Genomic DNA, 1,153,433 nt, shown 5'->3' with positions numbered 1-1,153,433 from the left:
TTTTTCACAGAGAGCGACAAAACTAGAGGCAAGATATGAAAGTTTCAAACTGGAAACGTTGGCTATGATCTATTATTTGAGGAAATTTCGAATTTATTTAGAAGGGATCCCGTTTTGAATTATAACAGATTGTAACTCAGTAGTTTTTTGTTTAGGAAAGGGACGTCTTCATTCAAATATCGCCAGATGGGCCGTAGAGCTAGCAAATTATAATTATACTTTAAGACATCGTAGTGGAAAATATATGCCACATGTTGACATCTTAAGTAGATATCCCTCAGCGCTTAATCAAGATTTTGAATATGAACCAATAGTGACAATTCAGGAAAGTGATAACAAAGACCGAATAGTTTCCGTGATTGGGTGTGACGACATTAATCTTCAGCTTCAGATAACACAAAACAGGGACAACCATATAGGAAAATTAAAAGAACAATTGGAGCATGGACCTGTTAAGAAATTTTCATTGAGCGATGGAATTGTTTATAAAATAGGTGAGAGCGACGTTGTCCCAGCTGAAATGGAAACGCAAATAATCAGAAGAGTTCACGAAAACTTATGTCACTTAGGAACTGAGAAATGTATGAAAGAAATCTTAAGACATTATTGGTTCCCGAATATGAGATCTAAAATCGATTCATTTATAGGAAATTGTTTAAATTGTATCATGTTTTCAGTCCCCACACATGCGAATAATCGAACACTTCACAATATTCCTAAGCGACCAATCCCATTCGACACCTTACACATAGACCATTTTGGACCACTTCCCGCTGTTATATCAAAGAAGAAGCATGTATTAGTTATCATTGACGCCTTTACGAAATTTGTAAAATTGTTTTCTGTAAATACGACAAGCACTAAAGAAGTGAACACATGTTTTTCAAAGTACTTTCAATTTTGTAGTCGTCCACGTAGAATTATTAGCGATAGAAGAACGTGTTTTACATTATTAGAATTTAGTCAATTTTTGTTAGAAAATAATATAGAACATGTGAAAGTGGCAACTGCTTCACCCCAAGCGAATGGTCAGGTAGAACGGGTAAACAGAACTATGAAAGCTATGCTCGCCAAAATAACTGAGCCAATAAATCACGATGATTGGAGCAAACTTTTATAGAAGGCTGAATATGCAATTAATAACTCAGTCCATTCGACCACGAAAGAATTGCCTTCAGTGTTGTTATTTGGAGTCCAACAGAGGGGTTGTAATATTGACGCGTTAACAGAATACTTAGATGATAAACAAGAGCGAACTCAAAGCGATTTAGAATCAGTACGTAAGAAATCTTTGGATAAAATCGAGCATTGTCAGCAGAAGAGTGAAAAGTATTTTGAAAGGAATCACAAAAATCATATTGAGTTCTTGGAAGGCGATTTCGCTGTAATGCGAAACATTGACACCACAATTAGGTTAGGTTAGGTTAACCCGGACGGCCCTCAGCGGGGCCACGCATAGGCCAATATGGCCCTTAGTTATCCGGATGGGGGGGTGTATGAACCGTCGCGGGAGTGTTAATGTGGTTTTAAAAGTCCCCGAGATTAGAGGTGTTTTTAGCATAGGCCAGCAGTTCCTGTGGCGTCCTTTTGGAGGCATCTTCCAGTGATGCCAACACTGGGGCGCCCAGGTATCTCCTCCTTGCCCTTGAGAGAGCCGGACAGTTGCAGATGAGATGTTCCAGGGTTTCGATATCCCCAGGTTCCTCACATTTCCTACAACTGTCTCTGTTGGTGATGCCTAGCTTTGCTGCATGTGCAGCAGCCAGACAGTGACCTGTTAGTATCCCCACTAGCAATCTACAGTCTTTTCGTGGTAGGTGCAGTAGGTAGTGGCTAAGTTTCTCGTTGCGTTCCTTGCACATTATCTTCGAGGTTTTGCAGGTGGTGGTACTGTTCCACCTGTTATCAGTCTGTATTCTAGCCTGCTTCTCTAGATCGCATTGCAGCGTTCTAAGGGAGACAGGCACGTTCTCGGTTCTCCTATTCTCCAGCCCGACGCCTTCCTTAGCTAGTACGTCCGCCGCTTCGTTTCCTTCGATGCCCTGGTGGCTGGGAACCCAATAGATCCGCACTGTCTTTGTCGTGCTTAGGATGTCTAATGCCTCCCTGCTCGCCAAGACACTTCTGGAACTGACCGCGGACGACTGCATGGATCTTATCGCCGCTTGGCTGTCGACGAATAGGTTGACCGCATCGTGTGCTCGTTCTGTTAGGAGAGCGACCTCCGCTGCCTTCCCGATGGCAAAAACTTCTGCCTGGAATATGCTGCATTGGTCCGGTAGCTTATACGACAGCCTTATCTCAGGGTCTGTACAGTATAGGCCCGCTCTTACTCCTCCTTTCATCTTGGAGCCGTCTGTGTATATATTGAGGTGCTCAGTTTGGTCCCTTCCAATTTTCCAGTTTTCAGGTCCCAAAGATGTGGTTGTTTTGACGTCAAGGCAAGTTTGGGGGTCATGTAATCAGTTGATCTGGTCATGTCCCTGCCAATTGAACTGTGCCCGTATCCTTGTATGGATAGGTTTCCTGATGCTATAAGGCGTTGTGCTGCCTTTCCCGCAATCAGGCGAGCGTGAATGTCCAGGTGGTCGATTCCGAGTATAGTTTCGAGTGCTTTTGTTGGGGTTGACCTCAGCGCCCCTGTAATACAGAGCAGAGCCTGTCGCTGAGTCTTTTCCATAAGCTTATGGTATGTCTTCTTTTCAATAGCCTGCCACCACACTAAGGCTCCATACAGCAGAGTTGGTCGCACCACCGAGATGTAAATCCAATGCATCAGAGCCGGAGACAGGCCCCATGTGCTGCTGAGCACCTTCTTGGATGCATAAAGCGCAATGGTAGCCTTCTTCACCCTTTCCACTACATTGGGCCTCCATGCCAGCTTGCTGTCCAGTACTGTGCCTAGGTATTTCACCTGTGATTTTGGAGTCAGCCTAGTTTGGTCAATTTTCGGGGGGGTCCATATCGGTACCTTGTACCTCTTGGTAAAGAGGATGAGGTCCGTCTTGTCCGCGTTGATACTGAGTCCTACCTCTTCCGCCCACTCACGTATCTCCCTGAGTGTACGTTCCATTAGTGAGCTGAGGGTCGATGGACATACACCCGTAATAAGTATGCTTATGTCATCTGCATAGGCTGTTATTTTTGGGGCCTTCCTTTCAAATCTCTTAATGAGGTCGTCGACCACCAAATTCCACAGTAGTGGCGATAGGACTCCACCTTGAGGTGCGCCTCTGTATGCCCCCTTTACCATTGAAGCGGCGCCCCACTCCGATTGCACCCGTCTACAACTTAGGAGGTTTTTGATCCAGACGTTGATTGCAGGGTGTATGTTATTCGCTTCTAGGCGACTTGTTATTGCGGTTGTTGCCACGTTGTTGAATGCTCCTGAGATGTCCACAAATGCTCCCAAAGCATACTTTTTGTTGTGAAGGGCGCTCTCGATGGTGGCTACTAGCGAGTGTAGTGCCGTCTCCACCGATTTCTCCTTGGTGTAGGCGTGTTGGTTTATTGACATCAGTCCCCCTACCTCATTCCTGATGTGTAAATCCAACAGCTTTTCTAGTGTTATTAGTAGAAAGGAGGTAAGGCTTATCGGTCTGTAATCCTTGGGACTCACGTGGCTGCACTTTCCTGCCTTAGGGAGGAAGACAACCCTCGAGGTTCTCCATTGGATGGGGATATAGCCTGTACTTAGGCATGCTGAGTATATTGCGAAGAGCCATGGGGTAATAACCTCTTTGGTCAACTGCATCATGGCTGGGAATATCCCGTCCAGTCCTGGTGCTTTTATGGCCGCGAAGGAGTCTATGGCCCAGTGGATTCTCTTAGTGGTTAACAGACCTATTGGGGGGTGCTGTTCCTCAGTTGCTAGGTCCTGATGCTCCTTGGCGTCAGTGACCTCGGTGCATCCAGGGAAGTGCGCCTCCATTAGTGCTGTTAGGGATTCTTTACTGCCCTCTGTCCACTGTCCGTTGTCTAGTTTTAGTTGGCTCTGTACTGTGGGCTGCTTTGAGAGCAGCTTCCGGAGCCTAGCGGTTTCGGGCACTTTCTCAATGTTGGAGCAGAAGTTTCTCCACGAGTTCCTTTGTGCCTTACGTATTTCCTTCTTGTAGCTCCTAAGTAGGATTTTATATTCCTCATTGACAATCTCTTCGTTCGCTTGTTTGGCGATCTTGAAGAATTCCTTGAGGTTGTTCCTCTGGAGAGAGAGATCTCGGTTCCACCAGAGTGGCTTGGACCTCCTCTTCGTTCTCGAGGGTTTGCACGATGCATGGTAGGCGTTCAGTAACTCGTTGGATAGGGTCTTTAGGGACTTCTCTATATCCTCCGCGGATTTCACTGAGCCCGGATTCGCGAGCTTCGAAGTAACAGTCTTTTTAAACTTTACCCAGTTTGTGTTTCGGGGGTTTCTATAAACTGTTATCTTCGAAGAGTGTTTGAATTCGCACTTGAACTGAATGTACTTATGGTCTGAGAAGAATGGTCTTTCGAGGACTCTCCAGTCAGATACCAAGGTACTCTTTCCCGTGACGAGAGTTAGGTCTAGCACGTTTGACGAGGTGGGACCCACGAAGGTGTGTTCCTCCCCCACGTTTGCTACATCTAAGTTAGTGGATAAGATAAAGTCTAGGAGAAACTCACCTCTATCGTTGGTGTCAGGGCTTCCCCACACATTGTGATGGGCGTTGGCGTCTGCACCGATGAGGAGTTGGAGATTTTTGGAACCGGCTTCTGTCACCAGACTCCTAAGTTCTTCCGGCGGGGCGGGCCTGTCGTGTGCCATGTAGCAGGAAGCTGCCATTAGGCGCTTTTCCTCGCTCTCCAGCATCACCACCGTCAGGTCATCCGAGCTGTAATGAGACATAAGATGAGCATGGATTCCCTTCCGTACGAGTACGGCGGTTCTGTTCCTGCTTACCGATGTTGAGTAGAGAAGGCTGTAATTTGAGGACTTTAGTCCGGCCACAGAGTTGCCTGACGCAATCCACGGCTCCTGGACTAAAGCTATGTCGGCGGGCCCTTGCTCCATGGCAATGAGGAGCTCCGCCGACGCTACCTTGCTTTTATGGAGATTGAGTTGCAGCACCCTTAGTGTCATGGGTGGCTAACTCAACCTCGCACGACGGGTTGACTATGATTGTCAGGTCACCGTCACCGTCTTCCTCCTCCTCCGAGTCGTCCAGCGCAAGACCCTGGGCGGCCTCCACTATGGTCTCCAGACCTAGGTCCTTCTCGACCTCGCCTGCCTGGAGGGTGTGCGCATCTTTATCCTCGGGGTGGCGCTTTTTCAGCCATAGGTATACGCTACCTACGCCCCACGCCATCTTCCCGAACTTGGGATACAGGATGTCCTCCGCCACCTTGCTGATTTGGAGGATCACGTGCTGGCCCCCCTCGTTGGGTAGTGGGCTACCGGCATGCAGAACCTTCCAATCAGCCGTTGGCACGTCCGGATTTTGCCTCTGCAGCAGCTTCAGTGCTCGCTCCCCCTGGACAGCAATGGTGAAGGCGCCAGATTGGCGCCGCATATAGCATCACCGATCTCGTGACACTCGTTAGCAGTTGTCGCCGCCATTGCTTTGGTCCTCGGGTGTTCAGCATTAGCCTCGAGAGCGCACCGTTGGTGGTCGCCGCCTTCGTGCCCATGTATGCCAAGTGCTCCCGAAAGCAGAGACGTGTGTCTCCCAAGGTATTTGATAGCGCGCTTAGACGAAACCAGGGTACCTGCCACTGAGATGTTGGCCGTCTCGACTTTCTTCCGGCTGGATACCAGCACTGCCTCTGTTTTGTGGGGTGCGAGTTCGAGCCCGACCAGGTCCAGCCACTGTTGAATGCGCGCTATCGTTTGGTTGCAGGTCGTTTCCACGACGGAGAGGTCTTTTGCCACCACTAGGACAGCCACATCGTCTGCAAAACCCACCATGTGTACTCCGTGGGGGAGGCTGAGTCGCAAGATGCCGTCGTACATTGCGTTCCACAGAGTGGGGCCAAGCACTGAACCCTGCGGGACGCCTGCCGATACCTCGTATTCCTCCGTGCCAGCCTGCGTGTCGTACAAAAGCAGCCTTCTCTCAAAGTAGCTTTGTACCATCCGCTGCAGGTACCTGGGTGTGTCGAAACTCTCCAGCGCCCTTAGGATGCAGCTCCACCTCGCCGTGTTGAACGCGTTCTTAATGTCTATCGGCGTCTATCGTGGATCGGGCCTTGCGAAAGCCGTATTGGTGCGGTGAGAGGTCGCCAGCCTCCGCGATGGAGCGTTCCAGCCGCGCGAAAACCACCTTCTCACGCAGTTTACCCGCGGTGTCGATCAGGTAGATGGGCCTATACGACGACGCTGTCCCCGGCGGCTTGCCTGGCTTGGGAATAAGCACTAGCTTCTGTATTTTCCACCTCACGGGGAACACTCCTTCATGAAGGCACTGATTGAGCAGCTTCGCAAAGATGTCCGGACGCGTGGAGAGGGCGAGCAAGAGGGTCCGGCCCAGGAGCCTTGTTCGGGCTGATGCTCCTGGCTGCACGTTCGACTTCCTCGAGTGACACCTCCTCGATGTGTGCCTGACTGGGCGGTTGCAGTGTGAGGCAACGGACATCCCCGATGTGGTCAGCCCTGTACGGAAAAAGTTCCTCCACGATGGATCTTGTCGTGTCGGGGTCCGATGGGGCTCCTGCCTCTTGGCGCAAAGTTTGTTCGTTACCAACTTGTACGCCCTTCCCCATGGGTCCTGCTCCGCAGAGTCGCATAACTTGAGGAAGCACTGGCGCTTGCTATCCCTAATGGCCGCCTTGAGGGCCCTTCAGCAGTCCCTAAACGTGGATTGCCATTGCGGAAAGGTAGTGCTTCCGCGCGAGCGCTGGTAGCGGCGTCGAGCTTGGTTGCATTCCCGGCGTAGCGCGGCAATGTCCTCGTTCCACCAGAACACAGGTTGGTGGTGGTGACCGTAGTGCTTCCTCTGCGCCATGGTGGCAGTGCATGCTGCCTCCATGACATGGTTGGCCATGCATTCGGCATTTCCATTAGCCGTGAGGTTGCACATAAGCTCCATGAACAGGGCCGTATTGAGCGTTTCGGCGCGATAGCATCTCCATCTGGGCGCAGCTGTCTCTACGCTAGACGTTTGTTGGCCTATGTCCCATATAATTGCCCTGTGGTCGCTCCCTGTGTAGATGCTGCTGATGCTCCAGCCCGATGAATTAAAAAGTGAGCTGCTGACAAATGTAAGGTCGATAACAGATCCTATTCCTGCTCTGGAGAAGGTATGCTGGTTTCCCTCGTTGAGGAGCGCGATGTCCAGGGGGGCAATAATCTCCAGCAGAGCTCAACCTCTCGCATTCGTCGCCACGCTTCCCCACTCCTCAGCCCACGCGTTGAAGTCCCCTCCAATGGCTACTGGGTGACGTCCTCTAGCATCAGCCGCTAGGTTGTCTAGAGTACCTGCGAACTCCGAGAGCGTCAGGCTTGGGGCGAGGTAGACGCTGTATATCCGCACACCTCCGACCTTGGCGCGCACAAACCCAGCCGCAGCGCTTGAGAGGGAAAGCTTATAGCGTGGCTCCGCATAGCCATATCGCGGCCTTTTTGGTGGCATCCAAGATGAACCCAGGGGACTCCCTAGTTTGATATGGCTCGCTGAGGATGGCGAGGTCAATTGCCAATTCTCTTACGGATTGGCTCAGCAGGTCTTGAGCCGCTGCGCAGTGGTTGAGGTTGAGCTGCATAACCTTCATTATTGGGCCGGCAAGCTGGGCACGCTCCTGGCTGCTGGACATCTCCTGCTACCCGCATAATGGTTCGTCTCATTGCTGTTGTTAGCGGTGCAGATGAAACACCGCGGATCGCTTTGACAGGTTGCCGCCTTGTGCCCGTTCACGCCGCATCTGAGGCAGCATCCGGTGCGATCCACCGGATTGCACCTGATTGCTAGATGCCCAAACTCCAGACACCTGTAGCATCGTCTTTGAGCTGTCCGCTCCCGGATCCTACAGCTTGTCCATCCGACTTTAAGTTTCCCCACCATGAGCAGGGCTCTTGCCTGCACGGGCGGCAGCACACAACTGCCAGTTGCGTACCAGCGAACGATGGCCTCAGGCTTTTAATAGCGCTGGTGTCCACGCTGGGGGCGTCTATCGATGCAGCTATCGCTGCTGCGATGTCCTCCTTCTCGACCAGGCTGTCGAGATCCCTGACCTCCAGGCAGAGTTCTTTTGACACCGCCCTGATGCCCGTCTGCAGTCCCAGTGCCGCGCTGATATCCTCCTTGAGCTTAGCTGTGTTGCTTTTGCTCGCGCCGTTGAGCTCGAGCAGCAGCTCCCCCTTTGCCGTCCTCCGGATTCTGTTAACATTATCCCCTACCTCCTGGAGCTTGCCATCCTGGCGCCTGGTGACCATACGGAGGATGTCGCTATAGCTAAGCTCGCCCTGGGGTTGAATGATTATCGCGTCTGGCCTTGGCTCGCGCTCACGGGGCTCCCTTTTTTCCTTACCCTAGGGCCCACCTGCTGCCACTTGAGCTGTTTCTTAGCGGCTGGGGTGGCACCATGATCCACTGTACCCGAGGGGGTTAATTCATCCTGGGACTGCGCCGGCGGTTTGAGCTGGGTCGACGCTTGCTGAAGCTTTGTCCCTCTCTGCCTCTTTGTGGGCTCAGCAGCCATTTGAGGCGACTCGCGCAGCCTCTTTGAGCCGGTGTGCGGCGGCTTCGCAGCTGTTTGGGTACCAGTAGTGGCGGTCTCAATTGTCCTGGTGTGCAGCTTCTCGAAATTGTTGACCACCAGGGCCTGAAGGGTTAACACTCTCAGGGCTAAATCTTTCATCACGTTGTCCACATGCCGCTGGTCTTTCATCCTCTTGACCAGCTCATTGGCCCGAGTACCCAGGTTTTTTGGCAGCTCTAATGGGTCAGAGTGCGGTCGCTCCTTCTCTTTGCCATCCGGGCCGGGCTTGAACATGCTCGAGCCCTGAGCTTTCGCAGGTGCTGACGGTGGTGGGGATCTGGTAAGGGCGTTGCGCCTACCAAAGACTGCGTCCTCAGTCATCTTCTCTATCTGTGTGTTTGGTGTGTGAGGGGTGTTGTCCAAGTAAAAAGAATCTCCACTCGAGTTCGTTATTCCTGGCCGCAGTACGTAGTCACCGTGGTGATCCCATGGGTGTCTTTCCGTGGAGTGAGGTCCATGCGAGGGTTGACCCTGGGCCTTATGAGCACCAGGGTTCAGAGCCAGATCGGTGCTAGTTGGGATATGAATCAACCAAGCCTACGCAACCACCATAGTGGGACGGCCAGGAAGCGTCAAACGAGGCTTGCCAAGGTTTTAACGAGACGGGGGCGGTGGAGACATTAACCTATGAGCCATTTCAACAGGGGTTCAGCCTGCCTACTCAGGTCATAGAATGCCGACGCCGTCAGCCCACAGTCTAATGTACGTAAGGGGGGTTCCAGTGGGTCGTACGTATCACCTTACTGGTCTCGGTGTTACGGGCGGTATAGTACCTACCAAGGCGCCTATGGCACCGATGGGTCCACTATAAAGGCTTATCCTGGGCATCCCGCGATGGCCGGGAATTTCATCCAGACGATAGTCGCTGGGGTTATACCGCCCCTTCTCGGTAGCCAGCGCCCCGTTAAAGGTTACGCCGCCGTAGCGCTGGGGTTGGCAGGAGGACAGATCCGGGACCCGTTGTGTACCCGATGACCTCAGAAAGCGCCGATGTGCAGTGTGAGCCTCTAAATATCCCCATCAGTTCCACTTTGCCACATCCTATAGACCCGTGGTGAGGGGACCGAGAAATCGTGGTATACTTCTAGGATGTATGATGCAGCGCCATCTGCCGGTGCTCGGCTTCCTCTACGTGCTACGTAGCAGCGCCCTCTGACGGTGGGACACGCCTGCGATGAGTAGGCTATCGCCGTCTTGTAGCCCTGGTCAGCAGCTGTTGCTCTGATCAGGAAAATAGACATACAGAAAAACGTGGAGCTCATCTTAAAGAAGCTGAGGCAACTGGTGCATTATGTCGGGCCTTAAAACGGCCAACCTACGCATACTCGCGCGGTGCAGGCAACTCAGTTGCCTGACATGGTAACTCCGTCGCCATCCATCTTGAGCCGGTGAGAGGAGGAGAGAAACTCACCCCGGGAGCTTCGTGAGTGTTATGAGTGAGTTGGAGTTTGAGTGACAATCCCCAAATTAATTTAGCCATGGCAGATTGCTTTAAAATCCTGATTGACGACCTTCTTGGGTTTGGACACGGTCTGCTCGGACCAGGAGTCCAAAGTAAAGCTCAGTAGGCATCGCGCCCATAGGGTAAGTATGGGTGGATGTACGCTCGCTTACCGATGATCACTCTCTCTTTGAATTATAGCCAGTCACATCACTCAGTGGCTACTACCGCCGACGCGGAAGAAAAGAACCACCAGCCTGGATCGGAGGCGGGCACAACGAGGAGGAGCTCGACCTGCCCTGATAGCCAGAACGGTACCTCGTCAGCCCAGGGCCTATTCCACCCCCGGCGGCTCCGCAGACACACGGAGCGCGGCGCAAACACAGGAGCAACGAAGGCGCGCGACCGACCCGGGTTTTTTCACACTCAACTCAATTCAGTGGGTGTGTGTGTGTGTGTGTGTCAATCATTTTTCCTTGAAGACATCCGATATGGATGCGGGGGGGTTATGTAATTACCTTTAGGGGCTTGAATCCGGGCTTATCTTTGGAGAATCACTTATTTTTCGGCTTTTCAGCACACTGATCTTAATTTCTGGGGCAGCCTGGCGTGTGCACTCTACTTTCGACGATTTATTGATTTAAATTTTTTCTTTTTTTTTCAGACACGTGTGTAACCTTTTATTCTTTTCTTTTATCTCGCCGTACCACCAAACTGACCTTCCACAATTTAGTTCCATGGATCGAATGATCCAGCGCTTGAGCTTTGATTTTGTTTCTTCATCCCATTCTAAAGCACAAGGGCTAGATAACCCATTAAGATAACCCAAAGCTCGCTCTCCCGTCAAAAGCTTTCACTTTATTCCCGTTTATTCCCTTGCATGCAGATAAGCTACAGCACTGTGCACACAAACAAGTCAATCCAAATATGGGCCGTCACACGTGATGGATATCCATTGCCACTAATAGACGACTGCTTAGAGAGATTAGAAGGAAACACAATTTTTACACTTTTAGATTTGAAACACAGTTATCACCAAGCAAAAGTTCTGTGCAGCATACAGCATTTGCCATACCTAGCGGACAATATGAATACACAAGAATGCCTTTTGGACTTATGAATGCACCAGCAGTATTTATGAGATTTATTAATTTCATTTTACAACCATTAATTCGCGAAGGTAATGTAGTAGTTTATATGGACGATATCGCTATAGGTTCCAAGTCGTTGAACGAACATCTTATAACAGTAGGTAGAGTTTTAAGAATTCTCGCAGAATATCGACTAGAAATTAAGGTTAGTAAATGTCAAATTGGTTATGAAAGTATTGAGTTCTTGGGATATACCCTTTCTGGTAAAAAAATAAGCCCAAACTGTGAACACACAGCAACCATTAAGCATCTGCCATTGCCAAAAGATCGCCATGAAATGCAAAAGGTTTTAGGATTATTCTCTTATTATAGGCGTTTCATTCCTGCTTACTCGAAAATAGAAAAACCATTACAAGAACTTACAAAACCTGGAACGAAGTTTGAGCTTCAAGACAAATGCATACAAATTTTTGAATATCTTCGAAAAAAAACTGATTTCGTCCCCAGTATTAGCTCTGTATAATCCAAATCGAGAAACAGAATTGCATTGTGATGCAAGTAGTGAAGGCTTTGGTGGAATTTTGTTGCAGAAACAAGATGACAATAAGTTTCACCCAACAGCATATTTTTCACAGAGAGCGACAAAACTACAGGCAAGATACGAAAGTTTCAAGCTGGAAACGTTGGCTGTGATCTATTAATTGAGGAAATTTCGAATTTACTTAGAAGGGATCCCGTTTTGAATTATAACAGATTGTAACTCAGTAGTTTTTTGTTTAGGAAAGGGACGTCTTCATTCAAATATCGCCAGATGGGCCATAGAGCTAGCAAATTATAATTATACTTTAAAACATCGTAGTGGAAAATATATGCCCCATGTTGACATCTTAAGTAGATATCCCTCAGCGCTTAATCAAGATTTTGAATATTTATTTATTTATTTATTTATTATTCGCCAACGGAATCAAAAAATCCTTAACTGGCTAGGCTAACTTATTTCTATCTTAACAAATAACAAAAAATAACATTAATAAATTAATTATGTAGCAGGAAGAAATCCACAAGCAACCGTCTGACGGCTCCCTTCCGCTGGCAAAAGTCAAAGCGCATCCCAGCTGGCAGCGCATTGTGCTGCCGAAGCGCCCTACTGATGGGCTCATGAAAGCCATAATTGGTCCGGTGGAGATCAACTGCAAAGGGTGCATGGGTCCTGAGGCTCCTGGCGGGCGTAGTGAAGCTAATCCTACTAAGTAGGTCAGGGCAATCGATATTACCCACTAAAAGGTCAAAAATAAATATTTGAGCCGCAATGGTCCTACGATCCTCGAGAGCGGAGAGATGCACGAGGCGACATCTGCACTCATAGGACGGCATCGGAATGGAAAATGGCAGAGGCTGGAGTGCAAATTTCAGAAACTTTCTTTGGAGTCGTTCGATGCGCGGAATTTGGACGACCCCGGTGGGATTCCAGACCATGGAAGCGTACTCAAGGAGCGAGCGCACAAGGTATGCGTACAGACTGAGCCTTGTATATGGGTCCTTGAATTGGGATGAATTGCGCTTAACAAAGCCGAACATTGCATAGGCTTTTGGCAATATTAAATTCATATGCCCTGCAAACAGAAATCTAGAGTCAAATAAGACCCCGAGGTCAAGTAGCTCCGTCTGCTTTAAGAGAGGATGGCCATCTATTGAATATGAGGCCAGCACATTAAAGACACGCTTGCTAAAAGAAACAAAGTAACATTTACTAATGTTGAGTGGGAGCGAATTAAGTCTGCACCAACGAGCAACTCTATCCAGGTCGCGCTGCAGAAGGATACTATCGCCTAAGGTTTTGACAGATCGGAAGAATATGAACCAATAGTGACAATTCAGGAAAGTGATAACAAAGACCGAATAGTTTCCGTGATTGGGTGTGACGACATTAATCTTCAGCTTCAGAAAACACAAAACAGGGACAACCATATAGGAAAATTAAAAGAACAATTGGAGCATGGACCTGTTAAGAAATTTTCATTGAGCGATGGAATTGTTTATAAAATAGGTGAGAGCGACGTTGAGTTGTTGTATGTCCCAGCTGAAATGGAAACGTAAATAATCAGAAGAGTTCACGAAAACTTATGTCACTTAGGAACTGAGAAATGTATGAAAGAAATCTTAAGACATTATTGGTTCCCGAATATGAGATCTAAAATCGATTCATTTATAGGAAATTGTTTAAATTGTATCATGTTTTCAGTCCCCACACATGCGAATAATCGAACACTTCACAATATTCCTAAGCGACCAATTCCATTCGACACCTTACACGTAGACCATTTTGGACCACTTCCCGCTGTTATATCAAAGAAGAAGCATGTATTAGTTATCATTGACGCCTTTACGAAATTTGTAAAATTGTTTTCTGTAAATACGACAAGCACTAAAGAAGTTAACACATGTTTTTCAAAGTATTTTCAATTTTGTAGTCGTCCACGTAGAATTATTAGCGATAGAAGAACGTGTTTTACATCATTAGAATTTAGTAAATTTTTGTTAGAAAATAAAATAGAACATGTGAAAGTGGCAACTGCTTCACCCCAAGCGAATGGTCAGGTAGAACGGGTAAACAGAACTATGAAAGCTATGCTCGCCAAAATAACTGAGCCAATAAATCACGAAGATTGGAGCAAACTTTTAATTAAGGCTGAATATGCAATTAATAACTCAGTAAATTCGACCACGAAAGAATTGCCTTCAGTGTTGTTATTCGGAGTCCAACAGAGGGGTTGTAATATTGACGCGTTAACAGAATACTTAGATGATAAACAAGAGCGAACTCAAAGCGATTTAGAATCAGTACGTAAGAAATCTTTGGATAAAATCGAGCATTGTCAGCAGAAGAGTGAAAAGTATTTTGAAAGGAATCACAAAAATCATATTGAGTTCTTGGAAGGCGATTTCGTTGTAATGCGAAACATTGACACCACAATTGGTACAAATAAAAAATTTGTTTCGAAGTACAGGGGTCCGTACATCATCAAAAAGGTATTGCCGAACGACAGATATGTGTTAAATGACATTGAAAATTGCCAAATAAGTCAAATCCCGTATGAGGGCATTATAGAGGCATGCCGATTAAGGAAATGGGCAGATTGGCGTATTCAGTGTGAAAGTGACTCCTACTTAAATAGTTAAAAATTTATATATATACACATATAATTACAATTACTCTTAATTACATATTTACGATCGAAGGCGATCTAATTGTCAGGATGGCCAAGCTTTTCGGTTGTTTTAGTATTATAACCCTAAATTTGTATTTACCTTGCTGCTAGCTTATGATTATTAGTGTTAATCTACAATTGAATTTACTTGAACCACTAACCATACAGTATACTGTATGGTTAGTGCTTGAACGTTGTACGGAATATCGAAAGTATCCGAATAAGTATCGATATGAATTATCGTCTAGTTCTGCAAACTAGAAATTTGTGAGAACTAGATCGGAAGAGAACTAGAGATCGGGGCTGGGTTCAAGAGCCACTTTTGCTGTATCGAAAAGACGGAGAGGTTGGTGAGGAATAAAGAAAATAATAATCTTAAAACGTACAAAACATCAGTGGACTTTCTGCGCAGTTTACCCGCGGTGTCGATAAGGCAGATGGGCCTATACGACGACGCTGTCCCCGGCGGCTTGCCTGGCTTGGGAATAAGCACTAGCTTCTGTATTTTCCACCTCACAGGGAACACTCCTTCACGAAGGCACTGATTGAGCAGCTTCGCAAAGATGTCCGGACGCGTGGAGAGGGCGAGCAAGAGGGTCCGGCCCAGGAGCCTTGTTCGGGCTGATGATCCTGGCTGCACGTTCTACTTCCTCGAGTGACACCTCCTCGATGTGTGCCTGACTGGGCGGTTGCAGTGTGAGGCAACGGACATCCCCGATGTGGTCAGCCCTGTACGGAAAAAGTTCCTCCACGATGGATCTTGTCGTGTCGGGGTCCGATGGGGCTCCTGCCTCTTGGCGCAAAGTTTGTTCGTTACCAACTTGTACGCCCTTCCCCATGGGTCCTGCTCCGCAGAGTCGCATAACTTGAGGAAGCACTGGCGCTTGCTATCCCTAATGGCCGCCTTGAGGGCCCTTCAGCAGTCCCTAAACGTGGATTGCCATTGCGGAAAGGTAGTGCTTCCGCGCGAGCGCTGGTAGCGGCGTCGAGCTTGGTTGCATTCCCGGCGTAGCGCGGCAATGTCCTCGTTCCACCAGAACACAGGTTGGTGGTGGTGACCGTAGTGCTTCCTCTGCGCCATGGTGGCAGTGCATGCTGCCTCCATGACATGGTTGGCCATGCATTCGGCATTTCCATTAGCCGTGAGGTTGCACATAAGCTCCATGAACAGGGCCGTATTGAGCGTTTCGGCGCGATAGCATCTCCATCTGGGCGCAGCTGTCTCTACGCTAGACGTTTGTTGGCCTATGTCCCATATAATTGCCCTGTGGTCGCTCCCTGTGTAGATGCTGCTGATGCTCCAGCCCGATGAATTAAAAAGTGAGCTGCTGACAAATGTAAGGTCGATAACAGATCCTATTCCTGCTCTGGAGAAGGTATGCTGGTTTCCCTCGTTGAGGAGCGCGATGTCCAGGGGGGCAATAATCTCCAGCAGAGCTCTACCTCTCGCATTCGTCGCCACGCTTCCCCACTCCTCAGCCCACGCGTTGAAGTCCCCTCCAATGGCTACTGGGTGACGTCCTCTAGCATCAGCCGCTAGGTTGTCTAGAGTACCTGCGAACTCCGAGAGCGTCAGGCTTGGGGCGAGGTAGACGCTGTATATCCGCACACCTCCGACCTTGGCGCGCACAAACCCAGCCGCAGCGCTTGAGAGGGAAAGCTGCAATAGCGTGGCTCCGCATAGCCATATCGCGGCCTTTTTGGTGGCATCCAAGATGAACCCAGGGGACTCCCTAGTTTGATATGGCTCGCTGAGGATGGCGAGGTCAATTGCCAATTCTCTTACGGATTGGCTCAGCAGGTCTTGAGCCGCTGCGCAGTGGTTGAGGTTGAGCTGCATAACCTTCATTATTGGGCCGGCAAGCTGGGCACGCTCCTGGCTGCTGGACATCTCCTGCTACCCGCATAATGGTTCGTCTCATTGCTGTTGTTAGCGGTGCAGATGAAACACCGCGGATCGCTTTGACAGGTTGCCGCCTTGTGCCCGTTCACGCCGCATCTGAGGCAGCATCCGGTGCGATCCACCGGATTGCACCTGATTGCTAGATGCCCAAACTCCAGACACCTGTAGCATCGTCTTTGAGCTGTCCGCTCCCGGATCCTACAGCTTGTCCATCCGACTTTAAGTTTCCCCACCATGAGCAGGGCTCTTGCCTGCACGGGCGGCAGGCACACAACTGCCAGTTGCGTACCAGCGAACGATGGCCTCAGGCTTTTAATGGCGCTGGTGTCCACGCTGGGGGCGTCTATCGATGCAGCTATCGCTGCTGCGATGTCCTCCTTCTCGACCAGGCTGTCGAGATCCCTGACCTCCAGGCAGAGTTCTTTTGACACCGCCCTGATGCCCGTCTGCAGTCCCAGTGCCGCGCTGATATCCTCCTTGAGCTTAGCTGTGTTGCTTTTGCTCGCGCCGTTGAGCTCGAGCAGCAGCTCCCCCTTTGCCGTCCTCCGGATTCTGTTAACATTATCCCTACCTCCTGGAGCTTGCCATCCTGGCGCCTGGTGACCATACGGAGGATGTCGCTATAGCTAAGCTCGCCCTGGGGTTGAATGATTATCGCGTCTGGCCTTGGCTCGCGCTCACGGGGCTCCCTTTTTTTCCTTACCCTAGGGCCCACCTGCTGCCACTTGAGCTGTTTCTTAGCGGCTGGGGTGGCACCATGATCCACTGTACCCGAGGGGGTTAATTCATCCTGGGACTGCGCCGGCGGTTTGAGCTGGGTCGACGCTTGCTGAAGCTTTGTCCCTCTCTGCCTCTTTGTGGGCTCAGCAGCCATTTGAGGCGACTCGCGCAGCCTCTTTGAGCCGGTGTGCGGCGGCTTCGCAGCTGTTTGGGTACCAGTAGTGGCGGTCTCAATTGTCCTGGTGTGCAGCTTCTCGAAATTGTTGACCACCAGGGCCTGAAGGGTTAACACTCTCAGGGCTAAATCTTTCATCACGTTGTCCACATGCCGCTGGTCTTTCATCCTCTTGACCAGCTCATTGGCCCGAGTACCCAGGTTTTTTAGCAGCTCTAATGGGTCAGAGTGCGGTCGCTCCTTCTCTTTGCCATCCGGGCCGGGCTTGAACATGCTCGAGCCCTGAGCTTTCGCAGGTGCTGACGGTGGTGGGGATCTGGTAAGGGCGTTGCGCCTACCAAAGACTGCGTCCTCAGTCATCTTCTCTATCTGTGTGTTTGGTGTGTGAGGGGTGTTGTCCATGTAAAAAGAATCTCCACTCGAGTTCGTTATTCCTGGCCGCAGTACGTAGTCACCGTGGTGATCCCATGGGTGTCTTTCCGTGGAGTGAGGTCCATGCGAGGGTTAACCCTGGGCCTTATGAGCACCAGGGTTCAAAGCCAGATCGGTGCTAGTTGGGATATGAATCAACCAAGCCTACGCAACCACCATAGTGGGACGGCCAGGAAGCGTCAAACGAGGCTTGCCAAGGTTTTAACGAGACGGGGGCGGTGGAGACATTAACCTATGAGCCATTTCAACAGGGGTTCAGCCTGCCTACTCAGGTCATAGAATGCCGACGCCGTCAGCCCACAGTCTAATGTACGTAAGGGGGGTTCCAGTGGGTCGTACGTATCACCTTACTGGTCTCGGTGTTACGGGCGGTATAGTACCTACCAAGGCGCCTATGGCACCGATGGGTCCACTATAAAGGCTTATCCTGGGCATCCCGCGATGGCCGGGAATTTCATCCAGACGATAGCCGCTGGGGTTATACCGCCCCTTCTCGGTAGCCAGCGCCCCGTTAAAGGTTACGCCGCCGTAGCGCTGGGGTTGGCAGGAGGACAGATCCGGGACCCGTTGTGTACCCGATGGCCTCAGAAAGCGCCGATGTGCAGTGTGAGCCTCTAAATATCCCCATCAGTTCCACTTTGCCACATCCTATAGACCCGTGGTGAGGGGACCGAGAAGTCGTGGTATACTTCTAGGATGTATGATGCAGCGCCATCTGCCGGTGCTCGTCTTCCTCTACGTGCTACGTAGCAGCGCCCTCTGACGGTGGGACACGCCTGCGATGAGTAGGCTATCGCCGTCTTGTAGCCCTGGTCAGCAGCTGTTGCTCTAATCAGGAAAACAGACATACAGAAAAACGTGGAGCTCATCTTAAAGAAGCTGAGGCAACTGGTGCATTATGTCGGGCCTTAAAACGGCCAACCTACGCATACTCGCGCGGTGCAGGCAACTCAGTTGCCTGACATGGTAACTCCGTCGCCATCCATCTTGATCCGGTGAGAGGAGGAGAGAAACTCACCCCGGGAGCTTCGTGAGTGTTATGAGTGAGTTGGAGTTTGAGTGACAAACCCCAAATTAATTTAGCCATGGCAGATTGCTTTAAAATCCTGATTGACGACCTTCTTGGGTTTGGACACGGTCTGCTCGGACCAGGAGTCCAAAGTAAAGTCAGGGAGTCCAGGAGACCAGGAGTCAGTAGGCATCGCGCCCATAGGGTAAGTATGGGTGGATGTACGCTCGCTTACCGATGATCACTCTCTCTTTGAATTATAGCCAGTCACATCACTCAGTGGCTACTACCGCCGACGCGGAAGAAAAGAACCACCAGCCTGGATCGGAGGCGGGCACAACGAGGAGGAGCTCGACCTGCCCTGATAGCCAGAACGGTACCTCGTCAGCCCAGGGCCTATTCCACCCCCGGCGGCTCCGCAGACACACGGAGCGCGGCGCAAACACAGGAGCAACGAAGGCGCGCGACCGACCCGGGTTTTTTCACACTCAACTCAATTCAGTGGGTGTGTGTGTGTGTGTGTGTCAATCATTTTTCCTTGAAGACATCCGATATGGATGCGGGGGGGTTATGTAATTCCCTTTGGGGCTTGAATCCGGGCTTATCTTTGGAGAATCACTTATTTTTCGGCTTTTCGGCACACTGATCTTAATTTCTGGGGCAGCCTGGCTTGTGCACCCTACTTTCGACGATTTATTGATTTCAATTTTTTCTTTTTTTTTCAGACACGTGTGTAACCTTTTATTCTTTTCTTTTATCTCGCCGTACCACCAAACTGACCTTCCACAATTTAGTTCCATGGATCGAATGATCCAGCGCTTGAGCTTTGATTTTGTTTCTTCATCCCATTCTAAAGCACAAGGGCTAGATAACCCATTAAGATAACCCAAAGCTCGCTCTCCCGTCAAAAGCTTTCACTTTATTCCCGTTTATTCCCTTGCATGCAGATAAGCTACAGCACTGTGCACACAAACAAGTCAATCCAAATATGGGCCGTCACACGTGATGGATATCCATTGCCACTAATAGACGACTGCTTAGAGAGATTAGAAGGAAACACAATTTTTACACTTTTAGATTTGAAACACAGTTATCACCAAGCAAAAGTAGCAGAAAGTTCTGTGCAGCATACAGCATTTGCCATACCTAGCGGACAATATGAATACACAAGAATGCCTTTTGGACTTATGAATGCACCAGCAGTATTTATGAGATTTATTAATTACATTTTACAACCATTAATTCGCGAAGGTAATGTAGTAGTTTATATGGACGATATCGCTATAGGTTCCAAGTCGTTGAACGAACATCTTATAACAGTAGGTAGAGTTTTAAGAATTCTCGCAGAATATCGACTAGAAATTAAGGTTAGTAAATGTCAATTTGGTTATGAAAGTATTGAGTTCTTGGGATATACCCTTTCTGGTAAAAAAATAAGCCCAAACTGTGAACACACAGCAACCATTAAGCATCTGCCATTGCCAAAAGATCGCCATGAAATGCAAAAGGTTTTAGGATTATTCTCTTATTATAGGCGTTTCATTCCTGCTTACTCGAAAATAGAAAAACCATTACAAGAACTTACAAAACCTGGAACGAAGTTTGAGCTTCAAGACAAATGCATACAAATTTTTGAATATCTTCGAAAAAAAACTGATTTCGTCCCCAGTATTAGCTCTGTATAATCCAAATCGAGAAACAGAATTGCATTGTGATGCAAGTAGTGAAGGCTTTGGTGGAATTTTGTTGCAGAAACAAGATGACAATAAGTTTCACCCAACAGCATATTTTTCACAGAGAGCGACAAAACTACAGGCAAGATACGAAAGTTTCAAGCTGGAAACGTTGGCTGTGATCTATTAATTGAGGAAATTTCGAATTTACTTAGAAGGGATCCCGTTTTGAATTATAACAGATTGTAACTCAGTAGTTTTTTGTTTAGGAAAGGGACGTCTTCATTCAAATATCGCCAGAGGGGCCATAGAGCTAGCAAATTATAATTATACTTTAAAACATCGTAGTGGAAAATATATGCCCCATGTTGACATCTTAAGTAGATATCCCTCAGCGCTTAATCAAGATTTTGAATATTTATTTATTTATTTATTTATTATTCGCCAACGGAATCAAAAAATCCTTAACTGGCTAGGCTAACTTATTTCTATCTTAAAAAATAACAAAAAATAACATTAATAAATTAATTATGTAGCAGGAAGAAATCCACAAGCAACCGTCTGACGGCTCCCTTCCGCTGGCAAAAGTCAAAGCGCATCCCAGCTGGCAGCGCATTGTGCTGCCGAAGCGCCCTACTGATGGGCTCATGAAAGCCATAATTGGTCCGGTGGAGATCAACTGCAAAGGGTGCATGGGTCCTGAGGCTCCTGGCGGGCGTAGTGAAGCTAATCCTACTAAGTAGGTCAGGGCAATCGATATTACCCACTAAAAGGTCAAAAATAAATATTTGAGCCGCAATGGTCCTACGATCCTCGAGAGAGGAGAGATGCACGAGGCGACATCTGCACTCATAGGACGGCATCGGAATGGAAAATGGCAGAGGCTGGAGTGCAAATTTCAGAAACTTTCTTTGGAGTCGTTCGATGCGCGGAATTTGGACGACCCCGGTGGGATTCCAGACCATGGAAGCGTACTCAAGGAGCGAGCGCACAAGGTATGCGTACAGACTGAGCCTTGTATATGGGTCCTTGAATTGGGATGAATTGCGCTTAACAAAGCCGAACATTGCATAGGCTTTTGGCAATATTAAATTCATATGCCCTGCAAACAGAAATCTAGAGTCAAATAAGACCCCGAGGTCAAGTAGCTCCGTCTGCTTTAAGAGAGGATGGCCATCTATTGAATATGAGGCCAGCACATTAAAGACACGCTTGCTAAAAGAAACAAAGTAACATTTACTAATGTTGAGTGGGAGCGAATTAAGTCTGCACCAACGAGCAACTCTATCCAGGTCGCGCTGCAGAAGGATACTATCGCCTAAGGTTTTGACAGATCGGAAGAATATGAACCAATAGTGACAATTCAGGAAAGTGATAACAAAGACCGAATAGTTTCCGTGATTGGGTGTGACGACATTAATCTTCAGCTTCAGAAAACACAAAACAGGGACAACCATATAGGAAAATTAAAAGAACAATTGGAGCATGGACCTGTTAAGAAATTTTCATTGAGCGATGGAATTGTTTATAAAATAGGTGAGAGCGACGTTGAGTTGTTGTATGTCCCAGCTGAAATGGAAACGCAAATAATCAGAAGAGTTCACGAAAACTTATGTCACTTAGGAACTGAGAAATGTATGAAAGAAATCTTAAGACATTATTGGTTCCCGAATATGAGATCTAAAATCGATTCATTTATAGGAAATTGTTTAAATTGTATCATGTTTTCAGTCCCCACACATCCGAATAATCGAACACTTCACAATATTCCTAAGCGACCAATCCCATTCGACACCTTACACGTAGACCATTTTGGACCACTTCCCGCTGTTATATCAAAGAAGAAGCATGTATTAGTTATCATTGACGCCTTTACGAAATTTGTAAAATTGTTTTCTGTAAATACGACAAGCACTAAAGAAGTTAACACATGTTTTTCAAAGTATTTTCAATTTTGTAGTCGTCCACGTAGAATTATTAGCGATAGAAGAACGTGTTTTACATCATTAGAATTTAGTAAATTTTTGTTAGAAAATAATATAGAACATGTGAAAGTGGCAACTGCTTCACCCCAAGCGAATGGTCAGGTAGAACGGGTAAACAGAACTATGAAAGCTATGCTCGCCAAAATAACTGAGCCAATAAATCACGAAGATTGGAGCAAACTTTTAATTAAGGCTGAATATGCAATTAATAACTCAGTAAATTCGACCACGAAAGAATTGCCTTCAGTGTTGTTATTCGGAGTCCAACAGAGGGGTTGTAATATTGACGCGTTAACAGAATACTTAAATGATAAACAAGAGCGAACTCAAAGCGATTTAGAATCAGTACCTAAGAAATCTTTGGATAATATCGAGCATTGTCAGCAGAAGAGTGAAAAGTATTTTAAAAGGAATCACAAAAATCATATTGAGTTCTTGGAAGGCGATTCGTTGTAATGCGAAACATTGACACCACAATTGGTACAAATAAAAAATTTGTTTCGAAGTACAGGGGTCCGTACATCATCAAAAAGGTATTGCCGAACGACAGATATGTGTTAAATGACATTGAAAATTGCCAAATAAGTCAAATCCCGTATGAGGGCATTATAGAGGCATGCCGATTAAGGAAATGGGCAGATTGGCGTATTCAGTGTGAAAGTGACTCCTACTTAAATAGTTAAATAGTTAACAATTTATATATATACAAATATAATTACAATTACTCTTAATTACATATTTACGATCGAGGGCGATCTAATTGTCAGGATGGCCGAGCTTTTCGGTTGTTTTAGTATTATAACCCTAAATTTGTATTTACCTTGCTGCTAGCTTATGATTATTAGTGTTAATCTACAATTGAATTTACTTGAACCACTAACCATACAGTATACTGTATGGTTAGTGCTTGAACGTTGTACGGAATATCGAAAGTATCCGAATAAGTATCGATATGAATTATCGTCTAGTTCTGCAAACTAGAAATTTGTGAGAACTAGATCGGAAGAGAACTAGAGATCGGGGCTGGGTTCAAGAGCCACTTTTGCTGTATCGAAAAGACGGAGAGGTTGGTGAGGAATAAAGAAAATAATAATCTTAAAACGTACAAAACATCAGTGGACTTTCTGCGCCAATATGATCAATTTATTGAAGAATATCGCCAGTTAGGGCATTTAGAGGCAATAGAGCCCGCCGGACAAGAAAAGGTCGAATACTTCATGCCACATCAGATAAAATTAATTTCCCAGATCATCCACACGGGTAATTCTCTCAAGAGAACCACCAAATAGGGTATAGGGAGCCAACAAGGGGCTAGAACGATGAAATGTCATAATTTTTCATTTCGAGGCATTAAGGTGTAACAAGTTTGCACAACACCATGACTGAAAGTTATTGATATCGGATTGCAAGCGAGAATGAAATGATATGTCCTTATACTGGACACAGAGTTTAACATCATCCGCATACATAAGTACTCGCGAGTATGTTAAGTAAGTCATTAATAAAGAGTGAGAAGAGTAAAGGGCTTAGATGGCTGCCCTGTGGTACTCCCGAAGAAACTCTTACTGGTAAAGAGAGGGAGTTTTTGAAGAGGACTCCTTGAGACCTGGAACAAAGATAGCTTGAAATCCATCTCAGGAGGTCGGGCGGAAACTCTAAAAGGTCAAGTTTATGCGCTAAAAGGGAATGGTTTACAGAGTCGAATGCTTTACTAAAGTCGGTGTAAATAACATCCGTCTGTAAGTTACCTTGAAAGCCTTTAATAATGAAAGAGTTAAACTCTAACAAGTTCGTGGTGGTTGATCGCCGCCTTATAAATCCATGCTGAGTTGGAGATATAAGTGACTTGCAGAGATGTTGCAAGTGCGCAGTTAAAACCTTCTCAAACAGCGGATTACTTTGCTATACCTCTATAATTTTTTGCGTCAGACTTGCTACCTTTTTTATGGAGAGGACTTATAAACGATTCCTTCCAGATCGGGGGAAGCAAAAAGAATCGATGGACAGGGTGAATAGTTTAAGCAAGGGTCCACACAGAGCCTCGGCGCAGTACCTAAGTACACAACCTGGAGCCCCGTCTGGACCCGGTGAAAACACCGGCTTAACTAGTCGAAGATCATGAAGTAAAGAACATTCATTTAACAAGATACTGAAAATGCCGTTCGACCTCGGTAAACCGTATGGGTACGGATGACCAGACTAGCTTTCCTCAGAATAGGTCGTTTGGAAAAATTGGGCGATAAGATCGGCAATTGCCTGATCAGTATTTGCCGACGTATTACAAAATGATAGCGAAGATGGGTGTGCGGACGTTCTACGCTTACTGTTTACGAAGCAGTAAAACTGTTTAGGGTCCTGAGAAAAACGTATCCTGCATCGAGATAGGTAGTTCTTATAGCATTGAGCACTAAGAACTGAAAAGTTTGACCGAGCTATTACATAGCGAGAGTGAGAAGTAGGAGAACCAACTTCTTGAAACTTTTTATAAAGTCTTGATTTTAAGTTTTTTAGACTGGATAGCTCTTTGGTAAACCAAGGGGGTTTTCCAGATCTAATCGGACAAGAAAGCGGACAAGAATCAAAAAATGTGCCAAAAGCATTTTAAACGAGGGGGAACGTTGTGAGTTGCTGCGAAGACCGCAACTCTACATTTCTACCCTATACTTAGTCAGTATGGCTCTCCTCCGGCAGACGCCGCTAATATAAAACGACACGACAAAGAGTGCGTGCGAGAGAGACAGAAAATCATCCTGAGCGTGACGTTGGGCGCTGCGTAGCCACTGTAAATTGATTGGTTCCTTTTGGCTAAAAAATGATCCGATCTGATCCAGATTCAGCAACCGGATAGATATGGGCATTCTCTATGATTGTGCGTTTTTAGTTTTCTCGAATCTTCAATATTGTGTATGCCACAGATTTTCGTCTTTTGGGGGGCGGAAAGGGGTGGGGTTAAATTTTGAGATATACGTTTTATAGTGAGATCAAACAGGAGTGTGGATACCAAATTTGGTTGCTCTAGCCTTAATAGTCTCTGATATTTGTGGATGCCCCAGATTTTCGTCTCTTGCGGGGGCGGAAGGGGGTGTGGCGAAATTTTGACACAAAACGGTCAAGGTCCGATATCACAGGAGTGTGGATACCAAATTTGGTTTCTCTGGCTCTTATAGGTTCTGAGATCCTTGAACTCATATTTTGCAATAGTCAAAACCGACCATGAAGCCTGTGTGTTAGAGAGAGACAGAGCGAGAAAGAATGAAATTGTTTTCTTGATTCTGGCTATAATGATTATACGATCTAGTTCAGATTTTGCATTCTAGAAGATATAATCATCCTCTATTCTGCGTTTTCCGTTTTATTGTATCTTTGAAATTGTGGATGCCACAGATTTTCGCACTTTGTGGAGGAGGAAGTAGGCGGGGCAAAGTTCTGAAATATTCTCGTAACAGTGTCATATCACAGAAGTCCGGATATGAAATGTCGTTGGTCTAGCTCTTGTAGTCTTTGAGCACTAGGCGCTGATAGGGACGGATAGACGGATCAAGAATAAATATACTTTATGGATTCGGAAACGATTCCTTCTGGACGTTACACACATCCACTTTTACCACAAATCTCATATACCCCAATACTCATTTTGAGTATCGGGTATAAAAATGTTTGTACCTTTTATGACAACAGAGCACAAGAACAAAGCGGACCAATCAAAATCCCTAATGAGGCTATTAAGCTCGGCTTTACGAAAGCAACGGACACGTTCAGATAGCCTACTCGACCGATTCAATACAGTTGGTCCTATATCTAGCGACACTTTGAAAGTAGGATGGTCGGCGTCTTCAGGACTCGTTTACCGAAGAAACAGTTCCTGGCAAGTTGAAGTCACCAAGAACTATCATATGATCTTTATCTGATAGCGAGGAAGAAACAGCAGTTAAAGCGGACAAATGCTGCTCATAAATAGAGTTATCCGAAGAAGGTGGAATATACGAGCAAGTAATGAATATAGCGAATGCGGGAGGAATCAGTTTTACACACAGGAATTCCAGTTCCTGTTGAACTTGGACTGTGAAGTGTTCCGACGTGAAGTTAGAGTCGAGACGAACGGTCCTTTCTAAAAGTTGTGTACCGACCTGCAAAAACCTCGGAACTAAGAATGTCCGGCTTTAACCAGGTTTCAGTAAACACAATAACATGGGAAGCAAATGCAACACTATCCCGGAAAAGAATGCTGAGCTTACTCGTAAGCCTCTAACATTCTGATAAGTTACTAAAAGATAAGTTAGTTTTTTTGAAGGGGGGAAGCAGGACGGGAAGATGAGGAAGAGGAAGATGAGGTTGAAGTTGAGGCTGGCACTACTCTTCTTCTTAGCCTTAAACTCCTTCAACACCAAATGCTCCGGCCAAAATTTGGCAGACCAAATGGTGTCAAATTGAGTTGGGGTGATGTTTATCTTAAACGAGGCTATCTCTCTGGCATAAGAGAAGTTAAACTTTTCCACCTTTAAACACACGGCTTTTATTTTGCTTTGAATAAAAGCAATTACATCATTAGATGTGAGGTCAGGGGCCAGCCGTGAACTGGTGGGACTCCCACCAGTAGTTTAGTCACCACAGGCCTAGTACCTGTGGTAGCAATATCCTGAGGTCCGTAACGTATATTCACTGGTGGGATCGGGATAGACGGGACAACTAGCGAACTTGCGGACACCACGGACACGGACGCTGCAGACGTACTTGGCTGCACGTTCTCCGAAGCGATGAATTCGGCTACCAAATCGGATATTGAATCAGACGAAAAAGTGTCTGAAAGTGAGCAGATCGACGATATGAAAGAAGAAGAATTACTTGACGCCACAATAAGGGTGGCTGAGAAAAAGAAGAAACTGGCTGCCTTAATGGTAATGGACAACAATGTGACCGATGACATCCGAATGGTCAAGCAACTTATTGCCCCTTTTTCTGCCAGTGAAAATGATGAAGCCTCTGAATGGATCTTGAATTTTGAACGGATTTGCGGAGGCGTGAACGAAAGCAGCAATTTTAAGCTTCGTTGTGTGCGCATGTTGATGAAGGCGGGAACAGAGGCGGACTTTTTCATGCGTGTCGACAAATCAAAGACCTATGACGAGTTTAAAGGAAGCATCCTAAAAACTTTTGGTCGCAGCAATTCAACCGCCGACGTGGTACTCCTGTTGAAGAAAATCTTTTTCAACCGGGGGAAAAATTCCGTAATGGGATATATTCTTCGCATGGAAGAAATTGCTATGCGTGCCGACATCGAAGAGAAATTGACAGTGCAGTTCATCATTGATGGTTTTCGTGATCGATCTTCCAGTATCGCCTTATTATATTCAGCGTCGACCATCGGAAAACTTAAGGAGCTGGCTCGACAATACGAGGCTTTGAGGAAGAGTAACCAGGCAAATTTTAAGCGCACTGGGATAACTGCTTCAGGAGATGAAAAAGTGATGAACCAGGTGCGCTGCTATAATTGCTCATCACATGGCCATTATGCTTCGTCGTGTCCCGCACCTAAGCGGGAGAAGGGATCGTGTTTCCAGTATGGATCCATGCAGCACCAGGTGAAGGATTGCCAACAGAAGCCTATTCCAACCCAGCGATCCGTGGGTACAGCCAGCAACCAGCCGATGGACGACAGAGAGGAGAACAATATTTTTGTTCCCATTGTTAATCAGGTAGGGGTATATTTTTACATTGATATAAGACGCAGGTATCTTTCTTTCTGGCATGTTGGACACCGGTAGCGTTATTAATTTGACGCAGCGCTCGGCGATACCTTATGAAAATTTTGATGGTGTACTAAGACCGACAGTGTATTTTGGAGTTAACGGTTCGAGGATAAGCATTTTTCGAAAAATAATTGTCAATTTAGTTTTTTATAACATTGAAAAAGAACTTGTATTTTTCGTTGTACCAAACAACTATATTTCGTATAAGGTCCTTCTGGGGCGCAGTTTCCTTGAAAATTATGGAATAAAATTAATTTTTGAAAATGAAATTGAAAATGTAAAGCGAGTGACTCAAAGCAATATTGTCTCAATTGAAAATAGAGTATTAGTGAACATTGACTGTGACCAAATTGAAAATGTAGTATTGACAAATAGAGATAGTGAGATAATAATGGATTATTGAAGGATGAAAATTATGAGAATAAGATTAGTGACCAATTGAATTGTAATAACATTGACTATTTATTGAAAGATAACGAGCAAAAGCATATGGCAAGTGAATTATTAGAAAGAACCGACATACCGTATGTATATGTAGTATTGAAATAACAAAAGAAGAGGACAGCTTTAATATCGATCCAAAGCGAACGGATAAAGAACGTAGTAAATTCATGGAATTGATAAACTTTATCTATTCAGACTTAGCTAACATTCCAGCAATTCAACATAACTACGAAATGAATCTCAAACTTAAATAGATGAACTATTGAAAAAAGAATTCATAAGAGAAAGTAAATCGCCTTACAGCTCTTCAATAGTATTAGTTAAAAAAAAAAATCAGTGGAGAAAAGAATGTGTGTAGACTACAAACAGCTTAATAAGATTTGCATTCGTGATGGATATCCATTGCCACTAATAGACGACTGCTTAGAGAGATTAGAAGGGAACACAATTTTTACACTTTTAGATTTGAAACACAGTTATCACCAAGTAAAAGAGCAGAAAGTTCTGTGCAGCATACAGCATTTGCCATACCTAGCGGACAATATGAATACACAAGAATGCCTTTTAGACTTATGAATGCACCAGCAGTATTTATGAGATTTATTAATTTCATTTTACAACCATTAATTCGCGAAGGTAATGTAGTAGTTTATATGGACGATATCGCTATAGGTTCCAAGTCGTTGAACGAACATCTTATAACAGTAGGTAGAGTTTTAAGAATTCTCGCAGAATATCGACTAGAAATTAAGGTTAGTAAATGTCAATTTGGTTATGAAAGTATTGAGTTCTTGGGATATACCCTTTCTGGTAAAGGAATAAGCCCAAACTGTGAACACACAGCAACCATTAAGCATCTGCCATTGCCAAAAGATCGCCATGAAATGCAAAAGGTTTTAGGATTATTCTCTTATTATAGGCGATTATTATTATTCCTGCTTACTCGAAAATAGCAAAACCATTACAATAACTTACAAAACCTGGAACGAAGTTTGAGCTTCAAGACAAATGCATACAAATTTTTGAATATCTTCGAAAAAAAACTGATTTCGTCCCCAGTATTAGCTCTGTATAATCCAAATCGAGAAACAGAATTGCATTGTGATGCAAGTAGTGAAGGCTTTGGTGGAATTTTGTTGCAGAAACAAGATGACAATAAGTTTCACCCAACAGCATATTTTTCACAGAGAGCGACAAAACTAGAGGCAAGATACGAAAGTTTCAAACTGGAAACGTTGGCTATGATCTATTATTTGAGGAAATTTCGAATTTATTTAGAAGGAATCCCGTTTTGAATTATAACAGATTGTAACTCAGTAGTTTTTTGTTTAGGAAAGGGACGTCTTCATTCAAATATCGCCAGATGGGCCGTAGAGCTAGCAAATTATAATTATACTTTAAGACATCGTAGTGGAAAATATATGCCACATGTTGACATCTTAAGTAGATATCCCTCAGCGCTTAATCAAGATTTTGAATATGAACCAATAGTGACAATTCAGGAAAGTGATAACAAAGACCGAATAGTTTCCGTGATTGGGTGTGACGACATTAATCTTCAGCTTCAGATAACACAAAACAGGGACAACCATATAGGAAAATTAAAAGAACAATTGGAGCATGGACCTGTTAAGAAATTTTCATTGAGCGATGAAATTGTTTATAAAATAGGTGAGAGCGACGTTGAGTTGTTGTATGTCCCAGCTGAAATGGAAACGCAAATAATCAGAAGAGTTCACGAAAACTTATGTCACTTAGGAACTGAGAAATGTATGAAAGAAAGCGTGTCCCGCTTTCTTGTCCGACTAGATCTGGAAAACCCCCTTGGTTTACCAAAGAGTTATCCAGTCTAAAAAACTTAAAATCAAGACTTTATAAAAAATTTCAAGAAGTGGGTTCTCCTACTTCTCACTCTCGCTATGTATTAGCTCGGTCAAACTTTTCAGTTCTTAATGCTCAATGCTATAAGAACTACCTATCTCGATGCAGGATACGTTTTTCTCAGGACCCTAAACAGTTTTACAGCTTCGTAAACAGTAAGCGTAGAACGTCCGCACACCCATCCTCGCTATCATTTTGTAATACGTCGGCAAATAATGATCAGGCAATTGCCGATCTTTTTGCCCAATTCTTCCAAACCACCTATTCTGAGGAAAGCTACTCTGGTCATCCGTACCCATACGGTTTACCGAGGTCGAACCGCATTTTCAGTCCCTTGTTAAATGAATGTTCCCTACTTCATGATCTTCGACTAGTTAAGCCGGTGTTTTCACCGGGTCCAGACGGGGTTCCAGGTTGTGTACTCAGGTACTGCGCCGAGGCTCTGTGTGGACCTTTGCTTAAACTATTCACCCTATCCATTGATTTTTCTTGCTTCCCCCCGATCTGGAAGGAATCGTTTATAATTCCTCTCCATAAAAAAGGTAGCAAGTCTGATGCAAAAAATTATAGAGGTATAGCAAAGTTATCCGCTATTCCTAAAATGTTTGAGAGGGTTTTAACTCCGCACTTGCAACATCTCTGCAAGTCACTTATATCTCCAACTCAGCATGGATTTATAAGGCGGCGATCAACCACCACGAACTTGTTAGAGTTTACCTCTTTCATTATTAAAGGCTTTCAAGGTAACTTACAGACGGATGTTATTTACACCGACTTTAGTAAAGCATTCGACTCTGTAAACCATTCCCTTTTAGCGCATAAACTTGACCTTTTAGGGTTTCCGCCCAACCTCCTGAGATGGATTTCTAGCTATCTTTGTTCTAGGTCTCAAAGAGTCCTCTTCAAAAACTCCCTCTCTTTCCCAGTAAAGGTTTCTTCGGGAGTACCACAAGGCAGCCATCTAGGCCCCTTACTCTTCACACTCTTTATTAATGACTTACCTTCAGTATTAACATACTCTCGAGTACTTATGAAGGCGGATGATGTTAAACTCTGTGTCCAGTACAAGGACATTTCATTTCATTCTCGCTTGCAATCCGATCTCAATAACTTTCAGTCATGGTGTTGTGCAAACTTGTTACACCTTAATGCCTCGAAATGCAAAGTTATGACATTTCATCGTTCTAGCCCTTTGTTGGCTCCTTACACCCTATTTGGTGGTTCTCTTGAGAGAATTACCCTGGTGGATGATCTGGGTGTTATGTTAGACCCCAAGTTAAAGTTTTCCGAACACATTTCTACCATGGTAAATAAGGCCATGAGCGTGCTTGGGTTTATAAAGAGGTGGTCAAAGGAATTTGACGACCCCTATATAACAAAGACTCTCTATACCTCGCTTGTTCGTCCGATCTTAGAATACGGCTCCTGTGTATGGTGCCCTCAGTACAAAGTACACCAGGACCGTATAGAATCAGTACAGAAAAACTTTTTACTCTTTGCTCTGCGGGGCCTTAACTGGGATGCGGGTGTAAGACTCCCATCTTACTCTAGTAGACTACTATTAGTAAACCTCCCATCCTTAGTTAACCCGTAGAAAAATGCTTGGTGTGATATTTATGCACAACTTGATCAGGGGTGACATAGACAGCCCTGATCTGTTGAGCCGCATAAACTTCACGATTCCTATTAGACTGACTAGAAATTTTATACCGTTGTTCCTTCCACTTTGTAGATCGAATTATTCCTTGCATGAACCGTTTAGGGTCTTATGCTCGGATTATAATTCCCTCTACCATATTATATCCACCACTAATTCTCTTCCTCTTATTAAATTATTAATCCTTACACACCTTTCTATTAATTAGTAACTGTAGTGGTATTTGTACTTTGATTGCATGCTTAGTTTCTTAGTAAGTTTAGTACTAATTTTCCTCGAATGTTAGTCTAATAGCTATCTTTCTTGCATGTTCGCGTTTGGTTCGGCTACGCACCGCGCGTCATGCGGCAGCGCCCCTCGGTCGGTTGGGCGGGAGGAGGGCTGCGTTTTGCCTGAGATCCGCGCGTAACAGCCTTCTGCTGGTGTCACACGGGCCACTTGACGGTGCAGTAACTGCATCGCCTCTTGAAAGATGCAGTCATTGCATGTCAACGTCCACACTATAAGACATTATTGGTTCCCGAATATGAGATCTAAAATCGATTCATTTATAGGAAATTGTTTAAATTGTATCATGTTTTCAGTCCCCACACATGCGAATAATCGAACACTTCACAATATTCCTAAGCGACCAATCCCATTCGACACCTTACACATAGACCATTTTGGACCACTTCCCGCTGTTATATCAAAGAAGAAGCATGTATTAGTTATCATTGACGCCTTTACGAAATTTGTAAAATTGTTTTCTGTAAATACGACAAGCACTAAAGAAGTGAACACATGTTTTTCAAAGTACTTTCAATTTTGTAGTCGTCCACGTAGAATTATTAGCGATAGAAGAACGTGTTTTACATCATTAGAATTTAGTAAATTTTTGTTAGAAAATAATATAGAACATGTGAAAGTGGCAACTGCTTCACCCCAAGCGAATGGTCAGGTAGAACGGGTAAACAGAACTATGAAAGCTATGCTCGCCAAAATAACTGAGCCAATAAATCACGATGATTGGAGCAAACTTTTAATTAAGGCTGAATATGCAATTAATAACTCAGTCCATTCGACCACGAAAGAATTGCCTTCAGTGTTGTTATTTGGAGTCCAACAGAGGGGTTGTAATATTGACGCGTTAACAGAATACTTAGATGATAAACAAGAGCGAACTCAAAGCGATTTAGAATCAGTACGTAAGAAATCTTTGGATAAAATCGAGCATTGTCAGCAGAAGAGTGAAAAGTATTTTGAAAGGAATCACAAAAATCATATTGAGTTCTTGGAAGGCGATTTCGCTGTAATGCGAAACATTGACACCACAATTAGGTTAGGTTAGGTTAACCCGGACGGCCCTCAGCGGGGCCACGCATAGGCCAATATGGCCCTTAGTTATCCGGATGGGGGGGTGTATGAACCGTCGCGGGAGTGTTAATGTGGTTTTAAAAGTCCCCGAGAATAGAGGTGTTTTTAGCATAGGCCAGCAGTTCCTGTGGCGTCCTTTTGGAGGCATCTTCCAGTGATGCCAACACTGGGGCGCCCAGGTATCTCCTCCTTGCCCTTGAGAGAGCCGGAAAGTTGCAGATGAGATGTTCCAGGGTTTCGATATCCCCAGGTTCCTCACATTTCCTACAACTGTCTCTGTTGGTGATGCCTAGCTTTGCTGCATGTGCAGCAGCCAGACAGTGACCTGTTAGTATCCCCACTAGCAATCTACAGTCTTTTCGTGGTAGGTGCAGTAGGTAGTGGCTAAGTTTCTCGTTGCGTTCCTTGCACATTATCTTCGAGGTTTTGCAGGTGGTGGTACTGTTCCACCTGTTATCAGTCTGTATTCTAGCCTGCTTCTCTAGATCGCATTGCAGCGTTCTAAGGGAGACAGGCACGTTCTCGGTTCTCCTATTCTCCAGCCCGACGCCTTCCTTAGCTAGTACGTCCGCCGCTTCGTTTCCTTCGATGCCCTGGTGGCTGGGAACCCAATAGATCCGCACTGTCTTTGTCGTGCTTAGGATGTCTAATGCCTCCCTGCTCGCCAAGACACTTCTGGAACTGACCGCGGACGACTGCATGGATCTTATCGCCGCTTGGCTGTCGACGAATAGGTTGACCGCATCGTGTGCTCGTTCTGTTAGGAGAGCGACCTCCGCTGCCTTCCCGATGGCAAAAACTTCTGCCTGGAATATGCTGCATTGGTCCGGTAGCTTATACGACAGCCTTATCTCAGGGTCTGTACAGTATAGGCCCGCTCTTACTCCTCCTTCCATCTTGGAGCCGTCTGTGTATATATTGAGGTGCTCAGTTTGGTCCCTTCCAATTTTCCAGTCTTCAGGTCCCAAAGATGTGGTTGTTTTGACGTCAAGGCAAGTTTGGGGGGTCATGTAATCAGTTGATCTGGTCATGTCCCTGCCAATTGAACTGTACCCGTATCCTTGTATGGATAGGTTTCCTGATGCTATAAGGCGTTGTGCTGCCTTTCCCGCAATCAGGCGAGCGTGAATGTCCAGGGGGTCGATTCCGAGTATAGTTTCGAGTGCTTTTGTTGGGGTTGACCTCAGCGCCCCTGTAATACAGAGCAGAGCCTGTCGCTGAGTCTTTTCCATAAGCTTACACTAAGGCTCCATACAGCAGAGTTGGTCGCACCACCGAGATGTAAATCCAATGCATCAGAGCCGGAGACAGGCCCCATGTGCTGCTGAGCACCTTCTTGGATGCATAAAGCGCAATGGTAGCCTTCTTCACCCTTTCCACTACATTGGGCCTCCATGCCAGCTTGCTGTCCAGTACTGTGCCTAGGTATTTCACCTGTGATTTTGGAGTCAGCCTAGTTTGGTCAATTTTCGGGGGGGTCCATATCGGTACCTTGTACCTCTTGGTAAAGAGGATGAGGTCCGTCTTGTCCGCGTTGATACTGAGTCCTACCTCTTCCGCCCACTCACGTATCTCCCTGAGTGTACGTTCCATTAGTGAGCTGAGGGTCGATGGACATACACCCGTAATAAGTATGCTTATGTCATCTGCATAGGCTGTTATTTTTGGGGACTTCCTTTCAAATCTCTTAATGAGGTCGTCGACCACCAAATTCCACAGTAGTGGCGATAGGACTCCACCTTGAGGTGCGCCTCTGTATGCCCCCTTTACCATTGAAGCGGCGCCCCACTCCGATTGCACCCGTCTACAACTTAGGAGGTTTTTGATCCAGACGTTGATTGCAGGGTGTATGTTATTCGCTTCTAGGCGACTTGTTATTGCGGTTGTTGCCACGTTCTTGAATGCTCCTGAGATGTCCACAAATGCTCCCAAAGCATACTTTTTGTTGTGAAGGGCGCTCTCGATGGTGGCTACTAGCGAGTGTAGTGCCGTCTCCACCGATTTCTCCTTGGTGTAGGCGTGTTGGTTTATTGACATCAGTCCCCCTACCTCATTCCTGATGTGTAAATCCAACAGCTTTTCTAGTGTTATTAGTAGAAAGGAGGTAAGGCTTATCGGTCTGTAATCCTTGGGACTCACGTGGCTGCACTTTCCTGCCTTAGGGAGGAAGACAACCCTCGAGGTTCTCCATTGGATGGGGATATAGCCTGTACTTAGGCATGCTGAGTATATTGCGAAGAGCCATGGGGTAATAACCTCTTTGGTCAACTGCATCATGGCTGGGAATATCCCGTCCAGTCCTGGTGCTTTTATGGCCGCGAAGGAGTCTATGGCCCAGTGGATTCTCTTAGTGGTTAACAGACCTATTGGGGGGTGCTGTTCCTCAGTTGCTAGGTCCTGATGCTCCTTGGCGTCAGTGACCTCGGTGCATCCAGGGAAGTGCGCCTCCATTAGTGCTGTTAGGGATTCTTTACTGCCCTCTGTCCACTGTCCGTTGTCTAGTTTTAGTTGGCTCTGTACTGTGGGCTGCTTTGAGAGCAGCTTCCGGAGCCTAGCGGTTTCGGGCACTTTCTCAATGTTGGAGCAGAAGTTTCTCCACGAGTTCCTTTGTGCCTTACGTATTTCCTTCTTGTAGCTCCTAAGTAGGATTTTATATTCCTCATTGACAATCTCTTCGTTCGCTTGTTTGGCGATCTTGAAGAATTCCTTGAGGTTGTTCCTCTGGAGAGAGAGATCTCGGTTCCACCAGAGTGGCTTGGACCTCCTCTTCGTTCTCGAGGGTTTGCACGATGCATGGTAGGCGTTCAGTAACTCGTTGGATAGGGTCTTTAGGGACTTCTCTATATCCTCCGCGGATTTCACTGAGCCCGGATTCGCGAGCTTCGAAGTAACAGTCTTTTTAAACTTTACCCAGTTTGTGTTTCGGGGGTTTCTATAGACTGTTATCTTCGAAGAGTGTTTGAATTCGCACTTGAACTGAATGTACTTATGGTCTGAGAAGGATGGTCTTTCGAGGACTCTCCAGTCAGATACCAAGGTACTCTTTCCCGTGACGAGAGTTAGGTCTAGCACGTTTGACGAGGTGGGACCCACGAAGGTGTGTTCCTCCCCCACGTTTGCTACATCTAAGTTAGTGGATAAGATAAAGTCTAGGAGAAACTCACCTCTATCGTTGGTGTCAGGGCTTCCCCACACATTGTGATGGGCGTTGGCGTCTGCACCGATGAGGAGTTGGAGATTTTTGGAGCCGGCTTCTGTCACCAGACTCCTAAGTTCTTCCGGCGGGGCGGGCCTGTCGTGTGCCATGTAGCAGGAAGCTGCCATTAGGCGCTTTTCCTCGCTCTCCAGCATCACCACCGTCAGGTCATCCGTGCTGTAATGAGACATAAGATGAGCATGGATTCCCTTCCGTACGAGTACGGCGGTTCTGTTCCTGCTTACCGATGTTGAGTAGAGAAGGCTGTAATTTGAGGACTTTAGTCCGGCCACAGAGTTGCCTGACGCAATCCACGGCTCCTGGACTAAAGCTATGTCGGCGGGCCCTTGCTCCATGGCAATGAGGAGCTCCGCCGACGCTACCTTGCTTTTATGGAGATTGAGTTGCAGCACCCTTAGTGTCATGGGTGGCTAACTCAACCTCGCACGACGGGTTGACTATGATTGTCAGGTCACCGTCACCGTCTTCCTCCTCCTCCGAGTCGTCCAGCGCAAGACCCTGGGCGGCCTCCACTATGGTCTCCAGACCTAGGTCCTTCTCGACCTCGCCTGCCTGGAGGGTGTGCGCATCTTTATCCTCGGGGTGGCGCTTTTTCAGCCGTAGGTATACGCTACCTACGCCCCACGCCATCTTCCCGAACTTGGGATACAGGATGTCCTCCGCCACCTTGCTGATTTGGAGGATCACCTGCTGGCCCCCCTCGTTGGGTAGTGGGCTACCGGCATGCAGAACCTTCCAATCAGCCGTTGGCACGTCCGGATTTTGCCTCTGCAGCAGCTTCAGTGCTCGCTCCCCCTGGACAGCAATGGTGAAGAGCACCTTCGCCTTTGGTATGGACGGGATCAGCTCCCTGTCTACCACCTCCAGCTTGGCCCCCTCCCACAGAGCTTCCAGTAGGGGCACCTTCTGCACCAGCCACTGCCGCGTTGGGTCGTCATTGCACTTGAGGATTTTGACCCCGTTCAGCCATCCCGCTCCATCGAACGTGGGCATGGGAGCGCTAGGGTCCTCCTCCATTCGCGAGAACAGTGCCTCGACGAGCTGCGCGTGGACTAACTTCCACTGCGCCGCCGTCATCTTCCCGATGGACATACACCCGTAATAAGTATGCTTATGTCATCTGCATAGGCTGTTATTTTTGGGGCCTTCCTTTCAAATCTCTTAATGAGGTCGTCGACCACCAAATTCCACAGTAGTGGCGATAGGACTCCACCTTGAGGTGCGCCTCTGTATGCCCCCTTTACCATTGAAGCGGCGCCCCACTCCGATTGCACCCGTCTACAACTTAGGAGGTTTTTGATCCAGACGTTGATTGCAGGGTGTATGTTATTCGCTTCTAGGCGACTTGTTATTGCGGTTGTTGCCACGTTCTTGAATGCTCCTGAGATGTCCACAAATGCTCCCAAAGCATACTTTTTGTTGTGAAGGGCGCTCTCGATGGTGGCTACTAGCGAGTGTAGTGCCGTCTCCACCGATTTCTCCTTGGTGTAGGCGTGTTGGTTTATTGACATCAGTCCCCCTACCTCATTCCTGATGTGTAAATCCAACAGCTTTTCTAGTGTTATTAGTAGAAAGGAGGTAAGGCTTATCGGTCTGTAATCCTTGGGACTCACGTGGCTGCACTTTCCTGCCTTAGGGAGGAAGACAACCCTCGAGGTTCTCCATTGGATGGGGATATAGCCTGTACTTAGGCATGCTGAGTATATTGCGAAGAGCCATGGGGTAATAACCTCTTTGGTCAACTGCATCATGGCTGGGAATATCCCGTCCAGTCCTGGTGCTTTTATGGCCGCGAAGGAGTCTATGGCCCAGTGGATTCTCTTAGTGGTTAACAGACCTATTGGGGGGTGCTGTTCCTCAGTTGCTAGGTCCTGATGCTCCTTGGCGTCAGTGACCTCGGTGCATCCAGGGAAGTGCGCCTCCATTAGTGCTGTTAGGGATTCTTTACTGCCCTCTGTCCACTGTCCGTTGTCTAGTTTTAGTTGGCTCTGTACTGTGGGCTGCTTTGAGAGCAGCTTCCGGAGCCTAGCGGTTTCGGGCACTTTCTCAATGTTGGAGCAGAAGTTTCTCCACGAGTTCCTTTGTGCCTTACGTATTTCCTTCTTGTAGCTCCTAAGTAGGATTTTATATTCCTCATTGACAATCTCTTCGTTCGCTTGTTTGGCGATCTTGAAGAATTCCTTGAGGTTGTTCCTCTGGAGAGAGAGATCTCGGTTCCACCAGAGTGGCTTGGACCTCCTCTTCGTTCTCGAGGGTTTGCACGATGCATGGTAGGCGTTCAGTAACTCGTTGGATAGGGTCTTTAGGGACTTCTCTATATCCTCCGCGGATTTCACTGAGCCCGGATTCGCGAGCTTCGAAGTAACAGTCTTTTTAAACTTTACCCAGTTTGTGTTTCGGGGGTTTCTATAGACTGTTATCCTCGAAGAGTGTTTGAATTCGCACTTGAACTGAATGTACTTATGGTCTGAGAAGGATGGTCTTTCGAGGACTCTCCAGTCAGATACCAAGGTACTCTTTCCCGTGACGAGAGTTAGGTCTAGCACGTTTGACGAGGTGGGACCCACGAAGGTGTGTTCCTCCCCCACGTTTGCTACATCTAAGTTAGTGGATAAGATAAAGTCTAGGAGAAACTCACCTCTATCGTTGGTGTCAGGGCTTCCCCACACATTGTGATGGGCGTTGGCGTCTGCACCGATGAGGAGTTGGAGATTTTTGGAGCCGGCTTCTGTCACCAGACTCCTAAGTTCTTCCGGCGGGGCGGGCCTGTCGTGTGCCATGTAGCAGGAAGCTGCCATTAGGCGCTTTTCCTCGCTCTCCAGCATCACCACCGTCAGGTCATCCGTGCTGTAATGAGACATAAGATGAGCATGGATTCCCTTCCGTACGAGTACGGCGGTTCTGTTCCTGCTTACCGATGTTGAGTAGAGAAGGCTGTAATTTGAGGACTTTAGTCCGGCCACAGAGTTGCCTGACGCAATCCACGGCTCCTGGACTAAAGCTATGTCGGCGGGCCCTTGCTCCATGGCAATGAGGAGCTCCGCCGACGCTACCTTGCTTTTATGGAGATTGAGTTGCAGCACCCTTAGTGTCATGGGTGGCTAACTCAACCTCGCACGACGGGTTGACTATGATTGTCAGGTCACCGTCACCGTCTTCCTCCTCCTCCGAGTCGTCCAGCGCAAGACCCTGGGCGGCCTCCACTATGGTCTCCAGACCTAGGTCCTTCTCGACCTCGCCTGCCTGGAGGGTGTGCGCATCTTTATCCTCGGGGTGGCGCTTTTTCAGCCGTAGGTATACGCTACCTACGCCCCACGCCATCTTCCCGAACTTGGGATACAGGATGTCCTCCGCCACCTTGCTGATTTGGAGGATCACCTGCTGGCCCCCCTCGTTGGGTAGTGGGCTACCGGCATGCAGAACCTTCCAATCAGCCGTTGGCACGTCCGGATTTTGCCTCTGCAGCAGCTTCAGTGCTCGCTCCCCCTGGACAGCAATGGTGAAGAGCACCTTCGCCTTTGGTATGGACGGGATCAGCTCCCTGTCTACCACCTCCAGCTTGGCCCCCTCCCACAGAGCTTCCAGTAGGGGCACCTTCTGCACCAGCCACTGCCGCGTTGGGTCGTCATTGCACTTGAGGATTTTGACCCCGTTCAGCCATCCCGCTCCATCGAACGTGGGCATGGGAGCGCTAGGGTCCTCCTCCATTCGCGAGAACAGTGCCTCGACGAGCTGCGCGTGGACTAACTTCCACTGCGCCGCCGTCATCTTCCCGATGGACATACACCCGTAATAAGTATGCTTATGTCATCTGCATAGGCTGTTATTTTTGGGGCCTTCCTTTCAAATCTCTTAATGAGGTCGTCGACCACCAAATTCCACAGTAGTGGCGATAGGACTCCACCTTGAGGTGCGCCTCTGTATGCCCCCTTTACCATTGAAGCGGCGCCCCACTCCGATTGCACCCGTCTACAACTTAGGAGGTTTTTGATCCAGACGTTGATTGCAGGGTGTATGTTATTCGCTTCTAGGCGACTTGCTATTGCGGTTGTTGCCACGTTGTTGAATGCTCCTGAGATGTCCACAAATGCTCCCAAAGCATACTTTTTGTTGTGAAGGGCGCTCTCGATGGTGGCTACTAGCGAGTGTAGTGCCGTCTCCACCGATTTCCCCTTGGTGTAGGCGTGTTGGTTTATTGACATCAGTCCCCCTACCTCATTCCTGATGTGTAAATCCAACAGCTTTTCTAGTGTTATTAGTAGAAAGGAGGTAAGGCTTATCGGTCTGTAATCCTTGGGACTCACGTGGCTGCACTTTCCTGCCTTAGGGAGGAAGACAACCCTCGAGGTTCTCCATTGGATGGGGATATAGCCTGTACTTAGGCATGCTGAGTATATTGCGAAGAGCCATGGGGTAATAACCTCTTTGGTCAACTGCATCATGGCTGGGAATATCCCGTCCAGTCCTGGTGCTTTTATGGCCGCGAAGGAGTCTATGGCCCAGTGGATTCTCTTAGTGGTTAACAGACCTATTGGGGGGTGCTGTTCCTCAGTTGCTAGGTCCTGATGCTCCTTGGCGTCAGTGACCTCGGTGCATCCAGGGAAGTGCGCCTCCATTAGTGCTGTTAGGGATTCTTTACTGCCCTCTGTCCACAGTCCGTTGTCTAGTTTTAGTTGGCTCTGTACTGTGGGCTGCTTTGAGAGCAGCTTCCGGAGCCTAGCGGTTTCGGGCACTTTCTCAATGTTGGAGCAGAAGTTTCTCCACGAGTTCCTTTGTGCCTTACGTATTTCCTTCTTGTAGCTCCTAAGTAGGATTTTATATTCCTCATTGACAATCTCTTCGTTCGCTTGTTTGGCGATCTTGAAGAATTCCTTGAGGTTGTTCCTCTGGAGAGAGAGATCTCGGTTCCACCAGAGTGGCTTGGACCTCCTCTTCGTTCTCGAGGGTTTGCACGATGCATGGTAGGCGTTCAGTAACTCGTTGGATAGGGTCTTTAGGGACTTCTCTATATCCTCCGCGGATTTCACTGAGCCCGGATTCGCGAGCTTCGAAGTAACAGTCTTTTTAAACTTTACCCAGTTTGTGTTTCGGGGGTTTCTATAGACTGTTATCTTCGAAGAGTGTTTGAATTCGCACTTGAACTGAATGTACTTATGGTCTGAGAAGGATGGTCTTTCGAGGACTCTCCAGTCAGATACCAAGGTACTCTTTCCCGTGACGAGAGTTAGGTCTAGCACGTTTGACGAGGTGGGACCCACGAAGGTGTGTTCCTCCCCCACGTTTGCTACATCTAAGTTAGTGGATAAGATAAAGTCTAGGAGAAACTCACCTCTATCGTTGGTGTCAGGGCTTCCCCACACATTGTGATGGGCGTTGGCGTCTGCACCGATGAGGAGTTGGAGATTTTTGGAGCCGGCTTCTGTCACCAGACTCCTAAGTTCTTCCGGCGGGGCGGGCCTGTCGTGTGCCATGTAGCAGGAAGCTGCCATTAGGCGCTTTTCCTCGCTCTCCAGCATCACCACCGTCAGGTCATCCGTGCTGTAATGAGACATAAGATGAGCATGGATTCCCTTCCGTACGAGTACGGCGGTTCTGTTCCTGCTTACCGATGTTGAGTAGAGAAGGCTGTAATTTGAGGACTTTAGTCCGGCCACAGAGTTGCCTGACGCAATCCACGGCTCCTGGACTAAAGCTATGTCGGCGGGCCCTTGCTCCATGGCAATGAGGAGCTCCGCCGACGCTACCTTGCTTTTATGGAGATTGAGTTGCAGCACCCTTAGTGTCATGGGTGGCTAACTCAACCTCGCACGACGGGTTGACTATGATTGTCAGGTCACCGTCACCGTCTTCCTCCTCCTCCGAGTCGTCCAGCGCAAGACCCTGGGCGGCCTCCACTATGGTCTCCAGACCTAGGTCCTTCTCGACCTCGCCTGCCTGGAGGGTGTGCGCATCTTTATCCTCGGGGTGGCGCTTTTTCAGCCGTAGGTATACGCTACCTACGCCCCACGCCATCTTCCCGAACTTGGGATACAGGATGTCCTCCGCCACCTTGCTGATTTGGAGGATCACCTGCTGGCCCCCCTCGTTGGGTAGTGGGCTACCGGCATGCAGAACCTTCCAATCAGCCGTTGGCACGTCCGGATTTTGCCTCTGCAGCAGCTTCAGTGCTCGCTCCCCCTGGACAGCAATGGTGAAGAGCACCTTCGCCTTTGGTATGGACGGGATCAGCTCCCTGTCTACCACCTCCAGCTTGGCCCCCTCCCACAGAGCTTCCAGTAGGGGCACCTTCTGCACCAGCCACTGCCGCGTTGGGTCGTCATTGCACTTGAGGATTTTGACCCCGTTCAGCCATCCCGCTCCATCGAACGTGGGCATGGGAGCGCTAGGGTCCTCCTCCATTCGCGAGAACAGTGCCTCGACGAGCTGCGCGTGGACTAACTTCCACTGCGCCGCCGTCATCTTCCCGTTCTCATCGCTGCGATCGATCAAGGCCACAATGAGATGTCTCTTGGACACCTCGCTCATGGCCTTCTGCCTCGGCTTCCTCGTCTTCGGCTGGGGGGTGGCCACCTTGGGCCCGCGTTGACGCTTGCTCGCCGGAGTGTTTTTGGCAGCACTCTCGATCGAGCGTTGCCTCTTGGTGGCCAACATCTCCTCCACCTTGTTGGCGAATCCACCGTTTGTTGCCTTCATCTGCGGCAGCTGCGCGTAGTATTCGCGGCCCTCCTGTACCCGTTGCTCAGCCCAGGCTAGCTTGGACTTCTCCTCTTGGGAGGTATCCGCCTTGCCCTGGAGCCGGCTCAGTAACTTGAGGGCCGCCTTATACTGAGCTTTTGCCTTCATACGCTTCGACCCTTCCCTACGCAGGGAGCTGGTACCTGATTCCGGCGAGCGGAGAAGGCTTTCCTCTTCGGTCTTGCTAATGGATAGCACGCTCTCCGGGTCCGAGTCTGCGTCGACAACGGCACCCGCGCGGCTCACCCTGCAACGCGTCGTTTTTGTGGCAGTAGTATTACAACTGACATGGCCTGCTCCCGCCATGCCCGAGGTGTGACCGCTGGCGACACGCAAAGAGGATTGCTCCTCCCCGTGCCCGCCGGTGGTAGCAGTCACGCTTTCCACCGACGTTTGGGTTGACATTCCAACCCGTGCTTGCTTCTTATCAGCCTCCATATTTGGCCCGAAGGTCCATACCGGTTAATGTCTTTCGGGGGGACCACCCCCTAGCGTTTTATGCCTGGCCGCCAGGCACCTCCAGCCATGGCATTGTTTCAGTTCCCCCGACTTTAGATCGGGAAGACGATGGACCATAGCCTTAGCTAGACACTGCATTACCCCGGTCAGGGCAAGCGACAGTGCATTATCCTCGCCCGGGATAATGCAGTGTCCATTGCTCAGCCGGCACCCTCGTGGAGGGTTCAGCAAGAGGGTTTTTGCCAGCCACATTAATCCTAAAGATGCACAAATTTTATAGCTTGAACAAACAAAAACAAAAACACATACATTAATCGCATATCACATATTATGTTTTTTGGGGAGGATGGTGAGGGGGAGGGGGGGTTCCAAAGTATTTACACGGTCCAATGTTTGCACGGGTAATATAATGGAGATTCTCTTGGTAAAGATTTTATTCGTAATTTATTCGCCCAACTATCGAGAAAGACTCGCGTGTGCCGCACGATACGATCCATTACGATACGATCCGTCTGTGGGCTATATATGTATGTATATTGATGTGTGCATATGTATGTACAATCCGAAGAGAGGATTACTCTTGTTTTGTTCTCTTTCCTAGATGATAATATCGTATCAGTGGTTCTGGAAGGGGGTGCTTAAACCTACGACGAAAGCTATCCAGTGGATCCAGTAGATGGGTCGGAATAGGTGTCCTGTTCCTCCGCTCAGACATAGACCTCCCCTGTCTTGGCCTCGGGACTGTGTTTGGCGAGGGTTAAGCGAGCACTCGTGGCCGCTGCCGTTACCGTTGCCGTGGCGCCGCTCTGGGGCAGGGCGATCGTGCCAACGGATGAAGAGTTTTATTTATTTATTTATTAAATTAACAAATTATCTGTTAATAATGGTACTTAGTTACTAAAGGCAGAAAAAGATAAGTTAAAAGTTAGCTAAATTTAAATGATTATAAATATTGCACGCAATTAGTTTAAGAGACAGTTCAGGGGATAGGGTTAGACAGAGGGAGTTATAATTATGGCATAAAACCCTAAAAGGTTCATGATCAGCATAATTAGACCTACATATGGGTAGACGGATAGGCCTAAAAGTACGGGTAGGTCTGGATGGAACGGCCAAGTCAATCTGACCCAAGAGAGTTTGGGAGTCAACAGTCCCAAGAAGGAGCTTGTGCACGAACATTACGCCATTGCATATTCTGCGATGGTGCAACGACGGCAGGTCAATAAGATTTAGCCTAGACCGGTAGGGTGGCAAGATTCTACCCGAGTCCCAGTTAAAGTTCCGAAGGGCAAAAATTAAAAATTGCTTTTGCACGGATTCAATAACAGCCTGCTGCTCTTTATACTGCGGGCTCCACACACAAGAACAATACTCCAATATAGGACGTACTAACGAGAGTACAGTTGTTTCGTAACGTACGGGTCGTCAAACTCCTTGGACCAACGCTTGATGAACGCTAAAACACCCTTAGCTTTATTTACAGTTGCAGCTATATGGGTGTTAAAACACATCTTATGATCAAAAAGGACTCCGAGGTCATTTGAACTCGAAATTCGCTCAAGGACATGATTTCCTAGAACATATGGGACAAAATGAGGAGCGCGACGGTAAAATGTCATAAGTTTGCATTTGGAAAGGTTCAGAAAAAGAAGATTAGTTGAACACCACAATAGTAGTTCACTTAGATCAAGTTGAAGGCGTGTGTGCAAATACCAATCAGAGTAAGAAAGACAGATTTTGACATCATCAGCATACATTAGTGTAGTAGAGTATGTTATAATTTGAGGAAGGTCGTTCACAAATAAAATAAACAGAAGCGGGCCCAGATGACTTCCCTGTGGCACACCTGAAGTAACATTAACAGTATTTGACAACACGTTAGAAAACAAAACACGTTGAGTACGGTTAGAGAGATAGGACAAAATCCAATCTAGAAGATTCGTTGGGAACCCTAATAAGGAGAGCTTTTGAATAAGCAGAGCATGGTTCACAGAATCGAATGCCTTGCTGAAGTCCGTAAAAACTACATCCGTCTACAAACCAATTTGAAAACCACGGTGGATTAGGTTAGAAAACTCAAGAAGGTTAGTCGATGTTGAACGATGTCTGAAAAAACCGTGTTGCGACGGAGATATCAAGCTGCAACAAAGATGTTGCAGTTGCCGGGTGACCAGGAACTCAAGAAGCTTCGGGATGGCGGAAAGCTTTGCGATACCACGATAGTTTTCAATGTTTGATCTTGAACCTTTTTTGTGAAGCGGAATGATGTAGGACTCATTCCAAATTACTGGGAGACAAGACTGTTCCAAGGAGAGGTTGAAGAGAAAGGTCAAGGGCTTGCAAAGGGACTGGGCACAGTGTTTTAAGATGCAACTTGGTACCTTATCTGGACCCGCAGAAAACGATATGTCCATAGATGACAAACCTTCAAGAACAACGCTTTCCTCGAAAAAGGGCAGAAAAATACTGTTAGCTTGAGGTAGCTGGTACGGATACGGAGTGGATGCGTTGTAAATATGAGACGAGTACGTTGTTTGGAAAAAGTTAGCGAATAAATTTGCAATACCAACAGCAGAAGCTTCTGTTTTGTTCTGGTAATGAAGGGACGGAGGAAAAACGTTTGACTTGCGCTTAGAATTAACGAACGAATAGAATTTTTTAGGATCACTACGAAAATTACTACTACATTGTGAAAGGTAATGATTATAACACTGACTATTGACGGCAAGGAACAGAGAGCGAGCGGAGGAGTATAGAGCTAAGGCCAACGTGGAGCCCGACTTCTGGTACTTTTTATAGAGCCGGGATTTATTATTTTTTAAGTATGACAAATACTTGGAGAACCAGGGAGGCTTGGACGATACAGGTACAGTTGTCCACTGTATCCACTGTGGGGGCTCCTGCCGAACGCACCGAGGAGCGCACTGTGGGGTCCTGCAGGTTGAGGCTCAGACTGAAGCTGTTGTTCCGCGAAATGTTGCCGTTGCCGTTTTCCGCTGCCGTTCAGGGGCTTCACGAACAGGAGGGACGTGGTGGTGATGCCGCCGCCGCCGCCCGCACCCGGCCCCACGGTCATGCCGTTGCTGGAGCCACTGTTGCTGTAGCCGTCCTGAGGGACGAGGGGGAGCGCTGAATGGAGAGCGAGACGGGGATCGTGGTGATGACGTCATTGGGCTCGTAGCCACTGGCCGTTGTCGTGATGGTCGGCAGCTGGGCGTTCGCCGCGATGGGAAGGATGCTCAGGGTCCCCGTGGGAATGGTGTCCCCGCCGCCGCTGCTGTTGGCCATCGTGAAGGGAAACGACAGCGTGGTGATGTTCGTGGCAGCGGAGAAGGCTTCGGAATCGAGAATCGAGGGGAGAGAGATTGTGGTTGGAGTATCTGCATCTGCATCTGCATCTGCGGGAGTATCTGTGCCCGGTACTCTCTGCTGACTGCTGGAAAGCCATCCTTCATGTTGATGGCCTGCGCCAGGGCCGCTGTGGCTGGGTGTCCTGGAATCAGAGTGTTATTCGATGAGGAGCTGTCCATCTCTTTGATGGGCGACAGGAGGAGGGTGCCCAGCACCTGGCCGCCGCCATCGTGCCCCAGATGCATGCCCCCTCCCATGCCCATGCCCATCCCCATGCCCATGCCCGTGCTCGTGGTGTTGGTTGTGGTGTAGAAGGAGGGGTAAATGTGGTGCGCCCTCCCTGTGGCTGTTGCGGGGGCTGCTGTGGTGTGCTTTGGTGTTGTGATGGCGCCACTACGACGGCACTAGAGGCTACAGTGGATACGGATACACAATACGGTGCATGAGTGGGGTGCTCGGAGAGGAGGGGAGACGCATGCTGCTCACCTGGATTCGTGCTGCCGTCTTTTGCCACCTCCGGAGTGGGGAACCGCGGCCGTGTCCTGGCCACATTCACATTCAGGCCATTTAGCTTTGAATCTAATGAATAAACGTGAATCATTTGTCATTCATTTGTGAAGCATACTTTTGGGGTCTTGTATCTGTATCTGTATCTGTAGCTGCATCTGTATCTGCATTTGCATCTGTACCGCGGTAGATACTCACTTTGCTTTATTAACTGCCTTTGGGCGCGTATCGACTTCCGATGCACAAGGTTCCGTTTATTATGGGACATTCCAACGCCAATTTGGAGCGTGCCACTCGCCCCCTGCCCCCTGCCCTCTCTCCCTCTCCCTGTCGTGGGATGTTCACCTTTTAATTGATTTTCGACACTTTTTGATCCTTCAGATACTGTATCTGGACGGTTTTCTAAGGGATAAAGTACAAAGAGTGAAAAAGTGAAAGCTGTCTAACTGCGATTGCCTACTCAGGAAATGGCTTCGTTCAATGCTTCGTTCAGGGCGGCCAGCCCTTCAGGGTTTTTGCCAGCCTGGCACCTTAATTGGTACAAATAAAAAAAAATTTGTTTCGAAGTACAGGGGTCCGTACATCATCAAAAAGGTATTGCCGAACGACAGATATGTGTTAAATGACATTGAAAATTGCCAAATAAGTCAAATCCCGTATGAGAGCATTATAGAGGCATGCCGATTAAGGAAATGGGCAGATTGGCGTAATCAGTGTGCAAGTGACTCCTACTTAAATAGTTAACAATTTATATATATACACATATAATTACAATTACTCTTAATTACATATTTACGATCGAAGGCGATCTAATTGTCAGGATGGCCGAGCTGTTAGGTTGTTTTAGTATAATAACCCTACATTTACCTTGCTGCTAGCTGAAGTGGATTGGAAATAGTAACGTATATAAATAGGTATAAATACTGGGATGCACAAAAGGGAACAGTTAGAAAAGTACCAAAAAGGCATATTGTTCTCCGTTGTATGTTACTCAAATGCCGCCGCAATTCAAGTCAAAAGGTAAACGAAGGAGAGGTTTTTTTGTTTTTGGGTTGAACCTTGTAAAATAATTACGGCGTCCCTTCGAAAATGGAGGACTGTCGATTTTAACGCTGTACTGGGGGTCTCAGACTGTTCTGATCTAGCCTCAGTCTCTTGAAAGAAAAACTGTTGGTGAAGGCAGACGTGCTATGTTTGGCCAGTCCACGTATCAAGAAAAACGAAGAAAAAAAAAACCGAGGAAAAATCTTGACAGCTGAATGCAGCTAAGAAAAAATATTGTGCGGTTATTGGAATACAATCCTACCAAGAAAAATAAATTAAAAGTGTGTTAAGTGCCAATTTCAACTGGTATGTTGCTCAGCCTCGCTAATATACACCACCTACACTCGTGGCGTAGGGTAGTGCCTTTTTTATTATAGGAATTTCATTTTCCAGATTGGCGGCTAGTACCAGCTTAAAATTCGGGCAATCTTTTGGTACCTGTCTGAACCCCAATACGAAAGCTCGCAACAACAATTTCCCCGATATTAGGGTCTCCGCTCGCGACGAGGGACTTATGCTCCTCGCCCAACTACCGCTCCGTACCCAAAATTCCCAACGCTTAGGCCGAACAGCACAAAGCGGGAGGGGTAAAAGATCTTCTCATCAGTCGCTTGCGGGCGCGGGCTGTTTATGTGTCGCGGAGCCGGAATATATTGTAGGCCGTCCAATTCTGCAGAAGTTATGAAAGTGATGTAAACGGTCAAGCACTTTCGACCCGAACTATAGATCTGGACCTAGCCCTGATTTATGTTCCTCTTACGAAGGGCCGAGGAGTGCCAGATGTGAAGCCGGCGGCAACGACTGTCGCTCAACCGTTTAACAGTGTAACCGCTGATTCCTAGTTTATTTTATAGTGTCATTAGATTAATTAGCTTAGTAAATTTCTTTCATTTTTTTTTTGTTGTAAATTCTTTCGGATGAAAGCGCAAGTGAAATGTGTGACAGGGCGAAAGTGACCAACAGTTGAACCGCAGAGGAGAACGTGAGTTTTTTTTTGTAAAATTATTTCTCCAGTTTTCGTTTTAGGAACGTTGCCGCAGTCCATGGAAGCGCTTTCATCGCTGTTTCAACGGGTTTATTGAAACCAATCAAAGGAATGCCGTAAGTGATCCGAAAAAAAAAAAAAAAATTTAATACATATGTACATATATTGGAGTTTGGGTATTATTAGCAACGAGTTATTGCATAACCAGAAAAAAAAAACCTCACGTAGTCAAGAGCTTCTACGCCTAAGAGAGGCTGTGCGCTCTCCCTTAAGCCCCGCTGGCAACCACAAGCGCAACCATACGCCGCGCATAAGAAACAGTTCTCTTACGAACAGGGCGCAAAAGGGAAGAGGCGAGGCTGGTCGCTCTGACTCTCTTTTCTGCTTTCTGCTTGCGTTTGCTTGCAATTAATGCAATTAAATAACTGACCTGCCCTACCGATCGCTGCGCACAGTTTTACATTCCCTGAATAGCCTTTCGTTTGCATATTTAATTATTTATCTATTTACCTAATATAAAAAGTTACACTGCCTTCTTTAAATTTGTAAGTTATATTTCAATCAAATGGTATGATTAAGAGTTAATCATTTAATTTGTTACAAGTTGCGATGCGCGCTCGATTGTTCAATATGAAATATAGTATTTAACATGAATTGGTGCTAGAGTTCTATATGCGGGGGCCATGCTGGGCAAAGGAGGGTTATGTGGTTGTATAGAAGGCTGTAAAAGCCTTCTTTATGGGATCACCGGATGAAACGGGAGCGGTGATCATGGTAGGGTGGGCATAAGTGGTCACAACAACACCGTGTCACGATGCGTATGTGTGTATGTGTCCGTGTGCGTGGTTAGGTGTATTTGCTCATGTTCGTATTTGTGTCCGATACTTTGCCTCACGTGAAATTTTAATGAACGTTACTGTATCTGTGTTATGATTGTTGGAGTAGAGCTGTGTCCCGTCCGTCCTGGAAAATAAAAACCCCCCCATTTCTTGCCGATGAGACGGAAGCCGGAACAAGCACGTGCCCGGACGGGAGACGAACCATCACCTGCTCAGCCTTCCTTGAAGGTTTCTAATACAGCTACAGTTAGTTTATTATATGGCGCCCAACGTGGGGCCCGAGTTGTCGCAACTGACAACACACCGGCAAGGCCCAAATGATTGTGAAAAATTGTGGAATGTAGATGTGACCTTACATTCCCAACCAGTATCGGGACAGATGTGTTTATAGTTTGTTTTGGCTTTGTCACTTTAGGATGGATCAGCGCAGTGGGTTATTAAACTATTGCCACCGTTGTAAGTGATCAAGCGGGCTCCTATGATGCATCCCGATGCATCGAGCTTATTACTATTCTTTTTCGTCTTTCTTTCTTTTGTTTGTGTGTCTTTCCTTCCTTCCTGTTCTTTCTGGCCAATGTTGGAGGAATGCTCCTCGTTTTTTTTTCCGGTCTGAATTATCCGATCAGGAACGGTGGGTGAAAGGCCTCAATTTGCCAGGAAGGAGTTGCGAATAGGACTCATACTCATTGGGCTGGGAATCTGTTATCGTTGGATGAATACGTGGTATAAAAACAATAGTTTTACCCACCGCGCAATACCCGGACCGCCTATTGCAACGAGTTGTGGGTTATTATCAATTTGTTTATGCATGTAGTTGAGTAAATGTAGTACATGGGAAACATCATACACATAGACACACATAGATATACGTACCTTATTATCCCCTTTGACTTCAGCATGGTCCTAGCAGATTTTTTTGTTTGATACTTTATTTTTTTATTAATTTCTAAAAATTTATTTATCTATTTAATTACTTTAGTATTATATCTATAGATTTATTATTTCAAAATAACTATAGTTATATATAGTATTTACTGTTTTGGTTGTTCACCTAGGGTTATTAGGCGTTCGTTAGGAAACAGTAAGGCTGAAACGGGGCAGTTGCGTGAATTTAGCAGACGAAGAATTACAAGAAAGAGTTTGTTTGATCTGCCAGGCTCAGGTGGAATATTTGGCTCAGCTCCTTACCACGACTTGTGGTCACACTTTCCATAGGGCCTGTTTTGGCACACGAGTGGGATATAAGAAGGTTTGTCCTGTCTGCAAAACGTCTTTTCAGTCATAGACGTTGAATGTATTAGACGGAACAGCTAGGGACGCCGTTGGAACTTCATTGGTACCAATAATGCCTCATACGAGGAGTAAAGCCCATGTGGGGGCTCCACAAGGAGCTCTGCTTCGGCCAATCATCCGCAAACTAGGGAAGCTGGTCCGCAAGTGGTGGTAGCTCCTTCGCCTAGTAACGAGCTTCAGCGAATGATAGCCGAAGCCATGGCTGAAGCCTCGTTGACACAAACCGAGATGCTGAGCAATGCGATCGCTATGGTCCATCTGGCAAATACAGCGGATGTTCCTTCGAGGAATAACCAAGCTGGAGAAGGATCGGCACAACACCCGACACACTTGCCCGATCAGGTTTTCGAAACAGCCAGCAGGAACTCCCCCATGAGTGTGGATATTCGACCAGAGCGGGTTAGTCAAATGTTAGTCAATTGGAAGCTTACGTTTTCTGGTCGGGCTGGAATTCCCGTCGACGATTTCATTTATCGGGTAGGAGCGCTCACAATCCAAACATTGGACGGGAATTTCGAGTTGCTTTCGAGATACGTGAGCAATCTCTTTGAGGGTAGTGCCAGTGACTGGTATTGGCGCTACCATAAGTGTTAGGACGGTCGTTTGTGCCGACCTTAAATCTTCACTGTTAGTACGATTCAAGGATGAGTGGACAGACGTCAACATTCGAGCTGCAATAGACCGAAGGAAGCAGAAGGAGAACGAATCATTTGATGAGTTCTACGAAGCGATTGTCCGATTGGCAGATACACTGGCAACGCCCTTGTCAGAATGTTCCCTGATGGAGTCGCTCCGATCCAATTTATTGCCGGAGATACAGCATGAACTCCTATATGAAAAGATCTTTAGCACAGTTAAGACACTTGGTGAAGATTCGGGAACTGTTCATGCAAACTGTTGGTAAAGATCCGGCGGCAAGACCACGTCCAGCACCAAGACGGTTAGTTCACGCGGTAGAAAGCCCAGTGCAAGAGGAGTCAGACGAAAGTGGTGAGGAGATAGCTACGTTCAACTTAGTCTGTTGGAACTGCCGTCGTAATGGTCATCGCTACCAGGATTGCATAGCAGAGCGAGTAGTTTTTTGCTATGGGTGTGGCCAGCCTGACACTTACAAGCCGTCGTGCCAAAAATGCCAAGCAACAAAAAACACCCAAGTGCGTGCACCCTTGAAAAGTGCACGCAGACCATCCGCGTCCAAAGCGATGAACACCGAGTAGCGCCGATAGAAGCTGCAACGCAATTCCCAATTCCAATAGTAAATAATAATTTTACCATAGTTAATAAGAAAATAACACAGGAAGATCAAAAGGATAGGGTGTATATACGGAAGGCACGAGCGAAAGTACGTCGGGAAGAATTTGTCAAAAATCTAAGGTTAGAGAAACAAGCTCTGGTATCGCCAATAATATCAGAAGATCTCAGGCCATATGCAGAAGTCACATTATTAGACAGGAAGCTTGTTGGATTGCTGGATACAGGGGCATCTATTAGTTGCATTGGTGGAGATTTGGCCTGCGAGCTGCTTGGAAGCCAATTTCACTTTAAGCCCATGGCTTCCACAGTTCGGACAGCGGGTGGGCAGTCTCAGAGAGTGGTTGGGAAGCTTAAAGCGGAAGTGGGCTATAGAGGTGTTACCAGGTCTGTTACCCTATACATCGTTCCAACCCTAACGCAGCCTCTGTATCTAGGCATTAACTTTTGGACCGAATTTGGCCTATTGCCAGCCGATTTGTATCCACAAGGAACTGCGAATGACACGGTGGACCATTGCGATGAGGTGGGGAAGCCAGAAAACCAACGTCCTTTATCGGAGGTGCAACGAGAACAACTGAATAGAACCATTCAGTGTCTTCCGTCTTTCGCGGATAATGGTTTAGGAAAGACCACGTTGTTGTCCCATGTAATAGATGTAGGAGAGGCAAAGCCCACAAGACAACGACACTATGCAGTGTCCCCAGCTATCGAGAAATTAATGTATGAGGAGTTGGATCGCATGTTAGCGCTAGGGGTTATCGAAGAATCCAACAGTGCGTGGTCTTGTCCGGTAGTACTCGTCCGGAAGCCGGAGAAGGTTCGTCTTTGTATAGACAGCCGCAAGGTGAACGAGGTGACTCGGAAGGACTCGTGTCCCATGCCGCTCATAGATAGGATTTTGAGTCGGTTACCACAGGCAGAATACATAACTAGCCTCGACCTGAAAGATGCCTACTGGCAAATACCGCTTGAAGAAGGTTCTAGGGATAAAACAGCATTCACAGTGCCTGGACGGCCGCTTTACCAGTTCAAAGTTATGCCGTTTGGGCTTATCAATGCGCCGTCTACTATGTTCAAACTTATGGACCGCATTATTCCAGCCAATCTTCGAAACGAAGTGTTTATATACTTGGATGACCTGCTTATAGTGTCAGACACCTTTGAAAGGCATCTGAGTGTGTTAAAAGTATTGGCAGAAAAGCTGTCTGCAGCGGGGCTTACAATTAATATACAGAAGAGCAAGTTCTGTGTGCCTGAGGTCCGCTATCTGGGACATGTAGTGGGTCACGGTATTATAGGCATGGACTTGGACAAAATAGAGGCCATTAAGGAATATCCTGCTCCGAAGTCGGTGAAACAGTTGCGTCGATTCTTGGGAATGACGGGATGGTACCACAAATTTATAAAGAATTTTGCGGCTATTGCGTCGCCTCTGACGGACGCCCTAAAGCAGAAACGCCAGTTCATTTGGTCCGAAGAAGCAGAGGCGGCCTTTACAGCTCTGAAGAACTCTATGTATGAAGCGCCTGTCTTACACACACCGAATTTTGAAAAGCCTTTCTTTATCCACTGCGACGCTAGTCACTCAGGAGTAGGAGGGGTACTGATGCAAATAAACGAAGAGGGCGATGAAGTACCAATTGCGTTTATGTCACGAAAATTGAATAAGTGTCAACGTGCTTACTCGGTGACGGAAAAGGAATATTTAGCTGCCATTCTGCGCATCAAGAAATTTCGCGCTTATGTAGAGGGACATCAATTTACGGTGATAACCGACCATGCCTCCTTGAAGTGGCTGATTTCCCAATCAGATTTGAGTAGCAGATTGGCCAGATGGGCTTTGAAGCTTCAGGGGTATTCCTTTAATATTAGCCACCGAAAAGGGGTTCGAAACATCGTTCCAGACGCCTTGTCTCGGGTCTTTTCCCCAGATTTGTCAGAAATCGAACCAGGAGAAAGGATCGATTTGGATTCGGAGCACTTTAGTTCGACGGATTACGTTGCCCTTAGGGATAAAGTAGCGAGTAATCAGGCTCAGATGCCAGATGTAAAGGTGGTAGGCAGGCATATATATCGTCGCACCGAGCACGCAACAGGTGAAAGGGTAGCAGATGAACTCTGTTGGAAAATTTGGATTCCCAAAGGGCTCATCGATTCGGTCCTAAAAATGGCCCACGAGCACGCACTATCTGCACACGGAGGCATAAATAAAACGCTCGAAAAGGTTCGACGCTACTATTATTGGCCTACGTTGTTAAAAGATGTCAAAGAGTTCATAAACAGGTGTGAAATTTGCAAATGTACTAAGCATCCGAATAGACCTTTGAGACCGCCACTCGCAAAAACGGGGGAAACCGAACGGTTCTTTCAGAAGCTCTACGTAGATTTTCTGGGACCGTATCCTAGAAGTCGTAGTGGGAATGTCGGGATATTTGTGGTGTTAGATCATTTTTCCAAATTTCCGTTTATTAAACCCGTAAGAAAATTAACCGCCGATGCAATCGTACCATACCCTGAGGAACAATTGTTTCACTGCTTTGGAGTGCCAGAAAAGCTAGTCTCGGACAACGGCGTCCAATTTAAGTCCCATGCATTCAACTCCTTGCTTCAGAATTATGGCATAGAGCACGCTTACACCGCCGTTAACGCTCCGCAAGCTAACGCGTCCGAGCGAGTTAACAGATCTATCTTGGCAGCAGTCAAATCCTGACCAAGGTAACTGGGATGAGCAGCTCAGCAGTGTAGCCTGTGCGTTAAGATCGGCTGTGCACAGTGCCGTTAAGGCGAGTCCATACCAGTTGGCGTTTCTTGGCGTATCAGCTGTTGAGGCAGCTAGAGATGTTGGAAGACCGCTGGGTGCATTTTCCTAGGGACGACTCATTTGATCTGATGCGTGGCACCGCAAAGGAGGCAATGAAAGCGCAGCATGAACGAAATGAAAAGACTTTCGAAGTAAGGAGGTATCATTCAGAGTGGGGCAGGAGGTTTACCGTCGAAATTTCCAGCAGAGTAATTTCGTGAAAGGATTTAATGTCAAGTTGGATCCTGTTTTTGTGAAGTCCCGGGTAAGGCGACGGTTGAGTCAAGCCTATTACGAGCTAGAGGATCTGCAAGGACGTCTGATCGGCAAATTCCATGCCAAAGATATCAAACAGTAGCACCATAAGAAGGAAAAAATAAATCGCTCTAAGCGGGAATCACCCTTTTGGTCCTTCTTCCCCAAAGTGTGATTTTGGTAGGTGGGATTTGAGGTGGTTTCGAAATAGTAACGTATATAAATAGGTATAAATACTGGGATGCACAAAAGGGAAAAGTTAGAAAAGTACCAAAAAGGGATATTGTTCTCCGTTGTATGTTACTCAAATGCCGCCACAATTCAAGTCAAAAGGTAAACGAAGGAGAGGTTTTTTGTTTTTGGGTTGAACCTTGTAAAATAATTACGGCGTCCATTCGAAAATGGAGGACTGTCGAGAGACTGTTGAGATCTAGCCATGTTTGGCCAGTCCACGTATCAAGAAAAACGAAGAAAAAAAAAGCCGAGGAAAAATCTTGACAGCTGAATTCAGCTAAGAAAAAATATTTTGCGGTTATTGGAATATAATCCTACCAAGAAAAATAAATTAAAAGTGTGTTAAGTGCCAATTTCAACTGGTATGTTGCTCAGCCTGGCTAATATACACCACCTACACTCGTGGCGTAGGGTAGTGCCTTTTTTATTATAGGAATTTCATTTTCCAGATTGGCGGTTAGTACCAGCTTAAAATTCGGGCAATCTATTGGTACCTGTCTGAACCCCAATACGAAAGCTCGCAACAACAATTTCCCCGATATTAGGGTCTCCGCTCGCGACGAGGGACTTATGCTCCTCGCCCAACTACCGCTCCGTACCCAAAATTCCCAACGCTTAGGCCGAACAGCACAAAGCGGGAGGGGTAAAAGATCTTCTCATCAGTCGCTTGCGGGCGCGGGCTGTTTATGTGTCGCGGAGCCGGAATATATTGTAGGCCGTCCAATTCTGCAGAAGTTATGAAAGTGATGTAAACGGTCAAGCACTTTCGACCCGAACTATAGATCTGGACCTAGCCCTGATTTCTGTTCCTCTTACGAAGGGCCGAGGAGTGCCAGATGTGAAGCCGGCGGCAACGACTGTCGCTCAACCGTTTAACAGTGTAACCGCTGATTCCTAGTTTATTTTATAGTGTCATTAGTTTAATTAGCTTAGTAAATTTCTTTCATTTTTTGTTGTTGTAAATTCTTTCGGATGAAAGCGCAAGTGAAATGTGTGACAGGGCGAAAGTGACCAACAGTTGAACCGCAGAGGAGAACGTGAGTTTTTTTTTTGTAAAATTATTTCTCCAGTTTTCGTTTTAGGAACGTTGCAGCAGTCCATGGAAGCGCTTTCATCGCTGTTTCAACGGGTTTATTGAAACCAATCAAAGGAATGCCGTAAGTGATCCGAAAAAAAAAAAAAAAAAAATTTAATATATATGTACATATATTGGAGTTTGGGTATTATTAGCAACGAGTTATTGCATAACCAGAAAAAAAAAACCTCACGTAGTCAAGAGCTTCTTCGCCTAAGAGAGGCTGTGCGCTCTCCCTTAAGCCCCGCTGGCAACCACAAGCGCAACCATACGCCGCGCATAAGAAACAGTTCTCTTACGAACCAGGCGCAAAAAGGAAGAGGCGAGGCTGGTCGCTCTGACTCTCTTTTCTGCTTTCTGCTTGCGTTTGCTTGCATTTAATGCAATTAAATAACTGACCTGCCCTACCGATCGCTGCGCACAGTTTTACATTCCCTGAATAGCCTTTCGTTTGCATATTTAATTGTTTATCTATTTACCTAATATAAAAAGTTACACTGCGTTCTTTAAATTTGTAGGTTAGGTTAGGTTGAGGCGGCTGCCGGGCTCGCTCGGAACCCGTCACACTTAGGCCGGTTTCGGCCCGTTGTGATACCGCATAGGATCATTTCCTTCCTGCGTTGTGAGACTTCCTGTCAGCAATTATCCCATCCAGATGCTCTCACAAAGTTCGCTATCCTCCTGGGACATAGTTTGGACATCTCTGAGATGTCGTGTAGAAAGGCTGAGCCCAGGTGCTGTAGCCTTCTTCTGCTGAGAGCTGGGCAGGAGCAGAACAGATGTTCCACTGTCTCCTCCTCTTCCTCGTCTCTACAGCTGCGACAAAAATCGTTATGTGGGGCCCCCAGCCTGTTAGCGTGGGTGCCTATTAGCCAGTGTCCCGTGAGGGAACGTGTGACTACGCTGCACCTTTTCCTGCTTAACTTGAGGAGCTCGGAGGTGCGCTTCATGTCCATGGTCGGCCATGTTTGCCGAGTTGTGCGACATCGTGGCACTGTTTGCCACATATCGTTTTTTTAAGTCGCTTGTATTGCTCCCTTATAATGAGCTTACAGGTGGCCATTGGCATACAGATATCCTCCGTGTCTTGGAGAAGGGGGATTGTAGTGCCAGATCTGGCCAGCTCGTCCGCTATACAGTTGCCCTCGATGTCCCGGTGGCCCGGGACCCAAATCAGGCTAATAGCAAATTGCTGAGCCATCTCGTGCAGAGATTTGCGGCAGTCTGCCACGGTGGCCGAGTTCGAGGAAATCGCGCTTAGCGATTTGATCGCAGCCTGGCTGTCGCTATAAATGTTTAGCTTGGTTGCCGTGACGGCAGCCGCTTGTAGGCAGTCTAGAGCCTCCCTGATTGCTATGACTTCCGCTTGAAAGACACTGCAATGATCTGGGAGTCTGAAGGAATGCCTTATGCTTAGCTGTTCAGAGTAGATTCCCCCTCCGACTCTGTCGTCCAGCTTTGATCCATCTGTGAAGATGTTTATGGCCCCATCTGGGCCTGGGAGTCCCTCGAGCCATTCGTCTCTGTGAGGGATGATTGTGTCGAAGGGAGTGTCTGTGTACTCTCTTGGAACTTGGTAGTCTGTTTTTGAGGGGACGGTACTGCTATTATTTAATATGGCTGAGTGACCTATGCACTGTGTCACCCATTGATCTGAGTCTCTTAGACGTATTGCTGCTGCTTCTGCCCGTTCCTTTCCTGCGAGGTCAAGGCTCTGTAGGCATAGGATGGCATTTAGCGCATCATTTGGGATGGTGCGAAGAGCTCCGCTGATGCATAGGGCGGCAGTCCGCTGGACTTTGCCCAGTTGCTTGGTGATCGCCCTTTTTGATAGGGCCGGCCACCACACCGTAACTCCGTAGAGTAGTATTGGTCTAACTATAGCTTGATATATCCATTGGACTATGCTTGGGATCATACCCCATCTTAGCCCAATAGCTTTTTTGCATGTGTAGAGTGCAGTCATTGCCTTCTTCACTCTGTCTTTGACATTCAGGTTCCAGCTAAGCTTCTTGTCAATTACCAACCCTAAGTAACTGGCACTGTCGCTAAAGGAGAGCCTGCATTCTTGTAGTATTGGAGGGTTGAGGGGCGGGACCTTGTATTTATTTGTGAATAGTACGAGTTCCGTTTTTGAGGGATTTACTCCCAGACCGCGCGATTCTGTCCAATCCGACAGTTGCGCTAGCTTTGTGGACATTAAGTCGCACAGTGTTTGGGGTATTTCCCCGAGAAGATAATCGCAACGTCGTCCGCATAGGCCACGACATTGCAGCCCCCCCCTTCTAGGTCACATAGAATCTTGTTGACTGCTATGTTCCACAGAAGAGGAGACAGGACACCACCTTGCGGGGTGCCTCTGTTGACATACCTTGACTGGGCGGACGATCCCATCGATGATGTCACCGTCCTGCATGTGAGCAATTGATCAATGAGCATCACCAACTGACGGTCCACCCCCAGGTCAGTCAGGGCTTCTGTAATGGCGCCCGGTACAACGTTGTTGAAAGCTCCCTCAATATCGAGAAAGGCTATGAGTGAGTACTCTTTGTGATTCAGAGATTTCTCTACCGCTGAGATCACTTCATGAAGAGCCGTTTCCGTGGATTTTCCTTTCCGGTAGGCATGCTGTGCGCCTGACAGCAAATGAGGGTGTATAGTTGTCCTCAGTTGCAGCCCGACGAGTCTCTCAAAGGTTTTGAGGAGGAAGGACGATAGGCTGATTGGTCTAAAGTCTTTTGCAGCTGAGTGCGAGGGAATTCCCAGCTTTGGGAATGAAGACTATCTTTGCCTTAAGCCATGTTCGCGGGATTGTACCCACAGCCAGTATCTTCCTGAAGATACCTTGTAGCCAGTTGATGGCCGTATCCCCGGCCTTCTGAAGTTGGGCCGGGATTACCTGGTCTGGGCCTGGCGATTTGAACGGGTTGAAGCTGTTTATTGCCCAGCTTATGTTACGTTTTGTGAGGATGTGATCCATCGAGGTTACCGGTCCCTCTCCTGGAAGATGTGCCGTCTCGATGGTTGTGCACCCTGGAAAATGTGTGTCTAGTAGAATCTGCAGGGACTCCTCACTGGAGTTAGTCCACGTGCCGTCATTCCTTTTAAGATACCCTACCGAGGGGTTAGTTTTTGAGAGAATCTTGCGAAGCCTTGCGGCCTCTGACGTTTCCTCAATTTCCGAGCAAAATTTTTGCCAAGAGGCCCTTTTTGCTTTCCTTGTTTCCTTTTTATATAGTGACAGACTGATTTTGTAGTCTGCCCAGTGGATCTCCTCGTTCTCGCTTTTGGCCCTGTTGAAGAGGGTCCTGCAGCTTTTACGTAGGATGTCTATTTGTTTTGACCACCAGGGGGGTTTCTTTTTCCCCCTAGGTTTGCTAGAGGGGCACGCTGCCGCGAAGGCTTTGTTGCATGCCTCTGTGAACCTGTTCACTAGGCGATCTAGGTCGTCTTTTGTGTCAGGGCATGATGGTGCTTTGGAGGGGAGTAAGTCCTCCAGGGCTGAGCTATATTTTTCCCAGTTGGCTTTCCTGGGATTAATATAGTCCTTAGGTTTCGGACACTCGAGGGATAGTGTGGTCTCGATGTATCTGTGGTCAGAGAAAGAGTGGTCATCAAGGACTTGCCAACTCTTGACTATGTCTAACAGGTTGGAAGACACTAGGGTGATGTCAATAACCTCCTGTCGATTTTTAATTATAAAAGTGGGGTCGTTGCCCCGATTACAAATAAATAGATTTGAGTTGAGGATGAAGCTGAAAAGTGACTCACCCCTTACATTTGTGTTCGAGCTCCCCCATTGAGTGTGGTGAGCGTTGGCATCGCAACCTATTAATAGGTCTATGTCCGACCTCTCGCTGTCGCTGGCTAGTTTGCGAACCAGGTCGTTGGGAGGATCGTTTCCCTCATGGGCCATGTAGGACGACATCAGCCTTAGATGTGTCCCTTTCAGCTCTAGGCTTGCCGCCGTGTTGTCGCTATCGCTATAGTTATGGAGCAGAAAGATATTAAGGTGCTTTCTGGCGAGAATGCAGGTTCGGGTTTTACGTTCATGTTGAGCTACAATTATCTTGTACTCCTTCGACCCTAGTCCACAAACCTTGTCTCCCACTATCCAAGGTTCCTGGATAAGGGCTACGTCTGCTCCGCTCTCTTCGAGGCGGAGTATAAGAGCAGCGGATGCTGCTTTACAGTGGTGGAGATTGATCTGAAGGAGCCTCAAGGACATCCTTAGTGTTCTCCACCACTGTAATGTCGGCATCCGGATCGTCCTCGACTTCCTCGTGGCAACACATCGCCTCGAAGTCGCATCTCAGCGTGCCATCGGTGGAGTAGCCCTCTGGGTCTATCTCTGTATGATCGTCGGGTGCTTCGATCTCCGAGGCAGCGTCCTGCTCAACTGGCTTGTCGACAGGACGTGCCTCGGCCGCCGCATCCGACTTGTGGACCTTTACGGTCACAGAGCTGAACCCAAAATTGAGCTCGCCTTTGGCAGCCTCAATCGGGGCCAGCGACTCTTTGTTGAGGACGACCACCGCCTGGTTTGTGGGGCCCTGTGTCGTCTCAACTTTGACCACCTTCCAATCCGCTGTTGGGAGGTGGGGGTTGCATCTTTGCAACATTTTTAGGATGCGCTCCGGCTCCTTCATGGAGGCGGGCACCCAGACTCTCGCCCTTGGTCTACTGGGCACTTCGCTCCAGTCTACAGCGACGAGCTTCGCCCCTGGGTAGACTTCCCCGACTTGCGCTACCGCTGCTTTGTACAGCTGTACGTAGCGCTCGTCTTCCCAGGCTACGATTTTTATGCAGCCCTGGTACCAGCCCATGTCTTTGCAGACGGGGGGGGGGGGGGTCCAGGCTGCTTTTCCAGCAGCTCGAAGCAGCGGTCGGCCAGTGCCGCTTCCACCCACTTCCACTGGTTTCTAGGTATCCGGGAGTCCGCGCTGCCTTTGTCCAGGACGCCAATCAGCGTCCTTTCTCTGGCAATCTGCGCGAATGATGTGTTAGGCAGCACTCTGGAGCGCTTCGGTATCGGCCCCGGAGTCTCTTGTGAGCGCTGCCTTTTTGGCTGAGGGGCTTCCTTCTTCGGTGCTTCCTTGCCAAAGTTCGGCAGCACCTTCGAGGCCCACTCAACCTTCTTTATCCATTTGTCCGTCGGGCTGGACAACTGGCTTGCGTTCTGCCGACGGAGTATATTGCCAGCACTCCTTCTATCGGCCTATGTAAAAGATTTGGCTTGGACACTAGTAGATGGTGACTCATCACCCGCAACTTTACCAGCAGGCAGAGCAGCCGCAGGATTGCATAGCCACTCTGCCAAGGTATCGGTTTTGGGAGCCAATTCACCACCCACCCCGACACCGGGATGGGACCCCTTTGGGCTCTCCCTAGCATCTTCCGCCGCGCAGGTTTTCCCTGCTGATTTGCGGGTCGGGCCAGGCCTTTGGGCCGCTGCCTTCCCCTGTTTGCGATTGCTCCCTGTTGGCATTTGGGGAGTTCCAGACTCATTTTTTTGTTTTTAAATTCTTCCATTCTTTTCCCACGAGCTGCAGAGAAGGGGTACGGTCCGTCCGGGCAGAGATCCACGTTGCCCGGATAAGGCATACTTAGAACAGGGGGCTGCCAAGTCCCTGAGCTCTCCGTTAACGACTGGGCTAGTTTTATATACCGGGCCCCCAGCCAGGCTGACTCTCGGCACGGGTCGAATAACACTCTTAGTCCGGCCCGGTGTGAGCTGAATGTGGGGGGTTGGGATGTGGGTAGGTAGTGTGTAGGGATAGGGGAGTGTGTGAGCTACTTATACGAGGCGGCACCACAAGCGCATCGTCAGTGTTGCTACTTCGCGAACACCCGCTGGCTGTCCGGGGCTGCTTATTTTCGGTACTCTCCCTAGGGATGTCCGATTATTCGCAGCTGACCTACCTATATGACCTGTATATAGGTAGGTCGTTCGCTATCCGCAACCTGCGACCCGTCCGGTGGCCTCAGCTAGGCCCCCTTTGAGCCACCTCACGAGCTTATCAGACCAGATTTTAAATTTGTAAGTTATATTTCAATCGAAATGGTATGATTAAGAGTTAATCATTTAATTTGTTACAAGTTGCGATGCGCGCTCGATTGTTCAATATGAAATATAGTATTTAACATGAATTGGTGCTAGAGTTCTATATGCGGGGGACATGCTGGGCAAAGGAGGGTAATGTGGTTGTATAGAAGGATGTAAAAGACTTCTTTATGGGATCACCGGATGAAACGGGAGCGGTGATCATGGTAGGGTGGGCATAAGTGGTCACAACAACACCGTGTCACGATGCGTATGTGTGTATGTGTCCGTGTGCGTGGTTAGGTGTATTTGCTCATGTTCGTATTTGTGTCCGATACTTCGCTGCACGTGAAATTTTAATGAACGTACTGTATCTGTGTTATGATTGTTGGAGTAGAGCTGTGTCCCGTCCGTCCTGGGTAATAAAAACCCCCCATTTCTTGCCGATGAGACGGAAGCCCGGACGGGAGACGAACCATCACCTGCTCAGCCTTCCTTGAAGGTTTCTAATACCCAATATGCTACATAGCTTATCATTAGTGTTAATCTACAATTGTATTTACTTGAAAGTTGTACGGAATATCGAAAGTATCCGAATAAGTATCGATATGAATTATCGTCTAGTTCTGCGAACTAGAAATTTGCGAGAACTAGATCGGAAGAGATCTAGAGATCGGGGCTGGGTTCAAGAGCCACTTTTGCTGTGTCGACAAGACGGAGAGGTTGGTGAGGAATAAAGAAAATAATAATCTTAAAACGTACAAAACATCAGTGGACTTTCTGCGCCAATATGTTCAATTTATTGAAGAATATCGCCAGTTAGGTCATTTAGAGGCAATAGAGCCCGCCGGACAAGAAAAGGTCGAATACTTCATGCCACATCAGATAAGATTCATTTCCCAGATCATCCACCAGGGTAATTCTCTCAAGAGAACCACCAAATAGGGTATAGGGAGCCAACAAGGGGCTAGAACGATGAAATGTCATAACTTTTCATTTCGAGGCATTAAGGTGTAACAAGCTTGCACAACACCATGACTGAAAGTTATTGATATCGGATTGCAAGCGAGAATGAAATGATATGTCCTTATACTGGACACAGAGTTTAACATCATCCGCATACATAAGTACTCGCGAGTATGTTAAGTAAGTCATTAATAAAGAGTGAGAAGAGTAAAGGGCTTAGATGGCTGCCCTGTGGTACTCCCGAAGAAACCTTTACTGGTAAAGAGAGGGAGTTTTTGAAGAGGACTCCTTGAGACCTGGAACAAAGATAGCTAGAAATCCATCTCAGGAGGTCGGGCGGAAACCCTAAAAGGTCAAGTTTATGCGGTTTACTAAAGTCGGTGTAAATAACATCCGTCTGTAAGTTACCTTGAAAGCCTTTAATAATGAAAGAGGTAAACTCTAACAAGTTCGTGGTGGTTGATCGCCGCTTTATAAATCCATGCTGAGTTGGAGATATAAGTGACTTGCAGAGATGTTGCAGGTGCGCAGTTAAAACCTTCTCAAACAGCGGATTACTTTGCTATACCTCTATAATTTTTTGCGTCAGAGATGGAGATGACTTATAAACGATTCCTTCCAGATCGGGGGGAAGCAAAAAGAATCGATGGACAGGGTGAATAATTTAAGCAAGGGTCCACACAGAGCCTCGGCGCAGTACCTAAGTACACAACCTGGAACCCCGTCTGGACCCGGTGAAAACACCGGCTTAACTAGTCGAAGATCATGAAGTAAAGAACATTCATTTAACAAGATACTGAAAATGTCGTTCGACCTCGGTAAACCGTATGGGTACGGATGACCAAAGTAGCTTTCCTCAGAATAGGTGGTTTGGAAAAATTAGGCGAAAAGATCGGCAATTGCCTGATCATTATTTGCCGACGTATTACAAAATGATAGCGAGGATGGGTGTGCGGACGTTCTACGCTTACTGTTTACAAAACAGTACAAATGTTTAGGGTCCTGAGAAAAACGTATCCTGCATCGAGATAGGTAGTTCCTATAGCATTGTACATTAAGAACTGAAAAGTTTGACCGAGCTATTACATAGCGAGAGTGAGAAGTAGCAGAACCAAGCTCTTGAAATTTTTTATAAAGTCTTGATTTTAAGTTTTTTAGACTGGATAGCTCTTTGGTAAACCAAGGGGGTTTTCCAGATCTAATCGGACAAGAAAGCGGGACACAAGAATCAAAAAATGTGCCAAAAGCATTTTAAACGAGGGGGAACGTTGTGAGTTGCTGCGGAGACCGCAACTCTACATTTCTACCCGAAACTTAGTCAGTATGGCTCTCCTCCGGCAGACGCCGCTAATATTAAATGACACGACAAAGAGTGCGTGCGAGAGAGACAGAAAATCAGCCTGAGCGTGACGTCGGGCGCTGCGTAGCCACTGTAAATTGATTGGTTCCTTTTGGCTATAAAAATAATCCGATCTGATCCAGATTCAGCAATCTGATAGATATGGGCATTCTCTATGATTGTGCGTTTTTAGTTTTCTCGAATCTTCAATATTGTGTATGCCACAGATTTTCGTCTTTTGTGGGGGCGGAAAGGGGTGGGGTTAAATTTTGAGATATACGTTTTATAGTGAGATCAAACAGGAGTGTGGATACCAAATTTGGTTGCTCTAGCTTTAATAGTCTCTGAGATTTGTGGATGCCCCAGATTTTCGTCTTTTGCGGGGGCGGAAGGGGGTGTGGCGAAATTTTGACACAAAATGGTCAAGGTCCGATATCACAGGAGTGTGGATACCAAATGTGGATTCTCTGGCTCTTATAGGTTCTGAGATCCTTGAACTCATATTTTGCAATAGTCAAAACCGACCATGAAACCTGTGTGTTAGAGAGGGACAGAGCGAGAAAGAATGAAATTGTTTTCTTGATTCTGGCTTTAATAATTATACGATCTGGTTCAGATTTGGCATTCTAGAAGATATAATCATCCTCTATTCTGCGTTTTCCGTTTTCTTGTATCTTTGAAATTGTGGATGCCACAGATTTTCGCTCTTTGTGGAGGCGAAAGTGGGCGGTGCAAAGTTCTGAAATATTCTCGTAACATTGACATATCACAGCTCTAGCTCTTATAGTCTTTGATCACTAGGCGCTGATATGGACGGACAGACGGACGGACAAGGCTCAATCGACTCGGCTATTGATGCTGATCAAGAATAAATATACTTTATGAATTCGGAAACGATTCCTTCTGAACGTTACACACATCCACTTTTACCAAAAATCTAATATACCGCAATACTCATTTTAAGTATCGGGTATAAAAATGTTTGTACCTTTTATGACATCAGAGCACAAGTACAAAGCGGACCAATCAAAATCCCTAATGAGTTTATTAAGCTTCGCAAACTCGGCTTTACGAAAGCAACGGACACGTTCAGGTAGCCTACTCGACCGATTCAATACAGTTGGTCCTATATCTAGCGACACTTTGAAAGTAGGATGGTCGGCGTCTTCAGGTATAGTGGGCGGAAGGGCTCGGGTTAACAACACTAAGGTCGGATCCGATACAAAGCACAGATCAAGCAATCGACCCAAGGAATTTTTCACATGGTTGACTTGAGATATGGACAGGTCAAGCAAGCCGTCAACAAAGTCATGTCGTGAAATGGGCACTAGGTTACTAGACTCGTTTACCGAAGACCAAACAGTTCCTGGCAAGATGAAGTCACCAAGAACTATCATACGATCTTTATCAGATAGCGAGGAAGAAACAGCGGTTAAAGCGGACAAATGCTGCTCATAAATAGAGATATCCGAAGAAGGTGGAATATACGAGCAAGTAATGAATATAGCGAATGCGGGAAGAATCAGTTTTACACACAGGAATTCCAGTTCCTGTTGAACTTGGACTGTGAAGTGTTCCGACGTAAAGTTAGAGTCCACTGCAATCAGAACCCCTCCTGCACGTCGAGACGAACGGTCCTTTCTAAAAGTTGTGTACCGACCTGCAAAAACCTCGGAACTAAGAATGTCCGGCTTTAACCAGGTTTCAGTAAACACAATAACATGGGAAGCAAATGCAACACTATCCCGGAAAAGAATGCTGAGCTTACTCGTAAGCCTCTAACATTCTGATAAGTTACTAAAAGAGAAGTTAGTTTTTTTGAAGGATGGAAGCAGGACGGGAAGATGAGGAAGAGGGAGATGAGGTTGAAGTTGAGGATGGCACACTGGAATGATTTGTAAAAGTTATGGGGGGCCTATTCTTTTTCTTAGCCTTAAACTCCTTCAACACCAAATGCTCCGGCCAAAATTTGGCAGACCAAATGGTGTCAAATTGAGTTGGGGAGATGTTTATCTTAAACGAGGCTATCTCCCTGGCATAAGAGAAGTTAAACTTTTCCACCTTTAAACACACGGCTTTTATTTTGCTTTGAATAAAAGCAATTACATCATTAGATGTGAGGTCAGGGGCCAGCCGTGAACTGGTGGGACTCCCACCAGTAGTTTAGTCACCACAGGCCTAGTACCTGTGGTAGCAATATCCGGAGGTCCGTAACGTATATTCACTGGTGGGATCGGGATAGACGGGACAACTAGCGAACTTGCGGACACCACGGACACGGACGCTGCAGACGTACTTGGCTGCACGTTCTCCGAAGCGATGAATTCGGCTACCAAATCTGCATCGCCAGCAGCTGTCGTTGCCCTTAGAGTGGCAAACCAGATCAACAGCTGCACACCGGGAGTGGTCGGGGTTAGTTTTTCGGCGGCGAACGGCTGAGTGACGGTTGGCACCTGCAGATCCCGCGGAGTGACCCTTTTACGCCTCGGAGACTCATTCAGCAGTTGCAGACTGCCAAATTGAGACTCAGTGCAACACTAAGGCAACTTCGTAAGCTTGCCATAAGTGGTGGAATGGGCGAAGTGTCTGAAAGTCTGGCAAATAAATCGGATATTGAATCAGACGAAAAAGTGTCTGAAAGTAAGCAGATCGACGATATGAAAGAAGAAGAATTACTTGACGCCGCAATAAGGGTTGTTGAGAAAAAGAAGAAACTGGCTGCCTTAATGGTAATGGACAACAATGTGACCGATGACATCTGAATGGTCAAGCAACTTATTGCCCCTTTTTCTGCCAGTGAAAATGATGAAGCCTCTGAATGGATCTTGAATTTTGAACGGATTTGCGGAGGCGTGAACGAAAGCAGCAATTTTAAGCTTCGTTGTGTGCGCATGTTGATGAAGGCAGGAACAGAGGCGGACTTGTTCATACGTGTCGACAAATCAAAGACTTATGACGAGTTTAAAGGAAACATCATAAAAACTTTTGGTCGCAGCAATTCAACCGCCGACGTGGTACTCCTGTTGAAGGAAACCTTTTTCAACCGGGGGAAAAATTCCGTAATGGGATATATTCTTCGCATGGAAGAAATTGCTATGCGTGCCGACATCGAAGAGAAATTGACGCCTTATTGTATTCAGCGTCGACCATCGGAAAACTTATGGAGCTGGCTCGACAATACGAGGCTTTGAGGAAGAGTAACCAGGCAAATTTTAAGCGCACTGGGATAACTGCTTCAGGAGATGAAAAAGTGATGAACCAGGTGCGCTGCTATAATTTCTCATCACATGGCCATTATGCTTCGTCGTGTCCCGCACCTAAGCGGGAGAAGGGATCGTGTTTCCAGTATGGATCCATGCAGCACCAGGTGAAGGATTGCCAACAGAAGCCTATTCCAACCCAGCGATCCGTGGGTACAGTCAGCAACCAGCCGATGGACGACAGAGAGGAGAACAATATTTTTGTTCCTATTGTTAATGAGGTAGGGGTATATTTTTACATTGATATAAGACGCAGGTATCTTTTTTTCTGGCATGTTGGACATTGGTAGCGTTATTAATTTGATGCAGCGCTCGGCGATACCTTATGAAAATTTTGATGGTGTACTAAGACCGACAGAGTATTTTGGAGTTAACGGTTCGAGAATAAGCATTTTTCGGAAAATAATTGTCAATTTAGTTTTTCATAACATTGAAAAAGAACTTGAATTTTTCGTTGTACCAAACAACTATATTTCGTATAATATCCTTCTGGGGCGCAGTTTCCTTGAAAATTATGGAATAAAATTAATTTTTAAAAATGAAATTGAAAATGTAAAGCGAGTGACGCAATTAATATTGTCTCAATTGAAAATAGAGTATTAGTGAACATTGACAGTGACCAAATTGAAAATGTAGTATTGACAAATAGAGATAGTGAGATGATGTTATCAGATATCAATAATAATGGATTATTGAAGGATGAAAATTATGAGAATAAGATTAGTGACCAATTGAATTGTAATAACATTGACTATTTATTGAAAGATAACGAGCAAAAGCATATGGCAAGTGAATCATTAGAAAGAACTTTAAACATTAGAAAAACATAGATATACCGTATATATATAGTATTGAAATAACAAAAGAAGGGGACAGCTTTAATATCGATCCAAAGCGAACGGATAAAGACATCAATAATAATGGATTATTGAAGGATGAAAATTATGAGAATAAGATTAGTGACCAATTGAATTGTAATAACATTGACTATTTATTGAAAGATAATGAGCAAAAGCATATGGCAAGTGAATCATTAGAAAGAACTTTAAACATTAGAAAAACATAGATATACCGTATATATATTGTATTGAAATAACAAAAGAAGGGGACAGCTTTAATATCGATCCAAAGCGAACGGATAAAGAACGTAGTAAATTCATGGAATTAATACAACTTAACTATTCAGACTTAGCTAACATTCCAGCAATTCAACATAACTACGAAATGAATCTCAAACTTAAATAGATGAACTATTGAAAAAAGAATTCATAAGAGAAAGTAAATCGCCTTACAGCTCTGCAATAGTATTAGTTAAAAAAAAAATCAGGGGAGAAAAGAATGTGTGTAGACTACAAACAGCTTAATAAGATTTGCATTCGTGATGGATAGAAGGGAACACAATTTTTTCACTTTTAGATTTGAAACACAGTTATTACCAAGTAAAAGTAGCAGAAAGTTCTGTACAGTATACAGCATTTGCCATACCTAGCGGACAATATGAATACACAAGAATGCCTTTTGGACTTATGAATGCACCAGCAGTATTTATGAGATTTATTAATTTCATTTTACAACCATTAATTCGCGAAGGTAATGTTGTAGTTTATATGGACGATATCGCTATAGGTTCCAAGTCGTTGAACGAACATCTTATAACAGTAGGTAGAGTTTTAAGAATTCTCGCAGAATATCGACTAGAAATTAAGGTTAGTAAATGTCAATTTGGTTATGAAAGTATTGAGTTCTTGGGATATACCCTTTCTGGTAAAGGAATAAGCCCAAACTGTGAACACACAGCAACCATTAAGCATCTGCCATTGCCAAAAGATCGCCATGAAATGCAAAAGGTTTTAGGATTATTCTCTTATTATAGGCGTTTCATTCCTGCTTACTCGAAAATAGCAAAACCATTACAAGAACTTACAAAACCTGGAACGAAGTTTGAGCTTCAAGACAAATGCATACACATTTTTGAATATCTTCGAAAAAAACTGATTTCGTCCCCAGTATTAGCTCTGTATAATCCAAATCGAGAAACAGAATTGCATTGTGATGCAAGTAGTGAAGGCTTTGGTGGAATTTTGTTGCAGAAACAAGATGACAATAAGTTTCACCCAACAGCATATTTTTCACAGAGAGCGACAAGACTAGAGGCAAGATACGAAAGTTTCAAACTGGAAACGTTGGCTGTGATCTATTAATTGAGGAAATTTCGAATTTATTTAGAAGGGATCCTGTTTAGAATTATAACAGATTGTAACTCAGTAGTTTTTTGTTTAGGAAAGGGACGTCTTCATTCAAATATCGCCAGATGGGCCATAGAGCTAGCAAATTATAATTATACTTTGAAACATCGTAGTGGAAAATATATGCCCCATGTTGACATCTTAAGTAAATATCCTTCAGCGCTTAATCAAGATTTTGAATATGAACCAATAGTGACAATTCAGGAAAGTGATAACAAAGACCGAATAGTTTCCGTGATTGGGTGTGACGACATTAATCTTCAGCTTCAGATAACAAAAAACAGGGACAACCATATAGTAAAATTAAAAGAACAATTGGAGCATGGACCTGTTAAGAAATTTTCATTGAGCGATGGAATTGTTTATAAAATAGGTGAGAGCGACGTTGAGTTGTTTTATGTCCCAGCTGAAATGAAAACGCAAATAATCAGAAGAGTTCACGAAAACTTATGTCACTTAGGAACTGAGAAATGTATGAAAGAAATCTTAAGACATTATTGGTTCCCGAATATGAGATCTAAAATCGATTCGTTTATAGGAAATTGTTTAAATTGTATCATGTTTTCAGTCCCCACACATGCGAATAATCGAACACTTCACAATATTCCTAAGCGACCAATTCCATTCGACACCTTACACGTAGACCATTTTGGACCACTTCCCGCTGTTATATCAAAGAAGAAGCATGTATTAGTTATCATTGACGCCTTTACGAAATTTGTAAAATTGTTTTCTGTAAATACGACAAGCACTAAAGAAGTTAACACATGTTTTTCAAAGTATTTTCAATTTTGTAGTCGTCCACGTAGAATTATTAGCGATAGAAGAACGTGTTTTACATCATTAGAATTTAGTAAATTTTTGTTAGAAAATAATATAGAACATGTGAAAGTGGCAACTGCTTCACCCCAAGCGAATGGTCAGGTAGAACGGGTAAACAGAACTATGAAAGCTATGCTCGCCAAAATAACTGAGCCAATAAATCACGAAGATTGGAGCAAACTTTTAATTAAGGCTGAATATGCAATTAATAACTCAGTAAATTCGACCACGAAAGAATTGCCTTCAGTGTTGTTATTCGGAGTCCAACAGAGGGGTTGTAATATTGACGCGTTAACAGAATACTTAGATGATAAACAAGAGCGAACTCAAAGCGATTTAGAATCAGTACGTAAGAAATCTTTGGATAAAATCGAGCATTGTCAGCAGAAGAGTGAAAAGTATTTTGAAAGGAATCACAAAAATCATATTGAGTTCTTGGAAGGCGATTTCGTTGTAATGCGAAACATTGACACCACAATTGGTACAAATAAAAAATTTGTTTCGAAGTACAGGGGTCCGTACATCATCAAAAAGGTATTGCCGAACGACAGATATGTGTTAAATGACATTGAAAATTGCCAAATAAGTCAAATCCCGTATGAGGGCATTATAGAGGCATGCCGATTAAGGAAATGGGCAGATTGGCGTAATCAGTGTGAAAGGGACTCCTACTTAAATAGTTAAAAATTTATATATATACACATATAATTACAATTACTCTTAATTACATATTTACGATCGAGGGCGATCTAATTGTCAGGATGGCCGAGCTGTTGGGTTGTTTTAGTATTATAACCCTACATTTGTATGTACCTTGCTGCTAGCTTATGATTATTAGTGTTAATCTACAATTGTATTTACTTGAACGTTGTACGGAAGATCGAAAGTATCTGAATAAGTGTCGATATGAATTATCGTCTAGTTCTGCGAACTAGAACTATGTGAGAACTAGATCGGAAGAGAACTAGAGATCGGGGCTGGGTTCAAGAGCCACTTTTGCTGTGTCGACAAGACGGAGAGGTTGGTGAGGAATAAAGAAAATAATAATCTTAAAACGTACAAAACATCAGTGGACTTTCTGCGCCAATATTTTCAATTTATTGAAGAATATCGCCAGTTAGGGCATTCAGTGGCAATAGAGCCCGCCGGACAAGAAAAGGTCGAATACTTCATGCCACATCAGATAAGATTAATCTCCCAGATTTTCCACCAGGGTAATTCTCTCAAGAGAACCACCAAATAGGGTAAAGGGAGCCAACAAGGGGCTAGAACGATGAAATGTCATAACTTTTCATTTCGAGGCATTAAGGTGTAACAAGTTTGCACAACACCATGACTGAAAGTTATTGATATCGGATTGCAAGCGGATTGCAAGTGTCCTTATACTGGACACAGAGTTTAACATCATCCGCATACATAAGTACTCGCGAGTATGTTAAGTAAGTCATTAATAAAGAGTGAGAAGAGTAAAGGGCTTAGATGGCTGCCCTGTGGTACTCCCGAAGAAACCTTTACTGGTAAAGAGAGGGAGTTTTTGAAGAGGACTCTTTGAGACCTGGAACAAAGATAGCTAGAAATCCATCTCAGGAGGTCGGGCGGAAACCCTAAAAGGTCAAGTTTATGCGCTAAAAGGGAATGGTTTACAGAGTCGAATGCTTTACTAAAGTCGGTGTAAATAACATCCGTCTGTAAGTTACCTTGAAAGCCTTTAATAATGAAAGAGGTAAACTCTAACAAGTTCGTGGTGGTTGATCGCCGCCTTATAAATCCATGCTGAGTTGGAGATATAAGTGACTTGCAGAGATGTTGCAGCGGATAACTTTGCTATACCTCTATAATTATTTGCGTCAGACTTGCTACCTTTTTTATGGAGATGACTTATAAACAATTCCTTCCAGATCGGGGGGAAGCAAAAAGAATCGATGGACAGGGTGAATAATTTAAGCAAGGGTCCACACAGAGCCTCGGCGCAGTACCTAAGTACACAACCTGGAACACCGTCTGGACCCGGTGAAAACACCGGCTTAACTAGTCGAAGATCATGAAGTAAAGAACATTCATTTAACAAGATACTGAAAATGTCGTTCGACATCGGTAAACCGTATGGGTACGGATGACCAGAGTAGCTTTCCTCAGAATAGGTGGTTTGGAAAAATTGGGCGAAAAGATCGGCAATTGCCTGATCATTATTTGCCGACGTGTTACAAAATGATAGCGAGGATGGGTGTGCGGACGTTCTACGCTTACTGTTTACGAAGCAGTACAACTGTTTAGGGTCCTGAGAAAAACGTATCCTGCATCGAGATAGGTAGTTCCTATAGCATTGTGCATTAAGAACTGAAAAGTTTGACCGAGCTATTACATAGCAAGATTGAAAAGTAGGAGAACCAACTTCTTGAAATTTTTTATAAAGTCTTGATTTTTTTGAAGTTTTTTAGACTGGATAGCTCTTTGGTAAACCAAGGGGGTTTTCCAGATCTAATCGGACAAGAAAGCGAGACACAAGAATCAAAAAATGTGCCAAAAGCATTTTAAACGAGGGGGAACGTTGTGAGTTGCTGCGGAGACCGCAACTCTACATTTCTACCCGATACTTAGTCAGTATGGCTCTCCTCCGGCAGACGCCGCTAATATTAAATGACACGACAAAGAGTGCGTGCGTGAGAGACAGAAAATCAGCCTGAGCGTGACGTTGGGCGCTGCGTAGCCACTGTAAATTGATTGGTTCCTTTTGGCTATAAAAATAATCCGATCTGATCCATATTCAGCAATCTGATAGATATGGGCATTCTCTATGATTGTGCGTTTTTAGTTTTCTCGAATCTTCAATATTGTGTATGCCACAGGTTTTCGTCTTTTGTGGGGGCCGGAAAAGGGTGGGGTTAAATTTTGAGATATACGTTTTATAGTGAGATCAAACATGAGTGTGGATACCAAATTTGGTTGCTCTAGCCTTAATAGTCTCTGAGATTTGTGGATGCCCCAGATTTTCGTCTTTTGCGGGGGCGGAAGAGGGTGTGGAGAAATTTTGACACAAAACGGTCAAGGTCCGATATCACAGGAGTGTGGATACCAAATTTGGTTTCACTGGCTCTTATAGGTTCTGAGATCCTTGAACTCATATTTTGCAATAGTCAAAACCGACCATGAAACCTGTGTGTTAGAGAGAGACAGAGCGAAAAAGAATGAAATTGTTTTCTTGATTCTGGCTTTATTAATTATACGATCTGGTTCAGATTTGGCATTCTAGAAGATATAATCATCCTCTATTCTGCGTTTTCTGTTTTCTTGTATGTGGATGCCACAGATTTTCACTCTTTGTGGAGGCGGAAGTGGGTGGGGCAAAGTTATGAAATATTCTCGTAACATTGACATATCACAGCTAGCTCTTATAGTCTTTGAGCACTAGGCGCTGATATGGACGGACAGACGGACGGACGGACGGACGGACGGACAAGGCTCAATCGACTCAGCTATTGATGCTGATCAAGAATAAATATACTTTAAGGGGTCGGAAACGATTCCTTCTGGACGTTACACACATCCACTTTTACCACAAATCTAATATACCCCAATACTCATTTTGAGTATCGGGTATAAAAATGTTTGTACCTTTTATGACATCAGAGCACAAGTACAAAACGGACCAATCAAAATCCCTAATGAGTTTATTAAGCTTCGCAAACTCGGCTTTACGAAAGCAACGGACACGTTCAGGTAGCCTACTCGACCGATTCAATACAGTTGGTCCTATATCTAGCGACACTTTGAAAGTAGGATGGTCGGCGTCTTCAGGTATAGTGGGCGGAAGGGCTCGGGTTAACAACACTAAGGTCGGATCCGATACAAAGCACAGATCAAGCAATCGACCCAAGGAATTTTTCACATGGTTGACTTGAGATATGGACAGGTCAAGCAAGCCGTCAACAAAGTCATGTCGTGACATGGGCACTAGGTTACTAGACTCGTTTACCGAAGACCAAACAGTTCCTGGCAAGATGAAGTCACCAAGAACTATCATATGATCTTTATCTGATAGCGAGGAAGAAACAGCGGTTAAAGCGGACAAATGCTGCTCATAAATAGAGATATCCGAAGAAGGTGGTGTATCGCCATTTGGAAAATAATAATTGTTATTAGGATAGTATTTCATGAAGTCTAGTGTAAGTTAGAATAGGGCAAAGCGGGAGCGCAATAAAAGCTCGCTCTCTCGCTCTTGGCGAATTCGCCCCGCTTTGCCACCGTAGGTAAGGTAGGCACAGAAGAAATTGTTTTAATATATGAAGGAAGTCGAGAAAAATCCATGAAATCGAACGCACGCACTCCTTTTTTTTCGTCGTATTAAAATACAAAATTGCAGTCACCCAAGTTGTTTCGGTATCGTTATTTAGAAAAACTATTCTAAAATTTCATGGCGCCCCCGTGTGGACTTGCAATTTAAACGTATTAATTCAAGTGGAAGGCAAAAGTGACAGCGACACAGTGGAGAAAAGATAAATAGCCAAAATCTAGTATACCTACATGTACATACATGCATATGTGCTGCAGCTAAATTGCCAAATTGACCGCGACGTGTGTGCAAATAATTCAACAAACAAAACTAAAAATCACCGCGTCGGTCGTGCAAAAGGTACAAAAGGAGATACACATATACCATCTACCCAAGAAGATCCAAGTGGAGCATCCAGTATAAGAAGAGGAGAGTACAGCACCTGGAATTTTCAATCTTCTCAAGAGGTATTTGTGCAAAAAATTGAAAGCTCGAGTGAAGACGAAAAGATTAAAAAACTCGCAATTATTTTCTTGTGCTGAAACAATTGCACCTCGCTTTCAATTCTTGGCACATACGTATGACATAGTAGAGCTAGATTGCATGCTGTAGTTAGAGTTGAGCATACATATATATATTAATACATATATACATACATATGTACATCTAACCCTCTTGGACGCAATAACTACACATAACTCATTTTAACTGCAATCGCTGTCACCCCTTTCCCCTATCTCGTTTTCGTTGTGTCAAATACATATATGTATAGTTGGGTCGTTGGCCAAGCACGCATACCAATACGCAGCTGCAGCGGTGAATTTTTTCGTCTCGCTTTCGCTCTTCACCGTTGCTTATCGTTGTTCTTTTGTTTGGCGCGCTTGATCCAAACCAAACACCAAGTGACGCGCTACCCTGTTTTCGTCGGGTATATTCGTTTGGTGTCAGTAGGATCCAACTATCAATTAAGACAAAGTCGTGCCTCGCAAATCAATTTAGCGTCGATCGTTGTCGGTGCATACGTATACACAACATCCATTCTTCAGAACTGCAGCGGTGAAATTTTTCGTTTTCGCTTGTCACCAGTGCAGTTCGTTAATATTCTTGTGTGGTTTTCGTGTACGCGCCAGCCAAGCGACGCTCTACCCTAAATTTTTCGGGTATATTGGTTTTTCACCTCGTGTGGGTACAATTACCCATTATTTCATTAAATACGATTATTAGAAACGATCTTTCGCCTTCAGTTGCTTGTATTGAGAATCAATATGACCTCAAAAGCCAACAATATTGCCCTTGAAGAGCTGAAGAAAAAGCGCAGTTGCCGTGTCAAAGGCATTCGTTTATTAGCGGACCGTTTAGAAGCGGGGGATATTCCGCTGGTATTGACGGAGCTCGAGTGCAGACTCGAAACGCTGATGCGTAGCATTGACACGGCACGCGAACTTCAAGAGAAGATTGAAGATATAGAAATTGACGATGAATTTGGAGTCGAGTTGGAAGAACTCTCAATTGTCACAAAGGCAAAATTAATGTCTCTCATTTGCGCATTAAAGACAGCTGAAGAGACAATACCGGCAGTACCAGCTTATGGTGGCCCAACTCGTGCTCGCCTTCCGAAGTTAGCTCTGCCGCAATTCAGCGGCAACTTTTCGGACTTTAAAAACTTCATAGGTTTATTTGAGACTCTAGTTCACAATGACCAAAGCATTCCAATTATCGAAAAGTTCAACCATTTGCTTTCGTGTCTCTCCGGTGAAGCGTTGGGAACAGTTAGGGCTTTCCAAGTAACCGAGACCAACTACGAGAAAGCAATGGCTAGCTTAAAACGGGTCTACGATAATGATTGTCTGATCTTTAAAAATCACATTGATGCCCTATTTAGTCTTCCCAAAATGACCCAGCAATCAGCATCGTCCTTAAGAAACCTTATCGATACCGCCTCATCCATATATGGTTCGTTGTTGTCGATAGGCGATGATAAAAAGATCTCGAATGCGATGATTATTCATCTCGTCTTGAGCAGAGTCGATCCTGTGACCAAAGAGAAATGGGAAGATCAGCTCGATTATGAGAAGCTGCCACTTTGGGCTGACTGTGAAAAGTTGCTTAATCGCAGACATCAGCATCTTTCGGCCGAAAATTCGGACAAACCAAACCAGGAGCAGAAAGCTGTGCCAAGCAAGCCGCATAATCGGAGCTGATGCGCAGTCCATTTGGTCGGCTGGCAGTAATGCAAAGGTTCGAATTCGCAAAAACTGCATCCCTATGCATCAATTGTCTGCAACAAGGCCACTCTGTAGTACGATGCAAAGCTAAGAAGTGTCTAGTTTGTGGCTGCTCACACCATACACAGTGGCGAATAAAAGTCTGGCGTTACCATCACCCCCAGAGAATTCTTCTCCTCCTCCCAATCAGAATCAACCTTCCACTTCGCATGCTCTCCATGCGACAGCTATGGATAGAGTTATTCTGGCTACGTCGATCGTAAGCGTCCGTACAAATAATGGTGAACATGTTTTGGCCCGAGCTCTGCTTGACTCGGGGTCTCAAACCAATTTTATAACTGAGGACTTAGCACAGCGCTTACAGATCCGTAGGGAGGAGTCGTGTATCAACTTGCTTGGTATTGGTGAATCCAATTCACAAGTCAAGAAAAAGATACACACGGTGGTGAAGTCGCGAATTACTGGTAGTGAGTTTTCGGTCGATTTCTGGGTATCACCTTGATCAAACACTTAACGTGAGTAACTGGAAAATCCCGAAGAACTTACCACTTGCAGACCCATATTTCTTCAAGCCACAGAAGATAGATATGTTGATAGGTGCAGAAACATTTTTCGAACTTTTATCTGTTGGTCAGATTCGACAAGGTCCTGACTATCCAACTCTGCACAAAACGCTTCTCGGCTGGATTGTGTCGGGCAGATACACTCCAAAGGTGACTGCCACCCAAGAAGCTAGGAATTGTTTGAGTTGTCGAGAAGAGTCAGTGATCCACATCGACAATACATTACAAAAGTTTTGGTCACTGGAAGAATTGCCGTCTTCTAAAAAGTCTTTATCTCCTGAACACAAGTTATGTGAAAAGCATTATAGAAGGACTACTCAGGTCGTGCCTTCAGGTCGGTTTGAAGTAAGACTGCCGTTCAAATCAGATCCCAGTATCTTAGGCAACTCCTTTGAAGTGGCTAAACGGCGGTTTTTATCGCTTGAAAAAAGATTGTCTCGTGACCCCGAGTTGAAGAAAATGTACTTGAAGTTCATGGAAGAGTACCTCTCCTTGGGTCACATGTCTACCACAGACAACACAATCCCCAAAACTCCACATTATTTCATTCCACATCAGTGTGTGTTGAGGCCTCAAAGCACGTCGACCAAGCTCCGCGTCGTTTTCGATGCGTCTTGTAAAACGTCCTCTCAGGTGGCCTTGAACGACATATTGATGGTCGGTCCTACGATACAGGATGAGCTGTATTCGACATTGCTCCGATTCAGACTACACAGGTACGCCTTGACAGCCGATGTCAAGAAGATGTATCGCCAAGTATGGGTCGCTGATGCGGATAGACAATTTCAGCTCATAGTGTGGAGAAGAGACCCGTCTGAGTCCTTGAGAATATACCAGCTCAACACCGTAACATATGGGACTGGACCAGCCCCATTTTTGGCTATTCGGTGTTTGAAGAGGTTGAGTGAGTCTGCAAAACTCTCATTCCTTAAAGCTGCTGAAGTTATTGACTCCGACTTCTATGTCGATGACATGTTGACTGGTGCTGGTTGCGTAGAGGAGTTAAAGACAATTAAGTCTGATGTGGCTCAGGTTCTTCAAACCGCTGGGTTTGAATTGACTAAATGGTTTTCGAACTCACCTGAGGTCACCGCATCCGAGAGCACAGTTAAACCGATAACGATCTCGGACTCAGAGTCAACTAAGGCGTTAGGAATATCGTGGCTGCCACACGAAGACGTCTTTAAGTTCCAAATTGACACGTCAGTTATGGGTCTCCGAGCGACAAAACGGAACATATTATCGGTGACATCAAAGCTGTTTGACCCCCTTGGCTTGTTAAGTCCTTTAGTAATTAAGGGAAAGATCCTACTGCAGGAGCTTTGGCTCAACAAGCTAGATTGGGATGAGTCAATTCCAATGAACTTGGAAACAGCATGGAACTTATTAAAAGAATCCTTGGGTCAGTTGGAGAAGATTACCATACCTCGATTTGTGCATACTGATCCCATGTCACCGATTCAAGTACATGCCTTTGCCGACGCATCCATGAGAGCTTATGGAGCCTGTGCAGAAGGTTTCAAGGTCTCCTTGTTGACTGCAAAGTCGAAAGTAGCGCCACTCAAGACGAAAACGCTCCCAAGGCTTGAGTTATGTGCCGCTCACCTTCTAGCAGACCTTTGTCACCGAATCAAATCACTGCTCAAGGTTCCAATTGATAAAATGATATTCTGGTCAGATTCAGAAGTTACTCTTCATTGGATCAGATCCCACCCTTCGTCCTTGTCAACATTCGTTGCGAACCGAGTAGCGGAGATTCAAGAGTGGTCAAGTGAAGCTACGTGGCGGCATGTGCCAACAAAACAGAACCCAGCAGACATAGTTTCGAGAGGTTGTGACGTAGAGGAAATCGTGCAGTCGATCTGGTTTGGTGGACCAGAGTTCTTAAAGTTTGAAGAAGAGAGCTGGCCCAGAAATCCACACTTCGAGCTTTCCGAAGAAGAGATACAGATGGAAAGTCGGAAGAAATCGGTCGGACTGACCGTCGCGGCCAAGCCAAATTACTTAGTGGATGTAATCGAGGGATACTCGTCACACCTCAAACTGCTAAGAGTGTTCGTTTTCGTGTTCCGCTTCATCCGAAAATGCAAAGATAAAAGTCTCAACTTTGGAAAAATTCCGTCATCCGTAGAATACGACGAGGCGTTTCTAAAAATAGTCGAAATAACACAGAAAAATGAGTCTCAAGAAGATATTGAAAGGGTTCGTAAAGGCACCAAGTTAGGCCCCAGTCTTCAGCGCTTGAATCCCTTCATCCATGAAGAGGCTGGGACATGGTGCTCTTTTTCGTTGTTTCGAGTTGCGGGGCGACTAGTTAACGCTCCTATGTCATATAATGCCAAGTTTCCCTTGTTATTGACAAAACGCTCGCAGTTTGTGCAGTACGTTCGCTATCTGCATCAAACGAGTTTTCATGCCGGCCCACGAGCACTCGTGAGTATCCTTAGACAGCGCATTTGGATAGTGAATGCTCAGGCGGTCTGTAGGGCGACAGTTAGGTCGTGTATTCGTTGCTTTAAATGCAAGCCGCTACTCCAGACCCAAATGATGGGCAACTTACCCGCAGACCGGCTCCGTGCTCTCCGCCCATTTTCAGTATGTGGCGTTGATTTTTGTGGCCCAGTCTATACGACTCTGAAAATTCGTGGAAGGCCCCCTTATAAGTCCTACATAGCGTTATTTGTCTGTTTTGCGTCCAAGGCGGTTCATTTAGAAATTGTCTCCGATTTGACGACTAATTCCTTCTTGTTGGCATTCCAAAGGTTCGTCGGTCGTCGAGGATGTCCGCAGCGCGTGAACTGCGACAACGCGACAAATTTCGTCGGAGCAAGTCGCCACTTCAGCGAACTGCGGAGGAAGATAGAGGCGGAAGCGGACGCGATACGCGAATTTGCGTCAAGAAGCGGGTGCGAGTTTTCCTTCATACCGCCTCGAGCACCGCAAATGGGCGGACTTTGGGAGGCCGGTGTGAAGTCTGCCAAGGGCCTACTCCTACGGGCAGTCGGAAGCGCTCTCCTCACCGCAGAGGAGCTGGAGACCGTGCTGGTCGGGATCGAGGCGGTACTCAACTCGCGCCCGCTAGGACCCCTAAGCCCAGACCCAAGCGACGGAGACGCGCTGACTCCCGGGCACCTGCTGACAGGCGGGCCGCTCATCGCACCCCCAGCACCCAGGACCCCGGACCAGGAGGGTCTGAGCTGCTTAAAGCGATGGCGGCTTGTCTCGTCAGCCAGGCACACAATAACATGGGAAGCAAATGCAACACTATCCCGGAAAAGAATGCTGAGCTTACTCGTAAGCCTCTAACATTCTGATAAGTTACTAAAAGAGAAGTTAGTTTTTTTGAAGGGTGGAAGCAGGACGGGAAGATGAGGAAGAGGAAGATGAGGTTGAAGTTGAGGCTGGCACTACTCTTCTTCTTAGCCTTAAACTCCTTCAACACCAAATGCTCCGGCCAAAATTTGGCAGACCAAATGGTGTCAAATTGAGTTGGGGTGATGTTTATCTTAAACGAGGCTATCTCCCTGGCATAAGAGAAGTTAAACTTTTCCACCTTTAAACACACGGCTTTTATTTTGCTTTGAATAAAAGCAATTACATCATTAGATGTGAGGTCAGGGGCCAGCCGTGAACTGGTGGGACTCCCACCAGTAGTTTAGTCACCACAGGCCTAGTACCTGTGGTAGCAATATCCGGAGGTCCGTAACGTATATTCACTGGTGGGATCGGGATAGACGGGACAACTAGCGAACTTGCGGACACCACGGACACGGACGCTGCAGACGTACTTGGCTGCACGTTCTCCGAAGCGATGAATTCGGCTACCAAATCTGCATCGCCAGCAGCTGTCGTTGCCCTTGGAGTGGCAAACGAGATCAACAGCTGCACACCGGGAGTGGTCGGGGTTAGTTTTTCGGCGGCGAACGGCTGAGTGACGGTTGGCACTTGCAGATCCCGCGGAGTGACCCTTTTACGCCTCGGAGACTCATTCAGCAGTTGCAGACTGCCAAATATAGACTACATGGCTAGGAGCCGATCGTACTGCTGAAGAAAATGTACTTGAAGTTCATGGAAGAGTACCTCTCCTTGGGTCACATGTCTACCACAGACAACACAATCCCCAAAACTCCACATTATTTCATTCCACATCAGTGTGTGTTGAGGCCTCAAAAAACGTCCTCTCAGGTGGCCTTGAACGACATATTGATGGTCGGTCCTACGATACAGGATGAGCTGTATTCGACATTGCTCCGATTCAGACTACACAGGTACGCCTTGACAGCCGATGTCAAGAAGATGTATCGCCAAGTATGGGTCGCTGATGCGGATAGACAATTTCAGCTCATAGTGTGGAGAAGAGACCCGTCTGAGTCCTTGAGAATATACCAGCTCAACACCGTAACATATGGGACTGGACCAGCCCCATTTTTGGCTATTCGGTGTTTGAAGAGGTTGAGTGAGTCTGCAAAACTCTCATTCCTTAAAGCTGCTGAAGTTATTGACTCCGACTTCTATGTCGATGACATGTTGACTGGTGCTGGTTGCGTAGAGGAGTTAAAGACAATTAAGTCTGATGTGGCTCAGGTTCTTCAAACCGCTGGGTTTGAATTGACTAAATGGTTTTCGAACTCACCTGAGGTCACCGCATCCGAGAGCACAGTTAAACCGATAACGATCTCGGACTCAGAGTCAACTAAGGCGTTAGGAATATCGTGGCTGCCACACGAAGACGTCTTTAAGTTCCAAATTGACACGTCAGTTATGGGTCTCCGAGCGACAAAACGGAACATATTATCGGTGACATCAAAGCTGTTTGACCCCCTTGGCTTGTTAAGTCCTTTAGTAATTAAGGGAAAGATCCTACTGCAGGAGCTTTGGCTCAACAAGCTAGATTGGGATGAGTCAATTCCAATGAACTTGGAAACAGCATGGAACTTATTAAAAGAATCCTTGGGTCAGTTGGAGAAGATTACCATACCTCGATTTGTGCATACTGATCCCATGTCACCGATTCAAGTACATGCCTTTGCCGACGCATCCATGAGAGCTTATGGAGCCTGTGCAGAAGGTTTCAAGGTCTCCTTGTTGACTGCAAAGTCGAAAGTAGCGCCACTCAAGACGAAAACGCTCCCAAGGCTTGAGTTATGTGCCGCTCACCTTCTAGCAGACCTTTGTCACCGAATCAAATCACTGCTCAAGGTTCCAATTGATAAAATAATATTCTGGTCAGATTCAGAAGTTACTCTTCATTGGATCAGATCCCACCCTTCGTCGTTGTCAACATTCGTTGCGAACCGAGTAGCGGAGATTCAAGAGTGGTCAAGTGAAGCTACGTGGCGGCATGTGCCAACAAAACAGAACCCAGCAGACATAGTTTCGAGAGGTTGTGACGTAGAGGAAATCGTGCAGTCGATCTGGTTTGGTGGACCAGAGTTCTTAAAGTTTGAAGAAGAGAGCTGGCCCAGAAATCCACACTTCGAGCTTTCCGAAGAAGAGATACAGATGGAAAGTCGGAAGAAATCGGTCGGACTGACCGTCGCGGCCAAGCCAAATTACTTAGTGGATGTAATCGAGGGATACTCGTCACACCTCAAACTGCTAAGAGTGTTCGTTTTCGTGTTCCGCTTCATCCGAAAATGCAAAGATAAAAGTCTCAACTTTGGAAAAATTCCGTCATCCGTAGAATACGACGAGGCGTTTCTAAAAATAGTCGAAATAACACAGAAAAATGAGTCTCAAGAAGATATTGAAAGGGTTCGTAAAGGCACCAAGTTAGGCCCCAGTCTTCAGCGCTTGAATCCCTTCATCCATGAAGAGGCTGGGACATGGTGCTCTTTTTCGTTGTTGCGAGTTGCGGGGCGACTAGTTAACGCTCCTATGTCATATAATGCCAAGTTTCCCTTGTTATTGACAAAACGCTCGCAGTTTGTGCAGTACGTTCGCTATCTGCATCAAACGAGTTTTCATGCCGGCCCACGAGCACTCGTGAGTATCCTTAGACAGCGCATTTGGATAGTGAATGCTCAGGCGGTCTGTAGGGCGACAGTTAGGTCGTGTATTCGTTGCTTTAAATGCAAGCCGCTACTCCAGACCCAAATGATGGGCAACTTACCCGCAGACCGGCTCCGTGCTCTCCGCCCATTTTCAGTATGTGGCGTTGATTTTTGTGGCCCAGTCTATACGACTCTGAAAATTCGTGGAAGGCCCCCTTATAAGTCCTACATAGCGTTATTTGTCTGTTTTGCGTCCAAGGCGGTTCATTTAGAAATTGTCTCCGATTTGACGACTAATTCCTTCTTGTTGGCATTCCAAAGGTTCGTCGGTCGTCGAGGATGTCCGCAACGCGTGAACTGCGACAACGCGACAAATTTCGTCGGAGCAAGTCGCCACTTCAGCGAACTGCGGAGGAAGATAGAGGCGGAAGCGGACGCGATACGCGAATTTGCGTCAAGAAGCGGGTGCGAGTTTTCCTTCATACCGCCTCGAGCACCGCAAATGGGCGGACTTTGGGAGGCCGGTGTGAAGTCTGCCAAGGGCCTACTCCTACGGGCAGTCGGAAGCGCTCTCCTCACCGCAGAGGAGCTGGAGACCGTGCTGGTCGGGATCGAGGCGGTACTCAACTCGCGCCCGCTAGGACCCCTAAGCCCAGACCCAAGCGACGGAGACGCGCTGACTCCCGGGCACCTGCTGACAGGCGGGCCGCTCATCGCACCCCCAGCACCCAGGACCCCGGACCAGGAGGGTCTGAGCTGCTTAAAGCGATGGCGGCTTGTCTCGTCAGCCAGGCAAATGTTCTGGCAGCGATGGTCCCGGGAGTATGTGCTGGGATTACAAATAAGATGCAAGTGGCACCAGGAGGAGCCAAACATAAAGGAAGGCGACCTCGTAATCGTCGCCGAGGACAACCTGCCTCCTCAACAGTGGCTCCTCGGAAGGGTGGTCGGAACAACCGCCGGGCAGGACGGAAGGGTCAGAGTGGTCGACCTAAGGACGAGCAGCGGAGGCACGTTCAGGAGGCCAATCCACAAATTGTCGCTTCTGCCAATGGTTTGAAGCCTTCCAGGCCTTCAACGGGGCCGGTGGAGCGCCATTTGGAAAATAATAATTGTTATTAGGATAGTATTTCATGAAGTCTAGTGTAAGTTAGGATAGGGCAAAGCGGGAGCGCAATAAAAGCTCGCTCTCTCGCTCTTGGCGAATTCGCCCCGCTTTGCCACCGTAGGTAAGGTAGGCACAGAAGAAATTGTTTTAATATATGAAGGAAGTCGAGAAAAATCCATGAAATCGAACGCACGCACTCCTTTTTTTTCGTCGTATTAAAATACAAAATTGCAGTCACCCAAGTTGTTTCGGTATCGTTATTTAGAAAAACTATTCTAAAATTTCAGGTTTAATATACGAGCAAGAAATGAATATAGCGAATGCGGGAAAAATCAGTTTTACACACAGGAATTCCAGTTCCTGTTGAACTTTTACTGTGAAGTGTTCCGACGTGAAGTTAGAGTCCACTGCAATCAGAACCCCTCCTGCACGTCGAGACGAATGGTCCTTTCTAAAAGTTGTGTACCGACCTGCAAAAACCTCGGAACTAAGAATGTCCGGCTTTAACCAGGTTTCAGTAAACACAATAACATGGGAAGCAAATGCAACACTATCCCGGAAAAGAATGCTGAGCTTACTCGTAAGCCTCTAACATTCTGATAAGTTACTAAAAGAGAAGTTAGTTTTTTTGAAGGGTGGAAGCAGAACGGGAAGATGAGGAAGAGGAAGATGAGGTTGAAGTTGAGGCTGGCACTACTCTTCTTCTTAGCCTTAAACTCCTTCAACACCAAATGCTCCGGCCAAAATTTGGCAGACCAAATGGTGTCAAATTGAGTTGGGGTGATGTTTATCTTAAACGAGGCTATCTCCCTGGCATAAGAGAAGTTAAACTTTTCCACCTTTAAACACACGGCTTTTATTTTGCTTTGAATAAAAGCAATTACATCATTAGATGTGAGGTCAGGGGCCAGCCGTGAACTGGTGGGACTCCCACCAGTAGTTTAGTCACCACAGGCCTAGTACCTGTGGTAGCAATATCCGGAGGTCCGTAACGTATATTCACTGGTGGGATCGGGATAGACGGGACAACTAGCGAACTTGCGGACACCACGGACACGGACGCTGCAGACGTACTTGGCTGCACGTTCTCCGAAGCGATGAATTCGGCTACCAAATCTGCATCGCCAGCAGCTGTCGTTGCCCTTGGAGTGGCAAACGAGATCAACAGCTGCACACCGGGAGTGGTCGGGGTTAGTTTTTCGGCGGCGAACGGCTGAGTGACGGTTGGCACTTGCAGATCCCGCGGAGTGACCCTTTTAAGCCTACGGTCAGCTCCTTAAAGCCCATCCGCGGCTGCCTCATAAAAGCCACCATATCATTCTCCACCGCACGGCATGCCTGGCAACTGTAATGCAACCCATTCCGTTTGGCTATAGCCTCACTCACGAGGCCAGAAAATCCAGCGCATTTTGCGTGCACTATGCTGTCGCAGAGCCAGCAGGGGACATTCGGCTGATCGTGGGTGTTCTGCTTCTTACAAGTTTTTTTGGCGAAGACCACAGCGTATTCCATTTTTATTATTTATTTATTTAAAAATGTGCACCAAAAAATGTCAAACAAATTGGTAACAGAATAATGTTTCAGACAACGCTCAAAGCTGAATTAGTAAAAAAAGAGAGCAGGTTGGAGAGCGGTTATAGCGAGAGCTACTAAACAGAGAGCGCTATTGCTCAGAAAGTTTAAAGAGCGAGAGAGAAAGAACAGTTGTTTGAGTTAGGGAGAGCTAATAGGGAGAGAGTGATAGCTACAGCACAGGCTACGGGATAAGAGCGGGCTAAACTCAGCTTGAGCGTACTTTACGCACAGAATTTAGATCAAAAATTAAGATGGCATAGGCATGCACTCGCGCTAAAGAACAAATTTTTTACTGTAGGTTAAGTGGGGATTTTATCAAGGTTTATTTTAAAAAACACCGGCTGTATTTGCAAAATAAATGGAAAAGAAGCGGAGCGCAAAACAAAAACACGTCTGGTCACTACGAAAGAGAACGGTCAGGTGGTGGACAACTTATCTCCGCTGGCGAGCATCTTATCGCCGCTGGTGGACAACTTTTCTCCGCTGGCGGACAGCTTATCTCCGCTGGTGGACAACATATCTCTGCTGGCGGTTCCTTGGGTCGATTGCTCGATCTGTGCTTTGTATCGGATCCGACCTTAGTGTTGTTAACCCGAGCCTTTCCGCTCACTATACCTGAAGACGCCTACCATCCTACTTTCAAAGTGTCGCTAGATATAGGACCAACTGTATTGGATCGGCTTTCGTAAAGCCGAGTTTGCGAAGCTTACAATTAAGCTTTGTACTTGTGCACTGATGTTATAAAAGGCACAACATTTTTTACAATGCTCTTGGCACATTTTTTGATTCTTGTGTCCCGCTTTCTTGTCCGATTAAATCTGGAAAACCCCCTTGGTTAACCAAAGAGCTATCCAGTCTAAAAAACTTAAAATCAAGACTTTATAAAAAATTTCAAGAAGTTGGTTCTCCTACTTCTCACTCTCGCTATGTAACAGCTCGGTCAAACTTTTCAGTTCTTAGTTCACAATGATATAGGAACTACCTATCTCGATGCAGGATACGTTTTTCTCAGGACCCTAAACAGTTTTACTGCTTCGTAAACAGTAAGCGTAGAACGCCCGCACACCCATCCTCGCTATCATTTTGTAATACGTCGGCAAATATTGATCAGGCAATTGCCGATCTTATCGCCCAATTTTTCCAAACGACCTATTCTGAGGAAAGCTAGTCTGGTCATCCGTACCCATACGGCTTACCGAGGTCGAACGGCATTTTCAGTATCTTGTTAAATAAATGTTTTTTACTTCATGATCTTCGACTAGTTAAGCCGGTGTTTTCACCGGGTCCAGACGGGGCTCCAGGTTGTGTACTTAGGTACTGCGCCGAGGCTCTGTGTGGACCCTTGCTTAAATTATTCACCCTGTCCATCGATTCTTTTTGCTTCCCCCCGATCTGGAAGGAATCGTTTATAAGTCCTCTCCATAAAAGAGTAGCAAGTCCGCTGTTTGAGAAGGTTTTAACTGCGCACTTGCAACATCTCTGCAAGTCACTTATATCTCCAACTCAGCATGGATTTATAAGGTGGCGATCAACCACCACGAACTTGTTAGAGTTTACCTCTTTCATTATTAAAGGCTTTCAAGGTAACTTACAGACGGATGTTATTTACACCGATTTTAGTAAAGCATTCGACTCTGTAAACCATTCCCTTTTAGCGCATAAACTTGACCTTTTAGGGTTTCCGCCCGACCTCCTGAGATGGATTTCTAGCTATCTTTGTTCCAGGTCTCAAGGACTCCTCTTCAAAAACTCCCTCGCTTCACCAGAAAAGGTTTCTTCGGGAGTTCCACAGGGCAGGCATCTAGGCCCCTTACTCTTCCCACTCTTTATTAATCACCTGCCTTCGGTCTAACATACTCTCGAGAACTTATGTATGCGGATGATGTTAAACTGTGTGTCCAGTATAAGAACATTTCATTTCATTCTCGCTTGCAATTCGCTTGTAACACCTTACTGCCTCGAAATGCAAAGTTATGACATTTCATCGTTCTAGCCCTTTGTTGGCTCCCTATACCCTATTTGGTGGTTCTCTTGAGAGAATTACCCTGGTGGATGATATTGGTGTTATGTTAGATCCAAAGTTAAAGTTTTCTGAATACATTTCCACCATGGTAAATAAGGCCATGGGCGTGCTTGGGTTTATAAAGAGGTGGTCAAAGGAATTTGACGATCCCGCCGATAACAAAGACTCTCTACACCTCGCTTGTTCATCCGATCTTCGAATACGGGTGCTGTGTATGGTGCCCTCAGTACAAAGTACACCAGGACCGTATAGAATCAGTACGGAAAAACTTTTTACTCTTTGCTCTGCGGGGCCTTAACTGGGATGAAGGTGTGAGACTCCCATCTTACTCTAGTAGACTGCTATTAGTAAACCTCCCTTCCTTAGTTAACCGTAGAAAAATGCTTGGTGTGATTTTTATGCACGACTTGATCAGGGGTGACATAGACAGCCCTGATCTGTTGAGCCGCATAAACTTCACGATTCCTATTAGATTTACTAGAAATCTTATACCGTTGTTCCTTCCACTTTGTAGATCGAATTATGTTACACTTGGCTTGTTTCCCAGAGGGCAATACCGGCTAGCTGTCGACCCCAGGGCTGGGTTGTTCCCCTTGCCCGCCAAATGTACACAAAAAGGAGACATACTACTTCTCGGGACATCAAAACTAACAACAACCTAAAGACAAAGAAAATCATAAACAGACGGCTATCAAGTGTGTGAAGCTTGGGTGTTATCACTTCGCGCGCCCGCCCTACCTGTGACCAAACACAACGTTCATTTTGGCCACCCTCTGCTGGAACGGTAACGGCTGGCCTAATCCATGGCGTACGCCACGCGTCCTCCCTCTATTTTAAATTTACGGCATCACGCTTCAGTATATATCCAAGCTTTAATAATTATAAATTGACAATATTATCTTTCTCATTAATAAATAGCTATGCTAAAAATTATCACTAACCACAAAGAAACACCAAAACGTTCGACACAAAGGCAAACAAGGAAATAACTGCTGAAATTTCGTTCAATCAACAGGGATACCCTAACCCATACTTAATGGAACATGTGTAGATGAGTGGATCCAGTTTTACGGGAGTTAAATTAACTCGGGCCCCTACGGAGACTTAACCTACCAAGAGCTCTTGTTAAGGGTCCCCGGGACATAAACAATAAACAATATTTTTCCACAAATCGCTCGACCAAATACGGTGGACTGATGGGACCCCCGCGTCACCCACTAAGGGTTAATCTTCTGGCACTGAACAGCTGATCGCAGATTTCGGTTCGTGAAAGGTGTTGGCGTTTTTTACATATTTAGTTCAATAGCCAAGATTTTACGTTAAACGGTTTAAGCTAATACTAAATACTAAATAAAGGACAACACACAGAACAAAATAACATTTAATGTGGAACGGTTTTTGGAGTGCGGATTATGTTTTTTTTTCCTTTAAGTTCAAACGACGCGGGCGATCGCTGGCCGTGGCCGGTCAGCCCTAAATTTATATAGGTCCGTGTATACGTGTGCGCGTGTGTGTGTGTGAATAGGATTTCGGGGTTTTTACGTGGTGAATGAGACCACACGTGTGGCACGCACTGGAAGGCGATGCAACGATCGTGCGGTGTGGCTAGAATCGCCCTGGCAGCTAAATCGTCCTCTTTCCCCCTCCCCCTTCACACGTCCCGCGCTACTTGGCTCACCCACGCGCAACTGGAACGAACTCACTCAGGTTCACGTTGGACAGTCTTCTTCTCTGCAGTCGACTTTCTCGAACTCCAGTGTTCCTCTCCAGGAAACCTTCCGGCCCGGTTCTGGTGGCTATATTCCTTGCCGGCTGTGAGTAAAATTTTCTGCATTACAACCTATTTTCTCGCCCGCTTTTTCCTGTACTCACTTCAAACTTTCTGTTTTAAGCACAAAATTACAAATTTCGACGTTACTCTTCCGTCCACGCTCCACGATTTCCATAATCCAATCCACGTTTTCTAATATTTTCACTCCTATTTATCCTTTTTTCCCCTTACTAATACATATAACTAATCCTATTCTCTTTCTTATATCCCCAGTACGGCTCCAGCTCCCCCCGATGTCCCCATACACCATCGAGCCTCCCTGGACTTCCGCTAGATGGCGCGTCGCCCTCAGCCCTGGCCACCTATCGTTCAGGTGGGACTGGAACACCACCACGAGTATGTCGTCAGTCCCATGGGGGACAACATACGCGTGGGCATGCCCACCGGATTCCGGAACACTATTGAGCACACGCCGGCGTGCCCTGCATTCTTCTGCCGCGCCCAACGTAGGCCACACCCACACCACACTACATTCTCAGGTCTTTGGCGTGGTACACTCCTATGGGACGGCCGTTAAGGTCCTCCAGAGCATACGCGTTCTCTCCTACTGGCTTCACTACCCGGCATCGGATGAATTTGCGCGCGAACTTGGCATTAAAGCCTTTTCCGAAGTCACTAAGGACAAAATTTCGGCGAAATACCTCTTGTCCCGGCCTCGCGTACCTTACCTTACCCTACTACGCTCGTATGCCTGATGTAAGCTAGCGCGAATCCTCTCCCGGCAGATGCACATCCCAGTCCCGGTGATCGTCTTCCAGATACGCCCGAATCGCACTGAGTACTGTGCGATTCACGCGTTCGGCTGCGTTTCTCTGCGGAGAATACACTGGCGTCCTCATATGAGTGACTCCGAATGCATCGGTCATCTCCTTAAAAGTTTTCGAGACGAAGTGAGCCCCATTGTCCGAGTGAATCATCTCCGGCACTCCAAACTTGTAAAACACCTCGTGAACGAGGAATCTTACAACTTCCTTTTCTGTGGCCTTGGTCGTGGTCTTTAGGAATGTGAACTTAGAGAACTGGTCAACTACAATAAATATCCACGCCTGACCGTTCTTTGACCGCGGATATTTGCCCAAAAAATCAATATAAAGTTTTTGGAACGGGCGCTCAGTGACCACTTCTTGCCCCATCCCGACCTGCATCCGATAATTCGGCGCTTTCGACTCCTTGCACACGGTGCACCGTCGGATATAATCCCGCACCTCTATCGCCATGTTCGGCCAGTAAAACTGCCTACGCAATAAGTGCAAGGTTTTCGCGATTCCTCCGTGCGCTGTCTTCTCTTCCGAATGTGCTTTGTCTATCAACGCGGCCGTCAGCGAACTCGGAACCCACAATTTTCAGACGGCGCCCTCCAGTTGATCATCCAATCGTTCAAAGCGCATGCGCTTGAATATCATGCCGTCAACAATCTGGAGATCAGGTAAGCGGTCTTGGTTCTCTGTTATTTCCTTCCTTAACTCCTGATATTCTCCAGATTCAAACTCCACCGTTTCAAAACCCAGGATACTACTCGGATCCACTTCCAGCTCTTCAATACTGCGCGACAATGTATCTGCCACTACATTGTCCGCTCCTTTCCGGTGTTCTATGCCGAAATCGAAGGCCTGCAGTTGAAGGGACCAACGAGCTAAGCGACCATCCAGGTTCTTCATGGTCATGAGCCATTTGAGACTGGCGTGGTCAGTTATGACTGTAAACGGCATAAGCTCTACGTACGGACGGAACTTAAGGATCGCCATGAGGGCTGCCAGACACTCCTTCTCTGTCACCGAGTAGTTTTTTTGGTGGCAATTCAGTTTGGCAGAGAAAAACGCTATGGGCCTCTCGTTCTGCTCGTCATCCCGTTGGAAGAGTACGGCTCCTACCCCATAATGTGAGCCGTCGCACTGTATGTAGAAGTGCCGCTTGAAATCCGCGTGTACCAGGACTGGTGCCGAGGTGAGTACAGCTTTTAGCTCCCCCATGGCTCGTTTTGCCTCCTCCGTCAATTTACTCCGTCAAACTTTCCATTTCCCGACTTTTTCAGGGCGTCTGTGAGCGGACCGGCCATCTCAGCATAGTTTTTCATAAAGCGCCGGTATGAAACTCGTATGAAACAATGCCCGTATTTGGCAGTTGCGTGAATTTAGCAGACGAAGAATTACAAGAAAGGGTTTGTTTGATCTGCCAGGCTCAGGTGGAATATTTGGCTCAACTCCTTACCACGCCTTGTGGTCACACTTTCCATAGGGCCTGTTTTGGCACACGAGTGGGATATAAGAAGGTTTGTCCTGTCTGCAAAACGTCTTTTCAGTCATAGACGTTGAATGTATTAGACGGAACAGCTGGGGACGCCGTTGGAACTTCATTGGTACCAATAATGCCTCATACGAGGAGTAAAGCCCATGTGGGGGCTCCACAGGGAGCTCCGACGTCTGCTTCGGCCAATCAGCCGCAAACTAGGGAAGCTGGTCCGCAAGTGGTGGTAGCTCCTTCGCCTAGTAACGAGCTTCAGCGAATGATAGCCGAAGCCATGGCTGAAGCCTCGTTGACACAAACCGAGATGCTGAGCACAACGGCCGACACCCTTGCCCGATCAGGTTTTCGAAACAGCCAGCAGGAACTCCCCCATGAGTGTGGATATTCGACCAGAGCGGGTTAGTCAAATTTTAGTCAATTGGAAGCTTACGTTTTCTGGTCGGGCTGGAATTTCCGTCGACGATTTCATTTATCGGGTAGAAGCGCTCACAATCCAAACATTGGACGGGAATTTCGAGTTGCTTTCGAGATACGTGAGCAATCTCTTTGAGGGTAGTGCCAGTGACTGGTATTGGCGCTACCATAAGTGTTAGGACGGTCGTTTGGGCCGACCTTAAATCTTCACTGTTAGTACGATTCAAGGATGAGTGGACAGACGTCAACATTCGAGCTGCAATAGACCGAAGGAAGCAGAAGGAGAACGAATCATTTGATGAGTTCTACGAAGCGATTGTCCGATTGGCAGATACACTGGCAACGCCCTTGTCAGAATGTTCCCTGATGGAGTCACTCCGATCCAATTTATTGCCGGAGATACAGCATGAACTCCTATATGAAAAGATCTTTAGCACAGTTAAGACACTTGGTGAAGATTCGGGAACTGTTAATGCAAACTGTTGGTAAAGATCCGGCGGCAAGACCACGTCCAGCACCAAGACGGTTAGTTCACGCGGTAGAAAGCCCAGTGCAAGAGGAGTCAGACGAAAGTGGTGAGGAGATAGCTGCGTTCAACTTAGTCTGTTGGAACTGCCGTCGTAATGGTCATCGCTACCAGGATTGCATAGCAGAGCGAGTAGTTTTTTGCTATGGGTGTGGCCAGCCTGACACTTACAAGCCGTCGTGCCAAAAATGCCAAGCAACAAAAAACATCCAAGTGCGTGCACCCTTGAAAAGTGCACGCAGACCATCCGCGTCCAAAGCGACGAACACCGAGTAGCGCCGATAGAAGCTGCAACGCAATTCCCAATTCCAATAGTAAATAATAATTTTACCATAGTTAATAAGAAAATAACACAGGAAGATCAAAAGGATAGGGTGTCTACACGGAAGGCACGAGCGAAAGTACTTCGGGAAGAATTTGTCAAAAATCTAAGGTTAGAGAAACAAGCTCTGGTATCGTCAATAATATCAGAAGATCTCAGGCCATATGCAGAAGTCACATTATTAGACAGGAAGCTTGTTGGATTGCTGGATACAGGGGCATCTATTAGTTGCATTGGTGGAGATTTGGCCTGCGAGCTGCTTGGAAGCCAATTTCACTTTAAGCCCATGGCTTCCACAGTTCGGACAGCGGGTGGGCAGTCTCAGAGAGTGGTTGGGAAGCTTAAAGCGGAAGTGGGCTATAGAGGTGTTACCAGGTCTGTTACCTCTGTATCTAGGCATTAACTTTTGGACCGAATTTGGCCTATTGCCAGCCGATTTGTATCCACAAGGAACTGCGAATGACACGGTGGACCATTGCGATGAGGTGGGGAAGCCAGAAAACCAACGTCCTTTATCGGAGGTGCAACGAGAACAACTGAATAGAACCATTCAGTGTCTTCCGTCTTTCGCGGATAATGGTTTAGGAAAGACCACGTTGTTGTCCCATGTAATAGATGTAGGAGAGGCAAAGCCCACAAGACAACGACACTATGCAGTGTCCCCAGCTATCGAGAAATTAATGTATGAGGAGTTGGATCGCATGTTAGCGCTAGGGGTTATCGAAGAATCCAACAGTGCGTGGTCTTGTCCGGTAGTACTCGTCCGGAAGCCGGAGAAGGTTCGTCTTTGTATAGACAGCCGCAAGGTGAACGAGGTGACTCGGAAGGACGCGTATCCCATGCCGCTCATAGATGGGATTTTGAGTCGGTTACCAAAGGCAGAATACATAACTAGCCTCGACCTGAAAGATGCCTACTGGCAAATACCGCTTGAAGAAGGTTCTAGGGATAAAACAGCATTCACAGTGCTTGGACGGCCGCTTTACCAGTTCAAAGTTATGCCGTTTGGGCTTACCAATGCGCCGTCTACTATGTTCAAACTTATGGACCGCATTATTCCAGCCAATCTTCGAAACGAAATGTTTATATACTTGGATGACCTGCTTATAGTGTCAGACACCTTTGAAAGGAATCTGAGTGTGTTAAAAGTATTGGCAGAAAAGCTGTCTGCAGCGGGGCTTACAATTAATATACAGAAGAGCAAGTTCTGTGTGCCTGAGGTCCGCTATCTGGGACATGTAGTGGGTCACGGTATTATAGGCATGGACTTGGACAAAATAGAGGCCATTAAGGAATATCCTGCTCCGAAGTCGGTGAAACAGTTGCGTCGATTCTTGGGAATGACGGGATGGTACCACAAATTTTTAAAGAATTTTGCGGCTATTGCGTCGCCTCTGACGGACGCCCTAAAGCAGAAACGCCAGTTCATTTGGTCCGAAGAAGCAGAGGCGGCCTTTACAGCTCTGAAGAACTCTATGTGTGAAGCGCCTGTCTTACACACACCGAATTTTGAAAAGCCTTTCTTTATCCACTGCGACGCTAGTCACTCAGGAGTAGGAGGGGTACTGATGCAAATAAACGAAGAGGGCGATGAAGTACCAATTGCGTTTATGTCACGAAAATTGAATAAGTGTCAACGTGCTTACTCGGTGACGGAAAAGGAATATTTAACTGCCATTCTGCGCATCAAGAAATTTCGCGCTTATGTAGAGGGACATCAATTTACGGTGATAACCATGCCTCCTTGAAGTGGCTGATGTCCCAGTCAGATTTGAGTAGCAGATGGGCTTTGAAGCTTCAGGGGTATTCCTTTAATATTAGCCACCGAAAAGGGGTTCGAAACATCGTTCCAGACGCCTTGTCTCGGGTCTTTTCCCCAGATTTGTCAGAAATCGAACCAGGAGAAAGGATCGATTTGGATTAGGAGCACTTTAGTTCGACGGATTACGTTGCCCTTAGGGATAAAGTAGCGAGTAATCAGGCTCAGATGCCAGATGTAAAGGTGGTAGGCAGGCATATATATCGTCGCACCGAGCACGCAACAGGTGAAAGGGTAGCAGATGAACTCTGTTGGAAAATTTGGATTCCCAAAGGGCTCATCGATTCGGTCCTAAAAATGGCCCACGAGCACGCACTATCTGCACACGGAGGCATAAATAAAACGCTCGAAAAGGTTCGACGCTACTATTATTGGCCTACGTTGTTAAAAGATGTCAAAGAGTTCATAAACAGGTGTGAAATTTGCAAATGTACTAAGCATCCGAATAGACCTTTGAGACCGCCACTCGCAAAAACGGGGGAAACCGAACGGTTCTTTCAGAAGCTCTACGTAGATTTTCTGGGACCGTATCCTAGAAGTCGTAGTGGGAATGTCGGGATATTTGTGGTGTTAGATCATTTTTCCAAATTTCCGTTTATTAAACCCGTAAGAAAATTAACCGCCGATGCAATCGTACCATACCCTGAGGAACAATTGTTTCACTGCTTTGGAGTGCCAGAAAAGCTAGTCTCGGACAACGGCGTCCAATTTAAGTCCCATGCATTCAACTCCTTGCTTCAGAATTATGGCATAGAGCACGCTTACACCGCCGTTAACGCTCCGCAAGCTAACGCGTCCGAGCGAGTTAACAGATCTATCTTGGCAGCAGTCAAAGCCTACATAAATCCTGACCAAGGTAACTGGGATGAGCAGCTCAGCAGTGTAGCCTGTGCGTTAAGATCGGCTGTGCACAGTGCCGTTAAGGCGAGTCCATACCAGTTGGCGTTTCTTGGCGTATCAGCTGTTGAGGCAGCTAGAGATGTTGGAAGACCGCTGGGTGCATTTTCCTAGGGACGACTCATTTGATCTGATGCGTGGCACCGCAAAGGAGGCAATGAAAGCGCAGCATGAACGAAATGAAAAGACGTATAACTTTCGAATTAAGGAGGTATCATTCAGAGTGGGGCAGGAGGTTTACCGTCGAAATTTCCAGCAGTGTAATTTCGTGAAAGGATTTAATGCCAAGTTGGCTCCTGTTTTTGTGAAGTCCCGGGTAAGGCGACGGTTGGGTCAAGCCTATTACGAGCTAGAGGATCTGCAAGGACGTCTGATCGACAAATTCCATGCCAAAGATATCAAACAGTAGCACCATAAAAAGGAAAAAATAAATCGCTCTAAGCGATTGAATCCCTTCATCCATGAAGAGGCTGGGACATGGTGCTCTTTTTCGTTGTTGCGAGTTGGGGGGCGACTAGTTAACGCTCCTATGTCATATAATGCCAAGTTTCCCTTGTTATTGACAAAACGCTCGCAGTTTGTGCAGTACGTTCGCTATCTGCATCAAACGAGTTTTCATGCCGGCCCACGAGCACTCGTGAGTATCCTTAGACAGCGCATTTGGATAGTGAATGCTCAGGCGGTCTGTAGGGCGACAGTTAGGTCGTGTATTCGTTGCTTTAAATGCAAGCCGCTACTCCAGACCCAAATGATTGGCAACTTACCCGCAGACCGGCTCCGTGCTCTCCGCCCATTTTCAGTATGTGGCGTTGATTTTTGTGGCCCAGTCTATACGACTCTGAAAATTCGTGGAAGGCCCCCTTATAAGTCCTACATAGCGTTATTTGTCTGTTTTGCGTCCAAGGCGGTTCATTTAGAAATTGTCTCCGATTTGACGACTAATTCCTTCTTGTTGGCATTCCAAAGGTTCGTCGGTCGTCGAGGATGTCCGCAACGCGTGAACTGCGACAACGCGACAAATTTCGTCGGAGCAAGTCGCCACTTCAGCGAACTGCGGAGGAAGATAGAGGCGGAAGCGGACGCGATACGCGAATTTGCGTCAAGAAGCGGGTGCGAGTTTGCCTTCATACCGCCTCGAGCACCGCAAATGGGCGGACTTTGGGAGGCCGGTGTGAAGTCTGCCAAGGGCCTACTCCTACGGGCAGTCGGAAGCGCTCTCCTCACCGCAGAGGAGCTGGAGACCGTGCTGGTCGGGATCGAGGCGGTACTCAACTCGCGCCCGCTAGGACCCCTAAGCCCAGACCCAAGCGACGGAGACGCGCTGACTCCCGGGCACCTGCTGACAGGCGGGCCGCTCATCGCACCCCCAGCACCCAGGACCCCGGACCAGGAGGGTCTGAGCTGCTTAAAGCGATGGCGGCTTGTCTCGTCAGCCAGGCAAATGTTCTGGCAGCGATGGTCCCGGGAGTATGTGCTGGGATTACAAATAAGATGCAAGTGGCACCAGGAGGAGCCAAACATAAAGGAAGGCGACCTCGTAATCGTCGCCGAGGACAACCTGCCCCCTCAACAGTGGCTCCTCGGAAGGGTGGTCGGAACAACCGCCGGGCAGGACGGAAGGGTCAGAGTGGTCGACCTAAGGACGAGCAGCGGAGCCACGTTCAGGAGGCCAATCCACAAATTGGCGCTTCTGCCAATGGTTTGAAGCCTTCCAGGCCTTCAACGGGTCCGGTGTAGCGCCATTTGGAAAATAATAATTGTTATTAGGATAGTATTTCATGAAGTCTAGTGTAAGTTAGGATAGGGCAAAGCGGGAGCGCAATAAAAGCTCGCTCTCTCGCTCTTGGCGAATTCGCCCCACTTTGCAACCGTAGGTAAGGTAGGCACAGAAGAAATTGTTTTAATATATAAGAAGGAAGTCGAGAAAAATCCATGAAATCGAACGCACGCACTCCTTTTTTTTCGTCGTATTAAAATACAAAATTGCAGTCACCCAAGTTGTTTCGGTATCGTTATTTAGAAAAACTATTCTAAAATTTCAGGTGGAATATACGAGCAAGTAATGAATATAGCGAATGCGGGAAGAATCAGTTTTACACACAGGAATTCCAGTTCCTGTTGAACTTGGACTGTGAAGTGTTCCGACGTGAAGTTAGAGTCCACTGCAATCAGAACCCCTCCTGCACGTCGAGACGAATGGTCCTTTCTAAAAGTTGTGTACCGACCTGCAAAAACCTCGGAACTAAGAATGTCCGGCTTTAACCAGGTTTCAGTAAACACAATAACATGGGAAGCAAATGCAACACTATCCCGGAAAAGAATGCTGAGCTTACTCGTAAGCCTCTAACATTCTGATAAGTTACTAAAAGAGAAGTTAGTTTTTTTGAAGGGTGGAAGCAGGACGGGAAGATGAGGAAGAGGAAGATGAGGTTGAAGTTGAGGCTGGCACTACTCTTCTTCTTAGCCTTAAACTCCTTCAACACCAAATGCTCCGGCCAAAATTTGGCAGACCAAATGGTGTCAAATTGAGTTGGGGTGATGTTTATCTTAAACGAGGCTATCTCCCTGGCATAAGAGAAGTTAAACTTTTCCACCTTTAAACACACGGCTTTTATTTTGCTTTGAATAAAAGCAATTACATCATTAGATGTGAGGTCAGGGGCCAGCCGTGAACTGGTGGGACTCCCACCAGTAGTTTAGTCACCACAGGCCTAGTACCTGTGGTAGCAATATCCGGAGGTCCGTAACGTATATTTACTGGTGGGATCGGGATAGACGGGACAACTAGCGAACTTGCGGACACCACGGACACGGACGCTGCAGACGTACTTGGCTGCACGTTCTCCGAAGCGATGAATTCGGCTACCAAATCTGCATCGCCAGCAGCTGTCGCAGATCAACAGCTGCACACCGGGAGTGGTCGGGGTTAGTTTTTCGGTGGCGAACGGCTGAGTGACGGTTGGCACTTGCAGATCCCGCGGAGTGACCCTTTTACGCCTCGGAGACTCATTCAGCAGTTGCAGACTGCCAAATATAGACTCCATGGCTAGGAGCCGATCGTACTGCTTTTTAAAGCCTACGGTCAGCTCCTTAAAGCCCATCCGCGGCTGCCTCATAAAAGCCACCATATCATTCTCCACCGCACGGCATGCCTGGCAACTGTAATGCAACCCATTACGTTTGGCTATAGCCTAACTCACGAGGCCAGAAAATCCAGCGCATTTTGCGTGCACTATGCTGTCGCAGAGCCAGCAGGGGACATTCGGCTGATCGTGGGTGTTCTGCTTCTTACAAGTTTTTTTGGCGAAGACCACAGCGTATTCCATTTTTATTATTTATTTATTTAAAAGTGTGCACCAAAAAATGTCAAACAAATTGGTAACAGAATAATGTTTCAGACAACGCTCAAAGCTGAATTAGTAAAAAAAGAGAGCAGGTTGGAGAGCGGTTATAGCGAGAGCTACTAAACAGAGAGCGCTATTGCTCAGAAAGTTTAAAGAGCGAGAGAGAAAGAACAGTTGTTTGAGTTAGGGAGAGATAATAGGGAGAGATAATAGGGAGAGAGTGATAGCTACAGCAAAGGCTACGGGATAAGAGCGGGCTAAACTCAGCTTGAGCGTACTTTACGCACAGAATTTAGATCAAAAACGAGGGGGAACGTTGTGAGTTGCTGCGGAGACCGCAACTCTACAGTTATACCCGATACTAAGTCAGTATGGCTCTCCTCCGGCAGACGCCGCTAATATTAAACGACACGACAAGGAGTGCGTGCGAGAGAGACAGAAAATCAGTCTGAGCGTGACGTCGGGGGCTGCGTAGCCAGTGCAAATTGATTTGTTCCTTTTGGCTATAAAAATGATCATATCTGATCCAGATTCAGCAATCTGATAGATATGGTCATTATCTATGATTCTGCGTTTTTAGTTTTCTCGAATGTGCAATATTGTGGATGCAACAGATTTTCGTCTTTTGTGGGGGCGGAAGGGGGTGGGGCGAAATTCTGAGATATACGTTTTATAGTGAGATCTAACAGAAGTGCGGATACCAAATTTGGTTACTCTAGCCTTAATAGTCTCTGAGATTTGTGGATGCCCCAGATTTTCGTCCTTTGCGGGGGCGGAAGGGGGTGTGGCGAAATTTGGACACGAAACGGTCAAGGTCCGATATCACAGGAGTGTGGATACCAAATTTGGTTGCTCTGGCTCTTATAGGTTCTGAGATCCTTGAACTCATATTTTGCAATTGGCAAAGCCGACCATGAAACCTGTGTGTTAGAGAGAGACAGAGCGAGAAAGAATGAAATTGTTTTCTTGATTCTGGCTATAATAATTATACGATCTGGTTGAGATTTTACACTTTAGAACATATAGTCATCCTCTACGATTCTGCGTTTTTGATTTTATCGTATCTTTAAAAATGTGGATTCCACAGATTTTCGTCCTTTGTGGGGGCGGAAGTGGGCGGGGCGAAGTTTTGAAATATTTTTGTAGCAGTGACATATCACAGAAGTCTGGATCCAAAACATCGTTGCTCTAGATCTTATAGTCTTTGAGCACTAGGCGCTGAAGGGGACGGACGGACGGACGGACGGACGGACGGACGGACGGACGGACGGACAGACGGACAGACAGACAGGGCTCAATCGACTCGGCTATTGATGCTGATCAAGAATATATATACTTTATGGGGTCGGAAACGATTCCTTCTGGACGTTACACACATCCACTTTTACCACAAATCTAATATACCCCAATACTCATTTTGAGTATCGGGTATAAAAATTAAGATGGCATAGGCATGCACTCGCGTTAAAGAACAGATTTTTTACTGTAGGTTAAGTGGGGATTTTATCAAGGTTTATTTTAAAAAACACCGGCTGTATTTGCAAAATAAATGGAAAAGAAGCGGAGCGCAAAACAAAAACACGTCTGGTCACTACGAAAGAGAACGGTCAGGTGGTGGACAACTTATCTCCGCTGGCGAGCATCTTATCGCCGCTGGTGGACAACTTTTCTCCGCTGGCGGACAGCTTATCTCCGCTGGTGGACAACATATCTCTGCTGGCGGTTCCTTGGGTCGATTGCTCGATCTGTGCTTTGTATCGGATCCGACCTTAGAGTTGTTAACCCGAGCCTTTCCGCTCACTATACCTGAAGACGCCTACCATCCTACTTTCGAAGTGTCGCTAGATATAGGACCAACTGTATTGGATCGGCTCTCGTAAAGCCGAGTTTGCGAAGCTTACAATTAAGCTTTGTACTTGTGCACTGATGTTATAAAAGGCACAACATTTTTTACAATGCTCTTGGCACATTTTTTGATTCTTGTGTCCCGCTTTCTTGTCCGATTAAATCTGGAAAACCCCCTTGGTTAACCAAAGAGCTATCCAGTCTAAAAAACTTAAAATCAAGACTTTATAAAAAATTTCAAGAAGTTGGTTCTCCTACTTCTCACTCTCGCTATGTAACAGCTCGGTCAAACTTTTCAGTTCTTAGTTCACAATGATATAGGAACTACCTATCTCGATGCAGGATACGTTTTTCTCAGGACCCTAGAGAACGTCCGCACACCCATCCTCGCTATCATTTTGTAATACGTCGGCAAATACTGATCAGGCAATTGCCGATCTTATCGCCCAATTTTTCCAAACGACCTATTCTGAGGAAAGCTAGTCTGGTCATCCGTACCCATACGGCTTACCGAGGTCGAACGGCATTTTCAGTATCTTGTTAAATGAATATTCTTTACTTCATGATCTTCGACTAGTTAAGCCGGTGTTTTCACCGGGTCCAGACGGGGCTCCAGGTTGTGTACTTAGGTACTGCGCCGAGGCTCTGTGTGGACCCTTGCTTAAATTATTCACCCTGTCCATCGATTCTTTTTGCTTCCCCCCGATCTGGAAGGAATCGTTTATAAGTCCTCTCCATAAAAAAGGTAGCAAGTCTGACGCAAATAATTATAGAGGTATAGCAAAGTTATCCGCTGTTTGAGAAGGTTTTAACTGCGCACTTGCAACATCTCTGAAAGTCACTTATATCTCCAACTCAGCATGGATTTATAAGGCGGCGATCAACCACCACGAACTTGTTAGAGTTTACCTCTTTCATTATTAAAGGCTTTCAAGGTAACTTACAGACGGATGTTATTTACACCGATTTTAGTAAAGCATTCGACTCTGTAAACCATTCCCTTTTAGCGCATAAACTTGACCTTTTAGGGTTTCCGCCCGACCTCCTGAGATGGATTTCTAGCTATCTTTGTTCCAGGTCTCAAGGACTCCTCTTCAAAAACTCCCTCGCTTCACCAGAAAAGGTTTCTTCGGGAGTTCCACAGGGCAGGCATCTAGGCCCCTTACTCTTCCCACTCTATATTAATCACCTGCCTTCGGTCTAACATACTCTCGAGAACTTATGTATGCGGATGATGTTAAACTGTGTGTCCAGTATAAGGACATTTCATTTCATTCTCGCTTGCAATCCGCTTGTAACACCTTACTGCCTCGAAATGCAAAGTTATGACATTTCATCGTTCTAGCCCCTTGTTTGCTCCCTATACCCTATTTGGTGGTTCTCTTGAGAGAATTACCCTGGTGGATGATCTTGGTGTTATGTTAGATCCAAAGTTAAAGTTTTCTGAATACATTTCCACCATGGTAAATAAGGCCATGGGCGTGCATGGGTTTATAAAGAGGTGGTCAAAGGAATTTGACTATCCCGCCGATAACAAAGACTCTCTATACCTCGCTTGTTCGTCCGATCTTCGAATACGGGTGCTGTGTATGGTGCCCTCAGTACAAAGTACACCAGGACCGTATAGAATCAGTACGGAAAAACTTTTTACTCTTTGCTCTGCGACCCCAGGGCTGGGTTGTTCCCCTTGCCCGCCAAATGTAGACAAAAAGGAGACATACTACTTCTCGGGACATCAAAACTAACAACAACCTAAAGACAAAGAAAATCATAAACAGACGGCTATCAAGTGGGTGAAGCTTTGGGTGTTATCACTTCGCGCGCCCGCCCTACCTGTGACCAAACACAACGTTCATTTTGGCCACCCTCTGCTGGAACGGTAACGGCTGGCCTAATCCATGGCGTACGCCACGCGTCCTCCCTCTATTTTAAATTTACGGCATCACGCTTCAGTATATATCCAAGCTTTAATAATTATAAATTGACAATATTATCTTTCTCATTAATAAATAGCTATGCTCAAAATTATCACTAACCACAAAGAAACACCAAAACGTTCGACACAAAGGCAAACAAGGAAATAACTGCTGAAATTTCGTTCAATCAACAGGGATACCCTAACCCATACTTAATGGAACATGTGTAGATGAGTGGATCCAGTTTTACGGGAGTTAAATTAACTCGGGCCCCTACGGAGACTTAACCTACCAAGAGCTCTTGTTAAGGGTCCCCGGGACATAAACAATAAACAATATTTTTCCACAAATCGCTCGACCAAATACGGTGGACTGATGGGACCCCCGCGTCACCCACTAAGGGTTAATCTTCTGGCACTGAACAGCTGATCGCAGATTTCGGTTCGTGAAAGGTGTTGGCGTTTTTTACATATTTAGTTCAATAGCCAAGATTTTACGTTAAACGGTTTAAGCTAATACTAAATACTAAATAAAGGACAACACACAGAACAAAATAACATTTAATGTGGAACGGTTTTTGGAGTGCGGATTATGTTTTTTTTTCCTTTAAGTTCAAACGACGCGGGCGGTCGCTGGCCGTGGCCGGTCAGCCCTAAATTTATATAGGTCCGTGTATACGTGTGCGCGTGTGTGTGTGTGAATAGGGTTTCGGGGTTTTTACGTGGTGAATGAGACCACACGTGTGGCACGCACTGGAAGGCGATGCAACGATCGTGGGGTGTGGCTAGAATCGCCCTGGCAGCTAAATCGTCCTCTTTCACCCTCCCCCTTCACACGTCCCGCGCTACTTGGCTCACCCACGCGCAACTGGAACGAACTCACTCAGGTTCACGTTGGACAGTCTTCTTCTCTGCAGTCGACTTTCTCGAACTCCAGTGTTCCTCTCCAGGAAACCTTCCGGCCCGGTTCTGGTGGCTATATTCCTTGCCGGCTGTGAGTAAAATTTTCTGCATTACAACCTATTTTCTCGCCCGCTTTTTCCTGTACTCACTTCAAACTTTCTGTTTTAAGCACAAAATTTCAAATTTCGACGTTACTCTTCCGTCCACGCTCCACGATTTCCATAATCCAATCCACGTTTTCTAATATTTTCACTCCTATTTATCCCTTTTTCCCCTTACTAATACATATAACTAATCCTATTCTCTTTCTTATATCCCCAGTACGGCTCCAGCTCCCCCCGATGTCCCCATACACCATCGAGCCTCCCTGGACTTCCGCTAGATGGCGCGTCGCCCTCAGCCCTGGCCACCTATCGTTCAGGTGGGACTGGAACACCACCACGAGTATGTCGTCAGTCCCATGGGGGACAACATACGCGTGGGCATGCCCACCGGATTCCGGAACACTATTGAGCACACGCCGGCGTGCCCTGCATTCTTCTGCCGCGCCCAACGTAGGCCACACCCACACCACACTACATTCTCAGGTCTTTGGCGTGGTACACTCCTATGGGACGGCCGTTAAGGTCCTCCAGAGCATACGCGTTCTCTCCTACTGGCTTCACTACCCGGCATCGGATGAATTTGCGCGCGAACTTGGCATTAAAGCCTTTTCCGAAGTCACTAAGGACAAAATTTCGGCGAAATACCTCTTGTCCCGGCCTCGCGTAAAACACCCGAGCTCGCTGGTTGTACCTTACCCTACTACGCTCGTATGCCTGATGTAAGCTAGCGCGAATCCTCTCCCGGCAGATGCACATCCCAGTCCCGGTGATCGTCTTCCAGATACGCCCGAATCGCACTGAGTACTGTGCGATTCACGCGTTCGGCTGCGTTACTCTGCGGAGAATACACTGGCGTCCTCATATGAGTGACTCCGAATGCATCGGTCATCTCCTTAAAAGTTTTCGAGACGAAGTGAGCCCCATTGTCCGAGTGAATCATCTCCGGCACTCCAAACTTGTAAAACACCTCGTGAACGAGGAATCTTACAACTTCCTTTGCTGTGGCCTTGGTCGTGGTCTTTAGGAATGTGAACTTAGAGAACTGGTCAACTACAATAAATATCCACGCCTGACCGTTCTTTGACCGCGGATATTTGCCCAAAAAATCAATATAAAGTTTTTGGAACGGGCGCTCAGTGACCACTTCTTGCCCCATCCCGACCTGCATCCGATAATTCGGCGCTTTCGACTCCTTGCACACGGTGCACCGTCGGATATAATCCCGCACCTCTATCGCCATGTTCGGCCAGTAAAACTGCCTACGCAATAAGTGCAAGGTTTTCGCGATTCCTCCGTGCGCTGTCTTCTCTTCCGAATGTGCTTTGTCTATCAACGCGGCCGTCAGCGAACTCGGAACCCACAATTTCCAGACGGCGCCCTCCAGTTGATCATCCAATCGTTCAAAGCGCATGCGCTTGAATATCATGCCGTCAACAATCTGGAGATCAGGTAAGCGGTCTTGGTTCTCTGTTATTTCCTTCCTTAACTCCTGATATTCTCCAGATTCAAACTCCACCGTTTCAAAACCCAGGATACTACTCGGATCCACTTCCAGCTCTTCAATACTGCGCGACAATGTATCTGCCACTACATTGTCCGCTCCTTTCCGGTGTTCTATGCCGAAATCGAAGGCCTGCAGTTGAAGGGACCAACGAGCTAAGCGACCATCCAGGTTCTTCATGGTCATGAGCCATTTGAGACTGGCGTGGTCAGTTATGACTGTAAACGGCATAAGCTCTACGTACGGACGGAACTTAAGGATCGCCATGAGGGCTGCCAGACACTCCTTCTCTGTCACCGAGTAGTTTTTTTGGTGGCAATTCAGTTTGGCAGAGAAAAACGCTATGTGCCTCTCGTTCTGCTCGTCATCCCGTTGGAAGAGTACGGCTCCTACCCCATAATGTGAGGCGTCGCACTGTATGTAGAAGTGCCGGTTGAAATCCGCGTGTACCAGGACTGGTGCCAAGGTGAGTGCAGCTTTTAGCTCCCCCATGGCTCGTTTTGCCTCCTCCGTCAATTTACTCCGTCAAACTTTCCATTTCCCGACTTTTTCAGGGCGTCTGTGAGCGGACCGGCCATCTCAGCATAGTTTTTCATAAAGCACCGGTACCAGCCCGCAGTTCCCAGGAAACTCCGCAATTCTCGAACAGATCGCGGCTCGGGAATGCGCAAAATGGCCGACACACGATCCGGATCCATCTTCAGCGCTCCTCCTCCCACTATAAATCCCAGGTATTTAATGTTTTTATAGCAAAAACTAGATTTGCTTAGCCCTATCATTAAATTTGCTTCTCGTAGACGCTCGGCAACCTGTCGCAGAACCTTCACATGCGTTTGGAAGTCCTCAGCTATAATCAGCAAGTCGTCGAGATACGCATAGACGTTTGAACGCATCTCAACCGGAATCACCTTATCGACCAGTCTACATAGGCGTTGTGCGGCGTTGCAGAGGCCAAAGGGCATCATACGGAACTGGTAAAGAGGCCGTCCCGGCACCGTGAACGCCGTATATGGTCGACTCTGCTCGTCCAGCTCGATTTGCCAAAAAGCGAATTTTAAGTCGACGCTGGAGATATATATCGTCTGATCGAGACGCGACAAAATCCCCTCGATGCTAGGAAGTGGGTAAGCGTCCATGATGGTTACTTTGTTGAGCTTTCGGGCATCGAGACAGAAAAGATTTTTGCCCGGCCTTCGCACCACGGTGGTACGGTTGCTCCACGGACTATCACTGTACTCGATGACTCCCAAAGCCAACATTTTGTCCACCTCACCACACACCACTTCCTGAATTTTGTGAGTCTCTCTCGACGTCCTCCCCAGGCCTACGGCTTCGAAAGTCAGAAACTCTGCCTTCTCCTGATCCAAGGCTGCCTTTTGCTCTTCTGACAACTCCCATTCTTCCTGCACTATGTCCTTCTCCGGGCCTTCCACATAGTGAGCGACTTGATCAGCCAGCACTTCTTCCACTAATCTGTGAGATGCCCCTACTGGACCTTCTCCCATCACCTCAGGAGCCAATGAGAATACCCGCCAAAAGTCTACCCCCAAGTAAATTTCCTGTTCCAAGAAAGGGCATACGAAAAACGTTAATCTTTTTACCTCTCCCTTGTATTTCACCGGTAATTCTACTCGGCCAACGATTGCGCGATCTTCCCCATTCGCTACCTTCACTATAGAAGAATATCGACGAGCCTCCACGCCCAGCTTCTCCAGGAATTCCTGACCATTTCACCCTAGCATGCTGTGTGTACCGCCTGAATCCAACAGGCCTCGCACGGACTCGCCCATTATCGAGATTTCTGCGAAAACTCTCGGGTCTTTCTTGCAACAACGCTTTACTGAAGCAATCACCTGCCTCCTCATAGCTCGCCTTTGCTTAAACCGGGATCTCGCCTTTCTCACCCGCACCGACAGTGCTCGCATACCATCCCCTCGTAGTTCAGAAAATATTCTATTTCTGGTTTCTAAATAATTTCTTAAGCGCTCTTTATATGATAAGTTCCTTAACCTAGCATGCAATTTACGTCTATCTAATTCATTTTTATTTTCTTCTACTTTCTCTGCGCAGGCCCCTTCTGTGAGCGTGACTCGCCTGCTTGGATAGCACCCCTCTTCACGTTTCCCGCGCAATTCGGACAGGTTGGACAATATGCATCGGGCTTTCCACACCGGTAGCAGAAAATTCGCCTCTCCGATGCCATACAGTCCCTAAAGCCATGATCGGTCTGCCCGCAGTTCCAGCAAATCAACTTCTGTGGAACACGCTGTGTCACTTGCGCTTCCTCAATGACCTCTGCCTCTTCATCGCTAATCGACCGATCCTGCGCGACCTCGCTGACGTTCGCATTCGCCCCGCGACCATAGTTTGTGGCTTTGGGGCTCCTCGCCACGAAGATCGAGCCTTCCTCTTCAGATGTGCCTCTATTTCCACGCACTCATCCCGCAGTTGGTCTAAGGAATAAACCCGTAAGCCGTAGACGAAACTCGCTATCTCATCTGTGAGTGCCTTTTTGACGATTTTTACCATCTCCTTTTCAGGTGGTGGCATCTCCAACCTCGACGCGAGCTTTCTCATGACATGGAAAAAGTCTTCCACACTCTCGTTTGACCGCTGCATTCTTTCTCGCAGTTCTCTCATGCGGTCGAACTCGCCCCTTAGTTCCTGCCAAACACCACCGCCATGATCACGGATGTACTGCCAGTACCATTCCCGCGCGTTTCCTGTAACCAGGTGATGAAATCCCTTTAGAACTTCATCCCACTGACAGCGGCATTGGGCTTGTAGGAATTCAATTCGGAACACAAAATCCTCGACTATCATTTTGTTGCTGTCTCCGTCGAACGTCACGTCCCATTTTTCGACTCGGCCCCACCGTGGCCAAGGTCTATAACCCGGGGGATTTGGATGCGGATCTTCTCGAGGAATCCCACCAGCTCTCCTACCCTCGCCACGACCCTGACCCGAGTGTCTGAGTGCTATCGGGTTTCGCCAATTTCGCGCTTGATGCCCACCCCGTTGATGCTGCTCACTGGATGCGGTCGGTCCTACACCTGAAGACGGTTCCGGACCAATACCACCTCGCCCCGAGCGAGCCAAAAATGGTTTTGGTGGCGGAATCGGCGCATCAGTCGTGCTAGACGGCTTCCTTTTCGGGATTGCTCCTCGATACTCCTGCTCGTGGTGAACCTCCTCCCGCTGCGGTTCCTTCTGCTGCTGCAGCTGTCTAACCGGCTGGAGTACCTCGTTGAGTTGGTGCATCATCTCGATAAACCCCTTACGCAACTCCTCCTGCAACACCCGACTAATCGAGTCAGTGTTCGCTGCCCTGTGTGTCGCATGAGCCTGAGCCAACGATACGCTGACTGCTGATGCCAGTTCGGAAGCAAGCGTGGGTGTAGGATCGGATATTGGCCATTCTTCTGACCTGGCCTGGACCGGTGTTCTTGGCAACCCACCCACAGCTCCAAGTTCCTCCCGATCTTGATCAAACATCGCCCCTGACACTTCTCCTATCTGGTCCACTGTTTTGTTTACGCGTGATCGCGTATGACACTGTCGACTACCCCCTTCTTGTGGCATCTGCACCGAGCAACACCAATATTACAAAAAAAAAAGGGAAACTCCTAAACTAAGATAATATAAATAAATATAGAAATAAATACCCAAAGAAATAACTAGTAAGAATAAATAACACCACGCTTCGGACCAATAAATACTCCGATAAATAAATAAATAAATACCGATATAAATATTGCGCTAACTAGCGCCGTTATCGAGATATATGCAATTAAATATTTGAATAAATAAATAAATAATAACATACATGTATATTCGATCGACACCTAAGACACTCAATCTTCAAACACATTCAACACAACACAAAACAGTTCTTCTTCTTCTTACAAGATTCATTAAGAGGGGGACACGTGACTAGCCGGGACCAGTAACAGCTCCAGTTTCTGCGCTCCACTTGACCGTCGCCCTACGGATATCCTACAATTACGAACACCACCTTTATGTGGCCTGTCATCTACTCTAGTCATCGCTCTAAGCGATGGCCGATAAACGAGAAGCCTCACGGTGCATGAGCTCACTTTGCTTGTGATTTGTTCCTGTCATCCATCATACCGATCTGCCATGACAACAGATGCATCGCGGGTTGTCTTTACGACTCCCGGGCCACCTACTCCTCACCACCTCTCGGCAGACAGACAACAGGTTCAAAAACACGAAAGCGGCTTTGTTTTAAACAAGAAGGTGCGAAACTACAATGAACATTTACCTACATGACTTACTCTAACTTATTTCAATATCACATTCCATCACAGATTAATTCGATATCACAGTCCACCAGGCAATGTGTCCGTCGCAAACTCCCTGTCCATTTTTTTGTTGAACGGCAGTGACTTACGTTCACTTGCGACATCGAATAGCGACAAAATGTTCAACTGCAATTCGTAAGTCCCTATCACATATTTTATATTTCCGTTAACTGCCTCCGTCTATCCATCCCTAGCATCAATCACCCCGCGCCATTAAGAACCAGCTTTACGCTCACCTTAAGCCTGCAGCAGCGACTTCTGCCGGGACAGCTAAACTGCACTTCGCGAGCTGTCGTCTTCTCCACCAAATTTATTATTTTTTTTCATTCCCCGCATCTGCCTTTACCAGCCCGAGTGACATTTGTTGTAATACCACCCGAACCTGCGTCAGTCCAGATGCATGCGAATTCGAAGATAAATTGGGCGCCATTTGTTACACTTGGCTTGTTTCCCAGAGGGCAATGCCGGCTAGCTGTCGACCCCAGGGCTGGGTAGTTCCCCTTGCCCGCCAAATGTAGACAAAAAGGAGTCATACTACTTCTCGGGACATCAAAACTAACAACAACCTAAAGACAAAGAAAATCATAAACAGACGGCTATCAAGTGGGTGAAGCTTATGTGTTATTACTTCGCGCGCCCGCCCTACCTGTGACCAAACACAACGTTCATTTTGGCCACCCTCTGCTGGAACGGTAACGGCTGGCCTAATCCATGGCGTACGCCACGCGTCCTCCCTCTATTTTAAATTTACTGCATCATGCTTCAGTATATATCCAAGCTTTAATAATTATAAATTGACAATTTCTTCTTTCTCATTAATAAGTAGCTATACTCAAAATTATCACTAACCACAAAGAAACACCAAAACGTTCGACACAAAGGCAAACAAGGAAATAACTGCTGAAATTTCGTTCAATCAACAGGGATACCCTCCCCATACGTAATAGAATATGTGTAGATGAGTGGATCCAGTTTTACGGGAGTTAAATTAACTCGGGCCCCTACGGAGACTTAACCTACCAAGAGCTCTTGTTAAGGGTCCCCGGGACATATACAATAAACAATATTTTTCCACAAATCGCTCGACCAAATACGGTGGACTGATGGGACCCCCGCGTCACCCACTAAGGGCTAATCTTCTGGCACTGAACAGCTGATCGCAGATTTCGGTTCGTGAAATGTGTTGGTGTTTTTTACATATTTAGTTCAATGGCCAAGATTTTACGTTAAACGGTTTAAGCTAATACTAAATAATAAATAAAGGACAACACACAGAAGAAAATAACATTTAAAGTGGAACGGTGTTTGGAGTGCGGATTATGTTTTTTTTTCCTTTAAGTTCAAACGACGCGGGCGATCGCTGGCCGTGGCCTAAATTTATATAGGTCCGTGTGTGTGTGTGAATAGGGTTTCGGGGTTTTTACGTGGTGAATGAGACCACACGTGTGGCATGCACTGGAAGGCAATGCAACGATCGTGCGGTGTGGCTAGAATCGCCCTGGCAGCTAAATCGTCCTCTTTCACCCTCCCCCTTCACACGTCCCGCGCTACTTGGCTCACCCACGCGCAACTGGATCGAACTCACTCAGGTTCACGTTGGACAGTCTTCTTCTCTGCAGTCGACTTTCTCGAACTCCAGTGTTCCTCTCCAGGAAACCTTCCGGCCCGGTTCTGGTGGCTATATTCCTTGCCGGCTGTGAGTAAAATTTTCTGCATTACAACCTATTTTCTCGCCCGCTTTTTCCTGTACTCACTTCAAACTTTCTGTTTAAAGCACAAAATTTCAAATTTCGACGTTACTCTTCCGTCCACGCTCCACGATTTCCATAATCCAATCCACGTTTTCTAATATTTTCACTCCTATTTATCCCTTTTTCCCTTTACTATATTATATCCACCACTTATTCTCTTCCTCTTACTAAATCACTTATCCTTTCATACCTTTCTTGTAATTAGTAATTGAAGTGGTATTTTATTTTGAATGCATGCCTAGTTCCCTCAGTAACTTTAATGCTAATTTTTCTCGAATATTAGTCTTACAGCTATCTTTCCTGCATGCTTGCATTACAGCCTTCTGCTGGTTTCAGACGGGCCTCCTCGTCCAAATTTACCTTCGCTTGCGGACATCATTTCTCCGCTGAGAGACAACTTATCTCCGCTGGCGAGCAACTTATCACCGCTTTTGGACAACTTATCTCCGCTGGCGAACAGCTTATCTCCGCTGGTGGACAATATATCTCTGCTGGCGAAATACATATCTGCGCTTGCGGAAAACTTATTTTCGCTGTCGGACAACTTATCTCCGCTGGCAGAAAATTTATCTCCGTTTGCGGACATCATATCTCCACTGGTGGACATCTTATCTCCGCTGGCGGAGAACTTATCGCCGCTGTTGGACAACTTATCTTCGCTGGCGAGAAACTTATCTGCACTGGTAGAAACTTTTCTCCGCTGGCGGACAACTTATCTCCGCCGGTGGACAATTTATCTCCGTCTACGGACAACTTATCTCGGCTGGCGAAAAACTTATCCCCGCTGACGAAAAACTGATCTCCGCTGGCGAGCAACTTATCTCCGCTGGCAAACAACTTATCTCCGTTGGCTAGCAACTTATCGCCGCTGGTGGACCACTTATCTCCGCTGACGAACAATTTATCTTCGCCTGCGGACAACTTATCTCCGCTGGCGGAAAACTTTTCTCGGTTTGCGGTCATCTTATCTCCGCTGGCGGACAACTTATCTTCGCTGACGGATAATTTATCTCGGCTAGCGTTTGAATTTAAACAACTAATTTTCTGTATTACAAGGTGCTTCACTGAAAAAAAAAAGAAAGCCCAAATAAATGGGTTGCCAATATATGCATGTACATACTCAAACATATAGCTGGCCAAACATGCCGGCAAACTATCCCAATAATAAAGACACTTTAATTGCATTGGCTGCGTGTTTTATTTTATTCCATATTTTTTTCATGTGTGAGCTAACACATAACACTACTCCGTCAATCCCTTCAACATATATGTACCTTAAATTATTTGGGGCCATAGATGTATAATAAATAAGTCAAATCTCGTATGAGGGCATTATAGAGGCATGCCGATTAAGGAAATGGGCAGATTGGCGTAATCAGTGTGAAAGTGACTCCTACTTAAATAGTTAAATAGTTAACAATTTATATATATACACATATAATTACAATTACTCTTAATTACATATTTACGATCGAGGGCGATCTAATTGTCAGGATTGCCGAGCTGTTAGGTTGTTTTAGTATTATAACCCTACATTTGTATTTACCTTGCTGCTAGCTTATGATTATTAGTGTTAATCTACAATTGTATTGACTTGAACGTTGTACGGAAGATCGAAAGTATCCGAATAAGTGTCGATATGAATTATCGTCTAGTTCTGCGAACTAGAACTATGTGAGAACTAGATCGGAAGAGAACTAGAGATCGGGGCTGGGTTCAAGAGCCACTTTTGCTGTGTCGACAAGACGGAGAGGTTGGTGAGGAATAAAGAAAATAATAATCTTAAAACGTACGAAACATCAGTGGACTTTCTGCGCCAATATGTTCAATTTATTGAAGAATATCGCCAGTTAGGGCATTCAGTGGCAATAGAGCCCGCCGGACAAGAAAAGGTCGAATACTTCATGCCACATCAGATAAGATTAATCTCCCAGATTTTCCACCAGGGTAATTCTCTCAAGAGAACCACCAAATAGGGTATAGGGAGCCAACAAGGGGCTAGATCGATGAAATGTCATAACTTTTAATTTCGAGGCATTAAGGTGTAACAAGTTTGCACAACACCATGACTGAAAGTTATTGATATCGGATTGCAAGCGAGAATGAAATGATATGTCCTTATACTGGACACAGAGTTTAACATCATCCGCATACATAAGTACTCGAGAGTATGTTAATACTGAAGGCAAGTCATTAATAAAGAGTGTGAAGAGTAAGGGGCCTAGATGGCTGCGCTGTGGTACTCCCGAAGAAACCTTTACTGGTAAATAGAGGGAGTTTTTGAAGAGGACTCTTTGAGACCTGGAACAAAGATAGCTATAAATCCATCTCAGGAGGTCGGGCGGAAACCCTAAAAGGTCAAGTTTATGCGCTAAAAGGGAATGGTTTACAGAGTCGAATGCTTTACTAAAGTCGGTGTAAATAACATCCGTCTGTAAGTTACCTTGAAAGCCTTTAATAATGAAAGAGGTAAACTCTAACAAGTTCGTGGTGGTTGATCGCCGCCTTATAAATCCATGCTGAGTTGGAGATATAAGTGACTTGAAGAGATGTTGCAAGTGCGCACTTAAAACCTTCTCAAACAGCGGATAACTTTGCTATACCTCTATAATTATTTGCGTCAGACTTGCTACCTTTTTTATGGAGAGGACTTATAAACGATTCCTTCCAGATCGGGGGGAAGCAAAAAGAATCGATGGACAGGGTGAATAATTTAAGCAAGGGTCCACACAGAGCCTCGGCGCAGTACCTAAGTACACAACCTGGAGCCCCGTCTGGACCCGGTGAAAACACCGGCTTCACTAGTCGAAGATCATGAAGTAAAGAACATTCCTTTAACAAGATACTGAAAATGCCGTTCGACCTCGGTAAACCGTATGGGTGGATGACTAGAGTAGCTTTCTTTAGAATAGGTGGTTTGGAAAAATTGGGCGAAAAGATCGGCAATTGCCTGATCATTATTTGCCGACGTATTACAAAATGATAGCGAGGATGGGTGTGCGGACGTTCTACGCTTACTGTTTACGAAGCAGTACAACTGTTTAGGGTCCTGAGAAAAACGTATCCTGCATCGAGATAGGTAGTTCCTATAGCATTGTGCATTAAGAACTGAAAAGTTTGACCGAGCTATTACATAGCGAGAGTGAGAAGTAGGAGAACCAACTTCTTGAAATTTTTTATAAAGTCTTGATTTTAAGTTTTTTAGACTGGACAGCTCTTTGGTAAACCAATGGGGTCTTCCAGATCTAATCGGACAAGAAAGCGGGACACAAGAATAAAAAAATGTGCCAAAAGCATTTTAAACGAGGGGGAACGTTGTGAGTTGCTGCGAAGACCGCAACTCTACATTTCTACCCGATACTTAGTCAGTATGGCTCTCCTCCGGCAGACGCCGCTAATATTAAATGACACGACAAAGAGTGCGTGCGAGAGAGACAGAAAATCAGCCTGAGCGTGACGTTGGGCGCTGCGTAGCCACTGTAAATTGATTGGTTCCTTTTGGCTATAAAAATGATCCGATCTGATCCATATTCAGCAATCTGATAGATATGGGCATTCTCTATGATTGTGCGTTTTTAGTTTTCTCGAATCTTCAATATTGTGTATGCCACAGGTTTTCGTCTTTTGTGGGGGCCGGAAAAGGGTGGGGTTAAATTTTGAGATATACGTTTTATAGTGAGATCAAACATGAGTGTGGATACCAAATTTGGTTGCTCTAGCCTTAATAGTCTCTGAGATTTGTGGATGCCCCAGATTTTCGTCTTTTGCGGGGGCGGAAGAGGGTGTGGCGAAATTTTGACACAAAACGGTCAAGGTCCGATATCACAGGAGTGTGGATACCAAATTTGGTTTCACTGGCTCTTATAGGTTCTGAGATCCTTGAACTCATATTTTGCAATAGTCAAAACCGACCATGAAACCTGTGTGTTAGAGAGAGACAGAGCGAAAAAGAATGAAATTGTTTTCTTGATTCTGGCTTTAATAATTATACGATCTGGTTCAGATTTGGCATTCTAGAAGATATAATCATCCTCTATTCTGCGTTTTCCGTTTTCTTGTATGTGGATGCCACAGATTTTCACTCTTTGTGGAGGCGGAAGTGGGTGGGGCAAAGTTATGAAATATTCTCGTAACATTGACATATCACAGCTAGCTCTTATAGTCTTTGAGCACTATGCGCTGATATGGACGGACAGACGGACGGACGGACGGACAAGGCTCAATCGACTCAGCTATTGATGCTGATCAAGAATAAATATACTTTAAGGGGTCGGAAACGATTCCTTCTGGACGTTACACACATCCACTTTAACCACAAATCTAATATACCCCAATACTCATTTTGAGTATCGGGTATAAAAATGTTTGTACCTTTTATGACATCAGAGCACAAGTACAAAGCGGACCAATCAAAATCTCTAATGAGTTTATTAAGCTTCGCAAACTCGGCTTTACGAAAGCAACGGACAAGTTCAGGTAGCCTACTCGACCGATTCAATACAGTTGGTCCTATATCTAGCGACACTTTGAATGTAGGATGGTCGGCGTCTTCAGGTATAGTGGGCGGAAGGGCTCGGGTTAACAACACTAAGGTCGGATCCGATACAAAGCACAGATCAAGCAATCGACCCAAGGAATTTTTCACATGGTTGACTTGAGACATGGACAGGTCAAGCAAGCCGTCAACAAAGTCATGTCGTGACATGGGCACTAGGTTACTAGACTCGTTTACCGAAGACCAAACAGTTCCTGGCAAGATGAAGTCACCAAGAACTATCATATGATCTTTATCTGATAGCGGGGAAGAAACAGCGGTTAAAGCGGACAAATGCTGCTCATAAATAGAGATATCCGAAGAAGGTGGAATATACGAGCAAGTAATGAATATAGCGAATGCGGGAAGAATCAGTTTTACACACAGGAATTCCAGTTCCTGTTGAACTTGGACTGTGAAGTGTTCCGACGTGAAGTTAGGGTCCACTGCAATCAGAACCCCTCCTGCACGTCGAGACGAACGGTCCTTTCTAAAAGTTGTGTACCGACCTGCAAAAACCTCGGAACTAAGAATGTCCGGCTTTAACCAGGTTTCAGTAAACACAATAATATGGGAAGCAAATGCAACACTATCCCGGAAAAGAATGCTGAGCTTACTCGTAAGCCTCTAACATTCTGATAAGTTACTAAAAGAGAAGTTAGTTTTTTTGAAGGATGGAAGCAGGACGGGAAGATGAGGAAGAGGGAGATGAGGTTGAAGTTGAGGATGGCACACTGGAATGATTTGTAAAAGTTATGGGGGGCCTATTCTTCTTCTTAGACTTAAACTCCTTCAACACCAAATGCTCCGGCCAAAATTTGGCAGACCAAATGGTGTCAAATTAAGTTGGGGAGATGTTTATCTTAAACGAGGCTATCTCCCTGGCATAAAAGAAGTTAAACTTTTTCACCTTTAAACACACGGCTTTTATTTTGCTTTGAATAAAAGCAATTACATAATTAGATGTGAGGTCAGGGGCCAGCCGTGAACTGGTGGGACTCCCACCAGTAGTTCAGTCACCACTGGCCTAGTACCTGTGGTAGCAATATCCGGAGGTCCGTAACGTCTATTTACTGGTGGGATCGGAATAGACGGGACAACTAGCGAACTTGCGGACACCACGGACACGGACGCTGCAGACGTACTTGGCTGCACGTTCTCCGAAGCGATGAATTCGGCTATCAAATCTGCATCGCCAGCAGCTGTCGTTACCCTTGGAGTGGAAAACGAGATCAACAGCTGCACACCGGGAGTGGTCGGGGTTAGTTTTTCGGCGGCGAACGGCTGAGTGACGGTTGGCACTTGCAGATCCCGCGGAGTGACCCTTTTACGCCTCGGAGACTCATTCAGCAGTTGCAGACTGCCAAATATAGACTTCATGGCTAGGAGCCGATCGTACTGCTTTTTAAAGCCTACGGTCAGCTCCTTAAAGCCCATCCGCGGCTGCCTCATAAAAACCACCATATCATTCTCCACCGCACGGCATGCCTGGCAACTGTAATGCAACCCATTACGTTTGGCTATAGCCTCACTCACGAGGCCAGAAAATCCAGCGCATTTTGCGTGCACTACGCTGTCGCAGAGCCAGCAGGGGACATTCGGCTGATCGTGGGTGATCTGCTTCTTACAAGTTTTTTTGGCGAAGACCACAGCGTATTCCATTTTTATTATTTATTTATTTAAAAATGTGCACCAGAATGTAATAATGTGAACTGTGTAACAGAATAATGTTTCAGACAACGCTCAAAGCTGAATTAGTAAAAAAAGAGAGCAGGTTGGAGAGCGGTTATAGCGAGAGCTACTAAACAGAGAGCGCTATTGCTCAGAAAGTTTAAAGAGCGAGAGAGAAAGAACAGTTGTTTGAGTTAGGGAGAGATAATAGGGAGAGAGTGATAGCTACAGCAAAGGCTACGGGATAAGAGCGGGCTAAACTCAGCTTGAGCGTACTTTACGCACAGAATTTAGATCAAAAACGAGGGGGAACGTTGTGAGCTGCTGCGTACACCGCAACTCTACAGTTATACCCGATACTAAGTCAGTATGGCTCTCCTGCGGCAGACGCCGCTAATATTGAACCACACGACAAAGAGTGCGTGCGAGAGAGACAGAAAATCAGCCTGAGCGTGACGTTGGGCGCTGCGTAGCCACTGTAAATTGATTGGTTCCTTTTGGCTATAAAAATTATCCGATCTGATCCATATTCAGCAATCTGATAGATATGGGCATTCTCTATGATTCTGCGTTTTTAGTTTTCTCGAATGTGCAATATTGTGGATGCAACAGATTTTCGTTCTTTGTGAGGGCGGAAAAGGGTGAGGCGAAATTCTGAGATATACGTTTTATAGTGAGATCTAACAGAAGTGCGGATACCAAATTTGGTTACTCTAGCCTTAATAGTCTCTGAGATTTGTGGATGCCCCAGATTTTCGTCCTTTGCGGGGGCGGAAGGGGGTGTGGCGAAATTTGGACACAAAACGGTCAATGTCCGATATCACAGGAGTATGGATACCAAATTTGGTTGCTCTGGCTCTTATAGGTTGTGAGATCCTTGAACTCATATTTTGCAATTGGCAAAGCCGACCATGAAACCTGTGTGTTAGAGAGAGACAGAGCGAGAAAGAATGAAATTGTTTTCTTGATTCTGGCTATAATAATTATACGATCTGGTTGAGATCTTACACTTTAGAACATATAGTCATCCTCTACGATTCTGCGTTTTTGATTTTATCGTATCTTTAAAAATGTGGGTGCCACAGAATTTCGTTCTTTGTGGGGGCGGAAGTGGGCGGGGCAAAGTTTTGAAATATTTTTGTAGCAGTGACATATCACAGATGTCTGGATCCAAAACATCGTTGCTCTAGCTCTTATAGTCTTTGAGCACTAGGCGCTGAAGGGGACGGACGGACGGACGGACGGACGGACGGACGGACAGACAGGGCTCAATCGACACGGCTATTGATGCTGATCAAGAATATATATACTTTATGGGGTCGGAAACGATTCCTTCTGGACGTTACACACATCCACTTTTACCACAAATCTAATATACCCCAATACTCATTTTGAGTATCGGGTATAATTAAGATGGCATAGGCATGCACTCGCGTTAAAGAACAGATTTTTTACTGTAGGTTAAGTGGGGATTTTATCAAGGTTTATTTTAAAAAACACCGGCTGTATTTGCAAAATAAATGGAAAAGAAGCGGAGCGCAAAACAAAACCACGTCTGGTCACTACGAAAGAGAACGGTCAGGTGGTGGACAACTTATCTCCGCTGGCGAGCATCTTATCGCCGCTGGTGGACAACTTTTCTCCGCTGGCGGACAGCTTATCTCCGCTGGTGGACAACATATCTCTGCTGGCGGTTCCTTGGGTCGATTGCTTGATCTGTGCTTTGTATCGGATCCGACCTTAGTGTTGTTAACCCGAGCCTTTCCGCTCACTATACCTGAAGACGCCTACCATCCTACTTTCGAAGTGTCGCTAGATATAGGACCAACTGTATTGGATCGGCTTTCGTAAAGCCGAGTTTGCGAAGCTTACAATTAAGCTTTGTACTTGTGCACTGATGTTATAAAAGGCACAATAATTTTTTACAATGCTCTTGGCACATTTTTTGATTCTTGTGTCCCGATTTCTTGTCCGATTAAATCTGGAAAACCCCCTTGGTTAACCAAAGAGCTATCCAGTCTAACAAACTTAAAATCAAGACTTTATAAAATATTTCAAGATGTTGGTTCTCCTACTTCTCACTCTCGCTATGTAACAGCTCGGTCAAACTTTTCAGTTCTTAGTTCACAATGATATAGGAACTACCTATCTCGATGCAGGATACGTTTTTCTCAGGACCCTAAACAGTTGTACTGCTTCGTAAACAGTAAGCGTTGAACGTCCGCACACGTCCATCCTCGCTATCATTTTGTAATACGTCGGCAAATACTGATCAGGCAATTGCCGATCTTATCGCCCAATTTTTCCAAACGACCTATTCTGAGGAAAGCTAGTCTGGTCATCCGTACCCATACGGTTTACCGAGGTCGAACGGCATTTTCAGTATCTTGTTAAATGAATGTTCTTTACTTCATGATCTTCGACTAGTTAAGCCGGTGTTTTCACCGGGTCCAGACGGGGTTCCAGGTTGTGTACTTAGGTACTGCGCCGAGGCTCTGTGTGGACCCTTGCTCAAACTATTTACCCTGTCCATTGATTCTTCTTGCTTCCCCCCGATCTGGAAGGAATCGTTTATAAGTCCTCTCCATAAAAAAGGTAGCAAGTCTGACGCAAATAATTATAGAGGTATAGCAAAGTTATCCGCTGTTTGAGAAGGTTTTAACTGCGCACTTGCAACATCTCTGCAAGTCACTTATATCTCCAACTCAGCATGGATTTATAAGGCGGCGATCAACCACCACGAACTTGTTAGAGTTTACCTCTTTCATTATTAAAGGCTTTCAAGGTAACTTACAGACGGATGTTATTTTCACTGACTTTTGTAAAGCATTCTACTCTGTAAACCATTCCCTTTTAGCGCATAAACTTGACCTTTTAGGGTTTCCGCCCGACCTCCTGAGATGGATTTCTAGCTATCTTTGTTCCAGGTCTCAAGGACTCCTCTTCAAAAACTCCCTCGCTTCACCAGAAAAGGTTTCTTCGGGAGTTCCACAGGGCAGGCATCTAGGCCCCTTACTCTTCACACTCTTTATTAATGACCTGCCTTCGGTCTAACATACTCTCGAGGACTTATGTATGCGGATGATGTTAAACTGTGTGTCCAGTATAAGGACATTTCATTTCATTCTCGCTTGCAATCCGCTTGTAACACCTTACTGCCTCGAAATGCAAAGTTATGACATTTCATCGTTCTAGCCCCTTGTTTGCTCCCTATACCCTATTTGGTGGTTCTCTTGAGAGAATTACCCTGGTGGATGATCTTGGTGTTATGTTAGATCCAAAGTTAAAGTTTTCTGGATACATTTCCACCATGGTAAATAAGGCCATGGGCGTGCTTGGGTTAATAGAGAAGTGGTCAAAGGAATTTGACGATCCCGCCGATAACAAAGACTCTCTATACCTCGCTTGTTCGTCCGATCTTCGAATACGGGTGCTGTGTATGGTGCCCTCAGTACAAAGTACACCAGGACCGTATAGAATCAGTACGGAAAAACTTTTTACTCTTTGCTCTGCGGGGCCTTAACTGGGATGAAGGTGTGAGACTCCCATCTTACTCTAGTAGACTGCTATTAGTAAACCTCCCTTCCTTAGTTAACCGTAGAAAAATGCTTGGTGTGTTTTTATGCACGACTTGATCAGGGGTGACATAGACAGCCCTGATCTGTTGAGCCGCATAAACTTCACGATTCCTATTAGATTTACTAGAAATCTTATACCGTTGTTCCTTCCACTTTGTAGATCGAATTATGTTACACTTGTCTTGTTTCCCAGAGGGCAATGCCGGCTAGCTGTCGACCCCAGGGCTGGGTTGTTCCCCTTGCCCGCCAAATGTAGACAAAAAGGAGACATACTACTTCTCGGGACATCAAAACTAACAACAACCTAAAGACAAAGAAAATCATAAACAGACGGCTATCAAGTGGGTAAAGCTTGGGTGTTATCACTTCGCGCGCCCGCCCTACCTGTGACCAAACACAACGTTCATTTTGGCCACCCTCTGCTGGAACGGTAACGGCTGGCCTAATCCATGGCGTACGCCACGCGTCCTCCCTCTATTTTAAATTTACGGCATCACGCTTCAGTATATATCCAAGCTTTAATAATTATAAATTGACAATATTATCTTTCTCATTAATAAATAGCTATGCTCAAAATTATCACTAACCACAAAGAAACACCAAAACGTTCGACACAAAGGCAAACAAGGAAATAGCTGCTGAAATTTCGTTCAATCAACAGGGATACCCTAACCCATACTTAATGGAATATGTGTAGATGAGTGGATCCAGTTTTACGGGAGTTAAATTAACTCGGGCCCCTACGGAGACTTAACCTACCAAGAGCTCTTGTTAAGGGTCCCCGGGACATAAACAATAAACAATATTTTTCCACAAATCGCTCGACCAAATACGGTGGACTGATGGGACCCCCGCGTCACCCACTAAGGGTTAATCTTCTGGCACTGAACAGCTGATCGCAGATTTCGGTTCGTGAAATGTGTTGGTGTTTTTTACATATTTAGTTCAATGGCCAAGATTTTACGTTAAACGGTTTAAGCTAATACTAAATAATAAATAAAGTACAACACACAGAACAAAATAGCATTTAAAGTGGAACGGTTTTTGGAGTGCGGATTATGTTTTTTTTTCCTTTAAGTTCAAACGACGCGGGCGATCGCTGGCCGTGGCCGGTCAGCCCTAAATTTATATAGGTCCGTGTATACGTGTGCGCGTGTGTGTGTGTGAATAGGGTTTCGGGGTTTTTACGTGGTGAATGAGACCACACGTGTGGCACGCACTGGAAGGCGATGCAACGATCGTGCGGTGTGGCTAGAATCGCCCTGGCAGCTAAATCGTCCTCTTTCACCCTCCCCCTTCACACGTCCCGCGCTACTTGGCTCACCCACGCGCAACTGGATCGAACTCACTCAGGTTCACGTTGGACAGTCTTCTTCTCTGCAGTCGACTTTCTCGAACTCCAGTGTTCCTCTCCAGGAAACCTTCCGGCCCGGTTCTGGTGGCTATATTCCTTGCCGGCTGTGAGTAAAATTTTCTGCATTACAACCTATTTTCTCGCCCGCTTTTTCCTGTACTCACTTCAAACTTTCTGTTTTAAGCACAAAATTTCAAATTTCGACGTTACTCTTCCGTCCACGCTCCACGATTTCCATAATCCAATCCACGTTTTCTAATATTTTCACTCCTATTTATCCCTTTTTCCCCTTACTAATACATATAACTAATCCTATTCTCTTTCTTATATCCCCAGTACGACTCCAGCTCCCCCCGATGTCCCCATACACCATCGAGCCTCCCTGGACTTCCGCTAGATGGCGCGTCGCCCTCAGCCCTGGCCACCTATCGTTCAGGTGGGACTGGAACACCACCACGAGTATGTCGTCAGTCCCATGGGGGACAACATACGCGTGGGCATGCCCACCGGATTCCGGAACACTATTGAGCACACGCCGGCGTGCCCTGCATTCTTCTGCCGCGCCCAACGTAGGCCACACCCACACCTCACTACATTCTCAGGTCTTTGGCGTGGTACACTCCTATGGGACGGCCGTTAAGGTCCTCCAGAGCATACGCGTTCTCTCCTACTGGCTTCACTACCCGGCATCGGATGAATTTGCGCGCGAACTTGGCACTAAAGCCTTTTCCGAAGTCACTAAGGACAAAATTTCGGCGGAATACCTCTTGTCCCGGCCTCGCGTAAAACACCCGAGCTCGCTGGTTGTACCTTACCCTACTACGCTCGTATGCCTGATGTAAGCTAGCGCGAATCCTCTCCCGGCAGATGCACATCCCAGTCCCGGTGATCGTCTTCCAGATACGCCCGAATCGCACTGAGTACTGTGCGATTCACGCGTTCGGCTGCGTTACTCTGCGGAGAATACACTGGCGTCCTCATATGAGTGACTCCGAATGCATCGGTCATCTCCTTAAAAGTTTTCGAGACGAAGTGAGCCCCATTGTCCGAGTGAATCATCTCCGGCACTCCAAACCTGTAAAACACCTCGTGAACGAGGAATCTTACAACTTCCTTTGCTGTGGCCTTGGTCGTGGTCTTTAGGAATGTGAACTTAGAGAACTGGTCAACTACAATAAATATCCACGCCTGACCGTTCTTTGACCGCGGATATTTGCCCAAAAAATCAATATAAAGTTCTTGGAACGGGCGCTCAGTGACCACTTCTTGCCCCATCCCGACCTGCATCCGATAATTCGGCGCTTTCGACTCCTTGCACACGGTGCACCGTCGGATATAATCCCGCACCTCTATCGCCATGTTCGGCCAGTAAAACTGCCTACGCAATAAGTGCAAGGTTTTCGCGATTCCTCCGTGCGCTGTCTTCTCTTCCGAATGTGCTTTGTCTATCAACGCGGCCGTCAGCGAACTCGGAACCCACAATTTCCAGACGGCGCCCTCCAGTTGATCATCCAATCGTTCAAAGCGCATGCGCTTGAATATCATGCCGTCAACAATCTGGAGATCAGGTAAGCGGTCTTGGTTCTCTGTTATTTCCTTCCTTAACTCCTGATATTCTCCAGATTCAAACTCCACCGTTTCAAAACCCAGGATACTACTCGGATCCACTTCCAGCTCTTCAATACTGCGCGACAATGTATCTGCCACTACATTGTCCGCTCCTTTCCGGTGTTCTATGCCGAAATCGAAGGCCTGCAGTTGAAGGGACCAACGAGCTAAGCGACCATCCAGGTTCTTCATGGTCATGAGCCATTTGAGACTGGCGTGGTCAGTTATGACTGTAAACGGCATAAGCTCTACGTACGGACGGAACTTAAGGATCGCCATGAGGGCTGCCAGACACTCCTTCTCTGTCACCGAGTAGTTTTTTTGGTGGCAATTCAGTTTGGCAGAGAAAGACGCTATGGGCCTCTCGTTCTGCTCGTCATCCCGTTGGAAGAGTACGGCTCCTACCCCATAATGTGAGGCGTCGCACTGTATGTAGAAGTGCCGGTTGAAATCCGCGTGTACCAGGACTGGTGCCGAGGTGAGTGCAGCTTTTAGCTCCCCCATGGCTCGTTTTGCCTCCTCCGTCAATTTACTCCGTCAAACTTTCCATTTCCCGACTTTTTCAGGGCGTCTGTGAGCGGACCGGCCATCTCAGCATAGTTTTTCATAAAGCGCCGGTACCAGCCCGCAGTTCCCAGGAAACTCCGCACTTCTCGAACAGATCGCGGCTCGGGAATGCGCAAAATGGCCGACACACGATCCGGATCCATCTTCAGCGCTCCTCCTCCCACTATAAATCCCAGGTATTTAATGTTTTTATAGCAAAAATTAGATTTGCTCAGCCCTATCGTTAAATTTGCTTCTCGTAGACGCTCGGCAACCTGTCGCAGAACCTTCACGTGCGTTTCGAAGTCCTCAGCTATAATCAGCAAGTCGTCGAGATACGCATAGACGTTTGAACGCATCTCAACCGGAATCACCATATCGACCAGTCTACATAGGCGTTGTGCGGCGTTGCAGAGGCCAAAGGGCATCATACGGAACTGGTAAAGAGGCCGTCCCGGCACCGTGAACGCCGTATATGGTCGACTCTGCTCGTCCAGCTCGATTTGCCAAAAAGCGAATTTTAAGTCGACGCTGGAGATATATATCGTCTGATCGAGACGCGACAAAATCCCCTCGATGCTAGGAAGTGGGTAAGCGTCCATGATGGTTACTTTGTTGAGCTTTCGGGCATCGAGACAGAAAAGATTTTTGCCCGGCCTTCGCACCACGGTGGTACGGTTGCTCCACGGACTATCACTGTACTCGATGACTCCCAAAGCCAACATTTTGTCCACCTCACCACACACCACTTCCTGCATCGCTGGCGACAGCGGGTAATGTCGATCCTTCACAGGCTCGGCCTTTTCCACCAACTGAATTTTGTGAGTCTCTCTCGACGTCCTCCCCAGGCCTACGGCTTCGAAAGTCAGAAACTCTGCCTTCTCCTGATCCAAGGCTGCCTTTTGCTCTTCTGACAACTCCCATTCTTCCTGCACTATGTCCTTCTCCGGGCCTTCCACATAGTGAGCGACTTGATCAGCCAGCACTTCTTCCACTAATCTGTGAGATGCCCCTACTGGACCTTCTCCCATCACCTCAGGAGCCAATGAGAATACCCGCCAAAAGTCTACCCCCAAGTAAATTTCCTGTTCCAAGAAAGGGCATACGAAAAACGTTAATCTTTTTACCTCTCCCTTGTATTTCACCGGTAATTCTACTCGGCCAACGATTGCGCGATCTTCCCCATTCGCTACCTTCACTATAGAAGAATATCGACGAGCCTCCACGCCCAGCTTCTCCAGGAATTCCTGACCATTTCACCCTAGCATGCTGTGTGTACCGCCTGAATCCAACAGGCCTCGCACGGACTCGCCCATTATCGAGATTTCTGCGAAAACTCTCGGGTCTTTCTTGCAACAACGCTTTACTGAAGCAATCACCTGCCTCCTCATAGCTCGCCTTTGCTTAAACCGGGATCTCGCCTTTCTCACCCGCACCGACAGTGCTCGCATACCATCCACTCGTAGTTCAGAAAATATTATATTTCTGGTTTCTAAATAATTTCTTTAGCGCTCTTTATATGATAAGTTCCTTAACATAGCATGCAATTTACGTCTATCTAATTCATTTTTATTTTCTTCTACTTTCTCTGCGCAGGCCCCTTCTGTGAGCGTGACTCGCCTGCTTGGATAGCACCCCTCTTCACGTTTCCCGCGCAATTCGGACAGGTTGGACAATATGCATCGGGCTTTCCACACCGGTAGCAGGAAATTCGCCTCTCCGATGCCATACAGTCCCTAAAGCCATGATCGGTCTGCCCGCAGTTCCAGCAAATCAACTTCTGTGGAACACGCTGTGTCACTTGCGCTTCCTCAATGACCTCTGCCTCTTCATCGCTAATCGACCGATCCTGCGCGACCTCGCTGACGTTCGCATTCGCCCCGCGACCATAGTTTGTGGCTTTGGGGCTCCTCGCCACGAAGATCGAGCCTTCCTCTTCAGATGTGCCTCTATTTCCACGCACTCATCCCGCAGTTGGTCTAAGGAATAAACCCGTAAGCCGTAGACGAAACTCGCTATCTCATCTGTGAGTGCCTTTTTGACGATTTTTACCATCTCCTTTTCAGGTGGTGGCATCTCCAACCTCGACGCGAGCTTTCTCATGACATGGAAAAAGTCTTCCACACTCTCGTTTGACCGCTGCATTCTTTCTCGCAGTTCTCTCATGCGGTCGAACTCGCCCCTTAGTTCCTGCCAAACACCACCGCCATGATCACGGATGTACTGCCAGTACCATTCCCGCGCGTTTCCTGTAACCAGGTGATGAAATCCCTTTAGAACTTCATCCCACTGACAGCGGCATTGGGCTTGTAGGAATTCAATTCGGAACACAAAATCCTCGACTATCATTTTGTTGCTGTCTCCGTCGAACGTCACGTCCCATTTTTCGACTCGGCCCCACCGTGGCCAAGGTCTATAACCCGGGGGATTTGGATGCGGATCTTCTCGAGGAATCCCACCAGCTCTCCTACCCTCGCCACGACCCTGACCCGAGTGTCTGAGTGCTATCGGGTTTCGCCAATTTCGCGCTTGATGCCCACCCCGTTGATGCTGCTCACTGGATGCGGTCGGTCCTACTTCTGAAGACGGTTCCGGACCAATACCACCTCGCCCCGAGCGAGCCAAAAATGGTTTTGGTGGCGGAATCGGCGCATCAGTCGTGCTAGACGGCTTCCTTTTCGGGATTGCTCCTCGATACTCCTGCTCGTGGTGAACCTCCTCCCGCTGCGGTTCCTTCTGCTGCTGCAGCTGTCTAACCGGCTGGAGTACCTCGTTGAGTTGGTGCATCATCTCGATAAACCCCTTACGCAACTCCTCCTGCAACACCCGACTAATCGAGTCAGTGTTCGCTGCCCTGTGTGTCGCATGAGCCTGAGCCAACGATACGCTGACTGCTGATGCCAGTTCGGAAGCAAGCGTGGGTGTAGGATCGGATATTGGCCATTCTTCTGACCTGGCCTGGACCGGTGTTCTTGGCAACTCACCCACAGCTCCAAGTTCCTCCCGATCTTGATCAAACATCGCCCCTGACACTTCTCCTATCTGGTCCACTGTTTTGTTTACGCGTGATCGCGTATGATACTGTCGACTACCCCCTTCTTGTGGCATCTGCACCGAGCAACACCAATATTACAAAAAAAAAAGGGAAACTCCTAAACTAAGATAATATAAATAAATATAGAAATAAATACCCAAAGAAATAACTAGTAAGAATAAATAACACCACGCTTCGGACCAATAAATACTCCGATAAATAAATAAATAAATACCGATATAAATATTGCGCTAACTAGCGCCGTTAACGAGATATATGCAATTAAATATTTGAATAAATAAATAAATAATAACATACATGTATATTCGATCGACACCTAAGACACTCAATCTTCAAACACATTCAACACAACACAAAACAGTTCTTCTTCTTCTTACAAGATTCATTAAGAGGGGGACACGTGACTAGCCGGGACCAGTAACCGCTCCAGTTTCTGCGCTCCACTTGACCGTCGCCCTACGGATATCCTACAATTACGAACACCACCTTTGTGTGGCCTGTCATCTACTCTAGTCATCGCTCTAAGCGATTGCCGATAAACGAGAAGCCTCACGGTGCATGAGCTCACTTTGCTTGTGATTTGTTCCTGTCATCCATCATACCGATCTGCCATGACAACAGATGCATCGCGGGTTGTCTTTACGACTCCCGGGCCACCTACTCCTCACCACCTCTCGGCAGACAGACAACAGGCTCAAAAACACGAAAGCGGCTTTGTTTTAAACAAGAAGGTGCGAAACTACAATGAACATTTACCTACATGACTTACTCTAACTTATTCCAATATCACATTCCATCACAGATTAATTCGATATCACAGTCCACCAGGCAATGTGTCCGTCGCAAACTCCCTGTCCATTTTTTTGTTGAACGGCAGTGACTTACGTTCACTTGCGACATCGAATAGCGACAAAATGTTCAACTGCAATTCGTAAGTCCCTATCCCATATTTAATATTTCCGTTAACTGCCTCCGTCTATCCATCCCTAGCATCAATCACCCCGCGCCATTAAGAACCAGCTTTACGCTCACCTTAAGCCTGCAGCAGCGACTTCTGCCGGGACAGCTAAACTGCACTTCGCGAGCTGTCGTCTTCTCCACCAAATTTATTATTTTTTTTCATTCCCCGCATCTGCCTTTACCAGCCCGAGTGACATTTGTTGTAATACCACCCGAACCTGCGTCAGTCCAGATGCATGCGAATTCGAAGATAAATTGGGCGCCATTTGTTACACTTGGCTTGTTTCCCAGAGGGCAATGCCGGCTAGCTGTCGACCCAGGGCTGGGTAGTTCCCCTTGCCCGCCAAATGTAGACAAAAAGGAGACATACTACTTCTCGGGACATCAAAACTAACAACAACCTAAAGACAAAGAAAATCATAAACAGACGGCTATCAAGTGGGTGAAGCTTATGTGTTATTACTTCGCGCGCCCGCCCTACCTGTGACCAAACACAACGTTCATTTTGGCCACCCTCTGCTGGAACGGTAACGGCTGGCCTAATCCATGGCGTACGCCACGCGTCCTCCCTCTATTTTAAATTTACTGCATCATGCTTCAGTATATATCCAAGCTTTAATAATTATAAATTGACAATTTCATCTTTCTCATTAATAAGTAGCTATACTCAAAATTATCACTAACCACAAAGAAACACCAAAACGTTCGACACAAAGGCAAACAAGGAAATAACTGCTGAAATTTCGTTCAATCAACAGGGATACCCTCCCCATACGTAATAGAATATGTGTAGATGAGTGGATCCAGTTTTACGGGAGTTAAATTAACTCGGGCCCCTACGGAGACTTAACCTACCAAGAGCTCTTGTTAAGGGTCCCCGGGACATAAACAATAAACAATATTTTTCCACAAATCGCTCGACCAAATACGGTGGACTGATGGGACCCCCGCGTCACCCACTAAAGGTTAATCTTCTGGCACTGAACAGCTGATCGCAGATTTCGGTTCGTGAAATGTGTTGGTGTTTTTTACATATTTAGTTCAATGGCCAAGATTTTACGTTAAACGGTTTAAGCTAATACTAAATAATAAATAAAGGACAACACACAGAAGAAAATAACATTTAAAGTGGAACGGTGTTTGGAGTGCGGATTATGTTTTTTTTTTCCTTTAAGTTCAAACGACGCGGGCGATCGCTGGCCGTGGCCGGTCAGCCCTAAATTTATATAGGTCCGTGTATACGTGTGCGCGTGTGTGTGTGTGAATAGGGTTTCGGGGTTTTTACGTGGTGAATGAGACCACACGTGTGGCATGCACTGGAAGGCGATGCAACGATCGTGCGGTGTGGCTAGAATCGCCCTGGCAGCTAAATCGTCCTCTTTCACCCTCCCCCTTCACACGTCCCGCGCTACTTGGCTCACCCACGCGCAACTGGATCGAACTCACTCAGGTTCACGTTGGACAGTCTTCTTCTCTGCAGTCGACTTTCTCGAACTCCAGTGTTCCTCTCCAGGAAACCTTCCGGCCCGGTTCTGGTGGCTAATTTCCTTGCCGGCTGTGAGTAAAATTTTCTGCATTACAACCTATTTTCTCGCCCGCTTTTTCCTGTACTCACTTCAAACTTTCTGTTTAAAGCACAAAATTTCAAATTTCGACGTTACTCTTCCGTCCACGCTCCACGATTTCCATAATCCAATCCACGTTTTCTAATATTTTCACTCCTATTTATCCCTTTTTCCCTTTACTATATTATATCCACCACTTATTCTCTTCCTCTTACTAAATCACTAATCCTTTCATACCTTTCTAGTAATTAGTAATTGAAGTGGTATTTTATTTTGAATGCATGCCTAGTTCCCTCAGTAACTTTAATGCTAATTTTTCTCGAATATAAGTCTTACAGCTATCTTTCCTGCATGCTTGCATTACAGCCTTCTGCTGGTTTCAGACGGGCCTCCTCGTCCAAATTTACCTTCGCTTGCGGACATCATTTCTCCGCTGAGAGACAACTTATCTCCGCTGGCGAGCAACTTATCACCGCTTTTGGACAACTTATCTCCGCTGGCGAACAGCTTATCTCCGCTGGTGGACAATATATCTCTGCTGGCGAAATACATATCTGCGCTTGCGGAAAACTTATTTTCGCTGTCGGACAACTTATCTCCGCTGGCAGAAAATTTATCTCCGTTGGCGGACATCATATCTCCACTGGTGGACATCTTATCTCCGCTGGCGGAGAACTTATCGCCGCTGTTGGACAACTTATCTTCGCTGGCGAGAAACTTATCTGCACTGGTAGAAACTTTTCTCCGCTGGCGGACAACTTATCTCCGCCGGTGGACAATTTATCTCCGTCTACGGACAACTTATCTCGGCTGGCGAAAAACTTATCCCCGCTGACGAAAAACTGATCTCCGCTGGCGAGCAACTTATCTCCGCTGGCAAACAACTTATCTCCGTTGGCTAGCAACTTATCGCCGCTGGTGGACCACTTATCTCCGCTGACGAACAATTTATCTTCGCCTGCGGACAACTTATCTCCGCTGGCGGAAAACTTTTCTCGGTTTGCGGTCATCTTATCTCCGCTGGCGGACAACTTATCTTCGCTGACGGATAATTTATCTCGGCTAGCGTTTGAATTTAAACAACAAATTTTCTGTATTACAAGGTGCTTCACTGAAAAAAAAAGAAAGCCCAAATAAATGGGTTGCCAATATATGCATGTACATACTCAAACATATAGCTGGCCAAACATGCCGGCAAACTATCCCAATAATAAAGACACTTTAATTGCATTGGCTGCGTGTTTTATTTTATTCCATATTTTTTTCATGTGTGAGCTAACACATAACACTACTCCGTCAATCCCTTCAACATATATGTACCTTAAATTATTTGGGGCCATAGATGTATAATAAATAAGTCAAATCTCGTATGAGGGCATTATAGAGGCATGCCGATTAAGGAAATGGGCAGATTGGCGTAATCAGTGTGAAAGTGACTCCTACTTAAATAGTTAAATAGTTAACAATTTATATATATACACATATAATTACAATTACTCTTAATTACATATTTACGATCGAGGGCGATCTAATTGTCAGGATGGCCGAGCTGTTAGGTTGTTTTAGTATTATAACCCTACATTTGTATTTACCTTGCTGCTAGCTTATGATTATTAGTGTTAATCTACAATTGTATTTACTTGAACGTTGTACGGAAGATCGAAAGTATCCGAATAAGTGTCGATATGAATTATCGTCTAGTTCTGCGAACTAGAACTATGTGAGAACTAGATCGGAAGAGAACTAGAGATCGGGGCTGGGTTCAAGAGCCACTTTTGCTGTGTCGACAAGACGGAGAGGTTGGTGAGGAATTAAGAAAATAATAATCTTAAAACGTACAAAACATCAGTGGACTTTCTGCGCCAATATGTTCAATTTATTGAAGAATATCGCCAGTTAGGGCATTCAGTGGCAATAGAGCCCGCCGGACAAGAAAAGGTCGAATACTTCATGCCACATCAGATAAGATTAATCTCCCAGATTTTCCACCAGGGTAATTCTCTCAAGAGAACCACCAAATAGGGTAAAGGGAGCCAACAAGGGGCTAGAACGATGAAATGTCATAACTTTTCATTTCGAGGCATTAAGGTGTAACAAGTTTGCACAACACCATGACTGAAAGTTATTGATATCGGATTGCAAGCGAGAATTAAATGATATGTCCTTATACTGGACACAGAGTTTAACATCATCCGCATACATAAGTACTCGCGAGTATGTTAATAAGTCATTAATAAAGAGTGAGAAGAGTAAAGGGCTTAGATGGCTGCCCTGTGGTACTCCCGAAGAAACCTTTACTGGTAAAGAGAGGGAGTTTTTGAAGAGGACTCTTTGAGACCTGGAACAAAGATAGCTATAAATCCATCTCAGGAGGTCGGGCGGAAACCCTAAAAGGTCAAGTTTATGCGCTAAAAGGGAATGGTTTACAGAGTCGAATGCTTTACTAAAGTCGGTGTAAATAACATCCGTCTGTAAGTTACCTTGAAAGCCTTTAATAATGAAAGAGGTAAACTCTAACAAGTTCGTGGTGGTTGATCGCCGCCTTATAAATCCATGCTGAGTTGGAGATATAAGTGACTTGCAGAGATGTTGCAAGTGCGTAGTTAAAACCTTCTCAAACAGCGGATAACTTTGCTATACCTCTATAATTATTTGCGTCAGACTTGCTACCTTTTTTATCGAGAGGACTTATAAACGATTCCTTCCAGATCGGGGGGAAGCAAAAAGAATCGATGGACAGGGTGAATAATTTAAGCAAGGGTCCACACAGAGCCTCGGCGCAGTACCTAAGTACACAACCTGGAACCCCGTCTGGACCCGGTGAAAACACCGGCTTAACTAGTCGAAGATCATGAAGTAAAGAACATTCATTTAACAAGATACTGAAAATGCCGTTCGACCTCGGTAAACCGTATGGGTACGGATGACCAGACTAGCTTTCCTCAGAATAGGTGGTTTGGAAAAATTGGGCGAAAAGATCGGCAATTGCCTGATCATTATTTGCCGACGTATTACAAAATGATAGCGAGGATGGGTGTGCGGACGTTCTACGCTTACTGTTTACGAAGCAGTACAACTGTTTAGGGTCCTGAGAAAAACGTATCCTGCATCGAGATAGGTAGTTCCTATAGCATTGTGCATTAAGAACTGAAAAGTTTGACCGAGCTATTACATAGCGAGAGTGAGAAGTAGGAGAACCAACTTCTTGAAATTTTTTATAAAGTCTTGATTTTAAGTTTTTTAGACTGCACAGCTCTTTGGTAAACCAATGGGGTCTTCCAGATCTAATCGGACAAGAAAGCGGGACACAAGAATCAAAAAATGTGCCAAAAGCATTTTAAACGAGGGGGAACGTTGTGAGTTGCTGCGGAGACCACAACTCTACATTTCTACCCGATACTTAGTCAGTATGGCTCTCCTCCGGCAGACGCCGCTAATATTAAATGACACGACAAAGAGTGCGTGCGAGAGAGACAGAAAATCAGCCTGAGCGTGACGTTGGGCGCTGCGTAGCCACTGTAAATTGATTGGTTCCTTTTGGCTATAAAAATAATCCGATCTGATCCAGATTCAGCAATCTGATAGATATGGGCATTCTCTATGATTGTGCGTTTTTAGTTTTTTCGAATCTTCAATATTGTGTATGCCACAGATTTTTGCCTTTTGTGGGGGCGGAAAGGGGTGGGGTTAAATTTTGAGATATACGTTTTATAGTGAGATCAAACAGGAGTGTGGATACCAAATTTGGTTGCTCTAGCCTTAATAGTCTCTGAGATTTGTGGATGCCCCAGATTTTCGTCTCTTGCGGGGGCGGAAGGGGGTGTGGCGAAATTTTGACACAAAACGGTCAAGGTCCGATAACACAGGAGTGTGGATACCAAATTTGGTTTATCAGGCTCTTATAGGTTCTGAGATCCGTGAACTCATATTTTGCAATAGTCAAAACCGACCATGAAACCTGTGTGTTAGAGAGAGACAGAGCGAGAAAGAATGAAATTGTTTTCTTGATTCTGGCTTTAATAATTATACGATCTGGTTCAGGTTTGGCATTCTAGAAGATATAATCATCCTCTATTCTGCGTTTTCCCTTTTTTTGTATCTTTGAAATTGTGGATGCCACAGATTTTCGCTCTTTGTGGAGGCGAAAGTGGGCGGGGCAAAGTTCTGAAATATTCTCGTAACAGTGACATATCACAGCTCTAGCTCTTATAGTCTTTGAGCACTAGGCGCTGATATGGACGGACAGACGGACGGACGGACGGACAAGGCTCAATCGACTCAGCTATTGATGCTGATCAAGAATAAATATACTTTATGGGGTCGGAAACGATTCCTTCTGGACGTTACACACATCCACTTTTACCACAAATCTAATATACCCCAATACTCATTTTGAGTATCGGGTATAAAAATGTTTGTACCTTTTATGACATCAGAGCACAAGTACAAAGCGGACCAATCAAAATCCCTAATGAGTTTATTAAGCTTCGCAAACTCGGCTTTACGAAAGCAACGGACACGTTCAGGTAGCCTACTCGACCGATTCAATACAGTTGGTCCTATATCTAGCGACACTTTGAATGTAGGATGGTCGGCGTCTTCAGGTATAGTGGGCGGAAGGGCTCGGGTTAACAACACTAAGGTCGGATCCGATACAAAGCACAGATCAAGCAATCGACCCAAGGAATTTTTCACATGGTTGACTTGAGACATGGACAGGTCAAGCAAGCCGTCAACAAAGTCATGTCGTGACATGGGCACTAGGTTACTAGACTCGTTTACCGAAGACCAAACAGTTCCTGGCAAGATGAAGTCACCAAGAACTATCATATGATCTTTATCTGATAGCGGGGAAGAAACAGCGGTTAAAGCGGACAAATGCTGCTCATAAATAGAGATATCCGAAGAAGGTGGAATATACGAGCAAGTAATGAATATAGCGAATGCGGGAAGAATCAGTTTTACACACAGGAATTCCAGTTCCTGTTGAACTTGGACTGTGAAGTGTTCCGACGTGAAGTTAGGGTCCACTGCAATCAGAACCCCTCCTGCATGTCGAGACGAACGGTCCTTTCTAAAAGTTGTGTACCGACCTGCAAAAATCTCGGAACTAAGAATGTCCGGCTTTAACCAGGTTTCAGTAAACACAATAATATGGGAAGCAAATGCAACACTATCCCGGAAAAGAATGCTGAGCTTACTCGTAAGCCTCTAACATTCTGATAAGTTACTAAAAGAGAAGTTAGTTTTTTTGAAGGATGGAAGCAGGACGGGAAGATGAGGAAGAGGGAGATGAGGTTGAAGTTGAGGATGGCACACTGGAATGATTTGTAAAAGTTATGGGGGGCCTATTCTTCTTCTTAGACTTAAACTCCTTCAACACCAAATGCTCCGGCCAAAATTTGGCAGACCAAATGGTGTCAAATTGAGTTGGGGTGATGTTTATCTTAAACGAGGCTATCTCTCTGGCATAAGAGAAGTTAAACTTTTCCACCTTTAAACACACGGCATTTATTTTGCTTTGAATAAAAGCAATTACATCATTAGATGTGAGGTCAGGGGCCAGCCGTGAACTGGTGGGACTCCCACCAGTAGTTTAGTCACCACAGGCCTAGTACCTGTGGTAGCAATATCCTGAGGTCCGTAACGTATATTCACTGGTGGGATCGGGATAGACGGGACAACTAGCGAACTTGCGGACACCACGGACACGGACGCTGCAGACGTACTTGGCTGCACGTTCTCCGAAGCGATGAATTCGGCTACCAAATCTGCATCGCCAGCAGCTGTCGTTGCCCTTGGAGTGGCAAACGAGATCAACAGCTGCACACCGGGAGTGATGTCGATGTAATGTCGGCATCCGGATCGTCCTCGACTTCCTCGTGGCAACACATCGCCTCGAAGTCGCATCTCAGCGTGCCATCGGTGGAGTAGCCCTCTGGGTCTATTTCTGTATGATCGTCGGGTGCTTCGATCTCCGAGGCAGCGTCCTGCTCAACTGGCTTGTCGACAGGACGTGCCTCGGCCGCCGCATCCGACTTGTGGACCTTTACGGTCACAGAGCTGAACCCAAAATTGAGCTCGCCTTTGGCAGCCTCAATCGGGGCCAGCGACTCTTTGTTGAGGACGACCACCGCCTGGTTTGTGGGGCCCTGTGTCGTCTCAACTTTGACCACCTTCCAATCCGCTGTTGGGAGGTGGGGGTTGCATCTTTGCAACATTTTTAGGATGCGCTCCGGCTTCTTCATGGAGGCGGGCACCCAGACTCTCGCCTTTGGTCTACTGGGCACTTCGCTCCAGTCTACAGCGACGAGCTTCGCCCCTGGGTAGACTTCCCCGACTTGCGCTACCGCTGCTTTGTACAGCTGTACGGAGCGCTCGTCTTCACAGGCTACGATTTTTATGCAGTCCTGGTACCAGCCCATGTCTTTGCTGACGGGGGGGGGGGGTCCAGGCTGCTTTTCCAGCAGCTCGAAGCAGCGGTCGGCCAGTGCCGCTTCCACCCACTTCCACTGGTTTCTAGGTATCCGGGAGTCCGCGCTGCCTTTGTCCAGGACGCCAATCAGCGTCCTTTCTCTGGCAATCTGCGCAAATGATGTGTTAGGCAGCACTCTGGAGCGCTTCGGTGTCGGCCCCGGAGTCTCTTGTGAGCGCTGCCTTTTTGGCTGAGGGGCTTCCTTCTTCGGTGCTTCCTTGCCAAAGTTCGGCAGCACCTTCGAGGCCCACTCAACCTTCTTTATCCATTTGTCCGTCGGGCTGGACATCTGGCTTGCGTTCTGCCGACGGAGTATATTGCCAGCACTCCTTCTATCGGCATATGTAAAAGATTTGGCTTGGACACTAGTAGATGGTGACTCATCACCCGCCACTTTACCAGCAGGCAGAGCAGCCGCAGGATTGCATAGCCACTCTGCCAAGGTATCGGTTTTGGGAGCCAATTCACCACCCACCCCGACACCGGGATGGGACCCCTTTGGGCTCTCCCTAGCATCTTCCGCCGCGCAGGTTTTCCCTGCTGATTTGCGGGTCGGGCCAGGCCTTTGGGCCGCTGCCTTCCCCTGTTTGGGATTGCTCCCTGTTGGCATTTGGGGAGTGCCAGACTCATTTTTTTTGTTTTAAATTCTTCCATTCTTTTCCCACGAGCTGCAGAGAAGGGGTACGGTCCGTCCGGGCAGAGATCCACGTTGCCCGGATAAGGCATACTTAGAACAGGGGGCTGCCAAGTCCCTGAGCTCTCCGTTAACGACTGGGCTAGTTTTATATACCGGGCCCCCAGCTAGGCTGACTCTCGGCACGGGTCGAATAACACTCTTAGTCCGGCCCGGTGTGAGCTGAATGTGGGGGGTTGGGATGTGGGTAGGTAGTGTGTAGGGATAGGGGAGTGTGTGAGCTACTTATACGAGGCGGCACCACAAGCGCATCGTCAGTGTTGCTACTTCGCGAACACCCGCTGGCTGTCCGGGGCTGCTTATTTTCGGTACTCTCCCTAGGGATGTCCGATTATTCGCAGCTGACCTACCTATATGACCTGTATATAGGTAGGTCGTTCGCTATCCGCAACCAGCGACCCGTCCGGTGGCCTCAGCTAGGCCCCCTTTGAGCCACCTCACGAGCTCATCAGACCAGAAATTGAATTGTAATAACATTGACTATTTATTGAAAGATAACGAGCAAAAGCATATGGCAAGTGAATCATTAGAAAGAACCGACATAGATATACCGTATATATAGAGTATTGAAATAACAAAAGAAGGGGACAGCTTTAATATCGATCCAAAGCGAACGGATAAAGAACGTAGCAAATTCATGGAATTGATACAACTTAACTATTCAGACTTAGCTTACATTCCAGCAATTCAACATAACTACGAAATGAATCTCAAACTTAAATAGATGAACTATTGAAAAAAGAATTCATAAGAGAAAGAAAATCGCCTTACAACTCTTCAATAGTATTAGTTTAAACAAAAAATCAGGGGAGAAAAGAATGTGTGTAGAATACAAACAGCTTAATAAGATTTGCATTCGTGATGGATATCCATTGCCACTAATAGACGACTGCTTAGAGAGATTAGAAGGGAACACAATTTTTACACTTTTAGATTTGAAACACAGTTATTACCAAGTAAGGCTGGCAAAAACCCTCTAGCTGAACCCTCCACGAGGGTGCCGGCTGGGCAATGGACACTGCATTATCCCGGGCGAGGATAATGCACTGTCGCTTGCCTTGCCCGGGGTAATGCAGTGTCTAGCTAAGGCTATGGTCCATCGTCTTCCCGATCTAAAGTCGGGGGAACTGAACCAAGGCCATGGCTAGAGGTGCCTGGCGGCCAGGCATAAAACTCTAGGGGGTGGTCCCCCCGAAAAACATTAACCGGTATGGACCTTCGGGCCAAATATGGAGGTAGATAAGGAGCAAACACGGGTTGGGGTGTCAACCCAAACGTCGGTGGAAATCGTGACTGCTACCACCGGCGGGCACGGGGAGGAGCAATCCTCTCTGCGTGTCGCCAGCGGTCACACCTCGGGCATGGCGGGAGCAGGTCATGTCAGTTGCAATACTACTGCCACAAAAACGACGCGTTGCACGGTGAGTCGCGCGGGTGCCGTTGTCGATGCAGACTCGGACCTGGAGAGCGTGCTATCCCTTAGCAAGACCGAAGAGGAAAGCCTTCTCCACTCGCCGGAACCAGGTACCAGCTCCCTGCGTAGGGAAGGGCCGAAGCGTTCCAGGGAGGGGATGAAGGCAAAGGCTCAGTATAAGGCGGCCCTCAAGTTACTGAGCCGGCAAGGCGGATATCTCCCAAGAGGAGAAGTCCAAGCTAGCCTGGGCTGAGCAACGGGTACAGGAGGGCCGCGAATACTACGCAGTTGTCGCAGATGAAGGCAACAAACGGTGGATTCGCCAACAAGGTGGAGGAGATGTTGGCCACCAAGAGGCAACGCTCGATCGAGAGTGCTGCCAAAGACACTCCGGCGAGCAAGCGGCAACGCGGGCCCAAGGTGGCCACCCCGCAGCCGAAGACGAGGAAGCCGAGGCAGAAGGCCATGAGCGAGGTGTCCAAGAGACATCTCATTGTGGCCTTGATCGATCGGGGCTGAGCAACGGGTACAGGAGGGCCGTGAATACTACGCAGTTGCCGCAGATGAAGGCAACAAACGGTGGATTCGCCAACAAGGTGGAGGAGATGTTGGCCACCAAGAGGCAACGCTTGATCGAGAGTGCTGCCAAAGACACTCCGGCGAGCAAGCGGCAACGCGGGCCCAAGGTGGCCACCCCCCAGCCGAAGACGAGGAAGCCGAGGCAGAAGGCCATGAGCGAGGTGTCCAAGAGACATCTCATTGTGGCCTTGATCGATCGCAGCGATGAGAACGGGAAGATGACGGCGGCGCAGTGGAAGTTAGTCCACTCGCAGCTCGTCGAGGCACTGTTCTCGCGAATGGAGGAGGACCCTAGCGCTCCCATGCCCACGTTCGATGGAGCGGGATGGCTGAACGGGGTCAAAATCCTCAAGTGCAACGACGACCCAACGCGGCAGTGGCTGGTGCAGAAGGTGCCCCTACTGGAAGCTCTGTGGGAGGGGGCCAAGCTGGAGGTGGTAGACAGGGAGCTGATCCCGTCCATACCAAAGGCGAAGGTGCTCTTCCCCATTGCTGTCCAGGGGGAGCGAGCACTGAAGCTGCTGCAGAGGCAAAATCCGGACGTGCCAACGGCTGATTGGAAGGTTCTGCATGCCGGTAGCCCACTACCCAACGAGGGGGGCCAGCACGTGATCCTCCAGATCAGCAAGGTGGCGGAGGACATCCTGTATCCCAAGTTCGGGAAGATGGCGTGGGGCGTAGGTAGCGTATACCTACGGCTGAAAAAGCGCCACCCCGAGGATAAAGATGCGCACACCCTCCAGGCAGGCGAGGTCGAGAAGGACCTAGGTCTGGAAACCATAGTGGAGGCTGCCCAGGGTCTTGCGCTGGACGACTCGGAGGAGGAGGAGGACGGTGACGGTGACCTGACAATCATAGTCAACCCGTCGTGCGAGGTTGAGTTAGCCACCCATGACACTAAGGGTGCTGCAACTCAATCTCCATAAAAGCAAGGTAGCGTCGGCGGAGCTCCTCATTGCCATGGAGCAAGGGCCCGCCGACATAGCTTTAGTCCAGGAGCCGTGGATTGCGTCAGGCAATCCTCAAATTACAGCCTTCTCTACGCAACATCGGTAAGCAGGAACAGAACCGCCGTACTCGTACGGAAGGGAATCCATGCTCATCTTATGTCTCATTACAGCACGGATGACCTGACGGTGGTGATGCTGGAGAGCGAGGAAAAGCGCCTAATGGCAGCTTCCTGCTATATGGCACACGACAGGCCCGCCCCGCCGGAAGAACTTAGGAGTCTGGTGACAGAAGCCGGCTCCAAAAATCTCCAACTCCTCATCGGTGCAGACGCCAACGCCCATCACAATGTGTGGGGAAGCCCTGACACCAACGATAGAGGTGAGTCACTCCTAGACTTTATCTTATCCACTAACTTAGATGTAGCAAACGTGGGGGAGGAACACACCTTCGTGGGTCCCACCTCGTCAAACGTGCTAGACCTAACTCTTGTCACGGGAAAGAGTACCTTGGTATCTGACTGGAGAGTCCTCGAAAGACCATCCTTCTCAGACCATAAGTACATTCAGTTCAAGTGCGAATTCAAACACTCTTCGAAGATAACAGTCTATAGAAACCCCCGAAACACAAGTTTAATAAGACTGTTACTTCGAAGCTCGCGAATCCGGGCTCAGTGAAATCCGCGGAGGATATAGAGAAGTCCCTAAAGACCCTATCCAACGAGTTACTGAACGCCTACCATGCATCGTGCAAACCCTCGAGAACGAAGAGGAGGTCCAAGCCACTCTGGTGGAACCGAGATCTCTCTCTCCAGAGGAACAACCTCAAGGAATTCTTCAAGATCGCCAAACAAGCGAACGAAGAGATTGTCAATGAGGAATATAAAATCCTACTTAGGAGCTACAAGAAGGAAATACGTAAGGCACAAAGGAACTCGTGGAGAAACTTCTGCTCCAACATTGAGAAAGTGCCCGAAACCGCTAGGCTCCGGAAGCTGCTCTCAAAGCAGCCCACAGTACAGAGCCAACTAAAACTAGACAACGGACAGTGGACAGAGGGCAGTAAAGAAGCCCTAACAGCACTAATGGAGGCGCACTTCCCTGGATGCACCGAGGTCACTGACGCCAAGGAGCATCAGGACCTAGCAACTGAGGAACAGCACCCCCCAATAGGTCTGTTAACCACTAAGAGAATCCACTGGGCCATAGACTCCTTCGCGGCCATAAAAGCACCAGGACTGGACGGGATATTCCCAGCCATGATGCAGTTGACCAAAGAGGTTATTATCCCATGGCTCTTCGCAATATACTCAGCATGCCTAACTACGGGCTATATCCCCATCCAATGGAGAACCTCGAGAGTTGTCTTCCTCCCTAAGGCAGGAAAGTGCAGCCACGTGAGTCCCAAGGATTACAGACCGATAAGCCTTACCTCCTTTCTACTAAAAACACTAGAAAAGCTGTTGGATTTACACATCAGGAATGAGTTAGGGGGACTGATGTCAACAAACCAACACGCCTACACCAAGGGGAAATCAGTGGAGACGGCACTACACTCGCTAGTAGCCACCATCGAGAGCGCCCTTCACAACAAAAAGTATGCTTTGGGAGCATTTGTGGACATCTCAGGAGCATTCAACAACGTGGCAACAACCGCAATAACAAGTCGCCTAGAAGCGAATAACATACACCCTGCAATCAACGTCTGGATCAAAAACCTCCTAAGTTGTAGACGGGTGCAATCGGAGTGGGGCGCCGCTTCAATGGTAAAGGGGGCATACAGAGGCGCACCTCAAGGTGGAGTCCTATCGCCACTACTGTGGAATTTGGTGGTCGACGACCTCATTAAGAGATTTGAAAGGAAGTCCCCAAAAATAACAGCCTATGCAGATGACATAAGCATACTTATTACGGGTGTATGTCCATCGACCCTCAGCTCCATAATGGAACGTACACTCAGGGAGATACGTGAGTGGGCGAAAGAGTTAGGACTCAGTATCAACGCGGACAAGACGGACCTCATCCTCTTTACCAAGAGGTACAAGGTACCGATATGGACCCCCCCGAAAATGGACCAAACTAGGCTGACTCCAAAATCACAGGTGAAATACCTAGGCACAGTACTGGACAGCAAGCTGGCATGGAGGCCCAATGTAATGGAAAGGGTGAAGAAGGCTACCATTGCGCTTTATGCATCCAAGAAGATGCTCAGCAGCACATGGGGCCTGTCACCTGCTCTAATGCACTGGATCTACATCTCGGTGGTGCGACCAACTCTGCTGTATGGAGCCTTAGTGTGGTGGCAGGCTATTGAAAAGAAGACATACCATAAGCTTATGGAAAAGACTCAGCGACAGGCTCTGCTCTGTATTACAGGGGCGCTGAGGTCAACCCCAACAAAAGCACTCGAAACTATACTCGGAATCGACCACCTGGACATTCACGCTCGCCTGATTGCGGGAAAGGCAGCACAACGCGTTATAGCATCAGAAAACCTATCCATACAAGGATACGGGCACAGTTCAATTGGCAGGGAAATGACCAGATCAACTGATTACATGACCCCCCAAACTTGCCTTGACGTCAAAACAACCACATCTTTGGGACCTGAAGACTGGAAAATTGGAAGGGACCAAACTGTGCACCTCAATATATACACAGACGGCTCCAAGATGGAAGGAGGAGTAAGAGCGGGCCTATACTGTACAGACCCTGAGATAAGGCTGTCGTATAAGCTACCGGACCAATGCAGCATATTCCAGGCAGAAGTTTTTGCCATCGGGAAGGCAGCGGAGGTCGCTCTCCTAACAGAACGAGCACACGATGCGGTCAACCTATTCGTCGACAGCCAAGCGGCGATAAGATCCATGCAGTCGTCCGCGGTCAGTTCCAGAAGTGTCTTGGCGAGCAGGGAGGCATTAGACATCCTAAGCACGACAAAGACAGTGCGGATCTATTGGGTTCCCAGCCACCAGGGCATCGAAGGAAACGAAGCGGCGGACGTACTAGCTAAGGAAGGCGTCGGGCTGGAGAATAGGAGAACCGAGAACGTGCCTGTCTCCCTTAGAACGCTGCAATGCGATCTAGAGAAGCAGGCTAGAATACAGACTGATAAGAGGTGGAACAGTACCACCACCTGCAAAACCTCGAAGATAATGTGCAAGGAACGCAACGAGAAACTTAGCCACTACCTACTGCACCTACCACGAAAAGACTGTAGATTGCTAGTGGGAATACTTACAGGTCACTGTCTGGCTGCTGCACATGCAGCTAAGCTAGGCATCACCAACAGAGACAGTTGTAGGAAATGTGATGAACCTGGGGCTATCGAAACCCTGGAACATCTCATCTGCAACTGTCCGGCTCTCTCAAGGGCAAGGAGGAGATACCTGGGCGCCCCAGTGTTGGCATCACTAGAAGATGCCTCCAAAAGGACGCCACAGGAACTGCTGGCCTATGCTAAAAACACCTCGATTCTCGGGGACTCGTTCATACCCCCCCCCCCCCCCCCCCACCCACCCCCCCCCCCCTTCCATCCGGATAACTAAGGGCCAGATTGGCCTATGCGTGGCCCCGCTGAGGGCCGTCCGGGTTAACCTAACCTAACCTATTACCAAGTAAAAGTAGCAGAAAGTTCTGTGCAGTATACAGCATTTGCCATACCTAGCGGACAATATGAATACACAAGAATGCATTTTGGACTTATGAATGCACCAGTAGTATTTATGAGATTTATTAATTTTATTTTACAACCATTAATTCGCGAAGGTAATGTAGTAGTTTATATGGACGATATCGCTATAGGTTCCAAGTCGTTGAACGAACATCTCATAACAGTAGGTAGAGTTTTAAGAATTCTCGCAGAATATCGACTAGAAATTAAGGTTAGTAAATGTCAATTTGGTTATGAAAGTATTGAGTTCTTGGGATATACCCTTTCTGGTAAAGGAATAAGCCCAAACTGTGAACACACAGCAACCATTAAGCATCTGCCATTGCCAAAAGATCGCCATGAAATGCAAAAGGTTTTAGGATTATTCTCTTATTATAGGCGTTTCATTCCTGCTTACTCGAAAATAGCAAAACCATTACAATAACTTACAAAACCTGGAACGAAGTTTGAGCTTCAAGACAAATGCATACAAATTTTTGAATATCTTCGAAAAAAACTTATTTCGTCCCCAGTATTAGCTCTGTATAATCCAAATCGAGAAACAGAATTGCATTGTGATGCAAGTAGTGAAGGCTTTGGTGGAATTTTGTTGCAGAAACAAGATGACAATAAGTTTCACCCAACAGCATATTTTTCACAGAGAGCGACAAAACTAGAGGCAAGATACGAAAGTTTCAAACTGGAAACGTTGGCTGTGATCTATTAATTGAGGAAATTTTGAATTTATTTAGAAGGGATCCCGTTTAGAATTATAACAGATTGTAACTCAGTAGTTTTTTGTTTAGGAAAGGAACGTCTTCATTCAAATATCGCCAGATGGGCCATAGAGCTAGCAAATTATAATTATACTTTAAAACATCGTAGTGGAAAATATATGCCCCATGTTGACATCTTAAGTAGATATCCCTCAGCGCTTAATCAAGATTTTGAATATGAACCAATAGTGACAATTCAGGAAAGTGATAACAAAGACGGAATAGTTTCTGTGATTGGGTGTGACGACATTAATCTTCAGCTTTAGATAACACAAAACAGGGACAACCATATAGGAAAATTAAAAGAACAATTGGAGCATGGACCTGTTAAGAAATTTTCATTGAGCGATGGAACTGTTTATAAAATAGGTGAGAGCGACGTTGAGTTGTTTTATGTCCCAGCTGAAATGGAAACGCAAATAATCAGAAGAGTTCACGAAAACTTATGTCACTTAGGAACTGAGAAATGTATGAAAGAAATCTTAAGACATTATTGGTTCCCGAATATGAGATCTAAAATCGATTTGTTTATAGGAAATTGTTTAAATTGTATCATGTTTTCAGTCCCCACACATGCGAATAATCGAACACTTCACAATATTCCTAAGCGACCAATCCCATTCGACACCTTATACGTAGACCATTTTGGACCACTTCCCGCTGTTATATCAAAGAAGAAGCATGTATTAGTTATCATTGACGCCTTTACGAAATTTGTAAAATTGTTTTCCGTAAATACTACAAGCACTAAAGAAGTCAACACATGTTTTTCAAAGTATTTTCAATTTTTTAGTCGTCCACGTAGAATTATTAGCGATAGAGGAACGTGTTTTACATCATTAGAATTTAGTTAATTTTTGTTAGAAAATAATATAGAACATGTGAAAGTGGCAACTGCTTCACCCCAAGCGAATGGTCAGATAGAACGGGTAAACAGAACTATGAAAGCTATGCTCGCCAAAATAACTGAGCCAATAAATCACGAAGATTGGAGCAAACTTTTAATTAAGGCTGAATATGCAATTAATAAATCAGTAAATTCGACCACGAAAGAATTGCCTTCAGTGTTGTTATTCGGAGTTATGTGGAGATAATGTTTTTTATCCCCAATCGGCCGACTAATTATTTCGAATTAAATAAAACTCGGCGCAGAAATAAAATTACGATATGTTCTTTAATGCGTGACATCCAAATTGCAAGTGTGGCTTGCCTGCCCTTTACATTGCCGCTCCGATCGCTAAGCGCAGCTTCGCTCTGCCGACGTCGGTAGGCAGACGCAAAGCGGAGATAGCGAAGAGCGAGCTGGCAGAGAGCGTTTAGCAGGGCAAGCAAGCGCAAAGCTTTAACAAACAAATGAGTGACATAGACATAAGTAACAAACAAAATAAGCGGCTGAGGGCCAAGAATTAGGTGCTATTTGGCAAGCAGCTAATCGGCTGGGTTCTGCTCCGAACATTCACCCCCCGTTGGAAGGCAAAGGCTTTCAACAGATCCATCCTGAAGGGGCAGAACCGCTATTTTTCCAACGGCCCTCTTGAAGATGCTTGCTTGGGCGCAGCTGGCGGCTACGCTGGGATGATCGTCGAACGCAGCAATCGGCGCTTCTTTACGAAGGCGGCTTGTCGTGATTACGTCTTGATCATCGGGAGCCTCTGTAATTGCATAGAATGGCAGGAAACTTGGCAATGTAGAAACTGTTGAAAGTTGAATTTCATTTGGCGTGGATATGTAGGTTTTTAATATATGGAAAAGTTCGCGCTGCAGTTCCTGATTCTCCGATCGCAGTTTTTCCACTTGCACCTGGCACTCGAGCAGCTGCTTCCTGCATTGCTGCTCTAAGTTTTGGTACTCCAGCGTTGTGGGTCGAAAATCGTCAATAGAGATGCACGAGGAATTTTCAAAAGCGGCTAAAGCTGCACGCTTATTCTCCGAGCTATCAATGCTTCCTGATACTATCCAACCAAGTTTTGTCTCCTGCAATGTTGGCAATTGGGTTGATAGTCGAATCTGTCCGACGCACATTAAATCGAAGAACAAACCAGAACCTATCAACAGATCGATACGTTGGGGCTTGGAGAAATTAGGATCAGCTAGTTTTAGATTATTCGGCATTGGCCAATCCTTTGCGTCTACGCCGAAGTTAGGCTGCATTGCCGTAATTGAGTTGGTGACAATTGCAGCGAAGGAAGCTCGATAGCTTGCGTCCTGGGATTGTACAACTATATGTACAGACTTGCTCGAAGGTAGAATGGAATCTCCGATTCCAGAGATGTGAACATAAGACGAGCGATGATCCAACTGCAACTGATCAGCAAGTCTAGATGTTACAAAGTTTGCCTGTGATGCAGAATCCAAAATGGCACGACATGGGATAAGTGCTCCATAACGATCTGTTACATGGACGAGGGCAGTAGGTAGCAACACGTTCTGGCTAGGCTGAGATTTCTGGATCGAGGGCTAGAACACCCGCTTGCTAGAAGCACAGTCGCGGCCTCTTGCTGGATCGATTCCTCGGCCGGTGAAGAGGAAGATGAAGCACCAGTTCCCGATGGAATGTGGAGTAGCGTGTGATGCTTGGCCTGGCAATGCCTGCAAAGTCCTGACCTGCACCTCTGCAATTCATGGCCTTTGTTGAGGCAGTTCAAACACAAGCGGCTCTTCTTTGCTTCTTTGTATCGTTCAAACGCAGAGAGATTCAGGAATTCCTGACATTTAGATATGTAATGCTCGGAGGAATTGCAATGGTTACATATGGGGTTAGGATGGTCGTTACTGGAGGTGATAAGGGTGACAGGTTTGTCTTCTCCCACCTGCTGGCTAGGAATTGTTACCATAGCCGATCCCAAATTTTCCAGCATCCGACATCTTGCTTCCAAGAATGAGGCCATGCTTGACCACCGAGGCAATCCTGACGTCGGCAAGTTCTCTTCCCATTTCTCCTTGGTCTTGTGGTCCAATTTCGTGCCTATGATGAAGATCAGCAACCCATCCGAAATCTCCTGCGGGGTCGCCAAGGTCTGAAGTGCACGCAAGTGCAAATTGTTTTTGCCGGGGAGCGCGCGAAAGCCGATAGCTGAGCCCTTCTCCACCCCTTGCAGCCCGAAAATAGCCTTGACGTGTGCCTGAAAATGTAACAGTTTATTATCGAATCGCAACATTAGCAAATTCAACGCCTTGTCGTAATTCTCCTCAGAAAGTTCCAAGGAACGAATCGTATCCAGCGCAGCACCATCTAAACATCCACGAAGATATTGGAATTTTTCGATGATTGGTATACGATGGTCTTTGTGCACCATTGTCGAGAACATCGAGTGGAATTCTGGCCAATCCATGCAGTTCCCCCCGAATCGCAGAAGCTGCAACTCGGGCATTCGAGAACGGCCTATACTATTATAGGCGAACAACGACGAATTCCCCTCGAGAGTATGCCGAGCCGTTGAATTGGCAACATTTACCGTGCGAGCAGCCATCAACTCCCGCGACAGCCTGGACCTAACCTTGACATAAGCATTCGAAAAGTCCAGCCGGGCATCATGTGCTAACTGCAGGAAATCCAGCCTTTCAAGGCTCGTTTGAGCGGCATCGAAATCCGCATTCATTCGCTCGATTTGCTCTAAGCGAGCTTGAAGTTCTGCCTCATCTAACTCGGCAAGCTCTTCCTTGGTGAGAAAGCGATCCATGGCCTTTAGTTGGCGCGCGATGGACTCGGCCTTGTGCTTGTAGAAATCTACATCACTCGGCATTGCTGCGTTCGCGACATTGGTAGGCTCAGGTGCTGCCATGTTGAGGTTTTAAAAGAGTCACTCAGCACGACCGAAAAAGACACCCTGTATACGTATAAACGTGGGAACCGAAAGCAAAGGGATTACATCTAATGCCTTTAGCTGTGCGGCTGTGCGAGCTGTCCGATTCCGCTTTGTACTCCGCTTGTGTGTATTAGTGAGTTCGCTGCACTGCCTACCGCACTGCACTGACCGAATTGTCGCGACAGAGAAATTAATAGCCAGCAATGCGTGTATGTAGGTGTATGTAAGTGTGTTTTAGCACCGAATTGTGCTTAACCGCCGAAAATTTGCTAGGGCTAACGAATGTCGATCGCGAATGATTATTAATTGACACTGCAACTCAGAGATCACGTCGGGGTCACCAAATTTTATGTGGAGATAATGCTTTTTATCCCCAATCGGCCGACTAATTATTTCGAATTAAATAAAACTCGGCGCAGAAATAAAATTACGATATGTTCTTTAATGCGTGACATCCAAATTGCAAGTGTGGCTTGCCTGCCCTTTACATTGCCGCTCCGATCGCTAAGCGCAGCTTCGCTCTGCCGACGTCGGTAGGCAGACGCAAAGCGGAGATAGCGAAGAGCGAGCTGGCAGAGAGCGTTTAGCAGGGCAAGCAAGCGCAAAGCTTTAACAAACAAATGAGTGACATAGACATAAGTAACAAACAAAATAAGCGGCTGAGGGCCAAGAATTAGGTGCTATTTGGCAAGCAGCTAATCGGCTGGGTTCTGCTCCGAACAAGAGGGGTTGTAATATTGACGCGTTAACAGAATACTTAGATGATAAACAAGAGCGAACTCAAAGCGAGTTAGAATCAGTACCTAAGAAATCTTTGGATAAAATCGAGCATTGTCAGCAGAAGAGTGAAAAGTATTTTGAAAGGAATCACAAAAATCATATTGAGTTCTTGGAAGGCGATTTCGTTGTAATGCGAAACATTGACACCACAATTGGTACAAGTAAAAAATTTGTTTCGAAGTACAGGGGTCCGTACATCATCAAAAAGGTATTGCCGAACGACAGATATGTGTTAAATGACATTGAAAATTGCCAAATAAGTCAAATCTCGTATGAGGGCATTATAGAGGCATGCCGATTAAGGAAATGGGCAGATTGGCGTAATCAGTGTGAAAGTGACTCCTACTTAAATAGTTAAATAGTTAACAATTTATATATATACACATATAATTACAATTACTCTTAATTACATATTTACGATCGAGGGCGATCTAATTGTCAGGATGGCCGAGCTTTTCGGTTGTTTTAGTATTATAACCCTAAATTTGTATTTACCTTGCTGCTAGCTTATGATTATTAGTGTTAATCTACAATTGTATTTACTTGAACGTTGTACGGAAGATCGAAAGTATCCGAATAAGTGTCGATATGAATTATCGTCTAGTTCTGCGAACTAGAACTATGTGAGAACTAGATCGGAAGAGAACTAGAGATCGGGGCTGGGTTCAAGAGCCACTTTTGCTGTGTCGACAAGACGGAGAGGTTGGTGAGGAATAAAGAAAATAATAATCTTAAAACGTACAAAACATCAGTGGACTTTCTGCGCCAATATGTTCAATTTATTGAAGAATATCGCCAGTTAGGGCATTCAGTGGCAATAGAGCCCGCCGGACAAGAAAAGGTCGAATACTTCATGCCACATCAGATAAGATTAATCTCCCAGATTTTCCACCAGGGTAATTCTCTCAAGAGAACCACCAAATAGGGTATAGGGAGCCAACAAGGGGCTAGATCGATGAAATGTCATAACTTTTCATTTCGAGGCATTAAGGTGTAACAAGTTTGCACAACACCATGACTGAAAGTTATTGATATCGGATTGCAAGCGAGTATGAAATGATATGTCCTTATACTGGACACAGAGTTTAACATCATCCGCATACATAAGTACTCGCGAGTATGTTAAGTAAGTCATTAATAAAGAGTGAGAAGAGTAAAGGGCTTAGATGGCTGCCCTGTGGTACTCCCGAAGAAACCTTTACTGGTAAAGAGAGGGAGTTTTTGAAGAGGACTCTTTGAGACCTGGAACAAAGATAGCTAGAAATCCATCTCAGGAGGTCGGGCGGAAACCCTAAAAGGTCAAGTTTATGCGCTAAAAGGGAATGGTTTACAGAGTCGAATGCTTTACTAAAGTCGGTGTAAATAACATCCGTCTGTAAGTTACCTTGAAAGCCTTTAATAATGAAAGAGTTAAACTCTAACAAGTTCGTGGTGGTTGATCGCCGCCTTATAAATCCATGCTGAGTTGGAGATATAAGTGACTTGCAGAGATGTTGCAAGTGCGCAGTTAAAACCTTCTCAAACAGCGGATTACTTTGCTATACCTCTATAATTATTTGCGTCAGACTTGCTACCTTTTTTATGGAGAGGACTTATAAACAATTCCTTCCAGATCGGGGGAAGCAAAAAGAATCGATGGACAGGGTGAATAATTTAAGCAAGGGTCCACACAGAGCCTCGGTGCAGTACCTAAGTACACAACCTGGAACCCCGTCTAGACCCGGTGAAAACACCGGCTTAACTAGTCGAAGATCATGAAGTAAAGAACATTCATTTAACAAGGTACTGAAAATGCCGTTCGACCTCGGTAAACCGTATGGGTACGGATGACTAGAGTAGCTTTCTTTAGAATAGGTGGTTTGGAAAAATTGGGCGAAAAGATCGGCAATTGCCTGATCATTATTTGCCGACGTATTACAAAATGATAGCGAGGATGGGTGTGCGGACGTTCTACGCTTACTGTTTACGAAGCAGTACAACTGTTTAGGGTCCTGAGAAAAACGTATCCTGCATCGAGATAGGTAGTTCCTATAGCATTGTGCATTAAGAACTGAAAAGTTTGACCGAGCTATTACATAGCGAGAGTGAGAAGTAGGAGAACCAACTTCTTGAAATTTTTTATAAAGTCTTGATTTTAAGTTTTTTAGACTGGACAGCTCTTTGGTAAACCAATGGGGTCTTCCAGATCTAATCGGACAAGAAAGCGGGACACAAGAATCAAAAAATGTGCCAAAAGCATTTTAAACGAGGGGAACGTTGTGAGTTGCTGCGGAGACCACAACTCTACATTTCTACCCGATACTTAGTCAGTATGGCTCTCCTCCGGCAGACGCCGCTAATATTAAATGACACGACAAAGAGTGCGTGCGAGAGAGACAGAAAATCAGCCTGAGCGTGACGTCGGGCGCTGCGTAGCCACTGTAAATTGATTGGTTCCTTTTGGCTAAAAAATAATCCGATCTGATCCAGATTCAGCAATCTGATAGATATGGGCATTCTCTATGATTGTGTGTTTTTAGTTTTCTCGAATCTTCAATATTGTGTATGCCACAGATTTTCGCCTTTTGTGGGGGCGGAAAGGGGTGGGGTTAAATTTTGAGATATACGTTTTATAGTGAGATCAAACAGGAGTGTGGATACCAAATTTGGTTGCTCTAGCCTTAATAGTCTCTGAGATTTGTGGATGCCCCAGATGTTCGTCTTTTGCGGGGGCGGAAGAGGGTGTGGCGAAATTTTGACACAAAACGGTCAAGGTCCGATATCACAGGAGTTTGGATACCAAGTTTGGTTTCACTGGCTCTTATAGGTTCTGAGATCCTTGAACTCATATTTTGCAATAGTCAAAACCGACCATGAAACCTGTGTGTTAGAGAGAGACAGAGCGAGAAAGAATGAAATTGTTTTCTTGATTCTGGCTTTAATAATTATACGATCTGGTTCAGATTTGGCATTCTAGAAGATATAATCATCCTCTATTCTGCGTTTTCCGTTTTCTTGTATCTTTGAAAGTGTGGATGCCACAGATTTTCGCTCTTTGTGGAGGCGAAAGTGGGCGGGGCAAAGTTCTGAAATATTCTCGTAACAGTGACATATCACAGCTCTAGCTCTTATAGTCTTTGAGCACTAGGCGCTGATATGGACGGACAGACGGACGGACGGACGGACAAGGCTCAATCGACTCAGCTATTGATGCTGATCAAGAATAAATATACTTTATGGGGTCGGAAACGATTCCTTCTGGACGTTACACACATCCACTTTAACCAGAAATCTAATATACCCCAATACTCATTTTGAGTATCGGGTATAAAAATGTTTGTACCTTTTATGACATCAGAGCACAAGTACAAAGCGGACCAATCAAAATCCCTAATGAGTTTATTAAGCTTCGCAAACTCGGCTTTACGAAAGCAACGGACACGTTCAAGTAGCCTACTCGACCGATTCAATACAGTTGGTCCTATATCTAGCGACACTTTGAAAGTAGGATGGTCGGCGTCTTCAGGTATAGTGGGCGGAAGGGCTCGGGTTAACAACACTAAGGTCGGATCCGATACAAAGCACAGATCAAGCAATCGACCCAAGGAATTTTTCACATGGTTGACTTGAGACATGGACAGGTCAAGCAAGCCGTCAACAAAGTCATGTCGTGACATGGGCACTAGGTTACTAGACTCGTTTACCGAAGACCAAACAGTTCCTGGCAAGATGAAGTCACGAAGAACTATCATATGATCTTTATCTGATAGCGAGGAAGAAACAGCGGTTAAAGCGGACAAATGCTGCTCATAAATAGAGATATCCGAAGAAGGTGGAATATACGAGCAAGTAATGAATATAGCGAATGCGGGAAGAATCAGTTTTACACACAGGAATTCCAGTTCCTGTTGAACTTGGACTGTGAAGTGTTCCGACGTGAAGTTAGAGTCCACTGCAATCAGAACCCCTCCTGCACGTCGAGACCAATGGTCCTTTCTAAAAGTTGTGTACCGACCTGCAAAAACCTCGGAACTAAGAATGTCCGGCTTTAACCAGGTTTCAGTAAACACAATAACATGGGAAGCAAATGCAACACTATCCCGGAAAAGAATGCTGAGCTTACTCGTAAGCCTCTAACATTCTGATAAGTTACTAAAAGAGAAGTTAGTTTTTTTGAAGGGTGGAAGCAGGACGGGAAGATGAGGAAGAGGAAGATGAGGTTGAAGTTGAGGCTGGCACTACTCTTTTTCTTAGCCTTAAACTCCTTCAACACCAAATGCTCCGGCCAAAATTTGGCAGACCAAATGGTGTCAAATTGAGTTGGGGTGATGTTTATCTTAAACGAGGCTATCTCCCTGGCATAAGAGAAGTTAAACTTTTCCACCTTTAAACACACGGCTTTTATTTTGCTTTGAATAAAAGCAATTACATCATTAGATGTGAGGTCAGGGGCCAGCCGTGAACTGGTGGGACTCCCACCAGTAGTTTAGTCACCACAGGCCTAGTACCTGTGGTAGCAATATCCGGAGGTCCGTAACGTATATTCACTGGTGGGATCGGGATAGACGGGACAACTAGCGAACTTGCGGACACCACGGACACGGACGCTGCAGACGTACTTGGCTGCACGTTCTCCGAAGCGATGAATTCGGCTACCAAATCTGCATCGCCAGCAGCTGTCGTTGCCCTTGGAGTGGCAAACGAGATCAACAGCTGCACACCGGGAGTGGTCGGGGTTAGTTTTTCGGCGGCGAACGGCTGAGTGACGGTTGGCACTTGCAGATCCCGCGGAGTGACCCTTTTACGCCTCGGAGACTCATTCAGCAGTTGCAGACTGCCAAATATAGACTACATGGCTAGGAGCCGATCGTACTGCTTTTTAAAGCCTACGGTCAGCTCCTTAAAGCCCATCCGCGGCTGCCTCATAAAAGCCACCATATCATTCTCCACCGCACGGCATGCCTGGCAACTGTAATGCAACCCATTACGTTTGGCTATAGCCTCACTCACGAGGCCAGAAAACTATGCTGTCGCAGAGCCAGCAGGGGACATTCGGCTGATCGTGGGTGTTCTGCTTCTTACAAGTTTTTTTGGCGAAGACCACAGCGTATTCCATTTTTATTATTTATTTATTTAAAAATGTGCACCAAAAAATGTCAAACAAATTGGTAACAGAATAATGTTTCAGACAACGCTCAAAGCTGAATTAGTAAAAAAAGAGAGCAGGTTGGAGAGCGGTTATAGCGAGAACTACTAAACAGAGAGCGCTATTGCTCAGAAAGTTTAAAGAGCGAGAGAGAAAGAACAGTTGTTTGAGTTAGGGAGAGCTAATAGGGAGAGAGTGATAGCTACAGCACAGGCTACGGGATAAGAGCGGGCTAAACTCAGCTTGAGCGTACTTTACGCACAGAATTTAGATCAAAAATTAAGATGGCATAGGCATGCACTCGCGCTAAAGAACAGATTTTTTACTGTAGGTTAAGTGGGGATTTTATCAAGGTTTATTTTAAAAAACACCGGCTGTATTTGCAAAATAAATGGAAAAGAAGCGGAGCGCAAAACAAAAACACGTCTGGTCACTACGAAAGAGAACGGTCAGGTGGTGGACAACTTATCTCCGCTGGCGAGCATCTTATCGCCGCTGGTGGACAACTTTTCTCCGCTGGCGGACAGCTTATCTCCGCTGGTGGACAACATATCTCTGCTGGCGGTTCCTTGGGTCGATTGCTCGATCTGTGCTTTGTGTCAGATCCGACCTTAGTGTTGTTAACCCGAGCCTTTCCGCTCACTATACCTGAAGATGCCTACCATTCTACTTTCGAAGTGTCGCTAGATATAGGACCAACTGTATTGGATCGGCTTTCGTAAAGCCGAGTTTGCGAAGCTTACAATTAAGCTTTGTACTTGTGCACTGATGTTATAAAAGGCACAATAATTTTGTACAATGCTCTTGGCACATTTTTTGATTCTTGTGTCCCGATTTCTTGTCCGATTAAATCTGGAAAACCCCCTTGGTTAACCAACGAGCTATCCAGTCTAACAAACTTAAAATCAAGACTTTATAAAAAATTTCAAGATGTTGATTCTCCTACTTCTCACTCTCGCTATGTAACAGCTCGGTCAAACTTTTCAGTTCTAAGTTCACAATGATATAGGAACTACCTATCTCGATGCAGGATACGTTTTTCTCAGGACCCTAAACAGTTTTACTGCTTCGTAAACAGTAAGCGTAGAACGTCCGTACACCCATCCTCGCTATCATTTTGTAATACGTCGGCAAATACTGATCAGGCAATTGCCGATCTTATCGCCCAATTTTTCCAAACGACCTATTCTGAGGAAAGCTAGTCTGGTCATCCGTACCCATACGGTTTACCGAGGTCGAACGGCATTTTCAGTATCTTGTTAAATGAATGTTCTTTACTTCATGATCTTCGACTAGTTAAGCCGGTGTTTTCACCGGGTCCAGACGGGGTTCCAGGTTGTGTACTTAGGTACTGCGCCGAGGCTCTGTGTGGACCCTTGCTCAAACTATTTACCCTGTCCATTGATTCTTCTTGCTTCCCCCCGATCTGGAAGGAATCGTTTATAAGTCCTCTCCATAAATAAGGTAGCAAGTCTGACGCAAATAATTATAGAGGTATAGCAAAGTTATCCGCTGTTTGAGAAGGTTTTAACTGCGCACTTGCAACATCTCTGCAAGTCACTTATATCTCCAACTCAGCATGGATTTATAAGGCGGCGATCAACCACCACGAACTTGTTAGAGTTTACCTCTTTCATTATTAAAGGCTTTCAAGGTAACTTACAGACGGATGTTATTTTCACTGACTTTTGTAAAGCATTCTACTCTGTAAACCATTCCCTTTTAGCGCATAAACTTGACCTTTTAGGGTTTCCGCCCGACCTCCTGAGATGGATTTCTAGCTATCTTTGTTCCAGGTCTCAAGGACTCCTCTTCAAAAACTCCCTCGCTTCACCAGGAAAGGTTTCTTCGGGAGTTCCACAGGGCAGGCATCTAGGCCCCTTACTCTTCACACTCTTTATTAATGATCTGCCTTCGGTCTAACATACTATCGAGAACTTATGTATGCGGATGATGTTAAACTGTGTGTCCAGTATAAGGACATTTCATTTCATTCTCGCTTGCAATCCGCTTGTAACACCTTACTGCCTCGAAATGCAAAGTTATGACATTTCATCGTTCTAGCCCCTTGTTTGCTCCCTATACCCTATTTGGTGGTTCTCTTGAGAGAATTACCCTGGTGGATGATCTTGGTGTTATGTTAGATCCAAAGTTAAAGTTTTCTGAATACATTTCCACCATGATAAATAAGGCCATGGGCGTGCTTGGGTTTATAAAGAGGTGGTCAAAGGAATTTGACGATCCCGCCGATAACAAAGACTCTCTATACCTCGCTTGTTCGTCCGATTTTCGAATACGGGTGCTGTGTATGGTGCCCTCAGTACAAAGTACACCAGGACCGTATAGAATCAGTACGGAAAAACTTTTTACTCTTTGCTCTGCGGGGCCTCAACTGGGATGAAGATGTGAGACTCCCATCTTACTCTAGTAGACTGTTATTAGTAAACCTCCCTTCCTTAGTTAACCGTAGAAAAATGCTTGGTGTGATTTTTATGCACGACTTGATCAGGGGTGACATAGACAGCCCTGATCTGTTGAGCCGCATAAACTTCACGATTCCTATTAGATTTACTAGAAATCTTATACCGTTGTTCCTTCCACTTTGTAGATCGAATTATGTTACACTTGGCTTGTTTCCCAGAGGGCAATACCGGCTAGCTGTCGACCCCAGGGCTGGGTTGTTCCCCTTGCCCGCCAAATGTAGACAAAAAGGAGACATACTACTTCTCGGGACATCAAAACTAACAACAACCTAAAGACAAAGAAAATCATAAACAGACGGCTATCAAGTGGGTGAAGCTTGGGTGTTATCACTTCGCGCGCCCGCCCTACCTGTGACCAAACACAACGTTCATTTTGGCCACCCTCTGCTGGAACGGTAACGGCTGGCCTAATCCATGGCGTACGCCACGCGTCCTCCCTCTATTTTAAATTTACGGCATCACGCTTCAGTATATATCCAAGCTTTAATAATTATAAATTGACAATATTATCTTTCTCATTAATAAATAGCTATGCTCAAAATTATCACTAACCACAAAGAAACACAAAGGCAAACAAGGAAATAACTGCTGAAATTTCGTTCAATCAACAGGGATACCCTAACCCATACTTAATGGAATATGTGTAGATGAGTGGATCCAGTTTTACGGGAGTTAAATTAACTCGGGCCCCTACGGAGACTTAACCTACCAAGAGCTCTTGTTAAGGGTCCCCGGGACATAAACAATAAACAATATTTTTCCACAAATCGCTCGACCAAATACGGTGGACTGATGGGACCCCCGCGTCACCCACTAAGGGTTAATCTTCTGGCACTGAACAGCTGATCGCAGATTTAGGTTCGTGAAAGGTGTTGGTGTTTTTTACATATTTAGTTCAATGGCCAAGATTTTACGTTAAACGATGGGCGATCGCTGGCCGTGGCCAGTCAGCCCTAAATTTATATAGGTCCGTGTATACGTGTGCGCGTGTGTGTGTGTGAATAGGGTTTCGGGGTTTTTACGTGGTGAATGAGACCACACGTGTGGCACGCACTGGAAGGCGATGCAACGATCGTGGGGTGTGGCTAGAATCGCCCTGGCAGCTAAATCGTCCTCTTTCACCCTCCCCCTTCACACGTCCCGCGCTACTTGGCTCACCCACGCGCAACTGGAACGAATTCACACAGGTTCACGTTGGACAGTCTTCTTCTCTGCAGTCGACTTTCTCGAACTCCAGTGTTCCTCTCCAGGAAACCTTCCGGCCCGGTTCTGGTGGCTATATTCCTTGCCGGCTGTGAGTAAAATTTTCTGCATTACAACCTATTTTCTCGCCCGCTTTTTCCTGTACTCACTTCAAACTTTCTGTTTTAAGCACAAAATTTCAAATTTCGACGTTACTCTTCCGTCCACGCTCCACGATTTCCATAATCCAATCCACGTTTTCTAATATTTTCACTCCTATTTATCCCTTTTTCCCCTTACTAATACATATAACTAATCCTATTCTCTTTCTTATTTCCCCAGTACGGCTCCAGCTCCCCCGATGTCCCCATACACCATCGAGCCTCCCTGGACTTCCGCTAGATGGCGCGTCGCCCTCAGCCCTGGCCACCTATCGTTCAGGTGGGACTGGAACACCACCACGAGTATGTCGTCAGTCCCATGGGGGACAACATACGCGTGGGCATGCCCACCGGATTCCGGAACACTATTGAGCACACGCCGGCGTGCCCTGCATTCTTCTGCCGCGCCCAACGTAGGCCACACCCACACTTGCATAGAATGGCAGGAAATTTGGCAATGTAGAAACTGTTGAAAGTTGAATTTCATTTGGCGTGGATATGTAGGTTTTTAATATATGGAAAAGTTCGCGCTGCAGTTCCTGATTCTCCGATCGCAGTTTTTCCACTTGCACCTGGCACTCGAGCAGCTGCTTCCTGCATTGCTGCTCTAAGTTTTGGTACTCCAGCGTTGTGGGTCGAAAATCGTCAATAGAGATGCACGAGGAATTTTCAAAAGCGGCTAAAGCTGCACGCTTATTCTCCGAGCTATCAATGCTTCCTGATACTATCCAACCAAGTTTTGTCTCCTGCAATGTTGGCAATTGGGTTGATAGTCGAATCTGTCCGACGCACATTAAATCGAAGAACAAACCAGAACCTATCAACAGATCGATACGTTGGGGCTTGGAGAAATTAGGATCAGCTAGTTTTAGATTATTCGGCATTGGCCAATCCTTTGCGTCTACGCCGAAGTTAGGCTGCATTGCCGTAATTGAGTTGGTGACAATTGCAGCGAAGGAAGCTCGATAGCTTGCGTCCTGGGATTGTACAACTATATGTACAGACTTGCTCGAAGGTAGAATGGAGTCTCCGATTCCAGAGATGTGAACATAAGACGAGCGATGATCCAACTGCAACTGATCAGCAAGTCTAGATGTTACAAAGTTTGCCTGTGATGCAGAATCCAAAATGGCACGACATGGGATAAGTGCTCCATAACGATCTGTTACATGGACGAGGGCAGTAGGTAGCAACACGTTCTGGCTAGGCTGAGATTTCTGGATCGAGGGGGAGGGCTAGAACACCCGCTTGCTAGAAGCACAGTCGCGGCCTCTTGCTGGATCGATTCCTCGGCCGGTGAAGAGGAAGATGAAGCACCAGTTCCCGATGGAATGTGGAGTAGCGTGTGATGTTTGGCCTGGCAATGCCTGCAAAGTCCTGACCTGCACCTCTGCAATTCATGGCCTGAATTCAGGAATTCCTGACATTTAGATATGTAATGCTCGGAGGAATTGCAATGGTTACATATGGGGTTAGGATGGTCGTTACTGGAGGTGATAAGGGTGACAGGTTTGTCTTCTCCCACCTGCTGGCTAGGAATTGTTACCATAGCCGATCCCAAATTTTCCAGCATCCGACATCTTGCTTCCAAGAATGAGGCCATGCTTGACCACCGAGGCAATCCTGACGTCGGCAAGTTCTCTTCCCATTTCTCCTTGGTCTTGTGGTCCAATTTCGTGCCTATGATGACGATCAGCAACCCATCCGAAATCTCCTGCGGGGTCGCGAAGGTCTGAAGTGCACGCAAGTGCGAATTGATTTTGTCGCTGAGCGCGCGCAAGCCGATGGCTGAGCCCTTCTCCACCCCTTACAGCCCGAAAATAGCCTTGACGTGTGCCTGAAAATGTAACAGTTTATTATCGAATCGCAACATTAGCAAATTCAACGCCTTGTCGTAATTCTCCTCAGAAAGTTCCAAGGAACGAATCGTATCCAGCGCAGCACAATCTAGACATCCACGAAGATATTGGAATTTTTCGATGATTGGTATACGATGGTCTTTGTGCACCATTGTCGAGAACATCGAGTGGAATTCTGGCCAATCCATGCAGTTCCCCCCGAATCGCAGAAGCTGCAACTCGGGCATTCGAGAACGGCCTATACTATTATAGGCGAACAACGACGAATTCCCCTCGAGAGTATGCCGAGCCGTTGAATTGGCAACATTTACCGTGCGAGCAGCCATCAACTCCCGCGACAGCCTGGACCTAACCTTGACATAAACATTCGAAAAGTCCAGCCGGGCATCATGTGCTAACTGCAGGAAATCCAGCCTTTCAAGGCTCGTTTGAGCGGCATCGAAATCCGCATTCATTCGCTCGATTTGCTCTAAGCGAGCTTGAAGTTCTGCCTCATCTAACTCGGCAAGCTCTTCCTTGGTGAGAAAGCGATCCATGGCCTTTAGTTGGCGCGCGATGGACTCGGCCTTTTGCTTGTAGAAATCTACATCACTCGGCATTGCTGCGTTCGCGACATTGGTAGGCTCAGGTGCTGCCATGTTGAGGTTTTAAAAGAGTCACTCAGCACGACCGAAAAAGACACCCTGTATACGTATAAACGTGGGAACCGAAAGCAAAGGGATTACATCTAATGCCTTTAGCTGTGCGGCTGTGCGAGCTGTCCGATTCCGCTTTGTACTCCGCTTGTGTGTATTAGTGAGTTCGCTGCACTGCCTACCGCACTGCACTGACCGAATTGTCGCGACAGAGAAATTAATAGCCAGCAATGCGTGTATGTAGGTGTATGTAAGTGTGTTTTAGCACCGAATTGTGCTTAACCGCCGAAAATTTGCTAGGGCTAACGAATGTCGATCGCGAATGATTATTAATTGACACTGCAACTCAGAGATCACGTCGGGGTCACCAAATTTTATGTGGAGATAATGCTTTTTATCCCCAATCGGCCGACTAATTATTTCGAATTAAATAAAACTCGGCGCAGAAATAAAATTACGATATGTTCTTTAATGCGTGACATCCAAATTGCAAGTGTGGCTTGCCTGCCCTTTACATTGCCGCTCCGATCGCTAAGCGCAGCTTCGCTCTGCCGACGTCGGTAGGCAGACGCAAAGCGGAGATAGCGAAGAGCGAGCTGGCAGAGAGCGTTTAGCAGGGCAAGCAAGCGCAAAGCTTTAACAAACAAATGAGTGACATAGACATAAGTAACAAACAAAATAAGCGGCTGAGGGCCAAGAATTAGGTGCTATTTGGCAAGCAGCTAATCGGCTGGGTTCTGCTCCGAACAAGAGGGGTTGTAATATTGACGCGTTAACAGAATACTTAGATGATAAACAAGAGCGAACTCAAAGCGAGTTAGAATCAGTACCTAAGAAATCTTTGGATAAAATCGAGCATTGTCAGCAGAAGAGTGAAAAGTATTTTGAAAGGAATCACAAAAATCATATTGAGTTCTTGGAAGGCGATTTCGTTGTAATGCGAAACATTGACACCACAATTGGTACAAGTAAAAAATTTGTTTCGAAGTACAGGGGTCCGTACATCATCAAAAAGGTATTGCCGAACGACAGATATGTGTTAAATGACATTGAAAATTGCCAAATAAGTCAAATCTCGTATGAGGGCATTATAGAGGCATGCCGATTAAGGAAATGGGCAGATTGGCGTAATCAGTGTGAAAGTGACTCCTACTTAAATAGTTAAATAGTTAACAATTTATATATATACACATATAATTACAATTACTCTTAATTACATATTTACGATCGAGGGCGATCTAATTGTCAGGATGGCCGAGCTGTTAGGTTGTTTTAGTATTATAACCCTACATTTGTATTTACCTTATGATTATTAGTGTTAATCTACAATTGTATTTACTTGAACGTTGTACGGAAGATCGAAAGTATCCGAATAAGTGTCGATATGAATTATCGTCTAGTTCTGCGAACTAGAACTATGTGAGAACTAGATCGGAAGAGAACTAGAGATCGGGGCTGGGTTCAAGAGCCACTTTTGCTGTGTCGACAAGACGGAGAGGTTGGTGAGGAATAAAGAAAATAATAATCTTAAAACGTACAAAACATCAGTGGACTTTCTGCGCCAATATGTTCAATTTATTGAAGAATATCGCCAGTTAGGGCATTCAGTGGCAATAGAGCCCGCCGGACAAGAAAAGGTCGAATACTTCATGCCACATCAGATAAGATTAATCTCCCAGATTTTCCACCAGGGTAATTCTCTCAAGAGAACCACCAAATAGGGTATAGGGAGCCAACAAGGGGCTAGATCGATGAAATGTCATAACTTTTCATTTCGAGGCATTAAGGTGTAACAAGTTTGCACAACACCATGACTGAAAGTTATTGATATCGGATTGCAAGCGAGTATGAAATGATATGTCCTTATACTGGACACAGAGTTTAACATCATCCGCATACATAAGTACTCGCGAGTATGTTAAGTAAGTCATTAATAAAGAGTGAGAAGAGTAAAGGGGTTAGATGGCTGCCCTGTGGTACTCCCGAAGAAACCTTTACTGGTAAAGAGAGGGAGTTTTTGAAGAGGACTCTTTGAGACCTGGAACAAAGATAGCTAGAAATCCATCTCAGGAGGTCGGGCGGAAACCCTAAAAGGTCAAGTTTATGCGCTAAAAGGGAATGGTTTACAGAGTCGAATGCTTTACTAAAGTCGGTGTAAATAACATCCGTCTGTAAGTTACCTTGAAAGCCTTTAATAATGAAAGAGTTAAACTCTAACAAGTTCGTGGTGGTTGATCGCCGCCTTATAAATCCATGCTGAGTTGGAGATATAAGTGACTTGCAGAGATGTTGCAAGTGCGCAGTTAAAACCTTCTCAAACAGCGGATTACTTTGCTATACCTCTATAATTATTTGCGTCAGACTTGCTACCTTTTTTATGGAGAGGACTTATAAACAATTCCTTCCAGATCGGGGGGAAGCAAAAAGAATCGATGGACAGGGTGAATAATTTAAGCAAGGGTCCACACAGAGCCTCGGTGCAGTACCTAAGTACACAACCTGGAACCCCGTCTAGACCCGGTGAAAACACCGGCTTAACTAGTCGAAGATCATGAAGTAAAGAACATTCATTTAACAAGGTACTGAAAATGCCGTTCGACCTCGGTAAACCGTATGGGTACGGATGACTAGAGTAGCTTTCTTTAGAATAGGTGGTTTGGAAAAATTGGGCGAAAAGATCGGCAATTGCCTGATCATTATTTGCCGACGTATTACAAAATGATAGCGAGGATGGGTGTGCGGACGTTCTACGCTTACTGTTTACGAAGCAGTACAACTGTTTAGGGTCCTGAGAAAAACGTATCCTGCATCGAGATAGGTAGTTCCTATAGCATTGTGCATTAAGAACTGAAAAGTTTGACCGAGCTATTACATAGCGAGAGTGAGAAGTAGGAGAACCAACTTCTTGAAATTCTTTATAAAGTCTTGATTTTAAGTTTTTTAGACTGGACAGCTCTTTGGTAAACCAATGGGGTCTTCCAGATCTAATCGGACAAGAAAGCGGGACACAAGAATCAAAAAATGTGCCAAAAGCATTTTAAACGAGGGGGAACGTTGTGAGTTGCTGCGGAGACCGCAACTCTACATTTCTACCCGATACTTAGTCAGTATGGCTCTCCTCCGGCAGACGCCGCTAATATTAAATGACACGACAAGGAGTGCGTGCGAGAGAGACAGAAAATCAGCCTGAGCGTGACGTCGGGCGCTGCGTAGCCACTGTAAATTGATTGGTTCCTTTTGGCTAAAAAATGATCCGATCTGATCCAGATTCAACAATCTGATAGATATGGGCATTCTCTATGATTGTGTGTTTTTAGTTTTCTCGAATCTTCAATATTGTGTATGCCACAGATTTTCGTCTTTTGTGGGGGCGGAAAGGGGTGGGGTTAAATTTTGAGATATACGTTTTATAGTGAGATCAAACAGGAGTGTGGATACCAAATTTGGTTGCTCTAGCCTTAATAGTCTCTGCGATTTGTGGATGCCCCAGATGTTCGTCTTTTGCGGGGGCGGAAGAGGGTGTGGCGAAATTTTGACACAAAACGGTCAAGGTCCGATATCACAGGAGTGTGGATACCAAATTTGGTTTCACTGGCTCTTATAGGTTCTGAGATCCTTGAACTCATATTTTGCAATAGTCAAAACCGACCATAAAACCTGTGTGTTAGAGAGAGACAGAGCGAGAAAGAATGAAATTGTTTTCTTGATTCTGGCTTTAATAATTATACGATCTGGTTCAGACTTGGCATTCTAGAAGATATAATCATCCTCTATTCTGCGTTTTCCGTTTTCTTGTATCTTTGAAATTGTGGATGCCACAGATTTTCACTCTTTGTGGAGGCGGAAGTGGGCGGGGCAAAGTTCTGAAATATTCTCGTAACAGTGACATATCACAGCTCTAGCTCTTATAGTCTTTGAGCACTAGGCGCTGATATGGACGGACAGACGGACGGACGGACGGACAAGGCTCAATCGACTCAGCTATTGATGCTGATCAAGAATAAATATACTTTAAGGGGTCGGAAACGATTCCTTCTGGACGTTACACACATCCACTTTTACCACAAATCTAATATACCGCAATACTCATTTTGAGTATCGGGTATAAAAATGTTTGTACCTTTTATGACATCAGAGCACAAGTACAAAGCGGACCAATCAAAATCTCCAATGAGTTTATTAAGCTTCGCAAACTCGGCTTTACGAAAGCAACGGACACGTTCAGGTAGCCTACTCGACCGATTCAATACAGTTGGTCCTATATCTAGCGACACTTTGAATGTAGGATGGTCGGCGTCTTCAGGTATAGTAGGCGGAAGGGCTCGGGTTAACAACACTAAGGTCGGATCCGATACAAAGCACAGATCAAGCAATCGACCCAAGGAATTTTTCACATGGTTGACTTGAGACATGGACAGGTCAAGCAAGCCGTCAACAAAGTCATGTCGTGACATGGGCACTAGGTTACTAGACTCGTTTACCGAAGACCAAACAGTTCCTGGCAAGATGAAGTCACCAAGAACTATCATATGATCTTTATCTGATAGCGAGGAAGAAACAGCGGTTAAAGCGGACAAATGCTGCTCATAAATAGAGATATTCGAAGAAGGTGGAATATACGAGCAAGTAATGAATATAGCGAATGCGGGAAGAATCAGTTTTACACACAGGAATTCCAGTTCCTGTTGAACTTGGACTGTGAAGTGTTCCGACGTGAAGTTAGGGTCCACTGCAATCAGAACCCCTCCTGCACGTCGAGACGAACGGTCCTTTCTAAAAGTTGTGTACCGACCTGCAAAAACCTCGGAACTAAGAATGTCCGGCTTTAACCAGGTTTCAGTAAACACATTAACATGGGAAGCAAATGCAACACTATCCCGGAAAAGAATGCTGAGCTTACTCGTAAGCCTCTAACATTCTGATAAGTTACTAAAAGAGAAGCTAGTTTTTTTGAAGGGTGGAAGCAGGACGGGAAGATGAGGAAGAGGGAGATGAGGTTGAAGTTGAGGATGGCACACTGAAATGATTTGTAAAAGTTATGGGGGGCCTATTCTTCTTCTTAGCCTTAAACTCCTTCAACACCAAATGCTCCGGCCAAAATTTGGCAGACCAAATGGTGTCAAATTGAGTTGGGGAGATGTTTATCTTAAACGAGGCTATCTCCCTGGCATAAGAGAAGTTAAACTTTTCCACCTTTAAACACACGGCTTTTATTTTGCTTTGAATAAAAGCAATTACATCATTAGATGTAAGGTCAGGGGCCAGCCGTGAACTGGTGGGACTCCCACCAGTAGTTCAGTCACCACAGGCCTAGTACCTGTGGTAGCAATATCCGGAGGTCCGTAACGTCTATTTACTGGTGGGATCGGAATAGACGGGACAACTAGCGAACTTGCGGACACCACGGACACGGACGCTGCAGACGTACTTGGCTGCACGTTCTCCGAAGCGATGAATTCGGCTATCAAATCTGCATCGCCAGCAGCTGTCGTTACCCTTGGAGTGGCAAACGAGATCAACAGCTGCACACCGGGAGTGGTCGGGGTTAGTTTTTCGGCGGCGAACGGCTGAGTGACGGTTGGAACTTGCAGATCCCGCGGAGTGACCCTTTTACGCCTCGGAGACTCATTCAGCAGTTGCAGACTGCCAAATATAGACTCCATGGCTAGGAGCCGATCGTACTGCTTTTTAAAGCCTACGGTCAGCTCCTTAAAGCCCATCCGCGGCTGCCTCATAAAAACCACCATATCATTCTCCACCGCACGGCATGCCTCGCAACTGTAATGCAACCCATTACGTTTAGCTATAGCCTCACTCACGAGGCCAGAAAATCCAGCGCATTTTGCGTGCACTACGCTGTCGCAGAGCCAGCAGGGGACATTCGGCTGATCGTGGGTGATCTGCTTCTTACAAGTTTTTTTGGCGAAGACCACAGCGTATTCCATTTTTATTATTTATTTATTTAAAAATGTGCACCAGAATGTAATAATGTGAACTGTGTAACAGAATAATGTTTCAGACAACGCTCAAAGCTGAATTAGTAAAAAAAGAGAGCAGGTTGGAGAGCGGTTATAGCGAGAGCTACTAAACAGAGAGCGCTATTGCTCAGAAAGTTTAAAGAGCGAGAGAGAAAGAACAGTTGTTTGAGTTAGGGAGAGATAATAGGGAGAGAGTGATAGCTACAGCAAAGGCTACGGGATAAGAGCGGGCTAAACTCAGCTTGAGCGTACTTTACGCACAGAATTTAGATCAAAAATTAAGATGGCATAGGCATGCACTCGCGTTAAAGAACAGATTTTTTACTGTAGGTTAAGTGGGGATTTTATCAAGGTTTATTTTAAAAAACACCGGCTGTATTTGCAAAATAAATGGAAAAGAAGCGGAGCGCAAAACAAAAACACGTCTGGTCACTACGAAAGAGAACGGTCAGGTGGTGGACAACTTATCTCCGCTGGCGAGCATCTTATCGCCGCTGGTGGACAACTTTTCTCCGCTGGCGGACAGCTTATCTCCGCTGGTGGACAACATATCTCTGCTGGCGGTTCCTTGGGTCGATTGCTCGATCTGTGCTTTGTATCGGATCCGACCTTAGTGTTGTTAACCCGAGCCTTTCCGCTCACTATACCTGAAGACGCCTACCATCCTACTTTCGAAGTGTCGCTAGATATAGGACCAACTGTATTGGATCGGCTTTCGTAAAGCCGAGTTTGCGAAGCTTACAATTAAGCTTTGTACTTGTGCACTGATGTTATAAAAGGCACAATAATTTTTTACAATGCTCTTGGCACATTTTTTGATTCTTGTGTCCCGATTTCTTGTCCGATTAAATCTGGAAAACCCCCTTGGTTAACCAACGAGCTATCCAGTCTAACAAACTTAAAATCAAGACTTTATAAAAAATTTCAAGATGTTGGTTCTCCTACTTCTCACTCTCGCTATGTAACAGCTCGGTCAAACTTTTCAGTTCTAAGTTCACAATGATATAGGAACTACCTATCTCGATGCAGGATACGTTTTTCTCAGGACCCTAAACAGTTGTACTGCTTCGTAAACAGTAAGCGTAGAACGTCCGCACACCCATCCTCGCTATCACTTTGTAATACGTCGGCAAATAATGATCAGGCAATTGCCGATCTTTTCGCCCAATTTTTCCAAACCACCTATTCTAAAGAAAGCTACTCTAGTCATCCGTACCCATACGGTTTACCGAGGTCGAACGGCATTTTCAGTATCTTGTTAAATGAATGTTCTTTACTTCATGATCTTCGACTAGTTAAGCCGGTGTTTTCACCGGGTCCAGACGGGGTTCCAGGTTGTGTACTTAGGTACTGCGCCGAGGCTCTGTGTGGACCCTTGCTCAAACTATTTACCCTGTCCATTGATTCTTCTTGCTTCCCCCCGATCTGGAAGGAATCGTTTATAAGTCCTCTCCATAAAAAAGGTAGCAAGTCTGACGCAAATAATTATAGAGGTATAGCAAAGTTATCCGCTGTTTGAGAAGGTTTTAACTGCGCACTTGCAACATCTCTGCAAGTCACTTATATCTCCAACTCAGCATGGATTTATAAGGCGGCGATCAACCACCACGAACTTGTTAGAGTTTACCTCTTTCATTATTAAAGGCATTCAAGGTAACTTACAGACGGATGTTATTTTCACTGACTTTTGCAAAGCATTCTACTCTGTAAACCATTCCCTTTTAGCGCATAAACTTGACCTTTTAGGGTTTCCGCCCGACCTCCTGAGATGGATTTCTAGCTATCTTTGTTCCAGGTCTCAAGGACTCCTCTTCAAAAACTCCCTCTCTTCACCAGGAAAGGTTTCTTCGGGAGTTCCACAGGGCAGGCATCTAGGCCCCTTACTCTTCACACTCTTTATTAATGACCTGCCTTCGGTCTAACATACTCTCGAGAACTTATGTATGCGGATGATGTTAAACTGTGTGTCCAGTATAAGGACATTTCATTTCATTCTCGCTTGCAATCCGCTTGTAACACCTTACTGCCTCGAAATGCAAAGTTATGACATTTCATCGTTCTAGCCCCTTGTTTGCTCCCTATACCCTATTTGGTGGTTCTCTTGAGAGAATTACCCTGGTGGATGATCTTGGTGTTATGTTAGATCCAAAGTTAAAGTTTTCTGAATACATTTCCACCATGGTAAATAAGGCCATGGGCGTGCTTGGGTTTATAAAGAGGTGGTCAAAGGAATTTGACTATCCCGCCGATAACAAAGACTCTCTATACCTCGCTTGTTCGTCCGATCTTCGAATACGGGTGCTGTGTATGGTGCCCTCAGTACAAAGTACACCAGGACCGTATAGAATCAGTACGGAAAAACTTTTTACTCTTTGCTCTGCGGGGCCTCAACTGGGATGAAGGTGTGAGACTCCCATCTTACTCTAGTAGACTGTTATTAGTAAACCTCCCTTCCTTAGTTAACCGTAGAAAAATGCTTGGTGTGATTTTTATGCACGACTTGATCAGGGGTGACATAGACAGCCCTGATCTGTTGAGCCGCATAAACTTCACGATTCCTATTAGATTTACTAGAAATCTTATACCGTTGTTCCTTCCACTTTGTAGATCGAATTATGTTACACTTGGCTTGTTTCCCAGAGGGCAATACCGGCTAGCTGTCGACCCCAGGGCTGGGTTGTTCCCCTTGCCCGCCAAATGTAGACAAAAAGGAGACATACTACTTCTCGGGACATCAAAACTAACAACAACCTAAAGACAAAGAAAATCATAAACAGACGGCTATCAAGTGGGTGAAGCTTGGGTGTTATCACTTCGCGCGCCCGCCCTACCTGTGACCAAACACAACGTTCATTTTGGCCACCCTCTGCTGGAACGGTAACGGCTGGCCTAATCCATGGCGTACGCCACGCGTCCTCCCTCTATTTTAAATTTACGGCATCATGCTTCAGTATATATCCAAGCTTTAATAATTATAAATTGACAATATTATCTTTCTCATTAATAAATAGCTATGCTCAAAATTATCACTAACCACAAAGAAACACAAAGGCAAACAAGGAAATAACTGCTGAAATTTCGTTCAATCAACAGGGATACCCTAACCCATACTTAATGGAATATGTGTAGATGAGTGGATCCAGTTTTACGGGAGTTAAATTAACTCGGGCCCCTACGGAGACTTAACCTACCAAGAGCTCTTGTTAAGGGTCCCCGGGACATAAACAATAAACAATATTTTTCCACAAATCGCTCGACCAAATACGGTGGACTGATGGGACCCCCGCGTCACCCACTAAGGGTTAATCTTCTGGCACTGAACAGCTGATCGCAGATTTCGGTTCGTGAAAGGTGTTGGTGTTTTTTACATATTTAGTTCAATGGCCAAGATTTTACGTTAAACGATGGGCGATCGCTGGCCGTGGCCAGTCAGCCCTAAATTTATATAGGTCCGTGTATACGTGTGCGCGTGTGTGTGTGTGAATAGGGTTTCGGGGTTTTTACGTGGTGAATGAGACCACACGTGTGGCACGCACTGGAAGGCGATGCAACGATCGTGCGGTGTGGCTAGAATCGCCCTGGCAGCTAAATCGTCCTCTTTCACCCTCCCCCTTCACACGTCCCGCGCTACTTGGCTCACCCACGCGCAACTGGAACGAACTCACTCAGGTTCACGTTGGACAGTCTTCTTCTCTGCAGTCGACTTTCTCGAACTCCAGTGTTCCTCTCCAGGAAACCTTCCGGCCCGGTTCTGGTGGCTATATTCCTTGCCGGCTGTGAGTAAAATTTTCTGCATTACAACCTATTTTCTCGCCCGCTTTTTCCTGTACTCACTTCAAACTTTCTGTTTTAAGCACAAAATTTCAAATTTCGACGTTACTCTTCCGTCCACGCTCCACGATTTCCATAATCCAATCCACGTTTTCTAATATTTTCACTCCTATTTATCCCTTTTTCCCCTTACTAATACATATAACTAATCCTATTCTCTTTCTTATATCCCCAGTACGGCTCCAGCTCCCCCGATGTCCCCATACACCATCGAGCCTCCCTGGACTTCCGCTACATGGCGCGTCGCCCTCAGCCCTGGCCACCTATCGTTCAGGTGGGACTGGAACACCACCACGAGTATGTCGTCAGTCCCATGGGGGACAACATACGCGTGGGCATGCCCACCGGATTCCGGAACACTATTGAGCACACGCCGGCGTGCCCTGCATTCTTCTGCCGCGCCCAACGTAGGCCACACCCACACCTCACTACATTCTCAGGTCTTTGGCGTGGTACACTCCTATGGGACGGCCATTAAGGTCCTCCAGAGCATACGCGTTCTCTCCTACTGGCTTCACTACCCGGCATCGGATGAATTTGCGCGCGAACTTGGCATTAAAGCCTTTTCCGAAGTCACTAAGGACAAAATTTCGGCGGAATACCTCTTGTCCCGGCCTCGCGTAAAACACCCGAGCTCGCTGGTTGTACCTTACCCTACTACGCTCGTATGCCTGATGTAAACTAGCGCGAATCCTCTCCTGGCAGATGCACATCCCAGTCCCGGTGATCGTCTTCCAGATACGCCCGAATCGCACTGAGTACTGTGCGATTCACGCGTTCGGCTGCGTTACTCTGCGGAGAATACACTGGCGTCCTCATATGAGTGACTCCGAATGCATCGGTCATCTCCTTAAAAGTTTTCGAGACGAAGTGAGCCCCATTGTCCGAGTGAATCATCTCCGGCACTCCAAACCTGTAAAACACCTCGTGAACGAGGAATCTTACAACTTCCTTTGCTGTGGCCTTGGTCGTGGTCTTTAGGAATGTGAACTTAGAGAACTGGTCAACTACAATAAATATCCACGCCTGACCGTTCTTTGACCGCGGATATTTGCCCAAAAAATCAATATAAAGTTCTTGGAACGGGCGCTCAGTGACCACTTCTTGCCCCATCCCGACCTGCATCCGATAATTCGGCGCTTTCGACTCCTTGCACACGGTGCACCGTCGGATATAATCCCGCACCTCTATCGCCATGTTCGGCCAGTAAAACTGCCTACGCAATAAGTGCAAGGTTTTCGCGATTCCTCCGTGCGCTGTCTTCTCTTCCGAATGTGCTTTGTCTATCAACGCGGCCGTCAGCGAACTCGGAACCCACAATTTCCAGACGGCGCCCTCCAGTTGATCATCCAATCGTTCAAAGCGCATGCGCTTGAATATCATGCCGTCAACAATCTGGAGATCAGGTAAGCGGTCTTGGTTCTCTGTTATTTCCTTCCTTAACTCCTGATATTCTCCAGATTCAAACTCCACCGTTTCAAAACCCAGGATACTACTCGGATCCACTTCCAGCTCTTCAATACTGCGCGACAATGTATCTGCCACTACATTGTCCGCTCCTTTCCGGTGTTCTATGCCGAAATCGAAGGCCTGCAGTTGAAGGGACCAACGAGCTAAACGACCATCCAGGTTCTTCATGGTCATGAGCCATTTGAGACTGGCGTGGTCAGTTATGACTGTAAACGGCATAAGCTCTACGTACGGACGGAACTTAAGGATCGCCATGAGGGCTGCCAGACACTCCTTCTCTGTCACCGAGTAGTTTTTTTGGTGGCAATTCAGTTTGGCTATGGGCCTCTCGTTCTGCTCGTCATCCCGTTGGAAGAGTACGGCTCCTACCCCATAATGTGAGGCGTCGCACTGTATGTAGAAGTGCCGCTTGAAATCCGCGTGTACCAGGACTGGTGCCGAGGTGAGTGCAGCTTTTAGCTTTAGTTTGGAAGTCCTCAGCTATAATCAGCAAGTCGTCGAGATACGCATAGACGTTTGAACGCATCTCAACCGGAATCACCTTATCGACCAGTCTACATAGGCGTTGTGCGGCGTTGCAGAGGCCAAAGGGCATCATACGGAACTGGTAAAGAGGCCGTCCCGGCACCGTGAACGCCGTATATGGTCGACTCTGCTCGTCCAGCTCGATTTGCCAAAAAGCGAATTTTAAGTCGACGCTGGAGATATATATCGTCTGATCGAGACGCGACAAAGTCCCCTCGATGCTAGGAAGTGGGTAAGCGTCCATGATGGTTACTTTGTTGAGCTTTCGGGCATCGAGACAGAAAAGATTTTTGCCCGGCCTTCGCACCACGGTGGTACGGTTGCTCCACGGACTATCACTGTACTCGATGACTCCCAAAGCCAACATTTTGTCCACCTCACCACACACCACTTCCTGCATCGCTGGCGACAGCTGGTAATGTCGATCCTTCACAGGCTCGGCCTTCTCCACCAACTGAATTTTGTGAGTCTCTCTCGACGTCCTCCCCAGGCCTACGGCTTCGAAAGTCAGAAACTCTGCCTTCACCTGATCCAAGGCTGCCTTTTGCTCTTCTGACAACTCCCATTCTTCCTGCACTATGTCCTTCTCCGGGCCTTCCACATAGTGAGCGACTTGATCAGCCAGCACTTCTTCCACTAATCTGTGAGATGCCCCTACTGGACCTTCTCCCATCACCTCAGGAGCCAATGAGAATACCCGCCAAAAGTCTACCCCCAAGTAAATTTCCTGTTCCAAAAAAGGGCATACGAAAAACGTTAATCTTTTTACCTCTCCCTTGTATTTCACCGGTAATTCTACTCGGCCAACGATTGCGCGATCTTCCCCATTCGCTACCTTCACTATAGAAGAATATCGACGAGCCTCCACGCCCAGCTTCTCCAGGAATTCCTGACCATTTCACCCTAGCATGCTGTGTGTACCGCCTGAATCCAACAGGCCTCGCACGGACTCGCCCATTATCGAGATTTCTGCGAAAACTCTCGGGTCTTTCTTGCAACAACGCTTTACTGAAGCAATCACCTGCCTCCTCATAGCTCGCCTTTGCTTAAACCGGGATCTCGCCTTTCTCACCCGCACCGACAGTGCTCGCATACCATCCACTCGTAGTTCAGAAAATATTCTATTTCTGGTTTCTAAATAATTTCTTAAGCGCTCTTCATATGATAAGTACCTTAACCTAGCATGCAATTTACGTCTATCTAATTCATTTTTATTTTCTTCTACTTTCTCTGCGCAGGCCCCTTCTGTGAGCGTGATTCGCCTGCTTGGATTGCACCCCTCTTCACGTTTCCCGCGCAATTCGGACAGGTTGGACAATATGCATCGGGCTTTCCACACCGGTAGCAGAAAATTCGCCTCTCCGATGCCATACAGTCCCTAAAGCCATGATCGGTCTGCCCGCAGTTCCAGCAAATCAACTTCTGTGGAACACGCTGTGTCACTCGCGCTTCCTCAATGACCTCTGCCTCTTCATCGCTAATCGACCGATCCTGCGCGACCTCGCTGACGTTCGCATTCGCCCCGCGACCATAGTTTGTGGCTTTGGGGCTCCTCGCCACGAAGATCGAGCCTTCCTCTTCAGATGTGCCTCTATTTCCACGCACTCATCCCGCAGTTGGTCTAAGGAATAAGCCCGTAAGCCGTAGACGAAACTCGCTATCTCATCTGTGAGTGCCTTTTTGACGATTTTTACCATCTCCTTTTCAGGTGGTGGCATCTCCAACCTCGACGCGAGCTTTCTCATGACATGGAAAAAGTCTTCCACACTCTCGTTTGACCGCTGCATTCTTTCTCGCAGTTCTCTCATGCGGTCGAACTCGGACGCCGTGCCTCGGAAACGAGCAATTAAGTCGCCCCTTAGTTCCTGCCAAACACCACCGCCATGATCACGGATGTACTGCCAGTTCCATTCCCGCGCGTTTCCTGTAACCAGGTGATGAAATCCCTTTAGAACTTCATCCCACTGACAGCGGCATTGGGCTTGTAGGAATTCAATTCGGAACACAAAATCCTCGACAGTCATTTTGTTGCTGTCTCCGTCGAACGTCACGTCCCATTTTTCGACTCGGCCCCACCGTGGCCAAGGTCTATAACCCTGGGAATTTGGATGCGGATCTTCTCGAGGAATCCCACCAGCTCTCCTACCCTCGCCACGACCCTGACCCGAGTGTCTGAGTGCTATCGGGTTTCACCAATTTCGCGCTTGATGCCCACCCCGTTGATGCTGCTCACTGGATGCGGTCGGTCCTACTCCTGAAGACGGTTCCGGACCAATACCACCTCGCCCCGAGCGAGCCAAAAATGGTTTTGGTGGCGGAATCGGCGCATCAGTCGTGCTAGACGGCATCCTTTTCGGGATTGCTCCTCGATACTCCTGCTCGTGGTGAACCTCCTCCCGCTGCGGTTCCTTCTGCTGCTGCAGCTGTCTAACCGGCTGGAGTACCTCGTTGAGTTGGTGCATCACCTCCTGCAACACCCGACTAATCGAGCCAGTGTTCGCTGCCCTGTGTGTCGCATGAGCCTGAGCCAACGATACGTTGACTGCTGATGCCAGTTCGGAAGCAAGCGTGGGTGTAGGATCGGATATTGGCCATTCTTCTGACATGGCCTGGACCGGTGTTCTTGGCAACCCACCCACAGCTCCAAGTTCCTCCCGATCTTGATCAAACATCGCCCCTGACACTTCTCTTATCTGGTCCACTGTTTTGTTTACGCGTGATCGCGTATGATACTGTCGACTACCCCCTTCTTGTGGCATCTGCACCGAGCAACACCAATATTACAAAAAAAAAACGGAAACTCCTAAACTAAGATAATATAAATAAATATAGAAATAAATACCCAAAGAAATAACTAGTAAGAATAAATAACACCACGCTTCGGACCAATAAATACTCCGATAAATAAATAAATAAATACCGATATAAATATTGCGCTAACTAGCGCCGTTAACGAGATATATGCAATTAAATATTTAAATAAATAAATAAATAATAACAAACATGTATATACGATCGACACCTAAGACACTCAATCTTCAAACACATTCAACACAACACAAAACCTAACAACAAAAATTCCTAACAGTTCTTCTTCTTCTTACAACATTCATTAAGGGGGACACGTGACTAGCCGGGACCAGTAACCGCTTCAGTTTCTGCGTTCCACTTGACCGTCGCCCTACGGATATCCTACAATTACGAACACCACCTTTGTGTGGCCTGTCATCTACTCTAGTCATCGCTCTAAGCGATGGCCGATAAACGAGAAGCCTCACGGTGCATGAGCTCACTTTGCTTGTGATTTGTTCCTGTCATCCATCATACCGATCTGCCATGACAACAGATGCATCGCGGGTTGTCTTTACGACTCCCGGGCCACCTACTCCTCACCACCTCTCGGCAGACAGACAACAGGCTCAAAAACACGAAAGCGGCTTTGTTTTAAACAAGAAGGTGCGAAACTACAATGAACATTTACCTACATGACTTACTCTAACTTATTCCAATATCACATTCCATTACAGATTAATTCGATATCACAGTCCACCAGGCAATGTGTCCGTCGCAAACTCCCTGTCCATTTTTTTGTTGAACGGCAGTGACTTACGTTCACTTGCGACATCGAATAGCGACAAAATGTTCAACTGCAATTCGTAAGTCCCTATCACATATTTTATATTTCCGTTAACTGCCTCCGTCTATCCATCCCTAGCATCAATCACCCCGCGCCATTAAGGACCAGCTTTACGCTCACCTTAAGCCTGCAGCAGCGACTTCTGCCGGGACAGCTAAACTGCACTTCGCGAGCTGTCGTCTTCTCCACCAAATTTATTATTTTTTTTCATTCCCCGCATCTGCCTTTACCAGCCCGAGTGACATTTGTTGTAATACCACCCGAACCTGCGTCAGTCCAGGATGCATGCGAATTCGAAGATAAATTGGGCGCCATTTGTTACACTTGGCTTGTTTCCCAGAGGGCAATGCCGGCTAGCTGTCGACCCCAGGGCTGGGTAGTTCCCCTTGCCCGCCAAATGTAGACAAAAAGGAGACATACTACTTCTCGGGACATCAAAACTAACAACAACCTAAAGACAAAGAAAATCATAAACAGACGGCTATCAAGTGGGTGAAGCTTGGGTGTTATCACTTCGCGCGCCCGCCCTACCTGTGACCAAACACAACGTTCATTTTGGCCACCCTCTGCTGGAACGGTAACGGCTGGCCTAATCCATGGCGTACGCCACGCGTCCTCCCTCTATTTTAAATTTACGGCATCATGCTTCAGTATATATCCAAGCTTTAATAATTATAAATTGACAATTTCATCTTTCTCATTAATAAATAGCTATACTCAAAATTATCACTAACCACAAAGAAACACCAAAACGTTCGACACAAAGGCAAACAAGGAAATAACTGCTGAAATTTCGTTCAATCAACAGGGATACCCTCACCCATACGTAATGGAATATGTGTAGATGAGTGGATCCAGTTTTACGGGAGTTAAATTAACTCGGGCCCCTACGGAGACTTAACCTACCAAGAGCTCTTGTTAAGGGTCCCCGGGACATAAACAATAAACAATATTTTTCCACAAATCGCTCGACCAAATACGGTGGACTGATGGGACCCCCGCGTCACCCACTAAGGGTTAATCTTCTGGCACTGAACAGCTGATCGCAGATTTCGGTTCGTGAAAGGTGTTGGTGTTTTTTACATATTTAGTTCAATGGCCAAGATTTTACGTTAAACGGTTTAAGCTAATACTAAATACTAAATAAAGGACAGCCCACAGAACAAAATAACATTTAATGTGGAACGGTGTTTGGAGTGCTGATTATGTTTTTTTTTCCTTTAAGTTCAAACGACGCGGGCGATCGGTGGCCGTGGCCGGTCAGCCGTGGCTCACCCACGCGCAACTGGAACGAACTCACTCAGGTTCACGTTGGACAGTCTTCTTCTCTGCAGTCGACTTTCTCGAACTCCAGTGTTCCTCTCCAGGAAACCTTCCGGCCCGGTTCTGGTGGCTATATTCCTTGCCGGCTGTGAGTAACCTGTTTTCTCGCCCGCTTTTTCCTGTACTCACTTCAAACTTTCTGTTTTAAGCACAAAATTTCAAATTTCGACGTTACTCTTCCGTCCACGCTCCACGATTTCCATAATCCAATCCACTTTTTCTAATATTTTCACTCCTATTTATCCCTTTTTCCCCTTACTAATACATATAACTAATCCTATTCTCTTTCTTATATCCCCAGTACGGCTCCAGCTCCCCCCGATGTTCCCATACACCATCGAGCCTCCCTGGACTTCCGCTAGATGGCGCGTCGCCCTCAGCCCTGGCCACCTATCGTTCAGGTGGGACTGGAACAATTATTCCTTGCATGAATGGATTATGCTCGGATTATAATTCCCTTTAGTATATTATATCCACCACTAATTCTCTTCCTCTTACTAAATCACTAATCCTTTCATACCTTTCTAGTAATTAGTAATTGAAGTGGTATTTTATTTTGAATGCATGCCTAGTTCCCTCAGTAACTTTAATGCTAATTTTTCTCGAATATTAGTCTTACAGCTATCTTTCCTGCATGCTTGCATTACAGCCTTCTGCTGGTTTCAGACGGGCCTCCTCGTCCAAATTTACCTTCGCTTGCGGACATCATTTCTCCGCTGAGAGACAACTTATCTCCGCTGGCGAGCAACTTATCACCGCTTTTGGACAACTTATCTCCGCTGGCGAACAGCTTATCTCCGCTGGTGGACAATATATCTCTGCTGGCGAAATACATATCTGCGCTTGCGGAAAACTTATTTTCGCTGTCGGACAACTTATCTCCGCTGGCAGAAAATTTATCTCCGTTTGCGGACATCATATCTCCACTGGTGGACATCTTATCTCCGCTGGCGGAGAACTTATCGCCGCTGTTGGACAACTTATCTTCGCTGGCGAGAAACTTATCTGCACTGGTAGAAACTTATCTCCGCTGGCGGACAACTTATCTCCGCCGGTGGACAATTTATCTCCGTCTACGGACAACTTATCTCGGCTGGCGAAAAACTTATCCCCGCTGACGAAAAACTGATCTCCGATGGCGAGCAACTTATCTCCGCTGACGAACAATTTATCTTCGCCTGCGGACAACTTATCTCCGCTGGCGGAAAACTTTTCTCCGTTTGCGGACATCTTATCTCCGCTGGCGGACAACTTATCTTCGCTGACGGATAATTTATCTCGGCTAGCGTTTGAATTTAAACAACAAATTTACTGTATAACAAGGTGCTTCACTGAAAAAAAAAGAAAGCCCAAATATATGGGTTGCCAATATAATATGCATGTACATACTCAAACATATAGCTGGCCAAACATGCCGGCAAACTATCCCAATAATAAAGACACTTTAATGGCATTGGCTGCGTGTTTTATTTTATTCCATATTTTTTTCATGTGTGAGCTAACACATAACACTACACCGTCAATCCCTTCAACATATATGTACCTTAAATTATTTGGGGCCATAGATGTATAATATTGTTGACGCCCCTTAATAGAATATATGATTAAATTACCTTATAACAGTTGACAATTTGAATATTTGAATTAATATGTAAATACTGCTAAAAATGTGAATTAATTTGAAGTTGGCACGTTGCATTATGTACATATAAAGAAGCGAAATCGATAGTATCGAGCCAAAACGATCTGAATTATGATCACTAGATTTAAGAGATATACGAAATAAAACGAACGAGCAAGGAACTACATCGAGCGGATTAAGGAAGGTCTTAATTGTGTAGACGGATTCCACTGGAAAACTGTTGGAGGGAATTAGCTCGTACATTTGCCGCCCGAGCAGGGACCTATGGAGAAAGTTCAATTACCGGATGGAGTTCACGACTGGAACTCAATAAATATTTCACCCTGAGTCTGGCTGACGGCGAGTGCGACAGCGGCTTCGGTATCGAATTGTGAGTGTGAACTGCTTTGAGCATCTAATATTTCTTGCAGGCATGTTTAGTTCCAATTCGATGTGTGTAAATAATCTTAAAACAATACAATTGTTTTAGTGTCAAGTGGTCGCGGCTTTGAGACTTCTGCGCTCTAATTGTTCTGTAAGCGGGGTCTCGTGTAGAAAGCAGATTACAATTACAGTTAGCTTGAGCGCTTAGGTTTCTCCATACACACATAAAGCCTATTGCGTGCACTGATATACGTTAAAGCAAGGCACATACATACTTACATATTTATGCAGTTACAAGCCGGCACCTAAAGAACAGTAATTGCTACTTGACATTGATCTAAATTTGTAGTCGTTTCTTTGCCTGCCGGTTCGTTGGGGCGCCCGTACACATTTTGGTACAGTGGCGCACAGTGGTCAATTGTTGATCAGCTATTGAATTGGGCAGTGTAGTGAGAATTTAAAGTTAGTCGATTATTGAATAGAGTGGCTAAACTTGGTACCGTGTTACTTACTCATGCCAATATTGAGTATTTTTTATTGTTAAATTTTCAAGGGTAACACCGGTGTAAATAGTCAGTGCAAATGTCACCTAGAAAGGGTAAAGATGCGGAGGTGCTCACTTCTCGAACGGCGTTAATGAATTCCTTTGTCCGTAACAAGTTCTATATCGAAAAAAATAGCGACTCCATGACGGCTGCGGAGCTGGAAGCCAGGATAAGTCTAATTGAGACAAACTTTAGTCAGTTCTGCAACATTCAGGATAAAATTGAACACGATAGCGAGGACGCCAGCGAATATGAAAGCCGCTATGAAGTTGAGGAGGTTTATTGCGAATTAAAGGCCAAGTTACCAAGCTGTCTTGGAAATAGGGGACGGCGGCAGTCCAATGTAGGCCATCTTCTAAATAGCACACAGGTGTCTCGGTCATCGAGACTCTCCAAGCTAAAGCTGCCTTAGTTCGCTGGAAAGTTTACTGAATGGACCAGCTGGTACAATACCTTTGCTACTCTAATAGAATCAGACTCTGAATCGGATGAGTTGTCTAAATTTATTCATTTAAGATCATCGTTAGGAGCTGGACCGTTAAGTGCGATTGAGGGTTGGGAATTAACAAGGCCTAATTATCGCAAGGCACTACGATTATTGAAAGATCGCTATGAAAATAAGGCAATTATTCTGCAATCACATGTACAGGAGCTATTCAACTTAAGGCAGCTAAAAAGACCCGACTCAGAGGGACTGAGAGTGCTGGTAGACAATGTAAGTTCCCAATTAGTAGCACTCAAGTCGTTAAGCGACGATAAGGAGATTCTTGAATGCAGTAATTTTCCATCTAATTCGTACAAAGCTTGATGAAGATACAATGGATAGGTGGGAAGTTGAGTGGGATTGCCAGAAGTTACCGTCGTGGTCATTGTTATCGCAGTTTCTGATAAACAGAGGAGTCAATATGGCAAATAGGGAAGTTCGACGAGGCAATGGAGCCCGACCCAGCGGTAGAGGTGAGATTAAAAATGCGACCTTAGCTGCAACAATAGGCAGCAATGGCTGCTACGTTTGTCTTGGGACCCATGGATTGAAAGGGTGTCAAAGGTTTAAAGAACTATCACCAGTACAACGTTATCATGAGGCGAAGAAGCATTCGCTGAGCCTGATTTTTTTTAGCAAGCGACATACAACTAGAAACTGTAATGGTCCGCGATGTAGGATACCTATTGTTGCCAATGCCAATGCTAAAAATGCGCGACTCAGTCATACAACTCAGTGGTATTGGAAATGCAACATCTCAAGTTATGGGAGAGGTGCACGCGGCTTTTAAATCTAGAGTCACCAGATATATGAGTACCGAGGACTTCTGTGTGCTGAAGGAAATAACTCAGTATAACCCAACAAGCTCAGGAATTTGTCCGGAGTGAGTTCCACCCAAGGGAGTTACGCTGGCCAACCCTACATTTCAGTCCGGGGAAGATGACAAGATTGACATGCTAGTTGGAGTCACATTGTTTTTCAAGCTAATTGTAGCAGTGCAAATAAAACTAGGAGCACACCTTCCAAGGTTTCAAAAGTCTCTGTTAGGCTGGGTCGTCGTAGGTGAATTCACAAAATCTTCTGAAGTTGCACTGTTAGCAACTGACATTGAACGAAAGGTGTCGAAAAATGATCAGCTGCAAGAGCTCGTACAAAGGTTTTGGATGTGTGAAGAAGTCCCTGAAACAGTAGATAAGTTCACTAAGGAAGAAAAACAGTGCGAAGATTGTCTCTTGACGCATGTTAAGCAGGAGGCCTCAGGACATTTAGTGGTAGCTCTGCCCTTTAAGAATCCTAAAGTTGAGTTAGGCGAAACTTATCAAATCGCAATTACCAGGTTCTTTAATTTAGAGAAGAAGTTAAATCGTAGCCAAGCGCTGAAGGAACAATATGTTCAATTTATTGAAGAATATCGCCAGTTAGGGCATTTAGAGGCAATAGAGCCCGCCGGACAAGAAAAGGTCGAATACTTCATGCCACATCATCCGGTTATTCGCCCAGAAAGTTTGAGGACCAAATTACGAGTCGTATTTGATGCCTCATGTAGATCTAGCAACGGCAGGTCACTGAACGACGCAACCTTGGTTGGTCGAACGTTGCAGCCTGATCTGTTCGAGACATTGACCAGGTTCCGTTTCTATAGATACGCCCTTACAGCCGACATAAAGAAAATGTACCGTCAAATGTTGGTTGCGGAACCACATAGAAACCATCAATGCATTCTATGGCGATTCAACGTTTCGGATCCTATCCAGGTGCTGCGCCCAAACACGGTCACTTATGGAACAAATTCGGCGCCGTTCCTGGCAGTAGGTTGCTTCTATTACTTGGTCGATAGGTACGCGGAAAAATTTCCGTTAGCTAGAGAGGCAGTGAAGCGAAGTTTCTATATGGATGATATGCTGTGTGGAGCCGAATCAGAAGAGGAACTGACAAAGTTGAAAGAACAAGTGACCGAATTATTAGGGCTAGGAAAGTTCGAGCTGCACAAATGGCGCAGCAATTATCAAGAAATGGACAACAACACCACCCTAGAGCCCCTGATGCTAAAAACAGAGGACGCAGCTAAAACTTTGGGTATATATTGGTCAAGTCTAGAGGACAAATTCCAATTCTGCTTTAACATAAAGGTCTCCGCAATCGTCACGAAGCGATCAGTGTTGTCCGAACTGGCTCAGGTGTTTGATCCGTTAGGGTTCTTGAGTCCCTTGCTGATCTTGGGCAAGATCATTGTTCAGGAACTTTGGCTTCTAAAGTAGGATTGGGACGAGGAGTTACCAGCAAGCTACGCAACTCAATGGCATCGATATAGAGAAGAACTGAAACTAATTGACAGATTTTCAATTCCGCGATCCTCAATTCCGATTACGGCCGACCTATGCACTTTGCAACTGTTTGGTTTCTCTGACGCATCCAACAGAGCTTAGGTTAGGTTAGGTTAGGTTAGGTTAGGTAGAGGCGGCTGTCAAGCTCGGTCGGAGCCCGGCACACTTAGGCCGGTTTCGGCCCGTTGTGATACCGCTCGGGATCATTCCCTCCCTGCAAATGAGATTTCATGTCAACAGTTGTCCCATCCAGATGCTCTTATAAAGTATGCGATCTTTCTGGGACATAACGTAGACATCTCCGAGATGTCGTTCAGAAAGGCAGAGCCTAAGTGTTGTAGCCTCCTTCTGCTGAGAGCTGGACAGAAGCAGAACAGGTGTTCCACTGTCTCCTCCTCGTCCTCGTCTCTAGCCAATGTCCTGTGAGGGAACGTATGACTGCGCTGCACCTTTCCCTGCCCAGTTTGCAGAGCTCTCAGGTGCGCTTCTTATCTATGGTCGGCCATGTTTGCCGAGCTATGCGACAACGTGGCCCTATTTGCCACTTTTCGTCTGCCAGTCGCTTGTACTGCTCTTTTATGATGAGCTTGCAGGTGGCCATAAGCATACAAATATCCTCCTTATCTTTGGGGTCGTAGTACCAAATCTGGACAGAGCCTCCCTGATTGCTGTAACTTCCGCTTGGAAGACGCTACAGTGATCCGGAAGCCTGAAAGATTGCCTTATGCTTAGCTGTGCAGAGTAGATTCCTCCTCTGACCCTGCCGTCCAGCTTTGAGCCATCCGTGAAGATGCTTGTGGCCCCGTCTGGGCCTGGGAGTCCCTCGAGCCATTCGTCTCTGTGAGGGATGATGGTGCTGAATGGAGTATCCGTGTGCTCCCTTGGAACTTGATAGTCCGTTCTTACTGGGACAATGGTGTTATACCCGATACTCAAAATGAGTATTGGGGTATATTAGATTTGTGGTAAAAGTGGATGTGTGTAACGTCCAGAAGGAATCGTTTCCGACCCCATATATATATTCTTGATCAGAATCAATAGCCGAGTCGATTGAGCCCTGTCTGTCTGTCCGTCCGTCCGTCCGTCCGTCCGTCCGTCCGTCCCCTTCAGCGCCTAGTGCTCAAAGACTATAAGAGCTAGAGCAACGATGTTTTGGATCCCGACTTCTGTGATATGTCACTGCTACAAAAATATTTCAAAACTTCGCCCCGCCCACTTCCGCCCCCACAAAGGACGAAAATCTGTGGCATCCACATTTTCGACGATACGATAAAACCAAAAACGCAGAATCGGTGAGGATGACCATATCTTCTACAGTGCAAAATCTGAACCAGATCGAATAATGATTATAGCCAGAATCAAGAAAACAATTTCATTCTTTCTCGCTCTGTCTCTCTATAACACACAGGTTTCATGGTCGGTTTTGTCAATTGCAAAATATGAGTTCAAGGATCTCAGAACCTATAAGAGCCAGAGCAACCAAATTTGGTATCCACACTCCTGTGATATCGGATCTTGACCGTTTTGTGTCCAAATTTCGCCACACCCCCTTCCGCCCCCGCAAAGGACGAAAATCTGGGGCATCCACAAATCTCAGAGACTATTAAGGCTAGAGTAACCAAATTTGGTATCCGCACTTCTGTTAGATCTCACTATAAAACGTATATCTCAGAATTTCGCCCCACCCTTTTCCGCCCCCACAAAGGACGAAAATCTGTTGCATCCACAATATTGCACATTCGAGAAAACTAAAAACGCAGAATCATAGATAATGACCATATCTATCAGATTGCTGAATCTGGATCAGATCAGATCATTTTTATAGCCAAAAGGAACAAATCAATTTGCACTGGCTACGCAGCCCCCGACGTCACGCTCAGACTGATTTTCTGTCTCTCTCGCACGCACTCCTTGTCGTGTCGTTTAATATTAGCGGCGTCTGCCGGAGGAGAGCCATACTGACTTAGTATCGGGTATAACTGTAGAGTTGCGGTCTCCGCAGCAACTCACAACGTTCCCCCTCGTTTTTATTTAGTGTCGATGAGTGACCTATGTACTGAGGTACCCATTGTTCAGAGTCTCTAAGACGTATTGCTGCCATTTCTGCCCGCTCCTTTCCTGCAAGGTCAAGGCTCTGGAGGCATAACATGGCGTTTAGCGCATCATTTGGTGTGGTTCGAAGAGCTCCAATGATGCAAGGGCGGCTGCAATTTCCTCAAATTGCAGCGAGTTTTTAGCTATATTTTTCGCTGGCGTAGAATATCGTTGAGATCGAACTAAAATGAAACAGGCCACCTTAATGCAGCTGAAATGGACGGCGGATTGCGCTATATTGTTAATAATGTGCAGCAGTTGAGCTTGCACGAGGAATTCATTAAGCTTAAAGAGGGAAAGGTGATAAAATCAGCGATAATTGAGAGTTTAAGCCCGTTTTTACAAGAGGAAGAGGGAATAACTATTATTCGAGTCGGCGGAAGGTTGTCCAGTGCCGAATTGCCATTTGACACAAGGCATCAAATCTTAATGCCGAGCAACCATAAAGTGGTAGAGGCGCTTGTTGAACTGACACATCGAAAGAATTTACATGCCGGGGCGCAATCGCTATGCGCCTTTTTGCGACAGATATATTGGGTAATCAATTGCCGGAAACTTGCCCGCAGGGTGATCCGTGGCTGCATACCATGCTTTCGTCGTCGGCCGCTCGCAGCAACACAGCTGATGGGAGCGCTGCCAGCTAGCCGAGTTCGAGGCTATATCTACCCCTTCGAGCGCGCTGGACTGGACTTTGATGGACAATATGGATGCACTTTCACATGCGAGGAAAACGCCCAGTAAAAGTGTATCTGCGTTCATCGCGGCGCTAAAACGGTTCTTTGCAAGACGTGGATTGAGTTCTGACCTATATTGCGACAATGCCACCAATTTTGTAGGTGCGTCACGAGAGCTCAACAGAGCTTTCGACTCGCCAAGTCAGAAGCTCATTGACTCAGGTTTCACTTCATCCCCTCACGCTCCGCTTACTTTGGAGGATTATGGGAGAGCGCCGTGAAGGTGGCCAAACAGCTGCTTGTGAAATGCACCAACAGCATAGCACTAAACTACGAAGATCTTGCGACTGCCATCACACAAGTAGAAGCGGTGATGAATTCGAGACCTCTGCTTCCCTTGTCATCGGACCCGAATGACTCCCGGTCATTTCTTGGTTGGCCGACCCTTGAACGCGTTAGTAGAACCAGTAGACGACGCACTGTTGAAACTGTCCATGAGCAACCATTGGAAACGCATTCTAATGGTACACCACATGTTCTGGCACCGCTGGTTGTCGGAATATTTGACGTTGCTGCAGAAGCGGACAAAGTGGAACACTGTAGCAAACAACATTCAACTTGTTACACTGGTCCTTATTGCGGAAGACAACGCTCCGCCCGGACAATGTTGACGCCCCTTAATAGAATATAGGATTAAATTACTTTATAAAGGTTGACAATTTGAATATTTGAATTAATATGTAAATACTGCTAAAAATGTGAATTAATTTGAAGTTGGCACGTTGCATTATGTACATATAAAGAAGCGAAATCGATAGTATCGAGCCAAAACGATCTGAATTATGATCACTAGATTTAAGAGATATACGAAATAAAACGAACGAGCAAGGAACTACATCGAGCGGATTAAGGAAGGTCTTAATTGTGTAGACGGATTCCACTGGAAAACTGTTGGAGGGAATTAGCTCGTACATTTGCCGCCCGAGCAGGGACCTTTGGAGAAAGTTCAATTACCGGATGGAGTTCACGACTGGAACTCAATAAATATTTCACCCTGAGTCTGGCCGACGGCGAGTGCGACAGCGGCTTCGGTATCGAATTGTGAGTGTGAACTGCCTTGAGCATCTAATATTTCTTGCAGGCATGTTTAGTTCCAATTCGATGTGTGTAAATAATCTTAAAACAATACAATTGTTTTAGTGTCAAGTGGTCGCGGCTTTGAGACTTCTGCGCTCTAATTGTTCTGTAAGCGGGGTCTCGTGTAGAAAGCAGATTACAATTACAGTTAGCTTGAGCGCTTAGGTTTCTCCATGCACACATAAAGCCTATTGCGTGCACTGATATACGTTGAAGCAAGGCACATACATACTTACATATTTATGCAGTTACAAGCCGGCACCTAAAGAACAGTAATTGCTACTTGACATTGATCTAAATTTGTAGTCGTTTCTTCTTTGCCTGCCGGTTCGTTGGGGCGCACGTACACATTTTGGTACAGTGGCGCACAGTGGTCAATTGTTGATCAGCTATTGAATTGGGCAGTGTAGTGAGAATTTAAAGTTAGTCGATTATTGAATAGAGTGGCTAAACTTGGTACCGTGTTACTTACTCATGCCAATATTGAGTATTTTTTATTGTTAAATTTTCAAGGGTAACACCGGTGTAAATAGTCAGTGCAAATGTCACCTAGAAAGGGTAAAGATGCGGAGGTGCTCACTTCTCGAACGGCGTTAATGAATTCCTTTGTCCGTAACAAGTTCTATATCGAAAAAAATAGCGACTCCATGACGGCTGCGGAGCTGGAAGCCAGGTTAAGTCTAATTGAGACAAACTTTAGTCAGTTCTGCAACATTCAGGATAAAATTGAACACGATAGCGAGGACGCCAGCGAATATGAAAGCCGCTATGAAGTTGAGGAGGTTTATTGCGAATTAAAGGCCAAGTTACTAAGCTGTCTTGGAAATAGGGGACGGCGGCAGTCCAATGTAGGCCATCTTCTAAATAGCACACAGGTGTCTCGGTCATCGAGACTCTCCAAGCTAAAGCTGCCTTAGTTCGCTGGAAAGTTTACTGAATGGACCAGCTGGTACAATACCTTTGCTACTCTAATAGAATCAGACTCTGAATCGGATGAGTTGTCTAAATTTATTCATTTGACATCATCGTTAGGAGCTGGACCGTTAAGTGCGATTGAGGGTTTGGAATTAACAGGGCCTAATTATCGCAAGGCACTACGATTATTGAAAGATCGCTATGAAAATAAGGCAATTATTCTGCAATCACATGTACAGGAGCTATTTAACTTAAGGCGGCTAAAAAGACCCGACTCAGAGGGACTGAGAGTGCTGGTAGACAATGTAAGTTCCCAATTAGTAGCACTCAAGTCGTTAAGCGACGATAAGGAGTTTCTTGAATGCAGTAATTTTCCATCTAATTCGTACAAAGCTTGATGAAGATACAATGGATAGGTGGGAAGTTGAGTGGGATTGCCAGAAGTTACCGTCGTGGTCATTGTTATCGCAGTTTCTGATAAACAGAGGAGTCAATATGGCAAATAGGGAAGTTCGACGAGGCAATGGAGCCCGACCCAGCGGTAGAGGTGAGATTAAAAATGCGACCTTAGCTGCAACAATAGGCAGCAATGGCTGCTACGTTTGTCCTGGGACCCATGGATTGAAAGGGTGTCAAAGGTTTAAAGAACTATCACCCGTACAACGTTATCATGAGGCGAAGAAGCATTCGCTGAGCCTGATTTTTTTTAGCAAGCAACATACAACTAGAAACTGTAATGGTCCGCGATGTAGGATACCTATTGTTGCCAATGAGCCACGGCTCAAAGTGTCTAGATCATCCACCAACTTTCTTGCGACCGCTGTAGTTCAAATCAAAGCTATAGACGGAGGATGTCGCGATTGCAGGTGCGTGTTAGATTCCGGTAGTCAATTAAATTTTCTGTGTGTCAGCCCATGGCCTAGAAATGCGCGACTCAGTCATACAACTCAGTGGTATTGGAAATGCAACATCTCAAGTTATGGGAGAGGTGCACGCGGCTTTTAAATCTAGAGTCACCAGATATATGAGTACCGAGGACTTCTGTGTGCTGAAGGAAATAACTCAGTATAACCCAACAAGCTCAGGAATTTGTCCGGAGTGAGTTCCACCCAAGGGAGTTACGCTGGCCAACCCTACATTTCAGTCCGGGGAAGATGACAAGATTGACATGCTAGTTGGAGTCACATTGTTTTTCAAGCTAATTGTAGCAGTGCAAATAAAACTAGGAGCACACCTTCCAAGGTTTCAAAAGTCTCTGTTAGGCTGGGTCGTCGTAGGTGAATTCACAAAATCTTCTGAAGTTGCACTGTTAGCAACTGACATTGAACGAAAGGTGTCGAAAAATGATCAGCTGCAAGAGCTCGTACAAAGGTTTTGGATGTGTGAAGAAGTCCCTGAAACAGTAGATAAGTTCACTAAGGAAGAAAAACAGTGCGAAGATTGTCTCTTGACGCATGTTAAGCAGGAGGCCTCAGGACATTTAGTGGTAGCTCTGCCCTTTAAGAATCCTAAAGTTGAGTTAGGCGAAACTTATCAAATCGCACTTACCAGGTTCTTTAATTTAGAGAAGAAGTTAAATCGTAGCCAAGCGCTGAAGGAACAATATGTTCAATTTATTGAAGAATATCGCCAGTTAGGGCATTTAGAGGCAATAGAGCCCGCCGGACAAGAAAAGGTCGAATACTTCATGCCACATCATCCGGTTATTCGCCCAGAAAGTTTGAGGACCAAATTACGAGTCGTATTTGATGCCTCATGTAGATCTAGCAACGGCAGGTCACTGAACGACGCAACCTTGGTTGGTCGAACGTTGCAGCCTGATCTGTTCGAGACATTGACCAGGTTCCGTTTCTATAGATACGCCCTTACAGCCGACATAAAGAAAATGTACCGTCAAATGTTGGTTGCGGAACCACATGGAAACTATCAATGCATTCTATGGCGATTCAACGTTTCGGATCCTATCCAGGTGCTGCGCCTAAGCACGGTCACTTATGGAACAAATTCGGCGCCGTTCCTGGCAGTAGGTTGCTTCTATTACTTGGTCGATAGGTACGCGGAAAAATTTCCGTTAGCTAGAGAGGCAGTGAAGCGAAGTTTCTATATGGATGATATGCTGTGTGGAGCCGAAGCAGAAGAGGAACTGACAAAGTTGAAAGAACAAGTGACCGAATTATTAGGGCTAGGAAAGTTCGAGCTGCACAAATGGCGCAGCAATTATCAAGAAATGGACAACAACACCACCCTAGAGCCCCTGATGCTAAAAACAGAGGACGCAGCTAAAACTTTGGGTATATATTGGTCAAGTCTAGAGGACAAATTCCAATTCTGCTTTAACATAAAGGTCTCCGCAATCGTCACGAAGCGATCAGTGTTGTCCGAATTGGCTCAGGTGTTTGATCCGTTAGGGTTCTTGAGTTCCTCGCTGATCTTGGGCAAGATCATTGTTTAGGAACTTTGGCTTCTAAAGTAGGATTGGGACGAGGAGTTACCAGCAAGCTACGCAACTCAATGGCAATGATATAGAGAAGAACTGAAACTAATTGACAGATTTTCAAATCCGCGATCCTCAATTCCGATTACGGCCGACCTATGCACTTTGCAACTGTTTGGTTTCTCTGACGCATCCAACAGAGCTTAGGTTAGGTTAGGTTAGGTAGAGGCGGCTGTCAAGCTCGGTCGGAGCCCGGCACACTTAGGCCGGTTTCGGCCCGTTGTGATACCGCTCGGGATCATTCCCTCCCTGCAAATGAGATTTCATGTCAACAGTTGTCCCATCCAGATGCTCTTATAAAGTATGCGATCTTTCTGGGACATAACGTAGACATCTCCGAGATGTCGTTCAGAAAGGCAGAGCCTAAGTGTTGTAGCCTCCTTCTGCTGAGAGCTGGACAGAAGCAGAACAGGTGTTCCACTGTCTCCTCCTCGTCCTCGTCTCTGCAGCTGCGGCAGAAATCATTGTGTGGGGCACCCTGCCTGTTTGCGTGGATGCCTACTAGCCAATGTCCTGTGAGGGAACGTATGACTGCGCTGCACCTTTCCCTGCCCAGTTTGCAGAGCTCTGAGGTGCGCTTCTTATCTATGGTCGGCCATGTTTGCCGAGCTATGCGACAACGTGGCCCTATTTGCCACTTTTCGTCTGCCAGTCGCTTGTACTGCTCTTTTATGATGAGCTTGCAGGTGGCCATAAGCATACAAATATCCTCCTTATCTTTGGGGTCGTAGTACCAAATCTGGACAGAGCCTCCCTGATTGCTGTAACTTCCGCTTGGAAGACGCTACAGTGATCCGGAAGCCTGAAAGATTGCCTTATGCTTAGCTGTGCAGAGTAGATTCCTCCTCTGACCCTGCCGTCCAGCTTTGAGCCATCCGTGAAGATGCTTGTGGCCCCGTCTGGGCCTGGGAGTCCCTCGAGCCATTCGTCTCTGTGAGGGTGATGGTGCTGAATGGAGTATCCGTGTGCTCCCTTGGAACTTGATAGTCCGTTCTTACTGGGACAATGTTGTTTTTATTTAGTGTCGATGAGTGACCTATGTACTGAGGTACCCATTGTTCAGAGTCTCTAAGACGTATTGCTGCCATTTCTGCCCGCTCCTTTCCTGCAAGGTCAAGGCTCTGGAGGCATAACATGGCGTTTAGCGCATCATTTGGTGTGGTTCGAAGAGCTCCAATGATGCAAGGGCGGCTGCAATTTCCTCAAATTGCAGCGAGTTTTTAGCTATATTTTTCGCTGGCGTAGAATATCGTTGAGATCGAACTAAAATGAAACAGGCCACCTTAATGCAGCTGAAATGGACGGCGGATTGCGCTATATTGTTAATAATGTGCAGCAGTTGAGCTTGCACGAGGAATTCATTAAGCTTAAAGAGGGAAAGGTGATAAAATCAGCGATAATTGAGAGTTTAAGCCCGTTTTTACAAGAGGAAGAGGGAATAACTATTATTCGAGTCGGCGGAAGGTTGTCCAGTGCCGAATTGCCATTTGACACAAGGCATCAAATCTTAATGCCGAGCAACCATAAAGTGGTAGAGGCGCTTGTTGAACTGACACATCGAAAGAATTTACATGCCGGGGCGCAATCGCTATGCGCCTTTTTGCGACAGATATATTGGGTAATCAATTGCTGGAAACTTGCCCGCAGGGTGATCCGTGGCTGCATACCATGCTTTCGTCGTCGGCCGCTCGCAGCAACACAGCTGATGGGAGCGCTGCCAGCTAGCCGAGTTCGAGGCTATATCTACCCCTTCGAGCGCGCTGGACTGGACTTTGATGGACAATATGGATGCACTTTCACATGCGAGGAAAACGCCCAGTAAAAGTGTATCTGCGTTCATCGCGGCGCTAAAACGGTTCTTTGCAAGACGTGGATTGAGTTCTGACCTATATTGCGACAATGCCACCAATTTTGTAGGTGCGTCACGAGAGCTCAACAGAGCTTTCGACTCGCCAAGTCAGAAGCTCATTGACTCAGGTTTCACTTCATCCCCTCACGCTCCGCTTACTTTGGAGGATTATGGGAGAGCGCCGTGAAGGTGGCCAAACAGCTGCTTGTGAAATGCACCAACAGCATAGCACTAAACTACGAAGATCTTGCGACTGCCATCACACAAGTAGAAGCGGTGATGAATTCGAGACCTCTGCTTCCCTTGTCATCGGACCCGAATGACTTCGAGGCGCTAACTCCCGGTCATTTCTTGGTTGGCCGACCCCTGAACGCGTTAGTAGAACCAGTAGACGACGCACTGTTGAAACTGTCCATGAGCAACCATTGGAAACGCATTCTAATGGTACACCACATGTTCTGGCACCGCTGGTTGTCGGAATATTTGACGTTGCTGCAGAAGCAGACAAAGTGGAACACTGTAGCAAACAACATTCAACTTGTTACACTGGTCCTTATTGCGGAAGACAACGCTCCGCCCGGACAATGTTGACGCCCCTTAATAGAATATAGGATTAAATTACTTTATAAAGGTTGACAATTTGAATATTTGAATTAATATGTAAATACTGCTAAAAATGTGAATTAATTTGAAGTTGGCACGTTGCATTATGTACATATAAAGAAGCGAAATCGATAGTATCGAGCCAAAACGATCTGAATTATGATCACTAGATTTAAAAGATATACGAAATAAAACGAACGAGCAAGGAACTACATCGAGCGGATTAAGGAAGGTCTTAATTGTGTAGACGGATTCCACTGGAAAACTGTTGGAGGGAATTAGCTCGTACATTTGCCGCCCGAGCAGGGACCTTTGGAGAAAGTTCAATTACCGAATGGAGTTCACGACTGGAACTCAATAAATATTTCACCCTGAGTCTGGCTGACGGCGAGTGCGACAGCGGCTTCGGTATCGAATTGTGAGTGTGAACTGCTTTGAGCATCTAATATTTCTTGCAGGCATGTTTAGTTCCAATTCGATGTGTGTAAATAATCTTAAAACAATACAATTGTTTTAGTGTCAAGTGGTCGCGGCTTTGAGACTTCTGCGCTCTAATTGTTCTGTAAGCGGGGTCTCGTGTAGAAAGCAGATTACAATTACAGTTAGCTTGAGCGCTTAGGTTTCTCCATACACACATAAAGCCTATTGCGTGCACTGATATACGTTGAAGCAAGGCACATACATACTTACATATTTATGCAGTTACAAGCCGGCACCTAAAGAACAGTAATTGCTACTTGACATTGATCTAAATTTGTAGTCGTTTCTTCTTTGCCTGCCGGTTCGTTGGGGCGCACGTACACATTTTGGTACAGTGGTGCACAGTGGTCAATTGTTGATCAGCTATGGAATTGGGCAGTGTAGTGAGAATTTAAAGTTAGTCGATTATTGAATAGAGTGGCTAAACTTGGTACCGTGTTACTTACTCATGCCAATATTGAGTATTTTTTATTGTTAAATTTTCAAGGGTAACACCGGTGTAAATAGTCAGTGCAAATGTCACCTAGAAAGGGTAAAGATGCGGAGGTGCTCACTTCTCGAACGGCGTTAATGAATTCCTTTGTCCGTAACAAGTTCTATATCGAAAAAAATAGCGACTCCATGACGGCTGCGGAGCTGGAAGCCAGGTTAAGTCTAATTGAGACAAACTTTAGTCAGTTCTGCAACATTCAGGATAAAATTGAACACGATAGCGAGGACGCCAGCGAATATGAAAGCCGCTATGAAGTTGAGGAGGTTTATTGCGAATTAAAGGCCAAGTTACTAAGCTGTCTTGGAAATAGGGGACGGCGGCAGTCCAATGTATGCCATCTTCTAAATAGCACACAGGTGTCTCGGTCATCGAGACTCTCCAAGCTAAAGCTGCCTTAGTTCGCTGGAAAGTTTACTGAATGGACCAGCTGGTACAATACCTTTGCTACTCTAATAGAATCAGACTCTGAATCGGATGAGTTGTCTAAATTTATTCATTTGACATCATCGTTAGGAGCTGGACCGTTAAGTGCGATTGAGGGTTTGGAATTAACAGGGCCTAATTATCGCAAGGCACTACGATTATTGAAAGATCGCTATGAAAATAAGGCAATTATTCTGCAATCACATGTACAGGAGCTATTTAACTTAAGGCGGCTAAAAAGACCCGACTCAGAGTGACTGAGAGTGCTGGTAGACAATGTAAGTTCCCAATTAGTAGCACTCAAGTCGTTAAGCGACGATAAGGAGATTCTTGAATGCAGTAATTTTCCATCTAATTCGTACAAAGCTTGATGAAGATACAATGGATAGGTGGGAAGTTGAGTGGGATTGCCAGAAGTTACCGTCGTGGTCATTGTTATCGCAGTTTCTGATAAACAGAGGAGTCAATATGGCAAATAGGGAAGTTCGACGAGGCAATGGAGCCCGACCCAGCGGTAGAGGTAAGATTAAAAATGCAACAATAGGCAGCAATGGCTGCTACGTTTGTCCTGGGACCCATGGATTGAAACGGTGTCAAAGGTTTAAAGAACTATCACCAGTACAACGTTATCATGAGGCGAAGAAGCATTCGCTGAGCCTGATTTTTTTTAGCAAGCGACATACAACTAGAAACTGTAATGGTCCGCGATGTAGGATACCTATTGTTGCCAATGAGCCACGGCTCAAAGTGTCTAGATCATCCACCAACTTTCTTGCGACCGCTGTAGTTCAAATCAAAGCTATAGACGGAGGATGTCGCGATTGCAGGTGCGTGTTAGATTCCGGTAGTCAATTAAATTTTCTGTGGGCTAGGATAGTCTCGGCGCATGGCCTAGAAATGCGCGACTCAGTCATACAACTCAGTGGTATTGGAAATGCAACATCTCAAGTTATGGGAGAGGTGCACGCGGCTTTTAAATCTAGAGTCACCAGATATATGAGTACCGAGGACTTCTGTGTGCTGAAGGAAATAACTCAGTATAACCCAACAAGCTCAGGAATTTGTCCGGAGTGAGTTCCACCCAAGGGAGTTACGCTGGCCAACCCTACAGTTCAGTCCGGGAAGGATGACAAGATTGACATGCTAGTTGGAGTCACATTTTTTTTCAAGCTAATTGTAGCAGTGCAAATAAAACTAGAAGCACACCTTCCAAGGTTTCAAAAGTCTCTGTTAGGCTGGGTCGATTCACAAAGATTCACAAAATCTTCTGAAGTTGCACTGTTAGCAACTGACATTGAACGAAAGGTGTCGAAAAATGATCAGCTGCAAGAGCTCGTACAAAGGTTTTGGAAGTGTGAAGAAGTCCCTGAAACAGTAGATAAGTTCACTGAGGAAGAAAAACAGTGCGAAGATTGTTTCTTGACGCATGTTAAGCAGGAGGCCTCAGGACATTTAGTGGTAGCTCTGCCCTTTAAGAATCCTAAAGTTGAGTTAGGCGAAACTTATCAAATCGCACTTACCAGGTTCTTGAATTTAGAGAAGAGGTTAAATCGTAGCCAAGCGCTGAAGGAACAATATGTTCAATTTATTGAAGAATATCGCCAGTTAGGGCATTTAGAGGCAATAGAGCCCGCCGGACAAGAAAAGGTCGAATACTTCATGCCACATCATCCGGTTATTCGCCCAGAAAGTTTGAGGACCAAATTACGAGTCGTATTTGATGCCTCATGTAGATCTATGGCATTCTATGGCGATTCAACGTTTCGGATCCTATCCAGGTGCTGCGCCTAAACACGGTCACTTATGGAACAAATTCGGCGCCGTTCCTGGCAGTAGGTTGCTTCTATTACTTGGTCGATAGGTACGCGGAAAAATTTCCGTTAGCTAGAGAGGCAGTGAAGCGAAGTTTCTATATGGATGATATGCTGTGTGGAGCCGAATCAGAAGAGGAACTGACAAAGTTGAAAGAACAAGTGACCGAATTATTAGGGCTAGGAAAGTTCGAGCTGCACAAATGGCGCAGCAATTATCAAGAAATGGACAACAACACCACCCTAGAGCCCCTGATGCTAAAAACAGAGGACGCAGCTAAAACTTTGGGTATATATTGGTCAAGTCTAGAGGACAAATTCCAATTCTGCTTTAACATAAAGGTCTCCGCAATCGTCACCAAGCGATCAGTGTTGTCCGAATTGGCTCAGGTGTTTGATCCGTTAGGGTTCTTGAGTCCCTTGCTGATCTTGGGCAAGATCACTGTTCAGGAACATTGGCTTCTAAAGTAGGATTGGGACGAGGAGTTACCAGCAAGCTACGCAACTCAATGGCATCGATATAGAGAAGAACCTAAACTAATTGACAGATTTTCCATTCCGATTACGGCCGACCTATGCACTTTGCAACTGTTTGGTTTCTCTGACGCATCCAACAGAGCTTAGGTTAGATTAGGTTAGGTTAGGTTAGGTAGAGGCGGCTGTCAAGCTCGGTCGGAGCCCGGCACACTTAGGCCGGTTTCGGCCCGTTGTGATACCGCTCGGGATCATTCCCTCCCTGCAAATGAGATTTCATGTCAACAGTTGTCCCATCCAGATGCTCTTATAAAGTATGCGATCTTTCTGGGACATAACGTAGACATCTCCGAGATGTCGTTCAGAAAGGCAGAGCCTAAGTGTTGTAGCCTCCTTCTGCTGAGAGCTGGACAGAAGCAGAACAGGTGTTCCACTGTCTCCTCCTCGTCCTCGTCTCTGCAGCTGCGGCAGAAATCATTGTGTGGGGCACCCAGCCTGTTTGCGTGGATGCCTACTAGCCAATGTCCTGTGAGGGAACGTATGACTGCGCTGCACCTTTCCCTGCCCAGTTTGCAGAGCTCTGAGGTGCGCTTCTTATCTATGGTCGGCCATGTTTGCCGAGCTATGCGACAACGTGGCCCTATTTGCCACTTTTCGTCTGCCAGTCGCTTGTACTGCTCTTTTATGATGAGCTTGCAGGTGGCCATAAGCATACAAATATCCTCCTTATCTTTGGGGTCGTAGTACCAAATCTGGACAGAGCCTCCCTGATTGCTGTAACTTCCGCTTGGAAGACGCTACAGTGATCCGGAAGCCTGAAAGATTGCCTTATGCTTAGCTGTGCAGAGTAGATTCCTCCTCTGACCCTGCCGTCCAGCTTTGAGCCATCCGTGAAGATGCTTGTGGCCCCGTCTGGGCCTGGGAGTCCCTCGAGCCATTCGTCTCTGTGAGGGATGATGGTGCTGAATGGAGTATCCGTGTGCTCCCTTGGAACTTGATAGTCCCTTCTTACTGGGACAATGTTGTTTTTATTTAGTGTCGATGAGTGACCTATGTACTGAGGTACCCATTGTTCAGAGTCTCTAAGACGTATTGCTGCCATTTCTGCCCGCTCCTTTCCTGCAAGGTCAAGGCTCTGGAGGCATAACATGGCGTTTAGCGCATCATTTGGTGTGGTTCAAAGAGCTCCAATGATGCAAGGGCGGCTGCAATTTCCTCAAATTGCAGCGAGTTTTTAGCTATATTTTTCGCTGGCGTAGAATATCGTTGAGATCGAACTAGAATGAAACAGGCCACCTTAATGCAGCTGAAATGGACGGCGGATTGCGCTATATTGTTAATAATGTGCAGCAGTTGAGCTTGCACGAGGAATTCATTAAGCTTAAAGAGGGAAAGGTGATAAAATCAGCGATAATTCAGAGTTTAAGCCCGTTTTTACAAGAGGAAGAGGGAATAACTATTATTCGAGTCGGCGGAAGGTTGTCCAGTGCCGAATTGCCATTTGACACAAGGCATCAAATCTTAATGCCGAGCAACCATAAAGTGGTAGAGGCGCTTGTTGAACTGACACATCGAAAGAATTTACATGCCGGGGCGCAATCGCTATGCGCTTTTTTGCGACAGATATATTGGGTAATCAATTGCTGGAAACTTGCCCGCAGGGTGATCCGTGGCTGCATACCATGCTTTCGTCGTCGGCCGCTCGCAGCAACACAGCTGATGGGAGCGCTGCCAGCTAGCCGAGTTCGAGGCTATATCTACCTCTTCGAGCGCGCTGGACTGGACTTTGATGGACAATATGGATGCACTTTCACATGCGAGGAAAACACCCAGTAAAAGTGTATCTGCGTTCATCGCGGCGCTAAAACGGTTCTTTGCAAGACGTAGATTGAGTTCTGACCTATATTGCGACAATGCCACCAATTTTGTAGGTGCGTCACGAGAGCTCAACAGAGCTTTCGACTCGCCAAGTCAGAAGCTCATTGACTCAGGTTTCACTTCATCCCCTCACGCTCCGCTTACTTTGGAGGATTATGGGAGAGCGCCGTGAAGGTGGCCAAACAGCTGCTTGTGAAATGCACCAACAGCATAGCACTAAACTACGAAGATCTTGCGACTGCCATCACACAAGTAGAAGCGGTGATGAATTCGAGACCTCTGCTTCCCTTGTCATCGGACCCGAATAACTTCGAGGCGCTAACTCCCGGTCATTTCTTGGTTGGCTGACCCCTGAACGCGTTAGTAGAACCAGTAGACGACGCACTGTTGAAACTGTCCATGAGCAACCATTGGAAACGCATTCTAATGGTACACCACATGTTCTGGCACCGCTGGTTGTCGGAACACTGTAGCAAACAACATTCAACTTGTTACACTGGTCCTTATTGCGGAAGACAACGCTCCGCCCGGACAATGTTGACGCCCCTTAATAGAATATAGGATTAAATTACTTTATAAAGGTTGACAATTTGAATATTTGAATTAATATGTAAATACTGCTAAAAATGTGAATTAATTTGAAGTTGGCACGTTGCATTATGTACATATAAAGAAGCGAAATCGATAGTATTGAGCCAAAACGATCTGAATTATGATCACTAGATTTAAGAGATATACGAAATAAAACGAACGAGCAAGGAACTACATCGAGCGGATTAAGGAAGGTCTTAATTGTGTAGACGGATTCCACTGGAAAACTGTTGGAGGGAATTAGCTCGTACAAATATAATATTAAATATACACAAACATCGGCATCTACCTAAACATTTACAAATGTACATACAAATATATCCATTTATTTTTTTTCATATTACGCGATGTGCCGTCATATGTACATTTCTGCCACACTGCACAATCGCACCAACCAAGTGAGGGAGAAGAGAGCTGCGGGATGATCTGGATCGGGCCGGCAGTGTTCCAGCGCATGACCAAATAAGGTCATGAGATCACGCCACCAGCCGGATCCCGTTACGAAGCAGGTGGAAGGTTAAGGAGACGCCGATGCAAAAGACACCTCATGGCGGAAAGAGCCGTTGTTGCTAGGCAGCATCGGTGACGCTGAAGGGAGCCTATAAGAGGAGGACCGCGACGCTGACTCAGGACAGAGACTGAGAGGAGCTAGCAAGTGCCAAGTGAAAAGTGGTAAATCAGCGGTGAAACCAAGAATGAAACGGGCACGCCCACCGGAGGCGAACTCGAGCTTCTGAGAAAGAGCCAAAGGTCCCAATCCCTCGAATCATCCCTCAGGTGACGAGCCGCAATCAAGTCAATCAAGCAAGTCAAGTGAGGAGCCGAACGCGCCGACTGTGAGGGGGATGTCGGCTACGTCCCAAGAACCGTAAGACCCAGGCACCCTGTCCGAAATGAAGAGGGTATTTAAAGACTGGGTTGAGAAGCATGAGGCGGAGCCAGAATACGCACACATGCTTGAAGCCTGGATATGAAGGAGAGCCTCGCGACCTCGCCAGCGGCCCAGGCGGACGACGGGCCAGACCAGTATGAGCGGTTGGCGCTGCCGGGCGGCGCGGAACAGGTATCACTGTGGAAACTGCCGGAAGGTTGCCAGGAAGAACTAGTCGCGAGCCTGACGATCCCAGTGACGAGCCGTCTGTGGCTGTCCTAGCGTCCACTGAAGAGTCCTCAGAGCCAGCGTCCGGCAGAGACCGAGCGGGGGAGGGATCGGTCGAGGAATTCCTGGCGAAGGAGTTGGAGGATTTCCGAAAACTGGAGGGAGTGTCGAACACTATGAGCGATGCCCAGCCGATCAAGCAACGATACTACCCCAAGAATCCCAAGATGCAAGCCGAAATCAACCAACAGGTGGACGAACTGCTGGAAAGAGGGTGTATCAAGCCATCTTGATGGTCAAGAAGAAGACGGGAAAGTGGAAATTATGCGTGGACTTGAAGGACGGGTACTGTCAAATACCATCAGAGGAGAACAACAGGAATTTTACCGAGTTCATGGTGTCCGGCAAGGGACTGTTTCAATGGAAAGTGCTGCCGTTTGGACTTCACTCGGCGTCAACTACGTTCCAAAGAGCCCTGGATCAAGTGATAGGCCCAGAGATGTTGCCACATGCGTTCGCGTACCAGGATGACATCATCGTCATTGGCCGGACAAAGGAGGAACACCAACCAAATCTAAAAGAGGTCTTTCGACGACTGAAGACGCCAACTTGCGTTTGAACATTGACAAATGCCAATTTTTCAGAGAATAATTGAGCTTTCTGGGTCATCTGGTGACGGAGGAGGGCATCTGCACCGACCCCGAAAAAGTAGCCTCCATTGCAGAGCTACAGCCCTCGGCAAACGTCAGAGAGTTACGCCAATACCTGGTACAGGCGTTTTGTGAATGGGTTCGACACGTTAGTGCATCCGGTCAGCGCCTTGCTAAAGACTGGTAGTAGACAGTTTCTCAAAGTGGACCGAATTGAAACATTAACAAAAGCCTTCCGGGAGCGCGTATTGGCTAGATTTGGCGTAATCGCCGACAAAGGAGTACAATTCACCAGCCGGGTTTTTAAAAAATTTCTGAATCAGCTCGGGGCCCGACACCAGTTCACGGCCCCATACACACCTCAGGATAATCTAACAGAGAGGACAAACGGAACGGTGAAGACGATGATAGGGGAATAGGACGATGATGGTCACCGAAGGGGACCAGAGGTGTTGGGATGAGAAGTGGGCGGACCTAATGCTGGCCGTAAACTCTGCGGTGGGGGAGTCAACGTTCATCGTGCAAAGGAGAGAACCTCGACTGCCGAAGGCGTTGTGCGACGAGGAAACACTCGGCACTGAACAGGAGACCTACACGCCAGATGAGAACGCGGCATAGCTGAGAGAATTATTTCAGTTGGTGAGGCGAAATCTTGAAAGAGCGGCGCAGGACCAAGCGAGGTACTATAACCTGAGGAGGAGGGCGTGGAAGCCAAAGATTGGAGAGAAGATGTGGGCCAAACGCCACCATTTACCAAATGCGGCCGAATGGTTTGCGGCTAAGCTTGCCCCGAAATATGATGAGCCATACGTTATCGTGGATTTCGTGTCGCCCGTGATCTGGAAGCTAAGGAAGGACAGCGAGAAACGGACACGAACTGCCCACATGAGCGACCGGAAGATACATCCGGGTGAAGGAAGCCCGAAGACAAGTCCTGGAATCGAGGCAGCAGACAGCGTAGCGGTCGGGGTAACAGATGAGTCAGGCAAAGGTGGGTTGACGTGTACCACCGGTAGGGGCAGAAACGCCCAAACTGATGCCACGCAGGACAAGGCCACCCAGAATCCTCTTACAACTAAGAATCGTTAAAACTAAGAAGCTGTTAATACTAGAACAGCAGGATGCTGCAGGTGGACGGATGCAGCCGGTCCTACGGAAAGAAGAAAGAGAGTTAGTTCATCAACGGTCGGAAACCAAAGAAAGGCAAGGGAAATAAAAGATACCCGGGTCGCCGCTACACCAGTGAGCGTGTTACGAGGTGAGTCGACGGACGAGGTGGCTACGGAGGGAGGGTTCGGAAATTGAGCCGAAGTTCGGGACCCAGTCCAGAGCATTGTGACCGGCTACAAACGTCGGGAAAGGTAGGACAAAGCAGATGCCGCCCGTGCGCGGTGTACCGGGTGGGGAATCGGATGATCCCTGGGTCCGAGTCGCTGCACGGTGGTGACATCCACGTCCAAGCCAATCCGGGGACAAGAGGAGCTGGTTCTAAGGGGCGGGCCGATATTCGGCAGCACAGGCGAAAGGTTGGAGGACCAGTTTATCACGGGCTGGAAGATCGGTCTGCATCGTGGACTGGTGCCAATGGACGGGCTAGAAGAAAAGGTATGGTGAGATGAGGAACCTGAGAACTCGGGAGGCTTACCAGATCCAAGGCGAAACCAAACAGCGCAACGTCGAACGACAGGCGATATCTGCCAGACCTGGAAATTATAAATGTCAATTTTAAGTGTAAAATAAGAGCAAGAGCAAAGCGAACAAAACTCAGAGCCAGCCTAGGGTTAATGCGGCGAGAGGCTCGTATAGTTTTCAAACGGTAACGAACAAGAGAGTCAAGTGGAAAGCAAGAGAGAGCAGCCAAGACGTCCCATGTGAGGAACCGTTATGTGGAACGGTGGACACTGGGACGAGCCTTTATGAGGGCGAGAGCAGGGCGCGATCAGTTCTTTTAAACACGTGAGTGAAAAGGGTTAGAATAAAGCAGAATCTACTCAGATATTTGGCCGAGCAACGGAGCTTGATGCTGCGGGGTTTCTATGCCACCGGTTCTCAATGTCGGCGACTGGCGCCTCGCGCGTGAGGAAAGGAGGGCTCAAACGGTGTCCCCGGTGGTTTCGCCGGGATGTAGCGAGGCAGAGAGAGACCTGGTGATGGTGAGCTGGACGCCGGCACCAAAGAGGAAACACACGAGGGAAGTAAAGGTTGAAGGCCGGCCAGCGGACGAGGCACGAAACCCGCAGGGAACAAGCGCGAGGAGCGCCACACACGACCGCCACTCCGCTGCAAAAATCTGTCCGAGGCAGAGGTTGTAGGGCGCTCAAAGGAGCGGCCGTCCAAAAGAAATGGGAAGCGTCCAGAAACGCGGAGGAAGGAGCCCAGAGAGAGGCGACGACGAAGCGGTCGGCAACGCTTCCGACGAAGGCCGAGGACAAGGAGGGGTCGTCATCCTGCATGAGGGGGAGATCGGCAGCGTGGAGCGAGGAGAACAGCGGCCGGCCGCTCTCGGGCCGTTTGTGCCGCAGGAGGTGGACTCCGCGGTGCGAGACGGCATGCTGTGGCACCTTCAAACGCTGGGCCTCCACGCCAGCGCCGCAAGCGGTCGAGCCAGAGATAGAGGAGGACCCGAATGACTTCGAGGCGCTAACTCCCGGTCATTTCTTGGTTGGCCGACCCCTGAACGCGTTAGTAGAACCAGTAGACGACGCACTGTTGAAACTGTCCATGAGCAACCATTGGAAACGCATTCTAATGGTACACCACATGTTCTGGCACCGCTGGTTGTCGGAACACTGTAGCAAACAACATTCAACTTGTTACACTGGTCCTTATTGCGGAAGACAACGCTCCGCCCGGACAATGTTGACGCCCCTTAATAGAATATAGGATTAAATTACTTTATAAAGGTTGACAATTTGAATATTTAAATTAATATGTAAATACTGCTAAAAATGTGAATTAATTTGAAGTTGGCACGTTGCATTATGTACATATAAAGAAGCGAAATCGATAGTATCGAGCCAAAACGATTTAAATTATGATCACTAGATTTAAGAGATATACGAAATAAAACGAACGAGCAAGGAACTACATCGAGCGGATTAAGGAAGGTCTTAATTGTGTAGACGGACTCCACTGGAAAACTGTTGCAGGGAATTAGCTCGTACAAATATAATATTAAATATACACAAACATCGGCATCTACCTAAACATTTACAAATGTACATACAAATATATCCATTTATTTTTTTTCATATTACGCGATGTGCCGTCATATGTACATTTCTGCCACACTGCACAATCGCACCAACCAAGTGAGGGAGAAGAGAGCTGCGGGATGATCTGGATCGGGCCGGCAGTGTTCCAGCGCATGACCAAATAAGGTCATGAGATCACGCCACCAGCCGGATCCCGTTACGAAGCAGGTGGAAGGTTAAGGAGACGCCGATGCAAAAGACACCTCATGGCGGAAAGAGCCGTTGTTGCTAGGCAGCATCGCTGACGCTGAAGGGAGCCTATAAGAGGAGGACCGCGACGCTGACTCAGGACAGAGACTGAGAGGAGCTAGCAAGTGTCAAGTGAAAAGTGGTAAATCAGCGGTGAAACCAAGAATGAAACGGGCACGCCCACCGGAGGCGAACTCGAGCTTCTGAGAAAGAGCCAAAGGTCCCAATCCCTCGAATCATCCCTCAGGTGACGAGCCGCAATCAAGTCAATCAAGCAAGTCAAGTGAGGAGCCGAACGCGCCGACTGTGAGGGGGATGTCGGCTACGTCCCAAGAACCGTAAGACCCAGGCACCCTGTCCGAAATGAAGAGGGTATTTAAAGACTGGGTTGAGAAGCATGAGGCGGAGCCAGAATACGCACACATGCTTGAAGCCTGGATATGAAGGAGAGCCTCGCGACCTCGCCAGCGGCCCAGGCGGACGACGGGCCAGACCAGTATGAGCGGTTGGCGCTGCCGGGCGGCGCGGAACAGGTATCACTGTGGAAACTGCCGGAAGGTTGCCAGGAAGAACTAGTCGCGAGCCTGACGATCCCAGTGACGAGCCGTCTGTGGCTGTCCTAGCGTCCACTGAAGAGTCCTCAGAGCCAGCGTCCGGCAGAGACCGAGCGGGGGAGGGATCGGTCGAGGAATTCCTGGCGAAGGAGTTGGAGGATTTCCGAAAACTGGAGGGAGTGTCGAACACTATGAGCGATGCCCAGCCGATCAAGCAACGATACTACCCCAAGAATCCCAAGATGCAAGCCGAAATCAACCAACAGGTGGACGAACTGCTGGAAAGAGGGTGTATCAAGCCATCTTGATGGTCAAGAAGAAGACGGGAAAGTGGAAATTATGCGTGGACTTGAAGGACGGGTACTGTCAAATACCATCAGAGGAGAACAACAGGAATTTTACCGAGTTCATGGTGTCCGGCAAGGGACTGTTTCAATGGAAAGTGCTGCCGTTTGGACTTCACTCGGCGTCAACTACGTTCCAAAGAGCCCTGGATCAAGTGATAGGCCCAGAGATGTTGCCACATGCGTTCGCGTACCAGGATGACATCATCGTCATTGGCCGGACAAAGGAGGAACACCAACCAAATCTAAAAGAGGTCTTTCGACGACTGAAGACGCCAACTTGCGTTTGAACATTGACAAATGCCAATTTTTCAGAGAATAATTGAGCTTTCTGGGTCATCTGGTGACGGAGGAGGGCATCTGCACCGACCCCGAGCTACAGCCCTCGGCAAACGTCAGAGAGTTACGCCAATACCTGGTACAGGCGTTTTGTGAATGGGTTCGACACGTTAGTGCATCCGGTCAGCGCCTTGCTAAAGACTGGTAGTAGACAGTTTCTCAAAGTGGACCGAATTGAAACATTAACAAAAGCCTTCCGGGAGCGCGTATTGGCTAGATTTGGCGTAATCGCCGACAAAGGAGTACAATTCACCAGCCGGGTTTTTAAAAAATTTCTGAATCAGCTCGGGGCCCGACACCAGTTCACGGCCCCATACACACCTCAGGATAATCTAACAGAGAGGACAAACGGAACGGTGAAGACGATGATAGGGGAATAGGACGATGATGGTCACCGAAGGGGACCAGAGGTGTTGGGATGAGAAGTGGGCGGACCTAATGCTGGCCGTAAACTCTGCGGTGGGGGAGTCAACGTTCATCGTGCAAAGGAGAGAACCTCGACTGCCGAAGGCGTTGTGCGACGAGGAAACACTCGGCACTGAACAGGAGACCTACACGCCAGATGAGAACGCGGCATAGCTGAGAGAATTATTTCAGTTGGTGAGGCGAAATCTTGAAAGAGCGGCGCAGGACCAAGCGAGGTACTATAACCTGAGGAGGAGGGCGTGGAAGCCAAAGATTGGAGAGAAGATGTGGGCCAAACGCCACCATTTACCAAATGCGGCCGAATGGTTTGCGGCTAAGCTTGCCCCGAAATATGATGAGCCATACGTTATCGTGGATTTCGTGTCGCCCGTGATCTGGAAGCTAAGGAAGGACAGCGAGAAACGGACACGAACTGCCCACATGAGCGACCGGAAGATACATCCGGGTGAAGGAAGCCCGAAGACAAGTCCTGGAATCGAGGCAGCAGACAGCGTAGCGGTCGGGGTAACAGATGAGTCAGGCAAAGGTGGGTTGACGTGTACCACCGGTAGGGGCAGAAACGCCCAAACTGATGCCACGCAGGACAAGGCCACCCAGAATCCTCTTACAACTAAGAATCGTTAAAACTAAGAAGCTGTTAATACTAGAACAGCAGGATGCGGCAGGTGGACGGATGCAGCCGGTCCTACGGAAAGAAGAAAGAGAGTTAGTTCATCAACGGTCGGAAACCAAAGAAAGGCAAGGGAAATAAAAGATACCCGGGTCGCCGCTACACCAGTGAGCGTGTTACGAGGTGAGTCGACGGACGAGGTGGCTACGGAGGGAGGGTTCGGAAATTGAGCCGAAGTTCGGGACCCAGTCCAGAGCATTGTGACCGGCTACAAACGTCGGGAAAGGTAGGACAAAGCAGATGCCGCCCGTGCGCGGTGTACCGGGTGGGGAATCGGATGATCCCTGGGTCCGAGTCGCTGCACGGTGGTGACATCCACGTCCAAGCCAATCCGGGGACAAGAGGAGCTGGTTCTAAGGGGCGGGCCGATATTCGGCAGCACAGGCGAAAGGTTGGAGGACCAGTTTATCACGGGCTGGAAGATCGGTCTGCATCGTGGACTGGTGCCAATGGACGGGCTAGAAGAAAAGGTATGGTGAGATGAGGAACCTGAGAACTCGGGCGGCTTACCAGATCCAAGGCGAAACCAAACAGCGCAACGTCGAACGACAGGCGATATCTGCCTGGAAATTATAAATGTCAATTTTAAGTGTAAAATAAGAGCAAGAGCAAAGCGAACAAAACTCAGAGCCAGCCTAGGGTTAATGCGGCGAGAGGCTCGGATAGTTTTCAAACGGTAACGAACAAGAGAGTCAAGTGGAAAGCAAGAGAGAGCAGCCAAGACGTCCCATGTGAGGAACCGTTATGTGGAACGGTGGACACTGGGACGAGCCTTTATGAGGGCGAGAGCAGGGCGCGATCAGTTCTTTTAAACACGTGAGTGAAAAGGGTTAGAATAAAGCAGAATCTACTCAGATATTTGGCCGAGCAACGGAGCTTGATGCTGCGGGGTTTCTATGCCACCGGTTCTCAATGTCGGCGACTGGCGCCTCGCGCGTGAGGAAAGGAGGGCTCAAACGGTGTCCCCGGTGGTTTCGCCGGGATGTAGCGAGGCAGAGAGAGACCTGGTGATGGTGAGCTGGACGCCGGCACCAAAGAGGAAACACACGAGGGAAGTAAAGGTTGAAGGCCGGCCAGCGGACGAGGCACGAAACCCGCAGGGAACAAGCGCGAGGAGCGCCACACACGACCGCAACTCCGCTGCAAAAATCTGTCCGAGGCAGAGGTTGTAGGGCGCTCAAAGGAGCGGCCGTCCAAAAGAAATGGGAAGCGTCCAGAAACGCGGAGGAAGGAGCCCAGAGAGAGGCGACGACGAAGCGGTCGGCAACGCTTCCGACGAAGGCCGAGGACAAGGAGGGGTCGTCATCCTGCATGAGGGGGAGATCGGCAGCGTGGAGCGAGGAGAACAGCGGCCGGCCGCTCTCGGGCCGTTTGTGCCGCAGGAGGTGGACTCCGCGGTGCGAGACGGCATGCTGTGGCACCTTCAAACGCTGGGCCTCCACGCCAGCGCCGCAAGCGGTCGAGCCAGAGATAGAGGAGGACCCGAATGATTTCGAGGCGCTAACTCCCGGTCATTTCTTGGTTGGCCGACCCCTGAACGCGTTAGTAGAACCAGTAGACGACGCACTGTTGAAACTGTCCATGAGCAACCATTGGAAACGCATTCTAATGGTACACCACATGTTCTGGCACCGCTGGTTGTCGGAACACTGTAGCAAACAACATTCAACTTGTTACACTGGTCCTTATTGCGGAAGACAACGCTCCGCCCGGACAATGTTGACGCCCCTTAATAGAATATAGGATTAAATTACTTTATAAAGGTTGACAATTTGAATATTTAAATTAATATGTAAATACTGCTAAAAATGTGAATTAATTTGAAGTTGGCACGTTGCATTATGTACATATAAAGAAGCGAAATCGATAGTATCGAGCCAAAACGATCTAAATTATGATCACTAGATTTAAGAGATATACGAAATAAAACGAACGAGCAAGGAACTACATCGAGCGGATTAAGGAAGGTCTTAATTGTGTAGACGGACTCCACTGGAAAACTGTTGCAGGGAATTAGCTCGTACAAATATAATATTAAATATACACAAACATCGGCATCTACCTAAACATTTACAAATGTACATACAAATATATCCATTTATTTTTTTTCATATTACGCGATGTGCCGTCATATGTACATTTCTGCCACACTGCACAATCGCACCAACCAAGTGAGGGAGAAGAGAGCTGCGGGATGATCTGGATCGGGCCGGCAGTGTTCCAGCGCATGACCAAATAAGGTCATGAGATCACGCCACCAGCCGGATCCCGTTACGAAGCAGGTGGAAGGTTAAGGAGACGCCGATGCAAAAGACACCTCATGGCGGAAAGAGCCGTTGTTGCTAGGCAGCATCGCTGACGCTGAAGGGAGCCTATAAGAGGAGGACCGCGACGCTGACTCAGGACAGAGACTGAGAGGAGCTAGCAAGTGTCAAGTGAAAAGTGGTAAATCAGCGGTGAAACCAAGAATGAAACGGGCACGCCCACCGGAGGCGAACTCGAGCTTCTGAGAAAGAGCCAAAGGTCCCAATCCCTCGAATCATCCCTCAGGTGACGAGCCGCAATCAAGTCAATCAAGCAAGTCAAGTGAGGAGCCGAACGCGCCGACTGTGAGGGGGATGTCGGCTACGTCCCAAGAACCGTAAGACCCAGGCACCCTGTCCGAAATGAAGAGGGTATTTAAAGACTGGGTTGAGAAGCATGAGGCGGAGCCAGAATACGCACACATGCTTGAAGCCTGGATATGAAGGAGAGCCTCGCGACCTCGCCAGCGGCCCAGGCGGACGACGGGCCAGACCAGTATGAGCGGTTGGCGCTGCCGGGCGGCGCGGAACAGGTATCACTGTGGAAACTGCCGGAAGGTTGCCAGGAAGAACTAGTCGCGAGCCTGACGATCCCAGTGACGAGCCGTCTGTGGCTGTCCTAGCGTCCACTGAAGAGTCCTCAGAGCCAGCGTCCGGCAGAGACCGAGCGGGGGAGGGATCGGTCGAGGAATTCCTGGCGAAGGAGTTGGAGGATTTCCGAAAACTGGAGGGAGTGTCGAACACTATGAGCGATGCCCAGCCGATCAAGCAACGATACTACCCCAAGAATCCCAAGATGCAAGCCGAAATCAACCAACAGGTGGACGAACTGCTGGAAAGAGGGTGTATCAAGCCATCTTGATGGTCAAGAAGAAGACGGGAAAGTGGAAATTATGCGTGGACTTGAAGGACGGGTACTGTCAAATACCATCAGAGGAGAACAACAGGAATTTTACCGAGTTCATGGTGTCCGGCAAGGGACTGTTTCAATGGAAAGTGCTGCCGTTTGGACTTCACTCGGCGTCAACTACGTTCCAAAGAGCCCTGGATCAAGTGATAGGCCCAGAGATGTTGCCACATGCGTTCGCGTACCAGGATGACATCATCGTCATTGGCCGGACAAAGGAGGAACACCAACCAAATCTAAAAGAGGTCTTTCGACGACTGAAGACGCCAACTTGCGTTTGAACATTGACAAATGCCAATTTTTCAGAGAATAATTGAGCTTTCTGGGTCATCTGGTGACGGAGGAGGGCATCTGCACCGACCCCGAGCTACAGCCCTCGGCAAACGTCAGAGAGTTACGCCAATACCTGGTACAGGCGTTTTGTGAATGGGTTCGACACGTTAGTGCATCCGGTCAGCGCCTTGCTAAAGACTGGTAGTAGACAGTTTCTCAAAGTGGACCGAATTGAAACATTAACAAAAGCCTTCCGGGAGCGCGTATTGGCTAGATTTGGCGTAATCGCCGACAAAGGAGTACAATTCACCAGCCGGGTTTTTAAAAAATTTCTGAATCAGCTCGGGGCCCGACACCAGTTCACGGCCCCATACACACCTCAGGATAATCTAACAGAGAGGACAAACGGAACGGTGAAGACGATGATAGGGGAATAGGACGATGATGGTCACCGAAGGGGACCAGAGGTGTTGGGATGAGAAGTGGGCGGACCTAATGCTGGCCGTAAACTCTGCGGTGGGGAGTCAACGTTCATCGTGCAAAGGAGAGAACCTCGACTGCCGAAGGCGTTGTGCGACGAGGAAACACTCGGCACTGAACAGGAGACCTACACGCCAGATGAGAACGCGGCATAGCTGAGAGAATTATTTCAGTTGGTGAGGCGAAATCTTGAAAGAGCGGCGCAGGACCAAGCGAGGTACTATAACCTGAGGAGGAGGGCGTGGAAGCCAAAGATTGGAGAGAAGATGTGGGCCAAACGCCACCATTTACCAAATGCGGCCGAATGGTTTGCGGCTAAGCTTGCCCCGAAATATGATGAGCCATACGTTATCGTGGATTTCGTGTCGCCCGTGATCTGGAAGCTAAGGAAGGACAGCGAGAAACGGACACGAACTGCCCACATGAGCGACCGGAAGATACATCCGGGTGAAGGAAGCCCGAAGACAAGTCCTGGAATCGAGGCAGCAGACAGCGTAGCGGTCGGGGTAACAGATGAGTCAGGCAAAGGTGGGTTGACGTGTACCACCGGTAGGGGCAGAAACGCCCAAACTGATGCCACGCAGGACAAGGCCACCCAGAATCCTCTTACAACTAAGAATCGTTAAAACTAAGAAGCTGTTAATACTAGAACAGCAGGATGCGGCAGGTGGACGGATGCAGCCGGTCCTACGGAAAGAAGAAAGAGAGTTAGTTCATCAACGGTCGGAAACCAAAGAAAGGCAAGGGAAATAAAAGATACCCGGGTCGCCGCTACACCAGTGAGCGTGTTACGAGGTGAGTCGACGGACGAGGTGGCTACGGAGGGAGGGTTCGGAAATTGAGCCGAAGTTCGGGACCCAGTCCAGAGCATTGTGACCGGCTACAAACGTCGGGAAAGGTAGGACAAAGCAGATGCCGCCCGTGCGCGGTGTACCGGGTGGGGAATCGGATGATCCCTGGGTCCGAGTCGCTGCACGGTGGTGACATCCACGTCCAAGCCAATCCGGGGACAAGAGGAGCTGGTTCTAAGGGGCGGGCCGATATTCGGCAGCACAGGCGAAAGGTTGGAGGACCAGTTTATCACGGGCTGGAAGATCGGTCTGCATCGTGGACTGGTGCCAATGGACGGGCTAGAAGAAAAGGTATGGTGAGATGAGGAACCTGAGAACTCGGGAGGCTTACCAGATCCAAGGCGAAACCAAACAGCGCAACGTCGAACGACAGGCGATATCTGCCAGACCTGGAAACTATAAATGTCAATTTTAAGTGTAAAATAAGAGCAAGAGCAAAGCGAACAAAACTCAGAGCCAGCCTAGGGTTAATGCGGCGAGAGGCTCGGATAGTTTTCAAACGGTAACGAACAAGAGAGTCAAGTGGAAAGCAAGAGAGAGCAGCCAAGACGTCCCATGTGAGGAACCGTTATGTGGAACGGTGGACACTGGGACGAGCCTTTATGAGGGCGAGAGCAGGGCGCGATCAGTTCTTTTAAACACGTGAGTGAAAAGGGTTAGAATAAAGCAGAATCTACTCAGATATTTGGCCGAGCAACGGAGCTTGATGCTGCGGGGTTTCTATGCCACCGGTTCTCAATGTCGGCGACTGGCGCCTCGCGCGTGAGGAAAGGAGGGCTCCGGCGGTGTCCCCGGTGGTTTCGCCGGGATGTAGCGAGGCAGAGAGAGACCTGGTGATGGTGAGCTGGACGCCGGCACCAAAGAGGAAACACACGAGGGAAGTAAAGGTTGAAGGCCGGCCAGCGGACGAGGCACGAAACCCGCAGGGAACAAGCGCGAGGAGCGCCACACACGACCGCCACTCCGCTGCAAAAATCTGTCCGAGGCAGAGGTTGTAGGGCGCTCAAAGGAGCGGCCGTCCAAAAGAAATGGGAAGCGTCCAGAAACGCGGAGGAAGGAGCCCAGAGAGAGGCGACGACGAAGCGGTCGGCAACGCTTCCGACGAAGGCCGAGGACAAGGAGGGGTCGTCATCCTGCATGAGGGGGAGATCGGCAGCGTGGAGCGAGGAGAACAGCGGCCGGCCGCTCTCGGGCCGTTTGTGCCGCAGGAGGTGGACTTCGCGGTGCGAGACGGCATGCTGTGGCACCTTCAAACGCTGGGCCTCCACGCCAGCGCCGCAAGCGGTCGAGCCAGAGATAGAGGAGGACCCGAATGACTTCGAGGCGCTAACTCCCGGTCATTTCTTGGTTGGCCGACCCCTGAACGCGTTAGTAGAACCAGTAGACGACGCACTGTTGAAACTGTCCATGAGCAACCATTGGAAACGCATTCTAATGGTACACCACATGTTCTGGCACCGCTGGTTGTCGGAACACTGTAGCAAACAACATTCAACTTGTTACACTGGTCCTTATTGCGGAAGACAACGCTCCGCCCGGACAATGTTGACGCCCCTTAATAGAATATAGGATTAAATTACTTTATAAAGGTTGACAATTTGAATATTTAAATTAATATGTAAATACTGCTAAAAATGTGAATTAATTTGAAGTTGGCACGTTGCATTATGTACATATAAAGAAGCGAAATCGATAGTATCGAGCCACTGATCACTAGATTTAAGAGATATACGAAATAAAACGAACGAGCAAGGAACTACATCGAGCGGATTAAGGAAGGTCTTAATTGTGTAGACGGACTCCACTGGAAAACTGTTGCAGGGAATTAGCTCGTACAAATATAATATTAAATATACACAAACATCGGCATCTACCTAAACATTTACAAATGTACATACAAATATATCCATTTATTTTTTTTCATATTACGCGATGTGCCGTCATATGTACATTTCTGCCACACTGCACAATCGCACCAACCAAGTGAGGGAGAAGAGAGCTGCGGGATGATCTGGATCGGGCCGGCAGTGTTCCAGCGCATGACCAAATAAGGTCATGAGATCACGCCACCAGCCGGATCCCGTTACGAAGCAGGTGGAAGGTTAAGGAGACGCCGATGCAAAAGACACCTCATGGCGGAAAGAGCCGTTGTTGCTAGGCAGCATCGCTGACGCTGAAGGGAGCCTATAAGAGGAGGACCGCGACGCTGACTCAGGACAGAGACTGAGAGGAGCTAGCAAGTGTCAAGTGAAAAGTGGTAAATCAGCGGTGAAACCAAGAATGAAACGGGCACGCCCACCGGAGGCGAACTCGAGCTTCTGAGAAAGAGCCAAAGGTCCCAATCCCTCGAATCATCCCTCAGGTGACGAGCCGCAATCAAGTCAATCAAGCAAGTCAAGTGAGGAGCCGAACGCGCCGACTGTGAGGGGGATGTCGGCTACGTCCCAAGAACCGTAAGACCCAGGCACCCTGTCCGAAATGAAGAGGGTATTTAAAGACTGGGTTGAGAAGCATGAGGCGGAGCCAGAATACGCACACATGCTTGAAGCCTGGATATGAAGGAGAGCCTCGCGACCTCGCCAGCGGCCCAGGCGGACGACGGGCCAGACCAGTATGAGCGGTTGGCGCTGCCGGGCGGCGCGGAACAGGTATCACTGTGGAAACTGCCGGAAGGTTGCCAGGAAGAACTAGTCGCGAGCCTGACGATCCCAGTGACGAGCCGTCTGTGGCTGTCCTAGCGTCCACTGAAGAGTCCTCAGAGCCAGCGTCCGGCAGAGACCGAGCGGGGGAGGGATCGGTCGAGGAATTCCTGGCGAAGGAGTTGGAGGATTTCCGAAAACTGGAGGGAGTGTCGAACACTATGAGCGATGCCCAGCCGATCAAGCAACGATACTACCCCAAGAATCCCAAGATGCAAGCCGAAATCAACCAACAGGTGGACGAACTGCTGGAAAGAGGGTGTATCAAGCCATCTTGATGGTCAAGAAGAAGACGGGAAAGTGGAAATTATGCGTGGACTTGAAGGACGGGTACTGTCAAATACCATCAGAGGAGAACAACAGGAATTTTACCGAGTTCATGGTGTCCGGCAAGGGACTGTTTCAATGGAAAGTGCTGCCGTTTGGACTTCACTCGGCGTCAACTACGTTCCAAAGAGCCCTGGATCAAGTGATAGGCCCAGAGATGTTGCCACATGCGTTCGCGTACCAGGATGACATCATCGTCATTGGCCGGACAAAGGAGGAACACCAACCAAATCTAAAAGAGGTCTTTCGACGACTGAAGACGCCAACTTGCGTTTGAACATTGACAAATGCCAATTTTTCAGAGAATAATTGAGCTTTCTGGGTCATCTGGTGACGGAGGAGGGCATCTGCACCGACCCCGAAAAAGTAGCCTCCATTGCAGAGCTACAGCCCTCGGCAAACGTCAGAGAGTTACGCCAATACCTGGTACAGGCGTTTTGTGAATGGGTTCGACACGTTAGTGCATCCGGTCAGCGCCTTGCTAAAGACTGGTAGTAGACAGTTTCTCAAAGTGGACCGAATTGAAACATTAACAAAAGCCTTCCGGGAGCGCGTATTGGCTAGATTTGGCGTAATCGCCGACAAAGGAGTACAATTCACCAGCCGGGTTTTTAAAAAATTTCTGAATCAGCTCGGGGCCCGACACCAGTTCACGGCCCCATACACACCTCAGGATAATCTAACAGAGAGGACAAACGGAACGGTGAAGACGATGATAGGGGAATAGGACGATGATGGTCACCGAAGGGGACCAGAGGTGTTGGGATGAGAAGTGGGCGGACCTAATGCTGGCCGTAAACTCTGCGGTGGGGGAGTCCACAGGGTATTCGTCAACGTTCATCGTGCAAAGGAAAGAACCTCGACTGCCGAAGGCGTTGTGCGACGAGGAAACACTCGGCACTGAACAGGAGACCTACACGCCAGATGAGAACGCGGCATAGCTGAGAGAATTATTTCAGTTGGTGAGGCGAAATCTTGAAAGAGCGGCGCAGGACCAAGCGAGGTACTATAACCTGAGGAGGAGGGCGTGGAAGCCAAAGATTGGAGAGAAGATGTGGGCCAAACGCCACCATTTACCAAATGCGGCCGAATGGTTTGCGGCTAAGCTTGCCCCGAAATATGATGAGCCATACGTTATCGTGGATTTCGTGTCGCCCGTGATCTGGAAGCTAAGGAAGGACAGCGAGAAACGGACACGAACTGCCCACATGAGCGACCGGAAGATACATCTGGGTGAAGGAAGCCCGAAGACAAGTCCTGGAATCGAGGCAGCAGACAGCGTAGCGGTCGGGGTAACAGATGAGTCAGGCAAAGGTGGGTTGACGTGTACCACCGGTAGGGGCAGAAACGCCCAAACTGATGCCACGCAGGACAAGGCCACCCAGAATCCTCTTACAACTAAGAATCGTTAAAACTAAGAAGCTGTTAATACTAGAACAGCAGGATGCGGCAGGTGGACGGATGCAGCCGGTCCTACGGAAAGAAGAAAGAGAGTTAGTTCATCAACGGTCGGAAACCAAAGAAAGGCAAGGGAAATAAGAGATACCCGGGTCGCCGCTACACCAGTGAGCGTGTTACGAGGTGAGTCGACGAGGTGGCTACGGAGGGAGGGTTCGGAAATTGAGCCGAAGCTCGGGACCCAGTTCAGAGCATTGTGACCGGCTACAAACGTCGGGAAAGGTAGGACAAAGCAGATGCCGCCCGTGCGCGGTGTACCGGGTGGGGAATCGGATGATCCCTGGGTCCGAGTCGCTGCACGGTGGTGACATCCACGTCCAAGCCAATCCGGGGACAAGAGGAGCTGGTTCTAAGGGGCGGGCCGATATTCGGCAGCACAGGCGAAAGGTTGGAGGACCAGTTTATCACGGGCTGGAAGATCGGTCTGCATCGTGGACTGGTGCCAATGGACGGGCTAGAAGAAAAGGTATGGTGAGATGAGGAACCTGAGAACTCGGGAGGCTTACCAGATCCAAGGCGAAACCAAACAGCGCAACGTCGAACGACAGGCGATATCTGCCAGACCTGAAAACTATAAATGTCAATTTTAAGTGTAAAATAAGAGCAAGAGCAAAGCGAACAAAACTCAGAGCCAGCCTAGGGTTAATGCGGCGAGAGGCTCGGATAGTTTTCAAACGGTAACGAACAAGAGAGTCAAGTGGAGAGCAGCCAAGACGTCCCATGTGAGGAACCGTTATGTGGAACGGTGGACACTGGGACGAGCCTTTATGAGGGCGAGAGCAGGGCGCGATCAGTTCTTTTAAACACGTGAGTGAAAAGGGTTAGAATAAAGCAGAATCTACTCAGATATTTGGCCGAGCAACGGAGCTTGATGCTGCGGGGTTTCTATGCCACCGGTTCTCAATGTCGGCGACTGGCGCCTCGCGCGTGAGGAAAGGAGGGCTCCGGCGGTGTCCCCGGTGGTTTCGCCGGGATGTAGCGAGGCAGAGAGAGACCTGGTGATGGTGAGCTGGACGCCGGCACCAAAGAGGAAACACACGAGGGAAGTAAAGGTTGAAGGCCGGCCAGCGGACGAGGCACGAAACCCGCAGGGAACAAGCGCGAGGAGCGCCACACACGACCGCCACTCCGCTGCAAAAATCTGTCCGAGGCAGAGGTTGTAGGGCGCTCAAAGGAGCGGCCGTCCAAAAGAAATGGGAAGCGTCCAGAAACGCGGAGGAAGGAGCCCAGAGAGAGGCGACGACGAAGCGGTCGGCAACGCTTCCGACGAAGGCCGAGGACAAGGAGGGGTCGTCATCCTGCATGAGGGGGAGATCGGCAGCGTGGAGCGAGGAGAACAGCGGCCGGCCGCTCTCGGGCCGTTTGTGCCGCAGGAGGTGGACTTCGCGGTGCGAGACGGCATGCTGTGGCACCTTCAAACGCTGGGCCTCCACGCCAGCGCCGCAAGCGGTCGAGCCAGAGATAGAGGAGGACCCGAATGACTTCGAGGCGCTAACTCCCGGTCATTTCTTGGTTGGCCGACCCCTGAACGCGTTAGTAGAACCAGTAGACGACGCACTGTTGAAACTGTCCATGAGCAACCATTGGAAACGCATTCTAATGGTACACCACATGTTCTGGCACCGCTGGTTGTCGGAACACTGTAGCAAACAACATTCAACTTGTTACACTGGTCCTTATTGCGGAAGACAACGCTCCGCCCGGACAATGTTGACGCCCCTTAATAGAATATAGGATTAAATTACTTTATAAAGGTTGACAATTTGAATATTTAAATTAATATGTAAATACTGCTAAAAATGTGAATTAATTTGAAGTTGGCACGTTGCATTATGTACATATAAAGAAGCGAAATCGATAGTATCGAGCCACTGATCACTAGATTTAAGAGATATACGAAATAAAACGAACGAGCAAGGAACTACATCGAGCGGATTAAGGAAGGTCTTAATTGTGTAGACGGACTCCACTGGAAAACTGTTGCAGGGAATTAGCTCGTACAAATATAATATTAAATATACACAAACATCGGCATCTACCTAAACATTTACAAATGTACATACAAATATATCCATTTATTTTTTTTCATATTACGCGATGTGCCGTCATATGTACATTTCTGCCACACTGCACAATCGCACCAACCAAGTGAGGGAGAAGAGAGCTGCGGGATGATCTGGATCGGGCCGGCAGTGTTCCAGCGCATGACCAAATAAGGTCATGAGATCACGCCACCAGCCGGATCCCGTTACGAAGCAGGTGGAAGGTTAAGGAGACGCCGATGCAAAAGACACCTCATGGCGGAAAGAGCCGTTGTTGCTAGGCAGCATCGCTGACGCTGAAGGGAGCCTATAAGAGGAGGACCGCGACGCTGACTCAGGACAGAGACTGAGAGGAGCTAGCAAGTGTCAAGTGAAAAGTGGTAAATCAGCGGTGAAACCAAGAATGAAACGGGCACGCCCACCGGAGGCGAACTCGAGCTTCTGAGAAAGAGCCAAAGGTCCCAATCCCTCGAATCATCCCTCAGGTGACGAGCCGCAATCAAGTCAATCAAGCAAGTCAAGTGAGGAGCCGAACGCGCCGACTGTGAGGGGGATGTCGGCTACGTCCCAAGAACCGTAAGACCCAGGCACCCTGTCCGAAATGAAGAGGGTATTTAAAGACTGGGTTGAGAAGCATGAGGCGGAGCCAGAATACGCACACATGCTTGAAGCCTGGATATGAAGGAGAGCCTCGCGACCTCGCCAGCGGCCCAGGCGGACGACGGGCCAGACCAGTATGAGCGGTTGGCGCTGCCGGGCGGCGCGGAACAGGTATCACTGTGGAAACTGCCGGAAGGTTGCCAGGAAGAACTAGTCGCGAGCCTGACGATCCCAGTGACGAGCCGTCTGTGGCTGTCCTAGCGTCCACTGAAGAGTCCTCAGAGCCAGCGTCCGGCAGAGACCGAGCGGGGGAGGGATCGGTCGAGGAATTCCTGACGAAGGAGTTGGAGGATTTCCGAAAACTGGAGGGAGTGTCGAACACTATGAGCGATGCCCAGCCGATCAAGCAACGATACTACCCCAAGAATCCCAAGATGCAAGCCGAAATCAACCAACAGGTGGACGAACTGCTGGAAAGAGGGTGTATCAAGCCATCTTGATGGTCAAGAAGAAGACGGGAAAGTGGAAATTATGCGTGGACTTGAAGGACGGGTACTGTCAAATACCATCAGAGGAGAACAACAGGAATTTTACCGAGTTCATGGTGTCCGGCAAGGGACTGTTTCAATGGAAAGTGCTGCCGTTTGGACTTCACTCGGCGTCAACTACGTTCCAAAGAGCCCTGGATCAAGTGATAGGCCCAGAGATGTTGCCACATGCGTTCGCGTACCAGGATGACATCATCGTCATTGGCCGGACAAAGGAGGAACACCAACCAAATCTAAAAGAGGTCTTTCGACGACTGAAGACGCCAACTTGCGTTTGAACATTGACAAATGCCAATTTTTCAGAGAATAATTGAGCTTTCTGGGTCATCTGGTGACGGAGGAGGGCATCTGCACCGACCCCGAAAAAGTAGCCTCCATTGCAGAGCTACAGCCCTCGGCAAACGTCAGAGAGTTACGCCAATACCTGGTACAGGCGTTTTGTGAATGGGTTCGACACGTTAGTGCATCCGGTCAGCGCCTTGCTAAAGACTGGTAGTAGACAGTTTCTCAAAGTGGACCGAATTGAAACATTAACAAAAGCCTTCCGGGAGCGCGTATTGGCTAGATTTGGCGTAATCGCCGACAAAGGAGTACAATTCACCAGCCGGGTTTTTAAAAAATTTCTGAATCAGCTCGGGGCCCGACACCAGTTCACGGCCCCATACACACCTCAGGATAATCCAACAGAGAGGACAAACGGAACGGTGAAGACGATGATAGGGGAATAGGACGATGATGGTCACCGAAGGGGACCAGAGGTGTTGGGATGAGAAGTGGGCGGACCTAATGCTGGCCGTAAACTCTGCGGTGGGGGAGTCAACGTTCATCGTGCAAAGGAGAGAACCTCGACTGCCGAAGGCGTTGTGCGACGAGGAAACACTCGGCACTGAACAGGAGACCTACACGCCAGATGAGAACGCGGCATAGCTGAGAGAATTATTTCAGTTGGTGAGGCGAAATCTTGAAAGAGCGGCGCAGGACCAAGCGAGGTACTATAACCTGAGGAGGAGGGCGTGGAAGCCAAAGATTGGAGAGAAGATGTGGGCCAAACGCCACCATTTACCAAATGCGGCCGAATGGTTTGCGGCTAAGCTTGCCCCGAAATATGATGAGCCATACGTTATCGTGGATTTCGTGTCGCCCGTGATCTGGAAGCTAAGGAAGGACAGCGAGAAATGGACACGAACTGCCCACATGAGCGACCGGAAGATACATCCGGGTGAAGGAAGCCCGAAGACAAGTCCTGGAATCGAGGCAGCAGACAGCGTAGCGGTCGGGGTAACAGATGAGTCAGGCAAAGGTGGGTTGACGTGTACCACCGGTAGGGGCAGAAACGCCCAAACTGATGCCACGCAGGACAAGGCCACCCAGAATCCTCTTACAACTAAGAATCGTTAAAACTAAGAAGCTGTTAATACTAGAACAGCAGGATGCGGCAGGTGGACGGATGCAGCCGGTCCTACGGAAAGAAGAAAGAGAGTTAGTTCATCAACGGTCGGAAACCAAAGAAAGGCAAGGGAAATAAAAGATACCCGGGTCGCCGCTACACCAGTGAGCGTGTTACGAGGTGAGTCGACGGACGAGGTGGCTACGGAGGGAGGGTTCGGAAATTGAGCCGAAGTTCGGGACCCAGTCCAGAGCATTGTGACCGGCTACAAACGTCGGGAAAGGTAGGACAAAGCAGATGCCGCCCGTGCGCGGTGTACCGGGTGGGGAATCGGATGATCCCTGGGTCCGAGTCGCTGCACGGTGGTGACATCCACGTCCAAGCCAATCCGGGGACAAGAGGAGCTGGTTCTAAGGGGCGGGCCGATATTCGGCAGCACAGGCGAAAGGTTGGAGGACCAGTTTATCACGGGCTGGAAGATCGGTCTGCATCGTGGACTGGTGCCAATGGACGGGCTAGAAGAAAAGGTATGGTGAGATGAGGAACCTGAGAACTCGGGAGGCTTACCAGATCCAAGGCGAAACCAAACAGCGCAACGTCGAACGACAGGCGATATCTGCCAGACCTGGAAATTATAAATGTCAATTTTAAGTGTAAAATAAGAGCAAGAGCAAAGCGAACAAAACTCAGAGCCAGCCTAGGGTTAATGCGGCGAGAGGCTCGGATAGTTTTCAAACGGTAACGAACAAGAGAGTCAAGTGGAAAGCAAGAGAGAGCAGCCAAGACGTCCCATGTGAGGAACCGTTATGTGGAACGGTGGACACTGGGACGAGCCTTTATGAGGGCGAGAGCAGGGCGCGATCAGTTCTTTTAAACACGTGAGTGAAAAGGGTTAGAATAAAGCAGAATCTACTCAGATATTTGGCCGAGCAACGGAGCTTGATGCTGCGGGGTTTCTATGCCACCGGTTCTCAATGTCGGCGACTGGCGCCTCGCGCGTGAGGAAAGGAGGGCTCCGGCGGTGTCCCCGGTGGTTTCGCCGGGATGTAGCGAGGCAGAGAGAGACCTGGTGATGGTGAGCTGGACGCCGGCACCAAAGAGGAAACACACGAGGGAAGTAAAGGTTGAAGGCCGGCCAGCGGACGAGGCACGAAACCCGCAGGGAACAAGCGCGAGGAGCGCCACACACGACCGCCACTCCGCTGCAAAAATCTGTCCGAGGCAGAGGTTGTAGGGCGCTCAAAGGAGCGGCCGTCCAAAAGAAATGGGAAGCGTCCAGAAACGCGGAGGAAGGAGCCCAGAGAGAGGCGACGACGAAGCGGTCGGCAACGCTTCCGACGAAGGCCGAGGACAAGGAGGGGTCGTCATCCTGCATGAGGGGGAGATCGGCAGCGTGGAGCGAGGAGAACAGCGGCCGGCCGCTCTCGGGCCGTTTGTGCCGCAGGAGGTGGACTCCGCGGTGCGAGACGGCATGCTGTGGCACCTTCAAACGCTGGGCCTCCACGCCAGCGCCGCAAGCGGTCGAGCCAGAGATAGAGGAGGCGCGGCTGTGGGAGGAGGCTCCACGCGCCAGCAACGAGCGGGACCGGAGGCGAAGAGGAAGGCCCATTGGCGGCACCTACAGCCTGGGTGTTTACCAAAGACGCGCCCGAGACGACGTCACCGATAAAGGCACAACGACGAAAAACACGGCAGCAGCAGACGACAGCGTGGAGGTGACGGCAGACACGACGAAGGAAGCACACGCGGTACCAGAAGCGCAAAAAAACTCATCCGAGCCTTGGGGGCGTGGTCCCTGGCAGTGGCCGGAACGCGGAAACCACCATGCAGAAAGACCTCAGCTAGGCCGACAGGCGTTGTGTCCGGCGTTGTGTCCGGAGGAGCTAGCAGAGGCGCGTCGGACCGAACTGCAGCGGCAGGCATCGTGGCTACAAGTGGGAGAACCGGCGAGCAATCCACGTTGGCAGCCGTTCAAACGCGAGGAAAGGCCGTCGTCACGCGTGAACGACTGGTAAATGAAAGGGATGTTCCGGGAAACCTGCAAGGAAAATAAAACGATTAAATAAAAGAGTTGCACTGGGACAAATGATGTTTACCTGTCGGGCAGGGAACAGAGCGGCCGAGATGTGGGGGGAACCGTGCCGAACTTTGGTTTGTCAGCACTAGAAAGGAACAGCAATAGATTAATGAAAGTGGCTGAAAGGGAAGAAAAAGAGAGAAAACTTACCCAAATCAGCCTTGGCGAGGCGTTCCTGCATAAAACCGATTGGCCGCAGAGCCAGCGGAGGGCACAAAAAAAGGAAAATAAAAGGGGCAACCGGCATCACAAAACAAAACGTAACAACGCGGAAAATAAAAGGTCATTGAGAAATCGCGAGGTGGAAGTGGGGTACACACGCGGCGTAGTGCGCAGTATCGAGTAGATCACAAAAGCGACCCTACGCCTTATCGATAAGGTGTAAGCAGCTACTCGTGAGCTAATCGATCATGCGCAGTGGGAAAATACGGCAACACCTTACCGAGGCCGAGCGATGGCGCCAGGATGCACCCGGTACGGGAAAAAAGCGCGCGCTGGATTTCGAAAAGCGCACAAATAGGGGATGCGGAAAAGCAGGGGTTTCCGCTAATAAAAGAATGGGGGAAGTGTGAGGAAATGTATTCCCACACGCAGGGGGCGGTACAGGGCTAAGGGCTAGCGGCCGTTATCCGGGGATATCCGGATGCGGCGAATTCACGAGTGGAGCTCTCCCTGAGCACCAAGTGAGGGAGGAGAGGGCCCCGGAGAGAGAGCTGCGGGATGATCGGGATCGGGCCGGCAGTGGTCCAGCGCATGACCAAATATGGTCATGAGATCACGCCACCAGCCGGATCCCGTTACGAAGCATGTGGAAGGTTAAGGAGACGCCGATGCAAAAGGCACCTCATGGCGGAAAGAACCGTTGTTGCTAGGCAGCATCGATGACGCCGAAGGGAGCCTATAAGAAGAGGACCGCGACGCTGACTCAGGACAGTGAGTGAGAGGAGCTAGCAACTGTCAAGTGAAAGTGGAAAATCAGCGGTGAAACCAAGATCGAAGCGAGCACGCCCACCGAAAAATACAATAGCAAGCGAGCACGTTGTGTGAAGATTGAGAGGTGGACTCGATCCAAGAGCCAAAAGTCCCAATCCCTCGAATCAACGGTACAACGCTTGGGTAGCAACGCGTCAGGCGCCGACTGAGAGGTAGATTTCGGCTACGTGCCAAGAATCGTTAGCCGGCGTTAGCCGCCGAAGCCATGCTGGGAGGCACGCCTTGGGGGGTACAAAGTTGGTTACACCCGCCGAGGACAGAGAGGAGGAGAACTAACAGTCGAGCCAGCTCAGGAGACAAAATAGTGTAAGATAGCCCTAAAATACCAATAAATAATAATCGTTATAGCAGTAATCAAACCTAACCAGTGCATTCTAACTTGTTGTCGGGACAACTTATACATTTTTTGCGGCGAGCCCACTGACCGCTGAACCAGCCCAGCTGAATCAGACGGAACAAAATTGTTTATTACACATTAATTAAACACACTTGTGGTAAACTATTTGGACGTTGTCATGCAATGACTGAATCTTACAAGAAGCGATGCAATTACTGCACCGTCAAGTGGCCCGTGTGACACCAGCAGAAGGCTATTACGCGCGGATCCCAGGCAAAACGCAGCCCTCCTGCTCCCAAGCGACCGAGGGGCGCTGCCGCATGCCGAACGCGAACATGCAGAAAATATCGTTGTTGGACTACTATTCGAGGAAAATTAGCACTACAATTACTAAGAAACTAAGCATGCATTCAAAATATGAATACAACACATACAAATACCACTACAATTACTAATTATTAGAAAGGTGGATATAATATGGTAAAGGGAATTATAATCCGAGCATAATCCATTCATGCAAGGAATAATTCGACTTACAAAGTGGAAGGAACAACGGTATAAGATTTCTAGTAATTCTAATAGGAATCGTGAAGTTTATGCGGCTCAAGATATCAGGGCTGTCTATGTCACCCCTGATCAAGTTGTGCATAAATATCACACCAAGCATTTTTCTACGTTTAACTAAGGATGGGAGGTTTACTAATAGCAGTCTACTAGAGTAGTCTCACACCCACATCCCAGTTAAGGCCCCGCAGAGCAAAAAAGTTTTCCTGCACTGATTCTATACGGTCCTGGTGTACTTTGTGCTGAGGGCACCATACACAGTAGCCGTATTCTAAGATCGGACGAACAAGCGAGGTATAGAGAGTCTTTGTTATATAGGGGTCGTCAAATTCCTTTGACCACCTCTTTATCAACTCAAGCACGCCCATGGCCTTATTTACCATGGTAGAAATTTGTTCAAAAAACTTTAACTTGGGGTCTAACATAACCCCAAGATCACCCACCAGGGTGATTCTCTCAAGAGAACCACCAAATAGGGTATAGGGAGCCAACAAGCGGCTAGAACGGTGAGAATGAAATGAAATGTCCTTATACTGGACACAGAGTTTAACATCATCCGCATATATAAGTACTCGAGAGTATGTTAATACCGAAGTCAAGTCATTAATAAAGAGTGTGAAGAGTAACGGGGTTAGATAGCTGCCCTGTGCTACTCCCGAAGAAACCCTTACTGGTGAAGAGAGGGAGTTTTTGAAGAGGACTCTTTGAGACCTGGAACAAAGATAGCTAGAAATCCATCTCAGGAGGTTGGGCTAAAACCCTAAAAGGTCAAGTTTATGCGCTAAAAGGGAATGGTTTACAGAGTTGAATGCTTTACTAAAGTCGGTTTAAATAACATCCGTCTGTAAGTTACCTTGAAAGCCTTTAATAATGAAAGAGGTAAACTCTAACAAGTTCGTGGTGGTTGATCGCCACCTTATAAATCCATGCTGAGTTGGAGATATAAGTGACTTGCAGACTCGCAGTTAAAACCTTCTCAAACAGCGGATAACTTTGCTATACCTCTATAATTATTTGCGTCAGACTTGCTACCTTTTTTATGGAGAGGACTTATAAACGATTCCTTCCAGATCGGGGGGAAGCAAGAAGAATCAATTTACAGGGTAAATAGTTTAAGCAAGGGTCCACACAGTGCCTCGGCGCAGTACCTGAATACATAGCCTGAAACACCGTCTGGACCCGGTCGAAACACCGGCTTAACTAGTCGAAGATCATTAAGTAAAGAACATTAACTTAACAAGATACTGAAAATACCGCTCGACCTCGGTGAACCGTATGGGTACGGATGACCAGAGTAGCTTTCCTCAGAATAGGTGGTTTGGAAAAATTGGGCAAAAAGATCGGCAATTACCTGATCAGTATTTGCCGACGTATTACAAAATGATAGCGAAGATGGGTGTGCGGACATTCTACGCTTACTGTTTACAAAGCAGTAAAACTATTTAGGGTCCTGAGAAAAGCGTGTCCTGCATCGAGATAGGTAGTTCTTATAGCATTGTGCATTAAGAACTGACAAGTTTGACCGAGATATTACATAGCGAGAGTGAAAGTCTTGATTTTAAGTTTTTTAGACTGGACAACTCTTTGGTACACCAAGGGGGTTTTCCAGATCTAATCGGACAAGAAAGCAGGACACAAGAAGCAAACGAGAGGGAACGTTGTGAGTTACTGCGGATACCGCAACTCTACATTTATACCCGATACTTAGTCAGTATGGCTCTCCTCCGGCAGACGCCGCTAATATTAAATGACACGACAAAGAGTGCGTGCGAGAGAGACAGAAAATCAGTCTGAGCGTGACGTCGGGCGCTGCGTACCCACTGCAAATTGATTTGTTCCTTTTGGCTATAAAAATGATCTGATCTGATCCATATTCAGCAATCTGATAGATATGGTCATTATCTATGTTTCTCCGCTTTTAGTTTTCTCGAATCTGCAATATTGTGGATGCAACAGTTTTTCGTCTTTTGTGGGGCGGAAGGGGGTGAGTCGAAATTTCGACACAAAACGGTCAAGGTCTGATATCACAGGAGAGTGGATACCAAATTTGGTTGCTCTAGCTCTTATAGGTTCTGAGATCCTTGAACTCATATTTTGCAATGGGCAAAACCGACCACAAAACCTGCGTGTTAGAGAGAGACAGAGCGAGAAAGAATGACATTGTTTTCTTGATTCTGGCTATAGTAATTATACGATCTGGTTCAGATTTAACACTTTAGAACATATAGTCATCCTCTACGATTCTGCGTTTTCAGTTTTCTTGTATCTTTAAAATTGTGGATGCCACAGATTGGGCGGGGAAAAGTTTTGAAACATTCTTGTAACAGTGACATATCACAGAAAACCAGATTTAAAATGTCGTTGCTGTTCAAACATGAACATATTATCGTCAATACAATGCCACTTTCGGCCCCTTGCAGAATGTTTAAATATAAATAGATTATTGTACACATAAACTCATGTATCAACACCGATCTCTAAAGAAATAACATAAAGTAGACAAGTTATGACTGCACTGGTGTAAACAGAGATCTGTAACCCATTAATACGACAACAAAACACAAGTGGAGAAAACACTTAACAAATGCGGTCCTAAAATAAAACTAATGTAAGCATGTACTCAAAAAGACACCCTCAGTAAAGTGTATCCTCTGCGTAGGTCTAACGATAATTATAGACTACCAAATTGTACCTCCTACCTCATTGTCAAATCACATATAAGGCTCTGATGTTAAGAATAAAATTCAGTTTGAATTAACAACTCAACTCGCAAATGTCTAGACTTTTCTTTTAAGGTCTTAACATTTTGGTCCTTCGAGACTCTCTGTTGTTTCCCCCCTGTGGTAAGAGCACGGAGTTAAACCAGCTTCCTTGAGACTGAACAAGTGTCTAGTTCACTGACAGCTAAAGGTAGCAAAATAAAAAACTTTGATTTCCCTCCTATAGGAAGGAACAGAGTATAAAATAAATTAATGAAACGAGAGTTTCAATTAATAATTTGGAAAAATACGAGCTAAACAGGCTGTATTTTTAATAGATAAATGGGTATATCTATTGTGATCGGAGAATAAAACAAAAAAAAATAAATAAAAATAAATGAAACGGAAGTTTCAATTAATAATATGGAAAATACGAGCTGGACAGGCTGTATTTTAATAGATAACGAAATATATCTATTGTAATTGAAAAATAAAAATTTTTCGCGACGGTGGCGTTTTCGAGGCCGGAACATCGAAAGAGAAAAAAATAATAATCCGAAACATCGAAAGTGCTTAATGGCTAGAATTGAAAAAAAAAAAAAAGTGGCAAATAACTGTGACTGTGAAAAAGAAATATATAAATGGGTTTGTGTGTGCCCACTGTGCCAGCAACAATAACTGCAGCGACAGGAAGATCAGCGACAGCGACTTAAGCAGAGGCAACACCAGCAGCAGCGACAGCTATATCAGCAGCAGCGACTTCAGAGGCAGCAGTAACAACAACAGCAGAAGCAGAATTCATCAGCTAAGTCTCATATTTCAAATTGTTTTTAAACCTAATTAAGTAAAAGTAAAAAAAAAAAATTTTTAAACTAAGATGTTGTCGGAACAAATAATTAAGCTATTAGAGGCTCAAGCAGCGATAGCAAGGGAGATTAAAAAGATTGAAGCTGGTCATTTGACCAGCGATGTAATCCAAGGTTAGGAGACCTTAAAACGAAGTTACAGGCAATAATTCTGCACTGTTAACATATGGAGTAGTCGATCATGACTACTTTAAGAGACAGCAGTACGAAAAAATGATTAAAAATATAGAGGACATACATAAAAAGTATGTAGAGTCAAAAAATAATGAAACGTTAACGAAAGGGAAGGTAGAAAAAACAAACTTACAACCAGTGGAGACTGGAACTTTGAAGGAAAACATAAAGCCCAAAATTGACAATAGCATAGAAAAAGTATCTGAGGAAATCGACAGAATAGTGGAAAACCTAAGGACATATTTAGAGCAAACCATGCAGAGGTTTGATCAGGCTAAAATGGGAGAGGGTAGAATGAGAAAGGAAAATTGAGTTCCTCAGTAAAAAACTGAGCTCCAAAATTGAGGAGTTTAATCATAGCTATGAAACAAACGACAGCTTCAACGAGCAGATCGTCGAGTTGGACTTTGATATTCAAAGCATGTTGAGCAACCTAGAAGTTAGGATGCAAACCATAGCTGAAAAAAACAGCATGGATACTAAAGGGGCAACGGTAAAAAAAGAAGATATCGATTTGCCTGATCTTCCGAAAGTGAAAGTACCCACATTCTCGGGCGAAGAAAAAGAGTGGGACGGCTTTTCACAAATATTTTGTGAATTAATTCATAACAGAGATAGTCTGAGTACATCTCTAAAATTCAATTATTTGAAAATCGCGATAAAGGGTGAGGAACGGACTATGGTAGCTCACCTTTTAACTGGGCCGCTGGAGAATTATAATGCCGCTTGGGAATTGCTGACCAAGCGGTATGAAAATAAGCAAAAAATATTTTCGGATCAGCTGAATCGTTTACTAGACTTACCAATGCTAGATCACGATTCAGCGAAACATATTAAATGGTTTTCTGATTCTATGAATGAGTCAATACATTTAATCAAATTAAATTCACAATTAACAAAAAAAGTTGATGTGATTTTCGCGCACATTGTGTTGAAAAAATTCAACAAAGATACCTTACAATTATATGAAAGTCATATAAAAAGGACAAAAGAGATCCAAGCATTGCCAGATGTGATGGAATTTTTAGAACACTTCTCTTAACACGTCGCAGGATAAAAAGTGGAAACCGTTGAAAATAGTAGTGCTATATGGTAAAATAAAAGAAAATTGTCCGCTATGTAAAATGGCAGGACATTCCATAAATCACTGCTATAAGTTTAAGGGAATGAGTCCGATAGATAGAGGCCAGTTGATTAAAAAACAGCGCCTTTGCACAAAATGCTGTAGGCATGATATGTATAAGAAATGCTTATCTGAAATTTTATGTGGGATTTGTAAAAAACCTCATCATACGATGCTCCATATTCCCTACGAAAAGAGGGAAAATGTTAACACTTGCTTGACAAAAGAACAAGCGTTCTTAGCCACAGCACTTATAAAAGTAAGGGCAAGGAATGGTGGCTATCAAAACCTTAGAGCTCTCATTGATTGTGGGTCGCAATGTACCATAATTTCAGAAGAAGCTGCGCAAATATTAAACTTAGTACGAAAAAGAGCGAACACCGAGGTAAGTGGAGTGTCATCTACAGACTCTTGCACTTCAAAGTACAAAGTTACTTTATCGGTAAAAACTCGTGATTATAATAAAGGTCCTCTAAATATTGAAGCAATTATTCTTCCGAAAGAAGAGATGAGAATGGTAGGTATGTGGTTAAAATACCATTTAAAAAAGAAAAGGATCTAGGAGATTCAAAACACCAAGCTATAGCGCGATTTTATAGTTCAGAAAGAAAGCTCAGCAATAATAAAACATTAAAAGAAAATTATGTAAAGTTCATGCATGAATATAAAAACTTAGGACATATGGTAGAGTCCAAAGAAGATGGGAAATATTATTTGCCCCTACAAGGAGTCAGATGAGATTTCAGTCTAACGGCAAAGCTGACGGTGGTATTCGATGCTTCAGCAAAAACCACAAACAATAAAAGTTTAAATGATATCATGTGGGTTGGACCAAGAATCCAAAAAGATATTTTCGATATTATGGTGAAATGGCGTAAATGGCTATTTGTAATATCTGCGGACATTGAAAAAATGTACTGGCAAATTAATGTTGACAAAGAAGATCAGCAATATTTGCATATAATATGGAGAGATAATCCAAACGAAAAGTTAAAAGAGTATAAACTCACAACCGCTACGTACGGTACAGCTTTAGCACCCTACTTTGCAACCAGGGTGCTTGTTGCAATAGCAGATAATTGCAAAAATCAAGCAATTAGGGACATCATACGGAATGATTTTTATATGGACAACCTGATGACAGGTGCCGACTGGATACTGGATACTGGATGCTAAAAAGCATGTAAAGGAAGTTACCCGTTAGTTTAATAAAATTGGGTTTGACTTAAGAAAGTGGATAACAAATATCTCGGAAATTATAGAAGGCGTTGGAGATGACCAAGAGAATAAAGTATTAACCATTGAGGAGAATGAATCCGTCAAATTATGAACCAATTAAGAAAAATAACAAGATAATAGTACTATCTAACTTAGCCAAGATGTATGACCCCTTAGGCTAGTTGTCTCCAGTGACACTTGTCGGAAAATTGCTTATTCAAAAACTTTAGCTAGCAGACAAAAATTGGGATGAAGAATTATTAGAACAAGATAATCGGGAATGGAATTCGTTTAAAGATAGTTTAACAGAGTTAGAGAGCATTCGGATACCGAGATGGCTAAATTCTCAGCACAATAAGACGATGCAAATTCATGGGTTTGCCGATGCATCCGAAAAGGCTTATGCTGCCGTAGTGTATGCCAAGGTAGATAGTTCTACAATTATAATAGCCAGCAAAAGCAAAGTTAATCCAAAGAAGAATCGGAAAACTATTCCAAAATTAGAACTTTGTGCAGCACATCTTCTGGCAAAATTAATTCAACGGGTGAAAGTAGCGGTTGAAAGTAATGTAGAGTGCTATGCCTGGAGTGATTCTACTATTACTCTAGCCTGGATAAAGAATGGAGATAATAAAGGCAAGTTTATCAGGCGTCGAACTGACGAAGTAAGAAAGATTAAGGAAATTAAATGGGGACACGTTAGAACTGAAGACAATCCAGCAGATGTAGCATCAAGGGGCATTAGTGCAGATAAGCTAAAAGATTTTAAGATTTGGTGGAAAGGGCCTCAATGGTTGGCGAAATCTAAGAAACATTGGCCAAAAGAGGAAATTGAAGAAAAATTAGTTGTGAGCACAACAATGGTAATAGCAAAAAATAACATTTTTTGTAAATTATTACAAGAATATTCGTGTATGCATAAACTAGAGAGAGTCATTGCATATGTATTGAGGTTTATTCAAATCAAAACCAAAAAGAAAGAATTTCCTTCATTTTTGACAGTGAAGGAGATTAAGAGCGCCAAAGTATTAATAGTAAAACAACAACAAGCTATCCAATTCGGTTCCGAAATAGCCTAATTAATAACGAGGGGGAACGTTGTGAGTTGCTGCGGACACCGCAACTCTACGGTTATACCCGATACTAAGTCAGTATGGCTCTCCTCCGGCAGACGCCGCTAATATTAAACGACACGACAAAGAGTGCGTGCGAGAGAGACAGAAAATCAGTCTGCGTAGCCAGTGCAAATTGATTTGTTCCTTTTGGGTATAAAAATGATCCGATCTGATCCAGATTCAGCAATCTGATAGATATGGTCATTATCTATGATTCTGCGTTTTTAGTTTTCTCGAATGTGCAATATTGTGGATGCAACAGATTTTCGTCTTTTGTGTGGGCGGAAGGGGGTGGGGCGAAATTTTGAGATACACGTTTTATAGTAAGATCTAACAGGAGTGCGGATAACAAATTTGGTTACTCTAGCCTTAATAGTCTCTGAGATTTTTGAATATCCCCAGATTTTCGTCCTTTGCGGGGGCGGAAGGGGGTGTGGCGAAATTTTGAAACAAACTCGTCTCGGTCCGATATATTAGGAGTGTGGATACCAAATTTGGTTGCTCTAGCTTTTGTAGTCTCTGAGATCTAGGCGCTAATGTTTTACTCTAAGCAAAGCCGCCTTTGCTACGTGTGTGTTAGAGAGAGACAGGGCGAGAAAAAATGAAATTGTTTTCTTGATGCTGGCTATAATAATGATACGATCCAATTCAGATTCCGCAGTCTTAAAGATATGGTCATTCTCTACAATTCTACGTTTCTGGTTTTCTCATATTTTTAAAATTGTGGATGCCACAGATTTTCGTCTTTTGTGGGGGCGGAAGTGGGCGGGGCGAAGTTTTGAAATATTTTTGTAGCAGTGACATATCACAGAAGTCTGGATCCAAAACATCGTTGCTCTCGCTCTTATAGTCTTTGAGCACTAGGCGCTGAAGGGGACGGACAGACGGACAGACGGACGGACGGACAGACGGACAGACAGACATGGCTCAATCGACTCGGCTATTGATGCTGATCAAGAATATATATACTTTATGGGGTCGGAAACGATTCCTTCTGGACGTTACACACATCCACTTTTACCACAAATCTAATATACCCCAATACTCATTTTGAGTATCGGGTATAAAAAGGAAATAGAAACAAAAAATAAACTATTAAGCTTAAATCCGTTCTTAGATAAAGACGGATTGTTACGAGTTGGAGGTAGATTGCAAAACTCCAACGCGGAATTTGAGGTTAAACATCCCTTGATTTTAGATAAATGTCACTTGACGACTTTAATTATCAAGAATGCACATAAAGAAACATTGCACGGTGGAATTAATCTGATGCGAAACTATATCCAGCGAAAGTTTTGGATATTCGGGCTAAGAAATTGCTTAAAGAAAAAACTTAAAGAGTGTGTCACCTGTGCTAGGTATCGACAGAATACTGCAGAACAAATTATGGGAAATCTGCCGAAACACAGAGCTACAATGTCGCACCCGTTTAAAAATACAGGGGTAGACTTCGCCGGCCTTACCATATCCGATGCTCTAAAAACCGGGGGCAGAAATCCTATAAGGGATATATTGCCGTATTCGTGAGCATGGCGACAAAATCTATTCATTTGGAAGTAGTCAGCGAAGTTACTTCAGATGCATTTCTAGCTTCACCTAGAAGATTTTCTCAAGAAGTGGAAAATGTGCAAAATTCTTTTCAGGTAATGAACCAACTTTGTGGGAGCTTCGCGCAAATTAGACGTGGAATATCAAAGAGCCCTTAAGAAAAACATAAAAGTGGTGCCAATATTAGAAAGAGAACAGATCGAGTGGCACTTCATTTCCCCGGCAGGACCTCACTTCGGAAGTATTTGGGAAGCTGGGGTAAAATCAGTGAAATATCACTTGAAAAGAGTAATTGGGGAGAATAATTTAACCTATGAGGAAATGTCAACTCCATTATGTCAAATGGAAGCGGTACTAAATTCACGCCCTTTGTATTCAGATACAAATGATATTGACGATCTGGATGTATTAACACCAGGTCATTTTATAATTGGAAGGCCAATATTTGGCCCGATGGAGACAATTTCAGAGGAAAAAATCGGGAATCTGGATAGATGGAGATTAATTCAGAAAATGAAAAGAGAATTTTGGATTAAATGGAAAGAAGATTATTTGCACACACTGCAACAAAGAAATAAATGGAAAATAGGAATGCAGAATATTAATAAAGGACAGATTGTATTAATAAATGATAAAACCTGTCACCCAGCTAGATGGCCCTTGGGAAAAATAGAAGAAATACAAAAAGGTAGGGACGATAGAGTCAGAGTAGTAACTATAAAACATCAAGACGGGTTGATAAAACGACCTATAACTAAAATTTGTCCATTAGCTGGAATTGAGTCAGAAGAGCAAGACTCAGGAATGACTCCAAAAGAGACCAGAAGTACGCGTAGTAGACCTCGAATGTCCAAGCTAGGACTGATGGCAGCATTGTTAATGCTTGTGTTATGTTGCCAAGTTTCAAATGCAAACATTGCTGCTAGAGGAACGGCGAAGTGTTCAATTGAAAAAATGAACAGTTCCACTTCGATATATTTGGACCCGATGGGGGATGTTGAAATAGTCGCCTTATCCTGGGATTTAATTGTTTATTATAACATGGACCCGTATTTCCAAATGTTAAACGAGGGGGAACGTTGTGAGTTGCTGCGGACACCGCAACTCTACGGTTATACCCGATACTAAGTCAGTATGGCTCTCCTCCGGCAGACGCCGCTAATATTGAACGACACGACAAAGAGTGCGTGCGAGAGAGACAGAAAATCAGTCTGAGCGTGATGTCGGGCGCTGCGTAGCCAGTGCAAATTGATTTGTTCCTTTTGGGTATAAAAATGATCCGATCTGATTCAGATTTAGCAATCTGATAGATATGGTCATTGTCTATGATTCTGCGTTTTTAGTTTTCTCGAATGTGCAATATTGTGGATGCAACAGATTTTCGTCTTTTGTGTGGGCGGAAGGGGGTGGGGCGAAATTCTGAGATATACGTTTTATAGTGAGATATAACAGGAGTGCGGATACTAAATTTGGTTACTCTAGCGTTAATAGTCTCTGAGATTTGTGGATGCCCCAGATTTTCGTCCTTTGCGGGGGCGGAAGGGGGGGGTGTGGCGAAATTTTGAAACAAACTCGTCTCGGTCCGATATATTAGGAGTGTGGATACCAAATTTGGTTGCTCTAGCTTTTGTAGTCTCTGAGATCTAGGCGCTAATGTTTTACTCTAAGCAAAGCCGCCTATGCTACGTGTGTGTTAGAGAGAGACAGGGCGAGAAAAAATGAAATTGTTTTCTTGATGCTGGCTATAATAATAATACGATCCAATTCAGATTCTGCAGTCTTAAAGATATGGTCATTCTCTACAATTCTACGTTTTTGGTTTTTTCATATCTTTCAAATTGTGGATGCCACAGATTTTCATCTTTTGTGGGGGCGGAAGTGGGCGGGGCGAAGTTTTGAAATATTTTTGTAGCAGTGACATATCACAGAAGTCTGGATCCAAAACATCGTTGCTCTAGCTCTTATAGTCTTTGAGCACTAGGCGCTGAAGGGGACGGACAGACGGACAGACGGACAGACAGACAGGGCTCAATCGACTCGGCTATTGATGCTGATCCAGAATATATATACTTTATGGGGTCGGAAACGATTCCTTCTGGACGTTACACACATCCACTTTTACCACAAATCTAATATACCCCAATACTCATTTTGAGTATCGGGTATAAAAAGGGGAAAGAATTGATTGGGAAAATGAGAGTTGTGTGTGGTAAACTTTATACTTTTGAAGATCAATGCAATAATGTCTTAGATAATACGGAAAGACAAATTGCAGACCTGGAGGAAAATAATAAACTTTTCATGACTCAGGATAATAAAAGAAAGAAGCGAGCACCATTTGAGTTTATGGGCTCACTTTATCATATATTATTTGGGATAATGGACGCCGAAGATAGGGAAACGTTGGAAGGAAATATGAAAAATTTATTAGAAAACCAACATAACCTAGATGATTTAATTAAAAAACAAACATCGGTGGTAGAATCAACGGTAAATATTCTCAAAAGAACTACCGAGGAAATAAATTTGAACTTTAGAAGTATGAGCACTAGAGTAGAAAACATAACGGAAGCATTAAAGGAAAGTTTCTATGTGTACAAATAATCCATAGATTTCTTTATGGTAACAAAGCAACTAAGCTCCTTGATTGAAGAGAGCGATAAAATTCAATCAGCAGTTATTAATCTACTGATAGATATTAATCATGGTAGACTAAATCCAAACATTTTAAAACCTATACAATTAAAGGGAGAAATAGCAAAAATAAAAGATAACTTATTAGAAACATTGGTGCTTCCAGGAAAAAGAACAGGAACAGAATTGAAGGAAATTTACAGCCTATTAACAGCGAAAGGAATTTTTGTTGATAACAAATTAATTCTGAACGTGAAGATTCCCCTGTTTGGTAGACCCGCATCCCATTTGTTTAGGATAATTCCAATGCCAGTTGAGCATGAACAAGAATTAGTCAAGGTAGATTTGAGCTCCAGGTATTTAGTATATAATTTCGAAATTGATTCCTATCATTCGATGACTGAAGCTACCTTGAACAAATGCCAAAAATGGCAAACGAATAGAAGAGTATGCGAAGGTAATTGGCCTTGGAGCAATGCCAATGATAATGCTTGTGAGATAGCTCCTTTCAAACCAAAGGGTAATTCAAATTCCGTTTATAGGAAGATAGCAGAGACAAGGTCATTTTGGGTCGAATTAGAAAGACAGGGTAGTTGGATCTTCAAAGTTCCAGTAAACACTAATGCTAGAATTCAATGTAGTAACTCAAATCAAGAACTAATAGATATTCCGCAACAAGGAATTTTAACAATAATACATGGTTGTACTGTGCGAACCGATGATAAAATACTAGTACCTCATCACAGTATTCAAACAGAAAGCTACGAGCCAATTTCATCCTTTTATATAAGTAATATAAGCAAAATACCAAAAATTGTTTGGAATCCATTAACAGTACCATTAATTAACCATACAGAAGAAATGGATAAGTTAAGAAACGAAATAAAATTGTTAAAGGAAGGTCATCATGACTTAAAAGGACTTAAGTTCCATCATGTATCTGGACATGCGGCCTTGATTATCGGAATCATAATAATGATAATATTAATAATCTATGCCATAAGAAGAATTAAAGTATCGCGAAAACTGCAAACGATAGCACTTCCCTACCCACTGTAATTGACTGTAAATGATTATCTGTACTTGTAATTATAGCTATAAAGAAAATGTACACAAAAAGGTTCACAAGAATCCAAATACAAACAATGCCACTTTCGGCCCTTTGCAGAATGTTCAAACATGAACATATTATCGTCAATACAATGCCACTTTCGGCCCCTTGCAGAATGTTTAAATATAAATAGATTATTGTACACATAAACTCATGTAACAACACCGATCTCTAAAGAAATAACATAAAGTAGACAAGTTATGACTGCACTGGTGTAAACAGAGATCTGTAACCCATTAATACGACAACAAAACACAAGTGGAGAAAACACTTAACAAATGCGGTCCTAAAATAAAACTAATGTAAGCATGTACTCAAAAAGACACCCTCAGTAAAGTGTATCCTCTGCGTAGGTCTAACGATAATTATAGACTACCAAATTGTACCTCCTACCTCATTGTCAAATCACATATAAGGCTCTGATGTTAAGAATAAAATTCAGTTTGAATTAACAACTCAACTCGCAAATGTCTAGACTTTTCTTTTAAGGTCTTAACATTGCTCTAGCTTTTATAGTCTTTGACCACTAGGCGCTGATAGGGACGGGCAGACGGACAGACGGACAGACGGACGGACGGACGGACAGGGCTTAATCGACTCGGCTATTGATGCTGATCAAGAATATATATACTTTATGGGGTCGGAAATGATTCCTTCTGGACGTTACACACATCCATTTTCACCACAAATCTAATGTACCCCAATACTCATTTTGTGTATCGGGAATAAAAATGTGCCAGGAGCATTGTAAAAAATGTTTGTGCCTTTTATGACATCAGTGCACAAGTACAAAGCGGTCCAATCAAAATCCCTAATGAGGTTATTAAGCTTCGCAAACTCGGCTTTACGAAAGTAGCGGACACGTTCAGGTAGCCTACTCGACCGATTCAATACAGTTGGTCCTATATCTAGCGACATTTCGAAAGTAGGATGGTAGGCGTCTTCAGGTATAGTGGGCGGAAGGCCTCGGGTTAACAACACTAAGGTCGGATCCGATACAAAGCACAGATCGAGCAATCGACCCAAGGAATTTTTCACATGATTGACTTGAGACAGGGACAGGTCAAGCAAGCCGTCAACAAAGTCATGTCGTGACATGGGCACAAGGATACTAGACTCGTTTGACACACTGGAATGATTTGTAAGAGTTATGGGGGGCCAATTCTTCTTCTTAGCCTTAAACTCCTTCAACACCAAATGCTCCGGCCAAAATTTGGCAGACCAAATGGTGTCAAATTGAGTTGGGGAGATGTTTATCTTAAACGAGGCTATCTCACTGGCATAAGAGAAGTTAAACTTTTCCACTTTACCACCGGAACGTCTTGTTACTGGTGGGATCGGGATGGACGGGACAACTAGCGAACTTGCGGACACCACGGACACGGACGCTGCAGACGTACTTGGCTGCACGTTCTCCGAAGCGATGAATTCGTCTACCGAACCTGCATCGCCAGCAGCTGTCGTTGCCCTTGGAGTGGCAAACGAGATCAACTGCTGCTTACTTGGAGTGGTTGGAGTCAGTTTTTCGGCGGCGCACGGCTGAGTGACGGCTGGCACTTGCAGATCCCGCGGAGTGACTCTTTTACGCCTCGGAGACTCATTCAGCAGTTGCAGGCTGCCAAATTGAGACTCCATGGCTAGGAGTCGATCGTACTTCTTTTTAAAGACAACGATCAGCTCCTTAAAGCCCTTCCGCGGGTGATGGGTGATCTCTTTCCGACAGGATTTTTTGTCACATACCACAAAAAACTCCATAATAAGAAATTTGAACAAAATTAAAATCAAATAATATTCCAAAACAAATGGCTATCAAACCAGTGTGCCAGACAAACGCTAATAGCAGGAGAGGAGAACAGTTTCAGCAGCAGCTAATGAGAGAGAGAGCTACTGAACAGAAAGTTACGAGAGCGAGAGAGAAAGAACAGCTATTGAAGTTGAGGTGATTGCAAGAGAGTGATAAAACAACAAAAGCTACAAGACGAGCGAAGAGAGCTGTAATGCAATGTAATGCGTACTCACGGCAACAACACAAGCACGACAAGCCGACGCCGAAAAATTAGAAGTTAAATAAATAATGTTTAAACACAAATCAAAAGGCATGCACTCTCGGAATAGAATAGATTTCCAGATTGTAGGCTGGTTAGGAAGTTAATTAAAGTCTATTTATGAAAACAGCGGTTGTTTATGCAAAACAAAGGGAAAATATGCGGAGCGCAAAACAAAAACGCGTCTGATCTACGAAAAAGAACGAACGAATTGGTGTTAGCTCCGTTAACTTAAAGAAACGAATTCATACCTATTGAAGATCCACCAGATTCAGATGCCAACTGGTGAAAAGAGATCGCAAGTCCATCGAGAACAAGTCCGCAGCATGTGAGCAAAGATAGATGCGGAGTTTGAGACCTGATTCGCAGCGATGCTGGAAGCCGATCCAGAGGGTTCAGATGAGGTCCAAGGGATTTATGACGACTGCTAAGCGGCTTACGGAAAATGTATTGCTAAACTCAATCATCAGCTGGAGACCCTACTGTTATTCCAACGGCGCAACTAGCCGTCTAGAAGCCTTCGTCCAGCAGTTGGAAGTTTTCAGTTGGGACTACCAGCAGTTGCCCACTTTCAGGTACTTATTCACAGCCATCTACACCAGATAACTAGCATGGCAGCCCATGACTCACTCCACTCCACTCACGAGCGAGGGTTTCGAGGCAATTTTAATCCGTCACCTTCCAGAAACAATCTAATAAATGTATGCCCTCACTGCATTCAAATGACTGAGCATCACTCGCTCCAACTACATTAGGAAAAGTCAGCTTTGTTTGAACTTTTATGCAGGAATGCCAGAGCGCCCACCATCACTTGTGAAGACCGGCACCACACGCGTCTGCACCGTGGCTATCCCATTTCGAACAAGTCGAATTCCACAGTGGTAGAAAATTCGTCAGCGTGGCCCGAGCTAAGTCTACGAGTATTTAACGCACAAAATCCAAGACTTATTTCGCCTCCAGCACCTGGGGACGAATTTCCGCTCCCTCGCTCTGATCGATTCAACCCATATCATTTTGGATCAGGTCTGGGGTATTCAAGGTCCATCGCATTGGCCCAGTTTCTGAGGAACGAGAATCGTTTAAAAAATGACCTTCCATTAAAAGTACGACTCCGTGAGCCTAGAATAATGACACTACTACAGAGAATGCCATGCTGTACTCAAGCCTGAGAATACTACCATGAAAGTCCGCGTTTTATTCAACGCATCCAGCCCGTCGAGCAATGGCATGAGCTTAAATGATCTTCTGTATGCTGGTCCGGTCCTCCAATGTGGCTTAACCCTTCAGATCCTGAAGTGGCTTTATTTCCGGTACGTTTTCAATGCGGATATCATCAAAATAGATCGACAGACTTGAGTCCGAAGCACACCCACTTTCAGAGAATATTATTTCGGAGAGATCCTGAAGACAGCTACGACGTAAAGTTTCGATTTCCTAAAGCAAGTCACACTATTCGACATTTTATGTATGTAGACGATGACTTGGCACGAGCAGACTCCCACACAGCAAGGTTGTTCGATCCGGCGCTATGGTTTATCCCATTTATTATAAGAGTTAGGATAGGACAAATATTTACCAAGCGAATTGTAGACTTGGCAAAGTTTTCTGAAGAGTTACTTCGTTCTCGACCAGATCTGTATTCCAAGATGGATTGGTGACGGATATCCTGCCAAATATGCCGACGGCGTTTACGACCTTCTACCACTGGACAGATACCAAGTCCTCCCCTGGCTGAGGAAGCCCGGGAGCCACTGGACTACCTTCGTGGCCAACGGAGTAATAAGGATGACTTAAACTACCGATACCGAGAATTGGTCTCACCTTCCGTTCAAGTATAGCCCTGCGGACTTAGCCAGTAGAGGCGTATCCTTAGAGGAGCTAATTTATATCGAATTCTGGTGGCACAGACAGCTTGGTTACAAAATCCCCGCGTATAATGGCCACCACATATCGAGGACTCTCCCGTTATGACCCTTGAGCAATGCACTGTAAAGGTCCACTTCGCACCGAGCCCATCCGAAGAATTTCTCGAGCGCTTCTCCAAGCTTGAGATAGCTCTGCGAGTCCGTGCGTATGTCCTCCGCTTACCACCACCTCCGACCACCTTACAAGTGGAGAAATTACCGAAGCTGAACGAGCTGTCATCCTAGAGAATATCCTAAAGAATATTCCGAGGAGTATCACTGCCTAAGTAATAAGCGTCCAGTGCCAAGGTCAAATTCTATTTTGAACCTAAACCCTTTCCCAGACCGACTTGTGCTCATAAGATCATGCCGCCGTGTCACAACTTATAAATTTCTGAATTATGACGATCGTTATCCAATTATTCTTCCGTACAGTTCTCGGCTGTCTCGCCTTCTAGCTTAGTTCACACACGGGATAGCTCTGTGTTCTTAACCAGTTCCATGCTCCTCATTCTAGTCTTCCACAATCATCCGCTCCGGAGCTGCGACTGCATTCTCCACCTGGACCCCGAGCCGAGATGCCCTCATTAGCAAGTCTTGCACGAACTGCCGGGCTCACCAACACTCGTTAGTTAAAGGGGGGTAGATGTTTAGGGCAGCGCTGTTGCCGCTCTTGTTAGTATTCTCTCAATCGCTTCAACCGCTCTCAATCTGTATTCTTACGATCCACATAGCTCTCAGCGTTTAAAAGCATGTAAGCTAAAGTTAGTTACGATACCATCCCCACAACAATCGGCCGTGTTTTGTACATACATACATAAGAACAATACATACGAAAATATATACATTTATATATATACATAGTGAAAGAACCATTGCACCCTTACAATTCTACGTACTCATCGTTAGAGTCCCTCGAATCCGCCCCCCACAATCACACTGAAAATGTCGTTTTCAGGCCCATTGGCATTTTGAGGAACTCAAATTTTCCTAAAGCAGTCCCAAACTATGTATGTATATCTAATCGAATCCCTCTTAACAAACACATGTAAATAACCACTTTTGAAGTAAAGTTATAAAGAGTCTTCTGTTGGCTAATTTGTCCAGCATCATCCAGATCATCGATGAGGGGAATGGGATAGTTGTCTTTAATCAAAATCTTGTTAAGTTTTTAAAATCTGTGCATAACCTGAAGTCCCCTGTTTTCTTTTTAACTAATACGTTAGGTGTAGCGTATTTAGAATAACTTGGTCATATTATCCCGTTCTTTAAATATTCATCTAGTAATTGTTGCAGTTTATTTATCATCTTTATTCAAACAAAAAATGTTTTTGAGTTTTCTAATTTTGAGTTTTATGATTTATTGGTCTGGTAAGATCGCTAAAATTTTCAGTTAATACTTCAATAACTACTTCACAAATATCCTAAGCATTCATTACAATCCACATTAACGGTATCCCTAACAATTTCATTAACATCCACACTAACGGTATCCCTAACAATATCATTAACATTAGCTATTTCCATCACCTCATCCCTAACTATTTAATTCAAATTTTCACTTATATTTGTTCACTTTTTATTATATTAATACTAATAATTATACTGTTTACCTATTCACTGATTACGAATTTGATGTCAATTATCCTGTTTCGAGATGTATCGAGTTTTGATCTCTTCAAAAGATCTATTGAAAAGCGGAAGATGTAGATGTAAATTTAGTAAAGTCGAAGAGTTATATTTGATGGCCTTATTGGATTCGCTATCTTAATTTATTTGAAAACTGAATTCAAATGCGTAACTATTAACACCAAGAAACGAACTCAAAAGTACCCGAGTCAACAGTTTTAGGTGAATCCCATGAATTTTTTTAATAAGTTTAGACCCTGTTTCGGTCATATTGGCTTTTTGATGTGATTTGAAAATCCTGATGACCTAGTAAAGAATGGATCTCGGATTCAGACTCAGCGACATCAAAAACATAAAGCACACATAGTCAGACCCCCAGATCATAATGTTTTGTTAAAGTATGTGGCAAAATATTCTCCAGAACGTCATTGGCGATTTTGGAATCTGTACCTTAGTTTTCCTTTGGACATGGCTGCCCCGAATGCCACGATCGCTGTTAATTTTTTTTTTTACGGTTGATTGTGGTGCAGTTAGTCGCTCTCGTTGATTTGGTTTGGCTAACATTTATGATCTTATTTTTGTCTTAGTCATGAATATTACCCAGCATGACTCTTCTTCCTGGTGTCGAGGAAGTCGATGATTCTGCTCTTCCACGACCTACGACGCCAAAGTTAGATCTTTGCCTGTCGACTGGTGCTGTCACCGCGTGCCGTTGGTGAAATTGTGCTCACGCATGCGATCAGTTTGGCTTTTATATCATTGGGTTGATAGGCCAAGTCCGATATCCACCTCTTTAGTTGGTTTAATTTTATGTCGCCCACACTTCTGATATTGCGAGAGTGTAAGCAATTGAGAGAGTGAAGCGAGGCTTCTTACTGGTGTCGAGGAAGTCGATGATGCTGCTCTTCCACGATCTACGACGCCAAAGTTGGATCTTTGCCTGCCGACTGTTGCTGTCACCGCGTGCCTTTGGTGCAATTGTGCTTACGCATGCGATCAGTTTGGCTTTTATATCATTGGGTTGATAGGCCAAGTCCGATAGCCACCTCTTTAGTTGGTTTAATTTTATGTCGCCCACACTTCTGATATTGCGAGAGTGTAAGCAATTGAGAGAGTGAAGCAAGGCTTGTACTTCAAGATCTTAATTCTCCAAGCACGTCCTTCTTCTCTCGATCGGCCATTTAGAATGACCGAGCGTCGATCTACTTCTTAAGTGGTCGTTTATTCGGTGTATTATTCTATTTATTCTAGCGTGGCCGTACATTTAGGGATTATTACTATAAAGTAGGGTTACCGTATTGACGATATGGGTTATTCATCACCTGTTATTATTGAGATGCAATAGGAGGAAAAGAATGAAATGAACCAATCAATAAACCAACGAATCGATCTCTGAGTACCATGCATAAATACCACCAAAAATTTAATTTTTCCAGATGTTTAACTCTGATTAACAAAAAAAAAAGATGCAGTTTAATTTTAAATATATTTATACCTTGTACTACAATAGCCCGATTCCACAAATAGCATTAGCATATTTCTATTGACGTGACTCAGATCTGAAAATTCAAAGACTCATGAAAGTGATACACGGGAAACCTCGTACATGAGAATATCAGGATAAATAGACTGCAAATTTATGTTTATAAAAAGTAAATATGTATATACGAACTTACTTATTTTCTCTTTCCCGCTTATATGGTTTTTTTTCAATATTGTTGCCTATTACGTGCGTCTACTCATTCAGCCCTACAGCAGTTGCCACCAATCCCAAAATAAATGCTGTTGTCGCGAGTTTTGATCCTCACATAGTTTCATAGTTTTTATAACTTATAATTTTATATATTTTTTTTATATTTAAATATTTTTAACAAAACAAAATTAAAAAAGAAAGTAATTCGTAAACTAAACAATGTTAGCTGACAGTGTCACCGTAAAATAGTTTATAAACGTATAATATATGTGCCTTGTTATAGCCAGAGCAACAGATTTTATTGAAAAATAGCAGTCATTTCTTTAGCGGATTTATTACAGCAAATAAAGTCATTCACTTAATTTGATGAATGTTCACTGGTGGAACCCTGCTATTAATCAAACCCTCCCAAATCCGGGATGATTTCATATATTTTTGATATTGGTTTATTTTATTTCTAGATGAAAACGGAAAAAAAATAGCTAGTAATATGAGAAATAATAAAACGAGTCGGAGTTAGAAAATTTGTGGGAAGAAAATTGTATTGCTCTGACGGAGAAAATCAATGTTGTGTTTCGAGTTAGTAACAAATGACCAGTCACGCTATGACATTGAATTTCATGGCAATATGAATTTTTCGATGAAGATATACATATGAACATACATTTTGAACGACTGTATGAACCAGCCGCTGAGGAATATATATGTAAGTCGTCGCAAAGTTCGGGACATAATTTAGTGGAATACAATAGACAGGAGTGTAATAAGTTAAATTTTTTGCCTGAATAGGACATAATAATTCGATTGGCATTTGGCAATTATTGCTGTCTAGTTGCTTGAGAATTGTGGGATTTATACATATGTACATACATACACATGTATATAAGAATATTTCTGATAAAAAAATATTTGATTGGATATATTTCTTAATATCCTCGCATGACACCATTTATACATGATTACATATTAATGATTTACAATGCACTTATGTATGTATTTATGTTTATTAATCGTACATTTCACGTTTATTTTTATAAATGAGTTACACTATGTAATACTAATGTTCCATATCCCTAGAACTAATATTTAACGGTCATGGTTTAATTTTGAATAATCATTACACCTACAAATCTACAAATCTTACCATATAAAAGTAATTAAAATTTCTAGTTAGAGATCTTTATTTTGTTTGTCTGTTGTTGTTCTTTATTCTATTGGTTTTTCATTAGAGATTTTTAAACGAGAACTGACAGTATTTGCCCAAAATTTTTCTATCAGTCGGTGTAAGAGGGCCCTAATAGGGAGGCACCATTAAGCGATTGTTGGGCTCGGTGCACGAGTGCATTTTTGTTTCTTTGTCACTAAGACTATTTTTCAAATTCTTGACACGTCTCGCAGAGTCGTATAATTAACTATCTAGCACATTTAAACATTTTTTATATTTACAGCAGCCTGCTCATTAGTTTTTCTTACTCAGACGCTGGCATTACTTGGGCCTGAGGTATACAAAATCCTGTTTTTTTTTTGTGAAGGTGAATAAGATTATTCTAGGCGTTCAAATGAACGTATGGCTATGTAAGTATTCAATGGTATGTATGCATGCATGTTTGCGTGTAATCCTTTGTGAAGTAAGTTTTCGCTCATAAATAGTAATATTCTTTATTAATTTGTTTTTTAATTTTTATGCTTGTTTGTTTTTCTTTCATTAGGTTAACTTGTTTATTAGCATTGCAGTTATGTTTATGTTTACATATATTAATTCACATAAGAATACGCTTGTGTACTTGTGTATTTCAAGTCAAGCATATTTATATGCGATTAGAAATGCCGGTCAAGATCTTCTTATCCCATATAATAAAAAACTAAGTGATGACGCGGCTGGTTGTGGATACCTTTACGAATGATTATGTCAATGTATGTCGATTAAGATATAAAATAAAAGATTTGCACTATCAATGCTTATATTCCGGGTAGCAACCATTCTCGATGACTTGTCCGGATTGACTGTTGTTGCTGCTGCTGGTATCGCCTGATTGATGTTGAAGCTGTTGCTGATGATGGTGCTGCTGATACAACGGTAGTTGGTGAAGCTGAAGCTGTTGTTGACTTGCTGCTACCGTATCGGCCGACTGTAATACGCGTCGAGTACGAAGCTGGATAGCACTTCCACTGCTTTCCGTCTCCGTTGAGGGCGGTGAGGGATAGAAGTCCCTCTGACTTACACTTGTACCATTTGGGACAACTGGCAAACCCAGTATACAGTTGTTGCTGGCTGCCACCGCCGTTGCCGCTGAGGAGGATTGAGGATCGCCGTGGTGAAGATGCGGAAGCTGATGGTGGATAACGTTGCTCGTTGTAGCCCCTGACATTGGTCCTACGCCGTTGTATGGTTGGGAATCCGAAATTGTTGCGGACTGCGGCTGGTCCAATACCACGACGGATACCACATCTTCACTCGCCCACCGGGCTAACTGTTGTTGAGCTTGAATAAAGTCATCACTAGAAAATAATAATCGTAACAGGAACAACGGTACATGGTAAGAAAGCAGGGGGCGTTCACGGGAAAAATGGAATAGGATTGGTTCAGGTTGAAAAGATTCGAAAAAGATTCTGGTTTTACCGGCCCAATAAAAATTTGTAAATTCTGATTAAACATGTAAATCTTCATTCAGAAATATTTTCATTTATACTTGGCTTTTAAAAAGTTACGAAAGAATGTGTAAATTAATATCAGTGCTCGGCACTCAGACACTCAAGCGGTGAGCAGTGGGCTTGTGTGTGTAGCAAAAACCCTAACATGCTTACACTGGGAAAAACGATTTGTACTTTCGTGCCGGGGCCTAACAAAGGCTTACGGCTTTTTATACCAGATACACAAATTGAGTTCGATTTGTGGGGAAAGTGGATGTGTGTAACGTCCAGGCCGTTCAGAGCGTTTCCGACCCCATAAAGTATATATATTCTCGATCAGCATCAATAGCCGAGTCGATTGAGCCATGTCTGTCTGTCCGTCCCTATGCGCGCCTAGTGCTCAAAGACTAAGAGCTAGAGCAACGACTTTTTATATCCAGACTTCTGCAATATGTCACTGTTACAAGTGTATTTCGAAAATTCTCCCCGCCCCTACAAACGACGAAAATCTGTGGCATCCATAATTTTAAAGATACGAGAAAACCAAAATCGCATTATCGTAGAGAATATAATATATCTTCTAGACGGTAGAATCTGAACCAGATCGTATTATTATTACAGCCAGAATGAAGAAAACAGTTTCATTCACTCTCGCTCTGTCTCTCTCTAACACACACGTTTCATATCGAACCTGCACCAGTGTATTTAAAAATTTCGCCTCTGAGCTGCTGTCGACCCCGTCCACCCCCGCAAAGGAAAATCTTTGGCATCCACAGATCTCAGAAACTATTAAAGCTAGGGCAACCAAATGTGTGTATAACACACACTTCTGTTAAATCTAACTGTTACAAGTGAATTTCAAGATTTTGCCCCACCCCCTTCCGCCCACACAAAGAACGAAAATCTGTGGCATCACAATTTTGAAGATACGGGAAAATTAAAAACGCACAATCATAGAAAATTACCATATGTAACAGATTGCCTAATTTTTATCAGATCGGATTATTACTATAGCCAAAAGTAACAAATAAATTTTCGGTCTCTACACAGCGCCCGTCGACACGATCAGACTGATTTTCTGTCTCTCTCGCACGCACTCGTTTTCGTTCAGTGCTCGCGCCGTCTGCCGAAGGAGAGCTATACTGACTTAGTATCGGGTATAAACAAAGAGTTTCGGTCGCAGCAGCAACTAACAACGTTCCCCCTCGTTTATACTGTACGTGAGCGACAACGCAGCAGCAGCGACTTTTCAAAACGTTATCTTTGTTGAAAATAAAATTCGAATGGTATTGCTTCATCGCCATGATTCTTCTTACGCTTTCTTAAGTTTTTTCTTCTTCGTCTTTCAATTGTTTTTGCTTTTGGTCGTCTATAACTGGGAACTGACAGAATCGGTTAAATTTCGTTAACTAAAAACGAATAACCTTTGAAATCGTTTAAGCAACTAATTTGGTTCCGCCTGTTTGATGTGTCAATTCATATTCATCGACCCTGCCCCGTACAATAGATAAATTCAACTGGTTATAGGTTATATATAAAATCGGAAGAAACGACCGCGGCTCGATTTTAGTATTTTTGTATAAAGATTGTATGCTTACTAAACAAGAAAAAAGATAGTTGAATACCTGCTTCCTATCAAGTAGCACAGCAGACACTTAAAGAATATATTGAAAATGCTTTCAACCAGAAGATCTAATCTTTCCCGACAAGGCCGTAATTCAGTTAAGCATCGGAACTTTGTGAATCAATCCACTAAAAAATAACGAGAATCGGGTCGCGTTCGTGCTTCTTAAACACAAGAGCAGAAGAAATCATCGAGCTCAACGTAGAGTTCAAGAATAGCACATTCATCGCGCAAGCGAAAAAAGATGAGTTGGGCTAAGCGCCGGGCCATGTCAGCACAAAGAGAAGCCTAGCATACATACACATATCTCTTAACGCATATTATTATTTTTCTTCTGCCCTACGCTTTTAATTGATTCATCGACGTTCGTCATCCGACGGAAGCTGTGAGGAAGGCCCGTCTGCATAGCAAAGCTTTACATCAAGATCGATCATCTCCGCAATTACAAATTTCGCCATCTGGAACAGTGGCCTGTCTGCCTCATATTCTAAACTGTCATAAACTAAATTAAAACTTTTTCTTAATCTCATAAACACGGATTGTCATCGGGCTTGCTTGTTTATAACTATTTGCATCAAACAACCCCATCAGTCATCTCGAAAATAAAACATATTCATATATTCGTATATACTAGAATTAATGGGCATTGTTTGTGAGCATTTTGGCGCATTAAAGTTTTCGGCAGAAACGCTGGATTATGTAGCCTTGATAGTAAAGTGAAATTTCCACTACTGACTTTGCCACCTAGACCATTGCTTTTTTTACTTCATTGTGAAATATCATAATAGAAGCATCCTTTGGCAAATACATATGTAATCATATAATCAATGTTCCCAAATGACTTCCTTCGGTGCTACGAATGAGAAACAGGCGAAGCATCCAGTGTACAGCAAAAGAGAAGGATCGAGAAGAAGGCTGTCAAATATGACTGAGTAAGAACGAGCATCCGTGTGAGTTCGAAACAGACTAAACATACATACATACAGACCACAACAAAAAGCATAAAAAAAGCGTCAACATTTTGTCAGAACCCTACACATATGATATATTTTAAGACTTTTTCATATCAGAACAAATGCGGAGGCTGTAGAAGGTACAGGGTCACTTCGTGCCGGGAGAGGCTTATTTCGCAAGGTATTAAATATTAATATGAGAGTGTACGTATTCTGGCTGTAGTAATAACACCAGTCAACAAACAAAACGAGGGGGAACGTTGTGAGTGGCTCCTGCGACCGCAACTCTACATTTATATTGCAATTATTTGATCAACATTCGCTTCTAGCTCTTGCTTAAGCCGGTCGTGTTGCACCTGCATTCTCTTCCCTTTGTTTAAATCAGGGACCGTAAATAATGATTTTTTTTTTTTTTTATAAAAAAATCTTTTACTTTTTATGCATCTAAAAAAACATTATGTACACCAAAATCTTTATTTTTGTACAATCTCTGCATTGCCGCCATGATTTGCAAGTTTTTGACTTTTTACGTTTTTCTTCACTAATAATCATTATTTTTGAGTAATTTGATAAAACTTAGACTTCATCATTATTCTTGATAAAAAAAAAATAGAACTGAAAAATAATGATTATCTATGATTTTTATTTTTTTCGCTTAAAATATAACTCAACAGGAATTTACGGCTTCTGTGTTAGAATGTTCGCCAATATTATTGCATATCCTTGTTAAAATTTTCGTTATGACAATTTTTAACATTTTTGTATACCCGATACTCAAAATGAGTATTGGGGTATATTAGATTTGTGGTAAAAATGGATGTGTGTATCGTCCAGAAGTGAGTGTTTCCGACCCGATAAAGTCCATAAAGTCTTGATCATCATCAATAGCCTAGTCGATTGAACCATGTCTGTCTGTCTGTCCTTCCGTCCGTCCGTCTGTCCGTCCCTATCAGCGCCTAGTGCTCAAAGACTATAAGAGCCCCGCCCACTTCCGCCCCCACAAAGGACGAAAATCTGTGGCATCCACAATTTTAAAGATACGAGAAAACCAAAAACGCAGAATCGTGGAGAATGACCATATCTTCTAGACTGCAGAACTGCAAGAAATTGGATCGTATCATTTTTATTATAGCCAGAAGAAAACAATTTCACTTTTTCTCGCCCTGTCTCTCTCTAGCACACACGTATCATAGCCGGCTTTGCTTAGCGCAAAACATTAGCGCCTAGATTTCAGAGACTATAAGAGCTAGAGCAACCAAATTTTGAATCCACATTCCTATGATATCGAACCTGCACAAGTGTATTTCAAAACTTCGCCCTACCCCTTTCCGCCCCCGCAAAGGACGAAAATCTGTGGCATCCAAGATAGGAGAAAATTAAAAACGCACAATCATGGAGAATGGCCATATCTACCAGATTGTTGAATCCGAATCAGATCGGATTATTATGATAGCCAAAAGTAACAAATCAATTTGCAGTGGCTACGCAGCGCCCGTCGACACGTTTTGACTGATTTTCTGTCTCTCTCGCACGCACTCCTTGTCGTTTAATGTAGCCATAACGACTATGTATCGGGTATAAATGTAGAGTTGCGGTCGCAGTAGCAACTCACAACGTTCCCCCTCGTTGTCATTTTTTTTTGGTATATCATCGATTCTCTTAAATATTGATTATAATTTGTGTTGATCACCAGAGTTTCGTTTGTAAACAAGTGTTTAATATAAATACAATATAGGAACGTAATAACTGACTCATGCAAGCCATTTGTTATTGCTTTTACCCAGTCTGCTTTTGGTCATCGTTTCTTCGGTGTGCACTGCTCTCGCGCATCAGCGTTTGCATCGCAAAGAAAAGCGAATTCGGTGGTGTAATTATTGGCGATTAATTCCTTAGCTGCGGGCTGTGTGACGATCTGATCTCGAAACGTATGAGCCTGTCTTGGTCATGTCTGGCTTGTCGGGAGATTGAGGCCGAAATGCGCACTTTCATGAGACAGACACGAACTGGGTTTCTGGATGTCCGTAAACAATTCGTGGCTCTCAACGAGAAATTTCTAGCCCTAGAATCGCAGTTTCTTGGGCTCAAACTCTTGAGCGAATCGCTTAGACGGAAAATTCCGCATAATGATACCAATCTCTTCCCACCTTCATCCATCGAAAGCATTTGTTACTCCGTGTGGTCATGCCTCGGCGTTGTCTGTAAATCCGTCAACGGCAGCTCCGGTGTTTTTTACACCGAACAATGTGCTTCCATCGAGCATCCAAGTTCCCATCAGCATCAATCCCATCCCTGCAGTTTCTGCTGCCATCACTACCGGCGTGATGAGTGCTCCTAGTGCGGGTGTGCTGGTTGCTGGTGATGTCTTGCCAAGTCCTGCTCCACCCGTTGCTGCCAATGGTTCTGCCCCAGGACCGAGATCTCTGCTATCTCGGCTACAACCGAGGATGTTAAACAACATCTTTCCTCTAAACTTATCGCTTCTCCTGATGATATAGCTGTGATTAAATTTATTCATTTTTATACCCGATACTCAAAATGAGTATTGGGGTATATTAGATTTGTGGTAAAAGTGGATGTGTGTAACGTCCAGAAGGAATCGTTTCCGACCCCATAAAGTATATATATTCTTGATCAGCATCAATAGCCGAGTCGATTGAGCCATGTCTGTCTGTCCGTCTGACCGTCCGTCCGTCTGTCCGTCCGTCCGTCTGTCCGTCTGTCCGTCCCCTTCAGCGCCTAGTGCTCAAAGACTATAAGAGCTATAGCAACGATGTTTTGGATCCAGACTTCTGTGATATGTCACTGCTACAAGAAAATTTCAAAACTTTGCCCCGCCCACTTCCGCTCCCACAAAGGGCGAAAATCTGTGGCATCCACAATTTCGACGATACGAGAAAACCAAAAACGCAGAATCGTAGAAGATGACTATATCTTCTAGAGGGCAAATTCTTAACCAGATCGTATAATTATTATAGCCAGAATCAAGAAAACAATTTCATTCTTTCTCGCTCTGTCTCTCTCTAACACACAGGTTTCATGGTCGGTTTTGCCAAATGCAAAATATGAGTTCAAGGATCTCAGAACCCATAAGAGCTAGAGCAACCAAATTTGGTATCCACACTCCTGTGATATCGGACCTTGACCGTTTTGTGTCAAAATTTCGCCCCCGCAAAGGACAAAAATCTGGGGCATCCACAAATCTCAGAGACTATTAACGCTAGAGTAACCAAATTTAGTATCCGCACTCCTGTTAGATCTCACTATAAAACGTATATCTCAGAATTTCGCCCCACCCCCTTCCGCCCACACAAAGGACGAAAATCTGTTGCATCCACAATATTGCACATTCGAGAAAACTAAAAACGCAGAATCATAGATAACGACCATATCTATCAGATTGCTTAATCTGGTTTAGATCAGATAATTTTTATAGCCAAAAGGAACAAATCAATTTGCAGTGGCTACGCAGCGCCCGACGTCACGCTCAGACTGATTTTCTGTAGAGGCGTCTGCCGGAGGAGAGCCATACTGACTTAGTATCGGGTAAAACTGTAGAGTTGCGGTGTCCGCAGTAACTCACAACGTTCCCCCTCGTTTTTTTTTTCATATGGAAAATTTGTATTTAATTGGCAACCTAATCTAGTTTTACATTTAAGGGGAAAAACAATTGATCAGAGGAGATACATGCATAAGATTAATGTTGCATACATGGAAAGGGTATGTAAATTATTAACAATATTTATACAAAGTTAATGGAATGTTATAGGATGGATCTTGTAGGGAGATCCAGTGGATGAGTCTTCTTCTTCTTAGTGCATTAGGGTGATCACCTATGCGTTGCAAGTACCTCGCTGCATGTAGTTGTATAACATCGCCCACTTTGGGAATCTTTAGGTCCCTTTCAATGTCGCTGTTTCGCTTGTTCCATGGAGCATTGCATATTCGCCTTAGAATTTTTGCTTGAGCAACTCTAATTTTATTTAAGTTGGTTTTTGCCGAAATGCCGTAAATTTGAAGAGCGTATTTCCATATGGGGCTGAGGATGGACTTGTTATCGTGACTTTGCTGTACAGTGACGTCTTATTTCTTGGTGCAAGTAGCCACGCCATCTTTCCCGCTTTCGCCATCACCGACTGTCGAAGCATAGTAGTATGGGTTTTGAAATTTAGTGTCCTGTCCAGTACAACCCCTAAGTATTTGTGCGAGCTCTTGTGCGTAAGTGTGGAGCCCAGCATATTAATGCCTCCGCAAGAAAGTGTTCTTGTAGCAAAAGTAACATAAGCACATTTGCTGCTGTTGCCTATGTTCCATTTCTAAGCCCAGACCTCAAAGCTGCTCACATATTGCTGCAGAGCGTGACTAAATTTACATTTAAACATAAGCGCAACATATCATCCTTCAAAATTCTTCTCCCTGATTCTTTACTATTTAAATCTCTTGATCTTTATCTCTTGATCAATTTCAAATTTCCCAAAACTCTTCGGTTGTGCCGGTGCAATTAGTACCAAATTCCAGTGCAATGTCTACGTGTCCCTGTATTACATAATACATACCCAATTACATAACTGCAATTCGGCGAAGAACCGGCTAAAATCAAGATCAGTCGACCTATATGGTGAAAGTGCAAAGTGGTACGTGATTATCGAGGAAATTAGGTTCGGAACACTCGCTGACTTCAGAATCTATCTTGGTGCTCTCACCCCATCAAAAAACAGGAATCTAGAGCCGGATTGACCCGTGTCGTAGACAACCATGTCATCTTCGAGTCATCAGTACGAACATAACAGCGAAATAGCAGGGTATAGCAGCGGTGCAGCGCAATGAAAGGGAGAGCGTGATAACTTACACGCCAAGAGCGAGCTTTCGTTCGAAGAGAATTCGAGTCTATACGTGCACACACTTATTAACGAAGCCCGAGTGTAAATTTAGTACCATTTTTCTATTGCCTATCAATTCACTTTCTGTACCATTTTGGTCATTGCACTAAGCTAACGTAACGAAAGCGTATCTTTGCCTTTGCTCGCTCAGCACCATGCTCTCATCTCATCATCTATTCTTTGTCTATGATCGCTTTTGTTATCTTTTCTTTCCTATGGTGTCGGTAACCCGTCAGCAGCTGCGCCTGCTCTATTTTAGTTACCGCTTGATATAGTTGGAAAAGAGATCTTTTTTGTCCGCAATCTATTACTTTGGCTCGAGATCGGCTCGCTTGCCTTATCCAAGTGTATAACTCATCAATAATATTTGCAAAAGGCTCTGGCATCTTCGGACACCCTCAGCACACAAACTACCTACAATACAATTTATAACGTTTTCCGAAATAATTAATTTATGAAATTATTTAACAATTTAAGTCAGCGTCAAAACTCGTTGTCTCAACAGTGTTTGAATTGGGTAAAGGTCCATTATTTTCGTATTGAATTGAATTGTTGACATTCGTGAGTAAAAGGTTTCAGTTTTTATGAAGTGTATCTTATATTCTTAGGTAAGTGAACCCTTTGTATAATGAACCTCTGGAATCTTGATTAATACAACTATTTTGAATGAACATGAATTATAAATAAATAACCACGATTCTGTCTAAGTACATAGTGCCAATACATCGAGTGTAATAATGAAGCGGTAGCTACGTTAGGGGTCATGCCAATAGCGTTTCATGCATTGTCGAAGGTTGGGTGGGTATAGAGGAACTAGTGATCTCCTACAGCTGTGATCACTAAATTAAAATACGCGACTACCGGATGAAGCGTTAGTTACGTTAGGGTCCATGCCATCATCGTTCAATGTATTGCCGATGGTAGGGTGGGTATAGAGGAACTAGTGCTCTCGTACAGCTATGATCACTAAATTAAAATACGCTACTACCGGATTCCTTCTTGCCATCTATGCCGATAGGGGATTGAGAACATTTGTTGTTTTTTTTGTGCACTTAATTTTTATAATATGGCGAGCACAAGGAAGTAAAGAGATAGGAAAGACCGCGACCCCGTCCGGCGAGCTGAGCACAGAGCGCAGTATCGTGCACTAAACCCGATTCCCTTTCCTGCCGAGGCTGCAATGCAAACAATACTTAGCCAACCGTGCCATTACATTATAACCTGTATCGTCCAAGCCTCCCTGGTGTTCCAAGTATTTGTTATACTTAAAAAACAATTAATCCAGGCTCTATTAAAAGTACCAGAAGAAGGGCTTCAAGTCGGCCTTCGCTCTATACTCCTCCGCTCGCTCTCTGTTCCTTGCCGTTAATCGTAGTATATAGTAGTATAGTATATAGTAGTAGTAATAGTAGAAACTTTCGTAGTGATCCTAAAAAATTATTTTCGTTCCTTAACTCTGAGCGTAACTCCAATCTTTTCCTCCTGTTATAACCTGAACAAAACTGAAGCTTCTGCTGTTGGTATTGCAAATTTATTCTCTACCTTTTTCCAAACAACGTACTCGTCTCATATTTACAACGCATCCACTCCGTATCTCAACCATCTACCTCACACTAACAGCATTGTTCTGCCTATTTTTGAGGAAAGCGTTGTTTTGGAAGGTCTGTCATATGTCATATGATATGGACAGATCGTTTTCTGCGGGTCCAGAAAAGGTACCAAGTTGCATTTTAAAATACTGTGCCCAATCCCTTTGCAAACCCTGGACCTTTCTCTTCAACCTCTCTTTGGAACAGTCTTGTCTACCAGTAATTTGGAATGAGTCCATTATCCCGCTTCACAAAAGAGGTGCAATATCAAATATTGAAACGTATCGTGGTATCGCAAAGCTTTCCGCCATCCCGAAGCTTCTTGAATTCCTGGGCACCCGGCAACTGCAACATCTTTGTTGCAACTTGATATCTCGTTCAACATCGAAAAACCTTCTTGATTTTTCTAATTTAACGGATGTAGTTTTTACGGACTTTAGCAAGGCATTCGATTCTGTGAACCATGCTCTGCTTATTCACAAGCTCTCTTTATTAGGGCTCCCAACGAATCGTCTAGATTGGATTTTGTCATATCTCTCTAACTGGATCTTCAACTGGATCTAAATGAACTACTACTAATCTTCTTTTTCTAAACCTTTCTAAATGTAAACTTGGGACATTTTACCGTCGAGCACCACATTTAGTCTCATACGTTCTAGGAAATCATGTCTTGGATCGAGATTCGAGTTCAAATGACCTCGGAGTCCTCTTTGAGCTCTCTAACAGCCATAAAGCTGCAAGCGTAAATAAAGCTAAGGGTGTTTTAGCGTTCATCAAGCGTTGGTCCAAAGAGTTTGACGACCCGTACGTTACGAAACAACTGTACATCTCGTTAGTACGTCTGATATTGGATTATTGTTCTTGTGTGTGGAGCCCGCAGTATAAAGAGCATCAGGTTGTTGTTGAATCCGTGCAAAAGCCTTATACCTTATCCCCTGAACTATCCCTTAAACTAATAGCATGTAATATTTATAATCACCCTAATTTAACAAACTTTTAACTTCTCTAACTTGGGGTGGGGCAAATTTGTGCATACCAAATTTGGTTGCCCTAGCTTTAATAGTCTCTGAGATCTCTAGATGCCAAAGATTTTAGTCCTTTGCGGGGGCGGACGGGGTCGTCAGCATCTCAGAGGCGAAATTTTGAAATACACTGGTGCAGGTTCGATATCACAGGAGTGTGGATACCAAAATTTTGGTTGCTCTAGCTCTTATAGTCTCTGAGATCTAGGTGCTCATTTTTAGCGATAGGCAAATCCGACCACAAAAAGTGTGTTTTAGAGAGAGACAGAACGGGAGAGAATGAAACTGGTTTCTTCATTCTGGCTATAATAATGATACGATCTGGTTCAGATTCTGCGGTCTAGATGATATAGTCATTCTCTGCGATTCTGCGTTTTTGGTTTACTCGTATCTTCAAAAGTGTGGATGCCACAGATTTTCGTTTTTTGTAGTGGTCAGAAGGGGAAGGGGCGAAGTTTGGAAATACAAACAGTGACATACTGCAGAAGTCTGGATACAAAATGTCGTTGCTCTAGCTCTTATAGTCTTTGAGCACTAGGAGCTCATATGGACGGCTCAATCGACTCGGCTATTGATGCTGATCAAAAATATATAAGCTTTATGGGGTCGGAAACGCTTCCTTCTGGACGTTACACACATCCACTTTCAGCAGAAATATAATATTTGGAGTATCGAGTATAAAAATGGAGTGTTTGGGATTTTATCAATTGAGAACGGCTGGCCGCTTTAGCTCAAATTTTTATTCAGTGGTTCGTCTTTGCTAGGAGAAGGTTTTTACGAAAGAATATTTTGGGATAACCCAACCGCGATCGCGAAAAAACCTTGTGCGAAATCATGCAATAAGTAATCAGAACGTCCGTTATAATATAAAGCAAGAAGAACGTGCAGAAGAAAATGAAAAGAGACGTGCCCATATTGCACAGGATCACGAAGCACAATTACTCGTATCACCTCAAATTCGAAAAAAATTTGATTTGGAGACAATCAGTCATAAGTGTAGATTTTAATTACGCTGCTTTCGAATATGATTTCGAAATCGTCCACAAAGATCTTCGCTGCACAACAAAATCCAAACTTTTGTCTGATGATTGACGTTTATCACTTGGTGTTTACTAATCTGAGATCGTTTTTTCTAAAAATACACTTATTTGCTTACGAGGTTCGCTCAAAAGTCGCCTTTTCATAACGTTATTTTTTTTTACCGTTTTCTTGATCATTTTTGTTCAATTTGCGGAGAATATATGTTCAAAGAATATTGTTTAAATGTGACAGCGCTCGTAACAGAAGCTTAGATTAATTACTTTGGTCACACTGGAAATAAAACATAAGCCTTGGGTTCCGCAAAAAGTATGCAAAACGTGCGTTGAGCTTATACGTTTGTGGAATAATGGACAACAGAATAAATGTAGTTACGAAACCGCAATGATATGAACATAACTGGCACAACACGAAAAAATCGACAATTTTCCTTGTAATCTTGGAAATTTAAGTGAAGAACAAGGCGAGAGATTTCACCAAAACCTTCGTAGGATCGAGAAACGCTAAGGCTACTGGAACTCAAACATGATCGCTGACTATTTTTTGAGCACACAGAACAGCCCTTTGCCTTCAGCTTCAAAAAGGAAATCAAATAAAGGCAAATTTGTTTCAACTTAAGATCTAAATAAAATAATCCTATACCTTAAATATACCGCGTTTAATTAAAAAAGACCCATATGTCCTACTTTTTGACTATAGCTGATACAAAAATTTCAGTTAAACATTTAAAATCGTCACAAAAAATTTGACTGAAATCATGTAACATAACCCAATCATCAGATATGTATGCTGTTGTGCATAGCTCGCAAACGACGGTCAACACTTTTTCCCTTCACTGACAAAACCGAAAAAGACCACGAAGACACGGTCTCTCACTGAGCAGAACACTTTTTGTCTCTTCGCTTGTGTTATGTGTTTCGGGTTTTCGGGTGAGCCCGACACACGATCGTGTCTCACAATAACAACTTAGAGAGACACTTTGGTCAAGCGCTCCAGCAAAAGTGAGTTTAGATAAGCAGAACCAAAAAAGTGTCTGAGTAAAGTGTTTTTAGTTTTTTTCTTGTATATGTTTATTTATTCATGTTTTCCGCATCTTTTGGGCTATTGTATTGTAATATGTATATTTATTTGCAAAATTGGCAAACGAACATTTTCGTTTTGCTTTTCACGATTCATTTTAAGCTCCAATAGTCAAACCGTATAGAATTCACAAAAATTGATCGTAGCCATAAGCATCACACGTACAAGCACGCATACATACGCAAAAGACACTTTGTTCGTTCACTCGCGACAAGATGCTCAGTGAAAAACAGGAACAAAAGAAAAGTGAAGAAATCGGTCTTTGCTTGAGCAAAGAGCGAGTTGAGCAAAAACAGATTTGATCGGGTCTTTTCAGTCCATTTTCTCAATGTGTCCGTCAATGAGAGGTTTTTATCAGACACGCCGAAAGTGTCAACAGTTATTTGCGAGCTATGCTGTTGTGCAGTGTTATCTGTCGTCGTTGCGACTGAAAAACGTTGTATAGATATCATATCGCCCAAGAATTCGGCGATAACGAAATTAATGATTAATTATGATAGTCGTGTTGCAGAACGACCGCTCGGCTGCTGAATCGAGTCGAATTCCTTTTGATATTTCGCTCCCGCCAAATTTGATGGAGTTCATATAGTCGAAGGAGGAACAAATCACTAAAGTGTTGCCCGACAGTGCAAAAAATTATAAAAATCTCGATTGAATTAATGAACGGGCAATACTAGCAGCGAAAAATAAGGACGTCGATAGCTTGAATTTCATTATTAAAAGTCTAATCGCTGGAGAACTGCATTCGTACAATTTCGTTGCCAGCGTGACCGACGAGGTTGAAGCGACCAACTATCGGCGGAATTTTGAACTCGCTTGATGTGCTGATCAAAATCCTGTTGCGAAACGGTACGCGGTTGTCCGCCAAGAAACTGATGAACAATGTGATTCAAGGCAAATCATCATTGTTCAGAAATGAGCCGCGTAGTTTTTAGTTTAATGTTAATTTATATTACGACTGCCCTATTAATATGCTCATGATTGTATTGCACCGCTTAAGTAACTATTTTCACGCGCATGGCTGTGTTGTTATTGCTTGTGTCCAAAACATAACTGTAACGTTCTCACAAGTATAGCTACAGCCCGCAACTGCACACGCATACATCGATGTGTACCGTTTTACATTTGACCGACGATGATCTTTCAATTCCATTTTGGCTCGACTTTTGTGGAGTGGAAGTTAGTAGGAAAATAGAAGCATAACCAACCGCCCGCATATCGCTGTACCGCCGCAAATCAACCCCCGCTATTCACACATAACTAATCGCCGATATTATCTAATCATCAAATATGTTAAATAAAACCTATTAAAATTTATACAGTCCACTCATTCATAACCATACAATAAATTGGTCCTTCGAGCCGGATCATACGCGTCTGATTTTATTTTATATATTGAAAGATATCGTTGTCCGCTGTTCGCCATGAAGGCCCTAGTGTATCGTCTAATTCAGCAACGTGGTGCCTGCATATCCCAGATAACACGCGTGGCTACGGAGGCTCAAGAGTTTGTACAGTCATGTACTTCTCTGCAAACATTAGAGCACAAGTTGGACCGACTGGTTGCAACTTTCAACCGCTTCATGGAGCTCTCTGAAGAGCTGGTCCAATATAATGATGAAGATAAATAAATAAATAAAGATAAATACGTGGATCCGGATTTAGATATCCCCGAATATGAGAGAAAGTTCTTTAGTGCGCATAGTATTTTCAGTGAAGCCATACGTGACCGGAGCAGTCACGATAATGAGAACGCTTATATGAGGGACAAACTCAACTTCTGGAGAAGTTTCGGGACTCATCGGGAACCGGAGAGCTTCATTTCGAAAAAATACGCTTTCCGACGTTTTTGGGGCAGATACGAGGATTGGTGTCAGTTTAGTGATTTGTTCTTAGGATCAGTCGACAAGAAGAGTAGTCTTTCCAAGTCTTTTATTATTTGAAGTCCTATCTGGATGGTGAAGCATTCTCGTTGTCTCTGATAAAACATATTCCCATTTCCCATGCCAATTACCAGGACGCATGGGAGAGGCTCGAAAATCGCTATAACAAAGAGTCACTGATTGCTCGTTCGTTCATTCAAAAGTTTCTTTTGTTGCCAACCGCAAAGGGTTCAACGATGAAAGTATACGTGGTCTACATGCGCTGAGCTGCGACAGTCGCGATGTGTGGCTGATCCATATCTTGCTCTCAAAGCCAGACCCTGAATGCAAGGAAGCTTGGGCCACCTCCAGTGCAAAGAAAATGTGAACATAAATAACCTGTTCGGCTTTGTCTTCGCCCGTTGCGATGCCCTTGAGTCTTGTCAAGATCCAAAGATAATCCATGATACACACACGGTGCTGAATAAACGTCGTGCAGTTTGTCATCATGTTGTAGTGCCAAATACGCCTGTTTGTGATTGTATATATTGTCACGAGCAACACAGTCTTTATGCGTGCACTCAATTCAAGGCTCTGGATGTTGTGGATCGTCGCAATTGTGCTTCAATTGTCTAAGCTGATCTCATCAAGTAAAGCAGTGTAATTCCACAAACACGTGCCGTCTGTGTAAGTTGCGGCACCACACTCTTGTTCATCGTGACGCTCTGTCACGGCTTCCGCTGCTGTCAATACATCCGCTGACTCAACCGTCCGCTCGTCAAGTTTTTCTGCTGATGCTGATCTAGCCTTGGTCAGCCATCATACATTGGAGAGGAAATTCGTGACCAAGAGTCAGGCCATATTGCTTACGATTCTGGCCACTACAGTCGACTTCTGGGGCAACGAGACAACCTGCAGGATACTGTTGGATACTGGTTCAACTATAACGATGGTCGCCGAATCATTTATTCAACGAATTGGATTGCCGCGCACGCATGCTCGTATACCAGTGGTTGGTCTAGACGCAAATCCTGCTGGGGTTACTAGAGGCCGCACCACATTCACGCTGCTCTCCCCGCACAAGGTCAGCCTCAGTGGTGGTAGCAGGTCTGATTATGAACACTTAAACTTTCTCGATTGCAGCCCAGAGGATCGAGAGTAACACACCGATGTGGAAAAAGATTCGTGATCTACCCTTAGCGGACCCTACATTTGGTAAACCAGGAGAAATCGACGTGATTTTAGAAGCTTTGGAACATTTACACTGGACAACGCAAAGAAATTGGTTTTGAATATCCTATTGCACTTCATACTAATTTTGGTTGGGTCATTACAGGCAGCTACTATCTCAGTAGTGATGCTCACACCCACGCACCAGCACATCACGCTTACGAGGATCTGGATACATTGGTTCGATCGTTCATGGAAATGGAACGAGTTCAACCAAGCAACGCTACCATTGATGCTAGTGATCCCGCTGAGCAGCACTTCGTTCATACGCACACCCGCAGAAACGATGGCCTGTAAATCGTCCAATATCCGTTCAAGGACTCTGCTCCTCCGATGGGATCCACACTGCCCCAAGTACTACGCCACCTTTATTCTCTCGAGCGAAAATTTCGAAAATTTCCTGCTCTCAAACAACAGTATGTCGACTTTATGGAGGATTATATACAACGAGGACACATGGAGGTGATTCCTTCTACTAGAAGACGATCCCGCCAGTCACAATTAATTAGCGAACCACGCAGTATTTAAACCAGATAGCACCACCACGCGATGCCGAGTTGTATTCGATGGCTCTGGGGAGGACTGCAATGGATCTTCACTTAATTCACGACTACACATCGGACCACCTATTCAAAGTGATTTACTTGGAGTATGTCTACGTTTCCATCGCTATGTGTTTTGTACGGACATTGAGAAAATATTTAGGCATCCTGGTTTCAGAAGATCACACGCAGTACCAACGGATTGTCTGGCGAAGGGAGGAGACTGCTACACTCGATCATTACCGACTGCTGAACGTGACGTATGGTTTAGCGGCTTCACCGTTCTTGGCTGTTCAAGTTCTCAAGCAGATCGCGCAAGATTATGCCGATTTGTATCCGAAGGCTGCTGCTGGGCTTGTACGAGACGCGTACGCGGCTGATATTCCTACTAGTTGCGATAATATCGACGATCTCATTGCACTTAAAGATGAATTAATTTTGCTATTGAGCCAAGCTCAATTTAAACTTCGAAAATGGACTTCAAACTGTTGGTCACCAATCAATTCGCTGCCAAAGGACAATTGTGAGTATCCGCTTGAAGCCCTAGAAGGAGATAGCCCAACTCAATATGTAAAGGTTCTTGGAATACGCCGGGACCCGGCTGTAGACGAGCTTTCCTTCAAGTTAACCATTCCTGACGCCAGAAGTGCTCTGACAAAACGGATTTTGCTGTCCGAGCTTGCCAAGATCTACGATCCAATGGGGTTGCTTGCCCCTACAACTGTATTTCTAAAGGTTCTCTTTCAAGATAGTTGGCTGAGCTCGGTCGAATGGAACGAATCACTACCCGCGCAGCTATGCGCACTGTGACAGTTTGTAGCTGAAGTTCATTTACTGGAAAGCTGTCGCATACCTCGCTACCTAGCTCTAACTATTCCTAGGTCAGACTCCGAAATTGTACTACATTGGCTCTCATCACCCCCACGCACTTGGAACACTTATGTTTTTAATCGCACAGCTCAGATTCTGAAAGCTTTTCCACGTAGCTGCTGGCAGCACATTCGCACTGAGGACAATCCCGCGGACTGTGCATCACGCGGACTTCCACCAAAAAATCTGGTAGAACATCAGCTGTGGTGGAATGGACCACCGTGGCTTTCCCAATCACATCGCACTTGGCCACCTGCTAAGGCAAAGCTCGCACTGTCGACTGAGGACGCTGCGCGGATTGAAGTAAAGGTCAAGCCCCAAGTTAATCTACACATTTCCGATGATGGAAATTATCTTAATTGTATGATCAACAAAGCTTCCTTCTGGTCACATCTCTTGCGGAAAATTAGCTATTGCTTTCGCTTTGTACATCGCCCTCGTTGCAAGGACCGACAGTCATCGTTTTTATCGTCATGGGAGCTTCAATATGCCCGCTCTAGGGTAATCAAACATGTCCAGATGGAGTTCTTCCAAGTGGAATACAAGCAGCTGAGCACTGGACAAGCACTTTCTCAAAAATCCAAGTTGATTCGCTACACTCCATTTGTTGACGACCAAGAAATTCTGCGCGTAGAAGGACGCATTGGCAATTCGATGGCACCCTATGATGCAAAACATCCCATACTTCTTCCAAAGGAATCACCAGTCGCTGTTTTATTAGCTAGACACCATCACGTCACATCCTTACACGCTGGAGTCGAATTTATGTTCCACACGTTGAGAGAGAAGTACTGGATCCTTGGAGCTCGTAACATAGTCCGCAAAATTGTATTCAACTGCAAGATATGCTTCCTCCAGCGCAAAGGAACGAGCACACAACTCATGGCTGATCTTCCTGCCTTTCGCGTTCAGCCCACCCGCTGCTTTCTACATTCTGGATTGGATTACGCTGGACCAGTTACCATCAAGACATCAGCAGGTCGGACACCGAAGTTTGGCAAAGCTTGGTTTGCCATCTTTGTTTGTCTGTCCACCAAAGCAATTCATATCGAGCTCGTCAGTGACTTGACGACTCCTGCAGTTATCGCCGCCTTCAAACGGTTTTGGTCTCGACGTGGCCCCATATCCGATTTGTACTCTGACAATGGCACAACATTCCATGGAGCCAGAAAGGAACTAACGGAGATGCAACGGATAGCTGTATCTCAAAGTTAGGACGAGGAAATTGCTAATTTTCTGACGAGTCAGGAAATCAACTGGCACTTCATTCCGCCGTCTGCCCCGCATGTTGGAAGTATTTGGGAGACCGGCGTATGATCTATCAAGCTCCACCTTGCCAAGTAATTGGTAGCAGTGCGTTGACTTTCGAGGAATATTCAACAATTTTAACACAGATTGAAGGCACACTCAACTCTCGCGCACTGTGCGCGCCCAGCGATGACAGCTTGGACGCCCTTACCCCCGCTCATTTTCTTACAGGTCAACCTCACATGTAGGTGCCGGAGCCGTCCTTGTTGGACGTCAACATTAACAGACTGCAGCGTTGGAGACAACTGCAAGCCAAGGTTCAAGGATTCTGGAAACGTTGGAGTCTGGAATACCTTGCTTCTTTGCAACCTCGCACGAATGGCAACAGGAGTCCATCAACATAACCGTGGACACTCTTGTGGCACTGAAGGAGCCGAATCAACCGCTTAGCAAGTGGCTGCTTGGGCGAATCACCGAAGTTCATCCTGGCCAAGACGAGAGGGTTCGAGTGGTCACCGTAAAAACAGCCCGAGAAGTTTACAAGACCTATTACCAAACTTGCTGTGCTTCCCTTGTTTTGAAAAATCGTTCAGGGGGGCCGGTATGTTGAGAAATTAGCCGCGTAGTTTTTAGTTCAATGTTCATTTTATTACGACTGCCCTATTCATATGCTCATGATTGTATTGCACCGCTTAAGTAACTATTTTTACGCGCATAGCTGTGTTGTTATTGCTTGTGTGCCCCGCTTTTCACACATAACTAATCACCGATATTATCTAATCATCAAATATGTTAAATAAAACCTATTCAAATTTATACTTTCCAGTTATTCATAACCAATCATCAAGGGCAAATTCAAAGGTGATGCAGTTCCTGTCCCACGAATTCCGATTATTCCATTCTAATTTAAGAGGATTTAGTTCCCCGTTCGATAGGATTTTGCGATGGCAATCAATAATTCGCAAGTGCAGTTGTTGGAAGTGTATGAGATTCGCACGGTCAGCTATACGTTGACTGTGTGCGTGTTGACAAAACGTTAACTGATTTCGCTTCCATTCAAATTAAATATATCAAATATCGTATTAAAATTTAAACTTTCTGTGTTCTATTATCACACTGGATGTGAATTCTAAAGTAAAGAGTATTGTTAAACTATAAAGCGTTTTTAATAACTGTTGCGAGTTTAGAATTTAATGAAAGTTGAGAGTTTGTATATAATTCACAATTTATTTGCATATCCTTATATAGCAAGCTTAGCGAGAGCGAGAGAGTAGGATAGCCCAAGAGCGTTAGAGCTGTTCGGGGCGGCTGTATATGCATATGCATTTGCGGTAACAAAATGATCTTTACAGTGGGCACTGTAAATGACAACCAACAACAAAATGCATTTCCTTTGGGTCGCACCACTGGCAATAATTTACAATATTTAAGCTGCTTGACCCGGCAAGTACATATATTCTCTTCAACGCCATCATAAAAAAACCAACACAAGCAGTCATATCTGAGAATCGTGAGGACATATACAGTTAAATCTTAGCCTAATGTATAGAACGAGAGAGCAGCTTGCTTTTGAGCGCTCTCTTTGACTTTTCAACAAAATTTCAAGAGACCCTAAGGGGGCTTATGTGTCAACACACCCAAAAGAACGTGCTACGCGACGTCCGATATATCTCTCCCACTCTCATGTGTTCCTACCGCCATTTATGGAAACCCACCATTTGCTTAGCCCGCAAAAAGGGAAGCGACAAGGAGAGTACACCAAAATCTTGATATTGTGTCCGCATTGCCGCCATTTCAAATAAAACTGAACAGTAATTTACGGCTTCGCAAAAAATTATCAATTTTGAATTTGACAGCTTAATATTTTGCAGACGGTAAAATACTTAAGCTACATTTATGAAAATAGTAAGCTTTGAAAAAAACATTAAAAATAGTATCATTTTTTTTTTAATTAAAAAAACAAAGCACACCACAAAAAAAATCATATTTCATTAAAAAATTTGAAAACCCCATAGGCATAACATTAAATTTTTTACATAGTGTAATCGGCAATACCGTATGCAATGGTTTAAGTAGAACAGTGGACAAAAAATGTAAATGAAGATTACGGCTCTTAAACAATCGGGAATAAAAACAAATAATTATTAAACCAGAGGATAATGAATCAGGATAGAATTTAAATTCAATATTGGTGATTGGGGAAAGAGGAAAGGAGTTAAGTGAGAAAGGACTGAGGATGGACATACAGAGATGTTTACTCACCTTTCGCTGTCTGGTGTCTCATGTGAATCAAGACGAGCGTCAGAAACGTTGCGTTGGTCGGCGGTCTCATATATACCATCATCTTCCTGGTGTAAATGAGTATGCGATGAATGATGAGAGGAATGGGGACCATGGTTGGCATGTCCATGAGCGTGAGAATGATGCGTGTGGTGTCCGAATGTATGCGGCGAGTGTGACTGATGCGTTGCATGTCGGCCTGCTGGCGTCGGCTGTCGGTAGCGACTGCCGTAAGCAAATCGCGACTCCTCATCGGAACGGGGACGACAGCGACTGCTGTACGACGAATGAATTGTAGCGGTTTTCTGAGTTTGTGCTAGTTGCTGATTGGAGCTGTAGGGAAAGGGATAAAGTAGAGGCAAGCAAATAATCAAATGCGTTAGTGTCAAATCAGATAATGGTATTTGAAATGGAGAACAACGAAACTGAAAATGAGCCGATGCCGAAATCGATAAAAAAAAACTGAGTTTATAGCTTATAGCTTATAGTTTTGCAAGATAGCGTCCGTCAAAATAGAAACCAATTGATTTTGCTTATGTAAAAAACGTGCATGTGATTATGTAAATAATAATACGATGTTTATTCAATATTCACTGGCTCAAGACTGTCAGCCCACACGATGAGATTTGGAGTCATTGTAGACGTGCTGCGCATGGGCAACGAACCTTTATCACACAAGGTATTCCAGCCTGAAGCCTGCAAGAGATGCAAATAAAAATTTGCCTTGGCTTGAGTTGCATTTTTGACACTGAATTTTCAACCGACAGCAGCTTATATGCTATTGACGGTATAAGGTCAGGTTGCTGCCTACACTTGCATTGTGAATTCATATATTCTTGTATTAATGCGATTATGATGTGTATGTACGAACATATAAGGTTATTGTGTTTATTTAGGACAGTTCTAAAGCCATACATTACATTAGGTAATCAAGCTCCTGCACTACGGTTTAATTTATGTAACAGTAACAATATCAGATTACGAGTTCAGGCAAATGTGATTAATGATAAGCATGTTTTAAGTGGCTATTTCTATAAGCTCAATAGCAATTCTGTCAGATGTAGAAACATCTAAGAATGAATCAAATAGTGTATGAAGTTTACTATTTTCAAGCTTATCAGTGCCTGTATATTTAGGGACGGGATACTTATGAATACAAAAATTAATAAAAATTATGCAGATAATACGTTGGTCGGGTGTCAGACTCGGAAAAACTAATGTGTTTAATTATAATTGGCACTAACCCTTGTGAGGACTCACTACAAGCGGCGGAACTATCTAATCTATAGTGGCGATCAGCGTCTGTTTCCGACATGCGTATATCCTCGGAGCCGCTGGGACTCATGTGTCGTGACGAGTGGTGCTCGAGCTGCCGTATAAGATCCTCCAAGTTACGTATACGCAAGGGTCCTGTTGAGGGAGCGTCGTCCTCGTCCGGTTGCTGTTGTAATGATAAAGGGGGCGGTTGATGCAATTGGTGCTGCGAGCGATGGTGATGCAGCATCGAACTGCCATGCCCCATACCCCCAGCAATAACAGTTGATCCACCCCCAGCACCTAAGCTTGATCCCAGACCTAGGCCACCAAGGCCAGATCCGCTTCCGTCAAGCAATATAGCGTGTACAGCGGTATTTTCACAAACATTTTCCCTGGAACTGGACTTAGATCCACTAGTGCGCTTGTATGGTTCAGCAGAGTATCCTAACTGTGAGCTGCTACATTCTTGTAGCGTTTTACGTAACATTTCTTCGCTGAGACTCCCACTGCCAACGGGTGTGTTACCGGTTCCTGTACCACGGTGTGTGGCCGCATTGCGCAGAGCCTCCAAAATGTCCTCATGGTATCCGTTGAGGGACTTAAGCGTACGTTCGACTTCGGAGGCAGCCACGCCCCCGCTCGTTGAGGCCAGCGTCCCGTCCTGGGTAATCAGCTCAAGGTTGTCCGATTGGTTATCGTCGCCCCATTTGTCTTTAAGTTGCTCGCCGTGTACCAGCCCATAGCCGTGTTTCTTTAAAATACCCTTCTCTGTGACGCCCAATATCAATCGATTGCGTTCGTAGTGTGGGTTAGGATCCAATGTATGTACATGTAAAAGAACACATAAATTTTATAGAGAAAACACGAGACTGCGCAGTGTATAAACAGGTTATACATGAGAGCCCAAAAGTAATATTTTTTTTATTCAAGTTAATGGTTATATTGAAAATCTAGTATCCCGTGATCAAAGTTAAACCAGTCGTAACAGTTAGGAGTCGTGGCACGTGTGCACTATAATAGCCATCCCTCCTGGAACTTATACAAAATTCTCCTGCTCTCCTTCATTGAAGTGAGGAATCCTCTTTCTAATAGAAGATAATAATAAAGAAAAGGGAAGCAAAAAGAGAGCTTTGAACACATTAGAGATATACACGTGACGCTTCTCCGAACGTTTGGACTGGGTTTCTTTAAATTCCTTGTTCAGAAGGTAGACATATATAGTTAACATCTATATATACACAAGAAATTCGTGTTAGTTACACCATTTATAACTCAAGAACGGCTGAACCGACTTAGCTGAAAATTGGTGGGGAGGTAGATTAGATTTAGGAGACTACTATAGAATACCGTTCGCTATCCCGTTCGACCGCGTTCCCATGTGGTGACTTGACATAAATGTCAGCCAGTAGGCTGCATGTCACAGACACCGCCTAGCTGTGTTTTTCAACACATGATATCATTATTTTAATTTTGAATCAATAAAGAAACGTGTACGCGTTTAATAAATAGAAATGTTTTTTTTTGTTTGCAATTTGTTTTAATTGTGTAAGTAATTTGTATTCTTTTTAATGCATCTTTAAAAAGCCATAATTTAAGAATTATAAGAAAAATGGCTAGTGAAACTACTGAAGAAGAACAACAAATTGCCCCACTACATGCTCTCCATCGAACCCATCTAACCTATGGCACAAATACAAGGATAATATGTCAGAAGATATTTTACATCAAAATCGGGCAAGTTCCAGAAATCCTGATCCTGAAATGAATGAGGAGATACATAATCAAGCGTTATTATTGATCGAAGACATGTTAGGAATGCCAGCCCCAAATTCTGCAATAATTGACGCATTTACTCGATAATTGGAACGAGAACGTGAATATGATCACAAGGAATTTAATTTAGCAGTTCAAACAAATGTACCCCTGTCAAATCCTCAACAAAAGGAAGTTTATGATACATTAATGAATGCAATTGATGATGGAAATGGTGGTTTATATTTCCTGGATGCCCCTGGTGGAACTGGTAAGTCATTCCTGATTTCAATGGTTTTAGCCACTGTTCGTGCGAGATCTAATACTGCGGTGTCAGTTTATTCTTCTGGAATAGCAGCCACATTGTTAGAAGAATGCCGTACGGCTCATCCAGCATCAAAATTACCATTCAATTTTTTAAATATTGAAGTAATATTGCAAAAAACTCCGCAATGCTAAAGTTTTGTCAGCATCAAAAATCATCATCTGGGACGAATGCACAATGGCGCATAAACGTGCATTAGAAGCACATAACCGAGCATTGAAAGGTCAAAGCAATGACACGAGAAATTTTGGAGGCGCTATGGCGATTTCCGCAAAACACTGCCAGTAACACCAAGATCAACGCCTACCGACAAAATAAACGCTTGCCTAAAATCATCGAATCTATGGCGCTATGAGAAGAAGCTTCAACTGACAACAAACATAGCAGTTTCATTGAAAAATTATACAAGTTAACCACCGACACTGGACCTGTGCTGACCTACCACATTAGCGAGGTCCACGACCAGAGTCACAGGCGCGGCGGATATGTCGCAACAATGTTGGCTGCAGCTGCAGCAAAACGACACCACCCACAAGTCAGCAGTTCCCACGGGTGCCGAACAGCTGCCAGCGACGACGGAATTCCTGGAACAGCGGCGACGGTTTTGTGGTGCCGGCAGAGCCGCGGCAGCACCGGCCGCTAAGCCGGTCCAATCATAGTTTTTAATTTCATTCATGATCAGTCTTAAGTTTGAATCTAAATAAAGCGCAGCGTATCGCTCGCCCTTGATCAATTAATTCTCATTCATCTTATTCGGTCAGCCACCGCTACCGAGTTGATACAATTATAACCCTAACGTTTAATATCACTCAGCTAGCTAACGCTTCTGAGGAATTGTTAACCAAACGCAGTCAATAAATATACTTAATTACATTATACGCGTTGTGTTTTGGTGTAATTAAATAATTAACGCCCAACGTAAAAACAACCCAAACAAAAGTGTACACATTTTTTTTTATGAAAACTTTAACACAAAGTGAGAAAACAAAAAATACTAATTTGTTTGTGTGTGTACATAATAAAACAACAAAGAACAAAATAAATAAAGGAAAAGAGAGAAAAGGCAATTACATCTTCAAAAAACAAGACTGCGCCGAAAGACAAATATACACTCCACTGTCCCTGCACATACAACGCAACATGGACAGAAATAGACTAAAAAAAAAAAAAAAAACGACCCGAACTTAGTGCCAGAACGTTAGCAAGTTTGCTTGGGGGTTCATTGACCTACAAGTACCTGACCAAGTTAATCAACCCGCTACGAGCAGCCAAACCAAAAAAACAGATATGGACGCTCAGAGCTATAATTGACACGGCCGTGCAAAGCGCACTTACAGTGCAGTCGCAAGCGAACACTAGGAGGGAGGACGCCCTCAAACAGGAGTTTCAGCAGCAAATAGCATTAGTAAACACTAAAATAAAAAACTCACCTCTCGCGGTACCCGAGGTGAAAGTCTATAAGAATGTAGAAATAACCGACGGGGTCCTTTCCGATGAGCCTCTCGACGCAGTGAAGTGCGTCCCTGAGTTCCACGGAACTCAGGAAACATACGTAGCATGGAGACAGGCGGCCCATGCCGCATACAACATTTTCAAAAGGTATGACGGAAGCTCCCGTACCAGAACATACTCATAATCCGGAGTAATATTATGGGCCCAGAAGATGCGGTCTTGGCATCATTCAACACACCGTTGAACTTCGAGACCGTCATCGCAAGGCTAGACTTCACATACAGCGATAAGAGACCCATACATGTCATCGAACAAGAAATGGGCACGCTGAGGCAAGGCGGAATGTCGATTCTGCAATACTATGATGAGGTAAAAAAAGAAACATACCTTGTTAACCAACAAGGCCCAACGACCAACGACATTAGCTTGGCAAAAGGCATGTGCGAAAAGTTCAGAGGCGACGCACTTCGTGTATTCATCTCTTGGCTGAAGCGTAGCTTGACGGACGTACTGTTCTCCGCTCACCCCCACACCTTCTTCTTCTTATTAGATTCCATGACTACATTCGATGGGATCATAGGACTTGACCTACTAAAACAAGTAGGGGCAGTATTGATGAATAAATATAAATAAAAATAGGTGCAACTTCGGAGGCGCTGCAGTACCTCAAATGTACTCAAATGTCAACCACACTAAAAACGAAGATATACAAGCACCACCTGCGGTAAAAGCGGATTTCCTTAAAATGCTTGACCTCTACCAAAAGGCTTTCGCAGACTCTAACGAGTCGCTGCCCTATAATACAGCCTTAGTGGCTACAATCCGTACGACCGACGAAAACGCGGCCTACTCAAAGCTGTATCCATATCCCAAAGGTGTCGAAGATTTCGTAACTTCAGAGGTCAGCGATCTCCTACGAAATGGCATCATCAGGAAGTCCAGATCCCCATACAACAATCCGGTATGGGTAGTGGACAAAAAAGGGACGGACGAGAAGGGCAATAGGAAGAAACGCCTAGTAATCGATTTCAGGAAACTGAATCTAAGAACCATCTCCGACACATACCCTATGCCGAGCATCACCATGATACTGGCAAACTTAGGTAAAGCAAAGTACTTCACCACTCTCGATCTCAAATCAGGATACCACCAGATCACTCTGGCAGAATCTGATCGGGAGAAAACGGCATTCTCAGTTAACGGGGGGAAGTACGAATTTTGTCGACTCCCCTTCGGTTTAAAAAATGCCGGAGGTATTTTCCAGCGCACGATCGATGATGTTCTACGGGAACAAATCGGTAAGTCGTGCTACGTGTACGTTGACGATGTCATCGTCTTCTCCGAAAACGAGGCGGATCATGTCAAACACGTTGGTTGGGTATTAAAAAACCTTCATAGTGCAAACATGAGGGTGGCCCGCGAAAAGTCACAATTTTTTAAATAGAGCGTCGAGTATCTCGGCTTTATCGTAAGAAACGGACCCTGAAAAGGTGAAAGCCATTCAGCACTACGTTGAGCCTAAAACGGTATTTAGCGTCAGATCATTAATGGGTTTAGCCAGCTATTACCGTTGTTTTATAAAGAATTTCGCAGCAATCGCGAAACCAATCTCCGACATTCTGGAAGGAGAAAACGGATCCGTCAGCAAGTACAGGTCAAAAAAGATCCAGGTACAGTTTAATGAGGCCCAACGCAACGCGTTTGAAAAGTTAAAAAACATTCTAGCCTCGGAGGACGTTACCCTCATGTACCCTGACTACCAAAAGCCATTCGATCTGACCACAGACGCCTCGGCTTATGGCGTCGTTCTGTCCCAGAACGGCCGCCCAATAACAATGATATATCAATCGTTGAAAGATAAAGAAGCAAATTACGCTACTAACGAGCGAGAACTGCTAGCTATCGTCTGGGCCTTAGCCAAACTGCGGCATTTCCTCTACGGTGCGAAAAATATTAACATATTTACCGACCATCAGCCGCTCACGATCTCAGTATCCGAGAGCAACCCAAATGCCAAAATCAAACGCTGGAAAGCCCGAATAGACGAAACAGGGGCCAAGCTCTTTTACAAACCAGGCAAAGAAAATCACGTAGCCGATGCTCTATCGCGCCAAAAAGTTAACGCCCTACAAAACAACCAGAGCCGGAGTCCGATGCGGTTGTCCCTGACTTACACAATCGACACGACTGGCACTGCAAGAATCTCGTGGCTGACGTATTCAACGATAGTAGCAGAAGAGAATAATCACCAAAGAGCATAACAGAGCCCACAGGGCAGCGCAGGAAAATGTCAAACCAATAATGACAGAATATTATTTCTCTAAAATGTCTAAATTAGCCAACGAGGTGGTCCTAAATTGTAAAGTTTGCGCAAGGGCAAAGTACGATAGGCACCCAAAAAACCAAGAGCTCGGCCAAACGCCGATTCCCTCACAGGCCGGAGAAATGTTACACCTTGACATCTTCTTCACAGACAAAAAATTCTTCCTCACATTGCACCCAGGACAATAGAGGACCTACGACCCCCTCTACTGATACTGATGAACGTCTTTCCTAAGGCAAAGCAAGTCTATTGCGATAATGAGCCTTCCCTTAAGTCCGAGACCATAAGGTCTCTTCTTTTGAACAATTATGACGTAAACATCGTAAACGCACCACCACTCCACAGCGTATCAAACGGCCAGGTGGAACGGTTCCACAGCACCCTGTTAGAAATAGCCAGGTGCCTCAAACTTCAAAGAGGAATCGTAGACACGGTCAACCTTATCTTGCAAGATACTGTCGAATATAACAGATCCATTCATTCGGTAACTGAGCAAACGCCCATGGATGTCGTAACCACCGCTTCGCCGGAATGCATCCAGGGCATTATAAAAAAGATAGAAGAAGCACAGATTGAGCTGAATGCTAGACTAAATAAAAAACCGACAAAACAGGGTCTTCGAAGTAGGCGAAGGAGTCCTAGTAAAAACCAACCGCAGGCTAGGAAACAAACTTTCGCCCCTCTGCGATGAAAGAACGGTTGAAGCGGATTTGGGGACAACGGTCCTCATCAAGGGGAGGGTGGTCCACAAGGACAACCTCCGTCGGTAATTTATAGTTTTAATCCCTTTTTCCATTTCCATTTTAGGCTTATAATACTGACACTTTCACTATTGACCACTACGACTGCACGGGTATCGGACTACACGCACGCGAACTACATCCCTATCATGGACGGCGACATACTGCTTTGGGACCAGTACGGATACGACACTCGACTAACCTCACCGACTACAGATCCATGACCAACGAGACAATGAAGTTGACAGACTTGCTTCCACAATCCCACATGAGGAAGTTGTTGGAGATAAACACAGGACACGTACAAGACATGCTAACTGCACTCACCACAGAAGGTTAAGAAGCCTTAACTTCCTGGAGACAGCTCTTAAGGCTGTCGCAGCTAGTCACTGCAAACAATAGACAAATCAACATTAACACCAGGACGCAAGAAAAAATTAACCAACTCACGGACACAGTCAATAAAATTCTGAAGACCGCAAAAGACCAACAGGTGGACACGGGTCACCTATTCGAGACCCTCACTACGCGCAATAGAATGCTAATAACCGAATTGGGGGCTCTCATGCTCACCTTAACTGTTGAAAACGTTAACGTAATTAATCCAGAGATTATAGACGACACTGATATCGAATCAATTCTCACTGATCAAGTTACAGGGACCTCTATTACAGACTTAATGAAAGTGTCTAATATTAAGATAGATCTTAAAGAAAACATAAATTTTGTAATCCAATTCCCCATTGTGAGCAAGCTATGCAGGAAAATCACCATCTACCCAGTCGCGCACAACGGGCTGGTACTCCAGCTACAAGACAACCTGGTAGCCGAGTGCAACGGGAAGGTCATGGCCGCGACAAATTGCAACCAAACAGCGACAGCTACATTCTGCAAGGAGTCAGAGAACGTTACCTGTGCGCAAGGTCTCCATTCAGGGGATCTCGCTCACTGTCAGACGCAACCAAGCCACCTCGACCCTGTCACTGTGGTTGCCGACGGCATCATCATCATAAACGATCGTAGCGCCACCATCAGCTACGACGACTGCGCTGCAATAAGGGTCCATGGAACAAACCTCCTCACGTTCCATTCATATGCAACCGTCGACAACGCTCGATTCCTAAACCGAAACAGCATTCGGAATCGAACCCCCGCCGTAGCCGCGTCCTCCCGTCTAAATATCAGTAGGAACGACATGACACTCAGCCTACCGTACATCCACCGGCTGAGCGAAAGGCTCCACCGCGTTGTTTTGTCGTAAATTAATAATTTACATCTGCTGAAGATTTCTCAGAGCAATTGCTGACTATCGGAAATGTTCGAGTACCTGTCGACGAATCGAGCGGATAAATTTAATTTCCTCAGAATTTCTTTAACTTTTAACTTTGTCACAACAAAAGACGAATTCATCAACAAAAAAAAAACTACAAAATAACTACAACTAAAAAAATAATGAATGGTTGAGTGAGCGAGCAAACTTTAGCGGCTAAGAATAAAGGTGTAGATGACCTTAACTACATAATTCAGATCGAGATCATTCGAACAATGCATTCATTCAAATTCATTGACTGTGAATGAAGATGAAGCAACCAACTATTCAACTGAATTTGTAAACTCCTTGGATGTCTTAGGCTTACCACCGCACAATTGGCGCCTAAAGGTTGGCGGTACGCGATTGGTGGTAAGAAAATTTATGAACGACGATACTCAAAGGAGAAGTGGAAGGTAAGGAAGTTCTCATTCCCAGGATTTAGATGATCCTAATAGATATGCCGCATGAGTTTAAAAGATTTCAATTGCCGCTACGTCTTGCATTCGCCATGACTATTAACAAATCACAAGTCCAATCCTTGAAAGTATGTGGTCTGAATCTGAAAAATCAATGTTTTGCTACGCGCATGTTGCAGGCACAGTCTGTGCTGTTGCGAGCACAGTCTGATCTGTTGCGAGCTGATTTGTGCTGTTATGCGCAAACATTTATTTCTTGCCAAAATGCAGATAACCAAACCAGGCTGCGTCAGCTGTCCGTACGAAAATAAAAAGTGTTGTTGCCTGACCAATTATTTCCAGGGCAAATTTGAGGTTGGGTTAAGGACATTTTTGATAAAGAAGGCACAAGTTAATTGCCCTGGTAATGGCGTCAAATTAATGTTAATGCATCAATAAGTCACATTATTTTGTATACCCGATACTCAAAATGAGTATTGGGGTATATTAGATTTGTGGTGAAAATGGATGTGTGTAACGTCCAGAAGGAATCGTTTCCGACCCCATAAAGTATATATACTATTCTTGATCAGCATCAATAGCCGAGTCGATTGAGCCATGTCTGTCTGTCCGTCCGTCCGTCTGTCCGTCGCCTTCAGCGCCTAGTGCTCAAAGACTATAAGAGCTAGAGCAACGATATTTTGGATCCAGACTTCTGTGATATGTCACTGCTACAAGAATATTTCAAAACTTTGCCCCGCCCCCTTCCGCCCCCACAAAAGGCGGAAGTCTGTGACATCCACAATTTCGACGATACGAGAACACTAAAAACGCAGAATCGTGTATAGTCTCTGAGATTTGTGAATATCCCCAGATTTTCGTCCTTTGCGGGGGCGGAAGGGGTTGTGGCGAAATTTTGAAACAAACTCGTCTCGGTGCGATATATTAGGAGTGTGGATACCAAATTTGGTTGCTCTAGCTTTTGTAGTCTCTGAGATCTAGGCGCTAATGTTTTACTCTAAGCAAAGCCGCCTATGCTACGTGTGTGTTAGAGAGAGACAGGGCGAGAAAAAATGAAATTGTTTTCTTGATGCTGGCTATAATAATAATACGATCCAATTCAGATTCTGCAGTCTAAAAGATATGGTCATTCTCTACGATTCTGCGTTTTTGGTTTTCTCGTATCTTTAAAATTGTGGATGGCACAGATTTTCGTCCTTTGTGGGGGCGGAAGTGGGCGGGGCGAAGTTTTGAAATATTTTTGTAGCAGTGACATATCACAGAAGTCTGGATCCAAGACATCGTTGCTCTAGCTCTTATAGTTTTTGAGCACTAGGCGCTAATAGGGACGGACAGACGGACCGACGGACGGACGGACGGACGGACGGACAGACGGATAGACAGACATGGCTCAATCGACTCGGCTATTGATGCTGATCAAGAATATATATACTTTATGAGGTCGGAAACGATTCCTTCTGGACGTTACACACATCCACTTTTACCACAAATCTAATATACCCCAATACTCATTTTGAGTATCGGGTATAAAAAAACCAATAACAAACACATCTAGTGAACAGTTACAAATCGAAGTGCAGCGGGCAGCAGCCCTAGCTCGAGCGCAATGTCGAGACCACCAGCCGCAAAATTGCTCACACAGTGAGACAAGCCAGTTTTCTTAGAACCAAAATACATTTCAATAAAAAGATCAGATAACAAATCCTTTGAAAATACCTCCCCTTTCATAATAGAAAAAGTCATACAGCCAGAATCGCTCCAGAGATCCTCTGGAAAGTGACTGACGACCACCACGGTTCTGACCACTTCCCCAGCTTACTCTCGCTATTCAACAACCCCTCTCCCCCAAACATCACCTCTAAACCGTCTTTCAAACTCAACGCAGAAAATGTATAGCCCAATTCAACTCCTCAACCCAAACATATGAAGACGAGAATAGAGAAGCCGCCCTAATTAAAAAAATACTTATCCACGCTCACCTATCTATCCCACAAAACACCACCTTGTCCCTCACCCGCACTGTTCCCTGGTGAAACAAAGAACTATCATGCCTCAAAAAAGACAAAGTCGCAAAATAGAACATTCTCAAAAAAGACATAAACAACCAAAACATCATAAAATGCAAAAAAAAGCTAGTTTCAAAAGAGCAATTAGAGAAGCCAAACGCAAATCACTCCACGAATTTACATCACAAATTCACCCAAACTCAAATCCATCCACAACATGGACCAACATCTCTGCGGTCTCTGCCTCCCGAAAAATAGCCATGCCACTCACAACCTACCAATCAGAAATAGCCAACTCCTCCAGATATAGCTGGAATCCTCACATCAACAAACTCAAAATTGACCTTGCTAAGCCACTAGGCATCATCAAACTTCTCTCTACACTTAAATATAACAGCCACACCACATCATTAATCCTAATAATAAAGTCCATAATAATTTCAAAATGGATTTTTGCCTTCCCTTATATGGATTTGCTCCCAAATTTGGCTTAAAAACAAACCTAAATGCAGCATTAAGAGCCGCCCTTGGAGTATTTTTTATCACCCCCCATAAATTATATGCTATCTGAAAATAACATCTTTACCATCGAAAGCAAGCGAGAATACCTAACCGGGAAAATCTTCAAAAACCTTATCCACGGAAAATCTACCCCACTAAAAACCCTTACCAAGAGCCATACAAGAAAACACCGAATTCCCAGCACTGTCGACAGAGCCATACTAATCTCCCAGAAACACCTTATCCCTTTTCCCATTTCAGAACCCCCACTGTTCCATAAATTTAACATCCTAACCATCCACAAATCAACCAACATCAATCTCGCCAAACACAACAAAAACACTGCTCCCCTAAAAACTGGATTGCTACCAGCATACTCATCGGGACTCTCCAGCGAAATAATTACAATACACGAAGCCATCTTACTTAGCCGAAATAAACGTGGAAAACATGCTATCTGCACCGACTCCTTCTCCTCTATCACCGCAAACACCTCAAAACCCCAAAATTATCCTCAAATTCCTAGAAACCGCAAAGATTTTTCACAATCCATAACCTATCTTATAAATACTCATCCCAACATCTTTGTACATATGTATAAAATCTGAAACGAAACACTTAAGTCCTCAGTAGCTATAGCTCCAACTATTTAGTTTTAACTAGATATTAGCATTATTTAATAATAATAATAATAATAATCTTTGGGTAAAATGCAAATTTCCGTGTCATGATTTTCTACGATTTTTACAACGGATGTTCAAGACAAGAATGCTTCAATCAACTAAGTTAAACTTTTGGTTGTATTGCATTGGTTGCACCATGCATTGCCTCTTCGGAAAATTGGTAAAACGATGCAGAGCGATGTAAAACGATGCTCGTGAGGCGTCCAAAAACGGGTGTTGTGCCAGAAATATATGCATGTATGCTGTGCGTGAATTACTATTGCATTATCGTAAGGTATAAGGTCTAAGGTACCCTGCAGTACCAGCAGTGAGCGATGACGAATGTCATCTACAATGTCATCTAGGCGTTGACGCCAGCCAAATCGAACCCTTTGTTTTCTCTTTTGTTTCGCGTCGTGTGTTGTGCGCGTGGTAAATAAAGAAAATCTTAATTGTATAAAAAGTGAAATTTTAAATTAAATTAAAAAACTGTGTTCAAATTATATTAATGTTTCGCTGCATTCACATTATACATACATAAGTCTTTATTCTTCTCTTATGCTCGGGAGATGGCAGCAAACCATATACTGTAAAGTCTCGAGATCGATATGGCCTCATCGATCGAAAAAGCGCTCGGCGGAGCTATATAGACTCAGTAGAGCAAAATACTCTGCAGTTATCCGAGCAATCACGGGACATTGGCAGATAGGCTCTCACTCCTCTAGGCTATCAATCCCTCTCAATGTTTTCTTCAGGAGTTGTCGCGATGAGGAAGAGGAGGAATCGGTCTCCCACTTCTTCTGTCATTGCCCGGCCCTTGGAAATCGCCGTCTTCGGTTTCTCGGGGCCCCTTTCCTCACAGACATTTCGGACCTTTCCGAAATCAAGCCTGGGACCATGTCTAAATTCATCCAAGCCTCCGGATGGGACTACCCTTGATTTTCAACAGTTTGCTCTCCACGGTTTTTAGGCGTTGAGAAGTGGCACACGCCCATGCGGCATCACAACGGGCAATAGACTCCTTTGCGGGCACAAAAGCACCAGGACTTGACGGGGTATTCCCAGCCATGATGCAGGTGACCAAAGAGGCGATTACCCCATGGCTCTCCGCAATATTCACAGCTTGTATAAGTTATGGCTATATCTCCTTTATATAAAAAACACTAGAAAAGCTGCTGGACTTACACATCAGGAATGAGGTAGGGGGACTGATGTCAACCAACCAGCATGCCTATACTAAAGGGAAATCGGTGGAGACCGCAATACACTCGGTAGTAGCTACCATTGAGAAAGCCCTTTACAATAAAAAGTATGCACTGGGAGTATTCGTGGACATCTCCGGAGCATTCAAGAACGTGGCTACGGAAGCAATAACAAATTGCCTGGTAGCGACTAATACACACCCAGCAATCAACCTGTGGATAAGGAACCTCCTAAGTTGCAGACGGGTGCAATCAGAGTGGGGCACCGCTTCCATGGTGATAGAGGTGGAGTCCTGTCGCCCCTCCTGTGGAATCTGGTGGTCGACGACCTCATCAAGAGATACGAAAAGAAGGCCCCAATAATAACAGCTTATGCGGACGACATAAGCATACTTATTACGGGTGTTTGCCCATCGACCCTCAGCTCACTAATGGAACGTACACTCAGGGAGATACGCGAGTGGGCGGAAGAAGTAGGACTCAGTATCAACGCGGACAAGACGGACCTCATCCTCTTTACCAAGAGGTACAAGGTACCGATATGGACCCCCCGAAAATCAATCAAACTAGGCTAACCCCAAAAACACAAGTCAAATACCTGGGCACTGTACTGGATAGTAAACTGGCATGGAAACCTAATGTATTGGAGAGGGTGAAGAAGGCCACCATTGCGCTTTATGCATCCAAGAAGATGCTCAGCAGCACATGGGGCCTGTCTCCAGCTCTGATGCATTGGATTTACATCTCGGTGGTGCGACCAACTCTGCTGTATGGAGTCTTAGTGTGGTGGCAAGCTACTGGAAAGAAAACGTATCATAAGCTTATGGAAAGGACTCAGCGACAGGCTCTGCTCTGTATTATAGGGGCGCTGAGGTCAACCCCAACAAAAGCACTCGAAACCCTACTTGGAATCGAACCCCTAGACATCCACGCCCGTCTGACTGCAGGAAAGGCAGCACAACGCCTCATCGCTTCAGGAAATATGTCGCCACAAGAATACGGGCATAGTTCAATTGGAAGGGAAATGACCAGATCAACTGATTACATGACCCCCCAAACATGCCTCGACGTAAAAACAACCGCATCTTTGGGACCTGAAGACTGGAAATCGGAAGAGACCAAACTGAGCACCTCAATATATATACGGACTCCTAGATGGACGGAGGAGTAGGAGCGGGCCTATACTGTACAGACCCTGAGATAAGGCTGTCATATAAGCTACCGAACCATTGCAGCATATTCCAGGCAGAGGTTTTTTGCCATCAGGAAAGCAGCAGAGGTCGCTCTTCTCACTGAAAGAGCACACGATGCGGTCAACCCATTTGTCGACAGCCAAGCGGCGATAAGATCCATGCAGTCGTCCGCAGTCAGTTCCAGAAATGTCTTGGCGAGCAGGGAGGCACTAGATACCCTAAGCACGACAAAGTCAGTGCGGATCTACTTGATTCCCAGCCACCAGGGCATCGAAGGAAACGAGACGGCGGACGTACTAGCTAAGGAAGGCGTCGGGCTGGCGAATACGAGAACCGAGAACGTGCCTGTCTCCCTTAGAACGCTGCAAAGCGATCTAGAAAAGCAGGCCGGATCACAAACCGAAAGTAGGTGGAGGAGTACTACCGCCTGCTGAACCTCGAAAATCATGTGCAAGGACCGCAATGATAAACTCAGCCACTACCTGCTGCACCTACCACGGAAGTACTGCAGATTACTAGTGGGAATACTAACGGGCCATTGCCTGGCTGCGGCGCATGCAACAAAGCTAGGCATCACAAACAGAGATAGTTGTAGGAAATGTGACGAGCCTGGGGCAACCGAAACCCTGGAACATCTCATCTGCAACTGTCCTGCTCTCTTAAGGGCAAGGAGGAAGTACCTGGGCGCGCCAGTGCTGGCATCACTGGAAGATGCCTCCAAGAGGACGCCAGCAGCTACTGGCCTATGCGAAAAATACCTCGATCCTCGAGGACTTCAAAATCCCCTAAACACTGCCGCGACGGTTCATACGGTTCAATTGAATTAAGGCGTCATCTGCCCTAGACATTTCCTCACATCAAATGGGAACTTTTTATTTTCAGCTATCAAAAAAAAAAAAAAATAAATTGTCGACTTTTTGCAACGCCGAAAGAGATTGATGAGTCGTTTTTTAGAGATAATTCTTTCTGAGTGGCAAAGTCCTGCAAAAATAGGTAAAAACTTTTCAAAATGGCTATTCATCTTCTTGGAGAATATTTTGTAAGCAATATAACCATTTTCAACTACCAGTTTGAGTTTTATTGTTAGGCCAGAAATACATATGTATAGCAGCCTACGTATTGTAACGAATGGAGATTAAATAGACTGCCGGATTATATTGGAAATAGTCAATCTTCTCTGGGAGCTGTTTGGAACAACACATAAATCCATTCAGAAATAAAGTCTCCCTGTTTAAGTATAAACTAACACTCTTTTTCCGTTCCTCAATCCGGAATACGAACTGTAGAAGCGTAGCAGTATATAGTACTAAAGAAACATTTGTATAAAGTAAACTATAAATTTGAGAACTGTACAGCGCACTGCTACAGCGTCTACTTATCTTTGCTTAGAGCTCAATATTTGCCAAGAAATCATTACAATTCAGCGCTTGGTAGGTCTTGTTAAAGTGCAAATACCTTAATGATTGATAAGTAATAAAAAAAAAATAAACAAAATAAAATATGTGCTGATTGGGGCAATGAAATTAAACTGGGCTAACAATGCTAACTATTGCGGGACTTAAAAATTAGGTCTTTGCTTATTTGTATGGGCGAAAAAAAATGTGTCGGAATCAAAAGTCTCAGGATCTAAAAATGTTCCTTTTGTAAAAAAAAAAAAAATATATATATAAAGTTTTAGCCCAAATTGACAACGTTTAGAGGTGGCCAATGGTTCCTATGGCAGCTTTACTATATATTGCTTTGATCGGATTGAATTTTTTTTATGATTTAGAATATTAAAATATAATCCATCCCCCAAAATTCCAGTTCGATTTGTTAATATTTAAGCCAGCAATAAATAACATTAAACTTTTCAAAGTATCGAGTTTGACAACCTCGTCTACCCAAAATGCTTTCAGAATGGAGAATAAAATGTGGAATATGATGAAATCAAAGAAAACTGTTTTGATACAACTGCGTCCAATTTTGGACAACTTAACGGCGCTACATTCGGCTACATTGGGAAATTATTAGACAAATGCGCGTACTGATTACGTTAAATTTTTAACTACCTGGACCAATGCACCATCCACGCTGGATGTATAAGGCGATTGATACCTTAAAAATATATTTTTGCGATCGTAGTTTATATTGACAAATCGAGGAGGAAAATATTTGCGCGATGTACATATCTATTTTCATAGTGCGTTTTCATATAAATGATTGGTTTCGGTCAAAATTAGCTATCGAAGCTGCAAATCTGGACTTTCAATTTATATGCAAAATGTATAACTATAAAGAATTTGATCCGAAAATTGCAAACTTCGTTTAAAAAAAGACTTGCGGCCATTTGTGGTATATATCAGATGAAAATATAGCATTTGCATTGGTTGACGATAATGTTACTTTCATGGAGAAACGAGAAATGGCGAAGCAACTCTTGGCACTTCGGGTTGACCATGATGTTGTCGAAACTTATGCATAACTAAAAATTTTTAAAGAAAATGATTTTCGAACGTTTATTACAAAGAGACTATCTGAATTTGTGACACCTAATTCTGCTAAATTATTTGATGGGTTTAATATTTCCAAACGTGGAATAATAATATAATATATATTAAACATTTAAAAGTGTTAACGATACAACCAAACGTAAGGTTCAACGTATGCAAGACTATAACCAAATACTAACCAGAAAAAAGATGTTTCAGAAGTTGCTAAACGTCGTAAAAGGATATGCTAGTCAATATTCCCAGAATAATAAAAATGCCTTAATATAATAACAAAGCTGACGGTTAACTATATAATGTTGGCTTAAATGTTAACCAATCAAGCTGAAATTTTCGGGGATGGATTATATTTTAATATTCTAGATCCAAAAAAAAAATCAATCCGATCAGAGCTATATATAGAATAGCTGCCATAGGAACCATTGGCTAAATATCGTATTTTTGAACATTGACATCTAGTCGGCAATCTCTAAACGTTGTCGAATCGGGCTGAAACTTGATATTTTATTGTTCTATAACAAAGGAACACTATTAGACCCTGAGACCTTTGGAAATTAATTTTTTTTAAATAAGCGCAGCCGTATTAAACATACATTAACATCTGGGCATGTTTGATACTAAGCTACATATGTATACGTATATGTATTTATGTATGAGTAGTTCCTGTCAAGAAATTTATCTTTAGGGACCAAAGCTAGCAGCTCGATTTTTACTATGATAGTTGTATGGTAAAGCAATTTGGATTACATTTTTTTTACTACCTAATGATACAGGATATTTGAACTCTTATACCATACCATAACTAAAAGTATTTTCTCACAGAGACTTATTTCTTCGACCATATGTACATATGTAATTTATACACTTAGCGTTACTAATTTTACTTTTCAAATGTTTGGGTGAAATAAAATAATTAAATTTCATTCTAGATATAAATATCAATATATATCGATATCTACATAATTTTAATTAGTATAGCGCTGTGATGAATTTGCTTAAAGCTTTGTGCTGTGAGTTACTGTAAATATGTACATATGTATGTTATTCTGGTATACTTGTCTAAAAATATCTCAAGTTCTCTTAAATTGTTAGAATTAATAAAAAAAAAAGTACGACTTAGTTCTTTTTATGACGGATTACTAGTTTTACATACGAAGAATACAAATACTGAAAAGTACTACCTACAAACATATAATTTTATGTGAATGTATATATGTACAGTAAATCAAGGGAACAGAAATAACTCCGATATAAATTAGAGTTGTGAAAAAAGGTACCTAGTATTTATATAAATATCTCAATTCATAATTACACTAGTCCGCATCAGTATTTTGACGAAAACTTCTTCTGGCTGTTCAAGAGCTTAGCTTAGTATAAAACAAAAAATCTATTTTAAGCTATATGAAAGTCAAAATTTACATTAAGCATTCTCTTTCTGCTGATTAGAATGCATGGAGATAACCAATTTTTGCATGGCATTAGTATTATTGACGGAATCTTTGTGTAAATTTGTTTGCACTTTTGAGTCTGTTAATCCGAACAATTTTTGTATTTAAGTTTAATTTTAAAAAAACAATTGCACACATGGGTAAAACGACAGAGTTGAGTTTCCAGATCTTCGATGGTAGCAAAGTTTCACGCTGGAATGGCAGTAAAAAACATTGCAAGAGTTTAATGTTTCGCGTCAAACGACAGAAGTAACTTAAGGAGCGCACTGTCCGACGACGTATAAAGGAAGGCGACTTTAAGAGAAATAAAACTAAGGACGTGGCGTATATATATACGGCAAACAAGCTTGACAGACTGGACTTCACAAAGCAACATCTGCACTAGCTAAAGGAGTTCTTATATTTAAGTTTGTATAAGTTACATATGGAAATGGAAAAATAAAAAAGGGTTCTTTACAAAGCCCTTTAAAAGTCAATCTTATAAATGCACGAATTTTATTTCATCAAAATACTTATGCCGACTAGTGTCAAAAATTTATTTTCAATTCGCTTTGAAAGTGTTCCGGTAACTAATCTCTCATTTAGAGTATATATTTTATCTGTTTAAATTTATTATTACGTTATTGCTTTGCAGTTTTTTTTAAGACGAAAATGTATCCGCTGCTGAAACTTAGTATTCTTTTTCGTTTTTGTGAATGAAAAAGTTTTTGTTTATTTCAGCTGGAAACCGTATAAACAAATAAAACTTTGAGTAAAGATAGCAGCTGGAAGGTTGATATTAAACAAAATAAAAAATCGATTCAGATCGCACGGCTTATTTTTGTTCCCCAGATTTAAAATTAATCATTTTTCCTGTATTTAGTGATAGTTGTGTTTTTGTAAATATGTAAATCAGTGTGACCGACTGTTAGAAGCGTTAAAATAGTATAAAAAGGCAGTACAGGGGCAAACAAATTCGTATATGTACATACATATGTATGTAGCAAACAAAGGGAAGCGTTTTCGATCCCATAAATTTATCAGAATCAAAAGCCGAGTCAATATATCCATGTCTGTCAATCCGTCCATCAGTCGTGATGAACGCCTAGATCTCAGAGACTATAAGAGCTAGACCAACCAAATTTTGTAAGCAGACTCCTCCGCCACCACAAAGGCTTAATATCTGTGACATTCACCATTTTGAAGGTGCGGGAAAACTAAAAGCGCAGAATCGTATAGAATGACCATATCTGCCAGATGGCCGAATCTGGATTAGACCGGATTATTATAGACAGAATGTAAAGACAAATTTGCAGTGGGGCAGCTTCCCCTTCCATGGGTTTATTGCCTTCTGACATTATGCTGCTAACTTTCCTGCGAAGAGAGAGATAGCATGAGAGACAAAACGCAAAATGATCTAAATATAATCGTCTACAGACACGTCTCCCGGTCATCAGTCGAAGAACTGAGGCACTATCTGTGATAAAAAGATTATTTTAAACCCAGCCACACGCCTAAATTGGATCAGAAAAGTGTAACAATCAATCATTTCAGCCGCAGAGCTGCTCCCATCTCAACAGGAAATCCAAGCTCACGCATATATCTCCCTCGCTCTCACTGCTTGCTGTTCCCCTAAGGATGTCTGTGTTTTTGCAGTTAGTAAGTTAGCAAAGTCAAATGTTATAAAACACATTCTCTCTCTCTCTCTCTCTCTCTTTCTCTTACACGTGCTTGAGCAAGATATAAAAGCTGGTGTTAATATGATAAAAGAGAGAGATGTAGCACAATAAAAACCGTAGTGGAAAAACCGAAAATGGTAAGATAACATTCTAAAAAAATAGGTTAGATGGAATGGGGATAAGCAAAGTGCACGAATTAGCATAAGAACATAACTGGTGGTCGTGGTTCCTCTCTTTCTCTCTAACATAGCTAAATTGCGATAGTTCACGTTCTAATTTGGCTGTCCTACTATAACGGTGTTTCTGTTCGAACTCGTCCTAAACGGCTCAGCCGATGAAATTTTGTTTGGATATTTAGTAAGGGTGCATAGGATGTTAATCAAGATTTTAGTCTTTTTGTGTGAAACATATCAAAATATCCCATAGAATATGTAACCATAATCAAGTATGCTTTGATCTTTTGGAGTGCGTGCGTTACGTGTTTTGCGACTTTGAAAGGTTTACATACCGTCATCAGTAATAATAGCAATTAAGTCATTTTGTGTGTGTGTTACAGTGAACAATGTTATTTGGCCGTCGATGAATAAAGCTAGAAATATGCGAAATAGTAGAACAGAAAGAAAAGAAGAGCAAGACCAGCAAGATAACGAAAAAGTGCGTGTAAGCATGCTACAATTGAGTGAATCTCAATCACGCGAGGCACAAATTGAACGAAATCGACAAATACAATTGGAACGGAGATAAGCGCGTCGGTACGTAATTGATACTTACAGAGAAAATAGCAGACAACGCCACCAATTTAATACTCCGCTCATCCGAAAGTGCTGATTGGTGCTATAAACAAAGAATGTTTCCATTTTCATGCGGGCAAATTTAAACATAATTCCGATGGTATATGTTGCGCATCAGGAAAAGTAACACTACTATTTGAAATTGAGACACCACCAGAACCATTGAACGGCTTGCTCATCTGCACGGATCCAGATTAAAGCTGTTTCTGAATGCCATTCGCACATTCAATTCATGCTTTCAAATAGAAATTGATATGAACCGGAAATCACGAATTTTAAAATAGTGTAACGAATGGAGATTTAGTAGGCTGACTATTTTTGTCATGTCGGATTATATTGAAAATAGTCAGTCTTGACTCGAAGTTGTTTGGAACCACATATAAATCCTTTAGAAAACAAAGTCTCCCTGATAAGGTAGCAACTACTCTCTGTCTCCGTTCTCAATCCGGAATACGAACTGTAAAAACGTAACAGCTGGTGTCAGAAGTGCCAATTTTGAGAATGGTTAAATACGGAGAGCTAAAGGTTGAAAAGTCGAAGAAGAAATTGGCTGAGCGGGGCTTACCAACGAGCGGCTTGAATGGAGAAAGCAAGCCTCAATGTTGAGAATTATGAGTTCTTGGATGACCAAGACCTCAGGTCGACAGTGGAAGAGAAGCAGCCGGCAGCGGAAAATTACCAATTGATGGCAATGTTGCAACAGATGATGCCGCAGATAAAGAGTCAAGGAAACCAACAACAACAGATGATGCTGTAGATAAAGAGTCAAGGTGATCAACGGCAACCGATGATAATGGAAGTAAAGGATCAAGGTGAAGCACAATCACAGAAATTAGAAGCTATGACAAAACAGATAGAAGATAAATGGGCCAGAAATGACAAGAAACTCCAGGAACACTCAGAAGCAGGTCAGCGTCTGGATGAAGATTTCATGCGTCTTGATGAAGGAATTCGGCAAGTAGTAAAATGTCTCGAAAATTGGCTCGCGGACCGATTCCGTCAATTGGAATTGGGTGTTCCTGTCAAAAACATGACAGCCGCCAAACCGAAGTTCTCTATACCTAGTTGTCATGCCACAATTCGAAATGTCAGCGTCGAGGAATAATTGGATGGAGGTGACCACAAGCGAGAAGTTCATCGCTTGGAACTGAAGGGCAAGGTTAAACAATACGGGGAGTCGCTTCAAGAGTTCGCGACAGACAATGATGCCCCAACTGACTTTCTGGAGAGATTCAAAATGTTTTACAGACGGTATCAAGGATTTAAACACACGCCGCGCAGTGGTTCTGATGCAGAGAAAAACATACGAGGAAGCGGTCAGTCAAGCATTGACCTGGGGAACATCGCTATTGATATGCCGTCCATCCCGAAAAGTGCACACTGTACAAGCTGAAGTGAATAATGGTAGTCGACCGACAAGAACCCAATGACAATGAATATTTAATTGAAGATGCTTCATTTGCAAATAAACGGGTGAAAAGGATGGCCAAAAGGATCTTCAGCTAAGGCAATCCCCAGAAACGCTATTCCAATTGAGGCTGGAGCTGGAGAGAAATTCAGAAGCATACGAAATCCTTCTGACGAACTTCGCATTACCGAGGAAAAGCCGCGAATCGACCATCGAGCCAAAGGAACTGGAACTGCAAGCTGTCACAGCGCAGTCGGACAGAAGCAAAGATGCCCTAGAGACGGTCGAAGACGAGTTGAAGCGGCTGCAACAGCAGGTGGCAGACTCCGAGGAAGAAGGCAGCATGGGTATGTGGCATATGACCAGCAGCGGCAGATGAAGGATATGCGCCAGCAGCTGCACTCCAGTCAATAAACTTTGGCCAAGCTGAAAGAGGAATCAGAACAACGGGAAGGAGCACTGAACGAATCTAGGTGGACCAACAGCAGTTAGTAGCGGCACCCAGGAGACCATTAAGGACCTGAAGGAACGACTAAAAATCACGGAGCTACCTTAAGAAAATTTAGCTAGACATAGCTGGGCTAAGAAATGCTACCCTCCATTCCTTCTGTACCTTCGCACACACTCTAGCTGAAAGAGGATCTTTCAGAATTAGGGCTGGACTGTTTTAAGACAGTATTAGCTTGGCTAGTAGCGCACACTTTTGCCTGAGTTGAAAGATGATATGATAGCCATGTGTATGTGTGCATCTGTTTCTATTAAACTATTCTCTGAGTTTTTAAACTAATAATAATACATAATAATAATAGTAATGCAGTAGAGGACAGTTGGATTTGGACACTCATGCTAATTAACTTTAAGCCGATGGCACGTATTAAAAATCTGAAATATATATATATTGGTCTTGCAGTCGGAAACCATTAGTTTTGGCATTATTAACATGCAAACATTCAGGTCTGACGAGCTGGGGAGGTGGCTCTAAAATTGGCCTAGCTGAGGCCACCGGACGGGTTGCAGGTGACGAATAGCGAGCGACCTACCTCCATAGGTAGGTCAGCTGCGAATAGGCGGGAGAGTAGGGGGAGGCTAGGGGGAGTAAAACTAGCCCAGTCGTTAACGGAGAGCTCTGGGACTTGGCAGCCCCCTCTTCTAAGGATGGCTTATCCGGGCAACGTGGATCTCTGCCGGAAGGACCTTACCCATTCTCTGAAGCTAGTGGGAACAGAATGCAAGATTGCAAACAAACAAAAAACATACATGAATCTGGCACCCTCCAAACCCCAACAGGGAGTAATCCCAAACAGAGAAAGGCAGCAGCCCAAAGGCCTGGCTCAACCCGCAACACAGCAAACAAAACGCTAGGGTGAACCCATCTGAACCCATGAACCGGGGTCCTATCCCGGATCCGGGGTGGGTGGTAAATCGACTCCCAGGACCGAAACCTTGGCAGAGTGGCTATGCAATCCTGCGGCTGGTCTACCAGCCAGGAGGCGGGGGACGAGCTGCCATCGACTAGCGTCCAAGCCAAAACGTTCACATACGCCAAAAGGAGGAGTTCTGGCAACATAATCCGTCGGCAGAAAGCAAGCCAGATGTCCAGCCCAACGGAAAAGTAGCTTAAAAAGGTTTAGTAGGCTTCGAAGGTGCTGCCGAGCTTTGGCACAGAAACGGCGAAGAAGGGAGCACCTCAGCCAAAGAGGCAACGCTCGCAGTCTGCAAAGACATGGGTTGGTACCAGAGCTGCATCAAAATCATAGCCTGCAAAGACGAACGCTTCGTACAGCTGACAAAGCAGCGGTAGTGCAAGTCAGAGAGGTCTACCCAGGTGTGAAGCTCGTCACTGTCGACTGGAGTGAAGTGCTCAGAATATCAAGGGCGAGAGTATGGGTGGCCGCCTCCATGAAAGTGTCGGATCGCATCCTGAAAATGCTGCAGAGATGCAACCCCCACCTTCCAACATCGGACTGGAAGGTGGTCAAAGTGGAGACGTCACATGGCCCTACAAACAAGGCGGTGGTTGTCCTTAATAAGGATTCGCTGGTCCCGATTAAGGCTGCCAAAGGCGAACTCCCTTTCGGGCTCAGCTCCGTGACCATAAAGGTTTACACGTCGGCTGCAGCGGCCGGGGCGCGTCCTGTCGGTAAACCAGTCGAACAGAATGGTGCCTAGAAAATCGAAGCACCCGATACGGAGACAAGCGTGAATTCGAGGCGACAAGGTTTGTGGACTAGCGACGAAGGAGTACAAGAGATTTTGGCTCAGAATTATGGTACAAACCGCACCTACATTCTTGCAAGAAAGCGCCTAAATATATTTTTGCTCCATAATTATAGCGATAGCGACAACACGGCGGCAAGCGTAGAGCTGAAAGGGACACATCTAAGGCTGATGTCCTACATGGTCCATGAGGAAAATTGTCCTCCTAACGAAAAATTTATTTATTTGTAAACCCACTTTTATAATTAAAAATCGGCAGGAGGTTATTGACCTCACCTTAGTGTCATACAAACTGTTAGACATAGTCAAAAGATGAAAAGTGCTAGATGATAACTCCTTCTCTGACCACAGGTACATCGAGACGGTACAATCCTTCGAGAGTCAAAAACCAACCGACTATATTAACCCCAGGGAAGCCAACTTGGAAAAATAGAGTACAGCCCTGGACCAACATGGCCGGACACAAAGGACGACTTAGATCATGAACAGGTTCGCGCAAGCTGTTCAAACATGAACATATTATCGTCGAAACCATGCCACTTTCGGCCCCTTGCAGAATGTTGGAACATAAACATATTATTGTACACGTTCACTCATGTATCCAAAAAACTGATCTCTAAAGAAATCACATAAAAAAGATAAGAAATGACAGTTCGGGCGTAAACAAAGATCTGTAACCCATTAAAAGATACTACAACAAAACACAAGTGGAGAAAACACTTAACCAATGCAGTCCTAAAATATCACTGATGCAAGCATGCACTCAAATAGACACCCGCAGTAAAATGTATCCTTTGCGTAGGTCTAACAATAATTATAGAATACAAAATTGTACCTCCTACCTCATTGTCAAATCACATACTCTGATTTTAAGAAAAAATTCAGTTTTCGAATTTACAACTCAACTCGCAAATGTCTAGACTTTTCTTTTAAGGTCTTAACATTTTGGTCCTTCGAGAGTCTTCGTTGTTTCCCCCCTGTGGTAAGAGCACGGAGTTAAACCAACTCCTTTGAGACTGATCAAGTGTCTAGTTCACTGACAGCTAAAGGTAGCAAAATAAAAAATTTCCCTCCTGTAGGAAGGAACAGAGTATATAAAAAAGTTAATGAAACGGAAGTTTCAATTAATAATTTTGAAAAAGCGAGCTGGACAGGCTTTATTTTTAATAGATAACTACATAGATAAATACATAACTACATCTATTGTTAGTAAAAAGAAAATATTTTTTCGCGACGGTGGCGTTTTCGAGGCCGAAACATCGAAAAGAAAAAAAATATATATTGTAAGATATGAATATTAGTTTGTAAGATATGAATATTAGTTTAAGATTTACTCATCGATATGTACTCGACAATGTACTCGATGTGCCAACACACATTCATTCGAATACGACGATCAAGAAGGAAGAACATCTAATAAAAACGTGCTATTAAAAGTTTACATATCAGGTGTGGGGTTTGCCCAAAAAACTCTGCGATGAACTATGCAGACATAAGAGCGAAAACCAAAAGTGAACTTAGCGACATATTGCGTAGGCAAAACGTATATTTTTTTGATCGAGATGCCAACACACACCAATTACGTACAGCAGTGAAAAAAATCATGGAAGACACGCATGAGCTAGGAAATACGACGCCACGCGCAGACGAGACTATGCAGGTAGACATTTTTGCAGTCCCGGTTGAGCGCGAGATAGAGAGAGACAACAGTAGTGCACAACACGCAGTAGAGGCGGTGCCAGAAGAATATGATGAAAATGTGCAGAAGGCTCGAGAAGCATTCATGCCGCGACAAGACAACGCTTGTTCGAAATTGACCATGCGATCAGATAAATACGAAGAAGAATCGCGCCGCTTGCAGCAGCTGAAACAATTGTACGTTTCTCGCAAGCGCTTAGCTGATCTCAAATTAAGCGTATTGAAAACGGAGAAAAAGGCTATGGAGTTGGAAACGCCGAGAGATTGCATCGACTTGACACACATTGAAGCGTTGATGCGTCCATTTTCTGGAGATGACGACCAGGCTGTAACCAGTCGGATAAGTAACTTTGGGGAAATTATGAATTTCCATGGTGTATATAGAAAAATGCCGAGCCAACACGAACTTTGACTGCAACAAATTCAATTCCATGGATGTTATTGAATGGCAATAACTCAGATGAGAAAACAGATTTGACTGCAATCAGAGCCCCACTTGCAAAAGATGGGCGGTCCATTCTATAAATAGTGTAACTATCAATGAAAATTTCATGATCATTGACAGAAGAGTTAAGCCAGGTTTCGGTAAACGCGATGGCATCGAAATCAAAAGACGCACTATTAGTATGAATTTGACGCAACTTGCCCACAAACTGCGAACGTTCTGATAGTGAATAGAAAAATGGTACATCAGTTTTTTGGAGCAGCAGGTTCGGTAATTCTGGAATTCGAATTCGAATCTTTGAGAAGGAACTCATGCATAATTTTATGCTCAGGCCATATTGACGGTTCTAGAGGTTTAGATAGTAAAGAATCAGGGAGAAGAATTTTAAAGTATGATATGTTGCGCTTATGTTTAAATGTAAATTTAGTCACAACTATGTCATCAGGCGAAGCGTTAAGTTTAGAGGAAAGATGTTGTTTAACGTCATCCGTTGTAGCCTCAGGAATAAGACGAGAAACAAATATAGCTTTCCGAGGGACCACTGCTCTAAGTTGAAGTCCCGAGCGAGATAGAGATGGTGGAGCCACTCCTAAAAGAGATCTCCTCCTGGGGTCCTGGGTCCTGGGGCAGAAGAATTGGCAGCAACGGCTGGAGCAGGAATTTGCAAGACATCACCAGCAACCAACATACCCGTACTAGGAGCACTCACCACGTCAGAAGTGACGGCAGCAGAAACTGCAGGGATGGGATTGATACTGTTGGGAACTTGGATGCTCGAAGGAAGCACATTGCTCGGTGTAAAGAACACCGGAGCCACCGTTGGCAGATTTACAGATAACGGCGAGGCATGACCACACGGCGATTCGATCAAGAGTTTGAGCCCAAGAAACTGCGATTCAAGGGCAAGAAATTTTTCGTTGGGAGCCAAAAATTGTTTCCGGGCTTTCTGGATGCCCTACTTAGCAACCAGGGTGCTTGTTGCAATAGCAGATAATTGCAAAAATCAAGCAATTAGGGAAATCATAAATAATGATTTTTTATATGGACGACCTGATGACAGGTGCCGACTGGATACTGGATGCTAAAAAGCATGTAAAGGAAGTTACCCGGGAGTTTAATAAGGTTGGGTTTGACTTATGAAAGTGGATAACAAATATCTCAGAAATTATAGAAGGCGTTGGAGATGACCAAGAGAATAAAGTATTAACCATTGAGGAGAATGAATCCGTCAAATTATGAACCAATTAAGAAAAATAACAAGATAATAGTACTATCTAACTTAGCCAAGATGTATGACCCCTTAGGCTAGTTGTCTCCAGTGACACTTGTCGGAAAATTGCTTATTCAAAAACTTTAGCTAGCAGACAAAAATTGGGATGAAGAATTATTAGAACAAGATAATCGGGAATGGAATTCGTTTAAAGATAGTTTAACAGAGTTAAAGAGCATTCGGATACCAAATTGGCTAAATTCTCAACACAATAAGTCGAATAACACATGCAAATTCATGGGCTTGCCGATGCATCCGAAAATGCTTATGCTGCCATAGTGTATGCCAAGGTAGATAGTTCTACAATTATAATAGCCAGCAAAAGCAAAGTTAATCCAAAGAAGAATCGGAAAACTATTCCAAAATTTGAACTTTGTGCAGCAACTTTGTTTAATAGCAAAAAATAATATTTTTTTATTAATTATTAAAAAAATATTCGAGTATGCATAAATTAGAAAGAATCATTGCATATGTATTGAGGTTTATTCAAATCAAAACCCAAAAGAAAGAATTTCCTCCATTTTTGACGGTGAAGGAGATTAAGAGTGCCAAAGTATTAATAGTAGAACAACAACAAGCTATCTAATTCAGTTCCGAAAAAGCTAGCTTTATTAATAGCGAGGGGGAACGTTGTGAGTTGCTGCTGCCACCGCAATTCTACATTTATACCCGATACATAGTCAGTATGGCTACATTGAGCGACAATGTGTGCGAGCGTGCGGGAGAGACAGAAAACGTGTCCGAACATGTCGTCGGGCGCTGCGTAGCCACTGCAAATTAATTTGTTCCTTTTGGCTATAAAAATGATCCGATCTGATCCAGATTCAGCAATCTCATAGATACGGTCATTCTCTATGATTGTGTTTTCTCGTATCTTCAATATTGTGGATGCCACAGATTTTTGTCCTTTGTGGAGGCGGAAGGGGGTGGGGTGAAATTTTGAGATATACGTTTTATAGTGAAATCTAACAGAAGTGTGGATACCAAATTTGTTTACTCTAGCGTTAATAGTCTCTGAGATTTGTGGATACCCCAAGATTTTCGTCCTTTGCGGGGGCGGAAGGGGGTGTGGCGAAATTTTGAAACAAACTCGTCAAGGTCCGATATCTCAGGAGTGTGGATCAAAAATTTGGTTGCTCCAGCTTTTATAGTCTCTGAGATCTAGGCGCTAATTTTTTGCGCTAAGCAAAGCCGGCTATGCAACGTGTGTGTTAGAGAGAGACAGGGCGAGAAAAAATGAAATCGTTTTCTTGATTCTGGCTATAATAATGATACGATCCAATTCAGATTTTGCAGTCTAAAAGATATGGTCATTCTCTATGATTCTGCGTTTTTGGTTTTCTCGTACCTTTAAAATTGTAAATGCCACAGATTTTCGCTCTTTGTGGGGGCGGAAGTGGGCGGGGCGAATTTTTGAAATATTCCTGGAATAGTGACATTTTACAGAAGTCTACAGGTCTAAAGCATCGTTGCTCTAGCTCTTATAGTCTTTGAGCACTAGGCGCAAATAGGGACGGACAGACAGACAGGGCTCAATCGGGGGGCTATTGATGCTGATCAAGAATATATAAACTTTGTGGGGTCGGAAACGATTCCTTCTGGACGTAACACACATTCATTTTCACCACAAATCTAATATAGCCCATTACTCATTTTGAGTATCGGGTATAAAAAGGAAAATTGAAACAAAAACTAAACTTGTAAGCTTAAATCCGCTTTCAAACAAAGATGGATGTTTACGAGTTACGAGTAGATTGCAAAACTCCAACGCGGAACTAACAGTTAAACATCTAAAAACCGGGGGCAGAAATCATATTAGGGATATATTGCCGTATTCGTGGGCATGGCGACAAAGGCTATTCATTTGGAAGTATTCAGCGATCTTACTTCAGATGCATTACTAGCTTCACTTAGAAGATTTTCTCATGAAGAGGAAAATGTAAAAAAATCTTTTCCGATAATGGAACCAACTTTGTGGGAGCTTCGCGAAAATTAGGCGAGGAATAGCAAAGAGCCCTTAAGGAACAAAATAAAATTGATGCCAATATTAAAAAGAGAACAGATCGAGTGGCACTTCATTCCCCCGGTAGGACCTCACTTCGGAAGTATTTGGGAAGCTGGGGTAAAATCAGGGAAAAATCACTTAAATAGAGTAATTGGGGCAAATAATTTAACCTATGAGGAAATGGCAACTCTATTATGTATTTGTATATTTGTATATTTGTATACAGCTACAAATGATATTGACGATCTGGATGCATTAACTCCAGTTCATTTTATTATTGGAAGGCCAATATTTGGCCCAATTGAGACAATTTCAGAGGAACAAGTCGGGAATCTGGATAGGTGGAGATTAATTCAGAAAATGAAAAGAGAATTTTGGATTAAATGGAAAGAAGATTATTTGCACACACTGCAACAAGGAAATAAATGGAAAATAGGAATGCAGAATATTAAAAAAGGACAGATTGTATTAAAAAAAGATTAAACCTGTCGCCCAGCTAGATGGCCCTTGGGAAAAATATAAAAAATACATAAAGGTAGGAACGATAGAGTCAGAGTTGTAACTATAAAACATCAAGATAGGTTTATAAAACGACCTATAACTAAAATTTTTCTATTGACTGGAATTGAGTCAGAAGAGCGAGACTCAGGAGTGACTTCAGAAGAGAGAAGTACTCCTAGTAGACCTCAAGTGTCCAAGCTAGGACAGCAATGGCAGCATTGTTAGTGCTTGTGTTATGTTGCCAAGTATCAAATGCAAACATTGCTGCCAGAGGAAAGGCGAAGTGGTCAATTGAAAAAATGAGCAGTTCCACTTCTATATATTTGGACCCGATGGGGGACGTTGAAATAGTCGCCTCATCCTGGGATTTAATTGTTTATTATGACATGGACCAGTATTTTCAAATGATAAAAAAGGGGAAAGAATTGATACCGAAAATGAGAGTTGTGTGTGGTTAACTTTATACTTTTGAAGATCAATGCAATAATGTCTTAGATAACGCGGAAAGACAAATTGCAGACTTGGAGGAAAATAATAAACTTTTCATGACTCAGGAGAATAAAAGAAAGAAGAGAGCACCATTTGAGTTTATGGGCTCACTTTATAATATATTGTTTGGGACAATCGACGCCAAAGATAGGGAAACGTTGGAAGGAAATATGAAAAATTTATTAGAAAATGTTGAAATTTGAAGTGTAACCATAATATGATCTGTCTGGCAACGCTAATTAACATAATGTACATGAACAGCGAGAGCCTCTGTTATCTCTTGTCTCTCCTATTCGTATGTAAGTACATATGTACACATGTCATCTCTTCAGTTCTGAATAAACCACTTATGAGCACAGACGCGTCGTTCTCTATTTAATACATGACAAAAGGCGCAATTCACAATAGGTTATGTGCCCATATCACCGAAAGATCGGGCGTGTATTAAAGACAATTAAAAAACCGTGGTAGAACTGGAAGTTAATATTTTGTTTGATGCAATTGCAAATACATCGTGCACCAGTTAGAAAGTGGCGTGTAGCAATTAAAACAAAATGAGTGTGTCTCTGCAAATTTAAAAATTGGGGGAAGACAATTACGATGTGTTCCACTGCGTAGTGTATTGATCACAACGGATTTGTGGACATATGTAAGTGGTAAAACCGAAAGGCCACAGGAGGAAGCAGCAGGAACACAGGAACACTTGGCACAGTGGGACAAGGCTGATCAAAAGGCGTTGGCATGTATTATATTAAATGTAAAAGCAACGCAGTTGATGCACATAAAGTCGTGCACAACGTCGAAGCAGGCGTGGCAAAAATTACGCGATGTACATGTGTCAGTGGGACCAGTGCGAAAGGTACAGTTATACCAAAAACTTTTGCGGCAAAATATGCAAAACGGTGATAACGTGGTACAATATGTAAATTCTTTCGTGGAAATTACTGAAAAGTTAGCCGAGCTAAATATCGACATTCAAGACGAGCTAAAAGTAATAATGTTGTTGTCGAGCTTGCCCAGCGGTTGGGAAAATTTCGTCGTGGCGATAGAAACACGCGACAGTCTGCCGTCGTTCGAAACGGTAAAAGTAAAAATACTTGAAGAAGGAGCACGTAAAGACGAAAGAGACGATCGTGAGCTTGCTGTACAGGCAGTGTACGCACACACACAGACTCAAAGAAACGGTGCGCGTTCGAAGAATTACGGCGCCAGTCGAAAAGACAGCAAACGAGACGGCCAGAAATCCAACGAGCATCGCGAGTTTCGAGGAAAATGCTACAAATGTAAACAAAGCGGGCACCGCGCATCCGAGTGCAAAAGCAACAAAGATAATACGAAAGAGTGCGTAAGGGATGAAAAATCAAACTGTTTAATGCACAGCTGCGTTGTTAAGCAGCGAAAAAATTCTTGGTGTATCGACAGTGGGGCAACATCGCATATGTGTTGTAATAAAAATTTGTTTGAAACCTTTACTAAGAAAAACACAACCATTATGTTGGCTGCAGAAAAGTATATTGAGTCCCTAGGTATTGGAACTGTAAAAATTAAATCAAATGAAACAAATATAGAATTGCGAAACGTGTTGTATGTGCCGGACTTAAAAATGAATTTTTTGTCGGTGAGCAAAGCAGCCGAGTTCGGGAATGTCACTACATTCGGAAATTCAGAAGCTTTAGTGCGAAATAAACATGGACATATAATGTTGCGAGCGGTACAAGAAAACAATTTATACGTGTATGGAGTGGAAAAAACCACTGATGCAGTGCATTTGATATCCGATATCTCTTGCAAAAAAATGGCATAGCCGCTACGGGCATTTAAATTTTCAAAATTTAAAGAATCTTTGTGAGAAAGAACGTGTAATCGGGATGAAAATTAAAAACGTATCCGTAAACACAAATTGCGACACATGCAATAAGGCTAAAATATGTGCATTGCCGTTCCCACAAAAGGCAGAACGTGTTACGAAAAGTGTTCTCGAATTGATCCATACCGACGTATGCGGACCTATGAATGTTAAATCTCTGGCTGGAAACCGTTATTTTGTTACATTTATAGACGATTACTCGCGAAAAATTCACGTATATTTTATGCGCGCCAAAAAATGAAGTTTTTGAGAAATTTAAAATGTATAAAAGTTATGTTGAGTGCCAAACCGAAAAAACAATCAAAGCCTTGCGAAGCGATAACGGTACTGAGTACATAAACAATGAATTTACAAATTTTTTAAATGCGTGCGGAATAAAAAGAGAACTAACGGTGCCTTACACACCTCAGCAAAACGGCGTTGCTGAGCGCGCAAATCGTACAATCGTTGAAATGGCTAGGAGTATGTTAATTCATGCAAATTTAAAAGAATTTTTGTGGGCTGAAGCCGTTCAAACTGCAGTATATTTGAGAAATAGATGTCCGACCAGAGCGTTAAATGGATGCACCCCCTTCGAGGCTTGGAACAAGCGCAAGCCGTCGGTAAACCATCTGAAAATATTTGGTTCACGCGCATTTGCACTGGAAAAAACCAAAAGAGGCAAATTCGTTGCAAAAGGAAAGGAGTACATTTTTGTTGGCTACTCTTTTGCAGCAAAAGCATATCGTTTATATGACCAAGAAAAGCGAATGATAGTGGAACGCCGAGACGTCAAAATTGTGGAGGGTGAGTTCGTCAAGGAAGTAAATGATATTTACGAAAATGGAGATCAGACTGAGGATCTTGCAAAAATCATCATACGCTTTGAGTCAAACGAAGAACCTGTGCAGGTACAAACTGTTGTTGAGCCCGAAGACGAAACGATTAGCAACATTGAACACAGCGATGATGATGAGGAGGAGTACTTCGTAAGTGCAAGCGATCCAGAACAGAGGCGCAGCTCAGATGAAGGAGACATCCCACAAATACGTGGCCCAGGAAGGCCAAAAATCATTCGTACTGGTCAACCTGGCAGACCAAAGAAGCAGTACAATGTCCTCAACAATCTTAGCTGCTCCGATGACATTGAGACTCCACGGACCGTTGCAGAGGCGTTGCAAAGCCACGATGCAGAAGAATGGAAAAAATCTATGCGAAAGGAATTCGATGCACTCGTGTCAAATAATACATGGACTCCTGTCAATCTTCCGCTCGGAAAAAAGGCTATAGGTTCAAAATGGGTTTTCAGAATCAAACGCAACCAAAACGGTGACATTGAAAGGTTTAAGTCGAGACTTGTGGCACAAGGATGTGGCCAGCAGTTTGGCGTAAACTACTGGGAAACATATTCTCCAGTGATACGTTATGAGACAATCCGAATGTTATTTGCGATTGCTGCAGAAAAGCAGTTACACATGCATCAGGTGGATATCTCTAACGCGTATCTCAACGGTAAACTCCAAGAAGTCGTTTATATGAAGCAACCCGTAGGCTTTATAGATGAGCAGAACGCCCACAAGGTACTCAAACTTCAAAAGGCTATCTATGGGCTGAAGCAGTCTGGACGTGTCTGGAATGACACATTGAACGAGGTGCTGGTTAACATGGGCTTTAAAAAAAGTCAACACGAGCCATGTCTATACGTCAAACAGCATCAACAAGGCTTCAGTTATATAGCAGTTTACGTCGACGACCTGATAATCATCTGTCCAAAAGAGATGGACGTCAGCGCGATCAAGCAAAATATCGCATCCGTATTTGAGATGAAAGATGGAGGTCAGCTCAACTTTTTCCTAGGCATGGATATTCATCGAGAAGGCAAACAAGGCGCCCTCAAGTTATGCCAGAAGAGGTATATTGAAAGCGTTTTGAATACTTTCGGTATGCAGGATTGCCGTCCAGTCGCAACACCACTTGACCCAGGTTTTCACGTTGGTTGTAAAGATGAAGAATGTGTAAAGGTAAATAAGACATATTATCAATCACTAATTGGTTCGCTCATGTACTTAGCAGTTTTGAGCCGGCCCGACATTCTTCATGCTGTGAGCAAACTATCACAGCGAAACCAAGACCCTCATGTGGAGCACGAAACTGCAGCTAAGCATGTGTTGCGCTATTTACGAGGCACAATGAATATGAGCATCATCTACCAAAAGTCTGGAGAGCCAGTAAAAGGGTTCGCCGATGCTGATTGGGCAAATGACAAGCTGGACCGAAAATCATATTCCGGATACGTTTTCTTCCTAGCTGGTAGTGCGTTTTCGTGGACATCAGCCAAGCAGAGCGTCGTCGCCATGAGCAGCACCGAAGCAGAGTATGTGGCGCTATCAACAGCCGCTAGAGAAGCAGTATATCTACAAGGTCTGTTGCAAGAGATTGGATACTCAAATCAAGGGCCAATGACTATCTATGGTGACAACCTCAGTGCGCATCATATTGCGCAAAATCCTATTCACCATAAACGCACAAAGCATATAGATTTAAAATATCATTTTGTTAGAGACAAAGTAGAAAGTAAAGAGATAAAACTTGAATATGTATCCACACAGAAAAACGTTGCCGATGTATTAACCAAAAGTTTATGTAAGCAAAAGCATTATAGATTTGTAAAATCGCTTGGATTAATTGATTAATACATTGTAATCACAAAATATTATGCTTAAGCAAAAGTGTTGAAATTTGAAGTGTAACCATAATATGATCTGTCTGGCAACGCTAATTAACATAATGTACATGAACAGCGAGAGCCTCTGTTATCTCTCGTCTCTCCTATTCGTATGTAAGTACATATGTACACATGTCATCTCTTCAGTTCTGAATAAACCACTTATGAGCACAGACGCGTCGTTCTCTATTTAATACATGACAAAAGGCGTAATTCACAATAGAAAACCAACATAACCTAGATGATTTAATTAAGAAACAAACATCAGTGGTTAAGTCAACGGTAAATATCCTCAAAATAACTACCGAGGAAATAAATTTGAACTTTAGAAGTATGAGCGCTAGGGTAGATAACATAACGGAAGCATTAAAGGAAACTTTTTATGTGTACAAAGAATGTATAAATTTCTTTATGGTAACAAAGCAACTAAGCTCCTTGATTGAATAGTGCGATAAAATTCAATCAGCAGTTATTAATCTACTGATAGATATTAATCATGGTAGACTAAATCCAAATATTTTAAAACCTATACAGCTAAAGGGAGAAATAGAAAAAATAAAAGATAACTTGCTAGAAACATTGGTGCTTCCTGGAAAAAGAACAGGAATAGAAATGAAGGAAATTTACAGCCTATTAACAGCGAAATGAATTTTTGTTGATAACAAATTAATTCTGAACGTGAAGATTCTCCTGTTTGGTAGGCACGCATCCCATTTGTTTAGGATAATTTCAATGTCGGTATCTCCGCATAGCAAAGCCCCGCTTCGTAGTAATTCTTAGTCCGACAGGCTCCCGTGAGTGTTATCCGGCGATAACCCAGGCACTCTTGGCGATACCTGTCGGTATCTCCCTATAGCAAAGCCCCGATTCGTAGTAATTCTTAGTCCGACTAAGTACCGGTAACTTCGAAATTGATTCCTATCATTCGATGACTGAAGCTACCTTGAACAAATGCCAAAAATGGCAAACAAATAGAAGAGTAATTAGCATTGGAGCAATGCCAATGATAATGCTTGTGAGATAGCTCCTTTCAAACCAAAAGGTAATTCAAATTGCGTGTACAGGAAGATAGCAGAGACAAGATAATTTTGGTTCGAATTTGAAGGGCAGGGTAGTCGGCTCTTCAAAGTTCCAGTAAACACTAATGCTAGAATTCAATGTAGTAACTCAAATCAAGAACTAACTGTGCGAACCGATGATAAAATACTAGTACCTCATCACATTATTCAAACAGAAAGCTACGAGCCAATTTCATCCTTTTATATAAGTAATATTAATAAAATACCAAAAAATTGTTTGGAATCCATTAACAGTACCATTCATTAACCATACAGAAGAAATGGATAAGTTAAGAAACGAACTAAAATTGTTAAAAGAAGGTCATCATGACTTAAAAGGACTTAAGTTCCATCATGTATCTGGACATGCGGCCTTGATTATCGAAATCATAATAATAATAATATTAATAATCTATGCCATAAGACGAATTAAAGTAGCACAAGACTGCAACCGATAGCACTTCCCTACCTACTGTAATTGACTGTAAATGATTATCTGTACTTCTAATTATAGCTATAAAGAAAATGTACACTAAAATGTTCACAAGAATCAAAATAAAAAACCATGCCACTTTCGGCCCTTTGCCGAATGTTCAAACATAAACATATTATTGTACACATTCACTCATGTGAAGATGAGAAATGACAGTTCAGGTGTAAACAAAGATCTGTAACCCATTAAAAGATACTACAAAAAAACAAAAGTGGAGAAAACACTTAACCAATGCAGACACCCGCAGTAAAATGTATCCATGCAAAAGGCTTTATACCAATTAGCCTATCGTCCTTCCTCCTCAAAAGCTTTGAGAGAATTGCCGGGCTGCAACTGAGGATAACTATACACCCTCAGTTGATGTTAGGCGCACAGCATGCCTAGCAGAAAGGAAAATCCACGGAAACGACCCTTTATGAAGTAATCCTAGCGGTAGAGAAATCTCTGCATCTCAAAGAGTACTCACTAATAGTCTTTCTCGATTTTGTGGGAGCCTTCGACAACGTTGTACCGGACGCCGTTACGGAAGCCTAGACTGACCAGGGGGTGGATCGTCACTTGGTGATGCTCATTGATCAATTGCTGATATGCAGAACGATCATCGATGGGATCGTCCGCCCAGCCAAGGTATGTCAACAAAGGCACCCCGCAACGTGGTGTCCTGTCTACTTTTCTGTGGAACATAGCAGTCTACAAGATTCTATGCGACCTGGAAAGTCGTGGTCTATGCGGACGACGTTGCTATTACCTTCTCGGGAAAATACCCCCAAACACTCTGCGACTTAATGACCGCAAAGCTAGCTCAACTGTACCGCGGCCTGGGAGTAAATCCCTCAAAAACGGAACTTGTATTATTCACAAACAAATACAATTTCAAAATTTTCAAAAAGGCGATCGCCCAACAACTGGGCAAAGTTCAGCGAACCAGGGTGGCGGCTATCAGTGGAAGTCTTCGTACTACCCCAAATGATGCGGTAAATGCGGTCCTATGCCTCCAAAACCTAGATCTCGCAGGAGAGGAGCGGACAGAAACAGCAATTCGTCCCCGCTAAAACAGACTACCATGTTCCAAGAGAGTACACAGATACTTCCTTTAACACAATCATCCCTGACAGAGACGAATGGCTCGAGGCACTCTCAGGCCCAGATGGGGCCATAAACATAAACGGATGGATCGCAGGCGATCTTCCAGGCGGAATTTATAGCAATCAGGGAGGCTCTGAGCTGCCTTCAAGCGGTTCCCGTTACGGTAGCCCAGCTAAACATTTATAGCAATATCTAAGCTGCGATCAAATCGCTAAATGCGATTTCTTCGAATTTAACCACCGTAGCAGACTGCCGCAAATCTCTTCATGAGTTGGCTCAGAAATTTATTATTACCCTGATATGGGTCCCGGACCACCGGGACATTGAGGGAAACTGTATAGCGGACGAGTTTGCCAGATCTGGTACTACAATCCCCCTTCTCTAAGATAAGGAGGATATTTGTATGACAATGGCCACCTGTAAGCGATTTATAAAAGAGCAGTACACGCAACTAACAGACGATATAGTCCCACGATGTCGCATAACTCGGCAAACATATTTTTTTAATTTATTCAATTAACAATTATCTACTAATAATGGAACTTAGTTACAAAAGGAGGGAAGAAGGGAAGTTAAAAGTTTGTTCCATTTAGGTGATTACACAAGACTACAGACCGAAGCCAAGTTGAGGAGTAATACCACCTGCAGAGTCACGAAAACCATGTGAAAAGAACGCACTGGAAAACTCACACCGCAAAGATAGGCATCACCAACCGAAACGGCTGTAGGAAATGTAATGAACCTGGGGTAATCGAAAACCTGGAACATAAAATCTTCAACTGTATTTTCACCTTGCCCTTAAGAGAGCCGCTTAAGGGCAAGGTGAAAATACTTGGGCGCACCGGTGCTGGCATCACTGGAAGATCCAGGAGGACGCCATAGCAACTGCTGGCCTATGCGAAAAACACTTCGATTCTCGAGGACTTTAAAATCGCATAAACACTAAAATCCAATTTAGAAGATTTTTCGGGAACAAAAACCAGGCTAAACTGGGAGAGATTAGAATAAGAAAGGAATTAACATACTCTCGAGTACTTATGTATGCGGATGATGTTAAACTGTGTGTCCAGTATAAGGACATTTCATTTCATTCTCACCGTTCTAGCCGCTTGTTGGCTCCCTATACCCTATTTGGTGGTTCTCTTGAGAGAATTACCCTGGTGGATGATCTTGGTGTTATGTTAGATCCAAAGTTAAATTTTTCTGAACACATTTCTACCATGGTAAATAAGGCCATGGGCGTGCTTGGGTTTATAAAGAGGTGGTCAAAGGAATTTGACGACCTCTATATAACAAAGACTCTCTATACCTCGCTTGTTCGTCCGATCTTAGAATACGGCTCCTGTGTATGGTGCCCTCAGTACAAAGTGGCCGCATAAGCTTCACGATTCCTATTCCACTTTGTAGATCGAATTATTCCTTGCATGAACCGTTGAAGGTCTTATGCTCGGATTATAATTCCCTCTACTATATTTTATCCACCACTAATTCTCTTCCTTTTATTAAACTACTAATCTTTACACACCTTTCTAGTAACTAGTAATTGTAGTGGAATTTGTAAGTGCAGTGCTCTTGTATTTATATTTTGAATGCATGCTTAGTTTCTTAGTAATTGTAGTGCTAATTTTCCTCTAATAGTAGTCTAAAAGCTATTTTTCCTGTATGCTCGCGTAACAGCCTTCTGCTGGTTTCAGACGAGCCACTTGACGATGCAGTAATTGCATCGCCTCTTGCAAGATGCAGTCATTGCATGTCAACGTTCAAGAAAAAATTGAGCTCCTCAGTAAAAAACTAAGCTCAAAAATTGAGGAGTTTTATCATAGCTATGACACAAACGACAGCTTCGACGACGAGATCGGCGATTTGGAATTTGATATTCAAAGCATTTTAAGCAACCTAGAAGTTAAGATACAAACCGTAGCTCAGGAGAACAGCGTGGATAGTAAAGGGGCCACGATAAAAAAAGAAGATATCGATTTTCCTGATCTTCCGAAAGTAGAAGTAGAAGTAGTGCGAATTGCTGACCAAGGGGTATGAAAATAAACGAAACATTTTTTCGAATAAGCTGAATTGTTTACTAGACTTACCAATGCTAGATCACGATTCAGCGAAACATATTAAATGGTTTTCTGATTCTATGAATGAGTCAATACATTTAATCAAATTAAATTCACAATTAACAAAAAAAGTTGATGTGATTTTCGCGCACATTGTGTTGACAAAATTCAACAAAGATACCTTACAATTATATGAAAGTCATATAAAAAGGACAAAATAGATCCAAGCATTGCCAGATGTAATGGAATTTTTAGAACAACGGTACACTTCTCTTTACACGTCGCAGGATAAAAAGTGGAAACCGTTGAAAATAGTAGTGCTATATGGTAAAATAAAAGAAAATTGTCCGCTATGTAAAATGGCAGGACATACCATAAATCACTGCTATAAGTTTAAGGGAATGAGTCCGATAGATAGAGGCCAGTTGATTAAAAAACAGCGCCTTTGCACAAAATGCTGTAGGCATGGTATGTATAAGAAATGCTTATCGGAAATTGTAAGTGGGATGCGAAAAGAAGGAAAATGTTAACCCTTGCTTAAGAAAAGAACAAACGTTATTAACCACAGCACTTATTAATGTAAGGGCAAGGAATGGAGCTCTAATTGATTGTGGGTCGCAATGTACTATAATTTCAAAGAAAGCTGCGCAAATATTCACCTTAGTACGAAAAAAGAACGAACACCGCGGTAAGTGGAGTGTCATCTACAGGCTCTTGCACTTCAAAGTACAAAGTTACTTTATCGGTAAAAACTCGTGATTGTAATAAAGGTCCTCTAAATATTGAAGCAATCATTCTTCCGAAACTGATGAAAGCTTTATTGTGGCGACAACAATTGAAGTTGGGGACCTAGAGCCGTTCTAGGAATTGGAAAGTGAAAAGAATGACGTAGAAGAAGATGTTTGCGAGAAGCATTTATTGCAAGCAACAAGAAGAGATGAGAATGGTAGGTATGTGGTTAAAATACCATTTGAAAAAGAAAAGGATCTAGGAGATTCAAAACCACAATCTATGGCGTGATTTTACAGTTTAGAAAGAAAGCTCAGCAATAATAAAACATTAAAAGAAAATTATGTAAAGTTCATGCATGAATATAAAAACTTAGGACATATGGTAGAGTCCAAAGAAGATGGGAAATATTATTTGCCCCTACAAGGAGTCAGAAGAGATTTCAGTCTAACGGCAAAGCTGACGGTGGTATTCGATGCTTCAGCAAAAACCACAAACAATAAAAGTTTAAATGATATCATGTGGGTTGGACCAAGAATCCAAAAAGATATTTTCGATATTATGGTGAAATGGCGTAAATGGCTATTTGTAATATCTGCGGACATTGAAAAAATGTACTGGCAAATTAATGTTGACAAAGAAGATCAGCAATATTTGCATATAATATGGAGAGATAATCCAAACGAAAAGTTAAAAGAGTATAAACTCACAACCGCTACGTACGGTACAGCTTTAGCACCCTACTTTGCAACCAGGGTGCTTGTTGCAATAGCAGATAATTGCAAAAATCAAGCAATTAGAGACATCATAAAGAATGATTTTTATATGGACAACCTGATGACAGGTGCCGACTGGATACTGAATACTGGATGCTAAAAAGCATGTAAAGGAAGTTACCCGTTAGTTTAATAAAATTGGGTTTGACTTAAGAAAGTGGATAACAAATATCTCGGAAATTATAGAAGGCGTTGGAGATGACCAAGAGAATAAAGTATTAACCATTGAGGAGAATGAATCCGTCAAAACCAGGGACCGTAACGATTATAATTTTTATAAAAAAAATTAAGGAATGAGATTTATTTGTTAAATTTGTTGTTTTAAATTTTTTTTAACTATTTAAATTAATTTAAATGATAAAAACTAAAAAATTATTTGTATATATACATTTTTATATAAAACGAGGGGGAACGTTGTGAGTTGCTGCGGACACCGCAACTCTACAGTTATACCCGATACTAAGTCAGTATGGCTCTCCTCCGGCAGACGCCGCTAACATAATCGTCACGACAAGGAGTGCGTGCGAGAGAGACAGAAAATCAGTCTGAGCGTGACGTCGGGTGCTGCGTAGCCAGTGCAAATTGATTTGTTCCTTTTGGCTATAAAAATGATCTGATCTGATCCAGATTCAGCAATCTGATAGATATGGTCACTATCTATGATTCTGCGTTTTTAGTTTTCTCGAATGTGCAATATTGTGGATGCAACAGATTTTCGTCCTTTGTGTGGGCGGAAGGGGGTGGGGTGAAATTTTGAGATACACGTTTTATAGTAAGATCTAACAGAAGTGCGGATACCAAATTTGGTTACTCTAGCTTTAATAGTCTCTGAGATTTTTGAATATCCCCAGATTTTCGTCCTTTGCGGGGGCGGAAGGGGGTGTGGCGAAATTTTGAAACAAACTCGTCTCGGTCCGATATATTAGGAGTGTGGATACCAAATTTGGTTGCTCTAGCTTTTGTAGTCTCTGAGATCTAGGCGCTAATGTTTTACTCTAAGCAAAGCCGCCTCTGCTACGTGTGTGTTAGAGAGAGACAGGGCGAGAAAAAATTAAATTGTTTTCTTGATTCTGGCTATAATAATTATACGATCTGGTTCAGATTTTGCACTCTAGAAGATATAGTCATCTTCTACGATTCTGCGTTTTTAGTTTTCTCGTATCGTCGGATGCCACAGATTTTCGCCCTTTGTGGGGGCGGAAGTGGGCGGGGCAAAGTTTTGAAATATTCTTGTAGCAGTGACATATCACAGAAGTCTGGATCCAAAACATCGTTGCTCTCGCTCTTATAGTCTTTGAGCACTAGGCGCTGAAGGGGACGGACAGACGGACAGACGGACGGACGGACAGACGGACAGACGGACAGACAGACATGGCTCAATCGACTCGGCTATTGATGCTGATCAAGAATATATATACTTTATGGGGTCGGAAACGATTCCTTTTGGACGTTACACACATCCACTTTTACCACAAATCTAATATACCCCAATACTCATTTTGAATATCGGGTATAATTAACACATACAAATTATTTTCAATTTGTATTATAACAATTGAAAATAAAAATTGAATTCAAATATCTTTTGAAACAAAGGAGCCAGATCATATATAGTCCTATATATATGACCTACGCATTAATACCATTAATTAATTACAATTAATACCATTAGTTAATACACATTAGCCGCTGATTAGGCGGTCTGGGCAAGTCCCTAAGCGGATAATTAAATATACTTACATACAAATGTATGTACATACATACATATTATATATCATTGGAAAGGTATTAATGCGTAGGTCATATATATAGGAATATATATGATCTGGCTCCTTTGTTTCAAAAGATATTTGAATTCAATTTTTATTTTCAATTTTTATAATAAAAATTAAATCATAACTTTTATTTTCAATTTTTATAATAAAAATTAAAAATAATTTTTATGTGTTAATTTTTGTATAAAAATTTATATATAAAAATTATTTTTTAATTTTTATCATTTAAAATATTTTAATAATTAAAAAAAATTTAGAACAAAAAATTGAAAATAAAAGTTTATCCTGTTTTGAAATTTGCCGTAAAAAAATAACATATGTCTATTTTACCCACTCTTCTTGGTGGTTCTTTTGTGCCTCAATTTTTTTAAACTTATTAATTAATAATTATTATTTGCGGTCCCTGGTCGAAACCATGCCACTTTCGGCCCCTTACAGAATGTTCAATCATAAACATATTATTGTACACATTCACACATGTATCAAAAAACTGATCTCTAAAGAAATCACATAAAAAAGATAAGAAATGACAGTTCGGGTGTAAACAAAGATGTGTAATCCATTAAAAGATACTACAACAAAACACAAGTGGAGAAAACACTTAACCAATGCAGACACCCGCACTAAAATGTATCCTTTGCGTAGGTCTAACGAAAATTACAGAATACAAAATTGTACCTCCTACCTCATTGTCAAATCACGTATAAGGTTCTGATTTTAAGAATAAAATTCAGTTTGAATTTAAAACTCAACTCGCAAATGTCTAGACTTTTCTTGTAAGGTCTTAACAAACAGAGAGCGAGCGGAGGAGTATAGAGCTAAGGCCGACGTGGAGCCCGACTTCAGGTCTTAACAGCGACCAAACATGAAATGACAGAACAATTACAAAATCTTCGTATGGGTATAATGATGACAGATGACAGTTTCATAAGCAACAAAAACTACCCCCGATTGTCCGAGATTTTTTTAGAATTCACGTTTCAGTCATTTGTATCTGTGAAAATAAAATTTCGGGCGACGACAATGACCCTAAACTATTTTATATAATAGAGAGAAATATAATTTGGTTAGATTAAAAGTTTCCCTTCTTTTTAATTTTGATTTCTTCGTTATGAAAGCAATATAAAAACTTTTTTGAAATGCAAATATTTTAATACAATAGATGCCACAAAAATACGAAAAAACTAGTTACTGTTATTAGGCAAATCTTAACGACGAGAAATACAAAATACATTTATATATCAATGGAATTATTATCGGTCACACTGATAGGTTTATATGTATTATTAACAAACAAAAAAACAATAAATATAAGAATGTATTAACCTGCATGTGACTGATCGTCCTCGCCACCAGCTGTGTAGCGACGTCCATGCACGACTTTGTCCCTGAGAATGACGAAAATCAAGATCCATTATCATAATTGATGCGGGAGCTAATCTTATTTCGCTCGACTCAAATACTCACCTGAAACCCGTCTGATTGGCATAGACTAATTTGCTGGAGCCATCCAAGGAAACCTCCTCAACGGAATGATGGTTTGGTGCCGTCGTCGCACCGCCATAGCTCTTTGTAATCGGTTTCTTCGAGTAGGGCGGATCGTACTTCATTGTAGTAGTCTTGCGTCTATATCGACGTACGTCAGCGCCAATATCGATGTGGTAGTTGTTTATTTCATTTATATTTATATTATAGATGCATACACACAGGTCATATAGTATGTATAAAATCAATTTGTATAGTTTTCCATGTTTTATGTATATGTATATTAAGTTATCGGAAATATTTTATTTCATTAGAGAATATCATTTAATTTCAATGTGTTTAGTCATGTTGGGACGTTTGGTTTGGTTTGATTCGGTTGGTGAAACGATATACGGTATAAACGAAGCATATGAAGCATAAGCATGTCCCCATAAACACACATTCACGCGATTCAATTGTGTGTTGTAGCGTGTGTGTGTGTATTTATAAGGAAGCGTTGATTGATTTATTTCATGAAGTTCAATTTAGATTGGATCGATTTCGATTTGGATCGTATTTAATTTTGTTTTTATTGATATTTTTTTGATGGATCATTATATTGATTTTATTGTCGATTGTTGTCAGGAAACGAAATGGTACAATGAGATTTTTGATTAATACATGATTTTAGGTAGTGAAAATACTTTATATCGAGTATTAAAATGTTAGTATTAAGTATACATTGATATGTGAGCACAAATATCTATACATATGTGTACATACATACAAATCCATAATCCTACATATTTTAATGGACTATGAAAGAATATGATCATGTGCAAAAGCATATATGTATGTATGTACATACATACATGTATACATATGTACATACATATGTATACTTAATGTTCTAGACGTAATGTGTCGTAGAAAAATAATATCTATAAAATGTTAGAAAAATTCGAAAATTTAAACTAAGCATAAAACAAAAACTCCCAGTGAAGGAGTTGAACAATATTTTCTTAATTTTTTTCAAAATCAATCAAAATATTTATTTTAAAACACACAAATGCATAACAAAAAAACACCAATAAATTAATTTGGGGTGTTCTAAGCAAACTTTTTTACAGACACTAATAATACAACATAAAAAAAAATGTCAAATAAAAAAGGAGAATGCCATCCATACCGTTTTCAATAAAGAAAGAAAGACATTTATACAAACGAGGTTAAATGGTAATGGACATCGATTAAGGCAGGAAAATTATGTTAATAGTTTTTATGGAAGCTTAGATGACATTATGCTCTGTGTGTATTGCGCATGCTGTCGGACACTGTATTAAACAGACTCAACACATTTGTGCAGACTGTAAAGGAAGCGGAGAATAATAGTTGTAATGGAAGCGCATGGAATTATAAATGCACCGATGCACAGGGATGATAATTACATATGTATATGTATATGTATGTACATATGTATGTAAATATATGACGGTAATGGATGAATATTTGCAATAGACATTTATCGTGTCTGTGTAGTGTCTGACAAAAACTGGCCTGTCTATTCGGCTATATTTGTGGCTGTTTGTGTATATGTATATGTGGTATGAGCAAACCGTATGACAAAAAAAGAAAATAAATAAACGTATGTATGTAATAAATTGCATTGTACATTGTATTCATATTTGCATTGATGGCTTGTGATTAAAGCATTGATAGCTTTTAGCTTGTCGGAACACATCAGGCTCACTCAGCAGAAAGCACCACCATTGCTCAAAGTCAGTTTCGTCTATGTTGGGCCCTAAGCGGAAAAATGGATCGGCCCGACTTTCACGCTTACGTATATTAAGAGAATATCGAATATATATACATAAATATATATGCACATAAATGCACATACATATATGTATATATATGTATATATGTATATATGTATATATACATATATGTATACATATATATACATAATGTAAATAGCCTCACAGCTTACAGCACCCAGAGCATCCATTTTTATTTGAGGCTGTATAAATACAAAGCTCAGTAGTTTCAAGTTTTTAGTTTCAAACATCTCCAATATTTATACTAGGCAACCAAACTGAACTTTTAATTTACGCTTTTAATCAAATCGACTTTTTCTGTTATATGTGGGGCTTTAAAATTTTTTAACAATGAATCTTGTTATTTTTTATTTAATGGTTACCAACTGGAATTTTTTTAATGTTTCAGAGGTAGTTCTTCTTTTTTTAAATAACTTAGGTATCTTATATCTGGTTGTATTGAGTTTCAATTTTGAAAAGCTAATACATACAGTTATAGCTCGTTAGCTTACTGTCTGGAAAATATTAAGCTTTAAAATTCAAAATTTATCGTTTTTTAACAATTATAAAGTCTCAAATCTATCAGAAAAAATCGGTTTGGTTCGAAGCGTAAACAAAAATAAAATTTTGTTGCCTAGTACTATTAAAGACAATACAATTATAGTGTTGCGACATTTGATTGTGCTAACTTTTCTGCGAAGAGAGAGATAGCATGAGGGACAAACGGAAAATAAATGTTCGTAGCCGTGTCTTAACAAGTCTCCCGGCTATCAGTCGACGAATAAGGCACTAATTGTGACAAAATGATATTTTCCAACACGCATACCCTGCCAGCTGCCAGCAGCACTGCTCCCAGCTCAATTGGAAGCTTACGCGTCTCACTGCACGTTTTTCTCATAAGGCTATCTCTGTTACCAAGATATTGCACCAGGAACAAATTCCATTTCAAATGTTGTTTGACGCTTCTTGGTACTGGGTTGCAGGGTACTGGTACTTAAATTCTCTTTTAGGCTATCATTATTCTGACCGATGAATACTCGGCTTTGTCTGGTCGTCAATGCCTTGCGCAGCTGAGTTCGATCCAGAATCCTACAACAAATGCACAGTATTTGGCGAGTCGCAGTCGGTTCCAGTCTCGGAGAAAATATTGTATTATTCCATTCGATTTTGAACCAGAGGCTTTTGGGCTCGCCAAAGATTGTGCACTTGTAGAGTTCTGGGAGCCCAGACGAGCTGAACAGACGAAGGCGGCGTAGCTAGCGGCCCGCGGTCAGAGACAAAGCATAGGTAAAAAGAGAATTAAAGCCACCGCAACCACGAAAAAACCCACCATAGAACAGCTTTTTGGTCCCTCATGTAGAATTTTGGTATTGTATAGTGTTTGCTACTATCAACACAAGCCTCTTACAATAAGTCGAATATAATATAAAAAAATCACCGGTTCGTCACATAGTACTTAGATCAGAAAATAAAATACTGATTAATACTAGTAAGGCAACCGATGGTATTTCGCTGTGCACGAGAGAAATAAATAAATATTCCATCTTTCGTCGACGAATAAGTAATGAATGAACAACAAAAAAGGAGGAAGCGTTCAAGCGGATTGAATAAAATAATTAAATAATAATGAAAAACTTAACCTAGCAAAAACAGTCGAATGAATTTACATAGAAATAAAAATCATGTTATTAAACTCCCTCCCGCAAGTATGGATTTATCCAATATTGGCTGCCTTTTTTTCGTTCATTGTTCTCTTCCATTCTACACAAAAATTACATTACTTCTTGCTTTCATTATTTCTTTTATGAAAAATTTTAATTTTTGTTTTTAAAAAACTCAAATCAGTATAAACATAGAGAGCATGTAAACCTAATCACACTCGGCGCCAGCGAAAAATACTTATGGCCATTCTCGACCGCAGAAAGTTTTTCTTATTTGAGTATCGTCTGATCTGATTAAGGAAAAATAAAAGAGACAACAGGCGAGAAGCCACATGAAGTTTTGAACGTTTTATTGATTTACACAACAACAAAAATTTGTTTAGATTTGGGCGGGCACTTCTACATATTTAAAGTGAAAAAATTTAAAAATAAAACGAATTTTTACCTTATAAATAGGCCTAACTCACAAATCTTTATCTTTTGTTGATGCCACTTATTTTTTAATGTTGCCCATTGATGTCTATTAAAACCGAAAATTTTTCTAGGAGTTTTTTTATATAGTTGAATATGTAAGATACGTCGCCTTTGTGAAAGATTTTTTATCATGAATCATATTCATAATAAGAGATAATAATAACGGAAAAAATTTCAAACATACCAAAAAAAATTCTGAAATAATTTTGTTTATATTATTTAATAATTCTTGAATATTTTGATGAAAAGGATTAAAGCTATTCGTTATTAACGCCCTGAAAAATGAACCTTTCCTGATGTTAATAGTTCTTTACATCAAAGTTTATTAAACTTCATACATATGTCAATTGGTCAAATTAATTAAGTTTCAATTAATTTGGAAAATAATATCGGGAAAAAGGTATGTGAAGATGTAGAAATTGACTGTACCGAGAGAAAATGGAGATGCCCAGCCAAAAGAAAAATATTTTTTTAGCTTTTTTCAGTGCGAAACTGGTTTATTCCGATTCACTTAGTCGGCTGCTGCCGTATAAACGATGCCGAATATGCAAAGCCCGAAGTCACACAAGCTTTTTAAACTATACCGGTCGACTGCACTGCCTAGAGCTCATTTCCTATAGGCTTTTTCCACCAAACTAAGGTTGAGTTATTGGGTTTGGTCGAAAACTTGGTTTTTTTCACATAAGCAACGGGACCCTAGTGATGTAAATTTTCAATAGTTGTTAAGATCCGTTAAATTTACCCGGCCCGTAAAAAAACTAAATTGGTTTGTGTCGGCGTATTTTGAGTAGTAATTGGGTTTTAGCGGAGCTTCTGATTTCTTATTGGCATTAAAATTGTTTTATTATTTTATTAAAATATAATCATTTAACGGTTTTTTCGACTATTGTAACAATGAAATAACATAAAAAATGTCATAAACTGACAAAAAAGTTCTTGGAGTAATTAAAACAAAAAAAAAAAAATGTAGAGAAGTTTTTTTGAATATTATTTTTTTTTAAATGAGACGGCTAACTGTTAGCTGGTTGTAAACGATGCAGCGGCTGTGTGGCATCATGTGTACATGAGTCTGTATCTACACATGTTGCCACAGAATATCAAAGTGATTTAGATATTTGCGCGTGATTATGTGCGCTATATCACAACAAAATGCTGCCTGCAAAATGCTACAGAGTGTACATAAAGCGTGCAACCTCGCAGAATTTAATTCTGCACGTGCAGCCGCTATCATTTAATTGTAATATTTTTTTGTAATTGAAGATATTCTATATTCGATATATGTAAACAATATTAAACAATATTGTATTGTTGATCGTTTCGTTATTAAAAAGCCTTAAGGCAATGAATGCACTGAATACTTTATGCTGTGAGCCACTGCACACGTTAGGCACTAAAAATGGATGTACTTATGCCTATTGTAAACCTTTGGCTTAGGGCTTCAAGTTCGAGGGGCTTAGGGCGTCGGTATAGATATTATACATTGAAGGCTAGTGACTATGTGATATTTATAGATACATATGTAAGTATGAATATATGTATCTATATATTTGTTTTTATGATTAAGGTCGTTTATATCGTCTTACACGTAAATATATGTACATATTTTCAAGCCTTAACATCAGTGATAACAAAAGCGCAACTACGGTTAGTTGAAATATATTTTTGGCTACATTATTTAATATTTTTTAAAATTGGTAAATCTTTTGATTAAAAAGATTTAAGCAATTATGACATGACAAGTTATTATTGCGAGCACGCTTTTGCTGTTAGGACTTGATGTGAGTTTTTTCTGGATTCTAGTGTTGATAAGCATTAGACTAAACTGAAAAAAGTAGTAATGAAAAATGTCAACAAGATCACCGCCGCGTTGACGACAACGATAACATACACAAATGGCAATCCTTTGCAAATCATTATTCAATTTGTGTGCTTTCTCTCAATAAAAGTGATAATTTACATTTAAAACTGGTGACAAAATAAAGAATATAAAAATGTGTATGCATCAAAATAATTTGAATCTAAGGTAAGGCCGGAAAATATTATCAAAAGAAATACAAATATAAACAAAATATTAAGTTGTCCTTATTTTTTGGACGTTCATGTACGGTGTATGTATATATAAGTCGCCCTTGCGACACCAGGAGGCCTAGAGTCAAGCTTGAATACAAAGAGTATTGGAAATAACAGATACACTTTTACTTCGAGTCTTGCTAATCTTTTACTCAGGGACGCTCGTAAGCTAAATTAATTCGCAACTGTGTAAAAAAACACTTTAGAATGAAATCTTGTTGGGTATGGATGGTACAGATTAGTGCTGTGTTGCCTCATGAGTGAGTGAAGAAAAAAAGAGTTGTTCACTTATGTGAGCAACTGAACTTGTTCCTTCAAAACTGTTATTTTTTGCTCACTTGTTCTATTTTGTTCACTAGTTCATTTTTCCTTACTTGTTCTCTACTCACTTTTTGCGCAATTCTGCAGTTGTTGCTCATATTTGCGTTTACTTCACACTTTTTGCATTACCGACAATGCTGTTTACTCTTTTAAAAATTCAGTATATAACTAATTCGAAAGTATAGTGAGCAAGTCAGCAACTGAGCAATCTATGTGAGCAAATGAGCAATATGAGTGGTTGACTCACTTACTAAAAAGAACAAGTGAACACGTTCACCAAAATGAGCAATGTCTATGCAACACTAGTACAGATCCAATACTATGCATGTCTGACCGTAGTTCCTGTGCCTCCTGTCCACAAACACGCTTTTCTGTGTCGTTTCGACCTCATAGGAGAAGAGACGGATACAGGAAACTATGCAACACTTTTTTCCAATTTACGTTGGTTTCTGACGGCTGACCTGACCATGTCCGTGTTAAGCTGATAGTGCAGCGTCTGCATGGCAGCATGTGTACGTGTGAAGCATACAATCTCATGCTCCCATGCTGCAAATGCAACAAAATCCCATTAATTTTTCTACGCCACGAAACAAACCGACTTTTTCTTATAGATTTGGCGCTTTAAAAATGTTAAATGAATTATGGTTTTTTCTATTCCATATATATATTCTATATTCTATGGAAACATAACTATTTTTATTTCTTATTTATGAGGTAGTGCTTTTCATATTTTATTAAGTAATGCTGCAGCGCGAAGAAAAAGCATGCAGCCTAACAGATTCAAATCCTGCACTTTTACAACCAGTTTTAGAATGTCTTGCCATACGCGCAAGTAAATGATACCAGAAAAACAAATGATATAAGGACGGCGGTAATCGGATTTGGAATAAAAAAACTGGTGTCTAAGTGCTGGATGAAATTGAGTATTACTGTGCCACTTAGAATATTCGGTTGTGTTCATGCAGTGCTCCAGTTTATGACTTTTATGCGCCATGGCATGCAATTTGTAAGACACCTCCTGTCTAGGTTTCGGAAGGAAACTATATAACCAGGTAGACACAGTTTAACTTTATAATTATAAATACTCTACACATAATTTTGAATATATTTTCTTATTGCGAATGTAGAAGAGATTATTAAAGTCCGTAAAGAGACTAAAAAAGAGTTCATGCATGGAATAATTACATGAACAAATTTATAAGCTAAGAGACCAAAATTGACTGTACCGGCACTCTTGGGGCTAATATCCAGAAAAATATACTATACTTAACACAGAAATTAAAAAAAAATGTCTTGTAATATAAAATTTTAAGTAATTTCATACTGCTATATCTAAGTATTAGATTAACAATAAACTACGAATTAATTTGGTCGATTACACTAGGCAACAAAATTTAACTTTTCGTTTACGCTTCGAACCAAACCGACTTTTTCTGATAGATTTCTTGCTTTATAGCTTTTAATAAACTATATTTTTTTTCTATGCTATGGTTTTTTTAAATTTGTAAAAACTTTTTTATTCAGAGGTTGTGCTCCTTTTTTCACATAACATAAGTATCTTACATCTGGATGTGCTAAAATTTTGACAAGCTGATAAATGCAGCTATACAACTTTTGTGAGAAAACGTCTGCCTCAACTTGCTCTTCCTCATCTTCCCGTCCTGCTACCACCCTTACAAAAAACTAACTTCTCTTTCAGTAACCTATCAGAATGTTGGAGGCTTGCGTAGTAAGCTCAGCATTATTTTCCGGGATAGTGTTACATTAGCTTCCCCAGTTATTGTGCTTACCGAAACCTGGTAAAAGCCGGACATTCTTAGTTCCGAGGTTTTGGCAGTCCGGTACACAACTTTTAAAAAAAGAGCGTTCGTCTCGACGTGCAGGAGGGGTTCTAATTGCAGTGGACTCTAACTTCACGTCGGAACACTTCACAGTCCAAGTTCAACTGAAACTGGAATTCCTGTGTGTAAAACTGATTCTTCCCGCTTTCGCTATATTCATTACTTGCTCATACATTCCACCTTCTTCGGATATCTCTATTTATGAGCAGCACTTGTCCGCTTTAACCGCTGTTTTTTCCTCGCTATCAGATAAAGATCAAATGATAATTCTTGGCGACCTAAACTTGCCAGGAACTGTTTGGTCTTCGGTAAACGAGTCTAGCAACCTAGTGACCATGTCACGACATGACTTTGTTGACGGCTTGCTTGACCTGTCCATGTGTCACGTCAACCATGTGAAAAATTCCTTGGGTCGATTGCTTGATCTGTGCTTTGTATCGGATCCGACCTTAGTGTTGTTAACCCACTATACCTGAAGACGCCTACCATCCTACTTTCGAAGTATCGCTAGATATAGGACCAACTGTATTGGATCGGTCGAGTAGGCCACCTGAACGTGTCCGTTGCTTTCGTAAAGCCGAGTTTACGAAGCTTAATAATCTAATTAGGGATTTTGATTGGTCCGCTTTGTACTTGTGCACTGATGTCATAAAAGGCACAAACATTTTTTACAATGCTCTTGGCACTTTTTTTGATTCTTGTGTGCCGCTTTCTTGTCCGATTAGATCTGGAGAACCCCCTTGGTTTACCAAAGAGTTATCCAGCCTAAAAAACTTAAAATCAAGACTTTATAAAAAACTTCTTGAAGTTGGTTCTCCTACTGCTCACTCTCGCTATGTAATAGCTCGGTCAAACTTTTCAGTTCTTAATGCTCAATGCTATAAGAACTACCTATCTCGAGGCAGGATACGTTTTTCTCAGGACCCTAAACAGTTTTACTGCTTCGTAAACAGTAAGCGTAGAACGTCCGCACACCCATCCTCGCTATCATTTTGTAATACGTCGGCAAATAATGATCAGGTAATTGCCGATCTTCTTGCCCAATTTTTCCAAGCCACCTATTCTGAGGAAAGCTACTCTAGTCATCCGTACCCATACGGTTTACCGAGGTCGAACGGCATTTTCAGTATTTTGTAAAATTAATGTTCTTTACTTCATGATCTTCGACTAGTTAAGCCGGTGTTTTCACCGGGTCCAGACGGTGTTCCAGGTTGTGTGCTCAGGTACTGCGCCGAGGCTCTGTGTGGACCCTTGCTTTAACTATTCACCCTGTCCATTGATTCTTCTTGCTTCCCACCGATCTGGAAGGAATCGTTTATAATTCCTCTCCAAAAAAAAAGGTAGCAAGTCTGATTCAAAAAATTATAGAGGTATAGCAAAGTTATCCGCTAAGTTATCCTAAAGTGTTTGAGGTTTTAGCTCCGCACTTGCAACATCTCTGCAAGTCACTTATATCTCCAACACAGCATGGATTTATAAGGCGGCGATCAACCTCCACCAATTTTTTAGAGCTTACCCCTTTTATTATTAAAGGCTTTCAAGGTAACTTACAGACGGATGTTATTTACACCGACTTTAGTAAACCACTCCCTTTTAGCGCATAAACTTGACCTTTCTAGCTATCTTTGTTCCAGGGCTAAAAGAGTCCTCTTCAAAAACTCCCTCTCTTCACCAGTAATGTTTCTCCTTACTTTGTACTTTATTTATTAATGACTTGCCTTTGGCATTAACATTCTCTCGAGTACTCATGTATGCAGATGATGTTAAACTCTGTGTCCAGTATACAGAAATTTCATTTCATTCTCTCTTGCAATCTGATTTCAATAACTTTCAGTAACACTTCGTCGTTCTAGCCCCTTGTTGGCTCCCTATACCCTATGTGGTGATTCTCCTGAGAGAATATTAGACCCCAAGCTTAAGTTTTCTGAGCACCATTCAACCATGGGAAATAAGGCCATGGGCGTGCTTGGGTTTATAAAGAGGTGGTCAAAGGAATCTGACGACCCCTATATAACAAAGACTCTCTATACCTCGCTTGTTCGTCCGATCTTAGAATACGGGTCCTGTGTATGGTGCCCTCAGTACAAAGTACACCAGGACCGTATAGAATCAGTACAGAAAAACATTTTACTCTTTGCTCTGCGGGGCCTTAAATGGGATGCGGGTGTGAGACTGCTATCTGACTCTAGTAGACTGCTATTAGTAAACCTCCCATCTTTAGTTAATCGTAGAAAAATGCTTGGTGTACTTTTTTTGCACAACTTGATCAGGGGTGATATAGACAGCCCTGATCTGTTGGGCCGCATAAGATTCCTATTAGACTCACTAGAAATTTTATACCGTTGTTCCTTCCACTTTGTAGATCGCATTATTCCTTGCATGAATGGATTATGCTCGCATTATAATTCAATCTACCATATTATATCCACCACTAATTCTCTTCCTCTTATTAAGTTACTAATCCCCACACACCTTTCTAATAATTAGTAATTGTAGTGGTATTTGTATTTGTATTTTGAATGCATGCTGAGTTTCTTAGTAAGTGTAGTGCTAATTTTCCTCGAATATTAGTCTAACAATTATCTTTCCTGCGCGTCATGCGGCAGCACCCCTCGGTCGATTGGGCAGGAGGAGGGCTGCGTTTTGCCTGGGATACCGCGTGTAACAAACTTCTGCTGGTGTCACACGGGCCACTTGACGGCGCAGTAATTGCATCGCCTCTTGTAAGATGCAGTCATTGCAAGTCAACGTCCATATATTTATATAAAAAAAAGCACTTACTCTAAGAAAAAAATATTTAAAAAATTTTTAAATTAATACAAAAACCACACCAAAACCCATATTTATTTAAAAACTTTTAAAGTCAAAAATATATTGGAACAAGTAGGTTCAGTTCGAAGTGTCAATATAGTGTTGCATAGTGTTATAATTGAATAAAGTGTGGTGATAGTAAATATATGTACATATGTACAATACGTGCATGATGTGTAATTACTGGGAGTGTGGGTTGTTGATACAGATCACATGATTCAATAAGTCCCCCAAGTAGAAATGGTTCAAAACTATTTTGTGTGTGACTTAGAAAGTATAGACTTTTGCAAGACATATTGGACTTATTTGTGTGTAATATTAGTTTGTGCGACCTTGCTATGACAATATTATCAATCGTGGAAAAAAAAAATAATGAATTATAATAATAATAATAAGAATTATGATAAGTTAAACACTGGCACAATGGGCGATTTAAGAAATCTAGTTAGAAATAGTCAATCTCAAATGTTCGATTCCCGCTAAACTTTTGTATGTCTAATTAATCAACATTTACACAGCTGTGCGTTCTCAAAATCACTACCGAAAACTTTTTTCTTCTTTGCCAAGACGTCAGCATTGTAACATAATTAAAAAAAGGTGATTTTTTAATTCAAATTGAGTTATTGTTGTAAGTAGACAAAGTGGGCATATGTATGTATATTTTTGTGTGTTCCGTCCACTGGTAATGGATATTTCCGGACACTCATGGTATCGAATTAAAGCCGATGGCGCATATTCAAATTCTTAAAAGTCAGCAAACGTCTCTTTTTCATACAAAAAAAAAAGAAATATGCAATAGATACTGAAGATAATACAGCAGCTTTGTTTTGATCTTTATCCGATTAAGAATCTTTAGCAAATCATGACCGTTTAAATATGAAAGCAGAGACCCAAAACTATATCTAAATTGAAAAAAGACACGAAAAAACCTAGAATGATTTAAGCATTCTTTTGAAAACAAGGACTCAAGGGTTTAGACTTTTGGTGTTTTTCGTTAAAATAGTATACTATTATTTACTTAATTTTAAAAACTCTTTTCTTGAGAAACAAAACTTTACATAAAACCAAAAAAATCTTCAAACTATTAGGTTTTACTTGTTAGATTGGTCAAATCGCCCAATATGCGTAGGAGCATTGAAGATACTGACGTCATCCATATGAGCAAAGACTATACAATACCAAGATGTTGCACGAGCGATCAAAAAGCTGTTCTATGGCGGGTCCTAACATTAGCACCCAAAAGGCACGAGGGAGCGCGCGGGGTTTCAATTCCCTTTTCGCCTGTACTTCGTCTCTACCGCGACCCCGCTGCCCATCGGTTTCGTCTGTTCGGCAATGCCTTCACCAGCAACGAAATTATTCTGGACTCTCGAGCCTCAGCACCGTCGAAGCGGTGGTCGCGGATCGCCGATGTCTTTGGAGTGGCACAGTGGGACCTTTGGCCGTCTCAGCTTGCTAAATTAGTTAGTGAATATGAGTTCAATAAATATTTGCACACTGAAAAAATGTTAAACTTTGAGTGCTTGTATCTCCTAAACTAAAACTATCTTGAAAATTCGATTGTAAAATTCTCAATTAGATGCGTACATTAAATTTATCTAAACCACTCATACAATTTTTTGACTATTTCGGCTGAGTCCCCACTGTGCCGCGCCAAAGACATCAGCGACCACGCTGCCCTACAGTTTCGGCACGCAGACACTAACATGCTTTCAGTGCGCTTGTGTGTGAAGCTAAAAGCCGTATATGCTGCGGGCGAAACCGGTTTATGGCCGTGCCGACCTAGGACATACACACATATACACAACTACAAGCATATTTCTGGGTTGGCTCGAGCTCGTGCCAGGCTCGCTTCTTCACTTCTTGTTTAGCAATAATTGCAATCAGTTGTAAAAAAATATGAGCGGAATAAGAAAAGGTGATGCAAAGTCCAGCCGGCAATGCATTGTGAAGACATGCCAAAAATCAAGGCGTACCAATCCTGGTATAAAAATGTTTAATTTTCCGCCTGCAGACAGCATTTTTGGTCAAATTTGGCGCGAAAAATGTTGTGTTGCACTGGAGAATTATGAACAAAAACTGATTATATGCGATGATCATTTTTCTAGCGCATATATAGGGAAGAAAAAGTTGAAAAGTGAAGCTATTCCAACTTTGAACTTAGAAATTTAACTGGAAAATAATTCTGTTGAATTTATTGAGCCCGAAATTGATGCAGAAAAATAAGTATCTATTTGCGAAAAATGTAAAAAAAATGTTGAATCAAATAACTTTTATAAAAAGAAATGCAACAGGCTTCTGGCAGAAATAAAAAAGTTTAAAAAAGAACTTAATTCTAAAAAATATATTCCTAAAAATAAAAAGTATGTTGTCAGTCAGAAAATAAAATAAAAAAATTATGGCTCAATAAATAATACAACCAACGGCTTTTTGAACCAAAAAACCAAAACAGAACACCAAGATAAACCAAAAAATCGGACCATCCAAATTCAAGTCGAGCATCAATGTGCTGAGTCATTCCAGATGGCTTCCCGTCGTCAACGATTCATATTTTTTTTTTGTATTCTTTCTCTCGAGACACACCGACTCGACGCTGACCGAGGCATTGACGAAGCCGAGTAGCATTTCGGAGGCGAAGGTAGCGTAAAAGAGAATTGAAGTACTAGCCCCGCGCGCCCGTACCATGAAGCGTCAAACGAAAATTGAAAAGGCATTTGTTCCTCATGCAACATCTTGGTATTGTATAGTCTTTGATATGAGGCACATACCCAAGAAAACATACAAAAATTGCACAACATGATTTTTTCTCTACAAATACATATACAAATACATAATTCAATATTCTACACGATCATTTAGGCTTTTAAAATAGGGATGCGTACCGATTTTCGTTTTCCATTAGGACAACGCAACATGTTACAAGTCCATGGCAATAATGGCTAAAGTGTATTTGCAGTTTCCAAAAAAAAGTAAGTTCCCCAAAACAAAAAATAAAATGTATCACTCTGGAATTGAACTAAGCTTAAAAGTATATACATATACCCGGCGACTTATTGAACTATGTTTTATAAATATAACATTATTCAGGGCTCAGCCGTGATCATCATCATTCACATAATTAAAGTGATATTTCAAATCGTGTATGCGAAAAGATAATAATAGGCAACATCTAACTATTCTAATCGAATTTAAACTAATCTATATTCATGTAGTATACTATAAACATGGGTTGTGGGTTGATGCAATATCGATGCAAATACTATTTCTTGCCGATGGTTTCTATTACAGCTACTCAATATATCGCTCTGATCGGATTGAATTAATTGTATGTTTCAAAACATTAAGATAATATAAGCCAACAATAAGTATTTAAGATTATTTTTACTAAATTAAAGATATTAATGGATATTGGCTAGAGTATTCTCTTGATTCTGAAATTAATTTTTTTTAATCATGAATAAGTTTAAAACCAGTCTCGGCTGTAATTTGAAGTATCTTTAATAACTTCATTATAATGCCATTCTAAAGGATCTTTACTTAGGAGGCCTTTGGAAATGTTAAAGCGATCGAGCACTAGCAGCAAGAGGTGTTATAATGGGAAATCTTTTTCTTTTAATTTTTAGAGTTTCATAGACATTTCGACTTCCTCGTCGTCAACATAAAATGACAACAGTTTTTCGACCATTTTTCTTTACTCAATGTAGGATTCTTACAGCCATTCAAGTGAAATGTTTTCACAAATAAGCACTGAAAAAATTATGCAGATAGGGACATTTGTATATGCATACATAGGTAAAGAAACATTCAAAGGACATCAAAAACGAGCGGGAACCTTGGTTTTCCGCTGGTTTACCTTAATACGCAGTTAGTAAATATGTAATCATATGATTTATGTAACCTTTACAATGCTTTTTTTGTACGTAAGCGTCGGAATCGGTAGGGGAAACATAGAGAGAAAGACCGCTACTTATGTTCTCATGTTAATTCTTGCACTTCGTTTATCATCTTTTGTTGAAGAATGACCATCTCTAGCAATGCACGCATGTATTGACAGACATATGAATATGTAGACGTATGAGTGAGAGACGTAACGAAACGACGTTCTCTTATCTCCCTTTTTGTTTTCCCTTTTTTCGGTCTCTATCTGCCTGCGAGCAAAGCATTTTTTTACAGTCACAAATAAACCTTACATATGAATGGTTGCGTTTTTACTTTTCGGTACAAGAACTTCCCTTGCAACGGCAGCGAAATTCTGTCCAACAGGTTATGGGCCCAGATTCGGATTTTGTAAATTAAAAAGTAATGTGATTGTTTTAGATACGAACTATTAACATCGGTGTGACTCAGAGACTAAACGATAATCAGCAATGAGCGGGATGTATCAAATAGACAAATTAGAGGAGGGAAATTATGCCTTCTGGTGTATTCAAATGCGGTATGTGTTTGTGCACGCTGAATTGTGGAGTGTGGCATCTAGTGACCTGCTACCAACGAATGTTCCCGAAGGTGTGAATTGGCAGGCCAAGGATGAAAAGGCGCTGGCCATGATCACATTGAATGTGAAAACTTCACAGTTGGGATACATTAAAAATTGCAGTAAGACGTCCGAAGCATGGAACAAATTAAAAAGTGTTCATCAACCAAGTGGACCTTTACGAAAGGTTCAACTGTACAAGAAATTGCTAAGCAAGCGCATGGACCAAAGGCAAGGCATTTCAAGCTACATTAATGAGTTCGTGGATATTCTTGATGGCCTTGGCTCAGTAGGAATCGAGCTAAATGATGAACTGCGCTCAATTGTTTTGTTGTCAAGCCTTCCAGAACAATTCGAAAATTTCGTTGTCGCCATAGAGACGCGCGACAGTCTGCCGACTTTCGATGTTCTATGCGTAAAATTGAAGGAAGAAGGCGAACGAAAGGGAAACACAGAAGATCAAAAGGAATACGCAAAGGCATATACCGCAGTACATAAGCCGGCCGCGCACAGAGCGCAAAAGAAGAAAAACAATACAATGATATGTTTCAAGTGTGGTGAGCGCGGGCATATGAAGGCTCAGTGTAAGAAGGAGAGCGCAAATGTGGAAAAGGCAGCAAGAGTGGAGAACAAGCAGTGCAGTCTATTAAATGCGTTGGACGCAGATAATTTGAAAAAGAGTATGCGGTGTTTGGATAGTGGTGCCACCAGCCAGATGTGTTGTGAGAAACAGTTATTCACAAAGTTCGAGAAACACACAGAAATGATTGGTCTGGCTGACTCCGGTTTCCTAAAAGCTGAAGAAAAAGGGGAAGTAGAGCTGAAGACAGAGATATGCACGCTGCTGTTAAAGAATGTTCTCTATGTGCCCGAAATGAATGGAAATTATTTCTCGGTGAGCAGCGCTGTACGGAATAAATGTTTCGTCACTTTTGGACAATAATATGCACAAGTTATCTAAAATGGCGAATGCATTGTAAAGGCGAACAGAGTTGGAAACTTGTATATGCTTCGAGGAAAACAAAACAACTGTTTTGCAGCGGTTAAGGCTGATGGTGCCCTGTGGCATAAACGGTACGGCCACTTGAACATCAGCAGTATAAAAGATTTAATCAGCAAAGGAATATGGTTTTCCCGGCGAATATGAATTGCAAAACATGTATGGTCAGCAAGATTCATGCGCAACCATTTCCTGTTGCAACCACCAGTAGAGCTCAAGATATATTGGAGCTAGTTCATGCAGATGTGTGCGGGCACTTTGGCACACAGTCGCTTGCTGGATCAAAGTATTTTCTAACCTTCATCGATGACAAATCAAGGCGTATATTTGTGTATTTCCTTCGGACAAAGGATGAAGTCTTCCAGAAGTTCGTCGAGTTCAAAACCCTGGTTGAACGGCAAACGGAAAAAAGTCTCAAATGTATCCGGAGCGACAATCGCGGTGAATTTGTCAACAAATCGTTTGATGAAGTTCTGAAAACTAATGGAATCGAGAGGCAGCTGACAGTGACGTATACTCCACAGCAAAACGGCGTTGCTGAGAGGGCAAACCGCACTCTGGTGGAAATGTCAAGATGTATGCTGGTCCAGTCAGGACTAGGCGAATCCTTGTGGGCTGAGGCAGTCAACGCAGCTGTGTATGTACGGAATCGATCACCGACCAAGGCGCTGACCAGTATGACGCCTATGGAAGCGTGGACTGGTAAGAAACCTTTTGTTGGTCATCTAAAAGTTTTTGGCTCCGTTGCAGTAGCTTTGGACAAGAGTCCAAGGAAGAGTAAACTTCAACCAAAAGGCAAAGAATATCGCATAATTGGATATTCAGTACCGGCTAAGGGCTATCGACTGTATGACCCTGTGTCTCATCAGGTGATTGAGAGGCGAGATGTTCTCTTTGAGGAGATCCAAGACGACAAGGATACAGTCACAGCTTCCGAAGGCAGAAGTTAGCATGCAGTCTGGCGGCGATACTGATGACATTGACAGCAGCGGTGGAGACAGCAGCGATGGTGCAAGCGTTGACGGGGAGAATCCCAATAGCAGCGGTACTGATGGGTACGAGAGCGCAACAGAAAAGGTTGAGTCAGATGAGCCAGCTCCTCGCGTTGGACCTGGCAGCCCAAGGCTGATTCGAACCGGGAGCCGTCCTGGCCGTCCGAGAAAGGAGTACAACATTCTTGGTGCTCTGGTTGTCAGCGACGTAAAGATTCCAGTATCCTACGAGGAGGCGTTGATCAGTATTCATGCATCACATTGGTCCGAAGCGATGCAACGCGAATATGAGGCATTAATGGCAAACGAGACATGGCAGTTGGCAGACTTACCGGCAGGACAACGAGCAATTGGATGCAAATGGGTATATAGCCTGTAACGCGACAAAGATGGTCAAATCGAACGTTTCAATGCGCGGCTGGTGGCAAAAAGTTGCTCCCAGCAGTACGGCATAAACTATGCGGAAACATTTTCTCCAGTCTGCAGACTGGAGAGCGTGCGATTTATTCTTGCGCTAGCAGCAGAATTGAAATTATATGTCAACCAAATGGATGTATGTACGGCATACCTCAACAGTGACCTGAGCGATACGGTGTACATGAAGCAACCACAAGGGTACATTGATCGAGCTTATCCAGCGAATGCTATGCTGCTTAAAAAGGCAATATATGGATTGAAGCAGTCAGGAAGGGAATGGAATTCAAAGCTGAATGGCGTCCTGACTAATCTGGGTTTTGTTTCCTGTGACAACGAGCCGTGTCTCTACCAGCAGAGAGGGAAAGGTAACTTATCGTTAATCTTGGTATATGTTTACGATTTACTTATAGCATGCCAGTCCAAAGAGGACATGCTCGGTATCAAATCGGCTATTTCAAATGCGTTCGAATGTATCGACAAAGGTGTTCCAGAGCTGTTTTTAAGCATGGAGGTGGACCGTGAAGGTGAGCTTGGGCCTATCACCATAGGCCACTCGCAAATACATCAAGGAACTATTGCAAGCTCACGACATGGACAAATGTAGACCAGTGGCTACTCCGTTGGATGCGGGGTTCCAGGTGGATTGTACTAATGAGCAGTGTCAAAAGGTTGATCCTGTCATGTATCAATCCATGATTGGTGAGCTGATGTGGCTGGCACTCACAACCAGACCGGACATTTTGCATTCAGTTGCAAAGTTGGCCCAGAGGAACAAAGATCCGCACGCAGAGCATCTGGCTGGTGTGAAGCACGTTCTGAGGTACTTGGCAGCGACGATGAACTTCAAACTACACTACAAAGGGTGTCACCAGCCACTTACTGGATATGTGGATGCGGATTAGGGCGGCGATCGAACTAACCGGAAGTCGTATACGGGCTATGTTTATTTTTTGGCAGGTGGCCCAATTTCTTGGCGATCAGAGAAACAACGCAGCGTGGCACTTAGCAGCAAGGAGGCAGAATACATGGCACTGTCGGCTGCGTGTAAGGAGTCCATATTCTTACGTCGCTTAAGCATTTTTTTACAGTCACAAATAAACCTTACATATGAATGGTTGCGTTTTTACTTTTCGGTACAAGAACTTCCCTTGCAACGGCAGCGAAATTCTGTCCAACATCTTTCCATCTAATTACCTATTTGATTCAAATTTTATTATATATCTCCTATACCTCCAACGAGGAAAAATAAATCTCGCTTCGACGGAATAAATAATAAATATTACAATAAACGTCGACAAGTGTGGTGAAATTAATAATTAAACCTAAATTTTAAAGTAGTGGAAGGGCAATCCCTTACTCCCGGCATCAACATCTACAAAAGGAAAAACAGGCTGAAGGGCAATCCCTCGCATCAAAAAGTAAAAACGAGGGGGAACGTTGTGAGTTGCTGCGGACACCGCAACTCTACGGTTATACCCGATACTAAGTCAGTATGGCTCTCCTCCGGCAGACGCCGCTAATATTAAACGACACGACAAAGAGTGCGTGCGAGAGAGACAGAAAATCAGTCTGAGCGTGACGTCGGGCGCTACGTAGCCACTGCAAATTGATTTGTTCCTATTGGCTATAAAAATGATCTGATCTGATCCAGATTCAGCAATCTGATAGATATGGTCATTATCTATGATTCTGCGTTTTTAGTTTTCTCGAATGTGCAATATTGTGGATGCAACAGATTTTCGTCCTTTGTGTGGGCGGAAGGGGGTGGGGCGAAATTTTGAGATACACGTTTTATAGTAAGATCTAACAGGAGTGCGGATACCAAATTTGGTTACTCTAGCCTTAATAGTCTCTGAGATTTTTGAATATCCCCAGATTTTCGTCCTTTGCGGGGGCGGAAGGGGGTGTGGCGAAATTTTGAAACAAACTCGTCTCGGTCCGATATATTAGGAGTGTGGATACCAAATTTGGTTGCTCTAGCTTTTGTAGTCTCTGAGATCTAGGCGCTAATGTTTTACTCTAAGAAAAGCCGCCTATGCTACGTGTGTGTTAGAGAGAGACAGGGCGAGAAAAAATGAAATTGTTTTCTTGATGCTGGCTATATAATAATACGATCCAATTCAGATTCCGCAGTCTTAAAGATATGGTCATTGGATATTGGTTTTCTCATATCTTTAAAATTGTGGATGCCACAGATTTTCGTCCTTTGTGGGGGCGGAAGTGGGCGGGGCGAAGTTTTGAAATATTTTTGTAGCAGTGACATATCACAGAAGTCTGGATCCAAAACATCGTTGCTCTAGCTCTTATAGTCTTTGAGCACGAGGCGCTGAAGGGGACGGACAGACGGACAGACGGACGGACGGACAGACAGACAGGGCTCAATCGACTCGGCTATTGATGCTGATCAAGAATATATATACTTTATGGGGTCGGAAACGATTCCTTCTGGACGTTACACACATCCACTTTTACCACAAATCTAATATACCCCAATACTCATTTTGAGTATCGGGTATAACAACAAGCTGAAGGGAAATCTCTCGCTTCCCACATCGACGCCCACAAAGAAATTAATAATTAATTGAAGGAAACTAATAATTAGATCAAATAAAACACGGTATAAGCCGCAGAAAACCATGTAAGTGAACTCTTTTTTGTACAATTTTATTCAAGAATTTTGGTAATCGCGACACAGTAAAAATAAAATAATACTGAGTAAGTGCGGCTGAGATATTTAAAATTGAAAATCAAAATTAAATTCATTTAAAAAGTAAATAAATAAATAAATGAAAATAAAACGAGGGGGAACGTTGTGAGTTGCTGCGGACACCGCAACTCTACAGTTATACCCGATACTAAGTCAGTATGGCTCTCCTCCGGCAGACGCCGCTAATATTAAACGACACGACAAGGAGTGCGTGCGAGAGAGACAGAAAATCAGTCTGAGCGTGACGTCGGGTGCTGCGTAGCCAGTGCAAATTGATTTGTTCCTTTTGGCTATAAAAATGATCTGATCTGATCCAGATTCAGCAATCTGATATATATGATCATTATCTATGATTCTGCGTTTTTAGTTTTCTCGAATCTGCAATATTGTTGATGCAACAGATTTTCGTCTTTTGTGGAGGCGGAAGGGGGTGGGGCGAAATTTTGAGATATACGTTTTATAGTGGGATCTAACAGAAGTGCGGATACCAAATTTGGTTACTCTAGCCTTAATAGTCTCTGAGATTTGTGGATGCCCCAGATTTTCGTCCTTTGCGGGGGCGGAAGGGGGTGTGGCGAAATTTAGACACGAAACGGTCAAGGTCCGATATCACAGGAGTGTGGATACCAAATTTGGTTGCTCTAGCTTTTGTAGTCGGCAAAGCCGCCTATGCTACGTGTGTGTTAGAGAGAGACGTTTGATGATATTTACAATAAAATAAAGCTTATATTACGCCGTTGCGAACAAATCTATAATTCCACACAAGTAATGTATGTACGTTAGGGTTTTGCTTATTTGTATGGGCGAAAAATAATGTTTAATGTTTAATGTTTAATGTTTAGAGTTCAACTATGGACAGTTAAACTGTGAAAAAATAGGAATGTACAAATCATAAAATTATCTGCTACTGGAAAGTACGGTAACACAATACAAGGCGGAAAGAAGTTAACTTAAATTATTCATTAAAGATTTTACTTTGGAAGCGCAAGTATGAAAGGAAACGAGGGGGAACGTTGTGAGTTGCTGCGGAGACCGCAACTCTACAGTTATACCCGATACTAAGTCAGTATGGCTCTCCTCCGGCAGACGCTGCTAATATTAAACGACACGACAAAGAGTGCGTGCGAGAGAGACAGAAAATCAGTCTGAGCGTGACGTCGGGCGCTGCGTAGCCACAGAAAATTGATTTGTTCCTTTTGCCTATAAAAATGATCTGATCTGATCCAGATTCAGCAATCTGATAGATATGGTCATTATCTATGATTCTGCGTTTTTAGTTTTCTCGAATGTGCAATATTGTGGATGCAACAGATTTTCGTCCTTTGTGGGGGCGGAAAAGGGTGGGGCGAAATTCTGAGATATACGTTTTATAGTGGGATCTAACAGAAGTGCGGATACCAAATTTGGTTACTCTAGCCTTAATAGTCTCTGAGATTTGTGGATGCCCCAGATTTTCGTCCTTTGCGGGGGCGGAAGGGGGTGTGGCGAAATTTAGACACGAAACGGTCAAGGTCCGATATCACAGGAGTGTGGATACCAAATTTGGTTGCTCTGGCTCTTATAGGTTCTGAGATCCTTGAACTCATATTTTGCAATTGGCAAAGCCGACCATGAAACCTGTGTGTTAGAGAGAGACAGAGCGAGAAAGAATGAAATTGTTTTCTTGATTCTGGCTATAATAATTATACGATCTGGTTGAGATTTTACACTCTAGAACATATAGTCATCCTCTACGATTCTGCGTTTTTGGCTTTATCGTATCTTTAAAAATGTGGATGCCACAGATTTTCGCCCTTTGTGGGGGCGGAAGTGGGCGGGGCAAAGTTTTGAAATATTCTTGTAGCAGTGACATATCACAGAAGTCTGGATCCAAAACATCGTTGCTCTCGCTCTTATAGTCTTTGAGCACTAGGCGCTGAAGGGGACGGACAGACGGACAGACGGACGGACGGACAGACGGACGGACGGACAGACGGACAGACAGACATGGCTCAATCGACTCGGCTATTGATGCTGATCAAGAATATATATACTTTATGGGGTCGGAAACGATTCCTTTTGGACGTTACACACATCCACTTTTACCACAAATCTAATATACCCCAATACTCATTTTGAGTATCGGGTATAAAAATAAAAATAAAATAAGAAGTTGCTAATGGGCGATAGTCCTAATAGTGACCTCAAATCCTTCAAGCGGTCCGATAGCTTAGTTTCACTGTGTGGGGTCAGCAAGACCCAGGGGATAGCAAAAAAGAACAATCCGATAGCGACGATAGTTTACGTTTGTGTCTTAGGGGCCTCCGTTTGACTGGAAGCAACGAACGTTCCCCTGACATCATGGATCCGGAAACTTTCGCATCGGCTATAGAGGCCGCACTGCAAAATCAGGGCTCGCTGTTGGAGACCAGGTTACAGAAATTACAAGCCGAGATTGCTCAGTCGAGCACAAGTACGCCTGCCCCGAAAGTTGAAGCGTATAAGCAGATAGCAATAAATCCCTATGTCCAGTGTGATCAGCCATTAGACATGGCTTGGCGCCAGGCAGCGCTGGCGGCCTATAAAACTTTCGAGCTCTATGAGGGCAGCGCTAGACATTACATGGCGACGGGCATCATCAGGAATAAAGTAAAAGGTCCCGCAAATAACGTCCTGTCATCTTTCAATAGAGTTTTAAATTTCAAGGCAATTTTGAGTAGATTGGATAGTTCGTATTCCGACAAAACTCCAGTGAGCTACAACAAAAACTGGCCACCATGCGGCAGGGAAACCTGTCCTTAACGGAATACTATGACGAGATTGAGAAGCAGCTCTCTCTCATTACCAAGAAAAACATAATGGTCCATAATGCGGTCGCAGCGGGCATTCTAAACGAAAAAGCCATGGACGACGCTTTAGACGTATTCGTTTCAGGGTTAAGAAGAATATTGAAAACAGCAGTATTTCCGGCAAGACGGCAAGAAGGGGTAGAATCTAGCGAAGATCGCAGCGTTTTGGCTGCAAATTACGCCAGGGCCATGGAGGAAAAGGCTTAAAAAACGGGACAGCGCCAAACTCAAGCACAACTCCAGGGCAAACAAGAGCCGTGGACTCCTGTAAAAGTCATCTTTACGACAAAATACAAGACGCGTCGAACGCACAGCAGAGAAGATCCAACCAACTATCCGATAGCGGCAGAACTCGGGCCCACGGCCCAGAGCCCATGGATGTAGATCCTTCTTCTTCCAAATTTAGACTGCCCACTGCTTACTAAAAACCTTTCGGGTCTGGTGGACGCAATCACAATTTTGCGAGGAAAACAAATGCGTCAGAGCGCACCTCGAGAAATTGGCAGCAGAGGATAGAGCACACTACAGCCGGGGACAACCAGACCGACACGGCCTACAATGGAGCTGCGGCTGAGGTTGTCGCTGAGATAGTAGCGGAGGGCGAATTAGAGTACGGGAGTGACTCAGTCAATTTTTTAGGGGAAGATCCCTGCTGCCGTTCGTTTGACACGGGTGCGTCAAAGAATCACATCAAGCCATGTAAATGGATTCGCGGCGTCATCCCTTTCGAGAAACCCTTTCCCGTCTACTCAATCAACGGGACAAACAAAATTTCGAAGAAATGCCTTCTGTCAATATTCGGCAAGACCTCCCCATTTTTTTTGTTGGAATCGTTATCATCATTTGACGGCATCATTGGCCTTAACCTGCTATCGCAGATAGAGGCGACATTGTGCTTAAAGAACGGTACACTTAGATTCGGTAACACGACTGAGTTAATCAAATTCCACAAGTGCATAGACGTCAACCACATAAACGTTATTGACGTTCAGACTTCATAAAAATGTTAAATAAAAGGAGTAAGGCATTTGCCGACCCTAACGGGGCTCTGACTTATAATTCTTCGGTCGTGGCCACTATCCGCACTGTGCACGACGAACCAATTTACTCCAAGCTGTACCCGTAGTATAGCTGATTTTGTCGAATCCGAGGTCAAGAGCCTTTTGAAAGACAAATTCATTCGCCAATCCAGATCGCCATATAATAATACCATATAGGATTGTTGTGTTCGACAAAAAAGGCACTGATGAGGCGGGCAATAAAAAGGAACGTCTCGTAATGAACTTTCGGGAGCTCAATCAAAAAACAGTGGCCGAAAAATACCCGATGACAAGCATCTCAATGATCTTAGCAAACTTGCGTACTGCCAGATACTTCACAACACTGGACTTGAAGTCTGGATACCACCAAATAACCTTGGCGTAGCGCGACCGAGAGAAGACTTCCTTTTCCATAAATGGAGAGTACGAGTTTTGCCAACTGCCCTTTGGTCTACGAAATGCAGGTAGCATTTTCCAGAGAGCAATCGATGATATTTTGCGCGAACAAATCGGCAAAACATGCTACGTCTATGTCGATGACGTAATTATTTTCTCCAAGTCTCAAGACGACCATGTTAAACACGTCGACTGGGTGCTAAAAAGCCTCTATGACGCCAACATGAGCGTCGCTCGAGAGAAGTCAAATTTTTTGGCACGAGGACGGACCCTGAGAAGGCGAAGGCCATCCAGGAGTACGTCGAGCCAACAACGTTGTTCGGCCCAAGATCATTCTTGGGCCTGGCATGTTACTACAGATGCTTCGTGAAAGATTTCACGTCAATTGCCCGACCGCTTTCTTAAAAAGGGGAAAATGGGTCCATCAGCAAATACAAATAAAAAAAACACCTATCATTTTGAGCGAGGTCCAGAGCGCCTTTCAGAAATTAAGGAACATTCTAGCATCAGAAAACGTAATATTGATGTTCCCAGATTACAGAAAACCGTTCGACCCAACGACCGACGCCTCTGCTTATGGCATAGGGGCGGTCCTTTCACAAAGCGGTCGCCCAATAACTATGATTTCAAGGACACTAAAGAACGGTGTGCGTCACTTTGCTACTAATGAACGGGGGTTTTTGCGAAGAAACCATGCAAAGAAACCAGGCAAAGAAAACCATGTCGCAGACGCATTGTCTCGACAAAACGTCAATGCATTGGAAGACAGCGCGCCACAATCTGACGCAGCGACAATACACAGCGAAGCGTGACTTACACGATAGAAACGACAGACAAGCCTGTCAATTGCTTTAGGAATAAAATTGTCCTAGAAATGGCGCGTTTTCCTCTAAAGCAGATGTTTATTCTTTTTGGGGAAAAAACGCGCCATATAATAAATTTTACGGACAAAAATGCGCTTACTGAGGTCGTGAACACCACAGTAAACCCTATGGTTGTAAACGCAGTGCAATGTGATTTTGCGACTTTAGCTAGTACGTACTTTTCCGTCGATCAACTTCTGGCATTGCAAGAATCTGGTCGCAGACATTTTCAATGAAAATGAAAGAAAGGAGATTGTCACAATCGAACACCATCGAGCACATAGAGCTGCTCAGGAAAAGGTAAAACAGGTCTTGGCCGATTACTATTTCCCAAAAATGACTAAACTCGCAAGCGAGGTAGTCATGAATTGCAAGATTTGCTCTAGAGCAAAGTACGATATCCAAAAAAACAGGAGCTGGGACCAACGCCAGTCCCGTCGTTCACTGATGAAACGCTTCAAGTCGACATTTTTTCAACGGATAGGAAGTACTTCCTAACATGCGTGGACAAATTCTCGAAATTTGCCATTGTACAACCGATAGCTTCCGGCACGATTGCGGATATAAAGGCCCCACTATTGCAACTCTGAACATTTTCCCCAATACTAGACAAATATATTGCGACAATGAACCATCGCTGAGCTCGAAACAACTTTGCAGCCCCCATTGTGAATGCGCCTTTCCTCCACAGCACTTCAAACGGCCAACTGGAAAGATTCCATAGTACTCTGTTGGAAATCGCGAGATGCCTCAAGATAGCGAAGGGAATCGTCGACACAGTCGACCTTTTCCTCCAGGCAACACGGAGTACAACAGGTCAGTATACTCGGTAACTAACAAGAAGCTGATCGATATTTTTACAGAACAGGGTACGGAAAGCTCAATTTGTGCAGAACAATCGAGTCAACCAAACGCATCAAAACCGAGTTTTTGGAGTAGGTGAAAAGGTATTAATGAAAACCAACAAACGCCTCGGAAATAAACTAACCCCGTTCTACGTGAAAGAAACGGTAGAAGCGGACTTGGGGACAACGGTCCTAATTAGGGGGAGGGTGGTGCACAAAGACAATCTCAGGTAATGCCCCTACGCCCATACGTGAGCTTTCGACTTAGCCGACTATGTTTGACGCTCCACTTACATTCATACCCAGAGACTGGATTACAGATTACCAAGCATCCTTTTCTTTCATTCCTTAGGTTGTTTCACATGATACTCCTTCTGGTGGCCTTGGTAACCGCTCACATAACAGACTACTCACATTCTGGCTACGTACCGATACTGGACGGCGACATACTCGTATGGGACGTTATAAATTACCTTAGGCATTCGTCAAACTTAACAGATTACGAACGAATGGCGGACGGGACTGAAAATTTGACCGAGATGTTTCCACAGTCGCACATGCGAAAACTACTAATGGTGGATACCGACCATATCCGAAATATGTTAGCCACTATTAGCGTGCACCACTGAGTTGCTAGGAGCCTAAACATCCTGGGCTCGGTCTTAAAGGTGGTAGCCGGAACTCCGGACGCGGACGACCTATAAAAGATACGAATAAACGAGGCCCAACTTATTGAATCAAATAACAGGCAGATAAGCATGAATTCTAAATCTTAGGAGCAAATCAACCGCTTAACAGACACAGTCAATAAATTGCTAGAGACAGCAAAGGGAAAGAAAATTGACTCGGCTCACCAGTACGAGACCTTGCTGGCTAGGAACAGAATGTTGGCATCCGAACTAAGTAATCTCATGATCACCATTTCCCTTGCCAAAGTTAACGTAATCAATCCGGTCATATTAGACCATGATGACTTAAATTCTTTTTTCTCTAATCAGCTCAATAATATTTATTGTAACTAACATTTTAGAATTATCTAAAATCAAAGTTTTCCAATCAAATAGCATATTACACTTTGTCATTCAATTTCTCGGTCGCCCACAACGACACCATCCTTTAACTGGACGATAACATCGTCACCGACTGCAACTACCAGATAGTAACAGTGTCGGACTGCAAACAGACGACCACAAAAACATTCTGCGAAGCCCCGACAACGGACTCCTGTGCCCAAGGATTATATTCCGGTGGCGTGGCCCACTGCCAGTCTCAACCCAGCCACCTCAGCCCCATCACACTAGTCGACGACGGGATCGTTATCATCAATCATCACCCAGCAGCAGTAAGTTTCGACGGCAGAGCGGCGCTCAACATTTCAGGGACACATCTAATCACGTTCAACGATTATGCCGTCATAAATGGTTCACGGTATCAGAATCGCAAAAACGTTCAAAGCCGATACCCAGGAGTTGCATCTTCACCTTTGCTAAATGTTGCCGAGCATAAAAGGGTGCTGGGCCTGCCATTCCTCCACCAGTTGAGCGAGGAGAAACTCAATTTCATCAAGGAGATAAAGGAAGAAGTTTCCTCAAGCTCCAGACCAATTTTTGCATTCTGCCTAGGACTAGGTATTTGTGGCCTGGTATGTGGCATGGCCATGCTCAAACTATATTTGACGAAGAAACGCGACGCCCGGCAAATCGATGGATTAATGGCAAGACTAAATGCGCCGGGGACGGCGACTTCTCAAGGGGGGGAGTAGCTATCCGATCCTGCCGGATACCCCTCCCTCTGCATTTGGTTCTCGACCCTGCAGCGCGTCAATGAGCTCAACATTTTCATGTGCACCAAATACAGCACATGCTTCGTCGCGTAACAGAACACGAGAATTGCAGCGTTGACAAAGACACTTGCCTAGACAGCCCAACAACAACTATGGGGCCGTGGAACGTGAGAAACTACCACTAATCAACATAACACCTGCGCGTGTGCCATGCAAGCAGATGCAAGACTTAACATTTAGACTTTCATTTTTAGGTAAATTTAGATTCTCTAAGACGTCCAACGCTGAGCAATAAATCTCACTTCGACTGAATAAATAATTAATATTACAATAAACGTCGATTCTACTTTACTTGCATACAAGTTGAGTAAATTACTGCTCACTGAAAAAATGGTTTAGTTTTTAAAACGGAAAGATGTACATTAAAATAATTTAAGCACTCGCTCAAAAAATGACTTTTGCAACATCTTTTCGGCAGATGCCACATTTACATTGTTCGAAGCAGCAGCAGTTTTCTGTTATCACGCTCAGCCTATGTACGATCTCAGTGCATACACGCACACACCTATGTAAAGTTATTACTTGCTATAAGCCACTGCTTCGACCCTTCCTTCTGTCTAGTCGGTCGTTCCTATTCGAGGCAGTCGATCTGGAGTACTCGTTGTCGCCCAAAACGCCTAACACCTAAATCTAAGTCCACGGCCTCGAACAAAAAACACACAAGCAATATCAAACAATAAACGTCGAATTGTAACCTTAAAAACGGAGCAAATTTTTTCTTGTAAATTTTGGAGTCAGAGTTGCCGAAAAAGCTCGAAGGCTTCCAACATTTTGGTGACCCCGACGTGATCGCCGTGGACTTGTCGTGTGTTAGTAGTGTTTCAAGTAGTTCGTTAAATCAAATTCAAAGGTTTGACGTAACATTTGTCGAAAAGTAGCGAACCAAAGATCGTTGTGGCCGACCGTGGCAGTTCTAGCGACCCGCTTTTCGTTTTCGCTTCTCTTTCGCCGTCTGTTTCGTTGCTGCGCAGCGCACTGTCAAGACCGGCTGCATAGAGTTCCAAGCGTGGTCCGTTAGTTTTCTTCGCCTCCTCTTTCGTCGTTTGCTTCAGCCAGCTCTCGTGGCTGGCTGCGCATATCTCTCCCTCGAATTCGAGCTTAAAACAGTGCGAAACATCTCGGTCGCTCTCTTGTGCATAACTGTTGGTTCTTTTTCGGTCGTCGCTTCGTTGCTTTGCCGGCGCCTACATTTTGGACATACCCAAATAAACAGTGCCGCGAAAGTGATCGCAAAACATTTTGATCTCCTTTGAACTCTCGCGTTGCATCATCTTTATTCAACTGTGATCGACTCACACACTCCGCGTCAACAATAAATAGCCAAAACCATGGGCAAAAGGAAAAATAATAGAAGGAGTGGATCGTTGGCTATGGGCAATGACGGTGATACAGTGACAGTTGGCGATGCTCCATCTAGTGAAAGGGTTAGTGCGAACGCAGCCAACACCCAATTCCCTGCATCGCGGATTTCCATTATGAGGCGGAAGGCTAGAGCCATTTTCGACAGGCTAGAGTCAATACGCACAGAGATGGATCGTGAAAAGCTGCGCCAAAGGGATGAATATGATCTGCGAGTGTTGTTGGAATCATTGACGGAGCTGAAATCCAATTTTATTGTGGCACACACCAGTTTGGAGGAAGTGGATTTTGAATCTATGTCCAGTGAAATACCAGGAAAATTTGACTCGTCCATCCTATCATTGAGGACCATTCTACAGCGTGAGTTGGGCAAGTGTTCGCTGCCCACGCATTGTTCCAAGTTTTAAACGAACCCAAGTGAATCCCAATCCATAATGTACATGGCCAATCGATCGCGCTTGCCACAGCTGCAGCTGCCCAAGCTCAGCGGAGCTTATACAGAGTGGATAAGCTTCTATTCCATGTTCACAGCTGTTATTGATAGTGAAGCTGAGCTGACTTTTATCGAGAAGTTACAGCATTTGCGGTCTTGTTTGAGCGGAGCGGTGTTAGACACCATTAGTTCGTTGGAGATGAGCGAGGCTAATTACAATACCGCATTAGATATTCTCAAAAATCGATTTGCTAATAAACGTCTCATTCTACAGGCACACATTAGAGAAATATTTGGGCTGGCGCGTGGGGACTCCTCTGTTGTTTCGCTGCGGGCGTTTACGGAGGCCGCTACCTCACATCTTCGCGCGTTGGAAGCGCTGGCAACTAAGGAGGAAATAGCTAATTGCATCATCGTCCACGCACTCTGGAAGAATTTGGACAGGCAGACTCAAGTTAAATGGAAAGCAGCGTCGTCGAATCACGATATTCTATCCTGGAGAAATTATCTGCATTTCTGGAACAAAGATGTCGTACCCTTGAAGGCATTCACCACTCCATGCAAGGGCAGATGGTCAGGTTGGCAAGTCAGGAAAAACCGTGAGTACGCATCATCGAAAATCGTTTGTAGCATTGTGCGCTCCTGTTTCCTGTGTTTTTTGTGATGGCACGAACCATATGATTGCCAATTGTCAACGGTTCAAAACTCTATCGCCGAATGATCGTCACAAGGAAGCAAAGAGGCTCTTCTTAAGCGGCAATTGCCTACGAAAGGGTCATCACTTGAAAGATTGTAAATCAGGTCCCTGCCGTACTTGCCAATTGAAGCACCACACTCTTCTGGACTTTCTTCGTCCAACAGAGCCCTTCCGTACTGTTTCTTCAAACGAGCCGCAGCCAAATCATACCGCCATGGCAGCATTGTCGCCCTCCTTGACGCAAGCTCATATATTCCAGCTTCCGTCTGAGCCTGTTCTATTAGCCACCGTCGTCGTTCTCGTCAAAAACAGTGCTGGAACTTTCATGCCATGTCGCGCATTGTTGGACTCGGGCTCGCAATTGCATTTCGTAACTACTCGACAGCTTCAGCTGCAAAAAACCAAGCTGCTTACTGCAGTCACTGGCATAGAAGATGCTAGCTTCTCAACTTAAGATATCTCGCTGGATCTCGTTCTGAAATCGCGGATTTCAGATTTCACCACTAGCATCACTGCCGTCGTTCCCCAGAAGATTACGGACAGTCAACCTCGCGTCTCAATTAGCACTGCTAATTGGCCTATACCTTTGAATATCCAGCTTGCTGATCCTTCGTTCCACAAGCCGCATCGGATTGATCTGCTCATCGGAGCCGGACTTTTTTTTGAGTTGCTGTGTGTAGGAAAAATTCAGCTGGCGCCTGGATTACCTTTGCTACAGAAGACACATCTCGGATGGATTCTATCTGGTGGCGGGCACTCGGCTCCCAACTCGGCTCGATGACTTGGTTCGTCAATTTTGGGAAGTTGAGCACATCTTTAAGCCAATCGCTAGGTCAACCAAGGAGGAACTTCACTGCGAGGAACACTTCGTCAACCATCACACTCGCTTACTCTTAGGGGAATACTCTGTCCGCTTGCCTATGAAGCGAAGTTTAGAGTCCTTGGGAGATTCCTATTTGCAAGCAAAGCGGCGCTGGGAAAACTTGGAGCGCAAGTTCGTGCGTAATAAAGCTCTTCATGAAAAATATTCGGCATTCATGAAGGAGTACCTGGAAGATAGGCACAAGTGAAAATATTTCTTGCCACATCATTGCGTCATCAAAGAGGACAGCTCCACAACAAAGCGGAGGGTTGTATTTGACGGCTCTGCAGCTACCACATCTGGTCTTTCGTTAAATGATCTGCTTATGTCTGGTCCCACCATTCAAGCCAAGCTATTTCACACACTCATCCGTTTTCGTACACTTTCCATTGCTCTTACAGGTGATATCGGTAAAATGTATAGGTGTGCGCGTCTCAATGCCTGACACCATGCTTCAATGCATATTGTGGACGACGACATACAGACCTTCAAATTAAACACAGTCACCTATGGGACTAAGCCTGCATCGTTTTTAGCTATTCGAGCTATGCATCAGCTAGCCATGGATGAGTCTTATTTGTATCCATTGGGGTCGGAAACCACTCTGGTGTTCCAATTCCCCTGATGTGCTTCGTAAAGTTCCAGAGGCCGAAAGGGAAAGTTTTCTGAAGCTGGATGATGGCAGTGATGTAACCAAAGCGCTTGGGCTCATTTGGGAGCCCCATAAGGACAACTTTTTGTTTACATTTGCTCCCCAAATCGGTGTTGACCAGCACACCAAGCGTTCCGTGTTGTCACCATAGCACACAATCATGCAGCGCATGTGGAGGGACAAGCTGCATTGGGATGAAAGTCTTCCTCAGCCTTTGGAATCGGCCTGGACTGAGTTTTGCAAGGATTTCGCTACTGTGGGTCAAGCTACATTTCCTCGCTACGAACTTCAACCTAAGACCCGATTTGTGGGAGGCAGCGGTGAGGACGGCCAAGCAGAATTTCTATCGCGCGTTGGGATCGTCACTTTTTGGATTCGACGAGCTGCGGACATTGGTCTGCCAAATCCAGGCTGTAATGAATTCTCGTCCTCTTATCTAGATTTCAGAAAACCCTGAAGATCTTGGCGTTCCTACACCCGGAAATTTTTTAATTGGTCGTCCGCTGATGGAGTTCCCTGAGCCAGACGTTACGGGTCTCAACTTCAATCGACTTGATCGCTGGCAGCGAGTCTCCTGTACCCAGCAGATCTTTTGGAAGCGTTGGAGTGAGGAGTACCTGACGCTGCTTCAACAACGTGCCAAATGGCGCACACCTCAACCCTCGATCCAGGTCAACGATGTCGTTTGCATCAAGGATGAAAACCTGCCACTTTTGAAGTGGCCCTTGGCGCGGGTGATCGAAGTTATCGCTGGAGCTGATGGCGCTGTGAGAGTTGCCATCCTGCAGCCCTCCTCTGGAACCACTCGTCGAGCCGTCAACAAGCTGTGCGTCCTCCCAGTTGAGGATCTTGTTAAAATCACTGGTCTTTTAATGGGGGGTTTGTTCGGAACAGCAACCGTTATTAGCTCTTTCTGTTATCGCGCTCAGCCTATGTACGATCTCAGTGCATACACGCACACACCTACATATGTAAAGTTATTACTTGCTATAAGCCACTGCTTCGACCCTTCCTTCTGTCTAGTCGGTCGTTCCTATTCGAGGCAGTCGATCTGGAGTACTCGTTGTCGCCCAAAACGCCTAACACCTAAATCTAAGTCCACGGCCACGGCCTCGAACAAAAAACACAAAACAATATCAAACAATAAACGTCGAATTGTAACCTTAAAAACGGAGCAATTATTTTCTTGTAAATTTTGGAGTCAGAGTTGCCGAAAAAGCTCGGCAGCTTCCAACATACATCATGACATTTTTACATCAACTACTGCGTTGCCAGACACTTAAATGCTACAAGAAATTCAATAATTAATTTATGTCAAGCTGAATTAACGAAACGACTCCCGCTGTTACTGTTAGGGTTAATAGTAATTTTTTGAGATCGGTTTCGACCAATTTCCCATACACGCTGGATGTCTAAGACGATATCTTAAAAATATATATTTTTTTCGAGAAGAGTTAAAATTGACAAATCAAATATTTGCGCGACGTATTTATTTGTATGGTGTGTTTTTATACTATACATTATAGGTTTCGGTGAACTTTATCTGTTGAAGTTCCAAGTATTGAGTTTAAATTTATATAAGTATATAGAAGCTTAAGCGTTCTAAAAGGCTTGCAGTCAACTCTGGTAACAAATTTTTTTTTTTCAAAAGTGGAGCTTCGCAAAGGAGTACTCTAACCATTAAATAATACAAATTCCCTACTTTTGCATTAAAGTGGAATTTTAGTTAATTATTGTTGACTTAAATGTATATAAACATATTTTACTATCTATTTTCTGAATTTCCGCTCAAGGCCAGAGCCATATAGCCTGCTCTAGAGCTCAGAGTTTCCATAGGAATCATCGGCGAGAAATTTTATTTTCCGCTCAAGTCGCCACCTTCAACGTTGTTAAATTGAACTATAATTTTTTTATTTTATTGTTTTTGTACCGAAACAAATACTTTAAAACCCTGAGGTCTTAAATTCCAACACATTTTTATCGCACGAACAAATATGCCGAACTCTAATTTACATATGGGGAGCATTGCCCAAATGATGTATGTAACATCCAGAAGAAATTTTTTCGGTGTTTTCCTTAAAGGTTTTCGGCACAATAAAGTGAAATATTCTATATTTCTGGCACAAGCAAAATAGAGGGAAGAAAGCGAGTTCAAAAAAGCCGATTAAAGGAATTCGATATTAAAAAGAAATGTACTCTTCACAAGGCAAAGTCGATTTTGTGCGCTTCGAAAGATAACAAAGTAAATAGAAGACGACCCCTGCCGTTTATTTCCCGCAGAATCGGTTTTCTCCAATATTGGCGGAGCTTCCAATCTTGCCAATCCCACAATAAATATGCATTTATAGATATTCTGCTTACTTTCATTTTCTTTTTAATTTTGTAAATAAAACGCATATATAAAATGTACCCCTGCTAGTAAAATATCTAACAATTTCGTTAGCGAAAATTCGTTATACACCAGCATAGATTGTATCCGCATACTTTAGATGGTCGAATTGTTCATAGTTCCCCATCTGACGAATACAATTTTCCGACATTTTTGACTTGCAATTGTGGACATTTGACGAGCCAAATTGTCACACAGATTTTAATTATCATAATAAAAGACATTATAATGTCAGCTGTGTATATATGTACATTGTAACATATACTATGTACATAACTAGAAATGTGCGTGTGTCTAATAAATAGAGACAATCAACAGTCAGACACTAAGTACTCGCGCACACTGTAGCTGACAGCGCAGCCAAAATCTGCGCTGAAATTGGAGCTGAAAGCTCAGCTGATCTGAGAGCTTTTTTCAGGCAGAATCAGCTCGCAGGTGCGTACATTGTCGGCTGATCTGATTTCTGAAAGTTAAAAGCCGTTGCTTCCCTTTGTCTCTCTCCTTAATAATTATTATTATTATATTATTATTTACTTATTACATCACATCAAATACAGTAGCCAGACGGAAGTTTTCTTCGTTTTTTTTTAATTCCGTGTATTTCAACCACATTTCCGTTGCGTATTGTATTCGTATTACTTTTATTTTACGAATTATTATAATATTTTTCAATTATTAATTATTTTTTATAATAATAAACATTGTGATGTCTTTCGAGCGTTTACTGTACTTGGGGACATAGTATTTTATATTTATTATTGACATATGAAAATAGTAAATAATAAAATATTTTTGCCCAATTTATCGCCTTCCAGAAATTATAGAAATAAAACTATTTGAACGATTTTTAATAATCCCGCTTATTCCCCAGCGCTGAGTTAACCGTAATATCGCTTAACAATGTTTCGAAGTTTCAATACACCTGAACAAAATCAGCAATCAGCTTGCTGAAAAAACAAATATGCTTGTTCGATCAAACTAAGCTGAGCTGATTTTAGAAAGCTTTTTCAGCTTTCAGCTCAGCTAGTTCTGCAATGTGCGCACTTGCACTGTGCAGTGTGTTTGTTTTTTCAGTGCTTATAAATAAGCTTTCAGCTCCGATTTGAGCTACAGTGTGTGCGAGCCCTAAAGCGCCAGCATCCGTCGAGCTCTCGTATGTTCTCATATATACATATGTATGTACATGAAGGTCACTCCACACGTACCACGAAACTATAATACCTGGTACTCAGCTTGTATATAAGTATGTGATCTTATGTAACTCATACAATCAGGCATGCCAGACGTACCGCGACAACAGAATACCTGGTACTAAGCTTGTATATATGTAGGTAGTCTAGTCGGCATGATTATTTTGACGAAGTAAAAATCGTGTATTTTGTAGCATAACTTTTTTGTGACTTTATTAAGAATTTTTGATTTATTTTTCTTTTAAATATATAACTAATAGAAACTTGAAAATAAGGAAACAAATATATTTTCATTCAAACTTAAAAAGATTTTATTAAATTTTGCTTCATTCATTCACTTTTGTAAAGTTTAAAGTTTGTTATTTAAATTAAACAATCTTGTCAAAATACTTATGCCATACTGTGAAATTACTTATTACTTAAAATCCTTTTAAGTTTGAATGAAAATATAATTGTTTCCTTATTTTCAAGTTTCTATTAGTTATATATTTAAAAGAAAAATAAATCAAAAACTCTTAATAAAGTCACAAAAAAGTTATGCTAAAAAATACACGATTTTTACTTTGTCAAAATAATTGTGCCGACTATTGTATGTAATCTTATTCCTGCACTTCTTCTATTCGCTTTCCACCTCATGGGAAAATATTTTATCTGTTTCCATATCGCACCGTTCGTTATATCTTCTCTCTTTCCCTGCCCAGCAGCGATGATCTGGCCGTTATATCTCGCTTATCCATGCCGCGCCGATGAGCAAGATAGGTAGAGACAGACAGACAAAGAGAGTGAGCGGAAAGAGAGTGAGAGAGAGAGAGCGAGAGAGCAAGCCCGAGATTGCTGAGTGAGCAATGGGAAATGATTTTCTTTATTCTGGCTATAATAATGAGCCGATATGATCAAAATTTTGCAATCTTGATTATCTAGATAATACATTTTTGATAGTTCTAATAATTTTCTCGTATATTAAGGCTTAGTGGTCCAAAAATGTATAATTAAATTTGGGTTTATTTATTTGCAAGATTTGCAAGCTTTTTTAAAACTAGGCGAACATACCCAAGCTACGCTAAAAAAAAACCAAGCTTTACTACAAAAATATAATCTAAAACAAAAAAAAAATTAATTTTTATGTCCTGGATTATACAACAATTATTTCATCTACAATTTTGGAGTCTTTCAGAAATAGTCGGCATAGTTCCAGTTAAATAAGATGTCTGATTTTGTTACATAAATCGAGAGCGAAAAATATTATACAGCTTATAGTATGTACTCAGAACACACTAGTAAACAACAAACACACTGTATTGACGCAAGTGCACAAACTTCTGGAACGAGAGTTTGGAAAGATCACCACGGACAAGCTTAAATTTGTTTGATCGATCAAGCATGTTTATTTTTATATCATAATGTTTCTGATATCTACAACGTTGGTAGTAGAGACATACTATTAATATCAGAAAACAATTTAATAAAACCATAAGGACATATTGCTGATGATTTCTAAAAAAAACATATCAACTTTTGAAAGCTTTGCTACGCTTTCAACTATAGCGTGAACGAGGTTTTAAAGCCGTCGAGAGATATACCGGGCCTCGAGGCATGAGGTTCCAAATGGGAATTTCTTTCCTCAATCGGGCATCCTGATATGTAAAAACTTTTCAAATGCTTCAATTAACCCTTTACGATCTGCTCCTAAACGGCGAGTAAGATTTTCATGAAATTTTAAAATGTTTGCTTTGGAGACCATAGAGTTGATAGAGACGAACAACATTTGTTTACTTGCGCAAGCACTTCAGATATAGCTTGGGTATTTAAATAGCAGAATACTCTTTTTTGGAAACATGTTAATGTGTTTAACGAAATCTTATTTTTATTTTCATCCTGCTGTTAATGCAGTTAAAGTTTTTCGACATAGGAACATAATTTTATTTTCGGTACTGTATGTACCCGTTTGGTATTTATGAAGTACATACATTAAAATTTTAATTTTCATTAGACTTGGCTTTTGGCCAGCGATATGTTACGCTGTTAAATAATTTCTATTGCACAGACGACGCCCGAAACTGTATAAAACGATAACACAACTATAATTTTTTGGACCACTAAGAAACCTGTCTTTTGGGTAGCCCACAAAACACTATGCTGTATGAGAATTCTCCTTCTAGATCAATCTTTAGTCTTTACATTACAAGAAAATTATATTATTATTACAAGCTGGTGAGTTTGTCGCTAATATTCAAACTATCATAGTTTTCATGAGTATTTAAACACCCATTGGCCCTTATTGGGCTAACCCAATTTTTACAACTTTTCTCGTAGATGTTTATCCTATATTTTCCATTTTGTGAGCCGTGGAGGAACGCTTTATCTAGATATATATAGTGATTTTACTAAATAAACATACATAATTTGAGTTGTATATACAGATTTACATATAATAAGATATGTAGATACTCTAGTGCGCTTAGCACCGATGTTGTAAGTGTGTTAGAAATTATATATTGTGAAGGTTTGGAAATTCATGAAAATAAAAATGACAACAACGCACATGTATTTAAAATTACGACACAGAAAAATATATCAAAATGCGAAATAAATTAAAAAATTTACTGTTTTTCTTTTCATATTTTAGCAAGTGTTGTTTTGTAATTTTGAAAATTATTTTCAAGGTACTTTTTGTTGTTTTTTGTGGTTGTAATTTGTATTTGTATTTAGAGCTGGCTTTTTCATTACTTCTTTTCAACTAACCTTAGACACAGGGAGAAGTTTCTATGTACTACAACTGACCTGTAGCACAATGCCATTAAGGTGAATGTTATAAAAACGAACCCTACAACTGACATTAGAACACCGACTAGGAACACTGTATTTGAGCCGTGGTAGTTCTCTATACGAGACATATTTAGCCGTTTGTTTCGATACGTGCGCAAATGATTTAAAAATTGTGTGTGATATGTGTGTTAGCATACGAATGTTGCGGATTTGGTTTAATCGACCATCCGTGTTTTCCCACATTTATAATGTGGCATACAAATTTAGTTTATTATTGTATTGAGTTACGTTGTGACACGCCAGGTGATTTATTGAATTTGCCGTTGTAGAGAATTCGTCGTTTTTATTATTACAGATGGGTTGTGGGTTAGCCGAAAAAAAACAAGCAAACAAACAAATTTTGTACGCATTGTGGGAAACATAATTAGAAAATCTATATAAACTATCATACCTAAGTGGGGCATAATGTACATACAAATTTTGTTGATCTTAATTGAATTAAATATTTATTTAAGCCTTTATGTAATGAGATAACACATAAAGATAAATATATATGCACCTGAGTGCATACATAAACATGTATATTTTATAACCACACGTAGCAGCCTTCTTCCCCCAGTGCATTTGTTTTTTGCCAAGAAGTTCAGCCTGAAAATTACCGTAGAGTGCAAATAGTGCAACCAAAACAGAAGTATTTTCACAATTGCACTGCAGTAATATTTTTGTTTAATATTGTTTGAGTATTCTGCTTTTTTGCTTCGTTTGTTTTTCTATGACAATGGTAATCTTTTTTGCATTTAATCTAATCTAATTTATAAAATGTTTAATATAGAAATTTGGAGACATAAATTTTTGTTGGGTACACCATCCCAGGATTTTGCTGAAATGGAATAGAAATTGTGTAAAATAAACCTTATAATTTTAAACAAAATAAACTAATTACAAAATAGACAACAACTAATATAATGCCCTCCAGACTAAAGGCTCTATTAAAAATAGAGGTATTTGAAAAATATCTTTTTAAAATAAAAAAAGTGATCCTTTCATTTGCATTTTTGGCACAAATGCTGCGCACAGTTTAGATGTGTTTGAGCATATCAGTTCGAAGTGTACAAAAATAAAAAATGTACTGTTTGTTTTCATATTTTAGCAAGTGTTGTTTTGTAATTGTTTTCGATTAAAGACGAGAAAAACGCCATAAAACGGGGGCCTTGCCGACCCCATATCTAAACTTATATTGATACATCACTCATGTTAACAGAATATTTATGTTTCATTAGTTTTAGATCACCTGGATGTACGAAAAATAAAATGGAATACGACCATTATTGTTACATAAAAATGGCGACAAAATACAAATTTCTGTTTCCTATAGATCCAGATTAACTTTGATGATGCATCAACTCAATGAAGTACTCCAGCCGGTTAGACAGCTGCAGCATCAGAATGAACCGCAGCGGGAGGAGGTTCACCACGAGCAGGGGTCTCGGGGAGCAATCCCGAAAAGGAAGCCGTCGAGTATGACTGATGGACCGATTCCGCCACCAAAACCATTTCTGGCTCGCTTGGGGCGAGGTGGTGTTGGTCCGGAACCGTCTTCAGGAGTAGGGGTGAACACATCCAGTGAGCAGCATCAACGGGGTGGGCATCAAGCGCGAAATTGGCGGTGGGTTCCGCCAATAGGTAATAATACTCAGACACTCGGGTCAGGGTCGTGGCGAGAGTAGGAGAGCTAGTGGGATTCCTCGAGAAGATCCGCATCCAAATCCGCCGGGTTATAGACCTTGGCCACGGTGGGGGTGGTTTTGTAAGGACGTAGACAAAGCAGACTGCGCATCTATCTTAATTGCACAAGCACTTGTCATGAGAGAAGACTATATAGTGTGGGCGAAAAAGAGAGAGCGAGCTCGAGTTCGAGCGCAGTTATATATACTCTAATGTTAATTCTTGCATTCTGTCTATCGTCACTCCACATAATGATTTGTGCATGCCGCACCGTCAGCTAAATATGTCTCTCTCTCTCTCTTCCTACTAAAAAAGTACCATCCAGACGGTATGTCTCACTCGCTCCGCCAGGGGTGCCATTTGTCAAGGAAAAGTGTGAGATAAAAAGGGAGAGTGCAACAGAAAATTATTTTCTTCACTCTGGCTATAATAATGATCCGATCTGATTCAGCAATCTATAATCGTTATTCTCTATTGTTTTAGGTTTTTCCGTATCTTCGAAATTGTGGACTACAAACGTTTTCGACTTTTGTGGAAGCGGAAGAGGGCGTGTCAAAATTTTGAAATACACTTATTTCAGTGTGATACCACAGGAGTTTGAACATAGATTTGGTTGATTCAGCTCTTATAGTCACTAAGAATCTAATACAGTCTATGTATACTCTTTTAGAATCAAGAAGAAAAAGGTGAAAGATCATTTGTTCTGTGTAATTTGTCAAAACCAACAAAAAAGAACGATCAATAAAACATTACAAAATTATATGTTTCTTCTTTGAAATCTCTGGTCGTTCTTTAAAGTTATTCTCTATTAAAGTGATTTTTCTTCAAATAAAATTGCGAAAATTGTTTTGCAATTTTTGGTTATGGTATGTATGGTATAGGTATATTAGGCTTGCGCTTATTTGTATGGGTGAAACAAAATGTGTCGGAATCAAAAGTCTCAGGGTGTAAAAATGTTCCTTTTGTTATAAAACAATAAAATATAAAGTTTCAGCCTGATTCGACAACGTTTAGAGGTGGCGACTTGAGGTCAAAGTTCAAAAATACGATATTTGGCCAATGATTTCTATGGCAGCTATACTATATATTGCTCTGATCGGATTGAATTTTTTTTGTGATTTAGAACCTTAAAATATAATCCAGCCCCCAAAATTTCAGTCCAATTGGCTAACATTTGAGCCAACAATAAATAATTAAGCGACCATTTTTGTATTATATTAAGGCATTTTTATTATTCAATGGATATTGACTAGCATATTCTTTTGCGACGTTTAGCAACTTCTGAAACTCATCTTCTTTTTTGGTTAGTATTTGATTATAGTTCTGCATAAGTTTATCAGCACGTTCGGCTGTATCATTAACCACTTTTAAATTTTTTAATATTTTTACAGCATTTTGAAAATCTTCATGTCTGTGCCATTCTGAAGGGTCGTCAGTTAAAAAACTTTGGCAATATAAAAGCGATCGAAAAAGGTATCAGAATTAGGTCTCAGAAAATCAGATAGTCTCTTTGTAGGCAAAGAGTCTTGAACGTAGGCAATTCTTTTTTTTCAAAACTAGGCGTTTTGCAGAACATGGTCAACACAAAGGGCCAAGAGTTGCTTCGCCATTTCTCGTTACTCCATGAAAGTAACTCTATCGTCAAACAATGAAAGTGTGATATTTTCATCAGATAAATACCACAAATGGCTGCAAGTTTCTTGATAGGTGTACATGTCGCATATGAATTGAAAGTCCAGATTTGGAGCTTCAATAGCTAATGTTGACCGGAACTAATTATTTATATCGCGCAAATATATTTCTTCTCGAGTTGTTAACGTAAGCTCCTCTCGAAAATATATATATTTTTAAGGTATAAATCGCCTTAGACATCCAGTGAGCATGGTGCATTGGTCCAGAGAGTCGGAGACTATGACCTTTCGGAACCGATCCCAAAAAAATTAGAGTTAGCTCCAACAGCTCAACATAATCAGTACGCGCATGATGTTTTCTCAATGGAACTTGACAGAAGTTAATTATTGCATTTCTTCTGTCATTTAAATGCGTTGCAACGTACTGATCAGTGATACCAAACCGAAGCTTGGTTTGTGCAATAGTGTTCCAGGAATATATTTCACTGATGTGATGTCTGCACGAGAGGTATAAAAGGTTTCGGTCTAGTAGTTGCTCTAGACGGAATGCAGCGTCATTAAGTCGTCCAGAATTGGATGCAGTTGTATCAAAATAGGCTGCTTTGATTTTATCAACTATTCCCCATTCGGTCAACAAATTAAAAGTTGCGTGTGAAATGTCTACTCCTGTAGATGCACTTAATTTTGGCACTCCCAGAAGTTGTTCGCCTTCCATATGTGAAATAATTATTGGCAATCGTTCAACTTTGCCGTGCCCAGTCAGTTCAGGAAGCATATTACCATCCCAATGAACCACTGCTGACATCTGAGAATAAACGTGACTAACTTGTAAAAGAATACGTAAGTAAATAATATAAAGTTATTTTACCAAATTTTGACAGTTTTGTTTTTCCGACGGGGATATTGTTTGTCGGTTTTCTTCTCACAGCCGCTGTATTGTTCTCCTATTCATAGCATATTCACTGATTTTGTGGCCTAAAGCTTCAGCTATAGTGGTTATCAAATGCATGGCTGCATTATTAGAGATCCTCCACTTATCTAAACAAGATACATAAAACTCTTTGGGTAAACCAATTTTTCCTGCCTCTTTTCGCTGGAGGCGGTTCAGTTTCGTTATCCGATATTTCCATGTCCAGATGATTATGCATCGAATAATCGCTGGATTCGCATTCACTTCCAGAATTTGTTAGACGTCCTGAAGATATTGATGGTTTACGTAAAAAAATGATTAAATATGCTAATAATACTGCAGGCATTAAATGAAACGATCTCAGTAGCAATTCGCGCATTCTCTTTTTTTTTACCGAGATGGTGTCTAGTCTAGCTAAATGCCCTGGTCTTTGGGTCTGGCGCTGCAGTTCAAGAAATGTCTTGTCCTCTTCAATTTTCATCATCGACATGGCATCTGCGTGTGCAATATCGAACCAATTGTCAAACTTAGCGCCAAAAGCAGCTTCCTTTGCTCTGAAAGAGTCTCCAGTTTTATTCTTGTTTTTTTCTAAGATTTTTCCATTCCCTATATAAGTGTTGTAGCTTAGCCACACAATGATATTCTTGACGCACAGGAACTTGCGCCTTTTCCCAAAAAATATGCTTTTTTTACTGTCAAACGAACTTTGCTGTGATTGTAGAAAAATACACAGAGCACTTGCTTTATTGACGGTAAGTTAGTTCCCAAAATTTGAGGAGAGTCATGACCCAACAAAAAAACTTACTCACTAAAACGCAATTTCGCCATATTTACTAATTCTTTTTTAGCTTTCTCGCAAAAAAATTTTGGAGGGAATAAATCGATTGACCGATTTTTCCATCGTTGGAATAAGTATCGTAAGCATTTTGATGAGAATATAAGGCGAGAGCGGGAATTCGATATTTTAATACACTGCACGTGTAATTTTCACATTTGTATGAGAAGTTTAATGTTAACTATTTATTGTTGGCTTAAATGTTAATCAATTGGGCTGAAATTTTGGGGGCTGGATTATATTTTAAGGTTCTAACTTACAAACAAAAATCAATCCGATCAGAGCTATACTATAGCTGCCATAGGAACCATTGGCCGAATATCGTATTTTTGAACTTTGACCTCAAGTCGCCACCTCTACACGTTGTCGAATCAGGCTGAAACTTTATATTTTATTGTTTTTTAAAAAAAGGAACATTTTTAGACCCTGAGACCTTTGAAAATTTTACTTTTAATGTATATAAACATATTTTCATGGATTTGACACAAACAAAAGTTGACTACGAAATCACGAAATGTTGAAGTAAGTCAAATTAACTCCGTTCAGAATTCGGGCTATAATGGGCTATTTGCCAAAAAAAAAAAATCGGACAATAAAAGTATGAACATGAAAAAGAAGTCCTTTTTGATAAAAGCCAAAGTTGCGGATCTTCTTGAAATGGTTAAGTAGGACAACATCTTCTTTATGGAAGGCTGCTATCAAATCGTAGTAAACATCGATATAATCTATTATTTGGGTTTGTGAAAACAGCGATTCCGTTTCTTGGAATTGAAGGAGCAGAAAACGGAGGTGTTAAGCTTAAGGGATATCTTAGTTTATATTATTTCGATATGAGTATTGTTAACTCTGCAGCCATTAGAAAAACAATATGTTGTCTGCTGAAATGGAGAACCTACTAATCGATATATGGCAGGAGAATTTTGATGATTTGTAGTATTATTTTTGCGTACATGGTACCCAAGCGGACCAAACCAGACAATCTTTAATACAGATTGTTCAGGAATAGCTGGAAGTCCATAAGGATCAGCAGCAACTCCAGAATCGATTTAATCGTTTATAGTTTTCTATTTCAATTCTATTTCCTAAAAAAAAAAACCTATTACCTACACTACCTCTCCAATCTGAAAGAGATAGCCTTACGTGAAAAGGATCTAATGAGATTGTGTTGGCTTATGCTATCTCAATTGAAAACCAACAAAGGCCAGGAAAAGAATTAAATGTAAGAAATATAAATAGAAATAGATAGAAATATTTGCTTTAGTTAATATTTGTAATTGATCTGCTGCCAGCTCAGTAGCAAAAAAAAGATAAATTCACACTCTGAAATAATAAAATAATGCCTACTCTAACAAAAATTCGGAAAAAATGTATCAAACACCTCGTGCAATTATATTAATTCCATAACGCAATATGGTCGTATACATTTTCTGAAAAGCACGGGGACCACGAAGCCCGGCCCAGTCTATGCCCAGCTCTAATGCAATCTCTTATCCATCTCCTCCATTCCCAAAACTGTTTGTTATTCAATGCCATCTTACTGTTCTCCAATATTCAGTGAGTTAAGGAGCTGGTCAAACTATTGGAGGTCTGTACTATTGTCGTGTCTTTTATCTTAGTAACATGAACGCAATATGAGCAAAGTTGTCCATAATTAATTGTGTTGGAAAACCTTACAGGAAAAACATGTTTACAGTATTGGACTCAGTTCATTTCGTGCCTAGATGTTTTTGCAAATTAATGCACTTAATCAACATTAGCCAAACACTAATTGAACAGATTCCTTAAAATACAGATAAACATACGGAATACTACTCTATGGACTAATGTACATATATTAGATAAAGGCAGATGAATCGATATAGCCATGTCCATATTGTAGACCCGCAGTAATTCCTTGTCTTTATATTCTTAAAGTTCATGCATTTATACATTTATATGTATTACCTGATTAAACCCAAAATATGGAAACGAAAAACGTAACTAATAAAATTAAAGCTCACATAAACTTTAGTGGTTTGTGATTACGACAATATGATACAAGGCATGTACATAAATACACATACATAATTTTATAATGGAATGATTTAGGACAAGTACGTACAAATAAGTAGCTTTGTTATATAATGATGTAAGCACAACAAATATTTTACACATCGATAAAGACAAAGGGACAATGAAGGAGAAAGAAACCAGAGTAACCTTTTTGTACTTTTTCAAATAAGTATTTAAAAATTAACTTAAATACTGAAATTTGTCTATTGTATGTACATTTGGGTCACGCTTTTGCCTTAACCATGATTTTTTTTTTGTCTGAATTTGTATGTGTGTTTGACTTTCTGGTACTCTACCTGTAACAAACGGCCAGTGTTGCAAAACTAATGAAGACACATTTGACGATAACTGTTAAAATGATGACCATGGTTAATGTGCTGATCCTATTTTGGTCTGAGGTTCCTGCAAATGGGGGTTGCGTTTTATTTGGAAATTAAATTAAATTTGTTAATATGCAGAAATTTTGAACCCCAATTAAGCATTTGATTCGTCAATACAATGCAATTCGAAAGTTTCTGAAATCCGATTAACGTCTCTATGGAGTATACATACATATGTTGCTAGTCGAGTAGACCGACATTATCGGGCGTGATACAGATGCCAAACCAACCGAATTAAACTGAATTGACCCTTCAGATCAACTGTAGTGGCGCTACTAGAGATTTCGTTAAACACACTGATAAAACACATTTCACTTTTATAAAGCGTTACAGTTTTATAAATGTTATTGAATATCTAGTTTATCTGTATCAGCATAGTTTAAGACTTCAAATTTTTTCATCCCTTTAATCCTTTATATAAATAAATAAAAAATAAATAAATTCCCATTCGATGTCGTTGTATGAAACCAGCTCAAGCTAAAAATTGGCCACCTATTTTTTCTAACAATTTAATTTTTTTCGAAGTTTTTAGTTCGATTGATTGTTTGCTTTTAATGGTGTTAAATTAATGACAAAAAAATAAAATAAGATTACAGCACTAGTGTGAAATTAATGAAGGTACTGCCGGTCCAACGTTTGATCAGCAGTGGACAAACGATCTGATCTGCTTAAAAATACTGCTGCACTGTTTCTTTACATATTTCTTAGAAATTCTCTGGCTAGCAAATCAAGTCGCATTTTTTTTTTATAATCAGGCTGGCTCCGGTTTTCACTTTCGTAACATTTTTCCATAAGTAAACGGGTTTTTATACAAAAATTCGAATCTTAATTACAAAAAGAAAACAAAATGTATTAACAGAGAAACAACACTTTACGTTTTCGTGCCAGCTGTCACAAACATTTTTTTTGCTTAACAGCCTAAATTGTATGTAACAGCTCAGATTGTGCTCGTAACATACTAAATTGTGTGCGTAACATAACAGGGTAAAGACAACTGTTTCCCGCCACATTTAATTCGGACTGCAAAATGCACATACATAAGTGTAACAAATCAATTTTTTGATTTTAAAACAGTCGCTTAATTCTTAAATAATCTCAGCACGATGAAATTCTGGTGGGTTTCATGAAGGAAAACCCAGACTTGGCAAGAGGTTTCGTGAAGGGCGACCGAGCTATTGTCGATGCAAAGTGGGCAGAGATTTGCGGCGCTCTCAATGCTGTTGGGCTGCCAATCAAGGACGGTTGGTTTGGCCAATCATTGGCTTGGAAAAAGGTATATGTTGCACAGAAATAGAAGCACATTATTATACTAAATTCGATCATTTCAGGCTTGGTCAGACTGGAAGACAAACATCCGCAAGAAGCCGGCCAAGAACAAATTGGAAGTTCAATCTACAGGCTGAGACCCCTACGTCCAGCAAATGGTTGGGGAATCGGCGCACAAAATGGTGTATGGAGTTGGTGCTCCAGCGTATGGAGCTCTCCCAGCACGAGCATGGTTACCGACACTGAGGTTAAATAAATAAATAAAAATAACATTTCTGAAAAACATATTATAATGGCCTGAGCCTGAGTTCATTTTAAGGATTGCACTTTTGAGTTACTATAACAAGATATCTTTCTTTGATTGCTAATGAAAACCTATAGAATAAAATAAACAAAGACCAAAATTTCACAAAATTATTTTTTAGATACTACAACTCTGTGCTACAATTCTCATTGTTATGCGTGAGCGCCGAAAAAGGTGTCCGAAAATTTCGAAATAAGATCCTGTGTAACCTACGGATTTTTCGGAGGACTTATCAAATCTAGAGTTTTCTGTGACACACCAGTATTACTCAGTAATTTTATCATTCTTTCATCTCAATTGTATATTTTAACTAATGTTTTGTAAGAATAAGAATTTTAAAAATCAAAATAGAAAGTAAATTTTCCATAAGTTTAACTTCCTTGTCCATAAGATTCTCCACTTTTTTAATTTTCTATTTTCTAGAGCAGCGACTTTTTGTATCCAGACCTCTGTAAAATGTCACTGTTACAAGTGTATTTCAAAATTTCGCCGCGCCCCTTTCCGCCCCCACAAAGGACGAAAATCTTTGGAATCCACAATTTTGAAGATACGAGAAAATTAAGAACGCTCAATCATAGAGAATGACCATATCTACCAGATTGCCGAATCTGCATCAGATCGGATCTGGGGGCGGAAGTGGGCGGGGCGAAGTTTTAAATTACGCTTGTAACAGTGACATATCACAGAATTCTGGATACAAAATGTCGTTGCTCTAGCTCTTATAGTCTCTGAGCAATATGCGCTCATAGGAACGCACAGACGGTCAGACAAACGGACAGACAGACAGACATGGCTCTATTGACTCGGCTATTGACACACATCCATTTTCACCACAAATCTTATATACATTATCTTATATATACATATATATTGGTGCAAAAAATTGTATCGCAACTTTTTCATGTGTGCACCATTGTGTACCGCTCTATGAGTGCAAGTAGAGTACGCGCGCACATTAAACAAAACTTCTACTTGCAAATTTTGGATTGATTCAAGGCTTTTTCAATATGATTCATTTGATTGACAGTTCAAGATTTACTTTAAGAGGGAATTGTAATTAGACACTTTTAGTACCTCGGCATTATTCTCCAAACTTGATCGAAAAAGCGCAAAAGCAGGGTGGACTTTTGGAGGTCAGATTCGTCTTCAGTAGTGGAAATACTATAAGAATATTCTTGTCCGATCTTTGAATCGTTGTGCGTGTTGACCGGTGTAATCGTTTTTTACCCAACTTTTTGTCTAGGAGATTAGAAAATGTGAGAAAAACACGGGAGCACTTAAAAACGAAAACGGAATGTTTTTGCCAAAAAAGCAAAAGTAAGTGAAACCGGATACTGCCTGACTATGTTAAATATTGATATTCCAGCGGCCCAACGCCCGAGCCCTTTGCAATATACTCGCAAACGAGTGTGAAAAAAATGAATGAACAATTTTTGTATCGCTGAGCACTCACAAACGAGCTTGCAAATGATATAAAAAAAGCTCGCAAAAATATAGCGATCACTATTTTTTGCGACTTTCGTAACCGGAGCACTCACTGCCACAAACTGAACGACATATGAATAAAATTCCTATCTTTTCGAATACCCGAAAGATTGCGAGAGTTGGATCGGGTTAAGTTTCGAATAATCACTCGTGTGCGATATTATTGACGAGCGTTTGGTTTGCTGGGATGGTACAGAGAATCTACGAATATGTATATGAACACAAAAAATTATTTAATTATCACACACTGTTCATTCATTAACAAAAAATGCGTGTACTTATACATTTTAGGTAGGCCTCATCGTGAGAAATCGACAAAAATGATTTTTTTAGTTAAATCATATAACGATTATTTGTATCTTTCGCTTACGGAAAATCAAACGTATTCTATTTTTCAAACTTTACACTTTCTAATTTGTGCGAGCGTGTAGATTTCGTTTCCTTGAGTTTAGTTTCTACAAGTACCAGGTACTTAAAGATAAATGAGTATAATGAAGATGCTATAGTCGACGTGCCGACTAAACATCAACTACTTCAGATTTACTTATTTTTACACAATTAGGCAGGCTCCGGTTTCCACTTCACTAAACATTTTCGGATGAACTTTGGAAAACTCAAAAATTGGTACTCCCATTTTCGTAAAACGCAAAATTTTTCCGCTTTTAAAACGGAAACATTTCTCTAACCGAAATGAGAGGTATTCGACTTTGGTATCAACAAAACGAATCTTAATTGCAAAAGCAAAAAATATATGACTTATTGATGTATTAACAACATAGCTCGCAAAGAACGGTCAACAAAATAGAAAAAGACAGAACACTCTTTGTCTCTTCGCTTGTGTTATCTGTTTTATGTTTTCGGTTGAGCCGACACACGATCGTGTCTCACAATAAAAACTTAAAGAGACACTTTTAATCAAACGCTCACAGAAAAAGTTTCAGTAGATGGGCAGCACCAACCATTTTGCCCCAATAATATCTGAAAAAACGATTTCAAACATTAAACAAGTACATTATTGTTTACATATATACATATATATGAATTTAAACATATATTAACCACTAACAAATAGTTAGCAATAGTTTATGGCAACGTTTTTCATTCACATAGGCAAGTGATCGTTGCCTTAGGCACCACAAAAACATGCATGCATATGTAAAAGAAACTTTTTTCGTTAGCTCGTTGAGCTTTTTTCGTTGAGCAAAAACAGATTTGATGGGGTCTTTTCTGCTGTTTTCTTAATATGGCCGTAAATGAGAGTTTTTTCGGATACCCCGAAAGTGGCAACCGTTATTTTCGAGGCATGATTAACATAAATTTGACACCATTACCTTGGCAATTTAGCTTGTGCCTTCTTTAAAAATATTTTTTTTGGTCAGGGCAACAACACTTTGCATTGGAAAGTTGGAAAAAATACATAGATTGGCATAAATTGGCAAAAAAAAAAAACAGTACAAAGGTGCGTAACAGCTCAGATAGTTCTCGTAAGATACTAACAAAGTAGCTAAGTAAAGACATCTGTTTCCCGCCTCATTTAATTTGAGCTTATAAATTTAAGTGCAGGAAATTATCTTTGAGGTAATGTCCAGATGGGATGGAACTTTCTCCAAATTCATTTTGACAATATGTTTGTCGGTCCGAAATGGTTTCCAAATCAGAGAGCTTGACTATTAGCAAGTATTGCATCTAAGACGTCTCATTTCAAATCGCTTACTTTCAGCCGTCGTTTTTCTTTAAAGCATCCAATCGAAAAAAGCCATTTTTATCACGCCAAATATTTACGAATCAACCAAGTAAGCTGTTTTTTTTTTTTTTTTTGCCAGAAACGATAATAAAATAGAACATATCGGAGACAAAAATTTGTGAAAACGGGAACACCTAAAAACGAAAACGGAACGTTTTGGCTGATTACACAAAATGCAAAAGTAAGTGAAGACCGGAGCCTGCTTGAATATAAAGTGGATATGATAAATATGGAAAGGGAATCGATATGAGATTAAAGTTTTCGGATTTCAGAGACTTGGACATTTTTTAATATTAATTAATAAAAAAAACAAAGATTTAAGATTGATATGATTCAAAAGGTTGTTATCTGGCTTTAATTTCTTTGTTGTTATTGGGTTTCGTCGGTGGACGTTTGACTATGCCTATGCCTATTTGTATTTTTCAATCTATATAAATAAATAGATGTTCATAGAGTTGCTTATACAAAACGCTAAGTCTATTAAGCGGCATGATTACCATTGTCATACAAGTAATCAAACCAAATTTTATTATATCGAATTGTAGTCAAATTAATTAGGATTTGTCAACGTTATTGAACCGCAAGTGTGATTTGGTTTGGCTACACTAAATCGGCTTTGTATAGATGGATAGCTTAGTATATATATATATACATATATATATATATTTTTTTTTTGGGTACTGTTTGCATAGGATTGTATAAATTCAATCAAGCTTAGTTAGTTAAAGTCTCTCCCAGCTGGCGCAAGGTAACGCAAATACGTTGAGCTAAAGTGCCGTCGACCTCTACGCCCTTCTCTTACCATATGGGGTTTCTTTCTTTTCCATTTTTATTGTATTCTCCGGTGTTGGCAATGCTTCAGTTGGCAGTGCTGTGGTAAGGAGAACGACAGAACTACAGTCTGTGCCACCCCAACCCATGTCGCAAAAGCAGCGATTTGTGTTAGTACAGACCTGCAAAAACAAATGACAAGTGTGGTCGTCAAAATGATTTGCTAGTGGTATACTTGTGAAACACCATAAATATATTAATGTGTATCTATATTAGAGTAAGTGAGCAAAATCCGCTCTTTTCTTTGGTTTAACTTACGCCGTGTTCTGAGCACTCTTGACCCTGTTTATTTGTTGGGCACTTAGTTTGATCCACATGAGGAAAAAGACTGACACAAGTTTGGTTCAGGCAGATTAAATTATCACCGCACGGTGTTCCATCTTTGACTAGACCATGTTCAGGGTAGTTGTTGGAGCCTACTTGTCCGCTGGTTGCCCTGCAAATAAAAAAAATACGTTAATAGATTTTATTCTAGCCATACCTGCCATTCGTCTGGTCACTTTATTTGCTACGCACTTGCACTCGTACTCCTGTCCCTTGATAGATATAATGGTCCGTGAGTAGAGTTGGTCGATACCATCGTTAACAGGTTGTCTTTCACCATCCTTACATTGTAAAGTACCGCATTGAACATTCCTGTGTCGAAAAAAAATGTTAACATTGAAGAATTAGCTAAAATGTTAAAAATTGTTGCCTAAGCACCAGCAAAAAAGTTATTCCCTAAGGTGGACTCATTACTCAATGCACAATAAAAACAATCCTTACTTTTTCTGATACACTTGGGACACCGAATTAAAAAAAATATAAATCTTTTTATAACCTATACTCGAAGAATATAGGGGTATATTTGTTTTGTGGTGGAAGTGGATGTATGTAACCCCCAGAAGGAAACGTTTCCGACCTCATAAAGTATATATATTTTTGATCAGCATCAATAGCCGCGCCATGCCTGCCTGTCCGTCCGTCCGTCTATCCGTAAAATACTGCATATTTGCAGAAAACATCGCTGCACGGCAAGAAACAATGATCTTAGTTTTCAAAACACGACAATTCAATCTGTAGACCACTTGAAAATTCTTGGAATTGTTTTCGATAATAAATTTAACTTCATACAATTAAGATTACTATTAGAATCTAGACTTAACATCATTCGATTTCTAAGCTCTAAATTTTCAAATATCCATATTAATATATAGCACAAGAGCTCTTATCCTTGTCAAAATCGACTACGGATTTCCGATATTCGGATGGAGCGCTAATGCAAATTTAAGAAAAATCCAAACACCATTCCATAATTGCGTTCGCCGCAACTTAAATGCCTTCCCCACATCTCCAAGAAAATGCACTTAAGCAAAAGCTGGCCTTCCGTCCATTAAACATAGGTTGTACGAATCTACAATCAGACTATTCAACAAATATTTCATGAGTGCCTTAAATGTCAAACGTAAACACAAAGTACCCTCAACCATGCTCTGGAAACAACACAAAATACAACACCCAGGAAAAACCAAATCCCGCCTTACTTCCTGACTATTCCTCAATCTTCACTGCAGAGGCTTTCGCCATACGTAAATCCTGCACATACGCAAAGGAAAACCCCGGTCTATTACGATCTGCACAGATAGCCTCTCCACTATAGAATCTGTCAAAAATTTAAACTGCCACAATAAAATAATTGCTGTAATTCGTACAAACTCCCACTGAGGAAAATGATATTGAAAGGCTCATCACCCAAATCTCAAACCATAGACACTGTGAACATTGGAACCAATTCCTCCACCGATACAGGATGTTTTTGCCAGAATGGTTCACCCACGATCTATCCAGCAAAATGTACAAAATCCAAACGGACCATATTCATCCGCCTACGTATCGGTCATACAAAATTGACTAATGAACACCTGTTAACCGGCAAAACCGCACAACGTTGTTCCTGCGGTGACACCCGCTCAGTTTAAGATGTTTGTACAAAATGTCCAAGGATAAGAAAATAACTCTTTAAAGATAAAAAGCCCTCAGCATTTCTTGAATATACTAAACCTGAAAACATTAATTTAATTAACCTATTTTTAGAAAAATGTAATATTAACGACTTTATCTAACAGCTGCTATTGAACAGAAGAGCTGAAGGCGCTCGTAGATTATGCTCGAATAGTTTTTTAAGTTAATATTTTATATTAGCTTTAAATTTAATAAATAAATAAATATTTTTGATTAGCATTAATAGTCGAGTCGACAATTTGAATCCAGACTCCTGTGATATCACTCTGTTACAAAGTATTTCACCCCGCCCCTACTGCCACACAAGAAAAAAATCTGTCATCCCCAATTTTGAAGATACGGGAAAACCGCAAACGTAGAACCATAATATTTTTCCTCTCTCTCGTGACCAGTTTGAGCAAAATTGACAGACTTTCGCCTCTACTCATTAACAAACAAGCCAATCTGGCTCTTTTCCTAACACCGATAACAGAAGAAAAGCGTCATAACGCCCACGGGCGTTACGTAATAAATAAATTGAATGGGTCATTTATTTACTAACTGAGTACCGGGTATAAAAGTTGAGCGACAAAGTGCATCTATCAACGTTCCCTCTCATTAATAGTATTCCTGTTCATAAACAAATTGTGGTATTTTTCTTTGTTTAAAAAAAAAACCGGTTGTATTTCGAGAAACGGAATTTAACGGCAAAGTGCGGCTTTTGTAAAATTAGCCGCTCATGTTCATTTATATTACAACTGCCCAATTAATATGCTCATGATTGTATGATTGTACGCGCATAGCTGTGTTGTTATTGCTTGTGTCCAAAACATAGCTGTAACGTTCTCACACGTATAGCTAAAGCCCGCAGCTGCACAAGAATACATCGATGTGAACCGTTTTGCATTGGATCGTCGCATCGCATGATCTTTCATTCCCTTTTGCTCGATTTCTTTTGTGAAGTTGAAGTTAGTAGAAAACGAGGTGGAACGTTGTGAGTTGCTGCGGACACCGCAACTCTACAGTTATACCCGATACTAAGTCAGTATGGCTCTCCTCCGGCAGACGCCGCTAACATAAACGTCACGACAAGGAGTGCGTGCGAGAGAGACAGAAAATCAGTCTGAGCGTGACGTCGGGTGCTGTGTAGCCAGTGCAAATTGATTTGTTCCTTTTGGCTATAAAAATGATCTGATCTGATCCAGATTCAGCAATCTGATAGATATGGTCATTATCTATGATTCTGCGTTTTTAGTTTTCTCGAATGTGCAATATTGTGGATGCAACAGATTTTCGTCCTTTGTGTGGGCGGAAGGGGGTGGGGTGAAATTTTGAGATACACGCTTTATAGTAAGATCTAACAGAAGTGCGGATACCAAATTTGGTTACTCTAGCCTTAATAGTCTCTGAGATTTTTGAATATCCCCAGATTTTCGTCCTTTGCGGGGGCGGAAGGGGGTGTGGCGAAATTTTGAAACAAACTCGTCTCGGTCCGATATATTAGGAGTGTGGATACCAAATTTGGTTGCTCTAGCTTTTGTAGTCGGCAAAGCCGCCTATGCTACGTGTGTGTTAGAGAGAGACAGGGCGAGAAAAAATGAAATTGTTTTCTTGATGCTGGCTATAATAATGATACGATATAATTCCGCAGTCTTAAAGATATGGTCATTTTCTACAATTCTACGTTTTTGGTTTTCTCATATCTTTAAAATTGTGGATGCCACATATTTTCGTCCTTTGTGGGGGCGGAAGTGGGCGGGGCGAAGTTTTGAAATATTTTTGTAGCAGTGACATATCACAGAAGTCTGGATCCAAAACATTGTTGCTCTAGCTCTTATAGTCTTTGAGCACTAGGCGCTGAAGGGGACGGACAGACGGACAGACGGACGGACGGACAGACAGACAGGGCTCAATCGACTCGGCTATTGATGCTGATCAAGAATATATATACTTTATGGGGTCGGAAACGATTCCTTCTGGACGTTACACACATCCACTTTTACCACAAATCTAATATACCCCAATACTCATTTTGAGTATCGGGTATAATTAGACTCAAAACCAACCGCCCGCATATCGCTGTACCGCCGCAAATCAACCCCCGCTGTTCATATATATATTATATATATCCCTAAATATATTTGATTTAGCCTATTAAAAATTATACATTCCACTAATTGATTTTTTTTACTCGACTGGCTGGCAAAAACCCTCTAGCTGAACCCTCCACGAGGGTGCCGGCTGGGCAATGGACACTGCATTATCCCGGGCGAGGATAATGCACTGTCGCTTGCTTTGCCCGGGGTAATGCAGTGTCTAGCTAAGGCTATGGTCCATCGTCTTCCCGATCTAAAGTCGGGGAACTGAACCAAGGCCATGGCTAGAGGTGCCTGGCGGCCAGGCATAAAACGCTAGGGGGTGGTCCCCCCGAAAAACATTAGCCGGTATGGACCTTCGGGCCAAATATGGAGGTAGATAAGGAGCAAACACGGGTTGGGATGTCAACCCAAACGTCGGTGGAAAGCGTGACTGCTACCACCGGCGGGCACGGGGAGGAGCAATCCTCTCTGCGTGTCGCCAGCGGTCACACCTCGGGCATGGCGGGAGCAGGTCATGTCAGTTGTAATACTACTGCCACAAAAACGACGCGTTGCAGGGTGAGCCGCGCGGGTGCCGTTGTCGATGCAGACTCGGACCTGTAGAGCGTGCTATCCCGTAGCAAGACCGAAGAGGAAAGCCTTCTCCGCTCGCCGGAACCAGGTACCAGCTCCCTGCGTAGGGAAGGGCCGAAGCGTTCCAGGGAGGGGATGAAGGCAAAAGCTCAGTATAAGGCGGCCCTCAAGTTACTGAGCCGGCTCCAGGGCAAGGCGGATATCTCCCAAGAGGAGAAGTCCAAGCTAGCCTGGGCTGAGCAACGGGTACAGGAGGGCCGCGAATACTACGCGCAGTTGCCGCAGATGAAGGCAACAAACGGTGGATTCACCAACAAGGTGGAGGAGATGTTGGCCACCAAGAGGCAACGCTCGATCGAGAGTGCTGCCAAAGACACTCCGGCGAGCAAGCGGCAACGCGGGCCCAAGGTGGCCACCCCCCAGCCGAAGACGAGGAAGCCGAGGCAGAAGGCCATGAGCGAGGTGTCCAAGAGACATCTCATTGTGGCCTTGATCGATCGGGGCTGAGCAACGGGTACAGGAGGGCCGTGAATACTACGCAGTTGCCGCAGATGAAGGCAACAAACGGTGGATTCGCCAACAAGGTGGAGGAGATGTTGGCCACCAAGAGGCAACGCTTGATCGAGAGTGCTGCCAAAGACACTCCGGCGAGCAAGCGGCAACGCGGGCCCAAGGTGGCCACCCCCCAGCCGAAGACGAGGAAGCCGAGGCAGAAGGCCATGAGCGAGGTGTCCAAGAGACATCTCATTGTGGCCTTGATCGATCGCAGCGATGAGAACGGGAAGATGACGGCGGCGCAGTGGAAGTTAGTCCACGCGCAGCTGGTCGAGGCACTGTTCTCGCGAATGGAGGAGGACCCTAGCGCTCCCATGCCCACGTTCGATGGAGCGGGATGGCTGAACGGGGTCAAAATCCTCAAGTGCAACGACGACTCAACGCGGCAGTGGCTGGTGCAGAAGGTGCCCCTACTGGAAGCTCTGTGGGAGGGGGCCAAGCTGGAGGTGGTAGACAGGAAGCTGATCCCGTCCATACCAAAGGCGAAGGTGCTCTTCCCCATTGCTGTCCAGGGGGAGCGAGCACTGAAGCTGCTGCAGAGGCAAAATCCGGACGTGCCAACGGCTGATTGGAAGGTTCTGCATGCCGGTAGCCCACTACCCAACGAGGGGGGCCAGCACGTGATCCTCCAGATCAGCAAGGTGGCGGAGGACATCCTGTATCCCAAGTTCGGGAAGATCGCGGGGGGCGTAGGTAGCGTATACCTACGGCTGAAAAAGCGCCACCCCGAGGATAAAGATGCGCACACCCTCCAGGCAGGCGAGGTCGAGAAGGACCTAGGTCTGGAGACCATAGTGGACGCCGCCCAGGGTCTTGCACTGGACGACTCGGAGGAGGAGGAGGACGGTGACGGTGACCTGACAATCATAGTCAACCCGTCGTGCGAGGTTGAGTTAGCCACCCATGACACTAAGGGTGCTGCAACTCAATCTCCATAAAAGCAAGGTAGCGTCGGCGGAGCTCCTCATTGCCATGGAGCAAGGGCCCGCCGACATAGCTTTAATCCAGGAGCCGTGGATTGCGTCAGGCAACTCTGTGGCCGGACTAAAGTCCTCAAATTACAGCCTTCTCTACTCAACATTGGTAAGCAGGAACAGAACCGCCGTACTCGTACGGAATGTCTCATTACAGCACGGATGACCTGACGGTGGTGATGCTGGAGAGCGAGGAAAAGCGCCTAATGGCAGCTTCCTGCTACATGGCACACGACAGGCCCGCCCCGCCGGAAGAACTTAGGAGTCTGGTGACAGAAGCCGGCTCCAAAAATCTCCAACTCCTCATCGGTGCAGACGCCAACGCCCATAACAATGTGTGGGGAAGCCCTGACACCAACGATAGAGGTGAGTTTCTCCTAGACTTTATCTTATCCACTAACTTAGATGTAGCAAACGTGGGGGAGGAACACACCTTCGTGGGTCCCACCTCGTCAAACGTGCTAGACCTAACTCTCGTCACGGGAAAGAGTACCTTGGTATCTGACTGGAGAGTCCTCGAAATACCATCCTTCTCAGACCATAAGTACATTCAGTTCAAGTGCGAATTCAAACACTCTTCGAAGATAACAGTCTATAGAAACCCCCGAAACACAAACTGGGTAAAGTTTAAAAAGACTGTTACTTCGAAGCTCGCGAATCCGGGCTCAGTGAAATCCGCGGAGGACATAGAGAAGTCCCTAATGACCCTATCCAACGAGTTACTGAGTTACTTACCATGCATCGTGCAAACCCTCGAGAACGAAGAGGAGGTCCAAGCCACTCTGGTGGAACCGAGATCTCTCTCTCTCCAAAGGAACAACCTCAAGGAATTCTTCAAGATCGCCAAACAAGCGAACGAAGAGATTGTCAATGAGGAATATAAAATCCTACTTAGGAGCTACAAGAAGGAAATACGTAAGGCACAAAGGAACTCGTGGAGAAACTTCTGCTCCAACATTGAGAAAGTGCCCGAAACCGCTAGGCTCCGGAAGCTGCTCTCAAAGCAGCCCACAGTACAGAGCCAACTAAAACGAGGGGGAACGTTGTGAGTTGCTGCGGACACCGCAACTCTACTTGTTTTGTGGTGGAAGTGGATGTATGTAACTCCCAGAAGGAAACGTTTCCGACCTCATAAAGTATATATATTTTTGATCAGCATCAATAGCCGCGCCATGCCTGCCTGTCCGTCCGTCCGTCTATCCGTAAAATACTGCATATTTGCAGAAAACATCGCTGCACGGCAAGAAACAATGATCTTAGTTTTCAAAACACGACAATTCAATCTGTAGACCACTTGAAAATTCTTGGAATTGTTTTCGATAATAAATTTAACTTCATACAATTAAGATTACTATTAGAATCTAGACTTAACATCATTCGATTTCTAAGCTCTAAATTTTCAAATATCCATATTAATATATAGCACAAGAGCTCTTATCCTTGTCAAAATCGACTACGGATTTCCGATATTCGGATGGAGCGCTAATGCAAATTTAAGAAAAATCCAAACACCATTCCATAATTGCGTTCGCCGCAACTTAAATGCCTTCCCCACATCTCCAAGAAAATGCACTTAAGCAAAAGCTGGCCTTCCGTCCATTAAACATAGGTTGTACGAATCTACAATCAGACTATTCAACAAATATTTCATGAGTGCCTTAAATGTCAAACGTAAACACAAAGTACCCTCAACCATGCTCTGGAAACAACACAAAATACAACCCCCAGGAAAAACCAAATCCCGCCTTACTTCCTGACTATTCCTCAATCTTCACTGCAGAGGCTTTCGCCATACGTAAATCCTGCACATACGCAAAGGAAAACCCCGGTCTATTACGATCTGCACAGATAGCCTCTCCACTATAGAATCTGTCAAAAATTTAAACTGCCACAATAAAATAATTGCTGTAATTCGTACAAACTCCCACTGAGGAAAATGATATTGAAAGGCTCATCACCCAAATCTCAAACCATAGACACTGTGAACATTGGAACCAATTCCTCCACCGATACAGGATGTTTTTGCCAGAGTGGTTCACCCACGATCTATCCAGCAAAATGTACAAAATCCAAACGGACCATATTCATCCGCCTACGTATCGGTCATACAAAATTGACTAATGAACACCTGTTAACCGGCAAAACCGCACAACGTTGTTCCTGCGGTGACACCCGCTCAGTTTAAGATGTTTGTACAAAATGTCCAAGGATAAGAAAATAACTCTTTAAAGATAAAAAGCCCTCAGCATTTCTTGAATATACTAAACCTGAAAACATTAATTTAATTAACCTATTTTTAGAAAAATGTAATATTAACGACTTTATCTAACAGCTGCTATTGAACAGAAGAGATGAAGGCGCTCGTAGATTATGCTCGAATAGTTTTTTAAGTTAATATTTTATATTAGCTTTAAATTTAATAAATAAATAAATATTTTTGATTAGCATTAATAGTCGAGTCGACAATTTGAATCCAGACTCCTGTGATATCACTCTGTTACAAAGTATTTCACCCCGCCCCTACTGCCACACAAGAAAAAATCTGTCATCCCCAATTTTGAAGATACGGGAAAACCGCAAACGTAGAACCATAATATTTTTCCTCTCTCTCGTGACCAGTTTGAGCAAAATTGACAGACTTTCGCCTCTACTCATTAACAAACAAGCCAATCTGGCTCTTTTCCTAACACCGATAACAGAAGAAAAGCGTCATAACGCCCACGGGCGTTACGTAATAAATAAATTGAATGGGTCATTTATTTACTAACTGAGTACCGGGTATAAAAGTTGAGCGACAACGTTCCCTCTCATTAATAGTATTCCTGTTCATAAACAAATTGTGGTATTTTTCTTTGTTTAAAAAAAAAACCGGTTGTATTTCGAGAAACGGAATTTAACGGCAAAGTGCGGCTTTTGTAAAATTAGCCGCTCATGTTCATTTATATTACAACTGCCCAATTAATATGCTCATGATTGTATGATTGTACGCGCATAGCTGTGTTGTTATTGCTTGTGTCCAAAACATAGCTGTAACGTTCTCACACGTATAGCTAAAGCCCGCAGCTGCACAAGAATACATCGATGTGAACCGTTTTGCATTGGATCGTCGCATCGCATGATCTTTCATTCCCTTTTGCTCGATTTCTTTTGTGAAGTTGAAGTTAGTAGAAAACGAGGTGGAACGTTGTGAGTTGCTGCGGACACCGCAACTCTACAGTTATACCCGATACTAAGTCAGTATGGCTCTCCTCCGGCAGACGCCGCTAACATAAACGTCACGACAAGGAGTGCGTGCGAGAGAGACAGAAAATCAGTCTGAGCGTGACGTCGGGTGCTGCGTAGCCAGTGCAAATTGATTTGTTCCTTTTGGCTATAAAAATGATCTGATCTGATCCAGATTCAGCAATCTGATAGATATGGTCATTATCTATGATTCTGCGTTTTTAGTTTTCTCGAATGTGCAATATTGTGGATGCAACAGATTTTCGTCCTTTGTGTGGGCGGAAGGGGGTGTGGCGAAATTTTGAAACAAACTCGTCTCGGTCCGATATATTAGGAGTGTGGATACCAAATTTGGTTGCTCTAGCTTTTGTAGTCGGCAAAGCCGCCTATGCTACGTGTGAGTTAGAGAGAGACAGGGCGAGAAAAAATGAAATTGTTTTCTTGATGCTGGCTATAATAATGATACGATATAATTCCGCAGTCTTAAAGATATGGTCATTCTCTACAATTCTACGTTTTTGGTTTTCTCATATCTTTAAAATTGTGGATGCCACAGATTTTCGTCCTTTGTGGGGGCGGAAGTGGGCGGGGCGAAGTTTTGAAATATTTTTGTAGCAGTGACATATCACAGAAGTCTGGATCCAAAACATTGTTGCTCTAGCTCTTATAGTCTTTGAGCACTAGGCGCTGAAGGGGACGGACAGACGGACAGACGGACGGACGGACAGACAGACAGGGCTCAATCGACTCGGCTATTGATGCTGATCAAGTATATATATACTTTATGGGGGTCGGAAACGATTCCTTCTGGACGTTACACACATCCACTTTTACCACAAATCTAATATACCCCAATACTCATTTTGAGTATCGGGTATAATTAGACTCAAAACCAACCGCCCGCATATCGCTGTACCGCCGCAAATCAACCCCCGCTGTTCATATATATATTATATATATCCCTAAATATATTTGATTTAGCCTATTAAAAATTATACATTCCACTAATTGATTTTTTTTACTCGACTGGCTGGCAAAAACCCTCTAGCTGAACCCTCCACGAGGGTGCCGGCTGGGCAATGGACACTGCATTATCCCGGGCGAGGATAATGCACTGTCGCTTGCTTTGCCCGGGGTAATGCAGTGTCTAGCTAAGGCTATGGTCCATCGTCTTCCCGATCTAAAGTCGGGGGAACTGAACCAAGGCCATGGCTAGAGGTGCCTGGCGGCCAGGCATAAAACGCTAGGGGGTGGTCCCCCCGAAAAACATTAGCCGGTATGGACCTTCGGGCCAAATATGGAGGTAGATAAGGAGCAAACACGGGTTGGGATGTCAACCCAAACGTCGGTGGAAAGCGTGACTGCTACCACCGGCGGGCACGGGGAGGAGCAATCCTCTCTGCGTGTCGCCAGCGGTCACACCTCGGGCATGGCGGGAGCAGGTCATGTCAGTTGTAATACTACTGCCACAAAAACGACGCGTTGCAGGGTGAGCCGCGCGGGTGCCGTTGTCGATGCAGACTCGGACCTGTAGAGCGTGCTATCCCGTAGCAAGACCGAAGAGGAAAGCCTTCTCCGCTCGCCGGAACCAGGTACCAGCTCCCTGCGTAGGGAAGGGCCGAAGCGTTCCAGGGAGGGGATGAAGGCAAAAGCTCAGTATAAGGCGGCCCTCAAGTTACTGAGCCGGCTCCAGGGCAAGGCGGATATCTCCCAAGAGGAGAAGTCCAAGCTAGCCTGGGCTGAGCAACGGGTACAGGAGGGCCGCGAATACTACGCGCAGTTGCCGCAGATGAAGGCAACAAACGGTGGATTCACCAACAAGGTGGAGGAGATGTTGGCCACCAAGAGGCAACGCTCGATCGAGAGTGCTGCCAAAGACACTCCGGCGAGCAAGCGGCAACGCGGGCCCAAGGTGGCCACCCCCAGCCGAAGACGAGGAAGCCGAGGCAGAAGGCCATGAGCGAGGTGTCCAAGAGACATCTCATTGTGGCCTTGATCGATCGCAGCGATGAGAACGGGAAGATGACGGCGGCGCAGTGGAAGTTAGTCCACGCGCAGCTCGTCGAGGCACTGTTCTCGCGAATGGAGGAGGACCCTAGCGCTCCCATGCCCACGTTCGATGGAGCGGGATCGCTGAACGGGGTCAAAATCCTCAAGTGCAACGACGACTCAACGCGGCAGTGGCTGGTGCAGAAGGTGCCCCTACTGGAAGCTCTGTGGGAGGGGGCAAGCTGGAGGTGGTAGACAGGAAGCTGATCCCGTCCATACCAAAGGCGAAGGTGCTCTTCCCCATTGCTGTCCAGGGGGAGCGAGCACTGAAGCTGCTGCAGAGGCAAAATCCGGACGTGCCAACGGCTGATTGGAAGGTTCTGCATGCCGGTAGCCCACTACCCAACGAGGGGGGCCAGCACGTGATCCTCCAGATCAGCAAGGTGGCGGAGGACATCCTGTATCCCAAGTTCGGGAAGATGGCGTGGGGCGTAGGTAGCGTATACCTACGGCTGAAAAAGCGCCACCCCGAGGATAAAGATGCGCACACCCTCCAGGCAGGCGAGGTCGAGAAGGACCTAGGTCTGGAGACCATAGTGGACGCCGCCCAGGGTCTTGCACTGGACGACTCGGAGGAGGAGGAGGACGGTGACGGTGACCTGACAATCATAGTCAACCCGTCGTGCGAGGTTGAGTTAGCCACCCATGACACTAAGGGTGCTGCAACTCAATCTCCATAAAAGCAAGGTAGCGTCGGCGGAGCTCCTCATTGCCATGGAGCAAGGGCCCGCCGACATAGCTTTAATCCAGGAGCCGTGGATTGCGTCAGGCAACTCTGTGGCCGGACTAAAGTCCTCAAATTACAGCCTTCTCTACTCAACATTGGTAAGCAGGAACAGAACCGCCGTACTCGTACGGAAGGGAATCCATGCTCATCTTATGTCTCATTACAGCACGGATGACCTGACGGTGGTGATGCTGGAGAGCGAGGAAAAGCGCCTAATGGCAGCTTCCTGCTACATGGCACACGACAGGCCCGCCCCGCCGGAAGAACTTAGGAGTCTGGTGACAGAAGCCGGTTCCAAAAATCTCCAACTCCTCATCGGTGCAGACGCCAACGCCCATCACAATGTGTGGGGAAGCCCTGACACCAACGATAGAGGTGAGTCACTCCTAGACTTTATCTTATCCACTAACTTAGATGTAGCAAACGTGGGGGAGGAACACACCTTCGTGGGTCCCACCTCGTCAAACGTGCTAGACCTAACTCTTGTCACGGGAAAGAGTACCTTGGTATCTGACTGGAGAGTCCTCGAAAGACCATCCTTCTCAGACCATAAGTACATTCAGTTCAAGTGCGAATTCAAACACTCTTCGAAGATAACAGTCTATAGAAACCCCCGAAACACAAACTGGGTAAAGTTTAAAAAGACTGTTACTTCGAAGCTCGCGAATCCGGGCTCAGTGAAATCCACGGAGGACATAGAGAAGTCCCTAATGACCCTATCCAACGAGTTACTGAGTTACTTACCATGCATCGTGCAAACCCTCGAGAACGAAGAGGAGGTCCAAGCCACTCTGGTGGAACCGAGATCTCTCTCTCCCCAAAGGAACAACCTCAAGGAATTCTTCAAGATCGCCAAACAAGCGAACGAAGAGATTGTCAATGAGGAATATAAAATCCTACTTAGGAGCTACAAGAAGGAAATACGTAAGGCACAAAGGAACTCGTGGAGAAACTTCTGCTCCAACATTGAGAAAGTGCCCGAAACCGCTAGGCTCCGGAAGCTGCTCTCAAAGCAGCCCACAGTACAGAGCCAACTAAAACGAGGGGGAACGTTGTGAGTTGCTGCGGACACCGCAACTCTACGGTTATACCCGATACTAAGTCAGTATGGCTCTCCTCCGGCAGACGCCGCTAATATTAAACGACACGACAAAGAGTGCGTGCGAGAGAGACAGAAAATCAGTCTGAGCGTGACGTCGGGCGCTACGTAGCCACTGCAAATTGATTTGTTCCTATTGGCTATAAAAATGATCTGATCTGATCCAGATTCAGCAATCTGATAGATATGGTCATTATCTATGATTCTGCGTTTTTAGTTTTCTCGAATGTGCAATATTGTGGATGCAACAGATTTTCGTCCTTTGTGGGGGCGGAAGGGGGTGGGGCGAAATTCTGAGATATACGTTTTATAGTGAGATCTAACAACAGAAGTGCGGATACCAAATTTGGTTACTCTAGCCTTAATAGTCTCTGAGATTTGTGGATGCCCCAGATTTTCGTCCTTTGCGGGGGCGGAAGGGGGTGTGGCGAAATTTGGACACGAAACGGTCAAGGTCCGATATCACAGGAGTGTGAATACCAAATTTGGTTGCTCTGGCTATTATAGGTTCTGAGATCCTTGAACTCATATTTTGCAATTGGCAAAACCGACCATGAAACCTGTGTGTTAGAGAGAGACAGAGCGAGAAAGAATGAAATTGTTTTCTTGATTCTGGCTATAATAATTATACGATCTGGTTGAGATCTTTCATTCTAAAACATATAGTCATCCTCTACGATTCTGCGTTTTTGGTTTTATCGTATCATTAAAAATGTGGATGCCACAGATTTTCGTTCTTTGTGGGAGCGGAAGTGGGCGGGGCGAAGTTTTGAAATATTTTTGTAGCAGTGACATATCGCAGAAGTCTGGATCCTAAACATCGTTACTCTAGCTCTTATAGTCTTTGAGCACTAGGCGCTGGAGGGGACGGACAGACGGACGGACGGACAGACGGACAGACAGACATGGCTCAATCGACTCGGCTATTGATGCTGATCAAGAATATATATACTTTATGGGGTCGGAAACGATTCCTTCTGGACGTTACACACATCCACTTTTACCACAAATCTAATATACCCCAATACTCATTTTGAGTATCGGGTGTAACTAGACAACGGACAGTGGACAGAGGGCAGTAAAGAAGCCCTAACAGCACTAATGGAGGCGCACCTTCCTGGATGCACCAAGGTCACTGACGCCAAGGAGCATCAGGACCTAGCAACTGAGGAACAGCACCCCCCAATAGGTCTGTTAACCACTAAGAGAATCCACTGGGCCATAGACTCCTTCGCGGCCATAAAAGCACCAGGACTGGACGGGATATTCCCAGCCATGATGCAGTTGACCAAAGAGGTTATTACCCCATGGCTCTTCGCAATATACTCAGCATGCCTAAGTACAGGCTATATCCCCATCCAATGGAGAACCTCGAGGGTTGTCTTCCTCCCTAAGGCAGGAAAGTGCAGCCACGTGAGTCCCAAGGATTACAGACCGATAAGCCTTACCTCCTTTCTACTAAAAACACTAGAAAAGCTGTTGGATTTACACATCAGGAATGAGGTAGGGGGACTGATGTCAATAAACCAACACGCCTACACCAAGGGGAAATCAGTGGAGACGGCACTACACTCGCTAGTAGCCACCATCGAGAGCGCCCTTCACAACAAAAAGTATGCTTTGGGAGCATTTGTGGACATCTCAGGAGCATTCAACAACGTGGCAACAACCGCAACAACAAGTCGCCTAGAAGCGAATAACATACACCCTGCAATCAACGTCTGGATCAAAAACCTCCTAAGTTGTAGACGGGTGCAATCGGAGTGGGGCACCGCTTCCATGGTATAGGGGGCACACAGAGGCACACCTCAAGGTGGAGTCCTATCGCCACTACTGTGGAATTTGGTGGTCGACGACCTCATTAAGAGATTTGAAAGGAAGGCCCCAAAAATAACAGCCTATGCAGATGACATAAGCATACTTATTACGGGTGTATGTCCATCGACCCTCAGCTCCATAATAGAACGTACACTCAGGGAGATACGTGAGTGGGCGGAAGAGGTAGGACTCAGTATCAACGCGGACAAGAGGTACAAGGTACCGATATGGACCCCCCCGAAAATTGACCAAACTAGGCTGACTCCAAAATCACAGGTGAAATACATAGGCACAGTACTGGACAGCAAGCTGGCATGGAGGCCCAATGTAGTGGAAAGGGTGAAGAAGGCTACCATTGCGCTTTATGCATCCAAGAAGATGCTCAGCAGCACATGGGGCCTGTCACCTGCTCTAATGCACTGGATCTACATCTCGGTGGTGCGACCAACTCTGCTGTATGGAGCCTTAGTGTGGTGGCAGGCTATTGAAAAGAAGACATACCATAAGCTTATAGAAAAGACTCAGCGACAGGCTCTGCTCTGTATTACAGGGGCGCTGAGGTCAACCCCAACAAAAGCACTCGAAACTATACTCGGAATCGACCCCCTGGACATTCACGCTCGCCTGATTGCGGGAAAGGCAGCACAACGCGTTATAGCATCAGAAAACCTATCCATACAAGGATACGGGCACAGTTCAATTGGCAGGGAAATGACCAGATCAACTGATTACATGACCCCCCAAACTTGCCTTGACGTCAAAACAACCACATCTTTGGGACCTGAAGACTGGAAAATTGGAAGGGACCAAACTGAGCACCTCAATATATACACAGACGACTCCAAGATGGAAGGAGGAGTAGGAGCGGGCCTATACTGTACAGACCCTGAGATAAGGCTGTCGTATAAGCTACCGGACCAATGCAGCATATTCCAGGCAGAAGTTTTTGCCATCGGGAAGGCAGCGGAGGTCGCTCTCCTAACAGAACGAGCACACGATGCGGTCAACCTATTCGTAGACAGCCAAGCGGCGATAAGATCCATGCATTCGTCCGCGGTCAGTTCCAGAAGTGTCTTGGCGAGCAGGGAGGCATTAGACATCCTAAGCACGACAAAGACAGTGCGGATCTATTGGGTTCCCAGCCACCAGGGCAGCGAAGGAAACGAAGCGGCGGACGTACTAGCTAAGGAAGGCGTCGGGCTGGAGAATCCTACCACGAAAGGACTGTAGATTGCTAGTGGGAATACTTACAGGTCACTGTCTGGCTGCTGCACATGCAGCCAAGCTAGGCATCACCAACAGAGACAGTTGTAGGAAATGTGATGAACCTGGGGCTATCGAAACCCTGGAACATCTCATCTGCTACTGTCCGGCTCTCTCAAGGGCAAGGAGGAGATACCTGGGCGCCCCAGTGCTGGCATCACTGGAAGATGCCTCCAAAAGGACGCCACAGGAACTGCTGGCCTATGCTAAAAACACCTCGATTCTCGGGGACTTTAAAACCACCTAAACACTCCCGCGACGGTTCATACACCCCCCCCCCCCCCCATCCGGATAACTAAGGGCCAGATTAGCCTATGCGTGGCCCCGCTGAGGGCCGTCCGGGTTAACCTAACCTAACCTTTTACTCGACTCTTCCCGAGTTTTAAATTTAAAATTTTTGAAAAATATACCACAACAAATTATCAATTTTGAATTTGACAGCTTAGTAATATCCGGACGGCAAGCTGAAGCTATAAAGTGCTTAAGTCCGATGTATACGATGTAAAGATGACACCGCGGAAACTTACGACAAACGCCCAACGACAAACCCGCCAGGTCGCCAAAACGCTAAGAAACAGAAACCAGGTCAACCCACGATCGCCAAAACACGATCGCCGCTGACACAGTAACCACAGGCGTATAACTAGACGCCAGCCAAAACCAGAAGACAGCTTACGAAGCAGCCCGAGCACAGACGTTGTACTAATCTAAGAATTTAAAAGTGCTGCAGTATTTATAATAAAGTGTCTAATTATCTAAACAATATCAAATTGCGTAAGTTCATTTTAAATAGTCGGAGCACCGACACTACTCTACTCCAAGCCTACACACACCATCTGACGCTCGACCAAGCCACGATCCACCCTCTCTAAGATAGGCCAACCCCGACATCTCCCTTAACGTTCCATCAATTTCTACAAATTTCTTGTAGATTGACCCCTGGACGTGACTGACCTTACCTCATCCTGAAATAAGTCCATCACAGATCTAAAAAATTTAAAAAAAGGTAAAGCTTTGGTGTATTTTGTACTGAGGACACCATACACAAGATCCCAATTCTAAAATCAGACGGAGTAGCTAAATAAATAGTGTCTTTGTTCCATAGGTCATCAAGTTCCGTTGACTACCTCTTTATAAACCCACTCACGCCATGGTAGAAATGTGTTCAGAAAACTTTAATTTGGCGCCTGATATACACCGAGATGATCAACCAGGTTAATTCTGTCAAGAGAATCACCGTATAGGGTGTAAGGATCCTGGAAGGATAAAATGTCATTACCTTACATTTCATTCACAACATCATGACTGAAAGTTATTGAGATTGGATTGCCAGCGAGATTGAAATGAAATGTCTTTACACTGAACACAGAGATTAACATTGTTCGATTACTCGAGAGTATGTTTTTTATACTGAAGGCATTAATAAAGAGTGTTGTTAATGTGTATGTGTGTGTGTAGGAAGCTGGTTTGTATACGGTACATAAACCGTCGACAGTTTGGTCGTCGCAACTAGAACTTGAACCAGTTGGACTGCGGAGTGGGTATCCTACGGTGCGCAAATGAGGATCTGAAGACACGGCGACAGCCTCTGATGATTGCGATGGGAAGTACGGGCAGTAGTGTTACTGTTTCTGATACTGAATTTTATTGAACAAATGCAACTCTTTATATAGCTAGCAGTGGTAATCTTATTGTATGGGAGGGAACGCACAATCTCCTTATGAGTGTGTATTTTTAGATAGGGTGCACTTACCCTATGCAGGGTGTTATATTGCAGTACATTTACTTAGGTACTTGGCAGCAATAAAGTAAATAGTTTATTGCTTAATCCCTTTTGGTGGGTTCGAGCTTACAAGTGCTATTGTTTATTCTTAGTTGCTAATGTATTTCTTGTGTCGTCACATTCATTTACATGAATTGACATGAACCATTGTATTTATGAGTATTTGTGTATGAGAGTGCACTGCATATTCTGTAATATTAATTAGGTATAATTTTGTGACTGAACATTCCAAGTCCAAGTCGACGGAAAATCGGCGTGTAAGGAATAGGGGGTGATGACATGACTGGATTGTGATTTGATGGCCTTGGTTCCATAGTTGATACTTCTTTTCGAAAATTTAGGAAGTTATCAATAGAATTGATATTGCTAGGGCTGCATAGGGAGCGATTTGATGGTGCTGCAGGGTGGTGAGATGGTGTGGCAATTCGTGATGATGGCTGATGGTGGTTCTGAGGTCGAACAGCCTCCAACTTGTTAAATCCCAGAAAGGAATTGGTATGATGCTGAAGACTTCGAGCTGAACTGTTGACACCATGAGGTAGAGTCACCTTGAAGATGACGTGCGTTGCGGGATGCCTTCGGCTCGCATGATTCTGTATAATTGAATCACATCTTTCGTCGCGACCGGCAGAATTTGATCCTGTGGCAAATGATCCCGTATCTGGTCTTGTTGGTCTCTTAGTGGCTCGGGAGACACCAGCGTGAGGCTTATTTTCCGATGATGAATACCGATTAGGACATCAGATATGTCGGACTGCATTCGTTGTAGAGTTCTTGTGAGCAGGGTTAATTGTGCTAATAGTCCTAAATACGCTTGAGTCAGATGATAGTTCTCGGTTGATAGTAGTCAATTGCTGTTCCAAAAGTTTTAGGCGATTATCCTTGGATACTTTGTCTATTTTTACTACATTTATTGTCGCGTCGACAATTGATGTTTGGTTTTGGAGCAGATGTAGTAGAAAGTCTTCATTGGTTTTCACTTTCTCAATTACTTGCGTCATCTCCTCAGCGTATTTTGAGTCGAGAACCCCAAAAAGACTGCCTGCTACATTTCCAATTATGTCTATCGGTGATCTGCGTTTTCGAGAGTTTTTCATTAAAACGTCTCCTGTTTGTAGCTCGTTATACGCATGTTGAAAGTGTTGAACCATGGAGTTGCATGCCGGAATATTTTTTAGTTCATGGCGATAGGACCTGATATCTTCGGAAGGGTTGTTTCTCCAGACTATCATCTGATGGAATTGATCCTCCGGGCTCATCCACACTTGTCGGTACATCTTTTCTATGTCCGCTGTGAATACGTATTTATGAGTTCAAAATCGTAGCAGAATAGACATAAGTTCGCTCTGAACTGTGGGTATACAGCATACAGAATGTGGCATCGAATACTACCCGACGCCTTGTGGTGGTGATATCAGGTTTGAGTACGCAGTGATGTGGAATGAAGTAGTATTTTTTAGGAACCTTTGATGCTGGCACAATCTTCATATGTCCTAGTCCTTCATACTCTTCCATGAAGTCCACATAACTCTTCCAAGTTTCTGTTGAGATGCGGCTCTCCAACGCTGGTAATCTTTTTGTTGCAGGTTCCAAAGACTGAACCAGGGCTGATGGGTGTTCGGAAAATGGGAGTTTTACAATAAACCGGCCATCATGTCTGAAGGTTTTCTATAAAATGAGCTTCACACTGTGCTTCTACTGGAGTACGTGGTTTTTCTTCCGTCTCTATATTGTCCAGAGTCCAGAATCTTTCCATGAGTTCGTTAACTCCCGTTACACAAATGAGTGAGGAACTGTGGGCAGACTTGACTTTTCATGCCACAATCCATCCCAGTTTTGCATTTTGTAGCAACGGGCCTCCGATCCTTAGCTGCTGTTGATCTGGTAGCAGCAATGAATACCCGGCTCCGATTAGCATGTCGATTTTAGCATGTCGATTTACCTGTGGTAATACGCAAGCTTTAATTCTTTGCGTAAACCATTGTGAAGGGATTTCATGAGCGCATTTACTCGTGCTCTGATGGTCTTTGATTGACCTCCAATTCCTTCGATCCGCAATGTTGTGTCTTTTAGTTTGAGTGAAAACATTGATGCCATTCGTTCAGAGATCAAGTTTATTTGTGATCCTGAATCTAGTAGTGCTCTGAAATTAGCAACCTGACAGTTGTTGGCTTCTACTGTCACCTTTGCTGTGGCCAGTAGATTGTGACCTTTGTTACTTGCTGCACCAACCGTCGGTGAGTCTTTAATCAACTTTGAAAGAGATCGGTAGAGCGGTGCATTCTCTTGTGTGCTAAAAATAGCACACATCGTAACTTCGGGCGCTGCTTTGCGCGGTGTCGGCAATTGAACAAAAACAGAAGACACATTAGTGAAGGTTTATCCAACTGCATTCACTGCCCTTCGAGCAAGACACTCCCCTCTCTCTGCGCACAGCCGCACAAGAGGGGCAATAAAAACTTCGCTTATCAGCTAAGGCGATCTCTACATGCTCCATTTCTCGGACATTTAAGTGGGAAAATAAATTACTGTACGGTTCTTTAATATTGATTATTTGAAGAATATTACTATATAATGAATAAGAATATTTTATCTGACTCTCGGCTTAGAAATAAGGGGACTGATCAAGAGAGAATGCTTCTAATATCAGGCAAATTACCTTGTGAGATTCGTTCCGAGTACCGTTCAGAGGCTGAACGCTACACAGGCACAGAAACCACAACAACTGTAACATTCACTAGTGCCACCAGCAACACCACCTACACCATGGCAACTGCTACAATAAGCCGTATCTGCCCTGCATTAAGCACTGATAGCCATGAACCCCCCATATCGACATGCCCAAATGACACTGAGGTAAAAGCAATAAGCGCTGCTGCCAAACGATTGCTAGATGCTCAAAAACGGAGATCGGGCAAAAGGAAAAACAATCAGACTCTATCACCCACTTCCAACTCGAAACGAGGGAGCGGCGACCGGGACCTGCGCTCGCCCTCCACAAGCAAACAGGCAAACCCCAACAACAGATTTGCCACGGACACGGACATCCCAAGTGATAGTGAGGATGAGGATGTTCGGATGAATGTAGATGCAGACGCTGAAAATGACCAAATGGACGAAAGCCTTTATGAAGCAGTTAATAAAGACCAGTGTCTGCAAGGAGAATCAACGAACTCTGGTAATCAGCTTAAGGGCCCTTCAGAGCCACAGCAAATAGTTGTCAATATTAGCAACATAAATTAACTATTTGATCTCATAAGGGAAGTTGCAAATTTGAATAAAGTTGTCGTCAAAGCTAACCCAGGGGAAACGGTCAGAATCCTCCCCAAAGACAGTGATACCTATAGAGCAATTGTGGATTGTTTGGATGCCATAGGAATAGAATTTCACACATACCAAATGCAGACTGACAAGCCTCATAGAATTGTAGTAAGAGACCTACATCATAGCACCCTAAACAATGATATTACCGCCGATAACGTTTAGCCCGCATTGGAATAGGATCCATAACCCCTGTGCGGTGGTAAGCTGCTCTGGAATCGATAATAGCTTCAACATAGCTTTATTGCCGAGCAGTATATGCCATAGCAGTGAAATCTAAATGGATTCACTGGTTTGTGGAAGTTGGCTGGACACAGGGTTATTCGTGGAGTAAATCTACGACCTGCCGCTACACAGAAGCAGTATTAGTGAATACATTCTTCCGTATCCCTTGGAAATTGACGGGTAACTTGGGTAACTTTGTTTCAGTTGTAGCCTGAGTCACCTAGAAGAATTAACCTTTTTTGGTTGCCGCTCAACTCGAATCGGGGTTATTAGGGTGCATCCGTCTTTTGTTTATCTGTCTACTTTCTAGTGATTGTTCTATTCTTGCGCCGATTTATACAGCATGTTATCGCCGGCCGCACGTGGTACCCCTTTTGCTGGTGCATTTCTTCGTGCTACGCTTCCGGCCCGGATGGATAATGGCTGCGGAAAAGGTATAGGTCGTCGCATGCATAAACAAATACAAACTCCCCGTAACCGCTTCGGTAATGTTTCCACGATCCTGGTATGGGCACGCGTGCAAGAAAGTCGTCCGTCCCTATGTTTAGGCATTCGCCGCAGACAGGATGTGGCCTAAAGCTACTACTTGGGTCACGATTGCCGAAGATATCTTTTCGTTACTTCTCCCTTTTTCACTCTACCACGCATAGTTATTGGCAACCTGCTCGGAGGGAAAGGGTTGCATGGTTTCCCCAAATCTCTTTATGAATTACCGTTTTTTTGAGGTTTCCCCGTTATTATTGTTTTTTTGTTAATATTTGTCTGAACTAGAATTATAGGAACGTGCTTAAAGCTAGTTAATACATAGTATAACTTTACGATGCCGGTAGACCGAAGCCCGGATTATAGGATTCAGCCAAAAGAGAGCGAAACCGTTTGCTGTGTATGCACGCAAGAAGTAGGCCTAGGTATTCAGCCCAGCTATTAGCTACCAGCTGTAACCACTATTTCCATCACACCTGCTTTAGTGCACGTTCAGGAAATAAAAAAGTCTGTCCAGTGTGCAGAACTGCGCTGAGCAAATCGACCCTTAATTTGGCAGAAGAAGCAGAAGCAGCTCAAGCCTCAGGCAACCAACCAGGGGCAGTTTCAGTGACCAGATTCCGATCGAAAACACTTAGATCACAGCAAAACCAATTATCCGCTGCCAATATGCAGAGTGGGGTCCGAAGTATTAGCCAACCCGAAGGGCCTAGTGTTTCCGGTCCAATGGGCGCTCCAGATCGTCCCAGTGGCCAACCGCCAAATCCTGCGGCAGCAGCTCGAACTGGTCTGCCAGCCACGAATGGTAGCTTGCAACAGACCACACTCAAATGCTATCTAACGCGATTGAAGCGGGGTTTCAAAGATTGTCGCTCCAGAATGCAGCTCCAGTTCCAACGGAAAGGGTACACCCAGCCCATAGGCAGTCATCTCCCGTTAGGTCAAATCAATCCTTTGAGGAACTCTTTAGGTTATCCGCCAGGGAAAACGCAGCATTACCAAACTCAGCGTCCGAGCGACCGACTAACTTGTCAGCTCCACCCGAGTCGCAGCAATCACATCAGTTGCGCGCGGATCGGATTAGCCAGATAATCGCGAACTGGAAGTTGAGATTCTCAGGGCGCTCCTCTATGTCAATAGATTGTGAGGGAGCGTACGCTCCACCCACATTTTTCCGCCCATCAACCCGCCGGCATTTTCACATTGGAGGGACCCGGACCTACGTTATTTGAATTAAGATTTTGACTTTTCTCCGTTTTCTAGGTTTAAGCATTGACTTTTCAGTTTTAGGTTAAGGGGGGAAGGGGGAAGGCCACGAAGGCTACATGGTATTAATTTTATATATTATACGGCCCGAGGGGTCTCTAAGCCCCACGTAGCTTATTATCTTCTTTAAAGGGAGGGGGGGGGGGGGGGCAAGTCGCGATCACGGCGGACGCCACTGGCTTTTCAGAACCAAAACCCAACAACAACGACGCAGCAGCAGCCAAAACGAGAGAGGAATACACCAAGGACCGAAAACCATCGGCATCGACGCAGCAACGGCGAGGAATACACCGAGAAAGCAGCAACCCAACGACAACGACGCAGCAGCAGCCAAAGAGGGAATCGAAATCCAAGAATCGAAATCCAACGGCACCGACACAGCAACGGGGAGGAATACACCAAGAACCGAAACCTAACGGCACCGACACAGAAACGGGGAGGAATACACTAAGAAACAAAACCCAACAACAACAACGCAGCGGAAGCCAAAGAGAGAGGGGAATACACCAAGAGCCGAAACGGTAGCCAACAGCATCAATTCAGCGACGGCCGAAGACGAGAAGCGCCGAAAAGATAAGCCGCCAGCGTCGACGCAGCAACGAAGCGCCGAAACAGCAAGCCCACAGCCCGGATCCACTCCAACACTATCAGTGACACGGGGAAGATCCGGCATCGACGCTGCGCTTACGGGGAGAAGACCCTGCATCGATACTACACTTACGGAGAGGAGATCCTGCATCTACGCTGCACCCACGGGGAAGAGGAGGCTTTCGACGAGTACAAGCGTGGGAGTTCAGGGGTAAGCTAGTCTCTAGACGTGTATACGGGCTGCTGAGCGGTGCGATAGGTAGGGAGCCAAGAGAGAATAAAGTGAAATGTAACGAATATAGCAGAAACATAGCCCGACCACCAACAATCTATACACTAGGGAACCTGGAGGCCCGGGGCTTCATCTTCTCTGCCCTTCCTCCCGCCTCTTGCCCGAGTCTGCGTGATTCCATCCAGTAGTTCGTAGCCCGACAGGATCCTGAGGCCGCTGTCCGGCGATTGCCTAGGCGTTCTCGGTGACACCTGTCGGCGTTCCCTCCGCATGCTGCTGAGCGGTGCGATAGGTAGGGAACCAAGAGAGAATAAAGTGAAATGTAACGAATATAACAGAAACATAGCCCGACCACCAACAATCTATACACTAGGGAACCTGGAGGCCCGGGGCTTCATCTTCTCTGCCCTTCCTCCCGCCTCTTGCCCGAGTCTGCGTGATTCCATCCAGTAGTTCGTAGCCCGACAGGATCCCGAGGCCGCTATCCGACGATCGTCTAAGCGCCCCCGGTGACGCCTGTTGGTGTCTCGCCTGATCCCCGTAGTTCCCTGGGTCCCGAAGGGGCTGTCCGGCGATCGCCCAAGCCCTCTCGGCGATACCTGCCCTGTATGATAAAGACTTTCGTAGTAATGTTTAGCCCGATAGTGTCCCGTGAGTGCTATCCGGCGATTGCCTAAGCACTCTCGGCGATACGCGTCGGTATTCTCGTACTCGTAGTAATTCTTAGTTCGGCGGTGTCCCGTAAGTGCTATCCGGCGATTGCCTAGGCACTCTCGGCGATACCTGCCCTGTATGATAAAGACTTTCGCAGTAATGTTTAGCCCGATAGTGTCCCGTGAGTGCTATCCGGCGATTGCCTAAGCACTCTCGGCGATACGCGTCGGTATTCTCGTACTCGTAGTAATTCTTAGTTCGGCGGTGTCCCGTAAGTGCTATCCGGCGATTGCCTAGGCACTCTCGGCGATGCCTGTCGATATCCCTGACCCCCGCAGTAATTCTTAGTTCGACAGTGTCCCGTAAGTGCTATCCGGCGATTGCCTAGGCACTCTCGGCGATGCCTGTCGATATCCCTGACCCCCGTAGTAATTCTTAGTTCGACAGTGTCCCGTAAGTGCTGTCCGGCGATTGCCTAGGCACTCTCGGTGATGCTCGTTGATATCCCTGACCCTCGTAGTAATTCTTAGGCCGACAGGGTCCCGTAAGTACCGTCCGGCGATAGCCTAGGTACCCTCGGCGATACTTGTCGGTATTTCCGCATAGCAAAAACCCCCTTTCCGCGTCGTAGTAATTCTTAGGCCGACAGTGTCCCGTAAGTACCGTCCGGCGATAGCCTAGGTACTCTCGGTGATACTTGTCGGTATTTCCGCATAGCAAAGTTCCCCTTTCCGCGTCGTAGTAATTCTTAGGCCGACAGGGTCCCGTAAGTACCGTCTGGCGATAGCCTAGGTACCCTCGGCGATACTTGTCGGTATTTCCGCATAGCAAGAACCCCCTTTCCGCGTCGTAGTAATTCTTAGGCCGACAGGGTCCCGTAAGTACCGTCCGGCGATAGCCTAGGTACTCTCGGCGATACTTGTCGGTATTCCCGCATAGCAAAGTCCCCCTTTCCGCTTCGTAGTAACTCTCAGGCCGGCAGGGTCCCGTAAGTACTGTCCGGCGGTAGCCTAGGTACTCTCGGCGACACCTGTCGGTATTATCGCATAGTAAAGACATCCGTATTGATTCTGAGTTCGGTGGGGTTCTGAAGGCGCTATTCGGCGATAACCGGAGTGCTCTCGGTGGAACCAACTGCCACGTCCCCCGATACGATCGCTCCCGTCCGCGGGACTGCTGCCCCGTCCCCCATCGTCGGTCCGAAATACGGAGTCCCGGAAAATTTAAATATTACTGGAATTTCGACCCTGGAGTAGACTGAGATATGTACCCCAGCCCAGGATCGCTTCCTTACTGGGACAGGGACAGGACAGGGTCCCGTAAGTACCGTCCGGCGATGGCCTAGGTACTCTCGGCAATACTTGTCGGTATTCCCGCATAGCAAAGTTCCCCTTTCCGCGTCGTAGTAATTCTTAGGCCGACCGGGTCCCGTAAGTACCGTCCGGCGATAGCCTAGGTACACTCGGCGATACTTGTCGGTATTCCCGCATAGCAAAGTCCCCCTTTCCGCTTCGTAGTAACTCTCAGGCCGGCAGGGTCCCGTAAGTACTGTCCGGCAGTAGCCTAGGTACTCTCGGCGACACCTGTCGGTATTATCGCATAGTAAAGACATCCGTATTGATTCTGAGTTCGGTGGGGTTCTGAAGGCGCTATTCGGCGATAACCGGAGTGCTCTCGGTGGAACCAACTGCCACATCCCCCGATACGATCGCTCCCGTCCGCGGGACTGCTGCCCCGTCCCCCATCGTCGGTCCGAAATACGGAGTCCCGGCAAATTAAAATATTACTGGAATTTCGACCCTGGAGTAGACTGAGATATGTACCCCAGCCCAGGATCGCTTCCTTACAGATGGCGCCCGAGCAGGGACTCCGGGATTCCGTTATGTTTTGGGGCGCTAAGTGGAACAGTCGATCAGAAGAACGAGTAGCAGGGGGAATCGGGACTGCACCATGCGCAAGCACGGGCAGTCGGAATCATTAGGACAAGAATAGCTGTATATCTCTGTAAAACCGCACGTGAGGCCGCCCATCATTCACGTACAGCCGAGGCTGGCTTCCCTAACCTCCCTAGCAATAGCGTCAACACGTGGCCGCTGCGCCCACACGAGGAGGAGAGCGCCGCGGCAAGACGGCAGAGAAAGGGAACCGAGCCGAAGCTGGGCAGAAATCGCTAGAGAGAGAGCGACACATACGCGGCGAGCAGCGCGTCGTGGGCGGTAGAGGCCGAGCGGGCTTCGGAATCCTCCCGAAGACCAACCAGCCCGGCTATATATTTCGTACTCAGACCCAGAAGAGGATAGCCAATGCCCGGCCCTCAGCGCGAGCAGTCATTCAATGCCCGGTCTTCAGCGCGATCAGTCAATGTCCGGCCCTCAGCGTGAGCAGTCAACGCCCGGTCTTCAGAGCAGTCATTCGATGCCCGGTCTTGAGCGCGATCATTCAATGCCCGGCCTACAAAACAATAGCCGATAGTCAATGCCCGGCCCTCAGCGCGAGCAGTCAACGCCCGGTCTTCAGAGTAGTCATTCAATGCCCGGTCTTCAGCGCGATCATTCAATGCCCGGCCTACAAAACAATAGCAGAGAGTAAATGCCCGGCCCTCAGTGCGAGCAGTCATTCAATGCCCGGTCTTCAGCGTAATCATTCAATGCCCGGTCTTCAAAACGATAGCCGATAGTCAATGCCCGGCCCTCAGCGCGGAGAGTCAATGCCCGGCCCTCAGCGCGAGCAGTCAACGCCTGGTCTTTAGAGCAGTCATTCAATGCCCGGTCTTCAGCGTGATCATTCAAAGCCCGACCTACAAAACGATAGCCGAGAGTAAACGCCCAACCTTCAAAGTGATCAGTCAGCGTTCAGCCATCAACACGGGACGAGATCCAACGCTTTAATCAACAAACCCAGCACGACCAGGACCACAAGGACAATTCCAAGGACAACGATAGCAAGGACTATCGACCGGCCTAGCAAGGATCAACAGTCAGGACAATTCCAAGGACAACGATAGCAAGGACTATCGACCAGGACCCCAAGCAGCAAGGACGCCAAGGACGCCTCCACTGGACAACCGTGTTAACCGTGCATACGCCGTGCTTCCGTGACTAGCCCCAAGGACTCCGGTATTCAGTGCGTTACCTAAGAAAAGATTCTACCGGAGGGTCAATACGTGATACTACCGTCGGAAACGCGAAAGACCTCGAAGTGCCAGTTCGATCACCGTGCTTCGACATGGGGGTACAGTGGATTTCGTATCGGCGCAAGGACGAATTGCAGGCCATCGCCGCCGAATTCGGCCTCGGGGAAACCGAGACAGTGGACGAACTGCGCAGCCGGATCTCGGCCTTTATCTCGCGCGGTGAGCATCCGACTGGAATCGAAAAACGGATCAAAGAGCTCGGAATGGTCTTCGACAGCGCGCCCAGCCCGAGAAGCCCGAGGAACACGTCCCCGTCGCCGGGACCGAGTCAGCGAGAGCGGAAGGAAGGAATCTGTGCGGAGCAGCCTCTATCCATCATAATTCCCGAGTTCCGGCACGCAGCTCACGGCGACTCTGGCCGGCTTGAAACCACGACTGACCGGCGACATGGTGACAATCACCACCAGCACCGCTCCCCCGAGGAAGGCGGAACACCGCGACCCGGAAGGGAAGAAATCTCCTTCGCCGCCCTAGCCGATAAGCTGCGCAATTGGGGTCTGAAGTTCGACGGACACTCGGATGCGCTGGCTTTCATCGAACGGTTGGAAGAAAGGGTCGACTCATATGGCGGAAGCCCAGCACAACTGCCGCGAGCCAAATCCGGGCTACTAACTGGCAAGGCAGAAGGCTGGTTTAGGACGTTCCAGATGCAAGGCAAGCCATGGACCGAGTTCCGGAAGGAGTTCTTGGAGTTCTTCCTACTCCCGCGATACTTTCAGCGCTTGGATCCGCTCCCGTCACCAACGACCCCGAGAAGCCTTTCAGGACTAGTTGATCGACCTCCGACTCATGATGCAACGAGCTCAGTATACTCCAGACAGGGAGCTGGACAGGATCTACGAGAACCTTCGGCCGGAATACCAACTGTTCACCCGTAGACATGAGTTCGAGACGTTGCGAGAACTGACCCAATTGGTAGTAGCGTACGAGACAACGCGGGAACGCGAACAAACCCACCCAGCTAACGACCGCCCAAATACGAAAGCCAGAACGCCCTCATACCAAGGACCCGCATTATCCACCCCACAGCATGCCCCTCCAGACGACACCGGGCCCTCCCGGAGCGCCGAGACGGCAAGCCGCGTAGTGATCCAGGATGGAGACCGGCCGGTGAACACACGCCGGGCCTGCCGTAATTGCGGGGAGGAAGGTCATTTCAGCAGTTCATGCAGGAATCGGCGAGTGCTATTCTGTTGGGAGTGTGGCCGCCGCGGCATCTGGACGATCGACTGCTGTAGGCTATCCGAGTCGGGAAACGGGCCGAGTCTCCGCTCGTCAGGGAACCGATCGGAGATATACCTCCAGGGCCCCCAGGAGTAACTCATCCCTTAAGTTTGGAAGGAGGCAGGATCGCCGCGCTAGTAACCATCGAAGGAGTACCGCTCACAGCTACCCTCGACACGGGAGCAACGCGGTCGTTCGTCAGTCAACGCATCGCTCATGAAGTAAGTACCGGAGGGAACGCACGGAATATAAGGACTACTGTCCGCCTGCCGGACGGTACAGCAAAGGAGGTAACGCAAGCAGTTTCGGTCAATGTACGTCTGGATCAACAGGAAACGCGGGTGATTCTATTAGTCCTACCCATGGTAGTGGACGACATCATACTGGGGCTCGATTTCCTTTGCGGCGTCCAGGCCATAATACAATGCGCACGAGCGTACTTGCAGTTGACCCAGCGGACGATCTGGGAAACCAGCCCAATCCCCACATCATCCTCGACTCGGCCCCGCATGGTTACTTTTAGTGACGAAAGTCCCGCGACTGAATCCGCTGCTCCTACCCACTCGACCAATCCAACAGCGACCCACCCGACGAAGCCGACGCACCCGAACCTCGACCCCGCCAGACCCAGCAATGTACCAGTGACAACGCACCAGAATCCCGAACACGCCAGACCCATCAACGTAACAATAACATCGCACCAGAATCTCGAACACGCCAGACCCAGCAACGCCACCCAAACCCAATCCACGATTCGATACGACCACGCCAGAATCATCAACGAAGCTACGACGGAGACGACTGCGACACCGCTGGACACACCCAGGGCCAGTCCGTCCGCCTCGAAGAACACCCAGAGCAACGAAGATTCGACGGAGACGACTGCGAAACCGCTGGACACACCCAGGGCCAGTCCGTCCGCCTCGAAGAACATCCAAAGCAACGAAGATTCGACGGAGACGACTGCGACACCGCTGGACACACCCAGGGCCAGTCCGTCCGCCTCGAAGAACACCCAGAGCAACGAAAATTCGACGGAGACGACTGCGACACCGCTGGACGCACCCAGGGCCAGTCCGTCTGCCTCGAAAACCACCCAGAGTATCCCTACCAACACAACGGAGCTAAGCCACGACCACGCCAGAACCAACAGTAACATCAGGACAACGTTTCTAAGTTTCGACCACGCCAGACTCAGCAGCAATACAAGGACAACGCATCGAAGCCTCGACCACGCCAGACCCAGCAGCAATACAAGGACAACGCATCTAAGCCCCGACCGAGACGGACCCGGCGGCGCTAAAAATATTACACGATCGACGCGAGCCAAACCAGAAATGCCCAGCAGTGCGGACCAATCAGAGCGAACGACCCCACGGGAAACCAGCATCGCTCTACACCACGACCCGCTACACCTGGAAGACCACGGCCCCGAAGGACATGGGCGGGTCAAGGTAGACCAACTCGCACCTCACACCCAACGAATTATCAACTCGCCCCTTTAGCCGATGCCGCGGCCGGTCGACAACGCAACCCTTTTCGAAGATCAGACTCGACTGACCCTATCACCGTGAACCTCGCCATCATAACATGTGCCCTGCTCGAAGAAATCTCGCCACCGACAGCCCCCATCACCGAACCACCCCTCCCGCCGTGGGTAGCCGAGTTTTTGAAGCAAGAATTGGCCAAGTTCGAGGGATTGGAGGGCGTGTCTCACATAGCTGAGCATACCATCGCTCTGAAGGACGACAAGCCGATAAAGCAGAGGTACTTCCCCAAAAATCCGGCCATGCAGAAAATCATCAATGCTCAGGTCGACGAGTTGCTGCAAGTCGGGCGAATCGAAGCTTCAAAAAGCCCACACAGCGCTCCCATCGTACTGGTGGGAAAGAAGACAGGCGAGATGCGGATGTGCGTAGACTACCGACAACTCAACGCGCAATCAATACCAGACGCCTACCCACTGCCCAGGATCAACCACATCATCGAGAGGCTCCGTAACGCACGTTACATCTCGACTTTGGACCTCAAGAACGGGTATTGGCAGATCCCGATGGCCGAGGGGAGCCGAGAATGTACCGCCTTCACCGTTCCGGGCAGAGGACTCTTCCATTGGAAGGTGTTGCCATTCGGGCTGCACTCAGCATCGGCCACGTTCCAGCGAGCCTTGGACAGCGTCATCGGACCACAGATGAAACCCAACGCATTCGCTTACCTTGATGACATTATTGTCATCGGAGCGGCGTTGGAGGAACACGTCGACCATCTGCAAGAGGTGTTCCGGAGACTACGGGAAGCAAATCTAAGATTGAACCAAAAGAAATGCAGCTTCTTCCAGAAAAGCATCGTATACCTGGGACATGTCATTAGTGAGCAGGGTATACACACCGACCCAGATAAGATCGTCGCCGTCCGGAAGTTGGCCCCACCCAGTTCAATAAAGGAGCTTCGACGCTGCCTAGGAATGGCATCGTGGTACCAGAGGTTTGTCCCAAACTTCGCGACGATTGTACAACCAATGACTAGCCTCCTGAAGGAGGAGAAAAGGTGGATCTGTAGTGACGAACAGCAGGCCGCTTTCGAGGAGTTGAAGGAGAAGTTAACCCGAGCACCCGTCTTAGCCTGCCCGGATTTCGCGGAGAGGTTCGCTCTACAAACGGACGCAAGGGACTACGGTCTAGGGGCAGTCCTGACGCAACAGATCAGCGGAGAGGAGAGGGTCATAGCCTACGCCAGTCGAAGGCTCTTGAAAGCAGAAGAGAACTACTCAGCCACGGAAAAGGAGTGCTTAGCCATCGTCTGGGCCATCAGGAAATTACGATGCTACCTGGAGGGCTACCACTTCGACGTCATCACCGACCATCTCGCCTTGAAGTGGTTATACTCGATCAATAATCCAACCGGTCGTATCGCCCGTTGGGCTCTGGAACTCCAACAGTATCGCTTTGACGTGCTTTAACGACGCGGAAGCCAAAACATCGTAGCAGACGCTCTTTCCGGCAACCTATCCACACCATACAGCGAGCCCTAGAAGACCTGCCCACCTGCCCCTGGATACAAAGGTTACTCAAACGTATCCAGTCACGACCTGAGGAATGCAGAGAATTTATAATCGAGAACGGACAGATCTACCGGCAGCCTGGCCATCGTAGACGAGTGTTAGAAGAATGCCACGATTACCCGACCGCCGGACACCTAGGAATACGGAAGACTACCACTCGGGTAACCCATCGATATTACTGGCCAGGACTCTACAGAGACGTGGCCCGATACGTGAAACATTGCGAAAGCTGCCAAAAATTTAAGGTGAGCCAGAACAAACCCGCAGGTCACATGTATACGCGCCAGGCTAAGGGCCCGTTCGACATCCTTAGCGCGGACTTCGTAGGCCCACTACCCCGCTCAACGCACGGCAACACGATGCTCCTCGTGTTCTTCGACTCATTCTGCAAATGGGTAGAACTTGTGCCACTCCGGAAAGCCACAACCGCCCACTTGGAGAAGGCGTTCCGAGAGAGGATACTCTGCCGATTCGGGGTCCCGTGGAAGTTTGTGTGCGACAACGGAGCACAATTCACTAGTCGGTCCTTCCGGAAATTTTGCGAGGTGGCGGGAATGGAACTTGAACACACCGCGCCGTATACCCCTCAGCAAAACCCGACGGAGAGGGCAAACCGGACCATCAAGACAATGATTGCACAATACGTCGACGGGGACCAACGGACCTGGGACGATCTCCTCCCCGAGTTAAGCTTGGCCATAAACAGCAGCACGTCGGACACCACGGGCTTCAGCCCAGCCTTTTTGGTACTCGGACGAGAACCAAGGCTACCAGGAGCCCTGTACGACGAAGTGACCCCAGGATTAGGAAATGAACCAGAGCCTGCCCACGAGAAGGCGACACGACTGCAGGAAGTGTTCAAGGTCGTACAGGAGAACACCCAACGGGCATCCCAAGAGCAGAAGAAAACATACGACCTCCGACGGTGCGAGTAGCGACCCGAACTAGGAACCCTAGTCCTCCTTCGGCAGCATCACTTATCCAAAGCCGCCGACGGATTCGCGGCAAAGTTGGCCCCCAAGTACGACGGGCCGTACAAGGTAACCCGATTCTTATCTCCCAACGTAGTTCGACTACAGAGTCAACAAGGCAAACGAAGGAAAACAGCGAGCTTAGCCGACTTAAAGGCGTTCCACGGAGTGGACCACCCCAAGGAGAACCCGACGACACTGGAGAGACCCGAATGACCTGACGACTTCGCAAGGGCCACTTGCGGTAGCGCGCTACCGTAACGTCCTCGCCCCGTAAGGGGCGCGACCCACGAAACCGTAAGCTACGTATACATCCCCTTATGGGATTAGATAAGTACTACACCCAATGTAAACATCTTCTTACTCGCACCGCTCAAGCAGGATAGGGGGAGGGTATTAATTCTTCTAGTTAAGACAGGCAGGTTCTAACCGACAGTCATTTTCTCCCTAGAATCGACTGAAGACATGAAGCGTCTAAGAGACGGAAGGCAAGCTCGGCCCCTAGGGGCAAATGGTGATACGACGGGACACCATAGCGGAGACCAGCAGCCTGAAGTCCCGGCACCTACCGACGAACCAACGACAAACCGGACTCGCGGCTGGATCGTCGACCCCAATGGGCCATCCGCCTCCCGTCAAGCCCAGCTGAGGCGGGTCGGAGAGGCGACACTTCGACAACAGGACAGGATGCCATTGGTCCAGCGCGCGGCAGCCATCCAAGGGTGGATCGACCAACAAACCCAGGACCCGGGGACCGACGCCGAAGAGGAAGTAGAGCCCGATGGCCGCTTCGCAACCGCAGGTGTCCGCTCGGCGCCCAATCACGACGTCGCCGCCCTGAATCGCCGTTGGTTCGGGAGTTATGGGGCTGCCATCGACGACGACAACGCGACAACGACACCGACGAGCACGAGACGATAATACGCGACGCTCAAAGCCTGGCGTCCACGCTGCAGGACGAAGGGAACAGACACCCACTGGCTCGCGGAAACGAATGGGACTCGCCCCTTTGGGCCGAGTGGAACCTGGCCGGTCAAGGTCGGGCAGCCACCCCTCCAGCAGTACACAACGAGGACGAATCCGGGGACGGTGCTGGACGACACTACTCCGACGTGTCCCACGCAAGCGATGCAGGGGAAGGAGTAGGACCCCAACGCGACGACGGAGGGTCCGATTCCGGGTCCCTCATGAGCCTGGGCTTCGCGCCCCAGGCGAACCAGCAGTGGGCAGCAGCCAACCCATCGGGGACAGATGACGTCCCGCCTCCCCTCGTAGCCGCCCACGCCGGACTACCCCCACAACGTCCCGATGAGGGAGTAGTTGACTTCGACTCCGAAGAGAGCCTCCCGCTGGAGTATGGCGAGATGGCCGACCTGCTGCAGATCCTCCGACTCCACCCTACGGTAGCCGCGGTGCAGGACGCCCGGAATGGGCAGAGGCTCCCCCCGAATGGCGGACCAACGCGCCAGGTCGGCGGTTGCCCCGGGACCTCATATCCAACATCACCGTATTCTTACGCGATCGCGCCTACCGACTGGGAGTCCGGCGACTAGAGGTCCACGACGGCACTTGCTTTCGCATAAAAATTACCCGCAGTCGGGCCGTCACCGTCACTCTTCGGCACCCCCGAAGTATGGAGGGGGTGTGAGGGAGCGTACGCTCCACCCACATTTTTCCGCCCATCAACCCGCCGGCATTTTCACATTGGAGGGACCCGGACCTACGTTATTTGAATTAAGATTTTGACTTTTCTCCGTTTTCTAGGTTTAAGCATTGACTTTTCAGTTTTAGGTTAAGGGGGGAAGGGGGAAGGCCACGAAGGCTACATGATATTAATTTTATATATTATACGGCCCGAGGGGTCTCTAAGCCCCACGTAGCTTATTATCTTCTTTAAAGGGAGTGGGGGGGGGGGGGGGGGCAAGTCGCGATCACGGCGGACGCCACTGGCTTTTCAGAACCAAAACCCAACAACAACGACGCAGCAGCAGCCAAAACGAGAGAGGAATACACCAAGGACCGAAAACCAACGGCATCGACGCAGCAACGGCGAGGAATACACCGAGAAAGCAGCAACCCAACGACAACGACGCAGCAGCAGCCAAAGAGGGAATCGAAATCCAAGAATCGAAATCCAACGGCACCGACACAGCAACGGGGAGGAATACACCAAGAACCGAAACCTAACGGCACCGACACAGAAACGGGGAGGAATACACCAAGAAACAAAACCCAACAACAACAACGCAGCGGAAGCCAAAGAGAGAGGGGAATACACCAAGAGCCGAAACGGTAGCCAACAGCATCAATTCAGCGACGGCCGAAGACGAGAAGCGCCGAAAAGATAAGCCGCCAGCGTCGACCCAGCAACGAAGCGCCGAAACAGTAAGCCCACAGCAGCAACGGCAGAAGAGAAACGCGGAAAACTAAAGCGAAGTAACGACGCGCCAGCAGCGAAAAAGAGAGGCAAAAGTCACCGGCGCAGCGTAGACGCCGAAAGACGGCGCCAGCCCTCTGCCGCCGGGAGAATGACGACGCTGGCCGCCCACGCTGGCGCTGGATCGGGAGAGTTCTGAGGCTGGAGAAGAAAAACGTGGATTTAAAGTCGATTGGGAGAAGTCGTAGAAGTCGGACGTGTTCGCGGAAAAATTCGAGTGGCTTGGGAAAAGTAAAAACACGTGGCGGCCCGGATCCACTCCAACGCTATCAGAGACACGGGGAAGATCCGGCATCGACGCTGCGCTTACGGGGAGAAGACCCTGCATCGATACTACACTTACGGAGAGGAGATCCTGCATCTACGCTGCACCCACGGGGAAGAGGAGGCTTTCGACGAGTACAAGCGTGGGAGTTCAGGGGTAAGCTAGTCTCTAGACGTGTATACGGGCTGCTGAGCGGTGCGATAGGTAGGGAACCAAGAGAGAATAAAGTGAAATGTAACGAATACAACAGAAACATAGCCCGACCACCAACAATCTATACACTAGGGAACCTGGACGCCCGGGGCTTCATCTTCTCTGCCCTTCCTCCCGCCTCTTGCCCGAGTCTGCGTGATTCCATCCAGTAGTTCGTAGCCCGACAGGATCCTGAGGCCGCTGTCCGGCGATTGCCTAGGCGTTCTCGGTGAAACCTGTCGGCGTTCCCTCCGCATGCTGCTGAGCGGTGCGATAGGTAGGGAACCAAGAGAGAATAAAGTGAAATGTAACGAATATAACAGAAACATAGCCCGACCACCAACAATCTATACACTAGGGAACCTGGAGGCCCGGGGCTTCATCTTCTCTGCCCTTCCTCCCGCCTCTTGCCCGAGTCTGCGTGATTCCATCCAGTAGTTCGTAGCCCGACAGGATCCCGAGGCCGCTATCCGACGATCGTCTAAGCGCCCCCGGTGACGCCTGTTGGTGTCTCGCCTGATCCCCGTAGTTCCCTGGGTCCCGAAGGGGCTGTCCGGCGATCGCCTAAGCCCTCTCGGCGATACCTGCCCTGTATGATAAAGACTTTCGTAGTAATGTTTAGCCCGATAGTGTCCCGTGAGTGCTATCCGGCGATTGCCCAAGCACTCTCGGCGATACGCGTCGGTATTCTCGTACTCGTAGTAATTCTTAGTTCGGCGGTGTCCCGTAAGTGCTATCCGGCGATTGCCTAGGCACTCTCGGCGATGCTTGCCGATATCCCTGACCCCCGTGGTAATTCTTAGTTCGACAGGTTCCCGTAAGTGCTATCCGGCGATTGCCTAGGCACTCTCGGCGATGCCTGTCGATATCCCCGACCCTCGTAGTAATTCTTAGGCCGACAGGGTCCCGTATGTACCGTCCGGCGATTTCCTAGGTACCCTCGGCGATACTTGTCGGTATTTCCGCATAGCAAGAACCCCCTTTCCGCGTCGTATTAATTCTTATGCCGACAGGGTCCCGTAAGTACCGTCCGGCGATAGCCTAGGTACTCTCGGCGATACTTGTCGGTATTTCCGCATAGCAAAGTTCCCCTTTCCGCGTCGTAGTAATTCTTAGGCCGACAGGGTCCCGTAAGTACCGTCCGGCGATAGCCTAGGTACTCTCGGCGATACTTGTCGGTATTCCCGCATAGCAAAGTTCCCCTTTCCGCGTCGTAGTAATTCTTAGGCCGACCGGGTCCCGTAAGTACTGTCCGGCGATAGCCTAGGTACACTCGGCGATACTTGTCGGTATTCCCGCATAGCAAAGTCCCCCTTTCCGCTTCGTAGTAACTCTCAGGCCGGCAGGGTCCCGTAAGTACTGTCCGGCGGTAGCCTAGGTACTCTCGGCGACACCTGTCGGTATTATCGCATAGTAAAGACCTCCGTATTGATTCTGAGTTCGGTGGGGTTCTGAAGGCGCTATTCGGCGATAACCGGAGTGCTCTCGGTGGAACCAACTGCCACGTCCCCCGATACGATCGCTCCCGTCCGCGGGGCTGCTGCCCCCGTTATAAATATTACTGTAATTTCGACCCTGGAGTAGACTGAGATATGTACCCCAGCCCAGGATCGCTTCCTTACAAGATGATTTTTTGTATCGCGTCGAAGCTCTGACCAGCCAGACATTAGATGGCATTGTTGAATTGTTGTCTCGCTACGCGAGCAACCTGTTCGAAGGAAGCGCGGGTGATTGGTACTCGAGGTATCATAAAAGCGTACCAAGAGTGCGCTGGATTGATCTATGTATAGCTCTGAGATCGCAGTTTTTGGACGGCAGAACAGATTTAGAAATCAGAACCGCGATCACCCAGAGGAAGCAGAAACTCTACGAACCGTTTGACGGTTTTTATGAGGCCATGGTTGCGCTTGCAGACAAGCTTGTGCAGCCCATGACCGAGCAGTGCTTGTTAGAGGTGTTACGAGCAAATCTGACAAAAACATACAACATGAGATTTTATATGTGCCCATACATAACATTGTGCAGTTGCGACAAGTGGTACGCAAGCGTGAAAGGTTCATCGAAAACACTGCTAAGCCAATCCCGGCTACTCGACGATTTGTTCCTCGCAATCAGGTGAACGAAATGTCCATCCAGACAGAAGGTCCTGCAGAATCCGATTCGGAAGAAGCAGACGCTTTTGATATCGACGCGATGACGCTTTCTTGCTGGAATTTCAATAAACAAGGCCACCGATATCAAGAGTATAAACAAAAAACGAGTTGGCTCGTGCACCGATATCGAGTGCACGCAAGGAAGGCGACGAACACGGAGTAACCAGGGCTACGTCAAGCTCTCTCCCACTACCCCCTGACAGGATAACGACCACTATGAGACCATTGCAGGACGACGATCAGGAAACGACCCCGCGCCTAGCAAAACTCGAGACCGTAAGCGTAGAAAGCTGTTCCGCACGCAGAGTAAAAATACACGCAGGGCAATATTAGCCTCTGTTATTAGTAATATAACTGATTTACGACCCTACGCCAATGTCACGCTGTTTGGCAAGACGATAAGTGCCTTGGGGGTAAATTTGCAGAAGAGTTAGCTCGAACAAACCCTGATGTCAAGCCGATGAAGTCAGTCATGCGAACCGCAGATGGGAAAAAGCAAGTTATTCTAGGTAGGATCTCCACACTCATTTGCTTTCGTGGAAATTCAAAACGAATATGTCTTTATCTTGTACCATCGTTATCGCAGGGGATATGTCTAGGAATAGACTTTTGGAGAAGCTTTAATCTATTGCCGTCCTTTTTAATGAGCAAAGCGAACAATAACAGTTTGGCGGTTATAAACTTTGACAACCCGATGCAAATACCTTTGTCGGAAGTACAGCAGAAGGAACTAGTAGCGATCGTACAGATGTTCGTTTGACGAAAAAGGATTAGGAAAGACAAACTGGCTTACACATGACATAGAAATTTCAGAGACTCGACCCATAAAACAACCTCACTACGCAGTGTCGCCTGCAGTCGAAAAATGTATATACGAAGAATTGGACCGAATGTCGGGCCTTGGTGTGATTGAAGAATCAGATAGCTCGTGGTCGTTCCCCCGTCGTGATTGTGCGTAAGCCAGGTAAGGTTCGCCTTTGACTTGATAGCCGGAAAGTTAACGGAGTAACAGTCAAAAACGCTTACCCAATACACCTCATTGATGGCATTTTAAGTAGACTTCCTAAAGCGCAGTTCATTTCAAGCATCGATCTTAAAGATGCTTACTGGCAGATTCCGCTTACCCCAAGGGCTGGGGAGAAGACGGCTTTTGCTGTGCCTGGGAGGCCGCTATATCAATTCACGGTGATGCCGTTTGGCTTATGCAATGCTCCACAGACCATGTCCAAACTGATGGATAAAGTTATCCCACCATCTTTGCGAAATGAGATCATCATTTATCTCGACGACTTATTGGTGATTTCGGAGTCAATCGAGAAGCACATGTCCGTGTTGAAATCGCTGGCCGACCGGCTGTTGTAATGTGTCCCGGTGTTCTGGTGTGGTAGCTTTCGAGACGCATTCCACAAACTAGACAACTTGCATAGATGTTATGGTTAGCACTGTGTGGGATCTTTCGGCTAGGGCTCGTCGGATGGGGGGGATCTTTCAGTTGTTCCAGCTAAACACATACAAGAGATTCTGGTGCTAACCTGGCCGTTAGGTGTTATACAAATCAAATCAATAGTGCCATATGCATCGCCGCACGGAGTTAGGTCTTGTAATCTCCGCGTTTACCCACCCTACCATGTTAACTCTGCTCGCCTATTTCTTGTGTTAACCCTTAAACCTCTATATGTTCCCCCTTCCCAATACCCCTGTATAGTTATTCTACTCCAATTTCATGTTGATCAATCTTCAGTGTATTTTCATATTTTAACTCCACTCCAACTAACAACCATCCTCAGCATCACCTCAAATCTTCATAACATCTTATTTATCTACAGTTACAGCAACTTAATTTTAGGCGTTTTTTTATATATATAAAGAGGAGAAAAGTTTAGAAGAACAAATCAAATTAGAAGCAAAGCGGTGTTTTTCTTACTTTTAGTGGTAGCTTACGTTTGGTTTTCCATCGCTGCAACAGACCTGCATGCATTGATGTGTCCTAGATTAGATTATAATGTACAAAATTTAAATGCAAAAAAAATAATAATAATAGCAATAGTAGCTACGGTTGAATTCAGTGTGTGTGTGTGTGTGTCAATCATTTTCCTTGAAGACATCCGATATGGATATGTCTGTGCCTATCCAGGCCACGACATAGAATTTCAGAGGCAACTGTATGTCCTCTGCCAAGGTCAAAAATAAGGTTGATCGCAAATTTTCGTTGTGCGGCAGAAGTTTGACCTCCGTTGGATAACTTTCGTCAATATTAAATTACACTGGAGAAACCGAGATCGACTGGCAAAGCTCAGACCCCTTTTGGCGAAGAAAAATTTTATCAGCCACATGTCAAAGCGGGGGGTTATGTAATTACCGTTTGGGGCTTGAAACCGGGTTTATCTTTGGAGAACCACAGATTTTTCGGCTTTTCGGCACACTGATCTTAATTTTTGGGGCAGCTTGGCATGTGCACCCTACTTTCGACGATTTATTGATTTCAATTTTTCTTTTTTTTTTCAGACACGTGTATAACCTTTTATTCTTTTCTTTTCTTTTATCTCGCCGTACCACCAAACTGACCTTCCACAATTTAGTTCCATGGATCGAATGATCCAGCGCTTGAGCTTTGATTTTGTTTCTTCATCCCATTCTAAAGCACAAGGGCTAGATAACCCACCAAGATAACCCAAAGCTCGCTCTCTCGTCAAAAGCTTTCGCTTTATTCCCGTTTATTCCCTTGCATGCAGATAAGCTACAGCTCTGTGCACACAAATAAGTCCATCCAAATATGGGCCGTCACACCACAGGTTATCTTTAAGCTGTTCTACTTGTTCAAAATAAGCTGGAAAACGGTCATCTTTTAAGTTACGCACTTTTGTAGGTCTTTGGCATGGAACTTTCCTATCTGTTGACCATCTTCTTCTAATTCATAACAGTGGTTACCAAACTTTCGAACTACAGTTGCCTTCAAGAATTTAGGAGCTAATTTTGCATTAAATGCCTTGATCTTGTTTTTTTGGGCAAAGTTTCGTCTATAGACGTGTTCGCCGAGTTCGAACGTAACGTATCTTGTGCGCAAATCGTACGTTCTCTTATTGGTTTGATATGCCTTACTGATGTTTTCCATGATCTTGTTTCTAACAATTTGCAGTTTGTCTGTAGTCAAAATATTCTCGCCCTCTTTAAGCATTTCTATCCTCCTCAGCAATTCATAGTTGTCTGCGTGCGTTATCATATGATTACCAAACAACGCAAAATATGGTGAAAATCCTATTGCGGCATGATGTGAAGATCTCAAGGCGAAGGATATCTCACCGAGCTTATCGTCCCATAGCCGTTGGTCTTTCCCTAGATAAGCCCTGATACCAGATATAATTGATCTATTAAGGCGCTCTGAGGCATTAGCCTGTGGACTGTAAATTGCAGTAAACATATGCTTTATCCCATACTTCTGCATGAATGCCTGAAATATATTCGACTTGAACTGGCTTCCGTTATCAGTTACTATAACTTCAGGTATACCGAATACATGGAATATATTTGTTTTTAAGAATTCTATAATAAGGTCTGCAGTGAATTTCTTCAACGGCTTCAAAAAATGAAACTTTGTTAGGTGGTCCAAAACAACAAATACTCCTATATTTCCCTGCTTTGATCGAGGGTAAGATCCTATGAAATCCATATAGAGCCGTTGGAATGGTCGCTCAGAGACTACAGGATTTCCCATTGGAGGCTTGAGAGTTATGTTTGGGGCTTTCACTTGTTTGCAAACTTCACATCTCGCAATAAATTCTTTGACGTCTTTTATCATATTTGGCCAAAAAAGATTTCGACGAAGCTTTTCCAACGTTTTTCCGATGCCACCATGAGAACTATGAGGAGGCGCGTGTGCATTATACAATACAGACTGTGTCAATTCTGATGGTACCCAAAGTTTCCAGCAGTTTGACTCTGACACTGAGTCTCCTTGGTAAAACTGAGTTCGCCTGTAAATGTAACGATCTACAATTTTCAAGTCTGGCAAACGGCTTTGATTCTCTGTAATTGTATCTTTTAACTTGGTATAGCTATTGGACCAGAAGTGAGGCGATTGTAGGTCGACTTCAGGCAACACCACTTCTATTTCGCTTATCTCTTCAGTCGGTAGTCGAGAAAGGGCATCTGGGACTATGTTCAAGCTTCCTTTTCTGTGTTCTATTTCAAAATTAAAATGCTGCAGTTTTAGTGCCCATCTAGCTAGTCTGCCATTCAAGTCTGTCTGCCTCATAAGCCATTTTAAACTAGCGTGGTCCGTTATGACTTTGAACTCCAGACCCTCTACATACTCCCTAAATTTCTCTATGCTCAATACTGCAGCTAAACACTCCAATTCGGTTACACAGTATTTTTGTTGGGCTTGATTTAGCTTATAAGAAAAATATGCAATTGGCCGTTCTATGCCATCTTCGTCCAACTGGGCCAGGACTCCACCGACACCGATATTGGATGCATCGCATTGAATTATAAACGGTTTCTCGAAATTGGGTGTGACTAATAACGGTGCTGAGGTTAATCGATGTTTTACCTCTTCAAAGGCTTGTTGTGCATCCTCAGTCCATTGAAAAGACTTAACCTTCTTGGTCAGGTCTGTGAGTGGTGCTGTCAGGGATGCATAATTTTCTATAAATCGGCGATACCAACCCGCACATCCCAGAAACTTTCTAAGTTCTTTCACCGAACGAGGTAGGAGCAAATTTCTGATGGCGGAGACCTTTTCTGTATCTACCTTAATGCAACCTTTACCTATCACATAACCAAGATAACGAACTTCAGGAACACACCAGCGACATTTGTCTAAGTTCAACGTCAGGCCTGCATTTCTCAACACAGTGGACATTTCTGTCAACAGTCCAAGGTGATCCTCAAATGTTTCACTAACTAACAACAAATCATCAAGATAGACAAAGACTCTATTCTTGAAATGGGGTGGAATAATCATGTCCATTAATCGACACATTGTTTGTGCAGCGTTCGTAAGTCCAAAAGGCATGACTCTGAATCTATACAAAGGGCGATTTGGTACAGTGAAGGCTGTTAGATCTCTACAAGATTCTTTCAGATTTATTTGCCAAAAGGCGTGCTTCAGATCTAAAGATGAAATAAATTCTGCTTTCGGTAACCTCGATAAAATACCATTTATCTTGGGTTGTGGATAAGCATCCTTTATCGTCACTAAGTTGACCTTGCGTGAATCTAGACACATACGAAATCTGATACCCTTTTGTACTACTGAAACGGGACTACTCCAAGAACAAGTTGGCGGTGCTACTTCTATGACTCCTAAACTAAGCATATCATCGATTTCCGCATGAATCCGTTTTTCCACAGCCGGGGATACTGAAAAATATCTCTGTTTTATTGGTTTTGCCGATGGAAGTAATTCGATTGAATGCTCTAACATGGACGTTTTCCCCAAGCCTTCCGTATTAAAATCTGGGAACAAAGCCACAACCTTTTCCATGCGTTGTTGTTGCTCGGCATTTAACAATTCTGGCAATTCAATCTCATTTATTGACAAAGTTTTCGCTAGTTTCTCCATCAGGCCAAAAGTATTCCAAAAATTCATTCCCAGATAAAGGTTTTGTTTCAAATCAGGAATTATATATAAGGTTAACAATCTAGTCTGATTCCTAAAGCTTACTTCAGTTTCTACGTAACCAAGAATGTTGTATTTTTGTCCTCCAGCTGTTTCAACTTGCGACTTGCTTGCAATATAGGGCCTATTCTTGCTTATAAATTCCTTTGCAGCTTCCCCACTAAGGCATGAAACTGATGCACCAGAATCTAATAATCCTCCATAAGTCTTACCAAATATATCTATTTCTACAAATGGTCTAATATCCTTTTTTATATCAACAATCGAATCTAGACTCAGCGATATACCCCTCATTCTATCTTTAACTTTTCTTATAAAGTTACGAAAACGAACGGTATTTCTCTTAGTTCGGACACAACTGGGTTTTTTAACTAAATCGCTACCAAATATTTTTTCTCTTATTTCTTCATAGTTTCGAAGTCTTATATGATACGGGACTATTGGATATAATTTACCTTGAATATTTTTAGAATTTAAATATTTAGGAATTATATTGACTTTCGGACAGTAAGAAGAAGAATGCTCTTTATTTAATGTTGAGGATTTGAGCGGTAACTGCTGTTCTTGTTGCCGCTCAACCGTCGGTTTTCCTGACAGGTTTCACAATTTGGTCTTATTATATTTTCAGCTCCGCAACCTAAGCAAAATATCTTCTTATCAGATTGGCAATCTGCGTGTTTATGGCCAAACCTGCGACAATTCCAGCATTGAATCTCTTCTAAGGCTCTAGTTCTTTTTAGTTCGCAAATTTCTTGCTCTCCTAGATGGTTATCTGAACGTTCTTGGTCATACTCCAATGCATTAATTTGCTTTCGTGTATTTGCTTTCAGGTTAGCGGTATTATACTCCTCACTAAAAGCTTCTCGTCTAAGGACTAATTTTCTCAACTGGCTAACCGAATTGATTTCTATATAGAACAACTCCTTTCTCATAAACGGTCTCAGATTTCGTTTCAGAATTGACGTTAGTTGACTCTCGCTAATAGGGTATTGTAAGCGATCTACTAAATGCATAACTCCGTTATGAAATTCATCAAAACTTTCGCTGATTTGCTGCTTGCGATCTCTTATCAATTCTCTCACGTCATCGTCAGATAGCGGCTCAAGAAAATAGGAATTCAGCGACTTACAAAGATCGGACCAGTTTACTCTGTCTACAGTGCGTCTGTATCTCCAGAACCATTCACTTGCTCGGCCACTAAAGAGAATATGAATGTGTTCGCACAACACTTCAAAGTTTCCTCGTAAGCTATCATTTGTCAAAGCTGTAATCATGTATATGAACTTCCCTACCGGCATACCATTGCGTGAGCCATTATACTGCACTTTCCAGCTACTAATCAAATTTGCTACTTTTCCCACATCGCGACTTAGATTGAAACTACCATTTCTCTCCGGTAGATTGTTACTATTTCTATATTCATTGGGTATGAAGGTGGGTACGTCTCTTTCTAGATTAAGTGACGAAGCTCTAGTAGTTCTTCTTCCCCAATCAGGTTCATTGTTATTTCCATTATCATCTGCATTGGTATGGAAGTTAGGTATTGCATCCGTTCTTCCTGCCCTGTCTGTTGTTAACTTAGAAATTTGACGAGACAGTTCCGAGATCATGGACTGCATTTGACTAATTTGCGAAGTTATTCGATGATCTACCTGTGATAATATTCTCTGCTCTAAGAAACCTACATCTTGGTTTGGGTTATCCGCAGAAGCAGAATTAGACAATACGTTACTGTTATCCTCGAGATCTACTATCTCATTTGATTGCTGCGACTGTCTCTTTTTCTTCTTTTGACTATTAGTTAACAGAATCCTCTCCAAACTATTTGTTTCCAGGTTCAGATTGTGGTCGGCAACATTTTCGGAAAGAACCTCTAATAAACTGTTTCTTGTAACATTGTTTTGACATGTTGGGCAAGATCGCGACTTATCAAGCCAATTCAAAATGCATGTTCTATGGAAAATATGTTTACATCGTGCTATGAGTTTTAAATCCAATGAAATCATTGGGTGTGAACAGACTCTGCAAACCTGTTCATTATTTGTGGATGTGGTCATATCTAAGCTTCGTCTTACGGCCATGGTGCACACACAAATCAATCTTTAAGAATTTTACCGAATAAATGCTCGAAAATGTTAATTCACTCCAAAAATAAACTATACGGAACAAGGGTATTGAGATTTGGAACATACAAAGATTATGGCAATACATATCACACCATGACTTGTTCCCAAAATATACTATTAAAAAAAATATTGTCTTCAACACGAGCTGAAGCTTCAGAAAAAAAATATACCAATTGTTCCGGGCAGCAAGATTTAATGACTAGCATTCTAAATTTTAAAGATTTCCACAGACATTAATACAATTTTCTTCCACTTAGCTCCTGGCACGCATATAGACCCGATGCTCCCTCATCGTTTCGGACAGAATGGACTATGACTTGCACCAACCATTGCAGTTTTCCAGAAAGGAAACAAAAGCAAAAATTCTATATGCTGACAATAACTGAGACACAAAGTTTTGTTACGGTTGTTGTTGTATCGTGCCCCACGTTGGGCGCCACTTTTGTAATGTGTCCCGGTGTTCTGGTGTGGTAGCTTTCGAGACGCATTCCACAAACTAGACTTGCATAGATGTTATGGTTAGCACTGTGTGGGATCTTTCGGCTAGGGCTCGTCGGATGGGGGGGATCTTTCAGTTGTTCCAGCTAAACACATACAAGAGATTTTGGTGCTAACCTGGCCGTTAGGTGTTATACAAATCAAATCAATAGTGCCATATGCATCGCCGCACGGAGTTAGGTCTTGTAATCTCCGCGTTTACCCACCCTACCATGTTAACTCTGCTCGCCTATTTCTTGTGTTAACCCTTAAACCTCTATATGTTCCCCCTTCCCAATACCCCTGTATAGTTATTCTACTCCAATTTCATGTTGATCAATCTTCAGTGTATTTTCATATTTTAACTCCACTCCAACTAACAACCATCCTCAGCATCACCTCAAATCTTCATAACATCTTATTTATCTACAGTTACAGCAACTTAATTTTAGGCGTTTTTTTATATATATAAAGAGGAGAAAAGTTTAGAAGAACAAATCAAATTATAAGCAAAGCGGTGTTTTTCTTACTTTTAGTGGTAGCTTACGTTTGGTTTTCCATCGCTGCAACAGGCCTGCATGCATTGATGTGTCCTAGATTAGATTATAATGTACAAAATTTAAATGCAAAAAAAATAATAATAATAGCAATAGTAGCTACGGTTGAATTCAGTGTGTGTGTGTGTGTGTCAATCATTTTCCTTGAAGACATCCGATATGGATATGTCTGTGCCTATCCAGGCCACGACATAGAATTTCAGAGGCAACTGTATGTCCTCTGCCAAGGTCAAAAATAAGGTTGATCGCAAATTTTCGTTGTGCGGCAGAAGTTTGACCTCCGTTGGATAACTTTCGTCAATATTAAATTACACTGGAGAAACCGAGATCGACTGGCAAAGCTCAGACCCCTTTTGGCGAAGAAAAATTTTATCAGCCACATGTCAAAGCGGGGGGTTATGTAATTACCGTTTGGGGCTTGAAACCGGGTTTATCTTTGGAGAACCACAGATTTTTCGGCTTTTCGGCACACTGATCTTAATTTTTGGGGCAGCTTGGCATGTGCACCCTACTTTCGACGATTTATTGATTTCAATTTTTCTTTTTTTTTTTCAGACACGTGTATAACCTTTTATTCTTTTCTTTTCTTTTATCTCGCCGTACCACCAAACTGACCTTCCACAATTTAGTTCCATGGATCGAATGATCCAGCGCTTGAGCTTTGATTTTGTTTCTTCATCCCATTCTAAAGCACAAGGGCTAGATAACCCACCAAGATAACCCAAAGCTCGCTCTCTCGTCAAAAGCTTTCGCTTTATTCCCGTTTATTCCCTTGCATGCAGATAAGCTACAGCTCTGTGCACACAAATAAGTCCATCCAAATATGGGCCGTCACACTGTCTCAAGCTGGACTGACAATAAGCGTAGAGAAGAGCAAATTTTGCCTGAAGGAAGTGTACCTGGGCCACTTTATAGGGTATGGTATGATACAAACGGATCCCGAAAAAGTTGCTGCCATTCGGGAGTTTCCAGTGCCTCGATCGGTGAAGCAAGTGCGACGATTTTTGGGAGCAACTGGATGGTACCATCAATTTATTAAAAACTATGCCGGAATTGCTGCCCCAATATCAGATACACTAAAGCAACGTCGATCGTTTGTATGGACCAACGAAGCGCAAAGGGCGTGAAATATATGTAAGATTAATAATGTATCGTTTATTAATAGTGTTTTTCGAAAAAGAGTACAAAGTGTATGATTTAAGATGTGCAATTAATGAGTCTGTTTTTCCGACTTTTTGTTCAACTTTCTGCTTCTACTTCCAACAACCGAGTACTTTTTCGATAACCCCTTATCGGTTAGGCCTTTTAAATATCAGTGACTTCTGGTTATATCGGTTAGGTCTTATCGATGGTATCTTAAGTTCAAATGTTAATTTAGGTGGGATAGTGCTAACTACTTGATTCCCTGTCTTTTACATTCGGCCCTCCTGCTCATCTTCATCTGTCCCAGATGATAATATATCATCGTTCTCTGAGACAAAACGCCATAACTTCATATTGTCACTGCTCGTTGCTGTGATATTTGGCCCCTCGACTTGAGCAACCTTTCTGACGTCGTAGCGACCGTTCCGCTTTACCTTGGTGACTTCATATGGGCCTAGATACTCGCTGGCCAACTTGCGTCCTGCGACGAACTGCGTCCTCTTGATCGCGACCATGTCTCCTAGTCTGTAGCCGTGCTCAGGTCGTCGTTTTGTATCATAATTGCGCTTGTACACCTCTTGCGCCTTCTCAATGTTTTGTTTCGCTTGGTCACGCAGTTCTTGGCGCTCGTCGTTAACCAACTCCTCGTTGAGCACCTCCAATAGTCGACTTTCAGCTTGTCTGTGCATCTTTGTCCCAAACATGACCTCGAATGTCGACGACTTCAACGTAGAATGCACATGCGAATTAATCGCCATCTGAACCTGTGGCACATGCTTGTACCACTTCGTTGACTCCTGAGCTGAGAGCTTTGCGATGATACCCAAAATTGAACGGTTCACCCGCTCAATCTGACCGTTGCCTCTCGCCACACCTGTCGTTGGACACACATGTTCGACTTTGTTCTCGTTGAGAAACTCGCTGAATGCGTTGGATGTAAACACTGCTCCTCTGTCGCTGACTATGCGCTTGGGAAAACCAAACACAAATGACCAATGGCTCAGCCTCTGCACAACTTCTTCGTGACCTGTTGACTTAGTTGGGAACAGCCATACAAACTTGGAGAATGCATCTACCACAGCAAAAATGTACTTGTATTGCTTGGCTGTCGCATCCATTGGTCCCAAATGATCAACGTGCAGCGTGTATAGTGGTGTGTCACCCTTGTCAATGCAATGAAGATAGCCTTCTTGTTTGCCCAACTTTTTGCTGAAAATTATACAACTGATACAATTAGTAATCAACTTATTTACTTTCCGTTCAAGGTGCGGAATCCAGTATTGCTGCTGAACTGAGTTCATTGTCTTCGCTGTGGAGAAATGACCAACTTCATGCGATCCTTGAATGATTTCTCTTTCCATCAGCCTTGGAACCACCAATACGTCATTGCCATTTACAGATTTGAAGAGAAGACCTCCTTTTAGCTTGTAGTCTTGATATGGGTGCTGCTTCAGGATCTCAACTTTGGCTTTGATGAAATCGTCATCCTGCTGTGCTTTCTTTATCCGAGCTGTTAGCTCCGTCGTCACGAACATGCATGTCTGCGGAAAACGACTGAGACAGTTCACGTGTCTCATTCTGTCCCCTGGGCGGTGTACTGCTTTGAATGTAAAGTCCTCCATATACAGAATCCACTGGGAAACTTCTCTGGGTATATCTGCTTTCGTTGTTGTCTGCTTAAACGCCGCACAGCCAGTGGCAAGATCAAATTTGATCCCCAACAGGTAGTGACGAAACTTCTTGAGTGCGAGGTATGCAGCTTTGACCTCCAAATAGTAACTGTGACGTTTGGACTCAGCTTGTGTAGTCTTTTTACTCCAATAGTAAATCGGGTGGAAATTGCCATCAAACTGCTGCAACAAAACTGCTCCGAAACCTTCTTTGGATGCATCCGTGTGGAGTTCCGTTGGCGCTTCTCGTGAGTATAAATGTAATACAGGTGCGATTACAAGCAGATTCTTTAAGGTTTGTAGCGACTGTTGCTCTGCTTCGCCAATGTTGAAAACTGCTTCCTTGTGCATAGCCAGGGATGAACTTTCTGAAAAAGCCTGTGAGTCCCAGAAATGCTTGAACTGCTTTAATGTCTTTGGGCGTAGCAAACCGACTGACAGCTGCTGTCTTCTCTTTGCCGGGCCAGATTCTCCCGTCCTCAATGATATGGCCCAGAAAGCTAATGCGTGGCTGCATGAAGCTACATTTCTTCCACTTGATCTTTAGGCCAAACTGCGCAGCTGTCTCCAGAACCAACTTCGTCTTCCTCATGCATACCTCGGGCGACGCGGCGTAAACAATTATGTCGTCCATATAATGCTGCATAATGTCAGAGTTGATTAATTCTTGAAAAATATAGCTTACGAACCGAATGAACGCAGCTGGCGAGTTCTTGAATCCGAAAGGCGCTTTATTAAACTCGAATAATCCCTCCTTTGTGACGAAGGCCGTATACGACTTGCATTGCTCTTCCATAGGCACATGGAAAAATCCGTTTTCAAGGTCCATTATGGTAAACCACTTAGCCGACTGCAGCTTTTCCAAGACTTCCTCCATGATCGGGACTGGGAAGCAGTCCAGCAATACCATGCTGTTTAACTTCCTGTAGTTTACGCAAACTCTAAGTGTACCATCTTTTTTCTTCACGACGACAACTCTGCTCGCTACATTTGAAGACGACTTGCGCACGATTCCTTGCTCGATCCATTCTTCAACTTGCTTCTTTACGGCACTGGCTTCGTCTGTTGATAAACGACTCGGTGAGTGATGAAACGGTTTGATTACTCCGTCGGGAACTATCTTCGGTTGGATTGGAGACTGCTTTGCAACTTCTGTGGGCATTTGGTAACTGTTCCTTATCATCTGTTCAACGTCTTTTCGATATTGCGGCGGAGCTAGAAAGGATGACTCTTCAGTTACATTATATATAAGAGCATGCTCATCTGTTGGCACAGGATCTGCGTCATGCTTCAAAAACGTGTATCCTTGCATGTCAGCGACGAAACGGAACTTTTTAATGAAATCATGCCCCAAAAGTACGTCGAAATCAATCTGGCTACTGGGGACTACTAAAAACTTCTGTGTGGTCTGCAACTTATCCACGGTAACTTCTGCGTTAAAGTATCCAACAGGCTTTGTTGATATCTGACCCAGACCGCGCAACATAGTTGTGCACTTCAAAAGTTTAACGTTTTTCATGGTCTTCAACATACTCTCTTTGATTATGGTTACATCTGACCCTGTATCCACAAGACAGTCAACTACAATGCCGTTTATTTGAATTTTTTTCATGCGACTGCGATCCAAAATGACGCGAACTTTATCAACTTTATCAGCTTCATAAGGACAGTTACGCGAAATGTGACCATTCTGATTGCACTTAAAACACTTCGTTTCGGCTTTGCAGTCTTTGCGTTTGTGTTCTCCTGATCCACAGTTATAGCAATATTCTTTTTTACCGCTTTGCCCACTTTGCTGCTTGAAACTCGTTTTATGCTGTTCGTTATTGCCCTTCTTCTCCGATATGTTCAAACGATCATAGATATCGAACTCTTCTTTCAAGACCCTGAAGGTCTTACAGCGATACATGGCATACTTATACTCGTTTCTTATGTCCAGACCGTTCACAATATGGCTTATAACAGCCGCGTCTTCAACATGTCCGACATGTCATCCAATAATACGTTCTTGAGTTCCTCATAGGTGCACACGCATTCAGCTTCAAGGAAAAGCTTAGCTGCACCGGTCATTTTTCCTCTGGCCTGCACATACTTTTGCTTTTCAGTAAGCTCATATGCGTCGGCATTTTTTTCGAAAATCTCAAACCATTTTTCTAGGGGAACCGATTTTCCATCACAATCGCTCACAACTTTTGTAAAATTATCTGGAGCGATCTTCATTTGGATTTCTCGTTGCTCATCGCAAAGCACTTTCAAACTTAGCAGCTTTATCATTTGATCAATTTTGTCCTCAGTATTGTTTTCCGCATTTTCAAAATCTTCCATCTCGTTTGACGCGGGCGCGACGTTCCTGGTACAGCTTCTTCCTTCTCTCTCTCTCTTTCCAGTGCAACGGCGGCGCTGTTTGCATCATTTTGCGGCTCTTTTCGACTTGTGTGGGTGTACCCGACGAGTGCTTGTTATACCCGATACTCAAAATAAGTATTGGGGTATATTAGATTTGTGGTAAAAGTGGATGTGTGTAACGTCCAGAAGGAATCGTTTCCGACCCCATAAAGTATATATATTCTTGATCAGCATCAATAGCCGAGTCGATTGAGCCCTGTCTGTCTGTCCGTCTGTCCGTCCGTCCGTCTGTCCGTCCCTATTAGCGCCTAGTGCTCAAAGACTATAAGAGCTAGAGCAACGATGTTTTGGATCCAGACTTCTGTGATATGTCACTGCTACAAAAATATTTCAAAACTTCGCCCCGCCCACTTCCGCCCCCACGAAGGACGAAAATCTGTGGCAGCCACAATTTTAAAGATATGAGAAAACCAAAAACGTAGAATTGTAGAGAATGACCATATCTTTAAGACTGCGGAATCTGAATTGGATCGTATTATTATTATAGCCAGCATCAAGAAAACAATTTCATTTTTTCTCGCCCTGTCTCTCTCTAACACACACGTAGCATAGGCGGCTTTGCTTAGAGTAAAACATTAGCGCCTAGATCTCAGAGACTACAAAAGCTAGAGCAACCAAATTTGGTATCCACACTCCTAATATATCGGACCGAGACGAATTTGTTTCAAAATTTCGCCACACCCCCTTCCGCCCCCGCAAAGGACGAAAATCTGGGGATATTCAAAAATCTCAGAGACTATTAAGGCTAGAGTAACCAAATTTGGTATCCGCACTCCTGTTAGATCTTACTATAAAACGTGTATCTCAAAATTTCGCCCCACCCGCTTCCGCCCACACAAAAGACGAAAATCTGTTGCATCCACAATATTGCACATTCGAGAAAACTAAAAACGCAGAATCATAGATAATGACCATATCTATCAGATTGCTGAATCTGGATCAGATCAGATCATTTTTATAGCCAAAAAGAACAAATCAATTTGCACTGGCTACGCAGCCCCCGACGTCACGCTCAGACTGATTTTCTGTCTCTCTCGCACGCACTCTTTGTCGTGTCGTTCAATATTAGCGGCGTCTGCCGGAGGAGAGCTACACTGACTTAGTATCGGGTATAACTGTAGAGTCCGCTGCAACTCACAACGTTCCCCCTCGTTTTTTTTTGTAACATGAGGGTATCTGAATATAGTTTCTAATAAAATGATTGTTAAGATTAATATGTGCTAGACGTTACCGTATTTGAGGGAACCATGCCGCTCGGGAGCGAAATAGGATGACCAATACCGGACACTCCAGGGATCCTGAGATCATTGAGCTCGGCCTTTTCAGGATCATGGTAGGGTGGGCGTGGCACGACTACGTGCCAGCAAAACAAAGATGTCCGACGCGTTGGTAAATCCCTACTCCCTCTCTATACTATCTTTGCCCACCTATAATTTCTGTACCCCTAACGATCATTTCCTTGTCTGTCCCCCTCCCAATCCCCAAAAAGAGTACGCGAATTTTAATAAAATAATACCAGCAGGAACGAAGCAACCTAACTGGAGGGTTACCCCAAAGAACCCATCCCCGTTTCCGATCAGAGACCAGCCGTGGAAGCGAGCGCGTACTCCTTCTCAGTTAGCCGACCACCAGCTTCATTGTGCGAAGATTCTCTTCGTTAATCGTTACAGTAGCAAAAGGCAATTCAAATGCAATAAGTTGCAAAGATGGACCTGCACAGTGTCGTCTTCATAGTCTGCAAGGGCTTCAGATACCTCAGCGACAAGGATTTTTGTTAACCCGAGCCCTTCCGCTCACTATACCTCAAGACGCCTACCACCCTACTTTCGAGGTGTCGCTAGATATAGGACCAACTGTATTGGATCGGTCGAGTAGGCTGCCCGAGCGTGTCCGCTGCTTTCGTAAAGCCGAGTTTGCGAAGCTTAATAACCTCATTACGGATTTTGATTGGTCCGCTTTGTACTTGTGCACTGGTGTCATAAAAGGCACAAACATTTTTTACAATGCTCTTGGCACATTTTTTTATTCTTGTGTCCCGCTTTCTTGTCCGACTAGATCTGGAAAACCCCCTTGGTTTACCAAAGAGTTATCCAGTCTAAAAAACTTTAAATCAAGACTTTAAAAAATTTCAAGAAGTGGGTTCTCCTACTTCTCACTCTCGCTATGTAAATGCTCGGTCAAACTTTTCTGTTCTTAATGCTCAATGCTATAAGAACTACCTATCTCGATGCAGGGTACGTTTTTCGCAGGACCCTAAACAGTTTTACTGCTTCGTAAACAGTAAGCGTAGAACGTCCGCACACCCATCCTCGCTATCATTTTGTAATACGTCGGCAAATAATGATCAGGCAATTGCCGATCTTTTTGCCCAATTTTTCCAAACCACCTATTCTGAGGAAAGCTACTCTGGTCATCCGTACCCATACGGTTTACCGAGGTCGAACGGCATTTTCAGTCCCTTGTTAAATTAATGTTCTTTACTTCATGATCTTCGACTAGTTAAGCCGGTGTTTTCACCGGGTCCAGACGGGGCTCCAGGTTGTGTACTCAGGTACTGCGCCGAGGCTCTGTGTGGACCTTTGCTTAAACTATTCACCCTGTCCATTGATTCTTCTTGCTTCCCCCGATCTGGAAGGAATCGTTTATAATTCCTCTCCATAAAAAAGGTAGCAAGTCTGATGCAAAAGATTATAGAGGTATAGCAAAGTTATCCGCTATTCCTAAAATGTTTGAGAAGGTATTAACTCCGCACATGCAACATCTCTGCAAGTCACTTATATCTCCAACTCTGCATGGATTTATAAGGCGGCAATCAACCACCACGAACTTGTTAGAGTTAACCTCTTTCATTATTAAAGGCTTTCAAGGTAACTTACAGACGGATGTTATTTACACCGACTTTAGTAAAGCATTCGACTCTGTAAACCATTCCCTTTTAGCGCATAAACTTGACCTTTTAGGGTTCCGCCCAACCTCCTGAGATGGATTTCTAGCTATCTTTGTTCCAGGTCTCAAAGAGTCTTCTTCAAAAACTCCCTCTCTTTACCAGTAAAGGTTTCTTCGGGAGTCCCACAGGGCAGCCATCTAGGCCCCTTACTCTTCACACTCTTTATTAATGACTTGCCTTCGGTATTAACATACTCTCGAGTACTTATGTATGCGGATGATGTTAAGCTCTGTGTCCAGTACAAGGACATTTCATTTCATTCTCGCTTGCAATCCGATCTCAATGACTTTTAGTCATGGTGTTGTGCAAACTTGTTACACCTTAATGCCTCGAAATGCAAAGTTATGACATTTCATCGTTCTAGCCCTTTGTTGGCTCCCTATACCCTATTTGGTGGTTCTCTTGAGAGAATTACCCTGGTGGATGATCTGGGTGTTATGTTAGACCCCAAGTTAAAGTTTTCCGAACATATTTCTACCATGGTAAATAAGGCCATGGGCGTGCTTGGGTTTATAAAGAAGTGGTCAAAGGAATTTGACGATCCCTTTATAACAAAGACTCTCTATACCTCGCTTGTTCGTCCGATCTTAGAATACGGCTCCTGTGTATGGTGCCCTCAGTACAAAGTACACCAGGACCGTATAGAATCAGTACAGAAAAACTTTTTGCTCTTTGCTCCCATCTTACTCTAGTAGACTACTATTAGTAAACCTCCCATCCTTAGTTAACCGTAGAAAAATGCTTGGTGTGATATTTATGCACAACTTGATCAGGGGTGACATAGACAGCCCTGATCTGTTGAGCCGCATAACCTTCACGATTCCTATTAGACTGACTAGAAATTTTATACCGTTGTTCCTTCCACTTTGTAGATCGAATTATTCCTTGCATGAACCGTTTAGGGTCTTATGCTCGGATTATAATTCCCTCTACCATATTATATCCACCACTAATTCTCTTCCTCTTATTAAATTACTAATCCTTACACACCTTTCTAGTAATTATTAATTGTAGTGGTATTTGTATTTTGATTGCATGCTTAGTTTCTTAGTAAGTTTAGTGCTAATTTTCCTCGAATGTTAGTCTAATAGCTATCTTTCTTGCATGTTCGCGTTCGGTTCGACTACACACCGTGCGTCATGAGGCAGCGCCCCTCGGTCGGTTGGGCGGGAGGAGGGCTGCGTTTTGCCTGGGATCCGCGCGTAACAGCCTTCTGCTGGTTTCACACGGGCCACTTGACGGTGCAGTAACTGCATCGCCTCTTGAAAGATGCAGTCATTGCATGTCAACGTCCAAGAATTGAATAATCAGCAACATAATTCATATGAAGCTCAGGCAATGCTGCAACATCAGCAGGCACAGTTTCAGCAATGGCAATAACAGCTCCAACAGCAGCAGTTTCTCATGTGGCTACAGCAACAGCAGCATAACAGTCAAGCCAATCAACACCTTGAAAAACTTGAAAAAATAGTTTTTGAATTGTCCAACACGATTAAGCATTGTACTGTATCTAACCTTCAGTCCCAGAACAACGTTTCAGACTCACAATGCATCCACTAAAGGTTCTTATCTGGAATGCAACAGCATTGACATTCTTCTTCTGACTGAGATCAGAATCAAAAGAGGGGTAGCTGTAAAAAAACATAGCTACGCCTTCTATCCAGCCTTCAAGCCATCGCGGAATAATAATAGCGTTGGGGGAGTGCCGGTCTTAGTGAGGACCTCGCTTTGCCATTTTCCACAAAGGGTCATTGAGACACGCAGCATGGAAATGTCAGCAGTTAAAGTAGCTACAGGACTGGGCGATGTGGAGTTCAGCGCTATTTACTGCCCACTCAGAGTCAGGATTGAGGAAAGACATTTCATCGATGAACTCCGTGCTTGCGGGCAAAGGTATTTGGTTGGTGGTGACTGGAATGCCCGACATTGGCTGTGGGGAGACATTCCCCTAGGGGCGAGAGCTAGCGGAAGCCATATCTGCCACTGGCGCTACGATCCTTGCAACTGGATCACCATCCAGGTACCCATATGTACTCAATCACACGCCGTCCTGCATAGACTTCGCAGTGCATCATGGAATTCCGGATTCTCGAGCAACAATAAGTCAGAGCTGGGATCTGGACTCCAACCACCTGGCCCTAGTCATCAACATTGAGACAGATGCCATTATAGAAAATCCAAGCCATCGTCTAGTCACCAGGCACACTGATCTGCTCGCCTTTAGGCAACATTTTGATAGGTCGAGTCAACTGAACGTCACGCTAAACTCTGAGGAAGAAATCGAGATGGCTGTAGATAACATCACAGAGAGTATAAACACGGCTGCAGCTGCCGCAACGCCTTCGCATCCAACGACTAGCGCCGCCTATGGAATAGTTCTTACAAGAGAGGCCAAAGAAGAACGGAACAGAAACGAAGATCAGGCCAATTCGTTTGCACATCATTTAGAGAACAGGTTCACCCATTACCAATTCGCCACGGAGGCACAGTACAGAGAGACCCAAGACAGTCTGCAAGCACCTCTACAAATGGCCTTACCCGTTAAACCAACCAGGGTTTAGAAAATTGTTGAAGTCATCAAGTCCCTACCGAGGAAGAAGGCTCCTGGCATGGATAGAGTTTGCAATTCTACACTGCAGGCATTGCCCACTCGGGCGATACTCTACATAGTGGTCATTTTTAACGGCATGTTAAGGGTGCAGTTTTTCCCTAAGCAGTGGAAGATAGCAGCAATACTAATGATCCATAAACCTGGAAAACTGGACGATGACCCGGAGTCGTATCGGCCAATAAGTCTATTTTCTTCCTTATCTAAGTTGTGGGAGAGGCTTGTAGCCTTTATAGCCAATAGGAACAAATCAATTTGCAGTGGCTACGCAGCGCCCGACGTCACGCTCAGACTGATTTTCTGTCTCTCTCGCACGCACTCTTTGTCGTGTCGTTTAATATTAGCGGCGTCTGCCGGAGGAGAGCCATACTGACTTAGTATCGGGTATAACTGTAGAGTTGCGGTGTCCGCAGCAACTCACAACGTTCCCCCTCGTCTTTTCTGTTTATAAGTGTGTATCACACACAACGTGTCTGTGCGTGTTTTTTCTGCTTGCGTACGTACTGCGCACGGACAAGGCGACGCTGCGGCGCGACAATGAATTTCACAATTTTCCAACCGAATTAAACGACCGATCTTTTATTAAACTCTGTGTCTACTGTTATGCTCACAGAATTTGGATTGTTCAACTTAATGTTTATAGCCACCAACAACAATTTTACAACTTTATGTAGCTACAAACAACAACTTTAACAACTTTTTAACAATCCTCTTCTTGCATCAGCTTCTGCTTTCTTCTGTTTTTCTTTTTCACACACTCCGAGCTCTGTATTCGACGCGGACGAGCCCCCAAATGTAAGATTAATAATAATGTATCGTTTATTAATAGTGTTTTTCGAAAAAGAGTACAAAGTGTATGATTTAAGATGTGCAATTAATGAGTCTGTTTTTCCGACTTTTTGTTCAACTTTCTGCTTCTACTTCCAACAACCGACTACTTTTTCGATAACCCCTTATCGGTTAGGCCTTTTAAATATCAATTACTTCTGGTTATATCGGTTAGGTCTTATCGATGGTATCTTAAGTTCAAATGTTAATTTAGGTGGGATAGTGCTAACTACTTGATACCCTGTCTTTTACATATACATACTAATTATTAAGTTTATTCCCTATAGTTAGAGTATAGTTAGGTTGGTTTAATTTCTTGTTGTGGTGTTACATGTTAAATGTAAAACCAAAAAAAACCTGTAGAAAGAGGGAACTAGCATCTCAACCCCATCCCCCTACTTTCGCAGTGCCAGTTCCAACAGGGTAAATATGTGCATTAAGTAACTGTTAGAAAAAAGAGCCTGATCAGTATTTTCAAATTCAAAATTAGAATCGGCACTTAGTTTGGGAAGAATCCAACAGCTGCAGCCCGAGCTTTAAGCCCCCGCACTACCAACCAGCTGATTCACCAAGTCGCGGGCAGTGAACTTTGGTTGCGCGAGGCGAGGACAGCCGTCTGAACGGGCTTAGTGCGGCGAATTGGCGTTGTAACCGTTTTCGCGTTCAAAACCGGGCCAAGAAACGCCTTAGCCCGGAACTTGCAGTCAGCGTAGGACCGAAGTAGCGGAAATTTTCATACCGGGCTGAAAAAAAAGCGCATCACGTGTGGACATAACCTCCCGGCGACTCCTAGTGGTATCGCCTCTCCTCTTCTTCTTGTGGTTCGGGCCTAGCTTGTTCAAACGTTTATTTAAAGTGCGATTGAGGCCAGTGTTTGTTATATGTGCACGTTAGTGTCATTATGTAGGCTGAATGTACCCGAAAAAACTGTAAAGAGATGTGCTCACATACTTATGTACACACAGCGCACTGAAAGCCACTGGGGCCAGTAAGGTCCCACCGTGACCCGCAATCCTTTGACCCTCGCAGTCCGTTGGTATGTCTGTTTTTGTGTAGTTGGATATACTTAGTGATAATTGTAAACAGAAAAAAAACCAACAGCACAGGGAAAGTTTAAAAATTCATTTTATAAAAGCTTACAAGTTTGAGCTTAAAAGCGTCCGCTCGGCCGGGTCACATCAGCGAGCTTATGCCATGCATGCACGCGCCGCACGATTTTGTTTTTGGTTTGAAGGTAACAGCTTAATGCACCCACACACAGCGACACGCCCAGCTACGAAAGATCTTTCGCCGCGGGAACAAAAACAAAAACTGTGAGTGAGCTTTATAATATACATTACATTTCTTTGCCTCCCAAATTTCCGTGAGCGTGTTTGTCGGTCGTTGACCTCACACTTTTAAATTAGTCAGGGGCTGATTGGCCTTCTGCCTTTACATTACGCTTGGTAAAAAGAATAGTATTTATAACTACTCCCTGAAGCCGATGTGCTGGGCCATGTGTACCTATATTGCGCTATATTATTATCTTTATATTTAAGGAAAAATCATTAGTTCGTATCGCATATACGATATGTTATAGTATATGCACTTATAACTATTTATACTTATAGTATTTATTTATCTAAATATTCCCTAGTAATAATAGAAATATCTCTTATGACGCTTTTCGTTCCTACTTTTGTCCATTTAGCCTTGTCTTGGAGTTCTCTGTTAGTTTTTTATACCTGATACTCAAAATGAGTATTGGGGTATATTAGATTTGTGGTAAAAGTGGATGTGTGTAACGTCCAGAAGGAATCGTTTCCGACCCCATAAAGTATATATATTCTTGATCAGCATCAATAGCCAAGTCGATTGAGCCATGTCTGTCTGTCCGTCTGTCCGTCCGTCCGTCTGTCCGTCCCTATTAGCGCCTAGTGCTCAAAGACTATAAGAGCTAGAGCAACGATGTTTTGGATCCAGACTTCTGTGATATGTCACTGCTACAAAAATATTTCAAAACTTCGCCCCGCCCACTTCCGCCCCCACAAAGGACGAAAATCTGTGGCATCCACAATTTTAAAGATACGAGAAAACCAAAAACGCAGAATCGTAGAAAACGACCATATCTTTTAGACTGCAGAATTTGAATAAGATCGTATAATTATTATAGCCAGCATCAAGAAAACAATTTCATTTTTTCTCGCCCTGTCTCTCTCTAACACACACGTAGCATAGCCGGCTTTGCTTAGAGTACAACATTAGCGCCTAGATCTCAGAGACTATAAAAGCTAGAGCAACCAAATTTGGTATCCACACTCCTAATATATCGGACAGAGACGAGTTTGTTTCAAAATTTCGCCACACCCCCTTCCGCCCCCGCAAAGGACGAAAATCTGGGGATATTCACAAATCTCAGAGACTATTAAGGCTAGAGTAACCAAATTTGGTATCCGCACTCCTGTTAGATCTCACTTTAAAACGTATATCTCAAAATTTCGCCCCACCCCCTTCCGCCCCCACAAAGGACGAAAATCTGTTGCATCCACAATATTGCACATTCGAGAAAACTAAAAACGCAGAATCATAGATAATGACCATATCTATCAGATTGCTGAATCTGGATCAGATCAGATCATTTTTATAGCCAAAAAGAACAAATCAATTTGCACTGGCTACGCAGCCCCCGACGTCACGCTCAGACTGATTTTCTGTCTCTCTCGCACGCACTCTTTGTCGTGTCGTTCAATATTAGCGGCGTCTGCCGGAGGAGAGCTACACTGACTTAGTATCGGGTATAACTGTAGAGTCCGCTGCAACTCACAACGTTCCCACTCGTTTTTTTTTGTAACATGAGGGTATCTGAATATAGTTTCTAATAAAATGATTGTTAAGATTAATATGTGCTAGACGTTACCGTATTTGAGGGAACCATGCCGCTCGGGAGCGAAATAGGATGACCAATACCGGACACTCCAGGGATCCTGAGATCATTGAGCTCGGCCTTTTCAGGATCATGGTAGGGTGGGCGTGGCACGACTACGTGCCAGCAAAACAAAGATGTCCGACGCGTTGGTAAATCCCTACTCCCTCTCTATACTATCTTTGCCCACCTATAATTTCTGTACCCCTAACGATCATTTCCTTGTCTGTCCCCCTCCCAATCCCCAAAAAGAGTACGCGAATTTTAATAAAATAATACCAGCAGGAACGAAGCAACCTAACTGGAGGGTTACCCCAAAGAACCCATCCCCGTTTCCGATCAGAGACCAGCCGTGGAAGCGAGCGCGTACTCCTTCTCAGTTAGCCGACCACCAGCTTCATTGTGCGAAGATTCTCTTCGTTAATCGTTACAGTAGCAAAAGGCAATTCAAATGCAATAAGTTGCAAAGATGGACCTGCACAGTGTCGTCTTCATAGTCTGCAAGGGCTTCAGATACCTCAGCGACAAGGATTTTTGTTAACCCGAGCCCTTCCGCTCACTATACCTCAAGACGCCTACCACCCTACTTTCGAGGTGTCGCTAGATATAGGACCAACTGTATTGGATCGGTCGAGTAGGCTGCCCGAGCGTGTCCGCTGCTTTCGTAAAGCCGAGTTTGCGAAGCTTAATAACCTCATTACGGATTTTGATTGGTCCGCTTTGTACTTGTGCACTGGTGTCATAAAAGGCACAAACATTTTTTACAATGCTCTTGGCACATTTTTTTATTCTTGTGTCCCGCTTTCTTGTCCGACTAGATCTGGAAAACCCCCTTGGTTTACCAAAGAGTTATCCAGTCTAAAAAACTTTAAATCAAGACTTTAAAAAATTTCAAGAAGTGGGTTCTCCTACTTCTCACTCTCGCTATGTAAATGCTCGGTCAAACTTTTCTGTTCTTAATGCTCAATGCTATAAGAACTACCTATCTCGATGCAGGGTACGTTTTTCGCAGGACCCTAAACAGTTTTACTGCTTCGTAAACAGTAAGCGTAGAACGTCCGCACACCCATCCTCGCTATCATTTTGTAATACGTCGGCAAATAATGATCAGGCAATTGCCGATCTTTTTGCCCAATTTTTCCAAACCACCTATTCTGAGGAAAGCTACTCTGGTCATCCGTACCCATACGGTTTACCGAGGTCGAACGGCATTTTCAGTCCCTTGTTAAATTAATGTTCTTTACTTCATGATCTTCGACTAGTTAAGCCGGTGTTTTCACCGGGTCCAGACGGGGCTCCAGGTTGTGTACTCAGGTACTGCGCCGAGGCTCTGTGTGGACCTTTGCTTAAACTATTCACCCTGTCCATTGATTCTTCTTGCTTCCCCCCGATCTGGAAGGAATCGTTTATAATTCCTCTCCATAAAAAAGGTAGCAAGTCTGATGCAAAAGATTATAGAGGTATAGCAAAGTTATCCGCTATTCCTAAAATGTTTGAGAAGGTATTAACTCCGCACATGCAACATCTCTGCAAGTCACTTATATCTCCAACTCTGCATGGATTTATAAGGCGGCAATCAACCACCACGAACTTGTTAGAGTTAACCTCTTTCATTATTAAAGGCTTTCAAGGTAACTTACAGACGGATGTTATTTACACCGACTTTAGTAAAGCATTCGACTCTGTGAACCATTCCCTTTTAGCGCATAAACTTGACCTTTTAGGGTTCCGCCCAACCTCCTGAGATGGATTTCTAGCTATCTTTGTTCCAGGTCTCAAAGAGTCTTCTTCAAAAACTCCCTCTCTTTACCAGTAAAGGTTTCTTCGGGAGTACCACAGGGCAGCCATCTAGGCCCCTTACTCTTCACACTCTTTATTAATGACTTGCCTTCGGTATTAACATACTCTCGAGTACTTATGTATGCGGATGATGTTAAGCTCTGTGTCCAGTACAAGGACATTTCATTTCATTCTCGCTTGCAATCCGATCTCAATGACTTTCAGTCATGGTGTTGTGCAAACTTGTTACACCTTAATGCCTCGAAATGCAAAGATATGACATTTCATCGTTCTAGCCCTTTGTTGGCTCCCTATACCCTATTTGGTGGTTCTCTTGAGAGAATTACCCTGGTGGATGATCTGGGTGTTATGTTAGACCCCAAGTTAAAGTTTTCCGAACATATTTCTACCATGGTAAATAAGGCCATGGGCGTGCTTGGGTTTATAAAGAAGTGGTCAAAGGAATTTGACGATCCCTTTATAACAAAGACTCTCTATACCTCGCTTGTTCGTCCGATCTTAGAATACGGCTCCTGTGTATGGTGCCCTCAGTACAAAGTACACCAGGACCGTATAGAATCAGTACAGAAAAACTTTTTGCTCTTTGCTCCCATCTTACTCTAGTAGACTACTATTAGTAAACCTCCCATCCTTAGTTAACCGTAGAAAAATGCTTGGTGTGATATTTATGCACAACTTGATCAGGGGTGACATAGACAGCCCTGATCTGTTGAGCCGCATAAACTTCACGATTCCTATTAGACTGACTAGAAATTTTATACCGTTGTTCCTTCCACTTTGTAGATCGAATTATTCCTTGCATGAACCGTTTAGGGTCTTATGCTCGGATTATAATTCCCTCTACCATATTATATCCACCACTAATTCTCTTCCTCTTATTAAATTACTAATCCTTACACACCTTTCTAGTAATTATTAATTGTAGTGGTATTTGTATTTTGATTGCATGCTTAGTTTCTTAGTAAGTTTAGTGCTAATTTTCCTCGAATGTTAGTCTAATAGCTATCTTTCTTGCATGTTCGCGTTCGGTTCGACTACACACCGTGCGTCATGAGGCAGCGCCCCTCGGTCGGTTGGGCGGGAGGAGGGCTGCGTTTTGCCTGGGATCCGCGCGTAACAGCCTTCTGCTGGTTTCACACGGGCCACTTGACGGTGCAGTAACTGCATCGCCTCTTGAAAGATGCAGTCATTGCATGTCAACGTCCAAGAATTGAATAATCAGCAACATAATTCATATGAAGCTCAGGCAATGCTGCAACATCAGCAGGCACAGTTTCAGCAATGGCAATAACAGCTCCAACAGCAGCAGTTTCTCATGTGGCTACAGCAACAGCAGCATAACAGTCAAGCCAATCAACACCTTGAAAAACTTGAAAAAATAGTTTTTGAATTGTCCAACACGATTAAGCATTGTACTGTATCTAACCTTCAGTCCCAGAACAACGTTTCAGACTCACAATGCATCCACTAAAGGTTCTTATCTGGAATGCAACAGCATTGACATTCTTCTTCTGACTGAGATCAGAATCAAAAGAGGGGTAGCTGTAAAAAAACATAGCTACGCCTTCTATCCAGCCTTCAAGCCATCGCGGAATAATAATAGCGTTGGGGGAGTGCCGGTCTTAGTGAGGACCTCGCTTTGCCATTTTCCACAAAGGGTCATTGAGACACGCAGCATGGAAATGTCAGCAGTTAAAGTAGCTACAGGACTGGGCGATGTGGAGTTCAGCGCTATTTACTGCCCACTCAGAGTCAGGATTGAGGAAAGACATTTCATCGATGAACTCCGTGCTTGCGGGCAAAGGTATTTGGTTGGTGGTGACTGGAATGCCCGACATTGGCTGTGGGGAGACATTCCCCTAGGGGCGAGAGCTAGCGGAAGCCATATCTGCCACTGGCGCTACGATCCTTGCAACTGGATCACCATCCAGGTACCCATATGTACTCAATCACACGCCGTCCTGCATAGACTTCGCAGTGCATCATGGAATTCCGGATTCTCGAGCAACAATAAGTCAGAGCTGGGATCTGGACTCCAACCACCTGGCCCTAGTCATCAACATTGAGACAGATGCCATTATAGAAAATCCAAGCCATCGTCTAGTCACCAGGCACACTGATCTGCTCGCCTTTAGGCAACATTTTGATAGGTCGAGTCAACTGAACGTCACGCTAAACTCTGAGGAAGAAATCGAGATGGCTGTAGATAACATCACAGAGAGTATAAACACGGCTGCAGCTGCCGCAACGCCTTCGCATCCAACGACTAGCGCCGCCTATGGAATAGTTCTTACAAGAGAGGCCAAAGAAGAACGGAACAGAAACGAAGATCAGGCCAATTCGTTTGCACATCATTTAGAGAACAGGTTCACCCATTACCAATTCGCCACGGAGGCACAGTACAGAGAGACCCAAGACAGTCTGCAAGCACCTCTACAAATGGCCTTACCCGTTAAACCAACCAGGGTTTAGAAAATTGTTGAAGTCATCAAGTCCCTACCGAGGAAGAAGGCTCCTGGCATGGATAGAGTTTGCAATTCTACACTGCAGGCATTGCCCACTCGGGCGATACTCTACATAGTGGTCATTTTTAACGGCATGTTAAGGGTGCAGTTTTTCCCTAAGCAGTGGAAGATAGCAGCAATACTAATGATCCATAAACCTGGAAAACTGGACGATGACCCGGAGTCGTATCGGCCAATAAGTCTATTTTCTTCCTTATCTAAGTTGTGGGAGAGGCTTGTAGCCTTTATAGCCAATAGGAACAAATCAATTTGCAGTGGCTACGCAGCGCCCGACGTCACGCTCAGACTGATTTTCTGTCTCTCTCGCACGCACTCTTTGTCGTGTCGTTTAATATTAGCGGCGTCTGCCGGAGGAGAGCCATACTGACTTAGTATCGGGTATAACTGTAGAGTTGCGGTGTCCGCAGCAACTCACAACGTTCCCCCTCGTCTTTTCTGTTTATAAGTGTGTATCACACACAACGTGTCTGTGCGTGTTTTTTCTGCTTGCGTACGTACTGCGCACGGACAAGGCGACGCTGCGGCGCGACAATGAATTTCACAATTTTCCAACCGAATTAAACGACCGATCTTTTATTAAACTCTGTGTCTACTGTTATGCTCACAGAATTTGGATTGTTCAACTTAATGTTTATAGCCACCAACAACAATTTTACAACTTTATGTAGCTACAAACAACAACTTTAACAACTTTTTAACAATCCTCTTCTTGCATCAGCTTCTGCTTTCTTCTGTTTTTCTTTTTCACACACTCCGAGCTCTGTATTCGACGCGGACGAGCCCCCAAATGTAAGATTAATAATAATGTATCGTTTATTAATAGTGTTTTTCGAAAAAGAGTACAAAGTGTATGATTTAAGATGTGCAATTAATGAGTCTGTTTTTCCGACTTTTTGTTCAACTTTCTGCTTCTACTTCCAACAACCGACTACTTTTTCGATAACCCCTTATCGGTTAGGCCTTTTAAATATCAATTACTTCTGGTTATATCGGTTAGGTCTTATCGATGGTATCTTAAGTTCAAATGTTAATTTAGGTGGGATAGTGCTAACTACTTGATACCCTGTCTTTTACATATACATACTAATTATTAAGTTTATTCCCTATAGTTAGAGTATAGTTAGGTTGGTTTAATTTCTTGTTGTGGTGTTACATGTTAAATGTTCCTTGTCATGTAGGGATAGCGCCACCTAGGGTTGACCATAACCGTTCAACTTGAATGGCGAAGGATCGTGCAAAGGCAGATCCTGAGAACCAAATTTTTGTTGGTCGGTAGATCAGCCCATATCGTTCTTTCTCCTCGTGGCCGTACAAGAATTCAGTTGAGCGGTGAGAAAAAAAAAATATAAAATGAAATTTGACCGCCGTAAATAACCGTGGTGTGAAACAAAAGTGCACTAGATTGAGAAAGAACCCAAGAAAGCAAATTGGGCTCTAAACGAGAAAGTGATTACCCGCCTTCGACAGTGCTATGAGCCTCGAAGTTCGATTTTCCGAATTTTTCTGTAGTTTTCCGCTTGGAGGTCAGCAGCCCCAACACAAAAAAAACCTGTAAAAAGAGGGAACTAGCATCTCAACCCCATCCCCCTACTTTCGCAGTGCCAGTTCCAACAGGGTAAATATGTGCATTAAGTAACTGTTAGAAAAAAGAGCCTGATCAGTATTTTCAAATTCAACATTAGAATCGGCACTTAGTTTGGGAAGAATCCAACAGCTGCAGCCCGAGCTTTAAGCCTCCGCACTACCAACCAGCTGATCCACCAAGTCGCGGGCAGTGAACTTTGGCTGCGCGAGGCGAGGACAGCCGTCTGAACGGGCTTAGTGCGGCGAATTGGCGTTGTAACCGTTTTCGCGTTCAAAACCGGGCCAAGAAACGCCTTAGCCCGGAACTTGCAGTCAGCGTAGGACCGAAGTAGCGGAAATTTTCATACCGGGCTGAAAAAAAAGCGCATCACGTGTGGACATAACCTCCCGGCGACTCCTAGTGGTATCGCCTCTCCTCTTCTTCTTGTGGTTCGGGCCTAGCTTGTTCAAACGTTTATTTAAAGTGCGATTGAGGCCAGTGTTTGTTATATGTGCACGTTAGTGTCATTATGTAGGCTGAATGTACCCGAAAAAACTGTAAAGAGATGTGCTCACATACTTATGTACACACAGCGCACTGAAAGCCACTGGGGCCAGTAAGGTCCCACCGTGACCCGCAATCCTTTGACCCTCGCAGTCCGTTGGTATGTCTGTTTTTGTGTAGTTGGATATACTTAGTGATAATTGTAAACAGAAAAAAAAACCAACAGCACAGGGAAAGTTTAAAAATTCATTTTATAAAAGCTTACAAGTTTGAGCTTAAAAGCGTCCGCTCGGCCGGGTCACATCAGCGAGCTTATGCCATGCATGCACGCGCCGCACGATTTTGTTTTTGGTTTGAAGGTAACAGCTTAATGCACCCACACACAGCGACACGCCCAGCTACGAAAGATCTTTCGCCGCGGGAACAAAAACAAAAACTGTGAGTGAGCTTTATAATATACATTACATTTCTTTGCCTCCCAAATTTCCGTGAGCGTGTTTGTCGGTCGTTGACCTCACACTTTTAAATTAGTCAGGGGCTGATTGGCCTTCTGCCTTTACATTACGCTTGGTAAAAAGAATAGTATTTATAACTACTCCCTGAAGCCGATGTGCTGGGCCATGTGTACCTATATTGCGCTATATTATTATCTTTATATTTAAGGAAAAATCATTAGTTCGTATCGCATATACGATATGTTATAGTATATGCACTTATAACTATTTATACTTATAGTATTTATTTATCTAAATATTCCCTAGTAATAATAGAAATATCTCTTATGACGCTTTTCGTTCCTACTTTTGTCCATTTAGCCTTGTCTTGGAGTTCTCTGTTAGTTTTTTATACCTGATACTCAAAATGAGTATTGGGGTATATTAGATTTGTGGTAAAAGTGGATGTGTGTAACGTCCAGAAGGAATCGTTTCCGACCCCATAAAGTATATATATTCTTGATCAGCATCAATAGCCAAGTCGATTGAGCCATGTCTGTCTGTCCGTCTGTCCGTCTGTCCGTCCGTCCGTCTGTCCGTCCCTATTAGCGCCTAGTGCTCAAAGACTATAAGAGCTAGAGCAACGATGTTTTGGATCCAGACTTCTGTGATATGTCACTGCTACAAAAATATTTCAAAACTTCGCCCCGCCCACTTCCGCCCCCACAAAGGACGAAAATCTGTGGCATCCACAATTTTAAAGATACGAGAAAACCAAAAACGCAGAATCGTAGAAAACGACCATATCTTTTAGACTGCAGAATTTGAATAAGATCGTATAATTATTATAGCCAGCATCAAGAAAACAATTTCATTTTTTCTCGCCCTGTCTCTCTCTAACACACACGTAGCATAGCCGGCTTTGCTTAGAGTACAACATTAGCGCCTAGATCTCAGAGACTATAAAAGCTAGAGCAACCAAATTTGGTATCCACACTCCTAATATATCGGACAGAGACGAGTTTGTTTCAAAATTTCGCCACACCCCCTTCCGCCCCCGCAAAGGACGAAAATCTGGGGATATTCACAAATCTCAGAGACTATTAAGGCTAGAGTAACCAAATTTGGTATCCGCACTCCTGTTAGATCTCACTTTAAAACGTATATCTCAAAATTTCGCCCCACCCCCTTCCGCCCCCACAAAGGACGAAAATCTGTTGCATCCACAATATTGCACATTCGAGAAAACTAAAAACGCAGAATCATAGATAATGACCATATCTATCAGATTGCTGAATCTGGATCAGATCAGATCATTTTTATAGCCAAAAAGAACAAATCAATTTGCAGTGGCTACGCAGCGACCGACGTCACGCTCAGACTGATTTTCTGTCTCTCTCGCACGCACTCTTTGTCGTGTCGTTCAATATTAGCGGCGTCTGCCGGAGGAGAGCCACACTGACTTAGTATCGGGTATAACTGTAGAGTCCGCTGCAACTCACAACGTTCCCCCTCGTTTTTTCTTGTAACATGAGGGTATCTGAATATAGTTTCTAATAAAATTATTGTTAAGATTAATATGTGCTAGACGTTACCGTATTCGAGGGAACCATGCCGCTCGGGAGCGAAATAGGATGACCAATACCGGACACTCCAGGGATCCTGAGATCATTGAGCTCGGCCTTTTCAGGATCATGGTAGGGTGGGCGTGGCACGACTACGTGCCAGCAAAACAAAGATGTCCGACGCGTTGGTAAATCCCTACTCCCTCTCTATACTATCTTTGCCCAACTATAATTTCTGTACCCCTAACGATCATTTCCTTGTCTGTCCCCCTCCCAATCCCCAAAAAGAGTACGCGAATTTTAATAAAATAATACCAGCAGGAACGAAGCAACCTAACTGGAGGGTTACCCCAAAGAACCCATCCCCGTTTCCGATCAGAGACCAGCCGTGGAAGCGAGCGCGTACTCCTTCTCAGTTAGCCGACCACCAGCTTCATTGTGCGAAGATTCTCTTCGTTAATCGTTACAGTAGCAAAAGGTAATTCAAATGCAATAAGTTGCAAAGATGGACCTGCACAGTGTCGTCTTCATAGTCTGCAAGGGCTTCAGATACCTCAGCGACAAGGATTTTTGTTAACCCGAGCCCTTCCGCTCACTATACCTGAAGACGCCTACCACCCTACTTTCGAGGTGTCGCTAGATATAGGACCAACTGTATTGGATCGGTCGAGTAGGCTACCTGAACGTGTCCGCTGCTTTCGTAAAGCCGAGTTTGCGAAGCTTAATAACCTCATTACGGATTTTGATTGGTCCGCTTTGTACTTGTACACTGGTGTCATAAAAGGCACAAACATTTTTTACAATGCTCTTGGCACATTTTTTGATTCTTGTGTCCCGCTTTCTTGTCCGACTAGATCTGGAAAACCCCCTTGGTTTACCAAAGAGTTATCCAGTCTAAAAAACTTTAAATCAAGACTTTAAAAAATTTCAAGAAGTGGGTTCTCCTACTTCTCACTCTCGCTATGTAAATGCTCGGTCAAACTTTTCTGTTCTTAATGCTCAATGCTATAAGAACTACCTATCTCGATGCAGGGTACGTTTTTCGCAGGACCCTAAACAGTTTTACTGCTTCGTAAACAGTAAGCGTAGAACGTCCGCACACCCATCCTCGCTATCATTTTGTAATACGTCGGCAAATAATGATCAGGCAATTGCCGATCTTTTTGCCCAATTTTTCCAAACCACCTATTCTGAGGAAAGCTACTCTGGTCATCCGTACCCATACGGTTTACCGAGGTCGAACGGCATTTTCAGTCCCTTGTTAAATTAATGTTCTTTACTTCATGATCTTCGACTAGTTAAGCCGGTGTTTTCACCGGGTCCAGACGGGGCTCCAGGTTGTGTACTCAGGTACTGCGCCGAGGCTCTGTGTGGACCTTTGCTTAAACTATTCACCCTGTCCATTGATTCTTCTTGCTTCCCCCCGATCTGGAAGGAATCGTTTATAATTCCTCTCCATAAAAAAGGTAGCAAGTCTGATGCAAAAGATTATAGAGGTATAGCAAAGTTATCCGCTATTCCTAAAATGTTTGAGAAGGTATTAACTCCGCACATGCAACATCTCTGCAAGTCACTTATATCTCCAACTCTGCATGGATTTATAAGGCGGCAATCAACCACCACGAACTTGTTAGAGTTAACCTCTTTCATTATTAAAGGCTTTCAAGGTAACTTACAGACGGATGTTATTTACACCGACTTTAGTAAAGCATTCGACTCTGTAAACCATTCCCTTTTAGCGCATAAACTTGACCTTTTAGGGTTCCGCCCAACCTCCTGAGATGGATTTCTAGCTATCTTTGTTCCAGGTCTCAAAGAGTCTTCTTCAAAAACTCCCTCTCTTTACCAGTAAAGGTTTCTTCGGGAGTCCCACAGGGCAGCCATCTAGGCCCCTTACTCTTCACACTCTTTATTAATGACTTGCCTTCGGTATTAACATACTCTCGAGTACTTATGTATGCGGATGATGTTAAGCTCTGTGTCCAGTACAAGGACATTTCATTTCATTCTCGCTTGCAATCCGATCTCAATGACTTTTAGTCATGGTGTTGTGCAAACTTGTTACACCTTAATGCCTCGAAATGCAAAGTTATGACATTTCATCGTTCTAGCCCTTTGTTGGCTCCCTATACCCTATTTGGTGGTTCTCTTGAGAGAATTACCCTGGTGGATGATCTGGGTGTTATGTTAGACCCCAAGTTAAAGTTTTCCGAACATATTTCTACCATGGTAAATAAGGCCATGGGCGTGCTTGGGTTTATAAAGAAGTGGTCAAAGGAATTTGACGATCCCTTTATAACAAAGACTCTCTATACCTCGCTTGTTCGTCCGATCTTAGAATACGGCTCCTGTGTATGGTTCCCTCAGTACAAAGTACACCAGGACCGTATAGAATCAGTACAGAAAAACTTTTTGCTCTTTGCTCCCATCTTACTCTAGTAGACTACTATTAGTAAACCTCCCATCCTTAGTTAACCGTAGAAAAATGCTTGGTGTGATATTTATGCACAACTTGATCAGGGGTGACATAGACAGCCCTGATCTGTTGAGCCGCATAAACTTCACGATTCCTATTAGACTGACTAGAAATTTTATACCGTTGTTCCTTCCACTTTGTAGATCGAATTATTCCTTGCATGAACCGTTTAGGGTCTTATGCTCGGATTATAATTCCCTCTACCATATTATATCCACCACTAATTCTCTTCCTCTTATTAAATTACTAATCCTTACACACATTTCTAGTAATTATTAATTGTAGTGGTATTTGTATTTTGATTGCATGCTTAGTTTCTTAGTAAGTTTAGTGCTAATTTTCCTCGAATGTTAGTCTAATAGCTATCTTTCTTGCATGTTCGCGTTCGGTTCGACTACACACCGTGCGTCATGAGGCAGCGCCCCTCGGTCGGTTGGGCGGGAGGAGGGCTGCGTTTTGCCTGGGATCCGCGCGTAACAGCCTTCTGCTGGTTTCACACGGGGCACTTGACGGTGCAGTAACTGCATCGCCTCTTGAAAGATGCAGTCATTGCATGTCAACGTCCAAGAATTGAATAATCAGCAACATAATTCATATGAAGCTCAGGCAATGCTGCAACATCAGCAGGCACAGTTTCAGCAATGGCAATAACAGCTCCAACAGCAGCAGTTTCTCATGTGGCTACAGCAACAGCAGCATAACAGTCAAGCCAATCAACACCTTGAAAAACTTGAAAAAATAGTTTTTGAATTGTCCAACACGATTAAGCATTGTACTGTATCTAACCTTCAGTCCCAGAACAACGTTTCAGACTCACAATGCATCCACTAAAGGTTCTTATCTGGAATGCAACAGCATTGACATTCTTCTTCTGACTGAGATCAGAATCAAAAGAGGGGTAGCTGTAAAAAAACATAGCTACGCCTTCTATCCAGCCTTCAAGCCATCGCGGAATAATAATAGCGTTGGGGGAGTGCCGGTCTTAGTGAGGACCTCGCTTTGCCATTTTCCACAAAGGGTCATTGAGACACGCAGCATGGAAATGTCAGCAGTTAAAGTAGCTACAGGACTGGGCGATGTGGAGTTCAGCGCTATTTACTGCCCACTCAGAGTCAGGATTGAGGAAAGACATTTCATCGATGAACTCCGTGCTTGCGGGCAAAGGTATTTGGTTGGTGGTGACTGGAATGCCCGACATTGGCTGTGGGGAGACATTCCCCTAGGGGCGAGAGCTAGCGGAAGCCATATCTGCCACTGGCGCTACGATCCTTGCAACTGGATCACCATCCAGGTACCCATATGTACTCAATCACACGCCGTCCTGCATAGACTTCGCAGTGCATCATGGAATTCCGGATTCTCGAGCAACAATAAGTCAGAGCTGGGATCTGGACTCCAACCTCCTGGCCCTAGTCATCAACATTGAGACAGATGCCATTATAGAAAATCCAAGCCATCGTCTAGTCACCAGGCACACTGATCTGCTCGCCTTTAGGCAACATTTTGATAGGTCGAGTCAACTGAACGTCACGCTAAACTCTGAGGAAGAAATCGAGATGGCTGTAGATAACATCACAGAGAGTATAAACACGGCTGCAGCTGCCGCAACGCCTTCGCATCCAACGACTAGCGCCGCCTATGGAATAGTTCTTACAAGAGAGGCCAAAGAAGAACGGAACAGAAACGAAGATCAGGCCAATTCGTTTGCACATCATTTAGAGAACAGGTTCACCCATTACCAATTCGCCACGGAGGCACAGTACAGAGAGACCCAAGACAGTCTGCAAGCACCTCTACAAATGGCCTTACCCGTTAAACCAACCAGGGTTTAGAAAATTGTTGAAGTCATCAAGTCCCTACCGAGGAAGAAGGCTCCTGGCATGGATAGAGTTTGCAATTCTACACTGCAGGCATTGCCCACTCGGGCGATACTCTACATAGTGGTCATTTTTAACGGCATGTTAAGGGTGCAGTTTTTCCCTAAGCAGTGGAAGATAGCAGCAATACTAATGATCCATAAACCTGGAAAACTGGACGATGACCCGGAGTCGTATCGGCCAATAAGTCTATTTTCTTCCTTATCTAAGTTGTGGGAGAGGCTTCTTGCCAATCGTCTTGGTGGTATTATCAAGGAATGCCGTATCTTGCCGGATCACCAGTTTGGCTTTCGGTAGGGACACGGCACAGTGGAGCAAGTCCACAGATTGGCAAGGCACATCCTACAGGCCTATCATGATTTAGAATACTGCAATGCAGTCTTCATTAATATGCATTCGATTGAGTTTGGTATATCGGCCTACTGAGCAAAATTAAAAAACTCTTCCCAGCACCATACTACGGAGTCCTACGATCATACTTGGAAGGACGGCAGTTTATGGTCAGGATCAGGAACACCTATTCAACCCCTCGCCAAATGAGAGTTGGAGTTCCACAGGGCAGCGTCCTTGGCCCGCTGCTCTACTCTTTTTATACTGCAGATCTACCCTCCCCAAGAGAGCATCATATGGAGGTTCCCAGTAAGGCTCTTCTTGCTACTTACGCGGACGATATAGCACTGCTATACAGCTCCAAATGCCGCCTTGAGGCAGCAGATGGACTCCAGGAGTACCTCCACTCCGTGGCAGCTTGGTGCAAGACATGGAATTTAAAAGTCAATCCCTGAAACCCTGAACCCTGAAAGCGCTCATAGACCACACCCCACCCATAAAATTTAAAGGCGTAACTTTGGACCAACCGGAGCAAGTAAAGTATCTCGGAATCACCCTTGATAGGCGTCTCACTTTTGGTCCACTCTTGAAAGCAACGGCTCTTAAATGTTGGCAAAGAATGCAGCAACTGCGGTGGCTGATTAACAGAAGAAGCACCATGTCACTGAGAGCCAAAAGAGCAGTTTAAGTACACTGTGTAGCCCCGATCTGGCTCTACGGTATGCAGATTTGGGGTATTGCTGCAAAATCGAACTATAAACGGATACAGGTCCTGCAGAACTGTCCCTGGTACGTGCGAGGCTCCACCCTACATCGGGATCTAAGTCTGCATACAAAGGAGGAGCAGATTGGAAGGCACACCAGCAGATACAGTGACAAGCTGATTAGACACAAAAGTATGCTCGCTAAAAGTGTACTACCAGCCAGGCCTTTGATGCGGTTGAAGACATTGGTTTTTGCCAAAACTATAGGCCAACTCTAAGTTTCCCTCCTAATGTTATAATATTATATTTTTTATAAGTCCCCTTACATTAATCAATAGGTTTGGTCTCCTCAATATTATTTACCTGTGTTGTTAAGATACGATACATGCAATGTACGGATTCAACGCTTAACTCAAATATATATAAACAAAAACAAAAAAACCAACCGACGCGTCGGTGCTCTTGATTTGGTAGCTGCGCCCGATGCTGTTTCCAGATCGTGTTGCGCTTCTTGTCGCACTTGAAGCAATTTCAACCTGGACATGCGTTTGTTTTGTGATTCGTTCTAAAACAATTAACGCACATTTTTTGTTTTTGTACCCAATTTAGTCGTTCCTAAGGAGATTTGGAGCGAAATTCTTCGCATCCGTAGAGCCAATGGCTTGCCTTCTTGCATAAAGGTGCTCGTGCTCTCCCTGTGTTTTCTGATGCACATGTCGTGCCTTTTGGCTCTCTCCTTGATGCTGGTGGTTTCCTACTGGTTCTTAAAACTCGAATTCTTTGCTCTAAGAACTGAAGCATCGTGTCCAGCGAATGAATGTCTTTTGAGCTTTCCAATGATTGCTCATACAAGGTTTTATTTGTAACATCCAGTTTGTTTCTGATAATGGCAATCAATATTGGACCCCATGTAGATATATTGATGCCCAATCCCTTTAGTGATGCAAGGGATTCTATGGTTGTTATGTACAACTCTTTTAATGACTTGGGGTCGTCATTAATTGTTTGACGATTGAGGAAACGGTTCAGTACCGTATTTGAAACATATCTGGTTTTGTTGTATGCGTCAACTAGTAATTCCCAAGCGGCTTCATAATTTTCTTCCTTTAGATCGATATGTCGGATCAATCTTTCTGCCTCGCCGGTAACGGTGGTTTTAAGATTCCACATCTTGTTCACCATAGGCGTGTTAGTTAGAACTGGGTCCATTTAAATAGATCCCCATCAAACTTCGGAATGCTGATGCGTGGAAGATGCACGGATGGTGTCTGATTTTGCCAATGCTCCTTGTACCTTACTTTCCAGTGTTTGGTAGGCTTCCATGTCAAATCCTCCTTCTACTCGGTCTTCGTATTCCTCATGAATGGTGAAGTGGACTTCTTGTGCTAGAGTCCATAGTGATTTTATCAAATCACTTGATGTGCGTCCTTCCGCCTCTGAAAGTTTTTTCAGATTGCGTTCTACGGACTCTACTATGGCCTTTTGTCGGCGACATAGTGAAGGCAATTTGCTGTAAGCCTTCGGGGACTTCTGAAAGCGTTCTTTAGGACCTACTGGAGGTTCGTCATGATTTCTTTAGGGACGATTTGACGTTCCCCACGAACGCTAGATGTCTGCGATAGCATGTCAATGCATTCGGAAAAAATTGTAATGTATTTCTTACATGTTGTACGTAAGTCTTCACGAAAATGTACATATTCATCCGTTTTGTCTGTATCGCGAAGTTTTGAGTCGTTTTTGTTAAAAAGATTCCACGCATTTTCGAGTGCCGATATTTTGGCTTGAAAGTAAGAGGCCATTTGCTTTCTTTCTTGGGGATCTCTTTTAAAGTTCCGAATGCACCTCGATATTTCCTCGCCAATATCTTGCTGCACATCAATGGCCATTGTAGCGGCAGCTTCTTCCTCCTTTTGTGTATCCATTCTATCTGTTTGTACTTATTACTTTTTGACCCGTTGAGAGTGTTTTATTTGCTTTGCAGTTGGATACGCTCTGAATCGAAACCGTTTTCGTTCAGAAAAGTAATAATAATTTGTGCTGTTTCCCATCTATGGAACGGACGAACAACAAAAATTTATTGCCTCGATGGTAATCGAGTTCTGTAGCTGTTTTTCTGTTGGCTGATAACCTGAATATACCAGATTTGCCACAGTGATACTTATTGGTAGGAGATGCTTCCGTAAGTGTATGGCCTTGTGCCTAATTTTATTGAAGATTTCCTGTTGACTTCTTCAATCTGATGTCCAGATCGAGTCGCAAATGAGGATCTGAAGAAACAGCAACAACCTCTGATGATTGCGATGGGAAATAAGTGACAGGCAGTTGTGGTACTGTTTCTGATACTGAATTTTATTGAAAAAATGCATCTCTTTATATAGCTAGCAGTGGTAATTTTATTGTATTGCCTGATCATTATTTGCCGACGTATCGAGAAATGAAAGCGAGGATAGGTGTGTGGACGTTCTACGCTTACTGTTTACTGGTCCTGAGAAAAACCTATCCTGCATCGAGATAGGTACTTTTATTGCATTGAGAATTAAGAGCTGAAAAGTTTGACCGAGCTGTTATATAGCGAGAAAGAGAAGTAGGACCAACTTATTACAAATTTGTATAAAGTCCTGATTTTAAGTTTGTTAGACTGGATTACTCTTTGGTAAACCAAGGGGGCTTTCCAGATCTAGTCGGACAAGAAAGCGGGACACAAGAATCAAAAAATGTTCCAAAAGCATTGTAAGCAATGTTTGTGCCTTTTGTGACATCAGTGCACAAGTAAAAGAACTATAATATGATCTTTATCTGATAGCGAGGATGAAACAGCGGTTAAAGCGTTTCAAGCAGCAAGTGCTGCTCATAAATTAAAATATCCGAAGAAGGTGGAATATACGACAAATTAAGTAAACAAGAACATCGGATTAATCATCGGACTAGATTTTTCAACTCCTTGTAGACTGGACAGCCTCTATAGTTTGCTATGTGTTCTTGGGGTTTTCTTTGTAAACAACTAAGTCGTGGCAGTTTCTACAAGCTATGTAGACTGATCGTAGCGTATATTAAGTTTTGGTGTGCACATATTCCTGGCAATTTGTGCATTGCAATTCATCATTGCTTTTATGTGGTTATTTTACTGTGATCATGCGGTGCAACAGGTACAGAAATTTTTGCTTTTGCTTGCTTGGTACGTCTAGTAGTAGATAGTAGTCATTTCTTGTTAAGTTTGTTTTTATGTATATTACCTTTATTGGTTAATTAGAGTTGAACCATGGTCAGTTAAACTTCTTTTAGTAAAGGCTTTGTATTTGATTATAAAATAATAGTACAATTTGCTAATTTCTGTTACTTTGGAGCAGATTTCTAGGGTAGATTTCTTAGATCATCCTGTTGGGAAGGTCGACTGGGTGTATTCTGGCCAGCTTACGCCGGTATCTTGTTTTCGCAAGACGCCTCGTCAGTACATTAGGGTGGCTTATGAACTTACATATATGGTTCTTCGCTTGATTGTTGATACCATCAGCAAGAAGTGGTACGTTAAGGTCCTTGGCAATGTCAGTTAAACTGTATAATAGAAGTTTAGAACATAAATTACTCTACAAGCAGGCTATAGCAATTCTCTGACACAACAATTCAAGATTGAAGAAAGCAAAAAATGTAATTATTAAAATTACTAAATTACGGGAAGATTAATGGTCAGAGTGTTAGAAAGATACGAGTTGAAGATGAGGAGAAAGATAATGCCTAGTCGGGTGCGACGGGATTGGATTCGATCGCACCAGATAAAAGTTTGTGGAGAAAGAGAATTCCATGGCAAATCCTACGGCTTTTAAGAGAATGGCTGTTAATGAGACGCAGCATACTCTCATAAGAAGGACGATGTCTTGAAGGCTCCCAATTTAGTCCGCGGAAAGCAAAGATAAGGAATTCTTTTTGAACACTGGATCACATGTCCGTCGAGTCCAAAAACTCACAAGCTATTATGTCCATTCCGATCCCACCAGTTAATAGACGTCGCGGAACATCACATGTACCAGGCCTGTGGTGCCTAAACCACTAGTGGAGGTCCAACCAAAGACTAAAGTTTTTGTCTCATGGCTTGCCCCTCGCCTCACATCTAGTGATGTAACTACTTTTATACAAAGCTAAATAAAAGCCGTCGGCTTAAAGGTGGAGAAGTTTAACTTCTCTTATGCCAGGGAGATAGCTTTTTTTAAGATAGACGCTTTTCTTAAAGGAAGCTATATGCTCCAACTCAATTCGACGCCATTTGTTCTGCTAAATTTTGGCATATTTTTTGGATCTTGTGGCCCGCTTTCTTGTCCGATTAGATCTGGAAAGCCCCCTTGGTTTACTTAAGTAAGTTGTCCTACTTCTCACACTCGCTATGTAATAGCTCGGTCAAACTTTTCAGTTCTTAATGCTCAATGCTATAAGAACTACTTATCTCGATACGTTTTTCTCAGGGCACTAAACAGTTTTACAGCTTCGTAAGAACGTCCGCAAACCCATCCTCGTTATCATTTCGTAATACGTCGGCAAATAATGATCAGGCAATTCCGTTTTTGCCCCGATTGTCCATGGATTCTTCTTGCTTCCCCCCGATCTGGAAGAAATCGTTTATCTTTAGTAAAGCATTCGACTCTGTAAACCATCCCCTTCTAGCGCATAAACATGACCTTTAAGGGTATCTTTGTTCCAGGGCTGAAAGAGTCCTCTTCAAAAACTCCCTCTCTTCACCAGTAAGGTTTCTCCTTACTTTTTACACTATTTATTAATGACTTGCTTTCGGTATTAACATTCTCTCGAGTACTCATGTATGCGGATGATGTTAAACTCTGTGTCCAGTATAAGGAAATTTCATTTCATTCTCTCTTGCAATCTGATCTCAATAACTTTTAGTCAGGGTGTTGTGCTAACTTGTTACACCTTAATGCCTCGAAATTCAAAGCTATGACATTTCATCGTTCTAGCCCTCTGTTGGCTCCATATACCCTATGTGGTGATTCTCTTGAGAGAATATTAGACCCCAAGCTAAAGTTTTCTGAGCACAATTCAACCATAGTAAATAAGGCCATGGGCGTGCTTGGGTTTATAAAGAAGTGGTCAAAGGAATTTGACGATCCCTTTATAACAAAGACTCTCTATACCTCGTTTGTTCGTCCGATTTTAAAATACGACTCTTGTGTATGGTGCCCTCAGTACAATGTACACCAGGACACCAGAAGCTTGGTGTGATTTTTGTGCATAACTTGATCAGGGGTCACATATACAGCCCTAATCTGTTGGGCCGCATAAACTCCACAATTCCTATTAAACTCACTAGAAATTTTATACCGTTGTTCCTTCCACTTTGTAGATCGAATTATTCCTTGAATGAACCGTTGAGAGTCTTATGCTCGGATTATAATTCCCTCTACCATTTTATATCCACCACTAATTCTCATCCTTTTATTATCCTCACTCACCTTTCTATTAATTAGTAGTTGTAGTGGTATTCGTAAATGTATTTTGAATGCATGTTTAGTTTCTTAGTAAGTGTAGTGCTAATTTTCCTCGAATATTAGTCTTACAACTATCTTTCCTGCATGTACGCGTTTGGTTCGGCTACGTCCATATAAAAAAAGGCAGAGAAGATCCAGGGCGAACTGTCGTCCAAAGGAGTCCAACGAATCTTTAACTGTCCGGGGAACGTCGAAAGGCGTCGAACCTTCCAATAGCTAACTGTCAGCCACCAGAAAAGTGCGAGACAGGGAAGCAGTGTCGTATTGCCGGATGATGAGGGACCGGTTCAGGAAACGACGGGTACATGAGTACCCACCTACGAGCCTATGCTTCGCGGAGATCTGGTCTACATATGTGATTAAGCTGTTCCACCCAGAGAATGGAAGAAAGGCATCACGATAGAAGTGTTCCCTGGAGTGGACGGAGTACCACGACGAGCGGTTATGCGCGTGGCCAATGACGATCGAGCCAAGGTGATGATGCGTGCCTTCTCTAAGTTAGCTGTTCTGGGTGTGGTGAATGGATCTGCTTCACGGGGGTCGGGATGTCGTGGAACGGATTAGTTTAACGCTCGATAGTCAGGCAATTAAAATGTAACGACACGCTCGCGAAATCGATATTATTCTATTTAGTATTTTTCAGGGAAATATGCATTTGTTGATGTGCGGTCATAGTGAGAAGCGCCAAGGTCAAGTCTCGCCGATTGGTGAGTCAGTCCCCCAAAGAGAGTGGGAGATCTCGAACTAAGAAAATGTATTTAACTTCCTATAGAATAAAACACTACATACATCACACACGCTATTTCTTGTTTCGTTGTCGAGGCGATATTTGAATGTGTTAAGGGCAACTCCCACTTCGTTATCGTCGGTCGGCTTCATTTAGTATTCAAGTCGATTTGTAATAACAACTCAATCATCTGCCTTCTTTATTCTTAAATATGCCTATTTATTTTTGCGGTTTCTTTTGTCTTTGTTTTGTTTTTTTAAACCTTTCCCAATATCCCTGGTTAAAAAGGAAAAAGATATCTAAATTGGCCGAGACGTTCTAAAGTCCAAAGCAGATTAACGCAACCGTTTGGTTTTTATACAAAAAGAAAAAGATAGAGTAAATTAGATTAAGCAGTTAAGGAATTGAATTCGGTTCACGAATCAATAAATTAATATATAGAAACTAGTTACCGGATATATTAGTGCAGAGGCAATAGTGCCCCAAACATTACGAATCGTATTGCTATGCAAATATAGGTGATAGATTCGCTCTGTTAGCGATAATTGATAACTTACTCTGGATCGCACTTAATATAATGCTCATTCACATCACGCCCACAATGGCCATTAATTGAGCCCTTAGAATTAAATTGTTCATAGCATTGCCGATCTGCTGCGGATCCCCCATATCCCCAAATTGCTTCACATTGCAGGCTTAGTGTAGGACAGTAGCCCTGGAAACAGTAGCCTGGAACATAAATACATGGGTTTCGAATTAGAGCATGTTTAATGATTCTAAAAATAATAATGCTAAGATCTACGCACCAGAGACGCCTGACTTGCTGAGGCCACATGGAGACCCATTTTTCTTGTAGACGTCAGAAGGACATTGACCGACTTCGCCATCACAGTATTCTGGAAGATCACATTCATTGTTTGAGTCCCGGCAAATGTAATCCTTAGGACGTAACTGCAAACATGTAATACAATTATAATGATTATTATGCTGGCAGGAAATAGTACATACGCGGCATTGGTCACAGCATGCGCCGCTAGCGCATTGCGCCTCAGATTTTAGCTTGCATGTTATTCCGTCGCAGCAGGGATCCAGGGCACATTCTTCAAAGGTACCACAATCACACTCCTCATCTTCCTCGACTACTTTATTACCGCAGTTTCGACGCAATTCGATCTATTGAGTGCAAATTTTGAAAAAAGCTGCGTTAATAAAATTCTGGTCTAGCAACGGTTTAAGAAACTCCCAATCACAACTTATCAGTTGGATTTCCGCTCATCGCTCACCTCATTAGGCTTGTTGAGCAAACACAGTCCGTGTCCCGTACGCAATGCGTCAATGTAGTCTTTCTTACTGCATTCAGAAAATTTATACGGTTGGACATTCTCCTGCCCGACGATCGACTGTGCCATTATGCAACCATGCCAGTCGCGACAAAAACATTCCTCACCTAAAGCCAAGTAACAGATCTTTCTTTATAATTTTTATATAATGGAAAAAGACACTTCTTACGTCCATCGTCGTGCCCCATTCCGATGTTATGGCCAATCATGTGAGCCATGGTACCTGCGAGGAGGTGTGGCTCATAGACGTTAACATCGACGCTGATGCCTACAGCCCGAGGTGTACAGACAGTTTCAGGAACGGCCATCCCAGCCTCTCCGCCGGAAAATGTTTCACCACTAAAAGACGGAAATAAAATAATATAAGAGCATAGTACAGTCCCCTGTAAGAGTGCACAGGGAAGACAGGAAACTCTTACGTAAGCAACTGAGTAGTATCTCGCTCAATTTGAAACAGATTTCTTGACGTGTAATCGTTAAAGTTAGATATTGCCTTGCCAATGTCCTTACTTCCATCGATGATGGCTTGGTTTTTTCCCCATGTTTCAATATAAACCACCGACACACGAGTATTCAGGGTACGGAAGTACTTGCAATTTTAAATTCAAATAAATAGTTTCAGACATTCGGTTAATACTGTTAATACTTACCAGATCAGCTATATTGGCAACCTGTATTGCGTCGTGAATCACCTCGGCGCGCGTGCTCCCGTTGCGTTTATCAAACATAGCCTTGTCCACGATAATTGCTGTTTCAATGTATTTGGTGGCCTCTCGCACATCCCGCTTGCTGCGAATTGCGTGGTTCTGAAGTATCTCGTCCACCACATCCGCAACTCCTACTGACAAGTGCTTGGTGCGACGAGACAATCGCCATGAGTCTAAATTACCTGAATTTGCGCATCCCTTGTTTGCTTTCGTACGCGCTTCAAAAATTACATGTGGATGTTTCTGCCAGTAAAAGCACAGGTGGTGATCGAAAGAAAATGTTAAAATGTTTGATAATTACATTTTGGGATTGCAGACTTGCTTAAATTTAATTTTTACAATATATATTTAATATTTCAATAATGGAATATTTGTTATATTTTTTAACAAAATCAATTCAATACCGAAAAGGATCTAAAAGACTTTCAAAAAACTTTCAGAATGGTCGATAATATTAGTCAACAAAATCCAATCCAAATGTTCCAGGTTTTTTTTTTTAATTACAAAAAAATATTTTTTTGAATGTTTCGATGGCCCACATCCCCAAAACCGGAATATTAGCTGGGCAGTTAACAGTTTGAAATCGTTAAAATCGCCAAATCATTCCGGCCAAACTTCAAAAGACCGAAGACGATCAACTGGTTGCAATACAATTTCTGGAATATACTGGTAGTAGGAAAATTATACTCTCATAGCTTAACGCAAACAAAATTTTGATTCCCAAAGCAAATTCTTGTCGTTCTCTTTCGTAGGTCAGACGCGTTAGTCGCTAGTTGTCCCGTCTATCCCGATCCCACCAGTAAATAGACGTTCCGGACTTTCGGATATTGCCACCACAGGTACTAGGCCTGTGGTGACTAAACCACTGGTAGGAGTCCCACCAAAACGACAAGTTTTTGTTTCACGGCTGGCCCCTGACCTCATATCTAATGATGTAATTGCTTTTATTCAAAGCAAAATAAAAGCCGTGGGATTAAAGGTGGAGAAATTCAACTTCTCTTATGCCAGGGAGATACCCTCGTTTAAGATAAGCATCTCCCCAACTCAATTTGACACCAATTGGTCTGCCAAATTTTATCTTTGTTCCAGGTCTCAAAGAGTCCTCTTCAAAAACTCCCTCTCTTTACCAGTAAAGGTTTCTGCCACAGGGCAGGCATCTAGGCCCCTTACTCTTCACACTCTTTATTAATGACTTGCCTTCGGTACACTTGAGTACTTATGTATGCGGATGATGTTAAACTTTGTGTCCAGTATAAGGACATTTCATTTCATTCTCGCTTGCAATCCGATCTCAATAACTTTCAGTCATGGTGTGCAAGCTGGTTACACCTTAATGCCTCGAAATGCAAAGTTATGACATTTCATCGTTCTAGCCTCTTGTTGGCTCCCTATACCCTATTTGGTGGTTCTCTTGAAAGAATTACCCTGGTAGATGATCTGGGTGTTATGTTAGACCCCAAGTTAAAGTTTTCCGAACACATTTCTACCATGGTAAATAAGGCCATAAGCGAGCTTAGGCTTATAAAGAGGTGTGGTGGTCAAAGGAATTTGTATGGTGCTGTGTATGGTCCTGTGTATGGTGCCCGCAGTATCAGGACCGTAGAGAATCAGTACAGAAAAACTTTTTACTCTCTGCTCTGCGGGGCCTTAACTGGGATGAAGGTGTGAGACTCCCATCTTACTCTAGTAGACTGCTATTAGTAAACCTCCCATCCTTAGTTAAAAGTAGAAAAATGCTTGGTGTGATTTTTATGCACAACTTGATCAGGGGTGACATAGACAGCCCTGATCTATTCAGCCGCATAAACTTCACGATTCCTATTAGACTTACTATTATTATTATTATTCCTTGCATGAACCGTTTAGGGTCTTATGCGCGGATTAGTTCCTAGTTCTCTTAGAAACTTTAGTGCTAATTTTCCTCAAATATTAGTCTAACAGCTATCTTTCCTGCATGCTCGCGTAACAGCCTTCTGCTGGTGTCACACGGGCCACTTGACGGTGCAGTAATTGCATCGCCTCTTGAAAGATGCAGTCATTGCATGTCAACGTCCAACAAAAAAAAAAGCGGATAAAGCCTAACACTCAACCTCAAAAGTCTTTAGGCCAATCAGTCTATCGTCGCTTCTTCTCAAAACTTTGGAGAGACTAGTCGGACAAGAACTGAGGACGGGCCTTGGGAGTGGACCGTCGTTTACTGATGCTCATCAATCAACTGCTCACGAGCAGGGCGGTGTCATCATCGATGCCTTCCACACAGTCACGGTATGTTAACAAAGGCACCCCGCAAGGTGATTTCCTGTCTCCTCTTCTATGGAACACAGAAGAGTCTGTGTGACCTGGAAGAGGGTGTTGCAATTACCTTTTCGGAGAATTACCTTAAAACATACTCTACTACACTAATGTATTCTGATGATGTTAAAATCTGTCAGTCTTACTCTGATTGCTATTTGCACACACGCCTTCAACTGGATCTAAGTGAACTACTATTGTGGTGTTCAACTAATCTTCTTTTTCTGAACCTTTCCAAATGCAAACTTATGACATATTACCGTCGCGCTCCACATTTTGTCTCATATGTTCTAGGAAATCATGTTCTCGAGCGAATTTCGAGTTCAAATGACCTCGGAGTCCTTTTTGATCATAAGATGTTTTAACAGCCATATAGCTGCAACTGTAAATAAAGCTAAGGGTGTTTTAGCGTTCATCAAGCGTTGGTCCAAGGAGTTTGACGACCCGTACGTTACGAAACAATTGTACATCTCGTTAGTACGTCCTTTATTGGAGTATTGTTCTTGTGTGTGGAGTATAAAGAGCAGCAGGTTGTTATTGAATCCGTGCAAAAGCAATTTTTAATTTTTGCCCTTCGTAACTTTAACTAGAACTCAGGTAGAATCTTGCCACCCTACCGGTCTAGGCTAAATCTTATTGACCTGCCGTCGTTGCACCGTCGCAGAATATGCAATGGCGTAATGTTCGTGCACAAGCTCCTTCTCGGGATTGTTGACTCCCAAACTCTCTTGGGTCAGATTGACTTGGCTGTCCCATCTAGACCTACCCGTAGTTTTAGGCCTATCCGTTTACCCATATGTAGGTCTACTTATGCCGAACATGAACCTTTTAGGGTTTTATGCCATAATTATAACTCCCTCTGCCATACCCTATCCCCTGAACTGTCTCTTAAACTAATTGCAAGCAATATTTATAATCACTTAAATTTAGCTAACTTTTAACTTCTCTTTTTTCCGCCTTTTGTAATTAAGTACCATTATTAACAGATAATTCGTTAATTTAATAAATAAAAAAATTTAAAAAAAAACACTCTTTGGACCCAACTGAACCCAATCAAAACAACTGGGCAAAATTCAGCGAACTGCTGCCCTGTGCATCAGTTGAGCTCTCCGAACAATATTGTCCCTACAAAATCGCTACTTTGTTCCATAGATACCCCTTTCTAAACATTTATCTCTCACAGACACGGGTAGCGTGAGGGACCACCAGACCCAGATGGGGTCATAAACATCTTCACAGATGGATCGAAGCTGAATAACGAGGTCGGAGGAGGAATCAACTCCGAAAAGCTGAATATAAAGTACTCTATCAAGCTCCCAGATCAGATCAGCGTCTTCCAGGCGGAAGTCACAGTAATCAGAAAAGCTCTAAACTGCCTTAAGTAGTTGACGCTAAGTGCGATTTCATCGAACTCGGCCACCGTTGCAAACTGCCGCAAATCTTTTCGCGAAATGGCTCAGCAATTTTGTATTAGGCCTAGATGGGTGCCGGGTCACCAGGACATTGAAGGCAGGCAAACAAACAATAAACGCCCAATTGTAACCTTAACAACGGAGCAATTTTTAATTTGTAAATGTGGAGTCAGAGTTGCCGAAAAAGCTCGGCAGCTTCCAACATTTTGGTGACCCCGACGTGATCGCCGTGGACTTGTCGTGTATTAGTAGTGTTTCAAGTAGTTCGTTAAATCAAATTCGAAAGTTTGACGTAACATTTGTCGAAAAGTAGCGAACCAAAGATCGTTGTGGCCGACCGTGGCAGTTCTAGCGACCCGCTTTTCGTTTTCGCTTCTCTTTCGCCGTCTGTTTCGTTGCTGCGCAGCGCACTGTCAAGACCGGCTGCATAGAGTTCCAAGCGTGGTCCGTTAGTTTTCTTCGCCTCCTCTTTCGTCGTTTGCTTCAGCCAGCTCTCGTGGCTGGCTGCGCATATCTCTCCCTCGAATTCGAGCTTAAAACAGTGCGAAACATCTCGGTCGCTCTCTTGTGCATAACTGTTGGTTCTTTTTCGGTCGTCGCTTCGTTGCTTTGCCGGCGCCTACATTTTGGACATACCCAAATAAACAGTGCCGCGAAAGTGATCGCAAAACATTTTGATCTCCTTTGAACTCTCGCGTTGCATCATCTTTATTCAACTGTGATCGACTCACACACTCCGCGTCAACAATAAATAGCCAAAACCATGGGCAAAAGGAAAAATAATAGAAGGAGTGGATCGTTGGCTATGGGCAATGACGGTGATACAGTGACAGTTGGCGATGCTCCATCTAGTGAAAGGGTTAGTGCGAACGCAGCCAACACCCAATTCCCTGCATCGCGGATTTCCATTATGAGGCGGAAGGCTAGAGCCATTTTCGACAGGCTAGAGTCAATACGCACAGAGATGGATCGTGAAAAGCTGCGCCAAAGGGATGAATATGATCTGCGAGTGTTGTTGGAATCATTGACGGAGCTGAAATCCAATTTTATTGTGGCACACACCAGTTTGGAGGAAGTGGATTTTGAATCTATGTCCAGTGAAATACCAGGAAAATTTGACTCGTCCATCCTATCATTGAGGACCATTCTACAGCGTGAGTTAGGCAATCGTTCGCCGCCCACGCATTGTTCCACGTTTCAAATGAACCCAAGTGAATCCCAATCCATTATGTACATGGCCAATCGATCGCGCTTGCCACAGCTGCAACTGCCCAAGTTCAGCGGAGCCTCTTCAGAGTGGACAAGCTTCTATTCCATGTTCACAGCTGTGATTGATAGTGAAGCTGAGCTGACTTCTATCGAGAAGTTACAGCATTTGCGGTCTTGTTTGAGCGGAGCGGCGTTGGACACCATTAGTTCGTTGGAGATGAGCGAGGCTAATTACAATACCGCATTAGATATTCTCAAAAACCGATTTGCTAATAAACGTCTCATTCTACAGGCACACATTAGAGAAATATTTGGGCTGTCGCGTGGGAACTCATCTGTTGTTTCGCTGCGGGCATTTACGGACGCCGCCACCTCACATCTTCGCGCGTTGGAAGCGCTGGCAACTAAGGAGGAAATAGCTGATTGCATCATCGTCCACGCACTCTGGAAGAATTTGGACAGGCAGACTCAAGTTAAATGGGAAGCAGCGTCGTCGAATGGCGATATTCCATCCTGGGAGAACTTATCTTTCTGGAACAAAGACCTAGTACCCTTGAAGGCATTCACCACTCCATGCAAGGGCAGATGGTCAGGTTGGCAAGTCAGGAAAAACCGTGAGTACGCATCATCGAAAATCGTTTGTAGCATCTTGCGCTCCTGTTTCCTGTGTGTTTTGTGAGGGCACGAACCAATTGATTGCCAATTGTCAATGGTTCAAAACTCTATCGCCGAATGATCGTCACAAGAAAGCAAAGAGGCTCTTGTTATGCGTCAATTGCCTACGAAAGAGTCATCACTTGAAAGATTGTAAATCAGGTCCCTGCCGTACTTGCCAATTGAAGCACCACACTCTTCTGCACTTTCTTCGTCCAACAGAGCCCTTCCGTACTGTTTCTTCAAACGAGCCGCAGCCAAATCATACCGCCATGGCAGCATTGTCGCCCTCCTTGACGCAAGCTCATATATCCCAGCGTCCGTCTGAGCCTGTTATATTAGCCACCGTCGTCGTTCTCGTCAAAAACAGTGCTGGAACTTTCATGCCATGTCGCGCATTGTTGGACTCGGGCTCGCAATTGCATGTCGTAACTACTCGTCAGCTTCAACTGCGAAAAACCAAGCTGCTTACTACAGTCTCTGGCATAGGAGATGCTAGCCTCTCAACTTAAGGTATCTCGGTGGATCTCGTTCTGAAATCGCGGATTTCAGATTTCACCACTAGCATCACTGCCGTCGTTCCCCAGAAGATTACGGACCGTCAACCTCGCGTCTCAATTAGCACTGCTAATTGGCCTATACCTTTGAATATCCAGCTTGCTGACCCTTCGTTCCATAAGCCTCATCGGATTGATCTGCTCATCGGAGCCGGACTTTTCTTTGAGTTGCTGTGCGTGGGAAAAATTCAGCTGGCGCCTGGATTACCTTTGCTACAGAAGACATATCTCGGATGGACTCTATCTGGTGCCGGGCACTTGGCTCCCAACTCCTCGTCGTTTATCGCCACCCAATCTTCGGATGACACCAATCACAGCACTCGGCTCGATGACTTGGTTTGTCAATTTTGGGAAGTGGAGCACATCTTTGAGACAATCGCTAGGGCAACAAAGAAGGAACTTCACTGCGAGGAACACTTCGTCAACCATCACACTCGCTTACCCTCAGGGGAATACTCTGTCCGCTTGCCTATGAAGCGAAGTTTAGAGTCCTTGGGAGATTCCTATTTGCAAGCAAAACGGCGCTTGGAAAACTTGGAGCGCAAGTTCGTGCGTAATTAAGCTCTTCATGAAAAATATTAGGCATTCATGAAGGAGTACCTGGAAGATAGGCACAAGTGCAAATATATCTTGCCACATCATTGCGTCATCAAAGAGGACAGCTCCACAACAAAGCGGAGGGTTGTATTTGACGGCTCTGCAGCTACCACATCTGGTCTTTCGTTAAATGATCTGCTTATGTCTGTTTCCACCATTCAAGCCAAGCTATTTCACACACTCATCCGTTTTCGCACACTTTCGTTTAAGCACATCAACTCATTTGGATTCATAATGCGCATCTTCGGTTACGTTCAGAAGTTTATCAGTAGGACGAAGTCACCGGATCTCACATCTGAGGACCTTCGCAAAGTGTTCGAACATAAACATATTATTGTACACATTCACTCATGTATCCAAAAAATGGATCTCTAAAGAAATCACTAAAATAAATAAGTAATGTTAATTAGGGTGTAAACAAAGATATTTAGCCCATCAAAAGATACTACAACAAAACAAAAGTGGGGAAAACACTTAACCAATGCATTCTTAAAATAGTACTAATGTAAGCATACACTCATAGACACCCGCAGTAAAATGTATCCTTTGCGTAGGTCTAACGATAATTATAGAATACAAAATTGTACCTCCTACCTCATTGTCAAATCACATATAAGGCTCTGATCTTAAGAATAAAATTTAGTTTGAATTTACAACTCAACTCGCAAATGTTTAGACTTTTCTTTTAAAGTCTTAACATTTTGGTCCTTCGAGACTCTCCGTTGTTTCCCCCCTGCGGTAAGAGCACGTAGTTAAGCCAGCTCCTTTGAGACTGAACCACTGTCTAGTTCACTGACAGCTAAAAGTAGCAAAATAAAAAATTCTGATTTCCCTCCTATAGGAAGGAACAGAGTATAAAATAAATGAATGAAACGTAAGTACATGGGATCCGATATTGATTGCCATTATCAGAAACAAACTGGATGTAACAAATAAGGCCTTGTATGAGCAATCATTGGGAAGCTCAAAGGACATCCAGGCGCTGGATACGATGCTTCAGTTCTTGGAGCAAAGAATTCGGGTTCTAGGAACCAGTAAGAAGCCACCAGCATCAAAGAGAGAGCCAAAAGGCACGACATGTGCATCAGCAAACACAGGGAGAGCGCGAGCACCCTTATGCACATTCTGCAAGAAAGCAAGCCATTGGCTCTACGGATGCGAATAATTTCGCTCCAAATCTCCATCAGAACGACTAAATTGGGTACAAAAACAAAAAATGTGCGTTAATTGTTTTAGAACAAATCACAAAACAAACGCATGCCCTGGTCGAAACTGCTTCAAGTGGGACAAGAAGCACAACACGATGTTACATTTGGAAACAGCATCAGGCGCAGCTACAGAATCAAGAGGCCCGACGGTTGGTGCAGCAAGTAACAATAGTTACAATCTTCTGGCCACAGCAAAGGTGGCAGTAGAAGCCAACAACGGGCAGGTTGCTAATTTCAGAGCACTGCTAGATTCAGGATCACAGATAAACTTGATCTCTGAACGAATGGCATCAATGTTGTCACTCAAACTAAAAGACACAACATTACGGATCGAAGGAATTGGAGGTCAATCAAAGACCAGCAGAGCACGAGTAAATGTGCTCATGAAATCCCTTCACAATGGTTTTACGCAAAGAATTGAAGCTTTCGTATTACCACAGATAATAGCTGATCAACCAGCTGAGGCACTCGATTCAGAGAGCTTAAACGTACCAAGCAAGATCTCACTGGCAGATCCAAACTTCCATAAGCCAGGCAAAATCGACATGCTAATCGGAGCCGAGCATTACTACTCGCTGCTGCAACCAGATCAACAGCAGCTAAGGACAGGAGGCCCGTTGCAACAAAACACGAAACTGGGATGGATTGTGGCAGGAAAAGTCAAATCTGCCCACAATTCCTCACCCATTTGTGCAACGGGAGTAAACGAGCTCATGGAAAGATTCTGGACTCTGGACAATCTAGAGACGGAAGACAAACCACGCACTCCAGTGGAAGCACGGTGCGAAGCTCATTTTATAGAAAATCTTCAGACAGCTTCAGACGGCCGTTTTATTGTAAAGCTCCCATTTTCCGAACACCCTTCATCCCTGGGGGAGTCATTGGAAACCGCAACAAAAAGATTCCTAGCGTTGGAGCGGCGAAGCTCAGCAGAAACTTGGAAGAGTTATGTGGACTTCATGGAAGAGTATGAAGGACTAGGACATATGAAGATGGTGCCAGCATCAAAAGTTCCCAAAAGGCACTACTTCATTCCACATCATTGTGTACTCAAACCTGAGAGCACCACCACAAAGCTTCGGGTAGTATTCGATGCCTCATGCAAATCAACAAGCGGGAAATCTTTGAACGACATTCTGCAGGCTGGACCCACCGTTCAGAGCGAACTTATGTCCATTCTGCTACGATTTCGAGTTCATAAGTACGTATTCACAGCGGACATAGAAAAGATGTACCGGCAAGTGTGGATGAACCCGGAGGATCAATTCCATCAGATGATAGTCTGGAGAAACAATCCATCCGAAGAGATCAGGTACTATCGCCTGAAAACAGTAACATATGGGACAACAGCTGCTCCGTTCCTAGCAACGAAATGTCTGGATCATTTGGCAATACAATACAAAGACAGACTACCAGTAGGATCAACAACATTAAAAAGCGATTTCTATGTTGACGACTGTCTAACTGGAGCAAACACGATTCCAGAGGCAATTCATGTTCGACAAGAACTAAATAAGATATTGCTACCGTCCGGATTCAAATTGCGCAAGTGGTGCTCCAACAATGAGCAACTTCTCCAAGGAATCCCCAAAGAGGACATTGCCAACATACCATACCTTTGTGGCAAATCGAATAGCCAAAATCCAGGCATTAACAAACCAGTCACAATGGCGTCACGTGTCATCGGCCAACAACGCAGCCGATGTCCTGTCGAGAGGAATCGCAGCAAGCAGACTGGCAGATCACAATCTGTGGTTATATGGACCATTATTCCTGCACGGATCTCGAGACAACTGGACGAAGGCACCCAACATAGAACCCAGCAGTCTTGAGAGAAAGGCTAAACATGTAAGCTTGCCAATCACACCTAGCGCACTTGGGGATGAATTATACACTTGCAGACATAGCAACTCGTTTCACAAACTGCAACGCATTGTGGCATATATGTTACGCTTCTGCTACAAAACCAACAGAGCGAACACCACGACGCTCTGCGCAGAAGAACTGACTCACGCCCGCACTATAATCCTGCGAACCATACAACAAGTCGAGTTTACAGCAGAGTTAAAACAGTTCCAACGCTATAAGACTGTGGATAGAAAGAGCTCGATCATATCGTTATCTCCCTTCCTAGGAGACGATGAGCTCATCCGATTTGGTGGTAGACTTGAAGAAGCTCACCTCCATACAACGCAAAACACCCAGTTTTGCTGCCTTACAATGACCCAATCGTCAAAATGATCTTGCGGGAGCTACATGAGGAGAACATGCATTGTGGTGCTCAAGCATTAAGGCCAATCGCAAGACAACAATATTGGATTATCAATGACAAGACAATGGCTAGAAGCATCATCCACAGCTGTGTTAGATGCACCAAGGCTAGACCAAAGCTGATGCACCAGATCATGGGCAATCTCCCAGCAGAACGAGTCACACAGGCACGCCCGTTTCTTAATGCAGGCGTCGACTACTGTGGACCAATCTCGATCCACCATAGGATCCGAGGGAAAAGACCAGATAAGGCATACATCGCCGTGTTCTGCTGCTTTTCCACAAAGGCAGTACACCTGGAGCTGGTAAGTGACCTGACCACAGATGCATTCTTGGCCGCCCTGCGTCGATTCTTAAGCAGACGTGGGAAGTGCCAAACTATTCATTGCGACAATGCAACGAACTTTGTGGGTGCAAACAACCAGCCTAAAGAATTAGAAGACTCTATATTCAGCTCAAAGGCAAGTGCTCTGATCACGAATCATTGCAACAAAAAACAAGTGGATTTTAAATTCATTCCTCCTAGGGCTCCATCGTTTGGCGGCCTCTGGGAAGCGGCGGTAAAATCAGCAAAAAAGCTGTTGATAACAACCACCAACACAGCCTCATTGAGATTTGAAGAACCAAACACAGTGATAATCGAAATTGAAGCAATTCTCAATTCTCGGCCCATCACTCCAATGTCAAATGATCCCACTGATACAACAGCGCTCACCCCAGGACACTTCTTGATTGGTGAACCATTGACAACGCCTCCTGACGTCAATACTGATCATCAAGGAAGAACATTGGTCAAGCGCTGGGAATTTGTATCGCGCCTAAAGCATTCATTCTGGAAACAATGGTCTACAGAATACCTCCAAGAATTGCAAACGTACCTGAAGGATTATTAGTTTTGGTTAAGGAAGACAACCTTCCTGTAATGAAGTGGCCAATGGGTCATTAAGACAATCAATCATTAAGACAGATCCTGGACAGGACAACCACGTACGAGAGGTTGACGTTAAGACAGCATCTGGCGTATACAAGCGCCCGATCACTCGTCTAGCGCCGCTCTTTCCAGAAGATGTGGCAATCAAACGTTCCCACAACGTGATCAGTGACACCACGGAGATTGATGAGCCACCCACACAGCGAACAACAAATTTGTCACCTACATTAACATCAACATTAGTGGTGCTCTTGCTCATGCTTCCATTAGCATTGTCACAGTCAATAAATGTGACACAATTCGCAAACAAGCCTGGAATATTCTATGAGAAACTTGGAACATCAAGAATAGCAACATCTGAGTGGACCATGATCGTATACTATGACTTGGACCCATATTGGAAGGATATGCAACTAATGTCTGCTGGAATTTCAGAGTTACGATACATGTGCCCTGAACTAAAAAATGTTCCGGCATGTAACTACTCCATAGTTCAACACTTTCAACATGTGTATAACGAGCTACAAGCAGGAAGCGTTTTAATGAAAAACTCTCGAAAACGCAGATCGCCGCTGGACATCATAGGAAATGTAGCAAGCAGTCTTTTTGGTGTTCTCGACGCAAAATACGCAGAAGAGATGACTCAAGTAATTGAGAAAGTGAAAACCAATGAAGACTTTCTACTACATCTGCTCCAAAACCAAACATCAATTGTCGACGCGACAATAAACGTAGTCAGAAAAGACAAAGTAACAACTGATAATCGCCTAAAAATTTTGGAACAGCATATGGCTACCATCAACCGAGAAAGAGGGTCATATCACAGCGATCATCTAGCACAATTAACCCTGCTCACAACAACTCTCCAACGAATGCAGTCCGACATATCTGATGTCCTAATCGGTATTCATCATCGGAGAATAAGCCCCGCGCTGGTGTCTCCCGAGCAACTAATAGACCAACTAGACCAGATACGGGATCATTTGCCACAAGATCAAATGCTGCCGGTCACAACGAAGGAGGTGATTCAACCATACAGAATCATGCGAGCCGAAGGAACCCCGACTGCAAAACACGTCATCTTCATGCTGACGCTACCGCTGGTCTCAACAGCTCAGCTCGAAGTCTTCAGCATCAACCCAATTCCGTTTTGGGACTCAACAAGCTGGAGTCTATTTGACCTCAGAACCACAATAGTAACGGTAAACATCCACCGAGACCAGTTCATGGGCACTACCCAAGAGGAATTCCGACGTTGTCTTAAAGTACACAACGAGGAGTTCATCTGCTTTGACCATCAGACGATCTTCAATGTGGACAATCGCTGTGAGTTTCAACTGTTTAACAATAAAACAGAAACACTGTGTCAGGTAACACACACAAAGGCTGACACGGTGTGGCTAAAAACTCAGCATCCAAATAAATGGATCTTCGCAACGCATTCTACAACTAAACTTCAAGCAGTATGCAACGGAGTTCCGTCAACCATCACACTGGAAGGAACTGGTTTACTCTCCATGTCCCCTGGTTGCACGGCTCGCAATACTGAAGTAAGCATCAGCACCTTCAGCACCACAATCAGCGAAGTAAAATCGACTTACACTCGGTTTGGTGACGTGAGCCCACCGGAGACATCACCCTCGCCACCAATGTGGCAACTGAAGAACCAGACATCAGACTTTCTTCAAGAACTTGATGATCTACGCCAGCAACTATCAGCCATCAATCATCACGAGCTGCCACACCATCTCACCACCGTGCAGCACCATCAACTCGCTGCTTATGCAGCTCTAGCAATATCAATTCTATTGATCATTGCCTTCATTTTCCCGAAGAAGTATCAACTATGGAAACCAAGGCCATCAAATCCCCAGCCATGTCATCACCCCCTATACCCCTTGCACGCCGGTTTGCCGTCGACTTGAACGATGGTTGAACACAGTTTCAACGGCCGGAAGAATGTTCAATTGCAGAAATATGCTTAAGTAATAGTTTATAATACCCGTCGGCATAACACAGTGGCACCGTGACACAGTGTTCTAATTAACATGTAATATAATACCTCACGACAACACACTGGCCACTGCAGTGAGTTCTGCTGACAATGCACTCTCTCCGCAGAGGGCGAAGACAGCGGGGCAGTTGCTGACCATTAAAATATCGCAATTGCCCACCAGACACTAAAATTATCCATAATACACAAAACATATATTTGACAGACTCAGCACTTTTGTACCTTTTATTACCAATAAATAAGAATCAGTTTTATCAATAAAATCAGTATCAGAAACAGTACCATAACTGCCTGTCACTCATCTTCCATCGCAATCATCAGAGGCTGTCGCCGTGTCTTCAGACCCTCCCTTGCGCACCGTAGGATACCCACTCCGCAGTCCAACTGGTTCAAGTTCTAGTTGCGACGACCAAACTGTAGACGGTTTATGTACCGTATGCAACCCAGCTTCCTTCACACACACACACATTAACAAATAATTTGGGAAAATACGAGCTAAACAGGCTATATTTTTAATAGATGACTAGGTATATCTATTGTGATCGGAGAATAATAAAAAAAAAAATAAAAATTAATGAAACGGAAGTTTCAATTTATATATTGGAAAAATACGAGCTGGACACTCTGTATTTTAATAGATATTTTAATTGAAAAATACAAATTTTTCGCGACGGTGGCGTTTTTGAGGCCGGAACAGCGAAAGAAAACAAAAATAATCCCAAACACCAAAAGTTCTTAATGGCTAGCAATTGAAAAAAAAAAGCTGTCAAATAACTGTGACTGTGAAAAAAAAAAAAAATAAATTGGTTTGTGTGTGCCCAAGGTGCCAGCAACAATAACTGCAGCGACGGAAAGACCTGCAGCAGCGACATCAGCGGCAGCGACATCAGCTGCAGCGACATAAGCAGAGGCAACACCAGCAGCAGCGACAACGGTATCAGCAGCAGTAAAAAACAACAGCAGAAGCAGAATTCATCAGCTAAGTCAGATATTTAAAAATTTTTTTTTAAGTTTAATTAAGTAAAAAATTCAAGTAAGATGTTATCGGAACAAATAATTAAGCTATTAGAGACTCAAGCCGCGATAGCAAAGGAGATTAAGAAGATTGCTGTTAGCATATGGAGTAGTCGATCATGACTACTATAAGAGACAGCAGTTCAAAAAAATGATTAAAAATATAGAGGACATACATAAAAAGTATGTAGAGTCAAAAAATAATGAAACCCTAACGGAAGGGAAGGTAGAAATAACAAAGTTACAATCAGTGGCGACTGGAACTTTGAAGGAAGACAGAGAGCCGAATATTGACAATAGCATAGAAAAAGTATCTGAGGAAATCGACAGAATAGTGGAAAACCTGGGAACGTATTTAGAGCAAACCATGCAGAGGTTTGATCAGGCTAAAATTGGAGAGTGTAGAATGAGAAAGGAAAAAATTGAGCTCCTCAGTAAAAAAAATGAGCTCAAAAATTGAGAAATTTTATCATAGCTATGAAACAAACGACAGCTTCAACGAGCAGATCGGCGAGTTTGACTTTGATATTCAAAGCATGTTAAGCAACCTAGAAGTTAGGATGCAAACCGTAGCCGAGGGAAACAGCATGGATACTAAAGGGGCAACAATAAAATAGAAGATATCGATTTGCCTGATCTTCCGAAAGTGATCTTCCACATTCTCGGGCAAAGAAAAAGAGTGGGACGGCTTATCACAAATATTTTGTGAATCAATTCATAACAGAGATAGTCTAAGTACATCTCTAAAACTAAATTATTTGAAAATCGCGATAAAGGGTGAGGCACGGAGTATGGTAGCTCACCTTTTAACTGGGCCGCTGGAGAATTAAAGTGCCACTTGGCAATTACTGACCAAGCGGTATGAAAATAAACGAAAAATATTTTCGGATCAGCTGAATCGTTTACTAGACTTACCAATGCTAGATCACGATTCAGCGAAACATATTAAATGGTTTTCTGATTCTATAAATGAGTCAATACATTTAATCAAAGACTATACAATACCATGATGTCGCATGAGGAACAAATGCTTTTTCAATTTTCGTTTGACGCTTCAAGGTACGGGCGCGCGGGGCTAGTACTTCAATTCTCTTTTACGCTACCTTCGCCTCCGAAGTGCTACTCGGCTTCGTCAATGCCTCGGTCAGCACGAGCTCGAGCCAACCCAGAAATATGCTTGTGTTGTGTATATGTGTGTATGTCCTAGGTCGGCACGGCCATAAACCGTTTTCGCCCGCAGCATATACGGCTTTTAGCTTCACACACAAGCGCACTGAAAGCATGTTAGTGTCTGCGTGCCGAAACCGTAGGGCAGCGTGGTCGCTGATGTCTTTGGCGCGGCACAGTGGGGACTCAGCCGAAATAGTCAAAAAATTGTATGAGTGGTTTGGATAAATTTAATGTACGCATCTAATAGAGAATTTTACAATCGAATTTTCAAGATAGTTTTAGTTTAGGAGATACAGGCACTCAAAGTTTAACATTTTTTCAGTGTGCAAATATTTATTGAACTCATATTCACTGACTAATTTAGCAAGCTGAGACGGCCAAAGGTCCCACTGTGCCGCTCCAAAGACATCGGCGATCCGCGACCACCGCTTCGACGGTGCTGAGGCTCGAGAGGCTCGCTCCCTCGTGCCTTTTGGGTCCTAATGTTAGGACCCGCCATAGAACAGCTTTTTGGTCGCTCATGCGACATCTTGGTATTGTATAGTCTTTGATTTAATCAAATTAAAGTCACAATTACAGTCACAGAAGAAGTTAATGTGATTTTCGCGCACATAGTGTTGAAAAAGTTCAACACAGATACCTAACAATTATATGAAAGTCATATAAAAAGAACAAAAGAGATCCAAGCATTGCCAGATGTAATGGAATTTTTAGAACAACGGTACACTTCTCTTTACACGTCGCAGGATAAAGAGTGGAAACCGTTGAAAAAAGTAGTGCAATATGGTAAAATAAAAGAAAATTGTCCGCTATGTAAATTGGCAGGACATACCATAAATCACTGCTATAAGTTTAAGGGAATGAGTCCGATAGATAGAGGCCAGTTGATTAATAAACAGCGCCTTTGCACAAAATGCTGTAGGCATGATATGTATAAGAAATGCTTATCTGAAATTTTATGTGGGATTTGTAAAAAACCTCATCATACGATGCTCCATATTTCCTACGAATAGAGGGAAAATTATAACACTTGCCTGACAAAAGAACAAGCGTTCTTAGCCAGAGCACTTATAAAGGTAAGATCAAGGAATGGTGGCTATCAAAACCTTAGAGCTCTCATTGATTGTGGGTCGCAATGTACCATAATTTCAGAAGCTGCGCAAATATTAAACTTAGTACGAAAAAGAGCGAACACCGAGGTAAGTGGAGTGTCATCTACAGACTCTTGCACTTCAAAGTACAAAGTTACTTTATCTGTAAAAACTCGTGATTGTAATAAAGGTCCTCTAAATATTGAAGCAATTATTCTTCCGAAACTGATGAAAGCTTTACCATTAAAGTCTATCAATATTGACAAAACTAAGTGGCAAGATTATGTGTTGGCAGACCCTCACTTTAACAAACCAAGTAGGGTAGATGTAATAATTGGGATAGATGTTTATACCCATATTTTAAAAAAAGGAGTAGTAAAAATAGTCGGACTACTTGGTCAAAATACAGAATTCGGATGGATTATATCCGGTTGCATCAAATTAAAAGGTGATACATTTATTGTGGCGACAACAATTGAAGTTGGGGACTTAGAGCGGTGCTGGGAATTGGAATGTGAAAAGAACGACGTAGAAGATGTTTGCGAGAAGCATTTCTTGGAAACAACAAGAAGAGATGAGAATGGTAGGTATGTGGCTAAAATTTGAAAAAGAAAAGGATCTAAGAGGTTCAAAACTACAAGCTATGGCGCGATTTTACAGGTTAGAAAGAAAGCTCAGCAATAATAAAAAATTAAGAGAAAATTACATAAAGTTTATGCATGAATATTGCAAAAATCAAGCTATTAGGGAAATCATAAAGAATGATTTTTATATGGATGACCTGATGACAGGTGCCGACACGGTACTGGATGCTAAAAAGCATGTAAAGGAAGTTACCCGGGAGTTTAATAAGGTTGGGTTTAACTTAAGAAAGTGGATAACAAATATCCCAGAAATTATAGAAGATGACCAAGAAAATCAAGTATTAACTATTGAGGAGAATGAATCCGTCAAAACCTTACGACTACAGTGGGAACCGGGTTAAGACGAGTTAACGTTCAATTTCCACTATGAACCAATTGAGAAAAATAACAAGAGAATAGTATTATCTACCTTAGCCAAGATGTATGACCCCTTAGGCTGGTTGTCTCCAGTGACACTTGTCGGAAAATTATTTATTCAAATACTTTGGCTAGCAGACAAAAATTGGGATGAAGAATTATCAGAACAGGATACTCGGGACTGGAATTCGTTTAAAAATAGTTTAACAGAGTTAGAGAGCATTCGGATACCAAGATGGCTAAATTTTCAGCCCAATAAGTCGATGCAAATTCATGGGTTTGCCGATGCATCCGAAAAGGCTTATGCTGCCGTAGTATATGCCAAGGTAGATAGCTTAATAGCCAGAAAAAGCAAAGTAAATCCAAATAAGAATCGGAAAACTATTCCAAAATTAGAACTTTGTGCAGCACATCTTCTGGCAAAATTAATTCAACGGGTGAAAGTAGCGTGTTCGGAGCAGAACCCAACCGATTAGCTGCTTGCCAAATAGCACCTAATTCTTGGCCCTCAGCCGCTTATTTTGTTTGTTACTTATGTCTATGTCACTCATTTGTTTGTTAAAGCTCTGCGCTTGCTTGCCCTGCTAAACGCTCTCTGCCAGCTCGCTCTTCGCTATCTCCGCTTTGCGTCTGCCTACCGACGTCGGCCGAGCGAAGCTGCGCTTAGCGATCGGAGCGGCAATGTAAAGGGCAGGCAAGCCACACTTGCAATTTGGATGTCACGCATTAAAGAACATATCGTAATTTTATTTCTGCGCCGAGTTTTATTTAATTCGAAATAATTAGTCGGCCGATTGGGGATAAAAAACATTATCTCCACATAAAATTTGGTGACCCCGACGTGATCTCTGAGTTGCAGTGTCAATTAATAATCATTCGCGATCGACATTCGTTAGCCCTAGCAAATTTTCGGCGGTTAAGCACAATTCGGTGCTAAAACACACTTACATACACCTACATACACGCATTGCTGGCTATTAATTTCTCTGTCGCGACAATTCGGTCAGTGCAGTGCGGTAGGCAGTGCAGCGAACTCACTAATACACACAAGCGGAGTACAAAGCGGAATCGGACAGCTCGCACAGCCGCACAGCTAAAGGCATTAGCTGTAATCCCTTTGCTTTCGGTTCCCACGTTTATACGTATACAGGGTGTCTTTTTCGGTCGTGCTGAGTGACTCTTTTAAAACCTCAACATGGCAGCACCTGAGCCTACCAATGTCGCGAACGCAGCAATGCCGAGTGATGTAGATTTCTACAAGCACAAGGCCGAGTCCATCGCGCGCCAACTAAAGGCCATGGATCGCTTTCTCACCAAGGAAGAGCTTGCCGAGTTAGATGAGGCAGAACTTCAAGCTCGCTTAGAGCAAATCGAGCGAATGAATGCGGATTTCGATGCCGCTCAAACGAGCCTTGAAAGGCTGGATTTCCTGCAGTTAGCCCATGATGCCCGGCTGGACTTTTCGAATGTTTATGTCAAGGTTAGGTCCAGGCTGTCGCGGGAGTTGATGGCTGCTCGCACGGCAAATGTTGCCAATTCAACGGCTCGGCATACTCTCGAGGGGAATTCGTCGTTGTTCGCCTATAATAGTATAGGCCGTTCTCGAATGCCCGAGTTGCAGCTTCCGCGATTCGGTGGGAGCTACATGGATTGGCCAGAATTCCACGCGATGTTTTCGACAATGGTGCACAAAGACCATCGTATACCAATCATCGAAAAATTCCAATATCTTCGTGGATGTCTAGATGGTGCTGCGCTGGATACGATTCGTTCCTTGGAACTTTCTGAGGAGAATTACGACAAGGCGTTGAATTTACTAATGTTGCGATTCGATAATAAACTGTTACATTTTCAGGCACACGTCAAGGCTATTTTCGGGTTGCAAGGGGTGGAGAAGGGCTCAGCTATCGGCTTGCGCGCGCTCAGCGACAAAATCAATTCGCACTTGCGTGCACTTCAGACCTTGGCGACCCCGCAGGAGATTTCCGATGGGTTGCTGATCTTCATCATAGGCACGAAATTGGACCACAAGACCAAGGAGAAATGGGAAGAGAACTTGCCGACGTCAGGATTGCCCCGGTGGTCAAGCATGGCCTCATTCTTGGAAGCAAGATGTCGGATGCTGGAAAATTTGGGATCGGCTATGGTAACAATTCCTAGCCAGCAGGTGGGAGAAAGTAAACCTAGCACCCTAATCACCTCCATTAACGATCATAATAGCTCAACATGCAAGTATTGCAAATCCTCCGATCACTACATATCCCGATGCCAGGCATTTATAGATCTCCCTGTTTTTTCTCGATACAAGGAGGTGAAGAAGCGCCATTTATGTCTAAACTGCCTCAACAAAGGCCATTCATTGCAACGCTGCAAGTCAGGGGCATGTAGAAATTGCCAAGCCAAGCATCACACACTGCTCCACATGCAGTCGGGCTCTGACGCTGAGTTGCCGTCGCCGAGCACGGAATCGACCCAGCATGATCCTGCAAGTGCCCTAGTAGCAAGCAAATATATTAGCCCTCCCCCCTCGAGTCAAAAATCTCTGCCTAGCCAAAACGTGCTGCTAGCTACTGCAATCGTATATGTCAGGGGCCGTTTTGGATCGCTTATTCCATGTCGTGCCATTTTAGATTCCGCTTCTCAGGTTAACTTTATAACATCGAGACTCGCCAATCAGCTGCAATTAGATCCTCACCCGTCTCACGTTAAAATCGCCGGTATTGGAGAGTCAATTCTACCATCCAGCAAGGCTGTGGACATCGTCCTGCAATCTCAAGACGAAAGCTATCGCGGTTTCCTCTCTGCAATTATCACTGCCTCAATCACAGGAATGCAGCCTAACTTCGGCCTAGACGCAAAGGATTGGCCAATGCCAAATAACCTAAAACTAGCTGATCCTAATTTCGCCAAGCCCCAGCGTGTCGATCTGTTGATAGGTGCTGGTTTGTTTTTCGAATTAATGTGCGTTGGACAGATTCGACTGTCAGACCAATTGCCAACATTGCAGAAGACGAAACTTGGCTGGATAGTGTCAGGAAGTATTAAAAACTCTGAGAAAGCCCGTGCGGCGCTAGCAGCCGTTGAAGATCCCCCTGTCATCTCCGCTTGCGAGACTAATTTGTGCGATATTGTAAGGCGGTTTTGGGAAGTCGATGGAGATTATTCGCCCTCATCAATTTCGGAGGAAGATGTTCATTGCGAACAGAATTTCGTCACAAACTGCATTCGCCTAGAGTCCGGAGCTTACTCCGTGCGTTTGCCAACCAAATTCAGTCTAGAGGAATTAGGAGAATCGTATCAGCAGGCGCTACGTAGATTTCTCAATTTGGAGAGGAAGCTAGCAAAAAATGCACAGCTTAAGGCAAAATATATGGAGTTTCTCCAGGATTATCGTGATTTAGGACACATGTCGCCAGCTTCGCGTCAGTCAGACCTCCCGCAGTACTTCTTGCCTCACCATTGCGTCCACAAGCAGGATAGTACAACCACCAAATTACGCGTAGTGTTCGATGGATCTGCCAAAACAGCGTCTGGAGTATCACTGAATGATGCGCTAATGGCTGGACCCACCATCCAACCTAAAATTCTGATAACTCTGCTTCGTTTCCGCTTTTTTAAAGTCGCCTTGTGTGGCGATATCTGCAAAATGTACCGCTGTGTACGCGTTTCCCATCCCGATACGCACGTGCAGTGCATCCTATGGCGCAATGACCCGAAGGAGGAGATTCAGGTGTTCAAGTTGGAGACTGTTACTTACGGAACCAAACCTGCCGCTTTCTTAGCAATTCGTGCTATGCATCAATTAGCAAATGATGAAGAGTTGCGTTTTCCGCTTGGCGCTGATGTTGTTCGAAGAGATTTCTATGTCGATGATCTCATATCTGGAGGGGACAGCATTGATTCTGTCATCAAGATTCGTCAGCAGGTAAAGGAGCTACTTTCGAAAGGATGTTTTCCCATACGTAAATGGTGTTCCAATGAACCCGCTGCTTTGGAAGGCGTATCGGAGGCGGATCGCGAAAAGTTCCTTACCTTTCATGACGGGACTGAAGTAACCAAGGCGCTTGGTCTAGTTTGGGATCCCACCACGGACAATCTTCTGTTTAGCTTCGCTCACGTCGGAACCGCTGCAGGCCCAACCTCGAAGCGTTCGGTCCTGTCTACACTAGCTAGGTTCTACGATCCTCTAGGGCTCATCTCTCCCATCATCACAAAAGCTAAAATATTTATGCAGTCGCTATGGAACGAAAGCCTAAAGTTGAATTGGGACGAAAGCCTGCCCCAGGATCTACATACGACTTGGATTGAGCTGACTTCGCAGTTGTCGATGGTTAAAAACTTTAAGTTTCCACGTTACGTGCTTCGGCAGCAAGCCAGATTAGAAATGCACGCGTTTTGTGATGCGAGCCAAGCAGCATATGGCGCCTGTGTATACATGCGTTCGGAAGCTCTTGGCATTGTGCAAAGTCATCTCTTATGCTCTAAATCCAGAGTCGCGCCCTTGAAAAGTATGACTATCCCCAAGCTTGAGCTGTCCGCTGCCCTCGTATTAGCCGAACTAGTGTCCACCATAGTTAAGGGATTATCAGCTCCATGCCAAATACATTGCTGGTCGGATTCGTCCATAGCCCTTGCCTGGATTCGAGAATCTTAATATATTTGTTTCTAATCGAGTTCAGCGGATTCAGGAGCTCACCGCTGGAATGACTTGGCATCACGTGCCCACAAAGTTGAATCCTGCCGACATCATATCACGTGGATCCACGCCCGCTGAACTAATGGATAGCAGCCTTTGGATCTCTGGACCACCATTCTTGCGTCTTGAGAGCTCAGAGTGGCCTGCAGGCTTGCAATTGCCGACCGATGTACCAGAACGTCGTCATGCAGCATTGGGGTTGTTTCAAACGAAAGGGATGTATCGTACGATTGCAAATTTCAAAACTCATTCGGATCCATGCAGCGCGTCTTTGCTTACATATATCGATTCTACATTCTCAAGGACAAAGGCATAGCGCGGTCGAAGGGTCAACTTACCGTAATCGACATCAAAAATGGTACGCATTTCCTCATAAGGGCAATACAGCAGCAACAATTTTCGGAAGAGATAAGGGCCCTCGCCAGCAAACAGGCCCTACCCCCAAAAAGCACGATGGCCTCACTGAATCCATTTCTGGATAGCTTTGGATTGCTGCGTGTTGGAGGCCGCCTCCAAAATGCCGAATTGGACTACGACGCGAAGCACCCGATCCTGCTTCCTAAGGGACATCCTGTCACTGTCTCTATTATTATCTTCTTTCACGAAAGGTTTCTCCACGCAGGAGCTCAAGGATTGCTCGGACTGCTTCGGCAAAAATTCTGGCCTATTGGTGGACGCAAATATGTTGCGGGAATCATTCGCAAATGTGTTAGATGCTTTCGTTTGAAGCCAGTGCTGAGGGAACATATCATGGGAAACTTGCCTGCGGATCGCGTAAGGACTAATCCAGCATTCCACACAACGGGCGTTGATTTTTGCGGACCCTTTTATCACAAGTCGGAAGTCAGAAGCAGGCCTCCTATCAAATGTTACATCGCTGTCTTCGTATGCTTTAGCACCAAAGCAACTCATTTGGAAGTCGTTCGGGATCTATCTACAGAATCCTTTCTGGCAGCATTAAGGCGTTTTATAAGTCTACGTCCCAAACCTCGAATCATCTGGTCAGACAACGCTACAAATTTTGTAGGAGCAAAAAATGAGCTTTTGGAGCTTCGGCAAATGTTCCTCAGTGATCCTCATACGTCGGCTGTGTCACATCTCTGCGTTTCTAGTGGAATCGACTGGAAATTCATCCCCCCTCGCTCACCTCATTTTGGGGGTTTGTGGGAGGCGGCTGTTAAAGCAGCTAAATATCATTTTCATCGCATCGTCGGGACCTACATTTTTACTCTTGATGAAATTCAGACCTTGGCTTGTGAAATCTCTGCTTTGTTAAATTCCCGTCCGCTTTATGCAATTACAGAAAGTCCCGATGATCTAGATGTGCTCACGCCAAACCACTTTCTCAATGGAGCCCCGAAAGCTGCATTCGACGAGCCAGATGTGGCGCATCTCCGGGTCAACCTACTTAGTCGATGGCAGCGGCTGTGTCAAATGAAGCAGGCGTTTTGGAGAAAATGGAGCACGGCGTATCTTTCGATTCTTCAGGAGCGGAGCAAGTGGCGGTCATCGTCTCCAAACATCAAGCTAGGAACGCTCGTCATGATCAAGGAGGAAACGCTGCCACCATTAAGGTGGCCGCTTGGCCGCATTGAGAGCGTCATACCAGGAAAAGATGGAACCATCAGAGTAGCCGTCATCCGCACTCAAAAAGGCCTTTTCAAGAGGGCCGTTGGAAAAATAGCGGTTCTGCCCCTTCAGGATGGATCTGTTGAAAGCCTTTGCCTTCCAACGGGGGGTGAATGTTCGGAGCAGAACCCAGCCGATTAGCTGCTTGCCAAATAGCACCTAATTCTTGGCCCTCAGCCGCTTATTTTGTTTGTTACTTATGTCTATGACACTCATTTGTTTGTTAAAGCTCTGCGCTTGCTTGCCCTGCTAAACGCTCTCTGCCAGCTCGCTCTTCGCTATCTCCGCTTTGCGTCTGCCTACCGACGTCGGCCGAGCGAAGCTGCGCTTAGCGATCGGAGCGGCAATGTAAAGGGCAGGCAAGCCACACTTGCAATTTGGATGTCACGCATTAAAGAACATATCGTAATTTTATTTCTGCGCCGAGTTTTATTTAATTCGAAATAATTAGTCGGCCGATTGGGGATAAAAAACATTATCTCCACATAGCGGTTGGAAGTAATGTAGAGTGTTATGCCTGGAGTGATTCTACTATTACTCAAGACTGGATAAAGAATGGAGACAATAAAGACAAGTTTATCAGGCGTCGAACTGACGAAGTAAGAAAAATTAAAGAAATTAAATGGGGACATCTTAGAACTGAAGACAATCCATCAGATGTAGCATCAAGGGGCATTAGTGCAGGTAATCTACAAGATTTTAAGATTTGGTGGAAAGGGCCTCAATGGTTGGCGAAATCTAAGGAACATTGGCCAAAAGAGGAAATTGAAGAAAAATTAGTTGTTGGCACAACAATTGTAATAGAAAAAAATAACATTTTTTATGAATTATTACAAAAATATTCTTGTATGCATAAACTAGAAAGAGTCATTGTATATGTATTGAGGTTTATTCAAATCAAAACCAAAAAGAAAGAATTTCCTCCATTTTTTACGGTGAAGGAGATTAAGAGTGCCAAAGTATTAATAGTAAAACAACAACAAGCTATCCAATTCAGTTCCGAAATAGCTAGCCCAATTAATAAAAAGGAAATAGAAACAAAAAATTAACTATTAAGCTTAAATCCGTTCTTAGATAAAGATGGATTGTTACGAGGTGGAGGTAGAAAACTCCAACGCGGAATTTGATGATAAACATCCTTTGATTTTAGATAAGTGTCACTTGACGTCTTTAATTATCAAGAATACACATAAAGAAACATTGCACGGTGGAGTTAATCTGATGCGAAACTATATCCAGCGAAAATTTCGGATATTTGGGCTAAGAAATTGCTTAAAGAAAAAACTTAAAGAGTGTGTCACCTGTGCTAGGTATCGACAGAATACTGCAGAACAAATTATGGGAAATCTGCCGAAACACAGAGCTAAAATGTCGCACCCGTTTCCAAATACAGGGGTAGACTTCGCCGGGCCTTACTATATCCGATGCTCTAAAAACCGGGGCAGCAATCCTATAAGGGATATATTGCCGTATTCGTGAGCATGGCGACAAAATCTATTCATTTGGAAGTAGTCAGCGAAGTTACTTTAGATGCATTTCTAGCTTCACCTAGAAGATTTTCTCAAGAAGTGGAAAATGTGCAAAATTCTTTTCAGGTAATGAACCAACTTTATGGGAGCTTCGCGCAAATTAGACGTGGAATATCAAAGAGCCCTTAAGAAAAACATAAAAGTGGTGCCAATATTAGAAAGAGAACAGATCGAGTGGCACTTCATTTCCCCGGCAGGACCTCACTTCGGAAGTATTTGGGAAGCTGGGGTAAAATCAGTGAAATATCACTTGAAAAGTGTAATTGGGGAGAATAATTTAACCTATGAGGAAATGTCAACTCCATTATGTCAAATGGAAGCGGTACTAAATTCACGCCCTTTGTATGCAGATACAAATGATATTGACGATCTGGATGCATTAACACCATTTCATTTTATTATTGGAAGGCCAATATTTGGCCCAATTGAGACAATTTCAGAGGAACAAGTCGGGAATCTGGATAGGTAGAGATTAATTCAGAAAATGAAAAGAGAATTTTGTATTAAATGGAAAGAAGATTATTTGCACACACTGCAACAAGGAAATAAATGGAAAATAGGAATGCAGAATATTAAAAAAGGACAGATTGTATTAATAAAAGATTAAACCTGTCGCCCAGCTAGATGGCCCTTGGGAAAAATATAAAAAATACATAAAGGTAGGAACGATAGAGTCAGAGTTGTAACTATAAAACATCAAAATAGGTTTATAAAACGACCTATAACTAAAATTTTTCTATTGACTGGAATTGAGTCAGAAGAGCAAGACTCAGGAGTGACTTCAGAAGAGAGAAGTACTCCTAGTAGACCTCAAGTGTCCAAGCTAGGACAGCAATGGCAGCATTGTTAGTGCTTGTGTTATGTTGCCAAGTATCAAATGCAAACATTGCTGCCAGAGGAAAGGCGAAGTGGTCAATTGAAAAAATGAACAGTTCCACTTCTATATATTTGGACCCGATGGGGGACGTTGAAATAGTCGCCTCATCCTGGGATTTAATTGTTTATTATGACATGGACCAGTATTTTCAAATGATAAAAAAGGGGAAAGAATTGATACCGAAAATGAGAGTTGTGTGTGGTTAACTTTATACTTTTGAAGATCAATGCAATAATGTCTTAGATAACGCGGATAGACAAATTGCAACCTTGGAGGAAAATAATAAACTTTTCATGACTCAGGAGAATAAAAGAAAGAAGAGAGCACCATTTGAGTTTATGGGCTCACTTTATAATATATTGTTTGGGACAATCGACGCCAAAGATAGGGAAACGTTGGAAGAAATATGAAAAATTTATTAGAAAACCAACATTACCTAGATGATTTAATTAAGAAACAAACATCAGTGGTTAAGTCAACGGTAAATATCCTCAAAAGAACTACCGAGGAAATAAATTTGAACTTTAGAAGTATGAGCGCTAGGGTAGATAACATAATGGAAGCATTAAAGGAAAGTTTTTATGTGTACAAAGAATGTATAAATTTCTTTATGGTAACAAAGCAACTAAGCTCCTTGATTGAATAGTGCGATAAAATTCAATCAGCAGTTATTAATCTACTGATAGATATTAATCATGTGAGACTAAATCCAAATATGTTAAAACCTATACAGCTAAAGGGAGAAATAGCAAAAATAAATGATAACTTGCTAGAAACATTGATGCTTCCAGGAAAAAGATCAGGAACAGAATTGAAGGAAATTTACAGCCTATTAACAGCGAAAGGAATTTTTGTTGATAACAAATTAATTCTGAACGTGAAGATTTCCCTGTTTGGTAGGCACGCATCCCATTTATTTAGGATAATTCCAATGCCGGTTGAGCATGAACAAGAATTGGTCAAGGTAGATTTGAGCTCCAGGTATTTACTATATAACTTCGAAATTGATTCCTATCATTCGATGACTAAAGCTACCTTGAACAAATGCCAAAACTGGCAAACAAATAGAAGAGTATGCGAAAGTAATTGGCCTTGGAACAATGCCAATAACATCGTGCTGAAGTTCATAATCATTGCATCAACAACGGCTTCGACTGGAAATTCATGCCGGCTCGCTCGCCGCATTTCGGCGGCTTGTGGGAGGCAGCAGTGAAGACGGCCAAACAGAATTTCTATCGCGCGTTGGGATCGTCACTTTTTGGATTCGACGAGCTGCGGACATTGGTCTGCCCAATCCAGGCTGTAATGAATTCTCGTCCTCTTATCTCGATTTCAGAAAACCCTGAAGATCTTGGCGTCCCTACACCCGGAAATTTTTTAATTGGTCGTCCGCTGATAGAGTTCCCTGAGCCAGACGTTACGGGGCTCAACTTCAATCGACTTGATCGCTGGCAGCGAGTCTTCTGTACCCAGCAGTTTTTTTGGAAGCGTTGGAGTGAGGAATACCTGAGGCTGCTTCAACAACGTGCCAAATGGCGCACACCTCAACCCTCGATCCAGGTCAACGATGTCGTTTGCATCAAGGATGAAAACCTGCCACTTTTGAAGTGGCCCTTGGCGCGGGTGATCGAAGTTATCGCTGGAGCTGATGGCGCTGTGAGAGTTGCCATCCTGCAGACCCCCTCTGGAACCACTCGTCGAGCCGTCAACGAGCTGTGCGTCCTCCCAGTTGAGGATCTTGTTAAAATCCCTGGTCTTTCAATGGGGGGTTTGTTCGGAGCAGCAGCCGTTAATAGCTTTTAAGTCACGTCTCTCTTAAGTTTTGTGTTATCGCGCTCATCCTATGTACGCTCTCAGTGCATACACGCACACACCTATGTAAAGTTCTTACTTGTTAGACTGCGTCGACCCTTCCTTCTGTCTAGTCGGTCGTTTCTCTTCGAGGCATTCGGTCAGCAGTCCTCTTCGTCGCCCAAAACGCCTAACACCTAAAATCGAAGTCCACGGCCTCTAACAACAACACACAAACAATAAACGCCCAATTGTAACCTTAACAACGGAGCAATTTCCAATTTGTAAATGTGGAGTCAGAGTTGCCGAAAAAGCTCGGCAGAAAATTTTAGAGCAGGGGGTAGCTTTGTGGTCCCTCAACAAAGATATGCAATAATTCCTGTTGAGTTTTTTTTTAAGCGAAAAAAATAAAAATCATGTATAATCATTATTTTTCAGTTTTATTTATTTTTATCAAGAATAATGATGAAGTCTAAGTTTTATCAAATTTCTCAAAAATAATAAATATCAATGAAGAAAAACGTAAAAAATTGAAATATAATCTTTACCAAGTAATTTTTATTATATAACTTATAATGATTACGGTCCCTAGTTCAAAGAACATACACAAAAAAAATCTCGGGAAAATTCAGGGATATATTTCCAGTCAAAGTTGAAAAAATGCTCAAAAGTTAGGTAACTAATGAATCCACTTTCTCAGGTACACTCAATATTAGAATACTTTTCATTTCGCGCTACCTCAATTATGTTTTTGGTTATGAATGAATATGCAGGCTAGTATTTTTACCTTTACCTGTCTTTTTGACCAGGTTTTGCATGCAAGAATTAGATGTATGGAGTTAATGTTAAAACTTGCATGTACCAATCCGCGAGAGGGAGAATCTTTTGACAGCAGCACGCCAGCCAAGGAAATACAAAAGACTAGGAAAAAAACTATTCAAGAACAATTGTTAGACAAACCCTTACTGAAAGTGGACTGCCCAAAATAGGATTTGGAAACACAAACGATGGAAACTCATCACTAACATTCTTTGAGAAAAACGAGACTACTGCAGAAATAACAAATTGACATTATCAAAAGATTGGGTGTCATTCTGAATATTTTAAACTGCAAATTAAAAAATAAATACCAGCAAGTTTGGGTATTGTTTGAATAAGCCACGAAGACTGCAGAGCTGTTACTGAAAAAATATCCTGAAAAGAAGCTAGCTGCCACGCTTCATAGAATTCTGGCATATGTTCAAATTTTAATTGAACATCAGAGCCTACCAATTGGAGAGATGTCAGAGGAAGCCCAGGAAACGAGAAACAAAGATTACAAAAAATACAGGAATATGGATACGTGCAAGACATCACGAATTAAGCAAAACCAAGACCTTTTCAACATGTTGACAGCCTCTTCAGATCCATATATTTCATCCATTAGATAAATTCAAATTAAGTCGGCAAGCACACAATAAACAGGAAGTAGAGGATTTTTCAAGATACAAAAAAATAGTTTTCTTGTTTTAAACTTTTTTAAATTAGGTCAAGTTGAAAATTAAATAAAAAATAATATTTTATAGTAAAAACCAGCATTAAAAGTACTTTATCGATAAAAAATTAAAATAGAGCATTTTACATAGGAAAATATGCACCGGCAACAAAATTCAACTTTAACCACTGCACTGTGGTTCCGCTTGTATGGAAGCGCGGCCAAAAATACATCTAACAGCAGTAGAGAGCTGAAAGTTTTACCAAGCCTCTTAAATAGTATTTGTAGTGGCAAAAAACTGCCAATCAATTAACCCCAATTAATAAAATGTAACAAATAAATAAACAATAACAGTTTATGAGCAAATTAAATGCTAAAATATTTACAAGGGTTGCAGTTTCAAAATGTTGGTCGGACCGTAAAAGAAGGTAACTTAGTATATCCGTATTTAGTAATATTTGTGACATTTTGCGGGTATGATTAAGTCTGCATTTCTTCACTTCTCCATTCCATTCTCCATTAAAAGAGAAATTACTTCAATGGGATCCGCTGGCAACACATTTTGGCTTTGATTTTCGTTGCGTAATGCAGAAATAGTGCACTTATAAATTTCGACCAGCTGAGCTATGGAGTTGAAGACTCCATAAAATTAAGTATTTCACGGCCACATGGAGCACTTTCCGCCTTTTTCTGGAATACATTTTAGGTACTGTTCGGGCCAGCCGCTGAAGAATAACCGTAACTTTAAGCATTATTATTGTATGAGCAGAGAGAGCCGCCTATGTTGTAAAACGTTGACTTTCTGCAGAGCTGCTGCGCTCTCCCGCTAAAGGGGCTCTCTGCCGCCGCCACTTCGGCAATTACTTTGATCTGCTGCCGCCACTTCGGCAATCACTTTGATCTAACGCCGTCGTCTATTTTTAGTTCTATGCTAACCCCTCTGCGCATTGGTTGCATATCGATCTCGCATAAATTTTATCTGGCCATAGCAAGCAATCGGCTTCCGCTAAGCCACCAAGATTAAATACGAATTATAAAGTTTAGCCCAAATTCTCTTTTCATTTTGAAACACATAGGTGCCAAAAATGCTTGGCATCTCAAACAGGTACATTTCAATAAAATTGATTCTTTTGTACTCAGCCAATCACATTCACATTGTAAAATGGAAGATTTCTTACGTTTGTAACGCATCTAAAATACAACAATTTTGTTGCAAATGTATTCAATAGTTTGAATAAGCACATTCAGTTCAGGAATAAAGCCGTTATTTTCAATATTTTGTTGTACAGCAGTAATAACTTCGCGAACTTTTTCAGTGTTTGTGCCCTTTTTGGAGCACCATAAATTAAAAATATGTAGGCGTGCGAATACACACTGACATATGTTGCCTATCGAATTAAAAGTTAAAAACGAAAAATATTTATATAATATAAAATATTAAGACCTTTTTTATACAAATTGTACAGCACAATTAAGGACGAATACAAACACGCAGTACACAAAACAATCACTCTACTGGGCAGGTTCGACCTTAAAAAAATAAGATGTGTTAGACTATTAAATATTTCACACACATCAGCAAGTATCTGCAGCTGACTTAAACACTCTAAAATCATTGGGGGGGGGGGGGGAACACAACTAAAACCTTAAGTAAACATAAAAATCACGCACATTGTTGAGAAATGAGCCTCGTAGTTTTTAATTCAATGTTCATGTATATTGCGATTGACCTATTTACACGCTCATGATTGTAGTACACCGCCTAAGTAACTATTTTTACGCGCATAGCTGTGTTGTTGTTTTGCTCGTGTCCAGAACATAGCTGTAATGTTCTCACACGCATGGCCAGACCCGCAGCTGCACACGCACACAGCGATCTTCCAATTCCCTTTTGCTCGACTTCTTTTCGCGGAGTTGAGTTAGTAGAAACTTCTAGACGAAACCGCCCGCACGCATATTTTCTACCGCCGCAGAAACGACCCCCCTCCATCCATTGATAGCTTTTAAAATTGCAATCATAACAAGAACAAGCGAACGACTTGAAGCTGACTTTTTCTTTGAGAAATGTAGGTTTTGCTTGGCATTGCTCTGAACACGTGTTTATGCGTTTTGTTCTATTTTTAGAAAGTCCCGTTATGTTTCCGGAAAAATCCAGTTTGCCATTGCGAAGATTGTAAAGACAATTTGCTTACAATTTTTTTTTATACGTTGTCATAACTTTTTTTGATTTTTGGCCTTTGGTGGAACCACAATACATTGGAAATGAATATGCAGTCACCTTAATATGTGACTTAACAAAATATTTAATAGCCCGTCCACTTGTAAACAAAAGCGGAAAAACAGTCGCGAAAGCCATATTCGAATCATTTATTCTAAAGTACGTACAGGCGGACGGACGGACAGACAGACATGGCTCAAGCGACTCGGCTATTGATCCTGATCAAGAATATGCCAATATGTTCTCGCAGAATAACGTCAATTGTTCTCTGAAAAATGCTTACCGCATTTTTAAAACCAAAAGGCAATGGACACAACTCATATTTTCCCCCGTTTATTGAAAATTACGTTTTTTCCCGATCACTCTCAGCAGATGGTGGTACCCGGATTTAAGATCCAATATAGTGAACAACTTTGCTTTCCCAAGATTCGCTAGAATCATTTGGATATTTCGCATCGGGTAACAGTCGGCAATTGTACGTTCATTGAGTTTCCTAAAGTCAATAACGAGACGCTTATTTTTATTGCCATTAGAATCTATGCCTTTCTTATCAACAACCCTGGAGGCAGATTTTGATGGTCTTGTGAAGCTATCCTTTAACAATTGAGTGATTTCGTTGTTCACGAAACCTGCCACACCCATAGGATATGGATACAGCTTTGAGCCTCTTTTTCTTCGGTACGAATTGTAGCGAGAACTGAAGTGTTGAAAGGCAGTGCCTCGTTAGAGTTCGAGAATGCATTACGATTCTTCAGAATCATCTTTTTGAATTCAACTTTTACGGAATCCGTGTCTACGATATCGTTGACACGTATAAAATTTACCGCAGGGCTTGTGTTTTAATGCCTCCGAAGTGTTACCGTAGACTATGTAGTTTGTGATGAAATCTATAGTTACCGCCGCCTGCGTAAGCAGATCAAAGCCTATTATGGCATCAAAGGTGTCAAGGGTATCTAGAATGAAAAATGTGACACCCTTCCAAAAAATTACCATTGAATATTTTTATTGAATTTCACTGGAGCCGTGAATGGAGTTACGTTCTTTAACTTCTTTACGAGCTTAACGTAATTTGATGATGTCCCAGGCAAACCCTGTAGCGACCTATTTTGACCCTGTTTTCCAACAAAATGTGGGTTTTTTTCTTGGCCCCTGCCTTTCAGTGGTTCTTTCTTCTATTACCTTAGCATATGACGCAGCGAATGCACTTCTTTAAAAGCTATTTGCAGCCTGCTATCAAGTTGGAATCCCCTTGTCTAATAAGTTCTAACTGTTGTCTGAGCACGCGGAAGGACGTTTTGTCCGCGAATATGCAATCAAGTCTAGCAATTATTGCGTCAAAACTGAGCACTGTTTTATGCGACGGAAGTAGCGATCGTGCTGGTCCATCAATTTTGTTTTTTAAAATAGCCACCGCCTTATTGTTTGAAAGCCTCATAGGCATTAACGGCTGCCTGTCTCCAAGACGCATATTCTTCGTGGCTCCCATTAAAGTTAGGAACTAATTTGACAATGTCTAATTTTACTTCACACTTCACATAAGGGTCACTCTCTTATAAACGTCCACTCGTGGGGTCTCTATTTTTAAAGAATTAACTTGACTTCTACCGGCCTCGAGTTCCGCACAAAATTCGTTTTTCAAATGCCTTTCTTGTTTAACAAGGGCGCTGTTCACTGCGCTTTCTATTAACGCTTTTAATAATGCTGAATCCATTTCTACACGGTAGTGTGTTGTGGCCTAAAACCTATCTCCTGCTCTTCTTCACTATCGTATTCAACTTTCGTGTCTCTGTAAGCCCAACTCATGAGCAGCTTTTATTTTATTCACTTTTTGTTATTCACACTTATTCACACCTTTCACTTGAATAATTTCACAAAAATATTCATTACATGACGCTTACTTTCGCGCTTCTTTATTTTTCTTTTTATTAAATTATTTATATGCGTAACTATTTTTTACGAATAGTAACTTAAATATTTTTGGTTAGGGGTGTGGATTCTGATATTAATCGTGCTACGCGCCAATTAAGTTTTGATGGTCCGATCCGGAAGCTCAGCTGCGACTTCGAGTTGATTAGGATGCGGAATTACTTAGTTTCTATCACTGGCCGTGTGGCTCAGCAACGCTCAATTAATAGACGGTGATTTACGGCTGGAGCAACGTAAAAGTTTATTGTATGCCAATAAAGTTCTAGTACAAGACTGATTGTTACCAAGAATTAAATGTAAATCTAAACCTAAGTAGAAATATGAAAAAGCATGGCCGGTACATAAGCGATCAGCATAATTGTTGCAGCCGCTCAGCGCTAGTGACATAAGCAATCGTCTGTCAATTGATACACTCCGCAAGTTCCAAATAGCAGCCAACACTCGCGTGTACCTGGGCCCATTACCTGATGAGAATCCGATGAGATATATCAGTGATAGCGCTAACCATACAGTATATAAATGTGCCAGTTCATACAACGAACATGTCGCACAGCGAACATAGAAAACTAAATCCCAGTGTCTTCGGCTCTGGCGTTCGGCTACCGCCGCGTCATCATGAGCCAGCCAGCAGAGCAACGCTTTTAATGTGTTAGTATGACACGCACAATATTTTTTCCCAAAAATATGTGATATATGCTTTATTCGTTTTTTAGAGTTTTGGGTTTGGTTTGGTTTCTGGGTTTGTTTTCTGTAGTGCTTCTCACGTACTTTCCGCGCGTTATAAAATTGCGGCCTCTAGAACCAAATTTGAGTTTGGCTTTTTGTTTTGAGTCCTCAGTCCTCTGCAACTGTCCGGCTCTCTCAAGGGTAAGGAGGAAATACCTGGGTGCCCCAGTGCTCGAAGATGCCTCCAAGAGGACGCCACAGGAACTGCTGGCCCATGCTAAAAACACCTCGATTCTCGGGGACTTTAAAACCACATAAACACTCCCACGATGGTTCATACCCCCCCTATCTGGATAATTAAGGGCCATATTGGCCTATGCTTGGCCCCGCTGAGGGCCGTCCGTGTTAACCTAACCTAACCTCAGTTTGTTGATAAACAGACCTGACCGCCAAAAAATAAATGAAGAATGGGAAGGGTGGGTGGGGGTGCGGGACACTTGGGCGTGGGAAATAAAATAAAAACTGTTATATGTTTGATTTATACTAAAAAATATAAAATATTACAATAATATATTTGCACAGTTATATCCTTATTTTAGACAGGTTGTTAATAAATTATACACATAATATGTAAACGCCGCACAGTGGCGATTCGACGAAAAGAGGTGGCAAAAGTCGGAGATTTTTTTTAGCGCTTTGGATACAATGAATATACGCATCTAATAGAGAATCCAAAGCTTTTCAAAATCAAACTTTCAACAAATTCGGACTTTTAGTTTAGAAGATATGAGCACTCAAAGTTGAATATTGTTGTACTGCGAACAATTTTTTTAAACTTTTATTCAAAGACTGCATCTTTCAGGTGGAATTAGTTGCATTAATTCTTAAGAAAACTTTTTAAAAATATGGTCAGTTACTTGTTTTGCCAACCATCTAAAATTTAGGCTATTTTTCAACTTTGACTTGACTTTTAAAAAATATAGCCTTAAAATTTCCCGAGAATTTTTTTTTCTGTTTCTTGAACTATTTATTACCTAAGTCTAAAAGCCCTTTTCTGCCCTTTCAAAATCATATTTTGACCGTTTTTCGTGCGAGGCTGTGACCGGTAAATCGGTATAGAAGCCAAACGGCTCCGAAGCGCAGAAAGGGCTTTTAGACTTAGGTAATAAATAGTTCAAGGAACATATACAAAAAAAATCTCGGGAACACTTAGGGATATATTTTTTAAAAGTCCAGTCAAAGTTGAAAAACTGCTCCAAAGTTAGGTTCTAATGAATCCATATGCTCAGATACACTCAATATTATGATAATTTTCCATTTCGCGCTACCTCTATTATGTTGTTGATTATGAATGAATATGCAGGCTAGTATTTCTGCTTTTTATTATGTGAAAGGGTGGTACCTACATGTGTGTATATATTGACTTAATTTTTAGTGCAGCTCTATAGTCTTATTTTGACTTTTAAAGGATTCAGTTGCGTATAAGCCAACATTAGTGAATACAATTTTTAGAATAACAATGAATAATAAAAAGTTGTTCGAGATATTTATAAATTCAAGCACCTCAAACGAATTCGTGAAAACTGTTCTTAATGAATTAAATTTAGTATCGGACAGCACAGAGCAGCATACAAGTACAAGAAAGAAAATTATTTGTGTACATATTAACATTAAAAAGAAATGGGTGATCTCACACCGTAAGGTTGAATCGTTTAATAGCAAATACGCAAGCTGGCTAATTGGAAACAGCTTGCTATATGATGGACCGTCTACGTCCATAGGACGAGCAATAGGAAGACCAACAAAAACCCTGGATAAGTGTTCAGATTACACTAGAAAGCGAAAACTTGTAGATGCAACATGTCATTTAGATACGGATCATTTATCGGAGGCACTGTCAATTAAATATACGAACAACAACGAAAACAAGAGGGCGCATATAACAAAAGCTGTATCTAAGGCAAGCCCGGTGAGACTTGACAGGATAAAGAATAGCATCATCACGCCACCGAGTTCACAACCGAAGTCATATACCGATGACGAGGCTTTGGCGTTATTTTTAGACTTGGGAATGTCTAAGGAGAAGTATTTAATACTGCGGTATTCCTTACAGCAGCAGTAGTAAAACTTCAAGACCTGGTGCAACATACTACGAAACGGCTCATTAAAAGCTTACCTCACCATCAAATTGAGAGTCTGCCACCAAATCTCACATTGATCAGCAAATGGGGCTGTGATGGATCTTCTGGGCAAAATGAATATAAGCAAGCAATATCCACAGACGATAAAACTATTAAAGATTCTAACATGTTTATGGCTTCTCTTGTACCACTGCGGCTTAAGTCGGATACATCGGAATATTGGAAAAATCCTTGACCTTCGTCTGCTCATTATTGCCGTCCTATATTATTTAAATACGCCAAGGAATCTTCGGAACTAATAAAATCCAATGTAAGTGATATTAAGAATCAGATTTCAAATATAAGACCGTTTGTACATAAAGACAACGAAGAAAAATCCATTAGTGTCAATTTTGAATACCCGCAAATTTGGTGAATATGCCTCGAAGACTGCAGAGCTGTTACTGAAAAAATATCCTGAAAAGAAGCTAACTCCCACGCTTCATAAAATTCTGGCACATGGTCAAATTTGAATTGAACATCAGAGCCTACCAATTGGAGAGATGTCAGAGGAAGCCCAGGAAACGAGAAAAAAATATTACAAAAAATACAGGAATATGGATACGTGTAAGACATCACGAATTAAGCAAACCCAAGACCTTTTCAACATGTTGACAGCCTCTTAAGATCCATATATTTCATCCATTAGATATGTGAGATCACAAATTAAATCGGAAAGTAGTTATTCTTCAGAAATTATAAGTTTTTTAGATATTCCTCCCAATAAACAGGAAGTGGACGATTATTTTACAGAAGCAAAAAAAATTCAACCAACTTTCAGATTTAAAAAAATATTTTAATTTTTTAATTTTAAGTTAAGTTAAAAATTAAATAAAAAATAATATTTTATAGTAAAAAACACTATTAAAAGTACATTATCGATAAAAAAACAAAAAAAAAAATGGAGCATTTTACATAGGAAAATATGCACCGGCAACAAAGTTCAACTTTAACCCATTATTGTGAAGCTTTTAGACACTGATAATTTACTTAAGCAGATTCAATTTTGAAAGATTTTATTTTCAAATGCAGTTTGTTTCATGAAGATAAGTTTATTTGTTCAGAAGTTATTAATTTAGCAAGCTGAAACGGCGGATTCGCCACTGTGCGCCACTTCTCCCACGATAGGCAGAACAGGGATAAAATATTTGGAAAATCAAACAAACGCAACTAAAACGGAACCATAACTAAACTTTTTGCACCTATGCTTATCCTTTGTTATAATTCATAAATTTCATATTTTAGTGTTAACAAAGATTACAAAGTTTGTTTTTAGTTATTTACATTTTCAGGTAGGCTCCGATTTTCACTACATCGAGGAAAATGTTTTCGTTTTGAAAACGAAGAAATCTTGCGGTATGTCAAAACGGGAGCGCCAATTTATTTGAATTCAGAAGTAAACCGAGAAATTTTTTTTGAAAGTGAAAGCCGGAGCCTGGCTGATTATAAAAACATGTATGGAAAATTTAAAAAAACTGATGTTTCAGCGATGTTTTTTTCTGAAAAGATCGATTCTCGCAAACATCGATATTTCTCCAGATCTACTGTTCACTTTCAGATACATGTAAACAAAAAATCAGGCTTACACTTAAACACATTCTTTACAGGCACTGCACACAGAGCACATCCCGGGGGACAGTGGGATTTTTTGACAGATGTGAAACCCTGATTCACACTGGCACCATCTACCATCCGTCAAAAATCAGATGATGAGCATAAAATTACAAAGTTTTGGTCTGAATTGTGAAATATTCACTATTTTAAATTAGTAAATTGGCTATATTATTGACTATAAGAAAACAATCCATAGATGTACAATAAACGTTACTCTTTGGAATCCCTTAAAAATTGCAGCAGCTCTGCTTGGAAGTTAATTTGGCCTTGGCTGCTCACAATTTGCTGGAGTATCTCTCTCTTTGTTTCCTGGTACTCATCCTGTAATTTCTGCTGCTCCTTCTAGATTTCAAGCATTTTCCGATCTCCTCCAGATTTTCCAGTTTAATCCGCTTTGGTGCGGCGCCTTGGTTGCAAAAATAATAATAGAGTCGTAATTGGATCTGTCCCGGTCGACATTAATGGAATTATTTCGGGACACCCGCAAATCCGCAGTACTTTCATGCCAAATTTTTATAGCGAGATTTTCAATATATGCCCTCCATTTCGACTTGCGTGTATTGTTTGTTTATTTAATGGCTGCAAAATACTAATCATAAAAAAAGAAAGCAGCACTATAAGTATGTACATATGTTTACTTATTCCACCAATTTCAGGTCTCTTCATTTTGTATTGAGACTGTTGTATTTTTGTTATTTTTTTAGTCTTCAGCGATTCAAAATTCGAATTACGACTTGAAATTTGCCTAGGCGCGAACTATTTTTTATTGCCATTCATTGCTTTTTAGGGTTGCATTTGAAAACCATCGGCTAACTAGCGCAGAGAAACGTGCGGTTTAAGAACATCCAAAATGGATGGCGGACCATCCCCGAGATGGATGGTGAATGGTCGTCAGTGCAAATAGCCTATTAGGGATGAAAATTATATTACCTGGTCGTATTGTAATGCAACCCAAGCTTCGAAATAGACGGTAAACTCTAGCGTTGAAGCCTTCTAATACTTTGTATGAAGCGACAAAAACGTTTGGACATATACACATGTATACTATTCAATTCCAAGCCAATAGGTATCTTCGTTTATATTTTAGTCGCTATTGCTTTGGAAGTTCTACCTGATCGTCGGAAGAATCCACTTCCATGGGCGCCGGCAGCTCAATATCCATGACCTTCTTTTGATCTTTGGTGTGGCTCATCAAGGTGGTCTTCCGTCTCTTTTGGTATTCTGGGCTGGTATTCCGTTTTTTGGCTTTTTTAGCCTGGTCTTCCATCCTTTGTGCTCTTGTAAGCTGGTCTTCCATTCTTTATAGCGGAAGGTTTTTTTCGAATCTGAAACCACTGTTAATTGCAAGTAGCGTTCTGGTCCAAACGAAAAATTTGCGACAACGAAAAGCTAATCCCAATGACCCTGCTCGGTCGCCACGTATAAATTTGAGCGAATGCGGATTTAAATGCCTTTGATTATGGTTGGGACTCGCGGGATGAACCAGAGCTGTGGACTGCGATAGAAAAACGAAGCACGACCGTTTTCAAGTGATTCAATACAACGAGTATTTTCCATTTATTGCCAAGCATAGCGACACATACATCATCGGCTATGCTACGGGTGAGATATTGCGAGCTATTTTTTCTATGTACTTCATAATTTGACCTTTAGCAACTATATTTATTAAGATAATAAATAAGCGGACACTGCTGCAGTGACAAACTATGAATAGGTAGAAGTGATAAAGTTCTAATCTGTGTGGAACAGCACCTGTGGAAATAAGGTCAATATATAACCTTAATAGGTTTTTATGCATATTTATCTATACATAAGATTAAGTCTAACAAATAAAAGTAACTGCCAACAAGATTCAAAGCCCAAATGGACATGATCAGGTAGGGTATATATCCGGTATACATATATCCATACCTAAGATTCGGTAAAACCAAAATTTCCATTTTGGCAGTTGGCCAGGAACAAGCCATAAAAAATTTAAAAAAAAATAAGGCAGAAAATTAGAAATGTTGCATTTGAAAGCATAATATTACCCAGACGGTTTGATTTAAAGCTGCCCTTATCATCTTTTTCAGTATCGAAAAGTTCCAGATATAAGATACTAAAGTTATGTACAAAATAGAAACAATACCTCTAAATATACATTACAAAAATAACATTTTTTTAAATTAAAAAAAAACATTGCGCAGAAAGAAAAACATGTTTTCTTTAAACAAATTGTAAGCGCCAAATCTATCAAAAAAAGTCGGTTTGGTTCGTGGAGTAGAAGTGATGTTATTATTATTTAACGTTATTTATGGCTATGAACTCATAAAGGCGTTAGACAAGTAGAAAACCTGTTTAACCCCGCGAGAGACAGCCCAAAGGCCGAGCCTCGGGAGCCGATCCAGAGCGTAGGAGGAGAAAATCAAGGTGAGAGGAAGAAACCAGATAGACGTGCCGCGCATGTAAGTGTATTCGAAGTGTAGATGTGATGTTCAGAAGACGAAAGGGAAAGAAGTGAATAATAAAGAGCCGTTTATTCACCGACATCGCCGAACCCATTACGACATTACGAACCCACCCCTTCTGAATCTGTATAAGTGTGCCCTACTGCTCTTCTTGACACTGCCCAGCAACGGTCGGTAGCCCTCTTCCTATTGGAACACAGACGCGGAGCCACCGACCAAAGTGGGATCGGCGTACACATCTGAGATGAAATCGTGCCGGCTCAAAGACATACAGAGGCTATGCATTTCTTGTAAACGGGACCTTGGCGGACTGAGCCCGATTTTCCTGGCCAATGCCCCATTACAAGATGAAGCAGGCCTCGTGTTAGCACTTAAAAACTTAAATTTAGCAACAACAAAAATCAAATTTTGAAACAAAAAACATATGTAGATCTCACAAAATTTTTTTTTATTTCTAAGATGATTAATCTTATTTATTTATATAGTAGCTGACCAGGCAGACGTTGTTCTGCAAAAACAAAAATGCTCTTGATTAAGTGTGGCTAATTTATAGCGAACAATTTTTAGATGACCCGGTGAACAATAAATAAGCTTTTTGGTTTTATCATGTTTATTTTTGTATTTTAACGATTCTTTAAAAGGTTTTTCTTTTTTTATGCATTTTTTTCTTCAGTCAAGTACCTTTTGATACACAACATTTTTGTTTTGTTATCAAGCGCAAAAACAACTAATGCAGATGGTCTTCCGACTCGTGCGAATGCAAGAAATTAAAGTCTTTTAAACTCAAACAGCATATCTGTTGGGATCATCAGAATCGTGGGAATGAGAACTTCCTCACCTTCGAATTTGCCTTTGAGTATCGTCGCGTAAATCAATTTTTTTATCAATTTTGTTACCACCAAACGCGCACCGTTGTACAGTTTTGGTTGGTTTATGTTTCGAAGCATGATTACTCGAAACCAACCCTTAGTCGTAAATTGTGCGGTGGTAAGCCGGGGACATCCAAGGAGATAAAAAATTCATTTGGATAGTTTCAGTTGGTGGCTTCACCTTCATTTGTAACACAATGAGTAGGTTTGAATAATGCGTTGTTCCAATGATCTCGCTCTGAATTATGTAGTTAAGGTCATCTACATCTTTATTCTTAGCCGCTCAAATTTGCTTGTTCACTCAACCATTAATTATTTTTGTAGTTGGAAATCATTTTTGGGAATACTTTATTGAGGAGCTCGTCTTTTGTTGTGACAAAGTTACAGAAATTCTGAGGAAATGTAATCAATCCGCGCGACTCGTCGACAGGTACTCGATTGCTCTGAGAAAAATTCAGCAGATGCATCATTTTGTAATGCAACTCTCATGTTTATTATCAGATGAATTTCTTCACATAGTGCCATAGATTATTTTAGGCAAGCGTTTATTTCGCCAGTAGGCGCTGATCTTGGAATTACTGTCAGTGTTTTGCGGAAATCGCCAGACAGTAGAATCATAGCGCCTCCAAAATATCTCAATTATTGCGTAGACCTTTTAATGCTCGGTTAAGTGCTTCTAGTGCACGTTTATACGTCATTATGTATTCGTTCCAGATGATTTTGATTTTTGTTGCGGACAAAACTTTCTACGTATACAGGTTCTTCAATATTTTGAAGATTTAAAGGGATTTTTAATGATGAATGAGCCGGCATCCTTCTAACAATGTGCCTGCTATTCCAGAAGAAGCAACTACAACCGTAATATTGGATCTCGCACGAGCAGTGACTAAAACTATTGAAATGATGGATGTCTTACCAGTCCCACCAGGGGTATCCAGGAAAAAAAAAACCACCATTTCCATTATAAATTGCCTTCATCAATGTATCATAAACTTTCTTTTGTTAGGGATTCAACAGAGGTACATTTGTTTGAACTGCTAAATTCAAATCCTGGTATTCGTGTTCACGTTCCCGTTCAAATTCTCGATTAAATGCTTCAATTATTGCAGGATTTGGCGCTGGCATTTCTAACCTGACTTATAAACTACCGCATATGAGATAACACATGTCTTCGATCAATTATAACGCTTGATTATGTATCTCCTCATTCATTTCAAGATCGGGATTTCTAGAACTTACACGATTTTGATGTAAAATATCTTCTGACATATTATCATTGTATATGTTCCACAGGGTTCGATGGGTTCGATGGAGAGCATATCGAAATGATGATAGCAAATCTCTCTTGGGTCAGATTGACTTGGCGGACGGCCGCACTATCCGCACTTTTAGGCCAATCCGCTTACCCATATGTAGGTCTAATTTTGCCGAACATGAACCTTTTAGGGTTATATGCCATAATTATGGCTCCCACTGTCAGACCTTACCCCTGAAATATCCCTTAAACTAATAGCATGCGATATTTATAATCACCTAAATTCAACTAACTTTAAACTTCTCTTCTTTCCTCCTTTTGTAATTAAGTACCATTATTAATAGATAATTGTTAATTAAATAGATAAATAAGTAAATAATGTGCGTATCTGACTTGGAAATGCAGAGATAAGAGCTTCCTCGATTCTATACATACGACCAAAAGCATTAGTAGAACGCACATCCGGATAACCAGGAACTGCATCGCCGTACTTCCGTGGTTGAAATTTCTTCGATGAAGTATTCCAAGTGTAATAGCGTGGCATCTCCAAGCAAAGCAAAGTTCGTGCAAATGGATCACTTTGGCAGATCGCAAAGAAATAGGTCAATGTTGTGGTGTAGGTGAATGTGTTTTAGCACGTTGAACATTTGATTCCGTGAAACATTCTCGTTGAGCATTCTCAAGATGCACCGCCAAATGTACAACAGTAGAATGAAGTTCGTAAATAGAGAATGAGAATATACGCTAAATCGCTTCATTACAGTTCACATAATGATTGATTGCCAAAAACCGCCATATCGCTTCGTTTCGTGACATATTTGCAAAGGTATTTTATGGGCTATTTTATGACACATTGCAATGTGTCTTGAACGTTTTGGAAATAAGTTGCGAATATGGAACAATCCAACAGTTGTCGATAACGAAATCCAGGCATCTTTTTTCCATTCGATTGAACACATCCAGCATCGAGTATCTTCAAAGACGCGTTCTTTAACAATGTAGTTCATCAGGGACCTCATTTTTTGCCAGAATACACGTGCTGTGATGTCGTGTCGATCACTTCATGTTTGTCCGGGAAGCAGCAATTGAACAATTTCTATTCATTTTCGATTACAGGTTAAAGTAATAAAGAGATCTGGGCGACCGTAATGACGTTTGTACATATGTCATTGCATCTTGCGCATATTCATGAATATGACGGGGTCTACCTATATTCGTCCCCGGCAGAAAAGTTAATTTACCAATATTAGCTGCATTTCCTTCAATATCAATTGCATAACGTAAATGTATATACTTTTCAGAACGCAATTTGGCTTGGTTCAACCCAATGAAAGTTAAACGTTCCGTTTCTATTTTGACGTATGTACATGTCGACGGAATTTTGCTGAAACAATGGACGAAAACGGCAGCAAAAAGTTGTCAGCATTTTGCCGAATCATCAAACTACATGCGTAATAATTTATCGAACTAACTTTCTTTGTAATTTCTTCACCATTCAATAGATTTATCATTTTGATAATAAAATAATATATATCTTCTCCCTGCCAAAACATGAGCGGGTACTGCAACAAGTCATATGAACGATGTGTTTCAGATATTTTTTGCAGTTGCCCAGTATCGCGACGTGCAATAACACTATCACGTCTTTCCATGTTTTCACCAACAATCAGGATCGCAACTTCATCTATTGTTGGACCTTTAAATGTGCGTTCTTGTGTTCCAGATGGTCGTTTATTCGCTATCTTGGACGTTGACATGCAATGACTGCATCTTTCAAGAGGCCCGTGTGAAACCAGCAGAAGGCTATTACGCGCGGATCCCGGGCAAAACGCAGCCCTCCTCCCGCCCAACCGACCGAGGGGCGCTGCCGCATGCCGTAGCCGAACGTAGCCGAACCGAACGCGAACATGCAAGAAAGATAGCTATTAGACTAACATTCGAGGAAAATTAGCACTAAACTTACTAAGAAACTAAGCATGCAATCAAAATACAAATACCACTACAATTACTAATTTCTTTAAAGGTGTGTAAGGATTAGTAATTTAATAAGAGGAAGAGAATTAGTGGTGGATATAATATGGTAGAGGGAATTATAATCCGAGCATAAGACCCTAAACGGTTCATGCAAGGAATAATTCGATCTACAAAGTGGAAGGAACAACGGTATAAAATTTCCAGTCAGTCTAATAGGAATCGTGAAGCTTATGCGGTTCAACAGATCAGGGCTGTTTATGTCACCCCTGATCAAGTTGTGCATAAAAATCACACCAAGCATTTTTCTACGGTTAACTAAGGATGGGAGCTTTACTAATAGCAGTCTACTAGAGTAAGATGGAAGTCTCACACCCGCATCCCAGATAAGGCCCCTCAGAGCAAAGAGTAAAAAGTTTTTCTGTAATGATTCTATACGGTCCTGGTGTACTTTGTACTGAGGGCACCATACACAGGAGCCGTATTCTAAAATCGGACGAACTAGCGTAGTAAAGAGAGTCTTTGTTACATAGGGGTCGTCAAATTCCTTTGACCACCTCTTTATAAACCCAAGAACCACCAAATAGGGTATAGGGAGCCAACAAAGGGCTAGAACGATGAAATGTCATAACTTTGCATTTCGAGGCATTAAGGTGTAACAAGTTTGCACAACACCATGACTGAAAGTCATTGAGATCGGATTGCAAGCGAGAATGAAATGAAATGTCCTTGTACTGGACATAAGTACTCGAGAGTATGTTAATACCGAAGGCAAGTCATTAATAAAGAGTGTGAAGAGTAAGTGGCCTAGATGGCTGCCCTGTGGTACTCCCGAAGAAACCTTTACTGGTGAAGAGAGGGAGTTTTTGAAGAGGACTCTTTGAGACCTGGAACAAAGATAGCTAGAAATCCATCTCAGGAGGTTGGGCGGAAACCCTAAAAGGTCAAGCTTATGCGCTAAAAGGGAATGGTTTACAGAGTCGAATGCTTTACTAAAGTCGGTGTAAATAACATCCGTCTGTAAGTTACCTTGAAAGCCTTTAATAATGAAAGAGGTAAACTCTAACAAGTTCGTGGTGGTTGATCGCCGCCTTATAAATCCATGCTGAGTTGGAGATATAAGTGACTTGCAGAGATGTTGCAAGTGCGGAGTTAAGACCTTCTCAAACATTTTAGGAATAGCGGATAACTTTGCTATACCTCTATAATCTTTTGCATCAGACTTGCTACCTTTTTATGGAGAGGAATTATAAACGATTCCTTCCAGTTTAAGCAAAAGTCCACACAGAGCCTCGGCGCAGTACCTGAGTACACAACCTGGAACCCCGTCTGGACCCGGTGAAAACACCGGCTTAACTAGTCGAAGATCATGAAGTAGGGAACATTAATTTAACAAGGGACTGAAAATGCCGTTCGATCTCGGTAAACCGTATGGGTACGGATGACCACAGTAGCTTTCCTCAGAATAGGTGGTTTGGAAAACTTGCGCAAAAAGATCGGCAATTGCCTGATCATTATTTGCCGACGTATTACAAAATGATAGCGAGGATGGGTGTGCGGACGTTCTACGCTTACTGTTTACGAAGCCGTAAAACTGTTTAGGGTCCTGAGAAAAACGTATCCTGTATCGAGATAGGTAGTTCTTATAGCATTGAGCATTAAGAACTGAAAGGTTTGACCGAGCTATTACATAGCGAGAGTGAGAAGTAGGAGAACCCACTTCTTGAAATTTTTTATAAAGTCTTGATTTTAAGTTTTTTAGACTGGATAACTCTTTGGTAAACCAAGGGGGTTTTCCAGATCTAGTCGGACAAGAAAGCGGTACACAAGAATCAAAAAATGTGCCAAGAGCATTGTAAAAAATGTTTGTGCCTTTTATGACATCAGTGCACAAGTACAAAGCGGACCAATCAAAATCCCTAATGAGGTTATTAAGCTTCGCAAGCTCGGCCTTACGAAAGCAGCGGACACCTTCAGGTAGCCTACTCGACCGATCCAATACAGTTGGTCCTATATCTAGCGACACCTCGAAAGTAGGGTGGTAGGCGTCTTCAGGTATAGTGAGCGGAAGGGCTCGGGTTAACAAAACTATGGTCGGATCCGATACAAAGAACAGATCAAGCAATCGACCCAAGGAATTTTTCACATGATTGACTTGAGACAGGGAGAGGTCAAGCAAGCCGTCAACAAAGTCATGTCGTGACATGGGCACTAGGATACTAGACTAGGATACTAGACTCGAAGACCAAACAGTTCCTGGCAAGTTGAAGTCGCTAAGAACTATCATACGATCTTTATCAGATAGCGAGGAAGAAACAGCGGTTAAAGCGGACAAGTGCTGCTCATAAATTGAAATATCCGAAGAAGGTAAGATATACGAGCAAGTAATGAATATAGCGAAAGCGGGAGAATCAGTTTTACACACAGGAATTCCAGTTCCTGTTGAACTTGGACTGTGAAGTGTTCCGACGTGAAGTAAGAGCCCACCGCAATTAGAACCCCCCCTGCACGTCGAGACGAACGGTCCTTTCTAAAAGTTGTGTACCGACCTGCCAAAACCTCGAAACTAAGAATGTCCGGCTTTAACCAGGTTTCAGTAAACACAATAACGTGGGAAGCAAAGGCAACACTATCCCGGAAAAGAATGCTGAGCTTACTACGCAAGCCTCCTCTTACATTCTGATAGGTTACTAAAAAAGAAGTTCGTTTTTTGGAAGGGTGGAAGCAAGACGGGAAGTTTAGGAAGAGGAAGTTGAGGTTAAGGGTGGCACACAGGAAAGATTTGTAAGGGATATGGGGGGCCTATTCTTCTTCTTAGCCTTAAACTCCTTCACCACCAAATGCTCCGGCCAAAATTTGGCGGAGCATATGGTGTCAAATTGTGTTGGGGAGATGCTTATCTTAAACGAGGCTATCTCCCTGGCATAAGAGAAGTTGAATTTCTCCACCTTTAAACCCACGGCTTTTATTTTGCTTTGAATAAAAGCAATTACATCATTAGATGTGAGGTCAGGGGCCAGCCGTGAAACAAAAACTTGTCGTTTTGGTGGGACTCCCACCAGTGGTTTAGTCACCCCACAGGCCTAGTACCTGTGGTGGCAGTATCCGGAGGTCCGGAACGTCTATTTACTGGTGGGATCGGGATAGACGGGACAACTAGCGAACTTGCGGACACAACGGACACGGACGCTGCAGACGTACTTGGCTGCACATTCTCCGAGGCGATGAATTCGGCTACCGAATCTGCATCGCCAGCAGCTGTCGTTGCCCTTGGAGTGGCAAACGAGATCAACTGCTGCACACTTGGAGTGGTCGGAGTCAGTTTTTCGGCGGCGCACGGCTGAGTGACGGTTGGCACTTGCAGATCCCGCGGAGTGACCTTTTTGCGCCTCGGAGACTCATTCAGCAGTTTTAAACCGCTAAACTGAGCCTCCATGGCTAGGAGCCGATCGTATTGGTTTTTAAAACCAACGGTCAGCTCCTTAAAGCCACTCCGCGTCTGCCTCATAAAAGCTACCATGTCTTTCTCCACCGCACGGCACGCCTCGCAACTGTAGTGCAAACCATTACGCTTTGAAATGGCATCACTCACAAGGCCAGAAAATCCAGCTCATTTTGCGTGCACTACGCTGTCGCAGAGCCAGCAGGGGATAATCGGCTGATAGTGGGTGATCTGCTTATTGCATGATTTTTTGGCACATACAACAGAAAACTCCATAATAAAAAATTTCAACAAAACTAAAATCAAATAATATTTCAAAACAAATGTCTATCAAACCAGTGTGCCAGACAAACGCTAATAGGAGGAGAAGAAAACAGTTGCAGCAGCAGCTAATGAGAGAGAGAGAGAGCTACTGAACAGAAAGTTACGAGAGCGAGAGAGAAAGAACAGTTATTTAAGTTTAGGTGATAGGGAGAGAGTGATAACACAACAAAAGCTACCAGACGAGAGCGGACTGCAATGCAATGTAATGCGTACTCACTCACTGCAACAACACAAACACGACAAGCCGACGCCGAAAACTAAAAAGTTAAATAATTTTTTAGCACAAATCAAAAGGCATGCACTCGCGGAATAGAATAGGTTTCCAGATTGTTGTCTGGTTAGGAAGTTAATTAAAGTTTATTTAGGAAAACACCGGCTGTTTATTCAAAACAAAAGGAAAAAATGCGGAGCGCAAAACAAAAACGCGTCTGATCACTACGAAAGAGAACGAACGAAGTTCGTGACTACTTCTTAGTCATCATTTGGCATGCTCTTTAATGCACTGTTGAACAGCCTGACCATGATGTTCATGAAGTAGTTCTCGCAGATCTTTAGGAATCGCTCTTTTCAATGCTGCATTTATTTCTTGACATCGATCAAGTTGTTCTTCAAAGTTTCCCATGAAGTATATTTATAAAACATTATGCTGTGCATCTTCGTGAGGTTGCAATGATCCAATTCCTTCTTGAATTACGGCTTTGTCGGTAAAGATTTGAAAGTTTTGGTCGCGGCATTTTTAAAGATGAATTAATAAGAATACAAATTACTCACACAATTACAAAAATGCACGTAGGTTTATTTAAAGCATACACGTTTGTTAAACATTTTGTAGATGGTTTCGTATCTGAGTCGAACCGAATAATGATTTCATGTTTTGAAAAACACAGCCAAGCCGGTGCCTGTGACTCACAGCCTACTGTTCTAATTTGTATGTCAGGTCACACGGGAACGCCGTCGAACCGGATACAAAGTATCCAACAGCAGTCTCCTGAATCTAATCTACCTCCCTACAAATTTTTAGACAAATCAGTTCAGCCGTTCTTTTTCTTTCTTTTCTTTTATATATGTATATATATTTATATATACATATGTATATATAAGCTAGGTGACCCGCAAACGTTGTCTTGTCATGTATATTATTTCTAGGAAACATTTTTTCAGTTCAGTAAAAATGATTACCTACTATAAGTAAGGAGGATTTACTTATCAATTATAAGATTACTTAACAATAAAGATTAATCTCTCAGCGCAATAGAGTATACAATATTTTTAGTTAGTCCGTCGTTAGCCAACACAAACAAACACAAACCACATATAGTTGTCCGTGGGAAAAGCATGATTTTTTCAAATCTAAGGCACATGCAGACAATGTATGGCCTTGTGACCTATTGATCGTCATAGCGAATGCCAATCTAATTGGGAATTGATTACGTTTTAATTCAATTGACACATCTGTATTAATCATAGGGATTCGTGGCAGCAACAAATTTTCGCCTTGAAACTTTCCATTCAAAATGATGGCTTCAATAACGTTTCTCATTAGTTTTTTAATGACTAATCGTGTGCCATTACACAGCCGTGGTGGGTTTAAGTCACGAAGCAGAATGATCGGAGATCCAACCTTCAATTGTAAATGGTGTGGTTACATGACTGTTAAAATCCAATAAATTTAAAAACTCAATTGGATAATTCACAGTTTCGTTGTTATCGCAAACTGACACCATTTGTATGACACCAAGTCCCCAGGCAACAACTGTTGTATCGTTAAATTTAACCCATTGACGTCCACATTTTTAGCTGCCAAAATCGCTCTTTCTGCCAGCCAATTATGATTTTCATATTGTGTGTATACATACAATGCGAGTCGATGATTGTGCAGAATTCCGTCTGTAATTTTATGTATTTTCATGTACAGCAACTTTCCCATCGTTTAGAGAATGTTTCGGCGGATGGATCCTGAAGCATTTTAACGCGCATATTCACCGTCAGCTGTACTTTTTTAGCATTTTTCAGCGCCACAGTCGCGATGATTTTAAGCAAGCGTTTCATCATCATTTCATTAGCGTATGCCGAATGTGGAATAACGGAAAGTGGTTATCTAAAATCACCTGAAAGGAGTAACAAAGTGCCGTTGTTTTTTAAATCCTTTAATATCCTATCCAATGCCTTATGCGAATGTTAGTGTACCACAGTGCATTCATCCCAGATAATAATTTTACATTGTTTCATCACTGTGGCCATAGACGATTGTTTACTTATGTTGCACACTGCATCTGGATTATTTTGAATGTTTAAATGCTGAATGAGCTGTTCTGCCTCCATCTAATAAAGTTGTTGTAATGCCAGAAGATGCAACAGCCACTGCGATGCCATTTTTTTAATCGTATCTCGGCAAGAAGTAGCGAAATAAGGAACGTTTTGCCAGTTCTACCTGGTGCATCAAGAAAAAAGAATCCTCCTTGTCCTGCCGAAACTGCCAGCATAATGAGGTTGTAAATAATTTTTGTGTTGAGTAAATCAGATGCACTCCGATTCGGTGAGCTCAGACCGAAATGACTGATTGGTAAACTCGCAATATCAATGCAATGATCCTCGATAGAAATCAATGCTCCATTGTACATTGCATCACTGACCGATATCGTTTGATCGTTGCACCTTGTTCGATGTCGATACAGTTTTTCATCAGTCATTAAATCTTTGTGATTATCCCACAACATTTGTGCTCGGGCCACATGTAGTCATTACTATAGCAAATTTATGTTCCTGCGCAGTTTAATGCTGATTCAGCAAGCATACTGTTGCAATGACTGTCGTCTTCTAGCAAGCCTAGTGCAAGGCATGCATCTTTATACGTTGGACACGTTGTGTAAGAAAAAGTTTGTGATTATCCCACAACATTTGTGCTCGGGCCGGGAAACATGTAGTCATTACTATAGCAAATTTATGTTCCTGCGCAGTTTAATGCTGATTCAGCAAGCATACTGTTGCAATGACTGTCGTCTTCTAGCAAGCCTAGTGCAAGGCATGCATCTTTATACGTTGGACACGTTGTGTAAGAAAAAGTTTTTTTAAATTTAATATTTTTCTTTGAATTTTTAGACGCCACATTTACATTAATTGCTATTGGCTCAGATTGGCGCGGTAAGCACAAAACAAAGACCTCCCAAAAAAAAAGGACATAGGTACCCGAAGAGTGGTGTCGGATGCGCACATATCAAGAGTATACTTTAATCAGTATATGTCAAATATACAAACTCTTAACTTACACACTTATTCCAAACAACTACACATTATTGTTGAGTCAACAAACTCAAGTACCCAGCACATTCCAAGTGCGATGCAATATGATCGCACTTGAGTGTAGCGGGCACAATCAAAGCAGTGTCAGCATATCCATGGGATACTGACCAAGAAATATAACACTTGCGCATACCACACTCCGTCGAATGGCAACGTGCCATACAGACATATCCACTTATATGTATATTATATACATTTAGGTACAGCGCTGACGCTGGCTTCTCTGCCGAAGCAGCGTCCAGCCCTTTATTTAAGTTAGCTCCTAAGATTTGCGATCGTTCAGAAATAAACGGGACCCGAACGAATTCGGTCACATCTCAAGAATCTATTTTTTCCATTACTACAGTGGTCAGATCGGGATAAAAAATAGAAGCGCACACCTAAACGATAAGCACACAAAATTTCACGAAAATCGGTCGAGGAGTTTCGGAAGTTTAGCAACAAAGCTTGTGACACGAGAATTTTATATATTAGAAGATATATGTATATCTATGTATATATATAAAAGAAATTCGTGTTAGTTACACCATTTATATCTCAAGAACGGCTGAAAATTGGTGGGGAGTTCCCGTGTGACATGACATAAACGTCAGCACAAATAGTTTTGTGTCACAGGCTATATATTCATATCTATTGTTTCTGTTACAAATGAAGATGAAGTCACCTACTATCCAACTGAAACATAAACCAACCTAAACTGTACATCGGTACGCGTTTGGTGGTAACAAAATTAATGAACTCAAAGTAAAATTCGAAGGTGAGGAAGTTGTCATTCCCAGCTGTCATATATATAAGTTTGTTTCATAAAAAAAATGCGTGTAGTTTTCAAATTATATAAATTGAAAAATTGTCTTCGTTTGTTTGACGAAGGTAAACTTCGGGAAAAAGTAACGATACCCTTCTAGGGATAAAATGGAGGAGAATTCTGGTATAGTAAACACAAAACATAGATCAAACTATCGACCCAAATGATTTTTACCATGGTTAACTTAAGACAGTGACAGGTTAAGCAAGCCGTCAATGAAGTCATGTCGTGACAAGTATACTAGGTTATAAGACTCGTTTACCGAGGACCAAAAAGTACTTGGCTGGATGTCACCAAGAACTATAATATGATCTTTATCTGATGGCGGGGAAGAAATAGTTTTTATAGCGGACAAGTGCTGCTGGCAAATGGAGATATCCGAAGAAGGTTTAATATACGAGCCCGTTGTGAAGATAGCAAAGGCGGGGAGAATTAGTTTTACACACAGGAACTCCAGTTCTTCTTGAACCTGGACTGTGAAATGTTCCGAAGTGAAGTTTGAGTCCCTTGCAGTTAGAGCCACATGCGCGTCGAGACGAACGGTCCTTTCTAAAAGTTGCAAAAGCATCACTATCCCGTGTAATTTGCATTGTTTGATTTGCATTTGTCACAAACAGACGGGAGTATATTGGTGTTAATGGAATTTTATTTTCCAAATATGGAAAAATTTAATTATTGCTATGTGCAAATTTTCATTTTAGTTTTGCTCATACGCAGATCCCGACAATAGCAGTGAAGGTCATTTGGCTTCATTTTGAGAGGTCCAAATATGGCAAGACAAGGTGCATATACTGTTCCAATGATTATAGAACAAGTGGCAACACGTCCAATTTATTCGACCACGTTAAAAGACTGCATCCTGGCATTTCATTTGACAGCCGCCATTTTTTGAGGGCTATTAAGATCTCTCTTCTGAACGAAAAAAATGATTGACAGGGCTTTGCCCATACTTGTTTCGCAAGACATGCATCCATTTATGATTGTGGAGGGTCCCGGGTTTTGCGAGTTTGTAAATATCCTTGATCCTCGGTACAACCTGAAGACTTGAATTGGATGGTATTGAAAGCTGCGCCATAACAACGGATAGTTGGACTTCGAGAGCTTACCAAGCATATATTACGGTTACATGCCACTTTATAACGAAGGATTTTGTTTTGCGCACAGCAGTATTGGCCACCAAACCATTACTTGATAGTTTAAATCAGTCAGCTCAAAACATAACTGATTTCCTACAGGCGATCTTTGACGAGTGGAATATTTTTACTACAATATTAGCTATTGATAGTGCCAATTCTATGAAGAAAGCTTGTGAACTGTTGAAAAAATAACGTCTACCGTGCTTTGCACAAACAATAAATTTAGTTGTGCCTAATATATACTACCGGAAAGTGCAAACGGATTGTCACGTATTTTAAGTCTAGTCCAATTGCACTTAGCAAATTTAAAGCAGAGCAACAAACCAAAGAAAAGTACAGCTTGAAACAAGAAGTGTCTACAAGGTCTACAGCGCATTTTATATGATAGAGCGAATAATTTTAACTAACTATAGTGCTATAGTGAAAGTTGAATTTTTGTATGTCCACTTGTCCTATTGGAGGAACTAAAGCAGTGTCAATAGTAGTCAGCAAGTGTGTGAGATGCTTCAGCACTAGGGCGCGCATGGTGAGCACATCATGGGAGACCTACATACCTAAGGAACGTCTGGAACGATCTCGAGCCTTGAACTCACTGAAGTGGATTACTGTGGGCTCTTTTTCTACCGGTCAGAAATCCGAACAAGGCCTCCGACTTGACCACAGCGTCTTTCTAGGTGCGTTAAAGCGTTTTAATTCCACACGAAAAAGGCCTTGTCAAATTTGTTGCGCCAAGAATGAGCTTCTGGAGCCAAAGAAGTTTTGTCTGAGCTACTCGCATATGAAGGAGGTCCACGGATTGGCTGACTCTATCGACTAGCGCTTTATCCCGCCGGGTTCTCCGCATTTTGTCGGATCTTGAGAAGCGGCCGTGAATACTGCATAACATCATCCGTACCGCTCAGTTGGACCATCTGTTCCTAGCTTCGACGTGCTGCGAACTCTGATCCGCCAGATCAAGGCAATTGTTAATTCTCGCCCTTTGCTCTCGCTTTCAGCAAATCTTGATGATTTAGATTTCTTGTTTCCTGCTCATCTGCTTTTAGGTGGCCGGCAAGAGGCAATCCTCAAGCCTGACCTAACGAAGCTCAACTACGATCGTCTGGATGGTTGACAGCGGGTCGCTCTACTGTAACAAATATTCTGGAGCCTTTGGCGCAAAGACTCTTTTGCAAGAGCGCTCGAAGTGGCGTACGACCAAGCAAAATCTCTGCGTAAGTCTTCCCCCAATGCATTGGCCACTGGCTAAAATGTTCGATTGTCAAGTTCGATTGCCGCGTTCCACAGGAACCACCAGGAGGGCCGCTCTCCCTGCTAAAGGCCGGCGTTTGCTTGTATCGGCTGACGTTGCCTAAGATCTATGCTAATGTCTCTCCGCATAGATTGCATACCGATCTTGTAACTTGTGGATTTTTACCTGGTCTGAGATAAGAGCATGCATAAGGCTTAAGCTAAGCCGCCGGCATAAATAAATATTATAACGTCTAACCCTAGTGTCTTTAGTTTGATTTTGGAAGTAAATGATTGCCAGAAAAAAGCTTGAGCTTTCAATTAAATATTTTGTTCGTTTTTTTGAGTTTTGTAAGTAGATAAGATAGATGCTCATCAAGCATATTGTAAAAATAGAAAAAAAGAGAATTCATGTCCAGGTGCTCGTGCATTTGATCAATTTGAAACCTCGTATTAGTACTACTATATATATTGCACAGAGATCTCGATTCATCCAATCATCACTCCCACCCTTCAAATCATTTACAGCTACACAAAGAAAGATTTTTCTACATGGGAGGATATATCATTCTTATAAGTGATAAAAGTACTCATTGGTCACTGTTATACTTAGCTTTGGTCCTCAACCATAAACGAGTTTATTTTTACCATACAATAGATCGAAGCTCCAAGTGACATTATGTCCTGAAAACCTTCTCGTTTGTTTTGCATTGAACAATTTTTGGTTATGCGAAATAATGAATCCAACGTTCCCAATGTTTATGTTGGTTTTTTTTTTTTTTTAATATTTCTGGTGCTACAAAGTTGTACTTTATTTTTATGTTATAAGGTTTTTTAGGTATTGAATTATGTTAGTTTTAAATTTTAATGTAGTGGTTTTAAAGCTATTCGGTAGTTGGTTCCATAGACGAACAGTGTAAATGAAAAAATGTCTTCGGAGCTAGCTAGTCTGTGTTTAAGACATAATTTTCTTTGTTCTCCGTGATGCGTAAAACCGATACTCAAAATGATTATAGGGGTATATTCGATTTGTGGTGAAAATTGGTGTGTGTAACGTCCAGAAGGAATCATTTCCGACCCCATAAAGTATATAAATTCTTGATCAGCGTCAATAGCCGAGTCGATAGAGCCATGTCCGTCCGTCCGTCCGTCTGACTGTCTGTCCGTCCCCATGAGCGCCTAGTGCTCAGAGACTATAAGAGCTAGAGCAATGACATTTTTTATCCAGACTTCTGTGAAATGTCACTGTAACCAGTGTATTTCGAAATTTCGCCACACCCCTTCCGCCCCTACAAAGGACGAAAGTTTGTGTCGTCCACAATTTTGAAGATACGAGAAAATTAAAAAAGCACAATCATAGAGAATGACCATATCTACCGAATCTGGGTCAGATCGAATCTTTATTATAACCAATAGGAACAAATCAATTTGCAGTTGCTACGCAGCGACCGACGACACGTTCTGACTGATTTTCTGTCTCGCACGCACTCTTTATCGTTCAATGTTAGCGCCCTCTGGCGAAGAGGAGCCATACTGACTATGTATCGGGTAGAAATGTAGAGTTGCGGTCGCAGCAGCAACTCATAAAGTTCCCCTCGTTTTGGTTATAATTTTCCATTCCAATCCATTTTGTTAAGCTTATACCCAGAATTCTGACTGGATGAGTGATTATGTGCTCCCTCCATCTAATATTGAATAAATATCTTGCTATACTAATAAAGACCATAAAAAAGCAAGAAAGCAACATTAAAGTTCCTATTTAAGTCTCCGGTTGTTACTACATTATTGTATCCTAATGAGTCTAGTATTTTGATGGCTTCTGAGAAATCTATTGCGCGCTTTGTTCGGTATATGCAGCCAGTTAGTAAGAAGTGGTTCGGCTGTGTCTAATGCTTTATTTTTTACTCATAACTTGTGACCAAATTGATATTATACGAACATATTCATATCTATGTTAAGCTACATTAACCTTAGCTAACAGCTGGTGAAAAAATTAAATTGATTCAGTCAATTATCAAAATGTTATTAAGTATTTCGTAAAGTGGCTATGTAAAGACAAAAAAATGTTGGTTCGGGTGTTGGGACTCTTGAAAAATATTCTAAAAAAAAAGGAATAAACGAGATGAAACCACTGCAGGCATATTCAAACTAAAATTCATTATTTACATATAAACAATTTTTAATCGTCCTAGTCAGAGACGAGCGAGCCTTGCCGATCTTTTCACTCTAGTTGGATCTTCGATCGCTCAACCGGCAGTTCGGTTGAAGATCTTGTTTTTTCGCTCTTTTCCGATGACTTGCCTTATTTCATTTCCTTGGCGGTTTTGTTTGCCTTGTAATTTAAATCAATCAGCATGTTTTTGAAGTGAGAAGTGAGCTCTGCATTGACTTACGCCCGCGAGTATATCGTTTCTTTGGGTTGCCACTTTTCAAGGGACCACCCTCATCGAAAATGGTAGCTGAAGAGAGGAAACTAAAGAATTAGATGGCTGTGACTTCATCGGAGCTTCTATGACGTGGCCAACAGTCGGATTTGGCAATACGACAATGCGGGGTCGCTCCTCGACCACCATTTAATTCTCACTGGCAGCCATTGAGTATGAAAGCTCAACGGTTCACATTGTCACCTTTGGTCACCTAATGTGTCACAGAACTTTCACGTCTCAGACGTAATTGCTTTCCCCAGTTAATCCACCATCCATTTTGGATGTTACTAAACCGGACGTTTCTATGCGATAGTTAGCCGATGGTTTTCAAATGCAACCCTAATAAGCAATGAATGGCAATAAAAAATAATTGGCGCCTAGACATATTTCAAATCTTAATTCGAATTTTAAATCGTTGAAGACTAAAAAAGGAATGTTTAGTAGTATGTTTTTGTTTAGTATTTTGAAGCCATTAAATAAACAAGCAATACACGCAAGTCAAAATGGACTGCATATATTGAAAGTACTGCGGATTTGCGGGTGTCCCGAAATAATTCCGTTAATGTCGATTGGGACAGATCCAACTACGGCTCTAGTATTATTTCTACAATCAATGGGATGTGATGGATGTTCCCCCGGGATGTGCTGAGTGTGCAGAGCTTAGTAGGCTCTCATTGGTATGCTTACTTATTATCAACTGTGAGGTTGGACATAAATTGCCTGTCTCTCCCGGTCCGATCGAAAACATTGTATCCGTCACAAATAATCATAACTTCACACACTTTAGATCTAAACCACGTTTCAGAAACACAGATGAGTTTATAAAAAGGTTCCTAAATTCATCCATCTTCTTGGTTAGACTTTGAGCATAAGTATGAGAAGAATTTGGTCTTGAGAGTTGATAGCTGAGAATTCGGATTAATGCATGACAATAATTTTCACTATTAAGAGACGAATAGACGAATTCAAAAAATTTGAACTTACACCTTAAATACGCACATAAAAACATACGGTTACAAAAGATACAAATATTCAGTAAGCTCTGAAATCTAACATTGAATACCAGTGCCAGTCTAGACTCCGTCAAGTAAAGACGCGCCAGCAGCTAAGCAACAGCAAACGCAAATCTAACAACAAAATCCACGCAGAAAAACATTCAAGTGCACAAAGCAAATTCCAAAAAAGCCAATAACAAACACACCAAGTAAACAGTTACAAATCCAAGTGAAGCGGGCAGCAGCCCAAGCTCGAGCGCAATGTCGCGACCACCAGACCCAAAATTGCTCACACAGTGGGACAAAACAGCATTCTTAGAACCAAAATACATACCAGTGTTGCGGTGAAGTAGACTCGGTTAAAAAAATCAGAGACGGATCACTTCTAGTCAAAACAAAAGGAACAGCCCAGGCTACTAGACTTATGAAAATCACCAAATTCCACGACTTCGAAGTAATAGCAACCGAACACAAAACACTAAACTTCTCCAAAGGGGTAATCTACTCCAACGACTTGCGGAACATTGATATAGACGAAATCAAAAAAGAACTCAAACCTCAAAAAGTCATTGACGCAACCAAAATACTTAAACAGAAAGACAACGTACTCCATGAAACCGGACTCATCATCGTCACATTCGACACACCAACTCTACCTCAACATTTAATGATCGGTTACGAACGAGTGAACGTACGTCCTCAAACACCTCGCCCCCTTAAATGCCACAACTGCCAAAAATACGGCCACCCTTCTAAATACTGCAGATCCCCAAAGATCTGTACTAACTGCTCAGAAGTGCACCCTGCTGACGATGAACTATGCTCTAAGCCAAAGTTTTGCAGTAACTGCAAATTCAACACCGACATTCAGAATAGCCACAGCCCCATAGACAAAAATTGCCCAGAGTTCCTCAAACAAAAAGAAATCACAATAATCAAAACAATCGAAAAAGTAGATTTCACTACCGCAAAGAAAATTTACCATCAACGGAACCCCCATCAATCGACACCATACGCTGAAGTAGCCCGCTATCAACAACCAAAACCTCATCTCACTGAAACATCTACCTCATCATCGCCCACCTATAACCAATCACACCAAATAAGACCAATCAAAGACTACGGGGACATCACCCCAAACACACATCCAATCAACCCTAAGCCAACTTCATCCCAACTACACCCCCCCAGTCAACAACAAGCAATGGATATGGACACCGAAACTACGGAAACCGCTAAAAATACAAAAAACTCGAAAACTATCCAAGATTCTGACCGTAAACTCAGAAGCCAGACTAAGGAAAAAGACAAACTTAACCTGGTTACCAAACACCTCAAAGCCAAAGATAAAACTGAAAAAAATAAGACCCCAAACGCAAACCTAGCCCTTTTATCTAATAATGCACTAGCAAACAAAATTTACAGCGAAGACGATCTTTAAATATAAACCCAAACTAGTAATTATCACTAAGCCCTATCACTAAGAAAACAAAACACCACTCCCACTAACTTATAATGCTCAAAATAATCCAATGGAACATCCACGGATACAAGAATAATTATATAGAACTACAAACACTCATGAAATCCCACAACCCTCAAATTATTGCATTACAGGAAACCCACATAACGAACCCCATCTCACTCCCAATCCCAATTAACTTTAGCCTATACTGCAACAACAACCCCACAAATGCTTTCGGTGGCACAGCTCTCCTCATTCACAACTCCATCTCCCATACCCAAATCCAACTCAACGCAGACTTTGACGCAGTAGGCGTCACCATAAGGTCCAAATCAAATCTCAATATCATATCCGCCTACATCTCCCCTAACAAATCCTTCAACACCCGTAACCTCCAAAACGTCCTCACCCCGGCAAACGACCACACCATTGTCCTAGGAGACTTCAACAGCTGGCACCCTTACTGGGGCTCACCTAAGGCCAACTGCAGAGGGAAAACAATAGCCTCATTCCTAGACCGCTCGAACTTCATCCTACTAAATGACAATACTCCGACCCACTTCTCAACACACAACACATTTACCCACATCGATCTCTCACTTGCAACATCCAGAATTGCTCCAGAGATCCTCTGGCAAGTGATAGATGACCTTTACGGTTCTGACCACTTTCCCATCTTACTTACACTATTCAACACTCCCTCTCCCTATCCCACCTCCCCCTTAACCCCTAAACCTACTTTCAATCTCAAAAACGCAGACTGGGATCTCTTCAGGAAACATACAGCCCGCTTCATCTCCACAACCCAATCAAATAACAATGGCAATAGAGAAGCCGCCCTAATAAAAAAAATACTTATCCAAAGTGCCCACCTTTCTATCCCACAAAACACCACCTTCTCTCTCACCCGCACTGTTCCCTGGTGGAACAAACAACTTTCACTCCTCAAAAGAGACAAAGTCGTAAAATGGAACTACCTCAAGCACAACATAAGCAACCATAACATCATAGAATACAAAAAATCAAAAGCGTGTTTTAAAAGAGCAATTAGAGAAGCCAAACGAAAATCGATCCTTGAGTTCACAACCCATATACACCCAAACTCAGATCCAACCACAACATGGTCCAACATCAGACGTCTCTGCGGTCTTTACCCCACTAAAAATATCCATGCCATTCATAACCCGTACACCCAATCACAAACAACCTGTCAATCCGAAATAGCCAACTCCTTTGCCCAGACATGGTCAGAAGAAGCAGACGACATTAACTTCTCCCCAACATTCCTGTCCAACAAACTCCTCATTAATACCCCTTCTAACTATAACCCAACACCATCAGCCCTAGAAATCGAGAAAGACATAACATTAATCGAATACACATCAGCACTGTCCACCTTGAAAGGCAACACTCCTGGTCTTGACCGAATTTCTTACTCTATGCTAAAGAACTCACCCTACCCCCTCAAAACCAGAATCCTAACCCTCTACAACAAGATACTCGACTCCTCCATCCCACAATCCCTTAAACTCAGCCTAGTCCTTCCCATCTTAAAACCACAAAAGCCCCAAACCGATATCAAATCTTACAGACCCATCTCTCTAAACTCATGCCTAGCCAAAACTCTGGACAAGATTGTCGCAAAAAGGTTGTGGTGGTTTGTTTTAAATAACAACCTGATCCACAACAACCAACTAGGGTTCAAAAGAGGCAAATCTGTACTAGACAGTCTACTTTATGTAGACCACCTAGCTACCAGAGCTATCGCCCTGAAAAAACACCTCACAGTCATCTCGCTGGACTTCACCAAAGCCTTCGACAGAATTGGTATTCACACCGTAATAAACCAACTAAAAAAATGGAAAGTAGGGCCACGAATACTTAATTATGTTAAGAACTTTATGTCCAACAGGAAAATCCTCGTCAAAACCGGCAGAAGCTTATCAAATATCTTCCCTCTAAATAATGGCATTCCCCAAGGCTCCCCAATCTCCGTTATCCTTTTCCTCATAGCTTACAACTCACTCACCGATATCATCTCCCTCCACAAACAAATCAAATTTTGCGCGTACGCCGACGACTTCCACCTACTCATCAATCACAACAAACAAAAAAGTCCCACAACTAACATCCAAACAATATTTAACCAAATAGACGACTGGTGAAATCACTCAGGCTCAATCCTCTCTAAAGAAAAATCCCAACTCCTTCATATATGCCGCAAACACAACTGCAAACCCAAAATACTCACCGGTGGCACAACCATCCAAGCTACCGACACACTCAGAATCCTTGGGCTCACAATCAACACCAAATACAATTGGATCTCTCACATCAACAAACTCAAAGTTGACCTTGCTAAGCCACTAGGCATCATCAAACACCTCTCTTCATTTAAATATAACTGCCACACTTCATCATTAGTGCAAATCATAAAATCCATAATCATTTCCAAAATAGATTTCTGCCTTCCCATATATGGATTTGCTCCCAAATCCCAACTTAACCGCATAAAAACCACCCTAAATACAGCAATAAGAGCCGCCCTTGGAGCATTCCGTACCACCCCCATAAATAATATGCTAGCTGAAACCAACATCTTCACCATTGAAAGCAAACGAGACTACCTTACCGGGAAAATCTCCAAAAACCTCATCCACGGAAAATCCACCCCCCTAAATACCCTTTCCAAAAGCCATAAAAGAAAACACCGACTGCTCAGCACGGTAGACAGAGCCATACAAGTGTCCCAAAAACACCTCATCCCTTTTTCCCCAATCAGAACCTCCACATCCAAAAAATTCAACATCCTTAACATCCACAAATCAACAAACATCAACCTCTCCAATCACAACAAAAACACTACCCCTACAATAGTCTTCCACCAACTTTTCCACTCTATCAAATCAGCTCTCCCCAAACACAACTTCCTTTACACAGACGGCTCCAAAGCCGGGGGCATTACCAGCTACTGTATTACAAACGAGTCAGCAGTAATAAAAACTGGATTGCTGCCAACATACTCATCTGTACTCTCCAGCGAAATCATGGCAATACACGAAGCCATCTTATTTACTCGATATAAACGTGGAAAATATGCTATCTGCACCGACTCCCTCTCCTCTATCACCTCAATCAGGAACCCCAACAATCACTCCTACTACGCCTCCTCGATCAGAAACCTATTATCCACCCACTTCCCTAAGATCCTAATAATCTGGATACCCAGTCACATTGGCATAAAAGGCAACGAATTCGCCGACTCTACAGCCAGGATGAACGCCAAATTTCCCCTTATTTACACCCCAAACCACAACTCTACCGATATTGCACACTTCCTAAAAAAAATCCTCCAATCCAAACAAACTGACCTCCTCACAAACACCTCTACATGGTACCAACAAATTAGCAACCTCGCTACCAACAACACCCCCAAAAACAATATCCTTAATAGAAGGCACCAGGTCATATTTAATAGACTGAGACTGGGCCACACCAAGCTGACCAACGCCCACTACATTGACAAAACATTGCCCAACACATGTCCATTGTGCCACAACGCGAACATAGACTTACGACACACACTATACACCTGTCCCTCACTCTTACCACAAAGGTCCCTATCATTCAATAACAACGACCCCATGCAACTTATCGCAAACCCCACCAACTCAAATTCCAAAATTATCCTCAAATTCCTACAAACCGCAAATATCCTCCACAATATATAACCGAACATACTGTAAATAAATACTCATCCCAACATCTTTGTATATATGTATAAAATCTGACCCAATTACCCTAGAGCTTAAGGCCTCAGTAGCTATAGCTCCAACTTCTGTTAATATTTAGTTTTAACTAGCTATTAGCATTATTTAATAATAATAATAATAACATTGAATACATAAATAACAAGACATGTGAGACATTTAGTTACGAAAGTTGATCTTGTTCTGGTTCTGGGAGAGGAGAGTCGGCGTACATAAAAAAAAGTTCTTGTATGCTGTTAATGCGAACATAGTTATCGCTCCCAGCTACTTTCACATGAGCAGCGGAGTGGTGCATAAATACAGCAGCATAAATACTTTTCATCGCTTCTTTAAAAATTTCATATTAAGCTTTTATGAGTTGCTTATTTACATAGAATGGCACGTGTGCCAGTGCCAATATTTTAGACTTCAGATTATTATTCTCGGATGCCTCTGTCTCTAACTGCTCGAACCGCTTGGCCAGGCGCTAGAGCTACTCATTCAGTTTGGAGACGTCACCTTAATCTCCCAGAATCCGCTGTTCGGTTTGCTGGATAAGTTGAGGCTGCTCCCCACACTTTTCGGAGATAATCTCTATAAGGCGTGGTGAAGCTGCATCTGAGTTGAGTGTTTTCTATTTTTTGTGTGTATTGGTGTAACTTGAAGTTTTTATATCTTTCTTATTGTGGCTTGTATTTGGCGGTGTCTACGAATTAATGTTTGCCGTGAAAGTATAGTGTAACGTTGTCGTGCCCGTGTGGTTTGTAAAAGTGTTTATAAAACAAAATATAATATTTATTGTTAAATTCGAAATATTTTTAGGAGGGGGACCACAAATACCTCCAGTAACTTTCGATATACCGATCCTTAATTTTTCATTTAGTTATTGAAAATATCATAACCTATGAATATTTTTGAATCCTTATACTATTATTACCCATTTTTATAGAATTGTCTTGATCCCCTCATATCACACACACCGCCGATCAAAGACAAAAGCCGAAGGCTACAAGGAGCAATCCTTCGCCTCTTACCGTGGCCCGCTGCCTACCTAATAGGCTGCACAGCTCTATGTGTTGTGTATGTGTCCTCTCAAGCATTAATGTCAAGAACAAGCAATATACATAGTTATACCCGATACTCAAATGAGTACAGGGGTATATTAGATATGTGGGGAATGTGGATGTATGTAACGTCCAGAAGGAAGCGTTTCCGACCCCATAATGTATACATATTCTTGATCAGCATCAATAGCCGAGTCGATTGAGCCCTGTCCGTCCCTATGAGCGCCTAGACTATAAGAGCTATAGCAACTACATTTTGTTACAAGTGTATTCCGCCCCCACAAAAGCCGAAAATCTGTGGCATCAACAATTTTAAAGATCCGAGAAAACAAACAACGTAGAGTCGGATAGAATGGCAATATCTTCTAGACTGCAGAATCTGCACCAGATCGTATTATTATTATAGCCAGAATGATGAAAACAATTTATTTTCTCTCGCTCTGTCTCATGGTCGGCTTTGCCTATTGCAAAAAGTGAGCGCCTAGATCTCAGAGACTATAAGAGCTAGAGCAACCACACTACTGTGATATCGAACCTGTTCAAGTGTATTTTAAAAATTCGCCCCACCCCCTTCCACCCTCGCAAAGGACGAAAATGTGTGGCATCCACAGATCTCAGAGCCTTTTAAGACTAGAGCAACAAAATTTGGTATCCTTACTCCTGATAGATCTCACTGTTACATGTGTATTTCAAAATGTCGCTCCCCCACAAAGGACGAAAATCTGTGGCATCCACAATATTAAAGACACAAGAAAACTAAAAAAATTACAATCATAAGGAATGACCATATCTACCAGATTGCTGAATCTGGATCATATCGAATCATTTTTATAGCCAAAAGGATCAAATCAATTTGCAGTGGCTACGCAGCGCCCGAAGACACTTTCAGACACGTTTTCTGTCTCTCCCGCACGCACTCTTTGTCGCTCAATGTAGCCATACTGATTAGGTATGTATGTATGTATGTATGTACATATGTATGTATGTTTCGGGTATAAATATAGAGTTGCGGTCGCAGCAGCAACCCACAACGTTCCACCTCGTTTTTTTTTGCAGTCTTGCGACCTAGAAGGTTCTCAAGTCTCGATCTACGTTGTGCACGGCTAAAGACTGTGAATTTGTTGTTAGAACATTTTAGGACTCAGACAAGCTGAGCAGCCGAACGAGTCGGTAGGCAGCCGACCGCGGTGAGAGACGAAAAAACTAAAACTCCCACGCCCTCTCTCTACGGGGCGTAATGAAAAACCCCGCCATAGAACATCTTTTTGGTAGTCTTTGCTATAAGGTATATGTTAAAAGGTGAACATAATTATAGAGCAAATAGTAACATTAATATCAAAAACGAGGTGGAACGTTGTGAGTTGCTGCGGACACCGCAACTCTACAGTTATACCCGATACTAAGTCAGTATGGCTCTCCTGCGGCAGACGCCGCTAATATTGAACCACAAAGGACCGCCCCCACAAAGGACGCAAATCTGTGGCATCCACATTTTTAAAGATACGATAAAACCAAAAACGCAGAATCGGTGAGGATGACCATATCTTCTACAGTGCAAAATCTGAACCAGATCGTATAATGATTATAGCCAGAATCAAGAAAACAATTTCATTCTTTCTCGCTCTGTCTCTCTCTAACACACAGGTTTCATGGTCGGTTTTGTCAATTGCAAAATATGAGTTCAAGGATCTCAGAACCTATAAGAGCCAGAGCAACCAAATTTGGTATCCACACTCCTGTGATATCGGACCTTGACCGTTTCGTGTCCAAATTTCGCCACACCCCCTTCCGCCCCCGCAAAGGACGAAAATCTGGGGCATCCACAAATCTCAGAGACTATTAAGGCTAGAGTAACCAAATTTGGTATCCGCACTTCTGTTAGATCTCACTATAAAACGTATATCTCAGAATTTCGCCCCACCCCCTTCCGCCCCCACAAAAGACGAAAATCTGTTGCATCCACAATATTGCACATTCGAGAAAACTAAAAACGCAGAATCATAGATAATGACCATATCTATCAGATTGCTGAATCTGAATCAGATCGGATCATTTTTGTAGCCAAAAGCAAGAAATCAATTTTCAGTGGCTACGCAGCGCCCGACGTCACGCTCAGACTGATTTTCTGTCTCTCTCGCACGCACTCTTTGTCGTGTGGTTCAATATTAGCGGCGTCTGCCGCAGGAGAGCCATACTGACTTAGTATCGGGTATAACTGTAGAGTTGCGGTGTCCGCAACAACTCACAACGTTCCACCTCGTTTTTTTAGGGTTTAAGTTACCAAGCTACTAATACTTTTTTAATAAATTTAAAAAAAAAAAAAAAAAAAAAAAAAATAGATCCATAGATATGTAGATGGATAAAAATAGATAAAAAAATAATCGAACTCCATTTGATCCAAGTTTAATTTGATTCAGTTTAATTCAATTAAGTATAATATCACATAATAAAACTCGAGTTTAAATCAAATTAGTTAATCCAGCTTAACGAATTTTTATTTAAATAAATTTAAATGTTATTCAGTTTAATTTAAGAAAGTTATTTAGTTCGATTAGATTGGAATTATTTTAATTAAAGTTTAGTTCCAATGTCTGTGGGATTCAGTGGGAAGCCACGGAGAGCAACGGAGTTTGTAGTGATAAGATAGTAAGGAACAGAGAAGGAGACTAGAAGCGACCTCGACGTCCAAAAAGAGAGGAAAGCTTTAACGATCCGAGCGCCATTATTTGTACTTAATTAAATTAAAGTTGTAATCTTAAATAATATTCATCAATAAAGACTAAATATAATAAAAACCAGTGCCCTGGATTAAAGAATAACTACGAAAAATCCAAGGCCACAGTTTTTGGGTGTTCAATCGGAATTTAAAAGATTGCAAACGGAAACACATCAAACTAAAGTTGTTTTACAAATATTGCGAAAGTTCAGTGAATTGTTGCGGCATTGTTTGGGGCATTCTGGAAAAAATGTCTAAGAAAGTCTGCTCCGAAAAAATTCAGACGAAAAGCAAAGCAGCGCGAGAGTAAGCGAGGCGGCAGCAGGCAGCTACGGTAAAAAGAAGGACAAAAAACCGAAGCAAACCGAATCAAGAGGAATGCAGGATCGTGGGCGGTGGATATCATCTGAACAAGGTGCAGCAGAGAAGGTAGTTAGCGTTTCGCAGGTGCTGGACGGCGCGCCGTCCCCGCTCTTACATATTTTCTGTCTCGCTCTTACGCACTCTTTGTAGTGCGCTCTCTGGCGGCTAGGAGACATCCTGACTGAGTTTTGGGTATAAATGTAGAGTCGCGGCCGTAGTGCGACTCCCAACGTTCCTCCCCGTTAAGCTTTTAGTTTTATGTGACCTTGAGCTTTGTAAGAATAAAATATTTCGCAAACTCGCAAAATCTGACGGTCAGATTAAGTAACTCATTGGGCTTAAGCTTAAGCTCTTAAAAAACATATTCACACACCATTCAACAACAAAGACCGCTGCAATTTTTAAAATAACAGAGGTTCATTTACATTCATTCTATTATCTATATCCAAAAGATCTCTCGGTCATGGGTAATTATGAATAGAAATCAGTGTTCTGTTTTCGAGTTTTCTGGTTTAAAGTTAAATATTCATATTTTCTATCTTGCGGTTTCCTACGTACCTGTATCCCTCAATAAGCTTTATGTTTTATAATGCTTGTTTTTGCATGCTGACACGTGTATGTATGTTTTTTTATATTCATTTATTTGCCTCTGTGATATACTTAACAACAACTAGCAACAATTGATTTAGTAATGTGAACAGAACTGGCTTGATTACAAAGTTAGTCTGACAACCTACAATATACCTCATAGTATCGCTGCTGAACATCAAGAGTAACCTGCCCCGTCAGAGGAATATTTCTTGTGCAATCAAAAGCTTCAAGCCTTACAAGCCTCTCTTTATGACACATCCGCGACAAATGGCTTCAAACCAGAGTCGTCTTTATTACCAAGACTGTCAATACCTGGCACGCTGCCCCCAAGGATTTTAGATCCATAGGCCACTCGTCCTTTCTTTTGAAGACGATGGAGCAGTTCTATGGCAGCATCTTAGGGCAAGCATTCCCAACATACCATCGACATGATCATGTCGCTGGGCAGAGTTATATAGACTCAGCAGGCCACAATTCTCAGCAGTTAGCTGAACAGGTAGAACATTGGATTGACAGCCGAGCGTTTCTTGGATCCACATAGTCATATCGATCATGAAATTTTGCAGGTGATGACTTTGCATCATCGCCTATTTGCATTTAGGTCGTATATTTCGTGAGTGAGAAGCCCGTTGGGGGGCCCTTGGTTTCTCGCGCCCCCTTTCTTTACAGATTTTTCGGACCTGCCCGTAAACAGGCTAGGGTTACTGTCAAGATACATCAAAGCCACCGAATTGGAAGCCGTTGAGCCGTAAAAAGTTTCGCGCCACGGTGTAGGCAGTAAGGAGGAGCTCCAGTCCGTGCGGTAACACAATGGGCCTTTAAGAGCTCAAAGTCAGCTAGTGGGGAATGACTTGTTGAACACTCCCTTTTACTTCAAAGGCGAAGCGCTCCCTTTTGTCACTAGGTGTGGGAGTTATATCCAATAAAAGTTACCCCACTTCTAAGAGATCAGAACTTTTACAAAACAGTAATCAAACGAGAGGATCAGGGACCGTAAATAATGATTTTTTGTTTAATAAAAAAATCACTTCCCTAGAATGTACAAACTCTGCATGATCTTTTATTTTATTTTTTTTCGTTTTTCTTCAATGATAATCATTATTTTTGAGTAATTTGATGAAACTTACACTTAATGGAACATTATTATTTTTAGATCAAAAACAATAAAACTCACAAATAATTACAAAATGATTATTAATTTTTATTTTATTTGTTAAATTAAAAAATTATCTGTTAATAATGGTACTTAATTACAAAAGGCGGAAAAAAGATAAGTTAAAAGTTAGCTAAATTTAAGTGATTATAAATATTGTGTGGAGATAATGTTTTTTATCCCCAATCGGCCGACTAATTATTTCGAATTAAATAAAACTCGGCGCAGAAATAAAATTACGATATGTTCTTTAATGCGTGACATCCAAATTGCAAGTGTGGCTTGCCTGCCCTTTACATTGCCGCTCCGATCGCTAAGCGCAGCTTCGCTCGGCCGACGTCGGTAGGCAGACGCAAAGCGGAGATAGCGAAGAGCGAGCTGGCAGAGAGCGTTTAGCAGGGCAAGCAAGCGCAAAGCTTTAACAAACAAATGAGTGACATAGACATAAGTAACAAACAAAATAAGCGGCTGAGGGCCAAGAATTAGGTGCTATTTGGCAAGCAGCTAATCGGCTGGGTTCTGCTCGGAACATTCACCCCCCGTTGGAAGGCAAAGGCTTTCAACAGATCCATCCTGAAGGGGCAGAACCGCTATTTTTCCAACGGCCCTCTTGAAGATGCTTGCTTGGGCGCAGCTGGCGGCTACGCTGGGATGATCGTCGAACGCAGCAATCGGCGCTTCTTTACGAAGGCGGCTTGTCGTGATTACGTCTTGATCATCGGGAACCTCTGTAATTGCATAGAATGGCAGGAAATTTGGCAATGTAGAAACTGTTGAAAGTTGAATTTCATTTGGCGTGGATATGTAGGTTTTTAATATATGGAAAAGTTCGCGCTGCAGTTCCTGATTCTCCGATCGCAGTTTTTCCACTTGCACCTGGCACTCGAGCAGCTGCTTCCTGCATTGCTGCTCTAAGTTTTGGTACTCCAGCGTTGTGGGTCGAAAATCGTCAATAGAGATGCACGAGGAATTTTCAAAAGCGGCTAGAGCTGCACGCTTATTCTCCGAGCTATCAATGCTTCCTGATACTATCCAACCAAGTTTAGTCTCCTGCAATGTTGGCAATTGGGCTGATAGTCGAATCTGTCCGACGCACATTAAATCGAAGAACAAACCAGAACCTATCAACAGATCGATACGTTGGGGCTTGGAGAAATTAGGATCAGCTAGTTTTAGATTATTCGGCATTGGCCAATCCTTTGCGTTTACGCCGAAGTTAGGCTGCATTTCCGTAATTGAGTTGGTGACAATTGCAGCGAAGGAAGCTCGATAGCTTGCGTCCTGGGATTGTACAACTATATGTACAGACTTGCTCGAAGGTAGAATGGAATCTCCGATTCCAGAGATGTGAACATAAGACGAGCGATGATCCAACTGCAACTGATCAGCAAGTCTAGATGTTACAAAGTTTGCCTGTGATGCAGAATCCAAAATGGCACGACATGGGATAAGTGCTCCATAACGATCTGTTACATGGACGAGGGCAGTAGGTAGCAACACGTTCTGGCTAGGCTGAGATTTCTGGATCGAGGGGGGAGGGCTAGAACACCCGCTTGCTAGAAGCACAGTCGCGGCCTCTTGCTGGATCGATTCCTCGGCCGGTGAAGAGGAAGATGAAGCACCAGTTCCCGATGGAATGTGGAGTAGCGTGTGATGTTTGGCCTGGCAATGCCTGCAAAGTCCTGACCTGCACCTCTGCAATTCATGGCCTTTGTTGAGGCAGTTCAAACACAAGCGGCTCTTCTTTGCTTCTTTGTATCGTTCAAACGCAGAGAGATTCAGGAATGCCTGACATCTAGATATGTAATGCTCGGAGGAATTGCAATGGTTACATATGGGGTTAGGATGGTCGTTACTGGAGGTGATAAGGGTGACAGGATTGTCTTCTCCCACCTGTTGACTAGGACTTGTTGCCATGGCTGATCCCAAATTCTCCAGCATCCGACATCTCGCTTCCAAAAATGAGGCCATGCTTGACCACCGAGGCAATCCTGACGTCGGCAAGTTCTCTTCCCATTTCTCCTTTGTTTTGTGGTCCAGTTTCGTGCCTATGATGAAGATCAGCAACCCATCCGAAATTTCCTGCGGGGTCGCCAAGGTCTGAAGTGCACGCAAGTGCGAATTGATTTTGTCGCTGAGCGCGCGCAAGCCGATAGCTGAGCCCTTCTCCACCCCTTGCAGCCCGAAAATAGCCTTGACGTGTGCCTGAAAATGTAACAGTTTATTATCGAATCGCAACATTAGCAAAGTCAACGCCTTGTCGTAATTCTCCTCAGAAAGTTCCAAGGAATGAATCGTATCCAGCGCAGCACCATCTAGACATCCACGAAGATATTGGAGTTTTTCGATGATTGGTATACGATGGTCTTTGTGCACCATTGTCGAGAACATCGAGTGGAATTCTGGCCAATCCATATAGTTCCCCCCGAATCGCGGAAGCTGCAACTCGGGCATTCGAGCACGGCCTATACTATTATAGGCGAACAACGACGAATTCCCCTCGAGAGTATGCCGAGCCGTTGAATTGGCAACATTTACCGTGCGAGCAGCCATCAACTCCCGCGACAGCCTGGACCTAACCTTCACATAAACATTCGAAAAGTCCAGTCGGGCATCATGGGCTAACTGCAGGAAATCCAGCCTTTCAAGGCTCGTTTGAGCGGCATCGAAATCCGCATTCATTCGCTCGATTTGCTCTAAGCGAGCTTGAAGTTCTGCCTCATCTAGCTCGGCAAGCTCTTCCTTGGTGAGAAAGCGATCCATGGCCTTTAGTTGGCGCGCGATGGACTCGGCCTTGTGCTTGTAGAAATCTACATCACTCGGCATTGCTGCGTTCGCGACATTGGTAGGCTCAGGTGCTGCCATGTTGAGGTTTTAAAAGAGTCACTCAGCACGACCGAAAAAGACACCCTGTATACGTATAAACGTGGGAACCGAAAGCAAAGGGATTACAGCTAATGCCTTTAGCTGTGCGGCTGTGCGAGCTGTCCGATTCCGCTTTGTACTCCGCTTGTGTGTATTAGTGAGTTCGCTGCACTGCCTACCGCACTGTACTGACCGAATTGTCGCGACAGAGAAATTAATAGCCAGCAATGCGTGTATGTAGGTGTATGTAAGTGTGTTTTAGCACCGAATTGTGCTTAACCGCCGAAAATTTGCTAGGGCTAACAAATGTCGATCGCGAATGATTATTAATTGACACTGCAACTCAGAGATCACCTCGGGGTCACCAAATTTTATGTGGAGATAATGTTTTTTATCCCCAATCGGCCGACTAATTATTTCGAATTAAATAAAACTCGGCGCAGAAATAAAATTACGATATGTTCTTTAATGCGTGACATCCAAATTGCAAGTGTGGCTTGCCTGCCCTTTACATTGCCGCTCCGATCGCTAAGCGCAGCTTCGCTCGGCCGACGTCGGTAGGCAGACGCAAAGCGGAGATAGCGAAGAGCGAGCTGGCAGAGAGCGTTTAGCAGGGCAAGCAAGCGCAAAGCTTTAACAAACAAATGAGTGACATAGACATAAGTAACAAACAAAATAAGCGGCTGAGGGCCAAGAATTAGGTGCTATTTGGCAAGCAGCTAATCGGCTGGGTTCTGCTCCGAACATATTGCATGCAATTAGTTTAAGACAAAGTTCAGAGGATTGGGTATGGCAGAGGGAGTTATAATTATGGCATAAGACCCTAAAAGATTCATGTTCGGCATAATTAGACCTACATATGGGTAAACGGATAGGCCTAAAACTACGGGTAGGTCTAGATGGGACAGCCAAGTCAATCTGACCCAAGAGAGTTTGGGAGTCAACAATCCCGAGAAGGAGCTTGTGCACGAACATTACGCCATTGCATATTCTGCGATGGTGCAACGACGGCAGGTCAATAAGATTTAGCCTAGACCGGTAGGGTGGCAAGATTCTACCCGAGTCCCAGTTAAAGTTACGAAGGGCAAAAATTAAAAATTGCTTTTGCACGGATTCAATAACAACCTGCTGGTCTTTATACTGCGGGCTCCACACACAAGAACAATACTCCAATATAGGACGTACTAACGAGATGTACAGTTGTTTCGTAACGTACGGGTCGTCAAACTCCTTGGACCAACGCTTGATGAACGCTAAAACACCCTTAGCTTTATTTACAGTTGCAGCTATATGGGTGTTAAAACACATCTTATGATCAAAAAGGACTCCGAAGTCATTTGAACTCGAAATTCGCTCAAGGACATGATTTCCTAGAACATATGGGACAAAATGAGGAGCGCGACGGTAAAATGTCATAAGTTTGCATTTGGAAAGGTTCAGAAAAAGAAGATTAGTTGAACACCACAATAGTAGTTCACTTAGATCAAGTTACACAGTGCTACATTGTGGTTGCATGGATGACAAATGAAGAGCCAAAAAATGCACACATACGTACTCTTTACAAAGATTTGTTGTTTTGCGTAGATGTATAGCCGGGAGTACTCAACATTACGTTCCCATTTACGTCATCTTAAGTCATTCCTCTCCCTTTCCCGTCGTTGCCGAATCCCTGTCATTTGCAGTTGATTGTCTCATCCGCCGTAGCCAAATTAGCACAATCTACAGTGTATCGTCTCCCGTTGCATCGGTTGCCGATTTCCCGCCATCTTCAGTTTTAGTTTCAGTTGATCGTCTTCCGTTACGCATCTGGATGCCATATGCTCTACTGCCATATTTGAAAACCGTCTTTTCCTTTGTTGGTAGTGTGACGACCCTAATTCATTATTCTGCTAGGCAAATGTTCCAAACAAATTTGAGCTAACATTGGCTCTATTTAAACAGATTCACGTTGATCTGTAATGACATCCCAATTATCAACCTACTTGATACTTATGTAACCGCGAAGGTTGGTATTTTACTGACGCAATATATTCCTTTAAGCTGATTATATTGTTTTTTTTTCCTAAATTTAAGATCAAAAAATTTTCAAGTTTTCAAGCTCTTTGTGCATACATGCACATAGAACTGTAACCTATACTAATGTAACAAATGTAACACTATACTGCTTATAATGCATTGCTTCGCCCTTTTCTCAGTCAAAATATTCGTCGAACGGTCAGCATTACTAGTTGTAGTCAAAATTTTTGTTATCTTAAGCCAGTTAGAACATTGCATGTACATTTTGACACACTACTCGTAGTTCACGGCCACGCCCCCTAACTTTGTAAATTAAAACATCGAACAATAAAACCCTATGTTAAAATCTAACAACGGAGAAATCTTATTCGTAAATGCAACAGATCAGAGTTTCCGAAAAAGCTTGTCAGCTTTGAACAGCAGCCAAGAAGAATTTTTCTCATGAGATACAGCATGACAATCGCCCAAAAAAGGTTCTTCTCAATTGATGCGAAGAGATTGATTGATTGAGACACACAAGGATCTCTCACACATCGCCCCACTCAACGGATTTTTTGAACACCCAAATATCTAGTCAAGGAGTCATCTGACTTGCAGGCATGTCTTTACACCTAATGCGATTATATTTCCAGAAATGAGTTCAGTCATACATCATCCTGTGCATTTTAGAGAAATGAGAGTGGTCTTGGTCCCAAGGCCGATGTATGTAGATATATAAATAGATATAGATGATTCCATATTATCAGATACTCCTTAGCCACAATCGGCGAATTGGCTATTACACTATGTAACCTAGAAATCACACCCACTTTTTCTGATAGACTTGGGGCTGCGAAGTTTTTTTAACTTGCCTTTTTTTGGTTCAGATTGTAAAAAACTATGTGTAACATAGTACTCAAGTAATGCCAACAAAAAGGAAGCTTAATTTAAAATTGTTGGATGGTCAGGAAACGTTGGTTTCATTCCTGGTAAAAAACGCTTTTAGCTTGTTATATAGTGTTAATAAGGCGAGCTGACAACTTATAATATATTTTGTAGTAATAATACGAAAATACGCGCTCCATTTTTCTATTGTCCCTCCGATTCTATAGTTAGCGATTGTTTCTTTACTTACAGATAGATCGCCACCATAAAACGGATGAATGACGAATGTCTCGTTTCCAATGTGTATGACGCCGCTCACTCCGTTGCAAGTATGGAAGGCAGCGCTAGCACCTGGATAGTCCTTCACGGTCCCATGGTAATAACAGTGTTCGATATCCTAAAAAAAGACATGACAATTTTATTAATTACGAAATTTAATAAAAAAGAGTTCGCTTGAGTATATTTACAAAAAGTCCGTTGACTACACATTTAAAACCAGAAAGGAAGTTAGTGTTCAGGGCCGAGCCTTTGAACTTGCAGCTTGATTGTTCCAAGTTTAGCCACATAATATAAAGATCTAATTTATATAATATTAAACTGGGTTATGCACGCATGTATGTATATATATACATACATACATACATATACTCGTCGACACTTGAATAGGACACACCATTAGGTCAGTTTTCTATCACCCACTGCTTACAAACCAAGCACGTTAGCGACTCAATTTATATTTTAAACTCAAGTTTATTTAATGATTGTAATTTTACCAAACTAAACATTTAGTTAAAGGCTTAAAGTATTCCGAAAATTATCAAAAACCTAACACCGCTAATTCAACCATAACAAAAATCACAATATAAAACGCTGTCCTGCTAGCCGCGGACAATAACAGCATACTATCAAAAAAGAAAAAAACCAAATAAACAAACGAGGAACTCATTGAATCTACTAACTCATATTCTTTTTTCACCCATTCATCTCACCCTTCACATCTCCACTCACACAACAGTCTCTCTTTGACTTTGACGAAGACGAGAACGCTGACTGGTATCTTTTAATAAATCTCTTTTAAGTGGCGGGCCTCACATGGGGACTGCTGTTGTTTTCGTTATTGCTCCGCAATCGAAGAGCGACATCGAGAGTCGTAATGGTCGCGGTCTGTGAGGCCCGCCCAATTAACATCTTTAACATACACAACTGCAAAAAAAAAAAAAAAAAAAAAAAGACTAAACTCACTTTTATCTTATAGTTATAAGATGTCTCTATCAATTATATATAACCGGCTTGTTTAATAACTTACTGGACTTTCAGGTCCTAATTAAAGACCACAACCCTGACTTAATTGCTCTCCAAGAATCCCATTTAAAATACCCCGTGACATATTGTCTCCTTCACATATCCACAATTCACTACTTAGGAACTTACTGATATAAGTTCTATCAGACAAGCCCCAAAAATTATAGTAGGTGACCTAAACGCGTTCCCCATTTGGGGTTCTGGCAAATCCAATCAGAGGGACTCTTTTTATAGAAAATATATTGACCTAAGCTGACTTAATAACGGCATGCCTACTTACCTTTCCACCCATCAAACATTTACACACCTTGATCACTCAATCTGTTCTTCCCATCTTGTTCCAGTATATTCTCCTTCACACTCAATAACCTCTATTCAGAAGCTGGTCTTTCTTTAGAGAAATGCAAAATGCTGCACATATGTATGTATGTGCAAAACATAATTACAACCCTTTAGATATAGATGTAAATAACAACAAAGTAATGCACACTAATACTTTAAGAATTCTTGGCCTCATGATACTATGCTGCACTACATTTCCGTTGTGAGCCCCTTTTTTTTTGGCTTTATAATTGTTTAAATTTTAAAATTTTTTTTTAGGTTTTTTTTTTTTGTTTTTAATTTGTTTTTTTTTCCTGTGTTTGTAACTTAAGTATCTTACATCTGGTTGTATTAAACTTTGCAACTCTTTAAAAAAAGTTTTTTTGGCTTACAGCGGAAAAAAAGTTAAATTTTATAGCTTTGTGTAATTTTTACGGTACACCTAATTCTGTTTTTACACGGTAGATTGGTTCCTAAAAAAAACCGTTTAAAAAAACCGAGTAAAAAAAGTAATTGAGCTTATGCAAAAATAGGTGATTGGTTCCTTATCTCTAAAGCCTATTAATATTAGGGAAAAAACGAGGGGGAACGTTGTGAGTTGCTGCGGACACCGCAACTCTACAGTTATACCCGATACTAAGTCAGTATGGCTCTCCTCCGGCAGACGCTGCTAATATTAAACGACACGACAAAGAGTGCGTGCGAGAGAGACAGAAAATCAGTCTGAGCGTGACGTCGGGCGCTGCGTAGCCAGTGCAAATTGATTTGTTCGTTTTGGCTATAAAAATTATCTGATCTGGTCCAGATTCAGCAATCTGATAGATATGGTCGTTATCTATGATTCTGACCAAACCTTTAAATGACGAAATTTACCGTATATAATCACATTCGTCACCGTTGCTTATCGTCGTTGTTGTTGCGTGTTTTTTTTATACCCGATACTCAAAATGAGTATTGGGGTATATTAGATTTGTGGTAAAAGTTTATGTGTGTAACGTCCAGAAGGAATTGTTTCCGACCCCATAAAGTATATATATTCTTGATCAGCATCAATAGCCAAGTCGATTGAGCCATGTCTGTCTGTCCGTCTGTCCGTCCGTCCGTCTGTCCGTCTGTCCGTCCCCTTCAGCGCCTAGTGCTCAAAGACTATAAGAGCGAGAGCAACGATGTTTTGGATCCAGAATTCTGTGATATGTTATTGCTACAAGAATATTTCAAAACTTTGCCCCGCCCACTTCCGCCCCCACAAAGGGCGAAAATCTGTGGCATCCACAATTTCGACGATACGAGAAAACTAAAAACGCAGAATCGTAGAAGATGACTATATCTTCTAGAGTGCAAAATCTGAACCAGATCGTATAATTATCATAGCCAGAATCAAGACAACAATTTCATTCTTTCTCGCTCTGTCTCTCTCTAACACACAGGTTTCATGGTCGGCTTTGCCAATTGCAAAATATGAGTTCAAGGATCTCAGAACCTATAAGAGCCAGAGCAACCAAATTTGGTATCCACACTCCTGTGATATCTGACCTTGACCGTTTCGTGTCCAAATTTCGCCACACCCCCTTCCGCCCCGCAAAGGACGAAAATCTGGGGCATCCACAAATCTCAGAGACTATTAAGGCTAGAGTAACCAAATTTGGTATCCGCACTTCTGTTAGATCTCACTATAAAACGTATATCTCAGAATTTCGCCCCACCCCCTTCCGCCCCCACAAAGAACGAAAATCTGTTGCATCCACAATATTGCAGATTCGAGAAAACTAAAAACGCAGAATCATAGATAATGACCATATCTATCAGATTGCTGAATCTGGATCAGATCGGATCATTTTTATAGCCAAAAGGAACAAATCAATTTGCACTGGCTACGCAGCGCCCGACGTCACGCTCAGACTGATTTTCTGTCTCTCTCGCACGCACTCTTTGTCGTGTCGTTTAATATTAGCGGCATCTGCCGGAGGAGAGCCATACTGACTTAGTATCGGGTATAACTGTAGAGTTGCGGTGTCCGCAGCAACTCACAACGTTCCCCCTCGTTTTCGTTTGGCGCGCTTGATCCTACCGATCACCATGTGACGCTACCCTGTATTCGTCGGTTGCATCGGTTTGGCGTCAGTAGGATCCAACTAGTAATTAGGACAAATCGTGCCTCGTCAATCAATACGAAATTCGACATTTAGTCGTCGATCCGTGGGGACCGTTGCACACGTTCGCAAACACACAACATATACAAATACGCTCAGAGTTGCAGCGGTGAATTCTTACGTTTTTGCTTGTCACCATTGCTGTTCATTGTTGTTATTGTGTGTGCCAAGTGACGCGTTGCTCTACATTAGTCGTGTATATTGGTTTTTTGACCTCGTTACCTCGTCCAACTAACTTTTTTTTGGCACTTGGCAATTAAAATTATTATTTAAATCGGCCTTTCGTGGTCAGTCGATTGAAATGATCAGTGAGTTAGTTGTGCATTGAAAATAAATATGACCCCAAAAACCAATTATGTCAAAGGAATTCGGCGATTATCGGACCGATTAGAAGCTGGGAATATTGCGCTTTGGAGCCGATTTGGAAGTACTTTCAATTGTAACCAAGGCAAAATTAATATCGTTTATATGCGCATTGAAAACATAATGTGTAATGAGTCGTTTAGCGAACGTTGCAAAATCGCCTGAAAGTAGGCGCCCTCCTTTCCGAGCATGTCAAATGCGAAGGGGAAAGGCGAGCTTTAAACTTGGGTACATTGAGTTAGGCATAATCCAGGGACAGTGTTTTTGAAAACAGTTTTACGTCGTAGGGGAATCCTAGCTTTATATGTGTACAGCTGGTTGGAGGAATTTTATGTGCTGACGATCGGTACAGCTGGGGGGCGAGAGCAATGACCGGTGATGGGCCTAAAGAGGTAGCGGTTACACGCATGGCGCCCTCAAGCGTTAACCAAGGTGCACTCAATTGCTGTGCGGACAGCTGTCACGGTCGAAGAGGCCAAGAGGAGAGAAAGCTGACACCACGTCGCCCGAGAGTTTCCGGTTCTGGGTCTTTCTTTCTTCTGTTGGTGAGCAAGGCATTAAGTTTAGTGGCGCTCTCCGTATCCACAGAGGAATAATTGATAAATTGGTGATATATCCCCCACCCCCCCATAGCTGATCATCCCTGGCCACTACAGGCAGTGGAGCATTGAAGAAGCATTAATGACCTGCCTTCGGTATTAACATACTCTCGAGTACTTATGTATGCGGATGATGTTAAACTGTGTGTCCAGAATAAGGACATATCATTTCATTCTCGCTTGCAATCCGATCTCAATAACTTTCAGTCATGGTGTTGTGCTAACTTGTTACACCTTAATGCCTCAAAATGCAATGGGGTGGTCAAAGGAATTTGAGGACCCCTAAATAAAAAAGACTCTCTATACCTCGCTTGTTCGTCCGATCTTAGAATACGGCTCCTGTGTGTGGTATGTATGTGTATGGCCCTCAGTACAAAGTACACCAGGACCGTATAGAATCAGTACAGAAAAACTGTTTACTCTTTGCTCTGCGGGGCCTTAACTGGGATGCGGGTGTGAGACTCCCATCTTACTCTAGTAGACTGCTATTAGTAAACCTCCCATCCTTAGTTAACCGTAGAAAAATGCTTAGTGTGATTTTTATGCACAACTTGATCAGGGGTGACATAAACAGCCCTGATCTGTTGAGCCGCATAAACTTCACGATTCCTATTAGACTTACTAGAAATTTTATACTGTTGTTCCTTCCACTTTGTAGATCGAATTATTCCTAGCATGAACCGTTTAGGGTCTTATGCTCGGATTATAATTCCCTCAGCCATATTATATCCACCACTATTCTCTTGCTCTTTTTAAATTACTAATCCTAACACACATTTCTAGTAATTAGTAATTGTAGTGGTATTTGTTTTTTGAATGCATGCCTAGTTCTCTTAGTAATTTTAGTGCTGATTTTCCACGAATATTAGTCTAACAGCTATCTTTCCTGCATGCTCGCGTAACAGCCTTCTGCTGGTTTCAGACGGGCCACTTGACGGTGCAGTAATTGCATCGCCTCTTGCCTCTTGTCAACGTCCAAGAATTGGAAGAAAAGAGAGGATTTATAAAAGTAGAATTGGCCCACAGTTTTACATCAGGGTTCCCTAATCAGGGTGAGTACCTTCCCGGGCCCCCTAGTTCTTGGGGACATCGCAGTTCCCACTCGTACGTTCTGACGTTCGTTTTTTTTATACCCGATACTCAACATGAGTATAGGGTATAGAGTATAGAGTATATTAGATTTGTGGTGAAAGTGGATGTGTGTAACGTCAAGAAGGAAGCATTTCCGACCCCATAATATATATATTTAAAGATACGAGAAAACAAAAAAACGTAGAATCGTATAGAATGACAATATCTTCTAGACTGCAGAATCTGCTCCAGATCTCATTATTATTATAGTCAGAATGATGAAAACACACACAATGAGGCACGATCAGCCCCGTGAGAGTAAACTCTCGAAGGTGTGACGACTTCCCGCGGTGGTGAAACTCCCTATGAGGGAAAATACTGCTGGAGATAGTCATCTTTCGCATTCCGTCGAGACATGCCCATCGCGTGTTTGGTGCCCACAATATCGCATACCCTTTCCCTCTAGCCTGTAACATTTTTATTTCCTTATCTTTATTCATTTTCCCAATTTATAATATAATTAGCTCTTTTATATTTTTAAGTAACTTGATACTTATAAGTACATTGATCAACATCTACCCTTACCTATAATCATAATTTCTTAAGTTAGTTTCCCATAGTCTTACATGCAAATTGCGGATTGAAATACGCAGAAATTAATATTAGAATATGAATATAATGAAATATACCTATATTTCGGGGTTCTTCCGTGAATAAACTTACTTTAGGTGCGGACCCGCACCTGAACTTAGGCAGCAGACTCTTACCGGAACGGTTTTGGGAGGGATCTCGTTTGCCGTATGCCGCTTATCGCATGCAGCCCAAGACCGAACATCGCCTAGTACCCACCCCGATCTGACTGCAGTTCTTTTCCTCTCGCTTTATCCATCTGTTTTGCCCGCTGTACCGAGGTTCCCCTTTCCCCAAACCGCATTCCTTTGTACGCGAACTTTCGTATTTGTTGGTGATCAATGAGAAAAATAACCGACGGCATATTCCCCTATAAGCCAGCCCAGCCGGCCAGAGCAAAGCCGGAAAGCGCACGGTTATACTAACACCTCTGTACGGTGAGGTACCTTGTAGCTGCTGTGAGGAGGCCTAGGATTTTTGGGGTCCGCCGAAAATTAGGCACCTTCTAACGAGCGGAAAGAGAAAATTCTCTCTAACAGTTGGCAACGAGGGTCTGGGATCAGAGAGTGAGTCAGAGCCAGGTCAAACTTTCTCGTCGAAAGGAGAGCGGGCTCGAAGTCGAAGTTCGAAAAGAAGAAAAATTACAAATAGATGTAATTGGACGCCATTGCAGCATTCCAAGCTTGGTCGGCAGCGTCAAGTGGTGTTCAACAAGTACCCTCTAAAGTGGCAGCCTGATTACAATATTAAAAAAAAGAAGATAGAAACCCATTAAAATCAGTAAAAAACAAAGTGAATTATATCCCAGGCAGTGAGGCGTTAGCTAGTGATATACACACTTTCGACGGGGCACCCGTTTGGGTAAGTTGAGAAAAAAAAAACAGCCGAGCGAAAGTGTTCCATGCGTCTGCAATTTGCCCTAAGTTGGAATTTGGAGGAGTCTCGTCTTCCGCGACAACCAGCTGCAATTTACAGAAATTCGCCGGAGCTTTGGGTCGTCGCTTGGGTCGTCGCTCACTTCGCCTTCGAGCAAGAGAGAAAGCCAACTAGTGCCCGGCAGACGGCAGCCGCGTCGGTTTATTGCATCGCTCCGCGTATGCGTCCATACCCCGTGCGTAGGGGAGGAGGCCGAGAAAAAAGAAGTGTTCTGCGGCTAGTGGAAATTAGTGGCGGAGCAAAGCAGAAATTTGTCACCGAAATCCAGCAAGCTCCAATAGAACGCAAAATATGATAAAAACAAAAATAGCATAACACAGCCTATGCTCTAAGCATTTTAGCCGGTCCCCCTTCAGTTAGGCTTCTTTCTCTCTCTATCTCTTTCCTTCTTTCTCCACCTAACTTTGCCTCTTAAGCCGAGCCCCCACACACCGGTGCTCGATAAGTACCGGTGATCCGCAAAGAGGAATGCGAAACTGAGCGCAGAGGAATGCAAAGGGGCATGAGGACGGACGGGGAGAAAAGAGATAGAAAATCACAGTTAAACTTAGCTCGACCTGCCTGAGCCGCTCGGTTTTCGTTTCACTTTTTTTTTGGGTGTGCTCAAGGCGAATTGTGTGTTCTTTTTTTTTACTTTTCAGAAACCCAAATGGGAAGCGCTTCGTCGATGGAGGTTCCTGTAAGTCGTTTTTGTAATTAGATATGTATGTAAATAAATTATCTTCCACATTTTTGCGTGGCGATTTCTCTGCAAGTTTGTCATGGGCGCACACCCAATTGGTGAGATGAAGAGAGAGGGTATCAAATAGTCATAGGTGATTGCTCTCCTCTTGATTCTTTTCCCTACATGTCTCGTGCATCACACCTTCTCTTTTGGTGAATCGCTATGCACAGCGGATGCTCATATTAAATTTTCTTGTATTTTTTTTTTGCTTTCATTTTATTAAAATCATCTGTTCTTAGACATATCTAAACCTAAGCCTCTTACTTATTTACTTTACTTTTCTCTACTGATTTATAATTAAGACGTGGCCAATACTCGGGGAAGGGAAAAACTTCTGATTACTCTAAATTACAGGGGACCTAAAATTATAGTCATAAGCAATGACTTAACGTTTATAATGTGTGAATAGAAGCTTAAGTGTTTGATCTCCTGCAGCAAGCCCCTGTAGGTCCCGCATAATGTAAGGGGTCTTGTGGCAAATCATGCATTACCGGGCACTACAAGACCAAAGTAGGGTGGGCAAACATCACTCCTCATGAATAGCTGAGGAATTCTTTTCGTTGTCCGTTTCCAAGTGCAGTCATTGTCTTTCGTTTTAAGCTTTGTGCTTTCCGTCCGGCTTTAAATAGCTTATTGACACGCATAAATTTAAGATAGTAATAGGGTAGGCCTTAGCTTAGGAGCAATAACAAAAGAACACCACACTCGTGGCCGAAGATTGACAGCGTGCCGCTCCAAGCTGAGAGGACCATCTTGGCTACATCGTGGTTGCACGTTACACCTCTCATGGGTTGTATGTTACAAATGCGACACAAAGCCTTCAGTATTTGCATCTGGGGCCCCAACTCGTGCTCTGCTTTAGAACCTATCACCGCCACAGTTCAGCGGACAGTTTTTGGAATTTAAATACTTCATAGTTTATTTGAGTTTATTTATTTGGTTCATAATGACGAAAGCATTCCAATTATGGCAAAGTTAAAAATTTTACTTTCTTGTCTCTCTGGTGAAGCGTTGGTAATTGTTAGGGCGCTCTACGTAATCGACAGTAACTATGAGAAAGCCATAGCTAGCTTAAAAACTTTCTATAATAACAAATGTCTGATCTTCATAAATCACATTGCTCACTTTTTAGTCTTCCCAAAATAGCCCAGCAATCCAGATCGTTCTTAAAGAACCTAATCGATACCGCCTCATCGATATATGGTTCATTGTTGTCGATAGGCGTTGATAAAAACATCTCAAATACGATAATTATTTGTCTCGCCTTGAACAGAGTAACAGCTCGATTAAAAGAAGCTGACACTTTGGACTGACTGCAACAAATTGAGTAATCTCAGGCATCTCAGCATCTTTCGGCAGAAGAAGCGGGAAAACCAACTCAGAAGCAGAAAGCTGTGCCAAGTAAGCATCATAATCAGAGCGTACTGAAAATGCCAAAAACAAACAAAGCAATTAATGCAATGTGAAAGACCATTTGTTGACAGATTGCAGTCCATTTAGTCAGCTGGCAGTAATGCAAATGTTCGAATGCGCAAAGTCTGCATCGCCATGCAACAAGGCCACACCGTGGTACAATGCAATGCTAAGAAATGTAGAAAGCAACAACATCAGACGTGTTTTATATCGCTCCGCCAGGTGATAAAATTATATTGTCATTACCTGGAAAATAATTCGCGCAAAGACGCTTAGGGTATGCACTGGTACTTGTGATCGTGTTGCCCATGAAAATTATTAATTAGTGCTATAGATTCTAATAAAAATCGATCAAATATTAAATCTTGGACGAACAAATTCCAACGTGTAAGAGCACAATATCTGCAAGCAATTAAAAAAAAATTACCCAAAATCGCGCTCGGCAGCAACAAAAACAACAAGGCGAACGTCAACTGTCGTCACTCAGAAACAACGCGAACTTCTCTATACGTGCACCCGAGGTAACTGTACCAACTAGTGCTGCCGATTACCCTTTTTCCCGTCATATCTGCCTTTTTTTGAAGACCAAATGCGGGAAAAATTTGTCAATTGCGGGAAGCGGAAATGCGGGATTTTTTATAAATTTGTTTAAGTTTTTTTTAGCAGTTTTGATGTGGTACCGGTTACATACAGTGGCCGGTTCATCATTCTTTTTTAACGATGTTTGCCAATACCACCACTAGTTTAGCAGATAATTTAGAAATTCTAAAACAGGTTTACTTTTTTCCGCCAACAAAATCTTGTGCGCTAAGAAAAATGGAAAAGCAACATTTTTGATTACCTTAAATTGAAAATATTCAGAAATTGAATGCAAATATAGCGATATTTATTTAATTTAATAAAGGCGAAAAACATCAGCGACAGCACTAGGTTTAGGAGGCTTACTTCTATAAAGATTCTGATGAAAACAGCTTACTTTTTGACCTGGCACCTGTTGCACTGCAAATGCTATCATTATCGTGGTTAAACGCGGAAATTACGGGGTATTACGCCAGGTTCATCTGGTTCATCAGGTTCAAAACTAAGGAATTCCAGGAAACTAAGCAGGACGAATAGCATTCTGTGCATAAGGTAAAGTTGTATTGTCAGTGAAAGGATATTACACCTAATTCGGTTTTTACATGGTAGATTGGTTCGTGAAAAAACCGTGTAAAAAAAGACATTGATCGTATGTAAAAATACGTGATTGGTTCCATGTCTCTAGAACCTATTAAAATTAGGTAAACAATTAGGAAACGTTGGAAAAACAAATTTACGTGAACAAAAATGTCTTTACCAAACACGTCTGATTGCATTGATAGTTCACAAAATACTAACATATTTCTATTTCAAAAATGTAATTCCCTTAATTTTCCACTAAAAGGGAATTCCCCTAAATTGTTGCTATCTAGAATTACTCTGACCAGCAAATTTGCTTGTTACATACAAGCATATATACGCAAAAAACGAAAGAGAAACAAATATGTACATACTTATTCGCTTTATGCTCTCTCTTTTTTTCGTTTGATTTCTAGCTGCTTGTGAGCTTTATCTGTTTTTATCTATTTGTGTTGTTATTTTCTTAGACGTTGACATGCAATGACTGCATCTTGCAAGAGGCGATGCAATTACTACACCGTCAAGTGGCCCGTCTGAAACCAGCAGAAGGCTGTTACGCGAGCATCCAGGAAAGATCGACTAATATTCGAGGAAAATAAACACTTAACTTACTAAGAGAACTAGGCATGCATTCAAAATACAAATACCACTACAATTACTGATTACTAGAAAGGTGTGTAAGGAGTATTAATTTAATAAGAGGAAGAGAATTAGTGGTGGATAGGCTGAGGCTGAGGGAATTATAATCCGAGCATAAGACCCTCAACGGTTCATGCAAGGAATAATTCGATCTACAAAGTGGAAGGAACAACGGTATAAAATTTATAGTAAGTCTAATAGGAATCGTCAACTTTATGCGGCTCAACAGATCAGGGCTGTCTATGTCACCTCTGATCAAGTTGTGCATAAAAATCACACTAAGCATTTCGGTTTACTAATAGCAGTCTACTAGAGTAAGATGGAAGTCTCACACCCGCATCCCAGATAAGGCCCCTCAGAGCAAAGAGTAAAAAGTTTTTCTGTAATGATTCTATACGGTCCTGGTGTACTTTGTACTGAGGGCACCATACACAGGAGCCATATTCTAGGATCGGGCGATCAAGCGAGGTATAGAGAGTCTTTGTTATATAGGGGTCGTCAAATTCCTTTCCTTCTTTATAAACTCAAGCACGCCCATGGCCTTATTTACCATGGTAGAAATGTGTTCAGAAAACTTTAACTTGGGGTCTAACATAAAACCAAGATCATCCACCAGGGTATAATTCTCAAGAGAACCACCAAATAGGGTATAGGGAGCCAAGAAGGGGCTAGAACGGTGAAATGTCATAACTTTGGATTTCGAGGCATTAAGTTTGCACAACACTATGACTGAAAGTTTTTGAGATTGGATTGCAAGCGAGAATGAAATGAAATGTCCTTATACTGGACACACAGCTTAACATGATCCGCATACATAAGTACTCGAGAGTATGTTAATACCGAAGGCAAGTCATTAATTAAGAGTGTGAAGAGTAAGGGACTTAGATGGCTGTCCTGTGGTACTCCCGAAGAAACCTTTACTGGTGAAGAGAGGGAGTTTTTGAAGAGGAATCTTTGCGACCTGGAACAAAGATAGCTAGAAATTTATCTCAGGAGGTCGGGCGGAAACCCTAAAAGGTCGAGTGTATGCCCTAAAAGGGAACGGTTTACAGAGTCGAGTGCTTTACTAAAGTCGATGTAAATAACATCCGTCTGTAAGTAACCTTGAAAGCCTTTAATAATGAAAGAGGTAAACTCTACCAAGTTCGTGGTGGTTGATCACCGCCTTATCAATCCATGCTGAGTTGGAGATATAAGTGACTTGCAGAGATGTTGCAATTGCGGAGTTAAAACCTTTTCAAACATTTTGGGAATAGCGGATAACTTTGCTACCTTTTTATGGAAAGGAATTATAAACGATTCCTTCCAGATCGGGGGGAAGCAAGAAAAATCAATGGACAGGGTGAATAGTTTAAGCAAGGATCCACCGAGAGCCTCGGCGCAGTATCTGAGTACACAACCTGAAACCCCGTCTGGACCCGGTGAAAACACCGGCTAAACTGGTCGAAGATCATGAAGTAGAGAACATTCATTTAACAAGGGACTGAAAGTGCCGTTCGACCTCGGTAAACCGTATGGGTACGGATGACCAGAGTAGCTTTCCTCAGAATAGGTGGTTGAAAAAATTGGGCAAAAAGATCGGCAATTATTTGCCGACGTATTACAAAATGATAGTTTGACCGAGCTATTACATAGTGAGAGTGAGAAGTAGGAGAATCAACTTCTTGAAATTTTGTATAAAGTCCTGATTCTGGGATCAGAGAGTGAGTCAGAGCCAGGTCAAACTTCCTCGTCGAAAGGAGAGCGGGTTCGAAGTCGAAGTTCGACAAGAAGAAAAATTACAAATAGATGTAATTGGACGCCATTACAGCATTCCAAGTTCAACAAGTATCCTCTAAAGAGGCAGCCTGATTACAATATTAAAAAAAATGATAGAAACTCATTAAAATCAGTAAAAAAAATAAGTGAATTATATGCCAGGGCAGTTAGGCGTTAGCTAGTGATATACACACTTTCGACGGGGCACCCGTTTGGGTAAGTTGAGAAAAAAAAAAACAGCCGAGCGAAAGTGTTCCATGCGTCTGCAATTTGCCCTAAGTTGGAATTTGGAGGAGTCTCGTCTTCCGCGACAACCAGCTGCAATTTACAGAAATTCGCCGGAGCTTTGGGTCGTCGCTTGGGTCGTCGCTCACTTCGCCTTCGAGCAAGAGAGGAGGCCAACTAGTGCCCGGCAGACGGCAGCCGCGTCGGTTAATTGCATCGCTCCGCGTATGCGTCCATACCCCGTGCGTAGGGGAGGAGGCCGAGAAAAAAGAAGTGTTCTGCGGCTAGTGGAAATTAGTGGCGGAGCAAAGCAGAAATTTGTCACCGAAATCCAGCCAGCTCCAATAGAACGCAAAATATGATAAAAACAAAAATAGCATAACACAGCCTATGCTCTAAGCATTTTCAGCCGGTCCTTTTTATTGTCTCCCTTCAGTTAGGCTTCTTTCTCTCTCTATCTCTTTCCTTCTTTCTCCACCTAACTTTGCCTCTTAAGCCGAGCCCCCACACACCGGTGCTCGATAAGTACCGGTGATCCGCAAAGAGGAATGCGAAACTGAGCGCAGAGGAATGCAAAGGGGCATGAGGACGGACGGGGAAATAAGAGATAGAAAATCACAGTTAAACTTGGCTTTTTTTTTACTTTTCAGAAACCCAAATCGGAAGCGCTTCGTCGATGGAGGTTCCTGTAAGACGTTTTTTTAGTTAAATAAATAAATTATCTTCCACCTTTTTGCGTGGCGATTTCTCTGCAAGTTTGTCATGGGCGCACACCCAATTGGTGAGATGAAGAGAGAGGGTATCAAATAGTCATAGGTGATTGCTCTCCTCTTGATTCTTTTCCCTACATGTCTCGTGCATCACACCTTCTCTTTTGGTGAATCGCTATGCACAGCGGATGCTCATATTAAATTTTCTTGTATTTTTTTTTGGCTTTCATTTTATTAAAATCATCTGTTCTTAGACATATCTAAACCTAAGCCTCTTACTTATTTACTTTACTTTTCTCTACTGATTTATAATTAAGACGTGGCCAATACTCGGGGAAGGGAAAAACTTATGATTACTCTAAATTACAGGGGACCTAAAATTATAGTCATAAGCAATGACTAAACGTTTATAATGTGTGAATAGAAGCTTTAGTGTTTGATCTCCTGCAGCAAGCCCCTGTAGGTCCCGCATAATGTAAGGGGTCTTGTGGCAAATCATGCATTACCGGGCACTACAAGACCAAAGTAGGGTGGGCAAACATCACTCCTCATGAATAGCTGAGGAATTCTTTTCGTTGTCCGTTTCCAAGTGCAGTCATTGTCTTTCGTTTTAAGCTTTGTGCTTTCCGTCCGGCTTTAAATAGCTTATTGACACGCATAAATTTAAGATAGTAATAGGGTAGGCCTTAGCTTAGGAGCAATAACAAAAGAACACCACACTCGTGGCCGAAGATTGACAGCGTGCCGCTCCAAGCTGAGAGGACCATCTTGGCTACATCGTGGTTGCACGTTACACCTCTCATGGGTTGTATGTTACAAATGCGACACAAAGCCTTCAGTATTTGCATCTGGGGCCCCAACTCGTGCTCTGCTTTAGAACCTATCACCGCCACAGTTCAGCGGACAGTTTTTGGAATTCAAATACTTCATAGTTTATTTGAGTTTATTTATTTGGTTCATAATGACGAAAGCATTCCAATTATGGCAAAGTTCAAAATTTTACTTTCTTGTCTCTCTGGTGAAGCGTTGGTAATTGCTCTACGTTGCTACGTTGCTCTACGTAATCGACAGTAACTATGAGAAAGCCATAGCTAGCTTAAAAACTTTCTATAATAACAAATGTCTGATCTTCATAAATCACATTGCTCACTTTTTAGTCTTCCCAAAATAGCCCAGCAATCCAGATCGTTCTTAAAGAACCTAATCGATACCGCCTCATCGATATATGGTTCATTGTTGTCGATAGGCGTTGATAAAAACATCTCAAATACGATAATTATTTGTCTCGCCTTGAACAGAGTAACAGCTCGATTAAAAGAAGCTGACACTTTGGACTGACTGCAACAAATTGAGTAATCTCAGGCATCTCAGCATCTTTCGGCAGAAGAAGCGGGAAAACCAACTCAGAAGCAGAAAGCTGTGCCAAGTAAGCATCATAATCAGAGCGTACTGAAAATGCCAAAAACAAACAAAGCAATTAATGCAATGTGAAAGACCATTTGTTGACAGATTGCAGTCCATTTAGTCAGCTGGCAGTAATGCAAATGTTCGAATGCGCAAAGTCTGCATCGCCATGCAACAAGGCCACACCGTGGTACAATGCAATGCTAAGAAATGTAGAAAGCAACAACATCAGACGTGTTTTATATCGCTCCGCCAGGTGATAAAATTATATTGTCATTACCTGGAAAATAATTCGCGCAAAGACGCTTAGGGTATGCACTGGTACTTGTGATCGTGTTGCCCATGAAAATTATTAATTAGTGCTATAGATTCTAATAAAAATCGATCAAATATTAAATCTTGGACGAACAAATTCCAACGTGTAAGAGCACAATATCTGCAAGCAATTAAAAAAAAATTACCCAAAATCGCGCTCGGCAGCAACAAAAACAACAAGGCGAACGTCAACTGTCGTCACTCAGAAACAACGCGAACTTCTCTATACGTGCACCCGAGGTAACTGTACCAACTAGTGCTGCCGATTACCCTTTTTCCCGTCATATCTGCCTTTTTTTGAAGACCAAATGCGGGAAAAATTTGTCAATTGCGGGAAGCGGAAATGCGGGATTTTTTATAAATTTGTTTAAGTTTTTTTTAGCAGTTTTGATGTGGTACCGGTTACATACAGTGGCCGGTTCATCATTCTTTTTTAACGATGTTTGCCAATACCACCACTAGTTTAGCAGATAATTTAGAAATTCTAAAACAGGTTTACTTTTTTCCGCCAACAAAATCTTGTGCGCTAAGAAAAATGGAAAAGCAACATTTTTGATTACCTTAAATTGAAAATATTCAGAAATTGAATGCAAATATAGCGATATTTATTTAATTTAATAAAGGCGAAAAACATCAGCGACAGCACTAGGTTTAGGAGGCTTACTTCTATAAAGATTCTGATGAAAACAGCTTACTTTTTGACCTGGCACCTGTTGCACTGCAAATGCTATCATTATCGTGGTTAAACGCGGAAATTACGGGGTATTACGCCAGGTTCATCTGGTTGATCAGGTTCAAAACTAAGGAATTCCAGGAAACTAAGCAGGACGAATAGCATTCTGTGCATAAGGTAAAGTTGTATTGTCAGTGAAAGGATATTACACCTAATTCGGTTTTTACATGGTAGATTGGTTCGTGAAAAAACCGTGTAAAAAAAGACATTGATCGTATGTAAAAATACGTGATTGGTTCCATGTCTCTAGAACCTATTAAAATTAGGGAAACAATTAGGAAACGTTGGAAAAACAAATTTACGTGAACAAAAATGTCTTTACCAAACACGTCTGATTGCATTGATAGTTCACAAAATACTAACATATTTCTATTTCAAAAATGTAATTCCCTTAATTTTCCACTAAAAGGGAATTCCCCTAAATTGTTGCTATCTAGAATTACTCTGACCAGCAAATTTGCTTGTTACATACAAGCATATATACGCAAAAAACGAAAGAGAAACAAATATGTACATACTTATTCGCTTTATGCTCTCTCTTTTTTTCGTTTGATTTCTAGCTGCTTGTGAGCTGTATCTGTTTTTATCTATTTGTGTTGTTATTTTCTTAGACGTTGACATGCAATGACTGCATCTTGCAAGAGGCGATGCAATTACTACACCGTCAAGTGGCCCGTCTGAAACCAGCAGAAGGCTGTTACGCGAGCATCCAGGAAAGATAGCTGTTAGACTAATATTCGAGGAAAATAAACACTTAACTTACTAAGAGAACTAGGCATGCATTCAAAATACAAATACCACTACAATTACTGATTACTAGAAAGGTGTGTAAGGAGTATTAATTTAATAAGAGGAAGAGAATTAGTGGTGGATAGGCTGAGGCTGAGGGAATTATAATCCGAGCATAAGACCCTCAACGGTTCATGCAAGGAATAATTCGATCTACAAAGTGGAAGGAACAACGGTATAAAATTTATAGTAAGTCTAATAGGAATCGTCAACTTTATGCGGCTCAACAGATCAGGGCTGTCTATGTCACCTCTGATCAAGTTGTGCATAAAAATCACACTAAGCATTTCGGTTTACTAATAGCAGTCTACTAGAGTAAGATGGAAGTCTCACACCCGCATCCCAGATAAGGCCCCTCAGAGCAAAGAGTAAAAAGTTTTTCTGTAATGATTCTATACGGTCCTGGTGTACTTTGTACTGAGGGCACCATACACAGGAGCCATATTCTAGGATCGGGCGATCAAGCGAGGTATAGAGAGTCTTTGTTATATAGGGGTCGTCAAATTCCTTTCCTTCTTTATAAACTCAAGCACGCCCATGGCCTTATTTACCATGGTAGAAATGTGTTCAGAAAACTTTAACTTGGGGTCTAACATAAAACCAAGATCATCCACCAGGGTATAATTCTCAAGAGAACCACCAAATAGGGTATAGGGAGCCAAGAAGGGGCTAGAACGGTGAAATGTCATAACTTTGGATTTCGAGGCATTAAGTTTGCACAACACTATGACTGAAAGTTTTTGAGATTGGATTGCAAGCGAGAATGAAATGAAATGTCCTTATACTGGACACACAGCTTAACATGATCCGCATACATAAGTACTCGAGAGTATGTTAATACCGAAGGCAAGTCATTAATTAAGAGTGTGAAGAGTAAGGGACTTAGATGGCTGTCCTGTGGTACTCCCGAAGAAACCTTTACTGGTGAAGAGAGGGAGTTTTTGAAGAGGAATCTTTGCGACCTGGAACAAAGATAGCTAGAAATTTATCTCAGGAGGTCGGGCGGAAACCCTAAAAGGTCGAGTGTATGCCCTAAAAGGGAACGGTTTACAGAGTCGAGTGCTTTACTAAAGTCGATGTAAATAACATCCGTCTGTAAGTAACCTTGAAAGCCTTTAATAATGAAAGAGGTAAACAGTGCCAAGTTCGTGGTGGTTGATCACCGCCTTATCAATCCATGCTGAGTTGGAGATATAAGTGACTTGCAGAGATGTTGCAATTGCGGAGTTAAAACCTTTTCAAACATTTTGGGAATAGCGGATAACTTTGCTACCTTTTTATGGAAAGGAATTATAAACGATTCCTTCCAGATCGGGGGGAAGCAAGAAAAATCAATGGACAGGGTGAATAGTTTAAGCAAGGATCCACCGAGAGCCTCGGCGCAGTATCTGAGTACACAACCTGAAACCCCGTCTGGACCCGGTGAAAACACCGGCTAAACTGGTCGAAGATCATGAAGTAGAGAACATTCATTTAACAAGGGACTGAAAGTGCCGTTCGACCTCGGTAAACCGTATGGGTACGGATGACCAGAGTAGCTTTCCTCAGAATAGGTGGTTGAAAAAATTGGGCAAAAAGATCGGCAATTATTTGCCGACGTATTACAAAATGATAGTTTGACCGAGCTATTACATAGTGAGAGTGAGAAGTAGGAGAATCAACTTCTTGAAATTTTGTATAAAGTCCTGATTCTGGGATCAGAGAGTGAGTCAGAGCCAGGTCAAACTTCCTCGTCGAAAGGAGAGCGGGTTCGAAGTCGAAGTTCGACAAGAAGAAAAATTACAAATAGATGTAATTGGACGCCATTACAGCATTCCAAGTTCAACAAGTATCCTCTAAAGAGGCAGCCTGATTACAATATTAAAAAAAATGATAGAAACTCATTAAAATCAGTAAAAAAAATAAGTGAATTATATGCCAGGGCAGTTAGGCGTTAGCTAGTGATATACACACTTTCGACGGGGCACCCGTTTGGGTAAGTTGAGAAAAAAAAAAACAGCCGAGCGAAAGTGTTCCATGCGTCTGCAATTTGCCCTAAGTTGGAATTTGGAGGAGTCTCGTCTTCCGCGACAACCAGCTGCAATTTACAGAAATTCGCCGGAGCTTTGGGTCGTCGCTTGGGTCGTCGCTCACTTCGCCTTCGAGCAAGAGAGGAGGCCAACTAGTGCCCGGCAGACGGCAGCCGCGTCGGTTAATTGCATCGCTCCGCGTATGCGTCCATACCCCGTGCGTAGGGGAGGAGGCCGAGAAAAAAGAAGTGTTCTGCGGCTAGTGGAAATTAGTGGCGGAGCAAAGCAGAAATTTGTCACCGAAATCCAGCCAGCTCCAATAGAACGCAAAATATGATAAAAACAAAAATAGCATAACACAGCCTATGCTCTAAGCATTTTCAGCCGGTCCTTTTTATTGTCTCCCTTCAGTTAGGCTTCTTTCTCTCTCTATCTCTTTCCTTCTTTCTCCACCTAACTTTGCCTCTTAAGCCGAGCCCCCACACACCGGTGCTCGATAAGTACCGGTGATCCGCAAAGAGGAATGCGAAACTGAGCGCAGAGGAATGCAAAGGGGCATGAGGACGGACGGGGAAATAAGAGATAGAAAATCACAGTTAAACTTGGCTTTTTTTTTACTTTTCAGAAACCCAAATCGGAAGCGCTTCGTCGATGGAGGTTCCTGTAAGACGTTTTTTTAGTTAAATAAATAAATTATCTTCCACCTTTTTGCGTGGCGATTTCTCTGCAAGTTTGTCATGGGCGCACACCCAATTGGTGAGATGAAGAGAGAGGGTATCAAATAGTCATAGGTGATTGCTCTCCTCTTGATTCTTTTCCCTACATGTCTCGTGCATCACACCTTCTCTTTTGGTGAATCGCTATGCACAGCGGATGCTCATATTAAATTTTCTTGTATTTTTTTTTTGCTTTCATTTTATTAAAATCATCTGTTCTTAGACATATCTAAACCTAAGCCTTATTTATTTATTTACTTTACTTTTCTCTACTGATTTATAATTAAGACGTGGCCAATACTCGGGGAAGGGAAAAACTTATGATTACTCTAAATTACAGGGGACCTAAAATTATAGTCATAAGCAATGACTAAACGTTTATAATGTGTGAATAGAAGCTTTAGTGTTTGATCTCCTGCAGCAAGCCCCTGTAGGTCCCGCATAATGTAAGGGGTCTTGTGGCAAATCATGCATTACCGGGCACTACAAGACCAAAGTAGGGTGGGCAAACATCACTCCTCATGAATAGCTGAGGAATTCTTTTCGTTGTCCGTTTCCAAGTGCAGTCATTGTCTTTCGTTTTAAGCTTTGTGCTTTCCGTCCGGCTTTAAATAGCTTATTGACACGCATAAATTTAAGATAGTAATAGGGTAGGCCTTAGCTTAGGAGCAATAACAAAAGAACACCACACTCGTGGCCGAAGATTGACAGCGTGCCGCTCCAAGCTGAGAGGACCATCTTGGCTACATCGTGGTTGCACGTTACACCTCTCATGGGTTGTATGTTACAAATGCGACACAAAGCCTTCAGTATTTGCATCTGGGGCCCCAACTCGTGCTCTGCTTTAGAACCTATCACCGCCACAGTTCAGCGGACAGTTTTTGGAATTCAAATACTTCATAGTTTATTTGAGTTTATTTATTTGGTTCATAATGACGAAAGCATTCCAATTATGGCAAAGTTCAAAATTTTACTTTCTTGTCTCTCTGGTGAAGCGTTGGTAATTGCTCTACGTTGCTACGTTGCTCTACGTAATCGACAGTAACTATGAGAAAGCCATAGCTAGCTTAAAAACTTTCTATAATAACAAATGTCTGATCTTCATAAATCACATTGCTCACTTTTTAGTCTTCCCAAAATAGCCCAGCAATCCAGATCGTTCTTAAAGAACCTAATCGATACCGCCTCATCGATATATGGTTCATTGTTGTCGATAGGCGTTGATAAAAACATCTCAAATACGATAATTATTTGTCTCGCCTTGAACAGAGTAACAGCTCGATTAAAAGAAGCTGACACTTTGGACTGACTGCAACAAATTGAGTAATCTCAGGCATCTCAGCATCTTTCGGCAGAAGAAGCGGGAAAACCAACTCAGAAGCAGAAAGCTGTGCCAAGTAAGCATCATAATCAGAGCGTACTGAAAATGCCAAAAACAAACAAAGCAATTAATGCAATGTGAAAGACCATTTGTTGACAGATTGCAGTCCATTTAGTCAGCTGGCAGTAATGCAAATGTTCGAATGCGCAAAGTCTGCATCGCCATGCAACAAGGCCACACCGTGGTACAATGCAATGCTAAGAAATGTAGAAAGCAACAACATCAGACGTGTTTTATATCGCTCCGCCAGGTGATAAAATTATATTGTCATTACCTGGAAAATAATTCGCGCAAAGACGCTTAGGGTATGCACTGGTACTTGTGATCGTGTTGCCCATGAAAATTATTAATTAGTGCTATAGATTCTAATAAAAATCGATCAAATATTAAATCTTGGACGAACAAATTCCAACGTGTAAGAGCACAATATCTGCAAGCAATTAAAAAAAAATTACCCAAAATCGCGCTCGGCAGCAACAAAAACAACAAGGCGAACGTCAACTGTCGTCACTCAGAAACAACGCGAACTTCTCTATACGTGCACCCGAGGTAACTGTACCAACTAGTGCTGCCGATTACCCTTTTTCCCGTCATATCTGCCTTTTTTTGAAGACCAAATGCGGGAAAAATTTGTCAATTGCGGGAAGCGGAAATGCGGGATTTTTTATAAATTTGTTTAAGTTTTTTTTAGCAGTTTTGATGTGGTACCGGTTACATACAGTGGCCGGTTCATCATTCTTTTTTAACGATGTTTGCCAATACCACCACTAGTTTAGCAGATAATTTAGAAATTCTAAAACAGGTTTACTTTTTTCCGCCAACAAAATCTTGTGCGCTAAGAAAAATGGAAAAGCAACATTTTTGATTACCTTAAATTGAAAATATTCAGAAATTGAATGCAAATATAGCGATATTTATTTAATTTAATAAAGGCGAAAAACATCAGCGACAGCACTAGGTTTAGGAGGCTTACTTCTATAAAGATTCTGATGAAAACAGCTTACTTTTTGACCTGGCACCTGTTGCACTGCAAATGCTATCATTATCGTGGTTAAACGCGGAAATTACGGGGTATTACGCCAGGTTCATCTGGTTCATCAGGTTCAAAACTAAGGAATTCCAGGAAACTAAGCAGGACGAATAGCATTCTGTGCATAAGGTAAAGTTGTATTGTCAGTGAAAGGATATTACACCTAATTCGGTTTTTACATGGTAGATTGGTTCGTGAAAAAACCGTGTAAAAAAAGACATTGATCGTATGTAAAAATACGTGATTGGTTCCATGTCTCTAGAACCTATTAAAATTAGGGAAACAATTAGGAAACGTTGGAAAAACAAATTTACGTGAACAAAAATGTCTTTACCAAACACGTCTGATTGCATTGATAGTTCACAAAATACTAACATATTTCTATTTCAAAAATGTAATTCCCTTAATTTTCCACTAAAAGGGAATTCCCCTAAATTGTTGCTATCTAGAATTACTCTGACCAGCAAATTTGCTTGTTACATACAAGCATATATACGCAAAAAACGAAAGAGAAACAAATATGTACATACTTATTCGCTTTATGCTCTCTCTTTTTTTCGTTTGATTTCTAGCTGCTTGTGAGCTGTATCTGTTTTTATCTATTTGTGTTGTTATTTTCTTAGACGTTGACATGCAATGACTGCATCTTGCAAGAGGCGATGCAATTACTACACCGTCAAGTGGCCCGTCTGAAACCAGCAGAAGGCTGTTACGCGAGCATCCAGGAAAGATAGCTGTTAGACTAATATTCGAGGAAAATAAACACTTAACTTACTAAGAGAACTAGGCATGCATTCAAAATACAAATACCACTACAATTACTGATTACTAGAAAGGTGTGTAAGGAGTATTAATTTAATAAGAGGAAGAGAATTAGTGGTGGATAGGCTGAGGCTGAGGGAATTATAATCCGAGCATAAGACCCTCAACGGTTCATGCAAGGAATAATTCGATCTACAAAGTGGAAGGAACAACGGTATAAAATTTATAGTAAGTCTAATAGGAATCGTCAACTTTATGCGGCTCAACAGATCAGGGCTGTCTATGTCACCTCTGATCAAGTTGTGCATAAAAATCACACTAAGCATTTCGGTTTACTAATAGCAGTCTACTAGAGTAAGATGGAAGTCTCACACCCGCATCCCAGATAAGGCCCCTCAGAGCAAAGAGTAAAAAGTTTTTCTGTAATGATTCTATACGGTCCTGGTGTACTTTGTACTGAGGGCACCATACACAGGAGCCATATTCTAGGATCGGGCGATCAAGCGAGGTATAGAGAGTCTTTGTTATATAGGGGTCGTCAAATTCCTTTCCTTCTTTATAAACTCAAGCACGCCCATGGCCTTATTTACCATGGTAGAAATGTGTTCAGAAAACTTTAACTTGGGGTCTAACATAAAACCAAGATCATCCACCAGGGTATAATTCTCAAGAGAACCACCAAATAGGGTATAGGGAGCCAAGAAGGGGCTAGAACGGTGAAATGTCATAACTTTGGATTTCGAGGCATTAAGTTTGCACAACACTATGACTGAAAGTTTTTGAGATTGGATTGCAAGCGAGAATGAAATGAAATGTCCTTATACTGGACACACAGCTTAACATGATCCGCATACATAAGTACTCGAGAGTATGTTAATACCGAAGGCAAGTCATTAATTAAGAGTGTGAAGAGTAAGGGACTTAGATGGCTGTCCTGTGGTACTCCCGAAGAAACCTTTACTGGTGAAGAGAGGGAGTTTTTGAAGAGGAATCTTTGCGACCTGGAACAAAGATAGCTAGAAATTTATCTCAGGAGGTCGGGCGGAAACCCTAAAAGGTCGAGTGTATGCCCTAAAAGGGAACGGTTTACAGAGTCGAGTGCTTTACTAAAGTCGATGTAAATAACATCCGTCTGTAAGTAACCTTGAAAGCCTTTAATAATGAAAGAGGTAAACAGTGCCAAGTTCGTGGTGGTTGATCACCGCCTTATCAATCCATGCTGAGTTGGAGATATAAGTGACTTGCAGAGATGTTGCAATTGCGGAGTTAAAACCTTTTCAAACATTTTGGGAATAGCGGATAACTTTGCTACCTTTTTATGGAAAGGAATTATAAACGATTCCTTCCAGATGGGGGGGAAGCAAGAAAAATCAATGGACAGGGTGAATAGTTTAAGCAAGGATCCACCGAGAGCCTCGGCGCAGTATCTGAGTACACAACCTGAAACCCCGTCTGGACCCGGTGAAAACACCGGCTAAACTGGTCGAAGATCATGAAGTAGAGAACATTCATTTAACAAGGGACTGAAAGTGCCGTTCGACCTCGGTAAACCGTATGGGTACGGATGACCAGAGTAGCTTTCCTCAGAATAGGTGGTTGAAAAAATTGGGCAAAAAGATCGGCAATTATTTGCCGACGTATTACAAAATGATAGTTTGACCGAGCTATTACATAGTGAGAGTGAGAAGTAGGAGAATCAACTTCTTGAAATTTTGTATAAAGTCCTGATTTTAAGTTTTTGGGCTGGATAACTCTTTGGTAAACCAAGGGGGTTTTCCAGATCTAATCGGACAAGAAAGCGGGATACAAGAATCAAAAAATGTGCCAAGAGCATTTTAAAAAATGGTTGTGCCTTTAATGACATCAGTGCACAAGTACAAAGCGGCCCAATAAAAATCCCTAATGAGGTTATTAAGCTTCGCAAACTCGGATTTGCGAAAGCAGCGGACACGTTCAGGTAGCCTACTCGACCGATCCAATACAGTTGGTCCTATATCTAGCGACACTTCGAAAGTAGGATGGTAGGCGTCTTTAGGTATAGTGAGCGGAAGGGCTCGGCTTAACAACACTAAGGTCAGATCCGATACAAAGCACAGATCAAGCAATCGACCCAAGGAATTTTTCACATGGTTGACTTGAGACAGGGATAGGTCAAGCAAGCCGTCAACAAAGTCATGTCGTGACATGGGCACTAGGTTACTAGACTCGTTTACCGAAGACCAAACAGCTCCTGGCAAGTTGAAGATGTTAAACCGTGCTAAATGGAATAGAATCGTGTTAAAACTTTAAAATTTTGTATTTTCTAACCGTGCCATTTCCAAACCGTGTAAAAAAAGACCGTATAAAAACAGAATTAGGTTTACTAGTTTTTATTTAAATATACAGGTATGGCTTGCGAAGACTTGGAAAATGCTGTTTTGACAACGAAGTGCCACATAATTACATGATTGGTACGACCATGTCGTACAAATGCGAATCAGAAGCTAGCCCCACAGAACTGGATGAGTTAATGAAAATAATATTAAATAAATACTAAATATCACTTTAATACAAAATTGTTAACACCATTATTTACGCTTTTTGGTTTATTCTTTTTTAATTTTCATTTTTTATTTTTTATTTTGTTCTCTTCAAGTTAGAAACCGCTTTTTTTCTTATAAAAAGTTGGCAGCACTGGTCCGAAGCCTGATTAAAGGCACTTAACATAAAATTACCTCAAAATTCTACAGATACATTAACTAGGCGTCGTTTCAGGTATAGGCTATAAATCTATGGATAAATGAACTTTTACAAAATCAATATTCGTTCAGCTGTGCGACTTAGAAAATCCTGCAAAAAAACCTTTGCCACAATCTCTGAAATACTTATTCCTAATGATCTGCACTGCAAAACTAAACGGCACAATCATACCTATGGCGTACCCGAAAGTACTAGGGGCTTTCGTCTGAGATGGTAGTCGACCCACACGATTCTGTACCCACCCTTCCATGATTTCCAGCTGTGAGAAGGTTCTGGAAATCACTATAATTCTCACCTTTCCCCATTACGTCACCAGGTCAATAGGAAATTATAAGTCTATTCGGTACTTAAAACTAGACATTTTGCAGCATAATCAGAAAAAAAATAGCAAACACTAGTTTCCCTACCGAAAATAACACAAGTCTTTAATTTCAACCAGTAGGCAAATCGATGATAGAAAAAAATTAATTGAATTGAAACAAAAAACTTGAATTTATCACTAAAGAATAGCGAGAAAAGTTATAGATATACATAGGTATATATAAACGATAGGGTATATGAATATGATATAGGATATTAGATATAATGATATTAAAATATATATAAAGAAAAATAAAAATCAGAAAAAATTATTAAAAGCATCGGACGTCAGACCAGCGATCCGCAATGAAGGTCCAAAGCTAAACTTAAATAAAAATTAGAAGTTTTTTCTTTTTGTGAGGTTTTTTTTCTTTGTCGGTTAGTGTATTTGTCGGCTACGTTTTAATGGATTAGCGATTTGCATGGATGCGAGCAATGCAAGCTTAATTGGCAATTGGCAACTACGAGAACGAAGAGCTTCGAGTGTTGTAACAAACATAAAAGTGCTCGATACAATCCTTCCCCCAACGTATGATAAACATAAACCTACTACTAAGTTACAACACTCCGCAGATATTATTTACCAACACCCCCCCTCCACACATAACTACTCGACACGCGCCGACTCCAACAACGCTAACTAAACACACCAGATCACGCGGACTTCCCCCACTCCAGACCAAGCGACCGATCCGGTGCCATCGACCACGAAAAGATGACACCGCGGAAGCTCGCGACGAAAGCCAACGGCTAATACGCCGAGTCGCCAAAACACAAGAAGTAAAGCCAGGTCAAGCCACGATCGCAGCAACAACAGCAACAGCAACAACAGGCGTATAAATAGACGCAGGCTAGAACCAGAGGAGATCTTACGCCAAATCCCGGCCCCGAGTACAGACGTTGTACCAAAAACCATCGTACTAATCTAAGAATTAGAAAGTGCTAAAATATTCGTAATAAAGTGTCTCATCATCTGAACGATATCAAATTACGTAAGTTCATGTCAACTAGCCGAGGCACCGGCACTACCCCACCCCGAGTCCACGCACACCATTTAATTTACACGACGAGCAGTACTCGCCCTAGCCCCGATCCACACTCTCTGCGAAAGGCCAACCCCGACGTTTCCCTGAAAGTTCCATCTACTTCTACAAATTTCTTGTGGATTGACCCCTGGACGTGACTGAGCTTACCTCAGCCTGAAATAGGTCCATCACAGTGTTTTGACCGCAAGCGTTGCGCTCTCTTATCCACAGGGGCTGGCCGCTGCGCTAGCCCTTTTATGATACGTATACCGGCGGAGAAAAGTGAAATTGGGTCACTTACAGCTTCAGTACAGTGGTCACTCGCTGAAAGACGCCTTTCGTTGTGGAGCTGTGGAAACAATGTTAATGTGTGCCCATGTCGGATAGGATTTGTAAAAAAGGGTGGGAATATTCAACAGGTTTTGGTTTTTTTTTTGCTATAATTTTTATTTTTTTTTTTACTATTATTAAGTTTTTTTTGTCCATCCAGCAAAATAAATTTAGTTTTGTGACGCAGAGTTAATGAAAGTTACATTGGAATAAAGGGGCTCATAATGAACCCAAAAAATGAAAATTAAACTATGCTACAAAATCTTGTCCGGATCCGTAGCGGCTTCTTCTAGGCCGTCGCAGAAAGCGAGTTAGCGGAGCATACGGGGAGGGGTGATCTCTATGCCCTCTATGCACCGCAACTGCAAGGCGCATGGAGCCTGCGCGAAAGTTATGGATGGCGCAAAGGTTATGGCCGGTGGAGGTTATGTAACCGGGCAGGTCAACTTTTCCAACGATTTCCAAAGGAGAAAAATTTCGGCCCCACACCAAGGTCGGCTCCCGAAGAGTACTCCCGGCAAAGTTGGGAGTTTGGTGTGGGGGCAGAACTTTGGAAGAGCTGGGTGGGCTACCGCTCGTGGCCAGGGCCCTATGGGCGATACAGAAACAAAACCACGAGGGCTAAGAAAAAATCTAATTTTTCCATACAGTGCACTTTAACATACCGTTTTTCCGTCTTTTCCATGGAGACAAGAGTGTTGTCGCTCCTGGCAGAGATGTGGGACGCCCGGCTTTGCAAAAAAAAAACACTTGGTGGCGAGGCAAGGGAAATAGGCACTTTACGCCAGGGTAGTTGCCTTGCCAGTTTTCTCGGCGCACAGCTATTAATTTCGCACGGGATTTTCGAAGTTGCTTTTGTCGTTTTCGGTTTGGGTTTTTTTTTCTTTTTGGGTTCTTGCACGTGGTCGATTTAAAATATATATTTGTTACCGAGGCGGAGATAATCACCGGCTGCACCGATTCAAATTTCCAAAAGAGAACGAGATCGTGCTTTTGCACTTCTCAACGCTCCGTTTCAAAACCTTCGTTGCGATGCGCTGCACAGCACGTACGAAAGCTTCGATCAGCTCTTCCTTAAATCGAGCTTGCATGCACCCACCCCAAATATGCTATGACCTGCATCGCTAATTGGCCCAAGGCTATTGCATGCGATATGCCCGAGCACCATAGCAGTAGCCGACCCAGGATCTGGACTGTCCAACCGCAACCGTTACACCACCCGATAATATGCCACCGTTAGAAAGAATATGTTATGAGCAACGAGTACTGCTCTTCACCCTAACTCACCCCCAGAGGGAGCCAATATTGACTGACTCCAAAACACACTGTAGGAGCGAGACTTTGGCTGCCCATGCAACGCAGTTGGCAAACCACTTTGCTTTCGACCTTAGCTCGGCTACCAGTCTCTTAAAAAATCCCCCCTGCCAAAATCAGACTTGGGGATGTTGCCTTCTTCGTTGAATCCACAAGGCTGACTTTCTTGTAGCTACGCTTGCCGTGAGGCCTCCAAACGTATCTAACACCAGCAATAAGTCGTTCAAATAAACGAAAACTTCGTTCCTAAGCGACGCAGGAATGACCTTGAGAGGCATTAAAAAGGCCAAACGGCATGACCTTATAATGATACAAGGGCCGCCCTGGAACCGTGAATGCAGTTATACATCTAGACGCCGGATCCAAGGGGATCTGCTAATATGCATCTTTTAGATCAAGACCACTTATGAACACTGCCTTCTCAGTGTACAAGAACTTTTCTATTGCCGGGGAAACTGGAAAATGACGCTGCTTAACGGGCTTCTCGTTTCCAGTGTCTATTGAGTGTGACAACACCGAAGTTTTCCCGAGACCCGATGTCGCAAATGATGGAAAACGTTGGACCATTCCCTGCAATTGCAATTTCTGAGTGTCTGTCAGAACGTGCTGCTCTGTGGCGGCTGATATTTCTGCCACCTCTAAGGGTGGGGGCAAACGATCGAAAGACGTCCAAAAATCAATTCCTAAATAAATATCTTGAATTAACGAGGGGATTATGTAAATATCTAATTCTTCACTTATACCTTTATACTCTATGTAGGAATCGGGATAGAGTCCACGGTGCAGAGAGAGACTCGAAGTGGTCGCCTGTACTGAACAACACCCTTTTTGAGCAGCAGAGAGAGAGAGACATCACGACAGCAGGAGGTTTCTAGGGTTAAGAGTAGAGATCAAGAGAGCGGGAGTCAGCGAGAGCGAGAGTCAGTCGGTGCCAGAGTTTCGCGAGCTTCACACACAGCAGACAAATGATCCACATAACCCAAAATTATTCGCACAAACAAATACATTGTTAATCATAATCTTAATCCATTTAAATACTTAATAAAAGTTCACATCTACAACTTAATAAACCGTCGTCTCGGGACTCAATCCATATCAGTGCATCAGTGGCTGGGACCACACAATTGGGGGCTCGTCCGGAAATTGGATTGTGACTAAAACGTGTAGAAAAACTGTGTAAGAATTGTAATCAATTGTGCTGTGTGGTGGAGTTTCGGGTCAGAGGTCGCAAAATTGCATTAACCAAGTCAAGAGTGTTAATGGACAATTGTTAAAGAGCAACAGAGACAGAAACAGAGCGTCAAAAATAATTTTCGAGAATTGCGTCGAATTGTGAAATTCAGAAGCGACGCTGGGCTGCGTTCTTAAGCGACGCTGTGGTGTGTTCAGGAGCGACACGCAGAAAAGCGAAAGAAGCGAAAAAGCGACAAGAAGGCAACAAGAAACGGTGAAGGCAAAAGGAAACACCTAAGGCAGCAAGAACTGATTTCAAGGTCAGCGACAAGAAACAATGAAGGCGGAAGAAGACGAACAAAGCAACGGAAAACGACAAGAGAAACGACAAAATCAGCGGTAACGAAGCTGGAGACGAAGACGATACGAAAGAAGAGCGAGTAGCAATCGTTACTGACAGCGGCGCGGGACTTTTCGGTATACAGACAACAAGCAAACGGCTGGAGTGTTGGGACAGTATAGCTGGAAAAGAAAGGCGTGAAGCAGAACGAGAGCTGACTAATCTTGGTGGTATCAAGAGTTGAGAGGCGGTAAGGCCGGACGGCAGAAGCAAGTTGCAAGATACAGTTGTATAGTCTGGTGAGTTACAGAAATTGTCTTTATGAGACGAGAGGATCCATATACATAAGTATTGATCGAAGAGGAAGCTAAAACGAGCGACATTGAGTCATACAAGAATGAACGTGTTAAAGAACTAACGTAGTGTTAAGCTAAAATTGTGTACAGTCTCTGGAGTAAAGTTTGGAAAGAATTGGCTTGCAGTTTGAAAAGTATGCGAGTACAGTTTGATATTCTAGTAAGGTTTAAAGATATTGTAGTAAAATAAATAAACTGTAACAACAAGTTTTAAAGATATTGAAGTAAAATAAATAAACTGTAACAACAAGTCTTAAGGATATTGTAGTAGAAAATATTAAACTGTAACGACAAGTTTTAGGGATATTTTAGTGGAAAAAGTTAAACTGTAACAAAAAGCTGTAAGGAAGTTTTAATTGGAAAAACTTAAGTCAACTGTAAACGATAAAGTGGAAGAGAAATTATAATTAAGAGTTTATATTTTGCTTATTATTACTATATTATAATCAAATATATTATTATATTATAATCAAACATATTACTATTTACAATATACGATAAGAATATAATTTGTACAAGATGAGAAGGGACGAGATTCTGGCACTGCTAGTTGCGGATTTGAGGCTTAAGTTAAATGAACTGGGTTTGGAGACGGTTGGTAGAAAGGTAGATTTGGAAAACCGGCTTCTTACTCACTATGATCTTTTAGTGGAGGTAAATGAGAGTGATGGGGATGAATATGAACATTCATTCAAGTCCACACAACCGCAACAAGTTGAAAATGAAGAAATCGGAAATAGATTGGCCGGAATAAGTCGCAAAGAAATGGAAGCTCCAGTTTTAGTTCGCTTCTAGCTCTTGCTTAAGCCGGTTGTGTTTTTTTCTTGCTCCCGCATTCTCCGCCCTTTGCCTAAATATCATACAACATTGTTGTGACTTTGTTTTGATATATTATCGCATCTCTTTAATTTGATTCTACTTTGTGTTAACCACCAGTGTTTTGTTTGTGAACAAGTGTTTAATATAAATTCAATATTGCAACGTAACACATCGGACTCGTGCAGGCAATTTGTTATTGTTTTTTGCCCAGTCTGCTTTTCGTTATCGCTTCTTCGGTGTGCACTGTTCTCGCGCATCAGCGTTTGCATCGCTGCTCGCATTGTTGCTCTCACTCTCTCTGGATTGCCTATACTCTCCCTCTCTGTTGGACTTTTCTTTTGTGTCTCTGCTTTGGTGAGTTTACTGCTCGTTTTCTGCACTTCGTTGGATCATCTGCTTTGAATTATTGCCGCTGCAGCTGATTGTCTGGCTCGCTCTGCTGTCTGCTCTCCTACTTTACCTGCTATCTCACTCCGTTCTTCTTTTATTCGTGCACAGTGATTCTACTACTGTCCATAATGGCAATTGGTTTCAGTGCAAAGAAATGTGAATTCGGTGGTGTTATCATTGGTGATTCATTTCTTAGCTGCTGGCTGTGCGACAATTTTGCCCACATAAAATGTGCTGGTGGTGGAAATTTTGGCCGGCTGAATGATCTGATCTCGAAACGCATGGGCCTGTCTTGGTCATGTCTGGCTTGTCGGGAGATTGAGGCCGAAATGCGCACATTTATGAGACAGACTCGAACTGGGTTTTTGGATGTCCGGAAACAATTTGTGGCTCTCAACGAGAAATTTCTTGCCCTTGAATCACAGTTTCTTGGGCTCAAACTCTTGAGCGAATCGCCTAGACGGAAAATTCCGCATAATGATACCAATCTCTTGCAACCTAATCCGATTGGTACGCCTGCCTCCCACCTTCATCCATCGGAAGCATTTGTTACTCCGTGTGGTCATGCCTCGCCGTTATCTGTAAATCCGCCAACGGTGGCTCCGGTGTTCTTTACACCGAGCAATGTGCTTCCTTCGAGCATCCAAGCTCCCAACAGCGTCAATCCCATCCCTGCAGTTTCTGCTGCCGACACTTCTGACGTGGTGAGTGCTCCTAGCGAGGGTGTGTTGGTTGCTGGTGATGTCTTGCCAATTCCTGCTTAAGCCGTTGCCGCCAATTCCTCTGCCCCAGGACCGAGATCTCTTTTAGGAGTGGCTCCACCATCTCGATCTCGCTCGGGACTTCAACTTAGAGCAGTGGTCCCTCGGAAAGCATTATTTGTTACTCGTCTTATTCCTGAGGCTACAACGGAGGACGTTAAACAACATCTTTCCTCTAAACTTAACGCTTCGCCTGATGATATAGTTGTGACTAAATTTATATTTAAACATAAGCGCATCATATCATCCTTTAAAATTCTTCTCCCTGATTCTTTACTATCCAAATCTCTTAAACCGTCAATATGGCCTGAGCATACAATTATGCATGAGTTCCTTCACGAAGATTCGAACTCGAGTCCCAGAATTACCGAACCTGCTGCTCCAAAAAACTGATGTACCATTTTTCTATTCACTATCAGAACGTTCGCAAATTGTTGCGCAAATAGCGTCAAATTCATACAAATAGTGCGTCCTTTGATTTCGATGGCATCGCGTTTATCGAAACCGGGCTTAACTCCTCTGTCAATGATCATGAAATTTTCATTGATAGTTACACTATTTATAGAATGGACCGCCCATCTTTTGCAGGTGGGGTTCTGATTGCAGTTAAATCTGTTTTCTCATCTGAGTTATTCCCATTCAATAACATTCATGGAATTGAATTTGTTGCAGTCAAAGTTCGTGTTGGCTCCGCATTTTTCTATTTAACCTGCTCTTACATTCCTCCCAGGTCAGATGCTGAGCTTTACTTACACCACCTCTCAGCAATTAATAATGTTGTTTCTGCATTAGGGTGCAATGATCGAATTATTGTCATGGGGGACTTTAACCTCCCATTTCTTTCTTGGCTGCCTTGTAATGACGCTAACCTGTTGTTTCCCAATTGCCATAATGACTTTATCAATGGGCTAACGGATATTTCCCTTGTCCAAATTAATGCCGTTAAAAACATTAGGGACAGACTTCTTGACCTCGTTTTTGTTAACGATGGTTCTCTTGCTACGGTATCTAGAGCAAGCCCAATATCTCTCCCTGAAGATCCTTACCATCCAACTTTGTTGATATCACTGGAGTGTACACAATCTGGAGGTGCTGACAGTTCCATGGCTCCTTGTCACATAAAGTGTTTTCGCAAAACAAACTTTATCGATTTAGATCTACATCTCTCGCGTGTTGATTGGTCGTTTCTTTATTCATTACCGAACATAGATGCAACTGTTAACTCGTTTTATAGTTCTATTTACTCCGCCCTTAATACGTTTGTTCCAGATATCACTGTACCTGTATCGTCCAAGCCTGCCTGGTTCTCCAAGCATTTGTCATACTTAAAAAATAATAAATCCCGGCTCTATAAAAAGTACCAGAAGTCGGGCTCCACGTTGGCCTTAGCTCTATACTCCTCCGCTCGCTCTCTGTTCCTTGCCGTCAATAGTCAGTGTTATAATCATTACCTTTCACAATGTAGTAGTAACTTTCGTAGTGATCCTAAAAAATTCTATTCGTTCGTTAACTCTAAGCGCAAGTCAAACGTTTTTCCTCCGTCCCTTCATTACCAGAACAAAACACAAGCTTCTGCTGTTGGTATTGCAAATTTATTCGCTAACTTTTTCCAAACAACGTACTCGTCTCATATTTACAACGCATCCACTCCGTATCCGTACCAGCTACCTCAAGCTAACAGCATTTTTCTGCCCTTTTTCGAGGAAAGCGTTGTTCTGGAAGGTTTGTCATCTATGGACATATCGTTTTCTGCGGGTCCAGATAAGGTACCAAGTTGCATCTTAAAACACTGTGCCCAGTCCCTTTGCAAACCCTTGACCTTTCTCTTCAACCTCTCCTTGGAACAGTCTTGTCTCCCAGTAATTTGGAATGAGTACTACATCATTCCGCTTCACAAAAAAGGTTCAAGATCAAATATTGAAAACTATCGTGGTATCGCAAAGCTTTCCGCCATCCCGAAGCTTCTTGAGTTCCTGGTCACCCGGCAACTGCAACATCTTTGTTGCAGCTTGATATCTCCGTCGCAACACGGTTTTTTCAGACATCGTTCAACATCGACTAACCTTCTTGAGTTTTCTAACCTAATCCACCGTGGTTTTCAAATTGGTTTGCAGACGGATGTAGTTTTTACGGACTTCAGCAAGGCATTCGATTCTGTGAACCATGCTCTGCTTATTCACAAGCTCTCTTTATTAGGGTTCCCAACGAATCTTCTAGATTGGATTTTGTCCTATCTCTCTAACCGTACTCAACGTGTTTTGTTTTCTAACGTGTTGTCAAATACTGTTAATGTTACTTCAGGTGTGCCACAGGGAAGTCATCTGGGCCCGCTTCTGTTTATTTTATTTGTGAACGACCTTCCTCAAGTTATAACATACTCTACTACACTAATGTATGCTGATAATGTCAAAATCTGTCTTTCTTACTCTGATTGGTATTTGCACACACGCCTTCAACTTGATCTAAGTGAACTACTATTGTGGTGTTCAACTAATCTTCTTTTTCTGAACCTTTCCAAATGCAAACTTATGACATTTTACCGTCGCGCTCCTCATTTTGTCTCATATGTTCTAGGAAATCATGTCCTTGAGCGAATTTCGAGTTCAAATGACCTCGGAGTCCTTTTTGATCATAAGATGTGTTTCAACACCCATATAGCTGCAACTGTAAATAAAGCTAAGGGTGTTTTAGCGTTCATCAAGCGTTGGTCCAAGGAGTTTGACGACCCGTACGTTACGAAACAACTGTACATCTCGTTAGTACGTCCTATATTGGAGTATTGTTCTTGTGTGTGGAGCCCGCAGTATAAAGACCAGCAGGTTGTTATTGAATCCGTGCAAAAGCAATTTTTAATTTTTGCCCTTCGTAACTTTAACTGGGACTCGGGTAGAATCTTGCCACCCTACCGGTCAAGGCTAAATCTTATTGACCTGCCGTCGTTGCACCATCGCAGAATATGCAATGGCGTAATGTTCGTGCACAAGCTCCTTCTCGGGATTGTTGACTCCCAAACTCTCTTGGGTCAGATTGACTTGGCCGTTCCATCTAGACCTACCCGTACTTTTAGGCCTATCCGTTTACCCATATGTAGGTCTAATTATGCTTATCATGAACCTTTTAGGGTTTTATGCCATAATTATAACTCCCTCTGTCAAACCCTATCCCCTGAACTGTCTCTTAAACTAATTGCATGTAATATTTATAATCACTAAAATTTAGCTAAATTTTAACTTCTCTTTTTCCGCCTTTAGTAATTAAATACCATTATTAACAGATAATTTGTTAATTTAATAAATAAAATAAAAAAAAAATAAAAAAATATCTCATTTTTTTCGCTTACCCGTCAATCTTGGCCCCAGTGGCCGGCCTAATCTTGGTTTTCTTAATCCCACGACTTTGCTTTTTGGCTTCCCACTTTGCACTTGACTTTGGAATTTTCTTTTTATTAAATTTTTGATAATATTTCGAACCTATTCGAGAGCGATGTTGATCGCTGGACATCCAAACTCCAAAAAGAAGATGGGCATGCCCCCATCCACTATGAGACCGGTCGGATCAGCAAGATGACGTTCGAATGTCATCGCTTTCTCCTCTTTCTCCTCAACTGCTATCCACCCTAGCTCACCCCCAGAGGGATACAATATTTTAGAACACAGTTTTAGAGCCCCTGACTCCAAAACACACTGTAGGAGCGTGACTTTGGCTGCCCATGCAACGCAGTTGGCGAACCACTTTGCTTTCGACCTTAGCTCGGCTACCAGTCTCTTACAAAATCCCCTCTGCCAAAATCAGACTTGGGGATGTTGCCTTCTTCGTTGAATCCACAAGGCTGACTTTCTTGTAGCTACGCTTGCCGTGAGGCCTCCAAACGTATCTAACACCAGCAATAAGTCGTTCAAATAAACGAAAACTTCGTTCCTAAGCGACGCAGGAATGACCTTGAGAGGCATTAAAAAGGCCAAACGGCATGACCTTATAATGATACAAGGGCCGCCCTGGAACCGTGAATGCAGTTATACATCTAGACGCCGGATCCAAGGGGATCTGCTAATATGCATCTTTTAGATCAAGACCACTTATGAACACTGCCTTCTCAGTGTACAAGAACTTTTCTATTGCCGGGGAAACTGGAAAATGACGCTGCTTAACGGGCTTCTCGTTTCCAGTGTCTATTGAGTGTGACAACACCGAAGTTTTCCCGAGACCCGATGTCGCAAATGATGGAAAACGTTGGACCATTCCCTGCAATTGCAATTTCTGAGTGTCTGTCAGAACGTGCTGCTCTGTGGCGGCTGATATTTCTGCCACCTCTAAGGGTGGGGGCAAACGATCGAAAGACGTCCAAAAATCAATTCCTAAATAAATATCTTGAATTAACGAGGGGATTATGTAAATATCTAATTCTTCACTTATACCTTTATACTCTATGTAGGAATCGGGATAGAGTCCACGGTGCAGAGAGAGACTCGAAGTGGTCGCCTGTACTGAACAACACCCTTTTTGAGCAGCAGAGAGAGAGAGACATCACGACAGCAGGAGGTTTCTAGGGTTAAGAGTAGAGATCAAGAGAGCGGGAGTCAGCGAGAGCGAGAGTCAGTCGGTGCCAGAGTTTCGCGAGCTTCACACACAGCAGACAAATGATCCACATAACCCAAAATTATTCGCACAAACAAATACATTGTTAATCATAATCTTAATCCATTTAAATACTTAATAAAAGTTCACATCTATAACTTAATAAACCGTCGTCTCGGGACTCAATCCATATCAGTGCATCAGTGGCTGGGACCACACAATTGGGGGCTCGTCCGGAAATTGGATTGTGACTAAAACGTGTAGAAAAACTGTGTAAGAATTGTAATCAATTGTGCTGTGTGGTGGAGTTTCGGGTCAGAGGTCGCAAAATTGCATTAACCAAGTCAAGAGTGTTAATGGACAATTGTTAAAGAGCAACAGAGACAGAAACAGAGCGTCAAAAATAATTTTCGAGAATTGCGTCGAATTGTGAAATTCAGAAGCGACGCTGGGCTGCGTTCTTAAGCGACGCTGTGGTGTGTTCAGGAGCGACACGCAGAAAAGCGAAAGAAGCGAAAAAGCGACAAGAAGGCAACAAGAAACGGTGAAGGCAAAAGGAAACACCGAAGGCAGCAAGAACTGATTTCAAGGTCAGCGACAAGAAACAATGAAGGCGGAAGAAGACGAACAAAGCAACGGTAAACGACAAGAGAAACGACAAAATCAGCGGTAACGAAGCTGGAGACGAAGACGATACGAAAGAAGAGCGAGTAGCAATCGTTACTGACAGCGGCGCGGGACTTTTCGGTATACAGACAACAAGCAAACGGCTGGAGTGTTGGGACAGTATAGCCTCTGGCGCTAATTTGCCTGCATTCCAAGTTTTTATAATAGTTCCATGCTCGTAGAAAACTTTGTAGTGAAACAGGTATTTGCCATCAAAGCTTTATGCTAACCAGCTTAAACTTTATGGACAGATACCCCACTCTTTTAACTCAGACAATACAAAGTTATAAATAAGACAGATGGGAAAGTGGACAATTGTGGTCAATGTAATGTGTGAGTCCTCCTGGTATTACGTAATCGGAGTTAATATGATGTACAATACAAGGTGGCCCCACGTTGGGCGCCAAAAATAAAGATCTTATCTAATTATTACTGTAATGAGCAACGGCTGCTGGCTCGTCGGCAAGGGGGGTGGTGTTTTTGGTTGCCATAGTCCGAGGCCCTTTAACTCTCTTTATTTTAAATTGAACGTGCAACAACAACAACAAGCCATACGCTTTACCGGACAGAGTTCACTATAAATGACCACCTATCACTGACGATTACCTATAGGACGGACGGACGATCCTAAGCTGTTTCGAGGAACCTTTGCCCACCCTACCTTGGTCATGACATTCCATAAGTATATTTGTCTGCCATGACCCCTGGGTGTGCCGACAAGCGCTACAGGTGCTTAGAAGGGATCATAACAAGGGTTTAATTCAAAATTATAATGATATTTATTAGAACTAAATTACATATAAAAAATCGAGGTTCGAGTACCCTCCCAAAGGCTACAAGGGCCTGGTTCCCTTGGGATAAAATCATGTGAACGTATAAGCTACTGATTAAATATGAAATTTTAAAGATTAAAAATTAAATATATATGTTGATTAATCTCTACGGCTACGAAACATTAAGACAACTTGGTCGGAGCACCCCTAGATAATTCCTTCCATGCTAAAAAAATTGTTATTACACCAAGTAAAAACTCACTCTTGCGAATCCACCGTTGAAAGCGCTTTCCGATGGTTGCTGCAAAGCTGTGGTAAAAGTTAGTTTAAAGATTCGGGTGCATTTTTATTGTGTTTGGGTTGAATGAACATGAATTGGTTTTTATTTTGTTTCTTTTGTTCTAATGTGCATTTAAGATGATCTATTTGTGTTCTTGGTTTTTTTTTTATATTTGTGCCTTTCCTTTCCTTTGCTATGCTATGCGTCTTCACAGCTGTTATTCATTGTTGCCTAATCAAGTTATAACATACTCTACTACACTAATGTGTGCTGATGATGTTAAAATCTGTCTTTTTTACTCTGATTGGTATTTGCACACACGCCTTCAACTGGATCTAAGTGAACTACTATTGTGGTGTTCAACTAATCTTCTTTTTCTGAACCTTTCCAAATGCAAACTTATGACAAACAAATAAAGCTAAGGGTGTTTTAGCGTTCATCAAGCGTTGGTCCAAGGAGTTTGACGACCCGTACGTTACGAAACAACTGTACATCTCGTTAGTAAGTCCTATATTGGAGTATTGTTCTTGTGTGTGGAGCCCGCAGTATAAAGAGCATCAGGTTGTTATTGAATCCGTGCAAAAGCAATTTTTAATTTTTGCCCTTCGGAACTTTAACTGGGACTCGGGTAGAATCTTGCCACCCTACCGGTCTAGGCTAAATCTTATTGACCTGCCGTCGTTGCACCATCGCAAAATATGCAATGGCGTAATGTTCGTGCACAAGCTCCTCCTCGGGACTGTTGACTCCCAAACTCTCTTGGGTCAGATTGACTTGGCCGTTCCATCTAGACCTACCCGTACTTTTAGGCCTATCCGTTTACCCATATGTAGGTCTAATTATGCTTATCATGAACCTTTTAGGGTTTTATGCCATAATTATAACTCCCTCTGTCAAACCCTATCCCCTGAACTGTCTCTTAAACTAATTGCATGCAATATTTATAATCATTTAAATTTAGCTAACTTTTAACTTATCTTTTTCCGCCTTTAGTAACTAAGCACCATTATTAACAGATAATTTGTTAATTTAATAAATAAATTAGCTAGGTCGTGGTTCACGTTGAAGGATGTGGAAGGTAGCGTTTCAGAGTTTTCCGGTTCAAATAGCTTGGATGTTAACAGGTGGATAATTGAACTTGAAGAATGTGCACTGACCGTAGGGTGGAATTAGCTGCAGACATTTATTTACGCTAAGCAATTGTTAGGTGGCGCAGCAAAATTATTCATACGCAGTCAGCGGGATGTTCGGGATTGGAGTAGATTGAAGGAAGCATTAACAGAAGAGTTCGGAGTTAAAGTATCATCGGCAGAGATTCATCGGAGATTGAATAAACGACAACAAAGGAAAAACGAAACGTTGCAGGAATACTTGTATGCTCTGATGGAGATCGCGAGACCCATTGATTTAGAAGACGAAAGTTTGATTGAGTACTTTGTGAATGGTATTCCGGATAGTCGAACCAATAAGGGATTGCTGTATCAAGCCAGAACCATGAGGCAGTTGAAGAACCAGATTGAAGTTTATCAGAAGATGTGTGGTCCATTGAAGTCGTCAAACAAATATGAATCGCGTAGTTTTGGTAAGCAAATAGATGAAGGAAAAGGTTCAGAATTAGTTGAAATGTTACAAGTGTGGAGGTACGTCACATATGAAGAAAGACTGTCCAAAGAACGTTTTCAAATGTTTTAAATGCAACCAACCAGGTCATAAAGCAGCAGCTTGCAGGGTTGAAGGACAGGCAAAGCAGGAAAGAGCAAACTTAGTGCAAGGGGATATGGTAACGAAACCATCAGGTACGTTTACGTCCTCTGGGCTAGAGCTGAAGAATGAGGTACACACGAAGGCAATGTTCACAGGTCTTGTAGACACAGGAGCGGATTTATGCTTGTTAAGCCGCAGAGTTTTCCTTCCCAAAGATGTCTGACTGGAATAGGGCAGTTTCAGATCATCACTATTGGAAGTGTAATGATACCTGTGAAGAACGATGGAATCGATATGAAAGTTGAATTCAATATTGTGTCAGATGAAGACATAGCTTTTGAAGCTATTTTGGGCAGGACAATTTTAAAAGACATTGACATGAAAGTCACCAAAGATGGAACAGAATTTGTGCGACGATCTGAGGTCCCAGTAGTGAGTGATGTGGCACAGAATGAAGTTAATGAGAAACAAGTTTCTTGCTCAGAGCTATTGAAAGAGTTTAGAAGTTTGTGTATGTTAAGTTCAGAGAAAAGTGAAGATAAGATGGATATAGTGGTGTTACACTTATCACAGTTAGAAGCAAGTCAAGTGAAAGGGATGATCGGGGAAATGCTACGAGTCAGGTAAGAATGAAGTTTGTGTTAACGGATGAGTTACCAGTCTACCAACATCCCAGACGTTTAGCTAGCAGTGAACAAAGTAGATAGTAGACGAGCAAGTTCAAGAATGGTTAGACGAGAAGATAATCAAGCATAGCACGTCGGAATATGCATCTCCTGTAGTTTTGGTCGAAAAGAAGAATGGGAAGAAACGACTATGTTGTGATTATCGAAAGTTAAATGAAAAAATAGTAAGAAATAACTTTCCAATGGTGCAAATGGATTGTGTTATCGAAAAGTTAGAACGAGCAAGGGTATTTATCACATTGGATCTGTCGAACGGGTATTTTCACGTGCCTGTCGAGGAACAGTCACAGAAGTACACTTCATTCGTTACCCAAAATGGTCAGTACGAGTTCCAGTATGTTCCATTCGGTATATCCAACTCGCCGGAAGTCTTTAATCGTTTTATAATGTCCGTAATGCGCGAGTTAATAAAGAAAGGCGATGCAATTATTTACATGGATGACATTATCATTCCTAGTAAAGACGTGCAAGAGGGACTAGAAAGATTGGGAAGATGCTACAGAAGAAAGTTATATTTCTAAGGTATATTGTTGAAAATGGATCGATCAGAACCAAGTGAGGAAAAAACTAGGGCAGTGAAGAATTTCCCAAGAAGGGAGGGCAAAGATTCTTAGGACTGACGTCGTATTTCAGGAAGTTTGTTGAAGGTTATGCAGTGATTGCAAAACCATTGTCAGATTTGCTCCGGAAGGAGGAATGGTTTGAGTTCAAGGAGTTACAGCAGATAGCGTTCGAGCAGTTAAATAACCAGCAGTTGTATAACCCTAAGTTGCAAACGGAAATATACACAGATGCGTCCAAGTTTGGACCCAGAAAGACCCAGAGGATAGTTTGTTGCACCCAGTATTGTTTATGAGCCGAAAAACAAGACCTTGCGAAGAGAAATACCACTCGTACGAACTAGAAGTGCTTGCAGTGATAAGAGCGTTGACAAAGTGGCGTGTATATGTCCTGGGAATGAAGTTTAAAATCATCACTGATTGTTAGTTAATCAACAAAAGTGAACCAAGGAGTAGGAAGATCACACCGCTTAAGGTTTTGACAGGTTATATGCAGTTATACATCTAGACCCCGGATCCAAGGGGATCTGCTAATATGCATCTTTTAGATCAAGACCACTTATGAACACTGCCTTCTCAGTGTACAAGAACTTTTCTATTGCCGGGGAAACTGGAAAATGACGCTGCTTAACGGGCTTCTCGTTTCCAGTGTCTATTGAGTGTGAAAACACCGAAGTTTTCCCGAGACCCGATGTCGCAAATGATGGAAAACGTTGGACCATTCCCTGCAATTGCAATTCCTGAGTGTCTGTCAGAACGTGCTGCTCTGTGGCGGCTGATATTTCTGCCACCTCTAAGGGTGGGGGCAAACGATCGAAAGACGTCCAAAAATCAATTCCTAAATAAATATCTTGACTTAACGAGGGGATTATGTAAATATCTAATTCTTCACTTATACCTTTATACTCTATATTAGTCCTAAATTTACCAACTGTTTTCTGATGACTTCCATCAGCTGGTCATGCCTTGGACACCACCTTTTTAAATGGCTTCCTGCTGCAAATATATTCAGCAGGAGGGGAGTGTACCATTTCCAGCTCCCTACAACTGCTATATATCCTCACTCCTTCGTCGCCGCTTGCCGGTTGGGAACACTGAACAATGGACGAGATGCTGCAGTGCTCCTTTGCGCGTTTTTTTGGCATCGCACACATGAAGGCTTATAGGCATTTGGAACACCGCATCCAGAGCAAAAAGTTTTCCTTTTTCCGCGCAGTCTTGATACCTATGCCCCTCCTTCCTGCAATTCCAGCATTCGAGAGCAAAAGCGGCTTTCTCATTCTATACCTCTCCATCTGAAAATTCTACGGCATCATCGATGTTTGCTTTCTCCTAGAGCTCAGATATCTGCTTCTTAAAGACCGAGCATCCAAAAAGCATTCCCATTTCCTGTATATATCCCTCAAGGTTTCCATCGAATCTACCCGTATGTTAAGATTTTCATGCTGAATTTCTGGACGTAAGTTACGCCTCACAATCTCAATCAGCGTCTTCTCACTAAGAGACTGGTCTAGTCTATCGGTTAGCTTTAGGATGGCATCGTAGAAGATTTCGAACGTTTCTTTTTCCTTCCGCTTTCTATCCCTTATTATTTGGCGGATATCCACATCTGTTCTGGAGTCTCGGAATTGTTTCCTCAACGCAGCACAAAGCTCCTGACAACGAACTACTCTTACCGACTTGTGGTATCGCCAAAAGAAATCAGATGCCTTGTAATCGAATAGCGAACTCGCATTTTCACACAGAAGTGAGAAATTTCCCTCTAACGTCTGGTGAGTAAGGGCCTCAACTCTATAGATAAAGCTATCGACTCCTATTGTATCGGTGGTTCCTGAAAATCTTAATTACCAGTTCGACGTTATGTGGCCTAGTTTATGTGGTCTTTGGGCCAATTCAGAACCTACCGATCTGGCGCTGTTAGTACGCGGAGGTAACCCTGGATCTGGTTGCTGCCTATTGATTCCTAGTAGCTGCTCTAGAGAAGTATTCCTGCTGGTATTTGGATTCTGCTCCATATTATTTATATGAGCTTCTACATTGGTTTGAATTAGATTCGCCATTTGTTCTGTCAACTTAGTTAAAAGCTCGTTCTGCATAGCCTTGACAGCGGCTGAAATTTCGGCAGACATTTGGCTCATCTCGACGATGGGAGGATTCTCGCTCGCACTAAGCTCTTCACTTCTCGTTTCGGCCAAATCTAACAAGCTATTTGCTCTTGGGATTGATACGAGTCTAGATTGCTGCCTCGTTAAAACAGATAAGCTGGCTGGATTTGAAATGGTTTGAGCAATGCATAAAGAATTACAACTTGGACATGTTCTACGATGCTGCGTTTTTGCCTTGCTCGTATCTTTAAAATTGTGGATGCCATAGATTTTCGACCTTTGTGGGGGTGGAAGTGGGCGGGGCGAAGTTTTGAAAAATACTTGTAACAGTAACATGTCACATAAATCTGGATACAAAGTTTCGTTGCTCTAGCTTTTATAGTCTTTGAGCACTAGGCGTTCATAGGGACGGACGGACGGACAGACAGACATGGCTCAATCAACTCGGCTGATGCTGATCAAGAATATATATACTTTATGGGGTCGGAAACGCTTCCTTCTGGACGTTACACACATTCACTTTTACCACAAATCTAATATACCCCTATACTCATTTTGAGTATCGGGTATAAAAATATAACGAAATTTAATTCTTTGAAATTATAAAATCAATGAAAGGAAATGATCGCCCGCTCCCAATAGCTGCACACCAATTGTCCGTCTTTTAGCAACGTCTAATAGCAAATTTATGAAACTGATCAACACAAGTGAATCGTGGACAGAAGGCATTTCATGACAAAAAAAAACCTCTCCTTGTTTCCTATGCAACTCAATTTCTCGATCACAAACAACTAAAAGAACTGACATGTTTCCATTCCAGTCCATCCGCCGTGGTCAGAGAATCATCCCTAAGGTTGAATCAAATTGATTTCCAATCGTCAGAATGGCTTTTAACAGAAACAACAAAACAAATAAAAGATAAAGTTAAGTGAATACCATAGCTAGGTAAATGTGATCAGAAGGCAACTGCTCGCAGCCATTCTGAATTCCTATGAATTTTATCCCAGTGAAGTGAAGGGGCGACTTGTTGAAAATATAGAAATCCTGCTCGAACCCACATCTCACTGGACAGGTTATCGCCTCTGGCGCTAATTTGCCTGCATTCCAAGTTTTTATAATAGTTCCATGCTCGTAGAAAACTTTGTAGTGAAACAGGTATTTGCCATCAAAGCTTTATGCTAACCAGCTTAAACTTTATGGACAGATACCCCACTCTTTTAACTCAGACAATACAAAGTTATAAATAAGACAGATGGGAAAGTGGACAATTGTGGTCAATGTAATGTGTGAGTCCTCCTGGTATTACGTAATCGGAGTTAATATGATGTACAATACAAGGTGGCCCCACGTTGGGCGCCAAAAATAAAGATCTTATCTAATTATTACTGTAATGAGCAACGGCTGCTGGCTCGTCGGCAAGGGGGGTGGTGTTTTTGGTTGCCATAGTCCGAGGCCCTTTAACTCTCTTTATTTTAAATTGAACGTGCAACAACAACAACAAGCCATACGCTTTACCGGACAGAGTTCACTATAAATGACCACCTATCACTGACGATTACCTATAGGACGGACGGACGATCCTAAGCTGTTTCGAGGAACCTTTGCCCACCCTACCTTGGTCATGACATTCCATAAGTATATTTGTCTGCCATGACCCCTGGGTGTGCCGACAAGCGCTACAGGTGCTTAGAAGGGATCATAACAAGGGTTTAATTCAAAATTATAATGATATTTATTAGAACTAAATTACATATAAAAAATCGAGGTTCGAGTACCCTCCCAAAGGCTACAAGGGCCTGGTTCCCTTGGGATAAAATCATGTGAACGTATAAGCTACTGATTGAATATGAAATTTTAAAGATTAAAAATTAAATATATATGTTGATTAATCTCTACGGCTACGAAACATTAAGACAACTTGGTCGGAACACCCCTAGATAATTCCTTCCATGCTAAAAAAATTGTTATTACACCAAGTAAAAACTCACTCTTGCGAATCCACCGTTGAAAGCGCTTTCCGATGGTTGCTGCAAAGCTGTGGTAAAAGTTAGTTTAAAGATTCGGGTGCATTTTTATTGTGTTTGGGTTGAATGAACATGAATTGGTTTTTATTTTTTTTCTTTTGTTCTAATGTGCATTTAAGGTGATCTATTTGTGTTCTTGGTTTTTTTTTTATATTTGTGCCTTTCCTTTCCTTTGCTATGCTACGCGTCTTCACAGCTGTTATTCATTGTTGCATTCTTCCCTCTATATACCAAACTATTTAACTGTTCTGCCGCTCCGTTTTATTCTAATTTCTCTCATGCTAACTTATGCTACTTTTCTCGCTTGTCGCCTGCCGCCTTCTGCTACGTTGCTGCCGAGCGTTTCTGTATCTCGCTCGCTCTCCTCTTGGGCTCTGCCTTCATTGCTTTCGCGCTCTCGCTCTCCTCCGCTATTTCTTTCTGCCCCAGCGCGTTTCACCTATAGCTCCGCTCGCCCTCTATATTTTTTTTCTTAGGGCATTACCCTTGCGGTTTTATGTGCCGAATTCTAATGCTTGCCAATAATGCCAATATTTCTAATTCGGATTCGCAATAACACAATCCTTTTCGGTGCACTTTCCTTCACCACAAAAAAAACTGAGGATCTTAATTGGGCATTGATTCAGAGGCACTTATCTTTTTTTTGCGATATGCTTGGGGAAGGGCAACATTTCGGCCGCGATCCGATCCCCTTTCTTTTTTTTTTTTGTTCGAATTTTTCTGGTTGCTTCACTGGTCTCGCCAACTTTCTCCCGTCCCGCTTGTAGCCGCAGCCTCAGCGACGTCGATCCGGCCGATCGCGAGGGTCGAGACTATCGGGATTTCGACTGCGCCTCTGCTCCCTTGCTATGCGCTGCTTCGGATCAGCTGTTTGTGCGTAGCTGTTCCGCCAGCCCAAACTGCTAGGCGCCGACCCTAGTGCTGGAAGAAAGAATCTTCTGACGTATACGTAGCCCCGAAAGATCTGGAATATCTCATTTTGTTTCGCTTACCCGTCAATCTTGTCCCCAGTGGCCGGCCTAATCTTGGTTTTGCGGCTGATGGAAACCACTCACGCTTTGACAACTTGTTCCCACCTTGCACTTGACTTTGGAATTTTTTTTTATTAAATTTTGGATAATATTTTGAACTTATTCGAATGCTGGACATCCAAATTCCAAAAGGAAGATGGGCATGCCCCATCGGTCGGATCAACTAGATGACGTTCGAATGTCATCGCTTTCTCCTCATTCTCCTCAACTGCTATCCACCCTAACTTACCCCCAAAGGGAGCCAATATTTCAGAGAACAGTTTTAGAGCCCGTGACTCCAAAACCCACTGTAGCAGCTAGACTTTGGCTGCCCATGCAACGCAGTTGGCGATCCACTTTGGTTTCGACCATAGCTCGGCTACCAGTTTCTTACAAATATTAGCGGGAATCAGGATCGAATGTCTTTCTCGGCCGTGCAAATTTTCCAGAAGGCAGAAACAAGTTTCTAAATTTAAACAACAAATTACCAAGTTTTTTTTTAACGCGACATTTAAAGAACTTAGGAGCCAATTTGGCATTAAAATTTTGCGTGAATTTGCTCAAGGAAAAATTTTGGTGAAATACTTCCTGACCTTCTCGGAACGGCTTTGCTCGTAAATTTTATTGGGCAACGGATAGACCTGGATATCTTTTCGAATTAGCGGTAGATTGTCCGACCTAGATACCGGTACAACGGGTTCTTCCAGCAAGTCTAACTCCTTCAGAAGCTTATAAGCTTCAGGTCGACAAGTTGGTATGTGGTTGCCCATGAGTGGTCGCAGAGTATAATTAGGAGCTTTGCATGCTTTGCACACATCCCAACTACGAATATACTCTCGAACATCTTTAGCTAAGCCGGGCCAAAAAAAACTTATTTGAACTTTTTCTATGGTCTTTTGCATGCCGGCATGCGCTGAAGTAGGATTGTCATAAGCTTGTTTAAGAACGTCGGTCTTCAATCGCTCGGGGACAGGATAGAATTCTCAGAGAAATTCTGGATGAATCTACGATACCAGCCACAAACCCCGAACCTGTTTTAGATTCCTCTGCGGCAGCCAGTTCACTATACAAGCTACTTTGGAGGGATCAGTACAAATACCTCCATTACTGATGACGAATCCAAGATAATTTACGCTGGTAACACAGAACTGACTCTTCTTAATATTCAGAGTCAGGTTGGCTTTTCTGAACTGTTCAGCGAGTCGTACCAGGACTGCTAGATGGGAAGAGAAATATGCAGATACTATGAAAAGATCTTCTAAGTATTCAAAGACGCAGTAACGCAAATCCGGGGGAATGATCTCTTCCATCAAACGACACATAGTGGATGGAGCGCTACACAGGCCAAAAGGCATAACCTTAAACTGGTATAAAGGCCTTCCCGGGACCGTAAAAGCAGTTAGTGACTTGGAATCCTCAGAGAATCTTCCAATAAGCATATTTAATTCCAGCTTGGTTATGATATTTGCCTTGGGCAACCGGGTAAAAATACCATCGATCCTTGGTAATGGGTAGGCATCCTTACCGGTGACTTCATTCAGTCGTCGAGCATCGAGACACAGACGGACTTTGTTGGGCTTGAGAACCAGTCGCATTGGCGAACTCCAAGCACTGGAGGACGGTTGAATAACGCCTAGTTATAGCATGCGATCTACCTCGGCATAAAGCAACTTTTCCACCGCTGGGCTAACCGGGTAAAATCGTTGTTTTACAGGAGCGGCCTGACCTACATCGATATGATGCTTAAGCAAGGCCGTACGCCCTACTCCCTCCGTCGCGTTGGGAAATAACTGTTTAACAACCTCGAGTTGTTGGTTTTCCTGCCATGTTAACAACCTCGAGTTGTTGGTTTTTCTGCCAAGTTAAAGGATAACGTAAGGGATCTGGTTCGGCTGCCTCATCGTTCTTCGAGCTTGTCTCGACAGCTGCAATAATGTCTGGGAAGTGGAAAGGATCTTCAAAAATCGTGACCGAGAATTTGATTTTGTTTCAGGGATGGAATTATATATAACTTCATGGGTTTCTTGATAGTTCGATACCGCATGATGACATTGAACACCCCCAGTATCTGTTGACTTTGGCCATCTGCAGTTTTTGCCGTGGCTTTTATGAATTTATATTCAGAAAAGGGTGAAAAATCAGGCTGAGCTACTTTAGCACCTATACAGCCACGGCGTCGAGAAAAGCGACAAAGGGTTTTTTGAAGTTTTGCTTTCGCGATCAAATCAATTCCTTGCTCATAAATTCGGAACGATAGTCTTTATATTGTTGTCTAAGAGCTGCACAAAATTCCGTCCAAACGATGCGATCTACCTGTTTGTGGTATCTCCAATACCAAGATGTGCAAAGGCCGAGAAAATCGCTATCCAAGGTTTCATCTCTTAATTTTTTGACTCGGTAAATGAATTCTTCTACCCATAAACCTTCGGTAGAACCATTAAAAGGAACATTCCACTTTTGCATAATGTTGGCCGTTATGCTGGTTATACATGAAACTGGTGTTGGGATATTTGGCCTCTTATTACCTTCCTTCGGACTCGCTGACGGCTGAATCCGCAAAGTGGATATGGCTCTGGCCACAGTGCGCTCAATTATCTATTGGAGGGCATCCAAGTCCAACCCCTTGCTTAGGGGGCTGTCCGTGCATTGGGTGCTTCCCAAGGGCTAGAGTGAGTAACAATATTGGCTGACGGAGCTTCAGTCTGGTTGGAGCTATGGCTAGCATCCAATCCCGACAAACAACTAATTCCGGACCGGAAGGTCGACCTGGCGGGAACTTCGGGACCTGCTTTTTGGCTGGTGCTCAAGTTCTTTTGGAACGAGGTGGCCTGGTGGTTCGTTCAACCGGGACTGAACCTACAGTTGGAATTTGGCCCAATTGGGTATTGTTGCCATTTCCTTCGGATACCTTTCCCGTCTCTGGAAGTTCGACGCCAAGAAGCCAATCTGTTTTGAGTTGCAATTTTTTATTTATTTTTGTAGTTAATGTTTGATTAAAATTGAAATCTTGCGTATTTTATTTGTGTCAAAATCTGTGGTATTAACCGAGCTGTGCATTAACAGTGAACAAGTGAGCAACTTAGTGAGCAAGTCAGCAACTGAGTAATCTAAGTAAGCAAGTGAGCAATCTAAGTAAGCAGGTGAGCAATATGAGTGAGTTGGCTCACTTACTAAAAAAGAACTAGTGTACATGTTCACCAAAATGAGCAATGGCTCAACACTAGTAGGAACTGATAATTTGGTTCATCGAGTTGTGCGAGCCAGACAGGACTCGACTCCGACGAAGCGACAAGCAAGGTAGAAGTAGGAACCGACAACGGTACCAAACAGAGCTGCATTAAGAGGTCTCGGGGCGTACAATTACAAAACTACGCAACCCAGGACGACGGCGCAGATATCAGATCATAAGTCAAAAATAATATCTTGATACTAAGAAGTTTTGGAACGAACTGCCGCAAAAAAAGACACGCAGGCGAGCTCAAGGAAAGAAGGAAGCAAAAACGCTGAGGACGCACAAGAAAAGGGCAGGAAAGCAAAGGCAATTCGGGAAAGAACATGCCATCTTGCTACAACTGGTAAAAGCAGAGCAACCGAAGTTTTGGGAGAGGACCGAGCAATTGGAAAAGTTAATAACAAAAGAAACGAGGGGGAACGTTGTGAGTTGCTGCGGAGACCGCAACTCTACATTTATACCCGATACTTAGTCAGTATGGCTCTCCTCCGGCAGACGCCGCTAATATTAAACGACACGACAAAGAGTGCATGCGAGAGAGACAGAAAATCAGTCAGAACGTGACGTCGGGCACTGCGTAGCCATTGCAAATAGATTTCTTCCTTTTGGCTATAAAAATGATCCGATCTAATCCAGATTCAGCAACCGGATAGATATGGTCATTCTCTATGGTCCTTTGCGGGGGCGGAAGTTGGTTTGTCGAAAAATTTGTCAAGGTCCGATATCACAGGAGTGTGGATACCAAATTTGGTTACTCTAGCTCTAATAGTCTCTGAGATCCCTGAACTCACATTTTGCAATTGGCAAAACAGACCATGAATCCTGTGTGCTAGAGAGAGACAGAGCGAGAAAAAATTAAATTGTTTTCGTGATTCTGGCTATAATATTTATACGATCTGGCTCAGATTTTGCACTCTAGAAGATATATTCATCCTCTACGATTTCGTTTTCTCGTATCTTTGAAATTGTGGATGCCACAGATTTTCGCCCTTTGTGGGGGCGGAAGTAGGCAGGGAAAAGTTTTGAAAGATACTTGTAACAGTGACATATCACAGAAGTCCGGGTTTAAAATGTCGCTACTCTAGCTCTTATCGTCTTTGAGCACTAGGCGCTGATAGGGACGAACAGACGGACAGACAGACATGGCTCAATCGACTCGGCTATTGATGCTGATCAAGAATAAATATACTTTATGGGGTCGGAAAACAGAAGAACCACACGCAGTACCAATTAGGAACATATCCTCGTTCACAGGAGAGCCAAGAAAGGGTGTTCACAGAATGGATACTCGATAGAGAGGGCCTGGGACCAGCAAAAATGTTTGATTATTTAGCATACGCGTTTCAAGCGGAAGCAAGAAAGTCAAATAATTTAGAAATCGATTGATAGTGTTGAGCTACTGAGCTTCTTCAACAGCGTAGCTCTATCAGTTCAAATAATCATTAAAAAAAAATGTTTCGAGAACGAACTTGAATGTTTTATTTCCATTTGTATCAATAACAATAAAAACTAGCTTAGGCTTAGAGATCAGTTCCCTGTACTGCTTCTTGTGCTGCCATGGGCAGACGCTTAGCCGAACATACTCCCCCCGTTGAAGAGCAGGGGTCTTCAACATCCTTTTTTGGCAGCAATATTGCTGTCCTTTTAGGCAGGGTCGTAGGTGCTGTAGCTTCTACACATTCGTTAGAGCAGAAGGAGCATTGTGGACTGCCGTTTGTTCAATTCCTTCTTCCTACTTAAACTCCTCTCTTAGCTGACCAGAGTATTCGATACATCGCTAGTGAAATCCAAATCTGCCCACCCATGTTATTGAAAATAGAATTTACTTGACTTTGCATAGATTGGAACATCAGTTTAGAGTCATCCGAAGAAGACCAAGAAATATTCGGTAGGTGACGGTCACACATTACAATAAGTCGATCCAAATCATTTAATTGAGACGAAACAGGCAAGATTATAGCTTTAAGTTTATATAAAACAGACGAAGTTTATTCAATGTTGTCTTGTGCGTCAAAAGAAAAGAGCTGAGATGTTAACTCAGAACGAACAGCACCGACAAGACACCGCCGCCACGACAAGACGGACGATCAGATCTATACATGTTACATATATTATTCATCAATAAGAATTCGAGAAGTACAAATTAATGAAATTATCTGAAACTGCTGCACAATCCACGCACATTCTGATAGGTTATTTCGTTTATTTTGGCTATAATAATGATCAATCTAATCCAGATTCAGCAATCTGGTAAATATGGTCATTCCTTATAATTCTGCGTGTTCGGGATTCTCTTATCTTCAAAAGTTAGATGCCACAGATATTTGACTTTGTGGGAGCGGTAGGGAGTGTGGCAAAATTTTTCTAAAAGTCGATTTGGTGCGTTGAGTAAAAATGCTGTTGCATTGGATGCTGGCTACGTTCGCAGTAAACGTTTCACTTAATGGAGTAACGCCAGGTGCCACAGCATCCCTATGTGTTTTTGCCTAACTTATTACCCATTATTTTGGCTATTCACTGATGACGCAGAATAAATTAATCGATACAACATAAAGAGGATTATGTAACGAGCGTGTTCAGGCGAGCTCATGCAAATTTTGGTAGCTGGTCATGAGAGCTTAATGAAATCCGATATAAGCAGTAAGAAAGTTACATGTGCGTGTATGCACTGAGAGCGTAAATCGGGTGAGCGCGACAAAAGATAGTTTAAGAAAATTCGTTCGTCGTGTAGACGTTATTAGAAGAGATAATCGAAAAGATCATAAAAGCTACAAGAAGCTGCTGCTCCGAACAGCCAACTTATTTCGGCCACCTTTTATTTCGTCGCCCTGTTAGCCCAAAATGTATTTCGTATAACTTTATATATTAAATAAATTTATTTCCAATCACAACTCAATTTTGACTGTTGACAAATCAATAAAACAACTTCGAAGGACGAATTCCTGATGACCAATACAGATTAGACATCAATAAGCTTGAATGCGTTGACAAGTTACAAGCGAGAATAATAGTAAAAATGAAATCCTGGATTCCAGTTTGTATTGCTTATATTAAATGATGTAATTACATAATAATATTAATATCGATACAAATATTTCAAAAATTGAAGAAATTGTTATATTGAAAATATGTTGCCATTAAAGCAGAATTGAGACACATTTCAATTCTTAGTAAAATCGTAATCGCAACGGTTTGCAAAACTTCTAAGTTTTGAAGCAATCTCGACGAAATTTTACTCGTAGTCGTTATTCATGAATAGACAAATTACACAATGCAACAGCATTTTTAGAAGTCGTTTAAGGTATCATTTGTAAAAATGTATGAATAAACCTACCTTTAAACAACATTACGATGAGGGGGAACGTTGTGATTTGCTGCTGCGACCGCAAATCTAAATTTATACCCGATACATACTCAGTATGGCTCTCCTCCGGCAGACGGAGATAACATTGAACAACAAAGAGTGCGTGCGGGAGAGATAGAAAATCACTCAGAATGAGTCGTCGGGCGCTGTCTAGCCATTGCAAATTGATTTGTTCCTTCTGGCTATAATTGGATAATATTAATTTCATCTGATCCAAATTCGGCAATCTGGTAGATATAGTCTCTGAGTCTCTGATTGTGATTGTGCGTTTTTAATTTTCATGTATCTTTAAAATTGTGGATGCCACAGATGTTCGTTCTTTGTGGGAGCGGAAGGTGGTGGAACGAAATTTTGAAATACACTTATGCAGGTTCGATATCACAGTAGTGATATCTGAAATCTAGGCGCTCATTTTTAGCGATAAGCAAAGCCGACCATGAAACGTGTGTGTTCGAGAGACACAGAACGAGAGAGAATGAAATTTTTTCTTCATTCTGGCTATAATAACAATACAATCTGGTTAAGATTGTGCATCTTTAAAATTGTGGAAGCCACAGATTTTCGTCCTTTGACGGGACGAAAAGAGGCGGGCGAAGTTTTGAAATACACTTGTAAGAGTGACATATTACAGAAACATGGATAGAAAATGTCGTTGTTCTAGCTCTTGTAGTCTCTGAGCACTAGGCGCTCATAGGGACGGACAGACGAACAGACAGACAGACTTGGCTCAATCGACTCGGCTATTGATGCTGATCAAGAGTATATGTAAGAAGGAGTGGGCAAGCTGGCCCATTGAGGGAGCAGTGGTTAACAGCAGTAACGGCGGACTAACAGCAGATAGACAGCAGAACAACAGCAGTAATAACGGGAGCAGATAAACAGCTCATAACCAGCAACAGCAGAGAAGAAGAGAAACCAAAAAAGGCAGTCGAAAGAGAGAACACGAGCATACGGACGCGACTCAAGCAGCAGCAGAAAATCATCAGAAATAAGCCTTAACTTTAAGAACTTTTTTAATCACACATACCAGGCCACCGCGATAATAATACGAATAAACAATACTCTAAATAAAATCTTACATATACATATATACTTTATGGGGTCGGGAACGCTTCCTTTTTGATTTCACACACATCCATTTTCGCCGCAAATCTAATATACCCCTATACTCTTTTTGAGTATCGGGTATAAAAATAACTGGTTTTTTAAGTTAAAAAAAACCTTGCCATAGAAAAAAAACATAATTCATTACAAAATTGTAAATCTCCAAATCTTTCGGAAAAAGTCGGTTTGATTGGAAGCGTCAAAGAAAGTTCGACTTTGTTGCCTAGTGTTATTCCTCTAACCAGTTAGATCGGACATCTATGTGTATCTGCGTATCGGTAAAAAAAAAAAACGGTCGTGGGAATATTTGAGATAATGTTTTTTATCCCCAACAGGCCGAAAATTTTGTCTGATTAAACACGGCGCATCCTCTTTGATGACATCCAAATTGGAAGTAAGTCTTGTGTAATGGCACGGCTGGCTAAGTTTGCTGGCATTGCAGCCTCGGCAGGACCATGAAAGCCGACCATGAAACCTGTGTGTTAGAGAGAGACAGAGCGAGAGAGAACGAAATTGTTTTCTCGATTCTGGCTAGAACAATTATACGATCTGTCATCTAGTCATACTCTACGATACGGCGTTTTCTGTTTTATCGTATCTTTGAAATTGTGGATGCCACAGATTTTTGCCCTTTGTGGGGGCGGAAGTGGGCGGGGTCAAGTTCTGAAATATACTTGTAACAGTGACATATCACAGCAGTCCGGATGTAAAATGTCGTTGCTCTAGCTCTTATAGTCTTTGAGCACTAGGCGCTGATAGGGACGAACAGACGGACAGACAGACATGGCTCAATCGACTCGGCTATTGATGCTGATCAAGAATAAATATACTTTATGGGGTCGGAAACGATTCCTTCTGGACGTTACACACGGGTATAAAAACAGAAGAACCACACGCAGTACCAATTAGGAACATATTCTCGTTCACAGGAGAGCCAAGAAAAGGTGTTCACAGAATGCATACTCGATAGAGAGGGCCTGGGACCAGCAAAAATTGATTATTATTTTGATTATTTAGCGTACGCGTTTCAAGCGGAAGCAAGAAAGTCAAATAATTTAGAAATCGATTGATAGTGTTGAGCTGAGCGTAACTCCATCAGTTCAAATAATCATTTAAAAAAAAGGTTTCGAGAACGTACTTGAATGTTGTATTTCAATTTGTATCAATAACAATAACAATAAAAACGAGCTTAGGTTTAGAGATCAGTTCCCTGTACTGCTTCTTGTGCTGCCATGGGCAGACGCTTAGCCGAACCTACTCCCCCCGTTGAAGAGCAGGGGTCTTCTTTTTGGCAGCACTGTTGCTCTCTTGTTGTTCCAGGGGACGTCTTCAGCCTTCCTTATGATAGGTTCCATAACTCGGGCGAGGGGCCAATTCAGGTGGATTAACTGGTAATAGAGAAGTAGAAACTGGAGATGCCTTGCGAGACTGAGACACCTCTCCTGCAACTATCCATCATAGAAAGCTCTCAACTTGATTTGGCTAATGCAGAAAAGCTCGAAGATCAAAGCCGCTCCAATTATAATTTCAACTGGTTTGGACTGGTAGAACTTCTGATCTGCCAAATGTATGCTTGCGATTTATGGCGACAGTACAGTTGGGTTGATTGCTCATAGTGGTGGATTCTTTCTTCTGTAGCTGCGACTGTTGAGCTTGACTAGAAATGATAAGATGCACCTGCGATCCACAATCGAGTAGGGCACGGCAAGGAACCAATGTACCAGAGCTATTCCTAACGCTGATAACAACGTCCCGTCTCTGACTCAGAGCCAAGACCGACGAGGCTGACGATGTTGCAGTACGTTTAACGTCAGATGGTATTGCAGGCAATCGTGGAGTCGATGTTAAATTTGAGAGTTGGGGCAGAATGGGTTGAGAAGCGTTGGACGGAGACTCGAAATAAAGTAGCGTGTGATGTCTGATAATAGCTCGGATTCAGTTATTACACAGTAGTAGCTACTTAGCTTTAAGAATTAAATATTGTGGATATCCGCAGAATGAATAAAAATTCCACATGGAGCTAGTTGCTATTAGGCAGTGTTTCAGATTTTGATCTGTGTACATATCGTTAGCGGGCTCTTTTGTCTCCAACTTCAGGTATCTCTGCTCGAGAGAAGTGGTGAGTTGCTCGGTTGTGTAGCACTGTCCACCCTCTGCCACAGGCTGTGTATCACAATGCAGTCAGCAACCTGTTCCTTTGTCCCAAAACTCTTTATTGGCAATTGCTGTTTTGCCGTATTGAATATGTCATATGAATATTATAATATTGCTAATGGTAATGTGGGGTTTTTTAGGTTTAATAATTAAGTTTGATAAATTTGGGATAAATGTATTCTTTATTTTACGTCGTTTAGTTCTTCTTTTTGCGGCTGTCGTCGTTTTTGCGTCCTTTCGTGGTGTCGTCGCTTTATTTCTCTGTTTGCCTCCTCCTTGCTCGTCGTCTTATTAGTGATGGCATAATCGTTGTTCGTCGTTCTTTTAGCGATGGGATCATCGTTGCTCGTCGTCTAGGGATCTTATCTTCATTTGGGATTTTGTGTGGCACACCAACCCACACTAATAGTATATTTTAAATATTGAATCGCTTGTTAAGCAAATCTAGCGCATTGGGATAGCTGGGCTGCCTAAATTCTAGTGACAAGATCGCGCCTAGAGGTGGTCCTGATTCTCCTCATTCGATAGATCAGGATCCTTGTCAATTATGGAGAAAAACATGCTCTAAAACACGGAATACTGCGGGTAGCCTCAGCTGAATTCTGGAAGGTTCAACTCCGGCAGGCGATGCCGACTCTGCACTTTAACCGGGCTTCTCCAATATGATATTGGAGAAGCCCTCCAATATGATCCGTACGCATTGTTGGGAAAGGGAGCGTTGTGTACTGCCGCTTGTTCAATTATTTCTACATACTTATCTCCAGCATGACCACGCACTCGTGAAACTCCTCTCTTAAGGAACTCCCGATCTCATCGATTTTAGAGCCCTGCATGAGTGCACAGTTTTCAAAAAATTATCCCATCTCGGTTAACTGAAACGTGTGCTACTCGAACACTATCAATATTTCACACTGTCTACAAAAACACATTGACAATATTCTCTCTCATAAACGTTACCGTTGTCGTTAGATTTGGTAGCCTTATAGTACTTATGCCGGACCAAATTGGACGTGGCACCAGTAAATTTGAAAACTGTAATACAATTTCGGCATGCCACGATGTTTGGAATTACATTGCTGTCCTCTCCAACAACATGACAAAAAACTTCCCACACCTTGCTTTTGCCACGCTTTTGGTTAATTTTGTATTGGCCACCCATTATTATACCCGATACTCAAAATGAGTATTGGGGTATATTAGATTTGTGGTAAAAGTGGATGTGTGTAACGTCCAGAAGGAATCGTTTCCGACCCCATAAAGTATATATATTCTTGATCAGCATCAATAGTCGAGTCGATTGAGCCATGTCTGTCTGTCCGTCTGTCCGTCCGTACGTCTGTCCGTCTGTCCGTCCCCTTCAGCGCCTAGTGCTCAAAGACTATAAGAGCTAGAGCAACGATGTTTTGGATCCAGACTTCTGTGATATGTCACTGCTACAAGAATATTTCAAAACTTTGCCCCGCCCACTTCCGCCCCCACAAAGGGCGAAAATCTGTGGCATTCACAATTTCGACGATAAAAAAAAAACTAAAAACGCAGAATCGTAGAAGATGACTTTATCTTCTAGAGTGCAAAATCTGAACCAGATCGTATAATTATTATAGCCAGAATCAAGAAAACAATTTAATTCGTTCTCGCTTTGTCTCTCTCTAACACACAGGTTTCATGGTCGGTTTTGCCAATTGCAAAATATGAGTTCAAGGATCTCAGAACCTATAAGAGCCAGAGCAACCAAATTTGGTATCCACACTCCTGTGATATCGGACCTTGACCATTTTGTGTCACAATTTCGCCACACCCCCTTCCGCCCCCGCAAAGGACGAAAATCTGAGGCATCCACAAATCTCAGAGACTATTAAGGCTAGAGTAACCAAATTTGGTACACACACTCCTTTAAGATGTCACTATAAAACGTATATCTCAAAATTTCGCCACACCCCCTTCCGCCCCCACAAAGGACGAAAATCTGTTGCATCCACAATATTGCAGATTCGAGAAAACTAAAAACGCAGAATCATAGATAATGACCATATCTATCAGACTGCTGAATCTGGATCAGATCAGATCATTTTTATAGCCAAAAGGAACAAATCAATTTGCACTGGCTACGCAGCGCCCGACGTCACGCTCAGACTGATTTTCTGTCACTCTCGCACGCACTCTTTGTCGTGTCGTTTAATATTAGCGGCGTCTGCCGGAGGAGAGCCATTCTGACTTAGTATCGGGTATAACTGTAGAGTTGCGGTGTCCGCAGCAACTCACAACGTTCCCCCTCGTTTTTGATTTTATATCGGCTGGTACATGATGCAATTATACAAGGTGGTCTCGTCGGGAGCCGAAGTTCGTTCGTGTTGTCCCTTATCGTCAGTGCATGCTTGCTTGTTGATGATGAAGGTTGTTCACGGACGAATTTTTTGATATATTCTTAACCCTTATGTCCCGACAACAACAAAATTATAAAAAGCATATAAAAAAAATACCACAGAATTAGAAGTAATCTTTATATATTATGTAAAAGAACATTTTAATATAACTAAAAATGTTGAAGAAAAATTATTAATGGCTGCATAAAATTTAAATATTAATATATGAGTAAAATCATTTTATTTTAAAATTTTAAAACCCACGGGCCTGTTAAGGGTTAATCAACATCAACATATACCGTCTCACTCACACTCACTATACTATGTGCCCATCACTCGCACTTATTGCTAGCATACGTTAAGGGACTAACTTTTGCCGACGAGAACACCTTGTATAATTGCATCATGGGTTGGTAATTCGACGCCAGATGGTGACAAGGACTGTGAATCAAATGTTCATATAATATTCGAATAGAAACACACGCATGCATTTACTACTAAACTTAAATAATCAAAAGAACCAACAATCGAATTTTCCATTTTCAGTAATTAGCAAAAAGTACAAGCACCGACAGAAAATTAAATGAAAATTGTCTTCTCGATAGCTTTCTGACGTTTTCTTTTTTTTCGATTCGTTTGACTCACTCATTCCACACTGCAGTGACCAAAAGAAAGCAAAACAAAATGAGCGAGAGAGACACCACATACACTCTCACTCTGTCACAACGTTTTTTGTAACAGTGTGAGTGCGAGTCATACGAAATGACAGGAGTCACTCGACAATTATGCCTTGAGTCAATCAGTCAGCAAATGAAGGAAAGAAAAGTTGCAAGATGGTGTGAAAAGGCAGGTGGGAATTGCAAGGCTCCCAAACGTGCGAAGGGGTCCTGCTTCCGTTGCGGCTCTCTCAGCCACACTATAAAGACGTGCCCGGAGCAAAAGTACACCAAATCAGCAATGGAACCAAAAACTCCCAGAGATGAAGACAGCGACGAGTACCCATTTGTTTCGATATTTGACCAGGTAGGAGTATATTTTTACACTGATCCAAAACGCAAAACTTATAAAAATATTCTTTCCGCTATGTTCGACACGGGCAGCGCCGTTAATATTAGAACGGCGTAAAACATTACGATTCCAAAACATCAAAAAATACACTCTTTTACCATCGAACCTCCGTAGTGTCAGCGGCTCACTTCTTTTCACTTATGGAAAAATTTACTTGCACATAACCTATCATGACATTGAAATTATGATTTTGTTTTACATCATGCCAGATGAATACATGTCAGAAGATTTGCTATTAGGTAGACCCTTTTTGAAGAAGTATAAGTTAAAATTATTATTTTATGAACATCATAAGGCCGAGACAAATAAAATTGAAAATTTAAGTTTCAAATTAAGTGAAAAAAAAACCATTTTGCTTAGCATGATTGTTTCCAACGATATAGCCTTAGATCAACTAAGTCCCACGCATCCGGTTGACACTGCTAATAGTTATGAACCCTTTCAAAAATCGAAAACACCAATTGATAATTTAGAAACATTAAGCCATAGATTAGACAAAATAGAGAATGAGACAACTTCAGGCAGCACAAAAAAAAAAACCTCCGAATAACAGTGAACTTCCGATAAGTAATGCGCTTCTAGATGTAATTGAGCAAACTTCCGATATTCAGAATATTTACAATATAGACGAAATTGACATTGAGGAATACAATATTGATTACAAACTTAGTGAAAACTTGCGAAGTGAAATCCGAACATTAATTGAATTAAATTACTTATACCTGCCCAACAAACCAGCCACTGAACATAAGTATGAAATGAAGATACAAATTATGTCACAAGCCCCAATATATTCAACACCAAGAAAGCTTTCATATCATGATAGAAGAGTTGTTGACAAACTTATTAAAGACTTGCTGGCAGAAGGCCATATCAGACCGAGTGATTCCCCTTATACCTCCGCAACTGCACTGGTAAAAAAAAAAATCAGGTGAGAAAAGGCTGTGCGTTGATTAAAGACAATTGAATAAGATAACAGTAAGGGATGGGTACCCATTGCCATGCGACACGCATCAGCTGTCTTTCAGCGATTTGTAAACAAAATATATTCGGCCCATTAATAAAACAAGGAAATGTAGTTGTGTACATTGCAATCGGAACCAAAATTGCCAAACCATTGCAAGCTCTGACAAAAACTATAGGGAAATTTAAGCTAGATGACAAATGTGTGACAATATTTAATTATCTCTGTGAGAGACTGGACTCAGCACCAGTTCTAGCCCTGTATAGTCCGACTAAGGAAACAGAATTGCATTGTGACGCTAGTGTCAAAGGGTTTGGAAGAATTTTATTACAAAAACAGGATGATAACAAATTTCATCCAATCTCATATTTTTCTCAAGCAACAACGCCAGCAGAAAGTAGGTATCATAGTTATGAATTAGAAACTCTAGCCATAATCTACTCATTGAATAAATTTAAGATTTACTTTGAAGGAATACCATGAAGGTAAATACATGCCCCATGTCGATGGCTTAAGTAGATGTTCGGTCAAACTCCTTTAAGGAACAAGTATTCAAATGACCCTCGTAAAATAGAGAGCCTACGCTCACTTTTTGTATTTACTCACCATAATTGTACTAAATTCACCACTGTATTCTCTCTCTTATGCCCAGTACTCAAGCACTAAGATTTGTAATAAATAGTGATTCCCTAATACTCAACTGGATCGATCGACTTTTCTCTTTCTTGTATAGACTTTGATTCGTTTGCAGAAAAAACTAACACACCCCCATCCGTGAATTAACATTAATGCGGAAAACGCTCCGTGTACAAACAGTAGATACCCCACAATAAGTCCAGAATTCAGTTTCGAAACAAAAGTTTCAGTTCAGGAAAACAAAAATAAGGATCGAATAGTTTCAGTTATAGATATAGATGACATCAATTTTCAGCTTCCGGTTACGCAAAATAGAGACAGCACTACAATTCAGTTGAAGGATAAGTTAGAAAGAGAACCAGTGAACAAATTCTGTATTGGAAGATTTATTTTTTTTTATTTATTAAATTAAAAAATTATCTGTTAATAATGGTACTTAATTCCAAAAGGCGGAAAAAAGAGAAGTTAAAAGTTAGCTAAATTTAAGTGATTATAAATATTGCATTGGATAGGGTATGGCAGAGGAAGTTATAATTATGGCATAAAACCCTAAAAGGTTAATGTTCGGCATAATTAGACCTACATATGGGTAAACGGATAGGCCTAGATGGAACGGCCAAGTCAATCTGACCCAAGAGAGTTTGGGAGTCAACAGTCCCGAGAAGGAGCTTGTGCACGAACATTACGCCATTGCATATTCTGCGATGGTGCAACGACGGCAGGTCAATAAGATTTAGCCTAGACCGGTAGGGTGGCAAGATTCTACCCGAGTCCCAGTTAAAGTTCCGAAGGGCAAAAATTAAAAATTGCTTTTGCACGGATTCAATAACAACCTGCTGCTCTTTATACTGCGGGCTCCACACACAAGAACAATACTCCAATATAGGACGTACTAACGAGATGTACAGTTGTTTCGTAACGTACGGGTCGTCAAACTCCTTGGACCAACGCTTGATGAACGCTAAAACACCCTTAGCTTTATTTACAGTTGCAGCTATATGGCTGTTAAAACGGTACGGTAAACGGTACGGTACGACGGTAAAATGTCATATATTTGCATTTAGAAAGGTTCAGAAAAAGAAGATTAGTTGAACACCACAATAGTAGTTCACTTAGATCCAGTTGAAGGCGTGTGTGCAAATACCAATCAGAGTAAGACAGACAGATTTTAACATCATCAGCATACATTAGTGTAGTAGAGTATGTTGTAACTTGAGGATGGTCATTCACAAATAAAATAAACAGAAGCGCGCCCAGATGACTTCCCTGTGGCACACCTGAAGTAAAATTAACAATATTTGACAGCACCTTAGAAAACAAAACACGTTGAGTACGGTAAGAGAGATAGGACAAAATCCAATCTAGAAGATTCGTTGGGAACCCTAATAAAGAGAGCTTGTGAATAAGCAGAGCATGGTTCTGCAAACCACTTTGAAAACCACGGTGGATTAGGTTAGAAAACTCAAGAAGGCTAGTCGATGTTAAACGATGTCTGAAAGAACCGTGTTTGCGACGGAGATCTCAAGATGCAACAAAGATGTTGCAGTTGCCGTGTGACCAGGAACTCAAGAAGCTTCGGGATGGCGGAAAGCTTTGCGATACCACGATAGTTTTCAATATTTGATCTTGAACCTTTTTTGAGAAGCGGAACGATGTAGGACTCATTCGAAATTACTGGGAGACAAGATTGTTCCAAAGAGAGGTTGAAGAGAAATGTCAAGGGTTTGCAAAAGGAATGGGCCCAGTGTTTTAAAATGCAACTTGGTACCTTATCTGGACCCGCAGAAAACGATATGTCCATAGATGACAAACCTTCCAGAACAACGCTTTCCTCGAAAAAGGGCAGAAAAATGCTGTTAGCTTGAGGTAGCTGGTACGGATACGGAGTGGATGCGTTGTAAATATGAGACGAGTACGTTGTTTGGAAAAAGTTAGCGAATAAATTTGCAATACCAACAGCAGAAGCTTCTGTTTTGTTCTGATAATGAAGGGACGGAGGAAAAGCGTTTGACTTACGCTTAGACTTAACGAACGAATATAATTTTTTAGGATCACTACGAAAGTTTCTACTACATTATGAAAGGTAATGATTATAACACTGACTATTAACAGCAAGGAACAGAGAGCGAGCGGAGGAGCATTGAGCTAAGGCCGACGTGGAGCCCGACTTCTGGTACTTTTTATAGAGACTGGATTAATTATTTTTTAAGTATGAAAAATACTTGGAGATCCAGGGAGGCTTGGACGATACGGGTACAGTGATATCTGGAAATAGTAAATAGAGCTATACAACGAGTTAAAAGTTGCTTCTCTGTTCGGCAATGAATAAAGAAACGAGGTCAAGAAATCTGTCCCTAATGTTTTTAACGGCATTAATTTGGACAAGGGAAATATCCGTTAGCCCATTGATAAAGACATTGTGGCAATTGGGAAACAACAGGTTAGCGTCATCGCAAGACAGCCAAGAAAGAAATGGGAGGTTAAAGTCGCCCATGACAATAATTCGATCATTGCACCCTAATGCAGATACGACAGTATTAATTGCTGAGAGGTGATATAAGTAAATCTCAGCATCAGACCTGAGAGGAATGTAGGAGCAGGTTAAATAGAAAAATGCCGAGCCAACACGAACTTTGACTGCAACAAATTCAATTCCATGGATGTTATTGAATGGGAATAACTCAGATGAGAAAACAGATTTGACTGCAATCAGAGCCCCACCTGCAAAGGATGGGCGGTCCATTCTATAAATAGTGTAACTATCAATGAAAATTTCATGATCATTGATATAAGAGGTAAGCCAGGTTTCGGTAAAAGCGAAGACATCGAAATCAAAAGACGCACTATTAGTATGAATTTGACGCAATTTTCCCAACAAACTGCGAATGTTCTTATAGTACATGGAAAAATGGTACATCAGTTTTTTGGAGCAGGTTCGGTAATTCTTGGATTCGAGTTCGAATCTTTGAGAAAGAACTCATGCATAATTGTATGCTCAGGCCATATTGACGGTTCTAGAGAACTGGATAGTAAAGAATCAGGGCGAAGAATTTTAAAGGATGATATGTTGCGGTTATGTTTAAATGTAAATTTTGTCACAACTATATCATCACGCGAAGCCTTAAGTTTAGAGGAAAGATGTTGTAGCCTCCGACCTCCGTTGTAGCCTCAGGAATAAGACGAGAAACAAATATTGCTTTTCGAGGGACCACTGCTCTAAGTTGAAGTCCCGAGCGAGATCGAGATGGTGGAGCCACTCCTAATAGAGATCCCCTCCTGGGGTCCTGGGTCCTGGGGCAGAAGAATTGGCAGCAACGGCTGGAGCAGGAATTGGCAAGACATCACCGGCAATCAACACACCCGCACTAAGAGTACTCACCACGTCAGAAGTGACGGCAGCAGAAACTGCAGGGATGGGATTGATGCTGTTGGGAACTTGGATGCTCGAAGGAAGCACATTGCTTGGTGTAAAGAACACCGGAGCCACCGTTGGCGGATTTACAGATAACGGTGGGCATGACCACAAGGAGTAACAAATGCTTCCGATGGATGAAGGTGGGAGGCAGGCGTACCAATCGGATTAGGTTGCAAGAGATTGGTATCATTATGCGGAATTTTCCGTCTAGGCGATTCGCTCAAGAGTTTGAGCCCAAGAAACTGCGATTCAAGGGCAAGAAATTTCTCGTTGAGAGCCACAAATTGTTTCCGGGCATCCAGAAACCCAGCTCGAGTCTGTCTCATAAATGTGCGCATTTCGGCCTCAATCTCCCGACAATCCAGACATGACCAAGACAGGCCCATGCGTTTCGAGATCAGATCGTTTAGCCGGACATAATTTCCGCCACCAGCACATTTTATGTGGGCAAAATTGTCGCACAGCCAACAGCTAAGGAATGAATCAGCAATGATTACACCACCCAATGCACATTTCGTTGCACTACAAACGATTGCCATTATTGACAGCAGTAGAATCACTGTGCACGAATAATAAAAGTACAGAGTGAGAGCGCAGGTAAAATGGGAGAGCAGACAGCAGAGCGATTATGATTAACACAAAGTAAAATCAAATTAAAGAGATGCGATGATATATCAAAACAAAGTCACAACAATGTTGTATGATATTTAAGCAAAGGGCGGAGAATGCAGGAGCAAGAAAAAAACACAACCGGCCGGCCGTTGTCACCACATAACCATGGTTACGATGGCTTCTAATCGTACGAATAGATCTTAGTAAATAGTGGGCCATAAGACGTTTCGATTTTGAGTGGAAATGCACTGCTGACCTAAAAAAATCAGTATGTATCTATAAATACAGATGATAAAAATTCAAAATTCACGGCGCCAGGCGACTTACGTGGGGGTTTGAGGAGACAGCCCAAATATGCAGACTGGTCGAAACTGCGATCAGTAGGAACTGATTACGCATTAATAGTTCACAAGAATGAATTTTGGGCTTTTAATTATTTGGATGAGCAAAGAATATAAGGAAATTTTGGACCAGCCGCCTTTGTATATTAAAAGAAAAAATAGACTGCCCATATGTTTCATCGATTATTTTTAGCTTTGGATTTTGTTTATGACAACGCGTTTAAGTTCTTAAAGCCAAAAAGTATATATATTCGAAAAGCAGACTGGGCAAAAAACAATACAAAATTGCCTGCCAGAGTCCGATGCGTTACGTTGCGAATATTGAATTTATATTAAACACTTGTTTACAAACGAAACACTGGTGATTAACACAAAGTAAAATCAAATTAAAGAGATGCGATGATATATCAAAACAAAGTCACAACAATGTTGTATGATATTTAAGCAAAGGGCGGAGAATGCAGGAGCAAGAAAAAAACACAACCGGTTTAAGCAGGAGCTAGAAGCGAATGAAGATGGTATTGTTTATAGAAAAGATGCTGATTTCGAATTGCTCTATGTTCCGTCAGAAATTCACGAAAAATTGTGCCATTTGGGAACTGAAAAATGTGTAACCGAGATTTAGAAACATTATTGGTTTCCGAAAATGACCGCAAAAGTTGATTGTTTTATAAAAAATTGCATTAAGTGTATTACATTTAGTCTTCCGTCCCATTCCAACAATCGCTCATTGCATAGTATACCGAAAAGACCAATTCCATTCGACACATTGCATATTGACCATTTCGGACCCCTTCCCTCAGTCATTAATAAAAAGAAACACATATTGGTAGTCATTGATGGGTTTACAAAGTTTGTTAAATTGTATTCTGCAAACACAACTAGTACTTAGGAAGTTTGCGCATGCTTAACGAAATATTTTGAAAATTATATCAGACCTATTAGAATTGTCACTGATAGGGGCTTCAGTGAGTTTATGCTAAGTAACAACATTGAACATATTAGAGCAGCAACTGCCTCACCAAAACATTCGGTTACTGGGGAAATACCATCGGTGGTACTCTTCGGTGTTCAGCAAAGAGGCTGTGATATTGACGCTTTAACGGAATTTATAGAAGACAAATCTAATTCAAAACCAAATAGAGACTTAATAGCAATTCGGAAAGGAGTATTAGATAAAATAACTAAAAACCAATTTTTAAGAAACATATAGAATTTAAAGAAGGAGACTTTGTTCCCGTACGAAACGTTGACACTACGATAAGTACAAATAAGAAATTTATTCCAAAATTTAAAGGACCACACATCAAAAAAATATTTACCAAATGATCGGTATGTTATAACTGACATTGATAATTATCAAGTATCTCAAATTCCGTATGACAGTGTAATAGAAGCCTGTCTACTTCGGAAATATAAATTGTATTGGCGTGATCAGTGTAGAAGTATCTGCTACTAATCTGTATTTTATGATTTTTGCCTGGTAGATAACAAAAGTAACCAATTGTAAGGATCGAGGGCGATCCATTTGTTAGGATGGCCGAGCTGTAGGGCAACACAAAGTATTAACCCTAACCAACCCCATATTAGTCCTTACCGATATTAACCCTAACCGATCCCGATATTATACTGCGATAAGTTTTAAGCGATATGATACTGCGATAAGTCTGATGTGATATTCGACGATCGACAAGAAGAAAGAACAGACGTGAAATAAAGAAATTAATAAAACTAAAACCAAAAACCGTGCCACATATAATAAAGGGTTTTATTTAGATGGTAATAAATGTAAAGATAAGCAAGCTGAAAATGAAATATCAAAAAATATACACGAAAAAGAATATAATAACCAATGTGCAAAACAAAGGCAGGCCACCACGTGAGCCGGCCGTTGTTACCACATAACCATGGTTACGATGGCTTCTAATCGTACGAATAGATCTTAGTCAATAGTGGGCCATAAGACGCTTCGATTTTGAGTGGAAATGCACTGCTGACCTAAAAAAATCAGTATGTATCTATAAATACAGATGATAAAAATTCAAAATTCACGGCGCCAGGCGACTTACGTGGGGGTTTGAGGAGACAGCCCAAATATGCAGACTGGTCGAAACTGCGATCAGTAGGAACTGATTACGCATTAATAGTTCACAAGAATGAATTTTGGGCTTTTAATTATTTGGATGAGCAAAGAATATAAGGAAATTTTGGACCAGCCGATTATTTTTAGCTTTGGATTTTGTTTATGACAACGCGTTTAAGCTCTTAAAGCCATAAAGTATATATATTCTTGATCAGCATCAATAGCCGAGTCGATAGAGCCATGTCTGTCTCTCCGTCTGTCCGTCCGTCCGTTCGACTGTCCGTCTGTTCGTCTGAGCGCCTAGTGCTCAGAGACTATAAGAGCTAGAGGAGTGAAATTTTAGATAAGGACTTTTATGATATGTCACTTTTACAAGTATATTTCAAAACTTCGACCCGCCTACTTCTGTGGCATCCACAATTTCGAAAATACGAAAAAACAGAAAACGCAGAATCGTAGAGAATGACTGTATCTTCTAGACTGCAGAATCTGAGCCAGATCGTATCATTATTATAGCCAGAATCAATCTTGAGGTGGAACACAGACCAGGAGAACGGCTGAAGCATGTGGATTGCATTAGTAGGTACCCAATGGATGTCATGATGGTATCGTTGGAAGTCACAGCAAGAATTAAGAAAGCCCAGCAGGTGGATAAGATGATCAAAGAAGTTTTCGAAATTCTGAAAAGTAAACTCTATGAAAACTTAAAGTTGAAAGCTGATCTCGTGTACAAGTTGGTGCAAGGCACGGACTTGCTCGCGAAATCATTAGAGAAAGAAATAATAATCGATGCTCACAACGCAGGATACTTTGCCGCACAAAAAACAATACATGCTGCACAGCAGAGTTATTGTATTCCACATCTGGAAGGAAAAGTAATGAAGATCTTATAAAACTGTATGATATATATAATCTACAACAAAAAGCTTCGCAAAAAAGAGGGATTTCTGCATCAAATCGACAAGGGATCACAGCCGCTGTATAGTATACATGTGGATCACCAAGAACCTATGGATGCTACTTCAAAGCACTAAAAGTACATATTCGCAATGGTTGATAGCTTTCGTAAATTCGGGTGGATGTTTACCACAAAAACAACAGGAGCAGACGAAGTTCTCAAGAAGTTGAGTATTTGGAATCCGGCACGTATAGTAAGCGATCGTGGAGCAGCATTTACATCTTCGAGCTTTGAGAAATTTGTGAAGGAAAGGAACATAGAACATGTATGAAGCACCACAGGGTTACCAAGAGGAAACGGACAAATTTAACGCGTAATTCGATCTGTTCTGAGCCAAATTGTCGTCGGAGGAACCTGGAAGATGGTATAAGTTCGTATCGCGAGTTCAGAGGGCTATTAACAGCACTGTTCATGTGTCTACAAAGCGTTGTCCATTTGAGCTGATGAGCGGGGTAAAAATGCGTTGTAGACCGGATAGCGACATACTTCAGTTGATAGAAAACGAGATGGTTGATAATTTTGAAGACGAGAGAGAGGAGATGCGACAAGAGACAAAAGAAAATATTTAGCAGGCCCAGGACAGATACAAGGAACAATTCGATAAAAAGCGGAAATGCGAGTCCGGATAAAAGGTCGAAAATCTCGTGGCTATACGTAGAACACAATTTCCAACCAGAAGAAAGATGGTCAGCGAATTTTTAGGACCATACGAAATAACTAACGTAAAACGAGGCGGATGCTATAATGTTCGGAAAGCAGCAGACGTCGAAGGAACAACGATAACATGAAACTATGGAGCTTTTCTGTAGATAACAAGGACGCATGGTCATCAGGGACTGATGGCAAGCTGGCCCATTGAAGGAGCAGTAGTTAACAGCAGGAACGGCGGATTAACAGCAGATGGACAGCAGAACAACAGCAGTAATAACGGCAGCAGATGAACAGCTGATAAGCAGCAACAGCAGAGAAGAAGAGAAACCAAAAAAGGCAGTCGAAAGAGAGAACAGGAGCATACGGACGCGACTCAAGCAGCAGCAGAAATTCAGCAGAAATAAGCCTTAACCTTAAGAACTATTTTAATCACACATACCAGGCCACCGCGATAATAATACGAATAAAGAATACTCTAAATAATATCTTACATGTATATTTAATATTGATAAATAAAATTCAAATAAGGATTATATATTAAGTTTGTAAATGTAAAGCGAGGGGGAACTTTGTGAGTTGCTGCTGCGACCGCAACTCTACATTTATACCCGATACATAGTCAGTAGGGCTACATTGAGCGATAAAGAGTGCGTGCGGTAGAGACAAAAAACGTGTCTGAGTATGTCGTCTGTAAATTGCAATTGCACTGCAAATTTATTTCTTACTTTTGGCTATAATAAAAATCGATCTGATCAAGATTCGGCTATCTGGTAGAGATGGTAATTTTCTTTGATTTGGGTTTTTAATTTTCTCGAATCTTCAAAATTGTGGATGCCACAGATCTTCGTCCTTTGTCATAGGGACGAACAGACGGTTAGACGGACAGAAAGACATGGCTCCATCGACTCGGCTATTGATGCTGATCAAGAATATATATACTTTATGGGGTCGGAAACGCTTCTTTCTGAACGTTACACACATCCATTTTCACCACAAATCTAATATACCCCTATACTTATTTTGAGTATCGGGTATAATGAATGTGTGGTTCAAATCACAGCGTCTAACACAATACGGCACGGTTTAATGTAATTTAAAAAGCAAAATATATTTTTTGTAGTAAAAAAATAGAGGGTATGCGTGTTGAATTTTTACTTTCATAACAAATAAGGGACACTCTAATGTACACGCTATTGTATTGGTGTCGATCACTTTTGAACAGAGTACGTTTGCTGGCAGCGTAGCAGCATATCACTTTTCTATGCTCATGAGATAGATCCATGCCAACCACTGCTTTAAGCCAGTATAGTAGTTCTACAGAACATATCCATGAGATTTAAACTTCAACTCACATGCCGGTTTCCGTCCACAAGATATCCTCCAACATGATAGTGCTTTTGCTGTATATTGGGTGAAAGAAGTTGCCTGTAAAATATATAAAAAGAGTTCTCATAATAACTATTTCCAACTTATAATTATCTAAACATAATTCAACTTATAACTGATAGTCAAACTGAGACTTAAAAGGAACACTAGCTATGCGGTGGTTAAGCTTTTAATACACTTAATCGTCGATCCAATGAAGCTTTGTGATTCGCTTTTGATTATTTTTTATATCAGGAACTCAATAAGTATATGAATATGAATACGTATATATATATGTATGAATATATTAGATTCGTGCAAATGTACATATGCAGCAGCCAGAAGGAATCTGAGCCTAGAGCAACCAAATTTTCTGCATAGACTCCTGCATTTAAACTGAAACAAGCGTATTTTAAAACGAGGGGGAACGTTGTGAGTTGCTGCGGAGACCGCAACTCTACAGTTATACCCGATACTAAGTCAGTATGGCTCTCCTCCGGCAGACGCCGCTAATATTAAACGACACGACAAGGAGTGCGTGCGAGAGAGACAGAAAATCAGTCTGAGCGTGACGTCGGGGGCTGCGTAGCCAGTGCAAATTGATTTGTTCCTTTTGGCTATAAAAATGATCTGATCTGATCCAGATTCAGCAATCTGATAGATATGGTCATTATCTATGATTGTGCGTTTTTAGTTTTCTCGAATGTGCAATATTGTGGATGCAACAGATTTTCGTCCTTTGTGGGGGCGAAAAAGGGTGGGGCGAAATTCTGAGATATACGTTTTTTAGTGAGATCTAACAGAAGTGCGGATACCAAATTTGGTTACTCTAGCCTTAATAGTCTCTGAGATTTGTGGATGCCCCAGATTTTCGTCCTTTGCGGGGGCGGAAGGGGGTGTGGCGAAATTTGGACACGAAACGGTCAAGGTCCGATATCACAGGAGTGTGGATACCAAATTTGGTTGCTCTGGCTCTTATAGGTTCTGAGATCCTTGAACTCATATTTTGCAATTGGCAAAGCCGACCATGAAACCTGTGTGTTAGAGAGAGACAGAGCGAGAAAGAATGAAATTGTTTTCTTGATTCTGGCTATGATAATTATACGATCTGGTTCAGGTTTTACACTCTAGAACATATAGTTATCCTCTACGATTCTGCGTTTTTGGTTTTATCGTATCTTTAAAAATGTGGATGCCACAGATTTTCGTCCTTTGTGGGGGCGGAAGTGGGCGGGGCGAAGTTTTGAAATATTTTTGTAGCAGTGACATATCACAGAAGTCTGGATCCAAAACAACGTTGCTCTAGCTCTTATAGTCTTTGAGTCTGATCAAGAATATATATACTTTATGGGGTCGGAAACGATTCCTTCTGGACGTTACACACATCCACTTTTACCACAAATCTAATATACCCCAATACTCATTTTGAGTATCGGGTATAATTAAACGGATAATCAGAAACGTTCAACCAAAGACGAAATTTGTTTTCTCACGGCTGGCCCCTGGCCTACATTTATTGATGTAACTGCTTTTATACAAAGCAAAAAAAAACACGTTGATTTAAAGGTGGATAAGTTTAACTTTTCTTATGCAATAAGCTTCATTTAAGATATTCGTCTCCCCTGCCAAATTTTGGCCGGAGCATTTAGTGGTGAAAGAGTATAAGGCTATCCTCATCTTCGCGATCTATTTCTAACCTTTCAAAAAACTAATTTTTATACCCGATACTCAAAATGAGTATTGGGGTATATTAGATTTGTGGTAAAAGTGGATGTGTGTAACGTCCAGAAGGAATCGTTTCCGACCCCATAAAGTATATATATTCTTGATCAGACTCAAAGACTATAAGAGCTAGAGCAACGTTGTTTTGGATCCAGACTTCTGTGATATGTCACTGCTACAAAAATATTTCAAAACTTCGCCCCGCCCACTTCCGCCCCCACAAAGGACGAAAATCTGTGGCATCCACATTTTTAAAGATACGATAAAACCAAAAACGCAGAATCGTAGAGGATGACTATATGTTCTAGAGTGTAAAACCTGAACCAGATCGTATAATTATCATAGCCAGAATCAAGAAAACAATTTCATTCTTTCTCGCTCTGTCTCTCTCTAACACACAGGTTTCATGGTCGGCTTTGCCAATTGCAAAATATGAGTTCAAGGATCTCAGAACCTATAAGAGCCAGAGCAACCAAATTTGGTATCCACACTCCTGTGATATCGGACCTTGACCGTTTCGTGTCCAAATTTCGCCACACCCCCTTCCGCCCCCGCAAAGGACGAAAATCTGGGGCATCCACAAATCTCAGAGACTATTAAGGCTAGAGTAACCAAATTTGGTATCCGCACTTCTGTTAGATCTCACTAAAAAACGTATATCTCAGAATTTCGCCCCACCCTTTTTCGCCCCCACAAAGGACGAAAATCTGTTGCATCCACAATATTGCAGATTCGAGAAAACTAAAAACGCAGAATCATAGATAATGACCATATCTATCAGACTGCTGAATCTGGATCAGATCGGATCATTTTTATACCCAAAAGGAACAAATCAATTTGCACTGGCTACGCAGCGCCCGACGTCACGCTCAGACTGATTTTCTGTCTCTCTCGCACGCACTCTTTGTCGTGTCGTTTAATATTAGTGGCGTCTGCCGGAGGAGAGCCATACTGACTAAGTATCGGGTATAACTGTAGAGTTGCGGTGTCCGCAGCAACTCACAACGTTCCCCCTCGTTTCTCTTGCAGTAACCTATCAGAATGTGAGAGGCTTACATAATAAGCTTAGCACTCTTTTTCCGGATAGTGACATATTTTCATTCCACGTTATTCTGTTTACCGAGACCTGGTTAAAACCGGACATTCTTTGTTCCGAAGTTTTCGCAGGTCGGTACACAACTTTTAGAAAGGACCGTTCGTCTCGACGTGCAGGAGGCGTTCTGATTGCAGTGGACTCAAACTTCACTTGGGAACACTTCACAGTCAAGGTTCAACAAGAATTGGAATTTTTGCGTGTAAAACTGATGCTCCTGCCTTTTCCATCTTCATTAATTGCTCGTATGTTTGGCAATCCTCGGATATCTCAATATACGAGCAGCACATGGCTGCTATAAAAACGGATTCTACCTCGTTATCAGATAAAGATCACATGATTGTTCTTGGTGACTTTTACATGCCAGGTACTGTTTGGTCTTCGGTAAACGAGTCTAATAACATAGTGCCCATGTCACGATATGACTTTATCCGGCCATAGTATTTTTAATCCAGAAGCACAACTAAGAGATAGACACGTATCCTGTTTCGAGAACAATCTCAAAGCTGTGAAAAGGGCAAAATCTGAAAGGTATGCTAGTTGATCAGCTTGATGAACAACAAACTTGGAGGTTTTAAACAAATTTAGAACGAATAGATTAGGATTAGGACTAAGATTCGACTTGAACACAGCGTCTGAATACCTAGATTAAAAAGAGGATCCCGCAGAAGAAATACGCTCAAATAAAAAAAATCTGTACTTATGTAAATAGTCAAAACTCGGGAGAGACTATGAAATATTTAGTCAAGGTTCTAGATAAAGGACAGAAAATAGCCGGTGGTAGAGATAAAATGACGGATGATATGATCAGAGTCCTTAATCCTGAATGAAAACGAGGGGGAACGTTGTGAGTTGCTGCGGACACCGCAACTCTACATTTATACCCGATACTTAGTCAGTATGGCTCTCCTCCGGCAGACGCCGCGAATATTAAACGACACGACAAAGAGTGCGTGCGAGAGAGACAAAAAATCAGACTGAGCGTGACGTCGGGCGCTGCATAGCCACTGCAAATTGATTTGTTCCTTTTGGCTATAAAAATTGTCTGATCTGATCCAGATTCAGCAATCTGATAGATATGGTTATACTCTATGATTGTGCGTTTTTAGTTTTCTCGTATCTGCAATATTGTGGATGCAACAGATTTTCGTTCTTTGTGGGGGCGGAAGAGGGTGGGGCGAAATTTTGAGATATACGTTTTATAGTGAGATCTAACAAGAGTGCGGATACCAAATTTGGTTACTCTAGCGTTAATAGTCTCTGAGATTTGTGGATGCTCCAGATTTTCGTCCTTTGCGGGGGCGGAAGGGGGTGTATCGAAATTTTGACACAAAACGGTGAAGGTCCGATATCACAGGAGTGTGGATACCAAATTTGGTTGGTCCAGCTCTTATAGGTTCTGAGATCCTTGAACTCATATTTTGCAATTGGCAAAGCCGACCATGAAACCTGTGTGTTAGAGAGAGACAGAGCGAGAAAGAATGAAATTATTTTCTTGATTCTGGCTATAATAATTACACGATCTGGTTCAGGTTTTGCACTCTGGAAGATATAATCATCCTCTACGATTCTGCGTTTTCAGTTTTCTCTTTGAATTTGTGGAAGTGGGCGGAAGTGGGCGGGGCAAAGTTTTGAAATATACTTGTAGCAGTGACATATCACAGAAGTCCGTATATAAAACGTCGTTGCTCTAGCTCTTATAGTCTTTGAGCACTAGGCGTTGAAAGGGACGGACAGACGGACAAACAGACAGGGCTCAATCGACTCGGCTATTGATGCTGATCAAGAATATATATACTTTATGGGGTCGGAAACGACTCCTTTTGGACGTTACACACATCCATTTTCACCACAAATCTAATATACCCCAATATCCCATGGTACCCCAAAATGAGTATTGGGCGTATAAAAAAAATGTTTAAACGAGTTTAAATAATAGAATAAATAAAATCACAGCGATTCCAAAAAAAGGCAAAAAAATAAGTAACTACAGAAACTACAGACCCATCTCCTCAATCGAAGTATTCGATAAGACACTAAACTCTATGATTAAGGTCAAACTTTATGTTTTTGTTGATTTAAATTACTTTCATCCGACCAGATCTTACTCATATCAAAAGGGCAACGGAAGAAAAAAAGAAGAGAGAAAAAATAATTCTTGCAGGCCATTACTCATATCAAGTCATATCAAGTCCGTAGATTAGCGGTAAATGTTTGCAAATGCTTGGTACGGGCAAAACAAGAATACTCAGTGTATATAGGAAATACAAATTTCATGATAGTTGCCAAGCGAGTGCACTAAGGAGATTTAAGTGTGTCACTCCGGCCACGCCGCAGCACCTCATCTTTGTTCTTGAAGGAATACTGCTCCTGCATACAAAGCCAAATTTTTGGCAGCAAAAGAACTGTTTAAGGTAAAAAGATTGAACCCTGAACTATATGAAAATGTTAAAAATTCCATGACAGGGACAGCTGTCCTAAATAAGTTTCATGATGTTGGCCAGGTATGGAAAAAAGTTGTCAAACAGTAGCTAATTAGTATTAGCATCAGTAATAGAGGTACTGGAATACACTGAGCGAAGAAAGCGCAACCGGGCGACCCGGTTACCGGGGTGGCTGCCATGCAGAGCGATATCGCGGTTGGCAGACCCCTTGGGGCCGGGGACCCCTTGAAAACCCCGGTAAGTGGCGTTTCTGCCTCGAAAGATAGGCCCAAGTTGCAGGGAAACGATGACCCGGTGTTCCTGGCGTCTAACCAAGGAATTGAATCGCGGCGATGAGCCAAAACTGTCCTGACCGACTACCAGCCAGCCAAAGCTGGCAAGGCGATGGCTTTCACTCTGCCTTGCTGCCACCCGGAGGATCTGCTCCACGTGCATGGGTCACGACCAGCCCGACCCCCCTGCACATACGCTCCGGGCGCTAATCGCTGACTGCAAGGCCAAGGACACCGGCCTAATCGTAGGGTGCGACGTCAACGCATATCACAGTCAGTGGGAAGCACTGACACTTACGAAAGATGGTCTTATTAAATCGGGGGAGTGATCCCGCCTTCATTATTACAAACCGCAAGGAGGTCCTGAACCTCACGCTTGCCTCTCATGAGATACAAGGGTACATCGTATCCTGGAGGGTTCTGGAAGAACACTCTGTATCGGACCACAGGTACGTGGAAATTGAATTATCTTTTTCCCTACCGACACCAGTTCAATTCCGGAACATCAGGCGGTCAAACTGGACGCGGTACTCAGACCACCTCTGTCGTGCTCTCCTTGAGACTCCACCTGAAGAGGAAGAAACCTGAGTGGTGGACTCCTAAACTGGCAAAGCTAAGGCTGAGAACATTGAGCGGAAATGTCAGTCTGTTAAGTTATAATAAAGAACTTAGGAAAGCCAAGCGCGTCTCGTGGCGTAAGTTCTGTAGCGAAATCGAGAAGGAGTCAATAAGTTCTCTCGAAGACAAATAAATAATTTACGAGGAATTACGAGTCGTTTTTATTTCCAAGGCAGTCAAGCCCTCACATACTGCCCCCAAAGATATCAGATCCATAAGTCTATCGTCTTTCCTACTGAAGACGATGGAACGGCTCCTGGGAATGCATCGCACGGCGAGTATTCTGCCCAGTCTGATCTCAGACTCAGATCTGGACGTCAACGTCCACCAGATTTGTCAGCAGAGGCACACCGTAGGGCGGAGTCCTCTCGCCCCTCCTAAGGAACGTGGCAGTGAACGAAATTCTGCAGGAGATAGAGGGGGGTGGCGGCCGTGTAATGGCGTATGCGGACGATGTTGCCATAGTATCCGGTAAATTTCCGCAGACGTTGTGTGAGTGCTTGACAAATACACTCATGAAGATGTTAAAATGGGCAGAATGCGTACTTGGTGCTAATCCGTCAGTGCCGGAACTTTGTACTTCCTAGTGAAAAGCACAAGTTCCGGCACTGACTTGCCCAAAACCCTATGGGGAAGCGCTAGCATTTAGCAACAATGCTAAGTAGGCAAATAGGCCTAATCCTCGACAGAAAGCTCGATTGGAAACTGAGCATAGAGGATAGAGTAAAAAAGGACACAGTGGCCCTTTGTACATGCAGAAGGGCAATCGGAATAAAATGGGGAATGACCCCGTATATAGTTTTTTTCTCTTGGACGTTGACATGCAATAACTGCATCTTGCAAGAGGCGATGCAATTACTGCACTGTCAAGTGGCCCGTCTGAAACCAGCAGAAGGCTGTTACGCGAGCATGCAGGAAAGATAACTATTAGACAAAATTAGCACTAAAATTACTAAGAGAGCTAGGCATGCCTTCAAAATACAAATACCACTACAGTATAAGTAACTTAATAAGAGGAAGAGAATTAGTGGTGGATATAATATGGTAGATGGAATTATAGTCCGAGCATAAGACCCTAAACGGTTCATGCAAGGAATAATTCGATCTACAAAGTGGAAGGAACAACGGTATAAAATTTCTAGTCAGTCTAATAGGAATCGTGAAGTTTATGCGGCTCAACAGATCAGGGCTGTCTATGTCACCCCTGATCAAGTTGTGCATAAAAATCACACCAAGCATTTTTCTACGTTTAACTAAGGATGGGAGGTTTACTAATAGCAGTCTACTAGAGTAAGATGGGAGTCTCACACCCGCATCCCACTTAAGGCCCCGCAGAGCAAAGAGTAAGAAGTTTTTCTGTACTGATTCTATACGGTCCTGGTGTTCTTCGGTGGCTTTACACCGCCATCATACGACCAATCATGCTCTATGGAGTGGTAGTATGGTGGCCAGCCCTAGATAATATAACATGTCTCAACAAACTCAGTAGAGTTCAACGCATGGCAGATCTGTGCATAACTGGCGGGCTACGCACTACTCCAGGGGAAGCCCTGGATACAGTGCTGGATCTCCTCCCCGTAGATCTCATGGGAAAAAAGGTGGCAACATTTTCCACGCTGAGAATGAGAGAAGCCAAACTGTGGAAAGCGTCCGCGGTCGGCAGTCGGGAATCCTGACGAGACTCCCGCAATTACAGAAGAGGACAGGTTATTGTATCCCCAGTGATCACCTCTCGGCGCCTTTCTAAGTATCAATCCCACCTAGGGAGGACTGGTAGATGGGCGAACCATGACTTGCAAATGCGGTCCACTTCTACACTGATGGCTCAAAGTTAGACGGCCGCGTGGGAGGCGGGGTCTACTGTAGTGAGCGTGAAAAGCTTAATCTCGACAACGCATCTATCAACAGCTCATTGAGTTGGCCATTTACGAAAGGCGATGGGGAAAACTTATAGATTACTCAGCCAACTATACCCCACAAAAGATTTCATACCGCAAGACTTAAAACTAATGATACCCAAAACCTATCTGACGACGTTACTACTATATGGAATAGAAGTTTTCTGTAGCAGAAGTAAGCAAAGGCTAAATATAATGTTATACGATAAACCTCGTTATGTATTTAGACTGGAAAGATAATTTTTCACAATTCTCAGATTAAAGATATAATATATCTGTTAAGCTATTAAGCGTTTTTAACAACTGTTGCAATTTGAAGTTAATGAAAGTCGAGAGGCTGTTTATAATTCTCAATTTATTTGCATATGTAAACCAACTTATCGCGTATGTACATATGGGGATGATTGGGGCGAACGATTGATGCGAGGATGTTAGTCTAATAGCTGCGACGATTAGCTCAAGACTGCCCATGCAAGGGCTGACGGGCCAAATTGCCGGGCCCTATGCAGCAAGCTTAGACGCGAGCGAGAGCGTATGATAGCCCGAGAGCGTTAGAGCTGCTCGGGGACGCTGTTAAGCCGAGTCCGAGAGATTGCGACATAAGGAGACGAAAGAATTCCGCTGCATGCGCATATGCGGTAGCAAATGATCTTTGCAGTGGGGGCATTGGAAACGACAACACCAAAATGCATTTCCTTTGGGCCGCACCACTGGCAATAATTTAAAATATTTAAGCTGCTTGACCAGACATACTCCCCCCGTTGGAAGCCTGACTTTCAACAGCATCTTTAAGGGGCAGCAGGCACAGCTTGTTGACGGCGCGCTTGGTGATTCCAGATGACGTCTTCAGCACAGCAACTCGGGAAACGCCATCTCGTCCAGGCAAAAGCTCGACCACTCTCGCCAGTGGCCACTTCATGGGAGGAAGATTCTCATCCTTGACAAGAACCACATCTGCGACTGCTAAACTAGGCTTCGCAGTGCGCCACTTTGAGCGCTGCTGCAGTGACGTTATGTACTCCTCCTTCCACCGGGACCAAAAGAGCTGCTGCAGGTACGAAACGCGCTGCCAGCCGTCCAGGCGATCGAAGTTTAGCTGCGTGACGTCAGGCTCAGCGAACGAAGCAGGAGGGCCACCATTCAAGAAATGCGCTGGAGTTAGAACATCTAGATCGGCAGGGCTCTCTGAAATTGAAACTAAAGGTCTTGAATTAATCACTGCCGTGATGTGGCACAACAGCGTACGCAGCTCGTCAAATCCAAGAACCGAGTTGCCTATCGCACGGTAGAAGTGGTACTTGGCCGTCTTCACTGCAGCCTCCCATAGACCACCAAAATGAGGGGAGCGCGGAGGAATGAAATGCCAGTCTATAGCCTCGACCAAGCAAAAATCCAGCAGTGCCTTCTGATGGTCATCGCTGAGGACCAGGCGCTTTAATTCCATCAGCTCATTCTTAGCGCCGACAAAATTGGTTGCGTTGTCTGACCAAATTTGCCGCGGCTTCCGTCTGGTACATATGAAGCGCTTTAGTCCATGTAGAAAAGCAACTGTGGATAAGTCCTTTATAAGCTCCAGATGAACAGCCTTGGTAGCGAAACAAATGAAGACGCAGACGTAGCACTTGATTGGAGCCTTGTTGCGTGCCTCCGGTTTGTAGAAAAACGGCCCACAGAAGTCCACGCCTGTGATCTCAAAGGCATGAGAACCATCGAGCCGCTCCTTTGGAAGATCCGCCATAATATGCTCCAATACCCTGGGCTTCAGTCGAAAGCATCTTACGCACTTGTTTACTGCCTTGTTTACCGTCTTCCTCCCCCCAATAGGCCAATATTGGGATCGAATTAGTCCAAGCAAAGCTCGAGGACCAGCGTGCAGATTCCGCTCATGAAAATGGGAGATTATTGCAAGAGTCAGTGGATTGCTGCTGGGCAAGATGATGGGATGACGACGATCAAAATCCAACGAAGAGTTTTTCAGTCGACCATCTACCCTGAGAAGTCCAAACTGATCCATGAATGGCGATAACGATGCGATTGAGCTCGATGAGGAGACTGCTCCCCTTGCCCGCAGTGACTTCATGTCCTCCCATAGCTGAGTACGCTGGACTAGTCGTAGCAATACCTGGGTTCCATGTTCAATGTCTGAGACAGTGAGTCCGGGGCGCCGAATTCGGTTGCAAAACTTGTGAATGTATCCGAAAACGCGTTGCAAAGAAGCAAATGAATTCGCATACTTGGAATCAGCAATAATGTCCATGTAGGGCGATTTGACCAGAAGAGCCTTCCGACGAAGTTCAAGGGCTGGCTTATCAGGTAGCACAGTGGGTGGCCAGTCATCTGTGGAGCCGCAAAGAAATGGAGGACCATGAGCCCAAAGAGGTGACTCATTCAGCTCAGTCGGATGAGCCCCTCGAGACAGAATGTCGGCTGGGTTTAAAGCTGTGGGAACATAGCGCCATTCCATTTTTTCGGTCATTTCCTGAACCGTTGACACTCTATTTGAAACAAAAATATGAAATCTTGACGGCTCGTCCCGAATCCAAGAGAGCGCAACGGCAGAATCACACCAACAGTAGCACCTTCCCTTGAATACATTCATTCCAGCTATCTCAGATATGAGCCTAGCCAGCAACTCCGCTCCACAAAGCTCCAACTTTTGTACTGTAAGTGTCTTCAAAGGAGCCACACGAGATTTGGCACAAAGTAAGTGACTGCTGAAATGCTGACCCTTGGACACGACATAAATGCATGCACCATAAGCCTCGATGCTGGCATCGCAAAATCCGTGAATTTCCAGCGTAGAGTCTGGAAGGAGCACAAGCCGAGGAAATTCAAGTCGACGAATCTGACCAAAACTGGTGCATATTTCCTGCCACTCGGTGTTCAGTGCGACTGGAAGGCTTTCATCCCAGGACAACTTCTCTTGGCACAAACGCTGGAGAAAGATTTTGGATTTAGTAATTACGGGACCAGCTAGTCCGAGAGGATCGTAGAATCGCGCTATGGATGACAAAACAGAGCGCCTGCAGGAATTCAAAGAAGATTGAAGGGCCGAGAACGAAAATAATAGTAGATCAGAAACCGGATCCCACGCAAGTCCTAAAGTTTTAGTCACATGGCTGCCATCGTCGAACTTCAAAAATGTTTCCTTGTCCTCTTCCGGAACTCCATCCAGCACAGCAGGGACGTTCGAACACCATTTCCTCAACCTGAACTGACCTCTAGACAAAATTCCAGAAGTTTGCTCCCGAATCCGGATAGCCTCCTCCTGCGAGCTGGCTCCAGATATCAAGTCATCCACGTAGAAGTCACGGCGAAGGATTTCAGCTCCAACTGGAAACGCCATCTGCTCGTCTATTGCCAACTGATGCATCGCTCGCACAGATAGATAGGAGGCAGGCTTCGTCCCATAAGTAACGGTGTCCAATTGAAACACACGCAAGTCTTCTTCCCTGGAGTTTCTCCACAGAATACACTGCAAGTTGCTATCCTCGGTCGAGACTCTTACACAACGATACATCTTACAGATATCTCCCGTAATCGCAACGGCGTATGACCAAAATCGAGCAAGAATATGAAACAGTTTGGGTTGGATTACGGGACCAGCCATTAAAACGTCGTTCAGGGAATATCCAGATGAGGTTGAAGCGGATTCATCAACAACGACGCGAAGCTTGGTCGTAGAACTATCTACCTTCATGACGCAATGGTGAGGCAAAAAATATCGGCAGTTGCTGATTGACTGGGCAGGAACCTGAGACATATGGCCTAAATCAAGGTACTCCCTTATAAATGCTGCATACTGAGATTTAACATCAGGGCGACGATCTAACTTTCTCTTAAGGGTCAGGAATCTACGAAGCGCTTGATTGTAAGATTCTCCAAGGAGATCCAAATTATATTTTGCTGGCAGCCGAACACAATAATCGGTTTTATGTAGTCGACGGAAATGCTGCACAAAGTGTGCTTCACAATCTAGCTCTTCTTTGGTAGACTTTACTATTGGTTCGATGCAATTCTACCTCCCAAAACCTCCGAAGAAGCACCTCAAGCCGATCCTCTGGACTATTATCCTCAGCAGCTACGGCCCGAGCGCGAGAGACCATCGACGAGGAACCTTTTAAACGCGAACAACTTCCAGACACGACCCATCCCAAGCGCGTTTTCTGAATTGAAGGCAATCCTGGCAGTAGCTTGACCTGACCAACACACAGGAGCTCGAAAAACAGACTTGCGCCAATTAGCAGATCGACGCGCTGCGGCTTATAAAACTCCGGATCAGCTAGTGGTATGTTAGATGGAATGTTCCAGTTTTGTCAATTCCAAAGCTTGGCTGTCGATCGGTTATGCTAGAGGCTACAATGGCAGTGATGAGAGTTGAGTAATCCGATGAGCGAGAGTGCAGGCTAACGTTGACCGAAAATCCATCCGTGACGAAGCTAGAGTCGCCTATTCCCGAGACTGCAGTCGATGATTTCATTTTTCGAAGCTGAAGCTGATTCGCGAAACGAGAAGTTATTAGATGCAACTGGGAGCCGGAATCCAGCAACGCTCGGCAGGGAACTAAAACTCCGGAACGATTTTTGACTAAGACCGTGGCCGTGGCAAGTAAAACAACACCATTCCTGAGATCTTGGGCAATAAGGGCAGACGAGGTAGCCGCTGAAGTAGAGGGCGCAGTGGTATGCTCAGACGGCGTAGACTCAGACAGTGCAGACTGAGATGGAGTATACGGCGCTGATTTCCCTTGGACTGCGGTATCTTCAGGGCTACCAAAATGAAGGAGGGTATGGTGTCTACCCCCGCAGGTACGACAGTTGCTCGAGGTGCACTGAAGTAATCGATGCCCTGTTCTGAGACAATTTATACACAACGAAAGCCGCTTGGCTTCTTTATGGCGATTTGTGGGGGACAGCGCTTTAAACTTCTGGCAGTGCTGGACCTCGTGAGCACCATCGTTGCACAGCGCGCAGCGTGCTACGGTTTGGTTCGTTGTAACCAATGTGGACCTAGAATTATTATGCTTTCTACTTCTGCCCACCTGATTGCTCAACGCATAGCTTGCCATAGAAAAGTCCATCGTCTCCAATGATCTGCATCGCTGCTCCAAGAACGAGGCCATAGATTCCCACGACGGAATTAAGTTTGCGAATGCGGGGTCGTTGAATCGTTCCTCCCACTTCTCTTGGCTCGCTGGATCCAGTTTTCGGAGAATTTCCTGCACGACGATGCATCCTGCGATCTGCTCAGTGGTGCCCAAACCCTGGAGCGCGCGCATATGTGAATTGAACTTGTCTGAAAGCTCCCGAAACATGACCACTGACCCAGGTTCCACAGCCTGGAGCGCCAAGATCTCATTGATGTGTGCCTGAAAGACCAATCGCCGATTATTGAATCTGTTTTCCAACAAATCTAATGCCATAGCATAATTGCCATCTGAGATTTCCAGCGACCGAACAGTCTCCAATGCCGAATCCCGCAGACAGGAACGCAAATGCTGGAGCTTTTCTATGTTTGTTAAGTCCGGATGGCTGTCGATGATGGTGGCAAACATTGAATAAAAGTCCGTCCAGTTCGCATACCCGCCGCTAAACGTCGGCAATTGTATTGGAGGCAGGGATGGTACTTGTCTACGGTGAGGTAGAAATTGCGAGCCGGCAAACTCAACCGTAGTATTTCCTCCAGCCAAGGTAGAATGAAACGGCATGCGGCCGCTACTCTTAGCCATTTCCCTCATAATCGCCGCCTTCAGCGAGCTTGCAAGTGACTCAAAAATGTCACACAAACCCCTGTGAATTTCGCTTCGATCCAATTCCTCAAGCTCGCCGTGAAACATCTCAAATTTGCTGATCAACTTCTCGACTTGCTGTTGCTTTACCACGAGCATGTAGTAGTCACAGTCCGACGACTCATTCTGCCAAGTGGTAGCTAACCTTTTCATTTTCTCGCATAATTCCGTTGACTTACGCTTCAAAAAAGACACCCTGTTTTGCTCACTGGTCATTGGAATTTCGTTAGCAGCATTAATTTCCATGGTAGCGGCAGCGTTAGCAGAAAGACCAACGTCTCTAGCGGGAAGATGATCGCAAAGAGTAACACGAGCAATAGACGACAAGAACCGAGCCCAGCAAGCGAACAGCTATGTACGAACTGTATATACAAAGGCGACCGGTGTAAGAAACGTTTCTTGCGGGAAGATGACCGAAAAGAGAAGCGCAAGCCAACAGCTCCGTGCACTACCGAATATGCAGGGGAGGCCGGTGTATATATGTATGGATAACTTATGTGGTCGATGACACTGGTTGAGATGGCAATTAGTTAAGATCTTTGAATGCTATATTAGTTTGTGATTGCACTGATGGATTATTTATTGCACAATCACGTCGGGGTCACCAAATGTTAAGCTATTAAGCGTTTTTAACAACTGTTGCAATTTGAAGTTAATGAAAGTCGAGAGGCTGTTTATAATTCACAATTTATTTGCATATGTAAACCAACTTATCGCGTATGTACATATGGGGATGATTGGGGCGAACGATTGATGCGAGGATGTTAGTCTAATAGCTGGACGATTAGCTCAAGACTGCCCATGCAAGGGCTGACGGGCCAAATTGCCGGGCCCTATGCAGCAAGCTTAGACGCGAGCGAGAGCGTATGATAGCCCGAGAGCGTTAGAGCTGCTCGGGGACGCTGTTAAGCCGAGTCCGAGAGATTGCGACATAAGGAGACGAAAGAATTCCGCTGCATGCGCATATGCGGTAGCAAATGATCTTTGCAGTGGCGGCATTGGAAACGACAACACCAAAATGCATTTCCTTTGGGCCGCACCACTGGCAATAATTTAAAATATTTAAGCTGCTTGACCCGACAATATCCATAAATAACTGGATAAGCGAAAGGGCAAGGGATAAATAGAAAGATTTCGTTTGCTTAAGATGTAACCATAGCTCTAAAAAGAAATTCTTTGTTTATGTAGCTCGTTTGTGAAATCAGCCCCCAAATAACAGGAAACACATTTGAAACGAACCGCAATGCGCTTCGCTCGTGCGCCAACCCGCGGCTCACTCTCTTCGTTCGCTCGAGCCAATATGAGTAAAATATCGGGAAATTGACGACGACTCAATAAATTTTGTATATAATTGAGAGAAATACAAGTAAAATAAAAACAAAACCAAAAATAATCACTTTAAAATTTATATAAAAGGAAATCATGAATTAGAAAATGTTTAGCATTCAAAATCAATTTATGTATATTAGGGTTGCGCTTATTTATAAAAGTGCCATTTTCAAAGGTCTCAGGGTCATAAAATGTTTAAAACAATCAAATTAAAAGTAATAGCCCTATTCGACAACGTTTAGAGGTACAGAGGGGGGAACTTAGTCAGATATTAGTCGATAGTCGATACTTAGTCCGTATGGCCCTTCTCCAGCAGACGCCGCTAATATTAAACGACACGACAAAGAGGTCGTGCGAGAGAGACAGAAAATCAGTCTGAGCGTGTCGTCGGGAGCTGCGGGAGCCGTTTGGCTATAAAAATGATCCGATCTGATCCAGATTCAGCAATCTGATAGATATGGTCTTATAGGGTTTTATAGGGAGATCTAACAGGGGGATCTCTGAGATTTGTGGATGCCCCAGATTTTCGTCCTTTGCGGGGGCGGAAGGGGGTGTGGCGAAATTTTGAAACTAACTTGTCAAAGTCCGATATCACAGTAGTGTGGATACCAAATTTGTTTGCTTTAGCTCGTATAGCCTCTGAGATCCTTGAACTCACATTTTGCAATAGGCAAGGCCGACCATAAATCCTGTGTGTTAGAAAGAGACAGAGCGAGAGAGAATGAAATTGTTTTCTTGATTCTGGCTATAATAATTATACGATCTGGTTCAGATTTTGCACTCTAGAAGATACAGTCATCCTCTATGATTCTGCTCTTTCTGTTTTTTCGTATCTTTGAAATTGTGGGTGCCACAGATTTTTGCCCTTTGTAAAGGCGGAAGTGGGCGGGGCAAAGTTTTGAAATATTCTTGTAACAGTGACATATCACAGAAGTCCGGATGTAAAATGTCGTTGTAGAGCAACGATGCACTATGCGCTAATAGGAACGGACAGACGGACAGACAGACAGGGCTCAATCGACTCGGCTATTGATGCTGATCAAGAATATATGTATATACTTTATGGGGTCGGAAACGCTTCCTTGTGGACATACATACATCCATTTTCACCACAAATCTAATATACCCCAATACTCATTTTGAGTACCGGGTATAAAGATACGATATTTGACCCATGGACCTATGGCAGCTAGATTATATTTCGCTCTGATTCGAATGAATAGTTATATGTTTAAGACAAGCCAGTTAACACTCCAATTTGTATTTAATATAGGACTTTGTATTATTTAATGGATATTGACTTGAATATTTTCTTGCGACGTTTAGAAACTTCTAAAACTCATCCACTTTTTTGGTCAGTATTTGATTATAGTCTTTTTTAAGTTTAACAGCTCGCTAGTCTGAATTGTAAACCAATTAGTAGTTTTTAAATATGTTTAAAGCAGTTTAATAGTCTTCATTATTATGCCATTCTGAAGTTAAAAAGCCTTGCGATCGAAAAATTTTGAAGAATAAGATGTTACAAAATCAGATAACCTCTTTACAAGAAACGTATTCAAATGTGTTTCGCTTTTAAAATGAAACGTTCAATAGATGTTTCGACATCGTCATTGTCAACTTTATGTTGAGTTATCGCGATCAGATTATTCTCTCTATCACATTTTAGCAACTACTAATTCACGTCCTCTTCTTAAATAACTAATAATAATATTTGTGATTTGAATTTTACTGTTGAATAACTTCCCTCGAAATATGACCTTTTTTTACAAGAAATACCGAACTATTGTAATTTTAACAGTTTTTAACTGCAAAATTGCATTTAGGAAGGAACGTAACGGAATTTAAGGTTTTATCAAGGTTAGAAGGTTTTGTCAAACGGCTGCACTTTAGCTTTTTATTCATAGATTATACCAGTCAATAAAGAAAAATATGAAAACACAAACAAAATAAATTTTTGTTTACTTTTACCGATTTTTCAAAGTCAAAATTTTGAGAAAAAATAACGAAAAAATGTATCAAAATGGAACTTGAAATCTAAATATTTTCCAGATGGTAAGCTTAAGCTAAAAAGTACTGGGGTCCGATTATAGCTACATTAAACCTTTATTCAATACAATCAAGCGTAATATACTTAAGTTATGTATAGCCTAAATGTAAAAAAAAGAATTACAAAAAAAAAAAATATATTATACAATTTTAAAGCCCCAAATCTATCAAAAAAAGTTGGTTTGGCTCACAGCGGAAAAAGTTAAGTTTTGTTGCATAGTCTATCATCCATCTTTTCGTAAACGCTTCCGCGTCTTGCGGCAGAGCCTATCTGGGGTTTGACGGTGAAAAAGAACCGACCAGAAGATTTGGGGAAGTAACTTCTCTTCTTCCTCTTCCCGACAGCTTTGTCAGAAGTCGTTATGAGGGATTGACAGCCGGTGGGCGTCCCGTAATGGTTCGGGTAACTGACAAGTAACGCGGCCTACTGAGTCTATATGACCCATATTAGGAATAGAACCAACTGCTCATCGACCTTACTAAGAGAACTACAGCAGTCATTCACAGTAGTTGACTTTGACGAAAATGAGAAAAATGTTTTAATAGCTGCTCGGGTGTCAGAGAATATCGCAATGTGCAATACCCAGCCTACATATATAATATAGTATATTGAGTTGTACGATATCATAATATATCATAATTTAAATCAGATATGTAGTTTACTGCGATCGATCTGCAGGACTTTCACAAGCTTCGAAAAATTCCTTCTTTATGACAAAGATCGGGTTTCAAGACTTCTGTGTGTTAAGGTAGTATGGTAGTAGTACTACTATAGTGTTACCACAAACAACTTCTTTCTACTGTACTAATTTTTTAATTTTTTTATATTGGTACATATTCCACCTAATGGTTAATAGTAACTTACGAGTTAAGCTCCAAGTCCAGGCGAAATTTATGATTAAAAGCCTTGATTAGCAGCGACGTGCGATGAAAATGTTTCTGCAAGTTATAAGAAATCGTAACATTATTAATTGATGCAAGTGCCAATAACCGTTCTAAAAACAATGCTAAAGTCGGAGCGCCGAATTTTTATTCATAAAAAAATGACTTTTTTTAAACATTTGTTTTTTGTCCAATCAGTTTATGATATCCTATAGATTATTGATTATATTCGAAATCAAATTTATTTTTTTATACTTTTCCTGAGTTTTTAAAGTAGATAAAATATCTATTTTAAAAAATATTCCTTAAAAACGTGTTAAATTTTGCATTTAAAAGACTAATATTTTTCAGACGGTAAGCTTTAACTACAATATATTAATATATTTAGAGATGATTGCTATCCCTTTGTTATTCCATTGCACTCGTATCCCATTGCTAGTCTCCACATTTGAACTAAGCTCCTTTTACATGATAGTAGTAATGTAGTAATGGTAGTAATGTTTCAAAATCTCGACACCATGATTGGTATGATTTTGTTGCCATATGCCCTATTTTTTTGTAGCATTTTTCATTGAATACTAACATACTTGTTTTCTTGTTATTTGATTACCATGATACATCTTAGCTCGTAAGATATGAATTTTCGTCGATGAACGTAGCCAAATAGCACTGAGTTTTTGGCCTTCAGCCGTTTATTTTGTTTGTTACTAATTTCAATGTCACTCATATGATCGTTAAAGCGTCGCTTTTGCTTGCCCTGTTGAGCGTTCTCTCGAAGCTCACACTTCGTTATATACGCTTTGCGTCTGCTTATCTATGTATACCGAGCGAAGATGCGCTCAGCATTCGGAGCGGCAATTCAGGCATGTAAAGGACAAGCAAACTTCGCTTACATTATGGATATCACTTAATAAACAACAAATCGTAATTTTATTTTTGCGCTTTCCTCTTATTTAATCGGAATAAGTATTCGGCTACTTAAGGATAAAAACCATTATTTTTATAGATGGCATATCAAAAACGGCATACAAAGACTGTCTGACTGCTTCTTGGAACGTCCTAGTTTGCATCAAATTTTGTAACTTTCTCTAAAATCGGCTGGCGCTTCGTTGTAAGCTCTATGTCCGTCACGAACTCTTGAAGGGACTCTCCGCAACGTTTTACCCTTCCTTCACCTGCAGGCGATGAACTTCTCGTATGTTCTCACCTCCGTATCGATGCACCAGGCAATGCTTAACAGCCTAATAATAAAATTTTTCCGCGTTGGGAATGTTTTGCAGCACCTCAGCAGCATCTTAGTCAAGGACCAACGGACCAAGATCAACGCCAAATATTGTTGTGCTGTCATAGTTAGCAGAATTGAATTTCGGAAATTTATATGATAACACAGCTACAACTACATTATTCCATTTTTTCTTCCATATATTTTGCCAAAGCTGCAAATCATTGTGATTTAACTTCACTTTAAGCCGTCAGCCATCGGGTGCTACAGGGGGATAAACGGATGGCGGGTCGGCTCGCACAACTGTAAACTCGGAATTGAGGCGCAGCCACTCCGGTTAGGAATACCCGGTGCGGCTTGCGTCCCACACCCCTAGGACACAGAGGGTTGCGAGCGAACCGTCACCCGCCGCAACTGTACACACCGGTGGAAGTGCGACTATACTCTCCCCGTGAGGGCGGCTGGGAACAGGTCCTGGTACGGTCATGTCTGTGCCAGGATGCTGGCTAATGGTAGTCGGGCGGAGAGGAGAAAACTCTCAGTGAAATTACCCCAATCCAAGGTGACTCTGTTATATGCATAGCCGAGGGGGTGTCCGGTCGCTAATATGCGGACTCTGGATACCTCCAGAGTCGACCTGCCGACCTCCAGTTTAAATTACGGCTTCCCGGGGCAAGCGGGCTATGCCTCGGGTGACCAACCCCTTCCCGCCTACTCGTGGGAACAAAATGCAATCTACCAAAAACATAAAATCTAACAACACCGCAAGGGAGCTTGGTACTCCTCTTAAAGCACCGGAGGGACAAGCCAATCCCTCTACACCAACGCCTGGGAAACCAGGTCCAAAGAAGACGGGGAAGGAGACTGAGTCGGTCCACCGTCTTCAGGCAGCAGCCGCAGCGAGGGGGGGCCCGGGTAAGCGCACCGGGACCGAGGAACCCATGGGAGCCCCGGCGGGCAGCGTCTCTGCACCACGGGGAGGAAAGCCGTCGTACCAGGACAGGAGACGAGCGGCTTTCATCCTGTCCAACGAGGACCCGAACTACAGGTCGTCAGCCGAAGGAAAGGAGCAGAGGCTGTAGGCCTCCTCAATCCTGCCGCTTTTCCAGCCAGCCAAAGCCGGAAAGGGCGCAGCCAAGGCCCCCAACAAGCGGCAACGCTCAGCGGAGGACCCCGCTAATCAGCCAGGCCAAGCCCAACAAGCCAAGAGAAGACCCACCTCACGAACCGATCGTTCGCTCAGGTGGCGAGGGGCAAAACCCTGATCGGTGTCCTGGACAGGGGCGCCGAGGACGGCCATGTCCCTCGCGACAAATGGCACCTGGTGGAGAACGAGCTCCAGGACCGGTTCCTACAGGAACTGGAGGAGAACGGTGGACCACCGCCAAAGTGTGAGGACGCAGGGTGGCATCAAGGCAAGGTGAAAGCCGTCGCCTGCCAAGACGCTCGCTTTGCGGCCCTCTACATGAAGGCGGTGTCTGCTCTAAAAGAGGTCTATCCAGGGGCGAAGCTGGAGGCCGTGAGATGGGAGGATGTCCCCAGTCGTCCGAGAGCCAGAGCATGGGTCTCGGCTAAACCTGCAGAACCTGAGAAAATACTCAGGCTACTGCAGGTCTGCAACCCCCACCTTCCCACAGCCGACTGGAAGGTGGCCAAGGTAGAGGATATCCAGGGGCAGAAGCGCCAGATAATCCTCGTCCTCAATGAGGAGTCGCTAGAGCCCCTCGCGAAGCCGGACGGTGTGGTCGACTACGGATATAAAAAGGTCACCATATCCACCTACAAGTCGGATTGCAAGGGCAGGCAAGCAGAGGTCGAGCCAGACCCGGGGCTGCCGGAGAGGAGGACAACCCTGCGTCGGACGCGGCGTCCATGATGTCGGACGACATCCTGGACGACTACGCGTTCGATGAGAGCGACCTAGCCAGAGGTCTCAGCCACATCTTTGTCGGGGAGGAGCCGGAGTCCCTCGACAGCGATCCAGAAGCAACAATGGTGGAGGTGAGCCTCAGGAATGTCATTGACGCTCCTGCAGATAAACCTCCACCATTGTAAGGCAGCATGCGCTGCTCTACTGCTCCACCTGGCCAAGTGTGGAGCCGACATAGTCCTCATTCAGGAGCCCTGGATCCTCGGAAACAGGGTCTCCGGTCTGAGGACTTCTGACTACAAGCTATACGTAGCTGATACCGCAGGTAAAACCCGCACCTGCATTCTTGCAAAAAGAGATTTGCACTTATTTTTGCTCCTAAATTTCAGCAATGAAGACCAAACAGCAGTGAGCCTCAAAGGCCAGGGGTGCTCACTGAGAATCTGCTCCACGTACATGGGTCACGACCAACCAGACCCCCCTCCACAGGCGCTCAGGGCTCTAATCACAGACTGCGAGGCCAAGGACACCGGCCTAATCGTAGGGTACGACGCCAATGCACACCACTGCCAGTGGGGAAACACTGACACTAACGAAAGGGGTGAGTACCTCTTCAACTATTTACTGACCACTCAGATGGTCCTATTAAATAGGGGGAGTGATCCCACCTTCATTATTAAAAACCGCAAGGAGGTCCTAGACCTCACACTTGCCTCTCATGAGATACATGGGAATATCGTATCCTGGAGGGTCCTGGAAGAGCACTCCTTCTCGGACCACAGGTACGTGGAATCCGTATTCTCTTTTTCACTACCGAGACCAGCTCAATTCCGGAACCTCAGGTGGACAAACTGGATTCGGTACTCAGACCGCCTCGTGTTCTCCCTGAGACTCCACCTGAGGAGGAGATTTCTGGGGAAGCCACGACTCATCTTTTTAAACTATTTACCGACGCCTGCAATGAGGCGCTCGATAAATCCTGCCCTTCTGGCAAGAGCAGAGGCCGGAAGAAACCTGAATGGTGGACTCCTAAACTGGGAGAGCTCCGGAAAGCCTCACGGATACTCTTTAACACAGCCAAGGCTGAGAATGTTGAGCGGAACTGGGCCGAATACAAGGGCAGTCTGTCAACTTATAATAAAGAACTGAGGAAAGCCAAACGCGCCTCATGGCGTAAGCTCTGTAGCGACATTGAGAACAACTCGGAAGCCTCGCGCTTGCGCAAAGTTCTCTCGAAGACTACACCCACTCTGGGCTACCTGAAGAATGCCGACCAATCGTGGACAACGTCCAGCAATGAGTCGCTTAATCTTCTCCTTAACACCCACTTTCCCGGCTGCGATGAAAACAGACCACACTACATCGCGGCTCCTTCCGTTGCCTCAAGTGATATCATGAACCTGCTAAGCCAGGAGAACATTTCCTGGGCAATCAAAAGCTTCAAACCATACAAGTCTGCGGGACCAGATGGCATCATCCTTGCCCAACTGATTCACGCTGGACAAAAAGCCACTAGCTGGCTCAAAATGATATACGAGGGAATTTTCTCCCATGGATATATCCCGGAAACCTGGCTTCATACCAAAGTCGTCTTCATTCCCAAGGCAGGCAAGCCCTCGCACACTGCCCCCAAAGATTTCAGACCCATAAGTCTATCGTCTTTCCTTTTGAAGACGATGGAACGGCTTTTGGGGCTGCATCTCACGGTGAATATTCCGCCTAGTCTAATCTCAGACTCCCAGCATACCTATCGGAAAGGAAGATCCACCGAAACGGCCCTACACACGATCACATCGATCATAGAAGCGTCCCTCAACTGTAAGGAGTACACCCTGGTAGCCTTTCTCGACATAGAAGGCGCCTTTAATAACATCCTCCCGACCGCCATCACGGGTGCACTGACGGATCTGGGGGTTGACTCCCGGACGGTGAGCCTGATCGATCAGATGCTACAATGCAGGACGGTTGAGGCATCACTGGGGACGTCAACGTCCACCAGATTTGTCAGCAGAGGCACCCCGCAGGGCGGAGTCCTCTCGCCCCTCCTATGGAACGTGGCAGTGAACGAACTGCTGCGGGAGATACAGGGGGGTGGCTGCCGCGTGGTGGCGTATGCGGACGATGTTGCCATAGCATTCTCCGGTAAATTTCCACAGACGCTGTGTGAGTGCCTGACAAGCACTCACATGAAAATCTCAAAATGGGCAGACAAATACGGTATAAGCGTCAACCCGTCTAAAACGGAACTGGTGCTCTTCACTAGGAAGTACAAGGTTGCGGCACTGATTCCCCCAAAACTATGTGGGGAAGCGCTGGTCTTCAGCAACAACGCCAAGTATCGTGGCCTAATCCTCGATAGAAAGCTTGACTGGAAATTGAGTATAGAGGATAGAGTAAAGAAGGCCACAGTGGCCCTCTGTACTTGCAGGAAAGCCATCGGACTAAAATGGGGAATGACCCCATATATAGTTCGGTGGCTGGTAGTATGGTGGCCGACCTATACAAAAGTAATTGTCTTAACAGACTCAGTAGAGTTCAACGCATGGCAGAGCTATGCATAACTGGCGGGCACTCGGGAATCCTGACGAGACTCCCGCAACTACCTGAGAGGACAGATTATTGTATCCCTAGTGATCACCTCTCGACGCCTTTCCAGGTATCAATCCCACCTAGGGAGGACTGGGAGATGGGCGAACCAGGACCCGCAAATGCGGTCCACTTTTACACTGATGGCTCAAAGTTAGACGGCCGCGTGGGAAGCGGAGTCTACTGCAGCTAGCTGAACATCAGTCATTGCTTCGAATTGCTCGAGCAAAATGCCAATAGGAGATGGCAGCAAACCGTTTCCTATAGGGTCTCAAGATTGAAATGGCCACATCGATCGAAAAAGCGCTGAGCCGAGCTGTATAGACTCAGCAGAGCACAATGCTCTGCAGTTACTCGAGCCATTACGGGACACTGGCAGATCGGCACCCATGCCTCTAGACTGTCAATCCCTCATAACGACTTCTGCAGGAGTTCATCACTCCCCCAGGCTACCGCCTGAACCTAACCTAACCTAACCTAACTTCACTTTATCAGAACTTTCATTTAAGAAATCATCTGGTGCTGTTGGTCACCTTGACTTTCCATTTTTCCCATGATCTGTGGTTGTAGGTCACCTTAATTGCCTCTGCTTCATCCTTCATGTGCTACAGAGATTTATTAATAATTTTTAGCAGGAACCGTAAATAATGATTATTTAATTTTTTTTTTTAATAAAAAAATCTCTTACTTTTAATGGACCTAGAAAAACATTATGTACACCAAAATCTTTATTTTTGTACAATCTCTGCATTGCCGCCATGAACATTCTAACACAGAAGCCGTAAATTCCCGTTGAGTTTTATTTTAAGCGAAAAAAATAAAAAGCATAGATAATCATTATTTTTCAGTTTTATTTTTTTCGATCAAGAATAATGATGAAATCTAAGTTTTATCAAAGTACTCAAAAATAATGATTATCAGTGAAGAAAAACGTAAGAAATTGAAATATAATCTTTACCAAGTAATTTTTATTATATAACTTATAATGATTACGGTCCCTGATTTCCAGAGGTTTTATTTAGAAAATAATTTAGGTTTTATTTTGAACAATTCCACACTAATACTGACTATTCCCAGTAAAATACGGCATCGGCCTCCTGTATTTCGTTAGAAATCATTAGAATATTAAAGAGTTTGAACTTACCTTTGTCCTGCCTCTGTTGAATCCAGTATCTTCATGCGGGCGAGGACGTTGTCCCGGCTGAAAAATTATACAATTAATTAAAAAATGTGTGAAACAGAGCCTCGACGATGTCAAACCCAAATTCAATTGAGGTCCTGTTCAGGAATAAGCTCACGAGTCCTCCTTAACCAACTTTCTTATTTAAACTAATATTTTAATTTTAATTGTGAAAGCGCCAATTCGCTCCTTGCCTAAAAGCAGCCAATTATTGGCCGTTAGCCGCATATTTTTGTTGTTACAAATTCATATGTTATTCTTATAGTTTTTAAGCTTTACACTTTCAGGCCTGCAATCCTTTTTTAAGAGTTCTTTCGAAGCTCGCTCTTCATTATCAAAGTTTATTTTGTTGCTTATCTAGGACGAGCGAAACTGAACTCAGCGATCGGAGGTCATTAAAGAGCATTCAACATATTGACATTTTTATATCGGAAAAATTATTTGGCGAATTGGGGATAAAAAACATTGTATTCACCTTCAGTTTGTTGTTACCATTAAACAATCGATTTCGGGTTAAACATTCGCAAGCCTCAGCAAGTGTTTGGCGTTTTGAGCACAATTCGTCGCCAAAACATACATACATACAAACATGCAATGTTGTCTATTCGTTTCCCTGTTTCGAAACAACTCGATCAGTGCAGTGGGCGTTGTTTTTTGTCGTACTAAGTGACTTTCGTAAAACCTTAAAATGGCAGAAAGGGCAGGCTAATAATGCCGCGAACGAGGCGAGGATTTCGATTTGATGGCTGCTCGCACTTATAATAATGCTGATATAGGCCGTTCTCGACTGCCCGAACTCGACCTCTATGTCTTCGACATACAGTTCGTATTTGCCGTGTTGAAAATATAAAACAGAAAGAATTTGTACTATACAGGAAGACTTTATTGAACTGGGGATCTAACGTGTTGTTCCAAACAACTCAGAGCAAAGGCTCGATTTTTTTAATATAATCCGGCATGATAACAATAGTCAGCTTACTTCATCTCTTCGTTCCACTGCCCTCCGCCTAATCTCGTTCGTCCCGAAGAAGTTCCAAGTCTCCTCCATGGTAAAGTGCCAGTCTCTCGAAATGTATCACTTTTCGTTTCGGTCTTCGGTTGTCTTTTTTTTTTAATGCGATACACCAATTTGCCTATAATAAACAGCACCAAATCGTTATTGTGAAAACCTTCACCGCCTTCATGATTCGTTTCGCTGCGTTGAATACTCCTTGTCATTGGGTTCTTGTCGGCCGATTACAGCTATTCACTTCAGCTTGTACAGTAAGCACTTTTGGTGATGGACGGAATATCAATGGCGATGTTTCACAGGTAAATGCTTGACTGACCGCTTCCTCAGAAGTTTTTCTCTACATCAGAACCACTGCGCGGCGTGTGCCTAAGTCCCTCATACCGTCTATAAACCATTGATTTTGCATCTCTCCAGAAAGTCGGTTGGGGCATCATTTTAAGCTAGGCGTGAGAGTCGCTACGTCTGTCGCGAACTCTTGAAGCGACTCCCCGCAACGTTCTACCCTGCCCTTCAGTTTCAAGAGATGAACTTTCCGCATGTTTCACCTCCATATCGACGCTCCAAGGCACGCTTAACAGCCTCGAAATTCAATTTATCTGCGGCAGAAATCGATTATAGCACCTCAGCAGTGCGGCCCTTCAAGGAAAACACCACAGCAGCCGCGCGGTCAGCTTCCGTTCAATTATTTCTCGACGGTGACATTTCGAATTGAGTCATGAAAACGCCAAATGTTACTGTGCCATCAAAACTAGGTGTAGGGAACTTCGGTTTGGCTGCTGTCATGTTGTTGATAGGAACACCCAATTCCAATTGACGGAATCTGTCTTCGAGCCGATCTTCGAGACGATTTTCCACTTGGCTAATTCCTTTCAGGTCAACGTTGGCCCATTTTTCCTCAATTTTTTTTTTGTCATAGCTTCTAATTTCTCTGATTGATCCTTGATCATTTACCTGATCCTTCACTTGCATTATCATCTGTTGCTGTTAGTCAACTTAACCCTTCATCTGCAACATCATCTGGTGTATCATTGCCATCGATTGGCCATTTTCCGCCGCGGGCTGACTCTCCTCCACTGTCGACCTGGAGCCTTGCTCATCCAAGAACTCATAATCATCGACATTGAGGCCTGCTCTCTCCATTGCAGCTTTTGACCGTAGTTGCAGTTCGGCTTTCAAACCTTTCTTCAACTGCTCATTTTGTAACTCTACATATTTAACCATCCTCAAAATGGACACTTCTACACCAGTTCTTAAGTTTATACAGTTCGTATTTTCCGAGAGAGTATTTATATTATAAAGAGACTTTATTGAACTGGGGATTTTACGTGTTGTTCCAAACAGCTCCGAGCCAAGACTGGATATTTCTAATATAACAACTGGTGAGAAATTAGCCGCGTAGTTTTTAGTTCAATGTTAATTTATATAACGACTGCCCTATTCATATGCACATGATTGTATAGCACCGCTTAAGTTATTGCTTGTGTCGAAAACATAGCTGTAATGTTATCACACGTATAGCTAAAGCCCGCAGCTGCACACGCATACATCGATGTGTACCGTTTTGCATTGGACCGTTGCATCGCATGATCTTTCAATTCCCTTTTGGCTCGACTTCTTTTGTGGAGTGGAAGTTAGTCAAAATCTCTAGATGAAACCAACCGCACGCATAGTTTATACCGCCGCATCATAGACAACCCCCGCTGTTCATATACATGTGTAACATAACCACCCATATTAAATAACCAATATATGAAAATAAATAAGCTCAATATATTACAAGATTATACAGTCCACTAATTCATAACCATAGCAAAATTTGGTCCTTCGAGCCGGATTTCCGCGTTTGAGTTTATTTTATATACATATTGAGTAATATCGTTGACCGCTGTTCGCCATGAAGGCACAGTGCATCGTCTAATTCAGCAACGTGGTTCCTGCAAATCGCAACTAACTCGCGTGGCTACGGAGGCTCAAGAGTTTGTACAGTCATGTACTTCTGTGCAAACATTAGAGCAACTTTGTTGCAACTTTCAACCGCTTTATGGAGCTCTCTGAAGAGCTGGTCCAATATAATGATGAAGATGAATACGTGGATCCGGATTTGGATATCCCCGAATATGAGAAAAGGTTCTTTAGTGCGCATAGTATTTTCACTGAAGCCATACCTGACCGGAGCAGTCACGATAATGAGCACGACAACTCAAATCTACTGCTATCGAACACTGTGGAACGCTTATTTGAGGAACAAACTCAACTTCTGGAGAGGTTTCGGGACTCATCGGGAACCACAGAGCTGCAGTTAGAGAAATGTCGGCCCTGAAGATACCGCAGTCCAAGGGAAATCAGCGCCGTATACTCCATCTCAGTCTGCCCTTATTGCTCAAGATCTCAGGAATGGTGTTGTTCTACTTGCCACGGCCACGGTCTTAGTCAAAAATCGTTCTGGAGTTTTAGTTCCCTGCCGAGCGTTGCTGGATTCCGGCTCCCAGTTGCATCTAATAACTTCTCGTTTCGCGAATCAGCTTCAGCTTCGAAAAATGAAATCATCGACTGCAGTCTCGGGAATAGGCGACTCTAGCTTCGTCACGGATGGACTTTCGGTCAACGTTAGCCTGCGCTCTCGCTCATCGGATTACTCAACTCTCATCACTGCCATTGTAGCCTCTAGCATAACCGATCGACAGCCAAGCTTTGGAATTGACAAAACTGGAACATTCCATCGAACATACCACTAGCTGATCCGGAGTTTTATAAGCCGCAGCGCGTCGATCTGCTAATTGGCGCAAGTCTGTTTTTCGAACTCCTGTGTGTTGGTCAGGTCAAGCTACTGCCAGGATTGCCTTCAATTCAGAAAACGCGCTTGGGATGGGTCGTGTCTGGAGGTTGTTCGCGTTTAAAAGGTTCCTCGTTGATGGTCTCTCGCGCTCGGGCCGTGGCTGCTGAGGATAATAGTCCAGAGGATCGGCTTGAGGTGCTTCTTCGGAGGTTTTGGGAGGTAGAATTGCATCGAACCAATAGTAAAGTCTACCAAAGAAGAGCTAGATTGTGAAGCACACTTTGTGCAGCATTTCCGTCGACTACATAAAGCCGATTATTGTGTTCGGCTGCCAGCAAAATATAATTTGGATCTCCTTGGAGAATCTTACAATCAAGCGCTTCGTAGATTCCTGACCCTTAAGAGAAAGTTAGATCGTCGCCCTGATGTTAAATCTCAGTATGCAGCATTTATAAGGGAGTACCTTGATTTAGGCCATATGTCTCAGGTTCCTGCCCAGTCAATCAGCAACTGCCGATATTTTTTGCCTCACCATTGCGTCATGAAGGAAGATAGTTCTACGACCAAGCTTCGCGTCGTTTTTGATGAATCCGCTTCAACCTCATCTGGATATTCCCTGAACGACGTTTTAATGGCTGGTCCCGTAATCCAACCCAAACTGTTTCATATTCTTGCTCGATTTTGGTCATACGCCGTTGCGATTACGGGAGATATCTGTAAGATGTATCGTTTTGTAAGGGTCTCGACCGAGGATAGCAACTTGCAGTGTATTCTGTGGAGAAACTCCAGGGAAGAAGACTTGCGTGTGTTTCAATTGGACACCGTTACTTATGGGTCGAAGCCTGCCTCCTATTTATCTGTGCGAGCGATGCATTAGTTGGCAATGGACGAGCAGATGGCGTTTCCAGTTGGAGCTGAAATCCTTCGCCGTGACTTCTACGTGGATGACTTGATATCTGGAGCCAGCTCTCAGGAAGAGGCTATCCGAATTCTGAAGCAAACTTCTGGAATTTTGTCTAGAGGTCAGTTCAGATTGAGGAAATGGTGTTCGAAGGTCCCTGCTGTGCTGGATGGAGTTCCGGAAGAGGACAAGGAAACATTTTTGAAGTTCGACGATGGCAGCCATGTGACTAAAACTTTAGGACTTGCTTGGGATCCGGTTTCTGATCTACTATTATTTTCGTTCTCGGCCCTTCAATCTTCTTTGAATTCCTGCAGGCGCTCTGTTTTGTCATCCATAGCGCGATTCTACGATCCTCTCGGACTAGCTGGTCCCGTAATTACTAAATCCAAAATCCTTCTCCAGCGTTTGTTCCAAGAGAAGGTGTCCTGGGATGAAAGCCTTCCAGTCGCACTGAACACCGAGTGGCAGGAAATATACACCAGTTTTGGTCAGATTCGTCGACTTGAATTTCCTCGGCTTGTACTCCTTCCAGACTCTACGCTGGAAATTCACGGATTTTGCGATGCCAGCATCGAGGCTTATGGTGCATGCATTTATGTCGTGTCCAAGGGTCAGCATTTCAGCAGTCACTTACTTTGTGCCAAATCTCGTGTGGCTCCTTTGAAGACACTTACAGTACCAAAGTTGGAGCTTTGTGGAGCGGAGTTGCTGGCTAGGCTCATATCTGAGATAGCTGGAATGAATGTCTTCAAGGGAAGGTGCTACTGTTGGTGTGATTCTGCCGTTGGCTTTCTTGGATTCGGGACGAGCCGTCAAGATTTAATATATTTGTTGCAAATAGAGTGTCAACGATTCAGGAAATGACCGAAAAAATGGAATGGCGCTATGTTCCTACATCTTTAAACCCAGCCGACATTCTGTCTCGAGGGGCTCATCCGACTGAGCTGAATGAGTCACCTCTTTGGGCTCATGGTCCTCCATTTCTTTGCGGCTCCACAGATGACTGGCCACCCACTGTGCAACCTGATAAGCCAGCCCTTGAACTTCGTCGGAAGGCTCTTCTGGTCCTTAGGCTCAGTCGACAAGAAGAGTAGTCTGTCCAAGTGCCAAAAACTTCATTATTTGAAATCCTATCTGGTTGGTGAAGCGTTGTCTCTGATAAAACATATTCCCTTATCGGATGCCAATTACCAGGACGCATGGTAGAGGCTCGAAAATCGCTATAACAAAAAGTCACTAATTGCTCGTTCGTTCATTCAAAACTTTTTTTCGTTGCCAACCGCAAAGGGTTCAAACATCGCCGAGTTGCGTAAAATAGTCGACACCGCCGACGAAAGTATACGTGGTCTACATGCGCTGAGCTGCGACAGCCGCGATGTGTGGCTGATCCATATCTTGCTCTCAAAGCTAGACCCGGAATGCAAGGAAGCTTGGGCCACCTCCAGTGAATCGTGCAAGGAAAATGTGACCATAAATGACCTGTTCGGCTTTGTCTTCGCCCGTTGCGATGCACTTGAGTCTTGTCAAGATCCAAAGCTACTCCAGAATACACACACGGTGCTGGATAGACGTCATGCAGTTTCCTATCATGTGGACGTGCCAAAGACGCATGTTCGCGATTGTGTATATTGTCACGGGCAACACATTATTTATGCGTGTACTCAATTCAAGGCTCTTGATGTTGTGGATCGCCGCACGTTCGCAATGGATAATAATTTGTGCTTCAATTGTCTAAGCCGATCTCATCAAGTAAATAGGTGTAATTCCATAAACACGTGCCGTCTGTGTAAGTTGAGGCACCACACTCTTGTCCATCCAGAGGATATACGCTCTGTCCCGGTTTCCGCTGCTGTCAATACATCCGCTGACTCAACCTCCCGCTCGTCCAAGTTCGCTGCGGATGCTGATCCTGCCGTGGTCAGCCACCATACATTGGAGAGAGAATTCGGTGCCAATGGTAACGCTATATTTCCAACGATTTTGGCCACTATAGCCGACTCCTGGGGCAGCGAAACAACCTGCAGGATATTGCTGGATACTGGTTCAACTATAACGATGGTCGCCGAATCATTTATTCAACGAATCGGATTGCCGCGCACGAATGCTCATATACCAGTGGTTGGTCTAGGCGCAAACCCTGCTGGCGCCACATTCAAGCTCGCCACACTGGACAACGCAAAGAGTTTGGCTTAGAATATCCTATTGCACTTCATACTAATTTTGGTTGGGTCATTGCAGGCAGCTACCATCTCAGTAGTGATGCTTACACCCACGCACTAGCACATCACGCTCACGAGGATCTGGACTCTTTAGCTCGATCTATCATAGATAACGAACAAGTTAAACCAAGTAACGTTACCACCGATGCTAGTGAGCACGCTGAGAAACACTTCGTTCATAAGCACACCCGCAGAAACGATGGCGTGTACATCGTCCAACATCAGAGCAAGGATTCTGCTCCGCCGATGGGGTCCACATTGCCGCAAGCTCTAACTCTTGCTATTTCTAGTATTTCGTGTTGGTCCGACTCAGAAATTGGACTGCATTGGCTCTCATCACCCCCACGGACTTGGAACACTTATGTTGGCAATCGCACTGCTGGGATTCTGGAAGCTTGCCCACGTAGCTGCTGGCAACGCATTCGCACTGAGGACAATCCCGCGGACTGTGCATCACGCGGACTTCAACCAAAGGATCTGGTAGAACATCAACTGTGGTGGAATGGACCACCGTGGCTTTCCCAATCACATCACACTTGGCCACCTGCTAAGACAAAGTTCGCACTGTCGACTGAGGACGCTGAGCGGATGGTAGTAAAGGTCAAGCCCCAAGTTAATCTACACATTTCCGATGCAGGAAATGATCTTAATAGTATGATCAACAAGGCTTCCTCCTGGTCACATCTCTTGCGGACAATTAGCTATTGCTTTCGTTTTGTACATCGACATCGTTGCAAGGACCGCCTGTCATCGTTTTTATCGTCATGGGAGCTTGAATATGCGCGCTCTACGGTCCAAACATCAAACATGTCCAGATGGAGTTCTTCCAAGTGGAGTAGAAACAGCTGAGCACTGGACAAGCCCTTTCTCAAATATCCAAGTTGATTCACTACACTCCATTTCTTGACGACCAAGGAATTCTGCGCGTAGGAGGACGCATTGGAAATTCGATGGCAACCTATGATGCAAAACATCCCATACTTCTTCCAAAGGAATCACCAGTCGCTGTTTTATTAGCTAGACACCAGAACGTCACATCGTTACACGCTGGAGTCGAATTTATGTTCCACACGTTGAGACAGAAGTATTGGATCCTTGGAGCCCGTAACATAGTCCGCACAATTGTATTCAACTGCAAGATCTGTTTCCTCCAGCGCAAAGGAACGAGCACACAACTCATGGCTGATCTTCCCGCCTTTCGCGTTCAGCCCACCCTCTGCTTTCTACATTCTGGATTGGATTACGCTGGACCAGTTACCATCAAGACATCAGCAGGTCGGACACCGAAGTTTGGCAAAGCTTGGTTTGCCATCTTTGTTTGTCTGTCCACCAAAGCAATTCATATCGAGCTCGTCAGTGTTTTGACGACTCCTGCATTTATCGGCGCCTTCAAACGGTTTTGGTCTCGACGTGGCCCCATATCCGATTTGTACTCAGACAATGGCACAACATTCCATAGAGCCAGAAAGGAACTAACGGAGATGCAACGGATAGCTGTATCTCAAAGTCAGGACGAGGAAATTGCTAATTTTCTGACGAGTCAGGAAATCAACTGGCACTTCATTCCGCCGTCTGCCCCGCATTTTGGAGGTCTTTGGGAGACAGGCGTACGATCTATCAAACTCCACCTTCGCCGAGTAATTGGTAGTAGTGCGTTGACTTTCGAGGAATATTCAACAATTTTAACTCAGATTGAAGATTTACTCAACTCTCGCCCACTGTGCGCGCCCAGCGATCACACCTTGGATCCCCTTCCCCCCGCTCATTTTCTTACAGGTCAACCTTACATGTCGGTGCCGGAGCCGTCCTTGTTAGACGTCAACATTAACAGACTGCAGCGTTGGAGACAACTGCAAGCCAAGGTTCAAGGATTCTGGAAACGTTGGAATCTGGAATACCTTACTTCCTTGCAACCTCGCACGAAATGGCAGCAGGAGTCCAATGACATAACCGTGGACACTCTTGTGGTACTGAAGGAGCCGAATCAACCGCCTAGCAAGTGGCTGCTTGGGCGAATCACCGAAGTTCATCCTGGCCAAGACGAGAGGGTTCGAGTGGTCACAGTAAAAACAGCCTGAGGAGTTTATAAGAGACCTTTTACCAAACTTGCTGGGCTTACCTTGTTCTGAACAGTCGTTCAGGAGGGCCGGTATGTTGAGAAATGAGCCTCGTAGTTTTTAGTTCAATGTTCATGTATATTACAACTGCCCTATTCATACGCTCATGAGTGTATTGCACCGCTTAGGTATCTATTTTTACGCGCATAGCTGTGTTGTTATTGCTCGTGTCCAAAACATAGCTGTAATGTTATCGCACGTATAGCTAAAGCCCGCAGCTGCACACGCATACATCGATGTGTACCGTTTTGCATTGGACCGTTGCATCGCATGATCTTTCAATTCCCTTTTGGCTCGACTTCTTTTGTGGAGTGGAAGTTAGTCGAAATCTCTAGATGAAACCAACCGCACGCATAGTTTATACCGCCGCATCATAGACAACCCCCGCTGTTCATATACATGTGTAACATAACCACCCATATTAAATAACCAATATATGAAAATAAATAAGCTCAATATATTAAAAGATTATACAGTCCACTAATTCATAACCAGATACATACATAATTGGATTTTCGCAACATAAAAAAACTGTTTGTATTTAAAATTCATTTTTCATTAGTCTTAGTTTGCGGCCAGGTGTGTTAAAATATCGCTGGTAAATTTGTTCTATTGTACAAACGACTTCCGAAACTGTATACAACGAATGCGCGATTATAAGTTTTCGGACCACTGAAAAATCTTTATTTTCACAGGTAATCTTTACATAACAAACAGAATTATTACGAATCTTCCACAAGAATTCCTCCAGAGGTACTGTCGATACAGCGGTCGATACAGAAGTTAGAATTAAATAGATAAACCAGAAATAAATTTAAATTAAAGAGGAAGAGATAATGAAGTCGTTACCGCCCAACATCTGTACATACGTATTCTCACTTGAAGCAACATAACGATGTTGAGCAACATACGCTGCAGCACAACCTGACCGAGTAATAAACTTGAGGAGAGTCGCAATATCGAATTAAGCAGAAACGGTCGTGTTTTCGTTTTCGTCTTCGCCGCAACAGCCATGCTTCACCCCGCGAATCTCCAGCGTCCGAGGTCTTATTAAAGGCATTGTTTGGAGCAGAACCCAGCCGATTAGTTGCTTGCCAAATAGCAACTAATTTTTGGCCCTCAGCCGCTTATTTTGATTGTTTATAATGCCTTTGTAACTCAAACGTTTGTCAAAGCTTTGCGCTTGCTTGCTCTGCGAAGCGTTTTTTGCAAGTTCGCTCTTTGTCATCTCCGCTTTGTGTCGGCCTGCCCACGTCTGCCGAGCGAAGCTGCGCTTAGCGATCGGAGCTGCAATGCAAAGGGCAGGCAAGCTTCACTTGCAATTTGGATGTTACGCATTAAAGTACATATCGTAATTTTATTTCTGCGCCGAGTTTTATTTAATTCAAAATAATTAGTCGGCCGATGGGGGATAAAAAACATTATCTCCACAGGCATTTAACATAAAATTACCTCACATTTCTACAATTACATTGATTTAGGATTTAGTCGAATTAATTTCTTTATCATATTATATATTAAGTTCATATCCTAATCAACTCAATGTTAAGCCTTGATTAACTCTGGAAATGTCAGCTAAAATATCATCCTTTAATTCATTACTATTTGTATATAATTAATATTGTTCCACAGCTACCGAAGCAGTTCATTGGGCCCAACGAGCTCGTCAAGGAAAGTGCTTGATTTGGGTAATGATCCATTATTTTCGTATTGAATTAAAGTGTTTAACTTCGTGAGTAAAAAGGCTCAGTTTTGCTATTAATTGTATCTTTTATTCTTACGTTATTGAATCCTTTGTTATTCTTATTCTTGTTTGATTCTTGATTAACAAAACCAATTTTGAATTAACATGAGTTTTAAATAAATAACCACGCTTCTGTCTAGGTACATAATGCCAATGATACATCGAGTGTAATAATGAAGCGGTAGTTACGTTAGGGGCCATGCCAACATCATTCCACGCATTGGAATAAATTAAATACCCGACTACCGGATTCCTTCTTGCCATCTATGTCGATCGGGGATTGATTGTTTTTCTTTTGTTTTGATTAAAGTATAGTCTGTGTAAGTGCACTTAATATTTATATAATGGTGAGCACAAGGAAGTATAGGGATAGGAAAGACCCCGACCCCACCCGGCGAGCTGAGCCCAGAGCGCAGTATAGTGCACTAAACCCGATTCCCTTTCTTACCGAGGCTGTAAAGCCAACAATACTTAGCCAGCCGTGCCATTAAGGTACATCGGAAAATATGTAATCGATGAGAGTATTTTGCGAGTCGATGATTGTGCAGAAGTCCGGAGTCCTCGCCACCCATAAGGTAGATTTGTAAAAATTTATGAGATTCGTTTGGCATTGTCAGCAATGAGCCCACTTTCTGATAAATTTGGCTTTTGATTTTGAACGTGGAATTAAATTGTTGACCGTTTGCAGTAATATTGTTAGCTATTTGTGTTTCTCCAAATGATGTCATTTGGAAACATATGTACATTGAATGTGTGAATTGGCTTCAGGAACATACTAGAATCTGTATCTGTACCGATAAGTAAACAGTGCAATGGTTCAGGTGGTGTTTCAATGTAGAGGACCAACGTGCTACCATGTAAAGCAACTTCAGACCATAGTAATAAGGAATAATATGAAATATTGAAATATTATGGTTTGTAGATAGTTTACATGGTAGTACGTTGGTCCTCTACAAAAAATTTATGTTCTTCAGTTCAGAGAGGACTATTTACAACAAGCCTAACTTCTTTATTTTCTGGAGAAATGTATTTATCCCGAATTTAACTAACTTTTTTACAAGACAGAAATCCGCAGCAAATTGCGAAAATTTTTCGAGAATTACTGGTTAATCAAAATTTTAAATTGCTGGAGTGGTTATCTCAAAGAACCGAACTTAATCCGATTGAAAACCTACGGTCAATCGTGAAACGACGGCTTTAGCACTACGAATCAGCGCCATCTAACCAAGGCGATCTCTGGGGATGTATAGATGCGGAATGCAATCGTATTCCAAAAGATATTTTTAGGAATTTGATAGAGAACATTTCAAACCGTATTAAAAAAGTAATATCTAATATGGGTCTATGAACAAAATGTTAATATTATGATTTACTTTAATTTTTATGAAAAAGTGCAAAACCAAGTACATGCGAGTTCTTTTGGTTTTTTACTTTTCATTATTTGAAAAATTTTTACTCGTTCTTGTAATTATTGCGTATTTGTTAAGAATACAAGTATTAATATGGGGAACAAATTTGGTTTGTTTGGCTTTATTCGTTTGCCTGTTATGGGAGGCGAAAGTCAGTGATTATGAGTATGTACTCACTTTTGCACCCCACTGTATACATTCTTGATCAGCATCAATAGCCGAGTCCATTGAGTCGTGTCTGTCTGTGCGTCTCTCCGTCCGTCCGTCTGTCAGTCCCTATCTGCGCCTAGTAATCAAAGACTATAAGAGCTAGAGCAAGGACATTTTATAGCCGGACTTCTGTGATATGTCACTGTTATCGGGTATAAATGTAGATTTGCGGTCGCAGCAGCAAATCACAACGTTCCCCCTCGTTGTAATTTTGTTTAGAGGTAGGTTTATTCATACATTTTTACAAATGATACCTTAAACGACTTCTAAAAATGCTGTTGCATTGTGTAATTTGTCTATTCATAAATAACGACTACGAGTAAAACTTCGTCGAGATTGCTTCAACACTTAGAAGTTTTGCAAACTGTTGCGATAACGAATTTACTAAGAATTGAAATGTGTCTCAATTCTGCTTTAATGGCGACACATTTTCAATTGAACAATTTCTTCAATTTTTAAAATATTTGTATCGGTATTAATATTATTTTGTAATTACATCATTTAATTTAAGCAATACAAACTGGAATCCACGATGTCATTTTTACTATTATTCTCGCTTGTAACTTGTCAACCCATTCAAGCTTATTGATGTCTAATCTGTATTGGTCATCAGGAATTCGTCCTTCGAAGTTGTTTTATTGATTTGTCAACAGTCAAAATTGAGTTGTGATTGGAAATAAATTTATTTAATATATAAAGTTATACGAAATACATTTTGGGCTAACAGGGCGCCGAAATAAAAGGTGGCCGAAATAAGTTGGATGTTCGGAGCAGCAGCTTCTTGTAGCTTTTATGATCTTTTCGATTATCTCTTCTAATAACGTCTACACGACGAACGAATTTTCTTAAACTATCTTTTGTCGCGCTCACCCGATTTACGCTCTCAGTGCATACACGCACATGTAACTTTCTTACTGCTTATATCGGATTTCATTAAGCTCTCATGACCAGCTACCAAAATTTGCATGAGCTCGCCTGAACACGCTCGTTACATAATCCTCTTTATGTTGTATCGATTAATTTATTCTGCGTCATCAGTGAATAGCCAAAATAATGGGCAATAAGTTAGGTAAAAACACATAGGGATGCTGTAGCACCTGGCGTTAAGTGATTAGTTAAGTGAAACGTTTACTGCGAACGTAGCCAGCATCCAATGCAACAGCATTTTTACTCAACGCACCAAATCGACTTTTAGAAAAATTTTGCCACACTCCCTACCGCTCCCACAAAGTCAAATATCTGTGGCATCTAATTTTTGAAGATAAGAGAATCCCGAACACGCAGAATTATAAGGAATGACCATATTTACCAGATTGCTGAATCTGGATTAGATTGATCATTATTATAGCCAAAATAAACGAAATAACCTATCAGAATGTGCGTGGATTGTGCAGCAGTTTCAGATAATTTCATTAATTTGTACTTCTCGAATTCTTATTGATGAATAATATATGTAACATGTATAGATCTGATCGTCCGTCTTGTCGTGGCGGCGGTGTCTTGTCGGTGCTGTTCGTTCTGAGTTAACATCTCAGCTCTTTTCTTTTGACGCACAAGACAACATTGAATAAACTTCGTCTGTTTTATATAAACTTAAAGCTATAATCTTGCCTGTTTCGTCTCAATTAAATGATTTGGATCGACTTATTGTAATGTGTGACCGTCACCTACCGAATATTTCTTGGTCTTCTTCGGATGACTCTAAACTGATGTTCCAATCTATGCAAAGTCAAGTAAATTCTATTTGCAATAACATGGGTGGGCAGATTTGGATTTCACTAGCGATGTATCGAATACTCTGGTCAGCTAAGAGAGGAGTTTAAGGAGTACGTGGTCATTCTGGAGATAAGTATGAAGAAGGAATTGAACAAGCGGCAGTCCACAATGCTCCTTCTGCTCTAACGAATGTGTAGTTGCTACAGCACCTACGACCCTGGCTAAAAGGCCAGCAATATTGCTGCCAAAAAAGGATGTTGAAGACCCCTGCTCTTCCCCCCGTTGAAGTTCGTTGAGTATGTTCGGCTAAGCGAATCTTCCGATTATCTTTCGTAGTGATCAGACGTGTTTTTGTTTTGCGCTCCGCATTTTTTCCTTTTGTTTTGAATAAACAGCCGGTGTTTTCCTAACTAAATTCTAATTATACTTTCTAACCAGACAACAATCTGGAAACCTATTTATTTACGCGAGTGCATGCCTTTTGATTTGTGTTAAAACATTATTTAACTTTTTATTTTTCGGCGTCGGCTTGTGCTTGTGCTTGTGTTTGTGTTGTTGCAATGAGTGAGTACGCATTACATTGCATTGCAGTCCGCTCTCGTCTGGTAGCTTTTGTTGTATTATCACTCTCTCGCTATCACCTCAACTTCAATAACTGTTCTTTCTCTCTCGCTCTTTAAACTTTCTGAGCAATAGCGCTCTCTGTTCAGTAGCTCTCGCTATAACCGCTCTCCACTCTGCTCTCTTTTTTTACCAATTCCGCTTTGAGCGTTGTCTGGCACATTGGACTGATACCAATTTGTTTTGCAAATAATTGTAAATTGTAATTGTGTCATTGGACTGATACCAGTTTGTTTTGCAAGTAATTGTAAATAAATAATAATAAAATGGAATACGCTGTGGTCTGTGCCAAAAAAACCTGCAAGAAGCAGATCACCCACGATCAGCCGAATGTCCCCTGCTGGCTCTGCGACAGCGTAGTGCACGCAAAATGCGCTGGATTTTCTGGCCTCGTGACTGATGCTATAGCCAAACGTAATGGCTTGCATTACAGTTGCGAGGCATGCCGTGCGGTGGAGAAAGACATGGTGGCTTTTATGAGGCAGACGCGGAGTGGCTTTAAGGAGCTGACCGTTGGTTTTAAAAACCAATACGATCGGCTCCTAGCCATGGAGGCTCAGTTTAGCGGTTTAAAACTGCTGAATGAGTCTCCGAGGCGCAAAAAGGTCACTCCGCGGGATCTGCAATTGCCAACCGTCACTCAGCCGTGCGCCGCCGAAAAACTGACTCCGACCACTCCAAGTGTGCAGCAGTTGATCTCGTTTGCCACTCCAAGGGCAACGACGGCTGCTGGCGATGCAGATTCGTTAGCCGAATTCATCGCCTCGGAGAATGTGCAGCCAAGTACGTCTGCAGCGTCCGTGTCCGTGGTGTCCGCAAGTTCGCTAGTTGTCCCGTCTATCCCGATCCCACCAGTAAATAGACGTTCCGGACCTCCGGATATTGCCACCACAGGTACTAGGCCTGTGGTGACTAAACCACTGGTGGGAGTCCCACCAAAACGACAAGTTTTTGTTTCACGGCTGGCCCCTGACCTCACATCTAATGATGTAATTGCTTTTATTCAAAGCAAAATAAAAGCCGTGGGTTTAAAGGTGGAGAAATGTAACTTCTCTTATGCCAGGGAGATAGCCTCGTTTAAGATAAGCATCTCCCCAACTCAATTTGACACCATTTGCTCCGCCAAATTTTGGCCGGAGCATTTGGTGGTGAAGGAGTTTAAGGCTAAGAAGAAGAATAGGCCCTCCATATCCCTTCCAAATCTTTCCAGTGTGCCACCCTCAACCTCAACTTCCTCTTCCTAAACTTCCCGTCTTGCTTCCACCCTTCCAAAAAACGAACTTCTTTTTTAGTAACCTATCAGAATGTAAGAGGAGGCTTGCGTAGTAAGCTCAGCATTCTTTTCCGGGATAGTGTTGCCTTTGCTTCCCACGTTATTGTGTTTACTGAAACCTGGTTAAAGCCGGACATTCTTAGTTCCGAGGTTTTGGCAGGTCGGTACACAACTTTTAGAAAGGACCGTTCGTCTCGACGTGCAGGGGGGGTTCTAATTGCAGTGGACTCTTACTTCACGTCGGAACACTTCACAGTCCAAGTTCAACAGGAACTGGAATTCCTGTGTGTAAAACTGATTCTTCCCGCTTTCGCTATATTCATTACTTGCTCGTATATCCCACCTTCTTCGGATATTTCAATTTATGAGCAGCACTTGTCCGCTTTTACCGCTGTTTCTTCCTCGCTATCTGATAAAGATCGTATGATAGTTCTTGGTGACTTCAACTTGCCAGGAACTGTTTGGTCTTCGGTAAACGAGTCTAGTATCCTAGTGCCTTGGGTCGATTGCTTGATCTGTGCTTTGTATCGGATCCGACCATAGTGTTGTTAACCCGAGCCCTTCCGCTCACTATACCTGAAGACGCCTACCACCCTACTTTCGAGGTGTCGCTAGATATAGGACCAACTGTATTGGATCGGTCGAGTAGGCTGCCCAACGTGTCCGCTGCTTTCGTAAAGCCGAGTTTGCGAAGCTTAATAACCTCATTAGGGATTTTGATTGGTCCGCTTTGTACTTGTGCACTGATATCATAAAAGGCACAAACATTTTTTACAATGCTCTTGGCACATTTTTCGATTCTTGTGTCCCGCTTTCTTGTCCGACTAGATCTGGAAAACCCCCTTGGTTTATCAAAGAGTTATCCAGTCTAAAAAACTTAAAATCAAGACTTTATAAAAAATTTCAAGAAGTGGGTTCTCCTACTTCTCACTCTCGCTATGTATTAGCTCGGTCAAACTTTTCAGTTCTTAATGCTCAATGCTATAAGAACTACCTATCTCGATGCAGGATACGTTTTTCTCAGGACCCTAAACAGTTTTACAGCTTCGTAAACAGTAAGCGTAGAACGTCCGCACACCCATCCTCGCTATCATTTTGTAATACGTCGGCAAATAATGATCAGGCAATGCCGATCTTTTTGCCCAATTCTTCCAAACCACCTATTCTGAGGAAAGCTACTCTGGTCATCCGTACCCATACGGTTTACCGAGGTCGAACGGCATTTTCAGTATTTTGTAAAATTAATGTTCTTTACTTCATGATCTTCGACTAGTTAAGCCGGTGTTTTCACCGGGTCCAGACGGTGTTCCAGGTTGTGTGCTCAGGTACTGCGCCGAGGCTCTGTGTGGACCTTTGCTTAAACTATTCACCCTGTCCATTGATTCTTCTTGCTTCCCCCCGATCTGGAAGGAATCGTTTATAATTCCTCTCCATAAAAAAGGTAGCAAGTCTGATGCAAAAAATTATAGAGGTATAGCAAAGTTATCCGCTATTCCTAAAATGTTTGAGATGGTTTTAACTCCGCACTTGCAACATCTCTGCAAGTCACTTATATCTCCAACTCAGCATGGATTTATAAGGCGGCGATCAACCACCACGAACTTGTTAGAGTTTACCTCTTTCATTATTAAAGGCTTTCAAGGTAACTTACAGACGGATGTTATTTACACCGACTTTAGTAAAGCATTCGACTCTGTAAACCATTCCCTTTTAGCGCATAAACTTGACCTTTTAGGGTTTCCGCCCAACCTCCTGAGATGGATTTCTAGCTATCTTTGTTCCAGGTCTCAAAGAGTCCTCTTCAAAAACTCCCTCTCTTTACCAGTAAAGGTTTCTTCGGGAGTACCACAGGGCAGCCATCTAGGCGCCTTACTCTTCACACTCTTTATTAATGACTTGCCTTCCGTATTAACATACTCTCGAGTACTTATGTATGCGGATGATGTTAAACTCTGTGTCCAGTACAAGGACATCTCATTTCATTCTCGATTGCAATCCGATCTTAATAACTTTCAGTCATGGTGTTGTGCAAACTTGTTACACCGTAATGCCTCGAAATGCAAAGTTATGACATTTCATCGTTCTAGCCCTTTGTTGGCTCCCTATATTTGGTAATTCTCTTGAGAGAATTACCTTGGTGGATGATCTGGGTGTTATGTTGGACCCCAAGTTAAAGTTTTCCGAACACATTTCTACCATGGTAAATAAGGCCATGGGCGTGCTTGGGTTTATAAAGAGGTGGTCAAAGGAATTTGACGACCCCTATATAACAAAGACTCTCTATACCTCGCTTGTTCGTCCGATCTTAGAATACGGCTCCTGTGTATGGGGCCCTCAGTACAAAGTACAGCAGGACCGTATAGAATCAATACAGAAAAACTTTTTACTCTTTGCTGTGCGGGGCCTTAACTGGGATGCGGGTGTAAGATTCCCATCTTACTCTAGTAGACTACTATTAGTAAACCTCCCATCCTTAGTTAACCGTAGAAAAATGCTTGGTGTGATATTTATGCACAACTTGGCTTGGCTCCCTATACCCTATTTGGTGGTTCTCTGGGTGGATGATCTGGGTGTTATGTTAGACCCCAAGTTAAAGTTTTCTTAACACATTTCTACCATGGTAAATAAGGCCATGGGCGTGCTTGGGTTTATACAGCGGTGCTCAAAGGAATTTGGCCTTAACTGGGATGCGGGTGTGAGACTCCCATCTTACTCTAGTAGACTGATATTAGTAAACCTCCCATCCTTAGTTAACCGTAGAAAAATGCTTGGTGTGATTTTTATGCACAACTTGATCAGGGGTGACATAGACAGCCCTGATCTGTTGAGCCGCAGAAACTAGAAATGACTAGAAATTTTATACCGTTGTTCCTTCCACTTTGTAGATCGAATTATTCCTTGCATGAACCGTTTAGGGTCTTATGCTCGGATTATAATTCCCTCTACCATATTATATCCACCACTAATTCTCTTCCTCTTATTAAATTACTAATCCTTACACACCTTTAAAGAAATTAGTAATTGTAGTGGTATTTGTATTTTGATTGCATGCTTAGTTTCTTAGTAAGTTTAGTGCTAATTTTCCTCGAATGTCAGTCTAACAGCTAACTTTCTTGCATGTTCACGTTCGGTTCGGCTACGCGCCGTGCGTCATGCGGCAGCGGCCCTCGGTCGGTTGGGCGGGAGGAGGGCTGCGTTTTGCCTGGGATCCGCGCGTAACAGCCTTCTGCTGGTTTCACACGGGCCACTTGACGGTGCAGTAACTGCATCGCCTCTTGAAAGATGCAGTCATTGCATGTCAACGTCCAACATCTCCTTACCATCCTTTTCCATTAAAAGTGACCAAACTCTGTGCGGATTCTCTTTGCGTGCCCCTCTTGAAACTGTTCAACCTCTCTCTCGAGCTTGGTGATTTTCCCACCGTCTGGAAAGAATCCTACATAATTCCTATTCATAAAAAGGGGTCTAAATCAGACGTCTCAAACTACCGTTGTATTTCCAATTTATCTGCCATTCCTAAACTCTTCGAAAAAATTATTACTTCTCAGCTCCAACACTTTTGTAGTTCCCTGTTATCAGAATCACAGCACGGATTTGTAAAACGTCGATCCGTTTCGTCTAACCTTCTTGAATTTTCCTCCTTCGTAACTGCCGGATTTGCAAAGCAATGTCAAACTGACGTAGTTTATACTGATTTTAGTAAAGCTTTCGATTCAGTTAATCACAATCTCCTCATCCACAAACTATCTCTACTAGGATTTCCGACCAAACTTCTTCACTGGACTAATGCGTACCTTTTCAATCGTTCTCAGCGTGTCTGCTTCCAATCTTCTCTTTCTAAACCAGTTTTTGTCTCTTCGGGTGTGCCGCAAGGTAGCCATCTCGGGCCCTTATTATTTAACCTCTTTATCAATGATCTTCCCCAAGTTTTAACTAATTCACGAGTCCTAATGTATGCTGACGATGTCAAGCTATGTTTTTCCTACAGCGATCCGGTGTCCCCGTTATTTCTTCAATCAGATCTCGACGCTCTCAACAATTCGTGTACTATTAACGCTCTTCCTCTTAACATTTCCAAATGTAACGTCATGACCTTCCATCGCAACAAGCCTTACCTTTTTGACTTTACAATTAATAACATTTTCTTGGAACGCCTGTACAAAGTTAATGACTTAGGCATTATCTTCGTTCCGAACTTATGTTTTAATTCTCATATATCCGCTATCTCGAATAAAGCCAAAGGAGTCCTTGGCTTTATCAAAAGATGGTCGAAGGAATTTTCTGACCCCTATACCACTAAACTACTCTACGTTTCTCTTTTACGGACTATCTTGGAATATGGTTCCTGTATCTGGTCTCCCCATTACCAAAAATATCAAGATATGCTTGAGTCCGTTCAAAAACAATTCCTTATCTTTGCCCTGCGCGGACTTAATTGGGACCCCTCTCGTCATCTTCCTTCTTATGAGAGTCGGCTGCGCCTCATTAACTTGCACTCTCTTGAAAGCCGTAGAACTTGTCATGGAATTCTCTTTTTCCACAAACTTCTCCTAGGCGAGGTTGAATCTTCGGCCCTCATTAGCCTTATCAGAATTGCTGTCCCATCCCGCCCGACTAGGCATTACTTTCCTCTCCGTCTTCCTCTCTGTCCTTCAAACTACTCTGACCATGAATCTTTCCGTAGCCTTTGCCGCGATTACAATAAATTTGTCCATATTTTTTCCTTTGATACTTGCGCTTCCAAAGTAAAATCTTCTTTAATGAATAATTTAAGTTAACTTCTTTCGGCCTTGTATTGTGTTACCGTACTTTCCAGTAGCAGATAATTTTATGATTTGTACATTCCTATTTTTACACAGTTTAACTGTCCATAGTTGAACTCTAAACATTAAACATTAAACATATGGTGCAAGGAACATATGGCCAAGACTTTCATATCCTTGCATAAAGGAAGAATCTCAAGTTTCTGGCAGACGAGATATGCATTTCGAGCTGTATCGACCGAATTTCCAAGACATTTTGGGTTTTATTGGTACGGAAAACAAACGAAAATTTATATCCGTACTCAGTGCCTAACTTATGTGTTGGCACAGCAATAACTTTTCAGTTTATGGTTCTATGGTTTTAAAGACAGTTGAAGTAGAGCCCGAGAGTGTGTAAAACACACATTGTCAAACCGTTCCACAGTTGGTCCTCATCCGAAATTTTTAATTTTTTTTTAGTGAGTGCTTTTGAGAACTTCCCGTAGCTTTAATAAATTTAGGCTTTAAGAAAATCGGATATTAATTTAGTAAATATACGCCTTAAAAATTTGCAGGGCGAATAAAAACTAAAGAATGTGTGATATGATTAACTTTTTTTTTTCTTTTCTATACTCAAAATGAGTATAGGGGTATTGTAGGGTTACGCAGCCCAATATTCCCTATAATTAATATATTATGCCAGTGAACAGTGGTTCCGTCCATAGGCCAAAAATAAAAAAAAAGGATAAAAAACTACACAATTTGTCTTTTAAATGTCCAAGCTTGACAAAGGAAAACCAGTTTTTTCTGGAAATCTAACGGGACTTTTTAAAAATAGAATTCAAAGCGTGAAAACGTGTTCATTTTCAAAGCGGAGCTGGACGCTGGACGAGCTGTTTAGAACAAAAGCGCTCTCCAAATCGGTCGTGTAATTGGTTAAGTTTACAACACTAAATTTTCATCAATGGATTTTGAAGCTAAAGGTATTTATTTTATATTAAGCAATTAATAAAAACCAATTTATCTTTTTATTCTTGTGAAATTAATGTTTTGCGTAACCTTTACGTTTACTTAAAGTTTTAGTTGTTCCCCTTCCCCCCCCCCTCCCCGCCCCTTCCCCATTGGGTTTCTTTTTCATTATATTTATCAGAGTCTTAAGGTAATGAAAGTATTGTATTTATATTGGTCATTTATTTATATTATATAATATAGCTCTAATTATTTATTTTTTATTGTAATCTTTTAAAAACGATTTTTGTAATATATTTTCGCTTTGTTTTGATATTCAAAATTTTAAAATCTACAGATTATATCCAGTGGTGCAGCAGTAGAGTAAAACCCTATACCTTAGTAAAATGGCTATATGTGCAAAATTTATTTTCAATTTTTCTTAAAAAGTAATAGATGCTTGTTGGGTTTGACTATGCAGTTCTTATCTCTTATTGTTGTGCTCAGTTATGACAAATTTTCGTCTTCTTCGAACTCGATTTGTGGTACCATTAGCTTAGATAAGAGATCAAGCTCGCGCTCTACGTAGAAAATAGATATATGTGCAATCATGTCTATTCATGTTTTGAGAGTCGCAGTGTTAGCATCTTTTCAGTAAAAGTGACAAGCTGATTGATTCTGTACGTAAGCACTCATTATTGCTTCAAAGCAATACAAATTTAAAAAAAAATTGCATTTTAGTTAAAAACGCCACATGGTAAATCATTTTCTGAGGAAGAACAGGAAAGGATCAAGAGAATGAAATTAGCCGGCATAAAAACTGGTCGAATAGCTTCGCTAATGTATCGACATCAAAATACTATTTCAAACATTTTCATAGATCCAGACGGTTACCGCATAAATCGTCGACTTGGCCCAGTATCAACCATAATAGAATTGACAAAACGGCACTTGGGGCAGTTTGCAACTGAAGACCTAATGAGCTGCAACAAAATCAAGGCAGAACTCGGGTTAACAATCCCCAGGCAACGTGTGAGCCAAATTTTAAACGAAAATTTTAACCTGACATATCAAAAGAAAGTGGGCAAACTCCTCTAAACTAAACGTCATAATGATGCGCGCATGTCATTTTTGAAAAACACAAGTTCTGGGACCCCAAATTAGAAAATTTCATTTTTAGTGATGAAAAAAAAATGAGTTTACACGGTTCAGATGTCCATCATAAATATTGGAGAGACCCGCGTCATCCACGGGCAACTTGCTACAAGCCAAACCATGGTGATGGATCGCTAATGATATGGGCTGCCTTTAGTGCTAAAGGGAGGTCTCCAATATGTTTAATATCCGGCCGGATGAATGCTCAAGCATAGATAGAATTGATAGATAGTGAACCTTTTTCATTTGCTGAGCATTTCCATGGTGATCAATAGACATTTCAGCAGGATAATGCGCCAATTCATGTTTCCCGGGCCTCAATGGACTATTTTGGGACCCACAATAAACCGTTGATTAAGTGGGCTTCAATGAGTCCGGACTTAAATCCAATTGAGGATCTGTGCGGAATCCTTGCAGCAAAAGTCTATGCCTGTACAAGGCAGAACGATACATTGAAGCAATTAAAACAAGCGATAGTTGCAGAATGGAACAGGATAGAAATAACAACACTAAAAAACTTTGCGAACTCAATGCCCAGTAGGCTGCAAAAGCTTCAGGAGCATAAGTTTAACTCCATTAATTATTAAAAGAGTGCATATTCCCATAAACTTGTTCCTTGGAAATTTTTTTCATACAAAATATTTTTTGCTGTTATACCCATTTTCTATGTGAAAAATGTACAATTATTTTTTTTTGTTATTAAAAAAATTGATATTGAATTTCATTATGCTTTTTTGTTTTGTACTTATTAACAGCTACCCAAATAAAAATATAAAATAAATCAAGAAAACACGTGTTGAAAAAAAACGTCATTCAAAGCAATGCACATATAGCCATTTTACTAAGGTAATTTCTTGTTGTTTGCACTGCCCACTGGAACACATATACATACATACATGTACATATACTCCCTCACGGCAGCAGCCTATGCAGCCGTTGTCTTATTTTCTTTCTTTCGCCTTATCTATCGCTCTCTTAATCTGTCGCGCACTTGTCGAAGCCTTGCTTGCATTAGGGCACGGGCGATTCGGCCGCCTGCCCTTGAATTCAGTCTGCACCTAGCAATCACTTGGTTTACATAAATCGCAACATACGCTGCTGAAAAAGATCAGTAGCTCAACAGGTAAATTCGATTTGCGGTGAAAATGGATGTGTGTAATGTCCAGAAGGAAGCATCAATAGCCGAGTCGATTGAGCCATGTCTGTCTATCTGTTCGTCTGTCCGTTTCTATGAGTGCCTAAAGCTCAGAGACTATAACAGCTAGAACAACGACATTTTGTGTTCAGACTTATTTGATATGTCACTGTTACAGGAGTATTTCTAAATTTCGTCCCCCTTCCGCCCCCACAAAGGACGAAAATATGTGGCATCCACAATTTTGCAGATACGGGAAATTTAAAAACGCACAATCAGAGAATGACTATCTCTGCCAGATGCGCGAAAATGGATCAGATCAGATTATTTTAACCAAAAGGAAAAAATAAATTTGCAGTGGTTGCAGATACGTTCTGAGTGATTTTCTATCTCTCTCGCACGTACTATTTGTCGTTCAATGTTAGCGCCGTCTGACGGAGGAAAGCCACACTGACGAAGTATCGGATATACAACTTTACCTCTTGTTTTCACGTGAATTCATTGTTAAAAATTTAAAAAAAAAATGTATTTATCAACTTTGAATTGAGAGATAACTGCTTTTGCTCCCGCTGATTTTCCTTTTAAAAAACAATTTTGAAATTTTTTTGAGTAAAAAAAAAACGTGGGAAGCGTCTACCAGAATCGCAATTTACGAAGAATTCGAAGAAAATTTCTCCATGAAACTATGTGTCCAAAATCATTTCCTAGCTCCCGCTGCAAAGCAGAGACAACCTTATGGGAAGACCATGCATTGAGAGCGAAAAAGATATATACTTTCACTTTGTTTTCCAGTTGAGCTGGGAGCAGCGCTGCGGCAGAGATTATTGATTGTTGCAACTTTCAGAACAGCTAGAACAGTTTTACTGGCTAGCTGGCTGTATGTGTTGGAAAAAAGCATTTATTCGACAGATAGATTGGAGACGATTAATTTTTCGATTTGTGTATCATGCTATCTCTCTCTTCGCCGCAAATTTAGCAAAGCCTTATGTCATAAGGCCATAAGAAGCATAGAGATTCCAGGCCGAGGTATTTTAAGGTATTTTGAGGTTTTTAAGGTATTTCTTGGAAGCTAACGAGCTTTTTCGCCACCTCTGATTCCACATTTACGACGAATATTTCTCCGTTGTTAGATGTTTATATAATGGTTTATTGTTTGATGCTTTTATTTACAACGATTAGAGGCCGTTACCGTAAAATTCGATTTGTCTAACAAAATGTACAAATTTTAAGTAAACGAAATCGATGCTGCGATCTCGTTGACAATTCCGCTCTACCCCGCTCTGATAAATTTGAGTGCTTAAAGATACGAACGAGGCACTACAATATAAGCGGTAAGAAATATAAGCACATGTGTGCGTACTTTGAGAGTGTAATTTACATTCTCTTAAATTAAGATAATAGATGTTATTAACATAATAAAAGATTAAGAGAAAAGAGCTATTGACGGCTGCTGCTCCAAACAGTATTTAAAAAAAATAACACATTTTTCAATCATATTGGGCTCAATTCAGATTCATCTTTTACAAAAAATTGTATAAAGAATTTTTTTTTTTTTATTAACCAAACAATTTTTTTTTTATTTCGCGAAATGAGCCGAAATTGGGATTGGGGTTTATAACTTTTTAGCGTAGTTAGGTATCGGTCTGAAATTTGAAATATCCTTAGTCACAGGAAAGTCATATGCACACTAGATCATCCGGTTCAAGCAACTGATTGCCTTTGGAAGTCGTCTTGTGGAACAACCTTCTGCTGTTCGTACTTTCTGGGGCTCTGTTGTTCCTAATTTCTGGGGCAGCCTTCTGTTGCTTCCTTTTTATGTGAACCTTCTGTTACCCTAACCTCACACATCTCCTTTGTGATACTCTACATACAATTACACACTCAACTTGTTTAGTGCATCACACTTGAATGCTATTTAAGACCAAAAGCATGTACATAACTACACTTTATATTGTATTTCGGCCATCAAACAATGAATCTGAGAGTAATGACAAAAGAACATATAGTAAATGAAATGTTCACAAATTGTATTTTTATTTTCTTACAGAGGCAGATTATACTCTAGACGATTCTTTTTGGAATGAAGAAAGTCCCGTTGGTAAGTTTGCATCGATGTTACTTAAAATTTAATTATAAAATTACTCAACCATATATATTGTTCTTTAGATATATGTACATACCATTTAACAAAATTGAATAAAACATAATAAACATTAAGGAAAGCAGCGGCCAAAATTCGTCCGATTCCGAGGAAAAAACATTTATTTAATCTAAAATGTTCGCCAGCTTATTTCATTGTGTAATACACATAAACTTCTTCACTTGTGTGATGTCGTCTATCTCTTCTTGGCCGGTTAAAGTTCACTCGATCCATTTGGCACACAATTATCGACAGGATAGGATGAGAAATTAGCAGCTTAGTTTAGTTCAATGTTCATTTATATTACAACTGCCCTATGCACATGACTGTATTGTCCCGCTTAAGTAACTATTTTTACGCGCATAGCTGTGTGGTTATTGCTTGTGTCCAAAATATAGCTGTAACGTTCCCACACGTATAGCCAAAGCATATATATAGGTAAAGAGCTCTAAGGGCGCAAAACATAAGATGCAAATTTGTTCCACATTATACCCTTTCTAGAGTCGAATTACTTGGAAACAGATCCCTTGCAAGCAGCAAGACAGTTAACATGTATCGTCTTCGTGGCGCAGTTACCGGGAAGGTGTATTTAGTAGACTCGGTCGGAATGGCTACGGATCGTGGAGCCATGGTGGAGTCTATCTAGTCTGATTGGAGTTTCAGACATCGACCGACTTTCCGGACAGGTGAATACAGCCATATGAGATCATCGGGGTCGAAGCGTGCGGAATGGGAGTGAAGGTCACTTATGATGGTCTTCTACGACCTTCAGATATTTCCTTGCAGAATGATGTGTGTCCAGCAAATGGGATTGTAGTTTCACTGCAAAGGCCGGGTAGATTTACGCATCGGGTTTTGGTCGACCATACAGTAGCTCACACGGCAATTAGATACCCCTGCCAAGGGTTAATTTCGTAGGAGAGGGTCCGGTAGCTTCATAAGGCGCGGCCCTATTGGCGCCACAGCGCCTACTGCATTCGTTTATCCCAGTTCGTCTGATTAACCAGGTAGCTGAACAGCGTGCGGCTTAAACCTTAGATTAAGGGGCAAGCGAGGTGGTCCGGGTGTTCTCGTCGTCCGTTAATCGTAGGCAGGCATGAATAACTTCTACCTCAAAATTCCGTCCTTGGTCGGAGTGTAGAACGAAGAGAGCTCCATATTGGGAAAACATTCTATGTATCTATGTATGGTATGCTATGTATCGGTTGGTGGTGGGTAAGGTGCATAGTATTTCGATGACCAACATTTGGAATGCGGTACCGAATACACTTGGTAAAAGTGGTGGTGGGTAAGGGGCATAGTATTTCGACGACCAACCTTTGAAATGTGGTACCGAATAAACTTGGAAGAAGTTTGATAGCCGTTCTTCTTGTTGGATCGCTTAGTCTGACACGAGCACAGTCGAAGAATGGTGGACGCCTTGAAGGATTTCCGGCTGTTTCGAGGATGGGAGGACAGGAACCTAGTCGCCATCTTGGTTTGTGATCATAGGAACTCGATCTTTCAAATGTAAGAGAGCATTTAAATGCCAGTATGCCTTAACCTCAAGACTCTCACCCAAAATTGTATTCTTCCGCGGTCGGTCACATACGGCCAATCAAAATCACATATACACCTAATTCTGTTTTTAAACGGTTTTGAAATAACAGGGTTTGAAAGTCTTGAAGTTTACATTTTTTTACACGATTTTATTCTTTTTAGCAATTTAGCAAATAACACAACACAAATAGTTAAAACCACACAAAGCTCGAAAACATCTAGCAACCAAACGACAGAGCACAAATTTGTTTTTCCGTTTTTATCATATTTTCCCTAATTTTAATAGTTTTTAGAGGCAAGGAACCAATCACTTTTTGCACGTTTTTTTCTGGAACCATTCTACCGTGTAAAAACAGAATTGGGTTACATATGTATATATCGTCAGCCGCAAAGGACATATTTGAGCCCAGCCGTAACTGATGGACAATAATTCATATAAATCCAATACATTAGGTTACGTTAGGTTAAGGCGGTAGCCTAGGGGGGGACGATAAGCTCCAAACTCACTTGGACCTGTAAAAAGAAAGGTCCATTTTGATGCCGCATGGGCGTGTGCCCCTTCTCAATGCCTAAAACCTCGGAGAGAAAACTGTTGCAAATTAGAGGCAGTCCCACCCGGAGGCTTGGATGAATTGAGCCAAGGTCCCAGGTTTGATTTCAGAAAGGTCCGAAATGTCCGTGAGGAAAGCGGCCCCGAGAATCCGAAGACGACGATTTCCAAGGGCCGGGCAATGGCAGAAGAAGTGGGGGACTGAATTCTCCTCTTCCTCGTTACGAAAACTCCTGCAAAAGTCATTGATAGGGATAGACAGCCTAAAGGCGTGAGTGCCTATCTGCCAGTGTCCCGTGATTGCTCGAGTAACTGCAGAGCATTGTGCTCTACTGAGTCTATCTGAGGCCATATCGATCTCGAGACTTTACAGGAGATGGCTTGCGTCCACCGCACTTTGAGCCATGAGTGTATAAAAAGACCGCATTTGCAGGTCCGGGTTCGGCCATCTTCCTGTCCTCCCTAGGTGGGATTGATACCTGGAAAGGCGTCGAGAGGTGATCACTGGGATACAATAATCCGTCCTCTCCGGTAATTGCGGGAGTCTCGTCAGGATTCCCGACTGCCCAAGTCGGAAAGTGTTGCCACCGGTAACACCGGCCGGTGTTCCAGCACGGTATTCAGGGCCTCTCCTGGAGTAGTGCGTAGCCCGCCAGTTATGCATAGCTCTGCCATGCGTTGAACTCTACTGAGTCTGTTGAGACAAGTTCTTTTGTCTAGGGCTGGCCACTATACTACCACTCCATAGAGCAAGATTTGTATGATGTTGTATGATGGCGGTGTATAGCCACCGAACTATATACGAGGTCATTCCCCATTTTAGTCCGATTGCCCTCCTGCATGTATAAAGGGCCACTGTGTACTTTTTATACCCGATACTCAAAATGATTATTGGGGTATATTAGATTTGTGGTAAAAGTGGATGTGTGTAACGTCCAGAAGGAATCGTTTCCGACCCCATAAAGTATATATATTCTTGATCAGCATCAATAGTCGAGTCGATTGAGCTATGTCTGTCTGTCCGTCTGTCCGTCCACTTCAGCGCCTAGTGCTCAAAGACTATAAGAGCTAGAGCAACGATGTTTTGGATCCAGACTTCTGTGATATGTCACTGCTACAAGAATATTTCAAAACTTTGCCCCGCCCACTTCCGCCCCCACAAAGGGCGAAAATCTGTGGCATCCACAATTTCGACGATACGAGAAAACTAAAAACGCAGAATCGTAGACTATATCTTCTAGAGTGCAAAATCTGAACCAGATCGTATAATTATTATAGCCAGAATCAAGAAAACAATTTCATTCTGTCTCGCTCTGTCTCTCTCTAACACATAGGTTTCATGGTCGGTTTTGCCAATTGCAAAATATGAGTTCAAGGATCTCAGAACCCATAAGAGCTAGAGCAACCAAATTTGGTATCCACACTCCTGTGATATCGGACCTTGACCGTTTTGTGTCAAAATTTCGCCACACCCCCTTCCGCCCCCGCAAAGGACGAAAATCTGGGGCATCCACAAATCTCAGAGACTATTAACGCTAGAGTAACCAAATTTGGTATCCGCACTCTTGTTAGATCTCACTATAAAACGTATATCTCAAAATTTCGCCCCACCCCCTTCCGCCCACATAAAGGACGAAAATCTGTTGCATCCACAATATTGCAGATTAGAGAAAACTAAAAGCGCAGAATCATTGATAACGACCATATATATCCGATTGCTGAATCTGGATCAGAACAGATAATTTTTATAGCCAAAAGGAACAAATCAATTTGCAGTGGCTACACAGCGCCCGACGTCACGCTCAGACTGATTTTCTGTCTCTCTCGCACGCACTCTTTGTCGTGTCGTTTAATATTAGCGGCGTCTGCCGGAGGGGAGCCATACTGACTTAGTATCGGGTATAACTGTAGAGTTGCGGTGTCCGCAGCAACTCACAACGTTCCCCCTCGTTTACTCTGTACTCCAGTTTCCAATCGAGCTTTCTTTCGAGGATTAGGCCTCTTGGCCTACTTGGCATTGTTGCTAAAGTCTAGCGCTTCTCCACAGAGTTTTGGGGGAGTCAGTACCGGAACTTTGTTCTTTTTAGTGAAAAGCACAAGCCTTAACCGTCCTGTTCTGTAGCATCTGCACGATTAGGCTCACCGTCCGGGAGTCAAACCCCAGGTCCATCAGTGCGCCTGTGATGGCGGTCGGAAAGATGTTATTAAAGGCGAATTCTATGTCGAGGAAGGCTACTACGGTGTATTCCGTACATGCTGGGAGTCTTATATCAGACTGGGAGGAATACACGCTGTGAGATGCAGCCCCAGGAGCCGTTCCATCGCCTTCAGAAGGAAAGACGATAGACTAATGGGTCTGAAATCTTTTGGGGCAGTGTGCGAGGGGTATCCTGACTTGGGAATAAAAAATACTTTGGTTTGAAGCCAGGTGTCAGGGATGCACCTGTATGGCTTTTGATCGCCCAGGAAATGTTTTCCTGGCTTAGCAGGTTCAGGATGGCATTAGAGACGACAGAAGGAGGCGGACGTACAAGACTGGTCGGCGTTCTTCAAGTAGCCCAGGGTGGGAGTAGTCTTCGAGAGAACTCTGCGCATGCGCGAAGCTTCCGAGTTGTTCTCGATTTCGCTACAGAACTTACGACAAGAGGTGCGTTTAGCTTTCCTAAGTTCTTTATTGTAGGTTGACAGACTGGCCTTGTACTCGGCCCAGTTCTGCTCAACATTTTCAGCCTTAGCTTTATCAAAGAGTCTCCAATACATTAAAAGGCAAACAAATTTGGTGATTTGAATATCGAGACTATTTTTTAAACTTCTTACTCCAAGAGTAAGCGGGTATATTAAATTCCTGTAAATGCGTGTAGACGCCAGAACGAGGGTATTAGAAACTTCTCTAAAACGAGGATAGTGTAACCAATTCGTAAATCCAGTATGTCAGGTCGATCTAATAGTAATAGTCAGGCTTCGCTCAGAGATGTTCGAAACAGCACAAACGAAGGAGATGTAAACTCTTGAGGCGCTTATTGGTTTTGTCTGCCTGTTTTTTCTGTCTCTGCTTTTATTGTCGTTGGTAATTTCGTTCATCTCGTGCCTTTAGTGATTGATTTTCAGTATCTTGTTTGTTCGACCCTACGAAGGTTTTCTAGATGAGATTTAATGTTTTCAGTCTCCTATATCTTTAAACTGTAATACAAAATGTATATCAAAATGGGTTGTATCATCGCTGTATACATTCAGTGGATGATGTGTGGTTATAGGTTCCACCTTTGTCTGAAGGTATTTCTACAGGTGTACAGTGCAGTTCAGGGAACAGTGTTAATGATCCACGAGAGTTTGGAGTCGAGTGTAACCGTCTTCCTTGACGAGGAGGAGCCGAGATTCACATTTATTGTTCTACTCCTGAAAACGCTGTCCGTTGCTGTCCGCTGTTCAACAAGAACGTTGAAAAGCTGATGGGTCTGAAGTGAGACGTGAGATGGTGAGATGTGGTCCCTAGCCTTGGGACTGAAGGCCACTCTCACTTCCCTCCCTTTGGGTACGTGCCCAGTTAGGAGGTGTCCATTAAATATTTTCTTCAGCCATGGTAGTAGGGGCGAACATGCCAGTTTCAGCATGAAGCATGTCCCCTTCCGGGAGTAGGTAGCACCCTTTTTACGGTTTTAGAGAAGCGGATCCGCTTGGTGGTACGCCGTCACCCTCTTTTTCCCATTTTATGTTGTACTGTATTTTGAATTTTTCCGAAAGTAACATGGTAAAAATGATGGTGAAAAAGTCCCTGACTGCGGCCAGGGTCTATAATTTTTACACGGTTCCTGTTACAGAAGGTGGGGTTGTCTACCCGGTACTTGAAGAACGACTCTCCCTAGAATTCGTACCCGTACTTCCCAAGAGGTGGGAGTTCGCATCAGGGGAGTGTCGTTTTCTTCTTCCCTGTCTGACGGTTCTGACATTCTCCTAAGGTGGATCTTCTTCCTCATATGGCAAGTATGCGGCGGCTAGGTAAAGGCTTTTCCCGTTCTTCCTCTCTCATAGTGTCACCGTCAGGTCCGTTTTCTGCCGTAAACCAGTTTGAGTCTAAGATCTTTCCCGCAGGTTGACCACGGTCGATGATTGCTAACTGCAGCTCAGGCGTTGATCCAATGCTAGGAAGCTTCGTCTCGGAAACTTTTGTGGAGTCATCCGTCCTCTGTCGCTTGAACCTTGGCACGCCGCGATCCGCATTTGCGGTGTGGTCTTTCTCTTCTGCTCCCTGGTGTTCTTTTTCCCCGGTCTCCCCAGTGCTTTCGCAGACCCTCAATGCCCATCTTCGTTTCCGTGGCTCCTACTGCTGACGTTAAAGTTCAAGGTTGGTCCTTCGCTGTCGCCACCCCGAGTGCGCTCGTGGGGGTTTGCTCTTCGATAGACTGTGCGGCTCCTTTCAGCCGTCGAACCTCCGTACATTGTTTTTGTGCTTCGCTCCCTCGCGGTCAGCGTATCGGGGGGATCGCAGGAAAAGCTTCCGGAAGGAATTAACCGACAATTTGTATCCCGTCATGAGCCTGTTTTGTACTTGAGCGTCGTCCGTCATTATCTTCTCCGCCGCCTTCACCTCTGTTTGACGACAAAGTTCGTTCGACCCTACCGCCAGGGGGTGAGCTATTTTAACCCTCGGTGCTCCCCTTTGACCTTACCGGATTGGGTGGCCTTTCCGATAGCATAAGCTGCCGACGCCATCGCTCTCGGATACCTTTTGCCTAGTAACCCCCCATCGCGACAAAATGCTACCTCGCGAGAGGGTGCTGAGATGTATGACGCCCAGCGCTTGAAATTTATATTCAAATTCGTTCGTTCTCTTTCGTAGTGACCAGGCGTGTTTTTGCTTTGCGCTCCGCTTCTTTTCCATTTATTTTGCAAATGCGCCGGTGTTTTTCAAAATAAACCTTGATAAAAATCCCCACTTAACCTACAGTGAAAAATCTGTTCTTTAACGCGAGTGCATGACTATTGTTTTCATAAAAACTTAATTTTTGATATAAATTCTGTGCGTTTGTTACTCGTTTGTTGGTATGTTGTTTTTTGTAAGTACGCTCACGCTGAGTTTAGCCCGCTCGTAGCCTTTGCTGCAGCTATCACTCACTCCCTATTATCCAAACTCAAACAACTGTTCTTTCTCTCTCGCTCTTTAAACTTTCTGAGCAACAGCGCTCTCTGATTAGTAGCTCTTGCTATAACCGCTCTCCACCCTGCTCTTTTTTTTACTTATTCCGCTTTGAGCGTTGTCTGGCAAATTGATCTGATACCAATTTGTTTTTGAAATTTTTTGTTGCAAATTTTTAAATAAATAAATAATAAAAATTGAATACGCTGTGGTCTGTGCCAAAAAAACCTGCAAGAAGCAGATCACCCACGATCAGCCGAATGTCCCCTGCTGGCTCTGCGACAGCGTAGTGCACGCAAAATGCGCTGGATTTTCTGGCCTCGTGAGTGATGTTATAGCCAAACGTAATGGGTTGCATTACAGTTGCGAGGCATGCCGTGCGGTGGAGAATGATATGGTGGCTTTTATGAGGCAGACGCGGAAGGGCTTTAAGGAGCTGATCGTTGGCTTTAAAAAGCAGTACGATCGGCTCCTAGCCATGGAGTCTTAATTTGGCAGTCTGCAACTGCTGAATGAGTCTCCGAGGCGTAAAAAGGTCACTCCGCGGGATCTGCAAGTGCCAACCGTCACTCAGCCGTGCGCCGCCGAAAAACTGCCTCCGAACACTCCAAGTGTACAGCAGCTGAACTCGTTTGCCACTCCAAGGGCAATGACAGCTACTGACGATGCAGGTTCGGTAGAAGAATTCATCGCTTCGGAGAACGTGCACCCAAGTACGTCTGCAGGGTCCGTGTCCGTGGTGTCCGCAGTCCACAGGTACTAGGCCTGTGGTGCCTAAACCACTGGTGGGACTCCCAAAACGACAAGATTTTGTTTCACGGCTGGCCCTTGACGTCACATCTAATGATGTAATTGCTTTTATTCAAAGTAAAATAAAAGCTGTGGGCTTAAAGGTGGAGAAATTTAACTTCTCTTATGCCAGGGAGATAGCCTCGTTTAAGATAAGCATCTCCCCAACTCAATTTGACACCATTTGCTCCGCAAAATTTTGGCCGGAGCATTTGGTGGTGAAGGAGTTTAAGGCTAAGAAGAAGAATAGGCCCCCATACCTCTTACAAATCATTCCAGTGTGCCACCCTCAACTTCCTCTTCCTCATCTTCCGGTCCTGCTTCCACCCTTCCAAAAATCTAACTTCTCTATTAGTAACTTATCAGAATGTTAGAGGCTTACAAGTAAGCTCAGCATTCTTTTCCGGGATAGTGTTGCATTTGCTTCCCACGTTATTGTGTTTACTGAAACCTGGTTAAAGCCGGACATTCTTAGTTCCGAGGTTTTGGCAGGTCTGTACACAACTTTTAGAAAGGACCGTTCGTCTCGACGTGCAGGAGGGGTTCTGATTGCAGTGGACTCTAACTTCACGTCGGAACACTTCACAGTCCAAGTTCAACAGGAACTGGGATTCCTGTGGGTAAAACTGATTCTTCCCGCTTTTGCTATATTCATTACTTGCTCGTATATTCCACCTTCTTCGGATATATCTATTTATGAGCAGCACTTGCCCGCTTTAACCGCTGTTTCTTCCTCGCTATCAGATAAAGATCATATGATAGTTCTTGGGGACTTCAACTTGCCCGGAACTGTTTGTACTTCGGTAAACAAGTCTAGAAACCTAGTGCCCATGTCACGACATGACTTTGTTGACGGCTTGCTTGACCTGTCCCTGTCTCAAGTCAACCATGTGAAAAATTCCTTGGGTCGATTGCTTGATCTGTGCCATGTATTGGATCCGACCTCAGTGTTGTTAAGCCGAGCCCTTCCGCTCACTATACCTGAAGACGCCTACCATCCTACTTTCGAGGTGTCGCTAGATATAGGACCAACTGTATTGGATCGGTCGAGTAGGCTATGTGAACGTGTCCGCTGCTTTCGTAAAGCCGAGCTTGCGAAGCTTAATAACCTCATTAGGGATTTTGATTGGTCCGCTTTGTACTTGTGCACTAATATCATAAAAGGCACAAACATTTTGTACAATGCTCTTGGCACATTTTTTTAATTCTTGTGTCCCGCTTTCTTGTCCGATTAGATCTGGAAAACCCCCTTGGTTTACCAAAGAGTTATCCAGTCTAAAAAACTTAAAATCAAGACTTTATAAAAAATTTCTTGAAGTTGGTTCTCCTACTGCTCACTCTCGCTATGTAATAGCTCGGTCAAACTTTTCAGTTCTTAATGCTCAATGCTATAAGAACTACCTATCTCGATGCAGGATACGTTTTTCTCAGGACCCTAAACAGTTTTACTGCTTCGTAAACAGTAAGCGTAGAACGTCCGCACACCCATTTATTTATTTATTTATTTATTAAATTAACAAATTATCTGTTAATAATGGTACTTAGTTACTAAAGGCAGAAAAAGATAAGTTAAAAGTTAGCTAAATTTAAATGATTATAAATATTGCATGCAATTAGTTTAAGAGACAGTTCAGGGGATAGGGTTAGACAGAGGGAGTTATAATTATGGCATAAAACCCTAAAAGGTTCATGATCAGCATAATTAGACCTACATATGGGTAGACGGATAGGCCTAAAAGTACGGGTAGGTCTGGATGGAACGGCCAAGTCAATCTGACCCAAGAGAGTTTGGGAGTCAACAGTCCCAAGAAGGAGCTTGTGCACGAACATTACGCCATTGCATATTCTGCGATGGTGCAACGACGGCAGGTCAATAAGATTTAGCCTAGACCGGTAGGGTGGCAAGATTCTACCCGAGTCCCAGTTAAAGTTCCGAAGGGCAAAAATTAAAAATTGCTTTTGCACGGATTCAATAACAGCCTGCTGCTCTTTATACTGCGGGCTCCACACACAAGAACAATACTCCAATATAGGACGTACTAACGAGATGTACAGTTGTTTCGTAACGTACGGGTCGTCAAACTCCTTGGACCAACGCTTGATGAACGCTAAAACACCCTTAGCTTTATTTACAGTTGCAGCTATATGGGTGTTGAAACACATCTTATGATCAAAAAGGACTCCGAGGTCATTTGAACTCGAAATTCGCTCAAGGACATGATTTCCTAGAACATATGAGACAAAATGAGGAGCGCGACGGTAAAATGTCATAAGTTTGCATTTGGAAAGGTTCAGAAAAAGAAGATTAGTTGAACACCACAATAGTAGTTCACTTAGATCAAGTTGAAGGCGTGTGTGCAAATACCAATCAGAGTAAGAAAGACAGATTTTGACATCATCAGCATACATTAGTGTAGTAGAGTATGTTATAACTTGAGGAAGGTCGTTCACAAATAAAATAAACAGAAGCGGGCCCAGATGACTTCCCTGTGGCACACCTGAAGTAACATTAACAGTATTTGACAACACGTTAGAAAACAAAACACGTTGAGTACGGTTAGAGAGATAGGACAAAATCCAATCTAGAAGATTCGTTGGGAACCCTAATAAGGAGAGCTTTTGAATAAGCAGAGCATGGTTCACAGAATCGAATGCCTTGCTGAAGTCCGTAAAAACTACATCCGTCTGCAAACCAATTTGAAAACCACGGTGGATTAGGTTAGAAAACTCAAGAAGGTTAGTCGATGTTGAACGATGTCTGAAAAAACCGTGTTGCGACGGAGATATCAAGCTGCAACAAAGATGTTGCAGTTGCCGGGTGACCAGGAACTCAAGAAGCTTCGGGATGGCGGAAAGCTTTGCGATACCACGATAGTTTTCAATGTTTGATCTTGAACCATTTTTGTGAAGCGGAATGATGTAGGACTCATTCCAAATTACTGGGAGACAAGACTGTTCCAAGGAGAGGTTGAAGAGAAAGGTCAAGGGCTTGCAAAGGGACTGGGCACAGTGTTTTAAGATGCAACTTGGTACCTTATCTGGACCCGCAGAAAACGATATGTCCATAGATGACAAACCTTCAAGAACAACGCTTTCCTCGAAAAAGGGCAGAAAAATACTGTTAGCTTGAGGTAGCTGGTACGGATACGGAGTGGATGCGTTGTAAATATGAGACGAGTACGTTGTTTGGAAAAAGTTAGCGAATAAATTTGCAATACCAACAGCAGAAGCTTCTGTTTTGTTCTGGTAATGAAGGGACGGAGGAAAAACGTTTGACTTGCGCTTAGAATTAACGAACGAATAGAATTTTTTAGGATCACTACGAAAATTACTACTACATTGTGAAAGGTAATGATTATAACACTGACTATTGACGGCAAGGAACAGAGAGCGAGCGGAGGAGTATAGAGCTAAGGCCAACGTGGAGCCCGACTTCTGGTACTTTTTATAGAGCCGGGATTTATTATTTTTTAAGTATGACAAATACTTGGAGAACCAGGGAGGCTTGGACGATACAGGTACAGTGATATCTGGAACAAACGTATTAAGGGCGGAGTAAATAGAACTATAAAACGAGTTAACAGTTGCATCTATGTTCGGTAATGAATAAAGAAACGACCAATCAACACGCGAGAGATGTAGATCTAAATCAATAAAGTTTGTTTTGCGAAAACACTTTATGTGACAAGGAGCCATGGAACTGTCAGCACCTCCAGATTGTGTACACTCCAGTGATATCAACAAAGTTGGATGGTAAGGATCTTCAGGGAGAGATATTGGGCTTGCTCTAGATACAGTAGTAAGAGAACCATCGTTAACAAAAACGAGGTCAAGAAGTCTGTCCCTAATGTTTTTAACGGCATTAATTTGGACAAGGGAAATATCCGTTAGCCCATTGATAAAGTCATTATGGCAATTGGGAAACAACAGGTTAGCGTCATTACAAGGCAGCCAAGAAAGAAATGGGAGGTTAAAGTCCCCCATGACAATAATTCGATCATTGCACCCTAATGTAGAAACAACATTATTAATTGCTGAAAGGTGGTGTAAGTAAAGCTCAGCATCAGACCTGGGAGGAATGTAAGAGCAGGTTAAATAGAAAAATGCGGAGCCAACACGAACTTTGACTGCAACAAATTCAATTCCATGAATGTTATTGAATGGGAATAACTCAGATGAGAAAACAGATTTAACTGCAATCAGAACCCCACCTGCAAAAGATGGGCGGTCCATTCTATAAATAGTGTAACTATCAATGAAAATTTCGTGATCATTGACAGAGGAGTTAAGCCAGGTTTCGGTAAACGCGATGGCATCGAAATCAAAGGACGCGCTATTAGTATGAATTTGACGCAACTTTCCCAGCAAACTGCGAACGTTCTGATAGTGCATGGAAAAATAGTACATTAGTTTTTTGGAGCATGTTCGGTAATTCTTGGATTCGAGTTCGAATCTTTGAGAAGGAACTCATGCACAATTGTATGCTCAGGCCATATTGACGGTTCTAGAGAACAGGATAGTAAAGAATCAGGGAGAAGAATTTTAAATGATGATATGTTGCGCTTATGTTTAAATGAAAATTTAGTCACAACTATATCAACAGGCGAAGTGTTAAGTTTAGTGGCAAGATGTTGTTTAACATCCTCCGTTGTAGCCTCAGGAATAAGACGAGAAACAAATATTGCTTTCCGTGGGACCACTGCTTTAAGTTGAAGTCCCGAGCGAGATCGAGATGGTGGAGCCACACCTAAAAGAGATCTCGGTACAAGGGCAGAGGAATTGGCAGCAATGGCTGTAGCAGGAATTGGAGTAGGAATTGCAGCAGGAATTGGAGCAGGAATTGGAGCAGGAATTGGCAAGACGTCGTCAGCAACCAGCACACCCGCACTAGGAGCACTCACCGCGTCAGAAGTGACGGCCACAGAAACTGCAGGGATGGGATTGATGCTGTTGGGGAGTTGGGTGCTCGAAGGAAGCACATTGCTCCCATCCTCGCTATCATTTTGTAATACGTCGGCAAATAATGATCAGGCAATTGCCGATCTTTTTGCCCAATTCTTCCAAACCACCTATTCTGAGGAAAGCTACTCTGGTCATCCGTACCCATACGGTTTACCGAGGTCGAACGGCATTTTCAGTCCCTTGTTGAATGAATGTTCCCTACTTCATGATCTTCGACTAGTTAAGCCGGTGTTTTCACCGGGTCCAGACGGGGTTCCAGGTTGTGTACTCCGGTACTGCGCCGAGGCTCTGTGTGGACCTTTGTTTAAACTATTCAACCTGTCCATTGATTCTTCTTGCTTCCCCCCGATCTGGAAGGAATCGTTTATAATTCCTCTCCATAAAAAAGGTAGCAAGTCTGATGCAAAAAATTATAGAGGTATAGCAAAGTTATCCGCTATTCCTAAAATGTTTGAGAAGGTTTTAACTCCGCACTTGCAACATCTCTGCACGTCACTTATATCTCCAACTCAGCATAGATTTATAAGGCGGCGATCAACCACCACGAACTTGTTAGAGTTTACCTCTTTCATTATTAAAGGCTTTCAATGTAACTTACAGACGGATGTTATTTACACCGACTTTAGTAAAGCACTCGACTCTGTAAACCATTCCCTTTTAGCGCATAAACTTGACCTTTTAGGGTTTCCGCCCAACCTCCTGAGATGGATTTCTAGCTATCTTTGTTCTAGGTCTCAAAGAGTCCTCTTCAAAAACTCCCTCTCTTTACCAGTAAAGGTTTCTTCGGGAGTACCACAAGGCAGCCATCTAGGCCGCTTACTCTTCACACTCTTTATTAATGACTTACCTTCAGTATTAACATACTCTCGAGTACTTATGTATGCGGATGATGTTAAACTCTGTGTCCAGTATAAGGACATTTCATTTCATTCTCGATTGCAATCCGATCTCAATAACTTTCAGTCATGGTGTTGTGCAAACTTGTTACACCTTAATGCCTCGAAATGCAAAGTTATGACATTTCATCGTTCTAGCCCTTTGTTGGCTCCCTATACCCTATTTGGTGGTTCTCTTGAGAGAATTACCTTGGTGGATGATCTGGGTGTTATGTTAGACCCCAAGTTAAAGTTTTCCGAACACATTTCTACCATGGTAAATAAGGCCATGGGCGTGCTTGGGTTTATAAAGAGGTGGTCAAAGGAATTTGACGACCCCTATATAACAAAGACTCTCTATGCCTCGCTTGTTCGTCCGATCTTAGAATACGGCTTTTGTGTATGGTGCCCTCAGTACAAAGTACACCAGGACCGTATAGAATCAGTATAAACTTTTTACTCTTTGCTCTGCGGGGCCTTAATTGGGATGAAGGTGTGAGACTCCCATCTTACTCTAGTAGACTGCTATTAGTAAACCTCCCATCCTTAGTTAAACGTAGAAAAATGCTTGGTGTGATTTTTATGCACAACTTGATCAGGGGTGACATAGACAGCCCTGATCTGTTGAGCCGCATAAACTTCACGATTCCTATTAGACTGACTAGAAATTTTATACCGTTGTTCCTTCCACTTTGTAGATCGAATTATTCCTTGCATGAACCGTTTAGGGTCTTATGCTCGGATTATAATTCCCTCTACCATATTATATCCACCACTAATTCTCTTCCTCTTATTAAATTATTAATCCTTACACACCTTTCTATTAATTAGTAACTGTAGTGGTATTTGTGTTTTGATTGCATGCTTAGTTTCTTAGTAAGTTTAGTACTAATTTTCCTCGAATGTTAGTCTAATAGCTATCTTTCTTGCATGTTCGCGTTTGGTTCGGCTACGCACCGCGCGTCATGCGGCAGCGCCCCTCGGTCGGTTGGGCGGGAGGAGGGCTGCGTTTTGCCTGGGATCCGCGCGTAACAGCCTTCTGCTGGTGTCACACGGGCCACTTGACGGTGCAGTAACTGCATCGCCTCTTGAAAGATGCAGTCATTGCATGTCAACGTCCAAAGCGTCTGCCCATGGCAGCACAAGAAGCAGTACAGGGAACTGATCTCTACGCCTAAGCTAGTTTTTATTGTTATTGATACAAATGGAAATAAAACATTCAAGTTCGTTCTCGAAACGTTTTTTGTTAATGATTATTTGAACTGATGGAGCTACGCTGCTGAAGAAGCTCAGTAGCTCAACACTATCAATCGATTTCTAAATTATTTGCCTTTCTTGCTTCCGCTTGAAACGCGGATCAAAAATAATCAAAAATTTTTGCTGGTCCCAGGCCCTCTCTATCGAGTATCCATTCTGTGAACACCTTTTCTTGGCTCTCCTGTGAACGAGGATATGTTCCTAATTGGTACTGCGTGTGGTTCTTCTGTTTTTACCCGTGTGTAACGTCCAGAAGGAATCGTTTCCGACCCCATAAAGTATATTTATTCTTGATCAGCATCAATAGCCGAGTCGATTGAGCCATGTCTGTCTGTCCGTCTGTTCGTCCCTATCAGCGCCTAGTGCTCAAAGACGATAAGAGCTAGAGCAACGACATTTTAAGCCCGGACTTCTGTGATATGTCACTGTTACAAGTAAATTTCAAAACTTTTCCCCGCCCACTTCCGCCCCCACAACGAGAGAAAAGTCTGTGGCATCCACATTTTCAAAGATACGAGAAAACGAAATCGTAGAGGATGACTATATCTTCTAGAGTGCAAAATCTGAGCCAGATCGTATAAATATTATAGCCAGAATCACGAAAACAATTTAATTTTTTCTCGCTCTGTCTCTCTCTAACACACAGGTTTCATGGTCTGTTTTGCCAATTGCAAAATGTGAGTTCAAGGATCTCAGAGACTATTAGAGCTAGAATAACCAAATTTGGTATCCACACTCCTGAGATATCGGACCTTGACAAGTTAGTTTCAAAATTTCGACAAACCAACTTCTGCCCCGCAAAGGACCATAGAGAATGACCATATCTATCCGGTTGCTGAATCTGGATCAGATCGGATCATTTTTATAGCCAAAAGGAACAAATCTATTTGCAATGGCTACGCAGTGCCCGACGTCACGTTCTGACTGATTTTCTGTCTCTCTCGCATGCACTCTTTGTCGTGTCGTTTAATATTAGCGGCGTCTGCCGGAGGAGAGCCATACTGACTAAGTATCGGGTATAAATGTAGAGTTGCGGTCTCCGCAGCAACTCACAACGTTCCCCCTCGTTTCTTTTGTTATTAACTTTTCCAATTGCTCGGTCCTCTCCCAAAACTTCGGTTGCTCTGCTTTTACCAGTTGTAGCAAGATGGCATGTTCTTTCCCGAATTGCCTTTGCTTTCCTGCCCTTTTCTTGTGCGTCCTCAGCGTTTTTGCTTCCTTCTTTCCTTGAGCTCGCCTGCGTGTCTTTTTTTGCGGCAGTTCGTTCCAAAACTTCTTAGTATCAAGATATTATTTTTGACTTATGATCTGATATCTGCGCCGTCGTCCTGGGTTGCGTAGTTTTGTAATTGTACGCCCCGAGACCTCTTAATGCAGCTCTGTTTGCTACCGTTGTCGGTTTCTCCTTCTACCTTGATTGTCGCTTCGTCGGAGTCGAGTCCTGTCTGGTTCGGACAGCTCGATGGACCAAAAGATCAGTTCCTACTGATCACAGCTTTCGATATGTGGGCCTATTCGAGTTGTTGCCTCGAACCCCCCACGTAAGTCGCTTAGCGTAGTGCGTAATCAGCGGACGGTGACTTATTTTCGGCCTACCAGAGTTGCTCAACGATCTATTCTTACTGGTGGAATGGTTCCCAACCAAATAAATCTTCAGCTATGGAGTTTCGGTGTATACTTTTTCGTGTATATTTTTCCGAGAGCCTGCCAACGTCAATCTTACATTTTTTCTTGCTTATCTTTATATTTATTACCATATACAGAGCCGCTCATCTGAAGAGGTTCAACAATTTTCAAAAGTCAAACCGCTATATCTTTTTAACTGATTCATTGATTCTTGATTCATTATTAATATAGCAAAGAAGTTTGTACATGGACAAACAGTACAGTACATGTTTAAGCTATTGATTAATTTTTTCAAAAACATTACAAACAAGGGGGAACGTTGTGAGTTCCTGCGGAGACCGCAACTCTACATTTATACCCGATACTTAGTCAGTATGGCTCTCCTCCGGCAGACGCCGCTAATATTGAACGACACGACAAAGAGTGCATGCGAGAGAGACAGAAAATCAGTCTGAGCGTGTCGTCGGGCGCTGCGTAGCCACTGCAAATTGATTTATTCCTTTTGGCTATAAAAATGACCCGATCTGATCCAGATTCAGCAACCGGATAGATATGGTCATTCTCTATGATTCTGCGTTTTTAGTTTTCTCGTATTTTTAATATTGTGGATGCAACAGATTTTCGTTCTTTGTGGGGGCGGAAGAAGGTGGGCCGAAATTTTGAGACAAACGTTTTATAGTGAGATCTAACAGAAGTGCGGATACCCAATTTGGTTACTCTAGCCTTAATAGTCTCTGAGATTTGTGGATGCCCCAGATTTTCGTCCTTTGCGGGGGCGGAAGGGGGTGTGGCAAAATTTTGAGACCAAATGGTCAAGGTCCGATATCACAGGACTGTGGCTACCAAATTTGGTTGCTCTGGCTCTTATAGGTTCTGAGATCTTTGATCTCATATTTCGCAATTGGCAAAACCGACCATGAAACCTGTGTGTTAGAGAGAAACAAAGCGAGAAAGAATGAAATTGCTTTCTTGATTCTGGCTATAATAATTATACGATCTGGTTTAGATTTGGCACTCTAGAAGATATAGCCATACTCTACGATTCTGCGATTTAGGTTTTCTCGTATCGTCGAAATTTCGGATGCCACAGATTTTCTCTCGTTGTGGGGGCGGAAGGGGGCGGGGCAAAGTTTTGAAATATACTTGTAGCAGTGACATATTACAGAAGTCCGGATATAAAACGTCGCTGCTCTAGCTCTTATAGTCTTTGAGCACTAGGCGCTGATAGGGACGGACAGACGGACGGACGGACAGACGGACGGACGGACAGACATGGCTCAATCGACTCGGTTATTGATGCTGATCAATAATATATACACTTTATGAGGTCGGAAATGATTCCTTTTGGACGTTACACACATCCACTTTTACCACAAATCTAATATACCCCAATACTCATTTTGAGTATCGGGTATAAAAATGCCTATTTATTCTAGCTAAACTGAATAGTTTCAAGTGCATTATTGCATTTTGACGTTCATATCGCTTGGTAAATGACGTAATTTTTTGTTTGCAAATTGAAATCAAGTTTTGGAGGTGTCTGAAAGGGAATTGAAAAACTGCTATGAGCAATGGTTCTAACGAATGCAAAACTGAATTGATCATGATCATTTTCATTTAAAAGTTTTGGTTCTTATTTGCTACTTCCGAAATATAAATAGCAGCCCTCGTACAAGCGTATTTCAAAACTCCGCCCCGCCCCCTTCAGACCCAGCAAAGGACGAAAATCTGTGGTATCCACAGATCGCAGGGACTATTGGAGCTGGTGCTCCAAATTTGGTATCCACACTACTGTTAGATCTCACTGTTACAACTGTATTTCAAAATTTCGCCCCAGCCGCTTCCACCCCCACGAAGGACGAAAATCTGTGGTATCCACAATTTCGAAGATACAAGAAAATTAATTCACAATCGTAGAGAATGACCATATCTAACATACTGCCGAATCTGGAACAGATCGGGTGAATATTATAACCAAAAGGAACAAATCAATTTTCGGTCACTACGAAGCGCGCGACGTTCTCACTGATTTTCCGTCCCTATAGCAGACACTTTTTGTCGCTCAATGTACGCGCCTTCTGCCGGAGGAGAGCCATACTGACTATGTTTCGGGTATAAATGTAGATTTGCGGTCGCAGCAGCAACTCCCAACGTATAGCCTCGTTCTTAATGTTTTTTTCAGAGGTTTATAGCTGAATTCATCATCTTTTCAGATTTGCAAAGTTGAATACAACCAGGCGTAATATATTTAAGTAATGTGAAAAAGCACAAGCTATAAAAAAACATATTGGGGGTCCCACCGAAGTGGCAAGTTTTGGTCTCACTGCTGGCATCTGAGCTCACATCTAATCATGGAGCTGCTTTTATACAAAGCAAAATAAAAGCCGTCGGCTTACAGTTGGAGAAATAAACTTCTCTTATTCCAGGGAGATAGCTTCCTTTAAGATAAGCGTATCCCCAAATCAATTTGATACCATTTGTTTTGCCAAATTTTGCCCGGTGCATTATTTGTGAAAGAGTTTAAGGCTAAGAAGAAGAAGGCCCCATAACCTTCACTAATTTAAATAAACGCAATGTGCCATCCTCATCTTCATACAGTTACCTCTTAGTAACCTATCAGAATTTAAGAGGCTTACGTAGTAAGCTCAGCATTCTTTTTCGGGATAGTTTCTCATTTTCATCTCACGTTATTGTGTTTACCGAGACCTGGTTAAGCCGGACATTCTTAGTTCCGAAGTTTTGTCAGGTCGGTACACAACTTTTTGAAAGAACTGTTCGTCTCGACGTACAGGTTGGGTTTTGATTGCAGTGTACTAAAATTTCACATTCCAGGTTCACAAACTGATTCTTCCCGCCTTGCTTCATGACTTGCTTGTATATTCCACCTCGTTCGGACACCTCAATTTACGAGCAGTACTTGATCGCTATAAAAACTGTTGCTTGCTTACTATCAGATAAAGATCATATGATAGTTCTTGGTGACTTAAAATTGCCAGGTACTGTTGAATCTTCATTAAGCGAGTCTTACAACATAATGCCATTGTCACGACATGACTATGTTGACGGCTTGATTGACCAGTCCCAGTCTCAAGTCAACCATATGAAAAAATTCTTGTGTCTATTGCTTGATCTAAGCTTTGTATCGGATCTGACCATAGTGTTGTTAATTACACGAGCTAATTTTTTTTCTAATAATGGTTTAAGAACTAACTATAAATACAGAAGAGAAGTTTGGGTGAGTATAAACTGTAATCTTAAGGGATAGTGCAGGGGATAAGATATGACATTAATGTGATATATATAGTGACATATCTATAGTCCATGCTCCGCATACCCTTATCTATGTCTATTACCCTGCACCCACAATACTATAAACAATCCGACACCCTCAGCTTCGAACCCCCATAAACAATCTCACGCTCGAAGTGGACCACGCGTAGCCGATAGCCGGCAATGTAAACAAACACCCTATGCTAGAAGTTGAACATAAAACAATAGATGCCGCGTATCCAGCCGCACTAGAATCACGCCACTCTCCAGAGATCAATTACTAATCGATTCTCAAGAACCACGCCATCCTAGCTCACCAATCAGAGGCCCTATTCTCAGCCACCCCCAAGTAATGCAAGACCGATCATACGCAGCGGAAGCCTTTCATCAAAAGCCGCCTTTCCCACATATCGATCGAGTCACGTACTCCATCACCGAAGCCGAAGTCGAAGCCAACGCCTCCGAATCCAAATCCGAATCCCAATCCAAGCATCATAATATAAATAGTCTACATCTAAGGAGGCAAGTGAGTTCTGTTCAAGACAAACGTCAATCGCGACACCGTCGGAGAATTCACCCAAGTTAATTCCGTTCAAGACATCTGACCTCAGTCATCGTCGGGGCAACTAACTAACCATTGTACGCTAAGTTTAAGTGAAATAATAAATCTTTTTTTAAAACTTAAACTCAAGTGTCGCATATTAAACTGGCGCAGTCGGTAGGATTTCGTTTAAAATTAACACCTATATTTCGGTAATGGTCAGCTTGTGTAATTTATAATTACTGTGATCACGTAATACCGGAATCGTTAATAAAATTGTGAAATCCGCCAAAGAACCTATGTGCTGCAAGCACATACGATTTGCAAAACTAATTTAAGTGAACTGAAGTAAGCGGAGATAGTGAATCACCAAGGACAGTGAAACACAAAATACAAAATCAAAAAACTTACAAGTGAACCAAAATAAAGTTCAAAACTACAAAAAAAACGAAACACAATCAACACCAACAAATACAACATGGCATTACCACCACAAACATTGAGCGAAATCCACTTGAACCAGGCACTCCTGTCGATCCGACAAATACCTGCCTTTGATGGTTCATCTGGACAGTTCGTTCATCAACCGAATCGAATATGTATGCAGCTTATATCCAACTGAAGATCTTCGACAACAAAGGATCCTATTTGGAGCGACCGAGATCCAACTAACAGGAGAGGCACAACGCATATCGCAGATGATACAACCCAACACATGGCACGAACTGAAGACGGCGCTAATCAACGAGTTCAAAAATCACACACCATATGAATAACTCTTACGACAACTATACACCACCAGATTCAACGGCAGTCTTCGTAAGTTTATAGAAGAATTAGAGATAAAAGCATTAGTAATAAACAATAAGCTAAACTTAGAAAACATACCAGAAAATAATGTCTTTTTTAAAAATGCTTTGAATAACACATTAAAGATGTCATTACTCGAAAACTTCCTGTTAGAATGTTCATGACCTTAGCAAGAAAAGATATTACTACATTGTCTAATCTTAAGAAGGCAGCACAAGAAGAAACTGTACGAAACTAGTATAACAGATTCAGGTACAAATAAAGATCAATCGAAATCATCTCAATCAAATCGAAAAAATGTTGGAAATTATTATCCAAATTATAATACTACTACTACTACTAATACTATCACAACCAAACTCAGAATTCATCTGGAACAGGTCAGACTAATCGAGTAAATCAAAATCAAAATTCCCAAAATCCTGGATTATATAATGAGTTCAAAAATTCTCTGAATCAAGGTAGGGCTCAGAATCCATTCAATCAGCAAATATCTCAAAACCAAGCTAGTGGGAGTAGACCCAACCAACCTACTAAAAGAGCGAGGGAGAGCCAAAGTGGCCAAATGAAGTTGGACGTAAATTTTCATCAAGCCGCCTCGGAAGAAACCGAGGAGGACCCTATATAAACATTACCATTAATAAAAGAACGTTAAGGTGTATCGCTGACTCGGGATCATCGATCAACATCATGAAAGAAAATTAAACAGATTCCGAGATAAAAGACGATAACCTTACAGTCCATACCATCAATGGACCTGTCCGTTTAACCAAAAGTATTATGAGGAATGCGAACAAAACATGTCCGTTCGAAGAAAAGTTCTACATACATAACTTTTCCGAAAACTATGATATTTTATTAGGGAGAGAATACTTGATGGCAAGTAAAGCCGTCATCGATTACAGAAATGACACTGTAACATTAGGAGTTAAGTCATACCCAATCAGTCAGGGTGGAGAAGCTATTGAAGCCGGCAAGACCGCACAGAAGTGCATAGATCCCTCTACAAAAGAAGAGAAGATCTCACATAAGTGCCTTGACCCATCTCCTGAAGGAGAGCAATACTTCGCTTCCGCGTTAGAGAATGAATTAAGGGAATGTAACCAGCTAAGGTTGGAACATTTAAATGACGAAGAAAAAGAGAAACTAAAGAAAGTTCTCTATGAGTTTAAGGACGTGCAGTATAAAGAAGGTGACATTTTGACCTTCACTAGTACTATAAAGCACGAAATTAAAACCCATCACGAAGATCGTGTATATCGTCGACCATACAAATATGCTCAAATACACGATCAAGAAGTGACTCAACAAATCAAAGACATGATTAGACAGGGAATCATTCGTAAGTCGAATTCTCCCTATTGTGCACCCATTGCTATGATACCAAAGAAAATATATGCTTCAGGAAAGCAGAAATATCGTATGGTAGTAGATTATAGAAGTCTAAACGAGGTGACAATCAAGGACGAAATACTAGATAAACTAGGTAGGTGCCAATATTTCACAACAATCGATTTAGCTAAGGGATTCCATCAAATTCCTATGGAACCTAGCTCAATCCCAAAAACAGCTTTCTCCACTAAGCATGGTCATTACGAGTTCACTCGTATGCCTTTTGGGCTAACCACTGCCCCCGCCACATTCCAAAGATGCATGAACAATCTGTTAGAAGATTTAATTTTCAAAGATTTCCTTGTGTATCTAGACGACATCATTATCTATTCCACATCATTGGAAGAACATTTGTTGTCTCTTAAAAGGGTCTTTGGAAAGTTGAGAGATGCAAACCTCAAACTTCAAATGGATAAGTGTGACTTCCTGAAGAAAGAAACGGAATTCCTAGGCCATGTAGTAACAACTAACGGCATAGTTCCTAGTCCAAAGAAAATATCCGCTATATTAAACTTCCCAATACCCAATACAACCACAAAAATAAAATCATTCATAGGTTTATGTGGATTTTATAGGAAATTCATTCCCAATTTCGCTAATATAGCAAAACCAATGACACTCAAATTTAAGAAACGAGCAGTCATAGACCCAACCGAGGAAACATACGTCGAGGCCTTCGAAAAGTTGAAAGTACTTATCAGCTCAGACCCCATCCTCGCATTCCCAGATTTCAACAAAATGTTCACGGTAACAACCGATGCAAGTAACATTGCATTAGGAGCGGTGTTGTCGCAAGACCACAAACCAATTTGCTACGCAAGTAGAACCTTGAATGAACATGAAATCAATTATTCAGCAATAGAAAAGGAATTACTAGCTATAGTTTGGGCAACTAAGTATTTCAGATCATACCTGTTTGGTAGAACGTTTGAGATATTAAGTGATCACAAACCCTTGATTTGGTTGAATAACCTCAAGGAACCAAATATGAAGCTACAACGATGGAAGATCAGATTAAATGAATTTGACTTCAAAATAAAATATTTACCAGGAAAGGAGAACCATGTAGCCGATGCGCTATCAAGAGTAAAGATTAACGAAAACCTACTCGGGGAAACCATTAATAGTGATTAATAGTGCAACGGTCCATAGCGCGCAAGAAGATAATACAAATTATATTCCACTTACAGAGCGACCAATCAATTACTATAATAGGCAAATAGAACTGATTAAAGGTAATGAGGATAAAGTAGAAACATCCCACTATTTCCACAAGATACTGATAAAAATCACATATACGGAAATGACAGAGTCATTAGCGAAAGATATAATGAAGGAATATGTGTGTACCAAAAAGAGTGCACTATATTTCCATAATGAAGTAGACTTCCCACTGTTCCAAAGGGCATTCCTGGAGATAATCAGTCCCAATCACTTGACCAAACTGATTAAATTCAGTACCAAACTCATAGATATTCCGAACTACTCCGAATTCAAGGATCAAATATTGAAGAATCATAAAGAGCTACTTTACCCAGGTATCGAAAAGACCACTAATTGGTTTAAAGGAAAATTCTACTACCCCGATTATCAAAAGTTTATCTAAAATATCATCAATGAATGTCCTACGTGCAACGTTGCTAAAACAGAGCATCGTAACACCAATCTAACCTTCGAAATCACCCCTGAAATACAAAATATCAGAGAAAAATATGTCATGGATTTCTATTTGGTAGGCAATCAACAATTCCTATCATGCATTGATGTATATTCTAGATTGGCTACCCTTGTAGAAGTTAAGAGTCGTAAAAGTCATAAAAGTCTTTAACGAAATGGGCAAGCCACAGGGAATTAAAGCCGATAAAGATTCAGCCTTTATGTGCGCAGCATTGCAAGCATGGTTGAATGCGGAAAATGTGAAAATCGAAATCACTGCCAGTAAAAACGGAGTTTCTGATGTAGAACGGCTACATAAAACGATCAATGAAAAATTAAGAAATATTTCAAGCGAGGATAACATAGAGAACAAGCTCACAAAATTCGAGTTAATTCTATACACTTATAACCATAAAACGGTTCATAATACTACAAAAAGATCCCCAGCTGATATCTTCCTGTACGCCGGACTACCAGATTATAACACACAACTGAATAAAGTTAGGAAGATCAATCATTTGAATAACGATAGAATCGACTTTGAAGTAGACACACGCTAAAAGAATGCACCCCTAGTTAAAACAAAAACAACCAATCCGTTCAAAAGAACAGGGGAAATTAGGCAGGTAGACGAAAAGCACTTTGAAGAGAAAAATAGAGGGAGGAAAATCACCCACTATAAAACAAAATTCAAAAGAAAGAAAAAATCTAATAAAAGTAAATATGATAATTGCAGAATACCCGAAGAGAGTACTGGGAGTCCGGAGCTACAACATGATTAAGATTATAATCTTACTAATGTTCACTGTCCTACAGTCTACCGGACAGAATATAGAGATAGATCCCATCAACTCAAGGAATGGATATCTCATATTCAAAACAAATACCATTAACATACCCATTAATTATGAATACCATTATTTAACAATTAATATAACAAGAACAGATGAAACATATCAAAGTTTACTAGAACAGGCAACCCAATTTAATAACGAAATCCAAGTTCAATATTTAGTCGAGAAATTGCAACGTGAATTCAACGGCATAAAAATAGCCAAAAGAAACAAAAGAGGCCTTATAAATGCAGTAGGCACAATATATAAATATCTATTTGGAACGTTAGATCAAGATGATAAAGTCGAATTAGAAGGGAAAATAGACAATCTGGCTAGCCACAGTGTTTAAGCTAACGAATTAAACTTAGTAATTCAAGCAGTAAATTATGGCATAGAAGTTGTCAATAAATTAAAAAAGGATAATGATAGAAATAAGCAACTAGAATTATTAATATTAAACCTTCAACTTTTTACTGAGTACATAGAGGATATTGAATTAGGCATGCAGATCCACGAGAGATCAGAAATATTCCTATAATTAAAATTGTCCCATATCCAGATGAAGACAATAACATTCTCACCGACCTAACGCAAAACAATTATTACGTTCTAGAAAACGAGGTATATGAGAAAGAATCCAAACGAAAAATAAATGACGAATGTATATCAGAAATAGTCAAACAAATAGCAACAAAATGTCCATACACCAAAGCACACCAAAACTTTCAAATAAGTTTCATAGACCCCAATGTATTGTTAACTTGGAAACTACCAAAAACCATATTAAACCAAAATTGCCTAAACCAAGAAATAAAAGTAGAAGGTAACGCATTAATAAAAATACATAATTGCAGTGTACAATTACATGAATTCTTTATATCCAACTCAATACCAGAATTTGCACAAAGCATATACATCAACAATAACGTAACAAAAATTAAACCACTGTCTTATTTGCAAACCAAAGAAATCGTAATAGAAAATACGCGATTAAATAATGTATTACATGTAAGCTTTATACTACTATTTGTCATAATCATAATAGGATTAAGCTACAAATGGTTTAATCTAAGTAAAAGCAATAAGCCTAAAACCGACCCGCACATAAAAACATCCTTAGACGAAGACAAGGAATCCCCAGCAGGCACAGTTTTAGATGCACCTGAACTATATCCAAGGATAATCGCCTGAGGACAGGCTTAAATCTAACGATGGGGGAGTGACATATCTATAGTCCATGCTCCGCATACCCTTATCTATGTCTATTACCCTGCACCCACAATAGTATAAACAATCCGACACCCTCAGCTTAGAACTCCCATAACCAATCTCACGCTCGAAGTGGACCACGCGTAGCCGATAGCCGGCAATGTAAACAAACACCCTATGCTAGAAGTTGAACATAAAACAATAGATGCCGCGTATCCAGCCGCACTAGAATCACGCCACTCTCCAGAGATCAATTACTAATCGATTCTCAAGAACCACGCCATCCTAGCTCACCAATCAGAGGCCCTATTCTCAGCCACCCCCAAGTAATGCAAGACCGATCATACGCAGCGGAAGCCTTTCATCAAAAGCCGCCTTTCCCACATATCGATCGAGTCACGTACTCCATCACCGAAGCCGAAGTCGAAGCCAACGCCTCCGAATCCAAATCCGAATCCCAATCCAAGCATCATAATATAAATAGTCTACATCTAAGGAGGCAAGTGAGTTCTGTTCAAGACAAACGTCAATCGCGACACCGTCGGAGAATTCACCCAAGTTAATTCCGTTCAAGACATCTGACCTCAGTCATCGTCGGGGAAACTAACTAACCATTGTACGCTAAGTTTAAGTGAAATAATAAATCTTTTTTTAAAACTTAAACTCAAGTGTCGCATATTTAACTATTTATATATATATAGTGACATATCCATAACTCTCCACTTCACATACACATTATGTTTATGTCCAATTCACCCACCCCATCCACAAAAGTAACAGGACACCACCGAAGAATCAATAACTGATTCTTCCCACACTCCAGCTAGAGTCCACTAATCTAAACAATGGACCCCATTGTTTCATCAACACCAGAATCACACCACCCTCAAGAAATCGATCCGTTAGAATCATGCCACTCATGAGGACCAATCAGAGCTAGTCATAAAACCAAGGAGTATCACATTCCTAGCTCCCTCATGTAATGCAACACCGATCGCCAGCAACGGATGCCTTTGATCAAAAGCCGTCGCATCCCCAAACATCGGTCCAGGCACGTACGCCACCGACATGAAGATGCAGCCGAGGAAAGCAGCACCCGAGGCCAGAGTCGAGAGAAGGGCTCATGGAAGCTAGCCAACAATAGAGAAATCAGCTCCGTTTGAGACAAGACGTAAAGTTAAGTCGGGGAATTCATTAAAAATCTTGTGACATAAAGATCTTAAGTTGTGAAATAAAATCTTTTTTAAAAACTTAAAATCGTGTTGCGGATATTTAATTATATATATATCGCCAAGTTTTAGTACGGTATGTAAACATTGAATAACATAAAAATAGCCGATTTCCATATGTGTGGTATTTTTATTTGGTTTAGTTCTTTAAAATATATTTAGACTATGTTTTGAATACATGATCAATTAAGTGGCCGCCTCTATTAGAAATTACAAATTGCGCTCTTTTTTCTGCGTTTCCCATTACTTTTTGGAGCATCTGTTATAGCGTTGATTTCGGCACGAATGTTACATCGCGTTCTTTTCGTATAAAGCGATCCGTTTAAGTTTCGAAAACATCTATGTTGAAATCTATCGATTGGGAAATGACAAAGTTATTCGATGTTTATATACCGTAATAAAAGATAGCGCACCCTGTATATATGTATATATACATAAGGGTAAGCGGATATGCAGAAAAGTACGGGTAGGTCTAGATGAAACTGCAAAGTCAATCTGACCCAAAAGAGTTTGGGAGTCAACAATCCCGAGAAGCAGTCTAGACACAAACATTACCCCAAAAAATACTCTGCTATGGTGCAATGAAGGCAGGTCTATAAGATTTAGCGTAGACTAGTACGGTGGCAAGATTCTACCAGAGTCTCAGCTTAGATTACGAGGGCCGAAAATAAAAAATTATTTATGCACTGATTCGATAACACCCTGATGCTCTTTATATTGTATTATATATATTATATATATATATATAATATATTATATATTGTATATTATATATATTATATATATTTTTTTGTGAAAAGGAAAGCCGGAGCCTGGCTGATAATCTTAAAGGAAAGTTCGGTGGGTAAGGTATGGTAAAGGGAGTAAGAAATATGGCATATAACCATAAAAGGTTCATACTGGGTCTTACGTTCGTACGCTTTGATGTGTCTCAATCATACGAATTTTCCATGCGTTTTTTACTTTATCACCTCACCTCACATTCTCCCATAAATCACTTCATATTTCCTTAACAAGCAACTTAGTTAGCTTTTTGAAGAGAGAGACTTTGATGAAAAACTTTTATCAAGAATCATCTTTCTCATAGTTGAATCATAACCGTAAAAGCGAACTTTCGGTTTTTTTAATAAGTTTTCAGATCAAAGTTAATGAAATTATAAGGTTATATTGGTTAAATCAGCTGAGTTACAATTAATATGGCAAAATATCGGGACAAAAGTATATGGAACGATTGACATTTCCACGGAAGTGCACATATGTAATAAATTTTATAATATTTCGCTTACCTTTGAGGGACTGACTTCACGCGTTGATATTCCCATCTTCTCATGATGGCGCAACTGAACAGGATATATTATTTGGTAATAATGTCCGCCGATGCGACGAACCAACTCTTGATTTTGTCTGTATTCCTTAAGTAACCGTTCCACTTCACCTAAAATATAATAAATAAGATAAGGTGAAAGTAAATTTTTTGTTAGGTGGTTTAATTTTAATTGTATTGCTGTCACTATTTCAAAAAACAGATCAAACAAAAGTCCATCATAGATATTGGTTATGACTTAGTGGACTGTATAAACTTTTGAATATTGAGCTTATTTATTTATATTGGTTATTTCATAATGGTGGTTATATTACAAGGTATTTTACATGTACATATGTATATGAATAGCTGGAGGGTCGATGATGCGGCGGTACAAACTATGCTATGAAACCAACCGCACGGTTTCATCTATAAATTTCTACTTACTTCCACTCCACAAAACAAGTCGAGCCAAAAAGGAATGGAAAGATCATGCGATGTGACGATCCAATGCAAAACGGTACACATCGATGTATGCGTGTGCAGTTGCGGGCTTTAGCTATACGTGTGAGAACATTACAGCTATGTTTTGGACACAAGCAATAAAAACACAGCTGTGCGCGCAAAGATAGTTACTTAAGCGGTGCTATACAATCATGTGCATATGAATAGGGCAGTTGTAATATACATGAACATTGAACTAAAACTACGCGGCTGATTTCTCAACAGATATGTACTAAGAATTAAAGTATTTTTTAAATCCCGCGTTTGTTACGCTATTTTAATAATTTTGAGCAAACGAAAGAACAAATTAAATTTAAATTGAATGAAAAATGGAACGTTGTGAGCCACGGCTAGGGCCTGTATGATTTGTATGATTCATTTTCTATGATTGCGTTTTTGGTTTTCTTGTATCTTCAAAATTGTGAATGCCACAGATTTTCGTCCTTTGTGGGGGCAAAAGGTGGCGGTGCAGAATTTTGAAATAAACTCGATTCAGTGTAATATTACAGGAGCCTGCACACACAATTTGGTTGCTCTAGCTCTTATATACATATATAATCTTTGAGAACTAGGCGTCAAACAATACGGACGGACAGACGGATATGGCTATTTCGGCTTGCAGATTTATGCTGATCAAGAGGAGTCGGAAACGCTTCGTTCTACGTAGTGCACACATGCACTTTCACCACAAATCGAATGCTCTTTGAGTATCGGGTATAAAATCGAATTTCTACAACCAAAACTAATTGTTTCCAAGTAGTTAATTTATAGTAAGTTGTAGTTAAAAATTCAGAATTTTTGTTTGTTAATAAGTAATTAATTAATATTTGGAGGTACCATTCTCGTCAACGGGGTAAGGAAACATCGTTTTATTATAAAATAAGTCTCAGGATCGGATGCAGGAAGTAATGTAACTGATTCTTTGTCTTTTTGTTATTTTTAATAATCCCCATACTTTTTTTTTTCCTTCGATCGAAGTCTTCCGATTTCCTTCCTCAATTTAATTAAATTTGAGATCTTGTCCCTAAAAAAAGTGGGGGTACCCGATAAAAAATAGGTGTGCTGATACCACTGTACTCTTATCGACAAAATAGATTACAGAGAAATAAAAAAAAAAACAAAAAAACAATTGGATTAAGATTTAAAAAGATAATACTAGCTATTTAGGACAAAACAAAAAATGTATATGTATACGTTCTGCTGAGTAATTTTGAAATATTTAAAGAAAACGGGGTGACATCTAATAATCGTTTGTAGAAGAAACGAGCACCAAATATAAATATAAAAATAGAAAAACTCTTTAATAGTTAAATTTCCATGCGAAGATCGCATAAAAGACCTACAAAATAATCGAAGGTACTAAAAATATAACTACAAATCGGTCATGTTCAGGACTGCACTTTTACAACAAATTTTCGTTTTGAAAACTAAAAAATTGGTGCTCTGATCAGACGAATAAGGCAACAACTATGCGAAATAGAATACCAAAAAGAACAGACGAGCAAATTTAACAAATAATGCAAATTTGGGTGTGAGCGAGCATGTTGCAATTACGGGCAACTTACAAGAGCCACGAGATGAACGAAATTAACGACGACAATTGGAGCGAAGGAAAATGTTAGACAACGCACACAAAAGCTTCGAGTCTCGCAATCGAGTATGAGCCAGATATTACATATTCCGCTCATCCAAAATTGCTGATTGGTGCTCCAGTTCAAACATGAGTTAGCTGGCAGGTGTTGCGCATCAAGAAAAATGCATATCATGGTCGCAAACAAGCTCTGAGACTTTTAATTTATCGGCCCCCATCTTATGTAATTGCCAGCGCACCCGCGAATGTTTAGAGATACCTCGTTAAACTTGTAAAAGGGATAGAAGGTTTTGACAATTATTCGGATGACAGAGTCATCGGTATAGCACTTTCGGCCGCGGTATGCACGCCGTGCCGGGGTTTATAGAAATTTGTAGTTTCTGGGTGTGGTAGCTGAAATAGAGAGTCTGGTGGTTCAAGGCGTGGATTAAGCAGTAAAAGAAGGGTTTCGTAAAGGTTTTTATAGTTAGTAAAAATATAGAGTTTATTAAGATGCGGGAAAGTGGTAGCAGTTTTCCTTCTGGGTCGACTACGGGGCGCACATTGCTGACTATTGCGTGCTGGCCGTCGGTAGGAGAAGAATCGTTGTGGAGGTTTAGACACACTCTGAGGAGAATAATCCTTGAGGAGGCTTAGACACACTCTTAGGAGAATGAGCGTTGAGAAGGTTTAGACAGTTTGAAGAAAAGAATCGTTGCAGGGCCTAGACACACTCCGAAACTATGAAGGAATCCAGGGGTTTGAAACACTCTGAAGGTAAGAAGGGGGAAATTTATTTGTAGAACACGAGTGTAAAGGTGATCAAGTGATCGAGTGATCAAGATGTGCATAAAAATTACACCAAGCATTTTTCCACGGTTAACTAAGGATGGGAGGTTTACAAATAGCAGTCTACTAGAGTAAGATGGGAGTCTCACACCCGCATCCCAGTTAAGTCCCCGCAGAGCAAAGAGTAAAAAGTTTTTCTGTACTGATTCCATACGGTCCTGGTGTACTTTATACTGAGGGCACCATACACAGGAGTCGTATTCTAAGATCGGACGAACAAGCGAGGTATAGAGAGTCTTTGTTATATAGGGGTCGTCCAATTCCTTTGACCACCTCTTTATAAACCCAAGCACGCCCATGGCCTTATTTACCATGGTAGAAATGTGTTCAGAAAACTTTAACTTGGGGTCTAACATAACACGCAGATCATCCACCAGGGTAATTCTCTCAAGAGAACCACCAAATAGGGTATAGGGAGCCAACAAGGGGCTAGAACGATGAAATGTCATAACTTTGCATTTCGAGGCATTAAGGTGTAACAAGTTTGCACAACACCATGACTGAAAGTTATTGAGATCGGATTGCAAGCGAGAATGAAATGAAATGTCCTTACACTGGACGAACAGTTTACCATCATCCGCATACATAAGTACTCAAGAGTATGTTAATACCGAAGGCAAGTCATTAATTAAGAGTGTGAAGAGTAAGGGACTTAGATGGCTGTCCTGTGGTACTCCCAAAGAAACCTTTACTGGTGAAGAGAGGGAGTTTTTGAAGAGCTCTTTGAGACCTGAAACAAAGATAGCTAGAAATCCATCTCAGGAGGTTGGGCGGAAACCCCAAAAGGTCAAGTTTATGTGCTAGAAGGGAATGGTTTACAGAGTCGAATGCTTTACTGAAGTCGGGTTAAATAACATCCGTCTGTAAGTTACCTTGAAAGCCTTTAATAATGAAAGAGGTAAACTCCAACAAGTTCGTGGTGGTTGATCGCCGCCTTATAAATCCATGCTGAGTTGGAGATATAAGTGACTTGCAGAGATGTTGGAAGTGCGGAGTTAAAACCTTCTCATACATTTTGGGAATAGCGGATAACTTTGCTATACCTCTATAATTTTTTGCATCAGACTTACTACCTTTTTTATGGAGAGGAATTATAAACGATTCCTTCCAGATCGGGGGGAAGCAAGAAGAATCAATGGACAGGGTGAATAGTTTAAGCAAAGGTCCACACAGAGCCTCGGCGCAGTACCGGAGTACACAACCTGGAACCCCGTCTGGACCCGGTGAAAACACCGGCTTAACTAGTCGAAGATCATGAAGTAGAGAACATTCATTTAGCAAGGGACTGAAAATGCCGTTCGACCTTGGTAAACCGTATGGGTACGGATGACCAGAGTAGCTTTCCTCAGTATAGGTGGTTTGGAAGAATTGGGCAAAAAGATCGGCAATTGCCTGATCATTATTTGCCGACGTATTACAAAATGATAGCGAGGATGGGTGTGCGGACGTTCTACGCTTACTGTTTACGAAGCAGTAAAACTGTTTAGGGTCCTGAGAAAAACGTATCCTGCATCGAGATAGGTAGTTCTTATAGCATTGAGCATTAAGAACTGAAAAGTTTGACCGAGCTATTACATAGCGAGAGTGAGCAGTAGGAGAACCAACTTCAAGAAATTTTTTATAAAGTCTTGATTTTAAGTTTTTTAGACTGGACAACTCTCTGGTAAACCAAGGGGGTTTTCCAGATCTAATCGGACAAGAAAGCGGGACACAAGAATCAAAAAATGTGCCAAGAGCATTGTACAAAATGTTTGTGCCTTTTATGATATTAGTGCACAAGTACAAAGCGGACCAATCAAAATCCCTAATGAGGTTATTAAGCTTCGCAAGCTCGGCTTTACGAAAGCAGCGGACACGTTCACATAGCCTACTCGACCGATCCAATACAGTTGGTCCTATATCTAGCGACACCTCGAAAGTAGGATGGTAGGCGTCTTCAGGTATAGTGAGCGGAAGGGCTCGGCTTAACAACACTGAGGTCGGATCCAATACATGGCACAGATCAAGCAATCGACCCAAGGAATTTTTCACATGGTTGACTTGAGACAGGGACAGGTCAAGCAAGCCGTCAACAAAGTCATGTCGTGACATGGGCACTAGGTTTCTAGACTTGTTTACCGAAGTACAAACAGTTCCGGGCAAGTTGAAGTCCCCAAGAACTATCATATGATCTTTATCTGATAGCGAGGAAGAAACAGCGGTTAAAGCGGGCAAGTGCTGCTCATAAATAGATATATCCGAAGAAGGTGGAATATACGAGCAAGTAATGAATATAGCAAAAGCGGGAAGAATCAGTTTTACCCACAGGAATCCCAGTTCCTGTTGAACTTGGACTGTGAAGTGTTCCGACGTGAAGTTAGAGTCCACTGCAATCAGAACCCCTCCTGCACGTCGAGACGAACGGTCCTTTCTAAAAGTTGTGTACAGACCTGCCAAAACCTCGGAACTAAGAATGTCCGGCTTTAACCAGGTTTCAGTAAACACAATAACGTGGGAAGCAAATGCAACACTATCCCGGAAAAGAATGCTGAGCTTACTTGTAAGCCTCTAACATTCTGATAAGTTACTAATAGAGAAGTTAGATTTTTGGAAGGGTGGAAGCAGGACCGGAAGATGAGGAAGAGGAAGTTGAGGGTGGCACACTGGAATGATTTGTAAGAGGTATGGGGGCCTATTCTTCTTCTTAGCCTTAAACTCCTTCACCACCAAATGCTCCGGCCAAAATTTTGCGGAGCAAATGGTGTCAAATTGAGTTGGGGAGATGCTTATCTTAAACGAGGCTATCTCCCTGGCATAAGAGAAGTTACATTTCTCCACCTTTAAGCCCACAGCTTTTATTTTACTTTGAATAAAAGCAATTACATCATTAGATGTGACGTCAAGGGCCAGCCGTGAAACAAAATCTTGTCGTTTTGGGAGTCCCACCAGTGGTTTAGGCACCACAGGCCTAGTACCTGTGGACTGCGGACACCACGGACACGGACCCTGCAGACGTACTTGGGTGCACGTTCTCCGAAGCGATGAATTCTTCTACCGAACCTGCATCGTCAGTAGCTGTCATTGCCCTTGGAGTGGCAAACGAGTTCAGCTGCTGTACACTTGGAGTGTTCGGAGGCAGTTTTTCGGCGGCGCACGGCTGAGTGACGGTTGGCACTTGCAGATCCCGCGGAGTGACCTTTTTACGCCTCGGAGACTCATTCAGCAGTTGCAGACTGCCAAATTAAGACTCCATGGCTAGGAGCCGATCGTACTGCTTTTTAAAGCCAACGATCAGCTCCTTAAAGCCCTTCCGCGTCTGCCTCATAAAAGCCACCATATCATTCTCCACCGCACGGCATGCCTCGCAACTGTAATGCAACCCATTACGTTTGGCTATAACATCACTCACGAGGCCAGAAAATCCAGCGCATTTTGCGTGCACTACGCTGTCGCAGAGCCAGCAGGGGACATTCGGCTGATCGTGGGTGATCTGCTTCTTGCAGGTTTTTTTGGCACAGACCACAGCGTATTCAATTTTTATTATTTATTTATTTAAAAATTTGCAACAAAAAATTTCAAAAACAAATTGGTATCAGATCAATTTGCCAGACAACGCTCAAAGCGGAATAAGTAAAAAAAAGAGCAGGGTGGAGAGCGGTTATAGCAAGAGCTACTAATCAGAGAGCGCTGTTGCTCAGAAAGTTTAAAGAGCGAGAGAGAAAGAACAGTTGTTTGAGTTTGGATAATAGGGAGAGAGTGATAGCTGCAGCAAAGGCTACGAGCGGGCTAAACTCAGCGTGAGCGTACTTACAAAAAACAACATACCAACAAACGAGTAACAAACGCACAGAATTTATATCAAAAATTAAGTTTTTATGAAAACAATAGTCATGCACTCGCGTTAAAGAACAGATTTTTCACTGTGGGTTAAGTGGGGATTTTTATCAAGGTTTATTTTGAAAAACACCGGCGCATTTGCAAAATAAATGGAAAAGAAGCGGAGCGCAAAGCAAAAACACGCCTGGTCACTACGAAAGAGAACGAACGAATTTGAATATAAATTTCAAGCGCTGGGCGTCATACATCTCAGCACCCTCTCGCGAGGTAGCATTTTGTCGCGATGGGGGGTTACTAGGCAAAAGGTATCCGAGAGCGATGGCGTCGGCAGCTTATGCTATCGGAAAGGCCACCCAATCCGGTAAGGTCAAAGGGGAGCACCGAGGGTTAAAATAGCTCACCCCCTGGCGGTAGGGTCGAACGAACTTTGTCGTCAAACAGAGGTGAAGGCGGCGGAGAAGATAATGACGGACGACGCTCAAGTACAAAACAGGCTCATGACGGGATACAAATTGTCGGTTAATTCCTTCCGGAAGCTTTTCCAGCGATCCCCCCGATACGCTGACCGCGAGGGAGCGAAGCACAAAAACAATGTACGGAGGTTCGACGGCTGAAAGGAGCCGCAGTCTATCGAAGAGCAAACCCCCACGAGCGCACCCGGGGTGGCGACAGCGAAGGACCAACCTTGAACTTTAACGTCAGCAGTAGGAGCCACGGAAACGAAGATGGGCATTGAGGGTCTGCGAAAGCACTGGGGAGACCGGGGAAAAAGAACACCAGGGAGCAGAAGAGAAAGACCACACCGCAAATGCGGATCGCGGCGTGCCAAGGTTCAAGCGACAGAGGACGGATGACTCCACAAAAGTTTCCGAGACGAAGCTTCCTAGCATTGGATCAACGCCTGAGCTGCAGTTAGCGATCATCGACCGTGGTCAACCTGCGGGAAAGATCTTAGACTCAAACTGGTTTACGGCAGAAACGGCTATCCTGGGTGCCTGCGCACTGATAACTCATTTGTCTGAAAGTTCAAGGGTTTTAACGAGTTTCTCAAAACAACTGTTCAAAGCTTTGGTGAACTTTGGCCAGGAGCGGTACTCAGCATTGTCTCCACGGATTACGTTGTTAGGAGAACGATCACGAAGGTTTGGAGCTTGTTTCGTGATAGGGAACGAGCTTAATGTGGACCTGACGGTGACACTATGAGAGAGGAAGAACGGGAAAAGCCTTTACCTAGCCGCCGCATACTTGCCATATGAGGAAGAAGATCCACCTTAGGAGAATGTCAGAACCGTCAGACAGGGAAGAAGAAAACGACACTCCCCTGATGCGAACTCCCACCTCTTGGGAAGTACGGGTACGAATTCTAGGGAGAGTCGTTCTTCAAGTACCGGGTAGACAACCCCACCTTCTGTAACAGGAACCGTGTAAAAATTATAGACCCTGGCCGCAGTCAGGGACTTTTTCACCATCATTTTTACCATGTTACTTTCGGAAAAATTCAAAATACAGTACAACATAAAATGGGAAAAAGAGGGTGACGGCGTACCACCAAGCGGATCCGCTTCTCTAAAACCGTAAAAAGGGTGCTACCTACCCCCGGAAGGGGACATGCTTCATGCTGAAACTGGCATGTTCGCCCCTACTACCATGGCTGAAGAAAATATTTAATGGACACCTCCTAACTGGGCACGTACCCAAAGGGAGGGAAGTGAGAGTGGCCTTCAGTCCCAAGGCTAGGGACCACATCTCACCATCTCACGTCTCACTTCAGACCCATCAGCTTTTCAACGTTCTTGTTGAACAGCGGACAGCAACGGACAGCGTTTTCAGGAGTAGAACAATAAATGTGAATCTCGGCTCCTCCTCGTCAAGGAAGACGGTTACACTCGACTCCAAACTCTCGTGGATCATTAACACTGTTCCCTGAACTGCACTGTACACCTGTAGAAATACCTTCAGACAAAGGTGGAACCTATAACCACACATCATCCACTGAATGTATACAGCGATGATACAACCCATTTTGATATACATTTTGTATTACAGTTTAAAGATATAGGAGACTGAAAACATTAAATCTCATCTAGAAAACCTTCGTAGGGTCGAACAAACAAGATACTGAAAATCAATCACTAAAGGCACGAGATGAACGAAATTACCAACGACAATAAAAGCAGAGACAGAAAAAACAGGCAGACAAAACCAATAAGCGCCTCAAGAGTTTACATCTCCTTCGTTTGTGCTGTTTCGAACATCTCTGAGCGAAGCCTGACTATTACTATTAGATCGACCTGACATACTGGATTTACGAATTGGTTACACTATCCTCGTTTTAGAGAAGTTTCTAATACCCTCGTTCTGGCGTCTACACGCATTTACAGGAATTTAATATACCCGCTTACTCTTGGAGTAAGAAGTTTAAAAAATAGTCTCGATATTCAAATCACCAAATTTGTTTGCCTTTTTGTGGAGATAATGTTTTTTATCCCCAATCGGCCGACTAATTATTTCGAATTAAATAAAACTCGGCGCAGAAATAAAATTACGATATGTTCTTTAATGCGTGACATCCAAATTGCAAGTGTGGCTTGCCTGCCCTTTACATTGCCGCTCCGATCGCTAAGCGCAGCTTCGCTCGGCCGACGTCGGTAGGCAGACGCAAAGCGGAGATAGCGAAGAGCGAGCTGGCAGAGAGCGTTTAGCAGGGCAAGCAAGCGCAAAGCTTTAACAAACAAATGAGTGACATAGACATAAGTAACAAACAAAATAAGCGGCTGAGGGCCAAGAATTAGGTGCTATTTGGCAAGCAGCTAATCGGCTGGGTTCTGCTCCGAACATTCACCCCCCGTTGGAAGGCAAAGGCTTTCAACAGATCCATCCTGAAGGGGCAGAACCGCTATTTTTCCAACGGCCCTCTTGAAGATGCTTGCTTGGGCGCAGCTGGCGGCTACGCTGGGATGATCGTCGAACGCAGCAATCGGCGCTTCTTTACGAAGGCGGCTTGTCGTGATTACGTCTTGATCATCGGGAACCTCTGTAATTGCATAGAATGGCAGGAAATTTGGCAATGTAGAAACTGTTGAAAGTTGAATTTCATTTGGCGTGGATATGTAGGTTTTTAATATATGGAAAAGTTCGCGCTGCAGTTCCTGATTCTCCGATCGCAGTTTTTCCACTTGCACCTGGCACTCGAGCAGCTGCTTCCTGCATTGCTGCTCTAAGTTTTGGTACTCCAGCGTTGTGGGTCGAAAATCGTCAATAGAGATGCACGAGGAATTTTCAAAAGCGGCTAAAGCTGCACGCTTATTCTCCGAGCTATCAATGCTTCCTGATACTATCCAACCAAGTTTAGTCTCCTGCAATGTTGGCAATTGGGCTGATAGTCGAATCTGTCCGACGCACATTAAATCGAAGAACAAACCAGAACCTATCAACAGATCGATACGTTGGGGCTTGGAGAAATTAGGATCAGCTAGTTTTAGATTATTCGGCATTGGCCAATCCTTTGCGTCTACGCCGAAGTTAGGCTGCATTTCCGTAATTGAGTTGGTGACAATTGCAGCGAAGGAAGCTCGATAGCTTGCGTCTTGGGATTGTACAACTATATGTACAGACTTGCTCGAAGGTAGAATGGAATCTCCGATTCCAGAGATGTGAACATAAGACGAGCAATGATCCAACTGCAACTGATCAGCAAGTCTAGATGTTACAAAGTTTGCCTGTGATGCAGAATCCAAAATGGCACGACATGGGATAAGTGCTCCATAACGATCTGTTACATGGACGAGGGCAGTAGGTAGCAACACGTTCTGGCTAGGCTGAGATTTCTGGATCGAGGGGGAGGGCTAGAACACCCGCTTGCTAGAAGCACAGTCGCGGCCTCTTGCTGGATCGATTCCTCGGCCGGTGAAGAGGAAGATGAAGCACCAGTTCCCGATGGAATGTGGAGTAGCGTGTGATGTTTGGCCTGGCAATGCCTGCAAAGTCCTGACCTGCACCTCTGCAATTCATGGCCTTTGTTGAGGCAGTTCAAACACAAGCGGCTCTTCTTTGCTTCTTTGTATCGTTCAAACGCAGAGAGATTCAGGAATGCCTGACATCTAGATATGTAATGCTCGGAGGAATTGCAATGGTTACATATGGGGTTAGGATGGTCGTTACTGGAGGTGATAAGGGTGACAGGATTGTCTTCTCCCACCTGTTGACTAGGACTTGTTGCCATGGCTGATCCCAAATTCTCCAGCATCCGACATCTCGCTTCCAAAAATGAGGCCATGCTTGACCACCGAGGCAATCCTGACGTCGGCAAGTTCTCTTCCCATTTCTCCTTTGTTTTGTGGTCCAGTTTCGTGCCTATGATGAAGATCAGCAACCCATCCGAAATTTCCTGCGGGGTCGCCAAGGTCTGAAGTGCACGCAAGTGCGAATTGATTTTGTCGCTGAGCGCGCGCAAGCCGATAGCTGAGCCCTTCTCCACCCCTTGCAGCCCGAAAATAGCCTTGACGTGTGCCTGAAAATGTAACAGTTTATTATCGAATCGCAACATTAGCAAAGTCAACGCCTTGTCGTAATTCTCCTCAGAAAGTTCCAAGGAATGAATCGTATCCAGCGCAGCACCATCTAGACATCCACGAAGATATTGGAGTTTTTCGATGATTGGTATACGATGGTCTTTGTGCACCATTGTCGAGAACATCGAGTGGAATTCTGGCCAATCCATGTAGCTCCCCCCGAATCGCGGAAGCTGCAACTGGGGCATTCGAGAACGGCCTATACTATTATAGGCGAACAACGACGAATTCCCCTCGAGAGTATGCTGAGCCGTTGAATTGGCAACATTTACCGTGCGAGCAGCCATCAACTCCCGCGACAGCCTGGACCTAACCTTGACATAAACATTCGAAAAGTCCAGCCGGGCATCATGGGCTAACTGCAGGAAATCCAGCCTTTCAAGGCTCGTTTGAGCGGCATCGAAATCCGCATTCATTCGCTCGATTTGCTCTAAGCGAGCTTGAAGTTCTGCCTCATCTAACTCGGCAAGCTCATCCTTGGTGAGAAAGCGATCCATGGCCTTTAGTTGGCGCGCGATGGACTCGGCCTTGTGCTTGTAGAAATCTACATCACTCGGCATTGCTGCGTTCGCGACATTGGTAGGCTCAGGTGCTGCCATGTTGAGGTTTTAAAAGAGTCACTCAGCACGACCGAAAAAGACACCCTGTATACGTATAAACGTGGGAACCGAAAGCAAAGGGATTACAGCTAATGCCTTTAGCTGTGCGGCTGTGCGAGCTGTCCGATTCCGCTTTGTACTCCGCTTGTGTGTATTAGTGAGTTCGCTGCACTGCCTACCGCACTGCACTGACCGAATTGTCGCGACAGAGAAATTAATAGCCAGCAATGCGTGTATGTAGGTGTATGTAAGTGTGTTTTAGCACCGAATTGTGCTTAACCGCCGAAAATTTGCTAGGGCTAACGATTGTCGATCGCGAATGATTTTTAATTGACACTGCAACTCAGAGATCACGTCGGGGTCACCAAATTTTATGTGGAGATAATGTTTTTTATCCCCAATCGGCCGACTAATTATTTCGAATTAAATAAAACTCGGCGCAGAAATAAAATTACGATATGTTCTTTAATGCGTGACATCCAAATTGCAAGTGTGGCTTGCCTGCCCTTTACATTGCCGCTCCGATCGCTAAGCGCAGCTTCGCTCGGCCGACGTCGGTAGGCAGACGCAAAGCGGAGATAGCGAAGAGCGAGCTGGCAGAGAGCGTTTAGCAGGGCAAGCAAGCGCAAAGCTTTAACAAACAAATGAGTGACATAGACATAAGTAACAAGAATTAGGTGCTATTTGGCAAGCAGCTAATCGGCTGGGTTCTGCTCCGGAATGTATTGGAGACTCTTTGATAAAGCTAAGGCTGAAAATGTTGAGCAGAACTGGGCCGAGTACAAGGGCAGTCTGTCAACCTACAATAAAGAACTTAGGAAAGCTAAACGCACCTCTTGTCGTAAGTTCTGTAGCGAAATCGAGAACAACTCGGAAGCTTCGCGCATGCGCAGAGTTCTCTCGAAGACTACTCCCACCCTGGGCTACTTGAAGAACGCCGACCAGTCTTGTACGTCCGCCTCCTTCTGTCGTCTCTAATGCCATCCTGAACCTGCTAAGCCAGGAAAACATTTCCTGGGCGATCAAAAGCCATACAGGTGCATCCCTGACACCTGGCTTCAAACCAAAGTATTTTTTATTCCCAAGTCAGGATACCCCTCGCACACTGCCCCAAAAGATTTCAGACCCATTAGTCTATCGTCTTTCCTTCTGAAGGCGATGGAACGGCTCCTGGGGCTGCATCTCACAGCGTGTATTCCTCCCAGTCTGATATAAGACTCCCAGCATGTACGGAATACACCGTAGTAGCCTTCCTCGACATAGAATTCGCCTTTAATAACATCTTTCCGACCGCCATCACAGGCGCACTGATGGACCTGGGGTTTGACTCCCGGACGGTGAGCCTAATCGTGCAGATGCTACAGAACAGGACGGTTAAGGCTTGTGCTTTTCACTAAAAAGAACAAAGTTCCGGTACTGACTCCCCCAAAACTCTGTGGAGAAGCGCTAGACTTTAGCAACAATGCCAAGTAGGCCAAGAGGCCTAATCCTCGAAAGAAAGCTCGATTGGAAACTGGAGTACAGAGTAAACGAGGGGGAACGTTGTGAGTTGCTGCGGACACCGCAACTCTACAGTTATACCCGATACTAAGTCAGTATGGCTCCCCTCCGGCAGACGCCGCTAATATTAAACGACACGACAAAGAGTGCGTGCGAGAGAGACAGAAAATCAGTCTGAGCGTGACGTCGGGCGCTGTGTAGCCACTGCAAATTGATTTGTTCCTTTTGGCTATAAAAATTATCTGTTCTGATCCAGATTCAGCAATCGGATATATATGGTCGTTATCAATGATTCTGCGCTTTTAGTTTTCTCTAATCTGCAATATTGTGGATGCAACAGATTTTCGTCCTTTATGTGGGCGGAAGGGGTGGGGCGAAATTTTGAGATATACGTTTTATAGTGAGATCTAACAAGAGTGCGGATACCAAATTTGGTTACTCTAGCGTTAATAGTCTCTGAGATTTGTGGATGCCCCAGATTTTCGTCCTTTGCGGGGGCGGAAGGGGTGTGGCGAAATTTTGACACAAAACGGTCAAGGTCCGATATCACAGGAGTGTGGATACCAAATTTGGTTGCTCTAGCTCTTATGGGTTCTGAGATCCTTGAACTCATATTTTGCAATTGGCAAAACCGACCATGAAACCTATGTGTTAGAGAGAGACAGAGCGAGACAGAATGAAATTGTTTTCTTGATTCTGGCTATAATAATTATACGATCTGGTTCAGATTTTGCACTCTAGAAGATATAGTCTACGATTCTGCGTTTTTAGTTTTCTCGTATCGTCGAAATTGTGGATGCCACAGATTTTCGCCCTTTGTGGGGGCGGAAGTGGGCGGGGCAAAGTTTTGAAATATTCTTGTAGCAGTGACATATCACAGAAGTCTGGATCCAAAACATCGTTGCTCTAGCTCTTATAGTCTTTGAGCACTAGGCGCTGAAGTGGACGGACAGACGGACAGACAGACATAGCTCAATCGACTCGACTATTGATGCTGATCAAGAATATATATACTTTATGGGGTCGGAAACGATTCCTTCTGGACGTTACACACATCCACTTTTACCACAAATCTAATATACCCCAATAATCATTTTGAGTATCGGGTATAAAAAGTACACAGTGGCCCTTTATACATGCAGGAGGGCAATCGGACTAAAATGGGGAATGACCTCGTATATAGTTCGGTGGCTATACACCGCCATCATACAACATCATACAAATCTTGCTCTATGGAGTGGTAGTATAGTGGCCAGCCCTAGACAAAAGAACTTGTCTCAACAGACTCAGTAGAGTTCAACGCATGGCAGAGCTATGCATAACTGGCGGGCTACGCACTACTCCAGGAGAGGCCCTGAATACCGTGGTGGAACACCGGCCGGTGTTACCGGTGGCAACACTTTCCGCCCTTAGAATGTGAGAAGCCAAACCGTGGAAAGCGTCCGCGGTTGGGCAGTCGGGAATCCTGACGAGACTCCCGCAATTACCGGAGAGGACGGATTATTGTATCCCAGTGATCACCTCTCGACGCCTTTCCAGGTATCAATCCCACCTAGGGAGGACAGGAAGATGGCCGAACCCGGACCTGCAAATGCGGTCCTTTTATACACTCATGGCTCAAAGTGCGGTGGACGCAAGCCATCTCCTGTAAAGTCTCGAGATCGATATGGCCTCAGATAGACTCAGTAGAGCACAATGCTCTGCAGTTACTCGAGCAATCACGGGACACTGGCAGATAGGCACTCACGCCTTTAGGCTGTCTATCCCTATCAATGACTTTTGCAGGAGTTTTCGTAACGAGGAAGAGGAGAATTCAGTCCCCCACTTCTTCTGCCATTGCCCGGCCCTTGGAAATCGTCGTCTTCGGATTCTCGGGGCCGCTTTCCTCACGGACATTTCGGACCTTTCTGAAATCAAACCTGGGACCTTGGCTCAATTCATCCAAGCCTCCGGGTGGGACTGCCTCTAATTTGCAACAGTTTTCTCTCCGAGGTTTTAGGCATTGAGAAGGGGCACACGCCCATGCGGCATCAAAATGGACCTTTCTTTTTACAGGTCCAAGTGAGTTTGGAGCTTATCGTCCCCCCCTAGGCTACCGCCTTAACCTAACGTAACCTAATGTATTGGATTTATATGAATTATTGTCCATCAGTTACGGCTGGGCTCAAATATGTCCTTTGCGGCTGACGATATATACATATGTAACCCAATTCTGTTTTTACACGGTAGAATGGTTCCAGAAAAAAACGTGCAAAAAGTGATTGGTTCCTTGCCTCTAAAAACTATTAAAATTAGGGAAAATATGATAAAAACGGAAAAACAAATTTGTGCTCTGTCGTTTGGTTGCTAGATGTTTTCGAGCTTTGTGTGGTTTTAACTATTTGTGTTGTGTTATTTGCTAAATTGCTAAAAAGAATAAAATCGTGTAAAAAAATGTAAAATTCAAGACTTTCAAACCCTGTTATTTCAAAACCGTTTAAAAACAGAATTAGGTGTATATGTGATTTTGATTGGCCGTATGTGACCGACCGCGGAAGAATACAATTTTGGGTGAGAGTCTTGAGGTTAAGGCATACTGGCATTTAAATGCTCTCTTACATTTGAAAGATCGAGTTCCTATGATCACAAACCAAGATGGCGACTAGGTTCCTGTCCTCCCATCCTCGAAACAGCCGGAAATCCTTCAAGGCGTCCACCATTCTTCGACTGTGCTCGTGTCAGACTAAGCGATCCAACAAGAAGAACGGCTATCAAACTTCTTCCAAGTTTATTCGGTACCACATTTCAAAGGTTGGTCGTCGAAATACTATGCCTCTTACCCACCACCACTTTTACCAAGTGTATTCGGTACCGCATTCCAAATGTTGGTCATCGAAATACTATGCACCTTACCCACCACCAACCGATACATAGCATACCATACATAGATACATAGAATGTTTTCCCAATATGGAGCTCTCTTCGTTCTACACTCCGACCAAGGACGGAATTTTGAGGTAGAAGTTATTCATGCCTGCCTACGATTAACGGACGACGAGAACACCCGGACCACCTCGCTTGCCCCTTAATCTAAGGTTTAAGCCGCACGCTGTTCAGCTACCTGGTTAATCAGACGAACTGGGATAAACGAATGCAGTAGGCGCTGTGGCGCCCATAGGGCCGCGCCTTATGAAGCTACCGGACCCTCTCCTACGAAATTAACCCTTGGCAGGGGTATCTAATTGCCGTGTGAGCTACTGTATGGTCGACCAAAACCCGATGCGTAAATCTACCCGGCCTTTGCAGTGAAACTACAATCCCATTTGCTGGACACACATCATTCTGCAAGGAAATATCTGAAGGTCGTAGAAGACCATCATAAGTGACCTGCACTCCCATTCCGCACGCTTCGACCCCGATGATCTCATATGGCTGTATTCACCTGTCCGGAAAGTCGGTCGATGTCTGAAACTCCAATCAGACTAGATAGACTCCACCATGGCTCCACGATCCGTAGCCATTCCGACCGAGTCTACTAAATACACCTTCCCGGTAACTGCGCCACGAAGACGATACATGTTAACTGTCTTGCTGCTTGCAAGGGATCTGTTTCCAAGTAATTCGACTCTAGAAAGGGTATAATGTGGAACAAATTTGCATCTTATGTTTTGCGCCCTTAGAGCTCTTTACCTATATATATGCTTTGGCTATACGTGTGGGAACGTTACAGCTATATTTTGGACACAAGCAATAACCACACAGCTATGCGCGTAAAAATAGTTACTTAAGCGGGACAATACAGTCATGTGCATAGGGCAGTTGTAATATAAATGAACATTGAACTAAACTAAGCTGCTAATTTCTCATCCTATCCTGTCGATAATTGTGTGCCAAATGGATCGAGTGAACTTTAACCGGCCAAGAAGAGATAGACGACATCACACAAGTGAAGAAGTTTATGTGTATTACACAATGAAATAAGCTGGCGAACATTTTAGATTAAATAAATGTTTTTTCCTCGGAATCGGACGAATTTTGGCCGCTGCTTTCCTTAATGTTTATTATGTTTTATTCAATTTTGTTAAATGGTATGTACATATATCTAAAGAACAATATATATGGTTGAGTAATTTTATAATTAAATTTTAAGTAACATCGATGCAAACTTACCAACGGGACTTTCTTCATTCCAAAAAGAATCGTCTAGAGTATAATCTGCCTCTGTAAGAAAATAAAAATACAATTTGTGAACATTTCATTTACTATATGTTCTTTTGTCATTACTCTCAGATTCATTGTTTGATGGCCGAAATACAATATAAAGTGTAGTTATGTACATGCTTTTGGTCTTAAATAGCATTCAAGTGTGATGCACTAAACAAGTTGAGTGTGTAATTGTATGTAGAGTATCACAAAGGAGATGTGTGAGGTTAGGGTAACAGAAGGTTCACATAAAAAGGAAGCAACAGAAGGCTGCCCCAGAAATTAGGAACAACAGAGCCCCAGAAAGTACGAACAGCAGAAGGTTGTTCCACAAGACGACTTCCAAAGGCAATCAGTTGCTTGAACCGGATGATCTAGTGTGCATATGACTTTCCTGTGACTAAGGATATTTAAAATTTCAGACCGATACCTAACTACGCTAAAAAGTTATAAACCCCAATCCCAATTTCGGCTCATTTCGCGAAATAAAAAAAAAATTGTTTGGTTAATAAAAAAAAAAAAAATTCTTTATACAATTTTTTGTAAAAGATGAATCTGAATTGAGCCCAATATGATTGAAAAATGTGTTATTTTTTTTAAATACTGTTTGGAGCAGCAGCCGTCAATAGCTCTTTTCTCTTAATCTTTTATTATGTTAATAACATCTATTATCTTAATTTAAGAGAATGTAAATTACACTCTCAAAGTACGCACACATGTGCTTATATTTCTTACCGCTTATATTGTAGTGCCTCGTTCGTATCTTTAAGCACTCAAATTTATCAGAGCGGGGTAGAGCGGAATTGTCAACGAGATCGCAGCATCGATTTCGTTTACTTAAAATTTGTACATTTTGTTAGACAAATCGAATTTTACGGTAACGGCCTCTAATCGTTGTAAATAAAAGCATCAAACAATAAACCATTATATAAACATCTAACAACGGAGAAATATTCGTCGTAAATGTGGAATCAGAGGTGGCGAAAAAGCTCGTTAGCTTCCAAGAAATACCTTAAAAACCTCAAAATACCTTAAAATACCTCGGCCTGGAATCTCTATGCTTCTTATGGCCTTATGACATAAGGCTTTGCTAAATTTGCGGCGAAGAGAGAGATAGCATGATACACAAATCGAAAAATTAATCGTCTCCAATCTATCTGTCGAATAAATGCTTTTTTCCAACACATACAGCCAGCTAGCCAGTAAAACTGTTCTAGCTGTTCTGAAAGTTGCAACAATCAATAATCTCTGCCGCAGCGCTGCTCCCAGCTCAACTGGAAAACAAAGTGAAAGTATATATCTTTTTCGCTCTCAATGCATGGTCTTCCCATAAGGTTGTCTCTGCTTTGCAGCGGGAGCTAGGAAATGATTTTGGACACATAGTTTCATGGAGAAATTTTCTTCGAATTCTTCGTAAATTGCGATTCTGGTAGACGCTTCCCACGTTTTTTTTTTACTCAAAAAAATTTCAAAATTGTTTTTTAAAAGGAAAATCAGCGGGAGCAAAAGCAGTTATCTCTCAATTCAAAGTTGATAAATACATTTTTTTTTTAAATTTTTAACAATGAATTCACGTGAAAACAAGAGGTAAAGTTGTATATCCGATACTTCGTCAGTGTGGCTTTCCTCCGTCAGACGGCGCTAACATTGAACGACAAATAGTACGTGCGAGAGAGATAGAAAATCACTCAGAACGTATCTGCAACCACTGCAAATTTATTTTTTCCTTTTGGTTAAAATAATCTGATCTGATCCATTTTCGCGCATCTGGCAGAGATAGTCATTCTCTGATTGTGCGTTTTTAAATTTCCCGTATCTGCAAAATTGTGGATGCCACATATTTTCGTCCTTTGTGGGGGCGGAAGGGGGACGAAATTTAGAAATACTCCTGTAACAGTGACATATCAAATAAGTCTGAACACAAAATGTCGTTGTTCTAGCTGTTATAGTCTCTGAGCTTTAGGCACTCATAGAAACGGACAGACGAACAGATAGACAGACATGGCTCAATCGACTCGGCTATTGATGCTTCCTTCTGGACATTACACACATCCATTTTCACCGCAAATCGAATTTACCTGTTGAGCTACTGATCTTTTTCAGCAGCGTATGTTGCGATTTATGTAAACCAAGTGATTGCTAGGTGCAGACTGAATTCAAGGGCAGGCGGCCGAATCGCCCGTGCCCTAATGCAAGCAAGGCTTCGACAAGTGCGCGACAGATTAAGAGAGCGATAGATAAGGCGAAAGAAAGAAAATAAGACAACGGCTGCATAAGCTGCTGCCGTGAGGGAGTATATGTACATGTATGTATGTATATGTGTTCCAGTGGGCAGTGCAAACAACAAGAAATTACCTTAGTAAAATGGCTATATGTGCATTGCTTTGAATGACGTTTTTTTTCAACACGTGTTTTCTTGATTTATTTTATATTTTTATTTGGGTAGCTGTTAATAAGTACAAAACAAAAAAGCATAATGAAATTCAATATCAATTTTTTTAATAACAAAAAAAAATAATTGTACATTTTTCACATAGAAAATGGGTATAACAGCAAAAAATATTTTGTATGAAAAAAATTTCCAAGGAACAAGTTTATGGGAATATGCACTCTTTTAATAATTAATGGAGTTAAACTTATGCTCCTGAAGCTTTTGCAGCCTACTGGGCATTGAGTTCGCAAAGTTTTTTAGTGTTGTTATTTCTATCCTGTTCCATTCTGCAACTATCGCTTGTTTTAATTGCTTCAATGTTTCGTTCTGCCTTGTACAGGCATAGACTTTTGCTGCAAGGATTCCGCACAGATCCTCAATTGGATTTAAGTCCGGACTCATTGAAGCCCACTTAATCAACGGTTTATTGTGGGTCTCAAAATAGTCCATTGAGGCCCGGGAAACATGAATTGGCGCATTATCCTGCTGAAATGTCTATTGATCACCATGGAAATGCTCAGCAAATGAAAAAGGTTCACTATCTATCAATTCTATCTATGCTTGAGCATTCATCCGGCCGGATATTAAACATATTGGAGACCTCCCTTTAGCACTAAAGGCAGCCCATATCATTAGCGATCCATCACCATGGTTTGGCTTGTAGCAAGTTGCCCGTGGATGACGCGGGTCTCTCCAATATTTATGATGGACATCTGAACCGTGTAAACTCATTTTTTTTTCATCACTAAAAATTAAATTTTCTAATTTGGGGTCCCAGAACTTGTGTTTTTCAAAAATGACATGCGCGCATCATTATGACGTTTAGTTTAGAGGAGTTTGCCCACTTTCTTTTGATATGTCAGGTTAAAATTTTCGTTTAAAATTTGGCTCACACGTTGCCTGGGGATTGTTAACCCGAGTTCTGCCTTGATTTTGTTGCAGCTCATTAGGTCTTCAGTTGCAAACTGCCCCAAGTGCCGTTTTGTCAATTCTATTATGGTTGATACTGGGCCAAGTCGACGATTTATGCGGTAACCGTCTGGATCTATGAAAATGTTTGAAATAGTATTTTGATGTCGATACATTAGCGAAGCTATTCGACCAGTTTTTATGCCGGCTAATTTCATTCTCTTGATCCTTTCCTGTTCTTCCTCAGAAAATGATTTACCATGTGGCGTTTTTAACTAAAATGCAATTTTTTTTTAAATTTGTATTGCTTTGAAGCAATAATGAGTGCTTACGTACAGAATCAATCAGCTTGTCACTTTTACTGAAAAGATGCTAACACTGCGACTCTCAAAACATGAATAGACATGATTGCACATATATCTATTTTCTACGTAGAGCGCGAGCTTGATCTCTTATCTAAGCTAATGGTACCACAAATCGAGTTCGAAGAAGACGAAAATTTGTCATAACTGAGCACAACAATAAGAGATAAGAACTGCATAGTCAAACCCAACAAGCATCTATTACTTTTTAAGAAAAATTGAAAATAAATTTTGCACATATAGCCATTTTACTAAGGTATAGGGTTTTACTCTACTGCTGCACCACTGGCTATAATTTGTAGATTTTAAAATTTTGAATATCAAAACAAAGCGAAAATATATTACAAAAATCGTTTTTAAAAGATTACAATAAAAAATAAATAATTAGAGCTATATTATATAATATAAATAAATGACCATTAAAAACTGTTCACAAACTAAAACTTTAAGTAAACGTAAAGGTTACGCAAAACATTAATTTCACAAGAATAAAAAGATAAATTGGTTTTTATTAATTGCTTAATATAAAATAAATACCTTTAGCTTCAAAATCCATTGATGAAAATTTAGTGTTGTAAACTTAACCAATTACACGACCGATTTGGAGAGCGCTTTTGTTCTAAACAGCTCGTCCAGCGTCCAGCTCCGCTTTGAAAATGAACACGTTTTCACGCTTTGAATTCTATTTTTAAAAAGTCCCGTTAGATTTCCAGAAAAAACTGGTTTTCCTTTGTCAAGCTTGGACATTTAAAAGACAAATTGTGTAGTTTTTTATCCTTTTTTTTTATTTTTGGCCTATGGACGGAACCACTGTTCACTGGCATAATATATTAATTATAGGGAATATTGGGCTGCGTAACCCTACAATACCCCTATACTCATTTTGAGTATAGAAAAGAAAAAAAAAAGTTAATCATATCACACATTCTTTAGTTTTTATTACTAAATTAATATCCGATTTTCTTAAAGCCTAAATTTATTAAAGCTACGGGAAGTTCTCAAAAGCACTCACTAAAAAAAAATTAAAAATTTCGGATGAGGACCAACTGTGGAACGGTTTGACAATGTGTGTTTTACACACTCTCGGGCTCTACTTCAACTGTCTTTAAAACCATAGAACCATAAACTGAAAAGTTATTGCTGTGCCAACACATAAGTTAGGCACTGAGTACGGATATAAATTTTCGTTTGTTTTCCGTACCAATAAAACCCAAAATGTCTTGGAAATTCGGTCGATACAGCTCGAAATGCATATCTCGTCTGCCAGAAACTTGAGATTCTTCCTTTATGCAAGGATATGAAAGTCTTGGCCATATGTTCCTTGCACCATATGTTTAATGTTTAATGTTTAGAGTTCAACTATGGACAGTTAAACTGTGTAAAAATAGGAATGTACAAATCATAAAATTATCTGTTACTGGAAAGTACGGTAACACAATACAAGGCCGAAAGAAGTTAACTCAAATTATTCATTAAAGAAGATTTTACTTTGGAAGCGCAAGTATCAAAGGAAAAAATATGGACAAATTTATTGTAATCGCGGCAAAGGCTACGGAAAGATTCATGGTCAGAGTAGTTTGAAGGACAGAGAGGAAGACGGAGAGGAAAGTAATGCCTAGTCGGGCGGGATGGGACAGCAATTCTGATAAGGCTAATGAGGGCCGAAGATTCAACCTCGCCTAGGAGAAGTTTGTGGAAAAAGAGAATTCCATGACAAGTTCTACGGCTTTCAAGAGAGTGCAAGTTAATGAGGCGCAGCCGACTCTCATAAGAAGGAAGATGACGAGAGGGGTCCCAATTAAGTCCGCGCAGGGCAAAGATAAGGAATTGTTTTTGAACGGACTCAAGCATATCTTGATATTTTTGGTAATGGGGAGACCAGATACAGGAACCATATTCCAAGATAGTCCGTAAAAGAGAAACGTAGAGTAGTTTAGTGGTATAGGGGTCAGAAAATTCCTTCGACCATCTTTTGATAAAGCCAAGGACTCCTTTGGCTTTATTCGAGATAGCGGATATATGAGAATTAAAACATAAGTTCGGAACGAAGATAATGCCTAAGTCATTAACTTTGTACAGGCGTTCCAAGAAAATGTTATTAATTGTAAAGTCAAAAAGGTAAGGCTTGTTGCGATGGAAGGTCATGACGTTACATTTGGAAATGTTAAGAGGAAGAGCGTTAATAGTACACGAATTGTTGAGAGCGTCGAGATCTGATTGAAGAAATAACGGGGACACCGGATCGCTGTAGGAAAAACATAGCTTGACATCGTCAGCATACATTAGGACTCGTGAATTAGTTAAAACTTGGGGAAGATCATTGATAAAGAGGTTAAATAATAAGGGCCCGAGATGGCTACCTTGCGGCACACCCGAAGAGACAAAAACTGGTTTAGAAAGAGAAGATTGGAAGCAGACACGCTGAGAACGATTGAAAAGGTACGCATTAGTCCAGTGAAGAAGTTTGGTCGGAAATCCTAGTAGAGATGTGGACGTTGACATGCAATGACTGCATCTTTCAAGAGGCGATGCAGTTACTGCACCGTCAAGTGGCCCGTGTGACACCAGCAGAAGGCTGTTACGCGCGGATCCCAGGCAAAACGCAGCCCTCCTCCCGCCCAACCGACCGAGGGGCGCTGCCGCATGACGCGCGGTGCGTAGCCGAACCAAACGCGAACATGCAAGAAATATAGCTATTAGACTAACATTCGAGGAAAATTAGTACTAAACTTACTAAGAAACTAAGCATGCAATCAAAGTACAAATACCACTACAGTTACTAATTAATAGAAAGGTGTGTAAGGATTAATAATTTAATAAGAGGAAGAGAATTAGTGGTGGATATAATATGGTAGAGGGAATTATAATCCGAGCATAAGACCCTAAACGGTTCATGCAAGGAATAATTCGATCTACAAAGTGGAAGGAACAACGGTATAAAATTTCTAGTCAGTCTAATAGGAATCGTGAAGTTTATGCGGCTCAACAGATCAGGGCTGTCTATGTCACCCCTGATCAAGTTGTGAAATAAATATCACACCAAGCATTTTTCTACGGTTAACTAAGGATGGGAGGTTTACTAATAGTAGTCTACTAGAGTAAGATGGGAGTCTTACACCCGCATCCCAGTTAAGGCCCCGCAGAGCAAAGAGTAAAAAGTTTTTCTGTACTGATTCTATACGGTCCTGGTGTACTTTGTACTGAGGGCACCATACACAGGAGCCGTATTCTAAGATCGGACGAACAAGCGAGGTATAGAGAGTCTTTGTTATATAGGGGTCGTCAAATTCCTTTGACCACCTCTTTATAAACCCAAGCACGCTCATGGCCTTATTTACCATGGTAGAAATGTGTTCGGAAAACTTTAACTTGGGGTCTAACATAACACCCAGATCATCCACCAGGGTAATTCTCTCAAGAGAACCACCAAATAGGGTGTAAGGAGCCAACAAAGAGCTAGAACGATGAAATGTCATAACTTTGCATTTCGAGGCATTAAGGTGTAACAAGTTTGCACAACACCATGACTGAAAGTTATTGAGATCGGATTGCAAGCGAGAATGAAATGAAATGTCCTTGTACTGGACACAGAGTTTAACATCATCCGCATACATAAGTACTCGAGAGTATGTTAATACTGAAGGTAAGTCATTAATAAAGAGTGTGAAGAGTAAGGGGCCTAGATGGCTGCCTTGTGGTACTCCCGAAGAAACCTTTACTGGGAAAGAGAGGGAGTTAGTGAGATAGTTTGTGGATGAGGAGATTGTGATTAACTGAATCGAAAGCTTTACTAAAATCAGTATAAACTACGTCAGTTTGACATTGCTTTGCAAATCCGGCAGTTACGAAGGAGGAAAATTCAAGAAGGTTAGACGAAACGGATCGACGTTTTACAAATCCGTGCTGTGATTCTGATAACAGGGAACTACAAAAGTGTTGGAGCTGAGAAGTAATAATTTTTTCGAAGAGTTTAGGAATGGCAGATAAATTGGAAATACAACGGTAGTTTGAGACGTCTGATTTAGACCCCTTTTTATGAATAGGAATTATGTAGGATTCTTTCCAGACGGTGGGAAAATCACCAAGCTCGAGAGAGAGGTTGAACAGTTTCAAGAGGGGCACGCAAAGAGAATCCGCACAGAGTTTGGTCACTTTTAATGGAAAAGGATGGTAAGGAGATGTTGGACGTTGACATGCAATGACTGCATCTTTCAAGAGGCGATGCAGTTACTGCACCGTCAAGTGGCCCGTGTGAAACCAGCAGAAGGCTGTTACGCGCGGATCCCAGGCAAAACGCAGCCCTCCTCCCGCCCAACCGACCGAGGGCCGCTGCCGCATGACGCACGGCGCGTAGCCGAACCGAACGTGAACATGCAAGAAAGTTAGCTGTTAGACTGACATTCGAGGAAAATTAGCACTAAACTTACTAAGAAACTAAGCATGCAATCAAAATACAAATACCACTACAATTACTAATTTCTTTAAAGGTGTGTAAGGATTAGTAATTTAATAAGAGGAAGAGAATTAGTGGTGGATATAATATGGTAGAGGGAATTATAATCCGAGCATAAGACCCTAAACGGTTCATGCAAGGAATAATTCGATCTACAAAGTGGAAGGAACAACGGTATAAAATTTCTAGTCATTTCTAGTTTCTGCGGCTCAACAGATCAGGGCTGTCTATGTCACCCCTGATCAAGTTGTGCATAAAAATCACACCAAGCATTTTTCTACGGTTAACTAAGGATGGGAGGTTTACTAATAGCAGTCTACTAGAGTAAGATGGGAGTCTCACACCCGCATCCCAGTTAAGGCCAAATTCCTTTGAGCACCGCTGTATAAACCCAAGCACGCCCATGGCCTTATTTACCATGGTAGAAATGTGTTAAGAAAACTTTAACTTGGGGTCTAACATAACACCCAGATCATCCACCCAGAGAACCACCAAATAGGGTATAGGGAGCCAAGCCAAGTTGTGCATAAATATCACACCAAGCATTTTTCTACGGTTAACTAAGGATGGGAGGTTTACTAATAGTAGTCTACTAGAGTAAGATGGGAATCTTACACCCGCATCCCAGTTAAGGCCCCGCACAGCAAAGAGTAAAAAGTTTTTCTGTATTGATTCTATACGGTCCTGCTGTACTTTGTACTGAGGGCCCCATACACAGGAGCCGTATTCTAAGATCGGACGAACAAGCGAGGTATAGAGAGTCTTTGTTATATAGGGGTCGTCAAATTCCTTTGACCACCTCTTTATAAACCCAAGCACGCCCATGGCCTTATTTACCATGGTAGAAATGTGTTCGGAAAACTTTAACTTGGGGTCCAACATAACACCCAGATCATCCACCAAGGTAATTCTCTCAAGAGAATTACCAAATATAGGGAGCCAACAAAGGGCTAGAACGATGAAATGTCATAACTTTGCATTTCGAGGCATTACGGTGTAACAAGTTTGCACAACACCATGACTGAAAGTTATTAAGATCGGATTGCAATCGAGAATGAAATGAGATGTCCTTGTACTGGACACAGAGTTTGACATCATCCGCATACATAAGTACTCGAGAGTATGTTAATACGGAAGGCAAGTCATTAATAAAGAGTGTGAAGAGTAAGGCGCCTAGATGGCTGCCCTGTGGTACTCCCGAAGAAACCTTTACTGGTAAAGAGAGGGAGTTTTTGAAGAGGACTCTTTGAGACCTGGAACAAAGATAGCTAGAAATCCATCTCAGGAGGTTGGGCGGAAACCCTAAAAGGTCAAGTTTATGCGCTAAAAGGGAATGGTTTACAGAGTCGAATGCTTTACTAAAGTCGGTGTAAATAACATCCGTCTGTAAGTTACCTTGAAAGCCTTTAATAATGAAAGAGGTAAACTCTAACAAGTTCGTGGTGGTTGATCGCCGCCTTATAAATCCATGCTGAGTTGGAGATATAAGTGACTTGCAGAGATGTTGCAAGTGCGGAGTTAAAACCATCTCAAACATTTTAGGAATAGCGGATAACTTTGCTATACCTCTATAATTTTTTGCATCAGACTTGCTACCTTTTTTATGGAGAGGAATTATAAACGATTCCTTCCAGATCGGGGGGAAGCAAGAAGAATCAATGGACATGGTGAACAGTTTAAGCAAAAGTCCACCCAGAGCCTCGGCGCAGTATCTGAGTACACAACCTGAAACCCCGTCTGGACCCGGTGAAAACACCGGCTTAACTAGTCGAAGATCAAGAAGTAAAGAACAATCATTTAGCAAGGGACTGAAAATGCCGTTCGACCTCGGTAAACCGTATGGGTACGGATGACCAGAGTAGCTTTCCTCGTAATATGTGGTTTGGAAAAATTGGGCAAAAACATCGGCAATTGCCTGATTATTATTTGCCGACGTATTACAAAATGATAGCGAGGATGGGTGTGCGGACGTTCTACGCTTACTGTTTACGAAGCAGTAAAACTGTTTAGGGTCCTGAGAAAAACGTATCCTGCATCGAGATAGGTAGTTCTTATAGCATTGAGCATTAATAACTGAAAAGTTTGACCGAGCTATTACATAGCGAGAGTGAGCAGTAGGAGAACCAACTTCAAGAAATTTTTTATAAAGTCTTGATTTTAAGTTTTTTAGACTGGATAACTCTTTGGTAAACCAAGGGGGTTTTCCAGATCTAGTCGGACAAGAAAGCGGGACACAAGAATCGAAAAATGTGCCAAGAGCATTGTAAAAAATGTTTGCGCCTTTTATGATATCAGTGCACAAGTACAAAGCGGACCAATCAAAATCCCTAATGAGGTTATTAAGCTTCGCAAACTCGGCTTTACGAAAGCAGCGGACACGCTCGGGCAGCCTACTCGACCGATCCAATACAGTTGGTCCTATATCTAGCGACACCTCGAAAGTAGGGTGGTAGGCGTCTTCAGGTAAAGTGAGCGGAAGGGCTCGGGTTAACAAAACTATGGTCGGATCCGATACAAAGCACAGATCAAGCAATCGACCCAAGGAATTTTTCACATGATTGACTTGAGACAGGGAGAGGTCAAGCAAGCCGTCAAAAAAGTCATGTCGTGACATGGGCACTAGGATACTAGACTAGGATACTAGACTCGAAGACCAAACAGTTCCGGGAAAGTTGAAGTCACCAAGAACTATCATATGATCTTTATCTGATAGCGAGGAAGAAACAGCGGTTAAAGCGGACAAGTGCTGCTCATAAATAGATATATCCGAAGAAGGTGGGATATACGAGCAAGTAATGAATATAGCGAAAGCGGGAAGAATCAGTTTTACACACAGGAATTCCAGTTCCTGTTGAACTTGGACTGTGAAGTGTTCCGACGTGAAGTAAGAGTCCACTGCAATTAGAACCCCCCCTGCACGTCGAGACGAACGGTCCTTTCTAAAAGTTGTGTACCGACCTGCCAAAACCTCGGAACTAAGAATGTCCGGCTTTAACCAGGTTTCAGTAAACACAATAACGTGGGAAGCAAATGCAACACTATCCCGGAAAAGAATGCTGAGCTTACTACGCAAGCCTCTTACATTCTGATAGGTAACTAAAAGAGAAGTTAGTTTTTTGGAAAGGTGGAAGCAAGACGGGATGTTGAGACGGGAAGCAAGAAGAATCAATGGACAGGGTTAATAGTTTAAGCAAGGATCCACCCAGAGCCTCAGCGTAGGAGAACCATCTTCTTGAAATTTTTATAAAGTCTTGATTTTAAGTTTTTTAGGCTGGATTGGCTGGTAAACCAAGGGGGTTTTCCAGATCCAATCGGACAAGAAAGCGGGACACAAGAATCAAAAATTGTGCCAAGAGCATTGTAAAAAATGTTTGTGCCTTTTATGACATCAGTGCACAAGTACACTAACAACACCAAGGTCGGATCCGATACAAAGCACAGATCAAGGAATTTTTCACACGGTTGACTTCAGACAGGGACAGGTCAAGCAAGCCGTCAACAAAGTCATGTCGTGACATGGGCACTAGGTTACTAGACTCGTATACCGAAGTACAAACAGTTCCTGGCAAGTTGAAGTCACCAAGAACTATCATATGATCTTTATCTGATAGCAAGGAAGAAACAGCGGTTAAAGCGGACAAATGCTGCTCATAAATAGATATATCCGAAGAAGGTGGGATATACGAGCAAGTAATGAATATAGCGAAAGCGGGAAGAATCAGTTTTACACACAGGAATTCCAGTTCCTGTTGAACTTGGACTGTGAAGTGTTCCGACGTGAAGTAAGAGTCCACTGCAATTAGAACCCCCCCTGCACGTCGAGACGAACGGTCCTTTCTAAAAGTTGTGTACCGACCTGCCAAAACCTCGGAACTGAGAATGTCCGGCTTTAACCAGGTTTCAGTAAACACAATAACGTGGGAAGCAAATGCAACACTATCCCGGAAAAGAATGCTGAGCTTACTACGCAAGCCTCTTACATTCTGATAGGTTACTTAAAGAGATGTTAGTTTTTTGGAAAAGTGGAAGCAAGACGGGAAGTTGAGGAAGAGGAAGTTGAGGTTGAGGGTGGCACACTGGAAAGATTTGTAAGGGATATGGGGGGCCTATTCTTCTTCTTAGCCTTAAACTCCTTCACCACCAAATGCTCCGGCCAAAATTTGGCGGAGCAAATGGTGTCAAATTGAGTTGGGGAGATGCTTATCTTAAACGAGGCTATCTCCCTGGCATAAGAGAAGTTACATTTCTCCACCTTTAAACCCACGGCTTTTATTTTGCTTTGAATAAAAGCAATTACATCATTAGATGTGAGGTCAGGGGCCAGCCGTGAAATAAAAACTTGTCGTTTTGGTGGGACTCCCACCAGTGGTTTAGTCACCACAGGCCTAGTACCTGTGGTGGCAATATCCGGAGGTCCGGAACGTCTATTTACTGGTGGGATCGGGATAGATGGGACAACTAGCGAACTTGCGGACACCACGGACACGGACGCTGCAGACGTACTTGGCTGCACATTCTCCGAGGCGATGAATTCGGCTACCGAATCTGCATCGCCAGCAGCTGTCGTTGCCCTTGGAGTGGCAAACGAGATCAACTGCTGCACACTTGGAGTGGTCGGAGTCAGTTTTTCGGCGGCGCACGGCTGAGTGACGGTTGGCAATTGCAGATCCCGCGGAGTGACCTTTTTGCGCCTCGGAGACTCATTCAGCAGTTTTAAACCGCTAAACTGAGCCTCCATGGCTAGGAGCCGATCGTAGTGGTTTTTAAAACCAACGGTCAGCTCCTTAAAGCCACTCCGCGTCTGCCTCATAAAAGCCACCATGTCTTTCTCCACCGCACGGCATGCCTCGCAACTGTAATGCAAGCCATTACGTTTGGCTATAGCATCACTCACGAGGCCAGAAAATCCAGCGCATTTTGCGTGCACTACGCTGTCGCAGAGCCAGCAGGGGACATTCGGCTGATCGTGGGTGATCTGCTTCTTACAGCTTTTTTTGGCACAGACCACAGCGTATTCCATTTTATTATTTACTATTATTTGCAAAACAAATTGGTATCAGACCAATGTGCCAGACAACGCTCAAAGCGGAATTGGTTAAAAAAGAGAGCAGAGTGGAGAGCGGTTATAGCGAGAGCTACTAAGCAGAGAGCGCTATTGCTCAGAAAGTTTAAAGAGCGAGAGAGAAAGAACAGTTATTGAAGTTGAGGTGATAGCGAGAGAGTGATAAAACAACAAAAGCTACCAGACGAGAGCGGACTGCAATGCAATGTAATGCGTACTCACTCACTGCAACAACACAAACACAAGCACAAGCACAAGCCGACGCCGAAAAATAAAAAGTTAAATAATGTTTTAACACAAATCAAAAGGCATGCACTCGCGTAATAGAATAGGGTTCCAGATTGTTGTCTGGTTAGGAAGTATAATTAGAATTTAGTTAGGAAAACACCGGCTGTTTATTCAAAACAAAAGGAAAAAATGCGGAGCGCAAAACAAAAACACGTCTGATCACTACGAAAGAGAACGGACGAACATTTTAACCTTTAATAATGAAAGAGGTAAACTCTAACAAGTTCGTAGTGGTTGACCGCCGCCTTCTAAATCCATGCTGAGTTGGAGATATAAGTGACTTGCAGAGTTGTTGCAAGTGCGGAGTTAAAACCTTCTCAAACATTTTGGGACTAGCGGATAATTTTGCTATACCTCTATAATTTTTTGCTTCAAGCTTGCCACCTTTTTAATGGAGAGGAATTTTAACGATTTCTTCCAGATCGGGGGGAAGCAAGAAGAATCAATGGACAGGGTTAATAGTTTAAGCAAGGATCCACCCAGAGCCTCGGCGTAGGAGAACCATCTTCTTGAAATTTTTATAAAGTCTTGATTTTAAGTTCTTTAGGCTGCATTGGCTGGTAAACCAAGGGGGTTTTCCAGATCTAATCGGACAAGAAAGCGGGACACAAGAATCAAAAATTGTGCCAAGAGCATTGTAAAAAATGTTTGTGCCTTTTATGACATCAGTGCACAAGTACACTAACAACACCAAGGTCGGATCCGATACAAAGCACAGATCAAGGAATTTTTCACACGGTTGACTTCAGACAGGGACAGGTCAAGCAAGCCGTCAACAAAGTCATGTCGTGACATGGGCACTAGGTTACTAGACTCGTATACCGAAGTACAAACAGTTCCTGGCAAGTTGAAGTCACCAAGAACTATCATATGATCTTTATCTGATAGCGAGGAAGAAACAGCGGTTAAAGCGGACAAGTGCTGCTCATAAATAGATATATCCGAAGAAGGTGGAAACTCCGATTCTCTTTCGTAGTGATCAGACGTGTTTTTGTTTTGCGCTCCGCATTTTTTCCTTTTGTTTTGAATAAACAGCCGGTGTTTTCCTTTTTTGATTTTTGATTCTTGTGTCCCGCTTTCTTGTCCGATTAGATCTGGAAAACCCCCTTGGTTTACCAGCCAATGCAGCCTAAAAATCTTAAAATCAAGACTCTATAAAAAATTTCAAGAAGTGGGTTCTCACTTCTCACTCTCGCTATGTAATAGCTCGGTCAAACTTTTCAGTTCTTAATGCTCAGTGCTATAAGAACTACCTATCTCGATGCAGGATACGTTTTTCTCAGGACCCTAAACAGTTTTACTGCTTCGTAAACAGTAAGCGTATAACATCCGCACACCCATCCTCGCTATCATTTTGTAATACGTCGGCAAATAATAATCAGGCAATTGCCGATGTTTTTGCCCAATTTTTCCAAACCACATATTCCGAGGAAAGCTACTCTGGTCATCCGTACCCATACGGTTTACCGAGGTCGAACGGCATTTTCAGTCCCTTGCTAAATGATTGTTCTTTACTTCTTGATCTTCGACTAGTTAAGCCGGTGTTTTCACCGGGTCCAGACGGGGTTTCAGGTTGTGTACTCAGATACTGCGCCGAGGCTCTGGGTGGACTTTTGCTTAAACTGTTCACCATGTCCATTGATTCTTCTTTCTTCCCCCCGATCTGGAAGGAATCGTTTATAATTCCTCTCCATAAAAAAGGTAGTAAGTCTGATGCAAAAAATTATAGAGGTATAGCAAAGTTATCCGCTAGTCCCAAAATGTTTAAGAAGGTTTTTTACTCCGCACTTGCAACATCTCTGCAAGTCACTTATATCTCCAACTCAGCATGGATTTATAAGGCGGCGATCAACCACTACGAACTTGTTAGAGTTTACCTCTTTCATTGTTAAAGGCTTTCAAGGTTACTTACAGACGGATGTTATTTACACCGACTTTAGTAAAGCATTCGAATCTGTAAACCATTCCCTTTTAAAACATAAACTTGACCTTTTAGGGTTTCCGCCCAACCTCCTGAGATGGATTTCTAGTTATCTTTATTCCAGGTCTCAAAGAGTCCTCTTCAAAAACTCCCTCTCTTCACCAGTAAAGGATTCTTCGGGAGTACCAGAGGACAGCCATCTAAGTCCCTTACTCTTCACACTCTTTATTAATGACTTGCCTTCGGTATTAACATTCTCTCGAGTACTTATGTATGCGGATGATGTTAAACTCTGTGTCCAGCATGAGGACATTTCATTTCAGTCTCACTTGCAATTCGATTTCAATAACTTTCAGTCATGGTGTTGTGCAAACTTGTTACACAGTAATGCCTCGAAATCCAAAGCTTTGACATTTCATCGTTCTAGCCCCTTTTTGGCTCCCTATACCCTAGGTGGCGGTTCTCTCGAGAGAACTTACCTGTTGGATGATCTTGGTGTTATATTAGACGCCAAGCTAAAGTTTTCTGAACACATTTACCATGGTAAATAAGCCCATGGGCGTGCTCTCTATACCTTGCTATTTTGTCCGATTCTAGAATACGGCTCCAGTCTATGGTGCCCTCAGTACAAAGTACAACAGAGCCGTATAGAATCAGTACAGAAAAACTGGGATGCAGGTGTGAGATTGACATCTTACTCTAGTAGACTGCTATTAGTAAACCTCCCATCCTTAGTTAATAGTAGAAATATGCTTGGTGTGATTTTTATGCACAACTTGATCAGGGGTGACGTAGATAGCAATAATCTGTTGAGCCGCATAAACTTCACGATTCCTATTAGATTCACTAGAAACTATATACCGTTGTCTCTTCCGCTTCGTAGATCGAATTATTCCTTGCATGAACCGTTTAGTTTCTTATGCTCCGATTATAATTGCCTCTACCATATTATATCCACTACTAATTCCATTCTTCTTATTAAATTACTATTTCTCACAGACCTTTCTCGTAATTAGTAATTGTAGTGGTATATGTATTTTGAATGCAAGCTTAGTTCTCCTAGTAATTTTTAGTTATAATTTTCCTCGCATATTAGTCTAACAGCTATCTTTCCTTTCCAGCGCGCCGGCTGTCTGGGAGGAGGGTTGCGTTTTGCCTAGGAGCCGCGCGTAACAGCCTTTTGCTGGTGTCACACGGGCCACTTGACGGTGCAGTAATTGCATAGCCTTTTGAAAGATGCAGTCATTGAATGTCAACGTCCAATATTAGATTTGTGAGCTCGCAGTTTCTGTCTGAAGCAGCCTGGCGGTTGAATGAAATAGATGGAGACTTTGCAGACAAAGAGGCAGCTCGAAGAGGGAAAACAAGAGCAATACAGTGTGAGTAAAGCGCCGTAATGGGAATAGCACAATTACAATAATTACTGCGTAGTCAGTCAATGTTGGAAAGAGTGGATCAGTTAAATAACTCTCCGACATATTTGTATAGATACGAGCATAAGTTTCTTAACCACTTATTGTGCACATATGAATGCTTTCCCACTTAGCGTCGTATTAGTTGCAAAATGTGTTACTCAAGAAAATATGTTTAAAACCAATCTATAGGTTTTGTTGAATGCAGACTCATAGGGTTTCAGAATCCAAACGCTTTGCCGAATTTCGTCTGCAACGGTAAAGCGTAGGAATTCTAAAACACTACAATATCCTCGTTATCTATCTATCTAAATATACGTGTACACATAATATGCGGGTAATATAAACTGATCCTGCCACTTTTTATTTGTGGCTTATTAAATGTATCGAACATCTAAAAGGAAACAGAAACAAAAACGATTGTACACTCCCCAACACTTGAATACGGCACACTAAATTGTACACTTCAGTCACTAATATTTCCGGCACAAGCCAAAGGAAACGGTAAATTTGAATTTTCAACTTCCTTCCTTCCTACTTCCTTCACTGCTTTTATTTTCGATTTTTCGTTCTTTGAAAAGTACTTACCATAACCCAAGTTTCTTTCTTATCATAAGGACACTCGAATTGAGCCCAGTCGATTGAGCCCCGTCTGTCTGTCCGTCTGTCCGTCCCTAGTGCTCAAAGACTATAAGAGTTAGAGCAACGACGTCTTATATCTGGACTTCTGTGATATGTCACTGTTACAAGTATATTTCAAAACATTTCCCCGCCCACTTCCGCCCCCACAAAGGGCGAAAATCTGTGGCATCCACAATTTCAAAGATACGAGAAAAAAGAAGAGAAAGAAGAAAACAGAAGACGCAGAATCGTAGAGAATGACTATATCTTCTAGATTGCAAAATCTGAACCAGATCGTACAATTATTATAGCCAGAATCAAGAAAACAATTTCATTCTGTCTCGCTCTGTCGATTACACACAGGTTTCATGGTCGGCTTTGCATATTGCAAAATGTGAGTTCAAGGATCTCAGAGACTATTAGAGCTAGAGTAACCAAATTTGGTATCCACACTCCTTTGATATCGGACCTTGACCGTTTCGTGTCAAAATTTCGCCACACCCCCTTCCGCCCCCGCAAAGGACGAAAATCTGGGGCATCCACAAATCTCAGAGACTATTAAGGCTAGAGTAACCAAATTTGGTATCCGCACTTCTGTTGTTAGATCTCACTATAAAACGTATATCTCAGAATTTCGCCCCACCCCCTTCCGCCCCCACAAAGGACGAAAATCTGTTGCATCCACAATATTGCAGATTCGAGAAAACTAAAAACGCAGAATCATAGATAACGACCATATCTATCAGATTGCTGAATCTGGACCAGATCAGATAATTTTTATAGCCAAAAGGAACAAATCAATTTGCAGTGGCTACGCAGCGCCCAACGTCACGCTCAGACTGATTTTCTGTCCCTCTCGCACGCACTCTTTGTCGTGTCGTTTAATATTAGCGGCGTCTGCCGGAGGAGAGCCATACTGACTTAGTATCGGGTATAACTGTAGAGTTGCGGTATCCGCAGCAACTCACAACGTTCCCCCTCGTTTTTTTTTAAATTTATGCGCAAGTGATTAGAGATCTGATAAAAATGCAAATTGACCGCTTCCTTTGGCTTGTGCCGGAAATATTAATGCCTGACTTGTACATTTCAGTGTGTCATATTAAAGTGTCAAAGAGTGTATATTCTAGAACAGTATTAATAGTCCGCTGGTTGCTGGTGATGTCTGGCCAATTCCTGCTCCAGCCGTTCCTGCCAATGCTTCTGCCCCAGGACCGAGATCTCTTGTAGGAGTGGCTCCACCATCTCGATCTCGCTCGGGACGTCAACTTAGAGCAGTGGTCCCTCCCTGATATAGTTGTGACTAAATTTACATTTAAACATAACCGCAACATATCATCCTTTAAAATTCTTCTCCCTGATTCTTTACTATCCAGTTCTCTAGAACCGTCAATATGGCCTGAGCATACAATTATGCATGAGTTCCTTCTCAAAGATTCGAACTTGAATCCAAGAATTACCAAACCTGCTCCAAAAAACTGATGTACCATTTTTCCATTCACTATCAGAACATTGGCAGTTTGTTGGGCAAATTGCGTCAAATTCATACTAATAGTGCGTCTTTTGATTTCGATGCCATCGCGTTTACCGAAACCTGGCTTAACTCTTCTGTCAATGATCATGAAATTTCCATTGATAGTTACACTATTTATAGAATGGACCGCCCATCTTTTGCAGGTGGGGCTCTGATTGCAGTCAAATCTGTTTTCTCATCTGAGTTATTCCCATTCAATAACATCCATGGAATTGAATTTGTTGCAGTCAAAGTTCGTGTTGGCTCGGCATTTTTCTATTTAACCAGCTCCTACATTCCTCCCAGGTCTGATGCTGAGATTTACTTATATCACCTCTCAGCAATTAATACTGTCCTATCTGCATTAGGGTGCAATGATCGAATTATTGTCATGGGCGACTTTAACCTCCCATTTCTCTCTTGGCTGCCTTGCGATGACGCTAACCTGTTGTTTCCCAATTGCCACAATGTCTTTATCAATGGGCTAACGGATATTTCCCTTGTCCAAATTAATGCCGTTAAAAACATTAGGGACAGACTTCTTGACCTCGTTTCTTTATTCATTGCCGAACAGGGAAGCAACATTTAACTCGTTGTATAACTCTATTTACTTCGCCCTTAATACATTTGTTCCAGATATCACTGTACCCGTATCGTCCAAGCCTCCCTGGATCTCCAAGTATTTTTCATACTTAAAAAATAGTTAATCCAGGCTCTATAAAAAGTACCAGAAGTCGGGCTCCACGTCGGCCTTAGCTCAATGCTCCTCCGCTCGCTCTCTGTTCCTTGCTGTTAATAGTCAGTGTTATAATCATTACCTTTCATAATGTAGTTGAAACTTTCCAAGTGATCCTAAAAAATTATATTCGTTCGTTAAGTCTAAGCGTAAGTCAAAACAGCTTCTGCTGTTGGTATTGCAAATTTATTCGGTACCTTTTTCCAAACAACGTACTCGTCTCATATTTAAAACGCATCCACTCCGTATCCGTACCAGCTACCCCACGCTAACAGCATTTTTCTGCCTATTTTCGAGGAAAGCGTTGTTCTGGAAGGTTTGTCATCTATGGAAATATCGTTTTCTGCGGGTCCAGATAAGGTACCAAGGTGCATTTTAAAACACTTTGCCCAGCCCCTTTACCAAACCCTTGACCTTGTCTTCAACCTCTCTTTGGAACAGTCTTGTCTCCCAGTAATTTGGAATGAGTCCGCTTCACAAAAAAGGTCCAAAATCAAATATTGAAAACTATCGTGGTATCGCAAAGCTTTCCGCCATCCCAAAGCTTCTTGAGTTCCTGGTCACCCGGCAACTGCAACATCTTTGTTGCAGCTTGATATCTCCGTCACAGCACGGTTCTTTCAGACATCGTTCAACATCGACTAACCTTGAGTTTTCTAACCTAATCCACCATGGTTTTCAAATTGGTTTGCAGATGGATGTAGTTTTTACGGACTTCAGCAAGGCATTCGATTCTGTGAACCATGCTCTGCTTATTCACAAGCTCTCTTTATTAGGGTTCCCAACGAATCTTCTAGATTGGATTTTGTCCTATCTCCCTAACCGTACTCAACGTGTTTTGTTTTCTAACGTGTTGTCAAATATTGTTAATGTTACTTCAGGTGTGCCACAGGGAAGTCATCTGGGCCCGCTTCTGTTTATTTTATTTGTGAATGACCATCCTCAAGTTATAACATACTCTACTACACTAATGTATACTGATGATGTTAAGATCTGTCTGTCTTACTCTGATTGGTATTTGCACACACGCCTTTAACTGGATCTAAGTGAACTACTATTGTGGTGTTCAACTAATCTTCTTTTTCTGAACCTTTCTAAATGCAAACTTATCTCATATGTTCTAGGAAATCATGTCCTCGAGCGAATTTCGAGTTCAAATGACATAGGAGTCCTTTGTGATCATAAAATGTGTTTTAACAGCCATATAGCTGCAACTGTAAATAAAGCTAAGGGTGTTTTAGCGTTCATCAAGCGTTGGTCCAAGGAGTTTGACGACCCGTACGTTACGAAACAACTGTACATCTCGTTAGTACGTCCTATATTGGAGTATTGTTCTTGTGTGTGGAGCCCGCAGTATACAGAGCAGCAGGTTGTTATTGAATTCGTGCAAAAGCAATTTTTAATTTTTGCCCTTCGTAACTTTAACTAATTGACCTGCCGTCGTTGCACCATCGCAGAATTTGTAGTGCGGTAATGTTCGTGCACAAGCTCCTTCTCAGGACTGTTGACTCCCAAACTCTTTTGGGTCAGATTGACTTGGCCATTCCTTCTAGACCTACCCGTACTTTTAGGCCAATCCGCTTACCCATATGTAGGTCTAATTATGCCGAACATGAACCTTTTAGGGTTATATGCCATAACTATAACTCCCTCTGTCATACCTTATCCCCTGAACTATCCCTTAAACTAATATCATGAAATATTTATAATCACCCAAATTTAACAAACTTTTAACTTTTCTTCTTTCCTCCTTTTGTAATTAAGTACCATTATTAGCAGATAATTGTTAATTAAATAAATAAATAAAATAAGTCCGCAGAGTCTAAATGAGCTGGAGGACTTTACCTAACCTATCGCTCTCAAAGCGCGAATATCTGGTGCACCCACTATTTTATTGTGCTAGAAACACAAAATCGCGGAATCATTGAAAATGAACCTATCCAGAAAACCTATGGAAAAAAAAGTTGCGAACGAAAACTTTTTTCGTGACTGATTCTCCTGATTTCACACTCTCTCTCACACAAATTAGCTTAGCAGTAAAGGGTGAGTCTGGCATGTACATAAAGAGAGCGCACCAACTCCATCTCTCACTCCGGTGAAGTGGCCTGGTCCTGGTATGGTCAAGTCTCCGACATGGATGCTGGCCAATGATAGTAGGGCGAAGAGAAAAAAGTTTCAGTGTACTTACCCAATCCAAGGTAGCACTGTCATATGCCGAGGACTATCCCTCAACCTTAACGTCTGGGAAACCAGGACAAAACAATACGGTGAATGAGACTCGGAAAACCCCAAGGGCGAGCCGGTTACCCGGGTGGCTGTCAAGCAGAGCGAAATCGCGGCTGCTAAGCACCCAGCGACCGGGGAACACTTGGTAACCACTGCCAGCAGCACCGCCATTGTATCCAGTTGGTTGAGTCCTCTCCCGAAGGGGCCGAGCTGATGCGGTGAGCTAAGATGGTACTGCTGAACTACCAGCCAAAGCTATTAGCTCTAACAAGTGTGTATTCAAGCCAGACAAAGCGACAACTAAGCGGCAACGCTCAGCGGAGTAACCCAACCCTCAAGTTCAGCATCCCAAACGGACTAAGGTACAACTCGGAATCTCGAGCTAAACATGGTCAGGCCCTCGTGACAAATGATATCTTGGGGAGAAAGAGCTCCAAGACGTCTTACTGCAGGAGGACGATACCAACAGACTCAGATCCCGAGTGTGTGTCTCGTCAAAGCCAAGGGTTTGTCTGAATAACTTTTCCACAACCAATTGGAACGTCGCCAGAGTAAAAGATCGGAATCCTTGGAAGGATATGCGGTGATCCAGATCTAAAATTAGAAGATCTCCTTGGGGTGGAGCTAAAGTCTGCGACGTCAGATATGGCGTTTGTGATGTCGGAGGGCATCCTGGACATCACCCGACAGTGACGCCAACACAATCAAGGATATCGCCTTATTTGTGTATACAACGCCAATAAAAATTTTCAGAATTCAGCAATGTATTGTATGTGGATGCTGTGGTGCTGAAGAAGAATATTTCTATACTTCGGGCCCAGCAAAATACCATCGGTTTCCTTTTTAGTATTGATCATTATTTCTTTTTTCTGATGGCAAAAAGCAGCAAAATAATATTATCGGATAAATTTCGTATCGGTTCCATAGCAGAGTATCATCTCTCTGTTTGCTAGCTACGACATTTGATTGATCTAAGTACTATATAACTACAGCATATTATTTCTGAAGAACAACAGTTTTCAGTCATAGCTCCCCATAATTTTGCCTAATAACAACATATTTACGTTTCGAACCAAACTAATTTTTATACCCTATACTCAAAACTTTCAAAACTTGGCCCCGCCCACTTCCGCCCCTACAAAGGGCGAAAATCTGTGGCATCCACAATTTCAAAGATACGAGAAAACAGAAAATGCCGAATCGTAGAGGATGACTAGATGACAGATCGTATAATTGTTCTAGCCAGAATCAAGAAAACAATTTCGTTCTCTCTCGCTCTCTCTCTCTCTAACACACAGGTTTCATGGTCGGCTTTCATGGCCCCGCCGAGGCTGCAATGCCAGCAATACTTAGCAAGCCGTGCCATTACACAAGACTTACTTCCAATTTGGATGTCATCAAAGAGGATGCGCCGTGTTATTTCAGACAAAATGTTCGGCCTGTTGGGGATAAAAAACATTATCTCAAATATTCCCAAGACCGTTTTTTATACCCGATACTCAAAATGAGTATTGGGGTATATTAGATTTGTGGTAAAAGTGGATGTGTGTAACGTCCAAAAGGAATCGTTTCCGACCCCATAAAGTATATATATTCTTGATCAGCATCAATAGCCGAGTCGATTGAGCCCTGTCTGTCTGTCCGTCCGTCCGTCCGTCTGTCCGTCTGTCCGTCCCCTTCAGCGCCTAGTGCTCAAAGACTATAAGAGCTAGAGCAACGATGTTTTGGATCCAGACTTCTGTGATATGTCACTGCTACAAAAATATTTCAAAACTTCGCCCCGCCCACTTCCGCCCCCACAAAGGACGAAAATCTGTGGCATCCACAATTTTAAAAATATGAGAAAACCAAAAACGCAGAATCGTAGAGAATGACCATATCTTTTAGACTGCAGAATCTGAATTGGATCGTATTATTATTATAGCCAGCATCAAGAAAACAATTTCATTTTTTCTCGCCCCGTCTCTCTCTAACACACACGTAGCATAGGCGGCTTTGCTTAGAGTAAAACATTAGCGCCTAGATCTCAGAGACTATAAAAGCTAGAGCAACCAAATTTGGTATCCAGACTCCTAATATATCGTACCGAGACGAGTTTGTTTCAAAATTTCGCCACACCCCCTTCCGCCCCCGCAAAGGACGAAAATCTGGGGATATTCACAAATCTCAAAGACTATTAACGCTAGAGTAACCAAATTTAGTATCCGCACTCCTGTTAGATCTCACTATAAAACGTATTTCTCAAAATTTCGCCCCACCCCCTTCCGCCTACACAAAGGACGAAAATCTGTTGCATGCACAATATTGCAGATTCGAGAAAACTAAAAACGCAAAATCATAGATAACGACCATATCTGTCTGATTGCTGAATCTGGATCAGATCAGATCATTTTTATAGCCAACAGAAACAAATCAATTTGCAGTGGCTACGCAGCGCCCGACGTCACGCTCAGACTGATTTTCTGTCTCTCTCGCACGCACTCTTTGTCGTGTCGTTTAATATTAGCGGCGTCTGCCGGAGGGAGCCATACTGACTTAGTATCGGGTATAACTGTAGAGTTGCGGTGTCCGTAGCAACTCACAACATTCCCCCTCGTTTTTTTTACCGATACGCAGATATACATAGATGTCCGATCTAACTGGTTAGAGGTATAACACTAGGCAACAAAGTCGAACTTTCTTTGACGCTTCCAATCAAACCGACTTTTTCCGAAAGATTTGGAGATTTACAATTTTGTAATGAATTATGTTTTTTTTCTATGGCAAGGTTTTTTTTAACTTAAAAAACCAGTTATTTTTATACCCGATACTCAAAAAGAGTATAGGGGTATATTAGATTTGCGGCGAAAATGGATGTGTGTGAGATCAAGAAGGAAGCGTTTCCGACCCCATAAAGTATATATATACATATGTGTAAGATATTATTTAAAGTAATGTTTATTCGTATTATTATCGCGGTGGCCTGGTATGTGTGATTAAAAAAGTTCTTAAAGTTAAGGCTTATTTCTGATGATTTTCTGCTGCTGCTTGAGTCGCGTCCGTATGCTCGTGTTCTCTCTTTCGACTGCCTTTTTTGGTTTCTCTTCTTCTCTGCTGTTGCTGGTTATGAGCTGTTTATCTGCTCCCGTTATTACTGCTGTTGTTCTGCTGTCTATCTGCTGTTAGTCCGCCGTTACTGCTGTTAACCACTGCTCCCTCAATGGGCCAGCTTGCCCACTCCTTCTTACATATACTCTTGATCAGCATCAATAGCCGAGTCGATTGAGCCAAGTCTGTCTGTCTGTTCGTCTGTCCGTCCCTATGAGCGCCTAGTGCTCAGAGACTACAAGAGCTAGAACAACGACATTTTCTATCCATGTTTCTGTAATATGTCACTCTTACAAGTGTATTTCAAAACTTCGCCCGCCTCTTTTCGTCCCTTCAAAGGACGAAAATCTGTGGCTTCCACAATTTTAAAGATGCACAATCTTAACCATTGTTATTGTTATTGTAGCCAGAATGAAGAAAAAATTTCATTCTCTCTCGTTCTGTGTCTCTCGAACACACACGTTTCATGGTCGGCTTTGCTTATCGCTAAAAATGAGCGCATAGATTTCAGATATCACTACTGTGATATCGAACCTGCATAAGTGTACTTCAAAATTTCGTTCCACCACCTTCCGCTCCCACAAAGAACGAACATCTGTGGCATCCACAATTTTAAAGATAAATGAAAATTAAAAACGCACAATCACAATCAGAGAATGACTATATCTACCAGATTGCCGAATTTGGATCAGATGAAATTAATATTATCCAATTATAGCCAGAAGGAACAAATCAATTTGCAATGGCTAGACAGCGCCCGACGACTCATTCTGAGTGATTTTCTATCTCTCCCGCACGCACTCTTTGTTGTTCAATGTTATCTCCGTCTGCCGGAGGAGAGCCATACTGAGTATGTATCGGGTATAAATTTAGATTTGCGGTCGCAGCAGCAAATCACAACGTTCCCCCTCATCGTAATGTTGTTTAAAGGTAGGTTTATTCATACATTTTTACAAATGATACCTTAAACGACTTCTAAAAATGCTGTTGCATTGTGTAATTTGTCTATTCATGAATAACGACTACGAGTAAAATTTCGTCGAGATTGCTTCAAAACTTAGAAGTTTTGCAAACCGTTGCGATTACGATTTTACTAAGAATTGAAATGTGTCTCAATTCTGCTTTAATGGCAACATATTTTCAATATAACAATTTCTTCAATTTTTGAAATATTTGTATCGATATTAATATTATTATGTAATTACATCATTTAATATAAGCAATACAAACTGGAATCCAGGATTTCATTTTTACTATTATTCTCGCTTGTAACTTGTCAACGCATTCAAGCTTACTGATGTCTAATCTGTATTGGTCATCAGGAATTCGTCCTTCGAAGTTGTTTTATTGATTTGTCAACAGTCAAAATTGAGTTGTGATTGGAAATAAATTTATTTAATATATAAAGTTATACGAAATACATTTTGGGCTAACAGGGCGACGAAATAAAAGGTGGCCGAAATAAGTTGGCTGTTCGGAGCAGCAGCTTCTTGTAGCTTTTATGATCTTTTCGATTATCTCTTCTAATAACGTCTACACGACGAACGAATTTTCTTAAACTATCTTTTGTCGCGCTCACCCGATTTACGCTCTCAGTGCATACACGCACATGTAACTTTCTTACTGCTTATATCGGATTTCATTAAGCTCTCATGACCAGCTACCAAAATTTGCATGAGCTCGCCTGAACACGCTCGTTACATAATCCTCTTTATGTTGTATCGATTAATTTATTCTGCGTCATCAGTGAATAGCCAAAATAATGTGTAATAAGTTAGGCAAAAACACATAGGGATGCTGTGGCACCTGGCGTTACTCCATTAAGTGAAACGTTTACTGCGAACGTAGCCAGCATCCAATGCAACAGCATTTTTACTCAACGCACCAAATCGACTTTTAGAAAAATTTTGCCACACTCCCTACCGCTCCCACAAAGTCAAATATCTGTGGCATCTAATTTTTGAAGATAAGAGAATCACGAGCACGCAGAATTATAAGGAATGACCATATTTACCAGATTGCTGAATCTGGATTAGATTGATCATTATTATAGCCAAAATAAACGAAATATCCTATCAGAATGTGCGTGGATTGTGCAGCAGTTTCAGATAATTTCATTAATTTCTACTTCTCGAATTCTTATTGATGAATAATATATGTAACTATATAGATCTGATCGTCCATCTTGTCGTGGCGGCGGTGTCTTGTCGGTGCTGTTCGTTCTGAGTTAACATCTCACCTCTTTTCTTTTGACGCACAAGACAACATTGAATAAACTTCGTCTGTTTTATATAAACTTAAAGCTATAATCTTGCCTGTTTCGTCTCAATTAAATGATTTGGATCGACTTATTGTAATGTGTGACCGTCACCTACCGAATATTTCTTGGTCTTCTTCGGATGACTCTAAACTGATGTTCCAATCTATGCAAAGTCAAGTAAATTCTATTTTCAATAACATGGGTGGGCAGATTTGGATTTCACTAGCGATGTATCGAATACTCTGGTCAGCTAAGAGAGGAGTTTAAGTAGGAAGAAGGAATTGAACAAACGGCAGTCCACAATGCTCCTTCTGCTCTAACGAATGTGTAGAAGCTACAGCACCTACGACCCTGCCTAAAAGGACAGCAATATTGCTGCCAAAAAAGGATGTTGAAGACCCCTGCTCTTCAACGGGGGGAGTATGTTCGGCTAAGCGTCTGCCCATGGCAGCACAAGAAGCAGTACAGGGAACTGATCTCTAAGCCTAAGCTACTTTTTATTGTTATTGATACAAATGGAAATAAAACATTCAAGTTCGTTCTCGAAACCTTTTTTTTTAATGATTATTTGAACTGATGGAGTTACGCTGCTGGAGAAGCTCAGCTTAACACTATCAATCGATTTCTAAATTATTTGACTTTCTTGCTTACGCTTGAAACGCGTATGCTAAATAATCAAAAAATTTTGCTGGTCCCAGGCCCTCTCTATCGAGTATCCATTCTGTGAACACCTTTTCTTGGCTCTCCTGTGAACGAGGATATGTTCCTAATTGGTACTACGTGTGGTTCTTCTGTTTTTACCCGTGTGTAACGTCCAGAAGGAATCGTTTCCGACCCCATAAAGTATATTTATTCTTGATCAGAATCAATAGCATCAATGATCAATTCTTGATCATCGTAGAGGATGACTATATCTTCTAGAGTGCAAAATCTGAACCAGATCGTATAAATATTATAGCCAGAATCAAGAAAACAATTTCATTTTTGCTCGCTCTGTCTCTCTCTAACACCCAGGATTCATGGTCGGTTTTGCCAATTGCAAAATGTGAGTTCAAGGATCTCAGAGACTATAAGAGCTAGAGCAACCAAATTTGGTATCCACACTCCTGTGATATCGGACCTTGACCGTTTGGTCTCAAAATTTCGAAACACCCCCTTCCGCCCCCGCAAATCTGGGGCATCCAAAAATCGCAGAAACTATTAAGGCTAGAGCAACCAAATTTGGTATCCGTACTCCTGTTAGATCTCACTATAAAACGTATATCTCAAAATTTTCAGTCTCTACGCATGCTCAGACTGATTTTCTGTCTCTCTCGCACGCACTCTTTGTCGTGTCGTTCAATAAGTTTTGGGTATAAATGTAGAGTTGCGGTCTCCGCAGCAACTCACAACGTTCCCTCTGGTTTTTGATAGATTTGGAGATTTACATTTTTTAAATGCAATTTAATTTTTTTTATGTTGTTTTTTATTTAATTAAAAAAATTGTATTTTTTATTTTTTGAGGAAGTGATCTTTTTTTCACATCACTTAAGTATATTATATCTGGTTGAATTGAACTTTGCAATTCCAAAAATTTAATAAATGACTTTGAAAACAACAACACAAGAAATTAATTTATTTAGACTTTTCCCGAAACAAATTATTTAATAATTTGAAAGCGCCAAATCTATAAAAAAAAAGTCGGTTTAGGAGAAAAAAGTTCAATTTTGTTCCATAACATTAACGCAATACAAGATAGTGTTGGCAGATTGTTGTTGCTTATATTGCTGATATTATAGGCTGTTCTCGAATAATCGAGTTGAAGTTTTCTCGGTTTAAAGGGAACTACACGGATTGGCCAGAATTCATCTCGATGTTCTCGACAATGGTGCACAAGGAGTCGCGTATCCCAATCATCGAAAAATTCCAATATCTTCGTGAATATCTTGATGGTGCTGCGCTGGATACAATTCGTTCCTTGGAGCTTTCTGAGGAAAATTTCGACAAGGCGTTCAATGGTCTTGCATTCTGATTCTGGTTCTGGTTTTGCATAATCTTTCGTATCTTTCGTAGTGATCAGACGTGTTTTTGTTTTGCGCTCCGCATATTTTCCCTTTGTTTTACATAAACGGTCGGTGTTTTCATAAATAAACATTGAGTACCTTCCTAGTCCACCTACTATCTGTAAATCTATTCTATTCCGCGAGTGCATGCCTTTTGATGTGTGTTTAACTATTATTTATTGAACTTCAAATTTTTCGGCGTCGGCTTGTTGTGTTTGTGTTGCTGCCGGGAGTACGCATTACATTGCATTACAGCTCTCGTCTCTCGTCTTGTAGCTTTTGTTGTTTTATCACTCTCTCGCTATCACCTCGACTTCAATAGCTGTTCTTTCTCTCTTGCTCTTTAAACTTTCTGAGCAATAGCGCTCTATGCTTAGTACCTCTCGCTATAACCGCTCTACACTCTGCTCTCTTTTTTTAGCAATTCCGCTTTGAGCGTTGTCTGGCACATTGGTCTGATACCAATGGAAATGTTCTTTTTTTTTGCAAATTTTCTTGAGTAAATAAATTAATAATAAAAATGGAATACGCTGTGGTCTGCGCCAAAAAAACCGGTAAGAAGCAGATCACCCACGATCGGCCGAATGTCCCCTGCTGGCTCTGCGACAGCGTAGTGCGCTGGATTTTCTGGCCTCGTGAGTGATGCTATAGCCAAACGTAATGGGTTGCATTACAGCTGCGAGGCATGGCGTGTGGTGGAGAATGACATGAGGCAGACGGGGAAGGGCTTTAAGGAGCTGGCCGTTAGCTTTAAAAAGCAATAAGATCGGCTCAAAGCCATGGAATCTCAATTTGGCAGTCTGCAACTGCTGAATGAGTCTCCGAGGCGTAAAAAGGTCACTCCGCGGGATCTGCAAGAGCCAACCGTCACTCAGCCGTGCGCCGCCGAAAAACTGACTCCGACCACTCCAAGTGTGCAGCAGTTGATCTCGTTTGCCACTCCAAGGGCAACGACAGCTGCTGGCGATGCAGATTCGGTAGCCGAATTCATCGCCTCGGAGAATGTGCAGCCAAGTACGTCTGCAGCGTCCGGTGGTGGTGAAGAAGTTTAAGGCTTAGAAGAAGAATAGGCCCTCCATATCCCTTACAAATATTTCCAGTGTCACCCTCAACCTCAACCTCAACTTCCTCTTACTCAACTTCCCGTCTTGCTTCCACCTTTCCAAAAAACTAACTTCTCTTTTAGTAACGTATCAGAATGTTAGAGGCTTACGTAGTAAGCTCAGCATTCTTTTCCGGGATAGTGTTGCATTTGCTTCCCTCTTTAAAAACTCCCTCTCTTTACCAGTAAAGGTATCTTCGGAAGTACCCCAGGGCAGCCATCTAGGCCCCTTACTTAATACTTGCCTTCAGTATTAACATACTCTCGAGTACTTATGTATGCGGATGATGTTAAACTCTGTGTCCAGTATAAGGACATTTCATTTCATTCTCGCTTGCAATCCGATCTCAATAACTTTCAGTCATGGTGTTGTGCAAACTTGTTACACCTTAATGCCTCGAAATGCAAAGTTATGACATTTCACCGTTCTAGCCCTTTGTTGGCTCCCTATACCCTATTTGGTGGTTCTCTTGAGAGAATTACCCTGGTGGATGATCTGGGTGTTATGTTAGACCCCAAGTTAAAGTTTTCCGAACACATTTCTACCATGGTAAATAAGGCCATGGGCGTGCTTGGGTTTATAAAGAGGTGGTCAAAGGAATTTGACGACTCCTATATAACAAAGACTCTCTATACCTCGCTTGTTCGTCCGATCTTGTGACCGGCTCCTGTGTATGCTGCCCTCAGGACAAAGTACACCAGGACCGTATAGAATCAGTACAGAAAAACTTTTTACTCTTTGCTCTGCGGGCACTTAACTGGGATGAAGGTGTGAGACTCCCATCTTACTCTAGTAGACTGCTATTAGTAAACCTCCCATCCTTAGTTAACCGTAGAAAAATGCTTGGTGTGATTTTTATGCACAACTTGATCAGGGGTGACGTAGACAGCCCTAATCTGTTGAGCCGCATAAACTTCACGATTCCTATTAGACTGACAAGAAATTTTATACCGTTGTTCCTTCCACTTTGTATATCGAATTATTCCTTGCATGAACCGTTTAGGGTCTTATGCTCGGATTATAATTCCCTCTACCATATCATATTCACCACTAATTCTCTTCCTCTTATTAAATCACTAATCCTTACACACCTTTCTAGTAATTAGTAATTGTAGTGGTATTGTATTTTGAATGCATGCCTAGTTCTCTCAGTAACTTTAATGCTAATTTTCCTCGAATATTAGTCTAACAGCTATCTTTCCTGCATGCTCGCGTAACAGCCTTCAGCTGGTGTCACACGGGCCACTCGACGGTGCAGTAATTGCATCGCCTCTTGAAAGATGCAGTCATTCATGTCAACGTCCACAATTAACCTTCCACACCTTAAACGAACAGTCTCTTTTTCAGCTCTCGCAAAACATAGGACGTAAGCAGTAAAAAGAGCTAAGCGATAGCCGCAAAAAAAAAAAGGAGAAAAAACGTACCACTAAAAGAAGCATTTCCCAATCTACCAGAAACAAACCTTGTAATATTCGACGCTTGTCGTGCCTTCTTTTATTTGAAATATCAACGGCTAACTCCAAAATTACAACCTAAAACTAGGCAGTACAAAAAAAATTACTAGTTTTTGATTTTGTGAGCTTTGCCAAAGCTTATCAACATCTGTTTTGCGACCAAGTGGCAACACGTTGAAATGCATTTTTTCGGGCGTGCATTATATTTTATTAAATCTTGCTGTGCCTGGATTCCGTATAACAGGAAAAGATATGAGAAGGTGTGGAAAAAACGTGGGTTGCTGTACTTAGTAGTCCCAGCCTCTGTCTTTTTCTCCTCGTGGTCGTCATCGTGACCGGTAGTGCAAATATATCCGCTTAAATCCGGGTTCCGTACCATTCAAAGGTCAAGCCAAAGTCACAGATCCCTGCCAGTGCAAAGTGCCAAGATCCCTGCTAGTGCAAAGTGGTAGTTCCACGTCGTGGAGAAAAGATATATCATCAATACGTTGATCGCCGTCCGGCAATTGGAAACGGGCGCCCCAGGGTGTTAACATTCTTCTCAAATAGTGGTGCGATTCTGTTGAGGTAATTATCCACCCAGCTACAGCGACCCGTTAACAAATGTTCTGTTCTTTCCGCTTAGGATTAGCACCACTACTACCTACGTATTGAAACGCTGGTCTAGAAGTTACGGATTGGGTATTCCCTGAGACCTCTATTGGACACGTGCCTGTACCAACGTACCCACGGTTGAACCCCACCGTTTGACGCGTGGCTGAGGCGGTAGCCGAGGGCATGGGATTGCTCCTACAATAAACCAGATTGGTGTGATCTGTACTGTTCACCTGGACAAGCTCGACCCATGGGGATGAGCTGAGTGACTCTTCAAATACACCAGTCGCCCCACGATCGATCCAGGATCTATGTGCCAGCTTAGCAGATGGACCGTGGTCATTGAACCCTGGCATCGGAGGCAGCTGATGTTACCTGCGCCCGGTACAATCTTATGCCACATACAGACCTCGAGTACGAACTCGGTCCCCATCCGAGAAGTATCGACCCCGCCTCGGATTTAGTTTTATGTTATATCTTTCTTTCGAAATTAGACCCGAAATGCGAAACCCTGCTTTTTTATTCAACATTCTTTTCATTCGGCCAAAAATTTGCAAAAGCCATCTATACAGATACTCATCACAGTCACACACATCATCATACTCATCCACCCATCAAATTACCTCAACCAACACACAACGAAAGATCTTTCTGCGTGGGAGCCAAAGTTATTAATCAAAGTATATGTTGTCTGGTTTGGCACTGACCAAGTTATAGTAATGAAGTATAAAGTTTTCTTGTTCCTATGATGAACACGTAACCAAGTTCTTGCACCTATATATACATACTCATAACCATTTTTATAGATTTAAGATCATTATACCCTACCTCGCCCATATGATACTCTTTTCCTCCCGCATATTCTGTATAGTAATACCCTGTAAATGTAAGGAAATTTCGAATATAATGCTTAAATTAGGAACTAGGTTCTATTAGAGGTTTTATAGGAAATTAAAGGAATAATTATGGATTACTTAAATAACATTAGTTTTGAAATGAAACAAGGCTAATTAGATTATCTCGGAACCATGCCAGAGGCGTGACCCACCGAAATCTTGTTAGAGGGATCCTGACGATTAATAGGTAGCCCTGAAGGATCATGGTAGGGTGGGCGTTATCGCCAATGGGCGATACCGCAGGCAACGTAGATCTGACTAGTGATCTTCTTCGTTTACGTATATTTGCTGATCTGTCCCGTTTCCTAGTATCTTTTCCCTACTCGTACGCGATTTTTTATAAATTCCTATCTCGACCATTTGCCGGAGCTCTAAATAGGTAGTAAAATGACCTCCATGCCCACACCCCGCCGACCAGAGACAAAAGCCGAAGCCAGCGTGTGCTTCCCACTCCAGTTTAGTTTACATCGGCTCCTAGAACCTGTACGTTGTATGCTACAACCCTCCAAATCCTAAATACGTCGTGATGTCCAATATAGACAGTCGAAAGCCGCTCTCAGCCTACTCTTGCTTCGCAGTTCATAGATCAATTAAACATCGAGCAATTAAACTCATAGAGCAAATCGCATCAAGCGTGCAGCTCATTCTCAACAAAGCAACACAACTAAACATCACACTAGCTTCGAGGCGAAAATACACATTGAAACTAAAATGGTACCTAAAAGCCGACTTTATTTTACTTCAACTAGCTCATCACAACGAAAACAAAACATCAAAAGAACAATATGAACCTACTTTCTATGCTTTAGCGTTTTAGATTTAGAAAATCATATAATAAAAACCGCTATCACACAATATTATACATCAATATTCACAGCAGAAGCAGTAGCCATATTATGAGCCGCTGAATTTTCAAAACAAAATAACAAGTTAAAATTTCAATACAAAAATTTATTTAAATAGAAAAACAACTTTTTACAACCAAAACTACACATTTTCTAATAAGTTAATTTGTTTTTTTGTAAACTAAAAACAAATTCGCAAAACGGGTTTTGCCCCAAAATCCCAAAATACAGAGGGTTGCGAGGGAACCGTCACCCACCGTAACTGTACACACCGGTGGAAGTGCGACTATACTCACCCCGTAAGGCCGGCAGGGCGGAGAGAAATAACCCCCTCAGTGAAATATCCCCCATCCAAAATGACACTGTTATATGCCGAGGGATGCATGGACTCTGGATACCTGCCGACCTCCAGTTTAAATTAGGCTTCCCGGGGCAAGCGGGCTATGCCTCGGGTGACCAACCCCTTCCCGCCTACAATGTTACAATGCAACAATGCCAAATAAATTAAACATCAAAAACAAAAACACCGCAAAGGAGCTCAGTACTCCTTTTAAAGTACCGGAGGGACAAGCCAATCCCTCTACATCTAAGCCTGGGAAACCAAGTCCAAAGAAGACGGGGAAGGAGACTGAGTCGGTCCACTGTCTTCAGGCAGCCGCCGCAGCGAGGGGGGCCCGAAAAGGCAATCGGGTCCATCCAATTCGGGTTACTTCAAAGGCGAATCGGATACTGGGGTGGCTGCTAAGCAGAGCGTAATCGCGGCTGGCCTGCGATCCGGGACCGAAGAACCCATGGGAGCCCCGACGAGCAGCGTCTCTGCACCACGGGGAGGAAAGCCGTCCTACCAGGACAGGAGACGAGCGGCTTTCATCCTGGCCAACGAAGACCCTAGCTACAGGGCGTCAGTGGAAGGAATTGAGCAGAGGCTGTGGGCCACCTCAATCCTGCCGGGCTTCCAGCCAGCCAAATCCAGAAAGGGCGCAGTCAAGGCCCCTAACAAGCGGCAACGCTCAGCGGAGGACCCCGCTACTCAGCCAGGCCAAGCCCAGCAAGCCAAGCGGGTGAAAACCCACCTCAACAACCGATCGTTTGCTGAGGTGGCGAGGGGCAAGACCCTAATCGGCGTCCTGGACAGGTGTGCCGAGGACGGTCATGTCCCTCGGAACAAGTAGCAGCTGGTCGATAACGAGCTCCAGGACCGGTTCTTGCAAGTGCTGGAGGAGAATAGGGGACCACCGCCGAAGTGTGAGGACGCAGGGTGGCATAAAGGCAAGGTGAAAGCCATCGCCTGCCAAGACGCTCGCTCTCCGAGTGCCTGAGGCCTGAGGGCCTGCGAAGATCCACAGGTTACTGCAGGTCGGCAACCCCCACCTTCCTACAGCCGATTGGAAGGTGACGAAGGCGGAGAATATCCAAGGGCAGAGGCGCCAGATAATCATCGTCCTAAATGAGGAGTCCCTAGAGCTGCTTGCCCAAACGGACGGACTAGTGGATAATGGTTAGAAGAAAAAACCCATATCCCCCCACAAGTCCGACCGTAAGGGCAGGCAAGCGGAGGTCGAGCCAGACCTAGAGCTACCGGAGATCCCGAAGGGAGAGGCCCCGTGTGCGGACGGTGACGGACACCATCCTGGACGGCTAAGTGTCCGACGAGAGCGAATGTCACTGACACTTCTGCAAATAAACCTCCACCATTTTAAGGCAGCATGCCCTGTGGGGTCTCCGGTCTGAGGACTCCAGACTGTAAGCTATAAGTAGCTGAGACCGCAGGTAAAATTCATACCTGCATATTTGCAAAAAGAGAGTTGCACTTATTTTTGCTCCCAAATTTCAACAATGAAGACCACACAGCAGTGAGCCTCGAAAGCCAGGAGCGCTCACTGAGGATCTGATCCGCATACATGGGTCACGACCAACCTGATCCCCCTCCTTACGCGCCCCTCCGGGCTATAATCGCAGAGTGTGCCGCCAAGGACATCGGCCTAATTGTGGGGTGCGACGCCAACGCACATCACTGCCCGTTGGGAAGCGCTGACACAAACGAAAGGGGTGAGTACCTCTTTAGTTACTTACTGACCATTCAAATGGTCTTATTAAACCGGGGGAGTGACCCCACCTTTATAATTAAAAACCGCAAGGAGGTCCTGGATCTTACACTTGAATCTCATGAGATACAGGGAGCATCGTATCCTGGAGGATCAAGAGCACTCCTTCTCGGACCACATGTACGTGGAAACTATTTTCTCCTTTTCATTACCAAAAACAGTTTAATTCCGGAACCTCAGGTGGACAAACTGGACTCGGTACTCTGATTACCTTTGTAGGGTTCTCCCTGTGTCCCCAACTGTGGAGGAATTTTCCAGGGAGGACACGACGCGTATGTAAAAATTTTCACCAACGACTGCAATAAGGCGCTCGATAAATGCTGCCCCTCTGGCAAAAAAAGGTGCCGGAAGAAACCTAAATGGTGGAATCTGAAACTGGGAGAACTCTGGGAAGCCTCCCGGAGACTGTTCAGTAAAGCTAAGGCAAAAAATGTTGAGCAGAACTGGGCCGATTATAAGGCCAGTCAACCTACAAAGAAGAACTTGGGAATGCCAAACGCGCGATTCTTCTCCCACGGGCGCATCCCTGACACCTGGCTTCAGACGAAAGTCGTTTTTATTCCCAAGGCAATCAAGCCCTCGCATACTGCCCACAAACATTTCAGATCCAATAAGTCCTTCCTTCTGAAGACGATGAAACGGCTCCTGGGGATGCATCTCAAGGCGAGTATTCTGCCCAGTCTGATCTTAGACTCACAGTATGCCTATCGGAAGGGAAGATTCACCGAAACGGCCCTACACTCGATCACATCGATCATCGAAGCGTCCCTTGACTTTAAGGAGTACACCCTGATCGCCTTCTTTGCCATAGAAGGCGCCTTTAATAACATCCTTCCGACCGCTATCACGGGATCCTAATCGTTCAGATGCTACAATGCAGGACGGTTGAGGCATCACTGGGGACGTCAACGTCCACCACATTTGTCAGCAGAGGCACACCGTAGGGCGGAGTCCTCTCGCCCCTCCAGGGAACGTACTGCTGCGGGAGATAGAGGGGGTGGTTGCCGCGTGGTGACGTATGCGGACGATGTTGCCATAGCATTCTCCGGTAAATTTCCGCAGACGCTGTGTGAGTGCTTGACAAGCACACTCATGAAGATGTCAAAATGGGCAGACAAATGCGGTCTATATATCAATCCGCCTAAAACGGAACTGGTGCTTTTCACCAGGAAGTACAAAGTTCCGTCACTGATTCCCCCAAAACTATGTGGGGAAGCGGTAGTCTTTAGCAAAAACGCCAAGTATCTTGGCCTAATCCTCGATAGAAAGCTCGACTGGAAATTGAGCACAGTGGATAGAGTAAAGAAGGCCACAGTGGCACTCTATACTTGCAGAAAAACCATCGCACTAAAATGGGGAATGACCCCCTAAAGCTTATACGACCAATCATGCTCTATGGAGCGGTGGTATGGTGGCCAGCCTTAGACAAAAGAACATATCTCAATAAACTCAGCAGAGTTCAACGCATGGCAGAGCTATGCATAACTGGCGGGCAACGCATTACCCCAAGTGAAGCCCTCGATACCATGCTGGACCTCCTTCCCGTAGACCTCATCGGAAAGAAGGTCAACACTCTCCGCCCTCTGGATGAGGGAAGCCAAACTATGGAAAGCATCCGCGTTTGGTCACTCGGGAATCCAGACAAGACTACCGCAATTACCAAAGAGGACAGATTACTGTACCCCTAGGGACCAGCTCTCGTCGCCTTTCCAGGTATCCATCCCACCTAGGGAGGACTGGGAGATGGGCGAACCGGGACCTGCAAACGCGGTCCACTTTTACACTGATGGCTCAAAGTTAGACGGCTGCGTGGAGGAGTCTACTGCAACGAACTAAACATGAATTATTGCTTCAGGCTCCCGAATTACTGTAATGTATTCCAAGCGGAGGTTGAAGCAATCAAAGAGGCTATCTGTATCGCTTCCAAACTATCCCTAGATACTCATTTCTGGGACAGCGAAGCAGCTATCAAAGCGCTAGGCTCACTATCGTCAAATTCATCGACTGTTAACGACTGCCGCAGGTCTTTGCTCGAGATCGCAGAGCAGCTAGATATCTGCCATACATGGGTCCCCAGACGTAGGTACATCGAGGGGAATGATGCCTCCGACGAGCTAGCCAGGCAGGCCACTACAATTCCTCTCTTATCAGAGAGGGAGCAAGTAGCGGTGCCTTTGGCTACGTGTAGGCTTCTTACGCACGAAATATTCGAGCAAAAGGCAGACGGCAGATGGCATCAAACCATCTCCTGTAAAGTCTCGAGATCGATATGGCCTAATCGATTGAATAAGCGCTCGGCGGAGCTATATAGACTCAGTAGAGCACAATGCTCTGCAGTTATCCGAGCAATCACGGGACACTGGCAGATAGGCACTCACGCTTCTAGGCTGTCAATCTCTCACAATGACTTCTGCAGGAGTTGTCGCGACGAGGAAGAGGAGGAATCGGTCTCCCACTTCTTCTGTCATTACCCGGCCTTTGGAAATCGCCGTCTTCGGTTTCTCGGGGCCCCTTTCCTCACAGACATTTCGGACCTTTCCGAAATCAAGCCTGGGACCTTGTATAAATTCATTTGCAACAGTTTGCTCTCCACGGTTTTTAGGCGTTGAGAAGGGGCACAAGCCCATGCGGCATCACAACGGACCTTTTTACAGGTCCAAGTGAGCTTGGGGGGGTTTTATCGCTCCCCCCAGGCTACCCAGGTTTTTCCCGGCCTTAACATAACCTACAGCCAGTGTTTTTCAAAATAAACCTTTAGTAAAATCCCTTTTCAACCTACAGTAAAAAATGTGTTCTTTAACGCGAGTGCGTTCTTTCCATAAAAACATAATCTTGATATTACTTCTGTGCGTTGGTTAATCGTGTGCTTGTGTGTCTGTTTTGATCTGTAAATACGCTCACGCTCACTTTAGCCCGCTCTTATCACGTAGCCTTTGCTATAGCTATTACTCTCTCCCTATTATCCAAAACCCAAGTAACTGTTCTTTCTCTCTCGCTCTGCAAACTTTCTGAGCAATAGCGCTCCCTGCTTAGTAGCTCTCGCTTTAACCGCTCTCCTCCCTGCTCTCTTTTTTACTAATTCCGCTTTGAGCGTTTGTCTGGAACATTTATTTATTTATTTATTAAATTAACAATTATCTGTTAATAATGGTACTTAATTACAAAAGGAGGAAAAAAGAGAAGTTAAAAGATAGTTAAATTTAGGTGATTATAAATATTGCATGCTTTTAGTTTAAGGGATAGTTCAGGGGATAAGGTATGACAGAGGGAGTTATAATGGCATGGCCTAAAAGGCTCATGCTCGGCATAATTAGACCTACATATGGGTAAGCGGATTGGCCTAAAAGTACGGGTAGGTCTACAAGGGACGGCCAAGTCAATCTGAACCAAGAGAGTTTGGGAGTCAACAGTCCCGAAAAGGAGCTTGTGCACGAACATTACGCCATTGCATATTCTGCGATGGTGCAACGACGGCAGGTCAATTAGATTTAGCCTAGACCGGTAGGGTGGCAAGATTCTACCCGAGTCCCAGTTAAAGTTACGAAGGTCAATAATTAAAAATTGCTTTTGCACGGATTATTTGTGGACGTTGACATGCAATGACTGCATCTTTCAAGAGGCGATGCAGCTACTGCACCGTCAAGTGGCCCGTGTGACACCAGCAGAAGGCTGTTACGCGCGGATCCCAGGCAAAACGCAGCCCTCCTCCCGCCCAACCGACCGAGGGGCGCTGCCGCATGACGCGCGGTGCGTAGCCGAACCAAACGCGAACATGCAAGAAAGATAGCTATTAGACTAACATTCGAGGAAAATTAGTACTAAACTTACTAAGAAACTAAGCATGCAATCAAAGTACAAATACCACTACAGTTACTAATTAATAGAAAGGTGTGTAAGGATTAATAATTTAATAAGAGGAAGAGAATTAGTGGTGGATATAATATGGTAGAGGGAATTATAATCCGAGCATAAGACCCTAAACGGTTCATGCAAGGAATAATTCGATCTACAAAGTGGAAGGAACAACGGTATAAAATTTCTAGTCAGTCTAATAGGAATCGTGAAGTTTATGCGGCTCAACAGATCAGGGCTGTCTATGTCACCCCTGATCAAGTTGTGCATAAATATCACACCAAGCATTTTTCTACGGTTAACTAAGGATGGGAGGTTTACTAATAGTAGTCTACTAGAGTAAGATGGGAGTCTTACACCCGCATCCCAGTTAAGGCCCCGCAGAGCAAAGAGTAAAAAGTTTTTCTGTACTGATTCTATACGGTCCTGGTGTACTTTGTACTGAGGGCACCATACACAGGAGCCGTATTCTAAGATCGGACGAACAAGCGAGGTATAGAGAGTCTTTGTTATATAGGGGTCGTCAAATTCCTTTGACCACCTCTTTATAAACCCAAGCACGCTCATGGCCTTATTTACCATGGTAGAAATGTGTTCGGAAAACTTTAACTTGGGGTCTAACATAACACCCAGATCATCCACCAGGGTAATTCTCTCAAGAGAACCACCAAATAGGGTGTAAGGAGCCAACAAAGGGCTAGAACGATGAAATGTCATAACTTTGCATTTCGAGGCATTAAGGTGTAACAAGTTTGCACAACACCATGACTGAAAGTTATTGAGATCGGATTGCAAGCGAGAATGAAATGAAATGTCCTTGTACTGGACACAGAGTTTAACATCATCCGCATACATAAGTACTCGAGAGTATGTTAATACTGAAGGTAAGTCATTAATAAAGAGTGTGAAGAGTAAGGGGCCTAGATGGCTGCCTTCTGGTACTCCCGAAGAAACCTTTACTGGGAAAGAGAGGGAGTTTTTGAAGAGGACTCTTTGAGACCTAGAACAAAGATAGCTAGAAATCCATCTCAGGAGGTTGGGCGGAAACCCTAAAAGGTCAAGTTTATGCGCTAAAAGGGAATGGTTTACAGAGTCGAATGCTTTACTAAAGTCGGTGTAAATAACATCCGTCTGTAAGTTACCTTGAAAGCCTTTAATAATGAAAGAGGTAAACTCTAACAAGTTCGTGGTGGTTGATCGCCGCCTTATAAATCCATGCTGAGTTGGAGATATAAGTGACTTGCAGAGATGTTGCAAGTGCGGAGTTAAAACCCTCTCAAACATTTTAGGAATAGCGGATAACTTTGCTATACCTCTATAATTTTTTGCATCAGACTTGCTACCTTTTTTATGGAGAGGAATTATAAACGATTCCTTCCAGATCGGGGGGAAGCAAGAAGAATCAATGGATAGGGTGAATAGTTTAAGCAAAGGTCCACACAGAGCCTCGGCGCAGTACCTGAGTACACAACCTGGAACCCCGTCTGGACCCGGTGAAAACACCGGCTTAACTAGTCGAAGATCATGAAGTAGGGAACATTCATTTAACAAGGGACTGAAAATGCCGTTCGACCTCGGTAAACCGTATGGGTACGGATGACCAGAGTAGCTTTCCTCAGAATAGGTGGTTTGGAAGAATTGGGCAAAAAGATCGGCAATTGCCTGATCATTATTTGCCGACGTATTACAAAATGATAGCGAGGATGGGTGTGCGGACGTTCTACGCTTACTGTTTACGAAGCTGTAAAACTGTTTAGGGTCCTGAGAAAAACGTATCCTGCATCGAGATAGGTAGTTCTTATAGCATTGAGCATTAAGAACTGAAAAGTTTGACCGAGCTAATACATAGCGAGAGTGAGAAGTAGGAGAACCCACTTCTTGAAATTTTTTATAAAGTCTTGATTTTAAGTTTTTTAGACTGGATAACTCTTTGGTAAACCAAGGGGGTTTTCCGGATCTAGTCGGACAAGAAAGCGGGACACAAGAATCGAAAAATGTGCCAAGAGCATTGTAAAAAATGTTTGTGCCTTTTATGATATCAGTGCACAAGTACAAAGCGGACCAATCAAAATCCCTAATGAGGTTATTAAGCTTCGCAAACTCGGCTTTACGAAAGCAGCGGACACGTTCGGGCAGCCTACTCGACCGATCCAATACAGTTGGTCCTATATCTAGCGACACCTCGAAAGTAGGGTGGTAGGCGTCTTCAGGTATAGTGAGCGGAAGGGCTCGGGTTAACAACACTATGGTCGGATCCGATACAAAGCACAGATCAAGCAATCGACCCAAGGAATTATTCACATGGTTGACTTGAGACAGGGATAGGTCAAGCAAGCCGTCAACAAAGTCATGTCGTGACATGGGCACTAGGATACTAGACTCGTTTACCGAAGACCAAACAGTTCCTGGCAAGTTGAAGTCACCAAGAACTATCATACGATCTTTATCAGATAGCGAGGAAAAAACAGCGGTTAAAGCGGACAAGTGCTGCTCATAAATTGAAATATCCGAAGAAGGTGGGATATACGAGCAAGTAATGAATATAGCGAAAGCGGGAAGAATCAGTTTTACACACAGGAATTCCAGTTCCTGTTGAACTTGGACTGTGAAGTGTTCCGACGTGAAGTAAGAGTCCACTGCAATTAGAACCCCCCTGCCCGTCGAGACGAACGGTCCTTTCTAAAAGTTGTGTACCGACCTGCCAAAACCTCGGAACTAAGAATGTCCGGCTTTAACCAGGTTTCAGTAAACACAATAACGTGGGAAGCAAATGCAACACTATCCCGGAAAAGAATGCTGAGCTTACTACGCAAGCCTCTTACATTCTGATAGGTTACTAAAAGAGAAGTTAGTTTTTTGGAAAGGTGGAAGCAAGACGGGAAGTTGAGGAAGAGGAAGTTGAGGTTGAGGTTGAGGGTGGCACACTGGAAAGGTTTGGAAGGGATATGGGGGGCCTATTCTTCTTCTTAGCCTTAAACTCCTTCACCACCAAATGCTCCGGCCAAAATTTGGCGGAGCAAATGGTGTCAAATTGAGTTGGGGAGATGCTTATCTTAAACGAGGCTATCTCCCTGGCATAAGAGAAGTTAAATTTCTCCACCTTTAAGCCCACGGCTTTTATTTTGCTTTGAATAAAAGCAATTACATCATTAGATGTGAGGTCAGGGGCCAGCCGTGAAACAAAAACTTGTCGTTTTGGTGGGACTCCCACCAGTGGTTTAGTCACCACAGGCCTAGTACCTGTAGTGGCAATATCCGGAGGTCCGGAACGTCTATTTACTGGTGGGATCGGTATAGACGGGACAACTAGCGAACTTGCGGACACCACGGACACGGACGCTGCAGACGTACTTGGCTGCACATTCTCCGAGGCGATGAATTCGGCTACCGAATCTGCGTCGCCAGCAGCTGTCGTTGCCCTTGGAGTGGCAAACGAGATCAACTGCTGCACACTTGGAGTGGTCGGAGTCAGTTTTTCGGCGGCGCACGGCTGAGTGACGGTTGGCAATTGCAGATCCCGCGGAGTGACCTTTTTGCGCCTCGGAGACTCATTCAGCAGTTTTAAACCGCTAAACTGAGCCTCCATGGCTAGGAGCCGATCGTATTGGTTTTTAAAACCAACGGTCAGCTCCTTAAAGCCACTCCGCGTCTGCCTCATGAAAGCCACCATGTCTTTCTCCACCGCACGGCATGCCTCGCAACTGTAATGCAAGCCATTACGTTTGGCTATAGCATCACTCACGAGGCCAGAAAATCCAGCGCATTTTGCGTGCACTACGCTGTCGCAGAGCCAGCAGGGGACATTCGGCTGATCGTGGGTGATCTGCTTCTTACAGCTTTTTTTGGCACAGACCACAGCGTATTCCATTTTATTTTATTATTTATTTATATATATACTATTATTTTCAAAACAAATTGGTATCAGACCAGTGTGCCAGACAACGCTCAAAGCGGAATTGGTAAAAAAAAAAAGAGAGCAGAGTGGAGAGCGGTTATAGCGAGAGCTACTAAGCAGAGAGCGCTATTGCTCAGAAAGTTTAAAGAGCGAGAGAGAAAGAACAGTTATTGAAGTTGAGGTGATAGCGAGAGAGTGATAAAACAACAAAAGCTACCAGACGAGAGCGGTAGCACAAGCACAAGCACAAGCACAAGCCGACGCCGAAAAATAAAAAGTTAAATAATGTTTTAACACAAATCAAAAGGCATGCACTCGCGTAATAGAATAGGTTTCCAGATTGTTGTCTGGTTAGGAAGTAAATTTAGAATTTAGTTAGGAAAACACCGGCTGTTTATTCAAAACAAAAGGAAAAAATGCGGAGCGCAAAACAAAAACACGTCTGATCACTACGAAAGATACGAAAGATTGATTCAATAACAACCTGCTGCTCTGTATACTGCGGGCTCCACACACAAGAACAATACTCCAATATAGGACGTACTAACGAGATATACAGTTGTTTCGTAACGTACGGGTCGTCAAACTCCTTGGGCCAACGCTTGATGAAAGCTAAAACACCCTTAGCTTTATTTAGAGTTGCAGCTATAGGACTGTTAAAACACATCTTATGATCAAAAAGGACTCCGAGTTCATTTAAACTCGAAATTCGCTCGAGGACAAGATTTCATAGAACATATGAGACAAAATTTGGAGCGCGACGGTTAAATGTGCAAGGAAGCGATCCTGGCTGGGGTACACATCTCAGTCTACATCCAGGGTCGAAACTACAGCCATATTTGTAATTTGCCGGGACTCCGGGTCTCGGTCTCGGAGGTACCGACAGGTATCGCCGAGAGTGCCTACGCTATCGCCGGATAACACTCACGGGACCCTGTCGGACTAAGAATTACTACGAAGCGGGGCTTTGCTATGCGGAGATACCGACAGGTATCGCCGAGAGTGCCTAGGTTATCGCCGGATAACACTCACGGGACCCTGTCGGACTAAGAATTACTACGAAGCGGGGCTTTGCTATGCGGAGATACCTCCAGGTATTGCCGAGAGTGCCTAGGTTATCGCCGGATAACACTCACGGGACCCTGTCGGACTAAGAATTACTACGAAGCGTGGCTTTGCTATGCGGAGGTACCAACAGGTATCGCCGAGAGTGCCTAGGTTATCGCCGGATAACACTCACGGGTCCCTGTCGGACTAAGAATTACTACGAAGCGGGGCTTTGCTATGCGGAGATACCTCAAGGTATTGCAGAGAGTGCCTAGGTTATCGCCGGATAACACTCACGGGACCCTGTCGGACTAAGAATTACTACGAAGCGGGGCTTTGCTGTACGGAGGTACCAACAGGTATCGACGAGAGTGCCTAGGCCATCGCCGGATAACACTCACGGCACCATGTCGGACTAAGGATTACTACGAAGCGGGGGGGGCTTTGCTATGCGGAGATACCGACAGGTATCGCCGAGAGTGCCTAGGTTATCGCCGGATAACACTCACGGGACCTTGTCAGACTAAGACTTACTACGAAGCGGGGCTTTCCGATGCGGAGATACCGACAAGTATCGCGCCACACCTTTCCGACAAAACGGTCAATGTCCGATATCACAGGAGTGTGGAGACCAAGTTTGGTTGCTCTAGCTCCTATAGTCTCTGAGATCCTTTAACTCACATTTTTCAATAGGCAAAGCCGATCATGAAACGTGTTTGATAGAGAGAGACACAGCGAGAGAGAATGAAATTGTTTTCTTGATTCTGGCTATAAAAATGATACGATCTGGTTAAGATTTTGCACTTTAGAAGATATAGTCATCTTCTACGATTCTGCTTTTTCCGTTTTCTCGTATCTTTGAAATTGTGAATGCCGCAGACTTTCGCCATTTGTGGGGGCGGAAGTGGGCGGGGGGAAGTTTTGAAATATTCTTGTAACAGTGACATATCCCTGAAGTCCGGATATAAAATGTCGTTGCTCTAGCTCTTATAGTCTTTGAGCACTAGGCGTTGATAGGGACGGACAGACAGACAGGGCTCAATCGTCTCGGCTATTGATGCTGATCAAGAATATATATACTTTATGGGGTCTGAAACGATTCCTTCTGGACGTAACATACATCCAATTTCACCACAAATCTAATATACCACTATACTATTTTGAGTATCGGGTATAAAAACACAAAGCGTCAGACGCGGAGGGAGACGACAAACGCGATACGACTGTGTTAGTATTTATGCAGAGAAGATTAAAGTGTAGATAAAAATAGAGAGCAGCTCAGATAGAGTGCACCGACAATACATACATCAACAACAATGCAGCGGTGACTAAGAATGACGGGGTAGGTAAGAAAGCACAAATTGGATTAAAAATTGGGAATAACTACACAAAAACACGAGTACTGGCTATGTAGAAAACGGAAAGCACGGTCAGTTACAAACACAATAAACGTTTTAGAATACAATTACTCTCCTTAAATCACCGAAAAAAAGAATTGTTAGGCGGATAGAAGTAAAGACGGGACCACCAGCAACGATAGATATATCGATATATGGCATGTTCACGAGTCGGAAATCCATCTGCGTTGTTTGTTTTTGCGCCTGATAATAAAAAACAAGTGTTGTGTATCACAAGGTGCTTTAGTAAAGAAAAAAAGAAAGCCTGAAAAGTAAAACAAACCTATTAAGGAATCGTTAAAATACAAAAATAACAAGATTAAATCAGAAACCTACTTATTTATTGCCTCTAAAGCGGAAAAAAGCTCACCGGGGATCTAAAAATTGTTCTTAGGTGATTAGCAAAATCAACGTTTACTAATAATTCGATGTCCAGCGCAATTCAGCGCCTTATCAGAGGCTTATGAAAACGCATGTCTAAGGGCACAGCACAGCAGAACCCTGAGCTAACAAGCACATCGGAATCATCTGTACAATTTCCCAAGCTGGCTGTACCGATATTTACAGTCAAGTTTGTGGATTGGCCGACATTTCGCGATGCTTTTGGTCAACTCATCTATAACAATCAGGAAATATCGTCCGTCTCGTCAGCATCGATGTGATCGAAAATCGATGCCACTATACAAAATGCCAATTAAAGGCACTCGAAGAAGTCAGAAGGCAGCATGACCGGAGCTGCCAAACCCATTCGCTGCCCTCACTATAACGACAATCATAGCCTTCGGCGTTGCCCGGGTTTTGTGTCCAGCCATCGTCGTTCGTGCCAAGGCATGCCTTAACTGTTTGAGCAGCAAAAGGAACTGCGTGCAGCTTGGAGAAAGACATTATACACTGTTGCATCGTTCCTTCTCTTTTGTAGTGATCAGAAGTGTTTTTGTTTTGCGCTCCGCTTTTTTTCCGATGTCGGTGCCGGTGTTGGCCGTCAGCCATCGGGTGCTACAGGGGGATAAGCGGATGGCGGGTCGGCTTGTACTACTGTAAACTCGGAATGAGGCGCAGCCGCTCCGGGGTAGGGCTTGCTTACCCGAGGCGGTTTGTATCTCACACCCCTAGGATACGGAGGGATGAACCGTCACCGTAACTGTACATGCCGGTGGAAGTGCGATTATACTCTCCCCGTGAGGGCGTCTGGAAATAGGTCCTGGTACGGTCATGTCTCTGCCAGGATGCTGGCGAATGGTACTCGGGCGTAGAGATGAAAGCTCTCAGTGATTTTACCCCAATCCAAGGTGACACTGTTGCATGCCGAGGGATGCATGGCCGGGGGGGTGCTCGGTCGGTAATATGCAGACTCTGGATATCTGCCGACCTCCAGTTTAAATAAGGCTTCCCGGGGCAAGCGGGCTATGCCTCGGGTGACCAACCCCTTCCCGCCTACTCGTGAGAACAAAAATGCCAAACAATTTTAGTATAACAAATAAAAACACCTCAAAAGAGCTCGGTACTCCTTTTAAAGTACCGGAGGGACAAGCCAATCCCTCTACATCAACGCCTGGGACACCAGGTCCAAGGAAGACGGAGAAGGAGACTCAGTCGGTCCACCGTCTTCAAGCAGCATCCGCAGCGAGGTGGAGACCGAACAGCCAATCGGGTCCTTCCAAGTCGGGTGGCTCCAAGGGCGAACCGTATACCGACGTGGCTACTAAGCAGAACGTAATCGCGGCACCGTGACCGAAGAACCCATGGTAGCCCCGGCGGGCAGCGTCTCTGCACCACGGGGAGGAAAGCCGTCGTACCAGGACAGGAGACAAGCGGCTTTCATCCTGGCCAACGAAGACCCCCGATACAGGGTGTAAGCGGAAGGAATTGAGCAGAGATTGTGGGCCGCCTCAATACTGCCGGAAAGGGCGCAGCCAAGGCCCGCAACATGCGGCAACGCTCAGCGGAGGACTCTGCTACTCAGCCAGGCCAAGCCCAGCAAGCCAAGCGGGTGAAAACCCAGCTCAACAACCGATCGTTCGCTGAGGTGACGAGTTGCAAGACCCTAATCGGCGTCTTGGACAGGGGCGCCGAGGACGGCCATGTCCCTCGGGACAAGTGGCAGCTGGTCGAAAACGAGCTCCAGGACCGGTTCCTGCAAGAACTGGAGGAGAATAGCGGACCACCGGCGAAGTGTGAGGACGCATGTTGGCATCAAAGCTAGGTGAAAGCCATCGCCTGCCAAGACGCTCGCTCTCCGAGCGCCCGAGCATGGGTCTCGGCTAAGCCTGCAGGGCCTGAGAAGATCCTCAGGTTACTGCAGGTCTGCAACCCCCACCTTCCTACAGCCGATTGGAAAGTGGCCACGGCCGAGGATATCCAAGAGCAGAGGCGGCAGATAATCCTCGTCCCAAATGAGGAGTTCCTAGAGCTCCTCGCCCAAACGGACGGACTAGTGAATTATGGTTACAAGAGAATAACCATATCTCCCTAAATGTCCTAGACCCCTCCCTAGACCTAGAGCTACCGGAGATCCTGAAGGGAGAGGCCCCGTGGGCAGGAGCCAACACGACGTTGGATGCGGACGACATCCTGGACGGCTACGTGTCCGACGAGAGCGACCTAGAGGTCGGGGGGGAGCTGGAGTCCCCCGACAGCGACCTGGAGACAACAATGGTGGAGGGGAGTCTCGGGAATGTCACTGACGCTCCTGCAGATAAACCTCCACCATTGTAAGGCAGCATGCGCTACCCTACTGCTCCACATACCCAAGGGTGGAGCCGACATAGTTCTCATTCAAGAGCCATGAATCCTCGGAAACAGGGTCTCCGGTCTGAGGACTTCAGACTATAAGCTATACGTAGCTGAAATCGCAGGTAAAATTCGTACTTGCATACTTGATAAAAGAGAGTTGCACTTATTTTTTCTCCCAAATTTCAGCAATGAAGACCACACAGCAGTGAGCCTCGAAGACCAGAAGCACTCACTGAGGATCTTCTCCGCATACAAGGGTCACGACCAACCTGACCCCCCTCCTCACGCGCGCTTCCGGACTATAATCGCAGAACGTACGAGGACTAGGCCAAAGACATCGGCCAAACTGTGGGGTGCGACGACAACGCACATCACTGCCAGTGGGGAAGCACTGACACAAACGAAAGGGGTGAGTACCTTTTTAGTTAGTTACTGACCATTCAGATGGTCTTATTTAACCGGGGGAAAGACCCCAAGTTATTATTAAAAGCCGCAAGGAGGTCGTGGACTTCACGCTTGCCTCTCATGAGATACATGGGAATATCGTTTCCTGGAGGGTCCTGGAAGAGCACTCCTTCTCGGACCACAGGTACGTGGAATCCGTATTCACTTTTGACTACCGAGACCAGCTTAATTCCGGAACCTCAGGTGGACAAACTGGATTCGGTACTCAGACCGCCTCTGTCGTGTTCTCCCTGAGACTCCACCTGAGGAGGAAATTTCTGGGGAAGCCACAACTCATCTTGTTAAACTATTTACCGACGCCTGCAATGAGGCGCTCGACAAAGCCTGCCCCTCTGGCAAGATCAGAGGCCGGAAGAAACCTGAATGGTGGACTCCTAAACGGGGGAACTCCGGAAAGCCTCCCAGAGACTCTTTAACACAGCTAAGGCTGAGAACGTTGAACGTAACTGGGCCGAATACAAGGTCAGTCTGTCAACTTATAATAAAGAACTTAGAAAGGAAAAACGCGCCTCCTGGCGTAAGTTCTGCAGCGAAATCGAGAACAACTCAAAAGCTTCGCACTTGCGGAGAGTTCTCTCGAAGACAACACCCACCCTGGGCTACTTGAAGAACACCGACCAGTCGTGGACTACATCCAGCGATGAGTCGCTTAATCTTCTCCTAAATACTCACTTCCCTGGCTGCGATGAAAACAGACCCAACTACTTCGCGCCTCCTTCTGTCGTCTCAAATGCCATCCTGAGCCTGCTAAGCCAGGAGAACATTTCCTGGGCGATCAGAAGCGATCAGGGCATTTTCCCTGCCCAACTGATTCACGCGGGACATAAAGCCATTAATTGGCTCAAAATAATTTACGGGAGGGAATCTTCTCCCACGGGTGCATTCCTGACACCTGGCTTCAGACCAAAGTTGTATTCATACCCAAGGCAGGCAAGCCCTCGCACACTGCCCCAAAAGATTTCAGACCCATTAGTCTATCGTCTTTTCTTCTGAAGGCGATGGAGCGGCTCCTGCGGCTGCATCTCACGGCGTGTATTCCGTCAGTTTGATCTCAGACTCGCAGCATGCCTATCGGAAGGGAAGATCCACCAAAACGGCCCTACACTCGATCACATCGATCATCGAAGCGTCCCTTAACTTTAAGGAGTACACCCTGGTAGCCTTCCTCGACATAGAAGGCGCCTTTAATAATATCCTTCCGACCACCATCACGGGCGCACTGACGGATCTGGGGTTGACTCCAGGACGGTGAGCCTGATCGATCAGATGCTACAATGCAGGACGGTTGAGGCATCACTGGGGACGTCAACGTGCACCAGATTTGTCAGCAGAGGCACACCGCAGGGCGGAGTCCTCTCGCCCCTCCTATGGAACGTGGCAGTGAACGCACTGCTGCGGGAGATAGAGGGGGGTGGCTGCCGTGTGGTGGCGTATGCAGGCGTTGTGTGAACGCATGACAAGTACTCTCGCGAAAATGTCAAGATGGGCAAACAAATGCGGGTTAGGAGTTAATCCGTCTAAAACGGAACTTGTCCTTTTCACTAGGAAGTACAAAGTTCCGGTACTGACACCCCCAAAACTCTGTGGGAGAGGCGCTAGTTTTTAGCAATAATGCCAAGTATCTTGGCCTAATCCTCGACAGTAAGCTCGATTGGAAACTGAGCATAGAGGATAGAGTAAAGAAGGCCACAGAGGCCCTTTACACTTGTAGGAAAGATATTGGACTAAGATGGGATATGACCCCGTATATAGTTCGGTGGCTATACACCGCCATCCTACGACCAATCATGCTCTATGGAATGGTAGTATGGTGGCCAGCCTTAGACAAAAGTAATTGTCTTAACAGACTGAGTAGAGCTCAACGCATGGCAGCGCTATGCATAACTGGCGGGCTACGCACTACTCCTGGGGAAGCCCTGGATACAGTGCTGAACCTCCTCCCTGTACATCTCATGGGTAAGAAGGTGGCAACACTTTCTGCACTTAGAATGAGAGAAGCCAAACTGTGGAAAGCGTCCGAGGTTGGGCACTCGGGAGTCCTGATGAGACTCCCGCAATTACCAGAGAGGACAGATTACTGTATCCCTAGTGATCACCTAGTGATCACGACGCCCTTCCAGGTATCAATCCCACCTAGGGAGGACTGGGAGATGGGCGAACCAGGACCCGCAAATGCGATTCACTTCTACACTGATGGCTCCAAGTTAGACGGGGGAGGCGGAGTCTACTGCAGCGAGCTGAACATCAGTCACTGCTTCAGGCTCCCGGACCACTGCAGTGTGTTCCAAGCGGAGGTTGTAGCCATCAAGGAGGCCATTTCTATCGTCTCCAAACTACTTCTAGACACGCACTCAGTGTGCGTCTTCTCGGAAAGCCAAGCAGCAATTAAAGCTCTAGACTCAATATCGTCGAACTCAGCGACTGTAAATGACTGCCGCAGGTCTCTGCACGAGATCGCAGAGCAGTTAGATCTCTTCCTTATATGGGTCCCAGGCCACAGGGACATCGAGGGGAACGACGCCGCCGACGATCTGGCCAGGCAGGGTACGACGACTCCTTTCCTATCGGAGAGGCAGCAAGTAGCGATGCCTTTGGCTACGTGCAGGCTCCTCACGCACGAATTGCTCGAGCAACATGCCTATAGGAGGTGGCAGCAAACCGCTTCCTGTAAAGTCTCAAGATTGATATGGCCATATCGATCGAAGAAGCGCTCAGCAGAGCTGTATAGACTCAGCAGAGCACAATGCTCTGCAGTTACTCGAACCATCACGGGACACTGGCATATCGGCACTCTAGCCTCTAGACTGTGTAGCATATCACCTACAATGATGGTTGTTTGGCGGTGCCACTCGAGCTGGTCAGGGGTGTATCGGGCAGGACTGGTGCACTCGCTGGCTCCGGCTGTATTGTCGGTAGTATGGGGGAGTTCCTATACTTGTCCTTTCCTTTACGTGCTCGCGTCGATGCATAATCTTACTATTTTTTTTCGCGTGCAATACCATGCGTACGACCGTACGACTAGGAGGAGGAGGCTGGGGGAATTAGGAAGGACAATGGAATAAAAGGGAAAGGGAAGTTGGCTTCCGCCATGCATAACCGACCCGACTGGCAGATTTGCTGGTGTTAGTTGCAACAGCCATGGCCCTCCCAACCTTGATCATCCAAATTCCTAGAGATAATATGTGTTGCGGATGAGACCTTTTCTCGTCACGGCCATACCCCTCTCTCCCACCTCAATCCCTGCATGGCTCCTAAGCAGAAATCTTTAAACTCATTTCCAAATTATTGACAAAATTTATTTTTAACGATAGGGCCTAAAGCTAAGAACAAATGTAGAAAGAAAGTTATATATAATTAAGGGATAAGTATAAGATAGGGCAACAAGGAAAATAAAAATATAAGAATAATAATTTTGAATAATACGAATAATATTTATAATCTTAAAAAAAAATAATTTTACAAATATTTAACTAGGAAATTTTGTACTGTAAGTTTTCTTCATTTTCTTTATCCTAGTAGTAATTCAAAAAGTACAGGTAACTACTCACAGACGTATAGGTGTAAAGCACCTGCTGCAGCTGATCAGCGCCGAAGCGTGCGCTTAATGCTTCAAAAGCTCTTGAGCTTTTCTTTGGTTTAAGACCTCTTTACCAAAAATAGCCCCCAAAATCATTTAGGGATAATCAAAGAAAACTGGCAACCATGCTCATTATTCATTTTCATTGGGATAGGTCTTGATACACGCACGGAAAAAGCTCCAAGCAGCTGGTTTCGTTACACGGGCACAAAGGGGTCAATGGCCTAACAAGCGCACATATGTTCTTTGGGAGCAAATGCCCAATGAGCCACAAAGAGGTTTATAAGTTTTCTGCCGGTTCCGTTGGGGTTTATTTAAATCACACACCCTGACCACATCTTCTTCATGTCAGGGTCTTTTTTTCCCCTTTGACGAGTCTGGGTTTTTCCTTCTTATTTGCAAGGAAGATCACTTGTCACTTTTACTTAGGGCTCTTGGCCCGGTGGCTGGATGGCCCACTCTCTGTTGCGACGGTTCGCGGTGTGGCGGCGAAGGGCTCGCTTGCTGCCGGCACTAAAGCTCGGAAACGGCAGAAGGGCCGCTCTCTGTCGGCGTTGAAGCTTGGGAGCTGCTGAGGGGCTCGCTGTGGTAGAGGCCGTTGGAGGCTTTACGTGGAACTTCCCAACTCTACGGTGGCCCGCTGTGGTGGAGGGCGTTGGGGGATTTATGTGGAGCTTCCCAACTTTTCGGTGGCCCGCTTTGGGGCAATCGTTGGAAAATTCGCACAATCCTCTGCACAGTGGATCGATGATTGGTTTTTCTTTTGTGTGGATGGGATCTTGCCTTCGAAAGGCCGGCGGATCGCACTGATCTCCCGAGAACTTTAATTTAATTTTAACTTTTATTTTTCTGGAGGGAGGGGCAAGTACGTCTGTACGGTACAGATACCACGAGGAGAGAGAGAGCTTCTCCTGGAAATCAAGGCCTCCTCAAATCTTTCTTTTTTTTTCTTCTAGATTTGTCAAAATGACAGTGGGGGGAATATGCCGATTAAAACGTCAGCCAAAAGAAATAATATGGGCAGCCCACGGTGACGAAGTTCACCCGATAGATGGAGTGTTAAACGCTTAGTTTTCTGTAACCCACTCTTCTTCTTAGCATATCCCCGTAGCACAATTTTAGGCAGAATTAAGACTTTGATTCCAACATTTTTTTCTTAAAACAATCGCACTACAACTGTGAATCCCTCACAACGACTTCTGCGACGAGGAAGAGGAGGAATTAGTCCCCCACTTCTTCTGCCATTGCCCGGCCCTTGGAAATCGTCGTCTTCGGCTTTTCGGGGCCCCTTTCCTCACGGACATTTCGGACCGGTCCGGGAGAGGGGGTTTATCTTCCCTTCCCCGGCTACCGCATTAGCCTAACCTAACCTAAGTGATTCTGTAATTTAAGTAAATTTATTGTCTTAAATTTAGATATGGGTTTATGTTTACATAAGAGAACGTGAATGTTTTCATATTTGAACAATGGGGATAAATATCTAAATATATAACTGAATCAGTAATAATGATTGAGGGTATGGTGAATGCAAGAAAAGTATAAAGAAATATTTCGCAAAGCTGTATGAAGTTCGAAGGCATAAAAAGTTCGTTCTCTTTCGTAGATCAGCCGCGTTTTTGTTTTGCGCTCCGCATATTTTCCCTTTGTTTTACATAAACAACCTGTGTTTTCTTAAATAAACATTAAATACCTTCCTAATTCACCTACTATCTGGAAATTTATTCTATTCCGCGAGTGCATGCCTTTTGATTTGTGTTTAATTATTATTTATTGAACTTAAAATTTTTCGGCGTCGGCTTGTTGTGTTATTGCCGTGAGTAAATTACATTCCATTACAGCTCTCGTCTCTCGTCTTGTAGCTTTTGTTGTTTTATTACTCTCTCGCTATTTCCTCAACTTCAATAACTGTTCTTTCTCTCTCACTCTTTAAACCTTCTGAGCAATAGCGCTCTCTACTCAGTACCGCTCGCTACCGCTCGTCTGGCACATTGGTCTGATACCAATTGATACCAATGGAAATTTTCTTTTTTTCGTAAATTTTCTTGCTGTGGTCTGCGCCAAAAAAACTTGTAAGAAGCAGATCACCCACGATCAGCCGAATGTCCCCTGCTGGCTCTGCGACAGCGTAGTGCACACAAAATGCGCTGGATTTTTTGGCCTCGTCAGTGATGCTATAGCCAAACGTAATGGGTTGCATTACAGAGTCGAGGCATGCCGTGCGGTGGAGAATGACATGGTGGCTTTTATGAGGCAGACGCGGAAGGGCTTTAAGGAGCTGACCGTTGGCTTTAATCGGCTCCTAGCCATGGAGGCTCAGTTTAGCGGTTTAAAACTGCTGAATAAGTCTCCGAGGCGCAAAAAGGTCACTCCGCGGGATCTGCAAGTGCCAACCGTCACTCAGCCGTGCGCCGCCGAAAAACTGACTCCGACCACTCCAAGTGTGCAGCAGTTGATCTCGTTTGCCACTCCAAGGGCAACGACAGCTGCTGGCGATGCAGATTCGGTAGCCGAATTCATCGCCTCGGAGAATGTGCAGCCAAGTACGTCTGCAGCGTCCGTGTCCGTGGTGTCCGCAAGTTCGCTAGTTGTCCCGTCTATCCCGATCCCACCACTAAATAGACGTTCCGGACCTCCGGATATTGCCACCACAGGTACTAGGCCTGTGGTGACTAAACCACTGGTGGGAGTCCCACCAAAACGACAAGTTTTTGTTTCACGGCTGGCCCCTGACCTCACATCTAATAATCTTATTGCTTTTATTCAAAGCAAAATAAAAGCCGTGGGTTTAAAGGTGGAGAAATTCAACATCTCTTATGCCAGGGAGATAGCCTTGTTTAAGATAAGCATCTCCCCAACTCAATTTGACACCATTTGCTCCGCTAAATTTTGGCCGGAGCATTTGGTGGTGAAGGAGTTTAAGGCTAAGAAGAAGAATAGGCCCCCCATATCCCTTACAAATCTTTCCAGTGTGCCACCCTCAACTACAACTTTCTCTTCCTCAACTTCCCGTCTTGCTTCCACCTTTCCAGAAAACTAACTTCTCTATTAGTAACGTATCAGAATGTTAGAGGCTTACGTAGCAAGCTCAGCATTCTTTTCCGGAACAGTGTTGCATTTGCCTTCCACGTTATTGTGTTAACTAAAACCTGGTTAAAGCCGGACATTCTTAGTTCCGAGGTTTTGGCAGGTCGGTACACAACTTTTAGAAAGGACCGTTCGTCTCGACGTGCAGGGGGGGTTCTAATTGCAGTGGACTCTAACTTCACGTCGGAACACTTCACAGTTCAACAGGAACTGGAATTCCTGTGTGTAAAACTGATTCTTCCCGCTTTCGCTATATTCATTACTTGCTCGTATATCCCACCTTCTTCGGATATTTCAATTTATGAGCAGCACTTGTCCGCTTTAACCGCTGTTTCTTCCTCGCTATCTGATAAAGATCGTATGATAGTTCTTAGTGACTTCAACTTGCCAGGAACTGTTTGGTCTTCGGTAAACGAGTCTAGTATCCTAGTGCCCATGTCACGACATGACTTTGTTGACAGCTTGCTTGACCTATCCCTGTCTCAAGTCAACCATGTGAAAAATTCCTTGGGTCGATTGCTCGATCTGTGCTTTGTATCGGATACGACCATAGTGTTGTTAACCCGAGCCCTTCCGCTCACTATAGCTGAAGACGCCTACCACCCAACTTTCGAGGTGTCGCTAGATATAGGACCAACTGTATTGGATCGGTCGAGTAGGCTGCCCGAACGTGTCCGCTGCTTTCGTAAAGCCGAGTTTGCGAAGCTTAATAACCTCATTACGGATTTTGATTGGTCCGCTTTGTACTTGTGCACTGATATCATAAAAGGCGCAAACATTTTTTACAATGCTCTTGGCACATTTTTCGATTCTTGTGTCCCGCTTTCTTGTCCGACTAGATCTGGAAAACCCCCTTGGTTTATCAAAGAGTTATCCTGTCTAAAAAACTTAAAATCAAGACTTTATAAAAAAACTCAAGAAGTGGGTTCTCCTACTTCTCACTCTCGCTATGTATTAGCTCGGTCAAACTTTTCAGTTCTTAATGCTCAATGCTATAAGAACTACCTATCTCGATGCAGGATACGTTTTTCTCAGGACCCTAAACAGTTTTACAGCTTCGTAAACAGTAAGCGTAGAACGTCCGCACACCCATCCTCGCTATCATTTTGTAATACGTCGGCAAATAATGATCAGGCAATTGCCGATCTTTTTGCCCAATTCTTCCAAACCACCTATTCTGAGGAAAGCTACTCTGGTCATCCGTACCCATACGGTTTACCGAGGTCGAACGGCATTTTCAGTCCCTTGTTAAATGAATGTTCCCTACTTCATGATCTTCGACTAGTTAAGCCGGTGTTTTCACTGGGTCCAGACGGGGTTCCAGGTTGTGTACTCAGGTACTGCGCCGAGGCTCTGTGTGGACCTTTGCTTAAACTATTCAACCTGTCCATTGATTCTTCTTGCTTCCCCCCGATCTGGAAGGAATCGTTTATAATTCCTCTCCATAAAAAAGGTAGCAAGTCTGATGCAAAAAATTATAGAGGTATAGCAAAGTTATCCGCTATTCCTAAAATGTTTGAGAAGGTTTTAACTCCGCACTTGCAACATCTCTGCAAGTCACTTATATCTCCAACTCAGCATGGATTTATAAAGTGGCGATCAACCACCACGAACTTGTTAGAGTTTACCTCTTTCATTATTAAAGGCTTTCAAGGTAACTTACAGACGGATGTTATTTACACCGACTTTAGTAAAGCATTCGACTCTGTAAACCATTCCCTTTTAGCGCATAAACTTGACCTTTTAGGGTTTCCGCCCAACCTCCTGAGATGAATTTCTAGCTACCTTTCTTCCAGGTCTCAAAGAGTCCTCTTCAAAAACTCCCTCTATTTACCAGTAAAGGTTTCTTCGGGAGTACCACAGGGCAGCCATCTAGGCCCCTTACTCTTCACACTCTTTATTAATGACTTGCCTTCCGTATTAACATACTCTCGAGTACTTATGTATGCGGATGATGTTAAACTCTGTGTCCAGTATAAGGACATTTCATTTCATTCTCGATTGCAATCCGATCTCAATAACTTTCAGTCATGGTGTTGTGCAAACTTGTTACACCTTAATGCCTCGAAATGCAAAGTTATGACATTTCATCGTTCTAGCTCTTTGTTGGCTCCCTATACCCTGTTTGGTGGTTCTCTTGAGAGAATTACCTTGGTGGATGATCTGGGTGTTATGTTAGACCCCAAGTTAAAGTTTTCCGAACACATTTCTACCATGGTAAATAAGGCCATGGGCGTGCTTGGGTTTATAAAGAGGTGGTCAAAGGAATTTGACGACCCCTACATAACAAAGACTCTCTATGCCTCGCTTGTTCGTCCGATCTTAGAATACGGCTTCTGTGTATGGTGCCCTCAGTACAAAGTACACCAGGACCGTATAGAATCAGTATAAACTTTTTACTCTTTGCTCTGCGGGGCCTTAATTGGGATGAAGGTGTGAGACTCCCATCTTACTCTAGTAGACTGCTATTAGTAAACCTCCCATCCTTAGTTAAACGTAGAAAAATGCTTGGTGTGATTTTTATGCACAACTTGATCAGGGGTTACATAGACAGCCCTGATCTGTTGAGCCGCATAAACTTCACGATTCCTATTAGACCAACTAGAAATTTTATACCGTTGTTCCTTCCACTTTGTAGATCGAATTATTCCTTGCATGAACCGTTTAGGGTCTTATGCTCGGATTATAATTCTCTCTACCATATCATATCCACCACTAATTCTCTTCCTCTTATTAAATTACTAATCCTTACACACCTTTCTAGTAATTAGTAATTGTAGTGGTATTTGTATGTTTATTTTGAATGCATGTCTAGTTCTCTTAGAAACTTTCGTGCTAATCTTCCTCGAATATTAGTCTAACAGCTATCTTTCTGCATGCTCGCGTAACAGCTTTCTGCTTGTGTCACACGGGCCACTTGACGGTGCAGTAATTGCATCGCCTCTTGAAAGATGCAGTCATTGCATCTTTCCACGTCCACAAAAAAAAAAAAGTTGTATCAGAATCAGTTACTGAGAGAGAAGAAGATCACAACTTTTAAGACGATTCTGCAACTTGTCATCGAGTGCACTCTGTAAGTGATTCTTTGACCTTTTGTTATTTTTAAAATGCATTCAACTAGTTTTGACTATTTTTAAACGACAGATTAACATTCTGAAGGAAACAGGTAACAGCCTGACCTCAAAACGATAGAGAATGCCTGGGCTCTTATTACTGCCAAAATAAGAGAGCGGAAGCCAAAAAATATGGTCAAGTTAGGAGAAGTTATAAAGGAAGTTTTGTTCGAGGATATAACAGATGAAGACCCAATAGGGTCAAATGTGTAATAAAAGCCAAGCCAACAAAATATTAATTAATTTATAATTAAAAGAAAAATTCGGACAAATATAGTTTATTATTATTATTAGTTTATAGAAACCAAAATAACATATGGGAAACCATTTGGTTTTTGTTGACAATTTATTTATTCCTAAATGACCTAAAATGACAATATGTTAGGTGAGAAATGTGAGCCTGTTTAGCTGAGCGCAGGCGATCAAAATTTAGAGATGTGGGCGATAAGAGTACTCCCATATTTTCATTGATCATCCGCAGGAGTTATCTTTTTTTCGATAAAATAGTAAATTTCGATAATAGTAAAATTAAATATTCGAATTCCTGCCTTGCATTTTTCTGTTGATCGCATTTAATTAAGCGAATATGTCTGTCAGATATTCAAGTTTTACTGACAAACTGCATTAGACAGACGAAAGCTCAGCGGTAACGACTGGATGTAATTTAAAGCTTGAGCTGCTGAAATATTAATTTTTAATATGTTATGGTATATGTATATAAATGATATAAATACTAACGGGAGCTGCAGCTGAGTGGAGTGACTTGAAAAGGCTTGTTAATACCCTGGAACCGGCATACCTTGCAACAGTAAAATTACAAAGCACTCAATTATCCATGAGTGACTTCTACAAGCTATGGCTGGAGCTCAAGTCCACTGTGGCAGCAGCAATTACCAGTGAAAGCCAAGCTTAGAGCCAGTGCATCTGTGACAGAGAGGAGAGCCTTTTGGGGTGCGATGCAATCGTTTGCAGTATCTACTTGGATCCACGGATAAGACGAGTATTGCTGCAGAACCCAATAAGCCTGATGCTCGCCAGAGCTCAGTTAAAGCAGCTTTTCTTGCAGCTTTTTAGTTTGAAAGAACCCGTTAGTATTTATATCATTTATATACATATACCATAACATATTAAAAATTAATATTTCAGACTAGTGCAATAGCACAGCCTTGCTCAAGCAGCTCAAGCGCGACAACTAATTAAACGTATTTCCGACAACAAAACCAAAAATAACAAAAAATTTTAATGTATTTTCAAAAAGAAAATTTTAGCGCAGGGTGTAGCTTTGTGGTCCTTTGACAAGGATATGCAATAATATTGGCGAACATTCTAACACAGAAGCCGTAAATTCCTGTTGAGTTTTATTTTAAGCGAAAAAAATAAAAATCATAGATAATCATTATTTTTGAGTTTTATTTTTTTTGATCAAGAATAATGATTAAGTCTAAGTTCTATCAAATTACTCAAAAATAATGATTATCTGTGAAGAAAATCGTAAAAAATTGAAATATGTTCATTACCAAGTAATTTTTATTATATAACTTATAATGATTACGGTCCCTGATTTAAAGATTACAGATTTCAAAAACTTCTTTTAGGAAAGACAACAATTCATCAAGCAGACTTTGTCACTTCCAGTTATGGGCAACCTTATGCTAACGGCTTTCGGCCCCATAATTAGCAGATTGCCGAATCTGGAAGAACAAATGAAATTGCAATGGCTGCGCAACGCCTTCCCCGCGCTTACTCATTTCCTCTCTTTCATACAATCTTCATCATGAAGCGCTATCTTGCGAAGGAGAGCCCTAGTGATTGAGCGTCGTGTATAAATGTAGAGTCGCAGCCCTAACTGCGATTTACAACGTTCCTGCTCCTTTTAAATTAATGCGTGCGTTTGGTTGAGAAACTGAAATATCGTTGTTTATGTTAACGTAACGCATTTTAAAACTGTTTTAATGCATTTTAGTCAAGTCAACACCGGAAGAATAATTTAATAAAATAAAATCAATCAATTAATTAATTTAATCAAAAACGATTTTAATGCGCTGTTGTAAGTTTATTCCTTCCCTTATTATACCCGATACTCAAAATGAGTATTGGGGTATATTATATTTGTGGTAAAAGTGGATGTGTGTAACGTCCAGAAGGAATCGTTTCCGACCCCATAAAGTATATATATTCTTGATCAGCATCAATAGCCGAGTCGATTGAGTCCTGTCTGTCTGTCCGTCTGTCCATCCCTATTAGCGCCTAGTGCTCAAAGACCATAAGAGCTAGAGCAACGACATTTTATATCCGGACTTCTGTGCTATGTCACTATTACAAGAATATTTCAAAACTTTGCCCCGCCCACTTCCTCCTCCATAAAGGGCGAAAATCTGTGGCATCCACAATTTCAAAGATACAAGAAAACAGAAAAAACAGAATCGTAGAGGATGACTATATCTTCTAGAGTGCAAAACTTGAACCAGATCGTATAATTATTATAGCCAGAGTCAAGAAAACAATTTCATTCTTTCTCGCTCTGTCTCTCTCTAACACACAGGTTTCATGGTCGATTTTGCCAATTGCAAAATGTGAGTTCAAGGATCTCAGAACCTATAAGAGCTAGAGTAACTAAATTTGGTATCCACACTCCTGTGATATCGGACCTTGACCTTTTGGTCTCAAAATTTCGCCACACCCCCTTCCGCCCCCGCAAAGGACGAAAATCTGGGGCATCCACAAATCTCAGAGACTATTAAGGCTTCGAGAAAACTAAAAACGCACAATCATAGAGAATGACCATATCTATCCGGTTGCATATCTATCCGGAGCCAAAAGGAACAAATCTATTTGAAGTGGCTATGCAGCGCCCGACGTCAGGCTCAGACTGATTTTCTGTCTCTCTCGCACGCACTCTTTATCGTGTCGTTTAATATTAGCGGCGTCTGCCGGAGGAGGGCCATACTGACTAAGTATCGGGTATAAATTTAGAGTTGCGGCCTCCGCAGCAACTCACAACGTTCCCCCTCGTTTTGTTTGCCATGCAGCGCATCAATATTATTTGCTATACTTCATTTGGTCAAGGCTTTCTCTGCGGCTCGAGAAAAGGACCTTATTCTATGAGTTGAAGGATGAATCAGCTAAGAGAGTAGCTAAGCTACCAGATATGCAGGCATCTTTTTCACTCCAGAAGAAACGTGCACGGAATGCACCACTAGCCAAAACAAGGAAACCAACTAAGCGCAACAAGAAAATCACATCTTAGGCATTGGCGAAGAGGCTAACACTTGCGAACGTCCAGTCCAGAGTTGTCAGGCTTAACATTCGATAGTACATTACATGTGTGTTTGTCGAAGCAGCAGCAAGCTCAGTTAGCAGAGACGGTCAACTTATTTCCCTCCTTTGCGAAGCTTATCCCATGCCATTGATCGATGGCATTCTCAGTCGGCTTCCTCGAGCTGAGTTCATCTCAAGCATCGATTTGAAGGATGCTTATTGTGTAATGCACCCCAAACGATGTCCAAGTTGATGGATAAAATGATACCGCCATCTCTACGAAATGAGATATTTATTTATCTAGACGACTTGTTGGTGATATCTGAATCATTTGAGCAGCATATTCAAGTTCTCACTGTCCTGTCCGCCCGATTACGCGAAGCCGGTCTGACCATTAACGTGGAGACGTCCAAATTTTGCCTAAAGGAGGTCAAATATCTAGGCCATGTTATAGGCAACGGAACTATCCAGACAGATGTGGAGAAGGTCCAAGCGATTCAAGAGTTTCCGGTCCCCCGATCCGTGAAACAAGTCCGCAGGTTCTTGGGTCTCACTGGTTGGTACCACAAATTCATTAAAAATTATGCGGGTATCGCAGCGCCCATCTCAGATACACTTAAGAGCAAGCGAAAATTTGAATGGACCGATGAAGCACAGAACGCGTTCGATTCCTTAAAATCACAGATGTGTAACGCTCCTGTGTTGCACAGTCCCGATTTTACCATTCCCTTTGCAATCCATTGTGATGCGAGTCACACAGGAGTGGGTGGTGTCCTGATGCAATCAGATGAAGATGGCAACGAGGTACCCATCGCATTTATGTCGCGCAAATTGAACCAATGCCAACGTAATTATTCCGTAACCGAAAAAGAGTGTTTGGCAGCGGTAATGTGCGTCAAGAAATTTAGAGCATATGTAGAAGGACATCAGTTTTCCATCATTACCGATCATGCCTCATTAAAATGGCTGATGTCCCAGACAGACCTAAACTCGAGACTAGCTTGATGGGCACTGAAACTGCAGGGCTTCACCTTTAAGATTTGCCATAGAAAGGGTAGTCAGAACATCGTTCCGGATGCCTTATCACGAGTGCATACCGAAGACTTATCGTATATTGGCATTGATAGTCTAGTAGACCTTCAATCTAAAGCGTTTAAATCAACCGATTATCAGGAACTCATTGCGAAAATTCAAGCTAATCCAGATCGTCTACCTGATGTCAAAGTAATGGATAACCTTCTTTATCGTCGAGCTGAACATGCCACTGGTGAACAAATTAGTGACGACATGTGCTGGAAACTGTGGGTTCCCAGAGATCTGGTGACAGAAGTGCTTAAACAAGGCCACGAACATCCCTTAGCTTCTCACAGTGGGATCAATAAGACGCTAGAACGAGTTCGACGCTTCTATTATTGGCCAAATTTAGTGGGCGATGTAAAAGCGTTTATAAGCCACTGCGAAGTGTGGAAATGTTGTAAGCACCCCAATCATCCTCTACGTCCGCCAATGGGCAAAGCAGGGGAGACCGTTCGTCTATTTCAAAAACTTTACGTCGATTTTCTAGGTCCGTACCCTCGAAGTCGATCCGGGAATATAGGCATTTTTGTAGTACTCGATCATTTTTCTAAATTTCCTTTCCTAAAAGTGGTGAAGAAATTTACTGCGGATGCCGTAACTCGGTTCATGGAGGAAGACCTGTTTCATTGCTTTGGAGTCCCGGAAGTGATAGTGTCAGATAACGGCGTTCAATTCAAGTCACACAAGTTCAATGATCTGTTAGCGAAATACCAAATTCGACATTCGTACACCGCCGCCTACGCTCCCCAAGCCAATGCTTCAGAGCGGTTAAATCGCTCGGTACTCGCTGCTATCAAAGCGTACATTAATTCCGATCAATCCAATTGGGATGAGCAGATTAGCTTCATTACGTGTGCGTTACGGTCCAGCGTGCATGCAGCCGTCAAAAGTAGCCCATATCGTGTTGCTTTTGGCCAAAACATGATTACTGGCGGTTCCACTTATCAACTCCTACAAAACCTCAGTATGTTGGAGGACCGAACTGTAGACTTCGATCGCGACGATTCCTTCGAGCTAATTCGCAAGACCGCTACAGAAGCAATGAAACAGCAGCATGTTCGCAACGAAAATATCTATAATCTTCGAAGCCGAGAAGTAAACTTTCAAGTGGGTCAAGAAGTTTATAGACGAAATTTTGACCAGAGTAGTTTTGTGAAAGGCTTTAATGCGAAACTGGCACCTACGTTTCGGAAAGCCCGCATTAAGAAAAGACTCGGGAACAGCTACTACGAGCTGGAAGATTTCCAGGGTCGCTTTATTGGTAAATATCACGCAAAAGATATTAAACAATAAATCGTATCCAGCACTCCAAGTGTGGATCACGCTTTGGTTAGCAAGACCCCAAAGTGTGATTTCAGCGGGGGGGTGTAATATTCGACGCTTGTCGTGCCTGCTTGTATTTTAATTATCCACGGCTAACTCCCAAAATTGCAGCCTAAAACTAGGCCGTAAAAAAATTCGAGTTGAAGATCTTTTGAGCTTTGATAAAGCTTATCAACAGCTGTTTTGCGACCAAGCGGCAACGCTTTGATATGCAATTTTTCTGCCGTGCACTATATGTTATTAAATATGGCTGTGTCTGGATTCTGTATAACAGAAAAAGACCATAAAAAGTGTGGAAAAAACGTGGGTTGCTGTACTTAGTAGTACCAGCCTCTTTCTTTTTCTCCTCGTGACCGTCAGAGTGACCGGCAGTGGAAAAAGAAGTCTTGTAGAGCTGACCCAGTTCTCTAAACCAAGGTCAAGCCAAAGTCAAAGCCTAGTGCAAGTGCCAAGTGCGGCTCAAAGTGATCATTTAATTTGAGTGGACGCGCCAGTTATATATTGCCAATACTGGGGCAGCCGTTCGACCATTTGGAAAACGAGCGCCCACAGTTTACTAACATTTTTCGAAACAGTGGTGCAATTCTGTTGAGGTAATTATCCACCCAGCTACAGCGACCCGTTGAAAAATGATCTGTTCTTTCCGCGTAGGATTAGCACCACTAGTATCTACGTATTGAAACGCTGGTCTAGAAGTTACGGATTGGTTATTCCCGGAGACCTCTATTGGCCACGTGCCCGTACCACCGGTTAAACCCCCACCGTTTGACATTCGGATGAGGCGGTAGCCGAGGGCATGGACTTGCTCCTCCAGTAAACCCGATCGGTGGGCTCTGCAAGCGTCGCCTGGACCCGTTCGACCCATGGGGATGATCTGACTGACTCTTCAAATACACCAGTCGCCCCACGAGCCATCAAGTGTGCGGGTGTACCTAACCTCACGCCGCAGATGGACCGCGGTCATTGACCCTTGGCATCGGAAGCAGCTGAAGTTACCTGCGCCCGGTACAATCGTGTGCCACCTTCAGACCTCGAGTAGGAACTCGGTCTCCAGCCGGGAAGCATCGACCCCGCCTCGGATTTAGTTATATTTTCTTTCTTTCTTTCGAAATTAGACCCGATATGCGAAACCCGGTTTTTGTATCCGCTTTCTGTTTAACTACGTTCTTTTGATACGGCAAAAATTTGCAACAGCCAATTAAATCCGGTATAAACAAAAAGGGAATTCCTGTCCATGGGCTAAGTCGAACTTGAACAAATGAGTAGTGTATTAATACCGATTATTTTTACAGTTTTTGATTTTGGTTGCCACGCATTCATCTCATCATCTATGCAGATACTCATCACAATCACACACATCATCATACTCCTCCACCCATCAAATCATCTCATCCAACACACAACGAAAGATCTTTCTGCGTGGGAGTCAAAGCTATTAATCGTATCGTAAGTGATTATCCTGAACCAAGTAAGCCATCTGAAAAGAATGAATGTGCGGTAACTATTCGTTGGTCTTCAACCATGATCACGGTTTTATACACATATTACTCATGCCTTTATGCGATTTTCCATATACCCTATTTTTGTCTGGTTTTGGCAGTGACCAAGTTTACGTAATGAAGTTTGAAGTTTTCTTGTTCCTATGATGAACACATAACCTAGCTCGTGCATTTATATATACCTACTACTAATCATTTTTATAGATTTAAGATCATTATACCCTACCTCGCCCCTATGATATTCTTTCCCCAGTATATGCTGTATAGTAATACCCTATAAATGTAAGACAATATCGAATAGCAGGCTTAGGGATTAAATTCTAATAGCGTTAGGTTTTATAGGAATTTAAATGAAGAACTATGGATTGCTTAAATAAAGTTAGTTTAGAAATGAACCAAGGCTAAATATCTTATATCGGAACCATGCAACCTCGTCTGACGGAGATGTGACCCACCGCCGTCTTTGTTGGAGGGATCCTGACTGTTAATAGGTGGCCCTGAAGGATCATGGTAGGGTGGGCGTTCTCGCCAATGGGCGATACCGCAGCCGACAAAGATCTGACCGGTGATCTTCTTCGTTTACGTATCCATGCTGATCTGTCCCTTTGACCCCCTGTATCCCGTTTCCTAGTATCCTTTCCCTACTCGTACGCGATTTTTTTTATATAAATTCTTATCTCGACCATTTGCCAGAGCTCTAAATGGGTAGTAAAATATCCTCCATGCCCACACCCCGCCGACCAGAGACAAAAGCCGAAGCCAGCGCGTACTTCCTACTCCCGTTTATATCATCAGCTCCTATAACCTGTACGTTGTATGCTACAGGTAAAGACAAATTTTAAATGGCAATGGGTTCGAAAAGTCTGTCCCGATTTTATGGCAGGGTTTTAAGAACGTTTTAAGAATTATACATATAAAAATTTGGCGCCCAACGTGGGGCCTTTCTTCGGCATGCCCCGACCAAGAAAATTTGTATAAAGTCATCAACACCAATGCGAGCTGCATCTCAAGGCAGTGTCATAAGACTTATTCCTTTATCCCTTAATTCCCAAGAGATATGCATGGTCGTGCATTGTCTGGGGGATTGACTTCGAGTAGCTGGATTGCGTAGCAGTTTCTAACAGGACTTAAAGCCCCGCGCTCGAGGTTAATCAACTTACTAGGCATATCAACGAACCTGTAGTATCTGGCCGGATAGGCCACTCTGCTAAATAGCGCGTTCCAATGTTTCTGTCGGATTAGGTTTCAAAGTGGATTATCTCTACTGCCTACCCACAAAAGTGGGAGCGTGTTGTTTGGGGGAGGAACTAGTCCATACCGTTGCTGATCATTGTCTGCCGTTTTGGCCTGGATCAGGTTAGTCAGTGGCTTAGAGCTACGTCCTGCCCGCGAACGAAGGCAATAGAATCGGAGATGGTATATTTCCTGGGTCAGCATAAACTATGTCTTCTTCTTCAGTTTTTCTATTTTTGTTCCGTTTTTTTTGTGTTTGACAGACGTAGGTGGAATGGCTCTGCTGTACTGTGGTTCTGGACAATTTGGTGGTCCGCGATTCAGAACTTTTTTGTGTTTTTGCAGTATAAGTAGAGGGGCATCGGTTTGTCAGGGTTTCGGATTGCTCGGATATCCGTCAGTGGTGTAGAACTACCGAACGGTCCCAGTTCATCCGATGACTCATTGTAATGATTGTCGATCGTTAATAATATCACCAGAGTCAGTGGGGGACACATTCCTATTAGACGAAGGGTGCATGGTTTCCGAATTTTGTGGATACAGAGTAGATATATCGATCGTTAAAAGTTAATAATCAAGAGTAGAACAGAAAATCATATATTAGTAAAATTAGGATAAGATGTCATTAAATGGGAGTTTTGACGAGATTGATCCAAACGACCATTCCGATATTATCTGCTGTATTTGCGTAAGACAGGTAGAATATCGGAAACAGCTTTTAAGAACAAGTTGTAACCACGTTTTTCATTTAGTTTGTTTTATTACGAGAAGAGGTGAAAAGACCGTGTGCCCGGCGTGCAACAAGCCCCTACAATCATCCGCTCCTAGCTTAGCGGAGGAATAAGCCGTAGCGCAGGCGTCCGCATCGAATGTAGAGTCTTCTCAGCTTCTAATGAGAACCAGATCACAGCGTGTGACAGCAGCTCCAGCTGCGAATACTGAAAATTTACCTTCTGTTGGTCCAACTGAAGTCGGTGTACCAATCATGCCAGTTCCGAGTAGCGAGCCAGCGAATGAAGCAAGCCCAGGTTTGGCTCAAATGGCACAGGCGTTGACGGACGCTATGGGTCAAATCGGGTTGTTGTCTCAAGCCATGACTCAAATGACTCAGACTATGGAAATAGGATTCCAACGTTTGGCAAGTCCAACGGTACAGCCGCCGAATGACCAAGCTGCTGGATCTTCACAGCCTAGTGGAGAAAACCAAACCTTCGAACAGTTGTTCCAAATACCAACTCGAGAGTCCGTAGGTGCCCCGATGAATCAGGCTAATGATTCTGCTGTCTCGGTAACCCCATGGGGATCCCAACAGATAGCGGGACTACGACCCGATAGGATTGGAAAAATAATCGCAGGATGGAAGGTGCGGTTTTCTGGAAATTCGTCCATGTCGGTGGAAGATTTCATATATCGGATAGAAGCGTTATCCAAACAGACCTTAGAGGGTAATCTCGACCTAGTGGCCAGAAACGCCATTTATTTATTTGAAGCCAGTGCTAGCGAGTGGTTTTGGCGTTACCATAAAAGCGTACCCTCCGTGACCTGGCCGCAGCTAAGTACAGCCCTAAAAACTCGATTTAGGGATGGGCGTACCGACCTAGAAATTCGTACGGCAATAGTGCAACGAAAGCAGAAGCCGCACGAACTATTTGATACATTTTACGAAGCCATTGTAACCTTGTCCGATAAACTAGTCAACCCCATGTCCGAAATGTCGCTGTTGGAAGTGCTAAAGTCGAATCTCTTAGCCGATATCCAACATGAAATTTTATACATTCCCATTCTGTCAGTAGCACAATTGCGCAACATAGTGCGTACTCGCGAACGTTTTTTGCAAGCAGTGGCTAAGCCTATGGGCAGCGCTGAGCCGAAGCATATTCCTATACGACGACAGGTGCATGAAATTGTGGTGCAGACAGACCAGAAAGGCGATGAGGTCGATGAAACCGAACAGCTAGATATCGCTGCAGTAACCCTTTCCTGTTGGAACTGTGGTTGTCAGGGGCATCGGTATCAAGACTGCGTAGGTGATCGCACCGTCTTTTGTTACGGCTGTGGCAAACGGGATACGTATAAACCGTCGTGCTCTAGGTGCAACGATCCAAAAAACTCGTCAAGCCGTGCAAAATCGACAGGTGCACGCAAACCAAACAGTTCGAAAGCAACGAACACCATTTAATGGACGTTTCGACAGTTCCATTACTCCCGGACTTACAAAAACTCCCAGACATGCCGTCACACACTTGTATTTTAACCCCAAGTAGGGAAAGAATTCAACTACCGACTCGATCTCGAAAGCGATTGCTCCAATATCGGCAAACTGTCAAAAACGAGCGCTCTAACGTATTGGCGTCAGTCGTTAATACGTCCAAGGACTGGCGACCCTATGCGGAAGTCACCGTACTGGGAGGGACGCTCAGTGGACTGATGGATACCGGTGCATCCATAAGTTGCATAGGTGGGAAGTTTGCGGCCGACCTGGTTCAGAATCCGAACCCGATCAAGCCTGTGAGAACAGAAGTACAGACGGCGGATGGGCAGAGCCAGCCAATAATTGGCAAGGTCACCACCGAAGTGGGTTTTTAAGGCCAGAAGAAAGTATTGAAACTGTTTGTAGTCCCATCCTTGGCGCAAGACCTATATCTAGGCATAGACTTTTGGTCTCGTTTTAATTTGTTACCTGCTTTTCTAGGCCATAAATCATCCAGTCCAGAGTTGTCAGGCTTAACATTCGATAGTACGTTACATGTGTGTTTGTCGAAGCAGCAGCAAGCTCAGTTAGCAGAGACGGTCGATGGCATTGATCGATGGCATTCTCAGTCGGCTTCCTCGAGCTGAGTTCATCTCAAGCATCGATTTGAAGGATGCTTATTGGCAAATTCCGCTGGAAGTAAGCGCGCGTGAAAAAACGGCGTTTACAATCCCAGGGCGCCCGTTGTATCAGTACACGGTCATGCCCTTTGGGTTGTGTAATGCACCCCAAACGATGTCCAAGTTGATGGATAAAATGATACCGCCATCTCTACGAAATGAGATATTTATTTATCTAGACGACTTGTTGGTGATATCTGAATCATTTGAGCAGCATATTCAAGTTCTCACTGTCCTGTCCGCCCGATTACGCGAAGCCGGTCTGACCATTAACGTGGAGACGTCCAAATTTTGCCTAAAGGAGGTCAAATATCTAGGCCATGTTATAGGCAACGGAACTATCCAGACAGATGTGGAGAAGGTCCAAGCGATTCAAGAGTTTCCGGTCCCCCGATCCGTGAAACAAGTCCGCAGGTTCTTGGGTCTCACTGGTTGGTACCACAAATTCATTAAAAATTATGCGGGTATCGCAGCGCCCATCTCAGATACACTTAAGAGCAAGCGAAAATTTGAATGGACCGATGAAGCACAGAACGCGTTCGATTCCTTAAAATCACAGATGTGTAACGCTCCTGTGTTGCACAGTCCCGATTTTACCATTCCCTTTGCAATCCATTGTGATGCGAGTCACACAGGAGTGGGTGGTGTCCTGATGCAATCAGATGAAGATGGCAACGAGGTACCCATCGCATTTATGTCGCGCAAATTGAACCAATGCCAACGTAATTATTCCGTAACCGAAAAAGAGTGTTTGGCAGCGGTAATGTGCGTCAAGAAATTTAGAGCATATGTAGAAGGACATCAGTTTTCCATCATTACCGATCATGCCTCATTAAAATGGCTGATGTCCCAGACAGACCTAAACTCGAGACTAGCTCGATGGGCACTGAGACTGCAGGGCTTCACCTCTAAGATTTGCCATAGAAAGGGTAGTCAGAACATCGTTCCGGATGCCTTATCACGAGTGCATACCGAAGACTTATCGTATATTGGCATTGATAGTCTAGTAGACCTTCAATCTAAAGCGTTTAAATCAACCGATTATCAGGAACTCATTGCGAAAATTCAAGCTAATCCAGATCGTCTACCTGATGTCAAAGTAATGGATAACCTTCTTTATCGTCGAGCTAAGCACGCCACTGGTGAACAAATTAGTGACGACATGTGCTGGAAACTGTGGGTTCCCAGAGATCTGGTGACAGAAGTGCTTAAACAAGGCCACGAACATCCCTTAGCTTCTCACAGTGGGATCAATAAGACGCTAGAACGAGTTCGACGCTTCTATTATTGGCCAAATTTAGTGGGCGATGTAAAAGCGTTTATAAGCCACTGCGAAGTGTGGAAATGTTGTAAGCACCCCAATCATCCTCTACGTCCGCCAATGGGCAAAGCAGGGGAGACCGTTCGTCTATTTCAAAAACTTTACGTCGATTTTCTAGGTCCGTACCCTCGAAGTCGATCCGGGAGTATAGGCATTTTTGTAGTACTCGATCATTTTTCTAAATTTCCTTTCCTAAAAGTGGTGAAGAAATTTACTGCGGATGCCGTAACTCGGTTCATGGAGGAAGACCTGTTTCATTGCTTTGGAGTCCCGGAAGTGATAGTGTCAGATAACGGCGTTCAATTCAAGTCACACAAGTTCAATGATCTGTTAGCGAAATACCAAATTCGACATTCGTACACCGCCGCCTACGCTCCCCAAGCCAATGCTTCAGAGCGGTTAAATCGCTCGGTACTCGCTGCTATCAAAGCGTACATTAATTCCGATCAATCCAATTGGGATGAGCAGATTAGCTTCATTACGTGTGCGTTACGGTCCAGCGTGCATGCAGCCGTCAAAAGTAGCCCATATCGTGTTGCTTTAGGCCAAAACATGATTACTGGCGGTTCCACTTATCAACTCCTACAAAACCTCAGTATGTTGGAGGACCGAACTGTAGACTTCGATCGCGACGATTCCTTCGAGCTAATTCGCAAGACCGCTACAGAAGCAATGAAACAGCAGCATGTTCGCAACGAAAATATCTATAATCTTCGAAGCCGAGAAGTAAACTTTCAAGTGGGTCAAGAAGTTTATAGACGAAATTTTGACCAGAGTAGTTTTGTGAAAGGCTTTAATGCGAAACTGGCACCTACGTTTCGGAAAGCCCGCATTAAGAAAAGACTCGGGAACAGCTACTACGAGCTGGAAGATTTCCAGGGTCGCTTTATTGGTAAATATCACGCAAAAGATATTAAACAATAAATCGTATCCAGCACTCCAAGTGTGGATCACGCTTTGGTTAGCAAGACCCCAAAGTGTGATTTCAGCGGGGGGGTGTAATATTCGACGCTTGTCGTGCCTGCTTGTATTTTAATTATCCACGGCTAACTCCCAAAATTACAGCCTAAAACTAGGCCGTAAAAAAATTCGAGTTGAAGATCTTTTGAGCTTTGATAAAGCTTATCAACTGCTGTTTTGCGACCAAGCGGCAACGCTTTGATATGCAATTTTTCTGCCGTGCACTATATGTTATTAAATATTGCTGTGTCTGGATTCTGTATAACAGAAGAAGACCATAAAAAGTGTGGAAAAAACGTGGGTTGCTGTACTTAGTAGTCCCAGCCTCTTTCTTTTTCTCCTCGTGACCGTCAGAGTGACCGGCAGTGGAAAAAGAAGTCTTGTAGAGCTGACCCAGTTCTCTAAACCAAGGTCAAGCCAAAGTCAAAGCCTAGTGCAAGTGCCAAGTGCGGCTCAAAGTGATCATTTAATTTGAGTGGACGCGCCAGTTATATATTGCCAATACTGGGGCAGCCGTTCGACCATTTGGAAAACGAGCGCCCACAGTTTACTAACATTTTTCGAAACAGTGGTGCAATTCTGTTGAGGTAATTATCCACCCAGCTACAGCGACCCGTTGAAAAATGATCTGTTCTTTCCGCGTAGGATTAGCACCACTAGTATCTACGTATTGAAACGCTGGTCTAGAAGTTACGGATTGGTTATTCCCGGAGACCTCTATTGGCCACGTGCCCGTACCACCGGTTAAACCCCCACCGTTTGACATTCGGATGAGGCGGTAGCCGAGGGCATGGACTTGCTCCTCCAGTAAACCCGATCGGTGGGCTCTGCAAGCGTCGCCTGGACCCGTTCGACCCATGGGGATGATCTGACTGACTCTTCAAATACACCAGTCGCCCCACGAGCCATCAAGTGTGCGGGTGTACCTAACCTCACGCCGCAGATGGACCGCGGTCATTGACCCTTGGCATCGGAAGCAGCTGAAGTTACCTGCGCCCGGAACAATCGTGTGCCACCTTCAGACCTCGAGTAGGAACTCGGTCTCCAGCCGGGAAGCATCGACCCCGCCTCGGATTTAGTTATATTTTCTTTCTTTCTTTCGAAATTAGACCCGATATGCGAAACCCGGTTTTTGTATCCGCTTTCTGTTTAACTACGTTCTTTTGATACGGCAAAAATTTGCAACAGCCAATTAAATCCGGTATAAACAAAAAGGGAATTCCTGTCCATGGGCTAAGTCGAACTTGAACAAATGAGTAGTGTATTAATACCGATTATTTTTACAGTTTTTGATTTTGGTTGCCACGCATTCATCTCATCATCTATGCAGATACTCATCACAATCACACACATCATCATACTCCTCCACCCATCAAATCATCTCATCCAACACACAACGAAAGATCTTTCTGCGTGGGAGTCAAAGCTATTAATCGTATCGTAAGTGATTATCCTGAACCAAGTAAGCCATCTGAAAAGAATGAATGTGCGGTAACTATTCGTTGGTCTTCAACCATGATCACGGTTTTATACACATATTACTCATGCCTTTAAGCGATTTTCCATATACCCTATTTATATTATCTATAATCTTCGAAGCCGAGAAGTAAACTTTCAAGTGGGTCAAGAAGTTTATAGACGAAATTTTGACCAGAGTAGTTTTGTGAAAGGCTTTAATGCGAAACTGGCACCTACGTTTCGGAAAGCCCGCATTAAGAAAAGACTCGGGAACAGCTACTACGAGCTGGAAGATTTCCAGGGTCGCTTTATTGGTAAATATCACGCAAAAGATATTAAACAATAAATCGTATCCAGCACTCCAAGTGTGGATCACGCTTTGGTTAGCAAGACCCCAAAGTGTGATTTCAGCGGGGGGGTGTAATATTCGACGCTTGTCGTGCCTGCTTGTATTTTAATTATCCACGGCTAACTCCCAAAATTGCAGCCTAAAACTAGGCCGTAAAAAAATTCGAGTTGAAGATCTTTTGAGCTTTGATAAAGCTTATCAACAGCTGTTTTGCGACCAAGCGGCAACGCTTTGATATGCAATTTTTCTGCCGTGCACTATATGTTATTAAATATTGCTGTGTCTGGATTCTGTATAACAGAAGAAGACCATAAAAAGTGTGGAAAAAACGTGGGTTGCTGTACTTAGTAGTCCCAGCCTCTTTCTTTTTCTCCTCGTGACCGTCAGAGTGACCGGCAGTGGAAAAAGAAGTCTTGTAGAGCTGACCCAGTTCTCTAAACCAAGGTCAAGCCAAAGTCAAAGCCTAGTGCAAGTGCCAAGTGCGGCTCAAAGTGATCATTTAATTTGAGTGGACGCGCCAGTTATATATTGCCAATACTGGGGCAGCCGTTCGACCATTTGGAAAACGAGCGCCCACAGTTTACTAACATTTTTCGAAACAGTGGTGCAATTCTGTTGAGGTAATTATCCACCCAGCTACAGCGACCCGTTGAAAAATGATCTGTTCTTTCCGCGTAGGATTAGCACCACTAGTATCTACGTATTGAAACGCTGGTCTAGAAGTTACGGATTGGTTATTCCCGGAGACCTCTATTGGCCACGTGCCCGTACCACCGGTTAAACCCCCACCGTTTGACATTCGGATGAGGCGGTAGCCGAGGGCATGGACTTGCTCCTCCAGTAAACCCGATCGGTGGGCTCTGCAAGCGTCGCCTGGACCCGTTCGACCCATGGGGATGATCTGACTGACTCTTCAAATACACCAGTCGCCCCACGAGCCATCAAGTGTGCGGGTGTACCTAACCTCACGCCGCAGATGGACCGCGGTCATTGACCCTTGGCATCGGAAGCAGCTGAAGTTACCTGCGCCCGGTACAATCGTGTGCCACCTTCAGACCTCGAGTAGGAACTCGGTCTCCAGCCGGGAAGCATCGACCCCGCCTCGGATTTAGTTATATTTTCTTTCTTTCTTTCGAAATTAGACCCGATATGCGAAACCCGGTTTTTGTATCCGCTTTCTGTTGAACTACGTTCTTTTGATACGGCAAAAATTTGCAACAGCCAATTAAATCCGGTATAAACAAAAAGGGAATTCCTGTCCATGGGCTAAGTCGAACTTGAACAAATGAGTAGTGTATTAATACCGATTATTTTTACAGTTTTTGATTTTGGTTGCCACGCATTCATCTCATCATCTATGCAGATACTCATCACAATCACACACATCATCATACTCCTCCACCCATCAAATCATCTCATCCAACACACAACGAAAGATCTTTCTGCGTGGGAGTCAAAGCTATTAATCGTATCGTAAGTGATTATCCTGAACCAAGTAAGCCATCTGAAAAGAATGAATGTGCGGTAACTATTCGTTGGTCTTCAACCATGATCACGGTTTTATACACATATTACTCATGCCTTTAAGCGATTTTCCATATACCCTATTTTTGTCTGGTTTTGGCACTGACCAAGTTTACGTAATGAAGTTTGAAGTTTTCTTGTTCCTATGATGAACACATAACCTAGCTCGTGCATTTATATATACCTACTACTAATCATTTTTATAGATTTAAGATCATTATACCCTACCTCGCCCCTATGATATTCTTTCCCCAGTATATGCTGTATAGTAATACCCTATAAATGTAAGACAATATCGAATAGCAGGCTTAGGGATTAAATTCTAATAGCGTTAGGTTTTATAGGAATTTAAATGAAGAACTATGGATTGCTTAAATAAAGTTAGTTTAGAAATGAACCAAGGCTAAATATCTTATATCGGAACCATGCAACCTCGTCTGACGGAGATGTGACCCACCGCCGTCTTTGTTGGAGGGATCCTGACTGTTAATAGGTGGCCCTGAAGGATCATGGTAGGGTGGGCGTTCTCGCCAATGGGCGATACCGCAGCCGACAAAGATCTGACCGGTGATCTTCTTCGTTTACGTATCCATGCTGATCTGTCCCTTTGACCCCCTGTATCCCGTTTCCTAGTATCCTTTCCCTACTCGTACGCGATTTTTTTTATATAAATTCTTATCTCGACCATTTGCCAGAGCTCTAAATGGGTAGTAAAATATCCTCCATGCCCACACCCCGCCGACCAGAGACAAAAGCCGAAGCCAGCGCGTACTTCCTACTCCCGTTTATATCATCAGCTCCTATAACCTGTACGTTGTATGCTACAGGTAAAGACAAATTTTAAATGGCAATGGGTTCGAAAAGTCTGTCCCGATTTTATGGCAGGGTTTTAAGAACGTTTTAAGAATTATACATATAAAAATTTGGCGCCCAACGTGGGGCCTTTCTTCGGCATGCCCCGACCAAGAAAATTTGTATAAAGTCATCAACACCAATGCGAGCTGCATCTCAAGGCAGTGTCATAAGACTTATTCCTTTATCCCTTAATTCCCAAGAGATATGCATGGTCGTGCATTGTCTGGGGGATTGACTTCGAGTAGCTGGATTGCGTAGCAGTTTCTAACAGGACTTAAAGCCCCGCGCTCGAGGTTAATCAACTTACTAGGCATATCAACGAACCTGTAGTATCTGGCCGGATAGGCCACTCTGCTAAATAGCGCGTTCCAATGTTTCTGTCGGATTAGGTTTCAAAGTGGATTATCTCTACTGCCTACCCACAAAAGTGGGAGCGTGTTGTTTGGGGGAGGAACTAGTCCATACCGTTGCTGATCATTGTCTGCCGTTTTGGCCTGGATCAGGTTAGTCAGTGGCTTAGAGCTACGTCCTGCCCGCGAACGAAGGCAATAGAATCGGAGATGGTATATTTCCTGGGTCAGCATAAACTATGTCTTCTTCTTCAGTTTTTCTATTTTTGTTCCGTTTTTTTTGTGTTTGACAGACGTAGGTGGAATGGCTCTGCTGTACTGTGGTTCTGGACAATTTGGTGGTCCGCGATTCAGAACTTTTTTGTGTTTTTGCAGTATAAGTAGAGGGGCATCGGTTTGTCAGGGTTTCGGATTGCTCGGATATCCGTCAGTGGTGTAGAACTACCGAACGGTCCCAGTTCATCCGATGACTCATTGTAATGATTGTCGATCGTTAATAATATCACCAGAGTCAGTGGGGGACACATTCCTATTAGACGAAGGGTGCATGGTTTCCGAATTTTGTGGATACAGAGTAGATATATCGATCGTTAAAAGTTAATAATCAAGAGTAGAACAGAAAATCATATATTAGTAAAATTAGGATAAGATGTCATTAAATGGGAGTTTTGACGAGATTGATCCAAACGACCATTCCGATATTATCTGCTGTATTTGCGTAAGACAGGTAGAATATCGGAAACAGCTTTTAAGAACAAGTTGTAACCACGTTTTTCATTTAGTTTGTTTTATTACGAGAAGAGGTGAAAAGACCGTGTGCCCGGCGTGCAACAAGCCCCTACAATCATCCGCTCCTAGCTTAGCGGAGGAATAAGCCGTAGCGCAGGCGTCCGCATCGAATGTAGAGTCTTCTCAGCTTCTAATGAGAACCAGATCACAGCGTGTGACAGCAGCTCCAGCTGCGAATACTGAAAATTTACCTTCTGTTGGTCCAACTGAAGTCGGTGTACCAATCATGCCAGTTCCGAGTAGCGAGCCAGCGAATGAAGCAAGCCCAGGTTTGGCTCAAATGGCACAGGCGTTGACGGACGCTATGGGTCAAATCGGGTTGTTGTCTCAAGCCATGACTCAAATGACTCAGACTATGGAAATAGGATTCCAACGTTTGGCAAGTCCAACGGTACAGCCGCCGAATGACCAAGCTGCTGGATCTTCACAGCCTAGTGGAGAAAACCAAACCTTCGAACAGTTGTTCCAAATACCAACTCGAGAGTCCGTAGGTGCCCCGATGAATCAGGCTAATGATTCTGCTGTCTCGGTAACCCCATGGGGATCCCAACAGATAGCGGGACTACGACCCGATAGGATTGGAAAAATAATCGCAGGATGGAAGGTGCGGTTTTCTGGAAATTCGTCCATGTTGGTGGAAGATTTCATATATCGGATAGAAGCGTTATCCAAACAGACCTTAGAGGGTAATCTCGACCTAGTGGCCAGAAACGCCATTTATTTATTTGAAGCCAGTGCTAGCGAGTGGTTTTGGCGTTACCATAAAAGCGTACCCTCCGTGACCTGGCCGCAGCTAAGTACAGCCCTAAAAACTCGATTTAGGGATGGGCGTACCGACCTAGAAATTCGTACGGCAATAGTGCAACGAAAGCAGAAGCCGCACGAACTATTTGATACATTTTACGAAGCCATTGTAACCTTGTCCGATAAACTAGTCAACCCCATGTCCGAAATGTCGCTGTTGGAAGTGCTAAAGTCGAATCTCTTAGCCGATATCCAACATGAAATTTTATACATTCCCATTCTGTCAGTAGCACAATTGCGCAACATAGTGCGTACTCGCGAACGTTTTTTGCAAGCAGTGGCTAAGCCTATGGGCAGCGCTGAGCCGAAGCATATTCCTATACGACGACAGGTGCATGAAATTGTGGTGCAGACAGACCAGGAAGGCGATGAGGTCGATGAAACCGAACAGCTAGATATCGCTGCAGTAACCCTTTCCTGTTGGAACTGTGGTTGTCAGGGGCATCGGTATCAAGACTGCGTAGGTGATCGCACCGTCTTTTGTTACGGCTGTGGCAAACGGGATACGTATAAACCGTCGTGCTCTAGGTGCAACGATCCAAAAAACTCGTCAAGCCGTGCAAAATCGACAGGTGCACGCAAACCAAACAGTTCGAAAGCAACGAACACCATTTAATGGACGTTTCGACAGTTCCATTACTCCCGGACTTACAAAAACTCCCAGACATGCCGTCACACACTTGTATTTTAACCCCAAGTAGGGAAAGAATTCAACTACCGACTCGATCTCGAAAGCGATTGCTCCAATATCGGCAAACTGTCAAAAACGAGCGCTCTAACGTATTGGCGTCAGTCGTTAATACGTCCAAGGACTGGCGACCCTATGCGGAAGTCACCGTACTGGGAAGGACGCTCAGTGGACTGATGGATACCGGTGCATCCATAAGTTGCATAGGTGGGAAGTTTGCGGCCGACCTGGTTCAGAATCCGAACCCGATCAAGCCTGTGAGAACAGAAGTACGGACGGCGGATGGGCAGAGCCAGCCAATAATTGGCAAGGTCACCACCGAAGTGGGTTTTTAAGGCCAGAAGAAAGTATTGAAACTGTTTGTAGTCCCATCCTTGGCGCAAGACCTATATCTAGGCATAGACTTTTGGTCTCGTTTTAATTTGTTACCTGCTTTTCTAGGCCATAAATCATCCAGTCCAGAGTTGTCAGGCTTAACATTCGATAGTACGTTACATGTGTGTTTGTCGAAGCAGCAGCAAGCTCAGTTAGCAGAGACGGTCAACTTATTTCCCTCCTTTGCGAAGCTTATCCCATGCCATTGATCGATGGCATTCTCAGTCGGCTTCCTCGAGCTGAGTTCATCTCAAGCATCGATTTGAAGGATGCTTATTGGCAAATTCCGCTGGAAGTAAGCGCGCGTGAAAAAACGGCGTTTACAATCCCAGGGCGCCCGTTGTATCAGTACACGGTCATGCCCTTTGGGTTGTGTAATGCACCCCAAACGATGTCCAAGTTGATGGATAAAATGATACCGCCATCTCTACGAAATGAGATATTTATTTATCTAGACGACTTGTTGGTGATATCTGAATCATTTGAGCAGCATATTCAAGTTCTCACTGTCCTGTCCGCCCGATTACGCGAAGCCGGTCTGACCATTAACGTGGAGACGTCCAAATTTTGCCTAAAGGAGGTCAAATATCTAGGCCATGTTATAGGCAACGGAACTATCCAGACAGATGTGGAGAAGGTCCAAGCGATTCAAGAGTTTCCGGTCCCCCGATCCGTGAAACAAGTCCGCAGGTTCTTGGGTCTCACTGGTTGGTACCACAAATTCATTAAAAATTATGCGGGTATCGCAGCGCCCATCTCAGATACACTTAAGAGCAAGCGAAAATTTGAATGGACCGATGAAGCACAGAACGCGTTCGATTCCTTAAAATCACAGATGTGTAACGCTCCTGTGTTGCACAGTCCCGATTTTACCATTCCCTTTGCAATCCATTGTGATGCGAGTCACACAGGAGTGGGTGGTGTCCTGATGCAATCAGATGAAGATGGCAACGAGGTACCCATCGCATTTATGTCGCGCAAATTGAACCAATGCCAACGTAATTATTCCGTAACCGAAAAAGAGTGTTTGGCAGCGGTAATGTGCGTCAAGAAATTTAGAGCATATGTAGAAGGACATCAGTTTTCCATCATTACCGATCATGCCTCATTAAAATGGCTGATGTCCCAGACAGACCTAAACTCGAGACTAGCTCGGTGGGCACTGAAACTGCAGGGCTTCACCTCTAAGATTTGCCATAGAAAGGGTAGTCAGAACATCGTTCCGGATGCCTTATCACGAGTGCATACCGAAGACTTATCGTATATTGGCATTGATAGTCTAGTAGACCTTCAATCTAAAGCGTTTAAATCAACCGATTATCAGGAACTCATTGCGAAAATTCAAGCTAATCCAGATCGTCTACCTGATGTCAAAGTAATGGATAACCTTCTTTATCGTCGAGCTGAACACGCCACTGGTGAACAAATTAGTGACGACATGTGCTGGAAACTGTGGGTTCCCAGAGATCTGGTGACAGAAGTGCTTAAACAAGGCCACGAACATCCCTTAGCTTCTCACAGTGGGATCAATAAGACGCTAGAACGAGTTCGACGCTTCTATTATTGGCCAAATTTAGTGGGCGATGTAAAAGCGTTTATAAGCCACTGCGAAGTGTGGAAATGTTGTAAGCACCCCAATCATCCTCTACGTCCGCCAATGGGCAAAGCAGGGGAGACCGTTCGTCTATTTCAAAAACTTTACGTCGATTTTCTAGGTCCGTACCCTCGAAGTCGATCCGGGAATATAGGCATTTTTGTAGTACTCGATCATTTTTCTAAATTTCCTTTCCTAAAAGTGGTGAAGAAATTTACTGCGGATGCCGTAACTCGGTTCATGGAGGAAGACCTGTTTCATTGCTTTGGAGTCCCGGAAGTGATAGTGTCAGATAACGGCGTTCAATTCAAGTCACACAAGTTCAATGATCTGTTAGCGAAATACCAAATTCGACATTCGTACACCGCCGCCTACGCTCCCCAAGCCAATGCTTCAGAGCGGGTAAATCGCTCGGTACTCGCTGCTATCAAGCGTACATTAATTCCGATCAATCCAATTGGGATGAGCAGATTAGCTTCATTACGTGTGCGTTACGGTCCAGCGTGCATGCAGCCGTCAAAAGTAGCCCATATCGTGTTGCTTTTGGCCAAAACATGATTACTGGCGGTTCCACTTATCAACTCCTACAAAACCTCAGTATGTTGGAGGACCGAACTGTAGACTTCGATCGCGACGATTCCTTCGAGCTAATTCGCAAGACCGCTACAGAAGCAATGAAACAGCAGCATGTTCGCAACGAAAATATCTATAATCTTCGAAGCCGAGAAGTAAACTTTCAAGTGGGTCAAGAAGTTTATAGACGAAATTTTGACCAGAGTAGTTTTGTGAAAGGCTTTAATGCGAAACTGGCACCTACGTTTCGGAAAGCCCGCATTAAGAAAAGACTCGGGAACAGCTACTACGAGCTGGAAGATTTCCAGGGTCGCTTTATTGGTAAATATCACGCAAAAGATATTAAACAATAAATCGTATCCAGCACTCCAAGTGTGGATCACGCTTTGGTTAGCAAGACCCCAAAGTGTGATTTCAGCGGGGGGGTGTAATATTCGACGCCTGTCGTGCCTGCTTGTATTTTAATTATCCACGGCTAACTCCCAAAATTACAGCCTAAAACTAGGCCGTAAAAAAATTCGAGTTGAAGATCTTTTGAGCTTTGATAAAGCTTATCAACAGCTGTTTTGCGACCAAGCGGCAACGCTTTGATATGCAATTTTTCTGCCGTGCACTATATGTTATTAAATATTGCTGTGTCTGGATTCTGTATAACAGAAGAAGACCATAAAAAGTGTGGAAAAAACGTGGGTTGCTGTACTTAGTAGTCCCAGCCTCTTTCTTTTTCTCCTCGTGACCGTCAGAGTGACCGGCAGTGGAAAAAGAAGTCTTGTAGAGCTGACCCAGTTCTCTAAACCAAGGTCAAGCCAAAGTCAAAGCCTAGTGCAAGTGCCAAGTGCGGCTCAAAGTGATCATTTAATTTGAGTGGACGCGCCAGTTATATATTGCCAATACTGGGGCAGCCGTTCGACCATTTGGAAAACGAGCGCCCACAGTTTACTAACATTTTTCGAAACAGTGGTGCAATTCTGTTGAGGTAATTATCCACCCAGCTACAGCGACCCGTTGAAAAATGATCTGTTCTTTCCGCGTAGGATTAGCACCACTAGTATCTACGTATTGAAACGCTGGTCTAGAAGTTACGGATTGGCTATTCCCGGAGACCTCTATTGGCCACGTGCCCGTACCACCGGTTAAACCCCCACCGTTTGACATTCGGATGAGGCGGTAGCCGAGGGCATGGACTTGCTCCTCCAGTAAACCCGATCGGTGGGCTCTGCAAGCGTCGCCTGGACCCGTTCGACCCATGGGGATGATCTGACTGACTCTTCAAATACACCAGTCGCCCCACGAGCCATCAAGTGTGCGGGTGTACCTAACCTCACGCCGCAGATGGACCGCGGTCATTGACCCTTGGCATCGGAAGCAGCTGAAGTTACCTGCGCCCGGTACAATCGTGTGCCACCTTCAGACCTCGAGTAGGATTATTTTTACAGTTTTTGATTTTGGTTGCCACGCATTCATCTCATCATCTATGCAGATACTCATCACAATCACACACATCATCATACTCCTCCACCCATCAAATCATCTCATCCAACACACAACGAAAGATCTTTCTGCGTGGGAGTCAAAGCTATTAATCGTATCGTAAGTGATTATCCTGAACCAAGTAAGCCATCTGAAAAGAATGAATGTGCGGTAACTATTCGTTGGTCTTCAACCATGATCACGGTTTTATACACATATTACTCATGCCTTTAAGCGATTTTCCATATACCCTATTTTTGTCTGGTTTTGGCACTGACCAAGTTTACGTAATGAAGTTTGAAGTTTTCTTGTTCCTATGATGAACACATAACCTAGCTCGTGCATTTATATATACCTACTACTAATCATTTTTATAGATTTAAGATCATTATACCCTACCTCGCCCCTATGATATTCTTTCCCCAGTATATGCTGTATAGTAATACCCTATAAATGTAAGACAATATCGAATAGCAGGCTTAGGGATTAAATTCTAATAGCGTTAGGTTTTATAGGAATTTAAATGAAGAACTATGGATTGCTTAAATAAAGTTAGTTTAGAAATGAACCAAGGCTAAATATCTTATATCGGAACCATGCAACCTCGTCTGACGGAGATGTGACCCACCGCCGTCTTTGTTGGAGGGATCCTGACTGTTAATAGGTGGCCCTGAAGGATCATGGTAGGGTGGGCGTTCTCGCCAATGGGCGATACCGCAGCCGACAAAGATCTGACCGGTGATCTTCTTCGTTTACGTATCCATGCTGATCTGTCCCTTTGACCCCCTGTATCCCGTTTCCTAGTATCCTTTCCCTACTCGTACGCGATTTTTTTTATATAAATTCTTATCTCGACCATTTGCCAGAGCTCTAAATGGGTAGTAAAATATCCTCCATGCCCACACCCCGCCGACCAGAGACAAAAGCCGAAGCCAGCGCGTACTTCCTACTCCCGTTTATATCATCAGCTCCTATAACCTGTACGTTGTATGCTAAAGATAGCTGGAATGAATGTCTTCAATGTAAGGTGTGATTCTTCTGTTGCGCTCTCTTGGATCCGGGACTAGCCGTCCAGATTTAATATATATTTCGCAAATAGAGTGGCAACGATTCAGGAAATTACCGAAAAAATGGAATGGCGTTATATCCCCACAGCTTTAAACCCAGCCGACATTTTGTCTCGAGAGACTCATCCGACTGAGCTGAATGAGTCACCTCTTTGGGCTCACGGTCCTCCATTTCTTTGCGGCTCCTCAGATGACTGGCCACCCACCTTGCTATCTGATAAGCCAGCCCTTGAACTTCGCCGGAAGGCTCTTCAGGTTAAATCGCCCTACATGGACATTGTTGCTGATTCCAAGTATGCGAATGCTTTTTCAGGTACATTCACAAGTTTTGCAACCCAATTCGGCGCTCCGGACTCACTATCTCAGACATTGAACATAGAATCCAAGTATTGCTGCGACTAGTCCAGCGTTCTCAGCTATGGGACGTTGTTGCAACGTTGTCGCCATTCATGGCTCAGTTTGGGCTTCTCAGGGTAGACGGTCGACTGAAAAACTCTTCGTTGGATTTTTATGGCCGTCATCCAATCATCTTGCCCAGCAGCCATCCACTTACTCTTGCCATAATCTGCCATTTTCATGAGCGGATTCTGCACGCTGGTCCTCGAGCTTTGCTTGGACTAATTCGATCCCAAAATTGTCCCATTGGGGGGAGGAAGACGGTAAACAAGGTAGTGAACAAGTGCGTAAGATGTTTTCGACTGACGTCTACCAAAGCTGTTCATCTGGAGCTGATAAAGGACTTATCTACAGTTGCTTTACTTCATGGACTAAAGCGCTTCATATGTACCAGACGAAAGCCGCGGCAAATTTGATCAGACAACGCAACCAATTTTGTCGGCGCTAAGAATGAGCTGATGGAGTTAAAGCGCCTGGTCCTCAGCGATGACCATCAGACGGCGCTGCTGGATTTTTGCTTGGTGGAGGCTATATAGGCATTTCATTCTACCGCGCTCCCCGCATTTTTGTGGCGTTTGGGAGGCTGCAGTGAAGACGGCCAAGTACCACTTCAACCGTGCGATGGGCAACTCGGTTCTTGGGTTTGGCGAGTTGCGGACGCTGTTATGACACATTGCGGGAGTGATTAATTTAAGACATTTAGTTTCAGTTTCAAAGAGGCCAGCCGATCTGAATGTTCTAATTTCAGCGCATTTTTTGAATGGCGGCCCTGCTTCGCTCGCTGAGCCTGACGTCACGCAGCTAAACTTCGATCACCTGTATGGCTGGCAAAGCGTTTCGTACCTGCAGCAGTTCTTCTGGTCCCGGTGGATGATGACATAACGTCACTGCAGCAGCGCTCAAAGTGGCGCACTGCGAAGCCTAGCTTAGCAGTCGCAGATTTTTTTTTGTCAAGGATGAGAATCTTCCTCTCATGAAGAGGCCACTGGCGAGAGTGGTCGAGCTTTTGCCTGGACGATATGGCGTTTCCCGAGTCGCTGTGCTGAAGACATCATCTGGAATCATCAAGCGCGCCGTCAACAAGCTGTGCCTGCTGCCCCTTAAAGATGCTGTTGAAAGTCAGGCTTCCAACGGGGGGAGTATGTCGGGTCAAGAAGCATAAATATTGTAAATTATTGCTGGTGGTGCGGCCAAAGGAACTGAATTCTGTTTTTGGTTGTCATTTATAATGCCCACTATAAATATTATTTTGTTATCGCATATGCATATGCAGCGGAATTCTTTCGTCTCTTTATATTGCCTCTATCAATCTTTCGTAATCAGCTTAGTAGCGGACCCGAGCAGCGCTAAAGTTCTCGGGCTATCCAACTGCATAGGGTCCGGCTATTTGTACCGTCAGCCCTTGCATTTTTAGTCTTGAGCTAACATCCTCGCATTAATCGTTCACCCAATTACCCACATATGTACATACGCGATAAGTTGGTTTACATATGCAAATAAATTGTAAATTACATACAAACTCTCAACTTTCATTAAATTCAAAACTCGCAACAGTTATTAAAAAAAATGACTAGGCGGTGGACAGATTTTTTTCTGGTCTTAAAATACTGAGCTACTTAAACGGAGGGTTAAGAAAAATATCGACTGTTGACGACTAAAAAAAATTTTCCAACGAATTTAAAGTATTAAACTTAGGTGTGGACATAATATCTGAATCGAAGTGATTAAATTGCCAATGGTTCTTTAGTTTTCATGGCAGCGAAGGTAAATGTAAAAACCTTGCTTTTTATCAGCCCTAATCTGCTCTGAGCATTTTTTTGTTGCAGTACCCGTCGTCCCCTAAAAGGGGCCCACAGGCGACCATCCACCATCTATTTCTGAGATGGTCCGTTAAGTTTTGCCGTTTTGAAAATTTCCCATTTAGTCCACCATCCATTTTGGATGTTCCTAACCGCACGCTTCTAAGCGATATTTAGCCGATGGTTTTTTAATGCAACTCTGAATACTTGAAATTCACAACAAAAAAATGTATGAAAAGTTTGTGACAAAATGTACAAAAGAACAACACCAAGAGCACTGTGGTATGTGTGCACTGTGTATGTGCAGGAAGATAACAAAGATTGCAAAATTTATTTATTTGTTACGGCTGCAATGTTTTGCAATGGCTGATCTCATCCTTTCCGCTTACTGATTAAAATCAGAAAAAGTGTCGCTCCGATCGGGCTGTTCTGGTAGCTTACATGTATTTCTAACCAAATTCCCGTTAATTGAGATGTTGTGGGTGTTAAGAATGTTGTGCAAGATTCAGCTAGCTATTATAATGGCGCTGATATTCTTTGTGTGGCTATCAAGACCTTTTCCAATATATCGAAATCGAGCCTGTAAATGACCTCTTCGAACTCATTTATGTTGTTTTCTGATCTGTCGAACGCCACCAGCAGCTTTTGCAGCAACATTCTTTGTTGTTAATACAGCTAATACAAATTTAAAATTATTAAGCGCACAAATTTGTTGTTTGTTATTGCAGTCAGCTGTTGATTTGGATGGTGGCATGTGGGAATCGAGGTTTCACATCTGTCAAAAAATCCCACTGTTCCCCGTAGATGTGCTGTGTGTGAAAAGGCTACTAACACAATATAAATAATATAAACCTTCGATGGGACACACAACTCATGCTATTACCACTATCTACATACGTAACCTTGCGAACTAAAACTATACAATTCTTAAATAATTAGTGAAGTCAATTTGTATCAAGTATCAAGACAGCTCCCGTATGAGCATTAAGCCATCAGCGCTCACCAAAAAGCAGCCGGATCTATATTTCCTCCCAATGGAATCACAGTTCGCATAACAGCGGACAGCACCAAATATCAAATATATGCATCGCTAGAACCGCTGCACTTAATTCATTTAGCGGACATCACTAGCAATCCGGCAGCGCTCGGCAAGTACAACGCAATAAAAACGGCCATAGTCAAGGAGTACACAGACTTCGATCACCGCAAACTAAGCAGACTCTTATACGAGATGAAGTTGAGCGCATTAAGGAATCAGCCAATCTAAACATTCCTGATGACGTCATACTCTGGCTGGAGCGCCTAACTCGGCCAAAGTAGAGCTACAAGCAAAAAAAATAATGGATGCTCAGAGCCACGCCACAGTATCCACAGTACAGACAAATGCCAACAACACTGCAAGAGGAAATCGACGCTCTTCGTATGGAAAACCGGCAGTTGAAACCAGAAGCTTCTCGCAAAACTACAATAGGCAGCTCCAGCAAACAGGAAAACTGAGGGCCACCATGTCTCCGACGCCAGAAAGCCGTCGCTTGTGCGTAACGGACAAAAAAACGAAAACTCGATACCTTATAGACACTGGTGCCGACCTTTCTATACCGCCCCCAGAAAAATCGCCATGCTCAGTCCACAACCAATTTATTCGCCTCGAATGGCACTCCAATCAAGATTTATGGCACAAAAATAACCACAATCAACTTCGACCTTCACAAACAAATGTTGATCTACCTTGTCATGGACAAGTGTAACCAACAAACTCAAGACAAGTGGAATAAGTCGCTGGACTACATATTGTTGTCCTCATGGAAACAATGCGTCGACATTCTCAAGCGCCATTACGTGTCCTTCGTGAATCTATCATGCCTCACATAGAATAGCAATTTGATGCCGAGATTGATATCTGTAATTAGAATCTCCCACTCAACACTCCGTTAGAAGATAAAAGTTTGTAAAAATCTCGTGACGTCGACATGTTGCTATGCACTGAACCATTTTTCTACATCCCTGCAGTGGGCCAAGTTAAGCTGGGTCCTAACTTACCTACACCACAAAAAAAGGCTCTTTGGGTGGTTAGTTGCCAGCAGCCATCGTCCGCAACACACCGCTGCGGTGGCGAAAGAAATGGAGGACCCCAGAATCAGACCGCACGGAGAGCTGCCGGCAAGTCCGAAACCCTGCGGGTTTCAAACTTTTTAGAGGCGATGAGAGACTTAGCGCAGCAGATAGACAACCAGCTCACAGACCACCTACTACTCGCATGTGATTGTACCATGAGCCTAAAAAAATCATTTAGGGGCACGCAGTCGTCGACCTGCTAGTGGAACGCCGAGACTGCGGAGGCTAGACGCACCTGATACCAACGGGCCCGCGGAAGGAACGCCAGCAACTAACTGGTCGGAGCTACGAGTGGCCTATTGTATGACTAGGAAAACTTTAAAGGACCCCATTACGATAAGCAAGCGGGTGTGCTTTCTGCAGCTCTGTGACTCAGCAGTGCACGACCCATATGGAAGAGCCCCCAAGACGGTGATGAAGCGATTACACGCCAGCGCCCTCTGACCCGGACTAACTTCGGGCTATCGTTCAGGTGTTGTTCCCACCTAGGGCATACAACCTTTCACACCACAACTAAGCACTTCAGACTCCACACTTGGTGGAGCCAGTCACTGCGGACGAGCTTCTCTCCGTGGCCCGCAAGATGAAGTCAAAGAGGATTCCCGGCCATGATGGAATATGCAACCGGGTGGTAAAACTGGCCATATCGCTCAAACCGCACGAGTTTGCTACGGTGCACACGCAATTTCTCCGAGAAGGACTTTTTCCAGCACAATGGAAGACCCAGAACCTTGCGTTAATACCGAAACCAGGAAAGCAGTCAGATGACTCTTCTCATATCGTCCGATATGACTGATTGACTCAATGGGAAGAGTGCGTACGACAAAGCTTCAAGCCAGTTCAGCTTCAGAAAAGAAATGTCAAGGGTGGATGCCATACCATAGGGTTACCTGGATCGCGTCGAAGTTGGTAGAGGATTGCCTGATTGTTATCCTCCATATCAGGAACGTCTTTGACTCGGTGAAATGGGACTGCATCACCGACTCACTAAGTCAGCAGCACATCCCTCTATACCTTGAACTCAATCACTCAATCCAACCGCATTTCCCAATGATCGGTCATGGGTCCACTCTTGTGGAATATCGTAAGGCAGCTACTCCAGGGCCGCAAAGTCTATCGAAAGTCGCTGCGCGTTTCGTTGTGGTTTTCGTGACCAACTCAGATGACGCTGCGCTGGTGTAAACGGCCATGAAAACTCCCCACCCTGCAGATGGTGTGTATCTCAGAAGATGTTGAGCATATCATTTTTGTCTGCGTGCGCTTCGATGGCATTATGAGCAAATTATGCCGATCCCATGGGGGGCAACTCATGTCCAGTAACCTAATTGAAGCGATGATAGAAGACGTCAAGATATGAACGACTTAGAAGGGAGAGAACTTGGCGCGAAGCAATACTTCGCGGCGTCCCACAGAGACGCTGAACTTCCTACGATACTCCCCCATTTCCTTACCTTTTTTTTTTTTTTAAATAAATTATTAACTTCTCAATTTCTTTCTAGGCGTACAATTTTTAAATAAATAAGAGATATTAATGGGTGATGCAGTGGCATTCCTAGCACACAGCGTAGTCTCAATCGAAACCAACCTGAAGCGACTATGGGAAATCGACAAAAATTCAGCACAATCAAGCTCAATCCTTAGCACAGGACCTGTGAAGAACGCTATCTACAATCAACTCGATTCGAGGATTGAGGGTTGATTTGATTGAGGATGGGTTCATTGTAGTTAAATTGCGGTTCAAAGATAATTCATCCCAGCATGGTATCTTACTTCAGATTCCAATGCACCGAGTCGTTGAACGAATGCTTTGGGTCACGTGTCTTTGGTCACCAACCCAGACTTCTCAGCGCCTCAATACTACATACCAAATTGGTATTCAATGGCTTTCAACAAAATATCGCTTAATTACATCCTGCTTGTTGGTCCAGCGCCGACTATCAACACCAGCACCTAGATTGGTTCTCCGTGCCGCTCCCCTGCCCAATTTTCTAGACGAGGATAGTGTGCTGCTGATTCGGATTGCGACGATCCGTCAGGTTTTACGGGGGAGCCTCACCCCTGTTGCTCAGAGGGACATGCCTGGTCCTGCTCTGGATCCTTCTTCCGCGGCCGCTAACCGGAAGGTACAGCCACTTTCTGGAACCTTGGCGATGGACGGTATATACGCATTTTTTCCAAAAATATAGCGCGTATGCGCACCAAGGCTCAGGTTGTCAGCTTGTCAACCGCTACGTGCGATTTTCACATTGTGGTTGATTTTGGTTGTAACTTGGCTCAAGTCAAAATTCTTCCACAACGAATACTTTGGTCCGAACGTCTTCCAGATGCTTCGTTAGGACAGAGATGGTGCCAAAACAAAGAGCTCCAGAGGTGGTGGGGTCGTTGTGCCCAATTGTTCTGCTGGATGACGACTATATTCTGGATCAGATTGGTGTGTCGGTGGTCGGCCAGTCGGAAACGCTATTTGTCAGCGCATCGTATATTTCACCGAATAGCAGTTATGGAATTTACAAAGCGCACACACCAAACATTGCCAACATACATAGAAGGTAATCTACGAGACCTTCAGCATCTCTGCGTTGTTGGTGACTTCAGTTTGGCATTGCTGGTATGATTCGCCGATCCACAGTCATCAGCTATGATGCCAAGCAATGTGCAGACGGTCTAGACGGTCTTGACGAGTCGCCGATCCGCAGTCATCAGCTATGATGCCAAGCAATGTGCATTTGCCGCACGAAATTTATTTCTAGACGGTCGAGACGAGTGTTTTATTATAAGCTTAGCCCAAGTAAGCTGATTGTAATAGGTTAAATAAGATTCTGGGCTTAGTTTATGTTAGTTTGGATATCGATTATTGTTTTATAAGTTGTTCGATCAAACTCTGTGAAGTTTTTACCGTCTTAAAGATTCGATTCATTTATACTAGTTTTGATACCCGATACTCAAAATGAGTATAGGGGGAGATTAGATTTGTGGTGAAAATGGATGTTACACGTCCAGATGGAATCGTTTCCGATCCTACAAAGTATATATATTCTTGATCAGCATCAATAGCCGAGTCGATTGCGCCCTGTCTGTCGGTCCGTCTGACCGTCCCTCTCAGCGCCTAGTGCTCAAAGACTATAAAAGATAGAGCAACGACATTTTATATCCGGACTTCTGTGATATGTCACTGTTACAAGAATATTTCAAAACTTCACCCCGCCCACTTCCGCCCCCACAAAGGGCGAAAATCTGTGGCATCCACAATTTACTATATCAAAATTACTATATCTTTTAGACTGCAGAATCTGAACCAGATCGTATTGTTATTATTATTAGAATGAACAAAACAATTTCATTTTCTCTTGCTCTGTCTCTCTCTAACACACACGTTTCATGGTCGGCTTTGCCTATTGCAAAATGTGAGTTCAAGGATCTCTGAGACTATAAGAGCTAGAGCAACCAAATTTGGTATCCACACTCCTGTGATTTCGGACCTGCACAAGTTTATTTCAAAATTTCGCCCCACCCCCTTCCGCCCCCGCAAAGTACGAAAATCTGGGGAATCCACAAATCTGAGAGACTATTAAGGCTAAAGTAACCAAATTTGGTATCCGCACTCCTGTTAGATCTCACTATAAAACGTGTATTTCAAAATTTCGCCACCCCCTTCCGCCCCCAAAAAGGACGAAAATCTGTGGCATTCACAATATTGAAGATACGAAAAAACTAATAACGCACAATCATAGAGAATGACCATATCTAACAGATTTCCTGTATCTGGATCAGATCGGATAATTTGTATAGCCAAAAGGAACAAATCAATCTGCAGTGATTGATTTATTGATATTTTAATATTGCGAGCAGATCAATTGAAAAACTGCGCACCATACCTTCGCTTCTAGCTCTTACTTAAGCCGGTTGTATTTTTTCTTGCTCCTGCATTCTCCGCCCTTTGCTTAAATATCATACAACATTGTTGTCACTTTGTTTTGATATATCATCGCATCTCTTTTATTTGATTTTACTTTGTGTTAATCACCAGTGTTTCATTTGCAAAGTAGTGTTTAATATAAATACAATATCACAACGTAACGCATCGGACTCGTGCAGGTAATTTGTTATTGTTTATTACCCAGTCTGCTTTTCGTTATCGTTTCTTCGGTGTGCACTGTTCTCGCGCATCAGCGTTTGCATCGGCCACACTCTCTCGAAAGCATAAGCGGGCCTGCTGCTCGCATTGTTGCTCTCTGGATTGCCTATACTCTACTTCTTTGTGGACTATTCTTTTGTGTCTCTGCTTTGGTGAGTTTACTGCTCGTTCCCTGCACTTCGTTGGATCATCTGCACTGAATTATTGCCGCTGCTGCTGATTGTCGGGCTGGCTCTGCTGCCTGATCCCCCATTTTGCCTGCGCAGTTTCTTGGGCTCAAACTCTTGAGCGAATCGCCTAGACGGAAAATTGCGCATAATGATACTACAACCTCGGTCCCTCGGAAAGCAATATTTGTTTCCCGTCTTATTTCTGAGGCTACAACGGAGGACGTTAAACAACATCTTTCCTCTAAACTTAACGCTTCGCCTGATGTTATAGTTGTGACTAAATTTACATTTAAACATAAGCGCAACATAACATGCTTTAAAATTCTTCTCCCTGATTATTTTCTATCCAAATCTCTTGAACCGTCAATATGGCCTGAGCATAAAATTATGCATGAGTTCCTTCACAAAGATTCGAACCCGAATCAGAATTACCGAACCTGCTGCTCCAAAAAACTGATGTACCATTTTTCTTTTCACTATCAGAACGTTCGCAGTTTGTTGGGAAAACAAATAGTGCGTCTTTTGATTTCGATGCCATCGCTTTTACCGAAACTTGGCTTAAGTCTTCTATCAATGATAATGAAATTTTCATTGACAATTACACTATTTATAGAATGGACCGCCCATCTTTTGCAGGTGGGGCTCTGATTGCAGTCAAATCTGTTTTCTCATCTGAGTTATTCCCATTCAATAACATCCATGGAATTGAATTTGTTGCAGTCAAAGTTCGTGTTGGCTCGGCATTTTTCTATTTAACCCGCTCCTACATTCCTCGCATTTCTGAGGCTGAGGTTTACTTAAACCACCTCTCAGCAATTAATACTGTCGTATCTGCATTAGGTTGCAATGATCAAATGCTTGTCATGGGGGACTTTAGCTCTCATTTCTTTCTTGGCTGCCTTGCGATGACGCTAACCTGTTGTTTCCCAATTGCCACAATGTCTTTATCAATGGGCTAACGGATATTTCCCTTGTCCAAATTAATGCTGTTAAAAACATTAGGGACAGACTTCTTGACCTCATGTTTGTTGACGATGCTTCTCTTGCTACGGTATCCAGAGCAAGCCCAATATCATTCCCTGAAGATCCTTACCATCCAACTATGTCGATATCCGTTGATCTGGTTATGTGGCTCCTTGCCACATAAAGTGTTTTCGCAAAACAAACTTTATCGATTTAGATCTACATCTCTCGCTTGTTGATTGGTCGTTTCTTTATTCATTACTGAACATAGATGCAACTGTTAACTCGTTTTATAGTTATATTTACTCCGACCTTAATAAATTTGTTCCAGATATCACTGTAACTGTATCGTCGGCCTTAGCTCTATACTCCTCCGCTCGCTCTCTGTTTCTTGCCGTTAATAGTCAGTGTTATAATCATTACCTTTCACAATGTAGTAGAAACTTTTGTAATGATCCTAAAAAATTCTATACGTTCGTTAACTCTAAGCGTAAGTCAAACGCTTTTCCTCTGTCCCATCATTACCACAACAAACAGAAGCTTCTGCTGTTGGTATTGAAAATTTATTCGCTACCTTTTTCCAAACAACGTACTCGTCTCATATTTACGACGCATCCACTCCGTATCCGTACCAGCTACCTCACGCTAACAGCATTTTTATACCCGATACTCAAAATGAGTATTGGGGTATATTAGATTTGTGGTGAAAGTGGATGTGTGTAACGTCCAGAAGGAATCGTTTCCGACCCTATAAAGTATATATATTCTTGATCAGCATCAATAGCCGAGTCGATTGAGCCCTGTCTGTCTGTCCGTCTGTCCGTCCGTCCGCCTGTCTGTCTGTCCGTCCCTAGTGCTCAAAGACTATAAGAGCTAGAGCAACGACGTTTTATATCCGGACTTCTGTGATGTCACTGCTACAAGTATATTTCAAAATTTTGCCCCGTCCACTTCCGCCCCCACAAAGGGCGAAAATCTGTGGCATCCACAAATTCAAAGATACGAGATACGCAGAATCGTAGAGGATGACTATATGTTCTAGAGTGTAAAATCTGAACCAGATCGTATAATTATTAAGGCCAGAATCAAGAAAACAATTTCATTCTTTCTCGCTCTGTCTCTCTCTAACACACAGGTTTCATGGTCGGTTTTGCCAATTGCAAAATATGAGTTCAAGGATCTCAGAACCTATAAGAGCCAGAGCCAGTTTTGTGTCACAATTTCGCCACACCCCCTTCCGCCCCTGCAAAGGACGAAAATCTGGGGCATCCACAAATCTCAGAGACTATTAAGGCTAGAGTAACCAAATTTGGTCTCCGCACTTCTGTGAGATCTCACTATAAAACGCATCCACAATATTGCAGATTCGAGAAAACTAAAAACGCAGAATCATAGAGAATGACCATATCTATCCGGTTGCTGAATTTGGATCAGATCGGATAATTTGTATAGCCAAAAGCAAGAAATCAATTTGCAGTGGCTACGCAGCGCCCGACGTCACGCTCAGACTGATTTTCTGTCTCTCTCGCACGCATTCTTTGTCCGGCGTCTGCCGGAGGAGAGCCATACTGACTAAATATCGGGTATAAATGTAGAGTTGCGGTGTCCGCAGCAACTTACAACGTTCCCCCTCGTTCTGCCTATTTTCGAGGAAAGCGTTGTTCTGGAAGGTTTGTCATCTATCACATATCGTTTTCTGCGGGTCCAGATAAGGTACCAAGTTGCATTTTAAAACTTTGTGCCCAGTCCCTTTGCAAACCATTGACATTTCTCTTCAACCTCTCTTTGGAACAGTCTTCTGGAAGGTTTGTCATCTATCACATATCGTTTTCTGCGGGTCCAGATAAGGTACCAAGTTGCATTTTAAAACTTTGTGCCCAGTCCCTTTGCAAACCATTGACATTTCTCTTCAACCTCTCTTTGGAACAGTCTTGTCTCCCAGTAATTTGGAATGAGTCCTACATCATTCCGCTTCACAAAAAAGGTTCAAGATCAAATATTGAAAACTATCGTGGTATCGCAAAGCTTTCCGCCATCCCGAAGCTTCTTGAGTTCCTGGTCACCCGGCAACTGCAACATCTTTGTTGCAGCTTGATATCTCCGTCTCAACACGGTTCTTTCAGACATCGTTTAACATCGACTAACCTTCTTGAGTTTTCTAACCTAATCCACCGTGGTTTTCAAAGTGGTTTGCAGACGGATGTAATTTTTACGGACTTTAGCAAGGCATTCGATTCTGTGAACCATGCTCTGCTTATTCACAAGCTCTCTTTATTAGGGTTCCCAACGAATCTTCTAGATTGGATTTTGTCCTATCTCCCTAACCGTACTCAACGTGTTTTGTTTTCTAACGTGTTGTCAAATATTGTTAATGTTACTTCAGGTGTGCCACAGGGAAGTCATCTGGGCCCGCTTCTGTTTATTTTATTTGTGAATGACCATCCTCAAGTTATAACATACTCTACTACACTAATGTATGCTGATGATGTTAAAATCTGTCTGCCTTACTCTGATTGGTATTTGCACACACGCCTTCAACTGGATCTAAGTAAACTACTATTGTGTTGTTCAACTAATCTTCTTTTTCTGAACCTTTCCAAATGCAAACTTATGACATTTTACCGTCGCGCTCCACATTTTGTCTCATATGTTCCAGGAAATCATGTCCTCGAGCGAATTTCGAGTCATAATGACCCCGGAGTCCTTTTTGATCATAAGATTTGTTTTACTGCAACAGTAAATAAAGCCAAGGGTGTTTTAGCGTTCATCAAGCGTTGGTCCAAGGAGTTTGACGACCCGTACGTTACGAAACAACTGTACATCTCGTTAGTACGTCCTATATTGGAGTATTGTTCTTGTGTGTGGAGCCCGCAGTATACAGAGCAGCAGGTTGTTATTGAATCCGTGCCAAAGCAATTTTTTATTTTTGCCCTTTGTAACTTTAACTGGGACTCGGGTAGAATCTTGCCACCCTACCGGTCTAGGCTAAATCTTATTGACCTGCCGTCGTTGCACCATTGCAGAATATGCAATGGCGTAATGTTCGTGCACAAGCTCCTTCTCGGGATTGTTGACTCCCAAACTCTCTTGGGTCAGATCGACTTGGCCGTCCCATCTAGACCTACCCGTACTTTTAGGCCTATCCGCTTACCCATATGTAGGTCTAATTATATCATGGAGATGAACCTTTTAGGGTTATATGCCATAATTATAACTCCCTCTGTCATACCTTATCTTCTGAACTATCCCTTAAACTAATAGCATGCAATATTTATAATCACCTAAATTTAACTAACTTTTAACTTCCCTTTTTTCCTCCTTTTGTAATTAAGTACCATTATAAAGAGATAATTGTTAATTTAATAAATAAATACCAAGCTGATGCTGGCTGAAAAAAGTGAAATTTGAATCTATGCTTTCAGCTTTAGTGTTCCCGAGACCTAACGGGGAACAGATATTATAAAATTTAGACTACTTACCGCCTGCGGATGTGGCCAAGGTGCACAGCTGGGCAATGATGAGGATCAAATAGGTGATGGTAATCCACATTATGCAGCTTCAATGATGTGTTTTAATAAGTAGGCGTCGACGTCAACGTCTGTGTTAGCGTCAATGCTAAGTCTTGGTTGTCCTCTCCTCGTTTTTTTAAGGTTATTTCCCCTTTTTATTCTCGTTCCCGAGGATATTTACCAAAAGGTACTCTCATGCATCCAAACTTTAATTGGCACATTTGAGACAATAAAAAAGTAATTATGCGTCTGAATAGTCGTAGCTCAAGTATTCTTTTGATGCTGAAGCTGCACTATATTTTAGATATCAATCTACTGCAGCTATTGGCACATTGGTAACACTCAATTCTATTTTTTTCGAAGGTCAGGTTGTGTGGCAGTGGATGGCTGTGATGATGAGTTTATCTGCGTTTGCAACAAAGACTGCGTCTAGGCTTTTATATGCATCAGGGTAGAGCTGAAATTGTAGCTTCATTGCGCTAAGCAAGGCACTCTATATTTTCCTCACCTCAGCTATTTCATTGACTCACTCACGATTCACTCATTCAATCAAGCTTTTGAATCTCTTTTCAGCTTTGTTATCTGTACAGTAAAAAAACACACAGAATCGCAAACCAAAATAATATCCAATCCGGTAAATCACAGTGATAGTATTATCACTTTTACTTATATAATTTGAAAACGTTCAAATTGGAACGTTTACCCGACTTAAGTGTTTGAGTCAAGTTGCATCGAAATCTGTATTTGGATTTGGTGTTTTCAATTTCCTAAAAACGAGCTGAAAAATAAAAATTAGATAAGCTAATTTTGGACTGAAGAATAACTTAGTGGGAATAACTGTAAAATTTCAAAATAATTTATCCGAGTCTTTAAAAGATGAAATTGTCAGAAATTTGTCGAATAAAGTTAGTTAACATATTGCTAGTTACAGATTTTCGAATATACATTTTTTAGCATTGAATGTATTGAGCACTTACGAAAAAATTTGCAAAGCTTTGCAGATCCAGTAAAATATGAATTTGTATATAATCGTATATGAATATAGTGCGTGGCAAGAGCACAAGTGTTGCGGCGCTAGACAGCTGTTCAGATGGAAGTCTGCACACAGACAGTTTGAAGCGTCACTGATGTTAATGCTGACAACGACAATTTGCACTAATTAAGCAAGGACAGGCATTAAGCAGCGGCAGCGAAATAGTCGCCAGAGATCAAATTAGACTCAACAGATTAAATAATTAATAATAATTTGTGGGAATGAATGGGGATGACTGGCTGCACACGTTCTTATACCGTGTACTCGTGAAATACAAGGGCATACTTTATTCCAATACTGTTTGTAACATGTACTGCATGTAATGAGTATGGCTGTATTAAATCTGTTTTAAATATTGGTCTGCCATTCAATTGTGAAGAAGATATTCGATCAATTTAAACAAGTGTTTTCTGACTTATTCAGTGCACTCAGTAAACAGACGAACAGAAAAGAGACAGCTTGAAACCTTCCCACATTTTTATTGACAGCAGACAGACAGACCGACATACAAACATAACAAAATAAAATGATCTCATTATCCTGGTAAAAATTATAAATACATATGTACATATGTACATATATGTATAAAGGGTTGGAGAGGTTTCTTTCTGTGTGTTTCAAACATCTGCGCCAAATAAATACAACCTTTCCAAGATCAAGACTGATAGACTCATTAATTATTTTTGGGCAGACGATTTATTTCGAGAAATTTATTCAAGAGCTTTTTATACCGGATACTCAAAATGAGTAGATTTGTGGTGAAAGTTGATGTGTGTAACGTCCATAAGGAACCCCCCGTAAATATATTCTTGATCAGCATCAGAGTCGATTGACAGTCGAGAGTCGAGAGCAACGACATTTTGTATCCATACTTCTGAAATATGTCACTGTTATAAGTGTATTTCAAAACTTCGCCCCGCGGCCTTCCGCTCCCGCAAACGATGAAAATCTGTGGCATCCTTAATTTTGAAGATACGAGAAAATTATAAATCATAGAAAATTACCATATCAAACAGATTGTCGAATTTTGATCAGATCGAATCATTATTATAACCAATAGGAAAAAAGGAACAAATCAATTTTCAGTGGCTACGCAGCGCCCGACAACACGTTCTGAGTGACTTTCTGTCTCTCTCGCACTCTTTGTCGTGTCGTTCAATATAAGCGCCGTCTGGTGGAGGAGAGCCATACTGACTAAGTATCGTTCCGGCCGCATCAGCAACGCACAACGTTCCGCCTTGTTTTTTTTATAGTTTTGTTTCTTTTTTTGACAGTTATTCTGCTTGTCGACATCAAGAAATAACATTTCATGAGCGGACCAAACAGGTCTCCTGTTACATCTCCTGTCACATCTGTAGCGGAAGAAATTTGATACAAGAAATATTCGTCTATTAATCAAAATTGTGCAAGCACTGTGTGATTTATCCGATCCGAAAAAAGTTTTTCAACTCTAGAAATAGAACGCCTATATTATTGAGTTCGAAGACCCATCCCATGATTTATAGAAATCGCCTGGGGACCATTGCTGCCATTTTAGCTTATTTTAAGCTAGATTTGGCTTATTACAAAATCAAATAGCTTGATGAATAATTGAAATGCTTATAGCTTGAAATCTAGCTTCTTTAAAATTTCATTTAGCTTATTTTGGCTTATACAAATTTTGTACAAAACTATTTTTTTTTGATTGTATTGTAATATTTGATATTTTTATCGAGAAATCGGACAAAAATCATGTATGTTGTTCGTATTTTGGTATATCATCCAATTTTGTGTATAAATGTATGGTAATTTTTCGTTGATAAATTTCAGTCACACTACAGTACGTATGTATATTACACATAATTGCACATTTAAATACAAAAATGCCAAAAGTGTCTTATAAACAAAATTTCCACAATTTCTGGTTAAATTTCGATGTGTTTAAGGAGCGACTACGCAATGTGCCAACTGACCCCTGAAGCGCACTGTGCTTTTGTAAGGCAACAATTGGGGCCAAGTTGTGCGAATTACGGCAGCATGCTGTCGCTAAAAACATATTCAATGCAAGCATGACACAAACTAACAAAACTTTTATTAGAAAGTCCTCAAAAGCAGAAGAGCAGGAGGCTGCACTTTGTTTGTACATTGCTGAGCACTCGGCCAGAGCATAATGAAGTGGATAAAATAATGCATTACTTTAATTAAAAATTGAAAAAAAAATAAAAATCAATAGAATTCAATTAACCATTATTTTTATGTGTTTTTATAGCTAGCTTACTTTTGAGCATTTTTTAAATTTTTAGCTTATTCTAACTTATTTTTTTCTTCAATCTAGCTTATGGTGACTCTCAAAATCTGGCAACACTGCTGGGGACTAGAGAAATCTTGATTATTTACACCGGCCAATTTAATTTCTTAAAATCTCATTTTGAGCGATAATTTTTCCTAAGAATATAACATTTTTAGTGCTATATGGACGTTATTTATTATCTTCAGATTCAAGAATATCATACATCCAGTAGATTGTCGATTAAAAGGACTGTCGTGTTGCAATTATTACGAAATACGTTTGAACATAATGGCTATAATGGCTTAATTGGTATAATGGCTTTATTTAATATGTGTCAATTGCACTAAAAAATAAACTATTGTTGACATAAAATACTTATATTATTGACTTAGCATTGGAAGGCAACCAAATTTTGTACACCCAATTCGTACATTTGATTTAATTCATAAAAGCAAAATTCAAGGCAGTCCTCGAAAAAACATGTTTATTATTTTAGCACTAGCTACATCAAGCTTGGGTCGTGTATTTTAGATGCGTCTCGCAGAAAAGATTTGCATAGCACTTTCGGAAGTAGCAATTTTGGTTCGGTTTTTATGTTTTTGACATAATTTTACCCGTTTGTTATGAAATCACTCAGAACACACCTAGTTTTACCAATTTTCTCACTTATTTTCATTATTGATGGACCTACCTTCGATGCTTTTATTTTCGATTTTTCACCCTTTAAAAAGGACTTACCATAACCCTAATTTCTTTCTCATAATAAGGACACTCGAATTGATTTTTGAGAATTTTTTCGATGTCAATATGAGTGTCGTATTCAGGTGTAAGAACGGAAGTTTCAGCTACTTCAAATACATTTTTTTCCTTAATCTCCTTTAACGAATACTGCAATTTGAATAAAAATTGAATAAAGATTTTTATAAAAATTTAAATTCACCGTTTTCTTTGGATTTTGCCGAAGTGTCGGGGAGTGTATGTACATACATATATACATATGTAGATACATTATACATACATATCTACCAAACTCTATTAAAGAGATTAAGCTCATATTTGTTGTTCTTCATTTTGTTGTTACCAACATAGTTAATGTCGACTACACAGAGGTCTATAAAAAAAATGCATGAGTAGGTACATACATATGTACGTGTATGTATGTGTGTACATATGTACATAGAAAGACAGAAACCCTTCTGAATCGAACCAGTGCAGTGACCAGTCAAAAAACACTAGTCAAAAATAATTAATTCAACAATTAATTCTGTCAAGTAAGTAATTCCTTGCTATGTACATACATATGTACATATGTATGTATAAACATACCGGTCCGGCGATAGGTGGGGTATGGACTAGACTCTAACAGGGCTGTTCAGGCATTCGAATAAGCTCGAGTCCGAAAAGAGAGCAAAGACAGCTCCCTAGTTAAAGCGGAATAGGGGGATGAAAATGAACAATTTAAAAGGTAACACAAGCATACTCTGTGCTCTTTACGGCGCAGTTTCGAAAAAAGAAGCTGGTGCCTCAGCAGTGACCACAGAGTAAGTGGTTGCATGTACTGATTGCGTCGACGTCAACGCTGACAACGCATGCTCAGACTCAGGACACTTGTGGAAAAGGAAAATTCAAAAAGGGAATGCTGAGCTCGATACCCGAAAACGCTTAATAATTATCGATCCAACACAATTAATACAATCTAATCTCTCGGGGAAGCTCTTCCAGTATAAATGTACATATGTACGTATGTACATACTTAAGGGAAATTCACGTTTTTTAAAGAGTCTACATATCCTGTGTATCGTACTTGTCCCGTGGTCATGCGCAGCCTGCCGCGCCTCGTTCTGTCGTTGCGAGTCGCCCATACATATGTACATATGTATGTATATCAGTTGACAACACTATAATGGCAAAATTAGTCTTTTGAGTCTACATATGTATGTAAATGTACATATGTACATATGTATATTCTTACATTCGGATTTATAGCGACGTCAACAAAAATGAATGCTTGCATGAATACTCTACTGTGTACAACTATTATGTATGTGTACGTACGCACATATGTACATATATCGGAAGTATTTACATATGCATATGTACTTATTTATTTATCTTTATTGTTCCTATGTTACGATTAAATTCATATACATACCAATACATTTTAAGTACTTAAAAGACATTCCCGGGTTCACGCTTAGTTGTACATAAATATGTATGTATGTACATATTGATGTAAATACATACATATGTGATACCTGAAAATTTTCAACCGTGTTTTCATTTTGTTTTTTTACTTAAGACGTCAGCGACATACGACATACCACATATGTATGTATGTACTCGGAATGCATGTACATATGTTCATATGTATATATGGACTTGGTACGTGTCTGTATTTGTATAGCTATTTTACTTACATTTACATAGGCAGCTTAGGTTCCTCAATTCTCTCAATATTCCGAATTAGATTTTCAATTGATAATGAATTATTCTAATTTACTATTGGTAAAATTTTGCTGAACTGCTTCATGAACACACTCTGTTTCTTAGTTGGGCAAACAGTAAAAAAATATTCAAAAAATTCTCAAAAATATGATATTTTTCGCTCATTATTTTATTTGATTAATTATTAATCTTATTCTTTATTCTTTCTATTGAATTAAAAGTTTCGTAGCCGATAGCTGGTCGATTGGTTAGTCGGTTGATCGAATTATTGATGGCGAATTTATTAAGGCGAGGAAAGACTTCTATACCGTATTTAATTTCACATAATGGCTTTCGGTTAACCGTTAGTAGAGCAACATTTACGTAAACAATGTGTGAACATTTTTTGCGTGGTCTAAAGTTTATTTTGTTGCGTGACTATTACATTCTACTTTTTTGTACTTGGAATTCAAATTCGACTTCAGCGGCTCCAATTGAGGCATTTCTTGATTTACATATGCTTCCAACTGTATTCTTTTGTACACCTCTTGTGACTGCTTTTGCCGTCGGTCGACCCCGGTCTTGTACCACGTACCGTGATGGCAAACAGCGTTCTTAACCTCTTGCATACGTCTGACGACTTGCGATTTTTAACGACAGTCGCCATTCTGGCTGCAGGACGCAGACGCAGAAAGAGAGAAAACGAGGCTGGCAACCCGGCAACTATTACTCTTCAGTTTTTCCGGAGAATTTGGGATGTCATCTCAGCACTCTCGCGCATTCGGCTTCAGACACAGCCCCAAAAGATTCGCTCTTAATATTCTCTCACTCAACACCCACCACACACATTGAAAATCAGACACTTTTCCTTGTAGCGACGTCAAATTCCAGCGAGTCTGAAGAAAATATTAAATAAGATAAAAGGCTTACATACATACATACATATGTGTGTCGTATATGTTTTGTAGTTATGTTTTCTATTTCCCTGTAACGGGTATTATGATCTCGGCCAGAATTTTGAGACGCAGAGATGAAACCAATTCCGGCTGCATATACTCGTAGTACCATATACACATATGTTCATCTGTACATAAGTATGTACATATGTATGTGACCTCGCCTCTGATTAAAGTGTGTTAACCAAAACGAGTATAAAGTTTTGCATCAAAGCAGTAGTTTTCGTGAAAATAAACGGCTATTGATGCTGATCAAGAATATACATATATACTTTATGAGGTCGTATACCCGATACTCAAAATAAGTACACCGGTATATTCGATTTTAGGGGAAAAGTGGATATGTGTAACGCCCATAAGGAAGCGTTTCCGACCACATAAATTATATACATACATATATTCTTAATCACCATCAATAGCCGAGTGGATAGAGCCATGTCTGTCTGTCCGTCTTGTTTGACGCCTAGTTCTCGGAGACTATAAGAGCTAAAGCAACGAAATTTTGTGTCCAGACTCCTCCACGCCCTCTTCCGCATCCACAAATTAAAAATTTTAAAGATACGAGAAAACCAAAAACGCAGAATCATAGAGAATGACTGTATCTGGATCTGGATCAGATCGACATATTATTATAGCCAGAAGGAACTAATTAATTTGCAGTGGCTAGGAAACGCCGTCCATGCGCTTACTACTTTTCTATCTCTCTCTCATACACTCTTCGTAGTGAATGTGAGCGCTCTCTGGCGAAGAAACTGACTGAGTATCGGATATAAATGTAGAGTCGCGGCCCTAGCGACTTACAACGTTCCCCCTTGTTTTAAATTTGTAAACTAGTGTAGTTGTCAGAGCTGCTATGGTTATGAACATGATGATTATGAAAAGGAATATGAAGAATATTAAAGCGACTTCTAAGTGTCCGAAATCTAAAATCCTGTGATCACTTTCCAAATTGATAACAATACAATAATCCATAGTTTCAAATTAAAATCTTCCAACTTTCGTTTCAAAAATTGTCTAAAGTAAGCCATTGTTTTTTAGTTTTTTTATTTAATTTTCATAATATTTAAACTATAAGAAACCATAAACCATCCCTCTAAATAAATCTTTTCTCCAAAAAAATTGGTCTATTACAGTTTCTTGTAGACTTACATCACAAAAATCCATCTAAGAAAAACTTGATCGCCATATTATAAAGCTACCGACATGAACTGTTCTTTCGATTAGCAAGGATATCAAAGCATCAAAGGTCTCCAAAGTTATTGTTGGCTATGAGAAAACAGTACTAAACGCCTTATTATAACTGCAATGTAATTAGTAAAATTATGATTGTTCAGTTTAAAATATGCCGACTGTGACTTTCGCATCTGGCTCTTCATCCGCCACCTCTTCAGCTTTAAGGGTACCCGCGACCGACTGTGAAACCATGCGTGTGGACAATGTCGATCTTGTTTCTGGCGTTTCTGTGGCCAGTATCGAAGCCGCCGACACTGTTGTCAACACGGTGGTTGAGCCGTATTCTAAAATCGGACGAAATAGTGAGGTATAGAGAGTCTTTATGAACCCAAGCACGCCCATGGCCCTATTTACCATGGGAGAAAATTTGTTCAGAAAACTTTAGCTTGGCGTTTAATGAAACACCAAGATCATCCACCAGGGTAATTCTCTCAAGAGAACCACCACATAGTGTAGTGTTCAGTCTTCGGCAGTGAGTTAGGGCCAGAGCCTACGTATTTAGGCTCTAACTCCGACATTGGCCAATAAATGATTTTTCCTGACTCCATGTTAATAGGAAGCTAGGTTCGAAGGCGCGCATTCTTGCTGCGCTCGGGTCCAGCTCGTCGGATTGGTGGCGGTTCTTTCTCCCCTAGCTACACACTTTTCCTGACAAAAATCAATATAATGCGCTTAAAAAAAAATAAACATGATCTCGACGTTAATATCAATAACCAAAAAAAATAACGAGGGGAAATGTTGTGACTCGATATATAGTACACCCGATACATAGTCAGTATTAATGTGTGGACGTTGACATGCAATGACTGCATCTTTCAAGAGGCGATGCAGTTACTGCACCGTCAAGTGGCCCGTGTGACACCAGCAGAAGGCTGTTACGCGCGGATCCCAGGCAAAACGCAGCCCTCCTCCCGCCCAACCGACCGAGGGGCGCTGCCGCATGACGCGCGGTGCGTAGCCGAACCAAACGCGAACATGCAAGAAAGATAGCTATTAGACTAACATTCGAGGAAAATTAGTACTAAACTTACTAAGAAACTAAGCATGCAATCAAAGTACAAATACCACTACAGTTACTAATTAATAGAAAGGTGTGTAAGGATTAATAATTTAATAAGAGGAAGAGAATTAGTGGTGGATATAATATGGTAGAGGGAATTATAATCCGAGCATAAGACCCTAAACGGTTCATGCAAGGAATAATTCGATCTACAAAGTGGAAGGAACAACGGTATAAAATTTCTAGTCAGTCTAATAGGAATCGTGAAGTTTATGCGGCTCAACAGATCAGGGCTGTCTATGTCACCCCTGATCAAGTTGTGCATAAATATCACACCAAGCATTTTTCTACGGTTAACTAAGGATGGGAGGTTTACTAATAGTAGTCTACTAGAGTAAGATGGGAGTCTTACACCCGCATCCCAGTTAAGGCCCCGCAGAGCAAAGAGTAAAAAGTTTTTCTGTACTGATTCTATACGGTCCTGGTGTACTGTGTACTGTGTACTGTACTGTGTACTGTGTACTGTGTACACCATACACAGGAGCCGTATTCTAAGATCGGACGAACAAGCGAGGTATAGAGAGTCTTTGTTATATAGGGGTCGTCAAATTCCTTTGACCACCTCTTTATAAACCCAAGCACGCTCATGGCCTTATTTACCATGGTAGAAATGTGTTCGGAAAACTTTAACTTGGGGTCTAACATAACACCCAGATCATCCACCAGGGTAATTCTCTCAAGAGAACCACCAAATAGGGTGTAAGGAGCCAACAAAGGGCTAGAACGATGAAATGTCATAACTTTGCATTTCGAGGCATTAAGGTGTAACAAGTTTGCACAACACCATGACTGAAAGTTATTGAGATCGGATTGCAAGCGAGAATGAAATGAAATGTCCTTGTACTGGACACAGAGTTTAACATCATCCGCATACATAAGTACTCGAGAGTATGTTAATACTGAAGGTAAGTCATTAATAAAGAGTGTGAAGAGTAAGGGGCCTAGATGGCTGCCTTGTGGTACTCCCGAAGAAACCTTTACTGGGAAAGAGAGGGAGTTTTTGAAGAGGACTCTTTGAGACCTAGAACAAAGATAGCTAGAAATCCATCTCAGGAGGTTGGGCGGAAACCCTAAAAGGTCAAGTTTATGCGCTAAAAGGGAATGGTTTACAGAGTCGAATGCTTTACTAAAGTCGGTGTAAATAACATCCGTCTGTAAGTTACCTTGAAAGCCTTTAATAATGAAAGAGGTAAACTCTAACAAGTTCGTGGTGGTTGATCGCCGCCTTATAAATCCATGCTGAGTTGGAGATATAAGTGACTTGCAGAGATGTTGCAAGTGCGGAGTTAAAACCCTCTCAAACATTTTAGGAATAGCGGATAACTTTGCTATACCTCTATAATTTTTTGCATCAGACTTGCTACCTTTTTTATGGAGAGGAATTATAAACGATTCCTTCCAGATCGGGGGGAAGCAAGAAGAATCAATGGATAGGGTGAATAGTTTAAGCAAAGGTCCACACAGAGCCTCGGCGCAGTACCTGAGTACACAACCTGGAACCCCGTCTGGACCCGGTGAAAACACCGGCTTAACTAGTCGAAGATCATGAAGTAGGGAACATTCATTTAACAAGGGACTGAAAATGCCGTTCGACCTCGGTAAACCGTATGGGTACGGATGACCAGAGTAGCTTTCCTCAGAATAGGTGGTTTGGAAGAATTGGGCAAAAAGATCGGCAATTGCCTGATCATTATTTGCCGACGTATTACAAAATGATAGCGAGGATGGGTGTGCGGACGTTCTACGCTTACTGTTTACGAAGCTGTAAAACTGTTTAGGGTCCTGAGAAAAACGTATCCTGCATCGAGATAGGTAGTTCTTATAGCATTGAGCATTAAGAACTGAAAAGTTTGACCGAGCTAATACATAGCGAGAGTGAGAAGTAGGAGAACCCACTTCTTGAAATTTTTTATAAAGTCTTGATTTTAAGTTTTTTAGACTGGATAACTCTTTGGTAAACCAAGGGGGTTTTCCAGATCTAGTCGGACAAGAAAGCGGGACACAAGAATCGAAAAATGTGCCAAGAGCATTGTAAAAAATGTTTGTGCCTTTTATGATATCAGTGCACAAGTACAAAGCGGACCAATCAAAATCCCTAATGAGGTTATTAAGCTTCGCAAACTCGGCTTTACGAAAGCAGCGGACACGTTCGGGCAGCCTACTCGACCGATCCAATACAGTTGGTCCTATATCTAGCGACACCTCGAAAGTAGGGTGGTAGGCGTCTTCAGGTATAGTGAGCGGAAGGGCTCGGGTTAACAACACTATGGTCGGATCCGATACAAAGCACAGATCAAGCAATCGACCCAAGGAATTATTCACATGGTTGACTTGAGACAGGGATAGGTCAAGCAAGCCGTCAACAAAGTCATGTCGTGACATGGGCACTAGGATACTAGACTCGTTTACCGAAGACCAAACAGTTCCTGGCAAGTTGAAGTCACCAAGAACTATCATACGATCTTTATCAGATAGCGAGGAAGAAACAGCGGTTAAAGCGGACAAGTGCTGCTCATAAATTGAAATATCCGAAGAAGGTGGGATATACGAGCAAGTAATGAATATAGCGAAAGCGGGAAGAATCAGTCTTACACACAGGAATTCCAGTTCCTGTTGAACTTGGACTGTGAAGTGTTCCGACGTGAAGTAAGAGTCCACTGCAATTAGAACCCCCCTGCCCGTCGAGACGAACGGTCCTTTCTAAAAGTTGTGTACCGACCTGCCAAAACCTCGGAACTAAGAATGTCCGGCTTTAACCAGGTTTCAGTAAACACAATAACGTGGGAAGCAAATGCAACACTATCCCGGAAAAGAATGCTGAGCTTACTACGCAAGCCTCTTACATTCTGATAGGTTACTAAAAGAGAAGTTAGTTTTTTGGAAAGGTGGAAGCAAGACGGGAAGTTGAGGAAGAGGAAGTTGAGGTTGAGGTTGAGGGTGGCACACTGGAAAGGTTTGGAAGGGATATGGGGGCCTATTCTTCTTCTTAGCCTTAAACTCCTTCACCACCAAATGCTCCGGCCAAAATTTGGCGGAGCAAATGGTGTCAAATTGAGTTGGGGAGATGCTTATCTTAAACGAGGCTATCTCCCTGGCATAAGAGAAGTTAAATTTCTCCACCTTTAAACCCACGGCTTTTATTTTGCTTTGAATAAAAGCAATTACATCATTAGATGTGAGGTCAGGGGCCAGCCGTGAAACAAAAACTTGTCGTTTTGGTGGGACTCCCACCAGTGGTTTAGTCACCACAGGCCTAGTACCTGTGGTGGCAATATCCGGAGGTCCGGAACGTCTATTTACTGGTGGGATCGGTATAGACGGGACAACTAGCGAACTTGCGGACACCACGGACACGGACGCTGCAGACGTACTTGGCTGCACATTCTCCGAGGCGATGAATTCGGCTACCGAATCTGCGTCGCCAGCAGCTGTCGTTGCCCTTGGAGTGGCAAACGAGATCAACTGCTGCACACTTGGAGTGGTCGGAGTCAGTTTTTCGGCGGCGCACGGCTGAGTGACGGTTGGCAATTGCAGATCCCGCGGAGTGACCTTTTTGCGCCTCGGAGACTCATTCAGCAGTTTTAAACCGCTAAACTGAGCCTCCATGGCTAGGAGCCGATCGTATTGGTTTTTAAAACCAACGGTCAGCTCCTTAAAGCCACTCCGCGTCTGCCTCATGAAAGCCACCATGTCTTTCTCCACCGCACGGCATGCCTCGCAACTGTAATGCAAGCCATTACGTTTGGCTATAGCATCACTCACGAGGCCAGAAAATCCAGCGCATTTTGCGTGCACTACGCTGTCGCAGAGCCAGCAGGGGACATTCGGCTGATCGTGGGTGATCTGCTTCTTACAGCTTTTTTTGGCACAGACCACAGCGTATTCCATTTTATTTTATTATTTATTTATATATATACTATTGTTTGCAAAACAAATTGGTATCAGACCAATGTGCCAGACAACGCTCAAAGCGGAATTGGTAAAAAAAAGAGAGCAGAGTGGAGAGCGGTTATAGCGAGAGCTACTAAGCAGAGAGCGCTATTGCTCAGAAAGTTTAAAGAGCGAGAGAGAAAGAACAGTTATTGAAGTTGAGGTGATAGCGAGAGAGTGATAAAACAACAAAAGCTACCAGACGAGAGCGGACTGCAATGCAATGTAATGCGTACTCACTCACTGCAACAACACAAACACAAGCACAAGCACAAGCCGACGCCGAAAAATAAAAAGTTAAATAATGTTTTAACACAAATCAAAAGGCATGCACTCGCGTAATAGAATAGATTTCCAGATTGTCGTCTGGTTAGGAAGTAAATTTAGAATTTAGTTAGGAAAACACCGGCTGTTTATTCAAAACAAAAGGAAAAAATGCGGAGCGCAAAACAAAAACACGTCTGATCACTACGAAAGACACGAATAAAGTCTGAATATCTGGTCTGATGAGCTCGTGAGGTGGCTCAAAGGGGGCCTAGCTGAGGCCACCGGACGGGTCGCAGGTTGCGGATAGCGAACGACCTACCTATATACAGGTCATATAGGTAGGTCAGCTGCGAATAATCGGACATCCCTAGGGAGAGTACCGAAAATAAGCAGCCCCGGACAGCCAGCGGGTGTTCGCGAAGTAGCAACACTGACGATGCGCTTGTGGTGCCGCCTCGTATAAGTAGCTCACACACTCCCCTATCCCTACACACTACCTACCCACATCCCAACCCCCCACATTCAGCTCACACCGGGCCGGACTAAGAGTGTTATTCGACCCGTGCCGAGAGTCAGCCTGGCTGGGGGCCCGGTATATAAAACTAGCCCAGTCGTTAACGGAGAGCTCAGGGACTTGGCAGCTCCCTGTTCTAAGTATGCCTTATCCGGGCAACGTGGATCTCTGCCCGGACGGACCGTACCCCTTCTCTGCAGCTCGTGGGAAAAGAATGGAAGAATTTAAAAACAAAAAAAAATGAGTCTGGCACTCCCCAAATGCCAACAGAGAGCAATCCCAAACAGGGGAAGGCAGCGGCCCAAAGGCCTGGCCCGACCCGCAAATCAGCAGGGAAAACCTGCGCGGCGGAAGATGCTAGGGAGAGCCCAAAGGGGTCCCATCCCGGTGTCGGGGTGGGTGGTGAATTGGCTCCCAAAATCGATACCTTGGCAGAGTGGCTATGCAATCCTGCGGCTGCTCTGCCTGCTGGTAAAGTGGCGGGTGATGAGTCACCATCTACTAGTGTCCAAGCCAAATCTTTTACATATGCCGATAAAAGGAGTGCTGGCAATATACTCCGTCGGCAGAACGCAAGCCAGATGGCCAGCCCGACGGACAAATGGATAAAGAAGGTTGAGTGGGCCTCGAAGGTGCTGCCGAACTTTGGCAAGGAAGCACCGAAGAAGGAAGCCCCTCAGCCAAAAAGGCAGCGCTCACAAGAGACTCCGGGGCCGACACCGAAGCGCTCCAGAGTGCTGCCTAACACATCATTCGCGCAGATTGCCAGAGAAAGGACGCTGATTGGCGTCCTGGACAAAGGCAGCGCGGACTCCCGGATACCTAGAAACCAGTGGAAGTGGGTGGAAGCGGCACTGGCCGACCGCTGCTTCGAGCTGCTGGAAAAGCAGCCTGGACCCCCCCCGTCTGCAAAGACATGGGCTGGTACCAGGGCTGCATAAAAATCGTAGCCTGTGAAGACGAGCGCTCCGTACAGCTGTACAAAGCAGCGGTAGCGCAAGTCGGGGAAGTCTACCCAGGGGCGAAGCTCGTCGCTGTAGACTGGAGCGAAGTGCCCACTAGACCAAGGGCGAGAGTCTGGGTGCCCGCCTCCATGAAGGAGCCGGAGCGCATCCTAAAAATGTTGCAAAGATGCAACCCCCACCTCTCAACAGCAGATTGGAAGGTGGTCAAAGTTGAGACGACACAGGGCCCCACAAACCAGGCGGTGGTCGTCCTCAACAAAGAGTCGCTGGCCCCGATTGAGGCTGCCAAAGGCGAGCTCAATTTTGGGTTCAGCTCTGTGACCGTAAAGGTCTACAAGTCGGATGCGGCGGCCGAGGCACGTCCTGTCGACAAGCCAGTTGAGCAGGACGCTGCCTCGGAGATCGAAGCACCCGACGATCACACAGAGATAGACCCAGAGGGCTACTCCACCGATGGCACGCTGAGATGCGACTTCGAGGCGATGTGTTGCCACGAGGAAGTCGAGGACGATCCGGATGCCGACATTACAGTGGTGGAGAACACTAAGGATGTCCTTGAGGCTCCTTCAGATCAATCTCCACCACTGTAAAGCAGCATCCGCTGCTCTTATACTCCGCCTCGAAGAGAGCGGAGCAGACGTAGCCCTGATCCAGGAACCTTGGATAGTGGGAGACAAGGTTTGTGGACTAGGGTCGAAGGAGTACAAGATAATTGTAGCTCAACATGAAGGTAAAACCCGCACCTGCATTCTCGCCAGAAAGCACTTTAATATCTTTCTGCTCCATAACTATAGCGATAGCGACAACACGGCGGCAAGCCTAGAGCTGAAAGGGACACATCTAAGGCTGATGTCGTCCTACATGGCCCATGAGGGAAACGATCCTCCCAACGACCTGGTTCGCAAACTAGCCAGCGACAGCGAGAGGTCGGACATAGACCTATTAATAGGTTGCGATGCCAACGCTCACCACACTCAATGGGGGAGCTCGAACACAAATGTAAGGGGTGAGTCACTTTTCAGCTTCATCCTCAACTCAAATCTATTTATTTGTAATCGGGGCAACGACCCCACTTTTATAATTAAAAATCGACAGGAGGTTATTGACATCACCCTAGTGTCTTCCAACCTGTTAGACATAGTCAAGAGTTGGCAAGTCCTTGATGACCACTCTTTCTCTGACCACAGATACATCGAGACCACACTATCCCTCGAGTGTCCGAAACCTAAGGACTATATTAATCCCAGGAAAGCCAACTGGGAAAAATATAGCTCAGCCCTGGAGGACTTACTCCCCTCCAAAGCACCATCATGCCCTGACACAAAAGACGACCTAGATCGCCTAGTGAACAGGTTCACAGAGGCATGCAACAAAGCCTTCGCGGCAGCGTGCCCCTCTAGCAAACCTAGGGGGAAAAAGAAACCCCCCTGGTGGTCAAAACAAATAGACATCCTACGTAAAAGCTGCAGGACCCTCTTCAACAGGGCCAAAAGCGCGAACGAGGAGAGCCACTGGGCAGACTACAAAATCAGTCTGTCACTATATAAAAAGGAAACAAGGAAAGCAAAAAGGGCCTCTTGGCAAAAATTTTGCTCGGAAATTGAGGAAACGTCAGAGGCCGCAAGGCTTCGCAAGATTCTCTCAAAAACTAACCCCTCGGTAGGGTATCTTAAAAGGAATGACGGCACGTGGACTAACTCCAGTGAGGAGTCCCTGCAGATTCTACTAGACACACATTTTCCAGGGTGCACAACCATCGAGACGGCACATCTTCCAGGAGAGGGACCGGTAACCTCAATGGATCACATCCTCACAAAACGTAACATATGCTGGGCAATAAATAGCTTCAACCCGTTCAAACCGCCAGGCCCAGACCAGGTAATCCCGGCCCAACTTCAGAATGCCGGGGATACGGCCATCAGCTGGCTACAAGGTATCTTCAGGAAGATACTGGCTGTGGGTACAATCCCGCGAGCATGGCTTAAGGCAAAGATAGTCTTCATTCCCAAAGCAAGGAAAGCCTCGCACTCAACTGCAAAGGACTTTAGACCAATCAGCCTATCGTCCTTCCTCCTCAAAACCTTTGAGAGACTCGTCGGGCTGCAACTGAGGACAACTTTACACCCTCAGTTGCTGTCAGGCGCACAACATGCCTACCGGAAAGGAAAATCCACGGAAACGGCTCTTCATGAAGTGATCTCAGCGTTAGAGAAATCTCTGCATCACAAAGAGTACTCACTCATAGCCTTTCTCGATATTGAGGGAGCTTTCAACAACGTTGTACCGGGCGCCATTACAGAAGCCCTGACTGACCTGGGGGTGGACCGTCACTTGGTGATGCTCATTGATCAATTGCTCACATGCAGGACGGTGACATCATCGATGGGATCGTCCGCCCAGTCAAGGTATGTCAACAGAGGCACCCCGCAAGGTGGTGTTCTGTCTCCTCTTCTGTGGAACATAGCAGTCAACAAGATTCTATGTGACCTAGAAGGGGGGGGCTGCAATGTCGTGGCCTATGCGGACGACGTTGCGATTATCTTCTCGGGGAAATACCCCCAAACACTGTGCGACTTAATGTCCACAAAGCTAGCGCAACTGTCGGATTGGACAGAATCGCGCGGTCTGGGAGTAAATCCCTCAAAAACGGAACTCGTACTATTCACAAATAAATACAAGGTCCCGCCCCTCAACCCTCCAATACTACAAGGATGCAGGCTCTCCTTTAGCGACAGTGCCAGTTACCTAGGGTTGGTAATTGACAAGAAGCTTAGCTGGAACCTGAATGTCAAAGACAGAGTGAAGAAGGCAATGACTGCACTCTACACATGCAAAAAAGCTATTGGGCTAAGATGGGATATGATCCCAAGCATAGTCCAATAGATATATCGATCTATAGTTAGACCAATACTACTCTACGGAGTTACGGTGTGGTGGCCGGCCCTATCAAAAAGGGCGATCACCAAGCAACTGGGCAAAGTCCAGCGGACTGCCGCCCTATGCATCAGCGGAGCTCTTCGCACCACCCCAAATGATGCGCTAAATGCCATCCTATGCCTACAGAGCCTTGACCTCGCAGGAAAGGAACGGGCAGAAGCTGGACGACAGAGTCGGAGGGGGAATCTACTCTGAACAGCTAAGCAGTGTCTTTCAAGCGGAAGTCATAGCAATCAGGGCCGTCACGGCAACCAAGCTAAACATTTATAGCGACAGCCAGGCTGCGATCAAATCGCTAAGCGCGATTTCCTCGAACTCGGCCACCGTGGCAGACTTCCGCAAATCTCTGCACGAGATGGCTCAGCAATTTGCTATTAGCCTGATTTGGGTCCCGGGCCACCGGGACATCGAGGGCAACTGTATAGCGGACGAGCTGGCCAGATCTGGCACTACAATCCCCCTTCTCCAAGACAAGGAGGATATCTGTATGCCAATGGCCACCTGTAAGCTCATTATAAGGGAGCAATACAAGCGACTAAACAACGATATGTGGCAAACAGTGCCACGATGTCGCACAACTCGGCAAACATGGCCGACCATGGACATGAAGCGCACCTCCGAGCTCCTCAAGTTAAGCAGGAAAAGGTGCAGCGTAGTCACACGTTCCCTCACGGGACACTGGCTAATAGGCACCCACGCTAACAGGCTGGGGGCCCCACATAACGATTTTTGTCGCAGCTGTAGAGACGAGGAAGAGGAGGAGACAGTGGAACATCTGTTCTGCTCCTGCCCAGCTCTCAGCAGAAGAAGGCTACAGCACCTGGGCTCAGCCTTTCTACACGACATCTCAGAGATGTCCAAACTATGTCCCAGGAGGATAGCGAACTTTGTGAGAGCATCTGGATGGGATAATTGCTGACAGGAAGTCTCACAACGCAGGAAGGAAATGATCCTATGCGGTATCACAACGGGCCGAAACCGGCCTAAGTGTGACGGGTTCCGAGCGAGCCCGGCAGCCGCCTCAACCTAACCTAACCTAACCTACATAGTCAGTATGGCTACATTGAGCGACAATGTGTGCGTGCGGGAGAGACAGAAAACGTGTCTGAACATGTCGTCGGGCGCTGCGTAGACACTGCAAATTAATTTGTTCCTTTTTGCTGTAAAAATGATCAGATCTGATCCAGATACAGCAATCTCATAGATACGGTCATTCTCTATGATTGTGCGTTTTTAGTTTTCTCGTATCTTTAAAATTGTGGATGCCACAGATTTTCGTCCTTTGTGGGGCGGAAGGGGGTGAGGCGAAATTCTGAGATATAATTTTTATAGTGAGATCTAACAGGAGTGTGGATACCAAATTTGGTTACTCTAGCGTTAATAGTCTCTGAGATTTGTGGATACCCCAAGACTTTCATCCTTTGCGGGGGCGGAAGGGGGTATGGCGAAATTTTGAAACAAACTCGTCAAGGTCCGATATCACAGGAGCGTGGATCAAAATTTTGGTTGCTCTAGCTCTTATAGTCTCTGAGATCTAGGCGCTAATGTTTTACGCTAGGCAAAGCCGGCTATGATACGTGTGTGTTAGAGAGAGATAGAGCGAGAAAAAATGAAATTGTTTTCTTTATTCTGGCTATAATAATGATACAATCCAATTCAGATTCTGCAGTCTAAAAGATATGGTCTTTTACTACGATTCTGCGTTTTTGGTTTTCTCGTATCTTTAAAATTGTGGATGCCACAGATTTTCGTCCTTTGTGGGGGCGGAAGTGGGCGGGTCGAAGTTTTGAAATATTCTTGTAACAGTGACATATCACAGAAGTCTGGATACAAAATGTCGTTGAACAGTCGCGGGAGTGTTTAGGTGGTTTTAAAGTCCCCGAGAATCGAGGTGTTTTTAGCATAGGCCAGCAGTTCCTGTGGCGTCCTTTTGGAGGCATCTTCCAGTGATGCCAGCACAGAGGCGCCCAGGTATCTCCTCCTTGCCCTTGAGAGAGCCGGACAGTAGCAGATGAGATGTTCCAGGGTTTCGATAGCCCCAGCCTCATCACATTTCCTACAACTGTCTCTGTTGGTGATGCCTAGCTTAGCTGCATGTGCAGCAGCCAGACAGTGACCTGTAAGTATTCCAACTAGCAATCTACAGTCTTTTCGTGGTAGGTGCAGTAGGTAGTGGCTAAGTTTCTCGTTGCGTTCCTTGAACATTATCTTCGAGGTTTTGCAGGTGGTGGTACTGTTTCACCTGTTATCAGTCTGTGTTCTAGCCTGCTTCTCTAGATCGCATTGCAGCGTTCTAAGGGAGACAGGCACGTTCTCGGTTCTCCTATTCTCCAGCCCGACGCCTTCCTTAGCTAGTACGTCCGCCGCTTCGTTTCCTTCGATGCCCTGCTGGCTGGGAACCCAATAGATCCGCACTGTCTTTGTCGTGCTTAGGATGTCTAATGCCTTCCTGCTCGCCAAGACACTTCTGGAACTGACCGCGAACGCTCTATAAGCTGAGCGACCTCTGCTGCTTTCCTGATGGCGAAAAACTTCCGCCTGAAATATGCTGCATTGGTCCGGTAGCTTATACGACAGCCTTATCTCAGGGTCTGTGCAGAATAATCCCGCTTCTACTCCTCCGTCCATCTTGGAGCCGTCTGTATATATGATGAGGTGTTCAACTTGGTCCCTTCCCTTTTTCCAGTCTTCGGGTCCTAGAGATGAGATAGTTTTGATGTCGTGGCAAGTTTGGGGGATCATGTAATCAGTGGATCTGGTCATGTCCCTGCCAATTGAACTGTTCCCGTATCCTTGTGGCGACATATTTCCTGATGCGATTAGGCGCTGTGCTGCCTTTTTTGCAATCAGACGAGCGTGAATGTCCAGGGGGTCGATTCCAAGTACAGTTTAGAGTGCTTTTGTTGGGGTTGACCTCAGCGACCCTGTAATACAGAGCAGAGCCTGTCGCTGAGTCTTTTCCATAAGCTTATGGTATGTCCTCTTTTTCAGTAGCTTGCCACTACACAAAGGCTCCATACAGCACAGTTGGTCCCACCACCGAGATGTAGATCCAGTGCATTAGAGCAGGTGACAGGCCCCATGTGTGCTGAGCATCTTCTTGGATGCATAAAGCGCAATGGTGGCCTTCTTCACACTTTCCACTACATTGGGTTTCCATGCCAGCTTGCTGTCCAGTACTGAGCCTAGGTATTTCACATGTGCTTTTGGGGTCAGCCTAGCTTGGTCCATTTTTAGGGGGGTCCATATCGGTACCTTGTACCTCTTGGTAAAGAGGATGAGGTCCGTCTTGTCCGCGTTGATACTGAGTCTTACCTCTTCCGCCCACTTACGTATCTCCCTGAGTGTACGTTCTATTATGGAGCTGAGGGTCGATGGACATACACCCGTAATAAGTATGCTTATGTCATCTGCATAGGCTGTTATTTTTGGGGCCTTCCTTTCAAATCTCTTAATGAGGTCGTCGACCACCAAATTCCACAGTAGTGGCGATAGGACTCCACCTTGAGGTGTGCCTCTGTGTGCCCCCTATACCATGGAAGCGGTGCCCCACTCCGATTGCACCCGTCTACAACTTAGGAGGTTTTTGATCCAGACGTTGATTGCAGGGTGTATGTTATTCGCTTCTAGGCGACTTGTTGTTGCGGTTGTTGCCACGTTGTTGAATGCTCCTGAGATGTCCACAAATGCTCCCAAAGCATTCTTTTTGTTGTGAAGGGCGCTCTCGATGGTGGCTACTAGCGAGTGTAGTGCCGTCTCCACTGATTTCCCCTTGGTGTAGGCGTGTTGGTTTATTGACATCAGTCCCCCTACCTCATTCCTGATGTGTAAATCCAACAGCTTTTCTAGTGTTTTTAGTAGAAAGGAGGTAAGGCTTATCGGTCTGTAATCCTTGGGACTCACGTGGCTGCACTTTCCTGCCTTAGGGAGGAAGACAACCCTCGAGGTTCTCCATTGGATGGGGATATAGCCTGTACTTAGGCATGCTGAGTATATTGCGAAGAGCCATGGGGTAATAACCTCTTTGGTCAACTGCATCATGGCTGGAAATATCCCGTCCAGTCCTGGTGCTTTTATGGCCGCGAAGGAGTCTATGGCCGAGTGGATTCTCTTAGTGGTTAAAAGACCTATTGGGGGGTGCTGTTCCTCAGTTGCTAGGTCCTGATGCTCCTTGGCGTCAGTGACCTCGGTGCATCCAGGGAAGTGCGCCTCCATTAGTGCTGTTAGGGCTTCTTTACTGCCCTCTGTCCACTGTCCGTTGTCTAGTTTTAGTTGGCTCTGTACTGTGGGCTGCTTTAAGAGCAGCTTCCGGAGCCTAGCAGTTTCGGGCACTTTCTCAATGTTGGAGCAGAAGTTTCTCCACGAGTTCCTTTGTGCCTTACGTATTTCCTTCTTGTAGCTCCTAAGTAGGATTTTATATTCCTCATTGACAATGTCTTCGTTCGCTTGTTTGGCGATCTTGAAGAATTCCTTGAGGTTGTTCCTTTGGAGAGAGAGATCTCGGTTCCACCAGAGTGGCTTGGACCTCCTCTTCGTTCTCGAGGGTTTGCACGATGCATGGTAGGCGTTCAGTAACTCGTTGGATAGGGTCTTTAGGGACTTCTCTATATCCTCCGCGGATTTCACTGAGCCCGGATTCGCGAGCTTCGAAGTAACAGTCTTTTTAAACTTTACCCAGTTTGTGTTTCGGGGGTTTCTATAGACTGTTATCTTCGAAGAGTGTTTGAATTCGCACTTGAACTGAATGTACTTATGGTCTGAGAAGGATGGTCTTTCGAGGACTCTCCAGTCAGATACCAAGGTACTCTTTCCCGTGACAAGAGTTAGGTCTAGCACGGTTGACGAGGTGGGACCCACGAAGGTGTGTTCCTCCCCCACGTTTGCTACATCTAAGTTAGTGGATAAGATAAAGTCTAGGAGTGACTCACCTCTATCGTTGGTGTCAGGGCTTCCCCACACATTGTGATGGGCGTTGGCGTCTGCACCGATGAGGAGTTGGAGATTTTTGGAGCCGGCTTCTGTCACCAGACTCCTAAGTTCTTCCGGCGGGGCGGGCCTGTCGTGTGCCATGTAGCAGGAAGCTGCCATTAGGCGCTTTTCCTCGCTCTCCAGCATCACCACCGTCAGGTCATCCGTGCTGTAATGAGACATAAGATGAGCATGGATTCCCTTCCGTACGAGTACGGCGGTTCTGTTCCTGCTTACTAATGTTGAGTAGAGAAGGCTGTAATTTGAGGACTTTAGTCCGGCCACAGAGTTGCCTGACGCAATCCACGGCTCCTGGACTAAAGCTATGTCGGCGGGCCCTTGCTCCATGGCAATGAGGAGCTCCGCCGACGCTACCTTGCTTTTATGGAGATTGAGTTGCAGCACCCTTAGTGTCATGGGTGGCTAACTCAACCTCGCACGACGGGTTGACTATGATTGTCAGGTCACCGTCACCGTCTTCCTCCTCCTCCGAGTCGTCCAGCGCAAGACCCTGGGCGGCCTCCACTATGGTCTCCAGACCTAGGTCCTTCTCGACCTCGCCTGCCTGGAGGGTGTGCGCATCTTTATCCTTGGGGTGGCGCTTTTTCAGCCGTAGGTATACGCTACCTACGCCCCACGCCATCTTCCCGAGCTTGGGATACAGGATGTCCTCCGCCACCTTGCTGATCTGGAAGATCACGTGCTGGCCCCCCTCGTTGGGTAGTGGGCTACCGGCATGCAGAACCTTCCAATCAGCCGTTGGCACGTCCGGATTTTGCCTCTGCAGCAGCTTCAGTGCTCGCTCCCCCTGGACAGCAATGGGGAAAAGCACCTTCGCCTTTGGTATGGACGGGATCAGCTCCCTGTCTACCACCTCCAGCTTGGCCCCCTCCCACAGAGCTTCCAGTAGGGGCACCTTCTGCACCAGCCACTGCCGCGTTGGGTCGTCGTTGCACTTGAAGATTTTGACCCCGTTCAGCCATCCCGCTCCATCGAACGTGGGCATGGGAGCGCTAGGGTCCTCCTCCATTCGCGAGAACAGTGCCTCGACGAGCTGCGCGTGGACTAACTTCCACTGCGCCGCCGTCATCTTCTCGTTCTCATCGCTGCGATCGATCAAGGCCACAATGAGATGTCTCTTGGACACCTCGCTCATGGCCTTCTGCCTCGGCTTCCTCGTCTTCGGCTGCGGGGTGGCCACCTTGGGCCCGCGTTGCCGCTTGCTCGCCGGAGTGTCTTTGGCAGCACTCTCGATCGAGCGTTGCCTCTTGGTGGCCAACATCTCCTCCACCTTGTTGGCGAATCCACCGTTTGTTGCCTTCATCTGCGGCAACTGCGTAGTATTCGCGGCCCTCCTGTACCCGTTGCTCAGCCCAGGCTAGCTTGGACTTCTCCTCTTGGGAGATATCCGCCTTGCCCTGGAGCCGGCTCAGTAACTTGAGGGCCGCCTTATACTGAGCTTTTGCCTTCATCCCCTCCCTGGAACGCTTCGGCCCTTCCCTACGCAGGGAGCTGGTACCTGGTTCCGGCGAGCGGAGAAGGCTTTCCTCTTCGGTCTTGCTAAGGGAAAGCACGCTCTCCAGGTCCGAGTCTGCATCGACCCTGCAACGCGTCGTTTTTGTGGCAGTAGTATTACAACTGACATGACCTGCTCCCGCCATGCCCGAGGTGTGACCGCTGGCGACACGCAGAGAGGATTGCTTCTCCCCGTGCCCGCCGGTGGTAGCAGTCACGCTTTCCACCGACGTTTGGGTTGACATCCCGACCCGTGTTTGCTCCTTATCTACCTCCATATTTGGCCCGAAGGTCCATACCGGTTAATGTTTTTCGGGGGGACCACCCCCTAGCGTTTTATGCCTGGCCGCCAGGCACCTCTAGCCATGGCCTTGGTTCAGTTCCCCCGACTTTAGATCGGGAAGACGATGGACCATAGCCTTAGCTAGACACTGCATTACCCCGGGCAAGGCAAGCGACAGTGCATCATCCTCGCCCGGGATAATGCAGTGTCCATTGCCCAGCCGGCACCCTCGTGGAGGGTTCAGCTAGAGGGTTTTTGCCAGCCGCCCGCTCACAAAAGTTAAACAAAATATTCGGTCAACAAATAAAACCGGAAAGAAATGAAGTGAGAACGAAAAATCTGAGATCTGAAATAAAGGAGAGCGCAGACAACACCCGCTCAACAAACTTAAAGAAAAAATTCGGTCAACGTGTAAAAACAAAAAAAAACAAGAGGTGAAAAAAATAAAACCTGAAATCTAAAAAAAAGGAGTGCGGAGACAACGCCCGCTCAAAAAAGTTAAAGAAAGAAAACTAAAGAAGAAACTGAGCTAGCTAATAAAAACTGTTTACACCAAAAATCATTCGGGCGTCATTTTTCTCGAAATTTTATTTTTACAGTTGCCATATGATTACATTGTTTTCGGCGGGCAACATCTCAGATCTCTCATAAAAGAATCCGAATTCGACGCCAGTCTAGGGGAAATACTGACCTACGAGAAAGACAGACCACATTAAGAAGCGGTCAAAAATTATAAGTCGGAGTATGAGATTCATCATAACAATAAAGATTTATTAGAACTGTTAGACGTTCTTAACCTAGATTTTGAACGCAGGGGAACGAGCAGGAATAATGAACGCTGCACAACTCCAAGCCATTGTGGCTGCGGCGGTCGGCTCTGCACTAGAGGTACAAAGGGCTGACTTTGAACAGTGTTTACAGATAGTAACCAGCCAGCTGCAGGCACCGATAATCATGGCACCCGAGGCCAAGGCCTTCGAGCCGATTACTTTAGATAGAGCGGTGGTCTGTGAGGAAGCTCTGCATGCGGTGAAAACACTTTCAGAGTTCCACGGTACCCAGGAGCTAACCACGATAGGCATGCTTCTGCGGCAAACTACGCAAGAGCTTTAGAGGACAAAGGTCAAAAACGAATGGCTTTCAGACAGGGTGGACAGAATGAGCTCGACCACTATAAAAGACAAGGAAAGAACCCGTTTTATGTGCGCGATCACGGCAATCAGCAGGCAAATAGTCACCAAGGCCGGGACAGGGTCGAAAAAATGGATGTATACCCCTCCTCCCTGAATTTCCGACAACCAACAAACTTCCAGAGGCAATAGTGATCCAATTCAGCCCGACCTGCCACCAAAAACCTTGCTAACGGTCACCAACAGGGTGCACTCAATTTTTTAGAGGAGAGTCCCTGCTCCCGTTTATCAAACGAACAGTAGCGGGGAGAACATTAAATTTCCTGATAGACACCGGGGCTGCGAAGAAGTACATAAAACCGCTAAGCGAACTTCACCGAATTGTTCCGGTGGATGCCCCATTCATAGTGAAATCACTGCACGGCTTTAATAAAGTTGAGCGAAAGTGCTTCCTTACATTTTTCGGCATAAAAAGCCCGTTTTTCATCTTGCCAGAACTTTCAACCTTCGATGGCATCATAGGGCTTGACACATTAACTGAAGCTGGCGCCAATATTAACCTGGGGACAAAAAGACTTCACTTCGGAAATGAATCTGAAAAGATCCTGTTCCACAAGCGTCCCAGCGTCAACTTCACCAAAGTGGACGACATCGAGGTTCCGCCAGCTGTAAGAGACAAATCTCTCAAAATGATGGCCAGTGGCATAAAGGCTTTTGCAGATCCAAACGAAATGCTGTCCTTTAACACGGCTGTAGTAGCCACGATCAGAACCGAAGATGAAGAGCCAATTTACTCAAAAAATTTACCCTTTCCCAGTAGGATCCACTGATTTCGTAAATGACGAAGTGAAGGACTTATTGGAACGAAATTATTCGGACATCCAAGTCTCCGTACAACAACCCCATATGGGTTGTTGGAAAGAAAGGAACCGACGACTCACGTTCAAACAAAAAACGGTTAGTCATAGACTTCCGCAAGCTAAACACAAAAACCATACCAGACAAATACCCGATGCCTAGTATCTCCATGATACTTTCGAATTTGGGAAAAGCAAGATATTTTACAACCCTTGATCTAAAATCGGCGTACCACCAATTCACGCTAGCTGAACTCGATCTTGAGAAGACCTCATTTTCGGTAAACGGAGGTAAATATGAATTTTTCCGTCTGCCATTTGGCCTAAAGAATGCTTCAAGCATTTTCCAGTGGGCCATCGATGATGTGTTGCGGGAGCATATCGGTAAGATATGCTACGTGTACGTCGATGACGTCATCGTATTTTCGAGGAGCGAGGCAGAGCATGTCAAGGACATTGACACTGTACTCAGCAGCCTCCCTGACGCAAACATGAGGGTGTCAAAAGAGAAATCCCAATTCTTCAGAGAAAAGGTTGAATTTCTAGGATTTGTCGTGTCAAGGTTAAGGCCATTCAAGAATTTAGACAACCATCCACCTTGTTTGGGGTGCGATCATTCTTGGGCTTAGCCAGCAACTACAGGTGCTTCATAAAGGACTTTGCGCAAGACCTATCACCAGAATTTTAAACGGAGAAAATGGTAAGGTCAGCAAACAGCGATCGAAATCCATTCCTGTTTACTTTGACGAGGTACAAAAACAGGCCTTTGACAAGCTAAGGGGTCGGAAGACGTTATTCTCCACTACTCAGACTTTAACCAGCCGTTTGACCTAACCACTGATGCCTCATCCAGTGGTATTTGGGCGGTGCTGTCGCAAAAGAACAGACTAATAACGATGATATCCAGGACCCTGAAAGACAGAGAAGTGAACTACGCGACCAATGAACGAGAGTTGTTGGCCATAGTATGGGCACTAGATACATCTCGCATTTACCTTTACGGGAAGAGCGACATAAACATCTATACAGACCAACAGCCGCTGATTTTTGCGGTTTTCGACAGGAATGCCAACTCAAAAATAAAGCGCTGGAAAGCGCGAATTGATGAGTGTTGCGCAAGGGTCTTCTACAAGCCAGGCAGGGACAATCATGTAGCAGACGCGCTGCCGCGGCAAAACATTAATGTATTAGAGAGCCCGAGTCGGTCAGATGCAGCTACAATCCACAGCGAGGCCTCGCTTACTTATGTAATCGAAGCCGTTGACAAACCTTTGAACTGCTTCAGGAACCAAATAATCCTGGAAGAATCAAATACCCCTTCCAAGCAGTTTCACATCCTCTTCTCCGAAAAAACACGTTATAAGATTGGCTTTGTCAAATATGATACGCTTCTAGATTCCATTAAGGAAGTAGTAAAGCCAGCGGTCGTTAATGCCATCCACTGCACCCTGCCAATACTTGCGCTTGTGCAAAATGACCTGGTTAAAGCCTTTCCGGACACGAAATTCCGGTACTGCATGGCCTTGTTGACGGATATCACCAATGACGCAGAGTGAAGGGAAATAGTAATCACCGAACACAATCGGTCACAGAGCAGCCCAGGAAAACGTGAAGCAGGTGCTGCGCGTTTACTACTTTCCAAAAATGGAAAGGATCGCAGCAGAAGTAGTAACAAAATGTAGGATATGTCAAAAGGCCAAATACGATAGGCACCCTAGGAAGCAGGAATTAGGAGTAACACCAATACCAGCAAGGGTAGGTGAATTGATTCACATTGCCATGTTCGCAGGAAATTTTTTCTCACTGCGGTCGACAAGTTCTCAAAGTTTTCAATAACCCAGCAAATTGCTTTGCGCACGATCACTGTCGTAAAAATACCTATTGCGTGACCTTCCATTTTTGATGATTTGTTTTATTTTATCGTAATTATGAAGTCTAGTGTAAGTTAGGTTAGGGCAAGGCGGGAACGCAATAAAAGCTCGCTCCCTCTTTTCGAATTCGACCCGCTCTGCCACCGTAGGTTAAATAGAGTAAGAGATTTGAATTGTGAAGAAAATATAGTTGTTCGCTAATATTGAAGGAGATAGAGCGTATTCATTTTCGCCCGCCAAATAAATAATTAAATTACAGCCACCCAAAGTTTTCGTTGACTTTCATTTAGAAGAACTCTTCTAAGTTTTCATGGCTCCCCCAGGTGGACTGTAAAGTTAATTATAGGCAACAACAATAAGTGACAGTGACACAAGAAATTGAAGTATATGCAAACAAAATCGTTGCCCCCGTCGTGGTATGTGTGTCCAACCAATCAATTTGAATAATATCATCGCGTCGGTCGCGCCAATTATAATTTCTGTGCGAATTTCTGTTACCGCCGAGGGATGCCCTGCCCTGCGATAAAGCCATGAAAGAAGCAGTTGGATTCAAAGATCCAAAAGAGGAATCAGAGGTATTTGTGCAGAAAATTGAAGGCTGTGAAGTGTCTTGTGCTGAAAACATTGCACATCGCCTTCAATTCTAAGCACAGACGTATGATATATAGTAGAGCTTGATTGAATGCATTTTATTAGTAATTGCATATAAATATAATTAAATACACATTAAATACAAATACATACATATCGACACGTACAGACATATGTGAACCGCTATTTGGACGCAACAGCTATATGTACACACATACATCTATCGTTTACTGCAGTCACTGTCGCCCTTCCACGCTACCCTGTATCGAAGGGGTATATTCATTTTGGCTGTTTCTTGCCAACTGACGCAATATCCTACATTCTGAGGATATATGGTTTTAGAACGTTACTTGCAAATACTCTTTCCCTTGATACCTCGAGCCTCGACATTCAATATTAAAGTTCGTTTTCGATTAACGTTCTCGTTCAAACATTAAAAAAAAAAATAATAAATAAATATAAATAATATAGTGGTTTCTTGCGTAAATTCTCGTCTTGTAGCTTTTGTTGTTTTATCACTCTCTCGCTATCACCTCAACTTCAATAACTGTTCTCTCTCTCTCTTTAAACTTTCTGAGCAATAGCGCTCTCTACTCAGTACCGCTCGCTATAACCGCTCCCCACTCTGCTCTCATTTTTTACAAATTCCACTTTCAGCGTTGTCTGGCACATTGGTCTGATACCAATTTGTTTTGGAAATTTTCTTATTTTTCGTAAATTTTCTTGAGCAAATAAATAAATAATAAAAATGGAATACGCTGTGGTCTGCGCCAAAAGAAACCTGTAAGAAGCAGATCACTCACGATCAGCCGAATGTCCCCTGCTGGCTCTGCGACAGCGTAGTGCACGCAAAATGCGCTGGTTTTTCTGGCCTCGTGAGTGATGCTATAGCTAAACGTAATGGGTTGCATTACAGTTGCGAGGCATGCCGTGCGGTGGAGAATGACATGGTGGCTTTTATGAGGCAGACGCGGAAGGGCTTTAAGGAGCTGACCGTTGGCTTTAAAAAGCAATACGAACGGCTCCTAGTCATGGAGTCACGCCGTGCGCCGCCGAAAAACTGATTCCGACCACTCCAAGTGTGCAGCAGTTGATCTCGTTTGCCACTCCAAGGGCAACGACAGCTGCTGGCGATGCAGATTCGGTAGCCGAATTCATCGCCTCGGAGAATGTGCAGCCAAGTACGTCTGCAGCGTCCGTGTCCGTGGTGTCCGCAAGTTCGCTAGTTGTCCCGTCTATCCCGATCCCACCACTAAATAGACGTTCCGGACCTCCGGATATTGCCACCACAGGTACTAGGCCTGTGGTGATTAAACCACTGGTGGGAGTCCCACCAAAACGACAAGTTTTTGTTTCACGGCTGGCCCCTGACCTCACATCTAATGATGTAATTTCTTTTATTCAAAGCAAAATAAAAGCCGTGGGTTTAAAGGTGGAGAAATTCAACATCTCTTATGCCAGGGAGATAGCCTTGTTTAAGATAAGCATCTCCCCAACTCAATTTGACACCATTTGCTCCGCTAAATTTTGGCCGAAGCATTTGGTGGTGAAGGAGTTTAATGCTAAGAAGAAGAATAGGCCCCCCATATCCCTTACAAATCTTTCCAGTGTGCCACCCTCAACCTCAACTTCCTCTTCCTCAACTTCCCGTCTTGCTTCCACCTTTCCAAAAAACTAACTTCTCTTTTAGTAACGTATCAGAATGTTAGAGGCTTACGTAGTAAGCTCAGCATTCTTTTCCGGGATAGTGTTGCACTTGCTTCCTACGTTATTGTGTTTACTGAAACCTGGTTAAAGCCGGACATTCTTAGTTCCGAGGTTTTGGCAGGTCGGTACACAACTTTTAGAAAGGACCGTTCGGACTCTAACTTCACGTCGGAACACTTCACAGTCCAAGTTCAACAGGAACTGGAGTTCCTGTGGGTAAAACTGATTCTTCCCGCTTTCGCTATATTCATTACTTGCTCGTATATTCCACCTTCTTCGGATATATCTATTTATGAGCAGCACTTGCCCGCTTTAACCGCTGTTTCTTCCTCGCTATCTGATAAAGATCGTATGATAGTTCTTGGTGACTTCAACTTGCCAGGAACTGTTTGGTCTTCGGTAAACGAGTCTAGTAACCTAGTGCCCATGTCACGACATGACTTTGTTGACGGCTTGCTTGACCTGTCCCTGTCTCAAGTCAACCATGTGAAAAATTCCTTGGGTCGATTGCTTGATCTGGGCTTTGTATCGGATCCGACCTTAACCCGAGCCCTTCCGCTCACTATACCTTAAGATGACTACCATCCTTCTTTCGAAGTGTCGCTAGATATAGGACCAACTGTATTGGATTGGTCTATAAGGCCACCTGAACGTGTCCGTTGCTTTCGTAAAGCCGAGTTTACAAAGCTTAATAACCTCATTAGGGATTTTGATTGGCCCGCTTTGTACTTGTGCACTGATGTCATAAAAGGCACAAACATTTTTTACAATGCTCTTGGCACATTTTTTGATTCTTGTGTCCCGCTTTCTTGTCCGATTAGATCTGGAAAACCCCCTTGGTTTACCAAAGAGTTATCCAGTCTTAAAAACTTAAAATCAAGACTTTATAAGAAAAATTTCAGGAAGTTGGTTCTCCTACTTCTCACTCGCTATGTAAAAGCTCGGTCAAACTTTTCAGTTCTTAATGCTCAATGCTATAAGAACTACCTACCTCGATGCAGGATACGTTTTTCTCAGGACCCTTAACAGTTTTACTGCTTCGTAAACAGTAAGCGTAGAACGTCCGCACACCCATCCTCGCTATCATTTCGTAATACGTCGGCAAATAATGATCAGGCAATTGCCGATCTTTTTGCCCAATTTTTCCAAACGACCTATTCTGAGGAAAGCTACTCTGGTCACCCATACTGTGATGGACCTATTTCAGGCTGAGGTAAGCTCAGTCACGTCCAGGGGTCAATCCAACTTACGCAATCGGGTGTTACTTTGATAATTCGACACTTTATTATAATTCTTAGCACTTTAAATGAACTTAGTTTAATTGGTCACCGGTGTTTCTTGTAGGTTCCTGGTACAACGTCTGTACTCCGAACCAAGTTTCTGCGCAAGCCTTTGGTACAACGTCTGTACTCTGAGCCGGGTTTCTGCGTAAGTTGTTTCTTGGTTCTCGTCGTCGTCTTTTTATAGGCCCGTATTGCTGGGTCCGCGGGTTTGAAAGTGCACTTCCGCGTCGGGGTGCACATCGCCGTTCTTGGTGACCGTCGCAGACTTTTGCGGTGTCATCTTTCCGCAGTTGATGAACCCGGAACGCTGCACTTGGCCGATGGCTTGGCCTGGAGTGGGGAAAGTCCGCGTGACCTGATGTCTTTGGTCAGCGTGATGGAGTTGGCGCGTGTTGATCGGTGGCTGCGTGTGGAGAGGGGGCGTTGGTCGCGGGGTGTGGTGCGATACGCTCATTATAAGTCATTAAAAGAACCCTTTTAGGTTCGTTACAGTACCCATACGGTTTACCGAAGTCGAACGGCATTTTCAGTCCCTTGTTAAATGAATGTTCCTTACTTCATGATCTTCGACTAGTTAAGCCGGTGTTTTCACCGGGTCCAGACGGGGTTCCAGGTTGTGTACTCTGGTACTGCGCCGAGGCACTGTGTGGACCCTTGCTTAAACTATTCACCCTGTCCAATGATTCCCGTTGCTTCCCTCCGATCTGGAAGGAATCGTTTATAATTCCTCTCCATAAAAAAGGTAGCAAGTCTGATGCAAAAATTTATAGAGGTATAGCAAAGTTATCCGCTATTCCTAAAATGTTCGAGAAGGTTTTAACTCCGCACTTGCAACATCTCTGCAAGTCACTTATATCTCCAACTCAACATGGATTTATAAGGCGGCGATCAACCACCGCGAACTTGTTAGAGTTTACCTCTTTCATTATTAAAGGCTTTCAAGGTAACTTACAGACGGATGTTATTTACACCGACTTTAGTAAAGCATTCGACTCTGTAAACCACTCCGTTTTAGCGCATAAGCTTGTCCTTTTAGGGTTTCCGCCCAACCTCCTGAGATGAATTTCTAGCTATCTTTGTTCCAGGTCTCAAAGAGTCCTCTTCAAAAACTCCCTCTATTTACCAGTAAAGGTTTCTTCGGGAGTACCACAGGGCAGCCATCTAGGCTCCTTACTCTTCACACTCTTTATTAATGACTTGCCTTCAGTATTAACATACTCTCGAGTACTTATGTATGCGGATGATGTTAAACTCTGTGTCCAGTATAAGGACATTTCATTTCATTATCGATTGCAATCCGATCTCAATAACTTTCAGTCATGGTGTTGTGCAAACTTGTTACACCTTAATGCCTCGAAATGCAAAGTTATGACATTTCATCGTTCTATCCCTTTGTTGGCTCCTTATACCCTATTTGGTGGTTCTCTTGAGAGAATAACCCTGGTGGATGATCTGGGTGTTATGTTAGACCCCAAGTTAAAGTTTACCGAACACATTTCTACCATGGTAAATAAGGCCATGGGCGTGCTTGGGCTTATAAAGAGGTGGTCAAAGGAATTTGACGTCCCCTATATAACAAAGACTCTCTATACCTCGCTTGTTCGTCCGATCTTAGAATACGGCTCCTGTGTATGGTGCCCTCAGTACAAAGTATACCAGGACCGTATAGAATCAGTACAGAAAAACTTTTTACTCTTTGCTCTGCGGGGCCTTAACTGGGATGCGGGTATAAGACTCCCATCTTACTCTAGTAGACTACTATTAGTAAACCTCCCATCCTTAGTTAACCGTAGAAAAATGCTTGGTGTGATATTTATGCACAGCTTGATCAGGGGTGACATAGACAGCCCTGATCTGTTGAGCCGCATAAACTTCACGATTCCTATTAGACTGACCAGAAATTTTATACCGTTGTTTCTTCCACTTTGTAGATCGAATTATTCCTTGCATGAACCGTTTAGGGTCTTATGCTCGGATTATAATTCCCTCTACCATATTATATCCACCACTAATTCTCTTCCTCTTATTAAATTACTAATCCTTACACACCTTTCTAGTAATTAGTAATTGTAGTGGTATTTGTATTTTGATTGCATGCTTAGTTTCTTAGTAAGTTTAGTGCTAATTTTCCTCGAATGTTAGTCTAACAGCTATGTTTCCTGCATGCTAGCGTTCGGATCGGCTACGCGCCGCGCGTTATGCGGCAGCGCCGCTCGGTCGGTTGGTCGGGAGGAGGGCTGCGTTTTGCCTGGGATCCGTGCGTAACAGCCTTCCGCTGGTTTCACACGGGCCACTTGACGGTGCAGTAACTGCATCGCCTCTTGAAAGATGCAGTCATTGCATGTCAACGTCCAAAGAATAAAAAAAAAAAAAAGATTAAGCTCAAAAGTCGAGTAAAAAGCATTCGGCGCTTAGAGAATCGATTAGATCAAGGGCCGATTCCTTTGCAATTACCGGAATTACAATGCAGATTAGATTGTTTGAATGCTTCAATTGAAAAGGCGAACCATTTGCAAGAGCAAATCGAGGACATAACAGGTGATGATGCATATGCAGCCGAGTTGGAAGAGCTGATGATTGTAACCAAGGGAACGATAATGTCGCTTATCGCCGCCTTTGATGCAGCAAGCGAGACGCAGCCAGTGTCTCCCAACTCATGCTAGACTTCTGCGAAAAGGCCACGCTGTTGTAAAATGCAAAGCCAATAAATGTCGAGTGTGCAACCGCTCACATCACATCGATACACAGTGTCGGCTAATAGTCTCGCGTTGCCACCAACCCAAGAGAGTACTTCTCCTCCATCAAATCAGAATCAACCTTCCACCTCACATGTTCTGCATGCGACAGCGTTGGACAGGGTAATTCTGGCTACGTCGATTGTAAGCGTCCTAACTAAGAGCGGTGAACACATTCTGGCCAGAGCTCTGCTCGACTCTGGATCACAAACAAATTTCATTACCGAGGCCCTCGCTAATCGCTTACAGATCCGTACAGAGGAGTCCTGTATTAACTTGCTTGGAATTGGTGAATCTAATTCTCAAGTAAAGGATAATATACACACAGTGGTGAAGTCGCGAATAAATGGTAGTGAGTTCTCCTTTGATTTTTGGATCCTGAAATCAATTTCAGGTTATCACACTGACCAGTCAGTGAATGTGACTGACTGGCGAATCCCAGAGAACCTACCACTGGCAGACCCTTATTTCTACAAGCCACAAAGAATAGATATGCTAATTGGAGCAGAATCGTTCTTTGAATTATTAGCTGTTGGTCAAATTAAACAAGGTCCTGACTTTCCAACTCTTCAGAAAAACCTTCTTAGTTGGGTTGTGTCGGAAAAATATGTTTCTGAATCTATATAGTTCTGCTCCTCAAATTACAAACAGTTTGAGTTGCAGTGAAGAGTTGCTAGTATCCATCGATAGGACCTTGAAAAAGTTTTGGAAGAAATGCCATCTACCAAGAAAATTGCCACACCTGAGCACAAGCTATGTGAAGAACACTATCGTAAGACGACTCAGGTACTATCATCAGGTCGGTTCGAAGTAAGGCTCCCGTTTAAATCAGATCCAAATTGTTTAGGCAACTCCTTTGCGGTTGCTAAACGGCGGTTTTTGTCGCTTGAAAGACGATTGCATCGTGACCCTGAGTTGAAGAAAATGTACTTGGAATTCATGGAAGAGTACCTCTCCTTAGGTCATTTGTCTCCTACTGACAATACGATTCCTTCTACTCCACACTACGTAATCCCTCATCAGTGTATTCTGTCGTGTTCGATGCTTCGTCCAAGTCGTCCTCACAGGTGGCCTTGAATGATATTCTGATGGTGGGACCTACCATTCAAGAGGAATCATACTCGACACTTCTCCGTTTCCGTCTGCAAAGGTTTGCCCTGACTGCTGATGTTAAAATGATGTATCGCCAAGTGATGTTGAACGAAGCGGATCGGCAGTTTCAGCTCATAGTGTGGAGAAGAGACCCTTCTGAATCCTTGAGATTATACAAGCTCAACATTGTAACCTATGGGACTGGACCAGCCCCATTCTTAGCTATCCGGAGTTTGAAAAGGTTGAGTGAGTCTGCGAAGCTCTCATTCCCTAGAGCTGCTAACGTTATTGGGTCCGACTTTTACGTCGATGACTTGTTGACTGGTGCTGCATGCGTAGAGGAGCTAAGGGCAATTAAGTACGAAGTGTCTCAGGTTCTTCAGACCGCAGGGTTTGAGTTGACTAAGTGGAGATCACCGCATCTGAGAGCACAGCCAAAACCATAACAATTTCGGATTCAGAGTCGACAATGGCGTTAGGAATCTCATGGTTACCTACTGACGATGCCTTTAAGTTCAAAATTGACAATTCAGTTATGGGTCTCCGAGCGACAAAACGGAACATACTATCGATGACATCAAAGTTGTTTGACCCCCTTGGTTTGTTAAGTCCTATCGTCATAAAAGGCAAGTCCCTATTGCAGGAGCTGTGGCTTAACAAACTAGATTGGGATGAGTCGATCCCGCCGAATTAGGAAACAGCGTGGGATAAGTTGAAAAGTACACTATCTCAATTAGAAGACATATCCATATCTCGGTTTGTGTATCCCGATCCGATGTCACCGGCTCAAATACATGCCTTTTCTGACGCCTTGACGGCTTGAGTTATGTGCCGCTCACCTTCTCGCAGATCTCTGTCACAGAATCAAGCCCCTATTAAACGTGCCCATTGAACGAGTCGTTTATTGGTCGGATTCAGAGGTAACTCTTCATTGGATCCGGTCTCATCCATCGTCGTTGTCGACTTTCGTTTCAAATAGAGTGGATGAGATTCAAGAGTGGTCAGATGATGCTACGTGGCGGCATGTACCCACGAAACAGAACCCAGCAGATATTGTCTCAAGAGGTTGTGACGTCGACGAAATCGTTCAGTCAATTTGGTTCGAAGGACCATCATTTCTGAAAGAGGAAGAAGAAAACTGGCCCAAGAACGCTCATTTCGAACAGCTGGAAAAGAGGAAGACTGCGGTCGGGCTGACCGCTGCTGTGCGAAGTTCGGAGCTGTTAGATGTCATCGAGGGATTCTCGTCACACCTCAAACTGCTTAGAGTTGCGAGTGGGCGGGCGACTAGCCAAAGCTCCTATCATCAGCTCTTATCATACGATGCCAAGTTTCCTCTGCTTTTGACTAAGCGCTCGCAATTCGTGCGAAGCTATATTCGTCATCTGCACCATTCGAATTTTTATGTCGGCCCACGAGCACTTGTGAGCATTCTTCGACAGAGCGTTTGGACAGTGAACGCTCAGGAGGTCTGCCGTCAGACAGTTCGATCTGTTTTAAATTCAAGCCTCGATTGCTGACGCAACTCATGGGGAACTTACCCGCAGATGGACTCCGTGGGACCAGTGCACACGACATTTAAAATTCGCGAAAGGCCGCCATACAAGTCACACATTGCGCTTTTTGTTTGTTTTGCGTCCAAGGCGGTTCACCTAGTAATAGTTTCCGATCTAACCACTGACTGTTTTTTGTTGGCTTCCCAAAGGTTCTGTGACGGCCCATATTTGGATTGACTTATTTGTGTGCACAGTGCTGTAGCTTATCTGCATGCAATGGAATAAATAGGAATAAAGCGAAGACTTTTGACGGGAGAGCGAGCTTTGGGTTATCTTGGTGGGTTATCTAGCCCTTGTGCTTTAGAATGGGATGAAGAGACAAAATCAAAGCTCAAGCGCTGGATCATTCGATCCATGGAACTGAATTGTGAAAGGTCAGTTTGGTGGTACCGCGAGATAAAAGAAAAGAAAATAATAAAAGGTTATACAAGCGTCTGAAAAAAAAAATTTGAGATCAAGAAATCGTCGAAAGCATGCCAGGCTGCCCCAAAAAAATTAAGATCAGTGTGCCGAAAAGCTAATCAGTGATTCTCCAAAGATGAACCCGGTTTCAAGCCCCAAAAGGTAATTACATAACCCCCGCTTTGACATGTACCTGATACAATTTTTCTTCCCCAAAAGGGGTCAGAGCTTTGTGAGTCGATCTCGGCTTTTCTCCAGTGTAATTCAAATATTGACGAAAGTTATCCAACGGAGGTCAAACTTCTGCCGCACAACGAAAATTTGCAATCAACCTTTTTTTTGCCCTTGGCAGAGGACATACAGTTGCCTCTAAAATTCTATGTCGTGGCCTGGATAGGCACAGACATAACCATGTCGGATGTCTTCAAGGAAAAATGACTGACACACACACACACACACACACACAGGTGTCTTGAGATCGGCCACGTTGCATTAAATTGCAGAAGCTCTGTGGACAGAAGCGGGTGGTGCTTCCGCTGTGGTTCTGTGCAGCACAAGATAAGTGACTGCCACAATGATGAAAAATACTTCCTTTGCGCCGGAAAGGGCAAGCTTCACACACATGTAGCTGGTAGCCACAGGTGCCCCATGGCATCCAAAGAGAAGGCAAGTCACTACGCTAGACATGGTTAGATTTTACCAAATAAATCTAAACCATTGCGAGGCTGCCACTGAACTGCTCTCTCAGTCGGTGCGGGAAATAAGATCAAACGTTGCCATAATTAGTGAACCCTACATATCCCCCGAGGATGGATGCTGGGTCCAAAGCTCCCCAGGCAAAGCAGCAATATGGGCCTGCGGTAAGCCTCCTCTACGGCCATCAGTGTGTGCTGAGTTCCGACATTTCGTCAGGGCAAAACTGGGGAACTTATGGATTTACAGCTGCTATCTCCCACCAAGCCTGTGCCGTCATAGCTTCGCTGCGGCGATGGACGAATTGGCCGACGACGATAGGGACCACAAACCAAATGTGATTGTAGGCGACTTCAATGCTTGGGCTCAGAAGTGGGGCAGCGAAATCTCCAGAAGCAGCAGCTCGGACGCCATATCCAAGGGACATGCACTGCTTGAGGCCTTCGCTGAGTTGGACGTAGTACTGTTGAACCAGGGGACCGCGAATACCTTCAACAGGGATGGCGCTGGGTCAGTCATCGACCTTACATTCACCTCGAGTAGCCTTTCCCCACTGTCCACCTGGCGTCTGGAGAACCACTACACGAGCAGTGACCACGAGGCATTGTTGTTCTCGATAGGCGAGAGAAGATGGATGCAGACCGACCAGGGCCAGGCATACAAGCCGGAGAGCAGCCTACAACCCCGAAACGTCATTCTGCCATGGCTCGCGGCAGGTAGTTCATGTCGACCCCGTACGAGAGGGCACGCTGTTCCAGTAGTTCGATGAACGACAGTGGGTCGTCCTGCCCGTCGAACAGGATTCCCCACTTTCGGATCCGTTCAGCCATCTGTGCGGCGTGACTGTAGTAATGACCGTCTGTGGGGCCATTTCCTCCTGCTGTCGGCAAGATCCTTCTCATGGGCGAAGGCCTTGGCTCTGGGGGCGGGGGCTTCGGTAGATCTTCGACGGTTATCGATGTCGGTGAGGTGCTGGCTTTGCCCTCCATGACTCCCGGAACTTGTAGGCTGAGTTTGGGGTCCGTCTTCCGCTTCTCTGTTAGTGCTGAGGTGTCGGTCTGGCTCGTCCTGGCGATCTGGCGTACTGCCGCTCGAGCTCTACCAACCTGACCCAGGCATCGTGTTCGAGGGGCCCGGCGACTAGTTCGGCGAAATTCCTCCGCAAATCTTCCACGTTACCCTCGCGGCTGAATCTGAATTCCTCCGCGAAGGACTCCCGCTCCTCTCGGCGGCGTTTGTGTATCCAGCCGGTACTCACCCCTGGGTTGGCGACAAATTCTCCAGGGTAATACCCACTGGGCTGTTCCTCTGTATGGGATTCCATCGCTCCGATTGTTACTCGAGTTGGCTGTTTCGCTGGGCTTGCGCTTTTCCTTCACTAGGGCACTGTGTCGAGCTTCGCGGCTGACGCTTCGAATTTCTTCTCGGGGGTGACGACACTGTTCGCGTTTCTCTGTCGCTGTGTCGCGCTTTCGTCTGCTCGTTGCGCCACTCTTGCCGTTGGTATTGTGTAAGGTCGGGGTTTTCTTCGGGTCGTTGTCTTGTGTTCTTCTCTAGTGGCCGTGGGGTTTTATTCCACAAACCCTCGCTGACGTTCCCTTGGGTCCCTGCTCGGGCGCCACTTGTGATGGACCTATTTCAGGCTGAGGTAAGCTCAGTCACGTCCAGGGGTCAATCCACAAGAAATTTGTAGAAATAGATGGAACCTTAAGGGCGGCGTCGGGGGCGGCGTCGGGGGCGGCGTCGGGGGCGGCCTATCGTAGAGAGGTGGATCGGGGCTAGAGTGGGCGTCGCTCGTCGTGTATACGAAACGGCGTGCGTGGACTCGGGGTGGGGTAGTGTCGGTGCCTCGGCTAGTTGGAGTGAACTTACGCAATCGGGTGTTACTTTGATAATTCGACACTTTATTATAATTCTTAGCACTTTAAATGAACTTAGTTTAATTGGTCACCGGTGTTTCTTGTAGGTTCCTGGTACAACGTCTGTACTCCGAACCAAGTTTCTGCGCAAGCCTTTGGTACAACGTCTGTACTCTGAGCCGGGTTTCTGCGTAAGTTGTTTCTTGGTTCTCGTCGTCATCTTTTTATAGGCCCGTATTGCTGGGTCCGCGGGTTTGAAAGTGCACTTCCGCGTCGGGGTGCACTTCGCCGTTCTTGGTGACCGTCGCAGTCTTTCGCGGTGTCATTTTTCCGCAGATGATGAACCCGGAAGACTGCACTTGGCCGATGGCTTGGCCTGGAGTGGGGAAAGTCCGCGTGACCTGATGTCTTTGGTCAGCGTGATGGAGTTGGCGCGTGTTGATCGGTGGCTGCGTGTGGAGAGGGGGCGTTGGTCGCGGGGTGTGGTGCGATACGCTCATTATAAGTCATTATAAGAACCCTTTTAGGTTCGTTACAGTACCCATACGGTTTACCGAAGTCGAACGGCATTTTCAGTCCCTTGTTAAATGAATGTTCCTTACTTCATGATCTTCGACTAGTTAAGCCGGTGTTTTCACCGGGTCCAGACGGGGTTCCAGGTTGTGTACTCTGGTACTGCGCCGAGGCACTGTGTGGACCCTTGCTTAAACTATTCACCCTGTCCAATGATTCCCGTTGCTTCCCTCCGATCTGGAAGGAATCGTTTATAATTCCTCTCCATTGTAGTGGTCGCTTGTCGGGCGGATAGGAAAGCATATTTGTGTTCTTCGCCTGAAAGTATGCCCGATGGTATTTGTACAATTTATATATTTATGTATATAATATATATATAAATATATTTATATATATTGTATTATTTATACAAGTATATATCACACCTCACCGAGATACTTATTAATTATAAAGTTTAGTCCCCATAGTTAGTGTATAGTTAGGTTGGCTTAATTTCTTGTTGTGGTGTTACATGTTAAATGTTCCTGGTCGTGTGAGGGCTAGCGCCATCTAGGGTTGACATTAAGAATATGCTTCAAAACGAACAAAAAATCTCCCCACCATGTCCATAACCACTCAAGGTGAATGGCGAAGGATCGTGCAAAGGCAGATCCGGAGAACAAAATTTTTGTTGGTCAGTAGATCCGCCCAAATCTTTCTTTCTCCTCGTGGCCGTACAAGCATTCAGTTGCGCGGTGAGAAAAAAAAATTATAAAAATAAAATTAAACCGCCGTAAATAACCGTGGGGTGAAACCAAAGTGCACTCGATCGGGAAAAAAGAACCCAAGAAAGCAGATTGGGCTCTAATCGAAAACGTGTGTACCGGCCTTCGACAGTGCTAGGAGCCTCGAAGTTAGATTTTCCGACTTTTTCTGTAGTTTCCGCTTGGAGGTGAGCAGCCCCAACACAAAAAAAAAAAAAAACACCTGGAGAAAGAAGGAATTAGCACCTCAACCCCATCCCCCTATTTTCGCAGTGCCAGTTCCAACCGGGTAAATATGTGCATGGAGTAACTGTTAGAAAAAGTAGCCTGATCAGTATTTTCAAATTCCACATTAGAATCGGCACTTGGTTTGGGAATTATCCAAAAGCTGCAGCCCGAGCTTTAAGCCCCCGCACTACGAACCAGCTGATCCACCAAGTCGCGGGCAGTGAACTTTGGCTGCGCGAGACGAGGACAGCCGTCTGAACGGGCTTAGTGCGGCGAAGTGGCGTAACCGTTTCGCATTCAAAACCGGGCCAAGAAACGGAAACCGGTGCTTGCAGTCAGCGTAGGACCGAAGCCGCTTAAATGTTCCTACCGGGCGGGAAAAAATAGTGCACCACGTGTGTACATAACCTCCCGGCGACCCCTAGTGGTATCGCCTCTCTTGTTCTTCTCGTGATTCGGCCTAGCTGTTCCAAACGTTTATTTAAAGTGCAGTGGAGGCCAGCGTTTGTCTTATGTGCACGTTAGTGTCATTATGTAGGCTGAATGAAAACTGTAAGAGATGTGCTCACATACATATGTATACACCGCCCACTGAAAGCCACTGAGGCCAGTAAGATCCCACCGTGACTCGCATTTCCTTGAACCTCGCAGTCCGTTGATATGTCTGTTTTTGTGTAGTTGGATATACTTAGTGTTAATTGTAACAAAAAAAAAAAACCAGAAAAAAAACCCACCAACACATGGAAAGTTTGAAAATGCATTTGATAAAAGCTTAAAAGTTTGAGCTTAAAAGCGTCCGCTCGGCCGGGTCCCCTCCGCGAGCTTATGCCATGCAGCACGCGCTGTACGATTTTGTTTTTGGTTTGCAGGTAAAAGTTTAATGCACCCACACACAGCCACACGCCCAGCTACGAAAGATCTTTCGCCGCGGGAACACAAACAAAAACTGAGTGAGCTTTATAATATACCAACAACATTAAATTTTATTGCCTCCCAAAATTCCGCGAGCGTGGCAAAAGCTTCGTTCTTTTTTGCTAGAGCTGTTTGTCGGTCGTTGACCTCACACTTTTAAAGTAGTCACAGCTGATTGGCCTTCTGCCTTTACAATACGCTTGGTAGAACGAATAGTATGTCCAACTACTCCCTGAAGCCGATGTGCTGGGACATGTGTACCTATATTGCGCTATAGTATTATCTTTCTATCTAAGGAAAAATCATTAGTTTATATCGCACTATAAAATATCGTATATGCACTTATAACTATTTACACTTATCGTATTTATTTATCTAAATATTCCCTAGTAATAATAGCTATATCTCTTGTGACGCTTTTCGTTCCTCCTTTTGTCCATTTAGCCTTGTCTTGGAGTTCTCGGTTAGTGTTTCTTTTTTCTTGTAACATGAATATAGTATCTGAATATGATTGTTAAGATGAATATGTGCTAGACGTTACCGCATTTGGGGGAACCATGCCGCTCGTGAGCGAAATAGGATGACCAATACCGGACACTCCAGGGATCCTGATATTATTCTTGGCTCTTTCAGGATCATGGTAGGGTGGGCGTGGCACGACTCCGTGCCAGCAAAACAGAGATGTCCGCCGCGGTGGTAGATCCTTACTCCTTCTCTGCACTATCTTTGCCCCACTATACTTTCCGTACCCCTAACGATCCTTTCCTTGTCTGTCCCCCTCCCATTCCCAAAAAGAGTACGCGAATTTTAATAAAATAATACCAGCAGGAGCGAAGCAACCTAACTGGAGGGTTACCCCAAAGGACCCATCCCCATTTCCGACCAGAGATCAGCCGTGGAAGCGAGCGCGTACTCCTTCTCAGTTAGCCGACCACCAGCTTCATCGTGCGAAGATTCTCTTCGTTACTCGTTACAGTAATAATTATTTTATTTGGCGCCCAACGTGGGGCCCGAAAGGCCTGAAGGTCAGGGTTGACATTACATTAACTTATATGGTTGTGTGTGACCCCAGCCAAACTTGACCCCGAAGCAGAAAAATTGTTGAGAAAGTCCATAACACCTGCGAGCAGTGCATAGTCATGCACTGGCTTAAGACTTTTGTTCCCTGGGGGGGTGCTTCCTTAAAGCCTTCCTTTTGTCCTGGAATTGGATCCTGTGATGGTGGATGCTTATTAGTTTCCGATAACGGTTAGCCCGCATCGGAGTATGATCCATAACCCTTGCTCGATGGTAAGCTGCTCTGGAATTGATAATAGCTTCACCATAGCTTTATTGCCGAGCAGTATATGCCATAGCAGTGAAATCTAGATGGATTCACTGGTATGTGGAAGTTGGCTGGACACAGGGTTATTAGTGGAGTAAATCTTCGACCTGCCGCTATACAGAAGCATATTAGTGAATACATTCGCCCGTATCCCTTGGAAATTGACAGGTACCTTGGGTAGCTTTGGTTCAGTTGTCGCCGGAGTCAGCTAGAAGAATCAAAATTATTTTTTGTTGCCGCTCAACTCGAATCGGGGTTATTAGGGTGCCTCCGTCTTTTGTTTCTCTCTCTACTTTCTAGTGATTGGTCTATTCGTGCGCCGATTTATACAGCAGGTTATCGCCGGCCGAACGTGGTACCCCTGGTGCTGGTGCGTTTCTTCGTGCTACGCTTCCGGCCCGGGCCGATAATGGCTGCGAAAAAGGTATAGGTCGTAGCACGCAGAGACTATTACAAACTCCCCGTAACCGCTTCGGTAATGTTTCCTCGATGGGCGGCTGACGAACACCGTCGTGATCCTGGTATGGGCACGCGGGCAAGAACGTCGTCCGTCCCTATGTTTAGGCGTTCGCCGCAGACAGGAAGGGGCCTAGAGCTACTACTTGGGTCACGATTGCCGAAGATACCTTTTCTTTATTTCCCCCTTTTTCGCTCTACCACGCATAGTTATTGGCAACCTTTCGGAGGGAAAGGGTTGCATGGTTTCCCCCAAAATCTCTCTATCAAAGATCGTTTTTTTTGCTTTCCCCGTTATTATTGTTTCTTTTTTTGTTAATATTTGTCTGAACTAGATTTATAGGAACGTGCTTAAAGCTAGTTAATATATAGGATAACTTTACAATGCCGGTAGACCGAAGCCCGGATTATAGGATTCAGCCAAAAGAGAGCGAAACCTTTTGCTGTGTATGCACGCAAGAAGTCGAATACCCAGGCCAACTATTAGCTACCAGCTGTAACCATTATTTCCATCACACCTGCTTTAGTGCACGTTCAGGAAATAAGAAAGTCTGTCCAGTGTGCAGAACTGCGCTGAGCAAATCGACCCTTAATTTGGCAGAAGAACTAGAAGCAGCTCAAGCCTCAGGCAGCCAACCAGGGGCAGTTGCAGTGACCAGATCCCGTTCGAAAACACTTAAATCACAGCAAAACCAATTATCCGCTGCCAATATGCAGAGTGGGGTCCGAAGTGTTAGCCAACCCGAAGGGCCTAGTGTGTCCGGTCCAATGGCCGCTCCAGATCGTCCTAGAGGCCAACCGCCAAACTCTGCGGCAGCAGTGGTGTCAGCTTCAGCAGCTCGAACGGGTCTGCCAGCCACGGATGGTAGCTTGCAACAGACCATTGCGGACGCAGTGACAGCCGCACTAGCACAGCACACTCAAATGCTAGCTAACGCGATTGAAGCGGGGTTTCAAAGATTGTCGCTCCAGAATGCAGCTCCAGTTCCAACGGAAAGGGTACACCCAGCCCATAGGCAGTCCTCTCCCGTTAGGTCAAATCAATCCTTTGAGCAACTCTTTAGGTTATCCGCCAGGGAAAACGCAGCATTGCCAAACTCAGCGTCCGAGCGACCGACTAACTTGTCAGCCCCACCCGAGTCGCAGCAATCACATCAGTTGCGCGCGGATCGGATTAGCCAGATAATCGCGAACTGGAAGTTGAGATTCTCAGGGCGCTCATCTATGTCAATAGATGATTTTTTGTATCGCGTCGAAGCTCTGACCAGCCAGACATTAGATAGCAATTTTGAATTGTTATCTCGCTACGCGAGCAACCTGTTCGAAGGAAGCGCGGGTGAATGGTACTGGAGGTATCATAAAAGCGTACCAAGAGTGCGCTGGATTGATCTCTGTATTGCTCTGAGATCGCAGTTTTCGGACGGCAGAACAGATTTAGAAATCAGAACCGCGATCACCCAGAGGAAGCAGAAAGTCAACGAACCGTTTGACAGTTTTTATGAGGCCATAGTGGCGCTTGCAGACAAGCTCGTGCAGCCGATGACCGAGCAGTCCTTGTTAGAGGTGTTGCGAGCAAATCTGCTCAATGAGATACAACATGAGATTTTATATGTGCCCATACCGAACATTGTGCAGTTGCGACAAGTGGTCCGCAAGCGTGAAAGGTTCATCGAAAATACTGCTAAGCCAATCCCGGCTACTCGACGATTTGTTCCTCGCAATCAGGTGAACGAAATGTCCATCCAGACAGAAGGTCTGGCAGAAGCCGATTCGGAAGAAGCTGACGCTTTTGATATCGACGCGATGACGCTTTCTTGCTGGAATTGCAATAAACAAGGCCACCGATATCAAGAGTGCGAAGCAGAGCGTAAAGAATTCTGTTATGAATGTGGTAAGCGGGACACATATAAACTATCGTGCCAAAAATGTAGCTCGTCAAAAAACGAGTTGGCTCGTGCACCGATATCGAGTGCACGCAAGTTAGTGTCGAAGGCAACGAATACGGAGTAACCGGGGCTACGTCAAGCTCACTCCCCCTACCTCCTGACATGATAACGACCACTATGATACCAGTACAGGACGACGATCAGGAAACGACCCCTGCGCCTAGCAAAACTCGAGACCGTAAGCGTAGGAAGCTGTTCCGCACGCAGAGTAAAAATGCGCGCAGAGCATTATTAGCCTCTGTTATTAGTAATATCACTGACCTACGACCCTACGCCAATGTCACTCTGTTTGGCAAGACGATAAGTGGATTAATGGACACAGGCGCCTCAATCAGCTGCCTTGGGGGTAAATTTGCAGAAGAGTTATCTCGAACAAACCCTGAGGTCAAGCCGATGAAGTCAGCCGTGCGAACCGCAGATGGGAAAAAGCAAGTTATTCTAGGTAGGATCTCCACACTCATTTGCTTTCGTGGAAATTCCAAACGAATATGCCTTTATCTTGTACCATCGTTATCGCAGGAGTTATATCTAGGAATAGACTTTTGGAGAAGCTTTAATCTACTGCCGTTCTTCTTAATGAGCAAAGCGAATAACAACAGTTTGGCGGCTATAAACTTTGACAACCCGATGCAAATACCTTTGTCGGAATTACAGCAGAAGGAACTAGTAGCGATATTACAGATGTTCCCTTCGTTTGCCGAAAAAGGATTAGGAAAGACAAACTGGCTTACACATGACATAGAAATTTCCGAGACTCGGCCCACTACGCAGTGTCGCCTGCAGTCGAAAAATGTATATACGAAGAGTTGGACCGAATGTTAGGCCTTGGGGTGATTGAAGAATCAGATAGCCCGTGGTCTTCCCCGGTAGTAATTGTGCGTAAGCCAGGTAAGGTTCGCCTTTGCCTTGATAGCCGGAAAGTTAACGGAGTAACAGTCAAAAATGCTTACCCTATGCCCCTCATTGATGGCATTTTAAGTAGACTTCCAAAAGCGCAGTTCATTTCAAGCATCGATCTTAAAGATGCTTACTGGCAGATTCCGCTGACTCCAAGGGCTCGGGAGAAGACGGCTTTTGCTGTGCCTGGGAGGCCGCTATATCAATTCACGGTGATGCCGTTTGGTTTATGCAATGCCCCACAGACCATGTCCAAACTGATGGATAAAGTTATCCCACCATCTTTGCGAAATGAGATTTTCATTTATCTCGACGACTTATTGGTGATTTCGGAGTCCTTCGAGAAGCACATGTCCGTGTTGAAAGCGCTGGCCGACCGACTGTCTCAAGCTGGACTGACGATAAACGTAGAGAAGAGCAAATTTTGCCTGAAGGAAGTGAAATACCTGGGCCACGTGATAGGGTATGGGATGATACAAACGGATCCCGAAAAAGTTGCTGCTATTCGGGAGTTTCCAGTGCCACGATCGGTGAAGCAAGTGCGACGATTTTTGGGAACCACTGGATGGTACCATAAATTTATTAAAAACTATGCCGGAATTGCTGCCCCAATATCAGATACACTAAAGCAACGTCGATCGTTTGTATGGACCAAAGGGCACTTTACCATTCCATTTGCCATTCATTGCGATGCCAGCCACACCGGAGTTGGCGGCGTGTTAATGCAAACGGATAGCGATGGTAATGACATCCCAATCGCATTCATGTCTCGCAAGCTGAATCAGTGTCAGCGAAACTATTCAGTCACGGAGAAAGAGTGTTTGGCAGCCATAATGTGTGTGAAGAAGTTTCGAGCTTATGTGGAAGGACACGAGTTCTCCATCCATACCGACCATGCATCATTGAAGTGGCTAATGTCACAATCGGACCTAAGTTCTAGATTGGCAAGATGGGCTCTCAAATTGCAGGGGTTCAACTTCAAAATTTTCCACCGCAAAGGTAGCCAAAATGTTGTCCCAGATGCTCTGTCGCGGGTGCACACCGAAGATCTATCGGCATTCAGCTGCGATGGATTGGTAGACTTGCAGTCTGATTGCTTCAAGTCGGCAGAATATTTGGAACTAATTCGAAAAATTAAACGCAACCAGACACAGATGCCAGACATTAAGGTGATCGATAATCTCATATATCGGCGAGCAGAACACGCGGCTGCTGATCAGATCGCTGACGACCTGTGTTGGAAGCTGTGGGTTCCAACGGAGCTGGTGTCCGATGTACTAAAACAGAGTCACGAACAGTCGCTAGCAGCTCATAGCGGCATTAATAAAACGTTGGAGAGAGTTCGACGTTATTATTATTGGCCAAGTTTAGTAACCGATGTGAGAGCGTTCATAAACAGCTGTTCGGTCTGCAAGTGCACCAAGTACCCGAATCGTTCGTTACGACCCCCATTAGCTCCAGTGAAGGAAACTCAACGAGTGTTTCAGAAGTTGTTTGTGGATTTCCTGGGTCCGTATCCACGAAGCAAATCCGGAAATATCGGTATCTTCGTTGTTTTGGACCATCTTTCAAAATATCCGTTTTTAAAACCCGTAAAGAAATTTACAGCGGAGGCGATAACTCGATTCATGGAAGAGGACCTATTCCATTGCTTCGGGGTTCCCGAAGTGGTTGTGTCCGACAATGGAGTACAATTTAAGTCCCATCACTTCAATTCGCTGTTGAAAAAGTACAATGTGCAGCATTTTTATACGGCTGTGTACGCACCTCAAGCCAACGCATCGGAACGCGTTAACAGATCCGTTATTGCCGCCATTAAAGCTTACATCAAGCCAGATCAAACTAATTGGGATGAGCAGCTTAGTTCTATTAGTTGTGCCTTACGATCTAGTCTGCATTCAGCCCTAAACGACAGCCCCTATCGGGTTGCATTTGGACAGCACATGATCACCAATGGAGACACCTATCAGCTCTTACGAAATTTGCAGGTTTTAGAAGATCGTACCGTGAGTTTTGGCCGGGAAGATTCGTTTGATGTGATTCAAAAAACAGCCCAACGAACAATACAAAAACAACACCAACGAAACGAACAGCAGTACAACCTTCGAAGTCGTGAAGTGGCGTTCAAAGTTGGCCAGGAGGTCTACAGACGCAACTTTCAGCAGAGCAATTTCGTTAAAGGTTTCAGCGCAAAACTAGCTCCTACTTTTGTAAAAGCTAGAATAAAACGTAGGCTTGGTCACAGTTATTACGAGTTGGAAGATCCCCAAGGTAGACTTATCGGAAAATACCACGCTAAAGACATAAAGCAGTGACCATCCTAATACAGGTTAACGGTTTTCCTCCAAGCGTCTATCACCCTTTGATGTGATTAACACCAAAGTGTGATCTTGGCCGGGGGGATTTGTAGTGGTCGCTTGTCGGGCGGATAGGAAAGCATATTTGTGTTCTTCGCCTGAAAGTATGCCCGATGGTATTTGTACAATTTATATATTTATGTATATAATATATATATAAATATATTTATATATATTGTATTATTTATACAAGTATATATCACACCTCACCGAGATACTTATTAATTATTAAGTTTAGTCCCCATAGTTAGTGTATAGTTAGGTTGGCTTAATTTCTTGTTGTGGTGTTACATGTTTAATGTTCCTGGTCGTGTGAGGGCTAGCGCCATCTAGGGTTGACATTAAGAATATGCTTAAAAACGAACAAAAAATCTCCCCACCATGTCCATAACCACTCAAGGCGAATGGCGAAGGATCGTGCAAAGGCAGATCCGGAGAACAAAATTTTTGTTGGTCAGTAGATCCGCCCAAATCTTTCTTTCTCCTTGTGGCCGTACAAGCATTCAGTTGCGCGGTGAGAAAAAAAAATAATAAAAATAAAATTAAACCGCCGTAAATAACCGTGGGGTGAAACCAAAGTGCACTCGATCGGGAAAAAAGAACCCAAGAAAGCAGATTGGGCTCTAATCGAAAACGTGAGTACCGGCCTTCGACAGTGCTAGGAGCCTCGAAGTTAGATTTTCCGACTTTTTCTGTAGTTTCCGCTTGGAGGTGAGCAGCCCCAACACAAAAAAAAAAAAAAAAACACCTGGAGAAAGAAGGAATTAGCACCTCAACCCCATCCCCCTATTTTCGCAGTGCCAGTTCCAACCGGGTAAATATGTGCATGGAGTAACTGTTAGAAAAAGTAGCCTGATCAGTATTTTCAAATTCCACATTAGAATCGGCACTTAGTTTGGGAATTATCCAAAAGCTGCAGCCTGAGCTTTAAGCCCCCGCACTACGAACCAGCTGATCCACCAAGTCGCGGGCAGTGAACTTTGGCTGCGCGAGACGAGGACAGCCGTCTGAACGGGCTTAGTGCGGCGAAGTGGCGTAACCGTTTCGCATTCAAAACCGGGCCAAGAAACGGAAACCGGTGCTTGCAGTCAGCGTAGGACCGAAGCCGCTTAAATGTTCCTACCGGGCGGGAAAAAATAGTGCACCACGTGTGTACATAACCTCCCGGCGACCCCTAGTGGTATCGCCTCTCTTGTTCTTCTCGTGATTCGGCCTAGCTGTTCCAAACGTTTATTTAAAGTGCAGTGGAGGCCAGCGTTTGTCTTATGTGCACGTTAGTGTCATTATGTAGGCTGAATGAAAACTGTAAGAGATGTGCTCACATACATATGTATACACCGCCCACTGAAAGCCACTGAGGCCAGTAAGATCCCACCGTGACTCGCATTCCCTTGAACCTCGCAGTCCGTTGATATGTCTGTTTTTGTGTAGTTGGATATACTTAGTGTTAATTGTAACAAAAAAAAAAACCAGAAAAAAAACCCACCAACACATGGAAAGTTTGAAAATGCATTTGATAAAAGCTTAAAAGTTTGAGCTTAAAAGCGTCCGCTCGGCCGGGTCCCCTCCGCGAGCTTATGCCATGCAGCACGCGCTGTACGATTTTGTGTTTGGTTTGCAGGTAAAAGTTTAATGCACCCACACACAGCCACACGCCCAGCTACGAAAGATCTTTCGCCGCGGGAACACAAACAAAAACTGAGTGAGCTTTATAATATACCAACAACATTAAATTTTATTGCCTCCCAAAATTCCGCGAGCGTGGCAAAAGCTTCGTTCTTTTTTGCTAGAGCTGTTTGTCGGTCGTTGACCTCACACTTTTAAAGTAGTCACAGCTGATTGGCCTTCTGCCTTTACAATACGCTTGGTAGAACGAATAATATGTCCAACTACTCCCTGAAGCCGATGTGCTGGGACATGTGTACCTATATTGCGCTATAGTATTATCTTTCTATCTAAGGAAAAATCATTAGTTTATATCGCACTATAAAATATCGTATATGCACTTATAACTATTTACACTTATCGTATTTATTTATCTAAATATTCCCTAGTAATAATAGCTATATCTCTTGAGACGCTTTTCGTTCCTCCTTTTGTCCATTTAGCCTTGTCTTGGAGTTCTCGGTTAGTGTTTCTTTTTTCTTGTAACATGAATATAGTATCTGAATATAGTTTCTAATAAAATGATTGTTAAGATGAATATGTGCTAGACGTTACCGCATTTGGGGGAACCATGCCGCTCGTGAGCGAAATAGGATGACCAATACCGGACACTCCAGGGATCCTGATATTATTCTTGGCTCTTTCAGGATCATGGTAGGGTGGGCGTGGCACGACTCCGTGCCAGCAAAACAGAGATGTCCGCCGCGGTGGTAGATCCCTACTCCTTCTCTGCACTATCTTTGCCCCACTATACTTTCCGTACCCCTAACGATCCTTTCCTTGTCTGTCCCCCTCCCATTCCCAAAAAGAGTACGCGAATTTTAATAAAATAATACCAGCAGGAGCGAAGCAACCTAACTGGAGGGTTACCCCAAAGGACCCATCCCCATTTCCGACCAGAGATCAGCCGTGGAAGCGAGCGCGTACTCCTTCTCAGTTAGCCGACCACCAGCTTCATCGTGCGAAGATTCTTTTCGTTACTCGTTACACCATATAAAAGGTAGCAAGTCTGATGCAAAAATTTATAGAGGTATAGCAAAGTTATCCGCTATTCCTAAAATGTTCGAGAAGGTTTTAACTCCGCACTTGCAACATCTCTGCAAGTCACTTATATCTCCAACTCAGCATGGATTTATAAGGCGGCGATCAACCACCGCGAACTTGTTAGAGTTTACCTCTTTCATTATTAAAGGCTTTCAAGGTAACTTACAGACGGATGTTATTTACACCGACTTTAGTAAAGCATTCGACTCTGTAAACCACTCCGTTTTAGCGCATAAGCTTGTCCTTTTAGGGTTTCCGCCCAACCTCCTGAGATGAATTTCTAGCTATCTTTGTTCCAGGTCTCAAAGAGTCCTCTTCAAAAACTCCCTCTATTTACCAGTAAAGGTTTCTTCGGGAGTACCATAGGGCAGCCATCTAGGCCCCTTACTCTTCACACTCTTTATTAATGACTTGCCTTCAGTATTAACATACTCTCGAGTACTTATGTATGCGGATGATGTTAAACTCTGTGTCCAGTACAAGGACATTTCATTTCATTCTCGCTTGCAATCCGATCTCAATAACTTTCAGTCATGGTGTTGTGCAAACTTGTTACACCTTAATGCCTCGAAATGCAAAGTTATGACATTTCATCGTTCTAGCCCTTTGTTGGCTCCTTATACCCTATTTGGTGGTTCTCTTGAGAGAATTACCCTGGTGGATGATCTGGGTGTTATGTTAGACCCCAAGTTAAAGTTTACCGAACACATTTCTACCATGGTAAATAAGGCCATGGGCGTGCTTGGGCTTATAAAGAGGTGGTCAAAGGAGTTTGACGTCCCCTATATAACAAAGACTCTCTATACCTCGCTTGTTCGTCCGATCTTAGAATACGGCTCCTGTGTATGGTGCCCTCAGTACAAAGTACACCAGGACCGTATAGAATCAGTACAGAAAAACTTTTTACTCTTTGCTCTGCGGGGCCTTAACTGGGATGCGGGTGTAAGACTCCCATCTTACTCTAGTAGACTACTATTAGTAAACCTCCCATCCTTAGTTAACCGTAGAAAAATGCTTGGTGTGATATTTATGCACAGCTTGATCAGGGGTGACATAGACAGCCCTGATCTGTTGAGCCGCATAAACTTCACGATTCCTATTAGACTGACTAGAAATTTTATACCGTTGTTTCTTCCACTTTGTAGATCGAATTATTCCTTGCATGAACCGTTTAGGGTCTTATGCTCGGATTATAATTCCCTCTACCATATTATATCCACCACTAATTCTCTTCCTCTTATTAAATTACTAATCCTTACACACCTTTCTAGTAATTAGTAATTGTAGTGGTATTTGTATTTTGATTGCATGCTTAGTTTCTTAGTAAGTTTAGTGCTAATTTTCCTCGAATGTTAGTCTAACAGCTATCTTTCCTGCATGCTAGCGTTCGGCTCGGCTACGCGCCGCGCGTTATGCGGCAGCGCCGCTCGGTCGGTTGGTCGGGAGGAGGGCTGCGTTTTGCCTGGGATCCGTGCGTAACAGCCTTCCGCTGGTTTCACACGGGCCACTTGACGGTGCAGTAACTGCATCGCCTCTTGAAAGATGCAGTCATTGCATGTCAACGTCCAAAGAATAAAAAAAAAAAAAAGATTAAGCTCAAAAGTCGAGTAAAAAGCATTCGGCGCTTAGAGAATCGATTAGATCAAGGGCCGATTCCTTTGCAATTACCGGAATTACAATGCAGATTAGATTGTTTGAATGCTTCAATTGAAAAGGCGAACCATTTGCAAGAGCAAATCGAGGACATAACAGGTGATGATGCATATGCAGCCGAGTTGGAAGAGCTGATGATTGTAACCAAGGGAAAGATAATGTCGCTTATCGCCGCCTTTGATGCAGCAAGCGAGACGCAGCCAGTGTCTCCCAACTCATGCTAGACTTCTGCGAAAAGGCCACGCTGTTGTAAAATGCAAAGCCAATAAATGTCGAGTGTGCAACCGCTCACATCACATCGATACACAGTGTCGGCTAATAGTCTCGCGTTGCCACCAACCCAAGAGAGTACTTCTCCTCCATCAAATCAGAATCAACCTTCCACCTCACATGTTCTGCATGCGACAGCGTTGGACAGGGTAATTCTGGCTACGTCGATTGTAAGCGTCCTAACTAAGAGCGGTGAACACATTCTGGCCAGAGCTCTGCTCGACTCTGGATCACAAACAAATTTCATTACCGAGGCCCTCGCTAATCGCTTACAGATCCGTACAGAGGAGTCCTGTATTAACTTGCTTGGAATTGGTGAATCTAATTCTCAAGTAAAGGATAAAATACACACAGTGGTGAAGTCGCGAATAAATGGTAGTGAGTTCTCCTTTGATTTTTGGATCCTGAAATCAATTTCAGGTTATCACACTGACCAGTCAGTGAATATGACTGACTGGCGAATCCCAGAGAACCTACCACTGGCAGACCCTTATTTCTACAAGCCACTAAGAATAGATATGCTAATTGGAGCAGAATCGTTCTTTGAATTATTAGCTGTTGGTCAAATTAAACAAGGTCCTGACTTTCCAACTCTTCAGAAAAACCTTCTTAGTTGGGTTGTGTCGGGAAAATATGTTTCTGAATCTATATAGTTCTGCTCCTCAAATTACAAACAGTTTGAGTTGCAGTGAAGAGTTGCTAGTATCCATCGATAGGTTAGGTTAGGTTAGGTTGACCCGGACGGCCCTCAGAGGGGGCCCCACATAGGCCAGTATGGCCCTTAGTTGTCCGGATAGGGGGGAGAGCAGGACAGTTGCAGATGAGATGTTCCAGGGTTTCGGTTGCCCCAGGTTCGTCACATTTCCTACAACTGTCTCTGTTTGTGATGCCTAGCTTTGTTGCATGCGCCGCAGCCAGGCAATGGCCCGTTAATATTCCCACTAATAATCTGCAGTCCTTCCGTGGTAGGTGCAGCAGGTAGTGGCTGAGTTTGTCATTGCGTTCCTTGCACATGATTTTCGAGGTTCTGCAGGCGGTGGTACTCCTCCACCTACATTCGGTTTGTGATCCGGCCTGCTTTTCTAGATCACTTTGCAGCGTTCTGAGGGAGACAGGCACGTTCTCGGTTCTCGTATTCGCCAGCCCGACGCCTTCCTTAGCTAGTACTTCCGCCGTCTCGTTCCCTTCGATGCCCTGGTGGCTGGGAATCCAGTAGATCCGCACTGACTTTGTCGTGCTTAGGGTATCTAGTGCCTCCCTGCTCGCCAAGACATTTCTGGAACTGACTGCGGACGACTGCATGGATCTTATCGCCGCTTGGCTGTCGACGAATAGGTTGACCGCATCGTGTGCTCTTTCAGTGAGAAGAGCGACTTCTGCTGCTTTCCTGATGGCAAAAACCTCTGCCTGGAATATGCTACAATGGTCCGGTAGCTTATATGACAGCCTTATCTCAGGGTCTGTACAGTATAGGCCCGCTCCTACTCCTCCGTCCATCTTGGAGCCGTCCGTATATATATTGAGGTGCTCCGTTTGGTCTCTTCCGATTTTCCAGTCTTCAGGTCCCAAGGATGCAGTTGTTTTTACGTCGAGGCATGTTTGGGGGGTCATGTAATCAGTTGATCTGTTCATTTCCCTTTCAATTGAACTATGCCCGTATTCTTGTGGCGACATATTTCCTGAAGCGATGAGGCGTTGTGCTGCCTTTCCTGCAGTCAGACGGGCGTGGATGTCTAGGGGTTCGATTCCAAGTAGGGTTTCGAGTGCTTTTGTTGGGGTTGACCTCAGCGCCCCTGTAATACAGAGCAAAGCCTGTCGCTGAGTCCTTTCCATAAGCTTATGATACGTTTTCTTTCCAGTAGCTTGCCACCACACTAAGACTCCATACAGCAGAGTTGGTCGCACCACCGAGATGTAAATCCAATGCATCAGAGCCGGAGATAGGCCCCATGTGCTGCTGAGCATCTTCTTGGATGCATAAAGCGCAATGGTGGCCTTCTTCACCCTTTCCAATACATTGGGTTTCCATGCCAGTTTACTATCCAGTACTGTGCCCAGGTATTTGACTTGTGTTTTTGGGGTTAGCCTAGTTTGATTGATCTTCGGGGGGGTCCATATCGGTACCTTGTACCTCTTGGTAAAGAGGATGAGGTCCGTCTTGTCCGCGTTGATACGGAGTCCTACTTCTTCCGCCCACTCGCGTATCTCCCTGAGTGTTCGTTGCATTAGTGAGCTGAGGGTCGATGGGCAAACACCCGTAATAAGTATGCTTATGTCGTCCGCATAAGCTGTTATTATTGGGGCCTTCCTTTCGTATCTCTTGATGAGGTCGTCGACCACCAGATTCCACAGGAGGGGCGACAGGACTCCACCCTGGGGTGTGCCTCTGTGTGCCTCTTTCACCATGGAAGCGGTGCCCCACTCTGATTGCACCCGTCTGCAACCTAGGAGGTTCCTTATCCACAGGATGATTGCTGGGTGTGTATTAGTTGCTACCAGGCAATTTGTTATTGCTTCCGTAGCCACGTTGTTGAATGCTCCGGAGATGTCCACGAATACTCCCAGTGCATACTTTTTATTGTGAAGGGCTTTCTCAATGGTAGCTACTACCGAATGTAGTGCGGTCTCCACCGATTTCCCTTTAGTATAGGCATGCTGGTTGGTTGACATCAGTCCCCCTACCTCATTCCTGATGTGTAAGTCCAGCAGCTTTTCTAGCGTTTTTAATATAAAGGAGGTAAGGCTTATCGGTCTATAGTCCTTGGGACTCGCATGGCTGCACTTTCCTGCCTTTGGGAGGAAGACAACTCTCGAGGTTCTCCATTGGATAGGGATATAGCCAGTACTTATACAAGCTGTGAATATGGCGGAGAGCCATGGGGTAATCGCCTCTTTGGTCACCTGCATCATGGCTGGGAATATCCCGTCAAGTCCTGGTGCTTTTGTGCCCGCAAAGGAGTCTATTGCCCAGTGGATTCGCTTGGTGGCTAACAAATCTGTTGGGGGGTGTTGTTCCTCGGTTGCTAGGTCCTGGTGCTCTTTGGCATCAGCGACCTCGGTGCAACCAGGGAAATGTTCCTCCATTAGTGCTGTTAGGGCTTCGTCACTGCCTTCTGTCCACTGTCCGTCATCTAGCTTTAATTGGCTTTGTATGGTAGGCTGCTTAGAGAGCAGCTTCCGTAGCCGTGCGGTTTCTGGTACTTTCTCGATGTTGGAGCAGAAGGTCCTCCACGAGTTCCGTTGTGCTTTACGTAGTTCCTTCTTGTAGCTCCTGAGTAGGAGTCTGTATTCCTCATAGACGATCCCTTCGTTCGCTTGTTTGGCGATCTTAAAGAATTCCTTGAGGTTGTCCCTTTGAAGAGAGAGATCCCGGCTCCACCAGAGTGGCTTGGACCTCTTCTTCGTCCTCGAGGGTTTGCACGATGTGTGGTAGGCGTCCAGCAACGCGTTGGATAGGGTCTCTAGAGACTTCTCTATGTCCTCCGCGGATTTCACTGTGCCCGGACTCGCGAGCTTCGAAGTAACTGTCTTTTTAAACTTTTCCCAGTTTGTATTCCGGGGGTTTCTATAGACTGTTACCTTCGAAGAATGTTTGAAGTCGCACTTAAACTGAATGTACTTGTGATCTGAGAAGGAGGGTCTTTCAAGGACCCTCCAGCTAGATACCGTAGTACTGTTTCCCGTTGCTAGTGTTAGGTCTAGCACGTTGGATGAAGTCGGACCCACGAAGGTGTGCTCCTCCCCGACGTTTGCTATATATAGATTAGTTGCTAGTATAAAGTCTAAGAGTGACTCACCTCTATCATTGATGTCGGTGCTTCCCCACACATTGTGGTGGGCATTGGCATCCGTCCCGATGACGAGTTGATAGTTTTTGGTGCCGGCTTCTGTCACCAGGCTCCTGAGTTCGTCGGGTGGTGCGGGTCTGTCGTGAGCCATGTAGCAGGAAGCCACCAGAAGGCGCTTTTCCTCGCTTTCCAGCATCACAACCGTCAGGTCATCCGTGCTGTAATGAGACATAAGGTAAGCATGGATTCCCTTTCGTACGAGTACGACGGTTCTGTTCCTGCTTACCGATGTTGCGGCGGTTTTTGTCGCTTGAAAGACGATTGCATCGTGACCCTGAGTTGAAGAAAATGTACTTGGAATTCATGGAAGAGTACCTCTCCTTAGGTCATTTGTCTCCTACTGACAATACGATTCCTTCTACTCCACACTACGTAATCCCTCATCAGTGTATTCTGTCGTGTTCGATGCTTCGTCCAAGTCGTCCTCACAGGTGGCCTTGAATGATATTCTGATGGTGGGACCTACCATTCAAGAGGAATCATACTCGACACTTCTCCGTTTCCGTCTGCAAAGGTTTGCCCTGACTGCTGATGTTAAAATGATGTATCGCCAAGTGATGTTGAACGAAGCGGATCGGCAGTTTCAGCTCATAGTGTGGAGAAGAGACCCTTCTGAATCCTTGAGATTATACAAGCTCAACATTGTAACCTATGGGACTGGACCAGCCCCATTCTTAGCTATCCGGAGTTTGAAAAGGTTGAGTGAGTCTGCGAAGCTCTCATTCCCTAGAGCTGCTAACGTTATTGGGTCCGACTTTTACGTCGATGACTTGTTGACTGGTGCTGCATGCGTAGAGGAGCTAAGGGCAATTAAGTACGAAGTGTCTCAGGTTCTTCAGACCGCAGGGTTTGAGTTGACTAAGTGGTGTTCAAACTCACCAGAGATCACCGCATCTGAGAGCACAGCCAAAACCATAACAATTTCGGATACAGAGTCGACAATGGCGTTAGGAATCTCATGGTTACCTACTGACGATGCCTTTAAGTTCAAAATTGACAATTCAGTTATGGGTCTCCGAGCGACAAAACGGAACATACTATCGATGACATCAAAGTTGTTTGACCCCCTTGGTTTGTTAAGTCCTATCGTCATAAAAGGCAAGTCCCTATTGCAGGAGCTGTGGCTTAACAAACTAGATTGGGATGTGTCGATCCCGCCGAAGTAGGAAACAGCGTGGGATAAGTTGAAAAGTACACTATCTCAATTAGAAGACATATCCATATCTCGGTTTGTGTATCCCGATCCGATGTCACCGGCTCAAATACATGCCTTTTCTGACGCCTTGACGGCTTGAGTTATGTGCCGCTCACCTTCTCGCAGATCTCTGTCACAGAATCAAGCCCCTATTAAACGTGCCCATTGAACGAGTCGTTTATTGGTCGGATTCAGAGGTAACTCTTCATTGGATCCGGTCTCATACATCGTCGTTGTCGACTTTCGTTTCAAATAGAGTGGATGAGATTCAAGAGTGGTCAGATGATGCTACGTGGCGGCATGTACCCAGCAGATATTGTCTCAAGAGGTTGTGACGTCGACGAAATCGTTCAGTCAATTTGGTTCGAAGGACCATCATTTCTGAAAGAGGAAGAAGAAAACTGGCCCAAGAACGCTCATTTCGAACATTCCGATAATCTTCACCTGGAAAAGAGGAAGACTGCGGTCGGGCTGACCGCTGCTGTGCGAAGCTCGGAGCTGTTATATGTCATCGAGGGATTCTCGTCACACCTCAAACTGCTTAGAGTGTTCGTGTATGTGCTCCGCTTTATAAGAAAATGTAAAGACCCACGCCTAAATTTCGAAAAAACTATCTCACCGACCGAATACAATGAAGCCTTTTATAAAATTGTCGAAATCGTCCAGCATCACGAGTATCAAGGAGAAATCGAAAAGGTTAGGAAAGGATCTACAATTGGTCCTAGTCTTCAGCGGTTGAACCCATTCATCCATGAAGACACAGGGACTTGGTGTAAATTTTCGTTGTTGCGAGTGGGCGGGCGACTAGCCAAAGCTCCTATCATCAGCTCTTATCATACGATGCCAAGTTTCCTCTGTTTTTGACTAAGCGCTCGCAATTTGTGCGAAGCTATATTCGTCATCTGCACCATTCGAATTTTTATGTCGGCCCACGAGCACTTGTGAGCATCCTTCGACTGAGCGTTTGGACAGTGAACGCTCAGGAGGTCTGCCGTCAGACAGTTCGATCTGTTTTAAATTCAAGCCTCGATTGCTGACGCAACTCATGGGGAATTTACCCGCAGATGTGTTATGGGCGGTTTTGGAGAGAGCCGATAGGTATCAGGGCTGGAGAAGAAAGAGACAGCGGCATCTATAGTGGATCCTGGGAAGCAGTGGCAGAGTTGCGTGGGAGAAAAGGAAACGGGGCGAGGAAGAAAAAAAAGAGAGAGTTTCCGGTGGAGAATAGTGGAGGCCGCACGTGCCCTGAAAGAAAAAAAGGAAACAAAATCGGTGATCGTTGAGACGACGATCCCACCAAGACATCAGCGGCAGGCATCAACATCAGCAGAAGTGGCGGACATCGGCAGCAGCATCCCGGTACTGGACAGGCCGGAAAACTGATGCGAGAACCGTCAGCGGAGCACCGGAACCAAGGAACCGTCAGCGGAGCACCGACTGGAGACACGTTTCTGTCCCCACACACCAGCCCCCCCCCCGGGGAAAGAATCCGGACATCAAAGCAGAAATACACACACACGATTCACACACACCCACCTTCATCCACCCACATCACACACAACCCACGCATGTATACCCTCATTCATAACACATCACATAACATCACCACATTTCGCACATCTACACCCGTCCGACCCACAATTAAACAATATATCACGATCATATAAAAAAACACCACGATCAAACGTAAACATCAGCAAGCATCAGGAAGCAACAACTTTTATCAAAGGGGGCTGCCAATTCGGCCGAAATAGGGTTTATTTTGTTGTTAGTATTTTTGTGTTAGTATTTGTTTCCTTTATATAAACCTAGATTATTAATTAATAATGTTCAAGTTAAATATGAAAATATAATGGATATAAAAATGAAAATTTGAAAAGAGTCATGAGTGAATAGAAAACGGTAGTTGGGTGGGACGAGAGCGAGAAGAAGAGCGGGACCCTGAATATGAAAAGGGAGCGAATTCAAAAGGTGGCGCTCATGGAAGGGTGGGACCCTGCTAGGGATAACGAAACCAACTATCCCCGCTGACGAAAGTGCCAACGAGGACAAGTCTGTCCTATAAATTAGATTTGTTTTTTTTGTATGTTTTTTTGTTTTGTTCAATCCGTCCCCTGGCTTATCGGGTCGGAAACACCCCTGACTTCCCCGTGAGCTAGCTGGGAACGATAGGCCAGGGTGGCAAAGAGGCGGATCATAACAAATGGCGCCCAATGGTAATAGAAGGGATCGATTTTAAACGCGAGTCTTAAAGACCCGGTGTAAAATGGAACCCTGGTAGAACGAAACTCAGCCGGTCCGCGAGCCGGGAATAAATCCTAGCCGTCGTAGCCGCTGAGATGAGTAGAAGAGAGGAAAATGGACATGGTAGTTATGTATCGGAGGTAGAAGGGAAGGAAGTGTGTGTCCCGAGTTGTGGTCCAGGTATTACCAGGTGGTAGTAGCCTCGTTGTCCGACTCGTGGAGCTCGCTGTCTGGATCTGAAAAGAGGAAGAGGTGCCGGAGGATCTGTCGAGTCGTGGTCCGGGTTATGTCCAGAGGCATTAATGTCGTTGTCCGATTCTGGGGGATCCACGGTGATCTGAGGGAGGAAACAGCGAAGGGAGTTGGCACTTAGAAAAAGTAAGCGAAGGTAAATAGCAAGGGGAAAAGAAGGGAGTCCGCTCACCTGCAAAACAATTAATGCAGTTGTCTCTCGTCCCACCAAACAAATTAAAGGTGAATTTTTGTCTGAAGCAGTTTGGGAATTATATGTTTTTTTGTTAGTGATTTACTATTGGAAAGCCGAAGCAAGAAAACCCAAAGGGAAATCATTTTTTTTTTGAGGACTGACGATCCTCGCTAGCATTGTTTGGAAGCAATTTTAGAAGTAGGCATTAGGCAAGTCATCGGAAAAAGAGTTTTTGTTTGGGAGAGGAAGTATTTAGTTATTTAGTGTTGCATTTAATTAGGCGATTAATTGTAGATGTAGGTGTTTATTTATTTGATTGAATCAATTTAGATATTTAGATTTATCAATTTATTGATTTAAATTAACCGATTTATGTATTTAAATTTATTTATTTGGTTATCTAAACATGGAATTAATTATTCGCTTATTTATTTATTGCACTATTTATTTATTTGTTTTCTCCTTACGATTGAAGGTATTGAGGATTAATTAGCCAGGAACTAGGTGTTTAGTGGAGTAGGGTAGTCAGATAATAAACAATCCAATTTATTTATCACCAAGATAGTTAAGTAAATAGGGAATAGACGAAGGAAAGGAGTACGTTAGGAAAATTGGTTGATGAGTGACCCGGAGATTTTTAAAGGGTCGGGGAAGACAAGGCGTAGCCCAGAGGCACAGCGCAGGTACCAGCCGTACAACATGCCGACGACTCGGTCCCAGGACGGTAAAGCCGGCAGTAGGCTGGAAGGGCCGTCGCAAGTGGCGGAAAACGTACATGCGGGGTTGTACCAGGAGGACCCAGAAGCCGGAGCGGTAGGAGGTCAACAGCGAACCCGTAAGGACCTGGTGTTACCGTCCGAGTTAAGCTCAGCCGTGAACGCAGCCTTAGCCCAAGCACAGGAGACCTACCGAGCGTCGCTCGGGCAGCAAATGGAAGCGCTGAGATCGTCAATGCAAGCAGACATGCTAGAGTTCATGCGAGAGATCAACGCTGTGATGGGTTCGTTAAAAGCGGAGCGAACGGCGAGTGATGCGAATGGAAGGAATCGGGGATCAAATGCAACCAGTCTGGGAGGAGGTCAACAGGAAGCACCCGGGAACCAGCAAGCACATCCAACGCACTTGTTCGTGGACAACCAAACATTGGAGGCCGATCAGAGGACCCAAGCCGATCAGAGACCCGTGGAGGAGTGGCTGTTCAACGGGATGGGCGCAGGAGCAAACCCTAACAGGAATCGACCGAGTTTTGGAGAGGCTAGGCAGGAGCAAGTGCAGATACGAAGATGGGGACTTAGCTTCGACGGCGATCCAAAGGGGATGCCCGTGGCGGAATTCATATTCCGGGTGGAGCATCTACAGACGTCGTACCAGGTACCGTGGGCGGAGGTGTTGAAAGCCTTTCACACATTGGTCAGTGGCCACGCAAGGGATTGGTACTGGATGCATGTGCGGACGGTAGGAATGCCGGACTGGCCGAATCTGAGATATGGTCTCCAGCAGCAGTTTCAAGTTCGTCGGACAGAGTTCGAGCGAGAGCAAGAGCTCAGGGAACGCCGACAACGCCACGGGGAGTCGGCGGACCAGTACATCCAGGAGATGTTGGTGTTGAGGTCGAGATTGCTGAATCCGTTCTCGGATTATGATCTAATAAAGATCATAAAGATCAATATTAGAGATGCAATTTCGAGGGTGATTTATCCAATGCAGATACCAAATCTCCAGAAGCTGCGAGAAGAGTGTGCGGACGCCGAGAAACTGCTGGCGACGCGATGGACAAGGAGCGGTCCAGACCATGGGGGTAGTAGGCGCAGGGAAGATCACAAAGTACATGAATTGGATGCGAACACTCACGACCCGGAGGAACAGACCGAGGCATTGGATGCTGTCCATAGGACGAGGGAATCCGGAGGCGACCGCACCCAGCTGAAGTGCTGGAATTGCGCTCAGCCGGGTCACACCTATTTTGAGTGTGAGTCGGCCGTACGTAACCTGTTCTGCTACAAGTGCGGGCTGGCCGGGGTCATCCTCCCTAAATGTCCTAAATGTCGGCCGGGAAACGCGAAAAGGAGCACGACGCAATTGGAGGAGTCGAGTTCCACGTCGCTGCGAAGCAGCCAATAGATAGGCCCTCCAACGTTAAATTAGATACCCCTAAGGAAAGAAGTAGCAATAAGAATATTTACACTACCATATATAAGGTTAACCAAGCGGTATTACCCGAAGCTAGATGGTCCGAGCGCAAGCCGATAAAGGAAAGACAGCGGCAGTACGAACAGGCCAGGAATCGGATAATGGGGGACGAACTCGATCAGAGTATCAGAACGGGAGCAGTCAGAGCACAGCGGGCTCGGGACAGGTTTCAGGGGCGAAAGAGAAGGCGGCTCCAGGTGTGTGCTGCAGTCCACTCGGCAATTCGTCAGGATGACAGGCCATTCGCACGAGTGAAGTTGGGCCCGAGGACGCTGATGGGACTACTGGATACAGGGGCATCGGTGAGCCTTCTGGGGAAAGGTGGCCTGGAACTGATAGGAGAATTGGAGCTGAAACTTCAAGACATAAAGAAATTCTCAGTACAAACAGCGGGCGACACTCCTCATAAAATACTGGGACATGTGTCGACAGTAATGACGTATGGAGGCCAGAAGCAGACTATGGAGTTGTTCCTGTGTCCCTCGCTGAAACAACCGCTGTACCTAGGGGTCGATTTCTGGCGGAAGTTTGGTCTGGCTCCGCATATAGTAGGCCTAGAACGACACAAGGAATTAGCCGAAATTGATGCTGAGGTGCTGACTAGGAGTAGACCAACGGAACCGCACGAATTGACGCACACGCAGCAGACACGTCTGGACCAGGTGAAGAACAACTTCAGGGCATTCGACACACATGGTTTGGGAAGAACGACGCTCGAAAGGCACGAAATTCAATTAATCGAGGGAGCCGTACCCGTAAAGGAGCGATTCTACCCGGTGTCTCCCGCGGTGCAAGAGCTGTTGTTTGCCGAGGTGGACGAAATGTTGCGCCTCGGAGTCATCGAAACCAGCGAGAGCCCGTGGAGCAACCGCGTGACGCTGGTACGTAAGCCGGGAAAGAACCGATTGTGTCTGGATGCGCGGAAACTAAACAAATTAACCGTGAAGGATGCTTACCCGCTGCAGAGCATCGAATCAATTCTGAGCCGCGTAGAGAATACGGTGTACATCAGCAGCATCGATTTAAAGCACGCATTTTGGCAGATAGAGCTGGAGCCTGAAAGTCGGACGTACACAGCATTCACGGTGCCGGGCAGACCACTCTATCAATTTAAATCGATGCCCTTCGGGTTGTGCAATGCAGCCCAACGGCTGTGTCGGTTGATGGATCGAGTAATTCCACAACGACTCCGAAGCCATGTTTTTGTATACTTAGACGATCTACTAGTTATTTCCCGGACGTTTGAGGAGCATATACACCTGTTAGAGGAAGTGGCCAAGTGTCTCAAGGAGGCAAACCTGACAATTGGAAGAAAAAAATCAAAATTCGGCTATAAATATTTAAAGTATTTAGGGTACATCGTAGGCGACGGCGCACTTAGGACAGATCCGGAGAAAGTACAGGCGATCACCCAAATACCAATGCCAAGGAACGTGAGACAAATCCGGAGATTTTTGGGGACAGCTGGCTGGTATCGGCGGTTTATCCGAAATTTCTCGGCACTCTCGGCTCCTCTGACAGACTGTCTGAAAGGAAAAGGGCAATTTAAGCTGACGGAGGAGGCAGGAAAATCGTTCGAGGAGCTCAAAAAAGCACTTACCAGTGCCCCCGTGCTACATCACCCAGACTTTAAGAAGCACTTCTTCATCCAGTGTGATGCGAGCCACGTGGGGATTGGAGCAGTTCTCTTCCAGAGGGATGATGAAGGAGCAGAGCACCCGATCGCATTCTTTTCGGCGAAGCTAAGAGGGGCACAGCTTAACTATAGCGTGCCAGAGAAGGAGTGTCTGGCGGCGGTAAGAGCCATAGAGAAGTTCCGTGCATACGTAGAACTGATGCCATTCACGGTGATAACAGATCACGCGAGTTTGCAGTGGCTCATGCGATTCAAAGCACTGGATGGAAGGCTAGCCAGGTGGTCGTTGGCTCTCCAGGCTTATGACTTCGAAATCGAGCACCGCAAAGGAAAGGAAAATATCGTCGCCGATATGCTGTCACGTCCCTTTGACGTGGACGCTATCGACTTCCTGGAGTTCGACACCACAGCCTTCGAGGATGAAGAATACCGAAGAAAAATTGAGTCGGTCCAGAGCGATGAGGATGAATTCCCAGACCTGAAGGTGGAGGAAGGACTGCTGTTTAAGCGCACACAATTTGGCCGGCCGGAATTAGAGGAGTTTTCGTGGAAGCTATGGATCCCGGAAGCCCTGACGAGCACACTGATCCAACAGGCTCACGACAGCGATGTGGCAATGCATGGAAGAATCGCGAGGACACTGGGACGGCTGCGACAGTTCTATTATTGGCCCCGGATGACCGTGCAGGTGAAGGCATATGTGGCTGATTGTAACACCTGCAAAGAAACAAAACATTCAACACAGGTTCACCGTCCACTCATGGGGGCCGAAACCAGAACCGAGAGGCCGATTCAAAAACTGTACCTGGATTTCCTGGGTCCATATCCGAGGACTCGAAGTGGCAATGTGGTCATACTAATAGTCCTCGATCACATGTCCAGATATGTCTGGTTGAAGGCTTTGCCTAAGGCGACGTCTTCGGCCGTGATCCGATTCTTGCACGCCGAGGTCTTCGCGCAGTTTGGCGTGCCTGAAATAGTGCATACCGATAATGGAAAGCAATTTGTGTCAGCTGAATTCTCTCAATTCCTGGATAGGAGAAGCATAACGCACCTGAAGTCGGGGAACTATGCACCGCAGGCGAACGCGGCCGAACGAGTGAACCAGACTGTACTGGCAGCAATAAGGACATACGCTAGTGAGGATCACACGCGCTGGGACGAGAAGCTGACGGAGATCCAGTGTGTGGCTAGGAGCGCTATACACACGGGTATCGGGACGTCGCCATACTTTGTGTTGTTTGGGCAGCACATGTTTACTAGCGGCCGAGATTATAAATTGGCACGCAGACTGGGCGCCCTAAATGATGCACAAATGTCACCCTTGGCGAGGAGTGACAAGATGGAGATAGTCCGAGATGAGGTCCGAGGAAACTCTCATGAAGCCTACAACAGAGCGAAGAACAGGTATAATCGAAAAGCTCGAGCAATTAGGTACTCACCGGGCCAGGAGATATATAAGCGGAATTTCGTGTTGAGCAAATTTAAAAACAACATCAACGCGAAGTTCAGCCCAAAATTCGTCAAGTGCCGAGTGATCCGGAGTATGGGCAACAGTCTGTACGAGCTGGAGACGTTGCAAGGCTCACGTATTGGGGTGTTTCACGCAAAGGATCTGAAGCAGTAGCCCAGGCATCTCAGTCGATGGAGCCAGAGACTCTCAATCTCAGGGTGTGGGCGATGGCCTACGTTTGGGGCCCCTTAATTGAAAAAGCCCGCCAGCTTGGTACTCCCATTTCGGCGGAGTAATCCTGGAAACGGTAGTGTGGTGTTATGGGCGGTTTTGGAGAGAGCCGATAGGTATCAGGGCTGGAGAAGAAAGAGACAGCGGCATCTATAGTGGATCCTGGGAAGCAGTGGCAGAGTTGCGTGGGAGAAAAGGAAACGGGGCGAGGAAGAAAAAAAAGAGAGAGTTTCCGGTGGAGAATAGTGGAGGCCGCACGTGCCCTGAAAGAAAAAAAGGAAACAAAATCGGTGATCGTTGAGACGACGATCCCACCAAGACATCAGCGGCAGGCATCAACATCAGCAGAAGCGGCGGACATCGGCAGCAGCATCCCGGTACTGGACAGGCCGGAAAACTGATGCGAGAACCGTCAGCGGAGCACCGGCACCAAGGAACCGTCAGCGGAGCACCGACTGGAGACACGTTTCTGTCCCCACACACCAGCCCCCCCCCCGGGGAAAGAATCCGGACATCAAAGCAGAAATACACACACACGATTCACACACACCCACTTTCATCCACCCACATCACACACAACCCACGCATGTATACCCTCATTCATAGCACATCACATAACATCACCACATTTCGCACATCTACACCCGTCCGACCCACAATTAAACAATATATCACGATCATATAAAAAAACACCACGATCAAACGTAAACATCAGCAAGCATCAGGAAGCAACAACTTTTATCAAAGGGGGCTGCCAATTCGGCCGAAATAGGGTTTATTTTGTTGTTAGTATTTTTGTGTTAGTATTTGTTTCCTTTATATAAACCTAGATTATTAATTAATAATGTTCAAGTTAAATATGAAAATATAATGGATATAAAAATGAAAATTTGAAAAGAGTCATGAGTGAATAGAAAACGGTAGTTGGGTGGGACGAGAGCGAGAAGAAGAGCGGGACCCTGAATATGAAAAGGGAGCGAATTCAAAAGGTGGCGCTCATGGAAGGGTGGGACCCTGCTAGGGATAACGAAACCAACTATCCCCGCTGACGAAAGTGCCAACGAGGACAAGTCTGTCCTATAAATTAGATTTGTTTTTTTTGTATGTTTTTTTGTTTTGTTCAATCCGTCCCCTGGCTTATCGGGTCGGAAACACCCCTGACTTCCCCGTGAGCTAGCTGGGAACGATAGGCCAGGGTGGCAAAGAGGCGGATCATAACAGATGGACTCCGTGGGACCAGTGCACACGACATTCAAAATTCGCGAAGGCCGCCATACAAGTCACACATTGCGCTTTTTGTTTGTTTTGCGTCCAAGGCGGTTCACCTAGTAATAGTTTCCGATCTAACCACTGACTGTTTTTTGTTGGCTTCCCAAAGGTTCTGTGACGGCCCATATTTGGATTGACTTATTTGTGTGCACAGTGCTGTAGCTTATCTGCATGCAATGGAATAAATAGGAATAAAGCGAAGACTTTTGACGGGAGAGCGAGCTTTGGGTTATCTTGGTGGGTTATCTAGCCCTTGTGCTTTAGAATGGGATGAAGAGACAAAATCAAAGCTCAAGCGCTGGATCATTCGATCCATGGAACTGAATTGTGAAAGGTCAGTTTGGTGGTACCGCGAGATAAAAGAAAAGAAAATAATAAAAGGTTATACACGCGTCTGAAAAAAAAAATTTGAGATCAAGAAATCGTCGAAAGCATGCCAGGCTGCCCCAAAAAAATTAAGATCAGTGTGCCGAAAAGCTAATCAGTGATTCTCCAAAGATAAACCCGGCTTCAAGCCCCAAAAGGTAATTACATAACCCCCGCTTTGACATGTACCTGATACAATTTTTCTTCCCCAAAAGGGGTCAGAGCTTTGTGAGTCGATCTCGGCTTTTCTCCAGTGTAATTCAAATATTGACGAAAGTTATCCAACGGAGGTCAAACTTCTGCCGCACAACGAAAATTTGCAATCAACCTTTTTTTTGCCCTTGGCAGAGGACATACAGTTGCCTCTAAAATTCTATGTCGTGGCCTGGATAGGCACAGACATAACCATGTCGGATGTCTTCAAGGAAAAATGACTGACACACACACACACACACACACACACAGGTGTCTTGAGATCGGCCACGTTGCATTAAATTGCAGAAGCTCTGTGGACAGAAGCGGGTGGTGCTTCCGCTGTGGTTCTGTGCAGCACAAGATAAGTGACTGCCACAATGATGAAAAATACTTCCTTTGCGCCGGAAAGGGCAAGCTTCACACACATGTAGCTGGTAGCCACAGGTGCCCCATGGCATCCAAAGAGAAGGCAAGTCACTACGCTAGACATGGTTAGATTTTACCAAATAAATCTAAACCATTGCGAGGCTGCCACTGAACTGCTCTCTCAGTCGGTGCGGGAAATAAGATCAAACGTTGCCATAATTAGTGAACCCTACATATCCCCCGAGGATGGATGCTGGGTCCAAAGCTCCCCAGGCAAAGCAGCAATATGGGCCTGCGGTAAGCCTCCTCTACGGCCATCAGTGTGTGCTGAGTTCCGACATTTCGTCAGGGCAAAACTGGGGAACTTATGGATTTACAGCTGCTATCTCCCACCAAGCCTGTGCCGTCATAGCTTCGCTGCGGCGATGGACGAATTGGCCGACGACGATAGGGACCACAAACCAAATGTGATTGTAGGCGACTTCAATGCTTGGGCTCAGAAGTGGGGCAGCGAAATCTCCAGAAGCAGCAGCTCGGACGCCATATCCAAGGGACATGCACTGCTTGAGGCCTTCGCTGAGTTGGACGTAGTACTGTTGAACCAGGGGACCGCGAATACCTTCAACAGGGATGGCGCTGGGTCAGTCATCGACCTTACATTCACCTCGAGTAGCCTTTCCCCACTGTCCACCTGGCGTCTGGAGAACCACTACACGAGCAGTGACCACGAGGCATTGTTGTTCTCGATAGGCGAGAGAAGATGGATGCAGACCGACCAGGGCCAGGCATACAAGCCGGAGAGCAGCCTACAACCCCGAAACGTCATTCTGCCATGGCTCGCGGCAGGTAGTTCATGTCGACCCCGTACGAGAGGGCACGCTGTTCCAGTAGTTCGATGAACGACAGTGGGTCGTCCTGCCCGTCGAACAGGATTCCCCACTTTCGGATCCGTTCAGCCATCTGTGCGGCGTGACTGTAGTAATGACCGTCTGTGGGGCCATTTCCTCCTGCTGTCGGCAAGATCCTTCTCATGGGCGAAGGCCTTGGCTCTGGGGGCGGGGGCTTCGGTAGATCTTCGACGGTTATCGATGTCGGTGAGGTGCTGGCTTTGCCCTCCATGACTCCCGGAACTTGTAGGCTGAGTTTGGGGTCCGTCTTCCGCTTCTCTGTTAGTGCTGAGGTGTCGGGCTGGGGCGATCTGGCTCGTCCTGGCGATCTGGCGTACTGCCGCTCGAGCTCTACCAACCTGACCCAGGCATCGTGTTCGAGGGGCCCGGCGACTAGTTCGGCGAAATTCCTCCGCAAATCTTCCACGTTACCCTCGCGGCTGAATCTGAATTCCTCCGCGAAGGACTCCCGCTCCTCTCGGCGGCGTTTGTGTATCCAGCCGGTACTCACCCCTGGGTTGGCGACAAATTCTCCAGGGTAATACCCACTGGGCTGTTCCTCTGTATGGGATTCCATCGCTCCGATTGTTACTCGAGTTGGCTGTTTCGCTGGGCTTGCGCTTTTCCTTCACTAGGGCACTGTGTCGAGCTTCGCGGCTGACGCTTCGAATTTCTTCTCGGGGGTGACGACACTGTTCGCGTTTCTCTGTCGCTGTGTCGCGCTTTCGTCTGCTCGTTGCGCCACTCTTGCCGTTGGTATTGTGTAAGGTCGGGGTTTTCTTCGGGTCGTTGTCTTGTGTTCTTCTCTAGTGGCCGTGGGGTTTTATTCCACAAACCCTCGCTGACGTTCCCTTGGGTCCCTGCTCGGGCGCCACTTGTGATGGACCTATTTCAGGCTGAGGTAAGCTCAGTCACGTCCAGGGGTCAATCCACAAGAAATTTGTAGAAATAGATGGAACCTTAAGGGCGGCGTCGGGGGCGGCGTCGGGGGCGGCGTCGGGGGCGGCCTATCGTAGAGAGGTGGATCGGGGCTAGAGTGGGCGTCGCTCGTCGTGTATACGAAACGGCGTGCGTGGACTCGGGGTGTGGTAGTGTCGGTGCCTCGGCTAGTTGGAGTGAACTTACGCAATCGGGTGTTACTTTGATAATTCGACACTTTATTATAATTCTTAGCACTTTAAATGAACTTAGTTTAATTGGTCACCGGTGTTTCTTGTAGGTTCCTGGTACAACGTCTGTACTCCGAACCAAGTTTCTGCGCAAGCCTTTGGTACAACGTCTGTACTCTGAGCCGGGTTTCTGCGTAAGTTGTTTCTTGGTTCTCGTCGTCGTCTTTTTATATGCCCGTATTGCTGGGTCCGCGGGTTTGAAAGTGCACTTCCGCGTCGGGGTGCACTTCGCCGTTCTTGGTGACCGTCGCAGTCTTTCGCGGTGTCATTTTTCCGCAGATGATGAACCCGGAAGACTGCACTTGGCCGATGGCTTGGCCTGGAGTGGGGAAAGTCCGCGTGACCTGATGTCTTTGGTCAGCGTGATGGAGTTGGCGCGTGTTGATCGGTGGCTGCGTGTGGAGAGGGGGCGTTGGTCGCGGGGTGTGGTGCGATACGCTTATTATAAGTCATTATAAGAACCCTTTTATGTGCGTTAGAGTACCCATACGGTTTACCGAAGTCGAACGGCATTTTCAGTCCCTTGTTAAATAAATGTTCCTTACTTCATGATCTTCGACTAGTTAAGCCGGTGTTTTCACCGGGTCCAGACGGGGTTCCAGGTTGTGTACTCTGGTAGTGCGCCGAGGCACTGTGTGGAGCCTTGCTTAAACTATTCACCCTGTCCATTGATTCCCGTTGCTTCCCTCCGATCTGGAAGGAATCGTTTATTATTCCTCTCCATAAAAAAGGTAGCAAGTCTGATGCAAAAAATTATAGAGGTATAGCAAAGTTATCCGCTATTCCTTAAATCTTTGAGAAGGTTTTAACTCCGCACTTGCAACATCTCTGCAAGTCACTTATATCTCCAACTCAGCATGGATTTATAAGGTGGCGATCAACCACCACGAACTTGTTAGAGTTTACCTCTTTCATTATTAAAGGCTTTCAAGGTAACTTACAGACGGATGTTATTTACACCGACTTTAGTAAAGCATTCGACTCTGTAAACCATTCCCTTTTAGCGCATAAACTTGACCTTTTGGGGTTTCCGCCCAACCTCCTGAGATGAATTTCTAGCTATCTTTGTTCCAGGTCTCAAAGAGTCCTCTTCAAAAACTCCCTCTATTTACCAGTAAAGGTTTCTTCGGGAGTACCACAGGGCAGCCATCTAGGCCCCTTACTCTTCACACTCTTTATTAATGACTTGCCTTCAGTATTAACATACTCTCGAGTACTTATGTATGCGGATGATGTTAAACTCTGTGTCCAGTATAAGGACATTTCATTTCATTCTCGATTGCAATCCGATCTCAATAACTTTCAGTCATGGTGTTGTGCAAACTTGTTACACCTTAATGCCTCGAAATGCAAAGTTATGACATTTCATCGTTCTAGCCCTTTGTTGGCTCCCTATACCCTATTTGGTGGTTCTCTTGAGAGAATTGTTCGTCCGATCTTAGAATACGGCTCCTGTGTATGGTGCCCTCAGTACAAAGTACACCAGGACCGTATAGAATCAGTACAGAAAAACTTTTTACTCTTTGCTCTGCGGGGCCTTAACTGGGATGCGGGTGTGAGACACCCATCATACTCTAGTAGACTGCTATTAGGAAACCTCCCATCCTTAGTTAACCGTAGAAAAAAGCTTGGTGTGATATTTATGCACAACTTGATCAGGGGTGACATAGACAGTCCTGATCTGCTGAGCCGCATAAACTTCACGATTCCTATTAGACTGACTAGAAATTTTATACCGTTGTTCCTTCCACTTTGTAGATCGAATTATTCCTTGCATGAACCGTTTAGGGTCTTATGCTCGGATTATAATTCCCTCTACCATATTATATCCACCACTAATTCTCTTCCTCTTATTAAATTACTAATCCTTACACACCTTTCTAGTAATTAGTAATTGTAGTGGTATTTGTATTTTGATTGCATGCTTAGTTTCTTAGTAAGTTTAGTGCTAATTTTCCTCGAATGTTAGTCTAACAGCTGTCTTTCCTGCATGCTAGCGTTCGGCTCGGCTACGCGCCGCGCGTTATGCGGCAGCGCCCCTCGGTCGGTTGGTCGGGAGGAGGGCTGCGTTTTGCCTGGGATCCGCGCGTAACAGCCTTCCGCTGATTTCACACGGGCCACTTGACGGTGCAGTAACTGCATCGCCTCTTGAAAGATGCAGTCATTGCATGTCAACGTCCAAAGAATAAAAAAAAAAAAAGATTAAGCTCAAAAGTCGAGTAAAAAGCATTCGGCGCTTAGAGAATCGATTAGATCAAGGGCCGATTCCTTTGCAATTACCGGAATTACAATGCAGATTAGATTGTTTGAATGCTTCAATTGAAAAGGCGAACCATTTGCAAGAGCAAATCGAGGACATAACAGGTGATGATGCATATGCAGCCGAGTTGGAAGAGCTGATGATTGTAACCAAGGGAAAGATAATGTCGCTTATCGCCGCCTTTGATGCAGCAAGCGAGACGCAGCCAGTGTCTCCCAACTCATGCTAGACTTCTGCGAAAAGGCCACGCTGTTGTAAAATGCAAAGCCAATAAATGTCGAGTGTGCAACCGCTCACATCACATCAATACACAGTGTCGGCTAATAGTCTCGCGTTGCCACCAACCCAAGAGAGTACTTCTCCTCCATCAAATCAGAATCAACCTTCCACCTCACATGTTCTGCATGCGACAGCGTTGGACAGGGTAATTCTGGCTACGTCGATTGTAAGCGTCCTAACTAAGAGCGGTGAACACATTCTGGCCAGAGCTCTGCTCGACTCTGGATCACAAACAAATTTCATTACCGAGGCCCTCGCTAATCACTTACAGATCCGTACAGAGGAGTCCTGTATTAACTTGCTTGGAATTGGTGAATCTAATTCTCAAGTAAAGGATAAAATACACACAGTGGTGAAGTCGCGAATAAATGGTAGTAAGTTCTCCTTTGATTTTTGGATCCTGAAATCAATTTCAGGTTATCACACTGACCAGTCAGTGAATGTGACTGACTGGCGAATCCCAGAGAACCTACCACTGGCAGACCCTTATTTCTACAAGCCACAAAGAATAGATATGCTAATTGGAGCAGAATCGTTCTTTGAATTATTAGCTGTTGGTCAAATTAAACAAGGTCCTGACTTTCCAACTCTTCAGAAAAACCTTCTTAGTTGGGTTGTGTCGGGAAAATATGTTTCTGAATCTATATAGTTCTGCTCCTCAAATTACAAACAGTTTGAGTTGCAGTGAAGAGTTGCTAGTATCCATCGATAGGACCTTGAAAAAGTTTTGGAAGAAATGCCATCTACCAAGAAAATTGCCACACCTGAGCACAAGCTATGTGAAGAACACTATCGTAAGACGACTCAGGTACTATCATCAGGTCGGTTCGAAGTAAGGCTCCCGTTTAAATCAGATCCAAATTGTTTAGGCAACTCCTTTGCGGTTGCTAAACGGCGGTTTTTGTCGCTTGAAAGACGATTGCATCGTGACCCTGAGTTGAAGAAAATGTTGTAAGAAAATGGAATTCATGGAAGAGTACCTCTCCTTAGGTCATTTGTCTCCTACTGACAATACGATTCCTTCTACTCCACACTACGTAATCCCTCATCAGTGTATTCTGTCGTGTTCGATGCTTCGTCCAAGTCGTCCTCACAGGTGGCCTTGAATGATATTCTGATGGTGGGACCTACCATTCAAGAGGAATCATACTCGACACTTCTCCGTTTCCGTCTGCAAAGGTTTGCCCTGACTGCTGATGTTAAAATGATGTATCGCCAAGTGATGGTGAACGAAGCGGATCGGCAGTTTCAGCTCATAGTGTGGAGAAGAGACCCTTCTGAATCCTTGAGATTATACAAGCTCAACATTGTAACCTATGGGACTGGACCAGCCCCATTCTTAGCTATCCGGAGTTTGAAAAGGTTGAGTGAGTCTGCGAAGCTCTCATTCCCTAGAGCTGCTAACGTTATTGAGTCCGACTTTTACGTCGATGACTTGTTGACTGGTGCTGCATGCGTAGAGGAGCTAAGGGCAATTAAGTACGAAGTGTCTCAGGTTCTTCAGACCGCAGGGTTTGAGTTGACTAAGTGGTGTTCAAACTCACCAGAGATCACCGCATCTGAGAGCACAGCCAAAACCATAACAATTTCGGATTCAGAGTCGACAATGGCGTTAGGAATCTCATGGTTACCTACTGACGATGCCTTTAAGTTCAAAATTGACAATTCAGTTATGGGTCTCCGAGCGACAAAACGGAACATACTATCGATGACATCAAAGTTGTTTGACCCCCTTGGTTTGTTAAGTCCTATCGTCATAAAAGGCAAGTCCCTATTGCAGGAGCTGTGGCTTAACAAACTAGATTGGGATGTGTCGATCCCGCCGAAGTAGGAAACAGCGTGGGATAAGTTGAAAAGTACACTATCTCAATTAGAAGACATATCCATATCTCGGTTTGTGTATCCCGATCCGATGTCACCGGCTCAAATACATGCCTTTTCTGACGCCTTGACGGCTTGAGTTATGTGCCGCTCACCTTCTCGCAGATCTCTGTCACAGAATCAAGCCCCTATTAAACGTGCCCATTGAACGAGTCGTTTATTGGTCGGATTCAGAGGTAACTCTTCATTGGATCCGGTCTCATCCATCGTCGTTGTCGACTTTCGTTTCAAATAGAGTGGCTGAGATTCAAGAGTGGTCAGATGATGCTACGTGGCGGCATGTACCCACGAAACAGAACCCAGCAGATATTGTTTCAAGAGGTTGTGACGTCGACGAAATCGTTCAGTCAATTTGGTTCGAAGGACCATCATTTCTGAAAGAGGAAGAAGAAAACTGGCCCAAGAACGCTCATTTCGAACACCTGGAAAAGAGGAAGACTTCGGTCGTGCTGACCGCTGCTGTGCGAAGTTCGGAGCTGTTAGATGTCATCGAGGGATTCTCGTCACACCTCAAACTGCTTAGAGTGTTCGTGTATGTGCTCCGCTTTATAGGAAAATGTTAAGACCCACGCCTAAATTTCGAAAAAACTATCTCACCGACCGAATACAATGAAGCCTTTTATAAAATTGTCGAAATCGTCCAGCATCACGAGTATCAAGGAGAAATCGAAAAGGTTAGGAAAGGATCTACAATTGGTCCTAGTCTTCAGCGGTTGAACCCATTCATCCATGAAGACACAGGGACTTGGTGTAAATTTTCGTTGTTGCGAGTGGGCGGGCGACTAGCCAAAGCTCCTATCATCAGCTCTTATCATACGATGCCAAGTTTCCTCTGCTTTTGACTAAGCGCTCGCAATTCGTGCGAAGCTATATTCGTCATCTGCACCATTCGAATTTTTATGTCGGCCCACGAGCACTTGTGAGCATTCTTCGACAGAGCGTTTGGACAGTGAACGCTCAGGAGGTCTGCCGTCAGACAGTTCGATCTGTTTTAAATTCAAGCCTCGATTGCTGACGCAACTCATGGGGAACTTACCCGCAGATGGACTCCGTGGGACCAGTGCACACGACATTTAAAATTCGCGAAAGGCCGCCATACAAGTCACACATTGCGCTTTTTGTTTGTTTTGCGTCCAAGGCGGTTCACCTAGTAATAGTTTCCGATCTAACCACTGACTGTTTTTTGTTGGCTTCCCAAAGGTTCTGTGACGGCCCATATTTGGATTGACTTATTTGTGTGCACAGTGCTGTAGCTTATCTGCATGCAATGGAATAAATAGGAATAAAGCGAAGACTTTTGACGGGAGAGCGAGCTTTGGGTTATCTTGGTGGGTTATCTAGCCCTTGTGCTTTAAAATGGGATGAAGAGACAAAATCAAAGCTCAAGCGCTGGATCATTCGATCCATGGAACTGAATTGTGAAAGGTCAGTTTGGTGGTACCGCGAGATAAAAGAAAAGAAAATAATAAAAGGTTATACACGCGTCTGAAAAAAAAAATTTGAGATCAAGAAATCGTCGAAAGCATGCCAGGCTGCCCCAAAAAAATTAAGATCAGTGTGCCGAAAAGCTAATCAGTGATTCTCCAAAGATAAACCCGGTTTCAAGCCCCAAAAGGTAATTACATAACCCCCGCTTTGACATGTACCTGATACAATTTTTCTTCCCCAAAAGGGGTCAGAGCTTTGTGAGTCGATCTCGGCTTTTCTCCAGTGTAATTCAAATATTGACGAAAGTTATCCAACGGAGGTCAAACTTCTGCCGCACAACGAAAATTTGCAATCAACCTTTTTTTTGCCCTTGGCAGAGGACATACAGTTGCCTCTAAAATTCTATGTCGTGGCCTGGATAGGCACAGACATAACCATGTCGGATGTCTTCAAGGAAAAATGACTGACACACACACACACACACACACACACAGGTGTCTTGAGATCGGCCACGTTGCATTAAATTGCAGAAGCTCTGTGGACAGAAGCGGGTGGTGCTTCCGCTGTGGTTCTGTGCAGCACAAGATAAGTGACTGCCACAATGATGAAAAATACTTCCTTTGCGCCGGAAAGGGCAAGCTTCACACACATGTAGCTGGTAGCCACAGGTGCCCCATGGCATACAAAGAGAAGGCAAGTCACTACGCTAGACATGGTTAGATTTTACCAAATAAATCTAAACCATTGCGAGGCTGCCACTGAACTGCTCTCTCAGTCGGTGCGGGAAATAAGATCAAACGTTGCCATAATTAGTGAACCCTACATATCCCCCGAGGATGGATGCTGGGTCCAAAGCTCCCCAGGCAAAGCAGCAATATGGGCCTGCGGTAAGCCTCCTCTACGGCCATCAGTGTGTGCTGAGTTCCGACATTTCGTCAGGGCAAAACTGGGGAGCTTATGGATTTACAGCTGCTATCTCCCACCAAGCCTGAGCCGTCATAGCCTCGCTGCGGCGATGGACGAATTGGCCGACGACGCCAGGGACTACAAACCAAATGTGATTGTAGGCGACTTCAATGCTTGGGCTCAGGAGTGGGGCAGCGACATCTCCAGAAGCAGCAGCTCGGACGCCATATCCAAGGGACATGCACTGCTTGAGGCCTTCGCTGCGTTGGACGTAGTACTGTTGAACCAGGGGACCGCGAATACCTTCAACAGGGATGGCGCTGGGTCAGTCATCGATCTTACATTCACCTCGAGTAGCCTTTCCCCACTGTCCACCTGGCGTCTGGAGAACCACTACACGAGCAGTGACCACGAGGCATTGGTGTTCTCGATAGGCGAGAGAAGATGGATGCAGACCGACCAGGGCCAGGCATACAAGCCGGAGAGCAGCCTACAACCCCGAAACAATGCGGATTCCGAGGTTCTTGGAGGCGTTGAGGCACATGGAGTTCGGAGGCTCAGCTCAACAGATGGTCAACCAGCTTTTGGAATCTCTACTGCTCGCATGCGATGCCAGCATGAGTCGCAAGAGGCTATTCAAGGGCAAGCAGTCGCCGACCTATTGGTGGAATGACGTGATCTGCCTGTCAGCTAGAAGGCGATACCAACGGCCCGCAGAAGGAGCGCCAGGCTGGCCCAGGCTACAGGCGGAGTACTGCGGAGCTACGGTGCGGTGATGAAGCGAATTTATGGCAGCAACTCGGGGTCGCCGTCTGATCAAGTCCAACTGCGGTCTATTGTTGAGGCATTGTTCCCATCCGGGGCTCACGTCTTCGCCAGCCTTCATACAGGGTAGAACCAGTCACTGAGGACGAAATCGTCGGCCTGGCCCGGAGCTTAAAGGCCAAGAAGGCTCCTGGCCTTGATGGAATCCTTTACCGAGCGGTAAAACTGGCGATGTCATACAACCCGCACGAGTTCGCTAAGGCATTCACGCAGTGCCTGCGAGAAGGAATATTTCCGTCGCAGTGGAAGTCGCAACACCTGGTGCTCTTGCCAAAGCCATGAAAACCGCCGGACGATCCCTCCTCGTTTCGACCGATTTGCTTAATCGACTCACTGGGGAAGACTCTAGAGCAGATAATCCGCAGAAGACTGGAGAACGCTATCGAGGATGCTGGGGGACTATCACCAAGCCAATACGGCTTCAGGAGAGGGAACGTCAACGGTGGACGCCATAGGCAGGGTCGTTGAGATAACCTCCAAGGCAGCGGAGGGAACTCGATTGAAGGGCGGCAAGAGGGAATTCTGCCTGATTGTCACCCTAGACATCAGGAACGCCTTCAACTCTGTAAAGTGGGAGTACATTTTTGACTCACTGATCCGGCGCGGTGTACCCCAATACCAACCGGCAATCGTTCGGAGCTACTTCGAGGGGAGACTGCTGGAATACAATACGGCGCTCGGCGTGCAGTCTCACTGCATAACGGCAGGCGTTCCCCAAGGATCCGTGATGGGTCCTCTTCTATGGAACATTGCCTACAATGGTGTCATGAGGCTAGCACTCCCAGGCGGATGTCAGCTAACCTGCTACGCAGATGACGTCGTCCTGACGGTGGTAGCTAAGCACCTGGCCCGAAGCAGGAGAGGAGGGTTCTGTTGACCAGCGTAGTCCGCTCAAGCATGACCTATGCAGCTGACATATGTGGCGTAAAAGCCACTCACCGCCTCTGCGCGCTTCGAATCTGTTGCGGTTTTCGGAATTTATCCGACGACGCTGCCTTAGTCATCGCGGGAGTCCTACCTGTCGACTTTCTGGTGCTTGAGGAGAGGACTGTGGCCGAAGCCACCCGGGCCGGCGTGGCAAGGAGAGACGCGCATAAGCAGGCCCGTGAAGAAAGCCTCAGAGTATGGCAAAGCCGTTGGGATGTCTCTGGTAACGGCCGGTGGACACACCGTCTAATCCCGGATGTCCGATTTTGGATCGGCAGGCGGCACGAAGCGGTTAATTTTTACACTACACAGCTCCTCAGCGGACACGGCTGCTTCAGCCATTATTTTTGGAGGTTCAGTCATGAGAACTCGCCGAACTGCTCGTGGTGGGCGTTTCGCGCATATCAGGGAGGAGTTGTGGCGAGCCGCCGGCGGGCAGCTCACGCCGAACAACATGATCGAGGTGATTGTGGAAGACCCCACGGTATGGTCGGCATGAAGCAACTTTCCAGCCGACGCTATGAAGGAACTGCGTAGGTGCGAGCGTCGAAAGAATGAGAGTAGCTAGGAGGAACCATGGTCCCTGCGAAGCATTGCTTTGCGGCCATCCCGCAGAGACCCGGAACTTCCTGCCGTTCTCCCCAACTTAACTCAGCTCCTTATCTAGCACAGCTTATTATTACCAATCATCTATAGTTAAATCCTAGGCATATAAAATTTCATTAAATTAACGAGTTATTATAGAATAAACGAGGGGGAACGTTGTGAGTTGCTGCGGAGACCGCAACTCTACATTTATACCCGATACTTAGTCAGTATGGCTCTCCTCCGGCAGACGCCGCTAATATTAAACGACACGACAAAGAGTGCGTGCGAGAGAGACAGAAAATCAGTCTGAGCGTGACGTCGGGCGCTGCGTAGTCACTGCAAATAGATTTGTTCCTTTTGGCTATAAAAATGATCCGATCTGATCCAGATTCAGCAATCTGATAGATATGGTCATTATCTATGATTCTGCGTTTTTAGTTTTCTCGAATGTGCAATATTGTGGATGCAACAGATTTTCGTCCTTTGTGTGGGCGGAAGGGGGTGGGGCGAAATTTTGAGATATACGTTTTATAGTGAGATCTAACAGGAGCGCGGATACTAAATTTGGTTACTCTAGCGCTAATAGTCTTTGAGATTTGTGGATGCCCCAGATTTTCGTCCTTTGCGGGGGCGGATGGGGGTGTGGCGAAATTTTGACACAAAACGGTCAAGGTCCGATATCACAGGAGTGTGGATATCAAATTTTGTTGCTCTAGCTCTTATGGGTTCTGAGATCCTTGAACTCATATTTTACAATTGGCAAAACCGACCATGAAACCTGTGTGTTAGAGAGAGAGACAGAGCGAGAAAGAATGAAATTGTTTTCTTGATTCTGGCTATAATAATTATACGATCTGGTTCAGATTTTGCACTCTAGAACATATAGCCATCCTCTACGATTCTGCGTTTTTGGTTTTATCGTATCTTTAAAAATGTGGATGCCACAGATTTTCGTCCTTTGTGGGGGCGGAAGTGGGCGGGGCAAAGTTTTGAAATAAATTTGTAGCAGTGACATATCACAGAAGTCTGGATACAAAACATCGTTGCTCTAGCTGTTATAGTCTTTGAGCACTAGGCGCTGAAGGGGACGGACAGACGGGCAGACGGACGGACGGACGGACGGACAGACGGACAGGGCTCAATGGACTCGGCTATTGATGCTGATCAGGAATATATATACTTTATGGGGTCGGAAACGATTCCTTCTGGACGTTACACACATCCACTTTTACCACAAATCTAATATACCCCAATACTCATTTTGAGTATCGGGTATAAAAAAAAACGAGGTGGAACGTTGTGAGTTGCTGCGGACACCGCAACTCTACAGTTATACCCGATACTAAGTCAGTATGGCTCTCCTGCGGCAGACGCCGCTAATATTGAACCACACGACAAAGAGTGCGTGCGAGAGAGACAGAAAATCAGTCTGAGCGTGACGTCGGGCGCTGCGTAGCCACTGAAAATTGATTTCTTGCTTTTGGCTACAAAAATGATCCGATCTAATCCAGATTCAGCAATCTGATAGATATGGTCATTATCTATGATTCTGCGTTTTTAGTTTTCTCGAATGTGCAATATTGTGGATGCAACAGATTTTCGTCTTTTGTGGGGGCGGAAGGGGGTGGGGCGAAATTCTGAGATATACGTTTTATAGTGAGATCTAACAGAAGTGCGGATACCAAATTTGGTTACTCTAGCCTTAATAGTCTCTGAGATTTGTGGATGCCCCAGATTTTCGTCCTTTGCGGGGGCGGAAGGGGGTGTGGCGAAATTTGGACACGAAACGGTCAAGGTCCGATATCACAGGAGTGTGGATACCAAATTTGGTTGCTCTGGCTCTTATAGGTTCTGAGATCCTTGAACTCATATTTTGCAATTGACAAAACCGACCATGAAACCTGTGTGTTAGAGAGAGACAGAGCGAGAAAGAATGAAATTGTTTTCTTGATTCTGGCTATAATCATTATACGATCTGGTTCAGATTTTGCACTGTAGAAGATATGGTCATCCTCACCGATTCTGCGCTTTTTGGTTTTATCGTATCTTTCAAAATGTGGATGCCACAGATTTTCGTCCTTTGTGGGGACGGAAGTGGGCGGGGCGAAGTTTTGAAATATTTTTGTAGCAGTGACATATCACAGAAGTCCGGATCCAAAACATCGTTGCTCTAGCTCTTATAGCGCCTATGCTACGTGTGTGTTAGAGATAGACAGGGCGAGAAAAAATGAAATTGTTTTCTTGATGCTGGCTATAATAATAATACGATCCAATTCAGATTCCGCAGTCTAGAAGATATGGTCATTCTCTACGATTCTGCCTTCTTGGTTTTCTCATATCTTTAAAATTGTGGATGCCACAGATTTTCGTTCTTTGTGGGGGCGGAAGTGGGCGGGGCGAAGTTTTGAAATATTTTTGTAGCAGTGACATATCACAGAAGTCTGGGTCCAAAACATCGTTGCTCTAGCTCTTATAGTCTTTGAGCACTAGACGCTAAAGGGGACGGACAGACGGACGGACGGACAGACGGACAGACAGACAGGGCTCAATCGACTCGGCTATTGATGCTGATCAAGAATATATATACTTTATGGTGTCGGAAACGATTCCTTCTGGACGTTACACACATCCACTTTTACCACAAATCTAATATACCCCAATACTCATTTTGAGTATCGGGTATAACGAGGGGGAACGTTGTGAGTTGCTGCGGACACCGCAACTCTACAGTTATACCCGATACTAAGTCAGAATGGCTCTCCTCCGGCAGACGCCGCTAATATTAAACGACACGACAAAGAGTGCGTGCGAGAGAGACAGAAAATCAGTCTGAGCGTGACGTCGGGCGCTGCGTATCCACTGCAAATTGATTTGTTCCTTTTGGCTATAAAAATTATCTGAATTGATCCAGATTCAGCAATCTGATAGATATGGTCAATATCTATGATTCTGCGTTTTTGATTTTCTCGTATCCTCAATATTGTGGATGCAACAGATTTTCGTCCTTTGTGTGGGCGGAAGGGGGTGGGGCGAAATTCTGAGATATACGTATATAGTGAGATCTAACAGAAGTGCGGATACCAAATTTGGTTACTCTAGCCTTAATAGTCTCTGAGATTTGTGGATGCCCCAGATTTTCGTCCTTTGCGGGGGCGGAAGGGGGTGTGGCGAAATTTGGACACAAAACGGTCAAGGTCCGATATCACAGGAGTGTGGATACCAAATTTGTTTGCTCTGGATCTTATAGGTTCTGAGATCCTTGAACTCATATTTTGCAATTGGCAAAACCGACCATGAAACCTGTGTGTTAGAGAGAGACAGAGCGAGAAAGAATGAAATTGTTTTCTTGATTCTGGCTATAATAATTATACGATCTAATTGAGATTTTACACTCTAGAACATATAGTCATCCTCTACGATTCTGCGTTTTTGGTTTTATCGTATCTTTAAAAATGTGGATGCCACAGATTTTCGTTCTTTGTGGGGGCGGAAGTGGGCGGGGCGAAGTTTTGAAATATTTTTGTAGCAGTGACATATCACAGAAGTCTGGATCCAAAACATCGTTGCTCTAGCTCTTATAGTCTTTGAGCACTAGGCGCTGAAGGGGACGGACAGACGGACGGACAGACGGACGGACGGACAGACGGACAGACGGACGGACGGACAGACGGACAGACAGACATGGCTCAATCGATTCGGCTATTGATGCTGATCAAGAATATATATACTTTATGGGGTCGGAAACGATTCCTTCTGGACGTTACACACATCCACTTTTACCACAAATCTAATATACCCCAATACTCATTTTGAGTATCGGGTATAAAAACACACACACATTGATTTCAACCGTAGCTACTATTGCTCTTCTTATTATTTTTTTGCATTTAAATTTTGTTCATTATAATCTAGCTAGGTGGACACATCAATGCATGCAGGCGTGTTGCAGTGATGGAAAACCAACCGTACGCTACCACTAAAAGTAAGAAAACACCGCTTTGCTGATAATACTATTTATGTAGGAAACGAAGGAAAGAGAGAGACACGAAGCGGTCGTGTTTTCGTCGTGTCGTCGGGATAGAGCAGTAATCGGCTCTGAGAGAGCCGATAGCAAGAGAGAGAGATAGTCAGTTGTCAGTTCAGCCACGCATCAGACGTACACGCATATAATTATTCACAAACATACTTGTAAAACTTGGAGCTGTTATAATTTTAAGTCCAACATACTTATCAAATAAATGTTACTCGTTGCCATCAAGCAACTTAAACTACTACAAATTCGTCCGAAAATAAGCCCAAGACAACAACATTTGCAAGTGAGATTTGTGCGTGTATTTGGAAATTTTGGCGAACACGAGGCTAGAGCTACAAGGAGACAAGCGGCACAGAGACGACAATCTGAGCGCGTTCGTTCCAAAGAGAGCAGAAGCGACAAAACGACGGCAGACGGCAGCAAACACAGCAAGAATCAAAACCTTCGTTGTTGTTGTTGTGCATTGCGTCTGAGAGGCTAGAGCTACAAGGAGACAAGCGACACAGAGACGACAATCTGAGTGCGTTCGCTCCAAAGGAAGCAGAAGCGACAAAACGACGGCAGCAAACAGCAGGAATCAAAGAACATTGATTGTTGTTGTGTTGCACTGCGTCGGACGGAGACTACAACTACAAGAAGAGACAAGCAGCAGGGAGACGACCATTTTGTAACAGCAGAAGCAGCGACGATTCGGGAAGCGACAACGAGTTAACGGCGAACAGCGAGAGCAAGGCAAGGCAACAAAGAGAGGACGGCAACAGCGACATCGACAGGCAAGCGAGATCTGGATGTGGTGGTGTGTGTGCGTCAAATTTGGAGTCTGAAAAGTTCTGCGCAGAAGCGAGAGTGAACAAGGGTAAACCCATAGTAAGGTGAGCGTTAACAGAGAAGCGATCGTTAACATTGACGACTTTAAAGGCGTTTTCGAAATCGATGTTAACTGGAAAATTGTTAACAGGCCAGCAGTAATAAGGTTGTTTAAGTTGATTTAATTACATTTTCTTAGATATAAGCTAATATCAATTATTTTGTATTTAAATCGTCACGATGCAAGTTGAAGAGATAATGACACTGAGAGTCGCACATTTGCGAGAGAAGTTAGGAGAGCTTGCGTTGCAGACGACGGGACGAAAGCGCGATTTGCAAGATAGACTATTAATACATCACGGCTTTCCAGTTGAGGATGAAGAAGAGTCAGAGAATGAGTCCGTAGTAACAGCAGTGGATGATACCGTAGCAGTTCAACCAGGTACGCGACAGGCAGAGTATAAATCTTGGTTTACGCTAAAAGACGTGGAAGGTAGTGTGTCACAATTTTCTGGTTCTAATAACCCCGACATCAATCAATGGATAGAGGAATTAGAAGAATGCGCAGCTACTGTTCAATGGAGTCAATTACAATTATTCATTTATGCCAAGCAGTTGTTAGTTGGTGCAGCAAAATTTTTCGTTCGTAGTTTGCGTGATATTCGTAACTGGAATTCGTTGAAGGCAGCTCTGTTGGATGAGTTTAGTGTTAAACTGTCGTCCGTAGAAGTACATAGAATGTTGCAAAAGCGCCAGCAGAAAAAAGGAGAGTCGTTGCATGAGTTTTTGTATGCGTTAATGGAGATAGCCAAGCCAATTAAACTAGATGATGAGAGTTTAATCGAATATTTTGTGGACGGTATACCAGACGCTAGGGCAAGTAAGGCAATGCTGTACCAAGCTAGAAACTTAAAGGAGCTTAAATTTCAGATCGATGTTTACCAGAAAGCTAGAGGCGGATCCAAGCCGATGAGTAAGAATTGGCCGCTGAGTAATAAAAGTGAGAGTTCGGTGAAAGGGTCGATGGCAGAGAATTTTAGGAAATGTTTTAAGTGTGGAGACAAATCGCATTTGAGGAAAGATTGTCCCGAAAATGATTTTTGTTGTTTCAAATGTGGCCAACCAGGACACCGTGCTGCAAGCTGTAATGTCAAGGTCGAAACCAGACAAGAAAAGAGATCGAATACGAACATTATTCGAGATAAGGAAGTCGTCAATAAGCCGTCAGGTATTTTCACTCCATCAGGTTTGGAATTAAAGGATATTAAGTACGCGAATTTGGTATTCCAAGGTTTGATTGATACTGGAGCAGATTTGTGTTTAATTCGCAGGAGGGTATTTTTGAAATTTGGAAATCTTGAACTGATCGGCCAGGAGAAATGTTTAACAGGTATTGGAGATAGTCAAGTTGTAACTTTTGGTAGCTTTTCGATACCAGTGAAAATCGATGAGATTGGAATGGAGGTAGAATTTCATGTCATTCCAGACGAGGATATTGGTTTTGAAGCCATTTTAGGAAGGACTATTCTGGATCATGTGGACATGCAAGTTTCTAAGACAGGAACAAGATTTGTTCGTAGAGTTGGTGGCGAGGATAAAGATAAGAAACTTGATCAGGTAGCATCGTCCTCATGCGTGGAATTGTTTAATGAATATAAAGGCATTTGCATGTCAAGTATTGACGAAGTTGAGAAGGAGTTTTCAATTGATGTTGGTCATCTCAGTGAAGTACATGCTAGAGAGGTTAGGGGTATGGTAGGAAAGTACCAACCTCAGAGAAATGTAGATGCGCCGATAAAAATGAAAATTGTATTAGTGGATGAGATACCAGTTTTCCAGCATCCGAGACGATTACCGTTGTGTGAACAGGAAATCGTGGACAAGCAAGTGGAAGAGTGGCTGGCTCAGAAGATTATAAAGCCAAGTACATCGGAGTATGCATCACCAGTAGTGTTGGTACCGAAAAAGAACGGTAGCAAGAGACTATGCTGTGATTACCGAAAGCTGAATGAGAAAATAGTTCGCGATAACTTTCCAATGTCACATATGGATACAGTGTTGGAGAAACTGCAGGGTGCAAAGTATTTCACCACGTTGGATTTAACGAATGGTTTTTTCCATGTGCCTGTAGAAGTCGAGTCTCAAAAATATACGTCTTTTGTGACTCAGAATGGTCAGTTCGAATTTTTATATGTACCATTTGGAATTTCAAATTCTCCAGCGGTGTTTACCAGATTTATAATGGCTGTGTTGAGAGATTTGGTAAAGAATAATGAAGCAGCAGTCTATATGGATGACGTTATTATTTGTAGTCAAGATATAGAAGAGGGTTTGTTAAAGTTGAGAAAAGTACTGAAGATAGCGGAAATGAATGGGCTACGTATAAATTGGAGAAAGTGTCAGCTGTTACGACAAAAGGTTAATTTTCTGGGGTATATAATAGAAAAGAACACGATAAGACCAAGTGATGAGAAGACGAGGGCAGTCGAAAAGTTCCCAGTGCCAGTTGATAAAAAAACAGTGCAGCGTTTCATAGGATTGACTTCTTATTTCCGAAAGTTTATTGAGGGTTATGCTGTTATTGCAAAACCATTGACAGATCTGCTGCGGAAGGATGTTAAATTTGAATTTAAGGAGATACATCAGGTTGCGTTTGAACAACTAAAGGTAGCATTGATTAGTAGACCTGTTTTAGAAATGTACAACCCGAAGTTGGAGACAGAAATCCATACTGATGCATCAAAATGGGGGTATGGAGCCGTGTTACTGCAAAAGAGTTTGGAAGACAGCCAATTCCATCCAGTTCAATATATGAGCCGTAGGACTAAGCCATGTGAAGAGAAATATCCTGCTTATGACCTTGAGGTTCTGGCAATTATCGAAGCTTTAGCGAAATGGCGTGTATACGTTTTGGGTATAAAGTTCAAAATTGTCACAGATTGTAATGCATTTACAATGACGATCAAAAAGAAAGACGTTCCTTTGAGAGTAGCACGTTGGGCCATGTACCTACAAGATTTTAATTATGTTATAGAACATCGCTCAGGAACGAAGATGAGGCACGTTGACGCGTTGAGTCGTGTATCTTGTTTTATGGTGACCGAAAGTATAGCTCATCGTTTGAAAGAAGCTCAGCTAACCGACGATTGGGTTAAGGCTGTTAAAAGTATTGTGGAGGACAAGGAATATGAGGATTATTATATTCAGAATCAGATTTTGTTTAAGGATCCGGATAAGGAGCTCATCGTAGTACCAGCTCAGTTGGAAAATGAGATTATATCAATAGCACATAAGCAAGGACATTTTTCAGTTAAAAAGACACAAGATATCATTGAAAAGTCGTATTATATTCCGAAGTTAAAAGACAAAGTATGGCGCGTAATAAATAGTTGTGTCGAGTGTATCATTGTCAATGAAAAGACAGGAAAACGTGAGGGTTATTTGCAACCAATAGACAAGGGTGATAGGCCGTTACAAACGTATCACATTGATCACGTTGGACCAATGGAAATGACTAAAAAACAGTACAATTATATACTGGTTGTCGTTGATGGATTTTCTAAGTTTGTTTGGTTATATTCTACACGTAGTACAGGTGTTGAAGAGGTCGTTAAGTGTTTGGAAATTCAGGGGACTAGTTTTGGTAATCCGAACAGAATAGTGACGGATAGGGGTGCAGCGTTTATGTCCAATTTGTTTCGTGAATATTGTGAGAGAGAGAAAATACAGCATTTAATGATTGCCACAGGCGTTCCACGTGGGAATGGTCAAGTCGAAAGGATGCACAAGATAGTGGTGCCTATGTTGTCGAAATTGTGTCAGGGTAATTCCGGTAGTTGGTATAAGCATCTAGGAAAAGTACAGCAAATGATCAACAGTGTTGAGCCGCGAAGTACCAAGGTAACACCTTTCAAGATATTGACTGGGCTAGACATGCGTATAGGAATGGATCCAAAAATAAAAGAAATATTGGAAGAATCACTTATCGAAGAGTTGAACAAGGACCGCGAAAAAATTAGAAAGGAAGTAGTTGAAAACATTGCACGGTTACAGCAAGAAAACAAGAAGAGTTTTGACTTAAAAAGGAAACTAGATAGACAGTATGAGGTTAATGAGCTAGTAGCTATCAAGCGTACTCAGTATGGTACTGGATTAAAGCTAAAAGGAAAGTATCTAGGGCCGTATAAGGTGGTTAGGGTAAAGAATCATGGAAGGTACGAAGTCGAGAAGATTGGGGATACTGAGGGTCCCTATAAGACCTCTACAGTTTCAGAATATATGAAACCTTGGCTAGACCCATCCGAGGCGAATGGTCCGTCAGGACAGCCGAATGTAGGAAACGAAGGAAAGAGAGAGACACGAAGCGGTCGTGTTTTCGTCGTGTCGTCGGGATAGAGCAGTAATCGGCTCTGAGAGAGCCGATAGCAAGAGAGAGAGATAGTCAGTTGTCAGTTCAGCCACGCATCAGACGTACACGCATATAATTATTCACAAACATACTTGTAAAACTTGGAGCTGTTATAATTTTAAGTCCAACATACTTATCAAATAAATGTTACTCGTTGCCATCAAGCAACTTAAACTACTACATTTATTCTTGAATTTAAAACTTTCTCCTGTTTAGATATATATGTATAAAAAAACCCCTAGAATTAAGTTGCTGTAACTTTAGATAAATAAGAAGTAATGAAGATTTGAAGAGATGCTGAAAATGGTTGTTAGTTGGAGTGGAGTTAAGATATGAAAATATGCCGAAGATTGGTCAATATGAAATTGGAGTAGAGTAACTATACGGGATATTGGGAAGGGGTTTAAGGGTTAACACAAATAATAGGCGAGCAGAGTTAACATGGTTGGGTGGGTAAACGCGGAGGTTACAAGGCCTGACTCCGTGCGGCAAAGTATATGGCACTATTGATTACACCCGATACTCAAAATGAGTATTGGGGTATATTAGATTTGTGGTAAAAGTGGATGTGTGTAACGTCCAGAAGGAATCGTTTCCGACCCCATAAAGTATATATATTCTTGATCAGCATCAATAGCCGAGTCGATTGAGCCATGTCTGTCTGTCCGTCTGTCCGTCTGTTCGTCCGTCCGTCTGTCCGTCCCCTTCAGCGCCTAGTGCTCAAAGACTTTAAGAGCTAGAGCAACGATGTTTTGGATCCAGACTTCTGTGATATGTCACTGCTACAAAAATATTTCAAAACTTCGCCCCGCCCACTTCCGCCCCCACAAAGGACGAAAATCTGTGGCATCCACAATTTTAAAGATATGAGAAAACCAAAAACGTAGAATTGTAGAGAATGACCATATCTTTAAGACTGCGGAATCTGAATTGGATCGTATTATTATTATAGCCAGCATCAAGAAAAGAATTTCATTTTTTCTCGCCCTGTCTCTCTCTAACACACACGTAGCATAGGCGGCTTTGCTTAGAGTAAAACATTAGCGCCTAGATCTCAGAGACTATAAAAGCTAGAGCAACCAAATTTGGTATCCACACTCCTAATATATCGGACCGAGACGAGTTTGTTTCAAAATTTCGCCACACCCCCTTCCGCCCCCGCAAAGGACGAAAATCTGGGGATATTCAAAAATCTCAGAGACTATTAAGGCTAGAGTAACCAAATTTGGTATCCGAACTCCTGTTCGATCTTACTATAAAACGTGTACCTCAAAATTTCGCCCCACCCCCTTCCGCCCACACAAAAGACGAAAATCTGTTGCATCCACAATATTGCAGATTCGAGAAAACTAAAAACGCAGAATCATAGATAATGACCATAGCTATCAGTTTGCTGAATCTGGATCAGATCAGATAATTTTTATAGCCAATAGGAACAAATCAATTTGCAGTGGCTACGCAGCGCCCGACGTCACGCTCAGACTGATTTTCTGTCTCTCTCGCACGCACTCCTTGTGTCGTGTCGTTTAATATTAGCGGCGTCTGCCGGAGGAGAGCCATACTGACTTAGTATCGGGTATAACTGTAGAGTTGCGGTCTCCGCAGCAACTCACAACGTTCCCCCTCGTTTTTTTATAGCACTTAAGATCCCCCCATCCGACGAGCCCTAGCCGAAAGATCCCACACGGTGCTAACGTCTATGAAAGTTGTCTTGTTTGTGGAATGCGTCTCAACAGCTACCACACCAGAACACCGGGACACAGTCATCTATTGCGACAACGGGACTAACTTCGTCGGAGCGAGCCGCCACGTCAGCGCTCTGCGGATCAGGCTCAAGGAGAAACGAGACGCAGCGCGCTCCTAACCGCCGAAGAGCTCGCCACAGTCCTCGTTGGCATCGAAGCAATAATGAACTCGAGGCCGCTGGGAGCTATCAGCCAAGATTCAAGCGACGGCGAGGCCCTAACACCCGGGCACCTGCTGACAGGCGGGTCGTTCCGGACCAGGAGAGTCTCAGTTGCTAGCGGCGGTGGCGACTTGTCTCGTCAGTCAGGCAAGCGTTTTGGCAGCGATGGCCCCAGCGAGTATGTCCTGGGGTTGCAAATTCGGGGCAAATGGCACCAGCGGCAACCGAGCCTCGAGGAAGGAGACCTCGTCATCGTGGCCGAACACAATCTGCCGCCTCAGGAGTGGCTCGGGTCATCGCCACGTACGAAGGCGAGGACGGCATGGTCAGGGTCGTCGAAATAAGAACTAACACTGAAGCGGTTTTTCGGCGGGCCATACACAAGTTGGCGCCGATCCCAATGTGTTGAAGCCGTGCAGGCCTTCAACGGGGCCGGCGTTGCGTGACCATCTATGATGATTTGTTTTATTTTATCGTAATTATTAAGTCAAGTGTAAGTTAGGCTAGGGCAAAGCGGGAGCGCAATTCGCCCCGCTTTACCACCGTAGGTTAGGTAGAGTAAGAGATTTGAATTGTGAAGAAAATATAGTTCGCTAATATTGAAGGAGATCGAGCGTATTCATTTTCGCCCCGCCAAATAAATAATTAAATTACAGCCACCCAAAGCTTTCGTTGATTTTCATTTAGAAAAACTCTTCTAAGTTTTCAATACCAATTCTGCAATTGGTAAACATCATCCCAAACGTCAGAACCATTTATTGCGACAATGAGGCAGCCTTTAAGTCAGAGACAATTCGGGCTTTGTTAAAGAACCAATTCGCCACTGATGTGGCAAATGCAACCCCGCTACACAGCACATCAAACGGACAGGTGGAACGCTTCCACAGTACCCTACTAGAAATTGCCAGATGTTATAGCGACTATTGAATAGAACCGAACACTCCACTCGATCACGAATAGAACACCCGTTGATGTGGTTCATTCAAGCTGTGACCTTGGAGAGGAAATAATGTTGAGGTTAATGAAGGCGCAGCAAGAACAGTTTGATAACAACCCAGCCAGACAAAACAGGACGTTAGACGTGGGAGAGAAAGTCCTAGTGAAAACAAATAGTAGGTTGGGAAACAAACTAACTCCTCTTTGCGCCGAGCAAGAATTAGAAGCAGATTTGGGGACCACTGTTCTTATAAAAGGGAGGGTGGACCACAAAGACAATTTTTGGTAGAAGTTAACTCCATACTTTTAATATGGTATAGTTAATAAGTGTTTTTTTTTTTTTAAACCCGGGCACAGATAAATGCGTCCGTCAACCAACTGTTGAGAGTTAGCAGGAAGGAAGAAATTAATACTTCACATTTATATGAAACCCTTTTAACGCGAAATAGAATTTTGACGCTCGAATTACAAAACATAATGATAGGCGAAAATAAACATAAATAACCCGGCTATCATTGATAGCGATGATTTGAAGGCGATTTTGAATAAAAGTCCTACCGGTATCAGCGTAACCCAATTAATGGGCGCTGCCAATGTGAGGGCCTTAGTTAACAAAGAATTAATAATATTCGTAGTAGAAATGCCTAGACCTACGTACATTGACATTGACAATGGCCCGGAACGCCGAATTACGGGAAAGTACCTGGTGACTTTTGATCATGTAGCCTGCATCAATGGTTCTACGTGCACCAACTTCAATAGCGTGCCGAAAAGGCTCCCAGGTGGGGGCAGCGACCACAAGAATCAACGTCACCTGGCACCAAACTCTGCTGAGCCTGCCATACCATTTGGAACGCATCGCTGAAGTTCAGACGGGCCTTGTCACCGGGCCCGTGCTAGCCGTAGCCGTAGGCTTACTCATATGCGCCATCAAAGCCGGAATCTTCTGGAAACTGTGGCGTACGCAGCGGAAGGAAACAGCCGACGCCATCCAGCAGGTGCTGAAGAACTTGGGCTTGAGCGAGGACGGCCAAGTCTTGAAGGAGGGAGTAGTTAACAAATGTTAACCAAATTGGCTACTGGGCGGAGCGATTTCTGCAAGATCGCTATATAGGCAGATTCGCTGACCGTGAGAGCGCGGCCGCCGAGACCGCCGGATGCCAGCCTGCATCGGACACCAGACACGAGGCGCAATTTAAGCGTTTCTGCTGAACTGCGACGGGCCCGGCGGACGAAGAGTGACGGCTCGAGACCGGGATCCGCCGAGTGGCCACAACATACTTGGTGTTTATAATAACTCATAACTACGAATAAAGTGTTCACCATATTATTCTAAATAACCCGCAAACTTATTATTACTTATATATACTTTATGGGGTCGGAAACGATTCCTTCTGGACGTTACACACATCCACTTTCACCACAAATCTAATATACCCCTATACTTATTTTGAGTATCTGATATCATTGAGTATCGGAAAACTTAATTACTTGAGCACTTGAGGGGAATATTCTTTCAAATCAGTACATATATATATAGTTAAATATGCGACACTTCAGTTTAAGTTTTAAAAAAGGTTTTATTCTTTCACTTAAACTTAGCGTACATTGGTTAGTTATTTCCCCGACGATGACTGAGGTCTGATGTCTTGAACGGAATTAACTTTGGTTGAATTCTCCGACGGTGTCGCGATTGACGTTTGTCTTGAACAGAACTGAGTTGGCTTCTTGGATGTAGACTATTTATATTATGATGCTCGGTTTGGGATTCGGATTTGGATTCGTAGGCGTTGGCTTCGACTTCGGCTTCGGAGATGGAGTACGTGACTCGATCGATATGTGGGAAAGGCGGCTTTTGATGAAAGGCTTCCGCTGCGTATGAGCGGTGTTGCATTACTTGGGGGTGGCTGAGAATAGGGCCTCTGATTGGTCAGCTAGGATGGTGTGATTCTTGAGAATCAATAGGTAATTGATCTCTGAAGAGTGGCGTGATTCTGGTGCGGCTGGATTCTAGTGCGGCTGGATTCTAGTGCGGCATCTATTGTTTTATGTTCAACTTCCAGTTTAGGGTGTTTGTTTACATTGCCTGCAATCGGCTACGCGTGGTCCATTTCGAGCGTGAGATTGTTTATGAGGGTTCGAAGCTGAGGGTGTCGTATTGTTTATAGTATTGTGGGTGCAGGGTAATAGACATAGACAAGGGTATGCGGAGCATGGACTATAGATATGTCACTATATATATATATTGTAAAAGACTTACGTCTGCATTGGTGTACATGTATTGTAATTTCAGCCACTAGTGATACTCACAGTAATTGATTAAACTCATCGGTGTATCGTTGGGCTCAAGATGACTTTGATGGATTCAGTTGTATGTATTTGCTGTGTAATTTAGAGGTGGGTCAGTTGAAATGTATATATAGTGACATATCTATAATTCTCCACGTGCCCTCCACACTATGTTTATGTCCAATTCACCCACCCTATCCAGAAAGTAGCATGACACCACTCAAGAATCAATAACTAATTCTTCCCACACTCCAAGCTAGAGTCCCATAATATAAACAATGGACCCCATTGATTCATCAACGCCAGAATCACGCCACTCTCGAGAAATCGATGTTTTAGAATCACGCCACTCTCGAGAAATCGATTCTTTAGAATCACGCAACTCATGAGGCCCAATCAGCGCTAGACATAAAACCAAGGAGTCACATTCCTAGCTCCCTTATGTAATGCAACACCGATCGCCAGAAGCGGATGCCTTTCATCAAAGCCGACGCATCCCCAAATATCGGTCCAGGCACGTACGCCACCGATACGAAAATGCAGCCGAGGAAAGCAACGCCAAAGTCAGAGTCGAGAGCTCCAAGAGAAGGGTTGATGGAAACTAGCCAACGACAGAAGAATCAGTTCCGTTTGAGACAAGCAGACCTACAGTCAAGTCGGGAAATTCATTTAAATCTAGTAACATAAAGATATTAAGTTTAACTTAAAAACGAGTTGCGGATATTTAATTGTCAGTCGGTAGTATTTCGTTTAAAATTAACGACTATATTTCGGTAATGGTCGGCTTGTGTAATTTTAATTACTGCGAACACCTAATCCCGGAATAGTTAATATAAATTGTGAAATCCTCTAAAGAACCTATGTGCTACGAGCACATACGATTAGCAAACTAAAATTAAGTGAACAGAAGAAAGCTGAAGTTGTGAATCACCAAGAACAGTGAAACACTAAATACAAAAAATCAAAAACTTACAAGTGAACTAAAATAAGTTCTAAGCTACAGAAAAATAAAACAAATTTCAATTAACACAATCAACTACATCATGGCGTTACCACCACTAACATTGAGCGAAATCCACTTGAACCAGGCACTGCTGTCTATCCGACAAATACCCGCCTATGACGATTCATCTGGACAGCTGAGCTCATTTATCAACCGAATCGAATATGTATGCGGATTATATCCGACAAAAGATCTTCGCCTATTTGGAGCGACCGAGATCCAGCTAATAGGAGAGGCCCAACGCATGTCACAAATGATACAACCCAGAGTTTAAAAACCACACACCATACGAAGAACTCTTACGACAACACAAGTACTCCATCAGATTCAACGGCAGTCTTCGTAAGTTTATAGAAGAATTAGAAGTAAAAGCACTAGTAATAAACAATAAGTTAAATTTAGAAAACAGGCCAGAAAACAATGTCATTTACAAAAATGCTGTAAATAATACAATTAAGGATGTTATTACACGAAAACTTCCAGACAGAATGTTTATGACCTTAGCTAGAAAAGATATTACTACATTGTCTAATCTTAAGAAGGCAGCACAAGAAGAAGGATTGTACGAAACTATTACAACAGATTCAAATACAAATAAAGATCAATCGAAATCGTCTCAATCAAATCGAAGGAATGTTGGAAACTATTATCCAAATTATAATAGCACTAACTATCAAAATCAGACTCAGAATTCATCTGGAACAGGTCAGACTAATCGAACAAATCAAAATCGAAAATCGCAAAATCCCGGATTATGAGTTGAAAAATTCTTTGAACCAAGGTAGGGCTCAGAATCCATTCAAACAGCAAATATCTCAAAACCAAGCTAGTGGGAGTAGACCCAACCAAACAACTAAAAGAATGAGAGAGAGCCAGAGTGGTCAAATGAAAATGGACGTAAATTTTCATCAAGCCGCCTCGGAAGAAGCCGTGGAGGACCCTATATAAACATTACTATTAATAAAAGAGCATTAAGGTGTATCGCTGATTCGGGATCATCGACTAACATCATGAAAGAGAAATACACAGATTCCGAGATAAAAGACGATAACCTTACCGTCCATACCATCAATGGACCGGTCCGTTTAACAAAAAGTATAATAAGGAATGCTGACAAAACATGTCCGTCCGAACAAAAGTTCTACATTCACAAGATAATACTTGATGGCAAGTAAAGCCGTCATCGATTACAGAAATGAAACTGTACAATTATGAGTTAGGTCGTACCCAATCATTCAGAGTGGAGAAGCTATTAAAGCCGGCAAGACCGCACAGAAGTGCACTCTCTCTCTACAAAAGAAGAGAAGATCGCACATAAGTGCCTTGACTCCAGAGGGAGATCAATACTTCGCTTCCGCTTTAGACAATGAATTAAGGGAATGCAATCAATTAAGATTAGATCATTTAAACGACGAAAAAAGGGAAGAATTGAAAAAAGTCTACGAGTTTAAAGACTGTACTGCACAGAGAAGGTGACAATTTGACTTTCACAAGTACAATCAAGCACGAAATCACAACTCAACATGAAGACCCGGTCTACAGACGACCATACAAATATGCCCAGATACATGATCAGGAGGTAAATCAGCTAATCAAAGACATGATCAGGCAGGGAATAATTCGAAAGTCGAATTCTCCTTACTGCTCGCCCATATCTATGATTCCGAAAAAGATAGATGCTTCAGGAAAGCAAAAATATCGAATGGTAGTAGACTATAGAAGTTTAAATCAAATAACAGTTAAGGACAAGTTCCCAACTCCAAGAATTTCACAACAATCGATTTAGCAAAAGGTTTCCATCAAATACCCATGGAGCCTAGCTCAATCCCCAAAGCTGCGTTCTCCACTAAGCATGGACATTACGAGTCCACTCGTATACCTTTTGGGCTAACCACCGCCTCCGCTACCTTCCAAAGATGTATGAACAATCTGCTAGAAGAGTTAATCTTCAAAGATTGCTTCGTATATTTAGATGACATCATTATATTCTCCACTTCATTGGAAGAACACCTGTTGTCACTAAGGAGAGTATTTGGAAAGTTGAGAGACGCCAACTTGAAGTTACAAATGAATAAATGTGAATTCATGAAAAAGGAAACAGAATTCCTAGGTCATGTAGTCACTACTGAAATCTCTGCCATTGTGAAATTTCCAATACCGGAAACGACACCCTTGATTTGGTTGAACAACCTCAAGGAGCCTAATATGAAATTACAAAGGTGGAAAATAAAACTGAATGAGTTTGACTTCAAAATAAAATATCTACCAGGCAAGGAAAATCATGTAGCTGATGCCTTATCAAGGGTAAAGATTAATGAAAATCTCCTTGGAGAAGCTTCCATTAGCGTCGGTGCAACTGTACATAGCGCACAGGAAGACAATCTAAATCACATTGCTATCACGGAAAAACCAATTAACTATTACAATCGTCAAATTGAGTTAATAAAAGGCAATGAAGATAAGGTAGAAACAATTCGATATTTCTACAAGCTAATCATCAAGATCACTATGACTTACACCTTAGCAAAAGGAATATAGGAATATCTATTTTCCTCCATTCCAAAAAGCCTATTTGGAAATTATCAATTCAAACAATATAACCAAAGTGTTCAGAGCAGAAGCTGTAACAGGGCAACCGAGCTGTTAGCACCCCAGGCTAACAGCCTGTTATCGCTACTGGGTACCGCGCTCAGTTAACAGTCAGTTACATCGCACTCTGCCTCGCTCATGCTCTCCCGGTTCTGTGCGCTCCTACGATCCGCACGTCGCTCACCGTAGTCTTAGCATGTAAGGGAGAAGCAGTTACGTTTCCCACCCCGCTACAAGCTGCCGTCGTGCACATACGCGCAACTACAATCTTCATATATACGAGGATGCATGGAACATATTTATTAGAACCACTCTGACTGCTTCATTTGGATATTTTCCCACTCGTCGCTGGAAACCCGCTCCGGTGATCCGCCCTCCTACAAACACAAAGCAATTAAATCAGGTACAAAACTCTTAGATATTCAAAACTACTCTGAAATTAAGGAAACCATATTAAAGACTCATAAAGGCATACTCCATCCTGGGATAGAGAAAACAGTCAATTGGTTTAGTGGAAAATACTATTACCCGGATTATCAGAAAATAGTTCAAAATATCATACGCGTATTTCTTACTTGTAATATTGCCGAAACAGAGCATAGAAATACAAAGCTGGCATTCGAAACCATACCAGAAATATTGAACATCAGAGAGAAATACATCATGGATTTTTATATGATTGGTAACCAACAGTTCCTATCATGTATTGAAGTTTGCCACTCTTGTAGAAGTGAAAAGTCGTGACTGGTTAGAGGCAAAAAGAATCATCATGAAAGTTTTTAACGGGATGGGCAAACCACTTGAAAAAAAGCCGACAAAGAGTCAGTTTTTATGTGCGCAGCATTGCAAGCATGGATGAATGCGGAAAACGTCAAAGTAGAGATCACTTCCAGCAAAAATGGAATATCTGACGTTGAAAGATTTCATAAAACAGAAAATGAAAGATTAAGAATAATATCTAGTGAGGATAATCCAGAAGACAGATTCATGAAGTTTGAATTAATTCTGTATACTTATAATCATAGAACTAAGCATAATACCACAAATAGGACACCAGCTGATGTATTCATTTATGCAGGCACACCTGATGACGACACTCAATTAAATTAAATAAATAAAATAGCACAACTAAATAAAAAGCGTATAGAGTATGAAGTAGATACCCGCTATAAACAGTCACCTCTAGTTAAGTCTAAAGTAACGAACCCTTTCAAAAAGTCGAGTGAAATTAGACAGGTAGACGAAACCCATTATGAAGAAAAGAATAGGGGTAGGAAAATAGCTCATTATAAATCAAAATTCAAGAAAAAGAGAAAATTAAATATAAACAAATATAATAATTCCAGAGAAGCTGAGGAAGTTAATGGATTTGGCGAACTTCAACACGATTACAATCCTCATCTTCCTCATAATTACCGTCGTGATGGCGCAAGGCCAAAACAAAACTCAACAAAATCCCAAAACGGATATATGATACTCAAAATTTGATCAATTAACATACCTAACAATTATGAATACCATTATCTAACTGTTAATGTAACTAAAACCGAAGAACTATACCAAAATGTATTATTGCAAGCTACTAAATTCGAGAACATAATCCAAATAAAATATCTAGTATACAAACTGCAAAGAGAAATTAACGGTCTAAAAATAACCAAACGAAATAAAAGAGGCCTAATCAATATTGTAGGAACAATACAAATATATTTTTTTGGAACACTAGATCAGAAAGATAAGTAAGATTTGGAAGAGAAAATGGAAAATTTAGCAAGTCACAGTATTCAAATGAATGAACTCAATTTGGTAATAGATGCATTAAATAGCGGAATAAATATTATAAGCAAATTAAATGAAGAAAAAGACAGGAACCGTTCGTTCTCTTTCGTAGATCAGACGCGTTTTTGTTTTGCGCTCCGCATATTTTCCCTTTGTTTTGCATAAACAACCGGTGTTTTCATAAATAGACTTTAATTAGCCCACAATCTGGAAATCTATTCTATTCCGAGAGTGCATGCCTTTTGATTTGTGTTTAAACATTATTTATTAACTTCTAATTTTTCGGCGTCGGCTTGTCGTGCTTGTGTTGTTGCCGTGAGTACGCATTACATTGCATTACAGCTCTCGTCGCTCTTCTTGTAGCTTTTGTTGTTTTATCACTCTCTTGCTATCACCTCAACTTCAATAACTGTTCTTTCTCTCTCGCTCTCATAACTTTCTGTTCAGTAGCTCTCTCTCCCTCTCGTTTGCTGCTGCTGCAACTGTTCTCCTCTCCTCCTATAAGCGTTTGTCTGGCACACTGGTTTGATAGCCATTTGTTCTGGAATATTATTTGATTTTAATTTTGTTCAAATTTTTCATTATGGAGTTTTCTGTGGTATGTGCCAAAAATCCCCGCCGGATCAGCCGAGTATCCCCTGCTGGCTCTGCGATAGCGTAGTGCACGCAAAATGCACTGGGTTTACGGACCTCGTGGGCGATGCCATATCAAAACGTAATGGTTTGCACTATAGTTGTGAGGCATGCCGTGCGGTTGAGACTGACATGGTCATTTTTGTGAGGCAGTCGCGGAAGGGCTTTAAGGAGCTGACCGTTGGCTTTAAAGAGCAGTACGATCGGCTACTAGGCATGGAGTCTCAGTTTTGCAGTCTGCAACTGCTGAATGAGTCTCCGAGGCGAACGCAGGCTAGTTACTTTAGCTTTTCGCACAAATGTGGAAAAATCGTTAAATCTTTTAACTTCTGAGTGAGTCGAAAATCAAAGAGGCGGTCTGGCTGACACAACGTGATCTCCTAGGCGGAGTTCAGTCGATGACCGGATGCAGATGGCATCTCTAATTAGCCAACGATCAGATCACTCAAGGCACAGCCTCAATAGGCAGGGGTCAGAGGTTTCTAATTCGCGAGGTTGGGCAAGGATCAGTTGGTTTTCAAAACTACGTACATTTCAACTTTTGGAAGGTATGCTTACCCACTCACTGTTCATTTTCCAACGACGAAAGATCGATCTCCCGGCGTGGCTGAAAACAAGCGTTAATTCGGAGAGGTGGTTTACAGTACGGAGACTCTATCTCTTGCTACAACTCAGAATTCCTAACTTCGACCTACTCCTTGTATGTGGAGCCACAGAACTTTTGGGGGAATTTTCTCCCTGACAATTCAATCCGAACTTACTGACAACAATAGCTTGTGAATATTTATAAAGATAGCTTAAGCATGATATGAGTTTAACGAATGTGTAACGAAAAGGAATTAAACTAGCGATTTCTTAACAATACTTATAACTGCAAATTCTGAACACATTTCCCGAACTCCCAGTGGGAACTTGAACGTTAATGAGGTTGGCTGATGATTATTCTTCATGAATATACAAATTTTGTGAGATTTTTATACTTTAAACATTAGAATGGTAATAGACGAGGCTAGCATCCGCTGAACCCTAGGATTTGGTAAACTGTGCTCCCTGAAGCTGCTGGAAGAGGAATCCTGGACAGAGTCGGGGCGAAGAGGACAGCCGAAGGCGGAGAATTCTGCCTCTGTTTGGCCGACGATTGGGCAACCAGGAAGACGATGGCCGCAGGTGGCTTTATCACTGTAGCATGGTCTGCGTTCGGCAACCAAGAAAACGAAGGCCGCAGGTGGCTTTAGCACTGCAGCATCCCTGATTTGCTCCTGCTTCTTCTTCACGCGTCTTGGTGCGCGCTGCTGTTTAACCCTGTCTAGGGTGCTCCTCGCAGGCGAAGGGTCCCAAGCGGGAAGGCGTTTGCTTATTCCAGCCCCCGGCTGACTTGATTCCTTCGTCAATGGGTTACTTTGACCTGTTAACAGGAGCAGGGTTACTTTGACCTGTTAACGCGCAGAGATGCTTTGGACATCGGACAGGCCATGTCAAATTCCTTTTCCGGTTAAAGATCTCGTCGAGAACGGTTGTGCGCGCAAACGAATCTTTTGTAAGAAGTGCCATCATAGGAAAATTCCCTTGTGAAACAACTCGACACGGTACGGAAAAGACATACCTTTCGGGTGATCGCGATATTTTGGGTGAGTGCGATTGGAAAAATCCACAGAACAGGTTATCATCTGATTTTCTGCAGCTCACGCACCCGCTGATTCCCTTGCTCGTACAAGTGGAGTGGCGGGGCACGGGAGTCTCGCGACAGATCCCGCTCGGAAGAAAGACGCCACAGCTCCAAAGACCGGACGGTCTTTCGCTTGTTGCGTGGGGCAGCGACCCACGCTATTTAAACGCACCCCATCGTCCAGTCGCCGGCTAAGTAAGCCGCAGAGCGAGTCAGCCGGGGGCTGGAATAAGCAAACGCCTTCCCGCTTGGGACCCTTCGCCTGCGAGGAGCACCCTAGACAGGGTTAAACAGCAGCGCGCACCAAGACGCGTGAAGAAGAAGCAGGAGCAAATCAGGGATGCTGCAGTGCTAAAGCCACCTGCGGCCTTCGTTTTCTTGGTTGCCGAACGCAGACCATGCTACAGTGATAAAGCCACCTGCGGCCATCGTCTTCCTGGTTGCCCAATCGTCGGCCAAACAGAGGCAGAATTCTCCGCCTTCGGCTGTCCTCTTCGCCCCGACTCTGTCCAGGATTCCTCTTCCAGCAGCTTCAGGGAGCACAGTTTACCAAATCCTAGGGTTCAGCGGATGCTAGCCTCGTCTATTACCATTCTAATGTTTAAAGTATAAAAATCTCACAAAATTTGTATATTCATGAAGAATAATCATCAGCCAACCTCATTAACGTTCAAGTTCCCACTGGGAGTTCGGGAAATGTGTTCAGAATTTGCAGTTATAAGTATTGTTAAGAAATCGCTAGTTTAATTCCTTTTCGTTACACATTCGTTAAACTCATATCATGCTTAAGCTATCTTTATAAATATTCACAAGCTATTGTTGTCAGTAAGTTCGGATTGAATTGTCAGGGAGAAAATTCCCCCAAAAGTTCTGTGGCTCCACATACAAGGAGTAGGTCGAAGTTAGGAATTCTGAGTTGTAGCAAGAGATAGAGTCTCCGTACTGTAAACCACCTCTCCGAATTAACGCTTGTTTTCAGCCACGCCGGGAGATCGATCTTTCGTCGTTGGAAAATGAACAGTGAGTGGGTAAGCATACCTTCCAAAAGTTGAAATGTACGTAGTTTTGAAAACCAACTGATCCTTGCCCAACCTCGCGAATTAGAAACCTCTGACCCCTGCCTATTGAGGCTGTGCCTTGAGTGATCTGATCGTTGGCTAATTAGAGATGCCATCTGCATCCGGTCATCGACTGAACTCCTCATAGGAGATCACGTTGTGTCAGCCAGACCGCCTCTTTGATTTTCGACTCACTCGGAAGTTAAAAGATTTAATGATTTTTCCACATTTGTGCGAAAAGCGAAAGTTGCGAACTTAAAGTATTCAATGATTTTCCCATGTTATGCGAAAAGCGAAATTTATGATTTTTCTTAGAATTTAACTCGAAATACAGTCTTATTATATATATACTCATTACATTATCAAATATCCTCATATACCCAACCATTACGAATCACCTATTTTAGTAGTTATTAAGATCATTTACTATGTTGCCATATCGGATTTAATTTTTGTTTTAAGGAAATAATGTTGAAGTTTAGATAAAAGAACAAAATGGACTCAATGCTAGCTCGCGCGTTTTCGTAAAAGGGTCAAAAAGGGGTCATCGAAGAACGGCTATTCCGTGAGGATGACCAAAGGCAGGGTGGGTCCAGACTCCGCATAACATCTGCGGACACATACACCGATGTCTCTCCGTTTTCCTTGGTTCTCACTTCCCTTTCCTCTTTATCCTTCTTTCCTTTCGCTTTCCTCTCTCTTCCTGTTCTCTATCCTCTTTAGCTTCGTATCTTCTTCTCGTCAAATCTACCGTTCTAGCACAAGTCGCAGCACGCTAAATTCTGGCAATATTATTGGTAATTGAAGCCTCGAGTCTGGGTTGATCTGAGCAACAACTCCACCCCCAAAGCCGACGAGCTAGAGCCGGATAATTATTAGCGTGCCCAGCTCTCTCAAATCGTAACGCCCGTTTTCGAACAGGACTCGATGCACGTTACAGTTATAATTATTAATAATTAATAGCCGAATTCATCGCTTCGGAGAACGTGTAGCCAATTACGTCTGCAGCGTCCGTGTCCGTGGTGTCCGCAAGCACGTTAGCTGTCCCGTCTATTCCGATCCCACCAGTGATCAGAAGATCCGGACCTCCGGATATTGCCACCACAGGTACTAGGCCTGTGGTGCCTAAACCACTGGTGGGAGTCCCACCAAAAACAACAAGTTTTTGTTTCACGGCTGGCCCCTGACCTTTATTCAAAGCTAAATAAAAGCCGTGGGCTTAAAGGTGAAGAAATTTAATTTCTCTTATGCCATGGAGATAGCCTCGTTTAAGATAAGCATCTCCCCAACTCAATTTGACACCATTTGCATTTGGTGGTGAAGGAGTTTAAGGCTAAGAAGAAGAATAGGCCCCCCATAACTCTTACAACTCAACTTCCTCTTCCTCATCTTCTCGTCCTGCTTTCACCTCTTACGTAGGCTTACGTAGTAAGCTCAGCATTCTTTTCCGGGATATTGTTGCATTTGCTTCCCACGTTATTGTGTTTACTGAAGCCTGGTTAAAGCCGGACATTCTTAGTTCTGAGGTTTTGGCAGGTCGGTACACAACTTTTAGAAAGGACCCTTCGTCTCGACGTGCAAGAGGGGTTCTAATTGCAGTGGACTCTAACTTCTCGTCGGAACACTTCACAGTCCAAGTTCAACCGGAACTGGAATTCCTGTGTGTAAAATTGATTCTTCCCGCTTTCACTATATTCATTACTTGCTCGTATATTTCCCCTTCTTCGGATATCTCTATTTATGAGCAGCATTTGTCCGCTTTAACTGCTGTTTCTTACTCGCTATCAGATAAAGATCATATGATAGTTCTTGGTGACTTCAACTTGCCAGGAACTGTTTGGTCTTCGATAAACGAGTCTAGTAACCTAGTGCCCATGTCACGACATGACTTTGTTGACGGCTTGCTTGACTTGTACCTGTCTCAAGTCAACCATGTGAAAAGTTCCTTGGGTCGATTGCTTGATCTGTGCTTTGTATCGGATCCGACCTTAGTGTTGTTAACCCGAGCCCTTCCGCTCACTATACCTTAAAATCAAGACTTTATACAAAATTTCAAGAAGATGGTTCTCCTACCTCGCACTCTTGCTATGTAATAGCTCGGTCAAACTTTTCAGTTCTTAATGCACAATGCTATAAGAACTACCTATCTCGATGCAGGATACGTTTTTCTTAGGACCCTAAACAGTTTTACTGCTTCGTAAACAGTAAGCGTAGAACGTCCGCACGCCGATCCTCGCTATCATTTTGTAATACGTCAGCAGATAATGATCAGGCAATCGCCGATTTTTTTGCCCAATTTTTAAAAACCACCTATTCTGAGGAAAGCTACTCTGGTCATCCGTACCCATACGGTTTACCGAGGTCGAACGGCATTTTCAGTCCCTTGTTATATGAATGTTCCCTACTTCATGATCTTCGACTAGTTAAGCCGGTGTTTTCACCGGGTCCAGACGGGGTTCCAGGTTGTGTACTCAGGTACTGCGCCGAGGCTCTGTGTGGACCTTTGCTTACACTATTCACCCTGTCCATTGATTCTTCTTGCTTCCCTCCGATCTGGAAGGAATCGTTTATAATTCCTCTCCATAAAAAAGGTGGAAGTCTGACGCAAAAAATTATAGAGGTATAGCAAAGTATCCGCTATTCCCAAAATGTTTAAGAAGGTATTAACTCCGCACTTGCAACATCTCTGGAAGTCACTTATATCTCCCACTCAGCATGGATTTATAAGGCGGCTATCAACCACCACGAACTTGTTAGAGTTTACCTCTTTCATTATTAAAGGTTTTCAAGTTAACTTACAGAGGGATGTTATTGACATCGACTTTAGTAAAGCATGCGACTCTGTAAACCATTCCCTTCTAGCACATAAACTTGACCTTTTAGGGTTTCCGCCCAACCTCCTGAGATGGATTTCTAGCTATCTTTGTTTCAGGTCTCAAAGAGCTCTTCAAAAACTCCCTCTCTTCACCAGTAAAGGTTTCTTTGGGAGTACCACAGGACAGCCATCTAAGTCCCTTACTCTTCACACTCTTAATTAATGACTTGCCTTCGGTATTAACATACTCTCGAGTACTTATGTATGCGGATGATGTTAAACTGCGTGTCCAGTATAAGGACATTTTATTTCATTCTCGCTTGCAATTCGATCTCAATTACTTTCAGTCATGGTATTGTGCAAACTTGTTACACCTTAATGCCTTGAAATGCAAAGTTATGACATTTCATCGTTCTAGCCCCTTGTTGGCTCCCTATACCCTATATGGTGGTTCTCTTGAGAGAATTACCCTGGTGAATGATCTGGGTGTTATGTTAGACCCCAAGTTAAAGTTTTCCGAACACATTTCTACCATGTTAAATAAGGCCATGGGCGTGCTTGGGTTTATAAAGAGGGGGTTAAAGGAATTTGATGAACCCTATATAACAAAGACTCTCGATACCTCGCTTGTTCGTCCGATCTTAGAATACGGCTCCTGTGTATGGTGCCCTCAGTACAAAGTACACCAGGACCGTATAGAATCAGTACAGAAAAACTTTTTACTCTTTGCTCTGCGAGGCCATCTTACTCAAGTAGACTGCTTTAGGAAACCTCCCATCCTTAGTTAACCGTAGAAAAATGCTTGGTGTGAATTTGATGCACAATCGATTTAGCAAAAGGTTTCCATCAAATACCCATGGAGCCTAGCTCAATCCCCAAAACTGCGTTCTCCACTAAGCATGGACATTACGAGTCCACTCGTATACCTTATGGGCTAACCACCGCCTCCGCTACCTTCCAAAGATGTATGAGCAATCTGCTGGAAGAGTTAATCTTCAAAGATTGCTTCGTATATTTAGATGACATCATTATATTCTCCACTTCATTGGAAGAACACCTGTTGTCACTAAGGAGAGTATTTGGAAAGTTGAGAGACGCCAACTTGAAGTTACAAATGAATAAATGTGAATTCATGAAAAAGGAAACAGAATTCCTAGGTCATGTAGTCACTACTGAAATCTCTGCCATTGTGAAATTTCCAATACCGGAAACGACAAAACAAATAAAGTCATTCTTAGGTCTGTGCGGGTTCTACAGGAAATTCATTCCTAACTTTGCAAACATAGCAAAGCCTATGACACTCAAACTAAAGAAAGGAGCTGTCATAGACCCCAAGGAAGAAAAGTACGTCGAGGCATTTGAGAGGCTAAAAGTACTCATCACCTCAGACCCTATCCTTGCGTTCCCAGACTTTGACAAAATGTTCACGGTAACAACTGACGCAAGTAACATAGCATTGGGAGCGGTTTTGTCACAAGAACACAAACCAATATACTACGCTAGCAGAACCCTAAATTAACATGAAATAAACTATTCTGCCATCGAAAAAGAATTATTTTCGATCGTATGGGCAACCAAGTATTTCCGTTTCCGTTCGGTAGAGCATTCGAGATACTAAGCGATCATAAACCCTTGATTTGGTTGAACAACCTCAAGGAGCCTAATATGAAATTACAAAGGTGGAAAATAAAACTGAATGAGTTTGACTTCAAAATAAAATATCTACCAGGCAAGGAAAATCATGTAGCTGATGCCTTATCAAGGGTAAAGATTAATGAAAATCTCCTTGGAGAAGCTTCCATTAGCGTCGGTGCAACTGTACATAGCGCACAGGAAGACAATCTAAATCACATTGCTATCACGGAAAAACCAATTAACTATTACAATCGTCAAATTGAGTTAATAAAAGGCAATGAAGATAAGGTAGAAACAATTCGATATTTCTACAAGCTAATCATCAAGATCACTATGACTTACACCTTAGCAAAGGATATAATATAGGAATATCTATTTTCCTCCATTCCAAAAAGCCTATTTGGAAATTATCAATTCAAACAATATAACCAAAGTGTTCAGAGCAGAAGCTGTAACAGGGCAACCGAGCTGTTAGCTCCCCAGGCTAACAGCCTGTTATCGCTACTGGGTACCGCGCTCAGTTAACAGTCAGTTACATCGCACTCTGCCTCGCTCTCGCTCTCCCGGTTCTGTGCGCTCCTACGATCCGCACGTCGCTCACCGTAGTCTTAGCATGTAAGGGAGAAGCAGTTACGTTTCCCACCCCACTACAAGCTGCCGTCGTGCACATACGCGCACCTACAATCTTCATATATACGAGGATGCATGGAACATATTTATTAGAACTACTCTGACTGCTTCATTTGGATATTTTCCCACTCGTCGCTGGAAACCCGCTCCGGTGATCCGCCCTCCTACAAACACAAAGCAATTAAATCAGGTACAAAACTCTTAGATATTCAAAACTACTCTGAAATTAAGGAAACCATATTAAAGACTCATAAAGGCATACTCCATCCTGGGATAGAGAAAACAGTCAATTGGTTTAGTGGAAAATACTAATACCCGGATTATCAGAAAATAGTTCAAAATATCATACGCGTATTTCTTACTTGTAATATTGCCGAAACAGAGCATAGAAATACAAAGCTGGCATTCGAAACCATACCAGAAATATTGAACATCAGAGAGAAATACATCATGGATTTTTATATGATTGGAAACCAACAGTTCCTATCATGTATTGAAGTTTGCCACTCTTGTAGAAGTAAAAAGTCGTGACTGGTTAGAATCAAAAAGAGCCATCATGAAAGTTTTTAACGGGATGGGCAAACCACTTAAAATCAAAGCCGACAAAGATTCAGTTTTTGATGCACAACTTGATCAGGGGTGACATAGACAGCCCTGATCTGTTGAGCCGCATAATCTTCACGATTCCTATTAGACTTACTAGAAATTTTATACCGTTGTTCCTTCCACTTTGTAGATCGAATTATTCCTTGCATGAACCGTTTAGGGTCTTATGCTCGGATTATAATTCCTTCTACCATATTATATCCACCACTAATTCTCTTCCTCTTATTAAATTACTAATCCTTACACAGCTTTTCAGTAATTAGTAATTGTAGTGGTATTTGTATTTTGAATGCATGCCTAGTTCTCTTAGCAATTTTAGTGCTAATTTTCCTCGAATATTAGTCTAATAGCTATCTTTCCTGCATTCTCGCGTAACAGCCTTCTGCTGGTTTCAGACGGGCCACGTGACGGTGCAGTAATTGCATCGCCTCTTGCATGATGCAGTCATTGCATGTTAAAGTCCAAGATATAAAAAAGCACTTCACAGAATATATAGAAGATATAGAACTAGGTATGCAATTAACTAGGCTCGGTATATTTAATCCAAAATTATTCAAACAAGACTACCTGGAACAAATAATAATTTCTGAGAAAAGACTGAATATAAAAACTTCCACATGGCTAAAACCGGATACCAACGAAATTCTAATAATTTCCAACATTCCGTGTCCGGACGAACTAAACAACATACTAACAGATATGACATACGACAAGTATTACATACAAAATGAAGAAGTATTTGTATTGGAGTATTGGATCGATAACGCCAGAAAGTTGGAACGTCGAATTGTCCGCTCCTGTATACACTGCGTTCGCTACAGACCAAAGCTGCTACAACAACTCATGGGCTCATTACCGCCTACGCGACTCGCTCCTGCTCGAGCTTTTGACTGCTTTGGAGTCGACTTTTGAAGACCTATAACACATATCTGCGTATTCGAGGAAAGGGACCTACTAAATCATACATAGCTGTGTTCGTTTGCCTTCTCCTCAAGGCCGTTTACATCGAAGTAGTTTCTGACTTGTCTACAAAGGCATTCTTAAATGCATTGAAAAGGATGGGAGGTCATCGCAAGTTGCCGGCAGACATCTTCTGCGATAATGCCACTAACTTTGTAGGGGCATCGAATCAACTGCAGGAACTAAAAATGTTTATGTTCTTAAAACAGACCCAAGATTAAATTTTATAAATTTTCCGCATCTGATTTTATTCCATTCTATTCCCCCCAGGGCACCTTATTTCGGAGGCCATTGGGAAGCGGCAGTCAAGAGTGCAAGGGGCTGTTGAATCGTACGCTGGCCAACACCAGGTTCACCTTTGAAGAGTTGAGCACTGTCGTCGTCGAAATAGAATCGATCCTCAACTCGCGCCCGTTATCGCCGCTTTCGTCAGACCCAAATGACTATGGCACTCTCACGTCTGGTCATCTCTTGATTGGCGAATCATTGCGGTCATTACCTGAGAGGTCCCTCGAGAATATCAAGCTGTCAAGTATGGACCGCTACGATGCGATCCATCGACTTTTCTTGCACGGCTAACGCATATATCTCATTTAATTCGATTACTAAAAACTAACACACCCCCATTCTTGAATAAACATTAATGCGGAAAACGCTCCGTGTTCGATCAGTCACTATAAAGGATGCTTATCCGTTACCTCATATAGACGGTATTTTGAAACGATTGCCGCCAGCTAGGTTCATAAAAGGCCTAGATTTCATATCGCATTTTGGCAGATACCACTCGATGAAAAATCACGGCAATGTACGGCTTTCACAGTGTGAACTATATCAATATAAAACAATGCCTTTCAGGCTATGCAATGCTGCGCAAACTCTCTGCCGTCTAATGGACCAGGTTATACTGGCCCATCATTGTATATTTAGATGACCTACTCGTGATGTCAGAGAATTTCGAGTCCCATTTGGTCACGCTTCAGGAAATTTCGGTTTGCCTGGAAAAGGCTAATCTGACTATTAATATTGAGAAGTCCAAGTTTTGTATGCGCGAAATAAAGTATTTGGCATTTATCATTCGAGAAGGACAAATTGTGACTGATCCGGGGAAAATAAAGGCCGTCAATGAGTTTCCTGTTCCTACATCTATAAAACAGTTGCGCCGGTTTCTAGGATTGTCTGGTTGGTATCGGCGATTTGTCGAAAATTATGCCATAATAAGCTTTCCACTGACGGAGTTGTTAAAGAACAAAAAGTCTTTAATTTAGAAAGATGATGCCGAAAAAGCTTTCAATCTTCTAAAATCGCGTTTAACATCAGCTCCGATTTTGATTACCCCTGATGTACGAGCTAAGTCCCTCCAACAGTTTTCCAGTGGAATCCGTCTACCCAATTAATACCTTCCTTAATCCGCTCGATGTAGTTCCTTGCTCGTTCGTTTTATTTCGTATATCTCTTAAATCTAGTGATCATAATTCAGATCGTTTTGACTCGATACTATCGATTGCGCTTCTTTATATGTAACGTGCCAACTTCAAATTAATTCACATTTTCAGCAGTATTTACATATTAATTCAAATATTCAAATTGTCAACTTTTATAAAGTAATTTAATCCAATCTTCTATTAAGGGGCGTCTACATTCTCCCCATCTTGGAAGCTCCTTCCAACATTAAGTTCATCGGCATCTGTAGGCAGCGGGCAGAGCTTATGTACGTTGCGCTTAAATAATCCAGTCTTGGTCCTGATTGTTACAACCCGAACTGCACCATCAGCTCCTGGCTGTAACTCTGCAACTCTTCCCAGCAATTGTACGGGCGGAGCGTTGTTTTCAGCAATAAAGACCAGTGTACTTCTACAGCAACATCTTCTTTTCCAGCGACCAGCGGCGCCAGAACATGTTGTGTACCATTAGAATGCGTTTTCAATGGTTGCTCATTGACAGTATCAACAGTGCTTCGTCGACTGGTTCTACTAGCGCGTTCAGGGGTCGGCCAACCAAGCAATGACCGGGAGTTAGCGCCTCGAAGTCATTCGGGTCCGATGACAAGGGATGCAGAAGTCTAGAATTCATCACCGCTTCTACTTGTGTGATGGCAGTCGCAAGATCTTCATAGTTTAGTGCTGTGCTGTTGGTGCATTTCACAAGCAGCTGTTTGGCCACCTTCACGGTGCTCTCCCATAATCCTCCAAAGTGAGGGGAGCGTGGGGGGATGAAGTGAAACCTGACTCTTCGCTGGCTGCATTCGTCTTCAATGAGCTTCTGACTTGGCGAGTCGAAAGCTCTGTTGAGCTCTCGTGACGCACCTACAAAATTGGTGGCGTTGTCGCAATATAGGTCAGAGCTCAATCCACGTCTTGCAAAGAACCGTTTTAGCGCCGCGATGAACGCATTTGAGCTTAAGTCCGACACGATCTCTTAATATCTCCTTAATATGGCATCTCCTTAATATGGCAGGCCTTTGTTGCGAAGCATACAAATATGCACAAGTGCATCCATATTGGCCCAGTAAAGTCCAGTCCAGCGCGCTCGAAGGGGTAGATATAGCCTCGCACTCGGCTAGCTGGCAGCGCTCCCATCAGTTGTGTTGCAGCGAGTGGCCGACGACGAAAGCATGGTATGCAGCCACGGATCACCCTGCGGGCAAGTTTCCTGCAATTGATTACCCAATATCTCTGTCGCAAAAAGGCGCATAGCGATTGTGCTCCAGCATGTAAATTCTTTCGATGTGTGAGTTCAACAAGCGCCTCTACCACTTTATGGTTGTTCGGCATTAAGATGGAATGCCTTGTGTCAAATGGCAATTCGGCATTGGACAACCTTCCGCCGGTTCGAATAATAGTTATTCCCTTTTCCTCTTGTAAAAACGGGCTTAAACTCTGAATTCTCGCTGATTTTATCACCTTTCCCTCTTTAAGCTTAATGAATTCCTCGTGCAAGCTCAACTGCTGCACATTATACACAATATAGCGCAATAAGGTTGCCTGCTTAATTTGAGTTCGATCTCAACGATATTCTACGCCAGCGAAAAATATAGCTAAAAACTCGCTGCAATTTGAGGAAATCATTTGCAAATTTACATCTCCCAACGACATCTAACTTCTCATTACTTTCTACCTTACCAACTGTCAGCGAGAACTTACATTTCCTCTCCTCCGGCACTGTTTGTATTTCCTCACTCCAATTAAATTTGGTCCAGTCACCTGCTGCGTCCATTACAAATTCTGGACCGTTCCACCACATCGTTGACTTGCTCAATTCGGTTACCAATAATCCCCTAGATACAATATCTGCAGGTTTTGATTTTGTGTCGACCTTGAACCAATCCTGTACACGTGTGAGCTCTTTTATTTGAGCCACCCTGTTGGCAACGAAGGTGGTCCATCGATTAGCATAAATTACGCCGCCGTAAGCTCTGTTGGATGCGTCAGAGAAGCCCAACAGTTGCAAAGTGCCTAGGTCGGCCGTAATCGGAATTGAGGATCGCGGAATTGAAAATTTGTCAATTAGTTTCAGTTCTTCTCTATATCGAAGCCATTGAGTTGCGTAGCTTGCTGGTAGCTCCTCGTCACAATCCTGATTTAGAAGCCAAAGTTCCTGAACAAAGATCTTGCCCAAGATCAGCGAGGGACTCAAGAACCCTAACGGATCAAGCCAATTCGGACTGAGCCAATTCGGACAACACTGATCGCTTCGTGACGATTGCGGAGACCTTTATGTTAAAGCAAAATTGGAATTTGTCCTCTAGACTTGACCAATATATCCCCAAAGTTTTAACTGCGTCCTCTGTTTTTAGCATCAGGGGCTCTAGGCTGGTGTTGTTGTCCATTCCTTAATAATTGCTGCACCATTTGTGCATTTCGAACTTTCCTAGCCCTAATAATTCGGCCACTTGTTCTTTCAACTTTGTCAGTTCCTCTTCTGATTCGGCTCCACACAGCATAATATCCATATAGAAACTTCGCTTCACTGCCTCTCCAGCTAACGGAAATTTTTCCGCGTACCTATCGACCAAGTAATAGAGGCAACGTACTGCCAGGAACGGCGCCGAATTTGTTCCATAAGTGTTCCATGTTTAGGCGCAGCACCTGGATAGGATCCGAAACGTTGCATCGCCATAGAATGCATTGATAGTTTCTATGTGGTTCCGCAACCAATATTTGACGGTACATTTTCTTTATGTCGGCCGTAGGGGCGTATCTATAGAAACGGAACCTGGTCAATGTCTCGAACAGATCAGGCTGCAACGTTGGACCAACCAAGGTTGCGTCGTTCAGCGACCTGCCGTTGCTAGATCTACATGAGGCATCAAATACGACTTGTAATTTGGTCGTCAAACTCTTTGGGCGAATAACCGGATGATGTGGCATGAAGTATTCGACTTTTTCTTGTCCGGCGGGCTCTATTGCCTCTAAATGCCCTAACTGGCGATATTCTTCAATAAATTGAACATATTGTTCCTTCAGCGCTTGGCTACGATTTAACCTTTTCTCTAAACTCAAGAACGGATGGCGGGTCGGCTCGCACGGCTGTAAACTCGGAATTGAGGCGCAGCCACTCCGGTTAGGAATACCCGGTGCGGCCTGCGTCCCACACTCCTAGGACACAGAGGGTTGCGAGCGAACCGTCTCCCGCCGTAACTGTACACACCGGTGGAAGTGCGACTATACTCTCCCCGTGAGGGCGGCTGGAAACAGGTCCTGGCACGGTCATGTCTCTGCCAGGATGCTGGCGAATGGTAGTCGGAGAGAAGAAAACTCTCAGTGAAATTACCCCAATCCAAGGTGACACTGTTATATGCCGAGGGATGCATGGCCGGGGGGGGGTGACCGGTCGCTAATATGCGGAAACTGGATACCTGCCGACCTCCAGCTTAAACTAGGCTTCCCGGTGGAAGCGGGCTATGCCTCGGGTGACCAACCCCTTCCCGCCTACTCGTGGGAACAACAATGCCAAACAACAAAAATTCCAAAAACAAAAACACCGCAAAGGAGCTCGGTACTCCTCTTAAAGTACCGGAGGGACAAGCGAATACCTCTTCACCAACACCTAGGAAACCAGGTCCAAGGAAGACGGGGAAGGAGACTGGGTCGGTCCACCGTCTTCAGGCAGCAGCTGCAGCGAGGGGGGGCCCGAAAAGCCAATCGGGTCCTTCAAAGTCGGGTGACTCCAAGGGCGAATCGGATGCCGGGGTGGCTGCTAAGCAGAGCGTAATCGCGGCTGGTAAGCGCACCGGAACCGAGGAACCCATGGGAGCCCCGGCGGGAGCGTCTCTGCGCCACGGGGAGGAAAGCCGTCGTTCCAGGACAGGAGATGAGTGGCTTTCATCCTGTCCAACGAGGACCCGAGCTACAGGTCGTCAGCCGAAGGAAAGGAACAGAGGCTGTGGGCCTCCTCAATCCTGCCAGTGTTCCAGCCAGCTTAAGCCGGAAAGGGCGAAGCCAAGGCCCCCAACAAGCGGCAACGCTCAGTGGAGGACCCCGCTAATCAGCCAGGCCAAGCCCAGCAAGCCAAGAGGGTGAAGACCCACATCACGAACCGATCGTTCGCTGACGTAGCGAGGGGCAAGACCCTGATCGGTGTCCTGAACAGGGGCGCCGAGGACGGCATTTCCCTCGCGACAACTGGCACCTGGTGAAGAACGAGCTCCAGGACCGGTTCCTACAGGAGCTGGAGGAGAACGGCGGACCACCGCCAAAGTGTGAGGACGCAGGGTGGCATTAAGGCAAGGTGAAAGCCATCGCCTGCCAAGACGCTCGCTCTGCGGCCCTCTACATGAAGGCGGTGGCCTTCACTAGAGCCCCTCGCAAAGACGGACGGTGTGGTTGACTACGGGTACAAAAAGGTCACCATATCCACCTACAAGTCCGATCGCAAGGGCAGGCAAGCGGAGGTCGAGCCAGACCCGGAGCTGCCGGAGATCCCGAAAGAGGGGGCCTCGTGTGAGGAGGACAACCCGGCGTCGGATGCGGCGTCCGTGATGTCGGACGACATCCTGGACGACTACGCGTTCGATGAGAGCGACCTAGCCAGAGGTCTCAGCCACATCGTTGTGTGGGAGAAGCCGGAGTCCCCCGACAGCGATCTAGAAACAACAATGGTGGAGGTGAGCCTCTGGAATGTCAATGACGCTCCTGCAGATAAACCTCCACCATTGTAAGGCAGCATGTGCTGCTCTACTGCTCCATCTGGCCAAGGGTGGAGCCGACATAGTCCTCATTCAGGAGCCCTGGATCCTCGGAAACAGTGTCTCCGGTTTGACGACTTCAGACTACAAGCTATACGTAGCTGAAATCGCAGGTAAAATTCGTACCTGCATTCTTGCAAAAAGAGAGTTGCACTTATTTTTGCTCCCAAATTTCAGCAATGAAGACCACACCGCAGTGAGCCTCGAAGGCCAGGAGCGCTCACTGAGGATCTGCTCCGCATACATGGGGCATGATCAGGCAGACCCCCCTCCACACGCGCCTCTCCGGGCTCTAATCACAGACTGTTCGGCCAAGGACATCGGCCTAATTGTGTGGCGCGCATCACTGTCAGTGGGGAGGCACTGACACAAACGAAAGGCCGACAGAGGCCGGAGGAAACCTGAATTGTGGAATCCGAAACTGGGGGAACTCCGGAAAGCCTCCCGGAGACTCTTCAATAAAGCTAAGGCTGAAAAATACAAGGCCAGTCTGTCAACCTACAACAAAGAACTTAGGAAAGCCAAACGCGCCTACTGGCGTAAGTTCTGCAGCGAAATCGAGAACAACTCAGAAGCTTCGCGCTTGCGCAGAGTTCTCTCGAAGACAACACCCACCCTGGGCTAATTGAAGAACACCGACCAGTCGTGGACTACGTCCAGTCGCTTAATCTTCTCCTAAATACTCACTTCCCTGGCTGCGATGGAAAAAGACCGAACTACTTCGCGCCTCCTTCTGTCGTCTCAAATGCCATCCTGAGCCTGCTAAGCCAGGAGAACATTTCCTGGGCGATCAGAAGCGATCAGGGCATTTTCCCTGCCCAACTGATTCACGCGGCACATAAAGCCATTAATTGGCTCAAAATAATTTACGGGAGGGAATCTTTTCCCACGGGTGCATTCCTGACACCTGGCTTCAGACCAAAGTCGTATTCATACCCAAGGCAGGCAAGCCCTCGCACACTGCCCCAAAAGATTTCAGACCCATTAGTCTATTGTCTTTTCTTCTGAAGGCGATGGAGCGGCTCCTGGGGCTGCATCTCACGGCGTGTATTCCGCCCAGTTTGATCTCAGACTCCCAGCATGCTTATCGGAAGGGAAGATCCACTGAAACGGCCCTACACTCGATTACATCGATCATCGAAGTGTCCCTTAACTTTAGGGAGTACACCCTGGTATCCTTCCTCGACATAGAAGGCGCCTTTAATAATATCCTTCCGACCGCCATCACGGGCGCACTGACGGATCTGGGGGTTGACTCCAGGACGGTGAGCCTGATCGATCAGATGCTACAATGCAGGACGCTTGAGGCATCACTGGGGACGTGATGTGCACCAGATTTGTCAGCAGAGGCACACCGCAGGGCGGAGTCCTCTCGCCCCTCCTATGGAACGTGGCAGTGAGCGCACTGCTGCGGGAGATAGAGGGGGGTGGCTGTGTGGTGGCGTATGCAGACGTTGTGTGAGCGCATGACAAGTACTCTCGCGAAAATGTCAAGATGGGCAGACAAATGCGGGTTGGGAGTTAATCCGTCTAAAACGGAACTTGTCCTTTTCATAGGGAAGTACAAAGTTCCGGTACTGACACCCCCAAAACTCTGTGGGAGAGGCGCTAGTTTTTAGAAATAATGCCAAGTATCTTGGCCTAATCCTCGATATAAAGTTCGATTGGAAACTGAGCATAGAGGATAGAGTAAAGAAGGCCACAGTGGCCCTTTACACATGTAGGAAAGATATTGGACTAAGATGGGGAATGACCCCGTATATAGTTCGGTGGCTTTACACCGCCATCCTACGACCAATCATGCTCTATGGAGTGGTAGTATGGTGGCCAGCCTTAGACAAAAGTAATTGTCTTAACAGACTCAGTAGAGTTCAACGCATGGCAGCGCTATGCATAACTGGCGGGTTACGCACTACTCCTGGGGAAGCCCTGGATACCGTGCTGAACCTCCTCCCCGTAGATCTCATGGGTAAGAAGGTGGCAACACTTTCTGCACTTAGAATGAGAGAAGCCAAACTGTGGAAAGCGTCCGAGGTTGGGCACTCGGGAGTCCTGATGAGACTCCCGCAATTACCAGAGAGGATAGATTACTGTATCCCTAGTGATCACCTAGTGATCACGACGCCCTTCCAGGTATCAATCCCACCTAGGGAGGACTGGGAGATGGGCGAACCAGGACCCGCAAATGCGATTCACTCCTACACTGATGGCTCCAAGTTAGACGGCCGCGTGGGAGGCGGAGTCTACTGCAGCGAGCTGAACATCAGTCATTGCTTCAGGCTCCCGGATCACTGTAGTGTGTTCCAAGCGGAGGTTGAAGCCATCAAGGAGGCCATTTCTATCGTCTCCAAACTACTTCTAGACACGCACTCAGTGTGCGTCTTCTCGGACAGCCAAGCAGCAATTAAAGCTCTAGGCTCAATATCGTCGAACTCAGCGACTGTAAATGACTGCCGCAGGTCTCTGCACGAGATCGCAGAGCAGTTAAATCTCTTCCTTATATGGGTCCCCGGCCACAGGGACATCGAGGGGAACGACGCCGCCGACGATCTGGGCAGGCAGGGGGCTACGACTCCTTTCCTATCGGTGAAGGAGCAAGTAGCGATGCCCTTAGCTACGTGCAGGCTCCTAACGCACGAATTGTTCGAGCAAAATGCCAATAGGAGATGGCAGCAAACCGTTTCCTGTAAAGTCTCAAGATTGATATGGCCATATCGATCGAAGAAGCGCTCAGCAGAGCTGTATAGACTCAGCAGAGCACAATGCTCTGCAGTTACTCGAGCCATTACGGGACACTGGCAGATCGGCACTCATGCCTCTAAACTGTCAATCCCTCATAACGACTTCTACAGGAGTTGTCGCGACGAGGAAGAGGAGGAATCGGTCCCCCACTTTTTCTGCCACTGCCCAGCCCTTGGAAGTCTTGGCCTAATCGTCGTCTTCGTATTCTCGGGGCTGCTTTCCTCACGACATCTCGGACACCTGTCCGAAATCAAACCAGGAACCTTGTTCAAATTCATCCAAGCCTCCGGATGGGACTGCCCTTAACTTGCAATAGTATGCTCTCACGGTTTCAGGCAACGAGAAGGGGCACATGCCCATGCGGCAACACAATGGACCTCCTATAGGTCCAAGTGAGCTTGGGGGCGGGAGGCTGTGAATTCAACTAGCTTGTCAATATCTTCCCCGGACTGAAATGAAGGGTCGGCCAGCGTAACTCCCTTGGGTGGAACCCACTCCGGACAAATTCCTCAGCTTGTTGGGTTATACTGAGTTATTTCCTTCAGCACACAGAAGTCCTCGGTAGTCATATATCTGGTGACTAGATTTAAAAGTCGCTTGCACCTCTCCCTTAACTTGAGATTTTGCATTTCCAATACCACTGAGTTGTATGCCTGAGTCGCGCATTTCTAGGCCCAGGGCCGAGACTATCCCAGCCGTCAGAAAATGTAATTGACTACCGGAATCTAACACGCACCTGCAATTGCGATATCCTCCGTCTATAGCTTTGATTTGAACTACAGCGGTCGCAAGAAAGTTGGGGGATGATCTAGATAATAGGGAGCTATGCAGTGACTTTGGCTCTTGCAACTCCTGCCCTTTGAGCCCTGGCTCATTGGCAACAATAGGTATCTCTCGATGCAGAAGTTCATGATGCGGCTTGCTGCAAATCGCTTGCTAAAACAAATCAGGCACAGCGAATGCTTTTTCGCCTCATGATAACGTTGTACTGGTGATAGTTCTTTAAACGTTTGACACCCTTTCAATCCATGGGTCCCAGGACAAACGTAGCAGCCATTGCTGCCTATTGTTGCATCTAAGGTCGCATTTTTAATCTCACCTCTACCGCTGGGTCGGGCTCCATTGCCTCGTCGAACTTCCCTATTTGCCATATTGACTCCTCTGTGTATCAGAAACTGCGATAACAATGACTTCTGGCAACTTCTGGCAATCCCACTCAACTTCCCACCTATCCATTGTATCTTCATCAAGCTTTGTACGAATTAGATGGAAAATTGCTGCTTATAGAATCTCCTTATCGTCGCTTAACGACTTGAGTGCTACTAATTGGGAACTTACATTGTCTACCAGCACTCTCAGTCCCTCTGAGTCGGGTCTTTTTAGCTGCCTTAAGTTGAATAGCTCCTGTACATGTGATTGCAGAGTAATTGCCTTATTTTCATAGCGATCTTTCAATAATCGTAGTGCCTTGCGATAATTAGGCCTTGTTAATTCCCAACCCTCAATCGCACTTAACGGTCCAGCTCCTAACGATGATCTCAAATGAATAAATTTAGACAACTCATCCGATTCAGAGTCTGATTCTATTAGAGTAGCAAAGGTATTGTACCAGCTGGTCCATTCAGTAAAATTTCCAGCGAACTAAGGCAGCTTTAGCTTGGAGAGTCTCGATGACCGAGACACCTGTGTGCTATTTAGAAGATGGCCTACATTGGACTGCCGCCGTCCCCTATTTCCAAGACAGCTTAGTAACTTGGCCTTTAATTCGCAATAAACCTCCTCAACTTCATAGCTGCTTTCATATTCGCTGGCGTCCTCGCTATCGTGTTCAATTTTATCCTGAATGTTGCAGAACTGACTAAAGTTTGTCTCAATTAGACTTAACCTGGCTTCCAGCTCCGCAGCCGTCATGGAGTCGCTATTTTTTTCGATATAGAACTTGTTACGGACAAAGGAATTCATTAACGCCGTTCGAGAAGTGAGCACCTCCGCATCTTTACCCTTTCTAGGTGACATTTGCACTGACTATTTACACCGGTGTTACCCTTGAAAATTTAACAATAAAAAATACTCAATATTGGCATGAGTAAGTAACACGGTACCAAGTTTAGCCACTCTATTCAATAATCGACTAACTTTAAATTCTCACTACACTGCCCAATTCAATAGCTGATCAACAATTGACCACTGTGCGCCACTGTACCAAAATGTGTACGTGCGCCCCAACGAACCGGCAGGCAAAGAAGAAACGACTACAAATTTAGATCAATGTCGAGTAGCAATTACTGTTCTTTAGGTGCCGGCTTGTAACTGCATAAATATGTAAGTATGTATGTGCCTTGCTTCAACGTATATCAGTGCACGCAATAGGCTTTATGTGTGTATGGAGAAACCTAAGCGTTCAAGCTAACTGTAATTGTAATCTGCTTTCTACACGAGACCCCGCTTACAGAACAATTAGAGCGCAGAAGTCTCAAAGCCGCGACCACTTGACACTAAAACAATTGTATTGTTTTAAGATTATTTACACACATCGAATTGGAACTAAACATGCCTGCAAGAAATATTAGATGCTCGAAGCAGTTCACACTCACAATTCGATACCGAAGCCGCTGTCGCACTCGCCGTCAGCCAGACTCAGGGTGAAATATTTATTGAGTTCCAGTCGTGAACTCCATCCGGTAATTGAACCTTCTCCAAAGGTCTCTGCTCGGGCGCCAAATGTACGAGCTAAGTCCCTCCAACAGTTTTCCAGTGGAATCCGTCTACCCAATTAATACCTTCCTTAATCCGCTCGATGTAGTTCCTTGCTTGTTCGTTTTATTTCGTATATCTCTTAAATCTAGTGATCATAATTTAGATCGTTTTGGCTCGATACTATCGATTGCGCTTTTTTATATGCACATAATGTAACGTGCCAACTTCAAAATAATTCACATTTTTAGCAGTATTTACATATTAATTCAAATATTCAAATTTTTAACCTTTATAAAGTAATTTAATACTATATTCTATTAGGGGGCGTCAACACCAGACTTCACAATCCAATTTATCTTACTGTGTGATGCAAGCACCTATGGAATAGGTTGTGTCCTGGCGCAAGAGCGTGAGGGTGTGGAACTTCCAATCGCATATATGTCGGAAAAATGATCGAAAGCCCAACGGAACTACACCGTTAGCGAATAAGAATGCTTAGCCGTTATAAGGGGATACAAAAATTTCGTGCATATATAGAAGGTCAAGAATTTGTGGTAGTAACGGATCATGCCTCTTTAAAAGATCTTTCTGGAACACTAGCGAGGTGGTCGATGAAATTACAATCATTCAATTTTTCTATTACACATAGGCGAGGGACAGAAAACGTTGTTGCTGATGCCCTGTCTCGACAGAACCAACCTGTTATAGGAGTCTATTCATTTTAAGTCGCCAGAATATCTTAGAGTGATTCAACGAATACAAGAGAATCAGTCAAAACTGCTTGACTTAAAAGCTATCGATGGATATGTTTATAAAAGAACCGACTTCAACTTTGGGTACCCTCTGCGATGATTCCCGAAGTATTGCAACAAGCACATGATGCGCCAAGCTCTGCACATTGTGGTATGTCTAATATGGTAGAAAAACTCAAAAGGTATTTCTTCTGGTTCCGAATGGTAAGACAAATTCGAGAGTACATCTCAGAATGCCATATTTGTCGATCTACTAAGAGTCCGAACCAAATCTTAAAACCTCCAATAGGCCGACCATTAACATCAGACCGCCCCTTTCAATGCTTGTATATGGATCTATTAGGTCCGTACCCCCGTATTAAAAATGGAAACATTGGGTTGTTTATAGTAGTAGACAATAGGACGAAATTCCATATTCTTAGCCCTCTAAAGAAGTTCACGGCACCAAAAATGTGTAAGTACCTGGAAAGCTCCATATTCTACACCATTCGAGTGCCGGAAGATGTTCTAACGGATAATGGTTCGCAGTTTAAATTTAGTTTTTTCGAGGCTTTTCTAACACGTTTTGGCATTACCCATCGATGTACGGCTATATATTCTCCTCAGGCCAACGATTGAACAGATCGGTTCTGGCAGCCACCTATCGGCCGTAATGTAAAATAACTTGGATCTCAATCCTCTTTCTCACTCATCCTGTTTCCTGAAAAACGGCTTCGATGCTCTTGAACCGTTCTACTTTCTCTATAATTTATATTCCTTATACTGGACACAGAGCTTAACATCATCCGCATACATATGTACCCGTCACTATACCCGAGGGCAATCGCCTAGGTACAGGCTAATAACAAGCGTTGGGAAAGTGATATATCCATAATTCTCCATGTCCCATACACATTATGTTTATGTCTAATTCACCCACCCTATCCACAAAGTAACAGGACACCACTCAAGAATCAATAACTGATTCTTCCCACACTCCGAGCTAGAGTCCCATAATATAAACAATGGACCCCATTGATTCATCAACGCCAAAATCACGCCACACTCGAGAAATCGATTCTTTAGAACCACGCCACTCATGAGGCCCAATCAGAGCTAGACATAAAACCAAGGAGTATCACATTCCTAGCTCCCTCATGTAATGCAACACCGATCGCCAGAAGCGGATGCCTTTCATCAAAGCCGACGCATCCGCAAATATCGGTCCAGGCACGTACGCCACCGACACGAAGATGCAGCCGAGGAAAGCAACGCCAAAGCCAGAGTCGAGAGCTCCAAGAGAAGGGCTCATGGAAACTAGCCAACGACAGAAGAATCAGTTCCGTTTAAGACAAACAGAACTACAGGGAAGTCGGGGAATTTATTTAAATCTAGTAACATAAAGATATTAAGTTTGTAAAATAAAAATCTTTTTTATATATATTTAAAGAGAAACATTATTCCAAGTTCATATTACTCAGTTTTCAAAATCTTCAGTTGCTTTACAAATTTACTCATTAGAAGAAGCTATATAGTGAATACATTAATTAAGACAATGGTAAACGAGATATGAATATGTAAATCTAACAGCTGGTTCTTAGACCATCAGCGTATAGCTTTTTATGTGATAATGATAAAGGCGAACGGGAACTTGAACTTGAAATTTAACTGAATTTAACTTTAGAAACACCGGAATCAAAATAAAACAACAATTTGCTGATAGCATAGTTCTGAGGCAATGTGGCTTAGGCTAGCCTAATGACTCCATCCTTTGTAAATTTTCGTATGCTGCTGACGATTATGTCCTCCGACTTTTGAGATTGACAGGTTCAAACAGAAATTTAGATATCCAGCAAAGGTGTATGGTGGTTGGTCTTTCACGAGCTGTAAATGATTTCCGATATTGAGCTAGCCCAACGTCGACGGTTCTGCATCCACTTTGCCGCCGTGAATGTGCACTGCACTAACTCCCTGCTAGGTTTGCCAACTTATAATAATAGGGATTTATTTTTTTGAAATCTTTGCAGAAATGAAAACCGGAGCCAACTTCGAACTAAACTTCTTAATTGCATTGCTCTGGCTAAAGTTACGAGCAAAGTCCTCATCACCAGCTTTAAGTTGCTCGTTCCTACTACATAGATTATATTTCGTCGCGTTAAGGTCATGCCACTTCTTTATGTTTTTCTTGGCATCTTGTGTAGCCAGCTGTAACATATCAGAGTGTTCTAATCGGACGTCGTTGCTCAACAGATCCATGTTTCGCAATAGGGTATAATCTTGCTATGGGACAGTGTTAGGTACACAAAGGAGGAATATAAATTATATAGAAAGTAGAACGGTTCAAGAGCATTGAAGCCGTTTTTCAGGAAACACTTAAAAAATACCTCTAAACTATCACATTAGATTCATTTCAAAGGGATGACCTACCTGTTTGAGAGTTGTTTGAATCGCAACATGGAACCAATCGATTGGATCGTATCTATATTCCTATAGTATTTATATTCCTCCTTTGTGTACCTAACACTAACACGATTGCAATCGTAAAAACAGGTCCATTGTCAGTAAGAGGGAGGAGAGAGAATATAAATGAGCGAAGGATCGATATTGATTTGAGAGGATTTTAGATGAGTGAGAAAGAGGATTGAGATCCAAGTTATTTTACTTTACGGCCGATAGGTGGCTGCCAGAACCGATCTGTTCAATCGTTCACTAGCATTGGCCTGAGGAGAATATATAGCCGTACATCGATGGGTAATGCCAAAACGTGTTAGAAAAGCCTCGAAAAAACTAAATTTAAACTGCGAACCATTATCCGTTAGAACATCTTCCGGCACTCGAATGGTGTAGAATATGGAGCTTCCCAGGTACTTACACATTTTTGGTGCCGTGAACTTCTTTAGAGGGCTAAGAATATGGAATTTCGTCCTATTGTCTACTACTATAAACAACCCAATGTTTCCATTTTTAATACGGGGGTACGGACCTTATAGATCCATATACAAGCATTGAAAGGGGCGGTCTGATGTTAATGGTCGGCCTATTGGAGGTTTTAAGATTTGGTTCGGGCTCTTAGTAGATCGACAAATATGGCATTCTGAGATGTACTCTCGAATTTGTCTTACCATTCGGAACCAGAAGAAATACCTTTTGAGTTTTTCTACCATATTAGACATACCACAATGTGCAGAGCTTGGCGCATCATGTGCTTGTTGCAATACTTCGGGAATCATCGCAGAGGGTACCCAAAGTTGAAGTCGGTTCTTTTATAAACATATCCATCGATAGCTTTTAAGTCAAGCAGTTTTGACTGATTCTCTTGTATTCGTTGAATCACTCTAAGATATTCTGGCGACTTAAAATGAATAGACTCCTATAACAGGTTGGTTCTGTCGAGACAGGGCATCAGCAACAACGTTTTCTGACCCTCGCCTATGTGTAATAGAAAAATTGAATGATTGTAATTTCATCGACCACCTCGCTAGTGTTCCAGAAAGATCTTTTAAAGAGGCATGATCCGTTACTACCACAAATTCTTGACCTTCTATATATGCACGAAATTTTTGTATCCCCTTATAACGGCTAAGCATTCTTATTCGCTAACGGTGTAGTTCCGTTGGGCTTTCGATCATTTTTCCGACATATATGCGATTGGAAGTTCCACACCCTCACGCTCTTGCGCCAGGACACAACCTATTCCATAGGTGCTTGCATCACACAGTAAGATAAATTGGATTGTGAAGTCTGGTGTTGACGCCCCCTAATAGAATATAGTATTAAATTACTTTATAAAGGTTGAAAATTTGAATATTTGAATTAATATGTAAATACTGCTAAAAATGTGAATTATTTTGAAGTTGGCACGTTACATTATGTGCATATAAAAAAGCGCAATCGATAGTATCGAGCCAAAACGATCTAAATTATGATCACTAGATTTAAGAGATATACGAAATAAAACGAACAAGCAAGGAACTACATCGAGCGGATTAAGGAAGGTATTAATTGGGTAGACGGATTCCACTGGAAAACTGTTGGAGGGACTTAGCTCGTACATCAGGGGTACGAGGGATTGAAAGTTTTTTCGGCATCATCTTTCTAAATTAAAGACTTTTTGTTCTTTAACAAATCCGTCAGTGGAAAGCTTATTATGGCATAATTTTCGACAAATCGCCGATACCAACCAGACAATCCTAGAAACCGGCGCAACTGTTTTATAGATGTAGGAACAGGAAACTCATTGACGGCCTTTATTTTCCCCGGATCAGTCACAATTTGTCCTTCTCGAATGATAAATGCCAAATACTTTATTTCGCGCATACAAAACTTGGACTTCTCAATATTAATAGTCAGATTAGCCTTTTCCAGGCAAACCGAAATTTCCTGAAGCGTGACCAAATGGGACTCGAAATTCTCTGACATCACGAGTAGGTCATCTAAATATACAATGATGGGCCAGTATAACCTGGTCCATTAGACGGCAGAGAGTTTGCGCAGCATTGCATAGCCTGAAAGGCATTGTTTTATATTGATATAGTTCACACTGTGAAAGCCGTACATTGCCGTGATTTTTCATCGAGTGGTATCTGCCAAAATGCGATATGAAATCTAGGCCTTTTATGAACCTAGCTGGCGGCAATCGTTTCAAAATACCGTCTATATGAGGTAACGGATAAGCATCCTTTATAGTGACTGATCGAACACGGAGCGTTTTCCGCATTAATGTTTATTCAAGAATGGGGGTGTGTTAGTTTTTAGTAATCGAATTAAATGAGATATATGCGTTAGCCGTGCAAGAAAAGTCGATGGATCGCATCGTAGCGGTCCATACTTGACAGCTTGATATTCTCGGGGGACCTCTCAGGTAATGACCGCAATGATTCGCCAATCAAGAGATGACCAGACGTGAGAGTGCCATAGTCATTTGAGTCTGACGAAAGCGGCGATAACGGGCGCGAGTTGAGGATCGATTCTATTTCGACGACGACAGTGCTCAACTCTTCAAAGGTGAACCTGGTGTTGGCCAGCGTACGATTCAACAGCCCCTTTGCACTCTTGACTGCCGCTTCCCAATGGCCTCCGAAATGAGGTGTCCTGGGGGGAATAGAATGGAATAAAATCAGATGCGGAAAATTTATAAAATTTCATCTTGTGTCTGTTTTAAGAACATAAACATTTTTAGTTCCTGCAGTTGATTCGATGCCCCTACAAAGTTAGTGGCATTATCGCAGAAGATGTCTGCCGGCAACTTGCGACGACCCCCCATCCTTTTCAATGCATTTAAGAATGCCTTTGTTGACAAGTCAGAAACTACTTCGATGTGAACGGCCTTGGGGAGAATGCAAACGAACACAGCTATGTATGATTTAGTAGGTCCCTTTCCTCGAATACGTAGATATGTGTTGATGGGTACACAAAAGTTGACTCCACAGCGTTGAAAAGCTCGAGCAGGAGCGAGTCGCGTAGGCGGTAATGAGCCCATGAGTTTTTGTAGCTGCTTTGGTCTGAAGCGAACGCAGTGTACACAGGAGCGAGCAATTCGACTTTCCAACTCTCTGGCGTTATCGATCCAATACACCAAGCAAATGAGAGCGGCTTTAGCGCCAGCGTGATAGTTCCGAAGATGCAAATGGCGAATATAGTTCCATACAAATTTGGACTGACTAGGCAGCAGCAACGGATGTTTTTGACCGTCCACAAACCTTGATAAGTTCAAATCCGTTCACGACTTCTAAAAAGTGGGTATGAAACTTTAAGCTGCTTTTTAATGGTTTTTTCTTCTGAAGTAAACGGATGTCCTCTGCAAAATGAGTTTGTTGAATATTCCAAATAAGGCAATGTGATGCAGAACGAAGTTCATCTGGCGTCGGTGAGGTTGTGGTAAACGTCGATTACTTCCGACATCTCCTTATGAACCTAACTATCCAAGCAACCAATGAGACGAAGACTGTGAGTGTACGAGCTGATATTATCGTCGATGTTGACGATATTATTTGTCTCCTGTATGGCAGCGAACAAATTTTTCCGTTTCTCTGAGTTAACCACGTCCATGTCAACATCAAGTTTTCCACCAGTGGCGGGCCAGTTTAGCGAATCCTCGACTAGAAACGTAGGACCTGAAACCGATGGAGACTTGATCATCTCGCTCACGTTACAGCCTCGTGACAGTATATCAGCAGGGTTTTGATGTGTTGGTACATAGCGCCATTTTCCGTCAGAAGTTAAATCCTATTTCCAACAAAGGTCGATAAGGTGACTGAGTGTTGTTGCATCCTATGCAATACGAGCTGTGAGTCGCTCCAAAAAACAGATGTGATAGTGTGTTTACTGGATATGTCCTTGATTTTGTTATACAACTGAGAAAGTAGATGTGCACCGCATAGTTCAAGCTTCGGCAGAGACTGTTTCTTCACTGGTGCTACTCTTGACTTAGAAGTGAAAAATTTCACTGTGACCTCTCCAAGCGAACTATCAGTGCGCACATAAACACAGCAGCCGTATGCCCGAATCGATGCCTCGCAAAATCCATGTATTTGAATGCTCCTAGTGTCGGGCTGCAAACAAAAACGAGGTACCGCTAGTGACGACAGTGAATTGTGTTTTGTTGTAGTATCTTTGATTGGGCTACAGATCTTTGTTTACACTGTCATTACTGTCACTGAGCTGTCATTACTCATCGACTTTATGTGCTTTCTTTAGAGAACCGTTTTTTGGATACGTGACTGAATGTGTAGAATAATATGTTTATGTTTGAACATTCTGCAAGGGGCTGAGTGTAGCATTGTTTCGACGATAATATGTTCATGTTTGAACATTCTGCAAGGGGCCGAAAGTGGTATGGTTTTGTATTTTGATTCATGTGAACCTTTTTGTGTACATTTTCTTGATAGCTATAATTAGAAGTGCTGATAATCATTTACAGTCAATTACAGTGGGTAGGGAAGAATCATGATGACCTTCTTTTAACAATTTTAGTTCGTTTCTTCACTTATCCATTTCTTCTGTATAGTTAATTAATGACACTGTTAATGGATTCCAAACAGTTTTTGGTATTTTAAATATTTTACATATATAAAAGGATGAAATCGGCTCGTAGCTTTCTGTTTGAATACTGTGATGAGGTACTAGTATTTTATCATCGGTTCGCACAGTACATCCATGTATTATTGCTAAAATTCCTTGTTGCGAAGGATCAATTAGTTCTTGATTTGAGTTACTACATTGAATTCTAGCATGAGTGTTTACTGGAACTTAGAAGAGCCAACTACCCTGCCTTTCTAATTCGACCCAAAATGACCTTGTCTCTGCTATTTTCCTTTACACGCAATTTGAATTACCTTTTGGTTTAAAATGAGTGTAACGGATAACGAAGCAGGAGGCTAGGATCTGAAACGGTAGACGAGCAGATGGAGGGTTTGTTCGAGATCCCTGCACGCGTTGCTGCCGGTCTCATGGTTAGTCGGGTAGAGTGGGGGTGGGGTAGGGAGAGATCGCGTCACGAGCTCGAGCATTAGAGACAAAGACTCAGACGGAAGTGTTGAGAGAGAAATGACAGTGTAGGGAGATCAGTCAGCGGAACGAATTCGAGCGGGAGTTGCTTGCGGTGTCATTGCAACTCGGTATGCCCACCCTTCTTTGATCGTGTAATGGGTAACGAGTACCTAAACGAGGTGGTATTACTCGGCTATGACCGGCACGTATTGTTTCCAGCTGCTGGCTCGTCGGCAAGGGGGGTGGAGTTTTTGTTTTATTGACAGAGTTCACTACAAATGACCACATAACACGGACGATTATCTATAAGACAGACGGACGATCCTCAGCTGTTTCGAGGACCCCTTGCCCACCCTACCTTGGTCATGCCATTCCATACATCTATCTGTCGGCCATGACCCCTTGGTGTACCGACACGAGCTACAGGGGCTTGGAAGGGGAGATCATAAGAAAGGTTTAGTTAAACATAATGATATTTATTGGAACTAAATTATACATAAAAATACGGGGTATATTTTCCCTCCCATATGCTACCTGGGCCTGTTTCCCTTGAAATAGGATCAGGTAAACTTATAAACTAGTATTAGATTAATTGTGAAATGGTAAAGATTAAAATTTAAAGATAGAATATAAATGTTGATTCTTACGGGCTACGAAACGGTAAGGCAATTTGGTCGGAACACCCATAGACACTTCCTTCCATGCCCAAATGATTGTGATTAAACACCTAGTAACCAAACTCACTTTTACTGCGGATCCACCGTCGAAAGCGCTTTCTGATGGTTGCTGCAAAACTATAGATAATGTGATATTTTGGGTTCGGGTGTATTATTATTGCATTTTGGTTATAATCATGTTGGTTTTTGTTATTTTTTGTTTTGATCTGTGCCTGGAAGGTTATCTATTTATGGATTTGCTTTAGTTTCATATTCTCTTTTCCTCTTGCCCTTCTTTTCATACTCTATGCTCCCTCACTGCTGTTCTTCATTGCTGCATTCCTTTTATGTGTATATATGTAAACTTAAATAGCTGTTTCGCTGCTCGGTACTATTCTGCCTACTCTTATGCTAACTTATGCTACTTCTCTCGGCTTATCGCCAGCCCCCTTCGACTCCGTTGCTGGCGAGCGTTTTTATAGCTCGCTCGCTCTCCTATTGGGCTCTGCTTTTGCTGCTTGCGTGTTCTCTCTCTCCCCCGCTCTTACTCTCTGCCTATGCGCGCATCACCTTTGGCTCCGCTCGCCCTCTATATTTTTTTGGGCATTACCCTTGCAGCTCTGAGTACTGAATTTCAATAACCCACTAACACTTTCCTTCACTATGTAAGCTGCGGATCTTAATTGGGCATTGTTAACTTAACTTTGCACACGGCACGTTTAGGTCTGATTTGAGCGATTTTCCTCCTTTTCTCTGTTCGTATTTCGCTGGTTGCTGAACTTTTCACTACCGCGGATTATCGACCGTCCCGCTTTGTGGCCGCCGCCTCAACGACGTCGATCCGGCTGCCCGCGAAGGTCGAGACTTTCAGAATTTTTGCTGCGTCTCTGCTCCCTTGCTCTGTGCTGCGTCGGATCAGCTGCTTGGAGCGCAGCTGCTTCGCCAGCCCAAATTGCTAGGCGCCAAATCTAGTGCAGGGAGAAAGAACCGTCTATCGTATTCGGCCCCGAAAGATCTGTGGTATCCCACTTTTTGTTCCTCTTACCCGTCAATCTTGGCCCCAGTGGCCGACCTAGCTTCAGTTTTTGTAGTCCCGCGACTTTTGCTTTGCTGCTGCTGGATACCACTCGCGCTTTGACAATATTTTTGTTCTTGACTTTAGAACTTTTTCCTCAATGATTTTTGCTGAGCCTGTTCGGGGCGATGTTGGTCGCTCGACATCCAAATTCCAAAAGGAAAATGGACACGCTCCCTTCCACTATGAGACCGGTCGGATCCGCTAGATGACGTTCGAATGTCATCGCTTTCTCCTCTTTCTCTTCAACTGCCATCAGCGCTAACTCACCCCCAGAGGGAGCCAACCTTTTAGAGCACCGTTTTAGAGCCCTTGACTCCAAAACCCCCTGTAGCAGCGAGACTATGGCTGCCCATACAACGCCGTTGGCGGTCCATTTAGTTTTCACCCTTAGCTCAGCTACAAGCCTCTTAAAAAATCCCCCCTGCCAAAATCAGACTTGGGGATATTGCCTGTTTTGAGGAATCCACAAGGCTGACTGGCTTGTAGCTACGCTTGCCGGATATCCTTCCCGTGGTACCTTCCGATGAGCTTTCCTTGCAGATCTTCCAGCTCATAAATCGAGTTCCCCACTTTCCGTCTAACTCGCGCCTTAAGAAACATTGGACCTAGCTTTGCGTTGTAGCCGACTTGAAAATTGCTTTGTTTAAAATTTCGCCGCAGCACTTCCTGCCCCACCTGGTACGATACTTCCTGTGCCCTCAGGTTATAATGCCGTCGATTTCGCTCACATTGCTTCCGCATCACTTCACACGCTCTCTTTCTGACGATATCCAATGAATCCTCACGTGTGAAGGTCGCTGCCATGTCCTCTAACGTCCCCAATTTCCTCAGCAAAGAATACGTTGCGCCTGAAGACACCATCTGCTGGCCGAAAACCATATAGTAGGGCGTGGATCCTAACCCTGAGTGAACCGCCGACCTCAACGCACAGCATATTTTGCTAAGACTCTCATCCCAGTCTTTCTGGTCACTGCGAATATACGACCGAATGGCAGCGATGACCGAACGGTTGACTCGCTCCGAAGCATTAGCTTGGGGAGCGTGGACAGCTGTTAGCGTGTGCGTTATTCGATGCCTTCTGAGCAGGCCTTGAAACTTCTCGGATCGAAATTGCGATCCGTTGTCAGATACAATTCCCTCTGGAACTCCGAAAGTATGGAATAACTCCTCCTCTAATTACTTCAGCACAACATCAGCATTTAATTTTTTTACAGCCTTGAAATTTACAAATTTCGAATAATGGTCTAGGACAATAAAAATTCCTATATTTCCACTGCGAGACCTAGGATACGGACCTAAGAAATCAATATAGAGACGCTGGAAGAACCTTTGCGACTCGGCCGCTTTTCCCATCGGTGGACGTAAAGGAGCGTTTGGAGCTTTTGACATTTTACATTGCTCGCAGGCTGCCACGTAGTCTTTCACGTCATTGACGAGTCCGGGCCAGAAATAATAACGCCGGATCCGCTCGAGCGTCTTGTGGACTCCACCATGGGAAGCCAGTGGATCATCGTGTGCTCTCTTTAGCACTTCTTTGACCATCCCCCTGGGTACCCACAACTTCCAAGCAAACGCGTCGTTAAAGATGTCTCCTTTTACATGCTCGGATCGCCGATAGATCAGAGAATCAACTATTTTAAGGTCGGGCAGTTGAGCCATATTGCTCTTAATTCCCTCTATCAGTTCCAAATATTCTCCCGATTTGAAATGAGCTGACTCAATGTCCACCAGCAAGCCTTGCTGAAATCCACTGCAGCTACTTGGTCATATGGGACCCTGGACAAGGCATCCGGAACAACATTCAGCTTCCCTTTTCTGTGTTGGATACTGAGCCGGAAACCTTGCAGTTTTAAAGCCCATCTCGCTAACCTCGAATTCAAATCACTTTGAGACATGAGCCATTTCAGCGAGGCGTGATCCGTAATCACAGTGAACTCCTGGCCCTCTACATAGGCTCTGAATCTTTTTATGCTCACCAGAGCAGCGAGACATTCCTGCTCCGTAACCGTATAGTTTCTTTGGGCTTTGTTAAGCTTCTTCGAAACAAAGGCTATCGGCAGTTCTTCCCCTTCGACCGACTTCTGTACCAGTACTCCGCCTACCCCACTTTAACTGGCGTCGCAATGTATAAAAAATGGTTTGCTGAAGTCCGGACTTTGCAAAACCGGAGCACTGCAAAGCATACCCTTTAACCGCTCAAAAGCTTCCTTGCCTTCTGTTGTCATCACGAATTTTTGCTTCGGCTTTAATAGGTCGGTCAACGGGGCGGATACAGACGAAAAGTTTTTTATGAATTTTCGATACCACCCTGCCAATCCCAGAAAGCTTCTCAACGCTTTCAACGACGTCGGCAATGGAAAATCCGAAATAGCCGAGACTTTTTCGGGGTCAGTGCGAATACCACCCTCTCCTATTATATGCACACAGAATTTACTTTTCTCGATGTTTAAGGTCAAGCCAGCTTCCCGAATCCGCGAGGCCACGGTGTCCAAAACGAGTAAATGTCTCTCAAACGTATCTGACACCAGCAATAAGTCGTCCAAATAAACGAAGACTTCGTTTCTAAGCGACGCAGGAATCACTTTATCCATTAAGCGTGTCATGGTTTGAGAGGCATTACAGAGACCAAACGGCATGACTTTATAATGATACAAGGGCCTCCCTGGAACCGTGAATGCAGTTTTACACCTAGATGCCAAATCCAAGGGGATCTGCCAATATGCATCCTTCAGATCGAGACTACTTATGAACACTGCCTTCGGTAAACGGCTGAGAATGCCATCTATTTGGGGAAGGGGGTACGCATCTTTTTCCGTAGCCTCATTCACTTTTCTGCTGTCCAAACAAACTCTGACTTTTCCCGGTTTTCGGACAAGTACTACTGGCGAGGACCAAGGACTCTCCGATTCTTCAATCACTCCTAGTTGAAGCATCCTGTCAATCTCAGTGTACAATAACTTTTCAATTGCCGGGGAAACTGGAAAATGACGCTGCTTAACGGGCTTCGCGTTTCCAGTGTCTATTGAGTGTGACAACACCGAAGTTTTCCCGAGACCCGATGTCGCAAATGATGGAAAACGTTGGACCATTCCCTGCAATTTCAATTTCTGAATGTCTGTCAGAACGTGCTGCTCTGTGGCGGCTGATATTTCTGCCACCTCTAAGGGTGGGGGCAAAAGATCGAACGACATCCAAAAATCAATTCCTAAATAAACATCCTGACTTAACGAAGGGATTATGTATATATCTAATTCTTTACTTATACCTTTATACTCTATACTAGTCCTTAATTTACCAACTATTTTCTGATGACTTCCATCAGCTGTGCATGCCTTGGACAGCACCTTTTTAAACGGCTTCCTGCTGAAAATATATTCTTTGGCCAGTTTCCCTCCGATGCAAGTCAGAGCAGCTCCTGTATCGAGCAAGCCCACTCGCTTATTATCCAGACGACCAACTTCAGCATAAGGGCGTTTGTCCCCATTGTTACTTCTAATGCTATTTATTTACTTTACTGACTCCCAGAATCTTTTTAACCGCCGACTGCTGCGCGAACTTGTCTTTGCTTTGTCGCCAAAGCCCGGAAACCCAATCTTCCTTATATTTTCCAGCTTAGTATGCCAAAAATACTCTGGCTGACCAGCCAAAAGGGAGTGTGTCATTTTCCGCTCCCCACCATTGCTATATATCCTCACTCCTTTGTCGCCGCTTGCCGGTGGGGAACACTGGTCAGTGGACGAGATGCTGCAGTGCTCCTTTGCGCGTTTTTTTGGCATCGCGCACATAAAGGTTTATAGGCATTAGGAATACCGCATCCATAGCAAAAAATTTTCCTTTTTTCCGCGCAGTCTTGATACTTATGCCCCTCCTTCCTGCAATTCCAGCATACGAGAGCAAAAGCGCCTATCTCATCCTCTACCTCTCCTTCTAAAAATTCTACGGCATCATCGATGTTTGCTTCCTCCCAGAGCTCTGATATCTGCTTCTTAAAGATCGATGGTTTCTGATAACCATGATTCTTACGGACTTCTTCTAAAAAGCATTCCCTTTTCCTGCATATATCCCTCAAGGTTTCCATGCTGAATTTCCGGACGTAAGTTTCGCCTCACAATTTCAATCAGCGTCTTCTCACTAAGAGGCTGGTCGAGTCTATCGGTTAGCTTTAGGATGGCATCGTAGAAGCTTTCGAACGTTTCTTTTTCCCTCTGTTTTCTATCCCTTATCATTTGGCGGATATCCACATCCGTTCTGGAGTCTCGGAATTGCTTCCTCAACGCAGCACAAAGCTCCTGCCAACGAACTACTCCTACCGACTTGTGGTATCGCCAAAAGAAATCAGATGCCTTGCCATCAAATAGCGAATTCGCATTTCCACACAGAAGTGAGAAATTTCCCTCTAACGTCTGATGAGTAAGGGCCTCAACTCTATAGATAAAGCTATCGATTCCTATTGTATCGGTGGTTCCTAAAAATCTTAGTTTCCAGTTCGACATTATGTGGCCTACTTTTTCTGGTCTTTGGGCCAATTCTGAACCTACCGATCGGGCGCTGGTAGCACGCGGAGGTAACCCCGGATCTGGTTGCTGCCCATTGATTCCTAGTAGCTGCTCCAAAGAAGTATTCCTGCTAGTATTTGGATTTGGCGTTTGCCTTTGCTGCTCCATATTATTTATGTGAGCTTCTACATTGGTTTGAATGAGATTCGCCATTTGTTCTGTCAACTGAGTTAACAGCTCGTTCTGCATAGCCTTGACCGCGGCTGCAATTTCGGCAGACGTCTGGCTCATCTCGACGATGGACGGGTTCTCGCTCGCACTTAGCTCTTCACTTCTCGTTTCGGCCAAATCTGATAAGCTATCTGCTCTTGGGATTGGTACGAGTCTAGATTGCTGCCTCGTTAACACAGATGTGCTAGCTGGATTTGTAATGGTTTGAGCTATGCAAACCGAATTACAAGTTGGGCAAGTTGTTTTAACTGTGAAATGTGTTTTTATACATGCCTTATGAAAGGGATGCCCGCACTTCGTTTTATAATTTTCCCCAGTTCCCAACTCTGACTTGCATAAGCTGCATTCTATGCTACGAGGAGGCACCCCTTTTCGTGGCGATCTATCCAGACCCATAGAACTAGTTAATTTCTTCCCAGAATTAATTACATCATATTGCGGAATAACCCCCCATAAATGTATCGAATCTATTTATGTAGCCTGTATAATGAATGTATGTATGTGAATATATATAAAAACATAAAAAAAATATAACAAAAATAAGATATAAAAAAAAATTATTAAAAAAAATATAGAAGAAAAATATAAAAATGTTTTTATAAAAAAATATATAAAGAAATTTAATTCTTTGAAATTATACCATCAAAAGAAAAGAATGATCTCCCGACTCCCAATAGCTCCCTGCAGAAGCTGCACACCAATTGTCCGCTTTTTGGTAACGTCTAATAGCAAATTTATGAAACTGACCAACACAAATGAATCGTGGACAGGAGGCATTGCATGACAAAAAAACTCTCCTTGTTTCCTACGCGACTCAATTTATCGATCACAAACAACTAAAAGAACTGACATGTTTCCATTCCAGTCCATCCGCCGTGGTCAGAGAATCATCCCTAAGGTTGAATCAACTTGATTTCCAATCGTCAGAATGGCTTATCAACAAAAACATCAAAACAAATATAAGATAGAGTTAAGTGAAAACTATCGCTAGGTAAATGTGGTCAGAAGGCAACTGCTCGCAGCCGACCCATTCTGAATTCCTATGCATTCTATCCCAGTCGTCCCTTCACTTGCTGAAAATATAGAAATCCCTCTCGAACCCGAATCTCACTGGACAGGTTATCGCCTCTGAGGCTAATTTGCCTGCATTCCAAGTTTTTGTCATGGTTCAGAAAACTTTGTAGTGAAACAGATAATTGCCATCAAAGCTATATGCTAACCAGCGTAAACTTTACGGACAGCTACCCTACGCTATTCACTCAGACAATACAAGGTTATAAAATAAACAGATGGGAAAGAAAACAATTGTGGTCAATGTAATGTGTGAGTCCTCCTGGTATTAATTAATCGGAGTCAATCCGATGTACAACACAAGGTGGCCCCACGTTGGGCGCCAAAAATAAAGATCTTATTAATTATTACTGTAATGGGTAACGAGTACCTGAGCGAGGTGGTATTACTCGGCTATGACCGGCACGTATTGTTTCCGGCTGCTGGCTCGTCGGCAAGGGGGGTGGAGTTTTTGTTTTATTGCCAAAGTCCGAGGCCCTTTACTTTCTTTATTTTAAATTTAACGTGCAAGAAAAAAACCAAGCCATACACTTCACCGGACAGAGTTCACTACAAATGACCACATAACACGGACGATTATCTATAAGACAGACGGACGATCCTCAGCTGTTTCGAGGACCCCTTGCCCACCCTACCTTGGTCATGCCATTCCATACATCTATCTGTCGGCCATGACCCCTTGGTGTACCGACACGAGCTACAGGGGCTTGGAAGGGGAGATCATAAGAAAGGTTTAGTTAAACATTATAATGATATTTATTGGAACTAAATTATACATAAAAATACGGGGTATATTTTCCCTCCCATATGCTACCTGGGCCTGTTTCCCTTGAAATAGGATCAGGTAAACTTATAAACTAGTATTAGATTAATTGTGAAATGGTAAAGATTAAAATTTAAAGATAGAATATAAATGTTGATTCTTACGGGCTACGAAACGGTAAGGCAATTTGGTCGGAACACCCATAGACTCTTCCTTCCATGCCCAAATGATTGTGATTAAACACCTAGTAACCAAACTCACTTTTACTGCGGATCCACCGTCGAAAGCGCTTTCTGATGGTTGCTGCAAAACTGTAGATAATGTGATATTTTGGGTTCGGGTGTATTATTATTGCATTTTGGTTATAATCATGTTGGTTTTTGTTATTTTTTTTTGTTTTTTTTTGTTTTGATCTGTGCCTGGAAGGTTATCTATTTATGGATTTGCTTTAGTTTCATATTCTCTTTTCCTCTTGCCCTTCTTTTCATACTCTATGCTCCCTCACTACTGTTCTTCATTGCTGCATTCCTTTTATGTGTATATATGTAAACTTAAATAGCTGTTTCGCTGCTCGGTACTATTCTGCCTACTCTTATGCTAACTTATGCTACTTCTCTCGGCTTATCGCCAGCCCCCTTCGACTCCGTTGCTGGCGAGCGTTTTTATAGCTCGCTCGCTCTCCTATTGGGCTCTGCTTTTGCTGCTTGCGTGTTCTCTCTCTCCCCCGCTCTTACTCTCTGCCTATGCGCGCATCACCTTTGGCTCCGCTCGCCCTCTATATTTTTTTGGGCATTACCCTTGCAGCTCTGAGTACTGAATTTCAATAACCCACTAACACTTTCCTTCACTATGTAAGCTGCGGATCTTAATTGGGCATTGTTAACTTAACTTTGCACACGGCACGTTTAGGTCTGATTTGAGCGATTTTCCTCCTTTTCTCTGTTCGTATTTCGCTGGTTGCTGAACTTTTCACTACCGCGGATTATCGACCGTCCCGCTTTGTGGCCGCCGCCTCAACGACGTCGATCCGGCTGCCCGCGAAGGTCGAGACTTTCAGAATTTTTGCTGCGTCTCTGCTCCCTTGCTCTGTGCTGCGTCGCATCAGCTGCTTGGAGCGCAGCTGCTTCGCCAGCCCAAATTGCTAGGCGCCAAATCTAGTGCAGGGAGAAAGAACCGTCTATCGTATTCGGCCCCGAAAGATCTGTGGTATCCCACTTTTTGTTCCTCTTACCCGTCAATCTTGGCCCCAGTGGCCGACCTAGCTTCAGCTTTTGTAGTCCCGCGACTTTTGCTTTGCTGCTGCTGGATACCACTCGCGCTTTGACAATATTTTTTTTCTTGACTTTAGAACTTTTTCCTCAATGATTTTTGCTGAGCCTGTTCGGGGCGATGTTGGTCGCTCGACATCCAAATTCCAAAAGGAAAATGGACACGCTCCCTTCCACTATGAGACCGGTCGGATCCGCTAGATGACGTTCGAATGTCATCGCTTTCTCCTCTTTCTCTTCAACTGCCATCAGCGCTAACTCACCCCCAGAGGGAGCCAACCTTTTAGAGCACCGTTTTAGAGCCCCTGACTCCAAAACCCCCTGTAGCAGCGAGACTATGGCTGCCCATACAACGCCGTTGGCGGTCCATTTAGTTTTCGCCCTTAGCTCAGCTACAAGCCTCTTACAATCGCATCGGTCCAAATAGGCTATGAAATTGGTACTGATCCCTAAAACAAATGCTCTACTTCTCTACGTTACGTCATCTCGGCACTACATGCTCCTTAATAACGGCAACAATTAACGGGAATTCATTATATACAGTTAATTCATTAAATGTTCCTAAAAGCTCTCATGGCTGCTAAATGGTTATTTATATATAAAGGCTACTAAGGCAATAATGATAATAGGTTCAAATAAGCTGCAAATAAGATTAATTATTTATATATACAAATATCATGGTGGAAAATCTTAATATACTAGGGTCGGCTAATAAAAAAGAGTATGTTGAGGAATAATCGTAATTACGTTACACAACTATAAATATATTTGAATGGACTTCAGTTTGAATAGAAAAACGGTTCGATGCATTTTTAAAAGAGCAGAGCAATTGTTTGTGGGGTAATCCCAATCATAAGTAAGGTTGTCGATAGAGGCGGACTTGCTGAAAATTACATTGCTTGCGAAAGAGCAGAACAAAACAAACACTCGAACACTTGGAATGGTCAGCGTTGCAGTACAGCCGAGAAGTTTACGGTCGAGGCATGGAAACTTTAATGTCGCTTCGACTTGCTTAGAATTTTGAATTTCCATATAGAAGACGTTCACAGGTTATCACTCACAGTACGATCAACTCCAACGATGAAAGCGCTTCCATGTGGTCGATGAGGGTGGTTGAAAACTTGTAAATGTCAGTGTGTCATAGCAGATATGCGTTATGCGCGAGTATTAGTCTTGGTTCCTGTCTTTGCAGCTGAAAATTTCTTTATAATGATCCAAACAAACCGATTCAAACGAATTTAACTTTTAATGTTAATCCTAGGGTCAATACAATAGTGGGTATCCAAAGTTTATTTCCAAACGGACCAAATGCATGGGCATAGCCATGGCCATGATCGGGACACAGACCGACTTTTTTCTCAGCAACGCCAACTGTAGCACGGCACCGGTAGTCGACCTCTCCTTTAGCGTTACTGTTAGTACGCGGGCGGCTGGGCAGCGTATGGGTGAAGAGGAATATATGAACGTCTCTTTCAGACAGCTCTCTTCATCTCGTGTCGAGGCGTCGTAAGAAACGTAGAAATGATGAAAGTTCTCTGAAGAGGGAATCGTCCACTGCACACATACATGTATGACGGCTCGTGGACGTATGAGCCCATCGATCTTTTTTCACTGATGTAGGCCGAGCTAGGCTTGTTTGTGTGTGGACCCAAGCCGGTACACCTTGCGGTAAAGACAGTGATGCTCACATGTATGCAGACGCCAAGCGGCAAGACGATTTGGTGGCGAAGACGGCCGCTAATACATACGGTACTCGATCGGTACGATGGGTAATTATAGGTGCGGCAATACGACGAGAAAGTGGTGGGTACGGCTTACGGCACTACGACCGGCGTTTCGTACGGCCAAACCTATGGTTAGGTTTTTAAGAAAAAAACAAACTTTAATTTTCCGTTGGCCGTCTGTTGGGGTACACTTTCACTCACCCGATGGGTTCGGCTTTCGCTTAATAATAGTAGGAATAGTCGGCTGATCTGTTGACTAGATCGTTGCCACTCTGGACACGCGGTAATTACGGTCGAGGTTAGAATTGTTCTTTCTTTTCACTGCACTGACTTTGGATTTTTTCTTTGTGGTTTTCCAGACGTCCGTCTGGGATCGCGAGTACAATTGAAAAGACAGACGCAAGCCACTCTTCTTCCATTTAAGCCCTTGGTTCTCTCATTCCCTTTTTTCACCACACATTGACGGTTGCCGCTGTTAGCTTATGTAATTTTTGCTTGCGCGTAACTGCCCTAAAAGTGCAAGGTGCATGTCTTAGGAAAGGGAAAGACGTGGGACGGTTGTGCGATATTTTTGCTGGACAGGCGCCACTACAATACCCCCCTACCAAGATCACACTTGGCAGTGATACACTGAGAAGAGTCATCCACGCCTGAAACCTCATTGTTTTATGTCCTTCGCATGGAATTTCCAGAGGATTCGTCCTTGTAGGTCTTCGAGCTCGTAGTAACTATTTCAAAGTCTTTTTCTCACCCGGGCTTTCATGAAAGTAGGCGCCAGCTTGGCATTGAAGTCTTTGCTAAAGTTACTTTGCTGGAAGTTTCTTTTATACACTTTTATACGCAAGTTATATACTTTTTCGTTTTGACTATGCTGCTATTGGGCTGAATACATAGCTTTTTGCCGAATGATATTAAACGAATCGTCTCGCGAAAACTGTACTGTTCGATCCTCAAGCATTTTTAGTTGTCTTAATAGCTGATAGCTAGAGCCATTGGTAACCATATGTTGACCAAACGATAATTTATACGGGGTCGAATTGTTAGCGGTATGTATGCTCGAACGTAATGCACAGGCAGTATGGCTCAACTTTTCATCCCAATTTGATTGGTCTGTTTTTATATAGGCCTTTATCGCGGCAATGACCGAACGATTCACGCGTTCTGATGCATTTGCTTCTGGTGCATGCACGGCTGTAAACATATGTTTCACCCCATAGCTTTGCAGCAAGGTCTGGAATAACTGTGATTTAAACTGAACTCCATTATCTGATACTACTGTCTCAGGTACGCCGAAGCAGTGAAACAACTCTTCCTGGATAAATCGGATGATCGAATTCGCTGTAAACTTTTTAACGGGTTTGAGAAATGTTCCCTGACTTATTACGCGGATACGGTCCCAAGAAGTCTACATACAGTGTCTGAAATAATCTGTTAGTTCCCTGAGTTTTTCCCATAGGAGGTCGTAAACAATAACTAGGATGTTTTGAACATTTGCATACCTCGCACTGACTAATATAGGCCTTCACATCGGTGACCAAATTCGGCCAATAGTAGTATCGCAGTATTCGCTCCAGCGTTTTGTGGATACCACCGTGTGCCGAGAGAGGATGATCGTGTGCTTGACTCAGCACAACGGTCGTTAGGGCGGATGGTACCCATAACTTCCAACAGAGGTCATCAGATACTTGTTCTCCTATTGCATGTTCTGCACGGCGATAAATGAAAACATCAATTACTTTGACATCAGGCATTTTCGTTTGGTTGGCTGTTATCTTGGTTTTAAACTCCTCATACAGAACTTAGTGAAACTGTGGTGAACTGAGATCTAGCAGACTGGATCGGAACCTCGTTACCATCGACATCTTTTTGCATAAGTACTCCGCCTACGCCAGTATGACTCGCATTACCTTTCAGGTCTTCGAATGCAAGTTGTGCCTCATTTGTCTATTCAAATTTACGTTTCTGTTTCAACGTGTCCGACAATGGAGCGGCCAGACCGGCATAATTTCGAATTAATTTATGATACCAGCCAGTTACTCCTAAAAACCTTCGGACTTGTTTGACTGAACGAGGTGTAGGAAATTCCCGAATGGCGGACACTTTTTCTGGATCGGCTATAACAGTTCCATCCCCAATGACATGGCCAAGGTATCTTACTTCCCGCAAAAAAAATTTGCTTTTTTCGACATTAATAGTTAACCCAGCTCGTTTTAACCGAGATGCCAACTCGGATAACACACGCACATGGATTTCGAAGGTAGAAGATACAACGAGCAAGTCATCCAGATAGACGAACACTTCATGGCGTAACTGAGAGGGTATAACTTTATCCATTAATTTACACATGGTTTGTGGAGCGTTGGTTAGCCCAAATTGCATCACTGTGTATTGATACAGGGGTCTCCCCGGGACAATGAACGCGGTCTTTTCGCGAGCGTCTGAGGTCAATGGGATCTGCCAATACGCATCCTTCAGATCGATGCTGGAAATATATTCAGCTTTTGGTAGTCGGCTTAAGATTCCATCGATCAAAGGCATCGGATATGCGCTCTTCACTGTGACTTCGTTGACCTTCCGGCTATCGAGACATATTCCAACTTTACAAGGTTTCCTAACAAGAACGACTGGTGATGAGCTATCGGACTCCTCAATAAGGCCAAGTGCTATCATTCTATCTACTTCCTCAAACATGACCTTTTCGATGGCAGAAGATACCGAATAGTGTCGCTGTTTACTTGGCTTTGCATTCCCTATATCGATATCGTGATTTATCCAGCTGGTTCGACCTAGACCTTCTTTGGCGAATGACGGGAACTTTTGGATAGCCTCTGACAACATGGCCTCTTGCGAAACAGTTAGTCTTATATGCATATGGTCATCCATATCTAAGGCAGCAACTTCGGGCATGGCATTCTGGGTTACTGCTCCTGGAGGTAACAATTTATATGCAGACCAAAAGTCAATGCCCAGGTATAACTCTTGAGAGAGTGATGGTACTAACTATAAGGTTATTGGTTTAGTTTCGCCTCGAAACAGAACGGCAGTTGTGATCTTGCCTACAATTTTCTGCGCAGCTCCATCAGCGGTTGTCACAGATGCACTAACGGTTTTGACGGACTGACTTTCAACGCTAAATCCCCTCCTATGCAACTGATTGTTGTCCCTGTATCCAAAAGACCAGTGACTGTTCTTCCCAATAGTTGAACCTCTGCATACGGTCTTATGTCCTGCTTATTCTCAACTACGGCGGATAACAAAAATTTCCGTTCTTGCTTCCGTGTTTTATTATACGTACATCTACGCTACTTCATTCGTAGGGAGCGTTATCTACAATTCCCAATCTCTGTCCTAGTTTGTAAGTCTGGTATTTGTGAAATGGCCGGTTGTGGTGGTAGCGAGCTGGTTTTTGAACTCGTTACTCCGTATTGGTGGCTTTCGACACCATCTGTCTGCGTGCACTGATCAACGGTGCACGAGCTGCCAAGTTTTTTGGATTGAATTTTCTACAGGAGGGCTTGTAAGTGTCAGCTTTCCCACACCCATAACAAAAAACCCTCCGCTCTCCAGTACATTCTTGGTAGCGGTGACCTAACTTCCCACAATTCCAACAGTTAAGGGTCATGGCGTCAATACTTGCATCATCTACAATGTCAGCTTCGTCATCCGTCTCACTGAACGTTTGATGCATCTCATTAATATGTCGCTTAGACACGGCACGCTGCAACGTTGAAGTAGATTTCGACAAGTTTTGCAAGAATCGTTCGCGAGTACGAACTGTATGACGTAGCTCTGCGATACTCTTGATGGGTACATACAAGATTTCGTGGTGAATTTCTGGAACTAAATTGGCTTTAAGAGCTTCTAACAGATAGGGCTCAGTCATTGGCTGTACTAGTTTGTCTGCCAATGCGACTATTGCTTCATAAAACAAATCAAACGGTTCATTTGGCTTCTGTTTCCGCTGAGTAATCGCTGAGCGGATATCCAAGTCGGTACGGCCGTCTTTGAATTGAGTCTTGAGTGCTACGCACAGGTTGGACCAACGGATGAGGGGGACACTCTTGTGGTATCGCCAGAACCATTCACTGGCACTGCCCTCAAACAAGTTGCTCGCTTATCTAGCTAACAGTTCAAAATTTCCATTTAACGATTGATTAGTCATGGCATTCACCCTATAAATGAAATCTTCCACGCCAATGGAGGAATGACCTGAAAACCGTATTTTCCAATTTGAAATGAATTGGCTTATTCTATCAGCACGTAGCTCTGAGACTGGCGGGGGTCCCTTCTAGGCTATATCTAAATGGTGGCTCTCTGACCGTCTGTCTTTCCGAGCTGAAACGTTTGTTGTTCTACCTCGTCGATGGTTTGTGTATTGATTGGTTGTGAACGAACACTTTCAATACTCACGAGCCGCCGTTTGCTGAATCGATAATTTGCAGGCCAGTTTCTATGGTCTGCGCTAATATGTGGGTCTGAGCCTGCATTGCAGCTGCCATAGCATCGGCAATAACCTGGTGTAGAGTTGGATTGGTCGAAGCGGCATTTGCTTCCATTTGTACTTCCGGGTTATTCTCACTAACATTTGACCCGCTTGGTGCGTCTTCGTTGGGATCGGTTGCCCTACCCTTAGATCTAGTGTGGTGCATGTTTGTGCTGGGGTCTTGGCTTGCACTATGGGCTGCGGCAATCTCCTCAGCTAAATTCAAAGCCGATGCATGCACACTTACGTGGCAGACAGGACAAATCTTTTTGGCTCTAGCTTTACGGGTAAAACAGACTCGGTGGAATTGGTGTCCACAGCTGGTGGTAATTAACTGAGTTGGGTAGTCAACTTTCTTGGCGCAAGTGCTACAAATTATTCCCTGATTCTCCATTTGAGCTAAGTTCTCGGGACTACGACTTAGGGGCATGACTATTGTATATATTATATACCCAACGATCTTTTATCGATAATTACAAAACTAACTACGGACTAATTCACATATCAAAGCAAAGAAATATAAATGGCAAAAAGTACTTAAATATAAGGATCATGATTCTGCACATAAGAGATAGACTGAAGCTCGATCGCTATCTAATCTCAGTGTCTAAAAGATGAATTTGCGTAGAAAACAAAGACACTGAGTACTACGGACAGGTTCGTTCTACCGTGAGACAGGCTATAGGCCTGATTTTTATCAGCGGCTGAATGCTATCCATGAACTGGACCAAGTAGGTCGTACTTTGCATCATCTGGACCAAGAGGTTACTCAAAAGATTCAGAATTTCGACAGTCGACGACGTACTTTATACTTGGGAAGATGATATAAACTAGAAAAGGATGCAACTAAACTTTCCTGAGTATACTCCCTACTCCGCGAGACAGGTTATAGCTTTTCGCCACAAATGCAGCCGATTTCGATCGACGGATGGAACATTTACTTGCAATCGATCGATATACCGTCAGTGGTTAAGTGAGACGTAGCTTAAGTGGACTGGACCAAGAGCTTAATGGAAAACCTCAGGATTTCAACAGTCTCTCTCTACTATCTTTTCTCACCGAGCTTCTATTATTCTACCGAGAGAAAAGGACTTGAGACCGAGCTAGCTTAGCTACCCTGCACCTTCACAACCGATATCGAAGGATGGTTTACGTTAGAAAGGTTGTCTGAACCAAGAAGGATAAGGAATTTCCAGTCGGGTGTAGTTGACTGTCTTTCGGACAATTACTGGGGCTGTGACCGCTCGGGCCCCACGTTGGGCGCCAATATTTTTATTATGTAAGATATGAATATTAGTTTATAAGATTTGAATATTAGTTTAAGATTTACTCATCGATAGTATTATAAGAAATACCAATGTACTCGATATATCGATACTTGTCCTCGGACAACACACACATTCATTCGAATACGACGATCAAGAAAGAAGAACATATAATAAAACCGTGCTACGCATGAGCATGGAAGACACGCATGAGCTAGGAAATACGGCGCCAAGCGCAGACGAGACTATGCAGGCTGACATTTTTGCAGGGCCGGTTGAGCGCGAGATAGATAGAGACAACCGTAGTGCACAACACGCAGTAAAAGCGGCGCCAGAAGAATATGGTGAAAATGTGCAGAAGGCTCGAGAAGCATTCATGCCGCGACAAGACAACGCTTGTTCGAAATTGACCATGCGATCAGATGATTACGAAGAAGAATCGCGCCATTTGCAGCAGTTGGAAAAATTGTACGTTTCTCGCAAGCGCTTAGCTGATCTCAAATTAAGCATATTGAAAACGGAGAAAGAGGCTATGGAGTTGGAAACGCCGAGAGATTGCATCGACTTGACACACATTGAGGCGTTGATGCGTCCATTTTCTGGAGATGACGACCAGGCTGTAACCAGTTGGATAAGTAACTTTGAGGACATTATGAATTTCCATGGTGTATCCGAGTCCAAATGCTGGATATTAGCGAAGCGGCTGCTAGGCGGATCGGCGAAGGCGTACATCGACCATGTGGCGCCTTTGACTTGGCAATTGATGCGAGCAGAATTGCTCAACGTCTTTGAGCAGAAACTGACAGCGTGGGACATTGGAAAGCGACTGGAGGCACGGAAAATTGCAGATAATGAAAGCGCATTGCAATATTTCGTCGCAAGCAGACATGGCCACGAGCGATGTGGTCAAATTCATCGTAAAGGGACTGCAGGACAAGACGGGCATGGCAGCATCCATGCTATATTGCAGCACACTCAACGAGTTGCGTGACAAGATGGTCACCTATGATAAGGTCAGAAGAGCTCCTGGAATCGTAGCAATTCGTAGCGAAGGTATGACAAAGGGAAAACTAAATGTGAGTATGGCAGTTGGGCTGGCGAAAATCCTCTAGCTGAACCCTCCACGAGGGTGCCGGCTGGGCAATGGACACTGCATTACCCGGGACAAGGGTAATGCACTGTCGCTTGCTCTGTCCGGGGTAATGCAGTGTCTAGCTAAGGCTATGGTCCGGCGTCTTCCCGATTCAAAGTCGGGGGAACCGAACCAGGGCCATGGCTAGAGGTGCCTGGCGGTCAGGCCTAAAACGCTAGGGGGTGGTCCCCCGAAAAATATTAACCAGTATGGACCCTCGGGCCAAATATGGAGGCGAAGAAGGATAAAGCACGGGTTGGGATGTCAACCCAAACGTCGGTGGGAAGCGTGACTGCTACCACCGGCGGGCACGGGGAGGAGCAATCCTCTCTGCGTGTCGCCAGCGGTCACACCTCAGACTTGGCGGGAGCAGGCCAAGTCAGTTGTAAAGCTACTGCCACAACAACAACAACAAAAACAACTCACTCCGCAGCCTGCAAGTTGAGCCGCACAGATGCCGTAGTCGACACAGACACGGATCTGGAGAGCGTGCTCTCTATGAGCAGGACGGAGGAAGAGAGCCTTCTCCGCTCACCGGAACCAGGCACCAGCTCCCTGCGTAGGGAAGGGCCGAAGCGTTCCAAGGAGGGGATGAAGGCCAAAGCACAATACAAAGCGGCCCTCAATATCAAAAGCCGGCTGCAAGGTAAAGTAGACATCTCCCAAGGAGGAGAAGGTCAAGCTAGCCTGGGCCGAGCAGCGAGTAGAGGAGGGCCGACTACATTACGCCCAGATGCCACAGATGAGGGCGTCGAATGGCGAATATGCCAATAAGGTGGAGGAGATGATGGCCACCAAGAGGCAACGCTCGACTGAGAGTGCCATTAAAGACACTCCGGCGAGCAAGCGGCAACGCGGGCCCAAGAGTGCAGCCCCTCCACCGAAAGTGGCCAAGAAGCCATCGAAATCGAACGCGAAGGTCAGCGATGTGACCAAACGACATTTGATCGTGGCACTCATCGACCGGAGCGAGGAAAACGGCAAGATGTCAGCGGCACAGTGGAAGCTTGTGCACGCGCGTCTCGTCGACGCACTGTTTGCACACATGGAAGAAGACCCCGCGGCCCCTATGCCCACGTTCGATGGTGCTGGGTGGCTAAATGGGGTTAAGATCCTAAAGTGCAACGACGATCCAACCCTAAGGTGGCTGACGCGTACGGTCTGCCAACTGGAGGCGATGTGGGAGGGGGCCAAGCTGGAGGTTGTGGACCGGGAGCTTATCCCGTCCAAGCCTAAGGCGAAGGTACTCTTCCCCATCACAATCCAGGGAGACCGAGCGCTGAAGCTCCTTCAGCGGCAAAACGCGGACGTGCCAACGACCGATTGGAGGATCCTACACATTGGTAGCCCACTACCCAACGAGGGGGGCCAATGTGTGACCCTCCAAATAAACAAGGAGGCAGAGGATCTGCTGTATCCCAAGTTCGGGAAGATGGCGTGGGGCATGGGTAGCGTCTACCTGCGCCTCAAAAAGCGCCACCCTGAGGACAAGGACGCGCATACCCTGCAGGTAGGCGAGGTGGAAAAGGACTTAGGTCTCGAGTCCATCGTGGAGGCCGCCCAGGGTCTTGCGCTTGAGGACGAAGACGAGGAAGACGGTGACCTGACGTTAGTAGTCAACCCGTCGGATGCAAGTGAGCCAGCCACCCATGCTGAGTGTGCTGCAGCTAAACTTGCATAAAAGCAAGGTAGCGTCGGCGGAGCTCCTCATCGCCAGTCCAAGAGCCCTGGATTGCGACAGGCAATTCAGTGGCCGGACTAAAGTCCTCAAATCACAAACTGTTCTACGCAACATCGGTAAGCAGGAACAGAACCGTCGTACTCGTACGAAAGGGAATCCATGCTTACCTTATGTCTCATTACAGCACGGATGACCTGACGGTTGTGATGCTGGAAAGCGAGGAAAAGCGCCTTCTGGTGGCTTCCTGCTACATGGCTCACGACAGACCCGCACCACCCGACGAACTCAGGAGCCTGGTGACAGAAGCCGGCACCAAAAACTATCAACTCGTCATCGGGACGGATGCCAATGCCCACCACAATGTGTGGGGAAGCACCGACATCAATGATAGAGGTGAGTCACTCTTAGACTTTATACTAGCAACTAATCTATATATAGCAAACGTCGGGGAGGAGCACACCTTCGTAGGTCCCACCTCATCCAACGTGCTAGACCTAACACTTGCAACGGGAAACAGTAGTACGGTATCTAGCTGGAGGGTCCTTGAAACACCCTCCTTCTCAGATCACAAGTACATTCAGTTTAAGTGCGACTTCAAACATTCTTCGAAGGTCATAGTCTATAGAAACCCCCGGAATACAAACTAGGAAAAGTTTAAAAAGACAGTTACTTCGAAGCTCGCGAGTCCGGGCACAGTGAAATCCGCGGAGGACATAGAGAAGTCTCTAAAGACCCTATCCAACGCGTTACTGGACGACTACCACACATCGTGCAAACCCTCGAGGACGAAGAAGAGGTCCAAGCCCCTCTGGTGGAGCCGGGATCTCTCTCTTCAAAGGGACAACCTCAAGGAATTCTTTAAGATCGCCAAAAAAGCGAACGAAGGGTTCGTATATGAGGAATACAGACTCCTACTCAGGAGCTACAAGAAGGAAATACGTAAAGCACAACGGAACTCGTGGAGGACCTTCTGCTCCAACATCGAGAAAGTACCAGAAACCGCACGGCTACGGAAGCTGCTCTCTAAGCAGCCTACCATACAAAGCCAATGAAAGCTAGATAACGGACAGTGGACAGAGGGCAGTGATGAAGCCCTAACAGCACTAATGGAGGAACATTTCCCTGGTTGCACCGAGGTCGCTGATGCCAAAGAGCACCAGGATCTAGCAACCGAGGAACAACACCCCCCAACAGATCTGTTAACCACTAAGCGAATCCACTGGGCAATAAACTCCTTTGCGGGCACAAAAGCACCAGGACTTGACGGGGTATTCCCAGCCATGATGCAGGTGACCAAAGAGGCGATTACCCCATGGCTCTCCGCAATATTCACAGCTTGTATAAGTACTGGCTATATCCCTATCCAATGGAGAACCTCGAGAGTTGTCTTCCTCCCAAAGGCAGGAAAGTGCAGCCATTCGAGTCCCAAGGACTATAGACCGATAAGCCTTACCTCCTTTATATTAAAAACACTAGAAAAGCTGCTGGACTTACACATCAGGAATGAGGTAGGGGGACTGATGTCAACCAACCAGCATGCCTATACTAAAGGGAAATCGGTGGAGACCGCACTACACTCGGTAGTAGCTACCATTGAGAAAGCCCTTCACAATAAAAAGTATGCACTGGGAGTATTCGTGGACATCTCCGGAGCATTCAACAACGTGGCTACGGAAGCAATAACAAATTGCCTGGTAGCGACTAATACACACCCAGCAATCAACCTGTGGATAAGGAACCTCCTAGGTTGCAGACGGGTGCAATCAGAGTGGGGCACCGCTTCCATGGTGAAAGAGGCACACAGAGGCACACCCCAGGGTGGAGTCCTGTCGCCCCTCCTGTGGAATCTGGTGGTCGACGACCTCATCAAGAGATACGAAAGGAAGGCCCCAATAACAACAGCTTATGCGGACGACATAAGCATACTTATTACGGGTGTTTTCCCATCGACCCTCAGCTCACTAATGGAACGAACACTCAGGGAGATGCGCGAGTGGGCGGAAGAAGTAGGACTCAGTATCAACGCGGACAAGACGGACCTCATCCTCTTTACCAAGAGGTACAAGGTACCGATATGGACCCCCCCGAAGATCAATCAAACTATGCTAACCCCAAAAACACAAGTCAAATACCTGGGCACAGTACTGGATAGTAAACTTGCATGGAAACCCAATGTATTGGAAAGGGTGAAGAAGGCCACCATTGCGCTTTATGCATCCAAGAAGATGCTCAGCAGCACATGGGGCCTATCTCCGGCTCTGATGCATTGGATTTACATCTCGGTGGTGCGACCAACTCTGCTGTATGGAGTCTTAGTGTGGTGGCAAGCTACTGGAAAGAAAACGTATCATAAGCTTATGGAAAGGACTCAGCGACAGGCTTTGCTCTGTATTACAGGGGCGCTGAGGTCAACCCCAACAAAAGCACTCGAAACCCTACTTGGAATCGAACCCCTAGACATCCACGCCCGTCTGACTGCAGGAAAGGCAGCACAACGCCTCATCGCTTCAGGAAATATGTCGCCACAAGAATACGGGCATAGTTCAATTGGAAGGGAAATGAACAGATCAACTGATTACATGACCCCCCAAACATGCCTCGACGTAAAAACAACTGCATCCTTGGGACCTGAAGACTGGAAAATCGGAAGAGACCAAACGGAGCACCTCAATATATATACGGACGGCTCCAAGATGGACGGAGGAGTAGGAGCGGGCCTATACTGTACAGACCCTGAGATAAGGCTGTCATATAAGCTACCGGACCATTGTAGCATATTCCAGGCAGAGGTTTTTGCCATCAGGAAAGCAGCAGAAGTCGCTCTTCTCACTGAAAGAGCACACGATGCGGTCAACCTATTCGTCGACAGCCAAGCGGCGATAAGATCCATGCAGTCGTCTGCAGTCAGTTCCAGAAATGTCTTGGCGAGCAGGGAGGCACTAGATACCCTAAGCACGACAAAGTCAGTGCGGATCTACTGGATTCCCAGCCACCAGGGCATCGAAGGGAACGAGACGGCGGAAGTACTAGCTAAGGAAGGCGTCGGGCTGGCGAATACGAGAACCGAGAACGTGCCTGTCTCCCTCAGAACGCTGCAAAGCGATCTAGAAAAGCAGGCCGGATCACAAACCGAAAGTAGGTGGAGGAGTACCACCGCCTGCAGAACCTCGAAAATCATGTGCAAGGAACGCAATGACAAACTCAGCCACTACCTGCTGCACCTACCACGGAAGGACTGCAGATTATTAGTGGGAATATTAACGGGACACTGCCTGGCTGCGGCGCATGCGACAAAGCTAGGAATCACAAACAGAGACAGTTGTAGGAAATGTGACGAACCTGGGGCAACCGAAACCCTAGAACATCTCATCTGCAACTGTCCTGCTTTCTTAAGGGCAAGGAGGAGATACCTGGGCGCCCCAGTGCTGGCATCACTGGAAGATGCCTCCAAGAGGACGCCACAGCAACTACTGGCCTATGCGAAAAATACCTCGATCCTCGAGGACTTCAAAACCCACTAAACACTGCCGCGACGGTTCATACAACGACGATTTAGCGTCTGTCCAGTTAATCACTTTATGACTTCCGTTTGGTGAACAAAGAGGCGTCAGTATTTTTAGTCTATTTGATACAGGTAGCCCTGTAAGTTTTATTCATAAGTCTTTGATACCGAAGTCGGCTATAGTTGAAGCCTATAATGAAGTCAGGAAATATTATGGACTAGGAGGACAACCAATTCCCATATGGGGAAAATTTAAGTGCCATATTGAATTTTGCACAAAGAAATATATCGTTTTATTAAACATCGTAGATGATAACATGCTGCCTTTGCCGGTATTGTTGGGACGCGATGCCCTTAAAGTTATTGAAGTAAAATTAGTTCATAAGAAAAATATCAATGCGAAGCAACACACACCATTAAGTTCGTTAAAGCAAAAAGCTATTAGTTTAACCTGCGCGTCTTTATTCACCGAACGTAAAAATAATATTAACATAAGACTATATGATAAGTTAGATGGTAATCAATCAGAAAGAAGCGAGCTAATCAAACGTTCTAATCCATTTAAAAATCAGACACAAGAAAACTCAAGGAATGACAAAATGGCCATCGAGAATATGAATCAAGGCGACGAATTCAGTAACTTTTGTGCGTCGGTAGAGATTGATGAAGAGGAACATATTAACGTAGGTTTCGAATTTGGCCCCACTCTTGCAGAAAAGTGTAGTTATTAAGACATACTATTTACACAAAGAATTTGACTTTAAAGCACCACCAAAGTATCAGATGCAGATTCGTGTAACAGAAACAACACCATTTCATTGTACTCCGCGTCGTTTATCCTACCATGAGAGAGAGAAAGTAGCTGAAATAGTAGATGATCTGTTAGAAAAGAAAGTAATCCGTCATAGTGAGTCTCCTTATGCTTCCCCGTTGGACCTAGTAAAAAAAAAATCAGGAGAACTTCGAATGTGTGTCGATTACCGTGGTCTGAACAAACGAATTGTTAAAGATAATTTTCCATTGCCCCTTATTGAGGACTGTCTTGAGTTTTTAGAAAACAAGTGCTGTTTTTCCATTATAGATTTGAAAAGTGGGTATCATCAAATAGGCGTAGAAGAAAAATCAGTTCCGTATACATCGTTTGTGACACCGCAAGGACAGTATGAGTACTTGAGAATGCCCTTTGGGTTAAAAAATGGATCCGCTATTTTTCAGAGATTTATTTCGGAGCTCTTGAGAGTTTTTATTAGGAACAAAAGCATTGTAGTGTACATGGATGATATATTAGTAGCGACTAAAACAGTTGAAGAACACATGGATATATTAAAAAGACTTTGCATTCGGTTTAGCGAGCAAAATTTAGAGATAAATCTAAAAAAGTGTAGGTTTGTCAATCGAAACATCGATTTCCTGGGGTATAAAGTTAATCAAAACGGAATAGTTCCTAGTGATGCTCATGGCTGCTAAATGGTTATTTATATATAAAGGCTACTAAGGCAATAATGATAATAGGTTAAAATAAGCTGCAAATAAGATTAATTATTTATATATACAAATATCATGGTGGAAAATCTTAATATACTAGGGTCGGCTAATAAAAAAGAGTATGTTGAGGAATAATCGTAATTACGTTACACAACTATAAATATATTTGAATGGATTTCAGTTTGAAGAGCAGAGCAATTGTTTGTGGGGTAATCCTAATCATAAGTAAGGTTGTCGATAGAGGCGGACTTGCTGAAAATTACATTGCTTGCGAAAGAGCAGAACAAAACAAACACTCGAACACTTGGAATGGTCAGCGTTACAGTACAGCCGAAAAGTTTAGGGTCGAGGCATGGAAACTTTAATGTCGCTTCGACTTGCTTAGAATTTTGAATTCCCATATAGAAGACGTTCACAGGTTATCACTCACAGTACGATCAACTCCAACGATGAAAGCGCTTCCATGTGGTCGATGAGGGTGGTTGAAAACTTGTAAATGTCAGTGTGTCATAGCAGATATGCGTTATGCGCGAGTATTAGTCTTGGTTCCTGTCTTTGCAGCTGAAAATGTCTTTATAATGATCCAAACAAACCGATTCAAACGAATTTAACTTTTAATGTTAATCCTAGGGTCAATACAATAGTGGGTATCCAAAGTTTATTTCCAAACGGACCAAATGCATGGGCATAGCCATGGCCATGATCGGGACACAGACCGACTTTTTTCTCAGCAACGCCAACTGTAGCACGGCACCGGTAGTCGACCTCTCCTTTAGCGTTACTGTTAGTACGCGGGCGGCTGGGCAGCGTATGGGTGAAGAGGAATATATGAACGTCTCTTTCAGACAGCTCTCTTCATCTCGTGTCGAGGCGTCGTAAGAAACGTAGAAATGATGAAAGTTCTCTGAAGAGGGAATCGTCCACTGCACACATACATGTATGACGGCTCGTGGACGTATGAGCCCATCGACCTTTTTTCACTGATGTAGGCCGAGCTAGGCCGAGCTGTGTGGACACCTTGCGGTAAAGACAGTGATGCTCACATGTATGCAGACGCCAAGCGGCAAGACGATTTGGTGGCGAAGACGGCCGCTAATACATACGGTACTCGATCAGTACGATGGGTAATTATAGGTGCGGCAATACGACGAGAAAGTGGTGGGTACGGCTTACGGCACTACGACCGGCGTTTCGTACGGCCAAACCTATGGTTAGGTTTTTAAGAAAGAAACAAACTTTAATTTTCCGTTGGCCGGCTGTTGGGGTACACTTTCACTCACCCGATGGGTTCGACTTTCGCTTAATAATAGTAGGAATAGTCGGCTCATCTGTTGACTAGATCGTTGCCACTCTGGACACGCGGTAATTACGGTCGAGGTTAGAATTGTTCTTTCTTTTCACTGCACTGACTTTGGATTTTTTCATTGTGGTTTTCAAGACGTCCGTCTGGGATCGCGAGTACAATTGAAAAGACAGACGCAAGCCACTCTTCTTCCGTTTAAGCCCTTGGTTCTCTCATTCCCTTTTTTCACCACACATTGACGGTTGCCGCTGTTAGCTTATGTAATTTTTGCTTGCGCGTAACTGCCCTGGCCGTCAGACATCGGGTGTTACAGGGGGATAAACGGATGGCGGGTCGGCTCGCATTGCTGTAAACAAGGAATTGAGGCGCAGCCACTCCGGTTAGCAATACCCAGTGCGGCCTGCGTGCCACACCCCTAGAACACAGAGGGTTGCGAGCGAATCGTCACCCGCCGTAAGTGTACACACCGGTGGAAGTGCGACTATACTCTCCCCGTGAAAGCGGCTGGAAACAGGTCCTGGCACGTTCATGTCTCTGCCATGATGCTGGCGAATGGTAATCGGTCGGAGAGAAGAAAACTCTCAGTGAAATTACCCCAATCCAAGGTGACACTGTTATATGCCGAGGGATGCATGGCCGGGGGGGTGACCGGTCGCTAATATGCGGAAATTGGATACCTGCCGACCTCCAGCTTAAACTAGGCTTCCCGGTGGAAGCGGCCTATGCCTCGGGTGACTAACCCCTTCCCGCCACTCGTGGGAACGAAAATGCCAAACAACAAAAATTTCAAAAACAAAAACACCGCAAAAGAGCTCGGTACTCCTCTTAAAGTACCGGAGGGACAAGCGAATACCTCTACACCAACACCAAGGAAACCAGGTCCAAGGAAGACGGGGAAGGAGACTGGGTCGGTCCACCGTCTTCAGGCAGCAGCTGCAGCTAGGGGGGGGCCCGAAAAGCCAATCGGGTCCTTCAAAGTGGCTGCTAAGCAGAGCGTAATCACGGCTGGTAAGCGCACCGGAACCGAGGAACCCATGGGAGCCCCGGCGGGCAGCGTCTCTGCACCACGGGGAGGAAAGCCGTCGTACCAGGACAGGAGACGAACGACTGTTCCAGCCAGCCAAAGCCGTAAAGGGCGCAGCCAAGGCCCCCAACAAGCGGCAACGCTCAGTGGAGAACTCCGATAATCAGCCAGGCCAAGCCCAGCAAGCCAAGCGGCTGAAGACCCACCTCGCTGAGGTGGCGAGGGGCAAGACCCTGATCGGTGTCCTGAACAGGGGCGCCGAAAACGGCATGTCCCTCGCGACAAGTGGCACCTGATGGAGATCGAGCTCCAGGACCGGTTCCTACAGGAACTGGAGGAGAGCGGCAGAACACCGCCAAATTGTGAGGACGCAGGGTGGTATCAAGGCAAGGTGAAAGCCATCGCCTGCCAAGACGATCGCTCTGTGGCCCTCTACATGAAGGCGGTGGCCTTCACTAGAGCCCCTCGCAAAGACGGACGGTGTGGTTGACTACGGGTACAAAAAGGTCACCATATCCACCTACAAGTCCGATCGCAAGGGCAGGCAAGCGGAGGTCGAGCCAGACCCGGAGCTGCCTGAGATCCCGAAAGAGGGGGCCTCGTGTGAGGAGGACAACCCGGCGTCGGATGCGGCCACATCGTTGTGTGGCTCCTGCAGATAAACCTCCACCATTGTAAGGCAGCATGTGCTGCTCTACTGCTCCATCTGGCCAAGGGTGGAGCCGACATAGTCCTCATTCAGGAGCCCTGGATCCTCGGAAACAGTGTCTCCGGTTTGACGACTTCAGACTACAAGCTATACGTAGCTGAAATCGCAGGTAAAATTCGTACCTGCATTCTTGCAAAAAGAGAGTTGCACTTATTTTTACTCCCAAATTTCAGCAATGAAGACCACACCGCAGTGAGCATCGAAGGCCAGGAGCGCTCACTGAGGATCTGCTCCGCATACATGGGGCATGATCAACCAGACCCCCCTCCACACGCGCCTGTCCGAGCTTTAATCGCAAACTGTTCGGCCAAGGACATCGGCCTAATTGTGGGGTGCGACGCCAATGCACATCACTGTCAGTGGGGAAAGGGGTGAGTACCTTTTCAGTTACTTACTGAGTGGGCCAAGGGCAAGGTTAGGAACAAGTTGAACAACCAGGTTCTGTTCGACAAGCCTACCTACGAGAAGCTGTACAAGGAGGTGCTTGCCTACAAGCTCATCACCCCCTCGGTTGTCTCTGAGCGTTTGAAGATCCGCGGATCTCTGGCCAAGCGTGCTCTCATCGAGCTGCGCGACAAGGGTCTGATCAAGCAGGTCGTGCAACATCATTCTCAGGTGATCTACACACGTGCAACCAAGGGTGATGAAGCGTAAAATGTTTTACCAACGCATTTTTATAGTCGCATTCGTTTTACAATGAATTGGATTGTATGGGAGAGCACTAGGACTCTGCTGTGTGTAAAATGTTGAATAAACTTGCTTTCCTATTGATGTAAGGGGGAAAAAAAGCACCCTGTCTATTGATTCTTCTTGCTTCCCCCCGATCTGGAAGGAATCGTTTATAATTCCTCTCCATAAAAAAGGTAGCAAGTCTGATGCAAAAAATTATAGAGGTATAGCAAAGTTATCCGCTATTCCTAAAATGTTTGAGAAGGTATTAACTCCGCACTTGCGACATCTCTGCAAGTCACTTATATCTCCAACTCAGCATGGATTTATAAGGCGGCGATCAACCACCACGAACTTGTTGGAGTTTACCTCTTTCATTATTAAAGGCTTTCAAGGTAACTTACAGACGGATGTTATTTACACCGACTTTAGAAAAGCATTCGACTCTGTAAACCATTCCCTTTTAGTGCATAAACTTGACCTTTTAGGGTTCCCGCCCAACCTCCTGAGATGGATTTCTAGCTATCTTTGTTCCAGGTCTCAAAAAGTCCTCTTCAAAAACTCCCTCTTTTTACCAGTAAAGGTTTCTTCGGGAGTACCACAGGGCAGCCATCTAGGCCCCTTACTCTTCACACTCTTTATTAATGACTTGCCTTCAGTAGACCCCAAGTTAAAGTTTTCCGAACACATTTCTACCATGGTAAATAAGGCCATGGGCGTGCTTGGGTTTATAAAGAGGTGGTCAAAGGAATTTGACGACCCCTATATAACAAAGACTCTCTATACCTCGCTTGTTCGTCCGATCTTAGAATACGGCTCCTGTGTTTGGTGCCCTCAGTACAAAGTACACCAGGACCGTATAGAATCAGTACAGAAAAACTTTTTACTCTTTGCTCTGCGGGGCCTTAACTGGGATGCGGGTGTAAGACTCCCATCTTACTCTAGTAGACTACTATTAGTAAACCTCCCATCCTTAGTTAACCGTAGAAAAATGCTTGGTGTGATATTTATGCACAACTTGATCAGGGGTGACATAGACAGCCCTGATCTGTTGAGCCGCATAAACTTCACGATTCCTATTAGACTGACTAGAAATTTTATACCGTTGTTCCTTCCACTTTGTAGATCGAATTATTCCTTGCATGAACCATTTAGGGTCTTATGCTCGGATTATAATTCCCTCTACCATATTATATCCACCACTAATTCTCTTCCTCTTATTAAATTATTAATCCTTACACACCTTTCTATTAATTAGTAACTGTAGTGGTATTTGTATTTTGATTGCATGCTTAGTTTCTTGGTAAGTTTAGTACTAATTTTCCTCGAATGTTAGTCTAATAGCTATCTTTCTTGCATGTTCGCGTTCGGTTCGGCTACGCACCGTGCGTCATGCGGCAGCGCCCCTCGGTCGGTTGGGCGGGAGGAGGGCTGCGTTTTGCCTGGGATCCGCGCGTAACAGCCTTCTGCTGGTTTCACACGGGCCACTTGACGGTGCAGTAACTGCATCGCCTCTTGAAAGATGCAGTCATTGCATGTCAACGTCCAAGTGACCCCACCTTTATTATTAAAAACCGCAAGGAGGTCCTGGACCTTACGCTTGCCTCTCATGAGATACAGAGTAACATTGTGTCCTGGAGGATCCTGGAAGAGCACTCCTTTTCGGACCACAGGTACGTGGAAACTGTTTTCTCTTTCTCAGTAACGAAGCCAGTTCGATTCCGGAACATCAGGCGGACAAACTGGACTCAGTACTCTGAGTACCTCTGTCGTGTTCTCCCTGAGCCCCCACCTGAGGAGGAGTTTTCCACGGAGGCCACGACTTGTCTTATTAAGATCTTTACCGACGCCTGCAATAAGGCGCTCGACAAAGCCTGCCCCTCTGGCAAGAACAGAGGCCGGAGGAAACCTGAATGGTGGAATCCGAAACTGGGGGAACTCCGGAAAGCCTCCCGGAGACTCTTCAATAAATCTAAGGCTGAGAACGTTGAGCAAAACTGAGCCGAATACAAGGCCAGTCTGTCAACCTACAACAAGGAACTTAGGAAAGCCAAACGCGCCTCCTGGCGTAAGTTCTGCAGCGAAATCGAGAACAACTCAGAAGCTTCGCGCTTGCGCAGAGTTCTCTCGAAGACAACGCCCACCCTGGGCTACTTGAAGAACACCGACCAGTCGTGGACTACGTCCAGCGATGAGTCGCTTAATCTTCTCCTCACTTCCCTGGCTGCGATAAAAACAGACCCAACTACTTCGCGCCTCCTTCTGTCGTCTCAAATGCCATCCTGAGCCTGCTTAGCCAGGAGAACATTTCCTGGGCGATCAAAAGCGATCAGGGCATTTTCCCTGCCCAACTGATTAACGCGGGACAAAAGCCATTAATTGGCTCAAAATAATTTACGGGAGGGAATCTTCTCCCACGGGTGCATTCCTGACACCTGGCTTCAGACCAAAGTCGTATTCATACCCAAGGCAGGCAAGCCCTCGCACACTGCCCCAAAAGATTTCAGACCAATTAGTCTATCGTCTTTTCTTCTGAAGGCGATGGAGCGGCTCCTGGGGCTGCATCTCACGGCGTGTATTCCGCCCAGTTTGATCTCAGACTCCCAGCATGCCTATCGGAAGGGAAGATCCACCGAAACGGCCCTACACTCGATTACATCGATCATCGAAGTGTCCCTTAACTTTAGGGAATACACCCTGGTATCCTTCCTCGACATAGAAGGCGCCTTTAATAATATCCTTCCGACCGCCATCACGGGCGCACTGACGGATCTGGGGGTTGACTCCAGGACGGTGAGCCTGATCGATCAGATGCTAAAATGCAGGACGCTTGAGGCATCACTGGGGACGTGACGTGCACCAGATTTGTCAGCAGAGGCACACCGCAGGGCGGAGTCCTCTCGCCCCTCCTATGGAACGTGGCAGTGAACGCACTGCTGCGGGAGATAGAGGGGGGTGGCTGCCGTGTGGTGGCGTATGCAGACGTTGTGTGAGCGCATGACAAGTACTCTCGCGAAAATGTCAAGATGAGCAGACAAATGCGGGTTAGGAGTTAATCCGTCTAAAACGGAACTTGTCCTTTTCACTAGGAAGTACAAAGTTCCGGTACTGACACCCCCAAAACTCTGTGGGAGAAGCGCTAGTTTTTAGAAATAATGCCAAGTATCTTGGCCTAATCCTCGATAGAAAGTTCGATTGGAAACTGAGCATAGAGGATAGAGTAAAGAAGGCCACAGTGGCCCTTTACACATGTAGGAAAGATATTGGACTAAGATGGGGAATGACCCCGTATATAGTTCGGTGGCTATACACCGCCATCCTACGACCAATCATGCTCTATGGAGTGGTAGTATGGTGGCCAGCCTTAGACAAAAGTAATTGTCTTAACAGACTCAGTAGAGTTCAACGCATGGCAGCGCTATGCATAACTGGCGGGTTACGCACTACTCCTGGGGAAGCCCTGGATACCGTGCTGAACCTCCTCCCTGTAGATCTCATGGGTAAGAAGGTGGCAACACTTTCTGCACTTAGAATGAGAGAAGCCAAACTGTGGAAAGCGTCCGAGGTTGGGCACTCGGGAGTCCTGATGAGACTCCCGCAATTACCAGAGAGGACAGATTACTGTATCCCTAGTGATCACCTAGTGATCACGACGCCCTTCCAGGTATCAATCCCACCTAGGGAGGACTGGGAGATGGGCGAACCAGGACCCGCAAATGCGATTCACTTCTACAGTGATGGCTCCAAGTTAGACGGCCGCGTGGGAGGCGGAGTCTACTGCAGCGAGCTGAACATCAGTCATTGCTTCAGGCTCCCGGATCACTGTAGTGTGTTCCAAGCGGAGGCCATTTCTATCGTCTCCAAACTACTTCTAGACACGCACTCAGTGTGCGTCTTCTCGGACAGCCAAGCAGCAATTAAAGCTCTAGGCTCAATATCGTCGAACTCAGCGACTTTAAATGACTGCCGCAGGTCTCTGCACGAGATCGCAGAGCAGTTAGATCTCTTCCTTATATGGGTCCCCGGCCACAGGGACATCGAGGGGAACGACGCCGCCGATCTGGCCAGGCAGGGGGCTACGACTTCTCTCCTATCGGAGAAGGAGGAAGTAGCGATGCCCTTACCTACGTGCAGGCTCCTAACGCACGAATTGTTCGAGCAAAATGCCAATAGGAGATGGCAGCAAAGCGTTTCCTGCAAAGTCTCAAGATTGATATGGCCATATCGATCGAAGAAGCGCTCAGCAGAGCTGTATAGACTCAGCAGAGCAGAATGCTCCGCAGTTACTCGAGCCATTACGGGACACTGGCAGATCGGACCTCATGCTTCTAGACTGTCAATCGCTCATAACGACTTCTGCAGGAGTTGTCGCGACGAGGAAGAGGAGGAATCGGTCCCCCACTTCTTCTGCCACTGCCCAGCCCTTGGAAATCTTGGCCTAATCGTGGTCTTCGTATTCTCGGGGCCGCTTTCCTCACGGACATCTCGGACACCTGTCCGAAATGAAGCCAGGGACCTTGTCCAAATTCATCCAAGCCTCCGGATGGGACTGCCCTTAACCTGCAGTAGTATGCTGTCACGGATCAGGCAACGAGAAGGGGCACATGCCCATGCGGCAACACAATGGACCTCTTAAAGGTCCAAGTGAGCTTGGGGGGCGGGAGGCTTTTACCCCCCCCCCATCCAGGCTACCGCCTTAACCTAACATAACCTAGCTTCCGTAAAAGTGCAAGGTGCATGTCTAAGGAAAGGGAAAGCTGTGGGACGGTTGTGCGATATTATCATTGCCATTGCTCCAAGGCCAATTACCTTCGTAGACTCTTCTATTTGTTTGCCATTTTTGGCATTTGTTCAAGGTAGCTTCAGTCATCGAATTATAGGAATCGATTTCGAAGTTATATACTAAATACCTGGAGCTCAAATCTACCTTGACCAATTCTTGTTCATGCTCAACCGGCATTGGAATAATCCTAAATAAATGGGATGCGTGCCTACCAAACAGGGGAATCTTCACGTTCAGAATTAATTTGTTATCAACAAAAATTCCTTTCGCTGTTAGAAGGCTGTAAATTTCCTTCTATTCTCTTCCTGTTCTTTTTCCAGAAAGCACCAATGCTTCTAGCAAGTTATCTTTTATTTTTGCTATTTCTCCCTTTAGCTTTATAGGTTTTTAAATATTTGGATTTAGTCTACCATGATTAATATCTTTCAGTAGATTCAGTAGATAGAGATAAAATCTGTGGCATCCACAATTTCGACGATACGAGAAAACTGAAATCGCAGAATCGTAGAGGATGGCTATATCTTTTAGAGTGCCAAATCTAAACCAGATCGTGTAATTATTATAGCCAGAATCAAGAAAGCAATTTTATTCTTTCTCGCTCTGTCTCTCTCTAACACACAGGTTTCATGGTCGGTTTTGCCAATTGCAAAATATGAGTTCAAGGATCTCAGAACCTATAAGAGCCAGAGCAACCAAATTTGGTAGCCACAGTCCTGTGATATCGGACCTTGACCGTTTGGTCTCAAAATTTCGCCACACCCCTTTCCGCCACCGCAAAGGACGAAAATCTGGGGCATCCACAAATCTCAGAGACTATTAAGCCTAGAGTAAACAAATTTGGTATCCGCACTCCTGTTAGATCTCACTATAAAGCGTATGTCTCAGAATTTCGCCCCACCCCTTTCCGCCCCCACAAATGACGAAAATCTTTTGCATCCACAATATTGCAGATTCAAGAAAACTAAAAACGCAGAATCATAGATAATAACTATATCTTTCAGATTGCTGAATCTGGATCAGATCAGATAATTTTTATAGCCAAAAGGAAAAAATCAATTTGCAGTGGCTACGCAGCGCCCGACGTCACGCTTAGACTGATTTTCTGTCTCTCTCGCACGCACTCTTTGTCGTGTCTTCTAATATTAGCGGCGTCTGCCGGAGGAGAGCCATACTGACTAAGTATCGGGTATAAATGTAGAGTTGCGGTCTCCGCAGCAACTCACAACGTTCCCCCTCGTCTATTAATAAAATCTGTCCTTTTTTAATATTCTGCATTCCTATTTTCCATTTATTTCTTTGTTCTAGTGTGTGCAAATAATCTTCTTTCCTTTTAATCAAAAATTCTCTTTTCATTTTCTGAATTAATCTCTATCTATCCAGATTCCCGATTTTTTCCTCCGAAATTGTCTCAATCGGGCCAAATATTGGCCTTCCAATAATAAAATGAACTGGTGTTAATACATCCAGATCGTCAATATCATTTGTAGCTGTATACAAAGGGCGTGAATACCACTTCAATTTGACATAATAGAGTTGCCATATCTTCATAGTTTAAATTATTGTCCCCAATTACTCTTTTTAAGTGATATTTTACTTATTTTACCCCAGCTTCCCAAATACCTCCGAAGTGAGGTCCTGCCGGAGAAATAAGGTTGCCACTCGATCTCTTCTCTTTTAAATATTGGCACCATTTTTATGTTGTCCTTAAGGGCTTTTTTCTGGTCTGATGAGCTCGTGAGGTGACTCAAAGGGGTCCTAGCTGTGGCCACCGGACTGGTCGCGGGTTGCGGATAGCGAACGGCCTACCTCGGTAGGTCAGCTGAGAATAAGCGGGAGAGTACCGAAATAAGCAGTCCCGGACAGCCAGCGGGATAGATAGGTAGCAACACTGACGATGCGCTTGTGGTGCCGCTTCAATAGGTAGCTCACACACTCCCATCTCTAAACGATACCTACCCACATCCCAACCCCCACACCCACCTCACACCGGCCCGGACTAAGAGTGTTACTCAACCCGTGCCGAGAGTCAGCCTGGCTGGGGGCCCGGTATAAAAACTTACCCAGCCGCCCCCTGTTCTAATGATGCCTTAACCGAGCAACGTGGGTCACTGCCCGGGCTGACCGTTCCCCTTCTCTGCATCTCGTGGGATGATTATGTAAAAAACAGCAACAAACACAAAAAAAAAAAAACAAATTAGTGTGGTTTCCCAAAGGCCTTGCCCTACCAGCTCTACAGCAGGGAATAACTGCAAGGTGGAAGGTGCCTGTGCGAACCCTGTAACGAACCTAAAAGGGGTTCGATACAATCCTTCCCCCGACATATAATGAGCGTATCACACAACCCCCCGCAACCAACGCCCCCTCTCCACACGCAGCCACCGATCAACACGCGCCAACTCCATAACGCTGACCAAAGACATCAGGTCACGCGGACTTTTCCCACTCCAGGCCAAGCCATCGGCCAAGTGCAGTCTTCCGGGTTCATCAACTGCGGAAAGATGACACCGCGAAAGTCTGCGACGGTCACCAAGAACGGCGAAGTGCACCCCGACGCGGAAGTGCACTTTCGAACCCGCGGACCCAGCAATACGGGCATATAAAAAGACGACGACGAGAACCAAGAAGGGACTTACGCAGAAACTTGGTTCGGAGTACAGACGTTGCACCAGGAACCTACGAGAAACACCGGCGACCAATCAAACTAAGTTAATTCAAAGTGCCAAAATGTATAATAAAGTGTCAAATTATCAGAGTAACACCCAATTGCGTAAGTTCATTCCAACTAGCCGAGGCACCGACACTACCCCACCCCGAGTCCACGCACGCCGTTTCGTATACACGACGAGCGACGCCCACTCTAGCCCCGATCCACCTCTCTACGATAGGCCGCCCCCGACGCCGCCCTTAAGTTTCCATCTATTTCTACAAATTTCTTGTGGATTGACCCCTGGACGTGACTGAGCTTACCTCAGCCTGAAATAGGTCCATCACAAGTGGCGCCCGAGCAGGGACCCAAGGGAACGTCAGCGAGGGTTTGTGGAATAAAACCCCACGGCCGCTAGAGAAGAGAACAAGAGAACAACCCAAAGAAAACCCCGACCTCGCACAATACCAACGGCAAGAGTTGCGCAACGAGCAGACGAAAGCGCGACACAGCAGCAGAGAAACGCGAAAAGCGCCGTCACCCCCGAGAAGAAATTCGAAGCGTCAGCCGCGAAGCTCGACAGAGTGCCCTAGTGAAGGAAAAGCGCAAGCCCAGCGAAACAGCCAAGTCGAGTAACAATCGGAGCGATGGAATCCCATACAGAGGAACAGCCCAGTGGGTATTACCCTGGAGAATTTGTCGCCAACCCAGGGGTGAGTACCGGCTGGATACACAAACGCCGCCGAGAGGAGCTGGAGTCCTTCGCGGAGGAATTCGGATTCAGCTGCGAGGGTAACGTGAAAGATTTGCGGAGGAATTTCGCCGAACTAGTCGCCGGGCGGCGACCGAGTCGCCTCGAACACGATGCCTGGGTCAGGTTGGCAGAGCTCGAGCGGCAGTACGCCAGATCGCCCCAGCCCGACACCTCAGCACTAACAGAGAAGCGGAAGACGGACCCCAAACTCAGCCTACAAGTTCCGGGAGTCATGGAGGGCAAAGCCAGCACCTCACCGACATCGATAACCGTCGAAGATCTACCGAAGCCCCCGCCCCCAGAGCCAAGGCCTTCGCCCATGAGAAGGATCTTGCCGACAGTAGGAGGAAATGGCCCCACAGACGGTCATTACTACAGTCACGCCGCACAGATGGCTGAACGGATCCGAAAGTGGGGAATCCAGTTCGACGGGCAGGACGACCCACTGTCGTTCGTCGAACTACTGGAAGAGCGTGCCCTCTCGTACGGGGTAGACATGAACTACCTGCCGCGAGCCATGGCAGAGCTCCTCACCGACCGAGCCAACCGTTGGTTCCGCACCAGCCGACTCCAGAGCACTCCAGGGCCGATTTCAGCCAGGAATTTCTAGCCTTTTTCCTGCCTCCCCGGTACTTCGAGCAATTGGAAGACCAGATCAGGGACCTCAAACAAGCGGCGGGCTAACCGTTCAAGGATTTCGTCATCGAGCTCCGGTTGCTCATGCACCACGCCGGGTACGACGACGCCAAGGAGCTTAGCCGGATCTATGACAACACCCTCCCGGCGTACCAGCTGTACGTGCGAAGACACGAACTGAGAAGTCTGACGCAATTAACAATGTTGGCCACAGAGTTCGAGAGTATCCAGGAACGAAACGTACCGGCGACCCTCATCCCCCCTAGACAACCACCCAGGTACACGCGGCCAACGGCACAACAAAACGAAAGCGGGACGAATCGGGCCCAATTCCGAAAACCTCACTGGAACACCGCGGAACCCGCAAGGAGGCCGCACCAGGCCGGCGCTCCAGCACAGGAAACGGCACATCGAATGATCACCACCCCCATCACCAACCCACACGCAGCCTGTCGACGCTGCGGAGAAGCCAGACATGTTTCTCGCCACTGCACCAATCCATCGATCCTCTTCTGTTGGGAATGCGGTAGGCGCGGAACGCGCACCGTGGGCTGTTGCCGCCGGGACCCGTCGGGAAACGACTCGCGTCCCCAGCTGACACGGGAACAGCCGGGCACGACGCTTCCTCAGACATCCAACTAAGAAACCCGCTACAAGTACACGACGGCCGGATAATGGCGAGAGTGACCATCGGAGGACGGCGCACGGAAGCCACGGTCGACACCGGGGCGTCCCGAAGCTTCATCAACTTCGACCTCGCCCGCAAACTCGGCCGCGATAATGACCTGCGAGCCGCATGCGTCCCGATACGCCTAGCCGACGGCTCAGCTCGCGAGATAACTCAGATCTTGCTAGCGCGCGTCAAACTAGACGAACAAGAGGTACAGATGTCACTCTTGGTACTACCCAACATGGTAGAGCAAGCCATCACAGGGATGGATTTCCTGTGCGCCATTGAAACCACAATACAATGTGGCCCCACGCGCCTCCATCTCCAAGGCTCCCAACGCCACATCCCAAACACGCCGATGATCGGCCAAGTACACGCCCCCGGACCCACGAACTCGAGAACTCCGCCGCCAGCGAATTCCCCGCCACGACACGAGATAAGAGCACAAGGAACAAGGAACACAGAACCCACAGCCACGACGAGGCACACTAGCCCCAGGCCCACTCCGAGAAACCCAAAACCGAGCAAAGCAACGAAGAAAGCGAGCCGGTCTCCCGAGGGCACAGACGCGGTTCCACCAACGAAGGGAAAGGAATCCAGGACGCCCCTCCAGAAGACAACCCGGCCCCAGCAACGACAGCCGCCATGCAGCAGCCAGGCGCTCGAGGTACCACCTCCGACCGCCACCCTGGCCCACGAACGCGTCGACACCCCCCTCGACGCGAAAACGACCCCTACGAAACCGACCGACCCGCTACTCCCGCGTCCTCTCAGGCAGGAACCGGGAGCCTCCGAGGGACGACGGGCCTAACGGAACACACCATCGTCATGAGGGACAACCGACCCATAAGACAGCGGTACTACCCGAAAAATCTAGCCATGCGGCGGATCATCGATGAACAGGTCGACCAACTGATAGCTGAGGACCTAATCGAACCATCCCGGAGCCCCCACAGCGCGCCAATCGTCCTGGTCCGCAAAAAGGACGGGAGATGGCGCATGTGTGTAGATTATCGGCAGCTAAACGAGCGTTCCATCCAGGACGCGTACCCGCTACCCAGGATCAACTACATACTAGAGCGACTCCGAAATGCCCACTTCATCACGAGCCTAGACCTGAAAAACGGGTATTGGCAGATACCAATGGCCCGCGACAGCCGGTAAGCCACGGCATTCACGATACCCGGCCGAGGATTATACCAATGGAAAGTTTCAACGGACCCTCGACGCCGTTATCGGCGCAGACATGGAACCGTTCGCGTTCGCATATCTCGACGACATCGTCATCGTCGGGAAAAGCTTCAAGGAACACCTGAACAACGTGAAAGAAGTTTTCGCACGACTGCCGAAGGCAAACCTACGGGTCAGCACGGACAAGTGTGCTTTCTTCCAACGCCGGATAAAATACACGGACCCCGACAAAATCGCAGCCGTAAAGCATCTGCGGCCGCCGACCAACCTGAAGGAGCTACGACAATGCGTAGGCATGGCCGGGTGGTACCGCAGATTTGTACCAAACTTTGCCACCGTAGTCCAATCAATGTCACTGCTGCTGAAGAAAGGGAAAGCATGGACATGGGGCCAAGAACAACAAGACGCCTTCGACGAGCTGAAAACGCTGCTCACCACAGCACCGGTACTCGCCTGCCCAGACTTTAACGTCAAATTTTCCCTGCAGACGGACGCAAGCAACCTTGGAGTGGGCGCGGTCCTCACCCAAGAGATCGAAGGGAAAGAGCGGGTCATCGCATACGTCAGTCGAAGCCTCAACAAGGCAGAAGGAAACTACTCGGCCCCACCGACAAGGAATGCCTCGGCGTCATCTGGGCGATTCGAAAACTGCGATGTTATCTCGAAGGCTACCGATTCGATGTCATAACCGATCATCTCGCACTAAAGTGGCTGAATACCCTCGAGAGCCCTTACGGTAGAGTAGCAAGATGGGCGCTCGAACTACAGCAATACCAATACGACGTGAACTATCGGGCCGGCAACCAGAGCATAGTCGCGGACGCACTGTCAAGACAACCACTGGAAACCCTCTCTCGCATCGAGGAGGAAGACGACACAGCATGCACCTGGCTTAAACAAAGGATCCAACAAGTCCAAGACGAACCCCAGAAGTTCCCGGACTACACGCACGAAAATGGGCAGCTATACCGCTATCTAGGACACGGAGCCGATGACGACGACCACACACCGTGGAAACTATGCGTGCCCAAAAACGGCCGGACGAGAGTACTCCGCGAATGCCATGACGAACCAACAGCAGGACACCTTGGCGTCCGGAAAACCATCCTGAGGACAACGCTACGATATTACTGGCCAGGGCTACACCGAGACGTGCGACGGTACGTGCAGGGCTGCGTAAGCTGTCAGAAGTTCAAAGCCACGCAGCGCAAGGCCGTGGGCAGGATGCTCACACGTAAAGCCGAAGAACCCTTTGCCACCCTGTGTGCTGACTTCGTCGGACCATTACCACGGTCCAAGCACGGGAACACCATCTTACTGGTATTCTTCGACACTTTCTCCAAGTGGGTCGAACTGATACCCCTCAAGAAAGCGACAACAGCGAACCTCGAACGAGCCTTCAGAGAACGAATACTGAGCAGCTTCGGCGTGCCGAAACTATTCGTCTGCGACAACGGAACCCAGTTCACCAGCCGATCGTTCAGAACATTCCTGCGAACCGCAGGCGTGGAGCTGCGAGTCTCGAATCAACTTTCATAGAGATCGGTTGTGTCGCGCTTGTGCAAAGTTGTTTTCTTTATTCTGCTTTAGCGGAGCATTCTCTTGTGTGCTAAAAATAGCATACATCGTAAATTCGGGTGCTGCTTTGTGCGGTGTCGGCAATTGGACAAAAACAAAAAACACATTTGTGAACGTTTTTACAACTGTATTCACTGCCCTTCGGGCAAGACATTCCCCTCAGTCTGCGCACAGCCGCACAAGAGGGGCAATAAAAACTTCGCTTATCAGCTACGGTATAATGAATGCGAATAGTTCATCTGACTCTCGGCTTAGAAATAAGCGGACTGATCATGAGAGAATGCTTCTAATATCAGGCAAATTACCTTCTGAGATTCGTTCTGAGTATCGTTCAGAGGCTGAACGCTATACATGCACAGAAACCACAACAACAGTAACATTCACTAGTGCCACCAACAACACCACCTACACCATGGCAACTGCTACAATAAGCAGTATCTGCCCTGCACTAAGCTTTGATAGCCAAGAAAACTCCATATCCACATGCCCCGACGACACTGAGGCAAAAACACTTCGCACTGCTGCCGAACGACTTCTGGATGCTCAAAAACGGAGAACGGGCAAAAGAAAAAACGATCAGACTTTGTCATCTAAATCTAAACGAGGGAGCGGCGGCCGGGACCTGGGCTTGCCCCCCACTACAAGCCAACAGGCAAACACCAACAACAGATTTTCCATTCTTGACACGAACATCCCAAGTGATAGTAATAATGAGGAAGTTCGGATGAATGTAGATGCAGACGCTGGAAATGACCAACTGGATGAACACCTTAATGAAGCAGTTAATACAGACCAGTGTCTTCAAGGAGAATCAACGAGCTCTGGTAATCAGCTTAAAGGCCCTCCAAAACCACCGCAAATAGTTGTCAATATTAGCAACTTAAATGACTTATTTGATGTCATAAAGGACGTTGCAAATTTGAATAACGTTGTCGTCAAAGCTAACCAGGGGGAAACGGTCAGAATCCTCCCCAAAGACAGTGATACCTATAGAGCAATTGTGGATTGTTTCGATGCCATTGGAATAGAATTCCACACATACCAATTGCAGACTGAAAAGCCTCATAGAATTGTTGTAAGAGACCTACATCATAGCACCCTAAACAATGATATTACCGCCGATTTTAAAATGTTGGGTTTCGAGGTCCTTCACATCCATAATCCAAGCTCAAGGACTAACAAGGACGAAAAACTTAATATTTTTTTCATTAATATTAAGCCTTGTGCAAAAATTAACGAAATTTACCAAGTCAAGACCCTCTGCCGCCAAAAAATACGGATTGAAAGGATGCGAAAATCCACAGAGATTGCTCAATGTCGTCGATGCCAGGATTTCGGCCACACAGCCAAATACTGCCGCCGACATCACAACTGTGCCAGATGCGGTGAAAATCATCAAACCTCACAATGCACACGCCCCCTAGATGCACAGCCAACCTGCATTCACTGCTCTGGAAGCCATATGGCCAGTTACAAAGGATGCCAATGGTATCAGGAGTTTCTACGGCGATCAATGGGCTCCGCAAAGAAGGCAATTAATACGAACAGGACGGGTCATGTCCCCTTAAATAATCAAGTGGCATATGCTTACTCTACCACACTTCCTGGAGACCAGCAACAGTTTCCTACCTTGCAGTCTAGTCACAAAAAGGGGGCTAATAGACCAACAATACAGCAGCACCAGCGAAATATTGATCAGCACCAACCTTTGGTAGGCACTAGAAGTAATACAGGAGCCTCCTATGCTGCCGTAGCAAATGGTAATTCAAATGCAATACCTGCTACACCTGCTCAGCGTCGTTTTCATAGTCTACAAGCGCATCAGCCACAAGGATTGAATAACCAGCAACAGAATTCATATGAAGTTCATGCACTGCTACAACAACAGCAGACAAAATTTCAACAATGGCAACAACAGCTCCAACAGCAGCAGCAGCAGCAGTTTCTTATGTGGCTACAGCAACAGCAGCAAGAACAGCAGCAGCATAATAGTCAAGCCAATCAACGCCTTGAAAAACTTGAAAAAATGGTTTTTGAATTGGCCAACACGATTAAGCAATGGGCTGGATCTAATCTTCAGCTCCAGAACAACGTTTCAGCATCTCAATGAACCCACTAAAGGTTCTCATCTGGAATGCTAACGGCATTTCAGGGAAAGCAAAAGAAGTTGAGCTCTTCGCGCACAAGAATAGCGTTGACATTCTTCTTTTGACGGAGATCAGAATTAAAAGAGGGGCAGCTGTAAAAATACATGGATATGCCTTCTATCCAGCCTTCAAGCCATCGCGGAATAATAATAGCGTTGGTGGAGTTGCGGTTTTAGTTAAGACTTCGCTTCGTCATTTTCCACAAAGGGTCATTGAGACACGCAGCATGCAAATGTCAGCAGTAAAAGTAGCCACAGGACTGGGCGATGTGGAGTTCAGCGCCATTTACTGCCCTCCCAGAGTCAGGATTGAGGAAAGACATTACATCGATGCACTCCGTGCTTGCGGGCAAAGGTATTTGGTTGGTGGTGACTGGAATGCCCGACACTGGCTGTGGGGAGACACTTACAATTCCCCTAGGGGGCGAGAGCTAGCGGAAGCCATCTCTGCTACTGGCGCTAAGATCCTTGCAACTGGATCACCAACCAGGTACCCATATGTACTCAATCACACGCCGTCCTGCATAGACTTCGCAGTACATCATGGTATTCCGGATTCTCGAGCAACAATAAGTCAGAGCTGGGATCTGGACTCCGACCATCTGGCCTTAGTCATCAGCATTAAAACAGATGGCATTATAGAAAATCCAAGCCCTCATCTAGTCACCAAGCACACTGATCTGCTCGCATTTAGGCAACATTTGGAGAGGTCGATTCAACTGAACGTCACGCTAAACTCTGAGGAAGATATCGAGATGGCTGTAGATAATATCACAGAGAGTATACACATGGCTGCTGCTGCCTCAACGCCCTCGCATCCTCCGACAAGCGCCGCCTATGGAATAGTTCTTACAAGAGAGGCCAGAGAGCTTTTGTCACAAAAAAGGAGACTTCGCAGACGCGCAATCCGATCTCAAGACCCATGGGACCGAATTCTATGGAACCGGGCTGCCAAGCAACTTCGAAACACCCTGAGAGAACTTCGAAGCAACTTCTTTGAACAAAAGCTTGCTTCCATGGATTACACCGTGGATGCTGGATATTCGCTTTGGAAGACCACTAAGTCTCTTAAGAGACAACCGTTCAGACAGATTCCCATCCGGTGTCCCAACGGTGAACTTGCTAGAAACGAAGAAGAGCAGGCCAATTCGTTTGCACATCATTTAGGGGACAGGTTCACCCATTACCAATTCGCCACGGAGGCGCAGTACAAAGAGACAAAAGATAGTCTGCAAACACCTCTACAAATGGCCTTACCCATTAAACCAGCCAGGGCTGACGAGATTGTTGAAGTCATCAAGTCCCTACCGAGGAAGAAGGCTCCTGGCATTGACAGAGTGTGCAATTCCACACTGAAAGCATTGCCTAATCGGGCGATACTCTACATAGTGCTCATTTTTAACGCCATGTTAAGGATGCAGTTTTTCCCTAAGCAGTGGAAGATAGCAACAATCCTGATGATCCATAAGCCTGGAAAACCGGAGGATGACCCTGAGTCGTATCGGCCAATAAGTCTCTTGTCTTCCTTATCTAAGGTCTGGGAAAGGCTTCTTGCCAATCGTCTTGGTGGCATCATCAAGGAATGCCGTATCTTGCCGGATCATCAGTTTGGCTTTCGGGAGGGACACGGCACAGTGGAGCAAGTCCACAGATTGGCAGGACACATCCTACAGGCCTATGATGATCTAGAATACTGCAATGCAGTCTTCATTGATATGCAGCAAGCCTTCGATAGAGTTTGGCATATCGGCCTATTGAGCAAAATTAAAAAACTGTTCCCAGCACCATACTACGGTGTCCTACGATCATACCTGGAAGGACGTCAGTTTATGGTCAGGTTCAGGAACACACATTCAACACCTTGCCAAATGAGAGCTGGAGTTCCACAGGGCAGCGTCCTTGGCCCGCTGCTTTACTCTATCTATACTGCAGATCTACCCTCCCCAAGCGAGCAACATATGGAGGCCCCCCGTAAGGCTCTGCTTGCTACCTACGCGGACGATATAGCACTGCTCTACAGCTCCAAGTGCCGCCTTGAGGCAGCAGATGGTCTCCAAGAGTACCTCTACTCTTTGGCAGCTTGGTGCAAAAGATGGAATTTAAAAGTCAACCCACTGAAGACCACCAATCCATGCTTCACCCTGAAAGCGCTCATAGACCACACCCCACCCATAAAGTTTGAAGGCGTAACTTTGGACCAACCAGAGCAAGCAAAGTATCTCGGTATCACCCTTGATAAGCGTCTTACTTTTGGTCCACACTTGAAAGCTACGGCTCGTAAATGTGGGCAAAGAATGCAGCAATTGCGGTGGCTGATTAACAGAAGAAGCACCATGTCACTGAGAGCCAAAAGAGCAGTTTATGTACACTGTGTAGCCCCGATCTGGCTCTACGGTGTGCAGATTTGGGGTATAGCTGCCAAATCGAACTATAAACGGATACAGGTCTTGCAGAATCGCGCCATGAGGCAAATAACGAACTGCCCTTGGTACGTGCGCGGCTCCACCCTACATCGGGATTTGAATCTGCATACAGTAGAGGAGCAGATTGGAAGGCACACCAGCAGATACAGTGACAGGCTAATTAGACACCATAGTATGCTCGCCAGACGATTACTACCTGCCAGGCCTTTGAGGCGGTTGAAGAGATTGGGTTTTGCCAAAACTATTGGCCAACTCTAAGTTTCCCTCCCAATATTATAATATTATATTTTTTGTAAGTCCTCTCGCATTTAGCATTAGGTTTGGCTACCCCAATATTATTTACCAGTGATGTTAAGATACGTTATATGCAATGTACGGATTCAACGCTTAATAATAAAATAAAATAAAAAAAAAAAAAAAAAAAAAAAAAAGGCGTGGAGCTGCATCACACAGCCCCGTATTGCCCCCAAGAAAACCCGACGGAGAGAGCCAATTGGACTGTGAAAACGATGATCGAACTGGCCGACGACCACCAGAATACATGGGACGAGCTCCTACCCGAGATGACATTGGCGATCAACTCCAGCGTCTCCGAGACGACCGGATTCAGACCCGCCTTCCTCCTGCAAGGAAGAGAGCCCCGACTCCCCGGCGCCTTCTACGACGAAGTTACGCCCGGGACAGGGAGTACGCCAGAGACGGCCACCAGCAAAGCGACGAGGCTGAAAGAAGTATTCGCCATCGTCCGGAACAACATCCAGAGCCAGTCAAGAGCAAGGGAGACATTACAACCTCCGCCGACGACTATGGCGCCCCGCAGTCGGGTCACTGGTACTACCACGCCAACACCACCTCTCAAACGCCGCCGAGGGCTTTGCGGCAAAGCTAGCCCCGAAGTTCAACGACCCCTACCGGGTCGACAGTTTTCATCGCCAAACATCGCCAAATTACAACATTGCGAAAGCCGGAAACACAAAACCGCAAATATCAACGACCTGAGAGAGTTCCACGATCACGAGTCTGAAGTACCCACTGACCTACCTGAGAATGCTGACATCGACGAGGAAAGCAACGAGACATTAACCCGACGCCCCAACCACGGCACCGCAGAGTCGGCAAAACCCGGGATATCCGGCCGAAAGACAGCATCGCGCAAAAAGCGAGCCCGATGGCATAATACCGCCGAAAATACAAGCGCAGCGAACCGCGCGACCACCAATTAATCGAACAGCGCTGATGCCAGCAAGAGAAGTAACGTAACGCTCATGACCGCGCGCCCCACAAATCCGCTGACGAAGCAAAGAGAACGCGGAAACGCCAACGCGGACCACAGAAGAAACCACAAGAGCCCGACCCACGAGTCCTCGTAACTCTCGCCGGGGAAGAAAGGGGAGGGTGTAACGAACTTAAAAAGGGTTCGATACAATCCTTCCCCCGACATATAATGAGCGTATCACACAACACCCCGCAACCAAAGCCCCCTCTCCACACGCAGCCACCGATCAACACGCGCCAACTCCATAACGCTGACCAAAGACATCAGGTCACGCGGACTTTTCCCACTCCAGGCCAAGCCATCGGCCAAGTGCAGTCTTCCGGGTTCATCAACTGCGGAAAGATGACACTGCGAAAGTCTGCGACGGTCACCAAGAACGACGAAGTGCACCCCGACGCGGAAGTGCACTTTCGAACCCGCGGACCAAGCAATACGGGCATATAAAAAGACGACGACGAGAACCAAGAAGGGACTTGCGCAGAAACTTGGTTCGGAGTACAGACGTTGTACCAGGAACCTACGAGAAACACCGGCGACCAATCAAACTAAGTTAATTCAAAGTGATAAAATGTATAATAAAGTGTCAAATTATCAGAGTAACACCCAATTGCGTAAGTTCATTCCAACTAGCCGAGGCACCGACACTACCCCACCCCGAGTCCACGCACGCCGTTTCGTATACACGACGAGCGACGCCCACTCTAGCCCCGATCCACCTCTCTACGAAAGGCCGCCCCCGACGCCGCCCTTAAGGTTCCATCTATTTCTACAAATTTCTTGTGGATTGACCCCTGGACGTGACTGAGCTTACCTCAGCATGAAATAGGTCCATCACAGCCCGAGGGGGTCCCATCCCTAATCTGGAGTGGGTGGCAAGGTAACTCTGGAAGCTGACACCTTGGAAGGGAAGCTAAGCAATACTGCGGCTCCCCGACCTTCTGGTAAAGCAGAGGGGGTTGACTTGCCGTCGACAAGCGCCCAAGCCAAACGCTACACCTATGCTGAAAAGAGGAGTGCAGGGCACATACTCCGTCAGCAACACGCCAGCAGTGAAGCCAGCCCATCAGCCGACTGGCTGAAGAAGGTGGAATGGGCTTCGGCCGTGCTCCCGGAGTTCACCTTGGAACAGAAAAAGAGGGCTCCCCAAGCCAAGAGGCAGCGCTCACAGGAGACACCGGGACCGCCAGCAAAGCGCTACAGAGTGCTGCCAAATGTCTCTTTTGCGCAGATTGCCAAGGAGAGGACGGTAATCGGCGTCCTCGACAAAGGCAGCGCAGAGGGAAGATTCCCAAGGAGTCAGTGGAAGTGGGTGGAAGCGGCACTGGCCGACCGCTGCTTCGACCTCCTTGACGAAGACCCACGACCACCGACAGTTTGCAAGGACATGGGGTGGTTCCAGGGCAACGTCAAGATAATTGCCTGCGAAGACGAGCGCTCCGTAAAGCTTTATAAAGCGGCGGTAGCGCAAGTCGGCGAGGTTTATGCCCAGCAGACCGAGGGCCAGAATGTGGGTGCCGGCTACCTTCAAGGAGCCAGAACGCATCCTCAAGATGTTGCAAAGATGCAACCCAGGACTACCGACCTCGGATTGGAAGGTAGCCAAGGTTGAGACACAAGGGCCGACTAACCAGGCAGTGCTCGTTCTCAATAAAGAGTCGCTGGCCCCGATAGAGGCAGCAAAAGGAGACCTTAACTTCGGCTTCAGCTCGGTCACCATCAAGGTGTACAAAGCGGACGCGGCGGCCGCGGCGGCCGCGGCGCTTCCTGTCGTCAACCCAGACGTGCAGGATGTCGCTGCGGAGCTCAAAGCGCCTGACGACGAGCTGGAGCCAGACGAGGAAGGCTTCTCTTCGGAGACGGAGCTGATGCTCGACTTTAAGTCAATGTGCCGAGAGAGAGTCTCAGACGACTCGGACGCAGACATTACGGTGGTGAATCTTGAAGATGGTCCTAAGGATCCTTCAAATAAATCTCCACCACTGTAAAGCAGCATCGGCTGCTCTCATAGTCCGCTTAGACGCAAGCGGAGCCGAAGTAGTCCTGATCCAGGAGCCTTGGGTGGTAGGAAGCAAGGTCTGTGGATTGGGGACGATGGAATACAAGATCATTGTATCCCTACTTATAGGTTGCGATGCCAACGCCCACCACACCCAATGGGGGAGCAAGGACACGAACGTTAGGGGTGAGTCACTGTTCAGCTTCATCCTGAACTCAAATTTATTCATTTGCAATCGGAGCAACGACCCCACGTATATAATTAAAAATCGGCAGGAGGTCATTGACCTCACGCTAGTGTCAAACAAACTGCTAGACACAATCAAGAGCTGGAAAGTCCTAGGAGACCACTCCTTCTCAGACCATATCGAGACGATATTATCCTTCGAGATCCCCAAACCCAACGACTATATCAACCCCAGAAATGCCAACTGGGAAAAATATAGCACAACCCTGGAGAAACTACTCCCTCCTAACGCCCCTAATTGCCCGAACAGGGAAGACAACCTAAACCGTCTTGTGAACAGGTTTACGGATGCGTGCAACAAAGCCTAAAAGGCAGCATGCCCTTCTACCAGACCAAGGGGGAAAAAGAAACCCCCTGGTGGTCTAAGCAACTAGACACCCTTCGTAGAGCTTGTAGGATTCTATTCAAGCTCTATTCAATAGAGCCACAAGAGCTAAGGAGGATACTCACTGGGCAGACTATAAAACCAGTCTAGCACAATACAAAAAGGAAACGAGGAAGGCTAAAAGAGCCTCCTGGCAAAAATTTTGCTCCGAAATCGAGGACACGTCAGAGGCCGCAAGACTCCGGAAAGTTCTCTCAAAAACTACCCCTTCGGTAGGTTACCTCAAAAAGAATGGCGATACGTGGACCAACTCCAGTGAGGAGTCTCCACATATTCTGCCCGACCCGCATTTCCCCAGATGTACAACCATCGAGCCGACATACCTCCCAGGAGAGGAATCGGTAGAATCGATGGACCATATCCTTACGGCCATCAACTGCATCAAAGCAGGTAAAGCCTCACACTCAACCCCGAAAGACTTTAGACCAATCAGTTTATCATCTTTCCTACTCAAAACCTTTGAGAGACTTATCGGGTTACAACTACGGACAACCATAAGTCCTCAGCTGTACTCCAGTGCGCAGCATGCCTACCGGAAAGGAAAATCTACGAAAATGGCACTTCATGAAGTAATCTCGAGTGTAGAAAAATCTCTGCATCTCAAAGAATACTCACTAATAGCTTTTCTTGATATCGAGGGAGCCTTCACCAACGTCATACCGGGCGCCATTACAGAAGCCCTGACTGACCTGGGGGTGGACCGTCACTTGGTGATGCTCATTGATCAATTGCTCATACGCAGGACGGTGACATCATCGATGGAATCGTCCACCCGTCAAGGTAAAGTAGTGGCATACGCGGACGACGTTGCAATTAGCTTTGCTTGAAAATAGCCCCAAACACTATGCGACCTAATGACCGCAAAGCTTGCTCGATTGTCCGGATGGACAAAATCGCGCGGATTGGGACTTAATCCCTCGAAAACGGATCTCGTGTTATTCACAAATAAATACAAGGTCCCGCCCTTCAACCCCCCATTACTAAATGGATACAGGCTCTCCTTCAGCGAAAGGGCCTAAAGTGGGGCATGAACCCAAGCATAGTCCTATGGATATATCTTTCAATAGTCAGACCTATATTACTCTACGGAGTTACTGTGTGGTGGCCTGCCCTAACAAAAAGGACAATCACCAATCAGCTGGGCAAAGTTCAGCAAACGGCCGCCCTCTGCATCAGTGGAGCTCTTTGCACCACACCAAATGATGCGCTAAACGCCATGTTATGCCTCCAGAGCCTTGACCTTGCAGGAAAGGAGCGGGCAGAAATGGCAGCAATACGTCTTAGAGACTCTGAACAATGGGTACCTCAGCACATAGGTCACTCATCGATACTAAATAAAAACAACATTGTCCCAGTAAGAACGGACTATCAAGTTCCAAGGGAGCACACGGATACTCCATTCAGCACCATCATCCCTCACAGAGACGAATGGCTCGAGGGACTCCCAGGCCCAGACGGGGCCACAAGCATCTTCACGGATGGCTCAAAGCTGGACGGCAGGGTCAGAGGAGGAATCTACTCTGCACAGCTAAGCATAAGGCAATCTTTCAGGCTTCCGGATCACTGTAGCGTCTTCCAAGCGGAAGTTACAGCAATCAGGGAGGCTCTGTCCAGATTTGGTACTACGACCCCCCTTCTCCAAGATAAGGAGGATATTTGTATGCTTATGGCCACCTGCAAGCTCATCATAAAAGAGCAGTACAAGCGACTGGCAGACGAAAAGTGGCAAATAGGGCCACGTTGTCGCATAGCTCGGCAAACATGGCCGACCATAGATAAGAAGCGCACCTCAGAGCTCTGCAAACTAGGCAGGGAAAGGTGCAGCGCAGTCATACGTTCCCTCACAGGACATTGGCTAGTAGGCATCCACGCAAACAGGCTGGGTGCCCCACACAATGATTTCTGCCGCAGCTGCAGAGACGAGGACGAGGAGGAGACAGTGGAACACCTGTTCTGCTCCTGTCCAGCTCTCAGCAGAAGGAGGCTACAACACTTAGGCTCTGCCTTTCTGAACGAAACTTTTTTTTGGCGTTGACATGCAATGACTTCATCTTTCAAGAGGCGATGCAGTTACTGCACCGTCAAGTGGCCCGTGTGACACCAGCAGAAGGCTGTTACGCGCGGATCCCAGGCAAAACGCAGCCCTCCTCCCGCCCAACCGACCGAGGGGCACTGCCGCATGACGCGCGGTGCGTAGCCGAACCAAACGCGAACATGCAAGAAAGATAGCTATTAGACTAACATTCGAGGAAAATTAGTACTAAACTTACTAAGAAACTAAGCATGCAATCAAAGTACAAATACCACTACAGTTACTAATTAAAAGAAAGGTGTGTAAGGATTAATAATTTAATAAGAGGAAGAGAATTAGTGGTGGATATAATATGGTAGAGGGAATTATAATCCGAGCATAAGACCCTAAACGGTTCATGCAAGGAATAATTCGATCTACAAAGTGGAAGGAACAACGGTATAAAATTTCTAGTCAGTCTAATAGGAATCGTGAAGTTTATGCGGCTCAACAGATCAGGGCTGTCTATGTCACCCCTGATCAAGTTGTACATAAATATCACACCAAGCATTTTTCTACGGTTAACTCAGGATGGGAGGTTTTTTAATAGTAGTCTACTAGAGTAAGATGGGAGTCTTACACCCGCATCCCAGTTAAGGCCCCGCAGAGCAAAGAGTAAAAAGTTTTTCTGTACTGATTCTATACGGTCCTGGTGTACTTTGTACTGAGGGCACCATACACAGGAGCCGTATTCTAAGATCGGACGAACAAGCGAGGTATAGAAAGTCTTTGTTATATAGGGGTCGTCAAATTCCTTTGACCACCTCTTTATAAACCCAAGCACGCCCATGGCCTTATTTACCATGGTAGAAATGTGTTCGGAAAACTTTAACTTGGGGTCTAACATAACACCCAGATCATCCACCAGGGTAATTCTCTCAAGAGAACCACCAAATAGGGTGTAGGGAGCCAACAAAGGGCTAGAACGATGAAAAGTCATAACTTTGCATTTCGAGGCATTAAGGTGTAACAAGTTTGAACAACACCATGACTGAAAGTTATTGAGATCGGATTGCAAGCGAGAATGAAATGAAATGTCCTTGTACTGGACACAGAGTTTAACATCATCCGCATACATAAGTACTCGAGAGTATGTTAATACTGAAGGTAAGTCATTAATAAAGAGTGTGAAGAGTAAGGGGCCTAGATGGCTGCCTTGTGGTACTCCCGAAGATACCTTTACTGGTAAAGAAAGGGAGTTTTTGAAGAAGACTCTTTGAGACCCAGAACAAAGATAGCTAGAAATCCATCTCAGGAGGTTGGGCGGAAACCCTAAAAGGTCAAGCTTATGCGCTAAAAGGGAATGGTTTACAGAGTCGAATGCTTTACTAAAGTCGGTGTAAATAACATCCGTCTGTAAGTTACATTGAAAGCCTTTAATAATGAAAGAGGTAAACTCTAACAAGTTCGTGGTGGTTGATCGCCGCCTTATAAATCCATGCTGAGTTGGAGATATAAGTGACTTGCAGAGATGTTGCAAGTGCGGAGTTAAAACCTTCTCAAACATTTTTGGAATAGCGGATAACTTTGCTATACCTCTATAATTTTTTGCATCAGACTTGCTACCTTTTTTATGGAGAGGAATTATAAACAATTCCTTCCAGATCGGGGGGAAGCAAGAAGAATCAATGGACAGGGTGAATAGTTTAAGCAAAGGTCCACACAGAGCCTCGGCGCAGCACCTGAGTACACAACCTGGAACCCCGTCTGGACCCGGTGAAAACACCGGCTTAACTAGTCGAAGATCATGAAGTAGGAAACATTCATTTAACTAGGGACTGAAAATGCCGTTCGACCTCGGTAAGCCGTATGGGTACGGATGACCAGAGTAGCTTTCCTCAGAAGAAGTGGTTTGGAAGAATTGGGCAAAAAGATCGGCAATGGCCTGATCATTATTTGCCGACGTATTACAAAATGATAGCGAGGATGGGTGTGCTGTAAAACTGTTTAGGGTCCTGAGAAAAACGTATCCTGCATCGAGATAGGTAGTTCTTATAGCATTGAGCATTAAGAACTGAAAAGTTTGACCGAGCTAATACATAGCGAGAGTGAGAAGTAGGAGAACCCACTTCTTGAAATTTTTTATAAGGTCATCTCAGAGATGTCTACGTTATGTCTCAGAAAGATCGCAAGAGAATCTGGATGGGACAACTGTTGACATGAAATCTCACTTGCAGGGAGGGAATGATCCCAAGCGGTATCACAACGGGCCGACACCGGCCTAAGTGTGCCGGGCTCCGAGCGAGCTTGGCAGCCGCCTCTACCTAACCTAACCTAAGGGCTCTTTGATATTCCTCGTCTGATTTGCGCGAAGCTCCCACAAAGTTGGTTCCATTATAAAAAAATATTTTCGCACATTTTCCTTTTCTTGAGAAAAATCTTCTAAGTGCTGCTAGAAATGCATCTGAAAAAAGATCGCTGACTACTTCCAAATAAATAGCCTTTGTCGACATGCACACGAAAACGGCAATATATCCCTTATAGGATTTCTGCCCCCGGTTTTTAGAGCATCGGATATAGTAAGGCATACTGGCAGTAAGGTATAGTGACACACTCGTTGAGTTTTTTCTTTAAGCAATTTCTCAGCCTAAATATCAAAAACTTTCGCTGGATATAGTTTCGCATCTGATTAATACCACCGTGCAATGTTTCTTTATGTGCATTCTTGATAATTAAAGACGTCAAGTGACACTTATCTAACATCAAGGGATGTTTAACTTCAAATTCCGCGTTGGAGTTTTTCAATCTACCTCCAACTCGTAACAACCCAACTTTGTCTAAAAACGGATTTAAGCTTAATATTTTATTTTTTGTGCCTATTTCCTTTTTATCAATTAGGCTATTAGGCTATTCGGAACTGAATATGATAGCTGAATGTTATTTTACTATTAATACTTTGGCGTCAGCCGTCAGCCGTCGGGGGCTACAGGGGGATAAACGGATGTCGGGTCGGCTCGTCACAACTGAAGACTCGGAACGGGGCACAGGCGCCTCGGGTTCATGGCTTGCCCTGGATCCAAGGCGACTGTGCTCCGCGTCATAGGATACAGGTGGGCACGAGCGAACCGGCACCCGCCGTAACTGTACACACCGGCGGAAGTGCGACTATACTCTCCCCGTGAGGGCGGCTGGAAACAGCTCCTGGTACGGTCATGTCTCTGCCAGGATGCTGGCTAATTGTAGTCGGGCGGAGAGAAGAAAACTCTCAGTGAAATAACCCCAATCCAAGGTGACACTGTCATATGCCGAGGGATGCATGGCCGAGGGGGTGCTCGGTCGCTTATATGCGGACTCTGGATACCTGCCGACCTCCAGTTTTAATAAGGCTTCCCGGGGCACGCGGGCTATGCCCCGGGCGACTAACCCCTTCCCGCCTACTCGTGGGATCAAATATGCCAAATTTAAATATTAAAACAAAAAACACCGCAAAGGAGCACGGCACTCCTCCTAAAGTGCCGGAGGGAAAAGACCATCCCTCTACAAACGCATCTGGGAAACCAGTGCCCAAAAAGACGGGGAAGGAGACTAAGTCGGTCCACCGTCTCGAGGCAGCAGGCGCTGTGAGGAGAGGACCAAAAAACCAATCGGGCCAATCCACGTCGGGGGGCCCCAAGGGTGACCCGGTTACCGGGGGGGCGACCATGCAGAGCGATATCGCGGCTGGCGGACCCCTTGGGACCGGGAACCCCTTGACAACCCCGGCAGGCGGCGCCTCTGCCTCGAAAGATAGGCCCAAGTTCCAGGACAAAAGACGTGCAGCCTTCATCCTGGGCAACGACGACCCGGTGTTCCTGGCGTCTGCCCAGGGAATCGAATCGCGGCGATGGGCCAAGACAGTCCTGCCCGACTACCAGCCAGCCAAAGCTGGCAAGGCCACAGTCATGGCCCCAAGTAAGCGGCAACGCTCGGCGGAGGACACCGCCACACAAGTCCAACAGGCCAAGAGGACGAAGACACTGAGCAACCGCTCGTTTGCCGAGGTGGCGAGGGGAAAAACTCTGATTGGAGTCCTAGACAGGGGCTCTAAAGACGGGCAGATCCCTAGGGACAAGTGGCACCTCGTGGAAAACGAGCTCCAAGACCGTTTCCTCCAGGAGCTGGAGGACCACCGCCCAAGTGTGAGGACGCCGGGTGGCACCAAGGCAGGGTGAAAGCCATCGCCTGCCAAGATGCTCGCTCGGCGGCCCTCTACGCGAAGGCGGTAGCGTCGCTCAAGGAGGTCTACCCAGGAGCCCAGCTGGAGGTCGTGAAGTGGGAGGACATCCCCAGCAAGCCGAGGGCCAGAGCGTGGGTCTCGGCGAAGCCTGCAGAGCCGGATAAGATTCTCCGGATTCTGCAGGTCTGCAACCCCCACCTTCCCACAGCCGATTGGAAGGTGGCCAAGGTAGAGGAGAGCAACGGGCAGAGGCGCCAAATCATCCTCGTCCTGAACGAGGAGTCGGTCAGACTTCTCCACGACACAGAGGGCGCTGTGGACTACGGCTACAAGAAGGTAGTCGTAGTACCGTACAAGTCCGACTCCAAAGGCATGCAACCGACGGTCGAGCCAGACCTGGAGCCCCCGGAGATCCCTAGTATGGAGATCAAGCCTGCGGTGTCAGACGTGGCATCAGTGGTGTCGGATGACATCCTAGATGGTTACGTGTCAGACGCGAGCGATCTCACTAGAGATCTCAAGCACATCGGGGTCGCGGAGGAGTTGGACTCTTCGGAGAGCGACCACGACAGGACAATGGTGGAGGTGAACCTCAGGAATGTCACTGATACTCCTGCAGATAAACCTCCACCATTGTAAGGCAGCATGCGCTGCTCTCCTGCTCCACCTAGCCAAGGGTGGAGCCGACATAGGGTCTCTGGTCTGAGGACTCCTGACTATAAGCTATACGTAGCTGACTCCGCAGGTAAAACTCGCACCTGCATCCTTGCAAAAAGAGATTTGCACTTATTTTTGCTCCCAAATTTCAGCAATGAAGACCAAACAGCATTGAGCCTCGAAGGCCAGGGGTGCTCACTGAGAATCTGCTCCACGTACATGGGTCACGACCAACCAGACCCCCCTCCACAGGCGCTCAAGGGGCTAATCACAGACTGCGAGGCCAAGGACACCGGCCTAATCGTAGGGTGCGACGCCAATGCACACCACTGCCAGTGGGGAAGCACTGACACCAACGAAAGGGGTGAGTACCTTTTCAACTATTTACTGACCACTCAGATGGTCCTTTTAAATAGGGGGAGTGATCCCACTGTCATTATTAAAAACCGCAAGGAGGTCCTGGACCTCACACTTGCCTCTCATGAGTTACACGGGAACATCGTATCCTGGAGGGTCCTGGAAGAGCACTCCTTCTCGGACCACAGGTACGTGGAAACCGTATTCTCTTTTTCACTACCGAGACCAGCTCAATTTCGGAACCTTAGGCGGACAAACTGGGCTCGGTACTCAGACCACCTCTGTCGTGTTCTCCCTGAGACTCCACCTGAGGAGGAGATCTCCAGGGAAGCCACGACTCATCTTGTTAAACTATTTACCGACGCCTGTAATGAGGCGCTCGATAAGTCCTGCCCCTCTAGCAAGAGCAGAGGCCGGAAGAAACCTGAATGGTGGAATCCGAAACTGAGGGAACTCCGGAAAGCCTCCCGAAGACTCTTCAATAAAGCTAAGGCTGAAAACGCTGAGCAGAACTGGGCCGATTACAAGGCCAGTCTGTCAGTTTACAATAAAGAACTGAGGAAAGCCAAACGCGCCTCATGGCGTAAGCGACATTGAGAATAACTCGGAAGCCCCGCGCTTGCGCAAAGTTCTCTCGAAGACTACACCCACTCTGGGCTACCTGAAGAACGCCGACCAATCATGGACAACGTCCAGCAATGAGTCGCTAAATCTTCTCCTTAACACCCACTTTCCCGGCTGCGATGAAAACAGACCACACTACATCGCGGCTCCCTCCGTTGCCTCAAGTGTTATCATGAACCTGCTAAGCCAGGAGAACATTTCCTGGGCAATAAAAAGCTTCAAACCATACAAATCCGCGGGACCAGATGGCATCATCCCTGCCCAACTGATTCACGCTGGACAAAAAGCCACTAATTGGCTCAAAAGGATATACGAGGGAATCTTCTCCCAAGGATATATCCCGGAAACCTGGCTTCATACCAAAGTCGTCTTCATCCCCAAGGCAGGCAAGCCCTCGCACACTGCCCCCAAAGATTTCAGACCCTTAAGTCTATCGTCCTTCCTTCTGAAGACGATGGAACGGCTTTTGGGGCTGCATCTCACGGTAAATATTCCGCCTAGTCTATTCTCAGACTCCCAGCATGCCTATCGGAAAGAAAGATCCACCGAAACGGCCCTACACACGATAACATCGATCAACTGTAAGGAGTACACCCTGGTAGCCTTCCTCGACATAGAAGGCGCCTTTAATAACATCCTCCCGACCGCCATCACGGGTGCACTGACGGACCTGGGGGTTGACTCCCGGACGGTGAGCCTGATCGATCAGATGCTACAATGCAGGACGGTTGAGGCATCACTGGGGACGTCAACGTCCACCAGATTTGTCAGTAGAGGCACCCCGCAGGGCGGAGTCTTCTCGCCCCTCCTATGGAACGTGGCAGTGAACGAACTGCTGCGGGAGATAGAGGGGGGTGGCTGGCGCGTGGTGGCGTATGCGGACGATGTTGCTATAGCATTTTTGGGTAAATTCCCGCAGACGCTGTGTGAGTGCCTGACAAGCACTCTCATGAAGATGTCAAAATGGGCAGACAAATGCGGTCTAGGCGTCAAACGGAACTGGTGCTCTTCACTAGGAAGTACAAAGTTCCGGCACTGATTCCCCCAAGACTATGTGGGGAAGCGCTAATCTTTAGCAACAACGCCAAGTATCTTGGTCTAATCCTCGACAGAAAGCTCGATTGGAAATTGAGCATAGAGGATAGAGTAAAGAAGGCCACAGTAGCCCTCTATACTTGCAGGAAAGCCATCGGACTAAGATGGGGAATGACCCCTATATAGTTCGGTGGCCTTACACCACCATCATACGACCGATCATGCTATATTGAGCGGTAGTATGGTGGCCGGCCTTAGACAAAAGGACATGCCTAAATAAACTCAGCAGAGTTCAACGCATGGCAGAGCTATGCATAACTGGCGGGCTACGCACTACTCCAGGGGAAGCCCTGGATACTGTGCTGGACCTCCTCCCCATAGATCTCATGGGAAAGAAAGTGGCAACACTCTCCGCATTCAGAATGAGAGAAGCCAGACTGTGGAAAGCGTCCGCGGTTGGGCACTCGGGAATCCTGACGAGACACCCGCAATTACCAGAGAGGACAGATTATTGTGTCGCTAGTGATCACCTCTCGACGCCTTTCCAGGTATCAATCCCACTTAGGGAGGACTGGGAGATGGGCGAACCAGGACCCGCAAATGCGGTTCACTTCTACACTGATGGCTCAAAGTTAGACGGCCGCGTGGGAGGCGGAGTCTACTGCAGCGAGCTGAACATCAGTCATTGCTTCAGGCTCCCGGACCACTGCAGTGTGTTCCAAGCGGAGGCTGTAGCCATCAAGGAGGCCATTTCCATCGTCTCCAAACTACTTCTAGACACGCACTTAGTGTGCGTTTTCTCGGACAGCCAAGCAGCTATTAAAGCTCTAGGCTCAATATCGTCGAACTCAGCGACTGTAAATGACTGCCGCAGGTCTCTGCACGAGATCGCAGATCAGTTAGACCTCTTCCTTATATGGGTCCCAGGCCACAGGGACATCGAGGGGAACGACGCCGCCGACGAGCTAGCAAGGCAGGGTACTACAATTCCTCTCCTTATGGAGAGGAAGCAGGTAGCGATGCCTCTGGCTACGTGCAGGCTCCTCACGCACGAATTGTTCGAGCAAAATGCCAATAGGAGATGGCAGCAAACCGTTTCCTGTAAAATCTCAAGATTGATATGGCCATATCGATCGAAAAAGCGCTCAGCCGAGCTGTATAGGCTCAGCAGAGCACAGTGCTCTGCAGTTACTCGAGCCATTACGGGACACTGGCAGATTGGCACTCATGCCTCTAGACTGTCAATCCCTCATAACGACTTCTGCAGGAGTTGTCGCGACGAGGAAGAGGAGGAATCGGTCCCCCACTTCTTCTGCCACTGCCCAGCCCTTGGAAATCTTGGCCTAATCGTGGTCTTCGTATTCTCGGGGCCGCTTTCCTCACAGACATTTCGGACCTGTCCGAAATCAAACCGGGGACCTTGTCCAGATTCATCCAAGCCTCCGGATGGGACTGCCCTTAATTTGCAGCAGCCTGTTTCTCCACGGTTTTTAGGCACTGGGAAGGGGCACACGCCCATGCGGCACCACAACGGACCTTCTACAGGTCCAAGTGAGCTTGGGAGGGTTTCATCACTCCCCCAGGCTACCGCCTGAACCTAACCTAACCTAATACTTTGGCGCTCTTAATATCCTTCACCGTCAAAAATGGAGGAAATTCTTTTTTTTTTTTTTTTATTTGAATAAACCTTAATAAATATGCAATGACTCTTTTTAGTTTATGCATACGCGAATATTTTTGTAATAATTCATAAAAAATCTTATTTTTTTTCTACTGCAATTGTTGTGCCAACAACTAATTTTCTCCTATCCTTTTCTTCAATTTCCTCTTTTGGCCAATGTTCCTTAGATTTCGCCAACCATTGAGGCCCTTTCCACAAAATCTTAAAATCTTTTAGCTTATTTGCACTAATGCCCCTTGATGCTACATCTGCTGGACTGTGTTCTGTTCTAACATGTCCCCATTTAATTTCTTTAATTTTTCTTATTTCGTCAGTTCGACATCTGATACACTTGTCTTTATTGTCTCTGTTCGGGCGAAGACCGAGTGTAAATTTTGTACTATCGTTCTATTGCCTGTCAATTCACTTTCCTTTCCATTTCGGTCATTATACCAAACTAACGTAACGTAAGCGTAGCTTTATCTATGCTCGCTCAGCAACATGCTCTCATTTAATCATGTAGTCTTTATCTATGCTCGCTCTTGTTATCTTTTCCTTCCTATGCCGTCGCTAAGCCGTCAGCAGCTGCGCCTGCTCTATTAGTTACCGCTTGATATAGTTGGAGAACAGACCCTTTTTGTCCCCAATCTATTACGTTGGCTCGAGATCGGCTCGCTTGCCTCATCCAAGTGTATCACTCTAATACTATTGTAAAAGGCTCTGGCATCTCCGGCCACCCTCAACACACAAAATACCTATAATAAAATTTATAACGTTTCGGAAATTATTAATTCGTGAAATTATTGAACAATCATAGTCAGCGAAAAAGCTCGTTGTCTCAACATTTGGTGACCCCGACGTGATCGTCAATAACAATTTGGAAATAAACAATTATAAACAGTGAAAATTATCCACTAAACATAACTGTTCGAACGCGAAGCGGTTAGTTCCCATTTTGTCGCGCGCTTGCTTACAAGCACTAATACAGCTACATGCATTAGCGGCTTCGGGTTCGCTGCACTTGCGCTTGCATACCAAAAAAAAATCAAACGGTTGGTTCTTCGATTCTTCTTTGTGCTTTGCTCGCTGCTGCCTGTCGAAAATGGATGAGTCTAATGACTTGCCGGAAAACAGGGTGTCTTTTTACAAACTAAAGGCACTCTCAATATACAACAAAGCCGTTTCACTTCGAGAGACGATATTGAATGATGAAAACAACCCAATCAGTGAAGATGCGCTAAGTGTTCATTTTAAATTCTTGGAAAAAATGTCCGACTCATTTAATGTTACTCATTCTAATTTAGAAGAGCTTGATGTAAGTGAAATTGGCAGCGACTTAAGCAACAATTTTAAGGATTTAGCGATGGAAATCGAAGTTCGTATTCTCTCAGCACTCCGCAGGACTACCCAGAACATGCCGCATCACTCAACGATACGACCCGAGTTCAACGTTACTGCCTCCGGAAATGTACGGTCACGATATCATAGTCCTGACATTAAACTTCCCACTTTTCGTGGAGGTTATACTGAGTGGGCAGACTTTTACTCGATGTTTAGCACAGTAATAGATCAGGAGCCCTTTCTATCAAAGATTGAGAAGTTCCAGCACCTGCGCTCATGTTTGGATGGACCTGCCCTGGAGGCTGTTCGCTCTTTGGAAGTATCGGAGAGCAATTATGATATTGCATTGGACATTTTAAACAATCGCTTCAATAATAAACGTTTAATCTTTCAGGCACACGTCGCTGAGATTCTGAGGCATGAGAAGGTTGAAGATGGGTCAAATACAAAGCTACGTACTTTATCGGACAAGCTTCATTCTCACATGAGAGCGCTTAGGTCGATGGGTACCATGGAGGAAATAGCAGGATGCATCATCGTTCACTCCACATACAAGTATCTCGACTCTGATACCAGGACCAAATGGGCGGAGCTGTCGCCCCCTAACGTCATACCAACATGGGACCATTTTTCGGTTTTTTTGGAGAGGAGATGTCAAGCCATAGAGACCATGGATCAAGCTATGTTGATTCAAACCCATAGCAGTCAGGTTGGAAAACATAAACGAATCACTCATTCAAAACATAGCCTTCTTGCTACAAATACAATCGTATTGGAATGCGTATTCTGTGATAATAAAGGGCATAACATTTACAGCTGCACTCGCTTTGGAAACCTTTCGCCATCTTTGCGTCTTAGAGAGGCAAGGAAGCTTAGAGTTTGCTTCAACTGTTTGAAGAAGGGACATCGGAATACCTCCTGCAGTTCAGGCTCTTGTCGCACATGCGGTGAGAAGCATCATGCCCTTTTACATATCAACAATCAACAAACAACAGAAGAGCTTAGCTTTTGAACTGAACAACAAATAACTTAATATTGAATTTCGATTTAATCATATATTATTCAATACAGATTTCCTGAGAATGCAAGTGTTTTTAGCTTTAGCGCTGCTGGCGGGCCTGGCGCTCTCAGGAGAGGCCACTAACCCGCCGCGCTGGGATGCCAACTACATTGTGAAGGGCACGCTGTACATACCCTATGCCGAGATTACCGAGCCGTTCTGCGCTTGGTACGATAAGAACACCAAACGATCCCGCATCGACTACTATGGGGGCATGGTGAAGACGTACCAGCTGGCCGGGGAGGGGGATTACGGAACACTGCTGAAGCTGGCGCCCATCACCACGCAGCAGGAGATGAACAAGCTGACCTGCCTGCAGGTCAACGGCACGTCCGAGCAGAAAGTGGAGACTCAGAGCATCCTGCCGGACGCCAAGCCATTCAAGCTGATCGGTACCGAGACCTTCCTGGGCTTCACCTGCGACAAGTTCCGCCTGGAGGAGACCATCGGCCAGAAGAAAAACGTATATACGCTGTGGGTGCGCTACAAGAAGTCGCCACACTATCCGGCCAGCCGAATGCCCATTCCAGTGCGCTACGAGATGCGTGGCTACAACACGCTCCTAGGCTCGCATTACGATCATTACTACCTCGACTACGACAGCTATGAGCACGTCGATATCCCCCACGAGTTGTTCGAGATCGACGAGAGCTTGACGTGCGTGGGCTTCCCCGGGCCGGGCACTGGCCACTATGCCACCTTTAACCCGATGCAGGAGTTCATCTCGCACACTGACGAGCACGTGGATAGGGCCTTCCACCACTTTAAGCACAAGCACGGCATGACCTACCGCACTGAGCAGGAGCACGAGCACAGGAAGAACATCTTCCGCCAGAACCTGCGCTACATTCACTCTAAGAACCAGGGTAAGCTGACCTACACGCTGGCCGTAAATCATTTGGCCGACAAGACCGAGGAGGAGCTGAAGGCCAGACGCGGCTACAAATCGTCAGGCGGTTACAACACAGGCAAGCCCTTCCCCTACGATGTGTCTAAGCACCAGGATGAGATTCCCGCCCAGTACGATTGGCGTCTTTTCGGTGCTGTTACCCCAGTCAAAGACCAATCGGTGTGCAGATCTTGCTGGTCCTTTGGTACCATTGGCCACCTGGAGGTCGCCTTCTTCCTCAAGAACGGCGGCGATTTGGTCCGTCTCTCCCAGCAGGCATTGATCGATTGCTCCTGGCCGTTTGGCAACAACGGCTGCGATGGCGGCGAGGACTTCCGCGTCTATCAGTGGGTGATGCAGGTGGGCGGCGTCCCCACCGAAGAGGAGTACGGACCGTACCTTGGCCAGGACGGCTACAGCCGCATCAACAACGTCACCCTCGTGGCGCCCATCAAGGGCTTTGTAAATGTCACCTCCAACGATCCGAATGCGTTTAAGCTGGCCCTCCTCAAGCAAGGACCCCTCTCGGTGGCCATTGATGCCTCACCAAAGACTTTCAGCTTCTATTCGAACGGCGTCTACTACGAGCCTGAGTGCAAGAACGATGTGGATGGCCAGGACCATGCCGTTCTGGCCGTGGGCTTTGGCACCATCAAGGGCGAGGACTACTGGCTGGTGAAGAACTCCTGGTCCACCTATTGGGGCAACGATGGCTACATCCTGATGTCAGCCCGCAAGAACAATTGCGGCGTAATGACCATGCCCACCTATGTGGAAATGTAGAGTGGTCCTCGGTCCAATTATGTTTTTTATTTTTCTTTACACTTTTTTATTTTCTCGCCCCGCGGGCTCTAAATATGAAATAAAGTTTCTGAGCTGAAAAACAAAAAAAAAATCCGCTGCCTACGTCAGTTAACACGGAACCTGCAAACGCTACTACGTCTCCTATTCAGACAGACTCATGCTCAGGCCCCAATCTTTCAAGTTCTCTTGTTGCCGCTTCATCACCATGCTCGCCTCCTGCTCAGAATCTTAGCTCAGACGTAGTGCTTCTAGCCACGACAGTCATTATGATAAAGAGTCGATTTGGTGATCTTCTTCCTTGCCGGGCTCTTCTGGATTCAGGCTCTCAGATTAATTTAATAACCTCTCACTTTGCTCAGAAGCTTCAGCTGAAACGAGCCAAAGGGTCGGTATCAGTATCCGGTATCGGCGCTGATTCTGCATTTCACACGGAAGGTTCGGTTAATTTGGTCATTCAATCCAGGACTTCCGATTACTTCACGAGTCTCACAGCTCTCGTTGCTCCACGTATTACAGGAAACCAGCCTGCTTCTTCAGTTGATGTATCCAAATGGGAAATGCCATCCAATATCAGCCTTGCTGACCCACACTTCAACAAATCTCAGCGCATCGATGTACTTATTGGAGCCAGCTTATTTTACGACATTTTATGCGTTGGACAGATCAAATTGGAGAGGGGACTTCCTATAATACAAAGTACCCGTCTCGGCTGGGTTGTCACAGGTGGAGGTCATTACTCCCACAGCTCAGTGCTCCTAGCTGCCTCTAGTTCGACGGAATTGAGTCAAACACCTACCGTTGGTTTGGATGAGCTAGTGCGAAGGTTCTGGGAAGTGGAAAACTGCCACGGTCCCGCTACAGAAGCAACAAAGGAGGAAATTGCTTGCGAGGAACATTTCAAAACACATTGCGGTCGGCTTCCAAGTGGCGAGTACTGCGTTCAATTGCCTTTAAAGCTGAGTGACAGTCTTCTTGGAGATTCTTATCAACAAGCCTATCGCAGATTCCTCAATCTAGAGCGCAAGTTGGTTCGCAAACCACTTCTCAAGGCCCAATACGCCGCATTTATAAAGGAATACGTCGATTTGAATCACATGTCCCCTGTCAAAGGTGACGCACTTAAACAATGCAAATTTTTTCTTCCTCATCACTGCGTTTTAAGAGAAGACAAAACCACCAAAAAACTCCGAGTAGTTTTCGACGGATCCGCTTGTACATCTACAGCATATTCCCTCAACGATATATTGATGGCAGGCCCAACAATTCAATCGAAGTTCATTACGACTCTTCTCCGATTTCGTACCGTTAGTATAGAGTTGACTGATAACATTTTTTAAATGTATAGATGCGTCCGTATCTCGCCCCAAGATAGTTTTCTGCAGTGCATACTGTGACGTGACTCACCCCTTGAGGAGCTAAAAACGTTGAAATGGATACCGTGACCTATGGAACGAAACCAGCAGCATTTCTGGCCGTCCGTTCTATGCACCAACTAGCGGCAGACGAGAGTTCGTCATATCCAATTGGCTCTGAAGTTGTGCTGCGGGACTTTTACGTGGATGATTTGCTAACGGGGGGAGATACTAAAAATGAGGTGCTGGAAATAATTCGCCAGGTGTCAGGACTCTTAGCCAAAGGAAATTTCTAGTTCAGGAAATGGTGTTCCAACGATACATCTGTACTCGATCAAACACCCCATGAAGATAGGGAAACATTTGTTAAATTTACTGATGGCAGCGATGTAACCAAGACGCTAGGTTTAGCATGGAATCCCACTTCGGATGAGCTATTATTTTCATTCTGTCCCAATCGAGTCCCTTCGAAACCAACTAAGTGAGTATTGTCAACTATTGCACGATTTTATGATCCACTCGGACTTATAGGGCCAGTAATTACTAAAGCAAAAATATTTCTACAGCAGCTGTGGAAAGAAAAGCTTCATTGGGATGAAATTCTGCCAGTCTCCTTACACACAACTTGGATCAACTTTATTCAGCAGTTTGACTCTATGCAACAAATTTCTTTCCCGCGCCTATCGTTCCTTCGAAGCAGCAACCTTGAAATGCATGGATTTTGTGATGCCAGCATGAGTGCTTATGGAGCTTGCATCTACGCTGTTTCGCAAGGCGACAATGGAGTCAAGGCAAATCTTCTATCTTCCAGATCTCGTGTAGCGCCACTGAAGACTATCACAATACCCAAGTTGGAATTATGTGGTGCAGCGATACTCGCTCAGCTTATGCATGAAGTGTCTTTGATGAACTTCAATTGCTCTTATTATTGCTGGAGTGACTCCACAGTCGTTTTGGCTTGGGTCAAGAATCAACCATCTAACTTCAATGTATTTTTCGCTAATAGACTTTCTGTTATTCAGGAACTCACATCTGGAATGTCGTGGCTGCACGTGCCAACTGATCTAAACCCTGCCGATATGCTTTCTCGAGGATCATTAACAGCTGAGCTCATCAATTCTCATCTTTGGAAGTATGGACCTACATACTTGACAGCCAGTAAGGATCAATGGCCAAGTACGCCTGCTCTTCCAGAGCCTGTTTTGGAGGCACGAAAAACCATACTAATTACAAACTGCGCGTTAAGACATTTGGTGGAAGAATCAAAGTTTGTAAATTTCTTCCCCGAAATGCAACGAATTTTTGCGTATGTATGCAAATTCATTCATCGACGAAAGTCTGGAATAACTGTGGAGGACTTGCGTTTGGGAACCGAACTGCTTCTTCGTTTTGCTGAGCTATCTCGTCTATCTACTGAAATAAGAGCCCTGGAAACGCGAAAGGACATCAAGGCTTCAAGCTCGATCGTCTCGCTTTCGCCATTTTTAGATGATTGCGGTTTGCTTCGAGTTGGAGGGGGTCTTAAAAACTCTACCTTGGACTTCGAGGCACGACATCCCATAATATTGCCCAAGAATCATTCCATCACTTCTGCTCTGATACGGCACTAACACGAAAAACACCTTCACGCTGGACCCCAGTCGCTATTAACAATCATTCGTCAAACGTACTGGCCAATCGGTGGCCGAAAGACCGTATCACACGTAATCCAAAAGTGTGTCAGATGCTTTAGAGAAGCCTCGAACTCTCGAGTAAATAATGGCAGATCTTCCGGTGGACAGAGTCAGCGAATCTCGTGCATTTTTAGTTACCGGCGTGGACTATTGCGGTCCGTTCCTGTATAAATCAGAAGTTCGAAACCGGCCCCCACTAAAGTGCTACATGAGCATTTTTATATGTTTCTCCACTAAGGCGGTTCACATCGAGCTTGTGAAGGATCTTACAACGTCTGCGTTCCTCTCTGCTCTTCGCCGTTTTATTTGCACCCGTGGAAGAAAGATTCGTATTTGGTCAGATAATGCCACAAATTTTTCTGGATCGCGGAACGAGCTGGCGGAACTTAAGTCGCTATTCCTAAGCGACAGTCATCAAAAAGCCGTGCATCAAGCTTGTCTCACCGATTGCATCGATTGGCGTTTCATTCCTCCTAGATCGCCACATTTTGGAGGATTGTGGGAGGCGTCAGTCAAGCTTGCTAAACATCATCTTCGACGTGCCCTTGGATCCTCGCTTCTTGGATTTGATGAGCTGCGCACTCTCGCGTGCAATATGTGTGTGCAATCATTAATTCAAGGCCATTGTTTCCTCTTTCAGAGAACCCTGCAGATCTCGATGTAGTCACGCCCAGCCATTTTCTGGTTGGCGCCCCCATCACAACCTTCTTGGAGCCTGACTTGGTCCATTTAAACGTCGATCGCTTGGACCGTTGGCAGAAGGTCACACAGCTTCAGCAAATCTTTTGGTCTCGCTGGCGCCAATCGTATTTAACCAGTCTTCAAGAAAGAACGAAGTGGCGCACCCGGAATCCTGAGCTTCACGTCAATGATGTCGTTCTTGTTAAGGACGAGAACTTCCCTCCTCTGAAGTGGCCTCTAGCGAGAATCCTCGAGCTCATCCCAGGAGCTGATGGCGTATCTCGAGTCGCCTTGATCAGGATGGCTACAGGTGTTAGCCGAAGAGCACTTGCAAAACAATGTCTATTGCCTCTACGAGATGAGGTGAAAGGCATGCATCCTTCCACGGGGGGAGTATGTTCGGGCGAGGCCCGAGTGTAAACTTTTTACTATCGTTCTATTGCCTATCAACTCACTTTTCTTTCCATTTTGGTCATTATACCAAACTAACGTAACGTAAGCGTAGCTTTATCTATGCTCGCTCAGCAACATGCTCTCATTTAATCATCTAGTCTTTATCTATGCTCGCTCTTGTTATCTTTTCCTTCCTATGCCGTCGCTAAGCCGTCAGCAGCTGCGCCTGCTCTATTAGTTACCGCTTGATATAGTTGGAGAACAGACCCTTTTTGTCCCCAATCTATTACGTTGGCTCGAGATCGTCTCGCTTGCCTCATCCAAGTGTATCACTCTAATACTATTGTAAAAGGCTCTGGCATCTCCGGCCACCCTCAACACACAAAATACCTATAATAAAATTTATAACGTTTCGGAAATTATTAATTCGTGAAATTATTGAACATTCATAGTCAGCGAAAAAGCTCGTTGTCTTAACAGTCTCCATTCTTTATCCAGGCTAAAGTAATAGTAAAATCACTCCAAGTACATATAACACTCTACATTACTTCCAACCGCTATTTTCACGCCTTGAATTAATTTTGCTAGAAGATGTTCTGCACAAAGTTCTAATTATACCCGATACTAAAAATGAGTATTGGGGTATATTTGATTTGTGGTGAAAATGGAAGTGTGTAACGTCCAGAAGGAATCGTTTCCGACACCATAAAGTATATATATTCTTGATCAGTATCAATAGCCGAGTCGATTGAGCCCTGTCTGTCTGTCCGTCTGTCCGTCCCTATCAGCGCGTAGTGCTCAAAGACGATACGAGCTAGAGCAACGACATTTTATATCCGGACTTCTGTGATATGTCACTGTTACAAGTATATATCAAAAAGAGCGAAAAATCTGTGGCATCCACAATTTCAAAGATACAAGAAAACTGAAAACGCAGAATCGTAGAGGATGACTATATGTTCTAGAGTGTAAAATCTGAACCAGATTTCATTCTTTCTCGCTCTGTCTCTCTCTAACACACAGGTTTCATGGTCGGTTTTGCCAGTTGCAAAATGTGAGTTCAAGGATCTCAGAACCTATAAGAGCTAGAGCAACCAAATTTGGTATCCACACTCTTGTGATATTGGACCTTGAGCGTTTCGTGTCAAAATTTCAACCCCCACAAAGAACGAAAATCTGTTGCATCCAAAATATTGCAGATTCGAGAAAACTAAAGACGCACAATCATAGAGAATAACCATATCTATCCGGTTGCTGAATCTGGATCAGATCCGATCATTTGTATAGCCAAAATGAACAAATCAATTTGCAGTGGCTACGCAGCGCCCGACGTCACGCTCAGACTGATTTTCTGTCTCTCTCGCACGCATTGTTTGTCGCGTCGTTTAATATTCGCGGCGTCTGCCGGAGGAGAGGCATACTGACTAAGTATCGGGTAGAAATGTAAAGTTGCGGTCTCCGCAGCAACTCACAACGTTCCCCCTCGTTTTGAAATAGTTTTCCGATTCTTCTTCGGATTAACTATGCTTTTGCTGGCTATTATAATTGTATAACTTGTAAGATATGAATATTAGTTTAAGATTTACTCATCAATAAGCCTACACACATTCATTCGAATACGATGATCAAGAAGGAAGAGCATATAATAAAAACGTGTTATTAAAAGTTTACATATCAAATGTGGGGTTTGCCCAAAAAAAAAACTCTGTGATGAACTATGCAGACATATGTATGTAAGAGCGAAAACCAAAAGTGAACTTAGCGACATACTGCGTAGGCAAACCGTATATATTGATCAAGATGCCAACATACACCAATTACGTACAGCAGTGAAAAAAATCATGGAAGACACGTATGAGCTAGGAAATACGGCGCCAAGCGCAGACGAGACTATGCAGGCAGCCATTTTTGCAGCCCTGGTTGAGCGCGAGATAGAGAGAGACAACCGTAGTGCACAACAGGCAGTAGAGGCGGCGCCAGAAGAATATGATGAAAATGTGCAGAAGGCTCGAGAAGCATTCATGCCGCGACAAGACAACGCTTGTTCGAAATTGACCATGCGCTTGCAGCAGCTGGAACAATTGTACGTTTCTCGCAAGCGCTTAGCTGATCTCAAATTAAGCGTATTGAAAACGGAGAAAGAGGCTATGGAGTTGGAAGAGCCGAGAGATTGCATCGATTTGACGCACATTGAGGCGTTGATGCGTCCATTTTCTGGAGATGACGACCAGGCTGTAACCAGTTGGATAAGTAACTTTGAGGATATTATGAATTTCCATGGTGTATCCGAGTCCAAATGCTGGATATTGGCGAAGCGGTTGCTAGGCGGTTCGGCAAAGGCGTAAATCGACCATGTGGCGCCACTGACTTGGCAGTTGATGCGAGCAGAATTGCTCAACGTCTTTGAGCAGAACGTGACAGCGTGGGACATTGGAAAGCGACTGGAGGCACGAAAAATTGCAAATAATGAAAGCGCATTGCAATATTTCGTCGCAATGTGCAGAATAGCGTCGCAAGCAGACATGGCCACGAGCGATGTGGTCAAATTTATCGTAGAGGGACTGCAGGACAAGACGGGCATGGCAGCATCCATGCTATATTGCAGCACACTTAACGAGTTGCGTGACAAGATGGTCACCTATGATAAGGTCAGAAGAGCTCCTGGAATCGTAGGAATTCGTAGCGAAGGTATGAAAAAGGGAAAAATAAATGTGAATATGGCAGTAGGGCAGCTGCAAGGTGGTGGCGCAACGCGTTGCTACAACTGTCGGCAATTTGGGCACGTTATGAAGGAATGCAGTCAGCCAAAGAGACCGGATGGGGCATGTTTCAACTGTTGGAGCACCAGCCACCAATATTCGCAGTGCCCGAAACGAAAGATGGCCACTAGGGTAGCTGCAGTTCAAGATAAGGAGCGACCGGGAGAGAAAAAAATAACGACGATTTAGCGGCTGTCCAGTTAATCACTTTATGACTCCCGTTTGGTGAACAAAGAGGCGTCAGTATTTTTAGTCTATTTGATACAGGTAGCCCTGTAAATTTTATTCATAAGTCTTTGATACCGAAGTCGGCTATAGTTGAAGCCTATAATGAAGTCAGGAAATATTATGGACTAGGAGGACAACCAATTCCCATATGGGGAAAATTGAAGTGCCATATTGAATTTTGCACAAAGAAATATATCATTTTGTTAAACATCGTAGATGATAACATGCTGCCTTTGCCGGTATTGCTAGGACGCGATGCCCTTAAAGTTATTGAAGTAAAATTAGTTCATAAGAAAAATATCAATGCGAAGCAGCACACACCATTAAGTTCATTAAAGCAAAAAGCTATTAGTTTAACCTGCGCGTCTTTATTCACCGAACGTAAAAATAATATTAACATAAGACTATATGATAAGTTAGATGGTAATCAATCAGAAAGAAGCGAGCTAATCAAACGTTCTAATCCATTTAAAAATCAGACACAAGAAAACTCAAGGAATGACAAAATGGCCATCGAGAATATGAATCAAGGCGACGAATTCAGTAACTTTTGTGCGTCGGTAGAGATTGATGAAGAGGAACATATTAACGTAGGTTTCGAATTTGGCCCCACTCTTGCAGAAAAGTGTAGGGAAGTTATTAAGACATACTATTTACACAAACAATTTGACTTTAAAGCACAACCAAAGTATGAGATGCAGATTCGTGTAACAGAAACAACACCATTTTATTGTACTCCGCGTCGTTTATCCTACCATGATAGAGAGAAAGTAGCTGAAATAATAGATGATCTGTTAGAAAAGAAAGTAATCCGTCATAGTAAGTCTCCTTATGCTTCCCCGTTGGTCCTAGTAAAAAAAAAATCAGGAGAACTTCGAATGTGTGTCGATTACCGTGGCCTAAACAAACGAATTGTGAAAGATAATTTCCCATTGCCCCTTATTGAGGACTGTCTTGAGTTTTTAGAAAACAAGCGCTGTTTTTCGATTATATATTTGAAAAGTGGGTATCATCAAATAGGCGTAGAAGAAAAATCAGTTCTGTATACATCGTTTGTGACACCGCAGGGACAGTATGAGTACTTGAGAATGCCCTTTGGGTTAATAAATGGATCCGCTATTTTTCAGAGATTTATTTCGGAGCTCTTGAGAGACTTTATTAGGAACAAAAGCATTGTAGTGTACATGGATGATATATTAGTAGCGACTAAAACAGTTGAAGAACACATGGATATATTAAAAAGATATATGGATATATGGATGGATGTATTCGGTTTAGCGAGAAAAATTTAGAGATAAATGAAAAAAAGTGTGGGTTTGTCAATCGAAACATCGAGTTCCTGGGGTATAAAGTTAATCAAAACGGAATAGTTCCTAGTGATTCCCATATTGAGGCCTTGTAAAAATACCCAGTCCCTCAAAATGTAAAAGCACTGCACTCATGCTTGGGATTCTTTTCGTATTTTCGACGTTTCATGTTGTCATTTGCGACGACAGCTAAGCCCTTGGTGCAGTTGTTAAAAGAAGGTGGTCCGTTTCCCATGAATAGAGAACAGGTGAAGACTTTTGAAACTCTTAAAAATGCGTTGGCAAATCCTCCGGTATTAGCCATTTTTAGCCCAAATAGAGAGACGGAATTGCATACAGACGCAAGTTCATACGGTTATGGCGCAATACTGATGCAAAGACAAGATGATGGGAATATGCACCCTGTGTCCTATTATTCCGGCAAAACAACAGAAACAGAATCACGTTATCATAGTTTCAAACTTGAGACATTGGCTATAATTTATGCATTGAGGCGTTTTAGAGCATATTTGGAGCAAAATTAGGTCCTTCAAAATAATCACGGATTGTAATTCGTTAGTACAGACGTTAACCAGAAAGTCAATCAGTCCTAAGATAGCACGGTGGTCCCTAGAGTTAGAGAACTATGATTACTCCATTATGCACAGACCTGGGGCCAGTATGGCGCACGTTGATGCGCTAAGCAGACAAGATCAAGTGACGAATATGGTAGAGGATGGTTATAGAGTCAAATACGGTTTGAAAAAGTCCAATTTGGAAAAAGATGAGAGTAGAAAGCAATATACAAGGAATAGCGTAAGTAGAGACAACTCGGGTAGTGAGCATAAAGGTACCGTAGAGAACCCTGTGATTAAGTGTAGAGAATTAAATATCAGTAGCGAGCATAGTAGTACCGTAGAGAACCCTGTGATTGAGTGCAGAGAATTAAATATCAGTAGAGAGCGTAGTAGTTCCGTACAGAACCCTGCGATTGAGTGTGGAGAATCAAGTGTAGTAGGAAGTAGATTGGGAAATAGGTGGAAATCTGATGATAGAGAGAACCTTGGTAGTGATTGTAGAGATAACATAGAGAATAGTGAATATAGGGAAGAGGATGGATCGAAGATTGAAATTAGAGATTTTAGCCAATGTAGAGGAAGCGTTAACGATGTGGTGGGGGGAGTAAAGTACATTAGTAGTAGGAATTCAGATAAAGAGAACATATGTGTTGAGGATACAGTAGAGAGGGACAAATTAGAGTTTCAGGAGGAAAGATTACTAAAATCATTGATAGTTGCGGTAGTAGGTGCAACGCCAGAAGATTTTGATTTGATATTACAAACAGAACAGATGCGAGATAAGGATGTAGTTAGGATTCGAAAATATGCTAGAGGATGGAATTGAAGTAGAATTTTGAAATGGTAGATGGTATTGTTTACAAGAGGAGTTGTGAAAACAAACTATGTCTCTATGTACCAATGTGTATGGAAGAGCAGTTGATAAGGCGGTCACACGAAAAACTAGGACATCTGGCCGTAGAGAAGTGCGTGAGTGACCTTTTGAGGACCTACTGGTTTCCGTCAATGAGAAGTAAAGAGGCAAGGTTCATCAGAAACTGTCTAGCGTGTATACTACACTCTATGCCTAAAACAATCCATAACAGAAGGCTCCATAGTATCCCAAAGTCGTGTGTTCCTTTTCATACTCTACATATTAATTATTTGCGTCCGTTTCCAAGTATTAGATCTAAGCGAAAACACCTCCTTGTGGTAATAGATGCATTCACTAAGCTTGACAAATTGTTCCCGGTTAATAGTACCAGCACGCGGGAAGCAAAGGATGCCTTAAGTAAATATTTTGATTTCTATAGTCGCCCTACTAGGATAATATCAGATCGTGGGACCTGTTTCACCTCGTTAGAGTTCTCTAGTTTTTTGCAGGCAAGAGGGATAGAGCACATTAAGGTAGCTATAGGTGCACCGCAGGCGAATGGCCAAGTAGAACGGGTGAATCGTGTTCTTACTCCTATGTTGGGAAAACTGCCAGAGCCCCTTGAGCAAGCCGATTGGTATAGGTTGATGAGCAAGGTAAAGCACGCCATTAATAACTCCATTAACAGCAATACGAAAAAGACACCTAGCATATTGCTATTTGGAATACCCCAGAAAGGACCTGTTGTAGATGAATTAACCGAATACCTAGAGGAGAAGTTAGCGTCAGACCCTAGAGAGTTGGAAACTAAAAGAGAAATAGCAAGTGAGAACATACGGTTGTCGCAGATAAGAAATGAGAAGATGTATGCCCATAAACATAGAGCCCCATTAAAGTATGAACCTGGTGACTATGTAGCGGTCCGGCATGTGGACAAAACACCGGGTAATCAATAAGAAGTTCGCACCAAAGTATCGAGGACCGTACAGGATCAGTAGAGTATTGGATAATGATCGTTATGAGGTTGTCGACATTGAGGACTGGTGTCGGTGCCTCGGCTAGTCCAAATGAACTTACGCAATTTGATATTGTTCAGATGATTAGACACTTTGTTACGAATATTTTAGCACTTTCCAATTCTTAGATTAGACTCGGGGCCTGGGTTTCTGCGTAAGCTGTCTTCTGGTTCTGGCTGGGGGAAGGATTGTATCGGTTCCCTTTTAGGTTCGTTACACATTTAAATTTTGTTTGTTTGTGGTTTTTGCTGAAGCATCGAAAACTACCCTCAGCAGTAGAAAACTACCAAAGCTGAGGCTTTGTCGTTAGACTGGAATCTCTTATGAATCCTTGATGGGGCAAATAATATTTCCCATAATCTTTGGACTCTACTATATGTCCTAGGTTTTTATATTTATGCATAAACTTTTTGTAATTTTCTTTTAATATTTTATTATGCCTGATCTTTCTTTCTAAACTGTAAAATAGCGCCATAGCTTGTGGTTTTGAATCTCCTAGATTCTTTTCTTTTTTAAATGGTATTTTTACCACATACCTACCATTTTCATCTCTTCTTGTTGTTTCCAAGAAATGCTTCTCGCAAACATCTTCTTCTACGTCATTCTTTTCACTTTCCAATTCCCAGAACCGCTCTAAGTCCCAAACTTCAATTGTTGTCGCCACAATAAATTTATCACCTTTTGATTTAGTCCAACCGAATTCCATCCGAAGTCTGTATTTTGACCAAGTAGTCAGTCTATTTTTACTACTCTGTCTTTAGAAAAATGGGTACACAAATCTGTTGGAAGCTGCCGAGCTTTTTCGGCAACTCTGACTCCAAAATGTACAAGAAAATAATTGCTCCGTTTTTAAGGCTACAATTCGACGTTTATTGTTGGTATTGTTTGTGTGTTTTTTTGTTCGAGGCCGTGGCCGTGGACTTACATTTAGGTGTTAGGCGTTTTTGGGCGACGAAGAGTACTGCAGACCGACTGCCTCGAATAAGAACGACCGACTAGTGAGAAGTAAGGGTCGAAGCAGTGGCTTATAATAAGTAATAACTTTACATATGTAGGTGTGTGCGTGTATGCACTGAGAGCGTACATAGGCTGAGCGCGATAACAGAAACAGAGACGTGACTTAAGAGCTATTAACGGCTGCTGCTCCGCACATACTCCCCCCCATTGAAAGACCAGGGCTTTTAACAGGATCCTCAACTGGAAGGACGCACAGCTTGTTGACGGCTCGACGTGTGGTTCCAGAGGGGGTCTGCAGGATGGCAGCTCTCACAGCGCCATCAGCTCCAGCGATAACTTCGATCATCCGCGCCAAGGGCCACTTCAAAGGTGGCAGGTTTTCATCCTTGATGCAGACGACATCGTTGACCTGGATCGAGGGTTGTGGTGTACGCCATTTGGCACGTTGTTGAAGCAGCGTCTGGTACTCCTCACTCCAACGCTTCCAAAAAATCAGCTGGGCACAGGAGACTCGCTGCCTGCGATCAAGTCGATTGAAGTTGAGACCCGTGACGTCTGGCTCAGGAAACTCCATCAGCGGACGACCAATTAAAAAATGTCCGGGTGTCAGGACGCCAAGATCTTCAGGGTTTTCTGAAATCGAGATAAGAGGACGAGAATTCATTACAGCCTGGATTTGGCAAACCGATGTCCGCAGCTCGTCGAATCCAAAAAGTCACGATCCCAAGGCACGATAGAAATGCTGCTTGGCCGTCTTCACCGCTGCCTCCCACAAGCCGCCGAAATGCGGCGAGCGAGGCGGTATGAATCTCCAGTCGAAGCCGTTGTTGATGCAATGATTATGAACTTCAGCACGATGCTTCTCGCTTATAAATAGCCGCCGAAGGTCCTCTAGCTCGTTCCTTGCGCCCACAAAATTATTGGCATTATCCGACCAAATGCATCGGGGAATACCGCGCGTGGCAACGAACCGTTTGAGGGCGCTCAAAAAAGCAGCAGTGGTTAGGTCCTTCACCAATTTCAACTAGACGGCCTGCGAAACAGATGAACACACAGATGTAAGATTTCATCGGTGCCACAGTTTTCATGCCACCGATGGGCCAAAACTTTAGGCGAATCGCACCAAGTAGCGGCTGCGGACCAGCATGCGTAATGATGGCGAACGTCATGGTGGCTTAGCGGAAACCGATTGTTTGCTATGGCCAGATAGAATTTAGGTGAGATCGATATGCAACCAATGCGCAGAGGGGTTAGCATAGAACTAAAATAGACGACGGCGTCAGATCAAAGTGATTGCCGAAGTGGCGGCGGCAGAGAGCCCCTTTATCGGGAGAGCGCAGCAGCTCTGCAGAAAGCCAACGTTTTACAACATAGGCGACTCTCTCTGCTCATACAATAATAATGCTTAAAGTTACGGTTATTCTTCGGCGGCTGGCCCGAACATACTCCCCCCGTTGGGAGCTAGTCTCTCAACAGATTCCTTAAGGGGCAGCAAACGTAGCCGAGTGACGGCCCTCCTGATGTTTCCTGAGGATGTCTTCAGGTCAGCGACGCGACACACTCTGTCCTTGCCCATAACGACATCGACCACTCTACCCAGTGGCCAACGCATTGGAGGAAGATTTTCGTCCTTCGCCAGAACGAGATCGTTCTTGCAAATGTTTTGCGTGGAGGTACGCCACTTCACGCGCTCTTACAAAAGAGTGAGATACTCTTCGCGCCAACGGCTCCAAAATATTTGTTGTAGTTGGGTGACCCGCTGCCAGCCATCCAGACGATTGTAGTTCAGCTTCGTTAGGTCAGGCTCGAGGATTTGCTCATGGGGGCCGCCTAGAAGCAGATGAGCAGGAGTCAAAACGTCTAAATCATCAGGATTTTCTGAAAGCGAGAGCAAAGGGCGAGAGTTAACAATTGCAGTGATCTGACAGATCAGAGTGCGCAGCTCGTCGAAGCTAAGCACAGATGGTCCAACTGAGCGGTACAGGTAATATTTTGCGGTCTTCACGGCCGCTTCCCACAACCCGCCAAAATACGGAGAGCATGGTGGGATGAAACGCCAGTCGATCGAGTCAGCCAAGCAGGATTCATGGACCTCCTTCATATGCGGTTCGCTCAGACAAAGCTTCTTTAGCTCCAGAAGCTCGTTCTTGGCCCCAACGAAGTTTGTCGCATTGTCCGACCAAATTTGACTTGGCCTTCCTCGAGTGGAAGTAAAACGCTTTAGTGCGCCTAGAAACGATGCGGTGGTCAAATCCTTTACGAGCTCCATGTGTATAGCCTTAGAAGTGAAGCAGATGAATACGCTAATGTAGCACTTGATCGGAGGCCTCGTGCGGATTTCTGATCGGTAGAAAAAAGGTCCACAGTAATCTACTCCAGTGACTTCAAATGCTCGAGTTCCTTCCAAACGTTCCTTAGGTAGGTCTCCCATAAGACCATGCGCGGCCTAGTCCTGAAGCATCTCACACACTTGCTGACGACCCTTGACACTGCTTTAATACCTCCAATGGGCCAATATTCCAGCCGAATTTTGGATAGCAAGGCGCGAGGTCCGGCATGGAGGCTTTCGTGATAATATCTTATCAGTGCAAAGGTAATGAAATGTCCCTTTGGCAGAATAAGTGGGTGCTGAGCGTCAAATCCTAGCGATGAGTTGCCAAGATGACCTATGTAGTCCAGAATGATCGATGAACGGGTTGAGCGAACTAATAGAACTGGATTTCATGACTTGACCATTGCGCCGAATCTCCTTTATGTCCATCCACAAATTTGCCAGCTGAATGTGTCGAATTAGAAGATGCATTCCTTGCCGAATATCAGAAACGGTGAGTCCTGGATGCCTAAGACGATATATAATGTTATGTATGTAGGGGAATGTGCGCTGCATGTGAAAGAATGAATTCGCGAATTTGCATCCGGACGTAAGATCGGCATGTGGAGACGTGATTAGCAATACTCTCTTGCGAAGCTCCAAAGTTGCTATGTCGTTAGCAGGAGATGCAGGCCACTTATCCTTGGAGCCTAGCAAAAAAGATGGGCCATGAAGCCATAGCTCTGACTGGATAAGATGGCTGGGAAACGAGCCTCTCGAGAGAATATCAGCAGGATTTAAAGATGTGGGAACATAGCGCCATTCCATGGCTGCCGTCAGCTCCTGAATTGATGCCACTCGATTTGCCACGAAAACTTGAAATTTGGCTGGCTCGTCCCTAATCCAAGATAATGCTGTTGACGAATCCGACCAGCAATAGAACCGACCTGTAAAGATTCCCATGTCCTTTACATTCTGCATGATTTTCGCAAGCAGATCGGCTCCACTTAATTCCAGCTTAGGAATCAATATAGTCTTTAGCGGCGCCCCTCGCGACTTTGAGCACAAAACGTGGCTCGAAGACTGGGCTTCCCTGGACACGACATACACGCAAGCGCCATATGCTTCTAAGCTGGAATCAGAGAATCCGTGGACTTCTGTAGCCACTCTAGAACGAAGAACCAAGCGAGGAAATGAGATCCGAGAAATGCTTGCCAAGCTATTTCTCAAGTCCATCCAAGTTGAATGCAACGCTGAGGGTAGGCCTTCATCCCAATCCAAATTTTCTCTCCAAAGCTGCTAAAGGAAGATTTTGCACTTGACAATGACCGGATTTATCAATCCAAGAGGGTCGTAAAACCGCGCAATCGTAGATAAAACCGACGGCTTTGATGGCTTTAAGCTTGTGTCCAGTGCGGACAAGGCAAAAAGCAGCTGATCCGAAGCAGGGTCCCACGCTAAGCCGAGAGTTTTGGCTATGTCGCTTCCATCATTAAACTTTGGGAACTTCTTTATGTCAAACTTCAAAAACTGTCAAAAACCCTCTAGCTGAACCCTCCACGAGGGTGCCGGCTGAGCAATGGACACTGCATTATCCCGGGCGAGGAAAATGCACTATCGCTTGCCCTGCCCGGGGTAATGCAGTGTCTAGCTAAGGCTATGGTCCATCGTCTTTCCGATCTAAAGTCGGGGGAACTGAACCAAGGCCATGGCTAGAGGTGCCTGGCGGCCAGGCATAAAACGCTAGGGGGTGGTCCCCCCGAAAAACATTAACCGGTATGGACCTTCGGGCCAAATATGGAGGCTGATAAGGAGCAAGCACGGGTTGGGATGTCAACCCAAACATCGGTGGAAAGCGTGACTGCTACCACCGGCGGGCACGGGGAGGAGCAATCCTCTCTTCGTGTCGCCAGCGGTCACACCTCGGGCATGGCGGGAGCAGGCCATGTCAGTTGTAATACTACTGCCACAAAAACGACGCGTTGCAGGGTGAGCCGCGCGGGTGCCGTTGTCGACGCAGACTCGGACCCGGAGAGCGTGCTATCCATTAGCAAGACCGAAGAGGAAAGCCTTCTCCAAGCTAGCCTGGGCTGAGCAACGGGTACAGGAGGGCCGCGAACACGGTGGATTCGCCAACAAGGTGGAGGAGATGTTGGCTACCAAGAGGCAACGCTTGATCGAGAGTGCTGCCAAAGACACTCCGGCGAGCAAGCGGCAACGCGGGCCCAAGGTCGCCACCCCCCAGCCGAAGGCGAGGAAGCCGAGACAGAAGGCCATGAGCGAGGTGTCCAAGAGACATCTCATTGTGGCTTTGATCGACCGCAGCGACGAGAACGGGAAAATGACGGCGGCGCAGTGGAAGTTAGTCCACGCGCAGCTCGTCGAATGTAATGACGACCCAACGCGGCAGTGGCTGGTGCAGAAGGTGCCCCTACTGGAAGCTCTGTGGGAGGGGGCCAAGCTGGAGGTGGTAGACAGGGAGCTGATCCCGTCCATACCAAAGGCGAAGGTGCTCTTCCCCATTGCTGTCCAGGGGGAGCGAGCACTGAAGCTGCTGCAGAGGCAAAATCCGGACGTGCCAACGGCTGACTGGAAGGTTCTGCACGCCGGTAGCCCACTACCCAACGAGGGGGGCCAGCACGTGATCCTCCAGATCAGCAAGGAGGCGGAGGACATCTTGTATCCCAAGTTCGGGAAGATGGCGTGGGGCGTAGGTAGCGTATACCTATGGCTGAAAAAGCGCCACCACAAAGATGCGCACACCCTCCAGGCAGTCGAGAAGGACCTAGGTCTGGAGACTATAGTGGAGGCCGCCCAGGGTCTTGAGCTGACAATCATAGTCAACCCGTCGTGCGAGGTTGAGTTAGCCACCCATGACAACGCCCATCACAATGTGTCGGGGAAGCCCCGACATCAACGATAGAGGTGAGTCACTCCTAGACTTTATCTTATCCACTAACTTAGACGTAGCGAACGTGGGGGAGGAACACACTGTGAGGGAGCGTACGCTCCACCCACATTTTTCCGCCCATCAACTCGCCGGCATTTTCCCATTGGAGGGACCCATACCTACGTTATTTGAATTAAGATTTTGACTTTTCTTCGTTTTCTAGGTTTAAGCATTGACTTTTCAGTTTTAGGTTAAAGGGGGAAGGGGGATGGCCACGAAGGCTACATGGTATTAATTTTATATATTATACGGCCCGAGGGTCTCTAAGCCCCACGTAGCTTATTATCTTCTTTAAAGGGGGGCAAGTCGCGATCACGGCGGACGCCACTGGCTTTTCAGAACAAAACCCAACAACAACGATGCAGCAGCAGCCAAAGAGAGAGAGGAATACACCAAGGACCGAAAACCAACGGCATCGACGCAGCAACGGCGAGGAATACACCGAGAAAGCAGAAACCCAACGACAACGACGCAGTAGCAGCCAAAGAGGGAGAGGAATACACCAAAAATCGAAATCCAACGGCACCGACACAGCAACGGGGAGGAATACACCAAGAACCGAAACCTTACGGCACCGACACAGAAACGGGGAGGAATACACCAAGAAACAAAACCCAACAACAACAACGCAGCGGAAGCCAAAGAGAGAGAGGAATACACCAAGAGCCGAAACGGCAGCCAACAGCATCAATTCAGCGACGGCCGAAGACGAGAAGCGCCGAAAAGATAAGCCGCCAGCGTCGACGCAGCAACGAAGCGCCGAAACAGTAAGCCCACAGCAGCAACGGCAGAAGAGAAACGCGGAAAACTAAAGCGAAGTAACGACGCGCCAGCAGCGAAAAAGAGAGACAAAAGTCACCGGCGCAGCATAGACGCCGAACGACGGCGCCAGCCCTCTGCCGCCGCGAGAATGACGACGCTGGCCGCCCACGCTGGCGCTGGATCGGGAGAGTTTTGAGGCTGGAGAAGAAAAACGTGGAAGAAAAAGTCGATTGGGAGCAGTCGTAGGAGTCGGACGTGTTCGCGGAAAAATTCGAGTGGCTTGGAAAAAGTAAAAACACGTGGCGGCCCGGATCCACGCCAACGCTATCAGTGACACGGGGAAGATCCGGCATCGACGCTGCGCTTACGGGGAGAAGACCCTGCATCGATACTACACTTACGGAGAGGAGATCCTGCATCTACGCTGCACCCACGGGGAAGAGGGGGCTTTCGACGAGTACAAGCGTGTTAGTTCAGGGGTAAGCTAGTCTCTAGACGTGTATACGGGCTGCTGAGCGGTGCGATAGGTAGGGAACCAAGAGAGAATAAAGTGAAATGTAACGAATATAACAGAAACATAGCCCGACCACCAACAATCTATACACTAGGGAACCTGGAGGCCCGGGGCTTCATCTTCTCTGCCCTTCCTCTCGCCTCTTGCCCGAGCCTGCGTGCTTCCATCCAGTAGTTCGTAGCCCGACAGGATCCTGAGGCCGCTGTCCGGCGATTGCCTAGGCGTTCTCGGTGACACCTGTCGGCGTTCCCTCCGCATGATTCCCTCCCGTAGTTTGTGACCTCGCAGGGTCCCGAGGCCCCTATCCGACGATCGTCTAAGCGCCCCCTGTGACGCCTGTTGGTGTCTCGCCTGATCCCCGTAGTTCCCTGGGTCCCGAAGGGGCTGTCCGGCGATTGCCTAGGCCCTCTCGGCGATACCTGCCCTGTATGATAAAGACTTTCGCAGTAATGTTTAGCCCGATAGTGTCCCGTAAGTGCTATCCAGCGATTGCCTAGGCTTTCTCGGCGATGCCTGTCGATATCCCCGACCCCCGTAGTAATTCTTAGTTCGACAGTGTCCCGCAAGTGCTATCCGGCAATTGCCTAGGCACTCTCGGTGATGCTCGTCGATATCCCTGACCCTCGTAGTAATTCTTAGGCCGTAAGTACCGTCCGTCGATAGCCTAGGTACCCTCGGCGATACTTGTCGGTATTTCCGCCCAGCAAAAACCCCCTTTCCGCGTCGTAGTAATTCTTAGGCCGACAGGGTCCCGTAAGTACCGTCCGGCGATAGCCTAGGTACTCTCGGCGATGCTTGTCGGTATTTCCGCATAGCAAAGTTCCCCTTCCGCGTCGTAGTAATTCTTAGGCCGACAGGGTCCCGTAAGTACCGTCCGGCGATAGCCTAGGTACTCTCGGCGGCACCTGTCGGTATTATCGCATAGTAAAGACCTCCGTATTGATTCTGAGTTCGGTGGGGTCCTGAAGGCGCTATTCGGCTCTCGGTGAAACCAACTGCCCCGTCCCACGCTACGATCGCTCCCGGCCGCGGGACTCCTGCCCCGTCCCCCATCGTCGGTCCGAAATACGGAGTCCCGGCAAATTATTAATATTACTGTAATTTCGACCCTGGAGTAGACTGAGATATGTATCCCAGCCCAGGATCGCATCCTTACAGATTCCGCCCGAGCAGGGACTCCGGGATTCCATTATGTTTTGGGGACGCTAAGTGGAACAGTCAATCAAAAAAAAAAAAAAAAAAAAAAAAAAACGAGTAGCAGGGGGAATCGGGACTGTACCATGCGCAAGCACGGCCAGTCGGAATCATTAGGACATGAATAGGTGTATATCTCTGTAAAACCCCACGTGAGGTCGCCCATTATTCACGTACAGCCGAGCCTGGCTTCCCTAACCTCCCCAGCAATAGCGTCAACACGTGGCCGCCGCGCCCACACGAGGAGGGGAGCGCCGCGGTAAGACGGCAGAGAAAGGGAACCGAGCGGAAGCTGGGCAGAAATCGCTAGAGAGAGAGCGACATGTACGCGGTGAGCAACGCGTCGTGGGCGGTAGAGGCCGAGCGAGCGTCGGATTACTCCCGAAGACCAACCAGCCCGGCTATATATTTCGCACTCAGACCCAGAAGAGGATAGTCAATGCCCGGCCCTCAGCGCGAGCAGTCATTCAATGCCCGGTCTTCAGCGCGATCAGTCAATGCCCGGCCCTCAGCGTGAGCAGTCAACGCCCGGTCTTCAGAGCAGTCATTCGATGCCCGGTCTTGAGCGCGATCATTCAATGCCCGGCCTACAAAACAATAGCCGATAGTCAATGCCCGGCCCTCAGCGCGAGCAGTCAACGCCCGGTCTTCAGAGCAGTCATTCAATAAACGGTCCTCAGCGCGATCATTCAAGGCCTGGCCTACAAAACGATAGCGGAGAGCCCAGCCTTCAAAGTGATCAGTCAGCGTTCAGCCATCAACACGGGACGAGATCCAACGCTTAAATCAACGAACCCAGCACGACCTGGACCTCAAGGACAATTCCAAGGACAACGATAGCAGGGACTATCGACCGGCCTAGCAAGGATCAACAGTCAAGACAATTCCAAGGACAACGATAGCAAGGACTATCGACCAGGACCCCAAGCTGCAAGGACGCCAACGACCCCTCCACTGGACAACCGTGTTAACCGTGCATACGCCGTGCTTCCGTGACTAGCCCCAGGGACTCCGGTATTCAGTGCGTTACCTAAGAAAAGATTCTACCGGAGGTTCAATACGTGATACTACCGTCGGAAACGCGAAAGACCTCGAAGTGCCAGTTCGACCACCGTGCTTCGACATGGGGGTACAGTGGATTTCGTATCGGCGCAAGGACGAATTGCAGGCCATCGCCGCCGAATTCAGCCTCGGTGAAACCGGGACAGTGGACGAACTGCGCAGCTGGATCTCGGCCTTTATCTCGCGCGGTGAGCATCCGACTGGGATCGAAAAACGGATCAAAGAGCTCGGAATGGTCTTCGACAGCGCACCCAGCCCGAGAAGCCCGAGGAACACGTCCCCGTCGCCGGGACCGAGTCAGCGAGAGCGGAAGGAAGGAATCTGTGCGGAGCAGCCTCTATCTATCATAATTCCCGAGTTCCGGCACGCAGCTCACGGCGACTCTGGCCGGCTTGAAACCACGACTGACCGGCGACATGGTGACAATCACCACCAGCACCGCTCCCCCGAGGAAGGCGGAACACCGCGACCCGGAAGGGAAGAAATCTCCTTCGCCGCCCTAGCCGATAAGCTGCGCAATTGGGGTCTGAAGTTCGACGGACACTCGGATGCGCTGGCTTTCATCGAACGGTTGGAAGAAAGGGTCGACTCATATGGCGGAAGCCCAGCACAACTGCCGCGAGCCAAATCCAGGCTACTAACTGGCAAGGCAGGAGGATGGTTTAGGACGTTCCAGATGCAAGGCAAGCCATGGACCGAGTTCCGGAAGGAGTTCTGGGAGTTCTTCCTACCCCCGCGATACTTTCAGCGCTTGGAAGATACGATCCGTTCCCGTCACCAACGACCCCGAGAAGCCTTTCAGGACTAGTTGATCGACCTCCGACTCATGATGCAACGAGCTCAGTATACTCCAGACAGGGAGGACAGGATCTACGAGAACCTTCGGCCGGAATACCAACTGTTCACCCGTAGACATGAGTTCGAGACGTTGCGAGAACTGACCCAATTGATAGTAGCGTACGAGACAACGCGGGACCGCGAACAAACCCACCCAGCTAACGACCGCCCAAATACGAAAGCCAGAACGCCATCATACCAAGGACCCGGATTATCCACCCGACAGCATGCCCCTCCAGACGACACCGGGCCCTCCCGGAGCGCCGAGACGGCAAGCCGCGTAGTGACCCAGGATGGAGACCGGCCGGTGAACACCCGCCGGGCCTGCCGGAATTGCGGGGAGGAAGGTCATTTCAGCAGTTCATGCAGGAATCGGCGAGTGCTATTCTGTTGGGAGTGTGGCCGCCGCGGCATTCGGACGATCGACTGCTGTAGGCTATCCGAGTCGGGAAACGGGCCGAGTCTACGCTCGTCAGGGAACCGATCGGAGACATACCTCCAGGGCCCCCAGGAGTAGCTTATCCCTTAAGTTTGGAAGGAGGCCGGATCGCCGCGCTAGTAACCGTCGAAGGAGTACCGCTCACAGCTACCCTCGACACAGGAGCAAAGCGGTCGTTCGTCAGTCAACGCATCGTTCATGAAGTAAGTACCGGAGGGAACGCACGGAATATAAGGATTACCGTCCGCCTGGCGGACGGTACAGCAAAGGAGGTGACGCAAGCAGTTTCGGTCAAGGTAAGTCTGGATCAACAGGAAACGCGGGTGATTCTATTAGTCCTACCCATGGTAGTGGACGACATCATACTGAGGCTCGATTTCCTTTGCGGCGTCCAGGGCATAATACAATGCGGACGAGCGTACTTGCAGTTGACCCAGCGGGCGATCCGGGAAACCAACCCGATCCCCACATCATCCTCGACTCGGCCCCGCATGGTTTCTTTTAGTGACGAAAGTCCCGCGACTGCATCCGCTGCTCCTACCCACTCGACCAATCCAACAGCGACCCACCGGACGAAGCCGACGCACCCGAACCTCGACCACGCCAGACCCAGCAATGTACCAGTGACAACGCACCAGAATCTCGAACCCGCCAGACCCAGAAACGTAACCGTGACAACGCACCGGAATCTCGAACACGCCAGACCCATCAACGTAACCATGACAACGCACCAGAATCTCGAACACGCCAGACCCAGCAACGCCACCCGAACCCAACCCACGATTCGATACGACCACGCCAGAATCAGCAACGAAGATTCGACGGAGACGACTGCGACACCGCTGGACACACCCAGGGCCAGTCCGTCCGCCTCGAAGAACACCCAAAGCAACGAAGATTCGACGGAGACGACTGCGACACCGCTGGACACACCCAGGGCCAGTCCGTCCGCCTCGAAGAACACCCAGAGCAACGAAGATTCGACGGAGACGACTGCGACACCGCTGGACACACCCAGGGCCAGTCCGTCCGCCTCGAAGAACACCCAAAGCAACGAAGATTCGACGGAGACGACTGCGACACCGCTGGACACACCCAGAACCAGTCCGTCCGCCTCGAAAAACACCCAGAGCAACGAAGATTCGACGGAGACGACTGCGACACCGCTGGACGCACCCAGGGCCAGTCCGTCTGCCTTGAAAACCACCCAGAGTATCCCTACCAAGACAACGGAGCTAAGCCACGACCACGCCAGAACCGGCATCAGGACAACGTTTCTAAGTTTCGACCACGCCAGACTCAGCAGCAATACAAGGACAACGCATCGAAGCCTCGACCACGCCAGACCCAGCAGCAATACAAGTACAACGCATCGAAGCCTCGACCACGCCAGACCCAGCAGCAATACAAGGACAACGCATCTAAGCCCCGACCGAGACGGACCCGGCGGCGCTAAAAATATAACACGATCGACGCGAGCCAAATCGGAAATGCCCAGCAGTGCGGCTCAATCAGAGCGAACGACCCCACGGGAAACCAGCATCGCTCTACACCACGACCCGCTACGCCTGGAAGACCACGGCCCCGAAGGACATGAGCGGGTCAAGGTAGACCAACTCGCACCTCACCCCCCAACGAATTATCGCCCCGTTAGCCGATGCCGCGGCCGGTCGACAACGCAACCCTTTTCGAAGATCAGACTCGACTTATCCAGTTACCGTGAACCTCGACTACAGATTCATCAAGGCAAACGAAGGCAAACTGCGAGTTTAGCCGACTTAAAGGCGTTCCACGGAGTGGACCACCCCGAGGAGAACCCGACGACACTGGAGAGACCCGAATGACCTGCCGACTTCGCAAGGGCCACTTGCGGTAGCGCGCTACCGTCACGTCCTCGCCCCGGAAGGGGCGCGACCCACGAAACCGTAAGCTAAGAAATCGCACCGCTCAAGCAGGATAGGGGGAGGGTATTAATACTTCTAGTTAAGACAGGCAGGTTCTAACCGACAGGCATTTTCTCCCTAGAATCGACTGAACACATGAAGCGTCTAAGAGACGGAAGGCAAGCTCGGCCCCTAGGGGCAAATGGTGATACGACGGGACACCCTAGCGGAGACCAGCAGCCTGAAGTCCCGGCACCTGCCGACGAACCAACGACAAACCGGACTCGCGGCTGGATCGTCGACCCCAATGGGCCATCCGCCTCCCGTCAAGCCCAGCTGAGGCGGGTCGGAGAGCCGACACTTCGACCACAGGACAGGATGCCATGGGGCCAGCGCGCGGCAGCCATCCAAGGGTGGATCGACCAACAAACCCAGGGCCCGGGGACCGACGCCGAAGAGGAAGTAGGGCCCGATGGCCGCTTCGCAACCGCAGGTGTCCGCTCGGCGCCCAATCACGACGTCGCCGCCCTGAATCGCCGTCGGTTCGGGAGTTATGGGGCTGCCATCGACGACGACAATGCGACCACGGACACCGACGAGCACGAGACGATAATACGCGACGCTCAAAGCCTGGCGCCCACGCTGCAGAACGAATGGAACAGACACCCACTGGCTCGCGGGAACGAATGGGACTCGCCCCTTTGGGCCGAGTGGAACCTGGCCGGTCAAGGTCGGGCAGCCACCCCTCCAGCAGTACACAACGAGGACGAATCCGGGGACGGTGCTGGACCACACTACTCCGACGTGTCCCACGCAAGTGATACAGGGGAGGAAGTAGGACCCTAACGCGACGACGGAGGGTCCGATTCCGGGTCCCTCATGAGCCTGGGCTTCGCGCCCCAGGCGAACCAGCAGTGGGCACCAGCCAACCCATCGGGGTCAGATGACGTCCCGCCTCCCTTCGTAGCAGCCCACGCCGGACTACCCCCACAACGTCCCGATGAGGGAGTAGTTGACTTCGACTCCGAAGAGAGCCTCCCGCTGGAGTATGGCGAGATGGCCGACCTGCTGCAGATCCTCCGACTCCACCCTACGGTAGCCGCGGTGCAGGACGACCCGGAATGGGCAGAGGCTCCCCCCGAATGGCGGACCAACGCGCCAGGTCGGCTGTTGCCCCGGGACCTCATATTCAACATCACCATATTCTTACGCGATCGCGCCTACCGACTGGGAGTCCGGCGACTGGAGGTCCACGACGGCACTTGCTTTCGCATAAAAATTACCCGCAGCCGGGCCGTCACCGTCACTCTTCGGCACCCCCGAAGTATGGAGGGGGTGTGAGGGAGCGTACGCTCCACCCACATTTTTCCGCCCATCAACTCGCCGGCATTTTCCCATTGGAGGGACCCGGACCTACGTTATTTGAATTAAGATTTTGACTTTTCTTCGTTTTCTAGGTTTAAGCATTGACTTTTCAGTTTTAGGTTAAGGGGGGAAGGGGGATGGCCACGAAGGCTACATGGTATTAATTTTATATATTATACGGCCCGAGGGGTCTCTAAGCCCCACGTAGCTTATTATCTTCTTTAAAGGGGGGCAAGTCGCGATCACGGCGGACGCCACTGGCTTTTCACAACAAAACCCAACAACAACGATTGGGAGCAGTCGTAGGAGTCGGACGTGTTCGCGGAAAAATTCGAGTGGCTTGGAAAAAGTAAAAACACGTGGCGGCCCGGATCCACGCTAACGCTATCAGTGACACGGGGAAGATCCGGCATCGACGCTGCGCTTACGGGGAGAAGACCCTGCATCGATACTACACTTACGGAGAGGAGATCCTGCATCTACGCTGCACCCACGGGGAAGAGGGGGCTTTCGACGAGTACAAGCGTGGGAGTTTAGGGGTAAGCTAGTCTCTAGACGTGTATACGGGCTGCTGAGCGGTGCGATAGGTAGGGAACCAAGAGAGAATAAAGTGAAATGTAACGAATATAACAGAAACATAGCCCGACCACCAACAATCTATACACTAGGGAACCTGGAGGCCCGGGGCTTCATCTTCTCTGCCCTTCCTCTCGCCTCTTGCCCGAGCCTGCGTGCTTCCATCCAGTAGTTCGTAGCCCGACAGGATCCTGAGGCCGCTGTCCGGCGATTGCCTAGGCCCTCTCGGCGATACCTGCCTTGTATGATAAAGACTTTCGCAGTAATGTTTAGCCCGATAGTGGCCCGTGAGTGCTATCCGGCGATTGCCTAAGCACTCTCGGCGATAGGCGTCGGTATTCTTGTACTCGTAGTAATTCTTAGTTCGGCGGTGTCCCGTAAGTGCTTTTCGGCGATTGCCTAGGCACTCTCGGTGATGCTCGTCGATATCCCTGACCCTCGTAGTAATTCTTAGGCCGTAAGTACCGTCCGGCGATAGCCTAGGTACTCTCGGCGATACTTGTCGGTATTCCCGCAAAACAAAGTTCCCCTTTCCGCGTCGTAGTAATTCTTAGGCCGACAGGGTCCCGTAAGTACCGTCCGGCGATAGCCTAGGTACTCTCGGCGATACTTGTCGGTATTCCCGCAAAGCAAAGTTCCCCTTTTCGCGTCGTAGTAATTCTTAGGCCAACAGGGTCCCGTAAGTGCCGTCCGGCGATAGCCTAGGCACTCTCGGCGATACTTGCCGGTATTTCCGCATAGCAAAGTCCCCCTTCCGCGTCGTAGTAATTCTTAGGCCGACAGGGTCCCGTAAGTACCGTCCGGCGGTAGCCTAGGTACTCTCGGCGGCACTTGTCGGTATTATCGCAAAGTAATGACCTCCGTATTGATTCTGAGTTCGGTGGGGTCCTGAAGGCGCTATTCGGCGATAACCGGAGTGCTCTCGGTGAAACCAACTGCCCCGTCCCAAGCTACGATCGCTCCCGTCCGCGGGACTGCTGCCCCGTCCCCCAGCGTCGGTCCGAAATACGGAGTCCCGGCAAATTATAAATATTACTGTAATTTCGACCCTGGAGTAGACTGAGATATGTACCCCAGCCCAGGATCGCTTCCTTACAACACCTTCGTGGGTCCCACCTCGTCAAACGGGCTAGACCTAACTCTTGTCACGGAAAAGAGCACTTTGTTATCTGACTGGAGAGTCTGCGAAAGACCATCCTTCTCATAAGTACCATAAGTACATTCAGTTCAAGCACTCTTCGAAGATAACAGTCTATAGAAACCCCCGGAACACAAGCTGGGCAAAGTTTAAAAAGACAGTTACTTCGAAGCTCTCGAATCCGGGCTCAGTGAAATCCGCGGAGGATATAGAGAAGTCCCTAAAGACCCTATCCAACGAGTTACTGAACGCCTACCATGCATCGTGCAAACCCTCGGGAACGAAGAGGAGGTCAAAGCCACTCTGGTGGAACCGAGATCTTTCTCTCCAAAGGAACAACCTCAAGGAATTCTTCAAGATCGCCAAACAAGCTAACGAAGAGATTGTCAATGAGGAATATAAAATCCTACTTAGGAGCTACCAGAAGGAAATACGTAAGGCACAAGGGAACTCGTGCAGAAACTTCTGCTCCAACATCGAGAAAGTTCCCGAAACCGCTAGGCTCTGGAAGCTTCTCTCAAAGCAGCCCACAGTACAGAGCCAACTAAAACTAGACAACGGACAGTGGACAGAGGGCAGTAAAGAAGCCCTAACAGCACTAATGGAGGCGCACTTCCCTGGATGCACCGAGGTCACTGACGCCAAGAAGCATCAGGACCTGGCAACCGAGGAACAGCACCCCCCAATAGGTCTGTTTACCACTAAGAGAATCCACTGGGCCATAGACTCCTTCGCGGGCATAAAAGCACCAGGACTGGACGGGATATTCCCAGCCATGATGCAGTTGACCAAAGAGGTTATTACCCCATGGCTCTTCGCAATATACTCAGCATGTCTAAGTACGGGCTATATCCCCATCCAATGGAGAACATCGAGAGTTGTCTTCCTCCCTAAGGCAGGAAAGTGCAGCCACGTGAGTCCCAAGGATTACAGACCGATAAGCCTTACCTCCTTTATACTAAAAACACTAGAATTGGATTTGCACATCAGGAATGAGGTAGGGGGACTGATGTCAACAAACCAACACGCCTACACCAAAGGGAAATCAGTGGAGACGGCACTACACTCGCTAGTAGCCACCATCGAGAGCGCCCTTCACAACAAAAAGTATGCTTTGGGAGCATTTGTGGACATCTCAGGAGCATTCAACAACGTGCCCACAACCGCAATAACAAGTCGCCTAGAAGCGAATAACATACACCCTGCAATCAACGTCTGGATCAAAAACCTCCTAAGTTGTAGACGGGTGCGATCGGAGTGGGGCACGGCTTCCATGGTAAAGGGGGCACACAGAGGCACACCTCAGGGTGGAGTCCTGTCGCCACTACTGTGGAATTTGGTGGTCGACGACCTCATTAGGAGTTTTGAAAGGAAGGCCCCAAAGATAACAGCTTATTTACTATTATTTGCAAAACAAATTGGTATCAGACCAATGTGCCAGACAACGCTCAAAGCGGAATTGGTAAAAAAAGAGAGCAGAGTGGAGAGCGGTTATAGCGAGAGCTACTAAGCAGAGAGCGCTATTGCTCAGAAAGTTTAAAGAGCGAGAGAGAAAGAACAGTTATTGAAGTTGAGGTGATAGCGAGAGAGTGATAAAACAACAAAAGCTACCAGACGAGAGCGGACTGCAATGCAATGTAATGCGTACTCACTCACTGCAACAACACAAACACAAGCACAAGCACAAGCCGACGCCGAAAAATAAAAAGTTAAATAATGTTTTAACACAAATCAAAAGGCATGCACTCGCGTAAATGAATAGGTTTCCAGATTGTTGTCTGGTTAGAAAGTATAATTAGAATTTAGTTAGGAAAACACCGGCTGTTTATTCAAAACAAAAGGAAAAAAGGAAAAAATGCGGAGCGCAAAACAAAAACACGTCTGATCACTACGAAAGAGAACGGACTTATGCCGACGACATAAGCATACTTATTACGGGTGTATGTCCATTGACCCTCAGCTCCTTAATGGAACGTACACTCAGGGAGATACGTGAGTGTGCGGAAGAGGTAGGACTCAGTATCAACGCGGACAAGACGGACCTCATCCTCTTTACCAAGAGGTACAAGGTACCGATATGGACCCCCCCGAAAATTGACCAAACTAGGCTGACTCCAAAATCACAGGTGAAATACCTAGGCACAGTACTGGACAGCAAGCTGGCATGGAGGCCCAAGGTAGTGTGAAGAAGGCTACCATTGCGCTTTATGCATCCAAGAAGATGCTCAGCAACACATGGGGCCTGTCACCTGCTCTAATGCACTGGATCTACATCTCGGTGGTGCGACCAACTCTGCTGTATGGAGCCTTAGTGTGGTGGCAGGCTACTGAAAAGAAGACATACCATAAGCTTATGGAAAAGACTCAGCGACAAGCTCTGCTCTGTATTACAGGGGCACTGAGGTCAACCACAACAAAAGCACTCGAAACTGTACTCGGAATCGACCCCCTGGACATTCACGCTCGCCTGATTGCGGGAAAGGCAGCACAACGCCTTATAGCATCAGGAAATCTATCGCCACAAGGATACGGGCATAGTTCAATCGGCAGGGAAATGACCAGATCAACTGATTACATGACCCCCCAAACTTGCCTTGACGTCAAAACAACCACATCTTTGGGACCTGAAGACTGGAAAATTGGAAGGGACCAAACTGAGCACCTCAATATATACACAGATGGCTCCAAGATGGACGGAGGAGTAGGAGCGGGCCTATTATGTACAGACCCTGAGATAAAGCTGTCGTATAAGCTATCGGACCAATGCAGCATATTCCAGGCAGAAGTTTTTGCCATCGGGAAGGCAGCGGAGGTCGCTCTCCTAACAGAACGAGCACACGATGCGGTCAACCTATTCGTCGACAGCCAAGCGGCGATAAGATCCATGCAGTCGTCCGCGGTCAGTTCCAGAAGTGTCTTGGCGAGCAGGGAGGCACTAGACATCCTAAGCACGACAAAGACAGTGCAGATCTTTTGGGTTCCCAGCCACCAGGGCATCGAAGGAAACGAAGCGGCGGAAGTACTAGCTAAGGAGGGCGTCGGGCTGGAGAATAGGAGAACCGAGAACAAGGCGATCTAGAGAAGCAGGCTAGAGCACAGACTGATAGCAGGTGGAGGAGTACCACCACCTGCAGAACCTCGAAGATTATGTGCAAGGAACGCAACGAGAAACTTAGCCACTACCTACTGCACCTACCACGAAAGGACTGTAGATTGCTAGTGGGAATACTTACATGTCACATGCAGCAAAGCTAGGCATCACCAACAGAGACAGTTGTAGGAAATGTGATGAACCTGGGGCTATCGAAACCCTGGAACATCTCATCTTCAACTGTCCGGCTCTCTCAAGGGCAAGGAGGAGATACCTGGGCGCCCCAGTGCTGGCATCACTGGAAGATGCCTCCAAAAGGACGCCACAGGAACTGCTGGCCTATGCTAAAAACACCTCGATTCTCGGGGACTTTAAAACCACATAAACACTCCCGCGACGGTTCATACACCCCCCTATCCGGATAACTAAGGGCCAGATTGGCCTATGCGTGGCCCCGCTGAGGGCCGTCCGGGTTAACCTAACCTAACCTATGTCATCTTCAGGGGTTCCTTCAAGTACTTCCTGGTGACTGGAGCACCATTTCCTAAGTCTTAAATTACCACGGGACAGTAAAGCTGATGTTTGGTGCATCTTGTCCATGACCTGTGTGACCGAATTACCGCCCGAAATAAGGTAATCCACGTAAAACTCCTGCCGCAGAGCAGCTGAGCCAAGAAGGTAGGACTCACCCTCGTCGATGGCCAGCTGGTGCATTGCGCGGACCACTAAAAATGATGCAGCCCTCGTCCCGTATGTGACGGTGTCTAATGTGTAGACTGGAACCTCGGACTCGATGGAATCTCGCCATAGGATGCACTGATACAAATTGTCGGGTGGAGACACTCGTACGCAGCGGTACATTTTACAAATGTCCCCAGTGAGAGCGACTGGATATGTTCGAAAGCGAATCAATATGTTAAACAATACAGGCTGAATAACAGGGCCTGTCATCATCACATCATTTAAAGATAATCCAGTTGATGTAGCTGCGGATCCATCGAAAACGACACGGAGTTTTGTCGTCGTACTGTCCGCCTTTAGGACACAGTGATGAGGCAAGAAATATTTGCAGAGGCTACGGGAATCAGGGTTGACTTGGTGCATATGATGTAAATCAATGTTCTCCCTCATAAAGACGGAATACCGCTCCTTGATGGTAGGATTACGCTCCAGTTTTCGCTCCAGACTGATGAACCGCCTGAGCACGATTCTCCTAAACGCTCAGTATTGTTATTTAGTGGCAGACGAACTGCATACTCCCCGGATGGCAACCGTGAAAGGTGGCTTACGAAATGTGCTTCACAATCGTCTTCTTCTTTGGTATTCAACCCAGCCTCCACACAATTCTCGACTTCCCAAAACATACGAAGAGTTTTATCCAACCTTGCTTCCATCTCAGCTATCGAATCTGGACAATTGTGCGTGGCCAAAAGCGCCGAGCTTGATACCTTCTGTCCACCGCCAGATACGATCCACCCAAGCCGGGTCTTCTGCAAAAGAGGCAGGCCATCGGTGAGTTTGATTTGCCCTACGCAGAGGAGATCATAAAAAACGCTCGCACCAATGAGGAGATCAACACGTTGAGGATTGAAAAATGCAGGATCAGTGAGCTGAATGTTAGATGGAATACTCCAATCGGATACATTTACTGTCATACTTGGTTGAAAATCGGTAATCGTGGGGGCGATGAGAGCAGTAAGCGTAATTGTGTAAGCAGAGGTGCGAGAATGCATACAAATGCTTATGGTAGATCCCTCAGTAGAAACGCTGGTATCGCCCAGCCCAGACACAAGTGGAGACGATTGAGTTCTCCTAAGCTGAAGCTGCTGGGCGAATCTGGATGTGACGAGATGCAGCTGCGATCCTGAATCTTAGATGGCACGACAAGGAACTAAAACGCCAGACCGATTCTTCACGAGAACCACGGCTGTAGCCAGAAGCACAACATCAGAGTGAAGACCTTGGGCAGCAAGAGAGGTAGACGAATGTAGAGGCGAGCTGCTAGCAGAATTTTGAGCAATGGAAAGAGTTTCTGGTTGAACGGCCAGATCGGGAGGAGTAATATCTGGGCAGCTTTGTGTTGTGGGCTGTATACTATCGAAGTGCAACACTATTATGCCTACCGCCGCATACATTGACATTTTCCACTATTGCATGCGCGGGTCCGGTGCCCCGGTTTAAGGCAATTGAAGCATTGGGAAAGCTTCTTCACTTCTTTGTCGCGCAGCAACGGTGAGAGATTTCCGAATATCTTGCACGAGTATATTCCATGGCCCGCTGAGTGGCAAAAGACGCATACAGACGGGTCGGCGGAAGAGTTGGAAGCTACAAACGTTTTCTTAACCTGCGTATACGAATGATTTTTTTCCCACCTGATCGCTACTAGCGTGTGTCGCTATAGCATATTCCAATCGCTCCATTTTCTGGCAGCGTTGCTGCAAGAATTCGAAGAATTCCTCTTCGGTAGGTATAGCATCCGATGATGTGTGCTCCTCCCACTTGGTTTGCGTCTTCGAATACAACTTCTGTAGCAGCATTTTAATGACCATGAATCCTGAAATCTTCTCAGCAGCTCCCAATGTATGCAACGCATGCGTAAATTTACTACATCCGAAAACTCACAAAGCCTTTTAGCAGAGGGCGAGTCTACCCTCTTGAGCCCAAGAATCTTCTTGATGTGTGCCTGGAAAACAAGTCTTTTGTTATTAAAGCGTTTATTAAGTATATCCAGAGCCGCACTGGTTTGGCAGAGTCGTAAAATGGGCAGCGGCGTGTGACTGGGACTGTGACTTTTGATTGAAAGCCTCCAATTCATTATGGGCCATATTGAATTCCTCTCGAATTTCTGCCAACATATCAAGGCGCACCTCGACTTCCGCGGCGGTCAACTTATCGATTTTATTCCCCGCGAAGGATACGCCAAGCCTGTGCAATCGATCATATAATGACTGACTTTTACGCTTATACAGGCTCAGTCTGGAATCAGCCACCACAATATTTCCGCCCGCGCCTGTATTCGGATCGTTGTTCATGTTAACCGTTGTGCAATTCGACACAGCAATGGAAAATGAAATACCGCTTAAGCGACGATGTATAGACGCGAGAGCGAGAATGGAAGACACGAAAAGTCAAGAACCGCGGCTGCAGCTGCACAGAGAATGAGAGATTCGACGCTTAAAGTACCGGAATATGTATCTAAATATTCCAGCCGCACTCTAACTGAATTTGCACTTAAACTGTTTTTCAACGTGCACCCAAATTTATTTGTTGGTAGTTACCCAACAACAAAATATTGTATAATTAATAAGTGCTTTTAACGGAACGCGATTAAGCAATGTTTTTATATCACGTCGGGGGTCACCAATGTTTGAGATGCCAAGCTTTTTTGGCACCTATGTGTTTAAAAAATGAAAAGAGAATTTGGTTCAATCTTTATAATTCGTATATAATTTTGTTGGCTTAGCGGAAACCGATTGTTTGCTATGGCCAGATAGAATTTAGTCGAGATCGATATGCAACCAATGCGCAGAGGGATTAGCATAGAACTAAAAACGACGACGGCGTCAGATCAAAGTGATTGCCGAAGTGGCGGCGGCAGATCAAGGTAATTGCCGAAGTGGTGGCGGCAGATAGCCCCTTTATCGGGAGAGCGCAGCAGCTCTGCAGAAAGTCAACGTTTTACAGCATAGGCGACTTTCTCTGCTCATACAATAATAATGCTTAAAGTTACGGTTATTCTTCGGCGGCTGGCCCGAACATCACCTATGAACGGCGAGAGCGAGATGATTATGCTGGAAGCCTCTACGCGGTTCCCTTTCCGCACAGCAAGGTACTCAGGATACAGGTGGGCCCGTTGAACGATGCGACATAGCAAGTGCGATCCTTTGCAAAGGTCCTCAGATGAGAGATACGGTGACTTCGTCCTACTGATGAACTTCTGAACGTAACCAGAAATGCGCATCATGACTCCAAATGAGTTGATGTGCTTAAACGAAAGTGTGCGAAAACGGATGAGTGTGTGAAATAGCTTGGCTTGAATGGTGGAACCAGACATATGCAGATCATTTAACGAAAGACCAGATGTAGTAGCTGCAGAGCTGTCGAATACAACCCTCCGCTTTGTTGTGGAGCTGTCCTCTTTGATGACGCAATGATGTGGCAAGATATATTTGCACTTGTGCCTATCTTCCAGGTACTCCTTCATGAATGCCTAATATTTTTCATGAAGAGCTTAATTACGCACGAACTTGCGCTCCAAGTTTTCCAAGCGCCGCTTTGCTTGCAAATAGGAATCTCCCAAGGACTCCAAACTTCGCTTCATAGGCAAGCGGACAGAGTATTCCCCTGAGGGTAAGCGAGTGTGATGGTTAACGAAGTGTTCCTCGCAGTGAAGTTCCTACTTTGTTGCCCTAGCGATTGGCTCAAAGATGGCTCCACTTCTCAAAATTGACGAACCAAGTCATCGAGCCGAGTGCTGTGATTGCTGTCATCTAAAGATATGGTTGCGATATGGGGCCGAGTGCAAGCCACCAGATAGAATCCATCCGTGATATGTCTTCTGTAGCAAAGGTAATCCAGGCGCCAGCTGAATTTATCCCACACACAGCAACTCAAAGAAAAGTCCGGCTCCGATGAGCAGATCAATCCGCTGCGGCTTATGGAACGAAGGGTCAGCAAGCTGGATATTCAAAGGTATAGGCCAATTAGCAGTGCTAATAGAGACGCGAGGTTGACTGTCCGTAATCTTCTGGGCAACGACGGCAGTGATGCTAGTGGTGAAATCTGAAATCAGCGATTTCAGAAAAAAATCCACCGAGATACCTTCAGTTGAGAAGCTAGCATCTCCTATGCCAGTGACTGCAGTAAGCAGCTTGGTTTTTCGCAGTTGAAGCTGATTATCTAGAAGAGTAGTTTCGAATTGCACTTGCGAGCCCGAGTCCAACAATACGAGACATGGCACGAAAGTTCCAGCACTGTTTTTGACGAGAGCGACGACGGTGGCTAATATAACAGGCTCAGACGGACGCTGGGATATATGAGCTTGCGGCGAGGAGGGCGACAATGCAAGCATGGCGGTATGATTTGGCTGGGGCTCTATTGAAGAAACAGTATGGAAGGGCTCTGTTGGACGAAGGAAATGCAGAAGAGTGTGGTGCTTCGATTGGCAAGTCCGGCAGGGACCTGATTTACAATCTTTTACGTGATGACCCTTTCGCAGGCAATTGACGCATAACAAGAGCCTCTTTGCTTTCTTGTGACGATCATTCGGCGATAGAGTTTTGAACCGTTGACAATTGGCAATCAAATGGGCACGAACCTCACAAAACACACAGGAAACAGGAGCGCACGATGCTACAAACGATTTTCGATGATGCGTACTCACGGTTTTTCCTGTCTTGCCAACCTGACCATCTGCCCTTGCATGGAGTGGTGAATGCCTTCAAGGGTACGAGGTCTTTGTTCCAGAAAGATAAGTTCTCCCAGGATGGAATATCGCCATTCGACGACGCTGCTTCCCATTTAACTTGAGTCTGCCTGTCCAAATTCTTCCAGAGTGCGTGGACGATGATGCAATCAGCTATTTCCTCCTTAGTTGCCAGCGCTTCCAACGCGCGAACATGTGAGGTGGCGGCGTCCGTAAACGCCCGCAGCGAAACAACAGATAAGTTCCCACGCGACAGCCCAAATATTTCTCTAATGTGTGCCTGTAGAATGAGACGTTTATTAGGAAATCGATATTTGAGAATATCTAATGCGGTATTGTAATTAGCCTCGCTCATCTCCAACGAACTAATGGTGTACAACGCCGCTCCGCTCAAACAAGACCGCAAATGCTGTAGCTTCTCGATAGAAGTCAGCTCAGCTTCACTATCAATCACAGCTGTGAACATGGAATAGAAGCTTGTCCAAACTTGGGCAGCTGCAGCTGTGGCAAGCGCGATCGATTGGCCATGTACATTATGGATTAGGATTCACTTGGGTTCATTTGAAACGTGGAACAATGCATGGGCTGCGCACGCTTGCTCAACTCACGCTGTAGAACGGTCCTCAAAGATAGGATGGACGAGTCAAATTTTCCTGGTATATCACTGAACATAGACTCAAAATCCACTTCCTCCAAACTGGTGTGTGCCACAGTAAAATTGGATTTCAGCTCCGTCAATGATTCCAACAATCCTCGCAAATCATACTCATCCATTTGGCGCAGCTTTTCACGATCCAGCTCCGAGATGCAGGAAATTGGGTGGTGGTTGCGTTCGCACTAACCCTTTCACTAGATAAAGCATCTTCAACTGTCACAGTATCAATCTCATTGCCCATAGCCAACGATCCACTCCTTCTATTATTTTTCCTTTTGCCCATGGTTTTGGCTATTTATTGTTGACGCGGAGTGTGTGAGTCGATCACAGTTGAATTAAAATGATGCAACGCGAGAGTTCAGAGGAGCTCAAAATGTTTTTGCGTTCACTTTTAAGGCACTTTTTATTTGTGTATGTCCAAAATGTATGCGCCGGCAAAGCAACGAAACGGCGACCGAACAAGAACCAACGGCGAAAAAGGAGGCGAAGAAAACTAACAGACCACGCTTAGAACTCTATGCAGCCGGTTTCGACAGTGCGCTGCGCAGCAACGAAACAGACGGCGAAAGAGAAGCGAAAACGAATAGCGGGTCGCTAGAACTGCCACGGTCGGCCACAACGATCTTTGGTTCGCTACTGTTCGACAAATGTTACGTTAAACCTTCGAATTTGATTTAACGAACTACTTGAAACACTACTAACACACGACAAGTCCACAGCGATCACGTCGGGGTCACCAAAATGTTGGAAGCTGCCGAGCTTTTTCGGCAACTCTGACTCCAAAATTTACAAGAAAATAATTGCTCCGCTTTTAAGGTTACAATTCGACGTTTATTGTTGGTATTGTTTGTGTGTTTTTTTGTTCGAGGCCGTGGCCGTGGAATTATATTGAGGTGTTTTTGGGCGACGAAGAGTACTACAGACCGACTGCCTCGAATAAGAACGACCGACTAGTGAGAAGGAAGGGTCGAAGCAGTGGCTTATAATAAGTAATAACTTTACATATGTAGGTGTATGCACTGAGAGCGTACATAGGCTGAGCGCGATAACAGAAACAGAGACGTGACTTAAGAGCTATTAACGGCTGCTGCTCCGAACAAAATCTATCCCAATAAAGTTAGGGTCTGCCAACACATAATCTTGCCACTTAGTTTTGTCAATATTGAAAGAATTTAATGGTAAAGCTTTCATCCGTTTCGGAAGAATGATTGCTTCAATATTTAGAGGACCTTTATTATAATCACGAGGTTTTACCGATAAAGTAATTTTGTACTTTGAAGTGCAAGAGTCTGTAGATGACACTCCACTTACTTCGGTGTTCGCTCTTTTTCGTACTAAGTTTAATATTTGCGCAACTTCCTCTGAAATTATGGTACATTGCGACCCACAATCAATTAGAGCTCCATTCCTTGCCCTTACTTTTATAAGTGCTGTGGTTAAGCACAAGCAAGTGTTAAGCAAGTGCTAACATTTTCCCTCTTTTCGTAGGGAATATGGAGCATCGTATGATGAGGTTTTTTACACATCCCAGATACAATTTCAGATAAGCATTTCTTATACATATCAAGCCTACAGCATTTTGTGCAAAAGCGCTGTTTTTTAAAAAACTGTCGTCTATCTATCGGACTCATTCCCTTTAACTTATAGCAGTGAATTATGGTATGTCCTGCCACTTTACAATTTTCTTTTATTTTGCCATATTGCACTACTTTTTTCAACGGTTTCCCCTCTTTATCCTGCGACGTGTAAAGAGAAGTGAACCGTTGTTGTAAAAATTCCATTACATCTGGCAATGCTTGGATCTCTTTTGTCTTTTTTATATGACTTTCATATAATTGTAAGGCATCTTTGTTGGATTTTTTCAAAACTATGTGCGTGAAAATCACATCAACTTCATCTGATAATTGTGACTCTAATTTGATAAAATGTTTTGACTCATTTATAGAATCAGAAAACCATTTAATATGTTTCGCTGAATCGTGATCTAGCATTGGTAATTCTAGTAAACGATTCAGCTGATCCGAAAAAATTTTTCGTTTATTTTCATACCGCTTGGTCAGAAATTCCCAAGCGGCATTATAATTAATATAAGGTGAGCTACTATACTCCGTGCTTCACCCTTTATCGGGATTTTGAAATAATTGAATTGTAGCGATGTACTCAGACTTTCTGTTATGAAATAATTCACAAAATATTTTTGAAAAGCCGTCCCACTCTTTTTCTTTGCCCGAGAATGTGGGTACTTCTACTTTCGGAAGATCAGACAAATCGATATCTTCTTTTTTTATCGTTGCCCTTTTAGTATCCAAGCTGTTTTCCTCAGCTATGGTTTGCTTCCTAACTTCTAGGTTGCCCAACATGCATTGAATATCAAATTTAAACTCGCCGATTTGGTCGTCGAAGCTGTCGTTTGTTTCATAGCTATTATAAAACTCCTTGTTTGTAGTGGGGCGGATCGCTGTTCAATTCTCCAACGACGAAGTTGATGATCTAGTGAACCTCCGAGTAGCCGTCGCAAGAAATGTGAAAGATCGTTGTGTTTTGTGGTAGATATATGTCGCTGCGTATTTGGTTCGGGCGTCGAGCGGTAGATCGGCCGTTTGAATCGGGGGTGGAAGCGTAACTAATTTAAGCCGGAGCGCACGGAGTTGGCACAGTGCTTGGCAATTATTTTCTGCTGGCCTGAACATGGCACATTTGGGAAATTGGAAATTGCCGCCCGGTTTCATGGTCTGGTGAGGCTGTGTTGATCTAAGGACGGATTCACATTCACATGTCCGCTCGGCGCCCAATCACGACGTCGCCGCCTTAATCGCCGTCGGTTCGGGAGTTATGGGGCTGCCATCGACGACGACAATGCGACCACGGACACCGACGAGCACGAGACGATAATACGCGACGCTCAAAGCCTGGCGCCCACGCTGCAGAACGAATGGAACAGACACCCACTGGCTCGCGGGAACGAATGGGACTCGCCCCTTTGGGCCGAGTGGAACCTGGCCGGTCAAGGTCGGGCAGCCACCCCTCCAGCAGTACACAACGAGGACGAATCCGGGGACGGTGCTGGACCACACTACTCCGACGTGTCCCACGCAAGTGATACAGGGGAGGAAGTAGGACCCTAACGCGACGACGGAGGGTCCGATTCCGGGTCCCTCATGAGCCTGGGCTTCGCGCCCCAGGCGAACCAGCAGTGGGCACCAGCCAACCCATCGGGGTCAGATGACGGCCCGCCTCCCTTCGTAGCAGCCCACGCCGGACTACCCCCACAACGTCCCGATGAGGGAGTAGTTGACTTCGACTCCGAAGAGAGCCTCCCGCTGGAGTATGGCGAGATGGCCGACCTGCTGCAGATCCTCCGACTCCACCCTACGGTAGCCGCGGTGCAGGACGACCCGGAATGGGCAGAGGCTCCCCCCGAATGGCGGACCAACGCGCCAGGTCGGCTGTTGCCCCGGGACCTCATATTCAACATCACCATATTCTTACGCGATCGCGCCTACCGACTGGGAGTCCGGCGACTGGAGGTCCACGACGGCACTTGCTTTCGCATAAAAATTACCCGCAGCCGGGCCGTCACCGTCACTCTTCGGCACCCCCGAAGTATGGAGGGGGTGTGAGGGAGCGTACGCTCCACCCACATTTTTCCGCCCATCAACTCGCCGGCATTTTCCCATTGGAGGGACCCGGACCTACGTTATTTGAATTAAGATTTTGACTTTTCTTCGTTTTCTAGGTTTAAGCATTGACTTTTCAGTTTTAGGTTAAGGGGGGAAGGGGGATGGCCACGAAGGCTACATGGTATTAATTTTATATATTATACGGCCCGAGGGGTCTCTAAGCCCCACGTAGCTTATTATCTTCTTTAAAGGGGGGCAAGTCGCGATCACGGCGGACGCCACTGGCTTTTCACAACAAAACCCAACAACAACGATTGGGAGCAGTCGTAGGAGTCGGACGTGTTCGCGGAAAAATTCGAGTGGCTTGGAAAAAGTAAAAACACGTGGCGGCCCGGATCCACGCTAACGCTATCAGTGACACGGGGAAGATCCGGCATCGACGCTGCGCTTACGGGGAGAAGACCCTGCATCGATACTACACTTACGGAGAGGAGATCCTGCATCTACGCTGCACCCACGGGGAAGAGGGGGCTTTCGACGAGTACAAGCGTGGGAGTTTAGGGGTAAGCTAGTCTCTAGACGTGTATACGGGCTGCTGAGCGGTGCGATAGGTAGGGAACCAAGAGAGAATAAAGTGAAATGTAACGAATATAACAGAAACATAGCCCGACCACCAACAATCTATACACTAGGGAACCTGGAGGCCCGGGGCTTCATCTTCTCTGCCCTTCCTCTCGCCTCTTGCCCGAGCCTGCGTGCTTCCATCCAGTAGTTCGTAGCCCGACAGGATCCTGAGGCCGCTGTCCGGCGATTGCCTAGGCCCTCTCGGCGATACCTGCCTTGTATGATAAAGACTTTCGCAGTAATGTTTAGCTCGATAGTGGCCCGTGAGTGCTATCCGGCGATTGCCTAAGCACTCTCGGCGATAGGCGTCGGTATTCTTGTACTCGTAGTAATTCTTAGTTCGGCGGTGTCCCGTAAGTGCTTTTCGGCGATTGCCTAGGCACTCTCGGTGATGCTCGTCGATATCCCTGACCCTCGTAGTAATTCTTAGGCCGTAAGTACCGTCCGGCGATAGCCTAGGTACTCTCGGCGATACTTGTCGGTATTCCCGCAAAACAAAGTTCCCCTTTCCGCGTCGTAGTAATTCTTAGGCCGACAGGGTCCCGTAAGTACCGTCCGGCGATAGCCTAGGTACTCTCGGCGATACTTGTCGGTATTCCCGCAAAGCAAAGTTCCCCTTTTCGCGTCGTAGTAATTCTTAGGCCAACAGGGTCCCGTAAGTGCCGTCCGGCGATAGCCTAGGCACTCTCGGCGATACTTGCCGGTATTTCCGCATAGCAAAGTCCCCCTTCCGCGTCGTAGTAATTCTTAGGCCGACAGGGTCCCGTAAGTACCGTCCGGCGGTAGCCTAGGTACTCTCGGCGGCACTTGTCGGTATTATCGCAAAGTAATGACCTCCGTATTGATTCTGAGTTCGGTGGGGTCCTGAAGGCGCTATTCGGCGATAACCGGAGTGCTCTCGGTGAAACCAACTGCCCCGTCCCAAGCTACGATCGCTCCCGTCCGCGGGACTGCTGCCCCGTCCCCCAGCGTCGGTCCGAAATACGGAGTCCCGGCAAATTATAAATATTACTGTAATTTCGACCCTGGAGTAGTCTGAGATATGTACCCCAGCCCAGGATCGCTTCCTTACAACACCTTCGTGGGTCCCACCTCGTCAAACGGGCTAGACCTAACTCTTGTCACGGAAAAGAGCACTTTGTTATCTGACTGGAGAGTCTGCGAAAGACCATCCTTCTCATAAGTACCATAAGTACATTCAGTTCAAGCACTCTTCGAAGATAACAGTCTATAGAAACCCCCGGAACACAAGCTGGGCAAAGTTTAAAAAGACTGTTACTTCGAAGCTCGCGAATCCGGGCTCAGTGAAATCCGCGGAGGATATAGAGAAGTCCCTAAAGACCCTATCCAACGAGTTACTGAACGCCTACCATGCATCGTGCAAACCCTCGGGAACGAAGAGGAGGTCAAAGCCACTCTGGTGGAACCGAGATCTTTCTCTCCAAAGGAACAACCTCAAGGAATTCTTCAAGATCGCCAAACAAGCTAACGAAGAGATTGTCAATGAGGAATATAAAATCCTACTTAGGAGCTACCAGAAGGAAATACGTAAGGCACAAGGGAACTCGTGCAGAAACTTCTGCTCCAACATCGAGAAAGTTCCCGAAACCGCTAGGCTCTGGAAGCTTCTCTCAAAGCAGCCCACAGTACAGAGCCAACTAAAACTAGACAACGGACAGTGGACAGAGGGCAGTAAAGAAGCCCTAACAGCACTAATGGAGGCGCACTTCCCTGGATGCACCGAGGTCACTGACGCCAAGAAGCATCAGGACCTGGCAACCGAGGAACAGCACCCCCCAATAGGTCTGTTTACCACTAAGAGAATCCACTGGGCCATAGACTCCTTCGCGGGCATAAAAGCACCAGGACTGGACGGGATATTCCCAGCCATGATGCAGTTGACCAAAGAGGTTATTACCCCATGGCTCTTCGCAATATACTCAGCATGTCTAAGTACGGGCTATATCCCCATCCAATGGAGAACATCGAGAGTTGTCTTCCTCCCTAAGGCAGGAAAGTGCAGCCACGTGAGTCCCAAGGATTACAGACCGATAAGCCTTACCTCCTTTATACTAAAAACACTAGAATTGGATTTGCACATCAGGAATGAGGTAGGGGGACTGATGTCAACAAACCAACACGCCTACACCAAAGGGAAATCAGTGGAGACGGCACTACACTCGCTAGTAGCCACCATCGAGAGCGCCCTTCACAACAAAAAGTATGCTTTGGGAGCATTTGTGGACATCTCAGGAGCATTCAACATTCAACCGCAATAACAAGTCGCCTAGAAGCGAATAACATACACCCTGCAATCAACGTCTGGATCAAAAACCTCCTAAGTTGTAGACGGGTGCGATCGGAGTGGGGCACGGCTTCCATGGTAAAGGGGGCACACAGAGGCACACCTCAGGGTGGAGTCCTGTCGCCACTACTGTGGAATTTGGTGGTCGACGACCTCATTAGGAGTTTTGAAAGGAAGGCCCCAAAGATAACAGCTTATTTACTATTATTTGCAAAACAAATTGGTATCAGACCAATGTGCCAGACAACGCTCAAAGCGGAATTGGTAAAAAAAGAGAGCAGAGTGGAGAGCGGTTATAGCGAGAGCTACTAAGCAGAGAGCGCTATTGCTCAGAAAGTTTAAAGAGCGAGAGAGAAAGAACAGTTATTGAAGTTGAGGTGATAGCGAGAGAGTGATAAAACAACAAAAGCTACCAGACGAGAGCGGACTGCAATGCAATGTAATGCGTACTCACTCACTGCAACAACACAAACACAAGCACAAGCACAAGCCGACGCCGAAAAATAAAAAGTTAAATAATGTTTTAACACAAATCAAAAGGCATGCACTCGCGTAAATGAATAGGTTTCCAGATTGTTGTCTGGTTAGAAAGTATAATTAGAATTTAGTTAGGAAAACACCGGCTGTTTATTCAAAACAAAAGGAAAAAAGGAAAAAATGCGGAGCGCAAAACAAAAACACGTCTGATCACTACGAAAGAGAACGGACTTATGCCGACGACATAAGCATACTTATTACGGGTGTATGTCCATTGACCCTCAGCTCCTTAATGGAACGTACACTCAGGGAGATACGTGAGTGTGCGGAAGAGGTAGGACTCAGTATCAACGCGGACAAGACGGACCCCATCCTCTTTACCAAGAGGTACAAGGTACCGATATGAACCCCCCTGAGAATGGACCAAGCTAGGCTGACCCCAAAAGTACATGTGAAGTACCTAGGCTCAGTACTGGACAGCAAGCTGGCATGGAGGCCCAAGGTAGTGTGAAGAAGGCTACCATTGCGCTTTATGCATCCAAGAAGATGCTCAGCAACACATGGGGCCTGTCACCTGCTCTAATGCACTGGATCTACATCTCGGTGGTGCGACCAACTCTGCTGTATGGAGCCTTAGTGTGGTGGCAGGCTACTGAAAAGAAGACATACCATAAGCTTATGGAAAAGACTCAGCGACAAGCTCTGCTCTGTATTACAGGGGCACTGAGGTCAACCACAACAAAAGCACTCGAAACTGTACTCGGAATCGACCCCCTGGACATTCACGCTCGCCTGATTGCGGGAAAGGCAGCACAACGCCTTATAGCATCAGGAAATCTATCGCCACAAGGATACGGGCATAGTTCAATCGGCAGGGAAATGACCAGATCAACTGATTACATGACCCCCCAAACTTGCCTTGACGTCAAAACAACCACATCTTTGGGACCTGAAGACTGGAAAATTGGAAGGGACCAAACTGAGCACCTCAATATATACACAGATGGCTCCAAGATGGACGGAGGAGTAGGAGCGGGCCTATTATGTACAGACCCTGAGATAAAGCTGTCGTATAAGCTATCGGACCAATGCAGCATATTCCAGGCAGAAGTTTTTGCCATCGGGAAGGCAGCGGAGGTCGCTCTCCTAACAGAACGAGCACACGATGCGGTCAACCTATTCGTCGACAGCCAAGCGGCGATAAGATCCATGCAGTCGTCCGCGGTCAGTTCCAGAAGTGTCTTGGCGAGCAGGGAGGCACTAGACATCCTAAGCACGACAAAGACAGTGCAGATCTTTTGGGTTCCCAGCCACCAGGGCATCGAAGGAAACGAAGCGGCGGAAGTACTAGCTAAGGAGGGCGTCGGGCTGGAGAATAGGAGAACCGAGAACAAGGCGATCTAGAGAAGCAGGCTAGAGCACAGACTGATAGCAGGTGGAGGAGTACCACCACCTGCAGAACCTCGAAGATTATGTGCAAGGAACGCAACGAGAAACTTAGCCACTACCTACTGCACCTACCACGAAAGGACTGTAGATTGCTAGTGGGAATACTTACATGTCACATGCAGCAAAGCTAGGCATCACCAACAGAGACAGTTGTAGGAAATGTGATGAACCTGGGGCTATCGAAACCCTGGAACATCTCATCTTCAACTGTCCGGCTCTCTCAAGGGCAAGGAGGAGATACCTGGGCGCCCCAGTGCTGGCATCACTGGAAGATGCCTCCAAAAGGACGCCACAGGAACTGCTGGCCTATGCTAAAAACACCTCGATTCTCGGGGACTTTAAAACCACATAAACACTCCCGCGACGGTTCATACACCCCCCTATCCGGATAACTAAGGGCCAGATTGGCCTATGCGTGGCCCCGCTGAGGGCCGTCCGGGTTAACCTAACCTAACCTATGTCATCTTCAGGGGTTCCTTCAAGTACTTCCTGGTGACTGGAGCACCATTTCCTAAGTCTTAAATTACCACGGGACAGTAAAGCTGATGTTTGGTGCATCTTGTCCATGACCTGTGTGACCGAATTACCGCCCGAAATAAGGTAATCCACGTAAAACTCCTGCCGCAGAGCAGCTGAGCCAAGAAGGTAGGACTCACCCTCGTCGATGGCCAGCTGGTGCATTGCGCGGACCACTAAAAATGATGCAGCCCTCGTCCCGTATGTGACGGTGTCTAATGTGTAGACTGGAACCTCGGACTCGATGGAATCTCGCCATAGGATGCACTGATACAAATTGTCGGGTGGAGACACTCGTACGCAGCGGTACATTTTACAAATGTCCCCAGTGAGAGCGACTGGATATGTTCGAAAGCGAATCAATATGTTAAACAATACAGGCTGAATAACAGGGCCTGTCATCATCACATCATTTAAAGATAATCCAGTTGATGTAGCTGCGGATCCATCGAAAACGACACGGAGTTTTGTCGTCGTACTGTCCGCCTTTAGGACACAGTGATGAGGCAAGAAATATTTGCAGAGGCTACGGGAATCAGGGTTGACTTGGTGCATATGATGTAAATCAATGTTCTCCCTCATAAAGACGGAATACCGCTCCTTGATGGTAGGATTACGCTCCAGTTTTCGCTCCAGACTGATGAACCGCCTGAGCACGATTCTCCTAAACGCTCAGTATTGTTATTTAGTGGCAGACGAACTGCATACTCCCCGGATGGCAACCGTGAAAGGTGGCTTACGAAATGTGCTTCACAATCGTCTTCTTCTTTGGTATTCAACCCAGCCTCCACACAATTCTCGACTTCCCAAAACATACGAAGAGTTTTATCCAACCTTGCTTCCATCTCAGCTATCGAATCTGGACAATTGTGCGTGGCCAAAAGCGCCGAGCTTGATACCTTCTGTCCACCGCCAGATACGATCCACCCAAGCCGGGTCTTCTGCAAAAGAGGCAGGCCATCGGTGAGTTTGATTTGCCCTACGCAGAGGAGATCATAAAAAACGCTCGCACCAATGAGGAGATCAACACGTTGAGGATTGAAAAATGCAGGATCAGTGAGCTGAATGTTAGATGGAATACTCCAATCGGATACATTTATTGTCATACTTGGTTGAAAATCGGTAATCGTGGGGGCGATGAGAGCAGTAAGCGTAATTGTGTAAGCAGAGGTGCGAGAATGCATACAAATGCTTATGGTAGATCCCTCAGTAGAAACGCTGGTATCGCCCAGCCCAGACACAAGTGGAGACGATTGAGTTCTCCTAAGCTGAAGCTGCTGGGCGAATCTGGATGTGACGAGATGCAGCTGCGATCCTGAATCTTAGATGGCACGACAAGGAACTAAAACGCCAGACCGATTCTTCACGAGAACCACGGCTGTAGCCAGAAGCACAACATCAGAGTGAAGACCTTGGGCAGCAAGAGAGGTAGACGAATGTAGAGGCGAGCTGCTAGCAGAAGAGTAAGGAGGAGTAATATCTGGGCAGCTTTGTGTTGTGGGCTGTATACTATCGAAGTGCAACACTATTATGCCTACCGCCGCATACATTGACATTTTCCACTATTGCATGCGCGGGTCCGGTGCCCCGGTTTAAGGCAATTGAAGCATTGGGAAAGCTTCTTCACTTCTTTGTCGCGCAGCAACGGTGAGAGATTTCCGAATATCTTGCACGAGTATATTCCATGGCCCGCTGAGTGGCAAAAGACGCATACAGACGGGTCGGCGGAAGAGTTGGAAGCTACAAACGTTTTCTTAACCTGCGTATACGAATGATTTTTTTCCCACCTGATCGCTACTAGCGTGTGTCGCTATAGCATATTCCAATCGCTCCATTTTCTGGCAGCGTTGCTGCAAGAATTCGAAGAATTCCTCTTCGGTAGGTATAGCATCCGATGATGTGTGCTCCTCCCACTTGGTTTGCGTCTTCGAATACAACTTCTGTAGCAGCATTTTAATGACCATGAATCCTGAAATCTTCTCAGCAGCTCCCAATGTATGCAACGCATGCGTAAATTTACTACATCCGAAAACTCACAAAGCCTTTTAGCAGAGGGCGAGTCTACCCTCTTGAGCCCAAGAATCTTCTTGATGTGTGCCTGGAAAACAAGTCTTTTGTTATTAAAGCGTTTATTAAGTATATCCAGAGCCGCACTGGTTTGGCAGAGTCGTAAAATGGGCAGCGGCGTGTGACTGGGACTGTGACTTTTGATTGAAAGCCTCCAATTCATTATGGGCCATATTGAATTCCTCTCGAATTTCTGCCAACATATCAAGGCGCACCTCGACTTCCGCGGCGGTCAACTTATCGATTTTATTCCCCGCGAAGGATACGCCAAGCCTGTGCAATCGATCATATAATGACTGACTTTTACGCTTATACAGGCTCAGTCTGGAATCAGCCACCACAATATTTCCGCCCGCGCCTGTATTCGGATCGTTGTTCATGTTAACCGTTGTGCAATTCGACACAGCAATGGAAAATGAAATACCGCTTAAGCGACGATGTATAGACGCGAGAGCGAGAATGGAAGACACGAAAAGTCAAGAACCGCGGCTGCAGCTGCACAGAGAATGAGAGATTCGACGCTTAAAGTACCGGAATATGTATCTAAATATTCCAGCCGCACTCTAACTGAATTTGCACTTAAACTGTTTTTCAACGTGCACCCAAATTTATTTGTTGGTAGTTACCCAACAACAAAATATTGTATAATTAATAAGTGCTTTTAACGGAACGCGATTAAGCAATGTTTTTATATCACGTCGGGGGGTCACCAATGTTTGAGATGCCAAGCTTTTTTGGCACCTATGTGTTTAAAAAATGAAAAGAGAATTTGGTTCAATCTTTATAATTCGTATATAATTTTGTTGGCTTAGCGGAAACCGATTGTTTGCTATGGCCAGATAGAATTTAGTCGAGATCGATATGCAACCAATGCGCAGAGGGATTAGCATAGAACTAAAAACGACGACGGCGTCAGATCAAAGTGATTGCCGAAGTGGCGGCGGCAGATCAAGGTAATTGCCGAAGTGGTGGCGGCAGATAGCCCCTTTATCGGGAGAGCGCAGCAGCTCTGCAGAAAGTCAACGTTTTACAGCATAGGCGACTTTCTCTGCTCATACAATAATAATGCTTAAAGTTACGGTTATTCTTCGGCGGCTGGCCCGAACATCACCTATGAACGGCGAGAGCGAGATGATTATGCTGGAAGCCTCTACGCGGTTCCCTTTCCGCACAGCAAGGTACTCAGGATACAGGTGGGCCCGTTGAACGATGCGACATAGCAAGTGCGATCCTTTGCAAAGGTCCTCAGATGAGAGATACGGTGACTTCGTCCTACTGATGAACTTCTGAACGTAACCAGAAATGCGCATCATGACTCCAAATGAGTTGATGTGCTTAAACGAAAGTGTGCGAAAACGGATGAGTGTGTGAAATAGCTTGGCTTGAATGGTGGAACCAGACATATGCAGATCATTTAACGAAAGACCAGATGTAGTAGCTGCAGAGCTGTCGAATACAACCCTCCGCTTTGTTGTGGAGCTGTCCTCTTTGATGACGCAATGATGTGGCAAGATATATTTGCACTTGTGCCTATCTTCCAGGTACTCCTTCATGAATGCCTAATATTTTTCATGAAGAGCTTAATTACGCACGAACTTGCGCTCCAAGTTTTCCAAGCGCCGCTTTGCTTGCAAATAGGAATCTCCCAAGGACTCCAAACTTCGCTTCATAGGCAAGCGGACAGAGTATTCCCCTGAGGGTAAGCGAGTGTGATGGTTAACGAAGTGTTCCTCGCAGTGAAGTTCCTACTTTGTTGCCCTAGCGATTGGCTCAAAGATGGCTCCACTTCTCAAAATTGACGAACCAAGTCATCGAGCCGAGTGCTGTGATTGCTGTCATCTAAAGATATGGTTGCGATATGGGGCCGAGTGCAAGCCACCAGATAGAATCCATCCGTGATATGTCTTCTGTAGCAAAGGTAATCCAGGCGCCAGCTGAATTTATCCCACACACAGCAACTCAAAGAAAAGTCCGGCTCCGATGAGCAGATCAATCCGCTGCGGCTTATGGAACGAAGGGTCAGCAAGCTGGATATTCAAAGGTATAGGCCAATTAGCAGTGCTAATAGAGACGCGAGGTTGACTGTCCGTAATCTTCTGGGCAACGACGGCAGTGATGCTAGTGGTGAAATCTGAAATCAGCGATTTCAGAAAAAAATCCACCGAGATACCTTCAGTTGAGAAGCTAGCATCTCCTATGCCAGTGACTGCAGTAAGCAGCTTGGTTTTTCGCAGTTGAAGCTGATTATCTAGAAGAGTAGTTTCGAATTGCACTTGCGAGCCCGAGTCCAACAATACGAGACATGGCACGAAAGTTCCAGCACTGTTTTTGACGAGAGCGACGACGGTGGCTAATATAACAGGCTCAGACGGACGCTGGGATATATGAGCTTGCGGCGAGGAGGGCGACAATGCAAGCATGGCGGTATGATTTGGCTGGGGCTCTATTGAAGAAACAGTATGGAAGGGCTCTGTTGGACGAAGGAAATGCAGAAGAGTGTGGTGCTTCGATTGGCAAGTCCGGCAGGGACCTGATTTACAATCTTTTACGTGATGACCCTTTCGCAGGCAATTGACGCATAACAAGAGCCTCTTTGCTTTCTTGTGACGATCATTCGGCGATAGAGTTTTGAACCGTTGACAATTGGCAATCAAATGGGCACGAACCTCACAAAACACACAGGAAACAGGAGCGCACGATGCTACAAACGATTTTCGATGATGCGTACTCACGGTTTTTCCTGTCTTGCCAACCTGACCATCTGCCCTTGCATGGAGTGGTGAATGCCTTCAAGGGTACGAGGTCTTTGTTCCAGAAAGATAAGTTCTCCCAGGATGGAATATCGCCATTCGACGACGCTGCTTCCCATTTAACTTGAGTCTGCCTGTCCAAATTCTTCCAGAGTGCGTGGACGATGATGCAATCAGCTATTTCCTCCTTAGTTGCCAGCGCTTCCAACGCGCGAACATGTGAGGTGGCGGCGTCCGTAAACGCCCGCAGCGAAACAACAGATAAGTTCCCACGCGACAGCCCAAATATTTCTCTAATGTGTGCCTGTAGAATGAGACGTTTATTAGGAAATCGATATTTGAGAATATCTAATGCGGTATTGTAATTAGCCTCGCTCATCTCCAACGAACTAATGGTGTACAACGCCGCTCCGCTCAAACAAGACCGCAAATGCTGTAGCTTCTCGATAGAAGTCAGCTCAGCTTCACTATCAATCACAGCTGTGAACATGGAATAGAAGCTTGTCCAAACTTGGGCAGCTGCAGCTGTGGCAAGCGCGATCGATTGGCCATGTACATTATGGATTAGGATTCACTTGGGTTCATTTGAAACGTGGAACAATGCATGGGCTGCGCACGCTTGCTCAACTCACGCTGTAGAACGGTCCTCAAAGATAGGATGGACGAGTCAAATTTTCCTGGTATATCACTGAACATAGACTCAAAATCCACTTCCTCCAAACTGGTGTGTGCCACAGTAAAATTGGATTTCAGCTCCGTCAATGATTCCAACAATCCTCGCAAATCATACTCATCCATTTGGCGCAGCTTTTCACGATCCAGCTCCGAGATGCAGGAAATTGGGTGGTGGTTGCGTTCGCACTAACCCTTTCACTAGATAAAGCATCTTCAACTGTCACAGTATCAATCTCATTGCCCATAGCCAACGATCCACTCCTTCTATTATTTTTCCTTTTGCCCATGGTTTTGGCTATTTATTGTTGACGCGGAGTGTGTGAGTCGATCACAGTTGAATTAAAATGATGCAACGCGAGAGTTCAGAGGAGCTCAAAATGTTTTTGCGTTCACTTTTAAGGCACTTTTTATTTGTGTATGTCCAAAATGTATGCGCCGGCAAAGCAACGAAACGGCGACCGAACAAGAACCAACGGCGAAAAAGGAGGCGAAGAAAACTAACAGACCACGCTTAGAACTCTATGCAGCCGGTTTCGACAGTGCGCTGCGCAGCAACGAAACAGACGGCGAAAGAGAAGCGAAAACGAATAGCGGGTCGCTAGAACTGCCACGGTCGGCCACAACGATCTTTGGTTCGCTACTGTTCGACAAATGTTACGTTAAACCTTCGAATTTGATTTAACGAACTACTTGAAACACTACTAACACACGACAAGTCCACAGCGATCACGTCGGGGTCACCAAAATGTTGGAAGCTGCCGAGCTTTTTCGGCAACTCTGACTCCAAAATTTACAAGAAAATAATTGCTCCGCTTTTAAGGTTACAATTCGACGTTTATTGTTGGTATTGTTTGTGTGTTTTTTTGTTCGAGGCCGTGGCCGTGGAATTATATTGAGGTGTTTTTGGGCGACGAAGAGTACTACAGACCGACTGCCTCGAATAAGAACGACCGACTAGTGAGAAGGAAGGGTCGAAGCAGTGGCTTATAATAAGTAATAACTTTACATATGTAGGTGTATGCACTGAGAGCGTACATAGGCTGAGCGCGATAACAGAAACAGAGACGTGACTTAAGAGCTATTAACGGCTGCTGCTCCGAACAAAATCTATCCCAATAAAGTTAGGGTCTGCCAACACATAATCTTGCCACTTAGTTTTGTCAATATTGAAAGAATTTAATGGTAAAGCTTTCATCCGTTTCGGAAGAATGATTGCTTCAATATTTAGAGGACCTTTATTATAATCACGAGGTTTTACCGATAAAGTAATTTTGTACTTTGAAGTGCAAGAGTCTGTAGATGACACTCCACTTACTTCGGTGTTCGCTCTTTTTCGTACTAAGTTTAATATTTGCGCAACTTCCTCTGAAATTATGGTACATTGCGACCCACAATCAATTAGAGCTCCATTCCTTGCCCTTACTTTTATAAGTGCTGTGGTTAAGCACAAGCAAGTGTTAAGCAAGTGCTAACATTTTCCCTCTTTTCGTAGGGAATATGGAGCATCGTATGATGAGGTTTTTTACACATCCCAGATACAATTTCAGATAAGCATTTCTTATACATATCAAGCCTACAGCATTTTGTGCAAAAGCGCTGTTTTTTAAAAAACTGTCGTCTATCTATCGGACTCATTCCCTTTAACTTATAGCAGTGAATTATGGTATGTCCTGCCACTTTACAATTTTCTTTTATTTTGCCATATTGCACTACTTTTTTCAACGGTTTCCCCTCTTTATCCTGCGACGTGTAAAGAGAAGTGAACCGTTGTTGTAAAAATTCCATTACATCTGGCAATGCTTGGATCTCTTTTGTCTTTTTTATATGACTTTCATATAATTGTAAGGCATCTTTGTTGGATTTTTTCAAAACTATGTGCGTGAAAATCACATCAACTTCATCTGATAATTGTGACTCTAATTTGATAAAATGTTTTGACTCATTTATAGAATCAGAAAACCATTTAATATGTTTCGCTGAATCGTGATCTAGCATTGGTAATTCTAGTAAACGATTCAGCTGATCCGAAAAAATTTTTCGTTTATTTTCATACCGCTTGGTCAGAAATTCCCAAGCGGCATTATAATTAATATAAGGTGAGCTACTATACTCCGTGCTTCACCCTTTATCGGGATTTTGAAATAATTGAATTGTAGCGATGTACTCAGACTTTCTGTTATGAAATAATTCACAAAATATTTTTGAAAAGCCGTCCCACTCTTTTTCTTTGCCCGAGAATGTGGGTACTTCTACTTTCGGAAGATCAGACAAATCGATATCTTCTTTTTTTATCGTTGCCCTTTTAGTATCCAAGCTGTTTTCCTCAGCTATGGTTTGCTTCCTAACTTCTAGGTTGCCCAACATGCATTGAATATCAAATTTAAACTCGCCGATTTGGTCGTCGAAGCTGTCGTTTGTTTCATAGCTATTATAAAACTCCTTGTTTGTAGTGGGGCGGATCGCTGTTCAATTCTCCAACGACGAAGTTGATGATCTAGTGAACCTCCGAGTAGCCGTCGCAAGAAATGTGAAAGATCGTTGTGTTTTGTGGTAGATATATGTCGCTGCGTATTTGGTTCGGGCGTCGAGCGGTAGATCGGCCGTTTGAATCGGGGGTGGAAGCGTAACTAATTTAAGCCGGAGCGCACGGAGTTGGCACAGTGCTTGGCAATTATTTTCTGCTGGCCTGAACATCCTCCCCCCCCCCTCCCCACCCCTTACAGGATTGCAAAGTATAATTGGGTGGCCTCGGACCCGATTCATCCAAAAACAGTGGTCTGGAATTGACAAGGACTCGGTTCAGTATCGCCCCACGGTCGAATCGGCGTGCGGATGCTGGGCTTGAGAAGTCTATGCACGGCGGCGTGCTTCCTACGACGGGGCGGCTCACGGGGAGACGAGTGTGGCGTTCGGCGTGGGCCGATGTAGATGGCTACGGTGCAGTCGCGGCTGAGCGGGCTGGACGACGAGGGCGGCAATACTTTTTGATAAGGACAGCTCGGAGTCTCTCCTCGAGACTCAGGAGAAGAAATTGGTGGCAGGTCCGTAGCGGATGGACTCCATGGCAGATTCGGCAACGGTAGGAGCCAATTTCCCTAGCAAGTCGGTTCTCGATGGTACGGATGGCGCGGGGACGTGGGGCCATATCTGGATGCGGAGAACTAAGATGAAATAAAGGAGTCGAAGACACATAAGTACCGATCTTGGAACGGGTGTGAGGCACATTTGGGAAATTGGAAATTGCCGCCCGGTTTCATGGTCTGGTGAGGCTGTGTTGATCTAAGGACGGATTCACATTCACATGTCCGCTCGGCGCCCAATCACGACGTCGCCGCCTTAATCGCCGTCGGTTCGGGAGTTATGGGGCTGCCATCGACGACGACAATGCGACCACGGACACCGACGAGCACGAGACGATAATACGCGACGCTCAAAGCCTGGCGCCCACGCTGCAGAACGAATGGAACAGACACCCACTGGCTCGCGGGAACGAATGGGACTCGCCCCTTTGGGCCGAGTGGAACCTGGCCGGTCAAGGTCGGGCAGCCACCCCTCCAGCAGTACACAACGAGGACGAATCCGGGACGGTGCTGGACCACACTACTCCGACGTGTCCCACGCAAGTGATACAGGGGAGGAAGTAGGACCCTAACGCGACGACGGAGGGTCCGATTCCGGGTCCCTCATGAGCCTGGGCTTCGCGCCCCAGGCGAACCAGCAGTGGGCACCAGCCAACCCATCGGGGTCAGATGACGTCCCGCCTCCCTTCGTAGCAGCCCACGCCGGACTACCCCCACAACGTCCCGATGAGGGAGTAGTTGACTTCGACTCCGAAGAGAGCCTCCCGCTGGAGTATGGCGAGATGGCCGACCTGCTGCAGATCCTCCGACTCCACCCTACGGTAGCCGCGGTGCAGGACGACCCGGAATGGGCAGAGGCTCCCCCCGAATGGCGGACCAACGCGCCAGGTCGGCTGTTGCCCCGGGACCTCATATTCAACATCACCATATTCTTACGCGATCGCGCCTACCGACTGGGAGTCCGGCGACTGGAGGTCCACGACGGCACTTGCTTTCGCATAAAAATTACCCGCAGCCGGGCCGTCACCGTCACTCTTCGGCACCCCCGAAGTATGGAGGGGGTGTGAGGGAGCGTACGCTCCACCCACATTTTTCCGCCCATCAACTCGCCGGCATTTTCCCATTGGAGGGACCCGGACCTACGTTATTTGAATTAAGATTTTGACTTTTCTTCGTTTTCTAGGTTTAAGCATTGACTTTTCAGTTTTAGGTTAAGGGGGGAAGGGGGATGGCCACGAAGGCTACATGGTATTAATTTTATATATTATACGGCCCGAGGGGTCTCTAAGCCCCACGTAGCTTATTATCTTCTTTAAAGGGGGGGCAAGTCGCGATCACGGCGGACGCCACTGGCTTTTCACAACAAAACCCAACAACAACGATTGGGAGCAGTCGTAGGAGTCGGACGTGTTCGCGGAAAAATTCGAGTGGCTTGGAAAAAGTAAAAACACGTGGCGGCCCGGATCCACGCTAACGCTATCAGTGACACGGGGAAGATCCGGCATCGACGCTGCGCTTACGGGGAGAAGACCCTGCATCGATACTACACTTACGGAGAGGAGATCCTGCATCTACGCTGCACCCACGGGGAAGAGGGGGCTTTCGACGAGTACAAGCGTGGGAGTTTAGGGGTAAGCTAGTCTCTAGACGTGTATACGGGCTGCTGAGCGGTGCGATAGGTAGGGAACCAAGAGAGAATAAAGTGAAATGTAACGAATATAACAGAAACATAGCCCGACCACCAACAATCTATACACTAGGGAACCTGGAGGCCCGGGGCTTCATCTTCTCTGCCCTTCCTCTCGCCTCTTGCCCGAGCCTGCGTGCTTCCATCCAGTAGTTCGTAGCCCGACAGGATCCTGAGGCCGCTGTCCGGCGATTGCCTAGGCCCTCTCGGCGATACCTGCCTTGTATGATAAAGACTTTCGCAGTAATGTTTAGCCCGATAGTGGCCCGTGAGTGCTATCCGGCGATTGCCTAAGCACTCTCGGCGATAGGCGTCGGTATTCTTGTACTCGTAGTAATTCTTAGTTCGGCGGTGTCCCGTAAGTGCTTTTCGGCGATTGCCTAGGCACTCTCGGTGATGCTCGTCGATATCCCTGACCCTCGTAGTAATTCTTAGGCCGTAAGTACCGTCCGGCGATAGCCTAGGTACTCTCGGCGATACTTGTCGGTATTCCCGCAAAACAAAGTTCCCCTTTCCGCGTCGTAGTAATTCTTAGGCCGACAGGGTCCCGTAAGTACCGTCCGGCGATAGCCTAGGTACTCTCGGCGATACTTGTCGGTATTCCCGCAAAGCAAAGTTCCCCTTTTCGCGTCGTAGTAATTCTTAGGCCAACAGGGTCCCGTAAGTGCCGTCCGGCGATAGCCTAGGCACTCTCGGCGATACTTGCCGGTATTTCCGCATAGCAAAGTCCCCCTTCCGCGTCGTAGTAATTCTTAGGCCGACAGGGTCCCGTAAGTACCGTCCGGCGGTAGCCTAGGTACTCTCGGCGGCACTTGTCGGTATTATCGCAAAGTAATGACCTCCGTATTGATTCTGAGTTCGGTGGGGTCCTGAAGGCGCTATTCGGCGATAACCGGAGTGCTCTCGGTGAAACCAACTGCCCCGTCCCAAGCTACGATCGCTCCCGTCCGCGGGACTGCTGCCCCGTCCCCCAGCGTCGGTCCGAAATACGGAGTCCCGGCAAATTATAAATATTACTGTAATTTCGACCCTGGAGTAGTCTGAGATATGTACCCCAGCCCAGGATCGCTTCCTTACAACACCTTCGTGGGTCCCACCTCGTCAAACGGGCTAGACCTAACTCTTGTCACGGAAAAGAGCACTTTGTTATCTGACTGGAGAGTCTGCGAAAGACCATCCTTCTCATAAGTACCATAAGTACATTCAGTTCAAGCACTCTTCGAAGATAACAGTCTATAGAAACCCCCGGAACACAAGCTGGGCAAAGTTTAAAAAGACTGTTACTTCGAAGCTCGCGAATCCGGGCTCAGTGAAATCCGCGGAGGATATAGAGAAGTCCCTAAAGACCCTATCCAACGAGTTACTGAACGCCTACCATGCATCGTGCAAACCCTCGGGAACGAAGAGGAGGTCAAAGCCACTCTGGTGGAACCGAGATCTTTCTCTCCAAAGGAACAACCTCAAGGAATTCTTCAAGATCGCCAAACAAGCTAACGAAGAGATTGTCAATGAGGAATATAAAATCCTACTTAGGAGCTACCAGAAGGAAATACGTAAGGCACAAGGGAACTCGTGCAGAAACTTCTGCTCCAACATCGAGAAAGTTCCCGAAACCGCTAGGCTCTGGAAGCTTCTCTCAAAGCAGCCCACAGTACAGAGCCAACTAAAACTAGACAACGGACAGTGGACAGAGGGCAGTAAAGAAGCCCTAACAGCACTAATGGAGGCGCACTTCCCTGGATGCACCGAGGTCACTGACGCCAAGAAGCATCAGGACCTGGCAACCGAGGAACAGCACCCCCCAATAGGTCTGTTTACCACTAAGAGAATCCACTGGGCCATAGACTCCTTCGCGGGCATAAAAGCACCAGGACTGGACGGGATATTCCCAGCCATGATGCAGTTGACCAAAGAGGTTATTACCCCATGGCTCTTCGCAATATACTCAGCATGTCTAAGTACGGGCTATATCCCCATCCAATGGAGAACATCGAGAGTTGTCTTCCTCCCTAAGGCAGGAAAGTGCAGCCACGTGAGTCCCAAGGATTACAGACCGATAAGCCTTACCTCCTTTATACTAAAAACACTAGAATTGGATTTGCACATCAGGAATGAGGTAGGGGGACTGATGTCAACAAACCAACACGCCTACACCAAAGGGAAATCAGTGGAGACGGCACTACACTCGCTAGTAGCCACCATCGAGAGCGCCCTTCACAACAAAAAGTATGCTTTGGGAGCATTTGTGGACATCTCAGGAGCATTCAACATTCAACCGCAATAACAAGTCGCCTAGAAGCGAATAACATACACCCTGCAATCAACGTCTGGATCAAAAACCTCCTAAGTTGTAGACGGGTGCGATCGGAGTGGGGCACGGCTTCCATGGTAAAGGGGGCACACAGAGGCACACCTCAGGGTGGAGTCCTGTCGCCACTACTGTGGAATTTGGTGGTCGACGACCTCATTAGGAGTTTTGAAAGGAAGGCCCCAAAGATAACAGCTTATTTACTATTATTTGCAAAACAAATTGGTATCAGACCAATGTGCCAGACAACGCTCAAAGCGGAATTGGTAAAAAAAGAGAGCAGAGTGGAGAGCGGTTATAGCGAGAGCTACTAAGCAGAGAGCGCTATTGCTCAGAAAGTTTAAAGAGCGAGAGAGAAAGAACAGTTATTGAAGTTGAGGTGATAGCGAGAGAGTGATAAAACAACAAAAGCTACCAGACGAGAGCGGACTGCAATGCAATGTAATGCGTACTCACTCACTGCAACAACACAAACACAAGCACAAGCACAAGCCGACGCCGAAAAATAAAAAGTTAAATAATGTTTTAACACAAATCAAAAGGCATGCACTCGCGTAAATGAATAGGTTTCCAGATTGTTGTCTGGTTAGAAAGTATAATTAGAATTTAGTTAGGAAAACACCGGCTGTTTATTCAAAACAAAAGGAAAAAAGGAAAAAATGCGGAGCGCAAAACAAAAACACGTCTGATCACTACGAAAGAGAACGGACTTATGCCGACGACATAAGCATACTTATTACGGGTGTATGTCCATTGACCCTCAGCTCCTTAATGGAACGTACACTCAGGGAGATACGTGAGTGTGCGGAAGAGGTAGGACTCAGTATCAACGCGGACAAGACGGACCTCATCCTCTTTACCAAGAGGTACAAGGTACCGATATGGACCCCCCCGAAAATTGACCAAACTAGGCTGACTCCAAAATCACAGGTGAAATACCTAGGCACAGTACTGGACAGCAAGCTGGCATGGAGGCCCAAGGTAGTGTGAAGAAGGCTACCATTGCGCTTTATGCATCCAAGAAGATGCTCAGCAACACATGGGGCCTGTCACCTGCTCTAATGCACTGGATCTACATCTCGGTGGTGCGACCAACTCTGCTGTATGGAGCCTTAGTGTGGTGGCAGGCTACTGAAAAGAAGACATACCATAAGCTTATGGAAAAGACTCAGCGACAAGCTCTGCTCTGTATTACAGGGGCACTGAGGTCAACCACAACAAAAGCACTCGAAACTGTACTCGGAATCGACCCCCTGGACATTCACGCTCGCCTGATTGCGGGAAAGGCAGCACAACGCCTTATAGCATCAGGAAATCTATCGCCACAAGGATACGGGCATAGTTCAATCGGCAGGGAAATGACCAGATCAACTGATTACATGACCCCCCAAACTTGCCTTGACGTCAAAACAACCACATCTTTGGGACCTGAAGACTGGAAAATTGGAAGAGACCAAACTGAGCACCTCAATATATACACAGATGGCTCCAAGATGGACGGAGGAGTAGGAGCGGGCCTATTATGTACAGACCCTGAGATAAAGCTGTCGTATAAGCTATCGGACCAATGCAGCATATTCCAGGCAGAAGTTTTTGCCATCGGGAAGGCAGCGGAGGTCGCTCTCCTAACAGAACGAGCACACGATGCGGTCAACCTATTCGTCGACAGCCAAGCGGCGATAAGATCCATGCAGTCGTCCGCGGTCAGTTCCAGAAGTGTCTTGGCGAGCAGGGAGGCACTAGACATCCTAAGCACGACAAAGACAGTGCAGATCTTTTGGGTTCCCAGCCACCAGGGCATCGAAGGAAACGAAGCGGCGGAAGTACTAGCTAAGGAGGGCGTCGGGCTGGAGAATAGGAGAACCGAGAACAAGGCGATCTAGAGAAGCAGGCTAGAGCACAGACTGATAGCAGGTGGAGGAGTACCACCACCTGCAGAACCTCGAAGATTATGTGCAAGGAACGCAACGAGAAACTTAGCCACTACCTACTGCACCTACCACGAAAGGACTGTAGATTGTTAGTGGGAATACTTACATGTCACATGCAGCAAAGCTAGGCATCACCAACAGAGACAGTTGTAGGAAATGTGATGAACCTGGGGCTATCGAAACCCTGGAACATCTCATCTTCAACTGTCCGGCTCTCTCAAGGGCAAGGAGGAGATACCTGGGCGCCCCAGTGCTGGCATCACTGGAAGATGCCTCCAAAAGGACGCCACAGGAACTGCTGGCCTATGCTAAAAACACCTCGATTCTCGGGGACTTTAAAACCACATAAACACTCCCGCGACGGTTCATACACCCCCCTATCCGGATAACTAAGGGCCAGATTGGCCTATGCGTGGCCCCGCTGAGGGCCGTCCGGGTTAACCTAACCTAACCTATGTCATCTTCAGGGGTTCCTTCAAGTACTTCCTGGTGACTGGAGCACCATTTCCTAAGTCTTAAATTACCACGGGACAGTAAAGCTGATGTTTGGTGCATCTTGTCCATGACCTGTGTGACCGAATTACCGCCCGAAATAAGGTAATCCACGTAAAACTCCTGCCGCAGAGCAGCTGAGCCAAGAAGGTAGGACTCACCCTCGTCGATGGCCAGCTGGTGCATTGCGCGGACCACTAAAAATGATGCAGCCCTCGTCCCGTATGTGACGGTGTCTAATGTGTAGACTGGAACCTCGGACTCGATGGAATCTCGCCATAGGATGCACTGATACAAATTGTCGGGTGGAGACACTCGTACGCAGCGGTACATTTTACAAATGTCCCCAGTGAGAGCGACTGGATATGTTCGAAAGCGAATCAATATGTTAAACAATACAGGCTGAATAACAGGGCCTGTCATCATCACATCATTTAAAGAATATCCAGTTGATGTAGCTGCGGATCCATCGAAAACGACACGGAGTTTTGTCGTCGTACTGTCCGCCTTTAGGACACAGTGATGAGGCAAGAAATATTTGCAGAGGCTACGGGAATCAGGGTTGACTTGGTGCATATGATGTAAATCAATGTTCTCCCTCATAAAGACGGAATACCGCTCCTTGATGGTAGGATTACGCTCCAGTTTTCGCTCCAGACTGATGAACCGCCTGAGCACGATTCTCCTAAACGCTCAGTATTGTTATTTAGTGGCAGACGAACTGCATACTCCCCGGATGGCAACCGTGAAAGGTGGCTTACGAAATGTGCTTCACAATCGTCTTCTTCTTTGGTATTCAACCCAGCCTCCACACAATTCTCGACTTCCCAAAACATACGAAGAGTTTTATCCAACCTTGCTTCCATCTCAGCTATCGAATCTGGACAATTGTGCGTGGCCAAAAGCGCCGAGCTTGATACCTTCTGTCCACCGCCAGATACGATCCACCCAAGCCGGGTCTTCTGCAAAAGAGGCAGGCCATCGGTGAGTTTGATTTGCCCTACGCAGAGGAGATCATAAAAAACGCTCGCACCAATGAGGAGATCAACACGTTGAGGATTGAAAAATGCAGGATCAGTGAGCTGAATGTTAGATGGAATACTCCAATCGGATACATTTACTGTCATACTTGGTTGAAAATCGGTAATCGTGGGGGCGATGAGAGCAGTAAGCGTAATTGTGTAAGCAGAGGTGCGAGAATGCATACAAATGCTTATGGTAGATCCCTCAGTAGAAACGCTGGTATCGCCCAGCCCAGACACAAGTGGAGACGATTGAGTTCTCCTAAGCTGAAGCTGCTGGGCGAATCTGGATGTGACGAGATGCAGCTGCGATCCTGAATCTTAGATGGCACGACAAGGAACTAAAACGCCAGACCGATTCTTCACGAGAACCACGGCTGTAGCCAGAAGCACAACATCAGAGTGAAGACCTTGGGCAGTAAGAGAGGTAGACGAATGTAGAGGCGAGCTGCTAGCAGAATTTTGAGCAATGGAAAGAGTTTCTGGTTGAACGGCCAGATCGGGAGGAGTAATATCTGGGCAGCTTTGTGTTGTGGGCTGTATACTATCGAAGTGCAACACTATTATGCCTACCGCCGCATACATTGACATTTTCCACTATTGCATGCGCGGGTCCGGTGCCCCGGTTTAAGGCAATTGAAGAATTGGGAAAGCTTCTTCACTTCTTTGTCGCGCAGCAACGGTGAGAGATTTCCGAATATCTTGCACGAGTATATTCCATGGCCCGCTGAGTGGCAAAAGACGCATACAGACGGGTCGGCGGAAGAGTTGGAAGCTACAAACGTTTTCTTAACCTGCGTATACGAATGATTTTTTTCCCACCTGATCGCTACTAGCGTGTGTCGCTATAGCATATTCCAATCGCTCCATTTTCTGGCAGCGTTGCTGCAAGAATTCGAAGAATTCCTCTTCGGTAGGTATAGCATCCGATGATGTGTGCTCCTCCCACTTGGTTTGCGTCTTCGAATACAACTTCTGTAGCAGCATTTTAATGACCATGAATCCTGAAATCTTCTCAGCAGCTCCCAATGTATGCAACGCATGCGTAAATTTACTACATCCGAAAACTCACAAAGCCTTTTAGCAGAGGGCGAGTCTACCCTCTTGAGCCCAAGAATCTTCTTGATGTGTGCCTGGAAAACAAGTCTTTTGTTATTAAAGCGTTTATTAAGTATATCCAGAGCCGCACGATAATTGGCACTGGAGAGCTCTAACGATCGAACCGAATCCAAAGCCGCATCAGCGAGGCAAGAGCGAAGGTGCTGGAATTTCTCGATGTCACTGAGATCCGCATCCGCTTCAATCACCGATTTATACATTTCCATAAAATCCGAAAACTCGACGTATCCACCAGAAAACTTAGGCACCTTCAGCTCAGGAAGTGGCTGCTTGTGAGCCATGATGATGGTACTATGTCCGGAATGGTTTGGCAGAGTCGTAAAATGGGCAGCGGCGTGTGACTGGGACTGTGACTTTTGATTGAAAGCCTCCAATTCATTATGGGCCATATTGAATTCCTCTCGAATTTCTGCCAACATATCAAGGCGCACCTCGACTTCCGCGGCGGTCAACTTATCGATTTTATTCCCCGCGAAGGATACGCCAAGCCTGTGCAATCGATCATATAATGACTGACTTTTACGCTTATACAGGCTCAGTCTGGAATCAGCCACCACAATATTTCCGCCCGCGCCTGTATTCGGATCGTTGTTCATGTTAACCGTTGTGCAATTCGACACAGCAATGGAAAATGAAATACCGCTTAAGCGACGATGTATAGACGCGAGAGCGAGAATGGAAGACACGAAAAGTCAAGAACCGCGGCTGCAGCTGCACAGAGAATGAGAGATTCGACGCTTAAAGTACCGGAATATGTATCTAAATATTCCAGCCGCACTCTAACTGAATTTGCACTTAAACTGTTTTTCAACGTGCACCCAAATTTATTTGTTGGTAGTTACCCAACAACAAAATATTGTATAATTAATAAGTGCTTTTAACGGAACGCGATTAAGCAATGTTTTTATATCACGTCGGGGGGTCACCAATGTTTGAGATGCCAAGCTTTTTTGGCACCTATGTGTTTAAAAAATGAAAAGAGAATTTGGTTCAATCTTTATAATTCGTATATAATTTTGTTGGCTTAGCGGAAACCGATTGTTTGCTATGGCCAGATAGAATTTAGTCGAGATCGATATGCAACCAATGCGCAGAGGGATTAGCATAGAACTAAAAACGACGACGGCGTCAGATCAAAGTGATTGCCGAAGTGGCGGCGGCAGATCAAGGTAATTGCCGAAGTGGTGGCGGCAGATAGCCCCTTTATCGGGAGAGCGCAGCAGCTCTGCAGAAAGTCAACGTTTTACAACATAGGCGACTTTCTCTGCTCATACAATAATAATGCTTAAAGTTACGGTTATTCTTCGGCGGCTGGCCCGAACATCACCTATGAACGGCGAGAGCGAGATGATTATGCTGGAAGCCTCTACGCGGTTCCCTTTCCGCACAGCAAGGTACTCAGGATACAGGTGGGCCCGTTGAACGATGCGACATAGCAAGTGCGATCCTTTGCAAAGGTCCTCAGATGAGAGATACGGTGACTTCGTCCTACTGATGAACTTCTGAACGTAACCAGAAATGCGCATCATGACTCCAAATGAGTTGATGTGCTTAAACGAAAGTGTGCGAAAACGGATGAGTGTGTGAAATAGCTTGGCTTGAATGGTGGAACCAGACATATGCAGATCATTTAACGAAAGACCAGATGTAGTAGCTGCAGAGCTGTCGAATACAACCCTCCGCTTTGTTGTGGAGCTGTCCTCTTTGATGACGCAATGATGTGGCAAGATATATTTGCACTTGTGCCTATCTTCCAGGTACTCCTTCATGAATGCCTAATATTTTTCATGAAGAGCTTAATTACGCACGAACTTGCGCTCCAAGTTTTCCAAGCGCCGCTTTGCTTGCAAATAGGAATCTCCCAAGGACTCCAAACTTCGCTTCATAGGCAAGCGGACAGAGTATTCCCCTGAGGGTAAGCGAGTGTGATGGTTAACGAAGTGTTCCTCGCAGTGAAGTTCCTACTTTGTTGCCCTAGCGATTGGCTCAAAGATGGCTCCACTTCTCAAAATTGACGAACCAAGTCATCGAGCCGAGTGCTGTGATTGCTGTCATCTAAAGATATGGTTGCGATATGGGGCCGAGTGCAAGCCACCAGATAGAATCCATCCGTGATATGTCTTCTGTAGCAAAGGTAATCCAGGCGCCAGCTGAATTTATCCCACACACAGCAACTCAAAGAAAAGTCCGGCTCCGATGAGCAGATCAATCCGCTGCGGCTTATGGAATGAAGGGTCAGCAAGCTGGATATTCAAAGGTATAGGCCAATTAGCAGTGCTAATAGAGACGCGAGGTTGACTGTCCGTAATCTTCTGGGCAACGACGGCAGTGATGCTAGTGGTGAAATCTGAAATCAGCGATTTCAGAAAAAAATCCACCGAGATACCTTCAGTTGAGAAGCTAGCATCTCCTATGCCAGTGACTGCAGTAAGCAGCTTGGTTTTTCGCAGTTGAAGCTGATTATCTAGAAGAGTAGTTTCGAATTGCACTTGCGAGCCCGAGTCCAACAATACGAGACATGGCACGAAAGTTCCAGCACTGTTTTTGACGAGAGCGACGACGGTGGCTAATATAACAGGCTCAGACGGACGCTGGGATATATGAGCTTGCGGCGAGGAGGGCGACAATGCAAGCATGGCGGTATGATTTGGCTGGGGCTCTATTGAAGAAACAGTATGGAAGGGCTCTGTTGGACGAAGGAAATGCAGAAGAGTGTGGTGCTTCGATTGGCAAGTCCGGCAGGGACCTGATTTACAATCTTTCACGTGATGACCCTTTCGCAGGCAATTGACGCATAACAAGAGCCTCTTTGCTTTCTTGTGACGATCATTCGGCGATAGAGTTTTGAACCGTTGACAATTGGCAATCAAATGGTTCGTGCCCTCACAAAACACACAGGAAACAGGAGCGCACGATGCTACAAACGATTTTCGATGATGCGTACTCACGGTTTTTCCTGTCTTGCCAACCTGACCATCTGCCCTTGCATGGAGTGGTGAATGCCTTCAAGGGTACGAGGTCTTTGTTCCAGAAAGATAAGTTCTCCCAGGATGGAATATCGCCATTCGACGACGCTGCTTCCCATTTAACTTGAGTCTGCCTGTCCAAATTCTTCCAGAGTGCGTGGACGATGATGCAATCAGCTATTTCCTCCTTAGTTGCCAGCGCTTCCAACGCGCGAACATGTGAGGTGGCGGCGTCCGTAAACGCCCGCAGCGAAACAACAGATAAGTTCCCACGCGACAGCCCAAATATTTCTCTAATGTGTGCCTGTAGAATGAGACGTTTATTAGGAAATCGATATTTGAGAATATCTAATGCGGTATTGTAATTAGCCTCGCTCATCTCCAACGAACTAATGGTGTACAACGCCGCTCCGCTCAAACAAGACCGAAAATGCTGTAGCTTCTCGATAGAAGTCAGCTCAGCTTCACTATCAATCAAAGCTGTGAACATGGAATAGAAGCTTGTCCAAACTTGGGCAGCTGCAGCTGTGGCAAGCGCGATCGATTGGCCATGTACATTATGGATTAGGATTCACTTGGGTTCATTTGAAACGTGGAACAATGCATGGGCTGCGCACGCTTGCTCAACTCACGCTGTAGAATGGTCCTCAAAGATAGGATGGACGAGTCAAATTTTCCTGGTATATCACTGAACATAGACTCAAAATCCACTTCCTCCAAACTGGTGTGTGCCACAGTAAAATTGGATTTCAGCTCCGTCAATGATTCCAACAATCCTCGCAAATCATACTCATCCATTTGGCGCAGCTTTTCACGATCCAGCTCCGAGATGCAGGAAATTGGGTGGTGGTTGCGTTCGCACTAACCCTTTCACTAGATAAAGCATCTTCAACTGTCACAGTATCAATCTCATTGCCCATAGCCAACGATCCACTCCTTCTATTATTTTTCCTTTTGCCCATGGTTTTGGCTATTTATTGTTGACGCGGAGTGTGTGAGTCGATCACAGTTGAATTAAAATGATGCAACGCGAGAGTTCAGAGGAGCTCAAAATGTTTTTGCGTTCACTTTTAAGGCACTTTTTATTTGTGTATGTCCAAAATGTATGCGCCGGCAAAGCAACGAAACGGCGACCGAACAAGAACCAACGGCGAAAAAGGAGGCGAAGAAAACTAACAGACCACGCTTAGAACTCTATGCAGCCGGTTTCGACAGTGCGCTGCGCAGCAACGAAACAGACGGCGAAAGAGAAGCGAAAACGAATAGCGGGTCGCTAGAACTGCCACGGTCGGCCACAACGATCTTTGGTTCGCTACTGTTCGACAAATGTTACGTTAAACCTTCGAATTTGATTTAACGAACTACTTGAAACACTACTAACACACGACAAGTCCACAGCGATCACGTCGGGGTCACCAAAATGTTGGAAGCTGCCGAGCTTTTTCGGCAACTCTGACTCCAAAATTTACAAGAAAATAATTGCTCCGCTTTTAAGGTTACAATTCGACGTTTATTGTTGGTATTGTTTGTGTGTTTTTTTGTTCGAGGCCGTGGCCGTGGAATTATATTGAGGTGTTTTTGGGCGACGAAGAGTACTACAGACCGACTGCCTCGAATAAGAACGACCGACTAGTGAGAAGGAAGGGTCGAAGCAGTGGCTTATAATAAGTAATAACTTTACATATGTAGGTGTATGCACTGAGAGCGTACATAGGCTGAGCGCGATAACAGAAACAGAGACGTGACTTAAGAGCTATTAACGGCTGCTGCTCCGAACAAAATCTATCCCAATAAAGTTAGGGTCTGCCAACACATAATCTTGCCACTTAGTTTTGTCAATATTGAAAGAATTTAATGGTAAAGCTTTCATCCGTTTCGGAAGAATGATTGCTTCAATATTTAGAGGACCTTTATTATAATCACGAGGTTTTACCGATAAAGTAATTTTGTACTTTGAAGTGCAAGAGTCTGTAGATGACACTCCACTTACTTCGGTGTTCGCTCTTTTTCGTACTAAGTTTAATATTTGCGTAACTTCCTCTGAAATTATGGTACATTGCGACCCACAATCAATTAGAGCTCCATTCCTTGCCCTTACTTTTATAAGTGCTGTGGTTAAGCACAAGCAAGTGTTAAGCAAGTGCTAACATTTTCCCTCTTTTCGTAGGGAATATGGAGCATCGTATGATGAGGTTTTTTACACATCCCAGATACAATTTCAGATAAGCATTTCTTATACATATCAAGCCTACAGCATTTTGTGCAAAAGCGCTGTTTTTTAAAAAACTGTCGTCTATCTATCGGACTCATTCCCTTTAACTTATAGCAGTGAATTATGGTATGTCCTGCCACTTTACAATTTTCTTTTATTTTGCCATATTGCACTACTTTTTTCAACGGTTTCCCCTCTTTATCCTGCGACGTGTAAAGAGAAGTGAACCGTTGTTGTAAAAATTCCATTACATCTGGCAATGCTTGGATCTCTTTTGTCTTTTTTATATGACTTTCATATAATTGTAAGGCATCTTTGTTGGATTTTTTCAAAACTATGTGCGTGAAAATCACATCAACTTCATCTGATAATTGTGACTCTAATTTGATAAAATGTTTTGACTCATTTATAGAATCAGAAAACCATTTAATATGTTTCGCTGAATCGGGATCTAGCATTGGTAATTCTAGTAAACGATTCAGCTGATCCGAAAAAATTTTTCGTTTATTTTCATACCGCTTGGTCAGAAATTCCCAAGCGGCATTATAATTAATATAAGGTGAGCTACTATACTCCGTGCTTCACCCTTTATCGGGATTTTGAAATAATTGAATTGTAGCGATGTACTCAGACTTTCTGTTATGAAATAATTCACAAAATATTTTTGAAAAGCCGTCCCACTCTTTTTCTTTGCCCGAGAATGTGGGTACTTCTACTTTCGGAAGATCAGACAAATCGATATCTTCTTTTTTTATCGTTGCCCTTTTAGTATCCAAGCTGTTTTCCTCAGCTATGGTTTGCTTCCTAACTTCTAGGTTGCCCAACATGCATTGAATATCAAATTTAAACTCGCCGATTTGGTCGTCGAAGCTGTCGTTTGTTTCATAGCTATTATAAAACTCCTTGTTTGTAGTGGGGCGGATCGCTGTTCAATTCTCCAACGACGAAGTTGATGATCTAGTGAACCTCCGAGTAGCCGTCGCAAGAAATGTGAAAGATCGTTGTGTTTTGTGGTAGATATATGTCGCTGCGTATTTGGTTCGGGCGTCGAGCGGTAGATCGGCCGTTTGAATCGGGGGTGGAAGCGTAACTAATTTAAGCCGGAGCGCACGGAGTTGGCACAGTGCTTGGCAATTATTTTCTGCTGGCCTGAACATCCTCCCCCCCCCCTCCCCACCCCTTACAGGATTGCAAAGTATAATTGGGTGGCCTCGGACCCGATTCATCCAAAAACAGTGGTCTGGAATTGACAAGGACTCGGTTCAGTATCGCCCCACGGTCGAATCGGCGTGCGGATGCTGGGCTTGAGAAGTCTATGCACGGCGGCGTGGTTCCTACGACGGGGCGGCTCACGGGGAGACGAGTGTGGCGTTCGGCGTGGGCCGATGTAGATGGCTACGGTGCAGTCGCGGCTGAGCGGGCTGGACGACGAGGCCGGCAATACTTTTTGATAAGGACAGCTCGGAGTCTCTCCTCGAGACTCAGGAGAAGAAATTGGTGGCAGGTCCGTAGCGGATGGACTCCTTGGCAGATTCGGCAACGGTAGGAGCCAATTTCCCTAGCAAGTCGGTTCTCGATGGTACGGATGGCGCGGGGACGTGGGGCCATATCTGGATGCGGAGAACTAAGATGAAATAAAGGAGTCGAAGACACATAAGTACCGATCTTGGAACGGGTGTGAGGCACATTTGGGAAATTGGAAATTGCCGCCCGGTTTCATGGTCTGGTGAGGCTGTGTTGATCTAAGGACGGATTCACATTCAAGTTCAGGCTTGAATTCGGAACGGAGCGTTGAGCTTTCATAAAGTGAATATTTTGAAAATATTCCCTTCGGTCAAGCGTAGGAGACTGTCCGAAAACTTCTGCGGAGGGAGCTGGAAGAAAAATGGCTTTCGTAAAATGACCCCGAGTCTTCTACCAGGTTGATAGGTCATCTGGAAATTTGACTCGAAAACGATGAGATTTGATTCATCACCTGAGGCACTGGACCTGTGAGTACCCAGCCGAAAATGGTTTCCTGCCCGAGGAGAGAGCCACAGATGTTGGTCAGTGAGCCACTTAACTGGATGGACGGAAGGATATCCGCTCCAATCAGGAAATCTATTTTTGAACTCTCATAGAACGTCGGATCCGCCCATGAGAGGTTCGGCAGGTCTTTCAAGAACCCTTGCGAGATCGGATGCGATGGAATATTCGGGGCCAATTCCGGAATGACGAAGGCTGTGGCATTTAGTTGTAAGCCCGGCTGAGTCAGAGAGCGAATGAAAAAACTGCAGAGCTTCTTTGACTGAGCGGATACGGCATTATTTAGGCCGGAGACCTGTACCTGTTCAAGGCCTTTTTATTTATTTATTTATTAAATTAACAAATTATCTGTTAATAATGGTACTTAGTTACTAAAGGCGGAAAAAGTCTAATTGCATGCAATTAGTTTAAGAGACAGTTCAGGGGATAGGGTTTGACAGAGGGAGTTATAATTATGGCATTAAACCCTAAAAGGTTCATGATCAGCATAATTAGACCTACATATGGGTAAACGGATAGACCTCAAAGTACGGGTAGGTCTAGATGGGACAGCCAAGTCAATCTGACCCAAGAGAGTTTGGGAGTCAACAGTCCCGAGAAGGAGCTTGTGCAAGAACATTACGCCATTGCATATTCTGCGATGGTGCAACGATGGCAGGTCAATAAGATTTAGCCTAGACCGGTAGGGTGGCAAGATTCTACCCGAGTCCCAGTTAAAGTTACGAAGGGAAAAAATTAAAAATTGCTTTTGCACGGATTCAATAACAACCTGCTGCTCTTTATACTGCGGGCTCCACACTCAAGAACAATACTCCAATATACGACGTACTAACGAGATATACAGTTGTTTCGTAACGTACGGGTCGTCAAACTCCTTGGACCAACGACCTGTATACGTTGGAATCGCAATTTGATCATATCAACAAGACGTTCCGTAATGAACGTCGCCTCGGAGCCAGAGTCGATCAGAGCGCGGGCGTGGAAATTTTTCCCCAGGTGGCAACTATTAACGATGGTCGTGCCTCGAAGGACAGCCCTTGTGCCGGAGGCGAAATACGCCTGAACGTTTGGCTGAGCTTCGGACGAACTTGTATTTTGTACGCTTGGTACTAGTAGATGTAGCTCGGGCTACGCTGAGGAATTTTGTGCCGTTGTGGAAATCGTCTCGCTGGAGTTTGTTGGATTGCTGCGGTGTAGATGCGTGTGGTGCCAGTCACCAGAAGTAATACAGTTGTGGGCGCTTTGGCATGCTCGTATCTGGTGGCCCCTTGCAAAGCAGTTCAAACAAAGCTGCTTTTGCTGAATGTAGTCGGAGCGAGCGTCAGCGGACATTTGAAAGAAGTGAGGGCAAAAATGGATTGGATGATACTCTTTGGAGCAGATTGGACACTCCTAGGATAAGGACTTCATTGAGACCGAAACGGACTGCTTCTGGAATTGTCTGAAGTGGGTATGCTCGCCCTGGAGTGGGCCTGAGTCTCCATGCCTGGCTGGCCGTCCTCGGTCACTTCGAGAGACAGGTACCGCTCCGCCAGGAACTTGTCCATGGCGTGGCAGGTGGGAATTTCGGACTTGTGCGTCACGGATTGCTCCCAAAGCTCTACGGTCGTCTTTGGCAGCTTAGCGGAAATGAGATACACTAACACTCCGTCAGCGAAAACGCTGTCTGTGGAGACCTCGGAGTGGGTGAGTGTCGTGAGGCACTTGTGGACGGCCCTCTGGAGCTCCTTTAGCGCCGCTGCTGACTCTGTACGGATTTGGGGCAGACTGTAAAGGATCTTCAGCTAGGCCTTGAGTATCAGCCTCTTGTTTTGGAAACGCTCACGGAGGGCGTTCCATGCGGACGCGAAACCATCGTTCGTGAGCGGAGCCTGTGCCACTATTTCGTGGGCCTCACCGCTCTTTTTGTCTTTTTGTTGAGGTGGAACAGTTTTTCCACTAGAGCCAACCTCGAGTTTTCTATGTAGATGGCGGTGAACAGGTCTCGGAACGTGGGCCACTGCTGGTAGTCCCCACTGAAAACTTCAGTGTCACTTGGACGGAGGCGGCAACCGCCGGAAGTCGGCACTTGAACGGCGAGTTGCGGCATGTGAGGGACAGTCGGGGGCTCGAGCTGATCGTTCAGTTGATCTCGATGGACTTGGGAGAGCGAGCGGGTTGGTGTGCTAGCATCTGGAGCGCTGCGCTTCTGGTCGAAGCGGGTCAGTCTGCTTGCAGCCAAGGCAAACTTAGACCGTGCGCAACTGGCGGCCGATTGGGCCATAGTGCTAGGAGCGAGGGTCTACCAAGGGGAGCAAGAAATCCTCGAAGGCATGTGGTGTGTGAGCCCGGGAAGTGGTCGGACCTCGCTCAGCTGGGCCCAGACGGGAAGATGTGGGCGTAGTGACTGAGCCGTTGGAGCTGCGTGGATGCGTGGGTGGAACTTCTTGCGAGATTTCTTTTCACCAGTGGGCATGGTTGGCTGATGGATTTGCGATAACGCGTATCAGAGTCGCAAAGCAGGTAAGGGGGAATGGAGAAGCAGAAGTTCTGAACGACGAACCGTGGATATTTGGACTTGGCGGAATTTATTGCGAATTTATATAATAGAAATCTTACACAGTGACCGGAATATATAAATATAAAAATACTACGAACAATATAAAAAACTGTCCAACCAAGAACGACTAATGAGGATGATCAATAATATTGAGGCACAAGGTACCACTATATAGAGTCGGTTGCAAAACGAATGGTTAAAACAATATACCCTCGAAATGCAGAGTATTGCGTCACTTGGCGTTCCGTTACGGTCAAGCGCGGCACCTAAAAATATTCTCCCAACAACTAAAACGCAAGCAAATGGTGGAACGCGAAAGCGAAAAGAAAAAACGAAAAGAATGCACCGCTGCTGCTGCTTGTATGTGTGTATGTATGGCTGTAAGTGCTATGTACCGCGGCTTGGGTTGACGAACCACCCTTTTGGCGAGATGTAAAACAACGGTTAAAACGGTGGATAACCGTTTTATATACAATATGTATACTATATAGATGTGCAAGAATATGCTAATTTAAAATGCGTACGTATGGAACGTGTGTTATTTTTGTTGGCAATTGTTAAGACCTTAAAAGAAAAGTCTAGACATTTGCGAGTTGAGTTGTAAATTCAAACTGAATTTTATTCTTAAAATCAGAGCCTTATATGTGATTTGACAATGAGGTAGGAGGTACAATTTGGTAGTCTATAATTATCGTTAGACCTACGCAGAAGATACACTTTACTGAGGGTGTCTTTTTGAGTACATGCTTACATTAGTTTTATTTAAGGACCGCATTTGTTAAGTGTTTTCTCCACTTGTGTTTTGTTGTCGTATTAATGGGTTACAGATCTCTGCTTACACCAGTGCAGTCATAACTTGTCTACTTTATGTTATTTCTTTAGAGATCGGTGTTGTTACATGAGTTTATGTGTATAATAATCTATATTTAAACATTCTGCAAGGGGCCGAAAGTGGCATTGTATTGACGATAATATATTCATGTTTGAACATTCTGCAAATTTTAGAATAGTTTTTCTAAATAACGATACCGAAACAACTTGGGTGACTGCAATTTTGTATTTTAATACGACGAAAAAAAAGGAGTGCGTGCGTTCGATTTCATGGATTTTTCTCGACTTTCTTCATATATTAAAACAATTTCTTCTGTGCCTACCTTACCTACGGTGGCAAAGAGGGGCGAATTCGCCAAGAGCGAGAGAGCGAGCTTTTATTGCGCTCCCGCTTTGCCCTAGCCTAACTTACACTAGACTTCATGAAATACTATCCTAATAACAATTATTATTATCCAAATGGCGCTACACCGGCCCCGTTGAAGGCCTGGAAGGCTTCAAACCATTGGCAGAAGCGCCAATTTGTGGATTGGCCTCCTGAACGTGGCTCCGCTGCTCGTCCTTAGGTCGACCACTCTGACCCTTCCGTCCTGCCCGGCGGTTGTTCCGACCACCCTTCCGAGGAGCCACTGTTGAGGGGGCAGGTTGTCCTCGGCGACGATTACGAGGTCGCCTTCCTTTATGTTTGGCTCCTCCTGGTGCCACTTGCATCTTATTTGCAATCCCAGCACATACTCCCGGGACCATCGCTGCCAGAACATTTGCCTGGCTGACGAGACAAGCCGCTATCGCTTTAAGCAGCTCAGACCCACCTGGTCCGGGGTCCTGGGTGCTGGGGGTGCGATGAGCGGCCCGCCTGTCAGCAGGTGCCCGGGAGTCAGCGCGTCTCCGTCGCTTGGGTCTGGGCTTAGGGGTCCTAGCGGGCGCGAGTTGAGTACCGCCTCGATCCCGACCAGCACGGTCTCCAGCTCCTCTGCGGTGAGGAGAGCGCTTCCGACTGCCCGTAGGAGTAGGCCCTTGGCAGACTTCACACCGGCCTCCCAAAGTCAGCCCATGTGCGGTGCTCGAGGCGGTATGAAGGCAAACTCGCACCCGCTTCTTGACGCAAATTCGCGTATCGCGTCCGCTTCCGCCTCTATCTTCCTCCGCAGTTCGCTGAAGTGGCGACTTGCTCCGACGAAATTTGTCGCGTTGTCGCAGTTCACGCGTTGCGGACATCCTCGACGACCGACGAACCTTTGGAATGCCAACAAGAAGGAATTAGTCGTCAAATCGGAGACAATTTCTAAATGAACCGCCTTGGACGAAAAACAGACAAATAACGCTATGTAGGACTTATAAGGGGGCCTTCCACGAATTTTCAGAGTCGTATAGACTGGGCCACAAAAATCAACGCCACATACTGAAAATGGGCGGAGAGCACGGAGCCGGTCTGCGGGTAAGTTGCCCATCATTTGGGTCTGGAGTAGCGGCTTGCATTTAAAGCAACGAATACACGACCTAACTGTCGCCCTGCAGACCGCCTGAGCATTCACTATCCAAATGCGCTGTCTAAGGATACTCACGAGTGCTCGTGGGCCGGCATGAAAATTCCTTTGATGCAGATAGCGAACGTATGTCTGCACAAACTGCGAGCGTTTTGTCAATAACAAGGGAAACTTGGCATTATATGACATAGGAGCGTTAACTAGTCGCCCCCCAACTCGCAACAACGAAAAAGAGCACCATGTCCCAGCCTCTTCATGGATGAAGGGATTCAAGCGCTGAAGACTGGGGCCTAACTTGGTGCCTTTACGAACCCTTTCAATATCTTCTTGAGACTCATTTTTCTGTGTTATTTCGACTATTTTTAGAAACGCCTCGTCGTATTCTACGGATGACGGAATTTTTCCAAATTTGAGACTTTTGTCTTTGAATTTTCGGATGAAGCGGAACACGAAAACGAACACTCTTAGCAGTTTGAGGTGTGACGAGTATCCCTCGATTACATCCACTAAGTAATTTGGCTTGGCCGCGACGGTCAGTCCGACCGATTTCTTCCGACTTTCCATCTGTATCTCTTCTTCGGAAAGCTCGAAGTGTGGATTTCTGGGCCAGCTCTCTTTTTCAAACTTTAAGAACTCTGGTCCACCAAACCAGATCGACTGCACGATTTCCTCTACGTCACAACCTCTCGAAACTACGTCTGCTGGGTTCTGTTTTGTTGGCACATGCCGCCACGTAGCTTCACTTGACCACTCTTGAATCTCCGCTACTCGGTTCGCAACGAATGTTGACAACGACGAAGGGTGGGATCTGATCCAATGAAGAGTAACTTCTGAATCTGACCAGAATATCATTTTATCAATTGGAACCTTGAGCAGTGATTTGATTCGGTGACAAAGGTCTGCTAGAAGGTGAGCGGCACATAACTCAAGCCTTGGAAGCGTTTTCGTCTTGAGTGGCGCTACTTTCGACTTTGCAGTCAACAAGGAGACCTTGAAACCTTCTGCAGTCTTTCTACGGATATAGACGCAGGCTCCATAAGCTCTCATGGATGCGTCGGCAAGGGCATGTACTTGAATCGGTGACATGGGATCAGTATGCACAAATCGAGGTATGGTAATCTTCTCCAACTGACCCAAGGATTCTTTTAATAAGTTCCATGCTGTTTCCAAGTTCATTGGAATTGACTCATCCCAATCTAGCTTGTTGAGCCAAAGCTCCTGCAGTAGGATCTTTCCCTTAATTACTAAAGGACTTAACAAGCCAAGGGGGTCAAACAGCTTTGATGTCACCGATAATATGTTCCGTTTTGTCGCTCGGAGACCCATAACTGACGTGTCAATTTGGAACTTAAAGACGTCTTCGTCTGTGGCAGCCACGATATTCCTAACGCCTTAGTTGACTCTGAGTCCGAGATCGTTATCGGTTTAACTGTGCTCTCGGATGCGGTGACCTCAGGTGAGCTCGAAAACCATTTAGTCAATTCCAACCCAGCGGTTTGAAGAACCTGAGCCACATCAGACTTAATTGTCTTTAACTCCTCTACGCAACCAGCACCAGTCAACATGTCATCGACATAGAAGTCGGAGTCAATAACTTCAGCAGCTTTAGGGAATGAGGGAATGAATGCAGACTCACTCAACCTCTTCAAACACCAAATAGCCAAAAATGGGGCTGGTCCAGTCCCATATGTTACGGTGTTGAGCTGGTATATTCTCAAGGACTCAGACGGGTCTCTTCTCCACACTATGAGCTGGAATTGTCTATCCGCATCAGTGACCCAGACTTGGCGATACATCTTCTTGACATCGGCTGTCAAGGCGTACCTGTGTAGTCTGAATCGGAGCAATGTCGAATACAGCTCATCCTGTATCGTAGGACCGACCATCAATATGTCGTTCAAGGCCACCTGAGAGGACGTTTTACAAGACGCATCGAAAACGACGCGGAGCTTGGTCGACGTGCTTTGAGGCCTCAACACACACTGATGTGGAATGAAATAATGTGGAGTTTTGGGGATTGTGTTGTCTGTGGTAGACATGTGACCCAAGGAGAGGTACTCTTCCATGAACTCCAAGTACATTTTCTGCAACTCGGGGTCACGAGACAATCTTTTTCAAGCGATAAAAACCGCCGTTTAGCCACTTCAAAGGAGTTGCGTAAGATACTGGGATCTGATTTGAACGGCAGTCTTACTTCAAACCGACCTGAAGGCACGACCTGAGTAGTCCTTCTATAATGCTTTTCACATAACTTGTGTTCAGGAGATAAAGACTTTTTAGAAGACGGCAATTCTTCCAGTGACCAAAACTTTTGCAATGTATTGTCGATGTGGATCACTGACTCTTCTCGACAACTCAAACAATTCCTAGCTTCTTGGGTGGCAGTCACCTTTGGAGTGTATCTGCCCGACACAATCCAGCCGAGAAGCGTTTTCTGCAGAGTTGGATAGTCAGGACCTTGTCGAATCTGACCAACAGATAAAAGTTCGAAAAATGTTTCTGCACCTATCAACATATCTATCTTCTGTGGCTTGAAGAAATATGGGTCTGCAAGTGGTAAATTCTTCGGGATTTTCCAGTCACTCACGTTAAGTGTCTGATCAGGGTGATACCCCGAAATGGACTTTAGAATCCAGAAATCAACCGAAAACTCACTACCAGTAATTCGCGACTTCACCACCGTGTGTATGTTTTTCTTGACTTGTGAATTGGATTCACCAATACCAAGCAAGTTGATACACGACTCCTCCCTACGGATCTGTAAGCGCTGTGCTAAGTCCTCAGTTATAAAATTGGTTTGAGACCCCGAGTCAAGCAGAGCTCGGGCCAAAACATGTTCACCATTATTTGTTCGGACGCTTACGATCGACGTAGCCAGAATAACTCTATCCATAGCTGTCGCATGGAGAGCATGCGAAGTGGAAGGTTGATTCTGATTGGGAGGAGGAGAAGAATTCTCTGGGGGTGATGGTAACGCTAGACTTTTATTCGCCACTGTGTACCTATGCAATAAGGTATGGTGTGAGCAGCCACACACTCGACACTTCTTAGCTTTGCATCGTACTACAGAGTGGCCTGGCTGCAGACAATTGATGCACAAGGATGCAGTTTTTGCGAATTCGAACCTTTGCATTACTGCCAGCCAACCAAATGGACTGCAATCTGTCAACAAATGGCCTTTCGCATTGCAGTAGCTGCATTGTTGGTTTTTGGTATTCGCGGTGGAACACGCGAATGAGCTCCGATTATGCGGCTTGCTTGGCACAGCTTTCTGCTCCTGCTTTGGTTTGTCGGAGTTTTCGGCCGAAAGATGCTGATGTCTGCGATTAAGCAACTTTTCACAGTCCGTCCAAAGTGGCAGTTTGTCATAATCGAGCTGTTCTTCCCATTTCTCTTTGGTCACCGGATCGACTCTGCTCAAGACGAGATGAATGTGGAATCTGGTGGTCGACGACCTCATCAAGAGATTTGAAAGGAAGGCCCCAAAAATAACAGCTTATGCAGATGACATAAGCATACTTATTACGGGTGTATGTCCATCGACCCTCAGCTCCTTAATGGAACGTACACTCAGGGAGATACGTGAGTGTGCGGAAGAGGTAGGGCTCAGTATCAACGCGGACAAGACGGACCCCATCCTCTTTACCAAGAGGTACAAGGTACCGATATGAACCCCCCTAAAAATGGACCAAGCTAGGCTGACCCCAAGGTTAGGTTAGGTTGACCCGGACGGCCCTCAGAGGGGGCCCCACATAGGCCAGTATGGCCCTTAGTTGTCCGGATAGGGGTGGGGGGGGGGTATGAACCGTCGCGGCAGTGTTTAGTGGGTTTTGAAGTCCTCGAGGATCGAGGTATTTTTCGCATAGGCCAGTAGTTGGCGTCCTCTTGGAGGCATCTTCCAGTGATGCCAGCACTGGGGCGCCCAGGTACTTCCAGTGCAGTCATAACTTGTCTACTTTATGTTATTTCTTTAGAGATCGGTGTTGTTACATGAGTTTATGTGTATAATAATCTATATTTAAACATTCTGCAAGGGGCCGAAAGTGGCATTGTATTGACGATAATATATTCATGTTTGAACATTCTGCAAATTTTAGAATAGTTTTTCTAAATAACGATACCGAAACAACTTGGGTGACTGCAATTTTGTATTTTAATACGACGAAAAAAAAGGAGTGCGTGCGTTCGATTTCATGGATTTTTCTCGACTTTCTTCATATATTAAAACAATTTCTTCTGTGCCTACCTTACCTACGGTGGCAAAGAGGGGCGAATTCGCCAAGAGCGAGAGAGCGAGCTTTTATTGCGCTCCCGCTTTGCCCTAGCCTAACTTACACTAGACTTCATGAAATACTATCCTAATAACAATTATTATTATCCAAATGGCGCTACACCGGCCCCGTTGAAGGCCTGGAAGGCTTCAAACCATTGGCAGAAGCGCCAATTTGTGGATTGGCCTCCTGAACGTGGCTCCGCTGCTCGTCCTTAGGTCGACCACTCTGACCCTTCCGTCCTGCCCGGCGGTTGTTCCGACCACCCTTCCGAGGAGCCACTGTTGAGGGGGCAGGTTGTCCTCGGCGACGATTACGAGGTCGCCTTCCTTTATGTTTGGCTCCTCCTGGTGCCACTTGCATCTTATTTGCAATCCCAGCACATACTCCCGGGACCATCGCTGCCAGAACATTTGCCTGGCTGACGAGACAAGCCGCTATCGCTTTAAGCAGCTCAGACCCACCTGGTCCGGGGTCCTGGGTGCTGGGGGTGCGATGAGCGGCCCGCCTGTCAGCAGGTGCCCGGGAGTCAGCGCGTCTCCGTCGCTTGGGTCTGGGCTTAGGGGTCCTAGCGGGCGCGAGTTGAGTACCGCCTCGATCCCGACCAGCACGGTCTCCAGCTCCTCTGCGGTGAGGAGAGCGCTTCCGACTGCCCGTAGGAGTAGGCCCTTGGCAGACTTCACACCGGCCTCCCAAAGTCAGCCCATGTGCGGTGCTCGAGGCGGTATGAAGGCAAACTCGCACCCGCTTCTTGACGCAAATTCGCGTATCGCGTCCGCTTCCGCCTCTATCTTCCTCCGCAGTTCGCTGAAGTGGCGACTTGCTCCGACGAAATTTGTCGCGTTGTCGCAGTTCACGCGTTGCGGACATCCTCGACGACCGACGAACCTTTGGAATGCCAACAAGAAGGAATTAGTCGTCAAATCGGAGACAATTTCTAAATGAACCGCCTTGGACGAAAAACAGACAAATAACGCTATGTAGGACTTATAAGGGGGCCTTCCACGAATTTTCAGAGTCGTATAGACTGGGCCACAAAAATCAACGCCACATACTGAAAATGGGCGGAGAACACGGAGCCGGTCTGCGGGTAAGTTGCCCATCATTTGGGTCTGGAGTAGCGGCTTGCATTTAAAGCAACGAATACACGACCTAACTGTCGCCCTGCAGACCGCCTGAGCATTCACTATCCAAATGCGCTGTCTAAGGATACTCACGAGTGCTCGTGGGCCGGCATGAAAATTCCTTTGATGCAGATAGCGAACGTATGTCTGCACAAACTGCGAGCGTTTTGTCAATAACAAGGGAAACTTGGCATTATATGACATAGGAGCGTTAACTAGTCGCCCCCCAACTCGCAACAACGAAAAAGAGCACCATGTCCCAGCCTCTTCATGGATGAAGGGATTCAAGCGCTGAAGACTGGGGCCTAACTTGGTGCCTTTACGAACCCTTTCAATATCTTCTTGAGACTCATTTTTCTGTGTTATTTCGACTATTTTTAGAAACGCCTCGTCGTATTCTACGGATGACGGAATTTTTCCAAATTTGAGACTTTTGTCTTTGAATTTTCGGATGAAGCGGAACACGAAAACGAACACTCTTAGCAGTTTGAGGTGTGACGAGTATCCCTCGATTACATCCACTAAGTAATTTGGCTTGGCCGCGACGGTCAGTCCGACCGATTTCTTCCGACTTTCCATCTGTATCTCTTCTTCGGAAAGCTCGAAGTGTGGATTTCTGGGCCAGCTCTCTTTTTCAAACTTTAAGAACTCTGGTCCACCAAACCAGATCGACTGCACGATTTCCTCTACGTCACAACCTCTCGAAACTACGTCTGCTGAGTTCTGTTTTGTTGGCACATGCCGCCACGTAGCTTCACTTGACCACTCTTGAATCTCCGCTACTCGGTTCGCAACGAATGTTGACAACGACGAAGGGTGGGATCTGATCCAATGAAGAGTAACTTCTGAATCTGACCAGAATATCATTTTATCAATTGGAACCTTGAGCAGTGATTTGATTCGGTGACAAAGGTCTGCTAGAAGGTGAGCGGCACATAACTCAAGCCTTGGAAGCGTTTTCGTCTTGAGTGGCGCTACTTTCGACTTTGCAGTCAACAAGGAGACCTTGAAACCTTCTGCAGTCTTTCTACGGATATAGACGCAGGCTCCATAAGCTCTCATGGATGCGTCGGCAAGGGCATGTACTTGAATCGGTGACATGGGATCAGTATGCACAAATCGAGGTATGGTAATCTTCTCCAACTGACCCAAGGATTCTTTTAATAAGTTCCATGCTGTTTCCAAGTTCATTGGAATTGACTCATCCCAATCTAGCTTGTTGAGCCAAAGCTCCTGCAGTAGGATCTTTCCCTTAATTACTAAAGGACTTAACAAGCCAAGGGGGTCAAACAGCTTTGATGTCACCGATAATATGTTCCGTTTTGTCGCTCGGAGACCCATAACTGACGTGTCAATTTGGAACTTAAAGACGTCTTCGTCTGTGGCAGCCACGATATTCCTAACGCCTTAGTTGACTCTGAGTCCGAGATCGTTATCGGTTTAACTGTGCTCTCGGATGCGGTGACCTCAGGTGAGCTCGAAAACCATTTAGTCAATTCAAACCCAGCGGTTTGAAGAACCTGAGCCACATCAGACTTAATTGTCTTTAACTCCTCTACGCAACCAGCACCAGTCAACATGTCATCGACATAGAAGTCGGAGTCAATAACTTCAGCAGCTTTAGGGAATGAGGGAATGAATGCAGACTCACTCAACCTCTTCAAACACCAAATAGCCAAAAATGGGGCTGGTCCAGTCCCATATGTTACGGTGTTGAGCTGGTATATTCTCAAGGACTCAGACGGGTCTCTTCTCCACACTATGAGCTGGAATTGTCTATCCGCATCAGTGACCCAGACTTGGCGATACATCTTCTTGACATCGGCTGTCAAGGCGTACCTGTGTAGTCTGAATCGGAGCAATGTCGAATACAGCTCATCCTGTATCGTAGGACCGACCATCAATATGTCGTTCAAGGCCACCTGAGAGGACGTTTTACAAGACGCATCGAAAACGACGCGGAGCTTGGTCGACGTGCTTTGAGGCCTCAACACACACTGATGTGGAATGAAATAATGTGGAGTTTTGGGGATTGTGTTGTCTGTGGTAGACATGTGACCCAAGGAGAGGTACTCTTCCATGAACTCCAAGTACATTTTCTGCAACTCGGGGTCACGAGACAATCTTTTTCAAGCGATAAAAACCGCCGTTTAGCCACTTCAAAGGAGTTGCGTAAGATACTGGGATCTGATTTGAACGGCAGTCTTACTTCAAACCGACCTGAAGGCACGACCTGAGTAGTCCTTCTATAATGCTTTTCACATAACTTGTGTTCAGGAGATAAAGACTTTTTAGAAGACGGCAATTCTTCCAGTGACCAAAACTTTTGCAATGTATTGTCGATGTGGATCACTGACTCTTCTCGACAACTCAAACAATTCCTAGCTTCTTGGGTGGCAGTCACCTTTGGAGTGTATCTGCCCGACACAATCCAGCCGAGAAGCGTTTTCTGCAGAGTTGGATAGTCAGGACCTTGTCGAATCTGACCAACAGATAAAAGTTCGAAAAATGTTTCTGCACCTATCAACATATCTATCTTCTGTGGCTTGAAGAAATATGGGTCTGCAAGTGGTAAATTCTTCGGGATTTTCCAGTCACTCACGTTAAGTGTCTGATCAGGGTGATACCCCGAAATGGACTTTAGAATCCAGAAATCAACCGAAAACTCACTACCAGTAATTCGCGACTTCACCACCGTGTGTATGTTTTTCTTGACTTGTGAATTGGATTCACCAATACCAAGCAAGTTGATACACGACTCCTCCCTACGGATCTGTAAGCGCTGTGCTAAGTCCTCAGTTATAAAATTGGTTTGAGACCCCGAGTCAAGCAGAGCTCGGGCCAAAACATGTTCACCATTATTTGTTCGGACGCTTACGATCGACGTAGCCAGAATAACTCTATCCATAGCTGTCGCATGGAGAGCATGCGAAGTGGAAGGTTGATTCTGATTGGGAGGAGGAGAAGAATTCTCTGGGGGTGATGGTAACGCTAGACTTTTATTCGCCACTGTGTACCTATGCAATAAGGTATGGTGTGAGCAGCCACACACTCGACACTTCTTAGCTTTGCATCGTACTACAGAGTGGCCTGGCTGCAGACAATTGATGCACAAGGATGCAGTTTTTGCGAATTCGAACCTTTGCATTACTGCCAGCCAACCAAATGGACTGCAATCTGTCAACAAATGGCCTTTCGCATTGCAGTAGCTGCATTGTTGGTTTTTGGTATTCGCGGTGGAACACGCGAATGAGCTCCGATTATGCGGCTTGCTTGGCACAGCTTTCTGCTCCTGCTTTGGTTTGTCGGAGTTTTCGGCCGAAAGATGCTGATGTCTGCGATTAAGCAACTTTTCACAGTCCGTCCAAAGTGGCAGTTTGTCATAATCGAGCTGTTCTTCCCATTTCTCTTTGGTCACCGGATCGACTCTGCTCAAGACGAGATGAATGTGGAATCTGGTGGTCGACGACCTCATCAAGAGATTTGAAAGGAAGGCCCCAAAAATAACAGCTTATGCAGATGACATAAGCATACTTATTACGGGTGTATGTCCATCGACCCTCAGCTCCTTAATGGAACGTACACTCAGGGAGATACGTGAGTGTGCGGAAGAGGTAGGGCTCAGTATCAACGCGGACAAGACGGACCCCATCCTCTTTACCAAGAGGTACAAGGTACCGATATGAACCCCCCTAAAAATGGACCAAGCTAGGCTGACCCCAAGGTTAGGTTAGGTTGACCCGGACGGCCCTCAGAGGGGGCCCCACATAGGCCAGTATGGCCCTTAGTTGTCCGGATAGGGGTGGGGGGGGGGGGGGGGGGGGGGGGGGGGGGGGGGGGGTATGAACCGTCGCGGCAGTGTTTAGTGGGTTTTGAAGTCCTCGAGGATCGAGGTATTTTTCGCATAGGCCAGTAGTTGGCGTCCTCTTGGAGGCATCTTCCAGTGATGCCAGCACTGGGGCGCCCAGGTACTTCCTCCTTGCCCTTAAGAGAGCAGGACAGTTGCAGATGAGATGTTCCAGGGTTTCGGTTGCCCCAGGTTCGTCACATTTCCTACAACTGTCTCTGTTTGTGATGCCTAGCTTTGTTGCATGCGCCGCAGCCAGGCAATGGCCCGTTAATATTCCCACTAATAATCTGCAGTCCTTCCGTGGTAGGTGCAGCAGGTAGTGGCTGAGTTTGTCATTGCGTTCCTTGCACATGATTTTCGAGGTTCTGCAGGCGGTGGTACTCCTCCACCTACATTCGGTTTGTGATCCGGCCTGCTTTTCTAGATCGCTTTGCAGCGTTCTGAGGGAGACAGGCACGTTCTCGGTTCTCGTATTCGCCAGCCCGACGCCTTCCTTAGCTAGTACGTCCGCCGTCTCGTTCCCTTCGATGCCCTGGTGGCTGGGAATCCAGTAGATCCGCACTGACTTTGTCGTGCTTAGGGTATCTAGTGCCTCCCTGCTCGCCAAGACATTTCTGGAACTGACTGCGGACGACTGCATGGATCTTATCGCCGCTTGGCTGTCTGCGAATAGGTTGACCGCATCGTGTGCTCTTTCAGTAAGAAGAGCGACCTCTGCTGCTTTCCTGATGGCAAAAACCTCTGCCTGGAATATGCTACAATGGTCCGGTAGCTTATATGACAGCCTTATCTCAGGGTCTGTACAATATAGGCCCGCTCCTACTCCTCCGTCCATCTTGGAGCCGTCCGTATATATATTGAGGTGCTCCGTTTGGTCTCTTCCGATTTTCCAGTCTTCAGGTCCCAAGGATGCAGTTGTTTTTACGTCGAGGCATGTTTGGGGGGTCATGTAATCAGTTGATCTGTTCATTTCCCTTCCAATTGAACTATGCCCGTATTCTTGTGGCGACATATTTCCTGAAGCGATGAGGCGTTGTGCTGCCTTTCCTGCAGTCAGACGGGCGTGGATGTCTAGGGGTTCGATTCCAAGTAGGGTTTCGAGTGCTTTTGTTGGGGTTGACCTCAGCGCCCCTGTAATACAGAGCAAAGCCTGTCGCTGAGTCCTTTCCATAAGCTTATGATACGTTTTCTTTCCAGTAGCTTGCCACCACACTAAGACTCCATACAGCAGAGTTGGTCGCACCACCGAGATGTAAATCCAATGCATCAGAGCCGGAGATAGGCCCCATGTGCTGCTGAGCATCTTCTTGGATGCATAAAGCGCAATGGTGGCCTTCTTCACCCTTTCCAATACATTGGGTTTCCATGCCAGTTTACTATCCAGTACTGTGCCCAGGTAATTGACTTGTGTTTTTGGGGTTAGCCTAGTTTGATTGATCTTCGGGGGGGTCCATATCGGTACCTTGTACCTCTTGGTAAAGAGGATAAGGTCCGTCTTGTCCGCGTTGATACTGAGTCCTACTTCTTCCGCCCACTCGCGTATCTCCCTGAGTGTTCGTTGCATTAGTGAGCTGAGGGTCGATGGGCAAACACCCGTAATAAGTATGCTTATGTCGTCCGCATAAGCTGTTGTTATTGGGGCCTTCCTTTCGTATCTCTTGATGAGGTCGTCGACCACCAGATTCCACAGGAGGGGCGACAGGACTCCACCCTGGGGTGTGCCTCTGTGTGCCTCTTTCACCATGGAAGCGGTGCCCCACTCTGATTGCACCCGTCTGCAACCTAGGAGGTTCCTTATCCACAGGTTGATTGCTGGGTGTGTATTAGTTGCTACCAGGCAATTTGTTATTGCTTCCGTAGCCACGATGTTGAATGCTCATGAGATGTCCACGAATACTCCCAGTGCATACTTTTTATTGTGAAGGGCTTTCTCAATGGTAGCTACTACCGAGTGTAGTGCGGTCTCCACCGATTTCCCTTTAGTATAGGCATGCTGGTTGGTTGACATCAGTCCCCCTACCTCATTCCTGATGTGTAAGTCCAGCAGCTTTTCTAGTGTTTTTAATATAAAGGAGGTAAGGCTTATCGGTCTATAGTCCTTGGGACTCGCATGGCTGCACTTTCCTGCCTTTGGGAGGAAGACAACTCTCGAGGTTCTCCATTGGATAGGGATATAGCCAGTACTTATACAAGCTGTGAATATTGCGGAGAGCCATGGGGTAATCGCCTCTTTGGTCACCTGCATCATGGCTGGGAATACCCCGTCAAGTCCTGGTGCTTTTGTGCCCGCAAAGGAGTCTATTGCCCAGTGGATTCGCTTAGTGGTTAACAGATCTGTTGGGGGTGTTGTTCCTCGGTTGCTAGATCCTGGTGCTCTTTGGCATCAGCGACCTCGGTGCAACCAGGGAAATGTTCCTCCATTAGTGCTGTTAGGGCTTCATCACTGCCCTCTGTCCACTGTCCGTCATCTAGCTTTCATTGGCTTTGTATGGTAGGCTGCTTAGAGAGCAGCTTCCGTAGCCGTGCGGTTTCTGGTACTTTCTCGATGTTGGAGCAGAAGGTCCTCCACGAGTTCCGTTGTGCTTTACGTATTTCCTTCTTGTAGCTCCTGAGTAGGAGTCTGTATTCCTCATATACGAACCCTTCGTTCGCTTTTTTGGCGATCTTAAAGAATTCCTTGAGGTTGTCCCTTTGAAGAGAGAGATCCCGGCTCCACCAGAGGGGCTTGGACCTCTTCTTCGTCCTCGAGGGTTTGCACGATGTGTGGTAGTCGTCCAGTAACGCGTTGGATAGGGTCTTTAGAGACTTCTCTATGTCCTCCGCGGATTTCAATGTGCCCGGACTCGCGAGCTTCGAAGTAACTGTCTTTTTAAACTTTTCCTAGTTTGTATTCCGGGGGTTTCTATAGACTATGACCTTCGAAGAATGTTTGAAGTCGCACTTAAACTGAATGTACTTGTGATCTGAGAAGGAGGGTCTTTCAAGGACCCTCCAGCTAGATACCGTAGTACTGTTTCCCGTTGCTAGTGTTAGGTCTAGCACGTTGGATGAAGTCGGACCCACGAAGGTGTGCTCCTCCCCGACGTTTGCTATATATAGATTAGTATAAAGTATAAAGTCTAAGAGTGACTCACCTCTATCATTGATGTCGGTGCTTCCCCACACATTGTGGTGGGCATTGGCATCCGTCCCGATGACGAGTTGATAGTTTTTGGTGCCGGCTTCTGTCACCAGGCTCCTGAGTTCGTCGGGTGGTGCGGGTCTGTCGTGAGCCATGTAGCAGGAAGCCACCAGAAGGCGCTTTTCCTCGCTTTCCAGCATCACAACCGTCAGGTCATCCGTGCTGTAATGAGACATAAGGTAAGCATGGATTCCCTTTCGTACGAGTACGACGGTTCTGTTCCTGCTTACCGATGTTGCGTAGAACAGTTTGTGATTTGAGGACTTTAGTCCGGCCACTGAATTGCCTGTCGCAATCCAGGGCTCCTGGACTGGCGATGAGGAGCTCCGCCGACGCTACCTTGCTTTTATGCAAGTTTAGCTGCAGCACACTCAGCATGGGTGGCTGGCTCACTTGCATCCGACGGGTTGACTACTAACGTCAGGTCACCGTCTTCCTCGTCTTCGTCCTCAAGCGCAAGACCCTGGGCGGCCTCCGAGATGGACTCGAGACCTAAGTCCTTTTCCACCTCGCCTACCTGCAGGGTATGCGCGTCCTTGTCCTCAGGGTGGCGCTTTTTGAGGCGCAGGTAGACGCTACCCATGCCCCACGCCATCTTCCCGAACTTGGGATACAGCAGATCCTCTGCCTCCTTGTTTATTTGGAGGATCACACATTGGCCCCCTCGTTGGGTAGTGGGCTACCAATGTGTAGGATCCTCCAATCGGTCGTTGGCACGTCCGCGTTTTGCCGCTGAAGGAGCTTCAGCGCTCGGTCTCCCTGGATTGTGATGGGGAAGAGTACCTTCGCCTTAGGCTTGGACGGGATAAGCTCCCGGTCCACAACCTCCAGCTTGGCCCCCTCCCACATCGCCTCCAGTTGGCAGACCGTACGCGTCAGCCACCTTAGGGTTGGATCGTCGTTGCACATTAGGATCTTAACCCCATTTAGCCACCCAGCACCATCGAACGTGGGCATAGGGGCCGCGGGGTCTTCTTCCATGTGTGCAAACAGTGCGTCGACGAGACGCGCGTGCACAAGCTTCCACTGTGCCGCTGACATCTTGCCGTTTTCCTCGCTCCGGTCGATGAGTGCCACGATCAAATGTCGTTTGGTCACATCGCTGACCTTCGCGTTCGATTTCGATGGCTTCTTGGCCACTTTCGGTGGAGGGGCTGCACTCTTGGGCCCGCGTTGCCGCTTGCTCGCCGGAGTGTCTTTAATGGCACTCTCAGTCGAGCGTTGCCTCTTGGTGGCCATCATCTCCTCCACCTTATTGGCATATTCGCCATTCGACGCCCTCATCTGTGGCATCTGGGCGTAATGTAGTCGGCCCTCCTCTACTCGCTGCTCGGCCCAGGCTAGCTTGACCTTCTCCTCCTGGGAGATGTCTACTTTACCTTGCAGCCGGCTTTTGATATTGAGGGCCGCTTTGTATTGTGCTTTGGCCTTCATCCCCTCCTGCTCACGAGAGAGTGTAGGCGATGCAAACGTTGATGCGCGAGAACAGTGCACACCGAAGAAGCGATAACGAAAAGCAGACTGGGCAAAAAACAATAACAAATTGCCTGCACGAGTCCTATGCGATACGTTGCGAATATTGAATTTATATTAAACACTTGTTTACAAACAAAACACTGTTGATAAACACAAAGTAATATCAAATTAAAGAGATGCGATGATGTATCAAAACAAAGTCACAATAATGTTGTATGATATTTAAGCAAAGGGCGGAGAATGCAGGAGCAAGAAAAAAACACAACCGGCTTAAGCAAGAGCTAGAAGCGAATTGATTTTTATTTTTTTTTCGTTTTAAATAAAACTAAAAAGGAATTTATGGCTTCTGTGTTAGAATGTTCATTATACCCGATACTCAAAATGAGTATAGGGGTATATTAGATTTGTGATGAAAATGGATGTGTGTAAACTTAAAATCAAGACTTTATAAAAGATTTGAAGAAGTTGTTTCTCCTACTTCTCACTCTCGCTATGTAATAGCTCCGCACTTGCAACATCTCTGCAAGTCATTTATATCACAAACTCAGCATGGATTTCTACAGCGGCGATCACCACCACGAACTTGTTAGAGTATACCTCTTTCATTATAAAAGGCTTTCACGGTAACTTACAGACATACACCCAGCAATCAACCTTTGGATCAAGAACCTCCTAAGTTGTAGACGGGTGCAATCGTAGTGGGGCACCGCATTCCAGGAGTCCTGTCGCCACTACTGTGGAATCTGGTGGTCGACGACCTCATCAAGAGATTTGAAAGGAAGGCCCCAAAAATAACAGCTTATGCAGATGAAATAAGCATACTTATTACGGGTGTATGTCCATCGACCCTCAGCTCCTTAATGGAACGTACACTCAGGGAGATACGTGAGTGTGCGGAAGAGGTAGGACTCAGTATCAACGCGGACAAGACGGACCTCATCCTCTTTACCAAGAGGTACAAGGTACCAATATGGATCCCCCTGAAAATGGACCAAGCTAGGCTGACCCCAAAAGCACATGTGAAATACCTAGGCTCAGTACTGGACAGCAAGCTGGCATGGAAACCCAATGTAGTGGAAAGTGTGAAGAAGGCCACCATTGCGCTTTATGCATCCAAGAAGATGTTTAGCACACATGGGGCCTGTCACCTGCTCTAATGCACTGGATCTACATCTCGGTGGTGGGACTCAGCGACAGCCTCTGCTCTGTATTACAGGGTCGCTGAGGTCAACCCCAACAAAAGCACTCTAAACTGTACTTGGAATCGACCCCCTGGACATTCACGCTCGTCTGATTGCAAAAAAGGCAGCACAGCGCCTAATCGCATCAGGAAATATGTCGCCACAAGGATACGGGAGTTAAGCAAAACTGGGCCGAATACAAGGCCAGTCTGTCAACCTACAACAAAGAACTTAGAAAAGCCAAACGCGCCTCCTGGCGTAAGTTCTGCAGCGAAATCGAGAGTAACTCAGAAGCCTCACGCTTGCGCAGAGTTCTCTCGAAGACAACACCCACCCTGGGCTACTTGAAGAACACCGACCAGTCGTGGACTACGTCCAGCGAGGAGTCGCTAAATCTTCTCCTAAATACCCACTTCCCTGGCTGCGATGAAAACAGACCCAACTACCTCGCGCCTCCTTCTGTCGCCTCAAATGCCATCTTGGGACTGCTAAGCCAGGAGAACATTTCCTGGGCGATCAGAAGCTTTAAACCCTACAAGTCCGCGGGGCCAGACGGCATTTTCCCTGCCCAACTGATTCACGCGGGACATAAAGCCATTAACTGGCTCAAAATAATTTACGAGGGAATCTTCTCCCACGGGTGCATTCCTGACACCTGGCTTCAGACCAAAGTCGTATTCATACCCAAGGCAGGCAAGCCCTCGCACACTGCCCCAAAAGATTTCAGACCCATAAGTCTATCGTCTTTTCTTCTAAAGGCGATGGAGCGGCTCCTGGGGCTGCATCTAACGGCGTGCATTCCGTCCAGTCTGATCTCAGACTCCCAGCATGCCTATCGGAAGGGAAGATCCACCGAAACGGCCCTACACTCGATCACATCGATCATCGAAGCATCCCTTAATTTTAAGGAGTACACCCTAGTAGCCTTCCTCGACATAGAAGGCGCCTTTAACAACATCCTTCCGACCGCCATCACGGGCGCACTGACGCCTGATCGATCAGATGCTACAATGCAGGATGGTTGAGGCATCACTGGGGACGTCAACGTGTACCAGATTTGTCAGCAGAGGCACACCGCAGGGCGGAGTCCTCTCGCCCCTCCTATGGAACGTGGCAGTGAACACACTGCTGCGGCAGATAGAGGGGGGTGGTTGCCGTGTGGTGGCGTACGCGGACGATGTTGCCATAGCATTCTCCGGAAAATTTCCGCAGACATTGTGTGAGTGCATGACAAGTACTCTCACGAAAATGTCGAAATGGGCAGACAAATGCGGGTTAGGCGTCAACCCGTCTAAAACGGAACTGGTGCTTTTCACTAGGAAGTACAAAGTTCCGGTACTGATTCCCCCAAGACTATGTGGGGAAACGCTAGTCTTCAGCAACAACGCCAAGTATCTTGGCCTAATCCTCGATAGAAAGCTCGATTGGAAATTGAGCATAGAGGATAGAGTAAAGAAGGCCACAGTGGCCCTCTATACTTGCAGGAAAGCCATCGGACTAAAATGGGGAATGACCCCCTATATAGTTCGGTGGCTCTACACCGCCATCATACGACCAATCATGCTCTATGGAGTGGTGGTATGGTGGCCAGCCTTGGACAGAAGGACATGCCTCAATAAACTCAGCAGAGTTCAACGCATGGCAGAGCTATGCATAACTGGCGGGCTACGCACTACTCCAGGGGAAGCCCTGGATACTGTGCTGGACCTCCTCCCTGTGGATCTCATGGGAAAGAAGGTGGCAACACTTTCCGCCCTCAGAATGAGAGAAGCCAGACTGTGGAAAGCATCCGCGGTTGGGCACTCGGGAATCCTGATGAGACTCCCGCAATTACCAGAGAGGACAGATTACTGTATCCCCAGTGATCACCTCTCGACGCCCTTCCAGGTATCAATCCCATCTAGGGAGGACTGGGAGATGGGCGAACCAGGACCTGCAAATGCGGTCCACTTCTACACTGATGGCTCAAAGCTAGACGGCCGCGTGGGAGGCGGAGTCTACTGCAGCGAGCTGAACATCAGTCATTGCTTCAGGCTCCCGGATCACTGTAGTGTGTTCCAAGCGGAGGTTGAAGCCATCAAGGAGGCCATTTCGATCGTCTCCAAATTACTTCTAGATACGCACTTAGTGTGCGTCTTCTCGGACAGCCAAGCAGCTATCAAAGCTCTAGGCTCAATATCGTCAAACTCAGCGACTGTAAATGACTGCCGCAGGTCTCTGCACGAGATCGCAGAGCAGTTAGATCTCTTCCTTATATGGGTCCCCGGCCACAGGGACATCGAGGGGAATGACGCCGCCGACGAGCTAGCCAGGCAGGGTACTACGATTCCTCTCCTACCGGAGAGGGAGCAAGTAGCGATGCCCTTGGCTACGTGCAGGCTCCTAACGCACGAATTGTTCGAGCAAAATGCCAATAGGAGATGGCAGCAAACCGTTTCCTGTAAAGTCTCAAGATTGATATGGCCATATCGATCGAAGAAGCGCTCAGCAGAGCTGTATAAACTCAGCAGAGCACAGTGCTCTGCAGTTACTAGAGCCATTACGGGACACTGGCAGATCGGCACTCACGCCTCTAGACTGTCAATCCCTCATAACGACTTCTGCAGGAGTTGTCGCGACGAGGAGGAGGAGGAATCGGTCCCCCACTTCTTCTGCCACTGCCCAGCCCTTGGAAATCGTCGTCTTCGTATTCTCGGGGCCGCTTTCCTCACGGACATTTCGGACCTGTCCGTAATCAAACCAGGGACCTTGTCCAAATACATCCAAGCCACCGGATGGGACTGCCCTTAACCTGCAGTAGTATGCTCTCACGGTTCGGGCAACGCGAAGGGGCACATGCCCATGCGGCAACACAACGGACCTTTTATAGGTCCAAGTGAGCTTGGGGGCGGGAGGCTCTTATCCCCCCCCTCCCGGCTACCGCCTTAACCTAACCTAACCTAAGGATACGGGAACAGTTCAATTGGCAGGGACATGACCAGATCCACTGATTACATGATCCCCCAAACTTGCCACGACATCAAAACTATCTCATCTCTAGGACCCGAAGACTGGAAAAAGGGAAGGGACCAAGTTGAACACCTCATCATATATACAGACGGCTCCAAGATGGACGGAGGAGTAGAAGCGGGATTATTCTGCACAGACCTTGAGATAAGGCTGTCGTATAAGCTACCGGACCGATGCAGCATATTTCAGGCAGAAGTTTTCGCCATCAGGAAAGCAGCAGAGGTCGCTCAGCTTATAGAGCGTTCGCGGTCAGTTCCAGAAGTGTCTTGGCAAGCAGAGAGGCACTAGATACCCTAAACACGACAAAGTCAGTGCGGATCTATTGGGTTCCCAACCACCAAGACATCACAGGAAACGAGGCGGTGGACGTACTAGCTAAGGAATTCGTCGGGCTTGAGAATAGGAGAACCGAGAACGTGCCTGTCTCCCTTAGAACGCTGCAAGGCGATCTAGAGAAGCAGGCTAGATCACAAATTGAAAGCAGGTGGAGGAGTACCACCACCTGCAGAACCTCGAAAATCGTGTGCAAAGAACGCAACGACAAACTCAGCCACTACCTACTGCACCTACCACGAAAGGACTGTAGATTGTTAGGGGGAATACAAACAGGTCACTGTCTGGCTGCTGCTCATGCAACAAAGCTAGGCTTCACTTAACAGAGACAGTTGTAGGAAATATGATAAACCTGGGGCAATCGAAACACTGGAACATTTCATCTGCAACTGTCCGGCGCCCCACTGCTGTCATCAATGGAAGATGCTTCCAAGAGGACGCCACAGGAACTGCTGGCCTATGCTAAAAACACCTCGATCCTTGGGGAGTTTAAAATCACATAAACACTCCCGCGATGGTTCATACCCCCCCTATCCGGATAACTACGGGCCATATTGACCTATGCGTGGCCCCGCTGAGGGCCATCCGGGTGAACCTAACCTAACTTACAGACGGATGTTACTTACACCGAATTTAGTAAAGCATTTGACTCTGTAAACCATTCCCTTCTACCACAACCTCTCAACCGCCCAACCTCCTGAGATGGATTTCTAGCTATCTTTGTTTCAGGTCTCAAAGAGTCCTCTTCAAAAACTCCCTCTCTTCACCAGTAAAGGTTTCTTCGGGAGTACCTTCTTCTTCTTTATTAATGACTTGCCTTCGGTAGTTCGTCCGACTTTAGAATACGGCTCCTGTGTATGGTGCCCTCAGTAAAAATTACACCAGAACCGTATAGAAAAATTACGGAAAAACTTTTTACTCTTTGCTCTGCGGGGCCTTAACTGGGATGCGGGTATGAGACTCCCATCTTACTCTAGTAGACTGCTATTAGGAAACCTCCCATCCTTAGTTAACCGTAGAAAAATGCTTGGTGTGATTTTTATGCACAACTTGATCAGGGGTGATAGAGACAGCCCTGATCTGTTGAGCAGCATAATCTTCACGATTCCTATTAGACTTAATAGAAATTTTATACCGTTGTTCCTTCCACTTTGTAGATCGAATTATTACTTGCATGAACCGTTTAGGGTCTTATGCTCGGATTATAATTCCATCTACCATATTATATCCACCACTAATTCTCTTCCTCTTATTAAATTACTAATCCTTACACACCTTTCTAGTAATTAGTAATTAGTAATTGTAGTGGAATTGTATTTTGAATGCATGCCTAGTTCTCTTAGAAACTTTAGTGCTAATCTTCCTCGAATATTAGTCTAACAGTTATCTTTCCTGCATGCTCGCGTAACAGCCTTCTGCTGGTGTCCCACGGGCCACTTGATGGTGCAGTAATTACATCGCCTCTTGAAAGATGCAGTCATTGCATGTCAACGTCCACGAAAAAAAGAAGCTTCTGTTTTGTTCTGGTAATGAAGGGACGGAGGAAAAGCGTTTGACTTACGCTTAGAGTTAACAAACGAATAGAATTTTTAGGATCACTACGAAAGTTACTACTACATTGTGAAAGGTAATGATTATAACACTGACTATTAACGGCAATGAACAGAGAGCGAGCGGATGAGTATAGAGCTAAGGCCGACGTGGAGCCCGACTTCTGGTACTTTTTATAGAGCCGGGATTTATTGTTTTTTAAGTATTACAAATACTTGGAGAATCAGGGAGGCTTGGACGAAACGGGTACAGTGATATCTGGAACAAATGTATTAAGGGCGGAGTAAATAGAGCTATAAAACGAGTTAACAGTTGCATCTATGTTCGGTGATGAATAAAGAAACGACCAATCAACACGCGAGAGATGTAGATCTAAATTGATAAAGTTTGTTGTGCGAAAACACTTTATGTGGCAAGGAGCCATGGAACTGTCAGCACAACCAGATCGGGTAGACTCAAGCGATATCGACAAAGTTGGATGGTAAGGATCTTTAGGGAATGATATTGGGCTTGCTCTAGATACCGTAGCAAGAGAAGCATCGCTAACAAACATGAGGTCAAGAAGTCTGTCCCTAATGTTTTTAACGGCATTAATTTGGACAAGGGAAATATCTGTTAGCCCATTGATAAAGTCATTGTGGCAATTGGGGAACAATAGGTAAGCGTCATCGCAAGGCAGCCAAGAAAGAAATGGGAGGTTAAAGTCCGCCATGACAATAATTCGATCATTGCACCCTAATACAGATACGACAGATAAGTAAATCTCAGCATCAGACCTGGGAGGAATGTAGGAGCAGGTTAAATAGAAAAAGGCCGAGCCAACACGAACTTTGACTGCAACAAATTCAATTCCATGGATGTTAGTGAATGGGAATAACTCAGATGAGAAATCAGATTTGACTGCAATCAGAACCCCACCTGCAAAAGATGGGCGGTCCATTCTATAAATAGTGTAACTATCAATGAAAATTTCATGATCATTGATAGAAGAGTTAAGCCAGGTTTCGGTAAAAGCGATGGCATCGAAATCAAAAGACGCACTATTTGTATGAATTTGACGCTATTTGCCCAACAGTTTGCGAACGTTCTAAAAGTGAATAGAAAAATGGTACATCAGTTTTTTGGAGCAGCAGGTTCGGTAATTCTGGGACTCGAGTTCGAATCTTCGTGAAGGAACTCATGCACATTTGTATGCTCAGGCCATATTGACGGTTCAAGAGATTTGGATAGTAAAGAATCAGGGAGAAGAATTTTAAAGGATGATATGATGCGCTTATGTTTAAATATAAATTTAGTCACAACTATATCATCAGGCGAAGCGTTAAGTGAAGAGGAAAGATGTTGTTTAACGTCACAACTATATCATCAGGCGAAGCGTTAAGTTTAGAGGAAAGATGTTGTTTAACGTCCTCCGTTTTAGCCTCAGGAATAAGACGAGAAACAAATAATGCTTTCCGAGGGACCACTGCTCTAAGTTGAAGTCCCGAGCGAGATCGAGATGGTGGAGCCACTCCTAAAAGAGATCTCGGTCCTGGGGCAGAAGAATTGGCGGCAACGGCTGAAGCAGGAATTGGCAAGACATCACCAGCAACAACAAACACAAGAGATTGGTATAATTATGCGGAATTTTCCGTCTAGGCGATTCGCTCAAGAATTTAAGCCGAAGAAACTGCGATTCAAGGGCAAGAAATTTCTCGTTGAGAGCCACAAATTGTTTCCGGGCATCCAGAAACCCAGTTCGAGTCTGTCTCATAAATGTGCGCATTTCGGCCTCAATCTTCCGACTAGCCAGACATGACCAAGACAGGCCCATGCGTTTCGAGATCAGATCATTTAGCCGGCCAAAATTTCCGCCACCAGCACATTTAATGTGGCCAAAATTTTCGCACAGCCAGCAGCTAAGGAATGAATCACCAATGATTACACCACCGAATTCACATTTCTTTGCACTACAAACGATTGCCATTATTGACAGCAGTAGAATCACTGTGCACGAATAATAAAAGAATAGAGTGAGAGCGCAGGTAAAATGGGAGTGAGGACAGCAGAGCGAGCCCGACAATCAGCTGCAGCGGCCATAATTCAAGGCAGATGATCCAACGAAGTGCCGGAAACGAGCAGTAAACTCACCAAAGCAGAGACACAAAAGAAAAGTCCACAAAGAGGGAGTGTATAGGCAATCCAGAGAGAGTGAGAGCAAAAATGCGAGCAGCATGCCCGCTTATGCTCACGAGAGAGTGTGGGCGATGCAAACGTTGATGCGCGAGAACAGTGCACACCGAAGAAGCGATAACGAAAAGCAGACTGGGCAAAAAACAATAACAAATTGCCTGCACGAGTCCTATGCGATACGTTGCGAATATTTAATTTATATTAAACACTTGTTTACAAACAAAACACTGTTAATAAACACAAAGTAAAATCAAATTAAAGAGATGCGATGATATATAAAAACAAAGTCACAATAATGTTGTATGATATTTAAGCAAAGGGCGGAGAATGCAGGAGCAAGAAAAAAACACAACCGGCTTAAGCAAGAGCTAGAAGCGAATTGATTTTTATTTTTTTTCGTTTTAAATAAAACTAAAAAGGAATTTATGGCTTCTGTGTTAGAATGTTCATTATACCCGATACTCAAAATGAGTATAGGGGTATATTAGATTTGTGATGAAAATGGATGTGTGTAAACTTAAAATCAAGACTTTATAAAAGATTTGAAGAAGTTGTTTCTCCTACTTCTCACTCTCGCTATGTAATAGCTCCGCACTTGCAACATCTCTGCAAGTCATTTATATCACAAACTCAGCATGGATTTCTACAGCGGCGATCACCACCACGAACTTGTTAGAGTATACCTCTTTCATTATAAAAGGCTTTCACGGTAACTTACAGACATACACCCAGCAATCAACCTTTGGATCAAGAACCTCCTAAGTTGTAGACGGGTGCAATCGTAGTGGGGCACCGCATTCCAGGAGTCCTGTCGCCACTACTGTGGAATCTGGTGGTCGACGACCTCATCAAGAGATTTGAAAGGAAGGCCCCAAAAATAACAGCTTATGCAGATGAAATAAGCATACTTATTACGGGTGTATGTCCATCGACCCTCAGCTCCTTAATGGAACGTACACTCAGGGAGATACGTGAGTGTGCGGAAGAGGTAGGACTCAGTATCAACGCGGACAAGATGGACCTCATCCTCTTTACCAAGAGGTACAAGGTACCAATATGGACCCCCCTGAAAATGGACCAAGCTAGGCTGACCCCAAAAGCACATGTGAAATACCTAGGCTCAGTACTGGAGCTGGCAAGGAAACCCAATGTAGTGGAAAGTGTGAAGAAGGCCACCATTGCGCTTTATGCAAGATGCTCAGCAACACATGGGGCCTGTCACCTGCTCTAATGCACTGGATCTACATCTCGGTGGTGGGACCAACTGTGCTGTATGGAGCCTTTGTCTGGTGGCAAGCTACTGAAAAAGAGGACATACCATAAGCTTATGGAAAAGACTCAGCGACAGGCTCTGCTCTGTATTACAGGGTCGCTGAGATCAACCCCAACAAAAGCACTCTAAACTGTACTTGGAATCGACCCCCTGGACATTCACGGTCGTCTGATTGCAAAAAAGGCAGCACAGCGCCTAATCGCATCAGGAAATTTGTCGCCACAAGGATACGGGCACAGTTTAATTGGCAGGGACATGACCAGATCCACTGATTACATGATCCCCCAAGCTTGCCTCGACATCCAAACTATCTCATCTCTAGGACCCGAAGACTGGAAAAAGGGAAGGGACCAAGTTGAACACCTCATCATATATACAGACGGCTCCAAGATGGACGGAGGAGCAGAAGCGGGATTATTCTGCACAGACCCTGAGATAAGGCTGTCGTATAAGCTACCGGACCGATGCAGCATATTTCAGGCGGAAGTTTTCGCCATCAGGAAAGCAGCAGAGGTCGCTCAGCTTATAGAGCGTTCGCGGTCAGTTCCAGAAGTGTCTTGGCGAGGAGAGAGGCACTAGATACCCTAAACACGACAAAGTCAGTGCGGATCTATTGGGTTCCCAGCCACCAAGACATCACAGGAAACGAGGCGGTGGACGTACTAGCTAAGGAATTCGTCGGGCTTGAGAATAGGAGAACCGAGAACGTGCCTGTCTCCCTTAGAACGCTGCAATGCGATCTAGAGAAGCAGGCTAGATCACAAATTGAAAGCAGGTGGAGGAGTACCACCACCTGCAGAACCTCGAAAATCGTGTGCAAAGAACGCAACGACAAACTCAGCCACTACCTACTGCACCTACCACGAAAGGACTGTAGATTGTTAGGGGGAATACAAACAGGTCACTGTCTGGCTGCTGCTCATGCAACAAAGCTAGGCTTCACTTAACAGAGACAGTTGTAGGAAATGTGATGAACCTGGGGCAATCGAAACACTGAAACATTTCATCTGCAACTGTCCGGCTCTCTTAAGGGCAAAGAGGAAATACCTAGGCGCCCCACTGCTGTCATCAATGGAAGATGCTTCCAAGAGGACGCCACAGGAACTGCTGGCCTATGCTAAAAACACCTCGATCTTTGGGGAGTTTAAAATCACATAAACACTCCCGCGATGGTTCATACCGGATAACTACGGGCCATATTGACCTATGCGTGGCCCCGCTGAGGGCCGTCCGGGTGAACCTAACCTAACTTACAGATGGATTACACCGAATTTAGTAAAGCATTTGACTCTGTAAACCATTCCCTTCTACCACAACCTCTCAACCGCCCAACCTCCTGAGATTGATTTCTAGCTATCTTTGTTTCAGGTCTCAAAGAGTCCTCTTCAAAAACTCCCTCTCTTCACCAGTAAAGGTTTCTTCGGGAGTACCACAGTACCACACTCTTTATTAATGACTTGCCTTCGGTAGTTCGTCCGACTTTAGAATACGGCTCCTGTGTATGGTGCCCTCAGCAAAAATTACACCAGAACCGTATAGAAAAATTACGGAAAAACTTTTTACTCTTTGCTCTGCGGGGCCTTAACTGGGATGCGGGTATGAGACTCCCATCTTACTCTAGTAGACTGCTATTAGGAAACCTCCCATCCTTAGTTAACCGTAGAAAAATGCTTGGTGTGATTTTTATGCACAACTTGATCAGGGGTGATAGAGACAGCCCTGATCTGTTGAGCAGCATAATCTTCACGATTCCTATTAGACTTAATAGAAATTTTATACCGTTGTTCCTTCCACTTTGTAGATCGAATTATTACTTGCATGAACCGTTTAGGGTCTTATGCTCGGATTATAATTCCATCTACCATATTATATCCACCACTAATTCTCTTCCTCTTATTAAATTACTAATCCTTACACACCTTTCTAGTAATTAGTAATTAGTAATTGTAGTGGAATTGTATTTTGAATGCATGCCTAGTTCTCTTAGAAACTTTAGTGCTAATCTTCCTCGAATATTAGTCTAACAGTTATCTTTCCTGCATGCTCGCGTAACAGCCTTCTGCTGGTGTCCCACGGGCCACTTGATGGTGCAGTAATTACATCGCCTCTTGAAAGATGCAGTCATTGCATGTCAACGTCCACGAAAAAAAGAAGCTTCTGTTTTGTTCTGGTAATGAAGGGACGGAGGAAAAGCGTTTGACTTACGCTTAGAGTTAACGAACGAATAGAATTTTTAGGATCACTACGAAAGTTACTACTACATTGTGAAAGGTAATGATTATAACACTGACTATTAACGGCAATGAACATAGAGCGAGCGGAGGAGTATAGAGCTAAGGCCGACGTGGAGCCCGACTTCTGGTACTTTTTATAGAGCCGGGATTTATTGTTTTTTAAGTATTACAAATACTTGGAGAACCACGGAGGCTTAGACGAAACGGGTACAGTGATATCTGGAACAAATGTATTAAGGGCGGAGTAAATAGAGCTATTAAACGAGTTAACAGTTGCATCTATGTTCGGTGATGAATAAAGAAACTACCAATCAACACGCGAGAGATGTAGATCCAAGTCGATAAAGTTTGTTTTGCGAAAACACTTTATGTGGCAAGGAGCCATGGAACTGTCAGCACAACCAGATCGGGTAGACTCAAGCGATATCGACAAAGTTGGATGGTAAGGATCTTTAGGGAATGATATTGGGCTTGCTCTAGATACCGTAGCAAGAGAAGCATCGCTAACAAACATGAGGTCAAGAAGTCTGTCCCTAATGTTTTTAACGGCATTAATTTGGACAAGGGAAATATCTGTTAGCCCATTGATAAAGTCATTGTGGCAATTGGGGAACAATAGGTAAGCGTCATCGCAAGGCAGCCAAGAAAGAAATGGGAGGTTAAAGTCCGCCATGACAATAATTCGATTACTGCACCCTAATGCAGATGCGACAGTATTAATTGCTGAGAGGTGGTATAAGTAAATCTCAGCATCAGACCTGCGAGGAATGTAGGAGCAGGTTAAATAGAAAAATGCCGAGCCAACACGAACTTTGACTGCAACAAATTCAATTCCATGGATGTTAGTGAATGGGAATAACTCAGATGAGCAATCAGATTTGACTGCAATCAGAACCCCACCTGCAAAAGATGGGCGGTCCATTCTATAAATAGTGTAACAATCAATGAAAATTCCATGATCATTGATAGAAGAGTTAAGCCAGGTTTCGGTAAGAGCGATGGCATCGAAATCAAAAGACGCACTATTTGTATGAATTTGACGCTATTTGCCCAACAATTTGCGAACGTTCTGATAGTGAATAGAAAAATGGTACATCAGTTTTTTGGAGCAGCAGGTTCGGTAATTCTGGGACTCGAGTTCGAATCTTCGTGAAGGAACTCATGCATAATTGTATGCTCAGGCCATATTGACGGTTTAAGAGATTTGGATAGTAAAGAATCAGGGAGAAGAATTCATCAGGCGAAGCGTTAAGTTTAGAGGAAATATGTTGTTTAACGTCCTCCGTTTTAGCCTCAGGAATAAGACGAGAAACAAATAATGCTTTCCGAGGGACCACTGCTCTAAGTTGAAGTCCCGAGCGAGATCGAGATGGTGGAGCCACTCCTAAAAGAGATCTCGGTCCTGGGGCAGAAGAATTGGCGGCAACGGCTGAAGCAGGAATTGGCAAGACAATTGGCAACCAACACACCCGCACTAGGAGCACTCACCACGTCTGAAGTGTCGGCAGCAGAAACTGCAGGGATGGGATTGACGCTGTTGGGAACTTGGATGCTCGAAGGAAGCACATTGCTCGGTGTAAAGAACACCGGAGCCACCGTTGGCGGATTTACAGATAACGGCGAGGCATGACCACACGGAGTAACAAATGCTTCCGATGGATGAAGGTGGGAGGCAGGCGTACCAATCGGATTAGGTTGCAAGAGATTGGTATAATTATGCGGAATTTTCCGTCTAGGCGATTCGCTCAAGAGTTTAAGCCCAAGAAACTGCGATTCAAGGGCAAGAAATTTCTCGTTGAGAGCCACAAATTGTTTCCGGGCATCCAGAAACCCAGTTCGAGTCTGTCTCATAAATGTGCGCATTTCGGCCTCAATCTCCCGACAAGCCAGACATGACCAAGACAGGCCCATGCGTTTCGAGATCAGATCATTTAGCCGGCCAAAATTTCCGCCACCAGCACATTTTATGTGGCCAAAATTTTCGCACAGCCAGCAGCTAAGTAATGAATCATCAATGATTACACCACCGAATTCACATTTCTTTGCACTACAAACGATTGCCATTATTGACAGCAGTAGAATCACTGTGCACGAATAATAAAAGAATAGAGTGAGAGCGCAGGTAAAATGGGAGAGCAGACAGCAGAGCGAGCCCGACAATCAGCTGCAGTGGCCATAATTCAGAGCATATGATCCAACGAAGTGCAGGAAACGAGCAGTAAACTCACCAAAGCAGAGACACAAAAGAAATGTCCACAAAGAGGGAGAGTATAGGCAATCCAGAGAGAGTAAGAGCAAAAATGCGAGCAGCATGCCCGCTTATGCTCACGAGAGAGTGTGGGCGATGCAAACGTTGATACACGAGAACAGTGCACACCGAAGAAGCGATAACGAAAAGCAGACTGGGCGAAAAACAATAGCAAATTGCCTGCACGAGTCCTATGCGATACACTTGTTTACAAACGAAACACTGGTGATTAACACAAAGTAAAATCAATCAGGAGCAAAAAAAAAAAACAACCGGCTTAAGCAAGAGCTAGAAGCGAATTGATTTTTATTTTTTCGTTTTAAATAAAACTAAAAAGGAATTTATGGTTTCTGTGTTAGAATGTTCATTATACCCGATACTCAAAATGAGTATAGGGGTATATTAGATTTGTGATGAAAATGGATGTGTGTAAACTTAAAATCAAGACTTTATAAAAGATTTGAAGAAGTTGTTTCTCCTACTTCTCACTCTCGCTATGTAATAGCTCCGCACTTGCAACATCTCTGCAAGTCATTTATATCACAAACTCAGCATGGATTTCTACAGCGGCGATCACCACCACGAACTTGTTAGAGTATACCTCTTTCATTATAAAAGGCTTTCACGGTAACTTACAGACATACACCCAGCAATCAACCTTTGGATCAAGAACCTCCTAAGTTGTAGACGGGTGCAATCGTAGTGGGGCACCGCATTCCAGGAGTCCTGTCGCCACTACTGTGGAATCTGGTGGTCGACGACCTCATCAAGAGATTTGAAAGGAAGGCCCCAAAAATAACAGCTTATGCAGATGAAATAAGCATACTTATTACGGGTGTATGTCCATCGACCCTCAGCTCCTTAATGGAACGTACACTCAGGGAGATACGTGAGTGTGCGGAAGAGGTAGGACTCAGTATCAACGCGGACAAGATGGACCTCATCCTCTTTACCAAGAGGTACAAGGTACCAATATGGACCCCCCTGAAAATGGACCAAGCTAGGCTGACCCCAAAAGCACATGTGAAATACCTAGGCTCAGTACTGGACAGCAAGCTGGCATGGAAACCCAATGTAGTGGAAAGTGTGAAGAAGGCCACCATTTCGCTTTATGCATCTAAGAAGATGTTTAGCACACATGGGGCCTGTCACCTGCTCTAATGCACTGGATCTACATCTCGGTGGTGGGACCAACTGTGCTGTATGGAGCCTTTGTGTGGTGGCAAGCTAATGAAAAAGAGGAAATACCATAAGCTTATGGAAAAGACTCAGCGACAGGCTCTGCTCTGTATTACAGGGTCGCTGAGGTCAACCCCAACAAAAGCACTCTAAACTGTACTTGGAATCGACCCCCTGGACATTCACGCTCGTCTGATTGCAAAAAAGGCAGCACAGCGCCTAATCGCATCAGGAAAAATGTCGCCACAAGGATACGGGAACAGTTCAATTGGCAAGGACATGACCAGATCCACTGATTACATGATACCCCAAACTTGCCTCGACATCAAAATTATCTCATCTCTAGGACCCGAAGACTGGAAAAAGGGAAGGTACCAAGTTGAACACCTTATCATATATACAGACGGCTCCAAGATGGACGGAGGAGTAGAAGCGGGATTATTCTGCAGAGACCCTGAGATAAGGCTGTCGTTTAAGCTACCGGACCGATGCAGCATATTTCAGGCGGAAGTTTTCGCCATCAGGAAAGCAGCAGAGGTCGCTCAGCTTATAGAGCGTTCGCGGTCAGTTCCAGAAGTGTCTTGGCGAGCAGAGAGGCACTAGATACCCTAAACACGACAAAGTCAGTGCGGATCTATTGGGTTCCCAGCCACCAAGACATCACAGGAAACGAGGCGGTGGACGTACTAGCTAAGGAATTCGTCGGGCTTGAGAATAGGAGAACCGAGAACGTGCCTGCCTCCCTTAGAACGCTGCAAAGCGATCTAGAGAAGCAGGCTAGATCAAAAATTTAAAGCAGGTGGAGGAGTACCACCACCTGCAGAACCTCGAAAATCGTGTGCAAAGAACGCAACGACAAACTCAGCCACTACCTACTGCACCTACCACGAAAGGACTGTAGATTGTTAGGGGGAATATAAACAGGTCACTGTCTGGCTGCTGCTCATGCAACAAAGCTAGGCTTCACTTAACAGAGACAGTTGTAGGAAATGTGATGAACCTGGGGCAATCGAAACACTGGAACATTTCATCTGCAACTGTCCGGCTCTCTTAAGGGCAAGGAGGATATACCTAGGCGCCCCACTGCTGTCATCAATGGAAGATGCTTCCAAGAGGACGTCACAGGAACTGCTGGCCTATGCTAAAAATACCTCGATCCTTGGGGAGTTTAAAATCACATAAACACTCCCGCGATGGTTCATACCCCCCCTATCCGGATAACTACGGGCCATATTGACCTATGCGTGCCCCCCCGAGGGCCGTCCGGGTTAACCTAACCTAACTTACAGACGGACGTTACTTACACCGAATTTAGTAAAGCATTTGACTCTGTAAACCATTCCCTTCTACCACAACCTCTCAACCGCCCAACCTCCTGAGATGGATTTCTAGCTATCTTTGTTTCAGGTCTCAAAGAGTCCTCTTCAAAAACTCCCTCTCTTCACCAGTAAAGGTTTCTTCGGGAGTACCACAGTACCACACTCTTTATTAATGACTTGCCTTCGGTAGTTCGTCCGACTTTAGAATACGGCTCTTGTGTATGGTGCCCTCAGTAAAAATTACACCAGAACCGTATAGAAAAACGAGGGGCAACGTTGTGAGTTGCTGCGTACACCGCAACTCTACATTTATACCCGATACTTAGTCAGTATGGCTCACCTCCGGCAGACGCCGCTAATATTAAACGACACGACAAAGAGTGCATGCGAGAGAGACAGAAAATCAGTCTGAGCGTGACGTCGGGCGCTGCGTAGCCAGTGCAAATTGATTTGTTTCTTTTGGCTATAAAAATTATCTGATCTGATCCACATTCAGCAATCTGATAGATATGGTCGTTACCTATGATTCTGCGTTTTTTGTTTTCTCATATCTTTAAAATTGTGGATGCCACAGATTTTCGTCCTTTGTGGGGGCGGAAGTGGGCGGGGCGAAGTTTTGAAATATTTTTGTTGCAGTGACATATCACAGAAGCCTGGATCCAAAACATCGTTGCTCTAGCTCTTATAGTCTTTGAGCACTAGGCGCTGAAGGGGACGGACAGACGGACAGACGGACGGACGAACAGACGGACAGACAGACAGGGCTCAATCGACTCGGCTATTGATGCTGATCAAGAATAAATATACTTTATGCGGTCGGAAACGATTCCTTCTGGACGTTACACACATCCATTTTCACCACAAATCTAGTATACCCCAATACTCATTTTGAGTATCGGGTATAATTACGGGAAAACTTTTTACTCTTTGCTCTGCGGGGCCTTAACTGGGATGCGGGTGTGAGACTCCCATCTTACTCTAGTAGACTGCTATTAGGAAACCTCCCATCCTTAGTTAACCGTAGAAAAATGCTTGGTGTGATTTTTATGCACAACTTGATCAGGGGTGATAGAGACAGCCCTGATCTGTTGAGCAGCATAATCTTCACGATTCTTATTAGACTTACTAGAAATTTTACACCGTTGTTCCTTCCACTTTGTAGATCGAATTATTCACCCACGCCTCGTGGCCGGGCCAGGCCCGACCGTCCCACGATCCACCCCACGGGCGCGCTTTCGCCACGAGCGGCTCTCCCCTTAGGTCCTCACACAACAAATTTTGCTGTGGGGAAGGACCGGGCCCTGGACAGACTGAGAAGCTGTACCTCGGCCTGAGAACTTCCTTACAGATGGCGCCCGAGCAGGAAAACTAGCCGGGACCGCGCCGTGTGAAAAACTAGCCGTGACCGCGCCGTGTACACAATAAGCCGTGCTCGCCCGCACGCGGTGAATAAAACCAGCTGTGACCGCACCCACGCGGTGTGCAAAGGAAGCCACCGAAGTGACGAGGACCCGCCGTGGGAGAACAGGACCCAAAGAAGGGAAACAAGGGTGAGCCACCTCACGTATGTGAGCTCTGGGGGGGATAGATCGGTGCAGTAGGCAGGTATAAGCAGAACATTCCCGCAGTTTCTTTACATATCTATGCCCACATGTTGTTTATGATATTTTTTGGCGTTTATTTCCCCGCTGCAGGCGCGGGATTTTAAGTAGGGAAATGATCCGAAAACAATAAAGACACCAACCTCAACCCACCTGTCTCAGAACATTCGCCCGTAGGAGTCACTCACCCCCCTCCCCCTCTCTTCCCTTTTCCCGGGAGGCCCGGCGAAGTGGATGTGAGTCGTGGATCATGCGGCATTCGCAAAGCTGGGTTCCCTCTCCTACACCCTCGCCCGGGGGACCCGGCGACGCAGATGTGAGTCGTGGATCATGCGGCATCTGCTAGGCTGGGCTCCCCTCTCCCACACCTTTCCGATCCCTGACCCAAACCCCGTCTCCCGCCACACATGACCCCCAACGCACGTCTCTGCAGCTCCCAAGCACGGCTTCACCCACGCCTCGTGGCCGGGCCAGGCCCGACCGTCCCACGATCCGCCCAACGGGCGCGCTTTCGCCACGAGCGGCTCTCCCCTTAGGTCCTAACACAACCAATTTTGCTGTGGGGAAGGACCGGGCCCTGGACAGACTGAGAAGCTGTACCTCGGCCTGAGAACTTCCTTACAGATGGCGCCCGAGCAGGGACTCACGAGGGGAGAGTCGGTGAGCATAGGGAATAAGTGAAAAGCAGTTAAAAGTGAAAAGGGAACCAAGCAGCAGCCAACAATTAAAAGGCAAGACCCACAAAAGCAAAACAGCAAGCGATGCTTAGGAGCCACGGATCAGGAAAAGCAGCAGGAGAAAAGGAAGGAAAACTTAAAATCAGTGATTAGCAGCCAAAAATTAGAGTCCCGGCGAATAGCCAGCACCAATCTTTGATCCCTCGACTTATGTACAGCTGAGGCTGGTTTCTCTAATACCCCCAAGCAACAGCCGCCGGCACGTGTCCCAGACGCGCCGGCGAAAACCACGCGGAAAAAAAAAACCACGCGGCCAGCCACCTACGCGACAGAAAGAGACGGGGAGAGACGCCGAAGACACAGCACCGCGTGCCGGGAGAAAATGGCCGCGGACGGCGCCTAAAACTTTGGCACGCGACGGTGACAAAGCGGCACCAGCGACAGAGTAGCAAAGCAGCAGCAGCGGCGCAGCGGCAGAGCAGCAAAGCAGCAGCGACAGAGCAACGAGGCAGCGGCAGAGCGGAGAAGCAGCAGCGACAGAGCAACGTGGCAGCGGCAGAGCGGAGAAGGCGCAGCGACAGAGCAGCGAGGCAGTGACAGAGCAGCGAGGCAGTGACAGAGCAGCGAGACAGTGACAGAGCAGCCAAGCAGTGACAGAGCAGCGAGGCAGTGACAGAGCAGCGAGACAGTGACAGAGCAGCCAAGCAGTGTCAGAGCAGCGAAGCAGCGGTAGAACAACGGAGCAGCGAGGGACAGCCGGCGATCGCAGAGGAGCAGCTACATGGCAGAGGAGCCCTCGGCCACAAAGCCATGGCCACGGCCAATATAAGGCGGAGCAAGAACACCGGTCAGGACAGTTGTTACCGAGCAGTCACACAGTTACCACCGAGCAGTCAGACAGAACCTTTTTCGAGTACCGTGCCACGTGCCCTTCGAACAGGATCCCTCACCCAGTGCTGTGTATCCTAGTACAGGATCACCGATCTAGTACCGTGCCGCGTGCCCTTCGAACAGGATCCCTCACTCCAGTGCCGGGTATCCCAGTATAGGATCACCGATCCAGTACCGTGCCGCGTGTCCTTCGAACAGGACTCTCCACCCAGTGCCCTGTATCCTAGTACAGAAGCCCCAGACCCAGTACCGTGCTGATAAGGACTCGTACCGGTGCCCCGATTAGTGTACCAGGATCAGGATGAACATCCGCTGGATAGCGTCCCGCAGGAAGGACGAGCTGCAGAGCCTAGCTAAGGAGTTTGGACTTGGAGAGACTGGGACTGTAGACGACCTACCTAACACAGATTTTCGTCCTTTGTGGGGGCGGAAGTGGGCGGGGCGAAGTTTTGAAATATTTTTGTTGCAGTGACATATCACAGAAGCCTGGATCCAAAACATCGTTGCTCTAGCTCTTATAGTCTTTGAGCACTAGGCGCAGAAGGGGACGGACAGACGGACAGACGGACGGACGAACAGACGGACAGACGGACAGACAGACAGGGCTCAATCGACTCGGCTATTGATGCTGATCAAGAATAAATATACTTTATGCGGTCGGAAACGATTCCTTCTGGACGTTACACACATCCATTTTCACCACAAATCTAGTATACCCCAATACTCATTTTGAGTATCGGGTATAATTACGGGAAAACTTTTTACTCTTTGCTCTGCGGGGCCTTAACTGGGATGCGGGTGTGAGACTCCCATCTTACTCTAGTAGACTGCTATTAGGAAACCTCCCATCCTTAGTTAACCGTAGAAAAATGCTTGGTGTGATTTTTATGCACAACTTGATCAGGGGTGATAGAGACAGCCCTGATCTGTTGAGCAGCATAATCTTCACGATTCTTATTAGACTTACTAGAAATTTTACACCGTTGTTCCTTCCACTTTGTAGATCGAATAATTCACCCACGCCTCGTGGCCGGGCCAGGCCCGACCGTCCCACGATCCACCCCACGGGCGCGCTTTCGCCACGAGCGGCTCTCCCCTTAGGTCCTCACACAACAAATTTTGCTGTGGGGAAGGACCGGGCCCTGGACAGACTGAGAAGCTGTACCTCGGCCTGAGAACTTCCTTACAGATGGCGCCCGAGCAAGGACTCACGAGGGGAGAGTCGGTGAGCATAGGGAATAAGTGAAAAGCAGTTAAAAGTGAAAAGGGAACCAAGCAGCAGCCAACAATTAAAAGGCAAGACCCACAAAAGCAAAACAGCAAGCGATGCTTAGGAGCCACGGATCAGGAAAAGCAGCAGGAGAAAAGGAAGGAAAACTTAAAATCAGTGATTAGCAGCCAAAAATCAGAGTCCCGGCGAATAGCCAGCACCAATCTTTGATCCCTCGACTTATGTACAGCTGCGGCTGGTTTCTCTAATACCCCCCAAGCAACAGCCGCCGGCACGTGTCCCAGACGCGCCGGCGAAAACCACGCGGAAAAAAAAACCACGCGGCCAGCCACCTACGCGACAGAAAGAGACGGGGAGAGACGCCGAAGACACAGCACCGCGTGCCGGGAGAAAATGGCCGCGGACGGCGCCTAAATTTTTGGCACGCGACGGTGACAAAGCGGCACCAGCGACAGAGTAGCAAAGCAGCAGCAGCGGCGCAGCGGCAGAGCAGCAAAGCAGCAGCGACAGAGCAACGAGGCAGCGGCAGAGCGGAGAAGCAGCAGCGACAGAGCAACGTGGCAGCGACAGAGCAGCGAGGCAGTGACAGAGCAGCGAGGCAGTGACAGAGCAGCGAGACAGTGACAGAGCAGCCAAGCAGTGACAGAGCAGCGAGGCAGTGACAGAGCAGCGAGACAGTGACAGAGCAGCCAAGCAGTGTCAGAGCAGCGAAGCAGCGGTAGAACAACGGAGCAGCGAGGGACAGCCGGCGATCGCAGAGGAGCAGCTACATGGCAGAGGAGCCCTCGGCCACAAAGCCATGGCCACGGCCAATATAAGGCGGAGCAAGAACACCGGTCAGGACAGTTGTTACCGAGCAGTCACACAGTTACCACCGAGCAGTCAGACAGAACCTTTTTCGAGTACCGTGCCACGTGCCCTTCGAACAGGATCCCTCACCCTGTGCTGTGTATCCTAGTACAGGATCACCGATCTAGTACCGTGCCGCGTGCCCTTCGAACAGGATCCCTCACTCCAGTGCCGGGTATCCCAGTATAGGATCACCGATCCAGTACCGTGCCGCGTGTCCTTCGAACAGGACTCTCCACCCAGTGCCCTGTATCCTAGTACAGAAGCCCCAGACCCAGTACCGTGCTGATAAGGACTCGTACCGGTGCCCCGATTAGTGTACCAGGATCAGGATGAACATCCGCTGGATAGCGTCCCGCAGGAAGGTCGAGCTGCAGAGCCTAGCTAAGGAGTTTGGACTTGGAGAGACTGGGACTGTAGAGGACCTACGGAGCCGGATCACCGCATTCATCGCACGCCCTGGGCACCCCGAAGCCGTGCAGGCAAGGCTGGACGCATTGGCTACGCACTTTGGGAACATACCGAGCCCCAGGGACCATCGGAGTCCAGCCACGTCACCCGGGCCAGAGAGCCGGACGAAGATGGAAGACAGCAAGTAGGGACCAAAACTGCGATTAATTGTACCCGAGCTGCCCAGCACGAGCCAAGGATCCACCCACGGATACCGCGAGTCAGCAACCGAGACACCGGCCGCCCAGGACGAGCAACCACAACGAGCTGCCCAAGGACCACTCCAAGGAACCAGACCAGAGGCGTCCAGCAAGAACCACGCGCCAGTACCCACTACCGCTGGACCCCTGGCCTCGCCTAGCCACCAGACAACCACGGAAGGAGAACAGCCACGTCTTCCTCAGGGACATCGGGTCTCACGCCCCGGAGGGGGTGAGATCTCGTACTCGTTACTGGCGGACAAACTCCGGAAATGGGGATTTACTTTCGACGGCCACGCGGACCCACTAGCGTTCATCGAAAGGCTCGAGGAGCGAGTGGAATCATACGGCAGGAGCCCAGAGCAGTTGCCGCGAGCCATCTCCGGTCTCCTTACAGGTAAGGCCGAAGGATGGTTCCGAACTTTTCAGATGCAGGGACAGAATTGGACAGACTTTCGGAAAGAATTCCTAGAATTCTTCCTGCCCCCCAGATACTTCCACCGGCTGGAAGACACTATACGAAGTCGGGAACAGAAGCCCAAGGAATCCTTCCGGGATTACCTTATCGAGTTGCGTCTGATGATGCAACGAGCCCAGTATACTCGGGAACAGGAACTCGAGCGGATCTACGAAAATCTCCGTCCGGAGTATCAAATGTACACGCGCAGACAAGATTTCCGATCACTCACAGAATTGACCCAGCTCGTCTCGGCCTACGAAACCGCGCGGGACCGAGACGCACTCCGCAGCATCGGGACCACGCAGAACCATCGACCCCGTGCCGCCGATACCGGCAATGGAACCAACCCACAACAAGGCAACACACACGAGACACCCGGGAAAACCGAGATCGCCAACCGAGGAATCGGCCAGGAGCAAGAGCAGGCGATCGATGTACAACGAGCCTGCCGGAACTGCGGGGAAAACGGCCATTTCAGTATTGCGTGCACAAACCGACAGAAGCTGTTCTGTTGGGAATGTGGCCACCGAGGGGTCCGGACCATCAACTGCTGCCGGAAACCAGCGTCGGGAAACGGGTCGGGTCTCCGCCCGACTGGGACATGGACGGAGGCGCGCACCCGGGAACAGGAGAAACCCACCCATTAAGCATGACCGGAGGAAGGATCGCTGCCCTGGTGGACATCAATGGGAGAGCATTTGCGGCCACCCTCGACACTGGAGCCACACGATCCTTCATCAGTGAGCGGCTGGCGAAGGAGATAGGGACGACCGAGAACAGGCGAGAGGTGAGGACCAGGATCCGCCTGGCAGATGGAACCAGGAAGGAGATCAACCAAGCGATAGCAGTCACAGTGCGCCTGGATCAGCAAGAAACACAGGTATCTCTTCTTATACTCCCCGGTATTAGACGACTTCTTCTTGGGTCTCGACTTCCTCTGTGGCATCCGCGCAAGGATCCACTGCGGACGGGCATATCTACAGCTGAAGTTGCAGCAGAAACCCGCCGGGACGATACCATCATGCACCGCCCAGCCACGCCCACGGTCTGTCACGTTTGCGGACTCCACTGCCATCTGAGACCAGCCGCAGACCAACACCCCACAGCCAACCACGAACCATCCAACCGCAGTGACAACAAAGCCCTACCAGACAAGATCAAGCAACAACCCCAGGACTACGCCACCACAACAGGACACGAAGAAAGCTACGACGGAAAGAACTGCGACACCGATGGAACCAACCATGGCCAGTTCCCCAGCACGAACCCCGACACCAACAGGACAACGCAACAAAACGAAGACTTGGGCAGAGACAGCTACGGCTCCACTGGATCAATCCAGGGCCAGCTCGTCGAACCAGGAGTCACCAACAGGACACAGCAGGAAACAAAGGACTTGGGCAGAGACAGCTACGGCTCCACTGGATCAATCCAGGGCCAGCTCGTCGAACCAGGAGTCACCAACAGGATACCGCAGGAAACAAAGGACTTGGGCAGAGACAGCTACGGCTCCACTGTATCAATCCAGGGCCAGCTCGTCGAACCAGGAGTCACCAACAGGACACAGCAGGAAGCAAGGGACTTGGGCAGAGACAGCTACGGCTCCACTGGATCAATCCAGGGCCAGCTCGTCGAACCAGGAGTCACCAACAGGACACAGCAGGAAGCAAGGGACTTGGGCAGAGACAGCTACGGCCCCACTGGATCAATCCAGGGCCAGCTCGTCGAACCAGGAGTCACCAACAGGACACAGCAGGAAGCAAGGGACTTGGGCAGAGACAGCTCCGGCTCCACTGGATCAATCCAGGGCCAGCTCGTCGAACCAGGAGTCACCAACAGGACACAGCAGGAAGCAAGGGACTTGGGCAGAGACAGCTCCGGCTCCACTGGATCAATCCAGGGCCAGCTCGTCGAACCAGGAGTCACCAACAGGACACAGCAGAAAGCAGAAAACTTCGGCAGAGATAGCTTCGGCGCCGCTGGACCAACCCAGGGCCAGCTCATCGAACCGGGAGTCAGCAACAGGACCCAGGAATCACCAGAATACTCCAGCAAAGATAGCTGCGGCCCCGCGGGACCACTCCAGGGCCAGCTCATCGAACCGGGAGTCACCACGGAGTAACCCAGCACGACAGACATCACGCCAGCCACGAACCCCGACACCACAAGACGAGACCAGAGAGACCTCGACGACGGACTACCAACTGGAGCCATTAGCCGACGCCGAAATAGCCCGGGAACGAAACCCGTTTCGCCCAGCCGACTCGGATGACTACGAGAACGCGATCTTGGCCGCCATTACCGCCCTGGAACTGGAGGACCTATCGCCGTGGCAGCAAGACCCAGACCCAGACCCCGAACCACCCCCCACGCCGTGGGCAGGCAAGTTTCTGGAACAAGAACTGGCGAAATTCGACGGACTAGCTGGAGTCTCCCACATCGCCGCACACACGATAACAATGCGAGACGACAGGCCCGTGAAGCAGCGCTATTTCCCGAAGAACCCGGCCATGCAGAAGATCATCAACGCGCAGGTGGACGAGCTGCTACGGGAAGGAAGGATCGAGCCATCCCACAGTCCCCACAGCGCCCCAATCGTCTTGGTAGGAAAGAAGACCGGAGAAATGCGAATGTGCGTGGATTATCGCCAACTAAATGCCCGCTCGGTGCCGGACGCATATCCGCTGCCACGGATTAACCACATTCTCGAGAGACTTCGCCACGCTCGCTACATCTCCACGCTGGACCTCAAAAACGGATACTGGCAGATCCCGGTGGCCGAGGGCAGCAGAGAGGCAACAGCATTTACCGTCCCCGGCAGAGGACTCTTCCAGTGGAAGGTCATGCCTTTCGGCCTGCACTCAGCCCCAGCGACGTTCCAGCGAGCGTTGGACAGCGTCATCGGACCCACCATGGAGCCGTACGCGTTCGCGTATCTCGACGATATCATCGTCATCGGAGCCACGCTAGAAGAACACATCGACCACCTTCCCGAGGTTTTCAGGAGGCTGCGAGAGGCGAACCTCCGACTGAACAGAAACAAGTGTAGTTTCTTCAGGAAGAGTTTAGTCTACCTCGGCCATGCCATCAGCGAACAAGGCATCCACACGGACCCAGACAAGGTCAGCGCAGTCCAGAAACTAGCACTGCCCACCACACTGAAAGAACTGCGACGCTGCATCGGGTTGGCATCCTGGTACCGACGTTTCGTCCCCAACTTCGCCACGGTGGTCCAGCCCATGACCAACCTGCTCAAAAAGGATCAAAAGTGGGAGTGGACAGACGCACAACATCAGGCGTTCGAGACTCTCAAGGAAAGACTCACGCAAGCACCAGTCCTGGCATGCCCTGACTTCGCCGAGCGATTCGTACTCCAAACGGACGCCAGTTCGTATGGCCTCGGAGCAGTATTGACACAACAGATCGACGGAGCAGAAAGAGTCATCGCCTACGCAAGCCGTCGACTACTCAAGGCAGAGGAAAACTACTCGGCCACCGAGAAAGAGTGCCTTGCCATAGTCTGGGCAATCCGGAAGTTCCGATGCTTTCTGGAAGGATACCACTTCGATGTAATCACGGATCACCTCGCCTTGAAGTGGTTGAACTCCATCGATAATCCAACGGGACGCATCGCCCGCTGGGCCTTGGAGCTCCAGCAATATCGGTTTGACATCCACTACTGCCGAGGAAGCCAGAACGTTGTGGCTGACGCCCTCTCACGACAACCAGTAGAAACCCTGCAGCGAGCGGACGAAGACCGGGACCCTTGCCCCTGCCCCTGGCTGCAGAGGCTCCGCAAGCGGATCCAGGAACAGCCGGAAGGACACCCGGAGTTCATCATCGAGAGCGACCAAATATACAAACGAGCCAGCAGCAGAACCAGCGAAGAAGACCCTATCAAATGGAAACTATGTGTCCACAGGGACCACCGCCGACGCGTGCTGGAAGAGTGCCACGACCATCCGACAGCAGGACACCTCGGAATCAGGAAGACAGCGACACGAATAGCCCAGAGGTACTACTGGCCCGGACGGCACCGAGATATCGCCCGATATATCCAGCAGTGCTCCAAGTGCCAGCAGTACAAGGTGAGTCAAACCAAACCAGGAGGGAAGATGCACACCCGCCAAGCCCAAGACCCACTGGACATCGTCTGCGCCGACTTCATTGGACCATTGCCCCGATCCAAACACGGCAATACTATGTTGCTGGTGTTCTTCGACGCCTTCAGCAAGTGGGTGGAGTTGGTCCCACTACGCAAGGCCACCACCGCACTACTGGAGACCGCTTTCCGGGAACGGATCCTGAGCCGCTTCGGAACCCCACGGAAATTCGTATGCGACAACGGGACCCAATTCACAAGTCGCTCCTTCCGAAAGTTCTGCAAACTAGCAGGCATGGAATTGGAGTATACGGCGCCCTATACGCCACAACAAAACCCCACGGAACGAGCCAACAGGACGATCAAAACCATGATCGCCCAGTACATCGATGGAGACCAGCGGACATGGGACGAGCTGCTGCCCGAACTCAGCCTAGCCATCAACAGCAGCACATCGGGCACCACAGGCTTCAGCCCAGCATTCATCGTACTCGGCCGGGAACCTCGGTTGCCTGGAGCCTTGTACGAAGAGACGACCCCAGGACTAGGCGAAGTGACAGAGACCCCAACCAACAAGGCCAAGCGACTCAAGGAAATCTTCGCCATCGTACAAGAAAATACCCAGCAGGCATCACAGACGCAGAGCAGGACCTACAACCTAAGTCGACGCGAATGGAGACCCACGATCGGGACGCTCGTGATGCTACGCCAACATCACCTGTCCAAAGCGGCGGACAACTTCGCTGCCAAACTGGCTCCCAAATATGAGGGGCCTTACAAAGTAATTAAACTTATTTCTCCCACCATAGCACGACTCCAGAAGCATCCAGGAAGACAACGACGAACGGCCGGACTAGCCGACCTCAAGGCCTACCACGACAACGAGCAAACACTCACCAGCGAAGACAACGAAGACAACGATGACGACGACCCCAGCACCAGGAAAACCGCGAGTTCATGAGGGCCACTTATGGTAGTGCGCTGCCGTAATGTCCTCGCCCCGCAAGGGGTAACCGCGTACACACGCAATTCGACATGGACAACCCAAGGACGAGCGACGCACAGCCTCTAGAGGCAGAGGATGGCACGGAGGGGCATCCTAGGGGTGCGTCGCCGCCCAGCTCAAGGCAACCACGGTCCACGACCAGCCAACCACAAGCAAGACACCACTCTCCGACCCCGCAAGCAGAACCGGTCAACACCACGCAGCATGGACCATCAACAGGAGCCGTACCACGACCACCCAGGCCACCTTGGCCATCCCGACGTCGGGCCCGCCCCGAAGGCTCACCGTCGCCCCGCCGGGCGACAACCATTACCTGGGCATGGCTCAACGACGTCGTCCATCCGAACACGTCACGAAACAACCTGTCTGGGATCATCACAGTGGAGGCGATGCGGCCATCGGACTCAGACGAGGAGGTCCGAGCAGGCCGGGCCCAGCAGGAGCCACCAAGACGCCCACGCCGCCGCAAGAATCCAGGCCAAGGAACAGGCACCGCCGTCACCCCACGCGCGACTCGAAGACGCGTCGAGCCAGGACACGTCAACCTGGACCCCAACTCCGAGGGGCAGAGCAGCTCCCCAGTCGCGCACAAACTGCGGCTGCGGTCCCACCACCGCCCTATTACCTGTACCGCATGGGAGAACCGCTGACCCCACGGCCGAACTACGACAGCAGCTCCGACGAAGGGTTCACCAGCCCGACGATGGAGGCCGACAAGCACTGGGAGCCGACCTGCCAGGCAAGCACCGATGAAGAGTTCTTGCACGACCGACGCTTCGGAAAAGCGGGTGGCCGCCCATGGGTCAAGCACTCCGTCCAGGAGCTAAACCGCCAACTGGAGGCCGAGCGGGCCACGACGGGCCTATACTCGGACGTGAGCGACGACGAAGATGGGCCGGCCAACTGCCAGAAGAACACTCCAGCCAACATCTCGGTTGACGTAGCACCTTGGACCACCTGGAAGGACGCCGACAGGACCCTGCAACTGCTGCTCGCCCATCCACGGCCCGTCACCCCACCCAGGCCCGAGAGGGAGATCATCCCCGCGTCGGACAACGACACAACAAGCGACGACGAGGTACAGCTCCTAGAAGAGGACGACACCACTCCGCTACGGATCAGCGACGGCAGTCTGGGCGATGCGCTGCCCCGACGGCTCCGGAACCTCGGCCTTCAGGATGAACACGAGCCACCCAGACACGTAACCGGCAATGAGCTGCCCCAACTGCTCCAGGAACTCGGCCTGGGGGACGGACCCGTGTCCCCGATACCCAGGGATGACGGAGACGAGGAGGTAGACTGGATCCTGGGAGGGCAGGAGAACCCAAACGGCCCGATCCCGGACACCAGCTGGGACGACGGGTGGCACGCCAGACTGCAGGAGTGGGACGCGCAGGAGGAGGCGGCAGCCCCGGAAAGAGGGGAGAATCTCGATTGGCAGCCGCTGGACAACGCACCAATGAAGTGGCTATCGCCAGTTCCCACCGACCACAACGCCCCGAACCCGGAACCGACGAGCTGCACGGCCCGAGAGGCCGAACCAGGAAACCCGAGCCAACCAAAGGAGGACAGCGACCTGTCATTGGGCTTGGAAGAGGCAGAGGCGGGCGGACTGCTCACAGCGTTCGAGGAGATGCCCGAGCTAAACGCGCTGCAGGAGGAGCAGGAATGGCCAATCGCCCCAGTCGCCTGGCGGGTAAGCACGCCTGACCGCCGCATCCCGCAAAGCCTGCTGGAAGGCTCCAGCGCTCAGGCAAACGCGGCGCGGCACGGGCGCAGCCGGATCCGCAGCCTAGAACACCACGACGGGCAACGCTTCCGCGTATGCATCAGCAGAAATTTGGTGCGCATTTCACCGCGCCCCACCCCGAAGTAGGAAAGGAGTGTGAAGGCATAAGCCTCCACAACACTGACCACGACACCATCCCCTGAAGGGACCGCCCCGACGGCTTGTTATCTAATTTCATTATTATCTCAGTTCATTATCACTATCATCCGATTTTATTACTTCTATTATTATTAGTATTACCAAGACAAACAACAATGAATCCTTATTTTCACCCATTAAAGTAAGAAATAGGCTAAGAAACCCCAAAACAGTAGGCCTTTTTACTTATTAGAACTAAGAGAACCAACACGTAAGAGAGACGCACACTACGGCCACGCAGCGAAGAGAGACGCACACCACGGCTATACGAAGGCGAAGAGAACCAACACGAAAGAGATACGCTCTTACGCCCACGCAGCCAACGCAAGGAAGAGAACGGCTATACGCAGACGAAAAGAGACAACATGAAAGAGAGCGAAGCGGCAGAGAAGCCGCCGATCGGTCTTACGTCCACGCAGCCGAGGAAAAGAGCCGACGGCGAAGCAGGCAATACACACACGCAGCCATACGCCCACGCAGCCGAGGCCGGCAGCCGAAGGCGGCGCAGCAGCGAAGCGGCAGAGAAGCTGCAAAAAAGAAAAGCCGAGGCCTGGCACGGTCCAGCGCGAGCCAAGCTAGGGAGTGATCTCCGAGAGCTGAGCCAGACCGGTTGTGCGGCGGAAGCCAAAATAGATGTGAAAAGTAAGCCGGGACCGCGCCGTGTGAAAAACTAGCCGTGACCGCGCCGTGTACACAATAAGCCGTGTTCGCCCGCACACGGTGAATAAAACCAGCTGTGACCGCACCCATGCGGTGTGCAAAGGAAGCCACCGAAGTGACGAGGACCCGCCGTGGGAGAACAGGACCCAAAGAAGGGAAACAAGGGTGAGCCACCTCACGTATGTGAGCTCTGGGGGGGATAGATCGGTGCAGTAGGCAGGTATAAGCAGAACATTCCCGCAGTTTCTTTACATATCTATGCCCACATGTTGTTTATGATATTTTTTGGCGTTTATTTCCCCGCTGCAGGCGCGGGATTTTAAGTAGGGAAATGATCCGAAAACAATAAAGACACCAACCTCAACCCACCTGTCTCAGAACATTCGCCCGTAGGAGTCACTCACCCCCCTCCCCCTCTCTTCCCTTTTCCCGGGAGGCCCGGCGAAGTGGATGTGAGTCGTGGATCATGCGGCATTCGCAAAGCTGGGTTCCCTCTCCTACACCCTCGCCCGGGGGACCCGGCGACGCAGATGTGAGTCGTGGATCATGCGGCATCTGCTAGGCTGGGCTCCCCTCTCCCACACCTTTCCGATCCCTGACCCAAACCCCGTCTCCCGCCACACATGACCCCCAACGCACGTCTCTGCAGCTCCCAAGCACGGCTTCACCCACGCCTCGTGGCCGGGCCAGGCCCGACCGTCCCACGATCCGCCCCACGGGCGCGCTTTCGCCACGAGCGGCTCTCCCCTTAGGTCCTAACACAACCAATTTTGCTGTGGGGAAGGACCGGGCCCTGGACAGACTGAGAAGCTGTACCTCGGCCTGAGAACTTCCTTACAGATGGCGCCCGAGCAGGGACTCACGAGGGGAGAGTCGGTGAGCATAGGGAATAAGTGAAAAGCAGTTAAAAGTGAAAAGGGAACCAAGCAGCAGCCAACAATTAAAAGGCAAGACCCACAAAAGCAAAACAGCAAGCGATGCTTAGGAGCCACGGATCAGGAAAAGCAGCAGGAGAAAAGGAAGGAAAACTTAAAATCAGTGATTAGCAGCCAAAAATTAGAGTCCCGGCGAATAGCCAGCACCAATCTTTGATCCCTCGACTTATGTACAGCTGAGGCTGGTTTCTCTAATACCCCCCAAGCAACAGCCGCCGGCACGTGTCCCAGACGCGCCGGCGAAAACCACGCGGAAAAAAAAAACCACGCGGCCAGCCACCTACGCGACAGAAAGAGACGGGGAGAGACGCCGAAGACACAGCACCGCGTGCCGGGAGAAAATGGCCGCGGACGGCGCCTAAAACTTTGGCACGCGACGGTGACAAAGCGGCACCAGCGACAGAGTAGCAAAGCAGCAGCAGCGGCGCAGCGGCAGAGCAGCAAAGCAGCAGCGACAGAGCAACGAGGCAGCGGCAGAGCGGAGAAGCAGCAGCGACAGAGCAACGTGGCAGCGGCAGAGCGGAGAAGGCGCAGCGACAGAGCAGCGAGGCAGTGACAGAGCAGCGAGGCAGTGACAGAGCAGCGAGACAGTGACAGAGCAGCCAAGCAGTGACAGAGCAGCGAGGCAGTGACAGAGCAGCGAGACAGTGACAGAGCAGCCAAGCAGTGTCAGAGCAGCGAAGCAGCGGTAGAACAACGGAGCAGCGAGGGACAGCCGGCGATCGCAGAGGAGCAGCTACATGGCAGAGGAGCCCTCGGCCACAAAGCCATGGCCACGGCCAATATAAGGCGGAGCAAGAACACCGGTCAGGACAGTTGTTACCGAGCAGTCACACAGTTACCACCGAGCAGTCAGACAGAACCTTTTTCGAGTACCGTGCCACGTGCCCTTCGAACAGGATCCCTCACCCAGTGCTGTGTATCCTAGTACAGGATCACCGATCTAGTACCGTGCCGCGTGCCCTTCGAACAGGATCCCTCACTCCAGTGCCGGGTATCCCAGTATAGGATCACCGATCCAGTACCGTGCCGCGTGTCCTTCGAACAGGACTCTCCACCCAGTGCCCTGTATCCTAGTACAGAAGCCCCAGACCCAGTACCGTGCTGATAAGGACTCGTACCGGTGCCCCGATTAGTGTACCAGGATCAGGATGAACATCCGCTGGATAGCGTCCCGCAGGAAGGACGAGCTGCAGAGCCTAGCTAAGGAGCTTGGACTTGGAGAGACTGGGACTGTAGAGGACCTACCTAACACAGATTTTCGTCCTTTGTGGGGGCGGAAGTGGGCGGGGCGAAGTTTTGAAATATTTTTGTTGCAGTGACATATCACAGAAGCCTGGATCCAAAACATCGTTGCTCTAGCTCTTATAGTCTTTGAGCACTAGGCGCTGAAGGGGACGGACAGACGGACAGACGGACGGACGAACAGACGGACAGACGGACAGACAGACAGGGCTCAATCGACTCGGCTATTGATGCTGATCAAGAATAAATATACTTTATGCGGTCGGAAACGATTCCTTCTGGACGTTACACACATCCATTTTCACCACAAATCTAGTATACCCCAATACTCATTTTGAGTATCGGGTATAATTACGGGAAAACTTTTTACTCTTTGCTCTGCGGGGCCTTAACTGGGATGCGGGTGTGAGACTCCCATCTTACTCTAGTAGACTGCTATTAGGAAACCTCCCATCCTTAGTTAACCGTAGAAAAATGCTTGGTGTGATATTTATGCACAACTTGATCAGGGGTGATAGAGACAGCCCTGATCTGTTGAGCAGCATAATCTTCACGATTCTTATTAGACTTACTAGAAATTTTACACCGTTGTTCCTTCCACTTTGTAGATCGAATTATTCCTTGCATGAACCTTTTAGGGTCTTATGCTCGGATTATAGTTCCATCTACCATATTATATCCTTCACTAATTCTCTTCCTCTTATTAAATTACTAATCCTTAGTAGGATTCTAGTAATTAGTAATTAGTAATTGTAGTGGAATTTTATTTTGAATGCATGCCTAGTTCTCTTTGAAACTTTAGTGCTAATCTTCCTCGAATATTAGTCTAACAGTTATCTTTCCTGCATGCTCGCGTAACAGCCTTCTGCTGGTGTCCCACGGGCCACTTGACGGTGCAGTAATTACATCGCCTCTTGAAACATGCAGTCATTGCATGTCAACGTCCACGAAAAAAAGAAGCTTCTGTTTTGTTCTGGTAATGAAGGGACGGAGGAAAAGCGTTTGACTTACGCTTAGAGTTAACGAACGAATAGAATTTTTAGGATCACTACGAGAGTTACTACTACATTGTGATAGGTAATGATTATAATACTGACTATTAACGGCAATGAACAGAGAGCGAGCGGAGGAGTATAGAGCTAAGGCCGACGTGGAGCCCGACTTCTGGTACTTTTTATAGAGCCGGGATTTATTGTTTTTTAAGTATTACAAATACTTGGAGAACCAGGGAGGCTTGGACGATACGGGTACAGTGATATCTGGAACAAATGTATTAAGGGCGGAGTAAATAGAGCTATAAAACGAGTTAACAGTTGCATCTATGTTCGGTGATGAATAAAGAAACTACCAATCAACACGCGAGAGATGTAGATCTAAATTGATAAAGTTTGTTGTGCGAAAACACTTTATGTGGCAAGGAGCCATGGAACTGTCAGCACAACCAGATCGGGTACACTCAAGGGATATCGACAAAGTTGGATGGTAAGGATCTTCAGGGAATGATATTGGGCTTGCTCTAGATACCGTAGCAAGAGAAGCATCGTTAACAAACATGAGGTCAAGAAGTCTGTCCCTAATTTTTTTAACGGCGTTAATTTGGACAAGGGAAATATCCGTTAGCCCATTGATAAAGTCATTGTGGCAATTGGGGAACAATAGGTTAGCGTCATCGCAAGGCAGCCAAGAAAGAAATGGGAGGTTAAAGTCCCCCATGACAATAATTCGATCATTGCACCCTAATGCAGATACGACAGATAAGTAAATCTCAGCATCAGACCTGGGAGGAATGTAGGAGCAGGTTAAATAGAAAAATGCCAAAAATACCCGATACTTAGTCAGTATGGCTCTCCTCCGGCAGACGCCCGGAGGACGACACGACAAAGAGTGCGGGCGGGAGAGACAGAAAACGTGTCTGAACATGTCGTCGGGCACTGCGTAGCCACTGCAAATTGATTTGTTACTTTGGCTATAATAATGATGCGATCTGATCCAGATTCGGCAATCTGGTAGATATGGTCATTCTTTATGATTGTACGCTTATAGTTTTCATGATCTTTAATATTGTGGATGCCACAGATTTTCGTCCTTTGTGGGGGAGAAGGGGATGGGGCGACATTTTGAAATACACATGTAACAGTGAGATCTAACAGGAGTAAGGTTACCAAATTTTATTGCTCTAGCCTTAAAAGGCTCTGAGATCTGTGGATGCCACACATGCCACATCGCCCTTTGCGGTGGTGGAAGGGGGTGGGGCGAATTTTTGAAATACACTTGTACAGGTTCGATATCACAGGAGTGTGGATATCAAATTTGGTTGCTCCAGCTCTTATAGTCTCTGAGATCTAGGCGAGGCCGACCATGAAACGTGTGTGTTAGAGAGAGACAGAGCGAGAGAAAATTAAATTGTTTTCATCATTCTGGCTATAATAATAATACGATCTGGTGCAGATTCTGCAGTCTAGAAGATATTGTCATTCTATACGATTCTACGTTTTTTTTGTTTTCTCGTATCTTTAAAATTGTTGATGCCACAGATTTTCGTCCTTTGTGGTGGCCGAAGGGGGCGGGGCGAAGTTTTGAAATACGCTTGTAACAGTGACATATCACAGAAGTCTGGGTACAATAGGTCGTTGTCTAAGCGCTGAGCACTAGGCGCTCATAGGGACGGACAGACGAATAGACAGACATGGCTCAATCGACTCGGCTATTGATGCTGATCAAGAATATATATACTTTATGGGGTCAGAAACGCTTCCTTCTTGACGTTACACACATCCATTTGCACCACAAATCTAATATACTCCTATACTCAATTTGAGTATCGGGTATAATTATGAACAAAAATCATATACTCATAGGGCGGTCTTCAACCGCCAAATACGGGTCTTGGCTAGATGATTTTTTAAAAACTGTATCTAAAAAAAGTGTATTGGTATGAATCCTTCAAGATGAACCTTATGCATCTGCAAAAAATTTAAGTGCAGCAGCTTGTTTCCTTTGGTCTGGTATTTATGTTATACTAGCGGGCCCAGCGAAGTCACACAGTGCTACATTGTAGTTGCATGGATGACAAATAAAGAGCCAAAAAAAGCACACATACGTACTCTTTACAAAGATTTGTTGTTTGCGTAGATGTAAAGTCGGGAGTACTCAACATTACGTTCCCATTTACGTCATCTTAAGTCATTCCCCTCCCCTTCCCGTCGTTTCCGAATTCCTGTCATTTGCAGTTGATTGTCTCATCCGCCGTAGCCAAATTAGCACAATCTACAGTTTATCGTCTCCCGTTGTATCGGTTGCCGATTTCCCGCCATCTTCAGTTTTTGTTTCAGTTGATCGTCTTCCGTTACGGATCTGGATGCCATATGCTCTACTGCCATATTAGAAAACCGTCTGTTCCTTTTTTGGTAGTGTGACGACCCTAATTCATTATTCTGCTAGGCATTATGTTCCAACCAAATTTGAGCTAACATTGGCTCTATTTAAACAGATTCACGTTGATCTGTAATGACATCCCAATTATCAACCTACTTGATACTTATGTAACCGCGAAGGTGGGTATTTTACTGACGCAATATAAAACCTTTAAACTGATTATATTGTTTTTTTTTCTAAATTTAAGATCAATAAATTTTCAAGTTTCAAGCTCTTTGTGCATACATGCACTTAAAACTGTAGCCTATACTAATGTAACAAATGTAACACTATACTGCTTATAGTGCATTGCTTCGCCCTTTTCTCAGTCGAAATATTCGTCGAACGGTCAGCATTACTACTTGCAGTAAACATTTTTGTTATCTTAAGCCAGTTAGAATTGTCATCGAACGCGTAGCGTTGGCTTACATTGCATGTACATTTTGACACACTACTCGTACTTCACGGCCACGTCCCCTAACTTTGTAAATTAAAACATCGAACAATAAAACCCTATTTTAAAATCTAACAACGGAGAAATCTTATTCGTAAATGCAACAGATCAGTGTTTCCGAAAAAGCTTGTCAGCTTTGAACATCAGCCAAGAAGAATTTTTCTCATGAGATACAGCATGACAATCGCCCAAAAAAGGTTCTTCTCAATTGATGCGAAGAGATTGATTTATTGAGACCCACGAGGATCTCTCACACATCGCCCCACTCAACGGATTTTTTGAACACCCAAATATCTAGTCAAGGAGTCATCTGACTTGAAGGCATGTCTTTACACCTAATGCGATTATATTCCCAGATATTAAAAAATTTGAGCGTCGAAATGAGTTCAGTCATACATCATCCTGTGCATTTTAGAGAAATGAGAGTGGTCCTGGTCCCAAGGCCTATGTAAGTAGATATATAAATAGATATAGATGATTCCATATTATCAGATACTCCTTAGCCACAATCGGCAAATTGGCTATTACACTATTACTATTACACTATGTAACCTTAAAATCACACCCACTTTTTCTGATAGACTTGGCTTTTTTTAGTTCAGATTGTAAAAAACTATGTGTAACATAGTACTCAAGTAATGGCAACAAATAGAAAGCTTAATTAAAAATTGTTGGATGGTCGGGAAACGTTGGTTTCATTCCTGGTTAAAAACGCTTCTAGTTTTTTTTTTTATATAGTGTTAATAAGGCGAGCTGACAACTTATAATATATTTTGTAGTAATAATACAAAAATACGCGCTCCATTTTTCTATTGTCCCTCTGATTCTATAGTTAGCGGTTGTTTCCTTACTTACAGATAGATCGCCACCATAAAACGGATGAATGACGAATGTCTCGTTTCCAATGTGTATGACGCCGCTCACTCCGTTGCAAGTATGGAAGGCAGCGCTAGCACCTGGATAGTCCTTCACGGTCCCATGGTAATAACAGTGTTCGATATCCAAAAAAAAGACATGGCACTTTTGTTTATTACGAAATTTAATAAAAAAAGAGTACGCTTGAGTATATTTACAAAAAGTCCGTTGACTACACATTTAAAACCGGAAAGGAAGTTAGTGTTCAGTGCCGAGCCCTTGAACTTTCAGCTTGATTGTTCCAAGTTTAGCTATATAATATAAAGATCTAATTTATATAATATTAAACTGGGTTATGCACATATGTATGTATATATATACACATCCGATTCTCTTTCGTAGTGATCAGACGTGTTTTTGTTTTGCGCTCCGCATTTTTTCCTTTTTGTTTTGAATAAACAGCCGGTGTTTTTCTAACTAAATTCTAATTATACTTTCTAACCAGACAACAATCTGGAAACCTATTCATTTACGCGAGTGCATGCCTTTTGATTTGTGTTAAAACATTATTTAACTTTTTATTTTTCGGCGTCGGCTTGTGCTTGTGCTTGTGTTTGTGTTGTTGCAGTGAGTGAGTACGCATTACATTGCATTGCAGTCCGCTCTCGTCTGGTAGCTTTTGTTGTTTTATCACTCTCTCGCTATCACCTCAACTTCAATAACTGCTCTTTCTCTCTCGCTCTTTAAACTTTCTGAGCAATAGCGCTCTCTGCTTAGTAGCTCTCGCTATAACCGCTCTCCACTCTGCTCTCTTTTTTTACCAATTCCGCTTTGAGCGTTGTCTGGCACATTGGTCTGATACCAATTTGTTTTGCAAATAATAGTAAATAAGCTGTTATCTTTGGGGCCTTCCTTTCAAAACTCCTAATGAGGTCGTCGACCACCAAATTCCACAGTAGTGGCGACAGGACTCCACCCTGAGGTGTGCCTCTGTGTGCCCCCTTTACCATGGAAGCCGTGCCCCACTCCAATCGCACCCGTCTACAACTTAGGAGGTTTTTGATCCAGACGTTGATTGCAGGGTGTATGTTATTCGCTTCTAGGCGACTTGTTATTGCGGTTGAATGTTGAATGCTCCTGAGATGACCACAAATGCTCCCAAAGCATACTTTTTGTTGTGAAGGGCGCTCTCGATGGTGGCTACTAGCGAGTGTAGTGCCGTCTCCACTGATTTCCCTTTGGTGTAGGCGTGTTGGTTTGTTGACATCAGTCCCCCTACCTCATTCCAGATGTGTAAATCCATCAGCTTTTCTAGTGTTTTTAGTAGAAAGGAGGTAAGGCTTATCGGTTTGTAATCCTTGGGACTCACATGGCTGCACTTTCCTGCCTTTGGGAGGAAGACAACTCTCGAGGTTCTCCATTGGATAGGGATATAGCCAGTACTTATACAAGCTGTGAATATTGCGGAGAGCCATGGGGTAATCGCCTCTTTGGTCACCTGCATCATGGCTGGGAATACCCCGTCAAGTCCTGGTGCTTTTGTGCCCGCAAAGGAGTCTATTGCCCAGTGGATTCGCTTAGTGGTTAACAGATCTGTTGGGGGGTGTTGTTCCTCGGTTGCTAGATCCTGGTGCTCTTTGGCATCAGCGACCTCGGTGCAACCAGGGAAATGTTCCTCCATTAGTGCTGTTAGGGCTTCAAATGTTCCTCCATTAGTGCTGTTAGGGCTTCATCACTGCCCTCTGTCCACTGTCCGTCATCTAGCTTTCATTGGCTTTGTATGGTAGGCTGCTTAGAGAGCAGCTTCCGTAGCCGTGCGGTTTCTGGTACTTTCTCGATGTTGGAGCAGAAGGTCCTCCACGAGTTCCGTTGTGCTTTACGTATTTCCTTCTTGTAGCTCCTGAGTAGGAGTCTGTATTCCTCATATACGAACCCTTCGTTCGCTTTTTTGGCGATCTTAAAGAATTCCTTGACGTTGTCCCTTTGAAGAGAGAGATCCCGGCTCCACCAGAGGGGCTTGGACCTCTTCTTCGTCCTCGAGGGTTTGCACGATGTGTGGTAGTCGTCCAGTAACGCGTTGGATAGGGTCTTTAGAGACTTCTCTATGTCCTCCGCGGATTTCACTGTGCCCGGACTCGCGAGCTTCGAAGTAACTGTCTTTTTAAACTTTTCCTAGTTTGTATTCCGGGGGTTTCTATAGACTATGACCTTCGAAGAATGTTTGAAGTCGCACTCAAACTGAATGTACTTGTGATCTGAGAAGGAGGGTGTTTCAAGGACCCTCCAGCTAGATACCGTACTACTGTTTCCCGTTGCAAGTGTTAGGTCTAGCACGTTGGATGAGGTGGGACCTACGAAGGTGTGCTCCTCCCCGACGTTTGCTATATATAGATTAGTTGCTAGTATAAAGTCTAAGAGTGACTCACCTCTATCATTGATGTCGGTGCTTCCCCACACATTGTGGTGGGCATTGGCGTCCGTCCCGATGACGAGTTGATAGTTTTTGGTGCCGGCTTCTGTCACCGGCTTCGTCGGGTGGTGCGGGTCTGTCGTGAGCCATGTAGCAGGAAGCCACCAGAAGGCGCTTTTCCTCACTTTCCAGCATCACAACCGTCAGGTCATCCGTGCTGTAATGAGACATAAGGTAAGCATGGATTCCCTTTCGTACGAGTACGACGGTTCTGTTCCTGCTTACCGATGTTGTGTATAACAAGTTGTGATTTGAAGACTTTAGTCCGGCAACTGAATTGCCTGTCGCAATCCAGGGCTCCTGGACTAGAGCTATGTCGGCGAGCCCTTGCTCCATGGCGATGAGGAGCTCCACCGACGCTACCTTGCTTTTATGCAAATTGAGCTGCAGCACACTCAGCACGGGCGGCTGGCTCACTTGCATCCGACGGGTTGACTACTAGCGTCAGGTCACCGTCTTCCTCGTCTTCGTCCTCAAGCGCAAGACCCTGGGCGGCCTCCACGATGGACTCGAGACCTAAGTCCTTTTCCACCTCGCCTACCTGCAGGGTATGCGCGACCTTGTCCTCAGGGTGGCGCTTTTTGAGGCGCAGGTAGACGCTACCCATGCCCCACGCCATTTCCCCGAACTTGGGATACAGCAGATCCTCTGCCTCCTTGTTTATTTGGAGGATCACACATTGGCCCCACTCGTTGGGTAGTGGGCTACCAATGTGTAGGATCCTCCAATCGGTCGTTGGCACGTCCGCGTTTTGCCGCTGAAGGAGCTTCAGCGCTCGGTCCCCCTGGATTGTGATGGGGAAGAGTACCTTCGCCTTAGGCTTGGACGGGATAAGCTCCCGGTCCACAACCTCCAGCTTGGCCCCTCCCACATCGCCTCCAGTTGGCAGACCGTACGCGTCAGCCACCTTAGGGTTGGATCGTCGTTACACTTTAGGATCTTAGCCCCATTTAGCCACCCAGCACCATCGAACGTGGGCATTGGGGCCGCGGGGTCTTCCTCCATGTGTGCAAACAGTGCGTCGACGAGACGCGCGTGCACCAGCTTCCACTGTGCCGCTGTCGATGAGTGCCACGATGAGTCGGCTTCGATGGCTTCTTGGCCACTTTCGGTGGAGGGGCTGCACTCTTGGGCCCGCGTTGCCGCTTGCTCGCCGGAGTGTCTTTAATGGCACTCTCAGTCGAGCGTTGCCTCTTGGTGGCCATCATCTCCTCCACCTTATTGGCATATTCGCCATTCGACGCCCTCATCTGTGGCATCTGAGCGTAATGTAGTCGGCCCTCCTCTACTCGCTGCTCGGCCCAGGCTAGCTTGACCTTCTCCTCCTGGGAGATGTCTGCTTTACCTTGCAGCCGGCTTTTGATATTGAGGGCCGCTTTGTATTGTGCTTTGGCCTTCATCCCCTCCTTGGAACGCTTCGGCCCTTCCCTACGCAGGGAGCTGGTGCCTGGTTCCAGCGAGCGGAGAAGGCTGTCATCCTCCGTCCTGCTTAGAGAGAGCACGCTCTCCAGATCCGTGTCTGTGTCGACTACGGCATCTGTGTGGCTCAACTTGCAGGCTGCGGAGTGAGTTGTTTTTGTTGTTGTTGTTGTGGCAGTAGCTTTACAACTGACTTGGCCTGCTCCCGCCAAGTCTGAGGTGTGACCGCTGGCGACACGCAGAGAGGATTGCTCCTCCCCGTGCCCGCCGGTGGTAGCAGTCACGCTTCCCACCGACGTTTGGGTTGACATCCCAACCCGTGCTTCATCCATCTTTGCCTCCATATTTGGCCCGAGGGTCCATACTGATATAATTTAATAATATAAGCAGAGTTAACATGGTTGGGTGGGTAAACGCGGAGGTTACAAGGCCTGACTCCGTGCGGCAAAGTATATGGCACTATTGATTACACCCGATACTCAAAATGAGTATTGGGGTATATTAGATTTGTGGTAAAAGTGGATGTGTGTAACGTCCAGAAGGAATCGTTTCCGACCCCATAAAGTATATATATTCTTGATCAGCATCAATAGCCGAGTCGATTGAGCCATGTCTGTCTGTCTGTCCGTCTGTCCGTCCGTCCGTCTGTCCGTCCCCTTCAGCGCCTAGTGCTCAAAGACTATAAGAGCTAGAGCAACGATGTTTTGGATCCAGACTTCTGTGATATGTCACTGCTACAAAAATATTTCAAAACTTCGCCCCGCCCACTTCCAAATTTGGTATCCGCACTCTTGTTAGATCTAACTATAAAACGTGTATCTCAAAATTTCGCCCCACCCCCTTCCGCCCACACAAAGGACGAAAATCTGTTGCATCCACAATATTGCACATTTGAGAAAACTAAAAACGCAGAATCATAGATAATGACCATATCTATCAGATTGCTGAATCTGAATCAGATCAGATCATTTTTATAGCCAATAGGAACAAATCAATTTGCAGTGGCTACGCAGCGCCCGACGTCACGCTCAGACTGATTTTCTGTCTCTCTCGCACGCACTCTTTGTCGTGTCGTTTAATATTAGCGGCGTCTGCCGGAGGAGAGCCATACTGACTTAGTATCGGGTATAACCGTAGAGTTGCGGTGTCCGCAGCAACTCACAACGTTCCCCCTCGTTTTATTATGGAGTTTTCTGTTGTATGTGCCAAAAAATCATGCAATAAGCAGATCACCCACGATCAGCCGATTATCCCCTGTTGGCTCTGCGACAGCGTAGTGCACACAAAATGCGCTGGATTTTCTGGCCTTGTGGGTGATGCCATATTAAAGCGTAATGGTTTGCACTACAGTTGCGAGGCATGCCGTGCGGTGGAGAAAGACATGGTAGCTTTTTTGAGGCAGACGCGGAGTGGCTTTAAGGAGCTGACCGTTGGTTTTAAAAACCAATACGATCGGCTCCTTGCCATGGAGGCTCAGTTTAGCGGTTTAAAACTGCTGAATGAGTCTCCGAGGCGCAAAAAGGTCACTCCGCGGGATCTGCAAGTGCCAACCGTCACTCAGCCGTGCGCCGCCGAAAAACTGGCTCCGACCACTCCAAGTGTGCAGCAGTTGATCTCGTTTGCCACTCCAAGGGCAACGACGGCTGCTGGCGATGCAGATTCGTTAGCCGAATTCATCGCCTCGGAGAATGTGCAGCCAAGTACGTCTGCAGCGTCCGTGGTGTCCGCAAGCTCGCTAGTTGTCCCGTCTATCCCGATCCCACCAGTAAATAGACGTTCCGGACCTCCGGATATTGCCACCACAGGTACTAGGCCTGTGGTGACTAAACCACTGGTGGGAGTCCCACCAAAACGACAAGTTTTTGTTTCACGGCTGGCCCCTGACCTCACATCTAATGATGTAATTGCTTTTATTCAAAGCAAAATAAAAGCCGTAGGTTTAAAGGTGGAGAAATGTAACTTCTCTTATGCCAGGGAGATAGCCTCGTTTAAGATAAGCATCTCCCCAACTCAATTTGACACCATTTGCTCCGCCAAATTTTGGCCGGAGCATTTGGTGGTGAAGGAGTTTAAGGCTAAGAAGAAGAATAGGCCCCCCCATATCCCTTCCAAATCTTTCCAGTGTGCCACCCTCAACCTCAACTTCCTCTTCCTCAACTTCCCGTCTTGCTTCCACTTTTCCAAAAAACTAACTTCTCTTTAAGTAACCTATCAGAATGTAAGAGGCTTGCGTAGTAAGCTCAGCATTCTTTTCCGGGATAGTGTTGCATTTGCTTCCCACGTTATTGTGTTTACTGAAACCTGGTTAAAGCCGGACATTCTTAGTTCCGAGGTTTTGGCAGGTCGGTACACAACTTTTAGAAAGGACCGTTCGTCTCGACGTGCAGGGGGGGTTCTAATTGCAGTGGACTCTTACTTCACGTCGGAATACTTTACAGTCCAGGTTCAACCGGAACTGGAATTCCTGTGTGTAAAACTGATTCTTCCAGCTTTCGCTATATTCATTACTTGCTCGTATATTACACCTTCTTCGGATATTTCAATTTATGAGCAGCACTTGTCCGCTGTAACCGCTGTTTCTTCCTCGCTATCTGATAAAGATCGTATGATAGTTCTTGGTGACTTCAACTTGCCAGGAACTGTTTGGTCTTCGGTAAACGAGTCTAGTATCCTAGTGCCCATGTCACGACATGACTTTGTTGACGGCCTGCTTGACCTGTCCCTGTATCAAGTCAATCATGTGAAAAATTCCTTGGGTCGATTGCTTGATCTGTGCTTTGTATCGGATCCGACCTTAGTGTTGTTAACCCGAGCCATTCCGCTCACTATACCTGAAGACGCCTACCATCCTACATTCGAAGTGTCGCTAGATATAGGACCAACTGTATTGGATCGGTCGAGTAGGCTACCTGAACATGTTCGCTGCTTTCGTAAAGCCGAGTTTGCGAAGCTTAATAACCTCATTACGGATTTTGATTGGTCCGCTTTGTACTTGTGCACTGATATCATAAAAGGCACAAACATTTTTTACAATGCTCTTGGCACATTTTTCGATTCTTGTGTCCCGCTTTCTTGTCCGACTAGATCTGGAAAACCCCCTTGGTTTACCAAAGAGTTATCCTGTCTAAAAAACTTAAAATCAAGACTTTATAAAAAATTTCAAGAAGTGGGTTCTCCTACTTCTCACTCTCGCTATGTAATAGCTCGGTCAAACTTTTCAGTTCTTAATGCTCAATGCTATAAGAACTACCTATCTCGTTGCAGGATACGTTTTTCTCAGGACCCTAAACAGTTGTACTGCTTCGTAAACAGTAAGCGTAGAACGTCCGCACACCCATCCTCGCTATCATTTTGTAATACGTCGGCAAATAATGATCAGGCAATTGCCGATCTTTTTGCCCAATTTTTCCAAACCACCTATTCTGAGGAAAGCTACTCTGGTCATCCGTACCCATACGGTTTACCGAGGTCGAACGGCATTTTCAGTCCCTTGTTAAATGAATTTTCTTTACTTCATGATCTTCGACTAGTTAAGCCGGTGTTTTCACCGGGTCCAGACGGGGTTCCAGGTTGTGTACTCAGGTACTGCGCCGAGTCTCTGTGTGGACCTTTGCTTAAACTATTCACCCTGTCCATTGATTCTTCTTGCTTCCCCCGATCTGGAAGGAATCGTTTATAATTCCTCTTCATAAAAAAGGTAGCAAGTCTGATGCAAAAAATTATAAAGGTATAGCAAAGTTATCCGCTATTCCTAAAATGTTTGAGAAGGTATTAACTCCGCACTTGCAACATCTCTGCAAGTCACTTATATCTCCAACTCAGCATGGATTTATAAGGCGGCGATCAACCACCACGAACTTGTTAGAGTTTACCTCTTTCATTATTAAAGGCTTTCAATGTAACTTACAGACGGATGTTATTTACACCGACTTTAGTAAAGCATTCGACTCTGTAAACCATAGTCCCTTTTAGCGCATAAACTTGACCTTTTAGGGTTTCCGCCCAACCTCCTGAGATAGATTTCTAGCTATCTTTGTTCTAGGTCTCAAAGAGTCCTCTTCAAAAACTCCCTCTCTTTACCAGTAAAGGTTTCTTCGGGAGTACCACAAGGCAGCCATCTAGGTCCCTTACTCTTCACACTCTTTATTAATGACTTACCTTCAGTATTAGCATACTCTCGAGTACTTATGTATGCGGATGATGTTAAACTCTGTGTCCAGTACAAGGACATTTCATTTCATTCTCGCTTGCAATCCGATCTCAACAACTTTCAGTCATGGTGTTGTGCAAACTTGTTACACCTTAATGCCTCGAAATGCAAAGCTATGACATTTCATCGTTCTAGCCCTTTGTTGGCTCCCTATACCCTATTTGGTGGTTCTCTTGAGAGAATTACCCTGGTGGATGATCTGGGTGTTACGTTAGACCCCAAGTTAAAGTTTTCCGAACACATTTCTACCATGGTAAATATGGCCATGGGCGTGCTTGGGTTTATAAAGAGGTGGTCAAAGGAATTTGACGACCCCTATATAACAAAGACTCTCTATACCTCGCTTGTTCGTCCGATCTTAGAATACGGCTCCTGTGTATGGTGCCCTCAGTACAAAGTACACCAGGACCGTATAGAATCAGTACAGAAAAACTTTTTACTCTTTGCTCTGCGGGGCCTTAACTGGGATGCGGGTGTAAGACTCCCATCTTACTCTAGTAGACTACTATTAGTAAACCTCCCATCCTTAGTTAACCGTAGAAAAATGCTTGGTGTGATATTTATGCACAGCTTGATCAGGGGTGACATAGACAGCACTGATCTGTTGAGCCGCATAAACTTCACGATTCCTATTAGACTGACTAGAAATTTTATACCGTTGTTCCTTCCACTTTGTAGATCGAATTATTCCTTGCATGAACCGTTTAGGGTCTTATGCTCGGATTATAATTCCCTCTACCATATTATATCCACCACTAATTCTCTTCCTCTTATTAAATTACTATTCCTTACACACCTTTCTAGTAATTAGTAATTGTAGTGGTATTTGTATTTTGATTGCATGCTTAGTTTCTTAGTAAGTTTAGTGCTAATTTTCCTCGAATGTTAGTCTAATAGCTATCTTTCTAGCATGTTCGCGTTCGGTTCGACTACGCACCGTGCGTCATGCGGCAGCGCCCCACGGTCGGTTGGGCGGGAGGAGGGCTGCGTTTTGCTTGGGATCCGCGCGTAACAGCCTTCTGCTGGGTTCACACGGGCCACTTGACGGTGCAGTAACTGCATCGCCTCTTGAAAGATGCATGTCATTGTCATTGCATGTCAACGTCCAAAGTATATACATACATACATATACTCGTCGACACTTGAATAGGACACACCATTAGGTTAGTTTTTATATTTTATTTTTATACCCGATACTCAAAATGAGTATTGGGGTATATTAGATTTGTGGTAAAAGTGGATGTGTGTAACGTCCAGAAGGAATCGTTTCCGACCCCATAAAGTATATATATTCTTGATCAGCATCAATAGCCGAGTCGATTGAGCGCTGTCTGTCTGTCCGTCCGTCCGTCTGTCCGTCTGTCCGTCCCCTTCAGCGCCTAGTGCTCAAAGACTATAAGAGCTAGAGCAACGATGTTTTGGATCCAGGCTTCTGTGATATGTCACTGCAACAAAAATATTTCAAAACTTCGCCCCGCCCACTTCCGCCCCCACAAAGGACGAAAATCTGTGGCATCCACAATTTTAAAGATATGAGAAAACCAAAAACGTAGAATTGTAGAGAATGACCATATCTTTAAGACTGCGGAATCTGAATTGGATCGTATCAATATTATAGCCAGCATCAAGAAAACAATTTCATTTTTTCTCGCCCTGTCTCTCTCTAACACACACGTAGCATAGGCGGCTTTGCTTAGAGTAAAACATTAGCGCCTAGATCTCAGAGACTACAAAAGCTAGAGCAACCAAATTTGGTATCCACACTCCTAATATATCGGACCGAGTCGAGTTTGTTTCAAAATTTCGCCACACCCCCTTCCGCCCCCGCAAAGGACGAAAATCTGGGGATATTCACAAATCTCAGAGACTATTAACGCTAGAGTAACCAAATTTGGTATCCGCACTCCTGTTAGATCTTACTATAAAACGTGTATCTCAAAATTTCGCCCCACCCCCTTCCGCCCACACAAAGGACGAAAATCTGTTGCATCCACAATATTGCACATTCGCAGAATCATAGATAATGACCATATCTATCAGATTGCTGAATCTGGATCAGATCAGATCATTTTTATAGCCAAAAGGAACAAATCAATTTGCACTGGCTACGCAGCGCCCGACGTCACGCTCAGACTGATTTTCTGTCTCTCTCGCACGCACTCTTTGTCGTGTGGTTCAATATTAGCGGCGTCTGCCGGAGGAGAGCCATACTGACTTAGTATCGGGTATAACCGTAGAGTTGCGGTGTCCGCAGCAACTCACAACGTTCCCCCTCGTTTTTTTTAAATTACAACTGATCCATCATTCTGAGTACAAGCAACATAAAAACCAATTAAGAAACCGAATTGTTCATGAGACAGGTACATATGTAAGTCTGATGACATTGACTTTAAGCAATTATGGCCGGGGCCACCGGAAATTCTGGCCGCACGTTGGGCGCCAAATAAATTTATGTATTTATATGTTCTGTAGTGTGCAACGTAGTGCGCTGGTGGAAGGTAAAGAGGTAAATATATAAACCCATTGAGATTCGCGTGCGATAAACAATTCGGATAGAAAATGAAAAAAAGAACAAAGGAAAAGACAAAAAATAAAGAGAACTCTCAGCAGACTTTTGTCATGTGGCGCAAGATTTAAACGCGACCACCATTGCCCTCCCTTCCATGATCGCTAAGTTCCGAAATAAATTTGAATAGCGATCCCAAAAAAGTCTATCTGGTCTACAATTTCTGTTGCTCCAAATTATGTCATTTGGAAACATGAATTAAATGTGCGAATTGACTTCAAAAAAATGCTAGAATCTAAATCTGTACCGATAAGTAAGCCGTGCAATGGTTCAGGTGGTATTTCTATTTCGGTTATTTGTACTTTTTCTGATGAGCAACAAATCCCAACTGGCTCCTTTTTATACCCGATACTCAAAATGAGTATAGGGGTATATTAGATTTTTGGTGAAAATGGATGTGTGCAACGTCCAGAAAGAATCGTTTCCGACCCCATAAAATATATATATTCTTGATCAGCATCAATAGCCGAATCGATTGAGCCCTGTCCGTCTTTCCGTCCCTATAAGCGCCTATTGCTCAAAGACAATAAGAGCTAGAGCAACGACATTTTTTATCCGGACTTCTGTGATATTTTATTGTCACAAGTATATTTCATAACTTCACCCCGCCCACTTCCGCCCCCACAAAAGGCGAAAATCTGTGGCATCCACAATTTCAAAGATACGAGAAAACAGAAAAAGCCGAATCGTAGAAAATAACTATATCTTTTAGACTGCAGAGTCTGAAATGGATTGTATCATTATTATAGCCAGAATGAAGAAAATAATTTCATTTTTTCTCGTCCTGTCTCTCTCTAACACACACGTATCACAGCCGGCTTTGCTTAGCGCAAAACATTAGCGCCTAGATCTCAGAGACTATAAGAGCTAGAGCAACCAAATTTGGTATCCACACTCCTAATATATCGGACCGAGTCGAGTTTGTTTCAAAATTTCGCCACACCCCCCTTCCGACCACACAAAAGACGAAAATCTGTGGCAACCACAATTTTGAATATAGGAGAAAATTAAAAACGCACAATCATAGAGAATGGCCATATCTACCAGATTGCCGAATCTTGCCGAATCCGAATCAGATCGGATTATTATTATAGCCAAAAGTAACAAATCAATTTGCAGTGGCTACGCAGCACCCGTCGACACGTTCTAACTGATTTTCTGTCTCTCTCGCACGCACTCTTTGTCGTTTAATGTAGCCATACTGACTATGTATCAGTTATAAATGTAGAGTTGCGGTCGCAGCAGCAACTCACAACGTTCCCCCTCGTTTATATTTATATTCTAATATATATATATATTTATATTTTAAACTCAAGTTTATTTAATGATTGTAATTTTACCAAACTAAACATTTAGTTCAAATGCTTAAAGTATTTTGAAAATTATAAAAAACCTAACACCGCTAATTCAACCATAACAGCAATCATAATATAAAACGCTGTCCTGCTAGCCGCGGACAATAACAGCATACAATCAAAAAAAAAAAAAAAACCAAATAAACAAACGAAGAACTCATTGAAACTTCTAACTCATATTCTTTTTTCACCCATTCATCTCACATCTCCACTCACACAACAGTCTCTCTTTGACTTTGACGAAGACGAGAACGCCCACTGGTATCTTTTGATAAATCTCTTTCAAGTGGCGGGCCTCACATGGGGACTGCTGTTGTTTTCGTTATTGCTCCGCAATCGAAAAGCGACATCAAGAGTCGTAATGGTCGCGGTCTGTAAGGCCCGCCCAATTAACATCTTTAACATACATACCTGCAAAAAAAAAAAAAAAAAAATCATAACTAAACTTACTTTTATCTTATAGTTATAAGATGTCTCTATCAATTATATATAAACGGCTTGTTTAATAACACAACCCTGACTTATTTACTCTCCAAGAAACCCATTTAAAATACCCCGTCACATATTGTCTCCTTCACATATCCACAATTCACTACTTAGGAACTTACTGATATAAGTTCTAGCAGACAAGCCCCAAAAATTATAGTAGGTGACCTAAACGCGTGGAGCCCCATTTGGGGTTCTGGCAAATCCAATCAGAGGGACTCTTTTTATAGAAAATATATTGACCTAAGCTGACTTAATAACGGCATGCCTACTTACCTTTCCACCCATCAAACATTTACACACCTTGATCACTCAATCTGTTCTTCCCATCTTGTTCCAGTATATTCTCCTTCACACTCAATAACCTCTATTCAGGAGCTGGTCTTTCTTTAGAGAAATGCAAAATGCTGCACATTTGTATGTATGTGCAAAACATAATTACAACCCTTTAGATATATGTAGATGTAAATAACAACAAAGTAATGCACACTAATACTTTAAGAGTTCTTGGCCTTGTTTTTTTTTTTCTGTGTTTGTAACTTAAGTATCTTACATCTGGTTGTATTAAACTTTGCAACTCTTTAAAAAAAGTTTGTTTGGCTTACAGCGGAAAAAAAGTTAAATTTTATAGCTTTGTGTAATTTTTACGGTACACCTTATTCTGTTTTTACACGGTAGATTGGTTCCTAAAAAAAACCGTTTAAAAAAACCGAGTAAAATAAGTAATTGAGCTTATGCAAAAATAGGCGAAAATCCTCTAGCTGAACCCTCCCCGAGGGTGCCAGCTGGGCAATGGACACTGCATTACCCCGGACAAGGGTAATGCACTGTCGCTTGCTCTGTCGGGGGTAATGCAGTGTCTAGCTAAGGCTATGGTCCGGCGTCTTCCCGATTCAAAGTCGGGGGAACCGAACCAGGGCCATGGCTAGAGGTGCCTGGCGGTCAGGCCTAAAACGCTAGGGGGTGGTCCCCCCGAAAAATATTAATAAATATTATAAATATTAAATATTATTAAATTATAACAGTATGGACCCTCGGGCCAAAAATGGAGGCGAAGATGGATGAAGCACGGGTTGGGATGTCAACCCAAACGTCGGTGGGAAGCGTGACTGCTACCACCGGCGGGCACGGGGAGGAGCAATCCTCTCTGCGTGTCGCCAGCGGTCACACCTCAGACTTGGCGGGAGCAGGCCAAGTCAGTTGTAAAGCTACTGCCACAACAACAACAACAAAAACAACTCACTCCGCAGCCTGCAAGTTGAGCCACACAGATGCCGTAGTCGACACAGACACGGATCTGGAGAGCGTGCTCTCTCTAAGCAGGACGGAGGAAGACAGCCTTCTCCGCTCGCTGGAACCAGGCACCAGCTCCCTGCGTAGGGAAGGGCCGAAGCGTTCCAAGGAGGGGATGAAGGCCAAAGCACAATACAAAGCGGCCCTCAATATCAAAAGCCGGCTGCAAGGTAAAGCAGACATCTCCCAGGAGGAGAAGGTCAAGCTAGCCTGGGCCGAGCAGCGAGTAGAGGAGGGCCGACTACATTACGCTCAGATGCCACAGATGAGGGCGTCGAATGGCGAATATGCCAATAAGGTGGAGGAGATGATGGCCACCAAGAGGCAACGCTCGACTGAGAGTGCCATTAAAGACACTCCGGCGAGCAAGCGGCAACGCGGGCCCAAGAGTGCAGCCCCTCCACCGAAAGTGGCCAAGAAGCCATCGAAGCCGACTCATCGTGGCACTCATCGACAGCGGCACAGTGGAAGCTGGTGCACGCGCGTCTCGTCGACGCATTGTTTGCACACATGGAGGAAGACCCCGCGGCCCCAATGCCCACGTTCGATGGTGCTGGGTGGCTAAATGGGGCTAAGATCCTAAAGTGTAACGACGATCCAACCCTAAGGTGGCTGACGCGTACGGTCTGCCAACTGGAGGCGATGTGGGAGGGGCCAAGCTGGAGGTTGTGGACCGGGAGCTTATCCCGTCCAAGCCTAAGGCGAAGGTACTCTTCCCCATCACAATCCAGGGGACCGAGCGCTGAAGCTCCTTCAGCGGCAAAGCGCGGACGTGCCAACGACCGATTGGCATTGGTAGCCCACTACCCAACGAGTGGGGCCAATGTGTGATCCTCCAAATAAACAAGGAGGCAGAGGATCTGCTGTATCCCAAGTTCGGGGAAATGGCGTGGGGCATGGGTAGCGTCTACCTGCGCCTCAAAAAGCGCCACCCTGAGGACAAGGTCGCGCATACCCTGCAGGTAGGCGAGGTGGAAAAGGACTTAGGTCTCGAGTCCATCGTGGAGGCCGCCCAGGGTCTTGCGCTTGAGGACGAAGACGAGGAAGACGGTGACCTGACGCTAGTAGTCAACCCGTCGGATGCAAGTGAGCCAGCCGCCCGTGCTGAGTGTGCTGCAGCTCAATTTGCATAAAAGCAAGGTAGCGTCGGTGGAGCTCCTCATCGCCATGGAGCAAGGGCTCGCCGACATAGCTCTAGTCCAGGAGCCCTGGATTGCGACAGGCAACTCAGTTGCCGGACTAAAGTCTTCAAATCACAACTTGTTCTACACAACATCGGTAAGCAGGAACAAAACCGTCGTACTCGTACGAAAGGGAATCCATGCTTACCTTATGTCTCATTACAGCACGGATGACCTGACGGTTGTGATGCTGGAAAGTGAGGAAAAGCGCCTTCTGGTGGCTTCCTGCTACATGGCTCACGACAGACCCGCACCACCCGACGAAGCCGGTGACAGAAGCCGGCACCAAAAACTATCAACTCGTCATCGGGACGGACGCCAATGCCCACCACAATGTGTGGGGAAGCACCGACATCAATGATAGAGGTGAGTCACTCTTAGACTTTATACTAGCAACTAATCTATATATAGCAAACGTCGGGGAGGAGCACACCTTCGTAGGTCCCACCTCATCCAACGTGCTAGACCTAACACTTGCAACGGGAAACAGTAGTACGGTATCTAGCTGGAGGGTCCTTGAAACACCCTCCTTCTCAGATCACAAGTACATTCAGTTTGAGTGCGACTTCAAACATTCTTCGAAGGTCATAGTCTATAGAAACCCCCGGAATACAAACTAGGAAAAGTTTAAAAAGACAGTTACTTCGAAGCTCGCGAGTCCGGGCACAGTGAAATCCGCGGAGGACATAGAGAAGTCTCTAAAGACCCTATCCAACGCGTTACTGGACGACTACCACACATCGTGCAAACCCTCGAGGACGAAGAAGAGGTCCAAGCCCCTCTGGTGGAGCCGGGATCTCTCTCTTCAAAGGGACAACCTCAAGGAATTCTTTAAGATCGCCAAAAAAGCGAACGAAGGGTTCGTGTATGAGGAATACAGACTCCTACTCAGGAGCAACAAGAAGGAAATACGTAAAGCACAACGGAACTCGTGGAGGACCTTCTGCTCCAACATCGAGAAAGTACCAGAAACCGCACGGCTACGGAAGCTGCTCTCTAAGCAGCCTACCATACAAAGCCAATGAAAGCTAGATGACGGACAGTGGACAGAGGGCAGTGATGAAGCCCTAACAGCACTAATGGAGGAACATTTCCCTGGTTGCACCGAGGTCGCTGATGCCAAAGAGCACCAGGATCTAGCAACCGAGGAACAACACCCCCAACAGATCTGTTAACCACTAAGCGAATCCACTGGGCAATAGACTCCTTTGCGGGCACAAAAGCACCAGGACTTGACGGGGTATTCCCAGCCATGATGCAGGTGACCAAAGAGGCGATTACCCCATGGCTCTCCGCAATATTCACAGCTTGTATAAGTACTGGCTATATCCCTATCCAATGGAGAACCTCGAGAGTTGTCTTCCTCCCAAAGGCAGGAAAGTGCAGCCATGCGAGTCCCAAGGACTATAGACCGATAAGCCTTACCTCCTTTATATTAAAAACACTAGAAAAGCTGCTGGACTTACACATCAGGAATGAGGTAGGGGGACTGATGTCAACCAACCAGCATGCCTATACTAAAGGGAAATCGGTGGAGACCGCACTACACTCGGTAGAAGCTACCATTGAGAAAGCCCTTCACAATAAAAAGTATGCACTGGGAGTATTCGTGGACATCTCCGGAGCATTCAACAACGTGGCTACGGAAGCAATAACAAATTGCCTGGTAGCGACTAATACACACCCAGCAATCAACCTGTGGATAAGGAACCTCCTAGGTTGCAGACGGGTGCAATCAGAGTGAGGCACCGCTTCCATGGTGAAAGAGGCACACAGAGGCACACCCCAGGGTGGAGTCCTGTCGCCCCTCCTGTGGAATCTGGTGGTCGACGACCTCATCAAGAGATACGAAAGGAAGGCCCCAATAACAACAGCTTATGCGGACGACATAAGCATACTTATTACGGGTGTTTTCCCATCGACCCTCAGCTCACTAATGGAACGAACACTCAGGGAGATGCGCGAGTGGGCGGAAGAAGTAGGACTCAGTATCAACGCGGACAAGACGGACCTCATCCTCTTTACCAAGAGGTACAAGGTACCGATATGGACCCCCCGAAGATCAATCAAACTAGGCTAACCCCAAAAACACAAGTCAAATACCTGGGCACAGTACTGGATAGTAAACTGGCATGGAAACCCAATGTATTGGAAAAGGTGAAGAAGGCCACCATTGCACTTTATGCATCCAAGAAGATGCTCAGCAGCACATGGGGCCTGTCTCCGGCTCTGATGCATTGGATTTACATCTCGGTGGTGCGACCAACTCTGCTGTATGGAGTCTTAGTGTGGTGGCAAGCTACTGGAAAGAAAACGTATCATAAGCTTATGGAAAGGACTCAGCGACAGGGTCTGCTCTGTATTACAGGTGCGCTGAGGTCAACCCCAACAAAAGCACCCGAAACCCTACTTGGAATCGAACCCCTAGACATCCACGCCCGTCTGACTGCAGGAAAGGCAGCACAACGCCTCATCGCTTCAGGAAATATGTCGCCACAAGAATACGGGCATAGTTCAATTGGAAGGGAAATGACCAGATCAACTGATTACATGACCCCCCAAACATGCCTCGACGTAAAAACAACTGCATCTTTGCGACCTGAAGACTGGAAAATCGGAAGAGGCCAAACGGAGAAACGGAGGCCAAATATATATACGGACGGCTCCAAGATGGACGGAGGAGTAGGAGCGGGCCTATACTGTACAGACCCTGATATAAGGCTGTCATATAAGCTACCGGACCATTGTAGCATATTCCAGGCAGAGGTTTTTGCCATCAGGAAAGCAGCAGAGGTCGCTCTTCTTACTGAAAGAGCACACGATGCGGTCAACCTATTCGCAGACAGCCAAGCGGCGATAAGATCCATGCAGTCGTCCGCAGTCAGTTCCAGAAATGTCTTGGCGAGCAGGGAGGCACTAGATACCCTAAGCACGACAAAGTCAGTGCGGATCCCAGCCACCAGGGCATCGAAGGAAACGAGACGGCGGACGTACTAGCTAAGGAAGGCGTCGGGCTGGCGAATACGAGAGCCGAGAACGTGCCTGTCTCCCTTAGAACGCTGCAAAGCGATCTAGAAAAGCAGGCCGGATCACAAACCGAAAGTAGGTGGAGGAGTACCACCGCCTGCAGAACCTCGAAAATCATGTGCAAGGACCGCAAGGACAAACTCAGCCACTACCTGCTGCACCTACCACGGAAGGACTGCAGATTATTAGTGGGAATATTAACGGGCCATTGCCTGGCTGCGGCGCATGCAACAAAGCTAGGCATCACAAACAGAGACAGTTGTAGGAAATGTGACGAACCTGGGGCAACCGAAACCCTGGAACATCTCATCTGCAACTGTCCTGCTCTCTTAAGGGCAAGGAGGAAGTACCTGGGCGCGACAGTGCTGGCATCACTGGAAGATGCCTCCAAGAGGACGCCACAGCAACTACTGGCCTATGCGAAAAATACCTCGATCCTCGAGGACTTCAAAACCCCCTTAACACTGCCGCGACGGTTCATACCCGCCCCCCCCCTATCCGGACAACTAAGGGCCATACTGGCCTATGTGGGGCCCCTCTGAGGGCCGTCCGGGTCAACCTAACCTAACCTATGCAAAAATAGGTGATTGGTTCCTTATCTCTAAGTCCTATTAATATTAGGGAAAAAATTAGAAAACTTAGAAAAACAAATTTTTCTTTACCAAATTGATTGCATTGATAGTTCACCAAATTCTAACACTTTTCTATTGGAAAAATAAAAAAAATTCATTTTTGCTATCTACAATTGCTCTGACCAGTAAATTTGCTTATATGTATGTATGTATACGCAAAAAAGAAAAGATAGAGAAACAAATATGTACATATTCTTTATATGCTCTTTCATGTTTTCGTTTGGTTTCTATCTGCTCGTGAGCTGTGTGTGTTTTTATCTATTTGTGTTGTGTTATGTCGAACCGTGTTAAATGGAATACCACCGTGTAAAAAATTTAAAATTTTGTATTTTCAGACCGTGTTATTTAAAAACCGTGTAAAAACAGAATAAGGTGTTTCAAAGTTTTAACTTTCAAAACTCGGAAAAAGTAAAAAAAAGTTTATTGGGCTTTCATATTTTTCTTGTAAAACAGCTAAGGTGCAGCCGTTTGACCAAACCTTTAAATGACGAAATTTACCGTATATAATCACATTCGTCACCGTTGCTTACCGTCGTTGTTGTTGCGTGCTTTTTTCGTTTGTCGTGCTTGATCCTATTGATCACCATGTGACGCTACCCTGTATTCGTCGGTTGAATCGGTTTGGGTCAGTAGGATCCAACTAGTAATTAGGACAAATCGTGCCTTGTCAATCAATACGAAATTCGATATTAAGTCGTCGATCCGTGGGGACCGTTGCACACGTACGCAAACACACAACATATACAAATACGCTCAGAGTTGCAGCGGTGAATTCTTTCGTTTTCGCTTGTCAACATTGCTGTTCATTGTTATTATTGTGTGTGCCAAGTGACGCGATACTCTACATTAGTCGGGTATATTGGTTCTTTGACCTCGTTACCTCGTCCAACTAACTTATTTTTGGCACTTGGAAATTACAATTATTATTTAAATCGGCCTTTCGTGGTCAGTCGACTAAAATGATCAGTGAGTTAGTTGTGCATTGAAAATAAATATGACCCCAAAAACTAATTATGTCAAAGGAAGTCGTCGATTAGCGGACCGATTAGAAGCTGGGAATATTTCGCTTTGGAGCCGATTTGGAAGTACCTTCAATTGTAACCAAGGCAAAATTAATATCGTTGATATGCGCATTGAACACAGAATGTGTAATGAGTCTTTTAGCGAACGTTGCAAAGTCGCCTGAAAGTAGGCGCCTTCCTTTCCGAGCATGTCAAATGCGAAGGGGAAAGGCGAGCTTTAAACTTGGGTACATTGAGTTAGGCATAATCCAGGGACAGTGTTTCTGAAAACAGTTTTACGTCGTAGGGGAATCCTAGCCTTATATGTGCCTTATATGTGTACTGGTTGGAGGAATTTTATGTGCTGACGATCGGTACAGCTGGGGGGCGAGAGCAATGACCGGTGATGGGCCTAAAGAGGTAGCGGTCACACGCATGGCGCCCTCAAGCGGCAACCAAGGCGCACTCAATTGCTGTGCGGACAGCTGTCAAGGTCGAATGACAGGGTACAGGCAAAGAGGAGAGAAAGCTGACACCACGTCCCCCGAGAGTTTCCGGTTCTGGGTCTTTTTTTCTACTGTTGGTCAGCAAGGCATTAAGTTTAGTGGTGCTCTCCGGTTCCACAGAGGAATAATTGATAAATTTGTAATATATTTCCCACCCCCATAGCTGATCATCCCTGGCCACTACAGGCAGTGGAGCATTGAAGAAGCATTAATGACCTAACTTCGGTATTAACATACTCTCGAGTACTTATGTATGCGGATGATGTTAAACTGTGTGTCCAGAATAAGGACATTTCATTTCATTCTCGCTTGCAATCCGATCTCAATAACATTCAGTCATGGTGTTGTGCAAACTTGTTACACCTTAATGCCTCGAAATACAAAGTTAGTTAGTTTCATCGTTCTAACCATTTGGTGGCTCCCTATACCCTATTTGGTGGTTCTCTTGAGAGAATTACCCTGGTGGATGATCTGGGTGTTATGTTAGACCCCAAGTAAAAGTTTTCCGAACACATTTCTACCATGGTAAATAAGGCCAGGGCTTGGGTTTATAAAGAGGTGGTCAAAGGAATTTGACGACCCCTATATAACAAAGACTCTCTATACCTCGCTTGTTCGTCCGATCTTAGAATACGGCTCCTGTGTATGGTGCCCTCAGTACAAAGTACAGGGGTGATAGAGACAGCCCTGATCTGTTGAGCCGCATAATCTTCACGATTCCTATTAGACTTACTAGAAATTTTATACCGTTTTTCCTTCCACTTTGTAGATCGAATTATTCCTTGCATGAACCGTTTAGGGTTTTATGCTCGGATTATAATTCCCACTACCATATTATATCCACCACTAATTCTCTTCCTCTTATTAAATTACTAATCCTTACACACCTTTCTAATAATTAGTAATTAGTAATTGTAGTGGAATTGTAATTTGAATGCATGCCTAGTTCTCTTAGAAACTTTAGTGCTAATCTTCCTCGAATATTAGTCTAACAGTTATCTTTCCTGCATGCTCGCGTAACAGCCTTCTGCTGGTGTCCCACGGGCCACTTGAAGGTGCAGTAATTACATCGCCTCTTGAAAGATGCAGTCATTGCATGTCAACGTCCACGAAAAAAAGAAGCTTCTGTTTTGTTCTGGTAATGAAGGGACGGAGGAAAAGCGTTTGACTTACGCTTAGAGTTAACGAACGAATAGAATTTTTAGGATCACTACGAAAGTTACTACTACATTGTGAAAGGTAATTATTATAACACTGACTATTAACGGCAATGAACAGAGAGCGAGCGGAGGAGTATAGAGCTAAGGCCGACGTGGAGCCCGACTTCTGGTACTTTTTATAGAGCCGGGACTTATTGTTTTTTAAGTATTACAAATACTTGGAGAACCACGGAGGCTTAGACGATACGGGTACAGTGATATCTGGAACAAATGTATTAAGGGCGGAGTAAATAGAGCTATTAAACGAGTTAACAGTTGCATCTATGTTCGGTGATGAATAAAGAAACTACCAATCAACACGCGAGAGATGTAGATCCAAGTCGATAAAGTTTTGTTTTGCGAAAACACTTTATGTGGCAAGGAGCCATGGAACTGTCAGCACAACCGGATCGGGTAGACTCAAGCGATATCGACAAAGTTGGATGGTAAGGATCTTTAGGGAATGATATTGGGCTTGCTCTAGATACCGTAGCAAGAGAAGCATCGCTAACAAACATTAGGTCAAGAAGTCTGTCCCTAATGTTTTTAACGGCATTAATTTGGACAAGGGAAATATCTGTTAGCCCATTGATAAAGTCATTGTGGCAATTGGGGAACAATAGGTAAGCGTCATCGCAAGGCAGCCAAGAAAGAAATAAAAGGTTAAAGTCCCCCATGACAATAATTCGATCACTGCACCCTAATGCAGATACGACAGTATTAATTGCTGAGAGGTGGTATAAGTAAATCTCAGCATCAGACCTGGGAGGAATGTAGGAGCAGGTTAAATAGAAAAATGCCGAGCCAACACGAACTTTGACTGCAACAAATTTAATTCCATGAATGTTATTGAATGGGAATAACTCAGATGAGAAATCAGATTTGACTGCAATCAGAACCCCACCTCCAAAAGATGGGCGGTCCATTCTATAAATAGTGTAACAATCAATGAAATTTCCATGATCATTGATAGAAGAGTTAAGCCAGGTTTCGGTAAAAGCGATGGCATCGAAATCAAAAGACGCACTATTTGTATGAATTTGACGCTATTTGCCCAACAATTTGCGAACGTTCTGATAGTGAATAGAAAAATGGTACATCAGTTTTTTGGAGCAGCAGGTTCGGTAATTCTGGGAATCGAGTTCAAATCTTTGTGAAGGAACTCATGCATAATTGTATGCTCAGGCCATATTGACGGTTCTAGAGATTTGGATAGTAAAGAATCAGGGATGAGAATTTTAAAGGATGATATGATGCGCTTATGTTTAAATATAAATTTAGTCACAACTATATCATCAGGCGAAGCGTTAAGTTTAGAGGAAAGATGTTGTTTAACGTCCTCCGTTGTAGCCTCAGGAATAACACGAGAAACAAATATTGCTTTCCGAGGGACCACTGCTCTAAGTTGAAGTCCCGAGCGAGATCGAGATGGTGGAGCCACTCCCAAAAGAGATCTCGGTCCTGGGGCAGAGGAATTGGCGGCAACGGCTTAAGCAGGAATTGGCAAGACATCACCAGCAACCAACACACCCTCGCTAGGAGCACTTACCACGTCAGAAGTGTCGGCAGCAGAAACTGCAGGGATGGGATTGACGCTGTTGGGAGCTTGGATGCTCGAAGGAAGCACATTGCTCGGTGTAAAGAACACCGGAGCCACCGTTGGCGGATTTACAGATAACGGCGAGGCATGACCACACGGAGTAACAAATGCTTCCGATGGATGAAGGTGGGAGGCAGGCGTACCAATCGGATTAGGTTGCAAGAGATTGGTATAATTATGCGGAATTTTCCGTCTAGGCGATTCGCTCAAGAGTTTGAGCCCAAGAAACTGCGATTCAAGGGCAAGAAATTTCTCGTTGAGAGCCACAAATTGTTTCCGGGCATCCAGAAACCCAGTTCGAGTCTGTCTCATAAATGTGCGCATTTCGACCTCAATCTCCCTACAAGCCAGACATGACCAAGACAGGCCCATGCGTTTCGAGATCAGATCATTTAGCCGGGCAAAATTTCCGCCACCAGCACATTTTATGTGGCCAAAATTTTCGCACAGCCAGCAGCTAAGTAATGAATCATCAATGATTACACCACCGAATTCACATTTCTTTGCACTACAAACGATTGCCATTATTGACAGCAGTAGAATCACTGTGCACGAATAATAAAAGAATAGAGTGAGAGCGCAGGTAAAATGGGAGAGCAGGCAGCAGAGCGAGCCCGACAATCAGCTGCAGCGGCCATAATTCAGAGCTGATGAACCAGTAAAGGGTTCTTCGGGAGTACCACAAGGCAGCCATCTAGGCCCCTTACTCTTCACACTCTTTATTAATGACTTACCTTCAGTATTAACATACTCTCGAGTACTTATGTATGCGGATGATGTTAAACTCTGTGTCCAGTACAAGGACATTTCATTTCATTCTCGCTTGCAATCCGATCTCAATAACTTTCAGTCATGGTGTTGTGCAAACTTGTTACACCTTAATGCCTCGAAATGCAAAGTTATGACATTTCATCGTTCTAGCCCTTTGTTGGCTCCCTACACCCTATTTGGTGGTTCTCTTGAGAGAATTACCCTGGTGGATGATCTGGGTGTTATGTTAGACCCCAAGTTAAAGTTTTCCGAACACATTTCTACCATGGTAAATAAGGCCATGGGCGTGCTTGGGTTTATAAAGAGGTGGTCAAAGGAATTTGACGACCCCTATATAACAAAGACTCTCTATACCTCGCTTGTTCGTCCGATCTTAGAATACGGCTCCTGTGTATGGTGCCCTCAGTACAAAGTACACCAGGACCGTATAGAATCAGTACAGAAAAACTTTTTACTCTTTGCTCTGCGGGGCCTTAACTGGGATGCGGGTGTAAGACTCCCATCTTACTCTAGTAGACTACTATTAGTAAACCTCCCATCCTTAGTTAACCGTAGAAAAATGCTTGGTGTGATATTTATGCACAGCTTGATCAGGGGTGACATAGACAGCACTGATCTGTTGAGCCGCATAAACTTCACGATTCCTATTAGACTGACTAGAAATTTTATACCGTTGTTCCTTCCACTTTGTAGATCGAATTATTCCTTGCATGAACCGTTTAGGGTCTTATGCTCGGATTATAATTCCCTCTACCATATTATATCCACCACTAATTTTCTTCCTCTTATTAAATTATTAATCCTTACACACCTTTCTAGAAATTAGTAATTGTAGTGGTATTTGTATTTTGATTGCATGCTTAGTTTCTTAGTAAGTTTAGTACTAATTTTCCTCGAATGTTAGTCTAATAGCTATCTTTCTTGCATGTTCGCGTTTGGTTCGGCTACGCACCGCGCGTCATGCGGCAGCGCCCCTCGGTCGGTTGGGCGGGAGGAGGGCTGCGTTTTGCCTGGGATCCGCGCGTAACAGCCTTCTGCTGGTGTCACACGGGCTACTTGACGGTGCAGTAACTGCATCGCCTCTTGAAAGATGCAGTCATTGCATGTCAACGTCCACAATTAAGAAACGAGCAGTAAACTTACCAAAGCAGAGACACAAAAGAAAAGTCCACAAAGAGGGAGAGTATAGGCAATCCAGAGAGAGTGAGAGCAAAAATGCGAGCAGCATGCCCGCTTATGCTCACGAGAGAGTGTGGGCGATGCAAACGTTGATGCGCGAGAACAGTGCACACCGAAGAAGCGATAACGAAAGGCAGACTGGGCAAAAAACAATAACAAATTGCCTGCACGAGTCCTATGCGATACGTTGCGAATATTGAATTTATATTAAACACTTGTTTACAAACGAAACACTGGTGATTAACACAAAGTAAAATCAAATTAAAGAGATGCGATGATATATCAAAACAAAGTCACAATAATGTTGTATGATATTTAAGCAAAGGGCGGAGAATGCAGGAGCAAGAAAAAAACACAACCGGCTTAAGCAAGAGCTAGAAGCGAATTGATTTTTATTTTTTTTCGTTTTAAATAAAACTAAAAAGGAATTTATGGCTTCTGTGTTAGAATTTTCATTATACCCGATACTCAAAGTGAGTATAGGGGTATATTAGATTTGTGATGAAAATGGATGTATGTAAACTTAAAATCAAGACTTTATAAAAAATTTGAAGAAGTTGTTTCTCCTACTTCTCACTCTCGCTATGTAATAGCTCCGCACTTGCAACATCTCTGCAAGTCATTTATATCACAAACTCAGCATGGATTTCTACAGCGGCGATCAACCACCACGAACTTGTTAGAGTGTACCTCTTTCATTATTAAGGGCTTTCACGGTAACTTACAGACATACACCCAGCAATCAACCTTTGGATGCAACCGACTGGAGGCAGAACTGGCTGAGCGTCGCGGACTTTCCGACCTCCAATTCGGGTTCCGCAAGCAGAGGAGCACCACCGACGCCATCGAGATGGTGACAAACCTTGCCAGGGAAGCCATGGAGGCGAAAAAAAGTACTGCCTAGTATGTACACTAGACGTACGAAACGCCTTCGACTCTGCCAGCTGGAAGAGCATCCTGGAGGCCCTGACCAGGACGGGTATATCCGAACAACTCACACGGACGCTGCGAAGCTATTTTTCGGACCGCGTCCTGATCTACGACATGGAAGAAGGAGCAGAACAACACCAAATCACCGGAGGCGTCCCACAGGGCTCGGTCCTAGGGCCGATACTGTGGAACGTGATGTATGACGACATCCTGCGGCTTACATTACCGGAAGGGTGCACCCTGGTGGGCTTCGCCGACGACATAGCACTGGTGACAGTGTCGAAACACGTAAGAGACGCAGAGGAGAAAACCAATCCGTCGGGATGATAGTGGTCTGGCTCGCAGCCAACGGGCTAGTATTGGCGGAGAAGAAGACGGAGGCTGTGCTAATGAGCAGCAGGAAGAAGGTCGAACAGGCATGCGTGAGAGTCGGTAGCACGATCATCAGGACCAAGCCTGCGCTAAAGTACCTAGGGGTAATGATGGATCAGAGGTTGACGTTTAAGGCCCACCTGGAATACGCCAGTGTTCACGTCGGAACACTTCACAGTCCAAGTTCAACAGGAACTGGAATTCCTGTGCGTAAAACTGATTCTTCCCGCTTTCGCTATATTCATTACTTGCTCATATATCCCACCTTCTTCGGATATTTCAATTTATGAGCAGCACTTGTCCGCTTTAACCGCTGTTTCTTCCTCGCTATCTGATAAAGATCGTATGATAGTTCTTGGTGACTTCAACTTGCCAGGAACTGCTTGGTCGAGTCTAGGTAAACGGTAAACGAGTCTAGTATCCTAGTGCCCATGTCACGACATGACTTTGTTGACGGCTTGCTTGACCTGTCCCTGTCTCAAGTCAATCATGTGAAAAATTCCTTGGGTCGATTGCTTGATCTGTGCTTTGTATCGGATCCAACCATAGTACTGTTAACCCGAGCCCTTCCGCTCACTATACCTGAAGACGCCTACCACCTTACTTTCGAGGTGTCGCTAGATATAGGACCAACTGTATTGGATCGGTCGAGTAGGCTACCTGAACATGTCCGCTGCTTTCGTAAAGCCGAGTTTGCGAAGCTTAATAACCTCATTAGGGATTTTGATTGGTCCGCTTTTTACTTGTCCACTGATGTCATAAAAGGCACAAAAATTTTTTACAATGCTCTTGGCACATTTTTTGATTATTGGGTCCCGCTTTCTTTTCCGACTAGATCTGGAAAACCCCCTTGGTTTACCAAAGAGTTATCCTGTCTAAAAAACTTAAAATCAAGACTTTATAAAAAATTTCAAGAAGTGGGTTCTCCTACTTCTCACTCTCGCTATGTAATAGCTCGGTCAAACTTTTCAGTTCTTAATGCTCAATGCTATAAGAACTACCTATCTCGTTGCAGGATACGTTTTTCTCAGGACCCTTAACAGTTGTACTGCTTCGTAAACAGTAAGCGTAGAACGTCCGCACACCCATCCTCGCTATCATTTTGTAATACGTCGGCAAATAATGATCAGGCAATTGCCGATCTTTTTGCCCAATTTTTCCAAACCACCTATTCTGAGGAAAGCTACTCAGGTCATCCGTACCCATACGGTTTACCGAGGTCGAACGGCATTTTCAGTCCCTTGTTAAATGAATGTTCTTTACTTCATGATCTTCGACTAGTTAAGCCGGTGTTTTCACCGGGTCCAGACGGAGTTCCAGGTTGTGTACTCAGGTACTGCGCCGAGGCTCTGTGTGGACCTTTGCTTAAACTATTCACCCAGTCCATTGATTCTTCTTGCTTCCCCCCGATCTGGAAGGAATCGTTTATAATTCCTCTCCATAAAAAAGGTAGCAAGTCTGATGCAAAAAATTATAGAGGTATAGCAAAGTTATCCGCTATTCCTAAAATGTTTGAGAAGGTATTAACTCCGCACTTGCAACATCTCTGCAAGTCACTTATATCTCCAACTCAGCATGGATTTATAAGGCGGCGATCAACCACCACGAACTTGTTAGAGTTTACCTCTTTCATTATTAAAGGCTTTCATGGTAACTTACAGACGGATGTTATTTACACCGACTTTAGTAAAGCATTCGACTCTGTAAACCATTCCCTTTTAGCGCATAAACTTGACCTTTTAGGGTTTCCACCCAACCTCCTGAGATGGATTTCTAGCTATCTTTGTTCCAGGTCTCAAAGAGTCCTCTTCAAAAACTCCCTCTCTTTACCAGTAAAGGTTTCTTCGGGAGTACCACAGGGCAGCCATCTAGGCCCCTTACTCTTCACACTCTTTATTAATGACTTGCCTTCAGTATTAACATACTCTCGAGTACTTATGTATGCGGATGATGTTAAACTCTGTGTCCAGTACAAGGAAATTTCATTTCATTCTCGCTTGCAATCCGATCTTAATAACTTTCAGTCATGGTGTTGTGCAAACTTGTTACACCTTAATGCCTCGAAATGCAGAGTTATGACATTTCATCGTTCTAGCCCTTTGTTGGCTTCCTATACCCTATTTGGTGGTTCTCTTGAGAGAATTACCCTGGTGGATGATCTGGGTGTTACGTTAGACCCCAAGTTAAAGTTTTCCGAACACATTTCTACCATGGTAAATATGGCCATGGGCGTGCTTGGGTTTATAAAGAGGTGGTCAAAGAAATTTGACGACCCCTATATAACAAAGACTCTCTATACCTCGCTTGTTCGTCCGATCTTAGAATACGGCTCCTGTGTATGGTGCCCTCAGTACAAAGTACACCAGGACCTTATAGAATCAGTGCAGAAAAACTTTTTACTCTTTGCTCTGCGGGGACTTAACTGGGATGCGGGTGTAGGACTCCCATCTTACTCTAGTAGACTACTATTAGTAAACCTCCCATCCTTAGTTAACCGTAGAAAAATGCTTGGTGTGATATTTATGCACAACTTGATCAGGGGTGACATAGACAGCCCTGATCTGTTGAGCCGCATAAACTTCACGATTCCTATTAGACTGACTAGAAATTTTATACCGTTGTTCCTTCCACTTTGTAGATCGAATTATTCCTTGCATGAACCGTTTAGGGTCTTATGCTCGGATTATAATTCCCTCTACCATATTATATCCACCACTAATTCTCTTCCTCTTATTAAATTACTATTCCTTACACACCTTTCTAGTAATTAGTAATTGTAGTGGTATTTGTATTTTGATTGCATGCTTAGTTTCTTAGTAAGTTTAGTGCTAATTTTCCTCGAATGTTAGTCTAATAGCTATCTTTCTAGCATGTTCGCGTTCGGTTTCCCATCCCATGTGATGGAATAATAGGTATAGACTTCATGAAAAAATTTAATTGCCAAATAGACTTAAAACATGAAAATGATTGGCTCATACTGAGACCAAATAATCTTCGTTTCCCCATCAACATTCCAATTCAACACACTCTACATAACAACTTAACAATTTTACCAGCCCGCTCCGAAGTTTTCCGAAAAATTGCTATAAATACAGCAACCAAATACATAGTCATACCAAACCAAGAGATCCAAAATGGAGTATACATAGGAAACTCTATTTCAGATTCTCGAAACACCTTCGTCCGAATCCTAAATACAACAAACAAAAATGCAATTATTAAACTAGATGCCATTCAATTCGAGTCATTAGATGATTACGACATAGTAAATAACAGCAACAATCCTAAACACACCGAAATTTTAAACAAATTAAATAAAAATTTTCCCCCACAGTTCAAAACCATTCTCACAGAACTATGCACCAAATACAGTGACATATTCGATATCAACTAATAATTTTTATAAACAAAAGATAAGAATGAAAGATGATGAACCGGTATATATTAAAAATTTTAGAATTCCCCACAGTCAAAAAGAGGAAGTAATAAAACAAGTGGACAAACTAATAAAAGACAAAATAGTCTCAGTCTCAGAATATAACAGTCCATTATTAATCGTGCCGAAAAAATCATTACCAAATTCAGATAGTAAAAGATGGCGCCTAGACTACCGCCAAATAAACAAAAAAGTATTATCTGACAAATTCCCACTGCCCAGAATAGTTGATATTCTTGATCAATTAGGTAGAGCCAAATACTTTTCATGTCTAGATCTGATGTCAGGCTTTCATCAAATAGAGCTTGAGGAAAGTTCAAGAAAGATAACGTCCTTTTCAACGAGCAATGGCTCCTATCGCTTCACGCGATTACCATATGGCTTAGAAATAGCGCCCAATTCTTTTCAAAGAATGATGACAATTGCATTTTCAGGTATCGAACCTTCTCAGGCATTCTTGTATATGGATGACCTAATTGTCATTGGTTGTTCCGAGAAACATATGATTAAAACCCTTACAAATGTTTTTGATTTGTGCAGGAAACACAACCTTAAGTTGCACCCTGAAAAGTGCTCATTCTTCAGACACGAAGTAACCTTTCTAGGTCATAAGTGTACTGACAAAGGTATTTGACCAGACGACAAGAAATATGACGTCATAGAGAAATACCCAGTCCCAACGGACGCAGATAGCGCTAGACGATTCGTTGCATTCTGCAATTATTATAGACGTTTTATTAAAAAATTTTCCGATCATTCATGCCACATAACAAGATTATGTAAAAAGAATGTTAACTTCGAATGGACAGATAAATGTCAGAAAGCATTCGAATATTTAAAAATACAATTGATGAAGCCAACCTTATTGCAATATCCAGATTTTAACAACGGGTGCAAGTAAACAAGCATGTGGAGCTGTTCTAACACAAAACTATAACGGAACTCAGCTACCAGTAGCGTATGCATCAAGATCTTTTACGAAAGGCGAAAGTAATAAAAACACAACAGAACAAGAATTAGCGGGTATACATTGGGCAATAAATCATTTTCGACCATACATTTATGGCAAACACTTCACTGTCAAAACTGACCACAGGCCACTTAAATATTTATTTTCAATGGTTAACCCCAGCTCTAAACTAACACGTATGAGACTAGATCTAGAGGAATATGATTTCACTGTGGAGTATCTCAAGGGAAAGGACATATAGACATATCATATAGCAGATGCGTTATCAAGAATAACCATTACAGACCTAAAAAATATTCAGACAACCAACAAAGTAATGAAAGTCCCTACAAGAAATCAAAGTAGACAAAAAACCTGCGCAGGTCCAAACAAAGAATTGCAAAAGCATTCGATCTCTTCAGAGCCCAATATACAATACAACGTCATACAAAATGATGATGTCAAAAGAGTAGTGACCTTACATTTAACTTCGACTAAATGTTTCCTCAAGCATGGAAAGAAGATAATTGTAAGAATTGAAGTTAGCGATCTTTATACCAATGGAACATTCGACTTAGTTCAATTCTTCCAAAGGTTTGAAAGAGAAGCCGGTATAAATAAAATCAGCCAACTTAAAATGGCACCGAGCGAAGAAATCTTTGAGAATATTTCAATAGATTCTTTTAAAAATAAGGGCAATAAATGCTAAAGAATTTAAGAGTAGCGCTACTCAAGCCGGTGACCACAAGCAAATAAAGAAAAAGAAGAGATATTGTCTACATTCCATGACGATCCAATACAAGGAGGTCATACAGGTATAGCTAAAACATTAGCAAAGATAAGAAGGCATTATTTTTGGAAAAACATGACACTTCAAATTACTAATTATGTGAGAAAGTGTCCAAAATGCCAAATGTCCAAAACGACTAAACATAGCAAGACCCCAATGACTATAACACAAACACCAAACATGGCTTTTGATAGAGTAATTGTGGATACGATCGGTCCACTTCCCAAATCAGAACAAGGAAATGAATCTGTGACCTAACAAAATACCTTGTTGCCATACCAATACAGAAGAAAAGTGCAAAAACAATAGCTAAAGCTATATTTGAAGATTTCATTCTAAAGTACGGTCCAATGAAGACGTTCATTACGGACATGGGAACAGAATATAAAAATTCAATAATTGAAAATTTATGTAAATACTTAAATATTCAAAACATAACATCGACTGCACATCATCACCAAACCGTAGGAACCGTGGAGCGAAGCCACAGAACATTCAATGAGTTCATACGCTCATACATCTCAACCGATAAAACAGATTGGGATGTATGGCTACAATACTTCGTATATTGTTTTAACACGACACCCTCTATGGCACATGATTATTGTCCATATGAGTTAATTTTCGGTAAGACTTCAAACTTGCCAACACATTTTAATAGTATAGATAGAATAGACCCCCTATACAATATAGATGATTACGCTAAGGAATCAAAATTAAGGTTAGAACAAGACTATAAAAGAGCCAGATTACTGTTAGAATCAAATAAACAAAAACAAAAAACTAAATATGACAATCAAGCCTTCAATTTCAAGTTAAAAACAGGAGATCAGGTTTTATTAAAAAATGAAACAGGTCATAAGTTAGATTTCAAATACACCGGACCGTATACAGTAGACGGTATAGGAGATAATGATAACATTACAATATCAGATATAAAAGATAAAAAACAAACAAAAAGTACATAAGGATAGATTAAAACTTTTTATTACAAAATCATTTTACTTTATTGTATGGCCATACACAAATAGTTAATCGGATATTACTTAAATAATAAATAAATAAATACAAAAAAAAAAAAAATACAAAATTAATATGTACATATATATATACTTATATCCACATATACAAGCATACATTTTATCAAACATTTTTTGCTATAAATAACTTCATATATTACGTTATTTTTTTAAAAAGGGAGGTGTAGTGAACCCATGCATGTACATATGTAATACTCTGTTATATATATATAAACTCATATATCTGCGCGCATATAAACGCAGTGACATAAACAACTATTGTTTATGTTACACATTCCATCTGAACAGCAACATGATCTGCCTCTTGAGCGCGGATCAGCTAGCTGCCCAAACTGCTGATCAATCTTTTCCCTAAAACACAGGCAGAACCCCAACGCACTCATACCGAGGCTAAGGCTCTCTTTCAATAATCCACTTAATGCTGATCATGCATTAATATAGACTCAGGCAGAGACCGCTCGCACTAATACTAATGCAGTGGTACTCTTTTCATAAGATGCATGGGAGAACTCTCGATCTCCGATAAACATAAGAACAATTGTACCCTAGGCTAAGACTCAAAAAAATTCCAATAAACATTCACTTATCAGAACTCAAACACAACGGACCTTCTTCTATCAAATAAAACTCTTTACAACAGCAAAGTATCCGCTATTCCCAAAATGTTTTAGAAGGCATTAACTCCGCACTTGCAACATCTCTGGAAGTCACTTATATCTCCCACTCAGCATGGATTTATAAGGCGGCGTTTAACCACCACGAACTTGTAAGAGCTTACCTCTTTCATTATTAAAGGCTTTCAATGTAACTAACAGACGGATGTTATTTACACCGACTTTAGTAAAGCATGCGACTCTGTAAACCATTATCTTTTAGAGCATAATCTTGACCTTTTAGGGTTTCCGCCAAAACTCCTGAGATGGATTTCTAGCTATCTTTGTTCCAGGTCTCAAAGAGTCCTCTTCAAAAACTCCCTCTCTTTACCAGTAAAGGTTTCTTCGGGAGTACCACAGGGCAGCCTTCTAGGCCCCTCACTCTTCACACTCGCTATTAATGACTTGCCTTCGGTATTAACATACTCTCGAGTACTGCGGACGATGTTAAACTCTGTGTCCAGTATAAAGACATATCATTTCATTCTCCCTTGCAATCCGATCTCAATAACTTTCAGTCATGGTATTGTGCAAACTTGTTACACCTTAATGCCTCGAAATGCAAAGTTATCACATTTCATCGTTCTAACTCTTTGTTGGCTCCCTATACCCTATATGGTGGTTCTCTTGAGAGAATTACCCTGGTGAATGATCTGGGTGTTATGTTAGACCCCAAGTTAAAGTTTTCCGAACACATTTCTACCATGGTAAATAAGGCCATGGGCGTGCTTGGGTTTATAAAGAGGTGGTCAAAGGAATTTGACGACAAAGACTCTCTTTACTACGCTAGTTCGTCCGATTTTAGAATACGGCTATGGTGTCCTCAGTACAAAGTACACCAGGACCGTATAGAATCAGTACAGAAAAACTTTTTACTCTTTGCTCTGCGGGGCCTTAACTGGGATGCGGGTGTGAGACACCCATCATACTCTAGTAGACTGCTATTAGGAAACCTCCCATCCTTAGTTAACCGTAGAAAAAAGCTTGGTGTGATATTTAGGCACAACTTGATCAGGGGTGACATAGACAGCCCTGATCTGTTGAGCCGCATAATCTTCACGATTCCTATTAGACTTACTAGAAATTTTACACCACTAATTCTCTTCCTCTTATTAAATTACTAATCCTTACAAACCTTTCTAGTAATTAGTAACTAGCAGTTGTAGTGGAATTGTATTTTGAATGCATGCCTAGTTCTCTTAGAAACTTTAGTGCTAATCTTCCTCGAATATTAGTCTAACAGTTATCTTTCCTGCATGCTCGCGTAACAGCCTTCTGCTGGTGTCCCACGGGCCACTTGACGGTGCAGTAATTACATCGCCTCTTGAAACATGCAGTCATTGCATGTCAACGTCCACGAAAAAAAGAAGCTTCTGTTTTGTTCTGGTAATGAAGGGACGGAGGAAAAGCGTTTGACTTACGCTTAGAGTTAACGAACGAATAGAATTTTTAGGATCACTACGAGAGTTACTACTACATTGTGATAGGTAATGATTATAATACTGACTATTAACGGCAATGAACAGAGAGCGAGCGGAGGAGTATAGAGCTAAGGCCGACGTGGAGCCCGACTTCTGGTACTTTTTATAGAGCCGGGATTTATTGTTTTTTAAGTATGACAAATACTTGGAGAACCAGGGAGGCTTGGACGATACGGGTACAGTGATATCTGGAACAAATGTATTAAGGGCGGAGTAAAAAGAGCTATAAAACGAGTTAACAGTTGCATCTATGTTCGGTGATGAATAAAGAAACGACCAATCAACACGCGAGAGATGTAGATCTAAATTGATAAAGTTTGTTGTGCGAAAACACTTTGTGTGGCAAGGAGCCATGGAACTATCAGCACAACCAGATCAGGGGTTGTGCTGATAGTTCCATGGCTCCTTGCCACATAAAGTGACAGACTTCTTGACCTCATGTTTGTTAACGATGCTTCTCTTGCTACGGTATCTAGAGCAAGCCCAATATTATTCCCTGAAGATACTTACCATCCAACTTTGTCGATATCCCTTGAGTGTAAGAGAAAACACTTTATGTGGCAAGGAGCCATGGAACTATCAGCACAACCAGATCGGGGATCGATAAAGTCATTGTGGCAATAGGGAAACAATAGGTTAGCGTCATCGCAGACAGCCAAGAAAGAAATGGAATATTAAGGTCCCCCATGACAATAATTCGATCATTGCACCCTAATGCAGATACGACAGTATTAATTGCTAAGAGGTGGTATAAGTAAATCGCAGCATCAGACCTGGGAGGAATGTAGGAGCAGGTTAAATAGAAAAATGCCGAGCCAACACGAACTTTGACTGCAACAAATTCAATTCCGTGGATGTTATTGAATGGGAATAACTCAGATGAGAAAACAGACTGCAATCAGAACCCCACCTGTAAAAGATGGGCGGTCCATTCTATAAATAGTGTAACTATCAATGAAAATTTCATGATCATAAGCCAGGTTTCGGTAAAAGCGATGACATCGAAATCAAAAGACGCACTATTTGTATGAATTTGACGCTATTTGCCCAACAATTTGCGAACGTTCTGATAGTGAATAGAAAAATGGTACATCAGTTTTTTGGAGCAGCAGGTTCGGTAATTCTGGGAATCGAGTTCAAATCTTTGTGAAGGAACTCATGCATAATTGTATGCTCAGGCCATATTGACGGTTCTAGAGATTTGGATAGTAAAGAATCAGGGATGAGAATTTTAAAGGATGATATGATGCGCTTATGTTTAAATATAAATTTAGTCACAACTATATCATCAGGCGAAGCGTTAAGTTTAGAGGAAAGATGTTGTTTAACGTCCTCCGTTGTAGCCTCAGGAATAAGACGAGAAACAAATAATGCTTTCCGAGGGACCACTGCTCTAAGTTGAAGTCCCGAGCGAGATCGAGATGGTGGAGCCACTCCTAAAAGAGATCTCGGTCCTGGGGCAGAAGAATTGGCGGCAACGGCTGAAGCAGGAATTGGCAAGACATAACCAGCAACCAACACACCCGCACTAGGAGCACTCACCACGTCTGAAGTGTCGGCAGCAGAAACTGCAGGGATGGGATTGACGCTGTTGGGAACTTGGATGCTCGAAGGAAGCACATTGCTCGGTGTAAAGAACACCGGAGCCACCGTTGGCGGATTTACAGATAACGGCGAGGCATGACCACACGGAGTAACAAATGCTTCCGATGGATGAAGGTGGGAGGCAGGCGTAATTATGCGGAATTTTCCGTCTAGGCGATTCGCTCAAGAGTTTGACCCCAAGAAACTGCGATTCAAGGGCAAGAAATTTCTCGTTGAGAGCCACAAATTGTTTCCGGACATCCAGAAACCCAGTTCGAGTCTGTCTCATAAATGTGCGCATTTCGGCCTCAATCTCCCGACATGACCAAGACAGGCCCATGCGTTTCGAGATCAGATCGTTTAGCCGGCAAAAATTCCCGCCACCAGCACATTTTATGTGGCCAAAATTTTCGCACAGCCAGCAGCTAAGGAATGAATCACCAATGATTACACCACCGAATTCACATTTCTTTGCACTACAAACGATTGCCATTATTGACAGCAGTAGAATCACTGTGCACGAATAATACAAGTACAGAGTGAGAGCGCAGGTAAAATGGGAGAGAAGACAGCAGAGCGAGTCCGAAAATCAGCAGCAGCGGCAATAATTCAGAGCATATGATCCAACGAAGTGCAGGAAACGAGCAGTAAACTCACGAAAGCAGAGACACAAAAGAATAGTCCACAAAGAGGGAGAGCATAGGCAATCCAGAGAGAGTGAGAGCAACAATGCTCACGAGAGAGTGTGGGCGATGCAAACTTTGATGCGCGAGAACAGTGCACACCGAAGAAGCGATAACGAAAAGCGGACTGGGCAAAAACAATAACAACTTGCCTGCACGAGTCCGATGCGTTACGTTGCGAATATTGTATTTATATTAAACACCTGTTTACAAACGAAACACTGGTGATTTAAACAAAGTAAAATCAAATTAAAAGATGCGATGATATATCAAAACAAAGTGACAACAATGTTGTATGATATTTAAGCGAAGAATGCAGGAGCAAGAAAAAAAACACAACCGGCTTAAGCAACAGCTAGAAGCGAATAAGGTCTTCTTACCTTTGGAGTACATCGCTGGTCAAATGACCAGCTCCAATCTTCTTAGTTTCTTTTGCTATCGCGGCTTGAGCCTCTTATAGCTTTATGATTTGCTCCGATAACATCTTACTTTAATTTTTTAACTTTTAATTAGGCCTAAAAACAAATTGAGATTTGAGACTTAGCTGATGAATTCTGCTGTTGTTGTTACTGCTGCCGCTGAAGTTGCTGTCGCTTCTGCTGGTGTTGCTGTCAGTGAACTAGACACTTGTTAAGTCTTAAAGGAGCTGGTTTAAGGAGCTGCTCTTACCACAGGGGGGGAAACAACGGAGAGTCTCGAAGAATCAAAATGTTAAGACCTTAATAGAAAAGTCTAGACATTTGCGAGTTGAGTTGTAAATTGTAAATTTATTCTTAAAATCAGAGCCTTATTTGTGACAATGAGGTAGGAGGTAAAATTTTGTATTCTATTATTATCGTTAGACCTACGCAAAGGATACATTTTACTGCGGGTGTCTATTTGAGTGCGTGCTTACATTAGTGTTATTTTAGGATTGCATTGGTTAAGTGTGTTCTCCACTTGTGTTTTGTTGTAGTATCTTTTAATGTGTTACGGATCTTTGCTTACACCCGAACTGTCATTACTTATATACTTTATGTGATTTCTTTAGAGTTTAAGTTTTTTGGATACATGACTGAATGTGTACAATAATATGTTTATGTTTGAACATTCTGCAAGGGGCCGAAAGTGGCATGGTTTCTGTTTGTACTGGGGCGGATCGCTGCTCAATTCTAGCCGTCGCCATAAATGAAAAGCCGCTGTGTTTCGTGATATATATACGTATGTAGGTGTGTATTTGGTTCGGGGGTCGCGTGGTAGATCGGCCGTTTGAATCGGGGGTGGAAACGTAACTAAGCAAAGCCTTATGATCTATGCTCTATGATGGCTTGAGCGCCGGGTGGATCGTGGATCGTAAAATCTCCCGAGCGCCCCTCGGAGCGCGCGAGAGCGAGTTGGGACAGGAGCGCACGGAGTTGGCACAGTGCTTGGCAATTATTTGCTGCTGGCCTGAACACTCCTCAACTTGTGAGCTCAGTTTTTTACTCAGGAACTAAATTTTACGCTTTCTGATTCCACACTCTCCTAGTTTAGCCTGATCAAACCTCTGCATGGTTTGTTCTAAATACGTCATCAGGCTTTCCACTATTCTGTCGATTCCCTCAAACATTTTTGTGTATGATATTGTCAATTTTGGGCTCTACGTCTTCCTTCAAAGTTCCAGTCTCCACTGATTGTAACTTCTCTTTTTCTACCTTCGCTTTCGTTAGGGTTTCCCTATTTTTGGACTCTACATACTTTATATGTATGTTCTCTATATTTTTAATCATTTTTTCATACTGGTGTCTCTTGTAGTAGTCATGATCGACTACTCCATATGCTAACAGTGCAGAATTACTGCCTGTAACTTTGTGCTTGTTTATATTTATTTATTTATTAAATTAACAAATTATCTGTTAATATGTTAATCTGTTAATCTGTACTTAATTACAAAAGACGGAAAAAAGTGAAGTTAAAAGTTAGCTAATTTTAACTGATTACTAATATTGCATGCAATGAATTTAAGAGACAGTTCAGGGGATAGGGTATGACAGAGGGAGTTATAATTATGGCATAAAACCCTAAAAGTTTTATGTTCGGCATAATTGGACCTACATATGGGTAAACGGATAGACCTAAAAGTACGGGTAGGTCTAGATGGGACAGCCAAGTCAATCTGACCCAAGAGAGTTTGGGAGTCAACAATCCCGAGAAGGAGCTTGTGCACGAACATTACGCGATTGCATATTCTGCGATGGTGCAACGACGGCAGGTCAATAAGATTTAGCCTAGACCGGTAGGGTGGCAAGATTCTACCCGAGTCCCATTTAAGGTAAGGGCAAAAATTAAAAATTGCTTTTGCACGGATTCAATAACAACCTGCTGCTCTTTATACTGCGGGCTCCACACACAAGAACAATACTCCAATACGTACTAATACGACGTACTAACGAGATATACAGTTGTTTCGTAACTTACGGGTCGTCAAACTCCTTGGACCAACGTTTGACTGTTAAAACACATCTTATGATCAAAAAGGACTCCGAGGTCATTTGAACTCGAAATTCGCTCGAGGACATGATTTCCTAGAACATATGAGACAAAATATGGAGCAGCGACGGTAAAGTGTCATAAGTTTGCATTTATAAAGGTTCAGAAAAAGAAGATTAGTTGAACACCACAATAGTAGTTCACTTAGATCCAGTTAAAGGCGTGTGTGCACATACCAATCAGAGTAAGACAGATAGATTTTAGCATTGTAAGGAAGCGGTCTTGGCTGGGGTACATATCTCAATCTACTCCAGGGTCGAAATTACAGCAATATTTATAATTTGCCGGGACTCCGAATTCCGGACCGACGATGGGGACGGGGAAGCAGTCCCGCAGACGGGAGCGATCGTGGTGAAGGAGAACCGTACGGGGCGTGTCAACCAGTTTCGCCGAGAACGCTTATGCAATCACCGGATAACGCTTTCAGGATCCTATCAGACTCAGAATTACTACGAAGGTCTTTGCTATGCGGAGATACCGACAAGTATCACCGAGAGTGCCTAGGCTATCGCCGGAAAACACTCACGGGACCCTGTCGGCCTAAAAATTACTACGAAGCGGAAGGGGGGCTTTGCTATGCGGAAATACCGACAGGTATCGCCGAGAGTGCCTAGGCTATCGCCGGTCAACATTTAGGGGACCCTGTCGAATTAAGCATCACTACGAAGGTCTTTGCTATGCGGAGATACCGACAAGGGGTCGCCGAGAATCCCTAGGCAATCGCCGGACAGCGACCTCGGAATCCTGCTGGGCCACAAACTACTGGAGGGAATCATGCGGAGGGGGCTCCAGTAGGTGTCGTCGAGAACGCCTAGGCAATCGGCGAACAGCGGCCCCGGGATCCTGCTGGGCTACAAACTACGGGAGGGGATCATGCGGGAGCGCCGACAGGGGTCACCGAGAGCGCCTAAGCAATCGCCGGACAGCGGCCTCGGGATCCTGCTGGGCTACGAACTACTGGAGAGAGTCATGCGGGGTACCGACGGACATCTGTAACGAATACGGATCACCACGTGGGTGGGGCAAGAGGAGACTCGGGCAAGAGGCGTAATAATGTGCAAAGAATGCGAAGCCCCGGACATCCAGTTTCCCTAGTGTATAGATTGTTATTGGCCAGGCTATGTTTTCGTTATATCCATTGTTTTCACTTTATTCTCTCATTGCCTTACCTATCGCTCCGCTTAGCAGCCCGTATACATGACTAGAGACTCGCTTACCCTGAATCCCCCACGCTTGTAGTTTCCGGCAGCTTCCTCTCCTCAGTAGTCAGTACAGGATCCTTCCTTTTCCTCCACTCGTAATGTTTCCGTTATACTCTGATACTTTTCCGCAGCCACTCGGTCTCAATAATTTTTCTTCCGCGAACACGTCTATCCAATTCCGTTTTCCCAGCTCAGAACTGGCGTTCTACTGGCTCTGCCGATCCAGCGTCAGCGTGGGCGGCCAGCGTCGTCATTCTCGCTGCGGCAGAGGGCTGGTGCCGTTGTTTCCGCTCTCTTTCGGCGTCTGTGCTGCACCGGTGGCTTTCGCCTCTCTTTTCTGCTGCTGGCGCGTCGTTGCTTGCTGGGTTTTGGTTTTCGGTGTTTTAATCGTCTCTCTTCGGCCGCTGCTGCGTCAATGCTGTCGGCTTATCGTTTTCGGCGCTTCTCCTCTGCCGTTGCTGCGTCGGTGCCGTTGGGTCTCGGTTCTCGGTGTATTCCTCGTCTCTCTTTTGCCGCTGCTGCGTTGTTGTTGTTGGCTTACTGTTCTCGGCGTTTCTCCTCTGCCGTTGCTGCGTCGGTGCCGTTGGGTTTCGGTTCTCTGTGTTTTCCTCGTCTCCCTTTTGTCGCTGCTGCGCTGTTGTTGGGTTTTTATACCCGATACTCAAAATGAGTATTGGGGTATATTAGATTT

The 1,153,433-nt window shown here is 44.6% G+C and overlaps 4 protein-coding genes and 4 long non-coding RNA genes across 32 annotated transcripts; 6 read left to right on the top strand and 2 right to left on the bottom strand.

The window, feature by feature from the left end:
• Positions 1 to 46,951: 46,951 nt before the first annotated feature.
• LOC117186486 lies at positions 46,952 to 47,838 on the bottom strand. Its single transcript, XM_033387365.1, has 2 exons — positions 47,687 to 47,838; positions 46,952 to 47,342 (listed from the first exon to the last, which is right to left on the bottom strand). Exons 1-2 carry the CDS (start codon positions 47,799 to 47,801, stop codon positions 47,089 to 47,091), a joined length of 369 nt encoding a protein of 122 aa, XP_033243256.1. The 5' UTR covers positions 47,802 to 47,838; the 3' UTR covers positions 46,952 to 47,088.
• Positions 47,839 to 93,473: 45,635 nt separating this feature from the next.
• LOC117186328 lies at positions 93,474 to 108,520 on the top strand. The gene is made up of 3 exons (XR_004471433.1): positions 93,474 to 93,694; positions 108,139 to 108,315; positions 108,382 to 108,520. It is a non-coding gene; the product is annotated as an uncharacterized LOC117186328 (long non-coding RNA).
• A 137,368-nt stretch (positions 108,521 to 245,888) lies between these two features.
• Positions 245,889 to 248,229, top strand: LOC117186729. Its single transcript, XR_004471660.1, has 2 exons — positions 245,889 to 246,226; positions 246,322 to 248,229. It is a non-coding gene; the product is annotated as an uncharacterized LOC117186729 (long non-coding RNA).
• On the bottom strand, positions 247,638 to 799,111 carry LOC108160402 (disintegrin and metalloproteinase domain-containing protein 11). Of its 25 annotated transcripts, XM_033387853.1 has the most exons (27): positions 798,196 to 799,111; positions 797,931 to 798,033; positions 796,517 to 796,666; positions 794,514 to 794,861; positions 792,447 to 793,254; positions 694,439 to 694,489; positions 676,864 to 677,012; positions 621,746 to 621,802; positions 614,907 to 614,980; positions 596,819 to 596,891; positions 525,644 to 525,790; positions 450,273 to 450,572; positions 450,042 to 450,211; positions 449,792 to 449,961; positions 449,566 to 449,729; positions 449,291 to 449,455; positions 449,089 to 449,233; positions 448,840 to 449,011; positions 367,110 to 367,229; positions 366,852 to 367,029; positions 366,565 to 366,715; positions 353,407 to 353,545; positions 314,686 to 314,844; positions 314,545 to 314,606; positions 270,358 to 271,138; positions 269,096 to 269,446; positions 247,638 to 248,766 (listed from the first exon to the last, which is right to left on the bottom strand). In XM_033387853.1, the coding sequence occupies exons 5-27, from the start codon at positions 792,514 to 792,516 to the stop codon at positions 248,220 to 248,222; spliced, it is 4,395 nt and encodes a 1,464-aa protein (XP_033243744.1). In that variant the 5' UTR covers positions 792,517 to 793,254; positions 794,514 to 794,861; positions 796,517 to 796,666; positions 797,931 to 798,033; positions 798,196 to 799,111; the 3' UTR covers positions 247,638 to 248,219. The 25 variants fall into 25 exon arrangements, 24 of the variants coding, with proteins under 24 accessions (XP_033243744.1, XP_033243743.1, XP_033243746.1 ...); XM_033387852.1 differs by lacking the exon at positions 794,514 to 794,861; XM_033387855.1 differs by lacking the exons at positions 794,514 to 794,861; positions 796,517 to 796,666.
• On the top strand, positions 501,338 to 539,602 carry LOC117186730. Its single transcript, XR_004471661.1, has 4 exons — positions 501,338 to 501,710; positions 501,758 to 502,715; positions 525,646 to 525,769; positions 539,333 to 539,602. It is a non-coding gene; the product is annotated as an uncharacterized LOC117186730 (long non-coding RNA).
• LOC117186731 lies at positions 540,649 to 545,592 on the top strand. The gene is made up of 2 exons (XR_004471662.1): positions 540,649 to 540,818; positions 545,268 to 545,592. It is a non-coding gene; the product is annotated as an uncharacterized LOC117186731 (long non-coding RNA).
• Positions 799,112 to 932,679: 133,568 nt separating the features above from the next.
• LOC117186092 (40S ribosomal protein S25-like) lies at positions 932,680 to 951,429 on the top strand. The gene is made up of 2 exons (XM_033386191.1): positions 932,680 to 932,706; positions 951,038 to 951,429. Exons 1-2 carry the CDS (start codon positions 932,680 to 932,682, stop codon positions 951,302 to 951,304), a joined length of 294 nt encoding a protein of 97 aa, XP_033242082.1. The 3' UTR covers positions 951,305 to 951,429.
• A 33,586-nt stretch (positions 951,430 to 985,015) lies between these two features.
• Positions 985,016 to 986,777, top strand: LOC108165310 (digestive cysteine proteinase 1-like). The gene has a single exon (XM_017301345.2). It carries the CDS (start codon positions 985,031 to 985,033, stop codon positions 986,678 to 986,680), a length of 1,650 nt encoding a protein of 549 aa, XP_017156834.2. The 5' UTR covers positions 985,016 to 985,030; the 3' UTR covers positions 986,681 to 986,777.
• The last annotated feature ends 166,656 nt before the right edge of the window (positions 986,778 to 1,153,433 follow it).

This window comes from Drosophila miranda, chromosome XR, assembly GCF_003369915.1.
Source record: "Drosophila miranda strain MSH22 chromosome XR, D.miranda_PacBio2.1, whole genome shotgun sequence".
Lineage (NCBI taxonomy): Eukaryota > Metazoa > Arthropoda > Insecta > Diptera > Drosophilidae > Drosophila > Drosophila miranda.
Note: the sequence above shows the minus strand (reverse complement) of the source record. Positions and strands in the feature narration are given on the sequence as shown.

What these genes read in the sequence shown, in the direction of transcription:
- LOC108160402 (XM_033387853.1), bottom strand. Translation starts at nt 792,516, where the DNA reads ATGTGGATTACCATCACCTATTTGATCCTCATCATTGCCCAGCTGTGC. An exon ending in CATGCTGTGACCAATGCCGC is followed by an intron (nt 449,234 to 449,290) that starts GTATGTACTATT and finishes ACATGTTTGCAG; the next exon opens with TTACGTCCTAAGGATTACAT. An exon ending in CAGCAAGTCAGGCGTCTCTG is followed by an intron (nt 449,012 to 449,088) that starts GTGCGTAGATCT and finishes TTTATGTTCCAG; the next exon opens with GCTACTGTTTCCAGGGCTAC.
- LOC117186486 (XM_033387365.1), bottom strand. Translation starts at nt 47,801, where the DNA reads ATGATTCACGTTTATTCATTAGATTCAAAGCTAAATGGCCTGAATGTG. An exon ending in AGACGGCAGCACGAATCCAG is followed by an intron (nt 47,343 to 47,686) that starts GTGAGCAGCATG and finishes CTCTGATTCCAG; the next exon opens with GACACCCAGCCACAGCGGCC.
- LOC117186092 (XM_033386191.1), top strand. Translation starts at nt 932,680, where the DNA reads ATGGCTGCCCATACAACGCCGTTGGCG. An exon ending in CCCATACAACGCCGTTGGCG is followed by an intron (nt 932,707 to 951,037) that starts GTCCATTTAGTT and finishes GTACCTTTTCAG; the next exon opens with TTACTTACTGAGTGGGCCAA.
- LOC108165310 (XM_017301345.2), top strand. Translation starts at nt 985,031, where the DNA reads ATGCAAGTGTTTTTAGCTTTAGCGCTGCTGGCGGGCCTGGCGCTCTCA.